Source organism: Miniopterus natalensis, chromosome 6 (genome assembly GCF_054644295.1).
Source record: "Miniopterus natalensis isolate mMinNat1 chromosome 6, mMinNat1.hap1, whole genome shotgun sequence".
Taxonomy (NCBI): domain Eukaryota; kingdom Metazoa; phylum Chordata; class Mammalia; order Chiroptera; family Miniopteridae; genus Miniopterus; species Miniopterus natalensis.
In genome coordinates this window covers 76,998,005-78,151,437 of record NC_142086.1, presented here as the reverse complement: position 1 = coordinate 78,151,437, position 1,153,433 = coordinate 76,998,005, and the positions used below count along the sequence as shown (strand labels likewise).

The 1,153,433-nt window shown below is 37.7% G+C and overlaps 5 protein-coding genes, 3 long non-coding RNA genes and 3 other non-coding genes across 16 annotated transcripts; 5 read left to right on the top strand and 6 right to left on the bottom strand.

Moving 5' to 3' along the window:
* Nucleotides 1-104,260: 104,260 nt before the first annotated feature.
* On the top strand, nt 104,261-104,364 carry LOC148092958 (U6 spliceosomal RNA). Its single transcript, XR_015714752.1, has one exon. It is a non-coding gene; the product is annotated as a U6 spliceosomal RNA (small nuclear RNA).
* A 462,342-nt stretch (nt 104,365-566,706) lies between these two features.
* TMPRSS15 (transmembrane serine protease 15) lies at nt 566,707-658,744 on the top strand. Of its 2 annotated transcripts, XM_087817926.1 has the most exons (27): nt 566,707-566,845; nt 567,377-567,378; nt 570,355-570,483; nt 570,752-570,819; nt 577,801-577,952; nt 580,604-580,648; nt 581,665-581,700; nt 588,729-588,860; nt 595,167-595,275; nt 598,318-598,424; nt 604,328-604,468; nt 605,157-605,306; nt 610,594-610,699; nt 610,994-611,144; nt 613,103-613,238; nt 620,445-620,534; nt 623,476-623,601; nt 625,476-625,616; nt 631,438-631,548; nt 632,359-632,491; nt 641,203-641,298; nt 645,192-645,241; nt 645,409-645,583; nt 650,055-650,236; nt 651,526-651,621; nt 654,625-654,764; nt 658,589-658,744. In XM_087817926.1, the coding sequence occupies exons 1-27, from the start codon at nt 566,707-566,709 to the stop codon at nt 658,742-658,744; spliced, it is 3,099 nt and encodes a 1,032-aa protein (XP_087674052.1). The 2 variants fall into 2 exon arrangements, with proteins under 2 accessions (XP_087674052.1, XP_087674053.1); XM_087817927.1 differs by lacking the exons at nt 567,377-567,378; nt 580,604-580,648 and adding an exon at nt 566,880-566,881.
* A 3,159-nt stretch (nt 658,745-661,903) lies between these two features.
* Nucleotides 661,904-679,652, bottom strand: CHODL (chondrolectin). Of its 2 annotated transcripts, XM_087818377.1 has the most exons (7): nt 679,544-679,652; nt 670,609-670,918; nt 670,220-670,377; nt 667,020-667,106; nt 665,187-665,289; nt 663,509-663,587; nt 662,095-662,182 (listed from the first exon to the last, which is right to left on the bottom strand). In XM_087818377.1, the coding sequence occupies exons 1-7, from the start codon at nt 679,620-679,622 to the stop codon at nt 662,180-662,182; spliced, it is 819 nt and encodes a 272-aa protein (XP_087674503.1). In that variant the 5' UTR covers nt 679,623-679,652; the 3' UTR covers nt 662,095-662,179. The 2 variants fall into 2 exon arrangements, with proteins under 2 accessions (XP_087674502.1, XP_087674503.1); XM_087818376.1 differs by lacking the exon at nt 663,509-663,587 and having other exon boundaries at nt 661,904-662,182.
* Nucleotides 679,653-683,686: 4,034 nt separating this feature from the next.
* Nucleotides 683,687-744,669, bottom strand: LOC107544705 (uncharacterized). Its single transcript, XR_001603929.2, has 3 exons — nt 744,553-744,669; nt 685,204-685,309; nt 683,687-683,910 (listed from the first exon to the last, which is right to left on the bottom strand). It is a non-coding gene; the product is annotated as an uncharacterized LOC107544705 (long non-coding RNA).
* Nucleotides 744,670-754,551: 9,882 nt separating this feature from the next.
* On the bottom strand, nt 754,552-825,180 carry LOC148092957 (uncharacterized). Its single transcript, XR_015714657.1, has 3 exons — nt 825,023-825,180; nt 824,706-824,783; nt 754,552-754,601 (listed from the first exon to the last, which is right to left on the bottom strand). It is a non-coding gene; the product is annotated as an uncharacterized LOC148092957 (long non-coding RNA).
* Nucleotides 825,181-831,780: 6,600 nt separating this feature from the next.
* On the bottom strand, nt 831,781-992,373 carry LOC107544698 (uncharacterized). 2 transcript variants are annotated; one of them, XR_015714655.1, is made up of 6 exons: nt 992,245-992,373; nt 987,165-987,202; nt 974,498-974,588; nt 966,969-967,064; nt 854,890-855,123; nt 831,781-831,840 (listed from the first exon to the last, which is right to left on the bottom strand). It is a non-coding gene; the product is annotated as an uncharacterized LOC107544698 (long non-coding RNA). The 2 variants fall into 2 exon arrangements; XR_015714656.1 differs by lacking the exon at nt 974,498-974,588.
* Nucleotides 898,765-920,119, top strand: C6H21orf91 (chromosome 6 C21orf91 homolog). Its single transcript, XM_016222613.2, has 4 exons — nt 898,765-899,052; nt 913,006-913,545; nt 914,573-914,635; nt 916,275-920,119. The coding sequence occupies exons 1-4, from the start codon at nt 898,926-898,928 to the stop codon at nt 916,439-916,441; spliced, it is 897 nt and encodes a 298-aa protein (XP_016078099.1). The 5' UTR covers nt 898,765-898,925; the 3' UTR covers nt 916,442-920,119.
* Nucleotides 992,374-995,422: 3,049 nt separating the features above from the next.
* Nucleotides 995,423-1,011,512, top strand: BTG3 (BTG anti-proliferation factor 3). 2 transcript variants are annotated; one of them, XM_087818375.1, is made up of 5 exons: nt 995,423-995,503; nt 999,068-999,245; nt 1,003,615-1,003,752; nt 1,008,195-1,008,402; nt 1,010,833-1,011,512. In XM_087818375.1, the coding sequence occupies exons 2-5, from the start codon at nt 999,073-999,075 to the stop codon at nt 1,011,076-1,011,078; spliced, it is 765 nt and encodes a 254-aa protein (XP_087674501.1). In that variant the 5' UTR covers nt 995,423-995,503; nt 999,068-999,072; the 3' UTR covers nt 1,011,079-1,011,512. The 2 variants fall into 2 exon arrangements, with proteins under 2 accessions (XP_087674501.1, XP_016078108.1); XM_016222622.2 differs by lacking the exon at nt 995,423-995,503 and having other exon boundaries at nt 998,537-999,245.
* Nucleotides 1,011,513-1,012,120: 608 nt separating this feature from the next.
* Nucleotides 1,012,121-1,061,556, bottom strand: CXADR (CXADR cell adhesion molecule). Of its 2 annotated transcripts, XM_087818374.1 has the most exons (8): nt 1,061,491-1,061,556; nt 1,040,253-1,040,419; nt 1,036,698-1,036,902; nt 1,030,514-1,030,669; nt 1,029,205-1,029,327; nt 1,028,296-1,028,434; nt 1,027,061-1,027,244; nt 1,012,121-1,012,237 (listed from the first exon to the last, which is right to left on the bottom strand). In XM_087818374.1, the coding sequence occupies exons 1-8, from the start codon at nt 1,061,531-1,061,533 to the stop codon at nt 1,012,196-1,012,198; spliced, it is 1,059 nt and encodes a 352-aa protein (XP_087674500.1). In that variant the 5' UTR covers nt 1,061,534-1,061,556; the 3' UTR covers nt 1,012,121-1,012,195. The 2 variants fall into 2 exon arrangements, with proteins under 2 accessions (XP_087674500.1, XP_087674499.1); XM_087818373.1 differs by lacking the exon at nt 1,012,121-1,012,237 and having other exon boundaries at nt 1,022,987-1,027,244.
* Nucleotides 1,061,557-1,102,725: 41,169 nt separating this feature from the next.
* Nucleotides 1,102,726-1,102,788, bottom strand: LOC148092956 (U7 small nuclear RNA). The gene has a single exon (XR_015714749.1). It is a non-coding gene; the product is annotated as a U7 small nuclear RNA (small nuclear RNA).
* Nucleotides 1,102,789-1,122,679: 19,891 nt separating this feature from the next.
* Nucleotides 1,122,680-1,122,832, top strand: LOC148092955 (small nucleolar RNA SNORA81). Its single transcript, XR_015714748.1, has one exon. It is a non-coding gene; the product is annotated as a small nucleolar RNA SNORA81 (small nucleolar RNA).
* Nucleotides 1,122,833-1,153,433: the final 30,601 nt, after the last annotated feature.

Below are 1,153,433 nucleotides of genomic sequence, written 5' to 3'. Positions count from 1 at the left end.
TTTAACAATTAATACTTTCTTTAAACAGCATAGAATCAACTAAATAAGACAATCCCAGGGATTATAGACTTTTTTCTTTTCAGTTTTCCCTATTTCTTATTTTATAAATAGGTAGAGGTACTAGTTTCCTATACCTCTTGAACATATGAAGAACTGACACATATTAAATATTTTATTTTTAACTGAAATGTGAAAATCAAAGTCTTAAGTGCATAGTGTTTAAATAGTCAAAAGGTACTAAGGCTTATTATAGAAATAGTTTCTCCCATATACACATTTAAATCCATGAATCAATAGATCCAACAAATTTTACTGTGTTTTTCTTATGCTACTTACTTGCCTTTATTTATTTAATAGAATTATGGTATTGCTTCATTCTTAATTTTTTAACTGCTATCTAGTACCTAAACTTTATAGAAGAAAAAAATGTAGGTATCTTACGATATCACCTCCATCAACCACCACAGATACTGTTCTATTTTTCTATCCTTTCAATATCTTTATACTAGAAAGTTTATTTGAAACAATAGTGTTTTTATTGTTATTATTATATAGACTGTTCATAACTGTCATTTATGACTATTATTTTCTAATCCTAAATTATACAACATTCCCTTTTACTCATGATTAATAACTTACTTGTTTTAGATTTTTCCTTGCATATAAACACTCATTAATCTGAAAATGTCCATTACATTGTAAAATTGGAAAACTTCTCTCCTTAGAGGAAAAAAAAAAAGCGCACTAATTTACTAGTTCTGTGTTTCTTCTGAGTGACAACTCTCCTGTATCTCATTATCTTAGTCTGGCTGTATTCTTCATCCACAAATCTCACAACTTTCTCCTCTTTTTTCTCATTTGGTGAAGAGTAGTTTCTTACAGCTTTCTCAAAAAATGGTTCTTGAGAGCTAAAATTGCACATAAACCTGTCTTCCACACTTCCATGGTACATACATGATGAGTTACGGTTTTTAAAATAAAGTTTGCTCTGTTATAAATCTCTTGCCCTTTTAAAGAAGCTAATGGAGCTAATGAAATATGTGTTCCAGCGAAGTATAAAGTAAATAAAAAATATAAAAACAAGGGATTCACATGACAGTGGGCCTATGCAGGAGATAGGTGGTTGTAAATCCTAAAATGATTACATTAAAACCCATAACTGGATTTCCATGTTACAGACCCAAAGAGCAATACAATCTAAACAGCAGTCCTAGGGCTGTGGATTCCAAGTCGGGGTCTTTAGGGGAACTGATGTGTTTGAACATTTAAATACACTGTTGAAAGGCAAGTGGCAGAACTGTCTGCTTATATATAAAATTAATAACTACACAGAAAATCATGTAAGTAAAAATAATGAGACTACAAACAAGTAAAAACAAAGAGAAGTAAAAAAAAGGAGTAATTGTATTACGTTACGCAGACTCGGTTATTAATTAGTTTTGCATAGACATGCTGTAAAGATCACCTATTTTACCAAATACTCTGATTTAACTGTGAGGAATGACAAGGATGAAAATGTTGGTGGAAAGATATTAACTACCATGCAGCTCTCATGAAATTACGTATAAAACACAATCATGAAAGAGCCTTTCAATCAGATAATCTAGGAATACAGAGATAAATTGTATGAAAAATTACCATATGGATCGAGGATGGCTGCTTTGAAAGTGTATAAAGATCAGAAGAGAAAGGAAATATGAGTAAAAGTTTTCGTTGTAATACTTATAGACATATCCTTTTAAAACCATGAGGATATATTACGCCAAAGAAAAAATGTTTAAAATGTATTGTTGTGTAAGAAATTTTTTTTCTGATTCATTAATATATATGTTTTAAGCAAGCAGCTCTATTTTTATACTTGGACCATCACGTTGCAAATCAGAATTGCATTCCATAACGTATATCCCCCCCACCAATTTATACACAAAGGTTTTTCCAACTATCCTATTTCAAAATAATCTTACACCTTGATTTAGATAAAACATCACAAATCCAGCAGAATGTTGGTCAGATTTACATTTTCTTTTAAAAAGATTTGAAATGCTTAGCACCAACATGCTTGTATGAATGCATGTATGTCTTAGCTATCTATTCAGTTTGCAGGCAGTTTTAAGTACACGTGTCTTTTCAGCCCGTACTTTGGAACTACTGTCTCATGTCTAAGAATTTGAGAGAAAAGCATGCACCCATGAGACAACTGTGCTCCTCTAAACTCAGAATCAGAGTTTTTTGAATTTCAGTTGTTTTCTTCATATCTCTTAGTATTTTAGAATATCTCTTTTATTATGCCCAAATCCTATGAACATGTGGTATTTAAGACATTAAATTGGTACATTTGCCAGTGGAAATGACTCACAACTGAGCAATACTTGTTTCATTAGAATTGCAAAAAAAGAGATCATAAACATCATTTTATGCCATCTATGCTCATCTCTTTTATAGAAACAGAACCCTTCAAAAAAGGCAATAGGTTAGTAAATGTTCTCCAAACCATGTCATCTCTCCGTGTAACTATATGAAAGACTATCTTTAAAAATTCAAATTTGTAAAAATATAAAACTCTATTGAAGGCAGACATGTAAAGAGTCAATTATGTTAAAACGAAAGTGTAAAAAAACATGAGGTTTAGGTCTTAAGATTTCAGGAATGAGATTAATATATAATATATAAATATATAATATTTATTATCCTCGTACTTTTTGGTTGATGCATCTGAAAGTGAATGAAACAGAAAATGAAGCATATAATTCCTAGACACCATTAACAGATTTCTAGCCCATATAGATTTTAAACCATTTCTGCTACTTTACCCCTTTTGGTATGCAGTGTCTTATTAATGCATGTGTAATTCAATAACATTTCAGGCTGTTGAACTTTAGAACACAGCAGAGATATGCAATTATATTTGGGTAATTCACTTTGAGAAATTGCTGGCATGTACTATAATTCTATCATTTAAACCTTCTCCTTTAATTTTATCTGTTGATAATTTCAATTATTTTATATTGCCAATAAGTCACTGATGACTATACCAGTGAGACTTTGTTCTAGATGTTAGTCAGAGAAGCAAATTAACTTAAATTATGTACTGCGCAAAGCCAGTGAATTTTTTAACACTGAGAATTGGCATTTTATATTAGATTTATACATGGATTATTTGTGTGTTCTATTTTTAGAAGATAATTTGTGTCAGGTGCTTCTCCTCAATTTAGTACACACAGAGTTGTACATTTCTGAAAAACATTTTTAAGCTGTCTCTCTTTCTCACTGGTTTTATTTTGTGTGGCAGGTTGAAGAAAATTCTTATAAACATATTGCTGTGACCGAATGTTTTGTAAGGTTTTCTGTAATATCTGATGGGTATTTATAAAGCTATCACTGTGTCCTTTCCACAAGTCCACACTGTTTATTTTCTCTAGTGACCACCCAATTCCAAACTGTCCATCTCCACAACATGGTCTTCACAGCCTGTCCATCATGGTTTCACAGGTTTCAATTCTTAGCCTTAACACGTAGCCTTAACAAAGTTAATCAACTGTTCTATATAACTTTTAAAAAAGCTGCCTCTTTGATTTACAAAGCCACACCATTATATATTGCCTTATTTTGAACAGTATAAGATAGGAATTTACAGTATTATTAAGCAATGTTACTCAAAATGCTTATTAGTGTTTTAGGTACTAAAGACTGAAGTCTTCAATGCAATTTAAAAAATGCTTGTATGAGCCATATTTTGTATTTCTTTTTAAATTTTTTATTAAATTTACCGAGTGACATTGGTTAATAAAATTATATAGGTTTCAGATATAAAATTCTATAATACATCATCTGTATGTTCAATTGATAAAGTGGACAGCAAAACTGAAAACATATATATGTATATATGTATTCTACGTCAGATGGTAGGAGATTGTGATAGTTAATTTTATGTGTCAACTTGGGTAGGCGACAGTACCCAAATATTTGGTCAAACAGCAGTTTAAATTTTTCCGTTAGGTTAATTTTTAGATGAAATTAAATTTAAATCAGTAGGCTCTGAATAAAGCACATTACCCTCCATAATGTGTATGAACCGCTATTATGTGTTGAAGGCCTTAAGAGAAAACTGAGATTCCCCAGGGAAGAGGGAATTCCGCCTCCAGACTGCTTCCAGACTCAAGACGCAACATCACCACTTGCCTGGCCTACCCTGCGGATTCTGGACTTAACAACTTCTACAATCACAGGAGCCCATTCCTTAAAAGAAATCTCTTCTCTATGCACATCCAAATCTATATACCTGTCCCCACCTATCTGCCTGTCTATTGATATAGATGGATACATAGATATAGATAGGTGATAGATGGTATATGATAGATGATAGATAGAAGATAGATGATAGATGATAGATAGATAGATGATAGAGATAGACGATAGATAGATGATAGATAGATAGATGATAGATAGATAGATAGATAGATAGATAGATAGATAGATGATAGATAGATAGATAGATAGATAGATAGATAGATAGATGATAGATAGATAGATAGATAGATAGATAATAGATAGATAGATAGATAGATGATAGATGATAGATAGATAGATAGATAGATGATAGATAGATAGATAGATAGATAGATAGATAGATAGATAGATAGATAGATAGATAATAGATAGACAATAGATGAGATGGGTCAGAGAGAGGGAGAGAAACGCCCTGAGGTTGCACTTCAAGGGAAAGTCAGCAGCACCGGGCAGCACCGGGCAGGGCCGGTCCCCGGGGCAAAGTTCCGGCCCTCGGCGGCTGCCAGCAGGAACACCTGGCCCGAGGACGTGCAATGGGACGAGCGTTCAGGCTGCCGAGGCCCTGACGTCCCGGACACCGCACCGGCGCCGCGGGCCTCTCTGCCTTCAGGCCGCGCAGCTGCCCCGGGCCTCGGGGCTTCTAGAAGTTTGCGGGTGGGCAACCCGCCCGCGCGCCCCTCCCGCGCCCCGGCCTGGGGCGGGCCCTCCCCCGCGCGGCCTTGGCGGGCCCTCTCCCTACCTGGCCGGGCCTCCGCCGCAGGCGCAGCCGCGAGGGGCGCGGAGGCGTCCGGGGTGTGGGGCCCGCAGGGCGGGCGGCGGCGCCGGGCTTCCTGCCGCCGCGTCCAGCACGAGGGCCCTCGGCAGCGAGCGCAGGCGCTCGGCCCGGCGCCGCCCCACAGGCCCCCGCGCGGCCCGGAGATCCCGCGAGACTGGCCTTGTCCGCGGGCGTGGCGGCGCCTGGCGCGCCGGGGCCTCCCCAGCCTCCTGGGCCTTTCCCCGCGTGGCCTCCCGGCTGCCCGCCCGCAGCGTCCTGGGCGAGGCTGAGGCTGCTGGCGGCCCGGAGGCGAGCAGACGCCGAGAGAGAAGCAGAGCTCTGCACACTGGTAGGTGGCCGCGCTAGTGAGCAGGGCAACTTTCCCGCCGTGTCCTGCCCCGGGGTCTCAGGAGTTTCTATAGAAGCCGTAATGCGGCCCGTCCCATATATGCCCAGGAGGTGCCTTAGGGCCCCGGTGTGGGAAAAGGGCAGAGTGTGCGCCCCGCGGCCAAGGGCGGGCGGCGAGGCGCCTCCATCGCGGGCAGGGCGGGCGCGCGGGCTCCCGGGCTGCAGGGCCTCCCGAGGGCCGCGCGACCGCCGCCAGCCTGCGCCCTGCCCACCGGCTCCCACAGCCTGACGCGCGCCCCGCTTCTGAAATGTGCCCCAGCCGGCCGGCCAGGGGTGTTCCTACCATGCGGGTGGCTTGTTGGGCCGCTACCTGGCTGCATTGGAGGCAAAAGACACGGCAGCCGCCTAGGCCCGGGAGGAGGAGACTCAGATTAAGATGATGATTGCCAAAATCAGTGGCAGCTTTTTCCACCAAGAGCCTCATCGTCCGAGACACGGATTTATTAGGTCGTGTAGACTCGGGGACCAAATAGCGCAGAGCCTTCACCCGTTCCCTCAAGTCAGTAGATTCAGGTGTGAACACGCAGCCTTCTGCTTGGCTAAGGGCCCGGGCGCCTCCTCGTGAGGCATTAGTGATGTCCAGGACCACCCTGACCTGGAGGGCAGCCCTTTTCCGTTGTCCTTACTGTGGGGCAGATTCTCCCCGGTGCCCGGGGAAAGCCCCCGAGCAGCAGCCCAGCTGCCTGGGCAGAAGTCATGGCCAAAGATTCGTGTCACATCACCCCCGGGCCCCTTTCAGGGCCGCCCACTAGACACCTGGGCTGTTCCTCCAGTCAGGGCAAGACCAGTCGCCATCCTTCCAGGTGGCACAACATCCCTGGTACAGTTGGGTGGGTTCTGTCCAGAGCAATTTTTCTGTTCTCAGCCTAGGGGTGCGCACCCCTGCTCAAATGTCCACAAACCAGAGTAAGCCGCGGGAACCCATTCCCAGTCTGAGTGTAGCTTCCAGTCGCTCTGGTGGTGATATTTTTAGCACACTTTTGGTCAGCAGTTTGATGGGCTGCCTGTGTAGTTTTACTGACAGAAAATAGAAGAATACTTGTGCCCAGTGTTATTGATAGTGTGTGTCACAGGCCAGGTCTCTGGATCAATATTAGCAATAGCAATTGAATTGCGTACTAGTCCTAATTTCTGTAATATACTGCTTTAGTGTCTTCCAATCTCCTCCCTGGGGTGGGGATACCCCCAATAATAATTCTGCCGTGCTAGAGAGTCGAAGCTGTCCACATACCTGTAGTTGGATTGATTCCTTTGCTGGGAATACAGGTGGACCCACTGTGGAAGTATATTTTCATCAGGTGCCTGCCCATGACTGGATACTGTAGTAACAGCAGAAGTCTAAGGCCAAAGAGACCATTATTTAGTAAGAACTTGTACCGGAGGTCTTCTCCTTCTATAAGAATTAAACTTGTGGCCTGATCTTTAGATGTTCATGTGGCTGCAGCTTTAGCAATATGTCCAGGTTGTGCATACCGTACACATTGGTGGGGGAGGCAGCACTATCAGGTGTGAGAAGATGGACTGGCCAAGGAACATGGTAGACCAGGACTCCCACCTTCTCCCTCTTTCAATGGTGTGTGTTCCATACCAGGTATAGTGTGTTTCAACATGTCCAGCTTACAGCTGAACATCAAGATCACAGTGGTGTCCGGCTGGCATGACTCAGTGTTTGAGCATCGACCTATGATCCAGGAGATTGCAGTTCGATTGCCAGTCAGGGCACATGCCCTGGTTGTGGGCTCGATTCCCAGTAGGGGGCATGCAGGAGACAGTCGATCAATGACTCTTTCATCATTGATGTTTCTATCTCTCTCTCCCTCTCCCATCCTCTCTCTGAAATCAGTAAAGAAATATATATATATTTTAAAAAGATCACAGTAGAGATTGAGTAGTTCCCCCTCACCCAGAGGTTCAAAGCAACTCACCCTATTGCAAATAGGAGATGTCCTATTGCAAATTTCTATAGATAATGCCTTTCCCAGTTGTGATGGGGCTTGGTTTTCTCAGCAGCATAGTGCTTTGACCCATTGTGAGAGTCAAGGCAAGGTCTGTCTGTCTCCTGTGATGTCCATACCTTTATAGTATTGAGTGCCTTGATAGGGGTCCCTAGTCTGGTATATGGGGTAACAGGCCCTACTGGATGATCATCCAAATGTATTAAAGCCTGGGACAGTACCTTGGTGTACTTGGCCAATCTGCTGCTTTAATATTATTATTTTTTTTTTCTTTCTATCAACTCTGCTGCTTGCAGTGTGTAGAGGAGATGGAACCTCCATTCAATGTCATGTTCTGTGCAATGCCCAGGCTTGTATACCATGACCTTTGAAATGTGACCCCCAATTACTGTCTATTTGTTGAAGGTACCCATACATAGTACTCAGCTTCTCTAATCTAATGGTGGCAGCCCGGTTTGCATGGCAATAGGGAAAAGCTTGGGTTATGCCAGATACAATGTCTGCACAAACCAAGGTATATCTATCTACAAACCTCACTCAGAGGGAGGAGGCCAATATAATCTATTGTCCAAACCCTCACTGATTGGGAGCTCAGGTAGATGGCCTCAGACTCTTTAGGTATTGTAAGAACACAAAGGACATGCTGTTACTGCATTAACCAAGTACTTCAAGTGCAGTATGACATCCTTGGCAATATCCACCTCACCCGGGTGCTACCGTGGCTGCTCTTTCTATGCACACAATCTGCTGTGTCTTCTGTATGGTTGATTGCTAGGGTTCCTACCCAAGCTAAGGCATCAGCTTCCCGGTTGCCAAGGGGTGTCAGTACCTTATGAGTAGGGATGTGGAAAATAGTGAGGACTGCCTCAGTCTCTTGCAGGCAAACCCAAATGTCTTTCCACAAGTCGTGACCCAATAAGGGCTTGTTCACATGCATCTACCCCTTGGCTTTCTCTTGTCCAAACCATGGGTGTAATCCCTTTAGAACAGCCCAGCGGTCAAGTGCAAAGGTTAATGGCAGGACTCCTGAGTGATCACCAGCCAAACCACTCTGAGTTCAGCCCACTGACTAGTGCAATTAATGTCTGTTTCCATTCAGATGGTGTCAGTATAGTGACTGCAGTCCATGCGTGAAGGTTACTCCAACTAGACCTCTCTGTATGCTGAATTATTTCTCATTTTAAAATAGATATCATACCACACTACTCAATATATTATATAATAACATTAACATCAATAACTGAACTGTGAGCCTCAGTATTTGTGGTTATGGAGACACAGATATTACATGCTTATTTTCAATGTCAGCCATTAAAATACCCAAAATTGGAAATGTCATTATATTCAATAAAGGTTTTGATTAAAATTACACATTTAGATATTAACAAGCATATAACATTTTCTTTCTGAAGCCTAAATTCTTCCATGTTTCCAGTTTAATCTACTTGCTGCCTTCAAAAGAACTTGAGAAATAAATGATAATGAATTTATTTATTCTTCATAAATACTTTAATGTAGGGTTGACTCATGAGCAGGAAGATCTGTATTCGACCCTATTGTGAGTTGGAATCATTAAAAGACTGAGAGAATAAATAGCTTTCACAGTGAAGCAAATTAAGTTCTCCAGGACAGCAGGTAGTTTAGTTAATCATCTTTTCTACCTATGTACATAGTAGCCTGCTCTTCTGAAACATTTACATTTACTTTCCAGGAGGAACTTGCTCATCTCCAGAAACCTTGACCCATCTGGCTTACTTTGCACTTATATCCAAGGCTCATTTTTGGTTAGGAATTTCCCCATCCTAGAAAACAAAGATTTATACCAGTATATTGTCAATGGTTCTAAATATTTTAAACACTTTTGGCTCAAAACACCTTAGCAATTATTAAAATGAATCCATTATTGTACCACTATTAATATAGATATATTCACTTTATTTTCTAACTGAATGAACTGTATGTTATACTCAGCTCTCAAATTTGCATTTTAGGAGACTCAGTGGGGAAACCAGAGGTCATTAACGTAATTTAAAAACTAAAAACAAAAATCAGTATGAAATACCCTCCTGCTAATTGATTTAACTTAAAAGACTTTAAGGAAAGATGAGTAGTAAAAATATGTGGTAACAATAGTCATAAATTGTTCTTTGTTTTACTTAATACAGCACCACACTCTATGAGTTTATAAAAAAGTACAGTTCGACTCTCAACACCCCAGTTTGATGTCATTAATTAAATAATATGGCTGGTAACACCTAAAACGGTGGGAGCATAAGCAACACTATAATAAAAGTATTACTATGAGCGCATTAGGTAGGCAGCACAATAAATGTTTCTGAGGCTCTCTATTGTAATTTGGAGAAAAATACAAATGATGGTTTATTGATTTCTATATAATATTTTCTGCTTTATGTAACAAGAATAAAACAAAGGTATTACACAAACAAGTACTTGCAGTAGTAATACATTGAAAAATATTTGTAAGAAATTTTTATTTTTCACTAAGAATATTTTATTTTTAAACTCATTGCTTTATGCATATGAATTGCACAGCATTGTTACATGGGAATAAAACAGGTAAATAAATTGAAGGAACTTATTCAAAAATAAATCTTGAGGGGTGCCTAAAAATCAGTGAGTTTTAGTTTGTGGCATTCATTGTAAATGACACTAAAGCACTGAGTTCTGTTGTAAGATTATTGTTTTATCTTAAACAGCAGAATTTGTCAGAGGTTTAAACCAAGCGTTTCACAGAAAAGAAGTATTTCTGTCATACCAGACAAGGGTTAAGGGTTTTTGAATGCTACATCTCTCTCTAAAAGGATCCTACTCTCCAACTTGCATCTCATTATTTGTAAAATGGCAAATGGTATGACCTATATTTTCCTTGACATTTTGGCGAAAAGAGGATGGGCGTGCTCCCTTTCCTGGCTATAGGGCCATGATTATTTCTATGCTATTCTAAAATATAAACCTCTGAGTGACTTTCAACTTCCCTCTGCCTTTTACATAGTAAATCAAAGGCCACTTCTTTTTGCTTTGTTCCAAAGCATGTTATTTTATTTGATGTTCCCACAGAAGTGCAGCATGAAACAGTACCGGGGTACAGGTAGTATGTGTGTTGGGGGTGAACAGAGTTGAGGGAAGAAGTCAGGGAGAGACAGCAGAGGAAAGGAGATCTGCACATCTTTTCTCATGCTGATTTTAAGAACACAATTTATCCAAGACATCTGAGCATCATAGCTCCCTCCCAGAATTGTCTGTTCAAACAAAGGCTTTCTGCGACATTTATTATTGGGCATTATCTTCCAGTGGTTCTTGTTGGGATGGAGGAAAGGTGACAACTAAACTAACTTCCCAGCTGCGCTTGTCTGTGGTTTCCCTAAAGAATCTGTGGCAGGGCACAGAAACGTGTATAAGGTGGAGTTGAATTGGCATGCTGAAAACAGAAACTGACCTGGAGGTGGGGCACCCGGAAACAAAAGGATCTGCCATAGAGCCCCACTTCCCGAGAAGTCTGTAAATGAAGGCAGGTAATACCATCACTGCGCTGGGGCACCACCTCACCCCTTATCAAAACATGCCTCACGTGCAATTTAAGATACATCATGAAAACAGAGTTTAAGTTGAAAGGAATTGTACCGTCCAAGTCTTAAAATAGCTTCCTTTATTTTTACTCTGTGCATGACAGGAAGAAAGACAGCGAGAGGTTGACTGAGGACAACAGGAAGCTTACACTTAGGAAAGTTTTTAATGTAAATAAAAAACAAGTTTTAAAAGGGGGCTTTAGGAGTAGTAGAATTTCTGGAATTTCTAGGACACAAAAGAAAGACTATATTTTGTTTAGTTGTGGTAGAATACCACAAACATCCCCCTTTTAGTTAACTGTCCCTTTAACCTATGCAAATGCTTCTGAACTTTTCATAAAAAAAAAAAAAAAAATGTGTGTTGTTTTAACCATTCATGCCACCATAGTTTCAAGTATTTTGCAAATAATGGTGAGAAAGATACCTTCAGAGTAAGTCTTTATAGCTAATAATGCAAGTCCTCCCCCAACTTTGTTTCTCTTCAAGAATATCTTTTCTATTTCTGGCCATCACACACATGCACACACTGCTGTTATTACTGTAAATTGTATCTTATTGAATCTATAATTTAATTTGGGGAAATTGACATTTAAAATATTGAGTTCTCTATTCCATGTACATAATCTGTCCTATTAATATTTTAAATTTTTTCTCTAAGTATTTTTGCATTTTCTTCTGTGTGGAGATCTTCCATGTGTTTTGTTAGGTTTAATGATTTTGTCATCGTTTTTAGGTTCACGCAAAATAGAGCAGAAAGTACAGAGAATTCCCTCACATGAAGTGCCTTTACACAGGCACAGCCAGCCCCACTATCCATAACCCATACCACAGTGGTACTTTGGCTATAGTCCATAAACCTGCATTGATACATCGTTAACATCCAAAGTCCAGAGTTTACATTAGGGTTCGCTCTTGGTGTTGTACGTTCTGTAGGTTTTGACAAATATATGATGGGATGTATTCATCTTTATAGTATGAATCAGAAGAGTTTTGCTGCCCTAAAAATCCTCTCTACTCCACCTATGCATTTCTTCCTTTCCCCAACACGTGGCTACCACTGATCTTTTCACTGTCTCCGTAGTTTTGCCTTTTCGAGAATGTCATGTATTTGGAATCACACAGTATGTGACCTTTTCCAGTTGACTTCTTTCACTTAATAATACACGTTTGATTCCTCCATGACTTTTCAGGGCTGACAGCACGTTTCTCTTTATTGCTGAATAGTATTCCGTTGCCTAGGTGCACTGTCGTTTATACATTCACTTAAATCTTGGTTGAGTCTAAGTTTTGCCAATTCTGAATAAAATTGATAGAAACATTTGCTTGATTTATTTTTAACATTAACTCAACTTTGCAGTAAAGTAAATTTGGTCATTATATATTATCTTCTTATACATTGCTGAACTCAGTTTGTTAATTTCACTTAAAATATTTATATTTATATTCATGCCAGAGATTTGGTATAAGTTTTTCTTCTGCAGTCTTTTTAAGGTTTCAGTATTAATGATATGTTTGCCTCATGGAATGTCTTGAAAATATTCTCTCTAGTCTCTGAAAGAGAATATTTCCATTTATAATTTATATTTATAATTCTTTGAGATATTTTAAAATATGTGTTTTTTCCAAGAAATTTATCTACTCACATAATTTAAAATGTTATTGGCATAAAATTGTTATTCCCTGATAACTTCTTAAGATTTAATTGATAGAGAGAATTTCTATTCATTCTGGTTAAATGTATATTGTAGCTTTGATTTAATTTTGATCAATCTTCCTAGAAATATGAGCATTTTATCAGTGTTTTCAGAAAACTAGCTTTCTGCTTTGCTGAGTTATTCTGTTATATGATTGATTTCTAAATCATTGCTTTTCTTTTCTTATATTTATTTTATTCTTTTTCTATTCCATGTGTTGGGGGGAGTGTTTTACCTACTTCCTGTGATGAATGACTAAAGTGTTGGTTTTTCAGCTCTATTTTTATTTTTTTGATAATAACAAGGAGCTAAGAAACTTTTAAGAAAAATTACTTTTAAATTCTGTTTGCCCCCTTCTATCTACTCACACTATTAATGAATATTTCAATGCATATATATTTTAAATGCTTAAAGACTTTATTTTTTATTGTTTTTGACAGTCAACATTTATTCCTATTTTCCAACCAACTTACTTTCTTGAACTGTTCATTTCTTCCTGCATGACCACATTCCCACATAGTTCCATTCCATATGGGGTCTTTACCTTTTGCCCAAAGAATTCCATCAATAATTATTTCAGGGCTTATAGTCTTACTGACTTCACTCCATATTTTGTGTGTGTGTTGTTTTTTCCTTTCTTTTTTTTTTTCATTAAGGAAGACATGACCATTTTACTTTAGAGTACTTGGATATATTTTCTGGGTATAGAATTCTTATTAAAAAAATAAAGAATTCTTGTTGAACAGTTGAGCATTTTTCCTTCAGCCATTTAAAGATGTGATCTGTTAACTTCTGGCTTTAACCAGCCTCTAGGTTTCTCTGGGAAAACATCTGTGTATATAGATGACACTGACCAAGTTGGGTCTTCTTTCACCTGTTGGTAGGCCTGGACAGATCTCCTGTTCACTCTTTCTTCTAAGGAATCTCAATGAAAAGTAGGCTCTCCACTTCCATAGACCCAGAGCTGTAACTTCAGGAGCCTTGACAGCATCAGATCGACAGTGTCTTTGCTCACACTTTTCACCATCCCCAGTTGTTTCAAGACAGACATCTATGTACATACATGCATGTATAATATACATACTACCTATAATATATGCAATACACATAATACGCATATTACATATAACATACGTAATATATATTATACATGCATGTGTCTATGTATATAAATATCATTTAGGGGCTGGCAAATATCTCCAAGGAAAGTCTTCGAACTTGTTTTTTTTGTGTGTTTTTTTTTTCTAATTTTCTTCCATCTGGGATCTTGCCCCATCAACTCATAGCCCCAGCAACTTTCAAATTCTAAACTTTAATCACAATCTTTCCTACTCAGGTACAAAGATGGAAACTCCAGGCTGCTGCTTCCCACTTGACCCCCCTTCTCTCTCTCCACCGTATTAGCCTTACTCTGTCTCCAGCCTCTCGGCTGACTTGATTGCGCTCTCCAATCGAGAGAGTGCTTTTGAGGGGGAGATGGGAGTAAATTTTCACTGGTCTTTTCTCAGTGAGAGGGTTATTGTAATATGAGCTGCCCTGTCATGTCCAAAAGAAGTGTGTCATAGCATTTTTTACACCATCATAACATTCCCTTTTACACCAAGCATAGTATGTGACACACATACTTCTTCAATAAATATTAGTTTAATGAAACATCACATAAACATCACTTTAATAATGCAGCCCCTTAAAGTTACATGCAGATGAGAACCATGCAAAATTCTACACCTGTAGGTACTTTGGAGAACTTTCTGACATATGGAGTAAATTCTTTTAAATGAATAAGAATTGAACATCTTAACTGTTGTATAAAACTATTGTAGAGAATCTGACTATAGGACAAATAAGTAAAATAAAACTCATAATATATTTCAGTAAAGACACAGCAAAGACTCACCTGTAAACAGAGAAGAGGAGCATTTAAGTCATACTGCACAGAATGGGCAGCTAGAGAAGGCTCCCTTGAGATCAAAAGTCTAAAACCTGAATCCAAATTAGTAACCCAGGGAAAGAAGAAGGAAAAGGTCATTATAGACAAGAAAATGGCAAATGTGAAGACCCAGTGGTAAAAAAGGAAATCTAAAATGTGCCAGCGGCGCACACAAATGCAGGGGTGTAATTGAACTCATTAAACATTAGTCAGGTAAAGAAACGCTGGAATCATAAACTCTCCACATTTGTTAACCCCGCAGCAATCAGCCCCTCCCTGTGAATGCCTCAAGGATGGTTCTGGTGGAAGATGTGAGGGTATAGATGAAGGCTCAGTTACTGAGCAGTAGAACTTGAACCCATGTTGACTTGCGTGCTGGAGAAAGACTGCCACGCCTGCTAGAAGATCCTCTCTCCTGCAGCTCTTGGGGACAGTGCGCTTCATTAGGTCAACCATTCTGCTAAACAACACATACTTCTTAGTAACAGACATTCTGGAAAAAAGCCTAGCACTGCTTTGAGACCACAGGTGTGGTTAGAGCTCTATATTTATTAGTGGTACAGTGATTGAAAGTACAAATCCCATTTGCCTTTTTGAAATGGAAGCATTCATGCATTTTTTTAAAAAATGCAGTGTAAGCAAAAGTGTTTTCCCCAGAAGAGAGATTTTTGATTGAAGAAGAATATATTATTCAGTTATCAGTGCTGCCACATAGTAGGCACTCGTTAAATTCTACTTAAATGTATGAAAATGAACCTCAAGAGAATGGCTGAAAATCATTACTTTAACAATATTTAAGTTACACATTCTGCCTTTAGAAAACATTCTTGTTCATTTAGGTTTATTAAATGTAATGTATAAAAATCCTCAGACCCTCATTAAAGTCATGAGTTCTACATATAAAATTTACTTAATACTTTATTGTATTTTAAATATACTTGGTACAATCTAGAAGATGAACTGATAAAAATCAATAAAAAATATTTTTAAAAAGTATAAGATGTAAAAAAGGAAATAGCAGTTCAGGTTTTATAAGTAACACATAGGAACTTTAAAAACTGTAATAAGAAACCTAGTAACTGTCAGTGTAAAGTTGTGATTCAAAACTAGCATTAAAGAGTTAGGATTGCCTAATAAGTGCCATACAGGGTATCTAAGGAATAATAAAAAATGAAATAAGTTTAATTGCCAATATGTTACAAATGAGTTTCATTTTACTACTTTAAAGTGTTGCCCCATTTTAACACCCTTTTCTAATTAAAAGGCTTGTTTTAAGAGCTTAAATGTTAATACTGCTTCACCCTTTTATTTTAAATTATTGATATCCACAGGCCTGAAAATACATTTCCCAGGGTACACACTTCCCAAAATGAATTCAGTGGCTAATTTTCTAGGATAAGTTCTGTTCTACAGACCTGTAAAAATCAAAGTGGGACACTGCAGATTTTAAACTGTCATCAGTTGTTCAAGCTCTGACTATGCTTATGGACAAATAAGTATTAAGTCACTCATATTGGAGGCTCCCAAAAATGGCCCAACAGCATATTTGGGCCATTTTGTCGTATTTGTAAATTATTATAAAATTACCTTCATCTGTGGTCAGATATATACTTTAAGAGAAAATGAGAGATTCTTTGAAGAGAGTCAATATGCTGATTCCTTTAATCTTCCAAATATATATATATATTTAATTTTAGTTTTCTAGTATAATATTTAACTTCATTGAAAGAAGGGTTTGTATATTTTTAAATATTGTATGTGTTGCTAATAAATAGTGACTGTGAAATAATTAAAACAATAAAGATATATTATTACCAAAAGAATGTTTATTAGATAGTACATTCATTTTTTAAATCACTTAACACCCTCTTTATATAATTGAGTGCTAAAGAATTAAATCAGGCACCGTAGGAGTCCATTAGTTTCATAGCTGCTAACTTCATAATAAAACCTCTGTGAGTGTGATCTCTTCGTTATATATAATTTTGATATTTTTAAAATGATGGTTCCGTCTCACACTTATTTTTGACTAAAACTTAGTTTTGCTCCAAAGCTCTTGAAGTCAGCATTCATCAAAGTGTGCTGTGTCTGGGGGCAGAGAGGCAGTCCAATCATGTAAACCTGAAAAATTGGGAAGAAAACCAATTTTCTCTGCTTTTCTCACATTACTGGCTTTATTTAGGAAAGTGAAACAAAAATAACATAAAGCATTTGAGCTTCTAGAGTAAAGCTTAGTAAATAACACTGAAAATGTTTTTAAAATGGACATTTACTAAATTACAGAATGGCAAGTAAAAATAATGTAAGAGACGCTTTGAATTTTCAATTGAACGATGTGTCTCTGTCTTGCAAATAATATAAAAGAAAATGTTCTTATAAAACTATCAAGTAGTTATCCAGGTGGTGAAATATTTCCACAGTATATCTAAGGAAGGTAGAAATGGGAAGCGTCAGGAATTATTTGATGTGTCACTTTGAGGAGCTTTAGATATGGTTGTGCTTTTGTTTTTCTTTGGCTTCTAAAAGAAAGGTCCTGAGAAAGAAATCTGTGTTCATCCCCTTTGATGTCTGAGTAAAATAAATCAGCAACTTAATTTTAGATTGTGAATTGGTTAAGATCTCAAATCTATGGAGGGGTTTCACATGCAGTTGTTTGAGGAGAAGCAGTACCTAACTCTAGTTATTATTTGCAATCTTTATTAATTATAATAGTATCATGTATAAAAAATAATTATGGTTTGAACATTTTGCTAGAAGTTTTCTTGAATTTTCTTCTTTGGTGCCCGTGTCAACCTGTTGAAGTAAGAATTAGTAATTATCCTCATGCTAGTGATGAGGAAACAAGACCTTACAGAGCAAAGTAACTTTTCCAGTCTCCCGCAGCTCATAGTAGCTGAGCTAAACTTTAAACTCATGTCTGTCTGCTTCCAGAACCTAGTACTTACTTTTATACCATCACCTTCCATCATTTTAGAAAAGGGTTTTTGATAACTCCTATTTTAAACACAGAAACTTTATAATGTTAGAAGTTGCTGTTGTCGTAGCATCCACTGCAGAAATAAACTGGTGTGTTCTTCATAATTTGATAAAATAAAATTTTAACCATATAGACACCTTTGAGAAAGAGGTGAACACTACTATATGTTTAGAATCTATAATATACAATGGGTTCAGTTTTGTACTACGTATGTTAACACCTACATCATTTTTATAACCAAAACTATATATCCCGTCTGGAGCAAATAAAATTATGGCTACACGTGTTAAAGAATTTCTCATTTTTGTAACTTTTTATTTTCATATACTTTAACACTTATTATGGTAAAGTTATAATAGTATAATTACTTTCCGTACACTCTTCACCCACATTTCTGGAATTTAACATTTTGTCATATATTCTCTCTCTACATATTTATGTATTTATAAATATATATACACAAACAAATTACTATATTCAAGTAACAAATATGACACTTTGAGTAGCTGAAATTTAAAGAGAAGTAAAACATACGTATGTACATATATATGGTGAAATAAAATTCTATAGAATGACCAGTACATAAAAATCTTGATATGTTTCCAAATGTACAGAGAAAATAAGCATATAAAAGTGATATATAAGAGCAGATATATAAATACAGTCCCCCAGAGGAAAGAAGAAAACTAGAGAGGAGGAATCACATATGTGATATATATCATGTACCATATATACATATACCTACATACGCACACACACCGTACCAACATTATAGGAGCAGATATAGCCTAGGTCTTTAGATTGAGAATAATCAAGGGGCATTCTTATACAATGATTTGGACACTAAAACACCAAGGATGAAATAAAAATAAGAGCAAAAATTAAAATATTAGTTAGACATCCTCTAAAATGCCTCTAAGATTCATTATCAGAAAATTTTGAAGCCTTAAATAAAATATAAATGTAATCTTTAAGAAATATAAATAACAAACTCTTTCTGCCACCAGAACCTTACCAGCAGTGTTAAGTGTGGTTTTTATAACACTTTGTAAATATGTGTTATGACCTTTCAGAGGTGTTAGCTGGAATGTTGGGTAACCAAAGTGTTTGTTAGAGTAAGACAGTAGATGTTTTGCGCCCACAAAAGTCATGTTGCTGCATAGATTATGTTTTTCAGCTTGTCATCCTGTCTGTATATGTCAGTTAAAATGTGTGAGTAGTGACATCAGTCATATTAGTTGATTTGTTTCTTTAGATTTCCATCAAACATAAATTGTACAACTTGAGAAATACAGTAGATAAAGAAACTAAGGAAGCTGAAGGAAAAATGAGGGGAAAAGGAAAAGATCTTTGCATTTTTAATTTTTATTGAATTCGTTGGGGTAAGATTGGTTAATAAAAATATATAGGTTTCGGGTGTACAATTCTGTGATACATCATCTGTATAATGTATTGTATGTTCACCACCTAAGTCAGGTGCCCTTCCATCAGCATTTATTTCCCCTCTACTCTCTTCTACCTGCCCCACTCTCTTTTCCCTCTAGTAATCACCATATTATCTGTGTCTATGAGTGTTTTGTTGTTGTCGCTTAATCCTTTAACATAGGGAGAAATATGAATAACCCATGCTTCGGTTTATGGTAACTATCTGTAACCTTTGCAATGATTGAAATGAAAGTTCAGACCCATTTTGGGGAAAATCGTTTGAAAGTATAAAGTTTACATTGATGTGATAAAACAGAAATTGTAATGGAAGTTATGTAACCAAATAAGGAGATTATTAAAAATAGAATTTTGCACTTTGGAAATATACTTTTTTTTTTCCTTATGGATGACATATGTATGTCATATCCAACTCTAATTAACATAGTTCAGAAAAATAAAAACTCTTGGCACTGTGTTTTATAAAGGAAAACACTGATCTTCTTTCACTTCGTTATGCTACTCTGAACGTGCAGTAAGTTTACATGTAACAGGGAGCTTGAAGATAAGATGCATGAGACGTAAAATATTGTATATTTAATCCGCTTGATGCTTCCTTTATATAATGTGATGCTGATTGTACATGCATTCTTATCATAGTATGATGTTGCTTATGTGATGATATTTTAAAATAAGTAAATATATTTCTAAACAATATGTTAAAAATCAAATCAGTGAATGGGGCAAAAAAGTGAAATTAAAATATCTTCAGATTAATTCTTCATGGTCTCAAGGTGAATTTTATTTTTTTTAAATGCTAAAAATTAATATTTTTTCTAAGAGTTTAGTCAATCCAAATGTAGTCATCATCTTTCAGTGGAAAATAAGAGGAAAGCAACTTGTTTTCTTTTTTGTTTAGTAGGAGCATTGTCATAGGATGGAAAACATCTAAAAGTCTAGAAAAGTATTAAAAAGTTCAAAGTGTAACTAATTTTATTCATTCAAAAATGCTGCCACATATTATAAACTAAAACATAAAAATTCACTTAATCAAAAGTCACAATGATTCAACCACATGGATCAAGAGACCAAATTTACATATTTGATGGCGAAAATTTAAAAAATTAAATATAAAATAAATATGAAAACAAAGAATAATGGAAACATTTCTTAGGCGAGGAAGTTCTAGGCGTAACTGCTCAGATTTATTACACATAAACTGTCAATGACTTTGCAGAAAATATTCTATGCGTAGTATATAAAAATGACCTAAATACTGGCTAAATACTTGCTCCTTTATAAAGACATTTCTTTTTACTAACTAACCTATGAAAGGTTTGTTTTTATTGCTTAGTTTTATGGGTGTTTTGTTTTTTTTACTGTTCAGCTATGTAAATAGCTTGTATAAGATATATCACAATGCATTATCAAAGAATGAGTATAGTTTCTTAGATTAGGCTTTCAGAAAAAATGAATACTTTTTAACTCCAAAGAGGCATCACATTATATAGAGATAATTAATAAGCATTGAATTCAGATCCATTGAATAGCAATAGCTCAGTTACCAATGTTTAGAGCTAATGTTTACTGAGACATTAACTTATTTAATCTTCACCAAAATCCTATAACATACAAAATACATTTTATATGTTATTGGTAAGCAGGATATTATTGAATGGAATATTTGTAGTAAGCTTGAACACCGCAAATGTGTGTATTTGATTCACTGAAATCTAAGACAGTTCAACTATTGAGTAAAAAGATTATGTGAATCCCCAACTTTCCCTGTACGCCTACTGAAATAACAATGCCAAATGACTAAAGTAACAATGGCATAATAGTAAAGTGGATATAAGATTTGGGGAGAGCCCTAGCTGGTTTGGCTCAGTGGTTAGAGCTTAAAAAATTAGCTATGAAAAAAACTAGATTTATTGAATTTTGAGTCCTGCACTCAGTTGCCTTGGCAGGGCCAGACCAAATGATTTTGTGGGCTGTATAGGGCCCAAGGGCAGACATTCCTCACCCCTCACCTAGATGCTTATATCTTATTTATGAAGTCATACAGCCTAAAAGTTGAAGTTGAGTAAAGAAAGAAAAAAATTATATTTCAAGTACATGTTTTGTTGACATTAATAAAAAGGGCAGTGACCAAAAACAATGATTAGGTATGCATAATTGTCAATTATTCAAGAAGTATTTACATAGTGATAACAAAGCAATTTGCCTCTTAATAAGGCAAGTTTTTTTGTGTGTGTGTTTTATTTTAACAAATTAATGTGTGACTTTGACAAGGCAGTTAAACTCTGTTGTTTAGATAACTGTTATGTAAAATAACTAAGGATTGGTACTAGTTAGCACTGTATCTGTCAGTAGCTTTTGATGATTAATTAGCCACATGGGTATATATATACACTTATTAAGATAGTGGTTAATATCTAAAGGTTTTCATGCCCCATTTGTTATACTAGGCTATTCAGACTGCTGTTAGCATTATCATTGATAATTTATAAACTTTTTTATTCCATAAAAATAGTGGGAATATTCCGATGAAGGAAGAAAATAATTTCCTGACTTTTACCCCATTTTCCCTCCATCTATTTAAGACAAGTGAGCTTAAATGACAAAGGAATAGAAATGCAATTGATTTTGTTGTATTAGAATTTGGGCTGAGTGCATTTGATAATTCAATCAAATCCTTCTGTCCACACCAATTTCTTATAGCATTTGATATTCTAGGAGCAATTAGAATCTTCCCATGATAGTTTGACCTTCCATAAACTGGGAATAAACCAGTGCATCAGTTCCAAGGAAACTACTGGTACTTGAGATTGGTATTTTTTCCATTTTACTTCTGCAATGTTATAAAAACAAAATCACATTTTAAATTTAATGAGACCCAAGTTAGCAATAAGTGGTACTCTTTCTTTTTTTTATTTTTAAATCTGCAATTCCACATCTGTTTTGTATCAAGATCTTAAATATGCACACATATATTACTGGGCAATCTATTATTTTAATATTTCTGTAACTCCATTCCAATGCATCATTTACTAATTACCATGATTGTTAGTTTTCTATTGCTCCATTACCGATTATACCCACACTTAGAATCTAATAAAAATAAACATTTATTATCTCACACTTTCTTTGGGCCAGCAAGGTAAACATGATTTCTTTGTGGGTCAAAGTTTTTCCTGAGGTTGTAGTCCAAGTACTGACTGGGCTACAGTGTCAGCTTGGGGGAGGCTTTCCATCCAAACTTGACTGTCCTTGATTTCTCACCACCTGCAGCTCTGAACAGGGCTTCCTCATGACATAGCAGCTGGATTCCCATCCCATAGAGAGAGCAATCTGAGGAAGAGTGAGAGGGAGCACACCCAAGACAAAAGCCACAATGTTTAATTACCTAATATCTAAATTGGCATCACATTGTATCTGCCCTGTGCTATTGATTTCATTCAAGTCAGTAAATCCAGGTGTTATTTAAGGGGAGAGGATTACACAGTGTGTAGTGTGTGGAGACCAGGAAGGTGGAAATCACCGAACTCCATCTTGGGGGCTAGCACAAGGTGTATTTATAATTAGAATTTCTATCTGATGGGGCAGCTGCCACCGATATATCCTTCTTTGGGAGTATATTGAGTATCCTGACTATCCTTGGGTCATTATTACTTTAATTAATGTTAATAAGCTTGCCAAGGTACCAAAAGAATAAAATGTCTCTTGCCATTTTTATTTAAATTCCATTGAATCTATAAACTACATGAAGGGGTTGATAAGTTTATAATTTTGATAATTCTTATCTGTGAAAATGGATTAAATGTACTTGATTTATATATTCTTTAAAGTCTTTTTATAAGGCTTAAATATTTTTCTTTTGAAGTTTTTATATTGTTTTAGATTGGTTCATACATTGTTCATTTATGTATTTATGTACTTATTTATTTAACATATAATATTTCCATCTTTTCTACTAAACCTGTAGATAAATAATTGAACAAAACATAAAAATTTGTACCCTTATATAATTTCTTTGAAAATGAGAAAGATAGAACAGGAGTGTAAACAAACTGATTATGGCGTATAGTAGATTAGATCACGAGAAGCGCTATAAAGAAGGGAAGAGAGAGAAAGTGTAAGGAAAGAGACTATAATTTTAAACAGAGTGGTTAAATATCTCCCGATGAGAAGTTAACTAGACAAGGCTTGAAATTGATGAATGAGCGAGCCAGGTAAGCACCAGGGAAGAGGAGATCTAAGGCAGAGAGGCAGGGAAGTGACACACCCTGGAGGCCTGTGCCCGCTTGGCTTGGTTTTAAAAATTAGTAAGGATCTGTTACAAAATCAGAGAGAACAAGTAGAAGACGACTCCAGATCTGGGCGGGAAGCCATCCTCTCGCGCCAGGTATTTCAGCAGACCCCATTCTTCTCTGAGTGAGGTAGGAGGCCATATGTGAGTTTTGTTTTTAATTTTTTCTTTTATCCTCACAGGAGGGTATTTTTTCCATTGCTTTTCAGAGAGTGGAAGGGGGGAGAGAGACAGACAGAGAAAGAGAGAGATAGAAACATCGATGCGAGAGAGGCACATCCATTGGTTGCCTCTTGCTCTCGCACCGACCAGGGCCAGGGGATTGAGGCTGCAATGGGTACGTGCCCTTGGTGGGAATCGAACCCAGGACCCTTCGGTCTGTGGGCTGACGCTCCAACTGCTGAGCTAGACCGGCCAAGGCCATACATGATTTTTGAGCAGAAGAGAAATATAATATGATTTACATTTATTAGTATCCCTATAGAGGTTATGTGGCTGGCAGTCAGAGGGAATGGTAATTTAATCCAAAGTATAATAATAGATGTGTTGGTAAGTGATCAAATACATGATGTATTAGAATAGTGTAACCAAAAACATTCAGACAGACTAGATATAGCTTATAAAAGAAAATATGTTAAAGATGATACTTAGGAAATTTTACATCCCCAACTAAAAGAATGTATTGCCATCATCTGATACAAGAATATGGAACATTTTTGAGGTGGTGGGGGGAAATCAGCAACTCATTATGAAACATCCAAATGAATTAAGTTAAATATTTAAGTCTAAAGTCTAGGCTCCTGCATTAATCCCTGACCAGGAATTGAACATCCATCTCCTGGATCATAGGTTGATGCTCAGCTGCTGAGCTATGCTGGCCAGGCTGCATAATCTTCTGATCAGTGTAAACCCAGGTTTCCCCTTTTTGTTCACTGTCTGTATTCTCAACACCATATTTTCTCTTTTGTTTTTGTTATTTCACTTTTGCATATGCCTATGTTTTTGGTCAGAAGCCAGAAATTAATTAAAAAATCAACTATATGTGTGTGTGTATATATATATATAGTTGAATACAGAAAGTGAATACTGTTCTGCAGAGAAATAGAATGATACGATAATGTGAGAGTAAGTAGTTGGTTAAGTAAAGGCCATATTGTGACAGAGACATTAAGGCTGTGTCATAAAAAGACATGATGTCAGCTCTATGAAATCCAAGGAAAAGCTTATTTTGAGAAAAGTAACCAAGTACTGCAAAGGTCTGGGGCAGGAGCAATCTGGAACATTTTTAAAAGTCCATGTCACTGGAAAATAGTGAGAATGTGGGAGAGTAGGTAATTACGTGAGATGTATAAGTAGGGTCTATCATGTAGGTTTTGTAATCCAATACTAAGTGTTGGGGTGTTATTCTTACTGCTTTGAAAAACGATTGGAACAATTTGATAAGGACAATTATATAAATAATTTTGTTTGGGAACATTTGTAATAACCGGTTATGTGGAAAATGGATTGTAAAGGTTGGCATTAGAATTAGATAAGCCATTAAGTGTGTATTATAGTAGTCTAGGGGACAGACAATGGGGATGTGAATGGCTGTAGTAGAGATGGAATACGTGGGGGAATTTGGTAAACATTTGAAGATAAAGACTGAAGAACATGATGATGAATGAGATAGGGGTTTGGGAGAGGGAAGAACCAGGAATGTGTCATTGATTTTTATGTTGGGCAAATGTGATACAATAAACAGAATCAGGAAAAACTGAGGAGGCACAGAGAGCTTGGGAAGGCAGAAATCAATAATTCTGTTTTGTGTCCATGTTAACATTGCGATGTTTTAAATTTTCAAACGGAGGTGTCAAAGGAATTTGTACATGCAGTGTTGAAGATCTGTGGAGATAATGGAGCTGAAAATCACAGATATGGTAGTCAACAGTACTTACAGACATGGAAAAAATATGTTCAAAGGAGAGGTGAAGTTAGAAAAACCAAGGTAGACATGGGCGAAATTATTATTATTTTTAAATGTATGAGCTCATATATTTTTTTGTTTTATTTACTTATTTATTCATTTATTTGTCTTTTATTTTTCCCATCACCATTTATCCCCTCTTCCACCTCCAGTCACCCCGCTTCCCCTCACTTCCCACCCTCGCAATAACTACTCCATTGCCTGGAGTAAAGATGCTCTGTCTTTGATACAACTACTAGAGTCTGTTATATTTTCACTTCAAATTAACCCAATACACAAGCTCCATGCTGTTGTCCATGTCCATGAGGAGCTTTTACTCCTTTATGTACTTGAAGGACTTTTAAATACATGTGCTTATATATATAATCATAATACAGTTAATACTCAGTTCCTAACCCTTTTATATTTATTTATCATTCTCAGCTTTTATTTTCTCAGTCTTTCAAGTGCACTTTCTCTTACAAGAGTCTCTAATATTGAGTGACCTTTTTCTATAACAAACTGGTCTGAAATACTAACATGGTATAATGTCAACGATCGTACATGATCTGTCTTTGTACGTACTTTGTATTAATTGTTGACCCAAAAGATTTTTATATATTCTTTAAAAGGCTATAGGCCTTTATATCAATTATTATAGTTTCCGGCATCATTGTAATGTAATAAGTCATTAGACTATTTGTGTATTTTTAAAACCACCATTGAAAACCTTAACTAGCCTATACAATTGAATTAATGTTGAACATGTTTAACTGAAAATGTGTTTATCACTAAAGGGAAACGTGGTTTAGAATAAAGTTAGAGATGTGAAGGAAATCAGTTTGGGATTTTAGTTAATGCAGAATATAAGGGGGCACGTTATTTGGTGACCTACTTGAAAACAAAAAGTTTGATTCTTAAGGGCATCAAAATGTTTCAGCTGCTTCTTATTAAACCCTTTTAGAATAATCATGCTGAAAAGTAGAATTGGCTATTTCACTTTCCTTTGGAAACCAAGGCTAATCTCCTCAATGTCAGCTGAACATGTTACAGCATTCTTCCCATTACTGAGCATATTTGTTCTGTTTTAGACAAGAAGCTCTTTATTAGGCCTTACTTCTCCTCTAGAAGGAGCTTTTGATGTACAGATGTCCCAGGTTTATAATTTTAGCCTTAGAAATGGAAGATTCCAGTCTTTTGCATATATAACACTTCAAATAATTCATATACACAGTAATCAGAAGCTAGAAACTGATCCGACTTTCAAAGTAAATTGCATAATGTACAGGCCAAAACTTCAACAATACTTCATTAGAATGTCACATTTAAAAATTTTTGTTTTCTAAAGTAAAATGTAAGGAAGAAGGGAAATACCACTCTTGTAAATTGCTGTCACATCAAAGTGTTGTGTCTGAAACATTGTGAATGACCTGAAGCTGGACAGATTGGTGAATCCTTTACAATCTCTGTATCTCTTAATAGTAAGTACACAAGGAAAAGGTATACCTGATCTTCTGTTGTTCTGCTGCAGATTGTAAGATTTTTCTTATATGTTCAAAGCTAAATTAGTAAAAGTATTAGCATAAATTATGCCAGTGAATAAATTGATTAATTATTCAAGTTAGTTTAATGGAACAGCAACAAAAAACAGTATATTAGGATGTGGGCCAGCTGTGAACAGCATTTAGGTGGTCATAGTACTAATTCAACCAAACAGTTATAAAGCAATCCTATTTATAAAATGGATAGGACAGACATGTGTGTGTGTGTGTGTGAGTGTATGAGTGCATTTTATGTAAGTGTGTGTAAATGTTGGATGTGGTAGTGTAATGCAAGGAATATAATGGTCAGCTTCAGAAGATGAAGGTCATAAGGAATGCCTAAAGTTATTTTTTAAAGAGGGTTAAGAAAGAAAAGAGAATAGTACATTTTTTTAATGTTTGTTTTTTTTTAGACATTAATAAGCGTGTCATTTAAAAAATATTTTGTTAAATACCAGAAGAAAAAGCTACAAAAAGTTTCAAGTGTTGCCTTTAGGGGGTTTTGGTTTTGGTTTGGTATAAGTTTAAACCACTTCATTTACACAGTTTCATAAACTTGTCATTTACATACATATGGAGCTCTTGCCAACTTGTTTTATACCAACTAACTCCTGCAACAGTACTGTTCTGGCTCAACCAGGTGGTAGCCCAAGCAGCAGGCACAATCCAATGTCACTTTACCTCATGTCCACCCAAATGTCCCTCCCTTCCCCCTCAGTGTTCCCTGAGACCCCAAGACTTACAAGTCCGTGAGGCATCCATATGACCCTCACATGTCCCACACTTAAGAGTTCTGACCAGTGAGAGATAGAAGCCAACAGATAAATTCTCCTTCTACTCTAGGGCTGGATTGTTGATAGGCAAAGTAACACGTACTGCTTCTCAGGAAAAAAAAAATGGTTTTACTTGATATTAATTTTGTGGCTACCACCCTCATAGCACTTGGTTTTATTTTCCCTCTGACATTCCCTGTTACATTTCCTCCCTCTCCTTTTTTGGATTGTACTTCCTAAAGAAGTAGTAGCCTATGAGTGTTTGCCTCAAGTTCTGCTTTCTGAAGAACCTACAGTAAAACAGCTGATACCAGAAATGAACTGGTGATAAAATGTGACACATATTCACATCAGCAGTGTTAAGGATTTCACCTTTTATTAATATGGATGGATATAAGTGGATGGAGAGGTGTTGGATATATGGAGACAGTGGCACACTTGAATGGCATGAGGGCAATGATAATGACTGAAGAGTGAGTTGGCTTCTCTTGGTGACGTTGGAAAGCCTACAGAAAGAAAATTATAGATTCAGGGCAGCCACCTGAAAATTGACGGGGTGCAGTAACACTGTAAAAAGCAAAGAGCTCTGTGGCTGCTTTTGAGTAGCCTTTCATCTCTTTCAGGCTTATGGCAGTTTGTATTAAAAATTGAGCCACAGACCAAAATGTAAAGGTAGCAAAGCTGACAATTACAATTCATAGCCAGTATTGAAAATTTTCCTATATTTTAGTAAGTCTCAGAGAAATGAATATTAAGGACTTGTGACTGGACAAGGAAATTGAGGAAGTTGAACCTGGAAATACTAGGACATTGTATTCCCCTGAACCCTTTGGGCCAAGATAAACAGGATCCCCTTTTGAGTCTTACACATGATGAATGTCCTCATGCCTCAATATGTGCAATGACCTCATGGGAAGCAAGTTTCTCACAAGGTCATGCTTTTTCTCCCCAGTATCTGTTTCACCTCTCATTGCCTTTGGCCTATTAATCTGGGTTACTCTGCAAAAGAGCTTTGGTATAACCATAGCTATTTTGGTTGTTCTGGTATGACATTCAAGTACATATCTTAACTTTATTGCCTATAAAAAATGCCCCATTATAAACATTAACTAAATCTCAGTATTAAACATCGTCTTTTACGTTTTATATCTACCCACTAAATTTCTGTAGGAACAGTGAAAGAACATGACAGGCACATTATAAGGATCATATGTATTTGCAGAATTCAGATTATGGAAAACAGTAAACTAAAAGAGGAAATGTGCTAGAAAAAAGCACTGAACAGGGAGTTTTAGGATTGAGTTATGCATTGTCAGCTATCAGCCCACTAAACAACCACCTAATAACCATGCTTGATTTTCCAGTTGAAACTATGTAGAAGATATGAGGGACTTAGGGGAAGATCAAGAAAAATTGTATGTCCACAAGAGGCAGTAACTCACAATAAGCTTTATTGGACACTGCTTAGGTAAAATTGCATGAGAAAGGAAGTCCCTGGTAGCATGAGACCATCCAGAGACCTAAGGTTAGGGGGTCACCATACAGAAAGGGGAGCAGGGTAGGGGAACTCACAGGGGACAAGGGGATCAGAGAGGGCACTGACATATCTAGGTGCTGGTGGTCAGCATGGCGTAGGTTCTCTGGGTCAGAGAGCTCCGAAGGGTCATGAAAGCATGGGGTACTACAAGGCCCTATTTTATCAATGGACATCAGATCCAGGGTGGAATTGCACAGGTATGCAAGGCAGGCAGGCTCTAAATGGTTAAAATCTATTTTGAGTATCTGTTTTTGAAATAATTGGAAATGTAAAAAATTGTGTTTGATGCTGGTAGACTTTCAAACTAATGGGTTCCAGCCTGTAGTAAAGAAATAAACAACCTAGAGAGTAAGAAAAACAGACTATTTTGGGCTCATTTATGTAACAAAGTAGAATAATAATCCTTGTCACATACTGTACCTGCCACATGAGTGTTGGGGGATTAATGAAATTATATTTGTAAAGCCTTTGGGGTTCTTCTCAACAAAATACTTTATTAATACAAAACAGACTATTATTGTGGCAAAAAGCCTCTTCCCAGTGTAGCTTATACAATATCACTGCTGATATATTCATTGCAACTGAAATGAGTATAAGAGAAGAAATAATAAAGGTTAAAATAAAATGTAATAGATAACTAGAACGTGATGAACAACAAAAGGAAGGAATTGGGAATACTGTGTTATAAGGTAACTACTCATAAAGTGGTATTATTATTTGAAATTGGACAAGTTTGAAAGTGGACTTGGATTAGTTTCAAATGAGTCTTGCAAACACTAAAGCAATTTGTAAAAAATTAAAAATAAAAGGTAATTGAGATGCCCTACTTCAGACTGCATGAAGTTGCTTCTCAGTGGGTTATAGTTTAAAAATTCTGATACTGCAATAAGTGTGTTCTGAAACTGAAGAATTAAATTAATCATGGTGGATGGTGGAGCCATGTTTCTCACTGTTGGAATGGAATTTACAGGAGAGGAAGCAAGAGCGATCCATGTGGTAATGCATAAGAGTTGGAGATAGCAATGGGAATTTATATTTAGCTTGACATAGATATCAATGTTATATAAAGAAATGTATATAGATATGTATTCACATTCACAGGTTAATATACACGCATATATGTGTTTTATCCATTACTTCACAAGGTCAGAGCCTGAAAGAAATATACCCCACTAGTAAAAATCTGGTTTCTAATACCTATCACTCAGATCTTGGTTTCTAATACCATTCTCCAATAAAATAAACTAGTACTCCTTGGAGAAATGGATGATTCTACGACTGGGCAGAAAACATGAAATACAAGCTTGGAGCATCTTGTAGTACCAGAAGATAAGGAAGTGCTGAAAAACAAAGAAAATTTTCAGATTGACGAGGGTATGTCAGAGGGGCACAGGAGCTAACTGACAGAGCTCCCAGTACTCCAATGGAACCATTTGGGCAGCAAGACAACTAAAATATTATTGGATTATAATTCAAAATAGACAATAAATATCCAGGAGCCTGTACTGATACACGTAAATGATCAAGTGATTTAATAAATAAGAAATAAAAGGCAAATATGCAATGCAGATAGCCCAGTTTTAAGGATGGAGAGCGTAATTCTCTGCATAAATGCGTACTGTGCATAATGACACCCTTCCAAAGAGTACAGTGTGGGAATGGAGGAAACAAAGGGTAACTCTAGAGTAAAGAAACTTGTCAAATGCTACTTCATTCAGGTGATCGCAGTCTATTTCATCAGTCATAAAAGTTGATCGTTTGTACCCTTTTACCCTTTGTATGATGTGATGAAAACATCACTTTACAGCTACGATCTTTTCCCCAGAACCCAGAACCCCATTCTAGTAATGAGAAAAACATCAGATAAATCTCAGTAGAGGGGCATCCTACAATATACCTGACCAGTAAACCTCAAAACTGTACTCTCCAAAAGGTGATCAAAATCTGAGGAGCTGTCACAACCAAGAGAAACCTAAGGTGACATGACAGCTGAATGTAGTGTGGTTTACCTTGGATAAATCCTTTAACAGAAAGAAGATATTAGGTAAAATATAAGAAAATCTGATAAATCCTGGACGTTAGTTAATAATAACCTATTATTAGTTAACTAACTGTGACAAATGTGTTATTCTAATAGATATTAGATGTACATGAGATAGGGAGGTAAATGTGAACTCTCTATATTATCTTCTCATTTATTAGAATTCTCAAAATGTTCCAAAACATAGGATCTATTGAAAATAATGTACAAAAGAGATGTGTACACTAAAATTGTAATTAGGAAATATGGACATACTATTGTATTTGTCAGGGTTCTGAGAAGTAGAAAAAATGGGATGGATGGATGGATGGATGGATGGATGGATGGATGGATGGATGGATGGGTGGGTGGGTGGGTGGGTGGATGGATGGATATCACACACATACATACAGACAGACAGACATAGAAGAGGAGACTTGTTATAGGAATTGGATCGTGCACTCATGGATACTGAAGAGTTCCAAGTTTGCCATCCACAAGCTGGCGATTGAGGAAAGCTGATTGTACGATTCAGTCTGAGTGCTAAAGCCTGAGACCCAAGAGCACTGACACGGAGGGAAGAAGAAGATGGATGTCTCGGCGCCACAAAAAGAGCAAATTATCCCTTCCTCTACCTTTTTGTTCTATTCAGGCCCTCAACAGATTAGATGGTGCCCACCCTCATTGGCAAGGGGTACCTTCTTTATGCAACCTACATGTTAATCTCTTCCAGAAACACCCTCACAGACACACCCAGAAATAGTGTTTTACCATCTATCTGTACATTCCTTAGCCCAGTCAAGTTGACAGATAAAATCAGCATTTACACTGTGGACAGAAAAAAATGATTATAATAAAAATAATATAATGTTTTGATAGAAAAATTGTTAAATGAGTGTCAAGAGTAGAAAAGTTATGAATTTTATTTTTAGATTTTTCTTTAATGCCATTGTCACCATCAATTTTCAATTAAAATTATGCATAAAACTAATAAATTTTCTGGTAAAAAGTAATGGAATTATCTAATGAGATGCCATAATGAAGTGTTCATAGAGGTTAGAGATGACAGATTATTTTTCAAAACCATGTTTATTCAACCATATTGGAATCAATGGGACTGAAACCTTCATGTTTTCTATAAAGATTTGTGACACTATGAATTATCCATCAGTATTTTAACTAAAGGAATCAGATGGACTGAGTACTTTATGTATCTACGCTCAGTAATTATTGCTGACTAATCTATAATTTAAAACTTAAAGAAACATTTAATTAGATTGATAATTCCATTTTTAAGTAGCATTTGCCTCTATATTCAAATATTTCAGAAAATGATAGATGTTATTCCATACAATAACCATGTTTCTCTCCAGTTCACTATGCACATGCAGATGCATTCAAATATATTGAAAAGAGAATTCCAATTTCATTCCACTGTTTTGAGAAATGCAGATAATTCTCATATGCAAATATTCTATGAACGATTATAAGTTCAGTTCAGCATAATGAACTTGGCTCTTTAAAAAGCCTATTGCAAATTGGTCCTTTAGATCTCCATTTAATTATTAGAAGGCTTTTAAAATAGCTGTATTTTCTCTTTGTGCTTAAAAAGAAGTGAAAATGCCTGACTTTTCCTCAAATGCCCATAGGTATTTCTTTAGAGGAGAATAGACTTTGCTAGAGACCGTGAACCCACTGTGAGGCTGTTTAAAGATATTCAGAATAGATAAAATTATGATTGTGTACAATAGGTCTGGCTTTGGTTATTTTGACACAGTTCTTTCTGTCACATATAGTAATGGGAAGAAAGATACAAAAGTGGTGGGTTATGAACCTGATTTGCATTACCATTTCTATTGCTATTATTTTTCATAAAAGGAAAGGAACCAGTGGCTCATAATTAAAGAGAATTTTTAAATCTCTACTTTTTTTATATAGAGAAATAACATTTGTACATTAATGATTGAAGAGATTCCAAAATACTTATGTAGTTGCTTCTTTCAAGACATGTCACAGTACACTAAAGAGCCAAAAGCGTAACAAATTCCTTTCATTTTGTGGGATGCGAGAGCTTAATTAGTAGAGGTTTGGGATGGGAATGATTGATTGGACAACTTGGGGCGGAGAGTAATTCCTGGGTGGAACAGTGAGACTTACCTGAATTGCAATTGCTAATTAGGACAGTTAGCCTTCTCTGAATACTAGGTAACACGGTAGAAGCAATATATGCTTCACCTGAGCAAGCAAATTCCAATGAAAGGCATGAGTTTTGAGTCTTAGTCATTTCTCAGAACTACTGAGGTTTCAAGCCTCCTGAGGGCAAGGTCTAGCTCAACTTTGAGACAAGCTCTGAAAGGCTCCTAAATGACATTTAGTTGTTGCTCTGCTAATCTTATGTGTCCTGCTATCTGCTGGGGATCTTTGCAACACTGAAAAATCTATACAATTGAGCCTTTGGCTTGGAATAATTAAAATTTGAATGTGATATTTTGATGCAGATAAGATCAGCCACACTGCAGCCTCTGATGAAAAGTCCCTTCCTCTTTACCAGTTTGGTCACTTTTCAGTAAGAACAAGAAATTGAAATTTCTTGGTTTAAATTTTATTTTCATACGGTGCTTATATTGTAGCCCAAAATTGACCAAGAACACTGAGCATAATTCTAGTTGGTAAAAGAAATAAATACTAACTTGGGTATCTCAATATTATGCCCTGTAAGATCAACTGCAAAGGTTTCTTTGGGGCAACATTAAAAAGTATCAATACAGGCTTAAATGACCTGAAAATATCACATCATGGTTACCTTGTTCTAAGCTTAGGAGCAGGGACACAATTTAAGGAAATGGAACCACGACTAAACTCTTGATTTGAATTTTTTATTATCTTGACTATTTTCTCAGGACTTAACTTCTGTACTCCAATATCAGTATAAATTCATTTAGATATGATAGCTCAGTATAAGAGAGAATTCTTTTGGGGGGGCAGGGAATGAAGGCAGCATCATTAAGAAAGGACCTAACAAAGGTTTTACCTTTAGCTCAATGTCTGAGGCAAGAAGCTATTGAAGAATTATGTTTAAATATTGTCTGAAAAGTAAAATAAAAGAAAGGTAAGCCTATATAAAGGAAGGTGAGGTTGATGCAAAACTGTGTTCTTGTTTCAGTGAATGTAGATAGAACTTATCACAGGTCCATTTTTATTGCCCATGTCAGTCAAAGTGATCCTAAGGTCCCCTATTCGTACATCTTTCTCTGTATTTCTGTTTACATCTTGGTTATTGTTTTGGCTTATATATTTTATAAGCAAAGGATTATATAATCAAATTTGGAATTAATCATAACAGATAGCAATTCTAACTTTTACCGTGGAATCACACTGTATTTAAATTTAGATTTCTATTTATGAAATAGAGGAATAAATTATGGAATTGTGGCCATTTGTGTGTATAACCAAATAATCTGTATATCAAATAATTTTCTACTACCAATAATTTTAGGATGTTCTGCAAAACACTAAAATCAATTAAAAGAGTAACTTGTTATACAATATTCTTTTTCAAAATTACACCTGTTTTCAAGAGTTGTAGAATATTTAAACATTAAAACTCTATAATTGAATAAAAGGTATTAATCACAATTAAATGTGATGTCTTTTCATTGAAATAACTTCTGACAAATATTATAAATACATTGCGTAATCTTCAGCTTTCAGACTCTATATTTTTCCTGTTGTTGACTGGCTATTATTATACCTGTCAAAGCAATTAATTTTACTGCTTTTATTCGTAAAACTGAAAAAAACAGAGGATTACATACATTTATGTGTTAGACATGTTCTTTAGAGAATGTATTGTATTTAATAATTTGTTCTTTTATATACGCATACATATGTGCGTGTATAAACATAAAATTATATCTCCATCACCTTGTTTTTAATATTTTTGTTATGTCAGTGGAAATAAATTAATCAGTCATTTTTTGTACCCAGTAATATTTTGCTTTTTATTTTGTATACCATGTCTCATTTTCTTTTAAAATCACACCCTCTCCTAAAGCAATGCCTCATTTTAATTGTCTTCCAATGATAAAACATCATGTCCTACTGAATCTGTGGGACTGAAACTGGGGAGGTTTTTTGGGTTGTCCATTTGGTGAAAAGATTTTTGGTATACGTGTCTCTTACATGTCTTCATATCAATGACATAAATATGTTTCGAATAGAAATCAAAATTGAAATAATAATATGTATGTGTGGCTAGGAAGATGGGAGGGAAAAAGAGGTTAAAAAAATGGGGGGAAAACATTGTAGTTATCTAATCGCCAGATGCTTCTTTTAAAAATAAACATAAAATCTAAAATATAAGATTTACTACTTTAAATTTGAAAAAAAAATGTATTTGTTATAGCTAAATTACAAAAAAATTGATAGTTAAAAATAAGTGTAGGATTGCTTTTCAGAAAATCTGTCAGTATTATTTCATAAATAAATACCGTTGTCTTAAAGCTCTATGGTGCATATGAGAGAAAATTTTCATGATACTTACAACATAAAAACTTATAATTATTCATCTAAATTTTAAAATAAAAAGACTATTTTTCAATTCTCTTTGGCACTTAAACAGCCTTTTGATATTTCTTGATGAAGCTGAGAATGGAAAGACATATCTAGATATGAGTAGCCAAATTTTAATTCTACGTGATTGATTAATCCAAGCTCTAGTCTCTTTATTTAACATTTATAGATTCTACCAAGAAATGAAGTAATTTTCATTTTTATTACTGTGCTTAAACATACAACCTTCAGTAATAAAATCTTGTAAATGTTTAAGAGGACATTCTGTGATCCAGTGTCACTGCTCTTAATTTTCTTTGAAAATTTTCTAAATCTTCATGAAATTCTTTTGAAAATCTTGGTTTAAAAAGTCGCCTTTTCCTCTCTAATATTTTTAAGTATTTGATACTAAAGATTAAATTTCTTCTGTTGGAGTGTTGGAGTTTTTTTGTATGTTTAAGCTGTTTATAATGTGGAGGACTGTATTTTTAAGTTGTGTAAACTGAAATAAAATTCACTTTTTCATTCTTAAAGTTAAATGTACTCTTAAATTATTGACTATTACTGCTAAATAAATACATTAACTCATTATATTGTTATTACTGTTGGTATTTGAAGAAATGTGTGATTCATTTGACATCAAGTAAAAAGTATTTGTAAAGCAAGAAACATTAAATAATATACATTATTTATATTGATTCTGTTGTATCCATTTTAAATGACACTTTTAACATAAAATCAAATAAAATAATTTTGACCTACATAATTCTCTTATATGTATATGTAAGTTCTTATTTATAATTGTAAAGTTATGTTTAAAAAGATTTACAAATAGGACTTCCACATTGAGTGTGACTGAATAGTTTTTATCAAAACAAACTTTCTGCTGAAAACAACAATGAAAGCTAGAAAATACACAAAATACCCTTAATGAATATCAGAGAGCAACAACAACAAAAAACAGTGAACATTCTACAGAGAAGGGAAGTGAACTGACCTGCATACATTTTTACTCTAAAGGAATTTTCAAATGTCCAGCAAGAAAAATGTAGTCGTAGGAGAAAGACATCACTTTGGGTTTTTGGTAGACTCGACTGAGATTAACAGTCAGGTTGAAGTGAAGAGTTAGCAAGGCAGCTGCTCTTAAAGGGATGAAAACTTTGTTCAGCCAAAAGCTCTGCCTGCATACAGTCCTTTCTTGAGTTACGTGACAACTTCTAAGCTGTGCATGTGTAAATAGGAGCTGAAATACGAAGGAGAAAACAATATGCAAGAGACCTTAGTGGAGACTTTACTGAGGAGCAGCGACTAAAGTGAGGACCGTGCCAAGGCAAAGTGAAGATGTGCTGTTTGGAGAGCCGGCAAGGCCCAAGCTGTCATAGGAAAGGCTGTGCTCTAGGAGTAATACCTGCTTCTTTGGGCTAAGATAAAACCATAAGTAAACGACTCAAATGACTTAAAGGGATTTTTTAGTTCTAAATCATAGCCAGAGAAATACTAAAACATTCTGAAGGAACAGGGTATGAACCAATGAGTGATCTAAAAAAAAAATAAAATTAAAGAAACACAAACAGACAGACAAAAAGTCTCATGAGGATCAAACTGCTAATGTCTGAGGAGGAAGAAAATAAAAGGAACAGAGCAATGGGTTTGCAAGACCTCAAGTATTTTCTCTAACCTTTTACTTTGTATTCCAAACTGGATATTTTTACTCTCAAAATTTGAGAGTAAACATTATAAAAGTGAATAGAATAAAATATATACCCCCTGATTATAAATATCACTAATGCTTGGTATATTTTTCTTTTTTTCTATACATTATGCTTAAACACAGATTCGTAATATTTTTATTTCACTGTTTCTTTCATAATATCTCAGGTCAATAAATTTTTATCTATAATTTATCTCTAAATAATGACACCAACCAAGAACTCCTTCAATATCTCCTTACAGAATTTGCATGAATTGCTTCTGTTTGGAAAAAATCGGTGTGAATTGCCTGTGAAGATTTATCTTACCTTCTTAGTCCATTATTCATCATGAGTTCCTAATCTCCATGAAGAATGCTCCCATAAACCCAAGTGTAACTCATGGTGAAATCTGGAAGGTGAACTTCACCCTTTCCCTCCTTTAATGAGCAGAGGACTTGGATTTAATTACCCTTCTTGACCCACAATGGCGTTAGTTTTCAAAAACGACTTCCATCTCAAATTACTACCATAACTTAATTGGTCTGCCATCCAGCTGCCCTCCGGTGCAGCTAGAGAAAGTCTTCTAAAAATTGATCCCAGCTTTTTCTTGTTTAACACCCTTTATTGTTTCTCTTTGATTTTAGAATAAAATCCAGACTCCTCAAATATGGATTCTGAGTGTCTTAGTCCGTTAGGGTTGCTCTAACAAAATATCACCAACTGAGTGGCTTACAAACAGCAGGCATTTATTGCTCAGTGTTCTGGAGGCTTTAAGCCTGAGATAAGAGTTCCAGAGTGGTCCAGGGAGGGCCTCCTCCAGGTCTCAGACTACTTGTGTCCTCAGTGGAAAGGGAGCTCTCTCAGGCTCTTTTATAAGGGCACTAATCCCATTCATGGGAGCTCAGCCCTTGGTACTTAAGCACACCCCAAAAGCCCACCTCCTGATACCATTTTATTTGTGGATTAGGATTTTGACATATGAATGGAGGGGGGCGGGGCACAAACATTCACACCACTAAGGTCCTTTATGCCCCACAGCCATACTGAAGTTTCCCAGTCACCTCTTACTTGGCTGGGGACCTTCTTGCTTGTTCTTCAATCAGACTGAAACTTTCCAATCTCTCATGAGTACTGCTTCTACTGGGAAGCCTCCTTGAGTCTAATGAGCTTAGCTTAGGTGATCCAATTACATTTGATAGACATTGCTAATTGTGCTCTCTGCTAGATTGCCAGCCCAGTGAAGACAGAGGCAAATCAGACAGCCAGGCACATACTATTCTTATGGAAAATTTAAATGCATATTTTACTCAATAAATTTAGCATTACTCAAACATGTACTTAAAGGACATTGTATTTTCATTTTTGACTGCTCTAAACAATAGTTTTACTAGTGTTATATACACATGTGATGAATTATTTATTTTACTGTTTTCTAGAACTTAATTTTGAGAAAAATTTGTTTGACATTTTTAAGGTAGCAAGGTTAGCGTCATTTATATAGTATGAGTGTGTGACGGGTAGACTCTAAAATCGCACAGTAGTACCAAGGCAGCGTCACATTCTGTCTTGTTAGTGTTCTGAATTCCAACATCTTTTCAAACGGAGAATGAGCAGCTTGGTATTAGAATTAGAAAAAAACTGGTGAAGGCAATTTAATGTGGGGAAAAGCGGAGAGCCCGCCTTTTCCTACTTCCAATTAGTGCGTTAGGCAAGTAACAATTTTCAAGTCACCCAGCCTTTCTCAGATGGGTCCCAGTTTTCACTTCTAAACATTAGGAAGTTGCATCAGACTATGAATCTGTGATGAAAGTTCTCAATGGAGTACAATAGGATTAAAATAGCTATTTAAGTATGAATATCCTATTATGACTGAGTCTAGTTCTAAGTGCATTTACCTGAGCCATTTCTTCACCTCTCTGTTTTGAGGTTGTGTCTCACAGTTTAATTTCCCTAGTGGCATGGTGGAGATAAATTTTACACACACACACACACACACACACACACACACACAGCTTTAAGAAATATAGTTCAGAGTTTAATTTGTGGGTTTTTTTTTTTATTTTAGAAGATTTCTGACTAGAGTTACATTAGTAAATCCAATTATTCATACCAAGGTAAAGATATGTTGATTATTTCATACTAAATCTTTATATGTTTTATAAATATGATGGGATATGACATGTAATTATTATTTAAATTATAATTTTATATTTTTGTGATATAACACTAGTATAAAGTAACTTGAATAAAATAAGACCACAGAAATAATTTTAAAAATAATTTTTAAATTTCTGGAGTCTTAATTCATTCTCCATATAAACCAGGCAAATAATGTACATATGTACACACATATATATACAATAAATATAGAATTCCATATAGTTTCTCTGTAATTAAAATTTATTTTTCTTAGTAAAACAGAATAAGTAAATGTCTCATTTTGAAAAATATACCTTAGTTAAAAAATTTATTAAATTATAATAAAGTAGTACTTATATTATATATTTAAGTACTTAAATTAATATTTTAAAGGTCCCAGAATTTGGAAGATAAAATTTTAAGATAGTCCCAAGATTCCCTGACTGAGAGAAATTGTTAAATAATAATGTTTTGTTGCCTTATACTGTTAAACTTTTGGTAATTTTTGACATAGCATTAGGAGACTAATATCTAAACTCATACATTAACATGTAACATTTCCTGAAAGATACATATGCTATACTCTACGTTTGCAAAAGCAGTTAACCAGTCACTTTGTTTGTGAGACAGCTGTTAAGGTGAACAGCTCCACATATGAATGCTATGGAAATCCAACATTAGTCTCTAGTATGCACTCAAATTTTCCTCATTCCTTTACCCGTAAATGCCCTGCCCTGGCCCCCTTTGTTCTTCCCCCCCCCCCCCCGAGATAAGGGCGTGCAGGAGGGAGAACTTGCTAAGAAAACAATGAGGAAGGGAAACTTCAAAGCTTAAACTTCTGAATGTATGTCTATGACAGGGAGTCAGCTTATGTGTCTATTTCCCCTCCATATTTATATTGAAAGTAGAAGATCCTAAAGCAGTAAATTGAGGAGTAAGTTCAGTTTGAAATGCATGCAGATAGGTATATATTTGCACCGAATCAGTCTGGGAGGATGTGCAGCAAAATGTTAATTGTGCTTATCTGTTACTCATACTTTAAAGCTGAAAACTTTCTTTTTGCCTAACTTTCTAATTTTCTCTGACAATGGACTACTTACCTGATTATAAGTTAAAATAATAGAGCAAAACTGTATACGAATGAAAACCTGAGTTCTTCAAACACCGTATCCAACTTTGGCTTGGTTTGCTGAGGAGAGTTTTATGACAGTGATTTAATTGCACTTTCATTTTATTGTAAAAGCAGTTTCCAATTTTTATTTCAGTAGTGCAGTCAATATATTACTGTGGCCAAGACATAAAATGAATATGAAATCCAAACAAATATAAAGTAAAAGTCACCTGGTTTTAAAGAACTTGCACTTATCCTTCCAACAAGATTTAAATTCATGAGTTTCCCAAAAGTTTGTGAAGAAAAGTACTGGTTTCTGTTTTAAAGCAAAATATACTACTCGGATATCTCTATTATATTTTGTGATTTCTGATTATACATTTTTACTGGTTTTAGGAATATTTTTGAATTACACATCATTGCACGTGTCATATATTTCATATTGTGCTCACTAAGATTTTTGGCTTCTACATTAATAAATCCATTTCTTCCTCTTAGATTCTCATCTGTGCATATCCAATATTCTATCAATGAGTTGGAAGTAGAAAAGCAATTCATTTGTTCTACATTATAATGTTTAGCAAAGGCTTGGTTTAATTTAAAACTACACTGCTGGGATATTTTTTAGACTTTTGTGTATTAAAGTTTGGATTTGTGCTTCTGAGAGCAAAAGACATTTCTTAAATATCATGGTGCTAAACTGAGTTTAATGTTTGTCAAGCAAAAAAAAAAGCAAATTGTAAAGTGATGAAGTGAGTTTTGAAATTTGAAATGAATAGGCACTAATAAGTAACAGGCAAAGAAAATGTTACATATGAAAAGATTCTCAACTAGAATTGAGACTAGAAAGTAAACCTTTATGCTTTTTACAACTTGAATATCATCTTGACTTCTATATGTACTTCACTTGTCTCAAACAAGGCAGAACATTGTTGTAGTGAATGGCAGGGAACACAAAAATTTTTTAATGTATCAAGGAAAAACTGAAGTACTTCGAATGAAACGCCTAGGTCTTTTATTTTATTTATTTACTTTTTAAAGCCAGTCTACATGAACATGGGAAAATTACATGGTGAGTTTAGACTTCGGTAAAGCTGTTTCCTCATTTCTAATTTCTGTAGTAGGCAGCTTCTGAAATAGCCCCCAATGGTTCCCACTTCTTCACAGTCCATACCTTTGTGTAATCCTCTCCATTTAAATATAAGCGGCAGCTAGTAACCAGCATCTAATAAACATAAAATGTCAAAAGTATGTTATGAAATGTTACTTCCAAGATTAGGTTACAAAAGACTGATTTCCATCTTTCTCTCTCTTGCCTTCTCCCTTGCTCACTCTTTTGAAACCATCAGCCATGTTATGAATCTCCTAAGAAGATAGCAAGGAGCCAAGGGAGAATTTTGGCCAATATCTTGCAAAGAACTGAAACTTGCTGACAATCCCATGGGTGAGTTTGGAAGGGTTCTTTTTCCAATAATGTCTTGAGAAGACTGCTGGTACAGCTGGCACCTGGAAGGCAGTACCTGTCATCCTGACCCATAGAAACTGAGATAATAAATGTTGTTTCTATAAGCCACAAAGTTGGGGGATTGTTTGTTATACAGCACTAGGTAGTTAACACACTATTACATAAATTATGTTCTGAATTCCTATAATGGCAGGTTCAACAGATATAATTTCCCAGCAAATATAGGTACAATGAAACTAATTTAAGCAAATAGATATACTTATTTACTTGTAACCTGTGATCAGTAGGGAGTGAAGAAAAGAAAGGGATTTAAAAATATAATAAAGTATATATGCATATACTACTAAATAGGACAAGAAATTTTCAGTAATTTATAACTATAAGGAAATCAATGAAAGTTCAAGAGTTGTATATATTTTGAATGGGCATTCTAGATTGATTGCTTTGATGTCACCATTGTAACTTAGTTATAATCACTAGTCTGCTAATCACTAGCTGGGGGCTTTATGTATCTAGTCTCTGTCTAAGATGAGGTGTTCGATGATATGACTTTTAAGATACATAGTAACTATAAAATTCTGTTATTATAAATTATTTCTTATCCTTTTATACTTTTTAACATTCCTATACTTTAATGAGCTAAAGTAGAAATTATCATTGGAAATACACAACAAATATAGATTAGGGCAAAATTAAAACCAAATAAAAGTACTGGACTTTAAAGGAATCTTAAGCAGTTTATATAGAAAATATTGTATAATTAAAATAAGATTAATTAAATAGTAGCTTCTAATCTGACTGATTACAATATCCCAGGCTCTGTGCTAATTTATATATGTACCGTATTTTTCCCAGTTATAGATTAAAAAATGATATTAAGTGAGAAACGTATGGGCATATATTTATAGAGAAATGGAGATGAAGTTTAAATTTCCATTCCCCAAGCCTATAATCACAAAAGCTATTTAATATGTATTATTCAATTATTTTAATTTATTGAAAAAAATTAATTTGGGTTGGGAAGTGAAATGTTATAAAGACTTAGTTAATTACATTAAAATTATTTCAGAAAGGCAAAAAGAATCTACAGCAAATAAGGACTAAAATAAGTTTTGTAATTAGAAATATAAAAGCAGTGTTTATACTGGAAACTAACAGATTTAATAAAATATATTTAGATAACTTGTAAAACAGTTGCGAGAATATTTACATATTTATCACTGATAGGAAAAGTAAAGTTGTATCATCTCTGAAATGGTGGGAAAAGTACAGCTGTGTTTCCCTCCTGTGATAGTGAAGCATCACTGCCTTTTCTCCTGAAGTACACATTTAATTAAGGTTATGCTTAATTATCAAAGTTTTTATGCCAAATCCAATTCATTTTACTTTTTAAATTTAACTTTATTTTTATTGTTGACATTAGAGATGTCCGCATTTCCCCCTCCCCTTTGCCCACCTCCACCCTGCCCTTGCTCCTGACCCCCTTCCCTCTGGCCACCATCACACTGCTGTCTGTCTGTGGGTTATGCATATATGTTCTTTGATTAATCCCTTCATCTTCTTTCATTCAGTCCCCCCCCCCCACCTCCCCTCTGACAGTTGTCAGTCTGTTCCATGTGTCCATGCCTCTGTTTCTATTTTGTTCATCAGTTTATTTTGTTCATTCGATTCTACATGTAAGTGAGATCATATGGTATTTGTCTTCATCTGACTGGCTTATTTCACTTGTGTAATAATCTCCAGGTTCATCCATGCTGCCGCAAAGGGTAAAATCACCTTCTTTTTTGAGGCTGCATAGTATTCCATTGTGTAAATGCACCACGGCTTTTTTTATCCACTCATCTACTGATGGGCACTTGGACTGTTTCCAGATCTTTGCTATTGTAAATAATGCTATCAACATAGGGGTGCATATATTCTTTCAAACTGGTGTTTCAACTCAACACCAAGAAAAAAAACAATCCAATTAAAAAAAATGGACAAAGGACTTGAATAGACTCTTCTCCAAAGAGGACATACAGATCGCTAAGAGACATATGAAAAGAGACTGAACGTCACTAATCATCAGAGAGATGCAAATTAAAACCACAAAGAGATATCATATCATACGCCAGAATGGGTACCATCAATAAATCAACAAACACGTGCTGATGAGGGTGTGGAGAAAGGGGAACCCTAGTGCGCTGCTGGTGGGAATGCAGACTGGTGCAGCCACTATGGAAAGCAGTATGAAGTTTCCTCAAAAAAATTAAAAATTGAACTTCCTTTTGACCCAGATATCCCACTTCTGGGAACATATCCTAAGTATCCTGAATCCAATTCATTTTAAAGAGCTATTTATGTGCTGAGTAATAAGCATGACACATTGGCTCTTCAGGTGAAACAGAAAGATAAGAATGGCTATTTTTAATTTTTAAGAGATGTGACACATAATAACTGACCTTAAGTTGGAAATCTCTGCAATTATATAAATCCGAGAGCTTCTAATATGTGAAATAAGGCCTCCTGGGTAACTAATATTCTGGGAGATTTATTGCTGAATTGGAACAAGCAAAGATGACAGGCAATGAGATTAAGTAAAGGACATAGAGTGCACATCTTAGTTCTTAATTTCAAGAGGCAATTTGGTATAACAGAGCCTCCTCCTTCTCAATGAAACAAAAGAAACTTTTACTTACTATTTTACCATTTCCAAGTATTGTTTCATAAATGGAAATAAGATTTCATTTTCTATGTTGTATCATATTGACATGTTTGAAATTCACCAAAACACACACGCACACGCACACACACAAAACGGTCTCTGAAATTATATATTCATTATGTTCTTTCAAGGAGCAATACAGTAAGTATTACTTAATTGCTATTTTTATGTTTTTCATGGTACCATTGTACAGACAGTTAAAATAACTTCCAATATCTTGTTTCAGGGTAAATGGGGAGTGCATGTGTAGTTAATTGGACCAGTACAAAAATTGATTGGTCTCATCAGTTCTGTCATCATCATTTTTATCTGACCTTTTAATAGAAGAATGGTCAGAAAAATTTGTAGTATAAACTATTGATCCAAAAGTCATTTCACTGAATTAAGAAGCAAAACTAATACTGAGAGAGGTCATACATTTAAAGAAATTAGGCACATAACTATAAATATATTAAAACTAGAGCATCTACAATCTCTGAAATGTTAAAATATGTAACCATTTATAAAATAGAAACTTAAATTGATATAATCAAATCACATAGGGGTTCTTGTTGGTTGTCATTTCTGATTGCTGACACTTTTTGTAATTAACTAAATGTGCACAGCAAAGTAAACAAATAATTAGACCAAATGTATTTCTACTTTTCTTTCATTTTTTAACTTTTAATATTATTTGCTAAAAACTTTTAAACGTATTTCCTCAGACCTTCTTAAGATAGGCATATTTCCATTGAGAATTTTAGACAACCTTTATTATAATTTTCCATAATTCATTGTTATTCTGTCCTATAGTACAATAATAGATCTCACCACTTTTATTACTAATAAATGTGTCTGCCTATGTAATCAAATATTAAAATTATTTCTTTAAGGTTATGCCTTAATAGCTCTAAATCTAGCCAATTATTCTATTAAATTGCTAACTTAAGACAGGCAAGGGCTATAATTCAGGAACTACAGTGGCTCTATATTTAGACTGACATCTTTGTTCATCCTTCACATAAACTGAATTTATCTAATAGTTCACACATTCTGCTTTATGAATAGCAGACAATTTTTGGCTGACCTATAATTGCTTGATAATTCTCATGTAAGTACTCAAGTAGAGATAGGTCAAATATTACATATGATTCAGCCCTCAAGGACTAAAGCAATGGTTCTTTCACCACTTTGAATTTTGAATAAACTTATATGGGAATTTTGAACAAATCTCTATGTTCTTAACCTAAAAATGAATTATTTATTAATACAGTAGTACATTGTTGGATAAAATAAAAAGTTAAAACTAGTTGCTGTCCATCTGTTACTTTACTGGATGAATGTAAGTTTTCATTGAAAATCTTTCGAAACAGCCTAATAAAATTTTACAATTAAACTGATTTAACACAGAAATGAATACTCTGGAATATCCTGTTGTCTTTACTATAAGCTGCCAGCTTCAAATTTAAATATTATCTATAACCTTTCAGAGAACTACACTTCCTTTCACTCTAACACAAACATATGTATATGCAAGTCTGTCAGTATGTATGTAAATATATAAGCAAATGTGTAAACATATATTCATTTATATACTAAGCCACAAATTAGGATACCAAATTAATGACCAAATTAATATATTGCATTTAATACCTCTAGTTTGATGATATTTTATATTTTTAATATACTCAATATTGCTTCATGTCTTTTTTATTGTTCTAATACCATTTTTCTTGCAGACAGGCATCATCTTGCCCTAGGATGGAGCATTAAATATGACTATTCAAAGCTCCTAAGGTTATTTATTTTTAATTATACAGAATAAAATTAGCATATTTTGCCACAGCACTTACAGCTGCCTGTGTCTGTCTTTCTCATCACAGCAAATATCTCAGGGCATTTTCTCACAGATTTTTGTTTTGTTTATCATATTAGAATTGAAAATATACTATACATAAAAAAGGATTTAGCAAATTTGTCAAAATCTGTCGATTTAGAGCATAAATGTTCAGGGAATATCAAGTACTAGTTAGATAAAAATAGGATAATTAGGTGAGTTTATTTATTTAACACACTCTTTCTCTATCTGAAAAAGTTAAGCCAGCCTTAAAAGTAAACTCCTACAGCTTTGGGTCAAAAATTTTAATCATTCTGATTTCTACATACAATGTGCAAGTAAATGAAACAAAATGATTTTTGGCACTTTCTAAAAGCCCCAGAAACTAAACTGTCTATATTCGTTAGAGAAGACAAAGAAAATGTATGTCAGCCTATATCCCTGATTCATACCCTGAGCTGCTTAATAGCTCATTGGTAATGAGACACGTGGTAAACACCCCTTTCATCTTTTCTGACATTTGGAGCTTTTATTAGATGGCATGAAAAACCGGTTATTCAGTTAGTTTATGACTCATTCAATGTGATTAGAGGACATAGAAACAAATTTTGCATCCTCAAGTGAAAAAAAAACAAAAACTTTTTTCTTTAGATATCTTAACTATGTGGTTAAATAGAAGCAAAACTAAACAAAACCTTCACATTATCAGAGACTAAATAGATAAATAAATAAGTAGGTTATAAGTAGCTCTGTATCCATAAATGAAATGCTACAGTGGGGATATTTCATGTTTTGAGAAGACATCTTTATTTATGACCTAAGAAAATTCCTCTGAGAGTGACTAGATATTCCATAGAATTTGTAAATAAAAACCTTAGTTTGCTTTTGAAGTTGTCTCTCAGAGTTCTCTAGATTCTATTCAGTTAAAAAAAAAAAAAAAAAATCAAACGACTTTTGAATCAAAAGGAAGAAAAAACGGATTACATGTTAGAATATTTTGTTATGGCTCTAATAACTGTGCAAGAAAAAATACTGTATTATTTTTAAAGTACTGATCAAAATGCTTAAAGATTCTTTTATACTGAACCTGTGAAATCTGTTTGTATACATAAGTATTTGCACATATATAATTCCTGGAGATTTTCTCTAACACTTTCAAATTTTTACATTTAAAATCCTATAATTTAAATAAAATCTGCAAAGGGATGGGGTGGAACGGGTCATTGGGGAGAAAAAGGGACATCTGTAATATTTTAAACAAAAATAAAAAATAAATAAAATCTGTACCTTATTTCACTCTTACATAAATGTTTAGAAACTATTTTAAAATAGTAACAATCATTCATATATTATTTAAAAGAAAACATTTTATTATAATTTTAATAAAAATTTACTATCAAACGTAATATATTTTAAATATCTTTCTGAAGTATCTCCAGAAAAACCATTGTTTCATTGTTTTATATTACATTTTTATATACAATAAAAGTGATCAACTCTACTCATTCACTCTTGTTTTATTTTCAAAGAAATGTGAATGGTTTATACTTTTATATTTGTGTATAGTTAGTATTACAAAGTATTTCCAATTAGCACCACATATCTTAAGTATTACAGTAAAATGTTTTGTTTGCTGTGTTTAAGAGCAGCCTGTCATGGACTTATTGACAGTCACAGAAAAGTTTCAGGGGAGGACTAGAGTGTCAAATAGTTAGAGCTCATTTGGCTGGATTTTAGTTTTCTTTAAATATATATATATCTATTTTTTCCCTATAGCTAAAATTGACCAACCATTCTTTCCACTTAGCCTTCAGTGCACTTTATTTCCCATTAGGCATTTTAAAAATTTTACCTTAAGTACTGTACTCTAAAATGTATTTTTTTAAGTAGGCATAATAGTATGTTTCTAAACCTTTCCCCTGTATTGCAGTCATCTGTGAAACTGTCTAAATGGTGGCGCTGGGAAATTGGTTACTTGGGCAATGAGGCAGAGCCTAATCTTTGATATTCAAAGATAATTCTCTGTTTTGGCACAAGGTAGCTCTATTATATAAAGTTTCTTTTATTGTTTATATTGCTGTGTGCTCAAAGTAGGAAAAATCATTTGTCCGTTGAATACCTATACATGTAGCATTAATAAAATAGTTTTGTATATCATCATGATGTATTCTAGTGATTAGAGGAAGGTGTCATTTTCATGACAATATTTTTACTTGCAGAAGTTCAATAAAAATCTGTTCTTCTGGTAAGAGGACATTATTGGAAACTGGTTATATTACCAAGGATTTGACTGGAATCTCATATTTGAGAGAGACACTCAGAGACTAAGATATGAGCACGCAACTTTAAGGAATTAAGATTACTTATGGAGACTAATAAAACCCTTGGAAATATTGGCCTGGTACCTTGCTTACAGGGTTCCCAACAGCCTTACTCACTTACTATGTGAGTAGAGAAGGTCACTTACTGGTAGTTGCAGGAACCTCAAGATATTTTGGAGACCTTGAGAAGAGAGGAATTCATGCAAATGTATAGGTGTTCTAAAGCCTAGTGGCAAGACCTTGCCCTGGCATTTCTGACCTCGAGGGGCCTTTTAAACTTTCATTTAAAGATTTCTTATAAAGAATTCTAGCAAACAAAAATTATGTTTTAGTAATATACTTTGTAGATATTAAATTCTAGATTGTTCGTTATCTTTGAAAGGGTTTTTTTCTACCTGTAAACTGGAGTGGATGCTGAATTCTGGTTTCCTCCAATATCTGGCTATGACCCTCCAAAACAACTTGACCAATATTTCTCCCACCCTTTGACTTAGAATCACTGACAACTAGAACTGCAGTTTTCCCAAGGCTGTGAAAGCTAAAGTTGAACAACTTGATATAAACTTCAGAGACATAAGGTAGAGACAATCTTTGTGCCTGCTGCTGAAAAATCACTAGAGACATTCAAACCTGCAAGCCAGGAAAATCTATCAGATTGTCACTGCCTTCCTTCACTCCATCTTTGAGGCAGACATCTAGACATTGTCTTGAATGGCTGTCCTCAGAACTCAGATACTGGAATTATAGTCATTAACCATTGTTATTCTTCTGTTTCCATAGAGATGCCTCTTCTTAAATACCTGATTGCTTGTGGCATAGGCCTAACTGTGGAACCTACCTTCATCACCACCTCCTGAAATGAGGCACAACTGATTAACTGAACTGACCTGTTCCCAAGACTGAGACTGGTTTAATGAGATATGTCATTAGTGGATTTAGTTCTTGGTGAAGGAGTCAGCATTTATAATAACTGTAGAATGATAGAATGCTGATAGAAATAGAAACCAACCACACACTGATGTCATGCTTGTGACCTCCTACGGGATCATTATAAGAGTTCATTGTTCTTGTTCTGAATTAGAAAACCTTAAGATGATTGTCTTTAGAGAACATTATTTGAGGACTCTTTTAGTTTTCTATTGCTGAGTAACAAGTTACCATAAACTTAGTGGCTTGAAACAGCGTCCTTTTATTATCCCACAGTTTCTGTAGAGGAGAATTACACAGGCTGAGCTGGCTCTCTGCTTAGTTTCTCACAAGGCCCAAGTCAAGATGTTGAGTCATGATGCTGAGTTTTTATCTCAAGGCTCTGGGTAAGAATTCTCTTTCAGTCCTATTCAGGCTGTTGGCTGAATTCAGTTTCTTCTCATTGTAGGACCAGAGTTCCTGTTCCCTTTATGGCCATCATCCAGGAACCACTTTGGGTGTGTTGATGTCACTTGAATGTCTTTCCATATGCTCCCTCCGTTTTCCAAGCCTTAGGTGACAAGGTAAATCATCCCTGTGCTGCAGCTCCCCCTGGCTTCGTCTTCTGCAAACAGTAAGAAAACTGTTTTCAATGGACTCATGCAGTTAGATTAGCATCACCTGAATAATGTCTCTATTTTATGCAACTTCCTAATAATCTTACTTATATCTGCAACATCTCTTTTTCTGTGTCGCATAATGTAATCATGGTACTAACACCTGGAGGTAAAGGTCATGAGGGACATCTTAAAATTCTGCTTAACACAAGTAAAACCCTTTTTCAGACACATTTGATATTCAAATTCATTTAGTAGCCGAATGACGATTAATCTTTTAAATATTTTTTTCTCATAAAGCTATCCGATTTCCATTTCTCTGGGGAATTTTTTCCAGTTTGCTGTTCAATTACACCAGTTAAGTTTTATTATTTTTAAGAATTGAATACATAATAAATAGCCATTCCTTACTTTTTCACCAACTTGGTAGATGAAAACTAATGTTTTTAAAGGCACAAAAATATTACATATTATTTCCCACACAGTTGTAAGGTAGACACTCAAAGTGTTAGCAGGAACATCTTGTCACACCTTAAAAAGAAGAGCTTGAATTAGTTAAAACTGAAGTTGTAAAGGACATCTGATATAATGGAATCACTATAGAAGTGTTGAATATATCCAGGGCCCTATTTAGAAAATTAATCTGTGTGCTTACACCGATTATAAAGTTAAGCAGAAGAATCCAAGCCCAGTCCAGACTTTCCCCACAAAAAGTTATTTAATAACAATGCCCAGGCCTTTAAAACAGGATACGGAAATTGCTCCAATTTCTGAGCATATTGTTATAAAGATGTCGTCAGTCTGTCTAGAGCAAGACCCTGCCACAAACACGAATGGTGAGGACACAATGACCACAGATGTTTAAAAAGAAACACCAAACTGAGATCATTTGTTAGACATTTTATTAAAGTCTACCTTCTCTTCTTTCGAAGCATGAATGACCATAATGGACAATCCAGCTTATTAAGCACCCAATTTTCCCATGAAGATTTAGTCTTTGGTTTAGAAAGTATAAAGAAAAATAACATATCCTAGGACATGCAGAACTTCTAAAATAGTCAGTAATATGGCCCTAATAAATATAAGCAGCAAAACTGACCTTATCCGCAATATCTAGAGGCTACCAAATCCCATGGCATGTAGTTGCCTCCAATTACAAGCCAGCGATGACATGGTGAATGCTTCTTGAGCTACAAATCTCACTGTCTTTATTGCCCAGCTACCATTGATAGCGTTCTAGCCTGCTGCAGCCATTCTTAAGATATACATGGCTACTCCAAGTTGGAATAAATATTTTTTACCTTCTGTAGTCAAAGAACCACAGGCTCTCACATCCCCATACTGATCTTTCAATGCCAAATGCAAATGTTGAGACTATAGCCAGCCATATGCCCTGCCTTCTCCCTTGAATGAATGCTTACTTGTTACCTCACCGGTGTGATCCTGAGCTGTATCTGCCATGGGACCCACATTCCACTAATGAATAGGCTAAGCACACCTGACACCCTTTATTTACACTTTGTCTAAAGAGCTGTAAAATTCAGAATGTGAGTAGGGTGAGATCAGCATCCAGGAAGGAGTCTGCTGCATAACTCTACCCTTCATTCTTGCTAAGGATCCGTGCTGTGTAATTGATTCTACGTGACAATTTTGACTTGTCTCACTTACTTCTTTTTCCAAACAGACAACTCCTCTTTACCTCTCACTTTTTCTCTGGCAGGAATCATGCTTCCTCCAGAACAGATAAAATATAGATGCCATAGAGCTGAAAAAAACTCAAAATATACCCTCCTTCCTCCAGTGCTTACTCTGTTCTCGCCTATGTTCAGCTTGCCAGCCTATCCAAAGGAAGTTCTCCAAACCATGATTTATAATCATTTCATCACCATGTCACCTGTTTTCATTTACTGCGTTTAAGCATCCATTGTTTATTCCATAAAGGTGACCCCCAGAAATCTACTAATTGCTTAATCAAATGGAAGCTTTTTAATTCTTATTTAGTATCTCTGATGCATTTTATACCATCGGCATGTTGTTCTGCATTGTGATTCTCTCTTCTTTCTATTTGTGATTCCAAGATACCAACATTTTACTCCAGTTTTTCTGAACATCCTTTCTCAAGTGTCTTCATTGAATCTTCTTTCCCTGACCTCTCATTATTACTCATCCCCAGAACCCCATTTTCAAACTGTAATGTCTCACATTCTCTGTGAATACACTATGCATCCGCTTCCAATCATTTGTTTTGTTTTCTTGCATATATTCTTATAATTATCAACTCTAAATATTAGTTTATACTATTTTTATGAGTTTCAGACATATTTTTCTTTGTAACCATATATGTACTGGCCCCACCTCAAGATTTTTCAGATTTTTACATTCAACATGATCTAAAACAAACAAACAAAAAAACCTCCAAAATTTCAGGAGTCCGGTCTTTATTTTCCAGAAGAAATATATATATCAAAGGGAATTACTTAAATTTTTAAAAGTAAATACTGTAATGGAGGAGTTGAAATTTAAAAGTATTTCAAATGAAAAGCTACCTTGAATAATTTGAGGGGAAAAAAATATGTTTGCATTTTTCTTAAGGTAGATTTAATCACTGATGGATAAGAATGAGTGCTACTAGAAAAATTGTACTTAGAGCTGCCATGGAAAGAAGATAGAAAATAGAAATATTCTTGTATTAACAAGTTGTCATCACATTTATCACTGTTGTCCCATTGAATTTTGATTCATTTGATTCCAAGAGGAAACATTATGGTTTAATAATATCATCTGAGAACATTCCTTGAAAGAAAAAAATAGATCCTTAAGTAATCTTGTTTCTTAAATACTTAAAAAAAAAAAAAGTTTTTAGAAAAAAAAAAGAAGCCTTTTTGATGAGGTTAAGTAGATTTGAATAAGTAGAAATTTAGAGATGTTACAACCAAGAAATGTATTAAAGTATGAAAACTAAAAAACAATACCTAAATTATTAGTGGTGTTTAAACTTTGCTCTTCTACAGTCAGAATATAATAGCTTCAATTGGATTTCATTAAATGTATATGGATTTTTCATATTTTGGAGAAAGTTTTATTTTATTATTTTAATATTTCATTATTTAATTCTATATGTAGCTTTAGTAAAATTTAGCACAAAAGCCACATAAACCTTTTTTTAAGCTTATATACTATAGTATTTTTTCTAGAGCAAATGTTTTCAGAGAGATAAAAACAACCACCCATGATACCTAAATAGAAAACTGATATTTTTACTCTCCCATAGTATGAAATCAGGCTGAGATGAAGGATAAGAAAAGATGATTATGACTATAACCTATGATCATGCAGCGATGCAGTGGTTTTAATCTACTCAGTAACCAGGTACATGATTCAACTATCAGTTGTGGCAGGAATCCTTAGAAGAAAAGAGAAGCAGAGTAAGCATTGAAAGGCAAAATGGAGATTATTCCTGTTAGTCTAAAGTCCCATTGCAGAATGTATCTAAATGTAAGACTCATCTTCCTTGTATTTATAAAATTATAATGCAACAATTACGATTGATTTAAAAAAATGTATCTTTCAATTTAATAAATCTAATACTTCTCCTTTGAGGATTTTATGTCAGGACTGTACATAAATGGATAAATTACCTCTTTTGCGATTCTCTTTTTATAAGTTACAATGGAAAGATACTGAGAATGAAGAATCTGTGTACACAGTGTCATAGAATTTAGGGGAAAGACAACTGTTCCTTCCTGCTGACAGAACTTTAAATGGTCAGTCTGCTCAGATATCAAGCAGTGCACATTTTGGAAATCGTCTAGAAAACTACAACAATTATATACAAATGTCAGCATTTTCAATCTCGAAGGGAACGTAAAATTTTAGTCTTAGTAATTTATTTCAGGAATGAAGATACAAAAGATGTAGAGTAAGAACAATCTGAACTACCCTAGAAATAATTCAAGATAGCATGCATTTTTGGATTTTGCAACTAGTGCTCTTTTCCATGTTTCTAGAGATATACATTTTCCTTTAAAGTAAATAAATTCAGTAACTTTTACTTTGCAAAAGAGGAAGAGACTTGAAATTGTGATGTCTCATGCTGCCATGGAAATGTTTAATTGCTACTTTTTAAATACAAATTAATTTTCTCATATGCTCAATTTAAGTATCATCCAATTTTCCTCTCTGTGGCCTTTTGCTTAAGGAGTAATTACATTGCTGACATTTTTAATTAAAACTGTGCTATCTATTTTAAAAAGCATTAAGCCTTCCATTGATTTCAGATCCTGAATAAAATTTTGGTTGATGAATCAGGATATGTGTCTTAATACTCTATGAAGCCTATATCTATTAGCATACAATTTAAATTGCATAGTATTAAAAGAAAAAGTCATTCTTTAAAAAATTAATGGCATTGTTAGAAATTAGGATCTTAATTCAATGAAACATATATATGTATGTTTGTGGTTCATTCTAATGAAGCTGTCACCTAATAATTTTAATTTGTATTTAGAAAATTGGAGAGTTAGCATATTAGCAATCTTTGGAGTTCTGAAAAATAATACAATTTGCTGTATATTTATAAAATATATTTTTAAATCTGGGAATACTTAAAACTTTTAATAAAGAGAAGCTGTTAGCCACTTAAGCAATACATTAAGAGTGTTGTAATATTGTGAAAAATGCTTCCAAAGAAGGTGGTGGAGGGAAGGTGCAGTCTAGCTGAATGGGCCTATGAAATCTGGCAGTGAAGTTGGTAATCTTAGTGGGCATAAGGAGCCATAGTGATCTATAAATGACTACAAGCTGAGATTTAGCCAGGCATGTAGCAAAACAATCTCACTTAGAAACTCCCCAAACCAAGGCTCTGAGACCTAAACAGAGTTGGCTTCCATCTAATACATATGAACTTCTATTAGAAAGTGAGGGAGTGACTAGTGTCAATCTTTTGCAGTTATGTATAACTTGACTTTGGCTTCAAGGATCCTCTTACTCTTAATATCTTACACAATAAACAAATGAAGTCAATAGGCATATCTTAAGTGAATGGAATAAAGGGGAAGATACAGTTATTATTTCTATTTACTGTAGAGTAGATAGAGGCTTTAAAACCAAGGCTATCCATACAATATAACTTCTACAGTTACCTACTTATATCCCTTCTAGTGTCTTTGTTCTGTAATCTTCACATTCTCAAGTTAAATAGACCTCAAAACTCATTTCCATTCATAAATTTTCACTTATGTGTATATGTATATATATCATATGTATACCTATCCAATTATGTTACCTGAATTTAATGTTTAAATTTAGTTTAAATGTAACTTACAAATTATCTCGTGTTTTTTATATAGTCAAGATATACCAGTGCTCAGAAATGAGTCTTCTAACTCAAATTCAGACCTTGGAATAAACATCACATTTATGACACTCATTACATCATTCTCTTAGTGTCCGTTTAACCCAACAACACAACATAGACTTAAGTTTTCTGCAAGAATTTCCTTTGTTTTAAAATACCTGCTAGTGCTAGTATTTCCAAGTGTCTCTTCCCTGGCAACAAAGAAAATGAAATCAGTGTTTCTATTTCTATGAATTTGCCTATTCCAGACTTTCCATATGAGTGGAATTATACAACCTTTATCCTTTATCCTGGTGGTTTTAACGTTCATCCATATTGTAACATAATCTTCCCTCTCCATTTTTTTCAATATAACTAAGGATTTATTATGTACTTTAAGAATCAAACAGGGATTCTTGAAAGACACGTAACAACAAAGGTTCCTGGGACGTTAATGTTTGTAAATAGGTCATCTTAATTCAAGTTCAGCAAAGGTTGGAGATAAATATACATCTTTTCAAGTTAAATTTTTTAAATTAAATTTATTGGGGTGGCATTGCTTAATAGGATTATATAGATTTCAAGAGTACAGTTCTGATACATCATCTGTATATTGCACTGTATGCTCACAACCCAAAATCAAATCTTCTTGGTCACCATATATTTGATCCCCTTTACCCATTACTACCTCCCCACCCCCTTTCCCTGTGGTAACCACCATACTGTTGTCTGTGTCTATGAGTTTTTATTGGTTTAGTTTTCTTGGTTAATTTGTTTTTTGCTTTTAGTTTTATATTCCACACATGAGTGAAATCATATGGTTCTTAACTTCCTGTCTTGACTTATTTCACTTAGCATGATATTCTCAAGAGCTCCATCAATGACTCAGGTTTCTGAATTTTTTATTAAACACAAATGATGCAATTCTTGATATGCTATGTCTTTGTATTGAGTTGTTCTGCGTGTTTTTTAAATTTCATATTATCTATCTACTTTTTCAGGAGTAGTAAAGTTTAAAAGGCAAAATATACTTAATTCCACAGATGATCATTATCTTACTAAAAAGTAGCCCAATGCTAGCTTTGAGTCTTAAAGGAAAATATAAGAACTATAATATATTTTCCTAGATATTTCTAAAAACATATTGGACTTTTAAGGACTTAACCACCTTCTGTAACTCAATGTGAAAAGAAATATGAATCACATAAAAATGTATATAGATACGTTTTATTAATTTAAAAAAACACTAAAAGTCTTCATTTTGATAACTGATAAAAATTTTAGACAATTTTTATGAAATTTTAATTATGCAGAAACGCTCCTTTTCCATAAATTGAAATAAACTATATTCTGAAGTCTCTGTATCAAAATGCATTACAGTTTACTTTAATATATGTGAAATTCTAAGACGCAACTCAGCACCCAAAAGGCTACAGATGAATCCTTCATCCTGGGTATTACTGACAAAAAGGATTAAATAAATACATTTGATTTCTTTTCTTTCTTCTGAAGCATAAGCTAGGTACAATAACAGAATAAAGCTTCAGATTTATTTTCTGTACTATATTGCAAAACTCTTATCTAATGTAAATTGATATTTAACAGCTTTTTCTCATCCCTGGGAGGATTTTGTACCTTAAAAAAAAAAAAAATCAATTCTTCTTTCAACAGTCCTGAAGTTAGTTTACCTGCTATAAATTTCGGTTTTGCTTAAAAAAAAAATTGTATTTTTTCCCTCACTTCAGCTATGTTTTTGCTTGTCTCTCCTTTTCTCACTCTACCTTTCTGCACTCCCATGGATTCTTCAGTATTATAGTGATCCATATAATCCTCTAGTTCACCATTTCAGAGTAGCAATTTAAAAAGAATTTTATTTTTAATTGAAGGGTTGAGCAGTAAAATGAGTTTGGCGTATAAAAAGCTCATATAAAGTGAGACATAATGTAAGGCGCCAGAGTCCTATCATTTTCACTGCCTCAGGATCTTTCCTCGATGTCCTTTGTTGTCCATTGTTACTTACAGAAGCGTTTTTAAATACAAGGACTCCTTGAACAAATAGAATGAACTGCTACCCAGGCAGATCTGTGCCCTACAGTGCTGCTCGTAAGGTGAATGTAGTTTTAATTTCTAATAGATAAAGGGCCAAGGGCCAAAATCATCAGCCACACAACTGTTTCTCCCAACAAGCTGTTCCAGGGTTGGACCCCCCCACAAAGGTACAACATGGGGTTTCCATTATATTTGAAACTTTATCTCAAGACACAGTGACTTCAGTCATGTTATTAGCCACCATTGTTCTGGATTTTTCACTCTGCAAAATGTATATGCCCCAGTCATGGATTAGCAATGTGTTCCTGCTGTCATTTGCTTTTGTGAATTTTGCCCACATGAGTTCATTTATGTACCTACTTGTCAAGGTTATGGTGTTCTCTTATTTAATCAAACAGGATTCTAGGTGTTACTGGGAAGCTGTTTTGTAAATGTGGCTATCAACTACAATAAGTTGACTTTAAGTAAGAAGATTACCTTTCATAATGTGGGTGAGCCTCATTCATTCAGTTGAAGGCCTTCAGAACAAAAAGAGGTTTCCAGAAGGAGAAATTCTGCTTCAAGCTTGTAGCACTAATCCCTCCCTGAGTTTCTAGCCTGCTGGACTTTACTACAAATTTTAGTCTTGCTGACCTCACGAACATGTAAGCCAGTTCCTTAAAATAGATCTCTTAGCACACACCTGCATGCATATCTGTGTGTATGTGTGTATACATATGGATGTGTGCATGGATATGTATATAATCTTCTATTGGTCCTGTTTCTCTGCAGAACCCTGACTGATACAATCATCTTTTTCTTCTCTAACTTCTCCTTTCTTATCTCTCATCTCCCCTCTGTCTTCCCTTCATTTTTGTAAATATTTTATTTTGTGTTACATTCTAAATTCTCCCATTTTTACTATAAACCCACATAGCTCATATCATAAGACATATATTCAGTATAAAATACTAATTGAAAAAGAGTAATTTAGATGCATGCTTTATCACAGGGAATGCATGAGGAAACAGGTGAGCATGAGGCAGATAGTTTAGGAACAGAGGTCTTAACGTTCTTTGAAGCTTCTAAACCTTTGCCATTCTATTTAAGGTGCAGCACCTCTAAACTCTTGGGGCCTTAACATTTATGTTTTCTGCTCAGATATACAAATATAAAATTCATCTAAACCTTTCAGATCCAGTCACATACTCGATGAAAAACAAAAACAATCACTTTTGCAGAAAACTTAGATAAAAATTAATAAATTTGTACCAGTTTGCATTCCCACCAGCAGTGCACAATTTTCCTTTCTCCACAGTCTCACCAGCACTTCTCTCTTAACTTTTTTATCGGAACACTTTTAACAGGCGTGAGGTGATATATTGTGGTTGTGATTTGCATTTCCATCATGTGCCACACACAGCCTTGTTGATTCAAATTTGTGTCTCCAGACCTATTGATCCATCTGTGCGGGAGAATTGCATGAGGGTATGTAATTGGCATCCCAAAATTAACATGTGTAGAACACAGCCACAGTCCTCTCCTCCTTACTCCAGCTATTTCCAGGAAACTGAATCTGACCTGGTGTTTTGGGGTTTTTTTTTATTGACCAACAGCACAAATTCAACAGTTCTCAAATTTATCTTCTCCCCTTGTCATGTGGACATCACACGAATCACTGCTCTCTGACTCTTTTCCCTTCTATACTGAAGACTTTCTTTTTGCTTCTCTCCATCTCTGTGCCAGAAGCCTATTTCAGGTTTTTATCTTGGTCTAACTAGACTTCTGCAGTAGCTACCAAACTTATTTTTTTGTCTCCATTCTCAAACTCATCTGATCCATCATTCACAAGAGTCAGCTTTATTACGTTTAAAATGCAAATCAGCTTATTAATTCCAGTGTTTTAAAGCTTCCACTGGGGTTTCTATTACAGATGGAATAAAACCACATTGTTACTCAGATTAGGAAGATCTGCATAATCTCTCTCCTCCCAGCTCTACCACACTGGTCTCTCTCGTGGGGTATATACACCCAAAGAGAACAAAGATAATCTATCAAGGGTTGGAAGAAAAAGATTAAACTTCTATATCATTTCTAAAAGGAAGAAATATATTAAATTTAATATTACTCATATTTAATGTACAAGTTCCCATTGTCCCCTTGGTCTATATGTCAGACAAGTTTTCTGGGAAAATAATAAGGGTTTTCAAGTGCAGAGAAATTAACAATTATTTCCACATTTATTTCTTTTAGTTGGAGAGTTCTCGAATTTTTCAACTTATCTGTGCCTGGCTTGCAAATTATATTCTATCTATAACTAAACTGACTTTTAAAGTTCTTAAACTTACTTAAAAGTTTTCTGCCAACCCCCTCTGTCAGATTTAATGAATTCCCATTAATGTCATTATATGTGAAAGGGAAAGTGTAGTGCTCATATTTCCCCTGCTCTAATGTAAGTTACCAGCCCTATTATGAAATACAGTGGAGACTGAATCAGATATGTATGCATGATGCCTTCAGCTATTAGCAAATGATACTGTGCACAACGAGGCAACATAGATCTCTAATCTGTTCAACCATTTTCAAACGAGTTTCAGTAAATTTTAAACTCATATGTTATAATATAAAAATGCAGTACTCTGATTTTTTTGCAAGAATAACTGAGTAATCAAAGAAAAGGTACAATAATAGAGCTGGTGTGGGGGTGTTTTGTTGTTTTTGTTTGTGTGTGTGTGTTTGTTTTTTAATGCAAGTTTGAAGAAGGGGGTTAAAAATGTGTACCCATGATTTTAGTAAGCCTGACCAAGGGTGTGCTGCTCACATCTGATACTATTACAATAATATTTTCAGTGAAAGCAAAATATATATATACTCTATCGATAAATGTAAAATTTTTTTCACCTTTATCTCATTGTTTTAAATTTTATGTCTGAGTATTTTGATAACATAGACCACTAGTGCTTGTACCTAGTAACTGCCATAAGTAAGTAAAAATATTTATGTGATATGGATGAGTTCTCAATATTTTTAAAAGATGAAGTGTGCATTCAAAAAAGTTTAAAGACAGATACACACCCTATGTGTTCTCCTCTCTCATCTTTGTATTTTTGTCAGTCTTCTGTCTCTTATTTCAACCTATTTCTTGCTTCCTTCTCTCACACTGCCCCCTGAAAGACCCCAGTTTTAATTTTTCCCACTGAGAATATAAACCTAAAAGACAGTAGGTCTGAATGTTTGTTCAAAGCCACATTGCTTTGTACATATTGACAGTAGCTACATTTTTCTTAAATGAAATAACTCTTTTTTAAAGTTATATATTTTTTTGTTTTTTCAAAATAAAGACAAAAAATAGTGGTGCTTCAAAGGATTTAGGCACATGAGCTTTCCAGTTAATTCATCAGCAGAGACATTTAATATTACTATAGTGCTTTTCATACATTAGCTAATTTATAGTCAGACAACCCTAAAAGGTACTTTTGGGAAGTGCCTTTTTAAAAAAACAGAAAAAGGGAACTTAATTTGCCAAAGGTCAAAGATTTCATCAATAACAGTCCTTTCCAAAGACCCCCGACTTTATGTTTCTTGTTCCTGTGACTAGAACTAAAAGTTAAATTGATTCAATTCCATGAAGAAGGAAGAAACTAACTTATACAATTATAGAACTTGAGGGGTCTTCATAGGTCATATGACCAAATGCCTTTTTCTAACATACAACGGAAACTGAATATCCTCACCCTGGAGCTAAATGTGAATATATCCTTGTAGAATAACTCTGTAAGTTTCCATATGAACTCCAAAGTAGACCTGAACTTATAGTTTTGATAATTATCTTGCCAGAAGATCGTTTTTACAATAATTTTCTAAGAAATATTGAATATTGCCTAAATTATGCAGATGAGTTAATTCATCTGATGTTTTCTTTTATCACATGAAATGATTTTTAAAAACATTTGCTTTCAAAGTAAATATGTTTTCTGTCAGTTTGAGCCTACTTTCTCTATTCATTTTCTTATTTTAGAACATAAGAAAAAATATTATTCCATAGAGAATTCATTGTGTGTACTTCGCACAATGGTCATTCCTCTATTTCTATTCGTTATACTCATCATAATTCTAGGTTAAGAAAGTCTCAAGACCACTAGTTCCATTTAGTTAATAATTTCAGCATATGTTCAGCTACTTCATTCAGCTCGAACAATTCTTACCTGGTTTTATCTATATTTCCTAATTGCCAAGAGAAAGCATTCTTGACAGGAAACCCAGTGAATGATGATCCTGTAACGGAATTGAGATGCCTGCCGGAAAAGTGCAGAAAGGGCCCTTGCTCCTCACTGGAGCTCAGAGTGGAGAAACACAGAATGGTGGTAAAAGTGGACAAAAATTAGGTCACTTGGCTGACATTGCAGACCGTGTTAAAGGTATCTTAAAAATAGGAAACTGTTGAAGAATTTCATGCTTTTGAAAATGTTCACACTTGATGTAATGCAGGTAATACACTGAAAGGAGCTAACAAATTGAGAGGGAATCAACTAGGAAGCTAGCGTGCAGTTTAACAAAGGTGGTGATGTTTGGTCCAGGGTGGTGGTAACTACTGAGAAAACGGATCTCCTGAGGAGGTATAAAGGACATAATAGCGGCAGGACATGATGAGAAATAAAATTGGGTGTGAGTTGGCAAGGCATCAGAAATAAATACAGAGTTCTGAATTGCACAGCAGGTTTATTGTTGGTGGATTTTCATAGAATATGGAAATTTATGGGGAGATCAGATTGGCACTGAAGTTGGATTTCATGACATTCATTTCAAATATTTTATTTGTGAAATTCCTGTGAGATATCACATTGGAGACATCAAAAATAAATTAACATATTATAGAAGGGGTGATCTAAAGATACACATTTTAAATTCAAAGAGCCTAAATGATCACAATTAAGATAAAAACAATAATTAAGAATGTATGAAAATCCCAGAGATTTCCCTCTCACTGCCTCTGTTTCCTCTTCTGTTCTCTATACTCTATAGCATTTATATTCACTTGTTCATTTTTCCTAGCTGCTCCCAGGAATGTCTAAGTGGATCTGTCATTTCCAGTTATGGTTTTCAGGCTTTTCTGAAGGAGAATCTGGGGACTAGAGCAAAGCAAACAAAACTTCAGGTGGAAAGAAACAGTCACTGAATGATAGAAGGTATATGGTTAAGAAGTAACAGGTTCATTCCAGGGCATTGAGACAGAAGAAAGGCCTGGAAGGGTTAAAAGTGTAAAGATAACGAATAAGAAAGGAAAGGGTTGCTAAGAAATGTTATTTAGAGTAAGTTCTTCAACATTGGAAAATTATTTTTATAAATAATTATTCTATATCACTAGAAATTTTTTGAAGTATTATTTGTATTTGTTTTTAAACTATTTCTTTGACAAAAAAACACTATTCTGTGTTTGGAACAAATTCTCATAGCTTCAGGAGCATTTATAATGCCTTTATTCCAGAAGATTGCTTTGAGGATGCTAAGACCTGAGCTTCTGGGGAGGTATTTTCATCTCCAGTCATGGACCTTAAATCCCTGTAGAGAGTTCAGAGCCTCAAATTTTGGCTTATTGGTAAAAGGCCCAGTAACTGAGTTTCTATAAAAAGTGCCTGGGAGGTAAAATAAATTGACGTCAAAAATTTATCTTTTCCCCGAGTCAGAAAAAGGCATAATTTACTTAAGTGGAAATTTTATTAGATTATAACTGTTTTAATAATCATTTTCTCATTTAATAATGTTCTTTTGAACAGATTTCTAGCCTTTCTCTCTGCTTTGATTTTCTAATTTATAAATAGAGACCACATCTTTTTACCATTTTTATTTCTCAGATCTTTGAGAAAGATAATGGGTGTTAAAGTTTTTAAAATTTTATTGCCATTTCTTTTGTTGTTTGGAGGAGCATTTGGAATGCTCTTATAAGAGCAGCATGTTGTTGTTATTGGGGAGCATTTTAGAATGCTGTTATAGAATGCTGTTATCTATGAAAGGTTACACAAGCTCGAATGGCATTCTAGAGTACTGTTTTAAGCTGTCCTAGTGGCCAGTTAATTGAAATATTTACCATAGTAATATAAATTTCAAATGAACTGATAGAATATACTTATTTAAATAATTCTGTACTCTCTCATTACAAAGGAGGTGTAATTATTCTAGATGGTTGTCACAAGGTTGGGCAAATTATTCTTCCTCGTTTTTTGAGTCTGATGTAATACAAAACCTATTTATGATTGCCAGCAAAAATACTGGGACAAAGAAAATAGAAGGGAAAACACTAGGATTGGTACTTATTTGTGTTCCGTATATTTATTTTTTACCCTTAACAATATGTTCTTTTTTTATATTAAACCTTTATTGTTGAAAGTATTACAGATGCCCTCCCTTTTTCCCCCATTACCACCCTCCACCTGGTTCCTGCCCCGCCCTAGGCCTTCACTATTGTCTGTGTCCGTGGGTTATGCATATATGTTATTTGGTTAACCTCTTCCCTGCCCCCATTCCCCCCCTTCCCTCTGAGATCCCTCAGTCTGTTCCATGTTTCCATGTCTCTGGTTCTATTTTATTCATCAGTTTATTTTGTTCATTAGATTCCTTGTTCATTTATTTTGATTTTTAGATTAAGTTGTTGATAGATATGCATTTATTGCCATTTTATTGTTCATATTTTTTATCTTTTGTATCTTCTTCTTCTTAAAGAAGACCCTTCAACATTTCATGTAGTACTGGTCTGGTGGTGAACTCTTTCAGCTTTTTTTTGTCTAGGAAGCTCTTTATCTGACCTTCAATTCTAAATGATAGCTTTGCTGGGTAGAGTAATCTTGTTGTAGGCCTTTGCTTTTCATCACTTTGACTATTTCTTGCCACTCCCTCCTCACCTGCAAAGTTTACGTGTTTGTGGTTTGTGTAAGGTGTGAATATGGATGTGGAGAAGGTCTGTTGGTTGAACTTCTGTTGTACAAGTTTTCTGGATTTTTCACAGCCTTGCTTCCCATAGCCTCAAGAGTGTTATTAGGCTATTAATGGTAATACTAAGAGGGGCCCACCTATATATTACAATGAGACTATAATCAAAACATGCAGTTTCTGGAAAATAATAGTTTGTTTTATTTTATGAAAGTATAGTATGGTATTAGGAAATCAAAGAGTCTTTATGCTAAAGCTTGGATTGATACCAGATGCTTTAATATAATAAGGTCTTGGATTTCAAATATACCCCTAAATGTACATATTTACTATTAATATTGAAAAAGTGTTATATTTACAGTAAGAGATTGCTATAGACTGAATGTTTGTCTATAGCAAACATTGTCTATAGGTCACGGGGTGCAGCCTTCACGAATAGGATTAATGCCCCTACAAAGAGGGCCCAGAGAGTTCTCTCTCCCCTCATGCCATGTGCGGACACAGCAAAAAGACAAAGTCTGTATAGCAGGGAGCAGGCCCTCACCAGATGCTGAATATGCAAGGGCCTAGATCTTGAATTTTCCAGCTTCCAGAACTGTGAAAAATAACATTCTGTTGTTTATAAGCTTCCCAGTCTGTGCTATTTTGTGATAGCAGCATGAGTAGACTAAGATATTAAAAAATAGAGACATATAATCCAGAGTCTTTCTTTCTTTTTTAAAACAAAATTGATAATCTAAAAATTACTACTCATAAAAATAACAAGTATCTTCAGATTCCAAAGCAGAAAGTGTTAAATGCTTATCACCCCATTTAACAATACTCTCAAGTTATACTTGAGCATCCTTAAAACTGAAGAGGCCTTTAAAAATTCCAGATTCGATATAGCAAGTTTTCTGAGCCATGAGGTAAATTTCCCATCTCCAGGTGAAACAAACAAATAAGCAAATAAAAACATTAAAGGACGTGTTTGCAACATAAGAACCAATTACAGACATGCCTCAACCATGCTTTAAATGTTGGTTAACTAATCTCTTGCTTATCTGCATTGGTTATATTCTTCATGCACACCAGTATTTTGATATACCAAACTAAACAACACATTCAGATTTTATCACATTCGAATATTTAAAAAAAACAGATGCCTCTAATATATTCTTCCAAATTCAACCAAAACATCCATCATTGAAATTAACCCAGTTTGCTCTTGACTAGCTTTTGCTACTCCAGTATATAAATAATGTAAGTTACCAAGTTCAAGTAGCTGTTTATAAAAAAATTCATAATTTGTTTTTTCTGTTATGGAAATGATTGACAATATTATATAGTCAATATCAATCTTTATTTCTTAGGAAATGTTAGAGAAATATGTAACAACAATTGGATCTAGTCTAAATCTCCCTAATGCAAGACTTATCCTAGTATTTTGTTCTTAACTTTAATAAACATTTTGTATAATTGTGCAGTTCCAAGCATTCCCTCTAGCTTATAACATATGATCACATAGATATGACCAAAGGCTTTATATTTTTTTATAAGTCTACTTATTGAGCAAGTAGAAAATATATTCTTATTTTTAATAAAGAATAAAATATAATTGTAGTGAGGCATATTCTCATTAACTTACTCTCTCTCAAAGTGTAATACTACAAACTGGTTATAAACCTGGGGGGGACTCTCAGAAGCTGACTTAAGTTATGTGAAATAGAAAATGGGAAAAAATGAACAGTCTCCTTGACAGTGTCTAATGGCACAAGAAAACAAATGTGATGAGACAGAGGGATCTGACCTTTTGTTCTCTGATATGGAAACTCCAGACTCCCCTTTCCTCTCACATGGTGACCAGGGATTGTGGGCGTTAATACATAACACCCAGTTAAATTTGATTTTCGGGTACAAACAATAACAAAATTAGTAAAACGATATCCTAAGTATTTCATGGGATATACTTACAGTTTTAAAAAGGTATCCATTGTTTATCTAAAATTTAAATTTAATGCCTTTTGTTTTTATTTGCTCAATCTGGCCTCCTCAATCAAAGCTCCATGAGAACACCTAGCAAGACATGTAGCATGAGAAAAAGATAAAATTACTTATTTAAACCATGAGATTATTGCAGGAAAGCCTAGCTAATTTAGATTGGTACATCCACTACAGTCAAATGTGTATTTGGGCCAGAGAGAAGGGTGGTTGTACTCAACCAAATTTTATTATATTTAGATATGCAAATGATAGATATTTAGGTACATAGATTATAGGGCATTTGAATTTATATCTGGACTTTTCCTCTAAGTTACAAGGCCCAGTTTGCTTCACATTTAGCTAAGAGTTGTCCTGATTTACATCAATATAACACTCAACTTTTCCACCAGAATAATAGAAAACTAAATATTTCTGTTCATTTGAAATATTTTACCTACACAAATTTCAGTTTATCACGTCATGTACAACACTGAAGTTCCTATTTTACTATGAACTGACAAACATCTTTATAAATCAATATTATACTAAAGCACTGACGAATGCCTACGGAGTAAAAAACTTGGTGCACTGTGTCCACATTTGGAAAAAACCTCCCAAAGGGCAATATTGAAAAGCAGTGCTGGAGATACCCACATAGTTATTTTGAAAGCGTACATGGAGATAGATGCTGAATGCATAACATCACTTTTACATCTTACTCTTACTGTTTTTGGATATTCACATTTTCTGTCTGACCATAGGGAATCGTTCCTTAAAAAGGTACGAGAAGAATGAAGAAGTAGTTTAAGAGATAACACTTTTGTATACTCTGCATGCTGTTGCTTTATGTTTTCACATGAGGGTAATAAGCATACATCTTTGAAATTCTAGCTAGGCAGGATATTTTAAATTAGTTCATTTTAAACTCAGAAAAATTCCATTGAAAGGCAAATACTGTTTTCTGCTAGCATATACACAGGCTCTTGCATGGGCTTTGAAATATATCTCATAGGAACTGGACTGGCACTGATTGATAAAACAGAAAATCTTACCTCTAACTTAAGAAAAACACTTCTCCACAGGTTTTAAGCATTGCTTTAAACAAATTGTGGTAGTTGAGCAAAGAGGGATAAAAAAAGATAGTTGAATACTAGGAAATAAAGAAAACTACATATTATAAAGTTTTCAAAAAAACTGTTATATTGCTAATATAAAATTTTATTTTCTTTTTTACAAGATATGGACAAAAATTATAACAGAGTATTTGCAAACACCATATTGCTCAAAAAGCAAGGCGGATTTAGAATAAAATTAGCAATATTTCTTTTCCTCTGTGGGAAAATTTGCTACTGCAGATTTATTTTTTTATTTAAAATACGTTAAACTTCAACCATTTGTTCAACAAAATTGTTGTATTCTGTGCTAGGCACAGTTTTATATGTGGGTTTTTAAACAGTTCAATATAAAAAATATAACACTTTATGTAGTTTTTGTTCTAGTGGAAAAAGATAGAAAACAAAACAAATCAATAAAACGTATTCTATGACATGATAATCACTGCTAAGGAAAAACTGTAGAGTCAGGAGACAGGCCGTGTTGGAGTGGGAATCGCTATTATAGATAGGGTGGCCACACAGAGAAGGTGACAGGTTCACAAAGGACTGAAGCATGGGAGCAAGTGTCATGTTGAAGGGATAGACAGTAAATAAGACTTTGGGGTTGGGGAGGAGGTAGTAAAGGTTAGAAACGGTGAAACCAGTTAAGAGTCAGAAAATCCAGATAAAAGATAATAATGACCCAGATCAGGGTGAGAGCAGAGTAGTGGAGGGAGATCATTGGATTCTGGGAAGTTTAGTATATCTAGGTAGCAGCAACTATACTTACTGACACTTTGGGTGTGGTATGTAAGAGATACAGTGGGGTCAAGAACTATTCCAAGGTATTTATGTGAGTAAAAAAAAGTCGAGGGATGAATGGAGTTTTCATACTGCACTGAAGTTAAGCAAACCAGGCAAGGGCAGGTTTGGAGCGGTGATAATGAAGGTCAGGGGTTCACTTTTGCACATGGGAAGTCTGAGTTGCAAATTAGACACCTAGTGCACATGGATAAGAGGAATGTGAACATACACATCTGGTGTTTAGAGCAGGGGAATCATTAACATTTAGATGGTGACTAAAGCTGTGAAACTGGATGTGGCACCAGAAAACAGTTTTGATGGAGAAAGAAGGCAGTAGAAGTGCAAAGCCCAGACGAAGATCCAAGGATTGGGAAGTTACAAGGAAACAGAAAGCTGGGAAGGAGCAATAAAAGAAATAGGAAGACAGACAAGAAAGCACAGGATTCAGGAAGACAGTAGAAGAAAGTAGCTCAAGGCTGAGGGAAGACTGTGAGAAAAATTGCTGAAAGGTTAAATAAGACAAGGACTGGAATTAGCGATCTTCTTGACTAGTCAAAATTAAAACTTTAAAAAAGGAAAGAAAATAGAAAAACATACTAATGCTTCTTTCAAATGTTTTTGTTGAATTGTTAATCTCTGTAATCCCCTAGGAGAAGACAATTGTTAGGATTGACTAAATTTTTAGGGGAAGGGAATTAAAAGAGGCTTTGTGTAGTCTTCTCACCATAAAATCCATGCTCCAAAATTCAGTGAACCACAGTGGGGATATTTCCTATTTCAAAATTACCCATTTTAAATACTCTCCAGGCTAGAAAAAATAATCATGCGATTAACTTGGTTTTAGGTCCCATTGGGCCTGTAGATATGGCTAACATGCCACCTATCATTTACACTCTCACCAGCAGGCTGGGACCCCTGGAATCCATCACAGTAAGGAATCACTATTCTGAACATTACTACATGTGTGGTTATTTTCTTTACCAAGTTCACACTTAGAAAATTGTTTTAGTTTCTTGTAGGAAGACTAGGGAAACATTCTGAGTATTTACATCGAAAAGACCTTCCTCTATGATAGAATCTTGGCCTATGAACAGATCATGTTTGGGAGTTATTAACAAGTTACTAACAAGTTATTATATGAATATGTACTTCATAGTAGAACAAGGAAGCATCTATTTAGCATTCTCGTATGTTCAGCCGTTAAATAGGGTTTAACCATTACTTAATAGGAGCAGAGACAGAATGTTCACAGGAATGGTCCAACAAGGATCTCTGACCCTGCGTTCCTGGTATCAAATATTATATTCTACGCGAGAACTTCAGACTTGTATAACCTAGTCATGGGTGTGATTGAGTCAGAGACCACATAAAGAGAGTTGCCTGAGTTTGCGTACCGTTTTCAGGCTGTAAACAAAAGAGTTGAAGAAATAATGAGATCATTTCAAAGCATTTTACTTTCTTGTCAGTTTTTTTTCATTTGGCAATACTTGCGCGGATAGGATTTTTTTATATAAAAGGAGAAAAAATAAAAGATATTTGTGGGGAAACCACTTAGTGGTCTAAAGCAAAATTATTAGTGAAAATGAAAATATCGGACTGAAAAAAGAAAAGCCTCAGGAATTATTCATATAGACTTGGATAATTGTTTGTATTCCTTTAAAGTAATTTTGCAAAGCCCTGTCTAAAAGACATTAAATTAATTATAAAAAGACATTCATCATTTAGAACAAATGGAACAGGAATTGGATATGTGTTCCATCTCCTCCTTAATTAAAAGTAAAAATACATCTTTGCATTGAATATTTCAGTTGAAATAAAACTTTTTATAACTTCCATTAAATGCATGATATGACTGAAGAATCAATTTAACTAGAGAAAAAGTGACAATAATCTTATTTTGTTCCTCTGACAAGAGAATGTTAAAAGAAAACTTCCAAACTCAGAAATGGACAAAAGATTTTAACAGAAATGTCCTATCTGGCATACTTTTCTGTGATCAATAGTTTGGAATACTAGGAAATAATGATAGTGAGCATTTGAAAGCCAATTAAAAGTTAGATTGCATCTTTTTGGTAGAATGTGATATATGTTGTTTAATAAGAAATTAAAATAAATTAATTTTCATAATGGTTGTTTGCCTTTTCTCTACTCTGTCAATAGTCTACCCCTAGGCAACAGTAGAGAGCATGTGAGGCTATGTCTGTAATACTTCCAGAAGCAGAGGATGGGGAGCTGCAGGATTAAGGAAAGACAGGAGCTTTATTTTATTCTGGAGCATCCCTAACGCAATTAAGGCCAAATAGAGGTAAAATTGTAGCTGAGAGGAAAGCCAATGTCATAAATCTGGAAAGACAGGATTATGGAAGGGATAATGGCTTATCAGTATAATCTACATGGGAGTAAATTACCAGACGAGTTACAATTTTGAGAAGATCAAGGTTACAAAGAGAAGCAATAGGACAGTTGAGCAAACTAAATCTCAAATACTATGTTTGCAGTCAGAAATTCCACTTCACAAAGCAGTCTTTAAGGCCATAGCAGGGTCACGGTGAGGGACTTTTGATACAAACTATTAGAATTTGATAGATGTGAAAATACAGTTAACAGATTTATCTTCAGAATGGGTAAATATTGCTTTAACTTTGTCTTCAAGGAAAAATAAAGTTATATTTTTTAATTTTGGCAAGTTGCCAAATTTTTGAGGATCCCTTGGCCCCAGTAATGACAATCTTTTAAAATAAGAAAGGATTGCCCAGCCGGCATGACTCAGCGGTTGAGCATCAACCGAGCATCCAGGAGATCATGGTTCAATTCCCAGTCAGGGCACATGCCCAGGTTGTGGGCTTGATTTCCAATCAGGGGCCTGCAGGAGGCAGCCGGTCAATGACTCTCTCATCATTGATGTTTCTCTCTCTCTCCCTCTCCCTTCTTCTCTCTGAAATCAATAAAGATATATTTAAAAAATAATAAGAAGAAGAGAGGATCTATACCATTATATTATTACATCATACATTACATATCTAATTTATAATTATAATACAATGTTTATTTGAATAGATTAAGAACTTGCAATCCATGTAATTTTACATTTATATTTTTGCAGCTTTCTTACTCTTCCCATTTTTTGTACCCTGTTCCTGTACGTCTGCCCTTTTAATCTCATATGCATATTATCTAGTTTCAGCAAAGATCCACATACACTGCTGGACTAGCTCTAAAAATACCTAATGCAGCGCCATGTATATCGGAATGTTAGCTAAAGACAAATTAGGTAATGAAGATAAAGGTGTTAAAGATCATTATTTGGAAACTGACAAAAGTGCAGTTTTTTAAAAAAGTATGTTAAAAATACTCCCACACCTCCCACACACCACCACGGGAGAGCTCATAGATCATGGGCTGACATTAAATTTTCAGGGAGCTGTTACAGTTTGAACTTAGCCATCGTTAAGGTTAAATTTACACAAAAGCAATTAAGGAATGAACGACATTAGTGTGATAGAGTTGCATGTACACACACGGCCTTCTCCTGACAGACCCAACCAGTTTTCAAACAGGCTGCCTAACTCAAACAGAAACTGATATAAGCTGTTAATTTTATTGAGTATGCACAATCCATAATGATTTCTCATATAACTGAGATCATTTTTTTCCTCCCACTAAACAATGTATCAGATTTTTCTCTAAGTTGCTCTGCAAAGGACCATAAGATACATATGAATAAACTTTCAGTCCTAGAATAAAATACTGTAATGAAAAGAGTCAATAATAAGACAGAGACTTTAACTACATATTTGTTTGGTATGGTCTGAGTATATGTCCCCCCAAATTCATATGTTGAAATTCTAATGCCAGTGTGATGACACTAGGAGATAGGGCCTTGGGAACTACTTAGGTCATGAAGGTGGAACCCTCTTGAATGAAGTTAGTGCTTTTATAAAAGACACCCTACAGAGCTCCCTAGCTCCCTGCAGCCATGTGACAACCCAACTGAGAGCTCAGAGACCCAGATGAGGGTCCTCACCTGACCATACTGCCACCCTGATCTTGGACTTCCAGCCTCCAGACCTGTGAGAAATGAATTTCTGTTGTTTATAAGGTACCTAGTCTGTGTCATTTTGCTATAGTTGCCTGAACAAACTAAGACAACATTTAAGTAAACGTGTCTTTGTTTTAATGTTTTAATTTCCAGACTTAGAGGATTGGCACATAATTTTCCGGTAAATGATGATCTATAAACTGAAGAAGATTAGGGAAGGGAAATTGATGAAGATGAGTAGAAATTAGAAAAGCAAACAGTAAAGTATTTGATCATAGAATATAATGCCCAATTTATTTAAAAAGAAAAGAGTAACCACACACACACATTTTCAGCATGTAGGAATTTCCATCTAGGTATGTTTTTGCTTGTCTCCAATACTTTTTCCTACAATGCAAACTACTGTCTTACAAATGTGAGTTGGTAGCTGTATTTGGAAATCAATTTAAATTCATATCAAGTAGTTGTTAATTTCAGGCAACCAATCTCTATAGAACCGGGGAGGGGGGGTATATATGAGCTGCGAGATATATAAATAAACTGTGGAAAACCTTTAATAAAAGAACTATAGCTTGCATGATGGAAGAAAAACACAAATGACTTCACATATTTAAAATTAACAGTACCAATAATAAAACTGAAACATTTATGATACTTGCTTCTGTAGAAGGATGACTTAATTATCAGATTTTACAAGGTGGTGATATCTCATTCTCATATATTAACTGTGTGTATGGCCGTCTCTTTCCAATGGTAGTACAGACTATTTATTGAAATAATTTATCAAGTTTTGTCTGTTGAGAAGGAAAAAAATAAATACAAACTAAAAGTAGTTTATCTTACAACCTAAGGATTTATAGATAGAAACTGTAAAACATTGCCTTTGCGTTCAATAACTTATAAGATTTATATTGGGGGGAAAACAGATATAGAGCTTAGCCTTGCTTTGGTCAGTAGAATATAGATGTAAATGATACCGTATCGTTTCCTTTAAGGAACCCTGTGTTCCTTCTTGCCCCTCCTGTGTTCCTGCCATCATAATGAAAAAGGCATGCGTTGCCTAACCTACAAGATCAAGGTGGATCGGAGAAAATTTATTCACATGTACCTCATGATTCTTTTCTGAGCAACTTAGAGAAAAATCATACCCAACCTAGAGCTTATTATAATCAATTTCATCTCTGTGCACTTCAGAGCAGCCACACTCAGCTGACCTGAAGAAAAATGACCAAATTCAATATTTTTGTTTTAAATCACTAAGATTTAGGATGGTTTCTTACAGAGGACAATTATTTTAGTTGGTAATTGATGCATATGGATGGAAAGAAAATATTAACAGTGACGTGTTTTCTGCCATCTATTTTATATTGTACATATTCTACAATGAGCATATATCATTTTTATTTAACAAAATTATTGTTAAATTAAATTATTTATTGAGCATGTAGAAACCAGGTGTAAATTAAGGGCTTAGGACAAAAAAATAAAGTGCATTTTCTGAAAGTACCTAATAATGGTTATTAAAATTCATATATACAACATAAGGTGTATGTGAGTGTAGAGACTGACACGCAGACCAACCTAAAGGAATGCAAGGGAGAGTTTATACTCCCTGAGAAATCTTATTTAATGCTAAATGTTTGTACTTCTTAGGCTTAATCCCCCCTTCCTTAAAAAGAAAAGACATTGATATCTATCTCTTCTTATCTCAACAAAAGGATTTCTTCCAGGAATGATAATGTTATGGGAAGTGATAATCTGTTTCTTTAATCCATCGTCTGATCATCTCCCATTGGTAGGGGGTCAGAAACAGCATCATTGGTTTATGCTTCAATATTATGCTATAGTTATTGTACAATTATGTTTTAATTTCAATATTTTGTACACTTTTACTTCTAAACCTTTAACAAGTTTATGCTCTTAGGTAAGCTTTGTAGAGCTTTAACCCTAACCCTGTTATTTTTCTTGAAGTCTAACCTTTAGCTTCTTTCAGAAGTAAACCTCTGTGCTTTGCAGGGTGTGAGTGGATTGGGCTGCTTAGTTAACTTTTTAGTATCTATTCTTTCTTGACTTGTCGTCTCCCTTGCCTTTTATTTTTTTATTTAAGACATTATAGTTCTTAATAGACATACAAAAAAATCTGTTGAATTTGTCAAGCATATTTGACTCAAATGATATAATTACAAAGCAGATACAATCAATACTAAAAAGCATGTTTCGCCCAGCCGGCCTGGCTGAGATCTCAGTTTGATTCCGGGCCAGGGCACATGCCCGGGTTGCAGGCTTGAGCCCCCAGCAGGGGGCATGCAGCAGTCCGCCAATCAGCGACTCTCTCATCATAGATGTTTCTCTCTCTCTCCCTCTCCCTCCCTCTCTTTGAAATCAATAAAGATATATATATTTTTTAAAAGTGTTTAAAATGCCAAATATAGTTTTAAAATAGCTCAGATTTTATTGTGTCTACTGTTACGAATTATATTAAATGACCTAGCATATGGTAAGTACTACTCATTAATTTAAGGTTTTCCTGTCAGTAGGGGGAACTGAAAGAAAAAAAAATGGAGAAATAATTTAGAACATACAATTTTGCAGTTACAAGATGCAGAGATAACCTGCTCTGACCCCCTCATTTTATAGATGGCTAACCTGAGGTCAAGAGAGATTTACTGTTTTGCCCAAAATTTCTCAAGAAGAAAGTGGCAGAAAGAGGATGGCTTGTTCAATATTATATAATAAATCTAAGGGTTGAGAATGGAACTCCAAAATATTTGCTTTTCTCTAGGTAAGGGTGAGCCACCTATGCTAACAAGACTGTTTTAATATCATTTAATATTATATCCAAAGAATTTAAATCTTATAGCCAATTATTCTATTATTCAGTATTTCTAAAACACCTAAATTTTGTTATATCTCCCCATTGAAATCTTCTTTAAAAATCTGTCATGTCCAGTGACTGTTACACAATAGAAAAAAATAGTGAGAAACACATCCAATTTATTGAAAATGTCTTCTTTCAACATTAGATTTTGAAACTAACCCTGCTTTTTTCAACTAGAAGAGGCAGATGACATTTTTGAGATAGGTACTACCATCTTACTTATTTCTTCTATAAAACAAGACTGTAGATCAGATGTTGACTTCAAAATAAAAATCATCATGGATTTGAATTATTTCTCTTTTAGTCTTTAAATTCTAATACTGGATGCAGTGAATTTGATAAAAGTGGAAACTCCTTGAGGTAAATAAAATTTTAACTTTATCAAGCTCACACATCTTAATCCTTCTCACATTATGGACTCTGAGAAAACTTATTTTTTTGCTCACTTGCAGGTTTATATTTCCCTGGGTTATGTATTTCCTAGTCTTACTTGAAACCATAGAGACAACTGCTCATGTCACATTTTCTCCCCAGACACAATCCAAGATTACAAAAAATCTCACAAGTCATCTTGTTTTTGAAAGATTTACAGCAAGATTTTCTGACCAGATAAGTTGGATAAGTTAACTTCAGATCTGTATCTGAAATGAACTGCCTTACTATTTAAGGTTTATCATAGGCGATACCATCAAAAAGTAGCACACACAGCTCATGTTCACTGGCAAGAAAGGGCTTTGGCAGGCAGCCTAAAGAGAAATACCTACAATTCCGAGAATTATGATGACTTTTTTCATGCTTCCGTACCTTCGCAAAGTTTTCACTGAATCAGGCTCATTTGGCTCTACTGTACTTTCAGTCGACTTTAACCTTTCCATACGAACCTTGGTGCAAAAAAGAAACCCACGGCAACCAGGACTTTTATTCTCTCTCAGGGTCTGGGTAAGGCTGTTGATATTGTTATGCTGCTAGATATCATACTCCGTAAAGCTGAGGTGTAGGTCTGAAAGGCAGGGATTTTTCAAATGAATGCTTTTTGTTTGTTTCTAGATTGGCTAACACCCAAATGTATTTGTTGGATTTCTGAAAATCACAGTTCTTTTGTTTTTGTCTTTGCAGAATACAGCAGCAGCCATATGCACTCAAACACACATTTCTCATCCTATTATCTTTAGTTGTCTTTAGAATTAACATTTGGAAATTAAATAACAATTTTACAAATCAACATTTTCTTGTTTTCCTCTCAGCTACTCAGTGCCTCTCTGTCTCTTACTCAGTGATGGACTTGTAAATACCAAACAAGTGTGGAAAACAGTTCTTTGAAGTGGAGTCCTCAGGTACAGGACAGAATAATAAAGGCTGGCTTACAGATCTGTCCCGGCCCTTCTGAATTATGGAATATTGTACGCCAGTTCCTTTCTTCTCTGTAAAGTCCACATGTGCTCACACTGTGAAGCTGGACTGCCTGGATCTATCCAGGCTGGGGAAGTGACTTAATCTCTCCATGCTTCAGTTTTCTCAAGTAAAATGGGAGAAATAACAACTCTTACCTGATAATGTTTTTGAAGATGACAAAAAACAAAACAAAACAAAACCATGTAGTCGTAGACTATTTTCTGTTATTGCCTGCCACCTGAAAGTGGAAGTTAGTATAAATTAAAATGACCCCAATTGTTGGAGAAATATAGCTTTTGACTTTAGGTTCTCTAACTTGAACTTGACCAACCTGGAATTTGTAAAATTGGAAACAGTCACAACTAACCCCTTCTTTCCTAGGGGTCCTGAATTTCCAGACCTGTAGGATCTGAGAAGCAGAGAGTAAAAAGAATAAATTAGCTGGATTCACTGGATTCGTGAGTGTAAATCAGAGCAGAGAGAAGACAATAAAAGGTAAAATGGCACGGCTAGGTGTGGAACGGAGGAGGGTATTAGCAGGTGTGCAAAAGAAAGAGGGCGGAAGGGAAGCCTGAGGAGCAAGTGAGACCCGGCTCTAGACCTCATTTGCCACAGAACCTCCGAAATTATATAAAAAGTCTGTTTTCATCAGAACAGTGGTAGAATTTACATTTCAGGGTCTAAGGATGTTTAAGTAAGGAGCTATGAAGGCAGTGACGACTACTAGTTACAAAAGCATCCCAGTACAGTGAAGGCAGAAAACAGAATGGTACCTAACATCACAGGAACATCGGCAAAGACTTGGATACGATTCAGAACTGCATCTCTCAAAAGAGGACATTTATACGGAATTATTATCATGGGTGATTTAATGGGAAAAAAAATGAGTATATAGTGCTAAAGGTTTGCTTTTTCCATCATGTAAGATCGCACAGAGTCCTCAAAGTGTTCGGATTCTTGACGTGGCATTTGGAGGTGGTCAAGCTGTTCCTAAAGAGCAGAAGCTACTGCAGCTGCTAAGCTGGCTTGTCACGCTTCTGTAGATTTTGCCTGTAAATATTCAGTGAGTCCAAATAGGCTGAGAAAAAAATTTAGCAAGATGCGTATGGCAACTCCCTGTATCCACAAGATGATGCCCAACTGGAAGGGGCAGATACAGATGGCGTGAGTGGCAGGCAACTCTGTCGTGGAGGAACCGATTGTACGCTGCAACTAAGCGGCTGTACAGGCTGAAACTGTACCCCACGGAGGATGAGGGGATGGCTCCAGGGCTTGTAGAGGCCTCCCACAAGGTGGAGAAGCGAATGGGAATCGGCCCAATTTGCCAGTTCCTGGCGGGATTACAGGGCGGTACCCTGGGGTCAGACTGCTTGTGGTCCTTGGCCTCTTAGCCTGTGCGGGTTCAGGGAGTGTGGCCACGTTGCATGGGGAGAGGTTTGCTAAATTACAGAATATGTGGAAGGTAAATCAAATCAAGATAAGAAATGTAGGAATAGATAATGCTAGAGGCTGAATCTGTGTTCTCCAAAATGCATATGTTAATTCTTAATTCCCCGTGGGATAGTATTTGGAGATGGAGCCGTTGGGAGGTGCAAAGGTTATATGGGTGGAGCCTTCAGGAATGGGATTAGTGCTGTAATAAGGGAGAGCCGAGGGAGTTCCCTTGCCAGACGTGAGGGCACACTGAAAAGATAGCTGCCTGTGAATCGGGAAGTGATTCCTCACCACACACCAAATCTGCTGGAGCCTTGATCTTAGACCACCAGTCTCCAAAACTGTAAGAAATTTGGGATGTTTATGAGCCCCTCCAGTATAAGGATAGACTAAGCCTGAATAGACTAAGAGTGAAAATCCCAAGCCTATATTTACTGAAGAGAAAAAAGAACACACACAAAACAACAACAAATAAAATAGAAACAAAACGGGTAAGATGCTACTCTGCTATTTCTGGAAAAGAAAATAGTCCCCAACTCCCTTATAATCAGCAGAATTAGAAAGAGTTCTTTGGAGATGGAAGAAAGGGAAGTTGGCAGATCCCATAACTGACACTTTATAATAAAATAGGATGATGCACCGTGTACTCCTTGACACGTTACCTAGCAATGGCCGTTAAAATGTTACGTGATAATAAATCCATAAAATTAAGGGAATCTAAATATTCCAAATCTAGTAGAGAATGAGGATTCATAGCCACCACAGACCTTTACATAACCGCTGAGCAAGGAGGAAGTCCACTGCCATGCTGGTCTTCAGTTGTGAATACATTTATTCACTAAGATATCAGAAAGTTCATTTGAAATGCACAACTCCCAGTTTAATAAGCGATGTAGTTATCGAAAGTGGAAGAATCTTCAAGGTTATCTAGACCAACATGCTCATTATATTGATGAGGAAACAAGTTATTTCTAAAGACAAAGTAGTTTTACTAAATGCAGTGGCTGCCAATAGATAGAGATACACCATAGATAGCATACACTCATTAGCTTTTTTTTTTTTAATTCCACCAAATTGGTGAAAGTTTATGGGCAGAAATGAAAATTTCTTTACAAATACTGAGAACAAGAGAAATGCATTAAAAGTTTCATGTACATTGCCATATTGCCAGAACTCATAAAGATTAGTACTGCCATCTTGTGTCTTTATGACTATTTATAAAAAAATTATACGGTATAGCTGTTTCTATTTTTATTATCAACATGTCTTGATTAAAGATACATTATGTAATATACATGGCTCTGCATTTCTGAAACTACTATTAATTTGAAATAAAAACATACTTTACCTTAACACTGAGACTATAAATTTTAATTGGATACATCAGAATAGGCTTGAAAGTGGTAGATTATTACAAGACCAAAAAAATTAATATACTTCCTGTAGGTGTTTTTTTATATCACATAGGTCATGACTTGTTTACATATGGGAAATTACATAATAATGATAGGCAATATATATAATTTGCATTTATAGATATAATTTTATATATTCATACTTGTTTTACAAACACTATAGCTTGGGGTTTGTTTAAATGTGCATTGAATAGAACTTAAAGTCACTTTTTAACAAAATTTTGCTCAAGAAAATATTTCTATTATAGTAAAACTAAGGGAAATTATTAAATTTTACAATTATAGAGATAAAGACAAGACAATTAGAGCATCTACTCCTTTGTGATGAACAATTTAATCTGAAAATAATCATGATATAATTAAAATATTTGATTATTTTCAGATTGAAATAAAAATTTCTAAAGAAGGAAGCAATGGCAAAAATGGATTTTTTATTAATAAATTTAGTATTTATTAAATGTAATAAAATGTTACATTTTGTAATATGTATTAATATATTATAGAAGAGATCCTTACATTTATTAGTTACTGAAATGTTTACCACAACTTTGCATTAGCAAGAGTTGAAAATGGCAACGATAATTACTCTTCTGAATATCAAGGACCTATCACTTTGAAAAGTAGGTGACTATTCAAAGTCAAATACTTAGAAAAGAAAATAACTCGAGCCAAGTGTACTGATGCCAAGTTCATCTGTCTTGCAACATCACAGCTGTCTCACCCAAAGATATATATAATCTATTCGTTACTAAGAAATACAATTTACAAAATCAGTGATGTACGTACATGTTTTATAAAGGGAGCTATTATTTGCTTATGCATTCTTAGTGAGATAAATAGATTGATGTATTGGACAATGCAGTCTATGTACTTTTATGAAATACTTTGTGCTCTGCCATATTTTATCCAACAATTTATTTCCTAAATCAGGTGGTTATTTATTCTGAGCATACCAAATGATTTTATTAAAGCGTTTGGAAGTAGGGTAGTAATTGACTGCTGCTGCCTGTGAACTAGAAAATCTAAAAGAAAAATACTAAATAAAAGAGATGACACTCTCCAACAATTCTTTACAAATTGCGGAATAAATGAGTGAGTTGCTGGTTATGCATTTCTATTCAAAAAAGTTTCTAAGGCACAAAATAGGAATTGAAAGAACCACTATTTCAGTTTTACAAATAGCTCTTGCATGCATCATTCCAATTGTTCCTCAGAACAATCTTATGAGGCAAGTGTTTTCACTAACATTTTACTGATGAAACTGAGCCTCAGAGAGGTTAAATCACTTCCAGAGGCTCACACAGCTGGTAAATGATAGAATCAGGCCCAAACACAGAATTTTAGATTCTAAATTTTCATGAACTTTCACCATTCTCCCATGTTACTAGTTTTTCCTAGACACCTGTAAAAGCAGTTTGCTTGTCTTTTTAGATATTTTTGTACCATTGACGAAAATAAAGGTTTGCTTATCCCTCACAGGTATATTGCTTGAGATTGGTGAATTTTAGACAATATTAGTTGCAGCTTGGGCAAATAATCTAGAGAATGTTAGACAAACCCTTAGGATTGGCATCTTTCTAGTTTTGATAATTCCTTATGCATTGTCAAAATATTTTTGTTTGATATGTGCATGTGTGTGTGTGTGTGTGTGTGCATGTGTGTGTCTAGGTTTGGTGTTTTTTTTTAATTTAGTATGGAAAAATTCAAAACATATACAAATTAAAACAACATTATAATTAACCTCTCTGTACTCATCACCCAGTATTCTGTCAGTTTTGCTTCACTGATAAATCCATCCATACTTTATCTTATGACTGGAGGGTAATTATGAGGACAACATTGAAGATAACAATGATGATAATGACTACCTTTGACATTTATCCAAGTCATGTATATTTTTATTTAAGTATAACCTACACTCATTAAACTTTAATTCACCCTTGTTAGTATATATGTTTACGAATTTTGACAAAGACCAACACTCATGTAACCATCATTACCATGCCCAAATAATTTTAAAATTGGAATAATAAAATTATGAAAAATAAAGATATCAATAATGTTATTTTAATTACCTAAAGTGAAAAAAAAAATGTCTGGAAATTATAAATCTACATGGTATCAAAGTAAAATGTTTTTATTAGGCTATTTTTGTTCCCTTAAGCAGACCAGTTAAATTTTCTCAAAAAAAAAGGACGTTTATGTAGTCACGCATAAAAATCTGAAATCTACCCCTATGAGGAACACAAACCATGAAGGCCGACAGATCACAGGAAAGGAGGAACTGGCATATATATACCAGGCTGAAAGATATTAATTCTCACACTCCATAATTACTGTTACTGAGAGTCTGTCTATGAGCTTATTCTTTTCTGACCCACACTTCAAGTAGAATTTTTTTTCTGTTAAGTATCAGTTCAGCAGTCTATGGAAGCTCATTGTTTCAGCTCTGGTTTTCAACTCATAATTACTGACTACACCCCCTATGGACCCAGCTGACAGTAGATATTGACCTTTCTTCTATTATTGACTGATTCCTTGAGCAGGAGGCTGTGTGAAGGAATGGTAAATCCAGCTAGGATGTCAGTTTTCGCTTTTTGCTCACCAAATAAAATCTAATACGAATTAGTATAGACAAGAAAGAATTCTTTGTACATATATTACAATTTTCTCTGGCTAGGCTAACATGTCTTCACTGGCTTCATGGGTCAATTTTGTTGTCATGAGTCAGTTCATATCCATCTCTCTCACTATTGGTAGTTTTATTACCAAGTCAAAATACAGCAGACTCAACTTCAGCCCTGATACTTTTATGTGTAGTGTAGTAGGGAAAACAATGAATCTCTTACTCAGGTTTCTCATCAAGAATCTTATTGAATGCTTTCACTGTGATTGGATTAAGTAACAATCCATGAAGTAATTACTATGTTCAAGGGCACAGACGAACTGCTATCTTAGATCTAGAGTTGTGAGATGGATCCCCGCCAAAAATTTGTGGACCAAATATGAAGCGTGATCTCTACATTCCTATTAGCAGAAATAGAGGTAAGGGTACTTAATATTGAGTGGACAAAAAATAACAAAGGCACATCAAGCTCAAAAACTTAAGTTTTATCAGGAAGATAACTATCATAGCTAATTAACAACATAAAGTATTATAAATATATATTTTTGTTACTGCTCTAAAAGCATTCTAACACTGAATTCATTTCTGTAAAACATTATTTATCTCATATTGAATAATAAATTGAGTATTTATGATATTTATGATAGAACTCTTAGTAATTTGCTGAAATTGCCAGTATTTTAAAACAGACTTTTAATAAATCATATTTGATATTGGCCTAATAATTATTTTAACTTATTTTTTTAATTTCAAGAAAAAGTAAGTTAAAATAAATAATTGCCTTAAATTCTGAAAACAGATACTAAAGAATTTTTAATCAACTTGAATCCCCTTGATTACTTCTGAGTTATGCTACAGGCACAGGTTTATACAATGAATATCAGGCATAAACCATCTAAGGGTGCACATCACAGATGTATATATCCTATGTTGTAGTGAGGACCAATGTTAAACATATTATGGAACATATAATGTATTATGTTAAAATATCAAAAAAACATGTTATATGTTTATTCATACATACAATATATAAAATTATTATGCACAGTATATTCATATTATTTATGTATATTTTATATAAATAATACAAATAGTATAATATTTATTATATAATTACCTGCATTTCCAGACTATGACTACCCTGTAGTGCTAGCAGTAAAGCGAAATTGTGCTTGTTTCTGTCAACCCGGCTATTGAATATCAAAAATAGTGATTCCTCCTATCCTTTCTTTCACATTTTAAGTTATTATTCATTCATAGTAGGTAGTTCAGTGCTTTCCACAGTTTCCCTCCACTATACACTAGATAAATAACAGGCCACTATAACAGGATCAGGGAAACCTAAGAGCCATGCTAAAAAGCTGGGAGACATTACTCTAGAGGAACCTACCACAGAGAGTTTGAAATAGTGTTAATATCAATGATGCATATCATATACAGAGTAGAAGTTACTTACAAACTTAACTCAATGCTTAATATTCTAGCAGAACTACATACTTATTTAACACTATGGAAAATAAAAAATAAAAAATATTGCCATAAGCTCACAACTTAACATTTAGTTGTGTGTTACTAATGAAATGAATGAAATTCATGAACAAAATTTCCCCAAGGGTCTAGTAAGCATGAAAATTACATAAGATTAAATTATATTTTAATCACTAGGGAAAATGATTTAAATTAATATAGAAACACAGAAACATTTAAGAGCTCAGACTAATCTAAGTGAACATGTTAAGTTTCTCAGTGCAAACATATGCAGATTTGTTTGGAGGTCATGTGTGAAGTTTGTGCTCTCTGACTAAAGATAGAATCAACAATTTCCTCACCATTAAGAAATCTACAGCAATTATTTTTTAAACATGAAATGCTCATTATAATTCAAGTTACTGAAAAGTACTGGAAAATTTTTCCACACCAAGTCTACAGTTTCCTGTATTTCGTAACACTATAAGGGCAGGTTGTGAATTCATCTTTGCCCCTTTGAGAAGTACATCTTCTGCAACCCAGGAATATCTTTCTCAGTATCCTGGGTGCAATACCTTTGAAATAGGACCATCAAGAAAGAATTTAACTTAGATAAGTAACAATTAGCAAAGATAAATGGCCTAACCATATTTACCACCTCCTCCATGAAGTCCTCTAGTACTTCTCCATTGGTTCATCCCAGGCTTTAAAATCCTCCTGGGCTTTGTTTCATCAGAATTGTGCTCAATCTTTCTGTACCATTGCAAAGTCCTGACCCCCGTGGCAGTAGTCTTGAGTAAAGTCTTCCTCGCCTTTGTATCACATTCCCCGTGCTTTTTCTTTTACAAGCATGTGGACTAGTAGTTTTGACTTGGATGCGTTAAATTTAAGGTAGAGAATTGGAAGTTGAAAGTGTGCTTCTGAACACAGACATATTTTCTTTCTGACCCCTAAGCAGGTTTTTTAGTTGGTATGGAAAACATAAAGGAAAGTTACATAGCTGAAAACTGGAAAACCCAACATTGATTATCAAGAAATATTCATAGATAGGGCATTTCCAGAGCGCACGCTCTTCCTTCCCCCCACCCCACACACACATCTTAGCACATTTGCTCTTTTTCCTAAACTATTAAATGAGTGACGGAGGAACAGAATTCCCTGTCCGTACATAGAACCTATACACTGAAATTGTATTGAATTGTGTAGACCTTTATTTGTTTTTTTTAAAAATGAGGCACAAGCAAGTTAAGTTATTGCTCTAAGGAGAACTAATTAGCAAAAGACCATAAAACTCAGATTTCCCAGTTTCACTACCCTAAACGCTTCTCTATTTATTTCTACCTGACTGCATTAGAAGACACTGAAGTTAATTGGTGGTGGTGGTTGTGCGTGGGCAGGCTAAATAGCCATCTCAGACAGGTGAATAAAGAAAAATTAGAGTTATTCAAAGGGAATGGGCATATCCAAAGGGAAGGGCTACACAGCACTGAGCCAAATGGTACTGGATCCATGATGGCAGCAAAAATATACTTAGAAGAGTGAGACAAGAGCATAGAAGCAGCAACAGGGGAGCCTAGGCTGGGCTGCTCTGGCTCACTGAGGAGTCAGAGAGGGAAGGGGGCTTGGAGACAGACTCTGGGGGTTAGCCCTGGATGAGCTGCTGCTGCCCATTGCTTCCCTGGTTGCAAGCCTCCTGGAATCCCCTTGGAAGGATGGAGATGGTGCTGGTGTGCTTCCCTGGTAGGGGCATGCACTGGATCCTTCATCCTGAGTGTATTTCTCTCTCTTGCAGGTGGGATCTTAGGGGAGATCTCAGGGGAGTGTCTCAATAGAGCCTTCCAAGTGCGCTCTTTCAGGGTCGTGGTCTCCGCTGATTGGTCGGTGCCAGGGGGTTGTTAGTAAATGTATCTGGTTTTGTGCTTTTCTGGGCCTGGAGCTGAAATACCACTGAGGCCTAGATGTTATCTTTAGGGAGGGAACACTCAGGGGGTCTAAACCACATGACCAGGGATATGCTGGGGGAGGAGAGATTATCCTGGGGACAAGGTTCTTGTTTTCCCAGTTTCGCCCCTTGCTAGGCACCCAGGGCTTCCTGTCCTGGTGAGTTTCTGTACCCGGCCCATCTGACAGACATGTTTTAAATCAGTATTTTATATAGAAAGGGAAAATAATTTTTGTGTTTATCCAGTGCAGGGAAAGTGAAAACACTTAGGCTTTCTTGCCACCTTCTCTGGGTGAAGGCCCCAATTATGTAAACATGATAAAGCTGAGTCATAACAGATGTCATGTTAGTTGACTAATGCCTGACCCATCATTGGCTGAGAGCCACTTTTGTCCTGGTTCCTCTAAGACTGGCCCGGGACTTTCAAAGGTGGGTTTGTTCTCCCTGGGTACTGTTTGTCCCCAGGTGGGGTTTGTCCCCTGTGTACGCCCGGCTGGCAGCCACTAGGAAGAGTGGGGGTTTATCTCTTGTGTATGTTTGGCCTTCCGCAGCCAAGTAAAGGAAATGTCTCATCCTGCTCCAGCTCCACCGTTTCCTTCGGACTGTCAGGATCTAGAGTGAACCTCCCTGGCCCTGATCATTGGCATTACAATTGGCGTAGTCATTGGCACTGTATCAGGTAATCCAGATAGTTATTGGCAATTAAAATGAGCTGTGCTCATTATCGCATCAGAACCCAGCCTCCTCAGCAGCACCAGGCAACCCATTCTGAGCACTCCTGTCATGTCTTTCATTGCGCTCTCTTACATGCACTATAACAGAGCCGCATAAGCCAAGTGGAAGTGTTAAAATAAAAAGAATCATGCAAATATCAACATTCAGCCCATTTACTTTAGAATTGGACATTCCATGTTATTATTTGCTTCATTTCTTATAAAACAAAAAAGATTGTGGGTCTACCGGTTTGTGAATTGCCTCATTTGTGGATGGTATACTTTGCCATATTGTCAAAAATTAGGGAGTGGATGGATTTTCTTTATGGTCTTATATATAAAATCTTATGTCAGAAGCCAGTAAATGGCTTTGTTCAGATTTTCTTTTGTCTCATGTTAATTTCATTTCATTGAGATTCAGAACCTCAGAGCACAAACTATATTATTATGTATATAATTAATATACATACATTTATGCATTTGATTGTTAATCAAATCACATTATTACTCTTTAACGTTTTATATTTCTCAGCACATAATTTATCAATATAAGTATATCTTGATCAGATACTGATAGATTTATCTAGTCCACCAGATAATTTTTGCTATGCAGATCATTTCAAAAACAATACAGCAAACCTCATGCCCCCAGCCAGCCATTCACAGAGTGACTGGAGATACTTCTTGGCACAAATCTCCTTTGCCTTCCTCCAGTTTTGGCTAACAGCAATTCACAGCCTCAGCTTAATGTCTGCAATGATGCACCCTGTTGAGTGAGAGCTTTTCTCAGCACGAGTCTTATTAGCATTTTTCTGTGCTTGGCAATAAGCAACTCAATACTCCCAATATCTTCACCCCTTCATTGCCCCCAGCAGACAGCTCTGATTTCTTTAAAGAAAGAAGCATTCTCTACTGGCTGTACAAAACATTTTTTTTTAAGTTTGCCCTACTGGAAACAGTTGAAAGATTGACTTTCAGCAGCCGCACAGGAGACTACTTCCAAGGGTTCTTTGCATTAATATGTAAAGCAGCAATCAGTAAGTAGTACCTTTTGACAAACAACAGGTGGCTTTTCATTCTAGAAGAGGCAGTATCTTATTGTGAATCAAAGGTACCCCGTGGTCCTGCCATCACTTTTCTGTACCTCCTACCAGCTCAAGGTATATAGATATCTTCACAGAGTAGAGCAGCGGTGCTCTCCCCAGAGTTGCCTTCCATGCTTACATTGAACTTCAATGGTCCGGCAAGTCACTTCACCAGTGTATGCTTTCCTTGCACTCTCAAACCACAGGGGGCTTTTGAACTGAAAAGTCAGGCTTCCTAATCAGAGAACAGAAACCATAATAGAGCATGCTCTGTAAGAACACTCAATGCTGGAAGAAGCGCACACAATGCAGATTTTCTTTTGCCTATATCCCATACTTTATCCCATACATGTGCTTTGCACTGAACCACTTCTTATTGAAGGAACATGTAATTCAGCTATGAGACTATTTTGAACTATTGGTAATGCACAGTGGGGTTTTTTTAATAATTATTTTACTATATTTAGTTGAGTACATAAGCTATACTAGAAGTATTGAAAGTATATTTTGGCTCTAAAAGAATGAGAAATTAATTTTTTAAAAGTAAGATACAAAGGTTTCCATTTTGCCTGATAGTAAACACCATGTTAACATATGTAAGGCAGATTAAGATGAATTAGATGTGTATTTATGCCATAGGAAGTCAACCCAGGTGTACCACAGAGAATGGGACCCTGTTCCAACCTATTATGGATAGTCCCATTTATAAAATAAACATGATAAATGTGTGAATATTATCCCTTTCTTTCACATAAAAAATGGAGTGTCTACTGTATTTTTAACAAGAATTTTCAACCTTAGGATTTGCAAACACTTGTAATCTGTATGCTATATATTGGGTTAGGCTTTTCCTAAATTATTTTTTTCTTGGTTCCAAACACATTTTTTAAAATAAAATACATATTGTGCTCATCTCTACTTCTACTTAGTTATGAAGCATTATATTTGGCATGCAATGATGCATTTTAAATGCACCCATCTTACCAAAATTTAGTGATAATCAGAAATATGTTGAGTGACCTAATCTGCTAGATTAACTGGAGAGTGGAAATTAAGAAGAGTCTATTGTAAGGAATTAAAACACAAATAAAACTCTTAAGTACCCATCTTTGGAACTGATCACATATTTGATCAATAAATCAACAAGTATTGAAAGTACTTAACTAGAGACTAGAGAACACCATATCAACCAGGGTAAATTAGGAACAGAACTGTCTGCTTAACATTAATTAGGGAAATGAGAGAACAGCCTAGAATAAGAAACCAGGAAAATAAGAGACATAGAAGACGTAAATTTCTAACAACAGTGACATAAACCGGAAATGAGATCTGACTGTTAACATAATTACAGAATTGCAGATGTCATCATCTTGGGGTGTGAGAGATAAGAATATTTTAAAACTCTTTAATCTTATTGCCTATCAGCCTTTTTAGCTAAAATCAAGTACAAAAATTGATTTAATCTCTTTCTCACTTTACCTTCAGGCTGTCTTTACAAAAGGGTTCACTTAAGGAATAAACACCAGACCTAAGATCATAAGACAAACTATAGTTGCTTTAGAATTTCTCAATGCTGACTTTATTTCTAATCTACAAAAATCTGAGAATTTACAACAGGAACTATATTGGGTTTTATTTTGTGCCTAGTCTAACCTGGAGTTTAAACTTTATACTTCCCCAAATGAAACAGGCTTTAAAGAGTTTAAATGATTTATTTAAATTTATTCAAGTACGGATGCGGGGAGGTGGGCTGCTTCATATCTAATGGAAAGAGCTTTCCAATATGCGTTGGTAACTCTAGAAATACTAATTTAACACCATTTACTCTTTATTGAGTCTATTCTGCATAGTAAGCACTCTTTGATCTTATTGTACCCTTGCACTAGCTTTACTCCTATAGTTTTTACCCACATCTTATAGATGAGGAAACTAAGCCAAGTAAAGGCTGAGAAGTCTGTATGTTATGCACAATGATTAGAGTCAGATTCAATAGTCGAATCAGTAAGGATTGAAATAAAACATATCCACGTATTAGTGTACTTTGTGTCTTCAGAGATAGAAATAATTGTCCTTATTTCTGGCTTTTCTCTGAACACTGAGCCATAGATCCCCTCTACCAGCCTACCAAGATGCCCTGCTGGACCTGTATTATGTATAATTAATATTTTCTAATGAACACTATAACATTTCTGTATTTAAGTTGGAACTACTAGAGTTGGGAAGAGAGGAGCCATGCACCCTGAAAAAATATAATGATGCTTTAAAAGGCACAAATCAGATCACAGGATAGCATGAATTAAAGCTATCTATATATCCATCCATCTGTGTATCTTTCATCTATATGTTTTAAGCACTGAACAGCAGAAAATCATGGGTGTAGGTGCACAGTGCTTCTCTAATTTAATGATACTTTTACTATAACTATGTCTGCGAACATTTCATACTGGAAAAACACACATTATAGTTAAGTGGATAGAATTCCAAGGTCACTTGAATCAATGTAATGTAGTTACAGATAAAGAGCTAGCAAAATGACAAAAATTAGTAGCCAACACCACATCCAGTGATCTCAGCTGGCAACTACAGCAACTGTGTCTACATTTACTATTTAAGCTTCCATGACTGTCTAATGCAGATAAATCACTTGGATAAATAGATAAATTAGCCACTTAATATAATTACAAGTCCATTATAATCTTAATATTCCACAACCAAGAACACATCTTTACCTTCCTTTATGCAGAAAAACATCCAGTTGTGTTAACAACTATGCTTTCACACTAATGATGAGTGTTGCATGAGAGTGTTGTGTAAGCTGGTATTACACTCAGCGTGAGTGAAAGAAACAAGTGGCAGGAGAGTTCAGCACAATGACCCAGGCCATGTTCTTAAAGTAACAGCTGACTAAATGTTATAAGTTAATGTATTTATGAAAAATACTGTAATTTAAATTATTTATATCACTGGAGATTGTTTATGTTTTTGTAGCATGTAGCAATTAATTATTCTGATCTGATAATCCTATCAAGTGTCTTAAAATATTTAGGAGCTTAACTTTTTTTCTAAGTTAATACACTCTTCCTAGAGCTTAACCCATATTTACTATCAAGAGATGTGATTTCCCACTTACAGATTTAGGCCAGCTTGTGGACATATAAGCCTATGTGTTATTTCTTAATCCAACTGAGAGAAAATGTATTCTGTTTATTTTCATGATTAACAAGGTGCTGGGACTGCGCTAAAGTACTGATTCACTGGATTCACACCTTTCTAAATGCCTAGAGATGAATTGTTTTATTTTCTAACAAGCAACAGATGCAAGACTGCAGTCTGAAATGAGGTGACGTGGAATTGGACTATTTTCCTTCCAACTATGTTTTAGCTCTGAAGTACTCGATTATGTTTCATTACAATCCTTGTTTTGTCGCAGACTGCCTTTTTTACTTCACACCTATTTTGGAGACCCAGGTGTTTTTAAAAACCTATCAAAGAAATTAGATCCTCTTGGTAGCTTGGGACTCCTCTGTCTGCCCTCTCTTTATAGCTCAGAATACTTCTGATGTGGCTAGCTAGCCACCAAGAGGTAGAGAAACAAAGGAAGCACCGCTGCGTGAATACACCTGTAGGGGGAGACGCTGCTGAGAATACTGTGGGCGCGATAGCCTAGCGAGCCACATCTGGCTGCCTGTGCGCTGTAGAAAATAAGAAAACAAACTTTCTGGGCAAGGAAAATGATTACTCAAGAAATGGAGTGAAGTTAGGGACCCAAGGAGCCAGACCCGCAGAGCAGAATGATCTGATGGAAGGCTGGTTTACAAAAACCAAATTTGGTCTATAATTTAGAGTTCTGGAAACAAAACAATGCAAAATTTCTCAGCCTTATTTATTTTGTCCAGTCTTGCTTATTTATTTTGTACATTTTTACTTTACAACAGGATAGTTTCAATCTCCAGAAAGCTTCTTTAACCTCTCTTAGAACAGCTAATGCTTTCATATGGGAGGAAAATTATATTCTGAAGTTGTTTTATCCACTGCATGTGAATGCAGCAATTTGCATAAGAGAAACTCTGTGTGTGTGTGTGTGTGTGTGTGTGTGTGTGTGTGTGTGTGTGTGTGTGTGTGTGTGTGTGTGTGTTATAGGGAAAGCAAATGTCTTTCCTCAAGTTTTAGGAAAGTAGTTATTAATAAACGTTGGTTGAACCTACGTATACTTGAATCTCTTGCCTCTGGACTGCTCCTTTGAAGCAGAATGCCTGTCTTCTCCTGAGATGTAGTTGGCAAGGAGTAGCCGACCACATCCGAGCCAAAGGGAAAAGATTCATAGTGATCAAATAGAATCCTATTGTAAAAAATAACTCAGAGATGAGTAAGGCGAACAGCTGCCTTGGAGCACTTCACAGATTATGCTAACCCTAAAACAAGCAAACAAAATTTTTTGAGGCTTAAACACAACAGATACAGCACTTTTTTGTTTATATTCACATATAAAGTATCTCTATAAGTACAAATACATAAAATATGGTTGCAATATGGATGACCTTTAAATATCATGATTTCCAAAAATATTAGCAAGGATATGTTATATTGCTAAACGAAAGTGTAGGCAATTCATAATTTTTCTGCATGTAATCAGGCGATATCCTTTAGCCACTCAGAGCTCTAGGTAAAATATATATGTATATATTATAACCTGAGGTCTAATTAGGTGTAAAGTTGAAAACCAGGACAATATTTACACTTTTACTGCTTCTGCAACCACTTTCGGGCAGTGAAAACTAGTTAAAAATACAGAGAGAAAGCAGGTACACCTCTGGTTTGACAATGAGAACCATGGCATATGTTTATGTTCCAAAAGCTGACTATTAACGTTCAAACTAGAGCAAAGACCTCTGTCCCAAGCCCTTGCTAACAAATTTGGTTTGCTCTCGGTTTGATGCCAGTTAGTACAACCACACCTTACATCAAGTTATTTTAACTCGCTGAAGCCAATGTACTTCTCACAACAACCCAAGAACCGACAAATGATTCAGATCAACCATTTTCTATATTCTTCTAGTATTATTCATATTTTAAAAGGTTTTTTAGACTAAACCCCAGAATTTATACCCATTTCATCCGCCTTTCCACTAATGTCCTGTCTGTTGCAGGATGCAGTCCAGGACGCTGTTACATTTCATGGAACTGTCCCCTTAGCCGCCTCTTGTCCATGAGTTTTTCGAGCTCTCCTTAGTTTTCATGACCTTGAGACTTTTGTAGCATATCCTTTCAGGTTTTGGATAGTATGTGCCTCAAATCAGATATGTGCAGTGATTTCCTTATAATTAAACTCAAATCTCTTAGATTCTAGAATACCACTTTTTTTTTCTTACCTGTTTGTGACTGTTTCTCAGTCACATTTGCTGCATTCTCTTCTCCCCACATTTAAACTTGAGTTAAGTGACCAAAGGAAAACAGAAGTTTTAATGATGGGAGGTGATGGATGTGTTTATTTTCTTGATCTTGATAATCATTTCACAGTGTATATGTACGTCAAATCATCATGTTGTACACTTTAAATATATACCATTGTATTCATAAATTATTCCTCAATGAATCTGGAAAAAAGTTTGAGTGAGTGACACAAGGCTCAATCCTACGTCCTATCATTTTTTTTATGTATCTCTCTCACCTTAGGAATTTCATTAAGTAACATTTACATACAGATGATTCCCAAACATAACTGTGGTCCTCAATTATCTTATGAGTTCCAGACTCATTTTTCAACTGCCTAGTCGACTTCTCTTTTGGATACCTTAAAGACTTGTCAACGTTAAAATATTCAGAAATAAACTCCTAATCTCCTTCCAACCCCACCCCTTGTCAAAAGCTGCTGCATCTACACTTTTTCCCATCTCATTCAGTGGTAGCTTCATTCTTCCAGGTTCTCAGGTCACAAAACTTGAAGTTAGACTACATCAGCATTGATGATCATAGTAATAAATTTAAAATTTCAAGCAACACAAGGCATTTTTTATTTATGGACAATTCTAGTTCACACTTAAAACAAGTTTAATTTAAAAATTACGTATCAAAAGTTTGCGGAACAGATTTTAAGAGTTCCAGAATTTTTGTTTTAAGGAAAACAGTATGTGTGTTTCAACATTCCGTTAAACTACCATAACCATCATGAATATTCAGTTGATTTCTAAAACTGTGGCCTTCCAGGGCACCCAAGCTTCTCTGAAACAATCTTTTCATTTTTTATGAAATGGATTCAAATATATTGGGAAAGGAAGCCATCATTTATTAAATAATTATTAGCTGTCAAAACTTGTGCTTGGTATACTTATATTCCAGTACCACAATATATTAGAAACCTCATGACTGATCCAAGATAGATTGACATTATTGGATCTGCCTGGAACAGTATAATTTTCTAGGGATGACCTTCAGGCTGGTATTTGCCTAGGTTAGTCAATAGACATTATGGCATGTCCTGCTGGGAGATGAAGTATGTTCCACTGTTGTTAGAAAATATTAATCTTGAATCTAGGGCATCAAGTTTACTTATTATAGCAATTGACATGCTTTATCCATCAAATGACATAATAAAATATACAATCTTATGATTTCCATAGCTGCACAAATTTAAATGAATATATCTGTATGTACACATACTATTTCAGTATGTATACAGGTTCCTAAAAAATATTCTGACAGTCACTTTTGTCCACCCAATCAACAACAACTCATTGTATAATCGAACAAACCAACATTACAAATGTTTACATACCACTTGCACTGAGAAAAACCATATTAAATATTTAATATTCAAACCAAGAGTTACAGGCGAAATATTCTGAATATTCAAACCAGGAGTTACAAATAAAAATACTATTCCATATGAAGCATAAGATTTTTCCCTAGAATTTATTCAGTCGATAGTTAGTGATGAAATAGAAATATTTTATTCAGACTACAGTTGCCAGAAAAATACAAGATGCCAAGTTAAATTTGAATTCCAGCTTAACAATGTATATTATTTTAGCAATGCAATATTTTGGACATACTTATATTAAATAAGTTATTCATTGATTTAATGAAACTCAAATTTAACTGGGAGATGTCCTTTTTTTTATTCATTAAATCTGATAACCATAATTCTGAGAAAATAACCATTCTCTGAAATATTTGTTTATTCATGTAATATTTATTTAGCACCTAGTATGTGGCAATAATACTAGTGTACAGTCAAGTTGCAATGAATAAGAGTTGGTTCAGTGCCTCAAACAGGTTACTGTGTGGGAACAGAGAAAGACAGGAAGTGGGTGCCTGTACATTGCATAAGAATTACAATAAGGAATTTGGATATGGAGCTACCTCAGCCATTTGTGAACATTAATATAAGTTATCAGAAAAGGCTCAACATCTAAGTTAATTCCTGAAAGGCAGGTAGATGTTAACCTGGAAAGGAAGCCATGGATAAAAGATATGATGGAGATCTGGGAATGATCTTCAGTTTGAAAACTAAACATTCCATTTCCAACTTATTAAATTAAAAAAATACTCAAAAGCAATGAATTTGAGCTCTAGCATTTTTATTTCTGCATTTTCTTTTAGTCAGGGTCCAGTCAGGAGGCAAAAAATAAAACTAGTTTTTTGAACAGAAAAAAATCTAAAATAAAATATTCTCATTTCAGTTTCATCCAAGTTTGTCACAAATGGCAAGATTTTGAACCCGGAGGACATTATGCTAATTGAAATAAGCCAGATGCATAAAGACAAATACTCATTTATATGTGGAATCTAAAGTAGTGAACTCATAGAAGCAGAGAGCAGAATGGTGGTTGCTGGGGCCTGGAGGTGGGGTGCGGTGGGGAAAATGAGATGTTGGCTAACGGGTACAAAGTTATAGTTATGCAAGGTGAATAAATACTGGAGATCTTAGGCACAACCATGCAATTATAGTTAACAGTACTGTATACTTAAAATTTGCTAAGAAGATAGATGTTAAGCGCTCTCACCACACACACAGAAGTGGTAACTATCTGAAGAGATGGATATGTTAATTTTTTTAATGTAGTGGTTATTTCACAAAATAAATGTATGTCAAATCATCAGATTGCACACCTTAAATGAGTATAATTTTTAATTGTCAAATACACCTCAATAAAAAAATAAATATTCTTTTTCTTAGATATAGTTGCTAACTAACTCGGTGCCTGAAGAGGTAGGAGACACTGAGGTGTCACCATGTGGCAACCTCAGGAAGCTGCTCCCATGCCAGTTCCCGCCAAAGAACTGAGGAGTGGGCCCCAGGAGCTGAGACCCAGGCCTCTGAGGAGAGGACGCTGCTTGCTCAGCTGGTGTCTCTGAGGGGAATGGCTAAGGAGGGCTCTGCCAATGTTGGAAAACTGCGAAGTGGACTCAGCTGCAGTCACAGAAAGGCCCTGCTGCAGGGTGCAGAAGCGCTGCCAGAGTGAAACTCCCAAGAACCACTGGCGGCCCTTCAGAAGCAAATGGGAAGGAGCAACTCCCTTCTTGCTCCTCTGTCCATGGAGTCTCCCTTTAGCGCTTCTTCTTGGCAGAAACTAGCAGAAAGGCTACAGGCAAAGTGGAAACGCAGAATTCAGAGTCCTGGCTTCAGCACCAAAAATGTGGTAGAGAGCCTGGCCAGGTGTGGCTCAGCAGTTGAGCATCGACCTGGGATCCAGAAGATCCCAGTTTGATTCCCAGTCAGGGCACATGCCTGGGTTGCGGCCTCGATACCCAGTCAGTGGCTTGCAGGAGGCAGCTGATCAGTGAGTCTCTCATCATTGATGTTTCTATCTCTCTCCCTCTTCTTTCCTCTCTCTGAAATCAATAAAGATATATTTTTTAAAAACAACAACAAACATGGTAGAGAGAATAGACTGACAGCTTGAGGCTGAAAGACCACCTAATGATTAGCACACCTTATAAGTCACTCTATGAAGATACCCTGTAGACAATGCCTTCCAACAGTTTTTTTTTTCATGTAATTTAAAATTTTTTCGCTTTTAGCTTTCTTACTCTGCCATGGAAAAGATAACCTCTTCATGTTCATTGATTTTTTTTATCATTTACAATCATGTAACATTTTTCTTGGTCCTCGCAGTTTTTCACATACCCCTTTTCTCCTTCATTAACTTGATTTTATTGCCATGCAGGATTCTCTCCTTTGCATTCCAACTTTTATTCCTCATTTTACCAGTCTCTACTGTAAGGGAAAATTAATGAAACCATGTTTCACCAGTAATTTGATTATTAATGGTACTATAATTCTTTTATTAGTCACCTGAGATATACTCTCATTAAAGTTTTCCCTTTCTGCCGCAAATTAGTGTTCTTAATGAATGTAAGAAAAAACACACATTTTATTCCTAAAACTGAAGAAAAATAAGAAAGTTCTTGATATTTTATGTACTGATTGGTTAAGCCAAAAAAGGATTTGAATCCCTTCAATTTAATGCAACAATGAACTACCTGCTACTTATGATCAGCAGTAAATGTGACCACAAGTTCCTGACCCCACACCTCACTCCAGCCTACTTAGAACATTTTGATCCAAGACATTGGGACTACTTCACTTACAAGAAGCAGTGGCAAATGTGCACAAACGTAAGACAGCTAAAAATTATAATCAAAGACATATATCTATATCTAGTGGAAAATTATTTTTATTCTCATACTGTATTTTTTGTCTTAAGTGGAAATTATTATTTTCTCACATGCTAATGAAAATAACCAAAACAGATCTATGTGCCACCTATTAAAATAGTATTTAACCAAAGGCATGTGAAAATTAGAACGCATAAGCATAATTAATTAATCTGAGGCTCATGGTAACAATAAGCTACATAAAACCCTCTTCTAATAACAGGAAAATGAAATGCAGAAATTAAATCTCAACTACAGTTAAGGGAAAAGGGAACAAGTAGAGATTTTGTATCCTCTGGTTTAATAGCCAACTCACTGATGATGTTATAATCAGCATTACTTTGAAGAAACCGAAGATGGTATCTCCATTCATAAGACATTAAAATGATTTTTACATTGAATTTCTTATGTAACTGAATCAGTAAAGCAAAGCATGTTGTATCATATTCATCCAATTAATGTATTTAAGGTGGTTTAACATCCAATATTAATACTAATAGATACAAAGGTGAAAAATTCAGGAATGCAATGATTATTTTCCTCTATTATGAAATAATATTTGGTAATATCTTTGTCCTAATTGATGAATTATTTTCCATTATATACTGTATGTTGAATGTGGCTATAAAATGAAATTTCTATTCCAATTAAAAGATTCTCATAATCAGCAGCATAAGGGCAGTACAAATGTGGGAGAAAGAGTTTTCATTCCCTAATTCATTACCATAATTAGCAACATGTTTAGAACTTCTCTACCAAGTGAACTGAGATAAACATGCAGCATGGGTCTCTGGGGTAGAGTTGCTTAGTATGATAGATCACAATTTCCACTAGTTACCATCCTCAATCCATGCCCATTAGAAATGCAAATTAGTTAAACCACAGGTCTCCAATGTTTCCTGAAAATAGTAACGCAGAAAAGTCTGAGTAAATAAATATAAAAACATTTAGATTCTGTATAGATTTAATACAACTATTTAGTCGGATAGGAGAAAAATAGGTGGCTAATAAAATTGTCAGAATAAATTTATGTGCTTTATCATTTAGGCCAAAAAGGAAGAAGCACTAAGGTTTCTTTTGTATCTTATATTAAAGCAAAGTCATAATTTATAAAGAACATTTATTGTAGTTAAATATATCTTCTATTTAAGAATATAGTCTCACTCTAACACAGCATTAGGCCAAGGAAATATACTCAGTTACCCAATCATTTTGGATGTTTTTTTAAAAAATTGCTGATTATATTGAATTTTACTCTAAAAGAGTAGTGAAGTTTTTTATTTTAAAGTTTACAAACATCTCTCTAGACATCAGTTTATTTATTACTATTTTACAAAACCCAAAACAAGACACTATTAGGAATGAAATCCATGAAATAATGATTATTCCTGAAAAATATATATTCTGTATACACTATCATTCCTCTCTTCTGAATGTTGAACTATCACACTGTGAAATAAATGAATTTCTGCCATCTCCTGTGTCTGTTTCAGTGACTTCATTTAGCCAAGTAATCATATAAAATCCAACATGGTTTTCTGTGTGGGAGATAGAAAAAACAGAGCAAGAAAATGAGATATGGTGCAGCAGAAAAAGAAAACGAGGGAAGAGACACAAAGACAGCATTAATTCATTTAGTGAGAAGGAGTCTTTCTAATCCACAATAACATTTATGAAATAAAGAGAGACATCCCAACCTTTTCAGTGTGAGAGGTTATTATCCGTATTGATTTTAGTTTACACGTTTTCAAGTTCTTTCCCTCTCTTTCTCATTTAAGAAGGTATCATCAAGTCCATAAATAATACGCATCCAGAGAGTCAGTTTCACTAGCAGGATCCTGAGAAGTGAAGCACATTAATCTTATGGCTGTGCATTGGACCACACAGAGATATAAAATTTGGAATGGCTTCTTAAGAGTCTAAAAAAAGAGAGAGATCAAGCTCATGTTTCCACCCTCACAACCCCCCAGAGAAATATTTATCCGTAGTAACGTGAATCCAGAAGGCTCACGCACACGAACACGCATCGTGTGCAGAAGCAGGCGCCGGCAGTTGTATCTGCCTATGGCTGGGCCGAGGAGTAGAAACATAAATGTTACTTGAAACTGTGAGCACATTAAATATCCACAAATTAATAATGACAGTTTAGCCACTATCGCTCTCTTCTGTTTGAGCCACATATTCTGGCTGCCTGGGTCATTGTCAGGATGTCTCTTGTGACATCTGGTACTGCTCATACAGCTCTTTGAGGCATGACCAGCAAGGGGGGAGATGCTGGACGGAGTAGAAAGATGTTAGATACAGAGCAGAGACACACGGAACCGGAGGAAAGCACGCCTCCACAACGCGAGTCCTTTCAGGCTCAATGAACAAAAAATGAGTTTATTCCCAACTTCTTGCAGCAGCACAAATCACAGCTATCTTCGAGTGTTTCCTTAGCTCACAATAATGAACAAAAAAGAGGAGGAGAAGGAACAGCGAGTGTGAAGTCAACTGTTTTCTGATGAGAATATGCATCTTAAAGACAGCCTGACAGGCCCCAAATCAGGTGGCCTGGCGCCAGATCACTGACCCGCAGGCCATCGTATTAGTCAGCAGGGCTGCCTTGGCAGAGAGACTTAGGCTGAGTGGCTTAAACCTGCAACTTTCAACCTTTTGCATCTCATGGCACACATAAACTAATTACTAAAGTTCCATGGCACACCAAAAAATGTATTATAATTTTTGCTGATCTGACCAAAAAAAAAAATTTTTTCAAACTAAGAATTCTATCGAATTAAGGCTCCACTCTTAGGACCTTATTTAACCTACCTCCTTGAAGATCCTATTTCTAAATACAGTCACAGTATATTTGGTGTGTCAACATATGAACTGGAGGTCGGGGGCACAATTTCAGTTCCTAACAGCCATCCAGTAGCTTAAATAAGTGCATGGGTTTTGACATTGAAATGTCTTGTTTGAGTTCCTGGATCTGCCACTTACTGTTACTGGTGACCTTGTATGACATAACTCACTCTTCAGCACTCAGTTTCTCATCAGTAAAATGGGGATTAGAGCAGTACTTTCTTCATATGATTTTTGTGAAAGTTTAATAAAATGGTTTATGTAAAGTGCACGTGCAGAGCTTGGTACATAAAAAAGTCCATAAATGGTACTTGTAAATATGATCGTATCTAGATGAAGTATGCAGAGGGAAAAGTTATGATGAGAATCTCTAATTGTGCAGTTATTTCCTTAGTCACTTGGAAAAACACCTTGGTTTTGTACCTTTTTCCCCTTATAATTAGGATGGGAAAATACCTTCCTTTCATATATCATAATTATAGTATCAAAACAATGAGATAATACCTATGTAACATTTTGAGTTTCACAAATATGAACTCTACCCAAAATAAAAATTTTAATATTAATAAACAACTGTATATATATTAGCTTAAAATTCATTTCTTTACAATTAACTATTTATAACTGACTGGAATGTATAGCAGATACATGACTGTGGTTTCTGGACTATTTGTATGTTGGTTGTGCTTTGCTTTGTTCTGTTGTTTTTTTGAGTTGTATTTTGTTTTGTTTTAATATGAAAGCATTCTGTAATGGATAGCAGAAAAAAGAAACATTCTGAGTGACATCTTATCTCGGCTCTTTCCTGTTTGACTAGACTACTGCTTAGAATCATGGAACTCTGATTTCTGTGTTGGATAGAAGGGGAGATCTCTGTCATTTTTCTTGTTCTCTCTCTGTGTGTGGATGAAAAATGCAGGAAAATGAAATTAGGGGAACGAGTAATTATTAGCCATTTGTTACTTATAGGTTTGCATAACTTCTAAATGAATAGTTAAGCCTTCTATTTATCTTATTAGCAGTACATGATAAAACATTTTTAAATATTTTTTAAAAGAATATATAAATGTACTAAATTAAAAGAAAGTAGTTGGATGCAAAAATATAGAAAAATTAACTTAGGTACATTAAATAGCCAATTTTTAAAATAGTTATAAATTCAGAATGTAGCTAAAATTCCAAATTTGCTCTCCTGCTGAAAAAGAAAAACAAAAAACACACCATGGAAATACCACATTTTACTTTATTTTGACTTTTAAAATAGGTCATATCTGAAGTTTTAAGCTAAACTATTTTTAGTTTTGTAAACACATAAGGTCTGAACAACACATTTAAGCTACCACTTTTTATGCTTGGCTTATTAAAAATGATAACATTTTTATTAAAACATTGTTTGCTATTTATTTCTGCCTGTATTGTGTGAAAACATTAAAAATGTTATTTCCAAAACATATGTAATTAAAAGAAAAAGATAAAAAATTGTAGAATATACAGAAGTTATATTTTAGGACATAGATATAAAATTACCTTTAAAGATTTGAGAACTTGGTTTTCCATGTTAAAATTCATCTAGAAATATATACATTTATTTTAAATCAGAAACTTTACATTATTCAGATGAAAGAGTTAATGATTTGGAAATGCAAATAAAAAGGAAGCCATTAACCAGTACTTCTATTAAATAACACTTATTTGTACTAAGCAACTACAGGGTAATTTTAGTTAAGATATATGTTTTGGCTATTAAAGATGCTTGAAGATATTTTCTTTATATGAATTCTTCTCTAGCTTATATGTTACTTTAATTTAAGCAGAAATAATAATAGCAGAAATATCTATGTGGGATGCTACTCCCTTCGTATTTCATTGACTATAAAAAGGTTTTGAAAAGACCCATGAAGAGTGTGTGTGTTGGGTGGGTGGGTGGGGATGGTGCATCATAAGGTACTTGCCCTTCCTGGATTCTGATATAACTGCAGATTCAATTCTGCTATTATTTGATATCAGAAAGCTTTCAGAAAACTGATATCTAGCCCTCTAGCTAGATGCCAGAAACCTGATGTTGGTTTTCAAGAATACCTTCAGGATAGAAATATGCATGAAATTGTAAGGCTTTTCTTTAATGATGAGTTTTTTAAAGGTCATTTTATGCAACCAAAAGAGACTGAGACTGTTTTTGGTATAAATAATTGTGTTTTAATTCATTAAACTTAATAATTAAAAATCAATTATTTAATTCTATTTTAAATATGTCAAATTTTATTAATCACTTTTTGAGAGATTTTGGAGTAACATTTTATCAAAATGCAGAAATTATAAACTGCATTATAAACTTAATGTTTAATTTCCTTTTTAAGTAATAAAGTTTTATGACTGAGTTGGTGAACTTTATATTCTCAAAAATGTTATAATGGTCTGAAAAATTTAGGAAGAGCTTAATTTAACATCCTAAGTTTAAACCAATTCTTTAATTGCACCTGCAGTTGGAGGTACAAAGTTGATACTTTAATGGGCATGATTCTCTTTGACATTACACAAGTACAGAATATTAAATGTGCAGTTTTTTTCTTAATTCAAAAATATAAATACAGTTTTTTTATTTTCTTATTGATTCACATATTTAATTTTAAATCATCCCAATGTTGAAAGATTCTTAATCCTTCAGGGAAGGGAGTTTCCATCTAATTTAGCAGGACATTATAAGCAGAGATTTTTGGCTGGGTCTGAGATCAGAGCAGCAAATGCCCAGAATAACCCTTAGATTGTCATACCGAAATCTTTTTGAATAGGTTTAAGACCTTGAAAGAGAATTGCTCTCAAGGCTCAAATTATCTAATTCCTTTTCTTCTAATTGAAGTTTGGAACTTTTAGTCAAATTGAACATTCATTTAAATTTATCATATTGTTGTATTTCAGATATGTGTAAAGATACTTTGCTACCTCAAAAAGTCCTTGCATTTGTTTATACTCATTGATATATAAACTTCAGTGAATATTTAAAGCAATATTCAAATGAATTATAGATATAACATCACACGGCCCTGTCTTCCATCATGCTTCACACATCTCTATGTTTTGCCAGGTCTTTCTTCTATTATTGTATGTCTTTAGCCTAAGCTTCCATTGTTTCTGTTCTTCCAAACCTTGCGGCACATGCTGACGGAACACAAGGTTGGCTAGATCACTCACAGGGTGGACTAGTTTCCAGCTTCCTTTTTAAAAACTGGATTGTATTCTTTGTTGACCTTGGTTTTGATAGCATTCTTGATCCAAATTGGTTGGACCACTGGGAGTGATGATTCTGCAATCTGCTGATTTGCAGAATGCCCCAGGCTTAGTGAAGCATGGTAGCATAAGACCATTCTCCCAATAGACACTCTAGATATAAGCATTTACTCTAAGTTTAAGAACAGTTCTCCCTTGAACAATAATTTGCAGTGGTATCCACTCAGTGAAAGGTTAATCCTCTAATTAGATTACTCTTTTTAGACCTGGATGCCCTCAGTTCTAGCTTCTTCCTTTATTGATTATGGCTGAACTATGAGCAAACCTAGAAGCTAGCCCCATCTGATTAAAGACTTGTGGGACCATAAATATTATTTCAACTCAAGAATACTATATTTTTCTCTCTTTGTTATTGATAACGCTTCTTCTGTATGTAACCCTCTTCATATTGAAACCTTAAACTCAGAACAAAATAAAGAACAGGTGATTTATATCTTTGGTTTTAAACATCATTGGGTTTTGTTATATTTTCCTACTTGAACACTTTCTATAAAGTAATTACCTTGGTATTGTATTTTAAATATGCCTCACCTTGCACAAAAAACACTACAATAGAAATATTTACCCATAGCCAAGGATAATCTCTAATATCTTCATAGAAAAAAATTATAAATTGATTAAACATCCAAGAAAAGGGAAATAAGGAGAAGTTGGGAAAACTGTAGAAACTGGGATGATCTAATGTATGTGTAGACCATAGTTGATAACACTACTGTATAATTGAAATTTGCTGAAAGAATAGATCTTAAATGTTCTTACTCCCTTCCCCCAAAGGGTAAATATATGAGGTGATGGATGCGTGAATTAACTCTGTGGGGGGAATCCATTCACAATGTGTACAAATCCTTTTACAGTGAATATCAAATCATCACTTTAGTGCTCGCTTAGGCAGCACATATACTAAAATTGGAACGATACAGAGATTAGCATGGCCCCTGCGCAAGGATGACACGCAAATTAGTGAAGCATTCCATATTTTTTTTTAACCCCCCCCAAAAAAAAAAAAAAATACATCACTTTAAATATCTTACTATTTTATTTTTCAGTTAGAACTCAGTAAAGTAGGAAAGAATAAAAGGAAGCAGCTGGCAAGAGGCAAGTTGCTGACTCCTTTCAGAACGCGATTTGTATGCTCATAGGCCTTCGATTTTAGGTATTTGTTATTTAAGAAAGTCTTAATGCATCTTTAGAACATGTTCACTGTCTGTCCATCACAGCATTGCCGGCCTATGAAGAAACAGAATCTTTGTACAATGATTCCCCTCCTGATCTTATAACCTGAGGTGTGAGGCCTGGAAACCTTGTCCATCACCCCCAAGGTTATTAAATCAGGAGCAATTGGTCACATGAGACTTACTTGTGAGCCTTTCCCAGTTGAAATCAGAGCTTAACTTGTTTTGCCTCAACTGCTTTAGTTTTCTAAAACTCAGGAAAATGTTTAGTAACACCAGCAACTAAGCAAAATCTTGAGGGAATTGCTCGCTAGCCAGTTGAAGCGTGTAACTTTCACTTCTCATGATAGTGCCCGAAATTCACAGGCTGAGCACCCATTCTCTATTCTTAATCGCCCAGGGTAGAACGTGCACAGACCTACAAATTTCAGAAACCTCCACTCAGTGTGACCCATGAAGACTGATCACTCTCTGTGCATAAGCCCACATAGGATTGTCGTGAAGCCGGAGAAGGATCATCTTTATTATTTTCAAGCGCTCCTAAAAGAAAGTGCCTGTTTAATGTAGTCAATTCATAGTAATCAATTTATTCAATTGACATTAATTGAAAATGTATGAATTTCTTTGATAAGTTTCAATTTCTTTTTTTTTAAAAAATATATCTTTTATTGACTTCAGAGAGAGGGAAGGAGAGGGAGAGGGAGAGAGAGAAACATCAATGATGAGAGAGCCTTTGATCAGCTGCCCCCTGCAACCCGGGGATCGAGCCTGCAACCCGGGCATGTGCCATGACCGGGATCGAACCCCGATTGCCTGGATCCTAGGTTGACACTCAACCGCTGAGCCACACCTGGCCGGGCTCAATTTCTTATTAGTTGAAAAGCTCTGCTACTGAACTCCTGACTAAATTTATTATATCAACATATTTGTGGGAGTATAATACTGAAAAAAGTGACCACTTTCATCTTTTCAAAAACTGTCTCCATCTTTGAGAACATTTTCATTAATTAAACTACAGAATAAAGAAGGAACTTGATTTTCAAGATACATTTTATTGTAATTTTTGTCATTTAAAAAATAATTCTGAATACTGGCTGGGAGCTTGTTTGCATTTTTTTTTTTTTTAACTATGTTGGAGGAGAAGATCCAGTACAGCAAATAATAGAGGCCAGTCAAATGGTCTTTTTACTAACTTTTGATATTTTCACTTTTTCCTTAAACAGACATCAGTTACACATAAGATAATTTTCCATGATCTTTAGTTCATGGCACACTGTCAATAACGATCCAATCGTAGCCCTCTTTTGCTTATTTATTGGCTGTTTGTTTATTTTTAGTTAAATGATGACCCATACATGAACTCACTACCCAACAAGAAAACAAGAACATTGACAATAACTTGACTGGAACAGAAATTGTAGCTTTGCCAAGATATTCAGTTATAGCTCTTAACTACTGTTCAGCAATGCAGTGTAGGATTTATTTATGTTAGTGTGAAAACATTAAAAGCAAGCAAGAATAATTTTAGATGGAGACAGCCTTCTCATAAGTAATTTGCAAGCATTGCAGGCCTTCTTGGCTTGTTGAGATATATAATCTATATTCTGGGTAGGAACACAAAGGTTCCTGAGGAATCTTGCTTAAGAACAATGGACTGTGGTCACAGCCTGTGACTTCCATCTACTTTGCAAAACAATAACAGTATAAAAAAGGAAAGCAATTACTTGAGTCTTTAGTGTTTTTCAAGATCATAGGAGGAATGTGACAAGTATGTCTGAAAATTTTCTCTTTTCAGACAGCAGTTTGAGCCTATATGCCCTTCTTTATCTTTCCTGCAAAAGGTTCTTTGCAATTTGAATAATTAGTACCACACAGCTGCGGGTAGGTGAGATCTCTCTGAGAGAGATTGAGATTTGTATATTTTAATCTACCTATCTTATCTGTCTAAAACTTAAATAGCATTTTATGACACCTGCCAGAGATCCTTTTTTTAGTAGAGCTGCTGTTATCTTATAATTCCAATGCCTTATTGTTGTCAGATCTTTCTATCAGAGTTACAGAAAATGATCAGAATTCTGTTTCAACTCCTGGCACTAGACTTAATTTTAATTTTAACTGTAACTTGAAAAATATAGAAAGTTTAGAGACGTTGGGGGTGGGGGGTGGGGAATCACCCAATATATCAACTGGATTCATACTGTTAAATAGGTCAACACCATCTCACTCTTCTTCTCAAGCCCTTCAATGCTTTCTCAGTTCTCCTACTGCTCTATTTAAAGTTTCAATCAGCTCCCTATTTACCACAAATGCAAATTAACTGGCTATTGTCTTTGTCTACTTTCATTTTCTTCATAAAATGCATCCCTTTCTAGCATAAAACATAACTTATTTAGTGCCTTTGTTTATGGTCTGTCTTTGTCCGCCTGAGTGTGAGAAGCCAGGACTCGGATGTTTCCCCAGTGTGTAGTGGAGTCCTGACATACAGTTTCTACTCAGTAAACATGCAACAAACACTGGTTTCATTTTATTTCATTTTTTTCTATTATTTTCTCCCATGTGCATTATTATTTCTCATGTTTCAGTAAGTTATGTATCTCCCAGCCCTCCTCTCTACCAGATAAGAGGGGAAGTCAGATCTGCCAGGGTTTTTCAGTCGCCTTTACCCGTTTAGTTGGAAGCATTCTGAATGTCTGATGTTTCTCTGTGCCTGAGGGCTCTTTGTCTGACACACCTCTTCTCAGCACTTGACACCATTACTAGGCAACAATTTCATAACTGACAGCACTATCCGTTGGCACTCTCTGTGTAACCACGCAGAAACTTTATTTCTTTACTATGACCTTATCTGCTTTCTTTCCTTTTGATTGACACCGACCTCAGCCAGCACCTTGACTCCCTGCCTCCTTCGCCCTTGCACGTCCACACCCTTAAGCATTAAGCCCTCCTCAGGACAATGAGGTTCTGATCAGCATCAATAATCTTAGGAGAAAAGCCTCAGGTCTGTTGACCACAGAGACAGAGTTTCAGTCAAACTAAAGGTAACATCTAGGCCTCTTATATTATTTCAGCTCCAGACCCAGAACAGCCCTGAAATCGGACCAAGTGACAGCCACAACATCAGGACCAGGTGCACTAATCTCTTACCCCCTATCCTAGCACTGACCAATCACTAGATACCATGACCCTGACAGTGACCCTAACTCTCTTAGTCCCCTGTATGACCCAGCTCCTGGAAGCCATCGGGGAGCCAGGTCTTTGAGTATTAACTCACTGGGACTCCAGGCTCTGTACCATTTCCTTAAAATTCAACCTTCACTTTCTTTGCTGTAAGCTCCTGTTTGCATCTTATTGAGCCTTAATGTGTCAAGGCAAATGGACCCCTTTAGTCTGGTAACAGCTGTAACCTAATGCAGAAAGGTCCTTCTGCCTGTCTGATTCTTGGGCCCAGGTGTCTAAGTTGCACAAGGTTGTTTCTCCCCCCAGTTTTCTGGCCTGTTAGGGGAAGCTGTTCAGTGTTAGGCCCCACACCCCAAGCAGAGTTTCTTTTAGTGCTTTGACTAATGCTTGGTAGCATATAAACAAATTGGGCTGTCTTCTGCCCAGTTACACATCTGAAAATGTTACCTCTTTTACTGCTACAGCCCTAAAGATCTACCATTTTCAACTTATGTTTTTCTCTAGAATCAGTGCTTTCAGCATTTTGGAATATGCTATGTTGTCAACACGATATAAAATATAAAACAAAAGATGTGATTTGTTAGAATCAAAGTGTGCATCTGTCTGGATAAAGACCTGCTAGAAATCTTGGATGCAATTTGGAAAGATAGGACTGAGCCCCAGGTCAGGGCTATGCCATAGATTGTGGATATCTCCAAAAAGCCAGACTATAGAGGTAACATCGAAGGGACAATAGTATCTTCTTCAAAGGAAAGCACGCACTACGGAAAGGACGACCATCACAGCTGTACTAATCTGCTTTCTCCTTCCTTCTCTCGTGTCTCCTGGAATTGTGTTCTTGCAGAGCTGAGTTGATACTACATCTGAGTGGGGAGGGGAATCTCCTTCCATTATGTCTTAAATAATAAAGACATTTTTGTGGTAAGGCCCTTTGCTAATCTTGTCTGCCTGATAATAGAGGGTAAATTCACTCTTTGACAGAAAAGGTTTCAATCATGTAGGGCAAATTCTTCCTCCAAGGTCACAAATTTGCCCATAAAAACTGGGAAGAAGGTAAAATCTTCACATCATACAAAAGCAATCCCTTTACCTTTTAAGACTTTATTTAAAGAGTATATGGATTAGACTCCTCAATATTTCTCATCCCCCCCCCCGCCCGACTTTTTAGGAAGATACATAGAACAAAGTAAGAAAAATGAATAATAAATTAGAAAGTTATCTTAAGAGTAAGTAAAAGTATTCTTACTTCAAAACATGGAAGAGACACATGGGCATATAATGTTAAATGGACCAAATTGCTTAATGGTCCTCTCAGCGCTTGCGTGTGTAATTCAGATTTGCTCCCGTAGCTCTTCCTGGTTTACCTGATGCACAGATTCCTAATTTCTTCATTACATCATCGTCATCCAAGCTAATGAGGTTTTGACATATTTAAAAGAAAGTAAATCTAATGAAGAAATCGTATACACAAGTCAAATTACATTTAAGATGTTTTCCTACTTATCACTAGAATTAAAGGTGTAATTTAATATGGATTTTTGATTAAAAACAGATGGTTCACATCTGTTTCCTACATGGGAAAATAAGCTCATTTTAACTGAAAAGTGTAAGTTACTGAGGTAATATATGATGATGAGGACATGCTGAACATAGTTTGATTTTGTCTCTGTAGATAGGCCCCCATAGTTGTCTACTAAATGAGCAACTAGAATAAAAATAAATACATTTCTAAAGCAATATTCTCACAGGAAACATCTCATTTTGTAAGATGTTTCATGTGTGAACTTTCAAGCATGTTGTCTTGTCCAGGAACACGTGGAAAGTTCCCAGAAGGAAGCCAGCCGAGGTCAGAGAATGAGAGGTTGACAAACTTGTGGAAAAGATGATAAGGCCAAATAGGAGATTTTCAGCTAGCTTTTTGGGGATGAGGCTTTTTGTGAGAGAGAGATTCTAAGCATCCACTTAAATAAAACAGCGTGCACTTCCCCTCCAACGACAACCTATATGCCTACACTGGAGCAGGGAATTGGGAAAGTATTCCAAAGAACAAAGTTGTTTCCAAACATATCTTTGTTAAAATTCTGCTTAAAACTGATCTTGAGTTTTACTTTATAGGGAAGACTGCAAAGAGTATTTACAGGTAGTAACTGAGTTTTGCATATGTTGTATATCTAGACCCAGGGAAAATTCTCTAAAATATGTAATCTAAATTTTAGTGCCCTGTCCAATTTAACAAGATTAAACCTATTTAAATTCAACACACAGGAATTTCTGTAGTTCAAGTTAATTGGTTTCTCTATTTTGTACTTTAAGATAAAATTCATCAGGTAAGAATATGTAGATAAGTTAGAGGGAAAATCCAGACTAAAGTTTTCAAGTTCCAACACCAGTTTCTTTTTTTTTTTAACCTAGGTAATTAGTCCTTCTAATCAATAGCTACATTCTTCTGATCTCTACAGCTTTTGATAAAATTTTTAATCACTTCTAGAAAGGAAGTAATCTCCTCCTCTATACTTTTGCATACAAGCTGCCCTAATTAGATTACTAATAATTTAATATGTCGTTTTGAAGAAAAGAAAATTTACAAAGTAAATTAATATCTTCATTTTCTATTTATTTGTGTACTTTTATATACATATAATCTTTTGGGGCTGTAAAAATTAAGAGGAAACACTCAACTATTTAAGGTAGAGCTATCATCCTAAAAAAAATATATATATATGGTGCCTAAAGGCAGATACAATTAACTGTGTATAAAATGTGATGTGTCATTAAATATCCCTTCAATAATAAATCACTTTTACCAGACAGTAGTCCATCTGACTGTCATCAATAATGGGCACCTTTGGTGGCACTGAAAATGGCAGACTTGTTTCATTATAATGTTGTATTTGGACATTTGCCAAAGAGAGTAAAAGAAATAAGCTGGTAAACATAATAGTGGTAGTCTTCCATATTTCCTGTTTCAAGTCTTAAAATTGTTCCCATGTCAAACTGGTCAAAAGAGAAACTCACCCAGATTTACAAAATTCAAATTACTTTTCACTATAATGACAAAAGCACAAATTTAATTCCCTAAACTCCTTATTCAAGAATTTATTTGTATCTTAATTGGAATAGGTATATTATATTTTCATAAATAAGAATTATAAAATTATACACCATTAGAAATGTAAGTGTATATCAGGGACCAAAATTTAATTTATAAATAAACAAGTTAATAATTTCAGTTGAAATTATTCTACCTTTCTACTTTAAGCTTTTGTTTTTTTCTGATTCTTTACATGGCAATTGAAAATTTAAAATTGCTCATAAAATATCCTTATAAATAAATATATTTATTTTTCTTACAAAATATCACCTTTTTCAGTTTCAGATCATTATTGTGAGAAGAATAAAAGACATTTTCATTGTTATTCAATAAATTGCTGTGGTTGCGTAGATATCAGTAACAATAAAGCAAGGCAGGTATGAAGGCAACTAACAATAAAACAACAGCATATTTTATTTTTCTATATTTTTTAATAGCTTATAATTTGCTAGCCTACAAAAACTCTGCTCTGACTTATAATGGAAGGCATGGATATGTAAAGTTTATAAAATACTAAATTCTTTTTAGTTTTAATTCACCAGTAATCTAAACAATCTGATTGTTGTTCTTGAATATGTTATTTAGTCCTGAATTTCTTAGCAGGCAAAGCAAGACTACTTGTTAAATTTTCCTCCCCTTTAGAACTAACGTTTCTATTTAATATGTAACGATATTTCTAGGTAACTCCTGAATGACATCACTGAAGCTTGCTCCTGTGATTTGAATGTAGTCATCGCTTGTTTTGAAGAATCAGACTGAGAGACTGGAGTCAAAATATTTGAGAGGCTATAAGAATAGTGGGCTTTATATGAAAAGAAATTGAGATGAGTGGTAGGGACTTTTCATACCCAAGCATTAGGGATTATACGTGACCTTAGAGCAACCAGGACCTTGATGTCTTACAAGTCAGTTGTGTATTTTGAACAGTGGAGATTCAAATTCGTGGAGTCCTATGTCAACATGTTTGCCACAGGAACAGCTCGAAGAGAAAGGAATTTTTCTATATAGAAATAATTGAGTCCACAGACTTTAAGAAATATATTAATTTCCTTTTTCCCTCTCATCTTTCTGTATAGACTTATTTCTCTTTTACCTAAGATAGTCATCTGCCTCAGGAAAGATTAAAATTGGGAGAGCAACAACTCAGTGAGAAAGAGCCAATATTCCTCTTGTGAGAGAGTACTTGAGACCAAAGGAAGAATGTGGTCTTCAACTTGAAGCAGTGCTGAAAGAATCTTTTTTCCAGATTTTTTTATGCTTTCATTAACATATCAAGAACAAGACTTGGCAGCCTTCATAGATTTTTTACAATGAGGCTGAGAATAAAGATAAAACAAGATATGATAAAAGGGAATTTTCTTTTATGCAGAAACAGGGAAGTAGCACCCCCCAGGACCCAGCGGAGAGCAGAAGGACTGATGGGTTGGATTATTAGGAAGAGACAAGGTCCTCATCTGCCCTCTTCATCAGCAAGCGATTCGTGCTCTGAAGCCTGAAACCTGAGAGATGAGAAGTGGCGGAGTGGACGTAAGTACTTTATTTTTAAAGGGCTGATGAAAATCATTTCGGTCACTGTTTCTCGGCTCTCTCAAGGACAGCGCCTGCAGTGGGCTCCTTAGGACCCGGCATTGGAGGGAAGGGCTGCACCTAAAGAGCCTCTTTCCCTGTAGGTGGGCGGGGGGACGGGGCAGGAGTGTTGCAGGCCAGGATCAGAGGCAGAGAGAATATCCTGCGGACCATTTATGCAGAACTCTAGAAGCTCCCTTAGATTCAGGGAGGAGACACGGAGACGAATTGAATCACAAAGGGGCTGTGTAGCTGCCTGATGAACAAATACCGTTTTATATGAGAGAGTAAAAAATAAAACCTTTGTTTTCAATTGAAATGTATAAAGGTGGAGAACTCAGAATGGCCACAGCTTCCCAAGAATACCGTTTATATTATAGATGCAGTTTATCATAGCTCGTTCTCAGTTCTGTTTACACTGAGTTTTTAAACGGTCAAAAGAATGCCACTGTTCTGTGTTATCAGAGTAAGACATATGTTCTTATTGATCCAGGATCAATGGCCCATGTTTCTCCGGTGAATTATCCTGAGGGAAATCCCATATATAAATGAATAAAGAAACTATAAATTTGAAAAAAAAGTGAAGAGAAAAAAGAAAGAAACACACACACACAGAAATATTAGTATTAAAAACTGAACTTTGAGGATACATCTCACCACTTTCTATTACTTTCTAACGCATCATTTCTTACTTCCTAATATGATGATGGCTTGAATGCAGCTGTATATTCTCTTATTTCAACCTAATCATAATTGAAATATCTGTAGAGCTCTAAAAATAGAGGCAGACATGCACCACTGTTGTAAAGTCAGAAGAAAGAACACCTTCCACATATGAAAACATTCCTAAGAGAGTGAAGGTAAACTTAAAGCTCCTCCTGAGCATATACTATAAAGTGCCTGGAAATAAGTAAAACATCACAGCAGTAGATGTCATTTAGCTCTTTCACTGCGTAAAGGTGAGGGCTGGAGGAGACTGCATCATGGGGCTGAGAGGGCCATGGGCCACTTCTGTTTGCCTTTGTCCAGTTTTCAAAAACTCTGCCGGCAGTTCTGCCAGGTGGCCCCAGGATGAGGCATCTACAGGGGAGTGGAAAGTCAGCCTGGAGGCAGGTCTTTTTCTTTAGGGAGAAGTAAAGGGCCCAGAAAAAAAAAAGAAAAAAAAAGTCAATTAAAACAAGATTTTTTAAGAAATCAGAGATAAAATCTTGTGCCTGTCCTGATCAGCAACACTTTTTTTTTTCCTTTTGCCTAGATGTTGCCCTCTGTAAATGAGGAAACAGCCCTAATTTTAAATTAAAAAGAAAAATAAAGGGACACTGTCTTATCAAAATTAAAACAACAGAAGCAGAACTCTGCTCTCAGGTCTTCTTTTCTTTTTGACTGGTTGCCCTTTGGATCTCTGCTATTTTCTGTTTTCATAAGCAGAGTGCCTGACGATATTGCCAGTGATGGCAGCCCAGCCTGTGCTGCTTCTCCTGAATGTCCTCTGATAGACTCCATCATCCGCTATTTAGTTCCTCGGCTCCGGAAGAGAAATTCATCATATGCTTGAATGTAATCAGTGGCCAGGAGTTGTTTTCAGCATCAGACTTTCTGCTTGGACAGACCTTTTAAAGCTAAATCAAAGAAAAAAACACACTGGTTCCTCACTTTTTAAAAATTTTATTGTAATAAGTGATCTCTTGGCAATTACAAGATGCTTAGCCATTTCCAGACCCTGGGTATTATAGCAGTAGCACCCCACCCCCATTATTGAGACAATCAGATTTCCCATGGCTTAGAATGACTATTAGAATGGTTCATCTCAAAGACTGTAGCTAGTTGCCACTCCCTTTCAGAATCCGGTTTAATTTTGTTGGCTGCTATCTGGAGGTTCATTTACACAGCAGAGACAGACCAGGTAGTTACTGGGGAGTATGTGTGCCCTTCCGCAGAATCGGCAGCCATAATTGGAACTTTCACTTCATTTTTCACTTACTTGGATTGCATTAAAATACTTGTTTTTTTGCCCCAAATAAAAATTTATTTTTTTAAATTGAAAACTTAAAGCAATGCTATTGAAGCTAAAATAAAACTAAAATAATGATAATAACATCTTATGTTGTCCACACTTTCCCTCTTACCTAAGGCATATTGATCAAGAGTTCTATTAGTTTTGCTTTCCATTTTTTATTAATTTTGGTTATATGACCCAAAATATTAATTCTAGAAACTCCACTCATATTAATTTTCATTCTCATTAGAACTCATTTTTGTCACAGGAACTGATTACCATTTTACAGTGTTTTATATCTTACCACCTGTTATGAACTGAATGTTTGTTGCCCCCAAAATTCATATGTTGTAACCTAATCCCTAATGTGATGGTACTTGAGGTGGGGCCTTTGAAAGAGAATTACGTTTAGATGAGGCCATGGGGGTGAAGCCCCTGTAATGGGATTAGTACCCTCATAAGAAGAGGAAGGGACACTAGAGCTTTCTTTCTTTGCCATGTAACTACACAGCTGGAAGGTGGCCATCTGCAAGCCAGGAATTGAGTCCTCACCAAGAATCCAGTCTGCCCACACCTTGATCTTGGACTCCAGTCTCCAGAATGGTGAGAAATAATTTCCTGTTTTTAAAGCCACCAGTCTTAGGTATTTTGTTATAGCAGTTCAAGGTACAACGCCACCATTTTATCTGCTCTGTTATTGCTGCCCTCTTCTTCTTCTTTTTTTTTTTTAAATTAGGCCCACTGCTAATTTGCTAAAGATTTTATTTTATATTTGTGTGTATATAAATCTCATTTCCAGTAGAAAAACCCTATAGGAAAAGATAGGTGAAACAGAAAGTTCAGATAATTTTAAAAAGTGGCAACACTGTAGGCCAGTTCAATCAGTTAAGCGGACATAGCCATCAAACCAGTTATTAACAATCTCAAAAATCAAAGACTCGGTTAGATTTATACAAAGTGAGAGAAGCTGAAAATATCCTTATATCATCTCTGCATAGATTTGCCAATAGGTGCAACAAGGTAGGATAATTCTTTGAATCACATAATACAATACAAAACAATGTGAAAAATCAAAATTATTTCACTGTAACTTTCATTTTGATAATTTATTTTCTTTAAATTGACATAGCAAGGAGGTAAAATAGGTCAATTACTTTAGTTTGCAGGATAAAACTTAATGACTATTGGGCCAAATTTTACCCATTTCTGTCATTTCTACAGTTGGAGAAAGATTTGGAGCTCCTCTCTCCTTTCCTTTCTCTTGCATACATTTCATCCATTGCTTTGACTACACTACATTAAAAAATAAATTTTAAAGGCTGGTCCTTGACATTATTGTTTAATACTTGTATAATATTTATGCAATTATAAAATTATGTAATATTAAAAACTTTAGTAAATGAGAGAAAATAAATTATATCTTAAATGAGGTTTATCTGTGGCATTAAAAATACCTGCTTCTTAAATTAAAAAAATATATATTGTAATTTTAAACTGTTTATATTCAGAAATATTTCAAGTCTGTTTCCTTAGATGGTGCATAAAAACATGATAAAATTATGGTCTGTTTCACGTTTAGTGGCTAGAACCATAGCAATACCTCCCCAAAGTATGTCATTTTATTCAACTTTCAGAATGGAGAGAGAACAGGAAGTGGAAACAGATTGGAAAATGGTTCAATTTTGAAATAAGAAAACAAATGCACCAGAGTAATACAATTTTTAATTTGTTTATTTTTATAATGGGATTCCTACTGAAAAATTATCAAGTACTGTATTTGTTTTTATTTCAGTAGTTGCCTCAGAATGGTCAGAAGGGAATTTTTATATCCTACCTATATCATAACCTTGTGAAAATCACAGCCAGGACATTTTTACAACAAAGCATCTCCTTTCCTTACCTTAAAAGACAGAGTGACAATTTTTTTTCCAAAGTGGAAAAAAATAAAAATATAAATTACCAGAACCTGAAAGTAAGCGATACTTGAGTTTTCCATGGTCATGTCAAGGTAAGAGGCTAATCTGAATCTTAGAAGAAGCCAGGAGCTCGGTGCCCCGAGGGTGGAAGCCAGCAGGGACTATCCTGACCCATTCCTATTTCCCTGGACAGACTGTCCTCACCTCTAACTACACCAGGTGACCCAGGTTTCAGCCAAGGATCTGAGTGAAGGGAGAAAAGGCTGATTTTCTTTCTTTTTTTCTTTTTTTAAAAAATATCTTTATTGATTTCAGAGAGAGGAAAGGAGGGGGGCAGAGAGAGAGAGAAACATCAGTGATGAGAGAGTCATTGATTGGCTGCCTAGCCCACAACCCCGGGCTTGAGCCCTGACCGGGAATTGAACCCTGATCCTAGATCCTAGGTTAATGCTCAACCACTGAGCCACGCCCGGCCGGGCTGATTTTCTTTATATATATATTTTAAATATATCTGTATTGATTTCAGAGAGAGGGAGAGGGAGAAAGAGAGATAAAAACATCAATAACAAGAGTCGTCATTGATCAGCTGCCTCCTGCATGCCCCTAATTGGGAATCAAGCCCGAACCTGGGCATGTGCCCTGACCTGGATTCGAACCTGATCTCCTGGATCCTAGGTCGATGCTCCACTGCCGAGCCATGCCCAGCTGGGCTGATTTTCTTTATATTTAAGGTCATGTGAAGCAATCAATTAAGTCAGTTTTTAATTTTTTTCTTTAGAAGTTATCTAGGTGGCTTTAGACAAAAATTAACTAAATCTTGAAACACTGTCAGAAATTTAACTTCTAATTAGAAGTATAATCTAAACTAGGGGAGAAAACTTTTGAATGAAAAAGAGTTGTATAAACCACATAAAATTTACAGCTCCTCTCTGTTAAAAAAGGAAGCCTTCTTTAAAAACAAAAAACAAAATCATTCTTATCTTTCCAACTGAAGCTTTAGGCCAGGATCTAGTTGCAATTTTTTCTCCTTATTTTACAGAAATTCAATGATATAGCCTAAGTCATTATACTTCCCAGCTTCCAAATTTCAGCCCCCTGACTCTGCAGTGTGCCTGTACACACGACTTTCATCAAGGGCACAGAAAAAGGAAAAGCAGGACTGTACTTGCAGGAATGTGGTAGAAAATATATAAAATAAATGACATATGAGGAAATCTTGTCCCAGTATATATTTAATGATGCATTGATAAAGTGTCAATCTTGGCTGTATGTTCTTGAAAGAATTGTTTTAAAAGTTAGAAAATGGGCATTAAAAATGCAGTAGAAGAGAAGACTACATTAGCAATGACTTTTGATATTCCATGTCTTGTGTGCACATGTGCACTTGTGTTAGAGAATGTTTCAGGAACTTGGGGGAATGGGAAACATAAAATACTATTTGTATGAGTTTCCCATTGCTGATATATGAAATTACCACAGATTGTCACTGAATGCAACATAAATTAATTTTCAAACAGTTCTGGATGTCAGAAGTTCAAAATCAGTCTCAGTGGGGTAAAATCAAGAGTTCAAGCTACTTTTCTTTTTGAGGCTCTTGGGGAAAATCCCCTTCCATATGCTTTTTCCAGCTTCTAGAGGCTGCCGACATTCCTTAGTTCATGATCCCTTCCAGCATTTGCATCACTCTGACCTCTGCTTCTGTCATCAGATCTCTATCTCTTTCTCAGTCCCTGCTGCCTATATTTTATAAGGACCCTTGTGATTATCTCAGCCCCCTGGATAATCCAGGATCATCTCCAGGATCTCAAAATACTTCATGTAATCACATCAGCAAAATTCCTTTTGTTATGTAAGGTAACATTCATAGGTTCTGCTATTCCCACAGGGACCTCTCTGAGGGGACATTATTCAGCCTACCATGCAATACTATTAATGCAAATTTAAATGTTTCCTTCCAAGTATTCCTGCTGGTTACTGAAAAAATTAGAAGCATAAGTACATGCTTAAATGTGGATATTTTGTGCAATTGTGGTGTTTGTGTTTTACAAATATATATATACTTATATATATATATATATATAATGAGATGGTATTACTTTTATCAAACTATAAGAAAGCAGTAGGGTTATTGAATTACTGTTTGAAGTGGTTCAGAAAGGGGAAATAAACCGTTAGTCTTCTTCCCAAGACATTCACCATTGGCGGTACATTAAGAAATCCTTATGGGAAGTGTTTACTTTTATATACCGATGCTCAAGGGACAATATTTTTGCTAGAATTCAAAATCACATACAGTTTTTCAAATCCCTTATTTACTTGAAATAAGGAAAACATATTGGCTTATTCTTTTCTTTCTACAAGTGATATATTGGTTATGAAAAATCACATTTTCAAAAGGAGCAAATAATTTAAACAAAGTAATTATGTCTCATTAGAATATAAATCACATTTAACTATACAGTTACAAATATAACAGTGCTATATTTTATTTAAAAATCAAGATTGACTAAAAGTTCCATTCATCTTATGGTCTTCCCTAAAAGACTTCAAAAAATAAAAATAAGGGGAGAAACTCTAACAGTTTTTGCTAAAACTATAACTTTAATCTTGGCATTCCAAATTCAGGTATCATCATTGTCTTTAAGACTATTTTATAGTTACTATCTTCATAAGCCTGGGCTGCTGTAACAAAACAAACATCACAGATTGGATGGCTTCAGTGACAAACATGTATTTCTCACACTTCTGAAACCGGGAAGTCCAAGATCAAGGAGCAGGCAGAGTCAGTGTCTGGTGAAGTCACTCTCCTTGGCTTGCAGATGGCTGTCCTCTTGAAGTACCTTTACATGGTGGAGGACTGACATAGTGATTATCTTTCTGCGTCTCTTCTATTGAAAGCACTAATCCCATTCTGGAGGGCTCCCCCTCGTGACCTAAGCATCTCCCAGAGCCAACATCTCCCTATCCCATTGAGGATTTAGGTTTCAACATACGGATTTTGGGAGGTCACAACCATTTGGTTCACAGCAGATTTCTGTTTTCAGAAACTTTACATACAACAGGAAAGAGTACAATAACCTGAAATCATTGAAGATTTTATAAAATTAATTTGAACCACAGGGTAGACTGCATTATATTGATTTTTTGATAAGTCAAAAACAGTTGAATATTGACAGTTTCATAAAGTTCACCCTAATGCAATAGAAACACACACAAAGATGTGAGCAAAACATACAAGATAAATTAGAATATTAATCCCCAGCTCCCTTATCAGTTCCTTCTGTTTTTCACAGAATCTATTGCAGATCTTTTTGATAATATAAAGCCACAAGAGAGCAAACAGTTCAACAGTGTCAAAAGAATCAAGGAATCATAAACACTTCTGTGGAAATTGATAATTTGTTCTGAAAAAACTAAGTTATACATTATATAATACTTTTTCCCCCAAATGGATTAAAGGGCAAATGTAAAAAATTAAAAAGGAAAACTGAGAAAATACGTAGTAATTAAACCCTTATTTCTAAAAATTGGGAAAACTTAGATTAAAAAACCTGCATATGTGACTACATAAAACATATGTTAAAATTATTATAAACAGTATTTTAAAATGCCATGTAATGTGCTAAAGCATGATCAACAAAAGTTAATAAGATTAATCCTTAAAAACTTAGGGAAATCAATAAAGAATAATGATGACATCTATAAATGAAACATATTAAACACCTCGGATAACATGTTAGTGTATAAGTATTTTTTAATTGATTAAAGTCGTTAATGTGTAACACACACATTAAAATGCAAATAATTAACCATAAGAAAAGCATTCTTGGTAATAAATGAATTGCAAATTAAAATATGAATAAAGATTTAAAAATCTGCATTGATACTGTAGTGAGTGCAGTAGGTGAGAATCAGCTCTGCTCATAATAGAACTGTGATGTTCCTAACAGAATATCAACAACGTTTCTTACAGAATAGAGTCAGGACCACAACAGCTGCAAAGTGATTATCAATCCTTTCTAAATCGTTATTGCTGATTTCTTACTAAGGACACCCAAAGCCCTGCTTCATTTCGCCCACCTCTTTAACAAAAGTAACCATCAATTGTTGAAGCGTTCCTCCGCCTTGACAGTATCTAAAACGGCCCGATTCTTCCTTCGAGCCATCCGGCCCATGTGCACACTGTGCAAAGGCCTCTTTCTATTGATCTTCTCAAAGGTGTCCCAGGTCCCTCTGCTGTGTGCTAGCCTACAAAGCAGCAAGTTAAATAAATATAATTAAGTTCAAGAATATTCCAATGGTCTTTGCATGCTGTGGGTTTCTTTAGCAGGCATTCTTCTGTACCCTTATTTTCACTAGATGGACATTTACTCCATTTACATTATTTAGCACATTCAGGAAGTGAAGGAAATGGGACAAAATGTTAGCAGTTTAGCTCTATCTCTTTCCTTCCTGTTAAATTAAGTAATATGCATCTGAAGTAAATATGGAAAAAAATCATTGTTAACTATGTGAAATCTGCATGGTGAGCCCATGAGAGTTTGTCCTCGTGTTCTTTACTCCTTTCTATACATTTGGAACAATCCTCAGTATTTTGATAATGGGCAATAGGCATCATGCCACTTTGCCTGTAATCTTAGAAACAGTTTATTTGAAGAAAGAAAAGAGATGCCTGAACCACAGGCAGCCACTTTTTAGCTGTCTGGTGATTATAAGGTAAACTGGATTGAAAATTCTTGTCAAAACGGATAGATGTTTGCCACTCAGTTCCTCATGTGGGCAGATTTTGTATACGTGACTTATTAGAACTAGAAAAAATGCAAGCAGGTATTCTAGAATACCTGTGAGGCTGGAGAATTAGCTTTGATGACAAAATCGAGGCTGGTTTTCATTTGCACAGAGCTTCCTTCCCTCCCATCAGTGTAGAAGATAAAAGGAGTGTTGAATGGCCATCAATGGAATAATTATAGGTTTAATTTTGCAATTTTCAGACATTATGATGTGTTTAGTGGTGCACTGGATAATATACTTTTCCTTCTTATTTGAATCCATCATGTATCCTACAAAGATTGCAGCACAATCGCAGAGTTTACAACCTGTGTCCACTTTCTTTATGAGTGCAGTATAAACAAGTCTACACACTGAAGCATTTACAATCGGAATCTTTAAGCACTACTACAGAAATGTACAAAACGGAATTCAAATAATGATTAGGACTCATGGAAGAAAATTCTGCTAGCAGTGGATCTGGAATTAATAGTGAATACTTGGAGTTTTTTCAGCTCAGCACCACATCCCATTATCATATCACGTGCGTTAAGCAGTCTGTCCCAAGTATTCCACTCAGGGTTTCTTCCGCTTTTATCCCTTTATCACAGCATTTTAATTCAACCGCACTAAATGTGTTGGTTTTCTGTTGGTCAGTTTTTCTTTTAGCTTTGTTTAACTTTATCCTTTTAATTTTACCTGGAAGTCTACACATAGCTTTTGAGATGAAAAGAAAAAATAAATCAAAATACAACTACCTCAGTATCTATGATGAGTACTAATAGCAATAAACTGCCCATTTTTAGTGAAAATGCATTAAAGGAAGATTATAGTTCTTATCACTGAGTTTACCTATCTGTCCTAAGGAGAGAGTTTTCACAGAAAAACTGAAAATGTATGCATTATTTCTAAATTATTGAGCATTCCATGTGGTAGACTCTAGACTTAAATGTCAATCCCAATTCCTAGAATTCTGAATATAAAAACAGTATGTATAAATTAAAAATTTCCAATTTCTGTTATTATTAAAGTATGCATGCAAAATGCACATATAAATCATTAATTTGACATAAAAACTGTCAGTCCAGAACATAACTATACAATTTCTTTTATTAAAGTTTGGTGATTGATTACTATAATTAGATGAGTGTTCAATGAAAGCTACTTGAACAAATTATAGAAGAAAAGGAAATCATAAATCAGAATTAACTTGAAAGAAAATTAAAATAAAATGAAACTCACCTTTTAATTCAAATTTTATAATTGATTGAGTTATCTCATATAGCAACATTAGATTCTTTCCCATTAATCAGGAAAGCTCAAATATCCAATAGAAAGAGCCAGTGAAACTTCAAACAGTTAATAAAGGTGACTTATTCAAATAGCAACTTATAAGAGGTACTTCTAGGTCAAAACACATTCACCAAAGTCTTACTTATGGCTAATTTTCATAACAAAATGAAAGTAAAAGTCTAAATACATAAGCCAATATCTTATAAGTAATCATATACAGATTAAACAATATATTTATTTGTAAATGCAATGTATTTGTAGTTTAATTATTTAAAATTAAAATAATGTGTGCTACAGATACTCTGTCAATTAGAATATTTAATTAATAGAACATATTCTTAGTCAATGATTGTAGATAAACTGAACTGATACCACTTGGAGTTTGTGAGGACTATGAGTCAGTCACAAGCTGACTCTGACAAATGTAATAGATATTTAATAAATGTTGCACCATGGACACTAGTTAATGACTTCATTCTAAATAACAAAAGAATAAAATTAAGAAATTTAGTAATAATAAATGAAGCAGCCATGTGTCAAACAATGATTGTGTTCTGAATTTTTAGCTAAGTGCTATAAACATAAATATTCATATTTATTTGTCATCTATGATTTATATTTTTTCATTAACCCTGAAAGAGGCTTTTGTAATCTTTATTTTCTAAAATGGGAAACTGAGACTTTAGAAGGTTAAGTAGGTCAGACATAAACACATCTTTATACATGTCAGAATCTGAATTCTAACTCTGATTTATCTGACCCCAAAGCATATGTCCCTTCGGTTCACCATGTCGTATTTATTTCCCATTGCTATTTTTCTGTTTCCTGGAATTATTACTTGAGCTTATTTATTCTTAATGCTCCCCCTTGTTAGCCAATGTTGTAATTATTTTCTGTTTTTAAGATACATCCTCTGAAAATTATGAAAAATGAGAAATCCAGTTTCTGATGGAATTAAAATATAAATGCATGCACACACACTCATATGTATGTATACATATATAGTGTTGGGTAACTTTGAGTAAATATTCTCTTTAATTCTAGACACTGGGTTACATAATTGTCACTCTAGTTAGACTGGAACTTGGATATAGAATGAAATTCACCTCTGTTTCCAATCTCAGGTGCATGTACTACAGCATGCAGTATTGAAAATGCTACTCCCTGAAGGTAAGCAATTCATCTTGCTGGTATTCAACGAGAACTTGTTTGTTGCTAAACAAAGGCTTAGATCAAAAACCTAAAAACTAAAACTTCTGCCCTAGCCAGTTTGGCTCAGTGGTTAGAGCGTCAGCCTGAGGACTGAAGGGTCTGGGGTTTGATTCAGGCCAAGGGCATGTAACTTGGCTACAGGCTCGATCCGGGAGGCAACCAATCACTGTCTCTCTCATATCGATGTCTCCCCCCCCCCACTCTCTCTGAAAACAATGGGGGAGGGGAAATATCCTAGGGTAAGGATTAAAATTAACTAAATAAAATAAAATAATAAAATAAAACAAAACTCACATTAACAAAACTCTCTATGCTGGCTTTTAACCTTGTTATTGATTGGATTCCTGAACATCGTAAGACAAAAGGTTAGCATATTTATATATATGTGTATATATATTTGTATATTATGTATACACACAGAAACATAGACATTTACTGTGTTTAAAAAGTCTTTGTTTTATTTTAAAGTGCAAGTTCCATTGAATACTTATGAACATAATAATGGCTTGAATGGACCACCATTCCATCTCAAATTACATTTACAAAAAAGCATGCCTGAAAAACCTGAAGGCAGCATTTTTATATCATACAGAGAAACACAGCATTATTTTATGTGAAATATATATTTAATTCTCAAATATTGATTTAGAAAATAAAGTATTTAAAATATATAAAAAATATTTTATTTATCAAATATGTATTAAACATATACAATATAATGTGCACTATGCTAATTGCTGTGTTTTTATTAGTATCCAATTACCCTGCCTTCTGTGTTCAATGGGAAATGATAAATGGCTTTCTACAAGTTGGATTAAAGAAAATTTATGAGCAGTAAAATTGACAGTATGAGTTCCAACTAAAAAATAATCTCATTTACAAACTTCTTTGTGTCTTCTTGGTCTTAATAAAACTCATCCGTTTTGGGAAAGATATGTACAGCTCTAAAAATGTGCTATTTCTGTACAATGCCAGTTGAAAACCTCTCAACCGTGAGTGTTAATTCAAATGAGTCATCCATCTTTCATCCAATAGGAAAAGTGGAGGCTGGCAATGAAAACAAATGTCTTTCCTGGTTAACAGACTGTTCAAGTTGGAAAGACTGACGACATATTTTTATACAGGAAAACACAATATCTATAAAGCAATTGTATGTGTATATAAAACTGACAACAGGCCTAGTTTTACAGTTGTTATGGAAGATCTATGAGGAAAATAACCACTTCGCCACAGTTGCAAATCAGTCTGAACCTCCAACCTCCTACCATTTTCTTTCTTCAAAGAACATAGAAGATTAAACGTGGGGTAAATTAGTAGGCCAGAACTTCCTGCCTCTGTCTGAAAATGTTTTAGTGGCATATTTGCGCTGAGAGATAATATTTTATATACGCAACACTGTCAAGAAGTGCATGAAATACTTCACTTTTCATCATGAGGGATTTTCCTGAAGATGGTCGCTTCCCTTTGGTCTGCCACCCACCTGTAGATACATTTAAAGTAGTGCAGTGTTATTTCCTTTCCTTCACTAAAAACTGTTACACTGTTTTTTCATATATATTACCATTTTTTCATTTATAGTTTACATTCAATATTATTTTGTATGAGTATCAGGTGTGTAGCATAGTGATTAGACAATCATATACTTCACAGAGCAGTCCCCCGATACTTCCAGTACCCACCTGGCACCATACTTAGCTATTACAGTACTATTGACTATATTTTTTATGCTGTACTTTACATCCCCATGAGTATTTTGTAACTACCATTTATTATTTCTTAATCCCTTCACCCTTTTCACCCAGCCTCTCACCACCTTCTCCCCTCCGGCAACCATCATTCTATTCTCTGTATCTGAGTCTATTTCTGTTTTGTTTGTTCACATATATTATTCTTTAGATTCCACATATAAGTGAAATCAAAATCACATTGTTTTTATTTTACTTATAATTGTTCCTGGAACTTCTGTGAAGTTTTAAGATAATAAAATAAAATTTTAAAAAAACATGCAATTTTAGAAAAGTTTTTCTAATAATGAATGTAAAAGATGTTTGCTTTAGTGTTAGAAGTACTTCTGGGCAAGCAGATTTAATAACAACAACAGATCTAATCCACAGCTTTCCATCAATCTGTTTTCTTTGGTAGATAATGGCTCCAATATTAGATTATAAATTTTGAGGCACTTTGAAACCGGTAAAATCTCAGTATAATAAATACCTTTAAAATACAGATCACTGGGTAATTATTTCCAGGCATCCATATTTTAAGTGATAAAACTACCTGATAAAATTGTAATATTTGAATGGGATATGAATTGCATTACACTGCCTTAGGCTTGCATTAATGTTCTTTCTGAATATAATTTGTCCAAGTCCAGGATTACTCTTGAACAAGTCCATATATTTGTGGACTTCAAGTTTCTTGAACTTTTGCTGGAGCCTCTGTTTTGTTATTTTGTCATATTGTGGTCAAAATCGGCTTGTAATTTTTGGACCACGGGCTGATAATATATTATGTGGCCTAAAACAGATTAATCTAACGCTTCCTTGAAGTAAGAGAAGTGAAAAACTTCTGTCTCACCTTTAGATTATTTTATGCCCTTTATTAATTAGGGTTTTTGACAATAACCTTGGAAGGACTAGGAAAATGGACACATATAGGACATATTTGTTAGTACCCATCTGCATAATGGACACATTCCTTTTTCAGAAGGATTTGTTAGAAATTGTTAAATAATAGAATATCATAGTTAAGGACCTCGTATTTTCGAATTCTTCTTTATCTGAATTTACATCTAAGATAATGACTGAAACGGATCAAGTTCGCACCTCTTGATATTCTATATTTTTTGCATTATCACATGCCTTAGAAATTATTACAGAGTAATTATACAAAATAATTATGATTCCAAAACGATTATATACAATTTCTTAGAAGACTATACTTTGAATAAAATAAGTAATATTTTGTTTGCGCTTTGTAGATGTAAATGGAAAAAGCAGAGGAAGTGGTATATTTTCCCCATTTTCAGCAAACTTTCTTTTCAGACTAACTAAATGCACCTCCTGCTTGGGCCCTGTCCAAAGAACTATGAGGTGGGGCTGAATCTCATGGAAAATAAATGAGAAAAAAGAGTAAAGAAGGCAATTTAGTGGACAGGACAGAAAAGTATACATAGCATTCCCGAGCAGGGTTTTAATCTCTTTGAAAAACTGGAAGGAAATAAAGCCTTCCACAAAAGAACGAAACGTTTGTTCCCATATTCCACTTTGCATCAAGCCCTGATTTCATTCATCATTCTCTTTGCCCACTGTCCCTCAGCCAGCTGCTGCTTTCACGCAGAAGCAGAAGTCTAGGTCTGCAACTTTCAGATACACAGCCAGCTCTCTGATGCAGTTTTTTCAGCAGCACGTGGATGTCAGCGCTTCACTTTGTTCTTTCCCCCTTTTTATCATCGGTACAGCTCAGATGCTGACTTTACCAGCAGAAAAGTGTATGCCATGTGTTTAGCCCTGATAATGACTATCAGTGTTTAATTATATTTAAAATTCATAATGGAAAGAAATTATTAAGAAATTGTGCTACACATGTTATGTGAAATCCGTAACAACTTGGTGCTGACAATGCTATTGCATTTTATGACAAAGTTACCAGATTGAAAATCAGTCATGCATGCCTGGAAAATTTACACAGCTCTCTGCCCAACACAAAAGAGGTTAGTCATTGTTTAACATTTGCATATGATTCCTTGCCCTTCCCTGAATTAGCTTCCTGACCTCCGTCAGTCACTTATCTTCTTTAAAACTCAGTTTGCTCTGCTCAAGAATTAACATGAAAGGATTAGACCGTATAATTTCTAAAGTTTCTTTCAGGTTGCCACCCATACACTCCCCGACTGGGGAATCAAACCTACAACCTTTGGGTTCATGGGAAGATGCTCTAACTAACTGAGACACCCAGACAGGGCCCTCAGGTCTTTATTTTAATTGAAAAATAATTGACCTCAAAAAATTCTCTTATCTTATTTCCACTAATTAAGTTTTAAGACCCGATTTATCTCTAATATTAATGAGTGGAAAATTTAATACTCTACAGAAACTGTAATTTAATTTTTCATGGCTATAATGCAATTAATAAAATTAAATGTTGCTACTCTATGATTATTCCTTTTATAAAAAACACATTTTTAGATTGTATTTATTTGTGCTTTTAAAATACATTGTACATTTATTTTAAACTAATTAAATATATAAACTATCTTCTTAAATTAGCAGTATTGCCCGGCCGGGCATGGCTCAGCGGTTGAGCATTGACCTAGGATCCAGGAGGTCACAGTTCAATTCCCTGGTCAGGGCACGTGCCCGAGTTGCGGGCTTGATCCCCAGTTGGAGGCGTGCAGGAGGCAACCTGTCAATGACTCTCTCATCATTGATGTTTCTTTCTCTCTCTCCTCCTCTCCCTTCCTCTCTCTGAAATCAATAAAGATATATTTTTAAAATAATAATAAATTAGCAATATCACAATTATTTTAAAGATGGTTGACCTTAATACAATCATACATTCTAAACATTGAAAAAACATATTCCTTTAATCAACAAATGCTTACTAAGAAACAAATTAACTTTTTACTTTACAAGGTGTTCAAAGGTAATAAATAGACAATGATTTTATTTTCAAAGGCCTGGAATAATACAAAGAAGCATGACAAAATTATAAATTCATAATTTTTATTTAAACATAAATGTCATTCATTCATTAATACATAAATTTGTACATTTTTATTTATAATTTGTAGCCAGTTTACTAGAGATGACTTCTTTCAAAACAGTTTTATGTCTCTCAAAATATCTTCATCTATAGGTTACATATTCTAGGTTGACAGTTTTTGTTTGTTTGTTTGTTTATGGGTTTTTTGCCACTGACAAGAAAATTGGGCATAAAATCTCATATAAAGATATAAGGACACATTGCATTCCTCATCGCCAATGGAGCAGTGTTCTGTTAAAAATTAGAATATGTAAATAAAACATCTGTTACTTAAAACAGAAGAAAGGGGCTTTCAAGGATGCCTGAAAGATTTCGTATGTGTTGAGCTGCACACAAGGCTTGCCCTACTGGAGCTGTTAACTGGGAACTGGGAGTGATGTGGTGAGAGAGGCTAAAACACATTTCTGTATCTTTCTGATCTCACATCTTTTTCTTTCACTTACCTCTATCTGGTTGTTACAGGGCAAGAGCCTTACTTTCTTGTGCCAGTAGTGAAGGCATCACTTTATATGAGATGATCACTATAGCACTGAATTTGATTCCATATACAAAAACTAGAACCTTGGAGGTGAACTTAAATTTAACCTATATTGCGAAAGTAAGGCTAATTGTGAAGGGACCCCTTTACTAAGTATCAGGGGCATTTTTGTAATTTTGACCTATCAAATTCTAGGATGCAGCACTGGAAATGAGGTGAAGGACACAGTCTTGGCGTGAGCGATGTCACTGCTACCTGCGGATGTGTGTGAACTAGGCGCCTAACTGGGAAAGGAAAGGCATCGACTGGAATAAGTAGAATGTGAAATGGAGGGGATGTGGTGGACACTGGGAGGAGTGTGCATACACAGCTGGGCCACCATGTCAGGGGGAAATGGAGAATCTCTTTCCTCACGAGAGTGTCTAGAGAAAATAAACCAGCAAACAGCTGATTCTGGGAGGGGCCCCCTCACCTAGTTTGTCTGGCAAAAGGAAATTAGACTCGCGATGAATTTAGGCTCGGCCTAAAGACCACATCTGGGTAATATGGGAAATAGCTGTGAAACAGCCCCCCTTTATGACTTAACTGACTGGTAGCGAGTGGGGCTATCATTTTGCTCATTAATAATCTTTACGTATTTTTATCGAATCTCACAGGATGGAAGCTGCTGAGCAGAGGGAGGTGCAGCTGTGAATAAAGGCGTTCTGGTGCTAATATAGTTAACCCAGGTGTGATGGGAGGCAGGTTATTCTCACCTGCCCAGGACATTAGAGGTTGCTTTGCTCTTTTGACAATGACATACGGAAATGTGGGTGCACTGACTCTAAGTGGCTTGGTCAGGGTGATGCTGAGGGGTCACATATCCTTTGGGGTCTGGGGTTCTGCTTGAAGCCTTCTGGCACTCAGACTGAGTGGTATTTGGGGACGGAATGTATCAGCTGACAGTTTCATTGGACAAACAATACTTTGAAGAGCAAACCATCTACCCAAATTATGAACATAAGTCATGTTCAAACCTAGCAGCAAGATATGTGTTGGCTTAATCAACAGCCACTCCACTGGATTCTCCATAACTTGGGTAGATTGTTTAATTTCCTAATTAAGTTCCTTAAAATAAATGATGCAAATAGTAATATTGATAAGTGAGTCTGTTCAATGGATATGGTCTCCTTTTCCAAGAGGACAGTTATGCTATCATTCCTCCACCGGTCGCCTAGTGGATGGGATATTTTAGTATTGTTTTATTTCAGAAAGATAATTTTTATCCTGAAGCAGTTCTCTCAGTTTCAGCCACATAAAGAGGAATTAAGTCCTTGAGGAAATGCATTAGGTTCATACTTAAAACACTCAGCCTATAAAGAAAGCAGCCAGTAGCCGTAAGAAACAATCTACATTCTCACTCTTGTCGAGTGCTAGCTTCGAAGGCAAAGGAAGGACAATTAGATGGTGGAGATGATCATTAAATAGAAATAAGTAGAAAGAATAAAAGAGCTTTGCGGTTTACTCTGTTGGTGACATGGAGATGCCCTGGCGCTTTCAGAATGGCGAAGTGCCGCCGCGAGGCAGCCACGGGCACCGAGCCGGAGGACACCGCCCGGGCCTACTGCCCTGTACAGCTTCGAGCTAGCAAAGCTTCATGCTCAGTGCTTGATGAAGCTTAAGTAACAGATTTGTCTTTAGGCCAGGAGGAGAAAACACGAGATACTTTTACCTACACAGGAGAAAGGGTGATGCAGGCTGGAGAGAGGACGGGACTGTAAAATTCATGAGTAAGAACAGAAGTAAAATCTAATGAACAAAAGTAACAAAATAGAAACAGACTTGGGTACATAGCACAGACAGACAGCTGTCGGAGGGGAGGGGGTGGGGCCGGGGTAAAAACGGTGAAGGGGTTAAGCAAAACAGACAGACAGACAGACACAGGCAGCAGTGTGGGGATTGCCAGGGACGGGGTTAAGGTGGAAGAAGGCAAAGGGGAGATAAACGCGGCAGCAGGAGACTTGACTTGGGGCGCAGTGTGCAGGTGGGGTGTCGTAGGCTTGTACACTTGAAGCCGTGTGCTTTTATTGACCAAGGTCACCCCAATAAATCCAATAACAAAGGGAAAGAAGTAAAAGCTTGGATAGGAAGCAGATTGAAATGCTGCTTTGGTTTTGCCTGTCCATAACCTAGAGCGGCTTATCTATATTGTGAACGCCTAGTAGCTTATGCGATTTTTTTTATTAGCCTTAATGCCACGTGACACTATTTATTTTATAATTATGAACCACCCAAAAGCATATTTTTTCTTTTACAAAATCACCTAATAGTTTCCATTTAAAATATTACTACTTTTTAAAAAACAATTTAAGGCTCTACTTTCACTGTACATATGAGAGCAACCATTTAACCATTACGTTAGACATGTTTCAAAGTATTCTAAATGATTTTTATAAAATGGATTATAATTATACAAGCTATATTAATTTTGTAGATGTGCCTATCTACATTAGCGAATATTTTCTTTAATATATCTGATTAAAGCATTATGAAATGTTTCTTTTATTTATGGCCTAAGTATTTGATTTCATATTTCACTTACAGCTTCTTCTTATATAAACCAAAAGTCATGCATGTTTATTAAAAGGATAAGTAAGCAACGCAAAGTGGCAGACAGTATATGTAACACGTATATATTCGCCAAATGACTCATATATCAACTATACATAAAGAACTACAAGTGCACAAGAGAAAGATAGACAAAGGTACATCCCCTTTAAAAGGCAAAATATTTGAACAATTACTTCAGAAAATAGGATATCAGAACGGCCAATGAAGTATGAAAATATATCCAATGTAACCATTATGGAAATATAAATTAAAACTGTAAGGGTGTACTACCATTAAACATCCACAAAAACGACTAAATATAAGAAGACCAGATACCTCTAAATATTGGCAAGGATGTGGACCAATTGAGACCTTAATTTGAATTTGTACAGTATATTTGGAAATCTTTTTGCAGTATCTACTAAAGCGGTATATGTGCATGATATATGATCCAGCAGTTCCTCTCCTATAGGTATTAAACTGACAGAAATGCATATACGTGCTCACTAAAAACATGTTAATAGAGTCATTATTCCAAATAGGCCCAAACTGGAGCTTACCCAAATATCCATCAATAGTAGAAAGATTAAAATCAGCTGTGACATATGCACACAAGTCAATTCTGTATAACAGTGAGAAAGAACAGTTAACAACTAGAGGTAATAATATGTATGCATCTAGCAAACATAACATTGATTTAAAAAACATTGACCTAAAAAACTTGATACAAAATTTTATACTGCATGATCCCATTTACTTAAATTTCAAAATTTGGCAATTCAGATGCTCCTTGATTTACAATGGGATTATGTACCAATAAACCCATCGTAAATTGAAGATATTGTAAGTTGAAAATATGTTTAATACAAGTGATAAGGAACTTAATCTTCATTGTCAAATTCTATTTTAAACGCCTATGATGTTTTATTTCCTTAGTTATAAAAAACTGCATGTTAAAATTGTTTTTGTGTCTTCATCATTGGAAGCATCTCTCACTTTGCTTGTTTAAGAGAAAATACATAATTTTACATAATGTTTGTTTCCGTTCACATTGATCTTGTTTTCAATGAAAAGACAGATTATTATTTTTCCTACTACTTTGCTGTGATTCTTTAGGGTATAATTATTCTGCTGGCTTCTCTATCTAGAGAGAGCAACGTCTACAAAGCCACTGTGACTGTTATTGAACGCCATCTTCAAATAGAAAGCTTGAGAAAGCAGAACAATTTTAGACTGTGGCCTAAATAATTCTATACTGTACTTCACTCTAATCACAAGAGTTCTCAAATTTATGGCTTCTTTGAGAATGCGGTAAGTAGAAAGTAAAAAAAATTAACTGAGGTAAACAGAAGATGTAGTAAGGTATTGCATGTAAAAGGAGCTTACTTTTCTACTCTACTTCGATGTTTGAAAGAACTAGGGAATATTAGGTGCATGAATGAATACTGAACTTGTTATGCGTATGCATGCTCTTACGTAGAAATAGAAAGTTATCAAATTATAAATTCAATAGGCAAATATTGAAATATGCCAGAAAGATGTATACTGTATTCAGGGAACATATTGCAAATTGCAGTAGTAAAAATTCACAGTACAATGTAAACTATGTTTCTTAATGTTCCATGATTTATCTATCATAATTACATGGATTCTGGGTTTGTGAAGGTGTGTACAAAGGAAAGAGAAAAAGGTAATTTATTTTCCAATGATAGATAGTATCTCCAACCCAGATTTTAGGATGAATTTAACTTTTTTCATTTGTATGGCAAATGAAACAATTACCATGATTGCCTAAAAATGCGAGCATTTGGTAGGGTTTCTGGTACAGGCCAATGTCAGATGCAATTTGTGACTGGCCCTGAGTACCCTGTTTGGAGCTATCAACAGCCCTAGGCTTGAGGTCTCCACTGCTGTGGCTGGGTGGGTTTGGACAGGACCCAGAAGCACACCAAAGTCTGCTTTTCTAAGGCCGGGGTCTTGAAGCAGATCAGGCAAAGACTCAAAGCCCCCTGAGGTCTGCCTCTGCCTGCAGACTGATTAATCTGATTCTCTTAAGGAGCCTCAGGCTGTAGAAGCTCCACAGGGTGGGGCAGCTGGTTGCTATCAGCCTCTTAACAAGCCTCAGGCTGTAGAAACTCCTCTGGGCCTGGCGAGAGGCTCTCCAGCAGAGTGGGGCAATTGCTTCCCCCCTCAGGCAAAAGCCGAAAATTGGCTGCGGGAGAAAGCTGTCCTCCACAGTGTGGGGGAATGACTCCGCGCTGGAATCCAGACAGGAGTCCCCTGATCTCACTCTCCAGAGCCCACAGCCCCAGGCTCTCCCCACACAGCTCCAGTCCACTCCACTCCGCCTCCACCGAAGCCCAAGGTGAGTGGCTGCACACAGAACGTTGTGCGTTGGCTCTGTAAGGGGCCTGCAGTTCCAGCCGCCTCTCCCTGGCAGACAAACCCCACTGCTTTTCACAGCCATGTGCTATGTGCGCCCTCTCTCAGTTCTGCTGCTCTGGGCCGGGGAGCCCAGCTTGGGGCTGAGGCCCCAGAGTCCTCAGTGGGACCCCCTCAGCTGAGATCCCCTTCTGGACCCTCAGCTGCTGCCTGTGGGAGCCCCGCCAGCCCTCTCTTGCCTCCGCTTTTCCTCCTTGGTGATGAGGGTGCTCTCCAGCTTGTCTTCAGTTGGTTTTCAGGATGGTTTTTCTATGTTTTAGTTGTAAATCCAGACTGGTCCCGGGAGAATGTCAGTATAGCTTCCATTCAGTCTACTGCCATCTTGCTTATCCTAATTAGGTAACTTTTAAACATTTTCCAATTTTAACCTGGAATTATTTAATAGTTCATAAAAAATGTATTTATAGTTTCTCAAGCCTGGGTGGAAGCAAACTATGTATGTTCCTTGGTTATGATTTATAAATATTTGAAACTGAAAAATATTTTCAGGGTTCATATGACTAGAAGTAAAATATAAAACAACAGAAATAAACAAAATAAAATTAAATGATAAATATATCAATATTAAGTATTTATCAAGAACCCTATTCTTAAAACTACATGTTAAAACGTTCTTCAGGTTTGCTCTTAAGACTCTCTTCTTAAACATTCATGTTGTAATGACCCTCCTGCAGATATGACATCACTGTAATTTTATATAATTATATATTTAATGACAATTTTAACCTTAGGTTTTGCAAAACATTCTACCACTCACAACCCGTTTTTGTTCCTATGAGAATTGTTCTTTACTCCATGTGTCCCAATGTGAATAAGTCATAGAACCCTCCATCCACACATCCTGGTAATTCATTATAGAATTTCTTTGGACAGGTCTTTGGTTCACTGGTTGCTGTATGACCTAAAGCAAGTCTTTATAGATCTTCCTTGGAGTTTTCTGGGAAGGAGCTAACATTTGGGTCAGTGACATAAAGTTGTAAACTTGGGCTTCAAGCAGTCATATTTTCAGAATATGGAGAGTATTTGCCTCCCTTTAAAGGCAAAAACAACAGAGAAGGAATGAGAAATAATTAGAACTCAGATGTGGACATAGAGCTCTGATAACAGCCTGTCAGTCTCTGGATAAGGCAACTGAAGCACCACCCAGTACATTAGCTGATAAATTCTTTATCCTCTGACACTTATAACCATTACCACTTGGGGAAAAAAAGCTGACTAATGCATACACAATATTATACTTGTGAATCTTGCCCCATGGACACAGGGATCATTGTCCAAAGAATAGGATGCTGCACAGACCAAACAAGTTCCCTGGGTTGCAGCCAAGTCATGGTTAGGGTAAGATCTGCTCCCATTGGAGAGCTGGTAAAGTGTAGTAGGAAATAAATTCTTAAATTTTGCATTTAACAGAAGACTGTAGTTCTGGCTGTGTGTTAAGAGTCAAGAACATAACCTGGGATTACTGGACCCCAGAGTGTTCCCATCTGCTACTGGAAATAATGCTTCTATTTTATACCCATACCTGGACCTGTTGGCTCAAAAGTAAGGGTAGATAGGTATACAATCAGCTATATTTTGACTTCACAGCTCTGGGGTTACAGTTAGGAATTCAGAGAAACAAAAGAGATTGTGCTGATTCATGGAAAAGGAAAGAACTGAATTTATATAAAATCTAATTACATTTAAAATGTTTATATTGCTAATAATTATTTTGATAAATAGCATCAATATTTTAGGTTGTACTTTTATGCATTAGTGACTTTTATTTCTATTATCTTAAAGTGGGCACCATAATCAGGGCCAGGTTAAGACCTTAAGATACCTCAAAATACCAAAGAGATCAGGCAAAGTGTTAGTATTTTAATATAAGTTTTATGAATTTCATAGGTATTAAAATTGTATAATTCTTGTAAATATATGTGTATGTGTGCAAATGCCAATGAACAATTTAAAACCATATTTTTATTTAGTTCATGCAGATCATAGTTTCAATAAATATTTTATTGTTTTCATAATGCTTCCAAATAACATGACTTTCCATCTTATAAAGATACTTACTTTATTTTACCAGTAAAGAAATAGAGTAGAGAATTTCATTTTATAATTTGTGACTCAAAGAATTATGAATTAATTATGAAATGACTTTGCCTGAAATATCTTTGAAATAAGATTACTAAAATCAAATGGTGTATAATGTATATGAACTGGACAGATCAGATATAACACTGTTTTATATTTCTAATAATCCCAGTCTATATTGTTGCCAAGTTCATTGTGGTAAAACTTTTAAAAATTATTCAGGGTAATAAATCTAGTAGATTTTAAGATTTAACAGAATTATTTTTTAATATAATTTCTAAAACTGGAAACTTTCCATTGAAATCTATTAGCCTGTCTTATTCTAATGTAATGTCCATTTCTGTGATATTTGAACTTTTGATAGTATTTTTTTTTAGATGATTTAGCTTATTCTTTTCAAAAACCACTGTTTTTTTTGCCAAGTCTTTGCTTAATCATACTAATGCACAATCATCTGTATAAATTAATAAGTGTGTGTATGTGTGTGCCTGCTTCACTACTTCAAACTATCTAAAAAACCATGGTATAAATATTTAACTTTTGATATACTTAAGCAAAGGAAATTGTTATGGGTTGATTTGTGTCCTCCCACCAGAAAAGTGTATCTGTGTGTGTGTGTGTGTGTGTGTGTGTGTGTGTGTGTGTGTGTAAAAAATATATACATTTTTTTAAATAAAATTATATATATATTAGAGTCCTAATCCCCAGTACATCAGATTGTGACCTTGTTTGGATATAGTGTACTTACAGATATAATCAAGTTAAAGTGAAGTCGTTAGAGTGGGACCTAATCCAATATGACTGGTGTCCATATGAAAAGGGGAGATTTGAGCAGAGAAATGGTTCATAGAGGGAAACCCATCTAAAAAGACAAGGAGAAGATAGTCATCTACAAACCAAGCAGAGAGGCCTGGAACAGATCCTACCCCCACACCCTCAGAAGAAACCATTCCTACCAAAACCTTGATTTTAGACTTCTAGCCTCCAGAGTAGTGAGAAAACAAATTTATGTTCTTTAAGCCACTCTTTTTCTGTCACTTTGTTTTGGCATACCAAGCAAACTAATACTAAAACTAAAAAATAACATTTTTTCCCTTTTTTTATATTTGGATTTTAAGCCTTTCAACTTACATTGAAAATACAATAGTTATTTTCCAATAATTATGAATGTGTATCAAATCCATTTATTTATACAATTTTATTACTTCACAGGATGTTGAAAAAGGTAAACATAAAACACATGCTTTATATGTAAACATGGCTTGAGTTGCTTTATTTGGGAGGACAAAATGATCCTCTGAGAACATTTTACTTGGTAAAGTACATATTCCCTGGAATATGTACTCCTTTCCCCAGAATATGAATTATCTGCTATTCATTAGGTCATTATGAAACACTATCAAGATTTGCTAGGTAAATCAAAATTTAATACAAGTTAAAATTTTAAAAACCACTAGTTTTTTTTCTTTGATATATTCAGACAGATGTTTCAAGAATAATTGCCTTTAATGCTAAGAGAAATAAAATAATCATTTTCACAAATAAAAGGTAATTATTAGTTTTCTAGAATAAGGACTTTTTCTATGATATGGTTTATACCTAATCTTGAGTATGGAATGAACTGTATCTTGATACAGGGATGGGCAAAAGGAGATTTACAGTTGTAATACAAATAGATAATACAATAATCAATAATACAAGAATGAACTCTGTGTTTCACATACAACTGTAAACCTACTTCTGCCAACCCCTGTATTTAACCCCAGAATGATAAAATACAATATGGTATCTGAATAGGAATAGAGTTAACAGGGTCTAAATATTAAAATATTTATTTTTTTATTTAAATTTAAAAATATATATATTTATGAAAATACAAATGAAAAGAATCCTAACCAAGTTATAATAGTACTACAAAGATAATTAGGATGCTTAACATGTTTTAAAAATTAAGTACTAAATTCTTTCATAGTGCTTTTTGGCTGCTCCTTCATTGATGGCACGCTAGCCTGACTTAGTTGGCCTAGTGATAATGCAATACTACAGGTTAGTGAGCAAATTAAAGAAAAGTAATTTTTTCTAAATATTGCACCAAAATGAAATTATGTCTCATAAAGTCTTCACTTGAAAGAATTGTTTTCATCAATGATCTGTCATAAAAGCAGACTTTTAATATATAAGTATCTATTTTAGTAGACTTTTTGAATTAACGTAATGCTGAAGAATATTTGCAGCACGGGCTCAAGAATTTTTACATATTTTAATAACATTTAAATTAAAATGTGCACATATATTATGACATTAAAATTATTTAAAAATAGGAAAAAGTGAAGAAGCTACTCATTTATCCTTCTAGTGAGAAATTTCATTTATCATAGGAATCACTGGTCCTGGTATTAGAGATAGCAGCCACTTTCGGCCTTTTATTTCTTTTATTAAATTAGCCATAAGAGAACTAAATCTTAATCTTTTATTCAATTGTTATTTAATGTTTGATTGGATTAGTTGAAAATAGGAAGACACAAAAATGTAAAAATATATATACTTTTTTTTGTTTTTCAAATCACAGTCTTGAAATATTGGAATCAGAAAGACTGTCTAGATCAAGTGCAAACAAGATGAAAAGAGAAAAGGGCGTCAACACCAAGGTAATTAATTTGAAACCAGCCTCTTATATATACATTTAATATATATGCTGAAATACATTTCCATTTGAATATCCAGCAAATTTCCATTCATCTAAAATGGAGAGTAACTAGTTTTCTCTTTTAAATCAAAATGTTGATTATTTTAGACTTACCGTCAAAGGAGGAAATCAGTCTCTTAATGTGGATAGATCCCTCTCCGAGGACTAGGTTTTTTTTGCTTGTAGTTGCAGAATGTTCTAGATGGGAAAGCTGGTTGAAATCAGAAAGCATTTCTATGAAAGCATTTATAATAGATTGTAGTAATATGTTGTGGTTTGCATTTCTGATTTTAAATAAATGTTTTACTTTTATATCAGAATTTTATTATAATTTTGTATTCTTTTTCCTTAAAAATGGTTTCTCCAAAGTACATAAGGCTCCGCCGATCTGGACCTGTCCCAGATTATCTGATATCTCTACATTTTTAAAAATAATTTGATGGAAAATTATTTTAATACTCAGATTACTCAAGTAGCACACAAAATTTAATTCTCTGTAATTTCTCATTAAATGCCTTAAAACTTTCTATAACACTTAGTCATCAGTGTAAATATATATATATATCTTTTTCATGAAAATATAAGATATAAAAAGGTTGTGGATGTGATTAATTCATATAATCAAGAATTTTAAAAATACACAAACAACAAAAATTTAACTCAGGTTTTCATAGATTTGTATAAAATAAAAATGTGATTATTAAGTGGTAAGGAAATTTATATATAACGGGGGAGCAATAATAGGACTACTTGAAATAATCATATTAGGAATTCTGTTTAAACAAAATTGCACTGTAACTTATCAAAAGTGGTATAACTACATATTTAAATGGATGTTACCAACCTAAAGGTAAAACAATAATGACACATATTCAGTGCTCAAAATCCATCACTTGGAACACACTGGAACACATGTAGAATAAGAGCACAGTAAATTTGTAATTTTCTTAATAGATCAGCACATCAGACTCCTTAATGACCAAGGAATCTTTTCCCTATTTTTTCAGATTCTGTAATTAAGAAAGTATAAATTGCAAGAGTAAGCACATGCTATGGTATATCTAACATGTCTTATATTTAACTGCAGGCACTTCAGTCAGTTTTAATTCTTTTTTATTCATTACCCAGATACAAAATATAAATAGGCAAGCCGAATAGTGGGCCAGTTGTTGGATAATTAAATGATCATGATCAGTGTGTACATGTGCATGAATATGCCCTCGTGTGGGTTGTGTACACTTTTTCGTATGTTCAGTACCTAGTGATTGTGAAATTTCTCTCGTTAAAATTTAAAAAGAGAAAAGAGGGCAGAATCATGATGAGCCCATTATCGTGAGTTTATTTTTAATTTTCATTTACCAAGGGAATTGCTTTGATTATAACAGTAATAAACTTAAGTATTCTGTTTCATAATTTTTGCATTTTTATATTCCAAGAGCTTTGGCTCAGCAAGATGCTATTGCAGTAATAGGATGCAAAAGAAATATTTGTGATTGACTCATTAGAGATGAATTATCATCATATATTTTTTTATGTGGCAGTCATTCCTTCTTCTATCATACTGGGAAAGCCCAAATTTATGCAAGTATCTGCATTTCACACACATGATTCATGGGTAAATTCTCATTATTTAAGTCAACCTTGGTAGTCCTACTCCCTTGAAGGTAACAGATTTATGGGATGGGCATGTTATAAATTTCTGTCCAATGTGATGTGATGACAGTCTGCTAGAAGGTTGTGTGTTTTCTTAAAAAGGCCTTGTAGCTCTAGAAACACATAAGGAACATATAATCTTTTATCTTGCCCCTGAAATTGTGAAGTCTTGTGGCATCTTGCAGCCACAAAGGAAAATAGCTTGAAGATCAAACCAATACACTGAGTATGAGACTGTAGGAAGATGAAAAGCATTTCTGATGATGGCATGATACTGATAAGATGCCTAATTAATAAACTGAATAATAGAAATATCTTAGAACTTTTTGTTGTATGTGATAATGAGTGTTGTCATTGTTTAAACTATTTTAATTTGCACTTTTGGCTACATGGGTACATGCAGATGAATGTCACCTACTGAAATATCTCTTAGGTATAGCTAAGTTGTGTTTGTATACATGCTGTTCACATACTATGCCACATATCTTCTGTTTTCTCTACACATTTATTCTCTACCCTTCTCCCTGTTTTATTTTTAAATAACAACTAAAATTATCCAGAAGAAGCATTAGTCAAAATAGAATCATAGAGTAGATGTGGTACATATATGCATATATGGAATACTGCTCAGCCATAGGAAAGGACCAAGTACTGTCATTTGAGACAACATGAAAGGATCTTGAGACTACCATGCCAAGCAAAATAAATCAGATGGGAAAAGTCAAGAACCATATGATTCACTCATATGTGGGATATAAAACTGAAATTCGTAGACACAGACAGTAGTGTGGTAGTTACCAAAGGGAAAGGGAGGTGGAGAAAGTAAAGGGTAAAAGGGAATCAAATATATGGTGGAGATTTGACCTTGGGTGGTAAACACACAATGCAATATACAGATGTTATATTGTAGAATTGTACACTTTTTGAAATCTATATAATTTTATTAACCGATGTCACCTTATAAATTCAATAAAAATTAAAAGTTTTGCCCAGAGTGGGTAGGGCAAAAATAGGTTTACAGACTTTATTCTTTTATTAATATTTATTAATTTTTGTATTAATTTTTGTATGAACAACTGTAAACCTAGTTTTGCCCCACCCTGTATGTGTAATCATAAAACATGTCTCTTTAAATCAGAAAAACTCCATACGTAGTTTGTTTTATGATGTATTTTGCAGCTAAGAATAACTAAAAGATTACTCAACAAATTAATTGTATTAGTACGCCAGATCAAGGTATTTTTTTGTGATTTCTTTAGCTTTCTCCTTAGCCTTACAACAAGATACGCCACAGTTAGAGTTATATAATCAATTCATATTTCAGAAGAGTTACAGAATTTTTATTATTTGCATTCAATACGTATGTATTTCTCAACTCTATCTTCTCTCTCTCCTCCCTCCCCTTTCTCCCTCTCTCTCTCCCTCTCTCTCTCTCTCTCTCTCTCTCCAGTTACCTGTATTTTTGCTTCTCTACCTTTATCTTTCTTCCTCTGCTGGAATATTTTTGATGAAAGGAAGTAACCTCATGCTTCTCTTATCACCCCATTTGGAATGATATAGCCCTAGGCCTCCAATACATGCTAAAAAAATCAGTAACTTTAATAATGACTAATATCTACTTGCATTTATGAACCAAAGAGAGTGTGATTCAGAAACAAGGAACTTGGAAGGAAAAAATTTATTCAAGGTCCTAGTCTATGAGTGCTAAAACCCTGACATTTAAGGAATTCATTTATCAATGAAAAAGAATTACCTAATGCTTTGAAGCAAAGAGATTAAACTCCAGGGTCTCTACAAACTATAAGGTAAGACCTTTCTTCCTGACCTAAATGTAGGACAATCGATAAACATGATGGCTAGAGACGAAGATCACTAGACTTAAGTACCCTTTCCCATTTGTGCCATAATTTATGCAAGGAGACCTACTCTAATTTGCTAGATGGGCCCAGTTAACTCTATCTTTAAATATAGTTGAAGAGCCAATTTTCCTAACCATGGGGGAAAATCAATTTATATTCATAGAACAGGATCAGCTAATAAAATATTTTCTGCGTGGTAGATGTCATGAGTTAAGTACTGTATTGCATGTACCTCATTAAGTGCCACCACCTCAAATGTCATTTAGGTAAGGAGTGATATTGGAAGGCCTCCAAAATGCAAAATAGCTGTATGCAGCTCATAAGCTGAGTCCAGTAAATGCTAACCTTTTTGTTGAATCTGCAAAAATCCTCATGCATTTGACCTAATTCTAAAGATGTTCCACACCTATGTGTTAGGTATAGGTCTCCTACACACGGCGATGAGTTAAACACTTACATAAGAGCACTCTTCCTTTAAGTATTGAAATATTCTCCACTTTTGTAAGATTCATACTTACACTATTTTCAGAACTTCCTTCCCTAAGGCACTGATGAAAGTTTTATTTTCATTGAAAGAATGAAGCATGTAAAAATGATTATCCACATCCAGATCTAGATTTCTGTGGAATACTATGAACATTAATAATAAGAAAACCCTATAAGACCTGATAATAAAGGACATTGATAAAGTGAACCCCAACATATAAACAGTAAGAAACGTACCACCCACAGCACTCAATGGGTGGACTACTTAAGGGTGTAGACCAGCAAGAAGACAAATGATTCCAGAGGAAAGGATTGCAAATTAAGAACAATGATAAGCACAGAAATGAACCAATGAATTGTTCATCTTGCCAGTTTATATCTACATATACTAGAAATATTTGTGGGAATGGGTTTTAAGTATCCTAGAACAAGGATGCCAGGTAATGTTGGGTGACCATTAGTTCATCATTATGGAAGCAAAAGTGGCTGAATAGTGTTAGCTATCTTGTCCTGCAAAATAAAAAATATAATCGTAGTCAAAATTTTGGGGATCCTCCCAAAGCCCCGAAAATAATAGACCAAAAAGCTGCATGCCCAACCTGCCAATAGCGGAGGCCATATTATTCCAAATATTCCACCCATCCACTAGAGAGGAATAAACTGGACCATTGGAAAGCTGTGAAGTTGCATGTTATTTGTAAGTGGATTTTGGATTTTCTGCCATAATAATGGTAGATTATTTTCTTATTTTCTTTGGCTTCTATCCCCCAAGTTTTTCTGAGGTTCACTTTTTGTGTCATAGTCTCATCTTTTTTCAAAGGACCTATAAAGATCAGATTTCAAAACCCACAATTACATTTGTCGAGGAAATGTGGTTGAGGCCATTGAACATTATGCCATTCATTGTCATGGATGTAAAGAAGGCCCACCAAAAACAAACAATCAAAACAAAAAAATCAGAAATAATTCCTGGAAATCTTAGCTTCCCTACAGGAACATAATGTTTTTACTCTGTAAGCAATGAAAAATAGTATTCCTGTTTTTACTGTCAGTGAGCTAAAATTTAAACATGGAACTCAGCCATGGGCATCCTAATCCCATCTCTCTCTGTCTTTAGATGTGTAACTTTTAATCCCTTTGCTCTGTACTTTGTTCTGATCTTCATTCATTTTTTAAAAAATTATTTTCTGTATACACTCTTCAAATCATTTGTGGCATGAAATTGGGTTAATGATTGGTTCATTTGCTTTAATATTCACTTAATCAATAGAGTAGGAGATGGTTGATTCCCCATCTCAAGAGGGAGGGGTCTTGAAGAGGAAAAGCTTAAGATTTTAGGTAACAGCTTCAGCTGTGAAATTTTGCAGGTGTGAAAGTGAGTTAACTGCCGCAGCTACTTCTGTGTGAAGCAGGCCACACAGAGACAGCCGCAGGCAAAAATAGGAGGCATCCCGTACGTGGTGTCAGATGCAATATACAGATCGCAGTTCACATTAAACATTTTTACCTGAAGTATGTTTCATCTATCCCGAATGAGTGTTGCATCCGAGCTTACTTCCACTCCCCGAAGCTTGGAGATTCTGTACCACCCTTGATTCCCGCGCCTTCCTCTCCCTCTCTTCTCAGTTGTCCTTGTACAGGGCCTCACTTCTTGTTTGGCTTCAGTTCCATCACCACATCTGCCAAATACAAACGTCACGCTTCTCCACCAGCTTAGTGCACAAGCTCCCCAGCAGGTCTCCTGCACCTGCCAGCTCAGCTTCACTCTGCACATTGTTTCCAGCATCATCTTTTTAGAGAACAGCTCCAAATCATGTCCATTTATCTCAATGGTGACCCGCTATTTCCACAACACACTATCTTTCTGTTCCTGGTAGAAAAGCCATTTTTCTGTTTTTCAAACAAATTGAATCTGCTTCCTTGAGCACCTTATGCAAATCAGTACAACCCCACTGACATTCCCAAGCTTTCCTGCCAGGAAACACTGGTCATTAACTAATAGTTTAAATATTCTGTATTTGTGTATTTTTGTGTTCAGCACATAAATGTTGTCAATGTTATTGTTTCTAGACTTACATCTTTCTGTCTCTATGCATACCCACCCCCCAGGAAAAATCACAGATTCTTCCTGTTCTTACTCAAAGGAACTCTGTAATTTCTTTTACATCTTTTTCATATTTTACTCTATTTACTGGTGTGTTCCCTAGACATCACAACTTATTGAAATTATTTTAATTCAAGTCACATTTATTGATGAAACTTTTCTTGATTCTTCCCACCAGTTCTCATAATATTAAAAATTATATCATTTTTCATAGCACTTATTGTTTTATAGTAATTTCTGACCTTTCTTTATGCCTTTTAGTAGATTATAAATTCCTTGGTAGCAATGCCAAGCACTAAATTTGGTTATAATTCTTGAAGCTTCTAAGACAAATGATAGTACTAAAATGAATCTAAAATATTTGGGCAGTAAGTTACAAAGAATGTAGCTGTTTAATTTGCAGTGTTATTTTAAGCACTATTGGAATATATTAAATTGACATTTCAGTGTTAAACTGAGGATTTTTAAAGAGTTGATTATTCAAAAATGTGTTAAATATTTATTAATTTATAGTTTGCTTTATGATGTATAGCACCAGCTATATCAGATTAGGATCCCATGCTTATCACCTCATTTAACCTTAATTACCTCCCTAAAATTTGCATCTACAAATACAGTTACCTTGAGGTTTACACTTTAACATTTTAATTTGGGGGGACACAACTCTGTCTATATCATCAGAATTTGTGGAGACATTGTATTTTGGATCAAAGCAGAAGTCGTCATCAATGATGACTGGGATATTTTTGGCCTAAAACATTTAAATAATTGAATTTTGATTAACTTAGATGAGGAGAAATGCAGGAAGAAAGGTAATTGTCATGAGATAGTGAGCTGACTTACTGGTTTAGTTCTTATATATTGAAAAGGACATTGAGTAGGCAGTGAGATTCATGAGTGGACTATGATGGAGATGTCTGAGCAGCTGAGATGAATTTGTGAACTGTCAAGTTATGGAGAGCAGTTAAAGTTTCTAGATGTTGTAAAATCATCAACAGAGTGAGAGGAGATAAAATTGGGAGAAGTGAGCAGGCTTTTTCTTGGACCAGTTAGTTGGGTGTTACGAGGTCAGGGATATGAGAAAGAACCATCGAAAGTGGGTAAGAAGGAATGATCAGTAATTAAGTCACAGTATACCAAGGAAAATGTAGTGTACTGGATGGAAGGCAACTGGAGGAAGTATTTCAAGAGAAGAAAATAATCCACTGCCATTTTTTCCTTTCACTTTTATGTATATTTTAAATGTATGTAGATCATTCTTCATATATTTAAAAATAGAAATTATTTATGTACTCATAATAATCTTAAAAAAGTCCAAGTATTTTCTTATGATCAAAACAGATGTAATATATTTTTATCATTGACATGGATATTTTTCTTGACTGGAAAACTGTCCAATTGTTATGGGACTTCCCAAAATTGTATTGACTAATTTGTAGAGATCATTGTGTTAGAAGAAAAAAATTCTAAGTCAGGTATCCATTAAATGCCCTGTTAATACAAGTATTTATGCGCTATGCAGAATATTCTTTACTATTCAAACAAGATTTACATTTTTATTTGATTTTTCAAATCTTGAAAATGCTTTTAAAGTGTTTTGTTCTACATAAATCAAGGTAATCAGCACCTGACACTTATGGTGATAATAAAATTAAGAAAAATCTTCTCATAACTTTTGATTCAGTAAGTACTAATAATCTGTCAACTGCATTTCTTATTAATAATTCTGCAAATACAATAGCCTAATGTTGTACAAACCATTCAAGAACTGAATATGACATATGGGTATTAAAGTTCCTTTTAAAAAACTCTTCAAGAGAGATGGATGTAAAATCATAATTTAATCAGTCGGTATTTCATAATGAAAGAGCATATTCTCAGAAATATTTAAATGTTCATATAAAATATTTTCCTACTATAATATTTCTATTCCGCTATTTATAAAATTATTATATATTCAAAACAAAACAACTCCTATCATGTTTTCCCTCTTGACATAACATTTTCCCTCCACATAAAAATGCAAAAGATACTGCTTGGCTGTATGAAAAATACTGGGGCTACCAAATTGTATCCAGCTTGGTTACTTGTGAAGCCTTGAGATATAACTACTTCTGTGAATGAATGAGATTGTTTTAAGTTAAGAAAGTGAAACTTAAATTGAGCCTAAGGAGAGAAAGAAGAAAATGCTATATATGTATTTTTTAATTTTTTTCTTGTTATGTTTTTCACTTCATTGTTAAACAGTGGCTCTGTATTTCCAGTCATCATTTGAACATAAATTTTCATACAGCAAGGACATTTCTTTTTCTACCTTCTATTTTTAGTTAGTAAAGAAATACTTCCCTTGGCTTAAATCTGAGAGCCATATGCCTATTTCTGTGCTGATCACTGGAAAAGGTGTCATATTCTTTGAACAAGCATCTCTGGAGGGTGACCACACACATCGCAATTGAGCACCTTGCCTTGAGCTGTCTCAGTTCTTACCAATGAGACTTTTGAGGCCATATGGAAACACTTTGATTAATTCTACATTAGGAGGTTTTATTTTCACACATTAATTCTTTCTTTGCATTAGTGCTACTCTTTACAGTAATTTTAAAATACTGGAAACACTATGCTTTTTTTTTTTTGGAAATTCAAGTAAAAATTCCAAATGTGAGTATTAATCTGTTAATTTTATTTTCCAACATGCTGAGCCTTAAATAAATGATGCACATTTTAATCCTTTCATTTCCTTGAAATTAAATTTATGAAGTCTTAGACTCATTTTATGAACCTCTATAGAATAATCTTCTCGCACTTTAATGCTCCTATCCAGAAGGGAACTTCAATAAAAAGCCATTGGCAGTATTTAACTAAATCAAGCATTGAATAGTGTAGACAATCTCATAATATTAGTTGGATGAGTGTAGCATTACCAATATCTCCTCCAGTTAATCACAGAGAAAGCAGTAGAGATAATCATGTTATTCTTATCATCTCAATACATATAAGTGTATTTGTCATGGATACTTGATCTAAGAAAAGACAAGAACAGAAGGTAGAAATTTTCTTATTCTCAGTAAGGATGAAATTTATTCATGCTATATGCTAATTCTGAGAAGGTATTTGGTCAGCCAGAGTGATTATTCTATTGCTAGTGATTCCAAATTAGTTTTTATTTGGTGTTTAAAATGTGTTATATTTCATTTCATGGTAGGCACTTTCAGTAGAACGAAACTAATATTTGGGGGGGAGGAAATGAAATATTAAGTCTCTGAAGAAAAAAATTATATGCCCCAAATTTTTCAAAGTGATTTCTCTCTCTGTACACACACACACACACACACACGCGCGCGCGCACACACACACACACACACACCCATGTCATAATCATAAAAAGAATGTAGATTATGTCACATTTGGGGTTAATATCATTATTTAATATTTAACTCAGTTTTGAAAAGTACAGTTAGTTTTGTTTCATTAATCATGGAAGTGAGGGTACTTTTAAAATAGTGTCTCTCTTTTCATTTAGGTGCCCCAGCTTTCTAGAGAAAATACACTGAAACATTTCCCAAAATGCTAACAGGGATTTAACAACTGAGCAAAATCCCTTTCTAAGTTATCCCCTTTTAAGAATGAGTCTAAAAGAGACAATGTCACTGCACTTATATAGGTAAAATATCCTTTGCAGTTTTTAAGCAATAAAACTTTGGAAAGAAACTAATTAACTACCAATAGTGGATTTGCTAGATATTAAGGTACACAAGTATATGGATCCATCAATATAAACCTACACAAGCATTTTCATAGCTGGTGCATAGAAACAGGATTAGAATAGTTCACAAGAGAATGTGCTAAGAGTAATGACCTGGAATAAAAATAGGAGAGAGGAAGAAGACTGTTGTTTTATACTACTTGACATTTTTCAGCAGTAATATTCATTCTTTTGAACTGTTTTGGAATTGTTTTGAGTGACACTTCAAAGGCAAAACCAAGAATGGTATTTATCCCTTAGTCAGTTTTGTTTCATTTATTTTAATTTTTCTTTTTAAAGTGATTTTCTTCGATTTGCCCCTCTTTCAGTCCTACTTAGAATATAAGAAGTTTTTATTATGAATTGCTAATTTGCGTTTTGCCCTACTGGTATTTGGCCAAGCACCAACCACAGAGAGCCCCCTTTTCATCACTTGGTTCATTTTCTTTGCAGCGGCTTTGGTGAGCGTGACAGTCTAAATAATTCCCAAGGCATTGTCTCAGAGCTCAGGCTCTTACCCTGTACCTCTCTTAAACCTTTGATCTGGTTTGTATCTCAGATGACGACATATTCTGGCATTAACTTTATCCTACAGCTTAAATACAGTCATAGTGATCATGGGAAGATCACCCTCCAGCATCATTGAGGCCTGTGATTAAATTCGGGCATAGGTGTTTTATTAGAGAGGAAATTGAAATAGGAAACAACTTCTAAAACACTTGCTATGTACAGTATAGAATTAATTGCTGTTTAAAATATATTAGTGTTAATTTTCATCATCACCTACTGCTAGAGCAATTCAGAATTTGGAATCTGATATCCTTAGTTCATATACACATTTTTCCCTTTACCCTGCAACGTTGGACATTTATCATACTTTGTTCATTATAACTAGTATATTAATACCACACTAGGTTATTTTGAGAATTATTAATTTATGCTGTGCTGTCATGGGCACATACCTTGAGAGTTCTTATATTAGGTTATTTTATTTAAATACTCTATCCTGATTTATCTGCCATAAGCAGCTATAAATACTATTAAGATAAAAGTTGTCAACTTAGTATTCATGTAGGTATCTCATCAAAAACAAGAAGAGATTAATAGGGGAAAAGCACATTTATAAAAAATGAAAATATTAATCTTCCAGGGCTAGACCTAATTCATTTATATCTCAACAGGAATCTATGAATTTAAGAGGAAACTAAGTATTTTCTGCATCATTGAATAAAGACAGTTTTTTCATCAAGGAAATAATATGGAGCTGAAGACTTAGTGTATCTCATCTCTTTAAAACAAAACACAGTAAAATTCTCTTAGGGATCATTCTTTATAAAGAGTGTTGCTGCTTGAATACTTCCAATTTTAGATAAAAACAATAGAGAAATTATATTTGAATTTGGAAATATGCAAACCATGAAATAAGCTGTGGACACTGCAATAAAACTTAAGTAAGTCTTAGAATATTCAGAGACCACATTTAAAAGTTCTGAATAACTCTAAAATAATAAGGAACACATTTAAGCATATACTTTAAGACATGGAAGACAGAGAAGTCTCTGTCATCATTTTGTAGTGCTATTATTTCACTGAATTTCTCACATTTGGAAAAGAATAGCACAAGTTATTTTCTTGATATTTATTTATTCAAATTACAGCTATTTCAAATCAAGTGCTTTGCCGCATATAATTTGAAAGGTTAAGGTCAGTGGTGCACGGGTGGGCTAAATAGCCATCTCAGAGGGTGAATAAAGAAAAATTGAATTTATTTAAAGAAAGGGGATGGGGGATGGGATACCCAAAGGGAAGGCCTACACAGCACTGAGTGACAGGGTGTTGGGTCCATGATGGCAGCAAAACATACTTGGGACAGTGAAACAGGAGAGTCTAGGCTGGGCTGCTCTGGCTCACTAAGAGAGAGAAGGGGGCTTGGAGACAGGGTGCAGGGCCTAAGCCCAGGACGAGTTGCTGCTGCCCATTGTTCCCCTGGTTGCAAGTCTCGTGAGTTCCCCTCAGAGGGAAGAAGGGGGAAGGAGATGGCGCTGGGTCCTTTGTCGTGAGCATATTTATCTCTCTCTTGCAGGTGGAACTCATAGGAGAGGGTCTCAATAGAACATTCCGCTTTCTAGGGGTGCTCTTTCAGGGCCGTGTCCACACCACTAGTTGGTCGGTGCCAGGGCAGGGTAATTGGTCATTGGTCATTGTATCTGGTCCTGAGGCAGCCAAGGTGCCACTTGTCTGGTTTTGTGCTTTTCTGGACCTGGAGCTGAAATACCACTGAGGCCTAGATGTTATCTTTAGGGAGGAAACGTTCAAGGGCTCTAAACTGCATGACCAGGGATATGCTGGGGAGGAGAGGTTACCCTGGGGATAGGGTTCTTGTTTCCCAGTTTTGCTCCTTGCTAGCATCTGGGGCTTTCTGCCCTGGTGAGTCTCTGTATCAGGGTTTCTGTACCTGTGTTTCTGTACCTGGTCCATCTAATAACAGGCATCCTACCTGAATTTATTTACAATCTTAATGGTAGTGCTACCAGCGTATCAGCATTAACTATTTATTGATAGCCATTTTTGAAGATATTTTTTGCGTGGATAATGACACTTGAAATTGCTGCCTACTTAAATTTAATTACCTCTTGGATCCTACAGCAAGTGTGGATTTAACTGAGTTCTGTATGGACCATGGGAGTTTATTGTTGAAAATTCTAAGGGACACTGTTTTATTTTTTCTATCCATAGAAAGAGCCCAAACAGGCAAATTTCTTCTTCATCTCCCCTTTGTGTAGATGGTTTATTCTACCCTGAAGTTGTAGCACTCAAGGGCCTTGGAACTATCTGATTTGTTTTAACAGAATCATTTTAAAATAAAATTATAGTAGACAAAGACGTAAATCTATTTCCAAGAGAAATATTTCTGTAGCCATTGCATCTAGCCTGGTGGGAAATAACAGGGGCTTAGAACAGGATAGTAACTTACAACAGAGAAGTTAAATATATGATCAAATTATGAATACAGTTGATAAATTAATATTAAATATGAAGAGTTCAGATTATTTAAGGTAGTTGGACCTATTATGATTCTCTTTTTGAAACCAACTCTTGAAATATCAAGGACTTAGCATTTGTAAATTTACACACACATGTCAATCTGCTGTTTCTTGAGTCTGTGCTGGCCTTTGGCCAGATTCCTGCAGGAGCCAGACTGCCTCATGGAAACTCTGCCTCAGCTTCCAGCCTGACTCCTTGACACCCAGTTGTTTCTCTGAAATTGTGGGGCTCAGCCAGCTCCTATGCTTGTGGGTGACGGCCCAGATCAGCATTGGGTGAAAGTGCTGACAGAAAGTTCTGAAAGGTCTCTAGCATTACCTGTCTAAGTGCGTATCCCACTGACTTCTTTGTCATATGGTCAGGCTCATGCAATTGCTAAGCACCTTCATTGGGCAATTCAGGACTTCCCAAAGTCAGTTCATTGAAATAAAACTCAGGCTTGTTTACAAATGCCTGATAAAATTGTTCACAATTATAACCAACTTTAGCTTGCTTTCATTGTGTATCAATGAGAAAGAACCTGCGGTAGAAAGTAATAGAAGGGCATTCTGTGATTTCATATTTAAATGTAAAAAAATTTTAAATCCCTAGTCTTGTACGGTAACAAGTCCCTGAAAAACACTAGATTTAATGAGTTTAACAAATCAGCATCTCTGCAAACACCAGTTTATATTGTATTCCTAGTAATTTTAAGTAAGTCCTACCAACAGAAATATGGTTTTAATAAAGCACAAACTATATTTTCTTCTATAAAATAAATTTAATTTAACTATATTTATATTGGTAGATTTCACCATACAGTTAATATTTAGAAACACACCTACCACTGTGTGTTCTTCAGGTAGAATTATTTTCAAATAATGAAAGTTAACTTGCACTTTTCTTTCCCACTTTTAAATTGCTTTTTCTCTTGTCTTGAACTTGAATTTAGAAATGGCAAGATCTCAGTAGAGGTAGAGGGTAATTTCCCACAAGACCTGGCTAATTTATAGCTTTCAACACACCAATGACCCCTACAATTTGGCAGTTGCTTCATTAATTTCACTACACCTGCTCCATTTATCTTGTAAAAAAAAGACAGATAAAGGCACAATCTTCTCTCACTGCGGCTATTGTCAGGAAAAGTCCTTCGTGTCTTTCTGAAGTAAATTGTAACCAGCATCATGGAGAACAAAGAGACAGCAGTGTCAGATGAATGTCCTGGGTTTGTCACTGGGAGGCAGAGGGAAAGTTTGAATGGCCACAGACCTTTGTAAGATTTTTTCCACTCTGAAATTCTATGCCTGTTGAAAGAAGACTTCAGCTTTCACCAGGGCTGCCATCTGATTCATACCATTCATAATTAAAAAATAAAAATAGTCCAAGAAGTTTTTAAAAATAATGGTTTCTTATACTTAATGATAAATGATATAGGCACCTTGAAGTACCACTGAAAATGTGCTTTTATCAGCAAGGAGTTCATTAATTAAAAACAAGATATTTTAATGTCCATTTAGGAAGTCATTTACCAAGTTGGTTGATTATTGAAGCACCTTTGAAAATTCTGATATTTTGTATAATTATTTCTATCTTCATACACTGTGGGCTCCATAAAAACAAATGCAATTTGTGTTTTATTCTTCTTTTATGGCAAACAGCTTGAATTCCAGTCTCTAGTTGATGAGTAGTACATTTTAAAAAATAACTATGAAAATATATTAAGAGCCTTTCAGAATTTGCATTATTGACCTATAAGAAATGTGAATGTAAACTTGAATTAGATATAGGTTTTCTTTCCAAAATCATTATTTATTTTAGCATAGATTATTGAAGGTTGGTGATCATTGCAAAGTCTGTGGGTGTTTTATTATTTGGTAAGATCTCCATGCCAATGTGGCCAGGAGAATTACTTAACTTACACACAGAAGCTGTTTCCATTCTTGCGTTACCTGGATATATCATGGTGATGACTGCATGCCTTGATATCAATGGAAACAATGAGAAAATCTTGATAAATGACATTACCTCCATAATTACTAAAATAGAAACACCTAAAAATATCATGCTACAATTGACACATCAGAGTCTTTGTATAGCTCAGTCTATTTTATTTAGTTTTAAGAATTATAACATATAATAATGTTTCGGATGCTACAAAATATGGCATATATGATTTTAAAAACAACTCATAAACAAGTATTAGTAAATAACGAGATCATTTACACATAATAAATATGCATGTCTTGATATTACATTACTCTTTATATTAATTTTTTATTAATTCAGAATTATTTTCTAACTTAAGTTAAAGTACACTACTAATTGTAGGTTATAAACAGAAATAGAAATGAAGACTGATCTTCTTTCATATACGAAGTATGATAAGACATCAATACTACTATTGGCAAGATAGTGTTGTATTTTATAATTTAGATGAATCTTTTTATTATTTAGGAAATTGTGATTTATATAAATGGAAACTAGTTGATGGAGAAATTGTCCTTTTCAATATGAGACAAGAATGCTTTAGAAATAATTACAATTGGTTGACTTGTGAAATAATTAGCATTTTATGTAGTCATTTCAAAATGTCACTTGCTATTTAGATTCTATTAAAATGCTCATCAAATATTTTGGCTATGATAAACAGGTTAATAAATTCCATTGTTATATCTGGAAGTCACTTTAAATGTAACAGTTGTATAGAGGTAAATAAAATCTAAATCAAATAAACAAACTTATCCAGCAATACTGAGCAATAGTTGACTAGAATCTAGACTCTTGAATAAGGACTGGAATCTTGGTGTATAAGTTAGCTATTGCTGTGTAACATATTATCCCCAAACTTAGTAGTTTGATATCTAGAAGACAAAGTCCATTCACACTACTAATCCCTTAATTCTTAACACTTCTTGACCCTTTTCACTTCCATATGGAATCTGAATGTTTTCCTTCCTGTAAGAGTTGTCTAATTTCTTCTCCCCCTATTTTGTTTGACCTATTTATGCTTTTTGTGTGTGCGTGTGGTGCTTATCTTTCTTATGTGTTTTGAAATTGTTATGGTACCGTTCACTTTCTGCTAGGATTCTTTTCCAAGGAGGTTTGCTCATGAAATGATATAAACATTGCCTATGAGTTGGCTTTTCCTTGTTCACAGCTCTTAAGCTGGCTTCACATTAACAGCTAAGTTCTGGGCTTTGCATCAACCACACAAAAAAATTCATTTCCAGGCTCACACCAACAAGGGACCAACATCAAGTCTTGCATATAGTAGAAATTATTTTTACCAAAAATTATGGACCAAATTCAACATTACCAAATAGAATGATCATAGCCATGTTGGAAATAGTTCTACATACCCTGTTTATCAGAATTATTGAGGTTGAACCACAATAACTCTCTACTCTGTGAGCTGTAATATTTTAGGCTCTACTCTTGGGTTTTTCCTTTATGGACCATGAAGAGGTTTATTCTTACATTCATCTATATCTATCTGTCTGCCTTCTATCTGTCAATCTATTTAACTCTCTTCTAATTTTATAATGTATTTCCATCAGAAGACAGGAGGTCTTTTTTCTAAAGTGGGTTCATAGGCTTATAATAAATACATCACTTGAGGTAAGTAAACATTCATTTATTTTCCCAACAAATGTTTGTGGGCTTACAATGGGCTAAGAGCAAGTGTTGCAAACATTGGAAAATCTCTTTCCTATCTTGCCATTTGTGACATGATTGGACTTCAAGGGCATTATGCTATGTAAAATACATCAGACAGACAGAGGACAAATACTGTAAGATATCACTTACAGTGGAATCTAAACAGAGCTGAACTCACAGACAGGAGAGCAGAATAATAATTACCAGGGTCTGGAGGCTGGGGAAGTGGGAGGATGTTGGCCAAAGGGTGAGACTTTCAGTTATAAGGTTAACAGGTTTCGGGATCTAACATATAGTGTGGTAATAATAGTTAACAATACTGTATTATAAACTTTGAAAGTTGCTAAGAGAGTAGATCTTAAATATTCTCACCACAAAATAAAAGGTAATTATGTGAGGTGATGGAGGTAACAGCTAATACTACAAAGGTAGTCACTTTGAAATATGTAAATGTATTAAACCAACATGTTGTATACCTTACACTTACACAATATTATATGTAAATTATATCTCAGTGAAGATGAAAAAAAGAGAAAATATCTTCCTTAAGGATTATTCAGTTCTATTTCTCCAGAAGTAAATAGTGATTTTCCAATGTATTTTGGATTTTTAAAAAATGTATTGAAAAGAAAAATTACTATACCTGATTGGTAGCTAAACTAAGGTATTTTAAATGAATTTAAATATTGCTGTATCTCTTTTGTAGTTTTGTTTTGTTTTGTTATTGACTTTTTTAATCTAACAGATTGATTTGTAGATATATTTGTCAGACATTTAATGAAAGTAATCTCAAATAGTTTGGATAAAGAATCATCAGAAATTTTTGCTTCGTAGAAAATGAAATAATTTTTCAAGGCTCCAATACAATTGTTACCTTAAAATTGTCTCGAGTGTATTGCAGTCTGAATCATAGTGAATTATTAGGACCATCTAAACATTTTTCAGTGATAGCTTATACATTTAGTTTATGCAGTTACATGGTATTCATTATAAATAGCTTAATGATAAAAATAATGGAAGAAAAAGTTGAGCATGTTATCCATTAAAGTGCCTCCTGGATGGCTGTCAACATTTTCATGTTCCCTCTCTATAAAGTTCAGTGCAATACTTTAATGAAATCTATAAATGTTACAAAATAATTTTCATGGGAAAATGTATCTAATACGATGAAGTCCAAAATAGCAGTGATAGCACAGAATATTTTAATTTGAGAAATACTCAGCAAGTTCATGAACTTAAATGAATTCATTTTGAAACAGAATATATAGAATATAACAGGAAAATGGTATAATGCTATTTGAGAGATTTTTTCCTCAGTTATAGGAGAAATTTTCCTATCCTTACTCATAATTTTTAAACTTAAATAGTGGTATAAAATATTTTAACTTTAAATACTAAAATGGGGAATATTTTCAATTCATAAAATAATAAAGGAGCTAATTTATTTAATTAAATGAAAAATAAAACTTAGGTTAGATAAAAATTCCAATAATTCAAATTTTTAAATATTGAAAAAACAGAAACCTTTTTTTTTTTTTTTTTTTTAACAAACAGAGAGATAGGGACAATTAAACATCTAAATAGGAGCCAGGCTTCACCAGTAATTTAAGAATTGTTGAATTCAGATTACAATAAAATAGGTATTAGAAGGTTCAAAATTACCTTGCATAAGGAGTACTGTTACTATTCTTGCAGTTTCTGAACATTTGATGAATAAAATAGAATAATTACGGTTTTTAAATATTCACTTCATTATTGTTAAAGTAAAGTTGGATATTGTAACTTGGACATGAAACAGACCCGCTAGCTCCTCTCTCTTCAGTGGAATTCTGATAGAGGCCCTTCAAGAGAGACTGAGTCTACATTGTAGGCAAACCTTGCTGTCTCCTACTTGGCCTAGCAAAGGAATCCATACAAATGCATGAGAATGTTTGCTATTCTGATCTTCTCAAAGTATGGAGGTTAACAGATAGATTGCTCCTCAAGGAATCTGAGTGAAGTAAATGTTTCACTGCCATATTAGTAAAAAAAAAAAAAGTTAATAATGCCTGATGTAAAAACAAATCAAGGTACTCCCATGCACTTCTGATAAGTGTTCTGAAAATTACCTATTTGGAGGTAATTTTAATATTATCAGATTCAAATACGAACACACTCGACATCGACTATCCTGACATGTTTCAGATAGTGCTTATCTTGTGATGCCGTATCTATCGTATGTGCATTTCCTATGTGCAAGAAGCTTGGGTTTGCTTTTTAAAGAAACCAAATATTTAGAATACTCTTTAGCCTACTACAGGAAAATAGTCCATCTTCACCTGTGAAATTTTACCTTCTGATGGTTCGGCGTAAAGAAAACAGTTCTTAATGGAATCACTTGCCCATTTCCCCCAGTTTCTGTGCAACTAAATTGTCAGACACGTAGTTACGTTTGCACATTTTGACCATTCAGTACTTTAAGTTCTCATTCAAATGAATTCAAGGACTTTACACTTGCAATTACTTTTGAATCAAAATACAAAAATGAAGCCAATAAAATGAGATTTAATGAGGGAGTTTAGGAGTTTCAGAATCATTCCAGAATTTAGCCCATTAAAGCAAACTGTGTATTCTGAAATTTTGACATTAACTGGTGCTACATTTTTATCTTTAAAAGTGTCTAACTGAGCTGATCAGAGGATAAACTTTAAAAATAGATATTCACTCAGATAAACTCCACAGGGGATAAAAAACGATGAAAAGTAATTCCTCGCATTCAAACTTGGAAATAGACATACATATAAAATTGTACCCCCAAATGTGTGATTGGCCAGAATGTCAAAAAGCATTTTAATGCCATAAGTCTTTCTGCCTATTTACGAAAAGTGCAAAAATAGATACAGCTACTTCAGAAGTAAACACATATTAAGCCTTATTAAAAAGTGCTGCATTCATTTTCAGAAATTCCTTTTCTTCTGCAACCAAGAAAATGCAAAATTGTGTGCAGAAAAATGTGAAAGAAACGTAGCTTGAATGAGAATGGAAAATACCAAAGTGGCCCATTACTTGGGACACTATTGACCTGAAAAAAATGTTTTCTTAGTTAAAAGTTACCAAATCACAGTTGTTCTCTTTAAGCTGGATGATGAGGAAGAAAATCATTCCTTATTTTTCTTGATCACCTGTGCCCCTCTAACGTCTCTCCTTCCACTGCTCCCATTCCTGCCATTTTTCCTGCAGTTGTACACACGCCTCTATAACTCACCAGTTTCCTTAAGCACACTCCCCACAATTAGCCATGTGATTATTCTAGTCTCCGATTTAGATCGTATAACTGTTCAAAACATTCGCTGCCCCTCCCTGGGGTGGAAATTTATGCCACAGCCCACAGACATAAGGAATGGCCATATGACCTGCAGTGGCAGACTTTATTCTGAGCGACAAAGTTGGAGCTACACCACGTTTTGTGTATCTGTTTTAATTTGTATGTTTAAGGCATTTGTATTGGAAAAATTATTTTCTTTTGAAGCCATCAAAGGAAAAGGATTTTGTTTAAAGATAGCAAAAATAGTAATAAATTATAGGAAAAAACACAATTTTAAACACACACAAAAATATATATATTTAAAGCTAAAACAACTCTGAAGTCAGATAAAGATTAATGTAGTCCCTTGGTTTGCTGCTTATGTAAAGAAATTAATTTTGAATAAAAAAAAGGAAACTGTAAAGACAGGGCCAAGAAGCTATTGAATTTAATAAAACCAAAACCTCCTGTGCCCAATTTCAATAACCATATAGCATCAATAATAGTATAAATCAAAGGCACAAAACATTTAGTTGCAAATTGTGAATGACTGTTTTAGAAGGAGGGTAACTGTATTTAGTGAGCACCCACTGTGTGCAAGGAGCTTCATGTACAACACCTTTTATTACCTTACTCAGTTTAATCACACAGAGACGTGTCGCTGTACCATTTCAGCACACGAACAGGGTGAGGCTCAGGAGAGATGCATGCGCAGATCCGCCTGCCTTTGGAAATTGTGTTCTTTACATCGTGATGCCCAGTGTCCTTATCTTTAATTCCACAAGAGAACCACTAACAGAAATAGTAGGCGACCTTTGTTAAAATAGAGTTTTGTAGGACTTTGGAAAAAACTATAAAAACCCTGGCTAAGCAGTGATTTTTCTGTGATCCTGGGCGAAAAAAAATCAATGTCTCTTTTTGTTTCTCAACTTTGCCACTGGAGAGAACACGTTGGCCTATGTAAGGCTATGACTTAGCAGAAGTTCACTTAAGGGAGCCGATAAGAACACAATCTAAAATCATGTGAAGTAGCACTTTTACTAGATGACCTTTCTAGCTTTGTGGTTTCTTATTTATTTATTTTATCTACATCTACTATTTTAATAGACACTATATTTAACAGTTTCCTTCCATTTTTTGAAATAGGCTGAAATATAAATAAACTCACAAAAATGAAATTTGTAAGTGGATAGTTTTAAAAGTCGTATCCAAAATTAAATGTATTACTTGTCAATTTGATAAAATCAAATCTTAGCAAGCCTAGGCAGAAAATTGTATACACTAAATAGAAGAGCATAAGAGCAATCCCAGGAAGTCAAATAGCCTTATATTCATCATCCCTAAGCATGTGCACTTTGACTCCAAGCTTGTATTTACTTTTTGGTCTGGTGTTTCATGTTAATAAAAACACACACACACACACACACACATTCATTTACATTTAAAAATGTCAAGGTCAGGTTTCCTGAGTGCTAAATGAGAACCAGCTGTGACATTTAGAGAGAACTACAAATTTAATAAGACTGCAAATTCAACTCAAACTATTAAAATGTAGCTTTTTAATGAAGAATCTTATTTAGAATGTCGACAGGTCATTATGTGAGAAGACATGGTTGATGATAATGTTAAATCAAGAAACGATCACTCTTTTAGAAATATCAATACCACAGAACCATATTTCTCACAGAGCACCTGCAACTTACAAATGTATCTTAATTGAAAGAATGCACTTTCTTCAGAGATTATTTACGTTGCACTTGATGTCTTGATTTATTGATATAATTTTCTTTGTATTTGGAATTTCTTTCCTAGATTTAAATCAAAGACAGAGACATTTTAATCAATACATAAAATAACTGAGTAAAACCTGCTTATTTTTTTTATTGTATTCTTAAATTAACCTACTTAGGGAGCCTGCATTCATGCCATCAATCCCAACTTTTCACAGAATCAAAAATGCTACTATCCTTATAAAGAAAATCAAATCGATAAATTTCAAGAGAGAACTTTGTAAAATAAAAATGTCATTTCTTAAAAATTCTCGCTGGCACAGAAATACACGACTTAACTAACCCATTCTCCCCCTGGGAAAAGCAATTTCTTGCTTGGCACATATGGGTGTAAGCAAATTGAATTAAATTTTTTTCTGTATTTAATGTCAGTCAAGTTGGACTAGTTAATGAGACAAAGTTGCTTAAGTCTATTGGTCAAATTTCCTTTTAGAAATTTCTCTTATTTTAATATTTCTCTTTTACTGTGATTTTCTGGTTCAATAAGTCTCCCTTTCCATGGAACATTTAATTTTTTCCCCCATCACCATTTACCCCCTGCATGCCCTCTCCCACCTCCCCCACCCTCCCCACAGCACAGCTGCCACACTGTTGTGCATATCCATGAGTTCTCTCTCTTTTTTTCTTTTTTGCTCATTTCCTCCAGCCCACCCACCCCCAGCACCCACCACCACCACCAGAGCTGTCTGCCTGCTCCGTATCTACGAGTCTGTCTATTTTGCTTGGAAGTTCAGTTTGTTCTTTAAATTCCACATAGGGGTGAAATCATATGGTACTTGACTGTCTCTGGCTGGCTTATTTCACTGAGCATAATGTTCTCCAGGTTCATCCATGCTGTTGCAAAGGGTAACATTTTCTTCCTTTTTACGGCAGAGTAGTAGTCCGTTGTTTTTATATGTTAATTACTTCAAACAAGTAAGAATTCACACCAGTTGCCTGAAAGATGATTTATTTTAAAACATATATATGTTTAATGTGATGTAATTGTAATAATTTAAAAGTTCAACTCTCAGAAGACATTCTTTTTAATTATTTTCTAATTATTAAGACTTTACCTTATAAAGAATCACTTTCTTGCCAAAAAAAGAGCAGTCTCAATCTCTACATTTTTTAGTATGTGCAGGTGCTAAAGTAAAGGTAAATAGAACTAACCCATTACTTTCTATTTACTGCACAGCAAAGTTGTTTCACATTCTCTTATTTAATCATTACTATGACGTGAAGCTTTAGAAATGAAAAGTCATTCCCAAAAAAGCAAAAGAATCATATGATTAAATCAACATATACATTTAGGAATATAAAACTTTAATATCACTCATGCACATGGAACATTAAGCAGGATATAGATTTTATAAGTTTAAAAGAACATTTTAACCACCTCTGATAGCAGCACTGCTATTCCAAGCAATCAACAATGGAATTAGCTTTCCTACTTAGTATTAAACTATCAATTACTGGAAATTCTCACACTGGCCACGAGTTTACAATTACTTTCATAGGAGATATTTTTACAGGGAACATGGCATTGTCTCCAAACACTGTATCACTGTGTTTCATAAGACATTATGGAATAAAGTGAATGCCCTTTGTGTTATCATATATTGTTTCAAATTAATATTTACCTAACTAAAAAGCAGGAATGGATAACGAGGGTAAAATTTTATGTCATTTAAAGAACTAATTCCAGGTTTTAATTACGATTTACACTGCACTTTGGGAAACTTTGAGCTAAAGGGTTGCAATTTTTCTTCTTTAACAAGAGAGGTGACCTCAGCCTTCACTAAGTGCTTAGTGGAAGCATTTAACACAGCAAAATCGCAAGAGCATCCCAAGAGAAAATGAACTTCCATTGATACCAATGTCCTTTATAGAAAAGGAACTTCAAAATAATTTTACCTTAGTAAAAGAATGATAGAGCTGATTAACTCCGAGCTAATCAAACGAGTTGGCTAAAACACTCAATGGGATGCTCTCAAAGATTTTTTTTTAAACAAAAGTAATCAAGAATATGTGTTATGATAATGACTTTTATCATAAGGTTCTAAAACCTCTGTACACTTAGTGGAAGGTGTTATTTGAAGATATAGGTTGTCCTTAGCCAGTATTGTACTTTGTACTTGCCTTTAACAATGATACTGAGACAGCGTTGTAAAGATTTTATTCGAAAGACTTCAGATTTCAGAGGGTTACAAAGGACTATAAGTTTAAAAAGTTGCAAAACAAAACAGTAAAATGGTATATGAATATCTGCATGTATGTATGTATTTATTTATATATTGTTTGTGATTTAACAAAGATGACATGCGAAAATAAATTTAGTCAATATCAGCACCAAGAAATACAGTGAAATAATTTAGTCTGTAAAATCTTTTGGATACACAATAGATAGCATATTATATAATCAACATAGATCTCTGAAACTCCAGTTGACTTTCTTTCTGAATATCACTATATTAGTTATTGGTTATCTCAAAACAAATATCAGGAAAATAAATTTGATCCATGTTGTATTTTAATAAAGAACATTGCTGGAAAAAAATATATGTCCAAACCTAGGTTCCTACTTTCAAATTGAGAGTATTTTTTTAATAATATGAGCATTTAGTTTAAAATAAGAAAAAGAGTAAGAGCATTTGGTGCTGATAACTAGCCCGAATCCAAATCCATTCATAGCCTCTGGTGGTGATAAGGAAACAAAGTGAAGGTTCAAGATGAACATTTTTAATGTCTGTACTGCTTAGCTGTGTGTCTAGTTGCGCCATCCCTTGTTTACAAACAATACAAATTAACCTGAAATTATTTCAGTAAAATTCTAGAAGGTTCCACAAGGGCATAACATGGAATATCAGGGAATCCAAGAGGAGGTATTCAGCAGAATCTCAAAATGGAATTGAAACCAGGCCTGGGAAGCCATCAGGTCCTGGAGCACCTTGCAGAGAGCTCTGTGCTTCCCCACGCACAGCCTGTGAACTGTGGTTTCCCACCAGCTCTCGTGGCTAGAAGAAAATTAAGTGTCTGACTCTCTTAGTGTCTGTTTCAAGACTGTGAGAAAGTTCATTGTATTGGCCCAGATTAGAGAAAATGTGTCTCACTTTCAGCTTTACTTTTTAGTGTTTATTTTCTTCTACTTGTATAGGGCTAAATTGTTCTTCTTTCCCCAGTTTTTCAAAGGGGAAGCTCAATTTTAGATCCTTCATCTTTTTTAATACATGCATTACGTACTGTAAATTTCCCTCTAAGCGCTGCTTTCCATGTATCCCACGCAATTTCATAAGTTGTGTTTTGATTTTCAGTAAGTTCAAAATATTTAATTTCCCTTGAGACTTCTGTAATCCATTTGCTATTTAGGAGTGTGCTCTTTAATCTCCAAGTAGTTGGGGATTTTCCAGCTGTCTTTCTGTAATTGATTTCTAGCTTAATTTCATTTTGGTCTGAGAGCCATACTTTGCATGATTTCTGTTCTTTTGAATTTCTTGAGGTGTGTTTTGTAGCCCAGATGTGGTCTGTCTCGGCGAATGTTCCGTGGGAGTTGATAAGTGTGTGTTCCACTGTTGGGTGAAGTCGTCTATCAGTGCCAATTAGATGAAACTGACTGACGTTGCTGTTCAGGCCAACTACATCCTTACCCATTTTCTACCTGCTTCATCTATCAATTATCGAGAGAGGTGTCAAAGTCTCAAACAATAATAATGGATTTGCCAGTTTCTCCTTGCAGTGTTAGCAGTTTTCGTGTCCTGCATTTTGGCACTCTGATAGGTATATAGGATTTTTATGTATTCTTGAAGAATTAACCACTTTATCATGAGGTCATGTCCCTCTTTATCACTGATAATTTTTCCTACTCTAAAATCTGCTTTGTGTGAAATTAATATAGTTTTCTTTTGATCAGTGTTAGCAGGGACCATATTTCTTCATCTTTTTATTTTTCACCTACCTCAGCCTTTACTCTTACGTGGCTTTTCTGTAGTCTTAAGTTTTTGTCCACTTCTGCCAGCCTCTGTGTTTTAATTGCTTTTAGTATTTTTTTTTTCTCCTTGCTGTTAAGTTTGTTTTGGGTCATATAAATAAAAATACCATGTCTACTTCAGATCTGTATCATTTTATGAATTTTTAATTTTCTTGTATATTTTCAGTTTTTGACCTTAAAAATTCCTGTTCTTAGGCACTTACATATACTGTGAAATAACATTAAATAATTTATTAATTTATAATAAGTAATATTAAGCAATTTAACATCCTAAAAATAGATGAAGCAAACAAAAAATTGATGATAACAATAGCAATGGGGAGTCAGACAAACTGTATTGAAAAAAATTAGTTAACAAGCACTTGGGTTGAAATCAAGGTTAACAATCAAGGTTGGGTTGAACAATCTTAACAAGACACCATGCATTTCAACCTAATTCCCCAGCACTAGTTACCAAAAACAAAATACTTTTTGAGCTACAATAGCTTGCTATTTTAAATTTGGCAGGACTATGGAATAGATTCTACTAGATTCTTTAAGAACCAAAAATTCAGATCACTTAATCCTTTAGGGAAATATTTTATTTCTACTTTGCAAGCTTTCTCATTTATATACACAAAAATTTCACATAAAAATGTTATTCTACTGACTGCAATTCACAAACCCAACTTTTTTTTTGAGTACAAACATTCAAAATATTTACTTGTAAATCCTAAAATACACTTACTAATCCAGAAAAACACACAGTGTTTACCATAAAACTTTACCTGATCCTGATATATTGCTACATCGCTCCAGCTGTACACAGATGTAACGGTATATTAAAAACAGTTTGAGTAAATATTTTTAGGAAAATGAAATTAGATTTTTAAGTACCGCATCTCTTTGAGAAAAATTGTTCTTTATATGTGATTTATTTTTACATTGTACCATCTATTCTTCTCTTTTATGAAAATGAACAATATTTTATGGGCTCTACATTTTCTCCCAAGTTCAATATGATGATATCCTGTGATCACTGTCATTAGGGGTCATTTCAGTCTCAGTAATATAGCGTTGCTTTCAGGGATAAGCTGCATATTCATGAATGCTTGTTTTAAACTAAATGTCTTAAAACTACAATTTTTAAAACCATTGTATTTTGAAATGATTGTAGATTTGGAAAAAGTCTTAAAAATAGTACAAAGAAGTCCTGTGAGCCCTTCAACCAGTTTCCAATTGCAGTATCTTACACAACTATAGAACAACATCAAAACCAGGAAATTGTTATATGTTGTTATAATCCACAGAATTTATTGACTTTTTGTTATTTGCACATGTGTATTGTGCTTGTGTGTTTCTCTGCAATTTTGTTACATGAATAAATGCATGTATCTTCCACAGTCAAGATACAGAATAGTTCAGCCTCCATAAAGTTCAGTATCTTGTATTCTCCAAGATCCAGAATAGTTCAGTCTCCATTCCCTCTGCTACCTTTTTATAATTACATTCGCTCTTTTCCTCTGCTCTGTCCCTAAACTCTGGCAACTACTAATCTGTATTCTACCTGTATAATTTTGCCATTTCAAGGCTATTATATGGGTTTGGGCTGCAGGCACAGTGTTTGGGGAACCATATCTTGGACAAGAGCTGCAGCCAAACCTAGAGCTGACCCATCCCCACCACTCGCCAGGAGGTCCTCTGTGAAGATGTGCAGCTGCCATCCTGACCCAGGAGGCCATCTGTGACCAGAAATTCCTGTTGGAGGGTAGGAATCCCTCTGTGATCCACCTTGTCCCTCCCATGGCACCTGTACATTCTCAGGATCACCAGCCCTGCCAGTGATGAGCCCTCCTTGGAAGCCAACCAGAGCCACCTAAGCACGAGCCTGGAAGATAAACCAGCAGGCAGTGAAGCATCACAGCTTGAGATGGACATTTAAGGGACCAACCATTGGATTGAAAAAGTCACATCCCAGACCCTAAGAAAGTTATCATCCTGGGCAGGTATCCGGTGCAGCATTGGCCAACCTAGACCTTCCTCAATCTCTCAGCACATGTACCCGTTTCCCCCTTTGTGTGCACCAGCCATTGAGGCCGGAGCTGCCAACCTAAGGGGAATGACTGCAGTGGAGGACCAAGAATGATCCTTTTGCTCTTCCAGCCCCAGCTTCTGGGGCACACCCACCCCTTCCTTAGACTGGGGAGCAGTGGGAAGGCTCCCCTCTCCTTCTCCAAGGGAGGAAATAAAAGCCACCTTCACCTTAGGGCAAGGGGGTGGGGTGGGGTGGGGTGGGAAATGTTATATAAATAAATTCATTAACTATGTAACATTTTGAGATTGGCTTTGTCATTCAATATACTTTTCTAGAGACCCATCCAAGTTGTGTGGACCTGTACTTTCTTTTTAGTGCCCTGTAGTATTATATAATATGGATGTATCAGTTTATTTAACCATTTATTTGTTGAAAATGGTCTGAACAGATTACATTGTGGGGCTGTTATACATAAATCTACTGTGAACATTGAGGCACAGTTTGTGTGTGTGTGAACATAGGTTTTTATTTCTTTAGGTTAATGCCAGGAGTGCAACTGTTGGATTGTATGCCTAGATTTTTAAGATATGACCAATTCTTACTCAATTCTAAAAGAAAACTGTTTGTTTTATGTTTTGTTTATTTAAAGGTGGGAATATGCTGATAAATTTCTCTTTATTATTAATTACAGACCAACTTGGCTAAGAAATGGAATCTTTACTGTGTTGTCTTTTAATCCATGAACATGGTGTATATATACAATTATTTAGATCTTCTTTGATGTTTGCAGTTTGTAGTTTTCAGCATATAAAACCCTTTACATCTTTTGTTATATTGATACCTAAGAGTTTCGCTTTTTGAGCAATTATAACTGCTATTATGATTTTAATTTAGGTTTCCACATACTCATAGCTGGTATATATAGAAATATCACTGCGTGTTGACCTTATCTTACTCATCAGTTTTTGAAATTTTTGAGCCCATTTATTGGGATTTTCTACATATACTACTACATTATCTGCAAATAGGGTTAGGTTGTTTATTCATTCCAACCTGTATGCTTTGGGGTGGCATTTTTTTATTTGTTCTGTTTTGTTTCGCCTTAATGCCCAGAGTAGAACATTAGGACTATGTAGAGTAAGAGCGGTGAAAACAAATATCCCCTGAAGAAAACTATCAATCATTGATCATGAAATATATTAGCTTTAGGTTTAGTTGCTGCCCTTTATTGAGTGAGGAAGTTTACTCAAGAGTTTTACTCATTACTGGTTGTTGATTTTGTCAAATATTTTTTATATCAATTGATATAATCATGTGGCTTTTCTACTTTAGCTTATTAATATGGTAAATTATATTGATTGATTTTTGAATACTGAACCTGTCCTGTATTTCTAGAATAAAAACCACTTAATCACAGTATGTAGTTATTCTATATATTTCTGAATTTGATTGGCTGTACATTTCTTGAACATTTTTGCACCTACGTTCATGAGGAATGCTGGTATGTAGCTTGTGTTTTTTTAAACTGCCCTTGTCTGATTTTGAAATCAGGGTAATACTGGATGGATAAAATAAATTGGGATATATTTTCTCCTCTCCTATTTTCTAGAAGAGATTGTGTGGAATTTGTGTTATTGACTTTGCAAATTTTCAGTAGAAATCCCTGGTGCAAGCACCTACATCTGGAGATTTATCTTTGGGAGAATTTCCTAACTACATGTTTCATTTATTTAATCAGTACAGGTAACTGAATAGTGGTTCAGTTTTTGTAGTTTGCACTTTTTAAGAAATTTATTTTTTAAAATCTCAATGGTAGAATTTATATGTTGCCACTTGAATGGATTTCTGTTTCATTTGAGCCTCAGTTTCTCTTTTATTTAATTTCCAAATATAATTCCATAATCAGCCCTGGTAAGCATGCTTTGGATCTATAGTCTGTGCGTGCATTTTTAAGCATCATTTCTTAACAGTTAGAATTCTTCCAATATAGAGATTCCACGTATCCTTCTTGCCACCCCTCTGTGAAGAAAACCAACGACTTATTTTATGCAGTATGTTATCATAAAACTATATTTCATACTAATGGGTCATAACAGAAACACAGTTTCAAAATAATTTTAAGAAAAACCCCAAGGCATGTTTGTTCTGTTTAAAATGTCTGGGAAGTACAGAAATGAAACAAGAGCCATAAATGGAGGTTGATTTATTTTATGAAGCCAAACTCCTCTGTGGTTTTTATCTCAATTTCTACACAATAACTTGAAAATCAAAAAGCCTTTGTGATCAGGAAAAACTACAAAGTGGCTCGAACAAAATAGAGGAAACTTTCTTTCTTTGAATGTAATGTTGCTTTCCTTTTTAAAAGGTATTTGTCTCTTTAATACTTTCCTTTAAACTTAATGTTAAATATGTATTGTGTCTCTAAATGTTGCTTAAAGAATTTATCTAAGTTTTTAAAATTGGAATTTACAAATAGGGAAAAAATGTCTTTCCAAATATTTTCAATATTATATCCAATACCAATATGCTAAATTTGAAAAGGAAATATAACACTTAAAGGAAATCAAAACAAACTGAAAAAAATTGTAATGCTGGAATAAGTAATCTACACAAATGTGGAGTTTCTAACTACAGAGCTTTTGCCTAGAGAATAAAAATCTAAATAGTGGATCGATAAAGATGCATGCCCGGAAAAAAAGACGCTTAAAAAAATTCCATAATAAAGTGAAAATCAGTAAAAGGCAAAATTTATTTGATGGCAAAACGTGTTTGATTAAAAAATGAAACATTCAAGCAATTTTTGTCTTTATTTTACTACTCCTTAAGTAAGCGTATGTGTGAGGAAGTAAAAAGGAAGTAATGTTAGATAATCATCTTCCCCCCCCTTTTAACTGAGTATAACAGCGTGCTAAATTAGACTTTTTCCCCTGTGACCTGATAATTGGGACTAAATCCTTGTGTTAGTTTGTTATGGTCACAAAATGCTGTGACAAATACAAAGGAAAGAAGCAACAACAAAGTAACCGCTCCAGCAGTCCCTGTTTAATGCCAGCACTCGTGTGCTCGCATGCATCTCAGGCCAGCTGAGGGCCCGTTGTCTAGACTGGGCTCAGTTTGGTGCCTCTGTTGAGCTCTGTGTTGTCCCCACGGGTGTCCGGGGCGTAGCGGGAGGACTAGTTGCGACTGTCTAGATTAGCTCAGAGGGGACAGCGTCAATCTGCTCCGTGAGTCTTTCCTCCCACCCTGAGGAAGCGGACTGCGTCAGGCATGCATTTCAGATCTCAGACGCTCTGGACTGGGTGCCGTCGGGCAAACAGCGTTTCTGAGCCCGAGCTTCCTCCCCTCCTCAATCTCATTCTCAGTCGTTCTTCCTCCTTCTGTTCTTTTGAGTGCTTACCTGACTCTGTGTAAGCATTAGCGCCGTTTATTATGGGCACATCAAGCGTGCAGACATAGGGAGTAAGCCAACCGCATGCACTTCACCTCTCCTGAGCCTGCTCCTGGGTAACCATCCCAAGCGCTAGTTGGAGCAGAACTTTGAGTTTGAGGGTGAGGAACGGTGTCCCACCCACGCTGCGTGGCAAAGGACGAGTGTAGGTATAACCCTGTTACTGAAGATGGTTCAATGTTGAAATAATGCCAATTGTAGTGTATGCTCCAAAGCTCAAAATAGAACTAGGCAGTAGATACGTTTATTTGCCATTCTCAGGAGAGCTATCAAGATGTCATCACACACAACAATGAATAGTATCCCCATTAATGCATATGAGGGAGGCCCCGAGTGAGTCCCTGATGAAGTTGGGAATGATTATACAAAGCAGAGACAAGTATCCCAATTTCTGATTTGGTGTTTTGGTTTCTAGAGTGGAACTGATTATCCTCTTTTATGTGATTATTTGAAAAGGAAAATAAGACAAATTGAAAGAGGTGGCAGGTGAGACAGAAAAGATTCTTACTTGCCAGCCTGTATGCCACCATTGAGCAGGAAAAGAATGCTGAGATGGTTTATTTCATGTGTCAAATTGACTGGGCCACAGGCTGCCCAGACATTTGGCCAAACATTCTTCTGAGTGTGCCTATGAGAGTGTTTCTGAATCAGTAGGCTAAGTAGAGCAGATTGCCCTCCCTAACAGGGTGTCCCTCATAGAATCAGTTGAAGACCTGAATAGAACAAAAGGGCTCAGAAGGAGGAAACTTCTTTCTGCCCGACTAGAGCTGCGACATCGGTCTTCTCCTGCCGTGAGACTCAGACTTGAACTGGAATTATACCACCAGCTTTCCTGGGTCTCCAGCAGGTTGTGGGATTTTTCAGTCTCCAAAATCTGGGAGCCAATTCTTTATAATAATTTATATGTTATATTACATATATATTCTGTTTCTCTGGAGAGGTTCAAATAATACAAAGGCAGAAGCGCCATTAAGACAAGCCATTAGGAAATCTGTCTACTAAAAGAGGCCCTCTACAGTAGCTGGATCACAAAAGTGGGAGGTGAGAAGAGGTAAAGAGGTGAAGCTAGAATAGTTAAGAACCTATAAAATGGGGAAGATCCTCACGTGAGGTTTTCCAAAAACTTATACATGGGTGCAGCAAGAACTCAAATGTTTAGCCATATGGTGCTTACAGGTTATTATTATGGTAAGCATTAACAGCCAAGAGGTACAAATTAGGAAAGAATTTTACTCTGTTTTTATTACCCTTCCCCTTGAACCCTAAATGCTCCAAAGGTTAAAAGCATATGTAAGAGGAAATTGTGATGAAAGCAAAGTGGATAAACACATCTTTTCTCTCTGTGTTTCCTTAGGTTTAAGGCCTCGCTGAAATTTGGAAAAAGAGAAGAGGGGCTGAGTATTGAACTAGGTGAGAAATTTCAATTTTAAACTGATTCATTTAGATGTAACGTTTTAAAACTGACAGTTTCCAGAAATGTGTATAACTTTTCCAACAACAGGAAAGGGGATTTTAAAAAGCATGGTCAAAAGCAGAGATTGGGGAAAATTAAAACATTATGGTTGTACCCCTTCGAGCGGGAGGGGTCTACATGCCCAAGACTGATTTAGCCTTCAGAAGAGCTCCACGAAAAATTGCTACAACCAAGAGTAAGACAATCAATTCACTGGAGAGCATAGCAAATCATCTATCATACTATATATTAGCCACAAATCAAGACTTAGGCCTTGGTGCCTGACGAGGGGACCAGATTTCCTTCAACTATGAATATTCAGCTGACAAAATAGGGCTGAAGCCAAGATTCTGTCATTTCGTGATGCTATTGGAGCTAGCCCCAGGTAATGACAGGGAAATGACTGGCATTTCAAAAATCAGGCAACATATACTGCACAGTTTAAAAGGTGAGAATCTTTTCCCTATTTGTATGCGTATATTTCCTGGAAAATGCTATCTGTGTTTCTCCCCTAGCTAATGACAGCTTATATTTTAAGAATAAATTACTCCACTATTGCATTCAATCCAATGTGACTCCACCTTGCCTCCCACTGTCCCATCCAAATCTGTGACTAATGCTCTTTTCTTTGCTTTCATTTCAGTATGGGTTTCCCTGTATGAGAACATCTGTAACATTAACGTGTGAGTAAGACTGTTCATGTGTTTGCTTGTTTTATGGACTGCATTTTCTGGTTCTCCCATAATCAGAGAGTTGATGTCAGCAAATGTGTTCAATGTCCCTATATTCTTAGTGACTCTCACGGTACCTGAAACATAGGAGAAGCTCAATATATTTGGTAGAATGCAGTGGTTTCAGTTTCCTTTTTGGAGCACCCACTCTGTGTCAGCCATTATGCTAGGTGATTTACATATGTACTTATATTACCTTGTACTATAAGCCTGGTACACCTGTCGAATATGCTTTAATTTTCTGCCTTGTGTCTATTCCTACATCCTTTCTGCCACCAGAGATCCTAGTTTATTTGGATACCCACCACACTAAGTCCTTACTGACCTTAGTTAAATATTGTTGTTTCAGAGAAATTGCCAGAGGATGGACTAAGTGTGAGATATGTCATGCCATTTTGTATGGAGAGAAATCATTAGAAGCTTTTGTGGGGCTCCCGGGAAGGGTTTCTTTGACCTTATAAAGCAATGAAGTAAAAGATTGACTGCTAGGATTGCTACACCATCTTGGATGAGTAAAGATTTCTAGTCCATTTGGATTACTATAGTATTAAAACAACAGTGTGCACGCCCCCCCGCCACACACACACGTTATGTATGTGGGGACTTTGAGCTCCAGAATTCAAGTAAAAGGTCCATATAGGCAGCAAAAGAAAAGAATTCAATCCAGGTCTTTTGCTCAAAACCCACTGTTTGTCCCTGGCCTAGTAAAATTCATGAGGCATGCCAACAGGCCAGTAGGCGGCTAGACTAATTCCAATGCTGTGTTCTCCATTTTCCTAAGCATAGCCCCACAAGCCGTAAACAAAAACAGCATGTCTCATACATGTGTAGGAATCTCACCTAGTTATTCTATTAAATCAAAACTAAACTCAAAACTAAACTCAACCGTCACTGTTACTAATTTAGCTATCTCTGTTTTCAACTTAACACAGAATGCAGTTTGTATCCTTGGCTAGCCTGGGCATAGATCGTTCATTTAAAAAATAACATTCAAAAGAACTATTTTAATAATGACCTTCTATTATTTACTATGTAGTGTAGTCGGCCTCCCAAAGTAGATTTATCCATAACAGAGATGATACAACTCACTGAAGGGAAACAAGGGTACGGTCGCTGAGACTTGGTATATAAGGTGCTGGCCACTCCCTGTAGACAATAAAAATGGTGCTCTACAGAACAGGATAGATGAACTCAAAAAGAGTATATGCAAGGAAAAAGTAAACCAGGTCAATCACTTTATCTTTTAGAAAGATACAAATGTTAAGAAAAATGAATTTAAAACTAGAAAGCTCATCAGAATTAGAAAGCAGCAAAAATGTATCAAGGAGATACACGCAGTAAAATATTGTAGCCATATCTCTTTTTCAAGTGATCATAAATCAAATCCTAAAAGGGAGACCAGACTGTTTAGTGGAAGTACATGGCAGACTGGTTATAAATTTAGGATATATGTCAAATAAGAAAGAAAAGAAAGACAATTTTACACATAGTTAACTGTATGAAAAGGTCTGCTTCTGAGAAATGATATTAACTCCATGGCAGTGCTTATCACAGTGTAAATGGATCATCCAGAAAGCAAAGGGTTTCTATTAGACCATGGCTGGTTCTCAACTTCCAAGTAAGAAGCAGAAATTGCATTTGCAGCATGCCCCAGAGCGTTTCTCGCTTCTGTCACTTTGGTCTTGGCTGCACTGACGGTGCAGCTTTGCACAGCCCTTTGCTTTATGGAAAGCTCAAAGAGGGTAATTGAGTACAAGGGAAGAAAGTGCTCACTTCAAGGTTATGCTCAAACTATTTAACATTGAATTCAACAGTGAGAAATCAACTGATTGGAAGCAAAGTTGCACTAAGCAAAATAGATGAGCTCTCTGAGGTAAATGGTAGAGCTCTATATGGGCCCTGGGATCTCACAAAACAGCAGTTGATAGATACAGGCAAGTAATGGGAGCAGTTCTATGTAGACTAAACAGCATTCAATAAAGGGACTACAGCCAGAATAAGAGTTTAAGAAAAAGACATGTCAAACTGCCAATAATCAGTATTCAAGAACTACATATGTGTAATTCCCTTATGTGTATGAATCAGCTGTGGGAGATTATTTGTCATTCTTTCTAAATGATTAATGAACAAAAGTACAACAAAACAATTTCTATTTAGCTAATTGCTGCCCTACCACAAATAGAGTACTAATACCATTAGAGATCCTAGTCAATCTAAGAAGAAAGGGTAGAACTGGAGAATTAAGGGAAGGAAATCATGTTAAACTGAGATACTGATTGCCTTTCCCAAACTCCCCTCAAATATCTCGGTTTGTCACAGAAACAAACTTTTATATGGACTAACGCCCATTTCCTGATGGTTACAGAGAAAGACTGAATGTCACTTGTTCTGTATCATTTGATTATTAAAAGGATTCAGTATTTTAAAGAATCTTACCTTGTATTAAAATAAAAATGAAGGCAACATTTTGCAACTCACATGGTTGCAATGTGCAATTTTATGTTTTCAAAAGCCACACAAACAACGTGCCCTTGAAGAGAATTTTACACATTTTGAAAAAGGCAGCTATTAGAACAGAACTCAATGGCATTTCACTTTTGGAAGAATGAATAATTGCCTGAAACAACAGTGCAGACAGACTGTGGAAGCCTTGAAAGTAATAGATATGGGGCAGCCATAATGAAACCCTATTAATGGGTTCAAAGAAGGCAGGATATCCTCATGAGCACTGGCATCAAAGTCAGTACATTGAAATAACAAGACTGATAAGGGCAGCTGTCCACTCCACTGAAATCATTAAGACTTGAGGCTAAAATGAGCCCGATACTTTAATAGCAACATTAGAAGGATTGAGTAAAATGAAATTAAAAACAAACATGCCAACACCATCAAAGTTTAAGCAACTTTCCAGTTAGTTTCCTGTACCCTTTCTTGTCCCTGATGAATTCTAGGAGCTCGGTGCCCATCTGTATGCTCACACATGCGTGTGTGGCGTGTTGGGCAGGTATGGAAGTTAAGGCCGTTAATAAACTCAAACTGGCTACAGTTTGAGATTCTGAACTGTTCCAGGGTGAAAAAGTAAAATTCCCTAATGTGGAGGCAATTTCAACTTCCTTTAATATAGTATGCTTCTGGGGGGAAGAGAGGGAGGAGAAACCTTAGCTTGTTATGTCAGTCTACCTTGAAATAGTACTGAGCTTTTACCTAGAGGGCATGCACATTTCTGTGCTTATAGATATTTAAAAAGCCTAAATATAAGACTATACTTAGAATTACCATTACTAGTTATTTTGCATGGATAGTATTTATTTTATACTAAGCAGAGATGACTTTTAAATTGCTGGCATAATTTGATAACAGAAGTAATAAAGTCAAGGTAATTAAAGACTCATTAGGTTATCACTGGAGCATTAACTTGTCCCTTCTCACCATTAATAAAACGCATTGACTCAGTGATAGATTTCTAGGAACAATATTTAAGATTAGAATTTTGTGGAGAAAATGGGTGTAAAAGAAGAGAAACATCTTTCATTTTCCCCCTATTATTCATGATCTTAATGCTCCCTTAATCGTGAAACAGCGCTGTTTCCCCCTTGAAGGGAGTGCAGTGTTCACTTTTCAAAACGGACATCTCATGTTCTTAAGAAGTGAAGTACTGACAGCTTCGTAACATTCAAAAATAACCCTGTTAATGTTTCTCATGTGTAACTTATAAGAATGGAGGGGAATTGTTTTTTTAAAAAAGGTCATTGTTTTATTCCTCTTATTCTTACTGATGTACTGACATCGCGTCATGGCTGTGCCAGTGCTTTCATGGGAAGGTTTTTGTGATGACAACTGAGACAAAATGTTAATGTTTCTTTGATTTCTATCAAAGATCACACAGGGGGCAATCTACCTGCGATTTCATCATAATACATCTAAAACTCAAGAAATAATTACTGTGTGAAATTGGCTAATTTAACATAACATTCGACATCGTCTTTGTAACATCAACCAATTTTAATGGAAGCCTGTAATAAAAACACATTTTAGTATCGAACAGAATGAGAACTTATGCCATCATGCTCCTAAAATTGCCATAAATTTTCCAGGAGATTCTTGGGTATTAAGTTTCCCCCCAATAATTAAAGAAATAAGACACATAAAAACCTGCCCCCCTAAGTATCTTATTGATACCATTGTGATTGGCTAGTTATTAATAATAGGAAAGGAACAAAAGGAAGGCCAGATATTATAAGCGTGTCATCTGGGCAGCTTCAGTGTCACACTCCCCTGAGAGCACCTGCCCGCTCCCTGCAGATCACTTTGGGGGGAAGGGGTCCAACAAAGGGGAAAAAACGCATACCCAGAAAAGGTGGGGTGGCACAGGGAAGGTACTTGTCTGTCAGTCACATCTGAGGACAGAGATGGTTGCCAGCATGGGCATGGCCACTGCAGGCGCCGGAGCATCGAGGAATCCATGATCCCTAACCTGCTGCTGCTGTTGTTCGTGCTCTTGTTTTTCATGTGACTTGGCTTTTGGCTCTCTTGCGTTTGCCCCTATGGCCCATGGCCGTTCGGAATGGCCTTTCGGACCCCACACTCAATAGACTAATGGACTGTAGTGGGAAACACAAGGTGAATCAGCCCGATGGTAGACTGGACCCGGCTCCAACGTGGAAAGGAATCTCTGGTCACTGGCTTTGCTTCTAGCTTTACTGAAACCCCAGCTACGCTTCTATGACTGAACTAAGAGAAAGGGGACTTTGGAAACGCAGAGATGTAATTCTAGAGAAATAAAGCTTTCTACTATATCTCATCCTCTTAAGGGGGCCTTTGGAAATGCTTATTACTGCGGTACCCCCAGCAGCTGGGGGTGACGAGCCCCCTCCTGTCTGGTGACATTATCAGAGTTGTGGAATTTTCTATCACTGCTTTCACTTAGAAAATCAGTATTTATCTTTTTATTTCATAGTCAAACTCTAATGACTAAACAAAACTTGTTTAGCCAACAAATTTTTCTTGCCAGCTAAATAGAAGCAAAATATATTACTTCCTGGCTAAGATTTTTCATCTGAAAGTTAAAATGTTGGGCTTGCATACAGTAGTTTTCTAGCTATGTGAAATCACAAAATATAACTCACAATCTCTGGGCCGTTAGGTCCTCTTTTATAAGGTGCTTGTTTTCGTGAGACATATTTGAAGCACATTTTAAAACTTAAAAAGTGGGTTTTTTGTTGTTGTTTTTTACACAAAAGTTTCCTCACTGTTACAGAGGGGCACCATGGGAGAGGAAAATAAAGGGTGGGTTTGTACTGAGAATAAGAACACCGTACACTGGCTTCCACTGACCCGAATCTCCAGATGGAGAGGATGCCAAGCGTACATTCAGGAAAGGGCTTACTCTCCTAAGAAGACAGCTGGCTACTAGTCCAATGAATGGCAGAGATTTCAATATTAAATCACAAGTAAATTCATTACTTTCCTCTTTATGTTCTCAATGTTACCTGTTAGCATTTTGCCTGAAGTATGAGATTAATATCAGTAAAATCTGCTTTTCTCTTCACAAAGCAAGATTATGTAATGAGAATTAACACAAAAATAGGTCTTTAAAATGCTGGAGTTTGTTGATGTTATGCATGCCTTTGGGAGAGTTAAGACAAGGGAAGCAATTAACATCAAAGTAGTGGTTTAAGGCTTGCCTAAGAGAGGGGGAGTCAAGTCGTTATTTAGAATTAAGGGCATAAGGTAAGATCTTGATTGAACCAATAATACTGTAACATGGGTACTTCGATGTAGGTGTTGACTAAATAAAAAGTTACTGTATTGTTTGGAGTACGCTTGGTCCTGAATATAAAAATAATGAATCAATACCATAAACTTTATAGTCGTAAGTTTCTTCCAACCTATAAAAATGTAAGTTTGTTTATAATATTAAAAATGTAATCTTGGTGTTTATTTTATAGCGTATTATATTCTTACCGTAGTGCTTCTGTTTCACTTTCAGAAAAGGCACATGTGTCATGAGTAACAAATAGAGTGTTATTAAAAGAAGCAGAGGGTAACATGTCATATTAGCAAGTGTGGGTTTGTTTAAGGATTGTGTATAGTGTTCATGTACAGAAAAGGTGAATTGTGTTTAGACTTAATAACATTATAAAGCTTATCATTATGGGTCATGGTAAATATTTGCAATTAATTCTATAGCAGGAAAACGTTTTATGATGGAAGGTGGCAATTCCTTTACATGTTGATTTTACAGAAGCAGGAAATTCATCTATCCCAAATGGCAGTCAGTAAACAATGAAAAATACCCTCTCTCAATGTGCTAAAAGCCTATAGAATATTGTAATTGCTGTTGAGATTCTATAAATAGTTTTCTTTAGATGTCGTTGTGTTTCTAATTATACTGGAAGTTTTCTTATTACATGCTACAGAGATCCTGAATAATTAAATGTAATCGGGTGTAATATCTTACTTTAATAATCAGTGTCAGGAGCTAATATGTTTTACACATGGTGCATGAACTGTACAGCCATTGGAAGATGTATTAACTGAAGTGGAATTTCTAATTTTACTCTTGAAATTAAAATGTATTTTGTCATGTAAGACTTGCAAGTCTTCAACAAACATGGTGAAAATGCTTTTGTATTTAAAAGAATATGCTTATATCCATCAATCTGTGAATGTATTATGTCTTATAAATCACATTAACATTTTCAAAAACATTATACAAGTCAGTCTTTAGTCATTGGCCTACTTATCAACAAAATATTGTAACATATATTAATATTATTTCACTATGAAAAAGTATCTTAAGCCAAAAATAGCCATACACCCCAAAACTATGTTTGTAATGGAAACATAGTAATATAAAAAATTAGAACCTCATACATTTAGAAATGCATATCATATTAATGAATTAAACTTGGAGGCATATGTGAAAATAAGAATGTGTGTGTGCCTCCGTCTGACAGGGTACTAATGGAACAGCAGGTTTGTATTTCCTCAGATTTGTAGATATAGAAAAAACTGTGACATAAAAATGTATTTAAGTTTTGAAAATCCCCATGAAATATCAGTACATTTAAATTGTTCTGTAGTTTATCTTGTGTGTTCAGGTATTTTGACAGCCACTCTACTGTTTAGGAAACATTGGCTCTATGGAAAGATTCAGTTTATAGGCAAGACAGAAGTTATTTAGGTCAGAAACTTTGATCCACATAAAGAAAGGAAGAATGCTGGAAAAGAAATGAACGAAGGTAGAATCTTTGGTTTTTCCTTTTTCTTAATTCATCCAGAATGACCTGTATGAAGTAGTAATAGTGACGATTTACAGATTTGTCATAGCACATGGAAAAAGGGACATAAATGGCACTTGTGTCATGGTAGATGAAAGGGAAGAATTAGGAATATTCTGTCATTAGAAACCTGCACTACATGTCAAGTGGTATAACACTTGATTGTGGTTTTTATTATTTAAACACTTATATGGCAAACCTAAAAGATAATCATTAAAAATATAAAAGTAAGAATTTTTATATGCTAAGAGAGGACATAAAATGGAAGCATGTGAAAGTCTCAGTTAAAACCAGAGAAGACAGGTGAGGAGAGCTGGAGCACAGCCGGGGAGGCCGTAAAAAACATCAGTGGTTGTCGGGTGTTGGGGGCTGGGGGGGAACAGGCGCACTGCTGAGGATTTTAGAGATAAAGAGACTCTTCCACATGATACCGTAAGGTTAGATCCATGCCATGATATATTTGCCCAAATTCATAGACCATATAAGACTAAGAATAGATCCTAGTGTAAACTATGGAGTTTGGGGATTATGATGTGTCAGAGTTTGATCATAAATTGTAACAAACATATCACTCCGGTGAGGGATGTTGAAAATGGAGAGGCTCTGCATGTGTGGGGGCAGAGGGTAAACAGGAAATCTCAGTACCTTCCCTTCCATTTTGCTGACTCTAAACTGCTCTAAAAAGAATAAATTCTTAACTTAAAAAAAGAAAACAATGACATCAAGTTAGATGTGAATGGTCTAAGTAACTAATTCAGAGACAGACATTTTCAGAGCGGATAAACAAACAAGAGCCTACTATATGTGGCCTACCAGAAACCCATATCAAATAAATATAAAGACTCAGGTTTTATGAAATAAAAGGGTGGAGAAATATATACCAAAAAAGAGTGATGAAGATATTTCAGAGGAATACAGGAAGCAACTGAAAAAGTTACCAATAACCAAAGCTGGAACAAATTGAGCAACGTAACACGTAATACATTTGAATTATAACCTAAACTATAAAATATTTAGGAGTCCATACTGATATAAATAAAAGATTAAATCAATAAAGATGGGAGAATAAAAATCTCTTATGCCGAAGAATTATAAATATCGTACATAGATACTCAGGCTTCATGGAGGTGCAACATATCTCCTCCCTGCTGAATCTGGCGAAACTCCCTCGGCCAGGCAATATCAGCAGTGATGAAATGTTGATAGGATCTACCCCTTATATGATGTAATGAAATGGTTCTCTATTTTGTCTTCCTCCCCCAAATTCCTAACCCCAGTTAATCATGAGAAAAACATCGGACGAATCCCATTTGAGAGATATTCTACATGATCCTGACTAGTACCCTTTAAAACTGTCAAGGTCATCAAACCAAGAGAAGTCTGAGAACTGTCACAGACAAGAGGAATCTAAGAAGATGTAACCACTAAACGTTATGTGGGATCTTGGAAGAGAAAAAGAACATTTGGTAAAAAGTAGGAAATTGGAATGAAGCATGAACCTTAGTTGATAATAATGTATTAGTAATGGTTCATTCATTGTAACAAGGGGACCGTATCAGTGTAAGATATTAATAAGGGAGACTGAGTTCAGGACACATAAGAACTGTTTGTCCTACCTTACAATTTTTCTGTCAACGTAAAACTGCTCTAAATTTTAAAAAATGCAAAAAGTAAAAACAAAAACAAATGGAGAATTGTACAATATCAAGAAGGAAGACTTACTTGACATTAGACGGAAGGGTCATCTATCACCCATGATCACCAGGGTAAAGTTTTTGATATGGCTGGTAAGCTGAGTGTTTCCAGTCCTCTTCAGATCCTCGTCTACATATCTCTTGCAGCTTTAGAAACATTCAAAGGAAGCACACTTTCTACACAGAAGAGTATTGACTTGTCCTTTTACAAGATATATGAATACCATTGCTCTCTTCTGATATCTCCAAATGACTCCCAAAATTCTTGGCTTTCTAAGTTTAAGAATCTTACAAAATATAGACCATAAGAAAAAGAAAACTACAGGATAATATTATCAGTAATTTGAAACAACTTTTCTGTCCTACCAAAAGATTCAAAATTTGAAAAAAACCTCACACTCAGTAATTTTATTTTAATATCTCTAAAAATTGTTTTTCTCTATTTAATAAACATTTGGGTATAATATACTTTGTGCCAGACTTTCCTTCCTGGGGAACATGGCAGATAGGTTCTTGCTCTCTTTCACTTTACATTTAGTGAGAAATAGATAATTATAGTAAATGAAATATGATTCCCAGGGATGATAATAATTAAACAGTTATCAAAATACAGGTAGTATGCATAAGACATAGTCATGCCTTAGAAGTGCCTCTTGAAGGAAGTACCAGGGAGAGAAAACCTCAGGCACAAAAGCACAGACACTAGAATTAAAAAACAGTTCAATGTGGATGTAGGGTAGAGAGAGTCTGTCATTTTAGTAGCAACTTCGAAACCAATAAATTGGCATTACCAGAATCCAATTTAAGTGTTTTGTTGAAGTTGGGTTGAGCATGGAAGGAAGAAAGGAAAGAAGAAAAGAAAGGTTTCCAGCCAGCATGAAATAGGTAAGAGCAAATAATAATTAGTAACAAATATTACAGTTCATGTTGCCTGAAAAGGTTATATATACCATAGGGCTTAGATTTTATTTACACTGTTATGGATATGGCCATTGCAAACTAAAGCATAACAACCAGGAAAGGCAATAAGAAAAACAAAGTTCACCTAATGAAAGTTATGCGTATTTAAAATGGAAAAAGTAGAAAGAAATAGTAATAAAACTCCGAGGAAGAGCATAGCCCTGGGAACTATGAGAGAACGTAGGTGAATCCTGAAGAGAAGAAACTGTGCAGGGAGATGGAGGGAGTGGCAGTTCCAATTGGTAAGATTCCAGTAATTTGCATCATGTGTCTCCATGATCAGAAGAGGGGCCTGAAGGAAACTTCCATGGCTAATTGCCATGAACTATGTTTAATTTAATAAAGTCACAGCTGCAGTTGCTCTTCAACAGGGAAATCTCCAGGGTCTGTATTGCTTGAGGGGGTTGATATCCATAAAATGACATGATTTCCTTGCCTGAACATTAACTTAAAGGTAAAGTTTCTAGAAAAATAAAATGTTTCACGAATTTAGGTACTGAATGCAGTGAGTTTGGTTTGGGATTAACACTTAATAGCTGGATAAATTATGCTATTCCCTTGGCTCAAGCTAAACACATTTAAATTTTTTTAGGGATAAAATATTAGCATTATTGAGCATGATAATATTTATAGTATACTTCAAGTATATTTACAGGTAGATAAACTCTAAAACTCACCTGCTTCTCACCCCTATGCTATTTTCCATAGCACCTAAAACTGTGGCCGGAATAGAATAAGCACGAAGTAATACGTGTTAATTAAATGAACAAATGCAAGAACTGGAGAGAGACTCAACTACATACACTTGGAAAGGTTTTGCATTCACTCATGCTTATTGAGTAATATTTCCTGGTCATTTATTATAAGATCACTGAGAAATAAAAGCAAACATATACTTAGATGTAGTACAGAGTTAAATTTTGAAAAATCACAATATGATAAAGCATATTGGGAAAGTTTGAACAGAGAACGGAGTAGTTATGAAATATGAGGGGAAGGCTAAATATAACCTGCCTGTGTGATTTGGACTTTTTCCCACATCAGATTACATTCTTTTGCTGCTTACTTTTATAAAAATTTGTGAAGAAAATTTGAGTAGTAGATAACGTAGGAAACAGGCTTCTTTAAAAAACAAGGTAGTTGGCAGTTATTTCATCCATTGCAAGCATCATATTATCATCAGAGCTAGTCAAAACCATTTCTTTCCAAATTGCATATAAGATTCAAAACCAGGCATTGTCCCCTGTTATCACTGATTTCAATAGAAAGAAGAGAAAAATGAGGCATTCCAGCATGGAAAGATCGAAAGAGGAAAGCTTGGAGCCAGAAAAATAGGATCCAATGTACAGAAAATGTACTAGTTAAAATCGACTGCAGTTATCTACATGAAGAGTAACTGAGGAGAACTGTGTATGAGGCAGACAGGATACATACTAAGGCAGAGAGGGGCATGGTTAATTCAGTCGTCCATTGACACTTAGGGAGCAGGAGACTCATGGCTGATTCTGTGTTTCTTTTCCATTAACCTGGAATGTGGAGGAACAATTATAAAGATCTGTGATCGTCACTTAAGTGAGCCTATAATCTGTTTATTATAAATCTATTGATTCCATTAGCAAGCTTCATTGTTAAATTGTACAAAATCTAAATCTCAATAATAACAAAATCATTGGTGAAAAAAATTCCAGGTAAGAATGATGTGTCTCGGTTTTTTTCCCAGGGGGATTTTGTGTACTTTGTGCACTACTGCGTTCTGCCCCTAATGTAACCACTGTAGGGTGTGGGCTAACTCTTAAGGGGATATCAAATTGTGAAATATGATTTCTTATGTTACACTGAACAATATGTCAGATCAATCATAGGTTAAATCAGAAGGTAGAAATAAATGGATCCACAGGCATCAAGAATGATGTAAGTAACTGTATTTTCATACATTTAGGAGGAAGGAAGGTATCAGTGCAGAATTTGAAGTTGAGAAAACAGGAGTCAGATGTTTCATAGCCCATCGATGCCTTTTAAGAATGGACATAACTTTGTTTAACAGACTATGCCTTTTAAGAATGGACATAACTTTGTTTAACAGACTTTGAGTAGGATGGAACCATTGGCAACACTGTTTTTAGGGTGAGATGAATGCATTAAAGTATCTTGAATAGAAGTAGTAACTAACAAATTGTTGAACTTTGTCTCATACACATTCACCAGGCAGTATTTTACTAAGCTGTAGGTTTTCTACAAAGAGAGATACCATCTCTTATTGTGACTGGATCCCATTAAAGTTGTAACTTCCTTGTGATTTTGCAAATGGGTTGCCTGAAGCTGGTTACTGTAAAGTAGATAACATGACTAAATGACCCTCCCTCCACATGTGAGCGTCTCTCTCAAGGAGGCAGGGATATGTGTCCAGTGGAGGCAAGCGTGGTTGTAGTGACTGGCATAGTGAAATGTCTTCAGGCCCCAGAGCCCAAGCCAGTAGAACCTAAATGTTGCATTCTGACTTTAGCTGTCTCTAGTAGCACTACATGTGCATACACGAAAAAGATCCCATGTGTTTTTGTGGGTCACAGAAATAATTCTCAGAATCTATGATAGCATTTTTCTTCACACATCTTAGCAAAGATTTTTTTCTTTACCATTATTAAAAATAAATAACAGCTCTGATGCAAGGGGTTGGGTGTATGGAGGGATTGAGCAAAAAAGGGAAAAAGAGAGAGAGAGCTCATGAGCATGGACAACAGCGTGATTGCAAGGGGTGGGTGGAGACGGCAGAGGGTTCGGGGGGATGAATGTCCATGGAAAAAACAAACTGGAAAACAACAAAAATAAAGTAATTCAAGATAAGTTAAAAACATATAACTCAAAATGATTGTTTATAAAACACATTCATACATATAACAAATTAATAGTTTCCTTTCAAAATGTTGATTACATAAGTTTAAATTTCAAATATTTATTTTTAAAATAATGATAGTCATTTTAACAGTCTATATCAATTCTGTAGAATTAACAGAATATCTTATTCAAATAAATTTTGCACACGCCCCGCCAGCGTGGCTTAGTGGTTGAGCATCGACCTAGGATCCAGGCGATCGGGGTTCGATTCCCGGTCAGGGCACACGCCCGGGTTGCGGGCTCAGTCCCCAGTGGGGGGCTGCAGGAGGCAGCCGGTCAATGACTCTCTCATCATGGATGTTTCTCTCTCTCCCTCTTCCTTCCTCTCTCTCAAATCAATAAAGATATATTTTTAAAATAAATAAATAAATAATTTTGAACAAATCGGTAAAATCTGAAATTTTAGTTCTAAAGTTAGAAAATTATTGGTAAGCGATAAACCTGGAAATAGAAATGACCAATATGTTTCAGTTTTTGTGAATGTAAGACAATTATATCTTGTCTCTAGCTAAGAACTTAGTTACTTTCAAACCATATCTATGTGGCTTTTTTCCTCAGTGTTTTAAGAAAATTTTTCCTCTTTATCTCTCAAATTACTTTCAAGATGGCTTAGCAAAATGATATCCTACTCCTTTCTGCTTTCACAAAGAATAATTTGATTGAAAATGTCCTAATGTTTGTAAGTGCATCTTGCATCTACTTTTACATTTTTTCAAAGATAGCATAATTTATGAGGCTAAAAGATTAAAGGTATTGTAGTTCATTATAATCCTTTAAATTCACAGCAGGCGTACAACCAACTTGTGAATGAATGTGCAATCGACTCTTATAAGTTAATTTTATGTGAAATTATGTCTGAGTTGCAGGTAGCTCTCAGAGAGTAGTTGTATTCTTGTCAAATTACTTGAAATTGAACCATAAAAATGACTAACAATGAAAATGAGACATACTTTTTGTCTTGAGTTTTTAAAATTAATAAATCCCATTTGGAATGATTTTTTCCATTATATGTAGAAATTGTCAGTATGCTATATTTATCTTTATAAATGTCTTCAGTTCACTTTTTAATATTAAGCATATGCATTTAGATGTCCTTGAATTTTGCAGACATAAATATTTCATAGCATTTTTTTCACATAAAATTTTTGAAAATAATTTATCAATACATTTTTCTAGCACAAGCCATCCAGAATTGATATACTCAAATAATTCAATAGCAACAGCAATCATATATTACTTGTAATTTTAATATAGAAAGTGCACTTTAAAAGAACTTAACCAAAATTTAATTTTTTCCCCAAGTTTAATCAACAGTGCCACCAGGTGGTTACATTAATGCAGGAAAAGAACAATCGTTAAAATGTTTTAATAGTTTTAAATATAAAGTTGTTGTTGCTTATATTTCACAACAGAATAACACAATGGACTGTATGTGTCCAGTTAAATTTAATGAAAACTATTTTAAAACTTTCTTTAGCTAACTTCAATTTCTATATATTAAGTTATAATTATTTACCTAGTTTCATAAAGATCTGGTGAACCATATAATACTAATTTGATGCATGCAATCCCTTCTTCATTAGTAAGCACATTTAAAAAAAAATTATACCTATTTAAATAACACATAGATGCTAACAGAGAAAAGGGCACCCTATTACACTGCTGGTGGGAATGCAGACTACTGCAGCCACTGTGGAAAACAGTATGGAGGTTCCTCAAATAATTAAAAATTGAACTGCCATTTGACCCAGTGATCCCACTTCTAGGAATATATCCTAAGAATCCTGAAACACTCATCAGAAAGAATATATGAGCCCCATGTTTGTAGCAGCACAATTCACAATAGCTAAGATCTGGAAACAGCCCAAGTGCCCATCAGTAGCTGAGTGGATAAAAGAGCTGTGGGACATTCACACCATGGAGTACTATGCAGCTGTAAAAAAAGAAGGATCTCTTACCCTTTGGGACAGCATGGATGGACCTGGAGAATATTATGCTAAGTGAAATAAGCCAGTCAGAGAAAGGCAGGTACACATGATCTCACTCATGTGTGCAATGTAAAAAACAATAAACTGATGAACAAAATAGATCCAGAGACACAGAAGCATGGAACAGACTGAGGGATCTCAGAGGGAAGGTGAGGATGGGGGAGTGGGTGGGGAGAGATGAATCAAAGAACTTATATGTTTATATGCATAACCTATGGAGACACATGTTGGTATGGGGAAGGCCTGGGGATGGGGTGGATGTGGGGTGGAGGGGATCAATGGGGGAAAAAAGGGACATCAGTAACACTTTCAACAATAAAGATAAACTTCAAAAAAATCCAAATGAGAAATGCATTTAGAATGTGAAAATAATGTAATGTAAATTTATTCCTTTCAGTGAGATTTTTCCAAAACTATACCTTCATAAACCCTCATGACCTTTTCATTTAGATGACATTCTGGTTTCCTCAAAATCAATAAGTAATATATGATATATTTTATTTTGTTTATCATATTGTTTATTAGCCATACTTATTGCAACATTTAAATGTATTCTTGTATCTTCATTTAATGCAGCCATTGTTTTTTCTTCAGTGTTTCCTTTTCTGTGCTACTAGAGCCTTTGGCCATTGGTAACACTTCCCAGCTGACTGCTGAATTGGGACTGAGAAAGGAACTGATCTGGCATATTTCTGTTTGTCGTTTTTCTGACTGGGATCTGTCTTAAGCTGCAGAGCCTGTGCCCTGAGTTTCTTTGAGCCGTGAGGAAGCTCGGCCATGGGAACCTGTGGCCTCCCAGCTCTGCTGAGGACGAGCCCATCGCGATTGCGTTGAGTTAAAGAAATTAGGAAACACGCAGACAGTAAATACAAGCTACGTTGTATTAGAATATTTTTAGTCACAAAAACAATATTTTGGTATTTCCTGATACTTTCACTTATTTCTCGATTGGATTACCACTTGAGTGAGGAAAAAGGTGCTTTTTATTGGCCTCCTTCAAAAATCAACAAACTAAAATCACCAGTGGCAAACTTTGTTGACTGATCAAGTTCAAATAACTTACTAACCTAAGGTCAAAGAAAGATATCTTGACATTTGAGGAAACCACTTTTTTTTTTAATCTAACTCAATCAAAAAATGTAACATACATGGTAGTATAGTGTTGTGCCATTTTCTCTATATTATAGGTACTCAATAACAAAATCATCAAATAGCATGAACAGAATTATTGATGAATTTCTGCTTTGGGGAAACTTTTAAAGAATGAGGTAATTTAAATCTTTTTTACATTATGGAAATATTCATTTAAAATCTCAGTGTCTTTCATATTGAAATGGATGTGTTAATTATATGCAAATCCATTGAAAAACTAAAATTTTTTAAACCAAGAAATACATTTAAAAACAGCATGCTTGAGAAAAAGTTTTTCTGTAACTGCAACTTGAACTACCAAATAAAGCATTAGACTTTTAATGTTTTAGATCTCCAGTACCATGCCATCACCTCCCCATATGCAAAACTATATTTCCTCCCGTTGCAAAATTGTCTTTGCATTTCTATCCTGTACCAAGTAGTGCACAGGCTCTTTACATTAAATTAAGAGCCTCTACAATGTGACCTTAACTTATTTTCCTTCATTATTAGAATCTCTTGTTGCTGAAGCCACAGAGAAGAAAATATGGGGAAAAAACACCACATGCATTTAATAAAACTAAATGAATAAATTCAAATGTTGCTTTAAGTATGGCTAACAAGTTATTAATATTGATAAAAATATGTAATAAAACAGCCTCTGTGATAGCTGTAATGCTTCCTACAGCCTGGCAGTGTGACCCTGGGCATTCACCTCCCCTTGAGTGTGTGCTGGATCTCACGACTCACTTCTAACGAACAGAACATGGCAAGAGTGACGGGACAGTATTTCCAAGATTAGGCTAAAGAGAGGCCGTGGCATTGTTGGGGCCTCTCTGAGGAAAGCTACCTGTCATGTTGGAAGTTCTTCCATGGAGAGTCCCATGTGACAAGCCACTGTCCCTGCCCCACAGCCAGCAAGGACCTAGGACCCCAGCAGCAGCCTCACGAGTGGGCCTAGAAACGGACCCTCCCCCAGTTGAGACAAATGTACCCCAACCAGCAGATGGATTATAATTGTGAGAGCGACTGACCCAGATGCCTCGGTTAGGTGCCTCAGATGCCTGACCCCAGAAGCCTAGGTACTAAATATTTGCTTTTTAAGCCTGTAGGTTTGGGGATAATTTACAACTCAGTAGATGACTAACCCGCCCATATGCTGATGACTGGCCACATGCAGTCACCATGTCCCCACATCTGCCACATGAATTGGCTAAGGTTCTGGCTTCCTCCTGAAGTAGCCTGGTGAGTCCAGTGACCTCAAGTCCCAATTGCAGGGGTGATAAGAATTATACGGCAGACTTTGACCAGTGAGAGGGAGAAGGGGAGAACCCAGGAGTAAATATCTTAAAAGTTCTTTCAATCCCTCCGCCAACACCCAAATGGAAGGTTCCAGGATGAGACAGTTTCACTTGGTCTGTGTTTAGAAGTCCCCCAAATGGACCGGTGGCTGTGCTTTTGAGAACCATGGCTAGCTGGGCAACCCTTGCTGGTCGGTCTCTCTGTCTCTGTCTCTCTCTCTCTCTCTCTCTCTCTCTCTCTCTCTCTCTCTCTCGCGCGCGCGCGCGCGCCTTTTGCCCTTTCTCCACTCCAGCTTCCCATGGCATCACACTCCCCAATAAAACCCCAACCTGTAAGCTGTTCCTCCGTTATTCTTTTTCAGGAAGTCTTCCTGCAGCTAATATATTCCTTAATTATACTTCTAAAAGTATCAGTACATGTGGAAATACACCAAAATCTAATTCTAATTCTCTTTAGACTTGCTATAAAATTATATTTAACTCTTGCGTTATATATTTAACCTATTTTAGCCACAGGAGAGATTTGAAGAGTGTGACAGTTCTAAATTTTTTACCAAATATTCAGGAGGGTAGCTCTTGAAAATTTAGTTATATAAGCAATGCTGGTGTGAGGTTATCATGAATTTGTCATATGTATTTCAGGAAAAAAAACACAACGCCAATATAGTTTGAGTGCTAAGTTTAGGTTTTAAAAAAATATCGTGTACCAGATGGTTGCCTATATATACGTAATAAACTAGAATATCTAAGATTTTGAGAATGAGGTATTTAAGACATATTGTGCCAAGTTCTGGGTTTAATTTAAGGTTTTAAATGATTATGGGTTGGTAGCATCTCTGATGTGTGACACGTTTATATGAGAATACCCATGATTGCTTTTCTTTATTTCTGTATTCTATATAGGCTACATCTACCACAAGATTAGAGTTTCTAAATAATGTGAGAAGTTATATTAAAGAATTCAACAGCAAAAGCAACCACACCTCAAGCTTCAGAATAGCAGGGAATGCTAGATAAAAAGAAATTTAATTTCTCCTCAGCAGCCACTAAATGACATTGAACCATCAAAATTTATTGGCCAAATACAAATTAGAGAAGAGTCAAAGGAGAAAGAGGAGGGATGACCTGAGAACTTAAATCTGTGCCAGATGCAGCCTAATGGATATGAAATATCCGCAGTCTTGACTTTCAGGAGGATTGGAGATTCAGCATGTAATAAATTATACCTGGTAGAAATTATTTGTAAGAAAACTCAAAAAAAATGAATTAAGCAAATTAACATTTTGAATATGTGAATAATTCAGAAGAGACAGTGTTAAAGAGTTTATTATTCTAAACTAAATCATGGCTGTAATAACGTAAGAAGACATATCATATATATATATATATTAGACTTCTATGTCATATTCGTAAGGCTATCTTGAAAGTTTCTAAGCAAATTTTGTTGACAGGCATAAAATAATCCTACTGCAGTGTTTATTCAAGAATAAAAATTTCAAACTGCAATAGTTCCTTAAAGGTTAAACCATATTCTGAACCGTTAATAGCCATTCCTAAAATGGTGGTTTTCAAAAAGCTCATTGTAATTATATGGCCAATATTAAACACTTGGAAAAACTTAAAACTGCTGGTTTATTGCTGTAGAATGTATATTATTTCTTTCTTAAGTAAAATTGTCATTCATCTTAAAAATATCCTGGCATTGCTGATTCAAGTTGTAAAATGAATTGATTGGCTTTCCAATCAAGAATATTCTTTATGTATTTAAAAATTAATCATTGACTTTATTTTAGAACTGATAATCAACTTCAAGTTAGATTTGTATTACATCAATATTCTATTACCAAAAAAAAAGTTTAATTTATAACAGCTTTTTTTATGTAATGTGGGTCATTGGCAAAAATAATAACCCTGCTGGCTTTATAAAATTAAAGGGTTCCAAACCATTAACATACAAAATTAATAATAAACCATTTGACATAGACCCTTGAGGGAGGCCAGATGTTCCAGCCTAATTAGAGAAGACCTGACCCTAGATGATAGTATATTTCAATCACCTTTTTAAATACCCATGAAGCCAGCCTACAAGCCTTAGCACAGCCCACAGTGACACGCCTGGAAATAAGAAAGTCTCAGTGAAATGTCAAAACTGTACAAAGGTTAAGGGGAGGAAAAAATCACACAGCCGTAAATATAGAAACCAATCTCCTTTTTTGTCCTTATGAAAATATAGTCTAGTTTTTGTAGTATTATGGAATGATAAAAAGTAAAAACCTACATATCAAAATTTTAGCAATGTAAAGAGAAAGGTATTGTAAAATAATATCTAACCCTAAATATATATATTCTAAGCTTAAAATCTAAAGGTACATAAAAAGTACCTATAAAAATAATATTTAAAAATCCAAAATATCATGTAATTAAACATTAAATTATTAAGAATGTTATTAAACCAAATAAAAAATAGGAATATATTTAAAATGTTATAAATACTCATCTTGACACATTAAAAAATTCAGTTTATTAAAATTTGATGATGACAATATGCCAAATTTAGGATTTAGACTTTATGGTAGAAGGTTTTCAAGTTTAGCAAAGGAAAGTAAAAATCAGTCCTAAATAGAACTATTCTCAACACTGGAAAGGAAACAATCATAAAATTGGCTCATTAACTTATTCTATACTAAAATACTAAGAATTATATCCAAACTAGATTAAAAAAGTAGAAAGCATAAAACAATAACAAAAAGTTGACTGTACTTTCTTTTTTATAATACCTGTATGTCTAAATGCACTATGACAAAAATGAAAGAAATCCCAGACTGGAAGGTGATATTTGGAAAGCATATGTCAAATAACATTGATAAAGAACTCCTATAAAATATTTAAGAAAGAGAAACATTTCAATGAAAACAAAATAGTTAAATTAGGGGCAAACACAAGGGGTAAAAAAATTTATTTTGTTTCAACAAAATAAATCTTTTTTGTTGAAAAGAACAAGTTATTTTGTTGTTCTTAGTTGATGTATCCTTAGTACGTTTTTCTTTAGACCAAGTCTAGTTACTATAAATCTCCATACATAAGATCTTCTCTACAGCTTATACTTAAAAGTAAAATTACTTTGTTGTAAAGTGAAAATAATTTCAAAGTTCTTGCATATTGTCTGCTTTCTCTCCAAAGTGACCGTATCTATCTTATATTTGTTTCATTTTCTCGTATCACTAAAATTGTTGCATATTATCAGACTACTTAATTTTAATCAAACTTTATGATCATGTTGGAGTCAATTTGCTAATACTTTGCTTAGGATTTTGTGTCTGTGTTCATCGAAGTTTTTGGCATGTGATTTATTTTCTTGTAATACCCCTAGGTGTGTTGCCTTTGAATTTCTCTGGTTGGTGTTCTTTGAGATTCTTGAATACTTGGGTTTTTAATATCAGATTTGGGTCATCCTTATGCATCATTTCTTCACATATTTGTGTGTCAATCACTCTCGCTGTCCCTCTGGATATTAGACATTTTTGCCATGTTCTATATTTTTGTGCTCTAAGTTTAATATAAGGCTTCAAGTTGGAATTTTTTGGGGAAAAAAATCTTAGAAACAATCTTCTAGCAACCACCTTCTAGTTTCACATATTTATGATGATAACCAATTATAGGCACTGTTTCAATGCAATTCTGAGCAAATTACAGGTGACCAAAAAAGTGGAAGGGAGCTTTTCAAATTTAGGTAGAAAATAATTGACAGGTGGGATCTTTCATATACTGATGAATAATAAATAGAAAACAATATTGTTTATAAAGATGAGAAATAGGAATGTTAAATCATAGATCATCTTTCAGTTGTGAGTTTTTTCAAATTATTTTATGAAGTTTTAAACAAGTATAGATGTACTTTCACTGAGCTCTGATTATCTGATTCAATCAGAAATTATTTTCATGCAAGAAATTTGTAGTCTGTCTACCATATGGATGTTTTGGAAAATATCAAACTATCTACAGTTGAGCCTACTAGAGGTTTCCTGCAGCAGAACAAGCAGCATAAACACATTATATCAAAATCACGTTTACTGGAAACAAGGCTATCACTCCCTCATCTCGCAGTTGCCATTCTGGTTTCCTTTGCTGGTCTGCCCAGCTCTAGGCTCAACGCCCCTCCAAAGAGCTGCGAGGCTAAACTTTCAAAGGATCACTTTTAACACTTCAATTTCACCTAAGACATACAGGTTTTTTTCTCTCATAATTCATAAATCCCCTGTCTGACTTAAAAATACAGCCAATGAAGCTTCTAGTTTTATAGCGTAACCTTGATTTTCCTGCTCAGCTTCTTCACTCGACCATGTCCATGTCTACTCTGCTCCCATTTATTCAGCAATCGGATCATATAAAATGTTCGTTCTTCTCATCCAAGCCTTGGCAGCCTTCTTTATTAACTATAAAATATAGTAAAAAAAGGCTTTTGTTGAAATTTTCTTTTTAGATGAGCAAATTGACCAGAAATATTTAATTCAAGAAAAACTCAGATATTTTCAGTTATTTAAGAAACCTACTTTCCCCTAAAGGACAGTATCTAAATTTTATCCTAAGCTCACTGCTGTATCCATAGAGGTGGTAAAGAAATATTTCTTGAATGAATAGCTATCTGGTAGTTTATAGGCAAACTTCTCAGGATAGGAAGTTAAGGAAATTAACCTTATTTATTATCTCATTTTGGGAAAGCTAACATCTAAAATACTATTTTCGTATAAAACAAAAAAAATGCTTCAGTAAAAATAGATTATAAACATGATTCACTGGGTAAATATGGTGATTTTTTTACATATTTTTGAAACAAGGGAAACCAGTGTTTAAGTATGTAGATTTATACGAATATGTTAAGTAATATTCCAGAAAAGAAATACATAGTTACATCAAAACAAAAAAGAGACTATAGAAAATATCACCTTGTAGTTTTCACTGTACCTCAAACTTTTCCTCTAGATATTTTTATCATATCCAAGTTTACCCTTTCCAAGTTAATATTATTCTTCCTGTGGCATTTTGAAAAATGGTTGTGCATTGTTTTGAAAAGCTGATTTATAAAAGTGAGCATTAGCCTGATGGTATTTACTGTGTCTGCCAACACATATCACTGTTGGTCCTTGTATGCTATTTTAAGACAGAATCATTTGACTGATTTAATATAATCATAGAACTTTGTCCTTGGACAGGTGGCTAGATCATATCCTTTCTTCCAGTATTAAAATTTTTAATAACTATCATAAATAATATGTTATCAGACTCAATTTTGCAAATTACCCAGTAGAATGAAACGTAATTGTCATACTCTCTCCAGGTTCTCAAGTTGCAACAGAAGTGTAGAAACAGAAAGGATCTCTTAAAAGTGAGACGCAAATCAGAAAGAAATCAATGTGAAGACTTTACGGTGTGTTAATGTTAAGAACTTAGAAACAACAAATAATTTTATAGATTCACCCTCAACATGACATAAACCTAAATGAAATGATGACTCTGAAGAAAAAGTGAGAATCGAGGGCAGTGCAAAATCGCAGCTAGGTCATTATGAATACGACAAATTGAACGAAGTGATTTTCTGTGGAAATTTGTTATTTGGTAAGACTGTGAAAGGGTGATGGAGACAGACATACTGCATTTTATTGACTAGGGGGGAAAAGCTTGCTTTAAAACAAATAGCTACATCTATAACTATAAAACAAAATTATTTATTTGACTAGAAGTAAGTTCCCTAAACTTGAATTAGTAATAGCTCTCCAAGTGGTTCCCCAAAAGGAAAGGTGATTATGCTTACTTCCTAGTATAAATATGTTATATGTCTTCTCTTTTAATCAAATATTAATGATCTTATTTTAAAATTATTTTTTAAAGATATGTTAGTAACCTACTGCAGCATAACAAATTACTTCAATACCTATGGGCTTAAACAGCCAGCAATTTAACTGTTTTTCAGGTTAGGAATTCAGGAGAAGCTTAGCTCTGTGTCAGCATATGTCATGGGGTTTTGGTCAAGATGCCAGCCAGGTTTGCAGTCAATTGACTGCTCTGCTGGGTCTGTAGGGCCCGCTTCCAAGAAGGCTCACTCGCATGGCTTTGGGTGGAAGGGCCTCAGTTCCTTCCCATGGAGGCTTATCCATGGGGCTGCTGGAGTGTCTGTGTCATGGCAGCTGGCTTCCTCCAGAGTGAGTTATTCCAGAGAGCAAGCAGGACAGAAACCTCAAAATGTTTCTGACCTCCCCTTGGATGGCACACACCATTGCTTCTGACATACCCTGTTGCACATAAGTTAGCCCCTACGTGTAGTCCACAATCAAGCAGGGGAACTAGGCTGGACTTTTTGAGGAAGTAGTGTTGATGGATTAGTGAACATAGTTTAAAACTACCACACAGGAGAACACAGCGAACTCTTACACTTGCATACAACCGGTGGATGAAGTGCCTGAGTGTGGACAGCGAGAACCAGAGGCCATGTGCTCATGAACGTAAATGGTTGCTGAACTGCTCCTAAGAGAATGTGGTAGGCGAGGCTAACTGCCAGGCTTCTTGTTTTGCTGCATAATCGTATTTAACCAAGGGCCAAAGTTGAGTTATTGTGAAAAATAAAAGGGATGCACAGATTGAAGAAAAAGGGGGGGGGGAGATTTCAGAAGGTAGGAATCAAAGAACTTTGTGATCAAAGTGGGGATGCCCAAAAAGGAGGTTTGCTAATTGATGAAAAATGGAGATCTTTTATAGTATTTCTAGTGTTGACCATGACATTCCAGATGAATCAGTTAAATTACATTCCTAGGAGAGGCTGAAACTGCAGTTAGGTTAGGTTTTAATCTTGTTTTGGTGACATAAGCTTCAGTGTAAGTGACTCCATTTTGGGCCTCTTATCTCTTTTTTAATAATTCCCCCCCTTTTGATCAGAGTCTTTGTTTAACTGAGAGATGGGATCAAAACTTAAGGCATTAGTGCCATTCCCACAGTTTTTACTGACCTTTGTGATATTCAAGGGCCATGACATTTTTGTTAAATCTCTGCAGTATTCACAGATCACAACTTTAGGTTGAATTTTGTTAGCTGACCATTCTCCTTGTTCTTTTACAGAGACCACCAGCTTGGTGGTTTGCAGCTGTGAACATGCATTTAAAGCTTTTGTGAGCGTACAGTGCACCCGGGGACTATTGTGGTTATTATAAGCAGGATAATTCCCAGTGTTGGGAGTGTACTTTGAAGCCATGGTCCTCAAAACCCAAACCAATCAAAGTCAGATAAGTCAAAGAAAGACCCAATTGAATGAGTCACTTTCTTAAGCCAAGTGGCTTGTTGGGTGATTTTTTGCAGCTGAGTACAACTCCCCCGAAGTGTTAATCCTGGTGCAGCTGGTGGTGTTGACCACAGCACAGACTTTTCCTTGTTCAGCTAAAAGGCCATCAAGGGCTGTCCTATTATCAACAACAACCTTGGCCAAAGAGTCGAAGGATTTTTATTGGGAAGCTATTTCTTTAGCAGCAGATTCGGCAATATTTCGAAGAGTTAAGGGAAGATTCCTGATTATAGCTTTATTTGTACTCACTACTAACCAGGAAAGTATGGACTTGCCTAAGGAACTGAATCCTGAGACATGAAAGCCTCCTGGCAGGTCTTTTCTAACTTGATGACGTAAATTCAGGAGAATATCTGCTAAAATTTTGCAAGGGTTTTTGTACATTTTAATTTTAGTTTCCCCTTGGCTGTATAAGTGATAACAGCAATTTGACAGAAAATCCCTGAGTCTTGTCACCTCTGGGAGGGTCCCATGAGTAACCTTTCTTCCAAGGTAAACAGGGGAGTGTCTATAAGGCCACTAACTCTGAAGACTTTGTTTAAGGTCTTATTCGAAAGTCCTTTCAAATTGTTTAGGTGGAGTCAGACCAATGGCCTCCTATCTTATTTTATTTATTATTCTAAATCCACTAATCTTAGGAGATAAGCCATTTTCAAAATCTTCTAAGGATCCTCCTGAGTTTAGGAAATTTTTAAATTATGGCTTTTGATTTGGTCTTTGACAAAGGAGTAAAAGATACCTGAAGAGACTCACTTGTAGGCTTGGATAGTCTTATTTTGAAAGGTAACTGTTTAATAGTCTCTTTGGAGTGGAAAGGCAATTTAGACAAGGCGTTACTAGAATGAGTCCTCAAGTAAAGGAGAATGGAGTATAGCAGCAAAAGTTATTTCAGTCTGACATTCTTTTGTTTTAGGTACCTCCTGTCTTAATTTTTCACTAGCCTTTTATATCAAATCTTTCAGTGAAGTAATTTTGGAATTTTGAAGGTTTAAATTAAACAGGTTTCCCATTCTTTCAGTTTGATTTGGGAGCCAGTGCTTTTAACTGCACTTCTTAAATGACCTTTTCTAATTGGAACTATTTTTACAATGGCCATTGTAATTCTGGGCTGTGATTCCCCTCCCTAGGTGCTTCATTCGTTAATTTGACCCATATTTATTGAGTGCTTGGTAATTTGGGGGGAACTTGGAGAAAAACAGTGAAGGAAAGAATCCATGCCCCCATAAGTTGATGTCCTTGTGGAAAGACGCAGATGTTAGTAATGTTATTGGGGGTAATGAGAAGTGCATATACACTGCCAGCTTTACTTGGAGTTCTTTGGGCTCACGCATTATATATTGCCTAGTAATAATATTTTCCATATCATATCACCATTTTATTTGTCCCCTCCCCCTCACATGCATGCTAGAAGGATATCAGATGAGATCATGGACAAACATTTTGACTTATCCTCACTTTTGAAGCAAGCTTGTGGCTACTACACGCTAACTACATGATTAGTGTTTGTCAACAATTGGATTAAAAGCGAGAAACTTTGTTGGACAGGTAGTCACTCCTACTTAAACTCAGTTTTGCACGATATTTGCCCCCTACATGCCTTTTTAAACTTCGTTTTGGATCAGGTTTAAAGGCCAAGTGAGTGTGGCAGCCGTGTTCACTGTAAGGAGAGCCAAGGCCACAGCATCACCAGAGCTGAGCCAGCCGTGATGGATGTGGCCTTGAAGGGGCAGCACGCAATTCCGCGTGATGGGACCCTCCCGGGTGCGACAGGACCTGCATTGAGGACGAGCTGGGAGAAATGAGGAACCAGTAACGGCCACTGGGAAAAAACACTTCACAGCACTTCTGTGATAACTTCAGGCAGCCTATCTTTTAAGGAGCTGATTATAAACAACGTGGTCTGTTGACATTCGTTGCTAAAAGTCATTCTTAACTGAAATTCTTAAAGCAGCACTCTTTGAATATCCTGACTTAGGTTTTGTTTCTGGTTTGCTTCAGAAATGTATCCAGGAAAACATTAAATGGTAGGAGAACTTAGATAATTGCTCATTATGTATATATTTTCCAACAGTTTCTCCTAAGGCCAAAAACAAGATAAAATATGTTCAGGATGATGTTGACTAATTAAATTCTTATAACATAAATTTCCTCTCTTATAGTCCTTTCAGTGTAACAGTTACAATTCTTGTTGTGGTTAAGGCTATAAATAGAATTTATATTTTATTTCCTAAAGTTATAGAATTTTAATTATGAATGTAATTTTATTTTTAAGTAAATTACTCTTTATCTCTGGAGCAGATACATTTTCTGCATACTAGCAATAAAAAGGAATGCAGAATTATGTAAAATAATATGCCAGGATTTTTCTTTATGCAGAAATGTTAAATATTAAACAGAACTTATTTTTAAGAAACTTGAATCAAAAGGGTTATTAAATTTCTATGACCAAAAAAAAAAAAAAATTGGCTTTAATTTCATATTTTTATCCAGTAAGATAAAAAGAAGAGGAACACAGTTGTGATGTGGAGGGAAAGGCAAGTTAATAAATATATATAAAAAAACAACCAAACCAGAAAACAAATAGAATATCTAATAACAAGAAGTAAAGATTAATATGAGAAAATATATAGAAAATCCAATAGGGAAAAGGTAAAGAAAAAGAGCCTTGCTACAATTATTAATGAGCTCTATTCCTGTCAACATTCAGCAGTTCCTCACATTTGAAACTGTGCTGTTTCTCTTGGGATCATTCTGTCTCTTAGTTAAAAAAATTGTAAATTTGCTTGGTTAACATAAACCGCTCACTTCTCAAAATGTTTCTTCTCTCTTTGTTGATTCCTCTCTTTTCGGCAGCCCTATCAGGTTAGTTTTCCTCAGTCACTCTGCTCCTCTGCTCCTCCTGCATAATTTCTGGGTAATATCATCCTGGTCTTTCATCGCAACCAATCCAGGGGCAATTCCAAACTAAGTCTGCAGCTCTGACATCACAAAACCAGCTCTTACTAGACTTCACCTGAACAGCACATTCGTGCCCAGCTTAGCTCCAGCACACATGTTCTCCCAGCTGTTGATTATAGTTCAGGAATTCTGTTCCTTCCCGAATCAGTCCCTCCTTATGACTCACCTCACTCTAATATTTCTCCAATTGAAAAAAATACTTTTTAACCCACTGTTCTCAATCAGTCCGTCATCCACTTTCTACCTTTTGGTGTGTCTCCGTTACTTCTAAAGTAAACTCAGATTTTGTTAACATGGTATATAAAGGCTCATGAAAAATCCCTGACTTCTTTTACAGTCTTAGTGCCTATAATTTCTCTTTTCCACCCTCTTAACTAGTTACAATTCTTGGGGTGGGGGAGCTAATGTTCTTTAGCACAATTTATAAATGTATCTCTTCCGAGTTCTGCATGTAGTTCATGTAACCATTGACCTTCAACCATTTGTCATTTTAAGAATTGTAGATTAATTAAATCTTGTACTTAATGATTCAGATGCTAATGATGAAGCTCACATAGACAGCAATCAAGTGTATCAGGGGAATTGAGTAAATTTGTATGTCTCTTAGCATGGATTAGTGATGTTATTTATTTTCTTTTATTGGAGACTGCAGAAAACACAAATCATGTTACTCTCTTTTAACTTAGATCCTGGTTCAGGTCATTAATGTTTTAGAATAAGTGGTATAAGAGAGTACTTTGTATTTAATTACAAAGAATTTCTACTGACTGAGCTTTTGCAGAATTATAATCTCAAAATAGTCTACATTATTTCCTAAACATTTTCATATAAAATAGGTAGAACAGCAGTTCTATCCTGAAGAGGTAAGTGTTCATCCATTGCTTTCCTAACATAAAAATATAAAATATTGGTTCTTTATGAAAACATGCTCCAATTTATACCTTGATTGACTGAAATCCCAAGAAGTAGCAATAAAATGTAATGAAAGCACAAAGAAGCTTTTATGACAACATGATTTTTTTCATCTCTCAAATGTATTTTAACTATTATAAGGCATTCATCTTTCATATGTCAATAAAAATATCATAAAATATCTAAAGAAAATATGGCAGAGTATTATTAAATAAAACTACTGGCTTGCATCAGCTGGTTAACACCTCAATGAGATGGTTGGTTTCTTTATAATGTGTTTGTTATGCTCCTTATTTCCTTCTGGTTTGAATATTTTATAATTTTTTCATCTTCTTAAATAATTTTTCACATTTAACATGTCATTTAAATGAGCTTAAGGGCCTTGGCTCTTTTCTCCCTCTTTTTGTATTAATACTCATGAGGCCAGATTTGTGTACTAATGCTCCCTGGATGAGGCAAGAAGAAAAGACTTACTTCACTTATAACATCCAAACAATCCATAGCAGTTGCTTTTTACTTTCTTTTTTCATTCTTTTCCAATATCAACTCCCAAGAGTAATATAAACAAGTAAAGTTTGTTATATGCAACAGACTCAAAAATTATCTCCTAAAACATTGTGAATGTTGAATATTTGAAAGGATAAATATGTTTAAAGCATTGCAGCCATAATTAAAGATTTCCGAAGAGATCTCTGCTTTCAAATGTTAGGCCAAAATATGCACCAAATCACAGCATAGTGTATACTCATATGTGAGCAATGTTGCATTTAGAGAAATCTCTTATGAACCTTTAAAACTTAGCAGGCCAGGACTTGAAAATTGCATTTATACTCAAATTAATAAAAATATTTAAACAAAGCATCATGCATTCTTATCTTTATAGCTGACAAAAAATTCTAAAAATAACATGACTATATTAATAATTAAAAATATTGAAAGATTAATATTAAACATTCTCTAAAAATATAAACTTATTAACATTATGAATGTAATAACATATAAGAAGTTGCCCAATTTTTTGATTATATGTGATATTTGAAAGATACAGGAAAAATGAAGTCATAGCAAAGGCTTGTGTATATTAAAATTTGCCTTAGCTGGTTTGGCTCAGTGGTTAGAGCGTCAGCCTGGGGACTGAAGCGTCCTGGGTTCGATTCTGGGCAAAGGCACCTACCTCGGTTGCAGGTTCAATCTGACCCTGGTTGGAGCTGGTGCAGAAGGCAACCAATCGATGTGTCTCTCTCACGGCGATGTTTCTCACTCTCTCTCTCCTCCACTCTCTCTGAAAAGCAATGGAAAAACATATCCTCCAGTGAGAATTAAAAGAAAAAAAATTCTATTTAGCCCAGCTGGCTCAGTGGTTGAGCATCAAACTATGAACCAAGAGGTCATGGTTCAATTCCCTGTCAGGGCACATGCCCGGGTTGTGAGCCGATTTCCAGTGGGGGGCGTGTAGGAGGCAGCCGATCAATGACTCTCATCATTGATGTTTCTGTCTCTCTCCCTCTCCCTTCCTCTCTCTGAAATCAATAAAAACATTTAAAAAAAATTATATTTAACAATGTTAATTTTTGCTGCAAATATTTTTTAAATTTAGTTTTTATTTACCAATTGTAGAAGTGAAAAAAGTGGGCAACAAAATATATATATATTTTAAATACATCTTTATTGATTTCAGAGAAAGAAAGGGAGAGGGAGAGAGAAAAAGAGAGAAACATCAATGATGAGAGAGTCATTGATCAGCTGCCTCCTGCACACCCATGACTGGAAATCGAGCCCACAACCCAGGCATGTGCCCTGACCGGGAATCGAACCCCGATCGCCTGGATCCTAGGTCCATGCTCAACTGCTGAGCCACGCCCGGCTCAGCCAAAATATATTTTTAAATAAAATAAAGTTTATAATACTTACTTGAAATATTTGGTACTTTTTTTTTAAGTTAATACTAATTCCTTTATACTGGTAGAGTACTATCACAAATAATTTCAGACTTATTTACCATTAAATTTATTTTATATACATTAAGTGCATAATCACATATAAATGTTGAGTTGTAACTAAGTTTTGGAAAAATAATTTCGGTAAACAGTTTTATGAAAATAGAAGGGTTAGACTGTAGACAAAATGGGACATTAATTTACATTTATTCTGCTGGTATGTGTTTTTTTTAAACAAATATGGGTGCCCTAATTTTCCAAAAGTTGGTGATTTTATATACTTTTAAGCTGGTTCTTGTATCATTATTTTATGGCCATATTGGTAATTGAACCTTTCTTCCTTTCTTGGCACATGTTCCAGGCTTACCATGTAATGTCTGTGCCCCACAATCAGAATCAGCCACCTCTCTAAAAAGTCTTGGTTTCTTTTATGTGGGAACAATATTTAGAAGCCAAATTCTGGCCATTTTGTGTAAAATTACACACACACACACACACACACACACACACACACACATTTGTCATCAAAGATTTGGAATATGAAAATGAGACAATGGATGAAATTTAAGTTGCAAATTTTTTATCAGCATTTTCCAGTGGGGCTACTACGTATTAAAAAATTTATGAAGTAAAGACACATTTTCCATCTATATGTAAATATCAATAAGCTGTATTTCAGTTTTTTGAGTTACACTGTATTCACAAACAACTCACAATCACCTTTCAAGATGTATGTCAGCAAAATTCAAAAGTGAAATACAATCTATTATCCAAATAGGACCCATGAGTAACTTAAAGGGATTTAAAAATATTCTGATTAATAGCTAACCTTGAATTTATAGTTTAACATTTATTGTTTATGCTTGAATCAGTTACTACATATTAGGCATAGAATGAGTGATATATGAGAAACAGAAAATTTTTGAAAGAGGTCATAAGTATATCAGCGTTTCAAGGACATATATGTACTATACACTCTCCAAAGGCCTTGTATGTATCAGCTTTTTTAATGCTCTTAAGAGTTCCAGCTGTTAAGTCTCTGCCATTTGACAGGTGAAAAAAGAGAAATGTTCAGAAGACAAAATCCTATTAAGAATCTGATCCAATAGGCTTAGCAGAGTTGCCAGGTCATATAATACTTCAGTAAGCCCCACAAACATTTCCTATATATGTTAAAGTTTGAGAATTACTCATTTTCAAAGTCATGTTCAAAGGTGGTATCTGATGCAATCCTGCACAGTTAAATATTATAATATATTGAAAGGAATAAATAAGATTATCAGGAAATTAAACACTTTATAATTATAATTTATATGAAATAGAAATGGAAAAACATGTTTAATATAAATATAAAATTAAGTATAAGTAAAACTTGAAAGTACTGTATAAACTAAATGCTCAAGTCTTTATCATACTATGTATTGTGGAGAAACAAAAGTAGGCTTTGGTATCAGGAAATCTGAGTTCAACATCTAAGTAAGCTCTCTGATACTAATGGACATTTTTTATTTATTTACCCAAGTTTTGTTGAGTTTGTACAACACTACAGGCACAGCTCTGTACACAGAAATGAGAGCAATGTACAAAATGGGTGATGACCTAGATTAAAGGAATTTACATTTTAACAGGCAAATGGCAAGGTATAAATAAATGCAAGACAAGACAATTTCAAGGGAGAGAAGTGCTATGAAGGAAATGAGGTTATTCATTTAAGACTGACTGAATAGTGGTTGTTTAGTTTCACAAAGTAACAGAGGAGGTGGAAAATGGCAGACAGACTAGAACTAGGTAATAGATTTCATTTAGTTAATGTAAAAAAAAAAAAAGAAGTCTGAGATAGTCTTTAAGGTTTGTGAGTTTCCAGTAATGTAAAGCCAGACATTTTATTATTGAAATAGAGAAAATTATAAAGAGTTCTGATTTTGACATTTTTAATTTGAAAATGCCCATTAAACACTCAAACGAGTTTCCAAGAAGGTGGTTCGCACTAAGTCTAGAGTTCAGACTCACTGAAAATAGAAACGTAAGCCTCCAGTCAACATAGAAGCATAAATATGTAAACTCAACTCACGATGCTACAGAGGATTCACATTCTGATGCTTCCTTTTCTGTAAACAAACAGCACTGTTAAATAAATAAGAATATAGAAAATAACAGCTGAAAGTGTTGATGAGTCCTAAGCAACATAAATTTCTCTGTGTTGCGACATGCACTAGAAACACGAGCGGTGGGAGCTGTGGAAGGGTGAAGTCTTGTATGGGCTGGACTATGCTTCTGAAGCAAGAAGTGGGTAAAGGGAACTAAAACTGGATCCAGGGTGACGAAGGATCTGAACCTGTGTTATGCACTGAGGCCAGAGTTCCTGATTTGGAAGGGTGGCGAGAAAAATGCTGCCGTACTCCATGAAGATCAAGGGATAGAGACCGTGCTCTACAACCTCTCCAAGGGGAAGTCAGCCGTGTCATCTACTGGGTTTGGGGCTTGGATACGAAAAGAAATCAAACCAAACGCGCACACGCACACAGTAAGATAAATAAGGAAGAAATGAAAAAGTAAAAAGAAAGAAAGAAAGGTTATTCTTTTAAAATATGTAATTATTTAAGTCAATTCTATACTATAAGATGGAAAAATACACACATAATCAGAATTAGACTTACTCTAACCACTTTCTAAGGGCATATGAGGAATTGATTAATGTGAAATAAACTCTTTAATTATTAATATTGGTCTACTTAAAAATATCAGTGTATTTGATCAGATTGAGAGTCATAAATGGTAGATTGTTCCTTTTTTAAAGTGTCACTGGTATCTTTGAATTAGAGTATTTCTCAAATGCACTAGAGTGACCTTGAATGTTCACTGAAAAATATGAGCAATTTAATCATTTGTAAGAGAAAGTCCATTACAATGCCAGAATAGAAGCCACAAAGAACTTTATGTGAGGATAATGCATGTCTTAAATTGAACATGAACATCTTGAAAGTAAGTACAGTCAATGGAGCGATTATGTAATGGTTTCAGTTGAAATGATAATCAGGTCTCCATTTACATTCCCTAAAGGCTAGCATAAAATATGCACAGTATTTACCAGTGTCCTTAATTGGTCCCAAGAAGTCTCCTGCTTTTCTGCCTCCATCTGAATCACATGCTTTTATAAAGATACCTTCCTTAGTTTATTATAACAGTATCAGTTAATATATGTAGAAACAGAAATATTGTTCATTCTTTAATCATTTTATGAAATAAAAAAAGCAGTAAACTAATCTTATTATTTTCTCTAAAGGACTAAAGCAGAACTTAGTTAACATCATTTTTTAGGCACCTTATGTGCTTTACCTGTAATTTTAGTTTTATATAGTAAATAATTTTGATTTTATTCTATTAGTCATCAAGAAGGTCATCTTTGCTTCCTAACTGGAGGCGTTGTATCCAACATTTGATAAAGGTAAAAATTTTTGTTTATTTTCTTCACAGCCTTAATGGGACCTGGAGATACTAGATTCTTGATAAACATTTATTTAATTAGAAAGACCCAAACTAACTTAGATAATAAATTAACTCAGAATAATAAGAAAGGTTTGTTATATCAAAAAGCAAGAATCCCCACTCAGTCATACAGATACACAGACATGCAGGTTATAGAAATTAGTATTTTATCTAGAGATTGTTGTTTCTAGAAAGCAGGAATTTCCTTTGGACAAATGGCAGATATACTTCTAATATTCAAAAACATAATGTAAAGCCATCTTACATAAATCCTTTTAGCTATCTTCAATGTATTTCTAAAGACAAACAAAAAACAAAGTTACAGCATTTTTTCAAGAGTACTTAAACAAAAACAATCTCAACCAACAATGTTGACATTGCTTAACAAATAACAGGCTCAGCTAAGACTTTGGTTTTGCTCAAAATTTTGTTTCTCATTCTCAATTTACTCTTGATTCCCTCTTTCGTTGGACTATTGTGTATCTTTTCATTAGGTGGAATTAGTTGTCTTTATACTGTGTGGAAACAGTTACCTCCTAATTTGTAAGGAAGATCAAAGTCAAGAAATTTTAGGACTCTATTTTATTCTTCTCTAAAATATTTATAAATCTATGTTGTTCTTTCCTTCTTTAGAGCTCAGGTAAAAATAGGTCTTATTTCACAAAATAAACAAAATAATATCTAGATCATAGGGTTTTTCATGGGGAATAAAAGAAGTGGACACACAGATCTCAATCAAGTCTTTTTGTTTGCTTTTGTTTTAGATGCAGAAACTTTTCACATTCAAGACTAAATGAATATTTATGCCCCCATTTATCCAAGTGAGCCTTCAGCTACCACTCTTCCTCTGTAGTCCTGTCCACAAAGTCCCCCTTATTATTCTCAAAAGTGTTCCAGTTGCAATGGCACTTGAACAAGGACAAACTTCATGCTAACTGGAATTGCTTTTTGTCCACAGTGCATATTACATTATCTTTTTTTCTGTACGAATAGCAAGTTGTCCTAGCACAGTCTCTTGTTTTCACACTAATTTGCAATGTCACCTCTTTCATATTCCTAGTTTTTATACTTCGGTCTCTGGGATGTATTTTCTGTTATAATAAACCTATTGTTTGTTTTGCACTAATATTACACTTTTTTAATTACTACAGCTTTATTAGAGATCTGCAATTAGATGAATCCTCCCACCCAATTTTTCTGATTCAAAATATCCTTGGCCATTACTATTACCTTTGCTTTTCCATGTGAATTTTGGAATTAACTTAGCAAGTTTTACCTGGTTGAGCATTACGTGAAATTTCAAAAATTGTATAAGTTAATTTGAAAATAAAGTATACTTTCTTCTCCATGAACATTTTAATTTCAATTATTGTAGTCTAAAAATATCTATAAATAATTATTATAATTTTCTCCTCAATGGTCTTACACACTTTAGTTAGATATATTGCTGAATATATTATACTTCGTGTTGATATTATAAATGGTCTTTTAAAATTGTTTTATTTTCTGGTTGCTTCTGATACATGAACACATAATTGAACTTTGTGTATTGAATTTACAGTCAAATTAATAAATTCTCTTATTGATTCCAACATTTGATCTGTAGTTTACATTGAATTATCTAAGTGTAGAATCTTCTTATCCATGAATAATGACAGTTTTGCTTCTTTCTTTTTATTTTTTTTAAATAAGGCCAACAATATATTATTGAATATAAGCATTTTATTCATATATTAACATTAAGAATTAGATTATTCTAGGATTTTGTGTATACATTTTATTCATTCCAGAAGTCTGGGGGTTTTTTTGGTTTTGTTTTTTTAAAAAAAATACATCTTTATTGATTTCAGAGGGAGGAAGAAAGAGGGAGAGAGAGAGACAGAAACATCAATGATGAGAGAGGCTTTGGGGATGGAGCCCTCAATCCGGGCATGTGCCCTGACCAGGAATGAACCCCGATCGCCTGGATACTAGGTCGACGCTCAACCGCTGAGCCACGCCCGGCCGGGCTGTTTGTTTTTTTCATGTTGGTGAAATAATGCCTCGCATTTGAAATAATGCCTCTTAAGCATCTCTGTACTTGTTTTCTTTCCCCTTTGGAGTTCTTATTAGACAAATGGTACAACATATGTTTCTAACCTTCATGTTTCTCAGCCTCTGTTTCATATTTTTTGTTTTTTTTTTCATCCACCACATGTAATTTCTATTGAACCCATTTACTGAGTATTATTTTTACCACAACATTTTCAGATTCAGTTCTATAAGTTTTGGAAGATTTTAATTTTTTTTTTAAAACCAGGCTTGTACCTGGTAATATTTTAAATTTACTTTTTATACCTATACTTATCTTAAAATCTACATATATAATAACTTTGTTATAAAAGTCATTTTGAATATACTTTCAATAATTATGTTTTTTTCTTATTTTTAGAGTGAAATTTTTCTACAACTTCTTTTCACTGTTGAAAAATTGATTAATATACAAATATATTCATTGTAACATTATATTTAATGTATAAAATTTCAAAAGAAACAAAATGCTCAACCACAAGATAATGCTTGCGTAAATTAGATTTACATAAAAATTACTGAGTAGATATCATAAATCATTTGAAAGCAATTAAATTTATTACTATGGGAAGCTTCTGATATAAAATAAGGTAAAGTAACATGGGTATAAATATTACATATAAAGTTACATCAGCTGTGTAAATATTTCATACAATTAAACGCAAAATATTTATAAAAATTGCTTATAAGTATATATTTTCTTATATATATACTTTTCTTATATATATATACTTTTCTTATAAGTATATACTTTTATTTGTTTTTAGTATGAATATATATTTCTTTCCTCATTAGACAAAATTAGTGGATACAAGATAATATGGAATTGCTTCCAGATGAGTGATGTTTAGATATTTAACATCCTTGTTGATAATGAAGTATTTCGAGTGGTCCTGGATATCAAGATATGTGCTCTTCAACATGCAAGGGCGTGAGTGTGGGACCACCTGTGGGATTGCACAGTAAATAAAATGTGGAAAGGGTAGCACATGAGAATAGTTCCTCTCCTGCTTTGTCTCATTCATACTATAACTACAAAACCTCAAAACATTCACAGAACCAAATAAGGTGAAAATATACAAATATTTTTAAATGAATTCTTACTACCTAAATCCAAACATTTCTGGCTTCTGTGTACTAAAATCCTAAAAACCATTTTAATTTTGCATAGGATACTTGACAAGAGATAATTATGATATATTGTGTGTGCAAGAAAATATTCACTTAAGTGAAGAGGCGCTAACATTAGTAATGAGGAATTCAGAAAAGAATTACAGACGCAACTTTGAGTTGATGTAATTTAATGGGTATATGATAGTTTTCTTTAATTTTTGACAATTTTTGCATTAAATAAGCACTATTCACAAACCTCTTGGGTGAAAATCTAACGTTCTTTTAAATGATAGTAGCAAGACCTTACAGAACAAATGGACTTTTATATTTTTATAAGTTTTATAGACAAAAGAAGTATTTACTTGGCATTTTATTTTATGCTTTAACAAGTTATGGTTTGCTTAGCTGTCTTGCACACAGTAGATGGCCATTTAATGTTTTATTTCTGTGAATGTCTTGCCAGGGACAAAACATGTTTCCCTCTATTGGAAAATGATTTCTTGAGGAAATTTCTTTGCCTACAACTGTGAAACTAATTAATGCTGAATTCCACTCCTACAGCAGTGTTTGCTAGTGTTGCGGGAAAGGGAACCTGGCCCTTGGCGGGTCTGCCTGGGGCCAGCCGGTGGTGTGTGGGTTCTTGACTTCCTGCAGGAAAAATTTCACAACACGAGTCCAGATGGCTTATGAGGGAACATTTATTAAAACTGGGGACAGAAACATAAGAAAGGGCTTAGCATAGAAGCAGCAACAGGAAAGCCTAGGTTGGGCTGCCCTGGGTCTCTGGGAAGTCAGAGAAAAGGGGGCCTTGGGCTCAGGTTCTGGGGATTAGCCTGTGATGAGCTGCTGCTGCCCAGGTTGCAAGTCTCATGGGGTCCCTTCGAGTTTAGGAGATTCAGGTCTGTGGGGGAAGAAGAGGGGAAAGGGAATGGGGGGGTGCTCCCCAGAGGGAGAGCACTCTGGGTCCTTTGTCTTGAGGCTTTTATCTCTCTCTTGAAGGCAGAAATCTTAGGGAGGTCTCAGGGGAGGGTCTCAGTAGAATACTCATCAGCTTTCCGGGTGTCGTGGTCTCCGCTGGTTGGTCGGTTCCAGGGGGTCCTTACTTAATGTATCTGGTCCTGAGGCAACCACGGGAGTGGTTTTGTGCTTTTCTGGGCCTGGAGCTGAAATACCACTGAGGCCTAGATGTTATCTTTAGGGAGGAACACTTGGGGGTCTAAACCGCATGACCAGCCATATGCTGGGGGAGGACAGGTTACCCTGGGGACAAGGTTCTTGTTTCCCAGTTTCGCCCCCTGCTGGGCATCTGGGGCTTCCTGCCCTGGTGAGTTTCTGTACCGGGCCCATCTAACACAAAACATCTACTGTTAAGTGCCCTTGGGTTAGGGAAGGATTTACTAGGTGGCTGCAAACTGCTGCTTTAACAATCTGTCTCAGCTTCCCTGCTCCACTTGTCCTGGCTTACTGGCCTGTCTCACGATTACGGAGCAGAAAAAGGATCCTGCCAAAAATTATGCAGAAAATGTGTTTAAGAATTTTCTTCTCAAAAGTGCTGAAGGAGGGAAAAAATGTACATCAAAATTCAGAGTTAAGATAGAATTTAAAAATGAAGGTATAACTTTTAAAGGCCACGTCAGTTTTTATTTGAATATTTCTAATTGTTTCTCTGTGCTTCTATATATTTTTAATTATTTTAAGCCCTTCAGATGTTTTGGCCGACATTGAAATAATAACATTTAAAAACAGTATATTTTTGAAATAAAAGAGGTTTGGGTCATAACTAATTTTGGAAACAACAAATCTATTTGAAGGAAATAAAACTGGAAGTTTATTCTTTGAACTCTCTCTAGATTATTTTTCTATATTGTTTTTGATTTTTTAAAATTTCTCTTTTAAATTTGAAAATATGTCAAAAACCACTTGCTGAGAATAAAGAACTATCAATGAAAAATCATTTCAATATATAAGCAGTTCCAGATTAGTAAACAGATGACAATTTTTAAATTAATGCAATAAGATTGTTGACTTTGGTAAAAGAAACACTGATTTCTATAATTCCTGTACCGAACTTGATGTCTGCAGTGGAAAATTCTCTGCCATTTTAATCAACCATATGCTCCGTAAAGAAATACTACTGGTCGTCTTTAGGGTATATTTAACTCCAAAATTATCTTACTCAACAATCTTGGTTTTTATTAGTATTTTATAAGAAACACAATAATTTCAAATCTGGATCTCCATATATTGAGCTTATTGTTTTGTGTCGTACTGTTTTAAGTTAGGCTATTTCTTCCCTGACTGCTGTTTTCTATAATTAAATGACCTTGCCCCAGACACACTGCAGACTTATTCTTAAGATTTGCAAGGGACATTGGCCATTTTTACAATCTATCTGTTACTTGCGACATTGCCAATTATATCTTAGCTGAAAAATATCATTATAGTTAACCGTCATTAGCAGAAAACGTTCAAATCATTCAAATTGTATTTTATGTGTGACACATTTTGACTTGAACTTCCCACACCTTTGTCACTATTTTGGGGGAGTTCTATTTATTTCTCTGTTGGTGCAAACAGTATTCAAAATACAATAAAAAATATTTTAGAGTTAATATAGTCTTTGCAATGGGATTTTTTTTTACTTCCCATAGCACTTCTGCTATGCTACAGATTTGCTATCATCAACTAACTGAAAGCTCCTAACATGGTTTTAAAACTTCTCCTGGAGTTATAAAAAGAACGTATGCTCAGTTAACTTTATTTCACTGCTGATTATGTTCACAATGCCAGATGAATCCTGCTGTTCACAACACCGAGCAACCGTATAGCTTCGTTCAAGGTGAATGCTATATGTAATTTGAAGGTCAGGGAAAATGATATAATTGTTGCCAAGAAGCACTTAATATCACTTGATCATTAATTATCTTGTCTTAGAGAGAAAACTTAAGAAATTAAAGGAGTCGATTATAGACATAAGGAAGAGGCTAACTTTGTTTTAAGGAGAGGCATATTACTTTTATATTTATATGACACCAAACTGTGTTAAGATGGAACCACTTGGAGAAGAAAATAAATCTATTACATTATCTCTGGATATGTTTTACCATTACTAAGAAAATAAAGCTTAAGTCAACTTCTGAAGTTTTCTGCTATAAAAATAATAATGTCAACAGACCCTAGAACACTATGCATAATGAAGGAGAACTTGCTTTTCACCTCAAGAAAACAACACTTATAATCATTCTAATATTCCTATTCTACTATAATTTTGTCTGTCTTAGTTAAGGTTATACATCAGTATTGATTGGTTGGCCTGATCCTTGGCATAATAATTTAAAATACTCAATCGTTTCCATGAATTTAAAATATACTGGTTTAAAGTAGCTTAGCATTTCACCGTCTCTTCTATGCAATATCCTTATTAATATTTGACATGTATTAGCTGACCTAAAAAAAATGTTAGTTACAATATTCTCTGTGGTATGGGTTAGGAAATCTTTTTTAATAAGAAAGCAAAAAGAGTGATCTACAGTGATTTCTGTAACTTACTGAAAATGAGAATAGAAATCTGGCACCACCACCACCAAAAGAAGAGAAAGCTCTCTTGCGGCTCCGTTAAATCGGGATGTGCCGTAACTGGTCTTCCTACTTTGGGCCTCACCATTTCGGCATCAGATATAATTGGGCTTTTGGTTCTCTTCAAAATATATGCAGCATTTTTTGTTTGTTTGTTTTTTCACTTTGCAATAAAAAGGCAGCTTTGTATGTCAGGAATGGAAGAAATCCAGCTAGAAACTGTACGAAGGATTCTCTACAGGGCAGTGCTGGTTACGGCTACCAGTCTTCTGCCCTGAAAGGAAAATGGGTCCTGCTGCTGACCTGCTGCCCCGCGCTTTTTTCTTTATGCTGTTTCTAACTGACTCTCTCTGTGCCTCGTATCACTCATATTTCATGTCTCTGTGCCCTGTGTCAGCTCCTGTCAGACTGTACTGGTTGCAGTTACAGGGACTTTGGTGTTTTGTTTATGACCAATAAACACAACGCCGTAGTCTTGTTCATTTTCCTACCACTCACATCCAGACAGTGGAGTCTGAGTCTTTCACTCGTCGGGACGCCGCTATCTTCTAAAAGTGACTATTTACTGAATTTTTGATGCAGCTCTGTGAAAACCCTCCTTGACTGTGTAATATGAGAACAATGTGATGCCGAGTCCTATCTGAAACATATTTTGTCTCATTACTTAAGAACTTTTTCTTATAGCATCTCTCCATCTATCTCATACTATCAAATGTTGTTTCTCACACCTCGGTTTCTGTTGTTACCTGCCCACCGGACCACGAGCAGCATCTTCAGAGCTTGGCTGCCTAACTCTTCAATGTGTTTTTTACAGCTGAAATGTGTTGAATGGAAATGTTAATGCTTCAGCAAGTCCTGGGGCTTCTGCGGGCAAAGGCTTCTGCCACGTGCAGAGCCCTGCATTTGCCTTTCTTATACTCTGCCTGTGTCATTAAATATAATTGGAATGTGTGTTGTCCACTTGGGTAAAAATAAACCACCTTCAAACATTTTTAAAGGGAAGAGAAACTTGAAAACAATAGACAGGGCGTAACACGTCTCTGGGTTCTAACTATAATGATGGTAGCGCTGGTTCTTTCACTTACGATTTTGAGAAGACAAATGGAGCCTCAGTTGAGAGCCACCAAAATGAAGGAGTGTACGTCGTGCCGTGTGGTCAGCTTAGGCGCACCCTTCCTTTCCGTCGCGCTGAATCGGGGTGTTCTCAGATGTGGCTGAGTAAAGAGTCATTGCGGTAAACTGCCCTCCTTGCTCTGTAACTAGTGTTTTCAGTCCAAGTACATTCAGCGCGTGTAGATGTGGTACCTGTCTGATAGCGGCCTGCTCTGGAATGTTGGCGCTCTGACAGCATTTATGGTTTATGACTATGTGTAGATAGATCCTTCCGAGTTCAGGAATATGTGTACACGTCAGGATACCCATTTGTCAGTGAGCAGAAGCTGCCATGTGTTCGTTGTAGCCTATTTGCATTTTTTGGACTCGGATAGAACCAGACGTCGCAGCCTCTCTTATGTATACCTGTGTCTGTGCCCAGTCTTCCGGCGGGGTTATCTGCCACCTCCTTTATTCTATCACTAGTTTGATATGGATAAACTTGGGGAGCTAACAGAGCACTGACACAAAAGAGCAGGGCCTGGATTTCTGAACCATTGATCAAGAATTTCCATTTGGCCCTGGCTGGTGTGTCCCGGGCGATTGGAGCGTCATCCTGTACACCAAAAGTCTGCAGGCTGGATCGCCCTTCAGGGTATATACCAGATACCCCGGTTGCAGGTTTGATCCCCAGTTGGGGCATGTGTGGGAGGCTGCCGATGAATGTTTCACTCTCACATCTCTGTTTCTCCCTCTCTCCCTCTCCCTTTCCCTCTCTCTCCCTCTCTCTCCCCTCACTCTCTCTCCCCTCTCTCCCTCTCCCTTTCCCTCTAAAATCAATAAAAGCGTGTCCTTGAGTAAGGCTTAAAAGAAAGAATTTCCATTTGAACTGTGCATGAATGAAGCACTGACGTGCTTTATGTTACGCATTTTCAGGTAAAATAGTTATACACCTAATATGCAGTGCAGCAATACTGCAATCAATTCCTAAAATACAGGACGTTGTTTATTGTTGGGACACAGAGAAACCTGACACTGGATACTTTAGATCTAAGGGAAGTGGCTTAGAAAAGAGTGATTGTGTAAAGTTTTATTTTTTATTTATTTTAGAAAGGTGTCATGTATGAGAGATGAGTTCAAGAAATAACCGACCAGTTTTCTAGCATAAATGAGAACTCATGAAGCACATCCAGAAATTTTTAGCAATAAAATCTTCAGAAAAAAGTATGATTTTAGATACCAAATTGTGAGATAATGTTGAACGAGAACTTGAGAAGTAAGGACCGTTAAGACATAGCTCCATGGCAAAGATCGGGTTAATAGTGTGCCTCTCCTAAAACTCTTCTCCCATGTAACTTTAAGTTAGTGCTATTAAAAAGAGAGGCCATGAGATGCAATTAAAAAAAAAACACAACAAAGCAGCCTTGGCAATTATATCTAAAAAAATTGGTAGGTATATTGCTAGCACATCGAACTTAGCAGCAAAAATCAGAACCCTGCTGAAAATCAAAGCTCATGTCTGAAAATCACACAAACTAAATTTATAAATGCATTTGGTCCTTAGGCTCCCAAATGCCCAGGACAGATGCAGCCACAGATGGGAATGGATAGAAACAAAACTAAACAAACAAACAAACAAACAGAGAAGCAACACTAAGATTTGTGAGTAAAAAGAAGCCATTACGCTTTTATCCAAACACTGCAATGTGAAGACAGTAAAAGAGAATTGTTCTGCAGGGAACAAGTGGCCTAGAAAATTTACAGCCCAGATTGAGGAAGGTCAGATACAGTCCGTTTTATTTGCACAGCTCCTGGCTGCTCCAGTTTCGGCAGGTGTGAGGAACCGAGGGGGCGGCAGGTTTGGTGGCTGCAAGGCCGAGGCTCCGGAGCAGATGGAGTTTGTCAGCTCGAGTTTAGCAGGAGGACCGCAGAGGAAAGGTTATGGGAGCCAGCGGAAAATTTTCCGCCCTTCAGCCCCTGGTGCAAGAATATTTGACGAGCAGCGCATTGGACTGCAGTGGACTGCAGCCTTTTCACCCTAAATTCGTTTCTTTCTCTTTCTGAATACAGAGCCCTGTCACATTGCCGGCTGCTAGTGTAAAGAATTAGCACCGTGCTTTACGAGTTACTTACGAGACTCGATGTCCAACTTTGAGTGACACGAAATGGACCACCTTGAACGTGTCCCTCGCTTGCAGTGTGCAGATTTTAGCAGAGTGTGCAAATTCACACGCTCCTCTTCTGGGAACCGCTGTACTTATCAGAGGATCTTTCAACAGCTAACATGAAAAAGTACGACAGATCCCTACAATGTGAACATTTTAATGCTGTGTCAGACGTTGCTCACACGTTCCACATCCTCTTGTGTGGGAACGTTCAGAAAGAAGGCCCCACCCCGGCCCCTTCAGGGCAGGCGACCCGGGGCTCCGGCCCGGCCTGCACGCTTTCTGAGCCCGCCCAGGCGACCCCTTTCAACCCTCACTCGCTTTCGCTTACATTCTGCTCTGCGGTGCGTGTTTTACTCAGATCAGTGTTTTTAGCAGATGCTTTTTAAAATGCCAGTGCAGTTTTCAGCTGCAATCACTGAGTCAGGGTTTAAATGCAACATCTGGCCCGATATGTCAGCACCTGAGGTAAATAACGCTTTTAGCGATGTACTTGTCTGGCCCAATAAACGTGTTCATTTGAAACTGTCATTGGTAGATGCCATGATTTATTATAGCTCGTGCTTCCTCAAACTACTCTACCGGCCACTAATCTAGAGGACACTTAGGCCAAGAGCGGTGCTGGTTTTCCACGACAGTCTTCTCTGATTTCCAGGCACTGGAATAGCAGGACTAGAGGACAGGACTTGAGGAATGAAGCAGAATGTTTTTAGAATGGGAGTCGTTTAGTGACACAGGGAAATGAGCAGGGCTCAAGACAGCCAGCAGCTGCTTTGGCTACACCCGAACTTCCAGTTGGTTTGTTTTAATATAGACCCAATCACCGGAGCTTACCTGACAGGATTATTAAACAAGTTTTATTAGCAATGTGCATGTAAATCTATGTCTTTGAGTTTTTATGAAAAATAATTTTCAGAAGCAACTGAAATAAAAAAATGACTACTTTCCATGACATAAAGTGAGGAGATGACTACTGTTAGCGATAGGACAGAGTGCCTTCAAGCAGACAAGTATAGCAGGATAAATAAAAAGAAATAAATTAGAAGAGTGTAGTCAATAACAGGCTATAGACATACTATTTGCTTTTGAAAGTGCACCATATTTAAGATAATTATAAGTAATATGCAATATTTTTATTGTCATAATGAAAAGACTATGATACAAAAATATATTTTATTACATCAATAGGTTAAATAATGAAAGTTTACCCTTAATGGTGAAGATTGTTATAACTCACACGCTTTTATGGCTGATTTTCTTACTAGCACAATTTGTTCCCTACTATTTAAAATATAACATGTTTATTCATCTTACTGCTTCTTGATTTGTAGCCAGCTTTTTAAAAAACTATTTGAGAAGCTAAATGTTCTTCTTGGTACACATTTGCTAGTACAGTGTATCTTAAAAAATAGTAATCTGTCTATAGTACTATGATGATTATGCTTCCAGATTTCCCAATGGAGGAAATTTGCAAAATATGCTAAAAAAGAGTTTCTTATGCAAAATATGTTCTAGGTTTCAAAGAGTGATGGACATAAAATTCAGATATGAGCATTGAGTTAGCAGAATTTGTATTAACGTGTTCTTAAAATTGCAAATATGTACCATGACTTTGTGGTACGGTCAATGAAAAACAAAATGTGTTTTTACTTCTGTGCAGCATACGATTATATACCAAATAAGCAGAAGGTTGGTACGATAGTATGAAAGTATTAGGTAATACACAGATAGATAGCTCATGTCATGTTAATTGTTAGTAGACAGCCAAATATTCCTGTTTTTTAACAGTATGAACAACCACAAAGCATGTCGTGGGCTTACTCAGCAACGATCATTTTTTATAGTCTTGGTATCACAGGGACGCATTACATTAATCAATGATTATCCATTAAAAGTTATTGTAGTATATAGTGAGCTATATTTTGATCTTGAGGGTTTGCTAAAATTTTGCATATAGAGGGATCCTACACAGTTATCTGAAGTGCCAGAGAGTTTCTTAAATGTATTGAGCTCTTCTAATGCAGAAATCAGTAAAGAAAAACAAGGAGCTGTCTAAAGGCTTTACTTGCTCCACGGCCCTGTATAAATCCATCCCTGTGCAAAGTCATGCATTCCACAGGGAGCAGTGCATTCAAAAGGGACCTTTGGTTTTCAAAACAGCCTATTGTAAACTGTGCGGATTTGAACACCAGAAAGTTAAGCTTCAATTCCTGATTCTAATGGTCCCTTCTCTAATCAAATTTATGAACAACAGATCATGATGAATTACGTTTTTTTAAAAAAAAATCAATAAAAGTATTATTAGGTTATGCAGCTAAAGGCAAGTGTCAACAAATACAGAAGGCATAAACCATTCCTGTATTTCTATGACTTAAAAGGACTGATACTTTAAAAAATAAAGAGGGGGAAATGGTGATGTAGGAGACTTGACTTCGGGTGGTGAACACACGTACAATATACAGATGATGTAGCATAGAATTGTACACTTGAAACCTATATAATTTTATTAACCAATGTCAACCCAGTAAATTCAGTAAAGTAACTCAGAATTTGAAGCCTGGGTGAAACTAGGTGGAATAATAGCAGGTGCCTCACTTTCAATGATGAAAATGATACAAAATCTCAAAAGAGGTGGAGTGGGCCATTCCACAGCTTCCCATTAAAACGCCACTGTTGCCCCTTTAATACAATTGAGTTTGCTCACTACATTTCTTATAGTTTACTTTTTTCATCACAGTCGGAATTTGGAGAAAACATAAGTAAAATAAAGACTATGTGGTGAGGACCAAGAAAAGAGAAATAGTTCGCCAAACACTTTCTCTTGGAGAGTTTCTTCAACTCTTTGCTGCTTCTTATTTATTTCTTAATCTGTCATTAAACAGTGACCTATAAAGAAGGCACATTTTTTCCTTGTTGCAGAATTTTCCAGATTCTAAAGTGCACATTTTTTTTCACATTTAACATGTCTGAAATCAGGATGGTTTAGATCAATGGGGGTATATAATATCTGTTATTATATCAATGGGTCTTCTTATTAAACAAGAAAATACCAATTCAGCTAATAATCCGTTCTATTAATGCTGACGAGTGATAGAACATTTATGTGGTATTCGTAATCATGTAATAAATTGACATTGTTAATTCTCAATACTGATATATATATATATATATTAAAATCTCCAAGTGTGATTTGCAGTGATTTCCACAACACTGCAAATTAAAGATGGGGTCTCCACATACAACTATAATATACTCACAGTGCAGGGATAGTGAATACACTATTCTAATTTTGTTTTTAATATATCTTTATTGATTTCAGAGAGAGGAAGGGAGACGGGGAGAGATTGATAGAAACATCAGTGATGAGAGAGTCATTGATCGGCTGCCTCCTGCACTCTCCCAACTGGGGATCGAGCCCGCAGCCCGGGCATGTGCCCTGACCGGGAATCGAACCCCGATCGCCTGGATCCTAGGTCGACGCTCAACCGCTGAGCCAGGCCCGACTGAGCTACAATCTTTTTTGTAGTTGCTATGTTGTCCTCTGCACTTAAAAAAAAAAAAATTCTTTCTTTTGCCACATTGAGTTTGTTTTAAAGCCTATATTTACTCGAAAGTTAATAAAACACCTTCAATTTACTTTTTAGTGTATGTTCTGATGCCAGGGTCTAAACCAAGAAGAAGTTGGCTTGGGGGTGGGGTGTCTAGCTAGATTTATTACTAGATTTACTAAATAATGTTGCTGTTAATTTTGTTCTTATTTTTTTATTGTTCTAAATATCACCAATGTAAAATTAAAGACAAACCTTTAGTTAATAATATAACTTTGGGCCCAAACTGTTCATATATTGTGCTTCATTTAGGCATTACATCTGGATTTTCTTGCCCTTAAGTGAATCAACTTAATCTTATTAATTCAATTCATACTTATGCTCTGGATTCGCTCTTTTTACTCAATTATTTCCACCTTTTTCTTACTACAACTGAATGGTGTTGAATGTTGAATTTCGTGTTACTCTGTTAGGATCACTTAGTTTCCTGTTTCACATGTTACCCTACATGAGTGTCCTGGAGGGTGCTTGTTTCAGTGTCATCAAAAGAGAAACCCTGCAGCCTGTTCCGTCTCTGTGATACACCTTGTATTAGTTTGTAGGGCTTTTGTGTCAAAGTACCACAAACGGAGCGGTTTAAACAGCAGAAGTTCATTGCCTCAGGGTTCGCGGTGTCAGCAGCCTGCCCCGCTAAGGGCCCTAGGGAAGCATCTGTTCCCGGCTCTCTTACTTCTGGTCACTTGCTGGCGACGTCTGGTGCTTCTTGGCCTGTAGACACATCACCCCAACCTGCCTTCGCGTTCACGTGGTGTTCCCGGTGTGGGTTCTGTTAATGACACCAGCCACATTGCATCAAGGTCCACACTAATGACCTCATTTTAATTAATTACATTTGCAATGATTCTGTTTTCAAATAAGGTCACATTCAGAGTACTTGGGGTTGGATTTCAACGCATGCATTTTGAGAGGACGCAATTCAATATATAACACACTTCCAGAAAGCTGTCTAATAAAGAAATAAAGGCTACAGCACTTTATAGATTCAAAACAACATTACATTCTCTCCTGGCATCCTTAGAAACTGTTTTGTTTATAAAATGTTCATGGTTTTAAACAACTTAGGACAAAGACTTCACTGTTTTCTTCTGAAATAAAATCATTAAAAAAACAAAAATTTCATAATAAAAATGATTCCTGATGATATTAATTTCTTAACATCGTTGTCGGCCCGCTTTTTGTGATTTGGAGGCAGCATTGGGGAGCAGGGAGAAGACCATGCATTAGGAACAGCATAGATTACTAGTAAGAAAGGATTTTGAAAACTCTCTATATGTGTCAAAGTACTCTTTCTGATTTTGTTAGAAAATAATATTACTGTTAAAAATTGTTGGTATTGTTAACATGTTTCAGGTATTTCTGATTACTTTTTATTGTCAGTCAACACTACTTTCTGCACCTTCTAGAAGTTAACATTTAATTATGTTCTCTGCCTGAAAGGAAAGCAAATAAATCCTCAATTAAAAGGTTTCGCCTTGTATATTTATGTCATCTTTTGTGATAGAAGCTTTAGAAAAGTAAGGATTATGTAACTTTTTAAGTTCAAATCACAGAGCGCAATTTTAGCACTCATTTTAAAATGTTTTTTATAAAATTTAGAAACAATACTCTAGTATCCTCCTAGCGGATATTTTTCCTTCTGAGGATACTGTGTCCTAAAAACACTTCTGTGGGGCTCCTAACTGACTGCCACTAGTGTTATAGAGATTGAAAAGGTCATGCTCAAGCATCTCTTTCATTACACAGCCCATTAATCAGCAAATCACTGCCTAGTTCTACTTCAAAGCTTTTAATGTTAGAACTTTTTTGTGTGTGTTTGGAAAGTCGTGTTTTTGTTTTTCTTCCCCTTATAGTCTTTTTCCATTCTTAATGGCCCCAACAGAATTACCTGGTGTCTTTGATGGCTGTAATTGTTAACAAAATTGCGTTGCTAAATTATGATGCTCAAAGTGCTCTGGAGCTTGATCACCGCCTGTGCCTGTCAATCCGTACTTATCTCTGCCACATCCATGGGTTTTCTGAAGATAGTAAATAATAGGGTAAACCACTGAGCAACCAGCACATCACCTGATCATAAATTTATTTAGCTCTGAAGTTAATAATATTACTCCTGGAGAAGTGATTGCTACTTCTCTCCACCGGGTCAAATCATCCCCTTAAACCTGATACAAAATGATCGCTTTACCTTCAGCCACGCTTCCACTTTTTAAATCGTTTCTCACTGTCTCTCCCTCTTTCGTGGGTCAAGATAGGACCTTAGATGACAAGGCAATGGCTTCCATGATATAAATGGGATAATGACAGTTCTGCTGGAGAGTGGAAATCACTGTTTTCTTTTGCACACATGCGGCTCCGTGTGGAATATAAAGGGGCACAAACCCTACCCCCCGACAGTTCAAGCAGAGAGCGTCTCTGCTTATTCTTGGTCTTGGTCCTCACGTGTGATTCTCCTCAGTCTCATGTTTATCAGCTTCATGCATCTGACCATAGTGCTGCGTATCAATTCTAGGCATAAAATAGTCTACCCTCTCAAGTAGTTTACTTGTATTTATTGCATTAATTGTATTACTTCTTAGCTTGAAAAAAGACTACAAGGTACAAAATCATTGCATTCATTTCTATTATGTTGAAAAGGCTAAATAAAATCCCCATGATAATAAGTAATAAAATACATGTAATTCCATGTTACTCAGCACTTCTGTACATAACATTATAAATTTCAGAACAGAAGGTTATAAATGGATGCTATTCGGGTAGTTTAAACTTTATTTTAGTCACTGTCTGAATAACCTGTCATCTTTAAGAACTACGTTATTTTGTGCTTTGGGTTGCAGTGTTTAAGGGACTTCCCTTTCGCATCATTTGTGAAGTTTCTATCATATTATCTGATTTATACCATGAAAGTTTCTGAAAATACATCAGGGTTTTTCTGTGGTTCAAAAATTTTTGTGTGATAAATGTTAAGTGTGATATAGTAACAAATTAAAACAAAAACAGTGGCTCTAACCTTAGCTCAAAAATGATAGAGGGTCCAAATGTTACCACACATATTCAAATAAATATCACAGATATAAACACACATATGTACGTATATATTCCATTAGGCTATAAGATTAAGACGTGATGGAAGATGTCAAGGAATGAAACTCGGGCCAGCTTTGTCTCCGCTTGTCCAGCATGTTGCTGGACCTCAGCACCATGGAGAGTGGGTCCGTGGATCTGGGCGGATACTCTTGAGTCGGGGGGTGCACCCCAACCTTCTGAAGGGGTGTGTGGTGAGGCCGATACTGAAAGGACCAAAATAAGTTAGAGATGAAAACCAGCTGTCCCTGTCGTTGAGAGCGCCGCGGGGCAGCTCCGACCGCAGCAGCAAGCCGAGGAGCCGGGGCAAGGCCTTGCCTCCCCCGATTCCCAGTCTCCCCCTGTCGTCCTCTATCAGGCTAATGTAACCAGAGGCCAGCTGGCGAGAAAAAGGAAAAAAAACTTGCAGATTCCCATCACAAAGTAGGACATAGATCATTAGGTTCAGAGTCGAAAGAAAATAGGTTAACAACTGGCAAAATAATAACACGCGGAGAGCCTTGCTGATGAACCGGCCACCACGGCCTTCTGCCTTTGGCCAGGCTCTTGTTCTTGTCAGGCCTGGCCCTGTCCCTCTCTGGTAGAGGCAAGAACGGCGTGCTTAGAGCCCTGCCAGGGGTCTCGGTGGCCATTCACCCCGTTTCACCCCGCCTCCTCTCTGGCAGTGTCCTTGGCTAAGACTCCAACTCCAAATCCAGCCCCAACTCTGGAGCTTGAGGCAATTTTTGTGGGGGTTTTTATGTGTTTTTTCCAAATCAATCTTTAAATTTGATGACATTTTAGTTAAAATTTCTACCAGGTACATTTTTAATGGAAAAATTGATATAACTGGCCAAATAAAAGATGATAATCTTAAAAATTTCAAAAATGAAGATGATGTAGAACTAACTATATTAAATAATTTTATGAAATAACAATTCTGCCTAAAATTGCTTAATAGATTAAAAAAATTATCAAGCAAATAAAATTACAGAGTTCAAAAATGTAGGAACCACTTCAGTGTCATAATAAGGATGGTGCAGATTCGTATTTGTTTGTTTTTAATAAAACTGCCCTACGAATAAACACTGGACTTATATAGGATTAAAGTGAGAAAGGTTTGGTTCAAATTCTGCAGTCTGTGTTCCACAGTTATCAATTATTAATCGTCTGACTTTGGGAAAATTTATATAACTACCCAAAGGCTGAGTTTTCTCACCTAAAAAACTGGAAATTATAACAGTAATTTAGTTTTGTTTGAAGGGTAAATACTGTTTCACAAGCCATGGGATATGACATAACATTCAATCTTTACACACAAAAGGGTATGGTTGGCTTAAAAAATCTCAAACCGACTAATTATATAAAGAAAATTTACTAGGTTAAGTAAATACAAAGTCAATAGTAGGTTGGCTAGGCTTTAATTCTCATAAGAAATTAGGTTTTTTCCTCTGTGGCTCTCTGAGCTCCCCATCCTTCACCTTTCTTTTATTCTTTATTTTAGCAAAATTTCTTCAGTAGTCCTGAGCTCACATATGTACCCACCAAAATTTGGAATGAAAAGTTAGCTTTTCTTCACCAAACGAAAACAAAGCCTTGGCCTAGCCTCTGAGTGAGCCGTTCCCGCACCGCAGGCTGCGCCCCCGAGGCAGACGGGACTGTGGCAGCTGCCTGGCGAAGAGCTCAGGGCGTGTGATGTAAAGTGTGTTTGGCCAAGACCGTCTCTCTGTTTCCATGCGACCTGCACGGCCACCTCTTGCTCTTTCGGCCTCTTTATTTCTTGGGTGGGTTCCCCTCAAGTTTGTGACGTAGCTACCAGTGGCCCAGGCTCCATATTACTATGTCCCACATTTGAAGGGAGGGAGAGCTGAGTTTAAACAACCATTTTTTGAAAGCCAAGGACTTTGTTCTGTGACAAACTAATTTTGTCTGAAATAACTACATGGTAGCAGGGATAATAGAATGTTTCTGATTGGCCCGGACCAGTCACAGACCAATTCTGGATTTAAGAGTGGAATCAACAAATAAAGTTCAGGTGTAAAAAATGGAGGGGGGAGGGACAACCAAAATATCCCTTGCAATCTTGTACAGTAACCGTGATTACAAAAGTGATTGATTAATGTGAAACTTGCCTAAAAGAGACCTATCTTGAGTAGGAGATGCATCCTATTTTATTTCGCATGAAAGTCATCCTAAAAGCAAAACCATACAATTGATTTTTTTAAAATCTACTTATTTAGTTTTGCTTATTTAAACAACATTATGAGACAATAAAAAAAGAAATACATTTATTTAATTCTCATTGTGTCAGTGAATGTGTTGTTATTGATATAAACACTGTGATCAATCCTATTAATAAGAAGTCCCACTCAAAAATGAGCCTGCAATCCTAGCTAGGAAAAAATATAAAAAAGAGAATGAATAAAAGTAAAATTACTGGGCCAGTGGATATACATACATTTGCTTTAGTAGATGCAGTCAATTAGTATTCCAAAATTATTACATCTAAATTTACCCTTCTACTATCTGCACATGACATTAGGTAGGTACAATGTATATAGATTAGTCTTGAACATGTCAGTAAAGAGAGAGGGAAAAAGATACAGACAAAAACAAGAATAAATAATGAAGCAACGTCTCAACATAAGAATCAGGTCATTTGTTATTTATTATAACTTTTTTCTCTTTTAAGTGAGGTTTATAATATATCCTATGACATTTTATAAACATACATGAGTTATCCTTGATTGTATAGAAATACCGACTGTAATGTAAATACAGACCAATTTTTAAAAATTGTGAAATAAACTAATTATCTTCCAAAAATTACTTCCATAAATTATTAAGCCAGTTACCACTCCCTGGTACCACTATGAATGATAAGACCTAAAAAACCTCAGTAAGATTTATTTGGATTTAAGTCAATGAGAAATAAATTAATAAAAACTCATCAAGCTTATATACAATCTTTAATTATCTGATAGTTTCCCCTTATTTGAGATGGTATGTCTGACTGCTGCAGTACTGTCATTTTTTAAGTTTAGATAACCTCTAACATAATGTTTAAGGAAAAAGTGTGCATATTTTCAATATTATAATCTTAAAAATTGGAGATCTGAATGCAGCAAAATTTAACACTTGAAATATTTTTGTATTTTTTATTGTTCAACTCGAGAGAACAATATTGATTATGATATCCTTCTTAATGTCTACTACAACTTATTTGGCATTTAGGTATAAATTACTCAGCTCTGACTCTGGAATGTTGTTTAATAATAGAAATACTTAAAACATAGTAGTCTCAGAAATTTACATGTGCAATTATGTAACTGCTGCTGTATACTATGTATTAACAATGTTGGAATATAATTTTTACCTCCACAATGAAACATGTATCCAACATTATAGTTTATTTCTTCTATTTTCTATCACACTTAATTTTACATCCATGTTGTACAATATAATAGCTACAAAAGGTATTTTGGTTATTTGAATGAGTATCTGTAGGCATATCTACCAATACTTCCATTTATTTTACTATATATTAGCGTTTTTCTTATTTCAAACTAAGTAATTACATTATTAAGTTATATATAATATAATATATCTGCATATATGTATATATATGAAAATTTAAAGTATGTATATGAAATTTTGAAGTTCAAGAATGGAAAAATTATCAAGAAACAGGTGATATATCTAACTCTGCAGCTACTTTGAGAAATGGCTGAGTTCTAAACCATTGATATAGAGAAGAGCAAAAGCTAAGCTTGCTCACTGAGGTTTCTTTGGAGGGGTATCCATTACCTGTCTTTTTTTGCAATAAAATAATACTTTTACGATTTCAGTGCATCACACTTTTCTGAATCTGTATCATATGTTAGGAACAATGAAGGAATATACTAGTTCCTTTTTATCTAGGTTGGGAAGAGTAATGACCAGATAAATTTATTGATGAAGTGTAGAGTATATGTTGTCAGTATTTAATTATAATTTCCACTTGTAACAATACTTGCATTAAGACATACATTCTACATTTCCATGTATCCAGATCGAAAAGTAAATGAGAAGGAATAGCTTCTCGACTCCTGAGGGCTAGTCAGGAGATTCTGATATGCCACCCCCCACATTAAGTTGTAGCAATTAAGGTTCTGAAGCTACAGTAAAAGCAGAGGAGGGAACTGGTTCTTTAAGATGCAGTTGCCCATAGAGCAGCATGGAACTATTTGCTCTTTGCGGAATATTTGTATCAATATTGTACAGACAGTTATTAAAATAAGAAATTTTTTCCTCATGGGATCCCCTTTCATCCTTACAAAGGCAGATGTAGTGCAACCTGTAATACGTTGTTTCAATGCTGCCAAGTGCTTTCGCTTGCCTTTATCACTTACGTCTGTGCTTTTCTCATTAGATTTAACTTACTATTGAAAAACCAAGGGGAATGCGGTGGCATATGGCAAGCAGTAGATGCAGATAATATGCTGTTTTGCTGTTTCCAAGAGCAGTGATATGCAGTATATTTGTCTGCTTAGATTCAAGTCCCAGCCTCCCTTAATGTTACGGCATATGAATTATTTGGTGTCAATTCTGTCTCTTTGCCCAAATCACAACAGTGATGTCTCTGCCTTATTTTAATTTTATTTTTTTCTGTGTACTGGCAGTTTTAAGGTAAACCCTTTTACTATTGAGATTCTATCACTGACAAGTAAAAAGCATTAGGAAATATAACCGTGCATAGAAGTCACGGAGACTGTTTTTGCACCTTGCATAAAATAGATAAATGAACATTTCAATAATATGTTAAAATGTGGTTGGAGCCTTGGCTCAGGGTCTGAAGGGTCTCGGGTTGGATTCTGGTCAAGGGTACATACTTCAGTTGCAGTCTCTATCCCCAGCCCCCATGGGGCCCATGTGGGAGGCAACCAATGGATGTGTCTCTCTCACATCAATGTCTCGCCCTCCCCTCCCCTCCCCTCCCCTCCCCTCCCCTCCCCTCCCCCCTCCTCCTCCCCCTCCCCCTCCCCCCTCCCCCTCCCCTCCCCTCCCTCTCCCTGTCTCTCTCCCTCTCTCTCTCCCTCTCCCTCTCCCTCCCCCTCCCCCTCCCCCTCCCCCTCTCCCTCTCCCTCTCTCTCTCCCCCTCACCTCCCTCTCTCTCTCTCTCCTTCCACTCTATCTGGAAAGCAATGGAAAAAATATCCTTGGGTGAAAATTAAAAAATAAAATGTGCTTATACATTGAGCTTATTTTGTGGAAAAAAAAAAAAAAATTACTTTGTGATATTGAAGAGTCAAAACCATAGGCCACAGCAAATATTTGTATCATATGTGTATACACTATTCGTTATGTTTCATCAATAGTTAGTTTTAGAAAATTTTCATAGTTTCTTCTTGAGTGATTTCAAAAGCACATATGAGTACATGAACCCTTTCTTAAAATCTCCTCTAGAAAACACCACGTTGAACCTCAGTTATCTATGGCATAACGATCCAGAGTTGATGCTAGTAATTCTCCCCTTGGATGTCCAAATATGTGAAATTATGACACAGAAGGCGTGATCCTTAATATAGTCGGCCTTATATAAATTAAGAAGTTGGCGTTATTGATGCATATAATGAGACACATCTGGAAGAAAAACGACAGTGCTGATGATCAGAGCTGACGATGTCCCCCTTCGCACACATTTCTCCATTCCCTCAGGACCCAGTGATACATCCTTGTTACTTCCTATGCACTGGGTGGTGACATATTTGACGTGTCAGAGGAACTAAATGTCTAATGAAAGAAAAACTAGGTGTAAAGATCACTGACGGGGCAATGCAGGGCGCACAACAGTAAAGGCATGAACAGAGCTGGGCCCCGAAGACAAGGACTAGCACAGAGACGGGGGCCGCAAAGACGACGCAGCTTTAGATGTTAGTGTTTATTTAGCTGCTTTTATTGAGTTTGAAATTAATGCATTTTTTTTAGCCAATATTGATTCATCTTTTATTTTTACAGAGCAGGAGTAGAGAGGGAATGGGAAAGGAGGGTTTTAGAAGACTCCTGTCAGTACCAAGAAACAGAAGACCTGACATGCTAATAAGACGTGGGAAAGCAGAGGTTTCGGTGCTGGCGCAGGAGTTCACTGGACGAGCCCTGGGCCAGCTCACTCTACAGTTGGTCCCCTCTTCAGAGTCGGTCGCTGTAGCAGCAACCAGTCAAAAAGCCTCCCACGTCGATAACCAAAACAGAGAGGACAGAGACTTTTCATCCACGGCTCTTTCTCTTCTAGAGGAGGGACATTGTTCACAGAAGTGTCACCAGGATGCTTTTCTGGTCCTGTAGAACCAGGTCAGGTGCACACTCCTAGCGGTCAGGCAGGTTGAGAAACTGAATGCCCGGAACTTCCACTTTATGGAAGAAAGATTCTGCCGAAAGGGCAGAGTAGGGGAAGAGCTGTCACCGATATTATTATTGTAGGAGCTACAGTTTCTATTTGACATTTTGAAAGCTTTTAGGTAATATGTGAAATTACTGATTAATGAGAGAATGGTAAGTGAATAGTTTTTGAATGTATAGAAACATACTGAAGAGATTTCTAAATGTCCAGAAAGAGATTGTCCCTGGGGAAGGTTAGGAACTTATCACTTACTGCTTTTTCTAATCACATGATTTGTATTAATTCATAGTAGTGTGTGTGTGTGTAAACTCTATGGCTCTTCCAAAGAGTAACTAAACTACATTATTTTAGGGTATCATTGTTAGTTGATATCTGCTATCAAATTTATTATTCTTAATCAAATTTATTTTTAATAGCCAAGCATTTTGGAGCAGAGAAATGCACTGCGCCCTCAGTTATGCCACACGCCCCACCTTCTTTCTTATCTGAGTAATCAAATTCACTCCAGTCATCGTTTCTCAGGAGCGTACAAGCCTGCGGGGCCCAGCCTTCAGAAGGGGTCAGCGCGAGGCCGCGGCACATTTCGGAAGTACAGGGACTCAGCCGGCTCTGGCGGGCGCGTGTTCAGGGAATGGCCATTTAATACAGCAGCCGAGCCCTTCATTAATATTGTTCTGTGAACTGGACTTCCCTAGGGTCACTTCAAATAAGGAAATCTTAAGAAAAAAAGAAAAAAGGGAAAGGACTATATTAAAAACAGCTAGAGGACACACAATGGGTTATTACCAAAAGCTGTTAAAACGCTTGAAAATTTGGAGCTTTGTCTTTTCAGATCCAATTCATGCAGCCCTAATTCTGATAGTTGCCTTCTGCCAATTAACAGAGAAGTGATCAAACAAGGTGGGAATCCATTGCCTATGTCTTTTTAAAAAGTGTTTATGTAAATATCTTGCTTGTATTTGTAGAGATTTCAAATTTAAATATTTAAAAGTCTTAAACCACTGAGTAATTGTAACACCACCACCATCATGGGATATTAAAAAAAATACTGAGATATGTTTTTTGCCCTTGAGAAAAACGAATTATTTTTTTAAATAAAATGTTTTGGCAGATGAGGTCATCTGACAAAACCAGTCCCCAGTTGATGCATTTGTCTTGAATTTGTTTTTAATTGAGAATCCCAGATGCGCCCATGCCTTCCTAGGAGCGCATATGTAGTTTCACAGGGAAGCTGAGTGGTTATAGCACAGCGTCTGCATGAGGGACTCATCGCAGGGCTTGTTCTCTTACTGGTTTCCTTGCCCTCTGTCGCCTAAGGGTACAGGTGTCCTACAAGCTCAGCTGAATAAACGCCTTTATTTAGCTCAGAAGACCTCTTCCCTTTCCACACACCCTCCGGTGTGAACTGCCTCACTGTTTTTGCTTCTCCAGTTTATACCCTGTTGCTTCATAGCTACATTGTCTCTATCAGTCCCGAACACTTCAGACTTTTGTTGAGCAAATGCTCTATTGCTCTAGACATTTTGAAACACTACATAGTGAGCAAGATGCATCTAGAAGAGGTTATGGATTTGCATTGCAAATGATGTTTTAAATCGTTTATCTGCCTTTTTATTTCTTCCAAAGGTTTGTCTTTATAAATGTTCCTTTGGCCACATCTGAACACCCACGCCCAGTAATGATAAAAAGACCCAGTCCAGGATAGGCAAAATAGCTTCTACTTGTTGGGACAAGAGGATTGGAAATGTATTCATTTCTCTGTCTTTCTAATCCTCTCCATCTCTCAGCACTCCGTTGGCCCAGACTATGTTCCAAAACTCCACTGTCCATCCTGGGTGTTGCACCAGATTTATACTTTTTACCCTGATTATTTCAGATATGTAATAAAAAATGTAAATATTCCGTATCGTTCATATAATAAATTACAAGTAATTCCTGAAGCTTAAGGCTTTTGGGAAGCTGACCCAGACCGCTTTTCACTAGTCCACCTCTTGCCTCCTCTTGTCAGAATTGAGCTATTATGTACTCCGTGTAATTGGGCCATTTTCAGATTTCATGCCTCTGAAACTATACTTTTGTCAAAATGAAATAGCTCTCCCCCTACTCTTTTCACATTTCCAAGCATCCTTTTAAGTTAAACTGAATTATCCTCTTTCCATTTAGGATTCTTCAGTTCTCTAAGCTTAAAAATGACCACTTTCTGTGAACTTCCACAGCATTCTACTCGGCTTTGTTTTTCCTTACGACGCACTCTTACCTATGCTACGTGTTACAGATATTTATTCCTACTTCACATTTTTTAGTTGACTCCAAACCTCCAGAAACTAGGGTGTCAGCAGACTAAGATATAAATAATCTTCTACTATTCTCATTAGATCAAGAAAGTAACTTTTTTATAAAATGTAATAACACCATCAGAAGAGAGAAACAAGGATTTTAATTTTATTTTTTTCTTGATTGGAAAGTAAGATATATAATCCTAGTGAGGAGCAAAAAAGAAATCATGGTCTGTTGTGACCAGTTAGTCAAATCGGTGTGAGGAAAACGTGACGATGATGATAATCGTGATAGCTAGATGACTCAAGGGAAAATAATTGACGATTAATTTTTGAAATGTTGTAATATTGAGATTTCAACACACGAAGTCAAAATGTATTCCCTGATCTAAAGCTCAATATATATTAATATAATACATTTACTTTAATTAAGTCTACTCATACAATTGGGGGGGGAATGAGTAATTTTTTCCACTATTTCTCAACAACCCACATATTTTTCTCTGTAATGCAACGTGCGTGAACTTTAAAATTTAAATATTGCACCACGTCCTTGCTTCAAATGCATTAGAGGCTGTCTGCTTCCCTTGGTGTGTCCTACAACAGTTACACGTTGTCCGGAAACTCCAGGACTGACTTTCTCCCAGCCTTCCCCCCGTTTCTTTCTTGTTTGCTGTGCTCCGGTTACAGCTGACTTTCAGCTCCTCGGGTCTGTGCTTTGCTCCCGCTTTACGCATCCCACAGTATTTTGCAGCCGGAGCACCTCGCCCTTCAGGCTTCGGCTCCCCCAGCCACCGCTGCCCCTTTCCCAGCCGCAGAATCTCCCCCTTAAACCCTCGTCAGTCGGGAGCCCAGAGCTCCCTCGCCTTCTTGACTGTCACGATCCCAGTCTCGTCAGGTGTCCCCGGGCTCCACTTTCCTAATGTCTTGCTTGACTCGTGACATTTGACGGTAGGTCCCACGTGTGCATCCTCGGCTAGGCTGTGACGCCCGCGTGAGCATGGCCAGGCCCCGCTTCCCCCAGATGTGCAGAGCCGCGCGGCTGCGGGCTCGCGGGCGGGGTTAACCCGCCCTGCGCCTGGCAGTTCACGGGCGCGTCGTGGAGATGCGGGGACGGAAGTGCTTCAGCGGACAGCGCGGGGCAGCTTTTCTGGTACATGCCTGAGTCACTAGACCAGATCAGGACGGTGCCTGTCTGCGCTCATATCGTTCTGCCTCCCCTAGGAAGACCAAGAAAATAAATAATGGCTTGTTGAGATCAGAACGAATACTTTTTCTTTTTTGGTGGTGGTGGTATTTTACCTGGATTTGCACTAGTTGTTGTTTTTTCTTGGAATGCAATTATTGTAATAGATATAAACTATGAATTTAAACCACTTTTAAAAGAAAACAATACTTTGAAGCAGTAGATCTCTGAAGAAGAAGAGCTGTCATACCACTTTAAGAGACCCAAAGTGTCTTGTCCGTAAACGGAGTTACGAACTTGTCTTCCCTGGAGCTCTGAGAATGCAGTCGAATCATACAGTGTCCTGCAGTGTTCAGGAAAGGAAACAGACTAATAACATCCTCAAGGCCTTTCCCAAACCTATAATTTTATGAATACTTCATTAGCTTTAGTCATATTAAATAAAAACTGTCGTAAAACAAAGAATCATTTCATGGTCGTAGAAGTTAGATTTTTTTACCCATAGTACCTTGCCTTTCAGACAATTTCAGAATAATAGTTAATAACACAACCACGCTGAAGAAGTGCTACGTGGTTACACAAACAAACAGAGGTTTAAAACTGGCCTCCAAATATTTAACTAAGGCACAAAATTTTGCATGAGTTTTACAATACAATTTCCAAATGCACTAGAATGTAATACAGAATAAACGAACAAGCTCTGTATATGAGAATTTTTACTGAAATTCTCACTTGTTTTGAAATAAGGTTCTGTTAATAATACTTTAACAAATATTATAACACTGCACAATTAGACAAAAACCTTTCACATATATTTGCATATGCATTTTTATTTAAATGATCTCTACACCTACATTCCAAAAAAGCCCTATGAGTCCAGCTGAAATGTGTTAGGAGCCACCATGTCAGGCTGAGAGGGGCTTTTCCCACTTATAAAAGAATGGCTCCAATTTTTTATAGTGTTTTAATTGTATTTTATTCATAAGATTTTACTTGAAAAAAGTCCAACTGCACATAAAAATTTATTGGACATCACTTCTTTAAACAGAACAAAAAAATGCAAATATGTAAGTACATGTGCAACTATGGGAATTATAAACTCTTTGAATAAATGCTTTAATACTACATTTTGTATAGGAATTACATCTTTATTTTATATAGCATATATTAAATGTACAAAATTAACCAAATTAAAAACACTATACATGGATTATGGAAATCTGTGCTAAAATAAATAAGCTGTCCTAAATTTTTGTTTTAATTCTTACTAAACTTATTCAAAGATGACTCCATATTTTATTATAGGTTTTCCAAGTTAGTGACTGTGTTGTCTAATTTCTATTTTAATAATTTCAAAAAAATTACAGCATGTTATTTGGGAAAGGCTTATCTTCTATAGTCACATTTATGAAGATATAACTATCATCATTCATTTGAAACATTATAAATATCTAATATTTGAGTATTTGAGCTTAAATAGAGCAGGAGATTATTTTTGTGATTTAAAAACTTAGTTGCTTTTTTAAAAAGTCAGATCTGTGGAATACATCATTAAAAATTCCATATTTATCTTTTTCTAAAAATAGGAAAAAGATTTATATATATATATATACACACACACATATATATATATCTTTATTGATTTCAGAGAGAGGAAGGGAGAGGGGGAGAGAGAGAGAAACATCAATGATGAGAGTCATTGATCGGCTGCCTCCTGCCCGCCCCTGACTGGGAGTGGAGCCCGCAGCCCGGGCATGTGCCCTGACCGGGAATCGAACAGCGATCTTTTGGGTCCTGGGTCGGTGCTCAACCGCTGAGCCACGCTCGGCCGGGCAAAAGATTTTCTTTATGAAAATATTTCCACCAGGTGATTATTTGTGGGCGGTGGTAAGTGACACAAGTAAATTATCTTCAACACTAGTTATTTACTACCCCTACTAATTAAACATTGTATTGTTCTGTCTAGAAATAAAAATGATGTCTAATCACCCATTTAATACACAAGCTATAAGTTAACATGTGCTGAGATTTTAAAAGATAAGCCCACGTGTCTAATTAGTGCTAAGCTGGGTTTTGAGCACAAGTCTGCTGTACCCCATAGTTCATATAAGCGATAATGCCTCTAACTAAACCAAACTATCTCTCATAAATGAATTTCTGTTGATCACCCAGTCTTCAGAATTTTGCTTTTAGAGATATGAAGGATAAAGAATTGGGAGTAATAAATAGCTCTAAATAAAGGGTAAGAGAGAGGAAACGTTAATGTTGGACAGCAAAGTAAGCAAAAGGAGAGATTGCAAAAAACTCTAAAACTGATCTGTGTGCTATATTCCCTCACTAGCACATGTGGGGGGGGGGGGTGCGTGTGCGTGTGTGTGTGTGTACAGAAACATGTTGTTGTGGGCTTTGAAATACATGATTATTTTTGCTACTTTCATGAATGCGACTGAATCAAAGGTTCAACATTGACATTCCATTCAGATCACAAGGGGAAGGGCATCTCAAAGACAAAAGCCCATCACAGAATACAAATTGCTTCTAAGTCCTCAGAGTTCAAATGTAATAACCGTTTGCAAGGGCAGTTTAAGGAATATCAACCGCCATTGAAATTGCATTCATTTAAGGGGGACATCAAAGGAAACCGGAGTTCTCGCCACATCATGATTTATGGATTTGGCTTGAACACTTGTAATTACTTCTTTAGCACCAGAGGACAAGTATAGATGTATGAGCTCCACCAAGCTCAGATTCCTGGGAATACAGAGCATTTGATTTTACTTTGATCACAATGTTATTTTGTGCCTCAGATGAAATGGACAAAATTATTTAACAAAATATTAACAAAATATTAACCTTCCAAATTCCCTCTAATAAAATGGTTTGCGAAAAAAAATGTACTAATGAAATGCATGATTCTATGAAAATTTTTATCTGAAGAAAGTAGTTGATTATAATCTAAGGAAAGTTATTAACATGGCATTTACAGAAATGTATAAAATATTCATAAGTAGGACTATGGAATATTTCCACTTTAAGTAAAAATAGTCATCATTGCTTCTTTCTACCTATGATGTCTAAAATGAAAATATTAAAAAATGTCACCTTACTTCCAAATAATGTCCATTTTATTTTGCTAAAAAAAAAAGTAGCTAAATCTTCAGGGTGCAGAGGCCAGTTTAATGCACAAAGTCATGTTCATGTATATGAGAAGTAATGGTAAAAATGAATAATACAGATAAATCTTTTAAAGGCAAAACTGAAGTTAGGAATGCTCAAGGTGTGAAGCTAATTCCATAAAAACACATTTCTCTTGACTAGTTCACTGAAACTAGGATGATTTTACCATCTGTCATGACAATGCCATTATGACTTGTCTTGTCTCCTCCTTGTATCAATCTTTGCCTTTGTGTTCAACAGAGAACTGGTTTGTTCAGCAGAATTCATATACAACTCATATATGGATATATTTTATGTTTATATAAATATATCAATGTTATATTATACATATTTTTATTATAAATAAAAGATAGAATTTATTATATACAAAGTTGGAATGAGTTACATAGTCAAGGACATGAATTAAATTATTTACAATAATTAACAATTGATTTCATATTAGAAACACATAGAAAACAATTTTAACGGCATTTAAATAACCACTTTTTAGAAAGGAGGCAAGGTGCTTTACAAAGTTTATCTCAAAGAGTAATTATCTGAATTTTTGTAAGATAGAGATCTTCCTTATATGCGAATGGAAATAGTATAAATGGCCCAAATACTATAACTTAATCAATGTTCCATAGATAATAATAACAGAATATTTGTGTGACTAGAAATTCTGTTTCTTTCTGTAACGCATTGCCTTCCATATAAATATTTATACAAGAAAAGATATATTGAGTTTAAAAAAGAAACTTTGTTTTTCTATATATAAGAAGTGAACATGAAATTAAAAATTAATTCCATTCAATATAGCTTCCCCCAAAATTGGGAGTATATTTATCAAAAAGTACAAGACTTTCACACCAAGGATTACAATGTACTGCTGAAAGAAATTAAAGGAAGGAAGTAAATGAAGAGATATTTCATGTCTATGGATTGAAAACTCAATACTGTTAAGATGGCAATTTTCTCCAAATTGATCTATAAATTCAACACAATCTTTACAACATTTCCAGCATAGGTTTTTGCAGAAATTAAGAAGCTTATCCTAAAATTTATATGGACACGAAAAGGATCTATTATACACAAAATGATCTTCAAAAAAGAAAATCAAATTAGAGGACTTATACTTCCCAGTCTCAAAATTTTCAATAAAGCTACTGTCATAGCAAGACAATATGTGACTGGGCTAAACACAGACATATAGATCAGTGAAAGAAAACTGACAGTGCAGAAACAATTCCTTATGTGTATGATCAATTGATGTTTGGCATAGGTGTCAAGGCAAATCGATGGAGAAAGAAGAAATAGTCTTTCATCAGATGGGGCTGGGACAACTGAATATCTACATGCAAAAAAAAAAAAAGAATTTTTACCCTCACCTCCTACTACATGCCAACATTTATTCAAAATGAATAGTAGAGCTAAATGTAAAAGCTGAAACTATAAAGTTGCTAAAAGAAACTACTAAAAGAAAAGAAAATATTTGAGAACCGTGTTAGGCAAATAATTCTTAGATATGGTATCAAAAGCATGATCTATAAAATAACAACAAAGATAAATAGGACTCTACCAGTGTTAACACCTCTGTGCTTCGAGGGACATATGTAATAAAATTAAAAGATAAAACAGAATGGGAGAAAATATTTGTAATCATGTGCATGAGAAAAGGCTTGTATTCAGAATTGAAAAAGAATATTTACAAATCAGTAAGAAGAAAATATCCAATTAAAGTGGGTAAATATTTAAATAGACGTTTCTGCAAATAATGCATAAGAGCAGTCAACCAGCACATGAAAAGATACTCAGCATCATCGGTCGTCAGGGAAAGGTAACCCATAACCACAGTGAGAGGTTCCTGCCCGCTCACTGGAACAGCTTTAGGAAAGTAGAGAATAGCACGCGTAGGGAAGGGTGTGCGGACACTGAAACCCTCGCACACCGACTGCGGGCGTGTGAAACAAGGCAGGCCTTTGGAAGAAGCTGGCAGTTTCTAAAGAAGTTCATCATAAATTTACCATATGATCTAGTGATGCTACTCAGGTAATTTACCCAAGAAAGTGAAGAAGACTTGTATGGCACTGTCCGTAACAGCGTTATTTATAACAAAGAGCGGAAAGAAAGCACGTGTCTCTGAGCCAGTCCATGAGTAAGCAGAAGCGTGGTGGGTCCAAATCCCGAAATGCCGCTCAGCAAAATAAAGGAGCGGACTACGAATTTGGGCCTAGAATCATGTTAGACACAAAGACCATACATTTTATTATTCAATTTATATGAAAACACCCTTAAAAAACCTATAGCGACTGAATCCAGATAGATAGACAAATAAAGGGAGTGAAATGTGATTGTTGATGTGATAGATGTGCCGCAGTCAGTGCCGGGAAACACACGCACACACACACACACTCGTTTTCAAATCGAGAAATAAACTGCATATGATGAGGAGAATTTTAGCTTTTAAGAAAAAGTCTCATTGCAACGTCCATAGTGATCTTTGAAAGATACTCATTTACGTGGCTTCTTGGCAGAAATGCCCCGGAGACTTCCTGGCCTACAAGGAGCAAAGAAATTCCTCCACCTTGAGTTACAAGGCCCTAAGAGACTGACCTCCCAACCCGTTCACTTCATTTCCTTACACCGTCTCTCTAGCTTTTTATATCAAGGATATTTAGGAACTTATTTTCCTTCCACGTGCAGATTTCAACTAGAGAACTATCCCATAGAAATAAAAATCAGTAATAAGGGCATGTGAGTGTTCGCCACTGAAATATCGCTTTACTGAACCAATAAAAACCGTAATGTCCAACCACCGTGGACTAGTTGGTTAATTATGATATGTTTCTGTTATGCTTTGATGAATTATCTTTACATACAGTGAAAATTTCAAGTTGCAGTGCAATTATATATGAGAAATTGGTTTGGAAATATCAACAACAATAAAACAAAGTTACTGAAGAAAACTCTTTATATGTTTATAAATTTCTGTAAACATAAAGAAAAGTTGATAGGCTACACACCGAGTTCCTATCATTGGCTATGTAACAGAAAGTGGAATTGTGTAGTATGGGGATATGAACTTTTTATTTGTCTTATTTTGATTATCATAAGCATGCTTTGCTGTGGTTTTTTATGTAATTTGGAGAATAAATGAATAATTAGAATCTAGTAAAATAGAAAAAACACACACTATTTCTCTAGCCCTCTTCTGTGCCCTGAGTTCAAGGCTTTTGGAAAGAAACAAATGGTAGGAATTTTAAAGAGTAAAAGTCATATACACCTGAAAATTTGTTACCTGATGAAGCACATTTTCTATGTTCCCATAGAGAGAGATTGAATACACTGTGATTGTATTCAATCATTCTAACTAGTCCTTGTTTTCTATTTAGTTTGTTTTATAATGTTAAAAAGCACTTCCCTTTGTGTTTGAACAGTAAAGTTTTCAGTAGAGGGAAATAAATAGGCTGATCTGCCTGTATTTGTCAATGTGATTGAAAGACCTTATAGATTGTAGAAGTACAGTCATTAAAGGAATAGAAAAAAATAGATTCTTCTCATTCACTGTTGTTTCTGGAGAGATTGATCAAGTTGTCATTGGTTACCTGGTGAGGCTACACAAAGGAAGCTGTTAACATTCTGGTTGTCATCCAGTCCTTATATACACACACACATAGATGTAAATGTATCAATAGTGCATTATGCAGTTTTTCTTAACATGTGTACGCATAAAATGTTGACTTATAATAATATTTATATCACTAATATCTACTTTACATCACTAGCATTTTTAAATAGGTAGATACCAAATGTTTACATTTGGTTATTTCTGAGTTTATTTTAAATAGCTTACTTTACTGTTAGTCTTAGTGTTGTTTTATGCATGTGTTTATGAATTTTTCAGTAATATTTGAAAAAATATATTTCATGTTTTAAATAGGTGCATTTTGTCTGCCTGTACTCATCTTTGTTATATTATTGTTGGATTATTTAGGTTCTTTATATCCTTTTGTTGTATTTAGTTTATCTGTAATAAACTTACCAAAAAATGAGTTTATGTCAAGTTTTTGGTAAAAATTTAAATTTTATTTTTTCATATGCATAGTAACATGGAAATAAGAACTCCTTATGAGAGTTCACAATTTTATATTGCAAGATGGCTTTGTTGTTAGAACAAGTTATATGTATCACAGATAAGGTGATTTCTTCCCAAACTGTTCAGTCTATGAAAAAAATACCCTTTAATGCTACGTGCCAAAAAGATGTAAAAGAATAAAACTCATTGACTAAGCTGAGGGGAAGTGGAGAGATAAAGCTAATGTCATTATCACTTACTTTTATTCTAACCTGTTGTGTCTCATCGCAAATTAGAAGTCTCTCTATAATATCTAGTAATTTAAGATTTTAACATTAAGGAGAGCTGGGTGTAAGGTATCCAGAAATCTCTGAATTACTTTTGCAATACTGTATAGTCTCAAATGATATCAAAAATTTTTCAAGATATGTTATGAAAAAATCAGCAGGAATTTTATTACCTCTTGGTCAGTAATTTTTAACCTCTATTTCGCTAATCCGTGTTTCATAAAGGAATTTAGGGAGGATCGCCCCTCCTACCACTTCACTTTCTGTGTGTTGTGATCTCCATTAGAGCTGCAATCTCCTTCCATTTGACACATTTGGCGGCAGAAACGAAATACAAATGTCAGCCCTTCTTCTCTTTTTCCCTTGGGCCCCGCTCCTCCTTGGTAAGCACCGATTCTCGGGATGTAAGATTTATGTGGGCTGCCCCGGCTGGAAGGGCCTGAGGAGATCTAGTGTTGCGTGTGGCCGAATGAGCAAGCTTGTGCATTGTGAGGTTCCAGCTGTCCTAGTGAGGAAAGCCCACTTCTGTGGCGCAGAGGAGTCAGTTTCTCCTCTGACAACCATCCCCACAATAAACATAAGCATTTGCTCTCTATTGCTATTCCTTTAACTCCCTCACCTGGTTGCAAATGCAGGCTAGGGAAAAATAGATCAGTCTCAGTTAACATCCAAAATAGTGTGAGAGTGAAGAGTGGACACCTGTGATGCATTTCCCAGCTCCTAATCCGGGCTCTGCCTCTTACTGGGTAAGAGGCAAGTCACTTGATTTTATATTTGCAAAGTGTGATAACTTTTTTATAGAATTTTATTAGGATAAAATCTATCAGCTATCTATCAGCTATCTATCTAATCTATCTTATCTATTTATCTATCATCTATATCTATCTAATATATCATCTATCATCTACCTGTCATCCATCTATCTATCTATCTATCTATCTATCTATCTATCTATCTATCTATCTATCTATCTATCATCTATCTATCTATCATCATCTATCATCTATCTATCTCTATCATCTATCTGTATAATCTATCTTATCTATTTATCTGTCATCTATATTTATCTAATCTATCATCTATCATCTACCTATCTGTCTATCTATCATCTATCATCTATATCTATCATCTATCTATCTGTCTAATCTATCATCTACCTATCATCTGTCTATCATCTATATATCTAGCCATCCATCTATATACATGGAAAACACTATATAAATATTTGTTATTAGTGTTTATTGGGTCCCCCTAAGATCCTATATAGTGCCAGGGTGCTAAAGAAAGGCAAATTCGGTAGTACTCCATGTTTCCTACCGAAATAAACCACACACACACACACACACACACATATTACATATATAAAAATTTTACATTTCTCTATTTTCTCTGTTGAGATTCTATATATGTTTTACATGGAAAATAAAGGAATGTATTATTTGAATAGACAAATGAATAGATAAATAATTATTAATGTTTCTTTTGTACAACAATTTAAATGCTTTCTTTGAGGAAATTGAGCCACGAAGAAAACATATATGGGTTTGATGTAATATAGTTCCTAGAACAGCTTGAACAACTACTGGATTTAGGTTTCCTGATTCTAAGGACAGGAAGACAGCATTATATGTTTGGATAAATAAAATATTAGCATAGTGGGTAAAGAGCTCAGGACTCAGACATATTAGGCTGAAACCTGGTTCTGATTGACATTTGTATAAGATCTTTGGCTTCCTGTGCCTCTGTTTTCTCATTTGTAGGGAATATAATCATACCTACTCATATCTAAAGTGTGTGTGTGTGTGTGTGTGTAAAATACAGTGAGAGAGTGAATGCACGTGTGTGTGTGTAAAATACAGTGAGTGAATGCATGTGTGTGTGTGTGTGTGTGTAAAATACAGTGAGAGAGTGAATGCATATGTGAGTGTGTGTGTGTGTTTCTCTCTCTCTCTCTCTCTATATATATATATGGATGTGGACATTTAAAAACATATATGCTTGTGTGTTTGTGTCTGTGTATGTATGTATATCATATTGCCTTGGAATAATAACTTTTATTTATGCTAGGATAGAAAAGTTAAGAATATAAACAAATATGTTTTTGAAACAGGCATAATAAAAAAGACATGTTTATTCTGATTTTTTTATAAGTGCAATATCCTTGATGTTCCAAATGATATGAAAGTATTTACAAAAGTTAAGCAGAACTGAGTAACTTATATAAATAATGCCTCCCCTGACTAATCATTGTAAATGCATCCAATTATTGCTATGGGACATGTTGCAATTAAATCTGACTTAAAAGTTTATATTTAACATCTACTTACATAGGTCCAGTGAGGAATATGTATCTCAATCCCCATAATACGATTTGAGAGTGGCCTAATGAAGTCTTTATGAAGTTCCCATAATTATTAGTTGGAAGCGCAATATGAATTTTCTAATGACTTTTCAGACATAACTTGAAGTGATAGAAATGTGACGCTGAAATGGATGTGCTGTCACGGTGTTCTCATGATGCTGTCAATTCCAGGAGATCATGACACCGAAGGTTTTTAATCATTGGCTTAAAAGGGAAAAGAAAAACCTCGTCTTTCACCTTGACAATAAAATTGTAATTAAAAACTGATTATCTGACTATGACCACAGAATCAATCATTTCCTAACACATGCTCTCAGCAAAAATTAAATTAACATTGAAAAAGAGAAATATGAGAATAGCTTGATGGTTACTGTTGGACAGAAAAGATCTCGAGGCCTTGCCATGTTTTTTGTAATTTACTCTCATGTATGCTAGGACACGTGATGTAATCGTTATTGCTAAGTAGTGAGGGTAAGGCTTGTCTGTTAGAGTAACACTCATCTCCTTCTTAAATCATCTAAAATCTCAGGGGCACAAACAACGGGGCAGTCAAATCATTTCAGATCTCTCTCCTGGAGAGGTCTCGCCAGAGGTAACTCAGGGATTCTGCTGTTTTCATTGTGTGGCTGTGCCATTCTCTAGTTCTTTTAAGCCCCTGGAGACTGGGGAGAAAGAAAGCCCATTGTCTCTGAACTTCTATCCAAATCAGTGTCTGGAACTAATCTGTCTCCCATTTCACTGCAGGGGAGTTTGGGAAATGTGGCCTTTCTACAGTTCCTGTGAGAGCTTCCTGTAAGACCGAGAAAGGGGATTATTGGGGGTCTGACCACATTTGCTTCATTGTACAATGAGAATTAAGTGCCTGAAATATTCTTATCATTTATTATGCTGACTACTAAGTGATATTTGAAGATATTACTGTCTATCAAAATTATATATTCTCATGCCAGCAGGTTTTCTTTTTCCTGTTTCAAATGCTTAAAAAGTATTGAAATTTACAATTTCAGAATAACCGATTTTTCCCGCCTCAAGGCCTTGTATTTGTCTGTGTTTCCAAGTGTCACCTCATCTCAGCCCTCAGTACTAAGTTCTTATTTTTTCCCCTAGGAATCTTAATAATCTTTTGAACCTGTTACCTTCAGTAACATTTTTTAAGTAATTATTTTTTCCGGCATCACTTCTTTAATCACACTTAAGAAGGAATATTCTGTTTCTTAAAAAAATAAGTTTGTATGCTCCTGCTCTTTAGTGTTCCCATTAAAATCTCCTTTAATAATTAGAAATATACCAAATATTTAAAGTATGTCAATTTTTTTCTTTCCCCACAACTTAATATGCCCTTAAAGTAATTAATTCTGTCATTAAATATTCTTAATTATAGAAGGTTCTCTTATCATTCGTACAGACAGACAGTAATATTCTTAAGGTTTAAAAAATAGATCATAAAAATTGCCATGTTTTTCATTTCTCTGTAAGAAAATTTCCACCTGTTTTTGATAGGAGGTTATTAGATAACAACTACTTTTCAAACGATTTCACACTGATTCTTTGTACTGCAAATAAAGCATTTGCTGAGAATACTGTTCTTGTGAAAGAGGCTTAACATTATATTGCATCATTCATAAAGCAGCCTGGTATGAGCATTTGGAAGCTGTATGCATTTGCTTATTTCTATCCAATGAATCCCAAAAGAACTCTTTAAGATTTTTATCAAATTTAATATTAACAGTAGCCAGGAGGCAAGTTTTATAAGTTCAATAGAAATATGTTCAGTGATTCTTGGTAAACTGCTTCCCCCCTCCCCCATATAAATAAAGTGTCTTTCTGTATTTCTCTTCTGACAACAAAATAATTTGTTTGCTTTTTTAGCAAGGAAGACAAGTTTTTATCGGCTTTATTTGTGTGCGTTGCCTTTTTTGTTGCATTTGTGTTAATCTTTTACGTAGCAATCAATATGCAATTCAGTTCTTAGCACTCTTTTCTGAAGTATTGAATATTTCAGTCAGTATTTTCCTTAATTCATTATAACTTCAGTTTTTCTCTTACTGTATTTGATTGTTTCAAGTGATATATTAATGTAGAGGTGATTGATTCAAAATGATTCTCATATAAAAATCTAAATGATGGAAACATTCTATAAAGAAACACAATAACTGACCCAAGACCCACAGGTCCCAACCATGGATCTGTTATGCCTCATTCTCAGGAACTCTGGAGCAGGTTCCTATTTAATCTGAAGTAGGATTGGGTACTTGGGGTGAAGATCTATAAATTATATGGAGTACCAGCCTCTCATTCACTCAGCCAACATCTAGCATCTATGCAACACGGCACACAGTACAGTGCAACATTCTGGGAATTTTATTGTTGAGAAGCAGACACAAAAACGTCACCCCCTTGCATTTTGATCTGGAAGACTAAAGTTCAAGTTAGAATTTAAAAAGAGAGGAATTTGAAAAAGCGGAAACTGTTGTAAGAAAGGAAAAAGATGATGGCACCCAGAATGAGGAATCCCAATGGGAAAGTCTCCAACCAGAAAGAAAGTGATTTTCAAAAATGTCTATCTAGTGATTGAATCAAGTGAAACTTTTAAAAATAACATTTTAATGTATTCAATGACTTTATATTTCACCCTGAAAAAATAGGTATGTAGAAACAAAATTAATATTTGGTAACAAAGTAAAGCCAGTCACTTTAGGGTAGATGCAAATGCGCATATTAAAAACATTTCACTTTTATGCTCATACTTGTTGCTTTGTGAGAACTGTTAACATATAGATTTAAATTAAATTTTAAATTCTATTTGTTCCTCAAAAAAACCTTTCTTCTAACTTAAAGAACCCTAGATATCTTGTGAGTGTTCATTAAATGTGGCAAGAAAGGAAATATTCAAATAGTCCCAATCCTGAACAACTGAAACGCCATAAGGGGTTTGACTTGTCTTACTCAGCTCCCAAAAATAATAAGCACATTTTCAAGTTGAATCTTCTACTGTTACATTGTAGGCTAATATTGTAAGACTAAATTAAGGTAGGGGGGTTGTGACAATGTCTCTAATTTTTCACCACTCTCTATACTGATGACTTTTGAAATAAGACTTCGAAGCAGCTCTTATTAAAAGGTGGATTTTTCCCCACCTCTTAAATCTACATTGGTCCTGTCACTCAATTTAACCAACAGAAACTGATGGAAGTGGCCGTGTGCCAGGTCAAAGCCAGGGCAGCAAAGGGCCTTGTGCGCTTGAGCTCAATCCTTGGGAATGTGCCCCGGCACCTTGAGACCAAGGTCAGTGTTGCCTACTTGAAAGAGTTTGAGAACCACTTGGGTAGGGACAGATTGTCCTAGGTGAGCACTACGGATCAGCTGTCATTAGCTATCATTTTACAACACGAAATTTAGCCTCTTTTGGGTACCGCCGTGTTGTAGATTGTTGACATCAACTCTATGACTTTTAAAAGTTCAAAGCTGTTTGAGGTTACTTGAAACTTCCCATTTTGCAAAGACATGACAATCAAATAATTTAGGAGAGAAGGGGAAAATATGGTAATCAAGGTTTACAGCAAAATGTTTTTTCCCACAGATTTCTCAGTCAGGAGCAGATGCTTGCTTTTGCTTGCTAATGATATTTTCCCGTCAGTGAGCACTGATATCTCCACGTTTTGGGTTCTACTGCCCAGAGCCAATTGAATAATCCTAATTGTTTTGTTATATCTGGGTATTTTGCCAGTAGTCGAACTGTGTCAACAACCCATTTTATGTTGTTATACCTAAAGGGAAGGATGAGATAAACAAGTCGTTTTCTTTAAGTGTCCTTGCATGTTCTATTAATCAACAAGAGTTTATAGAGTATCTAGCCCCTTGTGTACACTATATGTACTATGCCGTGCACTGGAGATATATATATATATATATACACACACACACACACACACACATATATATATAATTTATACTATATTTGTACTATATGTATAATTTTTATATATAACATATATATAAATTATATATATATTATTTATTAGGGGCTTAGATTATTCAAGATACCGTTCTAAAGTTCTTTATAGACGCTAAATTATGACCTTCACGATACCCCTGTGAAGTGTGTGTCCCTATGGTACATATGAGGAAACGAAGGCACAGAGACATTAAGTAACTTGTCCAGTGTCAATATGCAGGTGCTAAGTGTCACAGTGACTATCTGAACACACACATTCTGGTTCTCAAGCTGACGACTTCCACATTTGCATGTGCTCATCCTAAACTTAAACAAGCAAACTGACAGCATGCCCTTTCCCTAAATGTGCCAGCGACAGCAAAGCCGTTAGCGATCCCGACACCCGTGAACGTGGCACATAATCAAGGGCGGACCCCAGCTCGGGCTTGGGAGGAGGGGAATCGAGGCCGGCCCGCCTTTGTCCCGCGGGCCCTGATTTTGCACTGGAAATAAAGTATGCGGGTAAATACAAAATAGAATCCCTCACTATTTAAATCCCTCTAGAAGATAATTAAGAGTTTAAAGCCAAAATAACAACAATGAATTGTGAGCTTTATGAACAGAAGGAAAGCGCGGAGCAGCAACAGCCTTCGGGCCCGGGAGGGAGAAGCAGAAGGACGCTGTTGGAAGGTTTCGCTGTTAGACGTAAAGGGGCAGGCAGGTCACTCAAAAGAAGAACATGATAAATTAAAGGTATTTACTTTAAGTACTAAAGCAACCATCAAGTTCAAAAGGGTTATAGTGAAAAAGCCAACAAAGGACATAAAGTGAAATCATATAAAATATTCAGTTAACCCGAAAGGAAGCAAGAAAATTTGAAAAGGGAACAAAGAGCTGGGACAAATAGACAGATGTCAAGGTGGTCAGTTTAAGCTCAACAATGTTAGCAATCACATTAAAAGTAATTGGCCTAAACTGTGTTAGTTGTCTTTCCAAGTGGCCTTACAGACTTAGCCACTCTCTCCTCTCTGTCCCCCAGCTTGTAGCCGTGTCTGCTTTCTGATATGTGGCGCTTGTTTCTTTCACTTCTTTGCTTATACTCCTGAGAAAGGGGCCCAAAATTCTATTTGATCCAACTCTATCCTTTTTGTGTTTTACATATCAAGTTAAAACTGAACACCCCGTAAATACATATGTCTAAAACTATTTGAAGGCCTGTGCAGCACCGAGGAAAGACGGAGCAGTCACGCGGGTCTCTGTCAAGTTCGCGGCTGGGGCGAGGGGTCAGGCTGATGTCAAAACAGGTTCTAAAACTCTGGGAACTATGAGCGCTTGACCTGAAAAGAGAAGCGAATACAGTTTGGAAAGTGACGAATACGTGAAACGTTAGCTTAAATAAAGGAGATTTTTCATCGAGGCGTGCGATCAATAAGTTAGAGGAAAACGGGAGGCAGGAGAACAAATCCTATGAGAGAGAAAGTTTCGGCAATAAAGGAGCCTCCGATGAAGAATAGCATAAAAATTGATGGAGTCAGAGGACCAAAATGAAAATAAAATATATACAGACCGTCTATCAAATTGGAGCATTTAATTCCTTTCCAATCTGTCAGTCCCTCCAAATGAAGATTTATCTCCCAGTTCGCTGGAGATGAACGCGGGAAGCCGTCGAAGCAGGGGGAGGTCAATGGAGCATTATTGTCGCCTGTCGGAAGGACAGGAAGCTTATTTAGATCTTCCTCTTGCATGTCAAGAAGTTCCCTGGTACCTTGTCTCCAGTACAAAATGGTCGTCTCCATTAGGATTGTGGCAGGTTTTTTGTTTCATTGTTTTCAGGGTCGTCCAGGTGACACTCTCATCTAGAATGCAGAGCTCGAATATTTCTCGGCTGGAACAAGTGACTTACACAGTCAGAAATGCCACTTAGAAAGTATTACGTACACACACTGCGTGGCCACATTATGTTTTACAGCTTACAAGATCATATTATTCTTTAAAAGATAACCATAATCCAAAAAAATCTTTTTACACCAAGGACGCAGCCAAGGCAATGCAAATTGCTTTGAACAAATGGTAGCATAAAACTGCATGTGCAGTAATATTGGTTATTGCAAAATACACAAAATGGGCCACAAATGAGGTTGCCTTTTGACACCTTTTAATATTGCAGAGTTAATGCGTACAAGCAGACTTTACAGCAAGCATGAAAGTTTACGTCTAGATTTAATATAATTTTGAGAAATCAAGGATATATATTACTTTACATAGATTATAACAAAAATAAAAAAACTAGTTCAATAAAATAGAAAAAAGCATACATTAGTTAAATAAGATGAGAAAGAGCACAGCAATTTTTACTTAGTTATTAACCAATGTTTTAATTCCATCCTACTTTTTAAAATTCTACATATTAAGAAAATAATAGTGTGAAATGAATATAATAGTTTGAAATGGGACAGCCTGTCTCTAGAAATAAATTTATGGCAGAGAATTAGATGTTTGTATTTTAGTTTATAACATTAAATATACATGTTCACATATTTTTTTATTAGTGAGTCTTTTAATAATTTAATAAACAATCTTCATGCAATTCTTTTTAGTCCATTTACTCTGAGAGAAATAAAATTAACTTGATAATTTCCAATTTATTTATGTTTTTTTTAAGGTTAAGTGTATTAGTATTTACAGAGGTTGTGTGCTGTCTGTGGAGCTATTTAATTTAAGCCCATAAATTAATGCCTTAATAATCAGTATCTTCCTAATGCACTTCTTAAATTGTACATATTTCATTAATTTTGCATTAGTTCAGCTCTCTTAGTGATCCTGACCAGTACTGAAAGTAAAATTATCCTGACCAATGGTTGATTTATTGCAAAGACAGCTTATGAAGAAAATACCCAATTGCCTATTTGCCAGGTTGTAAAAAAGATGAAACAACATTGGTGTCACTTATTTAGAAATTCATATAAATCCTCAATTCTCCTATAATATATTTATAAAGGTACCAACCTCCTACTCAGATTTTGTTTCCCTTATTTTCTCTAAAGTTAACTACCCCACTGCCCTTTTGATCCACTAGTTCTCTGTGTATTCAGGAAACATCTCCAAAATTTTTCTGTTTTATTTTCTATAAATTCTGTCTCTACTGTTTTTCCTACCCACCTTAGCCAACAAATACTTTCAAATATGTGAGAGCCCTGACCACGTTCTGAACTTTTCCTAGCATCTTTCACTCCCAAAGCTGTTAGTGCTTAGGGTTATGAGTGGGAGCCCAGCAGAAGAGAATTCTTGAGTTTGAATCCTGGTTCCAACACTTTCTAGCTGTGTGATCTTGGGAAGATTACTTAACTTCTCTGTTTGTTGTTGTTGTTGTTGTTTTAATATATCTTTATCCATTTCAGAGAGAGAAGGGAAGAGAGATAGAAACATCAATGATGAGAGAGTCGTCATTGATCGACTGCCTCCTGCACGCCCCCGACTGGGGATCAAGCCCAAAACCTGGGCATGTGCCCTGACCAGGAATCAAACCATGATCTCCTGGATCCTAGATCAATGCTCAACTGCTGAGCCATGCCTGGCTGGGCCTTTGTTTTTTTTAGATGGTGAAAATAACAATGTCTAATTTATAGGGTTTGTAGATGGTGTGAAAATAAAAACCAAAACTAATTTGTTTGAAAATCATGACTAGTTTCAATAAACTTGACCTGACTATTTTCACTCCAACTTCCATTTACACTTCAACCTGTTTCGATCTGACTTCTGCACCCTTGTGTTAATGAGACTGATTTTATGAAATCCTTCATTCTGTATAAAGAACTGGAAAATTTGAATAATCTTCCTTTATTATAACTTAACATTACATAGAAAAGATTTATTAAAAGTTTATGAACCTTTGCAATTGCAGTGTTATCCTCTGGAATATATTTTATGGAAATGGTCTAATAAGTGAGAAAATTTAAAGGGTATGTTTATCAGAGATATATTTATGGCCAAAAAATTTTCAACCAAACCTTGTAATATTTTTAAAAATAGTAAAAACATAAAGTCCAAGAATAATATAGTGATTAAATAAATTATCATATAAGCATGTAATGAGAGAGATAAAGAATAACCTTTTAGATGCATACCTGTCAATACAGAAATACATTTATGGGTTTTTTCCTACAAAAATAACCTAAGCTTTAGGGCCAGATGGTTTGTGTTCAAATCCTGACTCATTTAATCAATACTTCTATCTCTCACGTCTTTCTAATAGGCTCACCTAGACTTGGTTTCAGTAGATCACGAAGACGTGAGGGAAGCATCAGTGCAAAAGGCCTCCTGGACCTCACTGTCCAGCTACTGACACACTGAGTTGGAGAGAGCAAGTTACGGGCCAGCCTCTACTTTATTTCTGATCATAAAGCAGGTGAGTTTTGGTGGTTAGAACTTTTATGTCTTCATTCAGCTTTCAAAAATGCTCCAAAAGGTGTGAAAAAGTGACAGGTGGAGGGTGAATCTTACCTTCTTGGAGAAGAAACCCAGAGCTTGGTAATTTTCGGCATGCTTATCCTATCCCTCCTACTACATTGGGTAACTTTTTCTCAGATAATTGAATTTCTAGAAGGCTGGCTTTTTTTTGCTAGTTGATTAGCATGTAGACATTGTAAATTACATGCTTACATGCAGTTATTTGTCCAGCAGAAAACATATCACCAAAGCTTATAGTTTTATTGCCCTTGAAGATATGAACCTATACCTAATCTAATGATTTTATTCTAATATTCCACTTAAATGTCTTTCCAAATAGACAATGCAAACACTTATTCCTCAAATGTTCTTGGAATCAGCCTTCCCATCTTACTGGTCACCTCAGTAGTTAATGAGCTGAATAAAATTCATGATATGTATTCATTCTATATTTATATGAGGATCATGCTTTTAAATTTTGAGAAGGATCCTTCAAGAGAAGTTTAAGAGTGAATGCCCAAATCAAAATACTTTAAAATGATTAAAATTTAATAATTTCAGCAATTTTTATTAAATAGATCATTAAAATTTAAAAATTAGATTATTTCATGCTTTTAAAGTTTAAAGCGCTGGTGTAAAGGAAAAACCAGCCTTGCTGTTTTTAGTTTCTTTTATTTACACTTATATTGTCTTTAAGACCAGCTAAAGTATCATTTTTAATTACTATTACTTTCTATATGCAACATTTCCTAATGCCACTAGTAATCTATTTCTTACTCTACGTGTCTCTTTACAGAATATCCATTTTACTGTGTTTTTACAGTTCAGAACAAAAGAGACCCAAGGAAGAGAAGATATCTGATTGAAGGAATCTGGCTGCCTCTGGGAAGAGAAGTGGAAGTGTGGCCCTGAATGTCAAGTGCTACTGGCTACAGCTCTTCAGAGCTGGAGCCATATTTCTTGTCCTGTCAGGCGAGTTCAACAAGGCAGAAAAGTTATGTTCTACCTTGAGGTTCCACTTGTAAGGCCATTTGACTTCACTTAGTGCACTGAAGAGCCATTCTTTGACCTCATGACAAGAGGAACAGAATGAAATGTTGCATTCAGAGGGCACAGCACTCTGTCGGAGACATGGGCCAGCTCTTCTTTAGTTACTCAGAGAAAGCCCACCATTAAAGTCTATATATTTATTGAATCCAGAAAGAAAACAGTGATCTAGAAAATGAAAAACAGATTGTTATGAATTAACATTTAATTGAAAATAATGGATAGGGTTAACTTACAATGGGTAGGGTTAACTTACAAGTTTACAAATTGTACATTTGCTAATATTTTTTGATACTGTGATATAGTATTTTAGCTGTGTAGAATAGTCATTAATAATTATTATAGAGTGCCGTTGATAAATACGTCTATTAAAAATAAGTATTCAACCATTTTAAAAATATGTTCATTCTAAGCTAAATTATTACATGTAATCGATTCTAAGATACACATTTGATGATTATTCAGTGTCTCTAAAATTGAGTTTCATAATAAAACTCATGAAGTATCAGAACCTGAATGTCGAGATTTTGCCATTCTAAGTGATATGTCATACAGTGGGCTTAGTGCCCTTATAAAAGAAACCCCAGAGAGCCCCTTTGGCCCTTCTCCCATATGAGGACATAGGGAGAAGACGGCCATATACGTCCGGTGGGTTCTTACTAGACACCAAGTCTGCTGATGTCTTTATCTTAAACTTTTCAGTCTCCAAAACTATAAGAAATAATTTTCTGTTGTTTATAAGTAATCCAGACTATGATAATTTGTTACAGCAGCCCGAAAGGACTAAGACAACTAGCTATAAATTTGTTTATATTACTTGCTGCCATGGAAGGCTCCCTGTATTTAAATAAACTACTTATCTATTCATTAATTCATTCACTCATTCAAACACATGTTCATTTGTTTTACAAAGTATTGAGTAGACACTAATTAAACATTTATTGAAAGAATAAACAAATTTGGGTTCATTGAACCATCTCATTTTTTAATGAGCATAGGAAACAGACCTGAAGGAAAGCCACCTTTGCTTTAATTACCAAATGATCGCCTTAGGGTCAGGATGAAAGATTTGGAAGCTAAATTTGCAAAGAAGCAATAAAGAAAATCAAATAGTGTTTACTAGCTTATAAATACAACGAATACTAGGTAGAGTTACTGACATTTCCCCTCTTACCAAAATGTGTAGAACATAAACTTCTGCAAGAGCCTCTTGGCATACTAGATATGTTGAATTTTTTATTATTTAGTACTATATATGTATGCAGAAAAATGAGATAGAAAAATGCATATATAGAAAATATAGAGAAATAGAGAAATATACATAGAAAAATGAGATCTTATATGAATGCTTAAAAATTGAGTCCAATAAATGCTAAATTGTATTTTTCCAGTCTAGAAATAGAATAAACTAAATAAATTTCAGCATACTTGCTACAATTAGATGGCACATCTATCTTTTTAAAAATATGGTGAGGATGGTGATATTGGAATATATTGAGGTTATTTTTGTGTGTGGTATTATTTTCTTGGTAAAAAAGTAGTAGCCTATGTGAATGTTTGACTCACATGTCATTCCTGAATATTTAAGTATGGTTACAGTAAGCACTGAAAACATAGCATTATTCAGTGTTTTGAAATGTTGTTTATGAAATTCGAACACATTTCAGAAGATCATAGTTTGTCTGGCTCTCTACAACTTGCGAAATTTGCACCTGTGGTAGAAGCAGTAGTAAAAATAATCACAAATTTTCTGTTTTGTAAGTTTTATAGTTTGGGTGAGTTCTTAGGTTTGCTTTCAAAATTCCTTACATTTCTTGGTGGTTTTTGTCAGGCCATTTCTTGTATCATCAAATGACTGTGCTCAGAATATAAATAGCTTTCTATTGGTGATGAAATATTGTGAAAAAAAGAAACACTGACTAGGAACTCTGTAGATCAGCATTCAAGCCCTAGCTCTGTGCATTCTGTGGGCCAGGGACTGAACATTTTGTTCGTTAGTATCATAATCTAAAGAGAGCCTTGAGGCTAAAATCCCTTTGGAGGAAAATTGTAAAAATAAATATCAATCATGTGCTTCTCCGGGCCCATAGGAGTTGTAGATAACAGAAATGCAGCGCCTAACCTATGGGCAAGTCTTTTCATTCTTTACAACCTTGACATTGAAGCAGATAGTCAGTTTAAATGCAGTTTTGCAATTACTAAGTAACGTAGTAACTATAGGAAGGGAATACAATCTCATCGTTCACTAGCATGGAGGCAATTGTAATAAATAGTTCCCAGTAAACTACATTTAAAAATAACAGTTTCCTTAGAATCATTTTATAAGAAAGAGATCAGAACCTGGAGGGTGCACTTAAATTCATCAATGATGATTAATGGAAAGGAGGGTCTTGTAGAGCAGTGGTTCATTGGATATTTAGGTTTATATTTATATAGCAGCTAATTCCAGAAACAAGAAAAATTTCAAATGGATGGACTTTGAAAATAGGTTTTATGTAAATGAGGACACTGGAGCTTTAGAAAAATATAAACAGAGAGAGAAAAAGAATAAAAAGTAGTGGGAGAACTTTAGTACTCATGCTATCAGCTGGCCAGTTTGTCTCTATATTTTGTAACCTCTAACATAAAATGGAAACTATCATGAATTATATGGTGCAGAAATGTCCTCAAAGCAAAGCGAATCGGCTGCTGAAGAGCAACAGTTATTTCTAGAACTGAAATTCTAGGGAAATCTTTTCAACTCATCTGCTCTTAGAGGTCCATAGAGAGGGAGCAATGCAGTTAAAAACAGCCTGAACAGAATTCATTCAGTAAAAATAAATTTTCTACCTTGTAGCCCATTTGACCTCAAAATGGGACTCAATGTCCTATCTCCTGCCTTTTCTCTAGCTCTAAGCTCAGTTTCTTTACCTGCAAATGGTCGTAATAATAGTAACTACCTTGAAGTGCTTTTATTGAGAGTCTCAAAGGAGGTAGCATATGTAAAACTCTTGGTACCAGAATTGACAAATATTAAGCACTTGAAGGTATTACATATTATGCTATTAGAAAATATAACAGGTTGATAATAAAGAGAGTTTTTCTTATTTATGTATTCCCTCAACCTTTTTTGCTTTCATTTTTAGAAATCTAACTCATTTTTTGTGACAAATATTCTACACCTGTTCTTTGCAGCATTTTACAACAGCAATATTAAGCAAAACATAATTTGAGCATAAATTTCACTGGATCTTTAACAATAATCATTACTTTCCCAAACACCTGTCATAATCGCAACTGTTGTATAGCAATAATGAAAATAGTGAAGAAAATACTAACAATTAAATAATGGTTACTTTTCAATTTTTTTTTTTTTTAATTCTTAACATTTAATATCATTAAGTGAGAATGGGGAATGGTAAAAATGATGTTGGATGCATCAATTATTTGAGATGATCTATTTTTTTAAAAAAAATACCCCCAAACCTATTATATACCACATTTAAACAGTAAAGTTATATGAATCTTCTCTCTCTGGTACAAAAATTTTACACTGATGAAATATAATTGGTTTTCTGCAATGGATGACATATTTCATTGAATTTTTGTAGATTCCAACAAAGGGGATGGACATAAGGAGAGAGATTAAGTAGCCTGAGATAACAAATTGGATGTTTTCACTGTCATGATGAAAGAAAAAAAAGAACATATATGTATATTGATAAATTGAATGTATAAGGTCAAATGATGTATAATATACATACATACACACATATAATATTTCCAAGAGATAAGATAAAATATGTATGAAATTTGTTGAAACTAATTTAAGCATATAATACTTTTTTTTCTAATATAAACTAAATCTTATGAACATTTTTTAAAATGTGCTTTGTGTGGAAAAATGATAGTTAAAGGAAGACTGAAGTAAATGTTATTTGGACATAAAGAGAATGTATATCCTTGCAATTAGAAAGACCTAAAGATTTTTTATAGGACTATTAAATCAAATTTATTGATTGCAGTATTCAATGAGTATTTGTCATTATATATTATTTTAAACTCTTCCACTAATTCTACTAGTTGTTTTCAATGCATTTAGATGCTATTGTGGTTGAAACAAATAGATTTATAATGATAAAACCTATGTCCCAACAGCATTTTGTTAATGCATGATGTCTCTGTCCATTTTATTGATTTATAATCTTGGTTACTTTGTCTTAGTATTTCTATTCTACATGTCATTGTTTTGAATATACTCGTTGTTTCTTTGTTGATTGAAGAGAGTCAAGAGTGCAACAGTCCAGCTCGGCCAGTGTTGCTCAGTGGTTGAGCATCAGCCCGTGAACCGGGAGGTGACGGTTCGATTCCCGGTCTGGGCACATGCCCAGGTTGCAGACTAGATCCCCAGTAGGGGGCGTGCAGGAGGCAGCCGATCAAGGACTCTCATCATTGGTGTTTCTATCTCTCTCTCCCTCTCCCTTCCTCTCTCTGGAATCAATAAGCACACACACACACAAACTAAACATTTAAAAAAAGAAAAGAGTGCAACAGTCAAATATTTTTATAGGTGTTAATTGACCAGCTATGGGTAGTTGCAAACAATTTTTATAATTTTTTTAAAAGCCTGGATGATTAAGACAAATCATCTTTTACCACTACTATACTAACATAAAGTTCTAACAGGAGAATTGGGACCATCAGGTTGATCCAGGATATACTTTATTGTTGATAGTGGTTTCCTTATTTATCCCATTAGCTTCATGAATTTGAAATTGAACATACATTACACCAGAAGTTAAAAAATGGACTGACATTGCTTAGAGTTGCTTATTAAACTTGAACACAGCTTAAAGAAATTTACCTAACACATCAGGAAATTCAATTTTATGATTAGAATAAATGACAGCATGTGGTTTAGAAATATGATTATTTATATACTTATATTTACATTATAAATATTATTTATATTACATTTATATGCATTTTCCAAAAGTCACTATTAAAGAATGCATTCTAAAGACCAAACATCACTTTGGGGCTTATCTTTGATTTTGATTTCATTTTTTCTTGAGGAAGATATATTTTCTCTTGCTTCTGGTAGCCTATAATTGACTGTGCCAACCTTAGAGTCTTTAATAACACTTGTCATATCTGGTTGGTTGCATAAGGCTCGCAGTGCAAAAAAATCATTTAACTTTAGCTTTCTATTAATTATCAGACAGTTAAAAGGTTTTAGATCACTATGAAAAATGCCATGTTGATAAGTTGTGTGAAGTGTCATATATATAAATTTAACTCTATGTTAAATGATTGCTGGAGGTTTGTTTTTTTGTTTTTTTATTTTAACTGTTAAAATCAATATTTCCACAATCCAGTACCATAGAGATGTACTGTGGTTTCTGATTTTATAATCCTAAAGTCAGGTGACCTTATCACTATGTTGTGATTTATTCCAATAAGCTATTGCACTCTCGTAAGTCCCAATTTTTTGCTCCTCTGCTTCTTTTAGGTCCACATATTTTATAGCATGTGTCTGTTTCTTTTTCCTCAACACTTAAAATTCTTTACTTGAATCTTTATGTCCTATATGCTTCAATGTGGAATTATTTTTCTCCGAACTGAAATATTTTCATTTATTGAAGAGGCTGCTGAAAGCATCACAAATAAAGCTTGTCAATCTGTTAATTCAGCTCTTTTATTATTCATTGAGGCATTAATGTACCTGATTTCCTTCAAGTTTATTATTTACAGGCACACCTCAGAGATATTGTATGTTTGGCTCCAGGCCACAGCAATAAAGAGAATATCAACATAAACCGAGTTACACAAACTTTGGTTTCCCAGCGCATACAAAAGTTATTTTTACACTGCACTGCAGTCTAGTAAGTGTGCAATAGCATTATGCCTAAGAAAACAATGTACATACCTTAATTCAAAAATACTTTATTGTTAAACTAAAGCTAATCATCAGCTGAGCCTTCAGCGAGGTGTAATCTTTGTGTTGACAGCTGCTAACTAGCCAGAGTGGTGGCTGCTGAAGGTTGGGTTGGTTGTGACAATTTCTTAAAATATAGCAAGGATAAAATTTGCCACAATTGACTCTTCCTTTCATAGTGATTTCTCTGTAGTTTGTGCTGCTGCTTCAATCACAGTATGGAGTCAGGACTCTCAGACCCTGCTGCCGCTTTTTCAACTAAATTTCTGTAATATTCTAAGTCCTTTGTCATCTTTTCCGCAATCTTCACAGCATCATCACCAGGACTAATTACATCCCAAAAAACCACCTTCTTTGCTCATCAGAACCAATTCCTCATCTGTCAAAAAAAAGACAAAAAAATGGTTTTATCATGAGATTGCGGCAAATTGAGCCACATCTAGCTCCACTTGTAATTCTAGTTCTCTTGCTACTTCTCCCACACCTGCAGTTCTTTCTCCACTAAAGTCTTAAACCCCTCAATGAAGGTCAGAATCAACTTCTTCAAGCTTCTGTTAATGTTGATATTTTTATGTCTTCCCATGAATTAAAAATGTTCTTAATGGCATATACAATGGTGAATCCTTTCCAGGTTTTCAATTTACTTTGTAAGTGAGGAGCACTCAGATCAAGACACAGAATAAGGCTCGGGGTTTTATTGTTGTAAAACAGGTTATGTAGTGAGAAAGCAGTGACTGTTAATTCTTCACAGTGATTGTTGTGTTAGAATTTTCTTAAATGCTAGGGCATTGGTCACTGGTCACCTCATATTAACCGTTGAAACTGTTGACGTTTTGTTAATGATTTTCAAAGGCATAAGCAAGAAATGAACTTGGTCAACTTAGGCTCACTAAATAACCTAAAGTAAGCTTTGCTGTGTGACTAACCTGGTTTTGTCTACTCAGGGAACTTTCAAGGTTGGTCTCTATTTGTTTTTTATTTTCACAACAATATATATAAATCTCTGATAAATATAATATATAACATATATTACATACATTTATTTATTTAAATAAACACATGATATACGTGCCTCCATCTGTCTATCAATGTATTTTTATCAAGGTTCATACTTATTAATATTCTATTATGCCATTTTCTCACATTTTGAGGTCTCAACTTTGGTTAATTTATTGTTTAGTGGTAGTCTTTTTATTTCCAAATATTTTCCTTAAGTATGATACTTGAGGAATGCACTTTTGAATTCTTGCATATGCTCAAATATCTTTCTATATCTGAGATGCAGATGACATCATGAGTAGAAGGGATGAGTAAATGACATCTTGAAAACAGGGACGATGTTTCGATGAATACCGAATAAATAAAATTCATTGGAATACCTCGGCAAGAATCCTTTTCTTTCTGTATTACAAGTGGTAGTCTGTGCTTTACTGCTGGTAATGCAAAGATGTGAGATTTTTTCCCCCTGTTATAACTTATCCTTACATATGGAGAATTGTAGCATTATTATTTTTGTCATTAGAAATCATGCATTTAATCAAGATAGGTGTTCTTTCTTCTCAGTACAGCACGGACCTCAGGGATCACTCTCACTATAAAGTCAGTTCTTCATTGGGCTCAGGGGATTTTCTTCAATCAATTGTTTTGTTATTTCTGATCCCCCATCTGTCCCTTTTTCTCTGCTTGAAATGCTTATTTGTTTTCTGCTAATTTTCCTGAACCTGTTAAGTCACTAATTTCAGCCTCAAGTTCCTCTCATTTAATCCAGTGTCTAAATGCATTTTACTAAGTGCTTAAAACAAATCAAGTGTCTATCTGTCTCTTCCACCAGTTCTTTTTCTCTTGCTACGTGTTTCGAATTTTCTCTCATATTTTCCTTCGCCTTCTGAGGCCTATCAGATAAGCTGCAGTTTTACTGTGACAATGAATTCAGACTTAGATTTCAATGTCTGAACATCTTTCATAACCAGAATTCTCAGGGTCGCAGAAGCAAATGAGACTCCTTCTCTGGGGAGCTGTGGATTAAGGACAGATTGTCACCACTCTACTGACATAAACAGAAGCATTCTTTCTGCTCTCTCAGTTTTGTTTACTCCCTGCATTCCCAGTATTAAAAAGGCAGCTCACCTATTGGTTCCAATCCAGGCTCACTTAGGCCAGGGCTGTTTAGCCCACACCCTTGGGGAAAATTCAACCTTCAACCTTTACTTCTAACACTCTCCCGCCTGGGTTGTAGAGGTCTCTGGACACCAAGAGCACTGAAGGGTGAGTTAGTATCAGATTTTCACGTGGAGAGATAATAGAAAAAATATGGATGATGAATTTGAGTGGATAAATTTGAAAACAGGGATGATGTTTGATGAATACGGAATAAATAAAATCCGAGAATTGACCTATATATAATTAGGAGCTATGAAACATTTGCAGATACTTTTTCATGAGCAGATTTCTTTTTTCTCTCAGGTCACTCTCTAAGCTATGGTGGAAATGGATCTCAGGGGGGTAAGACTAAAAATAACAGAGATTTGGGGTCTATTGCATTTTCTTTGAAAAGATTGTAATATTGAAATTATGTCCTTTGAATAAGAATAAGAATAAAAACAGATAACTTGATTTTACGTGAAGGCTAATTTGGGAATGCGATGAAGATTTCTAGTTGACAGGTAGATAAGCACAGGTAAGACTGGAACGAGATAGCTGGGTTGGAAATACAGATTTTGAGTTAGCAGGTCATAGGTGTTAGATGAAGCTATGAGAATGAAGAATTTTTCAGGGAAAGTATACACAGTGAAGTGTTAGTAATCTGCACTAGGCATCACGACAAGCAAACCTAAGGATGGATGAAGCAAATGATTATCATAAAAAAATAGTTTTTGAAGAGATAAAGAAGTTATTGTTTACTAATATCCAGTTTTCTCTTCCCCAGGGCACAAGAGAGCATCACTCCCTGTTTCCTAGGAGTCTGGTGTGCTCAGCAGACTTGCCTTGATTAGCAAAATGTGCTCAATAGAAACATGTGGGACTTCCAAGTGAAAGCAAGTAAGTGCCCAACCCCCCTCACACCAACTTTGATATGCTAATTACAGAAATATTGGTTGAGATAAAGCCTAGGTTGCTGTCTACATGTATAGCTGAATAAATGCTGTTGTTTCAATGGAATTTTTTAAAAATATGTTTCTGTTGATGTTTTAGAGAGAGGAAGAAGGGAGAGAGAGAAACATCAATGAGAGAGAAACATCAATCGGCTGCCTCCTGCATCCCTCCTGGGGATCGAGCCCACAACCCTGGCATGCGCCCTGACCGGGAATTGAACGGTGACCTCCTGGTTCACAGGTCAGCGCTCAGCCACTGAGCCACACCAGCTGGGCTGACACTGACATTTTTAAAGAACGCACTCCTTCCTCCCCTTTTAACAGAATTTTTCTCATTTTCAGTGGTTTCCCTTCTCCCTTGATCTTCCTTCGTTTTCTCTGATACCTGGGACACTTGCAGTGTGTAGGTGCTCAACTTCACGACAGAAGGCTGTGGTTTCTGTGGATGCCCTGGTCACCAACACCAGGGGCGACAAGCAATGGCGTGGGCTCGGCCTGCTGTTCAGTGGCTCTCCCTTGCTGTCCTCTGCCTGCCGCGCACTTTAGCCTCCAGCATTAGAAGCAGGAACACCCATGCAAAGACTATTACTCTGTTCCTGGACTTGTATAAGCCATTTTCTAGAATAAATATCCCTCTAATTCTGCTCCTCTAACTTAAACCTGACTGAAATAAAGGAAATCCAGTAATCTTTTCTTGATACGTATAATAGAAAAATTACAAACAAATCTAAGTGGGGTGAAGAAACTTGAGGTGAGTCATCAAGTTAGGGAATCAAGGGCTGGTAACCTGATTGCCAGATTTGAACCAATACCTAGACTCTAGGGCTCCTGGAATAAAGGAGAAACTGGGTTCCCCTGAATTAGATTCTAGTAACAAAACTGCAAATATGTAATGGAAACAGTCTTCCCAGTTTTTTCCTAACGGGACCTGTGAACATTATCAAGGTAACTTGTTTTGGAGAAAGAGAAATGTCCAGACTTTTTAAGTCTTACTAAATGCACAGCTCTGAAGTGACATGAATTTTTGACCTTCCCAAAGGCTGCTGCACTCTTCTGCTCAGAATGGGGGATTTCAGACATCAGTGCAAAAGTAAAACATTGGCCTGAATCCATCTCTTAGTGGACATGGAAAATCTGCAAAAACACTCTGTAGTTATCTCCCCAAACTCCAAATGCATAGTTGAAATATGCATCATCCATAGTTGGCAAAATCCCATTAGTTTTCCAGCACATGGGGTAAAGACTGTTATGGTATAAAGGAAAATGTAGGTCTCTGATCCCATTATATCCAGAAAGGAAAAAATAAAAATGAAAAATACTGTCTGTGATGCAATCTTAAAGAATTATGCCACCATCAAAGACTTGAGAGATACAAGAATAAAGAGTTCTTCTAACTTATCCCCACTTACCATGCCACTTTGACTATGAAGAAACAACAGTGCTGGAAAATGAAAAAGAATTATTGTAAACGTAATTAGAAATTGCCTCTGAACATAGTATTAACTAATAAAATTGGATTGCCTACTAAAGACACAGAGTGCTGGCTGGGTGGAAATAGCTTGTCATGCTAAAATGACTATAGCTGGAAGAGTACATAAAAATATTGGACTAAATGTAAAAGTTTTTGGTTCTATTTTTGGTTTCATTTTTAATTATTTCGATGGAGCCAAGCAAATCAGTATAATTTCCTATATTTTTAAAAAGAAGAGGTAAAGATAGTGTGTTTAGGTACAACAGAAGTATCCCAGGTATTCCAGAAAGACCCAGTGATTAAAAGTTTACAATAAATGTTTTAAATTGATTTAATTTTAAATAGAGTGCTCCTTAAAAATCATCTGAGAGCCTCATTGTGGATATTAAGTGACTGTGTGTTTATTAAACTTTTGATCATTACATTATTTTCATTTTTATTTATATATATTTAATTGTCATTTATAATGGTCATAGTTAATAGAATTTCTTAGTGGTTTTGGACAAATTTCATGCGTTGCAAAAATGTCTTAAATAGTATTTTAAATTTACTATAATTTAAAAGAACTAGGTGATTAAAAAAAATAATTCACATACAATAAGGTCCATGGTTCTAGTAAATAATGAGAAATTAACTCTTCTGTCGTTTATGGTTGATTAAAATCTCACAGTAATCCTTTATTTTTGGCCTGCAGATGAAAATATGAGTTGAATAATTATGATGGCAAAAGGAACAGCTGCTAAACATTCCAAAGTAAGCATTATAAACCTAATAAAATATCACGTTTTAAAAGTTAATAATGGTATGGGATTTTTACGTGCTTAGGAAAAACTGCTAAACAAAATTACAAAAAAATTAGAAATCTATTCATAATAAAGCTGAAATAAGGATAACTACGACAGTCAAAAGCAACTGCTATAAAAAATTATAAATCATACATTGTTGAATTTTAATTATGACTGCCTTTGAAAAGTAAATGCTAGTTAAACTCTCAAAAACAAATCAGCCTTAGCAGTGTGGGTGACACAATCATGCCCGTAGATTAACTCAATGAAATTGATATTTTTTGAAAATTTTTTCTCTGTCAAAATGTTCTTCGTTCTAAAAGCATGTGGACTTTATATCCCAAAAGCATCAACTAGAAAATGGTAATAATAAAAGCTGCATGCTGTCAGAGAAACAAAAGTTGTTGCAACCATGTCCACTCTATTTTAAAAGTCAGTAGGGCAGCAAGGCATTTTAAAGAAATTTAGTTATTGGCAGATGACTTCAACTTTTGCTTGCCCTCGCTCTGTTAGCCAACCTCAACATCCTGGTCAAACAACCATTATTTTCCCAGTTGACTCTCTGGTCTTATGATTGAGTCAATTGTAAGTGATTGAATAAATAGTAATGTTGATATTAAATTACAGTACAATCTGTATGATGATAAAAAGGAATCTGAGAGATGCATTTTCTTTGCTTAACAGAAATAGGTCATTATAAAAGATTTATCCATTAAAAAACAAAATATTTCAGCTTCTGATCTCATTAATAATAGAGCATATGTGCCATTTATTAATTAATGAATCAAATCTTATTTTCAGCCAAATATCTACTTTCACTCCTGGAATAATCTCATTTATTCCAAAACATCAAGTATAGTGAAAATTAGTAATTTGATTGGTATCATTGTTTCTCTGTTGCCATTTTTGGTATTTATGAAAGCTCTTAAAACTATAATAAATACTGGTTAATATTTTTGCTAATACCACTAGTAAGATATAATTATTCTCTAAATCTGATCTTTGGTTTATTGCAGTCTAAAATATAGTTCTCAATGAAATTAAAAGTAAAAGAAATCTATAATATACTTTTTAATTCAATACCACATAATCATTAGATCCTATCAAATAGGAAACTGAATTCAAATAATTCATTTTACAGTATTTTATTATAACATTATAGATATCTAATGAAGCTATTATATTAAAACAAAACCGAGCTTAGCTTTTCATATGTACCTTTATTGTCCATAAAATTTTCAATTAATTTTATTGCAACTCTGTTATATAGTTCAAATTATTTTCTGGCTATAAGTGTTCAAATAATTTTGACTGAAAAAATCAACTTATTTAAGATCTGTCAAAACTTGAAATAATCAAATCTCACAAACCCACAAAAAATAAAGTAAAAAATTATTCAGGAACTTTAAATGTTCATATCCAGAAGTATTATGAACCAGAACTCATAGATATTAGTATTTTTATGTGAGAAACATTGTGTCTTTGTACTTAAGAATGCACATTTACCATATAATTTTTACTTCTCTTTTGACCTTCAAGTATAGCAAAAATTGAACATATATATGTTATAAACATTGCTGACCATTTTTGGAAAAGATTGTTGACTTCATTTCTTATTCTGGGGTTAGTACTCCTTGAGAATCAGCACACTTTTAAATTTGGCACATGTCACATATAAAGGAATGATAGTTCTAACCCACTAGAGCTAAATATTTGAGACAATTATATACTTGACTATTTAATTAGTGCACCCGTAGCTTCTTATTATAGGGGAATGATCAGTGAACAAAGAGTAAAAAGACCTGAACTCTCATCTGGATTCTGTTATTTACTGACTTATGTAATTGTGAGATGCGTGCTTAACAGGACCTGGTCAAAACTAAGAGCTCACCAAATACCTAGTGAATCAAAATATGAATGTAACGAATGGAGGCAAATATTGCAGAACGATTATTGATAGTCATTTGTTTTCTGTGCAGCATAACATGTTGCTGCAAACTGAGCACCTTAAAACATTTAGCACACGTTTATTTTCTCGCGGCTTCCGCAAGGCAGACGTCGGGGCCAGCCTCGCCAGCTTCCCTGCTCCAGGGTCTCACAGGTTGCAGCCCGCGGCCCGCGAGCACTGGGGCCTCCCCAGAGGCTAGCCTGGCGCAGGCCCACGCGCAAGGTCACTTACATTATTGGCACAACGCATTCACCCCAGCGGACACCGAAGGCCGTTTTACCTACGAGGGTAAAATCATGCAGGCCTTAGATTCGCCACAAAAACACTTCACCGGAAATAAGTACAGCGGCAATTGGCGAGCCCTGAAGGTCCCCAGGCGTCGTCTAAGACTGTGAGGCCCACCTGCATAGTCAGAAGAGAACTGAAGCAACCGGCTGACACTCTGTGATGCAAAAGACAGAGGAAGCAGAAAATGGGCACTTCCGAGAAGCATCCTTGGCAATGAAATTCATCAATCTAAAGCATAACATAAAGAACCCAAGGATGATTTGAGTGATTGATTAGTAATACACATTTAATTCATTTAATTCTAGAAACAAGAATAAAGCCCTGAAGGATGTGAGTGGTTAATATAGTGTTACGCTTACTGACAAAATAAAAACAGTATAGGCAACCAAATTTCCAGGCCAGTACAATGCTGAAGTGTTAAGCTCTTGACACCTTTTATCCCAGGGAGTTAAATTATTTCACATTTGAATGTGTGTGTGTGTGTGTGTGTGTGTGTGTGTGTGTGTACATATATATATGCAGTTTTGGTATCTTTTAAAATTTAATTTATATCTATTTTAATAATGACAATATAAAAACATTATTCAAAAAACAAAATGAAAAAACATATAATAAAAAATTTGTTGAAGAAAAATTAGAAAAAAATATTATGATAAAATCTGTACTTATAAAAATGTGTAAGAACACATATAGGTCTATTTAAAGAGTTATACATTTAAATGTTATTTCTAAATCCTGAAATCATCAACTATTGAAAAAAAAACTTTGTTTCAGTCTTTCTAAAATCATGAAATAATGCTTTAAGGTAAAACAGGATAACTGAAATATAAAAAGTTACAATAGAAGGTTAAATAAAAAATCATAAAAAAATTAATCATTTTTCCTGACTTAAAAGGCCAAAGAGATGTTATATGGTTGCATATTTTATAATATGCCTTATGCATATTTAAGACTAATAAAAACACTTTTGCCATGGTGCTAATCCTTACCTAGTGAAAGTCAAGGGCATTGTATAGCGCTGGGCCCAGCGAGGCGGTTTTCTCATTAATGTGTATCAGTGTGCCACACAACGCCTCTTGGGGCTGCTGGAAGCCTCGGTGGATATGCGCTACGTTTGTTATTCAACAGGCGTTCTATAACATTTCAGTAAGATTTGCTCTCTTAGTATCTTTGTTGCCTTTGATAAGCAAAAATAAACAGGACATTGTTCACTTTGGGGAAAGGATTAGCTGATTCAAGCCACAGAATTCAAGTTAGTAAGGCAAAGGTCATTTGTAAGCCATATTTTGACTATCTGATTGAAAAACTTAAGTCAGGTACCAACTAATCAAGAGTAATCAGGATAGAGGTTTTATAATTTTTTTCTTTAGATTAAGTCATTTTGATGAGCTGTGCCGTACCTTATTTTCTTTTCTCATTTTACTACAGATTTTCAAAGGTGCTTACCTAAACTTTTATTTATTCACTACACTATTGATGTGACACTAAATCTCTCTTGGATCTTTATACTTCATTCTGACTTTTTAAACCAAGCCAAAAACCAGGTACAAATAAAGCAAAAGATGTTCCATAATTGTTACCACCTAAAAATGTCTTGTAAGTTCATATATACCAAGAATAATTTAATTCCCTTTAATTTTCTAAATCTCTCCCTCCTGCTAATATCACAATATTCAAGGCATTTGTGTGCCAGCTTTTCCCTAGAACACCTGGTCGATCCTTTACTGCCAGATGGACCTGCTGATGCAGAACAAAACAGGGAATAGTTGTAATAAATATGTCCGTGGGGGATATTGTTGGTAATGTTATTGGTTGAGTCTGCCTTGACTGAAAATTGTAGCAATCCAGAGCCTCCATTTATCTGTCTGCAACTAGCAAATTATTCAGAGGTGTCAGAAGGCAGGGTTATTCAATGAAAGATCACTGATCTGTAAGTTGGAATCTGTGCTACTTACTTACTTCTTTGGGGACTCGCTTTTCTATCTCTAAACTGAGTGATTCAGAAACTGAGAGAAATAACTTGTTTCTTGTACTCTATTAGGTTTTATACTTCAAAGTCACAGTGTGAACACCACATTTTAGGTATCAGACAAATAACAGACTTTTAACGGCATATCTTTTTAAGTAAAAGTGTACTTTTATACATTACCTGGATTTTCAAAAATTTTGAAAAGCACCTTCATTTTAACAGTTATATTACTTTAGTAAAATGTGTCAGATAGCTACTGATGGGTTTTTTTAAATTACTTTTCAACATCAACCATGGATGAGCTGAGACCTGTTAAGCCCAGCTAGCTGGGACTGGTGAATGCAGGGTGAAGGAGATAGCGGAAGAGCACCTGTGGAACCGATGGGGAAGGAGAAGCACAGATGGTTGGATATTCAAGTGAGTGGAAGCCTCCTGACAAACGTGAGCTTCGCAGGCTTTCCCTGGCCTAGGGGGAGAGGGGTAGCCTGAGAGTCTAATGGAAGGAGGTTCCAAATGATAACAGGCAGATGGAGACTAATTAAATTACAAGAGCTTCTGTCAAATAACCAAAAGTTAATAGCAAAAAGAGGAAATGTCACATAAGAGACAAAAAAATTAAGTGTAAGGAAGAGCAAGCAAATTCCAAGAGCAACGCTAACACCTTATCAGCGGGTATTAGTGGACTTTCAATTTCAACTCCAATATCTCAAGAGCTCAGAAGTCATTACTCCCATCCTAAAACAAGAAATGGTTATACACATTGAAAATCAGTGGTGACTCTTGGACCTGTCAGAGAGCCAGTGTCGCAAGGCAGACTGCTACCTCAAAATCTGGAGAGACAAGCACAGCCAGAGAATTAGGGCTGGTACCTGCTCACCAGGAGAGCCTTAAACTGAAGGGAACATCTACACAGTGATGTTAACAAATTGCTGGAGGCTGAGTGTGGACTAGCTTGAGAATGTTAAACCACTGGGGACCTCAGTCTTAATGAGAGGGGGAATACTTTTATGGGTGTTCTCTCTAGGCACCTGCAGTAAAGAAATGAGAAAGATCTAGTGGTTCTGGCATGGAAAGGGGAAGAGAAATGGTTTTGAATTACACCCAGTCTTCTTCATGATGAAGGCCTACTCTCTAAGGAAAACACTTAAAACTGGAGCCCAGCCAACCCTCACTCTAGGACTCTCTAGACTTTCTGTCTCACTTACAGGGAAAAGAGATGCTAAGAAACATTGCAAAAGTCACAACACAGAGAAATAGACCCTTTAAAATAATGAGATGCACTCATATATTATAGAATGCTTCCTCTGCTCCACACTTACCTCCACACCAGCAGGAATCCCTATGATTAGAAATGAAACAGTTGAAAGACACAGACTCTCTGCAGGTAGTTCTTAGAAAAGCCTCAATCAATAAGAGACACAAAAATAAGAGGAATGTAGCACCTAGAGCTACATTAAATAGAGAACAGCACCTAGCCAGACTAACATGAAACTTCACATTAATGCCTATTTACCACATTTCCTATTGCCCAATATATTGTGTCCAGCTTTAAACCAAATATTAAACATACAAAATAAAAGGGGGAAAAACAGCCTGAAAAGAAAGAGCAAGCTGCAGACCTATAATCAGGTGTGATACACACTTTAGAATTAGCAGGCAGGGAATTTAAAATAACTATTATTAATATGTGAAAGGCTCTGATGGAACAGTAGACAACATGCAAGAACAGAAAGGTAATATAGGCAGAGAGATGCAAGTTCTAAGAAACAATTCAAAAAACAAGTGGTAAAAATCAAAATAAAGTGTAGCAGAAATAAAGAATGCCCTTGGTAACCTTACCTTTTTATGGGACATGGTCAGTAAAGAATCAGTGATCTTGAAAATAGGTCAACAGAAATTTCCCAAACTGAAATGTAAAGAGAAAAAAGACAGGAAGTACCAGAATGGAACATCCAATAACTGCTGGAGATTTTTTTTTAAAGTGTAACATAGACCTATTTGGAATACTGCAAGGAAAAAACAGAGTGGAAGGGAAATATTTGAAATTTATAATGACCAAAAAATTTTCAAAATGTTTGACAGACACCAAACCACAGATCTATAAAGCTCAAGGAACACCAGTCAGGATAAATAACAAAAACAATTATACCTAGTAATTAAGCTTCAGTAAATGAAAGACAGAGAAAATCTTGAGAAAAGCCAGAGAGGGGAAAGTCTTACATATAGAGTAATAAGAGTAAGAATTAGAGTGAATCTCTCAACAAAAACAATGCAAGAAGAGAGTGAAAGGAAATCTAGAAATCTTTCAAATGTGAAGGAGAAAAAAAGACTTTTACAAATAAAAGCTCAGGGAATTCTCTGGGCAGCAGATCCTCCCTGCAAGACATGCTTAAATAAGTTTTTCAAGTGAAAGGAAAATGACATAGGTCAGAAAACTGTATCTACATAAAAAAAGAGCACGTGGGAAGAAATAAGTAAATAAAAAATTAAAATATTTTATTTTTCTTATTCTTGTGTTTAAAGTGCTAATAGTAACGATGTGTTTGATGATTAGAGTGTATGGATAGGTGAATCAGTTACAACCCTAGCAAGGGGCAGGAGGGGGGAACTGGGGATACTTTGCTATGAATTACCTACACTACATATGAAGCACTACAGTGTCATTTGAAGATGAATTTAGATTATTTAAAATGTATATTGTAAAGTCTAGGATCACCACTTTTTTTTTTTTTTTAAATAAGTATAATTGATATACTATGTGTGGAAAGAATATGGAAGCATAAAATATTTAGTTAAAATCAGAGGAGGCATAAAATGGAAGGGGAAAAGGAAAGACCCAATGCAATAAATAGAATTATTATGCATTTGATACCTAAATACAACAATTTAGGATATATTCCTAAAACACTAATCAGAAAGAATCTATGCACCCCTATGTTCATAGCAGCACAGTTTACAATAGCTAAGATCTGGAAACAGCCCAAGTGCCCATCAGACGAGTGGATAAAAAAGCTGTGGGACATTCACACCATGGATCTTGTACCCTTTGGCACAGTATGGATGGACCTGAAGAATATTATGCTAAGCGAAATAAGCCAGGCAGAGAAAGACAAACATCACATGGTCTCACTTACATGTGGAATCTAAAGAACTTAATAAAGTGATAAACAGAAGTGATTCAGTGACATGGAAACAGGGATCAGACTGACGAATGTCAGAGGGATGGAGGAGGGCGGGTGGGTGGAGGGGGAGAGATTGGCCAGGGAATTTATACGCATGTATGCAGGGCCCGGGGACGCGGACAGTGGTGGGGAGAGGGACTGGGGAGGGTGGCGGGATGGGGTGGAACGGGTCATTAGGGAGAAAGAGGGACATCTGTAATATTTTAAACAAAAATAAAACAACAACAAAAAATAAATAAATACAACACTTTAGAAACAAAGTGGATAAAAACTATGTATAGTAGAGAAATAAATGGGCTAAAAGTAAATGGACTGAGAAAGGTTTCCCTGATAACACTAATGGAAAGAGAGCTAGAGTATCTACATTGATCTTACACAAAGAAACTTCAGAACAATGAAAGTTATCAGGGATACAGGGTGGCGTTACATAAGGATAAATTGGTTAACTTTCCAAGAATATCAAGCAGCCATTAGCATGTATCCACCCAACAACAGCATGCAAATAGGGGAGGCAAATACTGATGAAAACACAAGGACAAATAGACCAATCCACTATTTTTTTTAGGGGCATCAATTAGCCCATCAAATTATCTTGATATTCCTATGAAAAATCAATTTATCATAGTGTCGAGGTTTATTTGATTCTGGATTATGCTTTATTGATCTTTATGTGTTTAGCTATGTTTATGTCAACATGTCAGTGTCTTGATTAGTGTGACTTTATAGTAATATTTGAAATAAAGAAGTTTGTGTCCTCCAAATTTCTTCTTTCTGAAAACTGTTTTTTCTATTCTGGGTCTCTTGCGTTTCCATATGAAATGTAGGATCAGCTTGTCGATTTTTGCCTAAAGGCAGCAAGGATTTTGACAAAGATTGCTTAAATCTGTAGATCAATTTCAGTAGTGTCATCATCCTAACAATAGTCAATTTTCCAAGTCATTAATATAAGATGCCTTTCCTTTTATTTAGGTCTTCTGTAAATTCTTCCAACAATATTATAAAATTTTCAATGTACAATCCTGCATTTCCTCTGATAAATTTATTTCAAAATATTTTATTCTTTTGATGCTATTATAAATATTATTATTTTTTAAAATTTCATTAGGAATTTTAGTATTTGCTTGCAAAAATGCAACTGATTTTCGTATATGGATCTTTTATTTCAAAACCTTGCTGAAATCCTACTATTAGTTCTAGTAGATTTTTGTGGGTTTCTTACAATTTTTTATATAGAGGATCATGTCACCTGCAAATAGAGTTTTGTTTTCCACTCTGGATGTTGCTTTCTTTTTTCATGTCTAATTGGATACTATCTCAGGAACAATGTTAAAGAGAAGTTGTGAGAGCAGATATATTTGTCTAGTTCCTCATCTTGGGGAAAATTATTCAGTCTTTCACTGTTAACTGTGTTATTAGTTGTGAGTGTTTCATAGATGCCCTTTACTAGGTTTAAGGAGTTCCATGTTATTCCCATTCTGTTGCATGTTTTATGTTTAAAAGGGTGTTGAATTAACCCAAAACATTTAGCAAAATTTGGGAGAATACTAAAAATATGTAATATGTATCATTATAAGTGCAGTATATGCAATCTTAGATGTCAAATAATATAAGGAAACATGATTTTTGTTGGCTCACATAGCCTCCACCTCCTTAACATTGCATGCAATCAATAAGCCATTTACTTTTTAAAATTTTTACAGATATTCAAATACAATCTTAATTAATTTGATAAATACTTTATTATTTTTTGCATGTCTTGAACATTATGACAGAAGTTCAGTATTAAGGAGTTTCTCTTTTATAACTGGTCTAAATGTTAAGAATTAGAACATTACTTGCTTGAAGCTTATTTTAGAGACAGTATATAAAGAGTTTCACAAATCATTTTCTTAGTTTCAACAAAACCTTGAAGGCTTGAATTTAATTGAAAATCTTAAAGTTTCATTTCAGGCTTCAGAGATCAAATCTTCGGAGAAAAGAAGGGTAATTTAAAGACAATTACCTTCTTTAGAGTGTAATATAAAATCATCCTTATTTTCAAATTAAGGATTTCCATATTAAGACCACCTCTAGATTAGTGGCCGGTAAATAGTACATTGCTGACATGAATACCTGTGGGCCCCTTTAAAGCAGCTTTCAGTTAATTAGTTCCCTACCACATGCTGGCTCTCTAATGAAGAATGATATTTTGCCTAAATTTAAAGACTATCAGTGGTCTGATTCTTTATATTGATTCTAACTGTAGATAACGTTTCTCTCTATGTCACCGCTATGGTGGCTCAACAAGTCTTACACTTGTCAGAAGGTTGACATTCAAGTCTTGGTTCTTTTACTTCGCTGGCGATTTTTACTTGTGGTTTGTCCCTTTAACCACGTGGTCTCATCGTCTCTAAATCTTGGAAGGCTAATACTTGTACTAGTTGTTCCTACAAAATTTCAGTTCTCTTTCTCTTCAGATTGTAGTTTAAGAATAAACTAGAATTATCTATATCATCAACAGTTGCTAAATATACAGTGCAGTGTTTAAACATTGGAATTTTCTGATCTATGCACAATCTTTCATGTGATGGGCCTCTTCCAATCAGTTAAAACCTCTCAATCTCTCCTCTCTCCCATACACACACACACACACACACACACACACACACACACCATACACATATATACGCTGCCCTATTTGTTCTGTTTCTCTGGAGAGTCTGACTAAATAAACTGCAAAATCATATTTTAAAATTTATAAAAATTGCATTCATAATATTGAAGTTTTATCATTCAAAAATAATCTTACCTTTTACAATGTAGGTTTTGTTTTGCCTTAATCTCTGTTTCTTTACTTATGATATACGGTAGATGATACTCACTTTCTCAAGTTTACGCCATCCTTAGGTCCGTAACCTTCATCCTAGGAAACAGCTCCACCTCTTCTCTCAAGTTTTAACAGGGTCAGTCACTCAAAGCAGCACTCTTTCTATTCTTCTGAAAACTTTGAAATATCTCTGTACAGAAAATGAGTCTTTCTACTCCTTTACCAAGTTTCTTCCATGACATGGGACATCAATCGTTAAAAACATGGCTATTGTCACCCATTTGTATCAATTCAGCAGGTCAAGTATTGAGACCAACTCTCAGTCAGTCTGTCCCCAAAATGACTTCTGCCAGAATTATAATATTTCAATCTAGTCACTTTTAAACATGTCTCTCCTCCTTTTAGTCTTTGGGGAGCAATTTCTTCCATTTTCAACTAATTTTCATATTCTCTTATTCTCTTGCGTCCTTACAGCGCTAAATTGTTCATCTCCTGGAGGCTTCCAGTACTGAGTCCCCTCCAACCCTTTTCCTCTGCTGCTTGAAACCCTGGGTTCATTATAACTGAACTTTCCCCATCACTCTTCATCTTTTCCACAAAGCTTTACCTCCTGCTTGCTTTGACTAAGACGTGTTTCTCCCCTAAGAGCACATTCTCCTGTGGTCATCCACTGCAAAATCACTCCCATCAAACACGATCTCCAGAGCCAGGAGAGGATTTTGATGTCCCCTCCATCATCATTTCTTGTTCTGCATCTCTTGTTATATGCCCATGCTTGTGTGAGTTTCAGGCACTTTGGCTGTAAGCCCTGTGTTTCCTCTAATCCAGTTAGCACTCTTTGTTCCATGACATCTTTCAGATAGAAATCAGAAACATTTCCCTGTCATCACTCCAAATGCCTTGATAATTTAAGGACAGTTTAACATCCCATTTTGGTAGCTCTATCACAAAAACTATTTTTAAAACTCATAGAATACTTAAACTGCAATGCCAGTCATACCTTGTGTCTCAAAGAGTTAAATTTAGGAAATATAATAAACTCATATCCCATAAATTCCCATCCTTCTATTTTTTAAACAACTTCACTCCTGTTGTACTCATTCATATCACAACGACTCGACCCTGTATCCCCTCCATGATCAATTGGGCCTGGACTTCTCCGGATCAATGCTACAATCCATTTTCTCTGCTACAAGCCCTGGTTGGCTAAGTGCTATTGGAAAAAAGTATACAGTTATGTTTGTGAGGAAACAGATATCTGGACTCAGACTATAGCTGAAATCTTAGGACCACCAAGATTTTTTAAATTCATCTTTTAAATATCTCAGCCTCTTACTCCCATCAAGACTGTTTTCAAATATCTACCATTCTTCACAATCCTTTGATTACCTTGCCTCACATCATATAGAGGAAGGGAAACACCTAGGTACAATCTACCGCAACAAAAAACCCACCTTAATTTCACTCAGATGTGTGTTTCTTTTCCTTACCCTTAGAAGATAAAGTGTACTTCATGTTCAAGGCGAATTTATATCTTTAACACACCCACTGGCCTCACTCCTTTTTGTCCGCATTAAAGAACGTGCAAACCTGTATCCTTAAGAAGAAAACAAAAGCCAAACAAGCAAAATTAAATCTCCCCTTTACCCCCAACTTTCGTCCCTTACATTTTTATTATTCTTATCTATCGAAATACTTCTCTACATTTCTCGACCTCAGTCCTTCACTTTCCATTAATGCTCCGACCTCTGCACTCCAGGGCCCAGCACCGTCGCTCCCCTAAAAATCTCGTTAAAGGGCCGTGTTCACCCCCCAGAAGTCTAGGCTGCGTTTCCAGCTTACCAGTCCCCACTTTTTATGCACTTGCACCCGCTCGCTCGCTCGGGGCTCCCTGCAGCCGCCCAGACGGGTCCGCTAGCCAGGCGACAGTGCAGGCCCAGGAGTCGCCGCCCTCAGGGGAAAGTGCCTGGCAGGGAATGCAGACCCTGTGCAATCATCACAGGAAAACTGCCATGTGAAAATCGTTGGAAATGGAATTATGGAAGAACAGAATTTACTCGGGGTCAGTGGGGAGATTCGGGTTTATCCCTGAAGGATGAGAGAGCAGGGCTCGAGCTGTCTGTCATTTATCTGAGTCCACACCTCCCCCGGTCAGATTCTCTAACTCTCTCCCTCCCTCTGCTCCCCTTCTGGTCCGCTAACGGCTGGTCTCCCTAAGGTCCGGGTCACCCCCTTGTCCTGACTCATCCTCTTAGGGTTTCACCCGCCAGCAGTGATAGTAGCCCTTTGGCCCTGGCCTGCCTAGTCTCCTCCCGACTCACTGGCTTTTCAGTGCAAGGCCAAGATCCTCTTAGCTCCTCTATCCACAGCAGTTACAACTACGCAGTGTTCCCATCTGTCTATTTCTATTTCTTCATGATTATCTATTCATTAAACTCTACATTTAAAAAAAATCTGTAACATTAAATTAAAGTTTAAAGTCAAAATAAGGCATTTCTTTTTAGAAAGCGCTGCATCAAAAATTAAAAATATTAAGTTACTACACTGGGTGAAATTATGGCAAGTTGAATTCAGTAATATATCTATATATTTTTTGGTAGTATAGATTACCCTATCTGTTGTTTCCATTTATTTTAACAGTCTGTTATCAGCAACGAAATATTTTAGAGACTTTGGATATTTGTAGACACACTAAATAACATAAAAATTATAAAGGTTTATTTGTGCTTACCAGTTAAAGCTGATCATGTGTAAATTTAATTAAAAATGGGAAAACGTGTTTTCTTAATGCTGCAGGATAATTGGAAAAGATAAAAAGAAAATATGATAATGAAATGTGTCCCTTTTTCTTACTCAGAGACAGATGCAAAATATTGTAAATCATATTTTAATAAGTTTTATTCATTTTAATAGAAAATACGGCCTCAGTGCTTCTTTATTTCCAAAAATACCGTTGGGACTCTACATTGTATTGAATATATTACATTCTGATATCAGTAATCATTTCCATTACTAGTATAATAGCTGCTCTAATTAATGATTAGTTTATTGCCAAACTCAATTTATGCTTTTTAAAAAATACAGCTTAAATTTCCCATGATCATTACCCCATTTGACATCTGTGCTTCCAGCAAAGTGCTAATATTTCAGTTTTATTTATACAAACATATTTAGATTTTAGAGATTTAATTAAAGAAACATTTTTAAAGATTGATTATAGGTAAAAAGAAGTTTAGAGAAAAATACTATTTAAAGACACTATATTGAAATATTTCTATTCAGAATAAACTGATCTTTCATTAAAATGCAATAAACTGACATGGTTATTTACCACTCTTTTATTATTTAAAACATTATATTTTTTCAGTGAGTGTGCAAATACTAAGAATATTAGTTTTGTGTGTGTGTGTGTAATCTATTCTTCAGGAGGCACACAACTTAGCACGTCTAAGATACTTATTTTTACTTTCTTTTATCTGAGAAAGTATCAGATAATAAATGTATTGCTTGTGGTCTTAAACTAAATTTTATTACATAATCTATTAGCTTCCTAGAGCTGTTGTAACAAAATACCACCAAATAGGGAGCTTGAAACAACAGAAATCTACTCTGTCATAGTTCAGGAGGCCAGAAGTTAAAATCAAAGTGTCCATAGTGATGGTTAATTCTGGAGGCTCGGGGGAGAATCTTCCTTTCCTCTCTTTTAACTTCTGTTGGTTTCCAACAATCCTTGGGCATTTTGTGGCATATAGATTACTCTGGTCTCTGCCTTTATCCTCACATGGCCTCCTTTTCTGTGTGTCCGTGTGTTTCCAAAGCTTTCTTTCCCTATAAGGTCACCAATCAGTTGGATTTAGGGTCCATTTTAATCCAGTATGACCTCATCTTAAGTAATTACAACTGCAAAGCCTCTGTTTCAAAAAAGGTCACATTCCGTGGTTCCTTGTGGACATGAATGTTTGGAGACTTTATTAAATATGTTCAGACACTATGTAACCGAGTATAGTTCACCCTGTGCACCCTCCCCAAATTCACATCTGTCCCACATGCAAAATGTATGCACCCCATCACCCAAAGCTTACCCCATTCTAGCGTTAATTCTAAAGCTTAAATCTCATCTGCCCTTGGAGTCCTCCATCCCTTCCCTTGAGAATAGCGCACGTTCACAGCCAGGTGGCTCTATCATCTCGTTTCCTGCCTGTAGAGCCGCAAAAGTCCAAGAGCCTTCTTTCATTTTATTCTATTTCTGTTGTTTTCAATCCAAATTAGTGTTTTTTGTTTTGTATTTTGATATACAGTTTAAGTTGAAAATTTCCAAATCACCAAGTTCTAGTCTTTTTTTGCTTGACAGCTGCTTCTTCAATTGATTTCATTCCTCTAGCATTTTACCATAAGCAGCAAGGAGAAAGCAGCTCCCATCTTCCATACTTTGGAAATCTCTTCTACTAACCATCCAAACCCAATACTTACAAGTTCTCCTTTCCACCAAATACTAGAAAACGTTTTAGCAATTTTTTCTGCTACTTATTAACAAGGATCACTTTCCTTCAATGTCTACTGACATGCTTCTCATTTCCACATGAAATCTCAACAGAAGCATCTTTAACATTTATATTTCTACCAACATTCTGTCCTTGATGATATATGTATTTTTGAAGACTTGAAGCTCTCTTTACAATTCTCCTCACTTTTTCCTGGTGACCAGCCCCCATCCAGGAGCCATTTAGCAGCCCACCCAGAGTCACCTCATTAAAACAAAAGACACTTATATCACCCAAGAAATTGTAAGTTTTTCAGGACCCCTGTGTCAGGAACTGGGGTCAAAGACCAAATATCAAAACATAAGATGCTCCTAGTGCTCTTATCACTTAGCAGATTACAACGGTTTGGGGAACTTTGTGGTAGGAACTGGGAGCAGAGACCAATAAATGTTTTCTGTTATCTCACATCACATCTACAAAATACCTTCACGTCTACACCTAGATTAGTGTTTGATTACATAGCTGAGTACTATATTCTAGCAAGTTGACACACAGATATGCATTTTTGTTTTTTTAATGTATACAATAAAGTTTTATTATAAAATTATTTATTATTCAAATATGTTTTTGAGACAAACACATTTCACATGTTACTCATATTGAGGTAAATAAAACAAGTTGTAAAATTAAAGCTAACTACACAGGATATATTTACTCACTGTTGTGCCTAAAATTAAAGTTGTTTAAAATACCACATTCTTTTTTCACCTAAACTAAAATTTTGCATATTTATTTTTAAATTAGTTTATTTAATAGTTAAACTAATAATAGTATAAGAATTTTATAGAGTGCATTTGTCCTTAACTTTCATGTTGTTAATGGTCTTAATTTCTGTTTTGCTAAAATAGCATTTCCTTTGTTTTACAAGTCTAGCTAGCCCTGAAGTATCTCAATTCTTATGGCTACAAAATAGATTTTTGAGAGGCTGAAGTTCCATGACAAACATTAAAAGATAGAAAACTGTTTTAATTACTTACTCTACATACATATCCTAACTATTCTCTATAAATGTTCTGGGGGGGGGGGGATAGAGTATTATTATTAATTTCTGGATCTATCTAAAATTCTGGAAGGTTTAGATTAAAATTGAATTAGTCAACCAGAAAAACATTTAGTAATAGAAAGTTACTCTCTAGCTATAACATCTCATTTCACGGATTTAAGTAAACTCATTTTATTTAAGATATATTCATTTGCAGATATGTTACAAAAGTAAATAGTTTAGTGCGACTAAGTTTAGGTATGTATTCAAAGGATATATATTGTTTGAATCATTTTACAAAGTGCAAATAAATCCACAACAAATGGATTTTCTTTTGACCTTGTTACTTTTCTAATTAGGAGTACCTGAATTGGTCATCCAGAAAGTAAATGAAAATCATTTCGTAGGGCAGGTGCCTCCATGCATTATACAAACTGCTTACTGCTTGGCTAGTAAAATAGATGTGGTTGCATTTCAAACCATATAATTGGAAAATAAACACAAACATAATAAATAAACATAAGGAATCATAGACTTCTGGATAAATACCAAAGAAGTCTCATTATTATTTTTGTTCTTCATGAGTGGCTCTGATAGTATTATAATGTTTATATCGATATTTTGCTGTTAGTAACTTCCATATATTTACGCTGTCTCCTCATCAGAGCAGCTAAAATATTCATGAACAACAAGCATTTATTAAATCCCGTCCAACGTTCTCCAGATGGGGTTAACTCTATTATAGATATAGAAAGAGGCTTTGGGGCTCAGTGGGGAGGCATTGTCATGGTGGTTGTCTGGGTCGTCACTAAAGAAAACAGAAACCGTTAGATATCTGATTCCACTGATAAATTCACTCCACTTACAGCCTTTTTTACTTTTTTGGGTGGGAGGTCAAATTATCTCACTCCTCTACCTCAGGTTTCTTATTACATTATGGGAATAAGGTAGCCTGCCGTAAAATATTCATTAGATATTAGCTCCTAAATTTAAACATTTAGCCCTAGCCAGTTTGGCTCATCGACCTGCAGACTGAGGGTACTGATGTCCTTGTTTTGCATCACCTTGAATACTTCATGCCATTCCCTCTGGCCTGTAGAGTTTCTGATGAGAAGTCAGCCGACAGCCTTATGGGGGCTCCTCTGTAGGTAAGATTGCTTTTCTCTTGCTGCCTTTAAGATTCTCTCTTTGTCTTGAATTCTTGGCATTTTAATTATGATGTGTCTGGGCTTGGGCCTCTTTGGGTTCTTTTTGCTTGGGACGCTCTGTGCCTCCAGAACTTGTGTGACTTTTTCCTTCATCAGGTTAGGGAAGTTTTCTGCCATTATTTCTTCAAACCCCTGCTTACTTTCTATATCTCTAGTACTCCTAAAATACATTTTATATTGTCCCACAGCTCCCTTAGAATGTCCACCTGTTTTTTAATTGTTTTTTTCGTTTTGGTTCTCTGATTGAGTGATTTTTTCCTACTCTGTCTTCTAATCCACTGATCCAGTCTTCAGCTTCCCCTAATCTGCTGTTTATTTCTTCCAATGTTTCTTAATTTCTATGTCATTCTTGATTTCCTTCATAGTTCCCATATCTTTTCTCATGCTGTTGAGCAACCTTATGATCAGTATTCTGAACTTTATCTGAGAGATTACTTTTCTCTGTTTCATTTAGCTCTTCTTCTGCGGAATTCTTTTGTTCTTTCATTTGGGGTTTGTTTTTATGTCTCCCCATTTTGGCTGCCTGTTTGGATTTGTTTCTATGTATTAGGTAGATCTGCTAGGATTCTCAGTCTTTTGGATGGTCTCTGGTGCAGGCCAATGTCAGACACTTTTTGTGACTGCCCTTGAATACCCTGTTTGAAGCTTTCAGCACTCTGCACAGCTTGTGGTTATCTCTGCTGGGGCTGGGTGCATTTGGAAAGGCCCAAGATGTGTACCAAGGTCTACTTCTCTAAGCCCTGGGTCCAGAAGCAGATCTGGCAAAAATTCGAAGCACCCAGGGGCTGAATGTTATTTAGTCTCTTAATGAGCCTCAGGCTGTAGAAACTCCACAGGGTGGGGCAGCTGATTGTTATTCAATCTCTTAATGAGCCTCAGGCTGTAGAAACTCCACAGGGTGGGGCGAGAGGTTTTCCAGTAGGGTGAAGCAGTTGCTTCCCCTTCAGGCCGAGCTGCTTGGATGATAAAGGTCTGCTCGAGAAACACGTCCTCTGACGTTTGGGGACCGGAATCCAGATGGCTGCCCTCTGAACTCCATCCCCTGAGCCAGCTCAGCTCTATCGTACTCTGCTCTCCCTCCACTGGAGCCCAAGGTGAGTGGCTGCACATGAAGCTTCGTGGGTTGGTCCTGTCAGAGGGGCCTGCAGCTCCAGCCGCCTCTCCCTGGCAGGCAGAAACCCAGCTGCTTTTCACAGCCAGATGCTATGTGGGCACCTTTCTCAGTCCTGGTGCTCTGCGCTGGGGAGTCCAGCCTGGGGTTCAGGCCCCAGAGTCCTCAGTGGGACCCCCCCAGCTGAGATCCCCCTCTGGACCCTCAGCTGCTGCCTGTGGGAGCCCCGCCAGCCCTCTGGCGTCTGCACTTCCTTCCCGTCTCTGTGCCGTCTCCTCTTTAGATCCTTGGTTATGAGGGCACTCTCCACCTCATCTTCAGTTGGTTGTTCAGGATGGTTTTCTATATTTTAGTTGTAATTCCAGTTTGGTCCTGGGAGAGTGTCAGTGTAGCTTCCACTCAGTCCACCACCATCTTGGAGTCTCCCTTTCCTAATAATTTTAAGAAACAATTTAGCTAAGCTTTCTACCACTCACAATCTTTAACTTGATCCTATCTGCTGAGTTCCTTTTGCTACATAAGACAATATTTATAGATTCCTAGTTGTTACTAGAATCTTTATACATTCTTCACACCCAGTGAAAGCTGAATCTGTGGTGGATCTAGCTAACAGCCACATGAGAAGAAATGTCAACGGAGAAACACACTTTGATCAGGAGGGAGAAAAAATTAATCTGGCTTCTCACTTCCTCAGCCTCCAAAATCTGATTGGTCCCTCTCATGGAACAACCCCAAATAAGGCAAACTTGCCTGGAAATCTGAGAAACAGAGACTTCAGAGATCAGATCACCCGAGATAAACTACAGGACAAAAGACGACCAAAGGAATTGGTTTGAGGGTAAATGGTTCCAGGACTGAGTTAGGGCATACAGTGAACCAGGTGCGTGTTGTCATTTTATTTAGAGAGGTCAGGAAAAGGCATCTGTGAAAGGTGACTCTTGAGCAAAGGCATGAAGGAGGCAAAGGGGAAACTCTTGTAGTTACCTTGGGAAACAGCCTTCTAGGCAGAAGGGACAAAGTATAAAACACCATGTGATAAAGTTCAGATACTTTAAAAAAGAAAAACAAAAACAAGGGGTCATGCATGACTTTGTGTAGCATGTGGAGGAAAAGGGTAGAGAATTGCCGTGAATGATGATGATTGTATCTGGTATCTCTTGTATTGCGCAGTGTATACAATTTACACACCGTACGTGGTAGCCTTAAAGCCAGAGCTTAAAGTGTTTGTTTCTGAAAATTATATAAAATAGATTTTTATAAAAAAATACATGGACTTTCCTTTTAATGAATGAGAAATCATTGTTAGGTATTGATCAGAGAAGTGCCATAGCATGACATTTATGATAAAATAATTACTCAGTAACCTCTTTTGAGAATAAACTGTAGGGTGGAAGCTGAAACAACCAGCAGGGACACTAATGCAATAATTTAAGAATGAGATCATGGTGATTTCAACTAGCAGGAGAAGGAATGAGTACTGACTGTATTATCGATATATGTGTGTTTCTTATAACTGAATTTATCCGGGTGACATTGGTTCACAAAGTCATAAATGCTTCAAGTGTGCAGCTCAACAAAACATCATGTGCACACTGCATTGTGCACCCAGTGCCCCGAGCAAAGACTCTTTCTGTCCCCAGTTTTCCCCCTTTGCCCACCTCCACCTAGTCCCCAGCCCCCTTCCCCTCTGACTTTCACCACACCTTTCTACTTGATATATATTGAAGGCAGAGCCAGGAGAATTTGCTGATGAATTGTATGTATAGAGTCTAAGATGATCTCAAGGTTTCTAGCTGGTATTTGGGGAAAAATAAATTTTCATTTATTGAGAAGGAGAAACCATAAAAGCAGAAGAGTTTGGAAGACATAGCAGGAGCTGAAATAATAGATTTCTGAAGTAGAAGAGGCCAGTGAGTGATATTCGAGGAACTGGGAGGGTGTTTACATGGGATGCCGAAATTACTTAGAGTTATGGCGTGAGTAGTATCAGGCGTTGTAAGTTATGAGACAAAATAATCAATAATTGAGAGGGTTTGCTGAGCAGGTAGATAAAGAGAAAATTGAGGCGAGGGCAAATTGAGAGGAAACCGAAAGCATGAATCTTGAAGGACATACTATTTTAAAATTGTGTAAGTAGGTGGGGTATCTTAAAACAGGGAAACTGAAATGCCTGCCCACCTTGATCTCCATAGGATATAAAAATCAAAACAATTTTTAGTAAAAAGGCAACAGGGAAAATTATATTACTAGGTGATGATCAGGTTTCAATGAAGATGGAAAAAGATGAGCTTCAGCCCACTGAGGACTTTTCTATTTGGGGGGAAGAGCAGAGGAATGGGAAGGTGTGTTCGGGATGATGGTTAACAAATTGGCAAGAGAATGATAGTACAGAAAGCCTGCATCAGGGGAGCAGGTGACTTTGTGTTGAGACAGAATAAAACTGGGATGTAAGTTGTGTTAAATTTAATTCTGAACTCTCCTTGAGCAGGGCAGTTTTTCTAAATCAAACCAATTTAGTGTGGCTCGGTAGAATGGACTGGTGGATTAGTATAGGCATTCCGGTTCCCTAAATTTCATATTCCCCCAGTTCTTGGAACTGCCTTATTTGTAGCAGAGACCAACTACCATGAGAATTAGAGAATGGACCCTTAGCTCCTTATATCTAAATATTTATCTGAGCTCTTATTACCAGTGACAACGAGGTATAATTTGGAGCTGGTGAACACAGATAGCTGGGTAATACTTTATATTTTCTCTCCATCAGAACGCTTTCCACATTTCTGGGCTTTGTTTGAGTAAATATGCTTAGTACCCTGTCCATAGAAAGGGAAGTGTCCAAGGTTGAAGCTGAAAATGGGACTCCAGTTTCAGAGTTTCGTTATGCTTATTTTGATACATTTTCATACTCTCTTGGTGGAAACACTTCAGACCAGTTTTGTTTATGAATTAATCTTATTCTAATACCACTGATATCCCTCTCTTGATTTCGTACCAGGAAAGTATACCAATAATGACAATGCTAATGTTTATCCTGATTAAGCCGGATGTATCTATTGGCTTTCTTAGCCTATTTGATGGCTCCTACAACAAAGGAGATTTTAGAAAATGACTATTAAACTCCTGATGTGGTTTTTTCCCACCCTACCTCACCCTCACTATGTATTCATTATATCTTAATGGTGCAAAGAAGGCTCAGGCAGATACGTACTGATACTGTCTACTTTCCTGTGTAGTTCACTGCAGAGAAAAGGGAAATAAATAGGGAGGATAGCGCTTACAGAAGTGAATGCAAAAATCCCTCTCCTTATATCAATGCTGTTGGACCCTGTCCCCACCCAGGGTGCGCTGAGGCATGGTCACAGGACTTAGGACACTAGCGCATGCCACGCCAGCAGAGGCTGGAAAAGAGCTTGCCCACGGGGCTCTGTCCTTACTTGCTTCTCTGTGGAACCCTTAGGCCGTGATGTGAAGACAGCAAAGATATGCTGCTGGACAGCATGCAAGTGGTGCCAAAGGGAGCCGGCCACGCTGAGGCCCTTTAACCAGCCAGGCTGCCAGCCGCTGCGCTTGTGAAGGCGGTGCTTCCGATCGGCAGCTCCCGGCTGACCTGCCACCTGACCGCAGGAAATGAGGGAGCTCAGCAGAGGCGTGACCCCACCATGCCCACTCAGCCCGCAGAGTCATAAACTAAATAAGACGCTTGCTCTTTTAAGCCACGAAATGTTGGGTAATGGATTGTACCGTGAAATGCCCCTGATAAATAATATAGTATAAAGCATTATTTAGATGGATATATTGTGTAGATATAATTAACTGCTATTTATCTTTCTACATCTTCTATATCTTAGAAGAAAATGTAGTTTAAAATGTCATTTAATTTATAATGAGACCTTTGTAAAGGCACTTTAGTACACAGATTTAATGTTACTTCCAATAAATGAAACAAGCCTTTCAATACTATTATTTCTTTAATGGATGAGAACATATGCCTTTTTGTAGTAGCAAAAAATATATATTTATAACAGCAGGACAAAACCTTATGCTATTTTTGTCTTATTGCATTTGTTATGCTGACATGTTGAAGTAAAAGTAAAACAATGATTGGGATACTGTTCAACTTTTTCATTTCAATCATGTGTAAAATATTTTTAACATTATTAGACACAATGCAGGCATACCTGAAAGTAATAAATCATACAATTTTTAAAACTTTTTTAAAAGAGTGATGATTTCCTCCATTTTTGACCCTAAAATAAACAAAACAAAAAAATTAAAACAGGGACAACTTTCAGTCAAATAAAAGCAGTAAACTATTTTTTATTTCTATTGGTTTTTATATTTTTTCATCATGTTTCATCCCGCATTCTTAGAACTCATATCATATATATAATCCATAACCTAATGAATTTGAGACATGACTCTTTATGTTATTCTGTGATTTGGAGCTCTAGCAAAGCAGTGGTTTTACAACCATTTTATATAATGTTTGACACTATCTCAAAGCAAACTGAATGCATCCTGATATACTACTATGCTTCTCTTTAAACCACAACTTTTTGCTCAATAAGTGATTATAAAAGTCTAAATAAGCTTGTGAGTGAATGCAAAGAGCATGTGAACCTGTGCATAGAGCAATCTGAAAGTCTGCATTGCGGAGACGAAGTTTGGGGATGAATTGTCAGTCGCTGGGAAAATAATTGTTCTTTGTATTTTGTTGATCCTGAGAATTTGCCCTGAGTATTGTCTTGTGGAGCTAGTTGATCACTGGCCAAAACTTCATCTTCTTACTACTTTTTAAAAAATTAATTATTAGGATTAATCACATTGCAGTCAATATTCTCTTTAAAAATAAAATCTGATTGTGCCTGTGCCTGCAATTTTCGTACGGCTTCCTATCGCTTTTAGGGTCAGGATAAAGAACTATGACACAGTCTGATCTGTTCCTTGCGTATTTCACAAGTCCTTTTGGACCCCTTTTCCCTCCCTGTAGAGACAGATTTTAAGTGTTTCTTTTTGTCGCGTTGTCACTTTCTTTCTTGCTCTCGGAACGATAGCTTCAATGAAGTCTCATAACATAACACACAAAATGAAAAGATTTTAATTGGCATCACGGATTATATCAAGAACTAGGATGATCTCAAAATAAAATGACAATCAATAGATGTCTATATCAAAATGATAGAGATGCTAGAATTTTCTGACAAAGAATTATAAAGCAGCCATAATACAAATGCTTCAGCAAAACATTACAAACATGCTTGAATCAAATAAAAATGAGAGGGTTTTAGCAAAGAAATAGAATATTTAAGGAAGATTTAATGGAAATACTAGAACTAAAAATAAACTGTGACTAAAATGGAACTCAAATAAAACTAAAAATAGAATAGCCAAAATACAAAATTCAGTGACAGTTGAATTCAGTGTAATTATTGAAATGATAAGTATATATTAAAGATACATCATTAATGTGACCACTAATGTAATTATTTCCACATTTATAATATAAATACATGAATATTTAAATTAATTTGCAAATAATCTGTATTATTAAATTAAGTGATAAGTATTAAAAATGCTGTTTCCATTCATGTAGGCATTCTTAGCTTTGTTTTGGTGCCAGGAACATTTCTTCAAATTAACAAAACAGTGGACCTAAGAGTGGTGTGAGGTAGAGAAGAGGGAAAGGAATTCGTGAACCTTTGAACTGCTCCTCGCGTGAGCATCAGGTTAGCTTCAAAGAAGCTTCATGCTCAGACTTGCTCTGCAGGGTGTCCAACGAGAGAATAAAAGCTGGTCACCCACAAAGGCTGAAATTCATAACCACCTGAGTAACACACAGCTCTGGTAAAAACACAGGTAAAATACAAAGGAAATCCTGATTGAAGTTTACTTTATAGTTTCAGGATGATTGCAAATGACATTTTCATAGTATTTTCGTCCATGGGAATGAAGAAACATTCCAATTTTCTCAACTATACTTTGAAAACAATTTCATAATTATATCATGACTTACTGTACAAATAGTAGAAAAGTATCACAGATAAGACATCAGAATATTTATTACCAAAAAATGCATAAAAATAAAAAACAAACTAGACACATTTTTGTCAAAGTCTAAAGAGAAATTTCACCTTTTTATCTTTTATGAAGCTCTGGGGTTCTGGATGTTTATCAAAAGTTTGAACTCTAGCCTTAAGGAACATTAAAACTTTCATACTTACCACTCAATAGATAACTAGCTGTCTTTTTCTCTTACTCAGATTGTCTGGGTGGGCCATATGACAATACAACTTGTTGACTGTTTTCTATTCAATCAGTGGTGTTGGTGCCGTTGAGACTTGAGCTGGCAAAGTGTATGGGGGAGCACAGTGACCCCTTTGCACCTCCAGTCTCTAACCAAGGACCTTGTGTAAAACTCAATACCTGTTGATTATTGCTAGTGTGGTTGATCAGATCTGCATTTCCATACCGTCAATACAGCTTTATGCAAGGTATGAAATTTGATTAATCTCATATAAATTATATTTTTCCCATATAGGTACCTATCATTTTAAGATTGAACATGTACAGTGAAACTTGACTTTGTGTTTTATAACCACCAAAAACTTTCAAGCTCCCTCTTTACGTTTGTCGAATGAATCACTTGGATCTATGCCTTCCTAAGTAGAGGGCAAATAAATTACTTTCTGGCCTCCCCTTGAGAGTAGTTCACAGGCATGTGACCTTGCTCCTCTTATCAAATCAATGAGTGGGTTTTGAGACAGAAGTTAAGAGTGGAGTTTTTCTGATAAAGACGGGGTCAGAGATACCAGTCTTTCCAGGCCGCAGTGGCAGAGGCAGAATGGTTTCATTTGATCTCAGCCATGAGTGTTGCTTTTCAGTAGCTGCAGCAAACATGTCTTTGTGGTTGCAGTGGAGTATTATTCCCAGCTGAGTACACTTTAGGCCTAATGGAAATAAGGTGTGCTACATAAAGGCCTTCAATATGTTTCTTCTTACGTTAACACACTAGATCAGGTCTTGTTTCTTGCAACCGAGAACCCGATAGAGTAGAGAGTTGGAGTCAACAAATAAATGCCTTTCACTGTGCCTGGCAAAATGTGATGTTCAGAGACTTATTTTATTTTAGAAGTTTCATAGCCAGGTAGGAGTAAAATCAGAATTAGAGCCCATGTCTTTCAGATGTTAATCCCGTGTTATGAAAACAAACAAAAAAAAAACCCCACATATTTTAAAAATCCAGATACTTTTAAATACCTAAATATCTGTATATCTTATTTAATGCTCCAAATAAGAATTTACAACTATGTGACTTTGCTTATTTTATCTTATCAACGTAGTTAAAATTGATCAAGAAATGGAATTCCTTTGTGATATTAAGGCAACAGAGAAAGAAACCCACATCTTAGTCATTATGCCAGTGAAAGCTCCTTACATTCCTAATCATTAGCTACAGGAAGAACCGAGCTAGGTTTGCCTAACTCTCAATTCAAAAGACAGATATAGGGTGGGAAAGTGGGGAGGGGTACTACCTACTTTCCATTACTCTCTGGGCCTTTTAAAAACTGTTACAGTAAAACAAGCCAAAAAAATGTTTCCTTTGGGTCTGCAGTTACTACGCTTTTAAGCTGTTATTTCTTTAAAGAGAGATGATAAACTACAGCAAATTATTTATAGGCTTGGCTGTTTCTTTCCTATAATATGTGACTTGTTTCTCTGACCCGAAGGTCGGCTGTCTTGGGTCTTTTTAAAGCGATGGATGAATGAGTTTTTGAGCTAAGAATCATATTAGGGTAAGCATCTTTCTCTCTGAATGCTTTTCATTCAGCTCTCAGCTCTCTAATTCAGGAAATATTAGATTAGAAACACTTTAGAAATTCTCAAAGGTTAGAGCTGAATATGCGAAGAAAAACGATCTTAAAGATCGCTAAGGACTAAGCCACATATCAAAACTAACATTTGCACGGCTCTGAAAAGCTAAACGGCTGCTCACACACTCTAGGCCAAGGAATATAACTCGCAGAAGAGACGTGGTTAAGGAAATCACATATATCATAGACATAACATCTAAAATGCCCTTTAGTATTGCCCCAGAAGTATGTATTGCAGGGATTTACTCTTGAGAGTTAAGTCACAGAAAATGTAGATGTTGCCTCTTAAATTTAAAAAGCATAATTCATAATATATGCACATTTATAATATTCATGTCTATTTAATTTTTTGTTATATTTTTACAAATATTTATCACTGCTTTAATGTTCAAATTGCTGTGAACAACTAATGCATCTAAGTGAAATTATATAGACAAAGATCCACCAATTATGGATCTTAAATTCCAGTTAAGAAAAAAAATTTTGAAAATGATTGTAATTACTATGATAAATGCTTAGAGAAAGGTAACAGAAACAGATAGATGGGTATCTAATATAGGCTATTGTATTCAAGAAAATCTTCAAATTAGATGGAATGTTTGAACAAGGATCTGAATCATGAGTCCCATTTAGCTAAATGAAGAAATGAAAGAAAAAGAAAAAAAAGCTCCAGGAAAAGGGCACATTCTAACTGGGATCTGACCTGAGGCATGACTTTGAAAATTGGTAACTGATTTTGTAACATGTCAAGTCATGTGATTTTTCTCAGGCCTGGTTTATTTCCTATTATTTATTTTCCTGTAGCAACCTCATTTTCCGCTCCTCCTTTCCAGGGTTTTGGAAGCCCTGTCACCTTCCCCTCCCGGTGCTACTGCTTCACTGGAGGCCACATGCTTTCTTGCCGAGGTTACTACGTCACCCTTTGAGTTGCTCTCTTGGTCCTGCGCTCATAGTTCCCAGTTCCCCCGTCCTGTTCATCCTGGACTCGATTTTTGCACTGCAGCTGGTGAAAATATTTTAAAGATGTATTTATGTGACCTACGTTCTTCATTATTTAAAATGCCTCAGTGACAGCCAAGGAAAGTATGTGGTTAAAATTTAAAGACCTTATCGCCAAGCTCTTGGCCATGTTCTGTGACCAGCAAAAACTCTGAGCACCTTTGCTATGTTTGGGGAATTAATAAGGCTCTTTGTGATGTGGCCTTTTCCTGCCTTCTTGCCTAGTACTATGCTCTAAACTCCTTCTTTGTTTCAGCCACAAAGAACCAATTGTATGAACCCCTAGACATGGTATGACTTCCATGGAGGGTTTGCTATGGACTGTCTTTCCTTGTATCCACCCCTCTTCCATGACTTCCTGAAAAAAGCTCCTGCTCTTACTTTCTTTGTTGTTGTGTTCTGCTCTGCTAAGTAGAGATACATCTATTTGCCTGCCTCTCTTCTACACCCATATTCTCTTCATCACGTTTTTATAGTTTTTTATGTCTCTGCCAGTTCCAACTATGTTCACCAAGCACAGGACCACCATCTTCTTCATATTTGTATCCCAGCACAGAGAAGTCTGTAGAGTTGCAGGCAGTCAATAAGTGATTATAACATGAATGAATGCCTTTAATATTTCACACTGTCCCAATTGTTTTCTAAATAAAGGTATAAATTCTGAAACAATACAAATTTTTAATGATAATTATTGTATTGATTACCATGATTATTTATCATTAAAACCTTAAATACTATAAAATATACATTTTATTCTTAAAACTTATAATAGGGATTTTTAATGATGTCATCAAATATTTGCTTACTTTCCCAATGAGTGTAAGAGTTTATTTTTAATGTCTCTATTGGAAGTTTGAAATATCATTTTGAAACAAATTGAAATGCATGAAATACTCTTCACAAATATGATTCAGAAGCACCAGTTTATAAGCCATGCTCAGAGTGCACACAACTGAATTGTTAAATAATTTATACCAACAGCGCGACGGTGAAAATAACTAGGAAATGAAAACTGTTTTCCTACTTAGAGTCCATCTACTGAGGGAGAGGAAAGAACTGTTGAGGCAAGAGTCTAGTAACATTTCCACTTGCAATTCTTTTTTATTCACATTTTTCTACTCCTTTCTTAAATGCAACACAAATTCAGTTTCAGAACAGCATATGAAGCTTTTATAATCTTGGAAATGTTTTGTAATAAATAAAATCTACCTGTCTAGTTTAAATATCTATATCTATATATCTATAGCTGTATCTGTATCTATTGATGTATTTAATGAAACCAGAAGGTATTTCACTATTAATTTGCCCATCCTCTTTAGTTAAAATTATTTTAGCACAAGCATATAGTCAGTATTTGTTGATTGGGAATTTGTTAGGCTTATAGACACTGTTTACACTAAATTAAAGTTATTTTTAATTTCTGTTTGAGGGCTGCTGATCTGACTTAGCTCTTTCCCAAGCTCCTTTCAAAAAATGCTTATCCACATGCTACTTGGAAGATATTTTCTAAAGAAGTGTGTCTGTCTCCAGTTAGTAAGTCAGTACATAGGGTACTGCAGGAAGTACTGTAGGAAATATTTTTTAAATGACAACTTATACTAACACCATAGAACAACAGGGTCTAGACTTAAACTCATTTTACTGAAAAGTACAAACAAAAGTACCAGAATGAAATATGTAAAACAATAGTTTCAGATCATGGATAACAGGTCGTACAGGTCTGTGATCCCCAAGAGAAAAAAAATGAGTCAGAGAAGCCCTGCAATCTCTTTGGATGTCTGCCTGCAGATATATTTTGGATCTGAGGGCATGAACGGTGTCTCCAAACAAAGCCTAGCAGTCTCTTTAGTTGAAAAGACTGGAAAGAGAGTTCAGGGAGGCAGAGGTGTCTGAATGTTGTGGAAGAAGTTGTGAGAGGAGAAAGCCACACTGAAAATGAGCTTCAGGAATCTCTTTGTTTCTTTGTTTAACACTAAATTGTGTGTGTGTGTTTGTGTGTGTGTGTGTGTGTGATGAAACTCCATGAAGCCAGGAAAATAACAGAAGAGCTTTAACGTAAACAATTCCCAGAGGTCACAGAGGGCGTAAAGAGGTTTGACCTTCAACCTCGTTGGTTATCTAAGGCACTCAGGAGAAATACTGGAACAGTCACACCTTGATAGAAATGAAAACCTATATTCAGAGCAAAGTCTACTTGAGACAATCACAAACAAAGCATGAAGCAAAACTGCCAAAGTAGTAAGCTGGTAAGCAAATAACCTTTAAAGGAATAAAATAATCCAGGCATTTCATGATGTGTCTTGTGAGCACATATGCAGAGCCAACTTCTTTCAACCAAAATTGGTTCAGGTATCAAGTGTCACATATGCTTCAAGAGAGTATGTGGATTATTTAGTAACATCATGATAATGGGGAATTTATCCCAAGAATGCAAAGTTGGTTTAACATTTAAAATTCAATCACTTTTTTTTTTTTTTAATAAATCTTTATTGATTTCAGAGAGAGGAAGGGAGAGGGAAAAAGAAAGAGAGAGTTAGAAACATCCATGATGAGAGTCATTGATCGGCTGCCTCCTGCACGCCCCCCACTGGGGATCAAGCCTGCAACACGGACATGTGCCCTGACCGGGAATTGAACCACGATCTCCAGGATCCTAGGTCGATGCTCAACCACTGAGCCACGCTGACCAGACTTCAGTCACTTTTTTGATTCATCTTTTGAACAAATAAAAATTTAAAAAATAAGATTATTTTAATAGATTCACTCATTATAAAAGTTCTTAGCAAACTAGAAATAGAAGGGAATATCCTTAACCTGCTAAAAAGCTTACATGAAAAATCTACAGCTGAGACCACATTTAATTCTAAAAGACTGAATGCTTTTCTCCTCAGTTTGGGAGCAAATCAAGGATGTCTGCTCTTATCATTTTTATTTAACATTATAGTGGAATATTCACCCAGTCCCATAAGGCAAGAAATAAAAAGAAAAGTTTACAGGAAGAAGTGTAAATACCTTAATTCAGAGATAACCTGATCGTGTTCATAGAAAATCCATGGGGATCTACCAAAAAAGGCATAATAACCAAGATACGAGTTTACCAAGGTTGCACAGTCACAGGACACTAGGTTAATTATAAAATATTAATTTTATTTCTAATATAACTGCTTGAAACCTAGAGTATTCTGAGGATTACAGATATTAGATAAACAAATACAGGAAAAACTTGTTAAAGCAGTTATGCAGAAAAATGCAAAGGATCTTATGTAGATATATCAGTGAAATAAGTGCAGAATGTGAGACATTCTCAGGAGTATGACAGTCACAAATAAGTGTGTCGAAATCACACACTTGAACTGTATAACTTAGTACATGACAAAGCTAGAAAGGTTAAAACTGTGCTTCCAAAATAAAATAATTTCTTTGCAAGTTGTGAGCAAGAAATCCATCAATGGATCAACCAAAATGGCAGTACTGTCAAATTATGTAACATAGCTGTAACTGAAATTTATTTTTGTAAGTACAGAAAACACACTAGTCGATTATGTTAACACATTTTGTTTTCCTACTACAAAATGTATAATGAAAGTATTTTGAAAGTTCAGTATCAAGCAGATAGTTTGTCAGGTGTTTTTATACCACACAGAATAAATCTTATTGCCAGACAAAAATAAATGTGCTAGTTCTTTTGTATTTTGACTTTTAAGTTTGTTCCAGAAGTAGCACTAAAATCAACTTCTGACTAGAGGAAATAAACTCTCTAAAGAGCTGAGCCTGTCGAAGTAGATGAAAAAACATCTCTCTCGGATGCTCAAATAATGGATGCTGCATACATAAGTAGAATTCAAGAGAAACTTCAGTTCTTCTCACATTTAAATTAAGTTTTCTCATTCGAGCCTATGCTGGATTTCAGCATCTTTACTTAGTCACCCCAGACAAAAAATGCATTTGGATCTATAAATATTAGAGTTTTTGTGTATGTGACACTGAATTTCTTTTCACCGTAATGAGATGCATTCTGGTAGAAAATAAATGAATGAAGAATACTTAGGACTTAGTTGCTATGGAAACTAGCAATATCTTTTCCTCATGATTAGACATTGAAGTAACTGGTTTTCTTTCTTTTTTTAGGACAGAAGAATTTGTGCTGATTTTTTTTTAACTTCTAAACTAATAGTCTATAGTCTTTTCCTTTTGCATTAAATTCCATTTACTTTATCCCAGGAGTCTCTGAGTTACTTCAGTTACATATTCAATAAACTCAAAACTTTTTTGAGAAGTCAGTTGTATGAAGAATCAAAAAAAAACTCTGGGTTATCGTTTAACCCCAAAGTCAATCTGAAAACTGCTGTTTTAAGAAAGAGGTGACACGAGAAATTTTGCCTCCAAGGAAGTAGTTTCTGCTTATTGTATATACTCAGTGTGTGTCTGTGTGAACTTGCACATTGATGGCGGTGTGTACACGCACAGTGTATATGACAGACAAGGTGCATTAGTGGAAATATGCCTTTTTACAAAGAAGCCTGCTGAGACGTCAGTGCAGCCGTGCACCACCTAACTATAGTGATGCATTCTGAGAAATGTGTCATTAGGGCTTATGCCGTTGTGCGAGCGTCGCAGAGTGCACTTAAACCTCGATGGCGTGGCCTGCTGCACACCTAGGCCTTGGGATACAGTATATTACTATTAGGCTACAAACCCCTACAACGTGCTTCTGTACTGTGCACTGGAGGCAGATGTAATGTGCTGTGCTGTGACATTAGGACAGCTATGATGGCACTAGGCAGTATAATTTTTTCAGCTCCCTTATAATCTTCTGGGACCACCATGATATACGCAGTCCCTTGTTGAATAAATGTCATTATGCAGTGAATGACTGTTATTTCAAGATCTCTGAACATTAATATAAAAAATCCCCCAGACTCTATCAAGGCATTGTTACCTAACAGCAGACAGAGGAGACCTCCCTACACATGGGGTAATCTGTACTGCCTCTTTGCATAGATATTAATGTTAAATAACTTACATCAATTAAATTTTTCATACATTAAAAACATTTGGCATTTAATCTTTGAGTTGTGGAACATCAATGATGTAGACTCTTGCCACCAAGACACATACACACCCACACACCCATGCACACACATTCACCAAAAACAAAACCAAAAAGAGAAAAGAAAAACACCACTTGTAATTTTTCTTATAGCAAGGGGCAAAGTGATGGCTGTCATCTATAGAATGGCTGTGCCCAGAATCATGCAGTGATCATTTCTGAACCTTAAAGGCGACTGCCCCGTTATTTGCCAGCAATCATGTCTCCTTTCAGTTTTCCCTTCCTGCCATTTTTACTAGAGCCGCTTTATAATTTCATTGGGATTTCCAAGCCTTCTATCTCTCCCTTAACTTTGGATCTATTTACTGCTTCTTGATATCAATTTTTTTTTCTACCTAGACTGACATGTGGTCCATCATTTCAGACATTGCTCCGAGTTGGAAGGTGCTAAAGTGATAGGCACTGGATGCCTCAGAAGCCTTTGCTTACCTCTGCTACAGGAAAGGTACCTTACATGTTTGTCACCCCACGATCCAGAAAGACTCATTTGGAAACTGCGTAACAGGCAGGGGCAAGTGCTTCAGCCACGCGAGCAGAGCGAGGCTGCCCTCTGCTTTCATGGGTAAACCAGACAGGCTCTCAATGATTGTGATTTAATAGGGCGACGGGAAAGAACAGAACATGCAAGCTTCGTGCTACAGAAATCTGGGCTCCGTCTCTAGCTTGGCACCTAACACAGAGCTGTATCTTCTGAGCTGACATTTAGCCTCCTTTCTAAAATTAAATGAATAAATTTCTTCTTTGGTGATATCACAGGTATCTATGAGAACATAGCCCAAATATATATAAATGTTTTGTAAATAAACTAAAAACTTAACTACAGCTTTATCAATATAGAAATTCATTATATTGCTATGTCAAAATGTAGATATTTAGTTTACAATTAGTTATTTATTTTCTTCCACCTGTCATTTTTTAGGATGCATGGTGGTCATTGTCCTCACTTTTTAGTTTCTCCAGACATTCTTCCTGCCCTTTCCAGATCATTCGATATATAAAGACAATTGGAGATGGAAAATTTAATGACTTTTCCTAGATCATATAGTCAATTAGCATAGAGTCGTATTATAGCTGGAGAGATCATGTGTTTCTTCAAACATCCAAATATATTTAAAAAATAAAAATAAACATTAAGTAGGATAGCAGCAATCTGCACTAACTTAGATGTCTAAAAACTGGGAGTGGATAAAGTAAGAGCTTCAAAGTCTTAACCTGTTTATTGTTTTTGAAGCATACTAATTATTTTATCATCACTTAATACATTATAGAGTAAGATCTAAACATTTGCTCGCATCACATTCAATAATTTCTTAACTCTTAGGCAGGGATGTGCCTTCACAGTGTATCATTTTTTATTTTTTTCTCAACTTTTTGAATGCATCTGTGCATTTAAGTATTCAACTATACAGTGGAATTATCACTCAGGGCAATAAAACAATAATTATAAATTATTTTGTTTAGTATTAAGGAAATACATTTTAAGGTAACTAGAACTTCTAAAATTGTTAGCATTTATTTTATTTGGAATAACTGAAAACTCTGTTACAAAGTGAGATCTAAAAACATTTTAAAAGTAGTGCGTGAGCGCTCTCGCACTAAAATGGCAGTTTCCATAACTGGAATATACATTACTCCGGGGGTTATATTACCATTTGCTTTAACTTGATCCACTTAATTAAATCAAATAATGTTATAATTCTCAGGAGGGAAACTACTCTACTTATGATAACTCCATTAGAAATACTTGAAATATGAATATTTTTATAGTGTGTGTTAAGAGCCTGATTAAAAGTGCAGTGTACAAAAGAAGTGAACATCAAGGATTACTAGAAATGCTATATCTTGTGATTTTGTTAACCAGGAAAGTGACAAGAAAGTAAGCCAAGTAAGTAACCATATGAAAAGATAATAAATGCTTTATTAGAAAGCCACATAAAGTGTTACAGAGTGATTTTATATAGATCAAAATCAAAATGTGCCTACAAGGAACACATTTGCTATTGAAAGCTACTATATGTCTTGAGACACAGTGGCATCCCTATTATTTAGGAAAATACTCCCTCAGTTTCTTCATTCATTCTATGAGCATTTATTGATCACCTGCTATTTGCACATCACTGTGTTAAAGCATCACCTTTCTTACTTGGCATCTTTATTTATCTAAACATGTCTGTCTGTATCAAGGAGATCACTCCCCTGATTTGGTGGTAGGTTCTGTGAGAGGGTCTTGAGGTAAAGATTGGGCCCAGTAAGAAGGGGTTAATGGGAGCTATGGTTTATTTAGCTTAAGGAAGTGGCATCTTAGTGAGAGATCAAGTTTACAAGCAGCTGTTTATTTTAGTTCAAATTACAAGAGTTAAGACCAGACAAACCACCAGTATGGTTTAATTCAAAGTACAAATCTGACATTTTAAAATATTTGGATTTTAACCCACTGATAGAAAGAGCTAACTACAAAAAAGCTCCAAGCCTGGCAACCAAAACTGAAAAAGGGAATTAAACATAAAACACAATAAAACCAACATTCGTAACAGTATTCTGCTATCTAAAATAGGTTACCTTACTATTATCTCAATCAGGAGTGACATAATGAAGGATTTTTGTTTACATTTACTATCAACTTAATTAGGGAAAAAAAGATAATTTACCACATTTATATAAAAAACACACACATAATCTTTTAAACTGTTGTCAATGATGGTCTCTGTTTCAGTTGGTAGAATATCACAGTTTGCTTGGGTGCAATGATGAATTATGTGTATGTCATACCAAATTCAAATTTATTTTTTCTTTTTTGATATTTTGAGATAACAAGGATATTCTTCCATAACTGTTAACCTGTACCCTGGGGGAAACATTACCCATTAGAGAACCATGCTTAGGTGCATTTCCTTTTGCCTTTAGTTTTAAAAACTCTGCTCATTTCCAAAGTTACCTTTTTGTTCACCCTCTCCGAGGAAATTAGTTTATATATTCATAATATGGTAAGAATCATTTGTTGTATTGGTATACTTTAGAGACAATGTGGCAGTTTCTTACAAGGCTAAAATCTTACCATACTCAGCAATTATGCTCTTGGTCTTTGCCCAACTCATTCAATTTGTATGTACACATGGACACAAATGTCTGCATGGATGTATTTATAGCAGCTTTATTCATAATCACCACAAAACTGGAAGCAACCAACTTCTGTCTAGAGTACTTTGACTTGACAGTGTGCACTTGAAAATGTTTACATTTAGTTCTATAATTGAAATTATCTTCTGATTTTTGTCCATATGTTGATTTTATGTAATGAAAATCAAGAAACTGTGTTTACCATACAAAATGCTACTGAACAATGAAATACATTAAATATGGATTTAACATCAAATAATGACAAACAGCAACTTAGCATTGCTACCTACTGTAGCAAGCACTTTCCGACACTCGACACTCGCTCTGCAGCAGGTCTGCTCAGCCTCTGCTCTTTGGGTGTATTTTTTTTAAACATACCTCATCAATAATTTTTCTTTTTTCCCACTGACTCCAAGACTGGTGGCCTGATGGCTCTGCTTCTCTGTATCCTGCTGACCACAGCGTAGACAAGAGCACCATGGCTGGTGCATCAAGTGGCTGATGGAGACAGAGTAGCTTTATTTCCCCCACATTTAAAGAGGATGCTTACTGTTTGATTCATGGTAAAACTGAGTAATTGGAAATAATAATGTACCTTAAAAAAAACCCAAAACCCTTGCTTACTTACCCATTAGGCATTGCATTGGGCTTTTTGTTTTTATATTATATTCTCAGCATTTATTACAATGCATAAAGTACCTAAAGTAATGTAGAGTGAATCACTATACCTAAGAATTACAGACTTAGGAGTAAATTTAAGGAGATCAGTAAGGTTGATAGCTATGCCTAACCTCAAAACCTCTAAAATATTGGTTAATTGTTGTCACAATTATTATGAATGATACCATCAGTATAAGGAAAGCAGTGAGAAGAGAGGGGCAGATAAAATCAACCTTACGTGTATAGAATTACCCAACTAGAGCTATGAACTTAAACCAAGCAAGGTTTAATCAACTGGCAATTAAAATTATGACTAGGAGTTCTTGAATTCTTTATATCATTAGAACTAACTCTTGTTAGTTAACATAAATTTTAAAACAACATAAAATGGAACCCAAATTATATTTAATATTATCTGCCATAGCCAGTTGTTTAGGAACAATGTAAGACATTAAATGAGAAGAAAAAGTATGAATTCATGAAGTTCTGTGAAGTTACTAGTATTCCATTGTTTTTTTCTGGTGAATGAGTTATATTGCATCATACCGAGCATAGAGCATGGAACTTTTGGTATAGTGTATTATATATTCATGTCTTTGGTAATAAAAGTCAACTGTCCTTTTACTTACAATTTGCATTAACAGCTCATCAATATAAACGAAAATGATTTATTAAAATATTACTGAGTAGAGACTGAATGGCTCAGGGGATTGATTGGTAATGGAATATGTAGTCTTTTATTTCTAGGTCACTGATTTGAATTACATCTTGGCAGAGAGTGGAGGCTATTTGGTGCCATATGGTGTGTGGAATGGGGTGGTGATGTCAGTCTTGTTTTCAGTAAGTGCCGTCCATTTAGGTTTCAATATTTCAAGGAAGCAGCACTTGACTAAAGTCTCCATGGGTCCAAAACATTATTATATATACATATGTAACAAATGTTCTTGAGAGAGATTAATGTTACCAAGAATAGAAAAAAGTATTATCCATTACATTTTCAATATGAAAATATTTTGTATGACTTACATGGGTAGTTTTGACAAGCTTAAAAATAAATCTTTTAAGATAATTTAAGTTAACCTGCTTTTTTTTAGTTTTTTAAATTCCTAATGACTTCAGGAAATACAACTATTTTAAAGTTAGAATTTATTTTATTTTACTATTAAAGTAACACTGAGATATTTCATGCAAGTAAAATTTAAAATCCTATGAGAATGAATGAATCATAGAGTAAAATAGAGTGTTATAACTGAGAAACACTGAGAAATCTCTTTAACTAACATTATTTTATGGATTGATGAAAGTGAGAAATAGAAAGTTAAAATGACTTCTTCAAAATCATCCAGCCCTGATCTTTAGCTGAACTGTAAGTTCCAGATCAAGGCTCTTTCACTGCTTGTGCTATCTCTTGTTTGAAACGGAGTCCTAACACATAAAAGAAGTACTTTTTCCCATTCTTTTCAGTCCAAGATAAAGCAAGAAAAAAAAAACAGGTATAAAGATCTAAAAGGAATATTTGGAGATCATCTGATTATATGCTTATATGTAAAGCAAACCTAAAATTTGCAGTCATACTGTTAGAATTAATAAGTGAATTCAGCAACATTGTTCAATACAAGCTCAATCAACAAAAATCAATTTTATTTATATGTACTACCAACAGAAATTTAGAAAATGCTATTTTTTAAAACAACAGGTCAATAACCACAAAAATAAACACTGGAAATAAATCAACTAAATGATTTTTAACACCTCTACACAAAAGTGTATAAATCTTTCAGATACGTTGGAAAATACCTAGAGTCCAGTCGGTGTGACTCAGTGGTTGAGTGTCAACCTATGAACCAGGAGGTCACGGTTCGATTCCCGGTCAGGGCACAGGCCCGGGTTGGGGGCTCGATCCCCAGTGGGGGCGTGCAGGAGGCAGCCGATCAATGACTCTCTCATCATTGATGTTTCTCTCTCTCTCCCTTTGTCTTCCTCCCTCTGAAATATATATATATATATATATATATATTTTTTTTTTTTTTTTAAAGAAAATACTTAGAGAAATGAAGAATATGTCATGTACCTGGATTGAATGTCTAAGTTCTGTACAATTGTTATTTGTCCTCAAATAATTCTTTTGATTCAATGCAATGTTAATCAAATTCCTATATATTTTACGAGGAAATTTACACATTTCTTTTAAGATTTTATGGAAATGCAGTAATCCAAGAACAGGGGACATGGACAGTCAGACTGTTTAGGACATGGTCTGGCAATGACTAAAAGCACTTGCTTAAGTTGAGTCCTGGACAGGGAATTGTCTTTGACCAATGAAATGTGAGCAGAGTAGATGCTTTGTTTGCCAAGAGAGAGAGGCGGAAAATAGTGACGTCTGCCACCCACAATTCCAGGTTTCAGTTTGGATGACCGAGAGGGGTGAAAGCGTATTCACATCCTGACTATTCTTAGGTGGACACAGTATAAGCGATTTTTCTCTTCTCATACCAGAGCAGATATATTGACACCCATTGTGGTTAGCAACTGGGTGAAGGCAAAGTATCCATGCCAAGTTAATATGGCTACAAAATAACCCTTAGATATGAAGCATAGATATTTATGAATAAGAATGACTTGGATTCAAAAAAGACTAATTATGAATTATTGTATTACCCTGAGTTGGGTAGTATTTGGTAAAGAAATCCCTTAAAATTTAGTTGCTATATATTTTTAAGAATGTAATAACTTCAAAACTGTGTGTTTTCGTTAATTCTAAGTACTAGTATTTCTGTTCAGAAAGTTATGTTAAACTTAGTTTTCCATTAATATCTCTGCGAGCAAGAATAACCCTTATTATTATGGTACAGAAATGCCTAATAAATACAGCCTTCTGTCTTTAGGTTAATTACACGCTCTATGTGCGCTACGCTGTCCAAGTTACAGAAAGCAATTTTTTCCTTTGTTTAGATTTCTGAAGAGTGTACATATTAGGATAATGGGTAACATACTGAGATGCTAATGACTACATGAGGGTTTTCCCCCTGCCCCCCTTTATGGCTCAACTATTTTTTAGACATAATTTAAATCATACTGATTCTGTTAAAGTCATTTTTTTCCTTTGAAGAGAATATTCACATTGGATGAAAACCTTTAAAATATATTCTAATTAAAAATAAATTCAAATATATTTCACATATATCGATGTCTATATCTTTAACTAGATTTTGTATTAGTTACCAATGGAAAGAACTTAAATAACATATCATCTTCCAAGGCCATAGTCATTGACGGTATATTAATGCCATTTTACCTATAATTACATAGATCTATTTTTGTCTATCCATTCATACATAAAGTATAGGATGTCAACTTGGAGATAATATTTTGTACAAAATAACCAAATTTGTATTATTAAAAATTTTAGTAAATAAAAAGAATCCTTAATACTCAGTTTATAAGTATTCCACTTATAGTATTTCATCCACTATTTCAGTTCTCCAATCTCTATGATATTCTCACAATTGCCCTTGGCACTAAGTCCCATGCTATCACTTTTAAGAAACAAAAGATTGTTTCCATGAAGTGTCTGCCTTCTATACTTCTATAGTTTACCTTCAGATCAAATAAGGCAGTACAAAATGCACTTTTAGTTAGGCGTTGTAGAATTGAAATTGAAATTTAATTTATTTTTATTTTTGACCTTAATAGTTTATGCACAATCAATGGCTATCAAGTGTAGAGTCAATAAATAAAAAAACAACAGCCAGTCAGAGAGAGACGAATATCATATGATCTCACTCATATGTGGAATCTAATAAATAAAATAAACTGATGAACAAAATAGAACCAGAGGCAGGGATACATGGAACAGACTGACAGATGTCAGAAAGTAAGGGGGCAGAGGTGATGGGATAAAAGAAGGTGAAGAGATTAGCCAGAGAACCTACATGCATAGCCTGTGGACACAGGTAACAGTGTGGTGAGGGCCAGGGGAGGGGGAGATGGGGGCCGGGGTGAGGTGGGCAAAGGGGAGAATGGGGGACAGCCCTAAATAGTGTCAACGATGAAAAATAAAAATAAAAACAATAAAAATTCCTCAACTATACTTCTGGCGTATAAGACTGAATATTGTAAATACCCTGAAAGCAGGCTTTTGTTGAAAAGGCTTTTATCATTTGGTTGCTGTTTTAGGAAGATTACCAAAGAGTGAGTGAAATTTTGACAAAGCATCTTCTCTTTTGTCAGTCGTTTTATGTCACGTATGCCAACATTTAGACAATCTTTAAAAGCTTAGAACAACTAATTCACTTACTTTCGGGGGGTGAGAAATAGTTGGAAGTGTCAAGGAGGGTAGGAGCAGCACCTTTACGTGCCTTTGAAAACAATCTGCGCAAACCCATTTCCAGGCTCCTTCTCTGGTTCCTCCGAGGTAGAGAAGCTCAACAAAAGCCCCTGATGTTTTTTAAAAGATATGCTAATAAATGGGAAGGGGCATGGACTAAAGATTATTTTATTTAAGAGGGTAAATGAAAAAACAAACTAAAGATGTGTATCTCCAAATGCCCACAACATGCATATAAATATAGAGAAATATATATAAACACACCAAATATATATAAACACACCAGAAGCAAAGGGTTAGAATGGAGGGAATCACAACCTTAGGCGGGACTTTGTAAAAATCAGGATGTCTGTAAGACTGCAAAAGATACGCATCAATGGCTAATGAAAGCTGCCTCCTATAAGCCGCCAGAATTCTTTAGGTCTAAGAGGCTCACAACTACCAAATGCCACATTGTTTTATGACCAACAAAAATATATAAAAAAATCCTTGCTGTTAAAATCAATACAATCAATGCTGCTTTTGATTGTAAAACCCAACCCACTCTCAAACACGGTAATAGGTGAAAATATATATGACAAAACTAATGAATATAGTACATCAAAATATGAGGAACCTAAAACAAATAGATTTTATTTTCATCTGATAGCTAGAAGATGGGAAGGCTGCGCTAGTATGCAAAGGGAACTAGAGGAGACAAGTGGAAATCCTTCCCCAAATACACAGTATCTACAAATGTTACTTAGCGTCAGATCCCAGGTGATGATTTAGATAAACCTCTGACCTCAGCCTTAATTTAGAAATCCATCAACCAAGCATGGAAAATGTAAAATGAAATATTTTGTCGGCGTATCAATCCCATCGACATGGTCCATTACAGAAAAAGCGCAAAGAACTGACCAAGAAGCCCTTTCCTGAACTCTTCCAGCTCCTCAGGTTTCCATTTGTCTCTGTGCACCAGTGGAATTAGGATTCTTCCAGTAACTTACACTCATGTCAAAGCTTTTGCTGACAGATGTGTCCTTGGGCCATTGGTCTAAGCAACAGGCAGCACAATATTTGCAAGACTGGAATGGGCTTCACACCTTGCAGAGAAATAATGTTTGTTGAGTTCTTTCAAAGACTGAGCATCAAAGACCATATTTGTCAAGATGGGGATCTCTGATTATTTACTTAAATAAAACTCTGCTAGCACCCTCACCCTTGTAGGGAATTTTGAAAGCTGCCAGCCTCTCTGTTAGTAGTCACAGCTGCCCTCAAAAGGCCCAAAGAGAAGATATCTTTGCTGTCATTTTATTTTATTTTTCTTCCATGAAATAAAATAATGAAATTTTAGGTGGGCATGAAATTCCTAGTTATATTAGTTTTTATTGTAGTGTAAAAAATTACCATCAATTTAGTGGCTTAAAACTACATGCATTTATTAGCTCCTAGTTCTGTAAGTCAGAAGTACGGGACAAAGCACAGATGAGTTCTCTGCTGGGGTTCTTACAAGGTTTAAATTAAGTTCTTGATTAGGCTTCATTTCTTCCTGGAGACACACGGGAATCAAGCTCCTCTAAATTCCTTCGGATTATTGGCCAAATTCAGTTCCTTGCAGTGGTAGGACTGAGATATCCATCCACTTGCTGACAGGCATCTGGGGGCTCACATCCCCAGCTACAGGCCACCCCTCTCCTTACCACGTGGCCCCCACATCATCAGGGCCGACAAAAAAAATCTACTGCATGTGGAGTCTCTCTCAGGCTTTAAGTCTGTTCTTCAGGAAGAGTCCCTTTTAAAGGCTCGCCTGGTAGGTCAGGTACACCCAGGATAATTTCCCTTTCTTAAAGTCACTGTACCGTATAGGCTAGTCCCTGGGGTTACTCCCCCGTCACATTAGAATGTTCCAGGGAGGACACGGGTCCTGTACACTGCAGGGTGGGAGCCTCTAGGGCAGTTTTAGAATTCTGCCAGCCACACTGATTAACAGCAAATAGAAGGGGAAAAGCTTAAAATAAAACAATAAACTAAAAATCATATCATGAACACACACCTACACGCATCACTGAAAGTAATTATATCAAAAAGTTGTTTTCTTCTGTAAATGAGATTTTTTTCTGCTTTCCTATTTCATCACAATAATTTTTAAACTTTAACAAGCATAAATTCAATAAAAATTTTATCAAACCTTTCTTCCAGTATTATTGTGGACATTTTCAGTTTTATTATATCAATGCACTTACAAATTTTGACTAATAACCTTTATATAACAAAAGTAAAATAATTCTAATCATGTTAGTAAAGAAGAACCCATTTGAGTAATTTAATCTATGAGTGCAAATTACATGTTTTTTAGCATAGAAACATTTTGACATAAAAAAGGGGGAGGAGTGGATACAAAACTATAGTGATAAAATCATAATAAAAAGAAAATATTATTTTACCTATTTGATTTTTAGTAAATCTAGATTTTCATCTTCGATTTTAGTTCAAATGAAAGCATTGCTGTCTATTTACCTCTCTGTTACTTGTGCCATTTATTCTGATTTCCATTAAACCCAAGACTAGCTTCACTCCGCCACCCACACTGCTTCTAGTGGCCCCTCCACCCAACAGTCAGACTTCATATGTTCATCTTCCTTCTAACTAAAGGGAAACAGTTGGAAAGGCAGAAGTGTGTCAAAATCCTGCTGCAATATGAAGTCAAATATATGACTTCCCTTTATACGTTACAATCAATCACGTGCACTAGTGTTCTCTTCCATGAAACAGAATTTTAAAATGCGCCTCTCTATGGTTATGCCACAATGCTCTTATTACCATGTACAGATTTCTACTTTTTCCATTGATTTTCATCATTTTTTTAATTCCCTGCTATTACAAATGGAAAAAACAGTGAGGAATGAGCTAGAAATGCAAACAAGTCTTAATCGCCATTTAAAGAACAAAGTCATTGGAATGGTTTTGAGGAAGGAGTGTTTTACTAAGAGCTTAAGTACATGGAACGATATCAAAGTATGCTTATAATAATTACATATACAGAAGAAACTTTGAGCAGAGCTTATGTACAACTTAATTATTTTACAAGCGATAAGAAGAGACTCAATATTCTAAGGAAAGGGATAATCAATTTTCCCCCTTAGGGAGATAATTAGTTGTTCTTCCTTTTTAAAGTAGAAAAGTGTTGCAGAAACACAATTAATTGTTTTCGTTACCTGAAATTGCTTCGTAATCACCTAGTTATGCCCAGTTGAGGAGAAGCCAAACAGGAGAGAAAATGGAAATTATAACACCCACACGCATTAACAAGCATAACACAGCAGAGCTTTTATTAGGATGTGTATTTCTTGTTTTCGTTTTTAATTAACTTTTATTTTAAACGCTGGGGTCTTTATTTCAAAATAACATCATTCATTAGACAAAGAGGAATGGAAAAATAAGAAAGGAGCCAATACAATTCAAATAAAGGCAACCAGAGAGGGAAAAATTGTGTTATTTGAGTATTTGTTCTTGACAGTAAACTTGACTTTTTAATGTGGAAGTATTTTATGTAAATAAGTAAACTGTGTTACTGTTTCGGATTTTGCTAAATGTGAGATTATGGTTTTATTTCCCAGAAAATAATGATTATAACATATTATATCTTATTTATATTATATCTTCAGGTTAATTACAGTAGGTCTTAGTAATGCCATCTGAGTGGAAATGTCAATTGTGAAATGTGTTCCTAGAAAGTTTTCAAATAGTTATAGATAAATAACTGAATAATTTGCTTGATAAAAACTATAGACATATAAAGTATTATCTAGTAATAAATACATGTTTAATATTCAGACTTTATGCATTCGCTTAGTAATAAAATCTTCGTTTGTTTAATTTGATGTTACTTTTTGGCACATCTGACGTAGCAATTTGATATTACTTTGTAGCAAAAATTTTAACTAACTTATATTTTAAAATCTGTCTTAAATTTAGATCTGTAAAGAAAGTTTTAGCTAATGCTCTCCACTTAATTTTGTCAAATGAATGTCAACCCTCTGGTTGCTCTAAAGAGTCAAGGAACTTAGTGGAAGTGATAAGTTTAATTTCCAAGTTCCCACACAAGTGTTTCAGAAATTTGATTTGTGTGTTTAAAACATGATTTTTCAGATTCTCTTTTTAAAATCAAATATTAAGAGTTTTAAATTCTGCTCTTATAAATTAACCATTAATTTAATTTAAAACCATTAATTTAATTTACTTGTCCACTGTCTCTCCTCCACCTCTGCTGTGTTAGTGAATAAAATGGTTCTGTCAGTTTAGTGCCCCCAAATCCTCCTTTCAGTTCCCCTTCCTCTCCTCCCACCCAGAAACAAACGCGTGAGGCCCACTGCAGCAGGTTCAGCTCTGCTCCCTGCATCAGATGTCTCTCCTTTGGTCTGTATCAGAGATGACAGATTTTAACAGACAGCTTCAGCTCTGCTCTTCGGGCCAGCAGCAGGATGGCCCGAAAGGTTATTAAATATTTTGAATGATCATCATATCTGGTGCCACCCAAGATAGTGAATCTTAGGCTAACATTGTTCATGGACATCCTGTTAGGAATCACCATTAACATATTCATCTTCATTATGTTAAGTTGTTAATTAAGGAATTATAAGACCAAATCACTTATCGTTTGGGAAATTGAATGTCATATTCTTTAATATATATGTGGCTGTTTTACATAGTTTCATGAGGGAGTGAGGTTTTTATTTATATAAATAATCATATTGATCAATGTAGTATTAGAAGCACTTGGTTTGTGGGGAAACCACTCTTCCGAGTGTTCAATACTCTTTGCTTGGTTTTATTAAGCTCACAATAAATTTCAAATGTCATATGAGGTTCTGATCATGAAAAAAATTACTTTAGGCAGGTAAAGGAAAAATAGCAGTCTAACTGAATACATGTAGCAACAGAGAAGAATTTTATTTTTTGAAAATCTTTAGAATCAAAGACCTTAGAATGAAAAATACCACTGAGTTGTGAGTCAGCAGAGGCCATTCCTGATCTTCGTTATTTTACTAATTAGCTCTGGTACTCAGTAATCCCCGTAATCTATTTAAATATTGTCTTCTTCCAACATATAAGAGGGGAAGTTAGACTAGATAATCTCCATTTCAGCTCTCTCTCAAACACACACACACACACACACACACACACACACACACACACACAACACACACTGCCTGTTAGTAAGACCTAACTGGTAAGAACAGAACATCCCGATTTCTAACATGTATGTTCCATATTGCCTTTCTTAAGGAGATGAGATATGGCCATAGAGTAAATCAAAATACCTGATACCATGATGGGATTTGAATTTGAGGCTTTGATTTTACCTCTTGACTCAGTCATGGTAAGAAATAGGATCATGTGGGGGAAAACATATTTATGAAGTTGTAATTATGGGGGTAGATGTTTCATTAGAGATCATAGAGACCTACGTAGCCAGTTATCTTTGTTCCTGGGTTAGACTGACAGGCAGGGACCTTCCCTATGTCACCCTGATCACTGTGCATGTGCCCATATTCCCCTTTGTTGGGCCTCTTCCCCCAGTGGTCTGTAGGACATGGACTGATCGTTCCCTGGGGAGTGTTAAGTTGCAGCTTCCTGGAGAAGCTGCCCAGATGACCATGCCTATAATGTCCTCCCCTTTGTTCCTTTCCTGTTATTAATATTAATAACTAGCTAATTACAATGGCAACATTCTAAGTTATTTTGAAAACATGGTTAAAATGATACCATTTTATAGAAATATCAGTACTCTGACAACAGATGTTTTTCTTTAATTATAATTTAATTTATTCCAGCCTTAGTCACACTGCTACTTATTCAGGAATTTTAAAAAAATCTGTTAGTAAAGTTCAGGGACAAGATGAGACAGTCATGTGCACATTCAATAAATAAGACAGTTATGTTTGATCTTAAAGAACTAACTTTGGACAAAATAACTTTTCAGTGAAAAAATAATAATTTCCATAAGAATTTTTTTCATGATGATTACTCTCCTGTAAAATGTATCACCAAATGTAAAAGTTATGTTTTATTTAGAATCCTCTACCCGACATAATCAAATATAGATATGCTTTTCAGTAAATACACTGATGGTTCTCTGGCTTATGGAGCCTAATGGCAAAGCTAGTTGATGGCCGAAGAAAAAAAAGGGGGAGGAAGCAGAAGAAAAAGATTAGAAATCTATGAAAGTTAAGTTTTTTTAAATAAATAAATAAATAAAAATATGTATACTGTCTTACTTTATCTGTTTCTAATATAAACTCAAGACAATATAATGAATAAAAGTATTCTAGACATTAACATTCTGGAAAAAGAACCCCAAATAGCAAATTAATCATTGTTCCAAAAGATAGTGAATTCAATCAAAGAAAAAATTATCTTCCCATAACTCTGATGAAATCATGGCTCGATCCATTCCTTCAGACATTTTTATCTATCTATATTTAAAAGTTTTGATGCTCTAACAAAAAAGGTAGGACTCAAGATCATTAAAAAGAAGATTTAATGGAAGTTGAAGTGTCTTCTATAAATCAAGTGAGGCTCTTGCAGGAATATGTCACATTAGTAGAGACAGCTACAACATCAATATTTTGATTGTCAACTGAAAAATATTGGACACTTTGGTTAGCATTACTGTTAGGAAACACCATTAAGAAACTGTTGGAACAAAATTCTCTCTTCTAAAGGAATGGGTAGAAGAAAGATGAGTTATAACTGGGAGTTGAGAAATGAAATTTTAGTTAAACTAAAAAAATATATTTGTTACACAAGGAACTTAAAAAAGTTAAGATTGCTTAAATAATAATTTTGTAGGAAAATCAGTTTGCCTATGGAATATTTTCTAGAACATATGACAGTCAATAAATAGGCATTATAAGAGAAAATTTTATTGTCCAAAATTGAATTCTCCAAAGTAATTAAATAAATAACATGAAAGGATCTTTCAGAATGAATCTGGGGCATTTTTACCTGTGTAAGGAAAATGATGAAAAACAAAACAGATAACGTTGAGAACATAATGCTTTTCAAAGTATGAGATCCTTGGGCAAAAGCTGCATTTTCACAAATTTGTGACAATTTATGGTTATAATGTTTGTTCTGAGGTCTTGAAAGGGTAAGGATTTATACATAAACCCCTTATTAAAGGAACAATGTAAATGTATTTATCAGCCAGGAGAATACCATACTTTTCTTCACTTAATCTATTACATTGCTACACACACACACGGATCCATATATGTATATTTGTGTGTATATAGAAATGTAATTTGCTTACAAATATGGAATTCAACTTTTTTTTTTATATGTCTCTATTGATAACAGAGAAAGGAAGGGAGAGGGAGAGAGAGAGACAGAAACATCATTGATGAGAGTCATTGATTGGCTGCCTCCTGCAGGCCTCCTGCTGGGGACCCACCCTGCAACCTGGGCATGTGCCCCAACCGGGAATCGAACCTTGATATCCTAGATCCTAGGTCGATGCTCAACCACTGAGCCACACCAGGCCAGGCGAATTCAACATTTTTTAACTATGTAAACTAGCTAGGAATTGCAAAGGACATTTTGTGATACTTAGCTTGCATTTAGCTTATTTAATAGATTTAAAATTCATTTCAATTTTTGGCCGTTCTAATAGGTTTGTAGAGGTATCACTCTCTTTTGTAATCAGAGTAACATATTTGTTATCTTCCTATGGAGTTCAGCATTGTAGACATAAGAATTTTTTTATTCAACTAATTATTATACTCAGCTTCATTCAGTTTCTTCCTTGCTACACTGACTGTTTTTCCTAAATATTTAATTGTCCATCTTCTACTACTTTTATAGAAGTAACAGATTTAAAGTATTATTAAACCAGACATATTTCCCTCCTCCAAATTAATCACCCTTTTTGTCAATACTAATTAACATGTTTTTTCACATATATTTTTCTAAATTTCTTCACTTACCATTTTAAATAAAAAGTTTTGTGTTTTCCACCTCTCCTCTCATGATCAGTAGCCCTCTACATTGTTTATTGCTAGATAGACAGGTAACACTTTAAGTTAATTGTGCTCTGTACCTATTTTCACAAAATATTTGGATTTTGTTCAGCATAGTTATTTATTGAAAAACCTCCAAGATTGCTATCAAATAAGGAATTTTTATAAATATCTAGCAGTTTTTATAGATACTAGATATTGATGCATGCATAGTAATTGTGTTTTTAGCAGATTTTATCACCTTTCCATTTTTACTGCTGTAACGGACTCTTGGCTCTTCTAACGGATTCCATTGTTCATAATTGGCTCATTAAAAACCTGATTTATTTTAATTCCTTAAATTTCCACAACTTAGCCAGTGGGAGTCTCTTTTAGTTAGCATATCATACATTTTTGAGAGAGCCCTTTGCTTTTTCATCAAAAACAGAAGTGTTTTGATTCATGGTAGTTTTCTCTGTTCCAAAGGCATGACGTGCTCCCCAATTATTCTTTTTCTCCCCTTTTATTTCCTAGCCACACTTGAAGGTAGGTGAAGACCATGTGATTCATTCTTGCCAATAGATTTTGAGTGGAAGTGATGTGGATGCTCACGTGGTCACGTTCTAGAAGCCATGTGCAGTTACACAACAAGCCAAGTCATCACACAACAGAAGGCCATGTCCTGGATTCCTAAGCCACCAGGTCAAGGAGACCCCAAACCAATCTTACAGGAAAGAAAAATGGTGTATTAACACCTGAGATTTCAGGGTTCATAGTCAACAAAATTGCATTTTTAAAGAACATGGGTTGAAATCATCAGTGAATGCAGAAGACGCTGAAGCTCTTAAAGGGCCAAAGCGAGCGCAAGGTCATTATTACAGACGCCGGGCGCCCAGACTAGCAGCAGAGGCTGCCAGTGCTGCCGGGCACAGGACACAACGAACAAAGCAGAAACCATTCGAGGCAGTGGCACAGACCATTTCCCCGGAAGGAAAGGGGCAGATCTGCAAAACGAACCGCCTTCCATGACAAACGAACCAGCAAAACCAAGACAGATCATTGCTGACTGTTAATATGTAGAATTTCAAAGACACAGAATTCTTCAAGCATACAGGCAGCCCAAGCAAACCGCGTTTCAGTCCAGATGACTTGTAAATTTGCATTTTACAACATTTCCCCTCTCCGAACCATCTGAAAAATCATAATTGTCCTCAGGAACAACATCAAGATCTCTTGGGCCCTGAAACGGAGCATAATCACACAGTAGTCAGCAGAGGCCGAAGCCGCGGGCCCGATGCTCTGGCTCGGGCAGCACGCGGGGGATCCCTGCAGTGTCCTGGGGTCTAGATGTACCCCAGATTTGGCAGGGCACAGGGCCAGGTGCATGTCATTATAATTGGATTGGGGATTGTATTCCCTTGCCTTAGGAAGCCATAGATTTCTCTGATCAGTGTCCAAGATTAGGATTGTATAATTTGGGTATTTACTTTTGTGGGAGAGAAGTAGAAAATGTCATGAAGAGAGCACCTGGACCATGTAGCAATATCACACCTGACAAGAGACTTAAGCTGCATGCAAGATGGTTCTCCTCTGGGGCCCTGAAATGTAAGTAAATGCAACAACAGAAGAGAATAGTAGAGTTAGGTACGCATAGGGAGAGGAAATTAATAAATGATAAAATAAGTGTACTACATTAGAATAGACACTTTAAGAAAGACAACCAAAAAATTAATAAGTGAACAAACAAAACAAAAACCGACTCAGAGATACCAAGAGCAAACTGACAGTGGCCAGATGGGAGGAGGGTTGGGAGACTGGGTGAAAAAGGTAAAGGGATTAAGAAGTACAAATTGACCGTTACAAACTAGCCATGGGAAGTAAAGTACAGCATAGGGAATATAGTCAACAAAGTTGTAATAACTACGCATGGGGTCGGGTGGGTACTAGACTTACTGGGAGGATCACTTTGTAAGTTATATAAATGTCTAACCACTGTGCTTATACCGAAAGCTAATATAATATGTTCCTTTTTATTGAATTTATTCGGGTGACACTGGTTAACAAAATTATACAGGTTTCAGGTGCACAATTCCAGAACACATCTTCTGTAGAACTGTAGTGTGTGTTCACTACCCCAAGTCAAGTATCCATCATCCATCACCATTTATCCCATTCACATATATTTTTTGGTAAAATGTCTGTTCAAATTATTTTTTCTTTTGCTAATTGGATTCTTTGTTATCTGATCATAGACAAAAGGAACATAGTTTATCATCAGGAATATTGTCTCTGTTTCAAGAAAATAGATATTCTGGAGTATTATAATGAGGATTGTATTACGTTTGGTAAAATATTGCTGTATGAGAGAAACCTCAAATTTTGTTGGCTTCATATATTGGGATTTATTTCTCATTTTTATAAACTGTTTCTGATCAATGTATAGCTTTCCTCTAAACTATGATATAAAAAACTAGGCTTTGGGGTTATGCATATACACATGTAAATTCTTTGGTTAATCTCTCCCTACCCACCCCCACCTTCCCTCTGAGACTCATCAGTCTGACCCATGCTTTCATGTCACTGAATCTATTTTGTTCATCAGTTTATTAGGTTCTTTAGATTCCACATATAAGTGAGATCATGTGATGTTTGTCTTTCGCTGCCTGCCTTGTTTCGCTTAGCCTAATACTCTCCAGGTCCTTCCCTACTATCCCAAAGGGTACAAGATCCTTCCTCTTTACAGCTGCGTAGTATTCTGTGGTGTAAATGTCCCACAGCTTTTTTATCCAGTCATCAGACAGTGGTGAGGGACTGGGGAGGGGAGTGGGTACAGGGTGGAAGGGGTCAATGGGGAGAAAAGGGGACATCTGTAATATTTTGAACAATAAAAAAATAATAAAAATAAATAAATAAACTAGGCTCATTGATCTTATGATTTTACCAATTTCTATTAGCTTCCAAGGTTGCCAGTGCTTTTCTGAATTCATCATATAGAATGGGAAAGGACGTGGAGAATGATCCATGGAACTTTTTATGGTCGAGACCTGGATTTGGCACACACCTGTCTGCATGTATCCTACTGGTCGAAACTCAGTCACATGGCCACAACCAACTACAAAGGAGCTGAAAGGTATAGTGTATCTATGTGCCCAAGAAGATATTTTGTGAACACAAAGAAATCTCTGCCACATCTCTCACTTTGCCAAACATCAGTGTCAAACTTCTTCTCATGCGTAGAACAATTCAACACCTTTCTATCGCAGATAACCCAACATTCAGTCAAACTGAAAGTTCATCATCCTAGGTATTGCCCAGTCCTCTCCATTAAACTGTGATATTAATGGACTATTGTCCTGGGAACCCAAAGTCAAATTTTCTCTTCTCTCAACCAAAACACAAGGTTAATTCAAGAACAGGATACCCACATTCCAAGTAAGGGAAGAGAGGGAGGCCTATAGTAATCACTGATTCATAGCAGTCATGAAATCTTGGCAAGCCGATGTGGACAGGTTTATCAGCCATGCAGATGGGGAAAGGCCTGTGCTTAACCCCATGGGTGCTCTGGGAAACAATCTCTGGTCCCTTATTCTCAGGTGCTCTTGAGCAGTTTCCCTTTGGCTTGTAATCTCATCATCAATAACATAAATTATTTCATGACATCCCTTTGACTTGACAATTCCAAAATTTATTTATTTGCCTCAACTACTTCCTTAGTGTCATATAGTTGCCCCTTAGTGAACAGTTCATCATAATCGGTCTTTAAGTAACCTCCCATTTTTATTCTCTTATCTCGGTAAAAAGACATTCACACACACACACACACACACACACACACACACACACATACACTTGAACACACCTATTGTTGAACATTTTAAATTTGTCATTAATTTTTCCAGATGCAAACACCTGAATAATATTCTAGACCTCTTTATAGAATATTATAAAATATTCTAAGTAACATTTGTTTTGTATATCAAACCAAGGATCAGGCAAATACCATGTAAATATCTTTAAACTCTGAATTGTTTCAAGGTACTAGAATCCTGATACTAACAATAATGCTATCAACTATAGTGTACATGAAGGCCAAATATTTTTTAAATCCCTGTTGCTCAAATGAAATCTTTTCACATGAGCAGTCTTAGTAAATGTTGATAAATGTCAGAAAAAATGAGTCAACAATCTGCCAGATATCATGCAGAGAATTTTAAAAATAAATATTGCTAAAATATAAGCAACATATCCACCAAAGCTTATTGTTTGATTAAAAGATTAATATTGAAAAATAGGGGATTGTGGAATGACAAAGTATTAGGGTTACAAAATTATTTACTAATTGACTCAAGTCTGAATTATGCTTTGTTGCATCTCACTTCTAAGAGGAACAAATGTTCGATGCTTCAATCCCAATGTGAAACTTTCTATTTGATAGACTTGCTTTTTATTCATTTTCATTACCTTCTGATATTTTTAGTCATAGCTGGTAAGCAACATATTGAACACGTGCTTGGATATGTTGTCAGAAAAGCTGATTTAATCTAGTTTACAAGGTGATTTTCATGTTAATTTACATTCTGAAACTAAGGAATTAATTTATTTGAATATGTTTTGATTACTTTTTGACAACTGGAAATGCTTATTTTCAGTTCTTTGGGGATAGTCATCTGGATGTTTGGTTGTATAATAAAATAATTAAACCCTTTTTTATAAAACCGTCAATCAGCATTAGCTTTTATATGTTTATGTAATGTCCATGGTTTCAGAATAGTGCAGTGGAAATATATGCCTGTATCACTCACTCTTCAATGCTTTTCCTTCTATTTCCCCTACCACATTTACAAACTTATTACTAATTACAGTCTAAATCCATTTTAATAGAACATATTCTCCAGGAAACGGGAAACCACCGAGTGTCTGAGGGTGAATGTTGGGGGAAGTGGGGATGGTGTTTCAGAAAGATTACTTCAAAAAGAAGGGTGACAGATGAAAACCAGCATAAGCAATTAGGAGACAATGATGGCATTAGCTTTTTGTTGTTTTAAAGAAAGAATATCCCATGATATCAGCATAGAGTAATGCTTGATGGTGGAGGAAAGGTGAGGAGTTAAGAGTCCTGGCGGATGGAAAAGCAAATGAAAAGGAAACATGGTGCAGGAGACTTTTCAGAGACTTTCTATTATGGTGTGTAAATGCCTTTAGGAGAGTAATAGGGAGACTGAGAAGGAAATTTAAGATTTCCCTCCAATATCCTTGGTAGAATTACTGCTACCATTACTGTAAAAGAGAAATCTAAACACAAGCTTGTTTAGGGCATAACGTGATGAGCACTGTTCCCAATTTTATAAAATTAATGTGAAATAAAATGGTTTAAAATGATATAATCTAAATAAGAACAGAAACAATATTAAAATAAACAGCAACTAAATAAAGACATGGTATGGACAGAGAGGAGTAATAGAGATTCAGAAAGAAAAAATGTGTGTAAGCTGCAATCAAAGTATGGTATTTTACTGAATATTAAAATAAGCAAATTTGAGATATGAAGGTATTAAAACCTCATGTAATACACAAAAGCAGAAAATAATTGCCTCCATATAAACATTTATTTCAAAAACAGTAATATCCCTTTTTCATATATTATGTGGACTGTTATTGGGTAGGTGATGCATAACTAGAAGTTATACGAACTATTTATGCTGTTCATTACCTCATTGTGTAGAAGCAGTGAGCTTTTATTTCCCTATTGGATATAAATGAAGAGATGCATCCATCCAAATACAGCAGAACTCGAATGCAATGAATCCCTGGTGAACCAAGTTTTGTAATAACATATTCAGCCTGAGAGCATTCATACATTTTTCTATGCTCACAAATGTGTGCATTTTTTAGCTTACCAGACTCTGCCACAACAGAGCTATATAAAACAACTTACAAGTATGGTCTTTAGAAGACTTTATTCATTAAATATTATGGAGATATACTATTGAATATGGGCTTTTGGATCCCTAATAATTTATATCATGAAATGTATCTTCTTTACATAACTGCAACAATTGTGTATGAAAGCAGTTTTGAGGACCCTAGTAAAATGTGCATTTGTCAAGAGGAAATTGCTATAAATAGTGCTGTTGTAAAATACAACTCATCCTATAGTTCTACAGTTGAAATGATGCCCATTGAAATAATAATTACATAGTTTTATTTACTGGTCAGTGACATTTTGTATAGGCCAGTAATTTGTGGTGTCATAAAACCGTGGCCCTTATTTCTTCCAATCATTCTGTTTAATATCATCTATACAAACAACGATTCTACTGTTTGCCAATACTGATTCAGTTAATATCCATTTAGTTCGTGACAAACCTGTTAGAAAACATTTTAGGTAATCACAGCAGGAAAAAAACCCACAATATCAGTGTGAAAAGTGAAAGAAATATGATGCAAAGTATTGGTTAAGCCATAAGGAAAATGGTGAGATCCACACAAGGGAAGGCCATGCCACCCAGAAATGAGCAACCTCAGGAGGCTTCCAGGACCAGGGACGGCAGGGACATGGAGAGGGAGCCGGAGGCAGTTGAGTGTCCGGCTGGAGCAGATTTGAAGGAGACACGGCCTCCGCCAGAAATGCCTCCTGAGCAAGAGGGAGAGACGTAGCCGGCTGCTGTTTCTCCAGCTCTCCAGTCCCTGGCCAGTGCGTGTCATGTGCAGAACCCAGGAAAAGGCAAGGTGACCTGGGGGACCGGGAAAGAAAACCTGCAAGCTCAAGCTCCAGACGCCGAGGGGAGAGTAGGAAGGGAAGGCATGATGGACGCAGACAGGCCCCCGGGTAAGTGAAATTACAGGGAAATACGCTCCTGTGAATTCTGAGAAATAGCCTATGTACATTAATTAAACACTGTAAAAATAAAAATACCTGAAATTTTGACCAAAATTTCCAAGTCCTAGACTAATTTAAGGAGTTAGACTGCAGAAAAATGACACGAATACATGTTATAATAACATATGACTTCAACTCTTGGGATGGTTCATAATCACTAAAGTATTCAGTTTATAGAAAAAAAATGTGCTACGTTAAAGATAATAAATTATCACTTATTCTTTTTATATATACAGAATATTTATTTCCTCTATTCGATCTCAGTTTAACTTTAACTTTTCAAGGATCCTGAAATAAGGAAAAGATGATTTGTATTAGACTAGAGCCTTCAGAGGAGGACTTGTTTGCTGGTTATGCCATTTGCTAGCTGGGTGGCATTTAGCAAATAAGATACGTCTCTGGGCTTTATTTCCTACAATAATAATTACTGCTCAGTACATCTGACAGAGTGTTTAGAGTTCAACAGGACATGGTACTCACTTTAGGAACTACAGTATGTTAAATTATAAAACACAATTTTTACTATGTTAATCTTCATCAAAATATGGGTACAAAATCTGAAATTTTTAAGATGTTTATTAAAATTTCAACAAAACTTTTTTATTGTTATTTTGAGACATCTTATTAAAATGTGAAACTAAATATTGGTGTCAAGTTACAACTGCCTAAAGTAAAAAAAAAAAAAAAAATTAAACTGGGAAGAAGTTGGGGTGGTTTAATAATCAGGCCTTTGAATAATTCCATAACAACTAAATATGTTATAAAATTATATTTTTCCTTCTCATTATAAAATATATTATGCTATATATTATATATTATATGTAGTCATCTATATAAAGTTTTTTACAACAAGTTTTTGAGCTGACATTGAAATTTTGTGAGGATATGTATGTGTATGGGTGTGTGTTTAGGTGTGTATGTGTGTATCTATTTCTGTGTGAGACAAATTTGGTTTAGCCTTGAACAGAGATATAGAACACTTTGAATTCATCTAGTGCTATTAAAGAAGTATACTTCAAATCAGTTTGATTTTATCAAGGCAATTTATTTTGCCCTCATACAAATGCAGGAATGATTTACAATGAGTGTCTTTATCTCATAAAATAACTAAATGAGTTTTCTGCTTCAAAAGTGCTTAAATCATACCAGTTCCTCCATTTATGCAGCAATTTATGCTTTCAGCAGTACAAGCATAATATCAAAATCTGTTATTTTTTGGTATCTTTTTTACACGCTCATTGTTTAGAACTCAGTTTAATCTAATTACTCTTTGTTGTATTTTCTAAACCCAGCTGTGTATTTATCACCAAAGGTCTTCTCTATATCACCATTATCATTAATCAAGTGAATTATTTGGCATTTTTATAGCTTCCATTTTATTTGCTCTCTGGTCTTCCTTCAGAAGTAGCAAAATCAAGTATTTTCAATTTAGTGTAGCTTTTTCAGTAAAAGATTTCAAAACTCTACCAGCCTTTTCTATATGTGAGCACCTACTTTTTGTTACCGTTATAATAAAAAAACAATTTTGTTGGCTAAATAGGGATAGATTAAATTCAGTACAAAATATCACACAAATGCTAATAAAGCAGTTAAACTTGGATATGTTTTTTCAATAATTGGAAATATCTCTTGATTATAATTATTTGTGTATTTTCGTCAGGGTGACACCAGGGATGTCACATATTCCTTTTAGTTTTTACCTTCTGACAGTGACAAGTCTTACAACATACAAATAGATGCCACGTGGCAGAACAGAGTTACATCAGTGAGCTAGGAGCAGTTGTTGACAGGTGTTAGGGGAAAACAGTGGCTTTCCCTTGAGTTTTCATAGAATAATTTTGGCCCAGCCCGTGTAGCTCTGTGACTGAGCGTCAACCTAGGGACCAGCAAATTGTGGTTCAATTCCCAGTCAGGGCACATGCCCGGGTTGCAGGCTGGATCCCCAGTCGGGGGCGTGCAGGAGGCAGCCGATCCATGACTCATCATTGGTGTTTCTATCTCTCTCTCCCTCTCCCTTCCTCTCTCTGAAATCAATAAAAACAACAACAAAAACCAAACATATAAATTGAATAATTTTGGAGAATGACGTTACAAGAATATAAAGGGCAAACTGAGGCACGCTTTGTAAATTTTGATCTGTCATGTCAATAAGGTTTGAAATTTTGCAAAGTCATAGATACCTGGAGCTATGAAGCAGCTATTTAGAGAAGATCTTGCTCAATTTCTTTACTATAGTGTGGAAAATATAGAGAAACTTGTCCTTAAGCTAATGAGCTACAGGTGTGAAGTTTACTTGCCTAAGCTTTGAGCAGGCGCCAGGGCATTGGCATAGTCGTAGGGATTCCCAGAAGCTTCTCCTGTTGTCCTGAGAATCATCCCCTTTGCAGACATGCAGCTGGTCTTCAGGGGTAGTCAGAGCACTTTTCTTCCAAGTTTCCTGAGAGCCAGCAGAGGCCTCTGTAACCCCACTTCCACAGCTCTTCCATTGATTGTATATCATTAAGTCCCTGTAATAAGTTCATTCTCTTTGAAATAACTAGTTTTTTTTATTTGCGGAAATAAATGTATCTTATATATCTTAACCCTATTTGAATATGTTTCACAATTTATTGAAAGCAAGAACTGATTTAAATGTATTGGATTTTTAGTTAGAATATTTTAAATGGAAAATATGTATTGAAACAGTTTGAAGCAAAAATGTTGAGTTTACATTAACATATATAAAGCCTTAAAAGAACTCCTTATACAAAAAACATATATGGATTTTCTATATGTTTAGAAGTATAAAATGTATTTTAATATTTTACATTTCCAAATTTCCTGGCTTAATCAAAATTTTGTAGTATGCCATTGAACTTATTTATGTGTATATATACATACTGACAAACACACTAATATATATTTAGTATATATATGTATCTGCATAGATACATATATATTATATATACATGTACATATATATACTGAAGAGTTACTATTGACCAAGATTCTGTCATGAATTCTTTTCACTTATTTAGTCATTAAATTATCAAAAGTTCTATTTATATATTATTATTTGTTAGTTTTCATCTAAAGAAACTGATGAATAAACAGGTTAATTGGCATTTCTAAATTAACATTTCAAAAACAGAAATTAAAGCTACTCAATCTATCTCCTAAAAAAATGTCCTTCCCCACCAGGCATACGACCCCCATGAAGACTTTACTGGGGAGTAGTTTGTTCCCAAATCTAATCATTTAAAATTAGAGTCTACGTCTGATACCAGTTTTATCATGTTTTCTGCAGACACTAGTGTTAGTTAGAAAATATTTGCAGGAGATTTAGTTTATGTCTGTCAGAAATTGACAAATCTGTTTTTATACATTGATAAAGAAAAGAGGAAAGGGAGGCAATAAAGCAAGAAAATGCCTCCCAGCAAGAAAGTAACAACAGAATTCTGATTGGAATCGTAGAATATGAAAAACTGAATTAAAACTTTATTTTGAAAAAGAGATAGATATTAAATACATTATTCTTTGAAAGTTTGTATTATAACATTTTCTAATATATATTTTGAAAACAAGAGCATTGATCCTAAACAAGAAGTAGGGGGTTAGGATGCATGGATCTGTAGACAAATAGAGTTAGAAAGTTCATAGCAAATGTTGCAATTTCCATCCCCTCCCCTCTGAGGCATTTATAGGAGTAAAACGATGGGAGCCGGGAAGCGCTGAGGACAGGAGGCCGTGGAAGCATCTCTGGAGGAAAGGCACAGTCACAGACGAGACTTTTTCAAAGGACCTCATGTCCTGTTCGGTGGCGCCATTGCTTGATGGCCTAGCTCAACCATACTACACGTCTCCAGTCTTAGTGGAAATGGAGAGAACAGGAGTTACAAGCATCAGCTGCTGGCTGCTTATGAGATTTCTTTTTTTAGTATTACCTAGTGCTCTCTCCTTAACCTTCCGTTAATGCTTTGAATAATGCTGTCATTCTAGACACCTGCTCCTTGTAACAACAAATTCAGGTCTCACAGTATATGTGGGACAATATATGGGCAGAAATTTATTGATGAACTCAGCTGCTGTGTCATTTTTCATTAGGAATAGCATCATAATACTTTATTCAAAAGTCACATAACACAAAGATCACAGCAATTTTTCCTCTACTTTGTTTTTCTCACCATCTTTGGGGACAGGAAGAATGACCTTCCCCTGCAGCAGTCCCCTGGCTTTCCTTGTGATCAGGTGTCCTCTCATTCTAACCTGTTCCAGAAATCACTGCCAATAAGAAGTGAAAACAACGGTATTATTAGGCTAGAATTGACATGACTGTTTTATTATGTATATGTATACATACATATGTAAATATCAGTAAAATTATTTGTTACATAATTGAATGTGGCAAGTTTTCCCACTGCCAGGACTGAGAACCTCTGAATTAAAGAATTAACAATTAGTAAATCCTATGTTTTGAGAGCTGAAATCCAAAAAAGGCAAGAAAATGCTGCTTTTAGTAGCCATAAACATTGTAATTGACTTAGGCCGTCTATTTTCCTGGTTCAATGAAAGTTGTGCCAAAAAAAGATGTAAAAATATATAGACATTTTCTCATTTAGAAAAACTAAGCCAGGACATGATGCTATATAATATTTGGAAGAATAGCTATATATACTACAGGAGTATAGGTAAGCAAATTTATGCTTCCTTAATCTGAATTTCCAAACCTAGGTTTTGTTTTTTTTGTGTGTGTTTTTATTTTAAATCTATCTTTATTGATTTCAGAGAGAGGAAAGGAGAGGGAGAGAGAGAGATAGAAACATCAATGATGAGAGTCATTGATCGAGCCCGCACCCCGGGCATGTGCCCTGACCGGGAATCGAACCCCTATCTCCTGGATCCCAGGTCGACGCTCAACCGCTGAGCCACGCCCGGCTGGGCGAAACCCAGGTTTGATTTGCTTTTGCAACAGCCTGTTTTCTGATTGCAAAAGAACAAAAGTTGTGTGAAAAATGTGAAAAATAAGTGACCCACTGATTTTCGATAAAGTTAAACATTAATTATGTGCAGTTTACATGAATGAGGGAAACCCTTTAATGTGTAGTTTATGTGCACACATATGCTTAAATGTGTGTACATATTTATATTTCTACAGCTACACCTGCAAAATTTTATGTGATAAACTCATAAGTATCAGTGCTTCTGCTATGAAGATCAAAGGCAAAAAAAAGCTCCTAATAAAAATCTAGAAAAGGTGTCCTCAAACTTTTTCTACAAGTCCAGCTTTTTAGTCTCCTAGGTTTGTTTCTGTTCACCTCGCATGTATCTTAGTGGAACTCCATAGGTGATGATTTTATTGTAGAGAGATAAAAACCCATTCTTTACAAATTTTGAAACAAAATTAAATTTCTTAGGTTTAAGAAGAGATCATAGATAATAAGGAGGAAGGCCATAGTATAGTTTGGGTTTTGTTTTGTTTTGTTTTGTTTTGTTTTGCGTAGGCTGCTTTAGTCTTATTAAAACTCGTATCAATACATGTTCATCAAATAAACTTGTCTAAGCATAATAAATGTACAAAAATTTAAGAAAGAGCAATTCAATGACAGAGAATATATATGCAAATAGATAACTGCTGGAGCTGATGATTTTGCTTTCCTGGGTAGTGCTATGATCATAGTATAGCTATGCAAGTTCTATTATCAAGGAAATTAATTTTGTAACATTCCATTTAAATTAACATTGGCACTCTATCAATTATAAAGCAACTTCTTGACTTGGGATCAAATTGTCATCCTACATACATGCAGAAATTTGTTTCTGGAGTCCTAGGTAATTGCCACTAATTGAGTGTATTATTGTGTAAAACTAAGCTATGTAAATGGACTACTTAATGTTTAATTATAAGCTAATGTGGCACATAACTTCAATTTAATTTAAAAAATACAAGATCTTTCAAAATCAAAATCTATTATTTTATTCCCATTTTTAGGCTTATATTTCATGAATGGATCACTAAGAGTGCTGAATTCTGAATCAACAAATTAAAGGCAACATTTTATTATATTTTATAACAATCAGGAGTTTTAAAGATACTAAAACTATAGTTTAGACAGGACTTCCAGAATGGTTGACTAAGGGGTACAACAGGTGCTCTCCTCAGCAAAATAACCATTTAAATGGTAAAAAATAAGGAACAAAATAATTTAAAATCTCTGGAAAATGCCCAAAGTGCATACAGCAAATGAAGAAACATTCCATCAAGAAAACCTACTAAGCCTGGGAAGGAACCGCAGGTCATCCGTGCTATTTGTGTCACGCCCACTGCAGGACTTTCTGTTTTGGAAGCTCCGTCCCAGGACTCCACCCTTTGCAGCCACGGAGATGGGGGCTCCCAGCCTGGGCTGTAATTTCACCCCTGGAGGGGCAGTGGCCGAGTTTTCTCGTTCCCCCAGCCTTCTATTGCAGAAACTGTACTGCATGCTGGTGCGGTAGAGAGGAGCAGTTATTCTTTTTTCATCCAGCCTCCACCCTCAGATCTAGATCTGAAGCTCTACCCCGAGTGTGGCAGGGCTCTGGTCACCCCACCCTTCTTACTCAAAGGATACAGATTCCACCTCAGGGGGGCCAGTAGGAAAGACCAGAGGATGCCCCTTCTCCTGCGACTCACAGCCACAGGAACACCACCCACTAGCAGAACAGAGGCCTTACTTGGGAAAGGAGGGCCCCCACCCCCAGCCCTGGTGCACTGAAGTTCTGGCCAGATGGAGAGACAGAGCTAAAGGGTAAGGAGCCCCTCAGCTCTGCCTGAAGGGCCGACTTTATTTGGAACAGAGAGCAGAACTTCATACCTAAGGGCATTGTCGAAAGTAATGAAGATCTTGATGGGAAACAATTAAGAAAGAGATGGTAGTTCATTGATGGGAGCCAAACACCAGAGCAGCCAGAAATTTAACAGGAAAACCTTAAAGAAAAACCACTGAGAAGAGCTGTCCTGGGACCTTTGCCAACCTGGGGACTGGGAAGGCTGACACATGAGCTACACTGCCCCCGCTCTGGAGTGACCGAGCAGGACGCTGGGCAGAATGTAAAGCATTCTTTAGGCTGCTCACTGACTCGTCAGCACGGGGGAGAAAGCTCAGGAGCACAAGCGGCTTAAACACAACTTCCGACCAAACTGAACAACTAGCTACTCAGAGCCAGGGGCGACTCCAAGAGCCTAAAAAGAAAACTACCCACATCCATGGCAGCCTGAAAGGCATGTGCCTACCCCTGGTGGCACCCTCTCAGGAGCAATCATAGAGGAAACCTCCGAGCCTTGGCTGAACTAGGACATCAGGAAAAAATCAATAAAGTTAGGTATGTAAAAATCAGGGGGAAAAATGATGCTAAGATTATAGTCTTATAGACTAACAGGTTTTAGGAGTGTAAAGAGAACACACAGCTACTGAAACACAAGTTCATTTATCAGAATATTCCATTACATGGAGAAACCCATTTCTTCATCTGTCCTCTTAGCTGAAAGTGCTTCTCCACAATCCTAACAACCACCCACCAGCTTTCACTGTTCACCTAATGCAGAAAAATTACTTCAATGAACTAAGTTTTTCACTGATTGCTATTGGATGTTTGGTCTGTTATGAGGCCTGTATCAGTTAGATTTAGATTGATTGCGTACAACATATATATTCAAACTAACAGTTGTTGAAAAGATAAAAGTTGATTTTTTTCTCATAATGTGGCAATACAAAAGGAGGCATTTTGGAAGTAAAACTGGCTCAGGGTTTTTTCTCATAGCTCTATATTTTTAGATAATCCCTCATGATCCAAGATAGCACCTCTGAAGTCCTGTCATCATAACACACAATTCTAGCAACAGCAAGGAGAGCAAGTGCCTTCCTGTTCCTACAGAGAACTCCACAGCCACTCGATAGACTGCTTTGCACCTATTACATCCAGCCCTTAGTATAATCATACCTGCCTCAGACTGAAGATGGGAAAGGAAAGCTTTATTCACATTGGAAACATTACTGAATCAGAATCCGTTTTGTCACCAATGAAGATGAGGATTGTGGCTATTAGGGGAAAACTGATTGTCTCTGACCAGGTCTCTATACTATGTATCTGAAAACACATAGCAAAGAATAAAATAAATCCTAAATTTACTTTTGTAGGTGCCTGATCAAAGAATCCAAAGACAGCCACGATCATGTACTTAAGTACAGAACTTAACCATTTGATATTTTTTAAGTAGTCTCGGATTGAATAAATTGAAAATTCTCTAACCCACACATGTTTTATATGTTTATTTTTTAAGTTGCTCCAACAAATCTCAGTGTTTTTCTTTACATTGGAGTAATGATGCCCATTTACATTGGATGAATGTTTGGATTTTTCCTTTTCATCTGTATATCACAGGTGTGATCAGCTGAATAATGTCCTCGCCCTCACCCTTGCAAAGATGTCCACATTTTAATCCCCCAAACCTATGAATATGTTCATTTATGGGACAAAAAAGGATTTTTCAGAGCTGATTAAATTAAGGATTTTTGAGATGGAAAGTTTATTCTGTATTATCACAGTGGGGCCAGGGTAATCAGAAGAGCTTTCATGAGAAGGATGCAGGAGGTCAGAGCCAGAGAGAGAGAGATTTGAAGATACTTTGCTACTGGTTTTGAAGACGGGACAAGGGGTCAAGAGCCAAGGAATGTAGGCAGACTCTGAAGTTGGGAAAGGTACAAAGCAGATCCTCCCCTAGAATTTCCAGAAGGAATGAGTGAGTCCCTGCTATCCCCTTGATTTTAGCCCAGTGAGATTTCTGACATATGTAACTGTTAAATAAGAGTCTGTGTTGTTTTAGGTCACTTAGTCTGCAGTAATTAGTTACGTTAGCAATAGGAAACAAATGCACTATGTAACAAATAAAGTCACCACAAGTACGGAAAGAAAATTTAGTTTCTTTATTTTCTGAAACATACTTAGTTTTACTCCAGGATAACCATCCTACTAGAATGAAGAGGAGAATTGAATTTTCCAATTAATTACATTTTAGTGTGTTGTTTTTTTCCAAGTAAATGGTCTCTTTCTAATTATTGTTCATGCTTTCACATCACCGTTCCTCTTACCCCTTCAAATTACCTCGAAGATGGGTGTCTGGGTATATTTGGGGCTTACAAGATCTGGTGGCAGTGAGGCAGAGGAGTTACAGGTTCACTGCTGGCTCGTGGGTTGTCTAGTCTTTTTATTAAACTTGTATCTGTGAGGTGGGACTGTTTTTAACTAGCCCTTTAGTCATGATGCTTGAAATCTGTTTGACTCTGATCATGAATGTTGTGAACTCTACTTGAATGTGTTGTCTGGGGACCCTCTCAGCTCATAGATGACCCTTCCCCATGAACTTCTGAGCGTCATGAACTTCTGAGTCTCTCGGAAGTCACGAGTCTCCCACAGGCTCCTTCAACTAGACACCTTCCTTGGCGATGTTTCTCTTGCACTGCACACTAGGTACTGCCCCAGGCAGGGTGCAAGGACGTGAGCTTCATTCAGAAGCGCACAGGCCTCCAGAAAGCAAGCTATCAACTCCGCTGTCCTTGGTTTGTTAAATGTACATCTGGAGATGTGTTCCGTACTGCTGTTAAGAAGCTAAGGAAAACAAACAGAGAAGTAGAGGAAAACTGACCTCCCTGAGCAAAAGTTTTATCATTTTCTCTCTTCTCCTTTCCTCTATCTCCTGGGCAGGAACGAGTGGGTTTTCCCGCTGCCTGTCTGTCCAGATGGAAATCTTTTCTTATGGGACCCCGATTCTCCTTTTCCTGTGTGAGGTTTTCTAATCTATGCTTCTGACGTGGAAAAGTCCCTTGGTGAGCTCGCATCTAACTCTGCTGCCTGGGAAATACCTATCAAGACGGCGTGAAAAATAAAAGCAGCCTCAAGAGTCAAGCTACAAAGACCTTTTTATTTTTGATGGTTTTTTTATATTGAAGGGGTGGATGCCATTAATTTAATAGTTTGGATCTGCAAATTTACTAAATATGAAAAAACATCTCCAAATATATCACAGCATACTGTTTTTATACCCATACTTTTGGAATAGATGACCACTTATTCCCTTTTTAAGGTGCCTCTGCTCATATGTTCTCAGTATTGGACTTTCCAATAAGCTGCTGAAGTAATTTATTAATACCTTCCAGGCTATTCTTTTCTATCTTAAAAAAAAAAAAAGTCAGGGTATAAATGTTCAAAGCATATCCACAAAGTAAATCTGTTTTAAGATAATTTTATTTTGGATTTTGTCTTATAGGAAACTGAGAGTGATTGCAGATTATTGAAATGGGAGATGACATTTTGAAAACAATACTTTAGATAGATTAAATCACTGGTCATAAGCAACAAAATTTGAGGGTGATTCAAAACATCTTTAGTTTCCATCACTAAATAAATGTTTTGGGAAACATTAGATGAAAAATTCAGATATGGCTGAAAAAGCTTTTGAATTGGAAATAGTATATATAACCAACCTTTTAAATATATTTTAAGATTAATAATGTATTTTAGTTATAATTTATTAAATTTACAATTAAAAAAATGTATATTTAAGTTGTATTTCTTGGAATTATAATAAAATGAAATAAACTATTCTTGTTTGAATGGTATGCAATAAGATTTAAAAGCAAATTTCAATATTCTTGCACACCCTCTAATGAATAAATGATTTAATTCTATAGTTGCTACTAGGAGTAAGTTTTAAATAATTTACAGTTAAAACTGTCTAAACTGCAGACTTAATAGAAACACTTATATGTGTGTATGTATTTGTTTTTGTGTGTGTTTATGTTTAATCAGTGAAACAAAATAACATTTGACGAGGACTTTTTAAGCCTTTAACAGATAAAATGAATGAATTCGCCAGCTCTCACCTGACCAATTATTACACAGAAAGATGGATAAGGGATAGAAATTGTGTTTATGGAATTGTACGGCTATTAACAAAAAATAATTTTCCCATTTTACTTTTACTCTCTTCATGCCCAAAGTATAAAGAAAGTTCACTTGTGTGGTTTTTTTTTTAAATTCACTTTAAAATAGATGCCAACGCAACAATATTAGCTGGCTCTGAAGATAAGTATGAAGAAAATATAATATCCAGAGGAGGAATTACATGTGAAAGCAAATTTTTTCAATATTCATTTCATTTTCAATATAATTACGAATGTCATGAACTCTTTTACACTTTTCCACTTTCACACAATCTAATTCTCGGTGTAATTATTGGTATCCTAAATGGACTCCTTGGCAACAAAACTCTGAGACTTTCTGCCTCGCTTCTACAGTGCTCATAAATCAATCATGATTTCAAATCATCAACTCTGTCTGAAACAAGATGCATAGCAGTGATAAAGCAACGTAAATTTGCTTTAAAACGCCAATTTTTCATGGACATTTTCTACTAATAGGTTAGGCTTGTACATTGAAAGCAAAGTTTATACCCTGTAGTAATTTTAAAACATCCATTTATATTTGTCCCCTTTGGAAAGTTCAATTCTGTTAGATGGAGCATGGAGGTTACATAAATTTTGTATTTTGTATCACGCTTGACTTTTCTTTTGGAGCAAGAAATTTAACTTCTGTTCTATTGTATTTGCACAAACTTCCTTTTACGTAAATATACTTAGACCAAAATAAACTAAAGTTTAGGGGTTTATCTATGTCATGTGAAAAAATCAAATTCACATTTGTTTTCAGGGCATAATTATTTAAAAAGAAAATTTACACTAATAATATAAAATCAAACATATTACAGTGAGTTCACCTTGAAAGAATTGTAACTTACTTTCATAGAAACAAATAGGTATAGATATAATATTCATATACATCTCTCTATATATATACCACATGCCCATATACATATATTTATGTACATACAAATAACATAATACATGAATAGAATGATGTAGGTAGACAGGAAATGTATATATACATACACATATATGTGCATATACATGCCTATTTTTTCCTTAAGAACTGACATTACTAATTTTTACAGTTGTCGCTATGGTTAATAAGGTTATCATTAGGAGTTATATATAAAATTGAGAAACAATTTAAACCTAAACTGAAAAAAATAATTAAAATTATTGTTTTACTGAGATTATCATTTCAAAATCTATATACTTCTGCATATTTAAAAGAGATAGATAGAAATATTATCTATCATTGTTTACCACCTTTTAAAACCTTTTTGGTTCTGAAGGTAATGGCATCAAGTAAACATTTAAAGTTTTGAAAATCACTAAATACTATTGAATTTTCAAAATACAAATTCTTTCTTACACATAAGCCAGCTGCCTTAGATATTAAAGCCATTGATCCAGAAAAATTTTTTCTCAGTGATAAAGGGCAAATGAAGTCCAAAAACAAAGGAAAAACAAAAAATAGGCAACTTCAGGGATCATAGATTTGGAGAAATTTTACTAGAAGGATATGCATGAGAGGATATGATAAACTGTGCGAGCTATGGTAGAAAGAGGTTGTTATCTGTCTTACTACTTAAAAATTAAAACAACAAGAATGAAAATAAAAGTATTTCAATAGGAAGAGGTTTTGTAGGCATGTGGATCGGAGGCATGAACAAGGTTTACTGGTGAATTATTTCCACTGTTAAAGTATCCGTTTATCTACAAACAAGTTTTTCTACCAGTTCAGCTAGAAACTCAACTTTTCTATCAATAGCAGGAACAAAATCAGATTGTTCTCAAGATCTGCTTCCCCTTCTAAAGAAACATTAATCTTTGAAACCTGATTATAAATTTCCTTTTGTTTAGACTTGATTCCATTCTCAGATATGGAGATGAGTCCTAGTCCTGCGCCCTGGAAGTCAATTATGGTGACTGCATTTCAAATGCAACAGAATGATTTTCCAGGAGATTAAGATGCATGTGCTTGCGAGGAAAATAAATTTTGAGTTTTCATGGCTATAGAAAATGTGAAATGGTTAAGCTTTCAGTGCTATCATAGTGAGGTTTTTCAAAAAGACCTGATGTTTTGTCAATATTGATTCAAGCTTGTCAGTGTCACTGGAGGAAAAATAATAAAGTTCCTTTGCTGCATGGACATGAAGAAGAAAAAAGTGATTCATTCTTCCATTATCCAATGACAGCTGTTACAAAGCAGAGAATAAAAATGGCAATTAGATGCTTGGTTTAAAGGAGAAATACATGAGACCGTGTAAGAATTTAGTGAATGGAGACAGAGGTCTAAAAACAGGAAAATAAAATGAAACACTCAAATCTAAATATGTCTCACTTCAAAGATTAGAATAATGTACCCTCCTTCTTAAATTGTAACAGATCTTTACGTTTTATTTGTAGTTATGTTTCCAAGCCCCATGTGAGTTTAATGTAAGATAAAGGTACAGAACAATTTAATAGAAAAAGAATGAATGGTAAGGTACAATTTAAAGTTTACGGAGAAATCTTATAAACATTATATCATCAATTCATTAGAAATATGTTAGAATCCAACCATAACTATTCCATTTTATAGGGGTAGAAATCCAAGGGCAAGAAGGCTCTATGAATTTTCAATGATGTTTTCCTGGAGACAATGCTAGAATCCAGCCTTTCTGACAATGCCTTTATATTTCATCTCTCTCTCTTTCTCTGTCTCTTTCTCTCTCTTCCCCTCCCTCCCTCCCTTCCTCCCTCCCTCCCTCTTTCTCTCTCTTGCTCTGGTAATAATAATTTACTTTTGACAAACTTTATGGAATAAGTGTGCCAGTTAGAGTAAAAATAAAGATGCATGTACTTAATAAAATTGTTTCAGAATATTTTAAAGCTTGATGTTCTTACTAATTCTGCAATTTTTTTCATTTAATTGTTTAATTACTACTCATCCTCCAGATCCCATCTCAAATAACACTTCTTCAGTATAGCATATCTTCTTCTTGCGTATGCTCATGGTACTATAACGCTTTCTGTTCTAATAGTTGTGGTTTGATGTTATACTCTTATAAGTATTAGGTTATCATACATCTGCTCTACTTGAAGTCTAGCTCTAGGTCTGGTTATATTTACCTAATATCATCACAACTAATAATTGTTTAAAAATATTAGAAACTCCATAAATTGTTTCTGATGAATGCACTTTAGGGTATAGTATAGCTATATACATGTATTCCAATTAGAATTGGCTGTGTATGCTTTATATAGGTGAAAAGTTTATTTTTAAATGGAATCGTTTTTATAAAAATGTAAAATATATTGAAAATGTTTGCTTTCTCAGACTGAAATGAAAAGTAAGATAAAATATAAATGATGGGCATTGCCCACTTTTGTTCTCTACCCCCTTTATTTTGAAGTGTGTTTTCTCCTCTAAATTTTCTTTATCAGTGAATCTCTTCTGTGTTTTTCATGATTAAGAAAGGAGCTTTGTGTCAAATCCTATTTTCTCTTCTTTAATTTGCAACAACCACTGAGGCAGGCATGGCTGAAATGCTGCTTCACAAAGGAACATGAAATCCTGATGTGAAGGAGAGAAAAGGGAGGCGTTTAATGCCAAGGTTCGGAGGCAAATTCTGACTGAGGTATTAAGCTATACCATCTCTTTGGGGGGAATACACCCCATTTTTGAGCTCCCATTTTTCTGAACCTTAATAAAATAGGAAGACTGACATCCAACAGTCTCTGAAGCCCGGTGTCCTATAAATTTGTATTTGACTGAGAATTGGAGTTATTTCAGATGTACAGCAATATCTCTCTAAATGGTCAACTGCAAGTCCTGAATACCAAAAAGGCAGAAACACAACAATCCTTGTTATAATCGTCATACACGATGGAAATGCAAGCTTGAAAAAGGTCAGCCTTGTAGAGCAGGACCTTGCTATTCTTCAGGGCATATAATGCACTTCGACTTAATACCTCATTTAACAAAGATCGTACATGAACTCTAAATGACTGGGTGGGAATTTCCTATTAAGACCATGCTCCAATTAATTAACCCATTTTCATTGTAATTTTAAACCTCTTGTTATTGAAGTGGGAGTGGGATTCTTGGGGTACCACTGGACAAGCATTTCTGGAGGCCCCCACGGGAAAATGAGTGATTTTGATTGGTGTGGAATTACACCCCTGGGGTTCCAAAGTTCCATTCCCCTTAATCTAGTCCTGGAAGAAGTGCAGCTGGGGTCCCGTAGAGCTAAAAGCAGAGCCAGCGTCCAAAGCTTCTGCTCCATATAGCACTGGGGTCTGCTTCAGCACGAGGCTCGTTGCAGTCCATCGGTCCATTGTGTAGGGTCCGCATGGCCATGAGCCATGTGGGCAAATGCCCGCGCGTGAGAGTCCCACAGGCCAAGGCTCAACCAAGAGCAAGCAAAAGAGAGCAAACTGTTTTGTTCAAGAGGTTAAATATCTCAAACCCTCCCGTGCTTGCAGTGGCATGTCTGCTAGGCCAATGACCTGTTCCCAGGTGTGAGTGACAGCAAGCACCGCCTTACGCCACCCAGCCTTTACTGGGCATGCACCCGCTCTTTCCCCAGCAATCTGCAGGGAATAGACCTGGAGTGTCACGCTGCAGCTTCCTGGCAAAGCTGCACAAATGGCATGCCTACGCTCTTCGGCCTTCCCTTTGCACCTTTCCAGTTGTTAATAAGTTGGTTAGCTCTCGCCAGCTTGGTTCAGTGGTTAGAGCATTGGTCCACTCACTGAAGGGTCTTGTTTTCGATTCTGGTCAAGGGCAGGTGCCTCTGTTGCAGGCTCCATCCTGGGCCCGGTCAGGGTACCTGTGGGAGGCAACCAATTGATGTATCTCTCTCACATTGAAGTTTCTCTCTCTCCCTCTCTTTCTCCCTTCCTCTCTCTCTCTGAAAAGCAATAGAAAAAATACCCTTGGGTGAGGCTTAAAAAAAAAAATTAAATAACTAGGTAAAATTACAACTGCATCACTATCATCTGTGGGTTTTGTGGTTTTTTTTATCTCCTTCATAGGTTTATGTAGGAAGGAAAGAAATGTCAACCTATATTTATGTTCTTCTAACAAAGGTGATGGAAAAAAGTTATGACACAATCAGTACTTTTATTAGTGTGTTTTTTTCTGTTAGCAAAATTTTTCAAAGATGTGTGGATTAATGTTTATAGAAACCAAAAATATTAACCACATGAACTAGACAGCTTTATGACATTGCCTACCTGCTCATGCATCAAACCAACAAAAAGCTATTTATGATTTTCTAGCTATATTATATCACAGCAACCAAATGTTTGAACTACATTGAAAGTGGCTACTGGAGCCATAATTTTGGGCACAGCCTATGCCACGATGATTGATAGGTAAAATTGGATTTTTACTGTGAAAGTCTCAATCTGTTTAGGTCCAGTGAGTGAAATTGATGTATCGACCAATTGGGGTTTGAGTAACCACAGCTCTATCCTGATTTCTCAACCTGTAGTGATAGTCTAGAATCAAAAGGTAATTTTTATTTGACATAATTCTATTTTCTATGCTTGTTTGAATATAGAATATCCTGGTAGAATCTACAGGGAAAAGAAGTGTGCCAGGAAATACCAAGGGATACATTTTGCAGGTGATATTGTGTTAGGCTAGTAAAAGGTACATTTCCCCGAACAATGACAGAAAGCACTTTATGGTCTCAAACATTTTGTTAAACTTAATTTAAATTACACTAGATGTTTCCCAAAGTCTTCACACATTTGATTGCTGTACTTTGAAACATTAGCATAGTTTCTGCATCTTTTTGTTTGCTGTCCAATTTGTTTCACATAAAAATTTTAGCTACTCATAGGAATGTAATACACTCCATTGCTTTCACTTTCACATCTGCTTTTGTTTTCTTGGGATTATGTGTTGGAGTGGGGAAGGAATTATGAATATATTCATGTGTGAAAATGGTGGTGGTTGCTTTCTGAGACTGCCAAAAATTACAGAATTTTTTTAAAATACAGAAAAATCTTTTTTATAAGTTGTTTTTTGTTTTTTACTGAGGTGACATTAACTTAATAACGTTATATGTTTCAAAGTGTACAATTCTATAGTACATTATCTGTGTATTGTGTTGTGTGCTCAACCCCCAAAGTAGCTTCCCTCTGTCAGAGAAAATTTTAAATATAAAAATAAAAGAAATGACAGAAAGTGTATGTTTTATGTGGAATGTGGATGAGACAATGTAAATCTATTAAGCAAACAGCATTTGAAAGATCTGAATAATTTCCAAACCATATAAATATATCTCTGTGTGTGCATGTGTGTGTGTGTACATTCAAATCATCTAATTTTTTGGTAACTTCATTGTGTATATTTATTTATGCATTTAATGGATCTTGAGGAACTTAATTGTATTAGATATTATAAAATAAAATGAGTTGTTAATGTAAAATATAGTTATTAATACCAAGTCAGCTTCATTTTGTTCATGTTAAGGATGTTAACACATTTTGCATATTGCTTAATTGATCATATTTTCAATTCAGGCTGAGAGACTACTCAACAACATTACAGAATCTCTTTGGAAGGCCCCCAAATTGTGTCTCTTAACAAATCTAAGAGGAAAGCAGTGATCTAAATTTTTTTTCCTTGAATCTTATTTATATGATTTAAAAAAACAATATTTTACATGTTTAACTATGAGACCAATACACTTCTTGACTTGGGCATATATACTGAAGTGAGGCTATGTTGGAAATAACAGACAATATATTGGACTAGTCTAAGCAATCACAATGAGAACAGCCCAAGCAGAGGTCACAATATGAGGCATATAATTTGAATTATTATTATTTTTTAATGTAGTAGGCCTCTGTTCAAATAATACCTCTGGCCTGTTACTATATACAACAGAAGTGCTTGTTATCTACTGTCAAAATCAAAAGAGGCATTTTTATATGGCAAAAAGTGCCACTTTTTTTTCCTTCGCTATTAAAAGCCATCTACTGTAACATGAAGCAAAATCTTTAAGCTTTCTAACACTCCTCTGGGCTCCCTCCAAAAAGCAATTTATATCAGCTGGCAAGGTCATTAAGGAAACTGGTCAAAATACAGGTGGGAAATGCAACCCTGTTGGGTAGAGTCTTAATGCCTCCATTTATCAGGAACACAAGGTCATAGCAATGGTGTTGAGTATTAAACTTTGATTTTCCATGAGTCCCATGGCAATTGAAAACTTGAGATGTTCTAAAATATGTTAGAAATATAATATAAATCTGCAGGTATGTTCCTTAAAAGTGTGTATATATGTGTAAATATTTTATGGATAATATATGAGTTTATTTCAGAAACAATATGAAGCCAAATAATTTTTTCTTCAAAACAATATTTCAGCATGTTGTATACTCGTGGCAATTTTAATAAAACTTGACTCTACACATTGATTTATAATATTCTTGGTTTCTCTTGGAAAATTACTAAAACACCGTGACCTTGCATCCATGTGCCCTTCTAGTGAGTTCCCAGTAGAGTAGAAACTACACACACATATGCACACATGCAGAGTTACATATACTGAATATTTTTAAAATTTGAATATTAAACTAGCAATATTGTCCCTTTTTTCTGTTTTCTCAAAAATCCCTTGCTGGAATGCCTGCAGGAATGCTTCAGGGTCTTTCTAGGCAATGCGCCTCAAAACATTAAGGGCTCGGTATAGACATTAGTCCCTCCCGTTGAATGGACAACCCTGACCAAACCAAGTTTCTACAGTTAGTACCAGATCTCTAGAAAATAAAAAACTAAAGTGGACTTCTATAAAATTCTGTTTTCCTTTTGCCATTTTATTTCTCTCATGAATATTTGCTGACGTGAATCTTCTTGGTGCACCCTGTTTGCCACAGGCCTCGCTAATCATAGTCCACTCCAGCCAGCCTCTCACTTTGGCATTTTACTTTCCTTTTACTGATCTTCCTGCTCTCTACAATTTCTCCCACCTCCACATCACTGCCTTTAAAAAAAAAAAAGTAAAAGAAGCACCCATTCAAAGATATACATTTTTAGTCCATGCCCTTTCTCCTGCTAGTTATTAGCTACTTATAGCAATAACTCTCCCTCCAAAAAAATCATGTATACTACTTCAGGTAAAAATGTTCAGCCCAAAGCAATATACCTTTAAATATATTTGTATTTCTGAGTGCAAACCACTAGGGAAAATAGAATTTTATACTTAAATTGTTCAGTTCTGGATATTTTGATAATATTTGAGGAAGAGTATTTTATTGAGTTACAATATCACAAAAGTCATAACTAAAATAAACATTCTGGTTACCTAAAACTAAAAACCTATGAAATGGAATTCCAGACAAAAAATAAAGGTGTATGGGATGACTGGAAAAAGGTTAGTGGTCGAGGGCAGCTGGAAGGGAAGATAGTGACACAGTATGGCAGTTTGGTTCCTCTGTGAAACAGTCACCGGGTTGGACTTAAACACATATGAGATTGACCAGAACAAGTCCCAGGAGAGAAGAATGACTTAGGAAGCAGAAATGGGTGGAGGGAGCTATTTACCCATAAAATAGAGACGGAGAGAAGGAGGGGTGGGTAGAGAGAGCCTCAGGTTGTGGCACAGTCCTGGGAAAGACTCAGCGGGACTGAAGGAGGGTCCGCAGCAGACAATCACCTGTTTGAGGAGACCCGCGTCAGGCAGAAGTGGCCTGGATCTCACGTTCCCTGTTGTGCTGTGGGCAGGCTGGGAGGAGCATGGCTGAGGCCTGGAAGCTGAGGCTGAACCCAGGTTGAGGCAGCTGATGCCTTCGAGCTGACTACACTCATCACAGGATGAATCTCTTGAGGGGAGAGCTGAGCAGGATATTCACGGGAACCACCCAGGGCTGGGAGCACCCATAAACATTTAGCTGTAGGTAAGATTTCAAAATTGGATATTAAACTGTTGTGTTGAAGCCGGTGAAGTGTTTAATAATACTTTGCTAGTAATTTAATAGGTAGCCCTGTTTTATTTATTTGTGCGTTTATTATTGCATTTATTGGGGTGACATTGGTTAGTAAGATTATATAGGTTTCAGGTGTACAGTTCTATGATACATCATCTGTATATTGTATTGTGTGTTCACCACCCCAAGTCAAGTCTTTTTCCATCGCCATTTATCCCTCCTTTAGTCTTTTGTACCTCCCCCAGCCCTCACCCCTTCCCTCTGGCAATCACTGGACTGTTGTCGATGTATAGGACTCTTTCTTTCTTTTTTCTTTGCTTAATCCCTTCACCCTCCTGTTGTTTTTTTAATAAAGTGATAGAGACTTTATACGAACTTTCCATTTTTTTTTACAAGTGTAAACATGATGGTTTTTACTCAGGGAGTTATGCTGTTTCACAAAGAGTGACAAAGATGAGAAATATAGAAATCTTTCAACACTTGTTTTCAATGAAGGGCTTTTAAATGCCCTACAGACTAAACTCTGTTTATTTCCTATCTCAAATCCTAACACCACTACAAAGGAAAGGAAACATGTGCTTTCATTTTAAATTGTATTCATCGTTCTCTGAATATTTTTGCCTTTACGTTTTTGTTCATGATAGATCTTACAATTGGAATGTTTCTTTATTTGAAGAAATCAGAAAGTTCTGCATCTTTTGTTCTGGATATTCTCACAACATCAGAATTTGGCACAGCTTCTTTTGTATCCAGGTACTATTTTACTTATGTTCTTTATATGGCATATTTATACATGTAGGTCTTTTTTTTTTTTTTTTTTTTTTTTTTAGTTAGAAATTTGACCTTCTTTCTTGAAATTATTCCAGACACTGAAAAAATAGTATGGGTATGTCCTATATGTTAGGCTATTTGGCATAAACTAGAAAATATTGACCATTCAATAAAAATTCATGGACCAATAAATATTGATCAAGAGCCCATATTAACTCAAAAACCCTATTATTTTAAAATATCTCCAAGACTTTACTCTTCTGGCTGAATCCTGTGCTGCAGCACTAGCCAAAAGGTAGTAATTGACAACCCATAGATTATCACCAAGAGCCACTTATGAGAATTGATTTTTTGACCCTTATCTTGCATGAGATTTTTTCTGTGAAAAAGAAATTTAGAGTGACCAATTGGTTTGGCACTGTTGAGGTATTCTGTGACTTTTCTAAGAGCAGTCTCAGAAGAGAGGTAAGAACTGAAGCCTGACCAAAGTGTAGGAAACTGGAAGCTGTCAATCATACCAATGAACCTGAACTAGAATAGCTCCAGAAAGAGATAACCTGCTATTTGCTAGACAGTTACTAATCTACTTTTTGCCTTTGCATTTTGTCTATACTGGACATTTCATTTGGTTTAAATGAAATGAAATTTATGGGAATGGTTACTCTTGGTTTAAATTGCTAATACTTGACATTTTTGCCACTTTGGTAGTTGCTTATATTTCACATATGTGATATTTTTTTGTCTCTTTAAAAAAAATTATTGCTCATACTCTCTTCTATAATACATATTATTTAAATTAGTTATACTTAATGTCGGTAGTTTTCCAGAATGAGGCTTTGGGGTTAAACCACTCCAACAAATATCTCTGAGAAATAAGGAAAAAAGACATATTTCCAAGTTATTTGCATTAAAAAATTCCTCATTGACCCTAACCAGTTTTGCTCAGTGGTTAGAACACCACCCCACCCCCCGGGACTGAAGGGTCCTGGGTTCAATTCCAGCCAAGGGCACGTACCTCTGTTGCAGGCTCCATCCCTGGCCCAGTCAGGGCACGTGCCAGAGGCAGCCAATCCATGTGTCTCTCTCACAATGATGTTTCTCTCTCTCTCTCACTTCCACTCTCTGAAAAGCAATGGAAAAAATACCCTCAGGTGAGGATTTAAAAAATTCCTCATTATTTACTATTAATTAAAGAATAAAAACCCCAAAAATATTTACAACCTAGGCCCAACCTGTTTTCCTAGGTGGTGTTTTTTAGGTAAGGACAGGCATAGGCAATGACTTGGTTATATAGCTAGGCACCTGGAAAGGGTAAATTGGAAAGATTACAAACAGTAAAGCCTGGCAAAGTAGATTGAGAATTGACTGGGGAGGGGGGCCCAAAGTGGATTCTGGTGTATCGTATCATTGCCTACCAGAGAGCATCTACTACGTGGGAAACACAGAAAAACTAAATGGAGCTGATTCATTCAAAGGAGAAAAAAATCAGAATTTCTCCTCAATTATCTCATGTTCCCACCATAGGCCAGTGATGACTGGGTTGGAAACTAAGAATGGGTTTATTAGTATGTGCTTTTCCCATCAAAGCCAATGTAATTACTGCTGAATGTCTGACCTGTGAATACCAGATATTTACACTGAACATTCAATATGGTACCATTCCTTGAAGAGACCACTTGATTTATAGTTGATTACATAGAATTATAAACCTTGTATTCATTAACAGTAATGAAGAAGGCATTAATTCCCTCCCATCCTGGAGAAGGCAGCTATTCATCTTTCTGAGATTCATACATAGACTGGATCTGTTTTTGTCTCCGCTTGCAATGCCTCTACCAGGGCTTTCTGAGTGCCTAAGAGTCTGCAAAACTTTACATTGAACCAGAGGACCCATTTATAGCTAAGGATTTTGACAATGGGTATGATAAAGAAGGAATCCATTCGCTATACTCTATGTATGACCCAGGAGTTATTGGCCTGATGGAATGTGGAATAACCTTTCCTCTAGAATGTCAGCCTGGGGACAGTACTCTGCAGGGTTGTCCATTTGTCCTCTGGAATGTAGTGTAAATGGTGAACCAATTGAAGTGATAGGATGTTGTATCCCCAACAGCTAAAATGAAGAGGGAAAAAAGAGTCCAAGTAGGATTGACCCCACTGATTATCACACTCAGTGACCGATATGAGAAGTTTAGGTTTCCTAACTCTGCAACTTTATACTTTGAAGAGTTACAGGTTATGGTTCCCGAGTGGTGTAGGGCATGTGTAGGCAAGGTTTATACCCATGGATGCAATCAGAATCTGTCTTATCCTAATACTATAACTACCATCTAGTAATTTTGGGCCTCATGCTGATCAAACACCAAGCAAATAAAGGAGTTTCTAGGCCATGGTTCTCAGCAGTGATTATCACATAGAGCTAAAGTGGCTCAGCATATGAGGACAGGAAGCAATTTGTCTGAACTTGAGGCATTTATTGCAGTGTTTCATGGTGTGCCCCCGCCTCGTGATAGCAGTAAACAGCAAGTACAGTCACATGCATGGTAAACAAAGCTCACACACAGGCAAAACACCTAAACATGCAGAACAAAGGCCCAAAATGCAAGAAACACAGAATGGATGGTAGAGAAGAAAAATTATGAATGTTAATTATGGCTTCAAAACATAGAACACATACTGTAGCTTGTTTCACTAATCCTTTCCTTTTATGGCTTTTTAAGAGTTTGTAGCAATCATGTTGTCATAATTCAGGCTGCTATAACAAAAATGCCATACACTGAGTGGCTTAAATAAGCAACATCTTTTTCTCCCAGTTCTGGAGGCTGGAAGTCTGAGATCAGGGTACCAGCATAGTTGAGTTCTTGATAAGGACATTCTTCTGGGTTTGTGGATGGAGACGAATTTACTAAATCTCTACATGACACACACAGAGCGAGATCTCTCTTGTGTTTCTTCTTATAATGGCACTAATCCCATTCATTAGGGCTCCACCCTCATGACCTAATTACCCCACAAAGACTCCACCTCTAAATACCATCACTCTGGGGATTAGGTCTTCAACATGTGAATTTCCAGGGGGGATTCAGGCATTCAGACCACAACATCCCCTGAAATAACAGAGTGCACTTTGTATAAGATGTGTGTAAATCAAAAAGAGCAAGAAGTTAGTTGTAGTGTTTTTCACCCCATATCTGCTCACATCACTTCAGAATTTATGTATAACTTCTGTAGACAGTTTTCTGCATGCTGAAAGCTTCCTACCTCAAGCACCTGTATATCTCTCTGTTCCTCTGCCCGGGGGAATTTCTTTGGCAACACAAGACCATACTCCGCTATAGTGAAATCAAACTGGAATTATGCATTTATTCTCTCTTTGAGCTAAACATTAAACAATAACAAATAGGAGTCAATAGAAAACACCCAGTCTCCCTAGTTTCTTAATGGAAAGTTCTAATGTGTGTTACCCAGTTTTTCAGAAAATGCACCGTGAGATTGATCCTAAATTACTGTTAACATTATTGCTATTTAATGGATTCTTTATTAACTTTCTTCCCTTTCACACAACACAATCCCCACTGCCTCACTTACCCTTCATAGGATCACCTAACAAATAAACTGCCTGAACTCAAGTCTTGCTTCACTGTCTATTTTGTGGAAGGAATCCAAACACAAGTAGTATGACTGAGTGGAATTACAAAATTTGATTCATCTTTGATGAGAGTAACTTTAAGTATAATCTTATTTTGAGAATAAATTGATGTGAAGCTTGTGTCATTAAAGTTTGAATTCAAATTACCAAAGCAGTAATATTGTTTCAGATATTGGAGTCATGGATAGCTTTAAAATTCAACATAGAAGATTGATTTTTAATATTTCAATTAGTAGGTATGATAGTCAGAATAATCATTCTTGCTCCCCCAAAGATGTCCATGGCCTAATACCAAAAATCTGTTATATTACATGATAAAGGGGAATGAAGGTAGCAGGTAGAGTTAAGTTTGATAATCAGCTGATGTTAAGCTAGGAGAGACCCATTGAGACCCATTGTGACTTTTGATGAATCTTATAATATAAAAAAAAAAGTGGTTTTAAAACCACTAAGTTTATTCTAACGTGTTACAGAAGCAATAGAAAACTCATAAAGTAAATTTAAGTCTATACTTAATAAAAACATTGATGCAAAAACATATTATGGCTTTGGGGGCAGTTGGTATCAAGATAGACTAAGACTTTTTTGTCCATGTTATAGCTATGTGAGTGAAAATAAGTATCAACTGGGGCAGGTGTGAAAGTCCAAGAGAGGATGTTAATTTGTCAGGCAGCCAGTAAGACTAACACTGTGATGGGAAAGAGGTTGAATGTGTCTACTCTAGATAGTATGCAATTCCTCATAATGCGTAACTTTTTTGACCTCTCTTATGGTTGAATTGTATTCCCTGTAATTCATATATCAAATCTTAACACCCACTATCAGAATGTGACTGCATTTGGACATAGGCTCTCTAAAGATATAATTAAGTTAATATGAGGTCATTAGAGTGAGCCCTAATACAACATGGCTTGCGTTATTATAGAAATTAAAGCACAGACACATGTATGCACAGGGAGAACCACGTGAATATGAGATGGCCATCTACAGTCAAGAAGATAGGACTCAGAAGAAAACAACCCTGTTGATACCTTGATCTCAGACTTCTAACCTCCAGAAATAGCTCTCCAGCACTGTGAGAAAATAAATGATCATTTCTGTTGTTTAAGCTACCTACTCTGGTGTTACTTTGCTGTGGCAGTCTTAGCAAACTAATATATTCTGCTATATTCAAGCAATAGTGATATGTTGTTTTTCTTTTGCAAATGTATATTTAACTTGTCACAACATAATTACTTTTTAAATATACCTTTGAGAAGCTGGAAATAAAGGTTTATTTTTTAGTACAATGGATAGAGTTATAGATAGTTACACTTTTATTTTTAAAAATTTCTTTGAACAATGGTATAAAACTGGGTACTATTTAGGATTCAATTAATGCAGTCCAAGTTTGAAAGTCATGGATTTACTAAAGACATTTATTCTTTCTTTATCACTCTTGCTTCCTGGAAGGCAAGAAAGTGTTGACATAACATTCCTTTCCCATACCAAAGCAGCATAATTGGACAAGATCCTTTTAAGATGGATCCCTGAAACAGCAGCTTCACTAAAAAGCCAGAGCGAGACAGGCAGACATATGGATGCAGTGGGCATACACGTAGACACAGCAGATTCCCTTATTTTGGAAATCCTTTCAAAATGGAATATTTTATACATTGGTAGGGGAAATGAAATGTGTGGTGAAGAGAATAAACTTAAAGATTGTTCTTGGGTCATGGGGGAAAACCGGAGAAATACAGTTGATAAAAAAGATGACAAGAGGAGGAATAGAGCTCTAAATTTAAGCTGTGCACTGTTCCTCATTGCATTGTTGTTAGAGCTCAAGTATCCTCTTATTCAACAAAAATGCCTTAAAATATTAAAATAAAAAAGAGAAAAAAAAAACAAATGTTATTTTCCAGATTGGTTATTATTTCCAGCTAGATAGAGTGAAGGAAATTAAGACGATGCAGACATATGCATAAAAGACACTGCCTAATGGATGCTTGGTAGTTGCCAAATTTTATATATTACCTTTATTTGCAATGGTATCTCAACTGTTATTAATGCATGCTTTCGTTAATGTATTCTAGTGCCTTCATTAAGCAATTCTCATCCTGTGAATGCCATGAATTCTATCTGCCCCTTCTTAACCATCGCAGATAAATAATCTAAGTAAAAGCGGAGTGCTTGCTAAGTAACCGCTGCTTCCAAAGCTTCTGCTCCACACCCACCCTTTTCCAGACCTATTCGATTCTTCAAGCCCCTCTGATGCGGAAATTTTAGTGCTAACTCAATATGAAAAATAATGGTCAAAAGTAACTTGTGTGGCCTCATTTTTTTCATCTGTAAATCCAGGTAAATTTTCTTCTGGAATATTGGTTATTTATGGTGGAATATAGCATCCAGAAAACTCATAAACAATTAGCTAAATCCAGAATAAAGACCATCTATGAAAGCTTTCTCTGTATTTGCTAAGAGCAGGAAAGAAAGCTGTCATTGAGGTGCAGAATGGATATTTTTGTTTGTTGTTTAGATGATAGCAGGACTAGTTAGACTTTTAAAGACAGCTTCCTCAAACCTCACCCTACTGTGGAAGTTCAGATTTATTTCTTTATTGTGTTAGCGACGTGTCTTTAAAGAACATAAATAAACAACCTTTATATGATTTCTCTTTCCAGCCAAGAAATGCCTCGCTATATTATTTCATTGTTTTTGTGTGGCTGTTTTTGGCACTTTAATAATGAGGCAGATTAAGTACACAACACTGCACACTATGAATTTAGCAGCGGAGATCAGTAAATGCTCAGCTTTTAACTCACAATCTGTTATTCCTGTGCTAATGGATTTTTCTCTTATTAATAGCTACATGTAAATTTTTTTGTGAAAAGGTCCAAGAAACACATTATATTCAAAAGATTTAAAATGTAATGTAGAGGCAGAAATCTTAATTACATTTTAGCTGCTTTTAAATTAATTTTACTATTAATATATACAACTGGTTGAATAATGAAAATTAAAACAAAGTAGAAAGTCAGCCTCTGGTCCCTACATACAGCAGCCCAATTTTCTAACATCAGTAACTTTCCCACTGTAACACACAGGTGATCACTGATTTTACATTTGTGTTTTCATCCAGGGATTACTTTTAAGGCATATGCAATAAAACACAAGCATATATTCTTAGTGTTCCTCCTTTACACAAGAGAATATACATTCTCACACACCATTCTGTTTATTTTATTTAATAAAGTTCTTTGGAGACCTCTCCATATCAGAACAGAAATATTCTTCTACTGTATTTGACAGGTGTAGAGCATTTTATTCTATGAATGTGAATAAATTTATTTAAATAGCATTCAAGCACTGATTACATAGTTGTCTCCCACATTTTGTTAATACAAGCAATGCTACTGAGTAAACTTATACAATGCCTTTTCATATATGTTGTTACATCTTTCAAGTGAATCCTCAGGTATGCAATGGTATTTCCATTAGTAAATGTTACAGATATTTTCAAATATCTATAGATATTTTCAGTCCTATGAATTGTAGCAATTTTCACACCCACCTGCAATAAATTAAAGCACTTGTTTCCCTAGAGCCTTGCAAAGTAAGTGTATTATTAAACATTTATTTTTGTCAATTTGATATCAGTCATTCTCAATCCTTTTAGATGCGATGCTTCTTTTTTATTATAAAAGAAATCATAATGCTCTCCTGTACCATGCTACAGTGGAATTCACTCTAAGTTTATATGTACATAATTTCAAAAATAAATCAATAAAATTCTATAACTTCAATATAAGGGGGAGATAGCAGAAAGAAACTTTTAAGAAAACATGTTTCAATATGTAAGTACACAGATATGCTTGTATTCAAAGTCATAATTAAGTTGTCATAATTGTATACCAAGTAGAATTAGTGTATTGACAAAAATGTGTTGCATCAGTGGCTCAGACACCTTTTGTGGAGTTGGTATGGTTGATGTGATATTAAAAAATTGTGGACAGCTTTTGATAAAGTTGCAAAAACAAATTAAACATTTCAATCATAAGATCGTTCTAGAACTCAGATGTACAATGTAATATGAACCTTCTTTTCTAAACGTTTAGCGAAAATATGATAACCTGCTAGAGGTTCTAGGCTCAGAAATTATAAGAAACCTTATTTAATATCTGAATGCCTGGCAAGAGATTTTAAAATACGTGTGACACCAGCTTTTTTTATGCATTTATACCACTAATTACAGGAGATCAGCATCAGTGTCCCCTATCACCTAAATAGCCGTAGTCTCTGAAATCACTTTGCCAATCAAAAATACTCCCCCAAACTTCCAACATTCTCCATTGGTAACTAAAACTGAGGAGATAGATAAAAATGGCTTTTATTTCCCTTGTATTAAAAATCATATCAGCCTGGCTGGGCGTGGCTCAGCAGTTGAGCACCAACCTTGGATCCAGGAGATCCCGGTCAGGACACATGCTGGGGTTGCAGCCGATCATTGAGGACTCTCTCATCGTTGATATTTCTCTCTCTCTCTCCCTCTCCCTTCCTCTCTCTGAAATCAATAAAGATAGATATATATTTAAAAAATCATAACAAATTGGAGTTTCCAGGCTTGAAGAAGTTCCCTGGGGTGGATTGGGAAAATGTCCAGATGGCTCTCCCCTGTGTTTCTGTCTTGGAGACCATGTGGATGATTCTCTCCATAGCCATGTTGTTCGTGTTCCTCTTCATCCAACTGGAGCAGGGTAAGAGCGAGTGATTGGGTTTCCACCTCAAGATAAGATGCTCATCTGCAGGACCTGAATTTTGTTGGGGATTTCCGACATGTTCTGCAGCTAGGCCCTTCCATGTCCTCCTACAAACCCTGGGTGCAAATCAACTGTGAAGAGGCCTGCATGCATTTTGGAGTGTGTGGGTCATATCTCTTCCAATTTCACTAAAAAGAATGTTGACCATGTTTCTTTGTTTCTTTATATTTTTGTTGTTGGTTTCATTTATTCTTCAGGACAGAAAGGGGAAAATGTTAACTTACTTACAGAGTCATGTTTACACTGACATGTTTATACTATGTTATATTCATCTAGTGCATTGTTTTGTTTTCCTCTCAAAGTGAAATTATTATGTTAATTCCCTTTTGAAAAAAAATTATACCATTTCAGTCATCTTACAATCTGAACCACCTCAAAAGAAAACTACCTGTTTTATAAAGAAAGATTTATGTCACAGTTTGAAATAGAGTATTTGACTTAATAGGGCATTTTCTTTCTATCAGATATACATAGATTCTATCAAAAATAATAGGTAAATATTTGTGATGGATTAAACTCTTTTGATTTTTTTTTTCCAGTTCGAGGTGAGAGCCAGTAATAGTTTGAACTGTCCACATTGTAGCAGAAAAGTGTTTTTGAGTGATTAACAATGGCAAAGGTTATTTATTTATTTTTTACTTAACATGCTAAACTTCTCCTAATAGACTAAGGGTCAAAATAACTCCTAATTATGAATCAGTAACCTAAAGATGACATTTTATTCATTATACTCAACTTTAAAAATAAATAAACTTTATTTTACAGAGAGAGTGGAGGTGCATTTCTGTAATACGCTCATGATATTCCAAGAATATATAGCTTGTGCACATTTACAGCTGTCTCTTTGCAGAAGAAAGATCAATAATCATCTGACGGAGGTTTTAAAGGGGAAAGAGAAAGAGCAAAACCCGGGGAAACCTCACACTAACGCGTAATTGGAAATAGAATTGAATGTTTTCCAAAGGGACAATTGTAGCTTTTCCTACATGCAGCATTTTCATTAACTAGGTTCTTTGGTAATAAATTGTATATTTACAAGGGCTTTGTTTGCGGCATCTCTATGAGATGATACATCAAGTTCAGAAGCATCAATAAAAGTGACTTTAATATCCCGGAAAATACTGATGCAGCTGTTTGTTTTCCAGCAGGGCCAGTGACTCATAAATAACGAAGTAACGTAGGCATACCTTTGGCAAAGTGGCTGTATTATCGTTTCTATGACTCTAATACCAGTAAATCAGTTACTGACTTCAGATTTCTTAGAAAACCTCCCTGCTTGTTCCAGACAATGTGGAAGTCGAAAGCAATACCACCAGAAACAAAATCATTTACCACATAAGTGACATATCTAACTTGAATGAAGTTTAACTACTTTTGAAGAATCGTTGTGGAATTTTGGGGTAATTAAAGAGTTTTAAGATCTCATTATTTGGAGAAAAATGTTTAATCAGTTTCACCTGGAAGGAGCCAACCAAAATGAAAATTAAACCAAGGGAACCATGCTTTAAAACACACGGAAAAAAAATACATAAAAGAATATCTTGAATGTAATCAGTCGCTTTTGAGAGAGGATAATGTTTTTATATATTTGTCTTTACAAAATTCCTATTGTGTTTGTAGAGGTAGACATTATTGCCCCAGGGGAAATGGTTACTGAATTAAAATATGCCTCAGCTCCAAGGCTAGCACTATATTAAGAAAGACCATACTGTGCTATATTTTTAAAAAGGGGAAATTTGTATTACCACTGTCCACCACACCCCAGAGCTCCTTTGCCCATGTAGAAAAGTTTGCTCAAAGCTCCTTGATTAGTTTTGCGTAAATAACCTCTCATCTCCTTTATCCAGTCCCACCATATGTCCTCTATCCAACAGGTATATTTGTCAGCTATATTCTTTAGTTTGTATGGTTTTTGTAACTTTCTACTTTTTCACCGTGACTTCATTTTCTCCTTTGTGTTTCAAAAAAATAGATGGAAAAACCTTACATTAGTCACAAATTTACTGCTAATTTTGCAGAAAATAAAAGCAAAAATACCTAAATATATGTGTACTTAAGTAATACAATCAGTAACATTCAAGGACTGGCTTTGGTTATTGAACATAACATAACATAGCATAACATATATGTAAAAAAATTGTTTTCCAAACTCCCAACTTTGCTTTCTGTGCCCTTTTGTCTCTTTTTTCTGTTTATAGTGATATATACTTCTTTCTTATGGTTCATAGTATTTTCTTTTCTATGGAAAAAAATGTTGAATATTAATTTATACTTTAATTTGAAACGATTTCAACATTTCTCATCTTGTAAGATTTAACTCCTGCTAAAGGAGTGGCATTGATCTTACCAGTACTTGGGAGAAAGGATTTGAGAATCAAGATGCTTCCCCAGGAATCCCGAAATCAAAGCCCACGGAAATCATCTTCCCGTATAGTTGAAATCTTTTCCTATTAGCTGTACTAGCAGTAATGCATTACTCCCTACACTGTTCTTTAAAATTATCATGAATGAAATCATTAAAATGGTGAATATTAGTCTCACTGAAAGAGAAATTACATTGGTATCAAATATTTAACTTTAAATTAATCTAAATATTTTTTATAAGACAGCATCTGATGCTTAATGCTACCATTTGTTTCATTCATAACAACGCTTGGTATGGTATGAGGAGAAATATTTCTGTTTCTATAAGAAGAGTTGGAACTGATGAGATTATTGAGTTAGGGAGGGGAAGCTAGTTATTAAATTATAAATTCCATAATTGGATCTGTCTGGTTCTCTATTCTCTGAGTGCAATGCGGGGACATTAAACATTTCCGTTCACCCTCTGGATCTGAGTGTTTCATATCAGTCACATTATCGGCAGGCTTTTTACTGTTCTAAGGCACTGAATCTCTGGGGACAGCTTATTATAGAGAAAAATCAAGAAATGCTGAATCTTCACTATTTCAGCTAAAAATATTGTTATCACTAAAGCTCTTTTTCTGGTAAGTTTAATATAAAGACATCAATACACACAGCTGTCACCTTGTAACTTTCTTATTTTTATCTACAAAATCAAAGCGATTTATCTGTGAGATTATTTCATAAAGTAGCTATAGAAGAGAAATCTACCAAATAAATATTTTTAAAAATACAAACTTTCTATTGTTAGGTTTTCAATAAAGAGACAGATTATAAGTCTACCATTAAAGTTATACTTTTTAATATTCAGATACCAGATTTAAAATCATATGATGTCCTGCAGTGATAAGTGTTTAGGGTATTTCTCATAGAGATATAACAGATATTTTTGAACCACTCCATTTTTAATATTTTATTGAATTGAGTACTCTGGGAATGTATCGCCACCCATATCTATTATTGATACCAGTGTCTAGTGTAAAAGTCTTAAAAATGATGATACCAAGCATCTCATTTGCCCCTACTATGCGCCACATGTATGTTGTATTTGCTCTTTTATCCCATGCAATCTAAATGTAGATACTATTCTTCCCATTTCACAGACATGGAAACTGAGACTCAGGAAAGCAATGCAAATTGCCAATATCACACAAGAAAACATTTGGTTTTGTTGAGTTTCTTTATTTCCTGTTAATAATTATATTGATTTCTGCTCTACTTAATATTTCTTTTCTTCTGTTTGCTTTGGGCTTGCACTGTCTTTTTTCTCTCACTTCCTGGGTTGGAAGCTTAGATTATTGGTTGTAGATGTCTCTTCTTTTCTAATATATGCATTCAATGCTATAGGTTTCCTTGTAAGTTTTCACAGCAGCCCATAAAACGTGATAAATCGTTGTGTTTTGTTTTTTAAAGGCACCAAAGGTCTTTAATTTGTTAGAAGAAAGAAACAGAGGGAGGGAGGGGAAAATAAAAACACCAGTAAGCCCTTAAATTTCTGAGTGCTGAAAGAATTACTTTCGTTTCCTTTCAAGCTATGTGGTTACAGATCAATTATTATAGTGGAAATACATTGGTGTTGACACCTTCCCTTTCACCTTCAGTCTGGCTGCCAAGCCCTACACATCGCCACTGACTACCCTGCTGGCTTCCTAACTCGTCTGCTCTCACCCTGCTCTGCCTTCTCTCCTCCCACCCAACCCACTCCACATTCCTCTACCGATTAATCTTCCTGAAGTGCGGCTTTCATGTGATCATTCTTCTAAGCAGAAAGCTATTAGGACTCTGCTCCCATCATATAAGCTCCGCTTTCCTTTACCAGCACATGAAGCCTTTGAACTCTCCCCCCTGCCTCGTCCCCCACTCTCCTCTCCCCCACACCGCAGCACTGCCTAGAACAGCTCTCAGCCCAGGCTGCCCACGACAAGCACCGGGGTTGCCCAAGCCGCACTTCTCAGAGATTCTTGTTTCACTGGCCTGGGGTGTGGCCCAGACCTGTGCAATCTTTTTTTTCTTTTTTAAGTTTCTTATTCTTCTTTGTTGAAAATACTACAGATGTCCCCCTTTTTATCTCCTTTGAATTGATCCTCTCGACCCCACATCCATCCCATTCCCAGGCTTTCCCCAGACCAATGCCTATGTCCATGGGTTATGCTTATAAACATATAAATTCTTTGATTAATCTCTCCCCACCCATTCTCCCCTCCCCACCGTCCCTCTGAGATCCCTCAGTCTGTTCCACGCTTCTATGTTTCTGGATCCATTTTGTTCATCAGTTTATTTTATTTATTATATTCCACATATAAGTGAGATCATGTGGTACTTGTCTTTCTCTGACTGGCTTCTTTCACTTAGCATAATACTGTCTGGTTCTCTCCATGCTGTGCCAAAGGATAAAAGATCCTTCTTTTTTACAGCTGCATAGTATTCCACGGTGTAAATGTGCCACAGCTTTTTTATCCGTTCATCTGCTGATGGGCACTTGGGCTGTTTCTAGATCTTAGCTATTGTAAATTGTGCTGCTATGAACATAGGGGTGCATAAGTTCTTTCTGATTGGTGTTTTGGGTTCCTTAGGATATATTCCTAGAAGTGGGATCACTGGGTCAAACGGCAGGTCAATTTTTAATCTTTTGAGGAAACTCCATACTGCTTTCCATAGTGGCTGCCCCAGTCTGCATTCCCACCGGCAGTGTACTAGGTGCCTTTTTCTCCACACCCTGGCCAACACTTGTAGTTCCTTGATTTGTTGATGGTAGCCATTCTGAGAGGTGTGAAGTGATACCTCATTGTGGTTTTAATTTGCATTTTCTGTGATGACTAGCAACGTTGAACATTTTTTCATATGTCTCTTAGCCATCTGTATGTCCTCTTTGCAGAAGTGTCTATTTAGGTCCTTTGCCTATTTTTTAATTGGATTGTCTGTATTCTTTTTGTTAAGTTCCTTATGTATGAGTTCCTTATATATTTTGGATATTAACCCTTTATCCGATGTGTCATTGGCAAATATATCCTCCCATATAGTGGGCTCCCTTTTCATTTTGTTGATGGTTTCTTTTGCTGTGCAGAAGTTTTTTATTTTGATGCAGTCCCATTTGTTTATTTTCTCCTTAGTTTCTCTCGCCCTAAGAGATGTATCAGCAAACACATTGCTATGAGAGATGTCTGGGATTTTGCTGCTATGTTTTCCTCTAGAATTTTTATGGTTTCATGCCTTACATTTAAGCCTTTCATCCATTTTGAATTTACTTTTGTGTATGGTTTAAGTTAGTAGTCTAGTTTCATTTTTTTGCATGTACCTGTCCCATTTTCCCAACACCATTTATTGAAGAGACTGTCTTTACTCTATTGTAGACAGCATATATTTGGATCATGTTTTCTTACCCATTCAGCCACCCTATATCTTTTTATTGGGGCATTTAATCCATTTACATTTAAGGTTATTACAGAAAGATACTTATCTATTGCCATTTTGTTTTTTTATACCTGTGTTTCTCATTCTCTTTATTTTTACTTTTAATTATAGCAGTTCCTTTAACATTTCCTGTAATGCTGGTTTTGTAGTGAAAAAGTCTTTCAGCCTTTTTTTTTTTTGGTCTGGGAAGCTATTTCACCATCTATCTTGATTGATAATCTTGCTGGATAGAGTAGTCTTGGTTTTAGATCCTTGTTTTGCATTACCTTGAATACTTCATGCCATTCCCTTCTGGCCTGTAGAGTTTCTGATGAGAAGTCAAATGACAGCCTTATGGGGGCTCCTCTGTAGGTAAGATTGCTTTTCTCTAGCTTCCTTTAAGACTCTCTCTTCGTCTTGAATTCTTGGCATTTTAATTATGATGTGTCTGGGCATGGGCCTCTTTGGATTCTTCTTGCTTGGGACTCTGTACCTCCTGAACTTGTATGACTTTTTCCTTGACCAAGTTAGGGAAGTTTTCTGCCATTAATTCATTAAATAGGTTCTCTAACCCCTGCTTACTTTCAACCTCCTCTGGTACTCCTTTAATACAAATATTGTTGTTTCATGGTGTTCCATAGCTTCCTTAGACTGTCCACCTGTTTTCTAATTGTCTTTTGTTTTGGGGTCTCTGATTGAGTGATGTTTTTCTATCCTGTCCTCTAATTCACTGATCTGATCCTCAGCTTCCTTTAATCTGCTGTGTATTACTACTTCCAGTGTATTCTTTATTTCTGCTATGTCATTCTTCATTTCTGACTGGTCATTTTTCATAGTTTCCATATCTTTTTTATGCTGTGAAGCATCCTTACAATCAGTATTCTGAACTCTGTATCTGAGAGATTGCTTATATCCATTTCATTTAGCTCTTTTTCTGGAGACTTTTCTTGTTCTTTCATTTGGGGCTTGTTTTTTGGTCTTGCCATTTTGGCTACTTTTTGGGGTTTGTTTTTAAGTGTTAGGTAGATCTGCTAGGACAGTCAGTATTTTTAGAGGGTGTCTAGTACAGGCCAATGTCAGACACAGTTTGTGACTGGCGCTGAGTACCCTGTTTGGAGCTATCAACAGCCCTAGGCTTGAGGTCTCCTCTGCTGTGGCTGGGTGGGTTTGGACAGGACCAAGATGCATACCAAAGTCTGCTTTTCAAGGCCTGGGTCCTGAATCAGATCAGGCAAAGACTCAAAGCACCCTGAGGTCTGCCTCTGCCTGCAAACTGATTAATCTGATTCTCTTAAGGAGCCTCAGGCTGTAGAAGCTCCACAGGGTGGGGCAGCTGATTGTTATCAGTCTCTTAACAAGCCTCAGGCTGTAGAAACTCCTCTGGGCCTGGCGAGAGGCTTTCCAGCAGGGTGGGGCAATTCCTTGCCCCCTCAGGCAAAAGCCGAAAATTCACCTCCCGAGAAAGAAGGCCCCTAGTCTTGGGGAATGACTCTCCCCAGACTCTCCCCACACAGCTCCAGTCCACCCCACTCCCCCTCCGCAGGAGCCCAAGGTGAGTGGCTGCACACAGAACGTTGTGCGTTTTCTCTCTAAGAGGGGCCTGCATTTCCAGCCGCCTCTCCCTGGCCAGTAGAAACCCGGCTGCTTTTCACAGCCAGGTGTTATGTGGGCACCTTTCTCAGGTCTGGGGCTCTTGGCTGGGAAGCCCAGTGTGTGGTGTAGGCCCCAGAGTCCTCAGTGGGACCCCCACAGCTGAGATGTCCCTCCGGACCTTCAGCTGCTGCCTGTGGGAGCCCAGCCAGGCCTCTCGCGTCTCCGCTTTTCCTCCTTGGTTGTGAGGGTGCTCTCCAGCTTGTCTGCAGTTGCTTTTCAGGATGGTTTTTCTGTGTGTTAGTTGTAAATCCAGATTGGTCCTGAGAGACTGTCAGTGTAGCTTCCAGTCAGTCTGCCACCATCTTGGACCTGGATAAGTGGTATTTTTATTTTCACTTAGTGCAAAGTGTTTATTTTGTTACTTCTTCTTTGACCTTTGTGTTGTCTTGAAGTGTGTGTTGATTCTCTCAGTATTTTTGAATTTTCCAGACATTTTTCTAATTTAATTCCACTGTGGTTTGAGAAGCAATGTAGGTAGGTCTTCACTGTTAGACTTTACATTTATATATCTGCTAGGAGTTGGGCTGTGTTTAGTGTTTTACGTAGTTGTAGGTGCTAGAGGCTTCCATTACCTCAGCTTTCCTAGTGTTTTTCCACTTCTGCTGTCCCTGAGTTTTGGATTTTCCTAATAACTCCTTAGATTAAGTCTTTGCTCTCAGCTGTAATCTGCTCTGTTGTTATACTGGAACTTATTTAGCATGGTGGAGGCTTTGGGCAGAGAAAGCATTCTCTAATATTGTTGTTAAATCCTGTGTTTTTCCAGGACCTGGGTGCTGGTCTTGCAGAACTGTTTCTTTTTCTTTTTTCCTCTCCTGGGTAAGACAGAGCCTAGAGGCAACTGTGCTTATCTCGTAATACTCTCCCAGGTCAGATAAAGATCTGCTTAAGTAATTTTGTTTAGACTGCCGTCTTTTGTTATGGAGATTGCTCTGGGCATATTTCTAACTTTTTACATTTCCCCTGGGCATTTTTCAGAACATTAAATTTTCCCTTCATCCTGCCCACAGCATGAGCTGATTTTCTCTGATTTTTATTATGAAAACCTGGTGAAGATCCTAGAGGTAATACTTACAAATGTGAAGCGCCACCCTCTAAAGCTGGGCACACAAATTTCTCAGTGAAGCTGGTCCTTCCTTCAACAATTTGTCAAAGTTATCATTAGGTGCCTCTCTACCAGTTGCTGTCTTCAGCGGAATCTGTTCCCGGCAAACCTTTATGTGTTTAAGCTCATTTTTATCAGTCTCTCTAGCATTGGAAGTAGACAGTAGTAACTAGTGTTGCCTGTTCACCATCTCATTGTTTTTTATTTTATATTTCTGTTTGTGTTTTGTTATGGACATGTTCTAATATCAACTGTTAAGGAGCAAGATGACATTGACATGGGTTGACCATCCTCTGGCCAGAAAAGACTAAGCCCTTCTGATTCTCCACAGGCCAGTCTCTGCCTCAACGTTGATTTAGGATTTCCCTCTTCCCGTTCCTCCAAAGAGAACACTTAAGTGACTATTTTAAAAGTATTGTTTCTGCAGATATTACAAGTTTTAGCTGGCTATTACGTAATGTTTGCTAATTATCAATTATGTCAGAATCTCTGCTGAATCATTGTATTATAATTCTCAAAACAGTGTCTTGAGACAATGATGCTTTTAGTGCCTAAGGAAGTGGAAACTAAGTCTCAGAGATACCAAGTGTCTGTCTTAACATCATACCACTAACACAGAATCAGAGATTTAAAAATAGTATTTTTACAAGTGTATTTGCCAAACCACCAACATCATTTTGCCTCAAAACTTTTTAGTAATGCAAATTCGTGGACTCCACCCCAAACTTACTAAATCAAAATCTCTGTGATTGAGGCCTAGCCATCTGTTTAAACAACTGAATTGATAATTTTATGCATGCTAAAGTTCAAGAATCACAGTTTTTAGCAACATATCTTAATATTTACATATTAAGCATAACTGGAAAATTTAGACCATAAAGCCACAATCACTTTTTAATATATTTATAAATGTTGTCCTATACTGTGGTTCCCCAAAGAGGGGTACGTACACTATGACAATACTATGGCTTCAGGTATTGGGTTGATGGGCTATGGTTTTCAAATTGGGCAAATATAAATTCAATGAATATGAAGAACTACTTAAAATCTTATATATTCAAGACTTGTAAGAAGTGAAAGGGCCAAGAGCTAAAAGAATTATGCTACTGGAACTAATTTACTAGTGAGATGCAGCATTAAAAGCCAGCAGGGATTGTGGAGAAGCTTGTTGTATTTAAGGACTTTCACATTAGACCTACTGAGAAAATACTGGTCTTTAGCTTAAAGCTTGGTTGCATGCTGAAAAGCAACAGCTTAATTGGACTTTAAAGCCCAGGAACAGGTACTATGTTAATTTGAGATTGTCAAACAAAGCACCGTTTAGGCTATATCACTCACTTTCTACCGTAAACAAGAAAACACTGGGCCTGTTCAGTGGACATGAGATTGTAATTCCAAGTTTTTAAGAAAGTAAAGCTTTATGTTTAGACCTATGAAAATATTTCTTTTTCTTTGCAAGAGTAATTTGATAATTTTGTATTTACTTCCCTGATTTAAAAACCTTTGTTTTGGCCCTGGCCAGGTGGCTCAGTTGGTAAGAGTGTTGTCCTGTGTAGGAAAAGGCTGTGAGTCCCTAGGGGCACATATGGGAGGCAACCAATTAATGTTTCTCTCTCCCTTCCTCTCTCTCTAAAATCAGTAAAAACTTATCCTTGGGTGAGAATTAAAAAAAAAAAAAAAATACACCACTTTCTAGCTGCTCTTAATATCTCCAATCTCTACCAGAGTCCAAGAAATACTTATGACATATGATATGTGGGTCTCTTAGCTAGACTTCTTCTCAAGTCATCAGGCCCAAGTGAGCTCACATCTATTCTGTTCTGTGGGTGGGTTCAAGAGACACAGAGAATTGGAGAGAATGTTCATTGACCACACTTAAAAGGAGTTTTGCTGCAAAGGGGAGCAATTAAAGGATACATGGTGAGACAAGCAGGGTCAAAAATTGATTTTTCTATAATAATAATTACCATGGAAAAATAATTACCATGTTGCATGATATTAGGAATGATTAATTGGAGAGTGAAATAAGTTGTGCTAGAATAGAAGGTAGGAAAAATTTATGGAACAGCAAAAATATTATTACTGGAACTTCAACCATTTTGCAGATACTATGTGTGTGTTTTTTTCCTTTCCTTCTTTTCAAGTCTCTTAACATGGACTTTAAAAATTCTAAAAGACCATTATTTTCTCCCAAGTGGATAATACACTTCAAGTTGTTCCAGCTATGTCCTTTACAAGCTATTGTCACCTTTTTATTTATTTATTTTGTTTGTTTCCTTATAAGTAAAGCTATTTAGAGCATTTTCAGTCCTTTTATTTTCCTTATCAAAGTGTCTCTTTTGACCCTCTTACACAAAGATTCTGCAACCGTGCTATTACTGTGATAGAAACTTTAATTATCTCTATTGACATATTTGAGTTCATTAACAAAATGAAAGAATAGATAAAATAAACTGTGAAAATACGCTTTCCATTGGAATAAAGAGTGCATTGATGTATTTCCCCCAGCCCCCACATCTGTGTTTGTAATTATTTTTAGATACTATATTTAAATTGTGGCTTGGATTAGAATGTTCTTACTAATTTTTAAGTAACTTGAAGCTAAGGAAATTTTCTGTTTATTTTAATTTCCTTCAAAGAAAATAGCACCTCATATTTGAAATGGATTCTAATGCTTTACAGTTTTCTCTCTGACATAATTGCCAATTTCTTTAATATAGGTGAAATATGATCGACTGCCTCTGAAAAGGAAAGCTGAGTTGTTTATGCATATTTTATCTGTGAACCCATATATTTAATTTGTACAGAAAATATTTCTTTGGGTCCTTTTATTATTTTATTTTAATTTTTAAAATATTTTTTAAATTGATTTTTAGAGAGGTGGAGGGGGAGAGAGAGAAATATCGATGTGAGAACAAAACATTCCATCTGCTGCCTCTTGCACACCTCCTACTGGGGATCGAACCCACAACCTTGGTGTATCAGGATGACACTCTAACCAACTGAGCTACCCAGCCAGGGCTTTTGATTGCTACTGAAGTGAAAAACACTAGGTAATGAAGAGACAGTCAAAAGTGTAAGCAAATTTTAAAAACATTGTATTAACCAGGGTCCTTCAGAGAAACAGAACACACACACACACACACACACACACACAGAGAGAGAGAGAGAGAGAGAGAGAGAGAGAGAGAGAGAGAGAGGAGAGAGAGAGAGATACTGAGATTTTAAGGAAACGGCTCTCACACAATTGTGGAGGCTGCCAAATCTAAAATCTGCAGGGTAGGCTGGCAGACTGGAAACCCTGGAAAGAACCATTGTTGCACCTCAATTCTGGAAGCTTTTTCCTTCCTTCTTGCTTCCAGGAGATATGTTGTTGTTTTCTCTTCAGGCATTCTGCTTTACTCAACATGCACCAATTTAACCAATTTAAATGCATCAAAAATACTTTGCAGAAACATTCAGAATAATAGTTGATCAATATCAGGGCACCATGGCCCATCCAAGTTGACACATAAAATTAACCATCACATATCTTCACATCTATTTAGACACCAAATCCCATTGGTGTGTAATATGAAAATTATCCTAAAAATTAGATTTTACCAGAATTATGTTGAGATCAGCTTCACGTATGATCATTAGCCATTATTGTAAGGTAGGGTTCACAGTAGTACTTCACAGGGAAGATCCTAACTAATTCATAGGTTAAATGAAAAACCCATTTTTCAATTCTACTGAAAAAGAATTTATCTGTTGTAAAGATTTACAAATTATGGAGAAAATCTAACAAAAGATCTTCATGGAAACTCAAATCTCATTAATTCTGGGCCCTCGGGTTTGCCCAAGTCCTCTTAATTAATTTGGTATCCTTTCTCTTCATCAACATTTCCAAAGTAATCCCTCCTCAGTACCTCCATCCTACTAGCATGTTCTCACCTTCCTCCTCTAAACAGAAAATGTGTGCTCTCAGATTAAAGCCCCTTCATCTCCCTTAAGCTGGATTTAGGACTGAATGTAATGCACGCCCACCTGATGTTTCCCCCTTTTTCTAACAATGATGAGAGAAATCTGCTCCTCCTATTGAAAGCTGGGTTTCACATGTACACCCTGAACTGCCTTATCTCCTGCCTCCTCAAAGACCTTATTCTACCCAGTTTCTTTTCCTGAATCTTCAATTGCCTCCTTTATGCTATTTTCTCCCCATCTATACTTAAACATGTTTATGGCTCTTATATAATTACAAATATAACCCTCCCTTGAACACACACCTTGCAGCTATGGTCTTATCACTTTTTGCCAAATTTCATCTTAAAACTTCTTGGAAAACATGTACAATTAGTTTTCCACTTTTCCCCCTCCATCTCATTTCTGTATAGTCAGCTGCTCTGCTTCCCATAGGATGTCTCCACCTGTATGTCCTACAGATAAATAAAAACCAACTGCACTAAACTGAACAAATAAAGTCACTTTCCTACATAATCCGTTCATTTTTATCTGGTGTTCCCTAACTCAGAGAAAGACATTACCATTTACAGAGCTAATACTCGTGTCAACATGAACTCTTTCTCTTATCTTCACATCTATTTAGACACAAAATCCCATTGATTCTGCCCATTGGATATGTCTGTCTCAGTCCTCACTGTCACTATCCTAATGCATCAACTTTTGTCTAAAAAAGGACATTATTGCCTTCTAATTCTTTCTTCAGAACACTTTTCTACAAGAGACTCTTGATACAGAAGAAAGTTGATGCAATGAAATGAACTATTCTCAGACCTTCAGACCAACTACCCTTTGTCTTCGCTTATCAAAGAGCAATACCGGTCTCTTCTACGGTCACTTGAAAGAGAAGTGACATCTACCAGTCTTTCTGAACATGATGCCACTATTGAAGAAAGCTCAAATCTTTGCCAAGGTCGGTACTAGGCTAAGCATTTCTGAAACTAACAAGTAGTTCCAGACTAAGCAGATGGTGAAATTTCTGTTTCTCTAATTATTCAACTCTTTTTTTTTCTTCCATATTGACTCATAAAATCATTTGTCCTTAATATTTATCAGTGGGAAATCTGAGTGCCTCATGATGATTTTTTACAGAACACTTACAATATTTGGAACTTGGTATTACAGAATACTAAAAAATGGCAAAGTTTGTGCCTCTATCCTACATATTTGGAACAAGGGGTCAGAATTTACAATATTTACTTAACGAGGCAGGTAAATGGCGAGGTAACCAGGAGAAAATGAACCACCTTGTCTGTCAATGCACATATTTTCTTTCATTTATCTTATAGATACTGTATCTTGTATTGTATTTTATACTTACACAATAAATCTGGTGCACTAATATATTTCCATTATTGTTGATACTTTCATTTTCCCTGCTGTCAATGATCCAGTAAGGTCAGTTCATTTAAAATTTAATTCATGAGGTGTCTAATCTCCATATGTTCAAGAATTCAGTGAAATATGGTTGGTTTGTTTTGCAGAGATACCCTGATAGTTTTATCTTCTTAAAAACAACACATTTTTATTTTTAGTAGTGGTATAGGTTAGATAATGCAATTTAAAATGTAAAGATGCATTTAGTATGTATTCTGTGCACTTAAATATAAATGCTCTCCAGCAAATATATATACAGGGTGGGGCAAAAGTAAGTTTATAGTTGTTTGTATGGAAAATAATACAATAATTAATAATAATACAAGAATAAATTGTGTTTTGCTTATTTATGGCAGTAAACCTACTTTTGTACCACCCTGTATATTCTCCTCCCCCAAATCTTCATTCAAAAAATGGCCTAGGGTTTCTGAAACAAAATATTTATGAAATAAAAACAGTGAAAAGGACTTTTGCTCTTAATACTAACATGCAAGTCAAACTTTAACTCTCTAAGAACAGTAGTCAGATGACACCTTGTAGAGTACATCAAAAAGGACCCCTTGACCTTTTAGTAAATTATGAAATGGGAATGAAAATTTGTCCTCAATGGAAACTTAGTGAAAGATCATTCAATTCACCAATGTTTACTGAACATCTTCCTTTATAATGTGCTAAACTCAAGCTTGAAAAACAGGGTTTAGGAAAGACCCAACTACGGAGTTAACTATTCGTATATATGAAATATTGGTCATTGGCTTCCTAACAATTGCACAGATTGCATATGCCCCCATTAGCACACAAGTGATACTTAAAACAAACAAAAAACACTGATAAATGGGTAGATTTAAAACTAAGTATGTGCATTAACACTTTTATCCCACTATCATTCCATAATTTTATTATACATAATTTTACCCAATGCCATCTTAATGGTCAGCTGAACAGTTTTATAAACTCCATCTAGAATAGTTTTATTTGATGCAAACTTTAGCAAACAATTCTCTAATGAAGGGCACACCTGCAATGTTGCTTCACTTGACAACCGCATTCCATCTGTTTTTCAAAGTAGGAGTTGTGGAAAAATGCCAGTGTGCACTGAATCTGTCCAAGCAATTCACTGATTCCTTTCATCTTCGGCTAGTTTTGGTAGCTTGGTGTGGCCCTCATAGCAAAAGGTGTTCCTTTCATTTCCCAAGTGATTTCAGTAAAAAGGAAAACCTTTCCTCCCATATGGCAGCCCTAATAAATTAATAAAGGCAATAAGTGTCACGCCATCTGCACCTTATGTGTGAAGGACATTAATCAGGCCAGGCCTCTCAGGTGGGTGCATGTTTAGTGTGTAGCCACCTGGAACATAAACAATGCCATGGATCAATGAAGACTATTAGCACAGTCAGGACAAGATATAAGTGAGCTATCCATCTTGCATTAGGCTGGTCTGCAGGAATTCCTGTTCACCAATGGGTTGCTTTCTCCTATATTAAATACTTGTTCACACACAGAGAAAATTATATACTTGAATAGGCAGCAGGTGAGTTTTAAGAAGTTTCAATTACACATCAAAGATTTTTTAAATTAATAATAATGGAAATGTAGGAAACAAAGGTAAATTAATACTAGGGGAAAAGAAAAGTGTAGCACCCAAGTAGATGTATGAAAAACTAATGGTGAAGACTGGTGTCAGGAGGCTGACAAGATATTCTCTGCAGATGAGGACGGCTAAGGTTCTAATGTGAGCATTTAGTGCTATCAGTTTCCATTTGAGTACTGCTTTAGCTGCATCCCACACATTTCTTATGTTGTATTTTCATTTTTATTCAGTTCAATGTATTTAAAAAAAAAAAAATTGAGGCATCCCTTTCTGACTCATGGATTAGTTGAAAGTGTATTATTTAGTTTCCAAGTGTTTGGAGATTTTCTTGTTGTCTTTCTTGTAGTGGATGCAAAACAGAAACAAGCAACTAAAAAATCTTTTAAACCCTCAATAAATTAAAACGAACAATGAAAAAGCTTTCAAATGTAATGCTATTTAATATTGAATACTAGACCACGTTCTGAGTGTAAATTCCATGTTGTTTTTAATAAGAATATAGTGTCATTTTGTTTTAAATTAAGTTCCTTGTTATGAATTAAAATAATTTCTGGTTCTTTTGTTTACTATAGTGAAACTTTTTGACTCCTCAGTAATTTTTAAAACAAATTTGAGTTGGTGAGAGAAATAGCAGATATTTCAGCTGCTATCTAAACCATGTAATTAATCATTCTAATATTTTCACTTACCCAAATAATATTGGTGTCTCTAAAATTTACAAAATCATAAAATTAAGGACATTTAGAAATTCACTGTCCTGAAAGTTTCTTTGAAATACAGACAGTTTTTAGAAGCCATTGATTAAAATATGTAGTCATAGATTTATTTCTGTTAATTGATCACCTCATTTGATGCTCCAAGATAAAAGGTGGAGAATTTGAATAACTTAAGCCTGATAACCTTATATGTACATAAAAGAGGAATCAATTCTTAGCTATTTCTATTTCAACTAAAGTCTGTGGACATTTTTATTTGTTTGTATCCGTGTCTTTGTTTTTGGTGAAGAGAATATTTAAGTGTAGACACTCAGTGGGGTTCTATTCTTGACCTTATTTTCTGTCCTTCTATATGGTCTCCATGGACCATAATGGATAGTCATGGCTTCAGTTATCATTAATATCTTGATCGCTCTCAGCTCTTCAGTGCCTCCTCAGATTTCTCAAAGGCTGATGTCAGCCGTCTGCAAAAAATTCCACATAGACTCATAAGTACATCAAACTCAGATATCCAAATATGATAATCACATTATAAATTCCTATTGATTTCTCATTAGTTTATCCTACACATAACTCTTTTGCTGTCACTACTGTCTTAGTTCAAACCATCACTAGATATGTATCAGGACTATATAGTCAGGAAAAGAAAAACCTCTGAAGTCACACCATTGGTCAAGTCCTGGCTCCACCACTTTCTGGTCACATGACCTTGGACAATTAACCTTTCTGTGATTCAGTTTTCTCATTTGTTATATAGGGTAATAGAGATACATGTATTAACTACATCATTAGTATTTTCTGAATAATAATAGCATATTATCTGTAAAGTGCTTGGAATAATGCCATATATGTGTTAGCTATCAGCTATTATTACTATTTTCTTCTGAATGACTAAAGTAACCTCAAATTTTTACCTGTTGATACTCTTTCATTTCAAATCCATTTTAGCAGGCTAGTACTAGAATAATTTCTTATAATGAAAATCTGAATGTTACCTTGCTAAAATACTTTTATGAACCCTGTTTATGATAAAATTCTTTGAGAAATCTACAATTCCCTTAGTGAGCTGTCTCACAAATGTTTATTAGGTTCAGCTCTCGTCAGTCCTTGGGAATCCTGGGATTCAGACTCTGAGGTGGAGATCAGTGTGTAAGAGGTTGATGAGGAATTGTTCTTGGGATCAACACCAGTTAGTAAAGGGGTAGAAATGGGATTGAACAGAAAAAAGTTGAGCTGTGATAGAGTCAGAAAGGAGGCCTCAGATGAATTTACCAGAATCTCTGTAACTGAAATGATCTCCAGCATTTTCGGTACCAATTGGAGATAAAAGGATGGGTATTTATACTCTTGTGCTTAAGAATTAAAGAATGTGGGGTATGACTACTGTTCCTATCACTAGATATTGTGGTTATTGCTTCTTCACATGCAGGGTTATGATTTTTGTCTACTGATGCAGACAAGTTCCTTCTGAGTAAACAGCTTTCTGGGTATAACACAAAAAAGAGGAACTTTTTTCATCATCGCCCCCTACCTCACATTTAGGAGGATGATATTCACCTTTGGACAAATTCTTGTGCAAATCTGGCAAAAATTTCTCTCTTTTTGGGTGGCGTGCATCTATCATTAGTGCACAAGATAATTCCAGATAAGATGTTAATTAAATATTTTATAAATGTGGGGAATCAAGAGTACGGATTCTTTATCTTTGTCATAGATATTATGAATTATGCAAACATTTTTATAATGTTGTGCAAGATTTAAAGAAAAGTCATGTGTTTTGCCTTTTCTTGTTTATACCATATAAATAATCATTTGTGAATAAAAGTTTTAAACTTTGCCATTGGTACTGGCTAAAGCTATATGTATATATCATAGATTTTTTAAAAAGCAATATTTCTTGTAACTAACCAAGGAAGCCCCCTTATCTGATGGATACAAGTCACCCAATGCTCTTTGTTACACAGGGAAGCAAAAGGAGAAAACATCAATTACCCACTCAGAATGGTATTCTGCCGCACAGAAATTGGTTCCTCCTTTGCTTAATATATCCACTTAGAAACAGAAGCAGCTATGAAACTTGCCTGATTTCAGTAGCGGTTTCTCTTACTAAGTAAAAAATTATTAACGTCCTCTTACTCAAGTCCTGCTTAACACATAGATTAGGATCAACTTTACAATCCTCTTTATTTAAAATCATACCTTCATGAAATGTTAGATCACAGGTAATTCCTCAGTAAGCCATTTCAGGAGGCATTTATACAAATTATAAAATTACCTTCTCTATGCTCTAGCTTATTATAGATATAAGAGGTAGTTCCACTAAAATAGTGACAGTAGTAACTTAGCTTATTTTTCGGAAGTTTTTACTACCCTTTTCCACCTGCATGGAGCAGTGCACAGTGCATAGCTTGCCTCCTTCATTTTTTGGCTTGGTCACATAACGTGCTTTGACATCAGATTGGGTGGGTCATCCTTGCCTCTTTCAAGCTGGGCTTAGCCTTTATTTTTTGGCCAATGGGATTTTTAGCAGATATAATTTCTTGCAATATGCTTTGAGTTTTACTTTCATTTTTGTTCCTTTGTCATCACAACAAAGAATATGCCTAGCTTAGCCTGCTGTCCCAAGAGAAGGATGGGGGACACTTGGAGCAGAACCACACCTAGGAGGTCCCAGTCTAGGTCACTCTCTAAGCATTCTGCATGCTTATGAGTGAGATAAATGCTTGTTGTAGTCCACTGAGAATTTGTGATTATTAATGTTATTATTTAATATTTTTGTGACAATAGCTAACTCATAAGATGATGTTAGATTTTTTTTTTTAGATCAACCTTCATGGTATACATTTCTCCCAACATTTAACAAAAAAAGTGTCATATTTGAAAGTTAACCTCACTATCTTTAGAGAATGAGTATATACTAAGAAGTTCAAGTTACTTATTCTAGAATTTTTTGGTAAATACATTACAAATCCATTAATAATTCACTGAGTTTCAAAGTTAATCATCAAAGTTTGAACAAATTAAACCAAAATAATTAAGCCTATTGTGTAAGGAGGGAGATTTAGGAAATATACTTCAAAATCCTTTGTCAAAACCGGTCAAATAATGAGTGAAGAGGAAGATGATGATGTCTTTTCTACCATTTCTCACTCTTGATTCCATCCCACCCTCCCTCCTCCACAAGAGGGTAGAAGAGAATGTTATAGTCAAGTAAATGTAGTAACTCATTCAGGCCCTACTGCCTTGACCCATGTGAAAATATCATTGCAATAAAACGTATTTATAACAATATGTAAATATAATTGGCCTGAGCCAACTTGAGTATTTCTTGAGTGTCTGGGACTTAGGGTATATCAGCATGCCCTGCTTTGGTTTTCATTCACATGTTGGCACCGCTGATGGATTATTAGGCAAAGGATGACTAATGATTGTGTCTTCATGGCTTATTGGAGTTTTCCCTTTGATAGTTCTGTATCCAATTCCAGTTCCAATTGGAAATAGAAATCCTTTAGGTCAAACCATGACACCTCTTTGATTGAACTCATCATTCTTTATCACAGTTGTCAGCATTCTGGTTTTTTTTGCCCAGTAGACCCCAACACCGCATAGACAGCAACCAAATCTTACTCATAATTATATGCCCGTTGCTGACACATTACCCAACAAATAATAAATACTTCATAAACTTTTGACATATGAATGGACCCCTTGACAAATTAAGGGAGCTTCTGGCAATTAGGAATTTAGAAATATTTTTTGTATTCTAAGCACATAAGATAAATTTGCTACTTATTTTCCCTGGAGATTATTTCAAGTTCAATTTTATTGCATCTTGTCTTAGTATTTAAATCTTGGAGTGGCTGGAAAACAAAAACAACTTTAAAAAAAATAAAACCCTTAAGAACCTTCAATAAATTAAAAGCAACAACTAAAAAGCTTTCGAATGTAACAGTAATTAATTCTGAATACTGGACAAAAATCTGAGCTTAAACTATCAGAACAGCTAACTAACCCCCATATGTATAGACTACACCTTCAAGGAGCTGTACTTAGTAAGGATCTTCCTTGTAGTGTGGGCACAGAGAATGTTGTAGAGGGGGTCAAAACTGGAGATAAGATTAGGGAAGGGTGTAGGTGCCCTATAAAGTGTGTTAGTATAAATATTTGAGAGCCATCTGGCTTTTGCAAAGTGAGTTTTAAATTTTATTTATTTATTTTTAGTCATTTTTTGTTTCATTTTTTAGAGAGAGTTGAAGGGAGAGAGAGATACAGAGAGAGAAACATCCATTGGCTGCCTCCCACATGCACTCCACCTGGGGCTCCAACCCTGCAACCTGGGCACGTGTGACCTTTCAGTATATGGGAGAACATTCTAACAAACTGAGCCACATCCGCCAGAGCTAAAATTTATATCTTTGAAAAATTATTTTGGTAGCAAATGCAAGACAAAAGCCAGAAAGAAAGTTGGAGACCAGTTAAAGTGTAACACAGCAATCCACGGAAAAGGCAACTAGACACTGAATTAAGGAGACAGGTGCAAATGAAGAGAAGTCGAAGGTAAGAGCTAGTTAGCAAATTAAATAGAATGTGAATTGTGAACATTTGGATGTGGGAGGTGAGTAATTAGGATGAATTTAAGATTCTGTATTTTTTTCTGAACAAAGTGGATTTATGTACCCAAGTTGTTCCAAACATGCATATCAGTTTTTCGATAACTGCATCAGTGTCTATTTCTAAATTTAAATTTAACTGTAACTAAAGTTAAATAATGTTTAAAATTAAAAAAAAAAGATTCTCTATTGACCAGATGGATAGTTAGTCTCATAAAGATAAGTAAGAGAAACAGATTTTATGACACATTATGATCTCAGTGTCACTTTTATTTAATCACAGTAATTTTTTTAGTATGATCAAACTGAAGAAAAAGATGAAAAGAGTAAATCTGACTAGGAGCGAGCCAGGTGGTTGAGTGTAATGCCAAGAAATAAAGACGAATCCCTAAAAATTAGGCATTTATAATGTGTAGACAACGTATCCTCCTCTCTACAGATTAAAATAAGATAATTAGAGCAATTTTTCATCTATTCTTCATGAATTGAAAAGGTTTTTGTTCTGATCTTTCAGAAGATAATACAGTCTAGCCTTTGGAGCTGTCTAAAATATAGTTGAGGATTATTTTTAGTCAACACATTAGACACATTGCAGTAGTTTGCATTTCTCATCAAAGAAAATGCATAGGCAGTAAATACAAATTACAAAAACTGACATGAAAAGTAAGATTAATAAGGAAAGATTGTCATTTACTTTCAACTCCGATGGCTCATTTTCAACAGCGCTCAAAAATGCTAGTAGCACAGTATTTGAATTCGGCAATAAAATACATGACTTTAATGGGTCATGCATTTTGTTGGGTCATACATTTCCTTTGTATTCCAATGTGTACTTAATAAATAAATAAATAGAAATTATAATAAACCTTTGCAACAAATTCTTATTCTGAAATTTCTGTGCTGTGAGGCACCTAAAATTATTATTAACAATATCCCCATATGACCAAATTAAGATAATATCACCTCAAGATGATCTTATTCTTTAAATTAGACTTTTTAAAGTGAGGACTTTATTTTTTAAATATTTTATCATTAAATATTTTTTTCATTTTATTGTGATGTAATTTATACAGAAAAATTGAACACATTTTGTGTGTACCTTAATGAGTTTGGACACATGCATATACCCAGAATATCATTGTACGAAATTTGGAAAATCCATCACCTCCAAAAATGTCCTTATGTTTTCTGAGGGGGTGTGTGTGTGTGTGTGTGTGTGTGTGTGTGTGTGTGTAGGAACATGAGATCTATCTTTTTTAAAATACTTTAAAGTGCACAATTATTAACTATAGATGCTATATTATTGTGTAGCAGATCTCCTGAACTTGTTCATCTTGCATAACTGAAACTGTAAGCCCATCGAGCAGTAATTCCCAATTTCCCCTTGCCCTGACAAGCACCATTCTATTCTTTGTTCCTACGAGTTCGACTATTTTAGACACCTCCTATGTATGGAATCCAGCGGTATCTGTTCTTGTGTGACTGGCTTATTTCACTTAGCCTAATACCCTCTACGTTCATGCAAGCTCTCCAAATGGCAGAAATTCCTTCTTCCTTAAACACCGAATAACAGTCCATCGTATGCATGTACCACTTTTGCTTTATCCATGAGTAAACGTGAAGGTTGCTTTCATGAGATGCCTGTTGTGAATGATGCTGCAATAAGCGTGGGTGCTCAGGTATCTCTTCAAGATCATGACTGCAGTTCTTTTGGGTATATACCCAGAAGTGGGATTGCTGGAGCATACGGTCTTTCTATTCTTAATTTTTTTTTTTTTTAAGAACCTCTGTTCTAAACCTCTGTGTATTGGTTTAATATAATTTTAAATCCACTTGTTTATGACAAAGACAAAAAAGAGTTGCTTTGATGTAAGAATGAAGCAAGTCTTGCCAGAATGTCATCATTCTACATCTGTTCTCATTGATAAGCAGTCAGCAAGCAGCCCAGCTGCTGAGGGGCCCTGCTGGGGACTTATCCGTAAGAACATGTAGAGGAGCAACTATGGCAAGGGGCCATTTAGGGTATAAATAGTGCGAGTTTGTGAGGACGATTTGAGAGTTTCCGTTTGGACAAGGCAACTCTTTGCTAATCTGAAAACTCTCTCAAGACATTTGCTCCTACTGTGGCCAAGGTTAAATGGGATATCCTGCAGGCTATAGGATTGTGGAAGTATTACCATTCCCATAGGGAACCTGTGACAAATAAATGCTGGCAAAGACAGAAGCAGCCTCTGAGTATAACTTTTGCTGCCTCTCACGACACAAAAACAAAACAACCTCCATAAGCTTTGTCATAGCAGCTGCACTGCTTTGCCTTCCTACACACAGTGTATGTGAGGATTCCAGGTTTCCCACATCCTTGCCAACATTTGTCTTTGTTTTTTTCTGATAAGAGTCATCATAGCAAGTTTGAGGTGATAACTCATTGTGTTTTCATTTGCTTTTCCCTGATGATTAGTAATGTTGAGAGCTTTTTCATGTACCTTTTAGCCATTTATATGTCTTTGGGGAAGTGTCTGTCAAGTGCTTTGCTCATTTTTTAATCAAGGTATTTGTTGTTTTTCGCTGTTGAGTTGTAGGAGCTCCTTATATAGTTCGGATATTAACTCTTTGTCAAACAGATGGTTTGAAATATTTTCTCCTATTCTATGGCCTGCTTTTTCACTCTGTTCATTGTTTTCTTTGCTGTGCAGAAGCTCTTTAATTTGGTATAGCCTCACTGATCTATTTTTGTTTGGAACTTCTTTTTTTTTTGGCCTGTGTTTTTGGTATCAAATAAATCACTGCCAAAGTCAATGTCAAGAATTTTCCCCTATGTTTTCCTCAAGGAGTTTTACAGTTTCAAATTTTATGATTAAGTCTAATCTATTCTGAATTGATTTTTGTGTATGTTGTAAGATAAGGATTCAATTTCATTCTTTTGCATGCAGATATCCACATTTCCCAATACTGTTTGTTGAAAATACTTTTTCTTTCCCCACTGTATATTCTTGGAACCCTGTTGAAAATCACTTGACCCCGTGTAAGTGAGTTTATTTCAGGACGCTCTATACTACTTCTCAACTTTATTTCTTTACCAGAGTGGTTGCAGGCAACAATGGCTTGGGAATTGGGAAGAAGTTTGGGATGTTCATATGGCCTGCTTATATATATGATTTTATGAATCAGGACATCAGGACTCTGGCATTTGAGAGAATGCAATAGTAATACTGTGTATACAATTATCACCTATAATCACCTGAAATGCAGTGTCCAATGAGGACAAGCCTTTGAGAGACTTATTTGCTCCTGCCTTTAAAACCCACAAAAAGTATCTCACACTCTGTTTTTGTACCACACTTCTGTTCCTTTGCCTTGCTTTCTGACCAGACCAATCTTAGCAAAGGCTTACATCATACCTATAATGGTAGAACCAGGTTATTATTTTTATCGCCACCACAGCTGTGTATCACACATCCCTGCCGATGGTGTTGACTGGCAAAGAGCCTGTAAGCTTATGCTCCTGCTGTTCTGGACTCCCAGTGACTCTGGAGAGGCAGGGGATGTGAACCAGACTCAGGGCTGGGCGATAACACTCCAAGTGAGGCTGGATTGAGCCATAGGATGAATTCTCCTTTATTCCCCTCAGGTGGATTGTTCTGAAATGCAAAAAGAAATTTTGCTTTAGGACCTGTTTTCTAGGGAACCTGGATAAGATCAAAGGGGATAAGAAATTCACATACCTCGGGGTGGGCCATTTGCTCTAATATTACAGGTGAATTTGGAGCTGTGTTCATCTTCTGAGTTGAAAACAGAAACAGTCTGGGTGTGCTCATATACTGTTCATTCTCCAGCAGCTGGAAGGCTTAGGAGGGCTGAGAGCCAAACACTCTATCTTTTCGAACGTCAGATTCCAACATTAGTTGAATTCATAGCTACAAGTCTCATGTAAAATTTAGGCTATTGATTCTGGAAAGAGGGAGAAATGAAATGTGTGTGTGAAGAAATAGCTGAAGGATTCAGTGAATGCTGACCAGCCTGCCTGCTGTGAGCTGAAGAGGCCCATCCACTCAATCATTAGTGACTTTCCAATTGAGGGTGGAGGACATTTCTTTCCAAGGTGAAGCCAGAATATCTGACCCATGTGAATGTTCATTAAAGTTCTCTCACAGTTCCATTCCAACTGAAATGACTACTGTACTCGCTCCACCACTGGGATAAAACCACACTCCAAATGAGGAGCCTCATGAAGAATATGGGAGTATGTATGGAGTCGTGGAAAGAGAAAGACAATTTAACATCCAAATTAAAATACTTTTAAGAGTGTAAGGAGACACCCCAAATAATTCAAATTACATAATTTCTGAAATACTCCTTTGTTAATTGAAAAAAAAAAAATTATATGTGTGGACCTAAAGAATACTGTTCAAAAATAATTTTAAATATAAAATTCTGTTTAAAAACAATATACACACACTAATACCATATATGTAAGTACATTAAAATGACTTTAAAAACTTCTTTATATAAAGTTTCTCAACATTAAAAAAATAACATTTGGTACCTGATTAAGGTATCTCTTTGTACTTTAATATATTTCTTAACAATATATATTTTTTACAATATATTACTGGTATGATTTTTAGAGATTATTCTTTTAATATATTATTATTTAATTTTTAAATAAAATAGCCAGTAATATTCTTTACAGTTGCATTATAGATGATAAATTTGAAACTTTAGTAACTTTCTTTATATATCATCCTACTTTTAACCAAGAAAAACTTGAAAAATGCTAAACTTTCATCTGCACCAACGATCACTCCAGCACTCTGGATTCTCTAGGGCGCCCGCCCAGCTCATTGCAGAGAGGAGCTGGAGTGTCTAACATTCTAACATTCGGTGTTAGCAGCAGGTTGTCCTGCATCTGTCAGTTCTGCAGGGCACTTTTGGTCATTGTTACCAACTGGATGTTCTCTATGTCTGATTCGCTGACCCACCTGGTTATAGGTGATATACTCAGTGTTTTTTTAATACATTACTTTCCATTCTGCGTAACACAGAAGTGATTCCAGATTACATCTAAGAATCCAAACACTGCATACTCCATTAATAATTCCTAGGGATAAGACTCAGGAAAACATAAAGACATTTGTCCATAATGCACAAATAATATTCCAAAACCATTTTCTCCTTAAAAAAACTATTTCATGACATTTTTATCTCATGACAGACTTAGAACAAAGAGTACTTACCTTTTGCTCTCTGTTGTCAGTTATCTTTTGAAATGCACTCTTATTCATTCTGGGGAGGTAGTCACAGGCCTTTGCTTCTATATTGAGTCACAAATAAGCAAAAAGAACAATGTTGATTATTACTGTAAGGCATCCTTCAAAGTCAAGGAGCAGGATTTTCACTCTTCAAATCACAAATAATTTTTCCCAGAAATTCTCCTTAAACACTGTTTCTTCTCCCTGAGTTTTCACACTGAGACCATCATGAAAAATTTCACATCTCTGTCACACTTGCAGTTGCCTCTCCCTGGGCCACCTGTCACCTACCCCAGGTGCTCTACAACAGCTGTAGGACTGGTACTTCAGATGACTTGGCAGATGAATTCCCCAGGAAGTGTTCATCTTCACTGTCATGTAGAAGTTTCTGGTGAACAAAACATTCCACACTGCATATGAAAAGATACTAGATCCCTCTGGGTAACATCAGCACTAGTGTTTTTCCCGATTCAGTTAAAAAATATATGTCTAGCCTGAGGAAAAAGTGACTAACAGAGAAAAATTGGTTTGTGACTCACAAATACCAGAGTCATTTTGATTGGCAAGTTACCATGAATTCAACTATCTGCTCTCCATGTCTAAAGCCACTGAACAGGGTTATCATAACCCTTGCCGAGGCAGAGAAGTCTGCAGCAAACAAATTTCTGTCAGTGAAATGACAATATTTATTGTTGTCGGGCTCTCCTTAGCTTTCCCTACTGCTCAGATCAGTTCATAAAATCATTATGTAATTTACCTTTTGTACTTCAAAATAATGCAAATATCTTGCAAAGAATCAGCTTCTATTAGAAGAGCTAATTGAATCTGCAAGACAAGAAATTCATGAATATTTGTTATTTCTTTGTTCCATGCATGAAACTGGTTTAAAATAAGTGGCAAGCATCATACAAGAAGATATATTTCCTTTTCCCTTGATCATTCTGATTCCAGCGATTAGAATATTTGCTAACCGAATTCTCTGTTCATTCCATACTGACTTTTCCACGCAGCAACAATGTTCACAAGTTTTAAGGATGAATGTTATTTTCAGATTGGAATTGATTAGAGTACTGTTACACTTATAAACAAATTACCATTGGACCATGGCCATTCTGATGGCATCAGTGTGTGTGACATTTTGCCAAGCAAATCTAGTCCAGCCTTGTGTGTTAGGCAACCTGGAATACTCTTTACGATCATGAATGTGGTAATGGATTTAACAAGAACCAGTAAAGCCATATCCAGAGAGGTGAATTGCACAGGAACAGAAAGGTCAGATTAAAATCAGGTGACATTTAATAAACAATAAATTCGGTGTTGTATATTCATAGCAACCATTTCATATTTAGTGTTCTTATAATAGTCACCCTTGTGTTACACGTTTCTGCAGGTTCAAGTCTATAAGGGAAAAGTAAAGTAGAAAAGAAAGCTTGAGGGATTTTACTTCCCAAATTAATGCTGTTAGTCTATAATAACCCAGAGAAATAACCCAAGGAGAAGCGCCATTCGTGGACTTAGCAGAAAAGGAGCTCACAAAGAGTAAGCAGCAGCAAGAAAATCAGGAGACGGGAAAAGTCTTTAAGAAAAACAGAGATGTCAGTACTGACAAATTGTACAGAAAAAAATCAAGTAAAATGAGGGGCTTGAAGGGGTAAACATCTACATTTAGTTATGTGAGAATAAATAAATGCATGTGCCTATTTTCAAAAACTAACCTCTTAGTGGATTAGAAGAGATTCCAATAGTTTAATTTGACAGAATCTTATTATTTTATAGCTATTATACAGAGACTGCAAGGAAACATGGCTCCTGTGATGCTGGAGGGACAAGTCCCTAGTGGGGACTTGAGCACCTAGCGAAGAGGATTCTTGGCTTCGCATAAAAAAGAATTTAGAGCCAGCCCCGATCAGTGTGGCTTGGTTGGTTGAGCATCGTACCATGTACCAAAAGGTTGCCCCTTGGTTCAATTCCTGGTCCGGAACATGCTTGGGTGGAGGGCTCAGTCCCACTAGGGGGGCAGCTACTCCATGTTTCATTCTCACACGGATGTTTCTCTGCCTCTCTCCCTCTCTTCCTCTCTCACTGAAAATCAATAAAAATATTTTTTAAATTAAAAAAAAGAAAAGAATTTAAGAGCGAGACTTGGAACAAAGTGGAAAAGCAGATTTCATTTAGCAGAGAGTACAAGCAAGAAGACAGACTCTGTCTCTCCTCACAAGAGAAGGGAGATCCCAACCATCTCTAGAGGTTGCTCTTATACCTGTTTGTAGTTTCTATGCACAGTGATTGGTGTGGGGAAATAGAGAGTGGGGAAAAAAATGTTGGGTTTAACTTTAACTTTTACCAGGTCTGTCTGGTAGTCTGTTTTTTTCTTTGTGGTATGAGTAAAGATATGTATCATGGGCAAGCTATTGAGAGTATTCTTTCCAAGAATTTTCTGTTTTGCAAGTTCCTCGTGTTGTGATCTCATGATTGATTAGCCAAGTTTCATATCTGGTGGCACGTTGCAGGCTCCGAGTCCAGCAAAGCTTCGTGTTGGCTTGTTTGTTTAATGCTCACGTTCCTTCCTCTGTTACCTGGGCACCAGGGATAAAACCTCATCTTTTTGTTGCTCCTCTTGGATAGTGACAGTGACTTCTTCTGTTCATCTCTGGTTTTGCCTTGCCAACCTCTCTTGTTTTCTTAGGTATTGCATCACTTGTTATAATCACTTCCTTGCATTGAATCTCCTTGGTGTCAAGTACATATGCTGGTTTCTGCTTTCCTGATTAGGTCAGCATGATATGTAACCACAGGACAGAGGGAAACATTTGAGCCAACCCAAAGATTGCTGAATAGGGCCAACTATTTATACCATAATAAAAACAAAACAAAATGAAACAACACAAAAGCAAAAAAAATACAACTTAAAATGATTTAGTTCTCTTATCCTGAAACTTCCAGAGTTGAATATGATAGAATATCAACAACCAAGGTCGCACGAGGCAGGGTCAGACGTCGTTACCCTGTTTCCTTTAATCTCAAAAATCTTCCAGTTTTTCTAACATAGTTTCTATTGATTTAATAGCATAAGAATAAAACAATACCTCCTTTTGTAATCTCTGCAATATTTGACACCATGAGGGCGTTTTTAAAGTATGGAGATTGGGAGTCAGTGAGTACTCACATAAGACTGAAATAATATCAGTACCAGAGTTGAAATAACTACTCACTTATTTTTTTCTTTAATTATTTGGAAAAATACTGGTAATAAAAGAAGACACCCTTTGTGCCCCTCTAAATAACATGAACCAATGGACTAACAAACTAACCAAACACCAACAGTGTTTTTAAACACCCAATTTGGATGAGCTTTTTGTCACCTGACTATTTAAACTGCATGTCAAAACTAGTAAGTTATAAATTCACTAGAAAACAAATTTCCCTAAGCCTAATAAAGGAACGTGTCCCACTGTATATTAAAATTCTTAAAAATTTAAGATGGAATTTATATATGTTGATGATACAATTAGAAAAAGCAAATTATCTTTCTCGAAACAAGGAGATGAGCTGGTGTCAGAAGTTAACATATGGGATTATGTAACGAACGCGTTTGGCTGGGGTGCTCGACGTGTAGTGTATGGGATCCCCGAAAGCTTGGCACCCTGACACACCCGCGGCCTTTCGCAGAGAGAGCGCTGCGAGAAACAGACACGCTGCCGTCCACGGGAAACACTGAGACCACGCAGGAGGCATCGGGTGCCTGGGCCACTGTACATGTCATTAGACTTGAGTAATATCTCCTTCTGCTTTCAGATTAGTCATTACTGTCTCATGATATGTCCTTGGCCTGGAAATGTTAACTTAAAAGCCTGGTGGGTTTTCACTACTTCCATGAAAACTGAACGTATATAGCATGTAATCAATTCATTATTGGAGATAAAATCTGGAATTGGAAAAAGGGTTATCAAGTTTTGGTTAAAGAGAAAGTATCCAAAAATAATTTAAAAGTCAGCCTGACTTTGCCTGTCAGAAGAAGACCAAAAGTAGTATGAAAATGGAGAAATCTAGTTTCAGTATAAGAGAATTTATCACTTTTTGAATTATGAGGAATAAAAGGGCTTTAAGTTTTATCCCTGCTCTCATCTCCTCTCTCCCTTTATTTCCACTTTTCCCTTTGTTCCTGGTATTGTACCCAGCCCAGAACTGAGGCTCTGTCAACAGTGTTGAATTAAGGATCTCAGAAGCAGGAGCATGATTCTGTGAAAACAGCCCTTTAGAAATGTCAGTTTTATTAGGGTAAGCCTATTTTCAAGTAATAGACCTGGCACCTAAAATTCAGGAGTGCCACATAGCAAATAGATGAGGGAAAATAAAATCGTAGGAGATTAAGATTTATAGGCGAATAATTTTCTACCTGATTTGTGTTGTATTGTCTTGAGCTGTAGTATTGTCTGTGTATTTGCAGGTAATTTCAGCAACAGATTTATGTCTTCATCTAATTTAAAACCTATGCCTTCATAAAATGTCCTCCTTCTTTATTTTCCTATAAATAGTGGCATTTTCTCCATGTCTCTATTAAGGAGTGGGTAAAAACATAGCTTCTTTCTCAAAATATATGTATATTTAAGATCACAGCAGTCCAGATAGGGGAGAAAAATTCATAACAAAATCACAGAGATAGCATCCAATCTATCAACAAACATGATTATATTTGGCCTTTTGGGTTGTTTGAAGCTGTAGGGAGCAGTTGAAATGGTTCTAGACCATCTTCAGATTTCAGTCTCTTCTTTGAAAAATGGCAAATACAATAGGTACCGATGAAAGCTCTACAGGCCTCCTCTCCCTCTGACACCCCCTGAGTGTACAACTCATACACACCTTACACACGTTGCCTCAACCTGACCCCTGTGTGCACACACATTCATAGACACGTTCACACAACTGCAGGCAGAAAAAATATATAAGTGATACACAAGGCACCTTAAACTATTAAGCTAATCATTTCTTAACATTTTTCAACCCACCATTTCAAACTTAAACTTACAGAGAATTTTAACTTGCATGGAATCATATATATATAAAATCTATGTATGTACTATCTCCCTATGGCATTTAAAGTTATGGATCTCAATGTGAGCACCTAGGGAGTGAGATAAAAAAAAAAAAAAAAGAAAGAAAAGTTTCAAAACTGATCTTGTGACACTCCAAATTTGAGTTGTTATGGGTGATGATAATCCAGCAAAGGAGATATAAAGGATTGCCATTGTATTAGTAGAACAACCAAGTAATAGTAATATTGGGGGACCAAGACAGACATCAACTGTGTCAAATGCTATGATAGATTAATTGAGATGAAAAAAGTTAACCAGGCTCTGTGAAAGACAGTTTTAATCTTGCTAACTTTTCTGGTGAGTGGTGAAGATTAAGACCTTATTCTGAGCGGGTTAGTGGCGAGAAGATAAGACAAAAGGAATGGAAACCATAGGTTTTTAAAAAGTTTTGCAACGGAAAGGAGTTGAAAAGGTGAGAGCTGGAAGAGGGTTTGAGTTTGAGGGATAATTTCTTTTTTGTTTTTAAATTTGGAGAGTATTAATAAATCTGTGTATCCGAGAGGAAATGTGGGATGGATGGGAGAAGGATGGGAGAAAAAAGATGAGACAATGTCAGGGTGAAAGTTTGATATGCAGGACAGGATAGCAAGAGTAGAACTGACATAGGCATATCGTGAATGTCTAATATTTTGGGTGAAAAAATGCAAGTGTGGGGGAGGGGTTCTCCCTAACATGGTAATTTCACAATCATAATTTCTGCTTAATAATCAATATTTTTTATTTTTATTTATAGAAGGTGTTATGCTGGAAATATTTATTGATAAACTGGCATAATATAAATGTAAAATTCATATTAAGCTGATAGGAAATAATGCACAAATGTGAAATCTGATGTGCCAGAACTTGTTAGGGAGGTCTGAAATCCACAGTGGAATATAAAAAATCAAGATAATTGAGATGGAAGGAAATTTTGGAACTATAGGAATTTTTTTTTGAATTTACCTTTATTGTTAAGGTTTTACAGATGTCCCTTCCCCTCCACGCCCCCATTGACCCCTCCCCCTCCTACCACCCCCTCCCCAGGCTTTCACCATATTCTTGTCTGTGTCCGTGGGTTATGCATGTAAGTTCTTTGGTTAATCTCTCCCTCTCCTTTCCCTCTGCTATACATCAGTCTGTTGCATGCTTCGATGTTTCTGGTTCTATGCAGTTGTAAAAGAGAAGAATCTCTTACCCTTTGAGACAGCATGGAGGGACCTGGAGAGTATTATGCTAAAATTTTTTTTTTAACCACAAACAGAACAGTCATAAAATGGCCTAACTTTTCACTTTGAAGGCAAGAACTTCTACCAACAAACAAATTTACAGAAATTATTATATATAAATTAAAAGAGAATACATAAAATAGAATGAAAGTTTAAATATCATTAGGTTTGCTTCTGTAATAAAACATAGCATTTTTACTACTGTAACAAATTGGTCACTGGCTTGGCAAGTCACTGTATCATGTCCTTGTGTGGCTTTTGTTTCTGGTGTTCATAACAGACCCAGTTTTTCATCGGCTTGGTTGTCTTTGTCTTTATGAGTAAGTCTTCCACACTCCATCACCTGCTCAATAAAGTTTTCCACAGGTCAGTTCTTTCAGACACACCGTGTTGAGCGCTCAATTCCCCAGCGCCGGAGTCATTGCTCCCTAGTCGTTGTCACCCTGGCATTCTGTGCATTCCTGCAGCCCTTTCCTGTGCCTACTATCTTGTTTACTCAGCTCAGGCTTCTTCTTTCTAAATGTAGTCCTTGTTTTGGTAAGACGCACTCTCAGATATATTTCTGAGTTTGAGTTCATCGTAGGCAAATTATTTGATATGTAATGCTTGAAAATGTCTTTGTGTTTCTTCCACAGGCCTCTGCATTTGGGCTAAATTATACTGCCAGCTTTGCTAGTTCTCCAGCTTGCAGATGCTAGGTTATGGGAATTTTGTCTCCATAACACCTTGTGAGCCTATCATCCATCTATCTATCTATCTATCTATCTATCTATCTATCTATCTATCTGTCTGTCTGTCTGTCTGTCTGTCTGTCTGTCTGTCTGTCTGTCTGTCTGTCTGTCTGTCTGTCTCTGTCTATATCTATCTATCTATCTATCTATCTATCTATCTATCTATCTATCTATCTATCTATCTATCTATCTATCTATCATCTATCATCTATCTATCTATCTATCATCTATCTATCTATCTATCTATCTATCTATCATCTATCTATCATCTATCTGTCTATTATCTATCATCATCTGTCTATCAATCAATCTTTCTTTCTTTCTTTCTTTCTTTCTTTCTTTCTTTCTTTCTTTCTTTCTTTCTTTCTTCCTTCCTTCCTTCCTTCCTTCCTTCCTTCCTTCCTTCCTTCCTTCCTTCCTTCCTTCCTTCCTTCCTTCCTTCCTTCCTTCCTTCCTTCCTTCCTTCCTTCCTTCCTTCCTTCCTTCCTTCCTTCCTTCCTTCCTTCCTTCCTTCCTTCCTTCCTTCCTTCCTTCCTTCCTTCCTTCCTTCCTTCCTTCCTTCCTTCCTTCCTTCCTTCCTTCCTTCCTTCCTTCCTTCCTTCCTTCCTTCCTTCCTTCCTTCCTTCCTTCCTTCCTTCCTTCCTTCCTTCCTTCCTTCCTTCCTTCCTTCCTTCCTTCCTTCCTTCCTTCCTTCCTCTCTCTCTCTCTCTCCCATCATCTATCATCTATCTGTGATCTATCGTCTATCACCATCTATCTATATCTATCATCTATCTATCATATATCTATCGTATTGATTATTTTCTCTGGAGAACTCTAATACATGGAAAAAAATTATATAACCTTTCTAGTTAAGACAAGTTAAATAAAAAGAATATACATCTTTATGGATTATGTTTCTTGAAAGTTTTCTCCACAATGACATGTTAATTCAGTGAGATTTCAATTGATTATTGACTCAGTGTGCTTATGTGTGTGTGTGTGTTTCTTTTTTTTAAATCCTCACCTGAGGATATTATTTTCACTGCTTCGGTGCATAGGATGATACCCAACCAACTGAGCCACACCAGCCAGGGATGGAAAGTTTTTTAAGAGGCAAATTGGAGAAGATATTTTAAATACCAATAACAGTTTACTTGTCTCTAGAATATGTAAAACACTCCTATAAAATAGATACACAACTAAGCTTTTCAAAAAATAAAAAAATATTGAACTTTTAGAGCCTACGCTTCAAAATAGTAAAAGAAATAAATGGCTGATCAAATAAAACCACTAGAAAGAAAGGAAATCAAAATTAAAGTTATGAAATACAATTTTATAGCCATGCAGGCACATTTAAGAAGTCTACAATATCAAATGATTACAAGTATGTGCAAAAAGGATAGCATTCATACACAGCAAGAAAAGAGGAAATTAAGAAATGTGCTTTGCATAATAGGCAACTTCTAGTGCAGGGGACAAATTCCCCTTATGGATATTCATTTAGTCTAGGTAAATTTATGCATGTATGATTGTTGGAAAAGCGATACAATGTTGTATGAGTCAAAACTGGGAATATCTCAATGTCCGTTCCATCAAGACTAGAGTTAGCCCAGCTCAGTTGGATGGAGCATCATCCTGTCTACTAAAAGGTTGCAGGTTCGATCCCCAGTCAGGGCGCATGCAGAAGAAACTGTTTGATATTTCTCTGTCACATTGATGTTTCTCTCTCTCTCTCTCTCTCTCTTTCTCTCCCCTCCCCTTCCCCTCTCTAAGCATGTTCTTGAGTCAAGATTAAAAGAAGAAGACTAGCATTAAAAAGTAATTCATGGTATATGTATACAGTAGAATAACCAGACTAAAAATAAATGAAAAACACTTATACAGAGCAACGAAAAGAAAGCTATAAATCACAGAATGATATATACAATATGATTCAATTTATATAAAATTTAAAACCAGACACTACCTACAAATGGGTACTTCAGAAAAGGTTTTTAAGTAATACATTATGAAAATAAAAACAATGGTTAAAAAGGAAATAAGAATAATGTTTAACTTTTGTGGAGAGAGAGGACTCAGATTAGGAGGGCTTCTAAGTTAAGAATAGTATTGTATCTGAATTTGGATGACATGTCCCTTGGAGCTCATTTTATTGTTATTAACTATATTCTAGGTTTTATATAGTTTTGTGTGTGTATTTCCTATCATTACAGAAATAGCCATGTGAATATGACCAGCTTCCAAAAGAGTTAGGATCAGTTAAAGCTCCACTTTAGTAGCACTCATAATTCCCATTTTCAGATATATGTTTCAGAATTAAATTATACTCCGTGTTCTCCTAATGAGGATCCAGCAAGAAGCTGAATTGTATATTGATTTTTATCTTTGTGTTTCATTGATCTCTCTGTTGTCAAGACTTGGAACTAATAGCTTTAGGGATAGAAGACCACAATTTGGCAAATGCAACACCTACTCAAATATCATAAATTTGGAGTTTGAAATTGAACTCAAACATTTCAAGTTTCAAATTCCATTTGTTTCCATAGAAAATTAATTTCTGGTTCAAAAGGTAAGACATATTTCTGCTAAGGCTCTATGAGCATTTAACACATTCTATTTTTAAAATATTTGACTAATTAAGTATGATGATTCTAAAACCCAAAATATTTTGTTTAAAGTTAAAATGATATCATTTGTTTTGAGAGAGTTTCATTATCATTTAAAATAAAATTATCCTTTAATTTTTAAAATATTTAAATAGTAGCATGTATCTCTCATACAACTAGATCATCTGTGATTTGATTGAGGCATGCAGTTGCCAATACCATACACATTGAGAGAGAAATATGGACATTTTAGATTACCATCTGCATTTTTAAGCTTTATCCCCTTAATCATCAAAGAACAAGAAAATACGACATGTGAAATACAAGGTGTCCCAAAAAAATGTATACACGCTTTAGGCTGGTAGCTCAATTGATGTTTCTTTTCAGATTTAATTCATTGGAATAAATAATTATTCAAAGTGTGTATACATTTTGGGGGATACCCTGCATATTATCACATCTTCCTAAAGAAAATTATTTTGTGATTTAATATTCAACAAAAATATTTAATTGCCAGAATACGCAATTGGACACAGAAAGTAATTGCAATTAGCAAATGATTTGAAAAAAATTAAGAAAATATCAAGTCATCATCATTCTGAGGATTGCATCAAAACTAAGAAATTCAAAGGTTCCTGCTCATTTCCTATGGAAAAACTATGAGTTCTAGTGATTAGAATGATCTTTCCAATATATTTATCCCTGCTTTACAAAAATTTCAGCACACTTTTAATATGCTCAAAAAAATGAGTTTTTAACAGTGACTTTCATGCTCATAAACCTGGGATATCAAGTTCTTATGAACAAATTCCACTAAGATAGACCTGTAAGGCACTCACTAGGGAAATACTTTCATGGTTATAACCTAAAGGCTGAATAAAAAAATTATAACCCAGAAGGGAAAAGGAAGGTTGGTAAAGATCAGTGAAGGAGGAGAATTGAGCAGCAGATCCAAAGTGAAAATTCAGTTTCTAAAAAATTAAGTTAGAAGACTAATCAAGGAAAATGTTTTAAGGCATACATTTATTTTAAAAATATATTTTATTGATTTCAGAGAGAGGAAGGGAGAGGGGGAGAGAGAGAGAAACATCAATGATGAGAGTCATTGATGAGCTGCCTCCTGCTGGGGGTCGAGCCCAAAACCTGGGCATGTGCCCCCACTGGGAATCCAACCGAGATCTCCTGGATCATAGGTCAATTAAGGCATACATTTTTAACAAGATAAGATTGTAGGGAAATTAATCTTGTTGGATTCTGGACACCTGAACTAAGAATGGAGCAGCTGGCTGCAACACACGGGGTCAGGATAGATATCAAATATTCTAGGGATGCATTCCTGGTGATAAAAATTAAAATTGCTCACATGTATCATGTGTGACACGTATTATTCTCAACTCTTTATCTATTAACATATTTAATTATACTACCTACTAGGTTAGCACTATTATTATCTCTACTTGACACATGAGACAACTAAAGTATAATGGAATTTAAAAACTCTCCCAAGAGCATGCCACTGCCACCAGGATTCAAACCCAACCAACCAGGCCTCAGGGTCCCCCCCTACTCTGCATACTTACTTAATCCCTTTGTTTCATTTGGGTATTTTGTTGGCAAAGAGAATTTTATTCAGTAAAAATTAGGAATTCACAGCTATAGTAGGAAACTTCATGTCTCCTGAGCTATCATCGTCAGCTTTAAATTAGTTTTTTATTTTCACTTTTGATGAAATTGTGGTTGCTCAGTAAATAAGTGCAGTTTAAGAATAACTGGGCATCTTGAAGCTCTACACATCATTCACAGTGAAAGTGGTGAGAAAAGGTGGCCTGTGTTCAAAGAAATACACTTGCACAAATTGGAAAAGTCAATAATTGCTAGATGTTGTAAAGCTATCCAAATGTAAGTGAAGTTCACACCATGGAAAGTAATTTTCCAGCAGGTGACAAAGTGGTTCTGCTATGCTGATATTTGTGTAGAATCAAAATTCAGTGGCAACTGACAACTGTAGGGAGAGTTGAGTATATATCTTTTTTGTTTTTGTAACAGGGACATCAAAAATTGTATGTACTTCACTTAAATTGAGGTGAATTTCTGCAGACTTGATGCAGCAATCTTAGAATGTTTACAGATTTATTCCAATTATATTTTATGTCCCGTAGTAGGAAGATGTTTCAGAAAAGAGAGACAATTACCATGTTGGGAAATGTGAAATTGGTTTAATGGGTCTTTACAAATTTGATTTTTTTTTTTGTTATCTTATATTTTGGGAATAGCCTTAGAAATGTTTTCTGGGTCTTGTGTCTGAATTTCCAATCTTCAGAAATCATTTATCATTCAGTTTTCTGTAGTGCTTTCACAGAAAGAAAGTGTAAATAAATCTCTAGAAACTGTTTTCAGACCAGTGCTGACAAATGCTTCCCCCTGACTTCTCAGTAAAAATGATGCAGACTTCCTAAGTGATCTCAATCCATTATTTGAAAAGAGATAAGTTTTAATCCACTTCTGGGAGGAATGGAAATATTGTCATGATGCAAAAGATAGAAATATAGTGAAGTGATACAGTCACTAAAAGAAAAAAAGCTGCCTACAGGGACATTTGTGCTTGCGGTGTACCCAGCACTCTGGAAGTCAGCTTCTTAATTAATTCAGCAGCATGTGGCAGTTCAGCCCCTAAGAAGGCTGATTGTGAATTTTTATCTGACAAAATAAACCCAGAGGTTGCTTCACTGTTCTTGAAGAAAAATAAGGTTTGAGGACTCATTGCATTCTTAAGGAGATCTGAAAAATTCCAGGTTGGAACTACCAAAGTGACAGCCAGTTTCACTCAGTGTGCTTCGTCGATGACTGGCATAATAAATTGAATCCCAATTCTATTTTTTATAAATTCTCACAAGTTATTTGTGATCTGTGACATCACAGCTCTATATAGATTTCCTTAATAAATAGCAAATGTTTTTAATAGAAAATGCTGCCATGTTTAGCTCTCTAGAGAGTATCAGAGCCACCAGCTGCAAAATATGATTAGCTTTTTTGCATTTCATAACAGATATGCATTTTTCTATATCAACAGTGACAACTGAAAATGGCTTATGCACGCTTTTCCTAGGACACAACTCTTTCTCCTAAATCACAGTAAGTACATTTGATTTATATTTCACTGGACCAAGGACCATTGTAGACCTTGCCTCCTCCAGCTCCCCAGTTGTAGGCCCATGCCTTGGTTCTCAAAAACCTTGTCCTTCAAAGAGTGGTGCTAATTTGGAACCAGACAGAGTACAGGAATCAATGTTAGAAGATGCTTCTAGGGTCACTGTCAGCAAAACTGCACTGTAGATATGACATTCCTGGTGAAATAATATCTTCTCAAAATCAAAGTCAATGGAACTACTTAGACATTCTCTTTGCAAGAAGGTCCCCTGTTCTCACATAAAATTATATAGTCTGTTTAATTAAAATAGTTACTTCATTCTTTCGAGGGACATTAAATAAGTACTTCTAATTATTTATTATGGAATAAAAATATAGTAAAACAAAAACCTTCCTGCAATGCTGATCAAGTAACAAATATTTTTAAATATGCAAAATAACACTTAAAATATAAAGTAGAATATAATAAGTTGCATTACAGAAGTATTAGAAGTTCCATGAATAGCTCAGGAAGAAAGAAGGAATCTTGGGGCCTTGCAAGAAGTAAGAAATTGCATTGAATCTGCCCTTGAAGATTCAGAAAAAGGCATTCCAGGCCCAGTTAATAAATTAAAATACAGGCTTCTATACCAGAAAAGGGAAAATACGGGGTGATTTAAACTATGCTTGTTTAGCACATAGGGTGTGTATCACGGAGGAATGTAAAGGGAAAGTTAATGTCAGACCGTCAGGAACAGTACGAGAACCTTGGGCTTGATAAGGAATGAAAATTCACTGTATATGTATATATGTATAGACATATGTCTTGTGTTTGATGAAGACATTTGATAAAGGTTACAACATAAAGAATATTAATTTGATAAATACTGAGAGTAAAATAAGTAAGAGGATACAGGTGGGAGCATATTGAGGAAGCTGTTAGATAACAGTGGTGATAATACTAACGATCTAACTAAAATACTAATTGAATTGGGAAGAAAAAGGGTAAAAGAGGCATAATTGACATAGAAAGACAGGAGATAAAGTATATGTTTGATGAAGAGGGAATACTGAAATATTATTCAAAGATTGATCATTTATCTGTTCTGCATTTAATCATCTATCACATTTTTAAAAATATAAAACTTTTCAATATAAGACTATGGGTCCCTAAAGAGAAATCCATATATGTAATGAGACTAGAAAGAATGTTGTCTAAATACTGTGTTACTAGATAGTATTCTTCCTCATTATTGACTAAATCATTAGAATTAGATTGTACATATGGATATCACCACCAGAGCAAAATACAAAAGTTTTCTTCTATGAATTAATCACATCCACTGCTTCCAATTTTAAAATCATCAGTAGTGAAATGATATGGGAATAGTCAACCTTCCCTAAGTCAGCAACAGTATTTGAATCAGAAAATTGACATCACCTGATTAATAGAGTCAAGGACTGCTATACTCGCACATTTAACACATATATTCAAGCGCTTGATGTCAATGGTGGAAAAAAAATATTGACCTAACTGCCCTCTTTTATTTTCTAATTACCATTCTCTGGTGACCTTGTTTAGCAAAATCAATGACCTAAGTTTTAACCTTTCAATTCGGATACACCGGGGAAAATGAAAGTAGGTGCCAAAGACATACAGAAGTTTCCAGAAATATAAAATTCATTTTCACCTTGAATTAACAGGAGATGGGGGGGGCATAACCGGTGTGTGACCCCGAGTTAGTGATTTGATATCACCTATCCTGTGCTTTATGAAAATATATTAAGGGATAGCTAGAATGCTTTACCAACTTCTGAGCAAATAAGAAGGTTCTTGGGAAAGAGTAAGTCAACCTAGTGTTGAAAGCGATTTGAGGTTAATTGCCCTATCTTGAGGCAGAGTTACTACTTCTCCAGCCTCCAGGGCAGAAGTTGAACCATTAATGGAGAAGGAATATTACTCCAGGAAGTCGTATAATGACTCTGCTTGGTAAGTCTGTGATTGTAGGAGCAATGATGTGTTAAATGACGCATAATCGTCCAGAGAGGAAACCCCTGATCCAGAACTCGGTAATGAGAGTTAGAGCAGGGACAGAGCCAACTAAGTGCCCTCTCCTGCCAACATTCCTAATGTTCAGGGAAACTGCAGAAGCAGGTGGTCTTCACCCTGAAAAACTTTCCATAATGAATGAACCACACTCGCCACCCAGGGCATGCAGTGGCTTAGTGGAAGAAATATGTATTGTATAGGGTTCTTTGGAAATTATACATATTAATTTTTGTATTAGTTTTATATGTATAAAGTTATATGTATGCACATATACATATATTACATGTATATGAATCATCATCCAGTGGGAGCAGAAGCCAGTGACATTTGGGATACATGCGAATTATTGTATAGTTTCATGTTACATACTATTTAATAAGTTTTAAGAGATTTTATTTTGATACACTGCTCTTACTATGTACATGTTGAGTATTATTTAAGTTATTTTGATATACCCAAGGAAGGATCTTCTCAGATTCTCCTGACCAAAGAAATGTGACATCTTATTAATGTTTCTTGAGCACAAGGTGATCACTGTTGCCAAATGATGAAATAAATGAAATTGATTCCTTATACAGCTACACCACTTACCATTCACAGATATCTCAATGATGACCTGAAATAATGAATTATGACGTTGCTGATATCTTTGATTCCACCATCAATTATTTAGGTCTGTTATAGCTAAATAATCAGAACTCACCATTTGGTGAAAAAATTCATATGTATCTGAAGAAATCTACCTTTAAACAGTAGTTTTTATCATACCAAGAAAAATTAATTATATTTTATTTTTCAAATGAACTATTTTGCCAATTAAAATCTTTACCATCCTTGATAAGTGATATCGTATAAACTATTTGCATTTATAAGATATATCAGTGAAATATATTTTATTTTTTAATATAACTTACTTTTGGTATTATTTTTAAAATAATCTATTTTATCATAATGCTATTTATGTGAGAGATTTGTATTTTTTATTACAAATTGCATATTTATTGCTCCTTTATTGCTTAAACATTCCTCCCCTTTTTCATATAGCTGTAATTTTTTCTATCTATTAACACTCACTTTTCTAAAAGCCTTTTTGATATTTCAAACTTCTTAGCTAACTACATTTATTGATATTTGTTATTTTATTGTTTTGTTTTTTGATCCAGTAACTTCTTTTTAAATGTACTCCTAAATATTGTTCATACACTTTACTTTTTATTCTAAATAAACAACAGTTATTAGAAATTTAACATCCTAAGCCATATTGATAGTTCCAGCACTTCTCAAATTTGTTTTGACTGACAAACATTAAAAGGATACAAAAAACTTCTACTTTCTATGTAAAGTGATTTAGTTGATCATGTAACATTATGACAGATTATTACAATTTAAATTAATTAAACTTAAAGTACAAAGATTTAATGTGTGTATACAGATACACACACACACACACACATATAGTATTTCTCTTTTTGAAATGTTATTTGTCATACCTGTAACCTATGGATAAAAATTTGAAGCCATTAAAATCCTACGCATACTGTAAAACACTAATATAGTGATAACATGTTTATTTTAGATGCATAGTTTGAGCCTTTTCAACTTTTTAAATGAATACTAGTGTAAAAAGCAAAACAAAACAAAAAAAGTCAAATGCCATGTAAAAATCAACATCTATCAAATTAGGGAGGTGGTGAATTTTCTCTTTCAAAGCAAACTTTTGACACTATAAAAATTACCAATGACTAAATCAATGTCAGAATCCCAGAATTAACCACTATTTAATAACTGAGGAAGTATTGAACATAAAACTATGTTTCTGACATAGTTTCATATATTTGTCTTTAATTCAAAATGAACCTGAGCTTCTATGGCAATACTTATCAACTTTATTCTGAGAAAATTAAATAATTGAGTCATTAGTGAGCATAAATGGACATTCAGTTTTTATAAATTGCTTAAGATTCATGGATACCAAGCAAAACAAATTCCTGGGTAAACAAAAATCCATTCAAGAAATGCCAACTACAAAGCAAACGGCTTTGGTCATGTTTGAACTATTGATATGCAGAGAAAGTAGAACGCATTCTACAAGCTCAGAAGGGAATTGTGTCTTCATAATCCTAATAAGTTCAATGATTTTTATTTTATTTTATGCTCAAACACTGTTCCACAAAGCACAAATTTTAAGGTTTAAAATTCACATGGAAAATAGATATCCATTACTTTAAAATGTAAAATAATGGGATGACTGATAAAAAATGGGTGACAGCTGGTTGGGAGGAGGACCTGGGTAAAGGGCAAAATGTGCTTATCTGACAAAATGGAAAGTTAAATGATATTATCTAGAAAACAAAAAACATCTTTATTTATAGTTTGGGGGTAAGGCATGTGGAGAAGGGGTGTAATGTAATTGGATTCAGTTTCTGATATTTTCCAGCAGGCAAGTAAAGGACATTTTGCAAAGTCAATACAAAAAGAATTATATCCCAAAATTATATCCCAAAGAGTAATATTAAAGATATTAAGGTAATAAAGCAAGTTGAACATGGTGGTTACTGGGAATGAGAGCAGCAGGATGATTGGGTATTTCTCTCTCTCTCTCTCTCTAAATCTGTGTGTGTGTAGATTTTTTTTCAACACCACATAATTACTTTAATCATACATATTTATATATTGTAAAACAAAAAAAAATTAAAGATTGACAGTGTATTTTACCATCAACATCCACCCCATTAACTCTCCAGGCGTGAACCAACTTGCCTGAGATTTAGATGAGCCAAATTCAGGTTCATTCAAGAGTCCCTGTTACATATATCTAGGAAAGGAGTAGTAAAATTTATTTACATGCCTCCCACTTTGTTTACATACCTTTAACATTGATATTCTAATGAAAATGTCACCTTGTTCAAATATGTTGTACCACTTATTATTTAAATTACGCCACCATATCCTCAGTGGTAATTTGTATCTTATTTCAACCTCAGAGCAAAACCGTACATGCCACTAGGGCGGCGATCAAGTCCTATATTTCTTCATTTCTCTAGCACATAGTATATTGTCTTGCAAATAAAAGATGTTCCGTGTCTATGCACTCTGATGGTGAAACCAATGGAACTAGAAAAAGACACACTTTTGAATAATTTACATTTTATTTCATGTTACTCTTGAAAGAATAAAATTTAGTTTCTATGTAGGAAAAGACAAAGAAGCTTCATTCTTGCAACCCATTTCTGCTTTGCGAGAGGTTTTTACAGAGAAAGAAGAAACAGAAATAGAGAATAAGAGAATGAGGGAGGGGAGAGAGGTGGAGGGGAGGACTGTGAGGGAGGTGAGAAGTATGGGAACAGTAGAGAAGGCAGAAAAATAATGAATAGTATCAAGGGATTAAAAGGAATAGGTTACTGGTTACTGGCCATTCATTATATCAATCCCAGCTCAGCACTGATCTCTCCCTCTGGAAACATTGTTATGGGATATTTAACCTGCTCAGAGGAGTTATATCATCCCCCAGGCTTGATTCTGCTCAATTCCTACATGCCTATTTAACTGAATTTTAACCTTTGTTTAAAGGGAGTCTTCCAAATTATAGGCCAGAAACATCCTGTAATATTTCCTGGGATGATACCACAAAAAGGCTGATTTAAACCTGTGTTCTAGAGACAGGGGTGGTTTAAAATATCACAGGGAAATCAACAGCAGTGAGCTTCAGAGTCAGCCCAGGAAAGTGCAGTCATGAATAAAAGCAAGTTTGGAGCCCTTTTCTCTCTTTCATCTTCTCTCCTCCAATTTCTGAAAACGGAAACATCTATATCTGGTCCTTTCCACTGCCTGTGGAGTGCTAATGACTGCTCTGCTAAGGAAACCCAGTGAGCTGGAGGTAGAAAATAATGACTATCGGGCAGAAGATGTCATCCAGAAGGTCAAAGAGCAAAACTTGTAAGGTTTGCGCATCTGAATGAAATGCCATCCCTGTGCAGCAGTTGAGGTGGATTCAGTCTGGCACCAGAGTAATTTGTCTGTAAGCAGCTTCTGCTGAAGTAGAGAAGCTCACATTACAGCACTGTGACTCAGGTGGGTTCAGAGGGTCAGTGATCAAAGGGCAGTTACACACTTCCCATGAATTCATAGGTTTTTTAAATAAAAGTGCTGGATCATGAAAGCCAGCTCCATTCTTCGTGTTTTGTTCCCACCAATGCATAAGCAAGCACGTAATATCTCAGTGTGTCATTTTCCAAGTTCATATACAACATTATTAAAAGAGCAAAGTTCCAACATTTAGAATCAGATGTCGTCAAATTTAAATCTAAGTGAAGGAGTACATAACAAAGGAATTAGAATGAGTGGGTTTTGGATCCAGAATGCCCTCTGGATTTTGGCTTTCATCAACTTCAGTTCATTGAGGATTGTTATGATATAAAACAGGTCTCTCAATCCAGTTGTTTTAGATGAGAATTCACAAGTCTGTTGTCATGCTAGATTGATCATTAGTTTATAAGCATTGCATACCACATATCAATTCCCCTTTGAGATGTCTGGACATTAATCTCTCAGGGGCAAAAAAGACTCATCAATGAACTGTCTCTTTAGGTCACAAAAGCAATGATTTTCTGCCTACTCATTGGCCTCAAGGTGCTGATGGTGGCAGTTTGCATATACAAAGAATTTTTATGTGTGTCTGTTATAGATATGGCAGTTAGTGGACAAGCTGAAAGTTGAAGAATAAAGGGTAAAAGAATTGTCTAAATATGGGACTATTCGAGAAAGAGAAATAGCCTTTAATAGCACCCTTTCTAAATAATGCTAGTAAAGTCAAAGAAAGAGAAAAACTGTGATTATCTAAGGAGTCGATACTTCTTTCAAAATAAATACATTTGTATTATGATTAAAAAGCACTACATGCTTCTTGTAAAATTTAAAATGAAGTTATTTGGAAATGTATAAAATAATAAAGTGCAATACATAATATTTATTAAGTGCACACAATATTGTGTTATATATGAATTAACATTTAATTCTATCACTAATTCACTAAGGTAAGTTTAATTATTAAACCCATTTATAAATGAGAAAATTGAGATTTATAAAATTTGCAATTAAATAATTTGCCAAAGACCTCTCAGCTGTGACTGATGAACCCGGGTATTTGACATCACAGCCCTTATCCTAAACATGACCCTCTGCTCTGTCCCGTAGTAGTGATTTTAAGTCCATTGAGATACTGGCCCCAGAGACAACAATTGCAACCCACTGTTAAGCTTATTATATTATTCCATATTTTGTAATTTAGGTATTTTTATAAATTGACATATCAATATAGACAAATAGGCATCTCTATTTTTATTCTGGACAAAATATACCATCAAGTAAAATATCAGAGACAGTGATAGATCTTTATTTCAAGATATGCAATCAATGCTCATCATTTCACTGGCTGCATATAAAAAATTTCAACATATGATTGCACAATACTTCACTTAAAGTCCTGTAGATGAGTATTGAGGCTGTTTTGGATTTTTTTTTTTTTTTTTGCTATTTACATATGATACTATTAATAAAAGTCTGCAATAAAAATCTATATGTATGCATGCCTAGATCCATTTACAAGTGAAATAACTTCTGCAGGTCAGAAATTAAATAACTTTTGCAGGGCTGAAATTATGCAGATATTTCAAAATGTAATTATTGTATTTTTCTGTAACTGATTTAATATTTCTCGTGAATGCTATTGTGTAATGATCTTAGGCTCTTTGGGTTCAAATCATCTCCTTTTCATGATGGTTACAGACTAAATTGTGTTCCCTCAAAAATTCCTAGGTTGAAACCCTCAGTGTAACTGTATTTGGAAATAAGGCATTTAAGGATATAATTAGGGTAAAATGAAATCTAATAGGACTGATGTCCTTATAGGAAAGGTAGAGGAACCAAGAGTGTGTACACACAGAGGAAATGCCACGTAGGACACAGCAGCGCAGCAAACCAAAGAGTTCTTAGCAGAAACCACCCTGCTAGTACCTTGATATTGGACTCCAGCTTTAAGAATTGAGTAAATTTGTTTTTTTAAGCTATCCAGTTTGTAGCATTTTGTTATTACAGCCCTAGCAGCTTAAGATGACTTAGGTTCCTTTTGATAAATGCTCCATCTTTACTATATCTGTCACTTCTCCCTTTCCTTTCCAAAAAGTGATTTGATGTATTGGGGAATGGAAATGGAAGTTTATATGATTTGGTCCCTGGAAGAAATAGTGGGGCCTCATGCTTGGTATCTATCTTTGATTTTGGGTAGTTGGTTTAATACAGTTCTTGCCCTGGTATCTGATGAGGTTCAGTGGTTGCATTTCCTCATTTGTAAGTGGATCTAACTGCCCAACTTGCCATTGTCTACAGTAGACAAGATACCTTCCAGTGTCATCTGGAAAACTGGAGGATGTGCTGCAAGAAGAAAAAGAGTTTTAAAAAGATAAGAGACACCTTGGGGCCTGGATGGGTCCATTGCTCAGAAAAGAAAATGCATTTTGAGAACAGAGAAAGGACAGGATATGCTTTGATTTGGTTGCTATGCCTGGAGCCTGACGCCCTTCAGGAGTTTGCCTCAGGAATGCTGACCATTCTCAGGCCCCAGGAACCAGCAGAGCTGGGTTTTAACACCATTGAAAATTAACCACCTTGGTATCAGACTTCAAAATCCTAGAAGGAGACAGGTGGACCACAGACCCTGCAGCCATCCTCCCACCATTCTTCCCCTTTGCTTGCAGCCTTTGTTCCATGTCCCTATATAATCAGCCAGCTAGTAAGGGGAGGGGAAGGAGATTTTATGTGGACAAACCCTGTTGCTCTCCCATATTGTTGGTATTATTGGAATAAACGCTCATATACGATTAAACCTTGTCTCTGCTTAATTGGCTCAAGTAGTGACAGGCAGCCCAGACCCATTGTATCTGGTTTCAAGACCTTAGTCATGTTTTGTAAATCTTTGTGCCTAAGTTTTTTAATATTTAAAGTGGAGAGAACTGTAGTCTCAGATTATTGTAAAGATTGATTGATTAACACTACAGGCCTCTTAGAACAACGCATAGTAGGCAGTGGCACTCTCTCATCAATATAAGTCCTCTTATTCTTCCAGCCCTAATTTTGATGCTATTTTTTATGTCAAGGTTTTACAGTGGTACCCGAACTCAAACAAGATGTGAGACTAAGTTCTGGTTAAGTGACACTACCTTTTTACAGGACCTTTTACTTTGCTTATTATATCACCCATCAAGTTGTTTTGCATTTATTTAACTCTCCGTCTCAACCATGAGGTCTGGGCCAAGAAAATGATTCTAGTATAGTCATCACCCAACAACAATCTGAAATGAGCAAATGACAGACTTTTAATCTATCCTACTGCCCTTCCATCAGTTCGCTCTTGAACAATTTTATCTATCAGGCTCCATACATGGCTTAAGTAAACACACAAGACCAATTAACAGTGGGTCTATCACATGGCACAAATTCCTTTAAATTTATTTTTCTCTCATTCTTAAAATGTAGAGGTGGTTTTTAAGCTTTTTGATGGGTCTTAGATTGTCTTGATAAACTGAATGGAGATGTTATGTTCAAAGGCCTGCTCCACCACAAAAGAAAATACACATATACATGTTTCACATAGAGCTGGGATAGCTGAAAAAATACCTAAAATACATTCACAGAATACAGTTTTCATTTATAGTCACATTGAACATGACATCTTTATTCAGAACTGCCTTCACCCCTTCCTCCACTCTACTGACACAAAAATTAAGATTTCCAGGAAGTGTGTCGATTATCTCTTTCATTTTATCAATTTTAACATATAATTCTTGAAATCTTTTCTTTGTTGTACCACATGAACTTAAAACAAATTAACTGCAATAGGTTACTCATTTCATGTCACGTGTTACTTTTAAAGAAAATTTTAAACACCAATTTTAATCAGAAATTACTCTGCTCAACACTGTTCTAAATAGAGCTGTCTCATATTTAGAGCAAAATAACCTGATGTCCACTAGTGATCAAAGACATTCCACCTGTATTCCTGACCTATGCTTTTTTAGTCATTCATTAGACAACAGGAATAAATAGATGCATTATCTATATTCTCAAATTTCCCAAAGCAAACAATATTTTATATTCTCTGCTTACATGAAGCTTGGCTTTCGCTGGTGTTATACTCCCTGTGAAAGCTTGCTTCACAGAGAATGTAAAAGTGCAGACCTGCTTCACGTTTTAATGTGAAGCTGCTTTTATTACTGACATTGAAAGAAGGAAAATATATGATCTGGTTTCCCAATTCCATTTCTAGCCCCCTTTATAATACCATCCACAATAGCTCATCTTTGACTCTAAATTCACTTATGTAAACCAAACTTTTATTATCTTACTTGATTTTATCTACTGTCCACTAGAATCCTTTTTTTTTCTTTACTGACATCAACACCAGACTTCGATATTTCTCTCTGCCAGCCAGTACCCGTTAAACCATTCAACAAATGCTTATTGTGTGCTATCTCTCTGGAACCCACAGTATGCTCAGGGTTGACAGGAAGTAAGTGAAAATGAAAATAGAGACTGATAAATATATTCTTAAAGTTATGCATGGAGTGAAAGGGTAATTACTAAAAAGAAAATAGCACCAGACTTAACTCTTTTTAAAAATTGGGACTTAAAATCTAGAGAGTAAATAGAGGGTTAATAAAAACAATAGAATGAGCAAAGGAGTGGTATGTACAGAATTCTTCTAGATCATTAGGTACATGTCAGGGAGTGGTCATGGTTGAGGCCAGACAGAGGAGAGCCATGGAAAACATTATAAATCACAACCAGAGGTTCTGGCTTGATGTATTATAGGCCACAGAGATTCAGTTGAAGGTTTTAGGCAATGAAGTAGTATGGGCAGAATGTATTTAGACAAATATTTCTATAGTATGAAATAAATTTAATTTGAGAGAACATTTAAACTAATGGCAAGGATATAAGGCAGAATAAAAGTGATATACTAGACAAAATGTTGGAGAGAGCTAAATAAGGCAGTGGTGAAAGGAAAGATAAGACAGATAAAGTATATAAAAATGTTTAGGAACTTATGTAAGAGGGATTTCTTAAGTGGTTTGGAGCAAATGGTTTGAAATAAGCAATAGTTTAAGTTAACTCAAATATTTTTGCCTGGGGTGACTGAGTGGATGATGTCATTATTAATTGAGAGCAGATATAGGAGAAGATGCATAGGTTTTACAAGAGAGGTAATGTTGAAGGGTTAGTGTTTGAGCATCCAGATAAATATATTTAGTACCTAGCTGGATATATGAGAATAAAGATGTAAAGAATACTGAGGAATACTGATGTAAAATTTGCACTGTTAATTAGAACCAAGAAGGGGAAATAACCAATGAAGAATAGAAGAATGGCACATTTGTCAGGGTTTCTGCCCGCACACACCAGAAAAGCATCCTGGTTGTCTTAAGCAAAATACGGCAGCAGACACAAAGGGACACAGGAGAAAAAGGACCAGTGATCATGGGGAGTTTGGAGTGAAACAGAAGCATGTGAATCTGCTCCTATAAATCCCCCACTTGCACCCCCCACCACCGTATATGTCTGCCTTGGGATCTCTGTTGCTGATAAGTGTTGTCAAAAGATAAGTCAAGGTGCATTAAAATTTTCAAGAGTTTATTTGAGCAAACATGGATTTCAATGGGCTGTGCCAGGCTCAAAGTAGTTAGGAATACTGTAGGCAGTTGCTAAGGTAAAGGCTTTTATAGGGCAAATGTGGAAATAAAGCTAGAAAACTATTTGATTGGCTATAGTTTAAGCAGCGACCTTTTTGGGGAAAGCCTAACAGGCTGTTTGTGATCAGTGCTTTTTAAATTTCACTTTCTTGGATGTGAGTATATTTACAGGCATTGAGTCTGGCTTAGGTTTTGACTTGCTCACTTAAGTTACTCAGACATTAGAGCCACCTCAGTCTAGTGACCTCCCTATATAATTATTTTAATAATGCTAATAATCCTCTGTTTGACTTGGGATCACTCAGTCTAGTATGAAAGCCTGAGCCTCCAAATCATCAGTCTAAGTCATTGGTCTACGCCCTCATGCCCTGGACCACTGAACAGGTGATGGACTTGACCATGCCGACCCTTACTTCTTCCATCAGTGCCACGGACGTATTTTACTTCAAGGAACCAAAATAATTGTGGGAAAAGAAAGGGGTAGCAGGGGCAGGGATTGGTGTTTTTTAAAGCATAGAAGTTATAATGGAAACAAGCAATGAATTTTATCATGCAAGTAAAAGAAAATTTTAAAAATTTCAAAGTCTGAATGGAAAGACACACACACACACACACACACACACACACACCCCCCACACACACCCATATATGCCCATGTTTCAGAAACATGAATGGCCAAAGTACATTTAAAGTTTCAACGGAATTGTCATATACCATTTGTAATTGGCCTTTTATATTTAATAGTACCGAGCCAAGTTTGCTATTTCAACAAGAGAGCCTCATTTTCAAAGTTCTGATATCTTTTAAACATGATACTTTAGGAATTTTTATCTGAAAGTATTAATGAATATATTTGTTATTCCCCTCCTAATATTATAACAGGCTTCACCTTTGATATGTAAAACCAACTTTTTCTTATTTTTTCTTTATAAAAACATGTATAATTAGTGAGTTAGTAAGGCTGATTAACATTTTTTAAAAATCTGCCCATTCAGCTGCTAAATCTGTGTCAGTTTCAACATAATGAGGTTCATAATAAGATGGTTTTCTGGGAGTTATAAAATTAAAGAAAGCTGAAATGTAGCAGTCTCAATTTAAAAAAGAAAAGATCTACACATGATTTCATTTAAGTTTGCATATCATATTTAATTATTCTAAGAATTTATCTTGGCTTATGTTTCTAAGAACCATAATCGTACACATTCTGTGGTCAATTATATATATATGTATATATATAATAAAATACAAAGAACTAGAGCTACATATTTTAAAATAGCAGATGTTCCATCTCTTAGCAGTGTGAAAAATGTGATAATATTTTGCTAGCCTGAAAATTACAAACTATATTCAAAGTAGGATGCAAGGATGCTAATATTAAGAATACCATGGTCTTTACTGTAACATTTTGCATTTTAACTTTATTTTCAAATCCTTTCTTATTGCATTTCTACCATAGCTAAAATTTAATTACCTCCTCATTTCTGTAGTTGTGTTTTCCCTACTTTATCTTATTTAGAATAATTAATGGAAAACCTTAAGCAAGAACAAAGTAATGTGTAAAATGGGCATTAAAAATAAATGATTACATTGTCTTTTAAAAGAGAAATATCATGGAAGGTGTAAAGAAGAAGACATCAAGAATGATTATATTATAAAACAGAACATTGTAATATAATTTCAACACAAAAAATGTAAAATACTTGATAACATTTTTTAAAGGAAATGTTAGATGTATGGCTGCCCTGGTAGAAAGGAAAAATCACCAGGCCAAAATGAGCAAGGGAGGGACTCCAGAGGTAGCGAGGCACTGGCGCCTGAGGCTGCCCTGAGGATGTGGGCATCAGCCAGTGATGGGTGGCTTTGTGTCAGTGGCCATGTGGGGGTGGCAGGAGACAGAGCCTCGGGCCTTTGCATCAAGCCAAAGCCCCTGAGTGCTATAACTTCAGGGTAGAATAAACCCTCTATACAAAGGGAGATGGAAATGAAATTTGCCTGTTTGGGCTCTTTCTGTGGATGGAAAGAAATAGAAAACAGTGTCCCCTTAGAATTTTCAGCAATAAACTCCCATGGTCCATACAGAACTCAGTTAAATCCACACTTGCTGTAGGATCCAAGAGGTAATTAAATTTAAGAAGGCAGCAATTCCAAGTGTCGTTATCCAAGCAAAAAATATCTTCAAAAATGGCTATCAATAAATAGTTAATGCTGATACATTGATGGCACTACCATTAAGACTGTAAATGAGTTCAGGTAGGATGCCCATCACCCTCTTTGCTTTAACATGGTACTGCAGGCCTTGGCCAGCATAGTGCAATTAAAGTAAATAAGTAAATACAGAAACAAAATAGAATAATGTGAAATAACAAACACTGGAAACCCTCAGGAGAGAATAAAGAAGGGTTTTATGACAATTACGTAGTGATCAAATAAGACATAGAAAGCAGTGGGTTAGCATGCTGTAGATGGAGCACAATCCCCCGTCTCTGAGTGTGCGCTGGACTTAGTGACTTGCTTCTAAATAACTGAGTGTTCATGAAGTGAAAATTAACTTTACGGTTCAGACACCTGACAAACACTATTTTCACCAGGTGACCAAAGTTAATATCATCCACGATAAATAATGTTGATATCATATACCAGCTGATGTGATGTTTTGAGAAGGACACTTGACCACTGTTAGTCTTCTTCAAAACCCATAACCCCAGACTGATCACGTGAAAACAATCCGACAATCCAAATAGGAAAACACCCTGCAAAATCCCTGACGCATACGCCTCGGAACAGTCAAGATCACCAGAAGCAAAAGACTAAGAAACTGTCACCGACCAGAGGTTAAGGGAGCATGATAGGAACATAAAGTATAGTGTCTGGGATTGGAGTCTGGAATAGAAAACAAAACATTTAGGGAAAAATGAGTAAAATCCTAATAAATATGGAAATTTAGTTAATGATAATGTACCAACATTTACGTCTTAGTTGAGGCAAATGTAGCATATTTAGATTTTAGCTAAAGGGAAAACTCTTGAGGGGTGTGCATATCTTTGCAAATGTGAATCTAAAAATTATTTATAAATAAAAAGTTTATTAAAAACAGAAGGCTTTGATTACATTCCCATTAAAACTTCTGTTTATCAAAGACACTATAAGGAAGTAAACTGCTGCAGAGCGGGAGGACAGCTTGTACATTGTTAACCCACAGTCATTAATAATGATAACAGATAATAAAGTGGAGTAAGCGCTGTAAAGAGAACCACTTAAAATGGAATCGAGAGAACTCGGAGAAAGTGGTGCCTGGGCACGTCGCAGGTCGCAGTTCTCGGAACTGCTGTTAAGCTGCTGACCTGTTGCTAAACTCAGCTCAAGGCCAAGCTGCAAACATCCTGGACGGACATCTGCTGCTTATCAGAATGGACGTGGATGGATTTTCTGCCTGGCGCCAGCCCTGGCAGCCGGGCGCGTATGGATTAGTGCGGCTGCAGCCGTCCCGGCACCGGTCACACATCAGGAAAGAGCAGCCTCTGGGCCCCACCGGAATGTCTTTCTCCTTCGCCTTGTGAGCCTCTGCCTCCTTTCTTTCCCGGGAACAGGTTTCAGGTTGCTATTTAAACCTGTGTGTCCCAGATTGCAATTCTGACCTCAAATAAACGTCTTTATTCTTTGTGATAGCCTAAACCTCTGCTTAGTTGATAGAAATTAGACAAAGAGAAAAGTGAGGAAAAGGTACTGATAAGTACTTTACAAATAAGTTTCTTATGTATATCGTAAAGATGTTCACACTTATTAGTTGACAGGAAAATAAAAATCATAATTATACACAATTTGGCCTTTAGCAGATTGGTAAACAATATTGAAATTGAATAATAACAAGGGTTGGTGATGACCTGGGGTCCCTAGAGTTTGTTTTCCTAATAAAAGAGTTCATTGACAGAAGTAATTTGGCAAATAGGTTGGCATTTTTTTGTAACATGAAATATGTGTATACTCTCTGACACAGCAATTTCTTTCCTAGGCACATAAATTCAGTATTCACCATGAGTCCTAATAAGATTTATTATAGAATCATTTGTAAATACAGGAATTTGTAAGTAGCAGAATTTTCAATCCGAAGTAGAATGGATAAATAAATTTGGTTTCTTATACAAGTAAATACTGTACAGTGACACACACTGTCCAGGTACGTAAATATAGGTGGCTCCTACAACATTATATTGAACAATAAAAAGCAAGTTTTGTAAGGATTTATATAGTGTAATTCTATTTATTTACTATGCAAAAATAAGCATATCAGTCTGCAGAACTACAGAGGAAAGCAAGATAATATTAAATAGAATATTCAGAAATATGTACAGCTCAGGGGGGTTAACCATGGGATGTGATCATGGAGAAGTTTCAAATTTATCATTAATACTTTATATCTAAAAACAGGTGGTGATATATACTCGTTTATATTTTATTCTAAAGTCCCCGATTCATTCTTCATGTTGTAAATGTGTAAAAGGAATCATAAAAACACAGTAAGGCAAAAGTGAAACCTAACAATTCAGAAAGAGAAAGCTTAAGGCAAAATGTAAACATAATAAAAGCATATTGCTTTACATTGAAGATCAAAAATAAGGATAATTAGGGACCAATTAATCAAGAGAACAACATTTATAGGCCAGTCTTTTCCTCAAATGTGAAAATGAATCATCCTATGGACATATTGGCAGTGTCAGTGAAACTTTTTATCCCTCATAGATGTAGTTAAATTGGAAATAGTCTCCTGTAAGATTCCTGCTTAAACAAAGAAAATCCTAAAAGCACTTTGTAAAAAGAGAACATATTAAGAAAGAAAAGATTTTAAAAATACAGAAACAACCAATTAAAGATTTATGCTTTGGGGCCCCCCAAATTTTATGTGGTTAACAAATGGTGACAGGAATAATAGTAATAATTAATAATAGTAATAATATCCTTAAGATGAATAGTGTGTCGTTTGGTTTTTGTTTGGGTAGGTGGCAAAGTTATACTCAAAGACTGTGTGTCTTTGCCATCAATTTTACTTAACATATGTTCACTGTGGGAATCATAACTTCACAAGCAAATAGCACACAATTTGGGTGCATGATAGTATCTCTTAATAAACTAGATAAAGAATAACAAATAACAGACTAATCACACTATTGCTGCGGGAAAGGGGAGATAAGAGGAATCAAGTCCGCATATTAACGGAGCTATACCTTCTTTTATGAGAAGGCGCTCAGAGGAGGTAGCTCCCAACCGAGAGCTGATTTCCAGCTGCCAGCACAAAAGGAAAGTCCCCTGTTGCCCGGGCATCTTGCTAGAGAATTAAGATGCTGTTGCTGGCAGGTGGGTTGACTTTCTTCATGGGGCCCCTGTCAACCAAAGAGTCGCCTAGGCCACTGCAGGAGCTAAATGCCCCAAAGGTCTGCAGAGAGTTTTGAGGACAGTGAAGAGTCCGTCTTCTTGCGGAAACCCAAACTCTCAAATAGTCCTCACAAACTCTCAGTGTGTCCCCTTCACATAGTTGCTTCTCTACATGTTCTTAGGGACAGACCTCCCAGCCCGACCCCTCAGCAGCCGGGCTGCTTGCTGACTGCTTATCAAGGACAGCAGATGAAGACTGATGACACAGGGACACAACTTCCTTCATTCTTACTTATTAAAGCAACCTTTTTTGTTTTGTCATAAACAAGTGGGTTAAAACAACTTCGCTTAAGTCATAACCAACTGGATTTGAAATCACATTAAACCTATAGACAAAAAGTAGTACTTAAAATATGTAAGAGAACTGAAACAAATGTGCCACCTTAGATTTAACAAATCACATTGATTTGTTGCAGGTCATATAATGTGAGGAGATTAGCATGGACCAGATCCTAAATAGCTTTTAAATAATGTCAAGTAGATTTTTTTTTTTTTTAAAAGCAATGAGAAGCTTCTTTAAAAGTATTGAGACATGGAATAGTTATATTTATTGTCACACTAAACCATGTAAGAGTATTGAAATGTGAATCTATGTAATAGCTATTAAAAATACTTGTGCATATGAATATTGTATTCGTTGAGAATTTTACAATTTAATAGAACTATTATAAAATAATTTTAGTTATATTTCAAACTTTATGTTTGCCTGGTATGCCCCTTAGTAATACATTTTTGGTAGTATAGTTTTTAATAAATTTATATCATAAAGTCTTTTTGGATGGATTTTTATGTTCTCACTTTGCCCCACAGTAGTTCAACTCAGGAAAAGTCACTTCACCTCAAATGGCATAGTATTTCATAGATTTAGAAAGTGCTCTATTAGACATGCTATGGAATTTCCTATGAATAAATAGGGAAATATTTGATTAGTGATGATGAAGTTCAGCATATTTTCCATGTTTTATGTCTTGAATAGTTGTTTGCACAGTGGGAATTTCTCTATGGAAAGATTAATTTCTCAGCACAGAGGCTTTAGGGCAGTGTTTTCTTGAACAAATCTACTCTCTTTTAAAAGTGAGAAGTTTATCCCCAGGTATGTTTTCATTCTGCGTGTGTGCAGATGCAAATGAATGGCTGAAATCACCAATAACTACAGAGAGGGACCCCTGGGGAAAATGCTAAACATTCACTTGGAGATATAAATAAAAAGGTGCAACTGACCAATTTTTCACTCAAGAAGTGACTTATATGTAACTTATTAGGAAAGAAATCATTGCCTTCTGTGATAGTTCATCATCCAACTGTTTTCACATTTTAGATTTTCTAAGCATATAGAGCTCAATAGAGCTTATATTTACTTTTGCCGTTGGCAAATTATGTGAGTAATAAATGGTAAAAAGGTCTTAAAGTATTTTAAAATTTGTTTTTCTTTTTATCTGATTCAAATATGTTCATTGAAGAATATTTAGAAAATGTTGCTCAATAAGGAAAAAAAATAAGTTATCTGTGTCCCATGCCCCCAACAGGAGGTAACTACCAAATCAATTGATGATATTTTACTGGGTGCATGTCTAATTATTTCAACATTTTTCTCTATTTCAATATCTTTTTTATGTTTATATGTGTGTGTGTGTGTGTGTGTTAGATAAATGGCAGTGTAAAAGCATGAATGCTGTTGTTTATCACTGAGATGACTTTGGCAAACCTAAATTATTTCATGGAATGTATATTGAATAATAAATGTCATTTTTCAAAGAGCTTTTCAATTTAAAAAGTTGTACCTACACAGAAATGTATTTTTGGGGGCAGATTCAGATTTTTCCCATGTAAATACTGACACATCATTCTCTGCCTAATATGTTATTAGCCAAATCCTATGTGAATCAGATTTTGACCTACATAGAAAGGCAGGATTATAAGTGACAACAGGGCACATGTGCACTCAGTTCACGCATTTGTTTATATTACATTTTTGGTAGTTTTTCTTTATCTGGAAAAGGCAAAATAATTTTTAATAGTTTAGTTGTTTGCATTTTGTATTCTCTTGAGCATATTAACAATGGAAAGGTTTAGATCATAAATGTTGACTTCCTCCCTGTGTCAATATTTTATCTAATAAAACAGCTTTGACCGGAAAAGGGAAAAAATCCTGCACTTGTTAAAACAAACCAGCAAAACATATTGTGTATTTTTATTTTGTTTTGTTTTGTTTTTATGGCAGAATACTCTACATCAGTGATTCTCAACCTTTTTCATCTCATGGCACATAAACTAATTACTAAAATTCTGTGACACCAAAAAATAGACTTTTTGCCAATCTGACCAAAAAAAAAAAAAAAAAAAAGGTATAATTTTGATTCCTTCACACCGGACAGCTATTGTTGTGTTTACTGTTGTCACTTTTTAAATTTGGCAATCTACAGGTTGCCCTTGACTAAATCGCCAGGTATTGCATGTCTTAAACATTCTTGAGGCACACCGGTTGAAAATCACTGCTCTACGTGGGCAAGAGAGTGCTACCCAATATGAGGAAAGCGAAGTAAATTAAGTGATCAACTCTATGGACTATCCCAATTTCTAGCAATGGGGTTTTATAAAATGAGCATTTCCTTTCTTAAGAATGTGTGATTAAGTTAGTCGAATTACATGACTCTCTTATTAGAATTTATGGAGGAAAAACATGATCAAAACTAGGTGGAACGTGTTTGAATTTTAGGAGTGATCATTGTTCAGACCTTAACATCTACTATAAGAAGCTCCAGACAAATTGATATACACAATTTGGGAATCAGATAGATGGAGATTCAATATCAGCTTCATTAGGATATAATATAGAGCCTAACTTAAATTGGAGGCCTTTTGGGCTTCAAAGTGACCTTCCTTGGCCCTATCCCCAAATTTTACTCATTTTCTGAGTAACAGGAAATCTGGACCCCTCAAGGGCCCCCACATTGCAGTAAAGGAAATGAGCACTTGAGCCTTGAGCACAGCCCTCTACAAATGGCAATGTGCAATGGCCTGTGCAACACAGGCTCGGTCCCGTCTCCCAAATAAAAGAAAACCTACCCTTAGGAAAGAGCATGTGACATGTGGACAGAAGACGCAAGGTTATTCCCATGTCTTTTCCTCCTGAGGGGTATACCCCAATGGCATGCTCAACCCGCCCACAAAAGAAAGAAGTTTGCTGTGAACACCTTTAATTTTAGGAGCACCTCGAAGGCTCTCCAGTCCTCTAAAACACAGGAGGGTTACCAGAAGTTTCATCATTACCCCACCGTCTATTTAACCTTTGCCTACGTGCTACTCTCTTCTGTCAGGAATGCAGAAGAGTTAAACCAGGTAGCCAGCAATGATATTTGTTAATCAAGGGATACAAGTTTTATTTTGTCATATTGAAATTGTTTGTTTTCAGCTATTCGGCTAATTTGAAGAACAACTCATTTTATTGATAAACAAAAACGCTCTGGTAGTCGTGTGGGCTTTATAGGTGCCATCCCTGTTCTCTTTCCATCCTTCCTACCTTCATTCATTGGCTATGTCCTTTCATTGAAACCCCAAAGACTAACTGGTGTGGAGGTCTCCTCAAAAGCATGTTGAATGCGCTTGGGGAATGGCAGGCTATGTATTTATAGCCCTGGATTTGAACTTGAACAAGAGCATGCTTCTCAGTTCTGGGAACTTGGATGGAAATACAGGGAGCCGAAGGTGTTGGGTAACAAAAGTCCAGGTGGTCTGGCCCATGAGACAGGGAGCAGAACAGTGAGTGATGTGGGAGATATTACTGCAAGATATTTGTTCCCTTTTAAGATCCCATTTTCCCAAGAGCTGCTTAGGGTTTCTGTCCCTTAAAGGCATAGAAAGTTTTTCATGGATTTAAACAAAACTACAACCCAGATTTCCATGCACTTTTCTACTGCACAAATTGCATTCCTCTAAGCAGCTTTCAGCCAAGAGGCAGGCATTCCATTCCTTAGTGATAAATTTCTATTCCACTGCCTTCAGCTAACATTATGAAGCTCTTTCTAAATTCAGTACAGCACTTAGCTATCAGAATCCCCAGATGTACCCGGCTCTTGAAAAATGATGAGAACTTGGGAGGAGGTGGCAGGAACAGACTTTCTCTCACTGGCTAATTATTCTGGCTTCTAAATTCCTGCGAATGCCAAGTTTATTATACACTGCGTATTTAACTTTACAGTCATCACACACCAAGAATTTGCCATGTTTGTACGTATATTTTTATGTCTTTGATGTGCAGGAGTTTTTAGTTTTATTTCTAATAGTCATACAAAGTCCATTTTATCTTGGACATTTCAGTTTATGAGAGTCAATGAGTACATCAAGGGGAAGAATTAAAAATAGCTATACAATTTATCACCTCCCATGCCTGTCGATAATCTATTAATGCTAAAGCATTTTTATAGCTTTGATGAAAGTGAAGTCTTTATAAGCTGGACAAAAGTATCTTTGTTTAGGGTAATATATTAATAAAAAAATTCTCTGTCCAATGCTTCTATTTTTCTAAATATGATTAAGTAGACAGAGTCAAATTCAAGTAAACTATAGCATTAATATATTGTGACTTCCCCAATCTCTCCTATCTATAATGTCTCCCCCAGTATACCTCACATGATGTCCCGTTTACCTGCCAAAATGAAAATAAGTTTATTAACTATTGTTTAAATTGAATAAAAGTATATACATTATTTTGCCTGATGTCTATTTTTGTGCCTACCTAACACAGAATTTCATAATTTGCACCCTTCTCATGATATTTACTATCTTTTCCTAATTTTGATGGATGTCTTTGGTGCATTCCTTCTACCACCACCCCCATACAGTGTGCAAACCTCATGAAAATTTTTCTTGCCTTTCATATACCACACTGTCTTGATTCTGCCCATACCCTGGCACTAATTAGCATCTTTGCAAAAGAAACAAACAAACCATGGTACATTCTAGGTGAATAACTGAGAAAATTTTAATGTAAAGGCTATTTAAAGAATGGGCAATAGAACAGGGAATGATAAAGAGCCATGATGTAGATGAAATGTAATTTGTTTAGCCATTTTTTGATATTTTATATTTGAATATACAGTTTGTATTTTTTACCTTTTTTTCCAGTAATTATGGGAAATGTAGCAATAAATATCCTTACACATAAAGTCTGAAATAAAAGTGAATTTAGTTCCAAGGGATAGAGTCATAGAATATATACGATAGGTTTTGTATGTGTCTGTGTGTGCATTTCTAATTTTAATATCTTTAGAAATACTTTTCAAAAGTTAGAACCATTCACATTATTCATCTTGTATAACTGAAACTCTGTACCCTTTGACCAACACCTCCACATTTCCCTCAACCCCCAGCCAGCCACCTAGCCCATGGCAACCACCATTCTACTCTGTTTTTATAAGTCTGACTTTTTTAGATTCCATATATAAGTGATACCATGCAGTATTTGTCTTTCTGTGTTCAGCTTATTTTACTTAGCATAATGTCTTCCAGGTTCATCCATGTATTCACAAAGGCAGGATTTTCTTCTTTTATAAAGCTAAATAATAGTATTCGATTTTATATAACTATATATATATATATATATATAGAAACATTTTCTTTATCCATTTAAGTGCTCACTGTGCTTTCACTTGCACACTCACTTTTAGTAATAAATACAAGATTGAACTTTTTCTAATAAATTTTTAGTATTCCAAGATAATTGATGTTTTATAGTATCTATCAGTTTTCAAAGACATTTCATGGTTATATTTTGTTTCATTTTTTCAAGAGCGAAAACATTTGGCAAATGCAACTATGCTTATTTTCCATGTAACAGAAAAGAGTTTCAAGAAATCTGTAGTATTTGTTCATGATCATTTCGTTAATGAATGTTAGAACTTGGTTTTCAGACCATCTCTGAATATAAATACAGTGAGGTTCCCGTGAAATCCTGTATTTCCAAGTTAATCTTTGCGATTACATTTTATATTTCCTGTCAACATATGTTATCTGGAAGCAGGAACTGTGCTTTGCATTTTTGTTCATAGTTAATAAAGTTTCATTTATTTCAGAAACAAAATAGTTTATAGAATTTGAAAATAAAACATCAGTAATTTTAAAAAATATTGATCTTTCATTAATATAAACAATTCTTGATAGCATTTTTTCTATCCTATACTTTTATTTTAATGATTTTTCTTTTTACTTTAAGAACATATTTTAAAAGGGAAAACGTGGCTATTGCAGAAAAAGAATCATAGTGCATCTTGGTCTGAATGATTCCATAGATCAAAAAACTGTTTTACTGTCAACTAATGAAAATAACTAGAAAAACTTGGAAAAGTATTTTCCATTTTCAAATAGCCCTCGGCATTTCCTAGCACAGTGAAAACATCTTAAGGACAAACTCATCATAAATGAGCGCTAAGGTCTGTTTGTTTTCATTCATTCTTCTATTTGAAAGCTTAGTCTATATTATTTTCTCTGAAGATTTATTGGATGGATTGTAAAATACTGAAGGTATAGAATGAATGCACTAAGGAAAAGCACTGAATTTCAGCTTTAAGAATTTGCAAAAGAAAGTGCAGCACCATGCAAAGTGTGTGAATTCAGAGTTAGATAAATTTAGACTTTAAACATAAACCTGCCAGTTACTAGTTTGGCCGTCTTAGGTATTTACTTAAACTTTCTATGCTGCCATGCCTCTGTTAGGAATATATTCAGCTGCATATTACAGAAACACCATCAAAACAAAATGAACAAAAGTGGCTTAAACAGAAAACAGTTTTATTTTGCTCACTATGTTTAGAGCAGTGTCCCAGCCTCCCCTTTTAGGTGTTGTGTCTAGGGCCAGTCAGGAAGAAGAGGGCCTGGCACAGGAACAGGAACAAGGAGAAGTAAAGACTCCTTCCCCGAGATGGGAGACCTGCAGAGATAACCAATCATATCTGCTGTGCACGAATCAGTCACGAGGCCACTGCACACTGCGAGGGAAGCTGAGGTATCATGCCCTTGAGTTGGCACCTTGCTGCCCCATCCAAGTGAAGGTTGTGGTTCTAAGGAAGGCCGAGAGAATGGCCGTAAGATGGGCAGCAGACAGAGCCAGCCTTACCTACTGTCTTCCGCTGTAATTGGGGATACAAATTTCTGGCTCATAAAAATAAAATGAGGATTGTTTAGACAAAAACTTTTAATTTCTTATGTAAATGATTTTCAAAGGCCAACTAGAAGTTTTAAACCTGTAATTATTTCACTCATTACAGAATATGTCTGTGAGATTGGAAAGAGGGAAACTGAGGTTTTAATATAAAACCTGAAAAAATTATATCACTAAATTGAATAGGTTTTTGGTTTTTATGTGGTTTTGATTCATTTATGCAACAATTATTTACCACACTAGGCATTGTAGGCCTCGAATGTACAGCATCGAACAAAACTCTTATTTTTTATATTAATTGTTCTCAAAGGGTGTGACTTTCCCTGGAGGGACATTTTTAATGTCTGCAGACAGCTTTGGTTGTCAAAAATGGTTGGGGGTGGGGGTGCTATGGTCATCCAGAAGACAGAGGCCATGGATGCCTCATAAATTGCCAGATTCATAGGGCAGCCGCCATAACAAAGAATCGTCTGTTCAAAAATGTCAGTGATGCTGAAGTTGAGAAGCTCTGTTCTAGATGAACATCACATATCAAGGTCTGTATTGCTCACAAGTACTGACACCTTATTTACAATCAGTAACTAACTGAAAGTAGAAAAATTTAAATCTCTTCACAATGTAAATATGCATATTCACTGAAACCAAGAAATTTTTGCAAGTAAAAGGTGCTGAAATTTTATGTAGATCATGCATGCTAACTTTCTTTCTTCACACTGTTAAATATATGTGAATATTAGCCCATTACCAATATAATTCAATCTGTACTCTTCTTCCTAAATGAAAAGTTATGAAAATGCCTATTTTCATACCAACATAGCATATTTTAAGACTAAAAAGTAAATTAAGAATTGAATTGAAACTATGATATAAAAATTATAAATTACTGTATTTATTCATACACATTATCATAACAATTTAATTTCTTTTCTATGCCATATTGATGTTGAGATGATGTGGAAATGGCCTTCTCAATTGTGATTAATTTTGAAAGAGCACTTTTTGGATGTCAGTAGATGACGTTGAATTTCTCCCAACTAGTCTTAAATTATTTCTAGTAAAGATCAATTTATCTACTTTTACACTGTTGCAAATTAAGCTACGTGAAGAAAAACATCCCAAATAGAAAACAAAGTTTGTCTCAGTAAATATTTAAAGTAGAAAAAAATATTCATGTTAAATAAAGAGTAAATTTGATTGAGTTAATACTTACATTATCATGAACCATCAGAATACCTTTCAGTAGACAAATTTTCTCCTATATCTATTCCTTCAAATCTTATTTAACAAATGAAGATTTGGGTTTAATAGTAGAACTTATAAACCACCTTTTTATTCAAGAGATCAAAAATGTACAGATGCAGTATAGTATAGCATAAGCAGGGATCATGAGCTATTCAAAGAATTTTACATAGTGTGTGTGTATGTGTGTGTTTGTGTTGCTTAATTAAAAGCAATCATGTAAATGAGTTATTATGCTATTATTCCCTAAAGACCAATCAAAATAAATCCCTGAGGTCAAAATGACTAGGAAATTACTGATATCTAAAGTCCAATTTGTCAGAGTCCACAGCATATCTGCATTTAAGGCTACTCACTGAACTTCATAGGCATTTGACAAGTAAATTATGTAATTATGAATCTGTGAACACAAGCCAATTCAGAATCGCCTTCTCAATTGTGATTAATTTTGAAATAGCACTTTTTGGATGTCAATAGATGATGTTGAGTTTCTCCCTTATTTCTGTTATTTTCTAGTTTGTCACCCCTCCCCTTTGGGTTTATTGATGCTGATGCACTAACCGGCACCATGTAAAAAATGAGAGCTCTGCAACCATGCACAGAGCTCTGCTGCCATTCTGAAAATTCAAGAGTGAATATCCAGAAATGTGGGAGTTAAACACTCAATTTGTGTAAAATATGTTTTTTATGTGTTCTGTCTTGTTGCATGGCATTGGAAGTAAGTATTAAATAATTCAAAAGGTCTGAACCTCTTTTCAATAGCTGGTCCTGCCCTGGGCTTTTATTTATACAGACTCAAGAGGCCCTTCATGCTGAGAGAGAATGGACTGATTCCTGCAGCTGCAAAGGAAAGACCCAGCATGCAAAGAAAAATGATATTACTCAGTGGAAAAGAAGTTTCACCATATTTCTGTCTTGCAGTGGAATTTCCACTTCTGTCCAATATTTATTTTTAGGAAGTATGACTCCCAGGCTTCAAAATCAAGTTTACAAGAAATATCACCTATCTTCATCTTCTAAAAATCAAATGAGTTTCAACTTGGCAGCCCTATCCTGATGAACTCACAGAAAATCTGTGGGACTCCTTCCCTTAGCCATCAGCATTGTATGCAACTGTGCAAATTACAAAGCTCTAAGGCATTTGCTATCTGTCATCTCATTTCACAGCGATAACTGATTTTCCTCCTTTACATGACATTTTCAATTTTGTCATCTCTATGGTGCTTCTGGTCCATATGCAAGAATCCGAAAATCTCTTGATTCCAGCTACGATTCTGTGTCCAAGAAGATCACATACCTCTCTTTGTCAGAGACCTTGTCAACGTGTTTGGGAGTGTCCAGGGAGCACTCATGTAAGACCATGACCAGCCTCTCCCTCCTTGTCCCAGCCTAAGGAAACATCAACATAATATATGTGAAGCTCCCCTGGCCAGTGTGGCTCAGTTTGTTGAGCATCCCCTGTGCACCAAAAGGTCACCAGTTTGTTTCCTGGTCAGGGCACATGCCCAGACTGTGGGCTTGATCCCTAGTAGGGGGCTGCAGGAGGCAGCTGATCGATGTTTTTCTCTCTCTCCCTTTTCCTTCCTCTCTCTACAATCAATAAACACTTTTTTTTTTTAAATTAAATTTAAATATATGTGAAGCTCCTATAAAGAGAAATGGGAAGATAAATAAAAGGCTATGTGTAGATATCCAAAACATTATCCAGCTACATTTATATGTAGTATATTCACTATAAAAATGTATTTTCCTTTCAAATGTACTTTTCAAGATGGTTGGATTGAGATTTCTTTGGTAAGCAAAGCTTTTCCTAAAATAAAAGCAGTTACCTAGGTTGCACACTTTTTAATTTCCATGCCTGGTTTTGTGACAGAGATTAAAACTTGCTGGTAAAAAGTAGAATCATAAAAACTGATGAAGGCGGTTGGTGTTGATAAAGACTATTGGAGGAGTGTTATGTTTATGTTACCCCTCAAATCCATATGCTAAAATCTAATCTCCAATATGAAGTTATTAGGAGATGGGGCCTTCAGGAGGTAATTATGAGGGTGGAGACCTCATGAAAAGTATTAGTGCCCTTATTAGAAGAAGCCAGAGAGCTCTCTCCCCCTCTTTCTGCCTTCTGAGGATACAATGAGAAGACAGCTGTCTACAAACTGAAGAGAGATCTCACCAGAACTCTACTATTCTGGCATCCTGATCTCAAACTTCTAGACTCCAGAACTGTGGAAGATTTCTATTGTGTTAAGCCACGCAGTCTATGATATTGTTATAGTATCTGAACTAAGACAGAGAGCATACATTTCATTTATTTAGATTATAAAAGAGGTAGGTAGAGAGGAAAAGTTTGCACACTTATCAACTTTCTTTAGACTACCAGCCATATATTAGGAGAACTACTAAAAATTAAAGATTAAGTAATTCAAAAACTTCATCACCAAAATCTTCAGACTTACATTGTTTACTTTTAAGTAGTTAAAACCTCAAACTTGGAAAAGCATTTAACCACAGTAGATTTTTGGGTATCCCTAGGGTAACAGTTTATATACTGCCAGCCAGAAGGGTAAAATCTTTCCAGACGAGCAATCAGATCACTGGAAAAAATTTGCTCATATGCACGTCTGTCCCCCTTTTTCATGAACCATCTGTGTTGTCTGGAATTAATTTATTTCACTCCTTTTTTAGGATTTGGGGCTTTGCTTTAATAAACTTGTAGGAACTTTCTGTGGGGAGCATCTACAACTAATGTCCACATGACCATTAGCATGTCCACAGACAAAAATAGCTGCTCCCTCGGCTATTTGAAATTTTGTCATATTAGGTTATAAAGAGTCAAAGTAGACAGCACAATTTTCAGAGGTGGTATTCTTAAAGGGAATGCTAGGATAAAATGGTATGAGCAAGATTTAAAAAATGGTTAAAAAACAATTTTCTAAAGGATTGCAATCTACGTTGTCAGAAGCCAGTTGAAATTTCAAAGGACTTTTTTTTACATTTGAATTTCTATTTCATTTTCTTATAAAAAATACATTTTTTTACTTGGGTTAAGAATTTCCTTAGGAAATTAAATGTGTTGAATAAACAGATATGATCTTAACGGTTAATTCTTGGATAAAGACCCTCCGTGACAAGATTTCTTCCACCTCTACACTTACTGCACACAAGAATTCCACATTTACTGTTACACACACACACACACACACACACACACACACATACACTCATATAACTTTATCACAGTAGTGCCATGCCTCCCACATGTATCTGTTCCATTTCTTCTTCCTAGAAGTTCTTCCATCTCCTAATTGGTAAAATGTAGGATCATAAAACGGTTGAAGTTGGTTGCTGTAGATAGAAACTATTGGTGGAGTGTTATGGACTGAATGCTAAGGTTGACCCAAATTCATATGTTTGAATGAACACTATTGACCACATTTCCTCCACCTGAAGTTTAAGAATATTATTCATCCTCCAAACCTCCAACAAGGGGTCGCTTCTCTGGAATCAGGAGAGAAATTCACTTTTCCTCTAGGTTACATATTTCTCTGTGGCAGAAACCTTGAGTTGCTCCCCCAAAATCTGCTGGATACCAAGTGTCGCATAATTAAGCAAGGGACATGGCTTAGTTACATGTGGGAAGCTAGAAAACTAATGTGCCTTATATATTCAAAAAATAATTGTTAAAAATGTCCCTTAAATATGTTATAATGTAGACCATGCATTGACCAAGGTCGCAGTGTTAGAATAAATGGCAGGGAAGGTCCAGAATATTGGTGCGTATTGGCTAATCTTGGCTACCGTGAGAAAAAGCCTCCAAGAGACATGATTTCAATCTATATGCAGAGATAGGATGAAAGAGGTACTAAAATGTAGTACCTGAGGCATCCAGAACTAATCAAGGGACTCATTTCATTTCCCGCCCATCAAAATTTGATATTTTATAGATCACAGTCTTTATGACTCCTATGCATTTCCCATCTCCACCTTCTCTGAATTTGAATTTTTAAATATTTTTGTTACTATTACTCTGTTCCTACTTCAATATTGTATATTGTGTATTATAATATTGCATATTTTGTGTGTATTTGGGAGTGGGACATACAAATGTGATTATTATTTACAGGCCAACAGACTATAAACAGCTGTGTTCAGACATGACAGAGAGGGTTGTGCATCGTTCTAGAATCCTGGGTAACGAACTGGATGCTGCAGCCAACAGTGGATTTGGGGAAAGGGGTAAGTATATGTGTGAAAGGTTGGTGTGCCTGAATATCTGAGTGGCCAGAGGGGTGAAGGGCAGCAGAGTCTGACTGTTGTCACAATCTAGTCTTCCTTTGCATAGTAATATGATATTAAACTGTTCCGATCGCTAGAACACAATCAAGGTGGTGTTTGCCATGAACCAACAGGCTAACTAACAACTTCCTCAACCCTATCTTGTGGCCAAGGTTGTATAATTCTGCAATCAGAATTGGCAAAGCATCTCTCTGATACCTTAGCTTCCTGATAGTGGCAGAGGTGAAAGTTCTCCTGGCTAACCGGTTCTGAGTTGTATTTCTGGGAGTAGTCCTTAAAGACTCAACACCATCCCCAGACTCACGCTATCTAGTTCAGTGGTCCAGAGCCACATGTAATTGTTGAGCACTTGAAATGTTGGAGTTCCAAATTGAGACACACTATAAATGTGAAAAAAAGAACAGGTTTCTAAAACTTAGTACAAAAAAGTAAAATATTTGTCATATTTATATATTGATTACATGTTGAAATAAAAAAGTATTTTATATGAGATTATATATTATAAAAATTATTTTTATCTTACTCTTTTATTTTTTAATGTGAACACTAGATAACTGAAAATTGTGTATGTGGCTTATATCATATTTCTATTGAACAGCAATGCTCAGGACCTTCTAAAGATTTTTTTCAACACAATCTAATAAGTTCCGTGGTTGCATTTCTTGCAAAAGATGGCCTTATACATGCTATCTTAGAAAATAGAAAAATAAATTCATTTCACTTAGAATCTTAAAAGTCTTTTTTTAAACTTCCTTAAAAAAACATAACTTGAAAATAAACTCATTTCCATTTTGAAAAAAAAAATTTCTTAAAATATGCCAGTCATATCACATTCCTAAAATGTAAATAAAATGCATCTATAGATGTAGAGTTAAAATATACAGATGTTCAACAGCATATGTGAGTTCTGAAACCTCCTGATGTGCTAAATAAATTACATAAATTAGTACTGTTAATTACTCTCCAAAGGGCAATGTCAGAATGATAGATGGATAATTTTGATTATTGAATGTTCTCTGTCAAGCATAGAAGAACAAATTAGATCGATTCAACAGGAGTGATTTTTTGATGTACCCAATATTTTCATCAATATTTTTCTTTGATCCTTTCTTTCTCTATTAGTTTCTTTATTGTGATAATCATTAAAATAAATAGCTCACCATATCTATTGGTTGTTAAGCTGGATTTTCGAATAATCATCTTAAAAAAGGAACGAAAAAAGTAATAAGCATTAATTAGCATCATATTTATTGTATTAACACAGCCTTTGTTTCTATTCATTCAATTTGCTGTCTTTTAAGCATAGGAAATCACAAGATATTTGAACATAGCAAATGTGTTTTAACCTTTGATTCTTACATACTTATCAGTGAACATTTTCAATCAGTATTTCCTGTATACATTGCTCACTCACCTTTCTCTGGAAGACAAATTGTGATCTTTTACTATTCAATAAAATAATGATACTAATTAACTTAATAACAAAAAAAATAAGGAGTTATCAGGTCTCTATCCGGCTAGGAGAGGATGGGGTGCCCTAATTGACTACAGGGAAAGCAAGAATTAAAACCCCTTGCTCCTGGCTGTCATCTAAACACAGATCTCTTAAACTGAGAAAGTACAGTCCAGAAGTTAAAACCAACATGTAACATATTTAAAAGACAGCAATTCCAGAAGCTACAATGGCAAATACGAGTGATCTATCTAGATGAGAAATCCACTCCAAATAATTCACCCATTAGAATCAGCAAGAAAGAATATTGGCAGCATTCCATGAGCTATTTTGATTGGATTACAGAATTCTCTTTGTATTAAATCTCTGAGGTTTTACCTGGGGGGGTTGGGGTGCCATGATATATTGTCCTGGATGGTTAAAGCAACTTCAGTAGAATAGACAGGCTGTTACTAAGAGATTTGAAAAGGAAAACTTCTGTTTTTCTTCTCTACTGTTCACTCTACTCACAGAATGCTTCACTTCTGACGCTTCTAGTCACAAAGTGAGTGCATTTTTTTGCTCATACCAAACAATTATTTGACTCCAGCTGGTTGTCATACAATTCAATTCAGTCCTGACACCACCTACCTGGAGTTGGCATCAGATTCCGTAGGTTAGTGGCCAAGCTTTACAAAACCACCGTCTCCCCCCCACACACAGACTTCAGATGCCAATCTTGTGATTGCAGTCGTCCAGGTTGTGGACCTGTGCTTCTGACAACTGGATATAAATTGGAGGTACCCACGACCTCATCGTTAGGTTCAATTAACTTGCTAGAGCTTCTCACGGAGCTCAGGAAAACAGTTTACCAGTTATCAGTTATTATCAGGTTATCAGTTATTATAAAAAGGTGTAACTCAGGAAGAGCTAGACAAGAGACCCATAGGGTAAGGCTTGTGGGAAGAGGCTCAGAACTCCCACGTCCTTTCCAGGCACTTCATTGTACCAACACCTCCCCTCGTTTACAAACCGGGAAGCTTTCTAAACCATCCTACAGTTCAGAGATTTTTATGAAAGCTTTATTATGTAGGCAGGTTTGATTAAACTTTTGGCTGTGAGTGTTTAATCCAATCTCTAGTCCCTCTTCCTTCCATGGAGGTCAGAGGGTGGGGGAGAAGCTGAAAGTTCTAACCCTATATAACCACAGGGTTGGTTCCCCTGACGAAGAGCCCCCATCCTTAGGGGTTTTCTAAAAGTCACTTTATTAACGTAAAGTCAGGAGCTAAAGCTTTATACTCCCCACAGACCCCTGGTGGAAGGGACTGGACAGGGTGCAGAATAGATGCCCAGTAAAATTGGGGTGACGTCAGGTAGGTACTTGTTTGTCAGTGACACCTGGAAACAGGTCATTGGCTAGAATGGTCATGGCCACTGCAAGGGTGTGAAATTTGTCCCTAAACAAAGAAATTCATTCTTGTTGCTCTTGTGCTCTGGGTTCCTCTGATGCTCTTGGGAGTCTTATTGCTCAGGGCATGCTCTCCTGCATTTGCCCACATGGTCCACGGCCATGTGGACCCCACAAGCCATGGACTAATGAACTGCTGCTAGGCTGATGCCGAACTGTACCGGCTCCAACCTGGAAAGGAAACTCTGGACACTGGCTTTGCGTCTAGGTCTGCTGAAACCCCAGCTACACTTCTATAACTAGATTAAGGGAAATGGGACTTTGGAAATGCAGAGTAATTCCACCCAAATAAAAGCCACTCAGTCTCCCATGAAATCCTCAGAAAATTCTTTTTCTCAAAATATCATAAGGACCCCACCCCCAGCACCCAGTGGAGAATAGAACAGCCCCATTTCTCTGATAACAAGTGCATTGAAGAAGAAAAAATAAACAATTAGGAATACTTTAAAAAGTAAGAGAAGGATTTCTTTATTGTTACTATAGTTGTCACAGAATTTTTAAAAATACATATATTTATTTATTCAAATTATGTTTATTGACCATCTATTATTGACCTCTCCACCCGACACTGATCTTAATATTCTGGAGAATAAAAATAATTTTGAGACAGTTTCTGCTCTCTAGGATCATATACTTTTATTGACTTACACTCAAAGAAATCAGCATATATGTTCAGTGTTAGTTACTCATTGCCAATTTTCTGTTTGGTTGGTTTCATGTCATGAAACATTTGCTTGCTTGTAACCATTTTAAAAATACAGAGTTGCACCAAATTAGACAATGACTCATGACACTGACATGAGAGTCTTTATACACCTCTGACTTGGGACTTAGGTGTTTAACAGTAAAAGTGATCACAGAAAAGGTTTAGGCTAATAAACAGGTGTAGTTCATTGATTAATACAGTTTATTTAGATAATGACAAATATGGTTCCAATTTTGAGTAGTTTTGGACATAAAGTGTTAAATTTGAAAGGACAGTATTATTAGAGATTTTCTAAAATTTTCTTTTGAAATCTGATGACAGTATTATATTAAACTTTAAATATGCTATACTCTGCTAAAAGCCTCCCTTCTCTCTCACACGTATACTCTCAAACACAGGTTGTGCGTGCACACACCTTCTACAGCCTTCAGGAAATTCTACTCCTTTCTCTGAGTACTAACACTGAAAAACGAAATGATTTATGAACTCACTTTTTGAGGAGCGCATTTTTTCCTTTGGGAACCTACTGTGACAAAAAACATTTCTGAGGTGATTTTTTCCTGGGATTAAAGTCTAAGATTGCTGACAAAATGTGAGAGATTTTACAGTATTTTTTTTTTTTTTTTAGGAACATTAGATTCAACTCTTTTTATATGAAATTACAGTGGAATGAATTCATTTGACTATTTGAAAGAATATTTCCACTAAATATTTTATGATTCTTTAGAGAAACAGAAACATTCTTTTGCCCTATTTGATCTTTTGGAGAATATTCTCTATGGCCCAATTGATTTTTCAAGATCCTTTCTCTTTTAAAAGAATATGTCAGCTCTCAAGTGACCAGTAGTTCTTTTTATCTGATGTGGCCTCTTTAAAACCCATAAGCATGTTTGTGTTATCAGATCTGCTTTAGAATGCTGCCATTCATCTGTTCAATTTAATGCTTGCTCAGGAGGGAGCTGCTGTATTGACTAAGGGCTGTGTCACAATGAAGCTTGGAAAATGAGAAGAGAAAGAAAGGCAGGCCCAAGGTAAGCATACCATTAACTCCACCTAAGACTGCAGTACATCAATAGAGCATTAGACCTAATCATGTTTTAGACAGTCAACCACAGAAAAGAATATCAGAGATATTTATTCAGGAAGGAACACTGTTTTTAGTCTTTAAGCATTTGCTACTCTTTTCTCCCTGAAAATGATGTGTAGTGATTAGTTTTTTATCTGAGCAGACAGGCATTATTCTCTCTTAAAAATTAAAACATGTCCTAGTCTACAGAATAGAAATCAAAATGAAAATGTAGTTTTTACCTTGCCTAATCCTTAAAAGATGCTTATTAAACAAAATAAATCGACTAAGGCCATTCTTACAGGCAGATAACATTTTTGTGTTTTGTATTGATTGGAGAGGAAGTAAGATGGGGTCCCCTTTTCAGTAGCCTATTGAACAGGCCTCCTTTGTACTCATTAACACCTAGTTAAGTCTCAGGACAGTAAAACTTGCTTTTAATTTACAACCAGCTTAGTAAACTATTACTGCTTTTCTGTTTCTGTTGGAAAGTCATTTAACTTCCTTAAAAGTTGAGCTACCTAATTCTTTCTTAAGGATTAAGAAAAAGGAAAGAGAAAGAAAAGAAGGAAGGGCGGGAGGGCAAGAAGCCTGACGATGGTTTATGCTTGTGAGAGGGAGCAGAGTCTCTTACTCCAGATTATGCCTCTTTAAATGTTGACTATTTTTAAGTAGTTATGTTTAAGAACCAAAAAAGTTAGGAAAAACCTCTGACCTTCTGCCTAACTGCCAAAAAGGAAATTAGGTAGAAGACTTGCTCCAGGAAGGGAGCTATTATCATAGATAATGATAGTTTATCATGATCTAGGCGTGATAGACTGGGAGGAACCTAGCAAGGCCCCTTTGGTCAAAGCCCTTCTCTGTGTCTCATTGTTATAGATGGCCCAGCAAACACTTATTTACGAAACACTTGCTTTTCTATCTCATGTAAGTTGCTTTCCCGCCCTTTGAGGTTCCAAACCCCTACCCCACCCCTTTCTCCTTAGCTCAAGATGGTACATAAGTCTTAACAGCCCAATGTGTTCTTGGGTCTCGTATAGCACTCCTGTAGGCACATAAGTTTTAAATTTGGTTATCTCCTCATAATCTATCTCATGTTAATTTTATTATTAGCCAAGCCAGAAGAATTTAGAAAGGTGGGAAGAAATTATATTTTGCATCCCTGTACTTGGAAACCATGCAGCTTAGTACAAAAAATCATGGGATCTTTCTCTCAGGTCTGAATGATTTCTCTACTGTTCACTGAAAAGAAAACCTGGGATTAGCCATTTTCTTTTGTGCCAAGTTCTATGACAGTGGGAATTTGCAGAAGTAATACTTATGTCAACAGATCGTTGTGAAGAACAAAAGAGATAATTTCTATATAAGTGGTTTATAAAGTATAAATTGCAGTGCAATGACTCTCAACCACTACTTCTAGAGAATACAGGCATCCTGTGGGCCAAGGTGAGTGGTTATTGCACTAAAATAACCTCAGGTTAATATTTTCCCAGTTCTCAAAAATAATCAATATATAATGTTCTCCATTTTCAGCCTGCTAAGTCATTTTTTCCTTGCATAGCTCACAATTGCTACCTCTACCCAAATAAGTGGCCAAAAAAACTGATAGAATGCTTTGAAAGTGGCAGACTTAGCCACACTGCACCCCTCTTTCCTTCCTGTTTGAAATGACTAGAAATTACAGGAACAACATAGGGAGCCATCGAACACATAGCTTATTTCTTATCAGTATGCACTGAGCTGGTGTAAGCATCCAGCTGCTTCAGGCACACACACACATGCACACACACACGCACACCACACAGACACACATACGCAGGCATGCACACATTTAATATTAAATTAAACTTGTAACTAACAAAGGGAACACCTCAATGCAAGAAGCAAGAATGAGTTCAAAACTTATAAAAATCAAGAAAGACTGAAGTCCAAGGACTTGTAAAGGAGGCAGAGATGCGTGTACAGATTTATAATTAGAACCTGGAGAGTGCAGATTAAAGTCTGTAGGGAAGAGTTTGCTCTCTGGTTCTTGGGATAGTAAGAACCAAGCTGCCCCAAATAGCAAGGAGTCACTACTGACTAGAAAAATCCTCTTCAGATCAGTTTAGGAAAGCAGCAGGCATATTTGTGATAAATCCTTCAAAATAGGGAAGTCAGGAGAAAAGATGCCTATAGGGCTTAGAAAACACCTCCCTGAGTTGCCCGTTTGTGAGGCTGGGATTGATGATACCCCAGTAATACATGAATTGTAAGGCATGGGCAATTTATTTGTGATTATGCTTCAACTCAGTGGCTCAGATTTATATTTTTGCTGCATATTTAGTCAGCTATGCACCAAAATTTATAAAACAAAGTGTCTTTTTTAAGCAATGCAAATACTCATCTTGCAATATATTAATTTCCCTTTTTTCTCACTTATACTGGAATATTTTTCTGATTTCTTAACTCTCCTCCACTTATTCAATTCTGTTCTATTCTGATCCCATTACACCTGAATACTACAGTGTTAGATTCTCCTACATAACCATAACGCAGCTATCAAAATCAGAAATTAATATTGATACGTTACCACCACCTAATCCTCAAACCTCATTTAAGTTTTGACAATTGTCCCAATAATGTCTTTTTTAGCAAAAGGTACCAGCTATAAATCATACCTTGAATAGTCTGAAACGGTATCTCAGCCTTAATTTCACTTTCATGACCTTGATACTTTAAGGTTTCCAGCCAGGTATTTTTTAGATTCTAAATTGAGTTGTCTGACATTTACTCATAGTTAAGATTCAGGTTTTATGTCCCAACAGGAATACGGTTATGCTGTCGTTTTCTCTGTTTTCTATTAAATTACATCCTGCTTGGATTTTTTCATTGCTGATAATGTTCAGCGTGATCACTTGATGAAGGTGACCCATTAGGCTGCTTCCTAGTTTGAGTCCATATCCACACCCGGCTGCATCTCTCATTCTGCTCGGATTCTGAACACCCCTTGGGCCACCCAGCCGCGCACACCCTCTGCCCTCTGCCTGGGCTTGGACACCCTTCCCGGGCTCCCAGGCGTCTCTCTCTCTCTGCATAGACTCCCAATCTACACTAGGCTACCGTCGGAGTTCAGTGCCTTCCCCGCAAGTTTTTGACAGCCCACGCCTGGTTTTCGGCACTTCCAGGCTGCATACCGTCCTATTTGGTCTGTGACAGTCCATGACAGATGCCAGCCATCATCCTGTTCAGGCTCTGAAGCCCCACACCAAGAAAATTCTTCTAAGGGTGCCCCCCCCACGCTCCTGCTTCAACACCCCATGTAGCGCGCCCTTCCTTAGAGACACCTCCCACGCCCTACTTCACCCCAGCACCGTAGAACTGAATTGATCGGGGAAATAAAAGAAAAGAAAGAAGAAAAGCCCGACTCTACTTGTATACAATGTCTCTTCTTTAGCTTTACACTTAACATGTTTGCTTATTAGAAATACAGATATATCTGGCATTATTTCTATTGTGTTGTTTTGTATTTTTTTAAATTTACTATGATTCTTTATTACTATTTTACCCCCTATTTTCTTTTTCATGTTATGCTAATCAATTTGTTTCCTTTTTTCCAAAGGTCTTTCCATAAAGTTGAAAACTCTTACATACTGTTTTATCATTATAGTTAAAAAAAAAAAAAAAAGTTGAGATAAAATTAACAGTGAAACAAATAGATCTGAACATTTTAATCTAATGAATTTTGATAGATATACCAAGTTACCAAAATTCTGATCAACGATATAAAACACTTTAATCAACGACTTCACTCATGTCTTCTTGCAGGCATCCCACCACCCACAGCCATCATTGTTCAGGTATATAGCCCCATGAAATAGTTTGCCTTCTCTTGAACTTAATCTGAATTGGAGTCAACTGTATGGGCTGTTTGGGGCCTGACTCCTTCCCCTGGGGCAGGTTTGCTGATCACGGCTCCCACTGGTAATGCCTCTGCAAGTTGGCTGATCTACGCTGGGCTCTGCTAGGGCAACTCAACCAGAGAGACTGCCCCAGGCATCTCTCATCTTCCTTCTGTAACCACTGAGGGAGCTTGGTCATGTTCTGTCAAAGGCAGAGGAAGGCAAAGGAGGAAACATAAAATTCCTGTTAAATACAGTAAAACTAGCATATAGTTCTTTCTGCCTTGCTTTATTGGCCAAAAGAGGGCAAAGTGGAGGGCCTGGAATCAAGGAATGAGAAATATATATCCCTTCTGTATTGGGAAGAAATGCAGTCATATGGTAAAGAATATCAGCAGCATATTTGGGCTAATAATTAAATGTACTGAAGTTTGCCTTCTTGGTGGTGGTTCTTTTCCATGTGCAAAATATGATAGCTCCATTCCAGCATCCTAAAAGTTTTGTTTAATCATTGTATCAAGCTCTTGATCCAGAAATATATAAAATGAAGATAAGTTATGTGCTCCTTTTATTTCCAACCTACAGTGGAGCGGAAAGGATAGAAGTGTAATTAATAATCCTGTTTAGAAAGAGGAAGAGCCAAAAGCATGTAGCAGTCACTGGTCCACTGGTGCTGCTAAAATCTTTCCAGGAAAATGTTGTTCATTCAGTCCCCCTGTTCCAGTAGTTTTCAGCTGGGAGTAATTTGCTTTCAGGGGACTTTTGACAATGGCAAGTTGTCAACATCCTTAGTTGTGGACAATGAAGGTTGTGTGCTACAGATATATGGTATGTCGAAGACAGGGATGCTGCTAAACACCCTATAGCAAGCAGGACAGTTGCCCTCAGCAAAAACTTATCCATCTCAAAATATCAACAGTGCTGAGTGTGAAACTTTGCTCTATTCTAAGGGTAGAAAAGAATTCTTTATTAAGCCTGTGTCTCTTCCCTGTGAGTGACTCTCCAGTCCATTTTTCTTGGTTTTTGGTTCTGTCCCCTGGTATATATTTCATGTTATCATCTCTCACCTTCTAGCCATTTCTAAAGAGGGCATTGGAAAAGACACACTACTTAGTGGACAAAAAAAGTCTCAGGATACTTCTTGATGTGGAAAGCAGGAGACCTAGAGGTTCTTTCATATTTTGAATACTATAGCTAATATTAATATTTCATATATTAAGTTCAATACACTCTCTGTGCCAATGCCAAACTAACTCACAACATTTATATTCTTAAATATATGGAGGTTATAATTTGTTATTCTAATTGGCAACATTTTGATGATATAAATGTATTTTAAATAAAATGAAAAGGTTTAGAAAGGAATCGCACACACACACACACACACACACACACACACACACACACACACACACTCTGTATAGTACCCTTTTGGAAAAGTGTTAGTATGTTAAAAAGACCAAATAGAATCCCTGTATTTTTTTAAACGTGTAAATCTTTAATTAAAAAGTAATTGTATATAGACATCTGTTTGGGTTAAAAGAGGCTGTGAAGTGTTCAATGTGCATGTTATCATCTACTAAGAGTGGAGTCAATACTCTCACATAGGTGGACTTTATCTCATCCGACAGGAAAAGATAGTAGAGGATATTGATTAGAGGAAGAGCTTGGGGGAGTGACATTTACAGTACAATGGATTAAGTTTAATGAGAGGACTTACTACTTATCAATAGAAGGCTTAACCTTATCCCCACATTTGTTAGGTGGTATTGTGCAAAATAATTTAAAGTAGATTAAATGATTTATTGACTACACATAAATGTCTGGAAGAAGATAAACATTAATTACCTCTTGATGCAGAATTATTTTCCAGGTCCTGAACACATTTCTCTGTGCTTTTACCTTTCATATACCGTAAGGTTAAAACAAACAAACAACAAACAAACTGAAACTTCATTGTTAAATTAAAACTGAATTTTAATTTTAGAATAAAATACATCACAAACTGTATATCCATTCCTTAGATATTATTTTAAAATTTGTTCCACAAAGTACTCACATTTTCTTGGAAAACTTGACACAATAAATATATATATTTAAAAACATTTTGAATACTGAGATATAAAAAAATAAGATACTTAGTAAGGTTAATGTTCACCTCTAGCAATATTAGTTACCAAAAATTCTAGAGTCTTTCTAGTCTTATAAAGAGTCAAAATTAAAGAAAATTGGTAAAACCTACATCTCTTTCTTTAAGTAAATCCTGAAGTCGTTTAAAAATGGGATGTAGACAAAAAATGAGATACAATTGGAGCAAAGGCATTCAAATTTTAAGTGAATTATGTAACTATAATAAGCTTCATTTCTACTGGTATGTAACATCCCCCTGCATACAAAATTTACATTAATTGAGAATACATTTTTCAAGACCAATTCCTTATTTCCTATTTATTTTTAAGAAGTCCCGACTCTTCCCCCAGCTTTAGAATAAGAATATTATTAACCTAGTTCTCAGTTTTGTGAATTAAGAAGAACTGACCTGAATTCATAGAACAGGGGCTTGGGCTCTGGAAACCAAATCCATAAATTTCTAATTCTATGTCTTCAATATCTTCTTTTTCTAACAAGTTTTGCTTGTTAATTTTAGTTTTTATTGATGGAAAATTGACATACAGAATTGCAGTCTTAATTGTAAAATGTGATGACTCTTGGCAAATGTACACCTTAGTGTAAACAGTACCGAACTCAAAGTATAAATTTCATCACCCATGAATTTTCCTCATGGCTCCTTCTAGTCTATATTCACCCTGGTTTAGGCCACTCTATTCTGATTTCTAGCATATGCTAGTTTTGTCAGTTTTTAATCTTATCAAATGGGATCATACAATATGTACTCTTATGTCTGGTTTATTTTATTCAACACAACTCAGGCACAAACAACAGTATGGGATTACCAAAGGGAAAGGGGGTGGGGGAATAGAAGTGGGTGTAGGGGGAATAAATGGTGATGGAAGGAGGCTTGATTTGGGGAGGTGAACACACAGTACAATATTCAGGTGATGTATTACAGAATTGTACATCTGAACAATTCTGTTAACCAATGTTACCCCAATAAATTCAATAAAAGAAAAATATATATTTTAAAAAGATCATGTCTACCATAATATTCCCAATTACTATGCATGGATGTGAAAGTTGGCCAGTGAAGAGGGCTGATAGAAAAGAAATATTCATTTGAAATATGATGTTGGAGGAGAGTTCTGTAGATATTCTTGACTACCAGAAAGGTGACCAAGTGGGTTCTAGGTCAAATTAAGCCTAAAACATTGCTGGAGGCAAAAATGACAACATTGAAGGTGACCTGCCTATGGCACATCATGAAAAAAATAAGGTTATATGAAAAAGACAATAATGCTGGGGGGAAAGAAGGCAGCAGGAAAAGAGGAAGGACAAATATGAGATGGGTTGACTCTCATAAAAGAAGCCATAGGCATGAGTCTGTAGGAGCCAAGCAGGGCTCCTCAGGACAGGACATTGTGGAGTCACTCATTCCTAGGGTTGCCAGGAATCAGAGCTGATCAACAGCATGTAAAAAAATAAATAAAAGCATTTTGAGATTAATCGTAAAGAAATGATGGCATTTCACATAATAGAATATCAAATAAGTGTCAAGTGAATGAACTAGGGCTCTAAATATGAATATTACAATCACAAGTTTGAGAGAGAAAAATTGACAAAGAATTATACAGTATGATGACATTTGCACAACATATGGAACATCAAAACCATATTCTGTCATTCAGTGACAAATATATTAAAAGTAAAATGAAATGCATGAACTAAAATATTATGGAAATTCTTAAATTGGAAATAAGTAATATAGTACCCTCAAGTGTCTTGTTTATGTTTTATTTATTTAAATGGAGGATAGTTATACATATATTTTTAGGGTGAATGATATCAACAGTACATGTGTAAGATAACCAAATTACAAAATATGCCCGATAAAATATAGCTTTTATGGAAAGACAATAATTGACAGTCATTATAAATAAAATATTAAAAATGACAATAACTGATTGCATGCAAGTAACTGAACATTGTGTCAGGAATAGCTGTAATATTCATTAGCACTTAGTTGACAGTGGATATGTTTCACAGCTATGTCTCTAGCATGCAAACAAAAAACTACATTTATCTACTAAATATGGTTTAGTACGGGCACATTTACTCCTACGAAATGCAGTCACAATGACTGTAGAGAGCATGAGTGATGTTGATCTAATTATCCCATTAACTGCATATGACGTGTGAAGGGGAGCAGAATGCTCATTTTCTAGTTATTAATCCAGATTAACTAAAAAAAGGAGAATAAAAAAGTCTTACATTTTCTTTGCTAGTTGAAATTGATGAACTATATGTGTGGAAAAGCAAGAGGTTTCATGGAATTTCCACTCGGCAGCTGTGCTCCATTTCTTCGTAAGAGCAAGGAACATCAATTAAAAAACAAACACTGGTTGGAAGAACTGAGAATTATTTTCAGGTACTTGGAGGCAGAATAAAAATATAAAGTTTAGTAGAGACATAAACATAGGAGAAAATGTTGTTACATATGCTGTGTTCGATAACAGAATATGAGTGGGAAACTTTCTGGGTTCCTCAACACTCAGGTACTTACCTATTCCTCACTGAAAATCAAGGTTGCCTGCTTATGAAAGCTGCTTCCCAGCTCCTGCCTGGCTGCCTAGGGGCCCCTTCCTTTTTCCTATGTCCCAAGGTTTCAGTCTGCTTTTGTTTTCATAGCACTTATTTCCATCTGCTCTGTTTTGAAGTTTCCCAGCAAAAATATGGTTGTGGAGTAAAGCAGATTTAGCTCCATATTTCTCTTTCCTTGTAAACCTTAAAGTAAGCACCTTTGTTATTTTAATGAGAGAAGCTGTTGATTATAGTGTGAATATCACCAACAGAAAGGAAGGCACATGTCTTAGCCAGCTTGCCTGCTCTCACAAAAATATCATAGGCTGAGTAGATTGAACAGGAAAACATTTGATTCTCACATTTTGGGAGGCTGGGTGGTCCAAGACCAAGGTTCCAGCAGACTGGCAAGAGCCCTCGCCTTGGCTTTTAGAGAGCACAATGGGGGCGAGGGGGCTCTGGTCCCATCATGGAGGCCCTACCTTCATGATCTCATTTAATTACCTCCCAAAGGACTCACCTCCAAATACCATCACACTGAGGGGTAGGGCTTCAGCACAAGCATTTAAGGGAGATGTAAACATTTGTATGTTTATGTCTGGACTCCTAAAAATCTCACTAAAGTAGAAGATCCTGAATTTTTGTCAGATTTATTTCCTACCCTCTAACACACAAATATCTTACCAAGAAGAGTGGTTGCTACTTCTTGCTCACTAGGTCCAATCAATATAATATCAATATAATGAAACAGTGTGAACAGTGTGATAGTTTGTGGAAGGGGAAGGTGAGCCAGATCCCTGTGGACTAAATTATAACAGAGCTGGAGAGTTGATATCCCACCGAAGCAAGACAGTCAAGGTGCATTGTAAAGTAAACTGCCTTTGGGGGCCTTTAGTTAACAGGTAGAGAAAGGTAAAAAGCATTTGTCAAGTTGATAACTGCAGACCAGATACTGATGGATGTGTTTGTTTGTTCAAGCAACTGAAACCACATCTGGTACAGCAACTGAAATTTGGAGTAACCACCTGGTTAAGCTTACAATAGTCCACTTTCATTTTCCATGATCCAGGGGTTTTCCCCACAGGCCAAATAGGTGAGCTGTGTGGGGATATGGTGGGTATCGCCACCCCTGCATCTTTTATGTCCTCAGTGGTGGCTGTAATCTCTGGAACCCCTCCAGGAATGCAGGGTTGCTTTTGGTTTACTACTTTCCTAGAGGCAGATGTAGTAGCTTGTATTTGAGCTTTCCTACCATAATATCTCACACTCCACAGGTCAGGAAACCAATGTAGGGATTCTGCCAGCTGCTGAGTGTGTCTAATCTAATTATACACTCCACAACTAAGGAGATAACCACAGGATGGGGTCAGGTCCCACTGGACCAACTGTGGGACAGACCTGAGCTAAAACTCTGTCGATGACCTGACCTCCATAAGCCCCTAGTCTAACTGGAATGCCATAGTGAGTGACCTTTCAGGTCTCCTGGAATTAGTGTCAGTTCAGAGCCAGTGTCCAGTAATCCTCAAAAAGTCTGATTGTTTCCTTTTTTCTAATGTACAACCACCCTGGAAAAGGCCATAGGTCCCTTCAGGGAAGATTCATTTGAAGGGCTCTTGTTCAGTAAAACTGGATAAATCTGGGAATTGATTGAGGGGCTGTGGCTCTCTCTGCTTATGGTTCAAGTTAGACTTCTGCTCCCTTGACCTGAACTCTTCCACTATACAAATCAAGTAAGAATTTAGTAGATTGCCTATCTATTCCACTTCCAGGGCTCCATGATAAACTAGCCAACCCACTGTCTCTGTGAGTCAGACTATTCTGATTGCCACTTTCACTCTGCTGTCCTTTGGGTAACCATGCCCATCTTGACTTTGGTGATTAAGTGCTGCCACTCGCCCTCTGTCTCACTGGCATTCAATTATCCCCATTATATTTAGGTCTCCAGGAGTTCCCACTGTAATGTCTGATCTACAAAGAAGAGCAACTACAGAATTCTTTGAAGGTAATGGAACTCCCCTAACAAGTTTACTTCTCACAGTTGCAAAGAAAGATGTGCCCTCTGGATCCTCCCAGGGTGGGTGAGCAAGTCCACAAGATAAATCCATTATAACATTCTTATCTCCCTAAAATGTTGCATCCCTTCCTCTACAGTATACTAAGGCAGTTTTGGCATTTCATCCTAAATGATTTAGTGTAAGCCACCTTTTTGTCCATGTTTCAGCCAACCAACCAAACTATTAGAGCTCTTCGAAACCCTCTTGTAGCAACACTAAGTGCAAAAAAAAAAATCTGTTTTTTGAGCCTATATCCATAAATTTGACCAGATCCAACTTTATGTTCCTTCCACCACTATCTCGCACCTCCATTAATATCCATTCCCACACATAAGCCCAGGATTTAGAAAAATCATATAGTTCCTTCAGAGTACAGGATTAAACTTTTTCCTTATGGATTACACTTCCTTCTTCACCCTTTGTTGCCTGAAGGGACCTGAATCTAGTTACAGATCTAGAATCAAGAGGTCTGGCAGAGTAAAGAGTTCAGAGGAAAATCAGTATTGTCTTGAAAGGCAAGCAGGATTGATCTCTTCAGACAAAGGTGAAAGCAGTGCTTCTACATGCCAGATAGGTCAGTAGAATTTCAACGTTTAATCAGTGTCCCTGGCTTCATCAGAATCACATGTCCCCTTCCAATTTTAAGGACCTCACTTCGTGCCAGCCAATGCCTTTACTTTAACAGCAGACATCATGTAAGATTGGGATTTCAATTTGTGTTGTAATTCAGTCACTCTCAGGTTAAAACTTTCAGGTCATTTATGAGTTAGAAAGCACTAGAGATGGGAATTTGAATCCCTGAGTATGTTTTGCTTCCCCTATTCGGTCCAGGTCATTCAAGGCAACCAATCAAACTCATTATACTTATTAGTTTGACAAAAATGTTCTAAGGTTTCAAATGTATGGTTACCCAGAACCTTGCCTCTGAAAAGTATTTGATTAGCAGTATCTTATGATATTTTGTGTATTTCTATTGCTATTTTACACCATGTCCATTAGGGCTCTCTTTACTACTAGGAATTGAGTCATTTGAAGCCTTTAAATCTAAAGAATAAATTTTAACGGCCTCAGAACCAATCCTCCAGACTTACCCTTAAGATTCTGTTCCTCGACCAAAATCTGAATTAGTTTAGTCAGATTCTCCAAAGAAACAGAATATATATATTCACACACACACACACGAATATATATATATATATATACATATATACACACACATACATATATATGTATATATATATATAATATTGAAGAAAGTTTGTAATTTTGCTGTAGAAGTTATCTTAGTGATTTTATAGTTATGAAATATTGTCTTTATATGGCTATTTTAAACCCTCTTAAAATGAAGTTGTACTCTCTTTCTCCCTCCCCCAACAATTACACCATCACCCACATTTAGTAAATACTAATAGCTTTCATTCATTTATCTTTGGTCTTCACATATGTTTTATTTTTCACTCTTTGATTTGTTAACCTTAAATAATACTCTGATACCTGGCAAGTACAATGAGGCAATTAGCAAACTAATTTTACTTTCGAGCTACTTACCAAGCACATTTCCTCCAGTTTTGTGTTAGATGAATGATTCCCACATTGTCCGAGCATATAAAATGTACAGTCCATTCTTTCAACTCTATTCTTCCTTTGATTTATTTGTTAGATCAGCAATTACTCTTTTCACCTGGAGTTCATCTTCTCATAACATTCTTAAGAAGGCTCCTGCAAAGCATATTCGCTAAGTTTCTTTCTTATTCAAACTGTGTCCTTGTTTTTAAGCTTCATGGTAAACTTGTCTTGCCTCACAGTTTCTTTCCTAGAATGCCTTATAGATTTCCCTATACTCTCTCTTCTGAACGGAGTGGATTGTGACTGTGACAAGTTTTCATTATAAAATGATGACCATATATATGTTACCACATAAAAATGGAACAGCTCCAAGAATGAAATGGGGCAATATAATGAAATAATAATTACCCTGGGGTCATAGGCATAAAGTCTGACTGTCCTGAGCAAATCAGGATTAGTGGAGCTTTGTCCAGAGACAACTATGATTTATTAGTACATGGTCCAGGAAAAAATTATAGATATATGAGGAAATGAGACAGGAAATTAAGAGGTGTCCAAAAAAGAGTGAGATATTTTAAAAGGCCCAAGAGAGTAAATTGAGTTCAATCCGTCAAAGATGATCTGTTGAAAGTATGAGCAGAACTTCAGAGTTTTCTTGATTAGAGACAAGGAGCTTGGAGGATTTGTACCTCTGTGAACTTTTGTCATTGTTTACTGGAGGACGGCACTTCTGAGGTAATTGTTTTTTCTATTTTTGCAAGCAAACCTGGCTTTCACCACATGTGCATAGTTATCTGACAGGGTTGCTGGTGCTGATCTTGAGAATGAAAATATATATGGCAGCTTCATGGAAACAGATGCCGAAGGGGTTTGATAGAATATGAGTGGAGCACTAACAAATCCTACGGTTCCAATTTGAGGGGTACTCACTATGAGTTACTCCAAACTGTGCTTAGTTACCATTTCCAGGGTGGTGCTGGTGGGGGGTGATTACAAGAAAAGGGTGAGTGGCCCTAACTCGCTGCAGTCAGTCTCTGGGCCATAGTTATTTTCATGGCCCTTCTCTTCCATTTATTCTTGAGTGTCTGTGTGTGTGTGCATTTGTATGCATGCTGTGAAGTAAGATTCCACCCCTTTGTCCTCAAAGACATTTACATTTGTTCTAGGGCAAATTGTCAAAAACATTATTCTTGTTAAATAACCATGACATCACTGTCGAAAAAAATAAGCTTGTAAGTCTGGACTTTCTTTCTGGATTTTCTTTCTTTTTTTCCATTCTCTATATGTTCAGTTGTCCACAAGTGTGCATGTCCACCTATGCTAGTCTGCCTTGATGGTGCATAAAAAGACTATATAGGGAGTCTTGAAATAAAAATATATTGCTCCTCTGGCTTTGTTCTTCTTTCTAATCATTGTGGATATAATAGGTTCTTTGAATTTCTACATACAATTTAGAATTGGCTTGATCATTTGAATTTCACTGAGTTTTCATTGAATCTAAAAATCAATTTGGGAAAGGTTAATATCATAATAAGCCTCCCAATCTGTGAGCAGGCTATATGTCTTAATTTAGGTCTTTCTTTCAGCAAAGTGGAAAAGGTTTCAGTGAACTGGCATAGCATATATTTTGCTAAATTTATTCTTGTGTTTAAGTTTTTATGTTTATTATTAAAGCCATGTGTTATAACTTGTATGAAACGTTTCCCTTTTGATATTGTGCTGGCTAGAACTTACATACAATTTGAATTGCAATGGTTAGAATGGACATCTCTGCCTTGTCCCAGAACTTGTAAATAATTCTGCTTTTATCTAGGACCAACTTCAGGCTTCGTAAACTGTGTAGTCCCACAGGGTCTCATGCTCAGAAGGTCCCTATTTTTGGTTTAATGCTCTTTTGTCACTGCCTTGAAATTCTTAATAATTTGACCTTCGTATTTGTGTTTTATAAATGAAGTTCGATTGGGACACTGGAGCATGAGAGTGATCAGGAATTGTGGAGGATGTGTGTTCACTGTTCCTTACTGTTCCATTCACAGAGTATTTGCAATGCCCCTTGAGCACAGAAGTCCAGTGGACACGCCATGCATGAACGGCCAACAGGGCTCAAAGCCAGCACAAGATAAGCGCCTTAGATCTACAAATGAGTGAGCAGGGGTTGCCAACCCTGAGAGGCCTCACTTTCCCTTCAAACTGCAGCTTACTTTGAAGGCACAAAGCAGGCAATGACTTTCTAAGAAATGCAAACAACACAGAAACCCTGTAATGTCATTTCCCCCCACTGTTACTTTCCACTGTTAACTACTTATTTTGAAAATAATGACAGAGAAGAAAAGAAAAAGAAAAAATGACTCATAATAATTCTTTTTCTATCCAGTCCTTTTTAACTACCTTTTCCACCTATTTCCTTTTGTTGGTGTTTACTTTCTTTCTGTCAGCCTTTTGATTTAGCTTTTTTTGTATTTTATTTTACTTCTGCCATGAGTTAATCAATGAGAACTATTTTAATGGATATTTTAGTGTTCACAATACATCCTTATGCTATTAGTTTACTTTCACATAATATTGTACCACATAAACAAACAGCATAAACAGCCTATTATGCCCTAATGACAGTTAAAGATGAAAGAAAACTTCTATATTGGAAATCATTACTCCTTTTTGTGTATCTCAGTTTCCACCCACCATCATTTTTCTTGCTTGAAAAACTTTAATATTACATCAAGTTCAATTTAGTTGGTGACAAATTTCCCCAACTTTCTGGAAAAACATTTAGCTTACCTTTATTGGTGATGTATATTTTACGTGATATAAAATTCTGTCAACTATTAATCTTTTTTTCATGCTTTAAGAATGTTCTGTTGTCTACGAGACATCATTTCTAATGAAAAATCCATGACCATTGTTATCATTGATCTCCTGTAAACTATGAATAAACCTTCACTCTAAGTACACGTCATTTGTATTTTACAACAGACCAAAGTGGGTACAAGCTCATTGTCTAAGCATCATCCTTCCCTCTGCTACCTGCTCTGCAATTTTCCAGCCAAATCCACCTCCCTGGACTCCTATACCCCCGAACTCTTATCTTCCTGAATTCCTCATCTCAGTGAGATTATCATGCTCTACTTTGGGTACCACTCTCTTCATCAAGTTCAAGAAAGTCCCTTCAGACAGAAAGCCAGAGTAATTGGAGAGCTTACCTCGATTCTCTCCCTTCTCTCAAGGATCACAGTTCTACACTGCTTGTTATCCAGGGTCTGAAATATCCATATATTTCATCCAGCTTCCTGGTTGCCAGGGGCAAACGGGCAAATCCATTCCTAGTTATTCTACCACAGGGCAAAGCAAATTATTCATTTGCTTTTGCTGCATTTATTCTGGCATTTTAGAATTCTTTTTGCCACCCCCCTAACTCCCCTCCTGCATTCTTCACTTCTGTTTCTTTGTCGACTGCTTTTTCCTGAGGCATTATTCTATCTCAGCTTTCACCACACAGTTTCTAACCTGTATGGTGCCACCTTTTTCTAGGAGTGCATTTTAGTAGGTGATTTCTAAGATCTCTGTCCCCTCTGTCTCTCTGTATCACCATGATACAGCTTTGCTCCCTGTTATTGGTTGAACTGTGTCCCCTCCAACCAAAGTTTATGTACTTTATAGAGATAATCACGTTAAAATAAGGCCACTAGGGTGGGCCTTAATCTATGTACATGGGGATATAATGATGTGTTCATACATGTAGGTATATACATATATACTTGTTACATACTATATATGTGTATGCATAAGCATACATATACATGCACACTTATTTTGTAGTACAGTAATTTCTAATAATTAGATATATCTTTTTATGGAATGAGTGTCAGTATAGAGGTAGAAATGCCTGCATTTTTCATTGTCCTATAAGGCAAGGAAGATTAGAACAGGGAGCGTCACAGATTACCTCACTGCAGAGACAGCAGGTATATGAAAACAACCGGATTATGGAATTAACTCATAATAGCATAGTCATAACTAAAATGTAACACTTAATGAACATTAACACTAATAGTTATGAAATTATCTAATTATCTAAGGTGAAATAATTGTGTAATTATATCATCAAATGTCTATATCTCATCAAAACAGTGAAACAATTTCAATTTTATACATTAAAGTGCATCACCCTTGAAATAGGCCTCAAATCTTCCTATAAAGTTCATGAGTGAAGCTTCATTGGCCAAAAATAATGATTTCTGTTTCATGAGGAAATTTCAGTGACTTTATAACACACAGTTTTTTGGGGTTTTTTTGGTCATTTAAAGAATTTTCTGCATCTTAGCGATGTGGCCAAACTAGTAGTCTTCTCTTAAAATTAGCAGCATTATTCTGAAAAATTTGAAATTGACTCATCACTACAACTTACAATAAAAAAACTGTCTGCATTCAACTTTTTCTCTTTAGTTTCCTAGCAACATACCCAAAATATAACAGCAAATTAATGAATAAAATGCATTTTTACTCTACCCAGCACAGAAATACTTTTTCAACAGCATGCTCGAAATTGTGAGAAGATATGGTTTCCAGTGCTACATTTTTGTAAAGGGACAAGATTATGTCACGGGACTCAGAACAACCTTAGAACAAAATAGTTTCTATATTAAGAGATGAAATTACCTTGAATTTGTGATTTTATTTTTCCTGTAGTAAATCCATCAGGTCTTGCATACAGATGTCACTAATCAGTTTTAAGCTGTGTGTTCAAATGAATAGCTACATTACTCCTATATGTTAACTGTTGTCTCTTGCAATAATTACTATTTAGGTTTGCAAAGTATTCATTAAATGTCTGCCAAATTACTTAAAAATCATAATAGACATTTAATGGGTGCTTTAAAACTGAAATAGAAATTACGTTTGATTATAAGTAAGTGTGGGTTTTTAAAGCTATCATTAGATGTCTATTAAGACCATTTAACTTAAGTGTTACATAATTAGGGCAGAGCCAGGATTTTAATTGCACATTTGCAAACTGCTCACTAGCTTTGCTAACTATTCATTTATCCACTGCAGAAAAGTGTGAGTGAGGTATGAGGATTATATCTGGTTTTCTTTTTTTCTCTGTGAGCAATTTTTCACTGCACTTCATGGAGTTAAATGATGTAACAAATCAAAAAGCATATCATGTTCAATAATGAGGCCATATACAAAAATTTTTTAAAAAGATTTATATTGAATATATATCTTCAATGGAGGATACACTTCATGTATCCCTCCCTATAAAAAACACCTCTTGATGAGCCAAGAGGCATTGTCTTCCCCACTTTTCAGACTGCTGTTTAATATTGATGCTACAACCGAATAGCTGAGATAGAAAATAATTGGTATCAAATTATGATTCAGCGCTTATTGTCTGGATCCTAGAAAGTATATCCCAAGTTGCCAATAAAAAAAGCATAATTTCCCATTAATTACCTCACTAAGCAATTGCTTGTTATCACAGAAGTGAAGTGGGGATTAAAAGAGAGACTAAATTACACTTTTATGCCTTGAAGTACCAACTCATCTTGAAGTGAAGATTGGTAAACAAAATGCAAAGAGACGTAAGATTGTAATTCGGTTGCAGGTTCAATTCAGTAGATAAAGTGCCCCAGACAGTAGGCTTTTAGAGGCACTAAAACTCCTTTGCGAAGACATCCACTTTTAGTTCTTCAGTATATCTCCATTAGACACCTGAGCTTGCCTCTTGTAAACCTGAAAAGGAAAATATTCTGCTGAGAGGAAATTTATTTATATATCATTTCTTCTCTGAATGTTTTTTCTTCCTGGAAACATTTGCATTTAAACAAGCTTTTGATTTCTTTGGAACCCATCCGCCTACATTTACCCTATTTTTTAGCCCTGAATAAACATCACCTGGGAAATAGGTTGTAAATACTCCTGTTGCTCCACTTTCTGAATTTGGTACCTATCCACTTAAAGTCCTGATAGGAACGCAGCTTGGCCCGTTTAACTTGGGACATGGCACCAGGATCTTTGGTCTCTCCACATGTTCTTTATTAATAAAGGTAATCTGACTGAGGCAGTAGGATCCATAACCCCTTTAGTATCTTTGGATCCATTTTAAGGAAAACTAATAAAGGAGAAGAGAGCTTAGAGCAAATGATATTACAGACCTAATTTTCATGGCGCCCACTGGATTTTCTCCATCTCATCAGAATTCCCATCTCATCAGTTATTCCAAATCTTAAGAAGTCCCTACTTGTTTGTTTCTTTTCTATTTGACTATCTTCTCACTTAAATCGTTACAAACAAAGTAAAACCTTTGGGGCCAACTCGCCACTTAACATTTGCCTCGACTTGGCTGGGACTAGTCACAGGGCCATGCTTGGCGAGTTCTATGTACTTTCATGTGTGTTCAACTTGGTGAAAGTCGAATGTTCTATCTTCAAAAGGAAATATTTTTCTTGGGAAAATTATTTAAATTTGTTGCTGATATTTTTAAAAAATGGGTACTTTCATAATAAAAAAAAATCTAGATTTCTTTTGATTTATTTAATATGGGAAAAATAAGCAACAGCCTATTTTGAATAAGAATTTGAGTGGATTTGAACTTCGGCTGTGTCAAAGTCACATAATCACTTCAATAATGATGAGGTGACAAATGGACATTTGTAATCACTCTTGCACTATTTGTTTTTACACATAGACCTTTTCATTGGTTTACACTAGGCAGTTTACACTACCTCCATTAGATGATCATCTCTAGGTTCAACACTGAGCACAGAGCCTAGTTTACCATGAAACAGAAGTTTCCTTTAACGTGTACCAGCTTCCAGGAAGAGACTCCAGCAATGTGTTCATATCATCCTATGTTTCCATAAAATCTACAAAAGTAAGACAATTTCACATTACTTTTTTGATGAGGTCCCTGAAAATTATGTAAGCTTCAGTCCTCCCAAACCCTGGCTCCACCACTGGCTGTGTGAAAGTGAAATTCTAACCCCAGTCACCAGCACAGTGGAGTGAACATTTCTAATGACAGCTTTTTTTTTTTATCTCCTAGAAGACGATCTTTGATAAATTGGACAAATTAATGACATGATATTCTCATAGAAGAATTTGAAGAAAAATAAAATACAGGTGTCACTTGCCTACAAGACATGTTGTTTCTTGCTGCAGATATAAAAATGTTAGCCCTGACCTCTTTGTCAAGAACAAGCCAGAAACATGTCTTGTGGAAATTAAGAATTTGCACATACAGTACAATTCTAGTGAATTTGGAATGAATATATGCTGTTTCCATTTTATCGGACTCTCATTATAATTTTTTTGTGTGGATATAGTTTGATAGGCAATGTATTTAAAGTAGATAGATGTTTGCAGTTTTTAAGCAGCAAGTGAGAAGAGATATCTAAAGCCAAATAGAGTCTTCCAGTAAGTTTTAGAAATTATTTTCTAGCAGTTAATGATATTCACTCCTATAATGATTCAAAGATCTTTATTCCTTTTGAAGCAGTATGTTGATATTCTTAGGTGTTGAAAACAAGGCAGAAAAGAAAGAACTGAAGACGAGATTAAATAGGTTACTATCAGAATATGAAGAAGCAATTTTAAGTCACATTAATTATTCTGGAAGAAATCCTGAAAATGTTGATGGTTTAGATACATTTTGAAGAGTATTTGCAAGTGAACTAGACAAAGAAAAGAGAGAGTAATAAATTAATGCTGAGAGGATGTATGTAGAGTTTATATACCAGGTTTGGTGAGAGTCTACTGCAATTGGTTTAATAGAGTTGCAATGACAAGTATTCAGATACTAATATCGGAAAAAACGACAGATATATAAATCAGCTAGTTCAAAAAATCAGGAGATGAGATTAAATTCAACATTGGCCATAGAGGATGTATATATCAAAATTCCCATTCAAGTCTCTCCCTTCATGTTTAGTATATCTTATTAAAGCATGTCTGACAAGTTTCCCTTACCTATTGGCACTCAAATACCTTGCCATACAAGCTAAAATACATATTCTCCCCAACTTTCTTGGTGTTATTTAAGTGCAGAGGAAGTTTCATTCTATATCCTTAATGTACAATATTTAAAAGCCTCTATTTTTGCTAGGTATTAAGGAAAGGAAGGTTAGCATAAATAGACATTTTTAGTTTTAAGGACTCTAGGGATGGACTTCATTGCAATCTCTGGGAATTACCTGCCTTAAGTCTCTTTTAAAAAAATGGGCAGAAAGTTGTAATACATTAGTGGCTTTATTACAATTTAAATTTTAAAAGAATAAACAAAGTCATAGAACTTTCTCTAGGATACTTTCTGCTGTCTTACAATAAATCTATTGCTTTATTGTTAAATTGTTTATGGTTCATTTTTTGAGCCTTGTGGGCTACGATTTTGTGTGTCTCTACAAATGGACATTGATTGCTCTATTTAGAAATCACTTTTCAGTGGTAAGTTGAGTGTTATTTATCCTGATCTTAGTTTTTATAACTTCCTTAAAGATAGTCTACGCTAGGGACATGACTTCTGATGGTTCTATTTGAATTGACACAAAGAAGACTAGAAATTTACTTCTGTAATAAATTGTGCAATATTTCCTTTTAACTTGTCAACCCCTCTCTTTAATACTGCAATTTATCCATCAAAACCAGTTCATACGATGAAAAATAAATGTTGCATAAAAGTAGAGTGAGGTTTTAAAATTCACTTGTAGAATGTATCTGTATCTTAAAGGAGACTGAAAAATATAGAGTTAGAGTTGGAAAGTAAACCTAAGACCAACTGCTAAATAATGCAGATAAAGCAGGTGTGTGTGTGTGCACGCGTGTGCATATGGGACTGTTGTTTTGCTATTTTTTACCACAACTCTGCCACATTTTAAAAAATCTATATGACAGTTTCTGTGGGAAGTCTAATGGTCAATGGAAAGTGGTGAAAGAAAAATTGGGGAAAATATTTGAAAATTTTCACATAGAATTGTTTTTTGAACCATAGATTCAATTGTTCTCATGATTTCCGATAAATCGCTTTAGAGCTTGATCATTAAATCATTCAGAAATAATTTTCTAGGAGTAATGACAACCATGCCATCCCTTAGCATATGTTTCTTATCACACCCCTTTTGTGATTTCATGTATCCTGTTATTATTCTTCTCAGTGTTTGATCTTCCAGACAAATGGTGCTTTGAGGCTTTTAAAATTGAAATGCAAATCTTTTTATAGATTGCTTAAAAAGGAATCCTTATCTGCAAAATATCTTATTGAGCTAGTCACTTTTGATGGGGTAACAAGCAACTCCCCAAATCTCAGTGTCTAATGAAGATATTTGGTTCTTGATCACAGCACATAAAAACCAATGGCCATTGTTGCTGTCCTCAGGGAATGGTCTACTGTGTGTCTGTTCTATGTAGCTTCTCAACCTCGTACAAAAGCCTTAGGAGCAGCTCCTGTGAGCTCTCATAAAGGAATTGTCTTCAAATCAGACTCATAAAAAACTAAGAGAATCTAAGCATGAAGCTTTACTAATAATCTTAAATTTGCAGTCAATCAAGTGTCTCAGACAAAGAGGAAAGGGTTCCAGGCCTAGACTGTGGCTTTCCCAAGCCTTTCTTCCTGCACCAGACATGCACTTTAAAGGGTTTCAAGCAGCTAATAGTCTAGGACTAATCTAGCCTCATTTGTAAGGTGATAACCATTTTAAGGATTCTCACCAATTTTCTGTTAATCATGAAGTTTTACTCTTCTGAAAAGTGGGAACACGAATTATTCCAAGACCACTAGAGCTTCAGATTTTGTGTTTCTTTTCTCTACTGTCACCTCCCAAACCTCAAGTAGTTTTCTCTCATGCATGTGCCTACCAGTATTAATTAAAAGTATAGGAAAGAGCACTTCTCGGTCGCCATCTCCTTGTGAAAGTCCCTCCACCTGTGCACTGCGCTCCATGAGTTTGAGCTTCCTTCACCTTCTCGAACTCTTGATTTCTGTCTCTTATTTCATCAAGGCAGCAGGGCTTGTTTAGTTTATCCTAACTTGTGCTGGAAATGGCATATAAATAGGAAGGTGTTTTCTCTACTTTTCTCAAGTCACCTGAAAATACTTCCAGGTATTGAACTGGTGCAGCATAAGGCTAACCTCACTTGTTTCCATTCGCCTCATAACCACAGCGTTGCACTATTGTTCCACTTATGAAAAATAATGTTTTATATATTCGGCCCAGTTGCCTCTTCGTTGAGTTTGACAGGAAAACCCAGTCTTTGTTAATTAATCTTGACTTCGATAGTCAACCATCTTATTTTAGATGATTTATGGAGAAAAAAGCAGGGAGATGAATCAACTTAAAGGCATTTTGGAATTTAAAATTAAAGTGTTAGTTTCCAGTATTATAGACAACACCTTGTCCAAGTTATCAAAATTAACATCATCAGTAATGAGATATATCAGTATCCTGTACCTCCTGATATAAAATACCAAGAAAGACACAGCATCACTTCTGTGGTATTCTTTTTAAAAATACACAATTTGAATTTAATTATGAGCAAATACCAGACATTGAGGGACATTCTATAAAATACCTATCCAATATTCTTCAAAAGTTTCAATACTATAAAAAAGAAAGACTGAGGAACTCTTCCAGGCTGAAGGAAACTAAGAAGAAATTATGACAAAATGCAATGTGTGAGCCTACCTACATGTTCATACCACCTATCCTTTGTGTTAAATTACAACCTAGAATTTTAAAGTGATGCTTTCAAGGCTGACAGCTATCACAGTTTTGCCTGTCTTAGGAAAAAATTTATTCTGAATGCAAAAGAATCATCTTTTACATAGGCCTATATTGCACCCCTTAATTATAGATCATTTTGCTAGATAAATCAAAGTGGGGTGAAAATAGTTTTTAAGCATAAAGTTAGAAAATTTGCTTTAACATTAATTTAACATTTCCAATGTGCATATTCACTATAAAGATACTTGCCACCTCAAAGGTAATGCCTAATGCATCTTCATTGTGATACAGTTTTTAAAGGTGTTGCTTATTAAATTAACTTTAAGTTCAACGCTGAGTTACAGAAGATAATGACTTTAAAATATTGGAAATATTGTTTCTCTTTCTCATAAACTTGGTAGTTGAGGGCTTGTACTGCAGCTCCACAGGCATCATTGTCCCATCCATGTTGTTGCTCAGCCACCTTCAATCTTCAACCCCCAGCTGTGGTCCAAAGTCACTGCTCAGCTGCTGGTCATTATAGCATTCCAGCTTTCAGGAAGGAAGACATGATAAAAGAAAAGTTATTAGCACAATATTTGTTTATGTCTCACAAATCAGATATTAATTGCAGGCTCACAGTCAGATGTGAGGGAGATTGAGAAGTGCAGCCTATTTCGGGGAGCCAGGTATATGGGTATTATATTAGTCTATAAAAGTAAAATAGATATTAGGGAACAGCTAGTAGTTTTTGTAAAAATTACTGAATGAATAAGTAGAAAGATAAAAAGATCTGTAACCTATCCAAATAAGAACCTTTATTTCACGCATAATTTTTACATAATCCATGACTTAAAATGTTACACAATAGCCCTTTCTTTTGTATACAACAGCAGAAATATTGTCACTTACTGATAGGGTTCATCTCCTGTCTCCAAATTTAAAATTCTGCTTAAGATGTTTATTCACTTAAACTAGAAATGACTAAGACCATTAAAATGAATTATTGCATCCCATTAGTCCAGAATATAACACAGTCCCAGGGAAGAAAAACAGTTATTGCGAACAAATATTTTATTAAACCATTGAATGTGTCCAAATTGTATGGTGCTGAACACATTTCTTAGGGAATCTTATTTGCAGGCCATTGTGCACACATCCTATTTCTTCTATACTGTCATCTCTTGGACAACTTCACGGTACATGCCATAGAAATATATCATTATAGACTTTAATTGCATGCACTTTATGGCTGCTGCCAACATAAAGGTAAAAAGATTAATCACCTCTGTACTTAGTGAACATACTAGGGCCTTTTAAAAATTTCAATCTTGTTCATTTTTCCAAAAGGTTCATTTGAATGCACAGAGCTACATTTTGATTGACTGCCTTCCCAACTATTTCAGCGGTTAAACTAAAAGCCAGGACATTTATCAACAAGAAGAAAAACCCACTTGGAGTACAGTATACCTGGGGTAACAACATTGAGTAAAACTAGCAGAAGCAGTTGAAAGACCTTTGCAATGTTTTAAATAAAATGGCAAAGAAAAACCATGTATTAAGTACAATCTCTATTTTTTCAAAAATGCAGTTACACATGTTTAGAAACAAAAGAGGATGCTTTTTGCTTTTAAGATGGCTTTAAACGGAAATACAAGAGGCTGCTCTATCAAAAGTTGAGCAGTAAGCACACTTTCTGTAGATTTTTAAACATTGTGTTGTGCTCAATCCTTTGGTGGTGGTCACAATCCCTGGTTATCATTTGTGCTTTAAGCTGTCTGTGTTCTGGAACATGTTTCCCTGCATTGCCCTAAGTACTTTCAGTTACTCTGGAGGGAAATAAGTATTATCAAAAGCAATGTTTGTTCAGAATCCTACCTCTAGAATATGAGCCAAAGTTTGACAGCTAATTTTAGACCCCTGCCTTTTAAAATAGATTCCAGGATTTCATTTCTGCTATGTCTGGTTGTGCCAAACCAGACTTATTTCTAGGTTGCTGAGTAGAAAAGCTTGCAGTGTTTTACAGCATTGACTGGCCCATGGGTGGGAAATGCTATCCTGTGAAGAGAGGGGAAAATATCAAGTGTGAAGGTGCCACAATTAACAAGTGAGATCAGAACACAATAGCCCTAAATCTTACCTCTGTGAGTCACACTGACACACTCACCCTGGGAAAATGCCAACATTTCCAGCACAGTTGGTCCAGGTAACATCTTACCCGATGGAAAAGGGTGAGTAAAATTTCAAGGAGCACCTCAGAGTACCTGGCTTCTCTCCTGGGGGTATCCTCTTGGAAGCTGCCATTCGGTTCATTTGAATAAAATGCAAATACGTGCAATGTATGAATGGTTTTAAACATTAGTATCCTAGATATCAATTAAATATTCTCTTTGGTTAATATAAAAATGTTTTCTACTTCCCATACAATACTATTTTGGAAACATAAAAGCCTCCCTTTTTACTTGAAATTCCATAAGTCTGAGTCATATGAAGTACAGAATTCCATGCAGCTTTACTAATAATTACCCTATGCAAGTATTAAAAATAATTCTAATCAGTTTTTATTTTTAATGAGATTAGTTCTAATTAAAATTTGTGTATGGGGAGAACTTTAAACAGTAAACCACTTTGAAGCAGCTTTCATGTTATATGGTTGTCTTCTGCTTCGGTAAATCACTTTTTAAAAATATATATATAACTTTATTGATTTCAGAGAGAGGAAGGGAGAGGGGGAGAGAGAAACATCAATGATGAGAGAGTCATTGATCGGCTGCCTTCCGCACGCCCCCGACTGGGAACTGAGCCCACAACCCAGGCATGTACCTTGACAGGAATTGAACCATGATCTCCTGGATTCTAGGTCGATGCTCAATCCCTGAGCCACGCCCAACCAGGCTGAAAATTACTTTTAATTTGTATAGATTTTTCTCCCTGAGAAAATTATTTATTAATATGAAAATATTGCTCAAAAATATTTTTAATGTTTAAATTCAGAAAAAAAAAAAAAAAAAATTGATATGCTATGAAACGGTACCCATTCTGCATTACACTATGAAGGATTCTTCTTATACATTCTGTATAATTTTAGACCACTTTTTGATGTTTACTTTCCATCATTCTAAATGTTAAAGGCTGATGTAAACTGCAATCTTGGAAACAGATTGATGAGAACATTTGAAATACATTTTTTATTTCTTTGCATAACAATTCATTCCCTTGGCTTTGAAATAGATCAAGTTTTGACATCAAGTTTGGATGTGATGTTGCATGTCACTGCAATTCATTGCACTTATCAAAGTCTCTGCATTAAAAGAAAGACACACTTCACTTTCTAAAGCAGTCAACTCCCTCAAATCCTGTTTAGGCACATAACTTAAATATAATCGCAGCATAAATATCATGCTTAAGAAACTTTAAACATTAATGTCAATAGCAATATGATATTAACATGCAGAAAAATATGATCTGGGAGGATCTTAGATTTAGTCTAGTCCAACCATGCTTCTAAGAAGCAGGCAGATGTCATAACAGTATGGATTTTATAACCACATTCTAAGTTTTGAGAGCCAAGTGTGATGGGAATGGGAGAACACGTGAGACCGGGCAAGAGTGTGCCTGGTGGCAGGGACATCTGCAGGGAAGAAGTGAGACAATTCAGTTGAGAAAACATGAGGATCTAAGCAAGGAGATAGAAATCAGAATGTGAAGAACAGGTAGTTATGGAGAATATTAAGAATATTAGTAGTAACCTATTTTAGAATATTAATGTGGACACTTAAAAGCAGGAATCTGGATAAAAATAGAAGTTTCTTAGTTTTTGAAACAAGAGAGATGATGGTTTTGTTCCTGAACTAGAAAATACAGGAGGAGTTACAAGTTGGAAAAAGTCAGCAATTGTTAGATTACATTTTAAGCTAACAGACATGAAAGTGCTAGAAGCTTAAACAGAAGTGGAGGAGAATGAAAGTTTGGGAAACATGTCCAATAAATGAGAGTCTAAGGCACAAAGCAAAATTGCTCAGGTGGAGTATGTGGAATAAGACAAGATCTAAGCCTGAGCCTTACAGAGCACCATTACTGTGGGATAGGTTTTGATGTGTGTGTGCATGTTGAGGGAAGGTGTCAGTAGGTAGATTAAAGGTGTGTGAAACTGAACCAAATTCCCAGGGAGAGGACAGAGGACAGGATCCCCCGCCAGGTGAGTGGACTGCATTTAGAAAAGAGGGATTCCTTTTATTGAGACTGGCAGGAAGGAAGCATCCAAGCTGCTAGAGAGTGGGGAGAAACATAAAGGAATTCCTGCCTGGTGGATTTCATTTTTCTGTGAAAAGGAAACAGGATAGTCTGGTAAATATGAAGAGATGAACTTGAAGTTATGAGCTTTAAGAACATAGAATTGGAAAATATTTGCTGAGGTTAATAGGATAGGGAACTTTCCAGAAACATGCAATAGGCTAACCCAGCAATGTTGAAGGCCCAGGAATTGTCATAAGTCTCATATATGTAATGATAGATATATTCATGATGATAATAATTGTCTCCAGTACAATTTAGCTATTTGGTTGTAGGATTAAAGAAGATAGTGTTTTGTGCAGGAAGTAGGAGCATGGGAACCACAACCATATGGACAAGACACAGTCTTTTATTTAGGTATGTGACCCATAGTCCTCTTATCACCAAAGACCAGCCCACCATTCATGTCTTGTTATATACTAATAATCACCTCCTTGTCTTTTCATGAGCTTCCTGCTATAACCTGAAATAACATCCATCATTTACATCTATGCAAATGATGCTCAACCTTAACATCACAATCATTCCCTCTGAATGAAGTTCTCTTCAAATATTCTAACATTGTCTTAGCCTTTCTTTGAAATGATATTGCACATAAAATCAAAGCTATTCCAATTAATTAAAGCTATCTATAGGAAGGGGTTGGCTCAAGTTGTTTTCAATAGAATGTTATAGATGATTGATAGATAGATGAATATTTGATAGATGATAGGGATAGATAGAAGATAGATAGATGATAGATAGATGATAGATGATAGATAGATGATGATAGATGATGATAGATAGATAGATAGATAGATAGATAGATAGATAGATAGATAGATAGATGATAGATAGATGATAGATAAATGATAGATAGATGATGATAAATGATAGATGATTGATAGATGATAGATGATAGATAGATAGATAGATAGATAGATAGATAGATAGATAGATAGATAGATAGATAGATGATAGATAAATGATAGATTAGATAGATAATGATAGATGATAGATGATGATAGATGATATAGATAGATAGATGACAGAGTATTAACAAAGACTTGTGAAGTTACATATAAGTATTTTGTAAAGTTAACTCTGTAACTAGTGATGTAGATGTGTATACTGTAGTTATTGAACCTTATTGATGCCTGGAAACATATAACTTTATAACAGATATTTATAAGTAGAAAGAAAAAAAAGCAGTCATGGGAAATATCATGTTGTGTTTAATGTAATACTGAGCTCTGTCACTGACTGTATCTGCCACTGAATTATAGAATGCTAGAAAAAATGTCAAGAAACTTGACATATAAAAATATTGATATAAACCACTTAAGACATAAGCATAAATGATGTTTATTCAGTGATGCCAAAATATACAAACCACGGAGTGTCTGATATGGTAATTTTAAATTCAGGAAGTAAGAAAAATATGTTCAAGCCTTAGCTGATTCTGTATAAATAAATCATTTTGCTATGAATAATTGTATGAACAGATCAATTCACATAGCATAAAATATAAAAGGACAGTTTGATGAGTTTGTATCTATTTTATAAAACACTCTTCTTGCCAGATATGTGCAGTTACTCACTGTTTAAGTCATCTATAAGAATAGATGCATATATCTCTGAAGAAGTGTGTAACACCTAGGACTGTCCTGCCTCCTCACCATAGATAAACAGATGTATAAGAATCTTGATGGCTGTTAAATAGTCAGAAACCATTATTTTGCCAAAAGGGAATAGAGAGAGACATTGAGAAGAAAAGCAACAGCCCCCCCCCCCCCCCCCCCCGCCGGCAGATGGTGAATGTCAGAACTGGGACTAAAATCCTTATCTCATGACTTAAAACCATGGACACTTTTAAAATTATTCTGCATAGGGTCTGTAAATGCATTAGGTGTTCTCAGTGAAGTCACCAAATTATCCACATTGTACTGTTAAGAGGTTTAGAGAGACCAGGAGGTGGGGAAGTTGGGGTTAAAAAAATAGTTTCCGCAGTTGGGTTCGTGGCCTCTGTGAACCAACAGTAAGAAAGCAGAGAGATTTTATGATAATACATTTTAAAATGCATGATAATGTACCACATACAGATTAACAATGAATTTGCTTTAAAGATTTTATTCTTTTTAGTTACCATATTGAAAGGTGAGTAAATGGATGACACAAGAATGGCTCACAAAGAGGCACCGTTCTACCTCCTGATAAATTATTTCCATAGGTTCGGCAAAACTTCCAGCAAAATCTTGGAGATATTCCCTTCCGTTCCACCCCAAGTGTTACAGATGTTAAGGCAGAAAGTTCTAAAGGTCTCCACATTTAGCACGGCTGACAGCGTCTGCTCAGATCAATTGCTAATGGAAAGTGAAACTTCTCTGCCTTTGTCTGTGCATATTTGGTTCAGTATTAGAATTAGCTCTAAATAATTCACTGAAGATCATAACTTCCACAAAATCGATGTCCAAGAGCAAGTTAGAAATGCGTTCATCTGAAACAGGGGTTCGAGTGAGACTTCTCATGGGAATCAGGTAAAACAGAAGCTTACGCTCCGTGCGAGTTCACGTGGGCCTCCCAGGGGGGCACCAGCTACGTGGTTACCTGCAAGGGAAACTAGAAAAGTTACATAATTTTAATGTGGTGAAAAAACTTCTCTGCCAGCAACTGTGTAAGAATGAGCTTCTGAAGCTTCATGTGAAACACTAGGTTTAGCTCTAGTTCCATAACTGTTGAAAAAAGTAATTCAGGGGAAAAAAAGAAACCTCGAAAGAATCTTTGTTTCTCATGGGTTTGGGAGGTGGAAAATGTCTGAATAGCAACACTCTGGAAATAACTTAGTGCTATCAGTATTACAGGTCAGGTACAAATAAAAAATTCTTGTATGGAAGCGTATAGACAAAAATCATAGATTCTGATATCCAAGTAACAGGTAATATTACCATAAGGCTGAGACCAACACTGCCAGGAGATCAGGTGGTCAAAGAGACCAAGTCACCTGGCCCTCAAGGTGAAAACGAGAGTGCTTGCATTAGCCCATCCGTTAAGATTAATAAAAATACTGGCAAATTTCTACATATTTATTTTTGCTAAGTTTCATAATTTCTGTTTTTGTGCATAATTTATAATGTTCTTAGCACAGCAATACATTATACGCCTATGCATATACACACCCAATCACATATAAAGACATCAGCTGAAAACTGTTCTTCTGAAACAGCACAAGAGAAAAATTAGCCCATGGTATACAGATCCAACATAAACCCAGAAAAACACTGACCAGTCCCTCTCTTAATTCAAAATGAAGTGCAAAAAATAGTGGTTAAGAGTACTATGGACAGAGATAGGGTCTCCAGATTTTAATTCTCTGTCTTACTGACTGCAAGGCCGTGAATTAGTCATTATATCTTTCAAATATTTCAGCATTATAGCTCCCTGCTTCTTTCAAATGGGTGTATTCCTGTTTTCTTTGAATGATTTCATGTAAGCCTGGGTGCGCAGCGTGTAGCGCGTTGCCTGATGCATTGTGCAGTGGTCGGCACACAGCAGCTGTAGTGGTAATGGCCGTCGTGTCAGGATTTTGGTTAATATTTACATGCACAGGAGTTCCCCGAAAAGTAAAACTCAAAATCAGTGGTTAGATTTAGAGTCTTATATGCCATTTTAATAAAGGGAAAGGGATTTGGGCTTCAAGGTATGATAAACTATGATTAAGTTACTGGGAAACGTGGGGAGATTAATGAAATATAAGGGTTATTTAGCAAGGCCTGTTCCCGCCGACTCATTTTGGTCCCAGCTCTCTGTCTCCAGTGACGAGCTGTTCTCCTGCTCCTGGTGAGGGAGCGGGGAACACCTTGAACATAAGGGAAAACTGCTGCCTTCACAAAGGGGAATTTATGCCCTACTTTTAAGCAGAAAGGGGGAGGGCAGAAAACCCTTCTTGCATATGCTGATTCTCAGTTTTCATCAAAATAATTCTTATGCCAAAGTGGCATATTTTGAGGTGGCATATTCTGGACCTCTTCAGTCCTAAATGGACATCTTATCCAAATTTTGTGGGCCCTGAATAAAATAATTAAGTACCTAATATGCACACACTTGCTACCACAATTTATAATACTGTCATTATTCATTAATTATCATGGGAAAATTAAGCTTACAATAGTTTTGCAATTGTATTGAAAGATATAGCCACCACTCAAACTAGCACTTGTCTGAACAAAGCTTGCCTCAGAATCCCTCTTCCATTGCCATGTAACCTAGTCTCACACTTACACAGCTCATTATGATACAGGAAGTAATGAGTCTGGCAAAAATAAAAGATTATTTATATTTTCATTGTGCTTTTATCATGTTTAGTTTTCATTTATTGCCTTATGCACTCAACTATAATTTTTGTTGTTACAAGGTTTAAATGCCAGCAACCAGATAAGTGATAAACAATTTGGCACAAGATTATAATTTTCTCTAGAAAGATATTCCTTAAAAATATTCCCTAGATGTTTAGGCGGCAGATGGTATCTAATAAGTTAAACTCCAATGACAGCCATGAGTGAGCGATGATTAAATTTTAAATCAAATCATGTTCTCAGAAGTACCTTGATATCTTGTTTTATTTGTTAATTGTATTCTAAATGGTTCAAGACTTAGAAGTAATCAGTGCAATTCCATGTGTCTACATTTAAGAAGTGTTCATTCATAAGCATTTACAGATAATCAACAAGACATAGAATTATAAAATTCTGTTTACTCTTTCATTTAACAATCTAAAATATCTTGAGCTCTTACTATGTGTCAAGCTCCCCTCTTCCCTTCCCTTCCCTTCCCTTCCCTTCCCTTCCCTTCCCTTCCCTTCCCTTCCCTTCCCTTCCCTTCCCTTCCCTTCCCTTCCCTTCCCTTCCCTTCCCTTCCCTTCCCTTCCCTTCCCTTCCCTTCCCTCCCCTCCCCTCCCCTCCCCTCCCCTCCCCTCCCCTCCCCTCCCCTCCCCTCCCCTCCCCTCCCCTCCCCTCCCCTCCCCTCCCCTCCCCTCCCCTCCCCTCCCCTCCCCTCCCCTCCCCTCCCCTCCCCTCCCCTCCCCTCCCCTCCCCTCCCCTCCCCTCCCCTCCCCTCCCCTCCCCTTCCCTTCCCTTTCTTCTCTCTCTCTCTCTTGTTTTCTCTTGGTTTATTTATTTGTGTTCAGACCGCTAAATTGAGAATGTGTGTTCTGTAGGTTATTGGCTCTGTGCAATATTGCAGGAGATGTAGGAGACCTTTCATTATTACTTTCCTGAATTAGTGTTAGTCTCCTTTGATGGTTTTAATAACTTCTTGGCACTCTGCAGTAATTGTGGCAGCTGCTTCTATTTTTCTTTTCTCTGTTAAGATAATGAATTTATAGAAATGTAATGCATTGTAAAAATTTTTGATGAAAACGTTGATATGCATTTTCACAGTAGTTTACAAAAACACATATTATGTAAAATTTGCAACCGGTCAATTCTATTCATAGGTAATTATGCTACTGTGCTGATGTGGAAAACGTTTATACTGACGTGGGAAACTTTTATGTTACCCACTTTTATGTTACCCACTGATATTTAGGAAGCATTTGTTACCCATTAGTTAAAAAATGTTAATTCCTAGAGGGTTTTTTTTTCCTCATTAGTAAACCTGTTATAAAATTCTATAGAAACAAAGAATTAAAATTATCCATACTTAAAAAATCAGTATTCTTTTATACAAGATAAGACATTAAATTTTACTGCTAAGAGAAAAAAAAAAAAGTCTAACATTGAAAAAAGAAGAAATCTTTATGCATTTTTAAATATTAGCTTTTAGCATCAATGAATAAGTAATTTTTTATATTGAAGGTTACTTAAAACAATATTAAAATGCATATACTCAGAAAAAAAGAAAAATAAAGCTGTTAATGGGCAACTTAAAACATTAAAATATGGTAAAAACAAAAATGATTTAAATTAATAAATTTATACTTTAATTCAGAAATTATGGCTATAAAAATAGAATAGACTAGGAAAAACGAGTTGAGAGAAAGAAGCCAGTGAGGAGACCCCTGGTATTATTTCCACATTCTGTCTTTAGGTAATTACTGGTCTGCAAACGCAGGCAGCTCCACAAAGCTGGGGAAATAACAGAAGGAGAGCTGTAAACTTAACAATTCCCAGATCCTGCACAGAATGGAAGACATTTGAGCTCACAACAGGCAGAGTGAAGAGTGATCATATATATAGTGCTTCCTTCCAAGTAACAGATTCTCTTCTCTCATGTTTCTCTCTCTTTTTAATGTCTTTCATTTATTTATTTTGACTCAGTTCACACAGTTTGGATTTGCCTCCACGGCCTAGAGACTCAGATAATTTATCTCGTCGGCCGTGCCTGAGCACAAACTGACTGAAAAGAATAATAAATCCCAAACCCTTTCCACTGAAACGTTTTGTCGTTGTTAAATAAAACACTTCTTTCTCATGATGGCCATTCAGATAGTTGCTTTGGTACAGAAGTCCATATATCAGAGCAGAGGCCTAGGTTTATATTCACGACAAGCACTGAGAAGAAAAGCCAGCTCTGAGGACGCATGTGTGACTTTCTGTTAGTGCAGGTGCTACACTAGCCACTCTGACTACTGTATTCATGAAGAAGAGACTGGGTTTTACACAGAGTAACTTGAGGGACCATAAAAAGGCTCTATGAATATTGACTCTGAAAAGTGCTCAAGATTTAAAGCATAAAATGGAGTTTAAAAATAGCATGCTTGACATAAAACCAAATGTAGACAAACTTTATTTTATATATTTATATCCCAAAATATTAACAAAAATAAAAATTATGTGTGATAATCACTTTTTTCTTCATGCATCCCTATATTATGTCAGCTGTTTGTATTACATACATAATCAGTTTTTACATTTATTTTATCCAAAGCCTTAGAGGTTCACTGTCGTTATTGGTTTGCATCTCCTTGATACAATGTGCAAGTGAATGTCTATCCATTCTCCTCTCTCCCCATAATTATCCACTCTCAAGTATTTAATACAGGTCTTTATTTGTGTATCGCTTTGTTTTGTTTCTAGCTATTATGGAGTAACTTATTGCATACCAACATTCTTACTAAGAGAAGCTAGATAAGCCGGGTTTTACATATGTACTTGTGTGTGTGTGCACGCCTATGTACATGTGTGCATATTGGGGAACTGATGAGCTAAAAAGAATGTGAAGGAAGGCCCAACATTGTGTTAGAAGGGAACTGTGAAGTGATAAGCATATATTCTGCTCATACTTTTTGCCTCAAGAGATTTTCCTATTCTTTCCAGAGACAGGATAAAAGTTGCAACAGAGGGCCTGAGCATAGAGCTTCTGCTAGCTGGCATAGACTCTTATCAGAAAATTGGCACTTGCATGGGACTTGACAGAGAAAAATTGAAATTCAGAGCTGTGGAGTCAACCAGGATTTGGAAGGAGAGTTTAAGATACTCTCGTGGGCTGAATTGTGTCTTTCCTGACCCCATAAGGAATATATTGGAGCCCTAACTCCTAATATTTCAGAATATGACTCTTTGGAGATGGGGCCCTCATCTCTTTTTATAGCCTGTGTTTCTTTTAGGTTTTATTCTTATGGAAAGATAATATCTTTTTGAAAATTCTCATTTAAACAGGGTAATTATAAGATGACTGCTGAGCAAAGTATCTTTGTTTTAGGTAATCTTCAATTGATTCCTGGACACCAACAAATTAATGAAGCATTGCAATAAATTGACATATATTTTTTTCTAATCTCAATAGTAATTTAATTAAATTTAATTATTTTATTACATTTTCCTCATGTAGCTGGGCAAATACCTTCATACTCAAATACAATATTTCAGTAGCTGTCATGCACCATTGTTTAGCTGTTGGGAATTAGATCAGCATTTGCTACCTAACATAGCCATATGTCCCTGTTTGCTTGGGTCAGTGCATGCATATAATTGATATTCCCAAGTAATCATTAATCATACTTTCACCTTTATTCTTAAAAAGTCCTGGTTTGAACAATAGATTATATGTTCAACTACTGATACTGTAGGCTTTTCTTTAAGTATAAGTGTGAAGGTTTTACCTTTGTGCCAAAAACTCTTCTTTCACACTTGGAGACATGAACCCATAATGAACCCTCTTTACCAGCAAGAAGCCTCCAGTGCCCGTTCCTGGTGAGCTACATATGCACCCTTTTCTATTCAGTGGCCCAGGCACAGACTCCGAACTAGATGCATGAGTAAAACTGTGGAGCAATGCCTTTCCTTCCACAAAGATTCCAATCCAATTTAATAGCCATCTTTAGCTTTTAATTGTTTTTCATAAGAACAACTATTGCCTATTGATAACTTGAATGAAAAAAATGAAACTATAAGTAACTTGTATTTTTAAAATGTGTCTTCCAAATATGTCTCAGATCCATGCACTACCACCTCAGTCTGAGCTGCCATAATCTCTGAACTACAGGTGATGTTTCTAGCCTCAGGCATCCAGGGCATTCTTAGATTTGTCCTTTCTGAAATCTGATGTTACACTCCTCCCACCCTGCACCCTACTCACATAATATACTTCATCCCATTACTATTCATAATGACCAATTGATTCTTAGTACAGGGTCCAAATCCCCCAACTCTCCAGCGTCATGTACCATGCTATTCCTGCTGTGTGCACTCCAACCCTCTAGCCTTGTTGCAGATCCCTGAGATGCCATGCTATCTTCTACCTTACTCGTTGTACATGCATTTCTCCTTGCCTACATGCACATCTTCCTGACACCTATTTAATCACTTTCAACCTATTGCTTATGTAATTTCTTTTGTACAGATTTAGCTCAATTCCTAAGAGAATTTCCTAAATAAGTCATCGATGAGACAATATTGCATGGTCCTAGAGATTCATTTACCTCCTTTTTGGCAAGTTTGCCCAGAGTTGTCTCAGTTGACCTAAATAGTCTATAGGGAGAAGCCAATGCCATTGATGTCAATGTGCCTGAAATCAAGGATGTGCCCTGGTATGAAGGACCTGTTGTTGGAATGCAGATCTTGGGCCTTTGGAATGCAGTTCCTTGGTCTGGGGATCCCTTGGTCCTTGTCTTGTGTCTAGGTGTTCTCAGTCCTTCATGGGCTACCCTAAGTAACAGGTTATGGGGATGAGGTTTTCTTTTATACTTAGAGTGATCTCAGCTATGCACCCAGGATGCTTCCTCTGTACTAAAGCCTTTGCCAGGATGTATACAAACATCTATGCTTGGCCTCGACTGTGAAATAATGAAAGTTCAGGGGACTACATGTACTCTGCTGAGTCTCTGCTTGCAAGTTTTTCCTAATATATTTAATGTCACATCTGTACCTGGAGGAGCCAAGGTTTCATGTCCATGACCTGGTGTACAACAGACAGCTCCATCTATTTTGTATCTTCATGACACTCCTCTTTTTATCATTCATTATAATCTCAATTGTTACATGTGGGCAATTGTTTGATTAATGTATGTCATTTCATTTGAATCTATGCTCCATGAAAGGATGAGAGAAGAGATTGTTTTGGTTTGTTTTACTTGTGTCCCAAATTTCTGGCACAGCGGCTTATATGTAGCAAATGTTAATAAACATTCTTGAATTAACAAATTATGTGATAAATTATTTAACCCAATAAAATGATTGATATAATTGATATTTGCAAATGAGATGACATTTCAATGTCTCTCGAGTTATCCCACAATGACAGTGATAAATTATATGCTTCTGGCAAGAAAAAAAGACAGGCTTAAGTGTTTGGTGATATGAACCCTTTCTAATAACCTGATGTTACATAGATCATTTAAATTATGTAATTTATCAATTAGAGCTATAAAGGAGGAGAGATGATGCAACATTTGTCTTCATTTCAGAGAGAAGTGATGACATGAATGAGAATTGATAAACTTTTTTAAGATATTTCAAAAAGAGAAGATGAGGACATCCTATATTTAAATACTTCCATAGCACAAGCTCCGTAAGGAGCACTTTGCATGGATTCTCTAATTTAACTCAGTATATACCACAAAAAGTCCTCAATGAATATTTCTGGATTTATGTATTAATGAATAATATATCTTACAGCAGTTTAGAGATACAGTGTAATTAGAAAATCCAAAATGTTTGCTCCTGAATCTAAAAATTTACCTGTCTTAATTTGTCACTAAAATGGTGAGGCATAGAAGTTTTGTATTATAAAACACATTGTAAGAGCCTTGCTATATATGGGGTGTCCCCCAAAAATGTATACACACACTTTGAATAATTATAAAGGCAGTGTTTATCAAAATACATTTAATTTTCAAAATTGAAGCTCAGCTGTTAAAGTGTGTATACCTTTTTCTGGGACACCCTGTATTAGAAATATATTGGCTACATATTGGTCAAAATTTTGCCATATGAGTTGCTACTCATTTCTCAAAATGTTTTCTAAAGTTATTATTAGATCTTTATGTTTCTTTGAATTCATTGATCATTAAGTTTTAAACGTCATTGCTACTTTTGCCAACCTCCTATTTATCAGAGTGATTATATACAAAATAATCTTATATTATGTCATAGTTTATCATGTTGATAATAAATAATAAATATCATAAAACTTCAGAGAAGATAAAGGCCCATAATAGTAAAATTTAAGATCAAGAGTAATAAAAAAGAAAAGAAAAACCTTGAATACTTCCAAAAGGGGAAAATATTGTCAACCAGACAGGAACAATATTTACAGTGACATTGTTCTTTCCAATATATAGGTTAGTTTCTATAAGACATACAACAATATCTTTAATGTTCTGAAGAAAATTCAATCTTGGGTGAAATATGTATGCTGTTTATAAATTTACATGTTTTATCTAGGCAGTATTTCATTCAATTTATTTCTCCTCAGTTATTTATAAGGGTGATGCTTGAAACTAAAGTTTAAACCTAGAAAGAAGAAAACCTGGGACTGATGAAAAAATGGATACAGGCCATCCGGGGGAGTCATAGGATGAGTGCTGCCGCAGGCATGGGGAGAAAAGAGTCCTGGAGACTCCTCCCTACATCACACCAGCCAAAACATCAGCCCAGACAAATAATAGATCTAATATGAGAAAACATTAACATTTATTGACAGTCTTAGAAGACAATAACTTTATAATATTGGTATGGAAAAAGATTAATTAAAAGCATGCAAATATAGTTACCAATAAAGCAAGTAATAAAAGCAAGTAATAAAATTACGGGATTAAAATAAAGAAATAAGGACTTCTAGTCATAACATGACATAATGAAGTGATTGAAAGTGCAGTCTACTCAATGGAAGCGATTACTTGCAACACATTTAAACAAATCTCTATAGAGAAATTATTATCAATCAATAAGAAATTTGGCAGAAAACCCAATAAAAATATGAACAGAAAGTTAAGCACTTTATAAAAAGGTAAATACAAACACCCCAGACATATAAAAAGATGTTCAAATTCCTTAATAACCAGAGAAATATAAATTAAAACCAAAGTAAGATGTCACAACTTATCTACTAAATATCTAAAAACATATGAATTGACATGCTATATGTTAAGGATGAAATAGAGCCCTAGAAATTCACATATAGTGTTGGAAGTGGTACAACTGGTACCTCCACAGTCGTAAAGTGGCAATACTATAAAAACTGGACTTACGACATTTACAGCAATATTTATTTTGGACAAATTTGTTCTTGGCCAACAAGTGGCCAAGCATTATATTTAGAAATCAGGGCTGATTGCAGCCTGATTGGTTAAGGCTGCTGAGGGAGTTTTTATAGCAGATGAAATGGATTCAGGAAAGTGGAAATATGATCATCTAAGCTAGCATAGTGTTAAGTATAATGAAGGGATTTAAAATTTCCATCAACAAATCGACTTGGCTATCCCTCAGTCTGTCTCACACACAGAATGTTTGGCCTGCAACATCCTCTATTTTTTTGATTCTCTAAAACAAGTACACTTAATCATTCTATACAGCAGCCCCACTGACTAGATATGTGATTTTTCACTTTAAAAAAAAATGTCTTGCCCGGTCGGGTGTGGCTCAGCAGTTGAGCATCGACCTAGGATCCAGGAGATCAGGGTTCGATTCCCGGTCAGGGCACAGGCCCAAGTTGCGGGCTCGATCCCCAGTCGGGGGCATGCAGGAGGCAGCCGATCAGTGACTCTTTCATCATTGATGTTTCTCTCTCTCTCTCTCTCTCTGTCTCCCCCTCTCCTTTCCTCTCTCAGAAATCAATAAAGATATATGTTTAAAAAATAATTTTAAAAAATGTCTATTTTGATACTGGAGAATCTTAAAAAGCAATAAAATACGTTTCTTCATTAAGTTGCATTGAGCACAGTCGCTGAACTCATAATTGTATAATAAAAAGTGAAAGCAAAACCCTCTTACTGACAAAGCTCTTCCAACTTTAATGGGTATGAATGTTCGAAGCTTTTATCAATTATATTTGATTCTTAAATGTGCCATAGTTTGGGTTTTTTTCTGCATGCATACACACACACAGAGGAATTATTCTGATTCAGCCACACTTTAATTGGAATTCTTAAGTACCATGCTTCTATATACTTAACAGTAGACAGCCCTAGTTTTATGTTCACCAGATTACTCTGTAATGACAGACATTGGTATTTAGTTAAGAAGTACATTTATGTGCTATATTCAGTGATAGTTATGTAGCTTTTATATAAAAAGTGAACTTTTCTTAAAGAAGATAACATGAATACTACTTGATATCTTTGACATAAAGTCTCAAACTACTTTTATTACAGTAGATAGTCAGCTAGTTAGATATTAACAAAAGAGAAGGGAACAAAATTGGCTAAGACTAAGCCTGATTAAGTTTGGAAGTTACAGTTTCAGGCACATCTTCCACCAAGGCAGGCGGAAATATCGGCTTTCCAATCTCCGCAGGAGCCCATCGCCCAGACTACCAGGGGAGGAACAAATCAGAGGGGAAAGTCCTGTGCTGAGGCATGAACAGTAGAAGCCAAACGATGACCATAAAGGGGGGTATCTAACGTGGGAAAAGAGGATTGCATTGCATTGCATTGGATCATGAAAGCCTGGAAAATTCAGGAAAGGGAGTGGATAAGGGGAAGGCCCAGCACAAGCCCACAAAGAACCAGGAAAGAGATTGCTTGGTTTGAAAGAAAGCTCACCCCTTCCCAAACCCAGAAAGACATAATCAAAGATTAACAAAGGCCCAAGGTTTGTTGGTTGGTTCATTCATGTGCTCTCTCTCCCCCCGCCCTGCAGCACAGCTGGGGACCTGACAGGAACAGATACTAAACTGACTACTAGAGCTTCCTCCTGGTGCCAGTGCCGGGCGATGGATGGCACAGCATCCCTGGGCCCTTGTCCTCCTGGGCTTGGTGAGGACACGTGCGGGTCTGAGGCCCCAGGGGCTGGACTTGTCCTGGAGCAAGATGGAGCTGAGCCACCTGGTGTGGACGAGACATTGGGCACCTGGGCGCAGTACTTTGTTTTTGCTCCAATAAATTTTACCACAGTTGCTCACACCCTCCTACACATGGGCTCCCGAAATGCTTGTCTGGAGACTCTGTGGGAGAATCCTATTTCCACCTGCACCACTTTCAGTGACTGAGTTTTCATATATTTGGAGGTATAATGTGTAATCGTGTTTTCCTAACTTTGTAATTGAAATCGTACATCTTTTTATTCAAAAATTGATAATAAGAGGGAAAAGATTGTCTTACAAATCTACAGAAAACCCAACTCATGTACAACTTTTTGTTTAAAAGGAGGGGGAGAGGAAACTAACTTATGATTTATTTCATTGTCCCAAAATCCCTCAACATACCAAAACATTTTGCTTTACTTAAGTCCAAAATGGGTCCCAAATGCTGCTTGACCTTAACAATCACATTTCTCCAAATCCTGCTTCTTATTTGAAGGAAAGAAAACAGCTCTGATGACTTTTTATCTGCTTCTTCAAGGATTCATACTCTTTTAAAGGTCAAATGCCTGAGAGCACCTTGTTTTCTGGTCAATATGTTTTTCTCTTGAAAGTATAAAGGGCAAAAGGGCTACCTGAACCGAGGAGCCCCCTCGAATTCCCAGCTGTGATGTGAATATGCAATGATTGAAAAACAAAGACTGCAGAAGCTGAGCTAATTTTTCTCATTGAAGACCTGCTGTTGAGACAGCATCTGGCACTTATCATTCCAATACTATATAGCTACAATCTGGATAAGAAATTCACAGTAGCCACTGAGTTACAACTTTTATAGTGAAGCAAAATTTAGTAAGCTAATATCTGAGATTTAAATACATAGAGATGCACAGTTTTAGTCTCTTTTCAGGCCCTGGCCAGGTATCTCAGTTGGTTAGAGCATCCTCCCCATATGCTAAGGTTGCAAGTTTGACCCCCAGTCATGGTGATAGGGGCACTTATAACGTCCAAAGATTGAGCACCTGAATTAATCTGAAATATAATTATTACTTATAAAATTATAGAACACATGTACTTATGTGAGCAGGGATTTAAGTTTCTTTTTTCCTTAAGTTTCTTTCTCCTAGGCCTTTGCCCCCGTATACTCCCCTTGATCCCGAATGAAGCAATTAAAGAGGTGACACAGCTGTGAACAATGAGTTAAGATATCACCTTAGCGAGACTTGGCCAGATGACCAAGAACAAAAGAATGATGCCTGCAGACCTCGGGGACTGTGTGCAGCTGCATTCCATGCCCAGCCTCAGTTTGCTCCATATAACCCATCCCTCAGGCCACTTCTTAAGACAGGTTTTAGATGCTCATATGCTCCCTGTCTTCTTGGTTGGCCTTCTCAATAAATGCCTTATAGGATTCAACCCTGCCTCTGTTGAATTGGACACAGCAATGGGCAGCCTGAACCACACTGGGGTTTCCCGGTAACAATGGCACATATAAGAATCAACCAATGAATGCATAAATAAGTACAAGGGGAAATCATCTCTCTATATCTCTCTCCTTTCCTCTCTCTAAAATCAATCAATAAAAAATATATTAAAAATATACTTAAAAATATATTTAAAAAGTGTCAAAGGTTTTGACCAGTTCTGAATATCATACATAACATGAATGGGAATTATTTTCTATATTATTCAAAAAGAAAGATCAACGTAGAGCCAATCTATAATAGTGCATTTTGAACCCCAACCAACTAATCAGAGTATATGATCTGGAATGATCAAGAATATACACAAACACTCAGAATATTTTCTAGAAATATATATTTCTTAAACACTGGATACTCAATTGTTGAAAAAAGTATGATACTCAATTGTTGAAAAAAGTATGATAAAGGGTCATATTTCCTCCAGGAAATACATATAATGTTTCAATATTTTTGTACTAAGTAATTATGGATTCATGAAGGGATCAGAATTCTGCCACCCCAAAGCTGCTTTTTGGGATATTGATTTTAAATTGTTTATTAGGAAACAAAAGATTCAGAAAGAAACTTTGGCCCTTCTCCATTTCCTGCCCTAGAAGATCTTAGGATGATCCCCTTAGTCTAATCTGAATGAAGTAGGATAAACAAAGGGCTTCGGTCAGGTGCCTGTTAGCCCAATACCCCCGTGTCCCTTAGTTTCTGAATCACCTAATGGGGATTTTCCCGCCAAGTGTGTCCTGCTCTTCCTCAACTACCTGTAAAAGTCCCATTCTCACTTCTGAAATCTAATACCCCGTTATCCCCCTTTTCTACTTTGTCCAAAATGTCTTATATACCTGAGGATAAAAAAGGGGCCATATACTAAACCTGACAAGCTCAGGAGAGGCTGCATGGCGGGCCTTACAAACTCAGAGACGTAAAGTAACCACATGTGATGGTCTGAAATGAAAAACTCCTACCTAAAAATAAAGGGGGTCATGGAAGGCAGCCATGTCCTAGGCTGGTCTCTTCCTTGACAAAGGCAATCTTTAGCTTAATAACTGAGCCTGTCCATCATCTTTCTATGTCTAGGATAACATATCTTTGGAATGTTGAGTAATCCCCTTTTCCCAGACCCCTCAGGGTAAATTCTCCCACCTGAACAGGAGACCAAAGAACCCTTCATTGGTATCTTGTTCCCCACATATCATGTCTAAGTGCTATAAATGTTAATTGTTAACTATCCTGTACCCACCAATGTAAAAGAAGTACTTGTCTCTTTAGTTTACTTTTTACCCAATCTCAAAGATTTTCCTGCTTTGTTTTTACCTGCTTCCCTAATCTATCAATAATGAATTTCATGTAACCCCCCTTAAGCCTCCTCCTGTGATTTTAACATATAAAAAGGGGTGCAAAACTGCCATTCTGTGGAACATTTTTTTCAATTCTTTAAGATTTTGCTTCCCAGCAGTTGTCATCCATGTTAGAGCACAGTCCAGTCCAGCATCAGGCTAGGTTCGTTTGTGTTCCCAGCTGTAGTCCGTCATTCCATTGAGTGTGGGGTCTATTTGGCCACGGGCCATGTGGCTTCTAGGAACATGAGGAAATATAAGAAACCATGAGGAAACCAGAGGAACAAGAGAGTCAAGTGCCAAGAAAGAGAGAATTCCTTCATCTCAGGATTTTAACCTTTTAAGGTTTGGCACACTTGCAGTGACTCTGGCCCTACCCCACCCCCACCCCACCCCCAACCAATGACCTCTGTTCCCAGGTAAGACTGATAGGCACCTTCCCTACATTACCCAGACTCACTGTATGTGTGTCCATCTCCCCTTTGTTGAACCCCTTCCTCCAGTGATTTGCAGGGAATGGACCAGTGGTTCCCTGGAGAGTGTAAAACTGAAGCTTCCTGGTGAAGCTCCCCAGATGGTCATATTTATAACGTCTGGCCTCTTTTTTGCTCCTTTCCTATTAATAACTAGCTAATTACAATGGTAACAAAACCATCTCTTCATTGTCTCCTGAATATACCACAAACATTCCAGGATCTAGGATCCTGTTTAGACTCTTCTCTGTTATTTCCTTGATACCTATATTTGAACTATATTCCACCTTAGCTGGAATTTGCATATAGCCTTAATTTTCAACTATGTATTAAAAATGTTCCTTAAAGACCTGTAAAAGAGAAATAATTTAGTCAGCTTAGTGTATAAAGAATAAATTGGAATCCTTCATTGCTTTAATTTCAAACATTGTGTTCCTATAATGTAATTGTTTTTAATAGAACTTCTTTTCTATAAGTATTTTTAGAATTTATGCTAACCTGTTTAGTATAGTATTTGTAATATTAAAACAGAATAAACATAAAATGATATTTTATTTAACATTGAACTAGACCTTTTAGGGGCTAAATAATTACACAAGAAATGAGATAAAGCCTAGAAAAATAAATTGTTATAAAATGAAATCCTGGGATGTAGCTTTGTGATTATCCAAACTTGCTTCTTTATTTCACAGATGAGTTGTGTATATGAAGCCTAGAAAGGTTAAGTATCTTAACCTGACGTGGAAACATACTTATTTTACCACAGATAAAATATGTGTCAGGTATTTTTGAAATAATCATTATTGGTGGTTTTTAGTTACTGGTGTTACTATAATCTGAGGTTGAATTTAGGATTAATATTAAGATAATAATACAATTATTTATATAGCATGGGTAGATAAGATGGACAGAGCTGATGAAGATGCATTTTTACCTTGGCTTAGTGTCTCTTCCCTCTGACAAGATGATATTTTTGTGGTACTGTAGTAATCTGCCTTTCACAAAATTTCACAACCACGAGAAACTCAAAAGACTTGTACATATTTTGTATCACAGATCTGTAAAGGCAGAGAATGGAACAGGGAAAGAAATAAGGTGTAGGAGTCACTTGTAGAATCTGAGTGACCATGAAGCAGATTCACTGTACTGGAAGGCTGGGGGCCGAAGCAGATCCTTCCAGCACCTGCTGACGTGACGACATGCCTTATTTCATGCTCCACTGAGAGGGAAGGCAGGGGTTCAGCGTTAATGTTCATTGTCACTTTCCTCTCTCCTGCTGATATCAGAGCCTTCGTTGCTGTGTGTAAATGCACTGCAGCATGCAATGTAATATTCTGTGGGTCGCCTTTTCTTTGTCATTATGTGGCCTCTAAAATGGATGCACAGCTTTGCTATATGAACTCAGTTCTGTATTCCATACTTCAAAAAGTGGCTGTAAATCGGCAGCAACAATGTGCAAAATGCCATCTTTTACATAGAAATACTGTAGATCAGCAAAGTTTTGCCAATATTAATGAATGAAGTTTTTGTGATGGAAAGCATTTTATAATGTAAAGGATATGGTCAGAAACGTGGATTCAAATGCAAGCCCTGTGGTCCAGTAGTGATTTTACCTTTAGGGAGCTATGTTTCTTGCCCTAGGTTTATCATGTCTAAATTGCATATAGAAATGCCTCCCCTGAAGAATTATTGTGAAGATTAGAAATAATGTGGTAGTTATGACTAGAGAGGTTGAGGTTTAGAAAAAGAACTCACATGAGTGGTATAGAATAATCCATTCATTCCAGGAACTAAACCTTAACAATTACGGAAACTGATAAAGGAAGTCTATGAACTTAGCTTCTTATTCGTTTGATTCTGTCCAGTCCATGTGCCAGGAGATATATTCACAATTTGTTTGGCTTCTTAGACTTTTTTGGTGACTATTTTGAGCCTATTCATTGATTTCCAAAAGCCATATTTTCTTTTCTTTATAATTTTACTCAGTGGAAAGGATTTATTGGTCACTGCATCAAAGGGCCTGCCAATCGGACTATTAATTAGGTCTTTGACATGAGGCTAAGTTTTATTTGGCTTCTGTCACTCAAATATTTTCTCAATTTAATTTAATTTTATTTTTCAATTACAGTTGACATTCAATAACAATGTTATATTTTGATATTTGCAATTGACAAGAAGTTGCCCTACAAGTCTGTGAATTTCTGGACCTTATTTTTATTGGAAGAGAGTTTTCCATGGTAACATCCCCTTTTACACATTTTGTGAGTGAGACACTGATTGCCCTTTCCTCCTCTTTGTATTCTGAAGGATGTTGATAAATCTAACAGCCTTGTAAGATACAGTGTCCTCCCTCCAGAACAAAGTGTAGGTACGCTTACCATCTGGGATAATGAAGATAAAGTCTCCTCGAGAGCAAAAGACAAGTGTGTTTACCGTCTATCATGAAACATGTTTGTTTCCCAAGCGAAGACTTTCTCTCCTATAATGCAACCTATTGCACGTACAGGTGCCATCTGGCCCTCTTCCCAGCACCCTTTGAGAATCACGCCTCAAGACGCTGCCTCAACCTGCTGACACCCTCCTGCCTACTACTGTTTCTATAACTTTGTCTCTGACCCAGAAATCTCATGTCCTCTACCAAAATCTCCCTATGAAACTGTGACAGGTTAACTAATTAGCTTGCAAGTAGTATATAATCTCAGACCTGTGAGAGTTCTTAATATTTTCTTGTTATTTCTTCTTGCAAGGTGGCCATTTAATTTTTTTTTTTTTTTTTTTTTTTAGTGAGCTCATCTCTTTTATGTACTCTCTTGCCAGGTGTAGCCAATGAAACAAAGGTCTCTACTAATACTGCTTTTCAATTTCTTGGCCTGAAGTTATCTAGTACATTACTGAGCTCTAAGTTGTCACGACGTTTTTACCAAATGACTTACAATGAATTATGCACTTTCTATCATCTGATTAGTTCCTCACCACACTCCCTCTGGACTCTAAAGCAATGTCATGCTTTGTTTTTGCTGTTGTTGCATCAGAAATCCATCTCTAGGGCTACAAGTTTCCCTGATCCATGGAGTTAGTTCCCAATTCATCCATTTTGCATCTTCCAGAAAGTCTTTAAAATTTTAAATTATCTCATGTTCTTTAGTATTGTGCTTATACCCTATTTAAAATGTAATTTTAGTGGGATTTAAATAAGGGATTGATTATGAACACCCATGTTTTTTATAAAGCTTTGTCTTGATTCTTTAGTCCTATTAAATCTCTTTTCTTCTGCTACAAAAATACTCTGAGGCAGAATTCTTGTTTTGTCCTATACTGCTGAATGAAAAGGAGAATGATATCTACTGTACACAAACTTTCATATTTTTAAAGTAATTTTCCAGCAAAAATTTGAGGTTAAACTTGCATTATAGATTGCTCTGAGCTTTTATGACACTATACCAAATAACATTTAGTAGCAAATAAACTCTGGTATTTGCATGATACAATACTAACCTCTCATGCTTCAAGTTGCTTTACCCATAAAAAAAAAAGTAACTTTCTAAATATTGATTGAATGTATGACATGCCCAGCAATGTACAGCTACAGAATTTCTTTCTTTCCCCTGTCAGAAATCTTAGACTCTTACAACTAAAATTAAACTTTTAATATTATCTAGCCAACCATCCCTTTATATATTTTAAGTAGTTATAATGTAATTAACCTATCCATATCTGTCTAGTGAAGGGAAAACTAAGAAAATAATTTCCCAATTAAAGTGCGAGCATATGTCTTCCACACTCCTACAAGTTCTTCATCACCTGCCAAACTCGCTCTGAGACATTCCGCTTTTTATTATTCATGATTTGGGAGTGAGGCATATCCCAGCAACAACTCACAAAGTGTGTGCACTTCTTATCTCTCACTTCTACTCTGTGAATTGATTCTAATAAATAAGGCTGGCAGTCCCCACTGATGTTATTGTGGATTCCCTGTTATAGGCTCTCTCCAAGGGCCACCGCCTGGAGAGAAGGCCAGGAGAGCGGAGGTAAATTGGGTTCCCTGTACATGGGCCCTCTCCAGTGCCCACCTACAAGGATGGGAATGTGGAAATGTATTCCCTCCCAGTGGTCCTCTCTAAGGCCTGCCTCTCAGGGGAGCCTCATCGTGGAGAAGCACCTGCACAGAGCGTTAAGGGTGCTGCATCTCTGCCTTTTTTCATTCCAGAGCTCCCACTGTTTACAGACATGTCTAGCAGCTTTTTCTCCTTGCTTGTCTGGTGACCTGTATATTTTCTCCAAACTGTACTTGGCTGCCTGGATTTCTACAAGCTAAACTTGGTGCCTCCTCTTGCTATTGAGAGGAAGTAGAGTAGAGTGATTAAAAAGAGATTTGAGTGCCAGAAAATGTAGGTCCTAATCCCATTCTTACCCATTACCAACTGTGTAACAGTTTCTCTGCTTCCTTACTCATAAAATGGAGATAAAATAGTAAACTGGACGCTCAGGGTTGGTGTGAGAACTAAGTCACTTAATAAAAGTACTTAGAAAAGAGCTGAGGTTCAGAGTTAGCACTACCTAAGTGTTAATGCATATTAAAATTTCTATAAAATAGATACCCTCTATAATTTCTTCTTGTGACCAACAATTCCAACTTGAGATCTAAGCTTTCTCTTTCTGTGATTTTTATATTATAAAATTCTTTCCTCTTGACCCTGGAATAGAACTTTGTTTATTGTCCATCATCAGAATCAGAAGTCCAGTAGGGCATTGTTTTCTGATAAGCAATATAGAGTAAAATCAATATAAATGTTCTGGGGGGGGGGAATTACACTTTGATATGGATCTAAAATCTAAGAAATATACACACAACAGACTATTTCCATGATTCTACATTTTGAACTATGATTTGCTTAATATCGCTTTTTTAAGCTCACAAATTACAAACAGAAACCCAAACTCAATATTTTATTTACATATTTGACATTCACAAAGCAACAAAAAACCCACAGTATTTAAATGTCTGTATTTCCTATATAATTTAGTTCTTAAAATAATATTGCTTCATTTTTACACGAGACAAAGCTTTTTGGAAGATCCATGACTATGGCACCCACATGCATCGCTTTTATGCTGCTGTGGGAGAAGATCTGACAAACATTCAGCAAACAGATGGCTAACCTTCTGAATGACATGATTCATGTTAAACAAAATGGCTTTCTGACGATCAGAACATAGCACCTGCTCTGGTGTGTTCTTCTAAGGGCAGAGGAAACTCAGGATTTGAGAGACTGCCAACTGCAACATCAGGCTTATGTTTGCTGACAGCCTTATAAGAAAGGGAATTGCTAATCAATTAGCAACAATTCCTCATTTTATAATGCTCATCACTAAGCAGGTCTAAAATTTAATTTGTGAAATTATTCATATGTGCTTGTTTATTCAAAGAAGGAAAAGATTTTAGGCACCTTTTGGTAAACCTTATGGAATAAGTTTTTTTTCCAAATGCACTAAAAAGCTAAACTGAACCAGTTACTAATAAAATGAAAAAACATACATATCACAATGTTCAATTTTATCCTTATACATTTGCTAGTAATTTTCCACTCTTATTTCAAATATTTCTTATCATACGATTTCACACTTGTACTAGGTGATTATTTTATGAATCAAAATTTCTTCTATTAAAACATACTTCCTATTAAATTATTTCCCTTTTCTTCTTATATAACTGCATTTCTGACAAGTTCTTTCAATACACAAGTTTCCCCAATGAAATGTAAATCTATTTACTCAGGATTCATAATCAGTGGTCAGTGAAATATAGTCTCTTCCATTGTTTTACTTCTCTACACTAACTGATGCTTATTGTTGTCATATTTTCACAGTTAACTTTCTCAGATTCTTTATTATAAGTCTGTTTCCTGACTATCAGTCTTAACTATTACTCAGACATATGACTGCGCCATACTAGCTGCACCATTATGACCAATAGTACATCTAAAGGAAGAACTGTCCCTAAAGATTTTGAACCTAAAGGCTGATGCACTTGTCTACTTCAGAAAACCAAACGCCATCAATAATTAGTATAAATGGGGGGGGGGGGCTGCTGTTTTGTTAGTAATGAAAAGTTTATTTCATGGTGTCTCTTCCAGATAAAAATGTATCCATTGAGTTTAGAGAGGTATTTGATTATGTATATATTTATAGTTTTACTTTTTATTTTTAAAATTTTTAATTATAGTTGACACACAATATATAAATTCTGACTCATCCTGGAGATCTATGTTAGGCACAGCCCTGTGTTGTAGCATTTTATGTAACTCTGCCCTGGTTAGAGATTTTAGATTTCATGAGGATTTACCAGTCCTACTTTTCCTGGATTGATTATCAAAACACATAGAGCTCCCTTTAATCTCCAATGCTGAAGAAAATGTAATTGAAACTTACCTCAAGAATGTCAAGCATTGAAAAAATAATAGGAGTCATCTTGAAAATATGTGCATGAGATTCTTCAAAGTAGCATATTTCAAGGAGCAAGTGGGGTTTTTTTTAGAATGTACTCTGCTGATTTCAGCCTAATACGAGACACGTGCGTGCATATTGTTCTAATGGTCTGACTGCTTCTAGTTTTTCACTGTTTGGGAAGATTTCAATCCATTTCCTACTGTGTGTGTGTGTGTGCACATTACCATTAATATCCATGTTGCCAAGTGTTTTCTGGAAAGTGGCAGTTTTCTTAAATTAATTTTAACCTTCACCTTCCCTCAAAAAGACCAAATCTATTTATAAGTAAAACCTTTTATATATATTTGAATTTTTACTCTTCAAATCTTTAAGCTCAAGTGCCTAGGATATTCCAAGTTGGGTTGGTTTTCCCCTCCCTTTTTAAAATTATTAGTTTAGTTTAGATGTCAAATATTATCAGATCTAAAGCTACCAAAAATGCTATTTATCAAGTGGATATTGGCCGTGTCTTTAGCTATAGTGATTCAGACTACACTTTTACCTTTTTGAAGAATTAATTGCACAAGCAAAATTTTTAGAAGCAATATAAAATACCTCCCCAAAGTCCAAATATGTGACAGCTGCTCTATTTCTTTCCTCCACTAATTTTGGGACTGTATTTAAATCTTTCCAGTAGATCTGAAATGATTATTGAAACCTTATGCTATTAATTATGCCTTTATGTTTTTAACATTTGTAACATTTCTTTTAATATAAGCATATCTTATTAGGAGAGAAAATTTACAGAACTATAGTATACTAGTGCTTTCTGTAATCTTTCTATTTATAATTCTTTAGACTTTCATTCTTTAATGAGCTTCATTTTTCAGAAAAGGACTCAGAGGTTTCATCTATTAATAATTGTGTTAGTCAGGTGTCACACTTTCTAGTTCACAAGTGTTAGCCCATTTGTTTCAAATTCAGAATATTTAATGCTCTTAAATGATTTAAACTTCCGTTTTAATATTCTGTCCCTATTAGAATAAGATCTTACCAGGCCAGAAAATTTAGCATCAGCCTTCATTCCTTAGTGTCCCACGTATCCCACACGTGTTGAACCTTTAAAATGTGCCTCTACTCTCCTCAGCTTTCTGCTATGTTCCTGCTGGCACCGTGCAGATCGTCACCAGCTTTCTCTTGAACCGCAGCAACCGTCCCTGGACTGGTATCTTCACTTGGTTTCCTGCTGCAGCATTCCAATCAATTTTTTGCATAACATTCAGAATGATTAAACAAAGCAAAGCAAAATAAAACAAAACAGAAAAGGAATGAACTGGATCAGGTCAACGGCCAATTAGCAGTGTTTTCGTGACTCCCCTTTGCCTTTAGCGCCCTGCGTTATCTACCCCCGACCACGTGTGAACACGCCTCATCCGAGTTACTCTCCCACGGCCATGTCACTACTCTCCAGCTCTGCTTCCCACTGATAGTCATTGCGTGTGCTTGATTTTTATTATTTTTCACTTCTCTGCTTTGGTGAGATTGGTGATCTCAGAAACTTGACAGATTGCATAACATCGTGGTTATGATATGGCACTGGAGTAGGACCACCTACCGTCCAATACCAACTGCAGCTTTCTTTACCAGTGTGGCCTTGAGCAGTTTACTATATCTCTCTATTACATTTTTTTCACCTATAAAATTGGGCTAATAATATTGCCTACCTTAAAAACTTTTCATAAGAAATAAATAAGTTACTATATGTAAAGGATTTAGAAGAGTGTATAATGTATTTTAAGCACTTAATAAAGGTCAATTATTAGATTTTTTTATCTCAATAAAATGTTCTTGATGAGTCCATCAGTAATTCTTAAAATAATAGTGATTACAAGTATAGCAAACACTTTAATAACTCTTGATTAGTTTCAAGGACTGTCCCCTCTAACTAGATTCTTTCTGTTGGTCTCTAACACCAAACCCTGATTGTTTCTTTCAATCATATTAAAATTTTAATTACATATGTGTTTATCTCTCTATGTGTGTATAATCCACACAGTGCACTAAACTCTAAGGTCCAGGCAAGTAAATACTATGTTTGTTTTGTTTATCACTGTATAACTAGCACCTAAAACTCTAAAAAGAAGCCCAATAGGTAAGACCAAGTGTTGAATGAACACTACTGGTAGAACTGGATTTCCTTGAGCAACTGAGTGGGGCAAGCTTTTGAGATTAGAGAGTGACGGCCCCGCAGGACAGTAAAGGCAACCCATGAATCTAACAGAAGTGGCTGAAGAAGACGATTTGACAGGCAGCTCTTAGCAATACTTAAACTTTCAGACAAGAAAGCAACAAGCAGATTGAATGAAAGGATCCAGCTGGAACATTGGTGGGTGAGTAGAGGTGGTGCGGGAGGTATCTGTCGGTAGACGGTAGGAAAAGGCCAGGCAACCTGTCAGTAAAGGGTATCTGTCAATAATTAGTGCAAGTATCTGATCATTGGGCTGTCAGCCCTGGGTCAGGGAATGAGACTTAGGGAAACCAGGTAGGAATTAGTGTACCAGGTGACGATTTTGTCATAAAAGGTGAAATAAAAGCACAAAGCCTAAATATATTGTGATGATAGGATGCTGACCAACATAATTAAAGGACTATGTTTCCTTTAGTCGTAATTAAAATGTTTTTACCTTTAATTTTCTTATGTCCTCATTGAGGGATATTTATTTAGGGAAACTTTTGTGTGTGTATACTATACTAGGCACACTGAAAAGCAAATTCGGCAAACTTTCTGAAATGAATGGAATTACATTTACTGTGTATTTTGTTTGATGATTTCATTATGCTTCACGTTGTCTTTGATTTTCTCACTTCACTTAAATTGTTGTGGCAATTTTTCTTTGCTCTCCACCCTCTGCCAAACAGCTGATCTTATCTGAATTAAAAATGCAGCTGTCTTCATCAATCTTTCATGGTATATATGGATTTAAAAAATAAATTTCTAAGCACAAAAACTCCTGACATTATTCAGTTTATGAGCTAAATCAAGATCTGCTTGATGTGGCTGTTTCCATTCCTATGCAAATTCTGCTTTGTTCTTAGTATTGACATTTTCCTCCATTTCACAGTTGGCAGAATTAAAACATAGACTGAAACATTACAAGCAAACTCCCAGTATATTAATGCAAAAGCTCACTTTATGCTAATTATAACTAATATAACTAATCTACAAACAAATGCTAATGCCACTGTTAGTTTATGTAACATGTCAATCATTTCAATTAATATATCTTTTTTTAGGATTTTCTATTTTCACATTTCTAAAGTTAAAAAGGTTATGCAGAGATATCCAAAAGCCTCTGTGAATTAACCATAATGACCATAAGGCATTAAAGATAAAATTTAAAATAATTAAGCTAATATTTGGCATTCATTTTCTTCTCATGTTTGAAAGTTATTCTGGAAGCTGGAATACCTATTTTCTGCTTTGATTAAAATTAAAAGTTTATTTTTTTTAAATTTCAGTCGTGTGTAGTTAAGGAGGAATGAAATTATTTTCGAGATTTGAGTGTTTGTATTTGGTGTGACTAAAAAGTTGCTGTCAAAATAATGTGCATCTAAATAAAAAATAATTAGAATTACACATTTCCAAGTTGCCAACAGTACTGGATATGTGAAGAAATCCATGTTTTGAGCAAGTTCATACTTTCAAACTTTTAAATAACTCATTATGCCATTTTATTGAGATCACAGCTCTCTCATCTCTGAATGTCCTCAATCATATTATTAAGGTATATTAAATTAGTATTAACCTTGTCTTCACTACATACAACTTTATAAAGAATGATATTCTTATCTGTCAACTAATTGCACCAATAAACTTCACTGCAGTAGCATAATTAATAGACCATAATATTAAAGAAGGTGACACTTCTCACTTTTTTAGAACTCTCAACTTGGAATTTGAGAGAAAAAAAATAATTTACTAGTACCAAGATTTTAAGAGTAGTATCTAGTAGGCAGTTAATTGAAACAGCTTTCTTTTCCTTAACAGCAATCAAATACAAAGGACTGATTACCCCATTTTATAGGTGCAATTGGAACTTTAACTCTGGAGACAGTGTGAACAGCAAACCACTGCCATCTTAAAATTATAGCTACCAAATCAACAAAAAAGACTGAATTTTGCTAACTATACAGGGTGTCCCAAAGAAATGTATACACACTTTAACAGCTGATAGCTCAATTTTGAAAATGACATGTATTTTAATAAACATTGCCTTTATAATTATTCAACTTGTGTGTATACATGTTTGGGGGACATCCTATATTATTCCAAGTTTTGAAATTGTTTATTAACATTATCTGGTGATTCTGTGTATTTAAAATAAACATTCACTTAAAAAATAATCGAATTTTTAATTCATGTATATTTTTAGGTAGTTAGAACTTTTAAAACTAAATGTTAAACAAGTCATAAATTTGTTTTAGAATTTTTAAAGAATTATTTTTAAAATCTTTATCTTTCACTGCCTTTCCTAAGAACATTTACTTTAGATGAATAACTGAAGTTGTCTTTTCCAAAATTTAACCATTAGAGTGATTCTTGAAGTAATTATGTTGCAGTACCTTCTTTAAAATAAAAACCTGACACAATAGTCAAATGGGCATTTATGTCTTAAGACACTCTCACTATTTTCAAGCAAGATAATTTTAACTATATCCATGAACACAAGAGTTAAGAAATAAATTTTCACATAAATAAAGCAACATGAGACTTGGGAGAAAGAGCATATGTAGTTATGTTCTTTGGGTAAAACAAATATAAAAGTGAATCTATCCATATATAGTGTAGACTTTAAAAAATAAGGCAAATTCTAAAATGCAATGTGCTGTTTAATGATTATAGATATTACATATAAAATCATATTTATTCTGAAGGCCCACAGGTTTTCAAATCCTAACCTTGAAACAAACTGCGTTGATTTAAAAATACGGGATTTTTTTCCTACTTAAAGTCAGAAGAGTTTAAAACAAAATGAGCCATAAGGTTATGGCTGGTAAAGCTGTACAAATATCTTAAATAATTCATTTTAAATTTCAAATCTGTGTTATATACCTCCCAAGAATGTTAATGAGAACATTTCTTTATTGTCTGATACATTTTTCCAAAACCTGTTTATAATTTTGAAAATCACCATAAATTAACCATTTTATAAATTAACTATGTTACAAAATTTCCAGAAAACCCCTTCTTCACACTCTTTCAAATATAAAATTATATTTCCTTATCATTCGTGGATATAGTCTGACCTGTATTTCACTGCTGTGAAATTAGATGCAATGCATTTGCTGGAAGTCATGATATCGGTTTACTGTGCGTGTTAGCAAATCGCCACCTTATATCTGTGCTGCATTCTTACTGGGTGAATGAACGTACATTCGTTCTCCAAATTGCACCATCCTGCCAACAAAGAGAAAAGCCAGAGAACTTGGGAGGGTCTCTCTAATTGCTGAAGACGACTCATTTTTTGGCCTCCTATCTGACCAGGTTTTCAATTAGGAATTGGTTTCCTCCTTTCACTGAGAAGAAAATATAAGTCCTACTGTTGCTGCTGTGTCTACTAAATACTAGAGATGGAAATTGATGAAATGTTCAGAAGAAGCAGGAAACAGAAAAGACAGAGGAAGAAAGGAATGGAGGGAAAGTAAGAAGAGATGCGAACCTGGCTAATATGTAGGCAAGACTGACCAAGTCACATAACACATTACGCCGAAGAACAATACTGGGCCACATTCCCAATACTGAGAGCACATTCACCTAGAGCAGAAATGAAATTTCCAAAGAATATTGTGAAAGTAATGTGTACCTATTTGCAGACTATCTGGTTGGCTCCTTATTTGATTTGTTGGTTAGTTGGCTAATTGGTTAGCTTGCTGATTAAAAAGCCTTTGGAAATACTCCATTTTATGAGCAGCTGGGGCCTATTGCGACCTCCAGTATATTTGAATGTCTTCAGACATGATTGCGTCTGCTTAGTGATCTGAGGGGCATTTCATACTAACTGTGCTTTTAAAAATAAAATCAATTATTCAATTTATTTTTTACATGTCATATTTTAATATTTGAGAAAAATACAAAAAGTAATCGTGAAGAGAGTTACATCATCAAGATAGCAACAGAGTTATTTTCCAGCTTTACTCTCCTCCCAAGAGCAACTAACAACTATTCATGGACCAGACACCATTAGAAAAGCTTAGAACATGGAGATGAAGCTGGAGTACCTTTCGTGTCACAAAGACCAAGCCATACCTTATCAAGATGATGGATGTCAACTGAACTTATTGTGGTAATCATTTCACAAATAGGTTGTAAGTCACGTCCTATGCTGTACACCTGAAACTCATACAGTGCTGTACGTCAACTATATCTCAATAAAACTAATCTGCTGAAATATACTGAATCTATAGTGAGTTGTCAATTTTCAAATGCAGAAGCCGAAGTCTAGTTAGTTACTTCATTCACTGGAATACTGAGATTAGCCCGTAAGCATGCAACATATAGATGTGTAAATATCTACTCAGGCACTCTCAGGAAAACTTGATCTGAGGTCCTATCATCAGGTTTTCTGAGTAGAAACCTCCCAATAATTGTAAAACCACTTCATTTCATCGATAAGGAGTGGACTTTTTAAGACATTCAGCATATTGTTAAAAAAAACCAGCTTATTTTTAAAACATGTATCTGAGAATTACAATGAAAAAAATAACATACAAATTTTATGCCCGGCTGATGTGGCCCAGTGGTTGAGTGTGGACCCATGCACCAAGAGGTTGCTGGTTCAGTTCCTGGTCAGGGCACACACTGGGAGTTGCAGGCTCCATCCCCAGTAAGGGGTGTAAAGGAGGCAGTTGATCGATGAAGTTTCTCTCTCATCGATGTTTCTATGTCTCTCTCTCCCTCTCTCTTCCTCTCTCACTAAAAATCAATCAATCAATAAATAAAAAACATACAAATTTCAAAAAATAAAAAAAGACTACTTTTTGTTTTCTGAAATTATTTTATAATTTTATCAAAATAATATATTCACCTAATTTGAAAAATAGGCCATATTCTACTAAAAGGCTTCTGTAAAATCAATAGCAATATTATACTCTAATAACTCTACTCATTATCTGTAGGAACAACTACTTTGAAATATTTTAACTTTTTTTTCCTGGGATTTATTTCTAAGTACTGTGCTGAGATTGCCAATTAAATATGGCACACACACACAAAAACCACATAAATTCTTTTCAGCTAACCCCAGGGAAGCCCCATTAAACCATTAATGGACATTGAGTAAATAGATGAGATAACAGTAAGTGGCAGAGCCAAAGATGTTTTGAAGCTGGAAGCTAGATAGAGGAGAAGATATTGACTTCTAAAAGCAGGCAAATCTGGAACATGGCCACCAATAAAAAGCCAAGAGACTCAACCTCTGTACCCTGAAAAGACTCAGGGACTGAAATAATCAGTATTTCTGGAGACATGAGTGCTGATTAGGCTGGAAAACAAGATAATTTATTGAAAGCTTGCAGAAAGAGAAAGTGTAGTATTAGAAACTTTTATTCAACCCATGTAGTCAGGCTATTCTCCATAAGACAGGAAATGTACTCTGGAGAGGTTTAATCAGAACTTAAACTTGGAGTACCGGGCTCCCCTGACTACAGAGTGAGTGAAGAATCAGTTGAATTGAAGGGGACTTCAGGAATGTCTGCGTGCATGATAGGAAGAATCTAAGCTTTCTTTTTCAAGTCAGTGCTTAGAATGCTCACAGTAATAAGGCTTCAATAATGCAAACAAAATATGGACATCCAGCACAAGATAAATTACCCATCAATGTGGGCATATGGGGAAATCTCAATGGAATGCCCATTTAACAACCAGATAATACTCAAATACATCAATCAAAAATTACAGCTCATTCATGTAGGGTTTATTTACTTTAAAAATTTCATTCTTAAATATAAACAGAGAGCCAAGGATCAGTAAACAGTTGAGAAAAGCATACAACATGAAGATAGGATTTACTCAAACAACAAAACAAGCCAGATATGTAATTATACAATTTAAAAATTAAGTTTTCTCATTGGCAAAGGCTGATTGTGATCATATTTGTGGTTTGACTCAACCTTAGGCTCTAAAAATCATCCTCTATCTTCCAATATGAAATTGAATTAACATCAAGTGCCATTTCTTACTGAATTGAAGCTAGATATTAAAAACTACATATGATCAGTATGATAGGGGCACTTATAATTTCCAAAGATTGAGCACCTAAATTAATCTGAAGTATAATCATATCACTTACAAATTATAGAAAACATATACTTATGTGAGCAGGGGTTTAAGCTTCTTTTTCCTTAAGTTTCTTTCTCCTAGGTCTTCGGGCCCGCACTCTTCCCTTGATCCGGGATGAAGCAATTAAGGAGGTGGATCAGCTGTAGACAATGTATCATTGAACAGGCATGATCAGGGAGGTCCAACCAGGAGTCAAGATATCATCTTATTGAGACATTTCCAGACAACCAAGAACAAAAGGATGACACCTGCAGAATTCCAGCACTGCACATAGCTGCAGTCCATTTCCAGCTCAGTTTACCCCAGTTCCCTATATAACCCCATCCCTCAGGCCATTCCTTAAGACAGGATTTGGATGTTCGTATGCTCCGTCTTCTTGGTTGGCTGGCCTTCTCAATAAACGCCTTGTGTGAGTCAACCCTGCCTCCATTGAATTGGACACAGTGACAGGCAGCCCGAACCCCACTGGAATTTCCTGGTAACAAGTACAGTGAAATTAATAGGTGTCATAGTTTTAGGAATTGAAAGAAAACTTAGAAGTAACCTAATAAATTTTACTCACAATTTAGGACCCTCTCCCTCATTACTTTCTTTGGGTATTTTTTCTGGCAATTACATAAGTATAGCTAATTCTTTAATAATAAACAAATGGAAACCCAGAGAAGAATAGCTTAGAAAGAGTGACACCCAGGTGATCAAATAATATTGTTAGCAATATGTCTTTCATTACCTCTTAGATTTATTGATTTCATTAGTGGGTATCTCTTTCCACACCTTAGCAAAAATCACCACCAGAAGCTCTAGACCATAACCCATAGCTTGTCATCTCTAGTGAAAAAGTATCCCTCTTTTCTAAAATCATGAGAAAATTTGTTTGGCTGGTCTAAATCATATGTCTTTCTATGATCACCTTTGTGGTCAGCACAACCCAAAACACATGGATGGACTAACTGTAAAGAATTTGGGTAAGATTACCAAAAGGAATACTTGTGTTATGTACCAAAAAATATAATAAGAGATGCTGGGTATGGGAAAGTACAAATACAGCCACCTACAGACACAAAAACTAGCATAATTCATGTGGAAGAGACAAAGGGCAGCTGTGTCCTTTCGATACTTCTGGTGATTATATTTAGCCTCTGCTCCAATCTTTTTGGTTAATATTCAAACTTCATCTAATTTGGCTTTAATGTTTTATACAGTGCACTATCTGTTCTATTTAAACATGCCCAAGGCACCTAAAAAGGAAGGAACAAAGTACCATAAATTGTTCACCTGTTCAAGCTTAAGATTATCCTGCTGGACTAGTGTGGTAGGACAACTAAATGGACCACTGAAACTAATGGGCATCAATTAGTTATTTTCTCCTTTGGAAGTGAGGTCAGGCAGTCAGTAATGTCAGTAAAGTCAGTGGAGTTATGGTGTAGGCTTTCTTGAGGTTAGAAATCATTAGGGAGAGAGAAAACAAACAAACAAAAACAACAAAGAAAATGTTTCGAGATGCTTTCCTTGAGATGACAAAGAATGGAACCAGTCTCAAATGCAGTTGTGTTTGCCTTATGTTGGAGCCAAGATATTTTATCTAGAGAAACAGTGGAAACAATATATCACGGAGATTCAGCTATTTGGGTAGATATGATGGTAGAAGCTTTCGGAAGAAATATATATAGTGTTTTTCTTTGCTTAGTGTAAAGGGGAGCAAAATTGTCAGATGGAGAATTCAGGGTAGGTTTGGAGGTTTGAGAACAGGCAGGGCAATGAAGTAGTTGACTAGAAGGCCAAGAGAAAAACGACCAGGGAAATGCAGTACCATAGAGAGGAGGTACTATGGTCCACTTGATGTAATGGTCATGAAGATAAAGTGAGACCAGACAGCCTCAATTGTCTATAAAAAATAGGCAAAATGTTGAATTTTTGTCCAATATAAAATAAAAAGTAATAAAAAGAGAATTAAATGATTTAGCTACAGTGCTCAATGATAAACTATATGATTTAACTTGTGTGTGAAGAAAGTAAGAGAAGAAAGCTCAATGAAAATGTAGCAAGATTATTGAATTGTAGGTACTAGTGAGGTCTGAGGGACTCAGTATCATAGAAAATGTTGTGGAAAGACAGAAAGTGTTCAGAAAGTGAATGCATACATTGTCCTGAAGTTGATAAAGAGTTTGTGGTTATTACTGATAGCAATGCCTAGACCAGTGTAAGAAGTGGGGATAGACCAATAGACTGATGGAGATTGGAGATCAAGGTCATTGGAAGAAAAGAAGGCAAGACACTGAGAATCCAGGCAATTTGAAAGACACTGACATGGGCATATAAGATAGGAATTGTAACAACACTAATGTCGAGGAGATGGCAATGACTCAGGTACCAAAATCTCTAAGAAACCCATGGGGTGTGTTTGTGGGGGGTAGCAGGGGCCTATGTAGTGGGGAGATGACTGCAACAGGGAAGAATATTGGCTTATATCATCAGAGGACTGGAGATTCAAAGCAAGAGAAAAGAGAAAGGCCTGGATATAAAATGAGGAGCAATAACTTTTTCCTTCCTCTTCAAGATCTATAGTTTTAAGAACATGGAGGGAAAACAGCACCATTTGAGAGGACTCCAAGGGAAGTAAGTGTTCTCAGCAGAGCCAAGATTCCCTTAGAGCAAAAAGTTCAGTGGTTACATGATATACCATACATATGATCATCATTTATGCATTTGAAACACTAAGCTTTTGAATTGATCTCTCCATTTCAGAGGGTTTTAGTTCATTTCATCAGGGGAAAAACTACTTTTATAGGGTAGGTGCCAAGTCTATGAGAATGAAGGAGATATGTAGGTGTCAGCATCTAAGTTTATAAAAACATCTTTTTGTAATGATGTTTTTGACGTTTTTGAAAAATAAGCTGCTCATGAGTCATCATTAATCAACTGTTCTCCTTTAATTAAGGAATTTGAAAACTAACTGAACAAACAGCGGGGAATAGAAATAAAGCTCACATAGACACATCCTCAGTCATTTGCAGGTAGTAAAGGTGGCAATAAGTTCAATGCTTATGAAATTTTAGATCTGGATGTGAACTTATGAGCATCATGCTTTCAAGTTAGGGGATTCAAAACTTAATTACATATTTTCTCCCTTTTAATTTTGACACTGAATATAGTTTCCTGAAAGTCCAGAATAATCACCATACCTTTTTTTTGGTCTGGTTTAAATAAATACCCTAACTTTTTGAAATAAACATCTCTATATCCCTTGTCACATTGATACACAGTATTAAATGTGAAAGATGTATTTAGTAAATACTAATGTTTAGTGAAATAGAGGTCTTTATAAATTAATGTTAGTAGAATTATCTTGGCTACCTTACGTTTGTCTAACAAAAATTAAAAATATGAGCTACTTAGCAATACATGCAACAATTAAGTTAAATTCCTTATTTTTCTATATGGGCTATAGAATCACACTCTTATTTGCTCCTTCTAAACAAGATTTTTTTTTTTTAGGAAAATAAGATAATTGTGTAGGACATTGACACACAACTCTCTTTCCTTTAGACTAAGCAGTTAGTGACCCATATAACCATCTCAAAATTTCTAAACAACCAGCTGTAAAAAATAGATAAATAATGGTCTTGTGCATTAGCCTTGCCAGAGAGGTTATGTTAGAGATGAACCAAATTAGAATTGCAAACTACAAAATATAATAGCTTCTGTATAATTGCAGGTGGAGGGCAGTGCCTACCTGTCTAGGAAGCTAAACCAATCAATCTGGGAGTCTTTGAAATTATAGATGCTGTTTCCTTCAATGTGAACCTCAGCACTTTTTTCAGGTTTTAGCACTAACATTTCTGACTCAGAGTTATATAGTTATAATTCTTGTTTTTGGTAATAAATAAACCCATGAATACAATGACTCCTTGGATATCAAAATTAATTCATAGTTATTTTAAGTTATTGTGTAAGAGAGCTTCTGTTGAATGTTTCTTATGGTTTTAAATTTTTTTTCCGGATAACCAACATGAGATCAATTCAACAACTGCACATTGACTATCAGTTTTGTTTAAGTCACTGGATATAAGAGGGTAACAAAAAAGTCTATTAAAACATGTTTATCCACATAAGAGCTGAAAATCCTTCCCAGGAGATAGGAAATGCCACATTAATTTAAAAGGGGGGGGGGGTGATCTCTTTAAATGGAGCTGTCTCAGCTGAAAGACAGGCGAGCCACTTTAATCTTCTCTACCTACCTGCTTCTATTAGCCAAGGAGCTATTTTGGACATTGAGGGCAGGTTTCAGCTGAGAAGATATTGCCAAGCTACATGGATTCCCCAAACACAGAGTAATGGTTTAAGAAATCAGGAAGCTATGGGAAGTCTGTAAGGGGTGAAAAAGTTCAAAATGGGAGTGAGTATTGAGGAAAAGATTTAAATTATGGAGAGAAACCAAGAATGACAAGTAGGGGCTGCAGGTTGAGACCTAGCAATTTTTAAAACAGTCTAGGGGGCAGAGTCCAGCTTGGCTTGGACTTACTGTATTACTAATAAAGTTCTGGTTCAACTCTGGTCCCAGTGGACCCAACAGTTCCCAGAACTCTAATGAGAGTTGTAAGCAGTTGCAGCCTCAGGAGAACGTATGACCTCTGGAAATTGGATGTGGGACCTGGGTTCTGTTAGTATTCTGCTAATGTCACCAATGTTCTCTAAAACCCCAACTAGAAACCTTGTTCAAATGTACTTTTGCTTTCCATAGGTACAATATAACTACCAAGGTATGTTTCACATCTGCAGTGTCTCTCGTTCTTGTCTGTTTAGGACTTTAATGACTTGACCTCTTTCATGAAACTAGTTCTGATAATCACTCCACTGTCATGCATGAGTGTTTGTACATGTGGAAAGCCGCTGGCATATAGGGAGACACCACCAAAGTTGCAGTTATCCTATGGGGCAGACTAAGGGAATTTGAAGTCCTGACTCCATCATCTACAGTCTATACCTTGCACCATGTAGACCTCATGACCACCCCACCCTTCTCTGATTCTTCAGGTTAATGGATGGTCATGATTCCTAAGAAAAGAAGGGTGGTTAGTTAAACTAGAGTTTAAACTGATACAGTGCATCTTAAAAGACTAATTGGTGTTCATTATCTTTCTTCTACTACTTCTGTTAGGGTCCTGCCTAGCACTTCTGCTGGTCTAGATTGCTTGACTAGTGGGGTCACATAGATCTTGCTGACAAGCTGCCCTACTGCTTGGCCCATCTAATCCAGTAGATCAATAGCGCTTGAAGTGCCTGTAGCAGACAGGGATGCTCCTTGGAGCCTTTCGCAGGCCACTGTAGGTGAGGCACAGCATAGGCACTTAGGATTTTGGATCAAAGTCCTGATATCTTCATTGGATAATTATTGTCCATTTGAGAAATAGCTCTTTGCCTGTTACTGGGCATTAGGAGACACTGAACACTTAACACCATCCTGAAGTGGTTGGTTTGACAGGTTTGACAGAATGATAGAATGGCCTTTTGAAGACTCAGTTATAGTGCCAGCTAGGTGACAATACCTTGAGGTAAGTTTCTACAGAAACTTACATATGCTCTGAACCAGCATCCACTATATGGTGCTGTTTTTCTCACAGTCAAGGTTAATCAGTCCAGGAATCAAGAAGTAGAAATGAGAGTTCACTATAACCCTTAGTGCCCCATTAGCAAAATATCTGCTTCCTGTTTCCATTACTTTATGCTCTTCTGTCCTAAAGGTTTTCACTGCAAAAGGAGAAATGTTTTCACTATTTTCCCCACAGATACCTAGGGATGACTGGAGTTATAAATATCAGCTATGAGCTTGCAACCAGTTACAGAGAAAAGGACTGTAATTGTCAGGAGTATTTACTCCTTATTTTGTTATGAATATGTTGGGATGCTTGTGTATAAAACACCCTCATTTCCTTCCCTCTCCTTTTCTTTTATTATATAACATAAGATGCATTGACTCTATATCATAATACTTAAGTATTGTCAATTTTACATCAATCTTAGTATTTAAATTATAGGATATCAAGAAAATAAACATCACTCAAGGTCTTTACCTTCTGTAATGGGGAAGGGCTGAGTGCACTTTTGGTTGTATGCAGGATGGTTATATCATGTTAAGTGGAATTATGACCTTATTATTGTCTTTATTTGGAGATTAACTAAGGTTTAAGATAATGTGTATGGGGGCCATGTCAAGGAGTGGATTTCAATTTGACTGGGCCATGGGCTACCCAGACATTTGCTCAGACATTGTTCTAACTCAGCCTGTGAAGGGTTTTGGGATGAGATTAACATTTGAATTGGGAGACTGAGTAAAGCCAATGGTTCTCCCCAGTGTGGGTGGGTTTCATCCAATCGGTTTAGGCTTGATTGAACAAAAAGGCTGACCCTCCCAAGAGTAAAGGGAATTCCTCCTGCCTGCCTTTGAGCTGAAACACTGTTTTTCCTACCCTTGGATTCAGAGTGAAATATTGGCTCTTCCTGGATCTTAAGTCTACCAACCTTTGCACTGAAACTACACTACGGGATCTCCTGAGTCTCCAACTTGCTGACTGTAGATGTGGGGACTTGTCAGCCTCCATAATCACATGAGAAAATTTCCTTGTAATAAATCTCTCTAATAAGCCTCTCCCTCCTCCCTCCCTTCTTCTCTCTCTCTCTCTCTCCCTCTCTCACTATATACATAATGTTCTTGTTTGTTCTTTTTCTCTAGAAAGCACTGACTACTAATGTATGGAGAGGGCTAACAGGTAATGCTTTTCTTGAATTCATTTCAGTTTGTTCATCAATATTTGTCAACTTTTCTTATTTACTTCTAGTGAGAACTGCATAAAACACTAAGTAAACTAAGTTCAATATGCTGATATACTGATAAGGATTTAGTAGCCATTCTACTATAAGTTAAAAGGTTTAACTGAGTCATAAGAATGTGTCAAAATGAAATAGTTTATAGAACTATAGAAGTCTCAGATCTGTCTTTGTGAAAGGCCCTAATTAATTTTGCAAAAGCAATAAATTACTTTCTCTAAGTATAAATGTGAATTGTGGGCACATGACCACCAGAAAAAATCACTCCAAGTCTCTTTGGCCTCAGAAATCTTTAAATCTTACAAGGATTGATTGAGCAGGAACTGAGACCATCCTAAAGCCTTCAAGTATAAATGTGTCAAGATCACCCAGTCGCCAGGCTGTCTCAGGTACACCATTGCTTTGCCCAACTCTCACAGCCTTCTGTCCTTTCCAGTGAACAATACACAGTAACACTCACTCTCTTTATTTCCTGGTCTATATTTTAAGTAACTCCCCGAAAGATCTCATTTGGTCTTTTGTTAAAGATTAAGTACTCCTGTGATTGGTATTATATAACTACTTATGGGAATGGACCATTATCTCTAGCATTGTGAGGCTATGCCATCCTTCACCCTATTAGCTGTTGTAAAAGTCTGATGAAATCCTGAGCTTATTATCACACACAAAAAGTCTCTTAGCTTTTAGATCCTTTCTATACATATCTTAGGTGATGTATAGGTTGAAATGACTCAATTTTCTATTCATCACATTTTTAAGCCCAGAAAATGTAATCCAGTTGGCTGGGGTTGGAAACAAGAGGGAGCAATTTTAAGAGGACATTTTTTACCTTCTACATCAAATTATGTGATTATACTAAAGTGCTTTAAAAAGATCGGGCTGGAAGTGAAAAGTTGATTAAAAGAAAAGTTTGGGTAGAAAATAAGCTCTAATAAAGTATCTTTAAAAAATATAGATTTAAAAAACTATTGCTCTCTTTTGTACATTATTCCATGACTGGTTCTATCCAGATCTTCAAAAGGTGAAATTTTAAATGGATATGATATTGTATATATATGAATATTGTTTGAAACTTTAAGTTGTAAAAGTCTTACTAACAATGTATGTTTTGATTGTATTTTTATAAATTCACTTACATTTGGGAATGCTACAATAAACTTTATTTTTAAGGGAACTTTGTGATCAACTTTTGACAAAGTGAGTTTTTGTGCATACTTTATTTGTTTTATATATATATGCCAGTTGATCTAATATTTTAAATTGGTATGATAACATTTGTCAATGAATTTAAAACGATATTAAGATATTGCTGTAATTTTTCTTACCAGATATTCCTCATGCAACCCAGGAACAATGTCACCCTGTTTGAGACACAACACTACACAAGACTCTGCATTGTGTTGGAATATCAGCAATGCTATTTGAATGTAGCAATTCAAATGATCACAGCAATGAAAATTGCCACACAAAAGTAGTAGGTGTTCCAAGAGCAGTTGGTAAAGTACTGCCTGTCAACGTCTACTCAAATCATAGGTTGTTAACTTTATTAATAGAACTTTTTAAAGTCTTTTCAGTATTGACCTCTGGCAATGACGGTCACTGTTTTGTTTTCCATTTTTTTATTAGAGAGTGTACTCTGCACTCAGACGAACGGTTGTACAAATAACTGCGAATCAAAACAGCCAAAGGGGAACAGCAATGATTTAAATTAGTTTAACCTTTCAAAAATATTTTTAAATGCCCAGCTCACAAAGAATTTGACCTTTGTCATAATCCAAGGACTTTGTGTTCTTTAAAGATTGAGTTCATTAATAAAATTAATGATAGGTTATGCAGTGAGGGAAAATAACATTTTATATGGTCTACATTGGGTGTAAATTCTTTGTACATTTTATAAAGTGAATTGAAACTGCCTTGGCTGGTGTTGCTCAGTGGTTAGAGCATTGGACTGTGCACCGAAGGGTCGCAGGTTGCATTCTCGGTCAAAGGCATGTACCTGGGTTGGAAGTTTGATACTGCACCCGGTTGGGGTGTGTGCAGGAGGCAGCCAATGGATGTGTCTCACTTGCATCAATGTTTCTCTCTCCCTCTCTCCCTGGCCCTCTCTTCCATTCTCTCTAAGAATCAATGGGGAGGAGGTGAAGATCCTCAGATGAGCATTAATAAAATGAATTGAAACTGCGTACACAATTTCCAGGCAATCAACCTGCTGCATCTTTGTGGTAACGCATTATTAATGCATCAACTTCTTGTACCAAGCATAAGGACTCAAAAAGAAAATAAGAAAGCAATCATTTCTAGAAAAGTAATCAATATTTGTCTTTGTTTACTCAATTGTTATCTAAAGCAAGATGGGTTTGAGAATTTTAGTTGTTTGAGTCTTTGCATATCACTCTTTTGTTTCCTTAAGTATAAGTATTCACAAAATATTCATCTGACTTGCGTAGTAGCCACACATAAAATTTAAATGCTGAACTGGACTTAATTGAGGAATCAAGAGCATATTAGAGATGATTCATCTCAGACTTCAATTATCTTTAAAATGAATCGCATGTGCTCTTTTTTAATACTACGTAGGGACCAAAAGAAAAACAACCTTGGAATTTAATGAACATTATCAATCAAGGATTTGATTTTTGAATCAGAGAGAAAGGCTGTGCCACTAGTGAAAATTACAGAAGTGTTGACTGATTTGCTTTCGTTGTAACCACATTGTAGAGTTAACGGAAAGGTTAATTAATAAGAAAGAAACTGCTTTAAGATGACACTTGCTCACCGTTATATCATAAGAGTATAAATGATTATTCTTTGAAAGCAGACAGCAATTAGTCAGTGAAGAATTATGTGAAGGATCCTCAACTGTACTTTTAAACTTAAGGCCTAAAATAATGAAAATGTTTCCTAGGATTAACAAACCAAGCTAAGGTGAACTTCACAAAGGTAGAAGAAAAGAAAATGCATTTTCTCCCTGAAGACCCTCCCTTACTAAAGATTAAAAGTTTTATGAATTTAAAACACTTTATAATGATATTTACTGTTTTGTTCAGCTTCCTATAAATATATCTATTCAATTTTTCCCCCCCAAAGCGTGGTAGTACTAAAATTTCAGATACTAGGCATGTAAATATATCAAATACATGTGAGTAGAACCAGGGGCTTAAAAATGAATATTTTTAATCCTGATTATTTCCAATGAGACCTGAGCCATCTCACAGTGAGTACTGAGTATTCTCTATATCTCTTACTGTGATTCTGATAGAGCTAATTTGGCACTGACATTTCAGAAAGAATTCCTATTTTAGTTAATTCTTCTAAGTTCCTGATAATTCATTAGGGAGCTTTCTTGATTATCTAGACCCCAGATTGCAAAAAGTACTCACTTCCTTCAAAGAAAACCAGTTTTTTGTTTGTTCATTTTATTTTCAGTTGGTTTGGGTTTCGGGGTTTTTTTGCATACTGGTATTTTATATTCCCATGACATTCTATTGTAGAGGTTTAATTTTAACAGATTTGTAAATAAAATGAGCAAAATGTAATAGTTTCCACCAAAAGTATTTATAATTATTCAAAAAATGCAACCTTGAAGACAATGAGTGGTAATTTAAACATGTAAACACTGACCGAATCACTGAAGTAAAAATTTTAACATAATTTAGACATAGTTGCTAGAATTCTACATAGCTGTCTCGCTAGATTAGAAAAAAAATTGAAATCATTTGGAGTGTTTGCTCATTAATGTTTTGCATAGAGAAAAACAATAAAATAGTCTATTAGAAAGTTATATTAAAGATAACTGGGAGGTTTATAAAATCATTTTTCTTGAGATAGGTTTTGTTCATTTTTGTGTTCATCTAAGTTGCTGAGATTATAACAAATATAACCTCAGTGACAAGTTATGGGTGATAATCTGAAATAAACTTTTTGCCATATTAACTGGAACCTGTCATTATGTAAAAGATAATTAATGGTTTCTACAACAAAAGTAGAGGTGAATAGTGTATGTTTCAGGTGTCCATTATTGGATCATAAATCAAACATCATGGATTATGCATGATCTAAATTTTTTTGTACTGTACTTATGTCCTTTAAATGGAGTCATAGCAGACACAATGTGTAAAATATCAAAGGAGGTAAGGCATAGTGAATCACTCTTGTGATTACAAGTGAGTAAAATTTTTATCATAATAATCATAGTAACATCAACAGTGCTTGTTCTTACATACATCAAAGACTCTAGAGAAACCTTAATTGCTGGGGTAATGTGATAGCATTCCCTAGTGATAACCCTTATGCGCTAACACATTCACATTCTGCTCTCAGGAACAAGGGCACACAGTTCAAAATAATGTTGACTCTCAAGTATGGGAAACTCCCCTGTGCATTTACAGCTGGAGTCTGCTGAACGAACTGTAAACTCAAGTAGGACTGGCTTAGAGGAAAGCCAACTGACCGAAACAAAAATCAGATTCTGAACTTGGTTTTAGAATCTTCTTTAAATAAATACAACAGCATTCGATGGACTAACAGAACCCTTGGTGCGATAAAGTAACAGACAAGCACACCAGAATATTATGTATGTAAATGAGTGCAGTTGTTTTTTAAATCTATAATTTTTTTCTTTATGAAAAACCCCATCTAGGCTGGCATATCTACTGTGAATCAATGAGGCATAGCTAAATTTCTGGATTTCTCAGGGAGAGAGATGGTTTGGGTAATGAACTATAAAAGTATATATAATTGAGCTATTGGCAGTATGTAATGTTTTAGCATAATGTAGAAATCCTCATTGTGCTACAGGTAACTGGGAAGATTCTTTTCAGTATATAGGCACTAAAAATTTGGCTATCCAAATTCGTAGACAATAAAACAGATACCATTTATCTTCTTATACATTTTTGTTTGTTTTTGAGCAAAAATTCTGGGGGATGAAAGGATTAAGAAAGAAATGTGTTAAAGACAGAAAAAATGAAGTAGTAGTAGAAGTTATAAATGGCCACTCAAGCAAACATACTGATAATAGAAGTAAGTAATTAACAACCAAAAATAAGGGAAAAAATTGCAGTCCATTTAATTCAGGAAAGCTCAAAACATTCAATAATGTACATTTGATTGAAGGTGAGAATGATTCATGCAATTTATCTGGGAGTTAGAAACTCTAGAAATACTTCTGAGAAAAATTCTAGGCACCCTAAGGTCACATTAAACGCTAAAGAGTGGATAAGGTATTTTATTTTCATTTACAATGTATAATATATTTGCTGTTGACTCCCATATGTAATTTTGAATTCACTGCATTCAAAAGAGTATAGTAATCAGTTAAACTATACTGTTCCTAGTAGATTAGTGTATAGTCTCCATTACTGAGAATGTATGTTTGCACTAATTAACAGAGCTCAATGCATTGTAAAACTGTTTTCCTTTGAAGATAACTCATTCTTTCTAGGGAAAAAGACCCTGGGTATCTCTAGGTGGCTTGAAAACTTTAGAAAATGCATGAAAAAACATTTTCTACTCTAAATGGAAGTATAGATTCTCCCAGACTTCATCAGTCTGTGGGGTTTGATGGGGTTGTGGCATGAAAACAAAATTTACACATAGATTCAAACTGCCCCTGGAGCAGAACCACTGCCTCCTTGGTCTGTCTGGATCCCTACATCAGTCTTCTGTCTCTTTCTGAACAATTTACAGGTCAGTATTGCTGGTTACCCTTCCACAGAGTTGATGCCACTAGACTTCTTCAGTCTTTCAGACACCTTTGTGGATGTCTGAACCTTAATATAAACAAAGTTCAAATTCTGAAGTACTTGGGTCCCACCCAGACGGGGGCATTTGCAAAATAAGTGTTTAAGTGACATCAAATCTTCTTTGATAATTAATGAACACTGGCTGCCAAGAGCACACAGGGAATTTTCAGGAAGGTAAAGGAAAATGGGCTCAGGATAAGTAAAAGTTAAATGTTACCTCTGATTCAACCAAAACACATCTCTATGGTTTATATTGATTTTTTAATTTTTCTGTCTTGACTAAAGTAAATCTTGACTGAGATAAGTAAAGCTAGTTTATTACTGAACCTGTTTAGGAATTTTCCTAAATAGATAAAATTATATCTGGATATACAATTTATTGCATTATTTGTAAGGTCGCCAATTCAACTCTGGATGGTGACATTCAGATGGAATATTATTGACAATTTATGTCAATTCTTACTAAATATTTTTGTTCTAATTGGAGAGAGTTGGGGCTGGATGGAAATCCTGGAAATTCTTTGGCACTGATAATGAGGCTCTTCTTGGCTTAAGGATTGGTGGAGCCAGGGTCCAAAATAAATTGAACTTTATAGCTGAATTTTTCATCTTGCTTAATCTTCCTGTAGCACTAACATTAATGACTATCTCCAGTTACTTGAAACACCGTCCCTTGGTTCCTGTGTCATAGCAGATTTTAATTTTTTTCCTACCTTTTATTCTCTTTCATTCTCTTTCCTTTGCTCATTTTCTTCCAACTGTGTATGAAATGTTTGTGCTATTCGAGGCTCTTCTTCTCTCTTTACACAGATAATCTCAGAAGACTCAAATACACAATCCTCTATGTGCCCCTTACATGATATTAAAGAACAAATCTCTATGTGGGATCACTTTCAAGAGGTTCAGACAAAAATATTCAGTAGTATTTTTACCTCACATAGGTGTCTCACACCCTTTTCAAAATCAAAATGTTCAAACTCCGTATTTCATAATGCATTCTCTCACTTTAGAGACAAAGAGATCTAAGTTTGAATTGTGACTTTGCAACTTAAGTCTCTTTATGGATTTTTCTGTGCTTTCAAATCTTTACCTATATTACTTGGACAATAATGCCTGTATCATAGCATTGTCTGAATATGCAATCTTGTTTGGAATGAATCAAAATTGAGATTCAATAAATGGTAGTTATTACTATCATTAGTAGTAGTTATACTGTTGTTAATTTAATAGGCCCCAATTCCACCCAGATATATAAGCAGAAGTATTGTTTGCTAAGGGACTCTTCCAGTATCCCAGCACAATGAATATCTCCTGGAATAGGACTCACTCTCTCCCTTGACATACTGTTTATGAAGCATCAACAGAAATCGAGATCTGAGGTATATATTTGGTTGTTAACAACATATAAGTAATATTTAAAGCCATTAATTAGGAACAGGATATAAATATAGATGAAAGTATCGCCTTGTGTATCATATGAGATTCTTAATTAACGGATCTCAGCAGATGCATTTCTCCAGGCTCATTTCTTTCTGTAAATGCCAGGAGTTCTCTCTGATTAGCAGAATTAAAATTCGCCATTTGGTGTAAAAACTCCATGTGACTTATGATACTTTATTCTGAAGTGCTTCCCAGTATCCTGCCTACTGGCATTGACACTGCTCTCTTATATACAGTTTTCATGTACTTATATCTGCTAGACGGTGAGCTTCTTGAGTACAAGAACTGTATATATATATATATTTTTTACTTTTTAAATTTATCTTTATTGTTGAGAGTATTACAAGTATACCATTTCCCCCCCAATTGATCCCCTCCACTTCCCTCCCACCCCCTTCCCAGGCCTTCACCCTGTTATTAACTGTGTCCATGGGTTATACATATAACTTCTTTGATTAATCTCTTCCCACCCTCCACCCCCCTTCCCTCTTTCCTCTGAAATATGATCGTCTGTTGCATGGGTCAATGTCTCTGGATCTATTTAGTTCACCAGATTCTTTTGTTCATTAGCTTCTTGTTAAAGAAGACCCTTCAACATTCCCTGTAGTGCCGGTTTGGTGGTGATGAACTCTTTTAGCTTTCCCTTGTCTGAGAAGCTCTTTATTTGACCTTCAATTCTAAATGATAGCTTTGCTGGGTAGAGCAATCTTGGTTGTAGTTCCATGTTTTTCATCACTTTGAATATTTCTTGCCACTCCCTTCTGGCCTGCAAGGTTTCTGTTGTGAAATCAGCTGACAGTCGTATGGGTGCTCCCTTGTAGGTAACTAACTGCTTGTCTCTTGCTGCTTTTAAGATTCTCTCTTTGTCTTTAACTTTTGGCATTTTAATTATGATGTGTCTTGCTGTGGGCCTCTTTGGGTTCCTCTTCTTTGGGACCCTCTGTGCTTCCTGGACTTGAAAGTCAATTTCTTTCCCCAGGTAGGGGAAGTTTTCTGTAATTATTTTTTCAAATAGATTTTTAATTCCTTGGTCTCTTTCCTCCCCTTCTGCACCCCAATAATATGAATGTTGGGCCTCTTGAAGTTGTCCCAGAGGCTCCTTATACTATTTTCATATTTCTGGATTCTTTTTTCTTTTTGCTCTTCTGATTGGCTGTTTTTTGTTTCCTCATGTTCCAAATTGCTGATTTGATTCTGTGTCCTCTACTCTACTGTTGATTCCCTGTAAACTAGTCTTCATTTCAGTTCCTGTAGCCTTCATTTCAAATTGGTACTTTATTATGTTATCAATTTTCTCAGTTATTTCCCTAACAGTCTGCTTAAACATCCTTATAACCAAAGTTCTGAACTCTCTATCTGTTAGCTTGCTTGGGTCTATTTCATTTAGTTCCTCTTCTAGAGATATCTTCTGTTCTTTCCCTTGTGACATCTTTCTTTGCCTCGGCATTTTGGCTGCTTTCAGGTGTTTGTTTCTATGTAGTAGGTAGAGCTGCTGTGTCTCCTGGAATTGGTAGAGTGGCTTTGTGTAGTAGGTGTCCTGTGGGGTCCAGTGGCTCAGCCTCCACAGTCACCTGAGCTGGGCCTTCTAGGTGCTCCCCTGTGTGGGCTGTGTGCACTGTCCTGTTGTAGTTGAGCTTTGGTTGCTATTGGCGTCCCTGGGAGGAACTGACCCCCAGGCCAGTCAGCTGTGAGGACCAGCTGCAACTACAGCCAGAGAGCTGCTGTGCTGGAGACACCCCTATGGAGCAGGATTTACTTCAGTGGGGCTTTGGTGTTCACCAAGTGCGCCCCTTGGGTGTCACTCGTGGATGTGGTAGGGTTGTAATCCAGCGTGGTCAAGTCTGACCACCAGGTGCACTGTCTCTGGGGCCTCCTGGAAGGTGCAAAGTCAGCCTGTGCCAGTGCCTTGCCCAGGGCCCCCCAGCATGAGCTACACAGCAAACCGTAGTTGGCTGCTCCTTGTGCTGGGCTTGGCGGTGCCCAGGAGAGGCCAAGCTATGAGCCAGTGCAGCTGCCGCTAGTGCAGGGCCTGGGGCCGCTTATCAAGCCGTATGGGGCCCGCTGCTGCTTGTTTGAGAGATTTTAGGAAAGTCCTAAGCATGGGGCTCGAGAGGCCCCTTGCACAGAAAAGCCCCTGGAAATGGCCCGGATGAGCTGCAGGTGGGGAGGGGAGGGGCCTCCGGGAATCACGGGGCGGGGCCAAAGGCGTGAGTCAGGTGCTGGCCACTCAAATATGGTGCCTGCCTGCCGGCCGTGTGCGGGGAGGACTCGCCACAGGAGCCATGGCCTCCGCCAGCCCTTCTGCCCGGGAGGAAGCCGTCCCTCCAGCTCTCGCCCGGATCTCAGGCAGGTTAGTTCCTCCCCGAGTGTCCCGGGTCCTTTCAGGCTGCTCCCGGCGCTGGGCTCAGAGGGAGCGTCCGAGTGAGTCCGTGCCGGGCCCTTTAGAGGAGCTGCTGGGGCTCCCGCAGCCTCCGCGACCCTCAGGGACAGTCCCCGCTGGTTTCACAGCCCGGAGTTGTGGGGACGCCTCTTCCCAGCCCTGGAGCCCTGGGCTGGGGGCCTGCTGTGGGGCTGGGACCCCTCGCTCCTCCGGGAAACCTCCGCCGCTGAGATTCCCTCCCAGGTTTCAACCGCAGCACCGGTGTGGGCCCACGGCCGCGTCTCGGTGATCCAGCCCCGCCCCGCCCCGCCCACGTCTCCGCCCCTCCTCCCGCTCTGATGCTCCCTCAGGTCCCTGGCTGTGGGGCTTCTGTGCAGCCGGGGGTCAGGAGGCTCTGAGTGACGGCGGTTCTGTGTTTCAGTTGTGATTCTGATGTGGTTGCGGGAGGCGGCGGGTGCAGCTGTGACCTGCGCCGCCAGCTTGTTGTTCCTCTAAGAGCTGTACATTTTTTTGCCGGTGTAATTTCGAGACCTTAGCACAATGACTGGCTCACTGAGGCTTCTTTTTCTTTCTTCATGTTTTTCTATGTCACTAAGTTGTTTATGGTCAGAGATTTCATATATGGTGTTAACTAGATTTTGTTCCAAAACAATTTGCTAAATGAATAAGGGTTGAGATTTATATGCAAAAGGAAATATACAAAGGAGAACTGAGGAATAAAAATCTAAAATTTTTTTAAAATAGGCTTCTTTTCATATTTTGGATATTTCTTGAGGTAAAAAGGAACATACATAACTTTTGGGACTAAATTTCAAAAGTATCAAAAGACATGGAGGAGACAATTGTATAATCATCTAATAACTGCTATGGCAAAGTGGAGAAACAAATTAATCAGAGAAAGAAAAATTATTAAATTTTTATATGGGATTTTATTCAAAAATACATAACTAAAGTTAAAACATAGGTTGTGTGTGAAAACATTTCATTTTATTTTGTATCAGTAGATTGCTTACTGAATGTTCTTTGAAAACTATATGTAAAATCAATATTTAAGACATTAATGAAATAAAATGTATGTGATAGTAATAAAAATCAATAATAATTTATTGTGTTAAGATCAGTGACCAAGAAATAAAGTAAAACCTTAGTTAATGCTGTACAAAATTCTAGTAATTGTTTTGAATGTCTAATTTAAAATTGTTAATGGATAGTATAAATAAAATACATCATATCATAATCAATCTAATATAATATATTACTACTCTTTCCATTTATCTTCATCTGTAAGAACTATGCAATTTTGCATTTTACTTAAGTAAAAGGTGATTTGGAAAAGAAAGCACGTTTAAAAAGAAAAGTAATACCAGGCAGGTGGTGCAGTTGGTTGAGTGTAGTCCTGTACACCAAAAAATTTGCAGGTTCAATTTCCAGTCAGGGCACGTACCTAGGTTGCAGGATCAATTCCCAGCTGGGGCACATACAGGAGGAACCAATCAATGTCTCTCTTACACATTCATGTTTCTCTGTCCTTTCCATTCTCTCTAAAAGTAAATTTAAAAAATATCCTCAGATGAGGATTAAAATAGAAAAAGAGAAAAGTAGCAATATAAAAAACTTTTAAAAATATATAAAATAATAAAAAATTAAAATTAAAAAAACTTTAAAGGAAATATTGTTATGCCATTATAAATGTATATATTCAAATATAAATATTCAAATGTATATATTTGAAATGAGAAATAAAGGAGATTTGAGAGTTTTTCTTTTGAATGCTTCATCGGTATTGACTCACATCCAACTTGAGAAGTACCAGCTGCTTTTCAAAGATAAATGATCAGTCAGGAAAATTAGAGAAGTATTGGCAATAGGTTAACGTAAGCTAGAAGAATGCTCACTGCCTACCAAAACTTTAGTTTGCATTAGTACAAAGTTCAAAGGACAATCAAGAGCTTGATTATTTCATTGGAGATTAAAACATAAGGCTTAAATTAGTTGCTCCTTAACACCTTTTAAGTGACTCAGAAAAACATCACTTCTGAAGACAAACTGAGGATTTACTTCTTTCAAATATTTAATAGAGAGAGACAATGACACATTAGGTATCACTGTAGGTATTGGGGTTAAGAAGTAGAAGTAAAGAATGATTTCTATTCTAGTGGTAAATATTTCTAGTAAGTATTTAACATAAATTAACAAGACAATATTATGTAGTGGGGAATGCTATCAACAAACTAAAATATGGTGTTGCAGAACAGAATGATGGTAGGGAGGTGTGTATAATTTAGATAGTTGGCAATAAACACTTCTCAGCAGAGGTGGCATTTACACTAAAATCTGAATAAGTAAAGGGTTCAACTTAACAAAGGTCTGAAGAAAAAAAATCAAACTTGTGAAAAGTAAGCAAACAAGCATAACAAAGACACACAAAAGGTCCTTGCAGCAAAAATTCATTATGGCTTCCTTGAGCAAACGAACGAAAACCAGAATGATTTGGAGCACAGTGGACTAGAGCATTTTTGTGGAGCCTGAGGCCATCGTCAGAGATTGAGTTCTATTTTAAGGAGTGACGGCTTCAAGCAAGACAGTAACGTGTTCGGACTGATGTTTTTAAAAGGTCTTTGTCTGAAGTATTTTGAAGAGACAAGTAGAAGTGAAGGACCCAGAATATGGTAGTCTAAGCAAGAGATGATAAAGACAGAGTAGAATGAAAACAAAGGATGTAGACAGTTGTTGGCATGCTTTGATAATTTTCAGAGACAGAACCTGAATTCAGTTATTCTTGTCCTTGCTTAACCAAAACCTGGCAAAGTTTCTCTTCTGAAAGAGATCCAACTTACTCCTTTAGTTATACAAATGATCTAACAATCTATTCTTTGCATTCAGTCCACCATGCATTAATTCTTTAAAAAAAATTAACAATTGCTTTGTCCAGGAAGGACAACCACATAGTTTGTATATCTTGCCCCACAGAGATGTGAAACTACCTGCTAGCTATTAAAAATGTGTAAATGTAATTTATGGTGATAACTTGAAGGCATCATCTTTACCTATAATACAAATACCACTTGATGGAGGCAAAGAACAGATCAGTGTGTTCCTAGAATATCTCTTATTGGACTTTTGATAGTTTATTGAACTAGAAATTATTTAGTAAATGCAGTAGGCATAAGGAAATGTGTCCCTGCACTAGTATAAACCGAAGTTCTAAGCATCTCTATTTCTATTTCCCAGCTAAACTACATGACATTCATGGCATCAGCTTGACTCCTAGGCTGTTTTAGACATGCAAAGAGAAGAGGGGATTTCATGCACTGGCATGTGACAATTTAGGATGCTTTCTATTACATATTCTTTTTCATACATGGTGTGAATATGTACTAATATGGTGCACCTGCTTTTCTCCTATGACTTGCTGCTATTCCTTCAAAAATGCTTCCCTTGCAACCACCAATCAGAAGACAACATCTACAAAAATAGAAACACAGTGATTCTAACCCTACTGTACACTGATTCTATAGCTAGGTCCCTTTAGACACAGACCTGGAAAGAAAAAAAAATGCAAAAATGATAAAAATGAAGAATCATGCAGACATGGGGAAGGCTTCTTGAAGCTTCCTCAAAATGCGCAAATTTATAAGCTGCTCTGATTGCTTAACATCTTTGCAGGTTGTCTCACTGAGCTTCTGCACACATAATTTTAAAGTAAGAATATTTTTAATAAATGTTTTATCTTGGTCATTCACATGAAAAAGCCAGTCACATAGAATTATAAGTTTGAATATGATCTGATAACTATTCACAGTTTATTCTCTTTCTTAGAGACCATAAACACTCTTTAAATAATAAATACAGTGAAAAAATTTTAAACTACTTAGTAAACTGTAGTAGAGGAAACACCATGTGAGAAAGTTCACCTGAAAGATGTTAGCCAATTAAAACTTTGGAAACAGCATATTGTAGGCCCAGATACAATTCCTCCCAAGATTCACACAACACCTCCAAATCAGGTAATCATATTAAATCAGATTGACCATACCCAAGGATATTTCTGGGACTGTCCACTACCTTGGACCAAAATAAAACCTGAAAGAATAATCAGTAAGTATGTGCCACAACAGCTATACTGGAAACATAGATATTCCACAATCTTAATATCCTTTGTATGAATTTTGCTTCTAGGGCTTATTGGTTTAGGATTTCAACATGCTATGAGTCTCCTAATAATAATTATTCTAAATAACTTAATTCATATTAAACACTTTAATAGTGAAACGGAGCTCATATTTTTTAGCAGTTGCTCATATTTTTTGTGTGCATGAGTGTGCATTCAGTATTTCACTTCTTGAAATACTATTTAACAGATTAGACAGTAATTTATAAGAAAAAATGTCATTATTTGGTTCACGTTAACATTAACAGGCATTACATATCCTTAATAAGTTGAGCTCATTATCGACTGTCATGTCAATTTTATAACAGCTAGACTGAACCATTACATGTCCTTTGATGAATAATAAATATTCTAAAATCTTTCATTCTCATTTTAAAAATTATTTCAAACCACTACAGAGATCATTTAAATGTTTTATATATATATATATCTTTAAAATGATATAGTATCTGAAACATGGCACATAATATATCTATTATACTCAGTATAAAAGGTCATTCATTTTTATGATTTACAATTAATTTTAAAATAATTATCTTTGTACTTTTAAAAATGAGTCACACTATAAGGAAACAAAATGTAAAGAGCAGATCATATATATCTTTCTTTAAAACATTAAAAAATGCTGTATACCTAGCCCTGCTTTTAGCTTTTCCTCGATGATAAAATTTTACTATTAAAAAGAAAGATGTCTGATGAACAAAAATTTTAATTTTTTAAATCTTCTTATTTCTGAGTTTTAGATTTACCAATCACATGAAAGCTTTCTTTTCATTTATTTTTATGGTTTTTGATTAAAAGTATTAACCTAATAATGGATTCAACATATTTTGAATTACAAATGGACATGAAAGAATATCTAAATTCAAGCGTATCCTAACACGAGAGTTATAATTTGGCCACCGTGTCATCTTCTAGAGTCTCCTTGGTTCTCATTAAAAGAGTTTCTAGTCAGAAAGAGAGAGATGGGGTAAGTGAAGACTTGTGGGTTTTTAGCTGTTTCCCCAAATCCATTCCCCTTTCATCTGGAAACTACCCTAATTTTCCCTTAGGTGTTCAAATCTTCCCAACGGAACCCATTTTATTTAAGAAACTGACGCTTCCTTGGTTCAAGGAGTAGGGCTGATATGGCTGATGGGCTGAAGTGTAAGATAATCAGCTGAATTTTATCATCAGAGCCACAGGTACCGATAAGCATAGGATCTAATTAACCCAATCAGTCCGAACAAGACTAGTAAGTACTAGAAGTTTCTGAGAGGAAAATATTTACTGAAAAGTATGATATACAGACGTGAATCTGGATTCACTGTTGCAAAAGTCCCAACATTATAGAGTCCAGCTATCCCGCTATTCAATAAAGCTGACACTACAGAGAGAAAAGAAGGAGGGAGGGAGGGAGGGAGGGAGGGAGGGAGGGAGGGAGGGAGGGAGGGAGGGAGGGGACAACCAAAAATAACAAAAAAAATGTTGTTAATAATATTATTGAATTGATTGTGTACATCAAACCTGCCCAGAAGCTGCTCTATCTCCAGACTTTTCAATTAACTACACTAGTAAATCCACCTTATTGTTCAAGTAAATTTAAGTTAGAATTTTCGTTACTGGCAATTGGAAACATTCTAAGTGATAAAAAAAATTAAAATCTTAAAAATATATTAAGTATATATGTTATACTTAACATATTTTAATATGCATACATAATTTGAAACGTATTTTTAACAAGTGATAGAGTGTTTAACTAATCTAGGTAAAATTCACATAAAATTGCACTAAAATGTGAAAATAAGCTTGTTAGAACAATTTTGGAACTATTATCAGATTTTACCTGCTCTGCTGCAAATAAATATGTATTATACTTCACCTTTCTTTTGCTCCTTAATTATTAGGCACAAAATTTCAAAGCTTTGCACTGACCTGTTAACCATTAAGCTGCGTAAAATGTATAATATTTAATATAGTAATATTAAATTTTTTAAAAATTCAAAAGCATTTTAAATGTTATAATACTCAATATTAGTTACATAATTTATACAATAGTGACCAAATTCTTTACTAAATTAATTTGTAAAGATAACCAAACCATATTTTTAAATGGAAGATTTTCCAATCAGCATCTGAAAATGGCAAGGGCAACCTCATAGCAGATTTGGCGGTGAGCCTAAGATGATATATTGAATAATTTGAATTTTTCTGTTGTGAGAAAATATCCTGTTGGCAGGTATCATTAACTGAGGATGTTTCAAGGAGGCCTATTATGACTTGGAGACCTTGGGGAAAGGAGCACTAATACAAAATTAGTCCCTGGAAACAATGGATTTAATTAAGCTTCAAGTAAAAAATGTCCCTCAACTAAAGTGCAATAAGGCTTAAATGAAATCAAAGTAAAAGTTCTGAAATAAACTCTCGAGTACTGCCAAATACTTTCTGTGAAAAACTTCTGAGAATGTAAAATGCTGATGAATCCCTAGGATTGTTCGGAAATGTTGCTTTGCACACACATGCCTTCCCCTGTAAGAAGGCAGGAAACAGCAAGGTGCCAGGGGCCCTCCCTTTCCAGGGTAAGGTTGGCATCAGGAGCTGTGTCTGTCCTGTGTGATTTCCTGTCCCGGTGCTTTGAGAGACATATCTGTTACTTTCATCGGGAGAGCTGGGCACAGTTTATCAGTGGCTGGCACAGAGATATATGTCATGATTTACAGGGCTCTGACGCCCTAGAGAATTCTTTGTTGCTCTGTATTGAGCTCAGGCTTCGGACTGTTAAGAAGCAAAATGATACAGCCATTCACTCTTCATTTCATTTTCCTGCTGCGATGCAGATACCAAAATCCCAATAAGTAGAGTCTGACAAGCATTCCAGGCATTTGGGGACGTAGGCAAAGGTTCAACAGCATGTCTCTTAAGGATAACGTTGGCTTCGGGCATCGCCTTTTTACCTGAGACCCTAGGAACAAAAGGTAAAAGTTTAATGCCTTGGCCCACTTGATAGTCTCAAACAGCTAAAAATTTTCATAACAAAACCTTATTTTGGCTACTTTTATAATGACTCAATTTATGCAGCACTTCAGTTTAATCCTCTCACCAAAAATATTATGAAAAGCCATGCTTGATAAATTACCACTTGATCTTGAAGTCTTAATTATCGAATTCTTTAGTGTCACTTCTGAGAGTAATGAGGCTTTGCCATTCATTTTTCAGTTTCCATTATCATGATATTTGTATGAAATAAATAAAAATTTAGGCTGTATAGCATTTTATTGATTTGCATGCTCTTCATACATATATAGATTATATGCTATCTATGTGAGGGCTATTAAAACATACCACTCAGGCATAACAAGGAGCTACAAGGGAATGACCAGTATTTTCCTTTGAGCAGCTCCATTTGTCATGTCAGTTCACTTCAGACTTTGCTGATTTGATAGAATCCTTAAATATGCTTTTCTTTAGCAATTAAAAAAAAGTACCAAACTGCTGGTTAATTTTTTAGAACTAGGAGTAATGTAAAACTAAAACAAACACAACTTCTTCAATATTTTCTTACGTTTCAGCACCCAGCAAATTACAATGGCATGTTTGAGTCCTAAGACCCTTATTGATTGCTGACGTTTTCAAGTTTTTGTACAGAATATTCTAGGCATTGGGTGATTCTGGGTTGTTTTCTTTTTTCTTATTTTAGTCATTGAACATGTCATTTTCACTGAGTTTTCCAGGTCATATTAAAAATACTTTAGAAATGCTATTTTCCTTCTTCCACGGCTTTCCCTCTGCCCAGATATACCAACTCCCTCTTAATCCTGACAGATAGAATCCTCCTTAAGTTTGCCCATGTGTGTACACATGTCTGTGCTTATCTACTCTATTCCCAGGGCTGAGTTCTCTTGTCCTTAGAGTCATGGCCTAAAGCAGTGATTTTCAACTTTTTCATCTTATGGCACACATAAACTAATTACTAAAATTCTGCAGAACACCAAAAAAAAAATTTTCTTTCTAATCTGACAAAAAAATAGGTGTGGTTTTGATTCATCCACACATGACAGCTTTTTTGTGTGTGTGTTGACTGTTGTTATTTTTATTTGACAATCTAAGGGAAAAGAGGTCAGTGCCCCTGACTAAATAGTCAGGTGTTGCATGTTTTAAAAATTCTTGCCACACCCCAATTGAAAATCGCTGGCCTAAAGGAGCAAGTTCTGTGGTGATCTGCTTTATGTTTGTTTGCTTTCTCTCCTGAAGAAAGTTTGCGTCTTTTCTTTGCTGATTCTGTTATGCCTAAGGTATGTAGGATGCTTTGAGGAGAAATTTAAATGTGGCCAGTTAGTATGGAAATGGGGTGGAACTTGAAATCACTCAGTTTGTTGAGTGCTCTCAGATTATTGTTAGTAGCATGCACTTGAATTTTTTTTAATTCCAAATTTATTTAAATAGCTTGAAACAACATTCAGACAACAAACCGTGTATTGAGTATTTGACCTTAAAGGTAATAGAGAGTTATTTTTCTTTTGAGAGAAGATCTAAAACCTCCCCAAAAGCCAACCTGGGCATCTCTACTATTAAATCATAAAAGGTGCAGACTCTGGGTTCCCAGTGGTCATGTTGACCTGTGAGCCCCACTCACCAACATTTCATGGACAAAGGACCTTCCTGCTCTGATCTGCAAGGGAAAGACCTGATAGCTTTCTGACCTTGCTTACTCCAGGGACAGTCCATCACTGGCTGCTCTGAAAGATAGTATGTTTCCTTAAGCTCTGCAGGATTTAGTTCTGCCCACCTCAGATGGAGATAAGGTATCTAGTAACTAACACCATGACTAGATTCTAAGTATATAAAAGTGCTTACAACCACTTAATAAAGAGTGGTTGTTTCCACATTAGCCCGAGCTCTACCATTCAAGTCCTGCTTCATGAATTCATTGTGAATATATAGCAAACAAATCTGAATTGGCTTTGACAATGCATTGAGAGATTTGCCCAAGAAACTCTGTGTTTGATGGTCCATGAGTGCCCTCCACAGGGTGTAATGAAGATTTTTTTTTTATTGTTGTCATTTTAATTTTCTTGAGTGTTCTGTCTCGGATCATTTCTGCATTAGAGAAAATTCATAAAGGCTTGAAAAGAAATTAAATTCCTTGATCTAATTTGGTGAAGGTTTAATCATTTAAGTTAGGAAGCAAAATGTCAATGCCAGCCTAACCCTCACTCCCACTGTATATCATTGTGCTGCATCCAATTGCTTGATAAGGAGCTTCTGAAAAATGTTATTTTGCTTCTTAAACAACAGGTAATGGATTTTTAATAGTTTTTTTTCAGTTGTTCTTTCTGTAGGAAATTGAGTTAAGAGTGCAAATGTTGGCAATTACTCATGTACTCCGTGACATTTGTTTGGAACTAGCACTTAATAAATTGACTGCAACATTTATACTTCTCTAGGCTTTTTAGTCCAAACTCCCCTGCTTATATTCTTCATAAAATACAGAGACCTCCTCCTGACTCCTTCTAGGGCATATTGTGGGACAGAACTTAAAGGATAGCAAAGATCCAACTAAATCATATTTATTCATTTGGTAAATAAACTTGAGATGAATAGAAAAACGTCATTGTACACTGCTAAAATGAATAGGAGGGGTAAGCATGCACCTTAGAGGGGATTCCTTTCCAACAAATAATTATTGCTCTGTCGATTCCTTAGAGTCAGTCCTGACAGAAACATCAGGCAAACCAGAGCAAGGAGAACCCGATGTTTTGATGGCCCTTTCAAAATAACCACTGAGAATATGTTGTTGTCTTAAGCACAGAGGCTAAACAATAGCAATCATGTTCCTCGAAGCATTAAAGGTAAAGGCAGGATTGCTGGCAACACAGTGTTATGTCCTGTTAAACATGAGACAGCCCAAGAGTGCTCCAGTGTCTCCAGCATAGTCCTAGATCTGATCAGGCCTGAGGACCAGCAGTGCTAAGGCTTCTGCAGGCCCAGGATTGCTCCCTGGGTCCTTGACCAGGGCTGGTCCTTTCGCAAGTAAAGCCACAAATGCCACAGAGACGCCTGGAGTGAGGTGAGCACTATAACCCTGCTTTGGTAAAACGCACACATGGACACACCCACACCACACACATACACACCACACACACACACAGCATACACACACACACGACTTGATACTGAATATTAACTGAAGTAATTAGTTACCCATACATTCAATTTCCTAATTATGATAAGGACAGAGCCAAGGCTGATGAAAGAACTGGACTCTGTCATGACTAGGATATCACTTAGGACATCTTCAAAAGGTAACAAGAAATAGGTGTTTTAGTTTATTTCACAATGACAGCCAAAGTCAGCCTATAAATTTTAAGACATTTGAAGAAGTTAGCTGTGTCCCACAAGTATTTTTAAAAGAAGACAGCACATTTATAAGCGGTAAGCACCCAGCCTTCTTCTGTCCTGCAGCTACACCATCCGAAACGAGAGGCTTTCACGGTTACTGCAGGTGGAGAGAGAAGCCTGGGGGATATTGCAGGATGGTTTGTAAGAACAAGGGTGAGGTAGCTCGTATCACCTGTGCTCGCGAACGATTGGCTAAAACTCAGCCAGTAGCGCCCCATTGTGATTGTAGGCGGTGAGGTGTCCAGTGATGTGGCAAATGTCTTTTTGTGTCCCTGGGAGGAGGAAACATATGGTGGCTGTGTAGCCTTGACTCTGTCCCACCTTCCTGTAGAGAATATATACCTAAGTACAAAGTAAGCCCATTGCCTTCACTTTGGGCCAGTGTTCCCAGTATTATACAAATCATCATTGCTTTCCTTGGAACACTCATTTTTGTTTTAATTTCTCAATATTTTGTAATGCAACCACTTAAATTTTACAAATGACTTTTTCCTTTGTCAGCTTGGTTCAAAACCCTTTATCTAATAGGTCCATGTTCTTGAGATTACTTCTAAAGAAACAAAGCTCTGGAAAAACACATTAAAGCTCAATTTAGGATACTTCACTAAATGTAGTAAACCCTTCTTCTAAGAGTTAAGAAGAAACCCTTTAGGCACTTACGGAACACTCAGTCATTTATCCCAATTTTATAATAATGAGTTAAAGCGACAAAAATTCTTGTCAACTTAATAAGAAAAATCATCACCAGAGAGAATTCTGTTGGCTTTGAGCTTCGTAGCAAGGCATGTTTATTGCTTGATTAAATATTAATATGATGAGAAGTCATGCTCTTTGGTAAAATCCCATTAGGAACGCACAGTGGAGTAAAAACATTCCACTTCAGCATTATTTGTAATATGTTTAGAATCCTATGACTAACAGCTAAAAATGAAGACCTGAGTTTCCTTGCACGTAGGAGCCATAGACCAGATGCTGCCATGACATAGTAATGCCAGAGTCAAGGGGAGATTTAATATGCAGGACATATAAAAAAAGTTTCATTCTTCTGATGGTCTAGAAGGACAAAGCCATATGTCAAGCCTAAGCAGATGAAACTGAAGTTAAGTAAGTAAATGTGTCTGTATTAACCAATCAACCATTATGATTATACATAATTAGATAGAGCTGAATTGTAGCCTATCATAGACTGTTGATTAAATGGTAAGAAGGGAGATTCAAAGACCTGGCTCTATTAATAACTCACCATGTGAACACAAATAAATGACTGAGGTTCTTGGTACCTCCGTTTCTCCACATGTAATACCTACCTGGACCTGATAGTGTTAGGATATTTTAATAAAGAATGCCACTCAGAGCGAGTGAAGATTCAAGTAAGAAACATGGAAAAGGTTAGTAATAACTGTACAGACAATGTAAATGTTGCTTGTCTATGGTGTCATGAACATTTTCTATAAATCACAATATATAAAACACACTGAATTAGTTAAAACATAAAATTAAGATCTAAAATCCAGAATTATGAACTATTAACTCTTTAAACCTATTTTTTACTCATTGTGGTCTAAGGTTAAGATATCCCAAAGGTTGAATCACACATAATTTAAAGTCAGACACCTCTTAAAACCTGTTACATGTACATTTTTTCTTTTTAAAAAAGTGTATTTGGCTTCAAAGGCTTAAATAAAAAGCACTGTGAAAAATAATACCTCTTTTTTTTTGTTGTATTCTGAATTGAATGAGTGTGAATGAAACAGAGATGATATTGTTACTTGAGAAATAAGATAAATACTCCACTGCTGCCCTGGTGTGCTCAGTGGTTAGAGCGTCAGCCCGAGCACCAAAAGGCTTCAGGTTCGATTCCTGGCCAAGGGCACATACCTAGGTTGCAGGTTTGATCCCTGGCCCCGGTTGGGCATGTGCTGGAGGCAACCAATTGATGTGTCTCTCTCACATCGATGTTTCTCTGTCTCTGTCTCTCTCTCATTCTCTCTCTCCCTCCCTCCCTTCCACTCTCTAAAAATCAATGGAAAAAATATCCTCGGGTGAAGATTAACAAAACAAAACAAAATTTAAAAATTCCACTGCTGGTTTTCCCACCAAGAATCTGGGGCTTTAAATGAACAAGATAAGCCTCTATGTTAAAACAAGATATAATTCAATTAAAATTGATACCCCTTTCTAAGTTGCATAAGGAAATACTGCATTTCACACAGGAACTCAGTGTCATGCATACGTCCTATAGGAGTCACCTCTTTCTGATCCTCTAACATGCTGCTCTTTCAAAGGGGGTCCGTGACTCCATGAAGGAGCTGACTGACAGTCCTAAAGACTTCTCGCTTCTGTGTATCTATAACAGAGGCATCCACTGTACAAATTTCTCCACAAACCCAGCATTTATGTGTGAACTGTACACATCCCGAACTGATGACAGCAGGGCATTTGTTGCGCTTGGTTTCCCGGGAAACGGCACTTTGCAGGATCCCCACTTATCCTGCTCTATGCAGAGCTGCCTCAGAATCGCCTTCAAAGAGCCCTTGTCTCCATCTGTGAGCCGAAGGTAAAATGCTGTGATGACAGCTGCTAATGAGCTGACTCACCTCCATCAAGGCAGGCCTCAATTTATTTCTGCCTTCCCCCTAGGGAACTGTCAACCGGGAAACAGGGTGAGAGGAGAAGACATTATTGCCCCCTCCCCGGAGCCTGGCACCCTACCTCACGTGCTAATTTGATCATCACAATGAAGGGTGGACGGCGAAGGGGGAAGCTCCATGGGCCTTTGCTGATACTGCAGTGTCAGCTGAGTGCTCGCCTCCCAGCGCTCCCAGTGGCCGCGTCTCCCTGCCACGCTCCCTGCATGGGCCTGCGACTTTCGTTGAGGCCGCTGTGCTCGCTCCTAATTGCAGATTTCACGTGGGACCCCCTTCCAGAGGGCTGATTCCCTTGCTCTTACTCTACCATTAACAGTGAGGAATTTGAACAGAAGCTACCGGGAAGATAAAAACCTGTGTTTGGGATGACTGGTGAAAGACAAGTTGTGTTCCGGTCTCATCATCAATGGGTCACCACAACGAGAGTATTGATGGCAGGTGTCCTCTGTTCACTGGGTCACACGCCAGGGTCACTACTATGAAGCAGAGCCACAGTAAAGTTAGGCCACAAAGACCTGATTCCGAGGGACAATTAGATACATTCCGCTGAGACTGGAGCATGTTGGTGAGGGATTAGTATGCTTCTGGTTTTATACTTGGGGGGACTTATATTTCATTTAGAGCTAAAAATGCTGACCTGCATTTACAGAAAGTGAAACTATTGATATTACTTGAGTTGTGCCCTCATTTGCACATTTGCTATGATTCATTTAACTGGACTTATTGTCTCTTACAGAACAACATGCAAGCTAGTTACCTAAGGCTTATCATATCCAATTAGGGGAAAGTGGTGGTGAGATTTAGACCAGGAGGCTTCCAGAAGCAATTCTCTTCTTAGAAACTTTGAAGGAGGCAGCAGAGTATATTATGTGATATAAGATCATCAAAGATGTATGTGGGATAATATGGGTTTATATGTGAGCGTGTGTGTATGTGCATATGCATTCTTGTATACAGAATTTTTAGGTTCAGAAAGCAGTTACAGTAGTATTATAATAAGACAAGTATATATTTATAGCTAATGTAACTGAGAATAATCCATATGACAGTGTAGCTGGGGACTGTAGCTAATAGAAACAGAAGCTGACATGAGAATGTATCAGAAAGGTAAGTTGAAAGGTGAATGGAATGAGAAGCTCTCAGAAGTAGCAAAAGTGATTTTATGGACGGAAAAGATAAAAGCTCTATGTGGAGAGAGAGAAAAGTGTTCCAACAAGTGCCATTCTTACTCTTCCCCCTTCCGAAATTTATGGTTTTTCCTAATGCCAGTGTAGCATTGTAAGAAGAAATTATGGGTTCTCTTTAAAAGAGAAGTTCAATGAGACACATGACTGGGGACCTTACAAGGACAGCAGAGTCCCATGTGGCATCTAAAAGAATTTAAGCTAATGCCCTGAATGAGGGTCTTTCTGCTAGTAGGTTTCTCCAGAGAAATCCCACCATCTGCCAGCTGCAAGCTGGAGACCCAGGAAGGCCAGTGGTGTAGTTCAGGTTCAGACTCCAAGGCCAGAGGATGAGGGGCCCCAGTGGTATAAACCCCAGTCCAAGGGCAGGAGAAAACTGACATCCCAGTACATGCAGGCAGACGGCACGCAGAGGGGGGGATTTCTCCTCCTTTTAAAGCCCTCAGTGATTTAGATGATGCCCACCCACATGGAGGAGGGCCACCTACTTCACCGAGTCTACCAGTTTAAGTGCTAATCTCATCTGAAAACACTTTCACAGATACACTCAGAAATAGTGTTTAATGCTGGCAACTTTCGGTGCAGTCACCTTGACACATAAAACTAATTATCACCCAGAGGAAAACTATATTAAACTCCTTTCCCTGTCTTTTAAGTGAAAAAGATTAAGGATAAACATGAAAGGAATTTTGGAGAAATGGGGAATATTGACCTTTTAGAGAAGTATCGTATAGATATTTGCAATGCATTATTCAATAGACAATAATCACATCCATCTTCTTTACTCTTCTCTGTCCATCACTATTTTCTCTATTTCTTTGTCAACAATGCTTACTTTTCTAGACAGAAAGTTACTTCTGCCCCCCCCTTGGGGCACTTCTCACTCCTTATCTGAATCCTTTCCCTCAATATAGTTATACTTCCACCCAATGGTATATAATCTAAGATGAAATCGACAACGTGCCTATTGACACAACTTCTCAAGAGGCAAGTAAGTAAACAAACAAATAATGTATTTCTAATGTGTCTTCTACGAGAATCAGAAATGAGGCTCTTCAGTCAAGGCTCCCTGGAAAAGGGCACCCAAGAACCCTCTCTGATTACTGTGCCAAGAGGAATGTGTGGCCAAACACACAGTTGTGTATCTTGGCACCATAGGAATTTTAACTGCCAGAGTAAATACTGACTAGATGCCCCATTAAGTAAATTTCCAGTCAGATAACTCTACCACATGAATATCTGTCCAGTGTATCTATTATTCTCAGAAATGCTGGGACAGTTGAACTGGTCAATTATATCATCCTTCCAGAAAGGCATGTGTAGGGAATTTAAGAGTGAACTACCCCAGGTTTTATTTATGCACAGGTTTGCTTGTTTTTACACTGAAACTTAAGTAAAGATAAACATGTCAAAGATCATCTTTGATCCATTGTTAATACCTGGAGAAATAAGAGCCAAAGGAAAGCTTTATACTAAGATCTAAAAAGAAAGAAAATCAAGAGTAATACGGCATTAAGAATACAACATACAAGAAATAGTGCTATCTATAGACAGGACTCCCCCTCCCTTTTTCTTTGAAAATGCCTATATTCAAAGCCAGCTAAGTTACCAAGAACTATGAGTGGCTCTGGATTTTTGATATTCCCTCATTTTTCTGAGGAGCCAAGCAATATAATGCACTACACGGTAGCGAAAACAGCCCCGAAGATAAAAACTTGCCAACAGTGTGAAAGCCTTATCTGAAGTCTTTTGCACTGATTAGCATTGTCATGGTTGTGCCTAGGTGACTTCCCTTCCCTCTGGAGTTGACTAGGATCCTCAATGGCCCAGGCCCTTTCTCTCTATCTTCCAACTCAAGGCTTTCATTATTTTATTCCCACAACATGCTTGTCCTCAGGACTTGACATTGTTGCAATTATACAAGTATTTCTGAGATCACTGGATTCAGTCCTCTCAGCTAGATCCTAAGCTTCATAAACATGGAGGGAGACTTTTCCTTCTTAGTTTTCCTCTTCACCGTGGAATCCTCAAGACTTAATAAAGTACCTGGTACACAGTAGGTATTCAACAAATATTTGTTGAAAGAATTCTTTTTTAGTGAATAAATAAAAATGTTGCTAGTTCCTTAATTATTACTAATGTTTGCAGCTTCCACTCTAGTCATCATCTTGGATGTGTTTAATTTTCCTGCACTCTGCTTTGTCCGGAGCCTTAAAGACAGCCCAGGTAATTGTCTCAAATCATTTTGGAAATGAGGCAGCATAGGAATTAAGCAAATAATGAATCAATAAAATGCTAATGCTTTCAGTGAACTCCAACATTCAGAGTAGAAAGGAAATTATCTGCCTTATTGTAGATACCACGCTATCAATAAAGTTTGATACTTATAACACTTTAGAAACTAACTCACTGTTGACTTGTATTTGGCTTAAAGTTTTAATAAAATCTAAGGCTTTGTACTGATGTTTTGATTTTCCACTTGGTTACATAGTGCCTTTTATCACTAGTTATCACTGTTTATAACTATTTTTCACTATTTCATATCATCACTATTTTCACTATTACATATTGCCTTATTAGATTCCCCTTATAGATCCAACATGTCAAATATTTTGGGAGTCTGACGATGAATCCAAAAATCGAGTTTTCAGAGTGCCATGATGTCCTGACAGGAAACCTGTTCTGATTTGCTTGTCAACATGAATAGGAGGTCTCAATTAAGCTGCACAAATGACCATTTGTATAAATATGGCTATTGTACTATGTGTGCACTTTTCTCATAAGATTTATCCAGGTCTTCTTTGTGTATTACCCATCCCACTCACCCCATTTTCATTCCCTCCACTGTTGTACTGAGCACAGGAAATGCATTTTCCTCATATTTGCATGCCTGGCAGTATTTATTTTAACGGTGATTTATACATTGTTGATCAAAAACTGTATTCATCCACCCACTAAGAAGTACAGCTTGAGTTCTTACTCTGACTCACAAACTGTGCTATGCTGTGTGCCTCATACACAAATATGAATAAGGCATAGAACTGGGGAGCAGGAATTCACAGTTCTAGTGAGGTGACAGCCCCCCGAACCATTATAACAGAATTCAAAAGTGCACTTAGAGCAACAAGCATATGTGTCAAATGTTAAATTGAGTTGAAACAATCCTGTCTGTCCATCTCCTTAATTAATTTTAGTCCTGAACTCCCAGAATAGAAAAGGGTAGAATGAGGTCCAGAGGCAATCAATCAACCTCTTCCCCACCCTCTCCCAAGCTCTGCACAGGCTATCTCGTCACCAAAAAAAGAAGTTTTCAATGTATTACATCAGTTATATTATATTAATAATTAGTATTGCGAGAGTCAGTCAATGTCCTGCATAGCTCTCATTGTAATCCTAAATTGACCTGAATTGTAACCCTGAAGTCACCTAAAATGAGCTCTTCTTGTCTAGATCTTGGGAATATGTAGGATTCCCCAAAGTATCTACATTAAAATTTTTCTAAACTTTCCACCACCCTTTCTTTTACAGTAAAATCTGATTGAGTTTCTAAGATTTTGTCACAAGATACAATCCAATTATCAAGAAGAAATATATGGTATGAGTTGTTCTCACATAAGATCTTGAGTGAGAAAAAAATACAGTATATTTGTTACTGTGCCAGGTGTAACACACAGTAAGAGCTCTTGCCCATGGAAAATAATACAGTAAGTAAAGTATAAAGACAGACCTGTACACAGTATTTATTTGTTTGTTATTGAGTACTATATTAAGCATTAACCTGAGTTCTGGAGAAACAATTACATATGATCTTTGTCCTTAATATTCTCTGAGTTCCATGGGAGAAATAGACCCAGAAGCACAATTAAGACTCTGTGTTTTACCTACAGAAGCAGAAACATGTGCAGAGTTTTCTAGAAACAGAGAAGCAGCACACAGCCTGTTTGCAGCACCACATTAATGTGGAGAGCTGGGGTGTCAGGAACGTCATCTTGAGGTGGCCTTGAGCTGAGTTGCATAAATTGGAATCTTTTGTCTTGCTAATGGTGTTGAAAGGATAGATAGTCCATGCAGAGAAGGCAATGTGACTAATGTCAAAGAAGGGGGAATATCCTAGATTCAGGAAGACCAGTTTAGGGAGGTGGGCAAGAGTTCTAGGAAAATACAATGTTACCTGAACTAGGACAAGGGATAGAGGTATGGATAGGAAGGGATTCAAAATGTTTCTAGGTGTTTCAGTTAAAGATGAGAGTCAGCGAGTAGAATGGTTTAAGGATAATACCCACATTTCCAGGTTAATTGGGTAGATGGTGATTTCCAAGCAGAACTTCTATCCAGGATGGTAATTGGTTAAAATTCAGCAGACACTGATTTCCTAAGCTCTCAGGATCACCACAACCCTTGAGAAGCCTGCTACATTTCTTAGTATGCGCCTTACATATTTTGATTTCCTGTGAATGGTGTGGCATGGGAACAGTTTAGGAAGAAACTTCATGGAGGACTTTGACACAAATAAGAACAATTTGCACTTTTCTGAATATCGTGCCAAAATAAGTCTTTCAGAAAAAAAACATTGGTGATACTGAACTCATATTGATGAGATATATATGTGTGTAGTGAATATAATTAAGATTTTTTTCAGCCCTAATTGAGTCTAAAATGGTTCTTTCTTAAGAGACTTCCATAGTTTTAATCCCTAGAAAAAATCCATTATAATCATCCACTACTGGAACCTTGCAAAACATAAAATAGAACTCCAGTATAGCAAGACCTGGATAATAAATATATTATAATAAGATTAGGTGAGTACATTTTTTACCTGATGGTGGAATAGTAGCAGATATACCCTGAATCTTGTGAGCATTCAAGATAAATTTCATAATGTAAAACATCTACTATAACCCTAAATAAAATATATCCACAACCAAGCTCCTTATCTCCTTCACTGTTTCCTACCCTTTTAATGCCATCATAATTGTATGCATCGTTACCCAGGATTAAAAACCTTGGAACTGCCTTGAATTGCTATTCTAGAATTTGGGGAAAATGGTTTTTGGGAGCAAGGATAGTGAGTCAGGATTAGGAAGGGCCAACTGGGGCTTGATGAAGACAGACCAGGAGTTCAGGCAGGCAGTCTACACACGTCAACATATCCTACAGCAAGCTGGAGGAAGCAATTTAGCACTAAAGTAAGCAATATTTGATCAGCAATTTATGTCCAGGAGGTCAGAGCATGGTAGTCAATCAGCTGGACAGGCAGTTTGGGGATCAGAAGTATATAGGTAAGAAGTTCCTAGAAAAGTTGCTGGATGAGTGAAAGGCTGAGAAAGTCATCAGGAGTGAGAGAAGTCATAGGAAGCAAAGAGTAGAGCAAGGTCGGAGGGTCTGCATCCAGCTCAGCACAAGGAGAAAATTTGACAGGCCCGAAATGTCACCAGCGGGTCTTCATCCAGTTCTGACCAAATGCAACCACAGGTTTGCTGCCTTGCTCTTGGTGAATTACAGAACATTTCAGACTTTGAATGTCTGGCTTTTAAAGGTGGAAATGTCTTTAGAAACATAAAAGCCCCTAAGGCTAAAATGACAGAAGCATGTAGATTTAGAACATTGGTCAACAAGCTCTATCATTGTTGACTCTCTTTCAGGATTACGAGAAGGCTCAGTTGGCTTTTCATCTGTCATTGGATTTACATAAGGCCATAAACAGAACAGTCTCAGTGCAAATGTGATTCACACAATAGAGTCGGGATTTTCATTCAGCACTGAATATCAGGAAAGTTGTGAGGCAGGAGAAGTTCCCTTCTGGGCCCCTAAGTTTTTGTGTGTCATCTCATCTCCTGCAACACAAACATGACTGACGCGATCCTGGTTTTTTACTGATTGCCATGTCCCATATGTAATTTCAAAATAGATTTGAGATAGCTAAGAATACCCCCATCGAAACTCATAGTCAAACACAGCTCTTCAGGATTACTTCCAAGGCGGCTGCTTCAGCCGGTGCCCTCGGTCCCCTCTTTCTGTCTCCTCCGACATTCACTTTTTCCTTCAGTTAGACTCTTAGTTCCTTCACGTCTCTTACTTTCTTCTCTTTGGCAGTAGGCATGCAATGTTTTCCTAAGTATTATACGGCAGTATTTCCTAAATAACAACCATATTTTCCAAAATGTCATAACACAGTATTTCCCAAGTGATGCATTTCCTATTATAAAACAATATTTAAACCGAATGGTTGACCCTTTCATCTTAGTTTCCCTTTTGACTTCATTTCATTTCATTGCCAGTGCTCTCAAACAGTGCCTTAGTCCCGCTTCTGTTTCCCCTCCTTTCATTCCAGACCCATCTTCTTTCTCCCACACTTTGATGACATGGCACTTTCCGGGATAACACTGGTCTGTTCTTAACTCCTGACCTCCACAATATTTTCTCCATCCCTCTTGACCTATACTTCAAGTTTTACTTCAGGGAACCTCCCTTTCTCTGCCTCTGGCTCACTGATCTCCCCTCTCCTATGCATATCTAAGATAATAATTTTGAACATTTCAATGGTGATTTTTCTTTCTCTAGCTATTCAATTTAGATTAGCCCACTTTTTAGCTTTTAATCCCCTATTTCCTCTTTTCCTTTTCATGCAGAAATGTTTCCCCTCTTGCTGGGTAAGTCAGCATTTTTAAATGTAACTATTACATCCCTACTGACAATCTAAGTCCTTTCTGCAGCTCTGTCCTGCATCTCTGAGGAGAACCATTGTATTTAATTAAGAAAAGACTTTTGACTGTAACTAAAACCGAACAGATTTTTCTGCCTTTTCTCTTCGGTACATTTGCTGTTCGTTTTGTTTCGTGCCCTCTGGGCTTAAATTCTCATGTCCACTTCTCGTCGCTCCTTTCTGAGACCCCCCCCCCATTTAATCCACCCCAATCCACACTGCTGCCTGTCTAGATGACTCCTGTCTTCTCTGTGGCCATCGCCACCGTCCTAATGAGGCTCATACCATCTCCCGTTTGTTCTATGAAGGCAGATTCTTCAAAGGTCTTCTCCCACTAAAGACTCTCCTCATAGGGATCTGCCTGGCAAACAGATCGATCTTTCTAAATACGCCTTTGATCATGCCATGCGTCTGATTTAAATACTTGCCATCAAATCAAAGCCTCTCAGCCTAGAATTCAAAACTGCTCACAACACATCCCTAATGTATCTTCCTAGATTTCTTCACCCACCCCTGCTACTCCTCCTCAGGAAAGCAGGCCGGTTTTTTATTAACTGGCGTCTGTATGTGTGGGCACCAGGAAGGTCTCTGAGTCTTTTCCATGCTGTCGCTTCCTCACCACCAATGGGAATTTTTCTCCAATTTCAAGACCACATTCAAATTTCTCAAATGTCAAGACCCTCAATAGAATACTTTAGTTTACTTTAACCCACAATGATCTCCTAAGTTCTGTATCTATAACACTTTGCATATTTGTCACACAAAACTCTGCAATGCATGCTGTACATCTTATCCCAACTCTGTTTCAGTGCCTTTACTTCAGAGAATGTTTCTTATATTTCTACATTAACCATTCATTTTTTAGTTCACAGTAAGCACAGTGTTTTTCTTTTAATGGATATTTTCTTGAAGAGCATGCTTACTAATGAAACATAATAAATTGTATTTTATCTTTTCAAGTTTCATATGTTTTATGAGTGTATATAATCCAGTTTTTAATTTTCCATATTTTTTCAACTTCGTTATCTCCATTTGTACCCCTGTACACACGCACGCACACACATGCACACACACACACATGCACACACACACACATTCACTCTCTCAGAGGAGCAGTGGCCTTTGCACCTCAATGCCTTCCTTTTCAAATTGGAGATTATACTAACCGTCTTTATCTTCTCACTCTGGGATGTAAATGTGGCTCTATGCTATGTTATAAACATATAACCGATTTATCTAAGCAGAGTTTAAGCAGAGCTACTGTGGAGTGGCATAAATATCTTCCTGTGCAGTTTTTTTCTAAATGTACATCTCAACGACTAGCAAAATTACTTTGATGGAAGTGTCAATGTAGTGCTCAAAGTTTTGAAATTGATAAATAATATTAACTGTAACAAATTTATTTTTCTTCTTTTAGAGCATTTCTTCTTTTAGAGCTTTAAATTTGCCACATTCAACCTAGATTTTAAATCGTCGTTATTTATTGTGGCTATAAATTGATTTTATATAGAGCAGCAGTGTCCTCTAGTGGTTACTTTCTTTTCGGAAGCTGCAAACGTTTTTATTTCCTTGTTTCAACTACACTACTGACTAATTTGCCATGTTTCCTAGCGAAGTTTGTCACAAATTATAGTCAGTTTTTTCCAAATTGACTATTCTTAGCAATATGTGTCAAAACATATATAACCATGAATTTAATTATTTTCAAGGATTTAACAGTTTTTTTATGTACAAATCAAATCTCTAGAACATTTCTGACAACTTACCACCCAAACCAGTCACATTTTCTTGCTAAATATGATTAGACATATAAAACTTTGAGGCAGCTTTTAAAAGTTTTTTCCCCCCACTTATTCCAACTATGAAAAATTTTAATGTAAAATGACTAAAATGCCCAAGAAATAAACAAAACAACCTGATATTAAGTCCAAGTACTTACCCTCTATTACTAAGCTGCCTAGAATAAAAAGCATGTTCAAATAATGTTTCTCTTCCAGGCTTATTTATATGCCCAAGAAAATGAGCAGATGTCTATTTGCAGTTGTGCTCAGTTAAATAAATACTTATCAAATCACTATTAGAGCTGGGTGGCAAAGATATACTAATAAATATGCTGCAGTCATAAAAGGTATTTCTCCAGCACTTGTTTTATTAAACTATTATCCCATAATCATTTCATTATGTTCTTGAATATCAATTATTTTTTTCACTGAACAAATACAATAACTAGAGATTAGAAAGTTTAAAATGTATTCAAGTGCAGCCCTGGCTGGGGGTTGCAGTTTGATTCCTGGTCAGGGTACATACCTAGGTTGTGGGTTCAATCCCTGGTTGGGGCACGTACAGGAGGAAACTGATCGATGTTTCTCTCTCTCTTTCTTCTTTCTCTAAAAAAAACAACAATAAAACATATCTTCAAGTGAGGATTAACCAAATATGTTCAAGGGCAAAGCATTCAGCATTTAAATCTTAAAATACCTATCAACTTGCGTGACTTAAAATACATAATGTTTATAAGCACAGGTACACACATACATTAATCAAAAATGTGAAACATAATTCCATTAAAAGTAAGGTTTTTAAAGCTTCCAGGTCATGCCTATCATTTTGAGAATATATGATATAAACTTGTTGTTTTTATTAGTTCATTACTTTAAAAATTATGAAGAAATACTTTATTATTCTGGCCATATTTTGCTAATGCATTACTTTCATTGGCGGGGGGGGAGGGGGGGTGGCAGTTGAGACAAAAAGAACACATAAATATTTTCTTTCTAGAAATACTGACCATGTCTAAAAGGAGAGATATAAACACACAGGCCAAAATTAGTCTCTGAAAACTCTAGATGGTCAAGAAACATATCTTTAGATAGTTTTAATATTATTATTCTTTTGAAAGAAATCATTTTTCCTTAAGGACTTGTCTCAAAGTCTAAAGGAGCCCTGCCAGGTTTTCAAATAGCGTATTGTAAAGACAGATTGTTTAAAACTTGATCGTGGCGGTTAGCAAACTCGGTGTTCCAATTAGCAGTTCATAAAAATTCTAGCCCTGCAGTGTCCATGGCAGCTAAGCATAACTGCATAGCATTCTTGTTTTAATTTTATTTTCTCTTTCTCTATATCTTATGCCCAACTTGCTTTCTTTTTTCCCAAATAGGAAATAAAGACAACGTCCCTCTCTAACCTCTAAGGCATTTACCTGAGAGTCGATGACGCTCTAACATTTCCATCAGATGTAACATTTACATTAGAAATATTTTGAAAAGAACAGACCTGATAGCATGTGGGGAACTATTACTTAGTGTGACTATCTCTTCGGGGCTACTTGACTCTGCATAACTGCAATATAACTCCTTCAAATAAAATCATCCTTTCTCGGTTTTAAGACTTATTTTGAAAGCAGTTGACTTTATGTTGGTCCTTACAAAAAGCAATGGGTTTAAGGTACTTTCACTTTTATTTTATTTATATGTATTCCCTGAACTTTTCCTTCCTCTCCAGGAGAATCAGACGCCAGCAGTCAGCCAGTGTGATGCCCGATGCCTCAAGAAATGACCAGGCAGAAAGAAAAAAAATAGGAATCAAAACATTTTCTCTTGGGAGGCAGGTAACATTTGGTTTATATTTGATTCATACACAGATTCAGACATCTCTATTACATTCATATTCATCAAAATGCCTGCTGAAAACAGTCCCTGCGTATTTCTGCAGGAGGCTGCCATCCTCTCAGTCACTGTGTCGCAGCGATTTTCTTATGCTCAGTGTGACTTGTGTCTCCGGAGGAAGATGCCACATGGTGGTGGAGTCATTAAATTCTTCACGACTGGACATGTGCGTTAACTTCATGCCTGATTCTTATTTACAGTGAAGTGTGCCTGCTTACGGAATGGTCCTAACTCTCTGAAAACACAAGGGCCTCGATATCCAATCCCCTGTGTAGTCACAGCGATGGATGCGATCGTCAGTGTCCAAACCAAGGACACATGGGCAGTCCTCGAAGGCTTCGATTCACTGAAAAGTCGAGGGTGAGAAAGCCAGGAATCAAACGGCAGCCCCTTCATCCTTTAGTGTTTAGCCAAGTCAACTTTGCAAAGCCAGGAGTACAGAACATATTTGTTTCTAGAGGTAGGAAAATGCGACGTGCTGATGTTTGAAGATTCCACATGAATGCTAAGCATGGCTGGCTTTTCCTCATTGAGGTCAATGCAAACGCCAGGTGGGAAAATTACAGCTTTAAATATTTGTAAAACTCAGGGCATAAACAGAGTCCACAAAAGTTATGGGAGTGCCAGCAAGTGTGGGGCAGTGACTTCACGGCTCCACTGCGCCCGCCAGGCCCCTGCAGCGGGCATCTGCTGCTCCTGCTGGGCGTGCCTGCTCCTTGTGTAGATGCTTCATTTTCCTCCAGCCCCCTAATCAAAATGAGCTAACCCCTTCCTTTTATTCCCCCTTTCTTTATGTCGCTAGCAAATAATCGAGTCCTTAAAATAATTTGTTTGTATATCTCTACGTGTTAAGTGTGTCCTTGAATCCACCCTCCCCTCCCCAGTGTGATGCCTAGCAGTACATTTTACTGACTTGCTGGTAAATGTAACCATAATGAACCTGATGATTTGTTTTTATCCAAACACTCCTTGTAAACAGTTTCTGGATCCTGGACAAGTAATTCATTCTCTCTAGATCAAGCTTTTAATCTAGTTAAATGATTTAACTAGAACTAAAATTCTAGGATTTCAAGTCGAGAGTGCCTAAATAAAAAAATGTAAGGGAGTAGTCTTACAGTTTCAAACTTCGTCTTTGGAAAAAGCATTCACAGCTGAGAAAAAAATATTTTGTTTTCAAAACCCCAGAGAAAATATGTATCCTTAACATGGGTGCTTAAAAATCGAAGCCTCGGGATCATTACAGCTGGCAGCCACATGCGTACACGCTAGGTAGCACCACGCTGAAGGCTAATTGGTTTGGGAAGGCAACATTTGATCATAACGGCCAAGTGCACATGATATATAATGATTAGTAAGACAAGCCCAGTGCATACTTTCTTCCCACTGTTCAGCTGTAGTTATCAGTGGCTGCCTCCCTCCTCGCCTCCAGCAACGTCGGCATCTCCAGAGCTCCCGAGCCCATTTACTTTCCATTCACTGCTTGCCTCACTGCCTGCAGTTGTATTAATATATCCCAGAAGAATTGGTTCCCATCAATTATGGCAGAAGTTATAGTCACAGTTCTGTGACACATCAGCACTACTGCAAGCAGACAAAAAAAACCCCACATAAAATAAAAAAGATAAAAACAGGCTGAGCTCATGAGCCACTGCAATTAAGATGCTGAGATCTGCGAAGAAGTAAAAATAAAGGGTGCTTCTACCTTGTAAGATAAAGTATTTGATACCTAAGACGTTGCTAGACACAACATATAAGAATGATTTCTGGAATGACAAATGCATTTAGGGTTAGTTAAACTTTCAGAGTGAGGCTGATGGTAAGAAAGGAAGGTTTATAACCCTGGAGAACGAGACTAATCCCTTCAAGCCCTTAATTGTGACTCCCCCGAGTTTGAGTTTTAGAAGGCAAGTTTTCCTCTTAGAAATCTCTTGTTAAATGTTTATTCCAGCTACCAGAAATTATCTGTAAAATAAGAAGTGCCGTGCATTGATAAACATTACAATGTTCTAAGATGTGAACAATAGTCCTAGAAATAAAAAATACCTTATCACATTTTTTATTATGATGATTATTGATGACTTCTATGGACTGAGAATTTTAAAGGCAGAAGAAACCCTGGATATCACACAACTGCATCATTCTGTTAATGAGAAAACTGAAATGTGTTACCTGGGGACTAAGGGTAAATTGGAGCCAATCATAATACTCTATTTGCTACTGTAACCTGTTCATCCTGGAACACTCCTGGTCTCCTTACATCGATCTACTGTCTTTTTTAATTTAGTGGCTTCCAATATTTTATTAACTCCACTATTTATTGCTTATTGTTTTTTCTCCCTACCATTATAATGTATCCACCAAGAAAGCAGATTTCTTTGTCTCTCTTGTTCATGGTTGTATCCAAAGCATATAGTTAGTGTTGACACACACTAAGGACTGAATATATATATATATATGCGGAATGAATAATGAAGGAATGGCATAATTAATGGGAAACGTGACCTAAGAAAGTGGGGGTAGAGAATACTCTCAGGCACATCAATGGAAAGACATTCTTATGTATAAAAATGGAAGAATAATTATAAGGGTAATTGTGGGTGCAGATGCAGGGGTCTTCATATTTTAATATAAAAAAATTGGTAGATTTTCATAACCTATCATTCCCAGTGAAGTGGTTGGGCAAGAATATCAGCTAAAAGAGACTGTGGAAACCTTAGTGGAATACTACATAGGAAAATGGAAAATCTAAAACTATCTATGACATTACAAAGATAACTTTTTGAGGGGGAAAAAGTGAGAGAAGGCACAAAAACATATATACTGTGATTCCAATCACAAAGTTCAAAATCATTTCGTTAACAAGATTAGTTACACTTTAGCGTTAGATGTCCGAATGCTGTTTATCCTTGAGGGTCCATCAGTGGATGTGGCTGCTACGGCGCTTCTGGGATGCTGGTGATGTCTCTCTTTTGGAATCTGGCTATATAGGTGTGGTCACCTCTTCAAAATTCATAAAGGTGTATGTGATGATTTGTTCATTTTTTTTAATGAATGTCACGCTTAAAAAAGATTTTAAAAATAGAGATTTAAAAAAATGAGATGGGTTGCCAGTGATGACACTATTACTTTAACAAAAGAGACTAAAATAATATCCAGGTTTTGTTCTACTATGTTTATTAGGTATACGTGCATAAATATACACACACATATTACACAAACACGCACACAGGTATTTTTAAAAGGTTTGTACTTGCAACTTTCTCATAATTTTGATGGGTTTGCCAACAACAAAAAATTGTTGTGTTATATAAATACAATTAAAAGGGGAAAATTATATAGAACACCTTTAAAGACTTTCCCTGGGTCTCAAAAGTATCATGATGTAGCAAATGCTGAAGCCAAAACTCTAATGCTAGAACCAAAGGACTGAATCACAAACTGTTGTTAAACATCAGAGTAGAATCTATTTTAGTTCAGAAACAGCCCAGGGTACAGAGGATCTAACTGCTAACTGTTTGGGAAAGTAATAAGTAGCAGTGACAAGTAAAGATCACCTGTGCCTTTCCCCTGCTTGAAACTCACATTCTGTCTGAACTCTAGTGTGTTTTGCTTAAAATTAAAGGGAATAAAAAAATAGATGTACAGAAAACAGTCTTTGTAAGAATGGCAAAGGAAATTAAATGTGACAAGTAAAATATTAAAAAATTTGGTAGGGATGTGGAAATTTTATATAACAATTCTAATGAGGTAAAATTGGGAATTTATATGATTAAACTATATCTAGGTAATATAGATACTAATAGTACTAATCACAGCTGTATGCAAAGAATGAACTTTGTCATTTGAGGCCCAAGACTTTAGAGATAAACTAAAAGTATGGGGGGAAATAGGCAAAGGAGTTTTAAAAATTCTATTTTTTTCTGACTTTCACTAAGGAAATAGGTCTATATTAGTAGATTCAAGAGGACTGGGAAAAACTTAATTTGAAATGAGACAGGAGATATTTAAGTTGAATGTAGGAAAGAATGACTTTCAACAAAAATATCGCATCTTGAAATGACCAATTGGAATAAAGTAGTAAGTGTTCACCCTTGAAAGGAAAAAAATCTAATTTATAAAATTCCAGGACAAATTTCAAAAACCTTCAGATGTTAAAATGAGTTTGGAAATGCATATTGTTCATTTAGCATTTGGATTTTGTGGAGATGGTGGAGAAATGAGAAATATATTGAGGCACAGAAGATTTAAAATATCTTTGTTCAGGATTTTTTAAAAAATCTCCGCACGAAATGTTTTCCTCAGCATTGGAAGTTATATCATTTCTCCTATATACACCCCCAAAGAGTTAAACTATACTTAGAAGTGTGAAAATATTGATTTAAATATATCCTTTCTGCAATCTAATATATAGGGTTATCTTCAAAATCAGTGTTCAAATTGGAGAGCTGTTCCTTAAGCTCAGTTTATCAGTTATTTATGATTCAAATTCATTAATACAAATATGTAAAAATGAATAAAATAAACTGAAAATGTCATTTTAGTTTACATACACTTAAAGCAATTAGAAGTGCAAGTATATGTATTAAATAATTAAAATTATAACTATCATAGATGAAATTACATCAACACTAATAGAATTTCCAAAGCTAAGCAAACTAAAAGAAATTAATTGCTTAAGACAAAAATCATTACTATTCAATTATATCTGAAGAAAAATATGTTTAATTTATGAAACAATATTTTTCTCAGAGGTTACTTTCATGTTTTCATTTCCTCCCCACTGCATTTGATTAGATAAACTAAGATTAATTCCAACAGAAACCAAATTTGCCCTGCGGTTACAAAGCCTTGAAATAGACTCTTGATTAAATGAGGTTTGTATTGTTTTGCTTGCCTGTTACTGCTATATAAAATTTAGAGAAAGTTATTTAAAATTAAAATAGGTGAAAAGAGTAAAAAATAATTGAGATAACAATGGCAGAACTTTACCAATGGAACTGCATATGGGCTGCAAAAATGGTCATGATTAAGACTGACCTTTTTTTTATCCGAATAAGAAATATTTATTTTATAATCTATCTCCTTTACAGTTTGTTTTTGACAGATTGACAATTTGCATACAAAGTTTATCAGGCAATTCTTTCCTGCTCCTGCTCCTGCCCCTGACATTGGCAAAAGAAAACGCTAGGGAACAAAATAGATAATTCTATAAATGAAAATTATGTGTAGCATAATAAATCATACATTTATTATTTGATTTATTAGGAAAAATAGATTATACATATTATCTATACAACCTAGTAAATTATAATAATAGAATTAGTTGGAGATTATATATACATTATTTTATTTTATCCTCAAAGCCAGTATTTTGTAATGAGCAAAAGGAAGCTCTAGGCAGTCAAAAAAATCCAAATTCAAATTTGAGCCAGGATTCAGCTCGTGTCCACCGGACACCGAGTTCGCTTTATCAGCGGTTGCTCCCTGATCCCACCCAGTGCAGATCTCGGCCTCTAGGTTTGATTACAAGACCATAACAGTCAGAACTGATGGATGGAGCTATCGATGACTCACGATGTCCATCAGAACAAGCTGTTTCCTTTTGTTCTTTCATTATCCTATCTTCCTGATAAGTGTCAGTCATTTCAAGAATAATGACTGGACAGGTCACCTGCACTGACCCCTGGTAGTGCTGTAACAAGAGCACATGAAAATGAGGTAAGAGCTAATGTCCTTTATCTTGTTTACTGGCTTTGAGTTTAGCATTAATGAAGCTGAGTCATGAATTTAAATCCCATTTGAGTCTCATAAATTTTCTAGACTCAGTAGATCCCTATTGCTCTCTTAGTTTCAAGCTAGTCACATTTTTTCTGACAAATAAGTGAGGCTGGTCACAAGGGAGGTAAGACGAGAGCACACAGATAAACCTGCATCATTCTACTGGAAAACAACTCGAAGTCCATCCGTCGATGACGTCCAGTCATTTCATCTTTTCTTATACACTAAACTTGTAGGTTTGGGTAGAATTTAATCTTAGTTTAAGACTATGTCATATACTCCTTCAAACTTTTGTACATGTAGAGTTTGTATGAGATAATCCCACATAATTTCACATAACCAGACCTGGTTAGATTACAGAAAGCCTACTGAAACCTCTGGGCACTGTATTATCAACCTTAAGCGCCACTCAGCAGAGTCAGTACAAGACTTTACTAGATTCATAAACGCCCATAGTTGAACTGGACTAAGAGGCTTCCCGGGAGGCGGACACTGCAGTGCAAAACCCAGCATAGTTCTGCACCGCCTGGGTGGTTAGCCACTGTATTATTATGACAAGTAGCTGAAAGAATTGAAGTTCAATGTAAGATAGTTCTGCAGGGAAAAAAACCTACTTGAGGCTGTGGTACATGGTGAGGGCTGTCTTAACAAAATACCACAAACTGAGTGGTTTAAACAACAGAAATTTATTTTCTCATAGGCCTGGCGGCAAGAAGTCAGAGATGAAGGTTTCGGAACGTTGGGTTCTTTCCAAGGCCTCTCTCCTCGGCTTGCAGACAGCTAGCTGTCTTCTCCCCATGTCTTCAGGGGGCTGTGTCTGTGTGTGCACATGTCTAGTGTCTCTTGTATGTTCAGCTTTCCTCTTATTAAGGCATCGGTCATATTGAATTAGGCACCATTCTAAAGACATCATTTTAATTTAGTGATGTCTTTAAAAACCCTATCTCCAAATATAGTCGCATTCTGAAGTAAAGGAGGTTAGGAGTTCAACATATAAATGTTAAGGAACACAGTTCAGCCCATAACAGAAGCATTTCAGTATTTCAAGTACTCTCGTTTTGGATAGGTTTTTAAATGTTGTTTTTGTTTGTTTGTTTGGTCCTCAAAGGCAAAAATGTTATCACCAGAGAAAATCATCATAAATGTATTTATGACTCAAAGCTTTCCCACTAAATATGCTGCTTAGTGGGTACTGAACACATTTTAATCAGCAGCTGGTTGACAGCTTTTCAGAGATATTGTTCCTGAGAAGAAATTTTGACTCGATTACCGATACTGTCATTTCCTAAGAGTTGGTGAATTCTGCATGGACCACACCTGACATTAAAATCAGTGCATGTGTTTTTGTGTATGAATGTATGTGTGTATATATATGTTGGTGTTAATTATACAACAACTTCAAATTTAGAGGCCATTAATACATGTGTAAAAAGAATAATAAACTGAGCCCTTTAAAATGGAGTCAGAGCTGCCAACGGGGAGGAACCGCCTTGCACATCTTATGTCTCAAACTTTTGGAATGTTAAAACAGGGCAAAATAACCTTTGGACTGGGCCTAAATTAACATTGTGTCCCAAAGGACTGTTTGCAAAGATAACAAGAAAGTAGATAGTATGATTAGAGGACTGATGACTACCAGACTGAAAATTAAAAACATTGTTTAGAATTAGCATCACCACGATTAGCTTATCTGCACCCATGGAAATGCCTTCCTTCTATTGATGTAATTGTTCCCCTTACCGTAGGTGCCCTTTGTCTTTGTCTCTGATTCCAAACACTATTGGGGCTTCTGCCTGAATCAGTGCTTCCCAAACAGCTAGTCTCTCTCTCTCCCTCTCTCTCATCTCAAATAAATGCTTGTTGCCTCTCACTTTGAAAGGACTTTTATCTTTCAGGTGAACATATGAAAGCATTATACAGAGAGAAAGATTGTATATAAGCATTATAAATAATGCAATCTTATGCATTAATCAGGGCATAAGATTGAAGTTGATAGATAGAAAGATGGAAATATATATGGATTAAATGTATATATATATGTATATATACACATAGAGAGATACATAGTTAGAGATAGAGATATATACACATATCCAGACTTTCAAGGAAGGGAGTACTGAAAGAGAAAAATAGCAATTTTACAGTGGCAAACTCTTGCAAAAACCACACTAACCAAATAATGAAGGTCAGCATTAACTTTGTGTCCAAATCTTGCATTCCCTGATACCGTGTAACAAATCACTTCATCCCTGTTGTATGCTTTCCATGGCCCCAGTCTCACCACGAGGAAAACATCAGACAAATCAAAATTGGGGTTATTCTATACAACACTGGCCAGTGCTCCTCCAATGTGACAAGGAATCAAGGGAAGGCAGAACTCCTCACAGACCAGGCAAGACTGGAGACACGTGACACTAAATGCCACGTGGTGGCCTCAAATGGGCTCCAAGGCAGAGAGTGTGCATTCATAGAAAAAGTGGTGAAACCTAAGTAAACTGGAGTTGAGACAAAGTAATACACCCATGTCGATTTCTTAGTGTTGACAAATGTACCATGATCATGTAACATGATAATAACTGAGGAACCCAGCTGAGGCTTACATACACCAGAATTCTCCTGTATGACCCACTCAATTTTTCTATAAATATAAACTTATTCCAAAACAAAAGGCCATTTTTACAGATGTGATAGCCTGGAAGATGAAATAGAGATGAATTAAACTTCATGCAGAAGAAGCATAACAGCCATGATTTACTTTCCCCACTCAAATCCATTCATTGCTGTCCTGGAAAGAGGGCCCCACCCTAAATGTGGGTAGTGACCACCCCTCCTCCATCCTTAAGCACGGAGTGGAGCCTATCCATTCCCACATCTTAGAACAGGCATGTAACTTAGGCTTGAGCTAAGCAGCCTAGAACATTAAATGGTGAGGGTCATTAACTCAGGAAGGACAAGCGACCCACATATGGTACACGGCCTTAATGACACTCTAAGGGTAAGGAAAACCTTGTGTTTTCTCTAGATTTGCACTTTAATGAATGTAATCTTGGATCTCCTAGAAAGCAAAGGCCATGATTAAAGTCACTATGAAAAACAGCAGATTAAAAGAGACCAGCTAGGACTCCATCACTTGCTCTTCTTGATTGGACCCTACGTGGCCTGAAGTATAGGAATCTTCTCCTTTCCAGCTCAGGCCAGTCTAATTTTCATCTTGTCACTGGCAACCAAAAGCCCTAAAGGTCAACTGATATCTATGGTGACGAACTTTATCATTTTTATGCACTTTGTATCTACAGATTTGATGGCCTTTTTTGACTTCTAATTGTTAACTCAAATCACAAGAAAAATGTAGAATGGCCTAGGGTTCCCTGAGAAATCTGAGATGTATGATTAGAAATCTATTCATACTCTAACTCTAATTCATACCCAGCTTCTGGGAGTGAATCATGATTGGTCTGAGTCACTCATTTTCAAACTTGAGAGTCTATCAAAATTATCTGAAGAGCTCACTCATCTTCTGCAGGCTATACAGCCAGAGTGGCTCATTCGGTAGGATTGGCGTGGGACCTGAGAATCTGGATTTCAATTAAGTTCCCCAAGATGACACTCTGAGAAGCATTGGTCTAAGCATACGCCATTCACCGTAGGTCCTCATTACCCTCTGTGACCCAACAAGGGGCTTTCCAGAAATGTTTTCCACTGTTTTAAGAAAGACATACGGTAATAGAGCCCCCGTTTCCTGGTCTTTTTTTCTTCTGGTGTTGGACGTGGTATTGACAGAATGTGATGACACAGCCATAAGAGAATCAAGAGAAAAAGCCAAGAAAATTATCAAGGTATCAGCCCAAGTTACCTTTTCAATGCCCAGATCAGCATGGGAACTAACTTCTTTCAGAGTTCTTGATATGACAAATCAGTGTCATTATTGTTATCTAGCAATTAGTCAGGCACTTTCTTACCTTTAGCTGAATGTTCTGCTTGGAAATGCTTACAAATGCTCTGCTGTAACTGATACAGAAAGCACTCACTGACTAAATTATTTTAGTGCAGCAACATTTTGCGTTAGGTCCTATAAACCCACAGCACAGAGCACAGTTGCTTGAACACAATAGATGTTCAGTAAATATCTGCTGGTTTAATGGTAAATGACACAGTAGTTTGGCTTCAGTATAAAATAGTTTGGGATTTTTAAGTACAAAAAAGGGTTTCATGCAATTTCTCCTGTTAGTTAATCAAGCAGGTTGCAAAAGTCACATTTCTTTTTGATATTATAGTTCATTTTCTCTAAGAAATATCTGTCTCCCACAAAGATTTGAAATACATTTTTCTACCACATATCTAAAAATTGTTTAATAAGGGGGAAAATCTGGGGTTGCAGTTTGAAGTCATAAAATAATGCATGCTAAAAAATATGGAGTGAATGTATCTTTTTCTGTCCAGGAATATTTATAAAGCCCACTTAGAAGGACATTATTTCTCAGGGTTTTCTAAGACCTTAAGTCAGCTATTTAATAGAGAAGAATACTAAGAAATATGATTCAGATAAAACAATTTTATGTCATGTAATATTTTTTCATATATAATTTCTTAATGCTGTGGATGTTCCTATAATTCAGACTTGCACATATTACATCAAACACTTCTTTGGCTTCCTTGGAATACAGTAAAATACAATTTTCATTAATACTTAACTTACCATATTCTGCATTAGTAAGCCCTTGGCAGTGAATGTAGCATTTTTACATTTATGTCAATAAAATTAAATCTTACACTTAATAGTTGTAGATAAGAAACATAATTTTAAGTGAGAAAATAGAATCTGTACGAAGTCCACAAGTAATCTTGTTAAAAAAAAAAAAAAAAAAAGCCAAAAGTTCACACTACTACAGCTATAAGTCAAAGTAATTGCTCCCTTGTTTGTGTTCCATGGGCTTTGTCTCTAAAATTATAGCCCTTGTTAACAGTGATTGATAAAGTTAGCAGTTTTCAGCCTAATAAACTATTATCATTTATTCAAAATCAACAGAAGAAAAATCATTGTTTGGATTGAAATCTCCTTTTCCCCCATATTTTGAAATGATTGGGAGAATATATTTTTAGTGTGAGAAAATATTGACTCTAACTCACTGTATTTAGCTCTTTTTGCTTCATAACAGCAAACATTCTGGAGACAGATTTTTATTTCACTTCAATTTTGGAAGTTTTTAACATTTGCCTGACTAGAAATAATAATTTGGAATTGGTATGACTGAAATAAAATAGAAGATGGACTAATCTTTCTACTGGGTTATTACATGAGGCCGTAATAATGTACCGCTTCTATTGGAAAACAAAGGAAAACACTTAGGCTCTAGCTCCCTTAGAAATAATGTTACAGCTACAAAGGTCACCATGAGAGGCAGTACTGAGGCGCAGACGCTGCATCACTGTCCCGCCTCCGGGCCCGGTGGCCACGCGGCCTCAGGTCCCTGGCAGGAGGCAGGTGTCTAGGGCGGCTGCTGCGTTCAGCCTGACTCCAGTTCCCCGAGGTGAGCCCCCGCGCCTCCGGCTGGGCTGCGTGACGTTTGCTCCCCGCCACAGAACAGGAGATACAATTGTAAAGCCTGACTCAGGTTAGACCACTCTGACACCTTCTCCCAAGAAGCAGAAAACCGGAATGGAGACCCATGGACCCTAAAAGTGCTAGAACCCAATCACGTCTTTTATTGACACAATGAATAGCCTATGAAAACTTGTTGTTGGTACCTCTGGAACTTTCCTCTTTCCCGACCTTCCTAGAACTTGCTTATTTAGCTCTTCTTAGCTTCTTTGCAAAAAATCTTTTTGCTAATCATGATAGCGACTTTGCATATCATGCATCGTATCCAAATACGGACACTACACAATGGCCCCCTTTATTTATATCTATATCTGCATACCTACTTATCCACGTATCTCTGTGGATATATGGAAACATGGAACAACGAAACATAGATGGTATTTATATGACACATGGATACATGGGTATCTATATGTTGACATATGGGGATATATTCTATGGATAAATGGATATATATAACATATCATGTTATATATCTTATATTATACCAAAGGCTACAGTGGACTTAAAAATGCTCCTTTGGAAGTAAAAATTCCCTGACCACACTGAATAACTTAATGGTCACTGACTTACCGTCTCTGGTTAGTGCTGTCTATCGTTTGAATACTATCTATTTGTACCAATAGACTCAATCATATATCAGTTGGACTTAATCAACAATTTATTATAATATGTGTTTACTAAGATGGTAGAGAAAAATTAGAGATGGATACTCTTCGGGTGGATATTCTTAGGTATGTTGTACAACCAGTTTTACTTTTTTTACAAGAAAGAGTAGTTTTCTCGTCTAGTTCTAGGAGCTACTATTAGAATATTTCCTAGATAAAGATTAATTAACTCAAAATATTATTATCAAGAACAGATAACCTGGAGAGGGATTAAAACATACATACATACACATACATAAACACACACATGCATAAACATTTATAACAAATACAGTAAAAAGAAAGGTAATGAAAGAACACAGGATTGTTGTTAGGGCAACGTCAGGCCAGCTGCTTGCTGCATAGTTATGAGGTCCTGTTTTGATCCACCTAGTAAGCTTTTTCTGATTATAATCAATACAACTGACTGACTTTGATCATGGTTATGGAGGCAGCTTTTAGATTTTATCAGTAAATGTAAGGACAAATTTAAGGGTCATAATCACAAAATGCACATTTTATAAAATAACATTTTACTAAACAACCTGAGCTGAATTTTAAAATAAAGCATGCTTCTTTTCTCCCTGGTCAATGACCTCTCTTATTTTTAATATAGATAGTTACTTAAAGACAAAGAGAACCTAGTACTTCAATAAATCCATCCTTGCCTAACAAGCTTCTGATTTTTATGCTGCAACAGAATCTCAGCTTTAGATAAGAGCACTTTATTATTCCATTTGAGTCACTTATTGCCTCTCTCCCTTGGGGCTTCAAAAATCGGGTTAGGACCACAGCTTGAACAGACTCCTTACTTAGCCCTTGAAAGTGATTGTAACAGAATTTCATTTGGATACAAACAACAGCATCCATCTCATAGACTTATCACTGCAATCATGTGCTTTATTGAATGAGTTTTATCAATCTTATATGTTATTATTGTGCCTTCATATCAAAATAACTATTTACAATTCACATCATCAGTGAGGTCATTCATAGTCTAAAGCAGCAATTTTCAGCCAGTGTGCCGCAAGAAATTTTATGCAATTACCTGACTGTTTACTGAGGGGGGCACTGACCTGTTTTCCCTTAGATTGTCAAATTTTAAAAAAAAGTGACAACAGCCAACACAACAATAGCCATCTGGTGTGAATGAATCAAAATTATACTCATGTTTTTTGTCCAATCAGTAAAAACTATATTTTTTGGTGTACCGCAAAATTTTAGTAATTAGTTTAAGTGGGCTATGAGACAAGAAAGGTTGAAAATTGCTGGTCTAATTTAACTATACAGTAGTTTTTTTTATTGGCCCAATATCACACATTACCATTTCTTGGGTTTATTTATTTAGTTAGTTATTTTTTTAAATGTCTTTTTTGATTTCCAGGAGAGGAAGGGAGAGGGAGAGAGAGAAACATCAATGATGAGAGTCATTGATCGGCTGCCTCCTGCACGCCCCCTGATGAGGATCGAGCCCGCAACCCGGGCACGTGCCCTGACCGGGAATCGAATCTCGACCTCCTGGACTCTAGGTCAGTGCTCAACTGCTGAGCCACGCTGACTGGGCCATTTCTTGGTTTTAAATTAACATTTATGCAATTCCTTTTTCTTTTCCCGTGGAGTTACTGGGCTGGACATTCTGCGCATTATTCCTATTCAGCGCCCCTGGGCATGTTCCCCCCTTCCTAAGCCTTACTTCTGGTCATAAACTGCTTTATCATTGGTCTCATTTCTTGTTTTCTTTGTGCTTATGCCATTCATTTAGACTTAGCCAACACTTTATTTACTGTGGTGTTCTGTGAAATTATTTTGAGCTTTGTTACTTGAAAATCATGGAGCGAATGCAGAGCCTATTAAACGTGTACATGGGTCTCAGACTGTGGGCTTTACATTTCCCCCATTACCTTGTGTTCTGTGCTATTAGAAATATTACAGAAATATTCGACTCCCTGAGCTGACAACCACATGCTACAAAAGATTCATCTCTGGAACATAACCCATTTGTTTAATTCCAGGCTAGTTTCTACTGAGATACGATATACAGGCTATGAGACTTTTTCATTACTTCCAGCCTACAACCTCTCTTTCATGGAGAGGAAATGTTTGTTTAGTGATGTGAAAATAAAATTACAGGTAATCACTGGGAAAAGGGTGTTACTTGTGCAACATTATGTGTTAACATTTAGACAATTTAAACTTTCCCTCTTGATTTTGTTTCTCCTCTGAGTGATACTCACTTCCAACGCAACTTTTGACTGAAGCAATTTCATCTTCAAAAAAGATGGATTATGCTGTCTCTACCTAGGATTTTTATTTTACTTCCTATTTTATCTGTCAGCATCGTCCCACTGTTATGCTATAGGGCAAGGCTCGTATTCTCCTGTCCCTTACTCTGACCTCAGTGATTGTGTTAAATTGCTGACCACCCCCTCATGTTACTGATGTATTTCATTCTCCTGTCCTTTTTCCTCTCTTTTTTAAAAATGTGTGGCCAAGTTGGAAAACTTTCTTGGCTTCAGCTTTGTAGAGAGAGAGACAGCAAAGATCTTCTGGAGAGGACAACTTGCCTGGATTGATCTCTCTCGCATATGAACATGAAGACTTCTCTCACTCCAAGGGACTTTGCCATTTGAGTCACTAAGTTTGGTTGCAAAAATCTCAATAAAGATGATTAAGTTTTCAAATATATGCATTAAATAATGCATGTTTTTTAATATGTTTTTATTGATTTCAGAGAGAGAGGAAGGGAGAGGGAGAGAGAGACAGAAACCTCAGTGATGAGAGAGTCATTGACCTGCTGCCTCCTGCACACAGTCCAGGCATGTGCCCTGACTGGGAACTGAGCCATGACCCCCTGGTTCACGGGTTGACGCTCAACCACTGAGTCATGCCAGCCGGGCCAAATATATGCATTACTTGTGAGACACGTTTAAGAGACTGTTTCTATGCCATATGCATATTCACTGGTAAATGCGTATCTCTGCACTATATGTTTGCTAGCTTAAGCAAACATTACTTGACCCTTAAGAAAGACGAAAAACACCACATTATGCTGTTTTCCTTTCAAAACCTAAAGTCTGAGAAAACTGCAGTCACTACAGGAATTACAGAGACAGAGATTTAGACCATTTACTTTTATTTCCTTGTACAAAGTGTTAAAAAAACACAACAGCTAAAATCACCACGAGAGTGGTGATTAAGCAGAGGAACAATTTATCTTATACAACAGCAACATAGATACTATAGATAGAAAATAAAAGGTATATTCATTCATAGACCAGAGTACAAACCCACAAAGAGAATACTGTATTTTTTTTGTATCAAAACAATGTAATTTCATTTAGGAGAAAACTTGCAACCTTGAAACGTTTCTATTGAACTTCAGACTATTGAAACCCAACATTTATGTCCTTGACAGCAAGAAAAATGAGTTCCATCTCCACTCATTCACTCTGCAGTTGGTTGCACTATAGAGTGGTGTTCAGGCTCCCTTTTTCATGTATCTATCATCCATGGGTAAGAAAGATTTAAGAAGGCTTGAAAAAGATGATCCTAATTTTCATAGACCTTTCAACTTTCCAAATCATCTTTTTAAAGACACAAAGACTGGTTTCCTGGAAAATCACCCCGTGGGTACTTAGCACTAAAATAACTATCAGTGGGAAAGCCTTAACCTATATATTTCAAATTTTTAATACTGCATTTTGAGCTTCTCTGGCTTAGTTTTTTTTGAAATGTTAAATATTCAGGATATGATTATTTATTCCCTGTACTACCCATTCTTTTATATTTCCTTTCCTCCTAATGCCAATAAAGTTTATCACTATTGGTAACTGCATTTAAAAACAAGAAAGGAAACTAAAGAAGCTGTGCAACCTCCAAGTGAGGTGTGTGTGTGGAATCAGTGGGACTGGCTTATCGCCATAAATGTGCAAAATAAATGAATTTAAACACTTTAAGCTATATTTGTACTACTTGTTTCATACATTGATCACCTTCCAGATTATCACAGAGAGATATAGGTCAGTGTATTTTAGGCCAAGGAACACTACATGGGTAGATTGAAATGTGTCGGTTTTGGCCATTTTCTGCAATATTCTTAACATTTTACAAAAACAAGAAAGCTCATAAAATAGCATCCTATTTTGTGGGTTTTTTTAAAGAAAATACAAGTACCGGGATCTAGAACTTTATGAAAGAGAAGAATAGCTAAGGATGAGTTGGGGTCCTAAAGAAAAGTTGGAGGGGCATGGGAGAAATGGAGATCACTTAATATGGCTGCTTTAGTATCTATCACTTTCTTCGGGATAAGACCACAGATATTCCCCAAGTCACCCTCCCTTGTTCCAGAAAGCTGAACTAAGACTCTAATAGATTTATTCACCTGAAAATTTACTAAAACACCCAGCTACCTTTCGTTGTTTTAGACCTAAGCAAACAATATATAAATATGCTATTTAGGACAATTACATTTAGGCAATTATAATAAATATATTTAGAACACTTACCAAATCTACTAAAAGCCAGCAATGATTCTAGTTCTGCTTGAGCTTTCAGGTAAAGCAGGATAAATGAGATGGAAAGAGACTCTACTTTGGGCCATGGGGCATGATGCATGTGCGCAGATGACGTTTTGTTGAGTCGTACACTTGAAACCTGTGTGGATTTGTTAACCAACATCACCCCAATAGACACAATCACAAATAGGTTGAAAATAATAAAATAAATAAAAAGCCAAACTGAAATAATGAATTAGTGGATTCAAGGGAAGCTGCGGGAAGTGGGTCCGCTGTTAGGGCTGTGTTCCTTTGCCAGGTGGGCACAACAGCAAGGCCTTTAACAGCCAGCTGCAATGCCTTTGTCTTCTGGCATTTATGTTAAAGCTTGTGACCTTCTACCTTATATACATGCAAATTTTATTAGCGCTAGAATGATTTCTCTTTCATTCAGAGGAAGTCATAACTTAAGACCTTGCCTGAATACTCCATATTTTGTTTTGGTTTTCCCAAATGGAAGGTGATTACCAGAACATATTTATTGAGACCCAACAGGGCACAGCTTGCCCTGTGAAAGGTAGAATTACTTATGGCACTGCCTTGAAGTCTCACAGAGGGTAAATTAAACATCTGAGGACTAAGCACACCTACAAAGTACAGTTACTCATTTGTTGCTCAATGAAACAAAATGAAGCATTGAGTGTGGGTGAAGAAAACAATTAGCGTCTTTTGGAGCAGTTCTTAAATATTTCAAGCTTTCCCTCATTTCTTAATTTATAAATCAAACATAAGACTTATAAATGTGTGTGATGGAAAAATTCTTAGAAATAATGGATGAAGCAGATAAATAGGAAAAACCTTCATGTTAGAAGGACTAGATGCTTCCCTGGTTTGTTTTATTCTGTATATGCAAGAAAAATTAAAAGTTTCAGAGACATTTGGGAAGGCTAAGCCAGTAAGAGACATTGAAGGTAATGAATGAGCAGAATAATATCTCCTTTATTAACCAGCAATTGCATAGGAATCATATATCAACCTGAATAAGCTGATACATCCCCATAATGAAAATAAATTGTTTATTTTTTCAGCTTTATTGAGGTATGATTGACAAATAAAAAGTGTATAGATTTAGGTTGTGTTATATGATTTTCTGTTTTTTCCAAGGTGTACAATTTAATAGACATTTACAGTCAAGTTAACATTCATTACCTCACATAGTTAATTTTTTCTCTGTATATGAGGTTAGAATAATTGAGATCTACTCTTAGCACATGTCAAGTATACAAAACCATATTATTAACTATAATTACTGTGCTGTACATTATACCTCCAGAACTTATTCATCGTATAACTGAAAGTTTGTACCTTTTGACTAACAGCTCCAAATTTTCATCACCCTCCAGCCCCTGGCAACCACCATTCTAATCTCTGGTTCTGAGTTCAACTTTTTTACATTCTGTACACATTAGTACACACAGACACAGGAAAATGTTCTAGGACTGAAACGCTACCTCCATAAGCAGAGGGCAAGGAAAGACAGAAAGAAGCTGGCAACTCCAGTCTGGCAATTCATAGAATTTATCAAAGGAAACTCACATACAAGGCACATCTTGGGCAGCTGAAAGACCAAATGGATTCCTAAGCTGTTTATCAGACACTGAAGAATTGTATATGGCAAAGGGGAAAGTCATGGGTACTAGTACATGAATGTTATCAGCTACTGGCAACTACATGCTTGACCAGGTCAGGACATTGGCCTGTTCCACGGACCAGCAAGCAGTGGGAGGCAGAGAAGGGGTGCTGATTTATGTGAAAATGAACATCGATTATGATCAGACAGTCTTTAAGCAGAGGGGGGTGAGGGAAGCAATCTGCTGGGGTCCAGTTCACAGGTCAGACAGCAGTCATTCATGAACAGTCTCTCCTCCCAAGTGCATAAATGGGATCACACATTTGCCTTCCTTTGTCTGGTTTATTCCATAATGTCCTCCAAGCTCACAAATGTTTTCGTGAATGGCAGGATATCCTTCCCTTCTATCTTTGAATAATACTCTTTGCACGTATCTCTACCACAAAATGGCCAACAGGTATGGAAAGGTGCTCGACATCCCTAATTAGCAGGGAAATGCAAATCAAAACCTCAAGGAGTTAAAAATGGAAACACTGTGTGATTCGGCATCTCACCTTTGTGTATATGTCCAAAGGAAATAAAATCAGCATCACAAAGAGATATCTGCACCCCTATATTCGTTACAGCATTAGATATGGGAACAGCCTAAGTGTACCTCGAGGAAGGTAGAGTTGTTTATTTTACCAGCGAATGTGACGCCCTGGTAAGAGCACAGAGGCCAAATCAGCCACCGGAGTGTAGGAGAGGAAATTTCCCCCCTTGTCCCCTCTAGGTTCTTTGGCTGGTCAATTATTATACTGATATCACAAATTAATAGGGGGGAAAACATTAATTTCGTATGTACCGGAACCCCAAAGATCCAAGGCTCAAAAGAAGTGACCGTACCTTTCAGACAAAGAAACAATAAATCTCTGAAGACCAGATGAGACAAAGGGGTTTGGGCTTGAGGGAGCAAATCGATGACTAAGTAACAAGGTTTGTTCATACGGTCTCTTTGGCTTTGAATTCCCCATCTGGGCAATAGGATCCATTTATCGTCCTGGTGCAGGAAGGATACTTTCACAAGGGAGTTCAGTTCCTGCCTTCAGGGGAGACCAAGGAGAGTTCTTGTGTCCTTCGTTCACTGGCTGTTTCTTAAGTAATTTTAATTCAAAATAATCAAAATGCCCAAAGTGGCATATTTTGGGTTGGTATATTCTGCTCCCCTTCAGAAGGGAGCCTCTTCATTCCTTGTCTGTAAATGAACGGGTTGGAATAGAGAACATCAATTATCCATAGAAGCTTTCCAAATCCCTAAGGAGCTACATATGAAAGCAAGATCTCAATTCAATGCTGTAAGGGCTCTGAAAATAGAAATCGGTAGAATTTATTTGAATTAATCAAGTGTATGCTCTATAATTTAGTTATTTTTATGTAAACGTGGTCTCATTATAATTTGCACAGTTTGCCTGAACTTTCTCCCCCCACACGCTCCACCCCCCACCCCCGTTTCTCTCTCTTTCTTCTGTCTTAAGAAAACTAAAATTACAGACATTTTGAATTTTGAAATACTTTCAGTGTTTCTTGGATTATTTAACCATAATCTTCCCTGTGTTTTGCTCCATTGCCCTCTTAGCTTCATTTATTGGTAGCATCCACAGGACAGTATTATGAAATAATATCTTTATCATATTTACATTTTGCAACACAGGTCTTAAGTCTCTGGCTCTGGCTCCTGGTACATCACAGCTCTGTCCTCAGGCAGACATGCAGGACTTGTCCCTCATGATCGAACCTGTATTTATCAAGTTCAGGATCTTTATTCTGTTCCTCCTCTCTTCATCTCTCTTCTAAACATTTTCCAATAAAAAAAGACTTTTTAAAAACCCTGATTCATGAATTGTTCTGCATTAAAATAATGAAGGGTGAGCCATGCTGTGTGGTACTTGCATCTCAATATTGGATTCATGAGGCTTACTACTCAATAGACCCATTTTTCTTCTCACATTGTAACTCCATGATAGGCAAGCAGGACCTCAATTTTCTTTAACTGGAGATTTTCTCAGTGCCTACAAACCATGCTATCTAGGCAAGAATTTTTTTTCACTGAAAGTCATTTCACACATCACCTTTTTCTTGCTTGTATTTTTCATTTTTATTTTCCATGGATACACTTTAAATAGTCATCTTAAAAGGAAATTTTTAAGTAGATTCTGCCTACACGTTACAAAATTTTTATTTTACTTTAAGAGAGCACTGAAAATAAATCCACTTTAAGTTATGACCAGGATTACATAGTAAATAGTTAAAAGGAGGGGAGGAATGTCTGAAGGAAACATGATTGTGGAAAAAAAAGGAAGTGAAAACTATGAGACAAATTTTATTTCTCAACCTATTTCATAAAGTGTTGCTTAAAACAGAAGATATGTATTATTTCTGAGGATGGAAACTGCATTAATGAACTGTTCATTTCTCCTCTCTGGAGAAAAGGGATTGGGTAGAGATTTTACTTTTTCCTAACATTCTCAGAGACTGCCCAAACACCCCCTTTCTTTCTTCTCATGCATGAGGCTCCTATGTCCGTTTCCAGAGAATGTCTGTGTCAGCAAAATGACAAGATGAAAGTTGGGAAACAGCTTGATCTCAGTTCTCCTTATCCTGTCATTTTAACTGAATTGTTTTAATACAAGTGTATTAAAAAAATAGCTTTGTTTCTGATTAATAGGCCAAGGAGGAGTAGCAGCACCAACTACACATCCATCCATCCCCACGGCTCGGCTGCAATGCAGGGTTCTCTCCCAGTGTGGGCTAAGTCCTTCCTAAATGCTATTACTAACAATACAAGGTCACGGCGATCCCTTCTCACTTCTCTAGAATCAAGCTTAGTAATGTCTGGGCCCCAAACTAAGTTGAATCTTCAAAGTTTATCCAAGTAGCCAGTCCGTGAAATGTGTAACAAATGAATAGGTTATATCAATTATGGCCCATGCATTGATAAGAATTCAATCATCTTTTAGTGGTTTAAACCCACTGGCATTAGAAATGGACACCTCCTCCTTCGTGATCTAGCTCCCCGAGAAACAGAAGGCTTGATCCTGTGGACTGTTTACAATCAAGGCCTTCTCATTAAAAGTGAGAACCGATTTCTCATTAGCCCAACAGTTTTACCTCTCTTGATGAAACAAGTTTTGTACTTCAGGATTTTAAATTCACATGCATTATTCATGACTATTATAAGATTGCTACTTTCACAAATAAAGCAATGTTGAGCATTGTTTTGTATCCCTAAATCTCTAGGGCAAGATCATCAGATGGAGAAAGTTGAGTAATTTTCAGTATATGGCTACACCACCTAAGGCTCCTAATGACAACCACACATCAGCACCCTTCCAAATTAAGCGGAGACATTAGAAGTTGCTTACATCTACATGCTCTGGGACACAGCTTTATTTCTCCCAAGTGAGTTGGGGTAAGGGAGAAACATATGTCTCCAATATTCTTTCTGGCCTAATTACACAGAAGAGCCTCAAATACTCTAAGGCTGGTGCCATCCTCATATTCACTTTCCTCCTTCATGTATAACCCTGTACGAAAAATTATTACAATAACAGACCACACAGGTTGCAGGGCTTGGCATAAACACTGTGCTCAGCATGTTACATGTAATTTTCTCAATTCTTTCAGCAATCCTCTGAAGTAGTTTCAATGCCTCTCTATATTTCACAGGGAGAAAACTGAGGCGTAGGTGGGTCAGTACATGACTAAGGGTCACACAGTAAGGAACGCAGGGCAAATTCAAGTAGAAATCTGTCTGCTCCCAGAGCCCACTTTCTTAACCACAATACTGTATTGTCTAAATGCGATGGGCTACAACATAGAAGATTGAAATTTAGATATTGACGACCTGGTTCAGGCTACTTATACATTTTACCGTGTAGAACAGTATGTCTTCCATTAAAGAGTGTTACCTAGCTTTTGAAATAATGACATCATTTTTAAAGAGAAAAATATAAATCTCTGGGAGGAAAAATCTCTGTTAATTTTTACGTGTGTGTATCAAGGATAATATGTTTATTCCAAGTATAAACTGATTACTCTTAGAAGCAGCAGTGGTACTATTGAAGTATTAAATTATTTATGCTTTAAATTTATGGACAATATTCAGCTCAAATTAAAAATTCTTATCAGCTCTTTCACAAGAATTTTGCATGCTATTTTTAAAAAGATTATCTTAATTTAGTAGTTTGAGTATCGTATTGGAATTTAGGAATCTAGATAACCCTTTTCAGCTCTGTTACTAAATTCATCCTAAAACATAAAGTAGTTCAGTTTAAATGTCTGACACATTAAGAAATGTAGCTGGCAAAATAAGTGGACTTTATGTGTGAATATGTTTAATTAAAGTGAAGTCTAAATAACATCATTTTAATTGTTAATTTGAGAAAAAAATTGACTAATAATTTTTAAAATAAAAAAACCTCATCTCAGTATTTGTTCAATGAAACTGTGACATGGGGCAATCATGCTATTTCAGGATTTGGAAATGAATGCTGAAGTTCTAAGGAGTCTCCTGGGGGGAAGAAGTTAATCTCAGAATGCCCTGGAAATATTTTACTGACGAGTTAAATTCCCTCCTTGTGGGCTCTTTAAAATTATCTATTAAATAATTCTCTATTATCTGTTCAAAAGGTAATTGCAGCAATTTCATTTCTTTGAAGAAAAATAATTATTTGACTTTTCTAATTAAAGGATTTACTTCCCGTGTTAATTATATTCATTCCATTTTACTCAAGGAATTCATTTTACTTTAAATAATTTGCAAAAAGGATCGGTCTGTTCATTTTAGTAATCTACAAGTAGCCAGAACTTAATTCTTCTGAGGAAACCAAATCTAGATTGTTATTCAGTTTTACTCAAGGACGGACGTTTCCCTCTTGTTAAAATTAGTAGCCATTTTTTGTTATCTCTTCTAAAATATTGTATAGAGCTAAATAACTGTGCTTTATTTCCCCAAAGTCACTGATTTTTACTGTTGATAGCGAACATAGAACCAGTCTCTACTTAAGGAATGAAGGAGGTCTTTCTCCCTGAGCACAGGACTGAAGGATGCAAAGAACCCTTTTTATCCCTCGCAAAGAGCAAATATTCAAAAGGGAATGCTAATAAATGAATAATTCCAAGGTCTGGGGAGCTTAAAAGGGGTTAGAGACTGAAGTTCTGATATTCTAGCAAGTAGAGGTCATGACCTCACCAGCACAGATATTTCCTGACTGTGGATATATTTTTCATTTAACTCAAATATTGATGAGGAAACACCTAGAACCTATCTAATAGCGCTCCATAAAGGAATACCATTGCATGATCCCACTGACTGTCGCGGAGCTTTATCAAACTATTAAAATTATTCTCACATGCCCAGAAGAAGAGTTACATGTTTTTACATTAAAATGGCTTTTGGGGCAAAAGAATATTTTCTCCTAATTGAAAATTATAATTACTTGGAATTCTGATGGAAGGAAAGATCCCAACAGGGTACAAAAAGTATCACATTAACAAGAAAAGAAATGGTGCATTCAACATCTAGGGAATTTTTCCAAAAAATGAGTTTCAGAATGCCTATATTTTAATTAGATTTTACATTACAAGTGTGAGTATCCTCTTTGTAGCTCTCTGTAAATCAACTTGAGTTCTTTATATGATAATGTCTCCATTGTTGTAAAATAAAAGACTTCAAATATTCTGATGTTAAATTTCCAATACTCACGTCTCTACCTTTCATAACTAGGTAGGTCTCAAGGAACTAAAGTATGAAAATATTTTCTATTGACTCATAGTATCAACTCTGCATTGAAATTGTTACCAGTTAGTTCACATTAATCTATATGTTCTTATTCAGTAAAGAGCCCTAAAAACCAAAACCAAAATTTTATTGAATTTTAATGTAGCATTATATCCACTTTCTGTGTGTGTGTTGCGTCTCCTTTGAGCTGTAAATAGTGAATAACTTGAAAAGTTATTTTTACTTTACTTATACTTATGGGTGATCATTTCAACTAAACATGCTGAAGAAATTATAGGCCCAAAGAATCTCAGTGTCCGGGCTAAGGCTTAACTACGCTGTTAACTCATTCCACCTCTATGTGCTTGGAGGTACTGCTAGCTGATCTCTCTCCAAAAGACACAACACGTGAGGTAGCACTTGATCCTGCACTGGCTTCCAGAAAATCCAGGGGTAGCATTTTTGTCTCAAATAAAATTATAACAAATCTTTCCTTAATTGAATTACATCAATTTGAAGCAAAGAGTACACTGACAGAATAAAATTACAACTAGGAGAGCCATGTCTTGTGCACGCCATGGGTGCGAACGTTGATGTGGGATTTACAGTAATGACTGGCTCTAAACACCTGAGCCAAAATGTGTAGCCTGTTATTCTGTTTTCATCTTGAACTGCCATATGAAAATTGAAACTTTTCTACCAGGGGAGCATAGAAAACAGGGTGGAAGAGGAAGGCAGAAGTGAATTTAATAATAAGTATAACACTCGAGCTGTTCTAAGAAGCACAGCTCAGCTATATTTCTTGTAATTGTAGAAAATTGTTGAAAGAAAGACAAACCAGAGTAGGTAAGCAGACATGACTCCTCTATAATGTTGTCCCAAGGCAGCTCAAAGACCTCAGTGTTTGAGAGACAAAGATTTCTCATCGAGAGACAAAGAGTTATCCCTCCCAAGAAGAATATTGGCTTTCATTTCGAGGAGCTTTATACTCTAAAAATGTATACATTTGCAGTTTTACACAATATCATGACTTATATAAAAGAGATGTGGCAGAGAAATCTATCACCAATTCACTAAAATAGAAATAGACATTTAATTCAGTAGGTATTTTTGTTAACTGCTTGCAGCTAAAATAACTCCATAACAACTGGTAAACGGATAGTAGTGTTGGGCACGTCATTTCATATTACCCTTTTCATGTTCATTATGGGTCATTTATTAAGAAATGCTTTTTTACCTAGGCCCAGGCACGCAGGGAACTGTATTATCATAAAATTCCTATCAACAAGTTTCTATCTGAAGTGAAAAAGAAGCATTCGGTGTTAAAAACACAAAAAGTAGGTCAATCTTTTGCCTAAATTTATAGAACATTGCATTGTAATGTTGTGCCAGTAATTAATCGTAGATTGTCTTAAAATGAGCAGGACAAAAATAATCAGCCAATTTGTCATGACTATCACACATAACTATAAAATTTATCATCTAGGTCCAAATATTAGCAAGTCTCCCTGGCCTTATTTTTGTTTACAGTGTATACATGGAATGATTCTATATTCCAGGCTCTGTATTTACCTCTGCTTCATCTGAAAGATATAATAACTCCAGTATTTTATTTGAAAAGGCTGGGATTTATATATACACATGGCAGTTGAACCCCTAAGGCTGAGCCAGAGGATGCCAGGAGAATGCTGACATTTAAGGCCGCCGTGGATTTCTCCCTAGCAGAAGAAGCATTTAAGTGGGTCATGGCCCGAAGGTATTGAACTCCCTCCCTTGCTGACAGCTCTTTACCAGCGCACAGTCGAGTAAAGGAAGAGAGTATTAAGGAGCTCCAGCTGATCAGAAAATAGCATTCAGAGTTGAAACCTGTCTCTACTCCCAGGACTCAGCTTTTGAAAATCTTTTAGTGAAACCATTGTCAAGGGATGGCACAATCACAGAATGAACTAAGAAGATTTAAAATTCTTAAGCAGACAAAAATGCCCTGAGATTCTAAGTTTTAAGAACTCATAGGGAATAGCCATGTGAAACTGAATCACAGGGAATAATGATTGATCTTTTCAAACTGTCCACAAATGTTTCAGAAGAAAATAGATCTTTCCATTGCACAACCCCAGATGGAACATAAGTATTAGAGAAGCATGTGACATAATGGACCGTGTATTCTATTTAATTTGAAATGATAATCCACACAAGGAATAAAAATGTGTAGATAAGCCTATTTTCATTAACCTGAAATTTAATGTGCATTGCATGTGAAAGAATGCAAAAATCTGTATTGAGTGGGCTATGTTTGGTGGCTGTTTAGTCCCTTAGAGTTTTCATTCAATCAATTGCTTTCACAAGTTGAAGATAAAAGGCTTAAATGCAAGTGGTAGAAACAAAGAGTAAAGAAAAACTGAATCTTATATAAATGATTTTTTTTCTTTTGTATTTTCTAATTGAAGAGTTATTCTTCCATTTGGGGTGAATTTGCTTTGATGGGGAAGATTGGTGAATTTCTTGGGTCACCTCAGGGTGAAGACATTTCCCATGAAGCCTGTGCAAAATGAACTGAGAGTCATTCAATAATTACAGTGAAAAGGCCAAAAAATTTTCATTTCTAAGATACAATTTTGAAAGTTTGGTTTCAAAAATAAATTGGCAGTAATAAGTGGTATGTATAGGGAGCTCATCATGTGATAAGGACTCTTCTAAACAATTCACATAAGTTAACTCAAGTCACAAACACCTTCATTGGAAGGAGGTCCAACGAGTATCCCCATCTTATAGAGGGAGAAACATAAAAGTTCAATAGTTTGACCAAAGTCACAGAGTCCATAGTGTTGTAATGTGAGAAGTTGGACTTAAGAATGTTAATTCTTATTTAGACAAGGGGAAAGGAGAATGTTGGTAGAACTTGTAGTGGTCTTGAAGTCAGAAGACACATGTGCATGTATGGCTTTGAAAAGTGACCCTACCTCTGAGCTACTTCCCATCTATAAAGTACATTGACAGTCCCCATCTCACAGCGTTACTCTACTTGTTAAATAAGATTAAATTAGCAAAAGGTTGTTTTGCTGAACTATTAAATTCTGTATTTGATATAAAATTCTGTTTTATATAAAACTATATTTTCTAAAGCTCCTGAAAGAAGGTCATAATTAATTTGATAAATATTAGCTTCCTCCCTTTCTTTTCCTAAGCGAAGGAACAAAGAGAACAACAGATCTTCTCAGGTATGGCCCTTGGGTCAGAAAGCAAATTATGTTTATAAAAATATTTTTATTAGTGGAACATGCACTCGTCGTTTACAAACTAGGTTCATATAACTCACCTATGTGAAGAGCATAATTATCAGATATATTCTGAGAGCTAGCTTTGTTTCAAACAAAAGAATATGACACATGCTGGAATACATCTATTATTGATAGAAATGTTTAATGTATGCTAATACGTGGTAGTTAATTTTTTATTTTTATTTGTTGCTTACTAAGTCTAACAGCAAAAATAGTACAAGTAGCTAATCAAAACAATGATTTTTGACATTTATTAATAAAAATTGTGAAACAAATGCAAATATAATAGGGTTTGGGCTTCTGAATATTAAGATGGGACCACAGTACAATAGGATATTTAAAATTATATAAATGTATCACATAATAACACTGTTGCCATCATAAGCCATATACTAATAAATTCAAGTTTGATCATATTTTATGTTTAAATATTTTGATATTTTTTCAAAATGCAACCGAATAAAAGAAAAGAATCCAACCTTACTGATTCCTCAAAGTGTGGCTTGTATCTTCCAAGTGTTTTGCCTCTCTGCCTCTTTTCATCATCACACAGCCCTATGAGGAAAGCGCTATTATTATTTTCGCTTTGAAGATGGTGGAAATGTGGCACAAAGTTTACTTAAGTTGCCCAAGTTGCCAGGTCTTGTGAGTGTTAAGTCAGCTGGGCTATGCAAGGAAGAAGTCTGGCTCCAGACTTAGCATTCTTAGTGACCCTCTTATAGTCAAGTGTATTGATCTCTACGCTCAATTAGAAACAACGTCACAATCCATTTTTCTAATGCATAGGCCAGTACTCTCAAAGGATGCTCAGGGCCCATGGACCAGATGCCTATGAACCACATTAGGAGACTGTACTGAGAAGCACCTTCTTGGATCATCCAGACAACTAAATCAGCATCCCTGGTAATGGGTCTGGAAATCTACATTGTTGAAAAATATAATCAAACTCTAAAAAAATGCCCAGCTGATTCTCAAACACATGAAATTTGAAAAAACACTGTATGTTTTCTAAGTAGAACCATGCCTATATTCTCAGCCCTTAAAACATGCATAGTAGGCAAGCTCGGTGAATATAGGGACATTAAATGAAATAAATTATAAAAGGATAAATCATTGTGTGAATGAATCACTTCCTCTGTAAACCAGTAATAAATAAAAGCAAAAATATTTGCCACCATAGACACTTCATGCATATATGTTAAGTCAAACCAATCTTCATGCTTTCTTTCATCTCTCATTCTGCTTCACCTATTCTACCACAATGACAGTCACTCCTGTCCACAGTCCTAGAATTTATGAAATATGGATGTGAAAGAGTGTGGGATTTTAAAAAATGTTAACCACTTTAAAAACATAAGAGAAAACCCCTGTGAACCAATACAAAAACACCACACTTAATGTTTTTAGGATTAAACATAGAGAGGGAAAATAAAAACTCTCTCATTTTTAAGAATACAAATACTGCAATTTTTCCTGCCAACTTTCTCAAGCAACTATGTTTCTCATTTTGTTTTTAATTCCTTTAGTAATCCTGGAAGTTACATTTACATATGCAACTAAGGATCCCAGTACAAAAATGTCACATCACCCTGGGTGACATCACCAGTGTGTTGTTCTTGTCCACAGCATTAGATATTTATGCCTTTTTATGTGAACATTTGACTTACTATGTTATGTTGAAATGATCATTAGTGAAGGCCACATATCCAAAGTTATCTGTAGCTTTCCTGAAGATACTGGATGACAACGAGGCAGGTCCTCCAGTAAGAAACCCAGATTTGGAAGGCCAACCATGGACAAGATGTTTCTCTAGATAGTAAGACTGAACATCAAAGATGATCTCGCTTGTGTCCGGATAGTACTGACTAATGATGGTCTCTGTCCTACGTAGGCATACCAGCACCGGGGCATGAAGACACCCCTTTATTGGACTATAAGCTTAAGTATGTCTTAGACTGTTTGGATCGCTATAACAAAATACCATAGTCTGGATGGCTTATAAACAACAAGAATTTATTTCTCAGAGTTCTGGAAGCTGGAAACGCCAAGATCAAGACACCTGCAGATTTGAGGTCGGTTGAGAGCTCCTTCCTGGTTCATAGGTTACTGTATTCTCCCTGTGTCTTCACGTGGCAAAAGGAATGAGGGAATTTGCTGGGGTCCGTTTTATAAGGACATTCATCCTGTTTGTGAGGGCTCAACCCTCATGATCTAATCACCTTCTAAAGGCCCCACCGCCAAATACCATCATACTTGAGGAAAGGTTTCAACATACACATTTTGGAGGGACTCAAACATTCAGTCTATAGCAGTAAGTTAAGTTCTCAGAGCAGATGATTCTTTATTGAAATTTTGTGTTAATCTACTACCTGTTTGATTTTAGTTTGGGAGGAATTACGATGGACTACCTGAATAGAAAAATAAACAGCAATAATGAATAGATAACAATACAAGAGTAAACTCTGTTTCTCGTACTCACAACTATAAACCTATTAAACCTATTTTTGCCACACCCTGTATTTTGAACCCTTGACTGACTAGCTGAATGACAAAGAGAGCCATGTAAGCTATTCCAAACTCAATGTGATAAAAAATGTGATTTTCAAGGCAAAGTGCTTTGGCATTGTGTGAGGGAAGTGAGTTCCCTCTCCCAAGGACACCTAGGGAAGTTGTGTGTCATTAAAGAAAACCTAGCATTAATTACTTTGAATAATTTATTTAAACTAGAAATGACTATTTTATAATTTAATTGCCATTTGGAGTAAAAGTTTGCATGAGTGAATGAAAGTGAATGTAAGGAGAAAAAAGCACAGAAAGCATTTGTTTGGTTCACATAAATAGTCATGTAGCGCCAGGATATTCTATTACTATGGTACATAATCTGGTAGCAAACACATCAAGTGCATCCATGCCAAGGGCTAGTGAGGGACAAATAAGATAAATATCATTCTTGGGAAAGAACCATAATTGATGGAGATAGCAGAGAATATATGGGAATAATTTCTTTCTGTGAAATTGGTTAAATGATACTCAGGATAACTAAGCGAGAAGAGTTCATTGATATTAAAATTTAAGCTGTGTCACTGGAGAATTAGGAATTTTAACAACAGAAAAGATAATTACATTAAAGTAGGAATGAGAGAAGGGAAGGATCATGTGAATAAAACAGTGTGTTACATTAAGGACTATGCTCACCAGAAGAGGGGATTTAATAAAATTAATGTGCCCTGAAGTGGACAACATTTATAATCCTCGTTTTATGCAAGAATTTTTTGAATGTTCAATTTTCAAATAGTTCATGTTAACTATTGCTTTTAGGCAGTGCATTAATTATTTTGCAACAGTGAAATAATTATGTTTTAAACAGAAAAAAAGCTATATTGTTAGCAATCATTGTATTGCCTTGACTTTCTTTCTAATTAAATCTTTTTAAAAGTTACAAACATATATCTTTCAGCCCTGGCTGGTTTGGCTCAGTGGTTGAACATCAGTCCATGGACTGAAGGGTCCCGCGGTTCGATTCCGGCCAAGGGCATGCACCCCGGTTGAGGGTTCAATCCCTGGTCCCGGTCAGGGCTTGTGCAGGAGGCAACCAGCTAGTGTGTCCCTCTCACACCGATGTTTCTCTCTCTCTTTCTGAAAAGCAATGGAAAAAAACATCACTGGGTAAGGATTAATATATGTGTGTGTGTGTGTGTGTGCATAGATACACAAATGAAAATATTGCTCGCTAGAGTTAATATGAGTAGGTCATGGCAAGAATTTAACAAGGCATTGTTTGAGGTTCTAAAATGCGCAGCTATCCAGGATGCATAAATACCGTCTAACTGAGCACTTTGCCTAGGAACCCAGTGACTCCACGGTGTTCTCCCATCACAGGACTTCCCAGCCACCCCTGTCCCCTTCCGCAGCATCCCACACGAAAACTGCTGCACCCTTTAAGGCATTATCCGAAGCCTCTGATCTCTGTTCTCAAGTGATTTGGATAAACCTCTCCAAACTAGGTTACACTGCAATCTACTCGGAATATTTTGCACTCTACTGTGAGATTTAAGGCGATGCCCAGCCTCTTCCCATGCTGTAATGTTCTACCTCTTACCCTCCCTGTTCTCCATCCATAAATCCAGTTAATATACACCTCTCCTTAACCTGACTTTCTGTTAGTCATTATTGATCATAATGCATTTATAAGTTTTAACGTCTACAAATAACTCCCCTCCTTTCAAAATCCTGTTTCTCTACAAAAAAGATGATACATGTTATTTGAATTAGGAAAATAATGTAGTAAGTGTGAAAGTTCTGGGATATATATTCTATACTTCGATGACTCTAATACTTAAATGTTTTATTTTAAAATAAAAACCTCATTCACTGTTTTTATCTGAAATCCTTCCAAAACTTCATTATACATATTTAGAAAAGGCTACACCGTGGAAAGAGTAAGGGCTGCTGGATGATTCTTTTTATCATCAACTAAACTCTTCCCTTGCTGGTTATCTCTGGGCACATCTTTAAAACTCATCGAATTACAGTTTCTCTATCAATAATATGATCACAGAAATCATTGCTTCCTTTAACGTGGTGGTATTAGCAGAATTAATAAAACATTTTAATGTAATGAACTATTTAAATGCAAAGCATTATAACAAAAAAGGCCATTTGCCATGGGTAAATTTGCAAAAGCAAATACAGAAATGAACATGAGAAAACCTCCAATGGCCAGCAGTAATTCCTAAGGATCGGATAAGAGATTTTATCTGGGATTGGCCCTTTATGGAGAGTTGACTTTAGAGCAGATTGTTTTCGATGGTGTTTAACCATAGGAAAGAAGATTTACACAAAACAATACAGAGCACAGATTAATTAAAAGATTTCAAAGAAAACCATATGGATTAAAGGGCTTTGTGACATTAAGAAAGAACAAATGAATGTTCTACAACATTGTACTTGGAAGCATTTTTTTATGATAATTTGAAGACATTAATTAAATCTAGTTCAGTGTTCCTTTCACAATGAAATTTCAACTTCCATTTAATTGTGGCTGCGAAATCATGATATGCAACCATGCCCAACACAGACGTTTCCTGCTTTAGATTTATTTCTCGACAAATGCTCACTGTGTATCAATTTTTGATCCCATGCCACCCAAATTTCCACAGTAAATAAATAAATGCATACATACATACACACGTATTTTGCATATAATCAGAGTGTGATTTGATTAGATGTTTATCTTTTCTGTTAATGTCACAAGTGAGACTTAGAACCAGGTGTAGTTAACAGTGTCAGCAGTTATTTATAGAATGTAGTGAAATTAAGTTCCTCGAAAAAGAAAGGAAATAAGGGGGCAAGAATTTGTCTGTTTTTAAAAAAAAAAAATTTGTTTCATAACATTCAATTTTTTAAAAATCGTCCCTCACCAGAGGATATTTTTTCCATTGCTTTTCACAGAGAGTGGAAGGGAGGGAAGGGGGGAGAGAGAGAAACATTGATGTAAGAGAGACACATTGATTGCCTCCCGCACGCACCCTGACGGGGCCGGGGATCAAATCTGAACTTGCCCTTGACAGAGAATCAAACTCAAGACCCTTCAGTGTGGGGACCCGTGTTCCAAACACTGAGCCAAACCAGCCAGAGACAACATTTAAATATTTTTAAACTGTTCTTTTTAATTTCTGTGGTAAAAAGAACTCATATTGTGACATGTGGGTAATCTAGGGAATCTGAAATATTTTATCACTATACTTTTAACTGGTAAACCATTTGGCAACACATTTTCTACCTCTTTAATTTTTAAATTTTATCAATGAAAATATACAGTTTTATAATGACGGAAATCTTCGGTAATCTGGGAAATAATATAAGTTAAGTTCAGCAGAGCTTAATAATGGAACAAATTTTACTGAGATTACCAATTTATCACAAAGGAAGTTTTACTGAAACCGAGAAATAGAAACTTTTCTCATCAGAAAGTGGAAGCCACTGAATTCAACTCCTCATGGAGCCGCTTGCTCTGCGGATCACAGCCCTGCAACCAGGTCACCTGCCTGAGTTTGAATTCTCAATCTGCCCCTTACTTGCTCAGTGACAATGCACAAGTTTATTCACTTCTCTGTTCCTTGGGCCTCCTACATAATACGGGAATAATATTAATTCCTGACTCACAGAGTGCATATGGGGATCAACCGAGATACTATTTGTAAAGCGTAACTACCTGTGAGTCTGTCACATAGCGCTATATGTGTATGTACTTATATATACATATATATTTATGTTTACATGTAGAGTTGCTAAGCAAGAGTTTGGAAAATAAAGTAATTGTGTATCCTCGAAGCTGGAAAGGAAAACAAAGACATCATTACAGGGAAAAGAAGTATGCAGAGTAAAAAAGGTTTTGTGAAATATTTAGAGATGGAATAAAAATATGAGTAAAAAATTGTTTTGTTAACATCTGTTACTTTCATAGCATAAAGCCTGGTACAGAGCCAACAATAAATATTAATGTCTTTCTCTTTCTCTTTTGCCACCAAATAATGTAGTCTTGTTATGTTTTATTCAGGTTATTAAAGGCTTTTAACATCAATCCTGCTTGAAGCTCAGAATACTCATGGAACTGAATTGACAAAATATCCAAGAGAAACATCTACAAGTATGTTTGGAAGATATTTCTAAGTGTTTTCCCTGAATGTGGAATGAGACAAAGAATTTTCCATTAAGATATGATCACAACATTTGAAACGTTGAGAAGTTCTTGTCTGCGTATATATTTAAATTTTCAAAATGACTTACCTATGTCACTACATAGTAGTTGTTAAAAATTAAGAAATGGCATGATTGGCATGTCACGGAGGAGTAGGCCGGAGGACCCTGAAAGGACCTTTGCACCTGCAGCGGAGCTGTTGTGGATTATGACAGAGGCTTTTCGCTCAGTGAAGATTTACATCATGGGACTTTTTATGTACTAATCTCTTGATTTTTAAATTATCTTTAAAGACTATAAGAAATATTATAATCTATACAGTTTTTCTTTAAACACCATTCAAAAAAAGATGGCAGATAAGGTTTGGAAACCTAACTATCCATAATTTTAAGTTCATATTTGACTGTGGAATCTTTCTAACCAGGCAGATCAACCAACAAAACATGATTGGCCTGTCAACTTGAATGAAAATTCCAATAAAAATAGCTTTTCTGCCAGCATGAGGCTACTTTACCAGACTTCCCTTGAAGAGATTTTAGTGTTGACAATGCAAAGGTGTCTTCCTTTAATTTTTGGCTTCTCTGTGAACTCATACTGTATTGTGACAGAACATTAACAGAGATTCCATTTCTCTTAAAACCTCTGGCATCTTATTTTTTTACATTCTGTGAAGGCTCATCTGTTTAATTTCTTCATTCTTTCTACTGCTCCTTTTATATCAAGAAAACTTAAATGGCATGTAACTTTGTAAGCACTCTCGCTTTTCTCTACTTCCTTTGTCTAGCTGTTGGATCCTCAGCTCTTTTCTAAGGATCAGCTCATGGCTCATAACTTTTCACAAAGCATAATGTGCTCATTGCACAGCCCCCTGCCCACCCCCACACTGTTTCTTTTGTCAGTTCTTTGCATGAATCTGCGGAGTTGGCATTGCTTAGCTCTGACTCTGAGTTAAACCTATCAGGGACTTGCTTATTTTTGCTTCTTATTTTAAACAGAATAACATCATGGGTTTTATGAATCAAAAGGCTAATGAGCCCATCTGTCATATTTTGCAAGGATGCCACAGTGAATCATTTTTTCTGACTGTCACTGGCATGGGGAAATTGCTACATGTAAATAGACTCACTGAGATGTCAAAACACGAGTGTTGCATAAAGGGATTTTATAGTTTCCCCACAATGTTTGGCTGGGCGTACAGCTTTCTTAGACCACTGGGAGAAGCCTGGGCACTCGAGTCAAAGCAAGATGTTCAGGTTTCGAAGGGGATGAACAGGAGTATGAAAAAGCTGGAAAATAGAACCTTCTCTCTGGTTAGCAGCAGTTGTGATGGTTGGAAATTATTGGTCAGGTAAATGGAAGCCTGAAGAGTAAATATAAGACCCCAGATAATACTGTGAACTATTGGTAAAGAACATTTAAAATACTTGCTTTAGAGGTGGAAAATAGAATGGCTTTCCGTTTGAGAACTTGTGAAAGAATTCCCTTTCCATTAAAACATTAGGCAAACTATCGATGCCACGCTAAAACTATTTCTTACTCAACTAACCACTCTTGAATCTCTCTCTCTTTTTTTATCTTGCTTTGTGACAATACTTCAGTGAATTTTTCCAGGAGGAGGAGGGTGATTGTGAGAACAATATTGAACAACTTGGTCGTAACATCCTCTGCATTATGCTCAACACGCTGAGGTATAATCTGCTAATATCAGGGAAGATTTTCTTTTATAGAGAATCTATCTTAGTTTTAGAGATACGTATCCATGAGGGTTCTATTAGGGAAGCAGAAACACTGAGCAGTATGGAATTAGGAATTTATTTGAGGAGTGAGACTCTCCACAATTATGAGAGAACCCACAGAAGGAAAGATCAGGGGAAGTATGGCTGGAGGGTCAAAGAAAAGTCACTAACAAGGAATCGTGGACAAGAGTTGGTGACAGCTATAGAAGAGTGTTGCCTCTGTATTTGGAAGTGGACAGACTGTAGATCAGCAGGGCGGGCAATTGTGAATAGAAACTGTATCTAGAATGGGATAAATGAAAAACAAATATGAGCCTGTAAGGACAAACCTGAAGTCAGGAGGGTAGCTGGAACTCATCGCTGTCCCCTGCTTTCCTTGTTGTTTCTAACCCTAGATGACCTTGGATGACCTGCAGAGGAAGCTGGGCCCCTCACCTTGGCACTGCATACAACCTGGACCACAACCGAAAGAACCTGCTGGAACTCTGCTGGCTGCAGCCCCCTGCCAACGAGATGAGCTAGTAGATCAGCCACAACAGGGGGCCTACAGTGATGCCTGGAGCCCCGCATCAACCTCCTAGCTTACCAGCTATTTTCACACCCACCTTCCAATTCTCACTGGTTTCTCTTGTGGCCAGCCAAGCCAAGAGCCACACAGAGAAGGGCATTTGAAAAAGAAAGTTAGAGTTTAGCTGAATCATTGAGTTTAGTATTTAAATCCAGACTACCTGAATTTATTTCCTGAAACTGGTGCTTATTGGCTCTGATACCTTAGGCTAGTTTCTTAAAAGTTCTGTGCCTCACTTCCCACATATCTAAAATGGGAATAATAGTAACACCTAACCTAGAGTTATTGTGAGAATTTAATAAGTAAAGACATGTAAAATTCCTAGAATCACACACAGCATAGTATATGGCCATTACATGTGAGAAATTATCTTTATATGTTTTACCCTATTTTCAAAACAACCTTTGGATCTGCTCCTGAATTACGTGCTTCCTATAAGAGTTAGAGCATACTGTGGTGTTTAAAAATCATACAAAATATCAGGACATCAAGAATTTCACCTTCCCTTTACTCCCTATTAAAAGAGAGTACATTACTTTCAGCCCTCTGCCTGAAGACAGAAGCAGCAGCAGTCTGAGAATTCTTTGCCCAAAGCTGGTGTTGTAATTTTCAGTGGGCATAACTGAAGGGATGTGTCAACAATCATTTTTCTTAGGGCAGTGAAGGTTGAACTTAAAGCATGTGTTGGAATCTACTCACAGTCACCATGAGACTCAATCCATTACCTTCCTGGGCAAAATTTTATATCAGAAAAATCCTACTCAGACCTTAAACAAAGACACAAACCACTCCATAAATAGATTAAGGAGACACACATTTAATAGACTGAGAGTACAATCCCCAAATGATGGCTTGTAAATTGCATATATTATCTATTTTTCTCTAAAGAAACTGTGTAGTTATCTTGCAAGGAACATACTGACCTCTGGCATGCTTAAATGAAGAGACTGACTGTGACTCTGTTCCTTTTGCATGGATCTAGCCCTTGCAGGATAACCTCAACAAACAGCCCATAGTCCGTCCATTTACCTTCCCTGGTGGTTCCAGTTTCAACAAATTTTCTAGCAGAGATTGGTCAAGGTTATTTTGAAGTACTTAAATAAGAGTGTCCTCTCCTGTGAACTGGTAATGTAGCTATAAAGCAGCAGCTACACCATGTTATAGTTGGTAGATTAAGAGCAAAATGATACTTAGATCCCATCAAAGAGATGAACGGGCTGGAGTGTGGGGGTGAGAGATGGTTGGAGGGGTGCCACTTTCCCTGTATCAACAAGAGGCCCCATGCTTAGCAAATCGCAAGCACAGGAAGGTTGTGAAGCTTAAGGTTACAGCCCATATAGCTGTTGGATAGGAGAGGATGATTCCCCCCTCTCACAAAGAGGTGACCACTGTCATTGCTACATATGTGACTATAAAACCATTAGGAGTCTACAGGACCAACAGCCAAATGACATTTTCATTCCAGTTGGCCACTGATACCGCAGATGAAAATAAGAGATACAAACACTTCAAAATAAGGTACTGAACACCACGCGTAAGGCAGACAGAAGCAGGGTGTCCCTTAGGCCTCTCTTGTGGATGTTGTCTGCCTGCTAGTCTCAAGTGTTAAAGATATCGATGGATGAAATGAAACCAGAAGGGAGGTTATGTTTTGGAGCAAGGAGAGAAGGTATTATTTCTTGTGTGTTAATTGGTCATGTCTGAGAGAACAAATGAGCAGCGAACACATTTTGTCACCTCCTAGCTCAAAAAAGAGACAGGATACAAAGTGGCTGTTATTCTTAAATTGCGAGACAAGCTCAACTTCTCCCAACAACAACTCTGCTAAAGGAAAGCAGGAGTCTTAACATTTTTTTCTAACAAATTCCTTGAAAATGGTCGTAGCAGTTTTGGCAGTTAGATTCCGTGTGTGTGCGTGAATGTGTGTTTGGTTTTGTATGAATGTGTATGTGGCTCTGAGAATGTGCTGTGCATGTGTGTGTGCATAGGTGTGTTTGTAAGTGCGTAGCCTGCAGTCCTGAATGACGTGTATCGCTGCTTATGATGACAAAATTCCCCTAGTTATTTTCTTAATATGGATCAATTCACACTAAGCAAGATTAGCTCCTGACAATCTGTTCGGATCATTTCACTTAAGAGTTAATTTTATTTTCTAGATCAGAAACATTTAGAGGATACAGATGTCTGAGGGGCGTAGGCTCCTATTTTTATCTCAGGGTTATTGAGCTTGGATTTAATTAAATTGTGAACATAGCAAACTTTGTTCAGCATAGATACTAGTTTATGTAGCAGGAATCTTAAAATGTTTCAAAAAATAGCGCTTTTTTGGTAGTCTCCTGCTATTGAAAAGAAATGCATTAGACATTTTATTTACATACCTATGTTTTGGTATCTCTCTACAAAATCTCTCTTTAATCTTTATCTCCAGAGATGTCCATCTGGCTGTCATTGCACCTGCTTATTTGCTTTGGCTGAAATTTTTACATAAGGAAGACAATAGTAGGATTATGTAAAATGCTGGAATGGTTTGTTGTTTCCTTCTACCTTCACAAAGAAGAGACTTTTTGGTTGAATTTTTAATAACATGCTTTTGGTGAAAAAGGGTAAAAGACAATTTAAAAACAGAAATGTCAAATAAATGGTGATTAGGCTTACATGTCCAAAATCTTGAAGCTATCTATTTGAGGCCTTTTATGTAAAACCTGGCAGAAATGTTACAAGCAATATGGCTTTTTCCATTCCAGTTTGTTCTATATTTACTCAGTTAAAATTGCTACAACACATAAACATTAATTTTATAATTAATCAAAATGTAAATTGATCTCACCATTTTACATTATCACATAGAGTTGATTACCATGATTTATTTCAAATCAATCTGGTGTTAGATAGGTTTTGTCTTCAGAACTAATGTCTTATAACCTCATTTAAACAAAATAAAACTCATAGAGATAAGTACTTCTAAGGCCTTAACAGGACACGACATGTGTATATTCTTGAATGAATGAGTTTATCATGCTCAATAACAAGAGGGAAAGTCAAAGCCATGTGGATATTTTAAAGTCAAAAACAAACAACAGGAAGACTAATTCTTAAGATGCTTTAGTATGCTGCAAATAGTCTATGACTATATCATAAGATTTCACATTTTGGCTCAATATTAGAATTTCACACAATATCATCTCCACTTTATTAATGCTATATATAAGTCACAGAGAGACAGTGTCCTTAAGAGACCTTTGCAAACCAGGGAGATGCCACATTGGGCTCTCCAAAGAAATGCCTTATGTTAGTAATAGGGCCACATGTTTCCACTGTCCAAAAGATATTTAATTCAGATGATCTGAATTTTAATCTAGAATATTCTGGAAAATTAAAGGTTAAAATGGGGTATAAATACTTTAAAAGTATAAGAATTAGGAAAATTTTTAAAGAAACTAAGAAAACCTACATGGATTTCTTAATTAATATTCTAGTGGCAGTCTCTTAAGTTTAGAACTAATACATTCTTACATGGGAATAATTGTAGAAAAGAAAAAGTGTCATTGAAATATTATAATTAAAGAATTGTTACTTTCAAATAAACAAGTAGCACTTATCTAAAAAAGTTATTTTTAATTTTTTTAAAGTGCATCATTAGTTAGATTTAAATTCTTTATCACGACTCATAGTTACAGTTTTTCTGTATAATATCCACCCCCCCAGATACTTTTATCCATAAGGGATACATCCCAAGAGCCCCAGTGGATGCCTAAAATCTCAAATAGTATGGGACCCTATGTATAGTATGTTTTTTCTTATATATACAGATCTATGATAAAGTTTAATTTATAAATTAAGCACAGTAAGAGATTAACAAAAACAAATAAGAAAATAAAACAATTATAATAATCTTCTATAATAAAAGTTATATGAATGGCTTTAGGGCCATTATTAAGGAAACTAAGGGTAGCTTGAGCACAAGCACAGCTATCTAACGACAGGTGATCTGATAACTGAGACAGCTACTAAGTGACTAGTAGATGGGCAGACAGCAAGGTTATTCTGGACAAAGGGGTGATTCCTGTTCTGGGCAGAATGAAGGGGAAAGACATGAGATATCATCATGCTACTCAGAACAGCACGCAACTTAAAGCATGAATTGTTTAATTCTGGAATTTTTCATTTAATATTTTTGGAGGATGGTGACCCTGGGTGACTGACACCTGGGAAGAGAAACCATGGGTAAGGGGAAAGAAACTACTGTCAAAGCGAGGTAGAGAAGTAATAAGCTGGTTAAATAAAACAGATGTTTGTCTTACTCTTACATAATGGTGCAGATACGAAAGGCAGAGCACCTGGCTGGGCTCCACCCTTCACAACAAACACCTGCTAAGTAGCTTTTGCTGGTTTTATAGCCTTCAGAAGAAAAGCAAAGCATTTCAGCAAGCTTCCTTACAGAGATGATCCAGGGGTTGCACACATCTCTTTCTGCACATCCCATTGTTCCCGATCCCAATCATATGGCCACTAAACTGAAAAAAAAAAAAAAGCTTGAAAGCCAGGGGCTGTTGCTGGTGGCCCACAGGTAACACTCAGGGCACCCCATCACCATAAAGAGGGACGAAAGAATGGTCTCCACCACAATTATGTTCACATGAAAGTTTTCTTACTTCTAAACAATCTCTCCAAGGAGCCGAGGTAAGAAATGTAACTTAACATCTTATTATCTTGTTTAATTCCTTGTGGCTAACCAACTTTTCACCAAGCTCAGGCCTCTATCGTTAACTCCACAGTCCTTAAACAATGACTTAAAAATAAAGCTACATTTCTGGTTACTGGGAGTTACTTTATTTTAAATCTTTATTCCCAACTTTTAGCAGTCACAGTAGCAGCATTAAACACATAATTCTGGTTATGGTAGAACATTATTTATCCAAAAGCACTCTACATACCTGTCCAATTTCATGTAAGAACTGATACTCTTAATAATACAGAAGAAGCACACAACAGTCATATAAAGAAGCTATGCGTTTACCTAATAAAAATGTTTTCCAGTGGATTTATCCAGGTGGTGTCTAAGGAGACGTAGTCATCAAAACAAAGTGCAGATCTTCACTTGGGAATTTTGAGGCCTAGACCAGGTCAGGAAACTTTCATTTCCCTAACTATGTGACCTTTTAATTGTATCTTATCTTTATTCTTTCTGTGAGGAAAGAAAAGATGAGCTTTCTGGAACTCTAATGATAAGGCAGTGAAAACTAAGCATGCTATGTGAGAAACCTGTTGGGTGGAAAAAGCCAAGTTGATACAATACTTTGGTGATGATAGCAGGACAATTAGACAAAGGAGCCCTGGGAAAACTTGACAAATAGGCAGCCTCTCGTTCAACATAAAAAAAATATTTTGACCCCGAGGCACTCAGATGATTAAAGTTAAAAAGTAACATAGTGAGAAGATAAATCCCGCCTGAGCTACAGATTCAGCTGGCGCAACAATATAAAATCATGCGGTTGTGAATTGGTTAGAATTCTGTGTATATAGGGGGTTTCTTTGAAAATGACCTAAACTAGCAGCTGACAGGGAGGACCATGCTGATATTTTTTCAAAGCTCCCTACTAACCAACTAAGACGCTATAAAAAGTGTGGTAACCCCCTAGTAGGAAAAACCAATCTCTCCCAACCTAGTTCATTTTTCTTTCCTGAAATACAGGTCTATTTTTGAATACCACCATGAACAGAGATTTCTCCTTCCAGACAGTTAAGTGCTACGTAGTTCAGTATGGTTCTGGTATAATACCTTTTATTCAAAAGTTTCATAATCTACTTTACAGACAAAAGTAGATTAGGGATCTGGGCTTGTGGAGAGCGGCTTTCATAGGGCCAGGTAAGAGGCCCCCTGTGGGTGGGGAACAAAGAATGAGGGGCATCCCAGTGCATTTGCATTAGCCCTGGGAAAGTAAACAGGGTTTTCCTGCGGTCAGACAGAAGGAGCGTAAAACGAAGCCAAGGAGAAGGCAAGGTCAGTCACAGGCAGGAAGGAAAAGATCTTAAGGAAATGTCATAAAAGACATTGTCTCGCACAGCCGATTGCTGGGGTGGATATCTGAAGGAAACCTAGGGAAGAAAGGCTTGTTAATGTGAAGAGACATAAATCATGTTCTTTCCTTTGGAAGGGACCACGGAAATCATAAAGTCATGAAATTTTAGAAATGAAAGTGATTTGATCAAAAACTTTGTTCTCCAGGTGAGAAAACTGAAACTCAAAAAGAGCTGGTGAAATGCCCACGGTTGTAGAGGAAGGGTCAATGTCTATATGGAAAGGAGGGTCTAAGGTCTACTCATCTAATGCTTTTCCCACCGCAGGGCACCACCTTCTCCACAGGACAATACACACTAACAACTCAAGGAGTGCGGTTGTGCAATTAATTTTGAACAGAATATTCCACTATGTAGCCATACACAGGGCTTTCTTTACCATGAACCCAAAAGTAGTAGAGGAATCCAACTCTTGTTAGACAATGCAAGAGACTGCTATCCATTCAAAGGATTTGTAATCTGTTTATTTTGTTTCCATGTATCCTTCTATAAAATAGTATTCAGCTGTTACAATAAAAAACAGACCCCAGCCTTGGAAATTCCCTGAACAGACTAATCATTTCAGCCATACAAACAAAACTTAATTTAGCTAGTTTTGCAAGACCGACTTAACCTGGACCATTTCTTGCTTATGCCTCCGGAAATCGTAAGCAAAACATGAACTGTTTCCCAAGGTCAATATGAGGTAAGCCCTGAAAATTCTAATATTACAGCCAATCACTGTGAAGAGTAAGCAGTTGCTGCTCCCTCCCTGTGTACACTGCTTTATGATGATGTGCCCCTGAGCCCTCTCCAGGTTGTGGTTTGAGTGCTCCCACTTTGCAAACTGTCTCTCTGGTGTGCGCACAGTAAACTTTTACTAATTACTACCTCACTGACTCATCAGTTTCACTTCAGCTATTTCTGAACTTTTGCAATAGTTGAAAATATTTTTACACAAATGAATTAAGTATATTGTCTACTCAGACATTTTCAGAGCCAGGAAGCTTTAATATAACATCTAAATGAATCTCCGGGTAAAGTTTTAGTGGAATAAAATTGACGTTGCCTTTAGGTCAGAAATGATATTAGATGGATTTGGGGGTGAAGTCTGAATTGAAACTGAAGTTTAAAACATCATTCTCTAGAATCTAATTAAATGACTAATAGATTAGTTATAAGCTCATCAAAAATTCACCGGCAGAAAAAACTAAAAGCACAAACAAAACAAAAAGGAACAACAATAAAAACAAAGTTCATGGCACAAACTCTGTTCAATACAAGAATATTAAGAGACTCAATATGGCTCTTTTTTCTATTACTCACTTACAAACCCTCTCCGCCCCATTACAATGCTGATAAGAAACCAAAAAAGTTTTAATTTTTATTAATACCTTGCAACTTGTGGGAAAGCAGGCTGAATTAGTGAGTAGGCAGCCTCAGGAAGCATCTCGGGTCTAGCAACCCCTAGCGGTCAGTGCCTACAAGGGGCTCTCAGCGTAAATAAGACACAGGGGCCTGTGATTTTTCTCAATGCTGCTCATCAACTCGGAGGGAAGATTACGCAGCACGGTGGCATCCCACACACATTCTCAGACAGAATCAACCCACGTCAGTACAAGGGAACCTTGCTGCAGGGTGTTTAACAAAATTGCAGAAGAGGGGAAGGAATGGGGACACTCATTCACAGGCTGGATGTAGCCTCACATGAGCTTGCCCTTCCTCACCACCTTCCCCCAGCCCACAGTTTACAGAAAAGTAAAAAGCGCCAGCATGCATTTCTCAAACTGTAGTTTATACAAATGCAAGAATTCACCAGCTCTATTGGAAAACCATGGGAAAGCTATACGGATTCACGAAGTGGAAGCCATGTAAATATATCTCAAAAGGAAGGAAGCAACAAAGGAAGGGAGGGCAAGAAGAAAGATAATAATATATGAAATGCTGCCAAAAAACTTATTCTAGAAGTAAATTTAACCAAAGGAAATTTTTCTACATTTCTACTTATTATGAAATATGTTAATAAGAAAATAAGTTCAGGACAATAAGAACTCACTAATAAGGTAATAGAATTAGATTAAAACAAGATGATTATTTATAATTAAGAGAATCAGTTGCAACCTGAATCAGCAGCATTATACAAATAGTCAATATATTAGAAGCAGCGGAGAACAGAAAGCAACGTTGAACATTGCATATAATTAAAAGGTATGCGGTAGTTAGAGACATTGTGACAATTAGGAGAAAAGTATAGACATAAAGAATGACCGAGAGAGTCCAACCTAAGGAAGATTGGATCCCAGCCCCAGTAAGACATCCAGTAAACTGAACAACCAAATTCAAAACTTTAATAAAGAAATTATAATTTGTAGGTGAAGAGGAAAATGAAAAAGTTATCCCACACTTCAAGAAAACCCGGTTCAGAATAATCAATGTCAAATTACTCTCTATTGACTCTCAAGTATGAAAAAAGAACTCTCTGGGCATTCAGGCAACATTAACCAGTTTGTTTGCTTTCTGTAGGTCTTTCATAAATTGCATGTTTTAAAAGAAAGCTATTCTTCTACTCATTTATTTGAACATGATAAATACACTCAAAACAATTTGAGGGGAATTGATAACATATATGCTGATTTTATTTCTGAACCCAGCTATATAATTTTTAGTTTTCAATCTTATATTTAATATATTATTACCCTGTGCTTGGAGCAGGACACGTGAATTCATTTTGCTATCTTCTCCTGCCCTTATAAATATTCCAAAGAAATATAATAAACTTCTTGATTTCCCAAAAAGTAGTTGCAACTGCATCAGCTGTAATGAAGAAAACAGTGATTGTGCTGTCATCTTTTTGGCCCCCCAGATTCAAGGGTCACTCTCCAGGTTTCAATTTTATCTAAGGGCCTGGTCTGTTAGTGGAACCGTCTGCCAGAACAGAAGTAAAATAACCCTCTCCCGACTCCACCAGTGGTATCTCTCATTTCATGTATATTTTAAAGTGCTAATAATACAATTAGCATTAGTTCAGTTAAATAAAAAGAATAACTATATCCCATAACAGACATTTTAAAATTTATATTCTACTTTTCATGAGCGAGGATTTTAGACTGCAATGTTCCATTCTCTTCCTTCAGTGTTAAAGAAGGAACAAAAGCAGCGATTGCTCATTTTAGCCAATTATGATACGCCACAATTTCAGTGTATTAAGGGCCTCTGACCTAGGACTTCATTATCAGAACAAAAGGCAAATGGGTTAGGTTTTATTTACAGGGTGGGGCAAAAGTCGAGTTTATACTTGTATTCTTTTTTCTTATTTTATTATTTTCCATATGAAAACTGTTGATCTACTTGTGCCCCACCCTGAGTTTCGTTTTGGATTCTACGTTCATTGCTAGTCAAGCTGTGGAAGTTCCAATGACAAGCGGTACTTGACTTGTCGGAAAAGGGTCTTGATATCCCCAGAAAGCGTAGGTCTACAGTCACCTGTTAAGTACCATAACCTGTTCTCTTGTTATAACTGGAATGTTTACTGAGATAAAGTCCAGGGCGAGGGAGCAATACCTTCCCTACCTAGAACACTTTCTTAAAATAGAAACAAATGCTTTATTCTTCTCACAGCAGCTGCTCCCATTCATTGATAACTGTACGAAGCCATAAAGAGTAGCCATTTGATGCCTCATTTATGTGGACTTTCCTTTAGGTTAAATCAATACTGCCTTACATTGCATAATTCCACCTGGGTGATATCGTGGAGATTACAAAATTTGTGATGGTTTCAATAATAAATTATAAAAAAAATATATATACACACACACATATATATATAAAATACAGAGAGAGGATGTAGATATTAATACATAAGTTAGGCTTTCTATATACTTCTGCATAAAAGTTATTTTTAGAATGTCTACACCTGCGTTGAACAGGAGAAATGCCTTAATCATGACCTGAGTCAGAGTATAGACTGTTGATCTCTTAGGAACTCTCTACAAATATCAAATGCATGTGCCTAATGACTAATTTGTCCAGCATGAATTTTATGTTTTTCCTAATGGTTTTCAAAATGATAAAGTGGCATTTTTGTTTACAACATGCTTTTAGTGTCATTCATCTCAGCAAATGGCCTGTTCAGATAACTAACATTTACAACTCTAGGTATCTCTGCTCATTTACAACTTCTTAAACATTAACTTCCCTTTAAAATCTACTTAATGCAGAGAGGCATATGTTGCCCTTCGGGCACACACAGCTGTGTTTATACCGGCTAGTAAGACTAGTGTAGACTGACGTTGTTGCTTTCCAAATCTTTTCTGAAAACTTAAGAGATTTTTCTCGTCAGCTGGTGCAGGATTCTATACTCTCTCACGGCGGTTAGATGAGTGACTCTTCCAAAGCCAAACATGGTGTCAAATAGAACTTCCAGGCCCCAGCGCCTCAGCACCTATGAAATTGTGTTCGGGGCTCTCATTGTCATTTTGGTGGTTCTCTGTGCTGCGCTAATTGCAGTGTCCTGGCTGGCAATCAAGGAATCAGAGACAGGTGAGTCCCGGGAGCTGGCTACGAAGGCTCAGAGGGGTGCGCCCCTGGCACCTCAGCTATCGGTCAGCGTGTTGTATTCATTGCTGTGCTTCATGACAAGATATTTATGTTGCACTCAGATGCTTTGCTGTAGTTCGCTTCGTAGAATGTTAGAAAAATCAGTTGGTCTACAATTTGAAACTTAACTCAGAATTCAAACATGGAGCTAAGTTAAAAATGTTAAGCATATTTCTTAGTTTCAACACATAACAAAGTAGGTTTTATGGCCTGTGGGTTAATTCTGATATAATTCAAATCATAAATATTTTAAAACGTTTGTTGACTACACAACGTTTGTAAAATTAAAAAAATTGATAAACAATGTTAAAGAAAAGTAGTCTTTATTTCTAGAGAATGATGTCTTTATTCTCTTACTAGGCTAACAGTTTTAATTACAACAAAATAAGAGAATGTGTGTAAATGTAGAATTATAAAGATCTGAAGCTGCCCGAGTAGCAAATTGCAGTTAACAGAAAAAAAGAAAAAAAAAAGACGTAACTATTAGAGCTAAATTATATGTACCAACAACCTTTCAAGGCTCTTCAAAAGTATTCAACAAACCTATGAGTTACCCTCATTTCATAGGCGATGAATCAGAGACAGAGAATTTAGGTCACTTGATTAAATTTGCATCATTACTAGGTAGTGGAAGATTCCAAACTAGACAATCCAACTCTAAGACTTAAGCTCTTATATGCTATTTACTCATTTATATGGTAAACTTAAAAATATCAACAGCATAGCAATAACCTGAGTATTAGGTTCATTTTTTCTGAGAAAATTTTTACAGTTTTTAAATTATGAATTATTGTATATAGGGTCATATTAATTTTTTTTTTGAAAACTCACAAGGTAAAAACCTTTTCAGTTGGGTTTTACTAAGAAAATGCTCAGTCTTTGAGTTAGCTGTTTTCCTCTAGTAGATAAGTTTAAGTAAAATGTAATAAATATAATTTATAGTTTTACAAAATAATTCCAATATAATCACTAGTTTATTTAAATACTACAGCCATATGTGAGGGACACATTTTAAAGCAAAAGAGATCTTGCTTATATTTTATATGAACAATTAAACAAATTATAGAGGTTCTCTTAGACTTATAGGAAAGCAGCTACTTTGGTCTTGTTTAAACACTGTAAATAACTTCAAGGATATGTAATCATTTAAAAGTCCATTGGACCCTTAGATCTCAAGAAAGAAACAAAAGTAAGTTATCTTCTAAGTAAAGTAGAAAATAAATATTTGTAAATGTGAATGTGATTTAATACTGAGCAACTTAATATAAAAAAGGATTCAAGTTAAAGTGATAACAAAACACAAGAAGACGTAAGACATACTACTTTTAACACACATTGTTTTACTTTGTACTGGAGATCATTTTAGACTTACAAAAAGGTTGCAAAAATGGTTGAGTTTACATAACCATTGCCCAGCTGCCCCTAATGTCAGGATCTTGTGTGTTCATAGCACAAAGGTTGTGGCCAAGAAATTAACGTTGGTGCAATATAATTAACTAAACTGCACACTTTATTTCAGTTCCACCAGTTTTTCCATTAATGTCTTTATTGTTGAGGACCCAATGCAGATTCCTACATAAGGTTCAGTTATCATGCTTCCTTAGTCTCCAATTCATGACAGATTTTCTTGTCTTTTCCTGTATGTTTTCCCTTGTCTTTCACATTTAAGCATGCAAATCGAAATGTAATTTTGAGTATTAAAAAAACAAAATAGCATAAATAATATATGTTATATCAATTATGCAATGAAAACTATTTAAACTCAATGCAGGTTTATTGTTTGAAATATTATTTCTAGTGTTTTCTCTGAACTGGGAAGTTTATTGTAAATATATAACAGATTCTGGCTCCTAGAGTCAGTCAGTTCTGTGCCCAAATTTCATATCTGTCACTTACAACCTCTATTAGTTTGGGAATTTTTCTTAGTGAATCTAAACTCCAGTTTACCCATCAAGGAAGAGACAAAATAGCATCTTGTCACACCAGGTCAATGTGAGAATTATGTATCATTGCTATCACATATTTTAGTTGAAATGATTCATTTTAAATATGAATATATAGCAAAGAAAATATTCTGATAAAGGCATTATGCAGGACTTTTTTGTTAGAAAACTTAAATGTTGACTTTATTGTAGGTGTCCCCCTTTTTGCCCCCCTTTGCCCACCTCCATCCCCCCCCCACCTCCCCATCCCTTGGCCTTCACCACACTATTGTCTTTGTCCGTGGTGCATGCATATATGTTCTTTAGCTAATCCCTTCACCTTCTTTATCCAGTCACCCCCACCTCCTCCCCTCAGGCACCAGCCAGTCTGTTCCATGTATCCATGTTTCTGGTTCCATTTTCTTCATCAGTTTATTTTGTTCATTAGATTCCACATATTAGTGAGATCATATGGTACTTGTCTTTCTCTGACTGACTTATTGCACTTAGCATAATCCTCTCCTGGTCCATCCACACTGTCACAAAGGTTAAGAGGTCGTTCTTTTTTACAGCTGCATGGTATTCCATGGTGTAGATGTACCAAGCTTTTTTTTTTTTTTTATCCGCTCATCTACTGACGGGCACTTGGGCTGTTTCCAGATCTTAGCTATTGTAAATTGTGCTGCTATGAACATAGGGGTGCGTAATTTCTTTCTAACTGGTGTTTCAGGATTTTTAGGATATATTCCCAGAAGTAAGATCACAGGGTCAAAAGGCAGTTCCATTTTTAATTTTTTGAGGAATTTTTTGAGCATTTTTTCATATGTCTATTGGGCAATTATGCAGGACTTAATGGCACATTTTAGTACCCATGTTTATACTCAATTTGTTAGCTTTTTCCTTACATTTTAAAATATTGAGATAATTTATTTTCTGCAGCATTCTTAATAACTTCCCTAATAATGATACCCACCATCTAATGGCAAAGAGTCATACATGCCAATTTTATAATTATGAGAATGAAAGAAGTAGCTTCAAAGCTGTGTTTCAAAGTAACTCACACACTGAAATCTGCACAGCAGTCCTCATGCAGAAAATCAGCAGTGCTCCTGGATGCTAGATGTTCCAGAAGTAAGTGAAAGCAGCTACAGAACTTTTAATGGTCCAGCTCTCACCATGTTTCCCCGAATCAGTATCATAATTGGTGGAAGTTGATCATCCCTGTATTTTCCAACAAGAATCTCAACAGTGAAGAAAAGCTTGGAAATGTGGGGTGTGGATTAGACTTCAAAGAACAGAAAAGAAAAAAAAAAAATAGGCCAGAGAAGAAGTTTAATTTTTAATCTTTTAAAACAACCAGATAGGGAAAAAATCAGCTGGTTTTGAAACGCGAAGGCCGCAAAGAAAAAGCAAAAAACAAAACTACAGTGCGAACACATGAAGTAAGAAATTTATGTCTTAACCAGAATGTGCATGTTCTCTCTTATAATTCACATTTTAAGCGTTTTATTTCTTATTATTTTATTTGAGGCAGTATCTGGAAAAAGGTATAAAGCCAGAGGGATACTGAAAATCACATCAGGAGCTACATACAATCTTAATTTGCAAGACAAACTCTCAGTGGATTTCAAAGTTCTTGCTTTTGACCTTCAGCAAATGGTAAGAGGCTGTTTCTCTTCAGCTGGTTTAAAACTTCATGACATGGTTTCACTAACTACTTGCCAAAAGATACATAGATCCTGTTTTCTTACTTTGAAAATATTAGTAAATGAATGTAATATGCCCAGGGTGCTTAAGCTTCATCACCACAGAGAAGGAAATTGATCCTAACCCAGCTCTAAGCAGAACATAAAGATTATTATTTAAATGTTTAAACAAAAGTTTAAATCTTAAATTTAATATGCTTTTTATAACTCTCTTTTTTTAGATAGATGAGATCTTTCAATCAAGTGACCTGAAAAATGAATATAAAAACTCAAGAGTTTTACAATTTGAGTGAGTACAGCTCAAAATTTTTCTATCCAGAATCACAAAATAATGACTGATGTGCTGATATTTATAAAATAATGTCACTACTTTGAGGAGGAAAGGAATATTCTAAATTTTCAACATTGTTATGAGGACTGATAAACTTTCATACTAGTAGCAAATAATAAAAATAACTGAGTGATGGACCTCATGTTACTCCTGAGGGTAAAATCCTACAGAGACACAAGGAGAAGGCTGAGGCTGAATGTGCGAGATACAAACACGGTGCCTGACTTGCTATGAATGTGTGGAAGAAGCCTGCTTATTACACTTCACTTACATTTTACATCATAAGAGAGAAGGGACCTATTTATTTGAGTCCAGAGAGCATAAGACTGCATCTAGAATAAAGTGAGTGCTCAATAATGAATGACTTTTAGATGAATAGGATGGTGATATAATTCCACTATGGATACTTGTATCAGGAGTTCCCCTCGCTGCAAACTAACCAAAAGGCCTGAGAAATAAAGATATAAATCGGCAGGAAAGTATGATGCCAGTGAGAATCTATACAAGTAAGTTAATAGGGGAAAGGTCCAAGAGAGGGAATTCCATTTTTTTAAAAATAGAGAACACTTCTCCTTTCTACAGAAATAAAATGGAAGGTAGCAAGCCTGGGACAGGAGGGAGGCCAGGCAGCGAAAGGCAGGACAAGCCTGGGGGACCTGCCGTGCTCCATTTAAGCACTTAAGCAAGGGGGGCTGACGGCAACACCCCCCAGTTACAAATGTCCAGCTCACGTATTCGTCCACCGTGGAGGTAAATGAGTGTTAGCTTTTGGGCTGCGGGTGCCCTGCAGTTGAAGGTAGTCATCGCAGGCAGGGAAGCTGCACATTGAGAGAGCCCCCAGCCCACAATTTCAAATGAAATCACAATATGAGTCCCAGACCAGAGAGCAGGGGCCTCATCGTATGTTTTCATGACACCACCAAGTCACCGCCTATAAAACGTAAATAGTCATTCATTCTACTTTGATCCGACTATCGTTTAGGCAACAGCAGGTTTACAGTTGTTCATGTGGAAAAAGGCATGTGGGTTGTCATTATTACAATAGCTTTATTGACGCAAAAGAAAGTCCCAAGGCAACTGTCAGCCTCCTTTTGCCCCCCCGCCCCCCACCCCTGCGCAGTCCGTGTCATAAGGATGCAGGAGAAAGAAAGGTTTGAACCCGCGGCCGGGCCCTTGCTTGCCTGCCCTGGCCTGGAATCCCCACAGCCGGAAGGAAGTTCATTCTCATTCACCAAAAGAAAGAGATTCCTACTGCTTAAGCAGCTCCCTCATGAAGGATATCCGATAAAAATTAGGAACCCATGTGCCATGTCCCTGTGAACATCATCGTGATTACTGTGTTTTGCTTTTCTTTATAACTTCAGTTGCCAGAAAATTATTTCATGTTCTCAACCAAGTCTTTATTTCTCTGGCTCTCACCCACTGATCCTAGTGGTAGGTTATTAATATTTTAATAGGATAAATGTGTCTCTATTTCCATACCTCAGTCTTTCAAATACCTGATGACTGTTTCCAGTGTCGTTATCCTAGATGCAGGTACCCTGTGGGCTCTTGTCCCAGACACTCACTGCTTCCTTCTGTTTCTCCATCCCACCCCCGCACAGGTGTCACCACCAGTCCTGCAGTGTTACCTGTGTGCCCCCAAAGCATCCTGCTTACTTTTCCACTGCCTGGACCTGCACTTCTTTTTTATTAAGCATTGCACATCTCCTTAGGATTCATCCTTCCATGCCATTAATAACCGGTCCATGGCACCTCCTCAGGGGATGCCTACCTGCAAATCTAGTCCAGGTTAGCAAATTGTACCTACATCTAAAGTAACAATCCCCAGACTGTAATGTGTCAGTTTGCCTGTCTTCCTACTAGACTATGAGCTTCCTCAGGGCACACAATGTATCTTTGATATCTGTATTTTCAGGATCTAGTTAATGTCTGGCTCAGAGTATGTGCTCTATAAAGTCCTGGCAAATGAATGAGCCATTTATTGAATGCCCAGTTTTGATATATTGAGTACTGTGTTAGATGTTACATGTTTTCTTTTAACCCATGTTTTATAGGCATAAAAATAAGTATACTCTTACTTTGGGTTTAACTTTCTGTTAGAATTTTAATAAAAAAGAATTCTAAACTAGTTCTCATTGCATGTTCATGACATCCCAGCCCAGTAGCCAGCCAGCCCTGTCCCCACCTGTCTTCATTCCTGTCTGCAATGCAGAGGCTTCTACTCCTGTTTTCCAGGCCCATTATCTCTGACAGTAGCCTCTTTTATTTGCCCCATATCAGGACTAGACGCAGATGTGTGGACTCTCAGGAAAGGTTAACTTGTCTTTCTCCAAGTGCTATTTTAAAATATTTATGCCATTTTTATTCTGTGAGGGTAAAACCATGCATGAAAGATATATTTTTTTAAACTTTAAGCTATTTGGCTATGAAGCGAGTGGAACTAATTTCTCCTTTCCAGTGTTGTAGAGGACTGAGTGTGGAGATCTGCATTAAAGCATCAACTCAGATTTATTTCTCAAATCTGCTAAGGCTCCTTGAAGAGAGGTATCTCAGGGACCTACCTCTCCTTCAAGGGTCTGCCTGGCGAAACCTGCGCAGAGCACAATATCCAGCACAGAGTTTGTTGGGATAGTTTTCCTAATGGGACTTTTCATGTTCACATATTATAATATGATGGATATTTTTTGCTGAATATAGACTTTCCTATATAGGTCTGGTGGGTTATCAAAACCCCAGCATTTTCTTTAATATTAAATAAGAATTTTTTTTATTTCTCTGGATGTTAAAGTCGCTATATTTGAAACTGTAAATTATTTTAGCTGAGGAATTTTTTCTCCTTATTTACAGCTACGTAGGAGGCCAATATATTCCTAAATCTTGTACATATTTTATGATTCTCAAATACTATACTTGTCAGTGCAAAAATACTTCCCTTAGCTCTATCTGAACTACTTTTAAATTGGAAGTGAGTTTTCAAAGGATGCAAAGGAATTTTATGCGAATGTCTGTAAGATACACTGTAGGTACGCACTTTGGGAGACCGAAAGATAGCAAAAGAAATCCAGAAGCAGGGAAGGAAGGAACAAGCAAACATTTAAGTTTCCTTTAAAGAATCACGTATAAAATGGCATGTTTCACTCACAGGAAAAGTGGCAGACTCCTAGTTAGCTTTACGAATTATCTGAATTTTGAACTCCAGTTGGTGAAGTCAAGAAACAAATAACTGAGGTCTCAACTAAATAACACTATCCACACTCATTGTGAAAAATACATCTGATAATCCTTTAAAATACCTATTTTCCTTTTTGTTAGATTGTAATTAAACTCGCACCCCATGCTCGTGTGTGTGTGTGTGTGTGTGTGTGTGTGTGTGTGTGTGTGTGGCCACTCTGCAGGTCAAGCCCGTGGTGGGCTCCCCCTGGGAACACTTTCTGTGATTCTGCTTTAGGGAAAGTGCTTTGACTCGCTTGGAGTGGTTAGCAGTTGGTTCTTTTAGGAAAGTGCTGTTTCCCCTCTGTGGCAATATGCGGCCTATTCTGCCCTTTAGCACAGATGACTCACAGCGTTAGCAAAGAAAAGACTTTTGTTTACTCAGCAACCCTAGAGGTTATTCGTGTCATTAAGGAAAATAAGAGATAAGTGTGACTTATTGTACATGGGCTCTCTGTACAATGATAGGATTTATCTGCTTTAAAAAAACAAAACAAAAAAACTCAGATATTCCACTGGAACTGAAGTGAACATGGCCATTGTTTCTTTTATATTTCCCTAAAGGAAGAATTCTCATTTACCACGATAAATAAAATCAGTCTCAGAGCAGGGATACAGAGATCATCGCTAAACTACTAAAATAACAGCTTTAGTGTTCTCATTAGGTGAAACACAAATGTTTATTATGGTTTTTCTGATTTCTCCTATATGTCTCTCTTATCTCAACATTTACACTAAGAAAACAAATTTTAAAGAATACAACTATATGTAGATGTAGGATCTGTAACTCCTGTTCTTGCAAAGCATAAATTATTAAGTGCAATGCATAATTCACCAGGAAAAAACACATCTTTCATAGAAAGACGTTTTATGCCTGAGGATGCACTAATCTGGTTACTTTCAACTCAGTGAAGGAAAAGTCCAGATTCGTGCTTTCTCTACCAAAAATACCTCACCTCTTCTACTCCCTTAAAAAAAATTAAAGCAAGTGTTCAGTCAAATTAAACACATTGAAATTACATAAAGAGAAAACTCAGATTTAGTCTAAATTAAAACTCCTGTGCAACCAAGGGGAAGGAGACGGCGTGGAATTAAAGGCAGAAAAATTAGCGGGTTTGCTCACTCTCACTTTCTGTTAACCGTATTTAATCCTGTCTGCCTGACTATCTGAGAGGTGAGGGTGGGGAGGGAGACAGAAGAAAAGGGAGAAAGAGAGAAGGGAAGGGGCTGGGAGAGGGAGGAAGAGAGAAGAGGGGAGATTCTATCTCCTGGAAGTGTGGAGGTTATGAAGTACCTATTTCCCAACCCCACCCCCACCCCAAATACAACTAGCTGTTTTCCTGATCTATTTGGTTATAAAGCTCTGGTAAAAATGCAAGATAACTGTAAATGTGCATCCAGGTAAATGTGTTTGCATCGTCTCTCCTTCACGAATAGTTCATAACGGTATCAACAGGGGCGGTGCTGGGAGTGGGGATGAAAACTGTATAAAACCACATCTGGGACACATCTGCCCCTGGGTCCCTGACACTAATAAGCTGTATAAGCCCAGGCAAAGCTGCCTACATTACTCTGAGCCTCAGTCTCCTCGTTACTGAAATGTCAATTGGACCAACATCAGGTGCAAAAATAGAGTAACCTTCCTTTTCTGGAGCTTCTGTTTAAATGCGTAAGCGGTGAGGCCTGAGAGGGGCATGGCAGTTAGGATAAACTGCAGTGAACAGAACACATAACTAAAAGTGCCTTAAACAATGAGTGTTTCTCCTCGGACATCACAAGAAATCTGAAGGTTTCACCGGAGGTTAATTCAGATGCACAATCACAGTAACATAATCGATAATTGAGGTGTTCTCCTTTTTTATTTTGCTATAATCAGTTTGCCAACCATAACTTGCCTCGTGGTACCAAGAGGGATGTGGCAGTTCCAGCAATCACATGCAGACATAATAGTGTCAACAAATAGGAGCAATAGTCCACTATAAACCACTATTTATTAGACATGAAAAAGTTTTCCAGGTGTCTCCCACCATCGTCCCCTCACATTCCATTGACCAGGGTCTGGTCATATGTCCATGAATAAAACTGTCATTGACATGTCATCACCTTTTATGAGAAAATGCAGAGCTATTCTCAAATAAAATCAGGGATTGCCAGTATGGAAAAATTAACAAGTGTGGAAGAGTAGATAAAAATAGTGTGTGTGACAAAATGTATCTTTATCAAGGACAGCGTGTGATTTCAAGTATGGGTAAGTTTGGGGAACCCTGAACTAAATAGTTACTAAGGAGCTCTGTTGCTTGCAAGATTTGGTTACTATGATTTAAGCAAATAATTGGGAAGCTGAACATTGTAAGACTTTTAAATTATTCAGTAGAGGAGAAATGTGTAATTGTTGTATCAGAGAATCTCATTTACTTCAGAAATGGAGAAACAACTACATAGAAAGGAATCATTTCTGTTAAACTATGATCCTGAACAGTAGCTCAGGCATTAAGAAGGAATATACTCCCAAGTGGAGATGATGATCTACTAGGATCTTTTGATGCTGTATATAGTCATGGAGGGGAAAAAACAACATTTATTCTAAGTTCTACCAAGATAGATATAAGGACAGATACACAAAGAACTCTTCTGGAGTTGATGAAATCCTTCAAGAAGATCATTAACTCAGATATCGTAAGGATATGAGCATAACTGCCTAAATTTTGGAAGTAGTAAAGCTATCACGCAAAATTTGGTTCTTCTTAGTCTAGCTCTTAAGGTTCCCAGTTTACCCTGAGTATCCCCCAGTTTCCTGAGAGCTACAGAATCAGAGCTAAAGTTTGTCTCCCAAGTGGTTGTATCTTGAAAGCATAGCGTGAGGGAAATAGAAAGGTAGGCAGGAGAGGAAAAACATCTCTCAAGTATCTTTATTGGGCCAAAAATGTATCCATTTTTTTTGTTTCTTTAAACTGTAAATAAATAACCAGTGAATAAAACTTTTTAAGTGCATGCTGGGGAGCAGGAAATAAAATAAAAACGAAGGTGACTCAGGCTATAGAATTGAACTCTAACGTGATGGTCTGAGGTGGTGTAGACAAGATAAATCCTGATCCTGGACAATAAGAATGACCATCCTGTTAATCCCCAATAATCCAGGTATGCTTGTCTTCTTTAGATCCCTTAAAATAGAGCATATTTGGATTTTTGTTTTATTAAGAATAGAGGAAATGTAGATATAAATTTGTTATTATAAGTTTGCTATCAGGTCTTCACAAACTGTACAGGAAAATTTTCTCTGAAATCAGTGAAACTACCTTAGACTTTTCTCTACTTAGAACTTATCTGTGAGAAATCACAAATCCACATTCCTCATTCCTTCAACCAGTAAAATAAGAGCAAATGTCATGAAACCACTTGATTGGGTTTAATTTGACACAAGTGACTGGGGAACAGCCTGGCCTGGAAATTTGTGTGCTAACGTGGAACTCAGACAACCCAGACTCCAATTCTGGACCTGTCTTGTGTTCATGGTGGGAGAGGGGGGAAATAACATTTAGTCTTTTAAAGTTTTTATTTTCCATCTGTAAAATAAAGATGATATTTGATATTGCCTACCTTGCACAGGTGTAATGAGAAGTGACAGGCAACAACTGCAGAGAATTTTAAAAACACCCTATGTGAATTGAGCACAAATCATTGGAAGAAGGCTGACTCTTTCCTCTTATGTCACCTTTTGCTTTGCAGAAATGGCACCGTTTTAGTCCTATTTGACCTTTTCTTTGGCCAATGGGTGTCAGATGCAAATGTAAAAGAAGAACTGATTCGAGGCATTGAAGCAAATAAATCCAGCCAACTGGTCAACTTCCATATTGATTTGAGCAGCATTAATATCACAGGTATCTGTGAACATTATTTGATTTCTTTGAATCATTAAGCTATGAAATTAAAATTCTAGTGATATACCAGGAAGCAATGGGATCACCCTTGACTTCAGGAACATGTCTTATTGCTTGAGGTAACACATTTTTTTGAGAAACGTGAAATACGGAGAAACCATGTTTGAAGAAATACAACAGTGAGGGAAAGTTTATAAAATATCAAATATCAAAAAGGTTTTAAAAATATTGGCATGCATAAATGTTTGTGGTTCTCATCACATTCTTGGCATTAGTCCAGCACACCCCAAATTTCTAGAAACCCTTCATCAGAAAGTGACACTCTAGTTTCTGAGTCATAGACATTATTAGATGACAAAGTCAAGTGGGAAGTCCAGTTTCAAATTGAGAACTTAATAGAAAGAGAGCAAGAAACATGAGAGGTCAATGAGTTTCATTCATCCTAGTTACTTATTTATATAATTAGAAAACTTTATTTTCAAAATGACAAATAATTTTAAAGTAACAAGTCAGAGGTGAAAAAGTTAAAAATAATAGCAGACTATATGTCTATCAATGCTTATTCTAATTGTTTCATTCTAGACAGCCCCCATTCAATTCAACAAGCATTATACTGTGGTTGAGAGCAATAAAAATCACCCAGGCCCATCCAGGTCCACAGTCCCTTATGTGTAAACCTTGGGGCCAATTATGTTCTGTAATTCAGAAATTTGAGGATGTAAGAAAGCTAATTAACCTACAAATATCCAAATCAAGTAGACTAAAGGCAAACTCCAAATAACCTAATGTCAGTTAAAACAGTTTTGCTACAGAATGAGATCAGTCAATATAGGTTTGCCCCTGAATCAAATATAAAAAAACCATGTAGAATTTTTTATTTTGTTCTGTTTTGTTTTCGTTTAAGTTTTGTAATTGAAATTGTGGAGCTTGCTTTCCCTTACAACATTGGTTCATCAAACAGTTTCCTCTTTCATTAAGTCTCCTGATACATCCTGTGGTACCTGTTCAGTGAGAAGACAGCTAATGTTTTTAGTGCATCTTTACTGAGGGTTTGGTACCCTGGGGCACCCCTGCTGGAGCAAAGACTGTTCCACATCTTTGTCTGATATAGATGTGCTGAAAACTGCTACTATTATTAGCTAGAACAGATACGTTACCTATCAACACAATTACTCCTCATATTGATCTTATTACATGATGTGTTCACTATGCCCATTTTGCAGAGCAGACTAACATAGATAATTTTGGTAAATTGACTTAAATCACACAGCTATTTAGAATTGGATCAAGGTTTCTGACCCAGGTGATTGGACCCTAATATCTGTGCTCTTAACCATTAAATTAGAATTTGTCTGTAATGGTTTTATCTTTGACTGATTTTTTACATTTTGACAATGTTGACTGATTTTTTCAATAGTCAATTTTCTTTTAGAAAGATGATTTCTTACTGTATTTGAATGGGCATCAGTTTTTGTAGGTCTGCTATGGCAAATGAACTGGCAGGTGTGTTAAAGCTTACTTTCATGACTCCTTGAAGTTGGGCTATTTGAGGGAGGGAAGTTTGTGGTTTTTAAATATATTTATTTATTCAATAAAACCACATCATTTGAGCTTAGAATGAGTACCATGAATGCAATCAACTATATCACAACATCAACTCAAGGATATGCTCTTGAAGTTACATGTCATTTGTTAAACTATGCTAATAAATTTTATAAACATGATACCAAGCTTACTTTTAGATATTTAAGTTTAATACGCACTTGTATCATGTGAATTTTCCAATTTATTACATCTTTAAAATTGGTTAAGAATTTTACAAATGCTATGAATTTTTACATAGCATACTGTATAATTAAATATAATGGAAATTAAAATATCTCCTTTGTGGAAACATGGTCTAAATCGTATCATCTTCCTCAGCAGTAATCTACCACATATCATTGTAGAAACAAGACAAGGCAGAAATGAAGAAATATTGTAATAAAAACCCTAGTTAGTAGAAGAGAATGTTCACTTAACTCACCATAAATACAATGTTGAATAAAAACAAATTCACTAGGTGAAGGATTTTCATAAGATGTGCTTTGGTTCCTTTTATATCTTACATTGTTGTCATAAATTTGTCATGCAAAAAAAAGAAAAGAAAAACCCATATATTTTTAAAACTATTAAACATGTTAAAGGGTGAAAAAAAAAAGCTATTTTTTATGTGAAAAGCACTCCATACTTAGACAGGACTTAGTTCCCAGCAGACATTAGGTGCAAGATTGTTTTGAAGATTTCCATAAGTTTCAGTACAACATCATTGGTTCTAGGTCTGACAAGATCTGGTGTACAATGTTATATTAGTTACCTTAAATATAAATTATTCTATATAACTATGATGAATAAGTACATATTTTTATTCAGTGATTAAAATAAAGCAAACTTTTTGCATAGGCAAATTTTTTAGAGAGAATATACAGATTCTGGAGATCCATCAAATGTATCACAATCAAATAATATTAGCAACATTTAGCATGAGGTAAGATAAGACAGAACTCTAAAGGATCAGGTGCCCTTTGAATGAATATCCCAACTGCACTCAATGTTTTGTAATATATGCATATTATAAATCCAAGCTTTAAATCAATTTTACTTTATTATAGCATCTTTGGAGGATTTCCCTACGGTGAGCCCTGCAACAACTTCAGGTCAGTACTGTGACATTTTAAAAACTATCTTGGTGACCATCAAACTCCATGACATTATGGAAGTGTTCATTTTTATTTTTTTTTTAGTAGCTCTTTCTGAGACATTTAGTCTTTATATTAAAATGTAAGAAGCATACATTTGGTAAGAAATAATGTCATTTATAATACGGCAGATTTCATAATGCCTACCTATATCTGCCAAGGATATTCATTTCCAATCTCATATTTTAAGCTCTATATACATATGTACACGTGTATGGGTGTGAGTGTCTATATCTCTTTACCCCTCTGAAAACCTGTTTCTCATAAATCATGACTAATACAATTTTTCTGAATACTTCAAAGGTCATTGCAAATATCAAATTTATATATAAATGATTTTTAAAGTGAAACTTATTATAAAACCATAAAGATATTCCTCTTGGTATTCTCTATAGTCATGACCATTTTTATAATATTTGAAAGCTCTATTTATTTTTTAAGTATCTACTTGGACCAGGTACTATATTTTATAAATAGTACTTCATTTAATTCTCAAAATGACCCTGTACAGAGGTAATACTTTTTCCACTTAAAAAGAGTCACACGGCTATTAAAGTGTCAAACTCAGGGATTTAAAGCAATTCCTTTGGACTCTGAAGCCAATTCTCTAAGCATATCCCAAGCTTCTAGTTCAAATGACCTCAGGTTAACCTAGAACATTTAAATCTACAGCCATTACAAAATCAATGAATCCTAGTTATTATTGAAAATTAAAAACATCTTCTTTACTTACAAAATAAAAGATGACTTAAAAATCTAAATACCTCCACTCTACAATTCTAAAGATCAGTGAAAACAAAAGGTTTATTCTTAGATCCAGATACAAATGATATATTCTTAAGTTAATACACACTCATAATTCACAGTAAATTAAAAAACTATCAAGTTGAATGTTAAACAGGAAGAATATACAATCAATAACTAATAATCAGTTTAAAATGTAATTGTTGTTTTAATGTCATTTATTTTTATAGGCAGGCTAACAACCAACAGTCCTCTGGCAACCACAGGTCAGTTTTAATAATATTATTTCTTTCATTTAAAAAAAGTTTTCACTAATGTTTCATTTTAAGCTTCTGAGAATTCTCTGATAACACAACAGTTAATATTCCCTTTGTTTTATAGATAAGAAAACTAGAGCTTAAAAATGTGCAGTTTTAGCTTAAGATTTTACCAGAAGTTAACAATTTATTTTGGGCTAATGCCTGGATTACCTGACTTCGCTCCAGTCCTCTATGATAACTGTGGTTATCCACTGCTAAGATTGCCACCAATGGTTTCATCAGATGGGGGGATTTTTTTTTTTCTTTGATTAGTCTCTCTGCATGCAAGTGAGACATGCTTGCTCTTCCTCTGTTAACTTTAAAAATAAAACAGCCAGTTATTTTTACACAAAATAGGTCTACTCAGGAATTGCAATTTGGGACATACAAGCTATGGCAAAATCAAGAGAACGCTACTTTATAGAGAAAAGGGGGAGCTGGGAGGGGCTATTAAAAACAAGATGCCATTGGAAGACACAGGAGTTTGAAGTGTAGTGGCTTCCCGTTGGCTGAGTCGTGGTGGTTTATTGTTGGGTGGGCTGTTGCTAGGCAAGGAGAGAATCTTCCTCCTGCTAAAATCTGCAAGGTATAGTGAGTGGTTGTGTGTGCGAGAGCTCCTTCTGCAGGGCTTTCTGAGTTCATTTTAAATGAAATTTTTAAAATTTATTTTCACACCTCCTAACACTGGTACTGGTTGTACCAAAGCTAGCCTTGGATTCACTCATTCAACAATATTTCATTAAGTGTCTACTTTGTGCCAACTCCTGGTATGTATCTTTGATGTGACAACTTATCTGAATTTCTAGTAATTATCTACTGTCCTATCTGTTAACTAAAGTGCCTTTTCTAGTCTTAACCGTCATGTTGAATGGCCTACATGTGTCCATGATCTCTTCGGGTAAACTCTGTACAAGCTATATTGCATAGATCTTCAGCTCCTAAGATAATAAGGCCACTTTTGTGTTATTAAAATTTATATCAACTATTATATAACACAAGGAGAGGACATTTCTGTGTAAATACTCTTCTGAGTAAGACTGAATTATTCTTGTATAAAATGGGTGGTGTGATGTTTGAAAAGCAAAGTGATACATAAATCATTAAAATGCTTTGTGAAATAAACTATTATACCTCCAAACCTATAGAGCTCTTTTATGGCAGAATAAGCCTGCCTGGTGTTGTACTTAGCTGCCATTCATACAGCTGCACAACATACAGAAAAATAAAGCTGTTTCTCAGCTCATAGTCCCTTCTCCAATGTCGAAGACTATGGCATCTTAAATCACCTTTCAACACACTTGCAAAAAAACGGCCATAGGATTGATAAAGGCTAATTTGTTTAGCCTAAAAGTAAACTGAAAAAACAATTGAATATATTTTGATTAATTTATTTTCAAAACTTTGCAAATCCATAGCAAATATTCAAGTTAATGCTCTGTTTTCTATTAGTCAGTGTATTAATTCATTGAGTGATTCATATAACCCACAGTTATTGAGGACCCCGTAAGTATATAAAATGTCCTAAGAGAAATATGCGGAACAACTTACGGGAGAAAAATCAATGTCAAAGCAAGAAATCCTAGGGACTTAAAACAAGTTTTCCCCCTTAGTCATCTGAAGACCTACCCACCTTAAACATAAGATGTGCCTGAACCATATGCCCAGTTTCCTCCGTCCAGAGGAAATGATGAACGGGGCACAGAACATAGGGTAATACTCTGCCCATTCTTTTCTCTCCTGGGGAGTGAAACAGAAATCTCCTTTCCTACAAGAAAACCATGGGGATGGGATCAGCACACATTTAGTCGTAGCTTTCACACGTTAAATGGTTGTTAATCAAAAGGAAAACCAAAAAGTAACATATAATTCTCAATCATTGAACCCACCATTAACTAATTTCACCTATTGCTCTATATGTGTCACCTCATCTTTTTAAACTTTATATTTGTTGTCTGAAAGATAATTAAAATACATGTCTTAGCGTGTGTTCGTGAGAATTAAGGGAGATAATACAGATACCACAGTACTGCCTCAATTCAAGACTAGCGTAAAGGAGGGGCACAACCAATATTACATCCCTTCTCCCTTCCCCAGTTTGACTTTTTAAAAATGCAGTTGGGTATGTTTTTTAAAAAGAATTTTTCAAAAACTAAACTAAGGTTAAAACAAGACGATCGTACTCAGTAATGCTCATTTTAATCTGATCATTTATTTGACCAAAAAACTCCATTTCTGAAGCTTCCTGTTATTGGAGACTGTGTTGAATTTCCTTAATCAATCCTTAAAGAATTATAATAAGGTAAGTAGGTGGCAAAATATCACGTTCCCTCTTTTACTGGATCCATGAGTCCCAAATCGTATTTCCCATTTATCCCTCTCAGCCGGCAAGATACTATAGATTTATAGAGGGGAACGAGGCAATTAAACTTGAAAACCGCATTTTCCAAGTCATAACTTATTATGAATATGCTTCTCAAGGATGTTAGGTTTATTCTCATTTTTATATGCCCGGAAGACAGTGTTTGAGAAAAATCAACAAATGCATGCATCATATACCTGGCATTAATACTATTATAAATTCTGCCAAAGAAAATTTTTGTAGGATAGCAGGTACAAAGTCCATGAGGACTGTGTTCCTGTTGTTCAACTGTCTTTGTTGCCAATTACCATAAAGTTTTACTAACCCATTTGGAACACTAGAGGAGAGAAATGAGAGCTAAAGTTGCTTTACACTGATTGATTTCTTGGCTGCTAAAGAGCACCTGGAGGGGTCGCTTTGGGCAAGTGTTCAAACGCTGGGAGGGTTTGTAGCATACAGCCTGTTATTTACTGTGTAGGCAATGGCTGCAGAAAAACAGTTTCACTATCATGGGCTTTCTCAGTCTCATACAAAAATGCAATCTTGCTACAATTCCACTATGTGGAAGGGTTTGGGGATTGAAGGAAAATAACTGGCTGATTTAATGAAGAACATGAAATTGGGTCAAGAGAAGCAAAGGTAGAATTGTTCCTCAACTGAGTTGCCCCAGGACTATAACACAGGGACTTTTTCTGACACCAAATCCATTATGACTTTAAGTGTTTCTTTCTCTACATTTAAGAGAACAACATGAATATATTGCTAAGCACGCAAGATACTTCTATGCACATGATATCAGAACTGTTAACGTATCTTCCCACTGTAATCTCATTTGGATTGACCAGCCCTAGTCTTGTTAAAAAGATTAAATTTGTTCTATCAAAGTAGATGAGAATTTCTGTAAGGTGATATCTATTTTTCCAATATAGTTTAGTGAAATGAACTTGTTCTCTAAAGGCAGGCATTCTTAGATTCAGATTCTGCTTCCACTACTAAATAAGCTATAGGGCTCGTGGGCTCAATTTGTCTCAAACAGCATCTCTTGGCTGATAAGTATTATTACTCCCATTTAACAGATAGGGTAAATAAAAAGCTAAGATTTCTAAAATATGATTTTCAAATTATTATCTTACATGTAACACTTTTTAATAACTGGTTTGGAAGAAAAAAATGGATTTCAGACTTTTAAAAAAATTTTATTGCTATTATATTTTTTTAATTTATCTTTATTGTTGAAAGTATTACAGCTGTCCCCCTTCCCGCCCGTTGACCCCTTCCACCCCTCCCCACCTCTTCCTTCACGTGGTAGGCTGAGGACCTGTCCAAGTAGGCACGAGAGGGTCTCACCCCAAATCACCAGAAATTACTGTGACTTTGCAAGCACGCTGAAGTAATTACATTGAGTTTATGCTGAATCTTTCATGATACAAATATAAATGGATAATTAAAACTTTTCATTTGCAGAACTCTAGTTAATACTAATTTATTTATGGGTTTTATAATATGCCAGAAAATTAATATCTTGAAGATAAAATACCATATACGTGTGTGTGTGTGTGTGTGTGTGTGTGTGTGTGTGTGTGTGTGTGTGTGCAGGCTTTTCCCCACTCCAGATAACAGTAATTAATATTCAAGCAACTTGACCAGTGTCTAATAAACAGAACCAAGTTAATATTCTCCTAAAATACATTTATTTAACTCCTTTCTTAAAAATTTCCTATTGAGAAGTACAATGCAGACTCAGAAAAAGATAAAAACCAGGCCAAAAATTAAGGAATTAAGTCGCAAATAAAGTAGGTGAGAAGCCAAAGAACTCTAGTTTTAAGAATGGAAAATCATTTTTAAAAAAACAAAAACTGGCATCTGGCTAATTTCTGTAACAGTTAATGTTTTAACCAATAGTTTTGTTGGAAATTGCCATCATATATATGTACATAAAAAGAGGTAAAAATACAATCTGATAAAATCCTAAAATGTACTACCCTTCTATAACAATTATATTTTCCATATTGGTTTTAATATGAGGAACTTCTCTTTGTTCGTTGACCAAGACAGATGAAAAGTGTCTACGAAGCAGAGTGTAGGGAAATAGAGTACAAAATAAGCTAGAGTTCCTAATATTTACACTTTCAAATCAAAATACTTCAACTTAGAGTCATTTTCCAAACCCACCAGCCGTCCCTCTTATGATCACTGTTGTGACTAATGACCGTTAGTAATTAACTGGCCACTCCAAAAGTGTAGGTATCATTCTTAGCACCCTCTTCTCCACCTCTCTTTGGCCAGGAGCACAAATGGGTACTAAAGCTCACCAATTTTACTTGTAAAATAGCAAGTGAGTCCACACCCCATCTCCTCTGCTAGTGCAAGAGATCCAGCCCTCATCAGCTTTCACCTTGACCGTTGTAACAGCTTCTCTAGGTCGCCTCTGTCCGCGTGATTCTCCACCTGGTTCCAGAACTGTGCTATTGAAACATAGACTGGTCATATCACACACATATTTAAAAACTTCCCATATTATTGCCTATTAAAAAAATATTTCTAACATTTTACAATGACAAAATAAGTCCCCTAGAATTTGGCACCCCATGCCCTGCCTTCCATGACTTTCACAAACATCCTACCATCCAGAAAAGTTAGATTTACCTGTTTTCCATATATTGACGTGTGCCTGTCACACCACGTACACACACTATGTATACCCCTCTTCTTGGTACATTTCTAGGCATCCTTCAAAACCTAGTTTATGTAAAGATGTTTACAATCTCTGCCTCAAAAGGAAACAGATTGCCTAATCCTGGGTGTCCCCATAATACTCTTTCATATATGTCTTTTAAAAACTAATTAGCTAATGGCCCAGCCTCTCACTAAACTCCAAGCTCTATGAGACTAGCGCCTCCGTTTTACTCCTCTTTTTACCTCCATTCCTTAAAAATTTGTTAAATAAATAGACAATAAATACTTAAGAGTGAGTGAATAATCATTAATGGCATCAAAGAATCCCAAGTGGCATCTCTTGCCCATGTGGTTTTGAGGTTGGCTCTACAGAGTTTAATAGACAACAGAGAGAGATGGAGCTTCAGGAAGGGAAGCTCCCAGGGGAAGTGTTAGAGCAGACAGGAGTATGTATCTCCCTAGCTACATTCCAAAATCTATTCTTGCAAATGCTGAATAGCTAAAATTCTATTAACTACTGTTAAAATGAGACACAGAGTGTCTAGAATAAGCTTTTTTGTTATTTGTTTATCAAGCATTTATGGAATACTATTGACACTCTGCCTTTCATGAGTCAGGGACTCAGTAATTAAGGACACTCTTGATGATTATTTCATAGATATCAACAGTTACAGTATGCATTTGGGTTTATTCAATATCATTTTTATCATTCTTTTTTATTGTCTTAACTGGGGGTATTCTATTATTTGGGAACAGCTCTGATATTTATTTATGCTGTTTGATTTTTAGATGTTAGGTGATCCATGAATTTCCCAATGTTTATGTCTTTTTAAATTGGAGCTAATTACAAAATCTAATTTAGTTGTATATATACTAGCAACCCCGTCCATAAATGTTCCAAATCAAGTATTACTTTAGTAGATTCATTGACATAAGCACTTTTATTTTCAAAATTAATTTCATGGGGCCATAGGAGAAATTTCAGAGTAAAATATGTTTTTAAAGCCCAGCAGATGGCAGTGCAGTGCTGGTTTTAAGATTTAGAACAATAGCAAAAAAATGCTATTGAGCTTAAAGATTTTTCAAAAACATCAAACCATAATTGTTATTCTAACCATAGACAAAAATATTCAAATTATCACATTGCTCTGAAAAATAAAAACATATGTCTTCAGTGAGCATAAAACAATACATCATTTTTAGAATTGCACCTAAAATTTCCAAGTTAATTGCTGGAAGTCAAATGTGTTTCTTGGTGCATCTGTATACCTAGGTATATGGAGAGGAGCAGGTGAAGGACAGGACAGGCTGAGAGGTGCACATTGATCAGATCTTGCAAGGGAGTGGCATAGAACTCTTCAGGGCATGTCTTTCCTGTTAAGAACCCCTGACCCAAGAAGCAAACTGATATTGAAGGAAATAGTCATTAGGTTTTCCCACTGCTCAATATAACACTGTGCTGGGAATTTTAAGTGTTTTATTTTACTATAAAATGGCTTTTGTGGACAAATTTTGCTCTGCAGAATGCAAACCTTGACTTCAGCCACAATATTTTCAAAAAATATGTTTATAAGTAAATGAAGTGATTACTAAGAATGCAGGTGGTGTGAAAAAGATTCCAATAAAGTGTCCCATATAACATATAGAACAGTCCTAGGAGGGGTAAACATTAGGGCCCAAATGTTAAACCAGAAGTACTGATTTATCAAGGTTAAAATCAACAAAGCAAACATTCATATCTAACATCTATTAAGAAATTTTTTCAAAATGTAAAATTCTAAATTTTTATAAATGATTGATTTATTAAACAATAAATATTTATAGTGGAAATTGAAATACGTGCTTATAAGTAAGAACCTAAATGACAAAAATATGTAATAAATATCCAAACATCATACATACGGTAAGAAATTAAATCTAGTATGCAGTAAACTTACAAGCTCAGTCTCTTTTTCTAAAGGAAATGTCTCAGTGGAGTGCCTGCCTGGTTCAAGGCCTTGTGCTGATGCTGTAAAATGTATCGCAATTGATTTATTTTGTGATGGAGAATTAAACTGTCCAGATGGTTCTGATGAAGACAATAAAACATGTGGTAAGTAATGTTCCCTCCCTACTTTCTTCCTCCCTTACTTTATATAGACCATGTATATACTGTCGAGGTTAGAAATGTCCAAACCTGGGGGGAATTTTTATAGGAGTTTATCTGAGCCAAATTGACAACATATGCTGGGGAGCAAGATCCCGAATGCTCTGGGGAATGACAGTTTTGCAGCGTCTTTGATGCATTTGAAATTAAGGAGGGACATAAGCAAGATGACAGGAGGGTGGGAGAAGGCAAACAGGGCATCAGATTATAGGCTAGTCACAATCGTGTGCTCTCACATTTCAGAAGGAGGGCTTTGAAAGAGGGGTCCCAAAGGGGGCCTTTCAAAGGTGAGCTAACCTAGATGCCCCGCAGCAGTGGGCAGGGCTTGCTTAAGGCGAAGGGGAGCCTTTTCCTAAAGAAGTTCTGTGCCAGGCGTGACTGCCACCCGCCGAGACCTGCCCAGTTAGGAATTTATGAGCCGGTCACCTTGTGAGGTAACTTGCGCTAGCACCCCTTCCTCGCCCACAATACATAGGCCTAGACCACGTGTACTGCAGACCATGTATATACACACAGACCCTGACTGTGTGCACACATGCACACACACACACACACACACACACACACGTGCGCACACACACCCCTCAGATGCCAGAAACCGCTAGAGAGTAAGATACCCTTATAGCCATGATTATAATTTAACACAAAATCTAAAAAATAATTATGTTAATATTTTCCTAAATGTTATTTTACCCAATATTAAAATTAACTGCGTGAACAGAATTCATTTGCTGACGAAGGAAAGGATGCTGTGCTTAGCAATGCCTGTCATAAACGGGGGAAGAGAGTGGCGTTGTTTTTGATCCCTGTTCCACTTTTGCAAAGTAATTATTATGAATTTGAACACTTTTCCATCTTTTCTGGCCATCATAACGTCAGCCTTTGTTTTCCATTTTAACAGTTCCTAAGCCAGTGATTGCCGTTTCTTAAATTTTGACTGTTGCTTTTATTTGCCTTTTGGCACAGAAACAACAAATAGACGAAAAGTGTACTTAAGCTGTAGATCTGTGAATAATGGAAATGTTTTGAGTAAGATCTTAACGTCTCATGAATAAAACATCTGTGTTTTATTTGTACATTTGTTAATAATAATACTGTTATTATTATTAATTAGCACTTAAGTAATACTTACCATATGCCAAGCAGGGCCCCAAGTGATTTAAACATATTTACTCTTTGACTTATTTCACTGTATAGCTGAGTAACACATACATGAAAGACGACCACGTAAGTGTAGATATAGATTGAAAAGCAACGTGAAGACCTATTTGAATAATTCTAACTTATAATTGGTTTTTGAAAAACTAAACAGCCAGCATGAATTGAATAATGTTTTATTCGTGATCCGTGTTAACATTGATCATGAGCACAAGGAGTTGCTGAAGGTGTAAAGGTGTAGCTGCTGTTTACTACACTTTGCTCTTCTATTATGTGTTTCACTTTGCTCTTCTTGCTTGATATTAATTGGAGACGAACACTCCAATAACAATCAATGTTTTAAAAGTTACCTATCCACTTGATACGTTAAAAGACAGGGGGTCGATCTGTTTCTCATCATCAACTCAAAAAAAAAAAAAGGCAATGGGACCAAAGAGGCTTCTACTAAGAAATCCTAATTCAAATGTTCTTGGATAAAATTCAAGCCTTCAAAGTTTAACTACGTACTTTGAAGTGCACTCCGAGCATACTGGAAGAAAGTGCAGGCTGCAGAATATTTTTTAATCTATTTTATGTAACTAAGTTACTCAAAGAAGAAGAGAGAAGCATTCTTCTTTGCTATGGTTTTCAGGCAGTTTCCAAAGCCTTTTCAGGGAGAATATAATACAAGTGTGCCATCATGAGGCAACACGGGTGATGTTGATTTACGTTTCAAAAACAGTAGTGTACATAAAGTGGGACATACAGCTTTAAGCTTGTAGAAGGATGATTAATAAATTTAAATGGAGGAGGGGTGGATGTATATAATCAGAAAATGAACCACACCTATAATTTGGTCTTTGCTGTCATGGAGTTAATAATTTTCATGATAAATCAATTTCAGTGCATAAAAAAACAAATCACCATAGACATATCTTGTAAGTGTGACCACTCATCCTAAAATGAGTGATAAAGCCATGAATTATTTTTCTGAGCCCCTATAAACTCATGATATGAGCCTCAATGTTAGAACTGAACATTTGTGTTCAGGACAATCAAAGTGCATTATTCCTTCTCAGTGTCTCCGAGATTTTGTGTTACTTGAACTTTAGTAACAATTCAACATCCATGTCACTTTCTTAATCCCCTAGATTCCCATTTTCTCTTTTTTTTGATTCTTCTCATGATTTGTAGTTTAAAATTAGTATTGTATCTATTTTGGAAAATAAATATAAAGAGTTTGTGGGTAAGGAATTGGACAAATCAATTCATCTATACTAATCCAGCTAAAATTCAGGCTTACAAATTGTTTTGTTTATCATTTAATCATTCGTGGCAGAACCCAAAACACATTAATTTCACCTCAGCCTCAAATCGAGTAGCATTTCTGCCTGAAAGTCCTTGTCCACCCACCTACAGTCACAGCAATATAAGGGAATTCTTCCTATAGGAAACTGACCTGCGCTCTCCCTATATTTCTTTTTTCCTCCAGCTGTGAGCTCTAATTCTAGGTTACGTTATGAACAGAGTCACATTAATGTTGGCTTCCTCACAGGGCTTCCTCTTTGTCTTTAGTTATTTGGGTTTGCACAACTTATAGCTGACTATAGCTGAGCCAAGATTTCTGTAAATTGTTTTTCCCTTCTGATTAGAATTGCATCAGCAGGAAAGTTCACTTTTTAGCTGACCTGTGAGAAGGAAAGATGCTGACTCACAGCCCTTGGGCCAGTGCTCAGGCCGATCTGGGAGCTGGCCAGCGTCCCCACACATGGTTGGCACGCCGCTGGGTGTGTGCCCGACAGCCCTGGGCGCAGGGGCAGAGATCCCGTCCCGAGTTTGGTTTGAACGTCCTGGCGAGTTCAGTGGCCTGGCAAAGCCACAATTAGTGACGCTGAAGGGCAGAGGGAGCGCCCAGCGGGTCCCACGGGCGCACCCTTGTAAATCCCGTCCCATCACAGGCACCTAGTATAGCGCCGTGGGATGGGTGGTAGGATTCGGCAGGCTCATTCAGCTCCCACTCAGAAGTTTTTCTGACACTGCACTCGAAAGCACTTTGCAGCCTACTAAGTTGTAACCCTGAGTACCCACTTATCCTGCTCAGTCACGGCTGTGTTATATCCGTTTTCCCAAAAGGTTATCTTGCTTCATTGCCTTACGTAAAATTAGTTTCTCCAGAAACATCCAGAAATTAACTGAGAGAATATATAAGAAAGTCCCTAGCACAAACCTCTATCTTGAAATAATATTTTGACATTATGACCTTTGCTATTGCAAGTAGTTTAATCCTATTGTCATTTCATTTTAAATACCTTCAGGTGTAGTCCTTGATCTTTACTTGCGTGCGGGAATTCACCACAGGCCCTTACGAGCAGAACTCAACCTCTAGGTTACTCCTTCCCACTAAAACTCAGCACTTTCATAGAACATGGGACAGTCAAACTGATCAGAGTCTTCAGGTAGGCTAAATATGGTGATAGACAAGCTCAGCCATTTCAGAAAATAATTTATTTATGATTTACATCAAGTCCCAGAAAGGTGGCAGCGGGTTGTGCTCTTCTGCAGGCTTTCGGGAGGCCAGTTCCTCCACCATCCCTCTGTCCCAGGTCCTCCCGGAGGTCTCTGCAACCTGCTGACCGACAAAGAATAAACAGAACCGTTTCCACGGCAGTTTACTGCCCAGGCTCAGTCCCGCAAACCCACTGTGGGAGGGGCAGCTCAGTCGTGGGCCTAGGAAGCGACTGGAAAAGGGGGGAGCCAGCATGGGACAACCTCTGCCTCCAGGGACATAACTCAGCTTTTTTGGAAACTTAGGAATCCCGTCGTGAGACACAAAGCTGTTGATTCTTTCCCGAACTATTTCTAGCGAATGGATACAAAGAATTACTAATACCTACCTGCTATGCAAATAGGTTTGACAAGTTCTTAAATTGCTCTTGTTCTGTTCCCTTGCATACTTTTTTTTTTTAATTCCTCCTGTTTGTCTTGGATTGCTATTGCAATATTTTAATTTTAAGAACACCAAAAGAGGTGGAATTTCTTTTTTATTGTTGACACTAGTACAGATGTCCCCAATTATTGCCCTCCTGCCCCCTCCACCCAGCCCCTGTGCCCGCCCCCCACCTTCACCACATTGTTGTGTGTGTCCATGGGCTATCATACATGTTCGTTGGCTAATCTCTTCTAGTCCTCCCACTCCCCTCCCCCTCTGAGCTCTGTCACTCAGTTCCATGTATCCCTGGCCCTATTTTGTTTGTCGCAAAGACATGGAATTCTTTGTAATTCCCTGTTTCTTTCATTTACAACTTACTCCCTGCTTTTCAGCTCAGAAAGTAGGTGATGGCATCGTGACAACTATATTTTAGGGTACCAGGCAATCTAGTACAATATGCTCAGGAATAAGACTGCCTGGCTGTGAATTGTCACTAGTTGGGAGAATTGATACTAGTTACTTAACCCTCTGTGCCTCGGTTTTTCTACCTAGAACTTCATGCAATCGCTGTGCAGATTACATTAATACATATATAATGACTTTCTATCAGTGGCTGGCACATAGTAAATACTTTATACATTCTAGCAGTTATATTTTAGGGCTGGCAGGATTGATTGCTCCACCTCATTAAATACCAAGTATTGACAATAGCAGTGGACCGTCTTGCATTGCATTGATTATAATCTTGAAGTGCTCTATATATCACATAAAATACAAGCAGACAATATTCTTAGTTTTACAGTCATTGAAGAAAAGTGATTAATTGTTCCAATTATTTGGTATGATTTGTCGTGGGCAGAGTTGAAGGTGAAGATTTTCTTTTGCATCTAGAAAACTATTAAGCTCTGCATTAAAAAGGCACATATTTTACTTTTTATCTTTAAGTCATATAAATTAGGCTTAGTCGTTTTTGTTTGCTCCAGGATTATACAAAAGGAGATTTAGTTCTTTCAACAAGCCACAGTTTTCTCTATTTCCTTTCCTGAGCTCTGTGGCAGGCCTTGCATCTTGGGTTGTTATCTTTTCTGTCCTCAGTTTGTTATTTTTTGCTGTTGTCTTCTTCTGGGAACCAAAATATCAAGTTCTAATCCAATGCAATCAACTCCTAGGCCAGTGTTCTTCAAAAGACTTTGAATCTAAAAATTTATTTACCAAGGTAATTTTTATGCTTTATAAAAATTATGCCAAAAATTGCTAAACGTTAACCAAAAACAATACTCTGGCATATGAGGAACTAACAACATACCATGAGATAAAGAACACATTCTAGGACTCATTATTTTATAATAGGGTATCCACAGAACTAAGTAACTAAGCATATAGAAAAAAAAACACCCTAAGAAACACTAAAGATTGTGAAAATAAAATGGTTGCTTTTTTTTTTAGGCCCATACTATACATAGCAAATATAAAATAAGAAGCTATAAGGTGTGGCTCCTGGTTCATGCTTTCAAGATGATTTTAATACAGTTGAAAATAATTCAGATATAAATTAAAGATGATGTAATACATGACATTGAAAAGAAGCTAATGTGCTACAAGAATTAAAAGAGGAATCATGGAGGCAAGACATTCAGAAATATTGAGTGAAAATATTGAGAGCGAGTCCATACAAAAGGGGCAGGAGTGATGGGGCAAAATAGGCTGAGAGGATGGTCTTCTCCTGGGCCCGCTTGCATCAACAGATCATTTGCCCGACTATATTCTGATTATTTCAGGACGACACAGCACTTCCAGCATATATTTGAAATTCACTTTAGCTCCAATTTAATGGGGAAAATAAGACAAAAAATTAGTAGGTGCTTTTCTAAATTGGATGTTTACAATTCAGATGTATTTGTTCCCTTGCAAATATGAAAGAATATACTAAACATGCAGCTAAGGCATATAAAATGCTTTTCTAAAGGACTCCATAACAGGGGGTGTAAGAGGATTTGAAAATAGCCAGTGGATTTTAAACATAGGATCTGATCTACTCCCGTGCGATCATTTCAGTTTTGTAAAATAGCCTCACACAGGTTCAGCCATGAGCGCTCTGAGAAGTGTCCATTAGCCAATTTAAACCCCATCTCATTTGGGAAAGCCTCCCAAGATTGTTTTTGTCTAACAATTCCCATTTTTCGCAGCCACAGCTTGTGATGGAAGATTTTTGCTGACCGGATCTTCAGGGTCCCTCGAGGCTACCAGTCGTCCAAAGCCTTCGACAGCAGGTGTTGTTTGCCGGTGGATTATACGGTAACATGCCGTCTTCTAGTCCCCGTTCTTGAGTCATAAAGTCACTCTCTGGTGCGATAAGTCTTACCACCTTTAGCGACGTGTTAACTTTTTTGACAATTCTTTTTTATTAGCTATGAAGCTAAGCCTTCCCAACTGATCACCTGTCCGAGAAGCGTCCCTCTTGTCCCTAACCTGTTACAGAGTCTTCTGTCCCGTGGACAGCCCTGTCTAATGATTAAGGCCATCTCATTGGGCTCTGTAGCAAGTTTTTTTCCTGTGGTTGGCACAAATCCAGTGCTGCCAAATGAAACAGCACGTGTATGTCTGTGCATCACAGCAAATGGTATGTCGCGTCGCATGCATCCTGGTGCCAGAATAGCCCCTTTCCCATAATGTCAGCGTCCGTATGAAAACCTCTTATGGTGTGGCTCAGCCACGGCCGATGAAGAGCTGGGACCACCCGCTGCACGCATCTTTTTCCCAGTATCGTGAATAACACTTGGGCCAGTTGCTGTATATTTAACATCCAAGCTCTTAATTCAGCTGACAGATCCAGTCATTATGATCAAAACAATCAAACTGCTGATGGCTGGTCTGCCTTCATGTTCCCCTAAGCATTGTTCATGGAGGAGTGTTACCTGGTGCTCCTCCCGGTTTATTCTAAGGAAAAAATAATTTTTATTCAAATATAAAGAATACTGAAATAAATGCATTGCTTTAAAAAAAAAAAATGTACAGGACTTCTCATGGCCTTAAAAAAGTTTACATGTGATGGCCAATCTCCAAAAAATGTATGTTTCTTATTAAGCCGCTGAACATTTTTCCCCCACAGAACATTCGGTACAACTGTTCTATGGAATTTACTTTGAGAAATGAAATTCTGGTTAGTTCATTTCTCTTAACAGCTGGGTGAGATTATGGTTTCACAATCTAACCTACTGTAAAATAGTTTTAATCACGGTAATGATTCACTAGAAAACTAGGGGAATCAATATAACAGCAGGTTAAAGAAGATTAAAAGGCAGAGCTTCAAGTTCTTGCCAAATGGTAGGAGATGGCCCCAGAAAGATTCGCAAGGGCTGTTTTCCTCTGCAGATGTATCCCAGAGACGAGATGGGGTGTGAAGGGAAGATTGTTCTAAACTCTTTTACTTGGCAATATTCATGGAAAGAGCAACATCCTATCTCTTTAAATAATTTCTGTTTTGGAGTTAAGCTCCATGAAAGTCACGTAACATAACTAAGAGGAAAATTTCCTGTTTTCATGTTCTACACAACATGTTACTTGCGTGCAGAAGATAAGTTTTTGTGCTGAAAGTGGCAATTCTAAGTAATTCTTCCCAAGTGAAAACTTAACCAATTTGGAAGATATTGTTTCCAATGTAATCACATCAAGTTTAAAAAGAACCGTTTATAAATGACTATGAGCATCTAAAGGGCAACAGAAAGCCTTCAAAAAACCTTGAATTACTTCTTCTGAAAATGGAAAACGCGCGCCTCCTACACGACGTTTTCATGCAATCTTTCAAATTTTATTAATGCCCAGAAAAACTAACTTCACTGTCACAGCCCCTTCTTAATAAAGCTGGTCAGGTTTACAGAGCCCGCAGCAGGACACAGCCAGCTTCTGCTATGACGGTGATGTAGCTTATGTGGTAACGACACTGCTGATCAAGGATCTGTACGGTTCCGTGCGGTTTTTTTACTTCCTTTTCATTACTTAATTAAAAAAAACAACTATTCTAAGAAATCCATCATTCGTGCAGGGATAATTTTAAAATCCAAAGAATCTAAAACATTGCCCTAACATGTGCTTCATGATAGTTACGATTTAATTAATTATATAAATAACAGAACTGGGGTTTTTCTGTCTCAAAACTGCTGGCTCTGCGCAGGCGGCGTCTCTCCTGCAGGGCACCGAGTGGGAGGGGGGACGGTCGCTTTGCCTGCGGGGCCGGGGACCCTGAGGCCTGGGCGGAGCGTCCCGCGCAGCCGCGTCGGGAAGGAAGGAACGCGCGGGCCGGGGGACCCGCAGCCTCGCCCTGCCGCCCGGGACCGCGGATGACCCGCAGCCTCGCCCCGCCGCCCGGGACCGCCGATGGCCCGAGCGGGAGCCCGAGCGCGCGGAGCCCGGAGGCTGCAGTGCCGCGTGCGGACACCAGGGGGCGCACGGACTGAGGCGCTAATGAGCAGAAACCCGCCGCCCTCCCAGGGCTCCCAGAAAAAAATCAGAAAGTATCATTAGAGGAGCGAAGACGGGAGCTCCATCTGTGAGAATCATGGGGCGGGGGGGAGAGCAGCACCAGGTGGAGAGCCTGTAGCAATAAATGCCTACATTAAAAAGGAACAGAGAACAAGTGACCAACCTAGCTTTACCCCCAAGGAGCTAGCCCGGAGTGAGCAGAAGTGAGACAGGATTAATATTAGAGGGGAAATCTTAAAGGGGATAGGAAAACAGTTTTACATAATGAAACTAAGTTGTTCTTTGAATACTAACAAAACCGACAAACATTTAGCTAGATTAAGAAAAAAGAGAGAGAACAGTCATATAAAATCAGAAGTGAAAGAGACATTACAACTGGTAATGCTGCAGAATCATAAGAGACTCAATAATTATACACCAAGAAGTTGGGTAACTTAGGAGAAATGGATAAATTCCTACAAGCAGACAATATACCAATATTGAATTATGACGAAACACAAAATGCGAACAGGCCTATTACCACTAAGGAGATTTAACCAGAGTAACACATCTCAAGCATTCAGGCTCAGGGAGAGAAAGTAGAAGGCGGCTGCGGGGCCTGGGGGTGAGTGGGCAGTGCTGCTCGGCGGGCGGAGTTGCAGTCCCGCACGTCGGAAAAATTCTGCAGCTCTGCCGGACGACATCCTGATAGTTACCAGCGCTGTACCATACACTTTAAAATTTGTTAAGAGTGTTGATCTCATGTTATGTGTTTTTTTTAGGTACAACTAGAAAAATACACTCAGCCTGTGGAATGCATTCAGCGTTGTGATGATTATTAAATGGAGTAACCTAACCTATATTTTGCTTTTACTTTAGTGTAAACCAAGGACTATCCGTTCAACTGAGCTTCGATTCCTTTAAGGTATTTTATACAGACACATTAAATATTTATGAAGGCGTGGGTTCAAGCAAGATTTTAAGAGGTAAGTTAAAACAAGGGTACAGTCCATTGTCAGAATGAAAGTATCTGAGAAACTGTTTGGAGGGACGTGCTTTCTCTTTATTGTAAACTAAATGCAGACTCGAACTTCGGGTTTCTAAAAGGAACATAAACAAAACGACTCGTACTCATTGTAAAAAGTTAATAATTTAGTGCTCTCTGTAATCAGTCTTCTCAGTAATAAAATAGTCACCATTTCACATGATTCTGTTTCAACTGATGTTATTTAAAGCTCACGGAATTTTCCAAAAATGTATGTAACCTCATCTTTGGTTCCTATGCTTAGTTTTTACGTCTTCCCGTGAAGCAAAACTCAAGCAAACACTGAAAACGACTGTACTCTTTTCCCCGATACGGCCCAGGCTATAAACTCAGGGCCCTTCTTCCCGTTTTCGACATGCGTCTGTTCCTCAGACCGTCGCAGGGCTGCTGGCACAGTGGGTGAGGCGACGGCCAGCCGGGGTGCAGGCCGTCAGCGGTGGGGGGTAGCATTGTCACCACATAGCCATTGGTCACGGCGCGCCGGCCGCCGATGGAAACAGGCAGCAGGGATGCACTAATTCCCGTGCAGGCACCCACGCATTCCACTTGGCCGCAGAAGGGCAGGCGGCAGGCCCGGAGGGCAGCTCCAGGGCCAGATGGGATCGGTGGAGGGGACGGGGGGCAGGCAGGGAACAACCGGCCGTCCTCACGCCTGGGACGAGGTCCGACGGCGGAGATGAGACTGCAGGTGGCACCTGTTCTCCGAGTTGATGCGGCCACGGCATTTATTTTAATAATTTCTCTTTCAAATGGTGCTTGTGAGAAATCAAAGGTGGATTCCGTCGAGTGAATGTTTCTGATTGATCGACTGACTTGAGACATAGTTCAGTATTCGAAAAGAGTGTGTGCTTCTTGTTGGGTGTTACTGGTGCGACGACGACACAGTACTGAGTGCTGTCTGTGGATATTCTTAATATGTTCAGTAAATGTGCAAAGTATGCGTCACAGGAGAGGGGAATGGAGGGTAAGAAGCTAAGTGACCACGAGTCCACGGAGCTAGTTAATAATGTTGGAGGCAGAGGCCAGGCCCCAAACCTCTGGCGGCAAACACGATGCACGCCTTCATTGTGCTTCAAAGGCCCCAAGTCCAGATTCAGTAGCGAGTGTACATAAAGCAGACGGACTCATGGTAAGGCACATCTGGTTTAATAAATGGGCCAAGACATTTCATAATCTACTTATTTCTGTAGTCGATAAATCCAGTCCCTTAACATTATGTCAACATAAATATTTACTTAGATGGACAAATAAGCCAGTCCATATACGTTCCTCCAAGGGCTAATGTGATAATAGTAATAAATTTTAGTCTACATCAGTCACTGGCAATGTGAAAAGTCGTAGTCTCAGCACTTTAATTTAACTCAATAAGTGTTCTCTAAAACCATATTACGTAGGTGCTGTTATAGTCTCTACACATGATGAAAACTCGATTCATAGAGATTAACTGCCCCACAGTGATAGGTGTAAGGAACTCCTGTTCCTTTAGTCTTCAAATACCTTGATTTCCCTAAATGCTACTTTTACTTATTTCATATGGTTAGATTATCAAGCATTCATAAATAAATCTTAAAATCTTTAGGCATAATGATGTGAACAATACACAAATAATTATGATAAAATGCAATAAAGAAACTAAATATCCAAATATAAAAAATATATGAAAGCACATTTAAATTATAACAAATAAGTAGTTTAATTTTTAAGATGGTTTTGAAATATAAATTGATTTTAAATTTTTGAAAGCCAAATAATTTAGTTTTAACTTGGAAAACTATGAAAAATGCCATTGAGTACTAAAATTACATTTTAAAATGAAAAAGTATACCTTTTCTCAAGAAAGGCAATAATATATTTGCCCAGCATCTAGCATAATGCCTGATATATTCTAAAAAGTTTGTATTTGTTTAAGTTTAAACGAACAGGTTTGCACATCATGATATTATAGAACGTAATTAATGAAGATCAATATAATTTCTCAGAACCCTAAATTATTTTTTAGAATAATTCCAAACCTGCATTCTTGACTTACAATCCTATATTTTTCTATTTTAACAAGTTTCTTTATGCGAGAGATGCAAAATTTACTTTCATTAAATTCCAGTTCAGAATGTATATCTCAAATACTGTAATTATCTTTATCACACTGAAAATATATAAACATTTTAACTAAATAGGAAAAATAACATTATCTAGAGAAATTACAATAAAACATAAGTATACAGTACCATAAAATCATTCTTATATATTTGATTTGGGCTAAGTCAGTATAAACAAATTCTAAAGGCATTATTCAGTCATTTTTTTATAAAGTCATGATGTAAAAGTTCTCTAACTGGTAAAAAGCACCAGAGGAAGGTAGGCATTGCATAAAAGAAGATTATTTAGAGTGCAATAGAGTCTTTTCCAAACAATTATGGGAATTGAAATAAATCAGAATAGGCTGATAGGAAAGGTAATTCAAAAGTGTTTTCTTTAACCTGCAGTGATGAAGGTACAATATTCAATTCAATGATGGTAATAATTATCAGTACTGGGTATGGAAGTGGAAGAAGATTACAAGTGTGCTTATTTAATTTTTTGTTCAGAAAAATACATAGATATTTTTGTGCATCCTCAAAGAAATCGAATAAAAATAGCCTGGGTGAGCACACTGAAATGTATTTCTAATCGCCACGCCCAGAAACTGTTTGAGTGTGTAGTGGTTAGGCCGTTCTTTATATCCCAAGCACTTAGCTGCTATCTACTCCCAAATGACTGCTGATAACACATCCCTAGTCGTGCAGCTTAACAATTCAAGGCGATGCTTTTAAAAGTGAAGCACACAGGAGTGCGCACACATGTAGCCAAACGTACAATAAACAGCGTGGGTCTTCCTGAATCACCAACTTAACCTACAACAAAAATGATCATGTCATGGATATAGCATTAAATAAAACGTATAAATATTTTCCAAAGTCGAGCATTTTGATTAACTTTGTGCTGAAGAACACATTTGTGTTCACTTACAGGTACCCATTCACTCGCCTCTGTGGATAGGATTATATGGAAAAGTTTAACAAGCACTTGTTTAAAGTGTCGGCCTTCCAGAGGCTCTTGAAGACTCTCCAGTCAGTGCCCAGCTAAATTAAAGACTCCTTCCTTACATACCTCCTCAGTGCCCCCACGGCATTCCTCCCATGTAGATCAATTCCAAAGTTATTTTTCTATAATTCACCAATCTGAAGTTTTCTAATAGGGGAACCTGGTTATTTTTCCTCCATGCCTCCAGCACTCAGCACCATATCCAATTAATCATGAGCACTCAGCAAAATGTTTATAACACACAAAGACCATATACTCCAATGGCAGAATTTCTTCTCTTGTAAATTGGCCAGAATAAATAGTTTGGAGCTAGATCTTCAGAATCATACTGTAGAAAGCCTGTCTTTCCTGCCCATTACCCTCCTTTCAAATTCCCTTGTATCTTAATCCTGCTTCCATGCTTTCCTCTTTCACAAGATCTACTTGCCCAGAGCCTCTGTTAATTCACATTTAAATGTGACTGTTTGGCAAGTTTATGTAAATTAGTTTCCACAGAAATATTGAGGGTTTTCTAGTAGAAGTCAGTGAGTTTTCTTAAGAAATTCGTGTCTAAAAATTTATTATACCTGCTATAGAAAAACCCAGCATTTAAAAATTATTAGGAAATTTATTTTTCTTTCAACGCCAGACCTGATTCTTTTATGTAAGTAAACTCTATTACTCTAGTTGCTTATATGTTAACTCTGACACCCAAATAGTGCTTAAAAGTTTCTGATGTTCTGGCAGAATGGCAGAGGCACAGAAAGCATTAGGTATAATCTCTGTTTTCAGGGCTTACAATCCAGTTGGGAAAAGGAAAAATGACGGCCTTTATTGAGCATTTACTATATACCAGTCACTGTAACACACGGAAGTTTACTTTTTTACTTTTTATCTCAAACCTTTATGGAAAGTATTATTATAACAGAGGAAACTGAGACATGAAGAAGTCTAGTAAGACATGGAGTCGGGACTAAACCTCATGCTGACCCTGGAGCCCCTCCTCTTAACCACGACCTGCTCCTATCTTTCTGGGTGCATCAGTTACATGCCCCCCACTGCACCTGCGGTCCTGGGGCTCTTTCTAGTCAAGGAGACTTTAAGAATCTGATGAAAGTTCACCAAGTCTCTATAGACATGAACATTCTACACCATTTGCAGAAGTTTGTGTGTACCTCTGAAGCAGGATAACAGGCCTCGGGACATAGCCCCTGGGCTCTCTAGACTAGCACAGTAACATTAGGAAATGTGAGAACCCAACACAGTACAACAAACCAGGGTGCCACGGGACCGGTACCACATTCAGATCCTACTAGAAGCCACTGTCCAAAAACAGTTCCATTGCTGTGCAAAAGAAAGCAAGAGAGAGGTAGGTGGGTTCGAAGCAAAGTTTCTAGAATATTCACATCCTTTAGGCAACTAGACACTTATGGACTAAAAAGATTTTCAATGTGAGAATTATTTGGGTTATACAGTTATACATGCTGGTGGGAGGAGACTAAATAATCAACGTGGTTCTTTGTGAGAAAATACTGGAAGAATGACCTGCAGCGTTTTTGAGGAAAAGAGCGAGATGTGAATCAACACTTGTTCGTGATGTTATTTCTTTTAGATTCTACTGAAAGTATCATTTATGTATCACTTTTTTTTTCTAATGATAAGCACAGAATTTCAATAGTTCATAAAAGATCTTTCTTTAAAACCAAATAAATCACCGTGGTACTTTGTCTCCAACCTGCAAGTGCGGTACTTTTCAGAAACCTAAAATCGGATGCCCAGTTCAGATTATCAAACTAAAATGCTAACCCATTGTTCCTTACCACCTTTTTTTTCATCACTCTTACTAAGGAACCTTTTTAGACTTTTTTTTTTTTACCTAATTGCTCTCCCATGAAAGTTTAATATTTTAGATATTCTGTATATCTGTGTACATACTATATGCATACCTGGACTTCATACATTTGAAAATTAAGATATTTTCCCCCCTGAGAACCAAGTTTTACCCCTTTAGAAGAAATATCATCCCCTTTGAGAACGCATGTGCTAAATTATAAATTTATTTAAAAGCAAATTTTATATAACAATAAGTTTGTAAATTATCATATGAGTACTTTTCCTATCCCAAATACTACTCTAACCCTTGAGAATCAAAATTAAGAAAAAATATTCCTTATGTAGGCTAAAGTCAAGACAAAAAAATGATAAAACCAATATGCAATAGAAATAATATAATCAAGATTAGTCAATATTTAAAAATCAATATAAAGTAGAAAAAATCCTCAAGTCACCAAGTATTATTTTGAGGTCCTACAGTTATATGGATAGAGAATCCACAAAATACTCTTGTTTCTATTATTGTAACTGAGTTTAGCCCCTGATGGCATAGCACGATAAATACCTGATAGAGCTAAACTAACTTTTAGTTTTATAACCTCTTAACTTGCATGTTTCTTAGACAAACATTTTCAGTACAGAATGCATATATTTATATGTATATGGTGTATTTAGCTAATAATTAAAAATAAAATTGTTTTTTCAAGCCATAAATATGTATTATAATTTGATTTTCTAATGCTTAGGAGCAGTCATTTAAATTAAACTAAATTAATCATAGGATTAATGTTTTTAGTTACCTGAGTGGTATTAGATTGATAATAGATTGATGGCTGGCTGGCTGGCTGGCTGGCTGGATGGATGGATGGATGGATGGATGGATGGATGGATGGATGGATCAATCGATAAATGAATGAATAGATAAATGTGTACTTTCATTTTCTTTTGTAGCGTCTCTCTCGGAAACTAATCCTGGCACAATTAGAATTTTTTCCAACCAAGTCACTGCCACTTTTCTTATAGAATCAGATGAAAATGATTATATTGGCTTTCATGCAACATACACTGCATTTAACAGCAGAGAACTTAGTAGTAAGTATTGTTTATTCTTTAGCCTTTGAATCTTCAGGTGCTTTAATATTATAATAGAATTTTAAAAGTAGCAGAACCTAAAATTTTAGAACAAATTTATATCTGTTTTATTATACAAATTCTTTAATGAGTGTCTCTTCTGTATACCTCTATCTCTACTTAATATTTAGAAAAAATGAGAAATTAGAAAATAGTTGATGTTCTTGAAAAGAATCAAATAACCAATTTAAGAAAAATATGAATCAATATAATAATTAAATTTTACATACTGCAAGAATTCAAAGTAAATTTTTTTAATTAGCATAAAACTAATTCTGTGAATGTTCTACATTAACTTAATTTTGACTAGAGTATTAAAGTTAGTAATAGGGAGAAAGCAAAATATGGGACAAGGTCTATGTAGGTAAGTCAGTGGAAATAAGATGTAAAAATTAAAGACCAAGAAGCTTGTCTTTGCTAAAATATTAATGGGGTGTAAGAAAGATATTATTCTCACACAGTTGGTAACATAAAGCTGGATTTTTTTAAATTAAATGGAATGAAACAGACTTAAGATAAATTAAAAAGAAAGATCTTGTGCATGTCGCTTAATTATAAACCCTATAAGGTTAGGTTATTTTCAGTGCAATTTATTCTAACTGGTCACATGGGGACTACATTTGAAGTGTTTTCTTTTTTTAATTCACAGATTATGAGAAAATTAACTGTAATTTTGAAGATGGCTTTTGTTTCTGGATCCAGGATCTAAATGATGATAATGAATGGGAAAGGGTTCAGGGAAACACCTTTCCTCCTTTCACTGGACCAGATTGGGACCACACTCTTGGCAATGTTTCAGGTATAATTCATATTTAATTCATAAACCAAATGGAAAGTGATGTGTGTGGTTCACGAGTTTGAAATGCAAGGCAGTCTTTTCAGACTTTCTTTTTTTAAATCATGGACTAATAAATGCATTTAAATGAAAATGCATTTATTAGCTATTCAGGATGACAGATACCTTTTATGTGGTTGAAATCTTTGATGTTCAAATTATCATTTTTCTACTTTTATGTCATCAGAATAAGAGATTAAATATTCAGGCAAGTAAAAGCCAGTGTTTCAAAAAATATATTCTTTACCCTACATATGTACAAGATGTTGAAATGTGCACAAAGGCCAGTAAAGAGTCAGTGTTCTTTCAGGGTAGAAAGATATCTGACTAATCCATACTCTTTAAACAATGGCATCCCTAAAATAACACAATATGGTACATCACACTACTTCAACTTGATCAAAATATTTCCTAATAGGAAGTAATTACTTTCTATCTATTTCCATACTCATCACTTAAAGCCCCAGTCAAGTCATTCTTCTGTTCCTCTATTCAAGAAGAATCTGTTGGGCTTCAGGCCCTACTCAGGCACTCAAAATGTATCTGTGAACAAAACAAACCAGCTTTTCTGCTGTGATGGAACAGATTCTAGAAAAAAACAACAACAGAAAATGAGCCATATGCATGACAAGTGATCACATTTTGGAAGGGTTGTTCAATGTGAATGAGTACTCCAGGAAAATATACAGTTTGGTAAAAGCAATGGGGAAGGCAGGTGTTGAGGTGCTATCCCGAATTGAAATAGGGTGATCAGGCTAGGGCTCATTGAAAAAGTCACATTTGAATCAAAACTGTAAGGACTTAAATGAATTAGAAATATAGATTATTCCAGACAGAGGGAACAAAGCAGAGCAAAGGTTCTAAAAAGAGCATGCCTGACCTGCTGGAAGAAAAGCCAGGAGGCCATCTAGCATGGCCAGAGTAATGTCAATAGAGCCAGTAGGGTCCAGATAATAATGGGTCTTCTATGGCTTTGGCTTATTTTTTTCTCAGTGAAATGAGGAGCTATGGAATGTTCTTGAGCATAAGAGTGATAAGATTCACATTGACTTGATAGAATAGTTTGTGGAAGGGCAAGAATGTTGGACTAGTGGAAGGCTATTGCCTGAGCCAGAGAGGAGAGCATGGGACTGTCAGATCAGTGGGAGCTGATGTGGTGAGAAGGTCAGATTCTGTATAAAATCTGAAAGTTAACAGGATCTCGCTAAATGGGTTACTAGTGTGGACTTATACTCCGCATAGATGGCCAATCCTATTAAACCAAACATGTTTAATATTAAAAATGATGACATTCATAGTCTTAATTAATCTTCTTTGAATAAGGTATCTCTTGGGGCCTGATCCTCCATGGGTAAATTTGTAATCTACACAGCTGAAGACTAATTCCGAAGTCATAATCACCCCGACCCTCTAGAGAAGACTCACCTAAAACAGTCAAATGATTGAAGCACTTTTTTCCTCTGCTGTAATAAAAAAAGTCTCTACCGCACTTGAACAACAGTAGTTAGAGGAAAGTGCAGAAAGCATTTATAGCTATTCAGGATGACAGATACCTTTTATGTGGTTGAAATCTTTGATGTTCAAATTATCATTTTTCTACTTTTATGTCATCAGAATAAGAGATAAAATAATGTCACTGATGTTTGAAGAATACAAGTACTTTGCAGGAGAGAAGTGGTTTGGCTTGCCAACAGATTCAATAACTAAAGCAATAAGATGAAACTGACCGGAGCGAAGCAGGTTGAATGTCAGGGAGAGGTTTTAAATAGTTGGGTCGGAAACGGAGTCTAGGGAGAAAAGTCGTGTCGTGGGAGTTATTTAAAGTGAGACCCGTGGGAGTAGTTCAGAGCCCACCGGGGGCAGCAGTGTAATGAGAATGGGCGACAGGGCTTAATCGGTCTTCTCCACCTCTCATACCAGTGATTTTATCATCTGCCAGTTGCTCCCCCCACCCCCACCAGGGGCATTTTTCTTCCAATCTGCTTTTTTATGTCAGAACATCCTACTTCTGAAACGAAAGAGAGTTGAATCTCTCCTGCTGTGTGTTCCCCTTATCCGTGCAGAGGCTTTTGTTCTCTGCCTTCACTTGAAATGAAAGGAAAGTCTGAATGAAGCCCATAAGCTTTGAACTGACATTGCGTTAGGGAAGGACATCTAAGCCCCTCAACTTTTTGCGTTTTTGTGAAGCACTCTCTCCTGGCAGAGCCTCAGCTCTAAATCCCTGCACTAAATGCTCGGTGTCTCTCTGTACCTCTTAGAGGCAAAGGCAATTGGGGGAGATTCTGGGCAGCATCTTGGGGTGCCCAGAAATGGCCTGTTTGTTCAAAACAATTGAGGAAAATTAGGTTAGTAACATGTGAAAACTTCACAAGTGTAGAGGTCACCAAAGGCCTGGACAGACCAACGAAAGAAAGAGTTTTTTTGTTGGCCTTTCTCAATGAAATCATAGTTGTTTCTGGTGCTTGGAGGTTAGTATAGTGGAGTAGTCAAGGTCATTACAATAGAGACCCTGAAGTCTCAGCTAGGTTTAAATCTCAGCTCTGCCATTCCTACAAGGTAATATACTTTCTAATATTGACAGAATCTAAATTTGAGTGACTCTCCAGTCCAAAACTTTCAGTATTTATCTTTGAGCTTCAGTTGGCTTTCCATATGCACCACAACTTACAGAGCTGTTTATATCAGCCTAGTTTCTTCTTGAGAAGCATCTCTACGTTTCCAGGAGGTTCTACTCTCTCTCCAGTTGCTGCTGTCTCTATGTCAGCATCAGCACGTATCCAGTGCTTTTTCTCTTTAATTGGGACCCTGAGTGGAGGGGAGACTAGGGTCAGTTCAAGGAGAAATTAGCAGAAAAGAGAGAAGGAAGTTGTAAGAAACACCTACTGGCTGAAGAAAGAGGTTGACCATGTGCTTAAATTAACAAAATGTATTCAACTCTCTGGGTTCTAAGCTGACTCTGAGGTTAATGCCAGGAGCTCTCAAAGATATTCAAAAAAGTTGAAGGATTTTAAAAGAAATTATTATGCAAATATAGAAATTCTCATAGGGTAATGAAAAATACCTATTGAATCATCCCTCTGTGTGGCACTTCAATAAATTTAAAAATGAAAAAACTCAAATTAGTGTCACATGAGTGAATCTATATAGTGACACCTGAAGCAACATTCAGCTAATCAGTACAGGGAATTCAAAACTTTACCAAGTATGTTTATGTTTTCTAGAGTTTTAGCAAATTTAATAAGTCACATTTGGACATAAGTATACACAGTTTTTAGGTGACAGCAGAGAAGTACACTTGCAACTGAGCATTTGAAATCAGGGGTGGCCACATCTAATTAGGAAGACCAAGAGAGGCTTTCTGAAGGAAATAATAATCTGATTTAAATGCCCTCCAAAAATTAGTAGGATTTGACAGGTACAATTGGAAGCAAAAGTAGGACAGGAAAACAGGGGGGGGGGGGAGTAATAGTTTCTGGGTCTTGAATAAAAAATTAATCTAATTTTGTCGAAGTGCTTCATGTAAATAGATGAATTATAAGCATTATGACAAAAAATGATGAAGTACAAAATTCATAAGGTATTACAGGCTACATGATTATAATTTATCTGGACAGTGATACAAAACTCATGACATCATGATGTCTTAATCACACACAAAACCCTAATATATTACTGCTTAATAAGTAAACAATAGATTCAAAATATTTCAAATTATAACAACTTGGCTATGAACATAGCCAAACATAAATAAGAGCAAAGTGTGTGTGTGTGTTATATAATTTCAGCTAACGAGAAATATTTCTGAATTAGCTAACTTTTTCAGTACTTATTTTTGGCATTCAGTGGTATTTTAATTATTTCCCCCTCAACTATACTCTAAGCAACTAAAAGTAAGGTCAACTTAAAAGGGATTTGGAGTTGGGCGTTTAGAGAGTGAATTCTTGAATATCTTCTCTGTCTCTATATTACTTTTGCTAATAAGTTGAATAATTAAACACTAACAATAAGCTAAAATAAATACTCATGAAATATTGCAGCATTATATAAAATATAAATACTGTGTTAGTAACATAAAATGTTAAGCATGCATTCTTTTCTGTTTTATATTTTGTAATCTAAATCCAAAGAATGTGAATATATCATATTTACTGAGGTAAATATGATCAGAATTACACTTGATAAAATATGTATTTTCCTCACTGATCTAAACATGCTCTGATATTTGTATTGGCAGCTCTACTAGCATCTTTCTTCATGCCTTGTCCTTACTCTGTGTGTTGTAAATAAATACCAATTTTATATGCAACATTGCCTATAAAAGATTATGTTGGAAAGCACAAGAGAAAAGATGCTTGATTTCAAATACACACTAATTTTTAGCATTTATAAAGAATCACATTTCAGTAAAATTATATTTATCTAATATTTTATTTGCTTTATATTTTGTTACCTGATTTGTATTTTCTGTCATCATGTATGAGCTGCAAACTAAGAACAAAAAAAAATTAAACTCCCCTAAGAAACTGTGTTCTCACCCCAGTAACTCTTCCACACTTCAAATGACTCAAATCATTGGTTGGAATAATGAATTTCAGATCGCAGAGCACTTTATTCGGTAGCTTGGGCGATTTAGAAAGCTTTTATGTGGATGAGCACGTTGCCTGCTTCTCTGTGATCTGATTAGTTCTCAGTCATATGGAAGATGGAACCATTCTAAAATTAGGTAACTTCTTATTTAGAGAAATGCAGTGCAGTCAGTAGAATAAAAAACTGATGGTCTCTGAAACTTTAACTTTGTCTTAGAATCTGTATTTAAATACTTGCATGTTTCAGGAGATATTCCACCAGTATATCTCAATACCCTTATGGACTGACTGTCTCTAAAGAGTGAAATAATTAAAACATCTAATAAATGGGAATTAAAGAGGTATTTGCACGTGGTAATATGATGGAGCGAGCGTATCGAGTCACTCACTAAGTCAGAGTCTGTATATTCTTAGCAGTGCCCCGGTTCAAGGCTCTTGTTTTACAAATTGGAAGGTCCGGAGTTGAGAAGTGATTTTCCTAAATAACCACTGGTTATGCCAGAGATGCTGCCTTCTGGGTTTCAGCCTAGTGTCCTTTTCACTCTACCTAAATACATTTCCTTATATTTTCAACTTAAAGTCGTTCTTTTCTGCTTATGAATATCTCATACAATGAAAATGCTAACATTTAAGTGAAGTAAAAGTTGGCATTGTCATTTTTACAGGATTTTACATTTCCACCCCAACTGGACCAGGAGGGAGGCGAGAAAGAGTGGGGCTTTTAAGTCTGCCTTTGAACCCCACATTGGAACCAGTCTGCCTTAGTTTCTGGTACGTTGTAGGCCCATGTTAAGTGCCATATTATTGAATGAGTAGCATCACCTTTCTCGGTTGCCAGGCTCACATTTCGCTAAGATGTTATCCCAATTTTAATGAATTTTCCATTAACTTTGCAATTGATAAAGAAAGAAAATGTTGGGAGACTCTCCACCCCATCGCCACCAACTCCTTCATCCAAAGGAAAAGGGAGTATCTCACAGACAATTAAGGACTTAGAAGAAGCCATAAATGCCTTTATTCTAATGTTGTAGGAATCCAATCCCTTTTTGCTTGTTTCTAAACTAGGTATCACATGTATGGTGAAAATGTCTATAAATTAAGCATTAATGTCAGCAACGAACAGAACATGGAGAAGATAATTTTCCAAAAGGAAGGAAATTATGGACAAAATTGGAATTATGGACAAGTAACGATAAATGAAACAGGGGAATTTAAGGTTGGCAAAATACTTTGTTTCAAAATCATTTATTTGTATTCTAAAAGTGGCAATACAAGTATAGTTTATGGTAATGTGATGAAAGAAAATTATTTTCTGAATACAGCCAATTCTCTACTTTCATAACCTACCTTCTGTTTTTAATCTTTGAGTGCCTCTATTTTTATTCACTGACTTATTAAAAACCACTTATTGAGAAATGATTGACCTCAGGATAGTACTACTTATAAAGAGCCATAGTATCTGCAGATACCTTGTAGGATATTTCAGCTTTTTTCAGCAACTTTCTAGCACAAGCTAACTGCGCCCTCCTATGCCCCTGCCTAACTAGGACTTCCAACCTTTTACAAGTACCACCCAGATCAGCCCTCCACTTTTCCAGGGAGTATCTTTGCCTATTAGCACATCCACACCCGCCAGTATCCATCCACCCTGCCTCACCCTGACTTAATCTCCATTTCCTTTAAAAACAAATCCTATGAGCTGTATCACTGGGAAACTTCCAATCATTTATTTCACATTAGGGTGAGTTAATTTTTCAGATAACAGCTTAATGTGTTCTCTTCCTAAGGGTGTTTGCAATTAAAATATGGGGTAATATAGGCTAATAGTTTGACCAAATTAGCAATGTTTTAATTGGGTAACTTCAAGACCAGAGAGTATAACTTTCAGAAGATGTATTTTTGGATCCACTTTGTCATCAGAAGGCTTCAGTTTTTCCTGTGACCTCGTGTAAGGCAGCCAATAATCACCGACCCTCATCTGCATTCCTCTCTTCTTTTTTTCTTTGGATTCTGTTCTTTCATTCTGAGAAGTCCTTTTATCTCCACCTTTGGTTGTTTTCTGAGAGTTCAAGGAAGGGTAAAGGAAACGGAGCCTCAAGGGAACACCGAGCTTGGAGAAGCAGGGACATAAGTACTGCGGTGGCCAACTCTGATTCAACTCACTGAACACATTTTTTTAAGTAATAAAACTGGAGCAACTTTTGCAAAGTTAGCTCATCAAGCAGGATGACAGCGTGAAATTCTATAAATGTTTTCACCTTGGTTTTGCCACTTTGTTGTGAAATCTTGAGCAAATCACATAAGTTTCTTTGAAATTTAGGTTGCACGTACACAAAAGGGAAAAAATCATCTCTATTTGGAATGGTGCCTGCCGCGAAGTAGGTGCAATGAATGAGCAAATGAGTGAATAGATGACTGTGTAGTAATGCTGGAAAAATTAAATGAGATAAAGTATGTGCCTAGCATAGCAATTAGCATATAACAGGTATTCAGTTTCTGTCTTTTCTCTACAACACGGGAGAGGATTCAAGAAAGTCCAGCTAAAAATAGCCACTGTCCTTAAGATCCTAATATGTTTCATGTGACCCCTGACCTTTCTCCCAAGTCCGGGTCTGTGTCCTCTGGGCATCACACTCACACAGTATCTCACCCAGCTTTCTGGGTAAACTATAACCAGTACCAGGTGGCCCTAAATGATCAAACTGTACTCATAGTTTCGCCTGTCCCCTTTTCTCCAATTTAAATGATCAAATCAGTGTATTTTTGTTTTAGGGCTTATGTGCTCTGAGAAAGCAAACAGCTAGCTACTTGGATTTCTAATATCGTTGGGAGAAGAATCGGAGAAGTTTGCTCTCCCCTGCTAGGTGTATGCAAGACAGAGAACAATGGGGTCTGACAGCATTGTGAGAGAGGCAGAGACAGAGAGAAGCGGTGGCGACACCGCCTCACTCAGAAGGAGGGCGCTGTTGGAAATTCAGATTATATGAGCAGAACAAAGTAGCTGGTTTCAGCAGAAGGGCCTTGAGAAGCACGATCCGTCAGTGTTTCCCTGTGCAGAAACCTGTTCTCGGATATTTGGAGATGGCAGTATTGGTTCTGCAGACACTATTAGGCCACAGGAAGAGTCAGGTCAGAGAATATGTGAGTGGAATCATTTCATTCTCTGAATTACAGGTTTCTTTTAATGCTTTTAAAAACAAGCTCCTGAGTGACATAGCGTTGGATGACATTAGCCTAACATATGGGATTTGCAATGAGAGTCTTTCTCCAGAACCAACTTTGGTCCCAACTCCTCCACCAGAACTTCCTAGTAAGTAACCTTAACATGCCTTTTCTCTAATTAAGTTATTAATATTTTCAAGTAGATCTTTCTTTGGCTTATTTTTTTTTTATATCTTGACCTAGTGTTTTTTCACTGGAAATCAAAGACTTTAAAATATAAGTAAAATAGAAGGCAGCAAGACAGTGCATGTTATACACATAAACCCATAATTAAAACCACTCAGTACACTTTTATGTATCACAGGCATGATCATTTTGATACCTTTTCATTTTTGAAAATAACGAGAGTGCTCATTTCCATTCTTTTTTCACCGGAATACAAGCTAACCCTCTATTGTCCCTGCAGCACGTAGCATGGCCTATAGGCTTTTGGGAACAAGCTTTAAGATGTTTATAGCCTTCTTAAGCAGTGATGTTAAGATCTCAAAAAGAGTTTCGTTCAGCCTGAAACCCAGCAAGCCCATGTCCAGAATACTTCAATAATAGTGAGTGGGCCTGGACTTTGAATATGTAGGCCTAGGTCAACACAAAAGACTTGGGTCTTGAAACGGTGACCCTGTGAAGCCTTGCACCTCGCTTCCTCCGCGGAGCCACTGCTGTGTTGCAGTTGAGCAGTTGGCCAGGCTTCTGGGTGTCCTATGGGATCTTTTAACTCAAAAGAATGAAGTGGAGCCTGTGTCTACCGTTGCTCTTAAGTCGAATCGGAAACACAACATTTCAAAGGCAAAGGGACATCGCTGTTCATCTTATCCATGTCAAAGCAGACAATGACTTCATATCACTTTCAGAATATGAGATTCAACAGCAAAAAGAAACCCACAATGATAAATGAAATCAAACACCCATTGTTCCTTTATTGGGATGTTTTCACGGCACTGTAGTTTTAATGCAGAAGCTTCCCTTTTGTGTTCGGAGTATGGTGTTGGAGCTGATCTGGCTCCACAGCTTTGCTTGCGTGAGGCCTTATGGATGTTTCTGTTCTGCTGCGGAGCTGAGCTCATAACCAGCACTTGCTCCAGTTCTCGTTTCCTTCCCAGCACACTTGAAACTCTTCCCATAGTCACATCAGCAAATCAATTTGGCAAAACTGTCCGAATTTGGTTTTACTTCCAAAACTCTATATTTTCCTACTCTCCAATCTTTAAGTTAAAAATAAATTAAGACTTTTTATTTATTTAAATATATCTTTATGGATTTCAGAGAGAGGAAAGGGGAGGGAGAGAGATAGAAACATCCATGATGAGAGAGTCATTGATGGGCTGCCTCCTGCTCTCCCCCAACTAGGGATGGAGCCCACAACCTGGGCATGTGCCTTGACCGGGAATGGAACCCCGATCGCCTGGATCCTAGGTCGACGCTCAACCGCTGAGCCACGCCCACCGGGCTGGATTAGATTTTTTAGATGAGTGGTGTTAACAACTCAGAAGCTCTGACGGTCACTGAGTGGTGTTTGAGACCATGTAAAAGATGAGCTGCTGTTAGGGTAAGGATAGTATTTACATTTTCATACTGGTCTCAGGAGACCATATTGAAAGTGCACTTACATCCCACCAAAAGGCTGATTTACAATTACTCTCTTGTGTATTAACATATTTAGATGCTTATAGGGGTTATACATAAATTCCTTAATATTTCAAACACTCATTCTAGTTTTATAAATATCTGCTACGTACAAAGTACCTCATAAAAAATGTAAGACGTAACAATAACCACTGATACATGAAAAAAAGTAAACATAATTCATATAAATAAATATTAAAAGCAATATATAATTATGTGCCCCTAAAAGTAATAAATGAAAGAGGTAAGAGATAGAAAACTTTGGAGAAGAGGGTGTGACTGGAGAAGGCTTTAAAGAAATATTAAGATTAAGACATGGGATGACACAACATTGAAGCAAAAGCAGGAAAGTACCATGTATTCTCATTAAACAACATGGGCCACAAACCTGTGGTAAGAAGTGAATTTCTTGACACCAAACACTAGGTCTAGTTCACCTTTGCTTCCTGAGTGACTGGTTCTTAATATTAAATAGATTATGAATAATAGCATTAAATTGCTTTATATGTGAAGGAAGTATCTCTCTCTCTATTTTGTCTGTGTTTTTCTCTTGGTGGCACAAACATTTTTGCCAAACAAAAGTTTGATACAAGAACTAAAGCTTGGAAATGATGGTGGGGATGGGAGTGGAGAAAATATCAGCATGAGCACAATAATTTGAGCTTTGTGGCACTGTTTTAAAATTGTCTCATTTTCTTTTGTGTGGTGCCTCACACCCTGCCTGCCTAATATCTAAAACATTTTCATGCAGAACCTAAAAGCAAATTATAATTATTAAAATCCCTCTTGGTTTGATGAATAACTCCTATGGATACCAAGTATTGGCAATATCTTGTTATTTTGATACTAGATTCATTTAAAACAATGTTTCCTCGGTAATCCTTTCTGCCAGCATGTTCTAGTCATCAGTAAGTGGCCAAGAAGAAAAAAAAGTTTAGGTGGCAGTAACATAGTTATAGGTTTGATATTTTAAAAGTAACAAACCTCATTACCTAAAATAGAAAATTTGAGATCATTTTTGTATATAATATTATACATATAAATAAAACTTTAAATATTGTTTTCCATTTTAAAATTTACCTATATAATTCATACAATCCTCATATCTATTCTAGTCAGAAAGAGAGATAATACTACAATGTCAAGGAAGTATGAGATCCCTGCATATTTTAATAACAGGGACTGCAGAATAGGCCATCTGATTTCAATATATAAACTTCAGAATTTTCCCAGAGCGTACTTGTTTCAGTTTCCAAATGGTTCACTTCAGGGCAATATTTAGCACAGCAGAAAATGTTAATTACCATCAAATGCATTCTGAACAATTTCATTCTAATGCCGTTTGCAGTTGGTTCAGTGAAATTCTTATTTGAGCCGAGCTTTCCTGGTTCCAGATCACTGGTTTGTTTAAGCAGAAATAAAAGGAAACCTTGGCTCACTGGCTAATAGCCTTTCTTGAGCTTGTATTGTGCATTTAAATAAGAAAGTAGTTCTAGACAAGTAACCCAGGAGAAAAGATCAGGTTCCTCCCTTGTCCCTAGGAATCTGTGTTATGCCTAGTTTGGGGACATGTAAGTTCAGTTTTCATGACTACAGGACTTCTTCTGTTTAGTTTCTTTAGTCACTCGACAATCGTTCCCTGTGACACTGGCACAAATAACTTAAATGCAGGGATTGTATTGAGAACACTTTAAAAAGTAAACATTTTATTACATAAGTACTGTGCCAATTTGCAGCACAATTGTAATGATTTGTGACGAGACACCTACTAAATAGAATAGGTATTTCTACAGTTTTGCTCTAGTTGGCCATTATTAAGCCATTTTTCCATCTCCAAAGACAAAATAAAAGTTAATTCATCGCCTGGCCAGGTGTGGCTCAGCGGTTGAGCGTCGACCTAAGATCCAGGAGATCGGGGTTCGATTCCCAGTCAGGGCACATGCCCGGGTTGCAGGCTCCATCAATGACTCTCTCATCATTGGTGTTTCTATCTCTCTCTCCCTCTCCTTTACTCTCTCTGAAATCAATAAAGATATATTTTTAAAAAATAATAAAAAATAAAAGTTAATTTATAAAGTTTCATAGGCATGACATTATACTTAGAGCTAAATAATCTAACTTTAGTCCTTCATGTGGAAATGAATCGGCACCTATCTCCCTCTTGTAACTGATGGCCATATTCCAACAGAACCTCTTGCCTTTTATATTATTAGTGTGACTTGATATTCAAACCCCTAGCAAATAACATTGTTTACTCATACACTTCAGTATAAATGTGTTTTTGGCTACTTTATTTTTTTATTCTTTTACTTTTGAAACTAATAGCCTACTTATTAGAGCTATCATCGGCTACATTGCTATCACAAATACAATGTAAACCATGAGGAATGAACATTTGAACTTTACTGTCATACATTTAATACAAATACTACCATCATGGCTGGGTACTATAACCTGTTATTAGAAATATAAATTTTTATAAACAGAGCACAAATTTTGATAAGAGATTTTGTATTACAACCTAAACTTCCACAATGTTTTCTGCAGTACTGTATGATTGTGTGTTACTGTGATAATGATGATAACGATGTTTGTTTTACCAAACGTCTTTAATTTGAAACTTCTTGTAAATGAGAGCTGGACTCTCCTCCTCTTAGGAAGGAGGAGACACTTCATAGGAAATGTCTCCACATTGACACGTACCTCATAGAGGTCACAGGCCCCTCCTGGCATAGTAAGAAATTAATCAGAAGGCAAATCTTTGAGAACAGCTCCAAGAAAAGAAAAAAAAAAAAAAAAATGAAAGTTTAATAACTAAATGAATGGAGTTCCCTGCACCAGACAGGCTGTTTGACTCGCTTTGTCTGGGTGGAGACGGTTTATCTGATAGCACAGCATGACTGCGACACCCGGAATCACATTTCATGAGTCGCTGGCTCCTCTAGGAAGAAGCACATGCTGCATTTCCACTATAGCAACACCACCATTAAAATAAATCGTGTCATCAGATGTAGAATGGCTGAAAGTGCTTTTGTCATTCCTTACAGCCATTTGTATTCAGAGTAACTGATATTTCTTATCAAGTCAGAGATCAAAGATCTATCTCCCTGGTTAGTTATTTGATATAAAGTTATACTTGAAATGCATTTCCAGAAAGAGTGAATTTTCCAAGACTTCTGTTTGGCGCAGAAATGCTATGTAAACTGCCTGCCTTGACAGGCTTAACAGTTACACTTGACAACATTTGGGTTCTGGTTGTATGTTTATTGAAGACCCACCTACACATCTACCTGTAATGTACTATTAAGTGTTTACTTATGTAAAAATTCAATGCATTCTCTAAAATGTCAGCTAGTAGGAGTAGCTGATTTTGAAATTTTTCTATACCTTGAAGAGAGAATGAGAATAATCATTAAAAATCAGCAACAGCAACAACAGCAAAGAAGATAAAAACCTCACTGGCCACACTCGTGAGCTGGGAAAAGCTGGTCTTCCCGTCTTCAATCTGCAATGTCCTTTTGTCCCTGCACCTACAGTCTCTTCTCCCTGTTTCACTGAAGATTGAAGGACGCATTCGTGGCTCTTAGAATTATTAAAATTAAATGGGAGGAAAGCAGTTGTGGCAGATTCTTCTACAGAAACCTTTGCAAGACAATTAGTCACAAAATCAAGGGGAGGAACAGCTGCTGTGGGAGCGTGAGAGCCCCTTAGCCTCCCTCTCGCCTTTTCCAGGGGACAACCTGCTCCTACTCCCATTATCACTCGTCTATGTCTCAAATAGCTCCTTCAGTGACCTGCGTACAGGGCTTTCCTCCCTCCCGATCTATCCACGATCGACCTTGTTGGTGGTGCTTTCTTTCACGTTCCCTTCGCCCCTCCTTCTCGCTGTCTGTACCCATCAAGAGTATGTCAGATACCCATCAAGTGCCACTACTCAGGCTCATTCTAAACCCTACCTGTGGCTTGGACCAGATGGTCAAAATGATTCCGGGTTTAATCAGCCCAATAGGAGATAGCAGCATGCTGTGGGATAAGCCTGTGATTAACTGAGTTGAAGTTTTGACTTTGACACTAAGCAAAAGTACACAGCGTTAGCAAGTAACTGAATACCTACAATGCTCAGATCGTCCACTTAAAATAGAAATAATATTAGTACTTCCCTAATCCACAAGTATGCATTGGAAACCACTACTGAATGTGCCAGGTACTGTGTAGGCAATCGTCATAAATTATGTCTGATTTTTACAACAACCTTGAATATCTCTAATGTATATCTTTTTTATATATGAGAAACCCAAGTCTCAAGCAGACAAGCAACTGATGCAGAGGGACAGTTTTAACCCACCAGCTCTAACAAACCTTCCTTTTATGCACATGTTCTTTTCCCAAGTGAGGTAATGTTCATGGAAACACTCAAGGTTTTTAAGAGGTTTTATTATTCTTACTAAGCTCACCTGGGTCCAGACAAGCCTGGCCCACGAGGGCATATAAGGTAAACCAGGCCCTGCCTCCCTGCAGAATAAGATAGTTTGGCAATAATGCTACTCTCAAGCCACATAACTGCCTCTCTGTCCCATCAGATACATCGTGAACCCAAATCTAAGAGGTTTATTATATACGTATTTGGAAGATGCACATGACTTTCCCAGGATCCACATAAATAAGGCAGATGAGTCGTAAAAGAGAGAAAAAGAAGAGGGTATGGCCAAGGCACTGCCATAGGTGCAGAGATACTTAATTATTCCCCTGTCATCTGATTTCTGTCTTATTGGGAGTAAATAATTCCAGTGGAGAGCCTGCTTTAGTAATTGGGAAAATATATACTTATCCCAGTTTTCTGTATTCTTCAAATTAGGTTCTTTGATTCTTTTGATCTTAAATGTCACATGATAATAAAAATGAGAATTGGGATACCAAAGGTAGTTTATGAGTTTTACATTACTTTAGAATTTTCTTCTAATAAGCAAGAAGATAACCATATAAAGTATGCTAAGATCTTCACAAATTTAATCGACCTACTTAAAGCATCATACTTTTAACCGGAAATCTGTGCTCTACTTTGTTAATAAATTTGCATTAAGCTCAGTCCTAACTTGTCCCCTGGACCGTGTTGGATAGCAGGTCACTCTACGGCAATTATTAAGCAAGTGGAATTTCCATTTATCTCCCTTCCTGACAGTCAAATGCCTCAATAGACAGGATGGCGAAGATTCCCCTCTAACAAACAAAAGGGGGGAAGCAAGAAATGGCAAAATTAGCAATTCACTAGCCTTTCTCTTAAGAGAGTGGCACATATAAAATTTGTTCTATTGTAATACTTTTCTTTTTTTACTACAGAGAGTTAATACCTTACTCATGCAGCCTGTTATAAAAGGTGTTCAGCAAAAATGGTGTCCCTTGCCCAAATAATTTTGGAAAATGCTGCACACTATTAATCCCTCTTAGAAATTCACAAAGAACAGTGGAATAGTTAAGGTCTTGAGACATTTGTCAGCAAGGAGACCTATTTACCTGTATTTTTCCTTTCCTTAAGTTGCAAGATTTTCCTACCCACAAGTTCTAAAACTTATCTGTCAAAACCAAGAAATGCGATTGGAAAACTTCTAGCAAATAGTAGTACCGTTCTGAAATAGGCATTACATTACTAATGATTTTTCACTGTTTTCCTTTTCAGCGGACTGTGGAGGACCTTTTGAACTGTGGGAGCCAAATACAACATTTACTTCTATGAACTTTCCAAACAACTACCCTAACCTGGCTTTCTGTGAGTCATTTCTTTCCCAGGCCATGAGAAACTATTGTATATATCAAAGTTTCCCCTTGACACAGAAATGTAGATTGTAAATTTGTTATATTTGGATACATCTAGCACATTTATGAGGTTGCTTAATATAATGATAATAAGAATAACAATGATAAACTGCTAGCTTAAGCAATTATTTCAGGCCAGGCACTGTTTTAGTGCTTGATATACATTATCATTTTTTATATATTTTTATCGATTTCAGAGAGAAGGAGGGAGAGGGAGAGAGAGAGAGAAACATCAATCATGAGAGAGTCATGATCAGCTGCCTCCTGCACGCCCCTCGCTGGGGATTGAGCCCAAAATCCAGGCATGTGCCCTGACCGGGAATGGAATCATGATCTCCTGGATCATAAGTTGATGCTCAGCTGCTGGGCCACGCCAGCTGGACTTCATATATATTATTTTAGTCAATTCTCACAATAATTCTTTGAAGCAGGTGCTATTGTTATAATTCTCAAATTTAAAGGTTGCATAAATCAGTAAGTGAGAGAGTCAACCTTACCTCAGATACCACTCTCTCTTCTTCTTTTTTAAAGAATAGTTCATTGATTTTTAGAGAGAGAAGAAGGGAGAGAGAGAGAAACATCGATGTGAGAGTGCAACATCACTCGGCTGCCTCCTGCACAACCCCACCGGGGACTGAGCCAGCAACCTGGGCATGTGCCCTTGACCGGGAATCGAACCGGCAACCTCCTGGAGCCCAGAATGATTCCAAACCAACTGAGCCAGACCAGCCAGGCCCACACATCCCTTTCTTAATTGCTCTCTTTGATTATACATAAAATGCCCATGGTGTATATAACAAGTTTGTAATTCCATAGAATAGTCAGTGAAAAGTATAATCAGGAAAGAACTCATTGTGACGTCCACACCTTTTGCAGCTATGGACTAGAGTCAATGAAGCAGCTAGAGTAATGTGATTAAATTCCCAGTAAAAAGATGAAATAATAAAAAAGATCACCTAAAAAAAATATAAGTCTAGTGAGAAGATGGGTTAGCACAAAGCCTATCTCTAGATCATTACTCCTAAATGGAGAAGTTCATTTGAGCTGGGTAGAAATTGTGTTAAAGATGCAGATTCCCAGCCCTACGAAAATTCCACGTTAGTCCGGGAAACAGACTTTTTCTTCCCATGGCCACACCCAGTTAGCACCAGGGATCTGAACAGAGACTTCTGCCAGTGAAAGAAATGCCCCAATGACAGTGAAAAATATGTTGCTGGAAACTGTCAACTTTTCTCGCTTCGAAGGATCCAGAGATAGGTATCACTTCTGTAGAATAGCAGAGTCACTGTTATAGGGAGATATCTGATTAAAAAAATAAACAGCCATTAATCTAATTTGACTTGTTTGGGGAACCAGAGATTATCATCTGTGCTTCACACTGAAGACATCATTTAAACATATCACTTGTGCAAAGCGATGCTCTAAAACATCTGAAAGCCGGTGGAACCCTGGAAGCACAATTTCAAGAAATATATTAAATGTATTGACTTATTCCACAAGCACTTTATTTGTTAGGCACTGAAGTAAGTAAAGAGGAAACAAATCATTTAGTCTGGGCGAAGTTTCAGATAGGCCGTCAGGCGCTGCAGAAGGTCCACGGTGCTGTTAGACTCACGACAAAGCAGCGTGCTCCGGAGGGACACGAGAGGCGTGCGACACACGGGAAGTCCAGGGGTTAGGGGACATGGTGTTTTTCTTGAACCTCCAAGCAAAATTAAGGAGTGGTAAAAAACGAAATCGAGGTGTGAAGGAATCTCGCGCCGGTTTGGGTTTCATCCCGAGAGCACGGGAGAATTCAAATGGTTTACATGAAAATAGTGATAAACTCAAGCGTGCCTTTTAAATGAATCCATCTGGCCGGCAGGATCAGAGGTCGAGGACAGGGGAAGAGGGCCATCAGCGTGGCCAGTTAGGAAATGAGAAATGACAGCGACCTAAATTCATAGAGTGGCAGTGGAGACTCAGCAGTGAGCGAGGCGGGGGGACGTAGGAAGGGTCGGCTGGCCGGGGTGACGGGGGCCTGGCGGGAGCAGCAGGCCAAGGGGGTGCGGAGGCCTCTGGTGCACACAGCTGTGGGCCGATCATCAGTGGAGCCGTTCACTCGGACGGAAAGAGTAAGAGAAATGAGTTCAGGAAGGAAATGATTCTGTATTCTACTTATTACGTGTTGCACTGGAGATACATACATTCCCACACAGTAAATAATGGGATAGATGTGTATGCTCAAAAAAAGTGCAGAAAGCACAGACTTGGAAGTCATCACTGCGCCGATGAAATGGCCTTTCTTAAGAGTGAGTGAGAACACGTACAAGATGCGGGAAGGCCTAGAGCAGACTAAAGAATAAACTGTTTAAGGAATCAATAAAGAACAAGGAGTGTTTATTGATACCAAGGCTAGTAATTTTGTTTTGTTTTGTTTTCAAAATGAACTACCAGTGAACAACATGTTTAAATAATGGCAAAATTACTTAAAGAAATAACAAAGTTTTCTCGCCCTGCAAACTGCATTTTAATCGCTTCATTTTCCTCTAAACTGACTCATGAAAACTAAGGTAAACGGAACTAGAATATTAAATCTTTGATATATATAAAAGACGGTAGGAGCAAAATACTATTTGTAAGCTTTGATTAAAGTATCCTATTTTATATAAAATAAAACGAATTCAGTTGTAGTAAATCACTTCAAATTTTATTGAAATTTTACTATAAATATTCACGACCACACCAATATATTTCTTCATACACATAAAAAAACAACAGTTTGGAGTATTGGTTTTCATAAAGTGGAAAAAAAATCTTTGAAAATGATTTCAAATTCTCAAGAGAATGAAGCTTTTAAAGGAACTAAAAAGAAGCATGTTCTAAACTAAGTGTTGCTATTTATTACTTTTAAGGTGTTTGGAATCTAAATGCACAAAAGGGAAAAAACATTCAACTTCATTTTCAAGAATTTGACTTGGAAAATATTGCAGATGTAGTTGAAATCAGAGACGGTGGAGGAAATGATTCCTTGCTCTTAGGTAAGTCTGCAGTTTAAATATTGTGGAGGTTGTACGGCTCAAGACGTTGGACTGATGGAGAGAGCATTTCTCAATAAATGTAATCACTTTTACAACTAACACACGGTAGAGTAGCATGGTGTATTTTATGTGAGACTTTTAATTTGGGAGTGTGCGCAATGATGATAGACTAATATTCTTGAACATTCTTGGCAAACCAGGATTAATATTTTTAAGTCAGCTACTCCTACTAGCTGGTGTTAATTCCCTACAATAAACATTACTCTTTGGAGACTAAGAGCTAAAGACATCTGTTATGCAGTTTTCTATGCATTACATGCACATCAGATGTCCAAAGATGGCTATTAAATCAAATGTTATTTCATATCCAACTAACAAAACAAATTGTGTTTGTTATGCAAAATATTAAAATAATGTTTATTTTATATTTTATTATTATTTTGATTATCTATGTCTCTAGTACTCGCTGCTTCTAATAAGTATCGGAAAATGATTCAACAATTGGCCAAAGTTGATTTTTCCCCACAATCTATTATCATTAATTTTTTTAAATAAACATGGGAAAATGTACTATTCTAGAGGAAATTATTGTACCTAGATTATAAAATATATGTTAACATAATAAAAATCTGTCAAATATAATAGCTAATACCTTACTTAACTACTACCAATTTTTAAGACAGACATATCTCTAGATAAGTCATAAAGTATGAAAATGTATAAAGGGCCAACCAGAATGCACAAACAACACACTTCACAAGCAAAGGCATTTTGTCTAACTGTGCTTTGGACTCACATTAACCGTTGCTTATAAAATCTGGCCCGACACATTCAGGCTGCAATGACATGAACACTGAGACCAATGGAAAGTGCTGAGGGCACTTTCCATAGGGTCAGAGTGGTGGAGAGGGTTCCCCAGTTACACTAATCCAATACCCGCTATGTGGGTTTCTTCAGCAAAATCCCACAAAGTTCTAGAATACAAGCTTCCTGTGAGAGGATTTTCAGAGCCACTCACAGGACAAATAGTGCAAGAATCAGTGGGGCTAGGAGGTTGATGCTAGAAAGAACTGAGGAAAGAAAGCCAAATTTGATTTTCTTCTATACAATTATAAAAACATTTTGAGTAGTTTTCCCATTTTAGGGGGTTACATTGTCCTTCTAATAAAAACTTCAGTGTTCTCATGATCTAAGGAAAAATCGTTTTTTAATCATTTCATGTCTTATGTTTACATAAATCATGGAAAAGTAATAAGGATTCCAAAAGGATCTCAGAATCATAGTTTTCAAATTTGTTGGCAAAAAGTTCTTCTGAAACAGGATTGATTTTAGGGTTTCCAAAATGTAAATTATTTAATAATATGAGTGTATTTTTAATTAGCTTAAGCCTTTATTGTTTAGTAAAGAGTAATTCATTGTTTATGCAGCCCCCAAATCACAGGGGTTAGTGCAAAAAAATTTGAAAATCACCACTTAGGTTTATATAACCTGTTTCTAATTAATTCATTCTTCAGATTGTGTTAATGATTCAACTCACAAAACATGTCAAATAAGCTTGGACATAATTATTAAGGGAGACTATAATCTCTGTTGTTTCATAATGGTCTTTAGAAGCATCCAAATAATCATTTTTCTGGGCTAGCATGAGCTTGAATAGTAGTGGTGCTAATCAGCCAACCAGTGTTATGAGTAATTCATCATTAAGTTATAGAGCCACAGAACCTCAAGTAATATTTGGAATAGATCAATAGAGAAGTTGGCTTCCAAGAAGCAATGTACAAAATGTAAAAGGATGTACACATCACATGGAACTGAGAAAAAGGGTATATTTTCTTCTAGATCATCTCACCGTTTCTCGTTTTCCTTTGGAGCAGCTGTGTACACAGGGCCTGGTCCAGTAAAGGATGTGTTCTCAACCACCAACAGAATGACTGTGCTTTTCATCACTAACAATGTACTGGCCAAAGGGGGATTTAAAGCCAACTTCACTACTGGCTATGGCCTGGGGATTCCAGGTCAGTGCACTCAGGGTCATGTGTTGCATTGTAACTTTTGGAGCAAAACGATAAAAGCATGTAGGACTTCAAGGCCTAAGTACATTTCAATGTTTGCATTCTAAAACACTCATTTTTCCTCATCTTAACAAAGATTTTCTTCCTCCCTTTACATCTATTTAACTGCTATCTGAAAATATTGAAAGCAGGAATCCATATCGTTTTTCAGCTGATCTATCTGCCCTCCGCTGGTGTGCAAAAAGTCATGAATTTTACTCACTGAAGAGGGCCATTTAAACGTTAAAAATGGGATTGTCGGCGCTGTGAGGAAGGAGGACTGTCTGTCACATTCCCTTTGCCAAAAGCACTTTTAGAGAACAGCAGGGGAACAGGCAAGTGAGCTGTTTGAATGCCAACAACATCCAATTAAAAGATTAACATCATTAACTTCTTAGAGACAAGCAGTGTAAAGCCAGTTCTATGAAAGATGAAGGAATTTGATGCTGATTTTGGGCGGTATGCACAACCTTCTAACCTTATATTTTTATTATAACATAATTAGCGGGGGGGGGGGGGGACTACAAAATTGTTTCCTGCCTGTTCGTCCTGGTTCGTCTATATCCTTATACTCATCTCTGATCTAACTCTGCATTCAGCTATCTGCAGAGAACTTGTTCTCGCTTGCGGCTCCTCTTGGACTATGACTTTTCTTAGGCTACTGCCCAAGGCTCTGTGCTTCCCTCTAGGTGCAGATATGTCGGAGAGACACAATACAGGTGACTTCCTCCACCTATCTTTCCCTTGCACAGGAGGCTGTGGCCAGTTTGTCTTTAATTAGAATGTCTAGAAAAGAGGTAGGGTTGGAGCTTGGGTTCTCATCTGGCCAATTAGCTAATCCCAGAGCCATCTGTGCACGCCTGCCCTCCACTCAAGCTGCCTAGACCCTCCCTGCATCCCAGAAAGTTGTACACTTTCAGCTTTACAGCAAGTATGGAAGTTGGCCTGTATCTCACCTACCCTCGCCCTGAAGAGAAGCCGCAACGATTCTGAGCGTCTGTAATGGCTGTGCAGGAAAAACACAGGGCCACAATTTGAAAATAACAGGCATTTCCAAAGGAAAAGAGCTAGTCAGAACTAACAGCGAAAGATGTAACAGGAGGAAAATTATATAAATCCTGGATATGATCGAAGGGTCCTTAACACTCATGAAGTCTTACTGTTGGCTGTAAAATATCAATAAGCAGGAATCAGCATTATACCTTTCCTGTTTAAATTTTTAAATTCCAAGAGGAAAACGTTGGGTCAAATTCCTAAGCAGAATAAACATAATGACTTTCAAAAGGGTTAAAAATTAGACAAGCTTTATATTTTGCTCATTTCATAATGAATGCTTAAAAACAGTAGAGTGATATTTCTAAGTCTTTGAGGAGAAGCTGCTGCAACAAAAAATGTATAAGCATCAATCTCACTCACATTTGAATGCAATTGAATTATGTGTTCAGTTCTGCAACCTATCTGAAATTGAGCTAGCAAATACCTAATACCTATTCTATGCGAAGGAAGGTCTCCCAACTTTTTTCCAAGAATAATGCCATAGAAAGAACTTTTGAAAGAAGTATTATATTTTTAAAGAAATGGAGATGAACATTAAAACCAACTGAACTATAAAAAAACAAATAGCTCTAACCAAAAAGGGAGAAAATTTATTCATAACTCTGAACAATTGAAATGATTATCGGGCATTCCATCATCTGCAAAAGATAAAACATCTTAAAGCAAAATTTTAGAGAATGGTAAGTCTTTAAGCGTATATTTTAAATTGTAAGTGAGGAGGGAGGAAAGAAGTGGAGAAAGAATAGGTTGTGAAAAGGCAGAGAGCAACACATGTCTTTGATTAAAAATATTACAGTTACTGGCTTTTATCAGAGTTTTATAAGGAGATAAATACAACACCAAGAATTTTGAAAAATATTATAAGCCATTTCTAGTCAACATAAAAGCCAAAAGAGCATAATCTACTGCTTCCAACACAAAATAGATACCAGCTTTATGGTATAGAGGTGGTTTATGTTTATTTGCCCTTTTGCTAGATTTCAGCCACGATGATGATGTTATTTAGGAAGTAAATCATTTAGAGAAAATTCCCTCAAATGAAGTTAGAGCGAGTCGTCCATGACCATCACTGTGTGGTGAACATTCTGGGAATGCGTTTTCTCGCTCCTGGACACGGGACAGATGCTGCTAGGGAGCAGAAAATTGAGTGATTGAGTTGTCATCAGCACAATCTTCTCCCAGAGAGATTTTTAACACCAAAAAAAAACTGAAAAGCAATTATAGAAACAGGGAATTGGCAGTGGAAGATAATAAAGCTCGTAATGGAAAGAGAGGTTGGGCACACATATCTGCTTAGACTGGTGCTCTGCTTGGCTGGTCATTTTGGAAGAAGTATAAAAGGGATATCATAAATGTTCAGCATTTATATGCTTCATTTATCTTCTGAGATATTTTGGGGACAACTTCCAGAGTTTTTATTTGAAATGTAAAACAATTATATGTTTTTGTATCTCCTTTCTTTATTTTTAACACTGCCAGTTACATTCGACTAGAATGTATGAAATACAGATTTATTAAGATAAATATCTCCTCATGTCTCTTTTCTGATATTGAGGGTCTGCATTTGGAATTTAGTGGTCTTATCAGGCAACTGTGGAACTGGCAGCTGATTACATTGAAGAGTTTCGAGCCCTCCCTAGATTGTGGGGCCTGTGCCTTAGAGATCAATTCAGTTCCACTTAAAACCAAGCATATGTTGACTAAATGAGGCAGGGCTACTGGAGACTTCATAAAAAGGAGATGGGGAAATTCAATTCTTAGCAATATTTCTTTTTCTCTCTCTCTATGAGCATAAAACCATCAGAAATAAGATTTCAGAGGCCGCAGAGAGTTAAACTTTCAGATTAAAAGACTTCTTAATGAAGCTGAGCTGCTCTATGTTGTTGCAAAGAATAAGAATCCTGCTCATGCATGTAAGGAAAATTTTGAAAGAGTTTATTTAGACATTTCAGAATTTATAATTTTTAGTCAGTTTAGTAACAATATATGACTTTGCCCCTTGGCGCATTTTTTTTTTCATTCAATGCATTCTTCTTACAGAAACAAGTTAATTTTTCTAGATTCCTAGGATATAACCATTAACATCTTTCACTAGAGCACAAAAGTGAATTATAATTTTCAAATCTTTATATATGCTTTTGTTCATATTTTAATTCAGATAAACTTCCATTCCACAAATATGTGCTTTTCCAATTAAATAAAGCTCGACTACACTAGTAAAAGAGTAAAATTATCAATCAATTTATCCCTTGTTAAATTACTGGCACTGAGAACATATTTTTAAAAATGATTTTAACAAACTATGAGAACAAAGTAATGAGATAATTTAAAAATAACTAGCAGTGACTAACATTCTATAAGTATATTAAGATATTTGATCACAGATATGTAATTAGGCTGTCAACTTTTTAAATAAATGTAATATATATTGAAGTACAGATCTTAAGTAGAATATAGAAATACAAACACATGTATACCTAGTTTTAAGCCTTCTGTTTTCTAAAGGAAAATTAACATTACAAAGATAAAGTATAAAGTTAATTAAAATATTAATGCTTGCCTGTATAATATTTAGGTGTCTTCATCCATTTATCATTTTACTAATCTGGTTTAAAAATATCTGTTCTTGAAACAAATTGATAATTACATTTACAAGAACCCCCTTAATAGTATTACATTTGATATATGTAATCAACTTCTCTCATGGGGCAAAAATTTGTAGAAATAAACAGCCAGGCCATGTCTTCCTTAAAATATTTTTTTATTAAGGTAACTTAGATTTGGGTTCAAAAATATAGAATTTTTCCAAGTTGAAAATAATGTATACAAATATCTCCAATTATTGTTGTGAGATACCCAGAGGAATGGATTAGCTATGATTTCTTATTGTTTATGCAGTTATCTGCGGGGAAAAAGAACACATCTGGCACCTGAAAGCAAGAATGTTAACTTAAAATTATCAGTAAAAAGGATGATTTTTAAACATTACTATTTTTGCTGTTAAGAATATTATTTAGTGAGCATTCAATGTATTCATATTGATATACTAAATACATTTTATTTTTTAAACTTACTTTCATGATACACCTAAGACATAAATAATAATTGTTCCCATTTGAACATATTCTCATATTAATTTATTTATTCAAAGTCAAAAACAAATAAAAATGAAATGGCTAAATTGAAGATCAAACCAAGGCCATATGATTACTAAGCCCACAGTTTAACCACTAATCAAATTCAAATAAGTAAATTTTATCTCCGTAATGCATAGAATCCACATATATTTTTCAAATCAATAGAGTTATCATCAGCCAGTCAGTTGCCTAGTTTAAAAATGTACTTTTTAAAGTTGTACTTTTAAAGATTGCTTTATATTGTGTCAACTCTATTACTAGGGTTTATACTGATTTTTGAGGTCTATCATTCATTTAATGTAAATCAGTTCACTTAACGTCTAACAAAATCTACAGATTTTCATTTTCGTGCCTAGCATTTAGCCATGCCCTGGGCATAGAAAGATAAAGAAACAAGGCATTATGGGCATTACCGCTGGCATATTGCAAATTCAGCTTAGAGCAGGGATCAAGAAAGCTCTCTTTTCTCCGTCTACTTTATTTCAAATCTCTTCCCTTTGCCAGTTGATTCAGGTATTAAATTTTCTTAACTGGGTCACGAAGACTCATCTTTAGATATTAAAATATACTGTCCAATACAGCATCAAGACTTTAATGCCATCTAATTCAAAGGAGTAGCTGCTGTTTCGTCTCCCGGCTCGGGCACGGAGCTGAGCCCCGGAGCTTAAGGCAAAGGGTGAAACGCTGTCCTAGGCTGTGCTCCACTGTCCTCTCCTCCCAGCGCCCCCGGCCCCCCGGTGCTGCGGGAGAGGCAGGCCGGCCGGCGCCACCCCAGATTCCCCGGCTAACAGTGGGGCCCGGCCAGGCCCTGGCTCCTTTGTAGAGCAGTGCGGGATTCTTGGAGGGTTCCTCTGTCCCGGCTCCCCGGGACTGCTTCACTGCAGGCATGGGTGACGCTCCTCCTAGGTGACCTGCCACACCCGGACTCAGCCCCAAGCCCCACCTCAGGCCCCATCCCTCCACGTCCTTGCGCTGGGGCCTGCACCCTGTCAGGCGGCCGGCACTCAGTGATCGCTCCCAGTGTCCACTGGCCAAGTGGAGGCCCATGCCCTGCCCTACACGTAGGTGAAATGCAGATTGTCTCCACCGCCACCCGCAGGGCAAGTGCCAGCCAACTTGCCAACTTCTGAGTTCACTGCTTGGAGGGTGAACATCAATCTTTTCTTATAGCGCTGTCTGCCCACAAACTGTAGGAACTAAAATCACCATTTCCCTTGAAATTTTTCACTATACTTAAGTTTAGTCTAATATTTTTCAAGAAGTGGTGCCTGTATGTTCACTTTGGGATGGAGGAATTTATTGAAGAAAGATTAATAAAGATCGTGAGGGAGGGGTGTGTCTTGCCCTGTGCCCTGCTGTCAAGGAGACGCTGTGGTTTCATCCACACTCTTCTGAAGTCACATCTCTGGCTTCGACACTCCTGTTTCTGAGGCATTATGAGCCACCAAGTGTATAGCCTCATTCAATAGCAAAGCTAGCTCAACCATGTGCTGTGTAAAAAGGTCGTTTAAAGCAACAGAAATGGGATGGCTACTCTGCAGTCATCTCTTTGTCATTTCTTTATCCTCTGCAATATATATTCTTTCCCGTAGAGCCCTGCAACGAAGACAGTTTTCAGTGTAAGAATGGAGAGTGTATCCCGCTGGGGAATCTCTGCGACAGTCTTCCACACTGCAAGGATGGCTCAGACGAAGCACACTGTGGTAGGTTTCTCTTTTAGGAAAATGCTTTGATCATGTTAGCGTCTAAATTTAGATTCTACAAATGTGAAGGGAAGATTATGAATGTGTTGCTCAGGGCATGTGTTGATGCTGTAGGGGATGAACATGTTCCAGTGAACTCAGCACCTCTACCCCTACTCTAGTTAGAAAAGTAAAAATGCAGTCCCCGATTATTTATGTTTTGTTTAAATTTACCACACTTAATAACTTTAAGTTTAGGACAACCTATATTTAGGTAGAAGGCATAAAATACCACCAAGAGACAATAGCCCACACGAGGCGCTCAAACACCACTCATTATATACTCTGGGCATTGCCTATGTATGGAGGCACACTCCTCTTTACTTATAACTGATTTTCTTAGACGTGGTTCTTGCATTCCTGTTCCTTCATTTTACCTACTACTCCTTCTGCCTTGAGTCTTCAAGTGGGTCCAGTCCCACTCCAGATCTCTGTAATATCATGAGTAATGGCTACTTTTACTATGTCTTGCTTTTGTTTCTGAGCAAATATTTAATGCTGCTTATTCTGTGCCATGCTCTGTAACTAAGTGCTATAAGGTAATCATAACATATAAGAATTAGCTCTATTTCATCCATGAGAAAACTGTTATATAAAGAGAAAAATTAAGTCCACCAAATTTGTGTTTTTAACTTAGGCCTTCCAACATACTCTTAAGAAAAATGACAATCTCTAAACTCTAAACATTAAGAACTTTGGACATTTATTTCAGAGTCCATCATTTACTTTTCTCAACTTAGGTCAAAATGACCCCATGTCTAATCTCTTTAGTGCGTCTCTTCAACGGCACCCTGAACAACAATGGTTTGGTGCAGTTCAGAATCCAGAGCATATGGCATGTAGCTTGTGCGGAGAACTGGACAGCCCAGATTTCAAATGATGTGTGCCAGCTGCTAGGACTAGGGTAAGTAATTCTGCTCAGCTATCTTTTTGAGATTTTCAGACTTTTTATTTGGTATCCAACTGGGCTTATTAAGATAGTTAAAATTTTGGGAAGCTATGAATTTAGAAAATACACATGAGCAAAAGGAAGAAAAAAATCTTGATTACCCCATTCTCAAAATATAACCGCTATGAATAGCTTTTCAATAAATGTGATATAAATATAAGTATATAGAAAATTATAAAATCACACAAACTAGTACATTATGCTATGTTTTACAGCCTTCTTATAAATGAGCATTTCTCATGTCATTAAATATATTCTACAGATTATTTTAAAGAAATTAAATATTTCATTTTATGCTATATCATAATATATATAACTAATCACAAGCATGCAGCGAACATATTTTTTCTATATCTTTGTAACATGTTTACAATAGGTTTTTTTATTTGTTTGTTTTTGAAAATTTGTAGCAATGTAATAGTTGTGAGAAAAGATATTCAAAATTTTAAGACTTTCCCAAGAAGAAGAATACAAGTGATAATTCCATATTAATGACTCACCAAAAAACTGTCATACTTCCCAGTCTAATGTCATGATATGTTACATCAAATATAAAGTTCACCGTGATCATTATTTACCTTCCTATCAGTCATAGCACTATATTATTTACAGTTTGGCTTCTCATATTAAACTATGAAGTTTATAAATATAAGAACCATGTCTATTTTATCCATTATTGTATTGCTAACATCTAGACAGCCTTATCTTAAAATGTAAGTGCTAAATAAACACTTGTTCAAGCAGTAAATAATTCATTATATATATGTATAATATGTGCATGTAAATGTAGGTATATCTATTTATCTAAAGGTATGTCAAAAGTTGTCCATTATGTCATTTTTTTTTCTGTCCTGAACTGAGAAATGATTTTCTAATTTATTCTAAAAGATTACATAAAATTACAAAGGAAAATAATTTCAGTTCATATGCACCCATGCTCTGAGCAATTGGCAATTATCTCAATTATTCCTAATTCATCAAAATCAAACATAATTGATTGCTTTCCTTATAATAAGGAGCCTTTCTTTCTAATTGAGTAATAATTCACATAACAGTCTTCATGCTATACACAGGTTTTCAAAATTTATTTTTAAATGATTATTTTTTTAACCCCAAACATATTTTCCACTGGAAATACCATCAGTATAATGGTTGGGTCTTAGTGTAACCCATAATAGCTGCTTAATTTCTAGTAGACTGGGAGAGTTATATTGTGTATTATTGACAAGTGCCTAGCAACCACACAGAGATATCTTACAATAGGAAAATGTGTTGAGGTTCTAGCCAGAGTGTCAAAAATGCTCCGTAACTTCTTGCAGTTGGATTGAAAGCTGTCAACTCCCTTTACCTCCTAAAATGCTGTTCATTTAGAGTGGGAACTCCCCAGCTCGAAGCCCCATTTAAGGGATGTCAGGCTCAATAGAAAGTCAATTTCTATCAAGAGGCAAAGGGAGGCAGTGAGTTTTATCACCCATTATATAAAAAATCATCAGTTTGGTCTGTGCCTATTAGTTGGAAACTTCCTGCACTTTGTATATATTACCCGTGTTATACATTGTACCTTGTATTATAACAAGAACCCTTTCCACATGGGGGGCTTTGAGACACAGAGTCTTGAAGGCAGGTGAGCTGTAGGGAATAATACTACTTTGATGAAGAGTCAGCCAAACACTGAAGATGACAGTTGTGTTTATCAACACTGCAGGTAAAGCACGGGGTAAGTGGCATTGGTTCCAGGTTCCCACTTTAAAGCCGATTTTAGTTTGATGGTGAATTCATACGGGGAGGCCTGGGAAGCCATTTGCTTCCACTATTAGGGTCGCCAGTAAGACTGAGGGGCCGTTTTATAGACTCGGGAATGTAGTGAAGAGTCGGCTAAGGGACTGGCCCCTCGACCTTGCTCCCACGATTGATGGATCCGAATGACAGGTACACTGGGCTTTCACCGCACAGGGGCTCGTGATCCAATCCCCCACCCTTCTAAACAACGCTGTATGATTATAAACGAGTTTTTCTGCTGTGGTTTGTGAATCTGAACCAAATTGCTTCCTGGAGGACATGTGGGATTAAGATGAGTCATTTACAAAGATCAAACGATCAACACCTTCTTTGACAGAAGGTTTTTTTCAGTGAATCTGAATGAAATATGTGGGGTCGTAGCATAATGCTGATTCCTACAATTGCATGAGAGAATGTATTGGAAGGGACACATACCTTTTATTATTTTTAATGGTTGCTAATATAAATATGTTATTTTGGTTACCCCCAGATCAGAAATCTAAGCGTTAGCAATGATACCGTGTCTGTCCCCTGGGTGAATAAGACATTGTTTCTGCTACCGATGGGGTGGAGATAGTCACATAAATAGATCATTACAATATAATGTGATAAAGCCAGTGAGCTACAGGAGAACCTACCCAATTTGTGCGTGTCAGGAAAGGCTGTCTAGAAATTGGCCTGAGCTGCGGGGGTGACAGCCAATTCCGCACAACTGTGTACTGTCTATTTACATGTTTTCCCCCAGCCAGGTTTCACTCTCTAGTTCACTGACCTCATTTCCTATGAATCACAGTCCTTCCATCTGGAGACTGGGACAAAGAACTAGATTTTTTAGTGAATGTAAAGCAAGCAGTCCATCCCACTGCCTCCGAGGCAATGTTTTTGATGAAGGTCAGGCACTGGCTTTCTTCAGAAATGAGTCAGGTAATCTCTGCGAAGACTTTAATCTTTGGGCCTGCACTTATTAAATAGTCCCCATCGTGCCCCGGTAATTGAAAGAAAGTTATAGCCTTAATGAGAATTTGTCTGGGCTGGCACATGGTAATGCAGAGGAGACTCAGCGAGTTTAAAATGATGTGTTTGGTACCCTGGAAAGTAATTTAGGAGTCAATTTATTAAAAAGGCACTGTGGTCTCTCAAGATTATTTATGCAGATAGGCTACAAAATGCAATCCCCCAAAGGTCCTAGTAAATCGTACGAGGCAGATTTCATCAACCTTCCCTTTTTAAAAGGAAACATTTCCATTCCCTGCCATTGATAGCATGCATAAGTAAAAAGAGCTTTGAACAACGTTTCCATGTCTCTGATCAAAGCATGAAAGAAAACATTTTACACTGATGCCGGAATAAGTGTTCAAGACACTTAGACTAGTGATTTCTAAAGTGATAAGTGTAGTTCTTAGAGAAGTGCCTCCCCTGTCCCTTACCCAGTGAATGAACGACGCAGCTGACTTGCTCTGCTAAGCCATTAAAAACCAGCAGTCATTTTCTCTTCTAAAAAAAGTGTTTCCAGCTGCTCAACTTGTAAATAATGCCGTATATTCTATGAAACCAGGGGCAATTTTGATTAAAACTGCTAAAATTGAATATACTTTCTTTTTACTTTCCTTCCATTTTTCCTTCTTTCTCCTTCCCTTGTTTTTTCTTTATTTTTTGCTCCCTTCCTCATGTCCTTCTCCTCATTTCTCTCTTATTTCCTTCCATTCTCTCATCTTTTTTCCGCCCAATAACCTTATCTTTTCAAAAGAAAGGGGAGTGATTTATAACAAAAGTATATGCAGTAAGAATAACAGCGTATTAGGTGAAAATAATTTCCAAATGGATAAAAGGGCAAATCTGTAAAACACTCGGAGTAAGCATAATTACTAATATTTGTAGCTGAGATTTCTGGAAACCCAGGCAAAAAAGAAAACAGTAAAAGTCACATGACTTTAATTCTGATAAGATACATGCTACCAGTTCCATAGGGAAGACAGAGTTCTCCGGACACCAAATTCTAAAGGAAATGTTGCACGCGTGTCCTTAGAGAGTAATAACGCACTGGAAAAATGCGCGCAGGGAGAAAACCTGGCATATGTGGAGGGGTAGGTCCTATGCCTCCTCAACGATAAACTCCAGTGGCAGCTGAGAAAACAACGTCACAAGTTGTATGAGAGCGGGAGATAATTCACCCACTCTACCCTCTTTTAGTTCTCTGGCTGGACTAGTTATAATATAATAAAATTGACACAAGACTGGATTAACAGGAGAGAGAAAAGCACAATTTAATGCATGTGCACAGTAGAGTCACAATGCGATGCTCAGATCGTGAAATGAGGCTCAGGGAGGTGGAAAACTAGGCACCTTTCTGTACTTTTTAGACAAAGCAATAAATGCGTGAGAAATGGACGAGAGCAAGTCAGTGCTCGTGGGAAGGAGCCTAAGCAGGCGTGGGAATTCCTCAGGAGGGAACCTAAACGAAGTCTGGGCGCGGGTAGTAAATTAGTAAAGATGTCCGAGGGTGGTTCATACAGGCTTTTGGGCTCTGGGTTTGACAACTCTTGCGATAAGCTTGTCTCTCGGTCCTTCCGAAGCGGGAGGCCACCTCGCACGGACCCTTATTTCCTGTTTTTTGGGGACAGAGGAGGGTCAGAGAGCTCTTCCTGCTCTTGCTGCTTCTCGGGTGATTTTAGTCCAAAATAACCAACATGCTGTTGTGGCATGTCGTGGGGCAGCCCACCCCGGGCCCCAACAAAATGAATCAAGGATATAGGACAAGGGATTAAAACCAGGCTGTCCAAGATGTTGTCCATGGATCCTGTCTCTGACAGTCTCCCCTAGGTTTCACTTCTTTCAGCCACATTTTGGGTAGGAGATGCCAAGCGTCTGTTTCCTTCCTAAAACCATTGCATCCGTAAGAGAACAAGGAACAGCTACAGATGGGCCCATTCGTTTCCCTCTTGCACCAAGGAGAAAATCGATTAAGTGAAGATCATTTCTTCTATTGGCATTTCTCTTCTTCTGTGTGTCACAGAATTTTTAAGAGTTGAGGTCAGAAAAATCTAAAATTTATTAAGCTTACCTGTTTGCTGAAAGCTATCACAGTGCTGGGCGAGCGTTAGATGTGCTGCTATAAATGTGGCAAATGAAGAAGCAGTTGTAGTTTAGAGGCATCCATTTCAGTCCGTGTTTAATGAACAGCACACATGTCCCAAATCTCCTAGTGGGACTCTCCCCATCCTTTGCCTTAAATCCTTTTAATTCACTGATCCCCAGCCTATTAAAATGCTCTCCCTTACCTTCTGTTCTGCCAAATCAATCCTCTCCTTTCCCTCCAATCTGAAAAGGAAAGTCCATTCTTCTCAAAAAAAATTCTTTTCCGGCCAATCCCACCTGGCTCAGTTCATTACTTAAACCTCTTGGGAGTGTGAAATGAGCTGCAGCGCCTGGCTGCCGCATTTACAGGATTGGTTATTTTTTTAGCTTTAATGTGTCTAAAAGATTTAAGCATCCCTACCTAAGCTCCTGCTTTAGGGAGGAATTCTTATCACAGCTAACAGTCTGAGGAGGGAGACAAAGAGAGAAACCTAAGCAGGGCCTGAGAAGAAAGGCAGAAGGTTTAATACCGTGCAAGATGCCTTGGGATAGCCTTCTTTCTTTCCCTAAATTCATCTGTGAGTATACGAGTATTTTTATACTCAGTATACAACCTCTCACATAATAATAGTGAGCTGCATCTATGTGCTTTTATTCTCACGTAGAATAGGTTTCCCTGAAGCGAGGGGAGCTCTTTGAAGGTGCACAACCTATACAAATGGTAATAAAATTTAGATATAGGTAGTCAGGAGTCATTAGCATGTCAAAAAGGCAATGCTCTCTGGGCTTTTCTATGTGGCACCAAACTTCTGATTTCCAGCAGCTGTGCAAATACGTGATAGAGTTATCTAAATCTGCAGAGCTGGAACCAGTTTCCAGGATTTAAAATATGCCAACTCTAGTTGTAAACTGGACAGAGTGCCTCTCTAAAAATTAACAACTAATTTCCTTGCAAGAAAAAAAAAAAAAAAAAAAAAAACCGAGGCAGGAACTCAGTTGCATTTTTATATTCACAGAGCTTCTCTCTTAATTTAATTTTTCAGTTGTTCTAAGATTTTGTTTTTTAAAAACAGTAACAGCATAAAATTGCTAACCCCTTAGTTTGCCAAGAACATTTAAAATATAGTTTTATTATCTCCATCATTTATTAACATAAGAAATACTTTGTTGTAAACGTTTTCTGCCACTTATATTCTGTTTGCTGTGAATACAAACTGGAATAAATTGTGTTCAGTACAAAAAAGGATGAGTTGAACTTGGCAGGATTTCAAAGGCAGGTAGTCTGTCTCAAATTCCCAATTCTAATATCCAGTGCTGACACCAGGAAATGTTCATATGAACTGAGAGCCTATATACACCACTCCTAGGTTGCTGATAGCCATATTTCCTACACAAATTTAATTATGTGATTGCTTCATAAGTTTTTTTCCAAACAAAGGTTTTGTCTAAGTCTAAATAACCCAAAACAACATATCTGTACCATTAACTGCAGTCTATTTTCTCATGTAAAGTTTGAGACTAAAAATGTAGAGAAGACAATCTCAGAATATAAGATAATATTTTTTCTGGTAGATGAAACTCCCCTGTCATTTGGGGAAGCGAGGTTCTTGGGGTGGAGCTGAAATAAGAATTTTCGGAAGCCCCCACAGAAAGGTGGTGTTTGGAAGAAGGCTTTATTTGCATAAAGTTACATTTTTCAGGTTGCAATGTTCCATTTCCCCCAAGCCAGTCCTGGAAGAGGGGCAACTGGGGTTCAGGAAAGGCAGAAACAGGGCCCGTGCCCAGAGTTTCCGTTCCATGTTGCAGCCGAATGTAGTTCAATATTCAGGTCAGATTAAAGTCCATCAGTTCATGTGTGGAGCCCAACATGGCCCTATGGATGACTACTTGAGCATTCTAGGGTAGAAAAATTAGCATTTACTAAATTCTTTATTCTTTAAATACATTCTTTATTTACTATGTTCTTTATTCTTAAAGCTTCATATCTAGCCTTCCTTTATCTGGAATGGGCTTATGGTAAAAATATACCTGCCAATCTCATCCCAGGGCAATGCCAGTGGTAGGTGTATAATAAATAGATACTAGACAAAAACTGATTTATAAATAATTTTTCAATATATTTTCAGTTTAATTTTGTCCAGATTTCATTTTACATTTCCAGAGAAATTAATGCATCCCCCTCAAGGTCTATCTCAAAAGAGATAGCCAAGGGATGGAATAAAAACAGCTAGAGATAATGGGAGCATCTTAAATCCACATCTCTGAGGTAGATTTACCCAAATAACAACAATATCCAAAATATAATCGAATTTCCAAAACCACTTACTGAGCGCTTATGCTCAGGGCTTCACGTCTTATGTTATTTAATCCTCACAGCAACCCTATAAGGTTAAAACCATCATTGTATCTCCATTGTAAAGGTGAGGAAACAAAAGAAGCTACTGGTTGAGAATTTGTGTTACCGAGCTACTCGTAGGGCCAGGGTTTTAACCCCATAGTCTGGCTTAAAGCTCAAGCCTCTTAGCCACAACTCACATTATAACCATTAAATCAATCTTTGACCATTAATTGTAGTACTAATCATTTCTTTTAAAACCTTGATAAAATTTGCAATAAAATAAAATCCAATATTTCAAATGACAAAAATTAAAAGAAGTGCAAGAGACTAAATTCTGAGACATTAATGATAGACTCCGCGGCTCCAGCTCTCTGGTCAGTGAGTGAAGGGTACAGGACAAACACTTTCCGTTTTTTTAAGTCATTTTTTCACCTGAAAGAGAGAGGAAATATCCTCTACCAAGGTTTTCTTCTCTTGTTGATCGTGACATCTATGAGTGTGCCTTGGAAATTCCCGCACAGATAGAAAGGGGGAGTGTTGGCTTTTGAAGAGGCAATGGGTGGGTCCATGGTGCTACCAGAAAAGGTAGGCACTGCCTCACCTCCCTGCTAACCAGAGAAAGCAGGAATCCGGATGTCTGCAGCCTGAAGGCATCGTTTTATATGAAAATCAAAATCTGGAATTAATAAAAGGCCGAAAACAGGGTTAGGCATTGAGAAGCTGAGAGTCTAGCTGAGCCTCAGGAAGAGTCAGGATAATTGAGAGAAATTATCTCACAGTTGAGAGCACAGATGTGACAGATTTTCAGGGAAAAGAAACACTAGGGATTGAATGGCTTCTGTCACATGGAGTTATCTCCATCCCATTCTGGCTCACCAGGTGACACTTGGAGGTCCAAGGTGCATACTTTCTTTTTCAGAGCAACACATAACTTCTGGCTTTAAATTAGGGCTTGTTAGGTTTTGAATTGAATGAACTATGAAGGACACAGCAACATCTGGAATGGTAAACACAGAAGTTTTCCTTTATCTAGATTGCTCTTTGGCAAACATGCATTTTTTAAAGGATGAATTTCACTTGATGGGAACAAAGTTTAATAAATATGATGCAGCGATTCAGTGAGGTAGTCATTAAAATTGATCACCAAAGAACCTATTGGACAATATACATAAGGCAAATGAAAAAATCAGACACCCAAGTTATACATACACCGATTTTAACTTTGTTAAGCACGCAAACAAGAACTTGAGGCATTTAGCAAAAATTCAAGTTATATCTATGTCATTATGGGTAATTTTACTAATTTGTACCATCTTTTAGATAGCATAACACTTGAAGTTTTGTATTAAAATGTTAATTTCTTTGTATGGAATTCCATAATTTCTTTCAATGTCCACAGCATTGAATAACTACAGTTTAGTTTCTGGTTTTTTATTTGTGTTTTTGCTTTATCTATATGTGTGTTTTTCCCTAGGAATGGAAACTCATCAATGCCCGTTTTCTCTACTGGAGGTGGACCATTTGTAAGACTAACCACAGCGCCTAATGGCAGCTTAATACTAACACCAAGGTGGGTCCCAAAATCTGTTCTTGGACAAATAATACACAAACTGGAAAGAAGAGAGATTTTGAAGCCAATCAGATTTTAATTCCATCACACACTAGCCACGTAAACTTGAAAGTTATTTAACTTTTTATTCTTCAGGTAATCTCAGTCTCTCATCGATCCTATGCGATAACATTGCCTAACCCCCATATAAATGGTAAGACAGTCAAATAAGATATAGTCTGTTAACTGTTCCGCACACTGACAGCGATCCAATAAGTTCTAATTCCACATCCCTGTAATCCTTACCCTCAGATTCATAAGCAAGTAAACCCCGTTGAAAGAAACTATGGGAGTGAGATAAATCGGCCCAGTGTGGCTCCGATGAAGAAGCCAAGTCAGCTGTGGTCCGTAAGGGCAAAGAGGAGCGTCACCGCCGTCTTCTCTCTGCCTTGGCAGACAGGGCACCGGAGGCTGTCCAGACTTCTAGCTCTGCCAGTTTCTTTTGCTCTTTAAAATCACTTTTATAGCTCTTACTGATATTTTATGAAGCGACATTCTTTTCTTATTCGAAGGTCTCTTTTAGCTTAGTTTATATCATTTCCCCTGTTTGAGCCTTAATAGTAACTTTTGTTGAAATTGACTTTTGAATCTCGCAGTTCCATTAAAGGCCGGCTGTGGGTGGGAAAATAACTGCCGGACGAAGCCATAGCTACAGACAAGGGTTTCAGATGCCATTGCTGGTGCCTTAGCTTGTAGTGTTTTGTTTAATAAACTTAATGGTGAAAATGAAATTATAAAAGGATCCAGCTATTCATGAAAAGTTACCATTTCCGTGAGGCCACCCAGTAACACAAACTGATAAAGGAGTATTTTTCGTACCAAAGGACTCTGCAATGGAATGTTTTATATAAATCTTTGTGGGGCCTTGAGGTTGAAGCCAGCAGACTTATAGATTTCCCTTGTATAAGGCAGGTCTAAATTTACATTACCGTTGCAGATCTTGAGCAGCCTGCACATTGAGAATTTCTTTTATTGATATCTTATATACACTTAAATGATAAAAAGAACAAAGGGCAAAATGATAAAAAAAAAATTCATCTTCATTAGATGCATGTTTCAGAGAAAAACTAAGATATTCTATGCATATCAACAAAATGCCAGTATCATCTTACCTTGATGTCCCTATTGTGTGTGTTTATGTTATTTGAAAGGGACACCATTTACAGACATAGATCCCAACCTTTCATAACATTATGAGCCAGAGAGGTCCTTAATTTCTGTCTCGATTAGCCATGTTATATGGGTTAGTGAAAATCAGACATACGTACATTTATTTAACGAGGTAATTTTTTTATGTATGTATTTAGTTATTACATTTATTGCCCTGTGAAACCTGGTGTTTTTGAAAACACCCTTGCTTGCACTAGTGGTTGTGATAAAAAACGAGGGAAGGAAGGAAATGGCGAAGATCATTCCCCCAGCTCTGAAAACCTACGGCCCTGTATCCTCACCTGCTCCTCACGCTGTGCGGCCCACCAAGGGTCAGGCTCCGACTTCCCGGCCCTGGGGAAGGCCGCTCGCTCCCTGAGGCGCCAGCAGTCTGACCTGACCTAACTGACACGCACGGGCCACACAGCCGCCAGCACGGACCTCCCCGTCTTCCAGTTCTTCACACCACCTCAGGCGCGGCCCTAGCAGTCGGAGAAACTTTGACAATATAAATTGATTGACTCTGTGTTCTAAGCATGGAGCTAGATACAGGACACAGAGTGCTGATCAAACACTTTAATGAATGCCTGTCGTGTGGCTGACACCGTGGCAGGAATATTACAGATTTTATTTCCAGTCCATGCAAAAGCTCTGCGGCATAGGCCATGTTGCTTCACTAGCAAGGCGAGGAAACAGAAGCCCGGTGTGGATAACTAGCCGCCTTGGACAAGTTTACGAAGCCTGCAGGCAACATGGAGAGTCTAAGCCAAGGCGGCCTGCTCCAAAACTCTTTACCGTTTCCCTCTGCTGCGCTGTCTTCTCAATTCCCCAAAGCCACAGCTCACGTTCAACAGCAGTTCTGGGAAGGAGAAAGAAAGAAAAAGTGCAGGTTTTTCAACAACAAAAAGGCCATGTTGTTAAGCTTATATTGGAAGAGAAATGAGTTCATGCCATCAATAGGACAGAAAGAACCCCATCTATTTCTATCACAGCGTCGCTCCCACGGGGCTGAGAGAAAGACAGGATCGCGGCATTGTCTTTCCTCCTGTCCCCAGGGCTAGCCTGGTTCCCACTGCACTGCCCAAGGCCAAGGCAGTAATTCTGTTTCTCTCCAATCTCTCTAAATATACCTGGACGAAGACTGCATTCACTGCTCATTCTGACCACAGGTTCAGCAACTCACTCCTCTGTACTGAGACACTGTGCGTGTGTGCGTGCGTGTGTGTGTGCACAAAAATTTTTGACTAGTCAAAATGCGTGGAGAATGCAGTGTAAGGTTCAGTTTAATTTTCTCGTTAACTATCAAGTTAACCAGAAACTTTTCCTTGCTTACTAAAAAATAACTCATCAGTTTTATACATACCAGAGAGTATTAAGCATTTTCTAATATCTAAGAATGATGAACTATTTTGAATGTGGATTTTCACTGGTAAGTACTATAGATGTAGAAAGAGTGAGGATAAAACTTGACACATCCCAGAAATTACTTCTTACCCAGCGATGAGTCGATAACAGAAGGGGAGTTAACTGATGGTTCTTTGTTGAATGTTTCGGTATACCTATATCTAGATAGATATACGTACGTGCATATTGCTTATTAATAAAATATAACTATATTTTCTTATATTTCTATTGAAATTATCTTCTACTCTAAAGGATAGGTCAATCAGACCACATGAACGCATGTGGTTTCAAATTAACCTTACCATGTATTTTTCAGAAACACTGATTTCCTTTGGTTGTACTTAAGATCTCATATGGATCTAGGGTCTTATTTTGTGTGTTTTGCTTTGTTTTTTCCTAAAACTTCAAGCACCTAAACAACATGAATAATAGACGTAGTTAAGTATATAAATAGAAATCATTAAAATGATAGGTGTGTGCATGTGTGTGTTTTAATGTGACTAATATCTGCAGTGGCTGCTTTAAGAACTATCAGGACAAGTGCTTTAATTCCTTGTATTAGACTGATCTCTAGTGGTTGGTAAGTATAACACATTTTAAAACATTTTTTGTTTGTTTAAAATCAAATCTTGGCTTTGAGTAAAGTTGGCATTCCAAATATTTAAACAGGTGTTGAGCTTTTAAAGTATTTATGACTGCACTTCATTTGCTGTTTATATGTTTACCTCCCTTGAAAGCAGGACCTGTGATTAATTCATCACTGAATTTCCTGCATGGAGTTCACAGTCTCACACACAGAGGGAGGCAGTGACTGGTCTGATAGGAATATAGAGGCATATTCTGTATTATAGAATGATGAAATCCGAGGTTGGTTCAAGCAAAGGAATAATGGCTGTCATTTATTGAGTGTTCACTGTGTATAAGGCACAATAATATAAAATAATTTTTACTTTTCAGAAAATTTCAGTAAAGTAAGTAGCATTGTTCCCATTTTATGGACGACAAAAGGTAGTCTCAGGGATACTGAGCAACTTACCCAAATCATGAAGTGTAAGCGGTAAAGGACACAAGCCCAGCTCTATTCGACTTTAAACTGAGGATTTTCTGCTCTGTATTTCAGCCTCCCCACATTTCCTATATGATACTTACATTTAAAAGTTAATTTAAAATGGGAAACATCTGTAATACTGTTAACAATTTTTTTAAGTTCATTTAACTAAAAAAGGCAGGATAATCTACAGTATGTTATGCTTTAAAACTGTTAGGTGCATAATTTCTGAAATATAATTGTTCTATTGCAGTAAACAGTGTTCACAGGATTCACTGATTCTGTTACAGTGCAACCCTAAACGTAAGTAAATATTTTGTCATGTTTTCTTCCAAGCATTTAATGTAAAATTCTGACTAGAGTTGGTATGTCCCCTGAAGTTATTTTGTAATGATCTACTCAATTTTCATGATCAGAGGAGATCCACCAAAATGCAATAGATTTTTTTTTTTCTTCAATTATTTTAATAGCATGTGGGGAAAAAATGGTGGCTCAAGCAGTCAGCCCAAAGATCGTTGGAGGAAATGATACCAAAGAAGGAGCCTGGCCCTGGCTCGCTGCCCTCTATTATAACGGCAGACTGCTCTGTGGCGCTTCTCTCCTCAGCAACGACTGGCTGGTGTCTGCGGCCCACTGCGTGTATGGGTGAGTGTGACGTCACAGTGTCCCTTCCCAAGTGGATGGCACAGCAGACACTGAGCATCCCGTTTCGGGCAGCCTCACGAATCCATCTCGTCAGGGAAATCTTCCTGCTGTTCATGACATTATAAACTCTCCAAACATTTTCCCATTACAATCACTTATAAAATGAAGTTCAATTAAAAATCATTCTACATTAGATATTTGTATCAAGTGTTATGTTTCCTACATACATCATAATTGAAAAGTAGGCATTTATTAGTACCTAATGTATAAATTGTACTGGCTATCATTAAATCAGGCCAATATTTATTGTCAGCAAATTGTTAGCATCAAAAAAGGCCTCTAGTTACAAATAAATTGCGCTCTAAAAATTTGTGTCGTCTAAGGACTTAATTATGGGTCAGGATAAAAATGTTTACTTAGTTCTCAAGTCAACTCTACTTTGATGCTACCCATAACTAAAACTTAGAACTAACGCCAAATATCTAATTCTTTTTTTCCTTTTGTACCACGACAAAATGCATGTTGAATTCTAGGGTTTACTCTTCCTCTAGCAGCAGCCATTTGTTCCCAAAGCAATGCCACAGGAGAAAACAGAGTGGGTGGGGAGGGGGCAGGGAGAAAGAGAAAACACTCCTGGGCACGGCCACTTGTTAATTCTCTCCTTCTGCATGAAAGAAGGATCATCTTTAGGTAATTCCCTTCCAACACTTCCGAACTGGATAAAATAAAAAGCTGGCTTCCTCATAGAAAAATTCATAAACCCTGACGTAGGGCGATTTCCTGGCCCTAAGTAGAAGACGACTCCAGAAAATGTCCTTCTCTGTGAGGGTTACAATGAGCCTCTCCTGAGGGCATCCAGGTTCCCCGAGGAAAAACCATGTGTGTTCAGAACAGAAGATGCAGCCGTAGTTAATAAAATGAAAAGACTGAACTCCCTACCAACACAAGCATTGAAAGTTCTTGGATAGATGGAAACAGATAGTCACACAGAAGGTTTTGGAAGTTGTTTGGGAGATAGGGAGGGCCAGAGAGAATGTGTATTAAAGGATTGACTCTACGCCTAAACACCCATCCTATGGAGTGAGGGTAAATTCGAATTCATGATCCTAGGGACTTGGAAATGAGGACCTTCAGCGGGACCACAGGTTGGCCAATTACCTGAGCCTCCGTGGAACTGTCCGTGGTGCTGACCACGTGCATCTAAAGCTCTGATTCTTTCTGAACCTTTCAACTCAGTGACTAGGCTATAGCCTCTCCCATATCTAGCGTGCAGTTTCTTGATTTTGTTGCATCCTGATAAATTATATTTTAATCTGTTTTCAACCAGCATATAACAAACATCCATAGCAGTCAATGTCCCCATTCCCTGCTAAACATGACTTTTAACTTTTACCTGTATATACTCGATGCCTTGGGCATGTCACAGATGGTAACCTATATCCTAACTGTACCACAAGTAAAAGGCAGATTTAGCTAAAGATTCGGTGTTTTCTGTTGCACAAAGTAGGTCTTAGTAAGTTAGCAATCTCCTGTATTAACTTGGGACTTGGTAAATCTGTCTGTTTGATGTTCTTGCAGAACATATCCTTTCTAAATGTCAACCAGGCTTGCAGTAATTTTAGCAACATCTTTCAATTATCTGCCTTACAGATGTACTTACTGAAGGTCAGTGATACCAATATTATATTCTTTACAAACCACGAATACATGAAAAGCAGTTTCACCTAATATCAACACATGTTCAGTCACATAGGACATAAAATCTCTTTTCACACAGTTTCATTCTGAGCACAAGCAAACAAAGGTAAGCTATAACAGAATCGTGATTAATTCCAACTTATTCTCGCCACACTTGCATCTTACCTCTCTTCAGCCACTCAGAGACAGTATTTCTTCTTTCTCTAGTTGCCAAGAACTCCAGTTTCTGCTTTCACTTCATGCTTCTGACCAACCAGTTTCTAGTATCATTTTAGATATTTGAAAAACATATTTTTAACAGTTTACCAATATTACTGCCTATTTGTCTTTAAAAAATCTTCACGGCAGTGAAAAGCTTAATTTCCTAATATCTAAAAGGAAGAACCCAAAACAAGCAACTTACTGAAGTCATACTACACAAATGACTTGTCCTCAGTGTGAACCTGCTCCGTTCCAGGTGTTTGAACCTGCAGGTGGTTAAACGGTCTAACTGGACAGCTCTTCTCTGTCTACATTCTTATTGTCCCCACTGCGATTCCCACCCAACCTCAGTGTTCCCGGATGACCCTAAATATCCCTGTGCCTGTTGTTTCTCTATCACTGACTTAAAAGAGAGATTTTGAAACTATGGGCCAATTTTGTTGTGGTTTAAAGGCAAGGTTGCCTTTGAGCCAGAGGACAGGGATTTGATCCTACCTATGTGACTGATCTCATGTGACTTAGCCTCCCTGTGTTTCAGTATCATCACCTGGAGGGTGTTTATATGGTATCTGCCTCCTAAGGTGACTGTCAGGGAAAAGTAAGATGCTGCATTACTTTTGCATACTGTAAATATAAATGTGCAATAAAATTTTTTATTGTGCCACTCTTCCTGCCCCTGAAAGGTCCATTAAAAAGGAATCTAAGTCTTGCCCAAGAGACACTATGCATATTTATTTTACAAATGTGTTAGATGGATATAATTTCAAAACATGCCAAAGTTACATATATTAGTCTAAAGAACTCTTTTAGAAATTCACCCAGATCCACTAATTGTTTAAACATTATGCTCTGAAATCTTTCTTTCTTTAAAAATCTTTCTCCTTCTTTCTCTCCAATCTGGAGAATTTTTTTTCTCAACCATTCAACCATTTGATAGTAGGTTAGACATCATGCCCCTTTACTGTTTGATATGACAATGTGTTTTTATTAAGAACAAGGATTTTTTTTTTATGTAATCACAGGAAATCATGGAAATTTAACATTAATGAAAAAACAATTATTTAATCCACAGTATGTATTTATTTTTGTCAATTGTCCCAAGTATGCCCTTTACAACAATTTTGGTTTGTTTGTATTTTTGCCACCCAAGAAGCAATCCAGGGTAATACACAGCATTTAGTTTCTATGCCTCTTTGGTCTTCTTTAATCTGCAATAGCCTTTCTATCTTTCTGTCTTTCTTAGCCTTTCTATATTTTTTTTTTCCTGAAATAATCACATAGAAATTCAAAGAAATATATGTAGCTTATTTGATATAAATTTAAATTAATAATAAAATAATGCAGTTCAGAAAAAGAGTGCCTAACCTCCCAAATTCTTAACTTTGTAAGTGCTGTACCTCATCTGATAACTATACATATAAATATATGATACGAGAGAGCTTGTAGCTAACACAAAGTTTCATAATCACCATTTCCTTTCATTATTTTAAGGTTCTGAATAGAAAACCAATGCAAACTATAAACTGTGAAGATCAAACATACATGCTTCAAGCTACTGGTCTAATTAAACACAGTCTGCAGCAACATTAATCTGACACATTCTTAGTGATTTCCAAAATTGTTATTGTGCTACACAGAAAATAGCCTGTTTCCCATGTTTTTATTTCTCCTGCATGTATAAGTATCACTATGGGAAGGAAATATTTCTCCAACATATATAATTTGCATTTCTCTCTCAAGTCGTTCCACAACTCTTTCTGTGTCCATGTAATTAACTTATCCCACCGAACAAGTTCAACACCATGCTAAACTAGGCACTTGCAGCTGTTAAGAATTAAATGACTAGCTCTGTGATCATTGAAGTTACTGAATTTTCACTTGATTGTGAATGTGGCTTAACTGACTTAATTCCAGATCCTCACTGGTAATTTTTTGGAGTGAAAATGCTGCAGCCATTAGCACATTTAAAAGTCCTTACACACTTTCAAATTATACTATTCAATTCAATATGTCCTATAAGACAAATATTATTCTTTACCAATACTTTATTGATGACCAACATTGTATATGGAAAATTATTCAGGTTCATTGTAGATGAAAATTACTCATTTATGTTAGAGTATAAGCATCATAATAGGTTTTACTGCTTACCTTAAGTCTGTGTAATTTAATGACATCTTAAATGGGAGAATGCTCCCGAGCCTCCTTCCATTACTGCAATAGCTGCTGCTGTTGTCGGAAGAAACCCAGACCAAGATGCCATCCCCACAGTGGGACGTGCTATCATAGGTGAGTCTAATGTGAAGCCAAAGCCGAGAACCACAATCTAGAACTAGAGATCAAGAGGAGGTTTAGGAAGAGTGATAGAGATTAGCAGTAATTAAGGCTTCCTCTGTGATCCAATAAGAAAAAATAGAAATTAAAGGAATATTTTTAAGGAAAAATTCTTCAGAGAAAATCAAAAGCATTTTAGGATGGGAGCATGTAGTTCTGAAATACCTTTAACGAAGATCTCTTGGAAGTAACTGTGGTGGATAGAGAGTTTCTTATACATCTTTATTATAATCTTCAGGAGAAATTTAGAGCCATCTAAGTGGAAAGCAGTCCTAGGCCTGCATACGACATCGAATCTGACTTCTCCTCAAGTAGTGACCCGGCTGATAGATCAAATTGTCATAAACCCACATTACAATAAACGGAGCAAGGACAGTGACATTGCCATGATGCACCTTGAATTTAAAGTGAATTACACAGGTAAGGCAAATCACTTTTTCTCATCTCATCTGCCCAAATTAATTCAAAATTAGATTTAAAATATTTTTTATCAGCACCAGTGCATTAATAGTCCATAAAAGTTGAATAATTTGTTATAAAAATTATCATAATTTAAATGGAATTGAGAATGAAAAAGAAACATATTAAATTACCTTCTGGAGCTATTAAAATCCAACTTTCTAAAGAGTTGACCAGTAGAAAAAAACTCTCAGAGCCCTTTATAAACTCAAAGGAGCAGTCTGGGGGAAAAAAAAAAATGGACCATGTTATAATGTATGTCTTCTCCATTTCTCATGTAAAAGAAAGGCAAGCCCATCTGCCACAAGGGCCAGAGTAAGACAAACTGAGAGAAGAGCACATGCTCTAAGAGTAAAGTGAGTAAAAACTGGCCTCCATAGAATAAATTTTAAAGGAGATTAAGTAATATTAATAAAGCGGCAGACAGGGGGCTTCCTCCGAACACCTAGATCCTGTGAGAGTCACTTGAGGAGTGAACTTGATCCTGAAGGGCTCCACTCAACTCCAGCCTTCTCTCTGATGGCCTTGCCAGCTATGGGAAAGTGCTGCTGTGTCCTTGCTCCTAGGGAATTTGGCCTCCACATGTCTTCCAGCACCTCCTGAGGGCAGACAATTACTGTGGCTGGTGCTATAGCCCTGTCCCCGAGGGTGAAAGCCATATCTTACTTTTTGTCTGCCCTGGGACTTCCATGTAGTGGGTTCTTTAATAAATAGGTGACCTGTAAATTGCTGGAAAAGGGCTTGAAAAGCCAGTGACCAATGCTAATGCTTCCATAAGTGCCCTGTAAAACAATTGCCTAAAAGCTTTTTCAATGTGAGATATAAGGAGAAAATAAAAAAATTAAAAACCCTCAGAAAATTTGCCCAACTTTCTCTTAATTGACCCTAAAAAAAACAACCTTAGCAAGACTTTCACAGACCTGGCACTATTTTCTATTCGGTATCACAATTATTTAAAAATCAAATATAAGTGATTCATTCCAGAAGTGCAGCACTGTTTACATTACGAAAGAATGATAGGAGACAATGTGGAGGACCCTAAAAGGCCACCAGTGGTACCTAATCGACTGTCAATAAAGCACTGCTCCCAAATGCTTATTTCCCCCCAAGATTGGTGTCTAAAAAATGTCCAGGCTGTATAAAACAAAAGTACAAGTGGTTTTAGATGAAATGTTTAAAGTGATTGGGTTTTAAAACTTGTTAGAAATGCACGTGCATCTATTCTAGTTTATGTTTTGTTTTGTTTACAGATTATATACAACCTATTTGCTTACCAGAAGAAAATCAAGTCCTCCCTCCAGGAAAAATCTGTTCTATTGCTGGCTGGGGGAGGGTGGTTCATGAAGGTAAGTTATCATACCCGCAAAAAGAAAAGGTTTACTGAAAGAGTATGCTGTCCTGTGACTATTTTCAACATTGTTTTGCAACTCGGATGCTCTATTTTATGCACTATTTCTTAAAGGCACTGTCAGGCTTATATTCATGTATTGTATATTTGTATAGTTAAGAAATTTTTTCCAAATCATATAGAGCATATTATAAAACTATAATCCTTATTCGAGGGGAATTCAAGCATCCCCAAAACTCAATATCTAATTTTTGTATTATAAACTCCAATAAGGAGAAAAGGTACATCTGTTAAAATGAATATAACCAAAGGTTTCAAAAGTATACTTTTGTACAGCTCATAGAAGTCTCATCAAAAGCCATATTATTAGCTGTCACATTTCCCAAATCAATAAAACTATCTTTATTTATTATCTAAAGATCTCACAGTCACATTTTCTCAAATGAGAAAGAAATCCCTTCTAGCTTCAAATGCTTATTCTGCCTACTGACAAGAAGACTCAGATAGAGCGCAAATCTTACATTGAACAGTATAAATTGATACGCTGTTGATCAATAGTATTATTTAATAGCATGTTTTCCAAACACAGAAAAGATGCATATTAATAACAAACATGCTTTTTTATAAAAGCATTCCAGTCCTTCATGCCCTCTAAGCTTAACTGCAAGTCTCACTGGCGTCCGAATTTCTTATAGGACTTACTCCATCTAGGAGGAGTGTTGACTACTCATTAATAGTTAAGCAAAAAGGAAAGGCATTGTAGTCTGGTGGGAGGACCTGGGCCCTGGAGTCACAACAGATCATAGATCATAGCAACTATATTTGCAAATACTAATTGTATAAGATGTATTTCAATCTTGTGATGAGGTTCAGTCCCAGTAGCAAAGCATTCACAGCCAAAATATCCTTACTTCTTGTAAAACAAAGCATAAAGTCTAAGTCATACCCCTCCCCTGATGATTCCGACAAAGGTTCTTCACTACGATCTCATTACGTTGCTGGAAATGCCTCATGTCTACTGTCCATAAAATGTATTGAAGTCAAAGACTGTCTATTCTTCTATTTCCTCCACTTGAAAAATGTCATGATTTATTTAACTTGAAATCTAAAGAGCAAAGATGATCCCTAGATAGATATTTTCTCTATCAGACTTCAAACTAGAAGCCATTTTTATAACCACAATGTAGACTCTTCAAAACAAATTATCCAATAATGAATAAATTTAAGACTCTTTATTCCACAGGAAATGGGTATTCTTTTTCAGAGCTGATACATATTGTTACTAAAGATATGCATTTAATTGACTTAGGAAAGGTCTCTAAGAGTGGTATGGAGCCAAGAAAAAAATCTGTATCTGAGGTCAATTTCATTTAGAACTAAACAGTCAGATCATGTTTAAATACTTCCTAGAGGATGGCAATTTGAATGAATTTTAAAAACTCTGTCTTATGGTTTCCAGCTACTTCATTTCATAAAATCTCAGTATCCCCCTTTTGAGTATTTGATACTGAGTAATTTTGCTAGAAAAACCATAAGCATGTTCTTTACCAAGAATAAACGAAGTTATATTAGTTGATTAAATTAAGGCAATTAGTAAACTTGAAATAAATTTACTGACTTTTATTTGTGTGAATATATATATATGCTCAATTATTCTCATGGCAATTCATATTGACAAAGAAATATCAAATGTAAGGACACTACTCAGATTTTCCTTAACCAAAGAGTTTTACCATATACCCAACCAATTTTTATTCCTTGACAAGCAACAAAATTGGCTTTGATTTTTATTATAAAACGAAAGTCTCCCACCCATCGTCAATTTTCACAGCATGGATGGCAGTGAGGCACTGAGTTTTCTTCTGCATCTTAACCTCTCCAAAGTAAAATCCATTGTTAAACTTGAGAAGCCATCCGGTGATGTACTGCTGGAGTCACTGGCACCAGCTGGAAATATCCATTTGTACACATCTCCCAACTTCAAGTTCACTGTCATGCTGGTGCTTTGAATAGGCCATGGTTGGAGTGTTTATGCCAAGCAAATCAGCGGGCAGTACCCATTTGGGCTTTTTCCCCTTTGAAAACCAGTTATTAAACATTTACCAACACACCACTGAGTTATACATATGTTACTTTGGATCTAAATCACACACACACACGCACACACACACACACGCACGCACGCACACGTTTCCTGTCTTTTTAGTTGGAAATGAGGTCACATCCATTTTTGCAACAACATTGGCTGTCAGATGTACTAACCCATCTGCAGCTTTCTGCCTCTCTTGAGGAGCCCAATAGAATTGCTAGTTATTAGAAAGTGCTTATCATGGACCTTTTCTGGGCCACTAGACACCTGCTTGTTTCATTTCCCTCCTGGGCTTAGTATTTCAGTGAACAGACATTCAGGTTTCCAGCGGATGAGTCATTTTGTAAGGAGCATGGAAGTATACTCTGCCACAGAACGCCTCCTTTCCCTTCCCCTGCACGTGCAGGACAAGCTGAACGCCCGTGGCTCGGGGCACAGTCCATTCGAGCTGTATCTTCTGTTCAGTGTGCACCTGCTCAGCCCCACAGCATCACAAGGAGCTGAATACCACCATAAAGGAGCACTTCAGGTGCCAAATGAAAGCACTTCTGGATTTCTGAGCCATTGCTAATTTCCATGAATGAATCTCCTTGTGTTGATGGGCTTTCCCGCCCCCTGCTCCCCATGACCAATACTGTAAGTTTAAAATTACTGAACATGCCTAAAGACTGTCCACTACTCCTGCTGGCCCTTGGGAGCCAAAGAAGTGCTTTACATCCATTTGGCAAAACCCACAGATGGGCTTTATTATGTACTTTAAAGTACAAGGTTTAGCATTCAGTGCCATTATATATACACACAGTGCTAGGTAATGAGGGCGAACCGTTGAGATAAATAAGACTGATGGCGGCTCATTGACTGATGCTCACAGATCACTTCTGACTGGCTGCTTGTGTTATCCGTTTTGAACAGGTTCTACTGCAGAAATATTGCAGGAAGCTGATGTTCCTCTCATATCAAATGAGAAATGCCAACACCAGATGCCAGAATACAGCATTACAGGAAACATGGTGTGTGCAGGCTATGATGCAGGAGGAGTAGATTCTTGTCAGGTAACTAGATCAAACTCTCACCCTGAGTTTCCAGAAAGCATTGCTGTATAATGATTTTTATTGTTTAACAATGATTCATAAGTAAAAAAATCATCAGGGTCTTAACTTCATTTCTTCTATAAACCTGGGACTTTTGGCTTTTGTGGGCAATTTATATAGTACTCCTTGGTCGACCCAAACATTAGAAACAAAGCTGATTTTTACCAGCAAGGGTTATAAACCAATTGTCCTTAGGGCCTAGGCATAAAATGTTAATGTGGGAGACAGCCAGGCACAATATGCAGTTGTGAGCCTGGGGGTGAGCTGGAGAGTGTACACCTTAGCAACAAGCATTTCTTTTCGAATTTCAATTCTTTAAAACCCTATGCAGACTTAAAACAAACAAAAAATAGGTCTCTCAGGGTCAATTTGGCCTGTCAGCCTCTAACATTCAACCCTGATTTAGAGCATGGTCTAGATGTCTAGTGACCCAAAATAATTTCTGGATGAAAACCAAGCTGGAAGCCTGGTTAGAGCCAGTTTACGCTTACTTGCAAGAAGGGAAATAAAGAACTTACTCAGTAGGCTGGTATAACCCGGGGCACAGAAGCTCCTATACTGGAATTTTCATGTTATCTTTGGCATTTTCTTTTAGAGATGTGATAGCTTGCACTTGGTGCCTGTCAATACTGCAATATTTTTTTTAATACTGCAATATATTTGAAGTATTAATAGCTTTGGATTTGTGTGACCTTCAGAGAAAACTCTTACCTACAAACTACCTTTGAAGAAGGCAAAATGTCTTACCACCTTGAAATAATGTTGCCATCTATTAGCTGCCTGAAATTCACATACACTCGACAAATAAAGAGTAACCTGCTGGATTTTAGAATCATCATTAATTTTTAGGCGCAGCATGGAGTAATCATGAAGAGCATGGATTCTGTGCTCAAACTGCTCTTATTTGACCCTATTGGCAAGACTTTGGGCAAGTCACTTACGTTTTATTAAGAGGTTTAGATAAGATAACACATTAGGGCACTAAGTAAGCACTAAGATATTAATAGTTCTATTTGAAAATTAATAAAATATTAATGCACTGACATCTACTGGATTTGATTACACCTGATAGCAGCACTGAACAAATAACACACAAATGCGGAGGTAGCAATTTATACTGTAGGAAAATGGTTTCACTTGTTAGAGTGTGAACAATTTGTTACCTATATTAACACAGAAATGTCATAATAACTTGAGTTGATACCAGACTTTTTAACAGACACTTAAGCATCTGTATATGTACCCTCCAGTTAAATCGATGTCTTCAGTCATGTAAACTAAACCTTCAGCCTAGCTCTACATTTATTCTGCTTTGATGAACACTGGCAAAGTCAAGACAATAGGGTAGCTTTCTTCCAGTTTAAAATTTATCTCTGGATCTTATGCTTTCCTTTAAAAATGAAAAGTGTGCAAAAGGTAAGATATATTGTCACTGAGAGGGAAATCTATAGAATTATTGTTCGGGGGGAAATCAGCTGTACAACTTCAATTACAGTTAATGGGAGTTGTGGGGCAGACGCCTCATGAATGAGGTAGAAAATATGACGGCCAATGCTACTGATGTTCAGGTTACATTATGCCAGTAACACAAGCCAGATCCCTGAAACCATGTATTTGGCTCTGATTTCTAGAGTTTAAGCACGGGACTCATTAGCAAGTAAGAAAGCTCCCACACAAGGCAGTACCTGTAAATAAGTTAGCGTGATTGAGAGCTCAATAGTCTAAAAAGTCATGATTTTTTTTGTTCGACTTAATACTAAGTTACGCAAGAGGAGTGACTGATAAAATAGGAATACATTATTTGAAATTACGAAGATGTTATGATTGACACATCACTTGACCAAGTTCTTTGCAGCATTATTTCCTCCCCTATAGTGTCAGAGATCTTGCCTTATTAGTCGTCCACACGTTCTTGAGGATCTTTTAACTCACCAAAGGCTCGCATGGGCGAGGCAGTTGTCTGGACTTTAAGGCACAGCGAGTGGCTGTGGAATGTCCTCTCTACATAAAACTAAGTGACTGACACAAAGAGCAAACTTGCTTTGCTCACCATTCAAAGCCTTGTTCTCTAGCAGGGGTTTTCTAAGTGTGGCCTGTAGTCCCGCAGAGCACTATTACCTGAGAAGGTGCCATCAATGCAAATTCTCAGGCCCCGACACAGGCCTGCGGAATCAGAAACACTCAAGGTGGAGCCCAGCAAGGGGTTTTTCTCACATCATCAGATGATTCTGATGTACTTGTTTAAGAAATACTACTCTAAATAAAAGTGGCCACCAACGTTTACACTCGTCAAAGAAGGTAGAGATTTTGTTTTTCTTTGCAAATATAGCATCTAAGGGGAAACATACATTTTAGGCTAATACCTTATGTTCTGGAAATTCACTCATAATTTCAAAGTTCTTACACATCCCTGAGATAGTGGGAGAAGGAACTGTCTTCATCAGACACATCAGAAAATTAAGACCAGGAGAGATTATATAACAGAGCTGAAGTGGAGTAATTAGAAGATGGGAAGTGATAGAATTAGATGTCGGTCTCTCAACCAGACAGACCACCCAGTTGTTGGGCACCAAGCCTGCTTGTGGATCCTTGAATAGTGTGAACTGGGTAATTTAAAATCCTTGATCATGTCATCAGTGTCTGGTTTTTGCTATTTAAAAAAATTAAAATATTTTAGAAAACATGGAGAAAACCAAATGGCTCTTTTAAACTATCAAAACAGTTGAGGTTTATTTTTAATAACTGCTAAGCCACACTTTTGAGTCTGTTTACTCTCGCCTTGGGTCGATAGTGTTCCATAAACATTTCTGAACCCGTATTGTGGACTAAGGGCTTAGGAGGCAGAAATGAAAACTGTAGTCCCTGCCTTCAAACAGCTGGAAACCTCTGTCACACCTAGAATAGAGGTAACCTATGTTTGCCAATGCAATTTATGCTCCTCTGCACCCAAGAGAGAAAAGGTGCTTTCATACACACTTTCCCGCTTAAATATAGGTCCCAAAGGTAGTAAAGAATGGGGTAAAAAGACTCCCAGGGTATTTCTCACATCAAGCCTGGGTTAAAATACTCTATTGTGTCAATGATTTCAAGCAAAATACACAAGGCTTTAAATGCTTTCATAAATATATAAAAAGGCAGATTAATTTACATTTTTTACACACTTAACATGAAAAAATACTTGTCAATTTTGTCATTAATTAGTGGCACTATATGTTTGCATTATGTTCATTTGCAGTACAGACGTGCAAATAAAATCTATGTAATTAACTCTACCAGGATCTGCTATAATTAATATTTATGAAAATTAAAAACACTTCAATTGAAATCTAAGATGAAAATATGTGCAGTAATCACTAGAAATTATATCACAGATTAGCCTCTTTCAGTTGAAACATTAAGTTTTTTTCAAATCTGTTTGCTGAACACTGAAAAGTTAATGCTACCCAAGAGAACAGAAATCAATTTTATGTGCTGAGTTTTTAGTTTTTCTCAAGCACAGAATATGGAATAATTATCTTTTCCATAGATCCCTTCATAAATGTAGCATTTTAAAAATTACACATAAATGATTCCTAAGTTGTCTTAGCGTTTCTCTGAGTTCTTACTGAGCAGCAAAAGGTTCCCATTCTTGACCTAGAGTGATGGTGACCTAGAGTATACAGGTGACTTGCAATTAAATCATATTTTTAATCTTTATTTCTGAATTGATTTGTTAAAAACAATTTTATATATTAATATCAATTGACCCACGCACTTACAATTATCTTCTGTAATCTACTATTTAGGGTGATTCAGGAGGACCATTAATGTGCCAAGAAAACAACAGGTGGTTCCTGGCTGGTGTGACATCATTCGGATACCAGTGTGCGCGGCCTAACCGCCCAGGGGTGTACGTGCGGGGCCCGAGGTTCACAGAATGGATACAAAGTTTTCTCCACTAGAGTGTTTCCTAAACCAAACACAAAAGGTTCCCATTCCACTCTAACAAGTGTGAAAATTGAGAATTTTGTAAAAAATAGTTCCCAAAAGCCATTATTCTTACCTAAGCCACTGAAATGCTGGGAACAAACAAACAAAACTAATTAATCTCTACAGAACTAAGTAACTTTAAAATCATGCGCTTCGGTTTTATTGTGGACATCTATTCTTTCACAGATAGAATTTCCTTTGTTCTTAGTCATTATGTTTGTCATGTCCTCTTATTTAAAGGAATGTTATTTTAAATCATAAATTATACACTTAAGACAACTTAAGCAAAAGAACTGAAATAGACTGTTTTGCACAAGGTACGTTACTGTTTGAAATAAACTGCTGGAAATTATCCAGCGCCAGCTGCAATTGCTACTATCAGAAGTTCAGTAGTCTTCCTGCTTTTCTACCCAAATGTATTTCCAACTCATCCTGAGCATATTCCTAATGGTTTTCCTGCTCAGAAGAAGTACGTATTGTAAGCTTATGTCACAGACCTGGCCTAACTAGACTGCACATTCCTCTCAAATAAGCTAATCAAACGGCAAATGCAAGTCTGCATATAGCCCTAGTGTCAAAATAGAAGGTACATTACTGATATTATAGTTCTTTTACTGGATCCTTTAGTACCTGGGTTATTCATACAATCCATTTATTTCAAGCTGGTATTTTTTAATTTTCAGAAAATAATTACACATATTTAAGAAGTGAAACTATTAAAAATGTCTTTTTTCCAATATATGTGTGTTACAGTGGGTGTTTCTCACATGTGCAAAATTTAAACACAGCTGAATTGCCCATTAGAAGGCCAAAAATGTGGAATAAATGAATTTGTTTCACTGCTTTAATCTCTTGGATCATTTCCAGAATAAGTGTAAACTTCAGTTTCTCACACTACACAAAGCATATTGACTTATTTGGGAAGACAAAATTCATGCTTACTTAATGCACACACACATTCTTGAATGAGTGTATATGGTCCAAAGTAAAAGAAGGTTTAAAGGAATTGAGAGACGAAAGACGGGATCAATCACCGTAGGTTGTCCTGATGGAAGAAACGACGAGGCACTGGCGACCACTTGGTGAGCAATTGTGGAATTTATTCTTAGGCCAAAAATCAGGAGTCCCTGAACACACTATTCTTTTGAAGACCTTTCCAAGTACCTGTTCCTGATAGCTAGGAAGGATGGAACAGCAGGGGTAGGGTGTGCTGTTTGATTTTACTACCTGAATCTTTTCCAGAACCACCTGCATTTTAAAACACATGTGAACTATGCTCTGAAAAGACAAACACAACAGATACACACACCATGTAGTCCATTTTATTTTTCAAAGGTCAGCTAAAATTTTAAGAAGCCCTTAGGACCGTCTCAGGGCCATCTTCGAATAAGAGGAAAGTGCACTGTCCCACTCCCAGTAACTTACGAGTTTAGTAATTAATGCCAGAAGAGTGATCCAGGCCTGGATCAAGATAAAAAGCAAAGCAAGGCCTTTCCCCACGGCTCTGTCTCCCCTGCATGCAGCTGTTGTAGTCGCTGGAGGCAGAGACAATGGGGGGAGCCTAGTCTCCTTCCATCGGACCCCAGTTAAATGAAGACATTGGCAGTGGGAGCTTGGTGGGAAGAGGTAGATGCCAGCAGCTGGTCCCTCATTTTGCCCAGAAAGGTGGGTAGCCAAGGCACAGAGGAGTGCTAAATGTGGGGGGGCCTAAGCTTGGGGCGCAGCTGCCGTTCCCGAGGCCTCCCAGCAGCCGAAGAGGGGCCGAGGCCCGCTAATTTCTATTTTGCCTTTTAGTTTTGCCAACCAGCTCCAGTGGTGAATTGCCTTAACGACAGCTCTTTATTATCGAACCGAAAAGGACTGACAGGGAAAAAATGAGGTGTAAAATGCTCTATGACCACAACTTTCGTTCCCTCCACCCTTAAATGGTAATTTGTTTTCATCTGCATGTATTGATGCGAACGTGTCTGTAGTTTGTCCACTTGAGAGACTTAGACAACACGAATAATCATTCTTCAGAAACAAGAACTTTTATTTGGTTAAAAGGAGCACAGGGACATGTGAAGACCAGATAGTTACAACTCTCTCTTGAGATGAAGGAGCCACGGGCATTGAAGAAAACAGGGGATAAGACAGAGGAGCCCCAGTTTACTTTCCCAGCCAAACCCTCAACAAACACACGATGATCGATGCCCTCCAGTCATTTTTCACACTAACTCACAGCTTCTTTCCTCACTAAAATGTTAGTGTGCTGGCCTTACCTCCACACCAATGTGACCACTCACCTGGTCCCAACTGTGAAGCCCCTTTAGGTGCCGACAGAGGCTAAACAGAACTAGAAAAAAACCTTAGACAAATGATGCCACAATCTGCCTCCAGTTTTATCCCCAAACCCCAAATAACCCTCGTTTTGTGGTCAAAGGAGGAACCAAATTGATTCCAGAACCCTCAGCGAGCTATTTGTGGTTATATAGGCAACATGTGAAGACATATGATTTATATTGTGTTTGCCACTATTTTCGTTCTAGATTGAGTACATAATTTATACAATTATTAACAAAGTTATTATAAAATCTGTTGAGTTTTAAACTAAAAATAATTGTAAGGCACATGTCTTGCACAATTAAAATTAGACAATTCTTGCCTCTAAGTGAAATATTTGAGTGGATTTATACCACAGTTAATGAAATAGCTTCTTATTTCTGAAGAGATTTCTTATACACTGTCTGATCCAAAGCAGAGGAACTGAAAGATGAACCATTTCTAGAAAGGAAACTTTTTTCTATGGCAATGTATTTATGTGTTTGTGAATTCAGTTGACCACAATGATAAATTTCTTTAATCAAAACAGCATGTATTGAAAAATGAAACACCATAAAAATAAATATAACAGTCCATTTTTATCAAACACTTACGTAAAGGTAAAATATTTTTGCACACTGTAAATTTCAATACAATCTACATTGCATTAACTAGATTACAACCTATGAAAGGTAAAAGAAACAAAAATAACTGCTTCCAACACACATACTTCTGATGTATTGAGAGCAAGTTTATCTGCATGGTCCATTCCATTTACTTGAAGTTTGGGTGCATCACTTAGCAAAATAAGCATGTCTCACTCCATTATTAGCACAGCATATTTTGTAAATGAAATAAACATAGAAAACTCATTTTAATATTTGCCTCAAGAGGGAGCTTACAGTTCATCTTGTAGATCCTCTGAGATTCAAGCCATTCCAAGCTAAGGTTCTGACGCCATTCCTTATACAGATCCAGAGTTACAGAAGAACACATTGTTTTCTGGAGCCAATTCAATGAAACCTTACACTTCCATGCCGCTTTCTTTTCTCGTGCTCTTTGAAATCCACAACGTGGACTGGTTTGGGCTAGTTTTTGTTCTCCCTTTACTGAAAAACACAAGAAGAAATAAGTTCAATATATGAGACCTCTCATCAAACTGGGCATGTCATGGTCCAAGTGGAGGTATGTATCCCAGAGCTTATTATAAAAGGGTCCTTCTTCTCTCACCAGCTTATTTTTTCATTCCTACAAAGAATTCTAGATTATTCCAGTATGCAAAGATGGTAAACAGTTCATATGAAATAATGAAAAAGCAGAATAAAATAGGTGGTTCTCTGTTGGATCCTTCATAGTTTAGAACTCTAGACACACACACACACACACACACACAAATGTGTCTGACACAATGCCAACATTTTCATTGTAATCACCAGTAAATCTTCATTTTCCTTGGTCTATGATTTTTGAAATGTTGCTTTTTGAATATTTCTCCGTTAACATATGCTGTATTGAATGCCAAATCATTCAGTAGTGCTTTTCTCCTAAGTATAAGGACCCCTCCCATCAGCTTTGGGGTCCTAAATTTAAGTCACCTAATCCTCGGAAGTTTAATATTATTTCAGTCTCTGAAAAACAATGTAGATTCAGGTGCTAATAACTTATGGGTGTCTGAGTTTCCCCAGATTTGAGATTGAACTTCACTCTCAGATGGAGAGTTCGGGACATCAAGTCCAGCCTATGCCTCGGGCTGGGCTGTCTTCAACTCTCCATAAAATAGCCAGTTCTCGGGCTCCAGGAAAAGGGCCTGTTCCTCAATGTCCGAGTCATCCTCTACCAGACTCTGCTCAAGCTCTGGACTCCTTTTGCTCTAGTTTCTTGAGAATGAGCCCTCAGCTGCACCACTGACCACGTTCTGTCCCTGTGGGTTGTGCTCAGCATTTCCTTCCTCCCACAGACACCCCTTCCAGCAGCACCCCTTCCAGCCTCCTACCCACAGGTATGCCTTCCACCCACACCTTTCACTCACCGTCTGCCTGACCTGGCAGAGCTCCTTCCAAGAAAAATTAGAAAAGAACTCTTTCTAAACAAGTCTGAGCAATACATTTTTATAGTATTACTTAACTGACTTCCATTTAACTGTGAATTTGTTACTAACAAAATAATATATTCTATTTATACGTTTTGGAGGTCTGCATCCAAATAAGTAAGATCAGCACATCTTTATCTAATAAGTCATCCAACACGAAAGGAAAATCAGTCCAGCAAAGTTGATCAAAAACATGAAAACTTTTTAATAATGAAAAAGATAAGGTTAAGTTATTAATGTAGTCTTTGTGCAGCATTAGTATGGCCTTTAAGAGTTACTTCCAGTTAAGGAAACAAGAGTTATTCTTTTGAACATGACATGGAATGAGAGAAACCATCCTGTGTACCAGATTGGAATTTAAACTTTCTGCAAGGCCCTCAGATGAGAATGGAGTTGAGTCTTTGATGAAGTTTCTCCTTGCTTTCCTGGAAGAAAGGAAAAGGAAGGATCTAAGAACGAATGAATTGGCACTACAGCTAATGCCGGCATCTAGAGGTGCTCTATTCTGCTTTATTTTCTCACTCTGAGAATTTCAAACAGTGAAAACGCCACAGATCTGCAAGATGGGAACACCTGGAAGGCTTCTGAAGGAATAGAGTCTCTACAATAACACGCCATTTGGAAGAAGGAAAACAAACTTTAGAGAAAACTCTGTCACTGGCACGTGAGGAATATTTATCTTAGAAATGAGAATGTCTACGTAATATTTTTCAAGTTATTTTTTTTTCAAGCTGACTTGTTATTTACAGTTCTTCCTTAACAGTTTGGCTGGGTTATGGGGGATTATATCAAATCCTACCTCTACATCATTGCTTTCCAGAATTGCTTTCCATCTTTCCGTAGTCTTAGGAATTAAGGGAAGAAGCTAGATATTTACTATTGTCTGTATTCTGTACAAAATATTGAAAAACAATTTAACTGTGTTTTACCTATACATTGGAAAGCCGAGAGGAAATAAAATGTAGTATTAATTTGCCAGGTTTTATTTACTATTATCATTCAAAGTGTCTTGCTTAAACAGTCAATAAATCACAGGCTGTATGCTTTTTTAAACGTATGTGAAATTTAGAGTTGACATCAATTTGACTTTTCTCTGGGACTTTTGTTGCTTAGTGGATTCTTTATGGTTTATTTCAGGAAAAGAAGAAGAATAATTAACATCAAGAGAAAAATGATGTATTTACAGGTCATTCCATGATGAGGGCACTCTCCCAATCAATTTCTATTGGAAACACTCGGACAAAGAGATCTAGTCCAGTGATTTTCAACCTATTTCATCTTATGGCACATAAACTAATTACTAAAATTCTTCAGTACACCAAAAAATATATTTTTTGCCGACCTGACAAAAAAATTGGTATAATTTCGATTCATTCACACTGGATGGCTACTGTCGTGTTGGCCGTTGTCATTTTTTTAATTTGACAATCTAAGGGAAAAGAGGTGAGAGCCTCTCACTAAATAGTCCAGTATTGCATGTTTTAAAAATTCTTGCCGCACACCAGTTGAAAATCGCTTGTCTAGACTATTCTAGCAAACATGCTCTTATTTAAATCCAACATCTTTTCCTTTTCCCTTTCATACATACTTATATTTACTATATTAATTATTTTAATTGAATTGACAAATTGATACACATGGAAAAATTTTACATCTATCTCAAGGGTATGGATAAATAGATATAATACTCCCAAGAATCTGGCGGTTAAAATGTGTCATTTTATTTCAAGCTGCCTACTAAAAAGTGACCTATTTTTAACATTGTGCTTTATTTCCTATACTTAAAAGATCCTTTTGAAACAAAACAAAAGGCTATGACTTGAAATTTTGAAAAGATAACTACAAAGTACAACTATAAGAATTAAGTTTTGCATTCAACTTGAGGTCAAGGTTGAAAGGTTTAGCATTAATTCTTACACTTGATAAACAAGGGATGGTATAGTTGCATACGTTGCAAACTTACAAGCATTCAGATTTCAGACCCAGCACATACATCAGCTATGAGCCCCGAGGCAATTATTTACCTTTTATGCAGCATCTGGAAACAGCAGGTTCCAAAAGCAACCAGTATCAATAAGAGCAGTGGGATTGTTGGTATAACAACATAAATTAGATTGGGAATTATGCCTACAAAAGTAAAACAGTCTTAGTGTAAAAAGACAGGTGAGGCAGAATTCTAACACCAAAGATACATAAAAGTTTTCCAAACATTTAAGGTAAAATAAAATTATTATCAATAGATTCTAAGCAAAGTTCTTACTTAAATACTAAATAATCTAATGTAATATAATTGTTAAAAGTAAAAAAATCTTACTGCACTGGTTGCCATGCTCTTATTCAATGTCCATATTTCCAAAAGTATTATTAAATCTGCTATTCAGATAGGGGCTAGTATTCATAGTGTATTAATAATCCTAGCTATATCACTTCACTAATCCTTCTTGGTTCTTAGAGAACCAAGCACTGATTAAAAAATAATAATCATTATTAAAATAACTGTTGATTTCTTGGGCATGTAATCACCCTGACCAATAAGTTCAGTGCCATGGTGATATGCAAGATTCCCAGGGATTAAACCAAAAATATGTAAATATTAACTGATGATATAGTCATAACCCAGAGACACAAGACTTCAGAGGCATGAAGACTTGATCTTAATTAAATTCTAAAATGAGTAATTTTTAAATCCTGTTCCATCCACACTTGATCATGTTGGATATTCTTGGTAAAATAAAAAACTGAAGTCTCAGATAGCATAAAATGACTTTATTAAACACTTTTTCACTGTCATAGGGGGAAAATATCCCCAATGTAATTATTTACTGATAATCTTTAATTAGGTTTAGATGTTCTGAATGGTTTAAAATCAGGCATCTGAAAAATGAAGAGCACTTCATTTTAATATCATATCCATACAAAAAAAACCCCACAAATTGAAAACCATGCATTTAGCTAGCCAATCAAAAGCCATCAGTATTAATCTAAATAATACTGACCAAAGTGGACCAAACTTAGGACAAACTACCCATTTAACTGCATATCGCTTCCTTTGTTAACACGAGAAGCTGAGGTCCAGTGACGGGTATTTTGAGGGTAATTTGCTATGCTTTCAGCAACTCTTGAGCCTCCATCAAGTAATAGGTGACTTCAAGAATTTTAAAAATTCACAAAGTATTTTTTTCTTTTCAAAATATCATCATGATTCTTTACATATGTTAATAAAGAAAAAGAGACAGTATTCCCTCCTCTTTCATGGATTTTGGATTGCCTGCAGAAAGATTTTGAGACTTTGGGTCTTTGGCTCAATCCTCACAAAGCAACTAGGATAAACCAACATTTCTGTCCAGTTGGCATAAGGCCATGCTAAAATGATTTCTGACTAACATGCAATTTGCATTGGGATTTCATTGTTTCTTTTGCAGACAGTGGTATATTAGAAACAGCTGGGTTGAGAGTTCAATGTATGCATTCTTTCCACCTTGCGGTTCAGCGATATCACTTTGGTAGCTTGAAATCAGCCAGGGAGTATTTACATCACAGAAAATTCCAGAGTCTACAGATCAGGCTTTTTATTTTATACTCACCTCACCCCAGCCAATCCTTAAAAAAACATACCAGTATACTTTTAGTACTAGATACATCCAATCAGAAGAAAACAAACAAAAAAATAGGTTCTCACATGCAAAAACTAGCTTAGCATCATTTGTTCTAACCTGGTTCAAAAGTAAATTTCCATAGGCCCATATTACTGCACCACTTCACTAAGAAATAAGGGAAGTTGGGGCCAACTAGAAGCAGAGTTTAAATGTACAGTTTTTGTTCTTGATAAAGGAGTTAAAGACACGGGAATGAATTACCTGCTTCAGTAACAACCACATTTTGATGGGTGTCTCCTGGTTGGTTTGTAAAATATGTCTTTTCTCCAGGAGCTGTTGGATTAATCTCTGTAGATTATAAGTACAGACATCATATGAAATGATAAACAAGAGAAATACAAACATAGAGGAAATAAGTTTATTATAAAACCACATAAAAATCAGTGTTTTGACTTCTGAACCATTTATAGCTAAGAATTATATTTTGAATTTAAGTTTATGTGAAACTGTCTAACTAGAAGTCAACATTTAATTATCTTTAAATCGAGCATCCACTTCATGAATCCTTGCAACCATTACTGCATTGCCTACCAACAGTGTGTCTATGTTACAGGCAATCATGCCAAAGCAGGCAGGAAGCTAGGCAAAGACAAGCAAGATTCAGTGACCATGAGAATGTGAGCCATGAACTGCAATTCAATGGCAAGCAAAGGTGATTTTGGTGCTAATATCAGTGCAATATTTAGGTTTCTCCTCACAATAACAATCAGCAAAAGACTGTACATGGATTGTGTTTGGAATTGATGGTTCAAATAATAATGTTCTAAGCAAGTGTCTGTCCTATACAAATAATGCCATCTTTGTATTTACTTTCCAATAATGTCTACGCCTTTAAAATATAATAATAAACTAAGGCTTTTGAGCTGTTTCTTTCCCTGGTTTTATGAGATGAAATCTTCTCAATTGCCATGCCCTTAAAACATGTTGAACTCTCTTACCATGACCTGGTACTGCTCTATCACCTAATTTTTTTTCTAGGTCCCATGTGTTAAATTAATAGTTCAGTGAATATAAATTAAATTAGTAAGAAAATACTCTGTAGATTTGTTTTCATTTGTTCCAAAAATACAATTTCCTGTTTATTTTTATCAAGTGATGGGAAATAAAGGACATATATAGCATCTTATATTAGTTTCAGACTAGCAAATCATTTTAATGTAATGTTTACTCCTCTAATTTGACCACACAGTCTCTATTCATTGGAAGTTTAATCATATACCATCCTATAATAATATTTATTATTCTTGTATACATATTCTATAGACCTACAGAATAGATATGCCACTCAGGGGAAAATAATAAAAATGATGGAATGATTGCTAAGAGAGTGAGCAAACTCAGAAGCAAATTATTCAGTTTCTGCTTAGCCAGGTTAATTTTTTACTACTTTGGATATGATTAGTCATGCGCACATGGTATGCAGGAGCAGAAAGAGAAGACTAAGTTCAAATCACACAGTAGTCCTGGTATAATTGGAGAATAAAGTTCAAAATAATTAGTGGTATAGTTTGTAAATTTTAAATAGTCCCACTGCTTAATTCTCCAAGCCCCTCACCACTGAGAAGCTAACCACTCACCAGTAAAAAGCACTGGCTCTATAAGCAAGAAATTTAATGAAACCAATATCCTTCATAAATAAAACACTAAGCTCGAAGAAGGTTGACTAAACAGAAAATAGTTAAAGATGAAAATATTTAAAGCAAAGTAAAGAATAAAATTTCTAAGTACATTAATAAGATCAACTAAAACTATGCATGTGTTTCAAAAACAATAAATACATAAAATAATGTTGTTCACAAAGTACAGATATTTGAAGATTTAGGTAGAATATAGGAGATAAAGGAAGAAATAATTTTATGTCTACAGTGTTCTTCCATGAGTAATATAAATGTAGATTATCTAATACAAAACAAGTCAAGAAGATTCTGGGGTTATGGTGTCCTGAATAATGTACCCAAGAAGGCAAATATAAAAATAAAGTAAATAAATGTACTTAGAGTCAAAATCGTTCATCTAAAAGCTTAGAGAAGAAGACAATATTTAAAAGATTCTACAACATACTGTTTCATTTAATAGTTTCGAGTACATACAGCTGCAAATTTAAACTATCAGAGAACTTAAACTTTATATTTTTAAAGGAAAAAAAAGACAAAGAACATAAGAGCGTAACTGATTTGGCTTTGTAAAGGCTTCTAAAAGGGTAATGATGGATTTAGCAACCTAGGGGCTGCTGAAGAATAAGCTCACCAGGGAGAGAAAGTTGGCTAATATACTCAAGAGCAGGATAAACATGAGAGAAGAGTAAACCTAATCCAAATAATCCCCGTGCTTTATGGTCTTATGACAAAAAGGAATCATGTATTTTCAAGACAATAATGGAAATAGCAGCACTTGATTATAACTGCCTTCCATGAACACATGAGGTCAAGCAAACAGAAGACTTAAAATGACACTTCCGAACACTGAGGAGACAAATAGCCAAAAAATTAAAAAATAAAAAATCTCAAAGCCTAAGTATCTAATTTGACTTTCTTACATTATTGTTAAAAATGAGTTTGCACAGTTCTGATTAACCTCTCTTTTGGTCAAATATCAATTCAGTTGAGCTGTCTTTTCAAAGTAGTTCAATTATACTGTCTCCACAGGAAACCACACTGGCGTAACTCAGGTCGGTGCAATCTTCTCACTTGCTGCGTGTGCCAACAAACTGGAGACATTGAGTGAAAACTCAGTAAGGAGGCATATTTCAAAGAACAAGGATCATGGCAAGGACATGGCACACGCCCCTACTTTGCTTCACGATGGGTGGTTCAATGAGCTATGACCAGTCTGACATTCACTGAGGAGCACGTGCCAAGTATCATGCCACGAGATAATAAGCTGGTGTTCCAGGAGAGGGTTCCTTTGATCCCTTAAATTCCCCAGATAATCACCTAAAGGACTATTGCTCAGATGTGTAAATCTATAGGTGCTTTGGTGACACACCTCCCTCACACACGCTATACTAAATATTTAAAATATTTAAAAATAGCTGTTTATTTTTCATTAAATGAATTTCTAAAAATACCATTTGACCTTAATATTGGAGATAATTATTTTCTCTTAAAGGCACCTCTCCGGATGTTTCTAGTTACTCTCTAGTTCTATTTCTAGTGACTGTAGTGTCTATTTGTAGTGACTCTAGTTTCTATAGTTTCTAGTTACTCCGGTTCTATTTAACTCATTGGCAGTCTGTTCTGTAGCACACAGTGTGCTCAGTACACCGAATAGGACAAGTTTTTAGAGTACGTTCATGTTTCACAGCAGAAAAGCAAAAAGTTAGCCAAAGGTAGCAAAGCTTAAAGATAAAACTTAAGCAGACATGTACAAAATCTGCTATACCAACTTGCAAGCCACCCTACCTGGTTCGTACTTGCAGATGTAATTGTGCTTCATGTTGCACCTGTCATCGTTCCACTGGTAGAGGTAGGGGCCTCCAAGGCCAGGGTTGGCCGTAGGTTGATGATACATCACCACGCACTTTTCGCTTCCACAGGAAGGTTCGTCCGTATACCAGTTTCTGCCAATACAGGGTGGGGGAAACGGAGGTTTACAGTTGTTCGTATGGAAAACAATACGATAATTACTAAATAATAACACAAGAATAAACTCTGTGCTTCACGTTCTCACAACTATAAACCTCCTTTTGCCCCGCTCTGTATGGAGCAGCAAGAACACATCTAGACTATTTCCCTGCTCTATTCTGACATCCTCTGCAGGTAGAAGAAAGCCCCCTGAGGGCCCGGCTCACCGGTACTGGGAGCTGCTCCCGTCGGACCACCTGTAGAGATCCGGGCAGGCACCAGATGCTTGGCCCTCTCCACTTCTCCAAAGGCCTATCCAGAAATCACCGTCAGAGATCCCTGTGCCCGGCTTTGTCAGGTTCTGCAACATGCTTTCTATCAGCTTCTGTTCTGCTTCATTCTCAAGGCTGAGAAGGGCCCCGCCCTCACTCTCACAAGCCAGGCGCGCCTCCTGAAAGCTCACTCGGCTGGACAGCTCGTGGAAATAGGCCATTTTGTAGCAGGGGTGTTTGTAGTCAGCAAAACACACCTTTTGGCCTGAAAAACAAAACAACAAAAAAACACCAGGTGAAGACTTAAATACATAGGCAACCAAACAAAAAGGTTGATTTTTTTTAAAAACTCTTTTTAAAAATTTTATCTTTATTGTTGAAAGTATTACAGATATCCCCCTTTTTCCCCCATTGACCCCTCCTACCCTGCACCTGCTCCCCCCCCAGGCCTTCCCCACACTATTGTCTGTGTCCACGGGTTATGCACATATGCATATAAGTTCTTTGGTTAATTTCACACACGCTTACATATTAAGCAGAATGAACTTTCCTGATGACATAACTACAAATAGTCATGACCATATCAAATCATAATGAAGCCATAGTCTACAGGATTTAGCTAACTGTACCAGCAATGGAAGTTTTTGTTTACACCCTGTTTTACCACCAAACATGTAGGCCAAGATGACAGAGACTCACCCCAATGGCCATGCTCTTTTATTTTTACATCACCTTCCTTGGTTCATTTCTGATCTCTGCCTGTCGACTTCAAGCACTGCCACAAACCCCTCTCTGTCACTGTTCCTTGTTTCCAACCTGCTTGTCCATGACCTACATACCTCTCTTAGTCACTGTCTGATTTCAGCTCAGGGTTAGCCTTGGAAAACAGACTGTTTTAACATTGTATGTAAAATTAAGTAAACTGACTTTATGCTAAGAAATTCAGGCACATCTTTACTGCTTTCTTATGATTCATCTGTATGAACATTATTCTTGTTGAGATTGAAGGCTTTTTCCACTATGTATTTAATTTTGTAGCTGATCAAGAAAAGTTGTCAGTAGTGGAGGATTTGGGGGGTGGGTATTATACCTGAACACTGGCTAAAAATAAAGCATTCAAGCTTTGCACTTGTAATTACAGTATATCACACTGAGCCAGTGTTCAGAATGGTATCACATCCATTCTCCCCCCCGAGTCAGCAATTAATGACCTATGATGACACTTGGAGGCAGGAGGGAGCGGAAATCAGCAGAAGGCCATTACCCTCACAACAGTGTTTGAGTGACAAGCATTCAATAACTTGACACAAGCAGAGCACAGCCAGCTAATAAAATGGCAGCAGTTGTCCTCAGTCTCATGAACCATGATCTGGACCCAGGAGCAACACACTGAATAATATGAAGAAATTAGCATACTGCCCCAGGTAATTATTAATGAAAAATAACAGGCTAGTATGGATGCCCACAGGAAACTGGAATTAAAGAGACTTCAAATGGACAAATCAGTCTGACTCATTACTTGAGAGAGGATTACAGACGTCCCAATGATTGAGTCTAATATAATTACTATTTTAAAAAATGTCTCCTAGTTTATTATTAGGCTTTGTGATGACTTCATTATTAAAAAGTGTTCTTTCTGGTAATATTCTAGCAATGCCATTAAGCCTAGTGATTTTATGCCTATATTTTTAAATCAAGCTCTGTTTCAATTTTCATCTCCTACATCTTTTCCATATTTCTGTTTCAAAATATCTCTTAATTGCATTCCCTTGAGGTTTCAATGTGTTTAGTTTTTCATTCTGAGAAAACTCAGAATTGGATTTGATTCCAGCACTTTTAAAATAGTAAACTTGTCCAACAAGATTGTTTTGCAAGATGTCAAAAAGCCGAATTAAAAAAAAAAGATTAGCCAGAAATTGTAATAAGTAGAAATTATTTATGTAACAAATACGCACATTCAGAGGATGCACAGGTATGATTTATATGCTAAAAGCATCTGCCTGTTATCTTTCATGTATTAAAAAATAAATGCAACACGGATTTATTCTTTATGGTGAGGGTACAAAAATGATAAGACTAAACTTGTTTATAAAATTAAGATAGCACTTCTAATCAGATGCATGAGAGTTTTCGGTGTCATGAGAAAATTCCTAATTTACTATTAGGTATTAGCAAAGTAGATAAATGTTAGTCTGTAGAGGAATAATAGTAATAAGAGCAAATCCACAGACAGGGATTAGACTTCACAATTAGCACCGCATGCACCCTGGATGGTGGCCAGCCTGACGCTCCCTGCGGCTGTGGGTGAGGGAGTGGTCCAGGGGTGCTGGGGGGGACGGGGACTGTGGCGGCTGCACTGCAGGGGAACTCTCAGGGAATCAGGCCAATTACCAACTACAGACAGACACTGACTCCAACGTGTATTGATTGAATATAGGCTGTGTCCACAGATTTCGAAGTGAAAAGTCACTAGCAGTTCAGATGCAGCAGGCAGTTTTCAGGAAATTCTGGAAACATTGCAGGTTTTTAATGCTCTATATATATATCATAGTCAGTTACAGCTGACACTGTAAATTTCTTTACATCCGATTGTACTTCCCTACTGGTCTCCACCTTACTGGGCAAGTTGAGTCCAAGTTGCAGCAAAAGAAGCCGTTGAACTGCTCACTGTCATTTCAGCTGACCACATGCAGCTGTGATCGCAGTGGAGCTCCAGCAGCTGGGAAACAGATGTTGCCCTGATTCCCAGAAAAGTCCCATTAATACGGATCTTCTGGAAGCAACTTTTCCCACTTCTGTAAAGGCTGGTATTCCTAGAGAAGCATTATGATTACCTCCCTTCTCGTTCTGTGAGCTCAGAGAGAGAATTTCCTTTTCTCTGACTTTTCAATGTTATAGTCAGGTAAAGTCTCCCACCCAGCATTTTGAATTAGAGGAATTCTAACCTTCCATCCATAACATCTCCCATCTAGTCCATCTAACCTTCTTCCTACTACTCTACTACCCTTAACATATTCAGAGAAATATTCAGATAACAGTATAACAGTTTTTATTATGTGAAGGCTACCTTGACACTGCCCAACAACAATTTACTAAATGTTGCCTAGCATCTATGCTGAGAAATATCCTTTGATTGTTGCCTTATTTACAAGGAAGACAAAGGACCAAGGAGTCTACACCTATTGGTTTCTCTCTCTCTCTCTCTCTCACACACACACACACACACACACACACACACACACACACACACACACACACACACACAAACTACATATGTAGCCAGGAACTTTTATTTAGAGATCATGCTCAGTACTGCCTATTAAAATGAACATGTCTATCAACATCAGAGCTAAGATTTTGCTACTATTTCCATGAATATATGACTTTGTCTTTTTTCTAAGTCATTAAAATTCCTTCAGAGCTAAATATTGGCAGAGTTTTCAATGCTTTTGGAAGAATGTAAAAGTGGGGCCAAACTCATACAAACATTGCAGTTTCCTTCTTTCTCCCTGAAGAGAAAGGATCTAGGATTTGGTGTTATTTTGCTTAGTATGTATTAACTTTCTGACAGGTGAGTCCTCAGTTTGTTAGGAAAGTAATAACATTTTTCTTAGACCTCACACTATAGTCATATATTATCAATATTAAATAAGTATTGAATTTATATAACATTACTCAATAATATGTAGAAGACATTTTATGAATTCCTATTGTTCAATTAAGACTTACTTGAGGTTGCAAAGAAAAAGTTGTACAAAAGAGGATCTACATGATAAACCCAAACCAGATTGACTGGACTTTAAACATCAGAATCCCATAAAAGAATGTTTTACACAGTAATTTCTTACTCCTCTCAAAATCACACTGATAAATGGTCGGACACTACTCTATACAGTGTAACATGACCTCTGTTGGCAATGCCAACACTTCTGAACTGGAAGGAAAGGGGAAGCTATTGATCCTGTGTTCTGCTTTCATTGTTCAATATTATACCAACTTCTTAAGAATTTTTCTTTATAAGAAAAAGTTTTGTTAGAGTAAGCTTTATTTTTGCAACAGAGATTTTATTGCACAATGAACTGTATATCGCACTTCTAAGATTGTGCTGGAATCCACTTTCCTACACTGGTGAACAAAACCAAAACTGTAGTCTTGGGTCATTTCATGAACGGTGGTGCCAGCTGCATGCCCTACCTCTCCCGCTGGGAAATACCACAAGCTTCCTGACAAGGAGATGAGACTCATTTTTTAAAAAATCCTAATATTTAAAATCTAAATAACAAATGGTAAACCAAGTAACAGTGTGACTTAGGGTTTTGAGCATTCAGTCAATCAGAACCGGCTTGGAATCCCAGAGTTATACTTGAACTGCGGGAAATTGGGGTCATTACTTAAACTGTCCTGGCCTCAGTTTTCTTACCTAAAAAGTGAGAGTGATTATGAGTTCTAAAGAAATAATTAATAATAATAATAATAATAGGAGTCTGACATTTATCAATAGCTTAGTATGAAAGGCCTCAATATTAGCACAATCCAAGCCTCTGGGTAAATTTAGGAAAAACCTTGCCTGGTGATAGAGGCTGTTCAGCTAGAAAAAAAAAAAAAAAATAATAATAATAATAATAATGTGTTTTCCTCTAGGTGGCCTCAGCTCCAGGCACAAGGCTGGCCACACTGAGTCCCTTCTCAGGCTTCTTGGAAGGCACTCCTGTGCATACAACCTGTACAGCTGTGTCAAACCCCTTTAATCCTCCAACAATGCTGTGCTGTAGGTGCTTTCATCCCATGTTTAAAACAAAGGGGAACAAAGGAAAGTCAGGTAATTTTCCCAAATTCACACAGCTCATAAGTGGTAACATCAGGGTGCCGAATCAGGTAGCTGGCTCTACAGTTCATGCATCCGCCCAGATTTCCATGCAGTCCCCAGGTATGTCTCAAATATAATTTTTTTCCTAAGGTGAAAGATTTCATAAATAAAAGGACTGATAAATATATACATTATTCATGTTTTCTATGTTATAGTTATTAGCATTGATCCATTATTGATTACTGGGTGGCTAATATATGCAAGGGATTGTGCCTTGAGAGTTGGTTTCTAAGCAGGTTGTGGATTTTCTATTACTGAACATTTGGCCATAGGCTTAATACTAGAACATCGATCTCATATTTTCAGGTCATATATGTCCTTAATGAGTGTTTTATTGAGCTCTTTTATTTTTCCAAATACAACAAGCGAGGCCCAAACATATTCTTCCCCAATTATAAGAAGGAAAACTTGACTCAAGTTGTCAGGCCATATTATATCATCAGTAATGTGTTAAAGCAGCGAAAGAGAGTCTGTCCTGGCAGTGTGTACATCCAGCCACCTAGCACAGAAGACTGTGCAAAAAGCCAAAATCATTGGTGAGAACATCAGCTGGATTTCCGCTTGCACCCCTCTATTAAAAAATCCTGCCTCTTTTCTTTTGTTAATGGAATAGCTATTGCCATTTTCAGGAAAAAGAGTTATAAAAACAAGGCCATAAAATGCTGAAAAACAGCAGTTAGGGATTAATGGCTATGACAAATGTGTAGTTTATTAAATGACTAGTAATAAGATTAATTTGTTCCTTTCTTGCCCAAGAGATACTTAAAGTAATTGCATCTTTGAAAACTGCATCGTCATCACTTTATGCTTTTGATGATGTCATGGAATACTACCAGAGGCTGGGATAACAGATTTTTGTAGCTCCTGTGCTATTCAATTAATCTATAGGCTCCTGAACACCACCACAATTTTGCAATATTCTGTGGCATCTGTATGATAAAAAGAGAGGTCTCTAAATCATCCAATCTCCGAAATAAAGTGTTTGCCAATTTTAGTAAGTTCAAATACATATTAAAATGTTCTGCAGAAATTTGGAGGTATCATGAAACACACTCAGTGCCATTTTTCAGCACAAACAGGTTGAGGATCACTGCTGTGTGCACTAGAGACAGAGAGAGAGTTAAAAAAAAAGAAAAGAAAAGAAAAGAAACACATTACTTCAAACCACTTCAAATGTTTAAAATACCCACATGCTCTTCAGACACATCTTCCCATCTTCGGAACCTGAGTTTTGAACACTTCTTTCTCATGTATATCCATATTCCCATAAGTGAAACCTTCTTACCTTTGTCCTGAAGATTTCATTACCTACCAGTCACTTGACAAAATTAAGTGGCTGCAGCCCCATTGGTATTCTCTACACATCTGTGTTCAGCAACAAATCAGCACAGGTCTAAGACCCTAAAAGTAGTTCCCAACTGAGAATCATAAATTCACTAAATACTCTCTGATTGTTACCCTCACGGTTGTGTGTCTGTACTGCATATTCATGCATCAAAATAAGCATGGCCACTAACCTATAGGAATACGTTCCTACTACTGCTAGACGCTACTAACGCGTATAGGGAACATTATGATGTTTGAAATGCCGTTGTAAGAAATGCTATTTCATTTTAAAATATTTTCACTTCCTTTATAAACAGTGTTCTCAACTTTTAAAAGGATGCTGTATTTTAAAGTACTGGAAAGTGTCTCATAATTGAATATTTTAAAGCACTAAGAGGAGGATTTCTATAAAGGATTATTTTATGAGTTCCTGTCATTTTTCTGGGGTGATTATTTTGGTAAACTAAATGGCAATTATAAGTAGTTGCATTGATATTTAATAAATAGAAATGCATTTCATATATTGTAAGTATGTTCCTAATAATGGTCTCAAAGAACTTGTTGCAGTCAACAGATACTTGAAAATTTTTGTCAACTGGTCCCTAGTGGCCTGAAAAAGTTGATGCACCACTCAAAGCTCAACATCGACCAGGCAGACATTAGACCTACTGCTTCCAAAATGTCCAGGTTTAAACTGCTCCGTCCTCATGCCATTATGGCTGAAATATATATTTTTAAAACATAGTCTTCAAAGAACAGAATCACAAATCAATTTAGAATGCTTAAATGTCAATGTGAACTTGTATGGCCAAAGACAATTAAATTATTCATAATAAAAGCACAATTGTTTTAATATCAAGTAAACATCATCATTTATGCTAAATCAAATAGATCATGTTCAGTTAATTAGAAATTTTCCAGATGTCACCTACAAGATGCCTATAAATAACAGGAACAAGCAGCAGTTTGCAACAATTTATGCAATAACAGAAAGCAGAGTAAAGTTTCACCAACAATTTTCAAGTTCTATTTTTACATCATATATCTTTTTTTCCTCCCTTGCAAAGTTTACGCATACAAACAAGAATATACCAAAAGGATACTATTTAATTCAAAGAAGTGTTTCTGTGTGTTTAAAAAACACCTTAGGCTCAAAGTCTGGTCTTTGCTGTTCATTCTTTTGCAAGAATGATTCTGATAAACACAAAGGCAGGCAGCTATGTAAGTCAGATGACTCCAAATAGCAAACTTTTCCCTCAAAGTTAAATTAGGGGGAAAGCAGCTAATGGTATAACATCCGCATTTGATACTGTAAAGTTTTCATTGTATAGATATTAAAAGCCCGATTCTCTTAAAAAAAAAAAAAAAAAAAAAAGCAAGCAGCATTTCCAAATGACATTTTACAATGTATTTCATTCCACTGTCTCCAGAGTGCCAAAAAGTTAGTAGAGAGTGAGAGATAACTAGACGTTCAAAAATTATCTTCTGAAGATGCAGAGCACCAGATATTGCTGAGGGGAACATCAGTAACAATTAAGCTTAATACAAAGGTCTGCTTCCTCTACCGGTTAAGTTGCTGTCATCTGTCATCTATCTCTATCTCTAGTGACACCTGTTATAAGATGTACAGAATGTGAAGCGGAATTGGTGCTTTTTACAACAAAAACCTCCTGCACTTCAAACACATGCCCATGTCCATTCAACAGATACCCACTGCACACTTTAACGGCATCACAAGGGGTTTCAATCAAAGGAGCTCTCTGCGCTCAGTCTCCAGCAAGGCCCTAGTCATGCATCCTAGGCTTTTGAGAATCTTCGTGGTTTTTTTTAAAGAGCCCGTCCCCAAAAGTAAGAAAGGCCGAGTCGAATAGAAACTGCTCAACACCAGGAGAGTGAGAGCGGAAAGGAACCTCCGCGCGAGCCCCGGGAGCTGGCGACCCCCGGGAGGCCAGGGAGCCCCGGGAGGCCGGCGAGCCCCGGGAGGCCGGGGAGCCCCGGGAGGCTGGGGAGCCCCGACGCGCTCCCCTGCGCGGGCTCCGCCGGCCTCCCGCGGCGCCCCCTGGGCCCGACCCCGCGCGTCGCCACCTACCCTCGGCCCGCCTGCAGCCGACTTCGCTTCCTGGGACGTCCCCAACGTGGAAGGAGGGGTGCAAGGGAAAGGCAGCCGCGCCCCGTGACCAGGCCCCGCTCCCGAGAACAAAGGCTGCGCGCCCAGGGGCGGGTGAGCGGCGCGGGGCGCACGGAGCCGGGTCAGGGGCCCCGGGAGCGCCGTGCGCGGCTGGAGCGGAGCCCGGCCCCGGGGGCGCGGTCCTGCAGCGGCTCCTCTGCCCGCGCTCCTCCGTGACCGATCCCCGCCCCGGCCGCGGGTGCCCAGCCCCGGGACCAGCTCTCCGCAAGGAAAGTGGACCCAAACCCCTCCCGGGACACGCGGCGCGGCTCCCAGAGCGAAGCAGAGCGCGGCGACTGAGCCGGGCACTCCGGACAATTTTAAACTTTCTTGCGTGTATTTTGAGGGGCGCAGGGGAACGCGGAGCACAGTCTGTTCCCCACGCCCCCTCCCGGCCCCCAAACCCGCCCAGGTTTCCAAACCCGGGGGGAGCCCCGACCCCAGGACGGGCTGCGCCGCACCGCCCTCGCCCTCGCCCGCGCGCCCCCTGCCCCCCTCGTCCCCCGGCGAGCGGGTGGCCCGGGACTCACCGCTGACCACCCGGCGGCAGAAGGCCCCGTGGCCGCAGAGCAGAGCGGCGCCCAGCAGCAGCCAGACCGCGCGGCTCATCGCGGCGCCGGGCGGCAGGTGCGCGCACGCAGCCCCGGCGGCCTCTCGCCCCGCGCCGCCGGGCTCTGACCCCGCTCCCCGCCTCCCCGCGGGCCCTACTCCCGCCGTCGGAGCCCGGCAGCCCGGGGCCCCGCGCGCATCGCCTTCCGCGCGACCTGCGGCCGGGCGCGCTGGTGTCGCGCGCGGGTGCGCTGGGCGCGACGCGGCGGTGCGCGTTTAGGGGGACGGAACCGAAGTTCGGGGGTCCCGCGTGGGCCCCGGGCGCGCAGCAGGAGCCCGGGTTAGAGCGCGCGGGCCCGCCGGGATCCTCTCCCGGCCTCTGGCGAGTCAGGGCCCGATCCGTGCGCCCCGGTGGCGGCTCTCGGGCGGCGGCGGCTCTGGCGCGGGGCGCCGTCTTATATACCCGCAGCCCGGTGCCGCTCCGCGCTCGCGGCAGCTTTAACCGCTTCGTCTCCCCTGCGGTGCGGAGCATCCCGGCCCCTCCCCTGAAAACCGGAGCCACTTTGAAAACAGTCCACTCAGCAGCTCCCCCCCGCCCCCCCATCTCTTTCCATTCGCTAACAAGCCGGAGACTCGTCTGTGCAAAATGTGACAGCTTTGCTATTAAACTCTGGCAAAAGTTGGACCCATTTGCTTTTCTCAAAGATTAATGTCCTCGGGGATGCCAAGTTGTGGGGCCTTCCTTTTTTTTTTTTTTTTTTGCGCTAAATCGCTTGATCATATGTATTGCTAGATGCAGGGCAGAGCCACTACTGGAGATGGATTGGCCGAGGGGGAGCCAAGAGCTGCTTAGTGAGTTATATAATGTGGCAGGTTCTCCCCCACCTTGGCTCTGCAAATAGATGGCTTCCAAGCAGGCTGTTTGACTAGATTGCCACAGGAATAAATTGAAAGAATCTGAAACACGGTTTTCCCAGCCTTAGTCTTTGCAACTGCAGAGAAAACATAAAGGCAAAATAAATATTCTGAATACTTGGGGAATTCCATGGGTATAAATGTCTGTATTTCTTTGCAATCATCTATCAGTGACCTTTGGTTTGCTTTAGAAGCAAGACTTATTCCAAAATCTACCAAGGCATTTTTCTGTAACCTTACCGAGTCTTTATTAAAACAGTCCATCCAAGGATGCTGGGGTTTCCTGGAGCAGTGGAAAGAAGTTCACGAGAGTTTCATCTATAGTCCATGAGAGGAACCTTGAGGATGCTCTCATAATGAACTTCAGCAGAATCGGGGTTTTTGCCATTATGTTGCTTTAAGTGCCCGAGGGTTTATTAAAATCCTGTTTTTCATGGGGAGTAAACTTTCCTGTAACACCTCCCTGTCTTTACTTTTCATAAGTCAGAAGCACTCTGTACACATTTGTTGGACTGTTTCCTTGAGAAAGGTTAAGCGTGCTACGTTAAGGACAAGTCTTGCAGAATAAGAAAGTTTAGCCTTTGGAAAGACCTTAAATATTATTAAACCCACCCTACTCAAGAAAGTAGAATTCCAAAATAATTATAATGATATCTACCACTTAATTTTCCCCTTGAATAACCATGAAAATGCTAATTTATGATCAGGCCATGGGCAATTAATAAATCTTGTAGAGGGCGTGACTTTTTTTAAATTTCACCACTAGCTAAAAGTCCAAAAGAAACAAGTACTGCTGGGATTTTTAAAGGAAATGGACAACTGATAAATCCTCGAGGGAGGCAATGGAGGATTGCTCAGCCCCCTGAACACTTTCAAACGGTGCCGCTGGTGTGGCTGCCGTCAGAGTTGCTCCAGAGGCTCAGAGACCAATGTGGGGAAAGAAACACAATGATGACAGCGTGGGCAAGCCCTACGGTGAAGGGGTGAAGGGAGTGTCACCGTGAGCTCAGAGGCCTGTGGAGTGAGGTATTTTAGCAGGGATTTTCCAGCAGCGGGCCAGGCTGAGGGTGACGATCCGCACTGGCTGGTGACCTGAATTACTTCTCCAAATGCCCGCACAATTAGGATTCTGAATGGGAGCGTCTTCCCCCTTCCATGCCATCCTACTCCTAGGCATCGGTGTAGCCCAGCTCTACATGAAAAGGCCCCTGTTTGGGAAGGAGCACCAGTGGATTACAATATAAGCTCAGGATACGGTTTCCTACATATCAACTGGCCCTCAAATGCCCCAAACGTCTCCGACATCTGAAAAGCCAGAAAGTCCTTAAAGCCTTTAGTATGTGCCAGGGGGAGCACCATGGTTCTTGTCCTTCAGAAAATCCAAGTTATAACAACTGTATATTCAATAGGATTGTACATGCGTCCTCAAATATGGTTTCTTTAGGTTAGGATTTTATCAGTTCAGGGTGGCCAAACTGGTTTACTGGCCTGCTCAGAAGTTATTCAGATAGCTGTTCGACTTAAGCTCAGGAAAAGAAATTAGTAAAGGCTCTTTTTAGAGATAATGTTTTTAAGGGGAATGGCTGATAAGATCAGCTTTTTTCTTTGTTTCTCCATTGCTAGAAAACATCTGAGTGGATCATCACTAAATTCAGAGAGCACACTTTGGGTGGTCTTAAATACGGAATAGGAGTGGTCATAGATATTCCTTTTGGAGAGCATGTTGGGGGTATCTCTCCAACAATTTTTTTCATATAGTGTAGTAGGAGATATCAACAAAAATCTTCAACAAAATTGCATTTAAAATATAAAGTTATTGGGCACCAGGGAAAAACAACTTCATTTTTTTCAAGGAATGACTTTCATTGTTTTTCCTTGTGCATAAGGTACAAGGTATCACCAAAGACAAATGACTTTCTCATAGCAAATACATTAATGGAACAAAATGAGAAGTTTAAGAACTGCTTTCAGATCAATCAGGAGATAAGGGCCCCTTCAAGAGCAACCTTGGAGTTTGGTGCCAGAAACCAAGTGTGACCAGACCATGTAACTGGTGACTGGCCATCAGGAGAGAGGTGCCAGTCAACAAAAGAATTCAAGTAAGATTAGAATTCATACTGATTAGAATAAAGCATTCAACATTGATTCAAAAACTTAAAACACATCTCTTCAAGCTCCCAAATAGGTGATCTCCATAAGAGTGATCCCAAGGAAATCTCCAGCACGAATCAATTGTTGAGTCTCTAGAGGCTCTGAAATATCAATTGAGCAATATTTGGAATTCAGTTTTGAAAAGCGACTTCAGGGTCCTTAATAGTACACTCTGGAATCTGTATTTCCCAAATATACAAATTACTCCTTTACTCTCCTCACCCCCTTTCAAATGTCTGCAACTCCCAGCAAGTATGTGTTTCATGTGTCCATTAATAAGTCTCCAGGACAGACAGTCTGAATTCCAGGCATTGATTTGCCATCAGTTGCATCTCACTTGGGCAACTCCAGACAGTGGCTCAGGCTCCGTCACAGCAGCGTTCATTCAGGTGTCCAGAGCAAGACACAGCAAATAGGGTTGCCTTAGTCGGTCTGGGTGGCTATGATGAAGTACTATAAACAACAGAAATTTATTTCTCACAGTTCTGGAGGCTGGAAATCTGAGCTCAAGGTACCGGCATAGCTCAGTTCTAGGGCACTCTTCTGGGTTGCAGACTGCCAACTTCTGGTTATATTCTCACATAATGGAAAGGGGGTGAGTGAGCTCTCTGGGATCCCTCTTCCAAAGGCAAAAGTCCCATTCATGCGGCCTCCAATCTCATGACCTCATTACCTCCCCAAGGCCCCACCTCCTGATACCATCAGGATGGGGATAGGATTTCAGCGTATGAATTTGGGAGGGTACAAACATTCAGTCCATGTGGATGGCCTACAAAGAGGATTTGTTACAACGTTTGAAATTATTACAATTTATATCGCCATATTTGAAAGGTTAATGGAATCCAATTTTAACTAATTTATTCATTCTATTACTTTATTTAACTACAGTTAATGATTCTCCTAAGCACTATCAATAATAGTGCCAGGTAATAATAATTTGAAAGTAAACACATAAAATTATTGCTATATAAACACTTTGGTAGTAGGCAAAAACTGTGTTTTGTTTTTTGTTTTGTTTTGTTTTTTTCTGGATAATGGTTAATTGTCAATTCCAGGAAGACAGCATTGAAATCAAGGTTTTTTCTCCCAGTTCTTCAGAAATGACACCTTGGCAACTGTGCAGGCACGTACCTGGATCAAATGCAAGCATGAGCGGTTGGCCAAATTCCCCCAAGATATACTTATTCTTGTCAAAGCATGTCATTCAAAAGCCAGCTCTGCTCTTCCTCATAATCCCAGAAGTCTTAGCCATTACAGGGCTATCTGAGCACTGTTCACAATGCTGTTGGAAATTTAATGGAGAATTATATACACGACAAAAACGTACTTTCCTGTCATTTAAAATTAAATTTAGGAACAAGTTGAGTCTGTTACATGCTGTGACCATTTAGGTGAGGACTTAAAAATACTTAAGGAACTGCCCGGCTGGTGTGGTTCAGCGGTTGAGCATCGACCTAGGATTGAGGAGATCGCAGTTGGATTCCCCCTCAGGGCACATGCCCGGGTTGTGGGCTTGATCCCCGGCGGGGGCCTGCAGGAGACAGCGGATCAATGACTCTCCCATCATTGATGTTTCTGTCTCTCTCTCTCCCTCTCCCTTCCTCTCTCTGAAATCAAGAAAGATATATATATTTTTTAATTAAAAAAAAAGGAATTCAATTACCAGAGACATATCTTAGATCAGAAGAGTCATATGAATTTATGTGAATGTCTAAGTATCAACTCGGTAAATTAAAATTTCCTCTTAGTGCACCTTTATTAATTTAAAGCAATGTAATCAGGTACTATTGTTATAATTCTAGTATAAGCCAATACTTTTTATTCTAATATTGTTTAGATACTAAGTTCAGCCTTAATATACAGTAATACAACAAAACAAAATTGAGATAATTAAACCTAAAATTACACTTGCTTCAAGTGTCTGGCCTGAATTATGTAGGTGCAAATGGACAAGCTCCTCATTGAGTACTGCGATATGAAAAAATTACCTGACTAGCAGAAACATCAATCTGAATTTTCAGTCCCTATGATCTTGGGCAATTTCCTCTCCTTTTCTGGCTCTCACTTTAGAATAGAAACAGAATGAGTTGGAGAAGGCCTGTGCTTCCCAGCTCGGTCATTCTGCCCTCGAAAAACTTAGTTACTTCACGAACCTTTCAATCTTAATCTTTACGTACATTAAGAATGATCCCCAGCCAGAATAAGTCATATGTTATCTGCATATATGCAATAATTTTACAAGTATATTAAATGCAAGTTTAACTTTTAAATGTCACTAAATTAATAAAATGTTTTTCCCCCATATTTTTTATCAATAGTTACTGAAAGAACAGTTGTTATTGTGTTGTGTCCCAGAAACATATTTATATTAAAAATAAAGCTTCATACTCAAAGAAGTTGTAAATTACTAGGATAGATTATTTCTAAAGTTCTTTTTAGCTTTACAATTACATTTTTCTAAAATTAGGAAAATCTAATCCTATTTTCCCCCTCCCCCTCCTTTCTCCCTCCTCTCCTTCCTTCCCTTTCTTCCTTTCTCTCTTTCTTTCTTTCCATAAAAAAGATGTTGATTTACCATGAATGGATATCTTCTATTTTTTTATTTCCAAGTTAATCTGAAGATAGGAGTCCTGGAAAAACTTCCATAGTTCTCTGCATAACAGATGGACATATTGCAGTTGCTGCATAAACAGAAAATCCAAACAAAGCAAAACAAAACTGAGTGCCAGAGTGAGTGAAAGAAAATTCAATTAGGAGACCATAAAGCTATAAATGAATATTTTATGAACCAAGACTTTTTACTAAAAAAGAAATTGTACCATGAAGAGGAATATCTGAAGACTTTCAAAACATAAAACATGGCTTTAAGGTTTTCACAAATATTCAGTTTTTCTCCAAATACATCAAGCCATAATAGCAACAAACTGGGTCATGTGGAATGATATATAAAGTTTGAGGAAACTGGGGGAAAACAAAAGTATTAGCACAGAAAAAAAATCAATTTAAATATCCTTCTGGAGGTACATCTGTGACTTCGCTACCTGTTCACACGCTGTTTCTAAGAGTAGGCGGCTCTCATGTCAAATGCATGTGTATACCGCAGTGCAGTGAAATGGAAGCTATGGGAATGGCTAGGAACACACTGTCGGGTAACTTGTAGGCATCAGCATCCATAAAAGTCTCTCTATCCTGTAGGCTGCACTATTTAAAAAATAAAACTTAGCCTTTACCTGTAATAAAGTTTAAATATTCTGCTTTCCAAAAAACACTCCTATAAAATAAGCCTGAATGGAAAGGGGAAAAAAATAATGAAAGTAAGTTCATTTCTACTATCAAATTCTTTTTTTATATATAATATATCTTTATTGATTTCAGAGAGAGGAAGGGAGAGGGAGAGAGAGAGAGAGAAACATCAATAATGAGAGAGTCATTGACTGGCTGCCTCCTGCACGCCCCCGACTGGGGAATGAGCCCGCAGCCTGGGCATGTGCCCCGACCGGGAATCGAACCCCAATCACCTAGATCCTCGGCCGACGCTCAATCGCTGAGCCACGCCCTGCCGGGCTCAAATTTTTTATACCAAAAGCAAATAAATAAATAAACTGACTGTGTTACCTAAGGCATTGGTGCCATAACATTTCTCTCCGAAGAGTGGACACAGGGATTCCTAAAGCAGACTTAATTTTCAAGAGCTTTCAGGACATTAGAGAGGCAAGAAATCATTGTGAATGTATTAGCTAAGTACCTCTTACCTTCTAATGGACAGGAGTCATTTAATCAGAGACTAAAACATCAAGAATGATTTATTATCAATAATACTCAGATTTTTAAATATTTATGAAGTGAAATAATACAAAAAGATATAAAGTTCTTAATACAAGACCGGGATAATTATTGTGAATTAAGTTTCATCTCCACTGGGGCTTGTTAGCATATAACTCTAATAATTTGAAAAAAAATACTTATTTTTAGAATAAAATAGAGGACAGAGATGGGCCTCAATATTTTAATCCCCTAAGTAACCCCCTACCCATCTGCATCAGCCGGTCCCTATATACCTTACTCCGCATGGCCTATTCTAAGGCGGGCCACTAGGACCTTAGGATCTCCCAGACTCTACATCGTTTTCCCCAAACCAATGGGTCAGGGTCCTAAGAAGCTCTTTATGGCGATCAGAAAAGAAGTAAAGACATTGACTGTTCCAGATCTACGGAAAGGCCTTCCCTGACCACCTAACACGAATCGCTCCCTGCCTATCCCTCCCCCATTTTGTTTCTGTGGCTGCATCCGCTACTCACTCAACAAACATTTACTGAGCACGTATTGCACTTACTCTGTTGAAAGTGGGTACCGTTTACTTGTTTAATGTTTGCCTCTCCCTACTAGATTGTAAATTCTGAGTTGGCTTTATTCCCACAAGAATGTATTCATCAAATAAATAAATGAAAGAATGAAGGAATCTGTGAGTTAAGTGTTTTCCTTTCACCTGCAGCCAGATTTGAAACTTCTCCTTTGCCCGTTTCTGTCCAGAAGAATGGGGGTGGGGGTGGAGAGGGACCTCCCGTCACTGCATCAGCCCTGGAAGGACAGTCTCCTCTCCCTCACTCTTCCTTGCCCCGGGGCAGAGGTGAAATGATGCCTCGGCAATGCTGACCGGCCCTGCAAAACCTCCCTTTTCTTTGCTGAACAGTATCAGGCTGGCAAAGGCTTCCCAGCGTGACCCATGTCACTTGCACTGTAGAACCTTCGATTAAACATCCCACTCCTATTTTGCAGAAATCGTGGTGTCACGCTCACGTTAGCTGTAGGTGCTCTTGTGTGTGTGAGAGTGAGTGAACGGGAATCTACAATTCATGTGTGCATTCCTGGAAGACAACGTTAGAGAGTCTAAATTTGGTTTTCTATCTCCACACAGCTGTATCCCCCCCATAAGTAACATCCTCCACGAATCTGGTGAGAACACATTTCTGTTGGTCCAGCAAAGCCCTAATTTGCCCAGAACAGTACTTGTTCATGCCATGAGGTTTTCCACTTAATCAACGATCACCTCTTACATGAAGTTTATTTTTTAATTTACAGGAAAAATATTTCCTCCTCTTATTTGTTTTTTAATATCACACTATAGTTCTTTTTCAGCAGTTAGTTGGGTACATTATGTGTCTTTAAGTGCAACCGTCAATCTTTTTAGGGCAGATACCTACCGTGTTTTAAAATATCCTGCATTCCAATGCCTAACATTAGGAATTCAATAAATGTTGACTTCAGTGAAAGTAAGTGGTTGTTGGTAGCCATTTATGTAACATCTGAGATAAAGATACTATACCTAAGAGACAGGAAACAATACATCCCTTCATCTTTAATCCCCCAAAATGTTCATCCTTCCATTCTTTTAAAGACTACAAATAGCAATTACAGAATAAAATTTTACCTTTCTGAATTTTTATATAACCTCATTTTTATTGAGGATACCTTATAAGTATCAATAAGAATGTGCCATTTATTATTCAAATGGTTAACTGAAATTCATGTGAAAATTGTTAATATTTGAAATATTTTTATAATTTTTTATCAGATTGCCCCAACCTATTTGAGTTTCACAATTGCAATTTCTAGTGAGGTGTTGAAGTGACACCTGAAAGAAATAGAAAACACCTAAGTCAAGTGGCCATAATGACCATACCTCTTTCTAAAGAAACCAGAGAGGTATTTGTGGGATCCTTAGGAGTCATAAAACACACTCTGAAAACCATAGCTTCAATCAATAATAGCCACAATATCCTGAGCTAAGGACCAAAATGTTCAGAATCTTCCAAAAGCAATCAAATCTCAAATAGATGAAAAAGGCTTTTGAGATTCAGATAAAGTGGAGGAGAGGTAATTCGTTTTATTTAATAAGCACAAAGGATGCAAATGTAACAGCAATTCTAAATTTATATGATTTTAGGGGGGGAATCATTCATTTTTTAACATGATGAGAATTTTAAACTCCTCCCTAAATTTATAAAAATTAGAAAGGAATACCATCTAGCTAAATATGAACTATTTGTCTTTTCTGTCTCACCTTTAATGTTCTAGTTTCCCATGGCTGTTCTAGGTTGTCATAGCAACAAAATGCTATTTTCAATAAGTTTTGGTAGGAAACCTGTTTAGGAAACCTAATTTATTATAAGTGGAATACATTCAGTTGGTTGCATGTCTGACAGATTTTTCAATGCTTTTAAAAAAGTATTTTATCATATTATTCCTACTGACTACTACTCCTTAACTGTTTTATGACATAAAGTAACTCTTAGAGTTCATAGACAATAACAGCAATAACTTCAGGACAGACATGCCTAAAGTCAGTCCAAAGAGTTGCCTGGGATTTAGGTCTTAGCTTCCCACAGCCCCAATACATACAATTACCCTATACGCCATTAATATATTGTTTGGTCTGAAATATAGATTTCTCATATATTCATTATTTTAATTTCTTAATTTGTTTCCACTGTTATTATACTTGTCGAAAATATAATACAAAAATTAGCAGAAACGTTTTTTGCATATTGCCCCCACCAGAAGCTCCCATTTAAAAAAGAAAGCATAGGTTTTTACATATTCTACTGTTCTAAAGCTTTCAATTTGTTCTTTCTGGCTGACAGAATAAATTTTGAATTCTTTTGTCCTGCATTCAGAGCCCTCTAAAATTTCACCTTTTATATATTTCTCGATTCAGTTACACTTCTTGCTCTCATAAATTAGCCAGCACAACCAGCCCGGTGACCAATAGTCTTTCTTTATGTTTTCCGACCTCTCTGTGTACTTCTATAACTTCCTTCATCTTTCCATTCTGATCTCTTTTCCTATACCTATCCTACACATTGGCTCTTCTTTCCTAAAAAAAAAAAAAAAAAGCCATCTCAGACCTCTGTCTTTTCTCCCCCAAATGTATTAAACATACTCATTTAGTCTTTGAATAAAATCTGCCTTGTAGAAGAAGGTTTCATACTATCAATTCTCAAAAATTACTGCTTACACGCACACAGTTTACCTTCTCAACCGGAAGGTAAACTCATTCGGATCGGAACCAGGTCTGGTATGCCTTTCTCCAACCCAACACCAATATTGTCTATTTTATGTAATAAAAGAGTCTCGAGAGTGGAAGTCTTGGTCGAGACCCATCCTGCCTTCCGGCGACACATGCGTTTTGTACCCGAGTATCCTCAGACATATGGGAGCATTTGGGGGAATTAAAGATGCAGGGATGATATTGTTCCCTGTCACTTCTTTTAAATGTATTATATTCACCCCAGATGTTGCAGAAATGGTTACAAACACCCACTTACTCCATGAGTTACCCATCAGGAGATCTTAGTGTAACTCAAACCGTACATATGAAAGCTGCGAAAAGGGGTCAAGAGGCCAGGAAACGATGCCAGAGACAGGTGCTTCCTTTCTGCTTAACTATGAGCCATGCCATCTCGAGGTGTCATGGCCAGACAAGGGAAAGAAAGCATTCTATACTCTTGGGTCCTTTCCTACACGTCTAAGGAAGTCACCTGACATCCTTCCAGAAACACCACTACCTTAGCAAGTAGCCCCCTGTGGAGGACAGTCTCCATTCCTCGGCAGACACCCACTTCCCTCCACAGGGCAACTCTGACGCCCATCCCAGAGGAAAGGAGAGCCTTTGAGCAAGGACACATATTCATTTTCACCAAAAAAGTAGTTAGTTGTTGTCTTTAATGTTAAAAAAATAAAGGTGTGATTTGCTTTCATGCACTTACGTTAATACACACAATTCAGCAAGAGCCTCGGGCAAGGCAAAGTTCTTCCTTTATTCCAGCATTTATAAAGTCAGTCCTATTGACTCATTGTGTGAATAATACAGTTTGGAATGTCATTCTTCACATGTACTGCCGAAGAGCTAAAATATCATGAATTCTGCATTATGCGTTTTTTGAAAGTTGTGGTTGAAATACAGACAGTATTCTATTGACTTAAACTTTTAAACCATGATAGATTTATTGTTATAAGTCACAGTGTAAAGTAATAAATAACACAATTTTGAATATGAAAGCTTTTCATTGGCATTTCAGAGGAGCAGAAAAGGGAATGCATAAAGTCTTACCAGAAGTAGTATAACCATTATGAAGTAAGGCCAAATTATCTTGTTAAAAAAGATCCAAAATTTTCGACTCGGTGTTTTAGTAAAATATTAACTGGGCTGTTAAAGCTAAACTTAGGTCTTCACACAGGATAATCTCATTGGAGACTCAGAGATTGATGTGGTCCTCACTCCTGCAGGACAGTAAGTTATAATAACAATAATAATAATAATAATAATAATAATGTCAGCTTATAGTTACTAAGTGCCAGGCACTGTTTTGAAAGATTTACATATGTTAACTCATTTCAGCCTCACAAAAGTCCTATGACACTTTTATCTCTGTTTTTACCTTTTAAATATTTTTAGATGGTGCATATTGATTTTATTTTAATTGAACGTCTTTTTAATTAAATTTATTCAGGTGACATTGGTTAATGAAATTATATGGATTTCAAGTGTATGATCCTATAATACATCATCTGTACATTGTATTGTGTGCTCAACACCCAAAGTCCTGTCTTCTTCCATCACCATACATTTACTGTACTATCCTCGCACTCCCCTACCTCTCAGATAACGACCATATTGTTGTTATCTGTGCCTGTAAAGGGTTTTGTTTGTCTTGTTTGTTCTGTTTGGTGCTTTCTGTTTAATAGTCCACATATGAGTGAAATCATATGGTTCTTGGCTTTTTTCTATCTGACTTATTTCACTTAGTATGATATTCTCAAGATCCATCCATGCTGTCACAAATGGCAGTGTTTCACTTTTTTATGGCTGAGTAGTATTCCATTGCATCTATGTGCTACATCTTCTTTTTCCAATAACCCATTAAAGAACAGTTTGGTTGTTTCCATGTCTTGGCCACCATGAATAAAGCTGCAATGAACATAAGGATACATATATCTTTACAAATAAATGTTTTCAAATTTTTGGTTGTCCCTGGTTTTAAAGATAAGGAAACTGAGGCACAAAGATGCTGAGTAACTTGTCCAAGGTCACACATGGTTAAAGATGACAGCTGTTATTTCAGCCCATGCAGTCAGGCCTTAGAATCTGTGCTCTTAACACAACATCAAACCACCTCTCAAGAAAATACCCTCCTGCCCAACAGAGGTGGAAAGATGAGCCTCCACTAACTGCTGCTTCCCAAGACATTTCCCCCACACTCCACATACCTAACCCTTCACCTATCACACAACAACTCACCAACTCTAACCAAAGCTAAGCCAATGTTTTCCAAAGATTATTGAGACAGTTTTAGGTGAAAGACAAATCTTAAAAATTTTAATAGTTGTATTTTACTTTGATATGTATTAAGAAATCAACAAAATTAGTACATCAAAAATATGATCTTACAGATATTATTGCTAGAACAAAGTTGACTAAAGTAGTGAATAATTTAGGTCATTCTAAAGAAAAAATTAATAATAGGACTGGTGGTAAACAAATGGAGAAGAAAGTCTGAAGTTTGCTAAACATTAACCTCAGCAGTGCTTTACTCTGAGAGCTAAATTCCAGATAAACCATCTCTGGAGGGTGTCAGCCAAGCTAAGACAGAATTACTCTAGCTATGTCACAGTATAGCTAGACTTCCCCATCATTTTCTTACATAAAACAACGAGGCTAGCTTTCTCCGGTCACAATAATACAGGGTCCCCAAGGCAGTCACAGCCATCATTCAGCTGCAGCCTTTCCCACCAGAAGTCCCTGTAGAGCCCTGTGGGGCTCCCATCTTTCCTGCCTTCCAAACACCTACTCAGGACTTGAGAGCCAATGGGTAAATGTGAGTGTAGGAGGAAAGGAATAGGGAATTGTGACACTTGGGGGACCAAAAAGGGAAGCCAGCTGCTCTGTGCTGAGCAGTGTCTTAATCACTGACTAGCTAGTTTACGCTTCTGAGTCACTGAGATGAAGGATCCCTGTCCCTCCCTTATAGCTGAGGAAACCAAAGCCCGCAGAGCGAGCAGGGGGTGAGGCCGGCCCTGGGATTCTGAGGTTGGGGGACCTCTGCTATGCTTTGCGGTAGAGACTTAAGACAGGAAGCGATACATAGAGGATGACAGGAAGCTGAAAGGGACCTTGAAAAGATATATTTCAAATCCTCATTTTAATAGATTAAAAACTAAAGACAGAGCCTCATGGTCATGTCCCCAGAACTGCAACCTGACAATTCAGACAGCCAGTCCAGTGCTCTTTCTAGCACCTTTTTCAGAGAGGCTCGGGCCTTCGCTGGAAGGGATGGTCAGAGAAGATGCTGAAATTCAGCCAAATGGAAGCAAGCGCGGCTGTGCCAAGTCACAGAGTGAGCACACGCCCGAAGGCCGGCAGCCATGGAAATAATTTCTGCTGAATAGGTTATAAAATAAATAGGCTACCGCAGGGCACTGTCCAAGCAGTGTCATTTCATGATGTTGGAACCAAAACTACTGATACTTTAGTAGGCTGCAGGGACAGGAGCTGACAATTACTTGGTCCAAATCTTTACTAGAGGTACTGCTACTTTATTGTAACACCAATTAGTACTTTTTTAAAAAAATTTAAAAGCTGAGTGAAGTTTTTTCGTCAAAGTACAACAGACATGTTCTCCCCAGTGAATTACAATATCACCAGTTAAAGGGCCATTTTTGGCTTCATATCCCCATGGTGTCTTGTTCATGGTTGGAGCTGAATAAATGTTTGTGGAATTGGACCAAAGTCATTCTAAAGGTTGGAACACCTGTGCAGGAATAAATGAAGATGCTATAAGGGTAAGTGAAAGAAAAATCACAAGATAAAAAAGCATTTGAATTTCTGGCAGTTGGTATTTATGTTCTTTTATAGCCATCTTTTGGGAAAGTCATTATGATAAAAATAATTATGGTCAATAATCACAAAAATTATGCCAAAATAATTATAACTCTGCTTACTCAGTGAATCATAGGCACACATTTTACCCTCTTGATTGATATTTTAATGCATAATGCCGTTATTAAGATGCTTATTAACTCACCTTTTAACTCCAACCTTCTTTAAGCAGGTTTTTTATTTTTAAAATAATACTAAAGATAGACTTTCTGTTATGTTAATTTCTTTGCATTTATGAGTATTTTACCCACTTTTTCTTTAAATATTTTATAATAAATTATAAAGCCATATTATATGGCATCGTTGAGCATTACAGATAATGAAATCCAAGTAATCATAAGTCTAAGTGCTTGAAATTCTGCTTAGTTGTTATTCCCTCTTCCCTTTTCTAGGAATCACAGAAATGTAAAACTATTTAATCTCAAAGGTCACAATTTCATGACAAGGAACTAATAATGCTAATTTTGTAATCCTGAAATGCATGATTGCCTCATTGAAAATAATCTTTTCAACATAATAAAGAATAACTATCTGCGGCCTACAATTTGTGTGATTTACATTGTATGGCTCCATTTCTTCACAGTGCTTTTCTCTACAAGGAATTTTCTAGCAAAGCAGATTTTGTGTGGAACTAGAGCTGTGAGGACCCTGAATGGCTTGGAGAAAATTATCCAGGGAAACAAGGAGGATATTTTAATGGTAATGGTCTCCTCTCTGGGTACCTTCAGATACTTTCCCCTCCTGAATTCCACAACTACATTATATTTGGCTACCACTTAATCATTTGAGGTTGATTGTAGTTCAATCACAAATATTTACTCTCCCCTCAAACCTTCTATGAGAGAAGTAAAATTCCCCAATTCATTGATTTTTATGTTGGCCACATGATTTATTTTGGCCAACAGAATGTGAGAAAACATGACATAGGTCACATCCAAGCAAAAACTTAAAATGCTCCTGGGTGCTTTGTCTTGTTCTCTTGCACTTTTGACCTCTCTACAAAGAAAGAAGGTTACCCAGGTGACAACTGCTTCTTCAGCCTGGGCTGCAGGACAACACATATATGGCACCAACCCAGTTCCCAGTGACACTTAGAGAAGAATCCCACAGCCGACCCACAGGGCCATTTGTGGGATTCATTACGCGTTGTTGTGAGTTACTGGCATGCTTCCATCGATGGTTATGGACCACTGGTACAGCAAAGCAAACTAAAACAGAAATAGACACTGAGATTGGATAGTTGCCTAAAAGAAAATGTAAAATTTATGACATTGGTTTTGAGGCCAGATGTGGGTAACCAGGAAACGACACATTTTTGGAGCTTTTCGACCATTGACTGTTGGCTGGAGAGGAGGGGCAGATAAGAGATAGAGGTTTTTATAAGACTTTGAACTTCAAGGCTGATGCCATAAAAGCATAAAACTTTTGGGGAGGAAGGAGTCTTCATTGGCATTCAGTAAATATATTTTGAGTGCAAGAAAGGTTAATGTTTGTTATCCAAAGGACAAATTATTGAATAGATTGTGTAATTATACCACAAATATTCATTCTCCCCATCCCACCAGTGAAGTATACGTTTCCACCCTAGTGATGTTTGGGTTGATTATGTGGTTTGCCTTGACCAAAGGAATATGAAGGAATATAAACCTATTCTGACAGAGGTTTAGACATGCTTCTGTGTTTCGGTTTGGCCTCTTATCGATTCCTTTTTGCCATGACAAGAATATGCCCTTGTTAGCCAGTGTTCATTTAGTTTGCATCTCAGAGTGACAGATATATTGAACACACCTAAATGCACCCAAAGCCCGTAGAAGAGGTGCCTCAGCAAACTTTCAGACCTGTAAATAAAGAATAGATGCCCTTTGATGTGAGATAGTGAAGTACTGGTATTGTTTACTATGCAATACCATCATGGAAAATTCTCACTAATATACAATTGGGTAAGAAGAAGCGTCGAATCACCAATCTATACTCATGAGGAAGCAAAGTGATATATCACCTGATTTCACCCGATCTTGACTTCTCCCTGCTTTCTCCCACTTGCATATATTTATATTTGTAATTTATATAGTTTTATTTGTAGTTCTGCTCTATCATCTTACAAAGACATATTTTTTTCGGTGTCTGTTGTTTTGATTCTACTTCCCTTGCACATCCAAGGGATTTCAGGGGATTCTTAGAGAAATCATTGAGCTCCACAAGGTGAACCTTGCTATTTCCCCAAATATACTTTAAAGGCATCTAATCTGAAAGGATTTGCCTTTGTATGTTAAATTCGGAAGGTGCTGCTAAAAACTGTGCTTTAGCCTCTACTTTATTTGTTGAGCTAAAACGCAAAACAACAAAACCTTTGTGACTGCATCTAGTAGTGGCCTCATTATTTAATTACCCTATATGTGTTTGATCTCATTATATCAATGTACTTAGTTGAAATAAAGCATCTTCTGTTTCACAATAATCCTAAATCTCATTGACAAAGCTAAAGAAAAAACTCTTTGCAAAGCAACCAATTTAAGCAAAAGAAAGAAGTCTGGGTAGATATTAGGGATTTAGGATTTAAGAGTCCTAGCTGCTCGCAGAATCAACAAGAGGATTAGATTGGCTCATAAGCACCTTTTCGTGCCAGAGTAGGCACCAGGGAATGGCAAACACAGCTGGGATGCTTGGATTATGTGTGTGACAACCCCCCCAGGGGCTGCCAGCCAGATGCCCACAGTAAAGCCTGCGTTCCTTGTGTAGCACAGACATGAAACTAATGATGCAGCCACTGAGATAAAACCATCTGTTGGTTTATTTGTCCACCATGTTGTTACTATAGATGCACATTAAGAAAAAAACACGGCATGGAAAGCAATGTACACAGGGAGGATTTTAGCGGTGAACACAATACAGTACACAGATGATGCATCATTGGATTGTATACTTGAAACCTACATAATTTTATCCAAAAAGGACGGCCAGGTAAGATTGACCAATGTCACTCCAATAAACTAATTTTTAAAAAAATTTAATTGCTAAAATATGCTTTATTTATATTAACAGTATAAGAAGGTCTGCATGTCTCTAAAAGTACTTTAAATGTTAAATAGAATAATGACTCCTTAATCAAGTTGCATAATCAGTTTACCAGATTTTTTCCACTGGTGGACAATTAAGAAGGATTAGATTTTAAGTGAACATATATGTGTTTAATTCAAATGAAATATACCACCTTTTAATAATTGCATACTTGGGATTACTGCATGACTAACAACAACTATTTATGCAATACACAAATCATAAAAATTAGTATGTGTGTGGGTGTGCAAAAATTTTTTATTCTAGCAGAAAATCAATCAGCCCTATAATGTAAAGAACACCAGACTGCCCTTCTACCTGAGCCTTTTTAAATGCAAAACGTATGCAGTAAAACATACATACAGCAAAGTGCCCAAATCATACATTTCCAGTCTATTTATTTTCACAAAGTGAACACACCTGTAAAACCTAAGAAAGAGTATTTACCAACACCTCTGCAGCAGCCCTAATGAAGAAAACAGGCAGGGGTATTCTATTAACTGCAAACAGGAGAATCAATACCTTTTCTGAGGAGCTGAAGAAAAGAAACACTATTAAACTTCTGAACATTTTAACTCCAGTGCTTCACTCTGTGTGTATCCTCAACCCTCTCCGCCTTCACACCAAATGCTATGAAAACCATTCATGTTTGAAATCACAGGACCATGCAGGTTTGAAGAGCGGGCGCAAGAAGGGCACAAGAGTGCAAGTTCTCAATCCCAAGAGAACATAATAAACTCTAGACTAATTTGTGTCCAGAATCTAAATCTCGGAGATTAGCTCCAAAAAGGAGGGCCAGGAAGGGTCAGGGCTTCAGCAGCTTTGGAACATCCAGGCAATAATAACCCAGAGGAGAGCTCACCATGGCTCGAATGTTTTGCTGTGTGGTGTAGGCTGTTCTAAGCACTTCACACGACGATCTCATTTAATCTTCCCATCAACTCTAGGCGGGAAGTATAACTATCACCCCCACTTAAAGATGAGCTAAGGAAGGAAGAGAGGGGCTAGTGCGACAAAGACAGCTTGGAATGGGTCTAGCTTGGCGGTGTCGGGGGCAGGATGTAAAGCCAGTCAGTCTGATTCCAGGACCGCAGTTGCTGGGAATGGGCCTCTGAAAGAAAGTCTGAGGGGTCTAAGGGTCAATCAGCTTGGCAAGAAGTAGTGGGGCGCAGGAGACGCCCCCCTCGAGTAGACACAGGAGCTCGGGGAACTGGAGCCCACCCCAGTACTCAGGGCCTCCTCGGCTGCTCCGCTGGGGCCCCTCTGATGCATACTGCCGATGGCCTAGGCAGTCTCCAAGCTATGATTTTCCTCCAGCAGCTGGCATTCTCTCAATCTCCTAACACTGGCCTCTTGCTAATAACAGGCTTCTTTTATTTTTGTGGTCCCTCCCCTGAGGTGTTTTTTCTAACAGCGCTCACAGATATATTCTTTGCAGCCTTCTTGTTATTATATTATGAATCATATACATCCATCCATATGTATGTCGTATTTCAATATTTTTAGACAGCAAAAGATTGTTTTCTGATGAGCGAATCTGCCGTGGCTGCAGGAGGCTTTATCTCCTAGCCATGCCATCTGCGTTGGTGGCCCCGGGCAGGCTGATGCAGGAATGGAAGCAGCAGCCCCCCGAGGCGCCTCGGCTCAGAGCCGCCCCTGCAGAGGGAGCTAAGGAGCCCGGGCCGGGTGCCCTCGGGGAGGGAGGCGCGCCCCCGGCTGCCCCTGCTCCGGAGAATTGGTCTTAGCATTCTGGTTGTTCAGTTGCGAGTCTCAAATTTCACTGGCCATTTCTTTTTAATTTTTTAGCATTTTTTTTCCATTTAATTCCTCTTTAAATAAAATATTAGTTTCATATCACTAATACAGAATTTTACTGGCAGTGAGTCCCTTCACATCCCGGTATTTAAGGTGTTCTTAGAATTTTTATCTCGCCTAATTGTATTCAAAATGCATTATTTGACTCCATCGCCAAAGCTAAATCATATTTAAAAACTCTTTGTTAATTGCTTAAATGGAGTTTAACAAAAATTTCACTCGGTGAAAGTACTGCTCTGTCCTCCTGGTGTAGAAAGACCAGTTTAGCCGAGACTTCAAGTGATGCTCGAGGGCATGCGGACTAGAGATGGTGAGTTCATCAGGTGCGCGCTGCTTCGGGGCTTCTCTCTTTCAGGTGGCTCCCTGGGCGCCTTATCGAGCTCTGTTTAGTCTTGATCCAAAGGGTTCCTGGTGAACTAGTCTTTGATAAGAGTAAGGGCTCCAAGATCCCAGAACCAATCACATCCTTGGGTAAAGCCTTTAGGAAGAAATCTAAACCAGGTGGCAAATTCGAGAATTAATTGGCCGCTGAATCATGATGACTTGGGGCCTGGCAAATATGCTGAAAGCATTTATACACTACACACACACACACACACACACCAACTCAAACTAGCTTAAGGCAAAAGAGACTATAGTAGCCCAATGTAACTTGGAAGTCAAGGATTTACACTGAATTTGAGCATGGCTAGATGAAGGGATTCAAAAGATCTCACGCTACTGTGCCTACCCCTCTGCTCTGCTTGGTCTCACTCCTAGACATTTGTCTCTACATGCAACACATGCTTGCAATCCTGAGTGTTCCTGGAGTCATGCTGGTGAAGACCGATTGCACCATCTCCTGAGGTGGGCGCTGGTGGGTAGGAGGGTTAGCCCACGCACACCGAGCGAAGCTGTGGAATGATAGGAGTTTCCAATGAAGGTAACTCAGAGAAAAAAATTTCCCCATATGGGAGGAAATTAAAGGCTGCGAGCCTGAACTTTCCCTTCCTTGCATGAATTACCTAGAGTGAGCCTAAGCCTAGAGAGAAGAACGGGGCAAGATGCCTCCTGGTCATGGGCGGCACCTCCGAGCACAGCGCTGTCTTTGCCAAAATTATGTTTCATTTGCTTAGGCTACTGCGGCTGTTTTACCATGACTACATGACTATCTTTGCTTATATTTTCCTGCTTAATATCATTTTAACTTACCACCCTTATTCTTTTCTTCGTTTTTCCTCTTACTGTACATATGTTTCCAATTCCACATTCTTGTTCTTTTCATACTGTGTTTTAAAGTATAATTCAGACAATACAGTTAGAGCAGAGGCAGATGTGAGGCTGGTCCATGCAGTAAATCAGGGATATTAGGTGGCTGTCTCACATGTGATACTGGCCTAAGTTCAAATGCCGTCTGCGCTCAGCTGTCCCTGCAGATTCCTCTAGCAACGAATGACGCCTTGAAGAGTGCTCGGCAAACATTATATATTCAATAACTATGTGTGGAGTCGGTGACTGTCTTTCCTGTTTTTTCCTTATATGATTTATTTAACTATAAAATTAATCTACAAAGTCAGTGATCTTAGATGCCCCCCCCCTCCAATTTACAAATGAAGTTCTGGGGGAAAGATAGGCTAAGTAACCTATCTGAGAACAATATGTGATTCATTGGGTCCGACTTAGAATTTGTGTAAATAATCATGTAACTTGATTGAACAGACTTTTATGGATGCTTACTATATGCAAACCACTTTGTTACGTGCTAGGGAGATAGATAATTAAGATGTCACTTATTTCTATTCATCCTAAGCAAACGATTTAACTGGAAAAGTGGTAAAATACAGAAACAAACTGAACTATAGCATGAAAGAAGCACTGCTTTGAGGTAAAGTAACAAGAAGTCCAGAGGCCAGCGTGATTCGTTAACGCTAACAGACCTGGTGAAGCTTTAAAAATGAGGTGACTTTTAACATTCCCTTAATGGACAAATAAGACTTTATGAGGCAAAGAAGGGAGAAGCCTGGGCTAACGTAGTAACACAAGTCATAATTAAAACCAGTGAAAGTTTAAGGTAATTGAGTACGGGGAGAAAGCAGGTGATGATAAAGTTGGCATTGCAAATTTATTAGATTCCATGGATAGAAAGAAAAAACAATTAATTTCAGTGATCATAGACTCATTGATGTTTTTGAGGAGAGACTTGCCATTGCTCCCCATATATCTTAGAGTTTTTAGCTTGGACCCTTCCCAGCGGAGAAGAAATAACCAGCTGGTTCAGTTACCGAGAGTCTGTCTCTTCTCCCAACTTTCTCAATCCAGTTCACTGTTTACAGTGGTGGGAACACTGTCCTGCCTAAACCCTGACCCACTGATGAATAAATTCATTTTGACTTGACCCACTTCCCATTGGCTGGGCTCAGTCCTTGTCCCAGTGCCTTGATTTTATAAATAAAAATTCCTGTACTGGCACAGGGCTAACTGAAATCTCCATGGCCTATGCTTGGTGGCTTTTAAGATACACACCTATAATTAGATCCGATGTCCCTGGGTTCTTAAAATCTGGTCTTGTTTACCCCACTGCTGTTCAAATTTATACTTAATCTCAGCTTGGCTCCCTTCACACCCAAGCCTACCCCAGCATTTTCATTTCTTCCATCTTCCTACTAATTTCCTCTGACTCTAGGCTCAGCCCACCAAGTGACTGATACCATGTTAAGATACCCAAATCCTGTTGGTTGCAGTAATAGAGAAGTGTTCCTTGTGTCCCAACATAGACAAAAGGGAGAACTGGACATTTATAACATTCTGTTATTTGTTTGGTAAATGCTAAATAAGACAAAACGGTCAGTCACTTTGGGATATTTTGTTCGGATTCCAGGTCAGAATAGGTTGTTTTCCAACTTCTTTGAAATTATAGGCATTTTGATCATACTAATAGCCATTTCCTAAACAATAAGTAGTTTGTACCAGTACAAGCCTTACAGGCATTAAAGGTTGAAAATGTCCAAATAGCAATCTAAGCAGCAAGGCTGGCTAAATGTAAGAGTGTCTCAAAAGATGTACTTTCGATCAGATCATTACTCGCAATTCCAGCAACACATGCCAAAAGGAGAATTCTTCATATATCAGAGATTGGACCCAGGTAAATTGCTTGACATCTAACAACTTAGAAAGCAAACAAACCATTGCATCTCTGTTAGTGTTTCTTGAATGTTGAATGCAATCAATACATGTGATTGCTCTTTAAATTATAACACCAACACTTCCTCCACGTAACATGATGATCTGAGTCTTTTTGCTCCCATCTTAGTTTGTACATGAGCTAAAATAAGCACTGTATTTACACATCTCAGTGAGATGCAGGGTGATTAGCAATTTCCCTATGGAGACAACATTTTAAAAATGTAATATTGTCATAGGAATCACAACACATAATTTGTATAGAAAGAAAGACTAAAAGATAAATGGGTGAAAACTATTCTTATTTCAGGAGAATACTTGAAGAAAGCTTTTTATAAATTTGTTTCTTGGTCATATATCTTATTAAAGTCCAAAATATTTATCTCAGTACATTTTGAAAAATTAATGTTTTAACTATAGCTTACTTACATTTTAAATTTATTTAGAACACTGTATTTAGTTATGGCATTATTTATTAATTCTTGGTGTATAATAATGTGTGTGTTTCCAGTGAAAACATGCAAAAGCTCATTAAATTAAAATAGTATATAACAAAACTATAAATGCATGTTTGTACTGCTTTAAGTCTAAATTTATAAATTTTAAAAATAAGAATTTTCTTGTTTCTATTTAGTTTTCAAACTTGTCTGTGCTGTCATAATCAAAAGTAACCTTTTCAAAATGTGATATATGGGTCAATACTTGTATCTAACACCAAAGAGCCTTGTATTGATCTATTGATTTCTGAGGGCAATTATGGTGGTTTCAGACATTGAAATTGCTATTAACCACAATATTGTTGGGGCAGCAGCAAAGCCATGCTATTAGTTAACATTCAGACTGATATTTATTGACTTTTTTCAACAATAAATATAAACTTACTGGACACCAGTGTTTATAGACTATTTCTTTTCTGACAGTTATGGCCCCAGCAAAAACAGAGATTCAAGATGTATGTTGTATGACCAACCCCATACCTGAAACAAAATTAATTACTGTTTTATTTATGTTCCTATCGTATACTTTGTATATGCCTCTAATGGAACACTTATTGCCTAACATTATGGTTTCTTTTTGTACATGAATTCTAAGTTCCTTAAATTCCAGTGGTGCTCTTAACAGAAATATTCTCAAATATTTGTCAGGGAATATATATTTCCAAATGAATGAACTTACAATGGACAAACAAATAAGTTTCAACCTGCAAAAATAAGTCTAGAGAGGCATGTTCAATAACACTTTGTGACAACTGAAATGTTCTAGACCCGCGCTGCCCGATACGGGAACCGCTAGCCACATGTGACAGCTGCAGACTTAATACGTGCCTACTGCTACTGAACTTTAAAGTTTAGCCAGTTTTAAAGAAGTTAAATCAAAATATAAAGAGATATCTAGCTAGTCTCTACTGTATCAGACAGTACATTTCTAGAGGTTCTTCAAGGAAGAAACCTTGGCAATCTTTCGAAAGTGTAGATAATCCTTTTTCTTGAATGTTGTCAGTAAATCAGAAGTCTGGAGTGGGAATTTAATGAAAAATCCCCCTATAGCCATGAGGAGGCAAAAAAGAAACTAATGTTGCCTATAGGCATCTGAGATCATCACAGTACAACAGGTAAGAATCATAGCAATGAGCCTGAACTCCTCAAGGATGAAAAATATTGCATAATGTTAAAAATATCTGTTCATTAAACATAAAAACCTGCATTTCATTTTCGAAAATGTTCTGCTATAAAGGTTAGCATATAAACACTGTATTATTGAAAACTTAACTTTCAGTGACTTGGGACAGCTGTTGTCCTGGGACATACACTGTCACCATTCCAAGCTCTGAGGTGTTACCGTCACCACCACCTGAGATATGGGGACTCTTAAGAAACCCTTAGGACAGCAAACTTGTTCCTTCCTCTTCATTCTGTTCCTCTCCCCATATGCTTACTGAGCTTCTAGAAAGTTCAGAATTATCCTTCCTAATCGACTCCACATCTGTTATTTGGTCCCACCTCCACCCTGCCCTTGCCCCTGTGCCCCCTTCTCTCGGGCCTTCACCACACTATTGTCCATGTTCATGGGCTATGCATGTATGTTCTTTGGCTAATCTCTAATCTCTTCACCCCCTTTAATCCAGTCTCCACCCCCACATCCTCCTCCCGACATCTATCAGTCAATGGAGATCTTACTCAGAGATCCTTTGTGAAGGTATAAACGGGGTAACCAGGCTGTTTTCTTTCTAGAAGTTACAGTCTCATTTTGATCACAGAACAATAGTTTCCAAGAGTTGCTTTTTTTTGCATCCATCAGTGAGGGTGGGAAGGAAAATATTTTAAAAGTTACATATATTTTGTGAAAGAAAATGTTATCTGTGTTATTACATAAAGCAAGCCAAACTCTAACGTTTCATGTTTTGAAATTCACTCTGGGATGTTGAGCGTTTTTTCAGATGCAGTGCCTCAGACAGGAATAAGAAACTGCAATGGGAAAAATGCCATATGTTTTGTATTAAAAATACATTAACTCTCATAGAAAGACAGAATATGACATTTAACATAGTTGCAATATGTTTGTGGAAGTATGAGTATCATTACTATCGTTCATTTGCCTATTCCCCAGGTAACTGTAGTACTCATTTGAAAACAAGCATCCATAACGATGTCTTAATAGTTTCTGGTAAGATGCCAGTCTCTATAAGTTTCTTTACCATTTAAATAGTTACAATATTTTTTTAAGTATACAGATTCTTAATTGGTTAGAGATGCTTTGAGATTTTATCCTAAAGTTTTAAAAATTAATAGAACACAAAAAAAGATGTAGGGCTTTTAAATGTTTTTCAGTGAGCTGATATATATTTTTAAAGATTGTTTTCAGTCACTGACTTCTCTCCTAGTTAAGATTTTTAAGAGTTTTCAGAATGGGCCTGGCGGGTATGGCTCAGTTGGTTGGGCTTCATCCCTCCCACCAAAGGGTTACGGTTCAGCTCTGGGTCAGGCAGGAGGCAGCCAATCCAAGTTTTGCTCCTACATCTGTGTTTCTCTCTCTCCCTCTCCTTTCCTCTCTCTCAAAAGATCAAACATTTTTAATAGGGTTTTAAAAATGTATAATAGATTTGTTACTTTAATTGAAATACTTTTGTTGAGTCCATTTCCCAAATGCTATAGCAGCTTTTGAATAAAAATGAGATGCTAAATAAGAGGGGATACTATGATAGGTTACTTTGGCATGTATTCTAAGATTTATATCAGTTGTCTTCAAGATGGTATTTTTCATGAGGAAATCTATGAAGATAAAGAATGGAGTCCACAAATTAATATTTCCTAAATATCAATCAGTCATATCTTTGTGAATCAAGCTACTTAGGTTGTCAGGAACACTGGACTGCTTTCCTTTTAACTGAAATTATATCAACTTAGTCTCTAATGTGAATATCTCATGCTGCGTAGAGAAAAGTAATATATGCCTATGCTTAATATAAAATTAGTCATGGATTAGTTTCTAAATACTATTTATTTGGTGATAAAAACCTTTAAAAATATGTGTTAGATGAGAGGAAGTAATTTTAAAAGGTCCCTAAATGAAAACTTTGGGAATGGCACAGTTTCAAGGAGCCATAATTCAAGATCTCAAATTAATATGCTTTAAAAATTCTTTATAATTTCACTTATAACAAGAAAATGAAATGTGTAGCAAGAAACAAAACTTGAGATTATAAATCCATAGTGATGTTTTTCATGGCAATTTAAATGCAACTTAGATGGAAGAATGTTGAAATTTTTAAAGCAAACTGTATGGTTAATTTTTATATATACATACAATTTTACTTACAAGTTTTTTTATAATCACTTAATAATATTGCAGAACTTCACTCAAAATTTGGTTGGGAAAAAATAGATCAATCAAGCCCTTTTAGATACTGAACCTAGTATAACATTTTATGTAAATTATAATTTTAAAATATAAATAAAAGTTTTTTAGAAGAGAAAACCATAATCCAATGGCTCTTAAACAACTCTGTTTCTATCTCAGCTCTTTCCCACATGATCACACACAAAAAAATCTGAACCAGGATCCTTGTGAACCCAAGATCACTAAATAAATGAATAATTTTGATAGTTTTAAAGTTTATTTGATTTGCAAACCTGAAACCCACTGAATTTAAAACACAGAGTTTCATTTAATAATTGGATTAATCTTTACCATCTAAAATGCTATCTTGGATTTATATCAAATGATATTCCCTAACAATGATTTTGCAAATGAACTTCCCTTTTAAATTATTCAAGCTAATCACTGACATTGAATGATAAACGAGCTTTGGTAGATGTAGACACATACAGAATATTTACTGCCTGTGTTAAATTGCACAGGATATTATACATTTAAGAACCAAGATGGACAAAGATGAAAAGCTGATCTCACTGTATTGAAAGCCAACTGACTTTTCACTTAGCATCAGTCCACTCTGTTAAAAGTGAAAAGATTTATATAAAATTACTAAGACACATGAAGCATTCAATTAAGGACTAATTCTATGATTGCATACTTTCTATCTTTCAACTATAGTATTATCGGTGAATTATTTTAACTTAAAATGTATTAAATAAGCTAGTTCAAAATCTAACTAACTTTTCAACTTTTCAGAAATTATTAGAATAATAAAGTAAGTTTTTAACCATAAACTTCATCAAAATGTGCTTCTGCCTTTCTCTGGTATATGAGAGGAATCACAACCTACAATTCAAACCTTTTCAGGACACAATCTCTAAAATCCAAATCATTCTCTTCATTGAAACACAGCTTTTAGAATATGGATTAGGTCAAATATGTATTATGTCCGTTGTTTGCTGTTGAATTAGAAACGGTTCCTGTCCTAGTTTCACATGTCAAAGAAAGAAAACAGTTTTCAAAATAAGTGTCTATAAAATGCTTGGTTGTTCATTTCCTTAGCCAAGAAAGTTCACTAAGTCAGCTTATCTTCTGGCCTTCAAACTAGAAGCCTTTTCAGTTATTAAATTAGCACCAAATTCATAAGCTAATTACTCTTCTGGGAACTAGGTTCAAATGTCAGAAGGCTACATTTTGATTACCTTTTTCAAATCAAGTAAATTATTTTTGTACCATAAGAGTTTATTAAAATACAAATTTATATAAACATAAACTAAGCAACTCCCTATTTGTTAAAACTAAGCATCGCAATTTTTAAGCACTAGCATGCTTACAGTAGTAAAATAAGAAGAGACTGCAATAATGAAAAGATTAGTGACCTTGTTTACAGTTAGGGTCTAAATTCAGCTTCATTAAATTGATAGCTTTATATCATTGTGTTACTGAGACTGAGGTATTAATCAGATCATATTTAGATATTAAAAATGTTCTGCATTTGTTTACTGGGGCTGCCAAAACACATGACCACTTACTAGGTGACTTAAAACAATAGAAATGTATTCTCTCACAGTTCTGGAGACTAAGAATCTCATATCAAAGTGTACATGGGGTCACGTCCCCCCTGAAGGTTCCAAGGAAGAACCCTTCCTAGCTCCTCCCTAATTTCTGGTGGCTCCCAGCCATCCTTGTCATTCCCTGGCTTGTAGCTGCATCACTCCAGCCCTAGCCTCTGTCTGCACATGGCCTTCTTCTGTGTGTGTCCTCTCCTCTTCCTACAAGAACGCCAGTCATTGGATTTAGGGACCCCTTTGAGGTCCTTACTAATTAAGTTTACAAAAGCCCTGTTTTCAAATAAGACCATATTTGTAGGCACTGGGCTTTAGGATTTCAATGTATCTTTTAGGGATACACAATTCAACCCACTACAGGCTCTAAGTAAGTAATTAGAATAAAAATTTGAACTGATTCAATTTCTTTTCTATTCTAAGAATTCTGAAAATTTTGCTAAGTGTTTAAATGAGATGAGGGGTATGTAAAGACTAAAACTAGTTATCTTTGTTTATAATTGCTTCCAATAGTCATCTTACTCTGTCTCTCAGACTTATTATATTTCTAATAGAATAAAGAGAGGAATATCTGACTCCCCGCTGATAAAAGTACTTTCCTTATGAAAGAAACAAAAAGAGCAGATGGAAATATTCTGCTTTAAGGTTATTACACTGAGGTAAACAGCTTACTTAGAAGTTCAGTTTGATTACTGAATTCATTTATAATTTTAATTTTATATATTTTGTCAGTATAATTCATTGGGTTACTATGTCTACCATTTATCTTTTTGTTATTTAAGTCAATATACTTTATTGTCTTAACAGTGTCATAGCTATGCAAATTAAAACAATTCCTTTTACGTATCCTGAATAATCAGCACTAAGCCAAAATTTCTAACGGTAAAGTCCACCAATAGCAGCGATACCGAATGCTGGCAGGGATGCAGGGCAGCAGGGACTCTCACTCCTTGCTCGTGGGAATGAAAAATCACACAGCCACTTTCCAAAACAGTTCGGCTGTTTCTTACAAAAGTTTCTTATCATAACATCAGCAATCCCACTTCTACATACTGACCCAAGTGAGCTGAAGACTTACATCCACACAAAAACCTGCAAATGAATGATTTTAGAAGCTTTATTCAATTGCCCAAAACTGGAAGCAACCAAAATGTCCTTTGAAAGGCGGTAAATAAACAAACCCCGGTATGCCTACGCAGTGGAATACTATTCAGCAGTAAAAAGAACTGAGCTGTCGAGCTGCGAAAGGCATGGAGGAAGCTCAAGGGATATTGCTAAGTGAAAGAAGCGATTCGGAAATGGCTACATATTGTATGACTTCAAATATATGACATTATAGAAGGAACAAAACTATACTGACAATAAAAAAATCAGTAATCATCAAGATTCAGGGTAGGAAGGGATGGATGAACAGGTGGGGCACAGGGGATTTTTAAGGCAATGAAACTACTCTGCATGATACTGTAAAGGTGAATATGTGACATTACACATTTGTCAAAAAGCACAGAACTTCACAATACAGGCTGACCCCTAATGTAAAGAGTGGAATTTAGTTCATAAAAATGTATCAAGATTGGTTCATCAGTTATAACAAATGTTCCACACTAATCAAGATGTTAATAAATAGGGGAGGGACACTGTAGGGAGAGGGGCATATGGGAAATGAATTCTCTGTTCCAGATTTTGTGGAAATTTAAAACTGTCCTAAAAATTAGAGTCTATTAATAAAAAAATAAAATAAAATAAAGTCGTGCTTCTTTTAATCTAAACCAAGTTTGATCGAAACAAGCAGCCCTTGAGAGTTATCCAGGATTACCCACCTGCCCTGTGATGCTGACTTTATGAGCAAGCATTCTATTTTCTATATTTTCTGGAGCTCTCTTACAATGATATCTACAAGCCAGCCAATAAATCAAATCTGTTGTTTGAGAACTAAGTCTCTGAATGTAAACTTATTAGCATTTTAGATTTTCTGTCCAACAGGAAATTACTTAACCAATTTATTTTAATTCCTTGGCCTGTAGGATCTCTCTCAATCTCTTTAAAATGGTATTAGACAGGGGCTTAAAATTTCATTTTAAAAAGTACCACTTCCTATTAATTTTATAATAGTTTATATCCAAGAAAAATTACACATGTTCAATGACTGCATCAATACTCTAACATGTGTTTAATTTTTCATTTCCTCTGTCTTCTTCGGGCATTCTTAGGGCAGAGCAGTTCAATGCTACAGAATGTACCTTCTGGCAATGTTATTACTGCCTTTTTCTCTAAAGGTTTCCATGTTTGTATAGTATTCATGACATTAATATAAAGAGCACCCCTTGAGTTCACTGAGTGCAAACACAGAAAAACAATTTTCTCTCAAGAATATGCTTTTTACCCTTCTATAATAAATACTACCACAAACACTACCAAAATTTTAAGTGTAAAACATTGACAAAAATCTGCTTTTTGGGAGTTTGGAGAGTTTGTTTTGATATGCGTGGGGGTAAACTATGTCAAAGAACAAGGTCAAATCATATGAACTAAATTTATTACAGTTCCATATGCAGTTATATTACTTTGTATTTAAATAACTATAATGCAACCTTCTGCTATTTTTAAACATCTTTATTTTATAATTATAAAACTTTATAAATTATAGGTTAGCATTTGAGATATAAAGGGGGAAACAGTACAAATAGTTGATTAAAATGCAGTCTATTCTAACCTTACTGCAATATTCATATAATCTTTGTAGAATGAGGTATATGATCTTTCAGTTGATTTCCCATTACCCCCAGATTAGCAGCATGTAAAGCCTCCATAAACAATATATCTACCTAGGGAATATGGGAGTTCTTTGTATAATGTACTGCATGGCATCTGAGAAATATAATTCAGTACAACTGCAGATGCTAATAGAACCTATGTGCTTTCAAATGTCTATGTTATTTGCTGACCTGTAGATAACTTTTCAATTGTCTGTTATTTGCTGACCTGTAGATACTGTTGCAATTGTTTATGTGATTTGCTGACCTGCATATAGCTTTCAGCTTGCTATTTTCAAATAAATAATAAAGTCCACTAATAATAATGGCTTTTTTATTAACCAAATGTCCTGCGATTGTCAACTCAACTGTGTGTCTCTTTCTTTAATAGTGTCTCAAAATGCTTAGGTAAGTTTGAACTTTCATGAAATATTTATTTGGTTGCATTTGCAAATTATTTACCCCTGAATAACAGCGAACTATGCAGCGCTTCCCCTTCAGGTTTTGTAATTGCTTCCTCTCTCTCGCATTGCGTGGCCCTTTGCCCAGGTGCCTTTTGCCTCCATCACCATTTCATTGGCTTCCTTGGGACCCCATGGTGGCATTCTATGTGGCATCCAGTGTGCTGGAAAGTTGTGTATTTTCTCCAAGACTCTCTGGCAAGGGCATGAGCTTTGGGCAAGCACAGGTGGCCCTGGATGCAGGCAGCTGCGCCGTTCACAGCACAGAGGCCCAGGTGTGCTCAGCAGGCACGGCCGAGGCAGGCATTACAGGGAAAAGAGACAGTGGTAATAGGAAATCAATAGCGCAGGTTTAAATAGGCAGTATAAATACACTCCCCAATTAAGTTATTATTTCATGCCACCTTGAACTATCTATCTTTAGGGCCAAGGAATAAGCTTTGGAGGAGCTGAATTCCGATCCTATTGCTTGTCCATGGGTTCAAAGATCACTCCACCACGTGGTCTCACTTTATTTCTAAATAGTTCTAGAATACATGAGAAAGGAAACTTCCCGAGGTTGCAGCTTAGTCAGCCTTAAGTGATTCCACGGAAACAGGAAGGAGAAACAGCCAGTGTGTCACAGGACTAAAAGTGCCTACTCATGAGAGAGATCCCTAAAACTTTATTATTAAATACAACCCACACTCAGGTCAGTACTGGGTGACAGAAACAAGGGGTTTAAACAAAAATTTTAATTAGAGATTTTTTTAATATGCTGAATTGGAAACAAAAACCCCAAATAAGTCCTGTGATGGTGGTTTCCAACACTGCACATTGTAAACTTTGCAAGAAGACATTTTTCTAAATGTTCTCTGAGAGAGGAGGGAGTATGCACAGGTGGGTTAAAATCCAATCCAACAGTCCCAAAGTTGCTTTCTCCCAGTAGAGATCTGATTTATTTTCAAGCTGTATATTACAGACAATTGACATCCTGGCAAAAACGGCATGGAAAAGCTATCCTCAGATACCACTGAGTCCCTGTTATGATCCTTGGCAAAAGAGACCAGGTTCCGGGAGCATAAATTGGCCTTAAGCATGATGCTTTGGAAGCATCATGCTCAAGAAAATGGAAATGTGCCTGTTTTATAAATGTGATTGAGACAAGTGCTATGATAGTCTTTTGTCTTATTAACTCTTCGGTCTCTTTAAAAAGTCGAGCGTGTCAGAAAGTTGGTTTTGCAAATGTGTAACTGAACCCACCCCAGGTGACAGAGCTCCCACTGTGGCTGAAGAAACCCGGCTCTCTCCCTGTGTTGAGGACGTCTCTGGTTGAGACTCAACAGAGAAAGACAGTGGAGAAGCCTCTGGACTTTTCACTCACAAAAGTAAGAGAACTCAAATTTGTATTTCAATCCTGTGGCCACTGGACTTTCACTTACAAAGGGAATTAACATTTGGATATTAATTTTTCCCATGACATTGATGAGTGGATCTCATCAATGTCAAATCTGCTATATAGTCCTGTGTTGCTAGCATTTTATTACTGGACTATAAGCATTTTTTCTTAAAACATCTTTATGCTGCATTTCAGTAAATAACTTCTGATGCAACTAGACAAACTATTAGATGAAAAAATTTTTCAAAAATAAATGTTTAGTGTTAGTTGCATAGTGATCATGGAGTCAATTTCATTACTGTCCTGTTCTAACCATTTTAGAGCCTGCAGGTCCCAGAAAGATACCCAAAGGAGCAGTGGCTGGGACCAGGGAAGTGGCCTCGTGAAGGAGGCAGCAGAGACTCCTCTGAGATTCCCTGCCCTTCTCTGCACAGGATGGACAAGTTAATTTTGGCACTATGGGTCTACCATCTCTGGACAACAACCTGTCTGTGCGCACTATCTCCTCTCTTAGAGAAAAGCATTTGAAGCAAAAAAATCTTCTTGCAAATCTTAACAGAGAATAAACCTTTGGAGAATATTAAGAGAGAAAGATTCTGTTTCCTTCCGTGCAGAAGCTGATCAGAGAGTGTAATATCCCCGGGCCCCTCACACCCTTACCTCGCTCTGCCCTGCCTGTAGGATGAGACCTCCTCTGCTTCCACAGCCGCAGGATCTGGCTCCCATGGTACGAGGCTTATCCTGGGCCTATTTTGCCAGAACTGAATAGGAGCATCTGTCTAGTTCTAGGTTTCATTTCCTCCATCTTAAATTTTAGTAGCAATAAGGTTGACATTTCTGCTTTACACTTCCCTTACTGTTTTATTTTTATTTTTTTATTATTCTGTTTAGATCCCAGTGAAGAAGAAAGAAGGCAATTTGTTTTGTACCCTCAATAAACACTTGTCTAATATCTGAAAACATATCCCCTAATAGTTGTATTTATTTAATTAGAGTAGTTTTAAATTCACCCCCCCCACACACACACACCATTTATGACTAATACTGACCAGCACCACCACAGAGTAGCATAGGAATGATTCGCATCTCACAGATCAGCTCCCTGGGTGATGTGGCCTAATTGCCTCATTTCTTGCTGACATGAAATATGCCATTCACACTGCTTTGAGAAAACATCTAAAAAATAAATCTAACCATGCCAATCCCCTTCAAATTCTTCAATAGGAAATAAGTAAGTAAATAAATAATAATAGTAAATAGTAAATAAATAAAATCCCAATTCCTTAAAAGCCTTCCGGACACACCTTCTACCACATGCCCTCTTCTATTCTGTTTCACCACACTGTCAGTTTCTGACATACGCACATGTTCCTTTGCACCTAACCCTTTGCACAAGATTACACAGCTGAATATTGCTCCATCTCCACTCCTTCCTTCACCTGACTGCCCCTACTCCTCCTTTGCAGGTCCACTTAAATCTTTCTTCAGGACATCCAAACACCTGCCTAGGTGGTGTTCCTCTGTGCCCCGCCATACCTGGCACTTAACCCTCTGCCTCTTACCACTTTGAACTGTGATGGGATAATCCTGTGTGAACATCCACTAGCTGTGAACATCACCATAGCAGGGAAAGTGCTGTTTGCAGTCCCAGAGTTTAGCGCAGGTCTTAACATGTAGTAAATGTTTCTATTTACTGCAAGTATTCATGAAGACCAGAAGGGGAGTATCATCACTATCAGGAACAGGGACATGACAAGAGAAGCCGACTTGGGGACTGCGAATGGTTATTTCAGCTTGGGGATATGCTGAGATTGAAGCAGCACTGGGATTCCCAAGGGAGCGATTTGGTAGAGATTTGGCAATATAGGATTAAGCTTTTGAATATAGGCATAGGTTTTAGCCACTTGAGTGTTTATGATATTAAAGTGGTAAAAAGCAAAGCAGGTTCTTAACATAAAGAGGAAACAATGACACAAGTCTTTGGAAGAAATGGTGAAACTGTCTTAGCACACAAAAATTAGTTCTGTGGTCCTGCGTATAAGTCAACATTTCATTTGGCTTTCTGTTATTAGTACAGTGTGAAGCTTTACTGACAAGCTTCACAAATCGGCTGCTACAAAGGAGTGTTGGTTTTGGTTTTTGCTTTTTGAGGAAAAGTAAAGACTGATATTAAAGTACAAAAATGCAAAGATATTCTGATTAATATGAAATTTAATATCTACTTTGCTATAAATAAAAGAATACTTAATAATATATATAGCACACTAAAGGAACCTTTTTAAGATTCTAGAAAATTTTATGAATTCCCATTAAGGAATCACTGCTGAAACTGATAGAATTACACAGAAATGAGAAAATTATTGAATAGAAGGAAAATATTTGTGATAAACATAAAGTCATGTTTTTATACGATACAGTATTTCATGTGCAGATGTTTAGAAGAACATTGCTTTTTCATTTTCAGTTTCACACTGTGTTTTCAGTAAATGGCCAAAAACTGAGTAGAGGTATTTATATTTCCCTAAATAATTCCACTTTCCCAAATGGATGGATATTGATTTTGTAAATGCTTCTCCCCTCCCCCAAAATAATGTGTTTCTGTCAGTTACACACTCCAGTCACCACTTACAGTTCATTGTAACAGCAGCGCCGTAGGAAATGGAAATGAACATTTCTAGGAGGAGATAGAAAATACATTTTTGAAAAGTCTTTCACATCAATAAAGGAAGAGAATTTCCTAAGATTTAAAACATTATTATCTTTTCCATTTCATCTTATTAAAGCTTCATGTTGAAAATTTTATAACAACAGCAAGAGTTGTTTGAGACACAGCTTGCAGTAAACCATGTTATAAGGGAGGATAATTTGAGCTGATTAAAAAATCTCAGACACCAAGGAGTAGTATTGATAACAGGCGTGGTTTTCTTGCTGTGACTGTTCATTTTTTATCCTCAAGTTTAAAGTCAAGATTGATGTGGATATTTAGCAATTAAGCTACTGGTGGCCTAAAATACAGTTGAGTGCATTGTGGGAAGTACTTGTAGAGCTGAAAAGGGCCTGAACATCACTCTGATCCAACAGCCTCATATGACACAAGGAAGCTAAGGTGACAAGAATACGCACAGAATTGTGTACGTCACACAATATTCGCCTTGCTGAGAAGGAACACGCATGCTTCTGACCCTCTCCTCCGCACCTAGTTGGAAGAGGGATGATATGCCCGTCACTGCCCATCTGCTTTTATTTTTTTCAGTGTGGCCATTAATAAGTTTCTTTTTTATTTGTTTTAAGTACTTTTTTGTGCCAGGAACTACTACTATTGGCTGCAGCTACAGTGGTGAACAACACACATGATAGATAATATTCTTAATTTTCATTAAATTTGCCTTCATTAAGAAGAAACCAAATGTAAATAAATTATATGTAAATCAGAATCATATAATAAATAATATATTATGTAATTATATGTGTTAGATATAATTATATAATCTAGCAGATGATAAATAATGTGAAAATCAGTGCCATGCAGAGAACTGAAAAAGAGGTATACAGTAAAGAATGACTGGATGGTTACTTTAAGTTGGGGCTCGCGGAAAGCCTCTCTGAAAGGTGACATTAAGATATGACAAGAGACAATGAGGAGCCAGCCATGAGAAGATCAGGAGAGAGGTATTTCCAGGAAAAATAAAACAGGTAGTGCACAGATGCTAAGCTGAGGATGAACTTGGCTCTTTGAGGCAACATTAAGGAAGCCGAGATGGCTGAGGCCTGGAGACCAAGAGGCGCTGGAGTCCTGTGAGATGAGCTCATAAATGTGGGTAGGAGGCTGACCCGACAGGGCTTGGGGATGAGAAATCTAGTTGATTTTAAATATCATGGAAAACTACTGAATAATCTTAATTTGAGAAGGGGAGTAGGGGGACCAAAAGGATAATCTGATTTGAGATTTTGACAATTTTTCCAGTTTCTTTGGTGAGGAGGGACAGGCGGGGGGCAACAGTGAAAGCAGGGACCCTTAGGTAGCTATTTGGATAACTGTGGCAAGAGGTCACTACGGTTTGCACAGGGTGATAGAGGCAGAGATAAAGAGGTGTGTGTGAGCTCAGGATATCCTAGAGAAAGAGGTTGGTTGGTTGTTGTATCTTGCAGCTGAATGAGCTTGGCTGATACAAGCCACCACCAGGATCACTTGAAAGATGGATTCACTGAGAAAAGAGAGAAGCTATTGCTGGCAGTTCCCTGAATAAGGGAACCATAACCAAGGAGAGAGGGTGTGAGTCCGGGGGTTGGAAAGTTTCCGATAAGTGACAAAGAACTGGATGCCATTTGTCCACAGCTCTCCAGACAGGAGTGACTTGCAAGGTGTGCCTGCGGAGTCTGGACACCAGCCAGTGGGCTGTAGAAATATTGGTGCCAGTCCCTCTCCCCAGCTGGCAGCTCCCTCCTGCCCCTGACTCCCACCATGTACTGAAATCGAAGAGTTCTTAGAAATTTGGGGACTTAAAAACTTTGCAGAAGTTTCTATCTACTCGTAGTACTTGATATTACTTAGAACTTGGAGTGAGATTCCGTTCAACTTAAAATAACAAATAGTTTTAGTAGTTTAAACACTTGGGTATCATGCAGAAAATTCATACCAACTACAGAATTTTGAACCAATGCCTGATTAGACTGTAAAAGTGAAATTCAATATGTGTTTATTTCGAACTCCATTAAGCTCTTCAAAAATGTGCTCTTAATAATAAGCTTTCTAACTTGATTTTTCCCAGTTAAGGTTCTCATTAGCTTGAACTTTATTTACTATTACAGTGACTGTCTTTACATATATTCTGTTTCAGAAATAAATGGAAAATCATTCAGATTTCAAAGTTAGCAGATATATTTATGTAAAAAAAAACTTTCAGCCACTGAAATTAGTTACATCTGCAGAAAACACTTCCAGTTACTTTTTAACTCATTCCTTTTCCCCCTTAATATTAAACTGTTGAATTTAAAGTTTTTTTGTGTGTCATTTTTGTAAGAAAAACAAACCTGTATAAGTTCATTATTAGAGTAAATGAATTCTAAATAAGAATAATTCCCATTTAAATCCAAGGTAAAAACAATAACTTTGGGAAATATTAAAAACATATTATGCTTTTAACAACTTTATAAGTCATGGGAAACTTGTTTTCCCGGATAAAAAAGAAAAAGAAAAAAACAGACTTTCAAAACACTAGGACTTCACTGTTGCCAAAGAAAATTCACATCCAGATGACACAAATCACTACAACATCCAAATAAAAGGTGTTTTGTTTTTATGTTTTTAAATTCTTTTTTTTTAAATACATCTTTATTGATTTCAGAGAGAGGAAAGGAGAGGGAGAGAGACAGACACATCAATGATGAGAGTCATTGATCGGCTGCAGCCCGCAACCCGGGCATGTACCCTGACCGGGAATCGAACCCCGATCGCCTGGATCCTAGGTCAACGCTCAACTGCTGAGCCACACCCGGCTGGGCTGTTTCTGTTTTTAAATTCTGTTTTTAAAACTTCCCCCAGTTTGCATAATCTAAACCAAAGATGAATCCTTCCTAGAGGAGTTTTTATGTTACATTCGTGTACACAGAGTTATGACAGTTTATGTGCACAAATACTACTCCTATCAGCAAATGCAGGGGATGGGGGAAAGCTTTGCTTCCTTCTTCTCGTGGCTCTAGGGAGCTTAAGTCATTAGTGTTCTTTCATTGCAAGTAACGGAACTCAAGCTGGCTTAGGAAAAAAATAGGGTTAAAATTATAAAGATAAATCAGGGATGTCTCATGAACGTCATAGGCAGATATTAGATAGAGTTGGCTTCTCAAGGACTAGAATCTTAATCTCTTTTTTTCTCTCCCCACTCTCCAGATCTTTTACTTTAAAAATCTTATTATTTTCTTCCTGCACTTAGATGACATGGTAGGAGATGGTCATGCCACACAATTCCTAATTGGGATAAAATCCCAATTTACCCCAAATCATGGCTGGAATCCCTTGGATCCAGTCATAAATTCCTTGGCTAAGATGATACTATAAACAAATATAAAGTAAATAGATACTTTAGGGAACATCCCAAAACCCTTACAGACAGCTACAGGGGAAAGTGGAGTGTATCTTCAGAGACAGAGACTCTAGCATGCATCTACTCTGAATACCTGTGTTAAAATGTACTTAAAAAGCAACATGGGAGGCTTTTAATGGTTGTCTTCTCTTCGAAACCCTTTGGGAAAAAGGTTTTGTATTCCATCTTCTTTTCTGCCCTGTAGATCGTGCAGGATATAGGTTTGGTGGCTTCAGAACTATAGTGGCAGGAAGCTCTCCTCTTGGCCAACCTCCACATACCTTCCCTAAAACTAACTTTTGTAGCACAAATGTGGAGGGAGTGGGTGGCAGGCAGGGCAGCACCCAGAATACTGCATCTCGACTCAGTCCACAGAATAAAATGACAATAGGGTGACCAGGGACTTCTGCTTGTATGAAAATAAAAGGAATAAAGCAGTACCCCAAAGGATTAGTGCACTTACTTCTACTCTGGAATCAGTTTACATAAATTGTAATTGTTTGAAAGTGTGTGAATTTTCTTTTTCCACTTAGATGCAAGAGATATTAAAATTTAATTGTTTATGCCTTTCCTTAAGTGTACTTTTGTTAGTCTCTATTAAAATGTGGGGCATAAATCATGCAAAGGAAAGTGTATTTGAAACAGAAACTTCAGAACCAACAGATTCTTAATGAAACTCAACCACTCGTGTCCCTTGAGGACTTGTTATGGCCACAGAGAAGGAGCTAAGGCCTTGGAGCCAGCTAGGCCTGGGCTCGAATCCTGACATCTTTCTTCATCTTGTCCTTTTGAGATAGACATGATGGTATCCTTAAACTACCCCAATGTCAGTTTCTTTATTCATTATGAATTTAAAAATTAGTGTTCTAAGCAATGTGCATGTGAATTAAATTTGGTAATTGTATGTTGCTAAGGGGAATGTAAAATGGTACCGCTGCTTTGGAAAACATGCTGGCACTATTCTAAAAGGTAAAACATAGTTCATGTCAACCCAGTAATTCTACTGCTAGGATACACACACAAGAAAATTGAAAACATACTTCCACACTAAAATGTGTTCTCAAATGTTGATAGCAGCATTATTAATAGCCAGAAGTAGAAACAACCCACATGTGTATCAGTGGATGAATGAACAGACTGTAATAAATTCATTCAATGGCATATTATTCAGCATTAACAATGAATGAAGTATTGATATATGCAAGGCTCATAGAACATGGATGAGCCTTGAAAATATTACCCTAAGTGTAAGAAGCCAGTCACACACACAAAAAATATACTGTATCATTCTTTTTATACAAAATGTCCAGAATAGGCAAATCTATAGAGACAGCATGTAGATTAGGAGTTGCCTAGGGCTGGGAGTAGTTGACAGTTAATAGGTACAAGGTTTCTTTCTGATGTGATGAAATATCCTAAAATTGCATTGTAGTGATGATTGCATAACTCTATGACTATACTAAAAACCATTAAACTGTACACTTTAAATGGGTGGATGTGGCTCAGTGGCTGAGCATCGACCTAGGATCCAGGCGATCGGGGTTTGATTCCCAGTCAGGGCACATGCCCGGGTTGCGGGCTCGATCTCCAGTCGGGGGTGTGCAGGAGGCAGCTGATTAATGACTCTCTCATCACTGATGTTTCTATCTCTCTCTCTCCCTCTCCCTTCTTCTCTCTGAAATCAATAAAGATATATTTTAAAAATGGGTAAGTTTTATGGCATATGAACTATATTTCAATATAATTCTTTTAAAAGTGAAATGTATAAACAAAACAATCAATTCATGATCATTTGTGCCAGGCTAAATTTTATATACAAACCTTTCTTTCATATTTCTATTCACATCACTTCATCCTACCTTATAATAAACAGCAATAAAATGAAAAATGCCTTAAATAATATCATTAATATTAACTAGTAATAATACTATCAATAAAAAGTTATTGCTATTAATTGTAACTTATTTATCATTATTATGTATCAGGTACTTGACTAAGCATTTTGTATTCATTAATTAATATTCATAACAATCCTAGGAGAGGTAAGTGCTATTAATCCATTTTACACATGAGGAAGTGCAGCTAAGAAAGCTTTCAATTGCACCAATTTATACATTTAGTAAACAGCAGAGGAGATAGGCCCAATAGTAGCTGATTCCATGGGCCAAACTCCTAGACTGTAAGCAGCCTCCCCTGCAGTAAGCCTGACGGTGTGTGTAACTGGCCATAGAACACCTTGTTTGATCATGCCTTTAGAATTTCCCCCAGCATTGTAGGTGCATTTGTCATGTAAACCAGACTGAACAATGCTGTATCTTAGGTAGATTCTCAGTACCCGAGAGATACATACCATGAGAGAACATTCAGCTACCTCCTGAGTTCAGTGTGCAGTGATATGCATTCTGTTAACCACCATTTTCAGCTAGTGCAGGCCAGTTCAATATGAACAGGCCAAGGGCGCCCCTTCACAAGATGACAGTGCAGTCTAATTGTGCATCCGTCACAGAGCACCAACTGGGCAACCACTGGGATCTGAGCGACACGCTATCTCAGCAGCGTTGCAGGAGTCTTCCCAAGATAATACCGTGTACGTATATAATAATTATATATCAGTACTTCCCCCACGGCCGCTATGATATCTTCTTTAGCTTTTTTACAAGTCAAAGTCTTCTGTGTCTTAATACTCTTTCACATGTCTAGAACGCTCTGCCAGCCACTCTCTGGTTCTTTCTTTCTTTTTGTAATTGATTTTATTGTTGAGTGTATTACAGATGTCCCCCATTTTTTCTTAAAATTCAAGGTTAGTTTGAATGTCACCTCCTCAAAGAGGCCTTTCCTGATGACTCAATAAAGTGAAGCCGCTTTTTCTCTGATATTCTCAGTATTCCATTTCACAGAATTGATTAAAATCTTCCTATTTCAAAGAATTTCTATTTCTACTTCACAGAATTTGTTACAACATGCCATTTATCAGTTGCTTTTTTGTCTGTATCCATCATCTGATTATAAATTCTATGAGGGCAAGGATCAGATCTTTCTTGTCCAATAACATAGCTCCAGGGTCTTGCATAGTACCTGGCACACAGTAATACTTTTGAAAATATTGGCTAAATAAATAAATAGATGCAAAAGGGGAAAAAACATACTATATGACTATGTTAGATATCATTGTAAATGAGAATTCCATTACCAGCTACTGTTAAACTGCATCTGCACTGCAATTTAGGAAATCTCAATACATAAAAGCAGAAATGTTGTATTATAAAGTAATTGTTTGAACAAAAGATAATAACTATTTCATACAATATTCACTTTGGTTTAAGTGCTTTACAGATACAACTACTTAATCTTCTCTACAAACTTATGGAACAGCAGCGAATATTATGTGCATTTTACAAATAAAGAAACTGAAGGGAAGGTCATGTCTTCCCCAAAGTCACACAGTTAAAAGTACAAAATCCAAGATTTGAGCACAAGCAGTCTGGCTTCACAGTCTGCATGCTAAACCACAATAATTTTGCCAAATTTCTCTATACCTAGGAATCTCTCTTAGTATTGTAAATGTAGTTTAACTGTGTGTGTGTGGGGGGGGGGGCAGGTGCAAGCAAGCCTTCAGACTACATCTGTGGTAGGAAATGAAGTACAAGCATATCCCCATCCAGAAGTGACAAACAAGCTCGGCCAGGTTAGAGCGTGGGTATGTTATTCCATCCGTGACTTAAATGGAACCTGTTTGCTCCAGTCCTTGCTAATGAGAAAAGGCCATTTCATTGTTTTCAACATTTTTTGCACAATCATCTATCCATCCATTAGTTATCTTCATGAGCTCTGTCAGCAAAAACTCTATCTTCAAAAAATGACAAAGAAATCTTACAGACTTGGCCTTAAGTCCTTAAGTTAATGGCTAAGGCCAAGTGTGTTTCATGACCCAATGTCGTCCTTAAAATATTTTAGAATTATTGATGCCATAAAAATTTCACTTAATTAGAACTTTAGCATTAAGATTCAAGGAAAACTAGTAGATATTGAATTGGATTCTTGGAATAGCACTTTACCTAGTATAAAAATAATTAATTGCAAGAAGGAATTCCTTTGGGTGTTACTTACATATAATTTTCAAGTACAATCACCATATCTAAGTGTTGCATTTTTTTTAAAAAAAGGATTCTCCTATCAAAATGTGATTGTTAGTCAAAAGGGGAATTGTGCTGATGGGACTGCACAGCAGATAAGCTCTGAACAGTGGCTCTAGAGTTTAGAGCTCTACAAAGTCAGAAAGATGCTCTCCTGCTGGTGTCAAAGAAGAGAACTGCCCTGTTCTGAGCTGCCTATGGGAAGGGGTGGCCTCTGGGAGCTGAGAACCTCCTTCTTACAGCCACAAGGTACTGACCCCTGCAGACAACCTGAATGAGCGTGGAGGACCTCACTCCCCAGCCCAAAATGACATCCTGATTTCAGCCTTGGGAGATGGAGCAGAAGACCCTGCTGAGCAGTGCTCAGGCTTCAGACCTACCAAATGGTGATGCGATGAATGGTCTACGCCATGACATTTGTGGCTGTTACGCGGCAAAGAAAACTAATACACTAGGCCAGCGATTTTCAACCAGTGTGCCGCAAGAATTTTTAAAACACGCAACGTCTGACTATTCGGTCAGGGGCACCGACCTCTTTTCCCTCAGACTGTCAAATAAAAAACATGACAACAGCCAACACAACAATAGCCATCCGGTGTAAATGAATCAAAATTATATCTATTTTTTGTCAGCTGGATGAATATATATTTTTTGGTGTGCCACAGAATTTTAGTAATGTTTATGTGTGCCATGAGATGAAAAAGGTTGAAAATCGCTGTCTTAGAAGGTGGGACTTCTGGTAATCTATGTCTCCACAGAGCAATAAAACAGCAACAAAAATTTCCAAAATTGACTCTCAAAACTCTGTAAAGAACCAGACACTTGCACCAATCTGATCAGTGTTTATTCCAGAAAAACAGCTGAATCCTGGTAGGAACGGTGGCCTTGATGTGTTTTAACTTGCGTTAGCCCATCACCTTCTCCCCAGCTCTGAGTAGCCTTGAAAACCCACAGCATTATTACTAAGACGGCCATGAAACCTGGCAGCCTAGCAACCACGGGGTGGGCAGCACAGGTTAGAACAGTTTTGAGCCAAAAAGCCCCATTCCCACAGAGCTGTCATTATTTGGCCTATCTGGTTATTCCCTGGAAATTGACACTCACAAGACTTCTCTTTGTTTGGCCTGACTTAGAACCCTCTCAGTGCAAACAGCCTTTCTTCCAGGTTTTTTGTAGGGAAAAAAAAAAAAAAAATCAGTTGCAACTGTCTAACACCACACCTGCCAAGTCAGAAACAATGATCAGAGCGTGCGAGAGGTTTAACAGGGGGTAGGGGGACTAAAAGGTAACGCTGTGGGGTGAGACCTGTAGGGAGATCTGAAAAACTCTGAAATATTCCTGGGGATCTAGGAGATCATGAAAATATGGTCATGGCTGAGAAGTCCCTGATGTCTCCCCTGTAACTTACCTCAAGGATCCGCACAAGCAAGAAGTGAGGGCTGACAGAAGTTATAAACTGATGAAGCAAGTTAAGGTGTGCCCTGTGTTCACAAAGCCCTTAGAAAAGAGTGGGGAACTTACCCTTTCAAGACACTGAAGGAAAACTCTGTCCAGTAAGTAGCTGATCGCTAACTGAGCAGAGAATCAGTGGCCACATGTGGCAAATAATACAGACCAGCAGCATCAACCACAAACAGTGGAGAGAACATGGAAAGAGAGGTATACATTTCAGACATCATGTTATTTAAAATGTCAAATTTCCAGGGAGACGGTTGAAAAGGAGAAGGGATTAAGAAGTACAAATTGCAATTATAAAAACAATCACGAGGACCTAAAATACAACATAGGGAATAAAGTCAACAATATCGTAATAACCATGTATGGTACCAGATGGGTACGAGACTTGTCAGGGTGATCACTTCATAATTTATACAAACATCTAATCACTATGTTGTACACCCAAAACTAATATAATATTGTATGTCAACTATAATTGAAAACTAAAAAGTTTTTAAATAAAATAAAATATCCAATTTCCAAACAAGAAATTTCAAGACATGCAAAGAAACAGGTTGGGTAAGCTGGGGGGCAAAATCAATCCATAGAAACTGTCCCTGAGGAAACCCGCACATTGGAGCTACTAAATGAAGATATTTAAAATGGCTATTATAAATATGTTGAAAGAACTAAAGAAAATCATGTCTAAAGACAAAGAAAACTATGAGAATGTCACATGAAATACAGAATATCAATAAAAATTATAAAATAGAAATTTTAGAGGTGACAAACTCAACCAACCAACCAACCAACAAACCTAGAGTGACAACCAACCAAACCAAACCAAAAGGAAGGAAATAATAAGCATTGTAACAGAAATAAATGAAGTCACTCAAAACATAAGATGGAAAATTCCAGAAAGTGTGCAGCCTGGCTAATAACTTAATTTCAGCCTTGTGAAGCTCTGAGCAGAGATTCCAGCTACACTGATCTATAGAAACTGCAAGAAAAATTCTCATTATTTTAAGCCCTAAGTTCGTGGTAACTTGTAATACTGAATAGAAAAACAGTACGCATTCTCATTAAAGTTAACAAATCAAAACCTTCCAACTTAACTTCCAATTTAACATTCATCTTGAAACCGTGTGGCAGGTCATATTCTCTAAAAAAATGGCCATAATAGTAATTTTAATGTGTATACAATTCTAAAATCTTCTCATTCCTCCATCAAGCAGTAGAAATATTTTCCTTGTCCTTGAAACTTGGTGACACTCTTGGTGAAGACTATAGAAGTGACACACCATGAATCCTGAGGGTAGGTCCTGGTAAGGCAATTTGGCTTTTACCCAGTTCTCTCCCTCTTGGGACACTCACTCTTGGAAGCCTGCGACCATGTTGCAAAGAAGCCCAGACTTCTAGCTGCTTCTGTTGCTATGAGTAGAGAGGAGTTGAGGTGCCCTTGCCTACTACTGCCCAGATTGCAGATTCATGAGCAAAATAAGTATTATGGCTGTTTTAAACCATTAAATTTTGAGATTTTTTTAATGCAGCAATAGATATCAGAATAAATAATAAAATGAAGATAAAAATTTCAAATATTGAAAGGAAGGCAGAATTACCTTTACTTGAAATGGCAAATTATATCATATATAACAAAAATCTAAATAGATCAACTAAAATCAAATCAAATATAAAATACCTCAAGTGGGCTTTGTGATGGTTACTTTTACAGGCCAAGAGGTAATAATAATGCCTTCTACAAGTGCAGTGGTTCTTAACAGGGGTTGACTCTTCCCCCAGAGGACAATTGTCAATGTCCAAAGACACTGTGGCTTCACAATTTGGAAAGTGATACTGGCATCTAGTGGGTAGAGGCCAGGGATGCTGCTAAACATAGTATAGTGCGCAGGACAATCCTCCACAACATAGAATTATCTGGTCCAAAATACCAATAGTACCAAGCTTAAGAAACATAGGACTAATGTAATGGCAATGGCAATGGCAATGGCAATGGCAATGGCAATGGCAATGGCAATGGCAATGGCAATGGCAATGGAAATGGAAATGGAAATGGAAATGGAAATAAATGGGCATATCCCAAGTACATATCAGAAGTGGGAGGAACGGAACAGCTTGCGTGAGATGATGAAAGGGGATTTTGGGCCTGAGTAGCCAAACGGATGGTGGAACCATCGCTAAGAACTGAGGGAAGAAGATTTCTGTCTTTGGAATAATCAATAGCTTTGTTTTAGACAACTTAACTTTGAGATGCCCATTATAAATCCAAGTAGAGGTGGAATTAAGAAGTGGGATAGACAAGTTTGGAGCTGAGAAAAGACCAGGACTAATGCTATACATTTAGAATCTTCAGAATATTTCTCCTTCAACCCTCACAACAGTCCTGTGATGTAGGTGCCATTCTCATCCAACATTTTAAGAAGTGGAGGTTCCAGGGAGAAATTAAATCACTGATTTAGAGGCTGCCAAGTCTAACGTTTGAAACCAGATGTGTCTAATTCTAAAGCCTTTGCTTTTAACCACCAAGAACAACACCTGAAGTGACTACGCCAGCCCAAAGAACCTTCCTTCTACGTTGTCTAGAAAACAAAAAAGTGCAGAATGAGCCAGTGGTCTAGACTTTTGTCAGTGGTCTACGTCCCTATTTATACTACAGTCATTTTTAAGTGCCACTGCATTTTTTTGTGTGCTTGCTTTCGATTGGATTCCTGGCTTCATGCTTGAAATCAAAGTATCTTAATTAAATCTCTCCCATAGATTTGAATTTACTTGCCATCTGGAATGCAGAAGCAGCTCAGAGACTTTTAACTTAATTGGGGTGCAAGCCCTTTTGTTTGGCCCCCGTGCTGTTTGGCAGCCCAGGTCCTGTTGCCTCCGTCTGGGACAAGCCTCCCTCAGACTGCAGTCAGCAAAATGGAACATCAGGAAAAGTGCTGATGCCTGAAGCACTGCAACCCAAAACCACTTAATTAATATACAGGTTTAATGCATTTGCTAATTAAAATTTAATTCTTTTAAGATGTACTATAGCAACAACTCCTTTTACAAGCATTTAATCTGCTGCGCTGCTAAGAATACAGTTGAAAGGGGAATTGAAATGAAGTTGTTCCTCCTTTTTAAGCATTAATTATACCCAGATCAGTAAAATGATAGCATGTGCTTAGCTCTAACTGATTGGTCATCATTCCTGCTGACTTTTGAAGCTTCTTTTTTACAGAGACAGCTCTTTTTTCACAGAAAACCTGTGTGTACAGAGAAGTTCCTATAAAATACACTTTCTCACTGAGTATAAATAATACTTGAAGAAATTTAGCTATCCCCCAAGCAACCAAACAAAAACTCAGCACGAGGGTTTAAGTTAGTAAATGGACAGTGGTCCAAACCATATTTTCACCCTCCTGAGACTCTTAGGTTTAAGTAATTTACCAAAAGAGATCATAATATTTCACTTGAAAATATATCCAGCACCTACTGAGTAAGAAAGTATAGAGCCTAGTGGAATCGTGGGCCCTAGCTATATTCTACTCAAAACAAACAAACAAACAAAAAAAGTCCTTGTCAAACAAATTTGAGAAATAGTGCCTTTCATACTCACTCTCTAGGAGAAACACTATTCATATTAGCATGTTAAAGCTCTGGGGGAAACCCTATAGCACAGCTAAGAACAAAAAACAAAAGCTCTTACTTTTGTTCAATTCAATATTTCCAAGCTATGAAACTCTTAAAAAGTGATACCCATTAATAGCCTGTAGAAATAATATTAAAAAAAAAAAAAATGTTTGGAGAAACTACTTGACTTTTCCCCCCAAACTTTGGCATTTATTCATTCAGTAATGCTATTAAAGTGAGAGTAACGTACTTTAGCTGCCTTATAATAATTCATCTATTCAATAAATATTTACTTACATACATGCACCAAAGTCATATACAAAAACTTTCATAGCTGCACCTCTTTTAATGGCCCCAAACTCTAAACAGCTCAGTATCCTTCAACAATGGAATGGAGAAATGTATGTGCTTTAGGCATTCAGTGGAACACAGTACAGCAATGAAAATGAATGACTGATACACATGACAATATGGACAAGTTACATGAACATACTATTTAATCAATAAAGACATGGAATGCATAGTATATGATTTTATTTACTTCAAGTTCAAAAACAGGTGTTATAAGTTGAATTGTGCCTTCCCCACTTATATGTTAAAGTCTAACCTCCAGTACCTCAGCATGTGACCTTATTTGTAAATAGGGTCCTTGCCTATGTAATTAATTAAGATGAGGTCGTACAGGAGCAGTGTGGACCCCTCAGCCGATATGACTGGTATTCTTATAAAAAGGCAAATCAGGACACAGATGTACACGCTGGGAGGATGCCATGTGAAGATGAAGGCAGAGATCGAGGTGGCGCTTCCACAGGCCCAAGAGCTCAGGTATTGCCAGCAAAGCCCCAGGAGCTAGGAGCGAGGCACCAGCAGGCTCCCCCCCACAGCCTTCAGAGGACCTGACACTGCAGACAGCCTGATCTTGGACTGCCAGCGTCCAGAACAGAGAAGAATTTTCTTTAAGCCATTCCGTTTGTAGTACTTTCTTTTCTTTAAAAAATGTATCTTTTTAATCGATTTCAGAGAGAGGAAGGGAGAGGGAGAGAGAAACATCAATGATGGGAGAGTCATTGACCGGCTGCCTCCTGCTCGGCCCCCTGCTGGGGATCGACCCCCCCCAACCCCGGCCTGGGCCCTGACCGTGAGCTCAGGTTCAGGCCGCCGTCCCACCGCCGAGCACAGGGCTCACGGCACAGGGTCACAATGGGACGATCTTGAGGGGTGGGAGGCAGGGGACAGTAACCCATGAAGAAGCTGGGGGAGGAAAAATGATGCGCTTCTGAGGCGCCGACAAGATCTTCCTCTGAATGATGGTTACGTGTGTGTCATTTCGTGAAAGCTCAACGAGCTGTCCACTTGGGATCTGTGCCCTTCAGTTACAGGTCATACTTCAGTCAGTGTTTGGTTTTTTTAAAGAAATATTTACCAGTTACAAGAACTTTCGGGCCAGAGGGAGGTGCGACAAGGCAAAGGGAAATTAGAGCAGGAGATAGCTCCTGATGCAGGATTCGGCACCAGTGCAGGAGGGGCACCCCGTGTCTTCAGGGTTGGGGGTGTCCAGGGAGAGGCTCCCTGGAGGACTTCACTGGCAGGAAGCTGGCACTCGAAGGCTGAGTACAACAGTAAGACAAAGGAGTGGAAAATGGGTTTCCGTCAGAGCAAAGAGCATGTGAAAGAACAAAGAAAAACAGTAAGAGCGAAAATAGGTGAGAGAGAGCATGACCCACCCAAGGACGTTAGTGCCCTGAGCTGAGCACAGAGGGGGGCGTGGGGCCCGCGAGGGGAGCCGGAGACTGGGCCACGCTGGGAAATGCGGGGCTTTGGGAGGAGCGTAAAGCCTGGGCAGGCTGCAGTGCAGTGGAAGTCAGGTCAGTTTAAGTATTGTTTATTCAAATATTAGCAAGCAGCCTGTATAAATTCATCAACACACACCCTCCTGTTTGCAAAGGAAACCGAACTGTACAAATTCCAGAAAAGGATTCTTTGCTCAAGCTAATCATAGGGTAGACTTCACATTTTACAAAGAGAACCGAGGCTAAAAATGAAGTGGGTATTTCATACTTTTAAAAAGGAATAATATATTTCCACCTAAAATGTAATTTAGAGGAAAGTTCTGAGAGCATCGGTTTTAAAGTTAAATGCACCTGCCCTTGAAACTGTTCCACCTCCAGCCAGGAGGCCCTGCGCAGCCCTGTCAAGACGTTCGCTTCCCGGCCTGTGATTAGAGGAAACAACAGAGAGCCCCTTCTCCAAGGGCGCCTGAAAAATTAAATGAGATATGCAAATAAAATACTTGTGTTAGCTTTCTAGTGCTACCATAACAGGTTACCACCAACTTAATGGCTTAAATAAAGACAGTTTTTTGTCTTATAGTTCTGTAGATATAAAGTCTATGAGGGTCTCGCTGGACTAAAAGCAGGGTGTCGGCAGGGACATATTCCTTTCTAGGAACTCTAGGGAAGAATCCACTTCCTTACCTTTTCCAGCTTCTAAAAGCTGTCCAGGTTCTTTGGCTCATGGCCCCTCCCTCCATCTTCAGAACCAGCCAGGACACGTCAAGTCCACCCACCGCCGTCCACCTGGTCATCTGACTATAACTGGGAAAGATGCTCCATTTTTAAGGTTTCAGGTGCTTAGAATGGGCCCACCTGGGTAACTCCCATCTCCAGGTCCTTAATCTAATCACATGTTCAAAACCCCTCTCACCATTTAAAGTAACATACTCTCAGGTTCTGAGAGTAAGGACATGAACATCTTGGGGGGGGGGGTGTATTTCTGTGCCCACCACAATACTGAACACGATGCCCAAATATGAGGTTCTCCAAAATTGTCATTTTATTTTTAAATTCTCTTTTTTTCTTTCTTTTCCAGTTTTATTGAGATATAATTGACATACAACGCTGTATAAGTTTTTTGTTTTTTTAATCAAGTCATAGTTAACAATCAAGTCATTGGTATGGAAAATTCACTCCAGTAATATTTTAGGTTACCCCTCAACACTAAGGGTTTAAATGTCTGATAAGGCCTCTTTTTGAAAAAAACAAATGATCTCAAAACAGCACAAAATGTCAATAATGCCATGGCTGAGAAACCCTAGTACACAGCAAGGAAACCATGAGAGCGTCTTTAAACACAAACGTTTGTATGTGCAGCAGCCCCTGTGACCTTTACCCACTAGATGTCATTAGCACTCCCCCTTCACTGTGACGGCAAACATGTCTAAAATACTGACATGTGTCCCCTGGGGGTCAAAATTGTCTGCAGTGGAGAACCCACTGCTTTGAATTAAAATATATAAGCTCTCTGCTTAATAGAATCACATTTAAGAAACAGCCCTGAAAACAAAAGGCAGAACACACTGCCAAAATGTTTGTAAAAAATGAATCTACTTGTGAAATATGCTACATTCGATTTGCCTAGATGCACAATACACTAATAGAATTCAAGAGTAAATACATAGTCTGGTGCTTGCGTTTCCTGAAATGTCATTTTTCTCGGCAATACTGCCTGAGCATGTAGGTGCAGTAAACAGAAAATGTAAACGGGGGATGCAGGTGCAAAGTACATGAAAGCATCTGTCTCTAATTAAGTTTTTTGAATAATCTGTACTTCTGGCTTATACCTAGCAAAGCAACAGCAGTGAGGACTTTTTATATGAACACCTTCTGTTGCCCCTTTTAAAGTTCCAGGCAGATGCTAAAGGGGCCATCTTAATGGAACAGTGGGGGTTGGATAAAGAAAGTAAAAGCGTAAAAGCGATCAAATAGTATTCAAGATTGAAAGAAAATGATCTATACAAAACCTAGGGTATGTCAGACCCTGAATGTGTCTTCTTTCATAAAATGGAGTAATTGTCTTCCATCTGCACTCCCACCACTTAAAACAGCTTAGTTCTGGTATCTCTACAAGTTATGCTAATGACAAACACCTGAATTTTCAATAAAACAGAAAAAAAACTTCCCGGAGTGTTATTTGATTGAAATGAATCCTGAAATAAAACACACTGTAAAGTCATCTTAATATTTCTATTACTTTTCCAATTTATTATTGACTTCCCCCCCCCAAATCTTTTCTGGAATATATTTTCAGTTTTCTAATCTATGACATAATACAATTATACGCATTTGTTTTGGCAATATAAGCTTTAAAAGGTAAAACCAGAAAGTCAGACTTAATAAAGCAATTTTATGAACCTCATGTCTATTTTCTATATAAAGAAAAGTATCTAGATTACGACCATTTGATAGTATCAAATTGAAGAGAGTGAAATAATCCAATCTGAAACCTATCAAAATACTGTTGCTGTAAACCAAACCTCCAGGACCGGGTCTAGCCAATATAACACACACTATAAAAGACCCATGTACACATTGGACTTTATCCAGTAATTACAGCAGATGATGAAATAGTATTTTATTCACATATTTTATTCACATGTTATGGCCCAAATGAGAACATCTACCCAAAGGCATTATGGGCAGGCCATCTGTTGTTTGGCTGACACAACTTGCCTGAATAAAGAGAAATAAAGTCTTCATAGATGTATGTACAAATGGATATTTTAATGCACCAGATCTATAATGTTATTAGTAAACTGAAGAATATGAGTATTGTTGCAATTTTCAATTTAACATTTGTTTTTCTCATCACTGCTATTAAAACATGTAATTTCTTTTATTTTGTGACCACACATATATTTTTCTGAATAGTTCCCAAATGTATAATGTCAGGTAAGCAAGACAGACTGTAGCTAGAAAGATGCCCTCAAATGGATAATAAATACGCACCATAAACATCGCAACAGATTGCACTTTCAAAAATAGCCTCAACATCTCTTCCATCTCACGCACCCTTGCTTCTACGATATGACCTTGGCATTCCTCCAACTGAGGGATTGTGCCTATATCCACTCCCTTGAGTGTGAGCAGGTGTATGACCAGCTTGTAACCAATAGAGGTGGTGGCAGTTATGGAAGTGGCACCACATGGTTTCTAAGGCAGCTTACACCTTGCTCACTGAAACACTTACACTTGGAGCCTTGAACTTACAGGTAAGCTGTGAGGAAGTCAAGCCACCCAGTGATGCCAAGGATAGGCACAGCTGACAGCCATCCTAGACTTTGAATCCTGCCAGCCCAAGGGCCACACATGAGAGAACAGGCCATCAGATGACTAGGTCTCAACCATCAAGTTACATCCCTGTCCCAGCTGTTGAGTCTTCCGGGTGAGACCCCAGATATAGGTGGCACAGATATAGGTCATTCCCACTGTGCCCTTTAGAAATTACTGACACACAGAAGCTATGGGCTCCATAAAAACTTGTTTTATACCCCTGAGTTTGGGCTGGTTTGTTTCACAACAATGGTCACTAGAATAGCTAGGCTAACCATAAGCAAATATCTTAATACAATGCTCATATTAAATTTAACAAGGGTAACATCAACAAATCCATGGGTAGTATTAAACTTCATTGATGCTACATTGACTCAGAAAGTAGACTTTAAAATCAGGTCCCTACAAGTTTTGCTTTACCAGTTTATATGGGTGGTAATTTTTATTTTTACAAAATAAAAATAATAAAATACAATAAAAAATTTTAAATCTGAATTTGTAGGCCATTGCTAGTTTTTAATTGAAGCAATTTATATTTCTTTCAAGGATAAATTAATTGAAAGTCATTTGCTTTTTAGAATATTTTTACCTGTACAAAGTTTTCATCAAATCCTCTAGGTGGAGTAACTTTGGTTTCCTCCTAGAGTCCACGGTCAAAAGAAATATGTTGGGTCATATTTCAGCAGAGAACCTCCCAGCTACTCTCTGAGTATCCAACACTATAGACAGTTCAGCTGTAGTAGTACTTGGCCTCTGACATGACTTTAAAAGTACTCCGTGTTCACAATGCCTTTAAATTTCTTGGTTCCAGGATTTCCTTTTAGTGGACTGATGACCCCCTGAGACTTTAAAGCTATTTAATATAAATGGCCTTAGTCTGGCATTGCTTAACAATTTAAGCTAGGTTCAAAGACACTAGAATTGAATCAGTAGTCTCCTCTCAGGACTGAAAGACTGAAGCCTAAGGGCTCAGCTTGAAAGAACAATTGTAGTCAAGATCATTGTTTCCTTGGCTGTCTTCCTAATGCTGATAACCTGAGTGAGAGCCAACCGCAGAAGATTGCTTAATAACTCACGGACTGACTGAAGTGTTCCACGAGTAACATGATTTAGCTAAACTTAGTGGTCTTGTATTTATACCACAAGGTTTCTCTAAAAACCTCAGAGTTCTTCCCTTGTGTTTTATTGTACTGTATTTAACTTAAAATTATTCCTAATGGGTATGTTGAGAGTGGATACTATTTGTCTCCAGTTAAGGACAAAAGTTTGCAGAATGAGTGGGGAAGAACCTCTTCTCTCCTGGCTCATGTTTCAAGTGGAGTAAGTCGAATAGCCTCTTGCCCCTCCTATCCAGAGGCGAATGTGTAAAAAACCTGGGGGGGGGGGGGCAGTTAGTATATCCACAAGGCACATAAATTCTGGGTTTCTCCATGCCATAGGGGTTACAAGGACAGGTTCTCTAATGGGAAGACTGGGCACTTGGCAAACCTGGGGACTGGGACTGGGTAAGTCTGACTTATTAGTCTGTTCTCTGATATCAGATTTATCAATTATATCAGTGATATCCTGATATCTCCAACTTGACTTTCATCTTTCATTTGATTCTGAATTCTGGTGGGGGACAGGAGTGCTATAAATAGTCCCTTCTAGCATCAACAGACTCTAGTCAATAAATGTGTCAGTCTAATTCTCTATTCCAGGATAATTCATAGTACAGTCTGCTAGATGTGCTATCAATTCTCTCCTTCCCCAGCATTAATTCAAAGTTGTCCTTTAGGTCACAGATATGCCTTATATTTCGTGATGTCCATGGTCCTGCCTGCCCTTATCACCCCAGTCTGCTTTTCAAATATAATCCCTGCATATTTCCATCACACCGTTTCTTACACTGACTTGACTCTCTCTCCCATCAACTTTAAGCTCTTAGAGCTTCTCATTCTCATTTTTGTGTTTCCCATATTTAATGCAGAATAGTAAACATTGAAGGCATACCATAAGCATTTCTTAATTAATTTAGGTATCAAGGACGGTAGGCAGAATTCTAAATATGTCCTCCCAAGGTCCCCATCCTTTGGTTATCCAATCAAACACTAATCTAACTACTGCTATGAAAGGACTGGAGATGAAATTAAGGTTACCAATCAGCTAACCTCAAAATATGTAAATTATCTTGAATTTACCCAGGTAGACCCAATGTAGACATGTGAGCCCTTAAAAGTAGACAAAGAAGGCAGAAGAGTCAGTCATATAGAGAGAGAGCAGAAGAGGGAGACAGAGGAGATATGAGGCAAAAAGGGAGGCCAAGTAGATTTAAAGCATGAGAACGACTCACCCCACCATTGTGGGTTGAAGATAGAGGAAGGTAGCCATGAGCCAAGGAACTTGGCAGCTATCAGAAGCTGAGAATGACCCCCATCCAACAGCCAACATGGAAAGAGGGGCTTCAGTCCTGCAGTCATGTGGAACTGAAATCTGCCAACATTCTAAATGAGCCCAGAAGTGGACCTGTCCCAAGAGCCTTCAGAAAGGAAATCAGCTCTGCCAACACCTTGGTTTTGGCCTTGTGAAACCCAAAGCAGAGAACCAGCTGAGCCAAGCTGTACCTAGACTTCTTGTCTTCTAAACTGTTAAATAATAAATAGGTGGGTTTTTTTAGCTGCTTACTTTATAATAATTTGTAACGGCAGCAATAGAAAACTCTTACAGGGCATGTTAACCAAAATAATAATAATCAGTTATGTGTAGGCCTCTATATTCAAGTGAGATAAATATAGAAATCACCAACGAATGTCAAGACCATAACAGAACCCCAAATCAAGGCTAATCGTCCTTGCTAATGACAGCAAGTATTCCCCTTCTTAACTTCTTGTCAGAAAACTTACTAGGAGTCTCATAATTATTGTAACAACTTGAATATGAATATGTTCATGTGTGAGGCAGAATTCTAATACGATCCCCAAGGTCCTCTGCCCTGGTGTACATACCCTCCTCTTGAATGTAGGTGAGACTTGTGTAGATGATGGGATATCTGTTCTCGATTATGTTATATCATGTAAGATCCATCAAAGCAGGCTAGAGTGAAGTTTTCCTTCTGGCTTTGAAGAAATAAGCTGTTTTGAGAGGGTGACAGGGCTGGGATCTGAGGGAGGCCTCTAGGAACTGACAGTAACCCCTGCCCTGTATCCAGCAATTAAACAGAGACTTTATTTCTACAACTACAAGGAACAGAATTCTGCCAACAACACCCATGACCTTGGAAAAGGACTCTGAGCACCAAATGGGAATCCAGCTACAGCCTGTACATTGATTTCAGTCTAGGAAGACACTGAGGAGAAGTCTCAATGGAGCAGGGCTCAGACTTCGTAACTCAGCACTGTGTGACAATAAATAGGTGTGCTTTAAGCCATAAAGTTTGTGGTGGTGATTTATTATGCAATATAAAACATGGATGCATTCATTTTGTTCAAGCCTGTCATTTTATAGACAATGTTATAGAAGGCAATCACCCTTCAGGAAATTTGGAGTAGAGTTGTAGAGTTGGGACTGAAAGCCAGGTTTTGGTTTTGTGCTTCTATGTTATCTATAGAATGGATAATTCATTTATCCAAACCATTCTATAAACCATTTTATCAAACTTCATCAAAATACTCCTATAATCTGATACAGATAAGTTATATATACACATTCACATACACTCACAGAGACATATACACAATTACATATCTATGTCTCATCCCAGACAACCAGCTTCCCATCAAAAGACAACTTATTGGAGAGCTGCTTAGGACACTGGTGGTGTTAACTTTTACAAAGCAGGTGAAATTCTGCTCAAGGAACTTTGAATTTTTGAATACATGTAATAACTGATTTGATATTCTCATCAAGATGTAAATTGCTACCCAGAAGTTTGAGACTCCCCATGCCTATTAGACTTTATAGATTAAAACAGCTCAAGATAGTTGAAAGACTAGATCTTACATGTTGACAATAAGCAAAAGAAGAATTGTCATGTGGCCAAACCCATGAGATTCTCTCTCTTCAAAAAAACTTCAAATTTCCTATACATGTTTGATAGACATGGTTCTGAGGACCTATAACATCTACTGGCTGGAACACTGGTGCCTCAGGAGCAGCTGTGAGTGCATGGACGGTCTTCCTTCAGCATTTAGGTGTCAGGAGTATGATATGAGGATGGTTCATTTGGTGTGAGCCCCTTTTCCTGAGAACGACCAGCGCTGCCACTGATTGCTGGACAGAATGTCAATAAAAGAGGGAAAGAGAACAATCATCTGAAGAGCACAGTTTCCTTGTCCTGTTTTTCGCCTTCAAATGTCATTTAGGCTGAATCCAAAATCTGACTTTCACAGTTATGTTTTACTTTTACAAATCAGGAAGAAATTAAACAGGACAGGAAAACAAATTCAAACAGGATGTTCAGCAAGGGAAAAATAGATTCTCTCATTAGGAAGCAGGAAGGCCTGGTATTTAAGGCAAAACTATTCACTCCAGGCAAAAGAGCCTGCTTTTAAAATGGATGAGTGCCCTTATCACGTGATTAACAAGTGGAAAAGCGGCTCCATGGGAATATTTTCCTTTGACAGCCCAAATTTTGAATTAAGATTTAAACCTATGGTATATTTAAAACAAATTTCCATTTGAATGTTGACAATAAGTAGAAAAACAAAGATATTTGGGGGGTTAATAGGAAGTTTTTCAATGTCAGCAACTAAACTGCTCAAATGTATGGAGTTTGAAAATGTAATGAAATATGTACAGTGTAAATGTATAGTAATACTCTTAGACAAGGAAGGAATTGTGGAGAAGAAAATAATTCCCATAAATATGAATATTTAGAGGCTGGCTTATGTGGCTTCACACCTCATAAATGATCCCATGAGATGGACTGTATCCATTTCCCCATTAAGGAATATTGTATGTATGTACATAAGCACATAAACCTCTGTAATAAATAAACCTCTGCAAAATCTATAAATTCTCTGCAAAAAAATCCCTAACTTTTTAATTAAATTTTATCCTATCAATTCTCTTAAATCTTAGAAAATATTCCTCTATATGTATAAAAGTTACATTAAGTGACAGTGCTACATACCCTAAGAGTTCTTGAAAAGTTATTATTATTTTACAACGATATCTTTTAAAAAGGTAGCTTTTCAGACACAGGTTTTTCATGGGATTTTTAAATAGGTTTCTGAAGACCTAACCTTTATCTTTGCTATGAGTTTGGTTGCTCCTGAAACAATTAAAAAATATCCATTCTTAAATATAAAAAATTCCTACCAAAAAAAAAAAAAGTGATACCCATGTGTGTCACAGACTCGAGGATGTAGTGATGGGTTACTGGGAGTTAATCCATATCATCACTATTGTCTTCATTATGTGATAATAGATGTGCAGTAGTGACACCTTCATAATGTAGCTGCCTGAGGTACCTGCTTTTCTCATGTGGCCTCCTGCAAGTAGTACCCAGAGGCCCTAACAGATTTCCCTTTATGTTTCAATGTTCAGAAGTGGGGTATGTGCCTATCCCAAACCAATCACTGGTCAAAGGGCACCCACGCTGGTTTAAATCAATCGTGATTCATCGCCTGAAACTGAGTGAGGAGTCAACTTCTGTGAGCATGTGCTCACCAATACTGAAAAAAAAAGACGACTGAGTTTCAGCCAGGCCAGTGTGGCTCAGTGGATTGAGCCACGGGTTTGCAGGCTTGATCCCCCCAGTAGTAGGCAGCATGCAAGAGGCAGCTGGTCGATATTTCTCTCTCATCAGTGTTTTGATCTCTCTCCCTCTCCCTTCCTCTCTCTCTAAAAATAAAAAATCAATAAAAGCATATTTAAAACTGGGTTTCAGCAGGAAAGAATGGAGAAGCTATTGGATGGACCATGTGTTATCAAACTAGAGCCACACTCATTTATTTGTTCACTGTCCATGGCTCCCTTCCCACTACAACAGCACAGCTGAGTAGATGTGACAGACTGCATGGCCCATAAAAGCTACCATATTTACTATCTGGCCCTTTGCAGAAAAAAATGTGCCAATCTCTGAGATAAGGCCATCAATAATATCGTCCATAATTTACATGGCAAAGATCAAGAAGTCCTAGAACTCCCTCTTATAATAAGAAAATAACTGAGGTTATGTCTCTCAGCCACCCATAGAAAGACTCCCTGCTTTAGAATCTGGTCTTTTTAGTTAGCACACTTAGCCAGTTGTTAGGAAGCTATTTAACAGAATTGGGAATGCAAATGGAATAGGAAAGGACAAGAAGCAGCGTGAGAACAGCCAGCGGTTGGGATGGGGAGGGTGCTTTCTCAGGGATGTGGGAGTCTCTAGGTGCTTCCAAGACCACCGGGAGCCCTCCAGAGAACAGCCTGCTGAGTCTGCAGAATAGATCATGCCTCCTCCCTGTAACCCTGTAACCAAACCAAAACATTACTCTAACAAAGTGGACTCTTCCAAGTGATTTTTAAACTCAATTACAGGCATAAGAATTCAAACCAACGTTGCTAAAGCCTGTCTAGCAAGATAGCCCCAGAGGAGTGTAACATATTTAAAACATATCAAAACTGTTTCCAGCGGTCAGAACACAAAGCTCCTTTCCCTCCGCCAAGTAGAGTACAGAAGGCCAAGAAGGTGATGCTAAAAGGATCAGAAAAGAATGAGAACAAGTAATGAGTCACTCTTCTCCCTCTTCCAAGATCCCCAAACACTAACAATTGGAGAGGAGGAAGGTAGGCATTTCAGGTTTGATCAAAATAACATTAGTCAGAAATGCTAGGAAAGCCAACAAGCTGGAAATAATTTCGATGGAGTCAGTAAAAAGAGTGGATTCCAAAACAGGCTTCTTTATAATATTCAACACAAGCAAATCATAAGAAAAACACTCGGGGTCATTGCTTTTCTTGGCGTAAAAGAGATCAGAGATGTAAACAAACAGTGCACTAATGGAACCCCATCCCCCCTTTGTGAAACTTTTCCTGATGTGCGCAGGATTCCTTCTCGACGTGCACAGTTGCTGGGCCTCACACAGACACAGCTGAGTTCTGGGCCGGAGCACGAGAGAGTCAGTGCACAAGTGTGTGTCTGTGTGTGCATGTATGTAAAAATCTTCCCCAGTCGTCGACGGACTCACCTCAGAGTGAAAGGAAAATTAACCAACACACTCAGACCAAACTCTCAGGCTCCAAGCTGGAAGCTCCTGAGGTTCTTTATAAGGTTTTAGAAGCACAAGGATGTCAATGATATAAAACAATGGTATAAAACTTGGTGGAACCCCAGCTTTTTTTTCTTGCTTGAACACATCAACCCTGAATGAAATAGCTTATTGCCCCGTTATAACAGTTCCCTCCACTGTGTGCTATAGAAGTAAGCTAAAAAAAAACTAAAAACCCCACAACTTTTGGTTGTCGCTCAATCTCTTTCACACATAGGTTCAAGATGAGCTCAAATTATTCTGCCTGCTGCTTTCCAATGAGCAGTGCTATAAGGAGTGTGCTCCTTCGGTGAGTTAAATGGAACGGTCCGTTAGCCCACAAAATGTATTCATAGTAAATAAAAGTAGGTCTTTAACAGATAAAGATCACTTTTCTAAGTTCTTGTCACTGCAAAGAATAACTGATTTAAATGAGATTAGTCACAATTGGCATGCAAATAATTTATCTTCAAAGCTTCAACGTTGCCATTTTTTCTTTAAAAACAATGCCTTTTGAGCCTTTCCTCTGTTCAGGTGATTCTGAATAGGGCCTGTTTTCAGTGAGGTGTTCCGTTTTTTCTATTACAGGATTCTTCAGTATTTACAGTATTTGCCTCTACCTAAACTTGTTTGCCCTGCCCACCCTGAATTCAATAATAGCGTAACAAATAAAAAACAACAACTTCATACACTGGAGAAAAATGTTACATTTTCTTGCTAACCTCGAGAAAAGGAAGCAGTGAAAAGATGAAACATTTTGAACAATACAACCTAATGCAGATATCCAGAATGTGCTTTCTAGAGAAATCGGGAAAGCCTGTTGCATTATGGAATACGTGAGATCCCTGTGGTCTATGTGTGAATGTAAATCACTTTCAGTTAAGCACTTACTGAAATTGCTTTATAGGGTATAGGCTAGAAATCATTGCAAGTGACACAGACACGGGCTCGAAGTGAGCCAACCTCCATGTAAGCGTGGCCTTAAGGTTAGGTGCGTGGATAAAATGAAGAGCGATGACTGGAACAAGCTGCACGAATTCTCCTAATGGTAGAACTGGATTCCTCCGCTGTTTTACATTAATACAATGGTCTACATGGCATTTCAGTTCCGTAAGCTAAGTGACACAACACAATACAGTAATTCTCAAATGTGAAGAACTAACCTCTCAGATATCAAATAACTATGGTGTGATTCCTGTTTACTGTGAAAGATGGCAAGAACTTAAAGTAAAATTCTGTGCAGAAACATGTATACCTAGCCCCGGGCACTCCTGTTGAACCAGAGATAATGTTATGGACCAGACTCAAGTATTCCAGCTAACTCCAAGCAAATACCTTTCAGATAACTCTGGGTAGCTAGCAAATTACTAGACCAATTCTGCATGTCCTAAAAATCTTGGTTATGTTAATGCTTCAATATAACCATTTAGGTTTTGTTAGAAAAGTTAATGAAACTATAATAGCCCAATGTAAAAAGAGGGAGGAAGAAATATTCAATTATATTGAATAAATGTTGAATAAAGCTAGGCTAATTACTATCCCTAAGCAGGAAGCAATTTTTCATAAATTAGGATGTTATTATTTGAAATCATCTCTGTAAATTGCCTGAACACCCAGATAAATGTACATTGATTCATAATGGCCAACCAAGTTGGTCTGAAGGTTGTGGGTTATTGTTAAGCTGATTAACATATGGCCAACCATTATATAGCATTTAATATATTCTGCACACCATACCAAATTTTTTACACACTTTAAATCATTTTATCTCAAAACAACACTACAGAGTAGAAACTATTATTATTCTCATCTTATAGGTAAAGAAACTGAGGCACATTGAGTTTAATATCTTGCTGAAAGTCACACAACTAACATTTGGGGAAATAACAATTCAAACTCAGGATATCTTGCTCCAGAATTCATGGCCTTCACCAAAAAATTTTAAAACAACAAATCATTTGCAATAGTACCCAACAGATAAGGGAATTCATCTCTCTATATAAAAATCATTACTAGCCTTAAAAATTAAAATCATGAGACTTTTCTATTTCTTATGATGTTGAAGATGTTAAACATACAGATATTGAAGAAATGCTGGAGGTTGGAGAAAAATAAAAGGGATAATTGACACAAACATTTCAGCTAAATATACACATGCCCATGCCTTCCTCCCCCTTGATTTCTCAGTATGAATGGAGCGACTTAGAAGTGCTTAACCTGGAGAATGTGCTTCTAGCACTTAGTGCTTTGACTAGCGTTGCATTTGTGTAACTATCAATTCATTTATGAAGTGCTTTCCCCTAGGGTTTACTAGAAGTCAATCGGTTCTAGCCACTGAAAGAAAACCCAAATACGGAGTGGGAAAATTAGTTAATTGGGCTGCCTGCATTGCTGAATCTTCTGGTTTTAGTGGAACCTTGACTACAGCTCAAGTTATGTTTCTCCTGTCCCAAAATATATTAATCCTGGGTATTTAAAATCTTAGGAGTTTCTATATTTGAGCAACCCTAACATACAAAGGCAGGAAGCACTTAAGTATTCTGCAACCATCAAATGCAGAGCAGATCCTGGTCGATCAGACAGCTTTGCTTACTGAGTACTGACCCAGGCACTCAGCCAGCTACTGTCTGCATATATTTGTCAGAAAACCCTATAATATCTGATGGTTCTCCTAGCAGATCTGCATATACACTTAGTAAGAAATGACCATTTGAACACCAGGGGACTCCAGACTTGGAAATTCTTTGAATAGAGAATGGATGGAGGAAGGTTGAGAAAGAAGAGAACTCCGATGGAAGTGGACACAAAACAACCTCATTGGTGGTATGTCCAGGGTGGATTTACCACGATCTGAAGCCTGGTCATCGGTCTCTCAAGGCCAGAAACTGGGACTTGACACTGTACACAGAATTAAGTGAGACAATTACTCTAAGTTCTCACAAAATAGATATATAATTAAGAATACTGACTTATTCATTCATCCTAGAGGATACCACTTCTAATGTCCACTTTTGCTTTTATATTTACAGCCAATAATTGAATCAGTAGGTTGACAGATGACACAGAATTAAAGCAAAGCCCAAGGACTGACATGGGGCATACTGGACTCAAGCCATGATGAGGCCTAAAGAAACATTTCTGCCCACGGCAAAGAACACACTTTGCGCATGTAAGAGTGAGTACCGCAAGAGCTGAGTCATACCTTTCTTCCTGGACAATTCCGGAGTTGAAAGTCCAAAATTTCTTCTCTAAAAGGACCTTCTCTGTATAAGCCAATTCCTTTGTCTTTTAACTACATTTTTCTAAATAAGTCTACAGAATATAATTTCTATTCCCAATAGTTTTTTTTGTTTGTTTTACTCTCAAAAAGCGAACATGTTTCTATTATCTCCAAGTTCTTTGGAGACACCTTCTTAAAACCCTCATTATTCAGTCTCTATTATATGAGCTGATTTACATATAAGGTTGGGGAAGTCAAGTTTTAAGTCAAGCCCAGGTCAAGTCACAGTAGACCAATAATACCTGGGCAACGGCCATCAAAGGCTCCCCGGAGGCTAGTCAGAGTTCATGTCATTTTTATGAAATGCTTCTCTCTTTTCTTTTATCCTCACATGAGGATATGTTTTGCTATTGATTTTAGAGAAAGGAAGTGGGAGACAGAGAGAGAGAGAAAGAGAGAGAGAGAGAGAGGGAGAGAATCATCAGTGTGAGAGAGAAACAGCAACTGGTGCCTCTCGTAAGAGCCCTGGCCAGGGATCAAACCCAAAACCTTTTGATCACAGGACAACACTTCAACCAACTGAGCCACCTGGCCAGGGCTTGAAATGCTTCTTAATTCTCAAAACCTTTAGTTTGTCTCTCTGGATTATACATATTTCTCTGACTGACCTATAAATGCATGAGTTTTCCCCAACATCGTATTACCATTTTCTTTTTTCTTTCTACTATTTTTCAAGGGAGATTTCCTCCAGTTGTGCTGCCAAAACACCCATGAAGATGATCTGTATCTCAAGCACTAACTGCTCACAGCATCTCAAAATGGACTCTTCATATAATTTAATGAGCTCTAGGCAAAAGGAAATATGCTCAAGCCACTGGCAAAATCAAACAGTAAACAGTGGTACATGAGAAGGGTTATATGTTTGCCGTATATCAAATTCTAAGCATATAGAAAGGGCAGCAGTCCTGAGTTTACCACTGTCCCCTCTGAATATTACAGGCCTTTTAAACTTTAGAGATTACCAACTATACCATCCCATTTTGTAAGAAAGTGACTGAAGTGTAAAGAGGTTGAGCAAATTGTCCAAAAGTCAAGAAGCTAATTATCCATGTCTTTAAACTTTTCAATTCTTTTTTAATCTCTGCATTTACCCTCAGATTTTAGAAGAAGGTTCTGAGATAGTGGGCTCCAAAATGATGCCCTCTTCCTAGAAATCTAGCTATTTTTTATTAAATTAGTCTGGGAAGTCAGGGGGAAGGAGACATTTACTAACATCTTGTTTCTGTGAATTTAAGAGGCAAAAGATGGAACTGTGCAATGAGTAAGGAGCACAAAAGAGATTGGGACAAATAATTCAATTAAGATAACAGAGCCCTTTTTAACACCATAATCCATGTGATATTTCCTGTTCTCCCAAGTTTTTAGAGTCATTAAATATTGGTACAGTTTCCCAGTCTCATCCCCACCTTTTTTCTTACCAATTCCAGACATTCCCATATCAGGTTCTTTACAAATTAATTAACAAATATAATTAAGATAAAATACTACATAGTACATACAACAAACATTAAATTTATAACCTGAAATACACATTGAAATTTCTTCGATGTTTTTAGCTACAAGACTTACTATCTGCAATCATTGATGCTTTATTTAGTTTCCTAAATGGGCCTACAAAACCTCAAGGTACCAGAACTTAGCTTCCCAAGTTTCCTAGGATTGCACTGCACACAGTAAATCTTGGGTGCAGCCCGGAGCTTACGGTCGGCTCTGCCTGGGATGAGCCATTAACTATTATATTGCCTTTTCATTGGCTCTGGCTCTGCTCCCAGGTTACCTGGGCTATGAACTTTCATGTCTCGGATTCCAATAATAAATGCTACAGTACATAACTCCATCACATTACCCCCAAAGGAAGGGAACTGTGTCACTCCCATTGATGGCTGCCATTTGCTTTCTCATTTTCTCTGAGTCAGTTTCCCCTCCTGTAGGTTCTCCAATGGCCCATTCACCTGAATCGGGCCTTTGTTGCTGACTCTCTTTATATCGTCTCCTTACATCACGGTCTTATTGTGCTTCCATTTTCCAAAGGGTAGAGAAACTCCTACCTGCAGTGTCGAACATCCGATGCAGCCTCGTTTACACAGTCACCGCTGCTTACCAACAGAAACACGTTCTGAGAAAGGCGTCATTGGCAATGCGGCCATTGCGGGAACATCAGAGAAGCGCTTCCACAAACGTGGGTGGAACAGCCCACGACACCCTAGGCTGGATGCGCAGCCTGTGGCTCCCAGGCTGCCTGTAGACCACGCCGCTGGACTGGCACTGCAGGCAACCACAACATGAGGTGAGAATCTGTGTATCTAAACATAAAAAGGGTGCAGTAAAAATGATAGGCCTGGGTAGGGCGCTTACCAGGAATGGAGCTTGCAGGCCTGGGAGTTGCCCTGGCGAGGCAGCGGGCGAGGCGAGTGAGGGTGAAGGCCTCGGGCGTGGCTATTCGCCGCGATGGACCTAACAAACACGGGCACTTACGCGGCGCTAAATTTACCCAACAACATGGGATTAAGTCGGGCACGAGGGATGCAGCAAACACGAGATGCAGGAGGCTGCTCACGGCATAACACGGCACACTCTTTCGCAGCAAGCTTTGTATACGTCTGTAGATACACTATAAAATAACCAAGAGTCTAGAATTATAAAAACACACACAAGCAACATCGCTGTTCATCACCATCATCACGCGTTCTGTGCTGTGCACAGCTGCTTGCACTGTGCTTTCACACGGACAGGGGCACCATGCGTCTGTTCACACCGGCGTCACCACAGGCATGAGTGACGCCCTGCGCTAGGTCACACCGGCTGCATCCCCGGCGGGGGCATCTTTCAGCTCCGTCGTGATCACATACAGAACCACTGTGTACAACCTGCCACTGACCAAAACATCCTTATATGGCTCGTGACCATACAGAGATAGTTGTCAAATGACTGTTATAGTTTCATCTGGGTATAAACACACGCCCACGCACACACACACACACCAACTTGGCCGAAGCATTATCATCTTCCACGAAATAACATTAAGGTAATACAATAAAATATTACCGAAACCCTGTCAGCTTTCTCATCTCTGCTGCAACTACACTTAAGCCCCTCCGTGCCCCCATCTGCAACTGCGCGCCCCGCTTAGAGACATGAGGACCAGCTCCTGCTTGATACGTTCCCAGGCCCCGGCTGCGAGCCCTCCGTCGGAGATGAACTGCACCTAATGCAATCACCAGAATTAAAGCAGTTAAGAGAACGCAGCCGCCTGCCAAGAAAGCTCAGCCGCGCGGCGCTCCTGTTCGCTCGCTCTTCCAGAAAGTGTGCAACTAGTCCTCGTAAGTCGTTGGCTGCAGTTCCAGAAAGAGCAGCGGGAACAAAAGTGCTGACCTCGGTACATTGGTCCTCACTTTACAATCCATGAAATTCTCACTGATTGATCTACAAGGCAACGCATCCATCCATTCCATTACCGTGCTTTCCAAGGGCCTTTTAGGAACTTGCAAAATCAATATAATTCTGTAAATAAAATGAATCTCCATCAATATGACTATAAATATGATAACAGAAAAAGTTGTCATATTTTAACTGATTGTTATTTAAACCAAAAGATGTGGGTGGGAGGGAGGGGGGGAAGGGGTGGAGTAATTCTATTATGATGATTCAATTTTACTTCAGGAAAATAATGTAATTACTATAAAAATAATAAGCTAAGGTATGACATTAATTAAAGTTCATTTAAAGCTTTTTAGGTTTCTATATTTTAAGTTAAAGATGCATCAAATTATTTCTTTAATTTGGGTTTATATGTGATCAATTTCCAAATACATATACACAAGAAATAAATTGTATAAATGAGTATTTTTCAGTATAAAATTGAATAAGGGACCCTTGTTTCAATTGGTTATAATTCTGGAACTATTATATAAATTAAAAAGATAATTTAAATTAAAAAGATAATTCAGAATTGTTGGACACATGGGAAAATGATCTATTTTAATGATGAATTTATGTTACAAAATGCTTTTTCAGAGGAAAGGCAAAATTGAGCACGACAATGTATCTTTTAATTTGTGTGTAATTTTTCAGGCAAAATTTTTTCTTGGAGTTTTCCCATTTAAATCCCCTGAGACGAATTGAGTTTCTGAAATTTTATTCAGCTTGGAAATGTTCTTACTGTGGATAAACATTAGGATACATATCTTTATACGTCTGAATAACACAGACACATGTGCATGCACATAAGTCAGCATAACTATAAAGAACTGGTTGCCTGAATGAACCATTTCTCCTAGAAGGGCCAGAACCTCCAAGTGCATAAGAAAGGCACACACACACATCTATACAGAGGGCCACCTTATCCACGGTTTCGCCTTCCAAGGTTTGAACATAAAGGAGATCCAGGCTCACAGTAAGGAGCTTTGAGGAGTTTGCAGTAGCTGGAACCTGAGCGGGCATGTATAAAAGTGGCAGAAAATGAAATTAACAGGGTTGTCAAAGGACGAATTGTAAACTTGATTAAATGAGAACCTAAGTGTAATAGGACGAAATGGAACTTTTCTCTTACAGGAGAGTAAAGACTCTAATCAGAGCTGGCAGCACCACACCTCAATAGGAAAAAAAAGACAGACAGAGCCATTTATTTACAGTAAGTGTGGTTTCTCATAACGCAAGCAAGGCCCGCGTGGGCCAAGAAAAAGCAAAATTCTTCTTCATCACAACAATGGTAAAATCTGTTCTCCCAAAGAGAACAAGATCGGAGCCAGGCTAATAAGTAAAAACTTATTTTTCTTAACTTAATTTTTTTCCATATGATCTTTCACCTTGATGTGATTTGTTTGCCTCCCAGGTAACCTGATAAAGACTAACGCCCTCTTAGTGGCAGGCAGGACTGGAACGAATGTCATTCCCATCTCCTGTGGACCGAATGTGTGTGTCTCCCCAAATTCATGGGTGGGTATCTCCACCCTCAGTGTGATGTTATTAGAAGGTGGGTTATGGGAGGTGATTAGCTCGTGAGGGCAGAGCCTCATGAATGAGCCTCCAGAGTGCTCCGTTGCCCGCTTCGGATATGTGACGACACAGCAAAGAGATGGGCACCTATGAGCCAGGAAGACCTTCACCAGACACAGAATCCGCTGGTGCTGCATCTGGGACTCCCCAGCCTCCAGAACTGTGAGGAAAAAACTTCTGTCGTATACAAGTCACCCAGTAGGTATTTTTGCTATAACAGCCTAAAAGAACTAAGACGCCATCCTACAACCTTCAAGGCTTAATCAGAGGAAAAATCTATTAGCATGTGGCTGAACTTTAAGTGCCACCCAAGTTTTCAGGACTCATGAGAGCAGGGAAAGTGCCTTGAGGAGGAGCTATGAGCCCCAGCACGATGGATTTAAATGGACAGCCTCAGGGGGAAGAATCGGTGGATGAGACTATGGGCCTCAGTCCGAAAAGGTCTCACCGTCACAGCGCAGAGAAGGCAAAGTCTATAACGGCCTGTCTCTGTTCCTCAGCCCATTACTAACATGCTGAGAGCCTCGTGGCCACCTGGTCGAGGGTCTGCACTGCCTGTATTGTAGTCCAGGGAGCTCAGTCTGAAGGCAACGAACAAGGCAAGATGGCCCGGGAAGTGACAGATTTAGAGGCACAACTTCAGAGGTGGGTGTCAGCTTCCCCAAGCCACCTCCACCCTTCCCTGGGTGGACTGTAGAGTGAAGTCTATTTAGCAACATCAGTCGAGGGACCCATAAGCTAACAGCGGCAGAATAGATCAGCCAAGCATAAAAAAATAAAAATTAAAAATAAATTTTTAAAAAACCACCACAGCAAGATCAGGAAAAGAAATACATGCATATCCATATTACAAAAACAGTAACCTCATCATGAAGGTGCTGGAGAACCACTGAAGACTGTATGTAGAACATACAGATATGTATGTATAAAAAGTACATAAGCACATTATGTGTCCCGCAAGATGAAATATGCATCTTGTGTAGAAAGCTTATTCCCATTGCCAAGGCCAATTACTCAGTTATATTTCTAGGTATTGATTGATTGATTGATGCATAGATAATTGATAATGATAATATAGTAGTATAGATATATTCAAGAGCTGTGAAGAGTCTGAGATTTTAACCTACTGCCAAACTAAGGTATTATGACATAATTTCGTTAATGCTGGCAGAAGGCACGAGACTCCTGGATCAGAGACAAAGGACTTTCTCACTCACAGCGTCGGAGGCAGCAGGCTTCGTGCTCGCATGGGTGCCTCTTGGTGCAATGAATACCTAGGTGAATGCTACACAGACAGGGGAGGAGCCCTGAGCTCCTCCCATCTTATAAACCCCCAATCTTATAAAGAAGTCTGCAAACAAACTTGCCCCATATTTGTATTGGAAGGAGATAATATCTTTATTATCCTGGACAGCAACTTACTTATTTTCCCCCCCAAGGAGACACTGATTGCTACACAAACTTCCTATAAAAAATCATCTAGAATAAAAGCTGATACAAAATATGCAGACATGAAAAAGACACGTGGTGAATTATATACGTGTGTATGCGTGTGTGTATGTGAATTTTCTTCTAATTACTTCATACTTTTTAATGTTCAGTGCTCTAATCCACATGGATTTTAATTTTATGTAAGGTCTCAGAAGATGTTTTATGTTACATGTAGCAAAAACATCCTAAATGAAACAGAGAAGTAGACTATTCAAGCTATATAATTATGTATCTGCATGCACACAGTCATGGAAAGGAGACCAGGAATAATGGGCTTTAAACAGTTGGTAGTGGACGCCCACTGAGAGGGTTAAGAAGGGAGTGTATGCAAAGGGCTTTCGTATTTTGTTTCAATTGTCTATATTGTTTGCCTCCTACACAAATAAAATAAATTCATAGATCACTTAGATATGTATTAGTCGGTTTTCTCTAGGTGATGCTGAGGTTACAAAGAATCACAAATTGTCAGTACATAACAATAAACTTTTATTTCTAATTCAGTTAGGCTGGGTTTACTATGGCTCTGTTCTACTTTCCAGAATGTAAGGGGGGAATGTATCAGCTACCTATGATACATGCTTCTCATGGCAAAGGAAAAAAACAATTAGAAAACCACAAAATGGCCCTTAAATTTTCTGCGTAGGCCTGGCACATATCCCTTTCTCTTACGTTTCATTGGCCAATGCAACGACCACAGATGAAATTGGGGAGCTGAGGCTGTATACTCTATTTTTAGAGATGGTAAGAAAACCAATCAGGAACAATAAAAAATAATGCCACATGTAACTTTTAAGAAAAACAAAAGGTAATTCTTTTTTTAAATGATGAAAGAATGAACTAAAGGAGGGAGAAGCAAGTGAAGGAAAGGGGGAAGGGAAGGAGGGAGGGAGGTTTAGCAGCTGATGTTGGTAATAAGCTGGAGATGGACCAGAGACGCCAGCTACAACCCTCTTGCTTGCTGTCATCTATATGAAAAATAACAAGAGGCTGCTAGGAGTCCTATCCAGTAATGCTGTGGGACCTATGGTGCTATGGCTTTTATTATTATTAAAGAAACAACACCTAATATAATTTTTAAAACAAAGATGAAAGGAAGATCAAATATTAAATATTTATTTTTAATTTCTTTATTGTTGAAAGTATTACAGCGTCCCCTTTTTTCCTCCATTGATCCCCTCCACCCCACATCCACCCCACCCCCAGGCCTTCCCCATACCAATGTCTGTGTCCATAGGTTATGTATATAAGCATATAAGTTCTTTGAGTAATCTCCCCTCCACCCCCACTTTCCCTCTGAGATCCCTCAGTCTATTCCATGCTTCTGTGTCTCTGGATCTATTTTGTTCATCATTTTATTTTGTCTATTATATTCTACATCTGAGTAAGATCATGTGGTACTTGTCTTTCTCTGACTGGCATATTTAGCTTAGCATAGTACTCTCCAGGTCCCTCCATGCTGTCCCAAAGGGCATGAGATCCACTTCTTTACAGCTGCATAGTATCCCATGGTGTAAATGTCCCACAGCTTTTTTATCCACTCATCTACTGATGGGCACTTGGGCTGTTTCCATGTCTTACCTATTATAAATTGCACTGTTATGAACATAGGGGTGCATATATTCTTTCTGATTGGTGTTTCAGGTTTCTTAGGATATATTCCTAGAAGTGGGATCACTGGGTCAAATGGCAGTTCAATTTAATTAAAGAATAGAAATAACTGGCAAAATTGTTACTGAAGGTAAATTTTCCCAGTGTGAAACTTAAACTGTCTATATTAGCACTTTCAATATTCTAATGTATTGTCACATAAATTAAAAGGGTTATAAATTGTAATGCATAACAAAGTTACAGGGATAGATTTATACTGGAATGTTTCCAATTATTTGTGGTATTGCCTATCTGTGAAACGAGCGTTTCTATATCATTATATTAAGATATTGGTAGAGACTGAATGTCTGTCTGGCAAAAATTCATGTATTGAAGTCCTTGCCCCCAGTGTATTAATATTTGGAGGTGGGGCCTTTGGAAGGTAGTCAAGTCAGAAGGGCAGGGCCCTGGTCTGATGAGATTAGTACCCTTACAAGAAGAGACCCAGAAAGCTTGCTCCCTCGTGTGAGGACACAGCAAAAAGCGGGTGTGCGCAAGCCGGGAAAAGAGCCCCCACCAGAACTCAACCACGCTGGCCCTCTGACCAAACCTCAGCTCCAGAACTGTGAGAAAATAAATTTCTGTGTGTAAGCCTCTTGGTCTCTGGTATTTTGTTATGGCAGCCCCGGCTAACTAAGACAGATTTGTTAACAAAATAAATAGGAGTACCGACATGGCAAACCAAAAAATAATTAAAAATATAAAGCCCTTCAAAGTCTTTCAGTATTTGACAGGATTCAGTAAGTAGGAAATAATGGCAATAAATAACACCCTTCTTTGGAAACCAAGCTTCTATCCCAAAGAATGGAAAAGGCATTGACCGAGCTGGACTGTTTGAAAAATATCATATATCATTTTACAATTGGATCTTGTACCTCCTTCAGTTAAATTGAAGGACAAGTTAACATTTGTTCGTATGGCCAATTCTTTATGGCTCTTCCTGCTACAATCCACTGAATGTTGAATAAGTGAATGATTTCATTTTAACTTGAAGGTAGACTGTAAGTCCCCAAGAATCAGGCTTGTCAGCCCTCAGCTCCTGCACTGACTTCCTAGAATGCTTTCCATTCTCACACACCCACTCTATGCCCCATTTAAAGCACAGAAACACCCAGGCCATTACAATATCCATTTCACTAGCTAAGAGCTGCTCTGGTTATGCACACAGATGGAGGGAAGACGGGATCAGTCCCACCAGCCAGCTATGTCCTATAGACCGTAAGCACTAGGAACAATAATAAAAACGGAAACTAACATTAACTGAGCACTTCTTATGTGCCAGACATGGTAATAAGTGTTTTATAATAATTATCTAATGTAATCATTAAAATAACCCTCTGGCAAACATACTATTATTATTACCACTTTATGAATGAGGGGAACTGAAGTTAAAAGAATTTAAGTAACTATCTGGATTACCTACTACCCATTATAAACATGATCACCGGAATGAAATTTAAAAAAAGGAGGGGGAAGGTCAGATGATGCCTCAAGTACCAGTTTGTTCTCTATTCCATTGCTGTGTCGCAGTAAAACCTGTGTGTAGCAAGAAACTCCTTGACTTTCCAAAACATGTTTATTTAAGAAGAGATACAGGCTCTATTAGGATCACAAGTGTGTACATGTGCACACACACACACAGAAAATACTGGAGTTGCATTTATTACCCAACATTTTCTGCTTTGCGACTGCCAGGCGTTCAGCAGCCACCCTCCAGGAACATCATTTCTGCAGCATCAGAAACACATCCGCATGTGATTTCCCCAAGGGCAAGTGTCCCTCGGGGAGGGTCTGATGAATGGCCTCCTGCAGAGGATGTTAACTGGGTTTTTCCTTCTGCCTAAGCCCCTGGAGTTGAGGCTCTGTTGAAGGGAAGGCGATGAGGGATGACCCATTGGAGTCCCTTCCAAGTCTCAAGCTCGGTCACAGAAATGCTAATATTGTGAAGAACTCAGGAACCTTCACCATCGGTTATTCAAATTCGTGGAACTTCCCGGGGTGCTGTGGCATAACATTTTCCTTGTTGATCCGTTAAATTATGCAGTTCACTTCCATTTTTCTCCCACCCACACCACACCCCCTCCTAATCCAATGCATTCTGAATATATGCAGCCAGGATGAATAATTCTGAAAATTAATAAGGCTTATCATAGAAAATGTCAACTTAGTATTGGAATAACAGAGCGATAAACCAGAGCAATTCCATAAAGTAATGATGCAGAGCGGGGGGGAAAATCTGCCCTTTTCAGGTTTTTGCTGAGTGTTAATAAGAGATCTAATCTTCTTAAGATAAAAACTATTTTTCTTAATATGTTTTATAATGTAGAATTTTATTAAAATAAACCCCCATTGTTTTCTTGAGCTGTTTTCATATCATTTCTTTCTTTTCTGTGAAGTGTTTATTTAAAAAACTTGAGACCACCAAGTTGTAAAGATGCACGTTTTTACGTGATGGTTATACCACAGGCAGACTGTCTGGTTAAATTGAGAAGAGTGAATTGATAGCTTGTATTTCATTTAATTTAATTAATCACTGGAAAGCAGCCACACCAGGGACACCCACCATGGCCATGTGCCTCCATAGCGAGCTTCCCACCTTCGCCCATGGCCAGGGTCCCTGGCAGACAGCACCTCGGGACCTATAGCTGCCCTAATTTAATTTAATCAAAACCAGAATTATCCCAGTTGGTTGGTCCTGCATTAATCATGTGATTAAGATTTAAAAGAAGGACTGTCCTGTTCATAATAGCATCGAAAATATCTAGGAATAAATTTAACCAAGGAAGTGAAAGATTGGTACAAGGAAAACTACAAGACTCTATTGAAAGAAATCGAAGAAGACACAGACAAATGGAAAAACATCCCGTGTTCATGAATTGAAAGAGTTTATATTGTTTAAATGTCCATGCCGCCCACAGCCATGGATTCAATACAGCCCCTATCAAAATTCCAATGACATTTTTCACAGAATTAGAAAAAGCAATCCTGAAATGTTTATAGAATCACACACACACACACCAAATAGCCAATCATGAAAAAGAAAAACATGACCAGAGGCACCATACTTCCTGGCTTCAAACTATACTACAAAGCTATCATCATTGAAACAGCATGTGCTGCTATAAAAATAGACACATAGACCAGCGGAACAGAATACAGAGCCCAGAATTAAACCCTTACATGTGCAATCAACTAATATTTGATAAGGGAGCCAAGAACATCCAATGAGGAAAGAACAGTCTGTCCAACAATTGTTGGGAAAGATGGGTGAGCACATGCAGAAAATAAAATTGCATCCCCATCTTATACCACTCACAAAATTTAACTCAAAATGTACCAAAGACATAAATATAATACTAGACACTGTAAAACTCATAGGAAAGAAGCTCTTCAACATTGGTCTTGGCAATGATTTTTTGGATATGATATTATAAAGCACAAACAACAAAAGAAAAAAAATCAACCATTGAAACCACATCAAACTTAAAAGTTGGGCTGCAAGAGAAATAATTAACAAAACTTAAAAGGCAGCCTATGAATGGGAAAGAATATTTGCAATCCATATATCAGACAAGGGGCTAACATTCAAAATTTATGAATAACTCAAACAACTCAAAAGAAAAAATCAGATTATAAAATAAGCAGAGACATTAAATAGGCATTCTTCCAAAGAAGACATTCAAATAGCCACTAGGTACATGAAAAGGTGTTCAACATCACTAATCATCAGGAAAATAAAAATCAGAACCACATGAAATATCTCCTCTAACCTCTAAGAATGGCCATCATCAAGAAGGCAAGAGAAAAAAAGTGTTGGTGAAAACCTGAAGGAAAGAGAATGCTCGTGCTTTGTTGGTGGGGTTGTAAGCTTGTCCAGCCACTTTGGAGAACAGTATGTAGGTTCTTCAAAAAATTAAATATAGAACTACCATATGATCCAGCGATTCCACTTCTGGGTATATATCTAAAGGAAATGAGAACAACTAATCAGAGAGACATGTGCACTCCCATGTTTATTGCAGCATTATTTATGATAACCGAGATTCTAAAGCAATCTAAGTGTCTGTCAATGTATAAATAGATAAAATTTTTAAAAATTAAATATATAAAGCACCATAAAGTTTATTGTTCATAATGACATTCAGCCTTTTTAAAAAAAAATAATAAATGCTCCTTGGATGGTTACAAGCTTTTGGTTGATTTCTGTAGTCTGGAAAAGTTGATCCTGACCATTTATGCCAGTGTTCTCATCACTCTTACGGAGGACAGGATTTAAGGACGTTTTATTCCACCATTCATTCAAGAAATGCTTCTCCATGGTTTGTTTTTTAGGTGAATGGTATTTATAGAGCAAAATATGGTGCTAGAAATGCTCATAGCTCTTGGTCTTCTATCTGTACCTTCCCCATGTTTAGTGCTAAGGTATAAAAATTAATAAAAACACTTCATAACTTTAATACATTTAATTCATCCTTCACGCTGAGATGGAGAGCAGCTTATTAGTCACAGCTCAGAGGGAGGAGGGCCTTGCGTGTCCTGGGGAGTCACCCAGGACTGCTCTCAGGAGCAGAGCGAATGACCAGGGGTTGTGGGGCACGGGCCCTGCAGTATCAGGAGAGCACGGCACCCCCAGGTCCCGAGGAAGGATGTGATTGGCTTGTTTGAATAATTCCACAGGCTGGAGGGGAGTTGAAACCTGCTACTCACCGATAAGCAGGAACTTTGCCTGGTTTCCTTAAGGAGGAGGTTTGCTTGGCTAGGGGACCTCATCCCACAGGAGCAGAGGTCGGTGGGGACTTGGAGTTAGGTCAAATGAGCCCTCCTGCTTTCACCAAATGTCGAGGGAGTACATGCTGGGCTTTCATTTTAGGCCCGAACCACAGCGTCCAGTGAGGCGGGCGCCTAGAGGGAAAGAACACCTGCAAAAGTTCCTGATGGGGACTCTAACTCACCCTTCGCGCGGGTTAGCCCTGCCTGGGGTCACACCTTCATACCCAGCCTGTGCGTGAAAGAGTTGGGGCTCTCACTCTGTTGCTTAGTCGGATATCGTAACTGTTGAGCCCCAGACCTTCAACCTGGAAAGCCAGTCACTTACCAAAATAACCTCGTACAGAAAACAAAATCATCCAAATAGGATTGTGTAAACTCATATATACATAAATTGATGGAACTATGGGAGAGAATAGGTTGCTTTACATTGAATGATAAACATGAAGTGATTAATGAAACCATGTTAAATTGACAGACACCTTAAGCTTGGTAAATGAATGAACCTCTAATGGAAACATCACTGTTAGAGATGAGAGGAAATGTACATTTACTTGATGAGTGCATTTTATAAATATCCAGCCATTAGCTTTAACAGTGTTGTATTTGTAATCTGCATGTATCATCTCTTTTGTAAACCACCCTCATTCTTAGGTAAGGCTATTTTCAATGTCGTTCTACTCTTTGGTGATGTTATTTCTGACCATTTATGCCATAGAGCCACAGTAGATTTCTATAGCATTGACTAAGCCTATTAAAATACAAAAAAAAAAAAAAAAAAGCAGAGATGTGCTGGTGGGTTTTTTTTATAGTTATTGAGTTGCTAAACTTTGGCACAATCTTTTAATTAGCCATTCGAGTTCACAGAGGATTTCTTCCAAAAAATGGAAAAACAATATGCTAGCTTTCTGTTTAAACTGCTCAAATTAATTACACTTCTTTAGTAAAAAAACCCATATTTTACAAGAATATAATGCAGTATGTGGATTTTGTCCAGTAACTGTTAAAAAGTGTAAAATATTAAAAGATTTTAGAAGGAATGTACATCCATTGGTAATTTTTAATGCATTTAACCTTACATATATTATTTTGCTTATAGTTTTTTAAGCAAGCGAATGCATACAAATGTAAAAAATTGGATCATTTAAATTGAAATAGTTCAGGCATTTATAACTTAATAATCATTTTTTTGAATCACAAAGTAAAATTCTTCATGAACAGAAATTAAAACAAAGTAATCATTTTTAGAAAAATGAAATTCTAGTTGTTCTTTAAAGGCTATAATTCACCTGGGTGAACACACCTTTCATTTATATAAGATGAATAGATAGGTAGATAGATAGATAGGTAGATAGATGATAGAAAGATAGATAGGTAGAGCATTTACTAAGTCCCTGACACTGATGATAAATATCTGCACCCGTGAAATTTACACTCTGGAGGATAGGAGAAAGGAGCACTCAATGAGAAAAAATACTAACTAGTGACCAGCACTGTACAATTATTAAAATTAGATAATGCTAAAGAGTCTCCTACTTTAGATTGGGTGGTCAGAAAGACCACTTTGAAAAGTGGTATTAAAGCCTACATCTAAATATCAAAAGGGGGGGGGGGGCATAAGTAGCAGGAAGAAGAGTATTCTAGTGTGATGGCTCTACGGCAGAAATTGGTTCAAAAAAACTGAGTCTAATGTGGTTGAAGTATGTGCTGTGCGAGAGGGCAAGCGGTGCGAAATCAGTCAAAGGAGTAAGGAGGAGGCAGGATCCAGGTGAGCCTGATAAATCAGGGTAAGGAGCGGGTTTTAACGAAGAGAGTCAGAAACGAGTGTGCCATGTGCACCCTGGATCTACAGGGAGGAAGGACTGTGGGGCTGCCAGCGCCACGCAAGAACACAGCGAGGAAGTTGTGTCCAAAGGATCGGGTACTGATAATGAGGGAAGCGGAAGAATAAAAAATAACCTGAGTTTTTGACTTAGGCCATTTAGAGGAGAGAAACACTACGGTGTTTGCTGAAATTGGGGAGGTGAGTGAGGAGCAGGTTTGGGGGAACAGGAAAGTAAGAGATGAGAGTTTGGCTCAGGTCAAGTTTGAGATGCCTCTTTGACATCAGGTGGAAATGTTAAGTAACCAGTTGTCATATCGGTCTGGAATTCCAGGTACAACAGGCATTGGCATAATCTTAGAGGTGGAATTTAAAACCGTGGAGATGGATGGGATCACCAAGAGACTGTATAGAGAGAAGAGACGTATCCTGGACAGGGAACTTGGGAACTTCAAACAAAAAATAAAAATAAATAAAAAGTGTTTGAGAGAAAGAGGAATCACCAAAGACAAAAAAGAATGACCAGTGAATTAGGATAAAAAATAAGAAAATTTGGGAAACTTGGAAAAGATTTAATGTTTCATAAATGTATAATTAATGAAAGGTAATTGAAAGACAACCAGCTATTTCTCATGTCATCTTCCCTGGGCTCGAAAGAAATGCGATTTTCACTCTGTTTCTCTTAGTGACGATTGTATTGGAGTGTGAGTACCTGTGAGAAAGCAAATGCAGTCTGAATACAGGATTTTAGTTTTTCTACATATAATAGGACTAAAATGGATGCGTAGTTAAGAAAGGAGTCCATTATATTATGGGGATATTCACGGAGGCCTTTTCCAATATTGATTAGACCAAAGTAAATAAGAAATGTAGTTAACTATGGACAGGGTAGGAAAACATTGAAAAAATAAATATGTAAATATAGATAGACAGATGGATGGATAGACATACAGGCACACAACAGACACACACATACACCCATTTTTAAACAAGATGGTAGGAACAAACAGGTTCACTTGGGTTTCCAATAAATTTTTTGTATGAGGCAGCCTGGCCTGCTGCGAGGAGGGGGACAGCTTAACCTGAACAGGGAGATGTTAAAGAAACAGAACTGGCTCCCTCTGTAGTTTCAGTCCCAAGGCCTATGAGTCTGATTAGAAACGAAAAGGGTGTGGGGCAGGCAAACAGCCAGAGGAAACAAATGAACACAGCCAATATTAACATTATTCCTCCGCTTTCTACCCCCCCACACAGTGAGTGCCTCTGACACAGGTGAGAAAATGACCTCATGCTGGACACAGCTCCGTAATCTATACTTTTAATAACATCATCAGCACAATGGAAAACAATTCTTAGTCTCCAAGGCCTTCAAGTACATATTTCCCCCCTTGCTCCAGTGGTCTTAGACTACTCAAGAGCTGCTAGAAAGCACTCTCACCTAGTCAGGAAGGAAAGGGAATCTGCACCAACCGTCTCAGGACTTTCCAACTCCTGGATTTCAGTGCCAATCACAGCAGTTAATTTTAGCAGACCCTGGTATGTTTAGTCATTGTGTGCAGCAATATTAATTCTTTGAGAAAAAATTCCTGCAAATTCAGAATCAGCAGGCTTGGATCCCAGCTCCAGGCCTACCACAAGTGAACTGGACCACCCTGAATATCTCATTGTCATGACTAAAATAAGCATCAGCAGCTAGGTGACTCTTGAAGTACTTTCCAATACTCAAATATAATTTTACAAGCTACATAAATATCTATTTATTTCTTTTTTAAATTTTGATTTATTTCCATCACTACTTAATGTTCTCTTTCCTCCACCATCATGTAGCCCTCCATAAACCCCTACCCTGAGTTTGTGGCAGCTTTCATTGGCCAACTTCTTAATTTAAAACAACTCTATATTATGCCCCAAAGCTTAGGCATATGTTCTTCCTGCTTGACCTACACATTCAGAAATCCTCCCACTACCCCTTCATATAGCTCTTAAGCCAATGTCACTCTCTTCCTTTCAGTATATGCCTGGATCATTTTATAAGCAACCCCTTTTCATGGTCACATCCATGGTTAGCTCTTTGAACACTTCACTACAGGCAATCTATAAAATTTGAACTAGAAATAGAATTTTAAAAACATTTAACATGAGATAGATCTTAAGTTTTGAAGCATATAATACATTTTCGTTGATTATAGGTGCAATGGTCCACAGCTGGTCTCTGTAGTTCATTCAGTTATTTTGCATAACTGAAACTATATACCCGTTAATGAGAACTCTCCATGTCCCCCTGTCCCCGGGCCCTGGCAACCAGCATTCCACTTTGGTTCTATGCAGTTGACTGTTTTAGATATCTCATACAAGTGGAATCATGCAGTATTTGTCCTTCTGTGATTGGCTTCTTTCACTTAGCATAATGCTCCGAAGGTTCATCCAAAGTATAACTAACTGTCCTTTCAAGACGATTAGAAAGCCATGTAAGGAAGCACACAATGACAGAGCAGTGGCAGAGACTAGTGCTAAGAGACTTCAGAGTGTGCTGTTCTGCTATTGAGTGGTATTAGAAGGTGCATCATTCCTTCTTGAATGAATTACTTATTGGCAGTCCCACACAGGCTAAGTGTCAAGTTAATTATATGAAATATAAGACCCATTTAAGTTGCATTTAACGTCTTAGAATCATTCCAGTATTGGTCATTATTTGTATTTTTACTGGTACAGTGATTTAGGGTAATGGTGGATAAGCCTAATTCAGACAATATATTGAAGTTCATCACTTTTAGAATAAAATCTTAAAAAATAAGATTTTTGAGAAACATTTGAGGATGTCATGAAGACCCCAATCTTTAGTGATGCTGCCTGGCAGAGCTCAGCTCTAGCTGTTGGCTGGGATGAGTGGGATAGCTGGGTCCCACTCTCTCCAAATGGCCTCTTCCAACCATGACAGCTGGGTCCCAATAAGAAGCATTCCAAGAGGCAAAAGCAGAAATTGCAGATCTCTTTAAGTCCAGCCTCAGACACTGCACAGCACCACTTCTGCTGCATTCTGCTGTTGAAAACAAGTCCCAGAGCCAACTCAGAACCAAGGGGAGGGGAACAGAATCACCTCTCAGTGGGAAGTGTGACCAAGAGTTCACGCCCATCTTCACTTTACCACAATGGGAGACACCCCCACAGACTCCTGGAAATACCTGAAGAGAGCTTTATATGAGGTCAATGCCTGACATTAGAAAAAGGAAGCAAAAGTCAGTGGAGCTGGATTATTAGTATTGTTGTAAACTGACCTGCAGCTAGTAAAGCCTGGGAAAAGTGAAATGATAGCAAAGCTACTTCAGTGCACTTTTTCAGCCCCTTGCTTTACCCAAACTGTTGAAATGAAGCATGCATAACATCCCCAGTGCCCATCACACATATCCATGCCCGTCCTTAGAGCCACACTCTCAGGCCAGAACCTGTCAGCAAAGCACCTGATTGTTTTCCTTGCTGACTTTTCAATACCTATGGTCCCCACCTCCCTCCTTTCGTGCAATACCTTAAGAGTGCGTTCACTCCAGACTTCCCATTCCAGTGAAGAACTACCTTGTGTATGAAATGCGTTCTGGTCCTCTAGCCTTTTGCCTCTTGGATTTAGAGCTCTTTCCAGCTACTCCTCCTTGGGTCACTTAGGAAAAAAATGCTCACTCACCTTCTTCCTTCCTGCCTTTCATCCCTTCGCTATCAGTCAAATTTTTTGTCTCAAGTAACAGTAAAAGAAAGAAAGGAAAGAAAGAGAGAGGGAGGGACGCATGAGGTAGGCAATTCCCAAAGGAAAGAACAGGAGGTTGAGATGATTTGCAGGGACAAAAAAACAACAAATAATTAATAAAATCCATCCCTTTAACTATGAAATATCCAGATACAACCTTTTTCAAATTTTTAAGCTTTAAAAAATTATGTTACATAATTAATGCAATAACTATTACCCATATGCTGAAAACACCTACAACCTTTCTATTAAGGATGGATGATCCAAATTTTAATTGTAATCAACATTCTGCTATAAACCCTGAATCTCTCACAACTATAGTTCTGCCGTGATCCTATTTCAGTGTTCTGTGATGTGTACTAAATTGTAAATTTAACCACCAGCAAGCTATCTCATATAAAAGAGTGAAAAAAAATAAAAAGGAAATAAGAAATACACATGTAGACATACACGCTCATACATACTTACACACATAAAATGATATGGCAAAGATGACAATGTGCGAGATGACTCCAACTGGTATCTATAGTTATTTATAACAGTGTTTTGGTTTTCATGACTCCCTTCCTCTTCCTCCCGGCTCATGACTCTTTTTCCTTCAGCTAGCCGGTTGGATTTTCCTCAGTGGAGTGACCGGCTTCTAATTTACAATGGGTCCTGCCAAAATAAAATTAACTTAGACCACTTCAGAAGGTGGTACTAGAGGGCATCCAAGGTTGCCCATGGGACCTATTCATGTACTTCCATCCTTCAGTGTAGATCACCTGTATTACCACCCTTTACTGTCAAGATCACTCATTACGGCCAGCATCAGAGCCCCCTTTTTGATTGAGGAGTCCAAAACAGTGAGATGATGTCTTATTTTCTAATTCAACATAGGATGTGCTGTGCCCCTTGATGGAAACGCCCCTCCCTTGAGTACAAACAATTCAACACTAGTACAGCATAGTGTTTTAGGCACATAATCAGATGTCATTAAGAGCACACCATTCCCAATTCTATCAGTTAGCGAGTGATGCAATACCCTTTATTAATTGTAGGCTAAGAGTATCTAATGCATCCTAGAGGTGATATCCTAAGCATGAAACTGACCTTGTGGTAGACATAATTGTTTAACCATTCGACCGTTCTGAGAGGCCAACAGCTAGTGGACCATGGAGTATATGATAAAATCAGTGAATCTGAGTGAATTTCTTGGTCAGGAGCAAGATTGTGTGCAAACTTCACGTTGGCATAAAAGGAAATCAGTAAGTTTGTGGACTGTCAAATGCATGAAAAGCATGGCAAGCAATTTGCAGTGCAGAATAAGTATCTATTCTGTACAGTAGACATGTCCTATACAATCAACCCGTGATTATATTTCTACATAAGGGTCATATTTTCCACATGCTTACCAGTAGTTTTCTCCATAAGGGGCCTTCTGATGAGCTTTCACATGGGAATCAAATAGTCTTGCTTCAAAACACATATTCATTATATGTTATACTTCTTTATAAAATTTCCCTTTAATTTCGTTAATTTCACCATCAAACTATTAGCCATGGCCCAGAAAGCAATGTAGCTACTCAGCTCAGGCCATTTCTCCATCCGGGCCATATGGACAATGGGGTGTGTTGCTTCCCAATGGAAAGACTTCCTTTTTTTCATTTCCTTTCAAGGCAAATCCTGAAGTCAGCTATCACTCTGCAACAATACATCTCCAATCATGAGGCTAAAGACATAAGTTGAGGGAAGGATGGTATAGTGGCAGAACAGACACATCCAAACCACCTGCGTGATTTGTGCCTTCAGGGCCTGCAATGACCTAGTACGGTTCACACCAAGTCGATAAGTCCCTTCATTTTTGTGAGATTTGCTTTTCCCCTCTCTCATGTATGTGTCTTTTCAAGATGAAAACAGAATGCATCTGATAGTCTCTGTTTTTTTGGTAGAGAAAAAAGTTTAGCCAGACTGATAGCTGCATACCAGGAGCTAGGGGCTCTATGAATTCCCGCCCTTTTTTTTTTTAATTTATCTTTATTGTTGAAAGTATTACAGATGTCCCCATTTTTCCCTATTGACCCCTTCAACCCCACACCCACTCCCCACCCCAGGCCTTCACTACACTATTGTCTGTGTCCATGGGTTATGCACATATGCATATTAGTTCTTTGGTTAATCTCTCCCCACCCACCCCCACCTTCCCTCCGAGCTTCGTCAGTCTGTTCCATTCTCCTATGTCTGGATTTTCTCCCTTTAAGAGACCACATCTGGAAACTGCAGCTGCTATTGGAACAACCATCCGATCTAGCTTCCAGTCATGCACTATCCCCTCAAATTTCATATCCAACCTCCGTAAGTAAGAGGCAAGCTGGCGGATTACAGGGAAGCGTGAAGAACCCATTATTCCCGTTTCTTTCCAGACGGAAAATGGCACTGATATTTGTACTTCCCTTACATGTACTATTAGGGAGTGGGAGTGCCAGAGGTTTCCACTTGGTCCCTTTTATCCTAATAGCTCTTGCTCTCTAGGGTAGGAAATAAAAGAGTGAATTCTGCCAGTTTCTAAGCCCATCTTTTCCTTCTGTATACTCAAGTGCAGGGAAAATAACCAACCAGGTGGTGCCAAGGTCCCACCGGGCCTGACATAAGGCAGATGAACCAAGACAACAATTGTGCTCTGACTCCCAGGATATCCTGAGTCCCCAGGAATCAGAATTAGCACAGATCTAGTAACCAAAGAAAATCTATGAAAAGTCTTTGTATTCTATTTTTCCCTGTGCCGACCCAGGGTCTTTGAGCTACCTGTAAGTCACTGAGGACACTTGAGGAAGGCTAGGAGTTACAGCTTCAGTTGGTACTTATGTTATCACAGGTCCCTGCCTCAATGCTACTGTCTAATTTTTATTCAAGGGCTCTGGGTGTGGAGCTAAGTGCGGTCCGGAAATTGGAAATAGAGTAATAAACCATCAAAAGATGCGTCAAGTCAGGCTTCCATTTGGCAGATTGAGAAATTTTCCATTTATACAAATCAAACAAGAACTATGTAGACTTCTCACCCATTTTAGTCCTAGGAACCCATGATTTATTTGGCAATATCAAAAAATCCCAGGTGGACCAGCCACTGTGATGCTCAGGCAGGACCTGCAAATAATGATGGTGCCCCCCTTTGCTCCTGGGAGTTAGGTGTAACTGGTTGGCAACCGCTACCTTCATTGACGTTAGAGAACCCACCTCAATGGCAATGTTTCCATGATTTCTGGTTTAGAAAGAACAGCTACAAAAGCAATTTTCAAGAATGTTAGAGTCACCCAAAGCCTTGGTAAAGAAGTATGTTCTGGTACTCTTTGGGACATGATTTGGGGGTATGTGAGCAAGTGGCACATAATTAATCCACTTCAACATCCTTATCAGTCATTGAATTTCTTTCTCGGTGTCAATTCTCACATTAGAATCACCTAAAGATAATTTTTTAAAAAGTATTAATACCTGGATCCTTCCCTGAATATTCAACGTGACTAATCTGGGTTGGCATGAGGCACTGTGATTTCCCAAACGTTCCAGGGCATTCTAACGTAGAGCCAGACTAGAGAGCCACTGCCACCATTTCCCTGTGGGTCTGTGACCTGCAAAACTCTGGATAATTAAATTCTATAATGACCGAGGTTCTTAATTCAAGAAACAGAATCCAACTCTGATTTAAAGAAATACATACAGTGAAATGATGTCGCGTATGTCACAGAACCCTGGGAACACTGGAGAACCTGGCTTGGAGAAAGCACAAATACTCAGGCAGGCATCAGTCAGGATTAGAGTGAAATCCTGCAATAAAGCAAGTCTGGCGTGCACACCACAGCTTGCTCTCCTCCAGCTGGCAGCTCACCGCCATGCAGCTGTGGCCACAGGCTCCAGAATGCATTTCCCAAGGCCCGGATTCTTCATATGACTAGATCATGATTCCCTGCGTGGAGCAGGCGTGGCTAGTTAAGCCTAGGTCATGGGTTTACCCCTAGTCGCCAAGAAGGCTGAGAGAGGGACTATCTGCCCTTTTCCACTTCTTATTGGGAGGTACTCTCTCTGAGTCTCACCAGAATTCAAGATAAAGAACTCCGAAAACATAAAAAGAGGGTTCAGCTGTTAGGTTGTCAAAAGCTGGCAGGTATTCCCCATATCATGTCGTAGCCTCACACTGAAACACAGCAAGTACAAAGCACCATTAGGGGAAGAAAAACTGTGAGCAGGAAATCTTAAAACTAGCTACTTTACACGCTAACATTAACCAAATCTTTCTAAAAGGTATTATACATTATCTTACACTTACAGGACACACAAGACAAAATTTAAACTTCGTTACTGGAATCAGTGGGAACAGTAATTGGTGACTTAGGGTACAAAGCAATAGTTCCTAACGTGCTTACAGGCCTCTCTTATTCCATTAAAAGGCCCCAGAAGGCTCAAGTTCTACCGTCCTGGGCTTTACACACTTTTCCTCCTTGGCTCCTGAGTCCTCAGTTGTGTCTCTTTTTAGCAGTTTCGTTTTCCTAATTTTTTCCTCCAAATTTGCTGTAGGCTGGAAAAACAGGTAACCACAAGAAATGGCAGACACTGAGTTGAAGATCCCACGTGGTCTGAGCCTCGGGTATTTTTTGTGATTAACATACAAAACCTCACTTGACCCGCTGTTCTGAATGCTCAGGGGGCAGCTGTGCTCCCTTCAGTGTTTCCCAGGTATCCTGGTGACACTGGGAAATACGATTTCCAGATGCAGGAAGAAGAAAGGAGAGGAGAGTTTTCATTCACAAGGTTCTGTGAGAGGCACTGAAAAGACACTGTCTCCTTGGACCTTCACAACAACTCTGGGGCAGGATTCACAGCAGGGGAGAGCCAGGCCCTGGGGTATCGTGATAGATGAAGAGGTGGTGTCTAATCCCCTTCTTCTGGAATTTTGGCTGAACCCTGTGTCTCCCTGGATGAAAAGACTGTGACAGACCAGATGTTCTGGAACTTCTAAGGCTGGGCCGCACAAAGCCTTTCGCTCCTGCGTGGGTCCACTGGGATGCTCACTCTGGGAAAAATAGGAGCTCAGCTTCCCTGAGACTGACACGCTGGAGCTGTCAGCCACTGGCATGGTGTTCCACAGCCCTAGCTGGGCCCAGCCTTCCAGCCATCTCCAATGTGGTGCCACAGGTCATGTTGCCGCCCCCAACCCCCCCACAGCAGCCCACCTGCCCCGAGTACAGTGGGACAGCCCACACCACATGGAGCTGGAGAGGGACCAGCTGCACCCACTCCACTTCCTGACCCACACAATCATGAGATATAATAAAATGGTTGCTGTTTTAAGCCACTTGGTTTCTGTGTAGTTTTTTTCACAATAGATAACCAAAAAAGACATGAAATAAATTGATTGGTTCCTTGAGCCAACCTGTGTTCAAAGAGAGTCAAATTAGGACTGTTTTAACATCAAGGCCTATAATGCTCCCCTTATTTCACAGTGCCTCCAGGGAGAGTCTAGGATATTTATACTTTGAAACTGTTTTTTAAATAGACAAAATGTCAGTCTCTTTATTATTTTGATATCTGGTTTTTATATAAAAGATTACAGCTTAAAAAATATTTCACACTTTCTTATAATTTCCTTAATTCTTACAACTATAATAAAACTATTATTTCTACTTTTAAAAAAAAGAGGCTAGAAATAAAACTTTGTCTCTGTCTCCCATCTAGGTTCTCTGACTCCAAAAGGGACTCTCTTACCATTAAATTAAAATACTTTTTCATCTATTCCATACTCAGTCCTTTATAATGCAATTTTTAAAGACAAAATAATCTATCTTCAGTTTGGATTCCAGTGGAAGGCTTAGTGTTATTGCTATCTTCATGCCAAAATAAAACTTCAGGATGAGAAAGCAGAAATTTATGCCAAGGAAATTAATATTGTTACTTTCAGTTCCAATTCTTACTTTTAAGTTTTATAGGATCCCATTTGCTAAAGTTGCTCCTCCCTGCACTAAATAGTTCTATCTTGCTACTCAGCAGAGAAATCCAGAAAGTGTTTCTATCAGCAACATGTTCATTAGCCCCCCCCAAATGTTAAAGCGATGTAGCTGATGGCAGTGGACATCAATATTAACATTAAGTTCCACCCTTTCAATTAAAACATTATGCTTCTCTTCCCAGTAATTCTTTTAGACCCCAGCTCTTCTCTCACACTCATTTGTATGACTGGTCCTTCTTGTCTAAAAACAATGACATCAATAAATGAGTTAGACAAATATAAAGAGTAATAGGTATTTCTTTGGAGTTTCACACTCTACCTTACAGCCCTGCTTAAAGATGTCTTTAATTGCTTGAAAACTTTTTCAAAATTGAGGAAGAAAATATATTCTAAATAAACCAGATTAAAAATAAGCTTGCATGTATACTTTTTTTCATACAGATGATGGAATAGACCCTGCCTATTGCCCCCTCAAGTCCTGCCTTAGGATACTAATGTAAATACAAGTATATATAGCCTCTTGGTACAGTTGAAATCCAGCCAAAGCTTACAAATGCTCAGCATGCAGTCCTCTGTAGTAATAACTTCCTGTGAAGAACAGATCTAGAAATTATTTCGGTAAAGGGACACAAGGCAGAATTCTGAAATAGTAAAAGGAAGTGTTGAGTCTTACTTACTTCTATGATACACAAGGATAAAACCCCAGGAGCTGTAGCGAATAATCTCCCTAGAATGAGAATGTCCATGTGATTGAAGTGAAATTCTACCCAAAGGGTATAGAAGAGGGAGTCGAGGGCCAGTGTAAAATGCAAGGTGCACAGCAGCAGCCGTCTCCTGTGATGCTGAGCTTACACGCAAACATCTTTTGATCCTGGCAAGATCTCCTGAATTATATAGCATTCATTAGTATCAATTCTTGGACCTGAGTAATCAACAGCTATTCATCTTTAATTATAAATTTTCTCTTTAAATTTTCATTTTTTTAACCTTATTAAGTTTTGGATCACTTCATCTGCCTCCACTAAATATATACTTTTCAAAACCAATTTGGACCATGACCAAGCAAATATAGATTTCATTATGGAAACCAAATGTGGATTTCTTTCATTTGTCAAAGGGCTACACAGTAATTTCATTAATGCTCCTTACCCTGGAGGAGAAACTTTCTTATATACTCACAAGTACAGACATCAGCAAAAATAAATAAAATAAAAATGTGGTAAAAGGAAATAGGTGGTGTTGAAAGTATAGCTACTGGCTTTGCTCTCAGGTTTCTGTTTTTCAGTATTGACATATTTTCAATTGTTATGATGATGTGTTTCAAATGCAGGTCAGACATCTTTATTTCACTATAAAATATACCTTCCAGTTCTTTGGGTATTAAAAGGAAATCCCTAGATATTTAGCATAGAAAAAAATCCTAAAATGACTAAAGGATAGGATAAGAAAATAGAAAAAAAATAGGTGAAGGGTGAAAATTAAGACACCACAGGGGTTCTAATTAAGAAAAACAAACACTTTTAAAATTATAATAAAGACTATTGTTCTAAACCTACACACACACAAAATATGTAGAGACATCTCTGGTCCAGGGCCTCCATTTACTACTGAGTTAACCTAGATCCTAAACACTCAGCAACTTGCCTGAAGTTACAAAAATCAGAATAAAAACCTCAAAACCACTGTCTCTAAGATGGAATTCCCAAGATAAAAGTTGTTTCTCAAATACAGTGTATGGGTGGTGCTCTCACAGATCATTTATATGTACACATACACAGCAAGCTCCAGCAAAATATAATAAAGTTCTGGTGGACTCTTTTTAGTTTCTTCCATTTTAACTTTTTTGTGCTTATCAAAGCAATACATGCACAAGATTAAAATGTTAAATGATTCATATCCACTCTTACCCATCCGACTCCATTCTTCCAGAGAGTCCACACAAATAGTTTCTATTAGTATTTTTTTAGGTATCCTTGTAATCTTTAAATAATATAATAATCTTTACTTATCAACATTAGGCACTGGATATTGAATTCCTACTATACAAGGAGATATTTTAGCTGTTTTACAAACCAAACATCCACCGTCCCCTTCATCCCATGCCTATGCCAATCTCCAGGTACAGTTATAGTTCTACACTTAGTTCTGGCCATTCTAGGGTCCAGGGCAGCTGAAGTAAACTGTTACATTTATCAGTAAACAGGAGTTATAATTAGTCGAGGTCATTATTTAATGTTTATTTTGAGCGTCCATTCTGATTATTCAACATCTTTTTTTGTATCAGTAGTTAAGTAATTTTTTTCCTTTTTATTGAATTTATTGGGGTGACACTAATTAACAAAATTATATAGGTTTCAGGCACACAATTCCACAACACATCATCTGTACACTGTGTTGTGTGTTCACCACCCCAAGTCAAGTCTCCATCCATAACTGTGTACCCTCCCTTACCTGCCTCCATACCCCCTCCCCCAGCAATCACCACACTGCTGTGCTTGTGCATGAGCTTTTTTCTCTCTCTTCTGTGTGTGTGTGTGTTCAGTAAAGCATTTTCATTACAACTCCAGAAGAGAACCAACAAATGCCACTGACAGGACTCATTTTTCACCTTGCCATTTATTTATCTTGCAATCTCTTAGTCTGCAACCCTTTTCTACCATAGAACTTTTCATAAATATTTACATTGGAAGCTTCCTTTACTCTGTCTCCTCAAGGTAAACTCATCCATCTGACTTCTATTTGCAATAACTGTAAACTACAGGGATATGCAGCAAGTGGCCAGATGATTACGTACTCCCTGGGACATATTCTTGGAGCATCAGCATAAGGAATTTAATGATAAGAATTTAAAACATTATTGGAATAAAGTGATGTTTTTAATAAATTTTAATAGAAAATATGAAATATCAAAGATATTTTAGTTGGGAAGTTGGCCATAAATTATAAAGTCAACATCTACATTTTTTTAAAAAATTGAAGATATTGGCTAAAAAGGTAAAGACATATAGTAAAGATAAAGATTGCTTCCTGAAGCACCTGTTTTATGTATGTGTGTTAGCGTTTGTGTTCATAAGTGGTCACCATATAAAGATTTTTTGGGGGGTGCATAACAAAATATTTTTGACAGAGATCATGCCAGGCCTTAAAAATAATGTTAAAATTTTAGGAAGCATAACACGAAGGAGACTTCTAGGTCCATTCATGGTAGCTAAGAAAGCTCTTGAAGTTGCAGGTAGCTGTATTTATGAACTTCCTAACAGCTCCATTGATTCAAACATGTGACTGGCTTTCCATCAATGGAAGCTAGATGGTCATGGCAGAGACACTGTAGAAAAGAGTCTTGCATCCCTTTGGGGTGTGCACCTTAGGAACAAGGCTTTGCACCAGGGCATGGAGGATGCATGCTGTCTTTCCCCATCAGAGAGCTGCGATTAAATTTAGTTTTGCCATGAACATAAAAAATAGCAATAAACAACCAAAAGAAAGTGTGAAAAAGTGATAGAAATAGTAAAAGCGCAAAGGTAGATGAGACTACTCTGAGTCAGAGTGGCCAAGGAAAGCTTCAGAGGGGAAAGAGGGTTTTAGCTGAATCTTGAGGCAAAGGTGGCCATAGACAGCTGGAAAGGAGAGTATCGAGCCCTACAGGAGAAGACAAATGTGCCTGAGGCAGGATGAGCAGGTGCAGCCTGTTTGGTGACTGCAGATAAACTCATTTGGCTGACACTACTGAGGAGAGGGACCTCGCCGAGGCCTGGAAGGCTATAAATTTGAAAGCTGAAATTGGGTCAGATAGTCTTGGACTTCATTTTGAAGTACTGGCCTGATGAAAAAGTCGGTTTGGGAAAATTATTTGGACAGATTTGTCCATTTATAAGAGAGAGACTGTGAGAAAATTGAATGTATATATACAGTCTATCAGTCAAGGTCTAGTGAGGAAAACAAAAAAAAAATTCCAGGTATTTCAATCAAGAAGGAATCAAATACAATGGATTCATTATCTAGAAAACTCCTGGAAGGGCTGCAGGAATAAAGCTATAAAAAGGATGGAGGGAGGGGGGCGAGTATAAGCTCTCCAGTTGACTTCTGGCTTTCAGAGGGTTGAACTCTTTGGCAACCAGAGGAAACCCAAACCTATGATCAGGGGGACAACCAGAGCCCACAGAAAGCTTCCATCTGCCAAAGACCACAATCAGTCTACTGCAGACAAAGGAGCAATGATAGAGCCTCTGCTTCACTTCTGCCTCCCAAGTCTCACACTAGTGCCTCCTGGTGGTGAAATCGAAAGCTGAACCTTGATGGTAAGGGATGCTGGGAAGTATAGTACCTAGACTTCTAGACCCATTGCCCAAAAAAGAGTGTAGAAACGAATGCTTGTCAAAAAAGTATATATACACATATATGTATACATACATACATCTATAGTTTTAGATATAGTTATATGTGTATGTGTACATATATATGTATGTGTGTATATATATACGTACACATATATAGTTATATAATACAGGAAGTGAATAAGCAGAGAATACATTTTTCACTACCCACTGAAAAACAATTGGCCAGACATAAGGGTAAAAGTAGTGTAGGAAACTAAGCTGAGTGATGCTGATTTGGGATAATGGAGCTGCTCACTTAGCTCATTGGCAATGAACAGTCATTTTGACCAATTGCACCTTTGCTCGTAGTCAGTAGCAATTAGAAGCCACGTAAGCAACGTGATTTTGAACACGGGTTCTGGCTCAGACAGGTGCAAGTCCAGGTCTGATTCATATTAGCCATGTGATCACAGGCAAGTTATCTAACATTTCTGAGCCATCGTTTCCTGGGTTGTAAAAAATATTCTCTCTCACAAGGCTCTTTGTGAATAAAATAGCACAATATCCATAAGGTTCCTGACACATAGAGAGGACATAAGAAATGCGCCAAACCAGCACTGAGCAAGTAATGTGTGATGAAGAGCAAAGATCCATGGAGATTTTTGTTATGTGAACAAAATGATCTCATCTTTGAGAAACTCGTCAGATAAAGAATACTGACTAATAAAACATAAGCAAAAAGAAAATAAGTTCTAGCTATGAGAACAGAAAGGTTACTAATAACTCAAAAATCTTTAAAGTATTTCAATTATAACAAGACTATCTATTGAGTACATATTTAATAGATTTACTATTCTAGAAGCTATACATGCATGAATTCATTTAATACAGCCACTCTATAAGGTAAATATAATTTTTCTTATACAAATGAGGATACCTAGGCACAGAAAGACTAAGCTTTACCCAGAGAGTGAGACAGAAGGCAAATGGCAGAGGCAGGATTAGAAACCCAACTAGTCTCACTCCAGAGTCCATGCTCCTAATGACACCCTGTACTGCTATTGCTTTTAAATCTCTCCTGCTTTTTACACAACATTTGGCAAAGTGCATCCCTAGCAGGGGTAGGGAAAGAGGGTGGAGATAACCATAGATGATGGAATGAAGGCAGACATAGGGATCATGGACAGATGATCATGGGCACAAAATGAAAGAGGGCCTGTCAGCAGGCAGAGGATGAGAGTGACCGGTGTGGGACAGTTTGGTCAGTAGCCCATCACCATCATCATCATCACCACCACCACAGTAATAGCTGCCATTGATTAAATACCCCGTACCATGTTTCCATTTGTTCTTACCTATAAATAATAATCATCATCTTAAAAATAATGAAACTGAGACCCAAGAAAGTTAATTAAGTATCTTGCCCAAGTTCCCACACGTAATAATTGGCGGGATGAGAGACCAAGACAAGTGTGCCTGACTTTGTAGTTTGGGTTATGGTCCTAGTGGCTTGTACAGTAGACATACGGAGGGAGATTTCTCGGATTTTGTTTTGAAATTTGTGGAGCAACACTTCTAATTTATTCTCTTTCTAGAATTACTGTACTGTAATATTTTTTGCCTAAAACCACAGACATGAATATTGTGGGTTTTCAGAGCACGGCGAGGCATAACTCACTATAACATGTAGCCCATGTCCTTGAAAGTGGTGTCAACCCAGAAAACATGAGCGTGGAGAGAGCATTCCTCCAGTCCTGTGACCGGGAACTATGTGGTTTAAAACTAAAGGCTGAGTTTCCTGCCTTCCTGTGCAGATGGTAGATGTCTTAGCCTGTGTGAGCTCCTATAATAAACAGCACAGACTGGGTCACTTAGAAACAACAAAAATGCATTTCTCACAGTTCTAGAGGCTGGAAAGTCCAAGATCGAGGCATGGTCAGATTTGATGTCTGGTGAAAGCCAGGTTCCTAGTTGATAGACGGCTGAGTTTTTGCTGTGTCCTGACGTGATGAGAAGGATTAGGGAGCTCTTCGGGGTCTCTTTAATAAGGACAGCAACCCCAGCTATGAGGGCTCTGCCTTCATCACCAAGTCACCCCCCTAAGGCTCCACCTCCAAATATCATCACACTGGGTTCCAACATATGAATTTAGGGACGAAGCAAGCATTCAGTCTATGGCAGTAGAAGTTGTCATTTTATGGGGGTGGGGGGGGTTGTGTTTTTATTTTTTGGAAGCTGTCATTTTGAATTGATAGCGCTTCTGAATATCAGTTCACAAACTCATACAGGCAGGAAAGACTTCTTAATTTTTCAAATGCAATCAATTTAGTGCCCACTTTTCTTTGGGGTTACATCTAAATCTGAGGAACTGTTTTGGAAATGCCCCATTAGTGGTCCTATCTCTGCATCTCAAATGTGGCCCCAGCACAGACATCCTCCATCACATCTGGTCCTCGGTCCTGGTCCCCACAGACACATAGACTCTCCTTTCTTTCTGTCAGCCTCAAGTCTCTCTCCTCTTTCCCTCCCCACAACCAACTGTACTTTTCTTCTAGACTCTGAACAGTAATTCTTCCTGTGAATCATCATGGAGACTTTCATATTCTTGCCTTGGCCAGGAGCAGATCAATTTTTCTCTGCATTCTTTTCTTCCCTTAGGCAATAAGCATAGAAAAGTCTAATAACAGAATGTGGAAGAAGTGAGGAAAGGAGGAAATTTCAGGTGAAATTATGAGCAGCATTTGGAAAAGTACATACTATCATACATTAGGCATTTCCCCTTTTCCCTTTCAGGTGCTTGAATCAATTAGTCAAGTGACAATTAAAAAAAATTTTTAAGCACAGAGAAAAACATAGCACATTAATTTGTTTCCATCTTAAAACTAAAGAATAAATATGGCAATGTCTCAATATGAACATATTATCTTGTACACATTCCTACTTTATCTTAAAAAGAAAACACCAGCAAGTCATGACAATCTAACTTGGAAATTCTTAGAGTGCTCCAGTATTGAAATGGTCTCTGCTTAAAATCTGCTCTTAAGCTTTGCTCACGTGGCTAGCGACTTGTGTCTAAGTCAGAAGTTACTTAGCAGTTATATTTCATTGTTCCAACAGTCAGTTAAGATTTCTTTCTAGGGATGATTCTGTAAAGGCTGACTGGCACATGAGAGCTTTCTCATCACTCAGTCATTTGGAGAGAGTAAGCTCTATGTTTTATATAATCAATTCCATGAGCCATTACGCTGGTCAATAGCTCAGCAATTCATTCAGCAGTAACCCGATAGATTCATTTGTCTCAGGCACTGAAATAATCAAAGTATTCTTTTCAACATTTAAGTTCATACATGAGATTAATTCCATGCCTAAGTAATGAAAAATTAAAATTTTGTCCTAAGAAAAAATGAGCTTCTATTCCAAACTAAATATTATGAAACTTATTTTAAAGTGATAAGATTATTACTTTAATAAATTACATCGAGATAAATATAATTGACATGTAATCTTCAAATAATATAGTATATGATGTATTATATGAGTGAATTGAATCATTGAACAAAAGTGACAAATCACTAATAAGCATATTTGGGGGTGTCTGAGTGTAGGAGGTAAACCAAGTAAAATACGTCCTCAGGAAAAGCCTTTTTTTAATCCTTAGTCATTTTTTTCCTCCCTAAAAATATATTTAGAAAGAAATGAGTTGAAATCTCAATATGAGTATCACACTTTTTAATTCAGGTAAATTCTGCTGCTTGAATAATCATTAGAGCTCACGCAGTGAAAAGAATAAGGCACATGGAAATTATTTTTCTGGTTTAAGGTGAAAAACTTCAAGGAGACAAATCATAGACTCTTTCTGAAAGTTTAGATCAAGTTAATATAATCACTGGAAGTACAAAAAGTCTGCTTGCTTTGCCATGTATTACCGACGCGGGAGATGAATGATTAAAGATAATCGCTCGAGGACAGCAGTTGGTGCATTTATTACGGGGAGGCCACCATCCGAAACTCATTCAGATGCGACCGATTTCACCTGCTCCTGAATTTTTCATTCACCTTACGGATGTCATTTTTTAAATTGGCTGTTTGGCATTACTCTCAAATTTTCACTTTATTTTTACGTTCAAAGCCTTTACGTGAGTGCTAACCTTGCGACCCGGATCAAAGTCACTGATGTTTCGTCTATTTCTAAAAGTTTCCCAAGGCAGTGGCATTAATAATGGCCACTTCATTATCAACGGAGGCTAAAGTCACAGTAAGTGGGACAAGGGTCGCAGGGCTGCGTCGTGATGGTTTGTAATAGTTCCTGTCCCCAAAGTAATCCCTTATCTAATGTTATTACCGACGAGATTATACACTCATGAAGTGTCTTCCTAAGGTTCACCCTTTATATATCAATACCTAATCTTTAATAATAAAAGAGACATCAAAATACATAGAAATATCAACACTTTTCAAATGCCATTGTAATGAACTCCAACATGACATAGTCTGAATTTACAAAAGGCTATTCGGTGTGAAAATAAAACTTGCCTGGGGAAGAGGCTGCCCCTCCTGAGGGAGACTGTAGGCTGTGACTCACTCCCCAAGAAGCAGAGGTTAGATTCATATAATTGTCTGCATAGCTAGAAAAAAAAAATTTGCAAGGTTAGATTCATATAATTGTCTGCATAGCTAGAAAAAAAAAATTACCATGTGAATTTTTATTCTTTCCAGTTTGTTTTTGTTTGTTTTTTTTTACCTTAAGTATATATTTCTTTCACCTTAAGTATATATTTCTTTCATTCTTTAGAAAATATCTGCCAAACTGTTACTAGGCATATACAAAATTGGGAACATACTTTCTAGTTTTAAATTTACTCTCACTGGAATAACTTGCAGCCATTCAAATTCTAATTTTATTGAAATTCCTCCATTCAGCATAACTTCTAACACTTTTTAAAAAATGTTTTATTTTTCAATTACAGTTTATAGTCAGTATTACTCTGTATTAGATTCAGGTGTACAGCATAGTGGTTAGGCAATCATATACTTTACAAAGTGGTCCCCCCAATATTTCGGGTACCCACTTGGCCACATACATAGTTATTATAATATTATTGACTATATTCCCTGTGCTATAATATACATACCTGTGACGTAAACTCTTTCAACTCATCCTTGCTAGAGCCTTGCTCTTTGATCCCCACCTGAAGTCTGAAGCCCTTGCACCTCATAATGCCAACTCTTAAAATAAGAAGAGTGGGGGGCGGGAGAGGTTTCATCCATGTATCTGCCATTTCTGCCTTGAAAAATTATTACCATAATTTCAAATGACAAACTGCAAGTGTGTTATTTAATGGTCATCGCTAGCACATTGTGACATAAATTGTATTGAAGCCATAAGTGAGGTTTCTAACCAATTAGAGGTCTTTAAATTTGCTTTTCCATCAGCATTACATATATTACACCTTGTTTTTGCCAATTTATTATTAATATTTTGAGAAGTAGAAACTTTAAGCTGAATACTCAGCCACATAGTTCTGAAATTCAACTAAACCATTTTTAAAACAAATTTGTATAAATAGGTTACTATATCCTTCTATGAAAGAACTAAATGAACTTTCTTTAAAAAACAAAAAACCCATAATAAAGTTTTTACCATGTGTTGACCAGCAGAAGAGGGTTGTGACAGATATAATATATATTGGTGAAAATAAAACTCATTTTGGATGTTAAGTATTATATAAAATGCAGGCGTGTACAATTTATCACTAAATAAAATACAAATGTATATTCCAAAGACAAGACTCTGTCCACTCTTTACTTGGCAAGAAATCCATCCACACCTCAGTGTTTAGGGAATAGAAAAAAGGCACTAAGTACCACCGACACAAGGAGTTACTAAGAGCTTTGAGCCAGAAATGAAATAGGTACGTTTTTAGAAAGACCACTCAGGCAACCACATAAACTGGGTAGAACTGAAGGAGTGATCACAGAGGCAGACAGACCAATTAAGGAGCTGTGGTTGTAGTCCAGGGTAGGATGTGGGAAAGGTTCTGTTGTGGTTGTAGTCCAGGGTAGGTAGGATGTGGGAAAGGTTCTGTTTTGGACATAACATCCAAGTTGCCATAAGTAGAGCTTAAAGTGAGAGAGCCTTTTAGAGGTCACTAGAGTGCAAATGGTAGTTGAAGTTATGGGGGAGTTGAGGTCATCCGAGAGGAACATATAGATAGATGTATGTGAAGAACCAAGGACACATTTCTGGGGTTGGGAAGCAGTCTTCCGTGGGTCTCTGGGGTTTCTGCATAACTTGAAAGCAGAGGCACTGTTGGCCTTTGTCTGGACTGTCTTTTCAAGGCTGTTTGTAGAACTAATAACCTTAGAAGACAGAGTTAGTGTCTCCCTCCAGAGATAGTGAGGTTTGGTTACTGCCCTGTATAATAGATCACGTCTTTCTGAAGGGCAAAAGTAAGGCAGACTTACTGCCCATTATAAAATATTTGGTTTCTATATCCAGGGCTTCTCTTCTTTAAAGAGGTAATTAAAATGAGTGTTTGTGTCACCCTGTGGGAATTACATCTTGCAGAATGATATAAATGCTGATTTTCTGGCCATTGCTAATGTTGTGGGTAAAAAGATTCTTGTATCTGTCCCAAGGGTTGCATGACTGTGGCAGGTTAACTTGCAAGTTAGTAAAATCTCAGCCTCTTCATAGTTCTTGACACCTGGAAAACCTCAACATTTAAGTGTTAAAATGAAAGAAATAATCTCCTGATATTGAAAAGGGCCAGTCAACCAGGCAGAAAGAAATGGTACTTCATAACTCAGAAAAGAATTTTCAAGAAGGAAATTTTCAATAATGCAGACATGTCAAGTAAGATGGGAACTTCAAAAGGTAAATTCCATTTGGTAACATCAGCAAGAACACTTTCAAGGCGAGACAGGGTGCAAGAAGGAGGTCCAGCTGGACAGAGGGGTGTAGTTCAGGGAACGATATGGAGAGAGAAGATTGAAACATCTAAAGAAGTTTAGTTTTGAATAGAGCTTTGGTCATGAAGAGAAGTATAAACATTTGGGACTATAGTTTCAAGGGAGGTCAAATTAATCAAAAGGATTTCTGTGGTGCATACTTTTATTTTTTTAAATGAGAGAAAAAGATAAAATAAGAGAGAAACCCCAGTAGTTAGATGGAAAAAATAAAAAAAGATTGAAGATTGGGAGGAAGGAGAAATTAAACAGAGCAAGAACTTAAATCAAGTGAATGCTGAAATGAACCTATATTATCTTCCCAGGGACTCTAGGTAGGGAGAAAGAAAAGTTGGAGAGTCCATCAGAAATGAACTTTCTGGCTAGACAGTTGGCTAAGAATATGGCAGGTAGAAAAAAGAAGAAAATTATCTGGAATAGGAATGCTTAGGGAACCTTACTGAAGATAATAAATGATAATAAATGAAGTTTTATGATTCAGACATCCACATTTCTCAATTAGGAAATAAAACAAGCCAAAGCAAGGGTGTATTCGTTTCCTAGGGCTGCTGGGTGGCTTAAACAGCAGAAATGTATTATCTGACAGTTTGGGGGGCAGGAAGTGCTGGATCAAGGTACAAGCACGGGTTGTTCCTTCTAAGGGCTGTGAGGGAGAATTCATTCCACATTTCTCCCCTGGCTCCTGGTATTTGCTGGCAAACTCTGGCATCCTCAGCTTACAGAAGGATCACCCTGATCTCTGTCTTCATCTTCACATGACGTCCTCCTTGCATGCGTGTCTGTGTCCAAATTCCCCTTTTTACAAAGGCACCAGTCATATTAAAGTTCCTAATGACCTCATCTTAACCTGATTGCATCTGCAAAGACCCAGTTTCCAAATAAGGTCACATCATCAGGTGAAGGCATTAGAATTTCAATATATCTTTTTGGAAGACACGATTCAAACAAGTTTATACTCATGTTTCAAAGAAAAAGTCTCCTCCCACTGGCTCTGATCTGTCTCTAAACTGCTTGGAAGCGATTCTAACGTGTGTTGAGGTTTTACCTACAAGGAACCTCTGGTACGGTCTGGCACGAAACACAGCTCACTAAGTATCTTCTATGTCCCTGTCATTGTTCCTAGGGCTGCCATAACCAATAACCACAGGCAGGTTGACTGGAACAACAGAAATTTGTTTTCTCATGTTTCTTAAAGGCAGGGGTCCAAGGTCAAGGTGTCAGCAGATTCGGTTTCTCCTGAGGCCTCTGCTTGGTCTGCAGATGGCCATCCTCTTGCTGCATCTGTAAAAGCCCCTGGTGTCTGTACTCCGAATTTCCTCTTCTTTTAAGGACACCAGTCAGACTGGATTAGTGTCCACCCCAACGACCTCATTTTAATTACCTCTTTAAAGACTCTGTCCCTCTAAATAAGGTCACATTCTGAGGTACTAGAGGTTAGGGCTTCAACATATGAATCTGGAGAAGACATAATTCAGTCTGTAACAGCCCCCTAGGTTATACACTTCGCAGAAAATGCAGTAGCAAGAATCCAAGCATATTTCTGCTTGGGCAATAGCACAGACATTTCTCCTACTCCCTACTCGATTGTCTCTATCCCAGTCCAAGGTCCATTCTACAGTTGTTATAAGGTCTCTTATTTATGGAGAGAGTGGAGTGGGCTCTCACCAGTTACCAGCCCCTGGAGAAGGTAATTCAAACCTGTAGCATCATATGAGAAGGAACAGTAAAGAAATAAAATATTCAAAGATGAATTAAACAATAAGGAGACATTCCGTTATTGTGGTTTAAAAATTAGATGATACAGCCCACCAGAGTGGCTCAGATGGTAGAGCATCGTCCTGTGCACCAAAAGGTTGTCATTTTGTTTCCAGGTCAGGGCACATATCTGCATTGTGGGTTCAATCCCCAGTTGGGGAACATACGGAAGGCAGCCAATCGATGTTTCTCAAATCAGTGTTTCCCTCTCTCTCTCTCTCTCTATCTCTCTCTCTCTCTCTCCCTGCCCCCACCCTTCCTCTCTCTAAGCATGTCATCGGGTGAGGCTTAAAAAAAAATCAGATACAAAACTATGGAATTAAGAGGAAGAGAATTACTAGAGTCCCTCTTACAACTAAGCAATTTCTGGCTTGAAAATCTTAGTTTACAGGAAAAGAAATGTTACATATTTATGAAATAAGACTGGAAATCAAGTACATAATTCCCTAGCTTTTTAATAACCTGAAATAAAATACATAACCTTATATTTCACAGAAAATGTAATTTAGAAGCATAAATCATGAGTTGGGGACATAAAGAAATTCCAAGTTTCCAAGTAAAGTTAACACTAGCCCAGTTTTAGAGTCAGCAATCACTACCAAAATCCTCCACAACCTCTATAGCAAAATCTAGCTATAGATTTACATAGTAAGTGGTCACTGAAATGTAACAGAGTTGCCTCCCAAATTTTCTGATGGAACAGATTGGTTGGATCAGGTTGCTTATGTTAAATAGCAATGCATAATTACCAACTGTGGGCTTCCTCCTTTCCAAATGTGCCATCACAGCACTCCTGTTAAAAGTTTATTTTTAATGCATTCCTTAATCCCCTCAAACAATCAACCAAAATGTCACCTGAGCTTTTCTTGCCAAGCAAAATGAGAGTGCCACCATCTCATAGTCTATCAACAGTGTCTCCATTACTGCATTTACTGCGTGCCTCTAAATGATAAATGATCACTTGCTTTGCTAAAACACTGCTCTCCTCCTAAGCCTCTTAAAAATTTCCATGTAATGACCATCTGCCTGGCTCTTTCCTCAGGCTTCATCAACAACTTATTAAATAACACTCTACTCATCACCTTATCAGGAAAGAAATAACACTACTGACATAAAACTTTAGGTATCCAAATAACATACAGCATTTTCAATTCTCAAATATCCTTGAGTGAACTATGTGCATTATATATATTAATCACATAGGTCCATGTCATTTGTGCATTTATTTATTCATTAGATTCACTGATTTATCATACAATCATTTTTAGTGTATGTTATGAGTCAAGTATTCTATTAGGGCTTGAAGATGCAAAGTTGACAGAGAAGGTCTATGTACTCAGGAGGCTTACAGTGGCTTATAATGCCTATTCCAACACAGGACTATGATTGTGGTTTGAATCAGAAAGTAGGCATGATTGACTACCCAGAGAATCTGTGTATGTGTGAGTATGTGTGTGTGCACGTGCCCTGGTATTCAAAGAGCAAGATATGGTGAGATAACCATGGTATTATTAGTAGGTACAAGCATCAATCTTCTCCATGGAGCTTACTCATAAAACCTATCCTCTTCGGTTAGCAGTGGCATTCACCATTTTCAAGAGCATGAGCTGTATTTGATTCACAAGTGACCTTCATTCAGACAACACACAACAATGGGATAATTACTAGTACCACATAAACAAATCATTTAAGCCATAATTCTATTTGTGTTGATAGAAATATTGTTTATTCTGCTTTCACTTAATTTAGTTAACTATAAACAACTACTGAAATAAGTGAGACAGACATTACAAATGTTTAATTCAGATTCATTTTTATTACTTTTATCAGAGCCTATCAAATACCTAGTTTGTGTCAGGCATTGTATTAGGCACCAAGAATAAGTTACTAAGTAAAAACTGACAAAGACCAGCCTTCTTGGAACTCCCATGAGAGAGGTTAGGATTATTTAAGTATAACAGAATTTAAAATAAATTATAATTGTGATGAGTGATAAAAAAGAAAAGCACTTAGGGGAAACTTTGACCAGGGCTGGAGGTCAATGGAAGAGTCTTTTAAAACGTGAAGATTGATCTACAATCTCAAGGAAACTTAGAAGTAGAAGCTGAAGAACTTGAGTGTAAGAGAAGAGATCATCGATAAAAAGGGAACGGCCTTTAATGAGAAGCCACTAATGACCAAAATCACACTGAGGAACAGAGTGAATGGATAGAAAGCAGGAGTGATCAATGTGAAAACAAAAAAGAGATGCAGAGGAGGGAGATGGATGTCAGGCTATGCTTGGGCCTGAAGGCTTTGTTCAAGATTCTGGTCTTTATCCTAAGGGCCATGAGAATGCATTAAGGTATTTTTTTTACTAGGTATCTTATTGAGGTATGATTGACACACAAAAAGCTATACATATTGGTGTAGAGAACTTGATGAGTTCAGAGATAAGTGTACAGCCATGATACCATCACCACAGTCAATGCCATAAACATATCTATCCCTTCCCAAAGTTTCCTCCTGACCCCTTTATTTAGTAATATATTTCTCTGTGACAAGAACACTTAACATCTCTCTCTTAGCAAATTTTTAAGCATAAGATATAGTACTGCTAACTACAGGCACGATGCCATACTTATTCATCTTGCATAACTGAAACTTTGTACCCTTTGACCAACACCTCCCTGTTGCCCCCCCCCCCCAGGCCCAGGCAACTACTATTCTGCTCTCTGCTTCCATGAGTTTTATTATTTTAGATTCCTCATATAAATATATAAATGGGATGATGTAGTATTTGTCCTTCTGTCACTGGCTTATTTCACTCAGCATAATGTTCTCCAGGTTCATCTATATTGTCACAAAAATGGCAGGATTTCCAGACATGGCTACTTCAAACTGTTTTTTTAAGTAATACTCTTCACATAATTCTTTGATCATATAAAAATGTTCTTTATATGTTTACAAATTTCAAACATCCTAAATATATTTTAATTCACTATCATTTAATCAATCAAAACCTAAAGTCTTCTTAAAATTTTAATTTATTTTAAAATAGTTATGTCTATTTTTCTTTTTTCTCAAAGAGTATGAGCCTGGTGGGTTTCTTGCAAACACACCTATTTTTACCCGAAGGGCACATGATTGATTCTCTCTTAAATCAATTACTCTTCCCAGAGAAAAGTCTGTATACAAATAGGGACAGTCTACTTTAAATTAATTAATGCCATGCTGCTAGTCTTCAATATATCTTCAGTAAATAAATGAAAGGAAGTCAGTATGTGTGGTAGTATGCTTGCTGAATCTTAATTACAAAGTTCATTCTCCCATTGACATACCCTTCCAGCATTTTCTGCCATTTTCTCTGCATTTTCCTCTCTGAACTCTGAGTCAACCAGCAGCTCAACCAGCAGTTCTACATCGGACCTGTTTCTTAGCGCCTCGGGGATTCACGAATGATAAACACAGCTGGATTGTCAAAAAGGCCTAATCTGGAAACCATCTCTGTCATCTCTCTTGTACAGTTTTTTGGATCCGTGCTAATTCCATCTTCAGTTCTTTGAAGTGTTGTTTCAGTCCCTGCATCAGTTTTGGAACTTTCATCAAACCGGCCATATCCTGATGATTTTATCACACTCTTTCGAATTTTCCCAAAATCATAATTGTATTTCCCTCCATCATAAAGTAATATTGTTTTTCCAAAATCGGAAGAAATGATAGCTTTGTAGGAGCTCCTTTTTTTTAAATCTTGATCTAGATAAAGATTTTCCTTTTAAAGTATAGTTTTCCCCAGCAAAATTAACATGCCAACCTCTAAACTGAGATCAGGGTCTGGGCTGTTGCTTGTTATTTTCAAAAGCTTAAACTTTGTGCTTTTTCGTAAGTCTTCTTTGTCAGTGAATTCACACTCTTTATCATTTTTTACAGCCTGGTGATTCTTCATTTTTTAATATTCTTTCTCTTCTTCTCCTTCCCCCTGTTGCTCCAATGGCAACTTCATTTGCCTTGTTTCCTATCAAGACTCAGTCCAGGGATTATGTCAGTTACAAACAACACAGTGTGGTGGGGTATGTCCCATGAGTCTACATTCAGTGACTTCTTTTCATCATTATTTTCTGCTAAACATAGTATTTTTATCATTGTTTCAGATATTTGACTTACATAAAGACTGAGAAGCAATAAAACAGAATCACTTTAACCTGGGTCATGTCAAGTTTAGACACAGCATAGTTCAGTATCACAGTCAAAATCTACATGTTTTAGATTTTTATATCTTCCCTGATGCCTACTTTTGCATTCATTCCCATCGTCATCATCATTGCTGCCACCAATACTACATTGTGGAAAGTCTTTTGTTGGTGCTCTCTCTCTTTTCAATCCATTCACTTCCACAACTGCAATTATTTGAGCTAAAGATGTCATTATAATTTATATTTGAGGGCTTTAACATATTTTACTATTTTAAGAGCTTGACTGTCTTCGAGTCATGCATGATGATTGCATAAAAACAATTTCAGACGTGAAAGGTCTCAAAAAGTTTATTTCCCACACATCTTTCAATGAGAAATACCAAAAAAAAAAAAATCTAAGAAAGAGAGAAGTATGGAAACAAGAGTTTTAAAAGGCGGGGGGTGAGGGGGGTGAGTACAAGGATTTCCCTGAGAAGTGGGAAGGAAGATCCACAGAGGTCAGTCATGCATCTGGAAGAGAAAGCACCATTCCAGTTGGGACAGCTGACACAATAGATAGAAAGAAAGTTGTTATTACATCTCCTCCACACTTTCTTTTTAGCTTGAGGACAAATGATCAGGTAACTCTAATCCACAATCTTTTCTGTACTTAGATGGCCGTGATCATGTTCTGTAAAATTCCTACTCTCCCACCATGTGTCCACTGCCATGGGACAGCTAAAGATTGGGGAAGCAGCAAGTACTGTTTCAATAATAGTGGCTGACTTTCTAAACTAGCCTATTATCCAGCTTTACATATGGATAATGTCCTGAGGCCAAATTAATAATGACATAGTCATAAGCCATAAAAAAATGGAAAAAAAATTCTGTATTATTTGCATTGGGTTTTGAATTTGATATTTTATTAGAATAACTCTGTCATACTGGTTTGATTTTCTACCTCTCTGATCTCTCTCTATACATATATACATATACACACATTTTCATCATGCATAGATATATATCACATGATATCATATATATGTGTGATAAGATATATATGCATGATTTGATTGTGATGGGTATAATCAATCATATAGCTTATGTGATAATAAATTATATATATTTGTCATATATACCATATTTATCATATGATATATTACATGTGTGTATATGTGTGATATGATGGACATATAGTTATAGAGAGAGAAAGAAATAGAAGTAGAGATGGAGATATAGAGACATAAATAAAAGAGATATATCTGTGATGAATATGTGTAGCTGTCAGTATAGTTATCCTGGTACAGGCTGGTATGGGGCTGTTTTCTTCTCCGTGCTTTGCAGTCCTTGGAATCGCAACAACTCTGCAAAGCATTCTATTGCCTCCTACACAATTCCTTACCTACTCTTTGTATGTGTCATTCTACACCTTTCAAATGAAGCAAAAGAAAACGTGTCCAAAACTAATATTAGGAGAAAGACAGATGATAGATTAGATTAGATAGATGATAGATAAATGATAGATAGATGATAGAAAGATAGATAGATAGATGATAGATGATAGATAGATATAGATGATAGATGATAGAAGATAGAAGAGATAGATGATAGATAGATAGATAGATAGATAGATAGATAGATAGATAGATAGATAGATAGATAGATAGATAGATGATAGATAGATAGAGATAGATGATAGAGATGATAGATAGATGATAGATAGATATAGATGATAGATGATGATAGATGATAGATAGATGATAGATAGAGATGATGATAGGTAGATGATAGATAGATAGATAGATAGATAGATAGATAGATAGATAGATAGATAGATAGATAGATAGATGATAGATAGATAGATGATAGATAGATAGATAGATAGATAGATAGATAGATAGATAGATAGATAGACAGATAGATGATAGATAGATGAGAGATAGATATAAGATATATGATATAGATAGGTAGGTAGGTAGGTAGGTAGATAGGCAGATAGATATAGATAAATAGATTTCCTATTTTTCTCCAAACATATGCTGCTATTGACTTGCTGTTGTCAGGCTGATTAAGAGTTTGATATAGACAATGACCAAATGGAAGTTCAGTTCTAAAACACTAATCTCATTTGCAGTGAAGTCACTGTAAAGTTTTGGTCCTTCCAGCCACCAGCAATTAATCAGTGTCAGACCAGGTCAATATTTTAATGGAAACCAAACAAAACTATTTTGGCTACTTCTGGCATTGGCAATTCTATAGGTAGCAAAACGTCTTCTGAGGTCAATAGAGACCAGCAACATCAACATTTCAATAAACAGTACTTGCCTTAGCAGTGCCAACATCAATGACATAAAGGTCCTATGGCTCTTTGGCAAAAGAGAAACCATTTCCCCTTTCTTATTCGCCAAGTTGTATTTTATATTATTACATTTCTCCTCTTGTACTATATTTAACTGTTAGTAATAGTCTACATTCTGTTTCCTAAACTTTCAGGCAGAATTGTACTGATGCAGCCAGCACATTTAACTCCTTCAGAGTGGGTCTCCTCTATGCTCCCCACTGACACACTGTGTAGCTTCCATATCATGAACACAACCCATAAAGAGCTTGGGCTTGAAAGCTGCTGTATCAACCATAAACATGAATATTAAACTCCTTGAGATGCATATAGCATGACTAATGATAAATTTCATATACTCTGCATAGTTTTCTATTTCCTCAACTTTTGAAAATGTATTTAGACATGGATTTTAAAAATAAATCTATTTGTGTGGGTCTAAAACTTTTATTCCGTTAGCCTAAACTTGTTGATCAAGCTGTCCTGTAGAAAAATCATGTTAACACAATCAAAAGTGATGAATTTAATCCACATGTTTCAGAGAGCACCTCTCAAAGTATGGGCCGGAGATATATCCTTCATTCAGGACAGTGGTGGCAAAAAGGTCTCATATGAGGGACAGCTAGAGCTGGGCTAAACGGGAAAGATGAATCAATGCTAGTCAAAACATGCCAACGCGTTTGAGTGGAAGCACATGGAGACACAATCCAACATCCCTAGCAAATCTTTTTCTATCTATGGTAAAAATTCCTTTAAAAAACTAAGTGATTTCTTGTCTAGACTATAAAATGCAACATTGTGAGCTGGAAGGCATTAGCCTTAGAAATCAGAATCCCTGGGTTCTAGCCCCAGTTCCTCCAGTAACCAGCTGTGAGCATGACACATTTAACCTTTTAGGAGCTCAGTTTTATCTGTAAAATGAAGAAATTGGGGGGGAAATTTGTAAGGCCTTTTTACAACACCCTATAAAATTAATCACTACTATTAGGAAAACAGCTCAAATGCAAGCCTACTGATTATCACTGTCCTTATAGCAAATGAAGATTAGCCTTTGGTATGCACAAATACCAAGATGTCTCTGAGCTGTTTAGTGATGAACTTCTCCTGGTAAACCTCACTTTATTTCTGGAAGCTATTTAAATGCTGAAAATAGAATCCTTCCTGTCAAACAAACTTCTAGAGAAGCTGAGAATAACAAAATAGCCAAACTGTTTCCTACCTTTAAAATCTTAGTCAACTTTCCATCATATCTATCTACTATAAAAGATGCTCTGTAATATATGTTTTTTATTCATATTAGATTCTAGTTTATTGTCCTTGCAACTGTTTCTTCACTATAAAGTATTTTCAAAATTAAGAAACATTTAAAAATAAGAAAAAGGCCTTGCTTAACTTATAGAAATACAAGATTCTTTTGAAGGCCCCAGAAGTTTTGAGTAAGGCAAATGATTTATTTTCATCAACAGCAAATGTTTTATCATTCTATCTTTCTGCCTAGAGCATTAAATATTTAAGAAACTGTTAACAGGGAGTCTTTACTAAATCACTAAACTCACTAAATCACCAAAGCCAGAGGAGCCAAACATTTCTTAAGATCTCTGCCAGATTTATAATTTGCAAACTCACGCTAAAAGCATTTTTCTTGGCACTTTCATTTAAGTTCTAAAATACTCTTCTATTACGCTTTTAAAATTTAGCATGCCAGTCTTCAGTTTCAAATAATTTGACATTACCCCTCCAAGACATCCTTAATAATAGCACCATCAAATTAAGTAGGGGCACAAAAATGAAGCCCTTTGACTGAGTCAGGCATCCGGTCATGTATGAATTTCCAGTACTTATTCTATTGTATAAGAAGGCAAAGCTGTACCTAACCCAAAACTTAATTTCCAAGCAAGTTGTTTAAGCTCACAGATATCATTTTAATTATGAACCACCAGTCATCATTAATAAATGGATACATTTTTACTTCAACTTCAAATACTTTTTTTTCTGCTTTCATAACATGTTCCTACTTGAACAACCCTATGACCCTCCTGGGATAATTTAATAGACATCTCAAACTCAACATGAGCAAACCTAAACTCTTAGATCTCCACACCCTATCCCAACCCCCACTCCCTATATGTATCTCCCCTCCCTACCCCCCACCCCAGTCTATGCACTAACATCTACTCAGCTGTTCAAACCTAAGGGTCATTCTTGGTTCTACTTTCTCCTTACTCTGCACATCCAACTTATCTGAAAGTCCTGCCATTTCTGCCCTTAAAATAGGTCTTGAATCCCTCTAGTTCACGCCTTCACCCAACCCACCATCACCACTGCCCTGAACTACCTACCATCTTTATATGGGTTCCCTGTGTCTACACATCCCTTTCAATTGCAGGAGCCACAGTACGATTAGATTTTTAAAACATATCATTTTCTTTTTTAACTTGATCAAAGGCTTCATATTAAAATTCATATAAAATCCAAACTCATTTCCAAGGCCGACAAGTCTGTACAAATCCAAATACCTGATGGCCTCCCAACAGATCTCATTGCACAACCCTGTGTTCACTATGCTTCACCCACCCTGACCCCCTTTTGTTTTTCTAGCAGAGGCTGTCTCCCCTCAAAGAAAATGTTCCTCCACGGAGATGCTTGTCCTGTTCCTAAGGATCCCATCTAAGCAGGCTTCCCACCATCTCCTCCCCACCCCATCCCGTTCGCCTTCATAACATGCACTTTTCGTTGCTTACTGTTGTGTTTAAATATGCAGCAGTTTGTTTGCTTAACCCTTTTTAAAAAATATATCTTTATTGATTTCACAGAGAGGAAGGGAGAGGGAGAGAGAGATAGAAATATCAATGATGAGAGAGTCATTGATTGGCTGCCTCTTTCACGCCCCCAACTGGGGATTGAGCCCGCAACCCAGGCACGTGCCCTGATCAGGAATCGAAGCTCGATCTCCTGGATCATTGATCAGTGCTCAACAGCTGAGCCACACCAGGTCAGGCAGTTTGTTTAACTCTTAACTGACTTTTCCCTCCATAAAACTGTCAGCTCCAGGAGGGCAGAGACCCCTTCTCTATTGATCTCCTGTGCCTGGCTCTGTGCTGATGCCTAGTAGGAGCTCGGCCTGGCTCTGTGCTGATGCCTAGTAGGAGCTCGGCAAACATTGGCAGATGTGTGAATGGCACTCGCATAAGGGCTAAATTGTGCCTCCCCAAAATGTTTATGTTGAAGTCCTAACTCCAAGTACCTCAGAATGAAACCATGTTAGGAGACAAGGGGATGATTAAGTTAAAATGAGGGCCTCAGGGTAGATCCTAATCCACTCTTATTGATGTCCTTATCAGAGGAAATTTGGACACAAAAAATGACTCCAGGGATTTGTGCACACAGAGAACAGACCATGGACAGGCACAGCAAGAAGGTGGCCATCTGCCAGCCATAGAGGGAAGCTTCAGAAGAAACCAAACCTCCAACACATTAATATTGGACTTCCAGCCTCCAGAACTGTAAGGGAATAAATTTCTGTTGTTTAAGCCATCCAGTCAGTGACATATTATTATTGCAGCCCTAGCAAACTTATACAATCAGAATTAAAATGTAAAGAGAAAAACAAATCCCATTATATTCCTAAGTAGTATTGCCGTGTATTTGGTCTTGAATTCATAGTTATAAAGCAGTGTAGTGTGAATTCCAGATCTGTTCATTATCTAGTCAATCTGGCTAACAAAGAGATAAATTCTAAAATTTTCCACTTGGATTTGGCAAACTTCTAAAATTTTCCACAATGATTTGTCAAACTTGTTTATTTTTATCTGCATAAATGACAACTTTGACTAATGTGCTTCTATAACACATTCAGGTCTGCCTCATCCATTCAACGTTTGATAAGATTATTCAGATGTATTACCATCAGCTATTACTGAAGCTGAAGCTCACAGACTGTACTCTGTTTATATTGCAAAGACTATGCAAGAACAATCTAGGCCATAAAAGTTCTTTCCAAACAGAAAAATAGTGATTTTTATATAGTATAATTGTGTTCATCTCAAGTTTCAAATTAAGAATGACTAAACAATAAAGTATTCCATAGTCTCATGTGAAAATCATTATACGCCAATTTTTTCAAACTTTTGAAGTCCTGAACATTAAAACAAATCTGCAGCCTATATGCTTCTGGAAGGTCTAAAACTGGCTGTGGAGACTGGGTTGCATTTCTGTCCCCCAACCTCAGTACTTAAAGGTGGATGTCAAACAGAGGCATTATATATGGTAACTATGGGAATGCAAAATTGAGCCAGAAAAATATTTTTAGTCTACAGCATTATCCATATATTTGTGCAGTTCTGATCATTATAATTACCCCTCATTTGAAAGCATTATTTCATCACCTGGCATACCATTATTTTGAGGTTCAAAGATTATAAACAGGTTTTGTCATAGGTTTAGTAAGCATACACAGAAATGTTGTCCTTTTTTGCCCATAGGATTTAATGGATTTCAGAATTGTTATTTCCCTTTTTTTCCTTTGGTGTTTCATTTCTTTAGCTCTTACTGTCTATCTCCCACTCTTAAGTACAGGGTTTTTCTAAACTCATGAACATGAAAGCAATACACCAAATAAGATGTAGCTATGAAAGTCATAGCTCCTCATACCTATTTGAGGTTTCGGGGGGGGGGGGGGGACCTTAAACTCCATTATTATGAAGAGAAGCAAATGAATTCCTCCGTTGTCTAAGAAGGAGATGTGAAGGTTGGCTTCTTTCGCCTGACTGGCAGTGGCCAGGGTCAGCCCCTTGCTCCATAACAGCTTCCACACAGTCACCTTCGAATGCGATCTGCTCCGGAGACCGAGCTCGGAAACGCTGGAAAACCGAGGGACCACAGCCCACAGCCAGGCCTCGGGCTCTTGGCCCCAGCGGGAGCCGCGGGGCATGTTCGACTTCAGAAGCGTGTTCGGGAACCGAAGCATTTCCTTCTGGTTTACGGCGCTCCTGACCCGAAATGCTCACAAACCGAAATGTTCGCCAACGGAGGCGTTCGGAAGCCGAGGCACCGCTGCCCAACTAATCCCCACGCTCGTGGAAGGCGCAGAGCACGGTGGCTGTTCAAGTCCTGAAAGGATGACAATGAAAGGTGTGACGTTCTCCCGCAGCCTGTGAAGACACAGCAAACGAAACGGTGACGGAGCGGTGGCCCCTTCCTCAGACTGGGGGTTAGGGTCCTGGAACCCAGGCCGCAGCCTTTTCAAAAGGGCCTCTTGCCCTCGCTCCTCAAATTGCGCAGCCTCATCAATCTGTCCGAGTCACCTTCCACCAAGGTGCTGTGGGGCAGACCAGGCGGCCTGAAGCCTAGGTTGATAGCTTTTCTGGAAGTTTCTCTCTATAACTTGTCTGTCTCTCCTGCAAGGAGATCAGCGACACGCACTCTTCATATACATGATGAAAATGAGTGAGCCTGATTCCAGCCAAAATCAGGCCGGGTGGCCCACTGTATGTGGCACTCTTGCCTTTCCCAGTATTACTGGTTTTATATTTACTGGGATGGAGAGTGTGGGAAGGGCCAGTGGTGTGTTCTTCCCTGCTCCGATCAGAAAGGAACTACCCTGATATCTCCTGCCCAGGCTAAAATATTTCAAGCAATATAAAGTGATTAAATTCGTATAAAAGTTAGCAGCCACAGAAAGGAGTAGAACATACTTTAATAGTTGAAAATATTCCATTTTTAATATGAAAATATATATTCAGACTTGAGAGGGAATACCATATTCAAAGCTGTGGCCCCTAGGCCCTGTATCCTTCATTTTACATTAAATAATCTCTCTCTTACAATTATCACTGCCAGGCCTCCTATATATCTTCTATCACTATGGCAACAAAGTAGTTCTGTTAATCTAATTAGGCAATATTCAATTACCTGTGTGAGGGGGGAAAAGATATACTTCTCTTTCTGCCAGAGTCATTATGATTAAATGGAGAAGGGTTAGAAAGAGCACCTATAAGCCCAGATTTTCAGGCTTCTTGAGCCAAGATTAAAGTAGAGTTTGGGCAAAACGTTGATTCTTGCAATTCTTCTGGTTGGTTGATTGAGCACTCAAACAAATCACCAAGTTCAACAAAGTGCTTACTCAGGGGGAATCACCTGCTATGTTGTAACACAAGTTAGCCCTAAACTTAAAATTACACTCTCTGACCTGTGAATTGGTGTGGGAACGTCAACTATGGAGATGTGCTAATTAGCTCGGCTCTTGGAACCTTGCCCTTAAAGAACATTAGTCTCTCTAATAATAAATGAAGGCAAGAACTAATTACTGCAGTGATAGTAGTTGTGAAGTGATATCCCCAAGAGATAAAATGGTTGTCTTGTGAGAACTAAACTAAGAAAATCAAGTCATCATTAAATGTTAAAGGACACATTCATTTTTTGAGCAATACACAAGTGCAATTAATCAGGCTTTAAGCAAAGATGATCTCAACTAGTATTGCCTAAATAACATTCCCATTTGGATTTTTAAACCTTAATTGTGTTCTAAGGGACTCCTGATTTCCCCTCTCAAAAGAGGGCACTTTTCCTCTACTAGTGATTGCCTTTTCAGTAGACAACTTTACTGCTAGTCATTTGTTTGCAATAAAATCTCAGGAATTATCTTTGACAAAAGAGTAGGATGATTTTCTAATCACAGGTCAAACAAAATCAATGCAAGGATACAGGTTTTCAGCCCATATATATATAATTTTTTAAGTATTGTATGTGTGGTTGTTGTTGTTTTTTAAAAAAAGAAGGAAATAATCACAATTAAAGCAAGCTGAAGACCATTTGGCACTCAAATCACATGATCAGAGTGGACTGGAAAGCTTAGCTCTTTTCTATTTCCTGCTTTCAAAGGGATCTAAAAACATGTGACTAGGTTCAGTAGGCAAGTTCCTACCCATATAATCAAGAGAGGCAGAAAAGTGAGGAAATAAAGAAAATTCATGCATTAAATATTCTCTAATTGAATATATCATGTCCTTTTTATACCCTTGTAACTAGGCAAAAGAAAGCTATTTTTGAAATAAAGGAGTGTTGGCTAATATTCAAGATACATTAACATAAAATGTCCCCAATTAATAAAAGGGTATGGAATTTGATTGCTCCTAATAGTCTTTTTATGGAAAAAATAATAACATGCTGTAGCCCAGAAGCAGGAGTGTGAAACCCACCTGTAAGCCATTAAGAAGCCTTTTGTTGTGGAATGCTGATGCAGCCCTGGAATCAGCAAAGAGTGTATCATTTTATTGCAGATATCCAAGGCCTATAGCAATTCAACAGAAAATTAATTAGGATCACCTCCCCATAAATCTCAACAGTATTAGCGAAAATGCCAATTTTGTAATCACTTTTCATTAAAGCCAAAAATACGAATTAAAATTGATTTTTGCCTGTGCTTTGGTCAACGGCTGCCAGTTAATAGCTTTCTGTTGTAATGCGGACCTTTACTCAAATTAATTCTGTATGTTGTCTCCTTTCTTTTTATAAAGATAATGAAGTGTGAAAGGATAAGAGATGTTGTTGCAGAAAAGGGCAGTTCACATGCAGGAGGGTTAGTGAACACAAAGCATCTGAGGTCTTTGCTAATGTTAGCACAACCGGACTCCTTATGAGCAGTTCCTTAATGTTACTTCATATGAAAAATTAAATGAAGCCTCTAAACATATAAGTGATAAGAATCTATTCTTATGAGTAGTTTGAATTATTAAATAACATCTCTCTTCTTAAATAATTTTCTGAATAAAGTCATATCCTTATTTGTGTAATGTGACCCATTTGTAAAAAAAAGCAAGCCCATGAACTTGGACCATGTTTGGAGGATCATTTGGAACCAATCAAAAATCATTCAAGTCTCAATATATGTTGAATGGAAGGTGATACCTATATCAACGTCAAATCTGTTCATTAGAGCTAAATAGGAAAATAACAAACCATAAATCTTTTAGAGGTTAATCCACAAAGGTTTTAATTGTCCTTTTAACTTTTTAACTAATAAAAGTAATTAATGTGGTACCAAAGTTGAGGGGGAGGGGGTGGGCATCAGGAGTGGTTGGGTTTTCCAAAAAGTGATAAGGAATACTGAGTCACTTGTAGTCAGGTTCTCTGAGGCCAAAAATTAGAACCGAAAGCCAAATGGGCAAAGTCAAGTTCAGAGTTCTAGAATTCTATAGATAAAATTCTAAAATCCCCTAAAAGGTGGGAATACATACGTGGTGTCCAGATTCAGAGGCTTGCATGGAACTTCTATAATTTTCTACAGGGCTCTGTGACCTTGAGATTTTACTTCTTACCCCCAGCCTTACCCCTAACTATGATAACTACAGATTTACATTCTCATTCAAAATCAAAATACATTTCTTTTTAAGAGGTTAGGAGGACAGCAATCTTAATAAACAAATATACTCTGAGAGCTAATAAATAATAGTTGTAACTCTCTCAGGTTAATTTGCAATGTATTAACACAAAAGAATTATTTAGTGCACTCTTGACATTAGGGCAGCATAAATCCTGACCATTAAGAATCCCCCAAATCATAATTATCACTATACCAAATAGCTTTCATCGCAAAATGGTATACGATATGACTAAAAATTTCAGTTTGGATCATGATTTCATAACAAGAAAGTCATTTGGGGCTCCCTATAGACTTGTTTAGGTATTTCCTTATGATTTCTTTATTCAAGTATATTTTACTTACATAGCTGGGATCATATTTTAGATTCTGATTTCTAAACATCACTAACAGAATATTCAAATGTTCTGCATGTAAAACGTGGGTAAAAACTGTTTCATCTGAGATGACTTATTGTGGTTGCTACTAGGTCTCTCTGAATTGCCTGAACAATGAGCCAGCTGATACCATCCCCTTCTCTAGCCAAAGAAACTGGAAACTAAACCTAAACTCTAATTCCCATGCTACCAGTATCCTCCTCTCTGGAGAAGGGATTTCAACTTTCTATGGACCTCCCCCTGCAAACCAAAGAACTAGGTATTGGGCTGCAAGTGTTCCCAGGCAATTTACATAAACAGTTGGCTTCTAAATCCAGACTGCCTAGTGACTCAGTAATCTGTATGCCCACTGGCAATGTTGCTCTCACAGTTGCCCTATAAGAAGGCACAGCGACAGGAAAATGGTCACCCTCCGTGCTGATGCAAATCTACTCTGTTTCTGTTAGATTGCCTAGGCCCTGGTATTATCTCCAAGGGTTAAAGAGAATGCAGGTGCCACACGCCTCTGACATTCCTACTAGTCCTGAATTTGTAGGCTTCCCCCAGTAAAGCCTATTATCTTAACTCAGACTGTGGGACACTGTCTAAGCCACCCCAAACAAGCCCTCATATATGACAAATGATGGGAGTCAACTTGCACCATACCTACTCTGTTTTCTATACTCAAGATGATCTACAGTGATGCCATCAGTCACCACTCATTTTAGGTCACTTCGTGAACAAAAAGGGGAAAGTCCTACGGTCTCTAACAAACACCTTCCAAAGTGCCAAGCAGGCAGAAGTTTTCATGACATAAAGAAATAAAGTCTAAAAAACATTTTATGCTTTCCTAGCATTACCATCAGAATAAATTATAGGAATCATAAGACTAGAACATCCTCAGCCGAATTGTACTGTGCTTTCCCAGTGACACTTTCAAAGGTGTGCATTCCCAGAAGCATGGTCATACTCAAACGACAGGAGGAAGAGAGTGGGCAGACTTGCTGAGTCATCGTTGGGATGGGTCACTGACAGGGGTTCTTAATTCAACTTCCCAGACCTGACAGTCCATGAAACTCCTCTGAGACTCTGGAATTAGGTTGACGCTCAAACTCATGTTGAGGTGCTATGAGTTCTCTTCTTCGTTTCTGTGTCCTAACGGGCATCTTTGTGAGACTATAGGAGAGACCGTGTCAACAGGTCTTATGTTGTTTTAAACAGGTCTCTGAGCTGACCTTGTATGATGGATCCTGATTCTCTCCTTTTAACTTGAATTCTCTCCGAGCATGTTCTCAGGGTCCCTCATGTAAATATATTCTTCATGGCTCTATCTCACCAGCTCTTCAGAATGGAGAGTCATGGGAATGAATTTTGATAACTGAAGAATACAAATGGGTTATCAGCCCTATAATTCTCCTGCTGGGAGTTAACTTTCTGTTCTAATCATCCCTCCGGTCCTGGTGATTCTCGACTTGTAGTCAAGGTTCTAGGAGTGTTACCTAGAGGCAACTACCACAAATCAATCTACACATTAATTATTAAATTAAAGTTGAAAATTATTTTATCACAAGATGCTACATGAAGAAAACAAGAAAGTGAGTGATAGCAGAGAAGCAATAGGTGGGTTGGATAAGGTGTACCTGTGAAAAATGGTGATTTTTCAAGTCACAAATATTAACCAATCAGTGGGCCATGATCAGCATTTTAAAAAATAAAATATGAGAGAATAGGAAAAACAGAAAAACAAGCCTGCATTGCACACAGTAAGAGTACGCATGGTTGTGTGTTTGCATGTGGATAGGGTCAATCTAATATTTATTTCCCTTGGAGGATGATGAAAAAAAGCCAGTAACCTAATGATTCCAGCTTCGTTACTTTTCCTGTCTCGGCCTTGAATACTGGTGTGTTTACAAAAACTGGATCATTTTACATATACCTTTCTCATCTCTGAAAGAAATAGTTATTGAATTTTCTAAAACACAATTGACATCAATCTAATTTACTGCTTTCAGTGACTGCATATTATTTCCCAGTATAATATACAATAATTTGTTTGGCTGATCACCCATTTGGGTAGTTTGTTTGTTTTCCAGTTTTGTCATTAACAATATAATCAATATAATGAAACGATATGTTGATGAACTCCTGGGTCAGATTTTGAAGATGTAATGCTCGCTTTTAAAAGTCCTGGTATCTTCTGCTTGGTGGAATAAAAAGAAGAAGGAAAAAAATCATTTTTCAGAAAAATAATTGCACACCAGGTGTCAGGGTACGTTGATTTGCTCCAGTAAGGAGATCACATTTGAAACAGCAGCTGCAATTCAAGTAACCACCTGTCATTTCCTAGAACCCATCTATCTTCAGCACCAGCCACATTGGAAAGATAAATGAGGATGGGGTAGCAGTCAACTGCCTGCATCTTTCAAGTATATGTTTGTGGCACTAATCCCTGCTGCTCTTCAGTGATGCAGTGCTGCTTGGGTCAAAATTCCATTTATCAGCTGAGTCTCCACAAGCCCCTATGCTGACCATAGTCTGCAGCAGCCCTGTGAGTCCTAGAACTTAGTATCTGCTCATGGGCAGTACCAACTAATCATAAAAATGGCATAGCTGTGACAGCAAGTGGAAACAGGGTCATTCAGAGAATCTCAGGGTGAAGATTTACACTGTGCGTTTGTTCTTCCTCAACACTACTCTTCTTCATGGATGCTGGGTTGTTGGGCTGATTCATTTGGCAATTAGGAAAGGGCTGTAGATTCTCTGATAATGTAATTCATTGGGTCTCAGTTCAAGTCAGGCCGGATCTTAGTAGATGGGTCCACTATTTGGACCTCCCTTCCTAATACAGGTAAGCCAGCCTCATGCTAACTCTGCCACTCAGTGATGGTAAAGGGCAGCTCCCTGGCCTCTGCTTCCCCAGAATCCAACCATCCCTACTGCAGTCAAGGAAATCATTTCACTCCCAGCATCTCACGGTGTGCCCGACTGACAGAATCACCTCGAAAGCCTCTTTCCAGAGTAATGCAATTTTTCTCACTAATTTATTTTCCAAGGTGTTGGCAAATGAAGCACATCCTGAGCCCACTGTGTCCTATTAATTCACCCCATTGCTTCTATCTCCTGAAGTCTTTAAACTATTTCTTCTCATTATTACTAAGAAATTTCTGGCATCTCTCATTCATTAAATATGAGCCAACAACAAATATAAGTTTTAATCAGGTGACCAAACAACTAAAGTGAGCTTTATAGTGGAAATAAGGAAAGTTGTCTTAGTAAGGACTCTTTCACAGATTAAGGACTTAAGGCATCTTCAAGCAAAAAGAGAACAACTCTTTTAAAAAAAAAAAAAAAAAAATGTATTGATTTCAGAGAGAGGAAAGGAGAGGGAGAGAGAGAGAAACATCAGTGCTGAGAGTCATTGACTGGCTGCCTCTACATGCCCCCAACTGGGGATCGAGCCCACAACCCAAGCATGTGCCCTGACTGGGAATCAACCTGCGATTTCCTGGATCCTAGGCTGATGCTCAACCCCTGAGCCATGCCGGCGGGGCAAGAGAATAACTCTTTCAGAAAGGGATAAAAGGCTGGCATTGGTTGCATCAAAGGTTCCATGGAATTGACTGTTTAAGCTTTTTCAGGTGCTTTGCACCCTCCTAGATACTGCCATCCCAATTCTGTTTGCAGACTTTCAAATAAGAGACATCAAGGGCCAGAAATCTAACTGATATACTAACTTATTGACTAATTGGATCAAACTATACATTTGGCTCTTGACTAACTCAACACTATGGCTACCAAAGGTTACTGAATCTTTGGCAAGGTCATATAACATCCCTTCCTTGAGCTGAGACTCTGGACATTAAACACGTCATTCCTCTCTAATCTGTCCAGTACTGTTTGAAGAAGCCTTACCCCATCACACTCCTTGAGCTCCTCATACCTCTCCAGTCTTCTAAGGCAGCAGACATTGGATTTCCCAAAGTTTTGCCTTCAAGGGTATTGTATTATAATTGACCACAGGTAAAAGTTTAAATAAGTGTTTCACTATAATGAATTTCCAGGTTCCTTCTCCACAACCTTAAGAAGATTTTCACTGCCTTCACTCCCTACTATGTAATATTCCACCTATTTCCACTCCTGGTAGCAATTTCTGTATTCTTGGTTGCACACAACAGAAACCTACTCTGGTTTACTTTAGCAGAAAGGGGTTTTCTGAAAGGTCACTGTATTAGTTAGTTATTGCTGTATACTAGGTCATCCAAAATTTAGCAACTGAAAACAGTAGGCAGTTATTATCTCACAGTTTCTGTGGGTCAGGACACCGGGTATGACTTTTCTGGATGGTGCTGGTTGAGGTCTCTCAAGAAGCTGCCATCCAGGTCCACACAGGGCTGCAGGCATTTTAAAGCTTGACAAGAAGAAGACCTACTTCCCAGCTCATTCACCCCAGTGTTGACAAACTTCAGGTCCTTATACTTGTCTAGTATATCCAAAGTTTCCTGAATTGTTGCCTTTTTGCATATAATAGTAAGCAATGATTATTATTTTTGTGATTAAAATTCCAAAAATGTGTGTGTTCATTCACATCTCTTTACCTTCAGAAGAACTCATTTCATTCTTCAGTTTAAAAAGTTTAAAATAAACAAAGAATGGCTTTATCTGCCTTCATAACAGATTCAAGGAAGGTGATACATGTGGCCAAAGTATTTGGCTTCCCACATAGTGTGACTGTAAGACCATAAGTTAAGGTAGGGATTCCTTCAATCCCCATCTCCAATAACTCTGTTGAACACACATCTACAGTTCCACCAATCTGTGAATTATTATCACTCATTTTACTCAAAGCTCAGATCTCCATAAATACATCTGTATCTTTAGGAGAGATGATATTGGTTCACTTATACCCAAGTAAAAGTGACTTCTCACCTCATTTCCTTTGCTGAAGAAGAAATTAAACAGGCCATAAAAATGCTAAAGAAACTAAGAAAGGTGACAAAAAGAGGAAGGACCATGTTTGGCCCACTTTATAATTTTTCATGTCCAGTTCTAAGTCAGACCAGGCCCAGCAAATAAAAAACAATAGTGAATTTATAAAATCTCCTTTCCTTTTTATCATCAAAAAGAGATAGGTCATCTATTTATCTTAGATGGTAAAATATATGTCTGTAAACTGAGCTGGGTTAAGTAAGTTTCTTTGAAATCATTTATTCAATAATATTCAACAAATATTTATTGGGCATATATTGTATAGTGGTACCTGTCTAGGCACTGAGGATAAAATAGTTAACAATACAAACCTAGTTCTTGATCTTATGAAGCTTGTATGTAAAAAGAGGTGATAAACAATTTACACAAACCATAGATAGATTGATAGATGGTTGGTAGATGGTTGGTAGATAGATGATAGAGAGAGAGAAGTACTAAAGGGAAAAAAGGTGCTGTGAGAGAAAATAACAAGGAGAGGTAGCTAATTAAAGTGTCCAAAAAAATCCCTACAGACCAATGACATTTAAAAGTTGACACCTAAAATATGGAATTTCTCCCCTTTTTTTTGGGGGGGGGGTGTATTTTTATTGATATGGATTAGAGGAACTGAAATGACTTTGAGATCCCAGAAAGATATAAAATTGAGAATCAAGCTAAGAAGAATGCAGCAGTGGTTAATTTTTTATTTTATTTTATTTTTTAGAGGCAGGGGAGGAGGAAGAGATGGGGCTGGAGGTGGGAGCCCGTGTCTTCCCAAGGCGACTCAAAAGCAGTGGTTAATATTAAAAGGCATCACTCTCTGCCTGAGTGTTTGCTTCCAAACACTCATTTCAAGATAAAATTCTCATTACCTAAGCTAAATCTAAAATCTATGAATCATATCACACTTCAGGTAATTCACATGTGACTCTTCTACGTAACTATAGGCCAATATTATCATCATTAATAAAATATCTGGTGCTTTGCTTTCTTTCAACGATTCCCAAATCCACAATTAGAAGAGAATTATTTAGGTTTGTGCCAGTTTAGTTTGATCATTGCTATAAGAAAACTAATGAAAAGGTATGTTATTTCTGGAAAGGAATTTTTAAAGGCATTACTTGCTTCATTCTTGAGTCTCCTTTGTTGAAAATAAAAATTGACTCGATTTTAAATGTCATGTCCTTCAAAAACTGTAATTTTGAAATTGATCAAAAAAAGTAATGACTGTCTAACCTTTTGACTAAAATTTCATGTAGGACCCTTGAAGTTAGCAAACTATCACACCTTGCACATGGTTGGCACTGCACACGTGCTTACTTAGGACTGATTTAAAGGAATCAAATAGATTCCATTTATGTAAAACATCCTCTGATTCCTTTTAATCAACCTCACTCAAAAGGAGGAACAATTTTGGTGTGTGAATAAAGCCGAGGAGTTCGTTTTCTGAATATCAATGCAAGCGATAGAGGGAGAAGTCACATTTGTCACCACACTGCCATAAAGTGGAGCTGTAATCTCACCACGCATCTGTTCCATCTGCCATCAATTAGTTTAATGGAAACAGGCTAACAGTGCAGGAGTGATTAGCAGGAAAGATTAAATTCACTTCAGTTTTAATTACAAATCTTTGCCCTTAAAGTTCTATTGGCTTTAAAGGACCCCCACTGTTCCGTTTCTCATCCACAGTTGATGTGCGTTTCATTCTTTCGCTTTTAAATTATTAATGCATTGTATTTGGTACTTCTAATTACAGACTTTACCCACAAATGTTACCAATATGCCCATGTGCCAAAATAAGCATAACTAAGACTATGCACTTACTAATTCAAGTACAAATGATCTTTAGTAGCAAAAGTGGCATCTGTCATATGCAGAGAACACTGAGGTTTACATTTTGTCCCTGGACTTGTTTCACTCACTGACTCATTCATTCACTTATTCATTCAGCAAATATTATTTTCACGCCTATTATGACCCTGGCACTGATATAGGTGCTTAAGATACGTAAGTGAACAAAAGAAGCAACCTCACAGAACCTATAGTATAGTGACTAGAAATACACCCGTTTTTATGGGCTGAATTATGTCCCCCAAATTCAAACAGTTGAAGTTCCCATCCCTAGTACCTCAGGATGGAACCATATCTGGAGAGAAGGCCTTTAAAGAGTTAAGAAAGTTAAAACGAGGTTTTTAGGGTGGGCCCTAATCCAATATGATTGGTGTCCTTCTAAGAGGAGGAAATTTGGACACAGACTTGCACACAGAGGAAAGGCCATGTGAAGACAAAGAGAGAAGACAGCCATCTATGAGTAAGGAGAGAGGCCTCAGAATGAAATCAACCCTGCCGACACCTTTATCTCAGACTTCCAGCCTCCAGAACTAGGAAACAATAAATTTCTGTTGGTTGAGCCACCCAGTCTGCGTTATTTTGTTATGGCAGCCCCAATAAACAAACAAACAAAAAATCACCAAGAAGTAAATTATATCATAGTTTAGAAAGTTATTTGTGCTATAAAAACAGCAGTAAAAGAGAACTCTGAAGTAGGGGGACATTCATTTACTTCCTTCCCAGAGAAAATCATTATAAAGTGTGGATACTCACCAATTCTATAAACATAAAACCACAGCCAGACAGGCTCTTGATGAGGGGGGGAAAAAATGTTTCCATAAGACTCTACCAATTATTTTTCTTCTATCATTCTTCCCTTGTTAATAGCCATAGAGCAAAATACTAACATTTATGAGTATGTTTTACAGCATTAAATTTTTCTAATATGTTTAATATGTCAAGGTTAAGCTAGCCAAGAACCAATATTGAACCAGACTGTCTGGTATTTTATCATCTTATTTGATAATTTTTTTTAGACATTCATAAGTGTCTACTTTTAAATTTTATGTTTTTCATTGTGCTTTGAGCCTAAAACTCAGTACTTCTGAGCCTGATATGGCAGAAATTACAGATAATACAGCAACTTTAAAAACTGTGAGAATTTTTTTCCCTTTAAAAGTAAAAGCAGAAACTTTCTTGTGGGTAGATAGTCTTTTTGGCTCTGGGAAATATGGTGCACAGACTCGGTCACGCAACTATAAGAGACAAGATATATTCACTGTTCTTGAGGTTGATCCAGACATTAGTTAAGTAATGCAGATGCATAGAGCTCAGCCTCGTGAATATTCTATTTAATAATGTCAAATTCCCTGCTCGGTGAGTGATGGGCAGTGCAGAAGGTATGTCTCTGCAGAAAGTATACAATTCCATCATCCTCTCTTGGGTTAGCCAAGTCTCATGACATGACTACAGCTCCGCATGGGCTTTTCCAGGAGTTTGATTTTCAGTAAAATAGGACTTCCAAAGATTGGCAAAATGTTTCATGATATCATCAAAGAATGAGGTAAGGAATGATTCAGTGAATCTGGCCTCTGCTCACTCCCCTCCACCCCCATCATGCGGAGATATAGCCTGCCAGGCCCAGAAAAGAGCCATCCGTAGACCTGCTTTCTTCAGAGCTGCGTCTTCTCCATCAAGCACAGAAATAAAGGGACCAAATGCCCTCCCTTTGAAGTCAACCATGGATCTATTCACAAATCAAGCGGAAATTTCATTATATTCCATTTTTATGCCTTCTCAATTATTGAGTCTTAAATAAACCAGTTTAGAAACTTTATTTTATCTGAACTTCTAAGTCTTACAGATTTGTCCAGAACTCATGAGTTGGGCCTGGCCCTACTTTTCCTTTCTCATGATTATGCCTACAGTTCATTCTATCAGAGTATAAAACTTGGAATCAAAGGAAGAAAAGATGCTAGTTGCTCCTAGGCAAACAAATAAGTCCATGTCCTTATTATCACGGTGAGAAAGATTTCCAAAATACATTGTAAGCATTTAGGTTTTTAATTTCTTTATTGGCAGCTAAGTTAATTGGGGAGAAAAAATAGAGAGATGCTTTTAGGTGGAAATATAGCAAAAAACAGTCATATTAGAATCTCTGGCCAACAATCTCAGCACAGTGAAAAAATACATATTGAAGACTGTAGAGCAGCCAAAGTTATTCACAAGAGGGGTGGGCAGACTGTCTGCTTTTCTTTTACCATAGCTAATCACTAGTTTTTCATGCTTTGAAAAGCAGAATTCTGTGCCTTTTCAACTCCTTTCCAAGACATGTTTATACTGCACAGCAATTCTTTCCAGGAAAGCCATTTGTATACTTTTATTGATCCTCACAGCCTCTGCATGAGAAAGAGAAATGGAATATAAAAACATGTATACTTGTGAATTAAAAATATCACAGAGTCATATAAGAGGTAAAGTGTAATTCCTGCTTTAAACCCTAGATCCTCTGACTCCCCTACCAGTGTAATTAATTAAGGGGAGAAAACAAGAAAGGCCATAGCTTCCAAAGATGATCCAGGGGACACGGTCAGAAGTGTGAGATGCCCTACCTGCCCCAGCCAGCTGTGTCTTTATGGATGAAAGTGGAACCAGATGCACAGCCAAGAAGTCCACATATTTTCACACTTGGTTCCCCTTCATTCCTGATTGGGTTCATGGATCCACACACTGGCATCCTTTCTGTTACCCAAGCTCAGCGCTGTTCCTGAGCCACACTTTTCCCACCCTTGCCTCTTACCATCTCACAGGGTGGCCTCCATTCTGTGTAACTACCAGCTGGAATTGGCTCCCATAAATACTGTCCCTCCCGGTCTAGTGCATACCACAACCAACTGGCCACCCAGTTGTTCACAGAGGCTTGGCCTCTACACCACCTCCCCTTGAGAGCAACTCCAGCTGGGGAATCTCTTTGTAGTGAGCCAGCCCCACCCCCTGATCCTCAGCTGGTCCCAGCCAGTTGCTGCAGCTAAGCAGCCAGGCCCACCTGTATCCTGACGTAGGCCAAGCCAAGAATACTAGTGAAGTGGGTAGGTTATGCCCCCTTTAAGTGTTCCTAGCCACTCCAGGGCTGGCCATGGCCCATTGTTGCTCTCAGAGAGCTGTCAAATAATTCCTAGTAAGTCTTCAGTTAAGCATAATCAACAACCTTAATATATGCCTTCCTCCCTCCTTCCCCAATCCTGCCTTCCCAGGTTTATCTCTCTGGAAGAGTAGAGAAAGTACCAGGCTTTCTGTGGTTTTACACCACCAAGTCTGTGGAAACTTGTCACAGCAGCCCTAGGGAAATACTACAATAACCTTGGCAGAAACTCTTTTGTATTCATTCAGGCTGCTATAACAGAATACCGTACACTGGGTGGCTTAAATGACAGATACAGCAAGTTTAAGATCAAGATGCCAGCAAGTGTGGTTCCTAATGATATCCCCCTCCCCCTTGGCTTAGAGACAGCTGCCCTCTCACTGTGTCCACCCTCGGCAGAGAGAGGGCAGAAGCAAGCTCTCTGATGTCTCTTATTATAGGGGGGTTAATCCCACCACAAGGGCCTTACATTCATGACTTCAAATATGCAATATTCTTCCAAAGGCCCATTCCAAACATCATCATAGTATATGAATTGGCAGGTGGGGACACAAAGCCTCAGGAAGAACACTCCTTCAGTGATGTTCCCTCTTGGGGAGATGGCTTAGTTCTTCCTCCAGTGTCACGCACTCTCCCAAAACTTAGCACTCGCGAAGAGGGGGCTTTTGTAGTCTCTACTACGAGGTAGCAGGGAAAACATACAGGTTGGGCAAACAACCTCTACACATTCTATTACTCTACCTGTTAATTCTGTCACTGAAATCCACTCACTCACTCAACTTAGCTAGATCACATATATATATATTTAAACAACTTTTAGTTGGCATCCTTGGGGTTCAAAGTAGAGGAAAACTCCAGTGTTTTACTAACGTACAATCCAGAATCAGGGGGCCCTCTATCTAGAATGACCTGGTCTACTTGACTCTAGCAGGGCAAGAAAGACAAGCCTCAAGTTATATGTTCTCAGTCTGAAAGGAGACTGGCCACCAGACAGGTGAATCAGAAACACAAGTCAGGATTGTGATTACAGCAACAGCAAGCTCGATTCTTCTGTGATGTATATGCCTGGGGCACAGTGAAACCAGGATGGAGAACCTCTTGATCTTCACTTCATTTCAAATAGAACTCTTGTGATTTTTCCCTTTCCTCCTGGCTGCTGCTCCTCAGTCTCATTTACTGGAACTTCCTCCTCTGCTGACCTCTAAATATCAGGGTATCCCTGGAGTCAGCACTAATGACACTCAAACCGAACCAAGGTCACCCAAGGTCATGGTGTTAAATGCCTCCTGTATGCTGACAAACTCCAAATATGTATCTGTAGCCCACCTCTTGACATTCCAATAAACGTCTATAGTGGAGAAATTTGTAGTTCAAAAGTAATAAATCCAAAGAGGTCCTCTGCATGCCCACCTCACAGGCCACTTTTTCAGTCATTTTCTCTTCATTAAAATGCACCTGCATGCACCCAAATGCTCAGTCAAAAAACTCCAGGAGACATCCTTAACTCTACGCTCCCTTCCATGCCTCATAGACAAGCTATCAGTAAGTTTTATTGGCTCAGTCTTTAAAATATTTTCCAAATCTGACCACACTCTATTAACTTTCAGTGCTGCTATTCTAGTCCATGCCATCGTCGTTTCTTACCTGGGTAGTTTCAATAACACGCCAACTCATCTGCTCATTGTTTTCACTCTTGGCCTCTTAATGTATTATCCACACAACAGGTAGACTGAGATTTTAAAACAAATTATCAAAACAAATTTCTGCTCAAAATCCTGTAATGGTGCTCTGTCACACTTAAAATAAAATTTGACATCCTTAACAGTATCCCACAATGAATGCCCCGTATATTCTAAGCTCCAGTACCTCTGACCTCCAACCTCTCTGCCTAAAACACTTTTATCTCAGATAGTATTACTCACTTCATTCAAGCCTATGATCAAATGTCATCTTATTAGAGAGGCCTTTCCTTTTTTTATTGTTTCGAGTATTACAGATGCCCCTCATTTCCTCCCCCTTACACCCCTCCACCCATCACCCGCCCCACCCCAGGCCCCTACCTGTCCATTGTCTGTGTCCACGGGCTGCTCACATATGCTTATAAATTCTTTGGTTAATCTCTTCCCACCCTCCTTCCCACCTTCCCTCTAAGATCCGTCAGTCTAGGATCCCTCACCCTTGGGGACAACATGGATGTACCTGTAAAATATTATGCGAAGCAGAATAAGCCAATCAGGGAAGACAACTACCATATGATTTTACTTCTATGAGTAATCTAATGAACAAAATAAACTAACAAACAAAATAGGAACAGACTCATAGGTACCGAGAACAGACTAAAAGCTGTCAGAAGAGAGTTTAAGGAGCTGAGTGAAAAAGGTGAAGAGATTAAGAGGGAAAAAACCCCTCATAGACACAGACAACAATAGAGTGATTACGAGAGGGTAAGGGGAGTAAAGGGAGGTGGGGGAGGTGGAAGAGGGTACAGGGGGATACATGGTGACGGAAGGGACCTTGACTTGGGGTGGTGAACACACAATACAATATACAGATGATGGATTATAGAACTGTACACCTGAAACCTGTATAATTTCCCCAATAAATTCAATTAGAAAAAAAGCAATGAAAAAAATTTTTTAAAAGGTCTCGGCTCTAGTTCCAACACTTTTTTCCTAATAACTAATAAGCGTGAACCAGTCACTGAAGCTTCTTGGCCTCAACTTCCACAAGTGTACAATTACCTGCTCAGTTAGAGGATGCCAATGAGCTTATTCTATAATCCTGTGTACATTCATAAAGATGACACTAAACGCTTTAAGTTTATTTGAAGAGGTAGTCTAAAATTTTCAGCAGACAAGGGACAGATTGCTAGTAATGCGTGAGAAAGATTAATCGAGAGTATCACTTAGTGAGAGAACTGGAGGCTACTGCAGTGATCCAAGCGTGACAGAGGGTGCGACGCAGAGACTGCCAATAGAAATTGAAAGAGGAGGGTGATGTATTAAAGGGAAAATATCTGTGATGACAAATGAGCGCCAAGGAGCAGAAGTCACAGTGTCACTTAGTTTTGGTGTCTGTGAGGATGATAATGCCACTGGCTGACTGCCCGAACACACACACTGTCATAGTCCAAGTGACCAGCCACCAATCTTTCTTAGTCCTGTCAGTATCCACTAAGTCTTCGCCATGTCAAATCAGAGGAGATGCACCATGGACTAACTTCACATAGAGAGTTAAATGCACTTGTCAGATTAAAAGACATCACTTTCCTTCAGCTTAAAAATAGAATATTAAAGATGCACCCAGAATGATGTCCAGCACGTAGAAGGCACTCAATATTTGTTCAGTGAACCTACTCCTTCTGCAGTCGCGAAGCCCTGTAGACCAATCTTGCAAAATAGACTACTCTGCAGTCCCTCGCGTCTATGAAACCCGCAATCTCCCCTGGCAAACCTGCTTAACGGAAATGTCGCTGTGTTTTGCTGCCATCAACAATTTAAGAGGAAGGAAAACAATAGCATCTTCCCATTACCTGAGCTTTAAAACTTCCTGACGCGTGCTGAGAGAGTAGATGATTTATTCAGAACAAAACCTTGGAGCTAAGGACTACACTTCAGCTCCAAGGAACAAGCACAGTAGGATCCTTTAAAAATAAAAATACCACCTTTCAGCAAAAGCTGTAGCTGACTTTTAACTATTTGGGACAAATTTTCCTCTCTTTATTAGTGGGAGAGGGAAATTTTCAATAAGAGAAAATAACAGCTATGCCAAGTTCTAGTTTTATATTCTTCCCTCTAAAATCCAATGGAAGAAAATATCCCTGCCCATCACCTGAATCTTCAAAACCCAAGCTCCAGCTTTTGCATTAAAATACCCACTTATCCTTTCTTTCCTGGCCTTGCTGTCTACTCAGTCCACAGCATGGATCACAATCAACTATTTACCAAAACTTATTCCTCAAAAAAAAAAAAAAAAAGGGGGGGGGGTAGAAGCATTGTTTTACATTTTTTTTGTCAGTCAACTTATGTACAAAAGTGCTGATATTTGCCACCTTGTTAATATTAATATGATTATTAAATATTTAGACAAAGATATATAATATCATTTTTCTCTCCATTTACTATCCTCACTAACACACACCTGCCCTAGTACCGAGGAAACATGGGAACTGGTAGCGTTGCATACAATATACGTAATAAACCTGGGAAATTCCCTTTAAGTTTTTTGCCTTAGTAAAAATCCTGCTAACTTCAAAAAGGCCTTTTTACAAAACATTTGGATAAATGCTCAGAAGTCAGTATGTCTTCTAAGGACATCAGAAAGTGGTCCTTGTCCATGCTTTTACTTGTGCTGTCAAAGAAGGGTCTTGCTCCCTGAAAGCTAGACTAAATCGCTACATTTTTCATTCCACCTTCCATAAAGAAACAGCTGTCCGAATCGGACGGGACTTTCACGACGCCAGCGCTGAAGGGCTTACGGGGGAAACATCGGGGCACCTCAAAAACCGCAGGCTCCCCTTAACACATAAGTGTTTCGTTTCCATCGCCCTCATGTAACTGGAATTCCAATGCTGCCTCTTCTGGCACTTAGCTCCCAGGAATGACCCACATTCTTCAGAAACCTTGCCTGTGGGAGGAAGAGATCAAATGAGCCAGCTCCACCTGTGGGAGAGTGAACTCCCGATTAAATAAAAACAGATTTTAGAAAGAAGATGTAGAAGGCTGCGATTCTGAGGCAGGATCGACAGGACTGTTATGAAGTTTAAATGTGGGATACAGGCGAGGAAACAAGTAAGTGGCGGTGATAATTTGTCAAGAGTTACAGCTGCCGGCTGGCCAAGGGTCTTCACCAAATGACACTTACCCAGTCACTTGAGGGAACAGCTGACCCACCAGGCGACTTTCTTGAGTTGAACCACTTTTCTAATGTTTCTGACTGTGTACAGTCCAAGTTGGCCACATGAGGACTTGAACATGGCAGTGATTTCAAAGTAGTGTAGCTCATGTCTGTCTATCTGGCTGGACTAATTGTCTTGTGTCTATTCCCTTGGCCTAACTTCCTGGGACGCGGACGGTGTTCTTTTGCCTTGTTAAAAATCCTACTAACATCTTTTAAAAGGTAAACCAGCCAACAGTTCCCTTGTATTATGAGTTTCAGTTAGGTTGTATGGCACTAAGAGTAAGTTTGTGGAGTTTTTAAGTTATAGATTATTTTCCATATTCTCCTCTCTTTATGCTTTATTACATAATGAGTTACATACAGCATTTACTAAATGTGATTTCTGTACTTTACATTGTATAGTCCAATTAATTGTGCTCACTAGGCATACTGCATATTCCTCAAGTCCTAGGTTCGTACTCCCAGGGAGAAAAAGTGCATTTCTGCATTTAATTTTAATTTTAGTTTCTTTAAAAAATGAAATAATATCTGTTGAGCACAAGTTCAAAATGAAGTAGATCAAAGAAAAAAATCATCCCACATCTCGTACGGCCCTCACATTTTTAGCTACATAGCTTAAAATGCAGAAGCGAATGAATGACCAGTGGACCTAAACTACTTTCCTGAACGGAATCACAGTTTGGGTTGAATTGTGTGTGATGAAGGCAATGCTTCAGTGTAGCAAAGATTAGACAACCATGTACCAAATAGTGGGCTGATATTTTTTGCTTGGACTCAGCACAGAATTCTACGCAGCAAATATGTCTGAAACCTAATATTGTCTTAAAGTGTCTGAAGCTCAGTATTGTTTTAAAGTCGGTTTGTTTATTTCAAAACAAGTCAGTAATCAGAGTGTATTTCTGGGACATTTCATCTACTTTAATGAACTTTTCCACAGAGTAACCAGATGAGGCTAATTTTGAACCATTTATCTAGAACCAATATGCCACCGGAGTCACATAAAATATGATTTGGCCATCCCTATCATTATAGAAATTGGAACAATTTACACAGGGGAAATTATAAGACTTAAAGAGTAAATGTTTCCCAGCTTAACATGTTATACTACCTCTAGCAAGCGTTTTCCCCTGAAACAGTACTCCCCATGACTGGTTTAATTTTAGTTTTCTTCCAAACAAATGCACTTACTTAATAGTATACAGTGTAATAAAAGATTTGTGCATGAATTTGACCTTTCAAATTCAAGAAAATATCCTACTAGTCCCTCACTGATCAGTTTTCAACAGTTCCAAACTCCATTTTAGAATTTTGCCTGAACCAATATTGATCTAATGTTTAGTGATACAATTTCTATATAGAAAACACAGAAACCCTACAGATTTAAAAATTCTAAGGTTCTATGTTGGATGCCACCATATTTTTTCTGTACATTGAAAAACCTTCCAGGAAGTTTCTTTGCCAGTATAACCTCTGCTCCATGATTCATTTATTTGTTGTATTTTAGCCTGAAAAGAAGAAACAGCAGTTCAATCTAAGGAGCTCCCAGGCCCTCTTGGGAACTGTAGAATGCCTTAGGCACCGCAGACAATGTATGCAATCGATAAATGCCTACGTTTCTTCACATCAGTATTTCTGAAACATTCATCACAATGCAGGCACCTAATCAAAAGCTGAAAATGTAATAACTACAGATTTGAATCCAAAGTGTTTATGAAAATCAGTGCAAATAACGGCCTATCGGCTTGGTGAGGGCCTTATATCCCAAGTTCCTAGTTCTCTGTCTGGCTCATAATTCAGTATACAGCAAATACATATTCCATAAATGCAGAAAACAGTTCAGAGGGAAATACGTACGTTTTCCATAACAGATGCACATACTTGAATTGTTCCAGATCTTAAAAAATGGTTATTCGATAAGGCTACAATGAGCCCTCAGCCCACCTCTAGATGAGCAAACTTCTGGGTTCTATCATGCTTGACCATATTTGCTTGACTTGGCTCTTTAAACAACTACATCATACTCTTTCTTTCTTTTTTCTTGAATTAGTTTTTTCCAGTTCAACTCAACAAGTATTCTTTTTTTAAAAAAATATATCTTTACTGATTTCAGAGAGAGGAAAGGAGAGGGAGAGAGAGAGAAACATCAATGATGAGAGAGTCATTGATCGGCTGCCTCCTGCACACCCCTGACTGGGGATCGAGCCTGCAACCCAGGCATGTGCCCTGGGGAATCGAAACCCGATCACCTGGATCCTAGGTGGATGCTCAACCCCTGAGCCACGCCCAGCCGGGCAACAAGTATTCTTTAAGTAAATATTTGAAAATCCACTATGAATACAACATTTGCTACAGAAATCTCTTGAATATTTTGATTTCTCAATCTCAATATATCAACAAAAAATATTTGTGTTTAATGATGCAACTGAACCCCAAATTTAAAAACAAAAAAGTTCTTCATCATTTGTTGATCTGCTCACAGTTAAATCTGTAACATCCAGCCAAGAATTGTTAGCTGATGGCCACTTTAAAGGTGACAAACTGAAGGCAATAAGCTGCTTAAGTGCTTCACACGGCTGCCAAATTGCAAAGGGATGGCAGAGCAGACCAGGGGCAACATTGTAATTCTGCCAGTGGTTTCCTGGTAGGTGAACATTAAATACTGGAAAGAGTTACCAAAGATATGTATGGACCCATTTCAGGAAATCTTTCTCTACAGGAGGATAACCCTTGGTGAGAAGTTCTAGGGGTAATCTTATCACTTGAGCCTGAAATACCACTAGTTCTGATTCTAAGATCAGAATGGAAAGAACGTTTAGCACTGAGTGACTGCACCGAATCTAAATGTCATGTAGACATAACTAAGTTCCCTCCTTTGGGCTTGTTTGCCCCTCAGTGCTTCTGAATGGGAGGAGAGAGACAACAGGCAACCGAAGTGGCAGGAACACGTGTAAGTGAGAAGTCCTCTGCTGGCTCCTATCTGGGGCCAAGGCATGAGAGGAGAGAAGAGCTTCACGGTCCAAGAGTGGATGTGGATCCTGTCACCTCCAAAAAGAGCCCAAACTCTTGAACAGTGATAGTTGAGGTTGCAAGGTGCCTCAGAAAGATAAGACATAATTTACACAAAGATGCTCATGATTTAAAGGAATGCCTACTCCTTTGCTCTCTCCTGAATCTAGAATTGCTTCCAGATAACTTGAACACAAACCTTTTTAGATCTATGAGTTATAACAAACTCTCAGAAATGCCTAATCAGGCTATTTAAAATTGCCGTAAATCTTCCTACCAGTACAGGGTGTAATTTCATACTCTTTATTTTATTAAACAAACATTTTACATCACTTACTATGTGCTAGGCACAGTTCTCCATGCCTCGTAAACATTAGCTCCCGTAATAATCATCACAACCTATGAGTCGGGCAACATTATTATTATTCCCATTTTACAAATAAGAAAACTATGGCAGCGAAAGTAAATATGCAACTTGTCCCAGGTATGCTGCAAGGAAATTGGCAGAGTTAAAACCCAGAGGTCTGGGCCCTCGTCCGGGTTCATAAATGCTCCACTACATGCCTGTCATAGGTGATTCCTTTTTTATACATATACATATATGTCTTTATTGATTTCAGAGAGAGGAAGGAAGAGGGAGAGATAGAAATGATGAGAGAATCATTGATCAGCTGCCTCCTGCACGCCCCCTACTGGGGATCCAGCCGCAACCCGGGCATGTGCCCTGACTGGGAATCGAACTGCCATCTCCTGGATCTCAGGTCGATGCTCAACTGCTGAGCCACACTGGTTGGGCAGGTGATTCCTTTTTTAACAAATGTCACTCGTAAATGAAAACAGGTTTATTTGAATCCATACTCTGCCATTTATCAACAATTTGACAAGTTATTTGATTTCTCTACCTATTAAATGGAGATACAGTAGCTCCCCTTTATCCGCAGAGGATACCAAGTCCCCCAACAGATGCCTGAAACCACAGGTAGTACCAAACCCTATATATATACTATGTTTTTTCTATACATACATACCTATGATAAAATTTAATTTAAAAATTAAAACAATAACTAGTAATAAAATAGAACAATTAGAACAATACACTGTACAAAAAGTTATGTGAATGGCTTTGGAGCCATCATTAAGTAAAATAAGGGTTACTTGAACACAAGCACTGTGATATTGCAACAGTCAATCTGATAATCCAGCTCCTAATAAGTGACTAAGGGGCAGGGAGAGTCTCCAGCGTGGATACACTGGACAGAGAGATGACTCACGGCCTGGGAGGGACAGAGTGACATTTCATGACACTGCTTAGAAGGGTGTGCAATTTAAACCTTAGGAATTCTTTATTTCTTGAATTTTCCATTTAATATTTTCGGGCTGTGGTAACTGAACCCACAGAAAGTGAAACGGAGGATCAGTGGGGGACTACACTAACACGGCCTGCTCTAGTTAAATGGACTGCAGTAAAGCTAACTTCAGCATAGTCTCTCGCACCGAGTCGGCATACCACAAATGGCTGCTGTTCGTTTCTATCACATCATTGCAAAGAGTGATGGCAGGATCTCATCGCACAAATAAAAATAAGAATAGCTACTATGTTTAGAACCTCTAAGATATTTTTGACAGTTCATCATCTCTTTGATCTTTGCGCCAACAATGCTTGATTGTTGGCATTGGAAAGCATGATTCCTGTTCGTATGTTAAAAATACGCAAGATACCAAAACTGACTAATAAACCTGAGACCTTGAAAGCAGTATGAGAGTTTGTGCAATTTTTTTGAAAGAGGGAAAAAATAAAACAGAGGGGACAAGGAAGTGGCCGTTTCTATGTGTGTGAGCGACTGGGTTCTGAAACACAAAAACGAATGAAGGAGCTATAAACTCTACCTGTCCTCACCTGACCTCTTTTCCATTTAATTGGGACAATTGTACGCTCTATTTCCTAAGAGCCATGGGTATATATTTCAAGTACATCAACAAACATAATATTGATGACATTCTATTTTTACCTTCCCAAGAGTGTTTCTGCTGTAACTGACACAGTGTTGTTTTTGTTTTGTTTTTTCAAAAGCCTTGAGAAAGATTTAATATAGCAGAAGTACAGCACACTAATACACACTGATTTAGACCTTCGACACCAGAGTAGAAGGTAAAATCTCTTTTTTTAAAAGCCAATTAACGTATTAATTTTGATTGCAAGAGTGCTGTCTATTAACAGTATCCATTAAACATAATAAGTAATATGAAATATACGTAATCAAATATGTCTCCTCAAGCTAGCAAAAAATATATGAAAATAGAAGAATTTTTACAAATTTGCCCTTTTTGTCCTGGCCGATTTGGCTCAGCAGTTAGAGCATTGGCCCGAGGACAGAAAGGTCTTGGACCGATTCTGGTCAGAGGCATGTAACTCAATTGTGGGCTCACCCCAGCCCCGGTCGGGACATGTGCGGGAGGCAACCAATCAATGTGTGTTTCTCTCACATGGATGTTTCTCTCTCTCCCCTTCCCATTCTCTCTGAAAAGCAATGGAAAAAATGTCCTCAGGTGAGGATTAAAAATAAAGAAAAAACAAATTTGCCTTTCCTCAGGGCAATAATGCTTAGCTTAGTTTAGTTATTAAAAATTTTATTTACTTTATTATTTTTTAAGAAAAAGGCAAACTAATAAAAATATCTCTTAAATGGTAAGTTCAGGCAGAATTAAATAAATTTTTGCATCTGCATTTTGAGTTATATATAAAATAACTAACATCCATCCTTTCAATACACTATTAAATAAATTTTTTTATTAAATGAACATGTATTATTAAATAAAATAACACATGTAAAATGCCTAACAGTCTGCTTATCGTTTAGAAAGCAATCAATCAACACTGGCTTTCATTTTTAATATTATGGTTTAGATAATAAAAGACTTTAACAATCTAATATTTTAATATTATAGTTTAGATTTCTGAAGTCTTTAATGGTCTGCCAGTGTAGCCAGTACCGAAAGTGCTTAATTTAAGTAAAAAGGATATTTACTAAGAGGTTCGTCATTCATGTTATCTGCCTTTTGAGTAAAGTCTGGCATTATTCATGCATCAGAAGCTAGAGGAAGTTAGTGAAAGTGAACACCCATGGCTCTGGATTTTATCAGCATCAGTCTGTCCCCACAGAGTGTGACATGTACTCAATGTGTCCCTCAAAATCCGTATGTTGAAACCCTAATCCCCAAGGTAATGGTACTAGGAGGTGATTAGAATGGGATTAGTGCCCTTATAAAGGAGACTCCGGAGAACTCTATCCCTCTTTTTGCCATCTGAAGATACAATGTGAAAACATCTGTCTGCAACTTGGAGGAGAGCCTAACCAGAGCCTAACCATGCTGGTACCCTGATCTTGGACTTCCAGCCTCCAGAACTGTGAGAAATACATTTCTGTTATTTATAAGTCACCCAGTCTATGGTACTTGGCCATAGCTGCCCAAACTAAGACAGAGTGCATTGATCCTAAAGACAGTGCCTGGTCCTCAGAAGGCCTCTGTCTATCAACATATATTTCCATGGGCCCTGTAAAAACCTTTAAGTGGAAGAAAAGATGTTTTCCACTCCATGAGGCTACAGGGACCATTGGGACCTGCGTGTTAGAGCCACAGACAAGATGGAAGTCCCTTCCATTGGGGGCTAAAGTACCCATGATAAATTCATGGAGATGTACTTCTGTGCCATTTGGAGATAACCCTGTTTCAGATAAGAACTTCAGATACTCCGTGTGTCTCAGAGCAGCTATCTTCCTGCAATCTATTCAGAGCCAGCATGTGAAGAAGCGGCTTAAAAACTGAAAATAAATATTAAAACAGTAAATAAGGAAGTAAGTATAAAATATAAAAATTATTAAAAAGTTAAAACAAAGAGAAAAATAAAGGAAATTTGAACTAAGCTGTTTATGACATCTTGAAGACTGGGATTGTATCTGTTAGGAGTCATTTCTATACTGGTCTTAGCAGTAACAAGGAACAATAATCTTTTTTTAATGTGGCTCCATGTGTATCTCTATAGACAACAGTTATTCATTGTTAACTAGTAACTATTGTGAAATAGGAAAATATTCACCATTGGTTTCACACAAAAAATATATATATATATAACCTTTAAAGACTATTATATAACTAGGGTCACTATTGAGTTTTAATCATTTCATTCATGGAACTTGACATGTCTAGAAAAAAGTACATAAATAGAATCGTAAACCAGTGTATGATTATACTCAGGGAAAACAGACCATATCCAGGTATTTTCTACAAAAGCGGCCTATTTTATAATTATTAAATTTGCTTTTGCTTTTTTTTTTTTTTTTTGGCAAAGAAATAGACTACGATGATAAAATTGTGGAAAGTAATCAATGGGAGGCTGAGGCCAAATGCAGGGCATAAATTGTGTCCCTTCCCTACCTAGGCCTCTTTTACAGACCATGAAGAACCAGCATATCACAGTGTAATATACTGTAGCAGGAGGGCCAAATGTATTTGCTGGCAGCAGAAACACGTGTCTATTCAACAGTCCCTGAGCAATCCTTAGCATGATGGATCTGAAAAAGCCATTATGGCTTTAACTGGTAAATGAGGCATGTCATTACACAGTATTTATAACAAAAAGAAAGACATCCTGATGGACCATTTGCCTAGAGCCTCCTGGGCCCTTTAAGCACACCCCTAGGAAAGTTCCCCATGTAGGCAGTAAGGCCAATAACACTAAAGCCTGGCATGTTATCGAGTTATCAAAATTCCCTGAAGTGGGTGGCCCTTGGTCTCATATGCTCTGCCTCCATTAACTAAAAAGGCCCTCTGGTTTTCAATTCAGCTCTAGTGTTAAAAAGCCACTTGGCTTTTCTTTCTCCATAACTCTGCCTTACCTTACCCTGCCTGTGTTCTGCGGTCTCTGGACACAAGCCCTGTACTTCCACATTTGCCTTTCAATGTCACTGGTGGCCCACTCCCAGTGTTTACAAATAGTCTCTAGTTCCTTACTTAGCCTAATCCTGGGCTTTGCTCTGTCATACACTGGATTTTGTTTTTAATTCATTTGGGATTTTTTCTCTTTAAAAAACAAACCAAAAAGTAGAGTATGCTAAACTAATCCTTAGGATCAGGTTGCAGTCTATTTTTCAGGAAGTTCAATGTTGGAAGCTGAAACTTATCTCAGGGAGAAAAAAATAAAAAACTGTTCTGAGAGCAAGGTTTGGATTTTGAACTTTCACCCCCATTATTTTTTATAATTAATATGAGTATTTATCACGGTGCTGTCAGCAGAACCACATTTCCCTCTTTTGCCCATGAGACCTCTTTAATAATTTATTATTGGTGTGGGGAAACTAAGGAAACTCTTTCTTCATAGAATGAGGAGAAATACTTCATAGAAAATCAGGTGAATCTCTTTCTTAGTCCCCAAGGAAGCTTTTAAAGTTCATAAAAAAGAAAGAGCTAATGTGTTTCCCTTATTTGAATGACACCATGGCAAAATACAGATTAAAAAGTGAATTCCTGGAATGAGACACAAATGCAAGCAGCAATAGTAGCCAAGTAGATAGATATCTGGCCCAGTTATGTAACATAGAGTTACCAAAGCTCATATAGGGCTTCAGGAAGCCAGGGAAGACAAGCAGAAGAGCACTCCCCATCCAAAAGTACCTTAGGACTATAGCTCCATTAGAGTTTTATTATAGTCATGTGTTTCCTGCAGGCCAAGGAACAAGCCTATGCTATTCTTCTATGCATTGAGCATATAGCTAATGAATTCCACCTTTGTTTGTTTAGGAAGATCCTGAGACAGAAGGATGTTTAAATAGGGTTCAATCTCCGTTGTGACTGAGGCTCTACGTCAAAAATATCAATTATTATCATGTCCAAGTTGAGTTGCTAGACCACAAAAATATAACCATATTTGAAAAGGAGATGGTCAAAACTCATTTTGCAACTTCTATTTCATCACTTGCTTGAAGTACATAAGAGGTCGAAACTGGATATTTGAGAGAGAATTTCATTGGAAAAAATATTGGAGTGCTTTGGCTATTACCCTCTCCCCTACTGGGAGACAAGGGAGTGTTTCTTTCCTCAAACTGAGCATGATGAAATAAGACTCAAAAGTTCCATTTGGCCATTGGTATTTTGATAGGAATTGCATTGAATCTATAGCTTGCTTTCAGTAGTATGGACGTTTGTATGATGTTAATTCTTCCTATCCATGAACATAGCACATGCTTCCACTTCCTCAATTCCTTTCCTCAATGTGCTATAGTTTTATAGAGTACAGATCACCTCCTTGGTTACATTTAGCCCTCGGTATCTTATTTTGTTGTTGTTGTTGTTGCAATAGTAAACGGGATTGTTTTCTTAGTTACACTTTCTGGTAATTCATTATTGGTGTATAAATATGCCATCAACTTCTGAATATCAATTTTGTATCCTGATACTTTACTGAATTCATTTATCAGTTCTAGTAGTTTTTTGGTAGAGTCTTCAGGGTTTTTTATATACAGTACCATGTCATCTGCAAATAATGACATTTTTACTTCTTTCTTTCCAATTTGGATGCTTTTTATTTCTTTTTGTCTGATTGCTGTGTCTAGAACTTCCAGTACTATGTTCCATAAGAGTGGTGAAAGCAGTCTACCCTGTCTTATTCCTGATCTCAAGGGAGACGTTTTTAGTTTTTGCCTGTTGAGTATGATGCTGGCTGTGGGTTTGTTATATATGACCTTTATTATGTTGACATATGTTCCCTCTATTCCCACTTTGCTGAGTTTTTATTATAAATCAGTGTTGGATATTATCGAATGCTTTTTCTGCATCTATTGATATGATCATGTGATTTCTATCCTTCATTTTGTTTATGTGATGTATCACATTTATGGATTTGCAAATATTGTACCAACCTTGCATCCCCAGAATAAATCCCACTTGGTCGTGGTGTATGATCTTTTTAATGTATTGCTGCACCCAGTTTGCTAATATTTTGTTGAGGATTTTAGCATCTATGTTCATCACGGAAAATGGCCTATAATTTTCTTTCTTTGTAGTGTCTATCTGATTTTGGAATTAGTATAATGCTGGCCTTGTAAAAACGAGCTTGGAAGTCTTCCTCCTCTTGAATTTTTTGGAGTAAAGACAGTCTATTCAATAAATGGTGCTGGGAAAATTGGATAAATACATGCAAAACAATAAAACTAGACCACCTCCTTACACCACACACAAGCATAAACTCAAAATGGAGTAAAGACTTAAATGTAAGTTGTGAAACCATAAAAATCCTGGAAGAAAACATAGGCAGTAAAATCTCAGACATTTCTCGTAGCAATATTCTTGATGATCTATTTCCTTGGGCAAGGAAAACAAAAGAAAATATACATTGTATATTTTATGTTGAATCCCAGTAGGTATTCAGCCAACATTACTCTTCTCCAATGTACATTCTCCACTGTATATTTTGTGCTGAACTTTCATAAAGCATAAGTTAGAACTTCCCATAGGAAATAGCAGCCAAAAGCCAACTGGCTGTGTCCAGGTCAATGGAGTAGGCCCAGCTGAACTTGAAGCCCATGCAGTCAGTGGAATTTGAATGTCACACTGTATCAACACATTCAGCAAGATCCATGACTTCCTGCCTGTAAATTATTTCTAAAAACACCAAGTGTTTCATTTTTCTCATGACTTCACACACCAAGAGGATTCAGGTAAGGCAAAACTTAATGCTTTTTGCAACTGCTGGAAACTTTTGTCTTCTACATTGTGCCAATAATACTGTTTTGTAATTATATTTAACAGAATGCCTTTTTAAAGGGGATTTGGAGACGAATGGCTTCCTTTGAGGCCAGATGCCTTGTATTCACATCAAAAGGTTTGCCCCAGTGCATCCTCCCACCAAACATTGTGTCTTTCTCAGAGTCATGAAGCAAGGGACGGGTTCTAAGTGTAATGTCAGATGGCTTATGATTTGTTTTAATAACCAGCAGGGGGATGCTTGTTATTCACATTAAATACGTAACAGACATAGCAGGTGGTGCAGTTTCATTCCTGATAGTTCATAAGGGACTGAAATATAATGGTGTTGTTTTCTATAGTATGTTTCTCCTCAAGCTCTCTCTCCAGAATCAAAGAAAATTTGTGTTACTGTGATTTAAAACACTGCATGGGTAGCTCTTTACTTTTCTATTAAGTCAGTGTTAGAAGAAAACCGATTATGAATACATATTAGCTCTTAAATGTTTTCCCTTGGCAAGGGTCTGGATGGATGCTCTGGTTACCTAGGAGATGAAGACAAAATGAAAATTGATTGACATCAAATTGATTGTGAGCTGAGCTTCAAGTGGCAGCTGTGTGTGCTGCACATGAAAGGTAGCTGCTTGGAAGTGATTTTTTTTTTTTTTTGTCACATCAGTAATGATGCTTCATAGATTACTAGGTAGAATAAAGTGGCTATATTTTATTAGAACTTTCAGTATTGAATGATTATCCTAATGATTACATTTGGGGGAAAAGATGTTCGAAAGAAGTAATTCTGGCCTGGATGTATACTTCAATGTGTCATTAAAAATGACTGCAGCGATGGGAGTAGAATTCTATCTGTGGTGGGAGCCCTGCTGCTGGCTGGCTTTTTAGTAATAATAGCCCTGCCTTCGGCTGGATGAGAGTGGGCTAGTGGGAAGAAAACTTAATGGATCTTACTGTAAAAGCAGCCTTAACCTCCACCCCCTTTGTTCCTCATGTAATTTTTCTATACAATTAGGCAGGACAAGCTAGAGGCCAAAAAGAAGTTTCATTTTCTGAGCCTCCTAACTTCTCATCAATATCCTCTCTCTTCAAAAGACCACAGCTCTCTCACCAGCTTTGTCATTCTGGGATGTTCCTTTTCCACCCACAGTCCACCCTTTCAGGCACCTATTATGGCACCAGCCCACTATTAAAACTTGTATGTCCAGAGTCTCATAATGGTCAGGGTCTTGCTCTTCTACAACAAGCCAGGTGGACATAACCTGCTAATTTAAGGGGTGCAAGAGAGTATAATAGTCTGAGTTATCCCCCCAAGAGTTATTTCCATTGAGTTGGAGACAGAGCCTTAAACTAAAAGGATGGACCCGTAATGGTGTACTGCAGCTTCTCCTGGGAGGCAAGTGGTCATAAGAAGCTTCCATTCTACTCTTCAATTCACACCCTGTAGTCACCATAAAATTGCAACATGTGAGCCAGAACAAGTTATCTCAGGAACTAATTGAAAACTAGACCAAGAAAAGAAGGAAAAATCCCTGGAATGTTCTTCCTCTCACTGCAAAAACTCCACTGTCTCATGGCCCTGGGAGGACTCCCAGCTCATGTGGACATTGCCAGATTTGCTTCTAATTGGCAAAATTGGACAGGTAAATAGCAGAACCCAAAATGATGTGAGTAGTGTAGTTGAGCAGCAGATAATGCTGGAAACAGCAACTTGATATAATGAAGAAAGACTGCTTAAAGGGGCAATAAAGCAAAATGCTGGGCATAAAGGAAGAAAAATGCTCATTTTACTGATGGACGTAAAAGAAGAGTTGAAAAATGTAATGATAGCCATTTTTCTGGACAGGAAGTGTCCACATTATAAATATATCATTTTCCCTTCAAATTTACCTATAAATTTAATTCAATTCCAATCAAAATGTGAATGAGAGTTTTTCTTTGAAACTAGATTATAGACTCAATTTCATCTCAAAATTTGTGAAAACAAAGACTAATAAGGGGAACTTTCCCTATAAGATATAAAAATGTATTAAAAGTTATAATAGCCCAGCTGGGCGTGGCTCAGCAGTTGAGCATTGACCTAGGATGCAGGAGATCGCCGTTCAATTCCCGGGCAGAGCGCATGCCAGGGTTGTGGGCTTGATCCCCAGTTGGGGGCATTCAGGAGGCAGCCAATCAATGATTCTCTCGTAATTAATGTTACCACCTCTCTCTTTTCTTCTGTCTGAAATCAATAAAGATATATTTTTTTAAAAAATGGTAATAATAAATAGTGCAATATTTCTAACAAACTAGACAAAGACCTTGTAAATAGTAATGGAAATATTTCAAATTAGTAAAACATTTATTTGAAAGTAAGTAAATTAGGTTTCTTGAAAACAAATAGTTATATTCATATCTCCAACTTTATAGCAGAGTAAATTACAAATCAATTAAAGTATTAATAGAAAAAACTACAAACTAGAAGAAAATTTAAGGTTCTATTGATATAGATTAAGGGTGGGGAAAACTTTTCTATACATAATACAGAAGAAAAATAACTGGTGTGACTACATAAAAACCTAACTTTTTAACTAAAAATATTTCACACAACAAAAGCAAAAAATAAACAAGTGAGACCACATCAAACTAAAAAGTTTCTGCACAGCAAAGGAAATAGCCAACAAAATGAAAAGGCAACTGATAGAATGAAAGAAAATATTTGCAAACCATTCAGCCAAAAAGGGATTAATATATAAAATATGTAAGAAACTTCTACAACTCAACAGCAAAAAAACCAAATAACCCAATTAAAAAACAGGCTAAGGATCTCAATAGACGTTTTTCTAAAGACATACAAATGGCCAATAGATATATTTTTTAAATGCTCAACATCACTTAGTTATCAGGAAAATGCAAATCAAAACCATGAGGTATCACCTCACATCTGTAAGAATGTCTATTATCAAACAGACAATAAGTCACAAAATGTTGGTGAGGATATAGAGAAAAAGGAACCTTTGTACCCTGTTGGTAGCGATGTAAATTAGTAAAACCACCATGGAAAACAGTATGGAGGCTCTTCAAATATTAAAAATAAAACTACCCTATGATCCAACAATCCCACTGTTGCGTATATATCCAAAGGAAATGAAATCACTATTTCAAAGAGATACCTATACTCCATGTCCATTGCAGCGTTGCTCACTGTAGCCAAAATATAGACACAAACTAAATGTCCAATTATTACCTTAAAAAAGTGCGTTGCATATACAAAATGGAATATTATTCACCCTTAAAAAAGAAGGAAATCGTACAATACACAACAACATGGATGAACCTTGCGGACATTTTGCTAAACAAAATAAGCCAGTCACAGAGGATAAATACTATAGGATTCCACTTACTATGTATCTAAAGTAGCAAACACAGGATCATGGAGAGTGGAACCGTGGTTGCCGGCAGCTGGGGAGAGGAGGAGGCGGGAGGTGCTAATCACTGGGCACAAGGTTCCTGTTGCGCAGGACAAATAAGCTCTAGAGATCCGCTGTACAGCGTGTGTCTACAGTAAGCGATACTGTATTGTGCTATTAAAATTTTGCTAAGAAGATACATCTCATATTGTGTTCTAACATTAAAAAGTTTTAAATAAAAAGAAAATACTCATTAAATACAAAGTAGGCTAGAAAGAATATGTCTGTTACAAATTCATATAAGTATACACTTGAGAGTGATAGAATATTATGATGACATTGAAGTCAAAATTGATATATGTGATGGTATTTTATATGCATGTGCTTTACAGGTCATTTACATGTAATGACTTGTTTTCTTTCAATTCTTTCGCGCTGTTTTAAAAACTTTTTAAAAAGAGCAGATGATGTTTTTATAATCATTACATTAATGAAATTTTCCTGTAATAAAATGAGCTTACCGTTTCAGCTGGATGTCACATGCCACTTCTTGTGCATCTGTTTATGCTTATGAGTTGAGAAACTGTACGTTGTTCATGCTGCAAAACAAACATAGTCCCTGTCAACTGAACCCTTTGCTTTCTTTATAAACTCTTTGTTTATGGAAACCTCTTCAGATATTATAAAGAAAACTTTGTAAATACCCATTGTATTCAAACGGGATTTTTAGTAAAGGGTCTGGTGGTCAGAGTGTCCTAGTCTGGATAATCCCCACCACTCACAAAGCAATTCCGAGGCACAGGTTCTTGCAGGGATTAGCATGCCAGTAAACACTCACGTGCTTTCACAATTCTTCAGTTGGGAGGCGGAAAAAGTGGCCTGTTTTGGAAAATGTATTAGGAACTCAAGAAGTAAAATCCTGACATCTTTCTCCTTCTATGTGCTGTAGAATTACTGAAAAGTTTTTCTAAAGTAAGACTTGAAAACTACCTTCCCAGCAGCCAGCCTGGGAGTATGAATATAACGCCGTTGTGAAAGAACAAGAGAAATCTCTACAGAGACTGATACTAAAAACCACCCCAAGGAAATACTTGGGCCTGTGTCAGATGAACACATCTGTCTTTACAATTTGGCTTTCATAAATTTTTATTTAACTCCTCTTCTTTCACAGTCAGCTCTCATGCTAGTAAATAATAAGATCATTGTGTGATATTTTATTAATTCTCACTCTTTTAGCCTCCCCCACTATTCCCACACTCAGTATAACAAAAATACATTGCAAATAGGTAAATTGCTTAGCCACTAGGAAAAAGGTGCTTAGCATGAGGGAAGACCATACGTCCAGCCCTGAATTACATCCATGAGTCTCTCTCTACCTACCCATCACACACGTTTTTGTCAAACTCGCACCATTTGAGTATAGATAATTTTGTAAATGTTCGATTTATTGCTCCTTCCTTTCCCCCTGAGCTCAGCTGACTGTTAACTCCTGTTGGCTCCTTTAAGTGCCTTGGGACAACTGACATTTACAAGACTTAACCTGAGCCCCACAGGTTACAAGAGCTTGGAGGCCTCAGCTGTCATTCTGTTTCCATGGAAACCCAAATCAGATTGCCAAAAATGAGGTTAGTCACTTAAAAAATCATATTTTTTTGAAAGAAAGAAATACTGCCCACCACCCTCATATTATTGAAAACAGTACTTTGTTGAAAGCTGTTTTCTTGTTTTTACAGATTAAATACTGTTTCCATGGTAACAGATTAATAAACTACAAAGATAGAGCAGAGCTCAGAAAGTTCCTTCTGGCAGCACCTAGGCTCAGAGCCTATTGTGCTCACAAAGCCACCCGCAGTGTGGGGGGCCCTCAACATGTTTGTTTGTTTTTTAAATGATAATAAAGAACTACTTCGTGTCTACTCATAGTTTTCCCACAGATGGAAAACATTAGTGAAATACAGTGACAGGAGGATTTTTGTAATAATAACAATAATAATAATATTTATTAACTGTCTACAATGGAACTGAAAATGTGCAAGGTGCTTTATATAAATGATTTCCAGTCCTCAATATTAGTGTCTCCACTTTACATGGAAACAGACTGATTGAAGGTCACACAGGTATTGACAAGGGAGGGAGCTCTGTGATTCAAACTCCGATCTGGCCTGCTTTGGGGCCAGGGCTCTTCTCTCATCCTGTTCAGAGGAAGAGTAGAAAAGAGGGAGAACCATTTGTCCCCACTCTCACTGCCAACACAGGCATGTGCACATGTAGTCACATACACACCCTGCAGTTGGGGATTCGATCCACACAGTGAAAATGAGGTGAGAGGGAGTCAGACCACTCAGAAGTGTTTAAGGACTGTTAGCTCTTTCTCTGACTAGGTCATAAAAAGAACATCCATGTGCCCCAAGAGCCCAAAAGTGGAACCGAATCTCACCGGCCACAATGTTCCAATGGAATTCAACTCAACATCCTTTCCCTCTTCACATCTCACCCTCTTACCAACAACCACAACCTATTGTATAAACCACAACCAAGTCTTAGAGTACAGGCTTTGCAAATAACATGGGTGTGCTGGTTTAAATGAATGGATAACTTCTTTTAAATTCTTAATCAAGTAATAAATATCTTAGTCAATTCAAATAACTACAGAAGGAACTGAATAGATATGTTACCCTGCAGTAATATTCTTCTGGTTTAATAGAGTGCACATTTCTACTGTGTAATCAAAGGCAGAGGTGACCATACATCCTTCAGAAAATTAGATAAGACCAGTAATGGTCATTTATGTCTTATTCTAAATTAATTCTGTCAGAGTTAAAAATAACTCCCCCTCCCCCAAAGCTCTGAGGACATACTTAGTAGAAATTGGATACATTTCAACATTAAAACAGCTGTCTTCCACATTTTTTTTCTCAGGGAGAATGTAAATGGAAAACTGATATAACAGATTTTGTCTCCAGGCAAAATGAAATGGATGAGTTTAATGTCAGCACAGGAAAAAGGAAGGGGGCAGTTCCCAAAAGAGCAACTCAGTGCTCACTTTTAATTTATGTCAATATTTTCCTATTGAAGTAGAAAAAACATGAACTAGAACATTTTTTAGAGGAGTAAAGTTGAGGCATCCCTTGCATCACAATGACACACTGTTTGACCTCAAACTACATGGATTCCTTGGAATAGGGTAAAGTTATTTCTAATTTAAAGAGCTTAAAAAACATGGCATCAAAGACTGAAGTGACATTTAATTTCAAGATACAATTACAGTGTTTCTTAAAATCATAAGTACCTCTCTAAACACCAAGATTCTGAAAACCAATACAACGTATAATTCCTCCAGGAAAGAAATAATTTTCCAAACAAAATACAAGTTGTCATTTGTAACTCATTACTGACAACAGTCAGCTCCTTCAAATTTCAGATTTTTAGACTTGATACTTAGAATTTCCAATCCTCTGTGCTCAGCCCTAATGGTAACCACCACAGTAATTCAAATGAAGCTATAATAAAACAAAAATTTATAGTGATCAAGGAAATGTATTCCAAATGGACATGCAAAAATATTTTTTTCAAAACTCAGACTTAATTATACTTGCAAAGTTATAAATTAGAACCAAGAAACCAAAGTAAAATCGGCCTACAGCAGAAATGGAAGATAGGAAGACCTTTAACTATATTTCTGTGTATTTATTTACCCACAAATTCTAACTAAGCAGAAAAACAACCATTAAACAGGAATCCCATACTTAGAGTAATTTTATCTTACAAATATTATCAATTATCTTTTCAAATATACTTCTAAATTGAGAAAAAGATTTTCCCTCTTCTATTCCTCTTCTGTCTGTGGTAGGCAGGACAGCCCGTCAACATGTCCATGACCTAATCTTTAGAACCTATGAGTATGTTATGCTACATAGCAAAAGGGACTTGCAGTTATAATTAAGGTTACAGGCTTTAAATAAGGAAGATCATCCTGAATTACCTGGATGGGCCCAAACTGATCTCATGAACCCTTCAAAGCAAAGAATGTTCTCCAGCTGGAAGATGATGAGGAAGGTAAAGAATGAGAAGGAGTCAACACACTATTGCTGGCTCTGAGATGCAGGAGCCTATGTGCAATGACCAGAGTGGGACCTGCTGCAGCTAAGGGCAGCCCTTAGCTGACAGCTATCTCAGTCCTACAACCACAAGGAACTGAACGTGGCCAACAGTATGAATGAGCCTAGAAGTAGATTCTTCCCGCAGTCTCCCTATAAGAGTCCAGAAGTTGGAACTTTATTATTTTATTATTATTGAGATATAATTGACGTATAATATTGTGTCCGTTTAAGGTATACAACATAATGATTTGATACACTTATATTGCAATATGATTGCATTGTAGCTTTAGCTAATACCTCTATCACATCAAATCATTATCATTTCCCGGAGGTTAGCATCTTGATTTTGGCCTTTAGAGACCCCCACTAAACCCACTAGAACTTCAGGTCTACAGAACTGTGAGATAATGGAGTTGTTTTAAGCTACTAAGCTTGTAGTAATTTGTTACACCAACAACTGAAAGCAAATATATCCCCAAAAACCCGTTTTCCCTCTATCTCTTCTCTTCCATTTACCATCTTAAGAAATTAAAATCAGCCAACCATATCTTAAGATAAAATCTCAAAGCATTTTATTTCTTCATTGAGTATTCAGTGTCTGTTCTTGAAAAGCATCTCTTGCTCCTGCTGGAAGATGCAAAACAGCAGAGTGAGGAACTAATGGGGGGAAGTTGAGCAATGTCTTTAACCTCAAACCTTAGTTCCTTCATCCGTACACAACCACTAACCATATTTACCAATGACTCAGATAACCTTATTATTTCAAGTTTACACTGGCCTTTGTACAGCCTGAATTACAAAGATAAAATTTGAAATGATCTTAATAAATGAGACATAAAGAACAGGTAAACAAAAAACAGGGTATAAAGAGCAAGAGAAGTAATTAAGGACCGGGGCATAATAATAAAGGTTGAACAAATTAACATCATCTGCCCAGTCCTCATGGTAGAAAATCAGAGTGTAGAGTGCACACTTAATTTTGTAGCTAAAGATTTGTTAGGAAAAAATTATGAATAACTTTGAACTTAGTGAATTGGTTGAACTTGGTGAATTATTCGATAAATTGATTAATGGGAACATTGATTTCCAGAGATGTAGCCAGCTTCTTGGTGGCACATGAAAGGTGTTCAATAAATATTTGTTGAATAAATGGTGAGTATTGGTATTATGTCTGGCCTTACATTTAGTTCTGAAATTCCTGGAATAACACATTACTATGATTAAAATAAAAAGGATTGATTATATACCTGTCCCTTTTCCAGATAGCTAAAGTATAAAAACTTGAAAAACAGTAAGCAATTTTTTTTTCCTTTTAATCCATCAGTTTCATAGTTTTGTCAAGCTAACAAAAGTACAGGGGGGAAATGGGGACATCTGCAATCATGTCAACAACAAAAATAAAGTAAAAAAAAAAGTGTTAACAAAAGTCCATCTCTCACAGAAACTTTTGAGGATAAAATATAGCAAACTGAAAATATAACTTATTCTATTAAATTTGAGAATTACTCATGATTCAAAATTATTTTAAAATCTGTATTGGGCTTTCATAAATAATCAAAATATTTGTTGAGTTGATTGTTTAGGGTTCTACTAAGGAGTGTAAGTTTTAAGGGCCCTTTTTGTGCCTTTTATTTATTAATAATGGACTATAATTCAATATAAGAATCACAGATGTGAGCGCAAGGGAGCCATCTGAATGGGGCCTGAGAAGGCCTTGTTGAGAAAATGACATGACTCGAGCCCTGAAGGATGGGGAGTTTCCCAGGAAGCAGTAAAGGAGGCGCCGTCCTGGCAGAATTTAGCATGAGGGACACTGGATTCAGGACCCTGAGGTCAGGAAAAACGCCGTGGGTTTGAGGAACTGAAAAGTGGCCAGTGTGCCAAGAATCTGGTATGTGAAGGAAAAAAATACCGGGATCGTGTATGAAACTAGGCAGGAGTCAGCCACTGCAAGGCTTTGTAGGACATTATAAAACTGTTAGACTTTTTCCTAAGTACAGTGTAAAACCTAGGTTTGGCCCTCTTGCCAAATTTTAAAAGCAAATCCCAGTCATCCTCTCATTTCATCTAGATGGGAGTACATGGCATGCACAGTACCATTATCTGTACTTCTGTGTATGTTTGAAAATGTCTATAATAAAAGGTTAAAAAGTTAAAATTATTTAAAAGTAAGTTAAAGTTAAAATGAAATAAAAAATAAAACCTAGGTTTGGGGAATGTGTGTTTCTTCTAAAGTTTTCTTTTGGTAGTTATATTTTAATGACCTCATTGTTTCTCTTTTTTTTTAAGAGTTGGGTATAAATTTTTAAGAATGATGACATAGGCACAATCTATTGACACATATTACATATTAACTAACATGAAGAAAATGCCACTGGTCTTTCTAAATGCAACTTCAAATGGCTGTCTTGAACAATTAATAGATCCTCTATATATATTAAAAGGATATTTTATCTGCCTCTGCAATGATGTATCTTCTCTATAAAATCGTTTGATAATTGGCAATCTCTCTTCTCCTGATGTAATTCTTCTACATTTATTGACTCATTAATGAGCCTTTCATTAGTGATTAAATGTGTTTGTTTTGCAAGGAATTATCTCTTTTTGATTTATCTTTTACCAAAGTAATCTTCAAATGCCTACCATATGATATAAAAGAATCCAAATTTCAAGATTTTAAAACTGATTTTTGCAGACAATTTCAGCAAAAAGTACTTTCAAAATTTTTATTTCCCTTTCCAGTGGATGACCCAAATGAGAAGATATTGATATTCTTATTCCAAAAAGTTGTATGTATGCTAAAAATTCTGTCGACCAGAGAGCCATTCAGCCCACCTGCTTCCCTACTAATAAGGTTATTTATTATAAATGTTATTTTGTTTTCTCATATCTGTTTGTTGTTATTGTTGTTTTGTTTTGTAAAACCTTACTTATTTTTCAGTGACTTTGGGAGGATTCAAAATGGTTTGAGGTTGAAAGGAAAGTCTACGGCTACCGGAATGAGGAACTAAAATAGGGACAGGGAGGATCCGTTCCTGGAGGAATCTCTCTGCGGGGCCACTGTAAAGTCTCATTACATTCAGTAAATATGGATTTTATCTGGGTCTGCCCTACATATATTTCCCCAATCCATCCCTTAACTTGATTTTCCCATGGCTAGAGGCTGACAAGAAGGAAAGAGAAAGACGGAGTCGTCAAACAAGGGAGGAATAAAGAGAAGACTGTTGCTGATCCCTAAGGACTGCTTTGTCCATGGTGTCTCTGTTGGTAGAACTAACCTAAAAAGGCAACTTAGTAAGACATCTGTCCATTTCTTGGAACAGAACCCTTAGAAGATGCCTAGCAATGAGATCGTAAGCTTCTGGGTAAGTATCAACAGTGCCACTGGGCAGGTGTGTCGTGGTCTGAGTGGATCAACAGGCTGGAAAACGCCCTGTTCTCTGTGAGTGAGTCATTGTTTATGAAAAGAAGGGTAGTGTCCCACACACCTACCTTATTTCAGTAAATGCTGAGGTTTGGCAGAATTCCTTTCTTCTCCTGCCGATTAAGGAACAACCTGGGAAATAAGACAGAGAAAACAGATAGATGGAAATAGAAATATTGGATTTATTATTATAACCTATTTGGGAAAATGTGAATTTAGTTCTTTGGTCAAAAGGTAAACTACCTCTCCTGTGCCCACACCACCACCACCCTCCCCACACGTACGCACTTTATACTTTAGGAAGTCCACCCAAGAACATTTTAAATCTGCACAATAGCTGCACTTATCCAAGACTGGTCACTCACACTGGCCCAGGGCAATGTGAGAAGGAACAGAGAGCTAGTCCCCAGGGTCCAACAGAGAAAACAGATCCAGGTGTCACTTATCAGCTAGGAAACACTTCGCTTCCTGGATCAGAATGAATAATGGCTGGGGCAAGAGGCCAGGAGTGTTACTCTAGCAGAAGTCCCTCCATATGGAAATATGAGGCAAATAGGAAGGAAGTTCGCCTACCTGAGGCCCAAACCCTCAGCCCAAGAATTCTCCAGATACTAAGGATTAAGAAACTATAAAGTTGCATCTACCTTTAGGACATAAAAATTCATAATGTAGATTTAATATCATATTACTGCAGCAAAGAAATCTCCTAGGTATCGTATAACATATTTAAAATACCATACTTTATCTCCAGGATTTAGAAAGAAGAGAGGAAATGCTACTTTTATATTTATTCTAAACTGCTCACAAAATAATATAATTAAATAGTTAACGTTAATCTTCTCATCAAAAAAAATTATACACTATCACTAACAGGAAAAAAAACACAAAGGGTTTCTTAAAAAGAAAAATGTAAATGTAATATAAGCCAATATTTATTTCCTAATAAAAACTTAATTCACCACGTAGGCTGAAGAGTCACTAGTTCTGCTAGCTGCTTGTGAATTTGTATCATATAACATTTTTATATAGATAGTGGGTATTTCAAATGGGATTCATCGTGCAGTCCTAAAACATCCCTTTTCCTCTTTACCTCACATTTTCCTCTTAATTTTTGTCCTTTCATATATTCACTCTATTTTCTCCTTATGATGAAAATATGTATTCATAAAAATTCAAGATTTCAAACAAGTGTTTACCATTTAATTGCTATAAAGTGTGTTATAATAATTTGCACAATGGAGTGACCTATTTTTTCTTTTGACAATTTAAGAAATCACAAACTAATGTTTAAGATAAAACACATATGAGAACAAAATTACCCAAGACTTTGACATTTAAAGTAACTTATTTATGCTTTCAACCTATGACTTGTAAGATTTCAGGGGAGCAACAGCTTCATTTAATCACGTTGAACAAAAGAGTAAATTCGTACTACTCAAAGGAGCGACTCAGATACCCTAGGTGTCCACATTCCTGGAATATGTACTTTCTGGACACTTACAAGAACATCATTGATGGCTCCTGGCAAGCCGCTCACTCTGGAGCATAAAGGGTCTCTTATTCCTAAAAGTCTTTTGATTTCCAAAGTTGAAAGCTGTTTGGTAACGGTCACTGAGTTCTGAAGAGACACAAGTACCAGGTGCACAGGAATCAGCAGTGAAGGTAAAATAAAGATTTCCTCGACCATCTCAGAGGGACACCCTGCATGGTGGGAAATTCCAGAGGAACTCCTACTGATCCCACTGGTTACCACTGGGGAATCGCCTATCGGGCGTCCGCTGTGTGTCTGTCCCTTGATAGATACTAGGGGAATGGAAAGGGGGACTCACACACCAACAAAGCATGGCCTTCCTTCACTAAGTGTATCCCGATTTTGTTGTGGGTAAATATGAAAAATAACAATATCATATAACTTGTACCAATAATGTATTCCGTGTTGTATCTTTGATTTTTAAACAAAGTTTGGAAGGATACTTATAAGAAAACTAGGCTATGAGGAGGAAGGACTGGACCCCAAATGTGAGCCATCCTCTGGGCCGAGAGAGCTTTGGGGGCTGGTTAAGGTTAGTTATGAACTGGCTCAGGTTATCACCCGTGCTTCTGACAAAGTATAGATTAGAGGTTCCCATGATCTCCACGTTGGGTTTGAGTAATTTGCTTGAGTGGCCCACAGAACTCAGAATACTAGTTTACTCACTAGATTATCAGTTTATTTCAAAATATACTAAGGGATAGGAATCAACAGTGCGGTGAAGGGATACATAGGGCCAGGTAAGTGGGAAGGGGCTCAGAGCATCCGTGCCCTCTCCAGGCAGGCCACTCTCCCCAAATCTCCATGTGTTCCCCAACTTACCCATCTTTTTGGGGGTTTTATGGAAGTTTCATTATATAGTCATGATCGATTAAGTCATTGGCCATTGATGATTGACTCGGCCTCTAGCCCCTCTCACCTCCTCGGAAATCACGGGGTGGGAATGAGAGCTCCAACCTTCACGTCTGGGTTGCTTCCGCAGGCAACCAACCCCCATCTTTAGTTGGCCGAGGGGCTTTCTAAAAGTCATCTCCTTAACTTAACCAAAGACACCTATTTCCCTCTCCTCACTTAATTCCAAGAGTTTTAGGAGCTCCTTGCCAGAAATGGGGACAAAAACCAAACCCATGTTTCCTATCATAAAACACAGTATCAAGCCTCATGAGGGAAGAATCCAGCAATGAGCACTGCCTCACACTGACACTACAGTATATATAATTTGTTAGAAAAATTCCTGCAACTATGTAGGACAAACATTATTTTAGTATAAACCTTTGGTCAACTCATGGGTTCTGAAGGGACCTGGATTAAACTCTGGTTAAGCGACCAGAGTCAAGCAACAAGGCAGGCATTGGTCACTCTGTGAGTCTGCCCTTCTAGAAAGGGCAGTTGTTGGGCCCATAGTAGGAACATAACAAATATTCCTTGAATATTAATTGATTGATTGATTGACCCTGGACCACTAGAAATATGTGAGAGACAGCTTGTAGCAAGCCTCTAGTTTCAGAAAGAATGAATAGTATCTTTGCACTTCTGTTTCCTTCCAACTACCCTAGATCCCAACCACACACCTGTTGCAAGGAGAGGTGCTTTCACAGGGAGCAACAATGTTGTTAAAAGGCAAGAACGCAGTGGGACCACTGCGCTCATTCAGTTCAGCAAGTGTTAGAGCTTGAGCTAAATCCTAGAGTTCCTATTTGCATAAGAAAACCCAGGTTCCTAGAAACTGTGTTGAGAAATCTGGGGCAAAAAAAATAAAGGCCCTGAAGTTAGAACTAAAATTCCTTACAGAGAAGAAGATATTATGGGATGTGCCAGGAAGACATTTTTTTAAGTACAGAAGAGTAAAAGGAGCCGATTCCCCTCTGGAACCCTTTGGGTAGGTTTGTAGTCACTGGAAAAAAAACCCAAACTCATTTGTATCATTAATAAGTGTACCACACTAATAGTGTCCTAGTTCAATTCTTTGACATAAATACCACAATAGTTGGAAAAAGAAAACGTTCATGATCAAAACAAACTATAGTTATTTGCCAGCTACATAAAGAGGCTCAGAAGAAAATAAATCTTATCACTATTGAGGACAAAGGGGCTGCTTTGGGGCTTTTGTGTCATCAGCGTGGAACTGGAGTAAATGGAAGTCAGCAGCAATAGGGGCCAGGAGTCATTCCAGGGAGGCACTGCAGAGGACCTAAGGAATCCCCCTACTTTAGGCCCTTTTCTCCTCTCCACAAAGTGAATTACCTCAACTCTACAAAAGATGACGGGAAAGGCCTGTGAGACAACTATGGAGCCATGGATACACACAGAAACCAACAAACAAGCAAAGTACCCCATTCAGAGGCTTACACCCAGTTCTGTCTGTTTCTATGATAATCCATCCTTTTTGTACTTTCCCTCCTAGACAAGGGAGACTCAATCACCCTCCATCTGTACAGGTCGATCAGAAAGCCTAAAAAACTCTAATAAATATAAAGGGTAAACAGTTTCTCCCTCTTCCTGCCCCTGGTAGCCGGGATCTTACAGACTCCTTCAAATTCCCCTTCCCCTCAGTAACACCCACCGCAGCCCTCATTTGGAACCGTAGTTCTACAGTCACTGCCAGGGGCAAACAACACTTTCTCCATGACTCCCTAAATGTAATTCACAACTAGGGTCATGAGCTCGAGTCCTAAGAATATTTCCTGAGACCAGGAGTGCCATCTCGCCATCATTTCTATCAAATCAAAGCCTGATAGATAACTACAGATCTGTACATATGGATTCCATAAAGCACACAGAATATTAAACTGCTTCAGAAATTACATTTTAATAATGTATACGAGAACTGGAAATCCCTATATTGTGTCAGAACCACAATCCAGCCCAGTTTTCTGTTGCCAAAACCAGTGTCCTAAGTGTTTTTAAAAACCTGAGCTTCCCTTGATAGCCATTTATAGTTCTGTCATTTAACAGAATAAGTCATTTTAAATTTGAACTGTCTCGGTCATGCAACTCATTTTTTTTTTCTTTTTGTAACAAGGTCACCCTGGGACTTTCATGCATTCATCTTTTTTTCCCCTTCACTAATTTTTATCATGTTCCTTTTCAACGCTGCATTCTTCCCCCCACTGCACCGCTATGCCAGGTACTGTGAGATACAGTGGTAATAAGATGTGGGCCCTGTGCTCCAGAAACTCAAAATCTAGCAAAAGAAAGTCATGTTCAACCATCTGTAAGTTAAGAATCAAAACAAGCGCACTTTAAAGGTTTGGATGTTGTGTGACAGAAGCCCGAGAGGAGAGGAGGATGGGGGGAGAGGCGGGAGGGGTACAAGGAGGGCTGCGAGAAGGCAAACAAGGAGAGCCACAGGCGGGGAGGCAGAAAGTGGTAGCTGGGCCGCACGAGAGAGCCGAAACCAGACGGATTGCGGCAGGTGGCGAAGGTCAAATTTGAAACTAGTGAGCTTGAATTTTTCCAGCGCACCGTTGGGAGGACCTTGGAGGCGTATGAAGCGGAGAGTGACACGGTTCCCCATGCTTTGTTTGAGGAAGAAAACCCTGCGACTGGAGGCCGGTTGTGTATGGACAAGGAGGGGGCTAAGTCCAGTGACTGATAAATCAAGGCAAGGACAATGGAAATGGAAAGTTGGTGCTTTAGAGATGCCGTGTGGATGAACTTTCCATGTGAACTTAAAACGTAAATTTAATTATTCCTTGAGTAGTCTTTTTTGAAGTATCTGCCTAAATGAAGCAGGAATTGTCAAACTCTTGTTTACTGATTGTTTCCAGAAGGGCTTGGCTTCTGTTTCATTTGTCTACATGTAACAGAGGAAAGTGCTACACAGGAAGAAGTGGGAACCAGCAGTTGCTGACCTAACACCACTGTGGCACCGTGACATGTATTTTAAAAATGGCAATGGGCGGCTATCTGGTTAACTTATTCCAAACAGATCCAGCAAACCAGAAATAGGTGATCCACACCTCACACGTGCCAAAAGTCTTCTACGACATCCAGGCGGACAGTCCAATTGATCAGGGTCGACGGACCACAGAGTGAAGTGAGATGTGGGCAGTCGTTCCCTCAGAGTTATTCTCTGTCTGGAAATAACCCTCAACCTGAACAAAGAATTCAAAAAAAGACAACACTGAAACGGACTGGAACCAATGCTTATGTTAAAAGAGCGACCCACAGGTACATGTACCACTTACTCTGAAACAGGGAAATCATTCCCCTCTGCACCACAGCTTCAGGTCACTTTCACTGAGCTCCTTTCTAAACTAATTGTTGGCTTCTTTATTTTTTTTAGACAGAAATACGTTAATTCTCTTTGGTTTGGGCATTTTCGTGTATCCATTTTAAGTAAATGTGTGCGTGTGCTTGTATCTGCATGTGAGGTATTCATTCTACAGGTAGTCTTTCTGCACTTGTAATTTCCTTTGATTCTGTTTAGATAAGTCTAAGGCTTTTGCAGGTCATTCACATGTAAAATATGAAACACACGGATCTATCACTCTCTAAGTGAGATGGATTTGATGCGTCACAGGCAATTTCTTTATTTTATATCAGCCTCAAAGCTAGCTTTGCTCTCTTGAAGGAATTTCAAAACCTGAACACTATGCTTATTTGTATAATCTCTGATTTAACAAGTCTCTTGATTAAATACCTTCACAGGCAAAGACAAATAACAGGGAATTATTATGCACTCTGAATACATTTTCCCATAGCTGGGAGTGCTCGTGATTTTTATTTATTTTTATTTTTTGGCAAGTTGTTTCTATTGATGGGAGAAAAAAAGGCCATTAACAGATTAAATATAAGGTGATTTCAATTTAACCAAACGCTCTTTATTTTTCTCAAGCTTTCCTTTGAGCATTAATGCAAAAGGTCATAAAAAGGTGAAATGACAGTAGGGACACAAGAGGCAGAGCAGCATGGTGGCACCTTAGACTGTATAATAGGAAGAAGCTTTAAAAAGAAGCAGATGCCAAAGGCAGAGAAAAAAAGAGAAAAACACCTTTTTCTGGCCAGAGAGATGGTGAGGCTGGTGTTTTCTTCTGGAATTTTCCCAATACATTGTCCATATAGATACCAGTATACTCTATTTGACAAATAGGTTAGCAAATTAGGGTTTTTTTACTAACTCAATTTTTTTTTTAAATATATCTCCATTGATTTCAGAGAGAGAGAGAAGGGAGAGAGAGAGAGAGAAACATCAGTGATGAGAGTCACTGATCGGCGGCCTCCTGCACGGCCCCCACTGGGGATCGAGCCTGCAACCCGGGCATGTGCCCTGACCGGGAGTCGAACCACGATCTCCTGCATCATAGGTCAATGCTCAACCACTGAGCCATGCTGGCCGGGCACTAATTCAATTTTGAGATATAATCTCTGAAGTAATATCCAACTTGAATAAAAGAATGAAGGAAGGAAACCCTTTGTGAACACTTCTCAGGAGGATTGGCTGATTCACTACCTTTCCATGAAGGAGGTGGTACTTCTTAACAATTCTCACTGGGCTCACTAAATTTGTGATGATGTCATTTATTTTTTCATTGCTTTTTGTGTTTCAGGGAGAAAATACTACTTTATCAGCTAGCTTCCCTCCAGTGTTGCTGAAAGTTTCCCTTTAACAGACACATCTGGCAATAAAGCGGCTCCCATGCCCGGGAACGGACGTGATGCATAACTGCTCACAGACGGCGGGGCCACCCACCCAGACAGCACAGGCATGTCCTGGGTCTGCCTGCCCACCTGCATCAGGCCTCTGCAAGAGCACTGCAGAGGATCCATGTGTCAGGATCACTGCCCAAACCTTCCTTCAGTTCAGGAGAAACGTGCTTTCAGACCAAAAATGTGAATAAATTAAAACCCGGCCTCTCTTTCAGAACACTGAAATAGAATTAATACCCTCACATGGGAGAAGAAAAGTTTAATTCATTGGAAAAAATAAGCTATTTAGCTATTGATATGGACCAAAGTGCAAATCACAGGGCTTTTAGGATGTTTGTGTTACACCTTGAAGAGAGAATAAATGTTCCTGATTCCACATTTTTGAGAAAAGTATAGAAAAGATGCCAAGTTATTTCTACTTTCCCAAGCCTTTGAAAATAGGTCCCCGGCCACCTAGCCATTGACCTTGGGGGTAATCCAGCCCCACATTGGGAAGACCCTGAATGCACTGGTGTGATGTGATCTACCCAGGATCAGGCAAACTCCTAGAAATGTCAGTACATGGAGCTGAATTTATCTTGCTTCCAATTCTTTCTAACATCTCCAGCTCCTTTGATGTAGTCACATTAAAGATGGAAGAAGAGATAAGCAGCGAAGAAAACCTCAGGGGGAAGTAAACACGAGTCCCTCTCCTCGTCTGCAAATAAGTCCATCCACTGCTGTCCATTGTCTTTATGAGCTCCCGGACTCTGAGCATCCACCATCCAAAGCTTGTTTTCATTTGAGAAGCACAGAGTTACCCTCTATTAGTCTTCATTGAACAAAAACCATATTAGCAATATAATCCCATCTCAAGGACATATTTTAAAGGTTTTGTTAAGAGATGTGTTTGTGGCCTGCTCACTGGAAATCACTCTTAAGGATTAAAAATCACGGTTTAGGAACTGCGATGAGTCAGTAAATCAGGCTTCTCTGTGCTCAGAAGCAGGCAGAAGGATCAGCTGGGGACAGGTAAATTAAATGATATCCTCTCCCTAGTCACTGCTTCATTTACTGATCTTGTTTGAGCACTTTTCCACAATGTTATCCCCTGGACACCTCTGAAAGGACTTTAAATAAGGATGCTGTTCTGTGGGCCATCTGGTGGCTTCCTGGAAAGCACCAGCACAAGATGGCCCTGCTCGGAGAGATTGATGAGATTCCCAGGGGAACCTTTCCGAGCTGGTCATTTACAACCAGGCGCTCGCTGTGGGCCAAACTGGCCTGTAGGTAGCTGCACTGATGCGAATTCTGGAAACTGACATTTTAAAGATAATACTCAATTCTCAGCCGTGAAGTGGTAAAAGAAGGGACTCCAATAACACTGAAGTCCTATGCAAAGGGAACAAAGCCAAAGAATTTCCCCCAGAGAAGGTGGACATTCAGGTGCAATGTACTATCCACACAACAAGCGTTTATGGAGCACCTACTATGTAGCAGACAGGACCAGACACTGGGAGTATGGAGATGACAGGCACAATCCTTGCACCCCAGAGGCGCATGGTCTTATAGCTGGCCATAGGAGCGAATATATCTCAGTTTAGTACTGAAATAATACAGGAAGTAATAATACAGTTTAGTACTGAAATAATACATAAGAGGAAGATGAATGTCTGAACTAATCCCAGTAAGACGTAAACCTAGCAGAAAACAGAGTGCAAACGTAAGAGATGTAAACAATTACGTATCATTCTTCTCAGCATCCTTACAATCAGTATTCTGAACTCTAGATCTGATAGATTGCTTATCTCCATTTCATTTAGCTCTTCTTCTGGAGAATTCTCTTGTTACATATCATTCTTGAAGGCCCACTGTATGTGGGAGGTGTGGGGAGAAAGCATTCAGGTTGGAGACTGAGGAGGGAACACAGGAGGAATACAGAAGAGAAACCTGGAAGAGAGACTGGGGAGCCTTCAGTGTGCCCGTATAGGTTAAGGTCAGGCAAAGGACTAATAGTCTATTATCCTGTAAGAAAAGTCAAAGACCAAGAACAGATTGTGAACAGCACCATGTTTTAGGAGATAACAGAATAAGAGAGTCTGGTGAAGGAAACTGAGAAGTAACAGTTGGTGAAAAAGGAAACCAAAATAGTGGCTTCTGGGAAGCCAAAAAAACACACACAGGGAGCAGCCAATTGTATCAAATGTCTCAGAAAAGTTACAATGGGGACTGAAAAATATTCCTGGGATGAAAAAATGTTATTAAAGTTTGCCAGAGCAGTCAACGGAGCCTTGAAAGCAACGTTGCATGCTGGGCATATTGGTGTTCGAGGAGCCATTTAATCTATCATCCGACATAACTAAAGAATTTAGCAAATCACATTGGCTGAGAAACTGTAATATATATTCAGTCAGGCCAGCTATAAGAGACAGAGATTTTGTCAGCTTGCCCAAAATATTCTGAATCCTGTAAGTTAGATATCAGCAGTGCTGCTGTGCCTGTAGCCAGGCATTAACCCTTTGTTTGCTCTATCATTGGGAAGGGGAGGGTATCTCCAAGGGCAAGGGCTGGGGCCTTGAGTTAGAGGAATGTATTGGCTTTTTCCCAACAGAGTAGAAATACTTTGCCAACCTGTAAGGACATGTCAATGTGTACAGAGCAATCATCAGCCCTCAGGTAGATCATTTCAACCTGAGGTCATTAGCTTTTTTAAATATTAGAGTGGTGAGTAGTAACATACTTTTTCAATTTATTGTGTAGCCTTCATTCAATATGTACACACTGAGTATATTTTGCATTGTTTCAGAATCCAACATTGTTTAGACAATAGGAAGGTCACACACTGTGAGCCTAAATTCCACTCAGGGAAGTAAATTGTATCTATATAAAACAATTGGTAGTGATAACTATCATCTAAGCAATAGTTTAGCAATGAGGGGGGAAAAAGTAAACTTTATATAAATCCTGGTGGAGCCCAGCTCAAGGGAGTGATCAGGATGATGTAACGTTATTTAAGGAAGGCTTTAGAGCTAACACTTATGCTTAAAAACAGAGTATTAATGGAAATACTCTCTTTGCAAATGTAATTGAAACTTTTCTAGTCCCCTGTGCTCACATTTTGTCACTAAGTAAACAGGAGAGAAACTTTTAGAGTCAGTAGTAAAGCAAGCCCTTGACTCAACAGACCAGAATCCCATCCAAGCCTTTATGATACTTTATGGTTGGACCACAGAAATGCAATGTGCCTTTGGGGAGGGGGGGGGGTTAACTGGCCTTATATGTCAAAGGGCTCTGGACACCTGATTTCTAATATCTCCTTCAGTTCTATGAGTCTTATCTCCAACTTCTAAGACTCTAAGGCCTCTCTGGTAAAGAACAGGCCAATGTGAGCACAGAGCAATCTGCATGTTTGAGCCCCCAAAAGTATATAGACTAAGATGAGGAGTTACCTGCAGGGCTCCGTCACTGGCACCTTGAAGAGTGGATGTGCACATTCGACCCTGCCACATCACCCAACACAGAATGGCCGTCTCTGTCTACTCTTTACCCCATAATCTTCTGCTCCCCTATCATCTCCTCATCACCAATCATGATTTCAGTGCTGATACCACTGAAGCTTTTGACAACACTTTAAAGCACAGCCACTAAGATCTGTTAAAGGGCAATAATTCCATTTTAAGTTCCTAAATTCTAAATAGGATTACACTGAATAATCTTGTTATAACATTGAATCACCTTTTTAAAATTAAAACTATCATTTTAAAATAACATCCAAGTTATCTTAAGTATGAAAATGTAGGAAAATACTTTTCTGTCTTTCTTTCTTGATAAGACGTAGTTTCTCTAACTTACACATATAAAATGCCAATTGACTCAGACAATGACTTGTCAACTTTTGGGAAGTAAAAGAGAAATATGAGGTAATTTCCTATGAGTGAGTTAAACTTCTGTTCTTTACAATAATGGATTTTTTCCTACTTGAATTAAGTAATAAGTGTTGTAGTCCATGACTCTATACATTTTCCTTTTTACTTACCTCATCTTTATTTGATGAAAGAGAATTTTCTCAAGTTAATTCTCATGATAAAAATCCATGATTTTAATCAAAAGTCAGAGTACAAAATTTCCTGAAATTCTCCTCTAAATTCAAAATGGCCCACTGATTGAGAGCAGGGGTCTCAAACTAGGTCCTCACATTACCGAACATCTGTATAGACATTGAAAGACGATAATGAAATGATAAGACCAAATACAAATGAAATGATAAGACCAAATCCAAGTAAAGTTGATAGTGAAGTCTCAAAGACACATGCATATTCTGTTTCAACCAAGGATTCACCACTGTTCTATTTTATTCCAAAACCTGGCCTTGATTACTGCTAAGGGTAGGATCAGAAAGATGCAGGAGGTGTGGGATCCCTCATACCCAAGACTAAAAGCTGAGGGTAGATATACTTTGTAGCAATAATTCTCATCTCAAAGGCTAATTTTAGTTAACTATGTAACTTCCCCCATCTTTTTTTTATTAATCTTGCTACTTCTTTATTTCCTTTTAATGAGGATAATTGCATCCTTAACATAGAAACAGTGAGCATCTTTATATTCTTGGGCAAGAAAGAAAGGTCAAGTTGAAGAGATTTAAGGAAAGGAAAAATCATCCATAGAACAGAATAGTCTCAGCCAAAAAAGACAGGGTAATCGGCCAAAATGCCCCATCTTGCAGCAAAACAGAAGGAACACAGTGAACCATTTGGGGCCAAGAAAGGGCCTTCAGGTTTAGCATTAAAAGACCCATGTGCAGTTCCCCATATCCAGAGAGGGGACTGAATTTTCCAGCTTATAATCAAAAACTCAGCGCTACATAAACCTGTCGTTGTTGTCTCCTTGCACATATTTCCAGCAAGGTTAGACAAAAATAGCATCTTAGACTCTTACTTTCTCCCTAACTTCCACTGAGAAAAATCTTACGTTTAGTTTTACAATCTTCCCTACTTGCACCCCCTTTGGCTCTCAACACTGGATGCTATTCCTACCAAGTGTCTGATGGGAACAGATGAGCATCTGAATTTCTTTTGATACTTTTGCAAGCTGGCTCTGCACATAGACGCTGAACAAACGCTTTTGAAGATCACATTATTGGAAGAGAAAAATAAAAACTGTAGTAGGACACCAGGATGTAGTAACAGTCGTGCAACTTGCCAGGAGTCAGGAAGGAACCCTGCTCTTCTTGGCATGGGGCTGACCTTAATAGAATAATGGTATCCAGTGTTGTCTCTCCAGCTTAAAATGAATGTGAAGAAATTTGAGAGGGGCTGGGGAGAGCAAAACAGTAAAATATAATAAGAAAAAAAATGGAAAGCTGTTATTTGGAGAAAAGATTAAAGATGCTGAGACTGTTTAATCTGGAAAAGAAAAAGCCTATGGAGAGGTTTAATAAGAAGTGTCATAGTACCTAAAAAAATCAACCAAATTATTGTCCATCTTGACCAAGGAAACAATGAGAGGAAATGTGCTAAAATTAGAATGAGGGTGAGAGAGCTTGGTTAGGCAGAGGGAAGAAAGTCTTGGCCTTAACGCTGACACTTCAGAGCATACTGCCAAAAAAAGTTGTGAAATTTCTTGGAAACATCAATAACAATATGTACTAATTGGTGAAGGCATTTCTTGGCTGCAAGAAAAAATTTTAATCAGATAACTTCTTCAAGTCCCAGTTCTGGGATATTTGTAAGAATTTAGCTACCTAAAAAGTAGGGTCCGATGAAAATTCCAAAGCCCGAAACATTTTGTTCATAAACAGTATTTTAACATATGAGAGCTCCAACTTTTATATGAGATTTTAAAGGCCTGAGGCTTGTGCTAAAATTATTTTTGTTGTTTTTAAAGGGTATCTTTGTCCCTGTTTCTTGCCCGGGGTCCTATTTTTAGTAGCTAGGACCTTGGGGGGCCTCCTGGTTATTGGAAAGAAGCTAAGGACATTCTGGCTGACAGAGTAGGGGACGCCCACCTTGACTTTATCAAGGCCTATGTAGAAGAGATTACAGACAAAGCCCTCTCCCTGTCTACAGTCGTGGTCCCTTCCCAGATGCATTTCCTTCCCCACATGAACAGCAGCCTACCCTGCGAGGTTTTCTATCACCTGAGTGAACACAACATGGGAAGCAGAAGGAGATGAAGCTAAAGAAAGCAAGGACAAGATCCGGAAAGTAGGGAAGAAAAAGTGTGAGAAGCTTGATCTCTACTTTGTGGGGGGGTGGGGAGTAGACGTTGAAAGGTTTTAAGCAGAAAAGCGGCACATGCAGTGTTCATTTTATTGAAATCCTTCCGAAAGTGTGGAGGATGGGACAGAGTGAGGTGTGACCGCATGTGAGATGACGGGGGTGGCTTAAATACGTCCTGGCAGTCAAGACGGGCCGTGTCAGGGGCTCCGGGGTGTTTAAGAGGCACCCTGAGGACATGGATGAAAGACAGGATTGGGGAGCGAGGGGGAAATCGAGGGTGATTGATTCTGTGTCTGATACATACGAAGGGCTGGGGGCATCGAGGTGCTTCTTCTCCGACCCAGTCACTCCAGCCCGCAGGCTCCAAGGGCACATTGAGAAGACGCAGTCACAGGGACTCCTCAAAACCCTTTTCTTCCTGAATCTAGGCTTTCAGTGGAACAAATAGTTGGATCGTCTTTAACGTCTTTCCGAAGCTCTTTTCTGAGGTGTCTTTGCTTTATCTGCAAAACAGCCCCGTAGATGATTCGGCAAACGGAGAGCTGGAGACATGAGCTCGCAGGCCTGGAGGCCAAGGGCGCCGACTGGCATCAGCAGGCTTCCAGTTTTGTAAATTACTACCCCAAAAGTCAAGTGACACCCCCCAAGGCACCTCAAGGCCAAGAGCAAATCGGACCCCAGCTGCTCTGAAGCTGATGGGCAACAGCAAATCTGCTCGCTAGATGACTGATTTTCAGGTTCATTCAGCACCTCGAAGATAACCGGCTGGGGGGATTTTGCATCCAGACTCCCCTGGAGACTGTCTGAAGGGTTGTCATGCAGAGTTTTAATTGAATCTGCCCAACACTCTCCTGGAAATTAAAAGGTAAGTGTTTCCAAGAGGAAAGAAAAGCAATAAAACAGGAGAGCTTAAAGTCAGGTTGTAAGAGAAAGGAGCAGGACAGTCGATTAGCATTTACATTTGTGACGCTAATAACACAAACCCTACTAAAGAAATACTTAATTCAGGGTTTGTTCCCAGGGAAAATTCTCAGAGGTTGACAACGGGAGATCAAGAGTAGCCATTTAATCACTCACAGAATGTCGTCTATGATCACAAAATTCATCTCCAGGGATATTGTTTAATCCCCTGACTTCAGGCAGACATGGTTATTTAAGGGGAAGAAAAGAAATCGTAATTATTTCTAAACAGGCTGAACTCTGATTCAATTGGCCAAGATGGTAGGCTAAAAACATCTCTTAGATGAAGAACTGCTTGTTTGTTTAGAACACCTTAATGACACATTTATTTATTAAAGATAATGTGAACCCAACATAGAGATGATGAAGAGAGTTTAAATGTAAAAAAAATTAAAATCTTCAGCATAATAAATTAACAAAAAGTGTTCCATTTTCCCTTGGAAGACAAGGAGAACTGGGATTTTCTTTTATCCTTGAATATTTTTTTCTATTCCATTTACTCTCTTCCTTTTTTGAGATTCACCATATTTACACATATTCCTCTGTCTGTATTCCTTAGTGGAATATATCTTATAATCATTTTTATGTCTTTGTCCAATCCAATCTCTAAGATAATATGTTCACTATGAAAATTTGTCATATATGTTCATTTTTAGTTGCTTCTAAACATGTCTTTCATCTATAATATACTTTTATGATCAGAGAGATATTTACATATAATAAAATGTACCTACCAACCTTCCACCTACAGCTGATGAATTTTATCGATTATATTCAGCCACAGATTTACCATCCAGTTGAAGATACGGGACAATTCTTTCTGTTCACATACTTCCCCTGTGCCACATATTCGGATGCTCTGGGATAGTTCCACTGTGATTCTTAGACTCCCCTTTGCCTAGCTGAGAGGGTCTACTGTGTGTCAAACGTTTCTGAGATTTTGACAAAATGTCTAACAGTTACATCTTTGATCTTTACCCTGAGGTCATTTCATACTCTGAGAAGCTTTTCCAACCTGATCAATACCAAACCAATGCCACATATTTAAGGTCTTGTTACAGCAATACCCCACTTCTGGTACCAATATCAGTTATATCAGTTATTGAGTGCTACATATTAAGCAATTCTACTATTTAGTGCCTAAAAACTACAATCATTCTATTTGTACGTTATACTGTGAACCAACAACCCAGGCTGAGCTCAGCTCAAAGGTTCTTCTGCTGGTCTTCCCTGGGCCCGTTCACGGGGTTGGACTCGCTAGAGCTGGGTGTCTGAGACGACCGTCTCACCCGATTCGCATGTTCAGCAGTTGGTGCTGACCACCTGTGCATCTCTCACCCTCAAGGATGCTAGCTTAGGCAGGATTCCCAACCTGGGCTCAGAAGTCTCACAGCGCCACTTCTGCCACACTCCATTAGTTAAGGAAAGCAAGTCCCAAGGCCAGTACAGATTCAAGAGGTAGAAAATAACTCCCTCCGCCATTTGATGGGAGAAGAATCATGTCATATTGTAAAAAGGACATTCACAAAATGACAGGAAAAAATTATTGCAGCCAGCCTTTACAATCTACTATTTCCCATAAGTGTTCATGTGTTGTATTTTCTTACAGTTCAGTTCAGTCTTTCCCAATGTCCATTTTGATCTCCTTTTTGACTACGTTATGTTTAGAATAAATGTTGTTTCATGCACAAATAGTCGGGGATGTTCTGGTTATCTCATTTTATACGTTTCCAATTAAATTTCTCTGTGATCCAAGAACATATGTGATATAATTCCAGCTCTTTGAAATGTATGGCCTTGTATGTGGTCTATTTTGGTGAACACTCAAGGTGCACATGAAAAGAATATATATTCTATGCTTATCAGGTTAAATATTCTATAAACATCAAATAGGTCAAATTAGTTGATAATGATACTCAAATCTTCTCTTTACTTACTGATATTTTGTCTATTAGTTCTATCAACTATTCAGAGAAGGAATATATTAGTCACAATTCTCCAGAGAAACAGAACCAGTAGGAGAGAGAAAGAGAGAGAGAGAAGGAAGAGATTTATTATGATGAATTGGCTCACACAATTATGGAGACTGAAGAGTCCCATGATCTGCATCTAGAACCCAGAGACCCAGGAAAGTCTGTGGGTCCAATCTGACTCCAACGGTCAGGAGCGCTGATGGTCTAAGGCCTAATGCAAGGTTAGGAGACCAATGTCCCAGTTCAAGGAGTCAGACAGAGACCAAGTTCTCCCTTCCTCACTTCTTTGGTCTACTCAGGCACTCAGTGGATTGGATGATATCTGCTCACACTGATGAAGGCAACCTGCTTTACACAGTCCACCATTCAAATGCTAATCTCTTCCTCGAATGTCTCAGAGACACACCCAGAAATAGCGTTTAATCAGATAACAGGGCATTTCAGGGTTAGATTAGGGTTTTGTCACACTTACTCTTTTACCAAATCTGTTTTTTCTTTGATCTGGGGGCGAGTCTCTGCAGTGTTCTGTGTTTAAGAAGTCACTGTACTTCAATCCACATGTTCTCTAGGTTCTCGTCTGGAAATACCTCACATTTCTCCCGTAGCTAGGAGCCAGAGCTCAGACATAAGAAACGATCTGTCATCATGTTTCCCCCTTTCCTTTGGATCTTTGTTCCATTTTCTAGTGGCCCGTCCATCTCTCTGAATCACATCACGTTAATCAAATAATAAATGAATAGCCCTTTCAAGACTGTAATGTTTACTTTTACAGTTTCCCGATGAAGATCAGAAAAGACAGGTCAGCACTAAGCATAATACCTCTCATTCCAGTCCACAACCCATAGTATTTAACAGGTTTGTGACAAAGTTTGAGGTATAGGGATTCAGCTATTTCCTTTTCCTTGCAGATGAAGAGGAATCTCACCCCTTCCCACATATTGGTTTTGTTTCATTGGCAGTTTCTGAGTGAATGAAATGGGGACAATGTGTCTTTTATCCACAATTTTTAACTAGAAGTTCTTTCCTCAAACACACATATAATATTTAACATGCAACTGAAAAGCCAAGCATGTGACACAATTAAGTTGCACTTTCAGAATATATATGCTTTTACACTTCTCACCCAGACAATTTAATCTGGAAAATTTCTTGAGACCAATGTATCATCCAGCATTACTTTGCAGCTTTCCAGGTCCCAAAGTCAGCTAAATTACAGCTGAGAACTGGAAATCCATTTCTTTCCAGAAATTATTCACAAGAAGAAACAAAGACTAGGTTGTGTTAAGCCGCTTCCTGTCTCCAGCACATCACTGTTGCCACCACCATTAACACTGAACTCGGGGTTCATACATAAACTAGTGCAGTTCGTTCCCAATAGGAAGAGCTGAGCTGAAAGTGATCCAATTGTTACATAATTAGACATTCTAAACCCATACCCAAATTTAGCATTCCGCAGAGCTACATGTACCCCATGAAGCATTTTTTAAATCACACAATAAAAATCTAATTAATCTACGAGTGACTTCTCCACAGTCCCACCCAGCAATGCATCCCAAATGGCAAAAAGCTTTTCACAGCATTTTTCAAATACATACAGAGAGCTCCCCTCATGTGAGGGTGAAAGTACCAGGACTAAAGCAATATGCAATCAGTGCCATAATTTCAATTTAGCATTAATTGTATCCCTGTGTTATGACCCCAATTTGGCAGGCAAAGAAAAACTCGAAGTTTCCAGTCTGCAACAAAGAAGCTGTAACTAAATATTTTTAGGTATGGAGGTCCATTCTTATTGGACAAAAACAGTAGTTTCTAAAACAGTGTAAGAATCCTTTTTCATATCAGCCTTGGCCAACAGAGGCCAACTAATTAATTCTCCATGAGTTCACCTCATAGAAATGAGGTTGAAAATAAAGAAATCATTAAATCTCTGTTTCTAAGAAGTTTGTCTGCATGCCCATCACTTTCACCCCACTGCTCACTCCCAGACGGGTGCCAGCAAAGAAAATGAAACATGTTTCTTATCAGAAACACAGCAGGGCAGGGAGAGGAGGTACTGACAGTCTACATAACGGTTATACAAAGATTGATCTCTAAACTTCCACTCTTCTAACCTTGGAAAGGTCATGCATCCTTGTAACTCAGAAGCAAACTATAGGAACAAGATAGCCCTTAAGAGCATGCTCTTCTGCATTAACCAGTTGTAGCCATTCAAGACTAATTCCCAGACCGGGACAAATAAGCATACACAGTAAAGAGAAAATTCCACTGTTCTCACATCAGGAATTTATGATCCCAACTGCACAACTCAATTATCAGCCAAGGGAAGGGTCCTTTTAAAATAGTCACTTGGGCCCGGCCAGGCGTGGCTCAGCGGTTGAGCATCAACCTAGGATCCAGGCGATCGGGGTTCAATTCCCGGTCAGGGCACATGCCCGGGTTGTGGGCTCGATCAATGACTCTCTCATCATTGATGTTTCTATCTCCCTCTCTTCCCCTCCTTTCCTCTCTCTGAAATCAATAAAGATATATATATATATTTTTTAAATAGTCACTTTGAAAAGACCCTGAAAATTGATTTTAACTTAATTACTTCTCAATTTCAACACCTCATATCAAACAGTATTAGGTCCTTACATACAAATATGGCTACAGCTTAAAATAGAAAAAAGTAATTTTTAACAAGCTCATTTTCCTCTCATCCTGTAACTTGCTCATAGTAAACAGGAAGAAATTGAAATCTGTTCTCTACTTATCTGGTCCCTGCCCAATTTTTCAGGTGTTTATAAGCAAGATCTGTACTAGAGAGGTATCCTGCTTCTGGCTGCTGCCTGAGTATATTATCGTTGTTGTGTGGGGGCTCACGTCAAGCTAAAGACACTTCACAGCGCCATCCTCAGGCTCCAAGACTTTCAGGTCGCTTTCTCCTTCCCAATTCTCTTGAATTCTGCTGGGCGCTTCAAGCAGTGGTCAGCCCAAACTGTAACTGTTCTCTTTGTTCCATGCCGCTTGAATCAGCTGTCCTTCCTCCTTCAGCTCCCTAGGACCAGTTTTCATACCCTAGAAATTCATAGGGTGTGTGCCAAGTCAAGTTCACGGTGAAAGAGTCTCATCAAAAGGCTGCTCCCAACGCAGAAAGGAAAAGCTGTGTTTTTTGTGTGTTTGCTCGTTTGTTTTTGTATTTTACATTCCTTCATTCTATATCCAAAGTTTTTCATTTCTTTTTTTACTTTATTTTTCTTGTTGACGCTATTACAGGTGTCCACATTTCCCCCCCTTTGCCCGCCTCCACACTGCCCCCGCACCCCCTTCCCTCTGACCATTGCCTCACCGTTGTCTCTGTCTATGGGTTATGCATACATGCTCTTTGGAAAAGCTGTCCTTTACTGTCCACCACGTCTATCCTGACATGCGTCCTGAGGATTTATAAGAACTTTAATGTCATAGTTTGTGGCCCAAGATTCCAATAGTTTGCAGTTTGGACTATGAAGCTGCTTATAAGACATGAATTTGTTCTTCGGGCTCCAAAACCGCCCAAGGGCAAGAGACCCCCCTGTGCCGAATGTGCTGTCTGATAAATCATACGCCCTGTGCTAGTGATAAGCAACACCCCTGCTACCAAAATGCTTGATCAAGAACCCTTTGTCCTGCAGACCTCAGCTGAGACTAGAACACTGATAACCGCCTGATCATATGTTACTATGTGCTGCCCACCGATCGGAAAATGAATGACGTAAGTGTATGGCGTAGTTTCCCTCGCAACCCATCTCTGTTAGCCTCCCCCTTGCAACTTGCCTCTTCAGAAACCCTGCCCCTTCCCCTCATCTCGGAGCATGTTTTCGGTTCTTGCCAAAGACTATGTTCTCTGATTAAAATGCCTTTTCTTTTAATTTCTCAAAAGGATCTTCTGGACTTTTGTTTACATTCCCACCAGCATTTCTGTCTCTGGTTTTCAGCAAACCCTATCCTAAGACAACTTATGTTCATTTCCAGCCTGGATAGGAAGGAATTTGTTATACGTCTTAACGTTAGACTAACTTCTTCAAACTAGGAAGACTTCCCTTTGTTTTTCTATTTGCTCAATGCAGAGAAAAGTGTTGCCCCTTTTTAGCTGAAATAAAAGGATCCCAGAACACTTACTGTACCAGAAACATAATGCACAACAAAAGAAATGGGTCCCAACTCACAGTGGCCTCAGACCGCCTGCCACCTCTTACAGGTTGTGGCCTAGCCACCTGTACGTCTGACATCCAAACCTCAGGATGCAAGCAAGCAAATGGACTCCAGAGCCTAGCGCCCTGACGGTGCCATAGCACAGACTTCCACTGTCCATGACCCATGGAAACCACAAGTGTCTTTGTCTGAGCCTAGTGTATAGTGTGGGCTTAAAAGAACTGGGGTCCCAATATCAAACTACCTTGAATACTTCCCCATTTATCATACTAAGTATATCACACAATCCTTCTTCCAGTTGGAAGCTTGTTCAGAGAATGAAAAGTCTGTCATGGGCATGATATTAGGTAACAAAAAGTATGGGTCAGCTGTAACCTTTCTGCAACTTTAGTTAAGATGACAAAGATTCGGTACAGGTGAGGAATTAAGATTACTGAAAAAAAGGAAAGCTCGCTCTCTATCCCCACATATATGTGCGTATGTATACATGTGTGAACTTGTACATGTCTGTCTTAGGCCATTCAGGCTGCTATGACTGAGCTCCATAGGCTGGATGGCTTATAAACAACAGAACTTTATTTCTCACGGCTCTGGAGGCTGGGAAGTCCATGATCCAAGGTACAGCTACCTTCCATGTCTGGTGAGAGCCCGCTTTCTGTTCCATACACAGCCATCTTCTCTCTGTTTCCTCACATGGCAGAAAGGGTGAGGGGGCTCTCTGGGGTCTCTTTTACACGGACACTAATCCCATTCATTAGGGATCCGCCCTCATGACCTAATCAGCTCCCAAAACCCCCACCTCCAAATTCCATCACACTGGGGATTAGGTTTCAATATACAAATTTGGGGGGGGGACACAAACATTCAGTCTATAGCAATATTTATATATATCCATCTATTTTAATTACACAGGTACATCATAACTACATATTAAAGTATTAAAACATGTCAGATAAGATCAAAATTCTTCTTTGAGTAAGACTTTCCCCCAGTCCCCTCCCATCATGCCCCGGGAATAACCCCAATCCCTGCGGCTTCCACTCTCACCCTCTTGTAACCCTGCCACCTAGTGTTACGTAGAAGCCCAGTCTAACCCACCGGGAGGAGCAATCACGTCGAGGAAACCTGCGGCGTCTCAGCCAACCTCCAGCACCAACTGCCGCACCTCTGGGAGAGGACAACCTGGGCCCCGCCCAGCCACAGTGGAGCCCTCAGATAATTACAGCTTGGATGATCCCAGGCGAAATGAGGATAAGACCCTCCCAGAGTGCCAACCTACAGGTAACGAAAAGCAATAAGCCACTGCGTTAAGCCGTCGTTTCGGATTACTTCATTACACAGCAAAAGATAACTTAAATGTACCCTTTGCCCCCCCACCACCCTTTTTTTTCTTTTTGCAGGGCTGACCATTTTTCTATTAGGCTAGAGATTTTTCCTTTTTAAAATGTTTTAATTTTTTTATTCTAAAATCTTTTTCTAATTTAGGTGTAATTGACATAAAACATTAGATTAGCTTCAAATGTACAACCTAATGACTCAATATATGTGTATATTGCAAAATGATAAACACAATAAATCTAATTAACACACATAATGAAAAAATTTTCGCTCGTGATGAAAACATTTAAGATCCACTCTTAGAAATTTGCAAACATACAATACAGCATTATTGACTATAGTTGCCATGCTGGGTATTACAACCTTGTTACTTATTAAATCGACTCCTTTTTAATGATATGCTTCACAAATGTTTTCTTCTAGTCTATCAGTTGTTGTATCAGTCACTGTTCATCAAGAAAAACAGATCCAGTAGGAGATATATAGTAACAGGGTTATCTCAAGGAATTGGCTTATGCACTTGCAGGGCTGGCGAGTGAGATAAGCCCAAGATCCATAGGGCAGACCTCTCCCAACGCACCGAAGCTGCAGTTCATGGGGCAGAATTTTTCCCCTCCAAGAAGCCCTCCATTCTGCTGTGAAGGACTTTCAAGGAACAAATGAATCAGGTCCATCCCTATTATCTAAGATAATCTCCTTTACTTAAAAGTCAACTAGTTATGGACTTTAATATCATCTTCATAATATCTTCCCAGCAACATCTAGTTTAGTGTTTGACTGAATAACACATGAGAGCAAAAAGCACAAGTCAGACAAATTTTAGGAGTTTAAGAAGCTTCCAAGATAAATGTATTCTGGTGATATACTTCTGTGTATACTTCCCAGCTCAAGTGCTGACCTCTAAAAGCACATAAAAAGCATGCGCATTGTTTCACTGTCTTTGTATCCTTGGCTTTTAGCATAGCACATGGCACACATTGGGCACTTAATAATCCTTGTTAAGTATCTGACATCTGAACTAAATGAAGTGACAAACTCTTATAAAGAACCACAGAAAATTTTTCCACCAATGAAAGTTATTTGAAAGGCCTATCAAAATGAAAAAATGAGAAGGTAGAAAAGTTATCCAAAAACTGACATCATAGTTTATAACAACCCGAGTGTAAAAATGAAACCTAGGCTTCAGCGATTACACGGATGAATTTCAAGCCAAGCCAATGTGAAGATTATCAAAACCACTGGAATATAAAATGTATCTATGGGGGGTGTTGTATTATTATGAAAAAACAATGAGAACGGATTAGAGAGAACTATAACATGACCTTGGGCAAATAATTTATTCCATAAAAAAGTCACAAACCTGGCTCACCCTCGCCGTGAGCTTTTTCTGCCTGCTCCCAGGACCCTGAGCGCTATGAGAGAAGACGGAGAGCTATTCAGACTTCACAAAGTGCAGCGCAGGGCAGACGCTTCCAGTCTAACTTCCAACAGGCCCTCTGCATGCAGCAGTCCTGTGACCACAACCAGGTTCGCTCCTCCTCCAAGTCAGTTCCAAAGTATCCAACTGTCTAACCACTGTGCTGCACACCTGAAACTAATACAAAATAACACTGAATGTAAACTGTAATTGGAAAATGAAATTTTTTAAAAAGCACAACCTCTTTCCTCCGCTCTCACCAACCGCTCTCCCTCTTCTCTCTCGGCCAATGACTTCTCCTACTTTAACGGGAAATTGAGGCCCTGAGGCCATCGAGCTCTTGTCTTTTATCAATACCTCTCCTCTATCTTTATGTCTATCCTTCCTTTTCAAAATTTTAATGGAACATGTTTTCCTCGCCCTCTCCAAAGGTTTACTGCTCCGTGTATGTTTGCGGTCCCATCCCTTCCTAGTTTCTGTGGACCTTGAAACCCACATTTATCAACTATCCCCCCAGCATCTTTTCCACACAGCTCGATTCCTACACTTTTTATGATGTCAAATATGCAAATAGATAGTCTAACTTCAAAACAAAACAAAAACTATCAATTCGCTCTGTTTGCCTTGTAAGAACTGGGAAATTTCTCTGAACCACCACATTTTTCCAAGTAGTCTCTGCCTGATAACTTTTTTATTAACCCACTTTATACTATCCTTCCAAAGGATTTAAGGGTTTCTCTCCTATCTATCTTTCAAATCCACCTGCCACACTTTATCAGTTTTGATCAATCATTTATTCTCTCAAACCTAAACCATTAAGGTCATCTTGCCAGTTTCTCCTAAGTCTTTGCACCTCACAACCCATCCATCAGTCACCAAGTCCTGTCAATTCCTCCTTCACACTGACTTTTAGGTCTGTCGCTTGCTCTTCATTGCCTAAATCCTAATGGTTTATGCCTGGGACACAAGCTGCCTACCAGCTAGTTACATAAGCTGGGAAATGCTGCATCAATAAATGATCCCAAAATCTCCCAATCCCCTCCAAGAGGGTTTTATTTCAAGTTTAAGATATGGGTTGTCAGGGGACTCTGATTCATGCTTCTTCACTCCGAGATTCAACTTGAAGGACAGCCCTTGTCTAAAAATATTGCCAGTCTCAGCTCAAAGGCTGCTCAGCTTTTAAAGTTTCTGCTTGGAAGTGGCACTCATCACTTTTTATCGCTTCCAAATAGCACCTCTCTTTCTGTCTTAACGCTCTTGTCTCCACCTCCCACCCTCACCCCCCCAACCACTCCCACTTCAAAACCTACACATTCCTCAGCATTCTCCGGAGATATTTCCTTGTATACATCAAAGCATTCCAGATCCTTCTCCAGTTGTTCCTTCCCTAATTATTGTCTGTGCTACACTCCTTAGTGATTTAATATATCAGGATGCAATGCTAGTATAGATATGGCTACTCTGCACATTAGCTGTATCTATGTATCTAATGTCTCCAACTATATTACATATATTTTTGTGATCAAGGACAATTCTTAGCCGCTGCCATTTAAATTATGGATTTTTGCCTGTTTCCAAGCAATCCTGAATGTCTCTGACATAAAGAAGTGTGTAGTTTCTCTAAGGCACACCATGAGACAGCAATGCCCCTAACCAGAGTGAGCTTGGTGGGCAGTTTGGTGGAAAATAAATGTGGTTGAAAATGTTGGTTCTAGAGAAAGACTACCAAGGTTCAGACCTGTGGCTCCTCTACTTACTGTCCGGGTGACCATTAGCAAGTTACTTAAACTTTTTTTTTTCTTGGCTACCTTGTCTCTTATTTGATGATTATGTAAATATATCATATTAATGTTTTAATGAATAAGTGAGTAAACACATGAAAAATGCTTATTAACTGGCATGTACTAAACCCTCAATAAAGATTAGGTGTTGTTGCTGCTAAGATTAGGTGTTGCTGTTGTTGCTGTTAGTGGGCAGTCTAAAATCTCAACAGAGCTTTATTATTTTCTACTCTCATGATCAAGAATAAAGTATATGAGAAAACTCATCTTTTCTAGTGGTACTTGCAAATCCAGTGTCAGAAAATACTTCCAAAAATTTTCCAAGTTTTTATTATATTTCTTTTGTTTCCTTTAGCACTGAGGGCTGCCCAAGACCCATCCAAGATGTGCAATACATATTTGTTGATTGGCATAACCTCTCATCTCTTGGCTTCCAAATCTTAACAATAGGAATACTAGCTGCAGGTCTTAAATTACAAAGTTACTTTAAGAATACAATTTTGAATTTGTTTTACAAAACAAAATGAAACAAAACACATGCATATAAATTTCTTTTGAAATTAATGAAAGTGAAAATGGGATAATTGGGGTGATAGAAGAAAGGAAAAAAGGATTATGTAAATATTGCTATTCGACATTTTACAAGATAGAGGTCATTTGAGAATATTTACGAAGAAAATATTATCACAAACAAATAAAAATTAAAAGTGATCAAATAATATATTTTTGCTTTGAAGTTAGAAAAGCAAAAAGTGACACACTTTGAGACACAATAAGAAAAAAATCAAGTTCTTACAATGGCTTGAATAGAAAGGGAGAAAGGATCATTGTTGACAATAAGCCAAAGTTTAAAGCATTTATGAAAACAGTCTGCACTAAAATCTGGAAGGCTTAGAGATGGGGGTGGCAGGAGGGTCCATGAGGAAGACAAAGAGAGAGAAAATGAATGAACTCAATGTTAATGAAATAGCTACCTGTTGCCATTTACCAAATTCTATTAGGTGCTGAAAGATCTCTAACTTTAAGAAGTTACTTTTCCTGTTCTCAGTATTTTGTGATATATTTCTGTCCATGTGTTTTATTTTACTTATTTGTACTTTTCTATAATAAAATAACTTTTCCAAGTATGTCATTAAAATGGCAAGTTTGCAACTCAAGCGCAATGGACTTTAGAATTGATGAATTAAGAGGAATAATATTCATATCATGAAAGTACACAACTGCAACCAGACAAAGACACTAGTTTGAGATATAAAAATATCCTGTGTCTGTTTCTGAAATATATGATCATTTCAAAAAAACAAAAAACAAAACATTGCTTCTGTAGATTTCCACTTGGAAGAAGTAAAATGTTCTTGACTGACTGTCTTGGCTTCCTATAAAAGGGTCTGTTTCCTTCCAACAAACCATTAGTTTACCAGTGTTTGATGTTGGAAATAGCTCCCTAGTGAAAAATAAAATTGTATCACCATGGGCCCTCATCTTTTATTTTAAGTGGATTTCTAATGACTATGATATATACTCGGCGTCCAGAGTAGAATCTATCATGAACACTATCTTAGTATGGAAACGGAGACATAGACTTAGTATTTCCAAGCCTCCTTTCTTAAAATATATTGTAATACGGGTTTGAAACTATAACTCAGCATATTAACTGTAATGTCACAGTTCAGAACTGAACAAGCCGCACTGCCCCTTAGTGACCACAAACATTCCTTCTGATATTCCACAGGCTCCTGGTGGCTTCCAGCACAGTGGAAGTGCAAAGAGCTTAATTTTCTGAAAACATGACTATCCTTTCTTTATTCTCCTACTCGAGAATGTTTTGTAGTTCATCTTTTTCTGTAGCTTCAGCTCCAAAACTCTTTATATTTTGGGCCCAATATTACTTTTCCAGCGGTAGCCCTCCCTGTTACCCAATTTGTGTTTCCGTTCCAGTCTGCTTTCTGGGTGCACATGCTCATTGCTTCCACACCATTGTACTCGCTGTTCGTCCCCACACACCCTCCCTTTCTCTCTGTATTCACACCCCACCTGCACTGTAGGAGTCAGCTTGAGGCCCCCTTTTGTGTGTAGCCTTCCCCAGGGCCTCGAACTCCTACTCACCTCCCCTTCTTCACGACTCTTGGTCCTGGGGCGTGCCACCCACCCATTTGCATTAATGATCTGTACCTTTTATGGTTACCGATGTTTTCATCTGTGCTAGTCTTGGGACTCCTGGGGGATTATAAGTTCATCAAAGACAGGGATATAGTTTATTCTTCTACTTATACTGTGTAGTAAATTTTAATACATGACTAGCACAGGGTTTGCAGAGAATAAATGCTTAATAAATATGAATGTCAATGCTTACTTTACATTTACAAAGTTGAAAGATTAGCACAACCTCTCAAATTCAGACTTTGAGTTTGTTCATGATGGCCACCATGCCACTCAACCTGTTTTGACCCGCAGTCATTATATTACAATATAATGTAAGAATCACCATCAAAGACTTCTGCCTGACTCCACCTGCACTCTTTTCTAAAACAATAAGCTAAATTTCTCCCCATTTAAACTTAGCCTCACAAAAAGGAAGGAGAGTTCCAGTCTGTACTTTGGACAAATAAAAGCAGCTACATTTTTCATTTATCCTTTTATGTCTTTATTCATTCATTTAACAACTACTTATTGAAAGCCTACTACATACAAAGGATAAACCTGCTAAGGACCAGAATGCTACCATTCTATGATCCGTTCCTTTAGGCCTTGAAGATCTTCCAGTCTTCACAAATCCTCTATTGAATGAAAATACGCCAAAGAGAAGAAACATTTTTTAAATGTTTTAATTGATTTTAGAGAGAGAGGAAGAGAGAGGGAGAGAGAGAAAGATCGACGTGAGAGAGAAACATCGATTGGTTGCCTCCCATACACACACCACCTGGTGATCAAACCGGCAACCTAGGTATGTGCCCCGACTGGGAATCAAACCGTTGACCTTTCGGTGCACAGAATGGCAATCAACCAACTGAGCCACACTGGCCAAGGCGAGGAGAAACATTGGAACCACTACTAGCTAACACCTTTCCCAGGTGATCACATGACCACCTTCTGAGGGCAAGAAAGACACCTGGAGAGCCAGGAACAGAGAAGGTACTGAAGGAAGATATGTAAGTACTAAAGAAAACCTCACCTATAATCTGGTCTAGGAAATGACAAAACCCCCTTCCCTATTTGTGGGCAGGAATGTGTTCAACTCTCTCCCATTTCCCTATTTTCCTAGGGGCAAGTTTTCTTCACTAAGAGATGTATATGTTTTTTGAAGGTCTTTCTACCTAGGATAGATCATGGAAAGTCAATTTCCAAAATGAACCCAATAAAGTCAAGCACAATCATCATCTGGTTACAAATCAAGTAATTCAGGGGGTGGGGGGCTCTGACTTCTTTGTTATCCACAGTAGCTGACTTAAACATTTGGCCTTGTTTAAACAAATGCATTTTGAGAGCCAAGCAAGTGTAGTTCTTTTGTCTAACCTAAAAGGAAAAAGAATTTTTTGTTTTGTTTCACAAAGGAAAGGCTAAGCTTTCACAAAATGCCAATACAAATTTCAGCACATATTATGTCTAATTAGTTGGACTAATATGAATGATCATCAAGTCTGGGAATATCTGTGAAAGAGTTTTTTAAGATTTTCACCCTGATCTCTGAAAACTGAGCTGTGCAGTTTTGCTGCCCTCTTGAGGAGAATCAGGAATCATTACATCTATTAATTGCACATTTCCTGTAATTCTCATTACATTGTATTTATTGAAACTAAATAATTATCGTAATATAATCACTGCATTTTTAAACTTCCAGACTAACCAACACACGTTTTGGGGTCTAGAAGTTGCCCTTTATGGACAACTAACATGGATCCTTTACTCAAAGGCAGTTACAAAGTGTTGCCCACTTATAGTCCTGGATTCTCTGAATAAAATAACCCCAAAAGAGGAACCCTTCAAATTCATTATGAATAAGTTTATTCCTTTATTTTCAGGTGAACTGAAAAATTGTGTATGTTTTCCTGGAAATATGGCAGTTTCTACGGTTTTAAGTCTTTTCCCTAATTCACAAGCGTAGAGAAGCGAATCGCATAATAAGTAGTTCCCCTTTATTTATTCAGCAAGATTTATTCAGAACCTTCTATATGCCCTTTCTGAATTATGCCCAAGGTTGGCTGAGAAACTGATGAATTATTTAGCTCTCTTCTGAATGCCCTGTGATACTCCACCTGATACTTCAAGTGTGTGACAAAATTTACACACAGCACGGAAGTCAGCTATCAGGTGGCCTAGGTGCATTCACCCACACTCCTCCAACTGAGCAACCAAACCATTAATATGCATTGAGAGCTCTCTGCCTGTACAGTTCGAAAGCTCTAAAATGTTAAACTGGGGGAACTGGGAGTCAACTTCCAGATTTTCTGCCTCAATCCCCACCCCACACATGTGTTATGACACTGAGTCACCACTAGAGGTCGCATCAGGTGGGCTACACTGAGACTGCTGAGCAGAAGGAAGGAAACAACACCTGGGGTGTCTTCAGTGCTTTCCCGTCCTTTCTCTTCCACCCCACCCAAGTATCCAGTGCCACTCCCCTTCAGTTTTGTTGCCCCAATCTACCATTCATGCGCTCTTTATCTGAGAATTGCCAGTGTCTTGGGCTCTAGGCTATTCCTTTTATAATTCTTACTCCCAGAGTATCTTACTCCTGAGTCCCACCTTCAGACGGGGACCCACTTGATGAGGTAGTATCAAATTGTACTAATTAATGCAGACCATGGCCTTAATGGGTTAACTGCCTGATATCTTGGTCCTCTTATGTAGCTTTTTTTTTTTTTTTAACAGAGCCAGATGAAGAAGATCTTCATGTCTGGCCGGTGTGGCTCAGTGGTTGAGCATCAACCTATGATCCAGGAGATCCCAGTGCAATTCCCGGTCAGGGCACATGCCCAGGTTGCGGGCTCGATCCCCAGTGGGGGCCGTGCAGGGGGCAGCCCATCAATGACTCATCATTGATGTTTCTATCTCTCTCTCCCTTTCCTTTCCTCTCTCTGAAATCAATAAAGATGTATTTTTAAAAAGATCTTCACGGTAATATAGGAGAGTGGTTAAGAATACACCAAACTGATTTTACAAGATGGATATGATGGTGTACAAAAAAAAACACAGACTTTTAATTTGCTTTCTGGACTGATGAATTCCCACCCTGGATGGACAGAAAAGGAAATATCAAGCAAGTATTATTGTTTTCCTTTCTTCCCTTTTTTTTTCTTTCCATCTTGCTCAGCTAAAGTCCTTCCATCTCTTCCAGGTGGTGAAAAGTCCAATCCAGTCTAATCACATAGCTGCAACCTTCACTTCAAGTTACAACTTCTCCCGTCTCTGCTCCATCATTCTTGGAAGCCTGCACGAGGCCAGGGGGGATCAGGCTGGCTTTCTTTCCTGCCCTTGCTCACCCTCTCCCTGCTAGGCCAGGCCCAGGAAAGAGGAGCTGGCAGAAGGCACAGTTCTTACATGATGGTACAGTTGTGATCTTGAATCACTGGCATCCAAGGCTGATTCTTCTCTGAAGGGCTTTGGGGGCAGGCTCTCGGAGACCCTCTCACTGGGGCACATCCACTCCTCTCCAGCAGGCCACTTACTATCCCCCCCTCCCTGGGCTTCAGACTGTCCATTCTTCCCTTCCCATGCTTCCTTTCACCACTCACAGCACTAATCCAGGGTAGGATGCAGATCAGTGCAGTAAATTCTCTGTGGTGACCTTTACCCAACCAGAGACAGCAGACGTGAGTGAGCTGGCAGATAAATTTCTTCTCTAGTCTTCCTTCTGATGGATTAGTCTGAGGCACAGTTTTTCTTTAGAGCCATGGAACAGTGGCCCCTGGTATATCACCTTGAATCTGCTAATTACCCTGCATGGGGGTGTGTCTCCTAATGAAGCATTATCACCTTAATGTTGCCTAAGATAGCCTTTCTTTTCATTGAACCCAAACTAGGAAACCAGAAAAAGCATCATATTTATTAAGTTTCTCTATACTGTGGAGTAAATCCAAACAATAGATCAATTTCCTATTTTAACCAAAAAAAAAGAAAGAAAGAAATCTGGCATTTGCATTAAGAAAATTTGGTAAGGGACTAAAAGTTTATTACTAGCCACAACATGATTAATTCAGACATTTTCTGCATACCCACTGAACCAACCTAGTCCAAATCAACATCATCTCTTGCCTAGACTTGTGGCACAAATACCTAACTCTGGCTTCACCTGCTTCAACCCATTCCCCTTCCTGCTGCCAGAAGGACTGCCTCAGAAGGATACACTAACTGTCTTTGCGACCTCTATTAAAGAGGTACCTCTCTCACCTTTAGACTCCTCAGGCATGAGTCAAATATGAGTCCCTATAAGTCTGGAACTGCACATAACCCAAATGCTCCTAACCACCCTTCTCCTCTTCCAAAGGGAGGAAAAGACCAAACAGCACACCAACAACACTCTCCAAAGAATTCCCGACTCCCAGCTTAATAAATTCCAAAATCCCAAAGCTTAATACATCTGCTTATCTCTCATACATATTTCAATGACAGGTGGAATGAAGGCTGTGTTCCATCTAGTCTTTCAGGGACCCAGCTCCCTTCCATCTTGTGGCTCCCTCATCCCCTAGAACCTCTGCCTTCCACCTGCCAAGAAGCAAAGAAAGAGAGCATAGAGGATTGTGCATGAGCTGTTCAGAGGCCCAGCCTGAAAGGAGCACACATCACTTCTGCCAAATGCCCCCTGTTATTGTTAATTCTATGAGTCAGCTTGGAGGGTGTTTTGGATGAGACTGATGTTTAAATCAGTGAACTTTAAGAAAAGCAGATTGCCCTCCCTAATGTGAGTGGGCCTTTTCCAATCAGTTGAAGGCATGAGAGAACAAAAAGGACCAGCATCCCTGAGCAAGAAAAAATTCTTCAGCAGAATGACTTTGGACTTCAATTGTACCACTGCGTCTCTCACCTGCCAGCCCTACCTGCAGATTTCGGACACACCAGCCTCTATAGTCTTGAGTGAATTCTCATGATAAATTATATGTGTATGAATATATGTTGATGGTTCTGTTCTCTGGAGAGTCCTGACTAATAGATCCCCTTGGCCAGAACTCAGGCATAAGGCCCCTAACTGCAAGGGAGCTTGGAAACATGACTAGTATGCCCACAAAGAAAAGAAGAGATAGTAACAGTGAGCCCCAGCAATTTCTAAAACAGACATCTGATCATGTAACTTTCTTGTGTTAAATCCATCAGAGACCACTGCCCTTGAAACAATATTCAAACTCATTATCAAGTCACAGGTTCTCCAAATATTTATTTGTCTACAGCTCTAGCTGACCCTCTCCCACTAGCAAAATACACTCTGATGAATTTCTTCTGACGGATCACACCCCCTATTGACTCCACGCATTCCTTACATACTGATAATAATAGCTACCATTTGTACTTATTATCTGCCAAGCACTGTCCCAAAAAACTTAAATGTATTTCTCATTTAATTTTTACAACAACCCTGGGAGGTAAGTATTATGACTACTTTACAAGTGGAAAATCATGGCACAGAGAAGTCAGGTAATTCACCCAAGGTCACACAGCAATTAAACAGTAAATAAGCATTCAAATTCCTCATCTATCTTGAAACCCCCCCACCTCCAGTTTCTCTTAGCATATTCCACCACCATCAGCCCCTTCGCCTGCCTAATGCCTTATCCTTAGAATATCAGTTTAAACTTCTCTTCATTCAGAAGCCATTTGACTCCATAAACTTCACCAAGTCTACCTGCTAAAGCTTTCATGGAACCCTTTATCTCCCCTATGATAGCATGTTTACAGTAACTACTTCTCTAAGTGTCCATCACTTCCCTTAGAGTTTAGTGATGATAAAAGTACACACACACACACACACACACGAGAAACAAAATATTCCATTTACAATAGAAACAAAAAGAGGAAATGTGTAATGTGCTAAATATTTTTCATTTGTCCCTCCATGTCCACTCTTTACCGTTAGTCTTAGTTCAGTCTGTTACAAGTCCAAAGTCTGTGTGCCCAACACTTCGAAAGGTCAAAATTCAAAACATCAGATTTTGGAGTAAGGAAAGGTTTATTGATCAAGAAGGCACCAACCAACCAAGAAGATGGGCATCCAAGTAGTTCCTCAAATCCATCTTAAGAATGTACAGAGTTCAGGCTTCTTTTATGTCCAACAAAGAGGAAATGGGAGGGGCAAGAGGTAATAAACCACACCAGACAGCTGGGCACCAAGAGGGGTTGGAGGAAGATTGTGCAAATTGATCAGAGTCTAGTCTCAAGGTTCCTGCATATCTTTGATAAACAATACATACTTCCCTTATCTCCTCAGGGAAGGCACTTTCGGTTACAGGACTGTTTTTTTTAAAACTCAAGCCTCAAGCAGAATTCCTCTAGTGATGATTAGCATGTCAATATGCAAGGCGGAGCAGAAGCTATTAGCCTGAAGGCCCTAGGAACAAAGCAGGAGTCAGAGAGGCTGAGCATTTCACTAGACTGGGTGGCTTCTAAACAACAGAAATTTATTCCTCAGAGTTTTGGAGACTGGAAGTCTGAGATCATGGTGACAACACGGTCAGGTTCTAGTGAGAGCCCTCTTCCAGATTACACTAATCCTTTACAAAATCCACCCTCATAATAAAACCACCTCACAAAGGCCCCACCTCTTAATATCATCACACTGGGGATTAGCATTTCAACATATGAATTTGTCACACACATTCAGTCCACTGTATGCTTCTCTACTCTACTCAGTGCCTAAGGAGGCTGACATCTGAGGGCCACATCAATGATTTATCTTGCCCTCTGGCTTCTGTTGGGTTTGTCCAATGGAAGGGCACAGACAGGCAACCAGATGACAAGAAAATGTCAAGGTATCTGCTCCTTGGGTTTTCTCTGCCCTTCTACAGGTGGCGACAGCTCTTGCAGGGCAGTCTGCTCCTACAAGTGCTCCTTCCAGTGTCTGGTAGACATTCCTTCCACCCTCTTGCCACTCTCTGCTGTCTTGTCTTGTGATATTCCACTGTCCCTCGTTGAGTTTCCTTAACTCTTTTTCACACCTTTGAAAACAGCCCTTTCATTAAACTCTCTGATTTCTAGATCTTCTATTTCTCTCAAACTTGGCTTCACACACACACACACACACACACACACACACTCACACAGACACCGTCCCAGCCCACAGAAGCAGCCCAGAGAGGTATCCAGGGAATCCCACTTAGCCTTCCTCAGTAACCATGACCACAGCAAGGGAGAGGGGGATGGATTCCCATGGGATAACCTTCTTCCTTTTTTTTCAAATATATCTTTATTGATTTCAGAGAGAGGAAAGGAGAGGGAGAGAGAGAGATGGAAACATCAATGATGAGAGAGTCATTGATCAAGCCCACAACTGGGGCATGTGCCCTGACCGGGAATTGAACCCCGATTGCCTAGATCCTAGGTCGATGCTCAACTGCTGAGCCACGCCCGGCTGGGCCCCATGGGATAACTTTCAACACATTTTCTCTTGGAATCACTGTCACAACTTTTTGGTGCCCTATTTTAAGTACTTTATGTATTACACTAGGGATTTCTAAACAAAGGTGAGATGTTTGCCTCTTTTCTTATATGAAAAATGTGTTTGGTTTTCCAGGCTTTGAAAGGAACTTTGTGAACATACTCAAACAAAAGACTACTTATATACAGTATATTTATATACTTTTTATTTCTTGAACCATGTCCACCAGAGGGCAGCAAAAAATCTTACATGGGAATAACATTTACTCAGTACAGAAATTAAGAGCAAACCTGCATCGTTACTTGCTGATAAAGAGAACATTAGCATCCTCGACAGCAACATTAGTTCTACTTTATGTCACACAAAAAATAATAATAATAATTAGCAGATTTTATTTCTTAAGACTGAAAAAAAAAAGCATGAATGTATAAATGTTCCTATTTATTTTTTAAGAGTTTCAATATTATGGAAAAAACAGTATCATAAAGCTATAATTTCATGTTTTATTTCAAAGCCTCAGTATTAACTTTCTTAGCAGGTGAATTTCCAGTTGGTTACTCATTGATCCATTTAACATATGCTATCTGAACACTTCTCATGTCCAAACATTGTGCTAGCAATTACCATGTCTGAGCATAGCTTGAGGAATGCATAAATAATTGCCTGTCTTTATCGGCCAGGGCTCTCCAGAGAAACAGAACCAACAGGAGATATATATATATATATATGATTTATTTTAATAAATTGGCTCATGTAATTAAGGAGGCCAGCAAGTCTGGAACCTGGAGGCAGGCCAGACAGATGGAAATTCAGGCAGAAGTTGATACTGCAGTCTTGAGACAGAACTTCTTTTTCTCTTGGAAATCTCAGCTTTGGCTCTTAAAACCTCCAACTGACTGGGTGAGGCCCACCCACATTATCAAGGTTAACGTCCTTTCCCTAAAGTAATTAACTGTAGATGTTAACCATATGTACAAAATGCCTTTGCAGCAACACCTAGAGTTTCACTCAATAACTGAGTAACACAGCCCAGCCAAGCTGACCCATAAATTTAACCGTCACGTTGTTCCTAAGCATCTCCCCTGTCCAGCTGCCCTGTCCGGGAAATGCTACCCTTGGAAACCACGCTTTGAGTCGTGGATGGCTCTTCCCAGTTATCATCTGGAAACGTGTATATTCCTGGCAGGTTAATCCACCTCATTAGACACTAATATGTGCCTGCAGGTCATACGTGCGTTTCTCCAGTCAGAAGAAAGCCTGTGGCATTCTGAAAGCTCTGGGTAGCAGCAAGTCTTGAAATGCTAAAAGCGAAGCTGTGATTTATCCTCCACCTCCACTGATTTCCTGATTTTACATACAATTTCCCCACCCCATGGGTGCTGGGATTAGGGGTATGTTGTGAGAAACTACATGGCTGTTTTTAGAAACTGCAGCCACCGTGTAGCTCGGCAACTAAGCAACGACAGACAGCATGATGCCTCGCTCTCTAACTCGTGTTCTACGTGCTGGGCAAAGTTTCAGTTCAAAATGCTTTGCTGATTGTACTTCAATAAAACGAGTACCAAAAAGAATGCATACTGACTCTAATGATGAGAAAATGTGAGACAGGCTGAAAAGGAGAAATGTTCTATTAAAAAGGGAAGGTGTTCTTTAAAAATGTCAGTGTCATATAAGACAAAAATTAAAGGCAAACACAAAGATTAAAGGAGACTAAAAAGACAATTAAAATCAGTACAGCCTCCTAACTGGCACACTGTACCAGACAGAAAAATAATGCTGCGAAGGACAGCGTGGGGCCAGTTCACAGACTGGAATACAGATGGTGGGCTGGACAAAGGTGAGGGTTTGGGGTTTTTGTTTGTTTGTTTTTTAGTTTGATAGCTGCTGTGACTGTGTGTGGGAGAGTGTCCTTATTGTTAGGGGGAGATTGGGGAGAAACACGTGACGAATACGGATATATGAGAAGAAAGGGCAAGACAGGAAGCAAATGGAACAAACTGTAGGTGACCCCAAACAAGGGCTAGCTAGTGACACTTAGCAGGTGACTGAGCGTAGTCACCTACATGAAGTGCTAAGACGTACCTTTCAGGCACATTCACTTTCTCCCCCAAACGCTCTTATGCGGACTTTGGTGAGCTCTGAGAGAAATGGCTGTGGTCTAGCACCCCAGACTGAAATGAGCACGGCAAAGGCACATACAGAACAACAGACGGGTTCCCAGGTCTGCTCCGCGGGGGCCCAGAAGCAAACAGCTGTTTTCAGGGAGCGTCTTCCCATTCGGAGCCACCGAAAACAGCCTGGGAAGCACGTGTAACTCAGGAATGTTGTGTCAATAAAAGGACTCACTTAGACAGAATGGATCTGCATTGTAAAATAAAAATAACACATATTTTACTATCTAGTTCACTAATAATAGATATAATCATAATTATATATTAGATACAAACCAAATGGCATATAGAGAAATTCCAATATTAATTTCTAATATTTTCCTCAATATGTCTTTGGTGAAAATCCTGGGATGATTTTTAAGAGAATACACGCTGTTGGGGTTTTCCCTCAGTCTAGTTTCTCTTGTCTCCTGTCTAACCCTTTTCTGTTGAAAGCTACACACAGTTGTGGTTTTACAGGCGTGCACCAGAGGCCACTTCCTTCTAGCAGAATTGCTATTCTTACTTTGCTCGTGGGCTCACTCAATGTTCCATTTAATATCTGCTCTTAATACTTATGCTGTTAACATGGTTGTCTTCACTGCTCCCCACTGTATCTACAAAGTGCCATCTGCCACTTGTCTCCTTTCTGAGCCCCCTGTGTGCACTCAGGGTCCACTCTACGTGGAGGTGGTGGAGAGGGCTCTATTTTCCTCACATCTAAACACAAAGAAGCCCGGCCAGGCATGGCTCAGCGGTTGAGCATCGACCTAGGATCCAGGCAAGTGGGGTTCGATTCCCAGTCAGGGCACATGCCTGGTTGCGGGCTCGATCAATGACTCTCATCATTGATGTTTCTCTCTCTCTCTCTCTCTCCCTCTCCTTTCCTCTAAGATCAATAAAGATATATTTTAAAAAAATAAAATAAAATAAACACAAAGAAAAGCTCTCTCACGAGAGCAGAGTTAAAAAGACACCCCTCTCCAGGGAAGTAATAGGGAGGCCACGCTTACCACCCCTGAAATAGCATCAACTTTCACCCTACAAGGTTCAGCTCAGGGGTATTTAACTGTATCATGCTCCATATCAAGTGGGCATCATTTCACAGTTTCATGAATTATGTTTCTAATGTTCACATAACAAAGCCTATTTTAAGTATTTGGGCTCAATGAATTTAAGCATCTGCAATGTCTTTCATGTGAGGGCACTCGAGCCACCACACTCTGAAGTGGACAGAATCATGAGATACTCCTACTTCTCTGCTCACTTAGCTCTGGTTTATGTTGGCACATTTCCTACCTTTAATCCATTCACACAGTTACTATACATCTCCAATGAGGTCAAGGCCATGGAGTTCAATTTAACAAGGGTCAGTTATAGCTTCACTCTGTTTTGTAACAAACACACTACGACTTTCATTTTGCTCAGTCCTCATACAAATCTATGTCAAGGGCCATAGGTGAAATCAGATGAGATATTCATCACAACTATTTGAAAAACAACTCCAAGTGCATTCCCTTACATGGGTCAAAAGGACCAATTGCCACAGGAAAAATAACATGCTTTAACTGGTTTGCAAATCTTACAGGCAGCAATAATAAATATAGAGGCTTTTCTTATGTCACATACAATATCATGAACTTTTAGAAGATAGATGCAGGCTTTTGGCTAAGGTAAACAAGTTTAACCTGTCACTTAAATAGCATCTTTCATGATGAAAATTATGCTGTTTAATGTGCTGTAATTACCATTCGTTATTCAAATCTAGAAATTCAGCTCATTTGACACCATCTAACCGAGATCAATACTGCATTTCTCACTGCCTTTATTTCCACCTTTGTCAAAACTGACAGGTACAAAAGTACACTTATAGCACTCAAACAAATAGTATTCAAAGATTTAGCAAATGTGTATTCAGGATTTTGTCTTAAAGTAACTGACTTCTAAGTTTCATGGATCATTTTGATCAAGGATCACTCTGCTTCTAAAAGTCTATTTTAGGTTTCTAGCATAACCATGGTGTGCTATGTGCTATGGATAATATGAAATGAGTATCAGAAACATAACCATTGTATTGGTCAGGGTTCTTCAAAGAAACAGAACCAGTAGGATGGATGTATATATAAATAAATCTATTTAAGGAATTGGCTCTCATGACTACGGAGGCCGAGAAGTCCCAAGATCTACAGTCAGCAGGCTAGAGACCCAGGAAGAGCCAATGTCTCAGTTCATGTCTAAAGGCAAGAAAGACCAATGTCCCAGCTCAAAACAGTCGGGCAGAGGAGATCCCTCTAACTCAGTCTTTTTGTTGTATTTAATTCTTCAAATGATTGGATGAGGCCCACCATGTTAGAGAAAGCAATCTGCTTTACTCAGTCTACAAATTCAAATTAATCTCATCCAGAAACACCCTCACAGACTCACCCCAAATAAGGTTTGGCCAAAGGTCTAGGCATCCTATGGCCCAGTCCAGTTGACACCCAAATTAGCCATCACACCCATATACACACAAAGCTTATCATTTAGGGGAGAACTAAAACAAACACAATAAATAGTACTAAACAATGACAAAATGACATATAATTAAGTGCTAAATTGCAATGATCGTGCCTATAATTCCTGTCGAACTTCAGAAAGGGAGTAAACAGAGAAATTCTGATTAACTAATTGTATAATACATGTTTATATTTGTCCAAAGAATTAAAGGGTTAATAACAGTTGATCGTTCATTAACAAAAAGAAGCAAAAAAACAAAACAGAACATAAAAAAACTTCAAGCGCAGGTATAAGGGAGAAAAATAACAGACTGCTTCAACGTTTTTCCCGTCTGCATCTTCAAACCTCTGCATAGCTCCTCGTAAAAGACTGCCTTAGCTAAGAGGAATGGCTTTTGATGCCACATATTCCAAAAACACCTGCTGGCCTTACGTGTTTCAGCAAATTATTCAGCCTACTGGGAATTCTTAGGTTATAAATTTTATATTCATGGCGTCTCAAAAAATTTTAGAGATTTTCAGCAGCAGGGATAAAGCAAGTGATGCCGAACTGAATAGTCTCTGAGAGTAACGGATCATTCACTCTCTTAGTTTGCTACCCACTAGCCACCGGATTATATTCTTTCACTGGCAATATTTTAATGAAGATGTACAGGAAGTATGTCATATTCAGTTATTTCCCCAAGGATTAGGCAATGACATGTAAACAATTATTTGGCCAAGCTTGACAGCAGTTTTAACTAGGAACTACTAATAGAAAATATTATGTGAAAGTTTGACGACGTGTCTCTCTAATCTTACTTGAAGAAAGCAATTCCAAACAGCTTTCAATCATCAAAGTGTCTGTAGTTGAAAACCCACCATGATTCTTCAGTTTATGCCTCAGTAATTCTAGATCAACCCTCCATCTGACATCACCGTAGTTTTCTAGCAAGACTCAGTAGACTAGCAGAGGCTGACTGAATGCCCCCTTTCCGCCAGCAAAAATGGCAAAAATCTACTCCACTTTTCTTGATTCTCCTAGCTGCCTTATGACAATTATTTCTCACTGCTTACTCCCTTTGCTGGGATCAGACAAATAGGAATTGTTATGTCTCTTGAATTTTTCCTGTCAATATAGGGCAACCTTGCTCAACTGGGAGATTAGACACAAGCAGATGGAAGTATGCATTCCTTTCCCCCATGATCAACACTTGGCACGTAGAAGATCCTGGAGTTCCCACAGCCCAAGATAGGGAGCTGGGAGCCTTGGTGCTGAGATTTTGAAGTATCTGGTACTACAAGAGTGAGGCCATAGACCACAGAACTCTGGAAACCCCACACAAATGGAAGAGACTACAGACTTCAAGAGGAGGTCCCAGCAGGAAACCCAAGTAGACTGGACGACGGGATTACCATTATCTCAGTGGACACCAGCCAAAGAAAACAGGCACTGAACAGGTTAATCACTCCTCCACAGAAACCAACAAGAACAGAGAAGGCAGCCCAGTCCCAGAAGGCCGCCTCCACACTGCATTCAACGATCAACCTTCTCTCAGAACAAACATGCCACCTTCGAGGAAAGGGGAGAAAGAGGAGATCACACGAGAGGGAGGAAGAGAATCCTGATAGGGAGTTTGCACTTTGAATTGACGGACTGCTTTATTCTACCACCCCCTAAAGGCTAATCACGATTAAATCAATCACAAATAAATTTCTGTTAAAACAGAACTTGAATCACCTCTCACAGGCAAGCTGCTTTCAAACACTCCATGCTCCTGCTAGCAGCAACACTAAGGTATTCAGAGCTGGATAAGATAAATTATAGAAAATAACAGCAGCATATTCTGTGAGATATGTATTGTAGTGCAGGCTTTAACCCCCCAAATGAATAAATGAGTAAGATGTAGGTCATGTCTTGCTTGAACTCACGCTCTGTATGGGGGGAAATTCCATAAGAACATAGTGTCATAAGTAGAAAAATAAAAATAGGTATAAGCACAAAGGGTAGGCTGATCAAAATAAACATGGAAGCTAGGAGTTGGGTTAAAAAACACTGCCCGAAAAAAGAAACTATATTGGGTTTTAAAGGATGAACAGGAGTTCATCAGGCATTGGGGAGTTCCCTGTAGGTAAACAGAGCAATAAGTCAAGGCCCGGAAGAGTGAAGAGTATTCAGATTAGCCTTACAGGAGCGTAATAGAGAAACCTAACCTTTAGACAGAATTCCTTTCTCTGGTGATTAATATTATAGCTTAGAGGATAGACCCTCTTGTTTCAAGATGTTAAAATTCTATTTTTAAAGAAAATATTTAATAGTATAGTCAGTGGAATAGGGAGGAAAACTATAGTATTGTTCAACCACCAAAAGTCAAAAGTGACATTTCAAAAATAAATCTGTGAGATTAAGGTTCTTGTCCTCGACCCAGAAAAAAGACTCCAGATGGTTACAAATATTTATTTCTAAGATATAAAAAATGAGATCTGTTTTCATTATAGGAGGTGTTTGATGTCACTATTTAATGATTTTGTTTTGAAGTCTCTTCTTAACAACTATTAAAAACGTTTATCCTAATAATTTTGTGTCCTCTTGACAGTATTGGGTACTTTTTCAGCCATCATCTGACATATTCTTTATAATTCTTGCTCAAAGTTTATTAGGCACTATTTTCTTTAAGTGGTAGTTTAAAAACTTGTGTTTCAAATGATCTCAAAAGTATTTTTATTGGTTACTTTTTTCAGGTGGAATTCAAAGATCAGGCTGAAGAATACAGTATTTTTATTATTAATTTATTTTATTTTTAATACATCGCCTGTATACCGTATTGTGTTCACCACCCAAAGTCACGTCTGTTTGCGTCACCATTGTCCCCCCTTACTCCCTTCTACCTCCCCCATCCCCTCTCCCTCTTGTAATCACCACACTGCCTTAACTTGGTGGGCCTCTGCCTACCCTCAATCCAAAGGCAATCTCATCTATTTACCTGGATATAACTACTAGCTATATGCAGTGACTTAAAAATATATTTCCTCCACCCTAATCACAAGCTTCAGGTTATATATCTAATTGCCTACTAAGTATTTCCAACTGGGTGTTACACACGCTTCAAACCCAGCTTGTTCCACTGAGCTCACCCTTTTCCCAGCCCCACGCGCCCACGCCCACCTGCTCCTCCTGCTCCCGCAATTACAGTTTCAATTAAGGCTACCATCACCCACCCAGTTCTTAAAGCAGAAATCTCACATTCATTCTAAACTTCTCTTTGTCTACCCACACCTTTTCCTCCACTAATTATTCCTCCCACATGGTTCTAGAATCTTCCTCACCATCCCTACTACTGCTCCCTAGTCAGGTTTCTGTTCTTTCTTACCTTGACTACGCAAAGAGCCTCCTAACAGCTCTTGTTAGCTCAATTTTGCCTTCCTTTGAAGCTTCCTCCACATAGGAGCCAGAAAGGCGCGTCTAAAATTCAATTTGACTGTGGAGTTTCCATGCCTAAACCACTCCCAAGGCTCTCCATAGCTTGGTTGTCTGTGGAACTTGACTCTTATTTACTTTATCACTTCTGTCTTCTATTTTACCTCATCATAATTTCCAACTGCTTTCAATTCCTGTTAAGCAATGATGTTTCCTTCACCCTTAGCTTCCCATATGATGATCTCCAAGTGTAAACGTCATTCGACGCTCACCCACCCTCTGATTCTGGGAACAGCTCTTCCAGAAAGCTCAAACCTCCGGGTTGGACGGAGTTCATCTTTGCTCTCCCACAACACCCCAGCAAGCCTCTCATTATTACCATATAATTGGAGACTAGCTGTTTACAGTCTGCATCTTCCACTAAACAATCATATCCATGAGAGCTGGCCCAATATCATATTTATCTTTGTGCCCCAGGCTACAGTAGACACCCTGGCAGGTGTAACATAACTAAAAATAGCTATTGCACTGAAATTCTTGGGGTCCCCTTGAATCTCTGTGACAGAACCCAATATCCACTTTGTCCCTTCTTTCCTGTATTCTGTTAAGTTCAAGTTTAACTCCAGGTAACAATGCACCAAGCCCAGCAACTACATTTCCTAGCCTCCCTTGCCACGGCAGAAGACCAACGAGATGTAAGAGCTCAAGGCTGGCTTTCTGGAAACCTCTCTAAAGGAGGCTGTCTCAACTGGGGGAAAAGTAGTTTTGTCAGGTCCTCCTCCCCTGTGTTTTCCTGAAACGTGATCAGTCCTACAATTGTTTCTTTTAGGTCCCTGACAATCTGATTATACCATTAGCCACTACCCATCAATCAGTACAGATAGTTACCTCAGGTTTTCTGCAAACAGAAAAAGTGAACAATAAGATAAATTATTTGAATTCGTGTCCGCTGGAAGAATTTTCTTTTTCCATTGTCCCACAGGGCCACATCAAAGGGAGGAAATGATGTCACCGCCGTCTACTCCTGGTTGGCGCAAATGTGTGCAGAACAGTTTTTAACCAGACTCAAATGTTCTCCTCTTCAGTCAGGTGATCTGAAGGAATTTTCCCATGAGTGGAGTGTCTCACAGGACTAGGCTATGTGAGAGTTAATGAAGCTACTTATGCAGCGGACACAGTGAGTAGTGAAGGGTTGGAAACAAATGCTGCCATTAGACATGGCCTGAAGCCCTCCATCAGCAAGGAGAAGTGATATCAAGGACTGGGTCCCATCCGGTTGTGAAAGCAGAAATAATCTTTGGTCTTCATCTTACTAATAAAGAAATAATCCAAACTAGCTCCACCTGATACTTCTGACCTCATCTTCTATTACCACCTTGGCTCATTTCACTCCAGTTACTCTCTTCCTCCATGGCGCCAGTCACGTTCTTGACCTTTGCCCTTGTTTATTTTGCCTAAAATACTTTTGCCCTGGAAATGCACACGGCTACTTCAGCACCTCCTTCAGGACTTGGCTCAGACATTACGTTCTTCCTGTGGACCCTTTCTTTAAGTTGAGCCCTTCTCCACATTGGTAATTCTAATTTATCCTGATTTATTTTTCTCCTTATACAGATTGCCATCTAATATACTGTGTATTTCTGTATATTTCAATTTATTTGTTTATTCTGTCTTCCTCTACTAGACCATAGTTACAGGAGGGAATTGTCATCTGCCTTGTTTACTGCTAAATCTCCAGTGCCTAGAATACTGTAAACATACTGGCTATTCAGTAAATATCTTAATGAACGAATGAATGAGTGAGTGAATCTTTCCACAAAAAGTCCTGCCAAATTTTAAATTTCGTTTGAGAGTATTCCAATGGGTCAAAACCAAATAGTACTGTAAAATGAATATGTCTGATCTTCATTTATACTGTCTAAAACTTTCCAATTGTTTTCTCCTTCTGTCCCCTACATTCTTCCAATCTCCATATATTGTAACAATCTGGGGTGAGGAGAAATCAGTTTAGTTTGTTCTTCTTTCCCAACATCTGCTGGTTTTTAGACTAATGCTGCCACTGGTTGTTGTTGATTCAAACACAGTGTGAGGCTTTGTTTCTTAGACAAGTCAACAGAGCGAGCAAACAATCAGGCTTACTCCCAGCTTGAAGAAGCACATTGAGTCCAAAATCTCAGTGAGAGCCCCCATCATGCTAAAATCAGTTTGATCTAAAGTCACTGGCTCCCCTCTGGCCATACTCCCTCAGAATCCATGCACAAACACACACACACACATACACACACGTAAATTTTTGATATAAATTAACAAAGTTTTGCAATTTTTTATGTGAACTCTTTCATCTCACAAATTTGCTTTTAAATTGGTTCCCAGAGCATGCTGGGATCTGACAACAGTAAAAGCTCTGCAGACAAAGAGAGAGATAAGGGTGGGACAGAAGAGAAATTGGTCTCCCCTGGCCAAGTAAATCCCTTAGATGGGCCTGTTAAAGGACTGTTTAAGGGTCTTCAAGCAAAGGGGAACTAGTACCATCAGAGAAAGGAGGGCTGCTTTACCTGGCAACAAAGCTCAGCAGGGATCTGACCTACATAACAAAATCTCCATTCTCAGCATCCTACTCCTTTCCCATCAGTGCCCAGCTTCACATCAGACACATGATAAGGCTGTAAATTCAACTGACATTAAATTTAGGCAACCTGCAGACTCAATATCTATGTGTGTCTTTTAGCCCTCTCAACCTAGTGGATATAAGAAATGTGATGTTCCTTTTACAGAGTCCAGAAAGGTCGCTGATTTTCAATCCATGCCTTAAGCAAGAAATTGTAAAATTGGCACTAGTAAGTTTATTTTTTTTAAGCCATATGGAAACTTTAACAGTAAATACAATACTATACAAGTCTTGCATAGCTCTCTGTACTGACCTCTAGCAGAAGCTAATTGGTCCCCCAAAACATTCCTTTAATTTACACTACATTCCAGAGTGAATAATTTAATATACTGTATCACCTCTGCATACCATAGTTTTCCAGAGACCCAGTGCTTACTAGCAAGAGTTTTCACTACCTTATCTCTGTATCTGTTAGCTACTTCCACAATAATGCTGCATAACAAAACTACATGGCATAATATAATCACTTATCCTTGCTCTTGTAACTTTAGGTTGGTAGAAGTTGGCTGGTGTAGCTTGGGCTCCACTGAGTCTTCAGGTAGTTCCACATACTTCTCATCCATCCCAGACCAACAGGCTAGCTGCAGCATATTTTCCTCAGTGATAAATTCTAGAGGGCAAGTCACCGTTGCACAAATGCATCCCAGACCTTTGCTCACATCACATATACTAATATCCCATTAGGCAAAGCAAATCACACGGCCAAATCTAACATCCATGAGGCAGGTTATAATACTGCACCCATGATGGGAGAAAAAGAAAAGCAAGTATTTGTTGAGCAATAATCCAAACTACCATAATTACAAAGTCAGATGAGCAATCCTGAGTCCCCTTATTTCTTTGAATGCCTGTGCCTGCACAAACTTCTGATGATTTAACTTTCTGTACTAGTAGGTTCTTGGGTACAAACATTGGAAACCAACTGTCAGGAAATGAGCATATTGAAAGACTATTGAATAATTAACATATGCAACAGGGAGATTGAAGAACTAGGCTCAGAGGCTCCAAAATCAGTGCCAGTCCATCAATCACAGCACAGCACAGATCTGGGCCTGTGTGAAGACACCACTTCTACTGCCACTGATCTCCAGGCCTACACTGTCCAATATGGGAATCACCAGCTACATATGAATCTTGAGCACTTGAAATGTGACTAGTCCAAAATGAGATGTGTTCTATACCCGATTTTTGAGTACAAAGGAAATAATTGTGAAATAGCTTACAAGTTTCTTAAGTTGATTACATGTTGAAATTATAATATTTGAGTTAAATAAAATATATTCTTAAAATGAATTTTACCTGTTTCTTTTTACTTTTTTTTTTTAATATATCTTTATTGATTTCAGAGAGAGGAAAGGAGAGGGAGAGAGAGAGACAGAAACATCAATGATGAGAGAGTCATTGATCAAGCCTGCAACCGGGCATGTGCCCTGACCAGGAATCAAACCCCGATTGACTGGATCCCAGGTCGACGCTCAACCACTAAGCCACGCCCGGCCGGGCTCTTTTTCTTTTTTTAAATTAGACTGCTAGAAAGTTTTAAGTGGCATATATGGCTCACATTGCATTTCTATTGGATAGACTTCTCTTAACAATACAGCTTACATTCCTACTCTGCCGGTGCTGAACACCACTAACTGCTCCTGGCACTGCTACCAATGTAGTGAAATTGCTACAACAGCCAACACCAGCAGAGAGTATAGTCTTCCGTGACCTGCCTTCTTTGCATCCCAAACATAGTCTGGGAAAGAGCCATTTGCTAAGTCAGCCCGGGTCCCATGCTTATGTCCTAGTTTTGAAAGAGGCTAACAGAGTGAATATGTGGTATTTCTAGCTTCTATAGGAGAAAGACTCTTACCTACAATCAAGACTCATAAAGTGGCATCCCCAAATATCGATAGAAATTTTGACACTGACTACTCAAAAATCAGTAAAAAAAAAAAAAAAAAAAAATCCATTTTTTGACCCAGTATTTCTCTTTTGAGGAATATATTCTTAAGAAATGGAAATATAGGCAGAGATTTCTTTACAAATATTTTTATCTTAGCTGGGTTCCCCCAGAAGCTGAAATAAATAATTCATTTGTGAGATGATCCAAAAGCATCAGTAGGGAGTTGGAGATGTAAGACAAGGCAGGGAAGGCAATCAATTCAAGGGTGCATCGATGAGAAGGTCAACTGGGGCGCAGTCCCTCTGGGACCTCTGAGACACTGTTTAGAGCCCACGTGTGTCATGCCATTTGAGGGTGGAGGATGAGAGAGTTGAGGGTTGACCCTGGGAATATTAACTCCCTGGCATTTCCAGCCTCGGCTGGCAAGTATATGCCTGTATCCAGAGAAAGCCCCTGGGCAGAGAACTGCAAATGCTGTTAGCATATATGGGAAAAGTGAGATATGCAAAGATATGCAAAGGGGATTTAAATAAGGCAGTGACAGCAGCAACCACTTAGAAGTTATTGAAAATGATGGTCTTAGTTGAACTGGACTGCCATCACAAAATGCCATAGACTGGGTGACAAACAGCAGACATTTATTTCTCATGGTTCTGGAGACACAGGCCACAGTGCAAAGGAGCCTGAAAAGGAGGAGCCAGTAAAGTAGGAACAGAACCAAGAGGAGAGTGGCCTAAAAGTCAAGTGAATAAAATATCTAAGAAACGAGTGATAATCTCTATTAAATGCTGCGAACAGCTCAGGTAAGATGATAACTAAGACTGAATATTGTGGAAGTCAATGGCGATTTTACAAGAGCTGTTTTGTACATGCCACGAGAACACACACCTAGATTAGAAAATGGGACATGAGCAAACTGCAGTTATCAAGTAGATATACTATTGAGAAGATTAGCTTTTCACAGAAGCAGAGAAATGACCCAGTAACTGATGGGGGATAGATTCTGGGAATTTCTGATCTCCCTAAGATAGAAGAAATAATAGCATTTTATAAGCTCATGAAATTGATCAAGCAACAGAGAAAACACGATTTTAAGGGAGAGAGAAACCAACTGCTGATGTGATGTCCTCGAACATGTGACAGGGGATGGAAACCAGTGAGCAAGTAGAAAGGACTGGCCTCAGCTAGGAGTGTGGAAGGTTCGCCTGTAGCATGAAAGGCAGAGTGTGTGGACATAGGCGCAGTACAGGAGCATGCTGGAAGTGTCTTCTGGTGGTTTTTAATATCCTAGTAAAATAGAAAACGAGGTCTCAGCAGAGAGTGAGAATAGGTGAGGAGGCACTGAGGTTAATGCAGAAGAAAATAGCCTCTGGGCAATTGGCAAGTGCTGGACGAGAGGAATGCAGGATGGATGCCATACAGTAGTAAGCGCCCACTTGTGGTTAGTACCAATGAATTGAAAGCCAGACCAGTCAGCAAGGTGGTGTTTTTCTCCAGACCTCTTCAGCCATAAAGTGTAGACTCTGAAAAACTGAGAGCTGGCTTTAACCAGAGCTGGAATTAACAAAACGGGAAAATGCTCACAATTATTTTAAAAAGAAAGATTTTACACAGAGTAAGATTACAGCATTTCCATAGAAACAAAATGGACTTAAAGGAAATATATACATGGGTATGGTTTTACACACACTTTACATTTCTTATATATTCTCTAAATTACTTTTGCAAAAATCAAAGCTCACTCAATCTGTCTTAAACAATCTAGTATTTGAGACTACCTCATATAACTAAAAGCAGGAAGTAGGGCCAAGTGTGACAAGAAATTTAAACCTGAAAGCAATAAAACAAGACAATTTTTTCTGTCCCTTCATGCACCGAGCACATCATCTCTTGCTTTCTTCCCTCTATTCCCTCTACCTGTGGATTAATGCACAGGGTCCCGCTATGGCTGCTCTTGTCTCAGCCCATAGTTCCAGAGACCACCATCACCTGACTGAGTCTTTGTCTTTCTCCGGTAAAATCCACAAGAAGCAAGCTCATTGCTAGCATAAATCGGGCTCCTTGTTTGGTTCAACCAGCTGTCACCAGGAAGGGGAAGTTAGCTGGTCAAAATAGGGCAGACACCAACCCCTTTCCTTTAGCTGAATGTAGGAGAAAGTGATAAGACCACTGAAACAGGGCAAGTAGGACCCCAAACATAAATGGCCCTAGCCAGTTTGGCTCAGTGGTTAGAGTGTTGCCCGCAGACTGAAGGGTCCCAGGTTCGATTCCGGCCAAGGGCACTACCTCGGGTGCAGGCTTGATCCCGGCCCTGGTCAGGGTGCATTGGGGGGGGGGGGAGGGGCAGTCAGTTGATGTGTCTCGCTCACATTGATGTTTCTCTCTCTCTCTGTCTCTCTCCCTCCCTTCTACTCTCTCTGAAAAGCAATGGAAAAAATATCCTAGGGTGAGGATTTAAAACAAAACGGCATGTATGACTTTAATAATAAAGGAAGAGATCAAAGGGAGATAAAATGCTAAAAAATTCAGGTTCCCCTTTTTTGGTCAAATACTACTTCTCTGTTTCAGGCAGGTTGTTCATCATTGTAATTTCTAAGAAGCTTCTATTGAGTGCCTATTAGCACAGGGAGCCTTTTCCTTCACTGCACAGAATGAGTCTGACAAGCATAATATCAGTAAAATTTACATTCTTGAAGAAAACATTGAGAAGCTAGAATGTATGCCTAACTGCAAAATGGAACTGCTGACAACATCAAAAATTCTGAAGATTCCCTCCCTTTCTTCCTTGGTAAATGAGTATTTCTTGCATGTTATTGGAGGCAAAAACAGCATGATAAAACTGCATGTGAGTCTTTCAGTGGCATTCCCTTTTAAGATTACTGTTAGTTGCACAAATTGTACACACTACATGTTTTTGTGCTTAAAAATTCAAGTAAATACAAAATTTTAATTAAAAATAAATAAAAACCAAGTAAATATGGAAGCAGATAGAGAAGAAGAGGAAGGTCTTTTGGTCTTACCTCTCTCATCCCCAAGTACCCCCAATTCCACAGCCCACGGCAGAGGAAAGCACAGCTAACAGTTTGGGCTATGCCCTTTTAACTGTTTTCTAGGTTAGCTTATTTGCTACTTTGCTCTTAAGGCTTTTGTTTTTTGTTTTTAAGCAGGCCTTTCTTTCTTTATGCTGATGACTCCCTGTCAGTATTCCTGGTAAGTTACATATCCCACTGGCCTTGCATCCAGGCCCTATAAAGACAATTTTAGTAATATATCCCAATGATCTAATCTCCTAAGGCACTCATACTTCACTCGTTTTATAAAGCAGACATTTTATGGATTGGTGAAGCAATCATTTAGAAACATGCATCTATGAAGCCATAATCATTTTATAATTTGTTCTGCCTCACAAACAAGCACAGCCAGTCAGTCTTCCAAGAGGACAATCCTTTAAACCAACTCTCTAACATTAAAGCCACTTATGGCTATTACAGATAATGGGAGCTGTCCAGTCTGTGACATGCTCAGTCTCTTCCACTTAGGGAGGATCTGTTGTACTAGCAATCGACCTGAAAATGAGCTCTGCACTAGAAATTCAGCAGTGAATAATGGAAATAAGTGAGCTTACAAAACTTATTGGAAATTTCTTTCTGAAAGTCAAAGAATATACCAAGCACAAGAGCAAATGTGCGTTTTTTAAATAGTATGTCATATACTTTTAAAACTAATATAAAGCTTATGGTGCTACCATGTCAAAAGAATTATTAAATGTACTTCAACCAAATCCTACTTTGTAGGTTTGTCTAAATGTCTGAAATAATAAATAATATGCAATAAAGGGGGGAATCTCTAGAGATTTTCCCTTAAAAAAAGGAAAATCCCCCCAAATATGTCCTTTGTGGACTTTGTTGTCATATTTGTATAGAAACATCCAACTGGTAATAGACAATTCCCATGCTTATGGCAAAATTCCACCCCCAGTGTCTGTCTTATCCCTCAGCTTTTTTTGCCTCAGGATTTGTTCTAAAGTCATAAAATTTTTCAGCCTTATGCAGAACATTCCAGAACCATGGAGGAGTTAACACCCAGAGGGGCAAACCATGAACCGATGAGAAATGAGCTAGTGGACAAATTTCTTAGTCTTCTGTTTGTTGGAGCAACAATTCTGAAGCCCATCCTATGCAGTTCCTCAGCGGAATTGAGCACCAGTTGCCGGTAGCAATAACTGGCTTACTAATGCACACTTTATTGGCTTCCTGGAATCATTTCTCAAATACAGTACCTTCTCCCAGATGGTTATCTCAGGCTCTGCTTTGGGGGAAAAACAAACCTAATATGCTATGCAGTGTTTTTAACAGTGCCCAGTACATAATATGTAGTTTGTACATGATGTTTCCTTTTCCTGCCTCTCTTCACAAATGCCATTCATTCTACTGATAAATCAGTTTTCTAATCCTTATCAAGGACTCACTCACTCTTGGCAAAACAATGCTCTAGATAGAACATGGTAGGCACTAGCACACATGCTCTTGAGGACTTGAAATTTGGCTAGCCCAAACTGAGAGGTGTTAACAATGTAAACTATATAACAGATTCTGAAAGCTTGGAATAAAAAAGAATGTAACGTATCTTACTAATACTTTTTATATTGATTAATTGAAATGTTATTTTAGATACAATGGGTTATATAAAATATATTATTAACATTATAATTTCAAAACACTTATTTAAATTAACATTAATTTCTTATAACTTGGAAAATTATAAGACATTGTAGAAGAAAATTGAAGATACTAATAAATGGAAGCATATACTGTGCTCATGGATAGAAACCACTAACATCATTAATATGTCCATACTCCCCAAAGCAACCTATAGATTCAATGGAATCCCTATCAAAATACCAATGGCATTCACAGAACTAAAACAAATAATCCAAAAATTTATATGAAACCACAAACGACCCCAAAAAGCCACAGCAATCTTGAGAAAGAAGAACAAAGTTAAAGGTATCATGCTACCTGATAGCAAACAATACTACAAGGCCATAGTAAGCAAAATAGCAAGGTACTGGCATAAAAACAGACACACAGATCAATAGAACAGAATAAAGAGCCCAGAAGTAAACCCACACCTATACAGTCAATTAATCTATGACAAAGGAAGCAAAAACATACACTGGGATAAAGGCAGTCTATTAAATAAATGGTGTTGGGGAAGTTGGACTAATACATGCAAAAAAATGAAACTAGACCACCTGCTTATACCATACACAAGAATAAACTCAAAATGGATTAAAGACTTAAATATAAGACTTGAAACCATAAAACTCCTAGAAGAAAACACAGGCAGTAAACTCTCTGACGTTTCTCATAGCAATAGCAATATTGTTTCTGATATATCTCTTCAGGCAAGGGAAACAAGAAAATATATAAACAAACAGAACTACATCAAACTAAAATGTTTTTTGCACAGCAATGGAGACCATCAACAAAACTAAAATCAACCTACTAAATGGAAGAAGATATTCACCAATAATACATCCAGTAAGGAGCTAATATCCCAAATTTATAAAGAACTCATACAACTCAACACCAAAAAAACAATCAATCCAATTTAAAAATGGACAGGCCTGGCAGGCGTGGCTCAGTGTTTGAGTGTCGACCTAGGAACCAGGAGGTCATGGTTAGATTCCCAGTCAGGGCACATGCCCAGGTTTCTGGCTCGATCTTCAGTAGGGGGCAATCAGGAGGCAGTGATCAATGACTCTCTCTTATCATTGATGTTTCTGTCTCTCTCACCCTCTCCCTTCCTCTCTCTGAAATCAATAAAAACATATATATTTTTTTTAAATGGACAGAAAACCTGAAGACACTTCTCCAAAGAGGACATACAGATAACCAATAGACATATGAAAAGATGTTCAACGCTACTGATCATCAGAAGAATGCAAAAGTGTTGATGAAATGTGGGTGGAAAACTTGTTTAAAACCTGAGGGTGAAGTTTTGACTTAAAAGGCACTTGAACTTTGAATTGACTAGAGGTCAAAGATTCAAAGAAGAAGATCCTCTCAAGACACGTGGAGTAACTTGTATGTTAATCATTTGTGTGTTGTGTTGGGGTGTGCCTGTATTTCCTGTATGCCTAAAAAGATCTGTCCTTGTCTGTGCCCTTTTAGATGTAAGTAGAGAGTCAAATTATGTGTTGGAGGTTGTTTTACTCTGGATCACATTTTAACTCTGTGGGGATTCCCAACAGTGGGGCTGTGTTCTCTACTACGTTTGATCTGTACTGTCGGGCAAGTGCTAAGAGTAATTCTCTCTCTACCTATAGCCATAAAGACAAAATATAACAGAATTTTATTGATAAAATATCAAGGTCGGATAACATTTTTGTTAGTTACAAAACTAAATGCAACCCACTCCGCCTTCTCAAGGGCTAGGGAAAGTGAATCACTTGATCAGTGACCGAGATCTGCTGAGCTTCCAACCTAGTCTTAACAGTAAAAAGAGGCTGCATAACTGTGGGTAAAGCATTAACAAAACCTTTTGTCCATATGAACAAACTTTATAGCACTGTTTCCCTGGAAACCTGAAAAAGGCAGAATGGAAGTGGTGCTACTAGGCAATATTTCTTATGATAAAAATTGCAAATCGCATCTGGCAGAAGAGAAGCTATATATGAACTATAAATACCTGGTGGGAAACGATAGCTTTGGGCTCCCTGGGTCTCTAACAACTCCTTGCCAGGGACTCTGGAATTTCTGCCTCAAACACTGTCGTAAGAGATACTGGTTCTTATTTGGGACATGAGGTTTTCAAGCCAACATGAACCACATGTATGTGTCTCACCTCTTTGCACCTGAACTGTAAATTTGGAAGCCAGAGATTAGGCCCTTCATTGATGTGAGGACTGATGCACAAAGGCTTACTGAAGAGGGATGCCCAGTGCTGCCCTCCTAGCAAGTTACACTTCTTGCCTTATACTCTCTCACTGTATCTGATGCTAAGCGAGCCCCATGGAGGTTTGTGAGTCAGGAGTTTTAGACAGTCTGGTGGGCATTGCAGTAACTCAGTACACAATGCAGGATACCGTATCTGGAATGTTAGTGAATAAAATATGTCTTTCGTGATTGGCGGGAAATTCACTGCTCTTAGAGTCTTTCTCATCTCTGTCCTATGGATAAGTCACTCTTCAATGCCACAATATAAAGAGGAGGTGGCATCTGCTCCTGTACAATAGTAGGAATATCATGAATATAAGTAATATATGAATTACTTTGACTTCCTTAGAAGAAAGGCATAAAAATCAGAATATGCTTTGGTACAGGCTTAATTTCTAACTATATTTCCTCTGACATTTCTGATCATCTATTTTTTTGTTTTCCTCACAGACATATACATGAGTCATTCCTCTTTTTAAAATAACAAGTGTGCATGTATCAAAGATGAAAATTACAATCTCTCTTCTACATCTTAACTACACCTAGGCCTTTTTATGTCACAAACCAAAAGGGAACAAATGCCATTAGAGAAGTTGGTGACCACAGAGTAGACAGGAACAAAAAATGGAAATCCCAAAATCATTCTAAAGCAGAGAGAAAAAAACTGAGTACACTTAAAGGTACTTGACATGAACGTTAAAGAAATAAGGCAAACTAAGAGCAGCTCCTGAACAGTTTCCACGGGCATATAAATTAATCTACCTGTTAGGTCTGTCAAAAATCTGTGTAAGTCAATGTACTACCCTGAGTCACTACCTTTTCCTGAGTTAGCTATATAAACTTTTTTCCAATATAAACTTTTAATGAGCCTAACATAAAAAGCCAGTGAACCTAATATTATATGACACACTTTAGAGGGATTAAGACTCATACCGAGCATACATGCATTTGTAATTTGAACTCTCATTATAAAAAAGAGCTGCGTACAGTCAACTTCCCTTACTGAGTTCTAGGTATAAAGCTCACACTCTCATTTGGCAGCTAATATTACCATTTGCACATATTGAATGGCTTTACAGAAAAAAAAAAGGTTCAATATATTAATATCTTAGATAGCTACTTTTGGATGATAAAGCTGCAGAGGTTTTTTTGCTTTTGTTTTTGAAGACCAAAAAAACACACCACACTATAGGTTTCCAGATGAATTACACTGAAATATTTAACAATCTGTAATTCTAATTTATGTCCTAGGCATGGATGCAAATGTTACCAATAGCCTGCAGCAGCATACTAAGCTGCCACAGTGGGTCACATTCTAAGCAGAGTCTGTTTCATCTTCCTGGGTATTTAAGAAGGATCGCTAAGTAGAAAATCTTACTTGATTCATGAACCCTATAATCTTCCCCACCAATGAGTTCATATCTGACTAGAGAGAAAATAAATAATATGGCCAAGATTGCCTACATTAGTGCCACTCCTCCTGTTGCAATAGAAAAATGCCTCCCTCAAACGGTGACTGAGGATAGAATCATTGTGGGCCCATCGCAGATAGAAAGAGCAGAAAAAATGTTTTATTTCCCATAGGTTCTCCATTCCACCACACCTCTGTTTACCTCTCACTGGTCAATTCTGGGTCACTTGTCCATTATTAGTCTAGACAAAGAAAAACAGAATTTGCATAATTGGCATAGAACAGTTCTCCATGGCTAGAGAAAAGAGATACATCCTTTCGGCTCTACTTGACCAAATGAATGAAATGAGTGAATGCGATATGTGCCTGCTTCTTCAGGCCTTAAGAGAGATCTGCCTCCTCTACACTGTTCCCTTCCACTGGCTGAAGCCTAGATGTTCTGGACATCTTAGTAGTTAACTCCCAATTAAAATGCAAATATAGGTTCTCTACCAAAAATGCAAATATGGTCCCTCGCACAGGTAACCGAGGGACCAGCCACCTCCCGCAACCACATCAAGATTACAACTAAAACACAGAACCACCGTCACTCAGAACCTCCTGAAATCTGACTGAACAGAAGCCCCACAACCAGGGAACTGAAGCAGCACCGAGACCGGGAGGAGGGGCGGAGACGCGGGCGGATCGGGGCTGGATCGAGGAGCTGCAGCCGCAGGCCCACACCCGGTGCCGCGGGGTAAACCCGGGAGGGAATCTCAGCAGTGGGGGTTTCCCAGAGGAGCAAGGGGTCCCAGCCCCACAGCAGGCCCCCAGCCCAGGGCTCTAGGGCCAGGAAGAGAAGTCCCCACAACTTTGGGCTGTCGCTGAGCGTCGAGAAGGCTGCGGGAGCCCCAGGAGCTCCTCTTAAAGGGCCCGCCCTCGGACTCACTCGGACTCGCTCCCTGTGAGCCCAGCGCCGGGCAGCAGCTTGAAAGGACCCGGGACACTCGGGGAGGAACTAACCTGCCTGAGATCCGGGCGAGAGCTGGAGGGGAGGCTTCCTCTCAGGCAGAAGGGCTGGCGGAGGCCATGGCTCCTGTGGCGAGTCCTCCCCCCACAGCCGGCAGGCAGGCGCCATACTTGAATCGCCAGCACCTGACTCACGCCTTTGGCCCCGCCCCGTGATTCCCGGAGGCCCCGCCCCTCCCCACCTTCAGGCTCACCCAGGCCATTTCCAGGGCTTTTCTATGCAAGTGGCCTCTCCAGCCTCATGCTTAGGACTTTCCTAAAATCTCTCAAACAAGCAGCAGCGGGCCCCATACGGCTTGATAAGCAGCCCCAGGCCTGGCACTAGCGGCAGCTGCTTTGGCTCATAGCTTGGCCTCTCCTGGACACCTCCAAGCCCAGCACAAGTAGCATCCAACTACTGTTTGCTGTGTAGCTCATGCTGGGTGGCCCTGGGCAAGGCTCTGGCAGAGGCTGACTTTGCACCTCCCAGGAGGTCCCAGAGACAGTGCACCTAGTGGTCAGACTAGACCACACTAGATTACAACCCTACCACATCCACGAGTGACACACTCAAGAGGCACACTAGGTGAACACCGAAGTTCCACTGAAATAAATCCTGCTCCATAGGGGTGTCTCCAGCACAGCAGTTCTTTGGCTGTAGTTGCAGCTGGTCCTCACAGCTGATTGGCATGGGGGTCAATTCCTCCCAGTGATGCCAATAGCAACCAAGGCTCAACCATAACAGGACAGTGCACACAGCCCACACAGGGGAGCACCTAGAAGGCCCAGCTCAGGTGACTGGGAACGCTGAGCCACTGGACCCTACAGGACAACTACTACACAAAGCCACTCTACAAATCCCAGGAGACATAGCAGCTCTACCTAATACATAGAAATAAACACCTGGAAGCAGCCAAAATGTGGAGGCAAAGAAACATGTCACAAAGGAAAGAATGGAAGAAATTTCCAGAAAAGGAACTAAATGAAATAGAACCAACAAGCTACTAGATACAGAGTTCAGAATTATGGCTATAAGGATGCTCAAGGATATTAGTAAGACTATTAAGAAAACAAGTGAGACCATTGATGACATAATAAAGTACCAATCAGAAATGAAGGCTACACGAACTGAAATGAAGAATAATTTACAGGGAATCAACAGTAGAGCAGAGGATGCTGAGAGTAAAATCATCAATTTGGAACATCGGGAAACAAAAAACACCCAACCAGAAGAGCAAAGAGAAAAAAGAATCCAGAAATATGAAGATAGTATAAGGAGTCTCTGGGAAAACATCAAGAGGCCCAACATTCATATTTTTGGGGTGACAGAAGGAGAAGAAAGAGAGCAAAAAATTGAAAACCTAATTGAAAAAAATAATGACAGAAAACTTCCCCTCCCTGGGGAAAGAAATAGACTTACAAGTCCAGGAAGCACAGAGAGTCCCAAACAAGAGGAACTCAAAGAGGCCCACACCAAGACATATCATAATTAAAATGCCAAAGGTTAAAGACAAAGAGAGAATCTTAAAAGCAGCAAGAGAAGAGCAATTAGTTACCTACAAGGGAGCACCCATACGACTGTCAGCTGATTTCTCAACAGACACCTTGCAGGACAGAAGGGAGTGGCAAGAAATATTCAAAGTGATGAAAAACAAGAACCTACAACCAAGATTACTCTACCCAGCAAAGCTATCATTTAGAATTGAAGGTCAGATAAAGAGATTCTCAGACAAGGAAAAGCTAAAGGAGTTCATCACCACCAGACCAGTACTACAGGAAAAGTTGAAACGTCTTCTTTAAGAAGCTAATGAACAAAAGAATCTGACGAACTAAACAGATCCAGAGACATTGATGCATGCAATAGACGATCATATTTCAGAGGGAAGAGAGGAGGGGGTGGAGGTTGGGAAGAGATTAACCAAAGAAGTTATATGCATATATGCATAGCCCATGGACACAGACAATAATGGGGTGAAGGCCTGGGAGGGGGTGGGAGCAAGGTGGAGAGGGTCAATAGGGGGAAAAATGGGACACCTGTAATACTTTCAACAATAAAGATAAATTTAAAAAATAATAATAAATAATAAAATAAAATAAAATGCAAATATATTTCAATGCCATTAAAAACTCCATTCCAAAAGCAATTACTTAATGCCTGTCTCTTGTACTATGTGGTAAATTTCTCAAGAGTATGGACTCTGTGTTGCTTTCTACTATATAATCCCTGGCACAGTATCTCACATATAAGCATTTAATTAAAATGTGTTAAATAAATGAATGAAAAAGTACTAGATTTTTTTAATTAGTTTTAAATTTTGTGAAAAAGTAAAATGCTTAGTAGAAATTTTTTTTAAAACAACTATTTTTTTCATTTAGCCTTAATGCTATCATTTCCTATCAACAAACCTTTCTGAATTACAGAACATTCTAAAAATTTACAACTTAAAATTCTGAAACTTTAAATTTTATTTCAAACTCAATGAGTGCACCACTAGTTAACTCAGAAATATGTCTAAATTTCCATTTCTAGCTTGAATATTCCACACCCAGGCATCTGATATTTATACAATGAAATACAAAAATAAATTTCTAGTAAAATATTATGAAAACGACTCTTTTCTAACTTCAGACATCAATCCTAAACTTTCCTTTTATCTCGTTGAATGGAACAGTGGGAATTGTGCACATTACTAAAGACTGGATTTAGCCCACAGTGAAAAAAAGAATCAATAGCTTTGTAGTTTACTCCCAATCTCCTCCCAGCAATGCCAACAGTGAATTTAAACACAGACTAGAAATTGGTTTGGTTTGTTCTGCTTTTACAACAGGACAATGGATCAGCAGACAGCTTACCTATAATGTCAGCATTATACTGAAAGTATAGGTGGTAAATCCTTTTAATGCAAATATTGTATCTCAAACTTTCAAAGGCGTACTGGTCTAAGCTTAAGAGGAGCCATAATTTTAAGAAAGACATGTTCTTTAGAGTGAAGGATTCCAATACAGCAGCACAAAACCCTGTTTAGACTCCTGTAAGGATTAGGCTTTTAGAAAATGGGGCCACAACACTGAAATAAGTCTACTACACTGTTCAATCTGAGTGCAATGTAAGAATTCTAAAACATAAAGTTTGCTTTCTTGCTTACTAAAAATGCAAAATAGTTTTAATAGGTATTTTAACCTCAAATAAATTCTTTAAAGCCAGCATAAAATCGAGGACTGAAAATTTAGTCCTCAGTGTTCATTAACCAATTTTCATTTTAAATATGTAATTTATTCAGTCACACATTCCTTCCAGGGTTTGTTGAGCGCTGTGCAGAGATTGCTTGCATCTGTTCCAATATCTATGCTCCCTCTTTGAGAAGCCCCGACTTTCAGCTGGGCATGTAGATGGTGGAATAAAGACCTGATCCCAAGTTTTCCTTTCAGCTACAGTGGTAGGGGTAACAGAAATGTGATGCAGCAGCTCCTGAGAAATACCCTTAAAGAGCAGCTGGTCTATATTCTTTGCTCAGCCTTCTTACCCCCTCCACCCTGCTGTTCAGAATGTGGTTCTAGCGAAAGGGCCTATTTCTTGCACACAAAGATAAGACCCACACCCTGGGGATGACAAAGCAGAAAGCTACAGCATGCGTGCCTGAGGGCTGTGGATCAGAGACACCACGTCCACCCTAGACTGTCCACCTCTAGACTTGAACGCAAGAGGAAAAATAAAGTCCTCTTTAAAGCCACTGTTATATTACTTGCAGTGAATCCTAATCCTAACCGACAGAAGCACCCTTTGTAAGGTATGACATGTTAAAATAAAATACTAGCCATTGTAACTGATTCAGAAAAGAGCATATGTATTAATCATGGCGATTCAGAATCCAGCCGTATGAACAGCTATCCCTGCAGGAGGGATAACAACTCAGTGCTTACAACAAGCGTCTATCGAGGGTCTATAGGCCAGCTAAGCCTACCCAGCTTTAGGCTGCTAGCTGGGCAGCCTCTCATCCTCCCTGGACCAGCAACTGTCTGGGTGAAGTTCTCGTGACATATGGCAGAGGCACAAGAAGCCACGCTAAACCACACAAATACATTTAAGGTCGGCTCATGTCATGTTCATTAACATTTCATTGGGGTGGGAAACATATTCTGCCCACTGTAGTGAACTATAAAGCCACATGACAGGGGCAGGGTTTGAAGAAGTGGAAATAATAATGCAATTGGCTATGCACACATCTTGAGTTTCTGGTCCCTTTAAGGTCATGGTACTAGAAGCACTAGATGTGATACCTTTAAGGTCATGGGTGATACCCATTTAGCCTGGGGCTGTGGGTGCCAATCTTCCAGGCCAAATGGATGAAGCACATCTGCAACAGCAACGAATGAAACCACACACGAAGAGGAGCTGAGATAGTAGCAGGAGAGATGGATGGATAGATATACTATGCATACTGAATCCTTCACTTTAAAATGAGACCATGCCAAAAAAATGACCAAAAATAGTAGTGGCATAAACAGGAGTTGTGGGGATTCAGAAAAGTAAGAAGACGAGAGAAGTTTTTGTAGCAGACATTCGTTTGAATGATGAATAAAGTTTATTTTCACCATAGCAGATATAAATGTGATTTTTCAGAAAAGAAAATTATGTAAACTCTCTAGCAGTCACTGCTGGTTAATTCACCTAATCTTTCCTTGCTTTCTGTCACACAGGCTTAAAAAACTACATACTCACTTTCCCAGAATCTGTTGTTGTCATGTAAGTTCTGTGATCAGGTATAAGCAGAAATCTGCTGGGGTCTCTCAGGAAAGATTTTCCTTGCAAAAATCAAAAGAGACAGCTTCCTCTCCCACTTCTCCCTACCTCTTCCATCTCTATCTATATTCTTGCCTGGAAGAAAATACGTTGCCTAATGTAGGGCAGCCATTCTGCACTCTTGAGAGGAAAGCCAGAATAGCTGCAGAGAGGGTAGGTAGTCTTGACAATAATGAGCCAGCGAACCACTGCATGCAGTGGTTCCTCTGATCTGTTCCCTGAAACAAATACAATCTTACTTGATTCAGAGACGGTTATCAGGTTTTTTGTTACTAGCATCTGAAAGGATTCCTAGCTGATTTAAGCCTAAAGTCAAGGTAATGTGTGTTTTTGGTCAAGAACCAATTATATGCCCAATCTTCATATATCACTGAACAGTTTATAACACATTTTTGCCCATTTTACTGAGTTACTAGATTAGAAAGGATTGCAGTTAAAAATAAAATCCTTGACTATCCAAATAAATAAGTTAGGTTTTATTAAATGAAACTGGAAACTATAACTGTCTAGATGCTAAATAGATTTATGTATTACTGTTATGAGGAAAGCAAGAAGCCATGACAAGTTTTTAAAGAGGGGATTTCATCTGTTTATTTCAGAATAGACTTTGAATGATGGACTGAAAAAACTAGATTGGAAGCAAAGAGATCGGCAAAGAAGCTCTTGTTTAGTGAATGCAGAATTCACTGACAAAAAGAACAAGGGATTCTAGCCAGGATGGAGTAAGGAGTACCAGAATATCAGTTAAAAAGTTAGAAAACAGGAAAAATATATGAAATAACTATTTTCAGACACTGGGACACAGGAAGAGCAAAACTGTGATCCTAAATAGAAAAGAAACAAATGAAGTGAGGCCTACAATTGTCCTGATTTTATGGCTGAAAGTACTTTCAGACCATGGTCCACATAGGGAGATCCAAACAAAGCTGGGCTGCGAAGACAAAGGTTGAATTTGAGAATTATGAGATATCTGGAATTTGCAATAAGGAGTGTTAGAAAGAAAGAACTATACATAGGAAGAATTTCAGAATACTAGAGGGTAGGCAAAAATTAACTACCAGAGGAAAAAAAGAATTACTGGTGAGCTATAATCTGAACAACTAACTGCTGGAATTCACAGGGAAAAGGGTCATTTGAGTTTTATCCAACATGAGTATAGAAACTTTATTGAAGATTGTGACATACAACTGAAAACCTAGGCCACTTCTTAAGGAAGGGTCTAGACAATCCTTATAACAAAAGGAGTTCTAAAATGAGCCTCAAAAGGATCAGGCTGATCAGCTACTAGAGTTAACAGCCTCCCAAAACAAAGCCCAACACTCTTTAAAAGTCCATTCAATGTATTAGTTTTACAATTGCTACCATAACAAATTAACTCAAATTTAATGGCTTAAAACAGTACCCATTTATTATCTCACAGTTCTGTAGGTAAGAAGTCCAGGTACAGCATGATTCAGTTGAATCTTTTGTTTAGAATTCCACAAGGCTGAAATAAAGGTGCCAGCAGGATATTGGAATGAATTTCCAAACCCATTTAGTTTGTGCGCTGAATTCAGTTACTTGTAGTTTAAGGGCTGAAGTCCCTTCCTGACTGACAGCTGGGGTCTATCTTTGCTCCTAAAGCAATGGTGACTCAAATCCCTCTTACACTTCCAACCACCCTGACTTACCCCTCTGGGGCATCTCTCTGACTTTAGTTGGAGAAAATTCTTTGCAAAAATAATAATAGCCCTAGCCAGTTTGGCTTAGTGGTTAGAGTGTCCGCCAACGCACTGAAGGATCACAGGTCCAATTCCCAGTCAAGGGCACGCACCTTGGCTGCAGGCCAGGGCAAAAGTTATAAGTGGATTTTCAACTGAGCAGGTAGTCGGTTCCCCTAACCTCTGCATTGTTCGAGGGTCAACTGTATTGCTGACTTCTTATCAGAAATAATGCAATCTCAAAGAACATGGAACAACATCTTTAAAAGACAGAAAGAAAAAAAATCTATCATCCTAGAATTCTACATCTACAGAATGATTCCTTTAAAACCGAAAGAAAAATAGACATTTAAGAAAACTGTTACCAACAGAACATTACAAAAACTAATAAAGTTCTTCAGGTGAAGGAAAATGATAGCAGATAAAATCTGGATATACAGGTTGATATAAAGATTAAGGAAAAAATAACAATGTATTTGGAATCTATGACATATGTGAAGTAACTACATGACAATAATAAATAATCAGAGTCGAGAAATATAGAGGAGTGGGCAAAAGTAGGCTTACAGTTGTGAGTACATGAAACAGTTTATTCTTAGATTATTATTTATTTATTATTGTATTATTTATTATTAACATACTTTTGCCCACCCCTGCATTATTGTAAGCTTCTTATATTTTACATAACATGGTATAATATTATCTCAGAATGGCATAATATTATTTCAAAAACCCTAGATTTTGCAGCCCCAAAATACATAAATATATCCATCAAAACATATATATATATACGTAAGGTAGCTAACATAGGAGATAAAATTAGGAGACAAAATATTAAAAAAAGTAAAATCAACTACTCTGAAGAAGGAATGAAAAGAGGAAAAAGGAACAAAGAACATATAGGACAGATAGAAAACAATTTGCAAGATAGTAGACTTTATCCCATCTATATCAATAGTTACATTACATGTAAGTGAATTAAACACACCAATTAAAACACAAATTGTCAGACTGGATCAAAAAGAAAAACAACTATGTTGTCTAAAAAAAATATATTAATCTGAAGAGAAAGCAGGTGAAAATAAAAAGGGGAAAAGATACACATGGAAACATCATAAGAAAGCAGAAGTGGCTATATTAGTACCAGAGAAAGTAGATTTCAGGAGGAAAAACTATTACCAGAGATAAAAAGAACTTGTACAGATGAAAGGGTCAATTCATCAAGAAGACATAACAGCCCTAAATGTAAAATAGTATAGCCACTTGGGAAAGCAGTTTGGCAATCTCTTTTAAAAGTAAATATACACTTATCATATAACTGAGCAATTCCACTCCCAGGTATTTACCTACAAGAAAGAAAACATAAGCACACAAAAATACTTTTACATGAATATTCGCAGCAGCTTTTTTATAATAGTCCCAAAACTAGAAATAACTCAGGTGTTCATCAGTATGGGAATGGATAAACAAATTGTGGGATATTATTCAGCAATAAAGAGGAACTATTGCTACAAAACATCACTGTGAATCCCAAAAAATGCTGAGAGTAGCCAATCACAAAAGAATACATACCCTTTAATTCAATGTTTATGAAGTTCTAGAAGAGGTAAGACTTGCCTTTAGTGATACACATTAGATCAGAGGTTGGGGATTATCCCCCTAGGAGGAGACAGAAGAGAATTTGGGGGCTGTGGAAATGTTCTACATCTTTTTTTTTTAGGCTGTGGTTATATAGTATATACATTTCTCAAAACTCAACCAGTGTACTTTTAAAATGGGAAAATCTTATTTCTGTAAATTATACCTCAATATATTGCCTTTAAAACAAAAACAAGGGAAGAGAGTTTTCAGGATAGTTAACAAGGTTAAATGCCACAGAAAAATAACTCTGAGAATTGAAAAGTACTTGTTTTGCTACAAGGAAATTGTTAGGAATTTTAGAAAACACCCTTATTGAAAACATGGGTAGAATCCAGTCAAACAAGACATTTCCCTAAAATGAGAAATTCAAATAGAAAATACATACTTTTCCATTTCAGTTAGTGCGTCTCAAATATTGATGAAGGCCTTGTTAAAATGCAGGTACTGATTCAGCCTCAGGTGAGACTTGATATTCTACATGTCTAACAAGATACCAGGTGATGTGGATGTTGCTGGTACATCTACTACACTTTAAGCAGCAAGAACACAGATCGCATTGATGATTTTTATCAAGTGACAATTTGGTCTATAAAGTCCCCACATCTATGGAATCCACTCCTCCCATTAGTTACATGTAGACTGACAACCCAGCCCACTTCCTATCCGTGAATGTGACCAGTTCAGGTGCATAGGATGCTCTGGAAAAAGAACTGATTTTACACCAGCAGCCTTGGGTTCAAGAACCAGCTAGGTTCCTGCTCATCTAGGCTGCCGCCTCCGGGCTGCAGGGAGAGGACTGTTTTCATTCCTCCACTCCAGGCTACCGTGAGGATTACAATAGAAAACGTAAGTGAAAGCACTTGCGTCAACTATAACCGAGAAAGAAAAAAGAATGACTTAAAATGTCAAGCAAAGTGAGCAAAACGAGCCCTTACAGAGCACATTTTTTAAAAAGGAGCGGGACCTAAATTCAGAGGTGGGGCTCCGGGATCATCCCCGTGGGCGTGCAGGAATGTGCCATATTAGGAGAGGGGCGCCCCATTTTAAAAATAAGATGTAAAATATATGATCCTGTATTCAGTACTATCCCTCAATTATGAAACTTGAGATGCGAACTTTTCCCTCAGTAAGAGTTCCGGCTGGCACCAAAGTTCAATGGCACTGTTCGTTTCAGTCTGAGGATTTCAAGCAAAGTCCCCACACGCACGCCCGCCCCTTTCTCGCCTCCGCTCGCCACTCCTCCGCCCCGCACCCCGCGGCCCCCGCCCCGGGGCAGGAGTTTCCACTACTAGGGGAGGGGTGGCAATGGGCTCCGCCACCGCTGGCGGGCGGCGGGGGCGGGCGAGGCGCGGGCCCCAGGGACCGCAGGAGACCCGGGGCAGCGGCGCGGCGGCGCGACAGCATCCGAGTAGGGGGCCCCGCGTCGGGACGGGAGGCGACGCCCGGGGCCCGCAGCCGCCGCGCGAGCCCGCGGCTTCGCCCCCAGCCGCGCCGCCCCCCCCGCAGCCTGCGGAGGATGGCACGGGCGGGCGGGGGCGGGGCCGGGCGCGCGGCGGGCGCCCCCGCGGCGGCCGGAAACAATAGTGCAGGAGCCGAGGCGCGCGGAGCGGCTGCCGCGGCTCGCGGAGGTGACGGTGAGGACCCCGCGCCCCGGTCCCCGGGCCGCCTGCGCCGCGGCCCGAGTCCCGCGGCCTCTCGCGCTGCGCCGCTTGGGGCGCCCGGACGGACGGAGAGATGGACTCGGGACCGCGGCGCCCGGAGGGGCGGGTGCGCCTCCCCAACACCGGAGACAGAGCGCGGGCGGCGGGGGGGGGCGAACTGACTCCTCTGGGCGCTGAGTCCGGGGGGACCAGCGGCTGCGGCCCTCGGTCGCCTTCTCTGGGTAGGCGGGAACCCAGGGCGAGGGAAACCCCCGGCTCCTGCCGGCCCCGCTTGGCCACCCCGCCCCCGCGGCGCCCGACCCGCGCGGTGGAGCTGCGGTCGGTCCGGGGTCCGGGCTGGGGACTCCGGCGGGACGCCCTACCCCGTGTTGGGTTTGCACGTGCATTTTCCTGCCGCCGACCTCGGGCAGGAAGCCTCGCTGCGCCGAGTTAGCGAACCGCGTCTGAGGTCCCCACGATGAAGTTAAAGCATGTCCGGAACAGGTCTTTTCCCGCATTCAACAGCGTGAACTGGGTGGACGGACCCCGGCGGCGGAGGCGGCGTCGCGGCTGGGTTCCCGTGTGCGCGCTTGGGGGTGGAGGGGCGGGCTGGAATCCCGCAACCCGCCTTCCTCCACATCCCCTCAGCCGAGGAAACGCGGGACCAGAAAGGGCCTCGGGCACAGTGCCACCCGTGGCAAGGCTTTAAGTGTTACTAGGTTTGTGTCTTTGACAATAAAAGTGGTGTATTGAAGCGCAGTATGGCGATGCTTGGTTGATGGTTAGATAAACTGAACAGCATCCTTCCTCTTGCTAGAAGTTCCCTCTATTGCTCTAAGGGCAGGTCCTTGGAATTGCGTAACTTTCCTTTTCTGTTCCTTAATAGGGGCACAATGAACGAAGAGGAGCAGTTTGTAAACATTGATTTGAACGATGACAACATTTGCAGTGTTTGTAAACTGGGAACAGACAAAGAAACACTCTCCTTCTGCCACGTTTGTTTTGAGCTAAATATTGAGGGTAAGTACGGAGTATAGATTCATTTTATGGCACGAACTTTATACAGCTGCTTACTGTGAAGTAGTTATAAGGTGAAACTGAAATTTCTTAAATGATTGCAAATTGTGCCAAGTATGAAGTGTGGAGGTCTGTTCAAGATAAGGATTTATTGGAAACGAAGCTGAAGTTAGCGCAGTCATGAATTTAAGAAAAATGTGTTTTTTTTTTTACTTTCACAGTACTAACCACATTTTTGCTAATATAGAAATGAAATACGAATATTGACTGGTAAACATGTTTTCTGCTTTGAGAGCTTATGAAATTGTCAGATTTTAAGGAACATTTGTGTGTAGGGGGGCTGTTTTGTTTTGTTTTAATACTGAGAACTAAGGTAATCAAACATTTACTTTCATGGGCAAATGTAATTTCATTCCTTTAGCCCACCATGCTAGTACCTGACTGAGGTGAGCTAGAGCTCTTTTCCCCAGTGCTATCTTAGTATGTACAAAAACATTTTTAAATTTTTAGATAACCTCTTTTCAAGTGGTCACTCACACCTTTAAAAATTTCTTAAAATTAAAAAGGCTTTTAAAGTTTCTTAATAGAATCTCTCAATGTTCTCCAAATACTTAAAAAAAAAGTCTCTGTTATTGAAAGTATTTGGGTTAGTGCACAGTTAATGTGTCTATAGATAGCAATAGTTTGCCCCCAAAAAACATGTAAGAGATTTTTCTTGATGTTCTCATGATAAAACTCTGATTTTTAAAAATATTTGAGTCCCATCAAAAAGAATCTTAATAATCTGGCTATAAAAAAATTTGCCTTCCAGTTGAATTTTGAATTGTAACATCAGCAGAGAGATTTTTTTTAGACCTGTGGATTTGATTCTTTTTGCTGGTTTGCATATTTGAAAATTTTCATTTTTTTCACTTTTTCTATCTATTAAGTAGAAGATATGAAATGTTCCTATAACAAATAAAAAAATGAAAAAAAAAAATACACGTTAGGATTATCCACCTTAGATTCCTATTAGGACTTTTCAGAAATTGTTGCAGGCGCCAAATTAATATATTTAGATATTCTATAATAAAAGTCAAAATTATAACCATAAGTAGACTGCTAAAAACATGTAGAGTTATTTATATGACAGTCATCTTTTAATTAAGATCATATTGGTTATGACAATTTTGCTGTTATACTCTCTGGAAGAATTGTACTTGCTGAACATGATAATTGATAGAAGCTCATGGATTTCCTTTAGGTTTCATACATGTAACTTTGGCTTTAATAAGTATAGTAAATATAACTAATTTCAAAGGGATGACTTAAAAAATATGATTCTTATGTATCATTTAAATTACCATGCCCTTCGTTGTGCTAGAGTGAAAGATTATAAATTTATGTTCTTTGGAAATAGAGTTGGCCCTGTATGTTCTTTTACTTGTAGATTTTAATTTTAGGTGGCCAAAAGCATTAGAAATGATCTAGTTCAAATCTGTATTTTACACTGAAGGAAACAGCCAGATTGTTGGAGTGTTAGGGTTGCATTAGTGGTGATGGCAAGCTGTTGTTAAGTCCCAGGCATTTACTGTGAGCAATTCTGTGCCAGGCACTGTACTAAGCACCTTACGTGGATTAACTTAGCTCAAAATAGCTCTGGGATAGTTACTTTTATCCATTTTAGAGGTGATGGAACCTAATCTTTGAAACCCAAGAAATATACTTTGAAGTCACACAGCAGTAATTGACAGTCCTGGGCTTTGAAGCCTGATGATCTAGGTCTAGTATATATGATCTTAATTCCATTGATCCACTGTCAATAGTTATTTCATTTGATAGGGCTAATATTAGAAAGCTATTTTCCTGAATCCTAATTGGCTACCATTGCTATTCAGTTAGCCATCTTTTCCTAACTGGTGTTTCCTGCTAAATCATTAATGGTATTTACACTGATAGAATTTTTCTACAGAAATCTGAACTTTCACAATTGCTTCTTTTGTGTGTGTGTGTGTGTGTGTGTGTATTTTAACTGGTTCTCAGTCATTATATAAAGAGTATACAAATATCCTCAGGTACCATTCTTATAAATATTTCATCTCTGATAACATCTATCTCAGTAAGCATGACTTAAGCCCTACATTGTTGAAATAATAGTTGTCTTTAATTTAAAAGTCAAAAACAGTTCTCAGTTTGAATTCGAACTATTTTATATTTTATGTACACTCAAAGTTTTACATTTTTAATGACAAACCTTTGTGATAAAAATTCATTTAGAATTAAATTTGCTTTTCAATTTATCTAAAGTTTGTACTCAGTTCTTGCAAATATAATACATTTTCCTATTAACCACACTGATGAGCGAATACATTATCATTTTAGTATCCTAAGATTTTTTTTAATTTTAGGAAAAAGGGAAGAAAATGAGGATGCTGAATTCCACAAAATTTTAGTTTGTATATTAGTGTACAGGCTTTTAGAAACCAATGAAAAAGTGGTAATAAAATAATTGCATACCTAAAAATAACAAAGTATATTTTTTGTCTATGTCAGTAAATATTTTTTAATGTTTTTGCAGTTTCCATTGCCCTGCCGTGTTCTCAGCACAGTGCCAGTCAATAAATGTTAGAATGTAAGAGGAACTTTAAAAAATATGACATTTAACTTTACTAGTTTGGTATAAGTTCTTCATAACATGGTAATGTTACTGTTGTCTGATTTCTTAGCTTACTAATTGCTAAATTTGCTTGAAAGCATTCTATTTCTTTTTTTCAGCTAAGAGACTGGTTAAAAATTCTCTTAAGGAATTTTTAAGCTAGTTTTTTTTTTTTTTAAGTTTATTGGGGTAACATTGGTTAATAAGATTATATAGGTTTCAAGTGTACATTTCTATGATAAATGATCTGTATATTGTAATGTGCACTCACCACCCAAAGTCAAATCATCCTCCATCACCATATATTTGGCCCAAGGTTAGTTTTTTAGTCCACAATTAGGCTACTTTAGAGTCCACACATTTGTAGTAAACAGAAATATTTTACACCTTTTAGATTGTTGCTTATGTCAAATCAAAACTGATCTAATCAAATGGCCTCTTGTTTAAAAGCTGTGTGCCTGCATACATTAATAAAATGAAGACAAAAGACAGAAATAACAAAAGACAGTCTAATGTAGAAGAGATTTCATATTCTGAGCATGGCTTTAAGTTGCCTTTTTTCTGTGAATTTATTATAATTAAAAAGAAATGCATATATTTTATATACTTACAAGACATAGATATATAAGGACCTAAGAATTATACTTTGAAGACTTAAATGTTTTTAAATGTTCACAAGATTCCTTTTTTGTTACCTATAATTCACGATTTAAAATAACTTGTCCATGTCTAGGAATAGGAGACAGATGCATAAACTTCTTACGTTTATAGCTTGTCCTTGGCCTTAAGACACCATAAACTTTTTTATGAGTATATGATTCAATACACTAATTTGCATCATAGTTCATTGTGCTAAAATTTCTAAAGTTTAATGACCAAATTACTACCATCTCTTAGCTGTTGAGGCTGGGAGGAAGGTAGCCCAGGGTGGTCAGGAGCCAGTAGTGAAACTCAACTGTAATCTAACAGAGGCACAAATGAGACTAGAGCAGGATCCAGTCTATTACTTCATGCTACCTGTTTTCATTTTGTGCCAAAATACTGTGCAAATAATTAGTATTTCTACCTTTAATAATTTGCTTTCTTCCTAAAGTTTTTTATAAGATTGGGTCAGCACTGGCCAGCGTGGCCCAGTTGGTTGGGCATCATCCCATGCGCCAAAGGGCTGCTGGTTCTGTTCCATCAGGGCACATGCCTAGGTTTCAAGCCCGATCCTCAGTGGGGGGCATGCACGAGTCTGCTCATCTGTGTTCAATTTCACATCGATGTTTCTGTCTTTCCCTCTTCCTTTCCCTCTCTCTAAAAATCAATATATATATATTTTTTTCTTGTTCAAAATCTTATAGATGTCCCCTTTTCTCCCCATTGACCCCTTCTATCCATTTCACCCCCCTCCCCAGTGCCTCACCACACCATTGTCTATGTCCATGGGTTATGGATATATGCATATAAATTCTTTGGTTACTCTCTCTGCCCACCCAGCCACCCACCTCCCTCCTTCCCTCTGAGATTTGTCAGTCTGATCCCTGCTTCCATGTTACTGAACCTATTTTGTTCATCACTTTATTAAGTTCCTTAGATTCCACATATAATAAGTGAGATCATGCGATGTTTGTTTTTCTTTGCCTGCCTTATTTTGCTTAGCATAATACTCTCTAGGTCCATCCATGCTATCCCAAAGGGTACGAGATGCTGCTGCTTTATAGCTGCGTAGTATTCCATGGTGTAGATGTACCACAGCTTTTTTCTCCACTCATCTACTGATGGACACTCGGGCTGTTTCCAGATCTTAGCTATTGTAAATTGTGCTGCTATGAACATAAGGGTGCATATATTCTTTCTGATTAGTGTTTCAGGATTCTTAGTATATATTCCTAGAAGTGGGATCACTGGATCAAATTTTTTTTTCAATCTTTAAAAAAACGAAATGATTGGGTCAGTTCCTAAGTACAGTTTCCAGTTTAAGCTGATCTTGCTAGTTGATTAGTATGCATTACTAATTCTTACTAGTCCATCTCAGTCTTTATTCTCCTCTAATTTGTTGAACTTTTCTAGAAGCCAGCCCAAATTCAGATCCTTGGTAATCTTTCCAACAAGAAAAATATATAGGTGTTTTCTGTTGGTTAAGGCACTAGCAAACCCGATGCTTACGTTTAATCTCGTCCTTGATTCTCAGTATCTGACTGAAATACTGTTTACTTGGTCAGCAGTCAGGGAGCAGTTTGAATCTCAATATTAAATCTTCAATAGCATCTTTCCACTTAAGTAAAAGGGGCCACCACTTTTGATAGGGAAGCTGTATATAGATAACTCCATCTAGTGTTAGCTTCTTTCTCTTATTTCCCATGATGGCAAACATCAAGCACTGGTATTAACTAAAAGAGCATTTCTAAATATAAAGCCTAATGTGAGTTTAGAAGATAATGATCGTTAAACTTTGCTAACTTCAGTAAAACATTTTAGAAATATTTAGAAATAGTGTCCCTCTGTTGACATTCTAATAAAACTTAAGAAAATTTCCCCATGTTTATTATTGAATGTAATATAAAGACAGCATAATATCTGCATAGCACTTCAGAGGTTGAAAGGTAATTTTACAGCACCTTGAATTTAATCTTCATATTATATAGGAAATTAACATTAAGTATAAATTTCAAATAAGGTAATACCAAGTGATTGAAATCACTAAGTGGCTAAGTAACACTAGAATTACCAAAGTGTTACCAGCAATAGTTCTAGTTAGAGTGGATTTAAATTATTCTAATCCAATTTGGCACACCATCTGTAAGATTTTTGATAAGGGGAATAAACCTATTCAACATTAAGTCTTGGATTTATAGTTTGTAACAAGGAAACAGTGTCTGCTAAATTCATGTATCTATTTCTAGTAGCTTTTTGCCATTACTTTCTCAACTATAAAACAGTAAGGCGAAATAATTTGTGTGTACCCATCAAAATCTAAATCTCAGAATTAAAGCTATGTGGTTGAGTCCATAGCAATTTTTAGACACATTCATTCAGTAAATATTGAGTAGCTATGTGCCAGAAATTGTTCTAGTAGCTGAGGATAAGACAGTTAAAACGAACATAAATCCCCTTCTTACCAATGTTACCTCAGAACCACTTTAGTTTCCTATACTTAATCCCCATTTTCCCCGCTACCCCACATCTCAGTTCTTTCATTATCACCAGGAAGGTCTTTAAAGTACAAATCTGATCCTGCCATTCATTGTCTTAGAACTCTCCACTGGGTCCTTGCCATTTTCTTCAGGTCAAGCTATTAACTCACTAACATGATACATAAGTCATTTCATGACCAGGTGCCTGCTTAACTTTTAAGGCCACCTTCATCTTCCACTAGCTCTCTAAAGTCGCTTTATGAGCTAGTCATAAGCTCTCCCCACTGCCTCTCCGTCCTCTCCCCCCTTCTCTCTCTCCTCTCTCTCCCTCCCTCCCTCCCCTCAACACCATGTACTACTACTTCCTTTACTACTCCTTATGCTTAATTTGGGAGTACATGTAATAGAGGTGATGATGAGTGATACCATTACATAAATTCACAGGGCTGCGCTGAGGGTCACAACAGATGATTAATGTAGGAGCCTTTTGGTAAATATAGTTTGTGATGCAGATGTTAGTATTAATTTATATTCAAGTATAGAAGGGTTTTGCTCTCATCTTATCTGAAAAGATGAAATACCACTGAAAAGTTTGCTATGATTGGTTAGCATATTACATAGCTTCTCCATTGGCACAGAAATTTAATGTTTTATGTACATTGAAGAGGTTTGAATGTATCTTGAGTTGGTTTTCAGTAGGTTTTTCTGCTCTAGCTGCCATTATTTCCCTCGTGTAGCAACTGCTCAGCACATCCTTTCACCCTAGTTTCTTTGTTTTTTTATCAACAATATGATTTTTGTTTAATTATCAGTGTCTTTTTTCCCTCGCTCCCTTTGGGTCATTGGATCTCTGACAAGGGTTGTCAGATAAAACTATAATGTGGTTATGATTTTACTTTAGGGGAGGAGGACTGCTTTCATGTGAAGGTTAAATACTTTTCTTTGCTAGATACATTGTTAGCGTAAAAAAAATTCCTCACAGTGTCGAAGGAAATTCAGAATTTTAGGTAGTATGTGTGTCCATTGCCATTTTTGTGTCACTTAATCTTTTATGTGTCATTGGAACATAAAGACTAATTTGTCTTAGACTAAATAACACTGTTCTTTCCCAAACCAAAATGTATTTCTTTGTGGGCATTTTTAATGTTTTTCGTTGAAATAGAAAACAGTTTGCCTATTACAGAAATAATTAAAGAAAGCAAAAAGAATATTAAGAATCGCCCGGCTGGGCTGGGCTCAGTCATTGAGCATCGACCTAGGATCCAGGCGATCGGGGTTCGATTCCCAGTCAGGGCACATGCCCGGGTTGCAGGCTCAATCCCCAGTTGGAGGTGTGCAGGAGGCAGCCAGTCAATGACTCTCTCATCATTGAAGTTTCTATCTCTCTCCCTCTCCTTTCCTCTCTGAAATCAATAAAGATATATTAAAAAAAAAAAAAAAGAATATTAAGAATCATAATCCCAACTATCCACCAGTAATCTTTTAATATTTTTGGTTCTTCTAAATTATTTTCTGCACTTGGGTGTGTGCGTATAGTGCATGCACACTCCTGTGTGTGGTAATTGCATTTAAGAAATGAAGTCAGGCTGCATGTATTATTTCATAACCAGCCTTTTCATTAATACGTTAGGAGCATCTTTTTCATGTTTGTAGGTAAAATTCTACCATGTTGATTTTTTTTAAAGGTTGCATCCGTTGTACTATAATTTAATTAATCAGTGTCCCTTTGATGAATGTTTAGCTTGCTTCCACTTTACTAGTACTAAAATGTTCTTATGTATATCTCTTTTGCTTGTGTGATTAAATTTCCATTTCATTGTAGCTTAAATTTCCAGAGGAAGGCTTTTGGATGAAAGGCATGTCCCAAGTTGCAGTCTTGTCATTTGTTATGTCTTCTAGTACTACTGAATTAACACCATGTCACCAACCATTTAAAAACACACACACACACACGAAAAAAATATTTATTTCATAATGAAAAATTTCTACTGTGTGCCAGTTTTCTAACTCCTTTGTTTAGATCAAAGTTCTTTTTAATCTAGAATTGCTAGGATGCAATTATAACACATGGTCAAAATATTTACATTTTAGCATTTTGCAGTATGATTCATCAATTATTGTTGCTTTTTTTTAGCTTTAGTTTTTCTTATCAAATGGTTGGTGAGTTGTGATTGTTTCTCATCAGCCCTAATTTTCACCATTATAGTAGTAATTGAATTACAACTGCCTTCAAATTCACGAGCTAGTATATTTCTATTAGATGCTGCTATAAAGCATTTATTTAAGGTATAGTCAACTAGAATTTCAAGAACACTGATTCAAGTATATGCGAAGAAGCTGAGGTGCAAAACTAAGGTTTTAAAATAGCTGCAGGACAGCTTTTCATTTTGTTTTTCTGGTTTGTAAGAAAGAAGTCATGCACAACTTTAACGGGGCAGACAGTTCAGGAGATAAAGGACAGTTCACTTGGCTATTGCACTTGTTGCTTTCCAACCTATAAATTTACTTTGCTCCCCCATTCATCGGCGTTACTATGAAGGCTTTTTTTTTTTTTTTAAGCATCTTTTAACCTTGTTTATCTTTAGGAAAGAATTTTTTTCTGCAAATTAGTGTCTTCATATGCCACATATAAATTGCTATTTTAAAGTGACAACTCAGTCGTATTATAGTTAATTTGAGTAGCTTTTTAGGAGTCTGTTATGATACCTACATACACAAAAATTTGAGCTATTTGGGGGAAAATTTGAACAAGTATAGGGTTACTTGTGTCAGTTGGAGTGTTGGTCTAATTTGATATATTTTAAGTATTAGAAAAACAAATTTAGCTTTTTATATTCTATGCTGCCATGAACTCAATATTTCATATTAGACTATCAGTAAGAACATGGATAGCTTCCATCATGTGCTCATTACAATTATCCCTTTGCTTAATAAATTACCTGTGACAAACTGTCCTGTCCAATGTAGCCTAGCCACAATGTGGTTATTCAGATTTAAGTGAATTAAAATTAAAGTTAAAACTTTAGTTCCTCAGTCACACTGGCTGCGTTTCAGCGTATTGTATACCGTAGATACAGAACAAGCCCACTGTCACCAAAAGTTCTGTTGGACATTGCTGGTTAAAAACCAGGTAGCTACATTAGGAGGTAGAATTGAGGGTGGATTGTTATTTTCATACCCTTTTAGTAATAAACAGTTGTTATGTAGGTGTATTTCCCCAGTTTCCCAACTGTTTTAATGAAAAAGTAAAATTCACTGAGAGAGGTTTTTCTTTTTGACAAGTCATTTGAAATTTTTGCATCTCCTATCAACACAAGAACTCAGTTCTGCCCTTGCTTCCTTGGTTATTTGAGGTTAAGTTTATCTTTTAACATTATCTCTTTGAAATTTGTCCTTATATTTCACTTATTGGATTAAACTGCTTTAATCTCTACACTGAAATCTGCTGTCTAAAGACCACCTGTTGGTATATCTTTCTTTAGGGCAGTGATTCTCAAAATGTGGAAAAACAAGTTGCTGAGCCCATCTGTGTATAGGCTTGGTGTGGTTGCCAGTAATTCCATCTGTTAGCAATGCAAAGATAAACAATTATGTATTACTTTTAAACAGTATGTTGGATACTTGAACATGACTGACTCTTCAGTGACTCCTGAGTTAACTAAAGGTGTGAGGGGGAGGGAAGTGGGGCACTCTTTATCACAGCACCCACTAAGGCACATAAGACAACCGATAACATTTTCAAGAGGCAGAAGCCTATCCTGTTGTGGGTTTAGAAAGGAAGTAGGTGCTCTGACTATCCATCCTTGCCTTCTCACCTTTGGTCTGATTTCTTACCTTTAGTCCCATGACAGGATAGACAATCTGATCATCTACCCACTAAGTGGCTATGACTAGAAATAGATAAATCGCTAATAATGCTCCTTGAACCTTGGCTTGGCTGCTGCTGCTTGCTCATCAAATGCAACAGCCTGATGGGATTGGGTATCAAAGCATCATCAGAACAAGCGGCATTTACACGGAAGCCATCCAGACATATATCACTGCACAGCCTTAGTATAATTCAAGTGTCACTAGCCAACATGGCTGCAGAACCTGCTAGGTCACAGGCAGAGCACTTGCTCTGTTTCAGCCAGTAGCTGCTTCTCATTAACCAGCTGCTGCCAGATCTTCCTATTTTGTTTTTAAGAGAAACCAGGAAATTGAAAATTGGACATGGGTCTTTTTTTTCTTTCTTTTAAAACACTCATAGTCCTAAAACTTCAGTATGGATTCAGACTTCAGGCTCTGGGTGTGCCACGTCTACTTAAAGAGCTTTTCCTCTATTCCTTTTATCAGAAATGGGAATCTGATCCTCAAAAACAAAGAGGTAACATGTCAGTCCTTTGAGTCTGTCTTAGTACAACAAAATGCAGCTATCTTCCCATTTTGCAATTAACACTTGCTCAAAGCAGCTCAGGATTCTTAATGTGGGCAGCACATAAACATGCAGGTGCTTGTTCTCTTAGCAACCAAGATCAGATCATCATAAAAAGAAAAACACCTTACTCTTGGAAAATTCTTTAAGCTGGGCAAAATGCACGACTTCATAAAAAAAGATTTTGAAGCAGTACCACAGAAATTGTTGGTCATGTTTGAAGGCAATATGTTTAAAGTTTCTTCACAGCATGTTAACAACCTGGAACTTAAATCGTAACTAAATTTTCTTGCCTTATTTAAATATTAAGGAAGAACACAAAAACCCACCATTTGGAAAACCAATACTGCCAGTTTTCTAATTCTGTTTTAAGTTTGAAGTTAAAGTTGAAGTGCTTGCTCTCTGAGAGCTTCCCAGTCTACTGCCAGTGGTATAGTATCTATTACAGCTTTATATTTGGTCTGCCTATGGAATACCAAATTATATTGACATGCTTTTGATTGGGAAATGAGATACAGTAATCAAATTCAAAGTTAAGTCTGACATAAAGTAAACATGAATAAGGCAGTCATGTGATTCAAACTACTACAGAGCCATGTAGCATGAGTGTAGTCAGCTGAGAGACAGTGCTTTTGACAGGGTCAGCTGGTGAACCATCAGGAAAAGATTGCTTAGCTTACCTCATTACAACCAAATCATAAATAAGGTCTTCAAGAGGTGAGGTGGAAAAGCCGAGGATAGTGGGACATATGATAGAACTTAAGTGTTTTGGTGGCTATTTCTTAGCGCCATTTGGAATATCATCTTATTAGAGGGGGGAAAAAATATATCACTACACTGGGCAGATTAAATATGAGCATGGAAATATCCTTATTTTAAAAGGGTAACAGTGGTAGGTAGACACCTGAGTGGCTTTTGCTCTTCTATGGGTTTAACCAAGTTTTCTTAAAGTGAGTTGATTTTCAAGGGACACTAAAAGAATAGAAATGGCGGTAGCATGCCAGATGGGTTAGGAGGGTTCTCAGGAATGTGAGACTGGGTAACGGAATCAGTGAGCGTGAAAGGATAAAAAGAAGAACACTATTGAATAGGGGCAGGTTAACTCCTTCTAAAATACCACTGTTCACATGGAATTACACTGCCTGTGTAAATTTCCAAAAAGCCCCTATCTAAAAGAAACTAGTACTGTTTTAAAATTAGCAATTATAGTTGCCAGTTAAGTCTTGGGTTCTGTAAAAATAATGACCTCATGACAAAAAAAGTCACACGAACATCTTTGAAGTATGTTTTAAAGAAGTTTTCATAATAGGATGTCAATTACATTGGCCTTCAAAATGTTTATTAGTAAGCAAGTTGTAGTTCAGTTTTTGGTGAACTGGTTTGGAAATTCCTTATAACTCAGCTACTCAAAAGTATCAACTCATTTAATTGTGTTTACATTCATTTTCCTTTCAAAAGCTGCTGAGGAAACAGATTAGTGCTCAGAGCTGTTTACACTTGTAATGCAATTGAAATTGTAGAGTTAGCTGAGAAACTCTCTGGGATCTCTGAAAATAGCAATTGTTTTTTCTCTTATATTAATTCAAACTGATGAGGTGGAAAAAACAAAATCACTTCTAGAGTTTATAAAATGGCATGTATATTGGATAGAAATTAAGTAGGCGACTTACATTCTTTTATTCTAGTATCTGAAGTAGTCAATGCATTGTATTTTTTTTACTTTTTGTGTCCTTTGCTACTGCACGGGATATTTTAAACTATGTTTATATAACAAATATTTTCAAATTGAACTTCAGAACTCAGTCAAGTTTTAAATTCTTAGTGAGCTCTAAAAGAAGAGGTACAGATCTGATCAATGAGCTACAGTTTATATAAAGCAGCCTTTTAAAATATTCAGTATATGTAAATTTCTGTTGACACATATAATTGAGTAGAAGTTCCTGATTTTGCTTGGCAGATTGAATAATGCCACAGGAGTGGCATCTCTGTATCATACCACTCATCAGTTCTTCAGACTAATGGCCCATTAAACTAAGTTCACTGGAAGATGCCTTTAATTAACCTCTGAGCAGCCTGGCAAAGCTGCACATCCTGCTTTCCTTCCTAGGATGGGCAAAAAAATTTCATTGCAGTAGACCTTGAATGATAATTGCTAATAAGTTTTGGTTTGTTTGGGTCTCTTTTATACGATTTTAATTTTCCTTTATTCATTTAACTACTTTTTATGAGGTACTCAGGCACTATAACATTGAGGATGCATGTAAAACAGATATGGTCCCTTTTCTCAAAGAACTTACTACAGGAACTAAAGGTCAGTGAAGAGGCATTTGGAAAATCTAGTGTGATAAACTGGTCAGATGTATTGGTTAGAAAAGGTTTCTTAGAGGAAATGAGAACAAGAAGGAGATGATGACAACGCAGGTAAGTGTAATGGGAGTGGTAATGGAGTAAAGTAGGATTTGAGTTGTTGTACTGCTAGATTTTATGGGGCAAAAATCTGTGAAGATGGACAGCAAAACATCTCAGGGGCCGGGGGGAGGCGTCAAGGAAGGCACCCAGGTTTCTTCCTTAAGCAGCTGGTGACGTCAGACTTGGGAAGAGCATCCAAGGTGTGGGGAGTGGGGTGAAGGAAGAGGCGTGTAGGCAGGGCGAGTTTGAGCAGCTCATGGGACATCTAGGTGGAAGTGTACACTGGATCAGAACTCGCCCATGACACTTTTACACTTTTTTCCAAGTCTTTTTTTAGGGAATGTTTCTTCTGAATGTCTGAAAGAATCTGAAATTTTAGTAGCATATATATATTTTCACAGTAAATTGACACGGTGATTCTCTGATTTGCTGTTCATCTCAACAGATTACTTATGTGCACATAATTATGTACTTAGCTGGGTTCTTAGCATTCATTTGGGGATTTAAGTAAAAGTTAAAAGAGAAATTATTCCTGGAGAAAGTTATATTACATGAATTACTAAAAAGCAGTATTGAACACAAAAGCTTTAACTTTAAAAGCCCACAGCATTCTTCAAGTAGACATCTGTTATATTGACAGGTTGGTAAAGCTCTGGGGTACATCGGGAAACTCATTGTTGCATATAATTTTTTAAATACAATTTCTGAAGTTTCTAGGTAAATTTTTAAAATTTAACAGCAAAATTAATTACTTTGTGTAGCCTAATTTTAAATGCTAAAGTTTCTTTTTATATAGACTCAAAAGAGAATCACTGCTTAGATTCAACTAAATCATTGCTACATGTATTAGAGCTGTGGCAATGGGATGAGAGCTGTTTGGGCAGGGGACTGGCTAGTCATCAGTTGGCAACGAGACCTGACAGTTTATAGAGCGTGAGGAAGCTCTTTAATAGATTTTCTGAAGTGAGTAAAGTAGGCAGGTTTCAAGTTCTCTCTACCTACCTGCTATGTATCTAGAGTAATAAGTATTAGAATCAAAAAGCAGATTGGAGCTACCTGTAATGTAAAGACCAGAGTCTGTAAATGTAAATTGCTAGTTCAGTAGTATTTTTTTTTATGTAGTATGCAGTAACATACCTCTAGACTGCGGTTAAGATGAATCTTTAAGTCCTTAAAAAGGCTTTGCTATTTGTAGGAATTTAATACTACTGAAAATATAGTTAAATTGAAGCAGAATTATTAGACCATTTTTATATTATTAATACCAATATTCTTTAATATTTTCCCTCCAGTTTACAAACTGACAGTGACTGTGTTTTACTAAGATTTGTATATTCTTAATGCAACTTTAAAAGATGAAATTTTTCTTTTTTTTATAGGAATACCAAAATCTAATCTCTTGCACACCACATCGTTAAGGGGCCATAAAGACTGCTTTGAAAAATACCATTTGATTGCAAACCAGGATTGTCCACGATCTAAGCTTTCAAAAAGTACTTACTATGAAGACGTTAAAACCATTTTGAGTAAGAAGATAAACTGGATTGTACAGTATGCACAAAATAAGGACGTAGATTCAGATTCGGAATGTTCTAAAACTCCCCAGCATCACCTCTTTAATTTCAGGCATAAGCCAGATAAAAAGTTGCTCCCACAGTTTGACTCCCAAGTACCAAAGTATTCTGCAAAATGGCTACATGGAAGTACGGGTGGCTTCTCAGACTGTACACAAAGAATATTGCAGCAGAGGGAAAATACAGACTTTGGGCTTGCTGTGCTACAAGGTTCAGGTGCTACTTTATGCCACAGTAATGTATTGTGGTCTCATGGTCACAACCAGGCACAGAAAAAAGAAGAGACAATCTCTAATCCGGAGGCTAGTGTCCAGACCCAGCATCCACATTACAGCAGAGAGGAATGTAAGTAAAATAGGAGAAAGGTGAAGGTTGATGTTTTATTGGGGTTTTTTTACATTCTTATATATGTGATGTTTCAGGAACTTTGCTGTAGAATTATAGATTTGGTAAATAGAGTATTTAAATGATAAATACATCACTCCATAAAAAAGGAGATGTCTTAAAACTCTCCATCAGTTCTCTGGAATACCCCTTAGTATGTCCTAAACATTGGCATTCTGCAGTAACATGATTTGTTTTCCCATTCTAAATTATTAAACTAAATGCACACTGATTTGGGAAGTTCAGGGTCCATATAGTTTAGAAATAAAGCCTCAACCATGGCTCACACACATTGTCACATTGCTAATCCCTACAAGACTAATTGACTTCCTTGGAGTGGCATTTCAAAAGCATAAATACGGCATTTTACTGAAGGCCAAAGGTAATGTGTTATTTTAAAGCTAGAACAGTGACTCATTCAGTCTGCATCTACAAAAACTCACAGAAGCTGAGATAATTTTCATTGACTTAAAATCAAATGATTTTAGAGCAAGAAGGGACCATGGGTATATTTTTATGAAACTTACTGGTTCTGTGTATCTAAGGTTATATAACTAGATAGATAACTTGATTTTTCAGACTGTTTCCACAGTGCTTTACAGTCAGGTTTTTCTAACTGGGGATCATGAACTATGTAGTGTTTAAGCAAAATTGACTTGATGGGTAGTGACTCACACTTTTTAAAAACTGAAACAGAACGGTATATACATGTCAGAATCCAGTGGGCCTAATACAAAGTGCTTTTCTGTGAAACTGGCTTTGGGGGAGGTTTACTGGGAGTGATGTAAAATACATTTTTTACCATGGGTTGAGATTAGGATTTGAAAACTCCACACTGGAGGAGTTAATGAATGAACTCTTGGGTACTGCTGAATGTTATATTGGCAGATAAGTACAAATTTTAAAAAAATAGGATATTGTGTTAGTGATGCAGGCAGCCTATTTTCCTGGGTTGTTTGGTAATAATGAATATATTTTCATGTTTCAGTGAATTCGATGACTTTTGGTGAGGTAAAGCAACTGAATGCAAAGCTCCAACAGCAAATACAGGGTAAAGAATCGGTGTCAATGTTTTTTTGCATGTGAAAATTTTGATACAGAAAATCCCCTATAACAGGGCCCCATTAGCTTCATCTGCATTTAAATTTGGAAATGGGATTAGAACCTGCTAGCTTCCAGAGCAAAAGGGATAATGAAAACAACCACTTTATGAACTGCAGGAAAATGGGTTTTTCTTTTTTAAGTGAAAATGGAGACTACAACTTAATCTCTACCTTCTTACTAACGTTCTGCTACACACATGAACTCCCTCACAGTCCTTTAAGGCAAGTATTAGCCCTGGTTTGGAACAATTTCAAACACAAAAGTAGTAAAATAGTATAGTGAATCCCTTGACCCATCTTCATCAGCTTTAACTGCTACAAAAAGCGTAGCTAATTTTCCTTGATCTCTGCTTGCACCCATTCCCTTTGCCCCACCTTCAGTGTGGATTATTTTGAAACAAATCCCAGACAACGTATGTTTTGTCCAAAAATACTTCAGGATTTTTTCTAAAACATAACTTTTTTTAAGGTAATCACAACCTGACCACATCTAAAAAAAAAAAAAAAAGTACCAGCTAGTAATTCCTGAACATCATGAAATATGATGCTAACACCAACAGTTAACAGTTAGTGTTCAGATTCCCCAATTTGTCTCTTTTTTCCCTTTATAATTGATTCCCATTTCAGTGAGGAAACTACAGTTGAGAGACAGTTAAGCTGCTTACAAAGATCATGCATTCAGTCAGTGACACAAAGATTTTAACCTCTGTGTTTTTAACTCCAAAGCTAGTGGTATTTCTTGAGCACACAACCTCTCCAAATAATAAAATAATAACAGTAACAATAGTAATAGCAGCTTATATTTGTCCAGTACTTATTCTGTGTAAGTACTTGACAAGTATGACCTATTGAATCCTCACAGTAACCCTGTGAAGGGCCTACTCTCATTGAGGTAATACATAAGGGGAAATTAAAACACAGTTTAAATTACTTGCCTGGGACTCGCAAGAGTAGGAACAATATTCTAGGTAGTCTGATTCCAAAACCTCTTAGAGGGGTTTCCAGACCTAGGCACTAATGTGCACTTACTTTCCATAAGTCATATTAGATAGTTACTGAACCTGTTTCTATTTCAAATTGTGAAAAGTGTCTCTCTCAGAGGTGGTTATAACTGCCATTCTTGCTGCACATCTATATAGCTGTTGCTTATGACACTTAAGTATCACTTGATGGAGAAGAGGAATACCATATTCCAGCTGGCTGTGCAAAGTATACAACACCCCAGAATGGTCAAAACGCAACTGTTTCCTTGGTGTCAAATCACCTTTTTTCCCCCTTTACCCTCACCCAAGGATATGTTTATTGATTTGAGAGAGAGAAAGAGAAACATTAATCGGTTGCCTTTTGTATGTGCCCCACCTGGGGATGGAACTTCAGTCTAGGTTTGTGCCCTGACCGGGAATCGAACCCGAAACCCTTTGGTGCACCGGACTACGCTCCAACCAACTGAGCCACCGGGCTGGGGCAATGTCATATCATTTTAATTGCAAACTTTTACTCAATGCATTCAGTTAAAGTACTTGAAATATAAATCATAGGATTAGCTTTCTGTGTACTAAAAATGGAACTTTTTAAAAATCTTTACAGAAATTTCTGAAGAGTTAGCACACCAAGTGCAAGAAAAAGATTCTTTGGCCTCAGAGCTCCACGTCCGACATGTTGCCATCGAACAGCTTCTCAAGAACTATTCCAAGTTACCATGTCTGCAAGTGGGGCGAACAGGAATTAAGCCACATCTGTCCACGAACAACTGAACTAAACTTACACTTGCTTCTGATGCCCTACCATTTCCTGTTCTGCCAAGCATGTGGGATGGTCATTACGATAGCAAAGCTTCAAGGCAGTATTTAGCATCTTCGTCAAATAAAGCAGATCATCACATTCTGGTCTTCTAGGGTTAAGCATTTGGGTTTATTTTGGGAATCTTTTTTCCCATAATTACTAAGTGGCCCTCCCTAACTTTTACCACATGTGACTATTTAAATATACTGTTACAGTGTGATTTTTATTAAACATAGTTTAATATAATTCACCTTTCAAAACAATATAAGGTTAACGAACTCCTGAGATTAGTCTGAACTATTTAAGAGGGAGATTAAATTCATAGTATCACCTCTTATTTATTATGAGCAATATTTTAATATGCAAATTTTATATATAAAAATGCTATTTTAGGTACCTTTCCATTCTCTTTATAAATGTGTATTTGAATGGCTCTGTGTATTATATTTACACTTCCATGTGTGAATATGTTACCCATATTTCAGATCACTGCATTTTATTCTCTTAATATACTGCTTTTACAACTATTATCTTGTTTTCCAAAGATAAATGTATTTTGGGGTAGAAATCTATCTAGTCGAATTGTTTGACTTCTAATATCTCTTATAAAAGAATAACTTTTTAAAGCAAATATGCAAGAAAGTAAAATATTTAACTTTTTCTAACAAAAGCAGTTCCGAGTTCAGGAAGAAAACGCTAATCTAGCTTTTGTATGTCAACAAGTCTCCATAGAAAAAGCCTCTTCTATTTCAATATTATTTTCATTCTAATGACTTTGATGTGTTAGACTTTGGACAGAGTAAGTCAAGCCTCACTTGTAAGTCAAATGGAGTATCTTTCTTCAAATTGAATACTCTGTGAAATAACTGTCCTATCTGAAAAAAATTAAAATTATTTTGTATGCCACTTTGTATCAAGGTTCAAGAATCCTTGAACTGTTCAAATTCTGTATCAACATCATTGAAATTAGTCCCAAAGAAAACATTCTGGGGTATTTTTCTAAACTTTAGAATCTAAAGGGAAAGAGAAGACTGCTTTATGTAGAAAAACAGAACTAATTAAACAAAAACCTATTTTTTTTAAAAAAGTATGTATTGATTTTAGAGAAACATTGATATGTTGTTCCACTTATTTATGCATTCATTGGTTGATTCTTATGTGTGCCCTGACCGGGATCAAACCCGTAACCTTGGTATATTGGGATGATGCTCCAACCAACTGAGCTACCCAGCTAAGCAGCTCATTTTTAAAAGGATATTTATGTGTTGCCTATGTTTCCAAGGAGCTCTGAACTAATAGCTGTCTCAAACAGCTAGATAAGTTTTTAATGTATTATAACAAAAGCTATAACCAATGCAGAATTAAAATGGGCTATAAATTCTGTTTTCAGCTGGTGGCTAGAATGTATTCATAAGGTAAGATCCTTTGCTTGAAAGAATCTACAGAAAAACCCATAATTTGGCAGCTCTGTGCATAAAAATATAAATGACTTCTGCCTTAAATTAGGCAGCCTGCCCTAACTTGGGTCAGATTTTAGTCTTGAACACAGTGTTTGAACTAAGCAAAGAAACACCTCAAACTAGTAGAAAATTTTTTGTAATGCTGAAACATGTTGAATTTGCCCAAGAGTATTGCTTGATGCCTCTTTGGCCTTGTTTTGTTTTCTCTGAAGTATGACATAACTGCTTTTCCGAGAGAGTTTGTGAAAGATGCTTTCAGCTTCTCTCAATTCTTTGAGTTATCCAAAATGAATTTAAAATCCAGGAGTGGGGATACATTGCCTTAGTTTTTGATAAGCTTTAAATTGAATGTGTGCAATATCAAAATCCATAAATTTACAAGTTGAATAAAGACTTTTCCAGATGATGCCAGTAGGTATCCTAGTGCTTGGTTGTTATGGTCACATTTTCAAATTTGACTTTACTCTTTTTTGGCATAATCCATTAAGGATGTTACCAGCCAGTGTGCTTGCACACATTTGTGCTTCTATTTAGATCACTTTGGGACAGCCATAAAAGTCTGGGATGTGTTGCATTTGAAATCAGTAGTAGCATATTTCCGGAATGTGAGCCATATGGTGAAACCTGAACACAACAGTGTTATCCAAAGAAAGTATGTGCTTGCTTCTTAAGGAATTTCTGGCAAATGTGTAGCTTTACTAATGAGTTAGGAACAATTAGATGGGATTATACATGTACCAAGGTCTCAATCGGGAACTCTTGATTTATCCCATTTAGATACTTCTCCTTAAGCTGTTCAAGGGAAAGGTGCTCTTAAAAAATACCTGGTGCTGGTACTCACACTAGTACTTTATTTGGATAAAATATTCTAGTAAAAAAAAAATTTTGTTATTTTGCACAGCAGTTTTTTTCAAATATTTGATAAATTTATTTTATATTCCAATATTAGTTTTCTTGATTGAATATGCAGTTACTATATATTCTAAAGTAAGGCTAAGGAACAGAGTTGAATTCTACCTTGAGAGAATATGAAATACCACAAACTTGGTTACCATGCTTTGCTATTCTGTACACTTGTTAGTACTTTCTGAGGAAATTTGAAAGAAAATCTTATCTGTACCTTCAGTTTCAAAAATGGCAAAAGAAATACTGCAAGTTATCTATTACTGATTTCAGAGCTTATATGATTAAGTGGAGGAAAATAAGACTGGTATTTTTTCATGTTAGATTTCATAATTTAGACGAGTTGAATTTTTAAAAAATCAGTTTGAAGTAAAAGTGATTTTGACAACCCAAGATTGTTCTCTTGATTAAAGATTTCAAACCCGTTCAGCCTTCTGTCATCCTTTCACACTGGTATTTAATATCCTAATGTGTTTTATTTAACAAAAGTCATGCACTTAAGACACCAATAATAGATGATGCAGGCAGCAGAACAGTGTTTTGTAGTTTCTTATGCATGACGGAGCGAAGAAATGTTCTGACTTTTTCAAATTATATGCTCATTTCACCACAAAGTGCCCATTTTTTTATACATTTGAGGATTACTTTTAAAGTAAGTTCATGCAAGAAAGTGATTTCAGTGATATAGTCAAACTATATTCTGTTTCATTGGCATCTTCACAGGCATCTTAAGATTTCTCGGGTTTTCCATTTTACCATATTCTTTACCACTGAAAATGGTTTAAAGTGCTTTCTTGTTTTGTTTATGTATCTTTCCTTGGGTTTACACTCTTGAGTCTTTTTGGATCTATTTGTGTATGTTAAAGTTTTGGTTTTATTTTGACTTTTTAGAAGAAATTTTCTTACGTTATTATTGTAAAATGTAATACAAAATGTATGTGCTCTAAACTTAAGTCAGAACTTTTAAAGAATAAATTATTTGTGTAGCTTCATAGGAGGTTCAGGTTAGTGACCATAAATTAGGTTATGTGACATGAAGACTTTTAAATGGTCCAGTGTAAAGTTATTGTAGTGTTATTTTTCTGACTTATGCCAGTTAGTTTACTGACCAATGTTATTGTCAGTGCTAAGGTAAGACATTTGAGTATTTTTAAGTACTTATTAAGAAGTTAGTACTCTTAAAAAATTCTTTAAATGTCTTTTGTTCAGATGTGGCTGTAAAACAGATACGTGATTTCATTTCGGTGTTTAATTGCAGTTTTCACTTTAGGTTGGTGGAAATAATTATTTAAGAAAATGTGCGGTGAAAATCAGTAAGAGATAAGACTCAACAGGTTACTCTTACCAAATTAAGTCTGTTGGTAGTGGGATGGGAAAGAGTTGGTTTACCTGAATAATAAGGTAATAGGGCTCTGGCACAAGTACAGGTATCTTGGAGGATGGTAATACTGTGTGTGGAGCAACAAGGTTCTGTCTCACATCTCAGTATTTTCACTCTCCATCCTTTCATAATTGCCCTTGTTATAAGGTAGTCTACTTATTAAGCAATTTGGCCATGTTGCTGTGAAACATTTCATAGCAAATCTCTAGCATTAAGATATTTTAGCATCTAGTTTGTAACATACTTTTACTATTCTTTTTGGTTTATAAGAGTCCAGATTACGACTGCATTTTAGGGATACTGGACTGAAACAAAATCACGGAGATGAGTATCGCCTGCCCCCAAAAAAGTGTTAGCTGAACTTCCCTCACCTACATCTAAAGCAAAGGGAATTTTGGTAAATAAATGTTTATTTCTTTTAAACATGAAGAATGGTTATTTTCATTCTACTACCTTGAAAAAAGTCAGCTTAGAAAGTGTTCAGTAGTGACTTCTGTTTAAAGCCATTCCTTCTTTTACAGTATGTTGTGTATGTTGACCTTGCTTTAAGTCTTGAGTAGCTTATACTATGGTCATTGAACTTAGTCTCTCTCTGGTGTTAGAAATTTATTTCACAAAATTGTGCTAAGACATTTGGAAAAAGTAAATTCCAGCTGCAATGGTAAAAACCAAGTTGGTTTCCAAAAGTTTAGACATTACTTGGCTGTTACACTTTTCTTTTAAAACTGCAATAATTTACAATTGTATTGTTCTGCTTTGGAATTGTAACTACTTACGCTTGTCTACTATTTTAATTTTACAACAATAAAATAAATATTTTGTTATCTATTAGTTTCAGTGAATATTTTTATGAGAACATTTTTTAATGGTTGGCCTATATGGGGGTTTTGTTTTGTGGGCTTAAGGAGTCTATACTTAAAATCATTATCTAATGATTTATTAATTTCTTGTGAGAATCTTTCTTAGAAACTTAACTGTCCCAGGAGGGAGCAGGTAATGATTCCTGTAACTTAGTGGATGTTTATGTAACTTTTTTCATTGGATTATGCTTTACATACAATAAATACACAGATTTTAAGTGTGTTTGAGTTTCAACAAATGTATTACAACTATAACCATCACCTGTTTGTGCCCCTTTCCAGTCACCTCACCCCCCCTTCCCTTCCACCACTCTTCTGATCTCCATCATTGTAATTTGCCTGCTCTAGAACCCTATATAAACATCATACAGTATGTGCTCACTCGCCTCTGGCTTTTTCCCTCAGCTGGATGTTTTGAAACTCATGTTAACGCAAGAATCAGAAGTTTGTTCCCCCTTTCTGATGAACAGTAATTATTGTCTGAATATATTATAATTTGCTCATTCACCTGTTGATGGACATCTGAGTTGTTTCCAGTTTGGGGCTAATAGGAATAAAGCTTTTATGAATTTTTTAAATTGGCTTTTAAAAGAATTTAGAAATGTAACAAAATATTAAAGTAATTTTTATATAATTTTTTAGTAATAAAATGTAAACCTAGAAAATGAAGGCAGCCGTACAAAAGATCAGAGGCAAAATTCAAAAGGGATTTTTGAGAACTGAAGCATGTAATGAGGTGCTAAGAGAGTCTTAATCATTTTTAAATCCCTCCACAAGTTTTAAGTCTCAAGTCGAACCACTTTGTTTTGCAGAAGAGACAGTGATGGCCGAGAAAGTCTGGTTTGGTGAAAGTACTGGAAAGAACACTAGGCCACAAAATGAAGTTCTGTTTAGTTTTAAGTACTTCATGATGTTAAGGGAAATATGTTACTTGTCTAAGCTTGAATTCACTCAGCTGGACCAAATGAACAATTGGTAAAATGTAAACCTGCCCCTGCTTTATCACCTTCACTCCTGCCCAGTCTCCAAGCCGCCTTGGAAATTTTCAAACTGTTTCTAAAATGATTTGCTCTCCCTCACTTTTAAATGTCGTTATAGGGCCTGGAATTCCTTGCACATGTCTTAGAGACTGGTCAGTAGGTGTTGTGAGTGTGTGGAGGGAATGCTGCAGGCAGGATGACACCCTTTTATATCATTTACATACTGGTCTATTCGTGAAAAGTTTTTGAAAGGTTTTACTTTGGGAATTTGAACTAGATGATGTCTTAGGTCCCTTTATCTTGAAAGTTCCACATGACTTGCAAGTTTACATCAGTGGGCTTTTCTTTTTTGTTTGGTTTCGGTTCTCTGCATCAGTCCCATCCCAGTGGCACAGACCACCCCCCCTCCCCCTTCACCTCTAGAAGCAAAAAATTACAACCCCAGCCTCCCTTGAATCTGGGGTACACTCCCTCCTGCCCCGCCCTAGACTGCTGACACAAACTGGGTAGAAAAGGATCCACGTTGAGAGCAGCAGTGTCTTGACTATCAATAGAGGCATAAATACCTGGTATCCTGTGTCCCAGTGGGGGCTCCTGCCATCTGATGTTGAGTAGCCGTTGCTCTGTGTAAATTTGGCCATGAACCTAGTAGTTGATCAATCGCCTTTGTTCCTACTTGGCTTCCAAGCCTTCATGGGTGGGTGATCCCTGCCTACTAAATAATTCCCTTTTTGCCTAAACTAGTTGCTTTCTCTATCTTGCAGCTGAGAACCCTGTCACAGCTAACTTCATCTGCTGGGTCCATGTCCATGTCTAATGCCCTCCTACTCTGAGACCTTGGAAAATTGGTTTCTAAAAGTGTACTGCTGAGAGCCACCATATATCTAAACCATCCCTCAGGACCACATGGACTGTGTTGGGCCAGCTGAAACCGAAGGGAAGGGAAGATCCTGGAGAGATTAAACTTGTGGTTATGCAAATGTCCGTTTTCCTGTTAAAGTATTTGTTGTTCACAGGTGGGCTGACTTTGGAGAGCCCCCCACTGTCCACCACTAATTACTGCGAGGGCTCACAGTGTGTATCCACCAGGATATTGGAGGAAGGGGTCTAATAGAAATAGTGATGGTCATAACTTTAGCCTTGAGCTTGGCCTGCATTCTCCCCATTAATACTAAATGACTCCAAGCCCAGTGAGGATATGTGGAGGGAATGAGAGACTCCGGAGGTGGCCACAGGATTGCCTCTAAAAGTAAGTCAGTAGCTACTCAATAAAATGCCTGAGGCCTTCATCTAGGGACTGAATGCTACGCTTCTCTCCATGTACACCACTCTCCACACACCTCCATGACTATCTCAGGCTTTTGCTAACTTGCATTTGTTTTCTGTCTCCATTTCTCCTCCAAACCAGTGGTTCTATGACTTTGAGTTTCATGAAACATCAGTGGACCACACCTCCAGAGTTTCTGAATTAATAGGTCAAGGGTGGGACCCAAGAATTTTCATCTCACAAATTCCCAGGTGATGTAAATGCTGCTGGTCTACATAGCACACTGCATACCACTGCTCCGAACCATCCATTGCCCCAGAGTTAACTTCCCAAACATGATGATGCTACTCCCTTCTCAAAGACTTTTCTAGAGTACCATTGCCTAGAGAGTAACAATCCTCAGCTCAGCAGTAAAAGCCTTCACCATTTGGCTCCCACCTATTTTCCATTTTAGTAATTCATCAAATTTAGACTTTGTTTTGTGCCAGAGACTCTAACAAGCCCTGAAGGCTTTGGGTTAAAGAGATAATAGCCTTCAAGACTTGATTGATCAACTGAAAAGGATTCTGCCAAGAGATTAAATAAATAAGGATTGAAAAATGTCCATTGGATTTAGCAACCAGGAATTCAATGACAATAGTTTTAATGGACCTTTGGGAGCAAGTATTGATCACAATGGTTTGAAAGTGCAGATGGGGAAGTAGGACAGTGGATTTGGGGTGTGATCTCTAAGAAGTTTAGCCATAAATTGAAGTTGAATTTAGGATGTGTATCCAAAGTTCTTTTTTTTCTTAAGCTGGGTACTTGAAAGTGAATAAATGATGAGGGGACAAGTCTAGCAGAAACTCTGAAGACGGAGAGGTAGCAGTAATCAAAGGAGTGAAGTACTGAAGAGCTGGGCCGGACAGCACACCTAGAATGCCCTCTCTTTGAAGAGGGTTAGGATCACCTCAGGCTTTGACACTGGAGAGAGGGTCAAACTGCAGATGACTGTGCCTGAGGGAGATTCGCTGGAGAGTAACTTGAGTAAGTCCCTATCTGGCTGCTGCTATTTTGTATGAGTGGGAAGGAAAAGCCATGGGGTGAGAGGCTCCAGGAAAGTGCTGCTTCCTGAGAAATGAGTGTCGACCAGGCTGCAGTGGGAAGGGTTGCTGGATGGTGTAGAGGAGGCAGAGCTTGAGGTCTATGACTCACCAGTGGTTGAACTGCTCTGAATTTGCATTCAGATTTTGTTGCTGTAAATATATACAGAGGACTGTTTTCTCAACTGAAGTACACTAAACTGAGAGCACTGCTGAAAAGAGATGAGAATCTGGACACTTGGATAAACTGGCGGCTCCAAAAGAGAACTGACAACACCTTTACCCAGTCGATGAAATTTCAAGTGTAGGAAAAATGAGAAGTATGAAAAACTACTGCAAGTAGTGTATGGGGGGAATGAATTCTGTAGCTTTAACTTAGGCAGTCATTTCAAGCAAGTATTTTCATTTACCCTCTCAGTAGCTGGCTCCACAGGCGCGCGCGGAATAAGGTGTTTTAAAGGCTAAGCCCTTATAGACCAGCAGAGGCGCAGAGAAGTGTCAACCTAGATAAAAGGAGTTTTATAGAAGATAGTATACAGAATGTGGAAGAAAGCAAGCCAAGGCACAGCTAAGCAGAGTTCCGGATATGAATCTCCAAAGCAAGGAAAAGGCCATGCGAAACGAGAAGGGCTCTTCTGAATCGAAAGTGATGACGGCCGAAGAGGAAGTTCTGGTGAGCAAGGCGATTGCTAAACCCACATTTGGGAACTTGGGTTCTAACCCTCCTCTCCACTCCTGAGCACCGTTTCTATCTCTCTGAGCCTCTCTTTTGTCACCTGTAAAAAGTGGAATTGAACTTGGTGATCTCTAGGGGAATTCCAGCTCTAACCCTCTATAAGGGTAATGAATTTGAAGAAACCTGCAAGGGAAAATCGCCCTGGCCCCTGCGTGAACCGCTGAGCTGAGCAAAAGACATAAAAGAAGTGTGGTTTCACTTAAGAAGAAACTGCAAGGTGCTTTTACAGCAAGCTGTTTCTATGATCGTCTGGGACAAAAGAGAAAAGACGGCAGAATCACCCTGGCTCATAAACAGCTATACGATTCTTTATATACTGTTTGTAGAAAGGAAAAAAGGACTCTAAGCCTTGACAACTTATTGCCCTCCCACATTCTTATATCAGGAAACAGTATTTGGGGAGGCTGCTCTCTTAGAAATAACAATCAGAAGTTGGGTCACCTACAGCAGTGTGGTGAGCTGTGTAGCAGGGCACAATCTACTCAATCAATATAACTGTCCTTTATTCTGATATTACATCTTTCCTATTATGGGAATGGAAATTGATCTTTCTTTTATGAACTGACAAAAACAGTAGATTGTAGCTTTCCTTTTTGTTTAATTTTGAGGCCTTATTTGGGAAAAATTAAAACACAACCATATTATCTTATGTTGGTATATCAGAGTTCTTCAGAGAAACAAAGAAACAGAATCAATAGTGTATGTGTGTGTGTGTGTGTGTGTGTGTGTGTGCGCACATGGATGTTCGTGGGGAAGGCTGGTGGGGGGGATTGGTTTGTTATTTTAGGGAATTGGCTCACACAATTGTGGGGGCTGGCAAGTCTCAAATTTGCAGAGCAGGCTGGCAGGCAGGAAATTCTGGCAAGAGTTGATGTTGCAGTCTTGATTCCAAAAGCAGTCTGGAGGCAGAATCCCCCCTCTTCGGGGAGCCTTAGTCTTTTCTCTTCACTCCTTCAACTGATTGGATGAGGCCCACCCACATTATGGAGGGTAATACGCTTTATTAAAATTTACTGATTTAAATGCTAATGACCATCTAAAAATATATTTTCACAGCAACACCTAGACTGGTGTTTGACCAAACCACTGCCCAGCTGACACATGGAGTTAACTATCACCGTTGATCTCTACTTTTCATTCTATTTTAATACTCCATGAAATTGGTACGTCTGGAAACCATGGATCTGGCCATGCTTTACCCAGACAGCTGCCTGTAAGCAGCACTCCCTGACCCCTCAGCTCAGGCCTTCATGATCTCCAGGGAAGGACATGCGCTCAAGAGGCTCTGACACTGCTCTGAGTTTTTCCATATGTTCTGAAAGGCCTTAGAGAAATAGCTTTTTAAAATAATCCTTTGTGGCCCGGCTGGGCGTGGCTCAGCGGTTGAGCGTCGACCCAGGATCCAGGCAATTGGGGTTCGATTCCCGGTCAGGGCACATGCCCAGGTTGCAGGCTCGATCCCCAGTCGGGGGCGTGCAGGAGGCAGCCGATCAATGACTCTCTCATCATGGATGTTTCTATCTCTCTCCCTCTCCTTTCCTCTCTCTGAAATCAATAAAGATATATTTTAAAAATAATAAAATAATCCTTTGTGTAACAAAGACAATCACCTAATTATCCTATTTTCTCTTAATCTAACATTGGTCTTAAATTATCCGACAACTGAGTTTTATGCAAAAAGTATATACAGCTCCTAGTAGATTTGATACCCAATAATTTTAGATAAATATGGAAGGTTGTTAGAATATTGAATGTTTGGTTTGTACCTCTCTCATTCTCCCTGCCCTCCCCGACCTCCACCTCACACATAACTCTCCACAGAGTTATTTTGTATCAGAGAAGGACACCACTCAATCTCAGCCACCACCAGCCCAAAGCACAGGTTCTTAAAAAAAATTTGCATAGTCCTGGGTGGTAGAAAAGCTTGAGAGACACCCCCACCCCCTATGACTAGCCAGGTAAATGGCAGAGACCAGACAAGGCAGCTTCTGGGCCCTCTGCAAAGTTTCTCTCCTGTTGCTGCCAGTTTCTCTCAAAAGCAGCAGAAAAATGTGGAGCCCTGCCCACTGCTGCTGCCCTACAGAGAGACGGGGAGCTTCCCTCACTTAAGAGAAAAGAAAATGCGGGGGGAGTTGACCTGTGAACTGCAAAGCCACATTGCCTGTGTGAACAAAGTACCAGCCAACAGACAGACCAATAGGCGATCCCTTCCTGCGGGGCTGCACCACTTTTCACCCAGGTATGGATGGAATTCTGATCCCAGATCGACACAGACTGGTCTCTTGCCCGAGAACAAAGTGGACCTGCACGCGAGCTATATAAATATCATAGGTAACCACCAGGTATGTGGTGTTAAAGGGGCCTTTGAGAGTCTCAGAGCTCCGATTTGATTTGATTTTGTTTTGTTTTCATTTTAGGAGAACCCTTTCTTATATCAAAAAGCCAATTTCAGCAAAACTCATTCCTAGGAAATGTCAAAGCTTATAAATACCCATTGCTATTATCTAGAGGGGAAAAAGGAAAACACATACCCTGCTGATCCTCACTGGTTCTTCAAGGCAGAGGTGCTAAAGTCATATATTATTATAGTCATATGTTTGAGAGACTGTGAACTGTGTGGGTGGAATTTCCTCTGTCAACAGAAGGAAATGGCAACTGCATGTAAAAAACCCCCAAATGGCCCATATTATATTATATTAATTATATTATATATTCTCTTTTGCAGAAATGACATATGCTGTACCACACCCTAGAACTAATGAGAAGGTTAATGTAGCTAGACCAGCAAAGAATCTCATTAAGAAGCCAAATTCCAATCTCCTACCTAAGTGAATTTGAAATGGAAACCTAGTTAGATACAAAGAAACTTTAGAACAAGATCTGAGACTATTAGTTAAGTAATCCTCTTCTTAGTCATTACCTCTAACCTGATGCTCATTAGAAGTTAAAGGAGGGCCTCTCCAATTGCTCACCGCTTGGTTTCCTGTGCGCTAACAGACAAGAAGAGAAACAGAGACTGAGGCCAAGCAAGAGTGGTGTCTGCGTGCAGCCTGCGGCTTGGCCACATGTCTGTGTGTGCTGAGTTGTTCTCATCAGTCAGCTTCTGTAAAATCTCATCACTGGAGATGCGAGAAATAGCAACAGCAAAATGCCCTAGGAAAACGAAAAACTGGGTGTGTTGCCCCTTCCTCTTTCCTTCTGGAACAATTCAGTGCAAGAGCTATTAGGTGAGACAAACAAGGTGGAACTTAATAAAAAATTCACCTGCTATTCTTAGGTCTTATTCACTGAAAGCTAAAAAATAAACAACAAATATCAGTTAAGACTATTCAATGACAACAGTGCTTGAAACAAAAAAATAAAAAGGTTTGTACAAAGGGGAAAAAAAATCCCAAAATGGTTCTCAACACAAATCCTGATGCTTAGGGTTTCGAATGTTACCAAATTGAAAGAAGCGATTCTAAAGTTAGTGAATGCTATTATTAGTTGTTATAGCTAATAAAATACTACCTAGCATTTGTAGAGTCCTGCTGAAGGGCAAGCATTGTTCTTAGTTGCATTATCACATTTAACTTTCACAATTGCTCTGTGAGGTAGGTACAATTGTTATCCCCATTCTACAGATGAGGAAACTAAGGCACAGAGAACTTAACCCTATATCACAGTGAAAGGGTGAACTCAGTAGTTTAACTCTTGTACCAGTGTGTGTAATGATTACACTGACAGTTTTAATCCTTAACTCTAACCCTTAGTCATGTCCCTCCTCACATGTCATCTAAGATCTATTCTCTCGTCCCCCAAAACATCTCTAGGAACTCTCTGCAAGTGTGAGTGACTATCTCAACCTTAATTTCTAATCCTGCTATATATGTCTTGGTTATTAAGGAGCCTTCTAATTCTCTCTGTTAACACTGATTGTATGTGTCCCCCCCAAATTCGTATGTTGAAGCCCTAACCCCCAGTGTGATGGAATTAGGAGGCGGTGCCTTTGAGAAATAATTACATTTAGATGAGGTCAGGACAGTGACCATGATGGGATTAGTGTTCTTATAAGAGGAACAGATGCCAGAGCACACTCTCTTTTCTCCTTCCTTCCCCTTCCCCTTCCTTTCTCCCCACTGGCCCACTACTACCCACCCATGCCACCCCACCCCCGCCTTGCGAGTACATAGCAACAAGGCAGACATATGCAAGCCAGGAAGACAGCCTTCACTGAATCGGCCTGCACCTTGACCTTGGACTTCTCAGCCTCCAGAACTGTGAGAAATGTCTGTGTTTAAGCCACGCAGTCTACAGTATTCATATGGCAGCCCCAGCTGACTAATGTACTCTCCCTATGTCCACACTCCCCCATACTCACCCATACTCCAGTCTATCTCCCAAATTAGCTTTCAAAGACAGACTGATCAGTGTCATACACCTACTTAAGTCTGTGTGATGAACGGTACAGTGCCTGAGGGTGGAGCTCAAACCTTCAAACCCATCAGGAGGCTATTCAAAGCTCTGTGTCGTTGGACCCAATTACTTTTACTACCTTTATTTTTCCCCCTTTTTCTTTTTTTTTAAACTATATTTTTTATTTTTTTAATATGTTTTCATTGATTTCAGAGAAAGGAAAGGAGACGTAGAGAGAGATAGAAACATCAATGATGAGAATCATCAATTGGCTGCCTCCTGCACACCTCCTACTGTCGATCGAGCCCACAACCTGGGCATGTGCCCTGACCAAGAATCAACCATGACCTCTTGGTCCGTGGGTCAATGCTCAACCACTGAGCCACACTGGCCAGGGCAACCTTTATTTCTTACTACATTTTTCTATGAAATGTACCCTCCAACCAATTCCCTAAACACATCCTCTATGGTCCCTTCTCTCCACCTCCATATGAGCTCCCTGGTGATTTCTGGATTACCCAGCCCCACCTCTCTCTCCAGAAATCACTCTAACTTTTAAGGCCCACTGTAAGTGTTCAATCTTCCAGAAAGATTTCTCCAAATTTCTGTGCTCCCACAACACTGCTTATAGCTCTACTTTGGCAAGCATTTATTTAAGGTCAGTCTCAGCCGGTCCCTGAAAATCCCCTAAGGGTAAAGACAGTGTCTCCTCATCTCTGTATCACCCTTTGCGCAGGAACTGGTAGTTGGTAGATGCTCATTGAATTAATGTTGAGGGGATGAATTAAATCTATAAATACACTTTCCAAATTTCAATAGCCATTAAGTTTGGCTGAAGTGGATAATTTTAACAAGTAGAGGTTTATTTTAGAGATAATCTTGCTTACCTAATTTCCCAACACTGCATTTTTCCTACAGTTTCACATCCAGTTCACTGATCAACTATCAAAACTGACTGATATCTTGTCATTACCTCTGCAGTGAGTCGCTGGCCTGGGGACAAGTATGTGTCATACATTTACATTTTGGCCGTAAGATAAAAACCTGTTTTTGTTTTCAGAACAGATCAAGAGTCTTAAAAACTAAAACTGTAAATTCAGTGCTGATTGTGGTCAGTGATGAAAACCTAGTGTCACTTATAAAAAGGCATAGTTTTGGGAGGTGGGTTCCTGGCCTCAGCCTGGAATTTGTGACCATTATCACTACTAATGAGGTGCCAAACTCTGAAGTCCCACCCATTTGACTTGTGTCGACAGAGCCTGTAACAAGCTATTCGCCAGGATGTTTTCTTTGAGAAGGTTTTCAACTGCTAGCTATATCACTGGTGACCTTAAAATTCCCACTAGCAGGCCCTGGCCAGTGTTGCTCAGTGGTTAGAGCATTGGCCCGCACACCGAAGGGTCTCGGGTTCAATTCCTGGCCAAGGGCACATACCTGGGTTACAGGTTTGATCCCCGGCCCGGTTGGGGCATGCTCAGGAGGCAGCCAATGGATGTGTCTCTCTCATGTTGATGTTTCTTTCTCTCTGCCTCTCCCTCTTTCCTCCTCCCCTCCTTCCGTCCCTCCCTTCCACTCTCTCTAAAAGTCAATGGAAAACATATCCTCAGTGAGGATTAACAGCAACAAGAAGTTCCCACTAGCAGACCAGGACCAACTTTTGTGTGAAAGGTCTCTCTGGGCAGGATGGCGAGTGACGGCTGAGGGGGCGTCACTTAGGAGGCACCTGCAAGTCGGGATGGCCCCCCTCCATGGGAAGACAGGCACTTCTTTGAAGCGCCCTGCTGCGCCTCGTGAGGAAGTTTGGTCAGCGACCACCACATATACCACGGGGGTCCCATAAGATTCTGAGGGGGCCGAAATTTCCCTGTTGCCAAGGGATGGCGTAGCTGTTGTAATGCCACAGTGCAATGCACGACTCACGCGTGTGGTGACGCCAGTGTAAACAAACCTGCCCTGCCAGGCACACAAAGCAGAGCACATACAACTGTGCACAGGATGTCATGCGTGATAATAACAGTAACTATGTTATTTGTTCATGTGTTTACTATACTACACTATGCTTCTATCATTACTCTAGTGTACTCTTTCTGCTTATGGAGAAAATTGGCTGAAAACTGCTGTGATGCTGGCAACAGCCTCACACATTTCGTGTTTACCGCGCCTCTTGATTGCATCGTTTCCTCCTGTGCTCGATTTTATCTCACGCTGTCTGGCACAAGGCTGGAGCCTAGGAGCATCAGCCTATACCATATAGGCTAGGTGCGTAGCAGGCTGTCCCGTCTAGGGTTGGGCAAGTGCACGCTATGTTCGCCCGTGACGAAACTGCCTAACAGTACGGCTGTCAGAGCGTATCTCCATGGTTAAGAAACACATCACTACATTGGAAGTGTAGACGACCACATTGGAGACACATGGGCGTGCCCACACACACATATACACACACACTTTTGGTTTCTGTGTTTACCAGCATAATGTAACACATTTGAAACTACAGATTCAGTTCTTTTCTGGGTAGAAGTAGTATAAAAGAGCGAGCACCGGACTAAGTCAGGCTATCTGGCCAGAGGAGCATGCAGTAAATGGTAATAGGAAATAATAACAAAAAGTTGTACAACAATCACCATGTGTCATGAGTTGTCCTAATGATTTACATGTATTAAATGAGTTAGTCCTCTTAACAAACCTAAGAGGGGGGTACCATTACTTTACAGATGGGAAACAGGCAACCAAGATTGCCTTGACTACCTCATGCGGTTGGTTGTAAGTGGTGGGATGTGAGACGAGGTATTCTGGCTACCAGAGCCCGGGGCTCTTAGCCGCTAGCTCCAACACTTAGTAATTCTAGTGTCTATTCACAAAATGTACTGCTCTTGTCACCTCTTATGATTTTTCCCATTTGTCTGAGTTTTTAAGCTTCGACAGATTTGCCTTGTGACCAGCTCTCATGCTAAAGAGTAGCCAGATGAAAGGAGAAATTATACATTCAAATAGCCATGTAATATTAACTATGGACCAGATCATGGATGACCTTTCAGTTTAAAAAGTAAGAGACAACTAATAATGTTGTCTTTCCAGCCATCATTCAAATGCCTATACATAAACCCACCCTTAGGTCATAAAAACTCCATTTTGTAACAGGCACATAAACAGACACCTCCTGTAATTCAGTGACTACACCCTGTCACCCTCTGCATCCCTTCAATGCCAACAAAATAAAAAAATGCTTCTGTTAAAAAACAGAAGATAAAAATCACGTTGAGATCACTGTAGACTTAACCCCTCTGGTATATCCAAGAGTGTTTTCTCTTGGGAAAAGCTCTTGAAGCACTAATTCAACTCAATTGTAATTCTTGCAATAGTGAATCACTTGATCCTAACAATCAACACAAACAAATGTTCAGAAATTAAACCAAGTGAGAAAAGTTAAGTACACTGGATGAGTTAGGCCCCTGGGAGGTTCCCAGGGCTTGACTGTCCAGCAACCCAATCTCAGCAAAAATGTCTGCTAAACTCTATTTGCCTTATAATTTCACAGCTCCACTTCCTCCAAGATTAAACTTCAGGATTTCTTCACCCAGAGCGGGAATGTATATGACTGTAGTTGTTTCTCAGCTTGGAAGTTTTATGGGAGTAGTGAACTAGAGTCTATATTGTGTTACTAAACCATAACCAGGCAGTAAATTACATGGAGGGAAACGAAAGCAAATTCTGCTGAGCAGGTTTTATTTTGTTATTATTGTTGTTGTTTAAAGAACGACTTTACCTTACTCTAACGGAGCAAATAGTGAAACATTTCTTAGGAATTTCTCATCATACTTCATCTTTATTTTTAGTTAGTTTAGAAATAGAAGCAATATTTGAAAGAAACAGGTTTCACATGCTCTAGCAGCCATAACAGTTACCAAGTAAATTCTGTTTCAGTAACTCTTAGCATTTTGCTTTTAAGCGGTGGACAAAGCATGCCACAGAGACAATCAAAATAAAATGTTTCAACCTTCTCAGCTTTCCTGAAACTGCTGAGTGTGGGTATCAGCATCTTTTGCTCAGTGGAGTTCAAGTTTTTCAGGGGGAGGTGATGGGAAAGCGGGAGGCAGAGCAATGCCATAAAATGGACAAAAACCTGTCATTGCCCCACTAGTGTAAAGAGCAAAGGGGTTGGGGAAGTGAATCATACTTCCCCTGGGAGGCTGAATGTTTACCTCCCATCAAACCTATATTCTATCTAATTGTTTCGACCCACTCCTACCCCCAAAGCTGGAACAGAATTTGGGACATGAATGCCATAGCACTTTTGTACCAAATAGGGAAGCACAAAACTCACTAGCATCCCTGCTTCCTTCAATAATGATACAAGCAGTTACCAAAAGACCCTTATTAAACACTCATGCGTGTTATACTATAAGAGCAAAAAAAGAATCCATGCATGGGGTATTCCCACCTATCCACCCCATCCCCCCCTTAAGTGACGTCATCATGCATCATGAGATGGGTATTAATGTTTTAACCTGTTAGGGAGAACCTAAGGTTCTAAGAAGTTGCTGACCTTCTTACGCCCACAAAGCTTCATGAGTTCTATTGTACAGATTCTGTAAACAGAGAAGAGCTGTTCAAGGTCAAAACTGCCCATTGCCGGGACCCTGGGTCTTTGGAAGCCTCCCTTTTGAACAAGTTCTCAGTCTCTACAGAATTGGAAGTATTAAATTTCATGCCTTAGAAAAAAAAAAGTCAAATTAAAATGTTTTACAAAATTAATATAGTCCTGCCCTAGTTGGTTTCGCTCAGTGGTTAGAGCGTTGACCTACGAACTGAAGGGTCCTGGGTTCAATTCCAGCCAAGGGCACGTACCTCGGTTGCAGGCTCGATCCCTGGCCCAGGTTGGGGTGTGTGCGGGAGGCAACCAATTGATATGTCTCTCTCAAATTGATGTTTCTCTCTCCCCTTTCCACTCTCTCTGAAAAGCAATGGAAAAAATATCCTCAGGTGAGGACTTAAAAAAAAATTAATATACTCCTAGAACTCATAAACACTGCATGGTTTCTTTAGAAAAAGATTCCCTCCATCTCTGGAGAGCTAGGGAAGCTGCTTGCATTACAAATGACCATCAGCAGAAATTTGCATCAGAAGACAAGGGACTCTTACTAGAAATTCAATTATTCAGAAATGTAAAGATCTCTGAGTTTCAAAGATAATTTGCCTTTAATTTTGCTGAGAAAACAAATTAATTCTTGCACAGAGGGTTCTATAAAACAAGGCTTTTTCAAGGATTTTTAAAAAAGAAGAGAAAAATGAAGAAACCGATATATAGAGGTGTTGGGGACACAAATCATGCTCCTTAATAAAAATATTAGAGAGTAGTCTGCTCACCACGGCAAATAAAACCATGTAGTCAAAACAGTTATGTCTTAAAATGGAAGCTAGCCAAGTGCCTGAAAGAAAATATAGAAAGTAGAACCACATCCTGCGCCCAAACATTTTTTAGGCCATCTCTTAAATCCTGGCATCTTAATGTGCTAGCTCTGGAAGGAACTTTCTTCCTTTCAATGGACACACAAGAGTCCCCACTTGCCCATGGTTTCGATTACCAGAGGCCAAATGAGGTCCAAAAATATTAAATGGAAAATTATAGAAATAAGTAATTCTTACGTTTTAAATTGCGTGCTATTCTGAGGAGCATGATGAAGCCCGTCCGCCATTTCTGGACACATCTGAAGTGTACTCCCTTTGTGAAATCTGTCTTGTCCCTCAGCAGAGAGAGGGGGCTCCTCTCCTAGGTCCATGGAGCCCTTTTACATTTTCATTTTGTGCTGGTTTCCACAAATCACGTTCTACATGGTGTATGCCATCCCAGGCATTATCACAACACAGTACTGAAGTCTAAACAGGGATTGACCTGCAAGTGCCACTGTCCTTCCTTTGGGAGGGAAGAAATATGGTGAAAGGATCTCTCTGAATCCCCTCACAGGCTCAAGGGAGTGACAATTTCCAAGCAATGCCCCAGGAAGGTTGGGCTTCTCATTAGTCACCGTCTGTTGACACACTGGCACAGCTCAAACTGAAGCCTGTCAAACATCCTCCTGGGTCAACAGATCAGGGCAAACTGGACAAGAGTGACGGAGGAATACTTCTGTTACTGTACTCACACAACTACCATGGGTCTCAAAGCCTGGGCCTGAACCTGCACCAGCACCACCACCTGGGAGTTTCTTAGAAACACACAGTCTCAGACCGACTGAATCCAATCCTGGGGCGGGGCCCAGCAACCTGAGTTTTTGCCATCTATCCAGGGGATCCTGGTGGCCTTAACCACCACTGGCCTATTAGAAATGGAGGAAATGACATCTTTCCAGTGAAAATATACAGCTGGAGTGCAGGGTTAATCTGAGAATAAGCCAGAATAATAGTGTGGGAGCAGTTGGAGGGAGGCCCTGAGTGTGAGCAGAGTTCTGGCTTCTGAGAGGGAGAAGGGCCCCCCGAGGCCTGGGATGGAGGCGGTAACAGCACCTTCTCAAGTTCCTGCTCGTCTCGGCCACAGCTCCTGTGGGATCCCGGGCAAAGCACTTGAGCTATCTGACACAGTTTAACAGAGAGAAAAACATATTCATGCTTCTATGTCACAGATAGAATGAGCAGCAGAAACACGTCCAGAGCCAGTTAAAGGTGGGAGCTATGTTGCCGGGCCCACCCTGAGACTAGATGTTTCTTCATGGCTCTGGCCAGCCACGGCTTTCATATCAGAATCCTTCCTGGGGACTGTTTTTTGTTGTTGTTTTTTTAAGTCAAGAGTAATTTGTAGTTTGGAAAGTTTTCCTGAGGAAGAGTATGTTTAAGATTCCACTTTTAGACACCAGACTTCGAGCTCACCTCTCCCCACCCTCATCTCCTGTGTGGTGTCACGGATGGACTAACCAGTAGCCACGGGCCTCTTTAAGTCCAGGCAAGAGACATCCATGACATGAGGGCTCTGAGGCGAGAGAGGAATATCATTTGTTAACTGTCTTTCTAGCTGTTTCTGCCAGTTTTACAACACTCACTCTTCCTTTTTCAAGGCTAGAAATATGGGCAAATAACTTTCAAAAAGCAGAGTCAATATTAAAAATATGTGTGTGCTTGGAAAAAATATTTCTCTCTTGAATGCTAGTTCTTGAAGGCAAAGACACTGTCTGGTTAATTCTGTACAGCACTCAAATGATACGAACTAATTTGATGCTTTGAGGATCTCATTTAAGAAGCAACACAAAAATGCTGAGAGAATGTAAATTACTGCTACTTCTATAACCAGCAAGTTGACAATGCCCATCAGAACTTAAAATATATGTAAATGTGAACCAATGTTATACTCCTAGGACTTCATCTTACAGATATACTCAGTTACATAGATTGGCTCTATTTGTTAGATAGGACAAAGGTCTCCAGGTCTGGGCAGTTCTAAATGTTATTATTAAATGTTATTCTTGCTAAGTGTTAATATGTAGCACAATATTTTGCAGACCAGCTATAAACAGGAGCTTGACACAACCCAACGAGATGAAAATAGCTAACTGCAAAGAAGAAATAGCATATATAAGCAATAGCTAAGCCTCCTTTTGGTAGATAGAGCTTTGGATAAGAATCCTGTCTCCTTTACTTGCTGCAAGTAAATAAAACTACCTTGCCACAAGCACATCTCATTCTTGAATAGAGCACCCTAAGTGGTGAACTCCCTGAGCTCGGTAACATAAGTATTCAATAAAATATTGTTTGTGTTAATCAGGAACTGATTAAATAAGTTATGGATATAGAAGATTTGGCAACTAGAGCAAAGAATACGGAAGTGCTTTAGATACTGATATGGAAAAACTCTAATGCCTACTGTTTTTCATAAACGGAAAAGACAGCACAGTGTGATCAGTGTATTACCATAAAAAAATCAGGAAAAAGAATTTATATATATTTGTTTACACAAAAAAATATGAAAAAAACATGGGTACAAAAGAAACAACATTGGCAACTCCCAAGGAAAGGAACTTGGGGGCTAGGACCTGAGTTGGGGGAGACTTTTCACAGTATACCCTTTATTGTTCCTCTTGAGTTTAGAGCTGCAAAGATATATTATTATTTTTTAAAAAAATAAATGAAGTAAAATAAGGATTCTAAATAGGTTTTAGAAGTAAATTGTTAGCCTGAAAAATAAAGCAGAAATTCTAATTCTTCTTAAAATAATCATTCTAAATGGCTGTCAGTTTGAAACTCTTTCTCCTAAAAGTGCAACAAGACTTCTCCAATCTATAATGAAACAAATTGATTTTCCTTTTTTGTCCTGCTAAGCAAAATGGGATGAACTAAGTAGACTTCTTTACCGTCATCCCAAAGAGGCAAGGCCAAAGAGATGAGCCGGGGGGAAAAGGTCACTGGAATTGTGATCATGAAAAAGGACACTGAGAAAATGTGAAAGGGGAAGCTGCAGGAAACCGAGAATTTATTTTCATGTCCCTTGTTTCAGAAAAAGATGTCACTGGACTTAGTAAATTATATACCACACACAAATGCAATGTCTGGAAAAATAAACCAGTTGCTCAATAAAAATTAACCAGTCACCCACTCAATGGATGCATAAAATTTTGCAATGAAACCAAAGAGAAAGTCATTGCATGTGACCTCATAAAGAAAACACCATGCCATGTAATGAGTAACTGACCCAACCACAGCCTTCCTGTAGTTATCAGAAGTCCTCACTGAATGTAGACAGAAGTTATAATGACAAAACATACTTGAGTTTGGGGACCAACATAATTGTCCCAGGGACCAAAACAATGGAACCTAGATAAGCAGTCCCGTCCCATCTGTTTAAGTTAAGGATGGATTTCGGGTCACCTGAGGAAAGGAAGGCTGCACATTCTTCCAGCTACCCTCCATAAACGGTGTGCTTCTCAGCTTTTGCTTCTTACTGAGTGGCTGTGAATTTAATGTTGTAATCTACTCCCTGACAAGGGACAGGTGCTGCTGTAGGACAGATGATGGGTTTTAATCATCAGCAAAGCTAGCACTGAATTAACAGCCTTTAACATAAGCTGATGAGAGTTTCCATCCCACGTGGAAACAGAAGATCTAGGTACTTCTGCATAGAATTGAGCTGATGAGAGGGTCAAGATTTCCCGTAAGAACATTTTATACCCATTCCAAAATACGCATGAATGGAGGGCTGATGCTCAAAATTAGGCCAAAATTTAATATTTTTACCTGAAAAAGATAAAGACATGTATTTCAAAAGTTCACTGTAGTCATCTTTTGAAGCCAGGAAAGCACCCAGAGAACATTTAAATTTGAGCAAATGGCTTCACGGTAAAAGACCAAAAATAAACTGGTTACAAAATGTATGTCTTGATAACTAAATCAGTTGACTTACATGATGTAAGCAAAAAAACCCCAGCTAAATGTTAGATGATATTTCAATAAGAAAGCTGACTTGGCTATATTTTATCTGAAGTTATTCTTTCTGGCAGTATATCAGTTAGAACAAAAGTTTCAGCCTCATTTAAGGGAAAAACAAAAAAAAACAGCAAAATAACTGGTTGAAACAAAAAAAAACTGTTTCTCCTTCACATAAAAGAAACCTAAAGATAGGCAATTCAGGGCTGTGCAGTGGCTCCATTGTCATCAGGAACCAAGCAAGGTTCCTCTTTTTTACCTCAACATCTTAGCCATCCTAGGGTGCTTTCCATCCACAAGGTCACCCACAAGGTCAGCCAAGATGGTGGCTGCAGCTTTGGACAACAGACCCGAATATGAAGAGGGCGGAGGAAAGCGGGCACAACTCCCAGCTTAATGTTGGGGAAATATAATTAACGTTTAAAAGACGGCATTTAAAAGACAGCATCATACAAACTCTATATATTTTCCAGGATCAACTGTACAAATAATGGTTTCTTTCCTTTTGCCTGTAAAAAAGAACGTATATGCTTAAGTTTCTGAGTATTTAAGAACAAAATCTTCTCCCAATCCAGAAATCCTCCCCACAGAGGTAGTAGAAGAAGAAAATACTATTATTATCGAGTAAGCATTAGGCAAGGATGTGATGATGCACATCACAGGCAATCTGATGAAAAACTGCAAAGGCAGAGAGAAATGTTATCTTCAGCCCGCATAGCCAGGCAGACACAAGCCCTTACATGCAAGCTCTCAAGGTAATAATAACTAGTCCTAAAGTCAGAAGTCTTAACAGCATCATTTTATTTCCCATAGCTCATCCAAAATTGACCTGGAAATTGAGGTGCCAATCTATGTTGGTTAACTGAGTGTATACAACTTGAATTTATACAAATTTCTCATATCTTTATGAGCAGATAGTTTCACAACTTGGAGCCAGGTAACCTAAAGTTAGGCTCCTGCTGAAAAACTTGGAGATGGGGCACTGTCTTTATTGGATGTTCACACAGAAAGGAGATGGTTCCTAAATTCTTGAGAAAGGCATTCCTGGGTTGAAAAGCTGACCAAAGTCTTATCTAGTTTTCAAAACAATCTATATACACTTCAAAGAGGAGAGAAAGTACTTCCAATACCATGTTTTTAAAGAAAATGCTCTAATAAAAAAAGGGGGGGGGCATCTCTTCCCTTCTTTTCAAGTGGGAGAATTAAGCTTCTTACTTTTAATTTGTATTTGTCCTTACACGTGTCAACAGCCTTTAAAAGATGGTCCCATTTACCATAGCAACAAAAATTATAGAATTATCTTAACAAGAAATGAGCAAAAACTGAAGATAGAACATTTTAAAACCCTCTGAAGGACACGGAGGAAGCACTGATCAAAAGGAAAGGCATAGGAAGACAGGAACAAGATGGTGGGACCTGCTGCCTCCCGCAACCACATCAAGATTACAACTAAAACACAGAACCACCAACACTCAGAGCCTCCTGAAATCTGACTGAATAGAAGCCCTACAACCAGGGAACTGAAGAAGCACCAAGACTGGTAGGAGGGGCAGAGACGTGGGCAGATCAGGGCTGGATCCCGGAGACACAGTCGCGGGCCCACACCCGGTGTCGCGGGTTAAACCCGGGAGGACGTCTCGGCGGAGGGGGTTTCCCAGAGGACCGAGGGGTCCCGCCCCATAGCAGTCCCCCAGCCCAGGGCTCCAGGGCCAGAAAGAGAAGTCCCACACCTTCGGGCTGTGAAACCAGCGGGGACTGTCACTGAGGGTCCTGGAGGCTGCAGGAGCCCCAGGCAGCTCCTTTTAAAGGGCCCATGCACAGTCTCAATCAGACGTGCTCCCTCTAGCCCCAGCGCCGACAGCAGCTTGAAAGGACCTGGAACATTTGGGGAGGAACTAACCTACCTGAAATCAGGGTGAAAGGTGGAGGGGCAGCTTCCTCCTAGGCAGAAGGGCTGGCAGAGGCCATGGCTCCTTTGGCAAGTCCTCCCCCACACAGCCAGTGGGCAGGCCCCATATTTGAATCTCCAGCACCTGACTCACACCTTTGGTCCTGCCCCAGTGATTTGCAGAGGCCCCTCCCCTCCCTACCTGCAAGCCCATCCAGACCATTTCCAGTGGCTTTTCTATGCAAGTGGCCTCTTGAGCCCCATGCTTAGGACTTTCCTAAAATCTCTCAAACAAGCAGCAGCGGGCCCCATACGGCTTGATAAGCTGGCTCCAGGCCTGGCACTAGTGGCAGCCTGCATTGGCTCATAGCTTGGCCTCTCCTGAACACCTCCAAGCTCAACACAAGTAGCAGCTCATGCTGGGTGGCCCTGGGCAAGGCACTGGCAGAGGCTGACTTTGCACCTCCCAGGAGGCCTCAGAGACAGTGCACCTGGTGGTCAGACTCGACCACACTGGATTACAACCCTACCACATCCACGAGTGACACACTCAAGAGGCACACTAGGTGAACACTAAAGCTCCACTGAAGTAAATCCTGCTCCATATGGGTGTCTCCAGCACAGCAGCTCTCTGGCTGTAGCTGCAGCTGGTCCTCACAGCTGATTGGCATGGGGGTCAATTCCTCCCAGTGATGCCAACAGCAACCAAGGCTCAACCACAACAGGACAGTGCACACAGCCCACACAGGGGAGCACCTAGAAGGCGCAGCTCAGGTGACTGGGGAGGCTGAGTCACTGGACTCTACAAGACACCTACTACACAAAGCCACTCTACAAATTCCAGGAAACATAGCAGCTCTACCTAATACATAGAAACAAACACCTGGAAGCAGCCAAAATGTGGAGGCAAAGAAACATGTCACAAAGGAAAGAATAGAAGAAATTTCCAGAAAAGGAACTAAATGAAAGAGAACCAACAAGCTACTAGATACAGAGTTCAGAATTATGGCTATAAGAATGCTCAAGGATATTAGTAAGATTATTAAGAAAACAAGTGAGACCATTGATGACATAATAAAGTACCAATCAGAAATGAAGGCTACGACCTGAAAGAAGAATAATTTACAGGGAACCAACAGTAGAATAGAGGACGCTGAGAATCAAATCAGCAATTTGGAACATGAGGAAACAACACACAACCAGAAGAGCAAAGAGAAAAAAGAATCCAGAAATATGAAGATAGTATAAGGAGCCTCTGGGACAACTTCAAGAGGCCCAACGTTCATATTTTTGGGGTGACAGAAGGAGAAGAAAGAAAGCAAGAAATTGAAAACCTATTTGAAAGAATGACAGAAAACTTCCCCTACCTGAGGAAAGAAATAGACTTACAAGTCCAAGAAGCACAGAGAATCCCAAACAAGAGGAACCCAAAGAGGCCCACACCAAGACATGTCATAATTAAAATGCCAAAGGTTAAAGACAAAGAGAGAATCTTAAAAGCAGCAAGAGAAGAGCAATTAGTTACCTACAAGGGAGCACCCATACAACTGTCCGCTGATTTCTCCACAGACACCTTGCAGGACAGAAGGGAGTGGGAAGAAATATTCAAAGTGATGAAAAGCAAGAACCTACAACCAAGATTACTCTACCCAGCAAAGCTATCATTTAGAATTGAAGGTCAGATAATGAGCTTCTCAGACAAGGAAAAGCTAAAGGAGTTCATCACCACCAGACGAGCACTACATGAAATGTTGAAGGGTCTTCTTTAAGAAGAAGCTAATGAACAAAAGAATCTGACAAACTAAATAGATCCAGAGATATTGACGCAGGCAATAGACGATCATATTTCAGAGGGAAGAGGGAAGGGGGTGGAGGGTGGGAAGAGATTAACCAAAGAAGTTATATGCATATATGCATAGCCCATGGACACAGTCAATAACAGGGTGAAGGCCTGGGGAGGGGGTAGGAGCAAGGTGGAGGCTATGGGGGAAAAATGGGACACTTGTAATACTTTCAACAATAAAGACAAATAAAAAAATTAAAATTAAAATTAAAAAAAAAGGAAAGGCATACTTCGTTTTAGTAGCAAAAATAACTTGACATCATATTAATGTCAATTACCCATAAGATTTTTTTATGTTTTTAATACAATTAATAATGACTTTATTTAAAAAAATGAAAGATAAAACAAGTTTATTTTTAAAAAGTAAATAGGCAAAAACAGGGAAATTGTAGCTGTGAAGAGCGATGCAGGAGAACTGGCCCTTCTACATGGTAAAATCTACTCTAAAGCTATAGCCATTACAGCAGTGTTGTCTGGCCCACGGATAAAGAGACCAAATCACTAAATTCATCATCTAAAAATAGACCAAAATGCGTAAGGGGATTAAGGATGACAACTCAGATCAACACAGAAAAGGCAAGCTATTTAATACATGCTGTTGGGACAATTGGGTAGCTGTCTGGGGGTGAAATTTTTTAAATAGAACTCAAATCTCACAATATATACCAAAAAAAGCTCTTAATGAATCAAAAATTGAAAATAAAAAAGAAACTCAAATATACTAGAAGAAAAAAAAGAAAGATCTTTCTATGACTCCAACATCCGAAGACTTAAAAGACTGATAAATTCAACCACATAATCACTTCCATATGACAGAGTAAAGCAAACCAGAAATTAAAACCAAAAAGCTTGAAGCAAAGTCAAAAGACAGATGACAGATCAGTACAGATATCTGAAAGGTGTTATAGACAAAGACCTAATACCTCTAAAACGTAAAGTGTTTCAACAAATAAGAAAAAAAAAGCAATAAAAATGGACAGAAGACATGAATAGATAATTCACCAAAAAGTAAATACAAATGGGTCTCAAATATATGAAAAAGATGTGAAAACTCCCTCTAATATAAAAAAAATACAGATTCAAACTAACAGTCATTTGTACCTGTTGGATGGATAAAAAGTCAAAAGTTTGATGACACACAGTATTGATTAAACTGTGGAAAAACAGGCACCGTCCTACCTTGCTGGTGGGGCACAACCCCGAAGGGAATGTAGTTGGGTGACACCTATAAGAATAGCAAATCCATAATATGCTCTTGGAATTAGCAATTCTAATTCTAACATCTTATTCTAAGAACTACTTGCACATATGTAAAGTAGTATATGTACACAGTTACTCACTGAAGCTTTTTTTTGGTAAGAGCATAAAACTGGAAACAATCCAATAAATTATCATGTAGCTAAAGAAAGAATGAGGAACTATTTATGTACTGTTATGTAATTACCTGCAAATATATTAATAAATATGAAAAAAGATGTAGAACAGTTTGCAGAGTACGCTGCCTGCGATTTATGTAAAAAGGGCAGAAAATACCACTTGTTGATATGTTTAAAAAGTTAATTTCCATTTCTCTCCCTCTTCCCCTCTCCATCTTCTTCCTGCTCCCCTCTTTCCCCCAAATACACAATGAAAATTTCAAGATTAGTGAAATAAATATGATTACCTGATTGGAGAGAGGTAGCAACCAGGCAACACAGGATGTTGTAGGAAGGAGACTTCTCAGTGCACAGATTTTTATAGGTATTTTTAACCAAGAAATCAGTTACCATTTTAAAAGTAACAATTTAAAAGTTTCACAACAGGGTATCTATTAAGCACATGCAGATTAAGCCATAATTAACTCTGCTTTGAGTTGAAGCAGAAAAAAAAGTCAATTAAAAATTACAAATGCCAGAGACAACCAATTGATGTTTCTCTCACATTAATGTTTCTCTCTCTCTTTCCCTTCCTCTCTCTAAAAATTAATAAAAACATATCCTCAGTGAGGATTTAAAAAATTAATGAAATAACAAATGTCAAATTGTACACCTAAAACCTATATAATTTTGTTAGCCAATGTCACCCCAATATATTCAATAGAAAGGAAAAAATAACAAATGGCTATATTTTTCTAAAACATTTCTATATCTAGTTATGTAAATGACCAGTAGAAGCCTCAGATCTAAAGTCTCTTTATTGAATGTTTATCTGGGAAGCTCAGACTTGCAGTGTATGAGGAAGGGAACAGGCAGTTGATTTAGATGGTGTTTCCATTTAGTTAACATATTTATAATTTATTAAAAGGGTTGCGCTTTTACCAAATGTGATAAATTACTTTCTCAATTCAATCAGGTGAAATCACATTGGCAGAACTGGTTTTTTTTGTTTTTAAATTGGCGAATATTTGGCCACTCCTATTTAGAGTCTTCCCAGTACTATAACTTCTTTTAGATTTCAAAATTATGTATAAAATAGGAGGGAACATAAATGAGACGCTGTTGGAAAACAGCTCAGCATCTACAAAGTTCTGGCAATTGACCTAGTTATTATATTTGGTTATAGAGAGACTTCTAAGAACTGAGCTTCCATAGCCTCACTCACATGATGTTTAGTTTAGGCAATTCACAGAATTTGCCCAGATTACTAGATCTGATCATATTTCCACACTGATTTCTTTATATCTGATTTTTTTTTACATCGATACAAAGCTTCACATGAAAAATGTGAATTGCAGTAGAGTGCTTATGCAGGAAGCAGACAGGGTGTTTGATGTGGTTTAAAAATAAATGAGAGAAAATCACCCAGAACCAAATGACCTCTGTCTTAGGAAGTGTTTGAGGAGTCTTCCTTGGTTAAGTAAATAACTTAAGGGGACTAGATCCACATGGGATGGGTGAAGAGCTCCAGAGGGTGAAAAGGGAGCTTTCGTTTTTTAAGCAAGATTTTATTGTTCAAGGAAACAGCAGGTAGCAAAGATGTCACTTGGGCGGAAATGAGTCTTTTTATATAAAGAATCCAGAGCCATCTGGGAGAGAAGGTATGGATAGTCTAACTCTTCTCCCAGAGCCTTGAAGTTAGGAAACCTCTGACTGGGTCAACCAAGGTGGCCCTCCAGACAGCTACCTGGAGAGGAGGGTCAGTCTGACTTCCTGAGGACCTGGGGTTGTGAGGCACTAGAAGTAGTTGTTGGAGGAACGGGGAGTGCCGGTTTGGGCACACTGTTCGGCTGATGAATCTGACCTCAACAGTCATGTTTGGAAAAACAAGAGCCTAATTTTAAGGGGCGAGTAGGCACCAAGAGAGCTTTGTCAACCAACTGTGTCATCGGTCTCTGATGGTGTTTGGAAATTCTAGTGTTTGCAAATAAGACCAATCTGGCTAGAATGTTAAACAACTGGATGGGTCCTTAAGAAGGGGGTTCTAGACTTCCTGTTGGTAGAGCAGTTGGTTACTGGAAACACTGATTGAACAAATAGGGGATACAGCCATGCGCCCCTAGTTTCGAGGTGGCGATGCAAATTTGAAACATCCTATATGAACTTCCAAAATTTTGTTTCTTATATCAGCTCACTAACTCAGCTGACCGTGGTTTTTGTTTCCCAGGAAGTGAGAAAGGGTCAAACTCAAATGCCTTCAGGTATGAGGATGGTAAAACTGTTGCCATTGTAATTAGCTAGTTATTAATATTAATAACAGGAAAGAAGCAAAGGGAAGGCCAGACATGATAAGCATGGTCATCTGGGAGCTTCACCAGGAAGCTGCAACTTTACACTCCCCAGGGAACCCATTCCCTGAAGATCACTGGGGAAAGGGACCAGACAAAGGGGAAATGGGCACATGCGTGCGCAGTGAATTCCGGGTGATGCAGGGAAGGTGCCTGGTTGTCAGTCTAACCTGAGAAACATATTTGGCTGGGGGGGGGTGGAGTCATTGCAGGCTTGTGAAATTCTGAAGGATTCATTGGTTAAGCTCCTAGTTAAAATCCCCAAACAAAGAATTATTTCTCTCTTGCTCCTCTTGCTGCCTTGCGCTTACTTGTTCCATGACCCGCACTAGAAGCCACATGGCCCATGGCCATGTGAACTCTACATGCAATGGACTGCAGCTGGGAACACAATCTAAGCTAGCCAGAGGCTGGCCTTTACTGGACCTTAATATGGAGCAACGACTCTGGACAGTGGCTTTGATGTTAGCCCTGCTGAAGACAAAATGGGACTTTTTCCACAGTGAGATGGAGGGAGATGGGACCTTGGCAGGAAAATCCCTTAATGTTACATCATCAGTAAAGCTTTCCACGATATCTCATTGTCCCGTGGGGACTTCAGGAACTTACTGTGCCCACAGCGCCCCAAGAAGCACACTTCTACCAGTAACAGGTAGGGACACAGAGGACACCCCATTGATAACAAAACAATTGTGTCATGGAATAAACAATGCTTACAACCATGGAAAACTGAAGGGTGCATCTCTCTTCCAAGGGAATCCAAATACACTAATATTTAAAAATCTGAGCTAATTAAGACAAAGGAAAAAAATATGTCTATAGGCTGAATTCAATATCTACCTCAACTGCCACTTCAATACTCTACAACTTCACTGCACCTAGGACCTGCCTTAATTTATTCAAATGTTTCTGCTCCCCCAAGGCCACTATGGAAGATTTTTAAAGGATATTATAAAGAAGGGTCAACTCTTTATTGGGCCACAGCTCAGCTCCAAGCTCTACGTCCTAACAGATGAATCCATTCCCAGATCCAAAGGCCAGCCAGCTGACCTCACTTTCCCTTTTGGCTTGATTGCTATATTATGCCTACAATAATAATCTATTCTTATTGTTTAAAAAATGAAACATTTCTTAAAATTACAATTTATTTTGTTACTAAGTGACTATGAATACGAACAGTGCTGGGAGTCCAGGCAATTCCAATTTCTCCCAAAGTCCATTGTTTAACATACTTTCCACACAACTATTATTATGTGATGATTTGGCTCCAAGGCTGGGGGAAAACCTCTTCAACCCTTTCTGGAGGAATTCTACCATGTAGATTCCTAAAGGGAAACATATTTAGAGTTCATGTGTGGACTGTACCAAGTATGTCCCGATTCCCAGAGTTATGAAAATCAACCCTGCTCTGGCATCAAGAAGAGAAGGGTGACGGATGGGCTAGTGCTGGCAGTGGGGAGGTGGTAGGCATGCAGAGGCCTGGGTATGAGCAACCACAGGATTTTGTCAGCTGGACCAACAGAATAAGGAAATTCCTGACATGAGGGAGAGAAGTGAACTCCACGACAGCCACAAAACAGGAAGTGTACATAAAGGATGTTTGTAGAAGGCATGTTCACAAGCAAGAGAATGTCCCTCTATTTGACCTTGAATAGCCGTTATGAAATATTTTGGGACTTTTCTAAGAAGAAGGATGCAATTGCGTGCTATTGCAGGACACTGCCTTGCCAGTGGCCTGGCACCGTGGGAATTCGTCTGGCTTTTTGTGGCTGCCACCCAAAACTGGTAACCACTAAGTCAAAGTCAAATATAAGCTAAGATTAAATTACTCCCTGCCCTTGTTTATGTATTTCTGCTGAATGACGACATTTTAGCAATGGTTTTATATTTATTAGAAGGATGGAATGTCACATGGCAAGTCAATTGCAGTCATAATAAAAACAGAGACATTCTTTTTCTTTCATTCATTCCTCCTTCCTTCTTTCCATCCATCCATCCATTCATTTTCCCATCCACCCCTCCTTTCATTCACCCATTTTCCTATCATCCATCTATCTATCATCATCTATCTATCTATCTATCATCAATCATCATCTATCATCTATCATCTATCTATCATCTATCTATCATCTATCTATCATCTATCTATCTATCTATCTATCTATCTATCTATCTATCTATCTATCTATCTATCTATCATCTATCTATCTAATCTTCTTTCTTTCTCTTTCTCTTTCTCTCCCTCTCTCTCTCTCTCTTTCTTTCTTTCTTCTTTACCTACCTACCTACCTACCTACCTACCTACCTACCTACCTACCTACCTATCATCTATCATCTATTTTTCATTCCTCCTTTTGAGACATTGTTTTATTTTCTTCCACCATCACTATGTTCAGTTGGGATAAAATACAGCATTTCTAGTGACATAACACTGCTTTATCCCTCAATGTGAATAGATAAAGATGACAGAAATTTGAGAGCTGTGTTCAGTAGCTCCCAGAGAACAACATCTAAATGCCCAGCTACAAAAGCCATTGTTTCAGGATTAAACTTAAAGCTGTTTTCTATCATTGAAAACTGAAAACTGTTCTCTAGAAAGAACCAAGGGAAATACAAGATGTTTTCAAAGGGAAGAGAATCGTGGTCAACATTTATAAAAGTGGAGGGTGTGTGTGGAACATGTCAGAAGCCTGAACACAGGCGTGTTTAGAAGAGAAGAAATAGATCAGTGATATGTAAACACTTTGGGAATGAAAGGCTCCTGGGAAAGTAGATACATGTACACTTGACAGTGGATACTTTGGGGAGGGTTTGACTCCAAACCTATCATTGCAGTGAATGTAAACATGGGTATCTCTCTGGTTTAATCTCCACCTGTGCTCACTTTCTCTTCATTTCGCCCTTTACATTAATTCTGGTGTCTCCTTTCCCCACTCTGCTTATATACATTTCTTTTTCTCACGTTTTATTTCCTGCCTTTTCTGTTCCCTCTTTTTTCCTCCCTCCAGTCCCTCTCCTCCCCCTCGCTCCCAATTCCTGTGTTTTTTTGTCCACTTATGTAACTGGAGAGCTGCTCTCTTAACTTTCTCTAAGCTGCTTTCCATATATTTAAAACCTCCAGATGCTGGGGTAGCCATCAGTCTGGGAGAGACAGGCAGCTGGGTGACGCCTCCCTCTCCAGATGGGGCTTCAGGGTGACCCTGTCTGATCACCAGGCTCGACTTATGAGATACAGCCACCGACGAAATTCATGGCAGGCAAACTCCCTGCACGATGTGGGGCAACAGCTTGATGGATGGGCCAGAGATGATGGGTTGCTCGTTTCTTCCCCTCAGCCCATGAATTCTGGTTCATGCGTTTCCTCCAGCAGAGACTGAACTGTCCCAGAGACAAGGGAGTAACACTCACTTGGGAGCTGCGCTCTGGGCTTGCTTAGGGCTATCACCCTCATTACTCAGTAAAGTAAATTACTACCGACAATGTAAGGTTTTAGTTCATTTTGGTGGATTTTTTTTTTTTTACAATTCTATAATACATCATCTGTATATCGTATGGTATGTTCACCACCCCCATTTCAGTGGTTTTTGAATTAAACAGACGGCCTGGACATATGCATCTAGATTCCTAGCGCCATAAAAATTTCTCTTCTAAAGTAAGGACAAAACATGGAATTAAAGTAAAAGGCAAAATTTATATAAAGAAGCTTAATAATCCTCCTTGTCATCTGTTTGTTCTTTTTGGGAAATAACTATTACTGCTCACTGTAATCTTAATCCTGAGTTGGTCCTTTTTTAGTATTAGAAAATGAAGCTGAAATCTGAATATGCATAAAACTGGGTGACTTTAATGTGCTTGCTAACATTATCTCATTAATCCTCATGGTGCCTCTGAAAGACGTATGCACTGTATTTTTATCTCCATTTTACAGAGTGTGGAACCAAGATATCCCAAAGCTCTTTAATATACTTAAGATCACAGTGTGGCTCAGTAATACAGGCAGAAGTAAAAGCCAGCTTTTCTAACAAGAGGGCTCTGACAATTAATCAGAAACACTGCAAGTCTGTTCTTTGATGACTAGAAGTTTTATCTGAAGCCGGATGCTGGTTTGAGCAGGAATAAAGTTGTCACAGCTGGTGATTTTATATCTTTAGGAGACTGTCCGTCCAAAAACCTATTAACAAAACATGTAGCCCCTGCTTTGATTCGGTGAATCACAGCAAAGACATCTACCAAAGAAATTCATATAAAGAGAAGTTTTTCCTCCTCTACCTCTCTTATAAAATCCAGAGGTTATTACTCTGGAACACAGAATCAACAAAGAAGTTGCAATGCGGAGTTCAGGATTTTGTAAGAAGACAGTGGAGCATCTTGGAAATGAACTCAGTTACCTCCCAGGGCTTCTGGTTCCTGGTCCTGGAACCAACACTGCCAAGTATGAATAATAATAATTTCCACATCAGATGAAACAGATGTGGCAAAAGTCACCCCTGTTCCCCAGTGCTTGGCTTGGCCTAATGAGCAGGTTTTTAATGCATAATTATTGACTATAACTGAATAATTAATGATATTCAAATGGGCCAGTGTTGTTCTGCCCAACATATTCCCATCTGCGAATACTCTTATTGTTCCTGGAGTATTTCAAGTTCTTCCCACTACCTAATGCTTTTCCAACCAAGAGATCTCTTCCATCTCCCTTCAACAAAAATAATTTCCCATCTCTATGAATACAAAGGTTTTACATTTGTAACTGCCATCATGTCACTTAAATTGAAAAGATAGCCACTAATTGAGTGGTTTTCCAACTTTTTTGAGCGTAATAATCACCTGGGGTGCATGTCAAACATAGATTCTTATACCTCTAGAACTCTGAATCAGATGGGAAGGCATGACCCAGCATTTAAACAAGAATCCCAAGTGATTTCGATACAGGTATTCCAAAGACCACTCTTAGAGCATAAAAAAAAGAAAAAAAGAAAAAAAAGAGCTCCTTATAATGGTCCTATTACACAGATAAAGAAATGGAGGTTCATCTAACCACTATGCTGTACATCTGGGACTAATACAAAATAATATTGAATGTAAATAATATTGAATGTAATTGAAAAAAATTTAATAGCTTTCTAAAAAAAGAGAGCAAGAAAGAGAAAAGAAATGGAGATTCAGCAAACTTTCTTGCCCAAGACAACTCATTCATTCCATCATTCAGTCATTTGACAAATACTTACTGTGAGTGTAGATGCTCAAACACTATTGGTTTGTGTAGAATTGGAGCCTGGTCTGGTCTCTAATCCATTGCTCTCCCTACTCTGCCTGCTGCCAGATGTTACAAAAGTCCCAAACAATACCAAGTCTGGCTGGGGGTGGACTCAGGAAAGGCTTCATGGAGCAGGCAGAATTTGGGTAGAATTCCAGTTGTCAAGATGAAGAGGAGGGAACTGGGCCAGTAAAAAGACTAATAATGGTATAATAGCTTGGGTCCAGAACTGCAGGTTGCACCCAGGGGACCAGATAAGTGAGGCAGAAAAGGCACAAGGGTGATTCTATTGCTCAGGGAGCCCACGAGGAATATTTTGGGAGACCTCAAAGGCTTATCTTGCATATCTCCTGGGCAGTTCTCACTGCCACATTCCAGTTTGTTGGTATTCCCATTGGAAACAGGAGAAAACCACCAGCCCTCCCTACCCAAGTACCCCAGAGTGTCCAATGTCAGCAGCCTTGTTCTGAGCACCGCTTCCCCCACCCCTTCGCCCTGACTTTCCAGTGGAAAGAACCTCTTCCTCACTAACAACTGACTGATGCAGCAGGATGGGGAATGAGATGGTAAGGGCCGCATGCAAAAAATTGACAAGACTTATAAATATGACCTGGGTAAGTGCTCAGGATGCCAAAGGAAGTTTAATTTGGTTGTCAGCCTACTAATTCCATATTCCATCACAGGGCACCATGTTTCACTCAGCCTCACCAGATTGCTTTGCGTAAGCTCCATGAGGCCAAGACCATCTCTGCCTTAATCAGCTCTTGATTATCAGTGTCTGGCACACTATGAGACCTGAGGTAGAGGTGGATAAGTATATGTTTATAAAAGCATGAATTGATTTAGTCATAATACAAACAATGACTGGTTTTCTAATCCCAATTTGATACCTGGTTATGTGATAATGGAAGAGTCATTTAAATTCTCTGGGCCTCCCTTTTCCTCATGAATATACAGTTTGGGGTGGGGGGAGATAAATATTTGTTCAAAAAATGTCCAGAGAAAACATAGAATTCTACTGTGCTAAGTGCTTGGAAGAGAGATGTGGTTCCATGAGACTTCCTAGTGGGGTTGAAGAGATTTGGCTTAATGGGGACATTGAAGAAAAATTTCCTGAACAGTGATAGTGAATTGATGTCTGAAAATGCATTCAAATGAAGAGAGGAGGAAAGAGTATTAAGGAAAAGCAGGAACAGCACGTACAAAAGCATATGCAAAGGGAGCATGGGGACTGAAAAGCCTTTGGATTCAAAGCAGAGGCCTGGACCAGCATCATCAGCATCATCTGGGTGCTGGTTAGAAATACAGACACACGTGGGGGAAGACACCATGTGCAGATGGAGGCACAACTTTAAGTGACGTAGAGTCTACAAGCCACGAAAGCTGATTGCCAGCAACCACCAGAAGACAGAAAGGAGAAGCCTGGAACAGATTCTCCCTCAGATCTTCCAGAAGGAACCAACCCTGCTGAAACCTTGATTTCAGACTTCCAGCCTCCAGAATTGTGAAAGAATAAATTTCTGTTGCCTTATGCCTGCTGGGTTGTGGTGTTTTGTTATGACAGACCTAAAAATCTAACACAGGGATGCCTTTCCAATATCCAAGGAGAAATGTTTATGTAGTTCAAAATTTAGATAGAAACTGAGCTATTACCCTAATGGGGGCTCTTAGTTAGAACCTGCTATTAGTAAATATCTTCGATAATATCCCTCTTAACCATTGTGGCCTAGGAAATCTGAGTATCCACTTTTGTTGTAAAGAACAGTCTATGCAATCCCAACTACCCCTTTGGCAATCTTACTGTTGGGGAAAAAACACACACAGATATAAACAAAAAGGGAACCAGGATAGGGCAGAGAGCACTGAGAAGGCTGTTCTCCAGGGGTGCTCCAACTTCTACTTCAAGGGACAGAAGACACTTCCCTTATGTTTGAGATTGGTATGTTGTTGGACTACCCGGCTGCAGTACAGTAGCTGTCCAGAAGCCTCTTGGAGATTTTTTTCTAGTTCAATGATCACTTTTTAAGAAGTGCTGGGAGATAACCTTTCTGGGCCTTTCCTGGGATGTAAACATCATTATCAATTCCCTGTAAGACTCTAAAGGCCATCCCCATTTATAATGGGCCAGTCTACTTCCCAGGCATCAGAGATCAAATGGTTACAACAGGCTTATCGTTAATGCTGTCCTATATCCAGCATAACCTCCAGAAAAGAGTAGGAACTCAAACTGCTTGCGAATGAAGATTTCATTGTTCATCCTGCCTGCGTTTCTCTGGCTTTTGTGTGTGATGGGCAGCCCACTCCTCCTCCAGAGCTGGTCAAGAGGGATTACCCTAGGCTGGTTCAAAAGACTATTTGGCCTTTGGCAAGATGATTGATTAATATGAGACACTAGAGGACAAGAAACAACAAAGACGCTTCACATACTGAAGTTCCAGATGACCTGTGCTTCCAGAGTTCACATTTAGTTCAGCTGCCCAGGACTTGAAACTGTATCTTCATAGACATAATGCACGGGTAGTACTAAGGGTTCCAAGTTAGTCCACCTAAAGCAGCCAAATTCGCTGAACACAACTATTCCTGACAAGTGTTACTGTACAAAACTCTGTCCAGAGCTCCCTCTTGGAATTCCTAGAACATACAGATTTGATGGCCAAATCAAAGAGGCCTCACCTCTCTCCTGGTCCTACCCCTACCCACCTGTTGCATAATCAGAAGTAAATATTTCCACAACTCTCAGCCAAATCAAACAAAAATCCTCTAAGCAACACACAGAAATGGGCTTGTGCAGTCAAGAGCTCTAGGTGGTCAGGGTGGTCTCTGGCCAGACCTCTCCCATTGAATTCTTACTTCTCTCCTGGGCTCCTCTTACTGCCGACTGCTGAAGTAAACTTCTGTGCTGCAGGGATCCTCCCTGCAGGTCTAGGCATGAACTGAAACCTTGTTTTTCCCCTTCCCCTGGTCAAAGCAGAGGCAGATGGACATTTTTAAAAAGAGAACCTTAACAACAAAAACAAAAATAAAAGAAAGCATAAAAGCATGAATAAATGCTCAGTTTACATGTCACTGCCCAAGTGGCCCATGGATTGGGGAACTGACTGATATTAATACCCAGGAAGCAGCTGCCCCTCACTTGGCTAACATACAGCAAAGGTGGTGTTTCCGCCTCCTCTTTCCCTGGCTGGGAGGGCGAAGCTGGTCTCCCTACCCCTGACAGGCCACCGAAGCCATGCTAGTTCAGAATCCATTACCACTAAACCCGTGTTAGCCGTGAGCTAGCGCACGCAGGCTCGCCAAAGCAAAGCTGGCAGGTAGGCTGGAGTAGACGGAGGACAGGAGTAAATAATTTGAGACTTTGATCTCCACTCTGATAAGAAGTGCTCAGAGTCAACGAGACAATGAAGGAGTGGTGTAAATTTTGGGAGTTGGAAGCCAACCCCTGCAATTGGGCTGAGCTTTTACCTTCCCTTCTCCTCCTCTTTATAGGTGCCTGGGGCTGTCAGCCCGTCTCCGTGTCCTTCAGCTCTGGAGTGGGGGGAGAGGGAGAACCTGCAGCAGGCTCACACTGGCTCTGCGGGGGGTGAGAGTGTGAGTCCGACCTTTGAAATAACCTAGGCCTCTTCTTGGGGAAAGGTGGAGTGACCACAGATTCCTCAGCCAGGAGCAGTCCTGCTGTCTGAAAACTCCGTGTGGCTGCAGCCCCTCAGCTCAGTTGATCTGTACTGGGGAAGGGATGTGCTGCAGGGAACCTAGAGTACAAATCTGGCTACAGTGTAGCAAAGACAAATAGTTTTAGTTACTCCCCACCTGCTTCCTAGGCACAGTGTCCATCAAGATTACCAAGGAATAATCCTCACAGAGGGAGAGAACAGGCGGGGACGGGGGAAGGAGAAAAGGAAAGGGGAGAAGCGAGGGTAAAGGGGAGGGAGGCAAAAGGCAGTAAAAGTGCCTAAAGAGGAAAACGGTGAGCTCTGAGAGCTAATGCTGGACCACACCTGGCTTCCCCAGCCCCTGCCTCCTGCTTTGTACAGCCCAGGGCTCTGGTGATTAGCTCCCAGTGCAAGCTCTGGCCTGCCCCTATTCCACAGCCAGAGAAAGGAGGTTATTTAACCTCAGCCTCCCTTCTGATATGCCTCAGAATGAACTCAAACTCTTAGCACAGGGCCTGCTGAGCAAGTAAGAGGAGCTGTGCTCCATGTTTGCCTGCTGGCTAAGATTCTTTTGCTGCTAAACAAACCCTGGGCTTGGAATCATTTGTTTTCCTACCAAATATTTGGATCCAGCTGTGGGTTTCTGACGGACTCTTCTTGTTTCTAACTGATTGTTTTCCTAATACTCTATGTTCATTGCAGCATGATTCACAACAGTCAAGAGACGGAAGCAACCTAAACGTCCCCTGATGAGTGAATGTATAAAGAAAATGTCATCATGTGTATATATTATGCCACATCTATAAATGACTATTATTCAGCCTTAAAAAAAGGAGGTGTTCTCATCATACACGACAACGATTGCGAACCCGAGGACATTATGCTAAGTGAAGTAAGCCAGTCACAGAGAGACAAATACTGCATGATTCCACTTTTTTGAAATATCCAAAGTAGTCCAACTCATAGAAACAGAAAACAGAATGTGGGTGCTGGGGTCACAAGATGAAGAAGTTCTAGACATCTGGTGTACAACAATAAGCAAGTAGTTAACACTACTGTACTTACTACACTCTTAAAAATGGTTACTATGGTGTAAACGAACACAAACACAGCCACTTTAAAATGGAATTGGAGCTACCATGCCAGAGGAACCGCCTTGCATATCTTAACGTCTCAAATCTTTAGATGTTAAAACAGGGCAAAATAATCTTTGGGCTGGACCTAGGGCAACATTGTGTCCTGAAAAACTACTTGCAAAAACAACAACAAAGCAGTTATTATGACTACTAACTGATGACTGCTGTACTGAAAATTAAAAACATTGTTTAGAATTAATGTCACTATATTATGTTATCTGCACCGATAGAAATGCTTTCCTTCTACTGATGTAACTCTTCTTTTCATAAATACCTCTTGCCTTGGTTTCCTAATTAGGACGTTATTTGGGCTTCTGCCTGAGTCAGTGCTTGATCTCAATAAAGGTTGCCTTTCACTTTGAAAGGTCCTTTTGTTTTTAGGTTAATAATAATAAATTTTATGTGTTTACCACAATTTTTAAAAATGGGAAACAACTCCAGTGCCCATCCATGGATGAATAGATAAACAAATCATGGTATACACATAGAAGGGAATCTTATTGGGTCATAAATAGAGTGACGTATTGATACATGATATAACCTAGATGAACCCCGAAACCAGTATGTTAAGTGAAAGAAACCAGATACAAAAGGTCATATATTATACAATTCCACTCATAGGAAATACCCGTAATAGGTTAATCCACAGAGACAGAAAGCAAATGAATGTCTGCTAGAGGATGGGGGAAGGGAAGAGTGGAGAGTAGCTGCCTAGTGGATATGGAGTTTCCTTTTGGGGTGATGAAAATATTTCACAACTAGATACCGGTGGTGGTTGTACAACATTATCAAAGTATTAAATGCCACTGAATTGTTCACTTTAAAATAGTTAATTTTATGTTATGTGAATTTTACCTCAATAAAAAGTTAAAACATTTTTGAAAGCTATACATATCTTAGACCAAAAACTTCTTACTATCTAACTAGATTAAATAAGACAGTTGGGACCATCCACTGTAAATACCTTATCACCCGGCATTCAAACCGGTGGGCATCCACACTTCTACTACTTCATTTCATGCTAAGAGATGAGGTGTCCTTTCCATTTGAAGATAACTTGTCCAAACCCTTCCATTCTTTCTTCCAAGCTCTCACCTTTCCAACTTTCTCTTTTCTCTTAACTATTCAATCTTCTCTTTTCTATTCTTTCTTCCCACCCTAAGAAATATTCCACTAACCTTGCAATTTGCCTCCTTCCATTCTCTGCCGAGTTTCTCAGATAGCAGCCAGTGTTCACCTTCTGCCTCCCTTTGCCTCCCCAAGGTCACTGGTGACTCCACACTATCAAATCTAATCAACATACGTGCCTTTATTGTAAAAATAATTCTTTCATTTCTTTCCACATTTCCTTTGTTGATACTGTTGTATCTACCCACTCTTAAAATATTCTTGCTCCCAGGGGCCCATGCTCAGCCCACTGATGCAGCACATTCTCTGTGTAATCTCAACCACTCTAGTGGGTATTTTTAAGTTCTTTTTTTTAAAACCACTTATTTTTAGTTTTTAAAATTTTTGTTTATTGATTTTTAGAGAGAAAGCGGTGGAAGTGAGGGGTGAGCATTGATTTGTTGTTCCACACATTCATACATTCATTGTTTGCTTCTTGTCTGTGCCCTGACCAGGAACTGAACCTGCAACCTTGGTGTATCGGGGCAACACTCTAACCAACGGAGCTACCTGGCTCAGCCTCCCACTCTTGTGATTTTAACAACCACATTTATGATGATGACAAGTCTCTTATCTATTACTCTGACAGACTTCTCCCAAAGCTTCAGATACATATATTCAATTGCTTACTCAACATTTCCACCTGGGTGCTCCAGGGGAGCCTCACATTCAGCATGTCCAAAATAACACATCAGCTTCCATACAAAGCTTTCTCCTTCTGCAGCAGCCACTCAATTAGCTAGGTTGAAAACCTGAGAGTCACTTTTGAGTCTTTGAACTCCTTCACTCTACTCTCTTCTTTTAATGTACTTTAGAAATCACCTAATTCTGCTAATTATACCTCTTAAATATTTATCAGAACTGTAGATCAAATGATGAGATCCTATCTCTCTGTTTCAAACTCTTCAATGACTTCCCACCGTACTTGGGCCTAAAAGGAAACTTCCAAAGCCCCACTACAATCTGTGCTTTCTACCTCTCTACCCACATTTCCCACCACGTGGTCCCTCTGTTACTGGACTCTGGCCACCCTGTACCTCTTTTTATCTTCGAACACTTGAGCTCATTCATATCTCCAGGATGTGCCACCAAAGATTTCCTCTTCTTGGAAAGATTTCCTGCCAGCTCTTGGCATGCCTGGCTCTTTCCTCATATCCACTTCTCAACACAGAAGCCACCTCTGAAAGCCATAATCCTGCCCCATCACCTAAGCAAGCAGACCCTCTTGGGCATGTCATTACTTTTCTTTGCTTCACGGCACTATTTGAATCATCTGATTTCTATATTTCCTTATTGTCTGACTCCTTTCCTAGAAAAAGCACTTTAACATTTTGGAAATATTATATTAGTGTAACTTGTTTTGGCCCATCTCCCCTAACAGAATGTAAATTTTATGAGCTGGATTCTTATGTATATCTAGATACATACATCTTATATGGCCAACTCCAGTCCCCGTTCTGGCAGGTCATGGAGTCCTCCATCACCCTCCTTGCCCAATATTGCTGATGCCTCATTATACTTTATGCCTGCTCTTGACTGAAATATGACAAAGAAGCCCTATACAGGTAGCTCAGTTGGTTACAGCATCTTCCTGATATGTCAAGGTTGCAGGTTTGATCCCAGGTCAGGGCACATGCAAGAATCAACCAATGAATGCATAAATAAATGGAACAACAAATCTCTCTCTCTCTTCCTCCCTCCCTTCTATCTCTCTAAAATCAATAAATAAAAAATTTTAAATAAAGAAATATGACAAAGAACAAGAAAAAGACAAAAAACTCTTCATTTATCTTCTAAGAGGAGTCCGGAGGTCCTACTTTCTGAGTGGTGCTAAACGTATCTTGGCCCTCACAATGGTCATAACATGTCCACATAAATGCTTCATGATTCAACACTTATTAGGCACCTCCTATGTACTATATTAAGGGTTGTGTGGGCTACCCTGGTGACTTTAGCACTATCTCTGGCCTGCAAGAATTCATATTTTTACCAGAGAAAACACACAAGCAACTGTAACTGTGGCAATCAAATATCTTAGGTTATCTGAGTGATTCTGATCGCTGGATCATGTGTCCTAGTTTGTCACTCAGAATATCTTGACCTTGTAACTGTAATTTAAAATGGTAAATATCAACGGTATGAACAAAGTTCCAGGAGCATAAAAGAAGCAATTAATTCTGCTGCTAAGATCAGGGAAAACTTCACAACAGACCAGTTGGATCTTGATGTGACTATAGGATATTTCAGCTGGAAAAGATGAGGGAGAGAAAGCTATGAGCAAAAGTACAGAAGTGAGTGAGATCATCAAGAACTAGGGAAGAGAATTAAGAAGTATAAATTGGTAGCTACAAAAGAGTCACAGGAAGTAAATAAAACATAGGGAATATAGTCAATAATACTGTGACAACTATGTATGATGCCAAGTGGGAACTGGAGATACTGAGGGGAACACTATGTAAAGTATATGATTGTCTAACCACTAAGCTGTACACCTGAAACAACACAAAATAATATTGAAAGTAAACTGTAACTGAAAAATAAAAAAGTAAAAAAAATGAAACAAACAAAAAAATACTAGCAAATCAAATACAACAATACATTAAAAAGATAGTAATACATCACGATCAAGTGGGGTTCATTCCAGGGGCATAAGGATGGTCTAACATACACAAATCAATCAAAGCGATACACCATATTAACAAAATGAAGAATAAAAATTATATGATCATATATATATAAGAACTAGAGAGGGGAGAGAGAGAGAAAGAGAGAGAGAGAGAGAGAGAGAGAGAGAGAGAGAAAGAAAGCAACAGAGTAAATGACTACCAAAGGGAGCTTGGTTGCTGACAGCTTTGAATGCCATGGTGTGGAATACAGATTTTTTTTCCTGCCTCTAATTCACTGCTTCCCCACAACTGTGCTAAACTGGATACAGAAAAACTACCTGGAAAACTTGTTCAAAATACATATTTCTGGGGGCCAGACCTTGATAATGTGATTCAGACCATTTGTACCAGATCCCTGGAATCTTCCCGAGAAATTCAGAGGATGAGTTCAGGCTGGGAACAGTGACTGTGGTGAATGAAGGAAGCCCTTCTTAGTCTTGCTTTGTTAGTGTCACCAAGATCTAAAACTGGTCTATTCAGCTCCGGACAGGAAGTAGTTTGGTTACCTGCTACCCATCCAAGAGTGGGCTCTGGGCTATTCCAGCTGTCACTATCCATTGTCCAGTGTGCTTGGGCATTCGATGGCCACTGGGCCTCCAGCCTTCTCCCACCCTCCCCCTGTCCAGTGCAAACTGTCTTCTGTCTCAATGTCCTCTTCAGCAATCCAGTTTTCCCACAGACTTGCAGCTTCTGCAAGAATTCAAGTTACTTGGTTGGGGTCTGACAACCTGCCCCACCCTGAAACTCCCTTCTCTGTAGGGCTAGATCCTATTATGAAGGCTGTACTTCAAAACAAAGAGAACCCCAGAGACATTGCTCCTCACCAGAATCCTCAAAGTTACAGCAAACAAAGGTTTTCAGCATGAGGATGACATAATCTGGTCTATGTTTCAAGAGGATGGTTTCCAAAAAATAGAGGGAAATGCAGGGAAACTTTTAGAAGGCTGTGGTAGTCATTTAAAGGTTGAGACAGTGAGGAATTGTGCAGTGAAAGATAAAATAGAGAGTAAGGGACTGAGAACTTGGTCACAGATTAGAGGCAGAGAGAACAAAACCAAAGATTATGCCAAGGTTTCTAGTTTTATAAAAGTGATATTTTAACTAGATTAGTTATTTGCTTTTATATCACTTCTTGACTATTTTTAAAGCTTATTAAAGTTTTCATTGCAGGAGGAAGCACCCTTACTAAATGATGTCACAGTGTGTCACAGCCCATTTTCAAAAAGCACTATAAGTACCACAGCATTGAAAGCCCATCTCCTGGCTTGAACTAATTTTCTCCACCACAAATATGGGAAGTTCCTGGAAATGTACAAAATGATCATTTTCAGCCACCAAAAGTAATGCTATTATCCAGACCCCCAAAGTAATCCCTTGAAATATTATTTTGGAAAAAATAGAAAGCATTCATAGTTGACTTTAGAGATGAGGCTTATTTTTGCATCCGAGGTGCTAACCTGAAAATAAAAAAATATGAGTGGCAGGTGAGTTATTTCTTTTTCACATGAGTATTTTAGCTTTATTTAACAATTCTACTTTTGATTAATTTGAACAAATGTGGTGCTCGCTTCGGCAGCGCATATACTAATTCGAACAAATGTGCAATGCTTTAGTATTTGGCTTGAAAAAGATTTTTTTTTGGTAAAAACAATGCAGTCATGTTTTGTTTTTGAAATGTTTATTTTTTCCAGAGATTCTGAGAGATGTTCGTAGATTTAAGAGAACAAGTTAAACTTCAGATTTACTTTTGGACCTTAGAGGTGTCATCAATATACAGCATCCAAAAAACACTTTAATATTCCAATGCTATCTAATTACTGTATCTTGATTCCTTCAAAGATTATAGCTGCGTCCTTCATTCTGCTTGAAGTTGCTAAGTAGAACTAATAGTGAAATTAAGCAGTAAACCTGCGGATGTAGGATTCTTCATTCCTAATTTGGCTAATGCCCAACCCCAAACTGGAATACAACAAAACTCCCAGGATTACTAGCAAAGAAACTTGACCCAGATGCTGAGTCCACAAACTCCCGAAATACAGGTTTGCCTTCCTGACTTGCCAGCCACAAGCACTGGAGAAGCCACAATGGACTTGTAAATTAAAGCAAAATAACAAAATGATTGCCAAACTCCACTTCTGTTCCACAAATACTTCCCTCTGGGGGAAGGAAGCTTAAAAAGCATGCACTGGGGAATTATTTTCCTTTTTAATGAGCTCTTTTCAGCCTCATGTGTTCAGGAAAGAGAAGAGCCCCTCTTCCAGAGAGTCAATGAAGAGTAGCTTACAAGCAAGAACTCGTTCCTGGCCAGAGGAAGGGAGTTGCCAGCTCCCTCCTTGGTGCCATGCCCCTGCCAAGTAACAATTGGTAGGCTGCCTCGTGATTTTCCACACTCCAGACTCTGAGGAAGTGATGTTTTTCTTTGTTCAGATAAACCCGTGAACGGAGGAAAAAAATAAATAAAGGAGCAGCAGGTGTGGCCCAATTTACTGCCACCTGAACTTGTAATAGAGAAGCAAAACCCACCTACACCTGCATGTGAGAACAAAGCTCAACTTCCTCAGGAATTTGGAAGGGAAAGCCAAGTTACTGGCAATAAGAGTCTGAAATTGCCTTAAGCCAAGTAGCAGAGAAAGTCAGCACAGTCTAGAACACGATGGGATGGATGGGGCGTCTCCTTTCTGTCGTTCCTCCCAGCTGCACTGTAAGAGTAGAGATGACATGACCTGAACCCAGAGTTCTCAGGAAATTTGAGAAGAAAACCTTCTGTGGAGCAAAACTGAACTTAAGTATCTTCTTTTTAAAAATGTTCTCACTTTTAGTAAGATTCTATGTACTGTTGAGTGGAGCAAGTCCAGCTCTATGGTCCCCATGAAGGAAGGGAGAGAGTGTATAAAAGCCCTGTTGAGAATAACTCTAGGCCCCCCAGATGGAGCCAATCCTGCCCAGACCGCATGTTAGCAAACCAAAACTTAGATACTTTTTGTGTCCTTTAAACGTTCCTCTTGGCCAGAAATGCAGGATATCCTGTCAATCAGTCCCCAAACGCTAAGCCAACTCTGGGGCCTTTTCACCTCAAACGAGGTTGACTGTGTGGCCCCAGCCAATCAGATGTTTCCGGTTTGTTCCTTCCGTTTTCTTTCTTCTGCCTGACTTCCGGCCCACTTTGCAGTTCTCCGAAAGAAACCTGTCCACTCCGTGAAGTGTTAAATAGTTTGTTTGTATCACCTCAGTTTAATCATCTTTCACAGAGCCCAAAGCCCGCATGTTCTGTCTGACAGAGCCACATCAGATGTGCCTCCTTCCTGCAGGGCTGAACGCTGGCTCCCTGTAACAGGCACTGCAGCTGAAGCCTGGAAATGCTGCATCACTAGCTCAAGGACAAATGACTTATGGAAGGAAGGCAGAACCGGAATTTGAACCCAGCACAGTCAAACTGTGAACCTGGAGTATGTCCTTTGTCCTAGTAGTTCCCAAACACCAGCCCGTGGTCTGGCCGCTTCCAACACCCACTGGGCAGCATTGTCAAAAGGCCTAGGCCACAGACTCCAGGAAATCTAATCCAACAGATCTGGAACGAGACCTGGGAAACTGGATTGTGTTTTTTCTTTTTCTTTTAAATCTCCTTGATAGTTTTCTGCAGCCAGACTTGGAAACCACTGTAGTACATACTCTAAGCTTTTCCCCCAACAATTAATTAATAGATTTCATGGAAGTCAATTTGCTCATCTTGCAGATCAAAGTATATGCATCTATCACTCCTAGGGAATGTGTCTGATCTTTCTATGAACAATAAATATATTTCCAATTATTTAAAGTTCCAGCATTCCTTGAGTTGGGACTTGAGATGGGGTGCTTCTTTATGCTCAGAAAACTAAGGTGCATCCTTGCGGCTAATCTATCACCCACAATTGTTTTGTTGCAAAACTCTGTTTCCTGCAGGGTTCAAAATTTTCCTTACTTCTTGGTGTTTAAGAATGCCAGGGCTATGGATCTCAGGGCAAACACTCCATTTCTTAGGCATTTTTGATTTACTCTACCCTCTAGACCTTACTTTTTTAAAATGTGGTGCTATGCATCAGTTTTAAACACTTTTCTAAAGTACACTTTTTCCTAAGACAGTTTTTCTCTTGGCTCCTTGCTAAGAACTCTGTCGATCATCTCTTGAGACCTGAGGTGAAGCTTTTCATGTCCTGTGCTCTCCAGTTAGAGGTTCTAGTGTGCCTCTATGTCCAGGGCTCCAAAATTTATTTCTCCTTCTCACCCCTTTTCTGTGAAGGAGTCCACGCTAGACTAAAGTAGGGTGCAGCCAACTGCAGTCCTGGGGCCAAATCCAGCCTGGCATCAGTTTTTGTAAATAACATTTTATTAATTGGGCCCATTCATTTGCTTGTCTATGGCTGCTTTCACACTACAGTGTCAAAATCAAGTAGCCAGAAGTAGACAGAGACCACATGGCCTGCAAAACCAGAGGTATTTTCTGTCTGGCTCTTTTACAGAAAAAGTTTGCCAATCCCTAGACTAAGGAAACATTCCCAGTAAAATTATTTATAAATTTTCCTCTGATCCTGGAAGTATCACCCCAACCACATATGCTGTGAAGATTTTGTTGTTTACTGAGTTTTCTTTATTTTCAATCTCTAGCTTTAGGGCACAAGATATATCTTCTTTTTTTAATCCCATGTTCAGATTACATTGGTTATTAAAGAGGCAATGTTAGGGCCTAAAAACGATAGGCAGTCTTGTCCAAAAAAACCCACCATTCTTTACAATATAATGAATCACCTCATTATATGTGTGAGGGGTGGAGTACAGAAAAGATTATTTGAATCTCTATTAATTTGTCATAATTCTCTACACTTAACCTTTTCTCCAGCTACTAAAATGAACCCCAATTTCACCAATAACTTGCATTATTAAGAAAAGTTTTTCTTGCAATTTTCCCCAAACCAGCTTAATAATTGGTGATGGTATAAAGTATATATCTAATAGAGTATTATTAACCCAGGAAAATAAATTTTTAGAAGAAAAAAATCTCATTTCTTTCTATGAAAATAAGAAGCGATGTGCCTGAATAAAACTTATTACTCTCTTCAAATCCCACAAACACCACTAAAGAAAATCTTCTCGACTTGATATTTAATGATTGCAGAAAAACAACTGGCTTGTAGCTGAAATCTACATGTTTTTAATTGTGCTCACTTTGCCAGCAGCATCATTGATATTTAAAAGTACCAGGGTGCCCTCTTGCGGTGTGTAGTAGTTACTGTTCTTTTCTACTAAGAACTTAAAAGTTTGTTGTGGCCATTAAATTTTATGCATCTCATTTTACAAGAGCCCTCTCTATCTTCCATTTCATTTGTGATTGATTCATATGGAACAATAATCAATAAAATATGCTGGGACTTGCAGAATGAACTACTAAAATCGCCCTGGACTGTAATGAAATATGACTGTCACTGTCTGACACCCAGTTTGAGTTCCCAGGAGAAGTAATAAATCTGCCATCCATCTCTGGTTCATAGGACTACTTTGTAAAAGAAAAAAACCCATAAAGTCTAACATTATCATATTCTTGCATATCAGGTGTTATCAAGAACTTCTACCTACTCTGGTTTTCAATTTGAGGACGTGGATATGTACATAAGTGTAAATATTTTTACCAAAGGGCACATGAAAATTCCCCTACACAGAACCAGGCTTTATGAAAATCAAGTTTATATCCTGGTTGCTGGTTGTCTTCTTTCAAGGGGAGCTTTGGGTACCTATTCTGGCCACTTGACTTTGTGAATTCATTGGATTAGACCACAGTGCAAGCCCTATGCATCCCCTGGGTTGTATTTGGCACTTGTGAAACCAATTACCCATTATATATCCTCTTGACAGCTTGGACTTTTTGTCGTTGTTGTTTTTAAATATATACAAGTTCCACCACTATACTAGCTTAACTGGGATCCCCTGAGCAAGTTACTTTAATGCTATCAGACTTAATTCCTCATCTGTAGAATGGAGACATTAATAATGAAAACCTTGATATAGCTGTCATGAGGTCTGGTCACACAGAAAGAGTTTAGTGTCACCATCAGTATGACTTTAAGGTTCCTTAATGCACTCTAACACTATGATGTCTTCGTATTCCCCCTCTCCTTTTGTCAGTCCCCACTTTTCTGGTGTATTTTTAATGTTTTATTACATTTGTCTGTTTGTTTATGTTTGCTTTTGCTTACTGTGTGGCAATGGAAAGGCTAGGTTTAAAAGTGTGGGCTCTTGTTTCACAACTCTACATTTCAATTGACTCATTATTATATCAAACACAGGACGGACTGCACTTTAGGGCCAATACCTAGAAATGTAAATAGTGGAGTATCTCTGTGGTACTCAGGTATGAATCTTTGGAAACTATTTGTGTGTGTGTGTGTTTATTGTTGTTGCTGTTTTTTACCATTTTAACCTTTTTAAAAAAATTTTTGTCAGTATTACAGATGTCCCCCATTTTCCCCCTTTATGCCCCCCTCCACCCCACCCCTGCCCCACTCCAGGCCTTCCCCACAATATTGTCTGTATCCACGGGTAATGCATATATGATCTTTGGCTAATCTCTTCCCGTCCCCTTGGACACTGTTTTTATTGAAGAGCTGAAATAGATCTCCAGAAAAGATGTTTTTAAAAAGTATGAAGAAGTTTAAAAAAAAAACAGTATAAAGAGCAATATAATAAAGTACTTACTGTTTGTCCTTTCAGTGGTCAGGAGATTTCTCTGAATTTATCTGGAAGTTTCTAACACAAGTTGCTTTCATGAGAAAAAGCTCCCACATCACAGAACTGTCCATTTTAGAAGAAAAAGAAATATTAAAAATGCTACGATGCTGGACAGAACAGGTGTTCCAACTATTGAAGGTATTTTTTTGTTCACAGCTTTATCAAATAGCAAGAGTGACTTTCTTGGTCAGATCTAGCTGAAAAGTACTTATTTTAGAACCCTCATTTTTGTTTCCCTAGCAATCCTGTGACATCATGTCAAGTTCTTAGGGCCTAAACATGCTTGTTGATTCTCCTTGTATAACTTGTATTTGGGGGTGTTTCAGTCTCCTCATTAGATATAGCAAGCCTAAAATATGCTGGGGGGGGGGTACTTTTTAAACAGATAATATTTAGTAAATAGAATTTTTACCTACACCCACCCTGGTATCTACAATTATTGTCTGTTCTAGGAATTAAATGTTGAGTTGCAAGGGATGATCACTATAGTAACTAGAAGGACACTAGAACGTTGGAAATGTGGGGAGATGTTAAATTTAGATCAAAGTGAGCATACGTCACATTATTAATTCTATTCCTAGGAGCTAATTTTCTTCAACAGATCTTCCTTATACACCATGTGAGAGGCCCTTTCCACTCCTTAGTATTAAGAAAAAATTGTTTTTGTTTTTCAAACTATAACTTAAAATAATCATGTCTCAGTGCTATTTAGCTTTCACTATCATAAATAGTACAAGTGTCTTATGTTTTCTAGATTACACTTTTAAGTAACCCTTTTATTTTTTTAATACCAAAAACACACCATCTGACCTGCATTGTGACTGCTGTGAATCATTCAGAGCTGGCATGTTGTAGGATTTTAGTGCTTTTTGTGGCATTAACTTTCCAACCCACAAACAAACAGCCTTCAAAGAACCCAGATGAGATCAAACAGTTGATTTTCCTAGGCGTCAGAAAGAATCCAATCCCACAAAATTAAATGCCTTTAGGAGAAAAAGAGTTACCATGTGTATGTTTGACATCAAAGACAGAAATATCTTCCATCTCTGTTTAGTGTTCCCAAACTCCAGGCAGCCCTTTTTATTTTTTGCTTTTTCTCCATTCTCTTTCCCGACTGGCTCTCCAAATTATAATTAGGAACCTGAAGGATAGATTTGACCTTCACTTGTGCTCATTTTTAGTAATCTACAAAGTCTAATGAAGGACTGTTCTGCTTCTTCACAAATGACTGACTCTGTTTCTTTGGTGTTCCCGACACAAATCTGTGGGGTGTTGGCAATTGTCTTACCAACAGTAAACTCCTGAAGGGGGACTGCGTTCCAACTAGTGCAAAAGCTTGTGTTGTTAGTTACATGTCCTGCTTTGTCCATCACCTATTGTTGTCTAAAAATAAGGCATGCTCATGACTCAGTTTTTTACTAAAACTTTCAGGAGAAGTCGACCTGCCTTGGATTGGGTCTCTGGAAGAGCCTGGTGAAGGGCTATATTTTGAAAGACTGTATTTTGCTTCCAACCAGAATCCATGATAGATCAGGCACCTCCCACTTGTCCGGACTGAGGAGTGAATGAGAGGTGCAGTGTTTCCATGGTGCAACATGACAGGCTGGATACAATTCATAACAATCAAGGCATATCCCCCTCTCTTCTGCCCAAAAGTCCAAGGACAATGAGGTACAGTTCATTACCAAAGAGAAACAGTTCTAGTAACTAGTCCAGACCCACAAGGAATCCAAAGGATGTCCAGAGGTAAAATATTCATTTTCCAGTGAGTTGCCGGGAATCCCTTTCCTCTGCAGGCTCCTTTCTCTCTTCCCTTCCCCAACAATGCCTAGTTCCCTCCCTGGGTGCTGGCTCCATCCTGGGCATGGAGAAGGCTGTACAATTCCTTGAAGTCGTGATGACCATTTCTCCTAACAACTCAAACCCTGTTACACTTGCATTCTCCCTTTTAAGAAGAGGCTTAGGCATTTCAAAATCTTCTAATTGGAACATTTAAAATAAAAATAAACCTTTTTTCTTATAACATTGACCATTGCTCAAAGCATCGTGTTCAATGTGCTTAAAATTTCTTTCACTTAATCTATATTACAACCCCTCCACCCCCGCATCTGAGGTAAAGAAGAAAAGATTTTACATATATGTGTGTGTGTGTGTGTGTGTGTATATATGGATATATATATATATATATATATATATATATATATATATATATATATCCATTCAAGAAGTCCAAACATGAATTAATGCCCTCTTTGAACCAGGAATTTTAGTAGGTGCTGGGAGTACAGAATGAATAATTCATAGGCATAATCTCAGTATCCAGAAATTAACTGGGGGTGCAGTAAGAGTGGTAAACAGACATATAAAAAATTAATGGTGATACAGTCCTGTAACAACTTGCATCTAGATATGAACAAAGTGTTGTGTTAGCTCAGAGGAAGGCACTAGTCCCTGGGAAAGCCTGGATGAGTGGGAGGCAGGCACAAGAACACAAAGGAAAGCATGCACTTTGATTAATTTTCCTGGACTTAGCCTCCCCAGGGCCATTTCGTAGGTGAACATGTGCCATTTTACACAGTAGGTTCACATTCCACACTGCTGCCTAACTATAGTGAAATAGCCCCAGCCACAGAATGTCAAGTGGAGATGCCAAAAGGAAATGGTGACTTGGGTTTGAATAAACTTTTTTTTTTAATATATCTTTATTGATTTATTGAATAAACTTTTGACGATCAGACACTGTAGGGTATATTTGTTTGCTAGAGATGCCATAACAAAGTACTACCATGGCTTAAACAATGGGAATTTTTTCTCACAGATCTCGAGTCTGCAGGTTTAAGATTAAAGTGTTGTCAGGGCTTATATTTTCTAAAGGCCTCTCTCCTTAGCTTGGAAATGGCTGTCTTCCTCTGGTGACTTCCCATGGTCATCCCTCTGTGTGTTAAACTACTTTCTTTTAAGGAAGGACACCAGTCATATTGAATTGGAGTCTACCAATATGACTCATTGTACCTTAATCATCTCTTTAAAGGCCCTATCTTCAATACAGTCACATATTTAGGCACTAGGGGGTTAGGACTTGATAAAAATTCTTTCCTTGACCAAACTTTGCTCAAGCTCTTCTGAGCTCTCTTTTTGACTAGGCCTAACGTTGGACTCTCATGCCCCTCTCTGTGGAGCCCATTTCTAGCAAGAAGCCTGTTGGGTCAGTTTAACCAGAATTACTCATCATCATCCAGGTGAAATAATCAACATGGTCTGCCTTTAGCAAGAATCCTGTTAGATCTATTTCGGCAGAATCTTCCCTTACTCATGATATTTCTTCTTTGTAATTTTCCATCCACTGACATGCCCCACCCCTACTTCTTGGCTACAAATTCCCATTTTTCCTTGTATTTGGAGTTGAGGCAATCTCTCTCCCCTACAACAAAACCCCATTGTAGCGGTCCCTGTACCTATTGTGATAGTCCTCCTGAATAAAGTCTGCCTTACTGTTTTTTAACAAGTGTCATGAATAGTTTTCTCTTTAATAGATTTCAATATATGAATTTGGGGGAGACACAAGCCATAAGACAAGATCTTGAAACTTCAGGGAAGGTATGGTAAGGAAGCTCCAGCCATGAGCTTCCCCTTCAGAAAATGAAAGAGAGAGAGAGAGAGAGAGAAAGAGAGAGAGAGAGAGAGATGTTCTGTAGGAGAACATGAATGGCTGTGGCAACCTGGAGCTCTGCACTAGGGAGTAAGGAGGGGAGAATGGAACGAAGTAGTTGGTCGTCATCCTGTAGGATGACACTTCTGTTTGGATTAGGAAAAATAAATTTAAGGGAAAAACAAAATCAACAAATGTTATGACATTATGCTATGTGTATTTTATGGCAATTGAAACTCCTACTACTATTTCACCACCAAAGAATCATTTTTATAATTATTATCAGTTATTGATTTCCTACTCGTTCATGCAGCAGAGAAGTTAAGGGCAAGGGCTCTAGAGTCAGAGATCTTTGTGTTTGAGTTCCAGCTCTACCACTTACCATGTGATCTTGAACAATTAAATTTCTCTGCACCCTATTTTCTCATCTGGAAAATTTGAATATCTGCGTCTTCCTTAGAGAGCTGTAGTGAGGATTATATGAGATCGTAAAGATTATTGTTATTAATATTTTTCAGGGACTACATATAGTAGGTGTTTTATATATTTTATCTATTTTAATCTCCTAAAAAAGTTCTGAGGTATATATTACCAGCCCACAGCCTCCTAGTATCCCACCTACCCCTACTATCACTGACGACAATTTCCATGAGGAGATTCATGAGAGCTTTACTCCCCCAAACTGATTAAAAGAGTGGCTTCAAGATCACTTCCTTCCTCTCTTCTTTGGATGGTGCATTCTATCCTGTGCATAGCTGCTCTCCTGGCACAGTTTCTATGACAACCTGTCTCTGGGATATTTTTCTGCTCATCCATAGTACGCATGGCTCTCTTGTTACAAAAAATAAAACCATCAAATAAAGCCTCACATCAAGGTTTTGTTAATGGAAAACCTTTTGTTCACGGGGAATCTCAGAAAGGGGCCATGATGCTACATCCACCAAGGCAGTAAATTGCTTTCAACTGTTTATGTTTAAATGTTATAAAGCCCCATATACACTCACTCTCTCCAGCACAATAACTGGAAGCATACAATTAGAGCTCACAGTTACTAGTACAACACAAAGCAGAGGTACAGTTTCATCCTTATGTTGGAGCTTTCTTAAAATCTTTTGGTTTTATTGTTTGTTGTAATGTGTTCTATAATACCACAGTATGTAAATACTGGGAACTCTGCGCACAATTTAACTCTAATCTACACCCTAGGAATCAATAAGCATATGAAGTGGCTTAATAGAGTTAACACCCTAAGAATTGACCAGGTGGCATTCAAAAGTATTGTTGTCAAAATCAACACAGAAGTTTTATTATTTATCATGTTCCAGGCCAGTAATTCACACCATGAAGACAGCTCATAAGGCCCCATGCCTCTCCCATCAGTGGACCTGACTAAAAGGTCTGATGCTTCCTCTATCAGAACATGCCTGTCTTCATCTCGGAGAAAGCCTTTCATGAAGGTGCTGCTCACTGTGTCAAGTGTTTAGACTGAAAATATTCCAAGTATACACAGCAGTATGATTTTGTGCCTGCTTACTAGCAAATACTTGTTTGCTTAGAATATTATGGTCTGAAATGTGCTTTTGCTACAACTGCATGGTAGAAAAATGGTAGGTTGGAAACACAGAGCAGCCACCCCCCTCTAAGTGCTGGAGAGCTCTGATGGAGTCCAAAATGACCTGACTTTCACGGAATGGTAAACTGGGTTAAGTTGGTTCAAATTCTAATCCTCTGTTCCCTGATATATACCTCATAATAATTCTGTATAGCTGAATTTCCTCCTGCCACACCAGCATTTTCTTCATTAACAGGCTCATTGACCTTTATACAACTGCAGTCTACTGGTTAGAATACCACATTCAGGCAATGCGGAAATGCTCTGGTTTCCATAACCACCACTCAGGTACTGAGTCATAAATCCTCATGCTAGCTCTCAGACTCTTTTTTTTTTTTTTTTCCTTTTAAATAGATGTTATTTTTTAGAGCAGTTTTAGGTTCATAGCAAAATTGAGTGGAAGGTGCTGAGATTTCCCATTACCCTCTGTCCTCTCATATACACACAACCTCCCCACTATCAACATCCCCCACCAGAGTGGTACATTTGTTGCAAATGGTGAACATACATTGACACATCATTATCACCCAAAACCCATGGTTACATAGGGTTCAGCCCTGGTGTCAGAGAGTCTATGGGTTTTGATAAATGTATAATGACACATATCTACCATTATAGTATTATACAAAATAGTTTCAATGGCCCAAAAATCTTCTGTGTTTTACCTATTCATCCTTCAGCATATGAACTGGGGCAGGGAATGACCTCCCTTCCCCCAGCAACCACTGAGTTTATTGTCTCTACAGTTTTCCTTTTTCCATAATGTCATATAGTTGGAATCGGACAGTGTTTAGCTTCCTCAGATAGGCTTTTTTCACTTAGTAATATGCATTTAAGTTTCCTCCATGTCTTTTTATGGCTTGACAGCTCACTTTATTTTAGTGCTGAAAAATATTCCATTGTCTGGCTGAACCACAGTTTGTTTATCCATTCACCTACTGAAGGACATCTTGGTTGCTTCCAAGTTTTGGCAGTTACGAATAAAGCTGCTATAAACATTTATTTGTGTGCAAGTTTTTGTGTGGACATGTTTTCAGCTCCTCTGAGTAAATAAATACTAAGGAATTTGATTGCTGGATCATTTGGTAAGATTATGTTTAACATTGTAAGAGACCGCCAAACTGTCTTCCAAAGTGTCTGTACCATTTTGCATTCTGACCAGTAATGAATAAGAGTTCTTGTTGCTCCACATCCTGGCCAGCATTTGGTGGTGTCAGTTTTATGGTTTTTGGCCATTCTCATAGGTGTATAGTGGTATCTCCTTCCTGTTTAAATTTATATTTCCCTAATAACATATGAAGTAGAGCATCTTTTCTTATGCTTATTTCCTATATGTATATCTTCTTTAGTGAGGCGTCTTTCAGGTCTTCTGCCTTTTTTTTTTTAATTTTATTTTTTTAGTCGGGATGTTTGTTTTCTTATTGAGTTTTAATAATATATTTTGCATAACAATCCTTTATCAGATATATCTTTTGCAAAGATTTTATCCCAGTCTGTGGCTTTTCTATCCCAGTCTGTGGCTTTTCTTGTCATTCTCTTGACGAGACTCATTTTTTATGTAGTGAAAACACACATATTTGCTTATGCATGGGACTCGTGTACATTTATATTTGCTCTTCTATTCATTCAGCATATATTTATTAAGCATCTGCTAAGTATGAGGAACTGTGCCCAAGATAAGATTACCAACCTAAGCATGGGGTTGCACATGCCTCTAAGATATAATGGTGCATATTTTAAATCCTAAACTTGTATTCACACCCTTTGCAACTTAGCCTCTGAAATACTGCGAAGCCTGTCCCTTCCTCTTTATTCCCAGAGACTACCCTGACTACTCTCCTTATCATGGCAGATGATCACACCGAATGGGTTTCATTTCTCAATCAGGTCTCCCCCTTCCAGTTCCTCCTCTACATGGCTGATAGTCATCTAAAATTTAGATACATTCAGGCTATATTTCTGGTTAAAAAATGTATATGACCCGCAGTTGTAGCGGGTATCAGTTTTGTTCTGCAACACTAGAGTGCAAGAGATATCACTTCTCTTAACTTCTCTAAAATAGTTAAATTTTGCTGATCCCTCTTCTATTTAATCAATGAGAAATTCAATTTCAGTCTTTTTATTGGGCTCCTTCTCCCACCAAGGGTCTTTCTTCTCCTACCAAGGAATCTCATACAGAATATTCAAGAATGGGTTTCCTGGTATTAGTTTACAATGCTTGCCTCTGATCTTTACCTTGACTGTATCCAGGTGGTCCCATGAAAGTAGATATGCCAAACCTAGCTCTTTAGAAATATTTGGTTTCTGGCCAGCAAAGCAAAAGCATCTGAGACAAGGAAAAGCAAAAGTTAGGAACCTTCTTCGGTGGTAGTAGTTAAAAAATATATGAAACAAGAGAAACAAAACAAGTTATCCTGCCTCACGGAAAGAATCCTAATTCCTTAGCATGGCTACGAGACAGGTACGCTTTGCAATTTCACCTTCATCCCATGATGTGCTGCAGCCAGTTCACACCAGCTCATGAGAGCCAAGTGCTAGATTTTTAGGAATGTTGTGAGCCAGTTGTTAAACATAGCTCTTATTTAAAATTAAATAATATAAATACCACTGGATAACCCTTCCTACTTCCCTGAAAAGCCCTGTCATCCCCATCCGAGCTCTCAAAGCACTTTGTAAGTACTCGTATTATAACAAATTTGACATTGTTCCTAATTGTTGTTTTTACTAAAATATCCCCAGGCTATGAGCTTGTCAATAAGATTTTTCATTAGGAATTCAATAATTGTTTGGTGAGTGAATAAGAGATTGACTCTTAGAAGTTAAAACCTATTCCCTTCCTGGTATTTTGGGATTACCCCTCTACCCAGCAGCACTCATAGTTTCTCAACTCAAGCTTTACATACCTGGGAGTCTGAGTCCTTTCATTTATTTTTATTCTTATTTTTTGTTAATCCCCACCTGAGGATATGTTTTTCCATTGATTTTTTTTTTTTTAGAGAGAGTAAAAGGGAGAAAGAGAGAAACACCGATGTGAGGGAGAGAAAGACACATCAATTGGTTGCCTCCCACACTCACCCCGACCAGGGCAGGGAGCATGAACCTGCAACCAAAGTAAGTGCCCTTAACCAGGAATGGAATCCACGACCTTTCAGTGCATGGGTCGATGCTCTAACCACTGAGCAACACCAGCCAGAGCAATTCCCTCCATTTTTGATCACTCGTCACAAGAAAAGCTTGGTCTCTCTCCACAAGAGATGTGACTTTCATTCTCCAGGGCTTTTACTCTGGTGGAGGGTTAAAATGTGATCAAATACAAGTAGTAAAGAAACAAAGAATGTTTAACAATCTCCTGATGTACAGAGAGCAAATAACAAGTCTCGACATCCACATATAATGCCCTGTGGTACATGAGCCTAAAATGAGATGTCCATGTGGCTGGTTGGTGAGCCAGTGCAGCACTCCCTTCAGCCCAAATTGATACTTTGGAGGCAGAGAGTGGATATGATGAAAACTGTGGGACTGGCTGACGTGCAGGTTGTTAGGCAGGTTTGTGGATGGACAAAATGGCCAGAAGGGTTGCTCATCACATAGGTTACCTGGGAAACATCTCTTAAAATGTTGTGAACACTCTGGAAGGTACATGTCAGACATGTGACAAAGACTGAAGAAAACAGAGGTTGAAAAACCATTGCTTTTGATTTTAGACTAGGCAACCTCAAGCACGGAACTGTTTCACCTAATTTCTGATTCCACAAACAGCTTTGGGGAAATAGTTGTTGCTTTGCCCTAGTCTTCCCAGAACAAGAACCAAACATACCCGAGGACACCAAATGACACCAGCACCCCACTGCCAAGCTGGCACCGGCAAAGATGTGGGCTATTTGCAGAGAGCACACCGCCTCTGCTGTGAGTGGGCAATAAACTACCAGGGAGATTCGTGCTGCCTGCCTGGAGACTGGGTTGCTAGGTGCCTCTGAAGTAGTGAGACCGAGAGGTGTACATTATTTCCCCCACACTTCTTATTTTACACAGTGACAGTTGTAGCCTGGAAACAAAAGGAAAGAATAGCATCTGTGGTATTAGAAATAATGGCCAGCCAAGGGCCCTATGGGGCAGAAGGAGCAGGGTTGAGGCTTTTATCAAGAGCAGGAGAAAAAAAGTAATGTGATTTGGTTTCACCATAATTGCTTAAGCAGCCTGGGTGAGAACTAATTATGAGTTCATCTGGCTCCAGAGAAACTCCCCTCTCCCCTTCTCCAGGATGGTACTAAAATATCAGCATTGCGTCACCAGAAATCACTCCCATTGGTGGCCTTTCTTAAGGAGAGCAGCGGCTCTGCTCTCTGAAAGTCACTGGAATCTGAGTAGACCAGGAATTTATAGCTTTCCAAGGCAAATAAAATATTCCTGGCACTCACTTGTCACTTGAAAACTCAGAGTGTTTATCCATTATTATATCACAGAGGAAGTTTTGTTTTAAAAATGTGGGAGTGATGAAATGCAGAGAAGAGAAGGAAGAGACAAGTTACAGGCTCTACGTCACTACAACAGCTCTGCCATTGTTAGACTCGGAGGGAAATACTGGTTTTCAGAACCAGGCTGTTCATTGATGATATCTTGACACTCCAGGGTTCTTGCCAGGCTCTAATGGCTCTAAAGAGGTGAGTATTTTTGCTCAGTGAGTTAGTCGCTTAATTCTCAAAAATGCAGAGCTAACATTGGAAGTCAGCAGGATAGAGCTTGAATTAGTTAGTAGTCTAAATTACTTCCACCTAGATGAAAGTTAAGTAATGCTGTTCTAATATGCTTACTTGTACTCTTTGTGAGCTCTGAGAATGAGGCAAGTTGGATTGTGTAACAGAAAGAACATGGGTTTAAATCCTGGATCCAACCTGGGTTCAAATCCTGACTCTGATGCTTAACAGCTATATGTAAGTTACTTGCCTTCTCTGAGTGTCAGATTCAACTGAGAAATGAGGTAAAAATATCAGTCCTTTTGCAGTATCTATGTAAGGATGAGAAATGTGTAAAGTGTCCATGTGACACTTGGAACAGAGGATGTACAAGATAAATGGTAGCGCATGCCCCAATTATCTCTCAGTGAGAAGGCCTAACTTGAGCCTCTGCAGGAGTGGCACTGTGCAGGTTACGAAGACATGCCACACGTGACTTTTGTCTTCTGAACCATCACAATTTAGTTAGATGGGGAGGGCAGTGGAGGTAGAGGGGGATTAAAAACTGTCTCACGCAAGTAGCAGAGAAACAACACTATAGAATTAGAGTCTAAATCATGTGGTTCAAATTCTATGTGGGGTAGGAATTCAGGGAAAAGGAAGGACAATGTGGGTGGAGCCATAACTTCAACCAGAACCTGAACAGAAAAACAGACACAAACAGGATTTGCCAACAGAGAAGATTTACACAGAAGTCAAACTGTTGATGTAACAAAAACAGAAGGCCAACCCATTGAGAGACTCATTTTGGCACCCAAAGGACATGCTATCAAAACCAGCCAGCTCTGGTTGCTTATTCTGCAGGGTCACATTCTTGAAGAGAATGGAGCCCTTTGGAAGTTCTAAGCGTAGATCCTGTCTAGGCTCACCTGTGGTAGATGGGACCTGAGTGGCCACCTTTATTTTGCAAAAAAAGTCAGCTTACGGTTAGGAAATGAGGAGCAAAAATAAACCATCCAACTCCATAAAAAGTCCAAACTGCAATACAAGTTTAAATGTACTGCTTTGTAAGTGAAATGGTTTACTCTACCCATGACTCTGTTGATCTCCTTGTCATAGATTTATTTAAATATATATTGGGCTTATGCTTAATTCCATAAACATGGATGAACAATAAATAGCACTTCATTTTCTGTAATTCATAGTAATTTGAATCTGCACCCCCAGGAAAATCTAACCTTTGTAATTACTGACCACTTTCTTAGTGTGAGAAGAGGAGGGCAAACACAATAGCACTGATTATGTATTTAAGTTACACCCATGCTTTATATTTTGTATAGATTTGCCTAAATACTATATGAACTTGAATATAAATGATACTTTCTCCAAAAATTATGCCATAGAAATAAAAATAATTGCCCTATATTTGAGTCTTTACAAAGTCTCTCTTATTATAGGAGTTCTATTCAATTATTTTGAAAAGCTAATTGCATATATCCAAATAAAAGGTATAATTTTTCTCCAAATTTTTCTTAGAGATAAAAAAGCTCACCTTATATTTGAACCTGTACAATGTCTCTCCTGTTATGGGAGGTCTATTCAATTATCCCGATTCAGTCTCAATAAGTACAAGTTCAAATGCTAGAGAAAAAAAGGTAAAAATATTTTATATAGATTTGAAATTATCCCTAGAGGTATGAATTCTAAATGATAACAGTTGGGTGGCATTGTAAATAATTCTTTTAAAGATCAACTTAAAAAGCAGTATAGTAGGGATTAGATTGGAAAGATTATAAATGTAAACCCATGGTATGGACTGAATGTTTGGGTCTCCCCAAAATTTATATATTAAAATCCTAATCCCAAATGTGATGGTATAAGGAGGTATGGCCTTTAGAAGGTGATTAGGTCATTAGGGTGGAGCCCTTGTTATTGAACTTCCTGCCCTCCAGAACTATGAGAAATAAATGCTGGTTGTTAAGCCATTCAGTCTATGATATTTTTGTTATAGCAGCCTGAACAAACTAAGACAACCCGTATATGAAATAAACTAACTGTGGAGTGAAGGTGACTGAGTGACTGAAAAATGCTCATTTGTTTTTTATACTTTTCTGAAACCCCATGAAAACATGGTAAATAATTTTTTTCCAGGACATCAAATCATAAAGGATAAGAATAAGGGAAGACATGACAACCTCGAAATTTGAAAGTTGGGAAGGTTAATGAAAGGTAACTGATGTGCCAGATTCAAGAGTGCTGGGTCCCAAGGTGGCAGAAAACCTGAGAAGCATTTGATTATACACAAGTTTTGAGAACTGGAGGCACTGGGCAGCTCAGGAAGTGAAATGAAGGTAGCGCAGAAAACAAGAAGCAGTTAGAGTCTCAAATTTCTCTACCCCCAGCAAAAGCCTAGAGGTTTATTTTTTGAAAAAGCTAAAAGAGAGGATTCTAGGAGAGCTGGTGGGTGGCAATACAGGACAGAAAATTGTGATTAGGTGGATGTTGGCATGTTGAAAACAAAACTCATCCCTGCCCCCTACTCCTCTACTTGGCTCTTAGAATGCTAGCAATTAGGCCAGAAAGCAGTTCAAAGCTATTTCTCTAATGAGTCCAACCCAATTCACACACACACACACACACACACACACATACACACACACACACACACACAAAATCAAAGCCTGGGCCTTCATTGTTCAATATAGTAGCCACTAGCAACTTGTAGTGATTTACATTAAAATTTAGATTAATTAAATTAAGTAAAATTAAAGCATCAGCTCCTCGGTAGCACTAGCCACATTTCAAATTATTAACAGATACATATGCTAGTGTTTATGGTATTGGATGGTGTCAATAACATGTCCATCATTGCATAAAGTTATATTAACATTGACCCAGACAGATATCTCTGTAGGGGAGTCAACAATATACACTCTCACCCTCTTAAATATGTAAAAATATAACATTAGAAATTTAAAAAATACAGTGGCCTAAATGAAAATGTCAATAGAAGTGTTAGAAGATAAAACTGGAGCCCAGCTGGGCGTGACTCAGCAGTTGAGCATTGACCTAGGATCCAGGAGATCGCGGTTCGATTTCCAGTCAGGGCACATGCCCGGGTTGTGGGCTCCATCCCCAGTCGAGGGCGTGCAGGAGGCAGTGGATCAATGACTCTCATCATTGATGTTTCTCTCTCTCTCCCTCTCACTTCCTTTTTCTGAAATCAATAAAGATTATATATATATAGAAGATAAAACTGGAGAAATCTCTCAGAAAGCAAAGCAAAAACAGGATTCAAAAAATGAAAAAGGAGAAAAATCAGAAAATTAGAGGACAAGCTCACAAGCTCAACATTCAAATAAAAAAAAATCCCCAAGAAACACGTCAGAGAAAATGAGGGGAGAAAATTATTTAAGAAACATTTTAAGTAACTTTTAGAAAAAAAATGACCTAATAACACCCAGTGTGAAAGCGAGTCCAGAAAACCCAGGTAAAGGCTGAGAATGAGCCACACCAAAGTCACATCATTGTGAAATCTTAAAATGCCGGGACAAAGGCAAGCTTGAGGGTAAGGACGGTCACCTAAAAAGATCAAGAATCTAAATAGCTTTGGATTTTTCAACAGCACACTAGAAATAGGAAAGCAGAGCCTTAAAAATTGTGAAGACTATTTCTCAACATAGATGTCTATACTCAGCCAACCTGTCAAATAAGCATGAGGAAAGAATAAGGGCATTTTCACACATTCAGGGTGTCAACATTTTCATATCACCTGCAGCCTCTCCCAGATAGTGCTTCACACCAGGTAAAACAAGACAACTGAAGACAAGGCAAGAACCTAGAGACAGGAACTCTACAGGGGAGACAAGGTGGAGAGAATCGCAGAACCCTGCTCAAGAGCACGTGCAGGGCCACAGCCACGTGGGGGCCCTGAGGACAGCCTTTCTGGATCAGGGCACGTTAGCATTCTTCAGGAAACGCCACAACACCTTACGTGACTGAACACAGCAAGAAGGGATTTAAGCCAGTGGCAGAAAGTTTCAAATAGGAATATGTAGAAAACTAATCCAAAAAATAATATTTTAGGACAATTATTTAATCCAGGGAAAACACAGTTGTGAACGAGAGGAATAATCTTGTATAAATCACTGTATACCAGGCGTAACTATGACTAGCATGTATGTCATCATAGTAACAACAATTTTTCTCTAACCTAAATTATAAAATAATTGTACTAGAAAGATGGAGAGAAAAAGAGAATGCATGTGAAGGGGTGGTGCGTAAGTGTGAGGACGAAAGGAAAACCATCTTCCAAAGTGGGATGTACTAATATTAACAGATAATGACTGAAACCAAGAAAATCAAGAATGAAAATTTCACCATAACTCTGGGTGTAAGAAATACATTTCTTTATTTTGTTTGAATCAAATTGAGCTCTTAGAGCAGAAATTGCTTGGCAGAAAATTCCATTTACGTCATTTCTGGGCTGCCCTCCTCCACTCCCAATTTCAGGTGATATAGAGGTTGAGGATGGGGAGATCTACATTCTAAAATACTGAAAGGAAGCTTGTGGTCTCCACTGTGCCCACGGCTTTGCTCACTGTCCAGGTGACAGGATCTGGTCCCTGAAGGAAGTTATATCCATGGCTAAGCTTGAACAAGGGTCTCTGTCATCTCAATTCGTGAGACCTTCTCCCTGTAGGAATCCACCCAGCTGGAGGGTGACAAGCAGGACCTGTAGTTCCTTCTTTGGGAACCACCCAAACTCCCTGCCTCCAGTTCATCTCAAGGAATTGGTTGTCCGTCGTCAGTTTTATTTCCACCCTCAAAAGCCTTCATCTTTCTTCTCTTCCACTCTGGGTGATAGGCATAGTCCCTCCCCACTATGGGCCTAGTGTTCCAAAACAAAACCTACAAAAAGGAATGAAGCTGTCCTCATGGCAACCTCTGCTTTGCATTCAAGCAACCCAAAGCCCCTGGGGCAAAGAAACACAATGGCTTGGCTACTTTCTTGGAATGGGAAAGGAAAAAATACCTTTAAGCAGAGAAAACCAAGTGCATTTTTTTAAATTGTAGAGCAATAAAATTAAAAAGCCTGTCTTCAATATAAGCATATACATATGCAGTATAAAGAAGCAGGTGTTTATGTAATTATGTTTATAACGTATGCAGTTGAATGGATGCCTGTGTGAAAAGAAGACTTTCACTGTAAAAGCATTAACTTTTATTACAACTACTTATCTCATCCTCTAGTCTTCTACTATTGCCTTTGAGCCACATTCCAAACCCAGGAAAAAAACATGTTTATAAAACTGCAAAGGTCATGGCCAGTAATGGAAATTGATTTTACATGCTCGGTGGAGTGTTTTTAAAACCATGGAACAGTCTAAGGGAAAAGAAATCTATTTAATTACTCGACAGTCTTTTGTAGTCCATTAAAAAGGCTCCACAATTGTCTACCTCTCCTGAACCAACTTAACATAAATCCCTCCCGTTAAAGAAGCACTTCTTAGAAATTGCACAGAATGCGCCCTGCTGGAGAGGTGAAAACTCCAGAGGATGAACTCAGACTGAGAATAATGATTCCTGCATGAGGACAAGCTGCTCCCTTTAAATGTTTTAATGAGGCAGAAATTTTCACTCAAAGCTCCTGCCCAATACCTGAGTAGCTGGTCCCTCTGAACTTCTATTTTTCTCCCTTCACTTTCTGTTTGATGAGATGATGGGGAAGAAATCAATAATAGCCTCTACTTCAGGAGCAATTATGGTACATTTTTGTGTTTATTCTCTTTGAACTTCAGTCTATCATGGTCAGCACTAAAAATCTTTTCCCCACATTTCAAAGCAAATTCATGATACGTAATATGAAATATGATTTTACCGTTATTAACAATAGATTGCTTTTTAAATTTTTATCATTTTAGATGAGAAACAAGAAGAAAAACGTATATGAATTAGATTTAAGGAGCTGTATGTTTGAATGACTACTTGGTTACACAAGCAAGCGTGCTTATCTTGATAGGTCAGTGGTCAAATGAGTCTCCCGGGACAATTTTTCTCCAGCTACGGGAAATCAGATTGCAAGTCTTTCTTAAGATCATTATGTTCATTGGATCATTAATTCAATTGATTCCATTTAATTAAAGTTCATGAATAAGAGCATGGTCAAGCACTGTTGTCTAGAATTTTAGTAGTCTTTTAATTAATTAATTATGCATTATCTATACAGTATTTATTCTAAGTAACTTGGAAACCATGATAAATGATTTGTATAGTCGCTATTAGTTTAAACAAGTTATATTTCAGAGTGATGAATAGTACTCTCTCCCCTTGCTAAGAAGACTTCACTGTAACTGCTATGTCAACGTAGATGCTCACCTAAAGGCACTTCAACTTTCTTGTTGTAACTGAAATGTAGCTTTCTCCTGATTCCTTCCCTTGCCGCCCATTCCAGGGCAGCCTCCCTTCTACTAGTCCTAAATCAGCAAAAGTTTCCATTTTTATCCTTTCAAACTGCGGTTTCCTGCCTTTAAAAGAAAAAACAAAACAAAAAACCAACTACCCTCAATAATTTCCATTGCTGGCCAGGTAGCTCAGTTGGTTAGAGCATTGTCCATATATGCCAAAGTTGTGGGTTTGATCTCCAGTCAGGGCGCATACCAATGAATACAGAAAGAAGTGGAACAACAAATTATGTTTCTCTCTCTAAATAATAATAATAGCCCAGCCGGGCATGGCTCAGCGGTTGAGCGTCAACCTAGGATCCAGGCGATCGGAGTTCATTCTCCATCAGGGCACATGCCTGGGTTGTGGGCTCGAGCAATGACTCTCTCATCATTGATGTTTCTCTCTCTCTCCCTCTTCTTTCCTCTCTCTGAAATCAATAAAGATATATTTAAAAAATAATAATAAAACATAAAATAATAATAATTTTCATTGCTCTTTTGAAATTCGTGTGTTTGCTGATATTAGCTAGGTCCATCTCAACCATTACCCATGACCCTTCAGAAAGTTTTGAATTACTGGGTTAGTTTTCTTATTCATCTATGATAAGCTAAGAAATGGGACCCCAACATACAACCATGCCCTAATCCCTGGAACCTATAAATGTTACCTTATTTGGAAAAGGATTTGATGTGGTTAAATTAAAAATCTTGAGATGAGGAGATTGTCCTGGATTATCTGGGTGGGCCCTAAATGCTGTCACATATGTATTTATATGAGAGAGGCAGGAAGGGGCTTGAAATACATACAAAGAAGGCAACGTGAAGACGGAACAGAGAGATTTAAAGATGCAGGACTTGAAAATTGAAGGGATCACAAGCCAAGGAATGCCAGTAGCAGTCAGAAGCTGTAAGAGAAATGGAACTTACTCTCCCCTAGAACCTGTGGGGGGACACAGTCCTGCCAACACCTTGATTTCAGCCCAGTGGTACTGATTTTGGAATTCTGGCCTCCATAACTGAGAAAGAATAAATTCTTATTGTTTTAAACCACCAAGTATGTGGTATTACAGAGCCATAGGGAACTAACACACTACACTATTCTTTCCTTTCATTTTCTAAGACTTCACTATCTATACAGAGCTGAGAAGTCATATAGAAAATCAGTAGAGGAGTCATAAAAGCCCATGCATTATCTCAAGAACAAAGTAGTAACCAACATCTTTAAATATTACCAAAAGGTTGAGATAAAGATTTTGAAGAGTCTGTTGAATTAGGGAATTATGAAGTCTTCAATAACCACAAGAATCGTCTCAATATGGTGTTACATACTACATATTTAGTATTCAGTAGATTAAACAATGAGTGGAAAGTCAGAAAGACAAAATCAATGATAGAGAAATATAAGGCAATTATTTAGAGTGGAATATGGGACAAAGATAAATTTTTTATTCTTAAAAGGGAGACTTGAGGATATTCATAAGAAAACAATTGGTAGAGGAAAAAGACTGAAAACACAAGAGGAGAGAGACTTGATAAAATGAGGTCTCTGAAGAGGTGGGCAAGACTAAGCACAAGCTAGCTGCTATGTTAAAAGATGAGCTATGAACAGATAGCCACCATTTCCTCAGAGATGGGAATGAAGAAAGTAAAAGTGGGTATAGAAGCCACCAATATTGTGTTAACATACGGCATGTTGCATTTTCCATCCATATGATCTAACTGTAATGTAACTAACAGTGGTAATGATCTAACAGTGGTAATGTAACTGTACCACTCCTCCATCAAAATATGGAGTCTTTCTCCTACCCTTGAATCTAGGTTCTTCTTAGTGATTTGTTTGACCAATAGAATGCAGTAGAGCTGACATTCTGGGACTTCCATGGCTTATGACCTAGATTTGGAATGTTTGCTCTTGGGCCTATCCTTTCAGACCCAGCCACCATGCCATGAACAGCCAATGGAGTCACGCAGAGATGCTGGCCCCATGCAGGTATTCTGGTTGACGACCTCACCCCAGCTCCTAGCTTACAACTAGCATCAATTGCCAGCCATGTGAGAGTGACATCTTGGGCATCCAGCTCAGTCAAATCTCCAATTGTTTATAGGTCAAACTGACTGTAGGTTAAACTGCAATCACACCAGAGACCCAAATGAGAACTGCCCAGCTGTGCCTGTCAACCCACAAAATCTTAAGAGGAAAAATAATTTTGTTTTAAGCCACTGAATCTTGGAATGTTTTGTCACCCAGCCAAGGCGAATCAGAACATGGAAGAATGGGGAGGTAAAAGAGTTCATGCTCTATTTTTTCTTAGTTGAATAGAATGCTAAATGATTTGGGATAGCTAACATGAGGAATGAAACAGATAATTGATCAGAAACATGTAAAAAATAGCTAAACAGTGTTGAAGGCCCAATTCATGTCATAGACCCCAAATCTGTGATGACATCAATCCTTTTTATGATTTTTCTCTAGTAGAGCTCAAAAGATTCATATAGTTTTAAGGCTTGGCAATACACAGAAAAACAAGGGGCCAAAAGAGTAGAGGATGGTGTCAAGAAAGTGTTTAAAGCAGTAAATCAGTGCCTAGGAGCAGGGCTGAATGATGCTTAAGGCACAGAGCTTAGGGCCCACAAAAAGTTTTAATTTCTTTTAGAAACAGAAGAAAAATAAACTTTAAGGCCAAAGAAAATGTTAAATATATATGTAAATATATCTTTATATAAGTGCAATTGTAAAATATAACAATTTTATTTTTTATTGAGCAAGAGGCCAATGGAGGCAAAAATGTTTAGGGCTCATTGAAATCATTATGTGGTCCTACCTGGAAGGGGCAGACAATATGAGAAAAAAGGGAGATATTAAGGATCAGAGATCTTGATTAACTATTATAAATTTGCAATCAAATTTAGAGAGCAAGAGACCTAGAAGGATAAGAGAGCGTGATGAGGAAGTGGAATGTGAGTTTTAAGTTTTTGGAAAAGGAGAAGGGTCTCATAGATGGTGAGAAGTTCTAAGATATGCTGGATAGAGGTGTGAAGGGAGGTGGCTGTCTGAGCAAAGATCAAAGACAGTGGTGAGGAGAAGGTTGAAAAGGTCCTTAATGCTGAAGTGATCCCCCATAGCGGCAGGCGTTAGAAAGACTAGGATTCTAGATGGACCAAAGATTTGTATATACAAATAAACACATAAAAATTGAAGGAGTAGAAGAAACAAAGGAAATTTTTTCTTAGTTGACATTTACTGACAAAATTCACATTAATTGGTATTTTAAGAAGCTCCTTAATCAAGTTTTACAAAAATGAAATATACTTTTAGTACTTCTTTTCTATCAAAAATAATGTGAATTTTTTTCTTTTTAAATTGAGATATAACTGACATACAACATTACACAAATTTGAGGTATACAACATGATTCTATATTTATATATATTGCAAAATGATCACCAAAATAAGTCCAGTTAATGTCCATCACCATATATAGTTACAAAATTTTTGTGTGTATGATGCAAACTTTTAAGATCTACTCTCTCAGTAACTTTCAAATATGCAATACAATATTATTAACTATAGTCACCATGGAGTACAGAAATTTTTTAATTATCTCAAAATAGGGAAAGTATAGGTATAATATAAAATAGGTATAATATAAATAATATAAAATATAGATAGCAAAATGGAAAGATTGATCGACTAAACAATATGCAAATAAAATTGTTCTACACAAGAAACACCAAAACCAAATGGCAATTTAACAAACTAGGAAAAAATATATTGCAACTCACATTTCAGTAGAGGTCTGTGTTCCTTGTTTTATAAAGACCTGCAATAAAATAGGTAAAATAAGTGTGGGTTCTACACTGAATTCTTACATGTGGCACACTGTTAGATGGGCCAGATACCCAGATATAGAAACTCGGGTACAGAGATTCATCAGGGCAGGAAGCCCCGGATGCTTGGCAAGGGGCAAAACTGGGAAAACAAGAACCTTGTCCCCAGGCAGGTCCCAAATGGCAGAGCCTCCTCATAGGGCTCCACTATTTAGTAGAGCATAAGAGAGACAAAATCTCTCCTCTGAAGATCATACTCTTCGGTTCATGACCTTTTGAAACTTTCCTCCTCTTCTGTTCACTTTATTGCAGAACATACCATCAGTCTAAAAGACCTGCTAATCTTTACTACTGTGTTTGAGGATATTTTGAGATATATGCTTCGTGGAGTTAAAGAAAATTCCAGGTGTAGTCTAATGTTATACAATTACCTTAGCATAGGTTTAAAAAATTAGATTTAAACTTTGCAGCCATCTTGACCATTGTTCAAGCCAGACAGAATCTAAGCTCCCTCCTTCAAACCCTTCATACCTATAGACACAGGCTCTGACCCAAGTCTGTTCCCTTTAGTTTCAAATAGAAGTTACACCACTAATGACCACCTAAATTGCCAACTTGGCTTGTGTCTCCTAAATGTGGCCCTTGGGAAACCTTGACTGGCTTGTCCTAAGCCCTTTTTAGCTGAGCCTCCAACACCAATATGCAACTCTGTTATTCTGTATGCTTTCCTTATCTGTTCTTTTTTATAGTTCTTTTCAAGGTTCTTCCCATCTTTGAACTTTCCTAAAGCTGTTACCTCACACTGTATTCTCTTAAATTTCCCTCTGAACCCTTAAACTTTGTATTTCATAGATTAACTCAGGCCCCAATCTTAACCTATAGACTTTTCGCTCTTGGAGAGGTGTGTGAATTTTGTCAATTTCGAATGGTCCACTCTGAATCTTTTACTATGTGGCACTGAAACCAGAAATAAGTTAGTTATTTTTACCCAAATTCAGATATTTTTGAAATAGTGTAAAATAAATCTCATCTTCCACTTGTTGTCACCATAATCAAATGGTGTCTAGTCTATCACACTTGGTGGTGGCTGGGCAGCACAAACAAATGTCTTTAGTTTATGGCCTGTCATAGATGGCATTTATGTGGAGAAATATGTAAAATGATAATCTGTAAAGAAATGCACAAAATGAAAATATTATCAAGAGTGAATTTTTTTAAAGTTAAAATAGTTAATACTATCATGTTGATTCCCCCTCCCTTCTCTATGAAAATGAGTATTTTATATATTTGAGGTGTTGGCTGGAGTCTGCATTTATTACTGTACACTAACTTTTTGAAGGTCATTCCAGCAATGTTTCAGTGTATGTGGAATTTATAAAAATTATTTCAAACCCAGCCAGCATGGCTCAGCAGTTGAGCATTGACCTATGATCCAAGTGACCGAGGTTCGATTCCCAGTCAGGGCACATGCCCAGGTTTTGGGCTTGATTCCCAGTCAGGGGCATGCAGGAGGGAAACAATCAATGACTCATCATTGATGTTTCTATCTCTCTTTCTCCCTCTTTCTTCCTCTCCCTGAAATCAATACATATTTTTAAAAAAAATTTTTTTAAAGTTATTTCATTAAAAAAGAATACAAGTTACATCTGTGAGTGCTATCTCACATTAAAGTAAAAACAAAGTCAGCTGCCACCTGGCTGCAGCAGTACTTTCATTTGACACTTTCAAACACTTGGCTTAAAATAAAGGAGTGTGCTGGCCAACGAAACGCAAGAAACCATGGAAAGCAGCGGGGCAATGAAATTGGGTAAGAGCACGACATTTGCAGTTCAACTGTTTTATAGTCTAAGACTATAAAAGCAACAAACTTTAAAACTATACTAAACCACTTACCAATGAACTCTATATGATTCTACAGTAAGTGTCATAATCTTCCTTTCCTCAAGAAAAAATTATCAGTTTTATATTTCAGCTAAAGAACCTACAATGCCAATATAAATCTATTTAGTGGGTTAATACATTTTACTGCTCAAATTTTTATTATCCTCTTACTATATTACTTTCTCTACAACTGTCTTAACGTCTACACTTGATGTCTCCATTTTCTCAAATTCACTTCATTTCAGGTTCAGAAGAAGGGAAAAATCAGAGATTCCAAGTGTGAGAAGCATACCATGTGCTACTGCAGACACTGAGATGTAGGGTTTCATGGGAGAGGGCTCTGGGAGCTAAGAGCAGGCAGCAAAAAACAGGGACCTTAGTCCTACAAACATAAGGCAACGGATTCTGCCAACAACCAGAGAAAACAGCCAAGCCATTCCAGCTTCTGACCTACAGTACTGTGAGATAATAAACTTGTATCATTTTAAGCTACGTGACTTGTGGCAATCTGTGGTCATTTGTTATAGTAGTAGAAAACTAATGCAGATCATGACTGAAATGAGGGGAGAGTGTGTAACAGGACATTATATGAGAGGTGAGGAGGGCAGGTTGAAAGAAGGTACATGAGGGGGCAACTACTGCGTGGCCTTGCAGAACATTGTAAGGCCATCTCAGTGGGCCAAAACCAGTTGAAAATCAAAGGATGAGTCCGAAGGATTTGCTTATCAATGGCCTGTCCTCCTAAAGAGAGGAGTTTGTTGACTCCAAAATCACTGACCTGAGCCAAGGGTAGAAGAATTGTACTGAGATGAGATAACAAGGAGGAGCAAATTTAGTGGGGGCTGAGAGGCGGGGGCAAACAAGGGTTCGTCTTGGGACATGTTATGAATGAAATGCCTATAAACGTCTAACTGAGGATGTTCATTAAGCTGTTAGATGCACAAGTCTGGAGTTCAGAGAGTTGTCTGGAGCTGGAACTATTAATTAGGAAGCCCTCTCACATCAAGTGTTCAAAGTGAGAGGTGATTCGTTCAAACGCCAAGGAAATGAGTGTAAAGAAAGGCGGTGCTTTGTGACTTATCCCTTTCTGAAAGACTCTCATATACTGTATTTTTTTGATTTACAAATACAAATATGTGAATGATCTCATGAACCAAATATATTTAAAATATTTAAAATATAAGCACGTGTCATATAGTTGAAAAAGCCCATTGAAATTTGCATAAGTTATGCACCCATATCAAAACACTAAAACACTAATGACTTCTATTCCTTCAATAGTTGTTGCTCTAAGACATTTTAACATCCTAGAATTATGTACACTTACATAGATATAACATTTATGGTGAACATCTAATGAGGAGTATTATTCTTCCAATTCATTTTGGTTCCTCAGCCCTATGAAAATTCAGTATTTATACGTCTGCAGTTGAAAACACAGGCAAAACAAAACAGAAAAATAGGAACACAAGAACTTTGTTCTACTCTGTTTCCTTCCACACATACTGCCCCATTGTGTTTCATTTGTTACTACTGATATGGGTCATAGCTAGTTTATTACTTTCACCAACTCTCCTTCTGAGAAGAAAGAAGTATTTGTGATTGTTTTAGGCTAGTAAAAAAAAAAAAAAAAACACTCTAAGGAAAAAAAACACCTCTCTGTCATAAATCTCTCTATATGTATGCTTTCTGTGCTACAAAAAAGTAAGAGTTGTTGAAACCTTCCTACAAGGTAGAGGAAAACCTGACCTGCTGCAATCATCTGCCTAAAGTACTCCTATGAGGACTACTTTTGCCAACCACATCACAAATAATTATTAATATGGTAACTTTAGCTTCACGTCTTTAGCTTTTCCTGGGCCAGGTATGGGCTGGGAACATGCTCTTTACGGAAACATTTCATTGGATCATCTGCTGATGAAGCAGATTTTTAAGCCTTATCCATAATCACCCTAATTAGGCCATCAAATGTCAGGACTTGCTATGTGAGTTTGATTAATTCTAGCCATCTCTGTGGTGGAACTGGCATTGCCCACATGGAAAGGAGTGACTCTGCCTTGGAAGCAATTTCCTTATGCTTATGGTCTCTCCCCCTCTACCTGCTTGTATTGAAAAAGTAGCAAGGAAGGTTTGCAATGCTGCCCTCACAGGTCTACGAAACTTTTTTTCAGCTGGAAGCACAATAAAATCCAAACCCTTTTATATACCTGCAGCGCCACTGCCTTTATATCTTTTTGTGGCACTTAATTTATAATACAACTTGTGATATGTAGATTGTTCACATCTCCACCTTCCACAGATTGTGAACAATTTATTTGTTCACTTTTTTGATCCTAGAAGATGCACTGTTCCCAATACCGTAGCACAAATATTTGACATGGTTATGCAGAAGAGGGTCCCTGAAAACTGACATACAATCCCACTTCCCCCTCCCTACCCTTCCCACCACCATACAACTGACTGAAAAGAGCAAAGAAAAGTAAAAACAAGGGGACTTGTTTTCTTAATAAAAGCATGCTTAATGCTGTTCACTAAGGGATTTATATATTTAAACCTACTTATCTTGTGTCTTTGAGGAAACACTGTTTCACGAAGTTTGTTGTGATGGTTAATTTTACGTGTCAACATGGGCTAGACCATGGTGCCCAGTTGTTTGGTCAAACTCTAGACTAGATGTTGCAGTGATGGGTATTTTGTAGATGTGACTAACATTTATAATCAATGGGCTTTATATAAGGGAGATTACCCTCAATAATGTGGGTGGGCCTCAATCTGTTAAAGGCCTTAATAGCAAAAACTGAGGCTTTCTGGAGTAGAACGAATATTATTTCTTTAAGACAGTAAGAGGAATCCTGCCTATGGATTTTGGACTCAAGCCTGCAACTTCAACTCTTGCCTGGGTCTTCAGCCTGCCAGTGTGTCCTACAGATTTGGACTTACCAGCTCCCATAATTGCATGAGCCAATTTCTTAAAAGAAATCAATCTCTCCATATATGCATCCAATTGGTTCTGTTTCTTTGGAGAACTCTAATTTATTTGTATTTCAAAGCAGTTCTTTTTTTTACAATATTTGTGAACCTTTTGCTAATTGAATATAATTATATTCTTAATTTTGTTACAGGGAATAAGGGTAGGGGTTATTACACTACTTACTAATAGAATTCAGTTTCTCTGCTGGTGTAGAGTACTAGAGAGTGTTGTCAAAGGGCCTGGCTGGTGTGGCTCAGTTGGTTGGGCATCATCCCATGCACCAGGAGGTTGCAGTTTGATCCCCAGTTAGGGCACATGCCAGGGTTTTGGGCTCGATCCCCAGGAGGGGGTGTGCAGGAGGCAGCTGATTGATGTTTCTCTCTCAGCGATATTTCTATCTCTCTCTTCTTCGATCTGAAATCAAACAAAACATATTTTAAAAAGTTAAAAAAAAAATAAAAAAGAACTCAACAACAATGGTACCTCTTCTAACAAACAGGAAAATTTTTTACGTTTTTAATATGAAGCTCTACTTGAGCCCAGAGTATATGGCCCGCCTATACATTTTCCTAACCTACCTCACACGAGTTAACAAATCCTAGCCAATTACCAACAAAGAATCTGAGAAATTGGATCAACACATTTTCTGAGAAAGATGGGACATGTCAGGCCTGGTTGGTGCAGGGAGGAGGGTCTCACCATTTAATACAACTCAAAATAGGAAGTTTCATTGCCTCATTCAGTTTCCATTGCCTCATTCATCAAGAGAGTTTGTGTTGTGACTTTTGGAAGTCGTTTCATTGATGATGTAATGGAAAAAATAATATTACAAATTTTCTTTACTCTTGTTTTTTTAACCACTGCCAGTTTATGGATATTTAAGAAATTGAAGCAAAGAAAATAGGCCTAATTTATTTTAATTTAGACAACTGATTAAGTCCTGGAAAACTTTGAAGAAATATATTGAAGTGTTTTTAGAATTAAAATGTTTTAGATCCCATTTGACACACCTCCAACAGTCCCCACAGGCTGCATACTCTCCCCCGATGTTCCATAACAGAACTGTTTCTGTCTACTATAAAAGTGACAGTTTCGTATTCAGATTCCAGCGTGACATGTGGATTAAGAGGATGGTACCTGAGATTATTGTTTTTAATACTGAACTTCTCTGAACTCAGAGGAATAACAGATTTCAAAGAGTTACACAGCTATTTTGTGAAAAAAAATAAGTCCTGCTTTTGAAAGCTATTCATAGTTTTGGTGCTTGCATGTGAGTCGCGTTTTCTGTGACTTTGGGATACAACCACAAGATGTCAGTGATTGTAAAGCCCCTCTCCTATTAAGGTGGCTCATTTTTCAAAAGAAACCAGTTGTGTTAAAAGCAAACTAGACCTATTAACCCACCATCTTACTGAATATTTAAGAGTTCACTGTGGAAAGGAATCAGCTGTGAAAGGAAAAGTACACATTATTGTGAAATTGTTTATATCAACTCTGCTCCCCTACTCCAGCCTCCTAAAAGGATGGTCGGGGTCGGGCTTTGCTAGACCAATTCTTCGGGGCTTTTGTGACTCCAACTCAGGAGGAAAGAGCTGGGGGAAAAGATCTGAAGCACACAGCCAGGGCTGCAGAAGTGGCTACGTTTTGAAAGTGCACACGCAGCGACCTTGTGTGAGAACAGTGGAGGAGAAAAGAAGTGTTTAAGATATGTTATTCGCAATTTATCTGCTTCACGGTGTTCAGGCTATGAGAACTTTAAAAAGTCATTTTGAAATCAGATTTAAGGTACTTGCCTGTGTTTTTTGGACATGGACCACATGGGTCACACATTTCTAAACATTACACAAAATAGCAATCTCGAGCCATAGAAATTTCAGACCAAATTTTGAGTAGTATTTGTGGCTTCCTAGCTATTTTATGAAATCGCAGCGATAAAAGCTTTCATCAGTAGAATAACCTCAATCAGACTGTTAGGAGTTTAGAATGAAAACACCCTCACATCTCCTAGAATATTCCGGGGTATAAATATCAGTACTCTCTTCAAATAGACCAGTCCAGTGGCCCTAGATAGAAGAGTATAACTTTTAAAAAATAAAGTTCATTGTACTGGTCTTGGGATTGCCTATTTATTTTTGCTAAAAAAATTTACTGTTTTGAATTGCTAATAGGCTATAATCACAAACATCAGTAACACGAATTTAAAATATTCATAAAACTGGGCTGAAAACATGCTCCGAGTCCTAGTGGGCCGTGAGGAATCTCGTCCATCTGTAACTTGAATAATCAGTTCTTAAGTTAGAGCATGTTTTAGTCAGAAAGAGTGAGCACTGGCTCTCTTTTCATAATAATTTTTAAAAAGAAATCGCTTGTATTTGGGGGGGGGGGGCTGTTTGATGTCTCAAAAGTTTTTGCCAAACGAACACCACGGTGCCAAGTCAGTATAAAAGGTTGCAAAGATGCTCCCCCTCTTCTTCAGAAAGTTAATGTACCTCTTCCACTTTTTTACTGGCTCAAAGATTAAGCCTCGTGCCCGGGAGGCCCTCGCACGGGGACGTCTTGGCAGCAGGGAGCCGGGCTCTCGTCCCTCCGTGCGGCCGGCGTCCCGGGCCCTCCTCGGGCAGGACCGGGCGCAGCGCCGCCGGCGGGACACGGCGGCCGGCCAGCGGTGCCGGCGCTCGGAGGCCACCTGCGCACGCCGAAGGGCCCGACCAGGCGCTGGAGATAACCTACAAGGTAGCATGGCGGCTGCACATTGACGAGCCTGCGGCGGCTACAGCGAGAGGCGGAGGACCACCGGCCCAGGAACGCGGGCTCCCTCCCGTCGGGCCCGCGTCGCCCCCGCCCGCCGCCGAGCCCGGGGGCCGGAGAAAGGCAGCTCAGCAGAGCTTATCTAGAACTCGCACCCCCAGCACCGAGGCTGTCAGGGCGCAGAGGCGCAAGAAAGGCGCAAAGGGCGAAGCCGAGCTAGGCAGCTGGCGGACGAGGCCCGCGCGGCCCCCGCAGGCTCTGCGGCCAGCGGGCAGGCGGAGGGGCTGCGCGCGGCGCTCGGCGCAGGTCTCTCCCCGCGCGCCCGGCGGTCCTCGCCGTCGGACTAGGTCTGCGCCGGGTGCGTCGCGGCCGCGGCTTCGGGGGCGGGCTCTCAGGGAAGCCCCGCCCCAGGCCCCGCCCCCCGGGCGCGCGAGCCCGTCCCGCGCAGCGCCAACCCTTTCCCGGGTCATCGCCCCTCCCCTCTTCCGGCCCGCGAGCCCCCAGCGCTCTACCTCAGGGCTGCGCTCGCCGCTCGCGCTCGTCCGCCGGCCCGACGACGCGGGAGCCGCACGAGCCGGACGAGGTGTGCTGCGCTCCCTGCCGCCGAGAGGCGGCCCCCTGAGGCGGAGCCCTTGGTTCCCCGCCCTGAGTCGGTCGGGGCCGCCGAGTCTACGGCCCCAGAGCGGCGGCGGCGGTGAGGAGACCGGGCCGGGGGAGGCGGGCATGTTGGGGCTGAGGGCATTGGGGGGGGGGGGCTCCGGTCGCCCCTGCGGCCACGTCGAAGGCTCGTTGGGGAGGCGCTCCGGGGAACCGGGAGGAGTACGGGATCGAACCGGTTGCATCGGCTCCGGCTCGGCGCGAAGGAAGGGCTGGGGGCCGCGGGGGCGGCGGGCGACGTTTCCGCGGGGCTCTCGGCGGGATCGGGACGGAGGAGACGCCGCCTCCGGGCTGCTGCCACGTTTCCACCGCGCGGTACCTTCCCCCTCGGGGTGGGCGGCCGCCCTGCCCCTTCCCACCCGCTGCCGCCCCCTTCCGCGTCCGTGCGTTTCCCGGAGCCCGAGACCCTCGTTGTCCGAGGGGTCGCGCCTGAGGGGAGCCGGTCCTCGAGCCAGGCCCCTCGGAGACCGGACCCGGTGTGGGGGCGCCCCCTGGCAGGCTGTTGGGGGGATGGGGCCCCGGGGCCCGGCCCCCTGAACTTGGGGAAAGCCCCGATTACAGAAGTTGGACGCGCTCGCAAGGCCGTTCCTGAGGAGCGGGCGGAGATGTTGGATGCCTCCTCACCTCGCACCCCTGAGAGCCGAGCGTGAGGGCTCGGCGGCAGGCTTGGGCGGCTTAGGAAGCCCGTCGCCCGCCCCGTGGGGATCCCGCGGCCCCTCAGCGTCGCGAGCCCGCGGGTGCCGCCGCCGAGGTCGCTCCGGGGCGCCGCACCCCCGCCGCCGGGGGCCGCTTCCTCAGCCTTGGGAACGTCCAGCAGGAGAGATACTGTTTCCAGAAACGGTCGCGATTAGCTTTTCGTTACAAGGGAGGGAAAAGTACAAAGTTATCAACTCCGGGAAGGCAGGGCCGGGTTTTCCTCCGGGTTCCGTGCACGCCCCCGTGAGCCGAGGACCCTGTGGAACAAAGTACAACTTGAGGAGCGGCCGCCGCGGTGACGAGGTCCCTGGGTGACGTCACCGTGCGATATTTAAAATGGGAGCTTTTCTCCGAGTGTGGGTGGAGGAACTGCGGCCACTTACTCGAGGCGCCCGAGGTCTGATGGGCCTGCTGGCTGCTGGCTCTCCCCTGGCCGCCTAACTCGCTCGTTTACCTTTTGGTACTCCTAGAGAATACCGACTGGTGGGCGGAGGTTCATTTTTCAGCTATTCCAGGCATCATGCCTTCAAACTGAAAATAAAAAACACTAATTCCATATGACTCATCCTGTGTTACAACCAACAGCAGCCACTAAGTGGTTATTTCCTTCCTTTTATTTTTGATATGAAACAGAGCAAAAATAAAAGGGAAAACAAAAACCCAAAACTCAGATACGTAGAGCATAGTTGGCAAATTTAATGAATGAGGAGAACGATCCAGTTACCAATTCGGTACATTTCTTGAGTGTGGTTCCTTGTTTTGTTTGGTGGGGCAGAGGCTAATGTAGTTCCATCAGCAACTTTTATCCCAAACCATATATTAAATTGCATTGGGTTTTCTTTTCCCTCATAACGCGGTTGAGCATAACTATAGCTTTATAACATGGAAATGGCGCACTTTTTTTCGGGAGGAGGCTGCGCGCAGTTGTGGAGGGCTGTGTGCTGCTGTGCAGCCGGGGACCTGGTGCCTGGTGGCTGGCCGCGGAAGGTGGATTTGGCATTCTAGGATTCCAGGAGGAAGGCTTGGGTGTCTTCCCATCCAGGATCAGGGTGGCTCTGGCTGCCAGCACACCTCTCAGATAACTATATAGAATTTATTGCACAGTGAGATCCCTTGTTTGAATTTGTACAAGAAGTAAAGGAATCATATTATGTAGAGAGACTTTTAAGAGCAGGTTTAAGAAAAGAAAAAGGAAGCTAACAGAATCACCTTTATTTTTTGAATGTGTGAGGACACAAACTATCAGGTTAGTTGGGTTTTTGCACTAAACATAGCAGAGGCTGTTAAGTCTTTAATAATTGGCTTCAAAAAGGTGATGTTGCTTAGTAAATGGAGCATCTGAATAACTCCAAGTTACTTACAGCAGCCAAATGAATGAGCTCATCGCATAAAGACAGGATATACATTGAAACAACCCCAGGACAAGGTTGCTTTTCCTTTATGGATTAATCAATGATAAATCAGATCTGCCATTTAAAGAGCCTTCCTTGAGGCACTTCCAAAATGCAGCTAAATCTCTGATTATTTCTTTTAGTTTGATTTTCTATAGATGACCCAGAGTTTTCATTCTCTTAAATAAGTTCTGATAGAGCCACTCTTTTTTGGCACATCTTTTAGGTAAGGATGTCTCTATTCCTGAAAGAATGCTTACCAGACACTCCATACTGGATTTTTTTTTCTTTATGTATAGCAGCTTTATGGAAATACAATTCACATACAGTTCTTACATTTAAAATGTATAGTTTGTTGGTTTTAGTATATTCACAGAGTTGTAAAACTATTACCACAGTCGATTTTAGGATATTCTCATAACCTCAAAAAGAAATGCTGTACTCATTGACATCACTCCTCCTTTCCCTACATCCCTCATACCCCTAAGCCACTAATCTACCTTCTCTCTATGTGGATTTGCCTGTTCTGGACGTTTCATATTAATGGAATTACACAATTTTGTTCTTTTTGACTTGCTTCTTTCCCTTAGCATAATGTATTCAAGGTTTACCCACGTCGTAGTGTTTATCAGTACTTCATTTTTGTTGCCGAATAATATTCCATTGCATATATATACCACATTATTTGTCCATCAATTTGTGGGCCTTTGGGTTGTTTTCACTTTTTGGCTATTATGAATAATGCTGCTATGGACATTTGTGTACAAGTTTTTGTGGACATATGTTTTCATTTCTCTTGAGTATGTAGCTAGGAGTAGAATTGCTGGGTTATATGGTAACCCTGTGTCTAACCTTAAAATGAACTTAAATTATTTCACAGATTTTTTTTTAAAATGTATGATTTTTAACTGAGCATATATATATGTATATATATATTTTTAATATATCTTTATTGATTTCGGAGAGGAAAGGAAGGGAGAGAGAGAGAAACATCAATGATGAGTCATCATTGATTGGCTGCCTCCTGCACACCCCCGACTGGGGATCAAGCCTGCAACCTGGGCATGTGCCCTGACTGGGAATTGAACCCCGATTGCCTGGATCCTAGGTCGACGCTCAACCACTGAGCCACGCCTGGCCGGGCTCACAGAATTTTAAACTTAAGTTATTGAAGCTAAATAATGACACATTTAGTAAAAACAATATAGTGGTATTATTATAGTACTTCTCTGAATGATAACTCTGATTTTATTTTAACCAATAGGAGCAATTTGGTGTGTTCTCTTTACTGAATTTTTTCACAGAGCTAAGTAATAAGATTCTTAAATAGTATTTTATAAGTATTTTATATCTTTATGTATAATTTAGTGATTGTTCTCTACTTCAGAAATGAGACAATGAAACACAAGATAAAATTGGAAGGAGGAAGGAGAGATGCAAAGAAGGATATTTTTTAGAGCTTTATCTTCCAGTTTTTATGTTCTGTTTTGAGAAAAACTATTTTATCTTTGCAGGAAAGATGAAGAACGAAATTGCTGCCGTTGTTTTCTTTTTCACAAGGCTAGTTCGAAAACATGATAAGTTGAAAAAAGAGGCAGTTGAGAGGTTTGCTGAGAAATTGACTCTCATACTTCAAGAAAAATATAAAAATCACTGGTATCCTGAAAAACCATCAAAAGGACAGGCCTACAGGTAAAGGATTAGATTGGACTAAGTGAAGAGGCTAATCAGCTCCTGAAATGAATATAAAGCCAAAGGACTGACTGGTATATGTCCAGTCCGTGCCTTTTGTAGTTTATCTGCAAAATACAGAACTCTGGGGTTTCTTGGTATTTTTTCCTCACTTATTTCAAAATACATGCATTTGTTGTTAGAGTCCCCCGCCTGGACTTGACAGCTCCCAAAAGTTAGTCTCCCAGAAGTTAGTTTTCTTGTAGTTATAGTTTGGCTCCTATTTGAGTGCATTATTCTTTGTATCACAGGTACTTGGGGGTTTTCACAATTCTGGAGGTCCACTAAAGCTATCACCCATAAATGGCTATGGTAAGAGTTGAGGGAAATGAGTCTCCTTGAATTTAAAAATATGTTAGTTTTTTCAAAAGATAAAAATTTTACAGCAAATGGGAACTAAGATTATTAAACACTTAATATGTTCTTGACACAGGATTAATTGCATTTATACTCTGCGTAATTCTTTATTGTAGAAGCCTGTGTAACTTATTTTATAGATGAAGGTAACTTACCTAAGATCCACAGCTGGTAAATATTAGTGCTGAGATTTGAACTCAGGTCTAACTAACCCTAAATTCTTATGTGCTTTCTGTATGTACACCAAAGTGTGGCCACTATCTTGGCTCTGAGAGGTAAGGTAATTCTCACTTGCAGCTGTCTTTTGTACGCTGGTTTGTAAGTTACATTTACAGCTTCAAGTAAAGAAGAGCAGACTCCTGCAGAACATGTCCTAGCATGCTCACTCCCTAGTATTGATGTGACTACTTGGGAACCTAGGTTGAGAATGTTCTGGTAAACTATCTGTCAAACCTTGCCTCATTTGTGGATGTGGCCACAAAAAATAAAAGAACAGTTGTGGCTGTCATGATTACAGAAGTTCTTTTATTTATACATATTTCTTCCCCAAAGTATCTTCCACAAATGAGCACTTCTATGCTGTGATGTAAAACAGGCTTCCTTTCCAGTCACTGAGCTCTTGTAAGTTCGAGACTATTGAAAGAATCTACAAGGGAGATGAAAATACGATTTGTTTATTTCTTATTTGGTAAAAGCTCACACAAGGTGAACTTGTGTTCTCTCGGAAAAAAAAAGAAAGTGGTAGATGTATTTTCCCCTGTGTTTTTACCCAAAGAGTTTCCTGGTAAATTGGAAAATGTGGTGAGTTAAAGTAGAAATGTGGATGTTCTATCTAAAGCAGACTCAAGTTATTTTTTATCTTGTCACTTGATTCTTTTAATTTTTTTTTTGCACATCTTCATTACTGATAGAGTGAACAGCTTTTTTGCGTTAGAGCTGTTGAGGCTTTTACGCTGATGTAATTGACATTGGACGAAGGCATATGGAAATGCCAAGCCACCATACTATTACTGAAAAAGGAGACACTGTCAAGTAAATGCTTAAAGGTTAGACAGTGTATAATTTCATTTCCATTACTTCTAAAAACTTGAGGGGGAAAAGTTAGCCAAACAGGATTAAATTGGCATGTGATCAGAAGTATCATTATTAGGTCATTTTGAAGCCGTCTTTGAAGTAAAAAACTATTAGACTTAATGGTGGATCGTTACTATTATAAAAATGAATAAATTGTAGGATTAACAAGAGTTAGTATACTCTTTAATCCATAGAGTAGATTGGAAGTGTTCTTTTTCTTCTAAAGTGTTTATAAATTTAAATTGTTTCTCTGGAGTATATACAAATAAGATACTTTTGGAGGGCAATTTGGCATTATCAAAATCTGTAAAAATATTCATACTCTTGAACAGTAAGTCTTCTAAAAAATGTATTCTAGAAATGTAAGCAGAAATGCATACAAATATGTATGAATATGGATGTTTCTTACACGTTATAATTGCAAAAAATTGGAAAGAACTAAACTGGTAACATTAAGTAATTGATAGACTATTTTAAAATCCTGTTTTTGAAGACTGGTTAATGGATAAGTAGTCACAGTATATAGAGTGAAAAACCATAAAATATGTAAGGTATGTAAATTTTGTTGAAGCAGAATCTCTATTTAAGCATCTATATTTACATATATATTTCTTTAAGCTTAGAGTCTACATCATTCTTGTACATAACAAAAACACATAATATCTAAGATCTCTCCTTACCCTTAACTGCTTTTGATTCTAGGGCACATGGGACTTTTGAATCAACGTACACAACATTAGAATGTGTAACATAGGGCCATCTTATAGAAACGAACAAAGAGCATCTTACATGCTGTAAAATAATTTTTTTTCGCTCTAAATTTGCTAAATTGTTGACGATGTTAAGATAGGTAGAGACAGAATAGGGTGTTACGTAATAAAAATGAACTTTGGAGTCTGGTGGTCTAGCTTTGAACCTGGATTTACCACTTGGTATAGCTGTGTGATGTTGGGCAAGTTACTCAGATTCTCTTTGCCTCCTTTTTTAAAATAAGGAAAATAGTATCTAACTGAGGGAAAGTATGAAAATTAAGAGTTAATACATGCAAAGCATTTAGGAAATTATCCATTGCACAGTAAACCTTCAGAAAGAGTTAATTACAGTTGATCTTTGAACAACGGGGGTTAGGAGTGCTGATTCCTGCGCAGTCAAAATATCTGCTTATACTTTTTTGACTTCCCCAAAGTTTAAGTTGCCCCTCAGTATTCCTGGGGGTTTGGTTCCAATACCCTCCTCAGATACCAAAATCTGTGGCTCAAGTTTATTATATAAAATGGCATAGGTCATTGCATACAGTTGGTGCACTGCATCCATGGACTCCCAACATTGGTCGAAAATAGTGTACAGGTACTTACTGAAAAAAGTTTGCATATAAGTGGACCCTCACAATTCCTACCCTTGTTCAAGGGTCCACACTGTTATTATTTAGATATGCATATTAGCTGTTACCAAATGAGAACTTCTTGACTGTTTAAAGGGAAATACAAATCAACTAATAAAATAATTTAACTTTTAAAAACTTTAAATGGCACATTATTCTATCGATGTCATTGTATTTATGGTATAATTACTATTTGTCATTTACATTGTATTTTCCATATTTTAGAACTTCGGCTCTGAGGAAGATGTGAAATGACTTAATCTAAGTTCACCCAATAAATAAGTTACTAGGACTAATACTAAAACCTGTGTTCTCTTAATTGCTTTCTTAGTTGTTGGCAGTAAATACTTTCACTGTAGCTATCATTTCTCTGTGTAAGCAGAATGCTTATTTTAACATGTATTTTTGCATTTGTACTGGGAGCCGTCTTTGAACATTCTGTTCAGTAGATACATTTCTTAGGTTAAAAAATAATGGAACAGAGGCTCTATTGTTTTAGAAATTTTTTCACTTATTTTGACAGCTATTAAAAATAAAGAAAACCCTTGCATAACAGAAGTTAAATAAGCCAATAACACTTTTGAATTATATTTTAATCTTAAGAATGTAATATGAATGGTTTGGTGTCCCTGACTGATTCTATTTTTATAGAACAATTATAGGTAAGGCAAAGGACATCCTTTTTTTAAAAAAAAAATTATTGTTGAAAGTGTTACAGATGTCCCCTTTTTCCCCCCATTGATTCCCTCCACCTCGCATCCACCCCACCCTCCAGGCCTTCCCCATTCCATTGAAGGATATTCTTCTTAACACTTATTTTACTACCTGAGATGTATAAGTAAGGTAATAACAGATCAAAATTTGTCAGAAGAATTTTGAAATATTATTTGAAACATTGGTTGAGGTCTGTTGTTGGAGGTTTCGTTAATATATGAACTTGGCCTATGAAAACTTCAGAGCTCTAAGTAATTTCATGCAATTTTAATACTCCTTGCTCTTTTAATGTACACGTTAGATTGAGTGGTTTCTAAGTAAAATGAAGTAGAGCCGGTTCTAATTATTTCCTTGGGCTCACAAAGGTGCTCTTTTCTTTCTTTCTTTTTTTTTTTCCCCCCAAATACGTCTTTATTGATTTCAGAGAGAGGAAGGAAGAGAGAGAAACATCAATGATGAGAGAGTCACTGATCTGCTACCTCCTGCACGCCCCCAATTGGGGATCGAGACTGCAACTCCAGGCATGTGCTCTGACCTCAATCTCCCGGATCATGGGTTGATGCTCAACTGCTGAGCCATGCCCGGCCGGGCACCCTTTTCTTTTTTACCAGACTGGGTAGTGTTGTTGATGCTGCCCCTTTGCCTTTAGTTCATATTTTTTATCTATTTAGGATAGATACACTCATGAGTTCTCTGCCAGGGTATTTTTTGAAAAAAATTCACGTTGGCAAATACTAAAAGATATAACAAGGCTTATGATTATGATTCAAGTAAAGCTATTAACATTACTCCACTTTGTTGTAGATGCATTCGTGTCAATAAGTTTCAGAGGGTTGATCCTGACGTCTTGAAAGCCTGTGAGAACAGCTGCATCTTGTACAGTGACCTGGGCTTGCCAAAGGAACTCACTCTGTGGGTGGACCCATGTGAGGTGTGCTGTCGGTAAGTTTTTGAGTTTGGTGGCTGAACTGATTACCATGCTGGAATTGACTTTATGAAATTCAGGTACTGCCTGCTTGTGTATATTTATGGCCAGAAGTTGGTTGCTTGGCTTTCTCAGATGGAGATTTTGTAAAGTACTTTTCTAGAGGTGTTTTATAGCTAAAGAACCTAAAAAACTTATTGGATAGGGTTTTCTAGAGCTTTGCCAAAAAGTTTATTGTAGACCAAGAAGTAAAATTTAGACTCCTAGACTCCTGTAGGTCAGTTATCGTCTTCTGTCATTGCTGGTGCACTTGTCTTTCCCCTCTTCAAATTAGGAAAGAAGCTAATCCCAAATAATACTGGATGACTTTTGGTTGGTCTGTTTCTACTCTTGCCTCCCATTTTTAAAGTGACTATATTTTCATGGTTTTGTTTTCATAATGGAAATTATTTTTTGTATCCTAATGAGCAGCAGAAGAAAGAATAAGCAGATTACAACAGTATGATTTGTGCTATAGTAGAAATATGTACAAAATGCAGTGGTTAATGGCACAATGGAGAAAGTTACTGCTCTGCCAGGTGCAGAAAAGACTATTGAGTAGATAGGGAATACTTGAGCTGGTTGGGGAAGGATGAGTTGCAGTTGACTAGATGACAAGATGGGAAGGACATTTCCAGGCAGGAGGAATAGGATGAACAGATGCTTGAAACCCCCTGTGAGTAATTTCCTACATCTGTTCCTTTAGGGTATTTCTCTTTAATTGTGAGGTACAATTCACCTGTTGACTGTAGTAGAGACACTTTATGATACAACCCTAATACATTGCAAAGGTACATATTAATAATAGCCTTTGACCTGATCTCCTACAATGAAAGTGGAGGTAAAGACATGTTTTGCCAAAAAAATACTTGGTTATTCTTTCACTGAATTTTCCAGACTACTATGGAGCTGCCTGTTTATAAGCTAGCTATTTATTGCTTTGGAAAACCTGGTGTAGGTAGAAAGAATCTTTGGACCTACAAACTTTCCCCTAATGATACAAGATCATTATATTAAACAATCATTATTTGACTGTGTGATATATCAACAGATGTATCAACTAATTGATATTTTCATGGTTTTGTTTTCATAATGGAAACAAATGGTGTAGGTAGATTCTCCATCACTCTCTTCACCTTAGTTAGGAAAAAGAAGAGCAAGACATCTCAAGTTTTGATCCAAGAAGAGCAAGACATCTCAAGTTTTGATCCAAGAAGCTCAAACAATTTTAGATACTGGGACTAAATAAGGACTTAAGTGAGGCCAAGGTCAGACTTTGTAGACTTTGGCCACTGAACTCTTACAGAAGACCTCAGTATACAATAAATAGCTCTTACAAAGTTACTACAGTGAATTGTTTGCATTTTTATTAGGCCTGCACTTAGATCCTGATTGACTTATTTAACACAGTTCAAGTAGTTGTGTAGTTTTCTATTAATAAAAAATTATAAGCAGCATTAGAAAGGATGTTGTTCATAGTAGTCAAGCAGCACAAAAAAAGGTCATATAGTATGACATAGAGGTGAAAGGGAAAAAGCTAAAGATTTGGTACAAATGTATTATTATACAGTGAAATAATGAATGCTTAATATAATGATCTTAAATCATTAGGGGAAAGTTTCTAGGTCCAAAGATATTTAAGAAGTCATGTAATTATATATAAACACTTTGGACATATTTATTTGAAATGTTTAAACTAAATCTTGGCACCTAAAGATAAGAGCTTTAGTTATGTGGACATTCTACTTAAGTGTGTACTTCATTACTTGATGCCAGATAATGAAAAATTACTGTACTGTCATCTGGTTATAAGAAAATCATTGCATTCAGTAGCCTTCTAATTTATATACTATTAAAATTTTGCTGGATGTTGGCTGTGATGTGATTTTCCCCCCCACAGATAATAGAATTTACCTTCAGAATGTGGGGTCCTCATTCAATGATAACAGAACGCCCAAAAGAAAGATGGTTGGCAATTGAGTAGAGGTGATACTATAAGTTAGTAGAGGAGATTGAAATAGTGATTAATGCTTTTGGACCAAAACTGGAAAGAAATATTCTGAAAATTAAAACAACGTGCTCTAGCAGTTATGTAATTGAATAAATATCTGAGAGTCATTAAAAATAATAACTCAATAATTCTAATAATAACTAGAGATTAACTAAGGTTATGAAAAAAAATTGAAATGCACTCAAAGAGAACATTCTTAATAGTCTGAGTTACTTCATCAGGATAAAATATTGGAAGGGTGCCGAGTGTTATGTACTTAAAAAGGTTATTACTTAGTGAAATATTTGAGAGGGATACAGAATAGATAACAGATCTTTCCAATAAGGAGAGACAGCTTTATATCTACTCAACATATTTCTATACATTTTAAAAAATAACTTCTATGACCCTTTCTTTTCCTAATAAAGAGCAGGAAAAGAAAGGATCATAGAAATTGATTTGTTTCAAATAAACTAAACTGGCCTTAATGTTTTAGTAGTGTGTCATTGAAAAATGAAAAGTTTAAAAGTAGTTCACTACTAATTCTAAAGAATTAACTACACATTCTAATGTTACTGTAATATAGTAAACGGCTTCACTTACCATGAGGAGAGCACTCATACCAAAAGCCTACAAAGGGAAAGTTGCAGAACCTAATTGAAATTGCATGTCAAAGCAATCTGAGTTAAAACAGCTGATCCTTCAATCATTAGATGTCTGCCCTTGATTTAGGTTTCTGCTTCTACAAAGACAGGGATTTTCCTCAAATTTCCTGCCTTTTTTGCTTGAAATTTTGACTTCATTAAAGGGCAAAACTGAAGGTAGGCCTAAGCCCATTGTTAATATTGACATTAACGTATGAATTAACCTTTGATTGTATAGTATCAAGATTTACTTGGTCTTTAAATGCTGGTGAGGACAGAAGGGTAAAACCCTATGCTAAGTAATCTTGAAATTATAATACATGAATTTTGTGTTGTAAGGAACTTGCCCGACTGTTCAGGCACCTTATATGAAGAAGAATCACCAACCCAAGACTAACCAGTATCCAACCAGCTCCAGTTTCCTTACCCAGCAGATAGGAAACTGAGTCCTGGAGAGATTAAATGACTTGCCCCTAGCCAGAGAGTTAGTTAATGGCAGAGCCAGAACCAGAAACGTGTCCAGTACCCTTTCTGCCATCCTGTAGCAGCTCCTTTTATGAGGTAAACTGAAAAAGAATAGAAAAGGGAGTTATGCCCCATATTTAGGTAGCATTTAGGGCCCAATTCATTCAGCCTGTGTGAATGGAAGATAGCACAGTATATAATGACACAGAACCCACCTATGAGACTACTTGATTTCTATATAAACTTTCAAAGGCTTTATTGCAGTTAGGCCTTTTACTTTATTGTAGATATCTTGATTCCGAAATAAGTTGAGACAACTTATTTGAAATAAAATTAATAGACATCAGTTAATTATGGTTAACCCTATTTTTATTGAAGTTGTATTTATGTTTTTTAAGCTTAGAATCACTTTGTCTTTCTAACTTCAATTACATATTGTGTAAGAACTGCGTAACAGTTTATTTCCTTTGTCCTAATGCTTACTAGGAATTGTTTCATAGTGTTGTACAGTCTATTTAAATAAATTTGTGGGTTTTTCCTTTGTCCTCTGAATGAAAACCCGTAGATTTACTGTTCATTGTGCTATTTTCCCTTATTGCAGAATTTGTTTTCCTTTTTTAAGTAACTAATAGCCAAAGTTACATACTCTAACAATTATTTTTCTTAGAGCAAGTCTTTAAAAACATTTTGGAAGGATAAAAAGGCTTGTTCATTTTACTTTTTAAAATACATTAAAATGAGAGGTAAGCAGTTATCCTAGGAACCTGTATGAGGTAAGCAATATAATTCAAGCAAAACCCCATTTTTTTCTCAACAATAGGTGGTGGTTGTTTTTTTAACCTCAACAGTTGCCTCAGTTCTTACTTTGTCAGAGTGGATATAGGAAACACAGTCCCTTTTTTTATTTAATCATGATAAAAGTAAATCTCGTAGGAAATGTCTCATTTTGTGACTTGAATTATTGGGATCTGCATTACAAGGGTCAGTTAAAAATGCATTAGATTTTACTGTACAGGCCATTTTAATGGCACATACAAAATGTAATCTAAATGATGCATTTAAATAACTATTTTTATTAGGAGGCAGTAGAAAAGAAAATTGGGAAAGAGAATAGACCAGAAATAGAAAATTGTGGCCTGCCTGTTGGCATGGAGCTAGGTTAGGATACTGTATATGTAGGATCAAGTTCTGGGAAGGTTCCTTCTTTGCCTTGGACCAATGACACATCCAGACCAGTTTAATTGTTTTTATGGACATTTTTTGCTTTGTTGATATGACTTCAAGCTTTGTAAGGTGTGTTTCTTTTCTCTCAAATTTTTAGGTATGGAGAAAAAAACAATGCATTCATTGTTGCCAGCTTTGAAAATGAGGATGAGAACAAGGATGAGATCTCCAAGAAAGTTACCAGGGCCCTTGATAAGGTTACCTCTGATTATCATTCAGGATCCTCTTCTTCAGATGAAGAAACAAGTAAGGAAGTAGAAGTGAAATCCAGTTCGATGACTGCAACTCCAAGCCCCATGTACCAGGTAACCATGAAACAGCATTTTGAACGTCCATGAGCCGAGCATGCCAAGTCATTCCATGTTGCTCAGGTCTCTCTGATTTGAGATTCTGGATTATAGCTCTTGCCTTTTCACATGAAGGTATCCTGAGTGACTTTTATCAAAGGTCTGCTTTACCATTCAATCCCTAAGTAGGATAAATATGTTTCAAAGAGTGTGGCAAAGAACAGGGGGGAAAAAACCAACTGTGGTGGTAAAACGTTCCTGATGTTTTAAAAATCCTTATATTAAAAAATAACCACTCATGTTTTTTGTAGTTTTTAACACTTTAGTTTTTACCTTTGGGTTTAACTTTCTTGTTCTCTACTTTTCCATGATTTATAAGAGAAATCTCATTAAATTATATTTCAGTTAATTTTTCACTCAAGCCAAAACAATATCTCCTTTGTTTTAAGTTAAAGAGTTACATAGCTGTCATACATGTACTTATAAGATATGTTTATTTACTATTTATATCCCACATGTCAAAGAACATTTAATATACCTATAAAAATTGTTAGCAAAAGTACTTCTCAACAGAAAAAAACGTTTTAAAGCTAAAAATATTTAAAGAAATCTTTTGAGTTGAGCCTTATTCTGTACATGAACATTTTTCTAATTTTGAGCACAGTTGACCCTTGAACAACATGGGTTTGAAGAGCACAAATCCACTTAATGTAGATTTTTTCAATAAATACCTGTACTGTTTTCAATTTGAGATTGGGAGTTCGAGGATGTGGAGGGCCAACTATGCATTAATCTGCACCATTTTTATATAGAGGGCTTGAGCATGTGCAGATTTTGGTATCTTTGGGCCAATCCCCTGTAGATACCAAGGGCAACTGGTGTAGTTAAGGTTTTGGGGAGTCAAGTTAATACATTGATTTTGGGGGGGGGGTCAGTGCACCTATATTCACTAGCAAAATATTTCATGATCTGAGAAGCCTAATTATACACCACTGTGTAGGAAGCTGGTGCAAGTGGCCAATTTTAATCTTCCTATCTACTTTTTTTAAAAATACAATTTTTGACTTATTGATTTGAGAGAGGACGAGGGAGAAAGAGAGAGAAAGACATCGATTGGTTGTTCCAGTTACTTATGCATTAAATGGTTGATTCTTGTATGTGCCCTGACCGGAGATCGAACCTGCAACCTTGGTGTATTGGGATGATGCTCTAACCAACTGAGCTACCTGGCCAGGGTCCTATCTACTTTTTCATCTTGAACCTGGCATTGCCAAGAAGTTTAAAAAGGGAGTTATCAAAATAAGGACAGAAATTCCTAGAAAGTGACAAATTGATTCTAAAACTTAAAGAGAGTCAAGTTGGAGGCCTCACACTAATATAAAGCTATTATGTTTATCAAGATAGTGTGGTAATGGCTTAAAGATACACAAAACAGATTAACAGAATAGAGAGTCTAGAAATAGATCCACATATGTACAGTTTTGTTGTTGTTGTTTCTGTTTTTTTGTTTTTAAAATAAAAGTGCCAAAGCAGTTCAATAGGAAAAGTCTTTAAGAACTGGTACTGAAACAATTGGATAATCTATATATATTTTTAAAAAGAACCTAGCCCAGCCGGGCGTGGCTCAGTGGTTGAGCATCGACCTGGGATCCAGGAGATCAGGGTTCGATTCCCAGTCAGGGCACATGCCCGGGTTGTGGGCTCGATCAATGACTCTCTCATCACTGATGTTTCTATCTCTCTCTCCCCCTCCTTTCCGCTCTCTGAAATCAATAAAGATATATATTTTTAAAAAAATACTAAAAAAATAAATAAAAAATAAATAAATAAGTAAAAAGAACCTAACTGCTACCTGACACTATACACAAAAAAGTTCATTTGAGATGGATCATAGACCTAAACATAAAAGCTAAATGTCTGATGTTTTTAGAAGAAAATATAGGGAGATACTAAATTTTGATGAAGTCAAAGTTATCAAAAATTTTTTTTCTGTTTTTTGCATCCTGTGGAAGAAGTCTTTGCCTATCCCAAATAATTAAAGATGTTTCCTTATAAGCTTCTATTCATTCTGTTTCTATCTTTCCTGGTTGCTTCAGAGTTGTGTTTGAGTTTATTCATTTTCATTTATTCAGAAAACACTGATTGATCACCTATTATATATAAGGTTTATAACATACAGAGTTGGGCAAAAATAGATTTATAGGTGTTTGTATGGAAAATAATGCAAAAACTAATAAATAATACAAGAATAAACTCTGCTTTGTGTACTCAGAACTGTAAACCTACTTTTGCCCCACCCTGTATTTAGACTTGACCATAGAAATGTCACTCTTAGGGTTGCAAGGTGATTATTTTTCTTTAATGAGCAGTCTGGAAACTCGCCTAGTTTTTATACAACACATAACTAATTTTTCCTTTGAATTAGCTTACTGTTTTTTCTTTCCTCAGATTTCAGAATTGATATTCCCGCCTCTTCCAATGTGGCACCCTTTGCCCAGAAAAAAGCCAGGAATGTTCCGAGGGAATGGCCATCATCAGAGTCACTACCCTCCTCCTGTTCCATTTGGTTATCCAAATCAGGGAAGGAAGAATAATAAACCATATCGCCCAATTCCAGTAACATGGGTACCTCCTCCTGGAATGCATTGTGACCGGAATCACTGGATTAATCCTCACATGTTAGCACCTCACTAGCTGCTTTTGATTCTGTTGGTGTTGAAAGAAAGTAGAATAAGCCTGATTACATATTAAAAGTTAAAAATTCATACTCATAGTAGTAAAGTTAGATGGGTTAAACCATCAAACTTATTTTTATAGAGAAGTTATTGAGAATAATCTTTCTAAAAAAATATATGCACTTTAGATATGTTGGTATAGTTTGAGAAATTTTATTAAAGTTAGTCAAGTGCCTGAGTTTTTAATATTGGATTTGAGTATTTATATATTGTGCATCAACTTTGTTGCATACGAGAACACTGTAGGAGTGGACGACCTGTTCTAGCACCTTTGAGCATTTACTTTATGGAGAGTATGTAAGTTATTTATACACAAGGAAATATATTTTATGTCGTTTTAGAAGAATTGTGTGAAATCATGTAGTTGCAAATAAATAGTTTGAGGCATGGCAATGTGTGCTTCTGTTCTGTGCATAAAAAAGGGAGAAAGAATAAGGGGGATGTTTCACTTCACTGTTTAGTTAAATATTTAGCAAAGAAAAAACAATGTAAAAATTTTAATTTTCCTTTAAAACATCAACTTTTTAAAACCATACTTTTCCCAAAGGCTACAGTATCAAAGTATGCATATAAAAAGAATAAAATTAGTAGTAGCTCATTGAAAATATAAACATAATAAAGCATCTTTCAAAATATTAAAGTCACTATACATAGGATATTCCTAACCAAGAATTTGGCTTGTACTAAGTTTTGTTTCCTTTTTTTTTAGAGAGGAGGGGAGAGAGAGAAACATCGATGTGAGAGACAAAGGTTGATCTGTTGCCTCCTGTATGCTCCCCAAGCAGGGATTGAACCTGCAACCTGAGTATGTGCCCTCACTGGGAATAGAACCCGCCACCTTTTGGTGCATGAGACAACACTCCAGCCAACTGGGCCACACTGGCCAGGGCTGGCCTGTATTAATTTTGATACGACATTTGATTTATGTGCATAATTCCATTGCATGAAGCAGCAATGTCCTTTCAGCCACTCTCATTTCTGTGCCATGTGCTTTTTCCCAACACGTTCAAGTCTTTACTAGAGGTTCAAAATAAAGCCAAACAGAACAGTACTTCAGATTCTTCAATAGTCCATATTTATACCACTGTAATGCCATCAGTCTTGTAAGTGTATTTGAACTACAAAAAAAGAAAAGGAGATATAAGAATTTGGATTTTTTCTCCCACAGTAAATTTTAAAGAACTAAGATCAGTACTTTTCCCTGTCTCCCACATCTTTAAATTATTTAACTTATCAAAAAAACCATAACTTGCTAATAAATCATTAGATAGCCTTGGCTATTCTAACTGTTCCTGTTGTCATTTTTTCTGATAAATTCTGTTAACACACAATACCAGAGAAGTGCACAAATCATAAGGATACATAACTAAAGATTTGAAACTATGTGGAAATTATAGTGCAATCTCAAAACTTATTTTTAAACCTCAGATAATTTTTTTAGTTTTAATGTTATTGTACTCGATAAGCCATATACAACTTTTAACATACTTCTAAACCATACCTACTTTTTTCCTCTGCAATACAGGGGTTGGCAAAAATAGGTTTAAAGTTGTGAGTACACAAAACAATTTATTGTATGATTTATTGTACAACTATAAATCTGCCTTTGCCTACCTCTGTACATATATAGTGAATGCCTATTCAAATTTCAGTTTATTTTTCTAGGGGTAACGACTCATAAGGGAGATTAGTTTTATTTAAGTTTGAAATTTTAAAAAATTGTTATGGGTGAGAGTTTTGTGTGATAAACTCGAACCCACAACCTGGGTATGTGCCCTGATCAAGAATCGAACCAGTGACATTTCTGTGCACAGGATGTCATCCAACCAACTGAGCCACACTGGCCAGGGCTAATATGATTTCTTATTCAATGATTGGGAAGGGAGGAAAAACAAATAACATACAAACACCTATCGTGCATTTGCCTTGCCAGAGTAGCCATTCTACAGATAATAAAAAATGGATGTTTTTAAATATTTTATTACTCTGTGCCAGTAACTTGCTTAATCTTCATAATAACCCCATGAGGAAGTATTACTATTTCAGTTTAGAAAAGGACCTTTAGAGAAGTTAAAAATGCCCAGGATCACAGAAAGCTAAGTAATAAAGCCCTGACTTAAAACCAAGCTGGGCTTTGTAGAGCCCATGTTTGTGCCTTGGTTCAGTTCATTACTGATAAAATCTACCAATTCTTGAAACTTGTGAGAACGTTCAGCATCAAGCCAAAATTTGGGGGGGAAAGGAACAGACGCAAAGATTAGATTAAGCAAGTGAGAATGCAAAACAAAGTATCTATTGATTAGTAACTAATAAAAGTCTTGACAAAGTTCCTTATTACACACTTCAGATATTTCTGAAAAGGAGTTGACTAATAACTTGATAGCCATTTTATTTGCTTGAACTATAAATCAAATTGCAGTAGAAATTACAGCACAGTTTACTGAGGATTGAGATGACAGCTATACCAATGACTGGTCAAGGGAAAAGATCACACTGAAGAGTGCTATTAGTAAGGCCCTAGTTTATCACAGGCTTTCTTTTTTCGTAGTTATCTGGGTTAACATGGTGTACAATGTTCTCACATATTCTCTGGAGTTTGTATTCCAGTTGTGAGGTAGTAACATGGGCTCTAAAGTGGACAATATCCATGCATTACAGATGGAGCTTTATGGCATCACCTCCTACTGGAAAGTTGTCACACAAAGCACTAGTAGATGAGGCTCTACATTTCTCTTTAAAGTCTGCATACTTTATTCACTGCAGAAAGCATATCCTGCCTCCCAGTTTAATAGCATCAGACACCTTCCAGGTTCCTTTGCTCTTTCACATATAATTTAAGGGGGAACACAACTTACTAAAAGCAAATTCACCATTAGGACTTGTAGTGGATACACCACTGCTTAAGGTGGCTTGATTATTTCTTAAAGCACATGATCAGCAGAAAAGTACTGAATTTTGTTTCTACCCTTGAAAGAGGAATAGCTTACTACAGAAATGTCTTCCATAAGTATGGAAGCCTTGGGAGCCTTGGTTAAATTTCATAGGACTTGAAAATACCAAGTGTTATGACAGACATCCATAGCTTGGCTTTTGAATGTTTTAAAATATATATTGTATATGTGTTAATATATACATATATGCATATATACATTATATACTAAACCTATAGGGAAATATAGGTGGCAAGCATTTCTATCCAGGCTAGAAGTTTAATGGATAACTTCACACAATTTAGTGCCATGACTGGTAAATGTATATAAGTGTGTGGGGAAACATTCTCATACAGTGTTAGTACAGGTTTAAAGAAGTATAACCTTTCTGAAGGGCAGTTAAAATGTAAATGCACATATCCTTTGACCAAGGAACTGTACTTTTAGAAATTATCTACAGAAATAAACAAGGGGGCCATTATCTAAGTAAAAGTGTTCATTGTAAAATGGTTGTGAATGGCAAAAGTAACAAAAACCTGAGTAGCCACCAATAGATGAACAGTTAAAATATGAACATCTAGTAAAAAAACAAACAAAAATACCATGTAGTCACAAAAAATGGCTTTGTAATGACATGGAATAAAATGTTGCAAGTTGGGGAAATGCAAATGGGGAAAGAAAAATGTTATGTCTAGGATGGTGCCAGTATTGTCTGGAAAATAAAGACCAAATTGTCAACAGTGTTCTCAGAGGCAGGGGAAGGGGGGCAGATACAGAACTTTATTTTTCTACATTATGCACTCAGTCTAGATTTTTATACTGAGCATTATAACTTTGTAACTGGAGGGGTAAAAGACAAACATTTTTAAAAGCACTTAAGGCACGTTTGGTGGATCTATTTTTATTAAATACAAATACTATACATCACTGATAACCAAACTGCATGTATGTTTTGAGGATTATCTGTTACACTTCTGAATTAAATGATTGCAATGTGGTTAACAAAATTTTGTTTGATCAGTTATACTGTGTCTAGAAGGAAATATTCCAAAATAATAAATGCTTGTAATAGAGTGGTAGTGTTCCCAATTATAAATCACATAACTTCATGATAAAAAATTTAAATAGTATCTTGTGGGAGAAAAATTCCTATTATTAAGAAAGAATATTGAATACCTAAAAATAAACTAACAACAGAAAGGTGTAAGTCCTATAGAGGAGAAAAAATTATAAAAATTTGCCAAAAGACAAAAAGAACTGACTAGAAGAATATACCATATTTCTAAAATGACTCATTATAAAAGCATTACTTTCCAAATTAATATGTAAAGTCAACATAAATCATAATTAAGATCCCAACGAAGTTTTAATGGAACGCGAAAACTTGATTCAAGTTTACACGGAAGAATAATTCTCAAGAATAACCAAAATTTTTTTTAAAAGAAAAATGGACAGCGGAGTATTCTTCCTTTTGCATAATTTATCAATATATACTCTAAAGTACAACCTAGGAGTGAACTAATAAACTAATGATAGAATTACAAGTACAGAACCAGAAACATTTATACAGTCATGTGCCACTTAGCAAGGGGATACATTCTGAGAAATGTATCAAGTGATTTTGTCCTGATATATTATAGAGGGCATTTACACAAACCTAGATGGTACAACCTAATAAACACCTAGGCTATATTACATAACTGTCGGATATGTGGCCCGTCACTGACGGAAACTACTCAGTGCATTTCTGTATACAGAAGTTTAATGTATGGTGAATGTGGCTTTACAAATTGAAATAACTTACTAATAAAAAATTAATAGTGAACTATTTTGCTATGCACTTTTCAAGTTAATTTCCTACTTCAAACCATAAAAATTCCAGATAAAGATAAAATGTAAGTTACGAAACTATAAAAGTACTGAGGAAATGAGATATTTACAAGCCTTAGTGTAGGAAAATTTTCCCCACCAATTACAGAAAGACTGGTGATTTGGAATTGAAAAAAAAAAGTTTAAACTACATATCAAAGGACAAACTCCAAAGAGGGAAGACATTTCCACAAAAAGTTTACAAGAAAATGAATATTCTTAATATACAAAAAGCTTCTACACATAATTATTTAGCAGAGCCAAATATAAAGAAATACAAATGGCTAAAAACAGAAGTTGTGCTAATGGCACAGTAATGACAGGAAATAAAAGCTGAAACCATGAAGTACCATTTTTTTCCACCTAAGAAATTGACATTGAAAAGATTGTGGTTTGCAATGTCAAAACAATTTTTTAGTGTATATATCCCCTTACCCAGTAATTTAAGTCCTATATATCTAGAAAATAACCTATGGAAATACTTTTGCAAATGTATAAAAATCAATGTACAATTGATGCAGCACTATTTGCCAGAATAAAAGATTATAATTCATTCTTAGGGTATAAGGCCAATACAAGAATAATCCGTGACTACTATGTGCAGAGTTGTCCACCATACTGTGTGAGGGGTGAAAATAGGTGCAAAGAAGGAAGGTAATAGTAGAACTTAACAGGGTTATCACTGAAACTGAGTCTCCGTATTCAAGTAAGTTGCCCCACCCAGGTGATGGAAACTTCAAACCCAGGCAGTGTGACTCCAGGACACATGCTTTTAGGAGCTAGATAGAGGGTTGGAAAGATAGACTAAACTACTAATAATGGTTACCCTTAAACTGTTAATAATAATGTGTGAGCGTAATTTTGTCATTTGAAAAGCAGAATATTTTGTTATAGGATTTCAATGAAAATAATCACCTTTGAGAAGTTACTGGCCACAAGAGGGCATCAGATAGTCTTTTCCAACTTCCAGCTACAAGTTGTATTTGTAAATAATCTGCCTTATCCGTGGAAAGCATCAGTGGTTAGTTTAAATCACTGCTTTTCTTACGGATCTACATGTAGAAATTGCCATTGGTAATAAAGAATTTTAACTAAGTGTGTCATCATTACACACAACAAAATTTCATTAGAATTATTTCTGTTAAAATATGTTAATTTAGGGAAAAATAGCTAAAAGCAGAGAAAGATCATTAAAATCACCTATAGTCCCTCTAGCAAAGATAACCATTGTCAATATTTTACTGGAGAGGGGGTGTTTAAAAGAGAGAGAGCTTTTAATTTATATTCTCCCATACTGTTATCATCTAAAATATATTCATTTTATGGTCATACAGTTTGAAATGTGGAACATTTTATTATGTCACTGATATTTTTATAAACATGAGTTTTAATAGTCTCATGCTGTTCATATGTATGTGCCTTGTTTTAACCCATCTTTATCATTAGATATTAAGCTACAGATCTCTTTTGGAAATGCCTTTTCAGTCATGTATCTAAATATATACCACCTTTGTTCAGAGTGGGTTGGGGGGCCGGGAATATTCCTTTCAAGTTCAGAAATGAAGAGACAAACTGATCTTAAAACAGAACTGCCAACTTTTTGAAATCACACATAGAAAATTAGAGGTGATAAATTTTCAACTGATAAAGTTGTAAAATTCAACAAAAAGCCAGTGGGACTGACTGTTTCACTAAATTCATTGGGAAAATAACTGGTTTTGCATCTTATAGATTATTCACCAAATGCTTCTTCTAAAGTAGTAGCAAGATAAAACTTACTGATAAAAAATGAGTTTATTTTAAAAATTTAAACTGTGTAAAGGGACTGAAACATGAAAAATGTAAAATTCACCTTTGTCATCTGAGCTTATTACTAAGTGAAGCTGCACTATTTCATGTCTCCTACTACTGCCCAATGATAAGACAGACCATACTTAAAATCTGGTATTAATCTGGTATAGCTAATAAGATCCTTTGGTAAATAATTTTGAAAATACCAGTTGTAATGCTTGGTACTCACTGTGAAATCTGGAAAGGAATACACAAAGTTAAAATACAGGACTTTGGAGATGTGGCATGCAAATTTATAGTAAAATCCCTATTCCCTGACACAATTAGGAGTGCCAATCAAAAAAGTTCAAATGCAAGCCATTGAAAATTATATATCCCTTAAACATTTTCAAATGTTTAACATGTATCAGTATACTTTCATCAATATTTTTTATGTAGAATTAAGAATGTTCCTTAGAATATGTGTCTGTTGCTAGGAGTGTCGGTGTTTTCTTCATAACCTACATATATCCATCTTAAAGTGTGGTTTCTTAAAAAATAAAATAAAAAATAAAGTGTGGTCTCTTTGTAGTGAGTGAAAACAATATATTTTTAAAGCAGTGTGCCAGGAGAACCATTTCCTCAGCGGTTGTCTTCACCATCATCTAGTGCAGTTGATATGCACAATTTACTCAAATTATGAAACCGGCACATAATCATACTCCCCACTGGGGCCACCCCGGGCATCGCTGAGGAGGGTGTAGCTATCGATGCCCAGTGTGTCCTGGGCACCGGTGAGCACGTTTTGCAGAGGGAACAGGGCACTGGCCAGGCCAGTGTGCGCTGCTTCCTCTGGCCTCCGGCTGGTGCTGCTGGGAGGGGAGTGAGCGCGCCCTCCACTCTAACTCCTGCCTTCTTTCCTTTCACAGAGTCCCCTCAGGGCTGGGATTCCCAAGGACTCAAGGTTCCTAGAAAAATCCAGGAACCAGGACACCTGGATTTATTTTCTAACTTTGGCCTTGGGAAATCAAAACCTTTCTGGATCTTGATTTTGTCATAAAATGATATTGAACTAGATAACATAACCTATGGATATTTTGGTTTTTTGTTTTGTTTTTACAAAACTTGAACTGCTATGTACATTTTCTTAACTATATCCCAAATCTTTGGCCCATAATGTTGCAAAAAGTTTAAATCAAACCCACGTAAATGTATTCGTCAAGCCCTGTTGGGCTACTGGACAGTGCATCTATACCTTGTGCTGGACATAGCAGATAGTATCTTTTAGTTGGCAGGGCAAAGATTACATTGCCTTTCGCAGAATTACTTCACTGTGTGTTGTGATATTTCTATGAACAAATAAAATGTCCCCTCCTTGTCTGTGATGAAAAGACTGGTGGAGGTGATGTTGGAGGACTATGATTTTCCAACAGGTTGCAAATCACTGGAATCTTCTCTTACCATACTCTCTCCTCTCAGAATTGCAGGGTCATTCTACTGTTCCCTAGAAATGCTCTCATTGTTGACAGTTCTGGGACTACGAGAGGGAAAATGTCCTATTTAGCAACAGTAAGAGCACACTGCCGGGAGCCAACATTCAGCTTAGAACACTGTGTGACAGCTGACCTACCACATGACCTAGACTCATCTTCAAGTGCAAGATCATTTAAATTAGTTTAGTTTGTGCTGATTCCATAAACTGCTTTGGGCAAAAACTCCAGAAACTTGAAGAAACGAAAGATAAAGAAACACTGTGATGGGAATACAAGTGGCCATGGCTGGCAGGAACATAGCCAGAGCTGCTGCAATTATCAACAAAGATTACCGAAAATCTATCACGTGTCGAACACTTAGAAGTAAAGATACCCCCTCTGCCTTTGAGGAATCCCATCTGCTTAGGGAGAGGAGACAAACACATGAAAAGATAGGCCATCCTCAGCGTCCTTTGAGGGTACAACTTCAAGGAGGGAGAAGTCTGGTTCAACCAGGCCAGCTTAGGAAGGATTCGGGTTGCGTGGTCAAAAGGTAGGGCCATGCACAAAAGGGACAGCCTCGCAAAACAAAATGAAAGTTTCAAAGTTTTCTTTCCTATCACAAAGGGCTAATTTTACTATATCTAAGAGCTCCACATGAGAATAGCAATATAAAAGAAAAATGGGCAAAGCATATGAACACAGTTCTCAGATGGTTTTCAAACGTAAGATGCTCAACTGAACAAGTAACAACAGGAATTTAAACCTTGAGATAATTTTCTTCCCGGAGATTGAAGAGCTGGCTAAGAGTATTGGTGAGGATTGGGAGCGAGCAGCCCTCCCGGCGATCGCAAGCATGGGCCGCTACACCAGCCATCAGGATGCTCTATTCTCGGCACCTCCCCTCCTAGAAATGTACCATAAAGATGTATTTACACATATACGTAATGATATACACGCAAACATACTGCTTGTGCTTTTCCTCGTACCAAAAAGATGGGATCCATTTAAGCGGCCATCCATCGGAGGCTGGCTGAGTAAGTTACAGGGTATCACTTTGATGTAAATACATTTTTGAAATCAAATGAGATAGGTAGAGAGATGTACAGATGACAGAAAATAGATAACATATAATCTGAGGATTCGTTAAAAAAAAAAAAGAATGTATATGCAAGTAAAGTATGGTAGTGGAGGGCCAGTTGTGAAAGTAAAACTTAGGAGAGAAACAGTCACTGACTGCGCTACAGACCTACTCAGAGTCTCAGGGTTTTCAAATTTTCTTTATAGTTCCTCCACTTCTCCAGGTTTTTAGAATTAGGCTTGTTTTTGAAGTTGGCTCCTATTGAGTCAGGCCACCTGGCTCTGTATTTGTGCAAGTTAACATTTCAAGCCATGTGCAGACTTTCTCACCGCATGTACTCTTTTTCTCTTGATAACTGCCTTTTGGGAAGAGATCAGACCAGTCGTCTTGCAGAACATACGGCGTGAACTTACTGAATGCATCCTTGCCCCTAGTGCCATTTTTCTAAAAATCCATTCAGTATTGACTGAGCAGTATGCCCGAGTCAGGGACTGGGGCTAAAGGTGAGTAAACTAGGTTCAGACTCACACAGGGGATATATTAGGCAGGCTAAATAATTAGAAGAGGCTGTGTGTCATAAAAGACCTCTACTGGCAGTACTGAAGGCTCAGGTGCACCCCTACGGCTAGCATGTGAATGAGGGGCCGGGTGTCAACCAGGAAAAGTGACTCAAAAGAGACAGTGTTTGGACTTACACCTGCAGGGCAAATATGCACTCGGCAGGGGTATAATATAAACAAGGAGGGGCTGTTGTCTGGTAGAGGGAATTGCGTGTTCACAAAGCCCCTGTATGAAGCCCCGGGCCCCCAGCAGGTGCGTAGAGATGCACGTGAAGGTGTGGAGGGAATAAATGAGAGAAGTGGGATGGACCATAAAAGACCTTTTATATCAGATTAAGATGGTCTGGATTTTAGTAGGATCATATTTACATTTTAAGACAACTGATCCACTAGGCCTGGGGCAATGACTCAGGGCAAGACAAGATGATGATGGCTTCTAGTACTTTCTTGGGGACTGACATTAGGCTTTACTTCTGTAATTTCCTTTATCTTCTACTTCTCTCATTCTGTTAGACTTTTCGCAGCTCAGCAGTGAGAAACGAAGCACACTGATCAAGGAGCTAGCCCTTGGTTAACTAGACTGAAATTTACTTCTTGGTTCGTCACTAACTTCAGGAATTCTTTTTCTGTAGTTACCTTAGGACAAGTTTTTCCTCCCATAGTTATCAAATTTAGAAAAATCACTTAAGTAACAAAACAAATCACATTTGATTTATACTTTGGATACACCGGCAAGAAAAACTGAGTTCTTAGGACTTCCTAATCTCTCACTGTTGCTTTTATTGCATTGAGAAATTACACTTGATTATGCTTAGAATTTAAAACTAAACCACTTTTATTTAATAACAAATTACTTTATATTCAATTTTGTTTCAGTTTCCTCAGTTTTGCCGTTTGGTATTTAATTAACCAGAAATGAGATCTGGCTTTTAGAGCTGAAAGATTAAAATATGGTCTCACTTAAGGGCATTAAATTAGACTCAGTAGTTTCACTTAGTATATTTTTTTGTAATCCTGGTTCCTTGAAAATCTGTGTATCGTTATCAGCATCCCAGCTACAGGGACAAATGCAAAGACTTCACTGTATCAGTTCTATTTCTTTAGAACCTTCCAACATCCCCTGTGATGTAGGTATTTTTAACCCCTTTCTAAGCACTAGGAAACAAGCTAGGTGAGGCATCTAGTAATGAGTGGTGGTCAAACACGTGTGACTCCAAGGTGTATGTTCTTCTTAAACTCGAGTAGAAAATTCCATGTTAGTATAAACCAGCTGTTCTCAACCTGGGGGTAATGTTGCCCCCCACCCCAGATGACATGTGGAAACATTTGGAGGCGTTTTTGGTTATCATTTCCAGGGGAGAGGGGAAGAGAGTTGCTGGCACCCAGTAGGTAGAGACCAGGCATGCTACTAACATACAATGCATAGGATGGTCCCCCACAACAGTTATCCAGCCCAAAATGTTAGAAGGGTCAAAACTGAGAAACTATATTATAAACAAAATATTCCTCAAAAAGTCGTCTTACAGATGCATTACTATCCCATCCTGTTTTTTTCTGAAATCAATGTTTAGTCAATGAAAATAGCTTTAAACCAGAAGCTGGTATGTTTAATACATATATGCACATGTACATTTTTAATGTAGCTGAAAAATGCTTTGAGTTTATACTGTAAAACACTGTGAAATGATCACAGAACTTTGGAGGTTTCAACCCCAAATATTATGTTATACACTGTCATATAAATGCAGAGTGGGGAAACATATGTAATATTTCGCATGTTTCCATTGATGTGTGATTGTTCTGATCTTTATTTTTTTGAAGTCTTTTTTAAAAAAATATGTTTTTATTGATTTCAGAGAAAGGAAGAGAGAGGGAGAGAGAGAGGAACATCAATGATGAGAGAGTCATTGATCAGCTGCGCCCTGCATGCTCCCTACTGGGGATCGAGGCTGCAACCTGGGCATGTGCCCTGAAGGAGAACTGAACTGTGATCTCCTGGTTCTTGGGTCGAGGCTCAACCACTGAGCCACACAGGCCGGGCCTGATCTTTATTCTGTTTAATAAAGGATGGGGGGGAGGAAGAATACCTTGACTCAGGAAAGCAGGGAGAAATATCATATTGAAGCTTTAGAAAGTAGACTTTTAAAAAAAGAAAGAAAAAGCACAATAAAGCCACACCATGAGGCAGAAAACGACTTTCTTAATTTTATTTAAAAAGTACACGAGGTCACAAAACTAGAGCAAGTTCTTGCTTTTTAAATCAAATTTGTTCTTACAAATTTCAAAATCTGCACCATTGGATATTTAAGCCAGAAATTGTTAATACAAAAATCATTTTTTAAACTGACACTATCGATTCTCTTCTTGCATATGTGAAGTGTCAAAATAGTTTTCTTCCATAGTACAAGTGTATTTATTACAAAAATTCACAGTCAGGGATGAGAGTGAGTCAGTGAATTGTGGTTCTCTTAACACTTGTATTCATATTAAATGAGTTAGCAGGAGAAACACTAAGTTCTTCCTTGACTGGAGCTTTTAGTGTCAAGACCAAAACCAAACCCAGCAGACACTTTCCACACTCTTAAATTACAAAATACGGTACTTTGTAAAACTGGAATTTAATTAACAGTAATAAGCCAGATGCAGCACCAGATACTTGCTGGTGTTACTGTCCATAAGATAAAATATTTGCTGGTGTTACTATCCATGAGATAAAATATTTGCTGGTGTTACTGTCCATAAGATAAAATATTTGCTGGTGTTACTGTCCATAAGATAAACAGAACTGCAATTCACAAACTTATTTTTCTTCCCTGCTTCCATAACATTAACGAGTAGAATTTGTGCTCAGTTATGGACCATATTTTAGTGTCAAAATAGGCAAACAAGTAAAAAATCCAACTGCAGAACATGTTGCCTTTATTGCAAGACTACCCAAAGGCAATTGAAATATTAAAACTTGCCCAGATTTATACTACTAACCACAGAATATTACAGAGATTTATGTACATATATATATATAATGTATGTTGTCACAAGCCACTAAGAAGTTAAAATGGTGCCAACATTTTCTACAAACTATTCTTTACATGACACATCAAAGCATTAACCACATAATAAGGACCTTTTCTGTTCACACTGGAATAAGGCATCTGAAAGCCCTAAACACTGTGGAGGTGAAAAGAGATTAGGAAAAACTTTAAACATTCACATAACTTCAAATTTACATGCTGCACGCACAGGAAAAGACAGAGAATGGTTTTTTGAAAAGCCATACATCATAGAATTTGATATCCAACTTCATGCAACGAGTTCTTTTTATATTTAATCAAAATGTTTACTTGCTCCTTCGCTTGCTCCTAATTTACGAAACTCAATCCTGAAAATTATCTTTTCAATAAAAATCAGATATTAATTCATACCAACAATCTAATTGTGTTTCTTGAATCAACCTCCCCTAAGACACACTCTGGCTGTATTTCCACTGTAACAACTCCATGGCAGATTGTTTTCCTTGGCCTTCTCACGGGACTATTAGAATAAAAGAACACCCGGAAACTACAGACGAAGCCCAGAACTACATCCTCGAGGTGTCACTTCTTTGCAGGTTGCCCTGTGCAACTCAACAGGACGGTGTCCAGCCTCGCGGGTGTAAAGTGGAATCAGCTGCTTTTGCCTCGAAGGTGCAGGGCTGTCCTTGACTGATGCTGTTAGGCTCTAATGGAACTGCCTGATTACCAATAACAATTCTAGAACAAGTATCCGACCTCTGGTTAACTGAAATGACCAGTGAGAATCCCGTGACAGGTCAATCAGAACTGCCTGGCTTCTGGATTCACTGACCCCTACAATGGGAGCGGCTGAGGGCCGAGCCTAGCACAGAATTCCGTCCTTCAACTGTCATCAAGCCCAACAGGTCTCTTCAGGTCACACGACTGACTTTTTACCAGCTCCTTTCCCAGGATACAGGTGGTTCGGACCTGAGCTAAAAGCACTTCTGGAAGAGGTTCTGACTTGCTTATAGCTCAGCCTAGGCCGGGTAGAAAGGAAAGCCTTACATGTGTCCATTTTTGGTAGTAATTTCTACTTGGATTGACCACGTAATCTTCATTACATGAAAACTAACAGAAAGGACCAAAAGTTGTTTCTTTAAAAGTTTTTGCTGTTATTTCTTATACCGTTGTATAAATAAATGTATTCATATAAAACAGCCCAGACATCTGGAGTTCAAAAATAGTTACTATTATAAAATCAGAGACACAGTCAAAGAGTGTTGAGGGTGTTGAAGTTTTAAAGTCTTTATGAATGACACTGTCTGTTAACTTGCATCCAAAAAGAACAGAGAAGAGGAGGCAGGGTGAGGAAGACAGGTGTCACAGTGACGCGCTTAGGAACAGTACCTTCACCTCTAAGCACCTTCCAGGTGATAGCTAGCTCATAGGCACCAGAGAGTCATAACAAAAATTAAATTACCCAAAAGGCACAAATGAAACTGTTAACACAAGTACAAAAGTAGTATTATGAAAGGTTAAAAACCTATTTAAAAAATGCTTCTGAACATGTAAAACTATAGACTAGTCCATCACACAGACATTCAGCTTAGATTTACCATTATAAAGTGTACACAATACTTTAACTAATTATAAATTCATGCCAACATTAACTTATAATGTGGCATGAACCACCACAGCACCCAAAGAGATGAACAGAAACCAACTCCCTACGAAATCTCGGGAACAGGTTTTAGAGCTCGTGAAATAATTTATTGCAGACTTTATTTACCCTAAAGAAACTGTTGGCTCATCCTACCATATATCCACACTCCCTCACAATCTTAAGGGAAATACAATAAATTCACTTTCTTCTACTAAAACAGTATTTAACACATTTGGCAGTTGGGAGTATTCCTTCTACTCCTTTTCCTTTCCTTCCCCCGCCCCCCTTCTTTTAAAGAATAAATCACTTTCACAAAACTAGGACTTAAACTTTTTGCAGAGCTCAGCTTGGTTTTCTGCAACTGCAGAGACGTGCTGGCAGTGCAACAGCGACCGCGCGTCCCCTCGGGTCTGGGGGACAGGGCGGCGGGCGACGCGCGCTGGCTTAAAATGTCTCGCCGTTCTGAGCCTATGAGGAAACCTCTTCAGGAACTGCACTCGGGAGGGTAGACTCAGGATTATTACATGTGTCTAGAACATATAACATGCAACACCATCCAAAAACAACAAAATGCTGAACCGGGAAAAAGTTTTTAAAATTTGGGACCAATAATTAGGGAATTTCAGTCAGTATCTGTCAAATAATAAATGAGTCATAATTTTTTCCTATTAGAAAAATATCACCTACTGCGGACAGCCAGTATTTAGTTGGGACCTGCAAGTCTCCATCCTTGCTCTGGCCGGTCACCGTTCCGAAGGTCACCACAGGCCTCCAGGGATCAGATTACTCGTCACTGAGATCCACCCTCGCTACTGTTACTGCTCTACGCAGTGACAGCAAACTTCCTAAATAAACCCACAGGTGCTCCTTTATTTTAGCATATAAAAGAGCTAACCAGGTCTCTGTTGACTATAGCAGCCTATCAATCAAATACTTAAGAAACAATTTCACAGGCAAGGCTTATGAATGACTTGAATGTAGAATTGCTAATTTCTAGAACACAGTAATGTTTTTATGTTATTAGAGCTATTCCAACCACACTTAGAGTTTTCCAAGAACAAATATAAAGGTATGTAAGAATTTTTGCCATGAATACTTCTTTACCAATTTGGGGTCATAAATTAATTGAGAAAGGCATTCTAAAAATAATGGCAGAAATGACAAAATACTACTTTCAGAGGATTCAAGTATCAATTTGGTGTGCATGTAAGTTCACCAATATCTTCCCCTATGATTTCATATCCAAAGTGCTACATCTTACTAAATATTGATATTTAGAAACTTATAAAAATCTACCTCTTAAAGGAAATCTTTTTCAGATGGCGAATTTGTCTCCAGTAACTTTCATGCCTTTACTATTTTGATATAACCAAACAAAACTTTCTGAAGTATATTTCTTACAGTTTCTGATTCACTTCTTTTTGATCTATTGAGGCTGGTAGCAAATATTTAGAACAGGATAGGTTTTCGTATTTCAAAAGTAGAGAAGCGTGGAGCACAGAGATGAAAGGCACGGAGGCCCCTACACTATAGACCCGTCCTTGCTCTGTGCAGGAATCATCACGGGCACCGCGCCCATCCTACTGAGGTTAGGGGCAGCTACCTTAGCGGGCGGCAGGGTCGGACTCTGAGGCGCGCGCTCAAAATCTTCGCTTGGTACTTGGTTATACTGAGTCTTGGAATAGCCTTCCATGTTGGAAGGAGACATGGACCCCAGGGAAGAGTGGTTGCTGCCCATGTAGCTTCTGGCAGTGGACGTCCGGCTCTTTGGGGGAGGCACATCTTCCCTAGAAAGCAAAGATCCCAACACAAGGTCAAGGAACGAGTTTCTAGAAACCCACAATTGTGTAACCTATGAATCATGGCCGGGGACTGCTTAAGCATTAAGTATATAAAAGCATGTGTGACACACAAAAAAGCAAGCCCAACAAAGTGCAATGTCATTAACTGTGTACTTGTCCCTTGGCTATCATTTACAGAGGATGAATCTTCACGTGTAATGAAAGGTGGTTTTTACAAAAATTTATGATTCCATAATGTTGCCTTGTAAGGAACAAACCTCAAATCTTTTCATATCCCTGTACAACTAATCAAGATAATCTAATTACAGTCACATAACACTTTATAGTTAATAAAGCACTAACACCTACAGATGGATTTCTACCAAAAAAGAAAAAAATCCTTTTTGTTATGAAGTTACTCATCTAAGACCTTAGCTGAAAACTTAGCAGATTCAAGTCTGCAAAAAGTAGGAGTTCAGGCAGAAGAATTTTCACAGCAAGGACTGACAGAATATATATCGGAGTTACCTCTGGTGCATTTAAAAAATACAAGTGCCCAAACCCCACCTCATAACCACCAAATGTCAATTTCCTGGGTGTTAGTCATGTTATTTGTTTTCAAAGTTTCAAAGTTCAATAATCAAACATACACTTCTAGTTAAGATGTACTAGTTTAGAATATTAAAAAAATATATTACCAATAGTTCTGTATACTACCTATTTCCCTTGATATAATCAGGTCTCTTTTTTAAAAAAAACCTCAACATCTGGTCCCTTTTTTTTGGAACACGTCACACCTCTACTTTATTTGGAGAAGGCAGACAGTCTTGAGATAAGACATTTTGTAGTGCTTCTTAAAATAGGGTCCAGAATTGGAGAGGGGCCGGGGGCAGGGCACAATAGAGGTTGGCTGGATCTACACACTTGATTCTGAAAAATGAAAGCTTTCAAATGTGTTGAGCTTTTATCCAGTGCTCACAGCAGTAAATGCTTCAGGTAGTAAGAACTAATGAACTAATGCTTTAGACATCAGTCAACTCTGGTGCCACTCAGTTACCTGATATCATGGTGAACTTCCTTTTCATATTTTTGCTCTCTGCGCTTTTTATGACAGCAGAAGACGATCACACAGATGAGGACCAGCGCAAGCAAAGTTCCTATAATAGCTCCTGCAATTGTTCCAGCTCTGTTGGAAGCTAGAGTAAGATGTTCATAAGAAAATAATTAATAGTGAAAAACAACAACATGCCTGGCCGGGCGTGACTCAGCAGTTGAGCATTGACCTAGGATCCAGGAGATTGAGGTTCGATTCCGGATCGGGGCACAGGCCCAGGTCACGGGCTTGATCCCCAGTCGGGGGCGTGCAGGAGGCAGCCGATCCATGACTCTCTCATCACTGATGTTTCTATCTCTCTCTCTCCCTCTCCACTCCTCTCCCTGAAATCAATAAAGATATATTTTTAAAAAAAGAAAAAAAACCACACTATACCTAGTCATATTGAAGGTAAGGATACACATGGACAGATCGATTTTATGGTATATATTAATTTTAAGAGAAAAATTAATTAGCTTTTTGGTCCCAGGGGAAAATCCACTAAAAGAACTTTCTTTTGAACTGTTTCAAGCATAAACGTGATCAAACCAGATTAAAAGATTTTAATATTCCCAGCTATCTGAGCTGGCATATAAGAATGTTGCAAAGGGCTTGCCCTTATAAAGGCTAAGTACAGTATAAGAGCTGATTTGACAACTCTTATCTTCTTAATGTTGCTACAATAATTGAGGTTTTGTTAATAAAATGTAATTTTTCCTTTCCGTGGCTTAGGAAAGCTAATAACTAAGCCACAGAGTGCTCTGCTCAGTTCACATCCACTTGCCCTCCACACGTGCTTGCTGACTGAACCAGAGGGGGCTGCTGAAGGTAACGGGAGCAAAAATGATCACAGCAGGCAGAGAAGACACTCACGGGGAACGACATCCAGGCGCAGCAGACACTGGTCAGACCCCACTCTGTTGCTGACTGTACACTTGTACATCCCGGAGTACTCAGTAGTAGCATTTTTTATAGATATAACAGGTGACGTCATTTCTATGAAAAGAAAGATGGAGCAGAGCAAAACCATTTTTATAGAATTGCTGAGTTTTTAGTAAAGGCAAATCCTACTAAGATTGACAATCTGGGTAAAAGTGAGAGAGGCTTGAAGCTGGGCGCAGAACAAACACCAGGCAGCCACACGCATGGCTCCAGAATGCAAACAACTGTGCCTCCAGTTCCCCTGCATCACGGCAGAAATAACCAGGCCCTCCTTAGCCAGGCAGAGTCTTAGCTGCAGCAGAGCTACAGTGATTACAAAAAATGTCCCTGCCACAAGGCCCTTTGGTGCAGTAGGCAAATTTGCAAAACCCATTTCATCCACCCCGTAGGTGGAAAAACAAACAAAAGAAAGTCAGAAGGGGTCATACAGTTTTTCTCTTAATTTGAAAAAAAGAACACAGGCTCAGAGAAATCCTACTTAACCAGAATGGGGAGGGTGGAGATCAGTTTGATTAACAAACAGGTTAACCATAATAAAGTGAGCAATCAGATTTAACCAGTTTCTAAGTTTCCAGTTAGCGTCACAGAGGTGTTCTGAGATGTTTTGGTTTGGTTTTGTTTTAACAGACACATCATGGAAATATTACAGCATCTTCAACATGAATCTAGGCTCATGAACTTTCAAGATCCAACTTGTCATAACTTAGTCATTAATTTAAGATCATGAACTTTTTCCCGATAGTATTACCATCAATTAAAAACATATACCAAAGAAACCAATTATAATATCCAAAAGAGTGAAACTGTTATAAAAATTTATCTATTTGCCTGGCCTGGGTGGCTCAGCAGTTGAGCATTAACCTATGATTCAGAAAACTATGGTTCGATTCCCTGTCAGGGCAGATGCCCGTGTTGCGGGCTCAATTCCCAGGAGCTGGGGGGGGGCATGCAGGAGGCAGCCGATCAATGACTCTCCCTCATCACTGATGTTTCTATCTCTCTCTCTCTCCCTTCCTCTCTCTGTAATCAATAATATATATTTAAAACTTTTTTTATCTATTTATACTACCTGACAGTAAATTGTCATTATAAAACACTGAATAATTCCTATGGAATCCTGATTGTTCCGTACAGAAAAGGGAGGGTATTTGGGGATTAAAAAACATATACATACATACAATCCTACTAGATTTAAGTCCAAATCAATGGCACACAGTACAAACTGTCTAATCCGAGGTACCTGTTATCAGTGCTGCGGGCATTTTCTGTGAGTTGGACAACTTTTGCCATTCATACTGTAATGGAGGTGAACCTTCTTTTGGTTCACATTTTAGTTTAAAGTCATTTCCAATTTCTTCTGATCCATCAACGTAACATCTTGTACCTGAAGGTTTAACTGAGGAAAGAAAATAAATTTTAACTTTATACAAAAGAATGGAAGTTGTTTACAGTGATTAAACACAGAGTGTGTATAATCATTGTGAACCACCACTGACTCATCACATGGTTCTTGGTTCAGAGTTGACAAGGCCGAATGACTACAACTGGTTGTCAACACCAGTTTTCTCAGCTTCATCTAACACAAAATAGGCAAGACTGGGCTCAGACAAGCAGCCACTGCACAGGGAGCTCTGTGATTCCACGGGGCAGTCCTGAGAAAAAGCATGACATGGGCTGTGTCTCTTCAGACTCAAGGGCGCGACCTCCTCCATCCCTAACCCGCTCCTCTACTCCGTGCCTGACGGGTGCACGTGCCAAGGCACATCCCTCTGGTGCCTTTACCTCGCCCATCAGGGGGTTTATAATAAATAATGCCGATAACAGAGACAGTTCACCTGGTGCAGCAAGGACCAATTAATATTCTGCATTTACATTAACCCCAAACCATCCAGAGAGCAGTGTTATAAATAAAAAGGTAAATCTGAGGCTATAATTCAGATCTCTCTGGGTGCCTGTTTAGAAAAGCTGTTAACTCCATTACCTGAAATTCACCCCAACACCGAATTAACACCTTGGTGTTTCATACTCTCCTGTTGAACTTTATTAAAGCATAATATACATACAATAACATTAACACATTTTAATAGTGTGGGTTGATCATGTTCAAATGTGTGTACATGCACATGTACGTACACACACACCCACACACACACCCACACCCACACCCTGTTAAGCACCGCCCCTACCCACTCCTAGCCAGTTCCCTCGTGCTGGCTGCAGGCACCTCACTCTACACGCCTGGCCCCAGGAGCCACTGATTGGATTTTAGCACTGAAGATTAGTTCTGCTCCTTCTGGAGTGATATAAATGGAACAACACACTATGTACTTTTTGTCTTGCTTCTTAATTCATTGTAAAGCTTTTGAAATTGATCCACGTTGTCTATTTTAAAAAACCTTTTTTGCTGCTGAGTTGTATTCCACTGACTATAACATAAACTTAGTTACCCCATTCATCTGTCGGGAAACACTGACTCCAGCTTTTGGGCAACTTTTAAAGCCTAACTTGCTACTGACCGGGAGCGGTTTGTGGTCTGTCAAAGTCAGACTGACCAGTGAGGAAGGCACTGCTGGGAGCTGTGGGATGTCACTGGATGAGAGGGGAGATTCTGAAGGACTCTAGGAGAGGCTAAAAGCAGCAGAGATCGCTTGGGAACCCGACGCTGTTTCTGAGGCAGGGTTAGGAGAACCGGGAGTGAAACAGGTGATGGGGCCATTCAGCTACTGCGTGAGGAGGGAAGGATGGGGAGTGCAGAGAGGGCCTGGGGGCGACACTGGGGAGACAGCGGTGGTCCATAGTTGACTGCAGCTCCACGACCTTGGGAGAAACAATGTTCCCTCTATCAGCTCTGCAGCTGGCTGTGTCTGCATCTGTTCTCCCAGCCTGATAAAGGGCAGGGCTGCTTTCTCTTCTTTTTTAGTCTGAGCTGCTTTCATTTTTTCAGCCCTGGATGGGCTTCTGCTCTTTCGCTGCTGTGAACAAGTGTGAACGGGTTTTACAGCTTCACAGTTACGAACACCACCGCTCGAACACTCATGTGAATACTGGTATGTTTTCCTTTCCTCAGTAATTGCTGGATCATCTGTGGTACGTGTATGTTTAACTCTAAAAGAAACTTTCCAAATTTGGCCATCGGGATCTATCATGTCCAGTGAGGCACCTTACTTCTTCACACACGTCTTGATAATGCTTCAATTTCATGGTATTTCTCCCCCTTCTTCTGTTACTTACACTTTTTCATAAGGATCAACAGATGCATTTAACTGCATTGCTGACTTCCTAAGCAAATCCGTCTCTTTTTCAGATTGATCAGTCACCCAGGAGGCTGCACGTACTGGACATTTAAATCAGTTTCGCGAATTATTGCATCCTGTGAGCCTCCAACAAAATGAGCTTTGTTTTCCATTTCCAAACTACCAATCAATCCTTTATTACATAAACTAGCAGCGGGACATGAAAGAAATGCTTTGTACATCAAATACCTACTGGAAATACAGAATACTAACCCTAACCCTCATCTTTTCTACTAACGATGGCCCTGCCCAGCCAGGCGTGGCTTAGCGGTTGAGCACTGACCTAGGATCCAGGTGATTGGGGTTCGATTCCCGCTCAGGGCACATGCCCAGGTTGCGAGCTTGATCCCCAGTCGGGGGCACGCAGGAGGCAGCTGATCAATGACTCTCATCATTGATGTTTCTATCTCTCTCTCCCTCTCCTTTCCTCTCTCTGAAATCAATAAAGATATATTAAAAAAAATTTAAAGATGGCCCTTTCCCGTATACCAAACACACCCAATCATGAGCAGTTAAAGTGACTGCTCAGGAATTCCAAGGCCCCACTGAGTCTGAGATCTCAACATACTCCATCCACAATACAACAAGATTTTACCAACAACGGTTTCTGAGTGTAGCCCTGGAGTGGCCCACCTGCTTTCCAAGCCCAATCATTATACCACAGGGAAGAGTAACTCTTCATCCGCAGCACTCAGTTGGATCGAAAAAAAGAAAACCACAAAGGGACACAGTTTTATTCCCTAAGTTTTCATGGGTGCGGGGTTCCAAGATACCTGGCCACTTTCTCAGAACATTTGCATCATCTAGCATAGCTGATAGCTCTTCCCAGGTATGGGTATGTGACGATCATCAACTTGGACTTGGCCAGTGTCCCACCGATTCAGTAATGCTGTGCTCCATACACGTACAGCACCCTCTCTCCACGCTAGAAGCCCACCTCAGTCTATAGAAAACACACTTTAAATCCCCACGTGGGATAGGATATACAGGGTGGGGCAAAGTAGGTTTACAGTTGTAAGCATGTGGAACAGAGCTTATTCTTATATTATTTATTAATTATTGTATTATTTTCCATATGCAAAGCTCCTTTTGCCCCACTCTGTATACTTTTATCGCCATGTCATCCATCCAGGAATGCTCATTTTTCTTGGTTCAAACTACCCTGACTCCAGGCGAAATCCCTGCATAGATGTTAAAAATCAATGGGCAAAGTTTGAGGAGAAACGAATTATCTGTAGAGTCTCAAAGTGACTCCCCAAGATGCTTTTCTTTTCATTACAGAAGGAAAAATCAGAACTTTACAGTGGAGAAACCCAGGAGGTAACACTTAAACCACATGATCAAGATTAAGACTGAGAGATGACATCATGTGCCCCTTGACATGACTGGAGGAGACTCAGGAGACGTAAACGCCTGTGGATCTCAGACTTGATCCTAGCACAAAAGGACTTTAATAGAAAACTGTGAAATTCAAATTAGGTTTGTAGTTATAGCATTGCCTCAACATTAATTTCTTGGTTTTGATAACTGTATTATGATTTTGTGAAAGTTAATATTAGAAGAAATCAGATGATGGGTACACTCTCAGGAAGTCTCTAGTATTTTTGGAACTTTCTATAAAACTAAAATTACTTCAGAATAAAAAGTGGGGGGAAAAGGCCCGCGCTATGCTAACAGCTTCCAAATCCCAGAGCTGGCTGAGCCACCACACGGGCGGGGCGCTGCATTCTGGTGGCGTGCACGGATACGCCCAGGAAGCTGCTCGCTGTGAACGGCCTACTCTTCAAAACCACCAACCCGTTCATTCCAGAGGTCTCCATAACGGGCCTATGGGAGCTGTGGGGAAAGGCTCTGGTGTGGCCATGGCGCTGGCACTGGCTAACTCCCCTGGTGCCCCGACAGAGCGGGCAGGCCGTGGCGGCACGCTGCCCCTCACCCCCGGGCGGCTAACAGCCGCCCGGGTCATGATCCCGGGTCAGCCCACAGAGCGCACCGGCCCATGAAGCAGCTCTCACTACTCTGCAAACAGCGGGGGCACCTCCAGGCTTCCCACCAATGTATCAAAGGTTACTCTGAAGCAAGAGCCCCTTGGGCTACCGCTCGGTCTGGTCCCTAGAGGGCACGTTATCTTCTCTTCCCTCCACAGATCCTCTAAGCAGAATTTTCAGGAAAAGTTAACAGATGAGCTTCTGTTCAACTCTCTCTTTCAAAGAAAATTCTACTGGTTTCTCCCACGGCATGATTCATTTGAAAACTCGGAAGCAGTTCTCCTCTGACTCAGACAGACTCACAGAATCAGCGTATGAGTCACCGCCACCTCCCTTCAGCAATCACTTCCTCCCCCTTACCCTTCACTTAGAGCTAAGAGAAGATGCTCGAGTCAGTGCTTCCCACTGATCCATTCGGAGGTATCAGAGGGGGTTGACGGTTAATGTAAAAGTGCCGTTCCTCTTTGCCCAGAGTCACAGCGGCAGCCATCAGTGTGCGCGGCCACACCACTGTCCAACCTGGGCGCTCTGGGACATGGGCAGCCTTGTGCTATAAAGGTCCCTTCAGCGGAAACCTAAAAATTCAACCCAGAGCCTGGTCCTCCAGAATCAATCAATCTCTCTCCCTCCTCCACCCCACCCCATGTCTATCTATCTGTCTGTCTGTCTGTTCTCTCTCTCTCACACATACACACACACACTGAGGCATTGAGCCTGTCCACACCTCTTCTGGAAATACGTGCCAATTGCATCCCTCCCATTGTACCTGCCCCATCCAACAGGGATTTCACAGTAAAAAATTCTGATATTCTGATTAACTGGTATACTCTGCTCGGTATATCACGAGCCAGTTAAAATTCCATATGTATCTTAACTCAATGCTTTCTGGGGAGTAGTGTTAAAAGAATATATATAGTCAGGGTTATAATCCCGGGTACGCCTGGGTCTGAGACTTGAGTTCAGACAACCTATTAAACTTTTACCTGCTTTACATTTATAAAAAAGGAAAGCCCATGTTTACTGAATGCAGACCCAGAAAGCTAGGATTCCCAATGTTGGCACAGTCCTTTTCCTGGTTCCTAGTTCAGGCTCACTTGCTTTCATATCATTGGAAATATTTTGAATGGGTGCCATTTAGAATGAAGTGCCTTTACCAGGCCCCCCCGTGTGCCCACTCAATGCCGCCAGCGGAAGACTATCTTTCCAACCAAGGCAGCCACCGGGGTGCACGGAAACCTGGATTCCTTCTTCTGCTCAGACATTCATTCTTTAGAAAAGCGTGATGTTCAAAATGAGTCTGGAACCCAAAATGCTTAACCCCTAATTAGTTCTCTAAAACAAACGGAATCTTGTTTCTCCATCTGAAGGGGTTAAGAGTGCTTGTGCATGACCACATACCCTAGAGAAGGACAGTAAACTTTGCCGTCTTTGACAGCTTGCAAAAAGCTTACACTTATCTCCTTCTTAACTAGCCTAGAGAGAGCTAGAAGACATGCTAGTGACGCCTGGCTAATCCCCTCACTTAAGGATGAAAAACTGTGATCCTCATGGAGTTAAATGATTCTGATGTCTATGGTCTTATCCCAATTCATAATCCTTCTACCATACTCCATCTCCATTCTAAATACTCCAATTGGTCATCATAGAAACCTCATTTATTCTTTGGGTAATGCATTTTGAAAAACTTTACAGTACACATTAACAATTCTGAACTGAATGAGATTAAATAGAGATTTAATGACAATTACATCTTGTAATGTTTCACAAAGGAAGGCTGAAACCCAGGAAATAAAGATGCTCTTTAATTCTCAGGAGAACTCTGAGGACACACCAAAAACAAAAACAAAACAAAACAAAACCTGGATCCTCTGACTCCTGGCTCAGGATTCTTTTCCTGTATTACAGAACCTCTTCATTTACTTTCAAACTTTTTTATAAATTTCACAAAGAAACTAGTCATTTTTTTTTTTTCTATCCAAAAAAGAATGCTAGCTTTATGTTTTGTGTTATTTGAGGACAGAATTACTTCAGATGTTTAAAATTATTACTCTAAAAAACCAAGCTTTGTCTCCCATGAATGCTGCTACAATCCTACCATGACCACTCATCCTGTTAATAAGTAACATTAATAAATATAACTTACCAAGAACTTTCAGCTGAATCTTCTTATTTCCAACACCAGGGGCTTTTTTCACTTTGCACTGATATGTGCCAATATCTGACAATTGTAAATTGGTTACATTTATGGACGCATCGCCAGATCTGAGGTCACTACTTGTAAAATGTACTCTTCCTTTTAGATCCGGATAGTAGTCATCATAAATTTTGTCTCCAGAATATAAAATAATCTAAAAGAAAACCAAAATAAGACAGGATAACAACAACAAAGCAAAACCTGCCTCATTAAAGGAGCTCTGGATATGCCACGCGACTGTGGGATCCAAAAGGAGAGTATGAACACATATTACGAGGAAACCTACAACCATTCAAAGCACAGATTAAGAAAACAGAAGAGGTCCATGTGATCCTTGAGTATGGTCACACACTCTCATTTTCAATGAGGAATCCAAGACCCAGCACGAGTGGGTAATCCAGCCCTCCGTGAGTGTGAGGTAGTGAAACTGGACAGGAGCACAGAGCTGTGAATTCCTATACACTCTCTCGGCTGCCTCAGAGCCCACAGTATATATGCCAATCAACTGTATAAAATCAAGTAAACACCACCACCATTCCCAAAAAAGGGGTTTTGATAATTACTTGTGAAATATAACAAAAAAGAAATTGTTTGTCTTAATACTAAGTTGGAGGGTTAATATTTAATAATTGAGGGTTCTAGAAGCTAACAGAAAAATCATAAAATAAACCCCTTAAGATGTGTGCCTAGGTTCACAGGACCTTTCAATTAATCTTCTGCGAGTAAGGCCCTTTCTTAATTCCACTGAGTTCTCTGAGCTAGTTAGTCTTTAATGGAAATAACTAAAGGCTAAATGTAGTGGGAAATTCTGTTAAACCTGACTTGGAAGAGACTTATAAGAGTCACCTCTAAGTATAACTCAAGTTAATTTAACACACTTTATAGTTTTTCACATTTGCTAACAAAATTCTTCAGTCCGGCCCTGGCCAGTGTGGCTCAGTGGTTAGAGTGTAAGCCCCATACACCAAAGGATCTCGAGTTCGATTCCTGGTTAAGGGTATGTGTCTGGGTTGCAGGTTTGATCCCCAGTCAGTAGGGGCGCGTTTGGGAGGCAACCGATCGATGTCTCTCTCTCCCTCTCTGTCTATCTCCCCCCCGCCCCCCGCCTTCCTTCCACAGTCTCTCTAAAAATCAGTGGACAAATATCCTCAGTTGAGGATTAACAAACAAAACAAACAAACAAAAAATCCTTCATTCGGGTCATCTGAGACCCAAGGGGCGAAGATCGGTGGTGCCAAACTCAAATAATAACCAGAACACACTATAGTCTATATGCTGCAAATAATTTTTTATCTGAGATGTTAATTATGGACATCAGTACAATCAGAATAAATGTCCTCCAGGAATTTCCTGAGGGCAGGGGCTTGGGTTCTTTTCTGTATTATTACCTCCTTACCATGCTGACCCCACTCCTAACTCACTAAAGATCTTTTATTTGTATCTTCCGTGTCTGCTTCTAGGAAGCACTCAACCCCCAGCTTGCTAAGTTTGCTAAGTAAACAGCTGAAGGGTCCACAGCTGACCTACTCTGTAAACAGCCACTACTTCAAGTGTTCTATCTTCTCGCCACACCCGCTTGTCAGCAGCATGGCTGAGGACTCCTCGGAGGAGGCCGTGGTATCTCCCTTTGTATTTAACTAGGATTCCCCAGGAATTTAAGCTGTTAGACTTTCGGTTCCTCACTCTGCTACACACACACACTTTGGCAGTCTTTTGACGGGGGCCTGACAAGTAAGATGTGTCCCCACTGTGAGTTATTTTGTAAACTATCTTAGTCTTTTCCCACGAAAACAATGTTCTGAACGGCAGTTAGGACACGGGGAGCGAGCATTTACCAGGCAGTGTTGGTTGCCTTCGCCGCCCTGCAGGGTGGCGGTCTTACCGCATCTATCCCGTAGCCCGAGGAAAGCGGCGGCTCTCCCAGGCCCGACTTTCGCAAAGTCACAGAGCTCAGGTGCAAACCAGACGCCTGTGAGCTGGCACGGTATCCTGACATGGTTAACATTTCTACACACGCGCAGTACTTAAGGAAAGTCTCGTGACAATCCTGAGAGGTAGGTGTATTTGTGCCCATTCTACACGAGGAAACTGAGGCTTACTGAGGCTTCTGGAACACGGACGGCGGTAACAGGGAGCAAAGGGGGGGAGTCAGAGAAACCTGGGTGCAAGTCCCAGCTGCAGTGCTGCCAGCTGTGTGACTCTGGGCATGCTCCCTCAAATCTCTGGGCTCTTTTCTCCTCCGCACGTGGAAGGCAGTAACTCTCCTTTTAGTGTTGTTTTAAGGCTTATAAATATATATATAGTTAAAGTATATGAAACACCACAGAGCACACTGTAAGTACACCGTACATGGCAACTGTCTGCTGACTTAAGAGATCACACAGGGAGTAAGGAGGGACATTTCTCCAGCCCAGTCCCCACCACACTGCTGCTGGCATAAATTTATTAAAGGAAGGGCTCAGCGGGCATATAACGTAGCTCAATTCTATGTAAGCACCCTCTTCTGTACCAATCTCTCCCTCTAACCCTCTAGCTTTCTTTAGGCCTAGTTTTACTGTGTTTTACACTATGAGGCTAGTTTTTTAACCCACAAATGGACACTTAAACCCAGTCCCCGGTTTCCTAATGTCTTTTAAGTTCTGCAGGAAGCAAAGCTGTGCCTCCCACGCAGCACGGATGACTTCAGGTCCTCCTCCCATGAACGAGGTCGCAGGACGACTGACACACACTGGGCTTCTCGGTCTCCAGGACAGCCTTGTTACGGCTTCCCTGATACGTCTTAAGCCAGAGCATTTAAGACCTGCGCTCTACACCCATCTTAACCATGAGAGTGGGATCCTGGGCTTGAAAGGCAGATGGGCACTGGCTGCCAGGGGCATGAGAGTACGTAAGGCCTCAGGTAGACGCCTGTGCTCAGGGTGCTGGCCCTGCCACGGAAGACGGGGGTGCAGGAGAGCAAGGCAAGGAGGGAGGAAACAGGGCACCTGGGCTAAGCAGACAGAGGACTCAGTTTCAACTTATTTCGCTTAGGGCGGCAGAGGGAACTTTCAGTAGCAGAACCAGGACAGAGGTGTGTCCCTGGGGAGGGCAGCCCTAGTCGTTCCCAACTTGGGAAAGCACCTTAATTATTTCCTTCACAAATACCTATGGGCAAACTGCCTGGATTTGCCAAAACTAGTAATTGTGTAACTGCACTGATTCAGCCACGAAATGGCTGAACAACCCCTTCTTTTACGTAGACCATAAGTAAAAATAAAATTTCTCTTCTAAATACATCTATCCCGTGGACTCTCAAACAACATGGGGGTTAAGGGTACCAGTACCCAGCCTCGTCCAGTAGGAAACCCACATATAGCTTTTCTTTTTAATCCTCCCCCAAGGATTTGTTTTTGATTTTAGAGAGTGCGGGGGAGGGGAACCACATCCACATGGTCAGCACAGTGATGGGCACGGAAGGCAAGTCCCACAGACAGCTGCCGAGGGGCGAGCACTCCGTGAACTTACCACTTGGTCTACCTTCTGGTTATCATCTGGGGACAGCAGCCACTCAATGTCCAGGGGTCCCTGGTCTTCCGGACCTTGGGTAAATTTGCACGGCAAGTAGGCAGTTTCCCCTTTGGCCTTTTCAACCATGTGGTCAGGGCTGGTGATGCTCAAACCTCTGGTGACATCTGCAGAAGGAAACAAGCACATGGACTAAGCACCGGCACGCTCAAGCACCCAGCCCTTCAGAAGAGACACAGGATGCAGTGAAAGCAGGACGCAATTTGGGACCCGAGTAGGGGAGCTCAAACTCAGCGGTGCCCAGTTTTTAGTTTGTGCCTTCGTAACATTAGAATGACAGTATAATCTAATCACTGGGACATATACTGATGAATTCTGACACTTTTTTTTTCCGCCAAGAGTTCTTTAATTGTACATTTTTATTAAATTTGATTCTATAACTTTTATTGAATGCTTAAAAATATTTCTAAGCAAAGAGAATAGATCCCAAGAGTTTTCTCATCCCAAGGAAAAAAACCCGTATTTTTCTTTTTCTGGTTTTTGTTTCTACATGAGCTGATGGGTGTAACTAAACTCACTGTGGTAATTATTTCACAATATGCTCAAGTCAAATCATACAGTTCATCTTAAACATGTAGAGTTCTGTACGTCAATTATATCTCAAAAGAAAAGTTTCTCCAAAACTGGAAAAGAAGAAATCGTCACATATAAGCAAGAAATATATAACAGTTGGAGCGTTGTCCTGTACACCAAAAGGTTGCGGGTTTGATTACCGGTCAGGGCACATACCTGGGTTTTCAGTTGGATCCCAGTCAAGGTATGTATGGGATACAACTGATCAATGTTTCTCTCCCACACTGATGTTTCTCTCTCACTCTCTAGTTCTCTCAAAATAATTTTTTTTAAAAAAAGAATATGAGAATGAAAATTTGGTATTAAAAAAAATTTCCTAATTACTCTGTGCTTTTAAGGTTTTTATTTTGTAAAAATAGAATTAAAAAGTTAAATGACATCAGACATCTAAATGTGTCTAAATTCAAATCCTAATCATGGTCTCAGTACTTCTACCTAGTCATTAGAATAAAATGACTTAGTTTTCATAATAGTGTATTTTATTCTTATTTGATACATAAAAATTACTTTTATCTTAAAAGAGTACCTTAGAAAAGTTACATATATATAAAAATAATCTGGGAAGATATCTACCAAACTGTTAACAGCAGTTATTTTTTTGAGAACTGAGATTTTTAAGAAAGATGACTGCCCATTCCTGTTTTATACTGAGATGTTCTTACTACGTATACTACTAAAGAAATTTTAAGCAGGCTTTTAAGTGGCTTTCAGTATGTCATTTTCAAAAAATGTCTAAAACATGCAGCATATACCAGATACAAAAATCTCAAGATCATACAAAACAGTTACTGGGTTTCCTAGCAACAATGAAGGGGCCTCTTTACACAAGAGGCAGTTTTTCAAGTGTTGGATGTTTGCAACAGCCACGAAAGTAACTTTTAAAAAAAATTTATTTTTCAATTACAGTTTATATTCAGTATTATTTTGTATTAGTTCCAGTTGTATAGCATAGTGGTTACACAATCATACACATTACAAAGTGGTCCTCCTGATCTATCAAGTACCCACCTGGTACCATACATAGTTATTACAATATTATTAACTATATTCAAAAGGCAGACACTTGGTCTCAAGCAGTGTCTCCAGGGATTCTTTCCTAATACTGCCCAATTCTATTTAAGAAGCAAACTGAATGATAATTTAAGTTGCAGGATCAAACATAGTCTGAAAACTGAATCAAATAACAAATCTTGTAATTTTATTCAAACTTATATTCAGAGTACGACAAAATATACAGCACATTATCAACAAGTATTTGCAAGGTCCAGTTAATAAGTGCTCGGCACTGGATTAGATGAATAAATAAAAAGAATCATGTCCCATTTGGGCATATGTCCCATTTTGGCAGTGACTGAAATAATCACTCAGTCCCAAATCACTTGTGGGATCGGCAGAGTTTCTTTCCTGCCCAGTCTGACTTCTATCTGAGCATCAAAATGACGAGTTCATCAGTGTATTTTTTTAGTCCTTTATGTTGTCAATCTCCTACTAAGGCCTTAGATCTATTTCCACCCTGAGAACGGAGAATTGGAGATCCTAGAAAGCACTAACTCCAACTGGCAATGCTTAAACAGACAGCCCACCTTGATTTCTTTAATTTTACTTTCGAGTTTAAGCTACATGTTAACTGGGATGGTCTTCAGTTATTTTTCCCCTCAAGCAATCTTAAAATCATAGGAAGTTGGAAAGTGCTCATGAAATTTTGTGGTTGATTCAAAAAGAGAGAAGTAAACATGTGAGGACTTTTAATAATGTTTTGAGTGACGAAAGTCTTGGAGAAAAACAGGAGAAACAAAAATTATGAAGTGAAAATCAAGTTTACATTAAATATTTTAGGTAAGAAAAATCAGCAGGCAGCATTCAATAAACACTCACTAAATGAAGGATAGTTTTGTGTTCTATCACTGAGGAAACAAACAAAAGGAATGCTACGAAACATGCTTTCCATGTATTTACCTACACCAGCAAGATAAATGTGAAGTCTGACCAGTGCAGTGGCCTGTGCACAGGGATTGAAATCACAGTCTGAATGTAAAATAAAGACATGAGAGGCCAGGTGTTTCCTACCCTGCACCCACCGTGAGTGTTGCACATTTGCTTTTGAAGCCAAAGACCTGACTGTCACTGGTTTTCTCTACAGCAGAGCAAAACTTCAGGTACTCAGCTAAGTAAACAGATAAAAAATAAAAATCTCATAGGCACAAGGACCTTCATATCAGAGAAGGCGAGAGAATCTACCGGAGATGAAAGATGATCCATTTCAAAACAGGGGAGAAAAATTAAGTTGTAATGTGGCTAAAAGTATGTGAAAATAAAGTCAGACCTTTACCTATTGAAGATGGAACGACAGCAGTGAAAGTGTCCTGGAGGTCTGGGGCCAATCACACAAGGACATCAGAGGAAGCTCTAGGGGGAGGAGTGGAGTCCCCAGCTGTGTGGGTCATGCTTTCCCACCTGAAAAGCCCCCTTTCTCCCACCTCCAGCCCCTAATCAGAGGATCCCCACCTTTCACTTCCTCTCAAAGGGTTTCCCGATCCCCAGGCAGTCAGGGTTAACCACTTCCTTCTGTTACACAACACTCTTAGGAGGTAGTCGTTTACCTGCCCCTGCCCTTAAGCAAATAGTTTCACTCACTTAACAGATTTTCAGGGCTTATCTTTGGAAGGTACATCCCAAGCCTTATCTAGCAAGCCCTCTACCCTGGCCCTGTGGTTAAACAAAACTGTAAAACAGCAACTGGAGGGCAGAGCTCAAGAGTAGAGGGAAGGTGAAGGAGCCAGTGAAAGGGGAGTGGTTGGCGAGGGGAGAGGGGACCACCAGGCCTTGTGGAGAAAACACCAAGGCCATGGGAAGATCACGTATCCAGGGAAGCAGAGGTGGACCGACAACACCCAGACGGGAGGTACAGCTCAGAAGGGGACGCCTGTCATGTGCTGATGGGATCAGCCCATTGCTTATTACTTTAATATTCACATTACGAGAAAGGTTAGCAAATCTGGTTAAAACAAAAACTAACGTGATTGCAGCTTTATATACAATGATGTTAAAATGAGGAAAATATGACATTAAGAAAAGCTTCTTTGTGAATATTCTAAAGTCCCAACTATGGATGAAGAAGAGCTGCTGGTCTGCCTTTCACCTATCTCTAGAACATCAGGCAGAAAACTATTCCACACTCAAAATCTCTGGAGTTATCCCAAAGATATTAAGCAAAAAAGAAAAATTAGAAATTAAAACAAAAATTTAAATTTAATTTCTAAAGTCCTGTATATTTCTTTAGTTTCTTGGAAAGGGGAATATTATGTCGACCTTAATGTCAGTTGTGATAAACAATTTATCTGACATTGAGATTTTTGAGAAATGTTAAAGAATGTCATAGAGGTTACTATTCTAAACACAGAGGACATAATCATTCAATCGGATTGTAGAGTTGGGATCACAGAAGTTCCTAAGTTACATAAAAACACAATAGTAAAGCCCTGGTAGGGTGGCTCAGTCTGTTGGAGCATCATCCCATACACCAAAAGGTTGCGGGTTCAATTGCCGGTCATGGTGTTATGGGCAGTTAAAGACATGAGCAGAGCAAGGACGACAGGCCAAGTAGAGAAAGCCCCAGATGGCTAGCAAGGAGCAAAACTGGGAAACAAGAACCTCACCCTCAGGGGAACCTCTCCTCTCTAGCATGTCACTAGTCATGCAGTTTAGGCCCCATGACCTTTTCCTCCCTAAACATAACATCTAGGCCTCAGTTGTAGTTCAGCTCCAGGCACAGAAAAGCAGCAAAACCAGATAAGTGGCGCCTTGGCTGCCTCAGGACCAGATACAATGACCAATGACCCTGCCCTGGAACCAACCAGTCAGTGAAGACCAAGACCCTGAAAGAGCACCCCTGGAAAGCTGATGAATATTCTACTGAGACCCTCCCCTAAGGCCTCCCCTAAGATTCCCACTTGCCAGAGAGAGAGAAATATGCTCACGACAAAGGACCCAGGGTGCTTCCCCCTCCTTCCCTCCTAGGGGACCCCAGGAGACTTGCAACCAGGGGAGCAATGGGCAGCAGGAGCTCATCCAGGGCTAACCCCCGAGCCTGTCTCCAGGCCCCCTTCTCTCTCTGACTCCTCAGTGAGCCAGAGCAGCCCAGCCAGGCTCTCCTGTTACATCCTCTGTGCCCTTCCTTGTTTCACTGTCCTAAGTACATTTTTGTTGCAGCCAATACATTCTTATTTTGCCACACTTTGTCTCTTGATTGAAATCTTTCCTTCAAGAAGACAAGAACTAAGCTCCCTCGTCTCCCGGGTAACATGGGCACATACCTAGGTTGAATTTAATCCCTGGTTGAGGCATGTATAGGAGGGAGCCAATTGACGTTTCTCTTTTTCTTTTTCTCTCTCTCTCTTTCTCTCTTCCTCTCTCACAAAAAAAAAAAAAACAATAAAAAACATACCCTTGGATGAGGATTAACCCCCCCAAAATTGGAAAAAATTCTTTCTCTATCTCCTATTTAAATAATACTACGTCTTTTTATAACTTTGAGGTCAACACCGAGGGCAGGGGCTATAACTTACTTATTTGCACGATAAATTAAAATTGTTTATCTGTTAATATTTTTATAAACTTAATTTTTTGTTTTGTAATATGTTTGTAACTTTTTATATTTGAGGTGCATTTAGTTTCAGTTTTAGAAATTTTGTACATATTCTGTACTCTCTAGAATAAAATACTAGTTTTTATATTGTATTCTATATTATTATGCAAAATAAATGCCAAAATACCAAAACCAAAAATGAAACATAGTAAAAAATGATCCACTAGAGCAATATTAAGAAATCAAATGGACAATTCAGGAACTAGGGTGTTTACTGACTGCGACAAGTATAATTTTGTTGTTTGCTAAATACTACAGATGTCTGGGTTAGCAAGCAAGTCACTGGGATATTCCAAACCCCATGCAAAAATGCAACTGCAGCAGGCAGTTAGACAGACATGAGCTGAGCAAGGACAGTGGGCCAGGTAGGAAAGGTCAGCAGGGTGCCTAGCAATGGGAAAAACTGGTAAAACAAGGACCTCACTCCCAGGGTAACCTTTCCTCCCCTAGCATATTGCTGGTCATGCGGTTTAAACCCCCTGAACTTTCATGTCACTGGTCATGGTGTTTAGACCCCATGACCTTTCCTCCCTAGAGATCATATCCAGGCCTCAGCTGTATTTCAGCTCCAGGCCCAGAAAAACAGCAAAACCGGGCACGTGATGCCAGGACCAGCTGCATTGACTAATGACCCCCTGCCCTGACACTCAATCAAAGACCATGATCCTGAAAGGACACACCTGAAAAGCTGATGGTCAGTCTAGTGGGATCCTCCCCTGGGACCTCCCCTAAAAGCCCCACCCTTAAAAGCCCTTAGGATGGAGGACCCAGGGCTCTCCCTCCCAGGAGCAGGCTCATGCCTTTCCCCTTCCCCTCATCTGCCTCCCAGGTGCATTACCTTTACCTTCCTCTCTCCTAAGCTCCAAGGACACTTGTTTCCTGAGACCATTTCTTCTACCACTCACTTCTACCTCTGTGATTTTCTAAATAAAATTTCTCTTATAGTTTAAGTCTTGGCTCTGAATTCTTTCCTAGCCAGAACCCAAGTACTGAGGTTGCTGAACCAAGGTCTGGTCTGACCCCCACCGGTCTAACACCTGGTGCTGTTCTCACTGCTGCCAACACAACCACTATGTTATCTGGATCATTTCCTTCCCCCGTCACCAGATGTTAATTCCAACCGGAGCCAATTCCCTTCTTCCTTCTCACCATGAAGTAGCCCTGGGATTAGCAATATTTAAAAGTCACCTAAACAGCGTTTCTAAAACGCAAGAAGAAAAACATTTTAAATATGTTAATCTAGTTACCTACTCCAACTAGGCTTTTAAATGCCTGAGGGATTAAAGAAAATACTTAAGGAAGGTAGAAATTATGCTCTGTGCTGTCCAGGAGTTTTGGTTGTTTAACTCCCATGTGTGCTACTCAGTACAGTATGTTAATATGTACATAGAGCTAAGAAAAGTCAGAGAAGTTAATAACAATGAGAAATGATATTAAGTATACTTATTTGCTTTTCTATGCAGCTTTTTAAAAATATAAATTCCCAGCTCTCCACCCATAAGAAATCAAAAAGCAGGTACCCAGGAAATAAACTGAGATGGAAACAATCATCTTAACAATAAATAGTAATAAACAGTAACTGAGGACTTATTACATGCCAGGCACGTCTCAAAGTACTTCAAACATATTCATTCTTTCAATTCTCAAAACAACTCTGAGGGAGGAACTACTGTTATCCCCACTGTAAAGCAAAGGAACAGAGACACTGAAAGGTATTTAAGCTACTGAAAGGAACAAGACACACATGCAGGCAGCCTGGCTCCCAAGCCCCACGCATCCTGTAAGTAGCAGTCCACAGTCAACACTCCTGGACGTAGAGATTTCATTTTTAAAATCACTATAAAACACAGGATGTTGTCAGAACCCCATTCCAATCACCGTGGTGGATGACAACATGGAATTTTATTTTTCTTCTCGACATTTCTAAGGACACATTTTAGGTAGCACATGGTTCAGGAGTTTGGGTGAACCTTTTATTAACAGAAAGATAAATACCAGACTAGGATTCCAGTGCCAAGTTTTTCACAAGAAAAGCTTGATCATTTTGGACACGTTGCTTCTCCAGGGCTCAAACACAAATTAAGGGTGTTGAACTGAATTATCTATTGCAGAGCTAAATCTGTCCTGATTTTAGACCATCAGTCAATCAACCTATAAGAAGCCTTTCCCAGACAGCCACCCCCCCCCCCCCCACAACCCAAAGGCGGCAGCAGCTCCAAGTCCACCCCACAAGGCTGCCATTTCTGAAGCAGTCACATACCGGAGTGTGGCAGCAGTCCTGCCAGTAACAGTGTGGGCTCTGAAGTCGGATCTGGGTTCAATTTCAACCTGAGCCTTCCACCTGCTTGACCACAGGCAAGTACTGCTTTCTTTAAAATGGGAGTAGTAATAATGCCGACTTCACCGCAGGGATTAAATAAAATGATGCGTGTAAAGCTTCAGAATATAGGGTGTCCCCCCCAAATATATACACATACATTTTTGGATAGCTCAATTGATGTTTCTTTCTTTTCAGACTTAACCCATTGGAATTAATAATTATTCAAGTGTGTGTACATTTTTTGGGGACACCCTGTAGTTCCAGCATAACCCAGTATGATCCTTGCAATAGACAGTGTCTGTATGATAGCTCACTGTCACCTTACAAGCCTGTCACTCCTGCTAGGATATAAACTTCTGTAGTATGGGGAGGGTATCTTTAATCTTTCATCCCTCACACTTATTCCATATAGGAAGAACTAAAAATGTGTTATATAAATAAATGACACTGAAATATATCTACTAGGATTGGCAATCAGAACATCGCTGGTGACCTAGGCCTAACCCGATTCAGTAAAGGATGTGTGGAGAGTTGCAATGGTATGTATCTGACTGATACATCAGAGGCTGAGGTTTATGAGTAAAAACAGAAGTGACTGACTACTGTTTTGAGGAACTTCTGAGGCTGTCCAGGACAGGACAAAAAAGTGTGATGTGTGGTTACAGAAAGTTTGTTCTGAGATGAGAAATGTAGAGCATGTCTATCAGTCAAAAGGAAATAGCAATTACATGGTAGAACACACACAGTAGAAACACTCAGAGATGTAAGGATCGAGGTACCGGGAACGGATGATCCTTAGAAAAACGGGAGATCAGACACCTTTAAATTAGAACGGAAGGGCCCTGGCGGAGTAGCTCACGCCAAGGTTGTGGGTTCGATCTCCAGTCAGGGCACGTACAAGAGCCAACTAATGAATGCGTAAATAAATAAGTGGAACAAAAAAAAATCAATGTTTTTCTCTCTCCCTCTCTCAAAATCAATAAGTAAAATAAAATAAATTAGAATGGAGAGGACATAAAAAATATACTTGTGGATAATTTTTGAGGGTGTGGAGCAACTAGAACTGTCATAGTCTATTGGTGGGAGTGTCAATCGGTATGACTGACTTTGGAAAACTGGCAGTATCAACCACAGCTGAATGTATAACCTACGGGACCCCAGAAACTCAACTCATAGGTAGAGAAATGTGTGCACCCGTGCACTAAAACCCATGCACAAGAATGTCATAGCAGCGCTTTTCTCAACAGCAAAAAACTGGAGAGGAAAAAATGACCATCGGCAGTAGAATGGGTAGATCGACTAGTGTGGGCAAATACAGATACCACCAAGTGAGGAAAAGAAACAAACCAAAGTCGCACAATGTGAATAACCTAACGAACCTGAGAGTGAGTAGAAGTTATAAAGAAACATACTGTACAGTTCCACTTATATAAAGCACTGACAGTACACCAATTTCTGTTAAAAATCAGAGGAGAGCAAAGGAAGTAACTGCAGGGAGCATGAGGGGACTTGTGAAATGTGGGTTATTTCTATTTCTTGATCTGGGTGACATTACATGGATGTGTCAGTCTGTGATAACGTCGTCACCTGTACACGTAAAAATAATGCTCTAGACCACCTACTTTCCTATGTATGAATGTCACACTTCACATAAAAGGTTTACTTGAAAATAAGTTTAAAAAGAGCTGAAGGAGTTAGAGGCAGGAAAGCTATTTTTATTTTGTCTTTGTTAAAATATAATGTTCTGATGCTTTATAAATGTACTTCAAATTACAATAAAACCAGTCTCCCGAGTGCACACAGCTGTGCCTTAGCTCTTCCTCTCCAGCTGTGCACCAGCCCTTGAGCAGGAGCAGAGAAACTGGCCTGTAGGACTGATCCACAGCAGGGATGGGAGCTGCAGTTTGGCCATGGGACCCGGAGATTTGTGAAGAAATTCTGGTTTTACAGTCACCAGAAGCAGAGGTCAGTCTTGCTCAGTGGTTAGAGCGCTGGCCCACAGACTGAAGGTCCCAGGTTGGACTCCTGCGAAGCGTGTGAACCTCAGTTGCAGGCTCGATCCCCCGCCCCGGTCGGGGTGCATGCGGGAGGCAGCCAATCCATGTGTCTCTCTCACATCCATGTCTCTCTCTCTCTCTCTCTCTCTGAAAAAGCAATGGAAAAAAATATCCTCAGGTTAGGATAAAATCAATCAATCACTGTATTTTAGAGATCAAGGCACTGTGGCGTGTGAATTGTAAAAAAATGTAAATCCTAAAATGCCAAGATAACGCTGCGACGGAGGGTTGGGGGAGGGGACAGGAGAATGAAGTATAGGGGTTCAGAACAAGTCACCCCAAGACGTGCCTCTGTAGTGTGCAGGTTATTCTGAGCTAAAGGAAAGCAAGACCTTTTGGACCCAAGAGAAACTAGGAAGAATCTGAATTAGCGACCTTGCCCATAATCAGCTATATGTCAGGGCAAACCATGAATGACTCATCCTGCACTGACCTTCTGAAGCCACAAGGCACCTTATGTCATCCTTGGCTCACAAAGCCAGACAGACATCTTTTATCTCTTCCTGAGGCTCTCCTACATGTGGGGTCGCTGGCTCTCTCACACAGGTGGGGTTCTCACGCACACACGTCTATTAAATTGGGTTTTCTCTGGTTAATCTGTCTCCTATTGATGTAATTGTTAGACCAGCCAAAGGACCCTTGAGGACAGAGGCAGTTCCCTCCTCCCCCACAGTGGCAAGACATTTCTTGGTCTGTGTGGAGAAGCAACCAGAAGTCTGGTATAAGCAGGAGACTCGGGGCTGAGGGGCTGGTACACAAGTGGAGGGGAAAACGGTCTGGAGAAGCCAGTGGGGCCCCAAGAGAATAACCGGAAAGCCATACGTTCACGTTGCATCGCCCCTCTGATAGTCAGTGCAGTTAGCTAGTTATTAACAAAGGGAGGGAGCGAGGGGATCAGAAGTCACCCTAATAAGCTAGGGAGCTGAATCGGACACGCATCCCGCTGCACTGGGACGTCACGGCATTCACAGGCTCCCCAGGGACCACCGCACCCACCACCCTCTGGACTGAATCCTGGAAGTGGACAGGAAAAACCTCCCTGGAGAGCAGCCGGCCTGGGACTGGGATTATGGGGGGCGGGGGGGAAATTCCGTTGCCAGCACATGTGCAGTAGAAGCCAAGAGCACAGGTAGCCGTCCTACTTTGAGGCATAAAAGGGTGAAGCCTGGCCTGGGAAAGCACCCTACTGGACAGGGGCATGGAAGTCCTGAAGGTCTGGGAGAGGGCCCAGCACAAGCCTGGGAAAGCCCGGGAAACACTGGGTGATTTGAAAGAGGGCTCCCTCATTCAGAAAACCAAGAAAATAATACGGATGATTATCAGGAACTTCAGGGCAGTTGTTGCCAGAGCCTGTCCACCCTCTACACCCCGAGGGTGTGCTATTTCCCTCCACCCCAATAAATCTTACCACTACATTTAAATTTCTCCCAGGCGTGTGCCCTTTGAAATGAACTTCTCAGGACACTGCAAGAACCCATTTCACCCGCAACTATCTGCCCCCCAGCCCTGCTCTGCGGAGTCCCTCCTCCAGACTGAAGTTTGCTGAGTAGCAAAATGATGCCTTCCTCATTTCTCTCAAAGCACCTATTTCAAAATGTCACCCGTAAGTAGACATTATTTACCCACAAACTTCATCCACAGAGATTGAGGTTCTCTATAAATACTTAACACATAATTTATAAATCAGGACCAGGGAAAATATAAATTATAATTGAAAGCCAGACAAGCGGAGTTAAGAATGTGAACATGCAGACAGATAGATTGTAAGTATTTGTTGTACTGGATTGGGACCACCCCTTCCCCGCTCCCATTACTCACTCCCTCTCTCACACACACTCACACACACACACACACACTCCCTCCCTCTCTCTCTCTCTCTCTCACACACACACACACACACACACACACACACACACACACACTCCCTCTCTCTCACACACATACACACACTCTCACACACACACACATCTCAGGAAAGCATTCAAATTTTGATTTGGATAAAAATTAAGTCTGTCTTTTTCCAACTGTGCAGTCTATTGCCTTCCCCGTGTTCTCTAATACACAGATGCTAATTTCAGAATTCTCTGGCAAAACAAATGCAAATAGGGTATTTTGCATTATGGGTAAAACAGACCCGTTGCCATGGTGAATATTTCCACCACCTCCATAGAATAATCTCTATCACTCCATTTTTAAAAACCTGCCTTTGCTTCCTTGCTCATAAAAACCTCAGGCCTGCTTCCTTTAATTAGCACGAGACAGGACGACTGAGTACGTGGTGTAGGAGAAAGAAAAGAAAGCAAAAGCGCAAGTGAAGTGTCTTATAAAGATGAGATCACAGAAAACAAAAAAGCAAAGAAATAGACATAATAGCAAAATGAGTAAATAATGTTTCTCTCTTTATGGAAAATCCCAAAGCTAATAAAGGAAGGGTTAATGACAGTAAGAAAATCATCCCTGTTATAAGCACGTCTAACTTGATTGCCCCGATTTTGGCATTAATTCCTTTCTAATATCCCAAAGTGAATTCAGATTTCCCTAGCAACCGTCGCCATGGGCCATTCTGGTCTCATTCTCTCCATAAGTGCATTTATTCCCCCAAAGGCGAGTTAAACGTGTGATTTCTGTGCATGTATTTGTTTTTTCTGCCTTATACCTAAAATATAAATGCATATAACTATGGAATAAAGACAGCTGATGTAATTTTGCGTAGAAGTAACAAAATCTCTGGCAATCACAAGAAACTAAATAAAAAACAAGAGACTTTATCTAACTCACAGCAAACAAGAATCCCATGTAATACAAATAACTATATTTTTGTGTTTTTTGTTGTTAATTCTCACCTGAGGATATTTTTTCCATTGCTTTTCAGAGAGGAAGGGAGGGAGGGGGAAAGAGGGAGAGAGAGGAATGTTGATGTGAGAGAGGCATGTCAACCAGAAGCCTCCCCCACGTGCCCCCAATCCGGGGACAGGGACCGAACCCGAAACCCAGGTATGTGCCCTTGACCAGGAATTGAACCCCAGACCCTTTGGGACACAGGCCAACACTCTAACCACTGAACCACACTGGCCAGGGCACAAATAACTATTTTTGAGTTAAAATCTCACGAGAGCAATTCCAAAAGCATGTTCCATTTGACAAGTCTATTTAGATAGCACACAACACCCATGTTTTTCTTAGTAGATGTTCCAAGACTAGATAAGGTAGAAGGTAACTGGAACTAAAGCTCCAGGTTCTGGAGCTGTGCTGACCAACAGAGTAGGCGCTAGCCAATACGGCTACCGAACACCAGAAGAGTGGCTAATGTGAACTGAGGTGTGCTGTAGATCAAATACTGATCAGATTTCTAACACTTAGTGTTAAAAAAATTATCTCATTAAGTTTAATCTGACCATGTGAAAATAATATTTTGTGTATTTTGGGTTAAACAAAATAATTTTCTTGAAAAACTAGATGATTTCCCAACTCTTGCCTCAATATCCCTGCCAGGTATAACCTGTTGGGGCTGAGCAGGTGCCTGAGAGCTCCAATACATCTGAATCTCACATAACATCTGCAGATATGCTGCCTAAGGCAGGCCAGAAAAAAATTTTAATTAAAATATTAATATGAAGTATTCTTCCTACCCCAGGGTTGTCAGGAGAGTGGATTCAAATGAGATGTGTGTGAAATTGTCTTAAAAAGTAAGGAACAATCACTCTTTTAGCCCAGGGTTACCAGTTCATTCCAGAAGTATCAGATTTCACATTGTACAACCACGTTGGTTAAAAAGTCTTCTCAATTCTTACCGTAGAACTACCTGAAACAAAACACTCAGAAGTTTTTGTCTGGTCTATTAGAGAAAGCACCCAGGGGAATCAATCCTCTGGTATTTCAAGAGTTCAGAGCACTCTTCACTGGGGAATCAGAGAGACTAGGGAGAGTCTGGTAGAGTCACTGTAACCGGTTAACAAAGATGCAGTGCAAGACATTGGGTTCAGTGTATCAGAATGTTCCTTGGATTCCTTGAGAGCATTTCATCTGTGCAGCCCAAACCATCCTTCCTTTGGAGAAACCTATAAAACTCACAAAGAACATACATCTACCACAGTGATTTTCGGCCTTTTCCTCTCATGGCACACATAAACTAATTACTAAAATTCTGCAGCACACCAAAAAATATGCTTTTTGCTGATCCGACAAAAAAAAAAAAAAAAAAAAAGGTATAATTCTGAATCATTCACACCAGGCAGCTATTGCTGTGTTGGCTGTTGTCATTTTTTAAAAAAACTGACAATCTAAGGGAAAAGAGGTCAGTGTCCTTGACTAAATAGTGAGGCTAAAACTTCTTGTGGCACAGAGATGAAAATCTCTGATCTATCCTATGGGAAGGTGAAAAAGTTACCATGATTATTTATGGTAACCTTCTTTCTCCAAATCTCTATATATTTTTATCTCTTAGAAGTAAATGAAAATAAAGTCATTCCCATTTCAGCTGATAAAATATCTTCCAAAAAATGAAAATGATTTAACAGTTTCCAAAGAAATCTGAATTGTTCAGTACGTATAAACACTGGTTAACTTGACCATCAGTCCTTTTTCTCAGCAACTATCAAAGGACAAACTAAATGGGCCACTGATCTCATACCTACCCTAAAAATAGACTGCTATGATCTCCTTCCCTTGGTCAACAGGGCTGGCAATAGTCTTTTCTTCTAAGAGCACCCAAACAATGAAAATAAATTGCAAATACTGCTGAGTCAAGTTAAGGCCTTTAAGACTTAAACTCTAACTGGCTAACTCTTTATTAGAAACTCGCAGAATAGGGGAGTTCATGAGGTGAGGGAAGAAAGGCTACAGACAAGACCAGTGGGAAAACACAGAAGAGAAAAAGTGTGTCTTTAAGTCACAGCTTTGCCACTGAATGTAGAAACATTTTCAACTTCCTTCCCATTTTCTTTTACATGGAGATAGGAATGCATTCAACAAATTGTACAAATCACAAAGAAATGCCACTAATAGAGCCCCCAATCACAAACTCTGTGTATGGGCTTCCTGTACAGATCGCTTCAGCAGGCCCAGGTGGCCTTCACCATCCCCATGACACCCTGCCACTGCACTGTCGGCCCTGGTGAAGACACTGAGTAGACAATAAGGTAAGGAACCAGAGCTAGAAAAGCGTGACGCTTTTTACTTCCACTTAGCACCACCTCCTTAAAAGAAACCAATCAACCAATGATTCTAGGATATTACATTTGTTTTCTCAAGCAACACAAGAGAGGTGAAAGGCAGTAATGTAAAGCCATAACCTCATTTTAGTTAAATTTTAATTACTTCCTGGGTTACTTTAATAACTATTTTAAAGTTCACATTCATTACTTGCTGGCCACCAAATGAAGCAAATCAAAAATTCGCAGTCTCAAGTCATGCCTTTATTTCATTACATTCAATAATGAGAGGAAAGGTATAAAACAAGGCGGGGGTGGGAGTAACAGGCTGCAAACAAGAGGTTAAAATGAGGCTGGAGTGGTATAAATTCTGCCCATTACTGAAGGCGTGGCACGTGGCAAAGCTGACACACAAAGCTGGCCTGTGCAGGACACTGAGCCCAGCCCTGCCCAACTCCTCTCCGATGTACTTCTTCTCGATCTTCAAATGCTCTTTCCCCTCTAGGGGTTTTTCTCAAGCCAACAAACATGAACTGCTGTCTAGTACGTAGTACACCTTTCCCCATTTATTCAATTAACATGCACTGTGCCGTACACTGGGAATGAAAGGAAAAATAAACAGACAATCCCTGACCTCACAAAATGTACAGCCTGGCGAAGGAAAACAATCACAATGAAGGCACACCTGGTAAGTGTTACAACATGCTCCAGCGGCGGGAAGCTATTTCAACCATCGTGAGGCGCTGGTATAACCTGGAGTAGTGGCTGGGCAGACACAAGGGACTCTGAAACTGACCGGATGTAAGCAGTGAAAGAACAGGAGTCACGTACAGAATCCAGATTTCTGCCTGGGCACTTCGGTCGGCTGAAAACGCCGTTTAATATGAGAGGCCACAGTGGTACGTAGACAGGATCGACTGAAGCGGCCTGTGGGAAGTCTAGGCAAAGATGTCAAAAGTGGGTGGTTTGAAATTATGGGCAAAGCTTGGGGAACAGACTAGAAACAGACTGGAGACTGTGAGGACATAAGTGGCAGCTGAAGCCATAAACTAAGAAAGCCCAACATTGAAGGTGCAGAAGGAAACTGGGCCCACAAAGGGATATGAGGAACAAGGTTCTAGATCTGGGTGGCTGGGAGTTAAAGGAGTCCTTCTACCTTTACCCTGGGTTTGCTCCTGTCCCCTGGAATTACAGCCATATGTCAAAACATATGCAAAACAACTGCCGGCACATCTGCGAGTGCACTGTGCATTTCTTGCTCTCCCCACCTGAGGCCCACTCCTACATGCACTGCAATCTGGCTTTTCTCTAACCGCTACAAAAACTGTCCTCCCTGTGCAATCGATTAAGTTCCTGAACGTTCTTGGTAACTTCCTAATGTAAGACCCACTGGCCCCATTTCTGTAGGCCGGTGGGTCTCACCATACTGAGAGGATGAGGGGTATCTGAGACCTCATGCCTGTCACTCCTGATTGTTCACCTTCTGCCTACTGCTAGATGTTGACGTTCCAGTGTCACATCTCACCTTCTCTTCTGGTCCTTCCTGCTTGTCCTGGTTAACCTCCCACGGATGTCTCCTATCAGCGGTGATTCTCAATTCTCTCACTAATCCTCCCCCCTCTCTCCTGGGATCCAGTCCTTTGTTTAAATCTCCTTGCTGGATATTTTTCACCTTCAGTCCCCCTCGGGCGCCTCAAATACAACCTGTTCAAACTTAAGCTCATCATTGCCTTCCTAAAACTTGCTCTTTTCTTTGTAAGTGACATCAGCATTCACTCAAGCCAAAAATCTTACTGCTGCTCTCCAACTTCTTCTTGCCACTCAAACAACCAGTTCCACAGCATCTCCCTCAAAACAACTTTCAGATCAAAGAGGAAGCCCAAACACCTCTGCTATGTTTCAACAGAGACTGTTTATGCCCAGGTCATCCCAGATGGAGTCCTGCCTTAGACCTGCCAGGTCTGCCTGCCTCCAGAACTGCTGCGAGTTCTGCACCATTCAAGAGAATGATGCTGGTGTACACCCTCGCTTCAATGCGTCCACGGGCTTCTTGGTGCCACTGCGGGGTGGGGGAGTGAGGGGCACTTTACCTTGACAGATCTCTATCACTTCTCATCTCCTAATAAGCTCTTGGAACAGCCTGTAGATCTTTGCCCACCCAAAGTGTGATCAGCAGTGACATCATGGGGAACTTGTTAAAATGCAAAATCTCAGGCCCCACCCCACACTTTCTTTGTAAGAATGACTCAGGTGCACATCAAAAGTTTGAGATGTGCTGGCTACATGCTTTATATGCACTTAATTTCTTAGCTCCCAAGACACGTCATACCATTTCGGATCTCCATGTCTTTCCAAAGCTGTACCACCTGCTGGGAATGTCCTATTGAACCTTCTGCACCTTGTAGTCCTATTCTAATGTAAGGGCCCCTAGCACAAGCATAGGACATAGTAGGCCATAAATACGTGAATGACTGGACCATTTAATCAGTTAATTAACAGATGAGTCTGAGGTACTGAAGTGCATTCAGGTGGAAGTTGAATGTCAGGCAGTTGGAAATAGAGGCCCAAAATTCAAAGGAGGGGTGGGCTGAGCTGGTAATCTTTTTAAGTCACTAGCAACTATTTGGAGGTTATAGTAATGAATAGGTAAGGTCACCCAAGTTAAAGATGGAGATGAAAAGATGACTATGTGCCAAATCATGGGGCAGGCTGACACTGAGAGGCCTACTGTGGAAGGCAGTGTAAAACAGGTTAACAGGGCGGGAAAAGACAACAGGTGTCAAGGAGCTCCAAAAAAATAAATGGATCTGGCCCATGTTACTGTTACCTTTGGCAACTGAAGCGGGGGTGGGGTGGAGTGGAGTGGGGGGTAGAACAGAACACTGAGGCCAGAGATAAAGCAGATGCTTAACTGCTCTAGCCTAATAACGGAAAGAAACAAGGCTAGTGAAATGACCACTACATGGATCATCATTAGAGGACAAGAAGGGAGAGAAAGAGAAATGGAACAGACGAGAGCTACATCATATACATGGGTCTAGTGGCAAAGAGGCTGAAAACTTACAGTCATGCAACATTTGCTGAACATTTGCTCTCTGCCACATTCCACAAGCCGACACTGGGACTGTAACACTGGACAACACAGGTAACGCCCTGCCCTCTGACCTAGTGCAATGAGATAAATGGAGGAAATGATGGAGACGGCACAACAGACAGGTTAAGGAGCCAACATAGGGTGGCTTGCCTTGAAGAAAAGGAAGCTTTTGTTCTGGTGGTTGGCATAAATGGCAGGATGGTAAATATGAAGACAGGGGTACATGGAGGAATAAAGTTCACATCTAATAATTTTTTTTTAATGTAAAGGAAAAGATTCCAGAAAAGCAAAAAGATAAACATTTCACTTTGCTCCTCAACTCTGTTGTTGGATCCCCATTCTTGACACATAAAGCAACTGAGGCACACAGAGAAGACAGAGGCCTGCTGCCATCAAATGGCTGACAAGTGGCTGGGAGACCAGAATCACTGGCCAGTACATTTTAGTTCCCTTCATGTTGACAGTGTGAAAAACAGCAGCACCCCAAACTTTAACAAGATCCCCAGGTGCTGCTGCTCAGCTGATACATGAGCCACATTAGTCTACACCACCAGTCTACGCCCTGGATCCTCATGTTTTCAACAAAGACAAAGGATTCAAAGGGCTAATAATAAAAGCCTTCATACTTGGCACACAGTCAAGCCAACAGCACGTTTTATGAAATGACTAATAACCAGTAATAGAAATTTAGGATGTGGATCAGAGGTAATCAAAGAGGAAAGTATGCCCTGGCTGGATAACTCAGTCGGTTAGAGCATCGTCTCAATACACCAGGGTTGTGGGTTTGATCCCCAGTCAGGGCACATATAAGAAATCAACCAATGAATGCATAAGTAAGTGGAACAACAAATTGACGTTGTTTCTCTCTCTCTTAAATCAATAGGTAAAAAAATGTAAAAACAATTTTTAAACAAGAGGAAAGTAGCTACTTTATAGGCAGAATAGCATAGTTATAAGAGAAAGAATTAAGAAGGAAATTTGTGATCTTGGCAAGTTCCAGAGCCACTGTGCCTCAGTTTCCCCACCTGTACAACAGGGATCATCATAATACATACCCTCAAGTGAGTATATGTAAAGCCCCTAAGACAATGCCTGGTATTTAATAACTGTTTAATCAAGGCTTTAATTTCACTACCACTGCTACTGCTCTACTACTACTGCCACCACCATTACTAAGACTGTAGTCTGACTTGCTACCAGGTTAATAGCAATGAAAAGGAATTCTATCAGCAACCAGAGTATGCCACAAAACTCTTTACAACCCAACCAGAGACAGCTCTAGAGGAAGCTCTACCACTCACAGCACTGCCATTTTTAAAACATGAAAGCCTCCACCTTGTTTTGCCAATTGTGGGATTATGCTACCACTCAACTTGAGTTCATAGCAAGAAACTTCTAAAGTGGCAAGAAGTAGCTGAAGAAATACTCAAAACCATACATCAAGTACACAGTTTTTGAGTTGTGTCCTAAGTTAGAAAATTAAAATTATAAATAGTTGTCGCCCTGCTGGGTGTGGCTCAACGGTTGAGCATCAACCTAGGATCCAGGCGATCAGGGTTCGATTCCGGGTCAGGGCACATGCCCGGTTGCGGGCTTGATCAATGACTTTCTCATCATTGATTCATTGATGTTTCTGTTTCTTTCTCTCTCTCTCTCTCCTTTCCTCTCTCTTAAATCAATAAAGATATATTTAAAAAAAATAAAAGCAAAAATAGTTGTCTTGTAGTGAGATGTTCACTGTACCCTACTGTACACATTATGTATCAAAATACCCTCGGTTGAGATTGTGCCTACCACAGTGAGGCATCCATAAAAATCCAGACAATTATCCAAACACCCTTGGAAAAATATTTCTCTACATGGTTTGTTCTACTTTTCTGGTTTAGATGCAGCCTAAAGCAGTTTTCCCCCCCATAAAGAACACAAGCATCCTGTTCTCAGCTTCAACTTCAGTTTGGCCCTTGACAAAACAAAAATGGGAGTGTACCATGTAAACTGGTTACTGACCCTTCATCTTTTCCAGAGAAGCTTTACTTTGGAAATTTCAGCCAGATCTAAATGATATGTATCAAAAAGGTGGAGGTAGTGCTATAGGCTCAGATAGAAGATTAGGCTTGTTAATAGAATGCTGATCCCAAGAGCAATGGTCACAGCTGTGGCACCCAACAATGGAATTAACATTTCAACAGGAAGTAGAGAGCCATCCCAACAGAAAGGGCCACCTGATCCCGCTTCAGAGCGCTTAAAAAAATTATCCTTCAGGAGGCTACACACTGTGCGCCTCCTAGCGTCCCACCTACGGATTTTTTTAATGAATCATTTGATTATGAAAAGAGGCAAATACTTATTTTGACAAACAACAGCAGCTGGTTAAAAAACTGTCAAGGAAACATCCGTTTTTTTCAAATACCAAATGATTATGTTTCCTAACGGGTTACGCATTTTTAAAACGTCTCCTTTGCCGTCCCGAGAAGGGCGCAGCTGAAACGCGCGCTTGGCGATTCCTTTAGGAATTCATTACCTGTGCTAGTCATCCCATCTTATCTCAAAATGAACCACACCATCGAGGTTACGAACTTCCCCTTCGCACTTTGTCCCGAGACTGCGGAAATCAATACTGCATTTCTGCAGGAACCCATTTGTGATTTTCCATCGTCTACTGTGAGTTACCGCCCAGCGAGCGGCTCGCGCCGGGCTCGCCTCGCGCCAGGCCCGCCTCGCGCCAGGCCGAGCGCGCTGCGGCTGGGGCTCGCCCAGCCTCGTTCCTAGAGGTACCTGGGCGACCTCGGGCCGTGTCCACCTAACCATGGCGTTTCTAACCCAGTCTCCCCGCCTCGACTGCTCAACACCTAAAAACTCGCCGCCCTAGGCTTTTGAAACCTGGTGACGCTGGACGGCCACGACGCGGCGGCTAACGAGGGAAGGGCAGGGGCAGATAAAGCGAAGCCCGCACCCGCGGCAAAGAATGGAGCGGGAGCCGCGCCAGGCGCAAGCCCAGCGCGCCGCGCCCACCCCCCGCGCCGCGCCCGGGGGGCCCCTCCACCGCGCCGCGCACCCCGGGGCTCCGACCCCCGCTCCGCCAACGCCGCCCCTCCCCCCACACCCCCGCACGCCCCCGCGGGGCTCCCTCCCCAGCCGCGCCACCTTCTCCGCTCCGGCACCCAGCCCGGCAAAAATCACCCGGTGCGATTCCGCCCGCACGGCCACCGCCGCCGCAGCGCCCCCAAGTCGCGCCCACCCCCGCCCCGCGCCTCATTGTTCCCGGGTGGCCGCAGGCGGCGAGCGCCCCGGGGCTGGCCAGGCACTGGGGACAGTAGGGACCGCATTGCCCCCGCTCACCAGCGACTCCGCACAGGAGCAGGAAGCGCAGCAGCAGCGCCATGGTGGCCCCGGCGGCAGGCAGGGGGCTCTCGCCCGGGGTGTGAGTCTCCCGGCGCCTCGCGCGCTCCCGGCCGGCTCCCAGCTGCGGCACCTCTGCACCCCCGCACCACCCCGCCCTCGCTCCGCAGGTGAAACGCGTCACTTCCGGCACTGGCAGAGCTCCGAGGCGCTCGCGGGCTCCGCCGGGCGCGTGGGGTTGCCATGGCAACCGGCCGCGGGGCGCCCAGCGCGCCCGGCGCGGGGTGCGCCCCGACTCTCTCGAACCGGGAGCCCCCGGGTTGGCGCGCTGGGCGAGAAGGAGCGCTGGGAGCCGCTCGCCGAGCCTGAGCCGCGGTCCCCGCCTCCCCGCCTCCCATTAAATCGGGATTTGTGCACCCGCGTCGGGCCAGCCCGTCCCTAGACAGCTACACTGTGGTCACGCCCTTGCTTCCGGAGGCGACCCCGGACAACCCTCGCCCGCCTGCCGGCCCGGGGATCTGGAGGGCTGCGGTGGCACGACCCCGCCCCCGGGTCGGAGCGGGCTGGGCGCCTCGGGCCGCGCGCGCCCCGCGGTTTGCTGCGGGGAGGGGCGCTCCCGCCGGAGGCTCCGCCCATTTGTTTCCACCTCGGGGAGGCGGGAGGCTGTAGAAGGCTCGGGAAGGTTTCCCCCCATTCCCAGGACGACTTAACCCCTGAACTTCAGCTGCGGATTTGAGAAATACCCAGATTGCCTTCCCCACCTTGTGTGTAAGGGTTATTCTGGCCTGAAATTGGCCAACAAAGACCAGTGAGCGTGGACAGTGGGGCTGGGTAAGGAGCGCTCAGGGTTTGGGGGCGGGGGTTTGGAGGATCGACCTGGGAACTGGACATGTCCAGTCGCCAGGTCCACCCTGCAGTGTCGCCCCTGCCTCCCGGTGCCCTCCACACGCGTCCTCGTGTCACTTGGCCGCTTGCTCTCAGTTGCTCCTTTCAGATAACGTCTATTTATAGCTGCTGAGACATTGGTGTCCCGACGGTTCACCGCGGGAAGGAGCCCAGAAGCGGCGTGGCGCGGGGGGGAGTTTCTTGGGCTCGGAAATGGGGCAGTAACTGGGCAAGCGACTCAGGAAGAGTTGGCTCCGACCTCAGGGGGAGCTGGGCGAAGTAGGTGAGAGCACCCCAGAAAGAGTGCTCGGCGCCGGGCCTGGCACAATAGGACATATGTAGTACAGTGGAAGCTAAGAAAAACAATATTGGAAAGTTCTTATGTCTTGGACCAGAAAAGAGAAGTCAGCTATCAGGAAGACCAAAATTGCCCAAGTGCACTTTAGCCGGGTGGTGGGTAACCCTGGCTGCACATTAAAATCACCTGTAGAACTTCTACAAGATGCCGATGCCTGAGCCCCTCTGCAGGGATCCCGATTGAACTTCTCTCCAGTGGGATCCTGGCTGATCCAAGGAGAGTCCAGAGTAACCGCTAGGGACGTCCTATTAGCTGAGGAAACAGGAATTCTACCGGATATAATCGAAGGTATAAAATATTTGTAACTTGAATTTTTACTCACCGCACTGTACTTTAGGAAATTAGAAATTAAGCATTAAAGTTGTTCATATCTATTCCAGGCTGCTTTATGAAAACTTTTCTGGTATTAATCACTTCTAAGTGGCACACATTTGTTATAAAGTTGCTACTCCTCCACTGGGTAAAAATTAAACCCACCCTTCAGGGATCATCTCAACCATTTACTAGAGGAAATCTTTAGAAATTACCTAAAAGGATTTTCATCTTAATCCTTTCCCCTGGGACTTAAAAAAAAAACAAACAAAACACACACACACAAAAAAAGTCCTACCTTTTGTCTCCTTTAGTGGTAAGCATTTTCACAGCTCTCAGTCACTTTTCTTACTCTGAATATTTCTAGGTCAGAAAGGCACATTATTTATCTTTGTCATTCTTGGGAGCACAGCCCATTATAGTAGGTTCCCTAGTATTTGTCGAGTTGAATAAATTCAGTTCATACACAGGGTGAGCAAAAGTAGGTTTACAGTAGTTCTTATGGAAAACACAATAAATAATAATACAAGAATAAACTTTCGTGCACTCAACTGTAAGCCTACTTTTGCCTACCCCTGTATTCATATATATTGACATGTGTTAAAAAAGGATTTAAATATCCATGCAGTAACTCACAAATTATTACATCTTAATTTATCTTTTTAGAATCTACTTTTAAAATGTAAATTTTACAAAATCAATGTTCTGATCTTCAGATTACTGAACACAAGTGAGTTTCATGAAGTCACTTTTGGACTTGGGTTTGTGGGTACATTACTTCATATTGGCAGTAGCTAAAATTATGCAGTTATCTGAAACTTCTTAATGTCACCTTAAAAAGCTTTTGTGGCTATTATCAGCTTAGAAAATATCTCTTGGAAATTGTAATGAAATCATTTCATTAATTCTGGAACATACATTGATTGTTTGGTATCCTCAAACCAAGCTAAGAAATAGCACAGTCATTAAATGAGTTTCCCTTAGTAAAACACCAAGCACTGCACATTATATAGCCTCTGAACCAACAGAAACGTTATTCCTGGCCCATCGAGAAGGTGATAATTATAGAGAACATAAATAGCTCTGAGGGTAATATAGCATCTGTCCTTCCAAAGGTTTCTCAGCAATGGATGTTTCAACACACCCACAGGTGGTTCAGATGCTGTGATCACAGCCAGGAGTTGACTTACACTTAAGAATCAAAGGATTTTTCACTTCTTCTCCGCCTGGAACAGGAAGGTATGTGAAGCATGAAACTTTCTTTAATACCTGACACTGATAATCCTCATATTTTCTAGAAAGCAATAATGCTGTTCTTAACAAGAAACGAAGGTTATCACAAGTGTGTTCTGTTTATGTTACCGAGAACATTGGTTTTCTGGGTTAATACCATCCAAGTCCTCTTTTTACCCCTGAGCAAATGAACTTGTAAATACCTACATTTTTGGTTTATGGCAGGTATATAATATTTATAAATCATCCCTTAGCCAGTGACCCAGAATTTTTTTTTTTTAGATTCTTAATAACGCACATTCCAAAATGTATACACAAAAGTGATGCATTTATACAGACCAAAATTGAAGATATTATTGATGGCCTTTTAAAATGCTCTTACCCAAAAATAAACTATTTCTTCTAGTTGCTTTCTTCTTTGTTTTGGCCTCTGTCGCTTCATATCAGTTGCTTTCCTCCAATTTCTGCTATTTTGTGGTTTTCTGCTTAAAGGTTAAAGTAGGGCAGAAAATAGGAAGCCTATTGGAAGCGTATTGAAAGTGCTGAATTGTGTAGGTGATACTTTTCAATTGTGGTCTATGAATGGGTCAGTTTGGGGAGATGCCCAATAAAATTTGATTAAAGTCCAGCAGTCAAGCTTAAACATGGGGTGGCCAGGTTTCTAGAATAATGTGGGGGGAGGAATGGGGGAGTTAAAGGGTACAAAGTTTCAGTTATACAAAGTGAATAAATCCTAGAGATCCACTGTACAACATAGTTAACAATACTATATAGTATACTTAAAATTTTCCTGAGAGTAGATCCTGTGTTTGTGTTCATAACAAATAATAACAACAGTAATAAAATAATGAGGTCGGAAGGAAAGTTTTGGAAGCAATGGATATGATTATGGCACAGATTGTGGTGATAGTTCCATTTATACATATTTAATCATGGTTTTTTTGTTTTTGTTTTTTACATTAGCTTGGTTTCTTATTTTCTTCTTACAATCCCAATTATCTCATATTTCTTTAAATGTAAACATACTTGATATGTATTATGTGTGCAGTAATTACATGACTTGAAATCTTTGTGTCTGATTTTATTTTTTATTTTTTATGCAGATTCTTGATATTAGGCTCCCTTCTCTAGTGTATTATTTTCTCATAAGCTCATCTTTGCATAATTGTATCTGTGTGAATTATTTAAGGGTTTTAAGTGCTTTCCTTGAGGGAGAATTTGTATTAGCTTCTGGTAGGGTCTTAGGGGCACTACCAATTCAGGAAAACTTGAAAATAATTCTTGACATTAAGTTTCTCAGATTACACAGTTAATGTAAATTTGGATCAGAAACCAGCATGAGAGAGGGGCGGCTGTTATAAATTCTCAGATAAGGTTCGCCCCTCTCCTCTCTTCAGCAGCCCTTTTGTATAAAATCACACTCCTGTGCTCTGTGGATGAGCTGTATTGAGAAATCAAACCAGGCCTTCCTTTCTCGCTAGCCCTCCAGGTTTTTTCACTTAGCTTGCTCCTTTCAGTTTGTCGAATGACTTGAAAAACATTATATTTAGTTGCTTTTGTGAGATTCCATACTATCTAGATAGAAAAATTAAATTGTCAAGGATTTTCTGCATAAGTTTTCCTCAAAATATCTAAATTAGGGCATTTCCAGAGCCACATCCTGACTTTCAGAGGCCCTAGGTACTTTTGCCTTTGTGGACCTCTCTCATCTCAAAAAATACTTAAAATCATCTTTTACGGCTGTGTTCGTATAAAGTCAAGTTTAATCCATGCTGGATCATTATTATTTTTATTTTAAAAGAAATGAAAACGTTTTTACAGGCTCCAAGTAAGTTAGCTCTGAGCATTGCTTGTCTCCCTCCCTCTCTCCACCCCTAATATAAGTTGTTCTGGTGATACTGATAATATTAAAGGTGTCCTTTGAAAGGGAAGGAAAGAGGTGAACTTATAAATTTCCCTCTCAACTCTGTCTCTATTTCACCTCTTTTACCAAAAGTTCCTATCCTTAGGGTATCTTTGTCTCTAGTCTCTTTGCTCTACTTTTCTTCTCAGGCCAAAAAAAATCTACAAAGTACTAAATTTGTCCTGTACTAAAGATAAGAGACAGACCATTTACCTAGAAATAAAAATTTGTTGCTTGTTTTATTGAAGCTCTTCCTTCATCCCCAAAGTTCCATAGCTTGTATTTTGGCTTTGAATTGTTTTGGATGAAAATAAATAGGACTGGTAGAATAAACCCAGAGAGCATCTTCTCTTTCTGGGATTTTACACTAACTTTGGTGGTGACCTTTAGAGAGAAAATTAAACTGTATGAACCCTATCAGAGTCCTCAGGAAGAAAGAATTATAATGGGCCGTGTTTGTGATGTGCACAGAGGGTGTTTTGAGAATAGATGACAATGTTTGCATAGTGCTCTGGGCATTTTAGATCAAAGATGCCATGCTTACCCAGCATTAAACCCATTTAGTTTATACCCAGATTAGAAGTTTAAATATTACAGAATTGGATGGAGTCCCCATATACTTTATATCTTGCTGGTTTGTTTTTGGCTGGAGACAACTTTCTGTCTGACAGGTAATAACAACGCTTACATCTTTCATCCAAGGAGTTCAAAGAACTCAGCAATTATGACTCATTGTTCCTTAAAAATATCTCTACAGAACTCCAGATGACATGCATTGAAGTAAACTGGTTATAGGTAAAGAAACTACAGTCCTGGAGGTGTTAAAGTGTTAACAAGGCATTTCAGGAGTCAGAGATGGAATTCAAAGTAACCCCCTTTCTTTGGATTAGACCATAATCAGTAGCATATATTCCTTCCCCTTGAAGATATGTTCTTCAGGGGCTTCAGTTGTGTTTATGATAAAGATAGTACTTCTTGACTATGAAGAGTTTAGCTCTTATGCACCTCTCCAAGCTCATCTCATACTCCCTGTCCTCCATTTGCCTCTAGCCACTTAGCAGATGCTGTTCCCTCTGCCTGGAATACTTGGCTTTCTCAAGTGATTATCTCCTAGCCATCCTTCCCAGTTCAGATCAAGCGTCCCTTCCTAAGAGAACCTTGGTTAAATCAAATTCCAGAATTACAGTTTCTCAAAGCACCAGGCACCTCCCCTTCAGAGCACTTGCCACAGTTGTAATTTTGTACTGGAATGTGTTCATTATTTGATTTTTTAAATTAATGCCTGTTCCACTCACCCAGCTGCAGGCCCATGAAGGCAGGGAACATGTCTGTGTTTCCTTACTCTTGTAGTGCCAGCATCTAGCGTAGTGCTTGATGCTAAATATGGGTTAAAACGTATTTTGCTGACTAAGCTAATTCAGATTTTAGAAAAAGTGTTCTTTCCAAATTTGAACCCAAACCCTGAGCTTCAACTTGGAGTTATAATCAGGAAGAAAATGGTTGGCATTTTAAATGATTATTCTAACATGTTTGAATTGGAAACTGTACAGAGTGCCTTAACAGCCTAATTAAAAGCAACACCCTTAAAATTCTAGTAAGATAAAAGGAGACAAATTAGGAAAATAGTGAAAGGAGAGCTCAGAAAAACTGTAATTAAGGGGAGCTACTGCAATTTAACACAAAATTTATCTCTGGTGTTTGGAAATGTGAGATTAGACAGGGAAGCCAGTGGATTAAACCCAAGAAATGGACTTCTCTCTTTGTATATGGCTTCCAGTCATCTTCACGTTAACTTGAGTGGTCAGGAGGGGCTCACTGTAGATTTTTCTAGGGCACCTGAGGAAACCGAGAGAGGACTAGATGCATTTGGCTTGTCTGTTTCCTGGCCTTATTGAATGGTTCACACCTGAGACTCCTGGAGAGTTGCTGCCAGCGAAAGCCTTAGATGTACTAACTGGTTTCTCGAGTATAACACAGAGGACAAGAGTCCCTCTTCTTAGAAGTCAGGCTTTTTGTTTTAGCAGAAAGAGCAACCTAGGTGTGTGTGTTGTTGGTTTGATTTTTGTTTTAAACAGGACCTGTTGTAATCCTGTTTGTGTTTTGGGAAAAACCCCTCTAGAGTCAGTAGTAAGGATGGATCTGAAAAGAGAAACAGAAGGAAGGAGGTCATTGAAGGAATTAGTGTCACAGTGATAGTAAGAGCTCATGGGTTCCAAACTCAGGTTGTGGTGGTGAGAGAGGTTTGGGAGATAGTTCAGAGAAAGAACCAGCTGGATTTGGGCCCAGCTGGACTTAGAGAGCGAGAAAGAGGAAACAATCAGAGCCTTCTCAGGTTTCTAGGTTTGGGCAATCAGCGGGTAAGGTACTATTAACTAAACAGGAATAGAGGACAAGCAGGTTTAGTGGAGTGTAAATGTTAGGGTTTTGGCACCTGGGGGACATCCAAGTGGACATGCCAGAAAGAGAGACGACCTGGCTGGAGATCCAGATTTCGGAACCTAGATTACTCTCCTTTGAGGAATTAGTTTGCTTTTTATATTGGTTGTAAATCTCATTGCAGCCATGCTGTAAATGTGGTTAATTTACCAAGGAAGCCCATAAACACCCGTTTAGACTATAGTATTCCTCAAAGAACAGGATGAAATGTCACTCATGAGAAGTTCTCTCCGGGGACTTGCTTTCGTCAGGCCAACTCTGCACCCCAGGAAAGCACCTCTTCTCACTCGGATGCCGAATCGGGAGCTGAGACTTCTGTACCAAGCCTTGTTCTCTTTCCAGGCACAATGGGGCCTAGCATGTTGAAGGGCAAGTTGCGTAGATTACAGTGTGGAACTAGTATTGTTCATAGCTTTAGGGAGATGGGATTATATTTGCTTTTAAAGAAGTGAGAGGGAGAATTGGCACATCTTTCAGGCAGGGAAAAGGGATCTAGCATGGATAGATGCCCTGGAAGGTTGTGGGTTCGATTCCTGGTCAGGGCGCATACCCAGGTTGTGGGTTCCATCCCTGGTCAGGGTGTGTACTGGAAGCAACCGATCAACATTTCTCTCTCCCATGGATGCTCGCACTGTCTCTCTCTCCGCCCCCTTTCTCTCTCCCTTCCCCTCTCTGAAAAATCAGTAGGAAACATCACCTCAGGTGAGGATTAAAAAAAAAAAAAAAGCATTTAGGTAGCTCCCATTTGTAGCATTTTAGTTTTTGTGTAATTCCACCAGAGATGAAGTACACTCCGGCTCGACCAAGCAGAAATGCACTGAGTGCATAGTTGGGCTATGTTAACACGACAGTAATTTAACACACTGTGTCCTGGAGATGTGTCAGGCCGTAGCTCTTTTGAATTTTTTGTTTCATTATTGCACATTTCCTACTTACTTGATTAAGGGAAGAAATGGACTTCCGGTCAGTGGTCTCAACATGTCCCATATGGTTCTCAACAAACGGCTGCTGGCTTCCCAGCACCCCTTTTGTGCAGATGTTCTTTCACGCTCTCAAATTGCTTAACGGATGGGAGAAGAATGAAATGGACAAACACTGGCAACTCAAACAGCAACTCGGATGACAACTCCAAGTGGACAATTAGGTTTGGTCTGCAGAACAGCCAGAAGCCATCTGCTTAAAGAGACGCCTGCGGATTCCAGGGGCCAGCCTCTCAGAACACTGCTAGGACTCCAGTTGCTCTCAAAGCAGAGGAGAGTCAAGTAAAGGCAGTAAGAAGGAAGGGTCTCAGTCCAGGTCAAGGCATAAACTAAAGTAGGTAGTTATCTTCAACAGAATGAGAAAATAAACATTTGGCTTCCTGATAGCCTAGGTCAAATCCTTCATCACTCTGTTTATTGTATTTTTCCCCTTAGACCCCAAAGGGCTGCTGAGAATTTTTAAGTAACGGTGCTGGGCACAGAAGCCTAAACTACCAGAAAGAGTAATGCATTTTTTCCATAAGCTACCTTTACCGTGGAATGGAGTATAATGGGGTTGAATACGAAGTAGAGTTTAACGTAACCATTGTGGGAGGGATCAGTGAGACCAGGTGGTTTTCAAAGATGGGTATAGAATTGGGCCCGTTTAGCAGGCATACTGATTTTAGTATTGGTTTGGTAGACTGTAGGTGACCTAAGTGATACAGAATGGATGACCTACGTGGAAACCCAAAGGAGGCGACCCCAGGCAGCACAAGGGGAGAAATGGGGAAGGACACAACCATGGACGAACGCCAATAGAAGATATGTGGATGAGCAGATTGACCCTGTGGACAGTGGGTCAATCCCAATGGGGGATCCTGCAAGAGACAGTCATTAGTAGTGTAATAACTATGTGCGGTGCCAGTTGGGTACTAGAAATGTCAGGGTGAACACTTTGTAAAGTATATGATTGTCCAACACTTGAAACTAATACAAAATAATATTGAATGCAAATTGTACTTGAAAAATAGAATTTTAAAAAAAAGCCCAGCTGGTTTGGCTCAGTCGTATCTCAGACAGAGGAAGCGCTGCCTTCTGCGTTAGACATTGGCCCCGAAATGGCGCACCTCGGAGTGTTCCCCAGCTCCTGCAGCTTCTGCAGACGTTCGCGTCACAGCTGCTGCTCAGCAGGTTGGAAGTGACTAGAGTCATACCTGATAACTGCAGTGAGCTGGAGTAGGAGAGGAAAAAGATGGTTTCAGGAATAGACCAAGTGGCTCGTGGAAAAGTCTCTGGTCCCCGCTAGAGCAATTCTGGAAGAATATGAGAAACCTGGCGTTCCCAAAGGATAAAAGGAGCAGATCTGGGGAAATACAAATTTGTGGGTGCTTTTGCCCATAGTTTGCCCTAGGCTTGGCTTACCTAAATGTAAACACTCAGACGTGTGCAGTTCCTGACATACTTGAGAACCGAGATATTTAGACTATATGTGACCGTAAAGGTTTGGATAAGAAAGGGGTTCTATGAAGGAAAGAAAAGATTTAGGGGGAAAAAAAAAGGTTGAATGTAAAGAAGACGATGACTTGGGTTTTCTGTTGGCATGTTACACGTGGAGAGGGATGCTTGACAGCAGGCTCACCGGAGCCAGAGCGAGTATGTATGCATGAGGTTATCGGGAAGCTCCTGTTGAAAGTTGAGGACCTGACCGATTCGTGGTTGATCACACTGGGATTGATTACAAGGTGGAGGTGCTGGCTGGGTGAAGCGCCCAGAGAAAAGAGAGCAGCAGCCTAACCTAGTGTTAAGCCGGGTTTCTGGATCTGAAACTGACCTTTTTCCTACCGTAACTCCACACACCTAAAATTGTCTGTTTTCTTGTCAGACCAAAGGGCAAAGAAAGAAAGAAAAAGTAAAACACTTTACCAATCTACGACGTCACTCAGGTGCCATTTTGTGGTGATGTTTTTGTCGGTTTCCTTTGTATTGCTCTTAAGAATCCTGCCCGAGCATATTATTCTTGTTGCCTCTGTCCTCCTGGGGGCAGCTCAGTTCTGGATGCTACCCCTGGTATCTCTGTGTGCTGGTATGTGGATGATGGCATGGAAGTGACCATTACAGTAAGGGCTTTTTGTAAAAAATGTAAAAATTGTGTTTTAAATTTAAAAAAGGATGTTGTACACATTTATAGTCCGGCTCTCAGTTTTATATATTGCGGTCAAGTATGTTCTCAATCTGTATTTATCCATCCCATCAATAAATGTTAATTATAAAAATGAAAAAGGGGGGTTCTATGGAATGTAACCTCACAGGGTGAGCTGATCATAACTCCCTAACTGGGCAGGTCATGGTGGGTAGTCACGCCCCAGGCATATAACGTTTTTGGTAAAAGGTTTCTCTTTTCCTTAAGCAAGCCCTGTCCCTTGTTCTTGTGCATCTAGGTTAATACACCTTTGAAATGCCAGAGTAACCCTCCTTCTCAGACCCCTTGGAAGCAACCACCCTCAAGGTAACATAATCTTGCTAACTACCCTGTAGTCTAATCCCCACCTTGCTTTCTCCCACCTTCATGTAATCTTCCTTACGGTCTCTTCTTAATTCCAAATGCATAAAATAAACAGCAACTGTCACTCTTGGAAGCACTTGAGACCTTGCTTCTTGGCAGTTGTCATCAGTTTGGCACAAATGTATACTTACAAAAATTTACTACAGGTTTGGACATTTATTACAGTGACAAAGGTGTTAACGCTCAACACCTTCTCAGTAGGGTATTAGAAAAACCTGTAGCTGGCCTTGGCCGGGTAGCTCAGTTGGTTACAGTGTCATCCTGATATGCCAGGGTTTTGGGTTCGATCTCCAGTCAGGGCACATACAAGAAGCAAAATGCATGGATAAGTGGAACAACAAATCTATGTTTCTCTTTCTCCCTCTCTTCTCCTCTCTCTAAAAGACAAACAAATAAAAATTCTGTAGCTGAAAGTAAGATAAGCAGTTCTAACTTGTTCCCTTGATTGTTTTGGCTCTGAATCACCTGCTGATCCTTTCGAAACTCCCGTACCAGCCTCTTCCTAGCTGTACTGTACTGATTCATGCCCCGCTGCGAGCTTCCTGGTATGGGGCTAAATATAGACACCATAAAATTCTCAGTCTCCAGCTGTTCAAGGTTCACACTGAAACACTCGGACGTTTCCTCTGCATCATGCTAATTGTTCTAGGTGGCTCTGTTTCTATTTGCTACCGTCAGTTCTGTGTACGTCTTGTACTCTGAAAAATGGCTTTCTTTTTGCTTCCACTGCTGTGGTGGGAGGGCTTTAGTGATGGCCTGCTTTTGGAGGGAAGTTTCAGGTGGAAGGCTTTATGAGGATTCTCCCACTGTTTAGAAGCAATTTGCTTTGGTTACTTGGGGCACTACTCAATGCCATTGCCTTATCTCCATCCCTGCCCGATTATTTGTAATTATTACATTACGTGAAGCAAGAGAAACATTGGCATGTGAAGAGCAGGTTGTTAGCAGTGAGGATTTGGGGTCTGATTGCTTTAGATTTTAGCCTAGACCTTCTTCCAAACTGTGTTATCTTGGGCAAGACACTTAACTGTTCTAACCTTTGATTTTTTGAGCTATAAAGTGGCAATTAAATGACACCCAGTAACAATTCCAAAAGATTCCCACTCCCCCTTCTCTTACATGTTTTCAGCACTTAAAAGGAGAGAGCTATCGTTCTGTGTTATTTATTTATCTATTTTTAAATATCTCATTTTATTTGTGGAAGGTAGAGTTGGTAAATGAAGAACACAGTGAAGAAATAAAATGGAGTCACTATAGTCAAGTTGCTAAATTACTAAAATCAGGTAGGTTAAGGTCTGAAGAAACACTTCTATCCTTGTTTTAACTAGGCTGGGAACTTAAACTTTTTAACTTTTTAGTTCAAGTCAATGCCTGGAGATACATCAACCCTTCACATCACCCGCTATTACCCCCGAAGGACTCAGGAAAGAATGTTCCAGTGTCCAGACCACCTGGCATCCATTATCCAGACCACTGGTCATCTAGAGGGTTTCCACCTCAGACCAGTCCAGAGGCTAAGAATGCAGGACCGATTGTTGCCAAGAATGTCCTGTGGAATAAAAAGTGGTCCTATGGAAAGTAACCTCACAGGGTGATCTGATCATAAACTTCTACCTCGGCAGGTCATAGTGTAGGTAGGTATTCATGCCCCAGACATAAAACTTCTTTAGTAAAAGGCTTATCTTTGCCTTAAGCAAGTCCTGTCCAATGTTTCTGTGCGTGTAGGTTAACACACTTTTGCAATGCCTCCTCTCAGATCTCTCCTAAGGCATGAGCGCACATAATCTAAACTAGCCTGTAATCCAGTCCTCACCTTGCTCCCTCCCACCTTCATGTCTTCTTCCTTATATTTCCTCCTTAATTTCAAATGCATAAAAGAAACTGCAAAACTTATTCTTGGCTACCCGGCATATGTTGTCAGTTTGGCTCAAATTAACTCATAAAAATTTTCTACAGGTTTGAATGTTTCTTGATAGACAGTACTTTCTGCTCTAATGTTACCTGACTAAGTAAACATGAACAGGAGTTTGCAGCAAAGAATATAAGGGTTTATTTTTAGGAAGTGGCCCTGCCCAGAGACATAGATCGGCTGGTGCTCAAAGACCTGGCTCCCCAATGACTTTCAGGGGCTGGGTTATATGGGGGAAAATTATGAATCATTGTGACTAAGGGAGTTAGGGTCATGGTCAGGGTGATGGTCTCTACTGATTGGTTGGTGCTAGGGTAGGGGGTAGTTAATCATTGCATCTGGTCCTGATGTTAGTCATGGCGTTTTTTTGGTCTGGTTTCACCACTTTTCTGGGTCTGGAGCTGAAACACAACTGAGGCCTAGATGTTATCTCTAGTTTGACCCAAACTCTGTCTCTGTGGTCAACAGACTCGAGGCTTTTTTGCTAAGATTACTTGATGAAGGTCAGAACCTCATTGCACTGAGAGATCATGCAAGGGAGAGGCAGGCAGGTGAGTCAAGGTGCTGGATGAGGCCAGTTTGCATCAAAAGGAAAGACAGGAGAAAAGGTCATAAAGAAATGAAGTTTCTGCACAGTTACACCAAGACCTCAGCTTTTCTTTCTCCTTTGGGACACTCTGGGTATTACCTAGTTGTGTTTTCGGTATGCAAACCCTAAAACTCTTAACTAAATTTTTATCACTTATTTCTAGCAAAGCTTCAAGACTCTTTTTGAGTTCATTCAACATAACATTTTTATTTAGGGTTGCAAGAAAACTTTAGTTTCTCTGAAACTTACAGTTCTTTGTGTTCTTTGTTTACAATCTGCATGTGATAAAATTTTAAAAAAATTAAATTTGCTCAGAGATTTCATTCTCTATTTCAAGTGATTTTCTGACCAGTAATATTTTTCTCAAACATAGAATTTTTGAAGTTTTTGAAGTTTTTAAAAACAAATGATAATTAGAAATTTATTGAAAAGGCAAATGTTGGTGAATTAACAACTAATGGCAATTTTTTTATTGTGGTATAATATATATAACAAAAATTATTATTTTAACCATATTTAAGTGTATAGTTCAGTGGCAATAAGCACATTCACAGTGTCATGCAACTATCACTACCATCCACCTCTAGAGCTTTTTCATCTCCCCCAACTGAAATTCTGTCCCCATTAGACAATAACTTATTTTCCTCTACCCTGTCAACGTAAGAACATCCAAACCTGTAGAGAATTTTTATGAGTTTATTTAGCCAAGCAGCAAGCTAGACCTTAACTATTCTGGAAAATGACAGTTTGGCAGTGTTGTGTGTGTTTTTTTTAATGCATTTGGAATTAAGGGGAGAAAGTAAGGAAGATTACATGAAGGTGAGAGAAAGCAAGTCAGGGACTGGATTACAGGATAGATAGCAAGATTATGTGCTTTTTTTGAGGGTAGTTAAGCTTGCAAGGGGTCTGAAAAAGAGGTAATCCAAAAGTGGCTGACCCAGATGCACAAAAGCAATGTATAAGACTTACTTAAGGCAAAAATAAAGCTTTTACTACAAAAGTTATATGCCTAGGACATGACTACCCACCATGACCTGCCCAGTTAGAAATTTATGTTCAGATCACCCTGTGAAGTTGCTTTCCATAGAACCCCTTTTTGGTCTACACCCCAAACCCCTGACAACCACCAGGCAGAGATCTGTAATAGCAGATGTTTTTTAAGGAGAATGGAAATAGGACAGTACCTCTGTAGCTTGTGGTGGGCATTGCATTTTTCCCCCAGGTCTGTATCATTTCTAAACTATCCTAGTTGTAACAAGGTGAAATGCTCAATCTCCAGTCTCTCTGGCCTAATTTTTAAAATATGTTTTTATTGATTTTTTAGAGAGAAAGGGAGAGAGAGATAGGAACATTGATAGGCTGCGTCCTGCACGCCCCCTACTGGGGCTCAAGCCTGCAACTGGGGCATGTGCACTGACCCTGGAATTGAACCAGCAACCTCCCAGTGCATGGGATGATAATCCACTGAGCCACACACCAGGCTCTCTGACTCTATCTTAATTAATTCTAGTCTGTATTTTTTGTGTGAACTTCAGGCAAATAGCTCCTGCTACAGATATGCTAATTATTACAGGAATTCTGCTTGAGTCTTGAATTTTTATAAGCCCCTTGCCAGGGGGTGCCTCTCCCAAGGAGGTGGGGAAATATGCACAAAATAATGATTGTTTATAAAAGATTTGCAGGAGTTTCAAGACCAGACTCAGATTAGCAAGGGTCAAGGACTGACCAGGAATGAAGATATTTAGAGATTTTATGCTCTTTCCTGGATCCCTGTCGGCACCCAGATGTGACAGTCAATACTTCTTGCCCCGCCCATTCTTTTTCCCCCCCTCTACCTAAAAGAAGCCTGAAATCTAGGCTCTCTTAAAATGGATTTGAGGAACCTCTAAGGCCCCTATCCTCTCAAACTGGCACCTTCTCGATCAATAAGCCTTTTCTCACTTCTAATTCTGACGTCTTGAATATTGGTCTTTTAAAGCATTGGGCACATGAACTTTTGAACCAGTAACACACTGAGATTTTAATAATGGCTTCTCTGTATCAAAGTGGCAAAGGAATGTCCAGTTTGACTAGAGCACCTAGTTCTACAGGGACCAGGCAGTGTCCTGCAGCCCTGAATCCTGGGTGTGCATTGCCTGGGGCTGGATGTCTGACAGCAGCCCCATCTCCTGCTGCTTGGAGAAATCAGTCCTAGTCTTGATATCCTGTTGTAGGGTCTGCTCAGCCTCTGACTCTTCCTTTCAAGCCTTGAATTTCAGCCCAGGGACTCCAGCTGGTTTGACATCTACCTGCCAATGTCAGCTCAGTTTTCACCCCACCAGGAATTTACCATTCAGCAACCCAACCCTGTTTCCTCCTGCCCAAATACTGACCTAGTAAAGCATGCTAGACTACAGTGCTTATCTGTAAATTGAAGAGGGTGAATTAGGTAATCTCGAAGGTATTTTACAGCTCTAACGTTGTTACTCTCAAGTTTAAGACAAACAAATAGTGATCCTGTTGTAATAGGCTAGAGAAGATTCTCTTATAGAAGTTCTTATACTGGGCTTGTTATATATATATGTTTAATTCTCACCCGAGGATATATTTTTTATTTATTTTATTTAAAAAAAATATGTTTTTATTCATTTTTAGACAGAGAAGAAGGGAGAGGGAGAGAGATAGAGAAGAGAGAGAAACAATGTGAGAAACTTGGATTGGTTGCCTCCCATATATACCCTGGTCAGGGTTTGAACCCCAAACCCGCATATGTGCCCTGACCAGGAATTGAACCCATGACTTTTCAGTGTATGGTACGATGCTCCAACCACCTGAGCCACACCTGCTAGGGTGTATCTGTCATTTTTTGATATAAACACAAATGCTAAAAGTTTTATGTTTGCTTTGATCAGCAAAAGGTTAAGGAATTTAGGGGGAAAGATAATGTGTTAGTCAGCACAAAGAATTTCATCTCCTGAAAATTAATCCTGAAAAAATTGAAGGGGCTTTTGGATGGACTGTGTTGTCTTTTCATAAAATGGTTTTGTCTTTCACCCTAATACAGCCTTAGTTCAGGTGAAGGCAAGTAGCTGGCTATTTGATAGGGCTATTTGCATTTCAAAGCTAATCAGGGTTAAATAATCAGCTGGTAAAAAAGAGTAAGAGGGTCATTGTGTGTATTTTATTGTATAAACTCAGGAAAACCTGAACTGAGAAGCTGAGAGAGCTTACTCAAACTCTAGCAGATAAGAAAGTGGCTTATGTAAAAGGTCTCTTAATGGGTGAGTTACTCATTTCTGAGTAACAGAGAGAGAGAGGGAGGGAGGGAACAAAACAAAATGTGGAGAGAATAACCTCCAGGAAACAAAAACAAAATGTGGAGAGAATAACCATATCTATATTCAATACAGACCTTATACTTAAGGTAAAAGTACCTTTTCAATTTTTAGCTTTCATTCCTCTATAACTAGATGGTTACTCATCAGGGTCTTTAATAATTTGAATTAGTAATGATAATGTTTCATTGACCAATTTAGATCCAAGTTGATTGTAGCTCTAATTCAGTAGCTCTTTTTAAAAAAAAAAAAAAAAAGTCTTTATTGATTTCAGAGAGAGGAAGGGAGAGGGAGAGAGACAGAAACATCAGTGATGAGAGAGTCATTGATCGGCTGCCTCCTGCACGCCCCCGACTGGGGATGGAGCCTGAAACCCAGGCATGTGCCCTGACCGGGAATTGAACCGCGATCTCCTGGATCCTAGGTCAATGCTCAACCAGTGAGCCACACTGGCCGGGCTACTTCAGTAGCTCTTAACCCCACTACATTAGAATCATCAAGGGAAAAGAAAAATATTGATGCTGGTTCCAACCCCAGAGAGTTGATACAGTTTGTTTGGGGTGGGACCTGGTCAATATTTTTCAAAAGTTCTCAGGTGATTCTCCTGGGTTGAAGGTTGTGGATGAAAAGGGGGTTCTATGGAAAGAAACCTCACAGGGTGATCTGATCATAAATTTCTAACTGGGCCAGTCATGGTGGGTAGTCACGCCCTAGGCATATAACTTCTTTAGTAAAAGGTTTATCTTTGCTTTAAGCAAGCCCTGCCCGTTGTTTCTGTGCATCTGGGTTAACACACCTTTGAAATGTCCCCTTTTAGACCCCACCCTTAAAGAGCACATCATCTTAACTATCCTGAATTCTGATCTCACACCTTCGTGTAATCTTAAATTCCCTCAATTTCAAATACTTAGAAGAAACTGCAAAACCTATTCTCGGGAGCATTTGCGCTTTTGTTCCCTGGCATATTTTGTCAATATGGCTCAAGTAAACTCTCTTAAAAATTCTGTACAGGTTTGGACATTCTTACATAGACAAGGTTGAGAACCACTATTTTAATTTATATTCTGAGCATATCTTCTCTGAGAAAAAGACCTCATTGACTTTCCGAATGTCTATAGCTGTGGCCTCCATTTTTAATTGCACACATCTATTAGTAACATATACTAGAGTATTCATGTGTATATGTATGCACTATTTTACTAATATATTATCTATATTATAAAACAGAGAAAAGTAGACATTTATAAAAGTATAAATAATAAATATTTTCTTCCCATATCTTTCAGCCACTCCATTGTGGAAACAACAATTCTGCAGGATAAAGTCCAGATTCCTTAGCACAGAATTCAAGGGTTTGCTCCAGAAAGAGTTTTCTGTCTTAGGTTGGTTTATTTTATTTTATTTCATTGTTATATTCTCTGCTGTCTTAGGTCTGCTTTCCTGGGAAATAGACTCTGAGATGGAGACAGGTTCGGAGACCCTGGAGACAGGTTCAGGGGGTAAGCCCTGGACAAGCTGCCACTGCCCATTGCTCCCCTGATTGCAAGTCTTGTGGGGTCCCTTAGAGGGAAGGGAATGGCCAGGGCATGTTCCCTTGGGTGAGAAAGCAAGCTAGGTCCTTCGTCCTAAGGGTATTTATCCTTCTCTTGCAGGTGGAAATCTTAGGGGAGGTCTCAGGGGAGGGTCTCAATGGAATATTCATCAGCTTTCCAGGTGCTCTCTCAGGGTCTTGGTCTCCACTGATTGGTCTGTTCCAGGGCAGGGTCATTGGTCATTGTATCTGGTCTTGAGGCAGCCGAGGCGCCACTTTTCTGGTTTTGCTGCTTTTCTGTGCCTGGAGCTGAAATACCACTGAGGCCTAGATGTTATGTTTAGGGAGGAAAAGGTCAGGAGGTCTAAACCGCAGGACCAGTGCCTGTAACACTTTTACTTTCTTGTCTACAAATTTCTGTAGTTTGTTTAAATAATTTCAATGACGAAATAAAAATAATTAGGATGCTATAGTGATTTTTCACTTAAGTTTATTCAATTCAAAATATTATTCTTTATTCTGAGATAATGTTTCTACTTTTAGGAAAATGATTTTCAGCTTTATAAAAATAACATTCTTTTTCTTAACAACTTTGTGGTATAATTTATGTAAAATGAATTTTTGAGGCAGTCTTAATTAGGAAAATGACCTTTGTCATGCACACACCTATATGCATTAATTAAAAATTATTACTGGTTCATGAAATTCTAAAGGTACACTGCACCTTAATGCTAGCCCATTTTGCTAATATACTTTATATATAATATACATTCATTTAACTTCTTTTGTAAGGGTCACTTATTTATTGAGCACCTGTAGCACCTATAATATAGGAAACATTTTAACTAGTGTTATTAGAAAAACAAAGACAGATAAAATGGGATCCCTATTATGAAGGAGCTTAAAATGAACTGATGAGAAACTAAACAATGATAACTATTTCAAATAACATTTTTTTAAAAGGAGACCTGTAGGAAACAGTTTAGATCATTTATGTATTCGGTACTGACATTTCTGAGCATACCATAGAATTTCATGAGCCAGGCTGGTCTGGAGAAGTTCTCTCAAAGGATGGATAGGATTTGGATATGATATAAACTCCCTGATTAGCAGTGACCTGATCTGGTATAACTTTGTATGTCACACACTGCTAAATATATATTAGGTCCTCAGTTTTAAAAAAAAGTAATTAACACTCACATACAAACACACACACATGTATAACTTAAATAAGTGCTGATGTATAAATTGGATAGCTGGAAAAGAATGGGGAAGGATTCCAGGAGCACAAGAGAGTTTGAGGGAAGCACCACAGGTGATGGAGTTCAAGATCTGCTGGGAAGTGAGAGCAGAAGTCTGTTTGGTGGGAGTGGAGTACTCAGGAATGGAATGGGCAAGAGGGTCAGCAAGAAGGTAGGTTATGGCTGGTTTCTGTAGACCCGAACTAAAACATTTCAGATTGCACCCTGTATGAAACAGGAGGAATGCATAAGATCATGCTAAGAAAACATCAATCTGAGCATACAGCTTCCAAGTCCCAGGATTTACATAGATTAAGTTCAAATTCCTCAACCAGACTTCCATTCTTAAATTTCTCAAGTCTCTCTTCATTCCTTAATCTTGTTTTCCCATTCCTCTGACATCCCCGTGTGGTCGCTATACACACTTGCAAATCCCCCCAGCTGGAGTTAAGCTGCTCATATTCTCATAGCTCTCCGTTTAATCCAGGGTGATAGCCCTTGTTTGTTTGCCTTTTGAGTAGACGTGGGTCTCAGGCACCAGGCTGTATGCACGTAGGGAGCACGGAGAATGGCTTGTTCATGTTTGTATCACCTCCTCGCACTCCGCACAGACCAGTTATTAAATGAAGGCTATCTGAAATAGGGATTTATTATTAAAACCAGTGAAAATGCTGAGTGTGGTTTCCTCTTACAAGCTGACATTAATACGCATTACAAGTCAGCCCAACATAAAAAGCTGCTTAATGGATGGTAAAAGGCCCCATTATATAAAATCCTTTGCTTGAAGAATTATTTCTACCTGAATCACATGGTGTTTTTGATCCAGCTAACATCAGTAGTTATGTCAAGTCTTAGAAATGTTTGACAGGGGTGAAAAAGAGTTATGACAAAGGTCAGTTACTATTAGGAAAAAAGTTTTCTGACTGAAAGAACATTTTTACAAATGATGATAAATAAAACTCTCATGATTAGACTTTATGACCTTCCTGGACAAGCAATTTTTCTGTTGTTATTGCTTGATTGAAAAAATAGACGGAATAGTCATGATAATCAAACTTGACTTTTTGTCATTTATGAAGCTCCTGTCGTCAGCTGTGCTGGGTGCAGTGCTGGACTTTATTCCATGGGTTGATAAGAGTTATCAACATTTTAAAAGACAGAAACTTCATATGAAAGCCAGCATTTTTATTGCCTTGTTCATAGTTGGTTTCGAAGCTCTGCCTGTGTTGTATTTATATTGTACTAAATGTACTTTCATGTCAGGGATAAAGAGAGTCTGGACATTGAGAAAACCACCACATGGAGGCCGAGAAAGACATAAACCTGGGCTATTCATTAACAGATAACCAGCAGGTATGAGTGCGTAACGCACAATGCACAATAGTGTACTTATTTTGAAAAATGTTTATTGATCATTCCCAGAGGGCCCGGGCTAGGTGAGTACTTTTTTTTTTTAATCTCCTAAGGTAAATATACAACCTCCAGGATATGCTCCCCCACCCCTCAGGTCACTGCAGAGAAAATAATGGAGCTGGGACATGGCAGCCCTGCTCACCACTGAAGGTATTCCATAGTGATTCTTCAGTGAAGGAATGAAGGTGTTAAAAGGTTCATTTCCAAATGCTAAGGCGCAAGACAGTTTGGCTGAAACCATTTTTGAAACTAGGGTCATTTATTATAATAGTAGTCTAAATAGGGTGACCCATAAATAAACATGCCAGTGCCACATTAGCCATCCCAGACACTTATAAAACTGTGCCTTGCCTGGCCGCGTGGCTCAGTGGTTGAGCATCAACCCATGAACCAGGAGGTCGTGGTTCGATTCCCGGTCAGGGCACATGCCCCAGGTTGCAGGCTCGATCCCCAGCAGGGGGGCGTGCAGGAAGCAGCCGATCAATGACTCTCTCTCATCATTGATGTTTCTTTCTCTCTCTCTCCCTCTCCCTTCCTCTCTCTGAAATCAATAAAAAATCTATTTAAAAAAAAAGAAAAGAAAATGTGCCTCCTTGGAGATCAGTTAAAAAAGAATAATTCCACATAAAATCACATGCAGATATGTTTCCTGATGGAAATAGCAGGGACAAATTCAACAGCAGTATGAAATTAAGGGAATTATTTCTGAATATCGATGCCCTTCTTCCCATGCTGCTCTCCTCGACCTTCCTGTCCCTGCGGCTCAAGAGCTGACCTTTAGTTTGAGAAGTCGTATCAGCTAGTTTTAATATGCAGACATGTGAGAGAGCTGTTGGATAGACGACTTGTCTGCCAGCACTTGGATTCGAGGAGGTCCAGGCTTCGAGCCAGATTCTCGAGTGAGGGAGAAATGGCGACTAGACAGAAAAGCTCACAGGCTTTTCAGACTAGAACAGAGAAAATGGAGATGTAAAACTAGGGTTTAATTCGAGTAGCAATTTAAGTGTTGATGTAGAAGATCTAAAAGATATAGAATTAATGGGAAGGTTAATGATGGGCCTCTTGAAGCGAGAGAATGATGGCAGATTATGGAATGTGCTTAGCTCCTAATCATGTATTTTAATACCTACGTTCGAAAAAGTGGTAGCTAAAAATAGATAGTGGTACATTTTTAAATAGTAGATGTCTTCCTTTGCCTGCATTTCTACCTTATTTCATGAACATGAATCTAACTTTGAAAGTAAAGGAACCTACTGCAAGGCAGAAAAACTATATTAATTCTTCAATTTATGAGTAGAGAAGTATTTATTGAGACTGGAGAATTATTATTTTTTGTGTGCTCATTTATGATATTTATTTACATATTTGCCTCCTTGTTCCACAGATAATTTAGGCAGGAATGACAGACAACTTAGGACAACATCACACTGATGCCACACTCCCACATCCAATCATCTCCCATCTCTAGAACCCAGATGGGAAATTAGAATAAACCTGAGTTTCTATGCATTTAGGTAGATGTTACAAGATTCACACATTAAGTCATTCAGTGCTTTTTAGCCATGACAGAACGACTCAGCCTCTCACTCACTATTTATTTACTTTAATTTTAGACATGATCATAATAAACTGGGTTATCTGGGTTTATCTAGCCCACAGAAGACCAGAGCTACACATCTCCTTGGTATTAACAATTACAAAAGGGCTTTCACATCCATTATTAGCTGCTCGAGGCAGACACAGCAATAACATCAAGAAGTGGCAGTTGACTGCCTGACAGCCCCAAGAAGACAGACGACTTCTAAATAATAGATACATAAACCACAAGAATACACTAGTCTGCAGCTGTGATTAGGGGGAAAAGAAAGGCATGCATCACTTTTCCCAGGAGGCAGCGCCACAGTTCAGACCCAGAATCCCAAACGAATGCAGAGGTCATCCAGTCCAGCCTCCCAGTCAGCACCTCTAGTTTTCCTCTAAGGCAGTCGGACAGCCTCTGCTTATGTGTTGCCAGTGATGCGATTCGATCTAGTTGACAAGGAATCTGTTCATGACTAATTTTATGAGTTAACTTGGCTGGGTCATGGTGCTCAGATATGTGGTCATACATTGTTCTGGATATTTCTGTCAGGGTATTTTAGACTGAATTAACATTTAAATGGGTAAACTTTGAGTAAAGCAGATTGTCGTCCATAATATGGGTGGGTTTCGTCTAATCTATTGAAGGACTGAATAGAACAAAAGACTGACCTCCTCTAAACAAGAGAGAATTCTGCAGCAGGTGGCTTTCAGACTTGAACTGCATCCAGTCTGATCTCTTCTCCGAGTCTCTAGGATGCTAGCCTACCCCGCTGATTTTGGACTTATCAGTCTCCATAACCATGTGAGCCAATTACTTAAAATCTATCTGTCTGCCTGCCTGCCTGCCTGCCTGCCTGCCTGCCTATCCATCCATCCATCCATCCGTCCATCCGTCCATCCGTCCATCCGTCCATCCGTCCATCCGTCCATCCGTCCATCCATCCATCTATCTATCTATCTATCTATCTATCTATCTATCTATCTATCTATCTATCTATCTATCTATCTATCTATCTATCATCTATCTATCTATCTATCTACCTACCTACCATCTATCATTATCTATCTATGTACTTACCTACCTACCTATCATCTATTATCTATCATCTATCTATCTATCTATCTATCTATCTATCTATCTATCTATCTATCTATCTATCTATCAATCAATCAATCATCTATCTGGTTCTTATTGGTTCTCTTTCTCTGAATAATCCTGAATACAGAATCTCATTTAAAATTAGAATATTATACATTGCATAACTTTGATCATGTCATTACCTTGTTAAAAATTCTTGATGGAAAATTTTCCTTGTAGCATTATTTATAGTAGTAATGAGTTGGAATTAACCTAAATATTCATCAGTAGTGAATTACATAAATGGATTGAAATGAGAAGTACATATCCCATTCAGTAATATACTAAAAACTCTGTAAAAAATTATTGAGATAGCCCTACATCTATGTGTGGTGACATAAAAAAATATCCAAGGTATATCCTTAATGAAAAATGTCAGATTACAATGAAGGACACATAATATGATCCCATTTATGTGGAAAGAGTCATACATGGTGTAGTCTTGTAGGAAAATAGTATTAAAAACTAGCTAACTATTGCTAGCACTGAGGGCTTCCTATGTGCAGGTACTGTTTAAAGAACTTTACGTATGCATTCAATTCAACAAATATTTATTTCAAGCTGTGCTAAGTAATTGGCATTCAACAGTAAATGAAAGTGGTGGTACTCAACCTGGTGGGGGAGGGGAAAGAGAAACATCAATCTGCTGCCCCACCCATCCTTGTATTCATTGGTTGCTTTTTGTATGTGCCCCCATTGGGGATCGAACCCACAACCTTGGTGTATTGAGCTTTAACCAACTGTGCTACCTGGCCAGGGCTATGTCCCTCTTTGAACTTCTTCCTGCAAGAGACTGAATACAGATAACATAGAGGAAAATAGTAAAAGTAGTAACTAATACTTGATGTTGAGTGCTTCAAATATGTCAGGGTTCTTTGCCTACTTTATCACTGATCTGGAAAATAATTATATAAGGCAGAGATGGATTCACTTATTTTAAAGATATAAAATTGGCTGAGAGAAGTTTAATAATTGCTAAGGGTCCCATAAGTACCAAGTGCCTAAAAGGAAAAACTGAAGAAAATTTGCAACTCAGAGGATACCACTGTACCTTGTGAGAGTGGATGGTAGGTAGGGAGCTAGAAAGTCTTTCAAACTTTTGTCTTCTCATGGGCTTACCATTAAGATTATGGGAAGTCAGATTTGGGTGAAGTATTTCTACGTGGCTGACATAAATTGGATCTAAAATGGGATTGTAGCTTTGAGATCTGAGTTTGTGAAACACAAGGTTCAATAACATAAACTACAGTGACTTGAATATTTCAGCCAACTCACAGTTTTCCATGGTTAGAACCTGGATGAATAATATCTACAGATAATTTCTAAATCTAAAGGAATTAGTTGTTCTTCATCCAAATTGCCACAATATCTACCAAAGCTACTAAAAGGAAACAGTTGCGATGGGTTGAAGATTTAATTCCTCTTCCCTTCCAAATCACTTGTTTGTCTCCTGAAGGAGCAACTGGAAGGGGATAGATATGAAAAGGTCTTCACAGCCTAAACGTTGACCAATCAGCCTTTGAAATGACTGAAAGTTACTTTAATATGGTGAAAATGAAGATTACAACTTATCTGATAAGTGTAACCTGTTTGCTAATAACAGCCTTTACTTTATAGTGGTTAGGATTTTATTTTTCTCTTTGTGATACCCAAATATCAATGTTAATACCAGTTTGGGGCCCATGATAGGAACCCTATGGCATTTCTGCCCTTGCTGTCCTCCCAGGACTACAGCCGCATGTTTAGAGAGTTTCCTGACAGTAACACAAGGGCCTTTTATCATGCGTCCTTAGGCACAAAATTCAACTTGAAATGAAAAATGGACTTTTATGTGTATGCGTGTGTATAAAAGCTGGAAGTTAAATATTCCAGAAGTGTCTATGAGTTAGAAAATTGTATTACTTGTTATATGATCAGGCTCATAAACTGGGATAGGATGACTATATATTGAAAGATTAATCTACATATTAAAAAAAAGTTGAGAAATAGTACAAAATGATTACTATATGAAAAAAGTAAGATAATAAAGCAAGCGGCTTTTATCGTGAATAAGACTGTTTCTTTGAGTTTTGAATCTTAAAGACCACCTGGAAATAGAGCTGACTAAGAATAAGGAGATCCGGGCTGTTGTGGGAAAACGAGACAATAACAGCAGATTCTTCCTTCGTCCCGTGCTTCTCTGCCAATAAATATGAATTGGCCTTCCCCATTGACATTCCTCATTGTCATTCCCAACTTAACATTTTAAAGGTAGTAAATTTGAAAGGTTAAGTCTGAGAAAAATTTGATCTTTCGCACCAATGTAATTTATATTTTCAATTCCTGTGTATCTGGGAGTCCTCTTTTATTTCTCTTTCTCAGGGATAAAGCTTACAGAAAACTGTAAATACATGCTTATTACCAGCGTAAGATTTATATACACATAGGAAATTACAGAGAAATAGAGTTGCTATATAGTCTGGCTTTGTCTGATTTAGAAATAAACCTCATGTTTATATAATCTTGTCTTAGCTTGTCTCAGCTAGTTCTTAGTTCTGTTTACTCAGCCAAGTTATTTCCTGTACAGATCCCGCCTTTGCCTGGCAATTAGATTTTTATTTTTAAAATTTTTTTTTTATTTACATCACTTCTCACTACACCTGTTTTGAAGTGCTGCCACACACCATTTGTGGTTGCTTTACTTTCAGTCCAGCTAATCTCACCCATAGTGGCCATTTAAGTGAGGAGGATCTTCCAGATCTATAGATTTCCTGATTATTCCTTCCATAATGAATCATACAGTTTCATTGGACTCCACAGGATTTGTCTCCTCAACTTTACAGAAATAATTTGTTCTTAATTATGATTTAACAGAACGAGAACTACATTGAGCGTTGGAGAATCTTGACTATTCTCAGTGTGTTCCCTACCCACTCATCCAAGTTACTTCACCTGTCATGTTTACTTCATCAGCAAAATGGAACAAGATTATATCAGTTGTTTTCCATTCTGTGTCCATAGTAAAAAGAATACTAACCACTGGTCATATCAGACAAGCTAAATCAGATTTTCTTGAGTTAAGACCTAGGCATTGGCATTTTATTAAAAGCTCAACCAGGGTTAGAAACCACTGGATGAACAATTTCAAGGGCCTTTCCAAATTAATGATTCCCTTATTCATATACTTACTGACTTGGACTCCTCCTCCCTAATCTTTATAGAGAGAGAAGGAGAAGGGCTCTCTTGATTTGATTCATTAATAGTTATGCATCTGAGCTATGCAGTCATAATGTGATGTTATAACCACATGGGGTTTTGAGATCGGTAAGTACAGAAAAGAGTTTGTGTCCCAAATCTCTCAAGATTTTTAGAAAGGGGTAATTTTTATTTTCATAATTTAAAAAAGCCCCATTTATGCTACATAGTAAATGTACAATTAAGATGCCTTCTATGGTCCCTATATTGAGGGAGACAGTTGAGAAAACCAGAGGTTCAGAGAGGCATGAGATGCAATGGAAGCCAAGAGAAGGGCTTCCTGTCCCATGCCTGGGTACAGGGAGGAATTCCCTACAATCCTGTGTCTAACTATGAATACAAGTATCTAGGATAGAACGGGGTGGATGACGGAGGGTGGGGTGACAGGGAAGATGTGACATCCTCTGAGAAGTGCAAGGATTTCAATGGAACGGAGCAGTTTGGGATGATAAGGACAGAGGTTATGGGAGAGCATATTGTGAGGACCTTATCTGAATGTTACCTATATAATTATTTCTTCTCACTTCCCCAGAGCTTGATATAATTGCTTAACCTCTCTCCACCACTCCGACATTGATTAGATGTTTTCAGAAATTCACATAGTTATATTCCAATAAATTAAAATGATAGTTAACTCTTTGGGACAGATCATTTAAAACATGCTGATAGCAAATTTCTGGTTTGGTGAAACTTATTTACTTTGTAAGATTAAAAAAAATATTATTCATTCTTCTCTGACCCAGTATCATTATTGTACCAGAGTTTATCTCCTTCTCTTAAGTTATAATTTCTTAATTCCTGCTCTAGTAACTATTTGGCTAAATAATAACTTGTTTTTCTTCACAGGCATCCTTATAGGTAGAACAGGATGCTTTCCTACACATATATATTTCAATCTAAAGTGAATAATTTTTTTTTAAGTGAACAATAAGAACAAGAGTCATTTATTGTGATTGGTACATGATAGACGCTTAATGTTTGATGAGCGAATGAATGAGTAGTACAGTTGACAAATGCTATGAGCATTCAGAGGAACACAGTGTTAGGCCATTAGATGCAGTGTTTAAGACGACAGGCTTTGGAATCAGGCATTTAAAAAAAAATTTTTTTTAAATATATCTTTATTGATTTCAGAGAGAGGAAGGGAGAGGGAGAGAGAGAGAGAGAGAAACATCAATGATGAGAGTCATTGATTGGCTGCCTCCTGCACCCCCCCCACTGGGGATCGAGCCCGCAACCCGGCCATGTCCCCTGACGGGGAATTGAACCCCAATGGCCTGGATCCTAGGTCGATGCTCAACCGCTGAGCCACACCCAGCTCAGGCATTTTTTCAATACTCCATACCACTTAGCGGAAAGAAGAACTTGGGCAAGTTAATCTTTCTTTTCTTTTTGAAAGTCATTTTTCATTTTTCAATTACAGTTGACATACAATATTATATTAGTTTCAGGTGTACCCTGAAAGTGTTCTACTTTGACTTGGTTAGAGTGATTTAGTTTATTAGCCTTGTAATGGCCAAGAATACTTGACTTAAGGCTCAATAATTGTGGTTGCAAATGTGGGATGTCCTCAGTTTTTAAGATAAAAACAACTTGTAAATGTATTTGTTTGTAAAATTGTATATATTTTTACAGAAAGTCTATTTCTTTGAAATGTAAAGGGAAGAGAGTCTCAATTTCATTAGTTTTTTTCACACTCTTTTGCATTTACAACTTCTATAATTAGGAACCTATTTCTTACTGCCCTTCTTGTCTAAACTTTGTCCTGGTCAATTCTGGATTGTATACAGAACCAATTGATATTATTGTATGCAACCTAGTTGTAGTGGAACAATTCTGATTCCTAACTATGCAGGCTTTAATTTCCCTAACTGATTTTGGTAAATATTCCTTATAGGACTTGTTTATAGGGCTTTTTTTTTTTTAAAAAAAAAAAAACTGGGCTGAGAAACTGAGGAATGGAAATTAATCCTTTCACTTTGTTACATGTAAATTTTCAATAATTGAGTCAAGGTGTCGTTTTCATGTTTGTTTTTTTTTAGAGGGCAGACAGATGATTTACAAATAATGAACTCTGATTGGGCAATAACTTGTTTGGGTTCCTTCCGTTTGACCTAACATAATTTGTGAAATTTGTGTTCATGAGCTATAAAAAATATTTTTAGATGTTCCAAATAGGACTTATTGGCAGTATGCGCATAAAAAGATCACATCACATGGATGTGAGACATTCCATCCCTTGTTTGCTTAATATGTTGTAAAATGATGGCTTTGAAAAGCAGGCTAGAGGCTAACCATGGCGCTATTTTAGGCTGGCTTGTAAACACAGGTCTAAGCCTAGTATGTCAATAAAGCAAATACTTAATCGTTTCATTTCTATTAATGGTTCTGAAACTTTGTGTTAGATTTTGCATTGGCATGTCTTTGGGTTTCAGACTTGTTCCTCTGAACTTGCCACTGGTTTCCTGTTTTTCCTTCGAAATAGTTGCTGCTTGTTCTGCTCCCTCTGCAGAGATTTAGATCAATTTCTGCATCTTTACCCTGCTGTCCCCCAACTCTCTCCAGCACGTTTAATTTTGGGCACTAGGAACCTAAGTAACAGTCGTGGTCATGAGATGGGAGGACTCCCTTTTCCTTGGACTAGTGCCCTTTTGGTTGCTGCTTTTTCTACCTTGAGGAGGAAGTTTCAAAAGTCCCCTTAAAAATTTTCTGAGGAGGGGAGCATGTCTCACATGTCTTTCTCTAGGGGCCTTTGAATGTGATTATGATTGCTTAAAATTATAGAGCTAGGTACAGAGTGCATGCTGTAGAAGCTGCTGGTTGAAGAAAGCTGTGCTGGGACTAGGGTGTCTGAAAGCTTCAGCCTTGGAGTCTGGCCTTTAGTCTGTGGACTACAGATAAAAATAGGCATGAGGCACTGGCTCGGTAGCTCATTTGGTTAGAGCATCATCCAGATTTGGAACAACAAATCCATCTCTCTTTCTCTTTCTCTTTCTCAAATTAAAAAAAAAAAAAGTCATGAATAAAATGACTAAGAATGTCATAGGGAAGAATGCCCTGCCTGTCCATCTCAGAGCCATGAGATCATCTAGCTAGAGCTATTTTTACCTATGTATTTATCGTTCTTGATCATAAACCACTTATTTATATTATTTCTATCTCTAAGGACCTAAAATCTCTATGTAGTTTTTAACTAGCCTTAAGATCTGGTTAAGATGACTAAAAGGCCTGTCTCCCCATATCCAGTTGTGGAAATCAGTGCATAGATGTAAGTTGGTGGCGTGTAGGGGCCCTACTAGGAGTGACTGCTGAAATAATGAGGATCTTAGTTAATATTTTGGGTCAGGGGCTGTGAGGGCTTAGGGAGCCCAAGGGCTTTGGGAAAGGGTAGGCGATTTAATAGGGAGAGGAGGCACTTGTTCTAAGTGCTGGCCAGCTACATACTTCAGGCAAATCCTACCAAATAGAAAAGGAGGGGCTGCTTGGAAATGGCTGTCTCAGCAAGTTCTATCTTGTGCTTCTTTCAGGGAAGAACCTTCAGCCCTCTGGTGTTGTCCATGTAACACTCTATCCGGGGTGAACACCTTGGCTCTGGTTGAACAGCTAATACTGTTGACAGCTGTGCTAGTTAGGGTTAGAACCAACTATAAATTAATGTGGGCTGTAAAGTATAGTGTGTTTTTCTAACTTCCTGTTCTTCCTGAGAAGAAAATAATGCATCTTAAAGATATATATACCAATTAGAAACTCCAACCATCAGTATAATAGGAAAAGATAAATTTCTTTGACATTAAAATTATATATGTGTGTGTGTGTGTGTGTGTGTGTGTGTGTACACAGTATTCCAATGCCAGCATCATTTTTTTTATTGTTGACACTATTACAGATGTCCCTCATCTCCTCCTCCCGGGCATCATTTTTAATGGGAGCTTTATAACTTTTTGTAATGAAAGACAAAGAACCCCATCATCACTACTAGTACTCCTAGTTCAGAAGTACTGACCAATGTAATTAGACATGAGAAAGTAATAAGAGGTATAAATATTTGAAGGGTGACACAATTTTCATTATTTGCAGATGATGATAATATATTAAGAAAAACAAAAGTAAAAAATATTAGAACAATGAGATAAATTAGTAAGGTGGATAATCTCACACACACAAAAGTATTCATTCACAGCTAAGTAGAATGTATTAATCATGTTTTTCTTTTAAAAAATCTCCAAATCAATAATTTTCCTATATATAAAGAATAGTTGGCTAAATAATATTGTAGAGCAAAGTAACCAATTGCAGTAGCAACCAAAGGAAAAAAAAGATACTCAGAAATAAAACTGACAAGAAACGTGCAGATGTTATATGAATAAAATTAACACTCTTGAGAGATTTAGCAGAAAAAGATCAGAAAAAGTAGTCTGATAAATTGCTATAGTTTGGCATGATATCCCAAAGGGCATGTTCAAAATAATTTAAGATGATCACTGAACTGTTTTCTAAGAAGGGTCATTTTTGGTAACTGGGGGAGGGGGCAAGACAAGTTTGAGAAAGCAAGTTGAAGAACTGGGTTGTTTGCAAACCACTCCCTATTTCAGCCCCAGATCTAGCTGATAATGAATAAGAACAGACATGTCCAATAGGGATTTTCCTGTGAGGGTATGTTTTGTAAAACCTGTTCTCCATATTTCCTATGAAAACTCCCAGTTATGTTCACTAAAGTTTTTGCATGAGAATTTTTTTTTAAAGGGCATCAAAGGCTTGCTGAGTTCATGTATCATGGTAGTCTGAGGCATGGGACAAGCACAAAGACAGCTGTGTGGACACCATGCCACCCCTCCCCCAAATCAAGGGACATCTGAAGTCTGGGTTATCTTGGGAAAATGTTTGCAATATTTTAGATAAAGTTCTAATAACCTTTATAATAGTGATCTTATAATATAGCTAGGAAGAGACAAGTTGAAAAGCCAAAGGGCGAAGTCTGTTAAAAAAATAAAAGATAAAATGGTCAGTAAGCATATAGAAAGCATACAACTTTACTAATAAAGTAAAGCACATTGGTGAGGTAGAAATTGGCAGTTTTTTCTACACGTTAATTTGGAATTTTATTTACCTAAAAACTAACCTAACTAATTAACTAAATATGAAACATTACCTTTCACCTATCAATCACAATTCTGAGAATTTACCCTAAAATTTAATAGAAATGTACACAAAAATGCATATAGAAAAATGTTTATTTCAGAATTTTTATAATTATGAAAGTTGAAAAGAATTCAATCAACCACAGGGTATTTGTTAAGTAACTTATAGTATAACTATTTACTATGCACCCTTTAACAATGATGTAGTATTTATTTATGGACATGATGAGGCTTTCATGATCTGTTGTTACACAAAAAAAGACTAGCCCGGCCAGGTGTGGCTCAGCGGCTGAGCATCGACCGAGGATCCAGGCGGTTGGGGTTTGATTCCCGGTCAGGGCACATGCCTGGGTTGCAGGCTGCAGCCGATCAATGACTCTCATCATTGATGTTTCTATCTCTCTCTCCCTCTTCTTTCCTTTCTCTGAAATCAATAAAAATATATTTTTTAAAAAGGCTATTTATACAAAAATATATAACTTCTGATGTTGTCTGGCTAAGAAACAACATTTCTTTATATGTTTGTATCAGAACTGTATGTATATATGTGTCTACAAACGCACACTGATAGTTTACATGTTTAGAAGGTAGAACTGTGGGGTATCTTAATGATTTCTGTGCTTCTCTCTGTTTCCTATTTTTATATAAAATAAGCATGATTAACTTGTATGATGATGATAATGAAGGGTTTATGGCCCCATCAGCCCTTCTATTATTTTACTATTCTTTGAAAAATATCTATGTTCTTACTTGACTCTAGTTTGTAACTTTAAACCCTGCTCATTTAAAATGAAGCCACAGCTTTTCTCTCTCTCTCCCTCAGGGAGCTATATCTTTCCTTGTATATTTTGGCATCAAAGAGCTAGAGTGAGAGTGAGTCAGTGTCTTCTCACCAGCTGAGCAATGTTTACAGTAAGACTATTACTATTATGGCACCTGTCCCAACATAGTCACATTAAGCAATTTCCCTGAACGAAGAACTTTCTCGGTGTGTGTGTGTCTAACATTCCAAGAAGTGAGCTAGTAAAACAAGAAAAGAAGTGCTGGATAAGAGCACCTGGGGTTTTTTGTGTGTATACACTTTCAGACACAAGGCCTGAAACCAAGCTGCACACAGACTGCATGGACAATTGGAGCATTTTTCTTGCTACTTTCTGTGTTTCTTACAAACGAAACCAATGTTTGCAGGTACTCTTGTGTTTAAATCCAAGTAAGATACCTTCAAGATGCCTTTTAACATGCCTGTTGAAAAGATAGCATGCATGCTGCTGGGAGCAGAGGGTGTGAGAAAGGCAGAGCACTTGGGCCAGCTCGGTCAGTTCTCCTGCTGTGTAATCTGATGTTTTCAATGTTCACACATCTTTTAACTGACAACGATGTTATGGGGTAGCCTAGAAAGAGAAACCACTCAAATCCTAAATGTAGGATACAGAGAGGAGGTTAGAATCTTATCAGTGAAATACCTTAGCAGCATCTGGATCCTTTGAGGTGCTTTTCGTGTAGAGTAGAATTTCTGTGATGAGAGAATGTAATCTTCCATAGATGCTGACCCTTCCTTGTGTAAACTTGTGCAGATGATGGAATAAATGTGTGTTTGCTCCAGTATGTGCTCTTTTGAATCAGACTGTGTTTAGTAACATTAATCCTAAACTGCTAGTGAGCCACACCTACTTTCCTGATTTGCTAATAAATTATTGGGCTGAACGTGTATTTATTTATTTATTTATTTTTAAATATATTTTTATTGATTTCAGAGAGAGGAAGGGAGAGGGAGAGAGAGAGATAGAAACCTCAATGATGAGAGAGTCATTGATGGGCTACCTCCTGCACGCCCCCCACTGGGGATCGAGCCCGCAACCCGGGCATGTGCCCTGACCAGGAATCGAACTGCGATTTCCTGGATCATAGGTGGATGCTCAACAGCTGAGCCATGCCAGCCGGGCTAAACATTTATTTTTTAAAAATGTCTAAAGAAAGCTAATGAAGTACTCAAGTCAGCCTAGCAGATCAAGTAATTTGCCCTAATGAGTGGTTACTAGGTTCAGAGTGGGATTTCCAGAGAGGGAGTTATTGGGGAAGCAGGAATGAAGGATAATAAATTCCTTTATTTATGCCTTTTACCTCCGCTTATAAAATGCTGATTACTACAAAAGTGTCTGGGTATTGTAATATTTTTCTGCAAGTTTATATCATTTTTGCACTCCCCATTTCCTATAGAGGAAGGAAGAGTTAGAGCTCAGTGACAAAGTAGACAATGGCAGTGGTTTAGTGGGCCATAGTGTCTTCCTTTTGTGCTTCCGGCATTTGCCTACTGTAAGGAAATCGCAGTTATGTGGCGTGTAAGTAGGGTATAGAATCCACTACTCAGCACTTTAGTCAACGAGTCACCATTCTTGACATCACTGTGTCAGCTGTAAGAAAACTTGAGGGTTTACTGTCAATGAGATGAGCTAGATGCACCGACTCTAAGCTGGATCTTACCATTTTGTTCAGATTTTGAAGGCTATTCAAATTATTTAAAAAAAAATGTTTTTATTGATTTCAGAGAGAGGAAGGGAGAGGGAGAGAGAGATAGAAACATCAATGATGACGCCTCCTACTGGGGATCAAGCCCACACCCTGGGCATGTGTCCTGACTGGGAATCTAACAGTGATTTCCTGGTTCATGGATCAATGCTCAACCACTGAGCCACGCCAGCCAGGCCCAAATGATTTTTAAAGATGTTCCCAGACCATCCCAATTTTTATAATGACTCTTGCTCTCTGCAACTAGCTCAACTGATCTCATTATGATATACCAAAGGTTAACTGAGAGAAGGAGTAGCCAAGAACTAAGAAAATAGGTATAAAATGAAAATGGACAAAAGAATCAAATACTGAATGGCAACAATTGGTGGCCAACCAGAAAGCAAAATGACTCCAGAGTGGCATGCAGGAGATAAAAATAGGAACACAGTTGGGCAGAACAGAAAAAACACGAGCCATCAAAACCAAGCAATGTGAATATGGCTCTTGAGTCCGTAAAGCTGAGGGTGATAAACATATTGAATGTCTTTATTCTAGGGAACTCTTTTCAAAAGACGGAACTCTGATTCTCAAGAAGTGAGCTCCGGGTCTTCAGGCCTGTTGCAGTCTTTTTCACACTGTGTTGGAAGAGGGATGCACCTGAGGCTGATAGAAGTACTCTCATGCCCCACACGGCAGTAGTAAAGTTACATCCTGCTGACTAGAGCAGCTCCCTTCCAGAGAACTGTGATCTTCTCATAAAACAGCTGGCGAAGCCTGAAAGGGAGGTATTGTTGGTAGGTAAGCCAGCGTCCTAGGGCTGGGACTGGGCCAGCATCTTATATAACAAACATGCTGCTGATCCACTTTGGTTTGTTTTCCCAGACAAAAATGATTGCAACACATTTCAGGGACAAGGGAAAAGCATTGTCTTTGTAATGCACTAACTTGCTAGCAATAGTGAGATGTTCTAAATTGCTAAACTAGACAACAATACCCAGTTAAAAAAACAAAACAAAAACCAGTGAAAATCTCAATTGGCCAAGAGATTGTATACTACTTTTGTAAAGTGAAAAGTGATCACCATTTTTGTTTTTTTTGAGTGGGAGGGAGTCTTGGGGTGTTGCCAAAGGAAAAAAAAATCCATACTTGTGTAAATACATTCTTTCAGAGGCAGCTCTGATTTAGTGGAAGACATACTACATTAACTTTTAAACCCTTGGATACTTTGGGCAAATCATTTACTCTCTGAGCCCCTGTTCATTCATTCATTTATAAAGCGAGGATAATAACACTTCCACTGACTATGCATAGACTGATTAAAATGGTTGAATGAGCTATTTTACATGGAAGCATTTATCAACTGCAAGGCGGGACACTAATATGAGGACTGTAGGGGTTGTCTTTGTTTTCGTTGGAGCAGACGATGGCTCTGGGGCACTGAAGTAGAGGAGACTCCACCCTAGTTCTATCTCATTTCCCCAGGTCTGAGAGGCTAGAAGAGAAAGAAGTGAACCCCCAGAGCTGGAAACTCCCATTTACCCAATAACGTGCACAGAAAAAGAATTTTCAGGCTTTTCCCTTCAATGAATTAAGAGTCCCTTCATTTAAATATTAGAGAAACGCACTAATTATCTAGGCTTTTGCCCAATTCTGCTTCTTTATCTAGACCTGTGTTGTCCAATACAGGAGCCACTAGTGACTTGTGGTCATCGAACTCTTGAAATCTGACTAGTCAAAACTGAGATGTGCTGTGCATGGAAAATACCTGCCAGAGTTTGAAGACAATAGTACAAAAGAAAAAAAGTTAAATATCTTAATACTTTCATATTGATTATGTGTTATGATAATATTTTGGACCTATTGGGTTAAAAGATGTTCAAATAAATTATATCTTTTTTATTTTCAAAAAGTGTGGCTATGATAATATTTATAATTACATATAGGGCTTACTTTGTATTTCTATTGGATAACACTGCTCTAGATGGTCAGAGGGGAAGGAAAGGCATGAGTCCTAATGGCCTTATTTACATGTTTCTTGCATTCCAGTCCCTATCCACCCTAACGCAGGGCTGTTTTCCTTATCAGTCCAATTCTTAGGCAGCCAGTTCATTTGAGAGGTACTTGAAGAAACCAAAGAAAGATCATTAGGAAGGCCACTCCATCGCCCTTACAGCACATGGCACAAAGTAGGCCCTTAGTACTCCTTCCTTCCTTCCTTCCTTCCTTCCTTCCTTCCTTCCTTCCTTCCTTCCTTCCTTCCTTCCTTCCTTCCTTCCTTCCTTCCTCCCTCCCTCCCTCCCTCCCTCCCTCCCTCCCTCCCTCCCTCCCTCCCTCATGCATTCAATTAAAATGGTGAGTGGAGAATTTGCATTTTCATATCTCAAAAAGACAACAGAAATGATTTCCCTCTCTTCACTCATGAATTCTGAAAAGGGAGAGATACTATGATTTGGTTTTGTAATGTCCTGTGTCCAAGTCACTTATTAAAATCTATTTTATAAGATTTCCATGCATTTCTTACCTCCCTTCTGAAGGTTTAGGCGCCTTGAAGTCAGGAAATGTGTTTTACATATCTGGCTTTGTATCTTAAGAGGTACTCAGTAAATGTGGTTGACTATTCTGATCAAAATTGAAATTTAAACCTAAAATGCTGTATAATTGATTTGATGTTGATGATATATGCATTTAAAAAAATGTGGCTTGTGGTTTAAGGTGCATTACATTGTCTTTTATCTGTTTTTAAAAATCTTATTCTTAAAGTACCTCTAGAAGTACTGAATTTAAGAGTGACTAATATCTTCCCAGATTAAATCCCTGGCTGATGAATTAACACTTATTCCTAAAATTACAATCCTCATTCACTTTTGTCATTTCAACAACAAACTAAAAATTGTTCCAGAAACAAACTGATAAATCCTGTGTGAAATAAGGGAACAATAAGAGAAAAGAACAACCCCATTAACCTGGTGGTTGGGAATGAAAGCTCAGCGGGGGGTGGAGCAGGTTGGAGGTGGGGAACAGCCTGGGGCTCGGTGAACTCTCCCCGGCTCCCTGGCTCCCGGCCCAGCAACCCCCAGAGGCTGAACTGCCTCCGCCAGGGTCGGAGGGAGGGCTGGGGGGAAGGGCCGAGCCTGGCCGCAGGCATCAAAGGGAAGCAGGGGACAGAGCCAGAGCAGTGTTGCTCTTTGAGCAAAGATAATGGAGTCCTCTGGGGTGAAGAGAAAGAACACACAGAGAGATTTCAAAACACCACAGACCCAGAGCTGATCGAATTCCTTTATTCCATACCTCATACCCATCAGGCTTCTCCTCAATTCAGAATCACTCTGTATTGAATTACAGGGCTGGAAAAAAATAAAAGGGCGTCCTGTCGAGTGTTTTTCAAACCGTGGGTTCATCTCTCCTCGGTGTGCGCAATTTATTCAGTGGGTGGAGATTTGTACCCAAACAATGAAATAGAATGGACAGCGGGAGGGATTAGTAAGTACTAGGGATAAATATTGTTTTATGAAAATTTTGTTGTTTGTGTGCATGTGTGCGCATGTGTTTGGTACCTCAAAAATGTATTTCTTGTTATGGATCTCAGTCCAACTGTGAAACTCAGGGGAAACTGACCTAGTCTATCCCCTGCCTTATCACCGAGGCATACTAAAGTCAGTTCTAGGAAATGAGGTCTTCGGGGACAGAGATTTCACAGCTCCCGACTGATCCTCATGAAGGCATTCCTCCTGCATCCTACAAAGGTAGATCGCAGATCCAATGCAGCGTCCCTTACCCCCCACCCCCACCCCCCACGAAAACAGTCAGTTCTCCAGGAAAGAGGTCCAGAATCAGGCATTTCATGTTGATGAAGCTAATGCTGTTTGTCAGACACTGTGGGCAACCTCCCTTTAAAGCCCCTAATTAAGGAGAGGGAATGAAAGAAAAAAAAAGGTAATAGCATGCCTCAAACTCGAGGCTGCCACTTGGCCACTGTTCATTAGAGAGTCTGCAAACTGTGGGCTCTATTTAAGGACAGCCTGGGATGGTTTGAGGGAGAAATGAAACAGTGTAGTTCAGATGCTTCTCTTCTTATTCCCGGCTCTTATCTCACCTTGACTTATTTCTTGAAATTTTAGCCCAATTCAGCTTACAGTTTGCTTTATGATTTAAAAAGCAGACAGAATGTGTATAGAAAGATCCAGACAGAGAAGAAGGCAGAAACTGTATAAAAGATTCTGACAAAACCTAAGGACATTCCCACGTCTGCTCTGGACAACCACCAGTAACGGAGCAAACGAATTGATTTCCATTTCTAAGTCTCATGGAAATAAACATAAAATTCAAAGTCGACTAGGTGAAGGAAGGACCCTTAACAACAGACCTCATGATTTTCCACAAAGTATGAGAGACAGAGAGAGAATCGGGGGGGGGGGGGGGGGGGGGGGAGGACTCCCTAAAAGAAGTCTGAGTCAAGTTGTATAACTATAGAAAGGCAGATCTTGTCCCACCCAGACACAAAAGAAAGTGCTGAAGGTTTTACAATGGCGTGGTCACTAAAAATACCATTTAAAGACGAGCGGACTTCTTTATCGCCCCAAGAAATCAAAGTAAACCATCTGAAACCCAAGCCGTAGGAAATCCCGCTGCTCAGATAGAGTATCCAGTGTGACACTGAACCAGCATATCACTTTCAGGGCCAGGCTGCCTGGCTTAACCTCCAGCAAAACCTTCCCTTGGCGTCCAGTTCAGTGAAACAGACATTCTCTCAACTGTATCAGAGACATGGATTTTAGCTGTAATTATGGTCTGCTAATCTGGTGTAGCCCTAGTCAAACAGACAGAATCAGCACATTATCATTAGCGGAGCAACCTAGTTTCTCTCCCTTGCACAGGGCATTGGTCTGGGAGAGAGACTATTGAAGTTTGTCTGCTGTTGCCAGCTTTGCCCCTATCTAATCTTTTAGGAGCTTGGTTTCTCCAAATGAAGAAATGTGTGCCACCTCCCAACTCACAGAGTTGCTGGAAAAACCCCCACACAAAGGCGGTGTTTAAACATGTCATAACTGGGTCCTGAATTACTGTGGATGACTGTGTACCATTCCCTTGTCTCTTTCCCATTCACCCACCCACCCTGGGAAACTGGCCCAGAATGGGTCTTATTCTGTGCTTCTCTGTTCTTTCTTCCCAGGCCCTTCTCTCCTCTCAGTTAACCTGGTCTGAAGCTGTGGGGACATGCTGTGGTATGTTAGATGTAGAGGATGATTTCAGGTTAAATGGTTACTTTCTCCCAGTTCTTAAACAAAAAGAATGAATGTCTAATGGTGGGAGTTTCAAGTTAGCTGAAAGCCTGTATTAGAGATAATTTTGAGCAAAGAGTTCTTCCAATAGTTCCTTCTAATCATACCTAACAGCAATGCTTGCCTTATTTGTGAGCCCCTTAATATGATCCTCCCTCCCTCCCTCCCTCCCTCCCTCCCTCCCTCCCTCCCTCCCTCCCTCCCTTTATTCAAAGTCTATTTTGGAGGGCAGTTTTAGGTTTAAAACAAAATTGAGAGGAAGGTACAGCGATTTCCTATATATCCACCACCCCCATACATTCGTAGCCTCCCCCATTCTCAACATCACTCACCAGAAATGCTACATTTAAATTTTTGTTATTTATCATTTTATTATTTATTTATTTATTTATTACCAAGGATGAACCTACATTGATGCATCATAATCACCCACAATCAACATTTTACCTTATGATTCACTCTTTAAAAAAAATGTTTCTCTTGGTTTTTAGAGAAATAGGAAGGCAGAGGGAGAGAGAGAAAAACATCAATGTGAGAGAGAATCATTGATGGGTTGCCTCCCACACACACCTCAGTTGGGGATTGAACCCGCAACCTGGGCATGTGCTCTGACTGGGAATTGAACTGGTGACCTTTCAGTGCACAGGGCGACACTCAACCAACTGAGCCACACCAGTCAGGGCATGATTCACTCTTGGCGTTATATATTTTATATGTTTGGACAAATTTATGATGACAAATATTCATCATTATAATAACATACAGAGTATTTTCACTGCCCTAAAAATCCTCTGTGCTCTGCCTATTCTCCCCTGGCAGCCACTGATCTTTTTATTTTTATTTTATTTTTTAAAATATATTTTTATTGATTTCAGAGAGAGGAAGGGAGAGGGAGAGAGAGAGATAGAAACATCAATGATGAGAGAGTCATCTGCCTCCTGCCTGCCCCTACTGGGGACCGAGCCCGCAACCCGGGGCCTGTGCCCTGATTGGGAATCGAACCGCAGTCTCCTGGATCCTAGGTCGACGTTCAACTGCTGAGCCGGGTGCCACTCATCTTTTTAGCGTCTCCATTTTTCCTTTTTCAAGAATGCCATATAGTTGGGGTCATACAACGTGTAGCCTTTTCAAATTGGCTTCTTTCACTTAGTAATACATGTTGAAGTTTCCTCCGAATCTTTCCATGGACTCATAGCTCGTTTCTTTTTAGTACTGAATAATATCCCGTTGTCTGTATGTGCCATAGTTTATTCATCGTTCACCTACTGACAGACATGTTGGTGGATAATAAACTTTGGCAATTATGAGAAAAGATGCTATAAACATTAGTATGCAGGTTGTGTGTAGAGATACATTTCCAACACTTTGGATAAACACCAAACATCGTGATTTCTGGGTCATATGGGAAGGTGATGTTTAGTTTTTGTAAGAAACTACCAAACTGCCTTCCAAGTGGCTGTACCGTTTTGCATTCCCCCCATCACTGAATGAGAGTTCCTGTTGCTCCACATCCCCGCCAGCATTTGGTGGTGTCACGGTTCTGGATTTGGCCCATTCTCATAGGCATGTAGTGGTATATCCTTGCTTTCATTTGAATCTCCCTGACATGATGTGGAACATCTTTTCATATGCTTACTTACCATCTATATACTTTTTTGGTGAAGTGTTGGTTAAAGTCTTTGGTCCTTGTTTTTTGTTTTTTTTTTTTGAGGGCCTTCTGGTAAAAACTGGAAGACCTACTAGACAAATTCAAAAAGAGTTGCAAGCACTGGCCCATTTTTTAAATCCAGTTGTTTGTTTTCTTATGGTTGAGTTTTTAAAATTCTTTGTATATTTTACATAACAGTCCTTTATCAGATATGTCTTTTGTAAATATTTCCTCCCAGTCTGTAACTTGTCATTTTAATTCTCTCAATATTGTCTTTCTCAGAGTAGCAGAAGTTTTTAATGAAATCCAGCTAATCAATTCTTTTTCTTTAATAGATTGTGTCTTTGGTGTTATGTCTAAAAAGTCATCCCATGCCTAAGGTCATTCAGATTTTCTCCTACGTTAAATTGTGGGAGTATAAAACTTTAGGGAGTATAAAGTTTTGTGTTTTATGTTTACATTTGCTATCCATTTTGAGTTAATTTTTGTAAAGGTTGTAAGGTTTGTGCTTAGATTCCTTTTACATGTGTATGTCATTATTCTAGCACCGTTTGTTGAAGAGACTATCTGTACTCTATTGTATTTCCTCTGCTTATTTGACAAAGATCAGTTGTCTGTATTTATGGGGTGTTACCTCTGGGCTCTGTTCTGTTCCACTGAACTATTTGTGTGCTCTTTCACCAGTACCATGCCGTCTTGACTGTGACTTTATAGTAAACCTTGAAGTTGGGTAGTGTCAGTCCTCCAACTTGATTTTCCTTTAATATTATGCTAACTCTTCTGGGTCTTTTGCCTCTCTGTATAAACCTCAGAATGAGTTTTTCAATGCCCATACAAAAACTTGCTGGGAATTTTGATTGGTATTGCATTGAATCTATAGATCAAGTTTGGAAAACTGATATCTTGACAATATTGAGTCTTCCTATTTATGAACATGGAATATCTCTCCATGTAGTTCTTTGATTTTGTCAATCAGTTTTGTAGTTTTCCTCATATAGATTTTATACATATGTGTTAGATTTATACATAAGTATTTCATTTTTGGGGGATCTAATGTAAATGCTATTATGTGTTTAATTTCAAATATACCTGTTTATTGTTGGTTTATCGGAAGGAAATTGACTTTTGTATATTAATTGTGTATCCTGAACCTCCCTTCTTTCGTTATCAAATATTTCCGAATGTCTACCATGTACTAGATAGCCTCTAGCACAATCCTTCCTCCAGAAGCTCAGAGTTTAGTAAGCGAGGCAGATAAATAAATATAAAATTGGAAATATGTTATTATAAGGGATATATGAAAGAGATTCTCCTCACCAGGCTTTGGTGGGTCAGGAAAGAATTTTTGGAGAGGTATGAAATAAGTCTTAAAGAATGAGCCTTACATGAAGTGAAAGAGCAAGGACACTGTAGACAGAAGATCACAGAAGGAGAAACAAGATGGTTTTCCAGGAATCTTTGTGTGACTGAGGAGCAAGAGATGGGGCCGAAGGGGGAAGTGGATTCATGCTATTATGTCCCATGTTAAGGGCCTTGCTTTTTATTCTATAGTTCAATGATTTTTTTCCCCAAGTGATTATAGCAGCAGAATTTTTTTTCCAAATTAAATTTTGTATGGTATATCAATATAAAATTAGATTAAGAAGACATTTAACTAGTATGCATTTATTTTATAAATTAGAACAATGAACATACTGCCATTTGTTTGAATACAAAATTGGTATAGAGATTATCAGTGACAGTTATGTCTTATATTAGCCTCAGCTTTGCAATTTTTTTATTTCTGAGTTTTTGTTTGTTTGACAGTGGCAAGATAATTTCAATTCACAGAGATAAGTAATTGCAAATGGTGACAGTTTTATTATTTTATTTTATTTATCTTTTAAAATATGTTTACTGATTTTTAGAGAGGGAGAGAGAGAAACATTGATGAGAGAGAAACATCGACTGGCTGCCTCCTTCACGCCCCTTACTGGGGATTGAACTTGCAACCCGGGCATGTGCCCTGACCAGAAATTGAACCTTCGACCTCTTGGTGCATGGGTCAATGCTCAACCATCTGAGCCACACCGGCCAGGGCCATAGTGACAGTTTTAAAATGTTACCTGGGAATCTCAGGATACTATTCTCTAAAAAGAGATAGAAGAGAGGGTTTGGTTCTTAGGTCTACATAAAAATGAAATTATAGCCCGGCCGGGCGTGGCTCAGTGGTTGAGCGTCGACCTAGGATCCAGGCGATCGGGGTTCGATTCCTGGTCAGGGCACATGCCTGGGTTGCGGGCTCGATCAATGACCCTCTCATCATTGATGTTTCTATCTCTGTCTCTCCCTTCCTTTCTCTGAAATCAATAAAGATATATTAAAAAAAAATGAAATTATAGTTTTGGTGACTATGAGGATGATGGCACCAATAATTAAAACTAAATATACCAGAGGATAATTTCCAGGAAAAAAAATGAGTTTAGCTTTTGACATTTAGTGTTTAAGGTATTTTGTATCAGAATACAGGAAGCTTCCCATAATTATGGAAATAATTAGTTTATTAAAAATCAAACATGAAATATATATATGTGTGTGTGTATGTGTGTGTGTGTGTGTGTGTGTGTGTATAGTGTGTGTGTCCCAAAAATGTATACATACACTTTGAATAATTATAAAAGCAGTATTTATTAAAATATATTTCATTTTCAAAACTGAGCTCTCAGCTGTTAAAGTGTGTACACATTTTTGGGGACACCCTGTATTTTAGAGTTGTGTCACCTCATTTTTTTCTGACTTCCTGTGTCTTGCTTTTGATAAAATATTAATGGTTCATTTAAGAAAGTCTTCAGGTTTAGAAATTCATGCAGCTGCTCAGCCTATGGTTCAGAATTCTGCCACCTCATCATTTCGGATTTCTTGACTTCTCTACAGGTGCATCTATGCCAATGTCATTTTCTATTTAGCAAAGTTGAAATAGTTCACAGGGACTTTTCTGTCCTTTCTGATTGCTGCGCATGCTTAAGCTGGGTCATGCCACCACTCTTTCCCCTCAGTCAAGCTGAAGGAAATGTACTTATTTAATGAATGGCTTGTTGCAGAGCAAAATGTTCTTGAATTTTCTCAGTGCTATTGCACCATTAGCGTCCACTTATTCATTTACTTAGTTCTTCATCCAGTGGAAGTAGATGCTGGGTTCTTCCTCGATTTTGAAAGTAAATGATTGTATCAAATTGCTAAATGCTGCCAGAAGAATGTACCACAGACTGGGTGGCTTAAATAGCAGAAATTATTTCTCACAGTTCCGGAGGTTGGAAGTCCAAGATAAAGGTGAAGGTTTGGTTTCCTCCAAGACCTCAGATGCCTGTTGTCTTCATGGCCCTTCATGTGGTCTTTTCTGTGTGAGTGCACTTTTCTGGTGTCTCATTATGTGTCCAAGCTTCCTCTTCTTATAAGGACACCAGTCAGAATGGGTTAGGGGCCCTTCCTAATGCCACATTTTAAGTTAGTCACCTCTTTAAAGACATTATCTCCAAATATAGTCATATTCTGAGGCACTGGGGGTTAGGGATTCAACATATGAATTTTGAGGGACACAATTCAACCCATAACAATGATTAAATATTTTGCCTTGGATCTTATAAAAAAGACAAAATCAATAGATTCAAATTTTCTGCATAGAATCATGACTTCCTGCATTTTCATCGTATTTTGATGGGACTCAGAACAATCTTTGCTTCCGTAATGGGGGAAAAAGGGGAGTAAATCTGTTCTTCTGAAAAGTGTTACGAATAATACAATATTTTTCAGCTTTTTCACTGTCCCGACACACAGAAGGGATGGCAAATATCCACACAAAAAAATGAGCTGCAGAATCTCTTCTTCAAAGACTGTGTCTAAAGACTTATTCCCCTAGGGATACTGTGTAAGCTACTTTATCAAAATAGTACCATGGCTTAAGAAGAGAGAAATTTGTTTTTCTCTCCTGTAACAGCCCACAGTGAAGAAGTACAGGGTGGCAAGGAAGTTAAGTTCAACCTCCAAATACGGCCTCTATCTCTCTGCCATATGTATAGGCATCCTTGTGTTTCCCAGCAGCAATACTGTGCCATCCTGCTAATGGGCTCTTTTCTCGAAGATTGGGAGGTTCCCTGACTCTTTCCTTGTTCCTTGGGGCTTTCACTGGTGTCATCACCTGTAGTCATCGCCTGTCACATGAGTGGGAGGCTGTGGTCTTCCTATTAACCCTTAGCTTTACTCATAAGTTATCCATCTTTGAGAGATGACTATGCTGGTTTCTCATGAACAATGTAGGACTGTGAAGAATGAAAAATATATATTTTTAAAAATCAGTAGATGATATGCTGTTTCAGAATTTCCTAAATTCTTTTGGTTCACAGTGCCATTTGTATCTTAATAATTTTTCCCACACAACACCCCTCTGGACCAAAAGAAATAACTAACAATTCCATTTATTAAGTTATTAGGTTCGAGCACCCTAATATAAGTATTCATATTTTCACAACCACATAGCTATTTGAAAGCAAAAATATACACATAAATGAAAAGTAATATTTAGTTTTCTTTTTTTTTTAATATGTCTTTACTGATTTCAGAGAGGAAGGGAGAGGGAGAGAGATAGAAACATCAATGATGAGAGAGTCATTGATCTGTTGCCTCCTGCACGCCCCCTACTGAGGATCAAGCCTGCAACCCGGGCATGTGCCCTGACTGGAAATCGAGCCTCGATCTCCTGCATCATAGGTCGATGCTCAACCCTTGATCCTCGCTGGCTGGGCTAAGTTTTATTCTTGAATAAATAGAATTACTAATGGAATGTGTGTGCCTCTTGGGCACTGTCCACCTTCACCAACCTTGGAATGTCTGGACACTGCCACTCTCATTTCCTGTTCCACATTGTCTCATGGGGTACTTGCTTTTTATTGCAGCAACTGTCGAAAGCCCAGCTTTGCAAAAAAAAAAAAGAGTATCACTGAAAGGAATGTAGCCTGATCTAAAGAAACTGCGAATCATCTTGAGGCAGTAGCGGTATCAGACAGATGCTGCTGTGCTGTCCTTGAAATTTTAAAATATCCTGTTAGGTCTCCTGAGTTCTCTGTGGCACCTGGAGACCTCAGGCCACAGTTTGGGAACTGCGGTGCTAGGTGAAGGAAGATGGAAAAGACATGTTCCATGTCAGGAGCCCAACTACAGTATGGCACATAGATATGTGGTCATTTAAGTGTCCCATAAAGCAGGGTACCACAATCAAGACACAGTGGACTTTTTTTTGGTCTGTTTAGTATCTGAATCCCCTTCTTATATTTATAAAATCTGTACTATATAGCTCTTGGGTGGCAGAGTTCGTTTTCCATTGTAGCATATGAATAGACATGAAGCCTAGTTTCTAAGCTCCCTTGAGAGCGAGGCCTTCGTTCCTAGACTCGGCGGTCTGACCCGCGTGCTTCAGATTTTGAGTCTATTGATTAATACGAAGGGTCAGAAACATTGGGAACATCTTTCTGGCTGTGCGGTATCAATGTGCACACTGACAACAAAGGCAGTGGTTGGGCAAGTGTCAGTGCTGGCAATGAGGACGGACTTGGCAGTGACCCTAATATGTGGTTGTGTCCTCGTGGGACTGGTTCTGTGGCATGATTTTGGCTGGGGTTTGGATGGTGTAGCCTTCCTTTTATCTGCCCATTCTCAACACAGTTCTCTAGCTTTTCTGAGGATGTGGACAACTGGATATCCTTCCAATAAATTTCTTTCTCTGTTTACATCGGCTTAAGTTACTCTGAAAGTTGGGACAATCAGAAAGGAATATGGCCAGAGATTTCCAAAAACAGAAGAGAGGCAAGATTATGGAGAGCATATTGCATTGACCTCCCCAGACAGAACAAGGGACTGGGAAAGTATTGAGATGTGCTTTCTGAGAGCTCTGGATAGTAAAAAACCATTGGAGAACCAGTCCCTGAAGGTTGAAAGAGCTCTGTAAGAGAAAGGTCTAGAGCGTGGACAGATTTGAGAGAGGGGAAGACTTGGGAATTTAGCACAGAATATATCTATCAGGCCCGAGAAGGAGAGTTTCAAAATGACACATCTGTAGGAAGTAGGTAAGTTTGCGACAGATGGTAGGCTGATGAGAACATGGATTTTAGGTAGAATTATCCAAGTAGGAGAAATAAGGGTGGACAAGGTAGATTTGGATGATGGACATTTTGGGCAAACCCAGAAGTCATTACACTTACAGGGTGGGGCAAGAGTAGTAGATTTACAGTTGTTCGTATGGGAAATAATACAATAATTAATAAATAATCAAAGAATATACTCTGTGTTTTGCATACTCAAAACTGTAAACCTACTTTTGCTCCACCATGTACGTTTGTCACTAGCTGATTCTCACTCCATAAGGCCCAGTCTAGAGGAGTGTGTTAGAAAACTGGATATCTGGCTCAGAAGGCAAAGGGAAAGGAAAGCAGAGTCTATCTGCATCTACTTAAGAGGCAGATGAAATGTTTGAAACTCAGGTGGGCCTGAGTGAAAGAGGAAAGAAAACCATATCAGAAAATGGAATCGTAGAGGCATATTCATGGCTGAAGAAAAGGTTGTAACAGGAAGAATTGTTCTGCTATTTTGAAGTAACATGAGTTTCTCAATGAAGAAGCAGGTTTGGAGGGACACCCAGCAGAAGACACAAATCTTTTCTTGGTTCAGTAGAATAGAATAGCACATGCATTTATGAATGCTGTAAAATAAACTGAGTCCATCTTTTTGAAATTCACAGGTTGTTTGGCTTCCAGGAGATGAAGTAATTTCAGATGTGACTCATTTTATCCGTTGATAAATGAAATCATGATGTCATGTACTCATGACCTGGTTAGGTATACACAGGCTCCTGGGACTTCCATGCTCTTAGGAAAGCTGTATGGTGGGTGTGTTTGGGACAAGATCCTTGCAAATATTAGGCCATGTTGTAATTTATATTACTTATTCAAAAATAATTGCTGATCATAGCAGTGCTGTTAAAGGTATATGAATATCTTGAATGTGAAATCATTTCTCAAAACTCAGTTTAAAAACAATTGCTCAAGTTGTGTTAATTATGTTTTAGTGTTCTAAACTATCCACCCATCTTGTTAACCTATATGCTATGTGTAAACCGTCTCATCTGTGTTTTTTAAAACAAGTCCTTGTACATCAACTCACTCTCTCTATCATGGGAAGAAGGTAGTTTCAACCTTGTCTCACTACTAGGGGAGGTATAGTGCTTTTTAAAAAAAATCCTCATCCAAAGATATGTATTTATTGATTTTTAGAAAGAGAGGAAGGAAGAGAGAGAAACATTGATGTGAGAGAGAAACATCGATCGGTTGCCTCCCATACGCATCCTGATCGGGAATTGAACCTACAACCTAGGTATGTGCCCTGACTGGAATTGAACCCGCAACCTTTTTAGGGGACGGCACTCCAACCAACTGAGCCACCTGGCCAGGGCAATATACTGCTTTTATATTTTTGAGATTTCGAGATGTGAGACAATAGGTTGTGAGTTTGGATCAAGATTCAATTATGGGCGTTATTTTTCCTTGCAGAATAGTCAAAGACAGAGAAGGAAAGCAGCAGGTTGGAAAGGAGCCCCTGAAAGTCAAAGAAGTTATGTGATAGCAGAGGAGGCTGATGCCATGGGTCAGCCAATGCACATGAGTCCTCCTCTGGGCACTTGGCACAGGGTGTTTCAGAGAATCACCTGCATCCCTTTAGCAAAGGCTGTGGTCAGAGCCCTTCACATATGCTAACAGCCTGCATTATTGATATCACATCCTACAGTTCCTTCCCAGTACTCTAAGCAACCACCCTACGGAGTTCTTCATGAGTCTCTTTCCGCATCAGGACCTTTGATGACTGTCCTTTGCTCCTGCTGTTTCTTTAACAAAATCCTGTCTTCTTGCTCTTTACTATGGAGTTATTTGTTCTGTCCTTTGTGTCCCCCACAGTGCCTGGTTCATAAGTGTGCAAACATAGAGTCTGCATTACTATACTGATTTTTGTCTTTTACCTCCACCACATGGGCAGAGTCTATTGCTTAGTAATCTTTGTTCCTGCCACATTGTGGGGACACTCAAAACACTCTCACAATGTCAAGTGGCTTCCCACACATTAGTGTGTGTAGGGTCAGACTCACTGTCAGCATGCTTTAAGCTTGAACGCGTTTGTCTGATTGATTTTTCACTGCTATGGTGATGTGTTGTGTGAGACAGTCACTTAAATTCACTGGGCATTTTGTTTATTAGAAGTTGCATTTTTCTAGAGGACATCAAAGATGGCTTTTAGTCTCTCGTCCTGAGTGTGTAATTCAGGCCTTTCAATGTGACCTTGGGCAAGTTATGTAATCTCTTTGATAAACGAAGAAAATAGTTCTAAATTCCAAGGTTAGTTGTGAAGATTAAATGAGATAAGATCTGGAATGAACTTAGATTGTTTCAGTAAATAAATGTTTATTGATCACCTGCCTAGGTGCTAGGTATTGGGGCTACAGAGAAGACACTATCTCGACTCTGGGGAAGTTAGGATCTAGTAGCCTTGCCTGGGACAGAATATGGACTCAGTGACTGTTCTATCTCTTCTCTTTTGCCTCCCTGGCCTATCAGTTATTTAACACCGGGAGTTGGAATTGAACGAGGAGACAGCTTTATATTTTACGTTATTTTTCGCATGGTAAGAAAATACAGGGATGAACCTTACTTCAAGACCTGAGCTGAAGTTCATGGCATTCCTTAATAGTGAAAGGGATGACATAATTAGGAAATAATGAGGCCAGAAAAGAACAGCCCTAGATCAGATGGGAGTTGTGTGCTTCGGAAGAAGAATGTTGTGGGAGTAACTGGTCCAGCGTTCTCTCAGCCTGGGAACAGCATTTAAGATGGCCTTATCTTATAAAGGAAAAAAAAAAATCATTTCTGGTCTATTAGCAGAGGAACAAAGTAAACATAATGACTAATTTTCCTAATGCAGTAATTTTATATATGTGTTACATGCAGTAAAAGAATTGCTTAAGAGGGTTATGCTGTTTTTTCAAAACAAGCCACCCAGTGGGTTTGGCCTCCAGGAAAACTGCCTACACATTTCAAAGTTGCACACTGCCATTCAGTTGTTGTTACTGTTTTTGTTTGTTTGTTTGTTTTTTCATATATCAAGAGTTCATTCCTTTTCATTTCTGAGTAGATTCCGTGTTATGAATGTATCACAATTTGTTGATCCATATCTATTCTTGATATTTCATATAAACGAAATTGTACAATATGTGACCTGGCCAGTTCAGTTTTGACACTTCCTTCCTAGCCCACTGTTTGCTTCACTTCACCTCATTTAGCACCATGTCTATATGTCAATCATTTGCATATATCTAAAGTGGTGGCCACACACTGGACTCCTTGCTGAAAATGAGCAATCCAACGATTTCTTCACAAAGATGTACTTAACTATTTACAATTTTTAAAATAGCAAGATGAGAAAGTCAGAAAATACTGGACTTTTCTTTTTTTAAGCATTAACTATTTGGCTGTTGCCCTCAAGTTTGGCTGAGTGTATTGATATAGTGAGTTATATCAATAGCAAGTGATGGATGATGAACTATCAAAGTAGGGGAAGGAGTTCTCAGTAGAGGAAAAAGAATCTTCAGAAGCATTGAGATATAAAGGAGTGTTCAGGGATATCAAGAATGTATTTCAATTGCAAGGTAGGCAGTGAAGCTGGTGCGATTGGTTGTGCCTGTAAGCAAATACTCCTTGACTTAGTTCCAAGGAGTTGGGACACTGTTCTGTGTGTGGGAGCCACTGAATGTTTTTAAGCAGGATAGTGAAAATCTTGTTTTGTATTGGCATTTGGTCAGTCTTCCACCTGTCCCCATGCCTACATTGCCTCTGTGCCTGCTCCAGGAGTCGGTAAGAGCTTCCAGATTTCCATGGTCCAGGTACCATTCATGATCTCCAGCTTCAGCATATAGGATGTAGAGGCCTAACTCTGGAGCAATAGAGCATTCAGGATGCGTAGCTGGAGGAGAATCTTTGTAGACTCAGTGGAAAAAGCATAAGGGCTATGCTTGTGGAGCCTCAGCAAGGGACTACAAGGTTGCTGCAGTTGTACAGACAGAATGAAATATGCTTGCAGCACTTTATCTCCATCTGCAACTGGGAGGATTCTGTCCCCATGCAAATGATACGAATTGAGTAGTATGTCAAGTGACATCAGTGCAAACTTGATTCTTTAATAGAAAGACCAGACTTTGTTTATTTGGAGAATCGAGGTCATTATTTGTTACGCATTCTAGACCTACTCACATTAAAGGAAGTAGCTGAAGAAGTGTTGCAGGTACTTATGAGCAATGGTAGACTCCCAAGAGCTGCCCCCATTTTATTGTGAAGCAAACATGTCATACAAAAAGTTGATCTCAACTCAAGAGCTGGGCATGTCTTGTCTAAAGAAATGCTATTTTCTTGCTGATGATTGGTTTAGAGGTGGTATGTGACCCAATTGTACTCTATGAGATGCAAGAAGAGGTTTCTTGGGAGTGTTTTGCAAAGTTCTCTCCTTTTGAAAGTTAGATGAAAAATCAGTCTCTCTACCTCTTGCTGAAATGCGAGCATGGGCGAATAGCTAGGATTGTAGTGGAAGCCACCTTAGGACTTCAAGGTTAAGTTAGGTTAAAGCTTGGGGCTGAGAATATAGACAGAAAGAACAAAAGTCTTGATGTCATGACTGAGTCTTTAAATCAACTGTCCCTTAAACCCATTCCACCTCTGGCCTTCAGGTTATGATAATTAAAACATTTACTTAAACTGCAACAGTTTAAATATTTTTTCACTTTTTCTACTTCACTGTGTTATGCTACCCCTTCTTTTCAAACCATACACCTGGCTCTGCAGCTTTCCTCCACAATCATCCCCTTGATTCTTGGGTCATTGTTCTATACTCCTTTAGGAAATTGACACCTGAGTGATATGTGTCGTTTCTTCTCAAATCTTTGCCATCATCCTTGGTCATTTCAATACCCTTGGAATGTCATGTCCAGCATCCTTATATCAGGGACACTGAATCCCTACTGTGATGACCTTTACCCCATTACTCCCCAGCATTCATTTCCAAAATCACATCTCAGAATTCATTCTTCCATTCTCTAACCACACAGCTCCATCCTTTCACTGCTCCCCAAGTCCCACTTCCAACCTGTTCCCACATCCCTACTACTCTGTTATCGACACCCTGCTTCTCTCTGCCCTTTGGCCATCTACTAATTTTCAGTAGGCCTTAGCTTTTGAGCAACCTGACCGTTAGTTTTACAGGCAGTATTTCTGCATGAGGTGTTGCTAGAGTTTAAACACATAATTAGACTGAATCCATTTAAGTTTGTTATTTTCGGTTCATCTGGACGTAAGCACCATTGGGTGTTCTTCTTATTCAGACATTTCTGTTACTGACCATTTAAACTTTCTACCTCCTCTCTAAGCCTCCATCCATTTTCCTGCTCCCTCACTTCTAGCTGTCCTGGCTTCTTGCTTCACACAGAAAACAGAAGCTGCCGATATAACTCCCCTCACATGCGCTTATCTTCAGCCTCGTGGCCTCTTTCCCCATCTTCCCAACTGCTGCGCCTGTCTCAAAAGAAGAAGCCCTTAGTGGAGAAAGATCTTTCTGTGGTTATTCTGGACTCTATTGTTTGGCCAGTTCGAGACTTTCCACCAGTGATTAGTCAGGTCCACGTGTGTTCCCTATGTTTCAACCTCTCTGCTCCTGCTTCTCCTGGGTCCATTCCCACGGAGGCTGGCACATGCTGGCCTGGCCCTGGAAGATTCAGTAGCAGCCGTTTCCTGAGATGCACTGTACCCAGAGCAGGGGGCCTATGAGGACCTTGTCCTCACCAGCTGATGGCAAGGGAATGAGTCGAGCTGTGGAAGGGTTAGTAGTCAGCTGCCTGAGGAGAACTCCAAGCTACCTGTCTGCCAACTGACCTTTATTCTAAAAAAACAAACTTTTAAAAAAAAATTTATTTTTCAACTACAGTTTACATTTAGTACCATTCCACACCAGTTTTAGATGTGCAGCAAAGTGGCTGGAAAACCATGCACTCTACGGAGTGGTCCCCCCAGGGCCCCAAGCACCCACCCAGCCCCACACCCAGTTATCTCGACATTATTAACTATATTCCCCACGCTGCAATCTGCATCTCTGTGGCTGTTCTGCAACCACCAATTTGTACTGCTGAATCCCTTCGCCTTTCTCACCCAGCCCCTCTCCTGCCCTCCTCTCTGACAGCTGTCAGTCTGTTCTCTGTATCCATGAATCTGTCTCCACTTTGTTGGTTTATTTTGTTCATTCCATTCCACATATAAGTGAGATCATATGGCATTTGTCTTTCTCTGGCTTATTTTTCTTAGCATAATACCCTCTGGGTCCATCCATGCCGTGACTGGACGTTTACCTCACACCCCTGCTCAGCTCTCTGATCCCGCCTGGGATGAGAATTTCTACAGAACTTTGTCTGCTTGGCTGGTATCATCACTTAGGTTGCGTTTTAGTGCAGAACTGCGTTTGTGGTGACCTGAAGCAGAAGGACATCGTGTCAGGAAGATGCTGAGGGCTCCACGCATCAGCGAGGGGCTGCAGGATGGGTTTGGCAGATGGGCAGGAAGCAGGGCAGCTCCATGGGCGGGGAGGCAGCCCCCAGGCGTCTGCCTGGGAGCCTGTGGCTTCGCTGGAGGCACCGTCACTGCTGCTGGAGCTCGGGGTAGGTTCTAACCGCCCACGGCTGCCCGCTGGCTTTCCAGCATCCGTGCACAACCTGACCATACTTGCCGGTATGAGGAAGGCTCTTCCACGTAATGTAATACCTGAAAAATGGACTCGGCCTCTTCCTGATGGGAAGACAACCCTCATCTGCTTCACTCGGCTCCAAATGTAGCGGGTCAGTGCTTCCCTTCGTTTACCTGGGAAGGGAAATGCTGCCACTTTATTATAACACAGGTGACAACGTTTTCAAATCGTGGCGTCTCCATCACCTCTGAAAACCAGCTTCAGGGACTTGGAACCATTGCAGTAAATAAGCAGCAGCATATTTATTTCGTTATATGATAATGGACCTCTGACCGAACTTCCAACTAATTTTCCTCTTTTTATTCCACCCTGCTTTTTGCCTATAGAAAAAGAGGCATAGCTGAAAATTCAGTGTTGAGGTAGGAACATTTCCTCTGTTGAACCAAGGTATAACCCAAGGATCAGTAATTTTCTGTTGAGTATAAGTATGAAGTACCAGTCACCAAAACACCCCAGTTCTCCCAGTTTCCTCCTCTGTGGCTTTGTTTTATGTTGACATTTTCTAATCTGATTCCTACATAGCACAGTTATGGTCTGAAAAACACAAGAGGCTAAACTATTTCAGAGAAACCTTCTACACGGCGAACCTGAATGCCTGCCCTTTCCCCCTCTGCTGCTCCGAAGGGGCCCGCAGCCTCTGGAAACGCTGTTAGGCTGGTTCCCTTCTCCACAGTCATCACCGCTGAATCACAGGGCTGGGTTGGTAGCTTGTTTACTTTCCCTTACAGTCTGGCAAGCTGAAGTTAAATGCCTATAATTAAGAGTCACATTTCTCCAGACGGTTCAGACACTAGGCCAGGACACCAGTTGAGGTTTACGCAACCCACTTGCTGGAATTTTCTCTGTCATCTTGGTTATCAGTGTTGAATGACAAAGCCAAATGCTTTTTAACAGAAGTGCTCAACAGGCTTCTTGGGGCTTTAGGAATAGAAAGCACTCTGTTTATTAGCTGTTATTCCCAGATAGACCTGAGTGGTCATGAAATCTTGTTTCCCTAGTCCTTAATGTAGAGTAATAGTGTTCCAGGCCATTTCATATATTCAAGGGCTTAGTGATTACAATGATTATAAAACTTTATTAGTATATCAATGATTTATATTAAAATCCTAGGTTAATAATTCTGCAATTCAGATTGTTTTGCGTCTTATTTATTTGCATTGCTGTGTTGGAGTTTTCACAGTTTTCATCCCCTTTAATGATGTAACAGCCATGGAAACGCGCTGCTCAGGTCCCCTGCTGTGCTGGGTGTAATCGGTGGAAAGCCCCAGCTCCTGACCTCTCGATCCACCATTGCGTTTCCAACAAGGACGTGCTTCCCACAGGCTGCTTTCAGCCAGTGATGAAGCATGGCAGGCACACGAAGGCTAGCTGATTCTTGCAAAAAGCAGGTTTCCTCTCCAGGGCAGCTTTGGTTAGAGGACTCCCCAGTGGCCCCGATGAAGCATCTTGGGATGGTCCTGCAGTCGGAGCCTCTGCTTATCCATTGCTTCTTCATCTCCTCTCACCTTCATGCAGTCAGACCTGTGTCGTGGTCTGAGCACTTGCCTCACCTCTTTTGTCCCCCTATTTTTTTACTCTAATAGTAACTCAACGCTACATCTCTTGTGTGTTTAATCCCATCTTGGTGTCTACTTATTTCAGAAAGCCTTTCAAACTGTTTTACCACTTACAGTTTTCAAAGTTGCAATCTTTAAAAATTTTTTTGTTTCATATCTTATCTTTTTAAAATTTATTTTTAATTATAGTTGACATACAGTATTGTATTAGTTTCAAGTATATAACGTAGGGATTCACCGTCAAGGTGGCCACTTTTTCGGTTTGCTGCATCTGTTAACTCTCATCACTGTGGTTCATTTCTTCCTGCATATTGTAATTTTTTTATGGAGACTTATTTGCAGTAAAGACTTTGTTGAGGGGCTCTGTGAGTCTTAGGTTATGAATATAAAATATCGCTTTTGAGTTTTCTTCTGAATGAACCCTAGCTAGTTCAGTGGTCTGCATGAGTTATACTGTTAATTTTATGGCTTGTGAATTTTGCACTAAACAAATGGTTTACATTTGTACTTAGATGGCAAGATTTTTCCTCTTTCTTTGGTTAGCTGGATAATTTATCTAGATCTATTTTTTCATCAACTAGGGAGCTCTTTGTGTTTCTATTATTTGGGGGCTCAATGCTAGCTCTTCTACTCTAACTTAGCCCCATGAAGTCATACTTTCTATTCTCTCATGGGTATTAAAACCTCAGCCCTAGATTCCAAGGGCAGTTTTTATTTTTGCTTGTGGAAATAGCCCTTTTCTTCTCTGGAGCAGAGCCATTAAAACAAATTAATTTTATTTTGTCCATCATTTCTGTGTGTTTGTGTCTGTGTTTGTGTCCATCCATGCCAGGTCAGTCTATCATGTCTCTGTCTGTCTGGGTAGGATTCTGTGGCATTGATTAGTATCTGCTGAATAATTGCTGCATATTCAGTGTACATTCAACATTGCTCCTACTTCCTCTATTAGCTTCATTGAACTTTTAAAATTATCTGTCTTATCCCATTGCCTGTGAGTAGTTTATAAACTTCTTGGGGGAAGGTACTATGTTTTGTCTTTTTTTACTCTGTCTCTTCCAAAAGATCTACCTTAAAAACTGTTCAATGACTGTTTTAAAAATTCACATTTAAAACGGATAATTCAAAAATCATTTGTGAGACGGCTCCATGGGAGGTTTAAAAATGTGCATTAACTATTGAAGAACTGTATCTCTCGCCAAAACAGGGTTCAGGCTCCAGAATGAAAGCGATGAGGTTTTGTTAATAGTTTGTGAGGGTTGATAAAATATTGAGGAGTTATCTTATTAATGTGAATCAGGCTGTTGAGGTCACATGAGCAACAGGGTCATGCCTATGCTCTGCTTTACATTACCTGAGAGTAAATTTTTAAAAATCCAGCCATTGTTATGGCTACCAGCTGCGGCAGGTAAAAGCAGACTGTGCCTTGTCTTAGCTGCACTGTGAACTGTTGCTTTCTCTCTTGGCTCCTCTGTCATCCTGAGGAGATGCTTGTGGGAACCTTTTTGGCCATTCTGCTGCATGGACAAACCCAAAAGGGAGAAATGCTAACATTTCCGTGGGGCAGCCCTTGACCAGTGGAGGATGGGAGGCTGGACACATCACCTGCTCTTTCATCTCTTGGGTGAACAACTCTGAATCATTTACAGTTTCTCAAAGGCCCAGTTGCCCACAGAGAAGACCAACTTGATAACATAATAGTTTCCCTTTATCCATGGTTTCACTTTCCATGGTTTCAGTTCCCTGAAAATATTAAAGAGAAAATTCTCTGACCAAACAATTCATAAGTTTTAAATTGGGTGCTCTTCAGAGTAGCGTGATGAAATCTTGCACCATCTATAGATTTGTCTCGCCCAGGACATGAGCCATGCCTTAGTCCAGCATGTCTTCGCTGTATACGCTACCAGCTTGTTGGTTGTGGTATTGCAGGGCTTGCGTTTAAGTAATCCTTATTTTACTTAATAATGACCTCAAAGCACCAGAGTAGTGATGCTGGAAATTCGCATATGCCAAAGAGAAGCAAGTGAAAAGGTATATGTGTAGGAAAAAATTAACATATATAGGGTTTGGTATTATCTATGGTTTCAGGCATCTACTGTGGTTCTTGGAACATATCCCCCTTTGATAAGGGGGGGACTACGTACTCTACAACCTTGGTTTATCTTTCTTTTCCCAATTTCACTCTACTAAGTCCCTTACTCTTGCTCTTTAGGATTAACAAGCCCAAAATTGCTTTCACCTTGTCACAGACTCCACTCTTTTTGGGGGAAACCTAGGCTAAGACATCTAAACTGACATATCATAGAACAGTTGGTGCAGTGCAGGGGTCTAACTTCCCTAAAGGGGAGGTTCATCTTTACCAAGTAATTTGTAAACCTAATTTAGAAACATATGTCTGGCTGACATACGTTTGGCCAAGATGAAGAGTAGGGCCTTTAGAATCCCAGAGCCTTGGATTTTGGTCCGGGAATCTTTAAGCCACTGTTGCCAAGGAGGGTTGAATTGGTAGGGAGAGGTGGGGAGGTGGACTGGCACAGCAGGGCCAAAAAATACAGAACTGAAGACTTGGAAAGAAACTGCATGTTCTTTTCCATACTTTGAGCTCTGTATCCTCAACTATCTTCTTTTGTCTCAATTGAAAAAAAAAATTAACATTGTTTAAAAGATGTGTTGTAATCATGTGGATCCAACTGATAATTGAAGCAAGATTTTGGTGTGCAAGGTATATAGATCAGATGGCTAGCTAACAGGTCCTGCAGAATGCTCCTTGAATAGAACCCATTCTTCCTTGACTGGGAAACCAACATGTGACAATAAGACACTCAGAAGTTGAAACCATAGAGAATCAAATGTCCCCTGAGTGCTCTAATCCTAGTTGTTTTTCCTGCCTTGACCAAATTGCCTGACGTGCATATCTCCATAAGCTGGGGAAGTTTTAATGTGCTCCTTTCAAGGTGGCTCTGATCCACCCCACTCATAGTAGAGGACACTGGTTTGATTTTCAGCCACAGCTTTTTGGGAAGTTATGCCTAACAGAGCTTGAAAGAGACTTAAGAGACAGAGAAATCTTGTCTATCTCTTGAGTAAACATTTACAACTGGACTGGTATATAAATTTATCAATCAAGAAGAGCCAACCTTTATATGAAACATGAATTCTGTCAGGCTTAAACAGATTGTTGTATTAAAAATAGATGGTAGTGAAAACAATAACAACAACAAATTATCAAGATTCTACCTGTGCTAGGCTAGATGCTGTGGCTAGATACTTTCCACATACCATTTCTGGTCCTTAGAACAACCCTGCAAGGTCAATACTTGTTTTACCAGTGGAAGAAAATGATGCTCAGAATTCCTCACCCAGGGACATACAGCTGCCAAATGGCAGTGTTTGGATTAGAGTAGTAATCCTCAGCACCATACTCATTAAGACTGTTGGCACTTATTGTGTACACACTGATGACAATACAGGGGTGAGCACCTTACATGTGTTATTTTTGTTGTTGCTCATAATAGCTTCTTGAGTTAGTTATATCCCACCCATTCTGTATATGAAGAAAGCAAAGTTTGAAGGTTAAAGGACTTCATCAAGGTCATACAGTAGGTACATAGCAGCTCTGGAATTTTCATTGGGATACGAAGGGCTCTAATGCCTTCACCCATTCCACTGGTACTCTGAAGCCAGACTTCTCATGTTCTGCCCTATGCGTGTCTCAACTGACATGTTTTTATCAAGCATGTGACAGGGTAAGTTGCATATCTCACTGTTTTCCCCAAGGGTCTGACTAATGCTGCTCTTTCCAAGGAACTGCTAACATGTCTAGTTTAAGCAACATGCAGAACAACTGATGAGACTAAATCTTCCTCCTCCGAGGCCTCTCTCATGCACGGTTCATTTTCTGGGCCAACAAGACCTACAGGTGGCCCTGCAGGGTCACCGATGAAACGTTGGTAACTCTAGTGTCTCGTGAAGCAATGAGCAGGATTTAATAGGACATGGGCACATTTTATGGTAAGTCAGTTTCATTTGTGAGATTTCTTGAGCGTCTAAGGAGCCATGACAAGCTGGAAAACTTGATGGACAATTGATTCCAATGGCTACTGTTACAGTTTCCTTCCATCTGACACAGCACGTTTGTTTCTTAAACAGCAGAATGCTAGATCTTCAGGATTAAAGGTGGGGAAAAATCATTTCATGTGCAGATTGCATAGCAACTTTCTGGGTTTTAGCAAAGCATCTTTGAATTTTCTGCGTTCAGAGAAAAACCTAAGAACAATACACTCTCATTTTTATTTCTAGAGTTAGCAACAAGGTGTCAGACTATTTTCTTATTTTCTATTTGAATTCTTAAAACACCTAGCCTCTCTATTCACTCACCCCTGAAAGTGTCTCACCTAAATAGGAAACATGACTGTTATTGAGAGCTCCTTAAAATAAATGTAAGGCCTATTAGCTAATTCCTAAATAGCAGAACAGTGCAGCATACAAAAATACAGTTTTCACACACACTTGAATACATAAACTAAAGAGGAATGTGTATGGATAGAAATGGGACCCACCACTAAATAGCTGTACTAGGTTGGAGAAGGCTTTTGACATCTGTGAACAGTTTCTTTGTCTGTAAATTGGAGTTCTCTTTAGATAAGAATCTCTAAAAGTTTTCCAGGTCCTAAGATTTTTTTGTGTATTCTATTCCACACAAGGTCAAGATTACTTTATAGATGATACCTAGGGAGAAAAGATGAGGAATTCCTGATTATATTCTTCAGCTAATTTATGAAATAATTTTAATCCCTCCCCCATGTCTCTTATGTGACTTGTGGTTTTTCTTCATTGTCTTTTAACCTTCCTGAAAAGAGACACCAGTCGGTTATCTTTATGTAATCATTGCTAAGAGACCATTTCCCAAGAGGGCAATCCAGCTAGCCCTGGCCACCCTCTGATATGACAGTGCCACTAGAAAAATAATACCCGCCAATGATTTAAGGAAGTGCAGACTCAAGAGTGAAAGAGCAGAACCCGGGGTTGATCTTATTTTCCAAATTCCCTAATGTGAATTGAGTGCAAACTCACAAGGTGGTCTTTCAGAGATTAACATCTTCACTTTCTTCCCGCATCCCAAATAAGGGAAAAGAGTGTGGGACCTGGTCCTGTAAAAGGAAACGTAAACGTGATGCCTACCACTCCCTTCCCTGATGCCCCAAGAAGTAAGAGGAGAGGGAGCACTAATATTTGTGGGGTGTACTCTTCGAGTAAGGTCCTTACTACGGTAGACTGCTAGGTTAGCAGCTTTCCACCTTTCAGTGTTTTGTGGGCAATAATCACCTGCTTATCTCCCCTCTTCTTTCTCTGTTTTTGGGAGATCATGCCCTTGAAAATGGATTTTTGTTACCTTACTGGCGTTTCAGGAAGGAGCGGAGAGAAGTGTGCTCCTTTTTCGTTTGGTTTCGTTTTGTTTTTCTCTCCGCTGCAATTAACAGGAAGACCTTTCATTACCTGAGCTTTCTTTGTATTGAAGACAACTTCCCACGAGTGAGGAAATGGAGAACTATGTAATCATTTGGCACGGAGTCCAGGCTGACACTAAAAGGCCAATATATTAGGAAAGGGAAACATTTTTGTGAAAAAGAGGGAGTTATTGGTTTTTGTAATAATGCTGGCAATGTACACACAAGAAGAAAAGTAACTGCACTAGATTTCCGACTGCGGAGGACCTCTTTCTTAAAGTCCCGTGTCCTTTGTCTTTAAGATTTGGTGTAATAGGTCTTCAGAAAAAGAGAGAGAGAGAGAGAGAGAGAAAAGAAGAGAATTATTTTTTTGCATACTAACTTTTTTCCAAAAAATTTTTAAGTTGTATTTTTTTAAATCCTTGGATTGGTTTTTCTTTTTCTCCAGTTGATATTTGGCTGAAACGGGTGGAGGAAGAAGTGTTCTGTCCTTAGACTATTTTCACATTCTCCAAGCATTTATAACAAAATTAAACTTTCATTGTGTTTCAATACTATGGATAGAAATAGCCTCTTCACTTTTCTTTTACAATGTTTTTGGAGCAATAGAGAAACTACTTTTTGCATATCTAGAAAGATTTTTAAAACATACCTTCAACCTTAATTTTCATCTCTGAGAAGGTCATTAAGTCTGGTTCCCAAACTGTGCCCCGAGCCAGCCTAGGGGGGCTGCAGTGAAGTCATAGGGGACATCTGACGTACTTACAAATTTTTGAGGGAAACACAGCAACACCTGTTGGCCACTGTATGAACTACTAGCTCAACCGTAGGCTGTGCCACGTTACCTTTTTAGAAGACATATCTTTGTGAAGCAGGGTGTTCAGTGGTTGCTGTGATAAGCAGCAGAGAGCACATGAAGATCGATGTGAAACAGAGAATGTGGGTAGTGGCTTCTGATCTGATCCCGAAGTTTGAGTGTCTGTTGCCTGTGTTCCTGAGGGTTCTCCAGAGAAGCAGAAGCAGTGGGATGCATGCAAGCAGACATGTAGAAAGATTTATTATGAGGGACTGGCTCACATGCTCATGGAGACTGAGAAGTCCCATGATCTGCTGTCTATAAGCTGGAGACCCAGGGAAGTGGGTGGTGTAGTTCTGGTCCAAACCCGAAAGCCAGGGCAGCCAATGGCTTAAGTCCCAGCTCGAGCCCAGAGACCCACGAACCAGGAGTGCTGAGGTCTGGGGGCAGGAGACGGATGCCCCAGCTTAGGCAGGGAGCAACCAAGCCCTTCCACCTTTCTCACATGTGCATGCACCTCCCTGGTAAGCATAGTGGTTTTAAACTGTGTCCAGAATTCTCCAATAATCTTTTAAGAGATGGAGCCGAATCCCTTTCCCTTTGAATATGGGCTGGACTTAGTAGCTAGCTTCTAGAAACGGAATACGGCAGAAGTGATGGCGTGAGGCTTCCGAGTCTATGCCATAGGAGGCACCGCAGCCTTCTTGGTTTCTCCCTTGCATCGCTCGCTTTTGAGGAAGCCACCTGTCACGTTGTGAAGACACTCAAGCAGTGCTAAGGAGGTGCCCACGTGCCAAGGAACTGAGCTCCTTTTCCAACAACCAGTGGGGAACCTGAGGCCGCCTGCCAACAGCCATGTGAGTGAGCCATTTTGGAAGTGAATCTTCCAGCCCTAGCCAAACCTTCAGGTGGCTGCAGCCCCAGCTGACCTCCTGGCTGCATCCTCAGCAGAGATCCTGAGACACAGCCACCCGCTAAGCCCTTCCCAAGATAATAAATACTTGTTTAAGCCACGAAATTTTGGGGATAATTTGTTAGGCAGCAATAGATAACTAATAGAAGTGTGAAATAATAAAATGAAATTTTTTCTTTCTGTTTATGTGTTTTTTGAAAAAAATCCAAAAACAACTATTTAAGTTGTAAGGCCCTAAATACTCTTAAGTTATTAAACCTAACTACTTAATAAACAGAACTTTGCATATATATATATATGCCTGGGACATCTTGAAAAGTTATTGAGATACATGTCCCATGTACTGACAAAAATTGGGAAATTCATCAAGTTAAAGATAGTTGCTAAGTCTTTTTAACTTTAATTTCTTTAAGCATATATATAATTGTTATCTATCTTTGGAATAGAAAAGTTTATTACTTTTGATACTGAACAGCTTTTTTCTTAATATGTCAGTGGAGCCATGAAAACAGAAAAAAAAAATTACATGTAGAATTAACTTCATTAAGGAAAGTGATCGTTTGAGAGTAAACTAACCAGTATTCAATAAGTGTGAATGAAATTGTTGGCTTATAGATGCCAATGTAAGGGCTAATAAGAAATTTGAGAATAAAGTAACTTGCATTTACAATGAAGAATGGAGACACTGGTTTGTGGATATAGCAACACTACCTTCAATGCAGCATTCTGTTTACTGGAAATAAGAAGAGATGAGGCACCCCCTAGTGGTACTTGTTGATATAATTCAGAGGCAGAAAAAGTAACACAAGTTCCTTCCTTACCTTGGGACAGTGTTTAAAAGATACTTAACCTGTTTTTTACTTCACTGATACTAGTAAACCTTTGGTTATGACTTTGGATTTGAAGTTTCTGAATGCAAGAACAACACCCATGACTTTTTAAGCCAAACCCAGCAGCATCGGATAGCTTTCTTTTATCTTAGGAAAAACATTTTCATGTTAATATATTAATTTAATATATTAAAATAAAATAAAAACAAACTGGATGCAGTATGAAATTTTCTCAAAGCAGGTTGTATCAGCACTATGCAAGCCACTTACAAGCATCAAGGTACCCCTCACATTATGAATTAAATTGGCTGTAATCTAGCATCTTCCAACTTTCTCGTTCATGTAGCGAACAAATATTTAAAACGTTAACTTTGTGCTAAACACTTAACTGCATAGAGGGGTGCGGGGAAAGGCAGGGAGGGACTTGGAAAAGTGAACAAGCGTGGTGTGATGGGGGAAGTAGGGGAGGCTGTGGGAACCCACGCAAAACACCTCATCTAGGTCCAAGGGAGCAGACAGGCCCCCGGGGGGAAAAAGCGTGGAAAGGCCACGAGTTCGAGCTGACCCGCTAAAGTCGTAGTGCTGTCTTGGTTTATTCTAGCCTCACAAACGGAGGGCTTTAGTAAACTGTTGCTTGGATTAAAAATAAGTTCCTCTAGCAAAAGGACACCAACCATGCACTGCGAATTTGCTCATTACTGTTTGTACCGACAATGGGAATATCTATTCTCATTTTTTGTTTGCTTGAGAACAGTGACATTATCACCGCTCAGAGCAGTGAGTCATCCTTCGCTAAGAAGCCTTCTCCTAGTGTTTACTTAACCTTGTCTTCGGGATTGCCACCCTTCCATTCCCCAAGGGCGATTAATAATTTACGCCATGCGAATAGCCGGAGGACTGATTTAATCCACAATGCAGTTGCCAGAGAGCTCAATTTTAAAACTGCAAAATGATCTCAGCCTATCTTTAATGTGAATGAAAGGCAATTAGTTTACACTTTTTATGGCTAAGTGTAGCTGGCAGATGCTTAGGAACTTGGTGGAATTTTAGGACCCAACAGCAAGCTTAGCTCTACAAATGTCTGCATCTCTCAGCACACTGAGGCTGTGCTGTATTCCTTTCCCTGGTTCCAGAGCACAGTCACCTCTGGAGAAGTCACTTGAGATGCACTTACACTAAGCTAGCAGAGTAGAAATAAGCATTTGTCATGAAAACCATATTTTCACTCACTCAATCAAAGGGAAGCCTTAAAAGAATTACATTATCTTTACTTAGATGATGGCTAATATAACAAAACTTTTGAATTTCAAACTTATAACTAATGATTTGGCAATTATATATTTGTTTCTACTTATTTCTTATAATCATGAGTCAGAATTCATAATTCAGGTAGGTAGGTTGCAAGTGTAGCAAATGAGGAATAGCTTTGCTCAGGACCTTTTGGGTGCTGTTAGATTATGTCTAAAGAAGGTTTGTAGTCTGTGCATTCTTTTGGTTGCAAGTGAAGGAATCCAACTCTGCCTTATTTAAACAAAAAGTAGATTTATTGGCCTGTGTGACTGGAGTGAGGAACTGGCACCAGGTACAACTAGCTCCAAGTGGAAACAAAATAATTATTCCCTCCCCTCTCTGCTGAAGGACTGTAGCTCAGGGAGGTCAAATGGCTAAGCCCATGTCTTCCATTGTAATGAAGTGAGGGTTAAATCACAGAGTGAGGAGCCCTGCCTGGTGGCCTCAGTTGGCTGGAGTGTCACCTTGTACATCAAAAAATCTGCGGGTTTGACTCCCCATCAGGGCTCATTCTTAGGTAGCAGGTTCGATCCCTGGTTCCCGGTGCATATGGGAGGCAACTGGTCAGTGTTTCTCTCTCAAGTCAGTGTTTCCCTCTCTAAAAATCAATAAACATATCCTCAGGTGAAGGTTAAAAATGAACAAAAAACACAGGGTGATGTGAATAGCTCCTCTTTCTATATGCTTCACACTTTTAAGGGGTTTCTATAATCATCTCAGGAATGAGAACCCCCAATGCACAGATGAAGATGTTGCAGAGATTTTGACGGACTGCTCAAAGTACAGACATAATAATTAGTGGGCTGAAAGTTTGCTCTAAGGATACACGAATTTTCTATAGTGGTAGTAAAAAGGGAAATTGAGGTGCATACTCAACCAGACTGCTGTAGCCTACATTCCTAAAGATTTTTGAAAGTGGTACGTTTATATTAGCAAATTTTCTTAAGACAGGAGGGAGGACTAGAAGATACTACCTCCTTCTTTTTATCTCTGCAATTTTATTTATTTTGAGAATGTTTCTTCATGTGTAATCTGGCTGCCACAAAATCTCTATAAACATAGTTAAAATAGTTCCAGTCAGTCTGATAACACAAATGTCTTTGAAAACATAACCAGCAGGTACACTCAGTATCTTGAGAGTTCATGGCAACAAAAATAATTATAAGAGTTATATACACAAGTCAGGTTGCTCAAGTATTTAAACAAATATTTGATTATCTCATTAGCTCTAAAACAAATATCTCCAACTAATGATTAAAAAAATTTCTATTTGGAAAAAAACACTAATTTTTTTGGAAGAAAGTGAGATTTATGTTGGAAGGAAACACCCTGATGAAATATCAATTTTCTGAAGTTAAATATAATTTGAATCCCTGCTATGTAATGTTTATACACTGTGATTTGTAACTCATTTATACTCCATACAGATAAAGGAAATTAGTTTCAAGTTCTTTTACAGAAATAATTTTTATTCTATTTCCCTGTGATGATATTCCCTAATCTTTTGAAATGAAATAATTTTGTTTTGTTGAGAAATGTGAATTCTCTTTGAAGAAACACAGCCATTCTTGAACATTTATTAGGCATTTAATAATATTAAGGAATTGATCATTTTTTAAAGAGTGAAACTAACTTTTTAAGCTGGTCATTTCTCTGATGTTATTACTACAGAAAAATCTAGCAGAAGACTTTGGGATATAAGCAAGACTTGCTCACAAATGAAAATCAACACCCTCCATTATGGAAAGAGGGGAGTAATTGCTTCACTCAGCTACAAAATTAGAAGAAAACTGCCAGTGGTCAGAGGGAATTTAATCACAACCTGCTTCTCTTCTCCTTCCTCACAGAGAGAGTTTTGGTTATAAGCCTATATTTTAGTTGTAATTCCAGTTTGGTCCCAGAAGAGTGTCAGTGGAGCTTCCACTCAGTCCACAAACAACATCTAACATTGGCCTGCACCAGAGACCTTCCAAAAAGACTGAGTCCTAGCAGGCTTACCTAATACAAAGAAACAAACCTAAACAAGCAGCCAAAATGGGGAGACAGAAAAAAAAAGCCCCAAATGAAAGAACAAGTGAAGTCTCCAGAAAAAGAGCTAAATGAACTGGAGATAAGCAATCTATCAGATACAGAGTTCAGAATACTGATTGTAAGGATGCTCAACAGCATGAAAAAAGATATGGAAATTCAGAAGGACATAGCAGAAATAAAGAATACATCGGAAGGAATAAACAGCAGATTAGAGGAAGCTGAGGATCGGATCAGCAAATTAGAAGACAGGGTAGAAAAAAATCACTCAATCAGAGATCCAAAAAGAAAAAAACAATTAAAAAACAGGAGGACAGTCCAAGGGAGCTGTGGGATGACATGAAAGGCAACAATCTTCATGTAATTGAAGTGCCAAAGGAGGTTGAAAGTAAGCAAGTGTTAGAGAACCTGTTTGAAGAAATAATGGCAGAAAACTTCCCTAACCTGGTGAAGGAAAAAGTCATATAAGTTCAGGAGGCACAGAGAGTCCCAAGCAAGAAGAATCCAAAGAGGTCCACGCTCAGACACATCATAATTAAAATGCCAATAATTCAAAACAGAATCTTAAAGGAAGCTAGAGAAAAGCAATCTGTTACCTACAAAGGAGCCCCCATAAGGCTGTCAGCTGACTTCTCATCAGAAACTCTACAGCCCAGAAGGGAATGGCATGAAGTATTCAAGGTAATGCAAAACAAGGATCTGAAACCAAGGCTACTCTATCCAGCAAGGCTATCATTTAAAATAGATGGTGAAATAAAGACCTTCCCAGACCAAAAAGACTGAAGGATTTTATCATCACCAAACCAGCATTGCAGGAAATGTTAAAGGGACTGCTGTAATTAGAAGTAGAAATAGAAGCATTGCAAGAAATGTTAAAATAGGCATAAAGAATTAAAATGGCAATAAATAAGGACCTATCAATAATCACCTTAAGGACTTTAAGGGAGAGATCAACAGCAATACAGTCGTAGTCATGGGCTTTAACACCCCACTGACTTCACTGGATAGATCTTCCAGACAAAAAGTCAACACAGAAGCAGTGACTCTAAATGGTACACTAGATCAGATGGATCCAATTGATATTTATAGAACATGTCACCCCTCAGATGCAGAATATACATGCCTCTCAAGTGCCCATGGTCATTCTCAAAGATAGACCACATGTTAGGACACAAAACCAGTCTCTATGTTCAAGAAGACTGAAATCATATCAAGCATCTCAGATCACAATGGCATGAAATTAGAAATCAACTACAGTAAAAATGCTCAAAAACATTCAAGCACATGGAGGCTAAATAACATGTTATTAAACAATGAATGATCTTAACCAATAAGATCAAGAAAGAAATCAAAAACTTCCTGGAAACAAATGAAAATAAACACACAACAACCCCAAATCTATGGGGCACAGGGAAAGCAGTCCTAAGAGGGAAGTTCATAGCACTGCAGACCTACCTCAAAAAACAAGAAACATTTTTAGTAAACTATCTAACCCTTCAACTTAAAGAATTGGAAAGCTCCCCTGTGAAGCCATCTGGACCAAGGCTTTTGTTTGCTGGGAGTTTTTTATTACTGTTTCGATTTCATCAGTTGTTATTGGCCCATTCAGGTTTTCTGATTCTTCATGATTCAGTTTTACATGATCTCACATATATGTGGAATCTAATAAACAAAGTAGACTCAGGAACAAAATAGATCCAGAGACATAGAAGCATGGAACAGACTGATGAGTCTCAGTGGGAAGGCAGGGGTGGGTGGATGGGGAGAGATTAACCAAAGAATTTATATGCATATATACATAACCCATGGACACAGACAATAGTGTGGTGAAGGCCTGAGGGGGGGATATGGGGTAGAGGGGATCAATGGGGAAAAAAGGGGGGATATCTGTAATACTTTCGACAATAAAGATAAATTAGAAAAAAAGATTTAAAAATTAAAAAAAGACCTCCCCCTTGCCCCAAAAAAGTTACCCTGCTGTTCATTTTGCCCTTGGCCCTAACCTATCTACAAGCTATGTGGCCGTTCCTGCCTCTGAGGCTGCTCAACCTGTTCAGCCACCTCCAAGTGGAAACTCCAGACTAACACCCCAAGCCACTCCCGACTTTTCCCTCTCAGCATATGTTTTGCTTCTTGTTTCATCAGTTCCCAAAGTGTGTCTAAAAGTTACCTGCATCCTGACCTCTTGTCTTTTTTTCTGGTAAAAGGTAATCCCTTCATTTGGGTTATGGAACCCTCACTCATCTTGTTTTACGTTCTCTAGAACCCTGTTCCATAAATTTTCCCCCTCTCCTAGGTCGTCAACCGTTCTCTGTTCATTGGTTCATTCTCCTTAACATGCAAACGTATGCTTTATGAGCTGCCCTTTTGCTGGGCAAACTGGTTTAATTCCCAGGCAACTCCCACAGTGGCCACTTGTCCAGTGGAAACAAATCATTGGTGGGCTACAAGTGCAGGTGTAGCTCCCCCTCCGGACAGGTTAGGAGTGGTGATTGGAGCCCGGCCTCATTCTCCTGTCCCAGCTCTGCTGTTTACTAGCCCTGTGGCCTTGGGTGAGTTACTTAACCTCTCTAGGCCTCTGTTTTCATATGAAAAATGAAGGCCATAATAGCACATCCTTCGAAGGTTGTTAGGGGAACAATATCAAATGTGTTGGGAACAGTGCATGGCACATCGTGAGTACTAAGTTGAGGGAAACAGAATCTTGTTCTGCTCATCAAAGAACTTGTTAAGACATTTGGAAATAAATGGAAGAGAACAGGTGTTGTGTTCCTTCAGTGTCAGACTTTTGTGCTCAGCTGTGGTTTTTAGGTGTCAAATCTTAAAAGATACCACTCAGTATCCCACACCCTCCTCTTACAACTCATTACTAAATGAAAACTAAAGCATTCTGTTAGAAGCACTGCCAAGCCGGTGCTTAGCATAGTCTGTAGCATCTTCCTCAGAGGGATGTTTGGGAATTGCTTTATGTATCTATCACCAAAGGGATATTCTTTTGACCCTCTGTCCCCTGCGCTCCCCCAAAGACTATAAAGATACTGAATCCTTAGCCAAACTGAAAACATCAGCTTCTTTCAAATTCCTACCGAATAAAGTCCAGATTCATTGGGTAGCTTGCTGAAGTAGTATTTATTAAACTTTTGTTTTTTTTGAGAAACATCTTGTTCTTTGGGCGAAGTCTTCTGAAACGTTGTCTGGTACAATTGTGTCATCAAAATCAATCCAGTGGCCCAAGCAAGAAAACAGTTCTCCATGCATCCCTGTCCTGTCCTCCTTCACCATCCCCCCCTTTTTAAAAAATTTTATTTTTGTTTAAAATATTACAGATGTCCCTTTTTCTCCCCAATGACCCGTTCCACCCCATCCCATCCCATCCCCCCCCAGTCCCTCTCCCCACCATTGTCCATGTCTTTGGGTTGTGCATATATGCATATAAATTCTTTGGTTACTCTCTCCCCCTCCACCCACCCGCCCTCCTCCATCCCTCTGACATTGGTCAGTCTCATCCATGCATCCATGTCATTGAATCAGTTTATTAAGTTCTTTAGATTGCACATATAAGCAAGATCATGTGATGTTTGTCTTTTGCTGCCAGGCTTATTTCACTTAGCATACTATTCTCCAGGTACCTCCATACTGTTCCAAAGAGTACAAGATCCTTCTTCTTTATAGCTGCATAGTATTCCACCATCCCTTTAATCACCACATCCCACTGGTTTTTATCCCCAATCTCTCACACCTCCTACCTTCTCCTAATTGTAGTTTAAGGACTTTCCTATCTCAGTGGCTCACAACCTTAGTAGTGCATTCAAACCTTTCTGACCCTAAACATATATATTTATTTATTTCCAGACCCACCCTAGGCCAACAGAGCCAGAACCTCTGGGGATGAGGCCCAGTCATTATTTTTGAAAAGTTCCTAGATTGTCCTGATGCTCATCCAGGGCTGAGGACTTTCCTGGGCAATGCAGTGACAGGCTGGCATTTCTAGTCAAATAGCAATCACCATATTGACTACATAGCCATGTTGTCTAGCACAGTCCTAATGTATGTCTATTTCCCAACATAGTTACTAACAGTGCCCCCCTTTTACTCTCAAAAGTGTCCTGATTTGCTTGACAAATTATATATTAACTCTAATTCAAACATAGATCATTGAAAATAAATTTCCTTACTTGATAGGAATCAGTAAAAATGTAAATATTGTGGGTGCACATGCATTAGCCTTCCAGCTAAAACAGAAAATAAGTGGTTTCCATGTAAGCCGAATGCTCTTTTCCGTTTTCTGGTTTTCACAGTGACAATGGTTCATGAACATATTATCAGAAGAACACTTCATGAAAATCAGAAATTAATTCCATCTATTTGTTCAGTTTCTCACTTTCTAAGTGTTTTAAAACTAGCAAGAATCCATGTCTATGCATGATGAATATTATGATTTATATTTCCTGCTATATTTTATCTTTAATTTATAACTAAAAGTTTATCAGTGTAAAGAGGGGCTGAGACAGGGACTGTTCAAGGCACCCTTCATGATTTATCAAAATGTGGGCAATAGGCTATAGCATATGTTGCGTATAGCATATGTTAAAATATGTAAAAGTCAGGAGGAAATGCGTGTGCATAAAGACCAGCTGAGAATAAACTGGTAAAGACATGCTTAGGACAAGAAAGAGAAATATAATTGCATCTTAAAGGTTTCGTTTACTAGAGATAAAAATGATTGGCTTTAGTCTTTGTTAATGTTTACTGAAGCCTAGTTTACTTATTTTAATAAAGATATATACTTTTTTCTTTTTGGAATGGAATGGGGAGCATTATTGGTTAAGATTAAATCTGGGATCAAGCTACCATTTAAGCCCCAGGCTAACTTCAGTCTTTGAAGTTCATAGTGAGTGACCATGGTCTGGTGGCAGGAAGTTCTAGGACATCTTTTTGAATTACAGATAGTCTGTGAATGCTTCTGTGCTGAAATTGCAAAACAAACAGCAGCAGTGGGAGTAGCAGTCGTAGCTGTAGCCAACATTTATTGTGTGTTAGGCATGGGGCTCAGTATTTTATACGAAATATTTCAGTTATTCCTCCCAACAGTCTTCTGATAGGAACCTCTTCTTACCTCCCTTTTACAAACGAGGAAACCTAGAATTGGTCAGTGACAGAGCCTGGAAAGGAATAGCCTTCAGTTCTCCAGAATCCAGGCTTTTAATCAATACGCTAAGCTGTGCCTCTAACAATAGTGTCATAACAGCTGCCACTCATTGAGTCCTTACTATGTGCTGAGTACTTTAAAATAATTTTTGATCCTCAGAGCACAAATATATTACTTCAGGGTTTGCCAGAAGGAAACCAGGGCTCAGAGTGCCTGGATTAGTTTTCAGTTATGCAAATTACCACAGTTTTAATAGTTTAAAACAATGCCAATTTACTATCCTACAGTTATGGAGATCAGAAGTCCTAAAACCAAGGTTATAGCAGGACTGTTTTCCTTTCAGTCTCCGCCTCCATCATCACACTTTATCTCTCGCTTTGACCTTCCTGCCTTCCTCTTGTAAGGACCCTTGTAATTATACTGGGACCACCCAGATAATCCAAGACAACCTCTCCATCTCAAGATCCTGAATTTAATCCCATCTACAAAGTTCCTTCGCCATGTAACGTGGCATCATCACGGGTTCCTGTGACTAGGAGATGGACATCTTTGGAGGGGCCATTATTCAGCCTGATGCCCCCCAGGTCAGGGACCTGGTAAGGATTAAAGATGAGATTTGAATCTGGACATTTTTAGCCTCTAAAGTTCACACTATTTCTGGTGAGGATCCCATCAGTCATTCAAAAGACATTTACTGAGACTGTAAAAAAGAGCCAGACACCGTGGGAGGTCCTGGAAAAATACGAGATGCTATAATGAGTTTGAGTCATCTTTGTGCAGGTGCCTTATTAATCTCAGTATTTTTCAAAAGTGCAGGAGATTAAATATTAATAAGCTTAAATAATTAATAAATAGGATAAAATAACTCCCAGAATAGGTATTATTAGGCTCCACTATTTTACATGAAGATATTTCTTTACTTATTTCTCCCTTCCAGAGTTTAACACCAGGCGAAAGTTTCAGATAGGGTACTCTTTTTAATACTTGATTTCCCCCCCTCAGATCTGTGAAATGGAAATCTTTCCTGGACAGAGTATAAATAAGAGCAAAACATCTGGTTCAGTTTGTTTTTTTCAATGTTTGTAAGATTTGCTTTCTTTGCTACTAAAAAAGCAGCACAAAGCTTGGTGGTCTTCTTTGTATTTTCGAACGGGCATAATTATCTACTCCAAACCTTTAACTGTGGCCTGAAAGGCTGCCTGCCATCTTGGAGTGGGCTGCAGAGCAAGAGAAGACTCTTTAGCTGGGCCAGCAGATCCGCTGGGTATCTTTTAAGACCTTGGGGATAAAAATATCCATGGCAGATCTGAATGAATGAAGTCTATGGCAGGCCTTACTGGGGAATTGCAATGCTTTTTGACAGGTAAGAGTTCTTATTGAGAAGCAGCTCTTGGTTTTCTCCTGTTTCTAATAGAGATTAAATTCTTGGCCACTGCACCCTTGGTGTTCCAAGGACCTGCGCTGCCCATCATGGACTGGTTGATATCTGAACCTAAGCTACACACTTAGGTGGTTTAGCAGCCCTTTAACATTAAATTGAAGTGGTATTTTTTAGTTCCAAAGGATCAAATTAAATTGAGTAAGCAGGTGGTTCATACTCCTGATATGCTTACTCTTGCTGCATGGCCACATCTCCCCTCAATTCCTGCCTTTGGTTGCAATGGGAGATGGCAAGAATTGCCTTTGGTTGCATCTCCCTTTTCTTTAGATGAGTTTATTGGGAACAAAAAGAATAAACGTGTTTACTGATGGCTGTGCACTAGCTGGAACTGGATTCCGGCCTAGTTATAGACTTAGAGGTGGCCCAAAGGAGAATGGGGAAGATAGAACCTCCCAGTGGGCAAAACCTGGGTCAGGACATTTTATTGCCTCATTTGCCTGGAAGGAGAGATGGCTTGAGGAAAGGGATCTATATCCAGAACATTTACAGAGAATATTATGCAATAATATTGGAGGATTGGTGACTAGGACACTTGAGGAAGTGGTAGGTAGATGGATCTTTTGGGATGTGAAAATGTATATGCCCCATGTGTATGATCCTCTTCAGAGAGGATCTCAGTGATCAAGTAGACATGAGGACTTGCCACTCTAGTTTTTTTTCTAGTTTCCCTAGTACTTGCTTAATGGGTTCAAATACAAGGTAGCATAGTGATTATAACCAAGACTGAGATTAAGCACAGCTTCAATAAAATAGACTTTCTCATACCATAGTTGACACTGGTAAAGATTAGTGGTAGACTTCAGTAATCAAAAATACTCAGACACTGAGGACTCTAATACATGAGAAATAAAAGGAACTCTAGATTCAATTTAGAGGCAAAGAAATCCTCCTGTGCCACCAGGTGTGGGTCTGATTGATTCTGAGGGAGGGCAGAGCTAAGCCGGTTGGGGGCAGTGATCACCAGAGGTCTCTGAGGCAGGGCTCAGGATGGACAGTGAGACAGGAATGGAAGGAAACGCAATGGAGCCTGGGCCTCTAGGTAGCAGTAGGATTATGTGAATAGGCTTTTCTTCACCTGTGCCCCTGCCTGAATAACGCAGTACCTTCCTGTGGCTGTTTTAACTCTTCAGGTTGAAGAAATAGATATAATTTTAACAAAAAGAGATTTTGTTTGCAGAAACTAGAACGGCACACAAAACCTCAGGCTGGGGTAACAGGGCCTTAGGATGTAGGTTTAACAAAGACGTGAAGGCATGCAGGTATCTGTTTCTGGCTCTTTTCTGTATTTATTTATTTATTTATTTACTTATTTATTTATTTATTTATTTATTTATTTATTTATTTATTTATTTATATTCTACATTTGCTTAATTTTTTCCTTTTTCTCTGCACATTTGCTTCCATTGTTTCTCTCCTCTGGCAGAAGAATTTGGCTTCCAACAACTTTCAAGTTTTATGTGAAGTAGGCTCAGCCACCCAGGGAGAGGCTGTTCAGTCTCTTATTACCATGTCAAAAGTCCCTGGGGCAAGGGCTGCCAATAGCCAAAGCCAGAACAATGTGAGCAACCAAAAAAAAAAAAGGTATTGAATTATAACTCAAAGTATAAAATACATATTCATGAATTCATGCTACTATAAATAAATTATTGAATAAATGAATAAATAAATAAATAAGAAAGAAGAGACAAATTTCCCATGCAGAAAAATTCCAAATAATTTACATATATACTATGTCTTTAAGAAGGTGGAACATAATTTACCAGTACTTATGTGTCAGTTTCACATAGTGACTTTCTTCCAGTTTAACTACAGTATGGAAAGCAGGGAACCGTCTAAGGCACTGACCCTGTGGGTGCCAAAATATTCCTAGAAAAAGATGTAATAGAAACTTTGGAAGATAAAGATGAGAAATTGGCTAGAAAGTAGGACAAAGCTATAAAAGATACATAATCTAGAGACAAAAGAAAGCCAGAATTCCAGAAAGAAAGAACAAAGAAAATGGAATGGAGAACACTGTCACAAATACAAAGTGATTTCCCAGTGCTGAAATTTGCAATTAGACTGCACTGAGTTCCTGGCACAATGAATGAAGACACATCCCAAGACACATCATTGTGAAAATTCAAATTACTGAGGATAAAGAGAAGATTCTAAAATTTTTCTTGAGAAATAAAAACTGTAACCTACAGAAGAATGACAAGTCTGGTATCACATTTTCCATCAACAACGTTGAATGTTAGAAGACAGTGAAGAAATAGCTTCAAAGTTCTAATGAGTAATGTCACAAGACTCATAAAACATTTCCTGCGCTCTTGAAAGGGAGGTTATTTGAGGTTGGACTGTATCCAAATGAGGAAGAAAAATTAAGACAGAAAAAGTCTTGGCATCCTTGAAATTGTGGAGCCAATTTGTCTCTAGAAGAGCAGCAAAGGGAAACTCCAGAATTACAGTTATGAAGCAGGCCTGGAGTTCAGCCAGTCTAAACTGAGGCAGCAGGAGACATGGTGATTCAATGACCACTTATTATTACTTTGTGTCTGTTGGTACTGGGATAAAGGCAAGAAATCACTATAATTAGAAAACTGAAGACAAAGGCTGTTAAAAACTTATCACAATAATCAACCTACACTGCTTGGATCTGCTGGAAACCATATTTACATTCTTAATATTCTTACTGACTTTCATCTTTTCCATCAACCTACATATAAAGCATAGAAGAATTAATCATACACAAATACTATTCACCATAATCTTGCCAAAGTTATTATGCAGATGGTAGAAGTCACAGGAGAAAAGAGACCAGAGTTATGCTGAAATGAAAACTGTGGTCATTAATATCATGTTAAAAGGTGGGAAGAAAAATTATGGATGCAGCATGTTTGGGTTTGCTTTGGTATTTGGCCAAAGTATGCATTTGGTTTACTGCTATAAAATATACTGTCCACAGCTGTTGAAATAAGGAAAAGAGATGCTAGTATTTCCCTAAATATACAAAGTAGCTACAAGAGGAATTCAAAATAGAAATATAACAACTGGTTGGAAGGGGCTGGTTGTAAGCCAGCTCATTCTTTATTTATGATAATTAGATTACAGCTAACATGTACAAATTAGGAAATAGGGTGAAAAGCATACCATTAAAATATACAGAAGTAAAAATCAAGCAAAATGATATGGGGCTATTTCTAGAAAATGGGATTATAGATGGAAAAAGAAGCAACATTGCATATATTAATTTAATAAAGTGGAAAAAATCTTTAAAAGAGATGAAGAAATAGCAAGATGTTTGGTGAGGGGGAAAGAATTATATTAATATAATATATTATATTAATATAATAGTATATTACTATAATTCATCTTAGAGAGAAGCTGTGTTTATTTAGAAGGCTCTTTTGATAAATTGCATACAGCTGAAATTCCTTTTAGCTTCTTCTTGTAATTGTGCATAATATTTACATTCATCTCATATTTCACTTCATTTATTTTAATTTAAAAAATATTTGCAAATAAAATATGACTGTTGTTATCAGCCTGGTCTCAATAAGAACAGTACATTCAAAATAGGAAATCCAAGGAGGGATTATTTACAAAGGGACTATTTACAAAGGTGCAGAAAGGGCCCCGTAAGAGATGGTGCATTGACTGGGAGCTTAGTAGCAACCAAGATGGCATCGACCTCTAGGTCTAAAGCAACAAGGAGAGGGAATGGTCTCTAGAACTTGGAGGGAGGAGCTTGTGTACAGTGTCACCATGAATGGGGTATTGACTTTTGGATGGAAGTGACCTTGCAAAGACAGATTTAGAGGAATAAATACCCTGGCTTTACTCTCCTGCCTGCATGAACTCTCTTAGCAGGGGTTTCCATTGGTAGCAGCCAACTAGAAGGCAGAGGGCATGGGGATCTGGATATAGGACAGCTCCTTGGGGCCACAGGAGGGTGGAGAGGGAAACATGGAGGAGTCTGCTATAGGCCAACCCTTAGGCATTTACTTTTTTCCCTTTTTCCTTTTGGAGTAAGTGGTAAGCTTAAATTTCCAACACAAATACATTTTTAACAGCTCTTGTGTCATGGTGGGATAATAGCAGCCCAGTCACACTCCTATTGAAACTTAGATTATTCACCATTAATTTTCTCCGTATAACCTAATGGGGGGAGGGGAAGAAAAAAATGCTAACGTGAAACATCACTGCTGTGTTCCTCCTCTATAGAGTCATGAAGCCGAAGGCGCCTGAAAATATTGAGATGCCCCAGCAAATTCCTTGGGTTCCAAAAAACCGTTCTTATCTCTAATATGTATCAGTAACTCCATCTTCTCCAGGTAGTTGCTATCAGTTTCTCTTCCCAGAAAATTAATCTTCTTTCCCTGCTTGGTGGTTCAGAGTTATGAGTAATTCAAAGCAGTCAAGGGGCAGTTTCTGCTTCCAACTCTCCAGAGCCATTCCCTGCTCTCTGATGAAAACACCTTCCTACTGGACTGTAGGATTCACAAGCACACCAAGCTCAAGATCACAAGATGGGAAGCAAAGATATTTCCAACAGTTTATTTGAATTTTTATAGAATATATATGATAATATATAACAGTGCTTTATTTTTAGTGGTTGCAATATTAGAATAAACATCCTTAACCTCACAGTCAACTTAGAGATAATTTTATACTACTTCACATAACATATGGAAATTTTTGCAATTGTATAAATACATTCACTTCTCCCACTGTATTTTATGCGGTATGTGTTATGTATATTACATCTATGATACCTTATAAAACCCACAAATTAATGTCATAATTTTGCTCTAAATAGTCATTTGTATTTTAAAATATTCCCAGGATATGAATAATTTACCTAGATATTTACTATTTCTGATGCTTTAATTTCTTCCTGAAGGTTTAAGTTTACCTCCAGTATATTTTTCCTTCAGTTTGAAGAACTTCCTTTAACATTTACAGCCTATAAGACTCTGGACTATAATATTAAATAAGAATTAGCCCATCTTTATTTTAGATATTAAGAACTAATTTTTTTTGATCATTTATTGTTTAAATTGAAGCTTGCGTTAAAAATAGTGGTAACGAAGTATTAAAAAACTTTTAAAAACTTTATAAAAGGAAATAGTGCACTGTAGTGCGGATGTCCTCCAACTGTGCCCCTTAGAACACTGTAGCATTTCATGAGTATACCGCAGTCCACAAGAAATTTGTGTAGATAAGATTTGAGTTCAGGTATTTTTGTTACTTAATGCCTTTTCACTCTTAAGAGAGTCATTTCAACACTCTTAATCACGTATTTTCTAACTTCTAAAATGATGCAGGTCAAAATGTCAAATACCTACAAAATTCAGGCAGGATATCAGATGAATAAAGCATGTGGTGAGAGCCAGCACAGCTTGGTGAGGACTGTGGAAAAGTAGAGAGTACATGTCCTGCCCACAGACAGTGGCTACCAGGCTCCAGCCCATCATTAACATGGCAACACCAGCCTAGTATTGCCAGATCTTTCAATATCGACGTGCAATCTTCACATTTTAAAATGTGGTAAATAATTCAAAGGTTTAAAAAGATTGTGTGTGCGAAACAACACATCTCTGTAAACCAGGTTTTTCCTATGTATGAGCAATCTGTAATGCTTAGGTTAGCTAATTTTTAACCAATCTTCAAATACTGATATTTTGTGATTCTATAGGACTAGACAAGAATGAAGAATATTAAGTCAGGGCCACTTATTAGTAACTTTGGTGTATTGTTTCTGCCTAAGTAACATACTGTGGAATTTTAATGCAGAAAATAGAAGTTAGTCTTTCTGTTTTTGAATAATTATTAAGGTATAATACAGCAATGTTCAGTTATTGAGAAAGAAAAAGATCTTTGAAGACTCTAGTCTACATATGAGAAAGCTTTTAGGGGACCTGTGAGTAGAGCTTTTATGAAATGTTAATGCACGTGTGTGGTAGATGGTTGGAGACCAACAGGATAAAATTCCAGTGAGGTTGTAACTCTGGACTAGATTTATGGGACTCAGCTCAATCACCAAGTGTATTACTAAAAGGATGGTAAAAGCCTATGTAAGGATCCTGCTATCAGTCACATGACCTGATCCAGGGAAGAGATAAAAGCTTATATGGATCTTGTGGAAGCCTGCCAATACTTGTCTCCATAATACATGATAAAACTCTGACAGGAAACTACTCCTGGGAGCTTGGTATTAAATTAGCTATCCTTTCTGCTGTTCCCAGATATCTAGGCATGGCTTTCTTCTATGCTGCTAATGTAGAAGCCAAAGGGTGAAAGTTCTGTTTTAATATCTCTCCCACACCCCCTCTTTTCTATCTCTGCTGTAACATACTTCAGAGGCATGGAAATATCAACGTGTGATATGCCCCATTCTCTATGCCACAACTTTCTTAGGATAATATCACACATGCAGAGATTAAAAGTTGTCTTAAGAAAGAGCACGTTACTTTTTTTTCTTTTTTTTTTTACAAAATATGTATACAAGTACTTGTATTTTAGAGATAATTTTTGTCCTGAGAAATTAGAAAGTCAGTCTAACTTACATCTAATGAGGAGGAGACAATTTTATTTTTCAAATAGAAATCACCATAATTACTTTTGCTCAGAAGTGTCTTTATTTAGAATAATAATCTTTGTCATCAAGGAGTGAAACTTGATATGCTCAGAAGTGTCTTTATTTCAAATAATAATGATCTTTGTCATAGAGGAGTGAAACTTGGTATGCCTCGGGCAGTGGGAGAAGAGGCTGAGAGAGACAGAAGTGGGAAGAGGGACAGAGAGGAGGGTAGAAGACTGCATTTGCATGATGTGACTCCTCCTTGGGACCTCCCCAAATCTTCAATAAAATCCACTACATTAATTAAAAAGTTTTAATTTAAAAAATTATGGTAAAATACATGTGACACAAAATTTACCATCTTTATCATTTTTGACTGTTGAGTTCAGTGGCATTAAGTACATTTACATTATTGTACAACTTTCACCATCACTTATCTCCAGAATTTTTTCATCTTCCCGTAATGCTTTATTTATCCATTCTTAATTTATTCAAATAATGAATAATAGTCATAGTAATCTGAATATTCATAGTAAATTTGGAATAGTTGTTTAGATTTCCACATATATAGAGATGGATCCAAGTTTATCCAGCTCTTGAATGGCAGGAGGGCTTCATATGACACCTGGGCTTCAAATAGAAAGGTATTTCTTGGGAGGAAATAGAGTTGTTCTCTGCATCAGTGGAGGCAGATCAGTTGGTTTCGTGGGAACCCTGAAAGAGGAGAGAAGTCAGGTGGCAAAGCAGATTCCTATAGAGAGCACGTTCTCGATTCCTTGCATTTTCTGTATGCCTGCTTTATTCTGCTTTATTTATACGCATCTTGCTGTATGCCTGCTGTTTCTTCAGGACAAACTCATGTTTCTACTGTGGCTTTTGTAGGCGCCTGCAATCCCTGCCTATTTAAGCGCCACCAACCAACTAATTATAGCTTCTGAATCCCAATCCCATGCCCCTAGGAGAGACAATCTGATGGCCTGGTTCACGTCCACTCAGCCTCACCTCTGATTTAGCTGCGACTGGAGTGGAGGGCTCTGAACAGGCTCAGGCATGGACCCTTGCTTCCTGCCCTGGAACCCCTTTGATGCTGGCGATGCCTCCGGGAGCTCACTTTGTCTGTGTCTACTGGCTTGTAAGTGTGAGGGAGTCAACATCCCTGGGGGTGACATCCTCTCAAACAGTGAGGAGTGAGGGCTGTTGCATAAGTGCTCCTGCCTTTCATCCTTCTGGCCCTTGATTCTGGGAGGCGTTCTGTATACTTTTCTGGAAGTCCAAGCAGAGTCAAGCCCCTTGTGTCCACAGTGGAAATCTTAATAACACACCTTTATATTGGCTCTTCCTCCTCCTCCATCTAACTCTTTTCACCCCCCCCACCCCCGCTCACTGGGATGACTTCCTGGAAAATTCACTTAATTCCCTTCTAATTTCTAAGCCAAGCTGCTTGAGAGTCTTGTCACAGGCTCTGCTTTTAGGGGAGGCCATGCTGAGACAGGCTGGCTTGGGTCAGGTGTTTACCCATTTGTCATGGGTTGAATTGTGTCCCCAAAATGATAGGTTTAAGTTGTAACCCTAAGTACCTCATATTGTGACCTTACTTGGAAATAGGGCTGTTGCAGATGTAATTAGCCTTTAATCCAATATAACTGGTATCCACATAAGAAGAGAAGACACCCAAACACAAAGAGGGGAGAACACCGTGTGATGATGGAAGCAAAGATTGAAGCGCTACAGTTGCAAGCCAAGAACATCAAGAATCGCCAGCAACAATCAGAAGCTAGGAAATGTCAAGGAATGATTGTCCTTTGCAGGTGTCAGAGGGAACATGGCCATCTGATATTTTGATTTCAGACTTCAAGCCTCCAGGACAGTGAGACAATACATTTCTGTTGTTTAAAGCCATCTAGTTTCTGGTTGTTTTTTACAGCAGTTCTGGGAAATTGATTCACCATTGTTGTAACTTCTGTTGTCAGATATTGAGAACATATGTATGCCTACTATCTATCAGGAAACAGGCTATCAGAGAGGTGGATGTGGGAAGGTTCTTTTATAAGTGGGTATGGCTAGAGTGGAAACTATGGGAATCTATAAGATATGTCGAAATGTTTGTAAAAAGGTAAAATGGTGATAACTGAAAAAATAGAAAATTGATTTAAAGTCTATCAAAAAAGCAGAGCAAAATTTCCATTAACACTGTACTAGCAATAATGCTATGTTTTCCTCCTGGATATAGAACTAGACCATGTTTCTTGGTCTAGTTAGTCAAATTATATGACAAAATTCTGGCCATAAGTCACTTTAACTCAGTAAGTTGATAAATATATTTCTGATGCAAGAGATATAGATCCATATTGGTTGGTAAGAAGAAATATAATACAAAAAAGCAATCTGTTAATTAATATAGAGGTTTCTCAATCAGTACAATATCTCAGCTCTTCTAAAGGCATTTAACTCCCTTCTGATATCTGAACCAACTCATCCTCTATGAACTGTAGGATCAGTCAAAGGCTCACAGACAAAGACAGGTCTGTGTGGGCTCATTGATATTACAAAGTCTCTGGATGAGACCTTCCAAGTACAGGAATAAACTTAGATTGGATGTTTTTGTGTCTTCCTAGAATCAAACTGTTGTTATTCTTTCTCCAAGATCCTTTGGATGAGGCACCATTGTGTCCATTTAAAATTTCTTCACTGTAAAAACAATCAGCTGTAGATATAGTAGCAGAAGCAGTAATTACATTCTTAATAATTGGGTAGGCTACTCTGTTAGGCACATAAATTATATAGAAACACATTGCCTTTGAGAACCTTATAATCTCATAAACTCTACCTGCAATATGGAAAAAAAAAATTGGAGAAAACCAACAAGCAATGTGAGTAGAACCAAATAATATACTTACAACAGTAAAAGAGAGTGGTGTTGGAAATGGAGAGAATCGGTGGGTTTGAGAAATATTTAGGTTATAAAATCCATGAGAGTCAATGATAAATTGAGTGAGTTGAAGGTAGGTACTGAGGACCACTGTTAGGATTGGGATTCTGCCAAAAAGACAGATGATGGTACCTTCTGCTGTGATGAGGAACACTTCATTGGGGTGCATTTGTTTTCAGACTTGCTGAATCCGAGGTATGTATTGGTAGGCACTCATGTAGGTGGCCTGCAACTCAGTGGAGTGGTTTGAAGTGGAGATGGAAATATAGGGCATTTGATTGTAGATAGTGGATGAATTTCATTATGGCGAGAGTGTAGAGTGAGAAGACAAGGTACCCTAGGGATGATATTGGGGAGTCTACAGAGCTTAATGGATGAGAAGAGAATAATAATTCTTGAATTAATTCCCAGACTGAAACAGTTTCATAGACCCAGGCCCCTTGCATAAGTGGGGGGAGGCCAGGTCCCATTGAGAAAAAACTTTGCTATACAGCCTTCCTGGGAGAGTCCCATGACCCCTTTCTAGGCTGATTGTAGAGTAAATAATTAATTTTTATATGGATTTCTGGACATTGGCTTTGACACCAATTCATGGAGAAGCTAAATATCATTAGGGATCACCAATCAGATTGGGGCTTAATAAAATCAGGTGACCAGTGGGGTTTTGACTTGTGTCAGTTGAACTGGTCAGAAATTTTAGTTCCCAAGGGAGGAATGCCTTCACCAGAGAATACAGCAATAGTTCAACTAAGTTGGAAGTTGGTCTGCCACTTGACCACTTTGGACTCTTTTAAAAAATATATGTTTTTATTGATTTCAGGGAGAGGAAGAGAGGGGGAGAGAGAGAGATAGAAACATCAATGATGAGAGAGTCACTGATCGGCTGCCTCCTGAATGCCCCCTATGGGGGTTCGAGGCCACTTTGGACTCTTTAGACCAGTAAACCAATAAGCAAAGAAAGGTGACACTCTACTGGTTGGGGTGATTAATTTGACTATCAAGAGGAAATTATGTTCCTTCCATCTAATGCTGATAAGGAGAAATATTTCTGGAATGCAGGAGATCCCCTGAGGTGCAACTTATTACTCCCATATCATCTGATTAAAGTCAGTGGGGAACTACAACCTAAAACAGACAGGGTGCCAGTGATCTTGATCCCTTAGGAATGAAGGGATCATTCCAGACAAAGTCATGACTAGCTAAGGAGCTGGCTGAAGGCAAAGGGGCTATGGAATTCGTAGTAGTGGTTGCCAGAGGTGAGGGAGTGGGGGTTGTGGGTGAAATGGATAAAGGTGATTAAAAGGTACAAACTTCCAAATATAAAATAAATAAGTCCTAGGGATGTAGTGTATAGCATGGTGACTATAGTTAATAGTACTGTGTTGTATATTTAAAAGTGGCTAAGAGAGTAAATCTTGAAAGTCCTAATCACAAGAAAAAAAATTATAATTATGTGTGGTGATGGCTGTTAACAAAACATATTGTGGTAATCATTTCACAATATATACAAATATTGAATCATTATGTCATATACCTGAAATTAATATAATGTCAATTATATCTCGAAAAATTAGATTATGGTGAAAAACAAAATAGAAACCCAACTTTCTATGTGATCCTAAAAAGATCTATGAAAGGTTTCTTCATCCAGTGGTCTCATCTGGAGGTGATTTTGCCTGTCAGGGACATTTGACAATGTTTGGAGATATTTTTGGTTGTCACAATGGGCTGGGGTTGGAACAGTGGAATGGGAATGGGTTGCTACTGGCATCTAGTGGGTAGAGGTCAGGGATGCTGTTGCACACCCTACAATGCACAGGCTGGTGCCCCACAACACAGGTCTTTCTTGGCTAAAATTTCCAAAGTGCCGAGAAACTGTCATAGGTTTAAACAAAAGCTGTGTAGTTGCTGATCTTATGATGTATTACACAGCAATTCTTCAATAATTTTTAAAAATATGTTTTTATTGATTTCAGAGAGAGGGAGAGGGAGAGAGAGACAGAAACATCAATGATGAGAGAAAGTCATCGATTGGCTGCCTCCTGCATGCCCCCCCTTACCCCCCTCCCCCCGGGATCCAGCCTGAAACCTGGGCATGTGCCCTGACTGGGAATTGAACTGTGACCTCACATTTTAAAATATGAGTTTAATATTTGCTACCATTTAGCTTTTCATCTCTAGGGTAAGAACTTTAAAATCTCCATTCGAGCTAAATATAAATTTAGTAAAATAAGACACCAGTCTTCATATCTAGAGTTTTCAAATACAGTAATCTTTAAATTGAAGTATGCATATTCCTGGAGACCTTGAAGGTTTTCTAGAGGACATGTCATCATGGATCATTATAAGGAAATTAATTATTGTATCCACAACTTCCATATGCATTTCTGAAATTAATCTACCTGAGAACCTCTGTGGTTTTCCAAGTCTCTTTCCTTACCTTCTTTCATAATCTTCTTTACAAAAGAATGACATACTTCTCACCCTTTAAAAATCATATTATAGCACATTATAGTTGTAAAAGTCTCTGAACACCATTAATGGGGTTGTTTGAGAATGTATTACTCCAGAGGGAGAGCAAAGAAAAAGTTTCAGTATGAACTAATGAAGGCAGAGGTGGTGATATATAGGGTGTCCCCCCCAAAATGTATATACACACTTTGAATAATTATAAAGGAAGTGCTTATGAAAATACATTTAACTTTCAAAATTGAGCTATCAGCTGTTAAAGTGTGTATATGTGTTTTGAGGACACCCTGTATTTAATTTAGGATCCCCACCCAAGACAAAGCTCTTTGCTTCTGCCTATCTATCTTCCTATTTTAAGAAATAATTTAGAAATGAGATTGTCCCATAAATGGATATTAATTATGTGAATTTTAAAAATTAAGTTAGATTTTTGGAGTTTAGGTTTATTCTTTACGAAATCCAGTTATTTTACTGCTCTTAAATGCAGGATTGCCACCAAGGACAAATCAAAAAGGTAGTACTCTATGTCTAAACTAAATAGCCACACATTTTGGAAGATCATGTGTTGGCTTCTCTACTCTTTCTTCTGTCTATAAATTGCCATTCTTGTTCTGTGAGTTTCCAAATATAGTAGTAATCATCATCCAATTTCCTCTTTCTTAATCAAAAGGCTGGGAATAAAGATTTCTTAGAAAAAAATCAATACACATTCTTGTTTATATATTTAAGCCTCGCCTCTTAGGGTAGCCCTGTGATAGCATAGCTTAGTGGTGTGTCTGCCAGTTCAGAATTGTGCTCAAACATCTTGACCCAGGAAGACTCTTGTTTGGGGACGTATTAAAAAACCAGGTGGTTTACAAGTGTGTCCCAGCTCTAGCTTTCTTGCAGGCCCTCTCACTTGTGTCCTGGGCCCACACTAGGTCCCTTGGTCGACTGTGGGCAAGCAGATGGCCAGGCCCCTTTCTGGTCCCTTCTACACATGCTCAGTCCACGCGGCCCTCTAATTCCCAGAGACTTGTGAGAACCTTCCAGGTCCTGTTTGAATGAGACTGTGAGACGCTGGTGGCCTCATTTGCCAGTCTTCTTGTTACTTCTCTAGCCGGCCTGCCATTTTGCTGCTGGCGCTGACCAGGGCCACAACCCCAGCATGGCTTTGCCATAGGCCTTCCCTGTTTGCTTGCCACAGAAACTGCCACTGTTTTGGACAGTGCCCCCAGAGCTGGAGCTGCTCGGCTCTCTGCTCCAAAGCCGTGACCTCCCCAGAGGGCAACGCTGCTGTTCCTCAGTGCTTGCCTGCCAACCAAGCTGGGGGACAGTGGGGAAGGGAGCAGCCCCAGGTAAAAGTGATATAGACCCTGACGGTTCTGGAGGTTTCTCTTGAATAAGTGCCTCTCAATTTGTTGTATGCCTTTGGTCAATTTTTAGAGTCTAGAAATTGTTTTTTGATGAATTTCTTTAGCTTTATCATTGCTTTTTGGGGAGAGCATTCGCTGAAGTTCTTATTTAGCCATTTTAGAAGTCCCCTGCTCTAGAATATTTAATTGTTGACAAGCGTTATTTGCCTCCTTCCTAGTTTTCAGTCACATGGTAGATAGGGAGGTGCCAAGATAATAAATAAATGTATTTTCCATGTGGCTCCATAAATATCATATTCTGATTTCTGGACATATATATATGAACAGATATATATGAGCAGGGCTAATTCTCTTCATGTTTTCAAATGCGTGTTTTGTACTTATTTTTGAATTCTTTACCTATCTCTGCTGTCAGATGGAGGGTGATGGAGCGGGAGATAAGACTGAAAGCTCTTGGTACTGTCTAGATAGTTGGATGGATATTTATGATGTCTTCTCCCTTTTTCTTGATGACATTTCAGTAGTCTGAAGTAATGGGGGGTCAACCATTAATGGTAAAACGTGTACAACCTATTTGGAACCAAGCCTTTGATGCATCCAAGAGCTGACCTGACAAGCTTTTGCTGGTCAAAGGCACAGCAATAATTTAAGGAAAAAAATCCGACATTTTACACTTGACCATAATGGCAAATAAAATGGAATTGCCTGTAATTTGATAGCTTTGGGGGGATTGTACAGATACTTATGGATGTTCTGAAAATAAATTATGATTTCTTCTTTTAGAAATTCATGATCAGATTCGTCCTCTCATCTGTGGGGAGTTTGGGGAAGAAACACATTAAGTTAAGAAACCAAACCAAACCCATTTCTCTAGGTGAAATGGAATTTCGCTGAAACAATGGAATTTAAAATTCAAATGTCTTCGAAGCAGTTGTAGTTATAATTGTTTCCACTAAGGTGTGCTAGATCTCCAAATATTATTCATGCTCTCCTGGTACCAAATGCACTGCACTGAATTCAACACTGTTCGCTGCCTTCCTCGGGGCTGTGAGCCCTCTGCCACACAGGAGGTTTTTGAGCTGGAATAACAATGCACTGCGCGTAAATTCAGCAAAAACACAAAAGGGGTTAAGAGATCATTTAAAAATTTTAAACGAGATGGACAAGTGGTAGCGTTTTGAACTGGTGATGTTTACAAGCAGGCTTGGATATTGGCTTTGGTTTTGTAGAATCATTTGGTTTGTCTGAGAAATTCTGAAAGGTTAACCTGATAAAAGGGAGTTTTTCAGGCAATTTTTTCTTTGATTTTTCTATTATTATTTATAACTAGTGTTATAAATGTAAGTTATCTTTGCTTTAATAACACACCAATCTATCATTATTCATGATGATTTAAATTCCTATTGGTTTCTGAGGTCATCTAGTGAAATTCAAAAAACAGTGAACACAAAAGAGCAGTTCTAAATAAGTGTTTCAGGCAGGAAGTGGCATAGATTTGAAGACATCACAAAAAATTTTACCGGTGGAAAGAAAAATTAATTCTTTTTTTTTTTGCAGTACTGAATTTAATTTTTTCCAAGTCCTAACGTTACCAATCAAATTTAGCTAGCTTGTTAAAAGCCTTCTACATAGCTGGTAATTTAATAGTAGACTCAGAAAGGTTTGTCAGGAGACTATGCCAACTTTTCCCATAAACCAAATAGGTTCTACATATAGGGTTCTACATATAGGCTACACATACACCTTAGTCTGGAAGCGCTTCTATTTTTGCAAAGAATTATTTTTGGTTATATAATTCTATTTGGAATATGCTTCGGAGCTCTTTTCTTTTTTAATCTTGCAGTGGTTTCAGTTAAAAAAACAATTTGCATGTTACCTCTAAACAAATGTTATTGTTAGCTCCAGCAACTTGTCTAGTAATATAATTTGGTCCTATAATTTTAGTTATATTGCCTGATTGTTGTGATCAATGACTATTTTAATAATAATTTTAAAATGTTGACTCTAAACTTAAGTTAGTCTTAAAGAAAATCTCCAGTACTACAGCACTTAATCTTAAATTGTTGGCATGATATATTTGTGTAGGCAAAAAGTACTTCATATTCAGTTAAAATAGCCAGGAATCAATTGATAAGCAACTGCTTAGAGGTTGTTTTAAAAATAAAATATTTTGAACCGAACTGAATACTTTCCACCAAAATAATATTTCTTCATACATAAAAACTATAGCTCTATAGTTTATATCATGGTAAAATATTGCCTTCTATACCCAGACCAAATTTCATAATATTTATAAAATATTCTTGGCTATGGTAAGATTCCTTTTGTCTTGTTGAATTTTCAAAATAATGGTGGAGTCCATAGTCAAGTAAGTGAACTTTCAGGTGTATAAATGAACTTCTGAAAAATTTCATTTGAGTGTTGGGGAAAATGACATGTCCTGTCATTCTCCTGCCTCCTCGTCTGGTCATTAAGTTAATGAGTTGGGCAGATGTAAAATGACGTCTGTACTTTTGCTAAGATACGGTGTTTAAATAATTAATAGTAAAATAATCAGGAAACAATTCGAGACTGCAAAGTTTTTACAGTGTTAACCCAGAAAACCCTTTTGTTTGTAAGATCTTTTGAGTTGATTTATTGAAACAATTCTCTCCATAATTATTGCCTGCTGAATAATGGTGATTAATTGCTATTTCCTAAGTCTTTAAATAAGGGAACAAGATTCATTAAACTCATTTTGAATACATCAGGAGGTGGGGGGAGTAGAATGTTTTTCAACATAGAAGTTTAGAGAAATTATTGTTCAACATAACACAAATATGAGTCAATTAGAACTCTTTATGCCTGATGTTAACTTCTTGTTTAAAAATACTTTCTAAAAACAAAGAGGAATGAATGTTGAACACCACAGAGCTAAAAGCTAATGGGAGAAAATTAGGATCATGCAGAAAGGTATCTAAGCATGCTAATTACTTGTTAAAAGGCTACGAAGGGCAAAATAAAAATCTTCAGCATTTAGAAACCGGCTACCCCTGCTGAATGGGAACCACTGTGCAACCCGAGGGTAGATTGACTTGAAATTTAGGGAGGCATGTCAATGGTGCTGACTTTCACTAAGATGCAGCATTCTGTCTGTTGTAGTTTAGAGCATTAATTCTGTGTTTTTTAAGAAATGAGGCCTGTTTGAAATTTAATTAGAAATGTGGAAACTCCAAAAGGAATATTTAGACCAATTAATGCTTGATATTTTATATGAGCCCTCCCCCCCAAAAAAACCCACACCCCATTTTCTATTTGACAAGAAATGAGGCTAGAGTGTTCCCTTGGAATGCTTTCCCAGAAATGTTTAAAATAAGCACAACTAATGTGAATTCTGTACATAATGCTTTTTGAGAAATGTTTATGTATTATAGTAAATTCAGTTATTATTTTTTTGCTTGAGTAAATGAGATAAAGTGCCAGCCTCATATAAATTAGAAAACACTCATCTGCACTCAAGAGAAATTTGGCTTGGTTCACTGTCAAGGTTGTAGTAAGAAACCAACGCTAACTACACAAAGCCATTTCAAGCTTTGCTACAAGGCTATTTTGTTGTGGAAATGAGCGATTCCAAACAAGGTTTAGAACAGGAATGAAGTGTAGTGAAATGGAGGCAGTGGAGCTAAGGGGGTGATGGGGCAGAGTAAACACTTGAGGCCCCTGGTGGGGGTCCTGGAAGCCTGAAGCCAGGAGGACTTTAAAGAGGACTGAGGAAAACAACCTAGACTGATCTTATCTCACTATTTTATAAGGATCACTGTGTATTAATTTCTCTTCAAGTAGAAGAACTCTGTTATACATATGAAAGCTTAAATATGAAAGGAGGCAAGTTGAAAAGGGAAAACTTCCAACCTCTTTAAGGGCTGGAGGGACTGGGTGGTGGTGATGGTAGGGACCAAATCTTGGAAGACACAGCAGCACGAGTATTATGCACATGCCTTTATTCCCGAGAAAGCGAGGCAGCTTATAAAGATTCTGGACCAGAGAAAAGGTAAATTATAATAGGTCAGGAATGAGAAAAATAGAGGCCTAGGATCTGAAAAAATTAATAAAGGTAGGTTGTAAATTTGTCCCTACCTTTCTTGATATTCAAAGCACATTATTTTCACCATCCACAGAGAAATTCTATCAGTTTCTCAGGAGAAGCAACTAATTTGCTCTCACCGTGTTCTAAGGGAATTTTATTAACAGTTTATTGCTTGAGTTAAGTTTTTTTGTCCTTAATTTTTCTTTTAAAATGTAAACACCCAGGGAAAATATGTACTTATTAAATCACTAATACCTGCAAATTATAAATACTTTCCTTGTAGCTTGTGGTGGGACGATGGACTTAATTTTGCCCAGGGTAAGTCATGGAATCAGTAAAAGAATGGTTTATAATTCAGATTTCCCTTCCCCAGATTTTATTAGTCCCAATTCTCTTGAGTTCAGGGTTACCTCCACAGGAAAAGAAATGAAACACATCATTACCTATATAGAAAATTATTTAATGAAGCTACTAAATGAAGACTTTAAAGACAATTTTAGACACCGGGCACACAGGAACACCTTTATGGTCCTGGCTTAATCCATACCATCCACGCTGTCAGTAGGCCCTCACTTTTTACCAAGCAAAGACTATGGGTAATTTTTGAAAACGTACTTTCTACTTAGATCATGTTCACTATTAGCTGATTCAGGGAAACGTTTTTAAAGAGAAGAAATAGTTACAGAGCAGCTTCCAGTTTGTCCTTGGGCTGACTCAGGGTGGGGGCGGTCATCGTTTATTTCAGGCCCGGGCTGTAACACACTCACAGTAACCTTCAGTTTTCATCGTGGGAAGTCAGGGTTTGACGTCCACAGGCCGCGTCGCTGCTCCTTTTACTTTCTTCTTCCCTCATGTTTATTGTTTCATATTCTTGAAAGTGACACTTGTTTACTCGATTAATATTTTAATCAGTAGAGCCAAAGAAAGCATTCTGTCTCAGACCATTTCTTCACACATGTTGGCTTTCTTTAATTTTTTCTTTTTTTAATAATTAATGTGCAAATAAAAAATAAATTGCATTCAAAGAGCCAAATAAACTCCACAAGTCAATAGCAAATTAAAGGGTGAGACTGAGAGATAATGAGCTC

Excerpts from the sequence above, each read along its gene's own strand:
- TMPRSS15 (XM_087817926.1), top strand. The coding sequence starts at position 566,707 with ATGGTGTCAAATAGAACTTCCAGGCCCCAGCGCCTCAGCACCTATGAA. Across the intron at positions 588,861-595,166 it reads TGAAGACAATAAAACATGTG|CCACAGCTTGTGATGGAAGA; the intron begins GTAAGTAATGTT and ends CATTTTTCGCAG. Across the intron at positions 651,622-654,624 it reads GGGGAGGGTGGTTCATGAAG|GTTCTACTGCAGAAATATTG; the intron begins GTAAGTTATCAT and ends CGTTTTGAACAG.
- CHODL (XM_087818376.1), bottom strand. The coding sequence starts at position 679,622 with ATGAGCCGCGCGGTCTGGCTGCTGCTGGGCGCCGCTCTGCTCTGCGGC. Across the intron at positions 670,919-679,543 it reads CTGCCGCCGGGTGGTCAGCG|GCCAAAAGGTGTGTTTTGCT; the intron begins GTGAGTCCCGGG and ends TTTGTTTTTCAG. Across the intron at positions 670,378-670,608 it reads GGGAGCAGCTCCCAGTACCG|AAACTGGTATACGGACGAAC; the intron begins GTGAGCCGGGCC and ends CTGTATTGGCAG.
- C6H21orf91 (XM_016222613.2), top strand. The coding sequence starts at position 898,926 with ATGAACGAAGAGGAGCAGTTTGTAAACATTGATTTGAACGATGACAAC. Across the intron at positions 899,053-913,005 it reads TTTTGAGCTAAATATTGAGG|GAATACCAAAATCTAATCTC; the intron begins GTAAGTACGGAG and ends TTTTTTTTATAG. Across the intron at positions 914,636-916,274 it reads GCTCCAACAGCAAATACAGG|AAATTTCTGAAGAGTTAGCA; the intron begins GTAAAGAATCGG and ends AAATCTTTACAG.
- BTG3 (XM_016222622.2), top strand. The coding sequence starts at position 999,031 with ATGTTCTGTTTTGAGAAAAACTATTTTATCTTTGCAGGAAAGATGAAG. Across the intron at positions 999,246-1,003,614 it reads TCAAAAGGACAGGCCTACAG|ATGCATTCGTGTCAATAAGT; the intron begins GTAAAGGATTAG and ends ACTTTGTTGTAG. Across the intron at positions 1,003,753-1,008,194 it reads CCATGTGAGGTGTGCTGTCG|GTATGGAGAAAAAAACAATG; the intron begins GTAAGTTTTTGA and ends TCAAATTTTTAG.
- CXADR (XM_087818373.1), bottom strand. The coding sequence starts at position 1,061,533 with ATGGCGCTGCTGCTGCGCTTCCTGCTCCTGTGCGGAGTCGCTG. Across the intron at positions 1,030,670-1,036,697 it reads GATTCAGCTGAAAGTTCTTG|TTAAACCTTCAGGTACAAGA; the intron begins GTAAGTTATATT and ends TTCTTTCCTCAG. Across the intron at positions 1,028,435-1,029,204 it reads GCGCCTGGATGTCGTTCCCC|CTTCCAACAGAGCTGGAACA; the intron begins GTGAGTGTCTTC and ends ATCTTACTCTAG.